General features: G+C 40.3%; 35 protein-coding genes, 10 long non-coding RNA genes, 5 other non-coding genes and 1 pseudogene across 102 annotated transcripts in view; 24 read left to right on the forward strand and 27 right to left on the reverse strand.

Annotated features, from left to right (window-relative positions):
- Window positions 1-3,747: 3,747 nt before the first annotated feature.
- On the reverse strand, window positions 3,748-6,858 carry LOC127139122 (uncharacterized). Its single transcript, XR_007809051.1, has 3 exons — window positions 6,750-6,858; window positions 4,272-4,347; window positions 3,748-3,774 (listed from the first exon to the last, which is right to left on the reverse strand). It is a non-coding gene; the product is annotated as an uncharacterized LOC127139122 (long non-coding RNA).
- Window positions 6,859-9,784: 2,926 nt separating this feature from the next.
- abcb11b (ATP-binding cassette, sub-family B (MDR/TAP), member 11b) lies at window positions 9,785-36,418 on the reverse strand. 3 transcript variants are annotated; one of them, XR_007809048.1, is made up of 32 exons: window positions 35,417-35,550; window positions 34,850-34,879; window positions 34,714-34,765; window positions 34,318-34,610; window positions 34,088-34,175; window positions 32,521-32,654; window positions 32,261-32,432; window positions 32,046-32,170; window positions 31,785-31,959; window positions 31,262-31,375; window positions 30,239-30,349; window positions 30,029-30,154; window positions 29,374-29,577; window positions 29,081-29,251; window positions 27,852-28,053; window positions 27,680-27,749; window positions 27,140-27,260; window positions 26,795-26,965; window positions 26,564-26,668; window positions 26,132-26,293; window positions 24,928-25,131; window positions 23,960-24,201; window positions 23,416-23,572; window positions 22,872-23,069; window positions 20,977-21,183; window positions 19,341-19,487; window positions 18,192-18,895; window positions 16,811-17,010; window positions 13,035-13,146; window positions 11,828-11,906; window positions 10,514-10,581; window positions 9,785-10,276 (listed from the first exon to the last, which is right to left on the reverse strand). XR_007809048.1 is itself a non-coding variant. In XM_018671677.2 (29 exons), the coding sequence occupies exons 2-29, from the start codon at window positions 36,050-36,052 to the stop codon at window positions 18,695-18,697; spliced, it is 4,080 nt and encodes a 1,359-aa protein (XP_018527193.1). In that variant the 5' UTR covers window positions 36,053-36,062; window positions 36,228-36,418; the 3' UTR covers window positions 17,072-18,694. The 3 variants fall into 3 exon arrangements, 2 of the variants coding, with proteins under 2 accessions (XP_018527193.1, XP_050921984.1); XM_018671677.2 differs by lacking the exons at window positions 9,785-10,276; window positions 10,514-10,581; window positions 11,828-11,906; ... (1 more) ...; window positions 16,811-17,010; window positions 35,417-35,550 and adding exons at window positions 35,849-35,867; window positions 35,974-36,062; window positions 36,228-36,418 and having other exon boundaries at window positions 17,072-18,895; XM_051066027.1 differs by lacking the exons at window positions 9,785-10,276; window positions 10,514-10,581; window positions 11,828-11,906; window positions 13,035-13,146; window positions 16,811-17,010 and having other exon boundaries at window positions 17,072-18,895.
- Window positions 36,419-40,092: 3,674 nt separating this feature from the next.
- On the forward strand, window positions 40,093-42,705 carry LOC108880224 (retinol dehydrogenase 7). The gene is made up of 5 exons (XM_018671674.2): window positions 40,093-40,250; window positions 41,197-41,511; window positions 41,869-42,127; window positions 42,217-42,380; window positions 42,465-42,705. The coding sequence occupies exons 2-5, from the start codon at window positions 41,199-41,201 to the stop codon at window positions 42,686-42,688; spliced, it is 960 nt and encodes a 319-aa protein (XP_018527190.1). The 5' UTR covers window positions 40,093-40,250; window positions 41,197-41,198; the 3' UTR covers window positions 42,689-42,705.
- Window positions 42,706-44,121: 1,416 nt separating this feature from the next.
- On the reverse strand, window positions 44,122-48,082 carry atp5f1b (ATP synthase F1 subunit beta). Its single transcript, XM_018671673.2, has 10 exons — window positions 47,914-48,082; window positions 46,842-47,015; window positions 46,566-46,740; window positions 46,273-46,394; window positions 45,973-46,157; window positions 45,699-45,857; window positions 45,369-45,491; window positions 45,023-45,235; window positions 44,733-44,934; window positions 44,122-44,593 (listed from the first exon to the last, which is right to left on the reverse strand). The coding sequence occupies exons 1-10, from the start codon at window positions 48,014-48,016 to the stop codon at window positions 44,496-44,498; spliced, it is 1,554 nt and encodes a 517-aa protein (XP_018527189.1). The 5' UTR covers window positions 48,017-48,082; the 3' UTR covers window positions 44,122-44,495.
- A 6,668-nt stretch (window positions 48,083-54,750) lies between these two features.
- Window positions 54,751-83,182, forward strand: LOC108880232 (collagen alpha-1(XXVIII) chain-like). The gene is given in 37 exon segments (XM_018671688.2): window positions 54,751-55,026; window positions 55,171-55,328; window positions 56,909-57,483; window positions 59,621-59,641; window positions 59,727-59,789; window positions 62,300-62,353; window positions 62,459-62,503; window positions 62,702-62,728; window positions 63,205-63,249; window positions 63,365-63,409; window positions 63,615-63,668; window positions 65,326-65,394; window positions 65,503-65,571; window positions 66,540-66,608; window positions 69,229-69,297; window positions 70,190-70,258; window positions 71,370-71,438; window positions 71,576-71,644; window positions 71,737-71,808; window positions 71,888-71,956; window positions 72,090-72,161; window positions 72,316-72,384; window positions 73,156-73,224; window positions 73,732-73,749; window positions 73,751-73,801; window positions 74,365-74,433; window positions 75,197-75,265; window positions 77,466-77,534; window positions 77,706-77,774; window positions 77,862-77,942; window positions 78,179-78,214; window positions 78,305-78,341; window positions 78,538-79,095; window positions 80,087-80,373; window positions 80,472-80,721; window positions 82,754-82,949; window positions 83,122-83,182. Coding segments are annotated over 36 exon segments (3,765 nt in total). The 5' UTR covers window positions 54,751-55,026; window positions 55,171-55,177.
- Window positions 83,183-87,046: 3,864 nt separating this feature from the next.
- Window positions 87,047-92,974, forward strand: LOC108880228 (kelch-like protein 41b). Its single transcript, XM_018671680.2, is given in 9 exon segments — window positions 87,047-87,772; window positions 87,774-88,016; window positions 88,018-88,425; window positions 89,544-89,701; window positions 90,125-90,200; window positions 90,202-90,233; window positions 91,742-91,927; window positions 92,317-92,463; window positions 92,556-92,974. Coding segments are annotated over 9 exon segments (1,824 nt in total). The 5' UTR covers window positions 87,047-87,310; the 3' UTR covers window positions 92,668-92,974.
- Window positions 92,975-93,006: 32 nt separating this feature from the next.
- Window positions 93,007-97,758, forward strand: LOC108880230 (2-oxoglutarate receptor 1-like). Of its 2 annotated transcripts, none has more exons than XM_018671683.2 (4): window positions 93,007-93,126; window positions 94,027-94,215; window positions 95,113-95,189; window positions 95,404-97,758. In XM_018671683.2, exon 4 carries the CDS (start codon window positions 95,413-95,415, stop codon window positions 96,418-96,420), a length of 1,008 nt encoding a protein of 335 aa, XP_018527199.1. In that variant the 5' UTR covers window positions 93,007-93,126; window positions 94,027-94,215; window positions 95,113-95,189; window positions 95,404-95,412; the 3' UTR covers window positions 96,421-97,758. The 2 variants fall into 2 exon arrangements, with proteins under 2 accessions (XP_018527199.1, XP_018527198.1); XM_018671682.2 differs by having other exon boundaries at window positions 95,113-95,184.
- Window positions 97,759-99,331: 1,573 nt separating this feature from the next.
- On the reverse strand, window positions 99,332-119,422 carry LOC108880229 (heparan-sulfate 6-O-sulfotransferase 3-B-like; annotated as a pseudogene).
- Window positions 119,423-126,789: 7,367 nt separating this feature from the next.
- Window positions 126,790-145,370, forward strand: dzip1 (DAZ interacting zinc finger protein 1). Of its 7 annotated transcripts, none has more exons than XM_018671609.2 (20): window positions 126,790-126,858; window positions 135,318-135,412; window positions 136,039-136,186; window positions 136,442-137,041; window positions 138,940-139,024; window positions 139,274-139,389; window positions 139,832-139,990; window positions 140,106-140,243; window positions 140,330-140,392; window positions 140,500-140,628; window positions 141,136-141,184; window positions 141,284-141,334; window positions 141,553-141,612; window positions 142,064-142,239; window positions 142,396-142,600; window positions 142,945-143,113; window positions 143,594-143,961; window positions 144,219-144,340; window positions 144,453-144,612; window positions 144,773-145,370. In XM_018671609.2, exons 3-20 carry the CDS (start codon window positions 136,184-136,186, stop codon window positions 144,883-144,885), a joined length of 2,766 nt encoding a protein of 921 aa, XP_018527125.1. In that variant the 5' UTR covers window positions 126,790-126,858; window positions 135,318-135,412; window positions 136,039-136,183; the 3' UTR covers window positions 144,886-145,370. The 7 variants fall into 7 exon arrangements, with proteins under 7 accessions (XP_018527125.1, XP_018527126.1, XP_018527129.1 ...); XM_018671610.2 differs by lacking the exon at window positions 126,790-126,858 and adding an exon at window positions 128,734-128,833; XM_018671613.2 differs by lacking the exon at window positions 126,790-126,858 and having other exon boundaries at window positions 135,222-135,412; window positions 138,985-139,024.
- Window positions 145,371-147,068: 1,698 nt separating this feature from the next.
- On the reverse strand, window positions 147,069-149,481 carry cldn10d (claudin 10d). Its single transcript, XM_018671617.2, has 5 exons — window positions 149,003-149,481; window positions 148,330-148,491; window positions 148,151-148,232; window positions 147,933-148,040; window positions 147,069-147,792 (listed from the first exon to the last, which is right to left on the reverse strand). Exons 1-5 carry the CDS (start codon window positions 149,232-149,234, stop codon window positions 147,606-147,608), a joined length of 771 nt encoding a protein of 256 aa, XP_018527133.1. The 5' UTR covers window positions 149,235-149,481; the 3' UTR covers window positions 147,069-147,605.
- On the forward strand, window positions 149,155-154,776 carry LOC108880199 (uncharacterized). Its single transcript, XR_001960436.2, has 6 exons — window positions 149,155-149,235; window positions 150,988-151,048; window positions 151,165-151,265; window positions 151,449-151,577; window positions 152,402-152,499; window positions 154,692-154,776. It is a non-coding gene; the product is annotated as an uncharacterized LOC108880199 (long non-coding RNA).
- On the reverse strand, window positions 150,384-152,690 carry LOC108880198 (claudin-10). The gene is made up of 6 exons (XM_018671618.2): window positions 152,396-152,690; window positions 151,433-151,572; window positions 151,109-151,270; window positions 150,915-151,002; window positions 150,719-150,826; window positions 150,384-150,585 (listed from the first exon to the last, which is right to left on the reverse strand). The coding sequence occupies exons 1-6, from the start codon at window positions 152,485-152,487 to the stop codon at window positions 150,438-150,440; spliced, it is 738 nt and encodes a 245-aa protein (XP_018527134.1). The 5' UTR covers window positions 152,488-152,690; the 3' UTR covers window positions 150,384-150,437.
- Window positions 152,748-155,380, reverse strand: cldn10e (claudin 10e). The gene is made up of 5 exons (XM_018671616.2): window positions 154,887-155,380; window positions 154,621-154,782; window positions 154,250-154,331; window positions 154,021-154,134; window positions 152,748-153,439 (listed from the first exon to the last, which is right to left on the reverse strand). Exons 1-5 carry the CDS (start codon window positions 155,116-155,118, stop codon window positions 153,031-153,033), a joined length of 999 nt encoding a protein of 332 aa, XP_018527132.1. The 5' UTR covers window positions 155,119-155,380; the 3' UTR covers window positions 152,748-153,030.
- LOC127139124 (uncharacterized) lies at window positions 155,269-162,156 on the forward strand. Of its 3 annotated transcripts, XR_007809052.1 has the most exons (6): window positions 155,269-155,385; window positions 157,214-157,315; window positions 160,497-160,660; window positions 161,050-161,146; window positions 161,343-161,422; window positions 162,037-162,136. It is a non-coding gene; the product is annotated as an uncharacterized LOC127139124 (long non-coding RNA). The 3 variants fall into 3 exon arrangements; XR_007809054.1 differs by lacking the exon at window positions 160,497-160,660 and having other exon boundaries at window positions 160,964-161,146; XR_007809053.1 differs by lacking the exons at window positions 160,497-160,660; window positions 161,343-161,422 and having other exon boundaries at window positions 162,037-162,156.
- cldn10a (claudin 10a) lies at window positions 157,334-162,463 on the reverse strand. The gene is made up of 5 exons (XM_018671598.2): window positions 161,961-162,463; window positions 160,959-161,120; window positions 160,755-160,836; window positions 160,544-160,653; window positions 157,334-159,170 (listed from the first exon to the last, which is right to left on the reverse strand). The coding sequence occupies exons 1-5, from the start codon at window positions 162,178-162,180 to the stop codon at window positions 159,043-159,045; spliced, it is 702 nt and encodes a 233-aa protein (XP_018527114.2). The 5' UTR covers window positions 162,181-162,463; the 3' UTR covers window positions 157,334-159,042.
- Window positions 162,464-166,798: 4,335 nt separating this feature from the next.
- On the forward strand, window positions 166,799-193,581 carry LOC108880193 (ATP-binding cassette sub-family C member 4). 2 transcript variants are annotated; one of them, XR_001960435.2, is made up of 37 exons: window positions 166,799-167,032; window positions 167,649-167,759; window positions 170,969-171,089; window positions 171,512-171,736; window positions 172,132-172,221; window positions 173,201-173,364; window positions 174,347-174,472; window positions 176,591-176,840; window positions 177,722-177,829; window positions 178,022-178,111; window positions 178,221-178,412; window positions 181,460-181,554; window positions 182,757-182,843; window positions 183,553-183,649; window positions 184,603-184,803; window positions 184,925-185,062; window positions 185,201-185,238; window positions 185,364-185,470; window positions 185,574-185,720; window positions 185,851-185,930; window positions 186,050-186,200; window positions 186,329-186,448; window positions 186,552-186,662; window positions 186,782-186,882; window positions 186,972-187,163; window positions 187,253-187,408; window positions 187,626-187,715; window positions 187,907-188,079; window positions 188,173-188,278; window positions 188,416-188,550; window positions 188,634-188,976; window positions 190,119-190,174; window positions 190,425-190,487; window positions 190,575-190,633; window positions 191,279-191,512; window positions 191,801-193,316; window positions 193,499-193,581. XR_001960435.2 is itself a non-coding variant. In XM_018671606.2 (31 exons), exons 1-31 carry the CDS (start codon window positions 166,959-166,961, stop codon window positions 188,721-188,723), a joined length of 3,966 nt encoding a protein of 1,321 aa, XP_018527122.1. In that variant the 5' UTR covers window positions 166,799-166,958; the 3' UTR covers window positions 188,724-189,572. The 2 variants fall into 2 exon arrangements, 1 of the variants encoding a protein (XP_018527122.1); XM_018671606.2 differs by lacking the exons at window positions 190,119-190,174; window positions 190,425-190,487; window positions 190,575-190,633; ... (1 more) ...; window positions 191,801-193,316; window positions 193,499-193,581 and having other exon boundaries at window positions 188,634-189,572.
- On the reverse strand, window positions 192,278-198,380 carry LOC127139123 (uncharacterized). 3 transcript variants are annotated; one of them, XM_051066032.1, is made up of 14 exons: window positions 198,223-198,379; window positions 197,207-197,296; window positions 196,903-197,057; window positions 196,769-196,855; window positions 196,479-196,657; window positions 195,631-196,375; window positions 195,389-195,475; window positions 195,221-195,276; window positions 195,056-195,117; window positions 194,434-194,477; window positions 193,769-194,002; window positions 193,630-193,683; window positions 193,458-193,525; window positions 192,278-193,328 (listed from the first exon to the last, which is right to left on the reverse strand). In XM_051066032.1, exons 6-12 carry the CDS (start codon window positions 195,865-195,867, stop codon window positions 193,642-193,644), a joined length of 762 nt encoding a protein of 253 aa, XP_050921989.1. In that variant the 5' UTR covers window positions 195,868-196,375; window positions 196,479-196,657; window positions 196,769-196,855; window positions 196,903-197,057; window positions 197,207-197,296; window positions 198,223-198,379; the 3' UTR covers window positions 192,278-193,328; window positions 193,458-193,525; window positions 193,630-193,641. The 3 variants fall into 3 exon arrangements, with proteins under 3 accessions (XP_050921989.1, XP_050921987.1, XP_050921988.1); XM_051066030.1 differs by lacking the exon at window positions 194,434-194,477 and having other exon boundaries at window positions 195,000-195,117; window positions 198,223-198,380; XM_051066031.1 differs by lacking the exons at window positions 194,434-194,477; window positions 198,223-198,379 and adding an exon at window positions 197,433-198,029 and having other exon boundaries at window positions 195,000-195,117.
- Window positions 198,381-198,808: 428 nt separating this feature from the next.
- On the reverse strand, window positions 198,809-241,188 carry LOC108880200 (sodium-driven chloride bicarbonate exchanger). 3 transcript variants are annotated; one of them, XM_018671621.2, is made up of 27 exons: window positions 240,880-241,188; window positions 239,095-239,124; window positions 225,726-225,807; window positions 218,552-218,695; window positions 218,205-218,343; window positions 217,849-218,009; window positions 216,585-216,773; window positions 214,457-214,545; window positions 213,943-214,100; window positions 213,713-213,800; window positions 212,328-212,474; window positions 211,493-211,593; window positions 208,435-208,609; window positions 207,808-207,941; window positions 207,392-207,637; window positions 205,834-205,939; window positions 204,854-205,015; window positions 204,233-204,346; window positions 203,433-203,594; window positions 203,042-203,293; window positions 202,859-202,927; window positions 202,586-202,759; window positions 202,382-202,504; window positions 202,205-202,269; window positions 201,453-201,566; window positions 201,092-201,129; window positions 198,809-200,642 (listed from the first exon to the last, which is right to left on the reverse strand). In XM_018671621.2, exons 1-26 carry the CDS (start codon window positions 240,925-240,927, stop codon window positions 201,117-201,119), a joined length of 3,285 nt encoding a protein of 1,094 aa, XP_018527137.1. In that variant the 5' UTR covers window positions 240,928-241,188; the 3' UTR covers window positions 198,809-200,642; window positions 201,092-201,116. The 3 variants fall into 3 exon arrangements, with proteins under 3 accessions (XP_018527137.1, XP_018527135.1, XP_050921985.1); XM_018671619.2 differs by having other exon boundaries at window positions 218,205-218,346; XM_051066028.1 differs by lacking the exon at window positions 201,092-201,129 and having other exon boundaries at window positions 218,205-218,346.
- A 1,280-nt stretch (window positions 241,189-242,468) lies between these two features.
- LOC108880201 (serine/threonine-protein kinase 24) lies at window positions 242,469-253,705 on the forward strand. Of its 2 annotated transcripts, none has more exons than XM_018671625.2 (11): window positions 242,469-242,670; window positions 245,593-245,823; window positions 246,219-246,275; window positions 247,002-247,110; window positions 247,453-247,610; window positions 249,356-249,541; window positions 249,663-249,811; window positions 250,118-250,241; window positions 250,529-250,597; window positions 251,223-251,359; window positions 251,501-253,705. In XM_018671625.2, exons 3-11 carry the CDS (start codon window positions 246,240-246,242, stop codon window positions 251,535-251,537), a joined length of 1,005 nt encoding a protein of 334 aa, XP_018527141.1. In that variant the 5' UTR covers window positions 242,469-242,670; window positions 245,593-245,823; window positions 246,219-246,239; the 3' UTR covers window positions 251,538-253,705. The 2 variants fall into 2 exon arrangements, with proteins under 2 accessions (XP_018527141.1, XP_018527140.1); XM_018671624.2 differs by having other exon boundaries at window positions 242,527-243,292.
- Window positions 253,706-255,897: 2,192 nt separating this feature from the next.
- Window positions 255,898-265,060, reverse strand: LOC108880222 (solute carrier family 15 member 1-like). The gene is given in 23 exon segments (XM_018671672.2): window positions 255,898-256,915; window positions 257,661-257,768; window positions 257,880-258,017; window positions 258,110-258,224; window positions 258,318-258,425; window positions 258,904-258,950; window positions 259,657-259,797; window positions 259,914-260,030; window positions 260,138-260,219; window positions 260,318-260,406; window positions 260,511-260,543; window positions 260,655-260,716; window positions 260,885-260,975; window positions 261,059-261,145; window positions 261,297-261,379; window positions 262,207-262,290; window positions 262,377-262,467; window positions 263,060-263,159; window positions 263,260-263,379; window positions 263,693-263,834; window positions 264,289-264,373; window positions 264,670-264,704; window positions 264,897-265,060. Coding segments are annotated over 23 exon segments (2,232 nt in total). The 5' UTR covers window positions 264,904-265,060; the 3' UTR covers window positions 255,898-256,648.
- Window positions 265,061-268,053: 2,993 nt separating this feature from the next.
- LOC108880220 (dedicator of cytokinesis protein 9) lies at window positions 268,054-308,286 on the reverse strand. Its single transcript, XM_051065981.1, has 52 exons — window positions 308,037-308,286; window positions 304,624-304,740; window positions 299,560-299,649; window positions 297,424-297,506; window positions 295,702-295,771; window positions 295,110-295,205; window positions 293,887-294,021; window positions 293,549-293,723; window positions 293,128-293,183; window positions 291,971-292,045; window positions 291,705-291,845; window positions 290,702-291,049; window positions 290,541-290,623; window positions 289,690-289,812; window positions 289,507-289,589; window positions 289,217-289,404; window positions 288,522-288,587; window positions 287,049-287,141; window positions 286,636-286,747; window positions 286,281-286,399; window positions 285,640-285,726; window positions 285,458-285,547; window positions 285,168-285,283; window positions 284,694-284,763; window positions 284,452-284,577; window positions 283,849-283,920; window positions 283,610-283,756; window positions 283,379-283,462; window positions 283,140-283,251; window positions 282,814-282,992; window positions 282,584-282,691; window positions 282,238-282,349; window positions 281,979-282,109; window positions 280,793-280,907; window positions 280,623-280,689; window positions 279,949-279,996; window positions 279,305-279,441; window positions 278,283-278,398; window positions 278,038-278,175; window positions 277,761-277,943; window positions 277,555-277,668; window positions 276,999-277,214; window positions 276,784-276,841; window positions 275,419-275,525; window positions 274,533-274,655; window positions 273,591-273,704; window positions 272,377-272,523; window positions 271,798-272,008; window positions 270,886-271,076; window positions 270,699-270,799; window positions 270,449-270,587; window positions 268,054-269,117 (listed from the first exon to the last, which is right to left on the reverse strand). The coding sequence occupies exons 1-52, from the start codon at window positions 308,151-308,153 to the stop codon at window positions 269,001-269,003; spliced, it is 6,246 nt and encodes a 2,081-aa protein (XP_050921938.1). The 5' UTR covers window positions 308,154-308,286; the 3' UTR covers window positions 268,054-269,000.
- An 18,079-nt stretch (window positions 308,287-326,365) lies between these two features.
- LOC108880213 (bone morphogenetic protein receptor type-2-like) lies at window positions 326,366-358,533 on the forward strand. The gene is given in 14 exon segments (XM_018671642.2): window positions 326,366-327,330; window positions 337,932-338,117; window positions 339,026-339,205; window positions 343,325-343,432; window positions 343,632-343,723; window positions 347,437-347,667; window positions 350,806-350,920; window positions 352,115-352,275; window positions 353,191-353,338; window positions 353,662-353,798; window positions 354,801-354,973; window positions 355,069-355,357; window positions 355,359-356,400; window positions 356,696-358,533. Coding segments are annotated over 14 exon segments (3,207 nt in total). The 5' UTR covers window positions 326,366-327,239; the 3' UTR covers window positions 356,950-358,533.
- Window positions 358,534-362,067: 3,534 nt separating this feature from the next.
- On the forward strand, window positions 362,068-368,239 carry fam117ba (family with sequence similarity 117 member Ba; the record flags this gene model as incomplete). The annotated part of the gene is made up of 7 exons (XM_018671599.2): window positions 362,068-362,286; window positions 363,188-363,271; window positions 363,429-363,539; window positions 364,678-364,821; window positions 364,988-365,195; window positions 365,310-365,430; window positions 365,818-368,239. Coding segments are annotated over 7 exons (1,113 nt in total), but the record flags the coding sequence as incomplete, so codon positions are not given.
- LOC108880214 (islet cell autoantigen 1-like) lies at window positions 368,140-380,856 on the reverse strand. The gene is given in 16 exon segments (XM_018671643.2): window positions 368,140-370,752; window positions 370,932-371,027; window positions 371,138-371,440; window positions 372,584-372,835; window positions 372,998-373,042; window positions 373,206-373,255; window positions 373,961-374,046; window positions 374,203-374,301; window positions 375,210-375,335; window positions 375,451-375,649; window positions 375,792-375,915; window positions 376,305-376,377; window positions 379,459-379,497; window positions 379,499-379,634; window positions 379,770-379,797; window positions 380,508-380,856. Coding segments are annotated over 16 exon segments (2,073 nt in total). The 5' UTR covers window positions 380,809-380,856; the 3' UTR covers window positions 368,140-370,636.
- Window positions 380,857-383,186: 2,330 nt separating this feature from the next.
- Window positions 383,187-386,709, reverse strand: wdr12 (WD repeat domain 12). Its single transcript, XM_051065984.1, is given in 15 exon segments — window positions 383,187-383,477; window positions 383,578-383,650; window positions 384,025-384,157; window positions 384,280-384,385; window positions 384,597-384,737; window positions 384,849-384,934; window positions 385,025-385,070; window positions 385,151-385,305; window positions 385,393-385,441; window positions 385,443-385,509; window positions 385,659-385,669; window positions 385,671-385,766; window positions 385,889-385,983; window positions 386,119-386,213; window positions 386,542-386,709. Coding segments are annotated over 15 exon segments (1,272 nt in total). The 5' UTR covers window positions 386,583-386,709; the 3' UTR covers window positions 383,187-383,399.
- An 842-nt stretch (window positions 386,710-387,551) lies between these two features.
- nop58 (NOP58 ribonucleoprotein homolog (yeast)) lies at window positions 387,552-392,846 on the reverse strand. Its single transcript, XM_051065983.1, is given in 16 exon segments — window positions 387,552-388,060; window positions 388,161-388,279; window positions 388,369-388,517; window positions 388,926-388,987; window positions 389,231-389,365; window positions 389,461-389,624; window positions 389,814-389,940; window positions 390,224-390,369; window positions 390,541-390,553; window positions 390,555-390,676; window positions 390,931-390,995; window positions 391,189-391,325; window positions 391,408-391,532; window positions 391,848-391,900; window positions 392,042-392,118; window positions 392,677-392,846. Coding segments are annotated over 16 exon segments (1,602 nt in total). The 5' UTR covers window positions 392,722-392,846; the 3' UTR covers window positions 387,552-387,997.
- On the reverse strand, window positions 389,698-389,780 carry LOC127139161 (small nucleolar RNA SNORD11B). Its single transcript, XR_007809156.1, has one exon. It is a non-coding gene; the product is annotated as a small nucleolar RNA SNORD11B (small nucleolar RNA).
- LOC127139160 (small nucleolar RNA SNORD11B) lies at window positions 390,059-390,142 on the reverse strand. The gene has a single exon (XR_007809154.1). It is a non-coding gene; the product is annotated as a small nucleolar RNA SNORD11B (small nucleolar RNA).
- On the reverse strand, window positions 391,725-391,812 carry LOC127139164 (small nucleolar RNA SNORD70). Its single transcript, XR_007809159.1, has one exon. It is a non-coding gene; the product is annotated as a small nucleolar RNA SNORD70 (small nucleolar RNA).
- A 429-nt stretch (window positions 392,847-393,275) lies between the features above and the next one.
- On the forward strand, window positions 393,276-396,660 carry nufip1 (nuclear FMR1 interacting protein 1). 2 transcript variants are annotated; one of them, XM_018671645.2, is made up of 11 exons: window positions 393,276-393,335; window positions 393,474-393,797; window positions 393,919-393,993; window positions 394,096-394,200; window positions 394,293-394,355; window positions 394,445-394,521; window positions 394,700-394,792; window positions 394,940-395,130; window positions 395,233-395,373; window positions 395,553-395,812; window positions 395,916-396,660. In XM_018671645.2, the coding sequence occupies exons 2-11, from the start codon at window positions 393,570-393,572 to the stop codon at window positions 396,411-396,413; spliced, it is 1,731 nt and encodes a 576-aa protein (XP_018527161.1). In that variant the 5' UTR covers window positions 393,276-393,335; window positions 393,474-393,569; the 3' UTR covers window positions 396,414-396,660. The 2 variants fall into 2 exon arrangements, with proteins under 2 accessions (XP_018527161.1, XP_018527160.1); XM_018671644.2 differs by having other exon boundaries at window positions 393,280-393,797.
- A 463-nt stretch (window positions 396,661-397,123) lies between these two features.
- LOC108880234 (cilia- and flagella-associated protein 47-like) lies at window positions 397,124-446,479 on the forward strand. The gene is given in 69 exon segments (XM_051066091.1): window positions 397,124-397,442; window positions 397,988-398,145; window positions 398,500-398,615; window positions 398,995-399,133; window positions 399,424-399,508; window positions 399,755-399,895; window positions 400,242-400,411; window positions 400,643-400,749; window positions 400,958-401,184; window positions 401,274-401,478; window positions 401,783-402,011; window positions 402,330-402,482; window positions 402,579-402,777; window positions 402,899-402,995; window positions 403,256-403,472; window positions 403,564-403,808; window positions 404,096-404,226; window positions 405,655-405,777; window positions 405,875-406,006; window positions 406,168-406,245; window positions 407,579-407,726; window positions 408,016-408,062; window positions 408,064-408,096; window positions 408,556-408,745; window positions 408,970-409,055; window positions 409,334-409,519; window positions 409,521-409,551; window positions 410,767-410,992; window positions 412,263-412,380; window positions 412,955-413,082; window positions 413,369-413,469; window positions 413,718-413,837; window positions 413,934-414,159; window positions 414,296-414,367; window positions 414,777-414,914; window positions 415,526-415,607; window positions 415,799-415,894; window positions 416,417-416,603; window positions 416,808-416,905; window positions 417,475-417,591; window positions 418,394-418,528; window positions 418,920-419,032; window positions 419,992-420,142; window positions 420,399-420,487; window positions 420,809-420,877; window positions 422,159-422,223; window positions 422,371-422,507; window positions 424,054-424,159; window positions 424,293-424,519; window positions 424,651-424,792; window positions 425,470-425,597; window positions 425,699-425,764; window positions 426,160-426,303; window positions 429,433-429,606; window positions 430,141-430,252; window positions 430,439-430,489; window positions 430,615-430,712; window positions 432,064-432,239; window positions 432,407-432,514; window positions 432,710-432,821; window positions 433,260-433,364; window positions 435,126-435,282; window positions 435,408-435,491; window positions 436,229-436,376; window positions 437,339-437,523; window positions 439,373-439,547; window positions 444,216-444,380; window positions 445,331-445,499; window positions 445,784-446,479. Coding segments are annotated over 69 exon segments (9,309 nt in total). The 5' UTR covers window positions 397,124-397,298; the 3' UTR covers window positions 445,976-446,479.
- trnad-guc (transfer RNA aspartic acid (anticodon GUC)) lies at window positions 400,502-400,573 on the reverse strand. The gene has a single exon. It is a non-coding gene; the product is annotated as a tRNA-Asp (tRNA).
- On the reverse strand, window positions 427,645-427,715 carry trnag-gcc (transfer RNA glycine (anticodon GCC)). The gene has a single exon. It is a non-coding gene; the product is annotated as a tRNA-Gly (tRNA).
- Window positions 446,480-461,226: 14,747 nt separating the features above from the next.
- On the forward strand, window positions 461,227-482,530 carry LOC108880231 (transmembrane protein 47). The gene is made up of 4 exons (XM_018671686.2): window positions 461,227-461,307; window positions 463,304-463,821; window positions 473,870-474,010; window positions 478,119-482,530. The coding sequence occupies exons 2-4, from the start codon at window positions 463,593-463,595 to the stop codon at window positions 478,295-478,297; spliced, it is 549 nt and encodes a 182-aa protein (XP_018527202.1). The 5' UTR covers window positions 461,227-461,307; window positions 463,304-463,592; the 3' UTR covers window positions 478,298-482,530.
- A 10,237-nt stretch (window positions 482,531-492,767) lies between these two features.
- On the forward strand, window positions 492,768-779,486 carry dmd (dystrophin). Of its 8 annotated transcripts, XM_051065871.1 has the most exons (84): window positions 492,769-493,025; window positions 576,741-576,802; window positions 590,433-590,525; window positions 592,770-592,850; window positions 594,947-595,039; window positions 600,498-600,599; window positions 602,645-602,715; window positions 604,234-604,352; window positions 609,227-609,423; window positions 617,134-617,262; window positions 619,357-619,452; window positions 620,009-620,107; window positions 621,681-621,862; window positions 623,749-623,899; window positions 629,179-629,298; window positions 633,020-633,121; window positions 636,171-636,278; window positions 636,444-636,623; window positions 639,947-640,119; window positions 642,416-642,539; window positions 645,358-645,436; window positions 650,089-650,201; window positions 651,314-651,442; window positions 656,374-656,566; window positions 664,279-664,424; window positions 671,555-671,655; window positions 671,805-671,916; window positions 672,505-672,618; window positions 672,824-672,979; window positions 673,058-673,228; window positions 677,027-677,209; window positions 681,006-681,140; window positions 683,750-683,899; window positions 687,564-687,725; window positions 689,671-689,781; window positions 690,481-690,654; window positions 690,740-690,895; window positions 690,995-691,165; window positions 691,825-692,004; window positions 692,187-692,309; window positions 693,142-693,312; window positions 693,746-693,868; window positions 693,976-694,110; window positions 694,747-694,899; window positions 696,879-697,049; window positions 703,023-703,145; window positions 704,423-704,595; window positions 704,707-704,842; window positions 705,843-706,018; window positions 706,511-706,658; window positions 706,943-707,068; window positions 708,478-708,627; window positions 708,804-708,902; window positions 709,312-709,411; window positions 709,689-709,858; window positions 710,254-710,371; window positions 711,306-711,517; window positions 711,740-711,894; window positions 712,689-712,878; window positions 717,333-717,505; window positions 717,608-717,764; window positions 721,612-721,723; window positions 723,783-724,051; window positions 726,289-726,435; window positions 730,593-730,656; window positions 732,837-732,897; window positions 735,798-735,833; window positions 751,303-751,364; window positions 751,637-751,711; window positions 754,120-754,321; window positions 754,424-754,509; window positions 755,148-755,305; window positions 756,778-756,944; window positions 759,428-759,539; window positions 760,270-760,406; window positions 762,016-762,054; window positions 763,701-763,766; window positions 767,748-767,813; window positions 770,551-770,709; window positions 772,960-773,203; window positions 773,992-774,106; window positions 774,398-774,487; window positions 775,708-775,733; window positions 776,926-779,486. In XM_051065871.1, exons 1-83 carry the CDS (start codon window positions 492,944-492,946, stop codon window positions 775,728-775,730), a joined length of 10,872 nt encoding a protein of 3,623 aa, XP_050921828.1. In that variant the 5' UTR covers window positions 492,769-492,943; the 3' UTR covers window positions 775,731-775,733; window positions 776,926-779,486. The 8 variants fall into 8 exon arrangements, with proteins under 8 accessions (XP_018527171.1, XP_050921829.1, XP_050921828.1 ...); XM_051065869.1 differs by lacking the exon at window positions 775,708-775,733; XM_018671649.2 differs by lacking the exons at window positions 492,769-493,025; window positions 775,708-775,733 and adding an exon at window positions 549,210-549,239.
- Window positions 526,726-549,228, forward strand: LOC127139109 (uncharacterized). Its single transcript, XR_007809027.1, has 3 exons — window positions 526,726-527,179; window positions 548,301-548,391; window positions 549,174-549,228. It is a non-coding gene; the product is annotated as an uncharacterized LOC127139109 (long non-coding RNA).
- Window positions 779,487-780,364: 878 nt separating the features above from the next.
- On the forward strand, window positions 780,365-795,726 carry LOC108880192 (uncharacterized). 2 transcript variants are annotated; one of them, XR_001960434.2, is made up of 6 exons: window positions 780,365-780,580; window positions 782,328-782,469; window positions 783,652-783,730; window positions 784,738-784,799; window positions 785,618-785,696; window positions 795,643-795,726. It is a non-coding gene; the product is annotated as an uncharacterized LOC108880192 (long non-coding RNA). The 2 variants fall into 2 exon arrangements; XR_007809031.1 differs by lacking the exon at window positions 780,365-780,580 and adding an exon at window positions 780,842-780,993.
- LOC108880208 (adenosine receptor A1) lies at window positions 783,672-812,410 on the reverse strand. 17 transcript variants are annotated; one of them, XM_051065921.1, is made up of 10 exons: window positions 811,321-811,571; window positions 810,870-810,965; window positions 807,149-807,345; window positions 802,158-802,366; window positions 801,898-802,032; window positions 801,568-801,752; window positions 799,365-801,317; window positions 795,774-795,827; window positions 795,602-795,669; window positions 783,672-783,742 (listed from the first exon to the last, which is right to left on the reverse strand). In XM_051065921.1, exons 4-7 carry the CDS (start codon window positions 802,335-802,337, stop codon window positions 800,603-800,605), a joined length of 1,215 nt encoding a protein of 404 aa, XP_050921878.1. In that variant the 5' UTR covers window positions 802,338-802,366; window positions 807,149-807,345; window positions 810,870-810,965; window positions 811,321-811,571; the 3' UTR covers window positions 783,672-783,742; window positions 795,602-795,669; window positions 795,774-795,827; window positions 799,365-800,602. The 17 variants fall into 17 exon arrangements, with proteins under 17 accessions (XP_050921878.1, XP_050921885.1, XP_050921888.1 ...); XM_051065928.1 differs by lacking the exons at window positions 783,672-783,742; window positions 810,870-810,965; window positions 811,321-811,571 and adding exons at window positions 785,208-785,708; window positions 808,758-808,853; window positions 812,271-812,410; XM_051065931.1 differs by lacking the exons at window positions 783,672-783,742; window positions 810,870-810,965; window positions 811,321-811,571 and adding exons at window positions 785,208-785,708; window positions 808,758-808,853; window positions 812,271-812,410 and having other exon boundaries at window positions 807,149-807,349.
- gtf3c3 (general transcription factor IIIC, polypeptide 3) lies at window positions 808,182-820,498 on the forward strand. Of its 4 annotated transcripts, none has more exons than XM_051065920.1 (19): window positions 808,182-808,262; window positions 812,340-812,415; window positions 812,499-812,839; window positions 813,319-813,442; window positions 813,550-813,741; window positions 814,346-814,511; window positions 814,735-814,882; window positions 815,006-815,171; window positions 815,597-815,697; window positions 815,857-816,028; window positions 816,462-816,664; window positions 817,501-817,602; window positions 817,918-818,050; window positions 818,305-818,530; window positions 818,899-818,953; window positions 819,088-819,223; window positions 819,429-819,553; window positions 819,643-819,795; window positions 819,953-820,498. In XM_051065920.1, exons 1-19 carry the CDS (start codon window positions 808,245-808,247, stop codon window positions 820,073-820,075), a joined length of 2,760 nt encoding a protein of 919 aa, XP_050921877.1. In that variant the 5' UTR covers window positions 808,182-808,244; the 3' UTR covers window positions 820,076-820,498. The 4 variants fall into 4 exon arrangements, with proteins under 4 accessions (XP_050921877.1, XP_050921876.1, XP_018527147.1 ...); XM_051065919.1 differs by lacking the exon at window positions 808,182-808,262 and adding an exon at window positions 809,469-809,827; XM_018671631.2 differs by lacking the exon at window positions 808,182-808,262 and adding an exon at window positions 810,233-810,372.
- LOC108880210 (uncharacterized) lies at window positions 816,617-835,402 on the reverse strand. Of its 2 annotated transcripts, none has more exons than XR_007809032.1 (10): window positions 835,267-835,402; window positions 835,032-835,091; window positions 834,784-834,902; window positions 832,665-832,723; window positions 830,882-831,033; window positions 828,248-828,321; window positions 827,846-827,954; window positions 825,590-825,756; window positions 817,240-817,307; window positions 816,617-816,741 (listed from the first exon to the last, which is right to left on the reverse strand). It is a non-coding gene; the product is annotated as an uncharacterized LOC108880210 (long non-coding RNA). The 2 variants fall into 2 exon arrangements; XR_007809033.1 differs by having other exon boundaries at window positions 835,032-835,118; window positions 835,267-835,359.
- On the forward strand, window positions 828,659-846,965 carry hecw2b (HECT, C2 and WW domain containing E3 ubiquitin protein ligase 2b). Its single transcript, XM_018671626.2, is given in 32 exon segments — window positions 828,659-829,213; window positions 833,252-833,359; window positions 833,487-833,581; window positions 834,570-834,645; window positions 834,731-834,900; window positions 835,259-835,401; window positions 835,827-835,927; window positions 836,538-837,454; window positions 837,551-837,695; window positions 839,010-839,168; window positions 839,368-839,469; window positions 840,038-840,188; window positions 840,301-840,404; window positions 840,507-840,538; window positions 840,540-840,566; window positions 840,568-840,633; window positions 840,853-841,038; window positions 841,333-841,485; window positions 841,629-841,731; window positions 841,826-841,922; window positions 842,014-842,097; window positions 842,264-842,373; window positions 842,959-843,079; window positions 843,185-843,298; window positions 843,705-843,857; window positions 843,949-844,047; window positions 844,176-844,305; window positions 844,547-844,693; window positions 844,971-845,085; window positions 845,959-846,044; window positions 846,164-846,276; window positions 846,799-846,965. Coding segments are annotated over 32 exon segments (4,728 nt in total). The 5' UTR covers window positions 828,659-828,804; the 3' UTR covers window positions 846,911-846,965.
- On the reverse strand, window positions 839,370-845,951 carry LOC108880212 (uncharacterized). The gene is made up of 6 exons (XR_001960442.2): window positions 845,197-845,951; window positions 844,967-845,056; window positions 844,519-844,586; window positions 844,160-844,227; window positions 843,140-843,304; window positions 839,370-839,506 (listed from the first exon to the last, which is right to left on the reverse strand). It is a non-coding gene; the product is annotated as an uncharacterized LOC108880212 (long non-coding RNA).
- A 9,319-nt stretch (window positions 846,966-856,284) lies between the features above and the next one.
- LOC108880211 (uncharacterized) lies at window positions 856,285-858,806 on the reverse strand. The gene is made up of 4 exons (XR_007809034.1): window positions 858,658-858,806; window positions 857,688-857,829; window positions 857,315-857,357; window positions 856,285-856,381 (listed from the first exon to the last, which is right to left on the reverse strand). It is a non-coding gene; the product is annotated as an uncharacterized LOC108880211 (long non-coding RNA).
- Window positions 858,807-859,270: 464 nt separating this feature from the next.
- Window positions 859,271-865,424, forward strand: LOC108880206 (NLR family CARD domain-containing protein 3-like). Its single transcript, XM_051065918.1, is given in 10 exon segments — window positions 859,271-859,411; window positions 859,524-859,652; window positions 859,886-859,964; window positions 860,039-860,089; window positions 860,091-860,268; window positions 861,124-862,924; window positions 863,037-863,210; window positions 863,475-863,648; window positions 863,861-863,907; window positions 864,062-865,424. Coding segments are annotated over 10 exon segments (3,267 nt in total). The 5' UTR covers window positions 859,271-859,322; the 3' UTR covers window positions 864,607-865,424.
- An 8,551-nt stretch (window positions 865,425-873,975) lies between these two features.
- Window positions 873,976-881,691, reverse strand: LOC108880203 (NLR family CARD domain-containing protein 3-like). The gene is given in 15 exon segments (XM_018671627.2): window positions 873,976-874,990; window positions 875,145-875,191; window positions 875,405-875,578; window positions 875,843-876,016; window positions 876,129-876,721; window positions 876,723-877,568; window positions 877,570-877,931; window positions 878,601-878,829; window positions 878,904-878,982; window positions 879,177-879,290; window positions 879,421-879,540; window positions 879,653-879,790; window positions 880,419-880,470; window positions 881,429-881,512; window positions 881,635-881,691. Coding segments are annotated over 12 exon segments (3,360 nt in total). The 5' UTR covers window positions 879,742-879,790; window positions 880,419-880,470; window positions 881,429-881,512; window positions 881,635-881,691; the 3' UTR covers window positions 873,976-874,457.
- A 754-nt stretch (window positions 881,692-882,445) lies between these two features.
- On the forward strand, window positions 882,446-899,342 carry LOC108880190 (protein SON). Its single transcript, XM_051065934.1, is given in 21 exon segments — window positions 882,446-882,578; window positions 883,358-883,573; window positions 885,362-885,396; window positions 885,652-885,842; window positions 886,109-886,308; window positions 887,123-887,343; window positions 887,563-887,824; window positions 887,940-888,133; window positions 888,854-889,006; window positions 889,297-889,454; window positions 889,456-889,473; window positions 890,469-890,603; window positions 891,768-891,854; window positions 892,043-892,258; window positions 892,891-893,001; window positions 893,933-894,049; window positions 894,203-894,350; window positions 894,556-894,624; window positions 896,624-896,739; window positions 897,119-897,220; window positions 898,545-899,342. Coding segments are annotated over 21 exon segments (2,910 nt in total). The 5' UTR covers window positions 882,446-882,495; the 3' UTR covers window positions 898,623-899,342.
- Window positions 899,343-902,235: 2,893 nt separating this feature from the next.
- LOC108880191 (guanylate cyclase soluble subunit beta-2-like) lies at window positions 902,236-920,105 on the forward strand. The gene is given in 19 exon segments (XM_051066124.1): window positions 902,236-902,250; window positions 903,640-903,713; window positions 903,807-903,901; window positions 905,287-905,447; window positions 907,368-907,467; window positions 908,882-909,054; window positions 909,161-909,208; window positions 909,210-909,273; window positions 909,941-910,044; window positions 910,196-910,297; window positions 910,433-910,526; window positions 911,336-911,514; window positions 911,516-911,533; window positions 914,609-914,732; window positions 914,814-914,962; window positions 915,898-916,044; window positions 917,020-917,174; window positions 917,733-917,914; window positions 918,959-920,105. Coding segments are annotated over 19 exon segments (2,184 nt in total). The 3' UTR covers window positions 919,159-920,105.
- A 6,088-nt stretch (window positions 920,106-926,193) lies between these two features.
- On the forward strand, window positions 926,194-968,198 carry LOC108880227 (muscarinic acetylcholine receptor M4-like). The gene is given in 9 exon segments (XM_018671679.2): window positions 926,194-926,730; window positions 946,366-946,622; window positions 946,624-946,752; window positions 946,754-946,963; window positions 948,883-949,037; window positions 949,539-949,740; window positions 949,930-950,019; window positions 951,009-951,278; window positions 954,888-968,198. Coding segments are annotated over 9 exon segments (1,614 nt in total). The 5' UTR covers window positions 926,194-926,675; the 3' UTR covers window positions 955,134-968,198.
- A 4,274-nt stretch (window positions 968,199-972,472) lies between these two features.
- LOC108880235 (midkine-B) lies at window positions 972,473-985,414 on the reverse strand. Of its 3 annotated transcripts, XM_018671691.2 has the most exons (6): window positions 985,259-985,383; window positions 978,532-978,644; window positions 976,848-976,924; window positions 976,379-976,546; window positions 974,060-974,220; window positions 972,473-973,560 (listed from the first exon to the last, which is right to left on the reverse strand). In XM_018671691.2, the coding sequence occupies exons 3-6, from the start codon at window positions 976,921-976,923 to the stop codon at window positions 973,519-973,521; spliced, it is 447 nt and encodes a 148-aa protein (XP_018527207.1). In that variant the 5' UTR covers window position 976,924; window positions 978,532-978,644; window positions 985,259-985,383; the 3' UTR covers window positions 972,473-973,518. The 3 variants fall into 3 exon arrangements, with proteins under 3 accessions (XP_018527207.1, XP_018527206.1, XP_050922038.1); XM_018671690.2 differs by lacking the exon at window positions 978,532-978,644 and having other exon boundaries at window positions 985,259-985,414; XM_051066081.1 differs by lacking the exons at window positions 974,060-974,220; window positions 978,532-978,644 and having other exon boundaries at window positions 985,259-985,414.
- Window positions 985,415-989,897: 4,483 nt separating this feature from the next.
- Window positions 989,898-996,428, forward strand: part of LOC127139147 (uncharacterized) — a 14,989-nt gene continuing 8,458 nt past the window's right edge. For all 3 annotated transcript variants that reach the window (XR_007809135.1, XR_007809134.1, XR_007809133.1), the window contains exons 1-6: window positions 989,898-990,075; window positions 991,004-991,067; window positions 992,891-992,952; window positions 993,582-993,635; window positions 994,201-994,268; window positions 995,368-995,435. This is a non-coding gene — a long non-coding RNA (uncharacterized LOC127139147). The remainder of the gene's footprint in view (window positions 990,076-991,003; window positions 991,068-992,890; window positions 992,953-993,581; window positions 993,636-994,200; window positions 994,269-995,367; window positions 995,436-996,428) is intronic.
- Window positions 994,819-996,428, reverse strand: part of LOC127139146 (uncharacterized) — a 13,398-nt gene continuing 11,788 nt past the window's right edge. For all 3 annotated transcript variants that reach the window (XR_007809132.1, XR_007809131.1, XR_007809130.1), the window contains 2 exons: window positions 995,061-995,394; window positions 994,819-994,896 (listed from right to left, as the gene is read on the reverse strand). This is a non-coding gene — a long non-coding RNA (uncharacterized LOC127139146). The remainder of the gene's footprint in view (window positions 994,897-995,060; window positions 995,395-996,428) is intronic.

A 996,428-nucleotide genomic window follows, 5' to 3' on the forward strand; every position in this document is an offset into this window, starting at 1 on the left:
CATAGTAGAGTAAGGCATGAAAATCACTCAAATACTGTAATAGTACAGTAAGGTGAAAAACAGTAATAAACAGTCATAAAAAATGTCATAGTACAGTAAGGCATGAAAAACAGTGTGAAAAATACTTCATAGAATAATGTCATAGTAGAGTAAGGCCATTGAAAATCACTCAAATACTGTAATAGTACAGTAAGGCATGAAAAACAGTAATAAACAGTCAAAAAAGGTCATAGAACAGTAAAGGCATGAAAAACAATGGAAAACAGTCCTAAACACTTAAATACTGTAATAGTACAGTAAGGCATGAAAAAACAGTGGAAAACAGTCAAATACTGTCATAGTACAGTAAAGCATGAAAACATCACTCAAAAAAATCGCCATAGTAGAGTAAGGCATGAAAAACAGTGAAAAACACTCAAATACTGTAATAGTACAGTAATGCATGAAAATCACTCAAAAAGGTCATAGAACAGTAAAGCATGAAAAACAATGGAAAAACATTAACACAAATACTGTAATAGTACAAGTAAGGCATGAGAAAACAGTAATAAACAGTCAAAAAACATCATAGTACAGTAAAGGCATGAAAATCCACTCAAAAAATGCCATAGTACAGTAAGGCATGAAAAACAGTAATAAACAGTCAAAAAATGTCATAGTACAGTAAAGCATGAAAAACAGGTGGAAAAATACTCAAATAATGTCATAGTACAGTAAGGCATGAAAATCACTCAAAAAAGGTCATAGTACAGTAAAGCATGAAAAAAAAGTATTAAACACTCAAATACTGTAATAGTACAGTAAGGCATGAAAAAGTAATAAACAGTCAAAAAATGTCATAGTAAAGTAAGGCATGAAAATCACTCAAATACTGTAATAGTACAATAAGGCATGAAAAACAGTAAAAAATACTCAAATACTGTCATAGTAGAATAAGGCATGGTAAACACTCAAATACTGTAATAGTACAGTAAGGCATAAAAAACAGTCAAAAAAGGTCATAGTACAGTAAAGCGTGAAAAACAGTCATAAACACTCAAATACTGTAATAGTACAGTAAGGCATAAAAAACAGTCAAAAAAGGTCATAGTACAGTAAAGCATGAAAAACAATGGAAAACAGTCCTAAACACTTAAATACTGTAATAGTACAGTAAGGCATGAAAAACAGTCAAACAGTCAAAAAATGTCATAGTACAGTAAGGCATAAAAAACAGTCAAAAAATGTCATAGTAGAGTAAGGCATGAAAAACAGTGAAAAACACTCAAATACTGTAATAGTACAGTAATGCATGAAAATCACTCAAAAAGGTCATAGAACAGTAAAGCATGAAAAACAATGGAAAAACATTAATAAACACAAATACTGTAATAGTACAGTAAGGCATGAAAATCACTCAAAAAATGTCATAGTACAGTAAAGCATGAAAAACATTCAAAAAATGTCATAGTACAGTAAAGCATGAAAAACAATGGAAAAACAGTCAAACACTCAAATACTGTAATAGTACAGTAAGGCATGAAAAACAGCAATAAACAGTCAAAAAACATCATAGTACAGTAAGGCATGAAAATCACTCAAAAAATGCCATAGTAGAGTAAGGCATGAAAATCACTCAAATACTGTAATAGTACAGTAAGGCATGAAAAACAGTAATAAACAGTCAAAAAATGTCATAGTACAGTAAGGCATGAAAAACAGTGGAAAAATACTCAAATAATGTCATAGTAGAGTAAGGCATGAAAATCACTCAAATACTGTAATAGTACAGTAAGGCATGAAAAACAGTAATAAACAGTCAAAAAATGTCATAGTACAGTAAGGCATGAAAAACAGTGGAAAAATACTCAAATAATGTCATAGTAGAGTAAGGCATGAAAATCACTCAAATACTGTAATAGTACAGTAAGGCATGAAAAACAGTGGAAAAATACTCAAATAATGTCATAGTAGAATAAGGCATGAAAATCACTCAAAAAAGGTCATAGTACAGTAAAGCATGAAAAAAAGTATTAAACACTCAAATACTGTAATAGTACAGTAAGGCATGAAAAAGTAATAAACAGTCAAAAAATGTCATAGTACAGTAAGGCATGAAAAACAGTCATAAACACTCAAATACTGTAATAGTACAGTAAGGCATGAAAAACAGTGGAAAAACACTCAAATACTGTCATAGTAGAGTAAACCATGGAAAACAGTCCTAAACACTCAAATACTGTAATAGTACAGTAAAGCATGAAAAACAATGGAAAACAGTCCTAAACACTTAAATACTGTAATAGTACAGTAAGGCATGAAAAACAGTGGAAAAATACTCAAATAATGTCATGGTAGAGTAAGGCATGAAAAACACTCAAATACTGTAATAGTACAGTAATGCATGAAAAACAGTAATGAACAGACAAAAAACACCTGTCTTCACATAAGAATGGTTGATTAATTGGAAAGTTAGACAAAATGATTGTCTTTAGTCTGTTGTCAGTGTCTTTTTCTGTGAATTTCAGTGTCTCCACTGCAAAACAAGATGAGGTTCATCTGCGCTTGTGTGCTGGAGACAAGATTGTGCCGTATCAACAACGAGCCATGTCTAAACTTTCCACTTCCAGGCAAAGCTTCACATTGTGTTGAAAGAATTTTACACTGGTGTGATTGCTGAAGTTAGGCAGCAGCACAAATAAAACACAAGTAAATAAATGCAAAAGAAATGATTCTGTGTGATTTTGTTGCATATAAAGATGTACGTGCAACAGATATTATGACACAACTACAACAACAGAACTATATTAAACGATACTACTACTATATCAGATGATGACGTGATACTACTATATAAGACAACTACTGATGAGCTTGGATACTTAAAGATCACCTTTGGCAGTAAATTTTGACGCTGTACAAACAAATGCAAACACTAAAAGAAAAGGGACTGCGAGTTGTAAACTTACGTGAAGCAGACAAAGTGCGAGAGCCCCAGCTTTGGTTTACAGGTTCTGTGAACACCTCTCCAAGCGCTCTTGACTCCCTGGCGTAACGGGATAACCGTCGACATGCGACGTCAGACGCAGTTCTTGCGAAACTGACAGCACTGGTGGCGTTATGAAACAGAGAAAAATGAACAGCTGAAATTGTACAAAAAATAATTAATAAGAGACAAGAAGAAGACTAAATTACACTACATGAGACCAGATAGAGACAACTATACTCCCTTAGACTAATGAATTTTGAATTTAAACACCAAATGTGACTGCTCATAAAGCTTGGTTAGCATTCTAGCTGCAGCTTTCAGAATCATTTGTAGACTTTTAGTGCTAGCATGTGGTAGGCCCCAAAACATTACAATAATCAAGTAATTCTTACACATATGCACTTTTAAAGTCTGTGTAAAGCACTAATACCATTCTGAGTTAGTCACACCAAAATCTGGAAAAAATAAGGAGCTCTATTAGCGTGTCCACTGAAGGTGGTGAAGCCACAATTTCAATAATTTCATACTTAATTTATATTACTATTTATTTAAGGTTTTAGATGTATTTCTAACCCTAACCCTAACCATATTTGTAATGGTTTTATATTTATTTTTAGAGCATTTTTTTCTGTGTTGGTTTTATACTTGATATTTAAAGGCCTTCAATTTATCAATTCAGGGTTTCTATTCTGTGTCAAACTGCAACTGAGATAATGACAGAGTCAGACTAAAAAGAATAAACACTGACCTTCTGGAAACATCTTCATGTCAGTCTCTTCTGTGATTTAATGGTTGAAGTTTGAATTCTGTGGAGAAAACACAACAAACATTAATATATAGATGTAACTTTTAACACAATAAAAAATAAAAGTGTTTCTGGGTATTGAACTTCAAACTGTACAGATAGAGATAGAAGTAAAGGACACTAAATTTACAAAGAAACCAGTATGTGGACCAACTGGTTCTGGACTCATCAGAGTTAAATTTGTTTTCTACACAAAGACAGAAGAAGCTGCTCTGACTAGAGAAGTGACTCCACCAGCTGCTCATATTCACACAACAGCAGTGGATGGAAATGTTTGTTTCTCCAATGTAAGTTAAAATTTGAACTAAATTTGGTCAAGAGAGGAAGGACGAGATGGGACGAAACGAGACACAAAAACAGGCAGAAAGAGAGAGAGGGGGAAGGAGACAGACAAAATGAGAGCGATGTAACCAAGACGATCATCGGCAGTTGCTGAAGATATATAATTTAATGGCAGTGCTCTGTGTTGGACAGGTGACGAAGCTGTTTGTGAATTACCTGGAGGCCTCTGTCCTGGTCTAAACAATTCCTTCATTGTACAAAGATTCTCTGATCGTGGACGAAGTGGAGACACCTGGAGGAAATAAAGAGAGAAACATACAAAGCACAATGATCAATACACTGTGACCTGTTCATCAACACTTTAACCATGAAAACACAGTGTCTCAGAAAATGGGCTGTCACATATGACAAGAAAAAGCATCACATCTTTAAGAACCAATCACAATAAATATTTGGGTTAGGGTTACTGTGAACTTTAAAAACTTTCATTTAAGTACATTTTTGAAAGCAGGGTTTTAACTTGTGGTATTTTTAATTATACTTCAGTTCACAGACAGAAAATTACCTCACAACTATTTAGAGTTTTTATGTATTATTATAACTGCTACTATTTTCTGACATGATTAATCAGTCATTATTATATTCAATACTAATCTCATTAAATACAGGGCACAGAGCAGAGGCCTGTACTACGAAGCGAGGTTACTGGCCTATCAGAGTAACTTCAGGAGTAACTTGGTGACGTCAGGTGTAACATCCCAGTTAACCTGTACTACGAAAGGTGGATAGGTTTTACCCGGGGTAATTAATGCTGCATCTCTAAACTGCTACTTCTTCCTTAAATACCGCCCCACAGGTGGATACTGGCACGACGACAGAGAGAGGCTGACTCCGAAGGACAGGGGTTGTCTAAAGACCGTCAGTCCCCCGTGCACCCCCCACCCCCCGACCCCCACCAATAAATGTGTTTTTTATGCTCTGCATTTTCCACTTTCAATTTTTCAAATTTGTAATTTTTCTTTCTCACAGTCAAGCAGCAGAATTTAGCATCATTACTGTTGAATATTATCAATTTCAATAATCCTTTAAATGTGGGTGGGGGCATTATTGTCCTGAAAGACAATATAATGCGACAGGCTGTTGTAAATGTAGAACAGTGCGCAAAGGTGAGTCAGAGGTTTACAGTTGATAATGAACCTCAGGGACACACAGTAAACTTTGTGGAAGACACTGGCAGAGAGATTCAAAACAGTAGAGGACATGAGACTATTAGACGACACTACTATTATATTAGACAACAACAGACTAGATGATAGTACTATTATATTAGACGACTACAACAGCAGCAGCAGCAGCCGAACTGACTAGACAAGACTACTGGATGACTACTATATTAAATGACACTACAACAACAGATTAGATGACGCTACTATATTAGACTACTACTACAACATTAGATGAGACTACTGGATGACTGTACTATATTAGACTACTACAGCAACAACAGCAGAACAGACTAGACAAGACTACTGGATGACAGTACTATATTAAATGACACTACTACTATATCAAACCAAAACATGCAGTATTAATGATGGGAAATATGAATGTGTACCACTTCACTGGAGACACCTGGAGGAAACATACAAAGGAAAATGATCAATACGCTACTGCCTGTTCCTCATCAACAGTTTAACATTACAGCTCAAACTGAATATTTAACAAAATATTTTTATGCCTCACCATCATTTAATATAGTACTGTCATCCAGTAGTCTTGTTTAGTCTGTTCTGCTGTTGTTGTAGTAGTAGTCCAACAAATAATATTATTATCATTAATAAAGAACAATTCACCTCCAACACCTGAACAGCGTAGAAGAATACAACACTGAAAACTAAACACTACAACCAAAAATCACACTTAGACTTTTGAGGTGAATAAATTCATCATGTTACTACAATATGACTTCATTGATCTCAGAGAGAAAAGCCATTTTTAAAATCGTTGTAATAATAATTCCAGTCACAGTGACCACAAACAAATGGTGAGGGGATCGATCAATGGCTATGGATAGATTACTACCACAAAGCTATAAAGACATACAAACGCCAAAGAGGCAAAAAACTAAACAAAATGAGCACAATGCCACACTGAAAACCGCTAGACCCGCAACCACAAGAAACGTGACGACGACGATGACCAGGCTGGAGCTACAAACCACAAAGAAGCAGTAAAATGCTACGGTATGCTAATGGCGTGCTAGCGATGGTACAGAGATGCAAACAGTTGTAAACAGACAGACTAATAAACAGTTGACAACAATGTGGCAGGGACGCCACAATTACACTTCAACCCAAACAAACAAAAAAGACGCCAAAAAGGGAATACTGCCAAAAACATCCTTAAACGATAAGGCTAATGCTAACGCCCTACGTTTATGCTAACGTCAATGTTAACGCTTGCTATTAGTGAGATTGGACGCTGAGCACACCTGCGGCGGCGAGGTGAGGCTAATGCTAATGCTAACACGAGGTGAGGTTAATGCTAATGCTAACACCCTCGCCTCGCCGCCGCCGCAGGTGTGCTAAGCGTCCAGTCTCACCCGTGTTCGACAAAAAACAGCTCCAGAGTTTGTTTTAGCATCTGACCTGTGTTCGACAAAAACCAGCTCCAGAGTTTGTTTTAGCATCTCACCTGTGTTCCACAAAAAGTTTAAGCATTCGGACCTCGGTAACGACGTTCCCTCGCACTACTGGCAAACAGAGGCAATTCTTCGGACATGGCTCATATCTGATTCGCCTCTCTGAACAGCTCCTCCCAGAAGCTCGTAACCAATGACGAGCCACGTCGTGACCAATGACGACATACGTCAGCTAACAGGAAGATGCTCTACTACTATTGCGAATCTGAGACTTCAATAAACCCATTTTAAGCATCAAAACAGTTTAGGACACGAGTAAAGGTGCGTTTTCACAAAATGTTAAATATCGAACTCCATTTCTTTAAATTATAAAACACTTGGGTCTTATATGCAAGTACTTTGGAAGGTTAATTTTAAAAAGGTGTAAAAATAGCATCAGACCCCCAAGGGTTAATGATAAACTGTGCAATATATCTCGTAACCCATATATATATTATAAAGAGATTAAAAATCTATCACATGTACCCCAAGGGACTCATATATTGAGAAGAGGTAGAGGAACTTGGAATGCCAAGCTCAGCATTTCCTTAAGTCATTATGCATAAATAGTGTGTGATATAGCCAATCTATATTTTCCCTATATTTTGAACACCTTCACTGACAATAAAAACTGAAAAACACACACACATTGATTATTACACTTTGATATTAGTATGAGCTTTCTTGAATATTTGTCTTATTTTTTGCCACAGAACATACATGTGTTCTGCATTTTGGAATGAATTCTCTCATTTACTCCAACAAAAAACAGAGCAATCCCAGGTAATCAGAAATAAAATTCATATTTAGTACAAACAAAACAAATCTGTGACAGCAAATGTTCAAAAGAAAAGTATCAAACAATGGTTCTCTTGCCAAACTGTGGGCCAAATATTTTTTTTCTGTTCTGGACACAGTATGAAATTGGATAAAATATCCAAAACAATTTTGAGACAAAGGATGCTGTTGTCGAAAGCTGCATTTTCCAAATAACATAAAAGATCAACAATAACTTAATAAGTGTATGATGACCCCTAATACATAACCCAAATGTATGTTACGATAACTGTGAGTAAATGCATTGTACAATTAAACCAATATGATCATATGTGCCCAGTGTACAGTTTATAACTGTAAAGCAAAAGATGAATGAAGAGTGAATACGATTCTGCGACATAAAGCCTCATTGTTCCAGGAATTATTCCAGTAAAGCCATGATCACTGATATATTATGTATGTATGGATATAACAGTAAATGCACAATGTAAACATACAAGAACTATGACAACTGAGATATTTGGTAGTGTTTTTGACCTCTGCTCTCCACGGCAACATCACACCCAGAAACCAGATGGGTTATCACAATATTTCTATGCAAACTGCGCTCATTGTTTTATAACTGCTTTCTGATACTCCACCCGTGTGTGTAAAAACAGATGTGATGCATATAATGCAAAAACTAATTCTATGAAGTATGTTGATGCTACCAAAACATTTTTTTAAAGATATTAAAGAAAGATATTAAGATATATATTCTCTGATCAATATGGTAAAATTTACCATCATATGTCACTGCTATCACCTTTATATGTTCTTACATCAGGTACAGTAAGTATCCAGAAAACATTGAGTGGACATATTGCCCAGCATAAAGTCCTGCAGCCTGGTCTGACGGCAGCTGTATGTGTACAGTGTCTCTGTGTCGTAATGGGAGTACAGCGCTCCTTGAAACCTGATCCAGCAAGCCCTTTTTTGTCACACTGCGGTGAGGTTTGTCTTGTCTTGGGATTTTGGTCTTGTCATTTCCTGTTTTATTTTGAAGGATTTACTCTCCTCTCGTTTCAGAGCACTTGCCCTTCCTCATGTGTCACCTGTGTGTCCTGATTACTCATTGTTTCCACCTGTTTCCCATTACCTCTGCATGTTTAAATAGTCTGTGTCTCCTTTGTCTTGTGCCAGAGTGTCTTCGATCCGTTCACCCGACTCACCTCCAGCTTTGAAGCCACAGCCAGAGTGTTGCCTCTAGTAAGCCATTGTTCCTCTGTGAGAGTGATTTTTATTTTTATTTTTTTGTTGTTGTTGTTGTTGTTGTTTGTAAATTTTGATATCTCAGTTTCTTGCCTTAGCCTTAGAGTACTTTCATAGTTGTTTGTTTTCCTCCTTTTGGAGCGATTTTGTTTTACTCGTTTATGTTCATAGCTTATCTTAGGCCCTCTGTTTTTTAGGAGAGAGTTTTATTTAGAGCTTTTCTGGTTTTCCTCCTGTTGGAGTGTTTTTTGTTAAATCTTTTCATAGCCTTTTGTTTGCCTCCTCTGAGTGATTTTTATTTTTATTTTTTTTTTGATTTGTTCTAACTTTATTAGCCACCGTTCATTTGTGTTTTCTTTTTTGAGAGTGACTTTGTTTTTGTTTTCTTATCTGCCCTAGGAAAATTTTATAGCCTCTGTTTCTTTGTCACTCAAGTGAGAGAACTTTGGTTGTTAATAAAGTCTGTTTTATTAACGTCATCTCTGCGTCTGAGTCCTGCCTTTAGTCTCGGCCTGACATTTTTGAACTCATCCTAAGTGTACATCACTGGATCATTGTTCATCAGTGCCACCCACACATTACCTCTTTTGCAGTGGACATGGTAGTAAGTAGTAGATCACCTGGTATGGTACAGGTGAAAATACCAGTTTGGGGATTGTAGTCTTGATTGCCGTTGTGCAGGAGTTTGTCGAAGATGACCGGAGAGCTGACAGGAGGGAACGGATTTGTGAGCTTAGCGGTGAATTGAGGCTAAAAGCCTAAAAACCCAAACCTCTGGCTAAAAATGTCACAGTAGAGTAAGGCGTCAAAAACCGTCAGTGAATGTCATAGTATAATAAGCTGTGAAAACTGTCAGTATAACTTTTTAATATCACAAAAGTGATCTTGTAATGCAGAAATGCCAAGTTTCTCTACTTGCAAATAAAATGTAAAATTGAGGTTGAAAACCCTAACCTAACCTCTGGCTAATAATATTCACTTTGATACAATATTAAATACAGCAGCAGAATATTCTTTAGAAGTATTTGAGTAACAATCCTTTTATCAGTCACAACTACAAAAATGCATTATATATACACACAAGACAAGCTGTAACAATATGAACAGTATAAACAGGACTGTGTACACAGTGATAGTGGATTTGAGTACTGATATTGCACAGTTTGAAATAAGAAGTGAGATACAAGGCAAAGTAATCTGTTACTAGATGTAGTTTGAAACAAAAGTTCAATGTAAAATTAGAAGTAATATGTAAAAAGAAAAATAGTATGTAATGGTAGAAGTAATAGTAAACCAAAATAGAAATAAGTCACTTCATAGTCAGGCATAAAAATATTTAGTTAAATGTTCAGTTTCAGCTGTAATGTTGAACTGTTGATGAGGAGTAGGCAGTAGTGTATTGATCATTTTCCTTTGTATGTTTCCTCCAGGTGTCTCCACTTTGTCCATGATCACAGAGTCTTTGTACAATGAAGAAGTTCTTTGAGACACAGGCCTCCAGGTAATTCACACACTGTCCAACACAGAGCACTGTGTATCAGGGAAGTGTAATAGAAGTAATGTAAAAGCAATTAGCAAGTCAAAGTAATCTGTTACTAGATGTAGTTTGCAACAGTAAAAGTTAAATGTAAATTTAGAACTACTTTGTAATATAAAGGCAATGCAGAAGTAATAGTAATCCAAAATAGAAATGAAAGTTAAAAAAAAGTCTAGTCAGGAGTCTAATATGTAAAAAACTATTTGGACTTACAGATGAGTTTGTGTGATCAATGCGTGTTGTTGTCTGTGCAGAAGGAGAAGACGACAGCAGCTGAAGACCTGAAGTGGATGAAAGAATGAAGCTGTTAATGAAATAAAAGAGCTCCACCATCTAACTGCTGTAAACTGTGTTGCTTTCCTGTTGTTCAACTGAAAACACTTAGTTTTTCTCTGCACATGGGCACAACAGCAGTGGATGGAAAAGTCTGTTTGGTTGAGAGAGCAAGAAGAGAAGCGGGGGGGGGGGGGGCAGACAAAATTAGAGAGTGTAGAGAAAGTGTAAAGTGGGGCACACACAAATGTACGTCCTCTGTACATTTACAGATGTAGGCTGACACTGACATGGCGTACTCATCAATGTTTGTGTGATCATTGTAGGTGGCAGCTGTCTTGAACATGTCCCAGTCAGTACACTCAAAACAGTCCTGGAGTGCCTCCATAGCCCCCTCTGACCATACTCTCACCTGCCTCACTGTAGGTTTCCCACTGATGAGCAGGGGCTTGTATGTGGGAATTAGCATAACAGATAGGTGGTCTGATGAGCCAAGATGGGGGCGGGGGGCTGCTCTGAATGCACCTTTGATGTTTGTATAGGTCATGTCCAATGTGTTCTGTACCCTGGTTGCGAAATCCACGTGCTGGTGGAAGTGTGGGAGAACTGTTATTGTTATTACATATTACTTTTTAGGGACAGACCGATTATTGGCGCTGATAAGAGATCAATTTAAAACTGGGTTATTTTGGTTCTGATGCAGCTGCGCCTCAGTCTGCAGTCACTACTCTGTCTCCAGCACTGTCCCACCCACAGCACCATCTGACTGGTTACACACAGAGCCATGGCAACAGCCAGTCAGCAGTGAAAGTTTCTAAGAAAACTTTATAAGAGATGCTGCTGACCCTGGGAACTCCCTGCACTTTTAGTTTTTGTTTGAACTTAAAACAAAGATAAGTGAAATATAAAATAACATTTCAGTTATACTGAAATTTTGGGAAACTTTATTTACTGTAGAAAACTTTAGGGCGCTCTTTATTTGTTTAAGTTTTCATTTAACTTTATAAGACATGCTGTATTGGAGTTTGTATTATTCAAAATTTTGACGCCAATATTTTCACTTTTACTGCAAATGAAAATTGGCTCCAAATGTCAGTTATCAGCCTCCTTGACTACTAATAATCAGTATTGGCCCTGGAAAAACCGTATCGGTCTATCTCTATTACTTTTCTTATCGATTACTCACTGAACATAAACAAACTAATGTCAGTGCTCTGTGTTGGACAGATGATGTAAAGCTGGTTTGTGAATTACCTGGAGGCCTGTGTCCTGGTCTCAAAGAACTTCTTCATTGTACAAAGACTCTCTGTGATCGTGGACAAAGTGGAGACACCTGGAGGAGAAAGAAAACAGAAAAATGAGAAAACAGAGAAAAATATTCAACATTAACGCTGAAACTGAAAAACATTTTTATGCCTTACTAAACTATGACAAAGGAATTATCTTAAAGCAGCAATGTTACCTTTGTTTTCCACAGACATACACATATTCTCACATTCACACTTCTACATAGTGTTTTTGGGTTAAGTTAGATTTTGTGTTTGTCATGTCATTCTAGTATTTTGCTATTTCAAAAGTGCAATATCAATACTCAAATCTATTACTGTGTACACAGTCCTGTTTATTGTTTATGTTTATATATTGTTATATATTATGTTGTTTTGTAACTTGCCTTGTTTATATCATGCTTTTTATATTTTTGCTGCTGCAACACTGAATTTCCCCGCTGTGGAGCTAATAAAGGATTATCTTACTCAAATAAATACTTCTGAACACTGAATATTTTGCCCGTCTGTTTAGTATTGTATGAAAGTGAATATTTTTAGCCAGAGGTAAGGGTTAGGGTTACAGCTCTTTGCCACTTTAAGCTGGAGATAAGAGTTTTTAAGCCTCAAATATACATTTTAATTGCAAGCTGCAAGTAGAGAATATTTGGTATTTCTGCATTACAAAATCACTTTTGTGATATTAATTCAAAAAATATATATACTGTGACATTTTTGTCATTTTTTTACGCCTTACTATGACATTTTTTTGACATTTTTGACCTCATACTATACAATGACATTCATGATATCTTACTATAATGTACTATCTACTTCTATTTTGGATCACTATAACTTCTGCATTGCTTTTATATTACAAGTTACTTTTACTGTTACTTCTAATATCAGACTTTTACCATTACATACTACTTTTCTTCTTACATATTATGTCTAAATTTACAGATAACTTTTAGTGCTGCAAACTACATCTAATAACAGATTACTTTGCCTATTGCATCTTACTTCTGATATTGCTAATTACTTTTACATTACTTCTATTAGATTACTTATACATAATTTTTTATTGCAGATTACTTCTATTATTACACTTTTCTGATATACTGAATAGTGAGCATAAACTATTTAATGTCAGTGCTCTGTGTTGGACAGTTTATATAAAGTTGTTTGTGAATTACCTGGAGGCCTCAGTCCTGGTCTCAAAGAACTTCTTCATTGTAAGAAAACTCTCTGTGATCGTGGACGACATCTCTGCGATTGTGGATGATGTCGTGCACAAAGTGGAGACACCTGGAGGAAATCAAAGACAAACATACACAGGAAAATGATCAATACACTACTGCCTATTCCTCATCAACAGTTTAACCATGAAAACACAGAATAATATTCAACATTACAGCTGAACCACAACATTTTACAAACATTAGAAGGCTGTCAGAAAACGAACAGCTGACTGTCATCACCTACTGAAGAACCAAAAAAGTAAGTAAGGAAAAAGTAAAATGATTATTGTGTGTCTATCAACTAATCACTGAAACAATCATGTATGTTACGGTGAACTGCACAACAATAATAAACACTATCAGTTAAATACATTTTTGAATGTAGGATCTTAACTTGTATTGTTTATTATACTTCAGTAAAGAGTCACTGTGACTGTAAACCATTACTATTGGGATTTAAACAGACTATCAAGAGCTCCTTGGGTCTCCACCCGTCCAGGTTGGGGGTCCACAACTCATGTCAGGGACGGAAATACAAACACACACTGACCCACGTTAAACGACGAGGCTAATGCTAACGCTCGCCGCTAACGCAAATGCTAACGCAAATGCTAACGCTAGCCGTCAGCTAGTTAGCTCCTTGGCCTTATCTTCGCGCCGCAGGTGTGTTCAGCATCCAGCCTCACTCGTGTTCGACAAAAATTAGCTTCAAATCTTATTTTAGCATTCATGCTTCTTCGGTAATTAAGTGTCACAAAACTGACAAACAGTTTAAATATGTTGTCCGACTTCGTTTCTCCGCTTCACGGGCCATGGTCAACGAGAATACACGCACGCCAACAAATGCAGAAAAAACGCCAACTGTGGGGCTGGGTCTCTCGCGAGTGCAGCTTGTGAGGCTGGTAGAGCGCACGGAGGCATATCGATACCAGAAGTAGAACTGAGCTACTGCGATCGATTGCGTTAACTTTTAATAAATTCTTCTTTTAAAATGTGTTTTCTTAACTTCAAAATTTTCGATTTGAGGGGGCAAGACATTTGTTTGGGGGGGCACTGTCCCCTCTTGCCCCTGAAGACTCCAAATAGGCCAACCCACAAAATGCTGAAGAAAGGAAACATCACTGAGACTGATAATTGTGACGGAATTACTAAATTTTGCACTATAATGTCTTATACTATGTGTCACATCTAGTTTAACTTAGCTTTCACATATATCTCACATGTGCCATTCTTTTTAATGCTTCTGTTATTTGTGTAAGGGGGGCTTTTAATCTGTGCTGCTCACTGTTGGCACACATTGGGACGTATGTAAGCATGTGTGGCCACATCTCAAAGAAATTCTGTGTATCATCATAAGTAACTAAAGCCAAAAACAGTTTTGGAAATGGAAGGATGGAAGGTTAAGTGTTGCTTTTAGGTACACCCTTAAAATGTGATTGTATTGGCTTCCATTTCCATTGGGAATTACTTCATGTCTTAATACGAAATATGTGTTTTGCCCCCCATTTCTAAGCTGCAGCTTAATCTCTAATATAAAAAACAATGTACAAATATCCAATGTTCAGTCGCTCCTCTCTCATATTAATGAAAAACTAACTTATTACAGGTTCCTCCTCTAATTCAGCCCCTTGCTCTCCCTGTGGTCACAGTTACTGTTATTGGTGCTGTAATAATGATTATGATAATGAAAAGCTTTAATGGTAATGACTGTCATCAGTAATGATGAAATTATGTTATATTGTAGCTCCTTTTCACTTCCCCTTGGGTTAATGATACGTCTTCAAGTATGGATTTATTTTACAATGACCGCTGTAATTTCAGTTTTATGGGACTGTCCATGTTTGAGCCAGAAAGAAGAAAAGACATGAAACCTCAGCAGTTTTTGATATTGGCCCCGTCTTCCTGTGTTAAAGCTAGAAGAATCAAATCAAGTCCAGACATATATTACATAATCTAATATCAGATTCATGATAGAATTATGCAGAAAACAAATCTGGGGATTCAATTTGCTTATACAGCTATGTTAGATTCTGTTAGTATTTGCTGTCACCACTCTGGCTGCTCTGTGTCTATTAAAGGTCGTGCATGTATTTTCAGAACTGAATTAATATTCTGAGTTAAGAGGACACTTCAGCAGAGCCACTGAACAGATAAAAACCTTTTAGTATGATTGAGCTTTTGAATGAAGACTCAAACGTCAACACAAACTTACAGTCACTCATGAGCTCAGAGCTGGAATATAACCTCCAGCTACTGCCTTGGATCAAACATGGAGCTCTCTCTTTATGCTCTCTGTAACCTGAAGCCAAGTCTCATTTTGATTTCTTCTTTTCTCCCCACTCTCCACCACATTTAAATTCTGATTCAAGACACCACCACCCTAAGGCCAGCTATCGACAAGGCGAAAAACAAGGGTCTCCTCCACCTTATTTACTGCTGCTGCGAGCCAACCAATTTGCTGGCCATCCGCTCAGTGAGCTGTAATGGCTTCTTGACTGTCAGCACTTTAAATCCTTTAGAGACCCTGCTGTCTGGTACACAGTAGGTGAGGCCAGGGCAGAAAGAGAGTAAAACAAATTATCCTTATGGGAAATTAAGGGGAAATGTAATTATGAGAGGTGCACACAATAATCCATGAGAATGCACCTGCACCAAATAATGTGGGTTTTCTGTGTTAATTTTCAGGCCTGACAATCAATATTCTTGTTAAGCTTAACAAATCATTAGCATTATTTATGAGAGAAACTACAGTAGAGGTCAACTCTGAAGAAAATCTACAATTGACATCCACCCACAGTTGAGATCAGAAAAGAGGTGATATCACTTTTATTATTATTCACTGTGATTCCCTGTGTTGTGCTTGTTTATGTGAATAATACTAAGGCGCAGAGGAGCTTACTTATCGCTCTCACACCCAACACAGACACATCACTCAGCCTCTGACGCCTGTTTTCATCCATCAGAATTGCATTGACATTACATGGCACAAAGTCAAACAGTGTCCTCTCGCCGAATGAATTGGCAGGAGAAGCTGCGAGATTAGATTGCATCTGAGGAATGCTAATTTACCAGGAGTCTGGGTCTGGAGATGTCGTGATTAAAGACTCAATTTCCCTGAGGTCAGTGTGGTGTGATCGCATATTACCACTAACTGATGGAGTGTCTCTGACATCTGCACTCTGACAGCATGGCTGTCACAAGCGGCAGCATCAGCACCCGTTAACATGGAATAGAGAATCAGGTTTGTGCGTCAGATTAAATATTCCCGCCAGAGTGGAGAATTCATTCAGTCATGGAGATCTTAAGTAGCTGTGTTGTGTTATCAAACTGCTTATTCATGGTTTAGTTTATGTAAGTGAAAAAGTCGAGGGAGAGGCCTACAGCAGCTCTCTGCCAGAGACGGCTAAGCCCTGAAATGCTGCCATCCAGCATTATCTTCACATAGCAGAAAGCCCTGCCATGCATTATCCTAACATGTGTCTCAGTGGAAGGCATTTCAGAGCAGCAGGTTTTAATGCGGTTGTGCTCTGCTATGCTGGTACTGAATAACACTGACACTAACACCTCTCTGTGTTTATTACAAGCATATCATCTTGTCATTTCAACAGCTGATTGACAGCTAGAATCTAGAAATTCCCAGTTTTACTTTTAAACAGCCGTACCAGTGATTTTTTCACGTTTTAGCTTATTAAATACAAATACAAATTTATACAGTGGCTTTCTCACCGCACCTTCCAGGCAGGATGTGATTTGTATTCATTTCTGCTGGGTGCTGAGACTGAAACTCGCTGGAGATATGTAATCCATCACACTGACCATTTCCTTGCCCTTGTTTTCCTGTCAGAAGTTATTTTATCATCATGTGGTAATGCAGCTGAAAGCAGGAGCCATTTTCTTTCATTTGGTGGTGCATTCTGTGGAAATCCAAGCCCTAAATGACAAAATGTAATAAAGGTTTTACAGTATAGAACAATAAAATGTAAAAAGAAATATAAAACCTATTCCAATAATTTATTACAACTCAAAAAACTTTAGACTAGCTAACCTGTAAACACTGAAACATTGGTTTAATACACTGTGTGCCAGCATTTTCAGCAAGCTAAAGCTAACATGCACTTTAAGACTACAGAAATCAGTGGAGGAAATCTCAGACGACTAAATTCCTATGGAATCAGATTTGTGTCAATATAATCAAACAAAATTAATTAAATATCAAACAAAAATAAAATAAACTGGGTTCATATCATGTCTGATCATGTCGTACATACTCAAAAGAAACTTTGAAATCCAGTTTGAGTGGTCAGAGTCTCCAGACCCAGACACATCTGTAGAAATACGATTTTTCATCACTGGCTGTCCAGACTTTCTAAGACCAATCTGGATGCAAAACTTTGGCTGGCAGTGTGAACCAACCATTTGTTGGTGCAGAAAATATTTACATTTATCATTCTCATTAGTACATGTACCAGGTCTGCCCACCCTCAGCCTGAGGGGAGACCCAATTAGCGTGACAGAACACCTGTTGGGCTGTGCAGGCCCTTTAAATGCACTAAACACAACAAAAAGGACTAAAATAAAACAATTACTGATGATATCTGATCTAACTTTCATGATAGGTTTTTATATTAATTTATTTATAGAATACTTGGAAAAAATGTGATTTAATTACCCTCCAACATAGTTACATTTATTAAAGATTGATAAAGTAAAACAAAAACAAATGTTTAAAAGTATGAAATACATCAAGTTTTCATAATCAACTACTTCACTGCAAGGAATAAAAAGATTTTGTTGGATTAGCAACCTGGATTTCAAATAGCTGTTCTGTCTACTTGAGTATAAACTGTACTCTGAGTATCAAATGTAAAAGTACTTATTGCAAATGGCCTCCTTAAGTGTTAAATTTTATTGGATTATTATTATGGATTTATTTATGTGTAGGTGGCATTTTAGTGTTCTAGCTGGTCAATGTGCAAGGTAATTTATTACAAATAATAAATATGATACAATTGTAATCTGTAAAGTAACAGCTGTCAGGCAAATGTAGTGGATTAAAAAGTACAACATTTCCAGTGTAAAGTAACATGACTCTACTGTAAAGTAAGTACTTACACCACTTGAGTAAACGTTTATGGCCATCTTATAGGCACATTGACTAACAACTGGACTCGAGACGTCGTGGATTGTGGTGACCTGTGTGAGTTGGGTGCACTGCATATTGGCATTTCTCAGATATGGGGCTGGGACACATTGCCTACTACCAGGTAGCACATGAATATGCACATAAGTGCGTAAAACTGCAAGAGTAGGTAATGAAACAGACCCAGTACTCAAGAGATAAACAAAGTAACAGAAAGACATTGAGCAACTACCTTAAAATACCTCAAAATAGAATGTGTAACTCACAAAACCCCTCTCCTCATGATTGGATCCCTTCCCAAAATATAAATACTTTAAGAGTGAACAGGTGTAACTTCCTTTTTTAAACACTGCAGATACTGTGATTTAATTTAAAGCATTCTGCCAGCTCTGGCCTCTCTTGACATAGAGCAGCAAGGATACTCCTCGCATTCGTCTCGGCTGCCTCGCTAATTGGATACTGCTTCCCTGAGCAGTTAGCTGATTGGTGCTCCCGTGGTAACCAGCTTGTAGTAAGCTCCCTTCACAGCCATGAGCTGGTCATGCGTTCCTTTCTCGATCACAAAGCCTCTGGACATGACAGCGATAATGTCAGAATTCTGAATGGTGGACAGGCGATGGGCGATAACAATGCAGGTCCGGCCCTCTCTGGCTTTGTCCAGGGCTTCCTGCACTGTCTGCAACACACAGAAAAGCGCACACACATATGAAGTGACGTTCACACATCATCAGTTCTCCCACACAGAAGACACACAAGCCTCACAATTATAGCAATTTCACAATCATGCGTTGATTACTATCATTAGAATGTTCCAGTGGATCAGTGCGCTGCAGAGGCCTCTTTGCTCCTCAGCATGGTTCAGCCATTTGAGCTGGAAAAACTACCGCCAAGGCCCAGAGACCATTTTAATCCTAAAGAGGCTCTACTGGAGGGTTGGTATGAACTGTGAGCTGCTGGTGATAATAATAGAGATGATGAATGATAATGATGTTAATGATAATAATAATTAACTGGCTGCTCTCCTTGCTCTCTGTGCCCGGAGAATATCAAGCAGCTGCAGTGCACTGTGATATGAAGTGTGTGGATTCAGCAAATGGTGCTCAGAGTTTATTGAAGCGTACCTTCTCGCTCTCGGTGTCCAGCGCAGAGGTGGCCTCGTCCAGGAGCAGGATCTTGGGGTCACGTATGATCGCCCTGGCGATGGCGATGCGCTGCTTCTGACCACGAGACAGCTGAGAACCCTGAGCGCCCACATTGGTGTCGTATTTCTAAGGCAAGGTCATAGAACAAGCTCTATATGAAATGAGCTAAGGATTATGATGAGTCATGTTATTTGTCTTGAAGCCAAAATAACCTTCTCTAATGGCTATCGTTTTGGTTTATAGATTGTCCAGAGAGCACTGTGTGATGTGAACAAATACACACCACATATCTGATACACAATCCTTTAAAGATTGAAGCAGAGTTAGTAAAAACGCAGTCATTTTTAACAAGAAATTACTTTACATAACTCATTCATTTATCACAGGAAAATCCATTTTTATAGTGCTGATGAACTAGAAATGTCTCAGCTGTCAGTCAGCTGAATTATCATCAAACCACAGCTGCACCTTCCAAATCTAAAATATTTCAACAGCCCATTAGTCTTTCATTAGACAATATAAGTGTCAATTATTAAAAATATAATACATAAACAATGCAGATTTTAAATAATTTCTAAATGAATGTGGGTGAGGCAGAATCTCTTTTTTAAACCCATCCAACAACACTGTAATGTGTGTGAAAGATTTTAGTTTTAACGACTCTTGCTAAGAACTGTGTCCAGGAAGTCATGTGGAACTTATTACAAGTTGAAAATACAAATATGCTTTGTAATGCCACTGATATATGCACTGTCATGCAACAGTTTTTAACTAACTGTAGTTTGAAGAGACAGCTAGGAACCTTTTAAAAGCTACAAATCACCAAAACTACACTGAGTAGTCCAGCCTCAGCAACATGAAATTAAATTCACTTTAAATCATCTCCATTAAGTCTTCACATTGGCATTCTGAGTGGTAATGCCAATGCTTTTCCTGACTTATTACAGTTACTGCTAATAACTAACTTTGCTCTATATGTTGACAGCAAATGACAATTATGACCTAATACCATATTACAAATTAAATGTCAGCAAAAATAATTATGTGCAGTATGTGAATTTGCACAAAAAGTTCAAGACAAAATAACCATTTACTTTCATCCACTATTCTTCTGCATTTCTGATGTAAATATCATGGCTAGTCGTGTAAGAACATTTTTGCAGACTTTGCAACTTGCTCCAATTTGAGGTGTGAATATTTCACTGTGAATATTTTCAGTCAGGAACTCATTTTTCAGATTATTCCGACATGACATAAAAGCACCATGAGCTAATTTATGAAACATGTTGTCATCCATAGCAAAGAGGTGGTTAGTGGTGTTTAAGAGGACTCCTAATGGACAGATAAACTCTAGAGATCACTGTAGCTCTACACCTACCTGCACACCTGCTCCTCATTAGCCTGACTGAACATATACTAGCCTGTGTTCTATTGCCTGATCAGCCTGTGTTTGCTTGCCCACTTTTCTCATTTGTTTGCCTTTGTTGACCGGCCTCCTGTTGTCTTTTCTAAACACGAATGAAGTAGACCTCATTTTAACCTCACCTGCCCTTCGCCTCTGCTTTTGTGTCCACACCACTGCTCAACTCATTCAAACACAAAACATCCACGGTACCTCAGGAAGCGACATGACGAAGCTGTGAAGCTGGGCTTTCTTGGCGGCAGAGATGACCTCATTCATGCTGATTTCCCGGGAGTTGTCGCCGTATTTGATGTTCTCCGCAATGCTGCAGTCAAACAAGATGGGCTCCTGGGACACGATGCCAATCTTAGAACGCAGGAAGGGCACGTTGACACGAGTCGAGTCATGGCCATCAATCAGCTGCAGGAAGCAATTGATTTTACTATTAGTAGAAAGCAATATAATAATCAAAGACTGGAAATACAATCCACTTAATGAGCTATCATACTACCATCTCTACAGTAATTTCTCTCTTAACTATGCAGAGGTGATACTGTCCTTTTTAAATCTCAGACAGAGAATCAGGACTACGCGTTTCCAAACCACTTCCAACTCAATTAAGGCCATTTGAATCTTGGCAGTGATCCCTTACTGGCACAAAGGCAAAGCTCCGTCCTGGGCGGAGAGCTCCTTTTTAAAAATACAGCCTAAAGTCAGCATAAATGTCTGGCTGATAAATGATTTGAAATGATATAAGAGTTAGAAATACTTCAGTCACAGAGTACGCTGAATGTCCAGTAATTATTCTTTGACTTTGACAAATTACAGATTTCACTTTATACAGTGACACTCAAGGTACAACTGAACCTCCTAAGAGTGTAAGTTGAAAGCAGATGTGACATTCATTTCAGAATGAAATATCTGACATTTTACAAAAGGTCAGCCTCCGCTGTGACAATATAATGTTGGCTGGTTTAAAGGCAGAACTCTCACTTGCTTATTTCCTTGTTTAAATATGCAAAGAATGCAACAGATTCTTCCTGTTCAAAGCCACATCTTTATAAATTATATGTACATCTAACATTTTGGAAGAAGCGTCCAATTTTCTTACATAAACCTGCAATTATTTAGACACTTTGGGGCAGAGGAAATAAGCTGTGAACACAATCCTGACATTTTATCACTTTGAAGTTTATATTACAAACATGTTAAACAGTTGTCTATTAACAGATCCAGCAGATATGCCAACTCCTGAGGGAAATATCCAGCTCTGAAGCCTCTAAATGCTCTACTGAAAGGTAGTGTACAGTAGCTTCTTAGAGTGTTTTTGCTGGAAATAGCTGCAGGCTGCTGCTGGAAACAACACTATGAGATCAGTGATGGTGAATCAAAACATTAAAGTTGATTCTGTGATGATTTTGTGTGAGGAAGGTCACATTCAAGTAGTGACTTCCACATTCAAGTAGTCGTGATAAATGCCAACTGTAGCAGCTTTAAGTAAAAGTAGCAATACTATATCATAAAATTACTCCATGTACTTCATACTGCAAGTAACAGTTTGACATTCAAAATCTTAAAGGGATAGTCCATTCATTTTGTATTACATTTTCATTACATTGGGGGACTTGAAAGAGACCAGATTGCTATAAAACACTGGCTCCTCCATTTCCTCCTAAATGCCCTCATCATTCAAACCCCACACCTCCTGTTTGTAACACAGGCTCTCTGTGTGTCATTGGTGGGGTTAGACAGCTCTCTCGAGAGCCACAGAAGACACATTTTCACAGGCTCATCTTGATGGTGTCAACTAAACTTAATGTTTAAAATCAGTGGAGTGTCCCTTTAAATAAAAGTATAGAAATAGTGGTAGAAACATGTACTTGAAGTTAAAGTGCTCCAAATGCAGTGTTTTACATAACATTTTATAAGTTAGTCACATGTTTTGAAATTTGAAAAATAAATCAAATAAATGTAGTAAAGATGAAATACTGAAGTTGCATGAAATGGAAATACTCAGTTAAAGTATAGGTGCCTGACAAGTGTACCAGGTAGAGTGTTTATACTATGAAACCATTCATAATTCACATTCAGCATGTTGGCGTCCTCACCACTCTGCCATGGTCAGGATCATAAAACCTCTCCAGCAGCTGCACACTGGTGCTCTTCCCACAACCGCTGCTTCCCACAAAGGCCAACGTCTGGCCAGGTTTCACCGACACATTCAGCCCATTCAGGACCTGGATGTCTGGCCTGGTGGGGTAGGTGAACTTACAGTCGATGAATTCAATGTTCCCTTGGAAGTTATCCTGGAAACGAGGCGGACGGAGGAGGGGGGGGGGGGGGGGATGGAAAGAGCACAAAGGTTACAGTAGGTTTCTCTGTGTGTTAGGGTGCCACCTTCTGTCCGTAACAGGCAGGTTATGGTATGGTGTCAAATAAAAGGACTAACAATCCTTCCTTGTCTCCTCATTGCCATTCACACATCTCTCCTTCATGACTGATGTAAAATTAACAAGCAATAAAGGAATAAGAAATCAGATTTTTTCACTCCCTTCTGAATTTATCATGGGAGGAACAGGCTGGCTCTCATTTTTCATGCACTCAGCTTATAATGTGATGGCATAACACGCAGCAGAACATATGTCCTCGTACCCATTTATCTCCCTTGTCGCTGTAAACGCTGATCTGGGGCACACGGTCCAGCAGCTGGAAGAAACGTGCGGCTGAGATCTTGGCCTTGGCGTAGTCCGGGGTGTAGGAGGAGGCTCTGCCCAGGGCTGTGCCGCTGGTGACGATGGCGGAGATGACCCTGGCAAAGAAACAGATGTACTGTGATTGCTCTTCCACCATGACAGGAGGGTTTATTATTCAGATCTCTGTTTTTATGGGGCATCTTTTGTGTCTTAAGATTCAGTATGAGCTGTCTTGGCTTAGTGTCAGCTGCTAAATAACTGCATATATTTAGCAGCAATTTTGATACAATGATTTCTACCATGTATTTTTGCCTATTTCTTTTGCCCTTTTGAGAGATGACACGAAAAAGGGGACGAGAGGAATGCGAACCGACCTTCAACAAAGGCCGTCAATGTAAATGTCACCTTGTCTTTATGTGGTGAAATGTACAGTAAAAATGGCATTAAATAAATCTTGCTGCAGCACCCATATCCATATCACCCACACCTGTCTCTCCTCTCACCTGAACACCAGGCTGAAGTGAAGCCCCTCCTGCCGCACCAGGTAACCTCCGAACCTGTACGAGGCCGAGTTGGTCAAGAAGACGACGCACTGGGCGAAGCCGTAGCAGGCGCCGTACACGTTGGCCTTCTTCAAGGCCGCTTGGTACGGGGCGTCCAGCTGGGCCTCGTACATGTCCACAAAATTCCTCTCCTTCCCCAGACCTGCGATGGTGCGGATGTTGTTCAGAGCCTCGCCAGAAATCTGCAAATGAAGAGCCAGCGGAGCCAGATGGTTGAAGCTGCTGCTGATTCTTATGTGTTTTTAATGTGCGAGGAAGGATAGAATATAGATAAAGCATTTGCTCTGTTCTTATCTATATCCTATTTTATGCTGCTGCAGTAAGCCACTTTCTCCCCCATAGGGATCATTAAACTTTCATCTAATCCACTTCATTTGGATGGGTGGGGTTTACTGCATCGGGATAATTAAGATAGCGTTAAGGAAGTTCACAGTAAATTGACTTTTGAGTACTTTTTCTTTGATTTGAACTCTCTGGCTCTCGCTATATTGTCCTGAGGTTTTTATCAACGGTGCCTTTCAGTACCGTGACAGCATTTTAAGCATGGGTGGCCCCGGCAGGAATAGAGCCAGACAGTGTTAGTCCTGTGTCTAACTCACCAAATTACAGGAGTGCCTAAAAAAACTGATTTTGTACCTCGATCTGAGTTCAGCTGGAGGGCTGTTGAGCATTTCCTCAGTGATGTGAAAGAGATGAAACCTGGAGCCTAAAATAGACGCTGTTGTTAAGCTTTCTCTTATCTGCTGTCAGTAGATAAGTCAGCTGATGTCACCTTCCAGCTGAAAGTTTACCAGGATTATTGTGATGATGCTTTTGACCTGTCACTCACTGTCTTTTCAAACTAGAGGCTGATAAACAGTCGAGACAGGAGAGATAGTTTTTTTACAGTGTGAACAGTGATATCTGACCCGTCCGGCAGCTTCCATGGCCTGCTTGTCCTGCTTCGCGAAGCCTGTGAGCATCTTGGCCTGGAAGCCTCCCGACAGAGCGATGAATGGCAGGAAGCACAGGATGAGCAGCGTCAGCTTCCAGCTGAAGTAGAAGGACATGCAGATGGCCACGCCGATGTTGGTCAGGGAGTTGACGATCATGCCGATCTGTGAGCCTGTGGCCTTAAAGGGAGACAAATGGAAAAGAATGACGGTGTCACTCGACTCATGGACGGAACTACGTCATCCAAACAGAGTTTAACAAGTCAGGTTGTAGGAAAAAAAGACACTAAGTGAAATAAATGAGTTAAGCCTGGGGTAGGTAGTATTTTTTTTGTTGGTGTCATGGACAAAATTCAAGTGGTCTGAGACCAAACTAAACCTCGTCATAATGCCTGAACACGAAAACTGATCTAATCACCAGTCCACCTTTACAGCCTTGTTGTGTTTATACTCACACTTTTGCTAACTATTAACTGTCTAAAATTAAATTAAATTACAAGTTGGAAGCTTAGCGGTGGTGACACTGACGCCATGGGACTGTGGTGTAGTTTGTTCATAGCGTAACATTAGCTTTTTACTTTTTTCATTGTATTTAGACTTCAAAAATCATCAAAGTGGTTTTTGAAGATTATCTTGCTGAATAAAACGTGTAAGTATCATAAACTTTTGTTTGTCTCTGAGCTTATTTTCTGCAGTAATCCAAAAGCCAATGGAAAAATCCCATTGGCTTTTTGTAAGGACACAGGGTGATGTACATCATGACAGCAAGCCTGAAAATCTTGAATCATTTTCAGTCACTTTCACTGCCTCTGTGGTTTCTTACATTTTGTACAACGCGCCGCCACGACAAACTTACCTGAAAATATAGAAAAACTGATCAACTCATTTCTTTTTTGTTGGTGTATAAAGTGGCCCTGCAGGCTTATGAGGACTACATATGATAAAATAATAAAAAATTTTTAGACTTGTGTTTAAAAAAAAAGTAATTAAACCTTTCATTTCAGATAATTTTACATCTTTTCTCAAATCAAATGATGTTTTAACACCCGCAGAGAGGCCTGCAGCACTGGAGACAAATTTCACCTTATCAGGCTTTTTAAATAAAACTAGTCTTTTCTCTGAATATGGGACTGAATCAGATTATTTTTCACCATATTTCTACACTGAGGCCGCAGCTCACCCCTTGAACTTGTGAGGCATCAGTCGCCAGACGTGTGGTCAGAGCTCCGGGGCTGTTCCTGTGATCATCAAACCAGCCGATCTCTTGGCCCAGCATTGCGTGGAAGCCGAGCCGCCGCAACCTACGGGTCAGCAGCTCTCCGGACTTGGAGAAAGCGTAACCCTGGAGACACCAACGCAGTGATCTTCAATATAGCGTAATGCATCGGTAATCTGGGATCAGGAGGGTCAGAACTCATGAACTGATTCTAGAACAGCAGCAATGCAGGATGTAGGGAAATGTTATTCATCCAAAGAAGGTATTAGTTTGCCAAAATAAAGGAGGTGTTTTATGACTTTACCGCAACCTTGAACACAAGCTGGGGGGGGGGGGGGTTGGGCTGCAGAGAAGCACTGAAGCAATCAGTCTTGCTAAAGCAGACTGGTACTCTACCTGCAGCATCTGGGTGAAGAAAGACACCACGCCAACCATGACAAAGAACAGGCAGATACTATCAATCTCCTTCCTCTGAGCCACAGGATCTGTTACTGAGAATGTCTACACACACACACACACACACACACACAGAGGCACATGCATGTACAAAAACATGTTATTTTTCACAACCAAGCATCAATCGTGACTTTAAGGTTTAATTTTGATGAGAATCTGATTGTGCTTTACCGCCAAGATTTGACTGAACAGTAAAGAGTAGACGGGGTTGACTCCTCCGTTTATTGCAGCTCCAAAGGATCCAAAAAGCATATATGGCCACTCAGGGATGTTGTACCTCAGGATCCTGGCAACAGGAGCAGGCTCCACGAGTTCCTCCTCCTCCTCCTCTGGGATGGCGTTCTGTCGTACAAACACACATCAGCAGGTATGTACAGTAAAAGCTATTACCTGTGTCTAAGAACTCATGTGGAAAAACCATATATACCTCCAGGAAAATTTCAAACAAGTGGTTTTTGCTCCAGCAGTACACAACCACCCACACATAAAATTGGTTGCAATCACACTCTCGTGCACCTTGGATTTGTCTGCCTGTGTAACAGCGTAGGCTCTGGGGCCGAGTTCTCCGGTGACGGGAACCGAAGACTCTGGGATCAGGTTGGACAGCTGGGATCGGGAGCGCTGGCGGATCGAGGCTCTGAAAAAATACAGAAGCTGCTGTATCTGTACCTAGAATTTCTTGCTCATTTTGTACCTAATAGAGGACACAGGAATATAAGTGTTGACACTGTTGCTGTTCTTCTTGTTACTGAGTGCATGTAATGGTGGTGATAGAAGACCTCAAGCCTCCTCTGCTGTTGTACCATCTGTAATTGGCTCTGGGTGATAGTGTCAGCTAAATGCTTCCAAGTGTTGGAGTAAATATAAGAGGGCAGTTAAGTAAATGGAGGTACTGGTTTCTGCCATGACACAAGTCAATTTCAGCCACAAAATGACTTCTGTAATAATCCAATTTAGATGCTCAGTCAGGATCACGTAAATGGATATTATACACAAGTAAGCAAATGGGGAAGTAATGAAGAGCAGGAGGTGATTGGGAATGTGTTTGTGTAATACCTCAAACTGGCACGATAGCTGCCTGCTCTGGATAGACTCAGCCTCTCTGGCTCTTCTTCACTGTCAGCCACTAATGCAGGAGATCCAACACAGGGTGATGATCATACTCAGATTCTTATGGTTTCAGTATGTGATTTAAGTACAGGGGGGACAGACGTTTAGTTGGACCTACTCTGTCGAGCCTTCTCGTTCAGAGCCTTGTCTCCTTGACTCTGCAGGGTCACGAGGGTGAAGTAGACTCCCTTCCTCTCCAGCAGTTCGTTGTGTTTGCCCCTCTCCACGGCCCGGCCGTGCTCGAAGCCGACGATCACATCAGCGTTCTTGATGGTGGAGAGCCGGTGAGCAATGGAGATGGTGGTGCGACCCATGCGGACCTGTGACAAAATCACATTTATAGCACTGTGTTATTAAGTCTTTTGGATTTGATTTTGAATAAAAAGGACAGGTCTTATTGTTTCAAATGCACTAAAGGTTTCCTGTCTAATTATATGAAATTAAAATGTTAAAATATCAGATATAAAAAGAGAAGCCATGTCCTGTATTGATCATCAATGCAACAGATGTCCTTCAGGAAATTATTTTAGAGAATACTCAGTTAAGTATCTTGCCAGTGAGGACACCACTGAGACACCACCTTTTTCAAACAATGTTAGCCTCACAAACAGCGAGCTGATGAGTGTGTGTATAATATGCAACAGCAAATGTCACCAGGATGCCTTTTTTATCATGGTAAAAAAAAGGAACTTGACTAAGGTTTTTATGTATCTACAAATGTTGACACTGAACATATTAGACCAGGGGAGTCAAACTCAATTTCATCAGCATTGTGGTTGACCTCAAAGGGCCAGCTGTAACTGTAAGACTATATAAATGTACCTATTCTCTCATATCACTGACATAACTGCCTCTGCCATCAGTTATCATCAGTTTTAATAATAACTTAATTATCAAAGCTAGCTAAAGGTAAGTTATCAGGTGTGTGTGGTAGTTGCTCAAATGCATTTCTCTTCCACCAGTCCAACCGAGCCAGTTCTCTTTCCTCTGAATTTCCATTCATTTTTCCCACAAATATTTTCCTGAACAGCATGCCATGGCTTACTTGCTTGTTTGAGAATATTATATATAGAGATTTATAGACTTTTCTTCTTGCCTATTAATGAAATATTCTTTAAAGTGTGTTTTACCTCATGTCTTTTTTTACTGTATTATTCAGTTGTTCAGCCAGTTCCTCCACATATATCATGTTTGTTGTAATGGCTGAATAAATCTAGACTCATTCATTAATTTCTTTTTACTTACTTACTTACTTAAAAATTATGTATTCAACTTTTTTTGCCCCAGTGCTGGCTGATAACTCAAACAAGCAAATTTAACACAGCACACCGGACTGGTCAGACTTACTTTATCCAAGGCCTCTTGAACTACAGCCTCACTCTCGTTGTCGAGGGCAGAGGTCGCCATGTCCAGCAGCAGGATACGAGGATTCCTGACCAGCGCTCGAGCAATGGCAATACGCTGCTTCTGGCCTCCGCTCATCTGACCTCCACCCTCCCCCACCAAGGTGTCGAATTTCTGGCAGATTTAAAGTGAGGGGAAAGTTGTTAAAACCACTCTGAATTTGTTCTTATACATTTTGTACACTCATAAATCCTGAATCTGAGACTCTATCTGCTGGCTCCTCAGCGCTGCTCCACCTGTGGCAGTTCCATGATGAAGTTGTAGGCGTTGGCCTCCTTGGTGGCGGTGATGATGTCGTCCATGGACACGTCGGGTCGACCGTAGCGAATGTTCTCGGCGATGGTGGTGGCAAACAGCACGGGCTCCTGCTCCACGATGCCGATCAGCGAGCGCAGCCATTGGATGTTCAGGCCTCTGATGTCGTGGCCGTCCAGGGTCACCTGAGATGGCGGGCACAGAGAGCAGCTGGTTTTGCTGAAATTGATGGATGATGCTATTAAAGTACTTTGCTGCTTTGATGTTTTTTTTTCTTTTTGCTTCAAATGATAAGGTTGTTAGTCTTGTGAGTAACCTTCATTGTGCTTCAGGAGCCTATTTCCTTCTCCAGAAGCAGAAAGGAATATGAATGTAGGTGTGTGAAGACGCTAATTCTAGTAAAGTGAAAAATGAGGCTGTTAGGAGCCATTGGCTGAATAATGAAACAGATTATCATGTACTTCTATAACCCTCAGGGGATGGTTATTTTTGAAACGACTGGAATAAAGCTTAAGAGTGAGGAGGTGGCAGCTACAGTGTGTCGAGGGAATCTTCGGTCTCAGCTGCTGGCAACACAGACCTGAATCACTGTATATTACATGAGTGCCACATGCTCATTTTGTGTCTCAGACCTACCATGCCCTCTTTAGGGTCATAGAAGCGCTGAATGAGCTGAACAGCAGTACTCTTCCCAGCTCCGCTAGGACCAACAAAGGCTGTGGTCTCCCCTGACTTCACTGCAACACTGAGCTGGTCCAGGATCTGAGTAAAGGGGACAGGAGCGACACTGAAAATTCCTGGAACTGTTCTCAGGAATTGAGTTTAAATGCAGAGGCTCTCAGGTACCTTGACGTCAGGTCTGGACGGGTAGTAGAAGGTCACATTGTGAAACTCAATATCTCCTTTGACCCTGTTAAGCTTATATCCAGCCTCAGATAAACAGTCAATCTCCGGCTCCTGGCAGTGACATATATTAAAAGACATGTCAATAATAGAGTACTCTGTAAAACATTGTACAAGAATTTAATGGGATCTACATATCTTTTATCGCTAAAACAACTTCATTTCCCTACCTCCTTTGAACATGTAAACATGAGTTGAAATAATAAAGTTGAATGAGTGAACCTCTGATAGTTCATCCAACTCATTTAATTAAGTTTTCAAAGGTGCAAAACTAGCGTATTAACAGGCTTCCCAACATGCACTTATGTAGTGCTTTCCTGGTCACATCGACCACTCAAAGAGCTTTACACTACAGGTCACATTCACCTAGTCACACACATTCATACAGCGTTTGTTCTATACATTAAGCACTCTAACATTCACACTAGTCACACACCCATGATACATCTGCGCTCTACCTCCTTAATAATAATGAATAATAACAATTCCAACCATGATGAGGGTTAATATAGAATTCAGTCTCTACCTCTGTACACTTACATAAACACAGACTTTAACAAACTCAGCAGGTGCAGTCTTGCATGGTGTCTTTGTACTGACTCTGCTACAAAATAGGTTCAGCAGCTACAGCTGCAAGGTCTTCCTGCCAAATAAAGAACTGACTCTTTAAACAGAGAAACCGTCAAAGGAAAAGCAAACCTGTCTGTGTGACTAAACAGCTATTTCAGCTTAATGTCTTAAGTTTACTGACCTTGTTTTCTAAAGTTCTGTTAACTTAACTCAGCTGATTTTACATCTTCAAAACTCAAGACAACTTTGAACTAACTAATGTAATGTAACTATTTAAGTTCAGTTAACTCACATCTCTATGGCAACAGGGGACCTTGTGTTTCTAAGTCGAACTAACTTAGAATGATTTACAGTGTACTTTGTCAGGAGCAAAATCATAATATCAAGCATTCTCACTCTGTCAATAGTCTCAAAGATGATGGTGGCAGCGCCGCGGCCTGCAGCAAACGCCTCCAGACACGGAGAGGCCTGCCCCAAATTCATGGCTGCGATCAAAACGCCAAAGAACACCTGGAACAAAGAGGTCAATGTATCATGGCTGCAAAAACTTTCTTGACTGGCACAAGACAGAAATGAGTTTTATTTTTCAGTGTAGCAAACTGGGAATTCCATATGTGATCATTTTTCTCTGAGGTTTTTATCAAGGCAGCACTTTTTTTGTTTTGTCTGCACTTTTTTGTCCATGTAAGTGAGAAAGACTGAAAGAATGAGAGGGGGAATTCAAAGGGTGTGAGAAAGAAACACCAAGAGGCTTGTAAAAAGTTCTTATCACAACATGAAACGAAAGAGAAAAATGAAAATGATGTGTTTTTGACGGGCAGGAAAAGTCTTATTCTCCCTTTTGCTCCAGTGCATCAGTCAGTAGGAACCAAAAAAAAGCACATTGTAGCATTTCATCCCATTATGGTAAATGTAATACCTGCAGTAGTGTTCCTGGTGTGTACTCCTCAGTGTCCACCACCAGGCTAGAGCCATACCAGAAGGCCAGACCGTAGCACAAGAAGATAATCAGCCACATATATCCAGTGAAAAAGCCCATAATCAGACCCTTCCTGATGCCCCAGCTCTGTGCTGAGACCAGGTTCCTGTCGTACCTGTAAAGCATGAGAGGAGCTCAACTCAACCGTGCTAATATGGCAAGTCAAAAGTAAAAATTGTGTCATACTTTCATGTTCTTTACCTCTCCACTTCTTTTAGTTCTCCACCGAAAGCAGCCACAGTCCTGATGGAGGAGAGCACCTCATCAGCTACAGCTCCAGCTTTAGCATAGGCCTGCAGCTCCATCCCTGTTAGCTTAGCCACAAACTGGACTCAGAGGAAAAAAACAGTGATGAGAAGTTAATGGAGAGGAAGAAGTCAGGAGAGTCAAGAGAAAAAAATCAAGTCAAGTCTCACCAGAGCCATAAGACCAGCTCCAATACCGATGAGTGGACTCGCTGCAACAATGACAAGTGTCAGCTTCCATCCTTTCACAAAGCCAATGCAGAAGCCGCACACAAAGGTGGTGAAGCGTTGGAGAAAAATGGCAACCTGATCCGCGATGGCATCGTTGATCTTGTTGATGTCACTGTAATATAGATACGACTGCTGTGAGACAGACACACCGGTACTCCAAACTACTCCAAGAGACAGAGGTCAATCGCTTCCCCACTCACTCTGACATGCGAGTGTTGAGCTCCCCCACAGAGGTGCAGTCAAACCAGCCGATCTCCATCCTCATCACTTTGCTGAAGTACATTTTTCTGATGAGCTGAATCTGTCTGGCAGCAGCCGTCACCCACAGGGAGATCTGTCAGTTGGAACAGAGAGGTTAGCCTCAGATTTTTTCATAGTTAGAAATAAAAGGTATCTGGACCCTGACCCAAGCTAAGACCCTGATGAGGTCATCAGGGTCTTAGCTTGGGTCTGGAGGCTACAAATTGAAGGCTACAGCCTACATTACAATCTGATGACATGCAGTTTAAAATAAACATGCATTCATTCATTTCCCAGGCATGAAGAGACACTATTAAGTTGCACTGTGGGAAATGTAGGATCTAACATTTTTGGACCTTGAATTAATGTCCCTCCCTTATTATAGCTCTGATTGAACTAAGGAGAATAAAAATCAGAATATCAGTAATGTTTTCATTTTTATTTTTATAAATCAAGTAGTAACCATAGTAACAGTGAATCGCTTTATAAACCAACAGTAGTAGTTTCAAAATCAGTTCTTTAAAGGCAGGAAGCTGTGTCAATCTTGCTTTCAGTGGAGTTATTCATTAACTGTATGCAACCATACAAGCAATGAGTAACTGAATTAACTTTTCATTTTTGTGTAGATCTGTGTGTTATCAACATCATTTTGTTTGCTCAGTTGCATGAATACCAGCTGACACAAAGTAGTCCCTATCCTCCAAAAAAAGGTTCACACAAGTTTATGAATGTGCCAGAAAGTCCCTCAGAGTTTTCCAATCTGCAGAGTAATAGGTTGTGGGTGACTGTGCTGAGTGTAGCACTGAGATCCAATATACTGAGGCTGTCTGTGTTAATTGACCCATTTACACCTGGTATTAAAAAGCGTTTTGGGTGACTGGGTGTAAATAGACCCAAAAGGCGCTGAGGACAGATTGTGAACTAATTGGCCAAACCACCTCCAGAGGTGATCAGGGACAGGACATGAGCTGGACAGGGTAATCAGAATGTAATGTGGACAGTGGAAACACATATCAATACCTGGTGTAAATGTAATCAGATTAAAATCAGATCTAGATACAGTCTGTATATGAGATGTATTTTAATACCAGGTGTACATGGAGTCACAGTTCAGTCGCAGTGAAAGTCTTGACAGAAGAACAACTAAACAGTTGTTTTAAGCCACTAATGTGTTCAGCTGCTGCAAAGATATAAATGCTATGTTTGCTATGGGCCTGTAATTGTTCATTAATGAGGTGTCTAGATTGTAAGGCATAATAAGTGCAGTTTTCAGGGCCTGTGGCAAACAGCCTGAGAGAACTGTTGACTATTTGCAGAGGATATTATGCCATGCAATTAACAACATTTTCAACAAAGCTTGTGGGCAAAATATCAAGGCAGCAGGAGGAGGATTTAAGATGTTGCACAATTTCCTTTGAGGTTTCATATAATGAATCAAATCAAATTATGCCATGCTGATTGAATTGGTTTTAAATGGATGCAAAGATGATTCATGACAGATGAGTTTCTTTGTATGCTGAGACTAACCTGGAAGTATCCTAGCAAGAACACAGCTGCTCCGATTCCAACATAATAGAAGGCAAATTGGGTCATCTCATATTCAATGTCAAGAATCCTGAAAGAAATCATTACATGACATCAGGACTATAAAACCACATACACACTTAAAAACATATCTACAACTTTTAATATTACATCTTACACTATATTTGACAGTGGAAAAAGCCCACCTCATGCATTTCTCACAACCCACTTACCCACACGGCCTGGCCTTCTGTGTTGAATTGTTCATGAGGCCCCAGACTGACTGGTTCAGTGATGTGTTGAAGGAAGGCCACGCTGTAGTGTAGTTCTGCTTCCACTGAATAGTGTTGTTCACACACTCCTTCCTCTCGTCGCTCAGCTCGTTGAGCTCGATGTCGTACTCGATGAAGGTGTCGGTGAGCAGGCCGAACACCAGCAGCATGAGGGGCTGGGCCGAGCCGTGCAGCACCGCGCACACACTCCCCACCACCATCATTAGTACCTCGTTGCATGTGGCGAAACGGAACTGGACAGGCACGTAACACACACTCACATTAGGTGGGAGGATGTCTCAGAGGGTGCAAGTGTTACATTCTGAAGTGTGAAAACTGGAAAAAGGGTTTTTTTACCAGCTGAAAGAAGCCGACCCTTATCGCTGGTTGTTCTGCTTTTCCCTGAGCTCTGTTTGAAATAGAGGGCCAATCAGTTTTATATGAGGTGAATGTAATTAAGTATCCAGAGACTCTATTGCTATATTTTACTCACTTCTCCTCCTCCTTGGAAGTCGTCATGGTCCTGCAGGAAGAAACAGAACAGACTATAAGCCACTGCACATATCCTCTGGGTAACACTTTCTAATAAGGATACAAAATACATGCTTAAGAAATGCAGGATGAGGATTTAGAGCAGGATGTACTGTGAGTTCCTGCTGCTCATGATTAATAAATGATCAAGTCAGTATGACTGTATGTCATTTTTTAATGTTAATGCATGTTCTTCATGCAGCAACCTTTAATTTAATACATGATCCGTTAAGTACAGAGACGCTGAGAGCTCAACGCTTTGCAACATAAAAACTACATGTAAAAACATCCCTTTGAATAAAAATACTGCAGAGAGAAAACACAAAAATAGAGATAAACTGTAAAAAGTGAGAAAAAAAAAATCTAAATTCAGCAGTGTAAATCATTCTGTTGTGTTCTGTGCAATTTGCAGCATTTTTTTCTAAAGCTGATGTTAAGTTGGTGTTTTTTTTTCATTTAGCTTTTTTATTCTTTTTGCATGTGTTTTCTGAAGTTCTAAAATAAAAAAAATGTTAATAAAAAATGTTACCTATTTTCTGATACAACAGCGCTGCTGAAACAGAATACAACTGGAAATGTATCTTTGGTCTCACCTGAGACTCTATAAACAAACAGCACATAAACACGTGTTAATACACACGTGTACATCGTGTACACACCTATAGACATGTACACAAACGCATAGGGTCATTGCCCGCCACTGAGATAATGCATTTCTCTTTCAAGTAAGCCAACCTGGTCACTCCATTAAAGCCGCGGCCTTCTTAAATAACCTGCCTCTTATTTTCCAGCTGTTTTCATCAGTCTGCCCTGATATTAAAATAGATGTTACCCTCCACTAGACTCTGAGTAGAAATATCTAATATAACCAGTGTTATTTGTCATTTTCAGATCTCAAAACAATCTCCGAGATGATCACTAAAAATGTCATAAACATCGATATATAAAATACTGTACTTACATATAAGAGCCAGCTGGTTCTGTAACACAAGAATTGAAAATGGCACCATTATATTCAAGATTATATTTCAGTATCTTTCTATTATTTTATCATCATTAGAGAACTTTTCTTTAACAGTGTGTTACCGTCATCTGAAACCTCGTAGCTGTGGTTTTCCTGTCCCAGTTTCTTAATGCTTTGCAATTTCACTGATCCAGTCGGCATGTTGACTCATCTAGGAGAAGCAAAGAGAAAGCGTATTTCAGGTGTCCAAAAGCAGAATAATTAGTGCGTGACGGTTGTGTCAAAATTTAAATCCCACTCTAGAGTACATTGATTTTTTTGCTGTCTTTGAGGCAAAATTAAAAAAAATTCTGATACAGCATGAGACAAAACTTACCTACAGGTTTCCTTGTAAAAGAAAACTAGTCATGGGTTCTAACAAAAGGAGCCCAGTCAGATTAAACCAGCAGTATCAGCAGCACGCCTACACTCAAGTCCAGTATCCTGACAGTCAAATGTTATGTCCCCCAGTTGGTTGTAGTTGTAGCAGCTTGTCATATGGGTGTAGGACAACACTGTGTACTTTAGCAGTGATACACATGCTCTTATTAAACAGAACTGGGCTTGGCTGGAACTCGGGGTCAGAGTGTTTTGTTTGAGGGTAAGTGTCCTGTCGGTGTATGCTGCTCAACAGGCCAATGACCTTTCAGAGCAAACATTTTACCTGCAGGGACTCTGCACAGCTCCTGCATCATTACTGGCTGAACGTGGGTGATGTGCTCACACAGGTAATGGCTTTAAATGAACATTATATAATCCACATTCTTTAGATGTGAAATCCTTTAGCTTATGTATCACATACTGAATATGTATATATGTTGACAAGTGGATAACACTAATGAACTGGAAGCAGCATAAACCGTTTCAACAATGACAGTTAGTTGAACTTTTTGGACTGGGGGCTCAGTTCTTCAAACCTATGACAAAGCATTTGATAGAGCCTGAGACTTTGAAAGGTCCTAATTTATTCAGGGATAATGGGATTTAAGTGAAGACTAAAGGCTTCAGTGAACAACTCAATTACCTCAATTACTTGATGGCTATAATGGAATCTGAGAGTTAGGGGTGCATAGATTGATCTCTAAATAATCAATACAACCAATATAGTCTTGTTTTGAGTATCAATACTCATGCCAATATGATCAACATAAAAAATAAAACTGATCCATCACCTTTTAGATCACATCACAAACGTTATTGTATAAAAGTAAAAAGTATCTATCAGTGCTGATATCGGTGGTCCTGGTCCTGGTATTACCCACCCTTACTGAGAGCTGCTCTTTAAATTCAAGGTTGCATCATCAGCAAGTTGACTAATGGTCCAGCAGTGGAGCTGCAGTATAGATAGAAAAAACAAGAAATGGGAAACACTGTGATAATTAGGTGTGAATTACCAAAAAAAAAAATAACTAACACAAAATCTATAACCTATACCGAACTCTAGCCTATATGCAAACACTGTGAGGCCTAATACTGAAAATGACATCCTCCATATTAACTAATCTGTTAGCTAATAATGTTGTCATTAGCAGTCTCTCAAAATGACACTCTGTAACTTTTAAAAGAAGTAATAACACATTATTTTCTATCCAAATTAAAAGTTTACTTCTTAAGCAATAATACTCACTCCTTCTTAATTCAGTACAATAAGGGGTTTTGTCACTTCAGCCTTACTTGGTCGTTCAGCAGCTCAACAGTAGCTAACGATGGCTAATGTTAGCTAACGTTAGCAAACGTAGGTAGATATTTCTAAAAAAACAAGCATTACGGACTCAATTTTCAGACTTTTTTTGACTCTTTCCCACTTTGCCACTGTTACACTATGCACACATTTAACATAATCATCACATTGTTGAACAAATGTTAGTAATGTAACTCTTAAGTTGTTTTATGCTGCTCTAAAGATGTGGGCATGAGTTGAGACTGGGTGTAGATGTTGTGACATTTATAAAAACTGCTCTAGAGGTTATTGCCCTCTCCGTGCTTCCTGGTCAGCTTCATATTATACATACCTCTGTCATCTTTCTTCACTCTGTGTGTAACTAGTAGGCAAGGCATTTGAATCACTCCAGGTTTCAAATACACCCACACTAAATAGAATAACTGAAGCTTTTGTATTGACTCCTTTAAACTTGACGACAAATTAAAATTTTTGTTGACTTTTTGTTCTACCTTATCTAACCTGACAGACATCTTTGTTTGAAAACCAAAAAACTTTGCTGTAAACTGAGAGGAAATTAAACATGAAATTATCATACAGATTGCCAATAGGTATCTAGTCTGTTTGTACATTGGTACACCATGAATATTCCTCTTTGCTGAAAGTACAAATTGTGGAGACTGGAAGATAAACCAAAAGACAGCCCCACTCTAAATCAGCAGCTAATATTATGCTTTCTGATGCTGCTGAAGGATTGGTTATGATATTACAAAAAGGAGTAAAAAATATATCTCATGAGACACACACAAAATGCTTTATTTTTATTTGTATGTCAATTTCTTTAAGTACAAATGAAAATTGTATGTATGGAATTACACTGCCTCTGATTTATATTGTCATAAAAATAACTGATTGGTTGTGTTTTCATGTGCAGGCTGATTTGCTCACTGAGGGTAATATACTGTCGGTCACTGACTGCTGCCTTCAGGTGCTGTCAGGAGACAGCAAAGAGGAGGATTATGAACATGTGTTCAAGATGAAGTTTCAGAAAATAAAGTTGAATAAATCCAACCTCTAAATTACTGGGACAGCCAGAGGCTGGAAACCTGCATTAACAGCTGAGTGTAAATTGTGAGTAGGTCTATTTTGTTTAGCAGCAATGTGTGAATAACAGGTGTGTTGTGTATTGACATGATCTTTTTTTTTTTTTTTAAACTAAAATATCAAATACAAGCCTGAATCATTTATATGTTCAAGAATTTGTAATTTATTATTGGACATAGAACTCTTAAAGGATTGCTTTAAGTCCACATCTGCGCAATTGGAAATAACTCCACAAACAACTCTGCTGCCACCTTGTGGTAAAAATGTGAAGAGCTACTGATGACCTTTGGCACAAATTCTAAAATATGAGGCTGTCTGTACAGAAATAAGATGCATTACTTGTGTGTAATGAGTGCCATTATTTCAGCCATACCAAGAAACAAGGTGCATTAATTGTACTCTTTATTAATAGACAGAGGGTGTACACAGTATATACAGTATCTGTCTTCTGTGTGTATCATCCAGGGATTTTCACATCCTGTTTTGTTGAACAGAGGCAGGATGTTTAATGATGTGCAGAGGCACGGAAACAAAATAGACATAGCAGGCAAGAGACCATTAGGTTTTTGACAAGTCTGATATCACATATCTAAATGATCATGAAGACCTTGAGGCTTTCAGTGTATGTTGTTTACCATAGCCGAGCAAGGGCCTGAAGATTTCCACTCTCTTTTCAGTCTCCTCTCTCAGAACAAGCAACAACAGCAAGAAATGAACAAGACAGAAAATGGCAACCAATCAAACTAACTTGTGCTAAATTTGAGATTAGTGCTAACGTTTGGCTCAGTGTTGAAACATTTTTAATTTAACCAAACATATCTTTGCCTCAATTCATGGGGCTTCCTGCAAGTTACTTAACTTTAATATATGATTTAACATTGTGCTAGGTGAAACGTTCTTTTTTGCACTTCAGAACCAGCATATTATTATACTATTAACTATGAGTTAGATACTCAGCTATATTCAGCTAGATAGAATTTCCTAATACAATGTAGATATATTAATCACTTTTGTATGTTGTTCATTTTTAATTCATTCAGTTATTTGCATCTTGAAGTATTCATGCAACCACTGTCACGTCTGATGTGTGTTCTTATTCGATTTTCTTTGCTTTGAGTTCACATTTCCTAATATTTCTTGATGTCAGACTTTGAGTGCCTGTCTCCATCTTGATACAGTTTTTGCTGGATTGTGTAAAACAACGCAACAATGGAAATCCAGGGCTTTATTATTCTATCCCTGACAAAGTCTGATAAAACGTTGTGAATAAACCATAACACCAGAATAAATGTAACCACCAATACTATGGATGATTACTGTAAGTCGTATATTTCTTCTTCTGGTATAAATGTTAACTGTCCTCTTAATGTTAATAAGTCCACTATAATGCAGTGTTAATTAAAATATTTTGTCATTCACATTCTGGCCGATAGGTGGCGCCCGTGTCCGTCCTCTGAACCCTCGGATCATATGGCTGGACGTGCAGCTCTGCTATCGGTGAACTGGGCTGTTTTCTTTCAGGGGAACTTGAACCTGTCATTAGCAAGAGTGTCTGAGAAGCAGCAGCATCAGTCGAGGAAGACTTCTCCACAACAGGTAAGAGAGAGGGGTCAGGGCTTTCTGCATTAACAGGCTATTCATGATTATCTGATGTATTTGACTTGAGATCATCCAGAATAAATAGAAGTGCGTGACAAAGAAGAACAGTGAATGGCGAATTTAAAAAAAAAAAAAAAAAATCTTGTAGACATTTTGTATCAGAAGACTGCCGTTATCTTAATATGAAATAACGTACAGTGCATACAGGTCATACAGATTATAGTCCAGAAAAACAAAGTCCTTACAATCGTTTAATCGATTAAACGTGTCACCTCGAATAACGCCCGTGTGTTCTCAGCGCCAGGTTGTGAAACAAAGTCCGAGGCCACAAGATGAATCGAATTTGCTTTAATTAAAGACAAAAAAAGTAACTTATTTAACTTTACACAGAGGTTAGTTTCAGTTTTTATCAAAGGCGCGAGCCAACCACCAGCTTTAATGTGTAGAAGAGTTCAGGAAGTGAGATAGAAACTTATCTGAGCTCTTATTATAAAAGGCTACATGGCAGCGGAGAAGTAAAATATTTTTTTTCAGTTGTATCATTGTATTATTATGCATGATATTACTGGATTATTAATAGTGGTGCATTCATGTGTAAGTGAGATTTGACTATTATTGGTTGAAGTGCAGCTAATTTTAAGCATTTTATGTAATGTTGATTGTTCAGTCTATAACACTGACAATAATATAGACAATAATAAATGCTTATTATAGGTAGGTAGGTAGGTAGGTAGTAAAATGATCAAAAAGGAATGATATGTAGTGGAGCAGAAATGTTAAGTTGCATAAAATGGAAATAATCAAAGTACAAATTCCTCAAAACTGAACTGAAGTGCACTGCAGTGTCCTTGTATCACTATCTTGCACAATAATGTATTGCCACATACTGGCTTACCAGGTCAAAACTCAGCCATGGATAGATTTTCCCTCTTTGTTCATGCAGTCATGTTCCTGTACCTCCTGGGGCTGGTGGTTTTCTTCTACCTGTACCGCTGGGTCAGGGAGTTGCCCAGGGTTCCAGACAAAGGCAGCAAGCATGTGTACATCACTGGCTGCGACTCAGGCTTCGGTAACCTCCTGGCCCGCCATCTGGACAAGCAGGGGTTCAGGGTGATCGCAGCGTGCTTCACGGAGAAGGGAGAAGAGGATCTGAGGAAGGCCTGCTCCAACAACCTGATCACTACACACTTAGATGTTAGGTCTAAGGACAGCGTTGCCAAAGTGGCAGCGATGATCAAGGACAAAGTGGGGGAGAGCGGTGAGTGAAACCACTGGATGGGTTATCAAACCACTTGTTTTCCTTTTTGATTAAATACTAAGGAACACTGTGCTTGAGTGCGGCCTCACAGGGTTCATCATTAATTATTCTATATTTGCTGTAGCTCAAATTCAAGAATAAAGTTTAATGTTTGGTACTAAGTGTGGTGTTTTAGAAAATGCTGCCTATTAAATATCCAAAATTCACACACTGTCAAACATTAACTGACTCCACCCTCCACATTCCTATCTACTGAAATGTTAACATGCTCGGAATTTTCTCGGAAAGTTGTGAAAGAACTTTGATTTTTTTAAAAAATATTTTATCAACTGGACGTCCATTGTGCGATCCTCCTAGGCTTATGGGCTGTGGTGAACAACGCAGGCGTGGCCATTCCCTCCGCCCCATGTGATTGGCTGACCATTGATGACTACAAGTCTATGCTGGACGTGAACCTGAACGGGGTGATTGCTGTGACACTGAGCGTCCTCCCGCTAATCAAGAAGGCCAGGGGGAGGGTGGTCAATGTAGCCAGTGTGTTTGGGAGGATCAGTGTTACTGGAGGCCCCTACCCTGTCTCCAAGTACGGTGTGGAGGGTTTCAATGACAGCCTCAGGTGACACACTAAATCACATAATGAATTATTTGTCACAAAGATTTCATAGTTAGAACACAAGAACTGATTCAATGAAATGTCTTGCTCAGGTTAAACATGGCACCCTTCGGTGTCAAAGTCCTCTGCATTGAGCCAGGCTTCTTCAAAACAAACGTGACGGACGTTGGTATCCTGAGTAACAATGTGAAGATGCTGTGGGACAGACTGCCTCAGGAGGTCAGAGATGACTATGGAGCTGATTATTTACAAAAGGGTAAGTGTGGATCATCTCCCTCCTTCATTTATGTGTTTGTTTTTAACTAATTCATTTATTTGTTGCACTTATTTTCCCTCCTAGTATTCGTAATGCTAAAAGACAAAGTTATCAAGATGAGTGATGGGGATCTGATGAAGGTGGTCAGCTGCATGGAGCATGCTGTATCTGCTGTCAGGCCCCGCATGCGCTACTCTCCAGGCTGGGACGCCAAGCTTTTCTGGCTGCCGCTGTCGTACATGCCAAGCTGCATCTCTGACTACATCATGGCAAAAGATGCCATTCCTATTGCCAAGCAGATACAATAAATTATGCTTCTTCGTAACCCTTTGTCCACATTTTATACTCTCCAAACAATACAGATTCACACGTTTATAACTAAAGGTTTTTTCATATGCACGTTTGGTGGCCAACATTTGGCTAGAAAGCAAGTAACCATTAAACAATAGAACCTAAAGAAGTGCTTGGCCTGTCTGTTTGTGACCCTTCTCTCAATATTTTCGGTGAACTTGTTTTTCTCACAGGTTCATAAATAATTGGCATTTTCAAGGCCACCTTATCTACAGGCAGATAGAGGTTCAGACTAATGCTGGCCTTGATGATAGGTGTGTGTGAAAGGTTAAAGAAGAGTAATGAGGAAACAGCCAGAATCAGACTTGATTACAAAGTACATACGTAGCACAAGTCAAGTTATGTCTTTGTAACACTGTGCAGGTTGTGATCTTCTACAAGACTTAGAACCAACCCACACCTGCAAAGCTCTGAACTGGAACTGACCCAATATTTTTCTAATAAGTCAAACTGAGACATTAAACACAAAGGCCAACAGTCGCTCTCTTTTAAACTCATCCAGTTCATATTTCAGGATGCAAGGCTTGCATGGTGGTTAGTCTGAAATTATCAGAAGTGTTGCATGATCTATCCTACCTATTCAGACATGCAGAACTCCCTGACTCCCTGCTGGTACCAGTCAGCTGCATTGTCAGTGCTTGACTGAGGATGACTTCAAGGCTGTAAGGCTTGTGTCAGAGGAATTTACAGGAAATCATAGAGGCAGAGTGATATTCCATAGTAGTTTTTAGAGTCCTAATTAAATGCATTAACTTTTCTTCAAAAGGTATTAAAAAGTCATTAATATTCCATCTTGTCTGCTGTATGTAGTTATATTAGTGATGAGATGTTTTTGTATTAGTTCAGGCTGTCAGGAGACATTACACACTTATAAAACTAGAGGTGGGACCGTTATGACTGAACTTGTTCAGAGCTGCTTTTCTGTGGAGTTTCAGTCAGCACTATCAGACCTGTAGAACTGTAATTACTGCCAGCTACAGCAGCAAGGAAGCTCATAAACTCACGAACAAGAGTTGATTTTGGCAAACTTGCAAGAACTTAAACAAATTAATCATTTTTAATTGGCCTGTTTGTCAATTTCTGCCACTTATCCAGGTCCAAGTCACAATAATAATACTATTCTAGGCCACGTTGCCCCTTCTAGTCTTTGGTATGATTGTTAATCTGCTAAATTACATTCTCTGTAGATGAAAAGTTTAACAGTTTAAGTGTCTTGGCACTGTGTGACCCTCTACTTGAGTTTTAAAAATGTGTTGGATTAGAAGTGTAGTAAGTCAACTGTAAAAGTCTGCTTTTCTCAATCACTATAAACACTGCTGTGATGGTCCAAATCACAGCAATGGTTGGTTTAGTATAAATATGACTGGCTGGAAACAAACACACATTCCAATTGTTTGTCCACTGTTTTATTTCAGTACGTGACAAGCTGCAACACAGTTCAGATAGCTTTTAACATGGCTCAATAATGCCATCTTGTGGTCAGAATAGATGAGGACAGCCATTTCATGAAATTCCCCATTAGGAACAGGATTCTCAACTACAACATATTAAAGCCTATAGGAAATATACAGTTGACAAGTTGTTTTTGTGTAAAGACAGTGTTTTATTCCATCTTTCATTGGAAACATTAAATAGAACTTTCTTTCAGGATGACAAGACAGGTACATTTGCATTTTGACATGTTTTACAAACCAAGTGCTCCTAACCGCAGGACCCCTCTATCCTTTGTTTTTCTCTTCTCCCCACACCAGATTGTTTAGATGTTTATGAGTGCTCCTCAGCCAGCTTCTCGGCCTTCTGAACAACTTCCTCGATGGGGCCGACCATGTAGAAGGCCTGCTCGGGGAGAGCGTCATACTCACCTAGAAGGGAGACAGGCACAAAGGCAACATTAATATTACATATGGATTCAAAGCAGGTGAGACTCACCAGCATAATCTTAAAAATGTGAACAATTCAAGTGCTGTAACAAGTCACATCAATGACTTATAACACACTTACCGCCAAGGATGCTCTTGAAGCCCTTGATGGTTTCCTTCAGGGGCACCAGCTTGCCCAAGTGGCCAGTGAAGACCTCAGCCACCTGGAAGGGCTGGGACAGGAAACGCTGGATCTTGCGGGCACGGGCCACAGTCAGCTTGTCCTCCTCAGACAACTCATCCATACCCAGGATGGCAATGATATCCTGCAGGGATTTGTAGTCCTACAGGAGGGAAGTTCTAAATGTTTAACTGGTACTGTCAAAACCAAAAATACAGGTTTCAAAAAGTCAAACTGATGAAGTCCCAAACCTGAAGGATTTTCTGCACACCACGGGCAACATCGTAGTGTTCGGCTCCAACGATGTTGGGGTCCATGATACGGGAGGTTGAGTCCAAGGGGTCGACAGCAGGGTAGATACCCAGCTCAGCGATGGCACGGGACAACACAGTGGTGGCGTCCAAGTGAGCGAAGGTGGTGGCGGGAGCAGGGTCAGTCAAATCATCAGCAGGCACATAGATGGCCTGGTGGAGAGAAATGAGACTTGTCACTCTTCATCAAAGTAAAAATACTCCCATTGGGTAAAGTTTCCCATTACTAGTTTAAGGGTTCTTTTAACAAAGTACAGTTATGAGTGACAATGAAGTAACCGTTTACCTGCACAGATGTGATTGAACCCTTCTTGGTGGTGGTGATTCTCTCCTGCATGGTACCCATGTCAGTGGCCAGAGTGGGCTGATAACCCACAGCAGAGGGGATACGACCCAGCAGGGCAGACACCTGACAGGTAAGGAGATCAATTCAGTCAGTATCAAGCATACTACGTGACACTTATAGCCAAGCCTGACGTTTAGATTTAGCTGCACACAGTATGAAATACATGGCTGTATTGTTATTCAAAATTATAAGATACAACCTTAATATAATCCTATTAACCCTTATAAATTAATGTTGTGATATTTAGTTTGTTAGTGAAGTTACACAGACCTCAGAGCCAGCCTGTGTGAAGCGGAAGATGTTGTCGATGAAGAGCAGCACATCCTGACCCTCCTGGTCACGGAAGTACTCAGCCACAGTCAGTCCGGTCAGGGCAACTCTGGCACGAGCGCCGGGGGGCTCGTTCATCTGTCCGTACACCAGCGCCACCTAACGGGGACAAGAACTCCGGTCAGTGGTTGATGTTCATTTCTATGCCATGGTAAATATTTCATTTTGCCCAGTGTCAAGATCAGTCTTTTTAGTGGCTTTCCACAATCCTCACCTTTGAGGTGGTGTCCTTCAGGTTGATGACACCAGACTCAATCATTTCATGGTACAAGTCATTTCCCTCACGGGTACGCTCTCCCACACCGGCAAACACAGAGTAACCACCATGGGCCTTAGCCACATTGTTGATCAGCTCCATGATCAATACAGTCTTGCCTACACCAGCACCACCGAACAGACCTGTAACAATGAAGAAACCTAAGATTAGATTTATATTAACAAGAGGCTTGTCTTGTTTTCAGATTCCAGTATGACAACAATCTATCCAGTCAGTACAACATTTAAATGCACATACCAATCTTTCCTCCCTTGGCGTAGGGGGCCAGCAGGTCCACAACCTTAATGCCAGTAACCAGGATCTCCTGCTCCACACTCATGTCAGTGAATTCAGGGGCCTCAGCGTGGATAGGTGCAGTCCTGAGGAGAGATGGTAACAGTTGCCAGTTATTCATTTCAAACCAGCAAAACCTTTAAAGCTAAGTCACTGTCACTTGTATTTTTTAAATTGAGCCAAATATTTTCATTCTGTCTGATATATCATCACATTAGACATAATCAGTTCTGTTGTTGTTTTCAAAGTGAACTCACTGCTTGGTGGAGATGGGACCTCTCTCGTCGATGGGCTCACCGATGACATTCATAATCCTGCCCAGGGTCTCAGGACCCACAGGGATTCTGATGGGGGCACCAGTGTCCAGCACTTTCTGTCCACGGACCAGACCCTCAGTACCATCCATAGCAATGGTACGCACTGTGTTCTCCCCTAAACATATAGCAAGTTTTAAGTTAGTTGTCTATTCTAACATGTCACTGAGTGGGCTGTGTCGACTTGCAGGGCTCAAGGTTATGATCCAAGCAGCTCACCAAGATGCTGTGCCACCTCCAGGACTAGCCTGGACTCACGGCCGGTGACTTCCAGAGCGTTGAGGATGGGAGGAAGGCCCTCATCGAACTGCACGTCGACGACGGCACCGATGACAGCCACAATGCGCCCGGTGGCGACGCTGGCAGCAGCGGCAGGTGCGACATAATCTCTGCCTGTAAAACAATGAGGACAGTGTGTGCATTTAACTGTGTTATATTCATGCCACAGTCGAGACATTAATATACATGTGCCACTAGTGTTTACTTGTCCCCAGTATTCATTCCTGACCGGTAAAAGCCCCGGAGGACAGCTCGACAACTGCGTGTCTGGCCGCTCCGTCTCAATGTCAAGTGATTGTTGACGGACAAACTTTGAATCAGCTTTTCGACAATTGACTGAGTATAGCACACCAACAAAACCAAACAACCTGCGTACTTACGTTAAGATTCCGTAATAACATTAACAAGCAATTATTCAGGCTATATGACGTTAATGCTATGGAAAGGACAGATGAATGAACTGTACTTCGAGCTAACGGTGCTAATGTTGCTACTGCTAACACCAGACGCAGGACATTCAATGGCAAGTATGTTTATAGTTGGTTATATTCTCAATAGCTCAATTCTGTGTTATTAAACTACCTCAGTGGTCATGTAGGCAAATAATTTTCTAAGCTAGCTAATCTACTAGCCTTATCTTGCTAAGATGCGATCTGTAACGTCAGTGCTAAGTTAGCAGGCTCTGCACAGTCTCACACCGCCTCATGTCATTACACAAAGGTCATTGCTGCCAGCCCGAGAAAAACACAGCCTAGTCATTGTCCATTGCATGACATCTGTCAGTTGGTGCATAAGTGGACATGTGTACCCATTTTATATTTTGGAATAATTCCAATACATTTCAAAATCGACATTTCAAAATCCAGGCCTGCTACACCGCCAGCGCTGTGCAGCCAGCGTGTTGCTAGCATCAGCTAACGTTAGCATTGCCCCTGCCCTCTTTTGACAGGCGCCGAAATGCGCCTTTTTCCTAATACAATTTCGTTTAAAACACCAAGCATGCAGAACTTACGTGAAAGGACGGCCGGGGATCCAACAAGGGCCTTCAGGGGCTGGACTCCAGGCTTGAGAGCCTGCAGAGCCCCGGTGCAACAGCGTCCCACAGCTCCTAACATGGTCAAAATGGCTGAAGGTGGAAAGAGACAGAGGAACTTGCGGCTTTATAATGAATGACCGCTCAGGCGAACTGCGCCTGCGTGCAACGTCAAAAGGGCACACTGAGCATGCGCAGATATTAAGCGCATCCAGCTGACATTCTGTCCTCCACAGAAGTGGCCTATTTGTCTATGAGACTTTTGAATGACAGTCCAAACCAAAGGTTAGTCATGACTGAAGCTGCCATTACAATCAGTCGTTCAGTTAATACAGACCCACATAGGTACACATGGTCTGGGCATCGTAGTGGTGTCACAGTCCAGTTTGTACACAGTGTTCCATGTTAAGGGGAGTAAAGTTTTCTGCTGCAACCCTGACTTGATTTGTTGTTCAAGTCTGGAGTCCTGACTTTGTTTTGGTCACTAATATCAACCTCGTTCCCTATTAAAACTGCAAAAAATTCTATGGTTGTTAGTTGCACACTGCCTGTGTTTACAAAACTTGAATTTAATTGTCAGACATCATTATATTATTTTACCTCAACATAAGATGACAGTTGATTTCACCCTGTCAGTGGTAAAGACTTAAAGCAATGTATCTGCTTTGTACATCATGTACATCATACATCCTTATATACATCATGTATGATGTACATGGAGAGTTAGTGTGCTTGGTCTCTACAGAGTGGCTGAGTAGACATACAATCATGCATACTGATGACAGGATAATATACTGATACAGTATCTTCTAGGCTAGTCATTTTTAACCTTTTTGGTTTGTGAACCTTTAAAGCACAGCAATGTCAACTCATTACTTCTTGTCACATATGTCTGAGTTGTGAGCAGTTCACCAAAAAACCTGATCCAGATGTAAAAGGAGCCTGAAGAAGCTCAGCTATTCAGATATTCTCAATATGTGTCAGAAAATAGACATTCCTGTTGCCAAAAGTTTTTCCCCCTCATTTCCTATCTTATTAATCACTTTGTGACACTTTGGGGGTCTTGGGAACAACTGGTCTAGACAATCCTAAACAGTGCCCCAGTTCCAAACTACTCATTAATTCTAAGTAGGTTCTGAGTATGTAGTGTGTTCATCACAGGAGACAAAATAAACAATACTCAAAACAGTCTGTCAATTTACAGTATTGTTCCAAAATAAAATGCGCAAGGGAAATGGTGGAGCTGCTCACAGCTGCAAAACAAACTGTGAATGGTGGTGAGACAGCTTCACAGACAGCTCAAGAAAACATAATAGAAGCTTTCATGGCAGACATTTTGACATGTCAAAGCATGAAAAGTACAACTGTAATTAATAGCATCAATGATGTACAGAGACAGGGTTAATGTCAGTAGTGGCTCCTGTGCTTTTTTTTTTTTTTACTAATACATATAAAACAAAATGTCTTGTGTGAAAAATATCTTTCTTTTCCTGCTACTACAAACAGTAAATTAAATTGACTCAATGTGTTGTTCACAAAACAGTATACTATAAAAATGACTGTTTACAGTATTAGTATATATACAGCAGGAACATGGCACAGGTTTGCATTGCAAGCCTAGAGAAGTGACTCCACCACATGTACAGCAGAGGGCGCTGCTGTACCAAAAGAGACAGGAGTGTAGGAAGGCTTTGTGCAAGTGTTAGCCTGTTCATTTTGAAAGGGTTAAATCACCCATATGCCAAAGCCTCAGTTTAAAGCATAATATAAAATATATTTAACATATTCTTTGCAGTTTTACTTTCCCAAATTCCCATGCTAAATTTCATGTCTATTTTATGACTGTTCAACCATCCACAGTGTCAACAATTACATTGGAGTGTCAGAATGAGCATGTCCATTCATTAATCCACTTAAATGTCAAAGGCAGGAGGAATATCTAAGTACTGTAGCTATGTTTAGTTAGGATTAAGATATTCACTGCTCCTTATCTACTGTAGACACTCCACATACAGCAGAAGTGTGTACCATACAGATCAAAAGTGTGTTCAGTCAGAATGAGTTCATTAAGTTCAGTATTTGCAGCATGTCACGCACAGCATCGGTATTCCTTTTTATTTCATTTGAATGAGTTTTTAAGATACTCATAGCATGTTGGATATCACTGTAACTGATTGAACAAGGCTTGGAATCGCTCCTCCTGCCCACAGATGGCTACCTGACTCTGCAGGCACAGATACATCTCGACTAGTCTGTATTTGTCTGTGAAAACACAGCACATACTTGAATAAAGCATCCTGTGCGTGCCCCTAAGTAACGCCTGATGAGTGATGGCTGAGATTAGTTTGTGTTGCTAGGCTACTGTGGTTTGTGTTAGTGGATTATTACAGGTACATATGTACTGCATCCAAGAGTCAGCACAGATCATCAACACTCTGAATGTCACACTGAATGGCAAAAATCTATTTTAACATTTCTTGTGAAAAACTGATGTAATGTTGGCAATGTTTCCTCAGAAGTTTCCATGTAATACTCCTTAGTGTTTAGACAGATTGTGATTGTGTTGGGTTGCTGTTACTGTAGCTACAATGATTAGGCTGAATGAGTTCAGAACAGTATGAGAGGCCAAGTGATACAAGAATCAACATGTTCTTTGAAATGATCCAGTGAAACAGAGGCCAGTGTGTTTACCATTTTAAACTGTCCCATCAAGTTTGAGGACTCACATTATGGATAATCTGGAGAACCTGTTCCATATCTGGACCCATAAAAATGCCTCTTTTCCCCCAAATGTTTCCTATGTCGGAAACAAATCCCTCACCTGTGTAATGTCTATGTCAGGTTTTGCAAAGCCCTCCTTCATCATATTTGGGACATTCTGACAGTAGGCGACCTTTGACCTCCCACAGACATGTTCCAAGATTTTTGATCAAAGACTTCATCTGTGAAGAGAGTGTGTTCAGAGTGGTAGCAGTGGTATTTGTCTTTTTAGCCCTGCTAGCGACATGACTTAAAGCAATGTAGAAATGTCAGTCTGTCACTCCAGTACTTTGGTCCAGACTGAAATATCTCAAGAATTACCTCATGGCATGGAGGAAACCATGTCCTGAAGACATTTATGGTCCCCAGGGGATGATGATTGTGTCTGTCTCCTTGTTATGCTGCTTTGCATTATACAACAGAAAACTAAGGCCTAACCTGTCTCAGTACGCCACCTAACTGCTGGTGCAGGCCATGGTTATCTCTCGTCAGATGCAATGCCCAGAATGTGGCATTGCACCTGATCCTTGATCAGCCGTAAACCTCCCTGCTCTGTGACCTCCACTGGTTACCCATGATCACCCGAACCAAATTCAGGTCACTAATGTTCCCAGATGGTAGAACAAGCTCCTAAATGCTATCAGAGCAGGTGTGTTCCTTAAAGAATCTCTTGAAGGCTCATCTCCTGTGAGAGCACCCCCTGAAATGCCAAACGAGCATTTACTATGTCTTAATTATTAGTTCTTAATACTTCCTTAAAGGTCTCCTACTGCAGTGAAGCTTTACAGTGATGTTCCCCCCAAGACAGACTTTTAGATAACAATGGCGATCCTTGAATGTTTCATCTAGTGCCTTCAGCAGTAGTTTAATTTATTACCAAATACCTGCAAAACTAATGTCATTAACCCATTAACCTCAGGTGTACTGAGGTATGCTAATATGCTAAGCTAAGATGATGGCTGTGTCCAAAATCACTTCTTTGTTCACTCATTCATTACTCCCCATATATCAAACAATCCGTAGTCAGCAGTAAACTGAGATCTCACACATTTGTGAATCAAAACCACAAGGTGCAGAATAGCCCAACTGCTAATTTCTATATCTATAAAATACAGAAAATGGAATTGTTGTAAAGTTGTTAGCAGAAAGTACTATACACTACTTTTTCTGTTCCAGTGTGGAAATTAACTCACATCTGCTGCTACTTAGCAAGTCTTTAACACACTAAAGGCATACTAAACCCCAGCTGTTAATAATATTGTTTGCATGCTGATGCTACAATTTGCATGGAAGACAATGTAAAAAAAGTGCATGAAATTTCAGTCACATGTTTGAAAGTCATTTATGTATTTTATCTTTGACAACTTGTGCAATTCTATGTGAACATTTCACTGTTAACCTGCTCTGTGGTGTAACTGTCAGGTCAGGTGTTTGTCGTGTTGCATTCAGTGCTGTATCTCTATGTTTAAAGAACATGTATTATCTTGTAAAAACTGTGGTTACGCTAAATGTCACAGGAAAGATACCTGAAGGGATTGGGGAGTATCAAAGAGCTAAGTGGTGGCTTCTGCAGTGTCATTAAAGAAAGACTCACTCTTGTTTTGTTTTCCCTCCTCTCTTCATGCAACACACCTTTTATAAGGAACTATTTTCTCATAAAAATTCAAATGTTGTGGCATTAAATAAAAAATGCCATGCCCTGCTCTTTATTGATGCCCTTTATTGGTGTCTGCATCTGCTCAGAACATCACTGTACTGTTTTAGGCTGTGCTGTTTTACGTGTTTATTCCCACATATTCAGTGAACGAATGTCACCTAATTGCTGGGTAGTTTAGAGACACTGTGGGGTCTGCTTTTAGAAAACCTTTCAGCAAAGTTAATGCATCCTTTAAATGCAGTATTATGAACATGTAGACTCATTATTTCAGAGCTCCTGCTGTGAGATAAATCAGAGAGTGAGAACCAAAGGCTTTTTTTAAAAATGGTCATTGCAGGCGTGTGGATTTGCAGCTGCCTTTTTTAGGTTTTCAGAAGCTAAGAACTCTTTCTTTTACCATTCCTGGAAATTCTGTGGTTTTCCATTTGTATGATGGAGATCATACTGATATGCAGTGCTATGCTGTGTCCTAGTTTTGCCATATTTTGTGTATTATGCAACAAAACAAGTGTCTAAGCTACACGTGTAAAATAGAAGCTATTTCTCACTGCAAAGTAGCTCCAGACAGACACAACATTAAAATAAATAATTCCTATAAGTCCCTGCTTTGCTTAATCAGTACTCCACACTAAGGAAAGAGAGCTGAACCAGATCTGAGGGGGTCCATCTTTCAGTGAGAGCATTCTTGAGTGACAGCTCACCCTTCCTTGCTTTCAATATACAGTAGGCAATAAAAACACACGCCGTCATCCCTGTTGTGGACTTATGTGATTCCAACTCCAGCTTTTATGGTTGCAGACAGTCTCATGGGATTTTAGGACTCCTCTGATCCAGGACTACAGGAATTATAATAAGATTAAGGAGTTATGAGACTTTTCTTTGGTGCTGAAAAGGACACGCACCAGGTTTCAATAAAAACTGGACTGATTCTGAAGAAGTGAACTGTTATATCCTTTCACATCCAGCTTTGAAGGAACTCTTGGGTGTGTAGGATATAAAAGAAATGCAGATCTCACCTATTTTAATGATATATGAGCAATATAAATGGATAAATAGTCTGGCAGAATTCCATTCACCAAGGTGAAATCTTTCCTGTCAGATATTAATGAAATATGTATTTAACTTTACATGCTACAGTGGCACTACCTTCATACTAATTTACCTCTTTTTGGCTTCAGGAATCTGTGTTTACAGTAAATCATGCAGAGAAAGAGTAACACATAACCGCTGGTTGTTTTCACAGGTGAATCATGGTATGCTGCTCTTGCCTTAAGGTACAAATCTCCTTGCCAGACCTTTCCATCTTTCTGATTACTCTGTGGGCAACGAGGCTTCAAACTTAACTAACTTAAAGAGCAAGTAAATAATAATTACTTTATAGCAGCTATAATAGAAATTTTTATAGCAACAATGGATTAAATGATTATGTGTAATGTAAACTTTGCTTATAGTGATGCACCCCCAGAGAATTATGCAGCACTGTGCTTCCTCCTGGTTTGGTGGAGCTTTATGGCTTCTTTTAACTCAATGTGTTTGTTTCATAGACTGCAACTTTATTTGTTCAAACAGACCAAACAGAGCTAAAAGGAATTCAAATGAATGCTAATGTTGCTGTGTAAATGTGATGTGATGTGCAGATATATAGAATTCATATTACAATAATACAGGGTGTCAGCATTGTGTTCACAGCTTATTACTGCTGCCCCAAAAACATTGGTTATTGCAGGTGTAAGTAAAAGTGGAGTTTACTTAGCCTTTGATTGAAGGTTCTTAACTGAGAGAAGTGACTCAAAAGTGTCTCATGATAAGAGCTGGTCCAATTCTCTAAATGCTGAGGAAAGATGCCTCAGTGTGTTCTCTTGTCATCTTTAGCATAGGATACACTGGACCATTCATAATGAAAGGAGAGGAAATAATGCCATCCCAGCATTCTGTGCAAAGCAAAAAATAAAGCGTCCCACGTTAATAACATCCACCATCGCATTATTACTATATGTAGCTTAGTGTAAGTGCAGTTGAATTCTTTTGGCACTGTTGCTGTCTTTTCCTAAATTCCTTCCATTTAAGGAAAAACTACCTCAACCACACAACAATATCTATCTAAAGTTTGTTGGCAGAAATTGATAAAGCCCTGCTTTGATCTCAATCAGCTGTCTTAGTGAAAAAAGCTAAGTGCTATTATTCCCCACAGACACTGCTTCTTGTTCCTGTTGTAAACAGCATGGCTAACAAAGTAAAAATGACACTATCAAAAAACAAGGAGGGGTGTGGGGGTGGGGTGGGGGGAGTGCACTCATTGCCCTGTCATGTTGAGGGATTTCTCACACACTCTGCCCAAAATGGGAGTGAGTTTAAAAAAGGGCTGGCCCTCCTTTCATTTACTGCAAGCTTAGAATGGCTCCAATTTGAGTATCCTGAGAGTCGGGATACAGTCCAAACTTCTGCCTACACACCACTGCTGCTGCTGCCACTACATGCTATCTGCTTGACCTGCAGACTCTCAGCTAATATCCAACCACTGGAAGACGACACGTGATTGATGCTCAGGACATGGAAACAAACTAACTGAACTGACTGAATGAAGACTCTCTCCTTCCTCTTTGCACTTTCTGTCTGACTTCTTCCAGGAGAGCTTTACAGAGCTGATCACATTGGAGACCTAAGTCAGCAACATTGTGAGTTATGCATGCCTGACGCCTGACTCTCAAACATGCACGCTTGTTAAAGCTTGTTCACTGAGTGTATGCAGCTTTTACAGAGGGTATTTAAATGTGAGGACATGTCTGGGTCTTTTGTTCATCCATCTCTTTATCTCTTAGAGGAGTCATGGTCCCCTCACTGTACTGGCTCCTGCTGCTGTGGGGACTTCAGGGTCTTTGCGCACAGGACTATGAAGAAGACTATGAAGAAGAGGTGGTGACACCCAAGAAGAAGAACAAACTATATCCATCCAATTCCATACCACAAAATGGCAAATGTAAGTTTAAAATAGTCTCTTTTTTACATTTTTCTGGGGAACCAGAGAGGCAGTTTGTTTTCCACTGATGCTCTTACATGGAAAAGTGCTGTGGAATGTGCAGGTGGCACATGTTCCATTTTTTCATCACTGAAAAAAAAAAAAAAAAAAAAAACCTACTGCCACAGGTGAAGAAATAGAACATGATAACTCAACAAGGACATGCTGCAGGATGCAATCCACTTCGACTGATCATATCTCTTATGGCCTCTCAGAGCCATCCATCTCCTGTGTGACTATTCAGTGCTCCGTTACCCAAATGTTTGATTCGCTCAGAATCCTGTTTCCCCAGGCACATTCTCTCTCTGACATATTTCCGTGAAGATTAATGTGATTTATCCTCAGCCTATATTAGATCTGTGACCTCCTTCCATTGCTGAAGGTTGGTGCAGTAAGTTGAGTTACTTTTATTTCCACTTCAAAATTATATGTCACATTCATGAACTTATCACACTTTTCTTGAAAAGACATCAGCCTATAGCCTAAACAGTCAGTAAATCACCTTTAGCTCTTCTAAAGGCTCCACAGATAAAAATGTCATAAAATCCATTTGGCTCTGATCAGTTGGGTCTTTATATTTGGCTGGATAGGAAAGTAATAAATGATCAGTTTAGCAACAAAAAATACAGGAAAAATAAATTATGTGCATTTAACTGAGTAATTTAATGTGTTAGGTTTGTCACAAAACAAGAAGTCTAATGATGAAATGCCAAAATGTAATCTTTTCATTCTGCTGCTGCTTTTCCGAAAAAGTTTCGTCTTTGCTCTTACTGATTATGAATCTAGTTAAGAGAATAGTTTGGCACTTTCGGAAATATGTTCGTTAGCTTGCTTGCTGGGAGCTAAATGAGAGGATTGATACCACACTACCACACACAGTACACTAAATATGAAGCTAGAATCTGAGCTAGCTAGCAGCCACTTAGCTTGACTTAGCATAACGACTGGAAAGAAGGAAACAGTGAGCCTGGTTCAGTCCAAAGGCCACAAAACCTACAAAGAAATGTAAATATAAAGCTCAGTGATTAAGATGTTATATCTTGTTGGTTTAATCAGAACAAAAAACGTGTAGGAAACTATAAAAAATGTCATATTGAAGTTTTTTGATTTATGTGCTTCTTATGCCAACCACCTGCTAGCTCCACCTTCTCATTTACCATAAAAATAATAAAATCCACACATAACTGGAATATAACCCACAATAACCCACAATTAGTATTTTTTTTAAAAAAAATGTATTTATTGTTTTCTTTTTTTTTTTAAGTTTTACTACCTTTGAATAGAGCCAGGCTAGCTGTTGCCCCATTTTACCAGTGCTAAGATAGACAAGCTAGCTATTGGCTGTTGCTTCATACTTAGCATATAGACATAAAAGTGGAATCAATATCTCAACAAGAAAGCTAGCAGCAGGTTAGTTTAATGAATTACAGAGACTGGAAACAGCTAGCTTAGCTCTAGCTATATATTCATGTCAATGTAAAAATCCTTTAGTTCTTGCTATCACACAGTTAATTAATGGCTAACTTCTCTTTCTTCTCAAGCTCTCATTGATGAGGACTGTGGTTTGGAGATAGCCTTTCTGATAGATAGCTCAGAGAGCGCAAAGGACAACCATGCCCAGGAAAAGCGCTTTGCCTCTGACATAATGGACCGGCTGCAGGGCCTCCGGCTGCAGACTGGCCGGAGCCTCAGCTCCCGTGCAGCCCTTCTTCAGTACAGCAGCCATGTCATCATAGAGCAGACCTTCAAACAGTGGAGAGGCATCGACGACTTCAAGGCCCGAATCGCTCCAATCGTGTACATTGGTCATGGCACCTACACCACCTACGCTATCACCAACCTCACCCGCATCTACTTGGAAGAGTCTGACCCCAGTAGCATCAAGGTGGCCATTCTGCTCTTCGATGGCATCTCACACCCCAGGAACCCTGATATATTTTCAGCTGTGGCTGATGCCAAGAACCAGGGCGTCCGTTTCTTCACCATAGGCATCACACCTGAAGCTAATGAGCCAACCAATATAGCTCAGCTGCGACTAATTGCTAACTCCCCAGCTTCCCGCTACCTTCATAACCTGCAGGACAGAGGCAATGTGGAAAAAGTCATTAAGGAGATTGTGAGTAAAAATATACTTACTAAAATTTATGTCAGATTTCATCCAAAATTGTAGATGGAGACACTGGTACTGAAAGTCAATTTAAAACCATTTTTTTTAGGTTTTTATGTTACGTTTGATGAACACACATATGGACACAATTCTGCTGTAGGATATTTAAAACAAGACAAATTTTTTGAAAAAAAGAAATATGTTTTTATCCTCACACAAATCAAAAGTTAAATTTAGAGGCAATAAATTGCACCTTTGCTAAAGTTAAATACACTCAGGGGTTTTGCTGCTGTGGCTAATGTTAGCAAACCCTAGTTTGATATTGCTTATTTCAGGACATTACTGAGTCAGTTTGCTCAGCTAATGTTATACTGTGTTTCAGTATTTACTTGTCTGCCTGTACAATCACTTGTGGTCACAGTAGTGACAAGAGTTACATAGACTTTCTGTAAGTGTGATTGAATTCCTCATTATTCACAAAAGTTTTATTAAATTGGCAAATTAGCTCTGTTCAGAAATGCATTGTAACAGAGAAAAATCTTTTCACGATTTCATAAATTACTTGCAAGATTGTGTAAATCCCTTAAAGTCAGCTCTCTAAATGCATTTTCATTAAAAGTGAGAGTCCAGAGGTTTGACAGGAATGAATATATGGTTTTTTTGGCGTAATAACATGCTCAGACTTGCACATAATCACTTTGCTAGCTCTAATGTTTCTACATTTCTTTGGCGCATGCATTTTATGAAATTACACGTATGTTTGATAATTGCTTATTACCAGAGGGCAGACATTTCTGACAGGCAGAAGCTTCAGAAATCCATTATGCAGACAGTCTTTTGCCAAAAGAATGAAATGTTACTGTCTTTGACTCTTCCATGCCACCCAATAAGCACCTCCACTGTGCTGTCTCTGACACTATACCCTGCTGTCATTTCTTGGCTTATTGCACCCCTGATGTACACCTGCTACCTGCTGCCATAGTAACAGGTTGGCTGTCTTCACCAAAGTCATCACAATGAAATTCACTTTACACACAGACTATAAAGCTATCAAGTTCTTCTGTAGCCATACATGTGCTGGGCATTAGCTAAGACAAAGTTTGGCTTTATTTCCAATTGTTTATCTTGACTCGAGTGATTGGGGTTACTTTCAAAAACCAGTACACTTCCACAAAGATAATTATAACATGTGCTGCACAGCAACATCGTGCAGACGCAACCAAGCTGTTGGCTGTAACATGTGCTCCACATTAAAACTCTTTGTGGGAAAATTGGGTGCAGTAAGTGTAGGAACCTAGCAAGAACATGCATGCAACCAGCTCCTCAAATACCACTTCAAAATCAGGCTTACTGTTGACACAGGTGGTACACATTCAAAAATGATAAGGAAAAACTTTATAGAAAACTTGCACTGAGCCTCCAAGAGCATTGAACCTGACAGCCTGCATTCTGCTGGCATGCAAGAGCCCAGCGGCAGCGGCTACGTTCAGACTTTCATCTCATTGCCCTGTGCAGGGCAGCATCTGTATGTCATAAGCATGATCCTCTGTCCCAGCTGAGAAACTGTCTTTTATCTTTAGTCATAGTATTCAAGTGAATTGCTCCATCCTCTAAAAATGGACAGACTGTGTGCGTTGTCTTCAGACACCGCTCCCTATTGCGGAAACATCCGCTGGATGCTTAGCAAAGCAATTTTACTGATCAATGCATGTGGTTTGTATTTAGTCTGAGAGGAATTTGGACCATTCCCCTTTGTGTACAGAATGTGGTCAGCTTTGAAGAGAAAAGCAGCCGGTTGGGTGAAAATCAGGACTCTCAGACACTCAGGCAAGATCTATCTGTTACAAGAGGATATGAGTTCACTCGCAGAATCAGGTGGAGGAGGTTGAAGGCCATTCGACAAACTGAACCCAGGCTGGCAGTGAATGAGTTTAATTGGGATGTCTGAGTAGCAGGTGTTTGCAGTTGCTGTTGAATCCCACAGTGTAACTTTGACACCAGAGTTAAAAATTCGCTCACATTTTGAATTGGGCTCACATCAAAACACTGTTTTCTGTAAATGTCTTCTGGTGGGATATAAATTGACATCAAACATATGGAGTACATCTGACAACATCTTGACATTCTTGCATTTCTCGCTCCACAGACGGCGCTGGCGGATGAAGGGGTAAGTCTTGAGACCATCAGTCTTTCTGCACACACCTTGATTTGTGTCCTCGTGTGGCCCGTCTGACTCTTCCCTGTGTTTGAAGTGTCCCCTGGCCCAGAGCAAGTGTGCGTGCGACAAGGGTGAGAGGGGACCCAGTGGCCCTCCTGTAAGTATTATTCTTACCCAGCATTTGGCCACATGAATAAGTTATGTACATAAATGAAGTTAAGTTGCATTATATTAGCCAGTTAGTTCTTGCTAGCTAGTGCAACAATGTCAGAGTCATTCTGAATCAACCAGCTACAGGCTACTGCTGGAAGTAAACATGGTACAGAGAAAATAACATCCCCTTTCATTTATGTCACAAGGCTAAACATGCTACTTGTCTAGGTGGCTAACTAGCTATGCATCATTGTGTTTAATACTCATCATTAAAGTGTCGAGACATTGCTAACAACAGCAGATAATAGGGGCTTGTTAATTCAGAGTTATTTGTGCAACAAGAAAGATGTTCCTCAGAGACAGACACGCAACTCTGTGAAAGACAAAAGCTATTTTCTCTCAGTTGCGTTGGCCAACAGGTGTTAGCTAACGCTGCTAACAGTATCTTCACTTTGCTGAGTACACATCCAAGTTCACTGCCTTATTAGCTAGCTAAGTATGTAGCTTTAGCAGCCTTGGTAAGCTAAATATCTGAATTTTGAAATAACAATGTCTGTACTGAAATAAAAATCCAATTATATTTATTATTACAGAAATGAAAATGATTAAATTGCATTTCTTAGTACCAGTGAGTTGAATTTTAATTATTTCTTAAATCATTCACAAAATGTTGGTATCAATATGCATTATGCAGTTTGTTCGTGTGATTATTTTTTCATAATGTCTTTTTCATTTAGTTAATATTAAATACTTTGGGTTCCATATTGCCCCCCCCCGCCAGTTCTCTCTTTTTTAAAACAGAAAAGACAATTACTCCCCAACTGACTGCTTTGGAAGCACTGTAGAGAGCAGCACAGCTGACAAAGGCTCCTTTGATGCTAACAGGCCACATAATTGCAGGTTTTTGGGGGGGTTTAGTAAATCATGCAGTTTTAGAAGCTCTGTGTCTCTGCAGCAGTGAAAGTAAAGCAAATGCCTTACATTCCTATTACAGTTTATTGAGAGCAGGCCTAAACAGATATTTACATGGGAAATCACTACAATCATGTCTGGCAAAACGCAGCCCCTTGGGATTGTCTGAGGACACATGCTGTATAAGATGTAACATGCATGACTTTCTTCGCCTGCCAAAGCCATGTCGTGATATGAACACATCTTTTATTACACAGAAAAGGCCAGCCACAATTAGACATAGTGGTTTTGCTTTGATGTATTTTCACAGGATGAGAACAGAGTAATTACCCCATTAAACCTAATGCTCCAAACAAAAGCTGTTTCACATCAGGGGCAGCGGATCAGAGACATATAGAGAGGGACATACTTGAAAGATAAGAACAAACACAATCCACAACACGCATGCATGGAAACAGAGAGAAGAGTCAGACAGTTGTTCGGGTAAGTCCTTTCACACACATGCAGATGACTTAAAGCCCTCTCTGTCTCATCCACTCCCAGACTCTGTGTCCTTCTGATGGACTTCAAACATGTTGCTTTCATGAGGCATGGCCCGTTTAGGCCGAACAGAAAGAGCTCTTATATTCCTGAACATACGACAGCTTATGGGGGGGTTGCTTAAAAGACTGTTTAAAGTCCATTTTTGATTCTTTTTCTGCCCACCTGATCGACACATTTGGCTTGTTCTCAATGGCAACACCTGAGGCTTATGGTTATTGTAGTCTTCAACCATCTGCTAAGCTGACAATCAGAGACATTGTTAAAATAATTCAGACTGGTGGTCATAACATAAATCTAGTCTTTCTAGTCCTCCCGCTAAGTTAAGATAATCATCCTCTGTCTCCAGCTTAGTACTTAACAGATACACATAAGATAAGATAATCCTTTATCACGTGAGTGATATCAATCTGTCATTTCTCAGGAAGACAGCAAAATGTTGAACTATTCACTTAATATATGGTATCATTATAGTTTCTTATAATTTCATGTTAACAGTTTCAAATAAAGATGTGTAAGTTATCTACTTGGACTAACTGGAGTGACATTAATAACTGAATTACTTTGCTGCTTTATTGACCTTGCATTTCCTTTTCTGTCTGAGAGGGTTTACTTTATGATATTACTCATATTTAGCATTTTCTTTTTTTTCCTATGATATAATTACATTAGTTTTGCTATTATGTAATTGCATATCGAGAGAGAATATATCTACTCATATATTTTTTTTAACTTGAATGTATTCTCATATAACTTAACCTAGGTGAAGTCTGCATGTTGAATTTGAATGTATCCCATAGTATGTCTTTTGTATTATTGTATAGCCGATGTTTACCAGTGAGGGAACCTTACCTCAGAACATGCAACTTTGTATACACTGTTTCACAATTGAATTATTTAAGAATATGGCTTTCATACATTCAGTTGGCCTGTAAACTGTGAAGATGATGCTTTTCCTGTAGGTGTGAGGAAGATGTTGCTGAATGTGATGAAACATCATTCTGCAGTGCTCCTGTTGTCTTTCTTTCCTGCCTAATGTCTAATTCATAATTTTCTCTACAGGGCAAGAAGGGCCGTCCTGGAGAGGATGGAAGTCCTGGTCCAAAAGGACAGAAGGTGATGCTGACTCATTAACCATCAAACCATCAAATCTGCTACCAGTTAAAGATATTACCAGTAGGTTGCCTTTCCTGATGAAACTAGAATCTTTCTTTTCCTTAGGGTGAAAGTGGGCTCAGTGGACTTCCAGGTCGAGAAGGAGCAGAGGTGAGATCAGAGTTTTACATCAAGTTAAGATTTAAGTTGACAGGTCTAGATACAAGTACAGAATAAAAACTTGTCCAATTTGTTTCATCTTTCACTCGAGTTGTTGCTGTAAAGAACAAGAGACGATCTCGTTCTGTGGCTGTGTTGTGGTTATTATCTGTCTCCTTCTGACTTAACAAGACTGTTTTGTACACACAGGGAAAACCAGGATACAAAGGAGAGAAGGTATTGTATGGATTCTAGTCTCATAATGTTCCCTTATAGTTAGTTAAAGTATAGGGTTCCCACGCTTGTGGAAAATCTGCAACAATGAGAGAAACTGGAGAATTATGTTTTCCAGACGTACAGTGCTATGAAGGACACATACACAGAAAAGACTTCGGAAGTATCATGGCAGTGTGTTTGCTTTTTTCATCTGTGTTTAATGTCAAGCTTGTCTGCAAGTATCTCTTGTTACTTTTCTTTTGAAGAAATCTTCTGAAGTTTGTAATTACATAAATCCCATGTCATTAGTCTTGGCTCAGCAGCTCCTGGCTGGGATATTAAAACCCATTACTCCAAGATAACTGGTTGGAAATTGTGCTCTGTTTCATAAAGTTGTTTTAGGGAATCCATGGAATTTGATGATAAGTCTGAAACTGTGCAAAATGACATTATGCCCCACTGAAGGATCTCACTAAACTGTTTCTGTTCTCTTATAGGGAGAGAGAGGGGAGTGTGGCACACCCGGAATTAAAGGAGACAGAGTATGTTGCCCTTTAATGTTATAAAACCTTAAACCTAACAGAACCACTTAAGATTAAAATATTGTTTGTGATCATCATGGAGTATGGACTTTAAATAACTCTTACTTTTTTCTAGGGTCCTGAAGGTACTGTTGGTCCAAGAGGAAATCGTGGACTTCAGGTGAAATCTACCTTCCAGTTATCATCCAATTGATCGTTTGCTAAATCCTGCCCCCCCCTTAGTTACTGTTGCTCAAGCTTTCCATTCTAGCAAGACACATATGTAATTAACAATAACAGTGGCAGATTTACCAGTTGAAATGCCTGATGATTTTGATGGCTGAAATTTTCATTTCAAAGTTTCCCTCTGTTACCTCACACTTCAGGGTTTGCCTGGTCCACCTGGTGACATCGGACCTGAAGGGGCAATGGGTAAAAAAGTAAGTATTCCTCTGTTTAATTCTTCTGAAATTACTGCTTAATATGTTTGAATCAAACTCTGAAATGAGGAGTGTTAAGTACAAACAGAAACGAAGGCTGTTTTCATATTAGGTACAGTTGCTTTGTACCATGTCTGAGTACAGTTGCCTCCCCTCTCCACTGCCCAGACAGCTCTCACATTAGCATTGCTGTTCCGTACCTGAGTGCACTTGCGTATCTACACATGTCGGAAAAAGTAGGTGACAGTACGCAGCAGGTTGGTTTTCAACTCCCCAAAAAAACACAAAGAAGAAGAGAAGAGTACACTTAACACTCAATAATACTCAAGACCACCTTTTCAAGTGGAGCCTTGCATTCAGTGTTCAAACTAATCAAATGAACTGGACTTTGGGGTCAAGTGTACCCAGATCCAGGCCCGCGTCTCTGATGTGAAAGCCTCCTAAGATAGGAGTAAATCAAAGTTTTTCCTGTGACTGGTCTTTCCTATATACATAACAGTGTGTTCACTTTGTGTCTGAGACTGGCCTTTCCCCTTCTCCTGTCCAAATGCATTGATCAAAGGTGACCCACAGTCTCAAAACCAGATGCATACCTGAAGGATACTGTTTTTTTTGTTTTTTTTTGGGTTGAATGCATAAACTACTTTCCAGTCTGGTTTGAATTAAGCCTCTTCCATAGCTGTATGAAAGGGCTGTCCATGTCATTGGATTCATCAGCACAAAGATAATGAATAACCCTGGTACCTGTGGAGCAGCAGAGGTGAAAAATCACATATGTTGCTGCGTGTGGAAGAATATAAATTAAGAAGACATGTGACATAATGAAGTGTTCTCACTGTTCTTTTTTCTCAGAATAAGATTACACTCACGAAATTGACATTTAAAATGCGTTTAGATTAAATCAATTCATCATGGGCATAAATAACATCACAAATGTCAAGTAGCCCTACGAACTGATCGGGTGACCATACATTCAAACACTTATTTGTGAGTTATGATCCATCACCACTGGAACATTTGAAACCCCTCTGAAGTACCTCATCTGTTATTACCTTGTCAGCCTATTTGTCTGCTCCTACTTTTTAAGCCCCCTCGCCCGTGTTATAGCTGCCAATTCTGCCATGAGCCAACACTCCCCACCAAGTGTTCCCTCCTTAATTATTTTGGAAGAATGTTCATGTTGATTGTCTGGCTGTCATCCTATATCACCTGAATGGCAGACTAATGTCTGGCTTTAAACAATGTCCCAACTTGCCTGAAAGGGCAAGGAAAAGGAAAAAAAAGTGCCGGTATGCACCTACTAACATTTCCACGCCCTCTTCACGTCTCTTGTGTGCCCTCCTGCTGCACACTATGGCCTTGATTTACAGCTCCTGAGTGAATAATTGCATTCTTTACCAATAAAGTCTTGACTGAAGGAATGAAGGAACCCCCATAGTACATGTTAAAACCCCCCAGAATAGCCGATTATTAGAGGAAGGAAAAGCAGTTTATGTATGTTTATATGAGTGAGCAGCGGAAGAAACTAGAAGCCTTTGCTGTCCAATCATGTCAGTGAGGCCAAGAGTCAGATTAACAAAGCTACTGTATTTGTGCAGCTGTTAATGCATCTCTGTGCATGTACTGACACATTCTGTCCCTGCCTGTCTTTTTATAGGGGGAAAGGGGACTTTCTGGGCCACCTGGAATCCAAGGGGAAACAGGGATTGGCCTTCCGGGACCCAAGGTGAAGTGTGCCACCCTATTGTTTGGGAAAATGAAGTCATGAAAACATAATAATCCACCTGTGTCTCACCCTGTTTGTGCTCTCCTCTCACGCTCTGGCACTCCACAGGGTGATGTTGGTTTCCAGGGGCAACCAGGGCCCCCCGGTCCTCCAGGACTTGGCGAGCCTGGACCACCGGTGAGTAAGAAGTCCGTGCACAAGACTGAGGCTAAAGCTGCATGACCCAGGCAAGAATTCAGCACGCTGGGCAGCACTATTGTCGTACTGCAGGGTGAAGCTTTGGTGAACTATGCTTAACTGTTGTAATGTTAATATGTATTTTAGTAGGTTTCACATTTACATGACGTAAGGCTAAGAGGATGAGGACACTATAGCAGATTACTACACTGGTGCTTTTAATGTTTTTAATTCTGATATTGCAGCATCTTAGCTCTCACACACTGGATGCTCCAGTCTTTAACAGAAATGTTTCCTAATATATCTTCTAATCCCACAACTGAGAACTGAGAAATGCTCCTTGGCTTTGGACGTAATGCTTGGTCAGGCTTCTTCTGTATAACATAAGTCAGTTAGTTGGGCTAACATTTGTAGCAACATCAGCAGACAAATACACCATTTCTTATGCTTTTGCTCTTGTGTTTTTGGTTTAGAAAGCCTAATGAAAAAAGACATGACCCTCGTTTTCAGTGTCATGTATTACTCTTAAAGGACCTGAAAACTTGAATTAGTTTTGCTAGTAGTTTAGCACTTAAAGGAACTGTGGGGGTGTGGTTTGATAAGATTTTGACTGACAGCGCCAGCAGCATAAGCAAATAACTCAACAACTGTCATAACATTTTGTTTTGAATGTTGCTGAATCTTCATTCACTTATTTCCAACCATTAAGTTAAGCAAGGACCAAGCCACAAATACAGAAAACACAATCACAAGAACTGTTTGGATTCTGATGGAGAAAATACTTTTTAGGGGCCTTTAATAAATCTCTGATTTGAAAAATCCAAAGCTTGACAGGCCTGCTATGTCTAGATACAGCTGCAAAGCTATGACTACACAATCATTGTTCACTGGTGAGGGTTTAGTGATTTAAAATGTTCATTTTTTAAATGTTCCTCCAGTGGTCATTTATATCATTTTGTTTTACTCAGGGGCCTCAAGGGCCACAGGGAGTCCAAGGAGAGAGAGGACCAATAGGAGAGGGTTTCCCTGGACCAAAGGTGAGCTCGTGTTAATGTCTTTTATGTTGCAGCCTCATGGGGCTCACAGTTTTTTCCTGGGAGGCTTATGCACCGAAGCCAGTTAAAAGCTTTGAACCCTCTTAACCCCATTTTCATGCATTCATCTTCACTTCACCCACCTACCCACTGACCTGCACAAAGGCCCCGTCTGGGCTCCAGATTCCAGGACGCAATGACAGGAAATTGACAACGTGTATGGTTACAAAAGATGATAACACAACACAGAGGTTCCATAAATTCACATACGTATGGCTCTCATTACCTCATGGTACTGATCCAGTCCATTGATTGTCCTCAATAGAGGACATGAGAACAGGCCGGTACTGAGTAGGAGATGCAGAGATAATACAGGAAAATAGCCAGGACACCTCAAGACATGACAGACTGAGTGACTCAGAGAGAGGGGAAAGAATGAGTCTGTTCCTGCATCTGTGTCTTGTCAGGATGTACAGACACACACACACACACACACACATATATTGTCTGTCTCCCACATATGGACACACACCCACACAGGTGCACACGAGCAGAAGTTCCAGAGAAGAGACTGGAAACTGCTCCTCAGTTCATTTCAAAAATTACACATGGTGACAGATTATTTTCAGCTCTGTAAGTGAACAAAGTCAACACTTAGTTCTATGTCATTGTCGCTGCAGAAGCTGTTATTAACAGTGGAGATGTTGCTTTGTAAAAACATGAGTGCTTCCTTCAAGATTGTAGGTGTAAAATCTGAACAAACCCCTTTGATAAATGCAGACAGTTAAATTAAGTGTGATCAAGTTGATGGAATGTGTTTAGGTACTGATAAAGATAATCACTTTGGCTTTGTTACAACATTAACACTGGCTTTACATCAGAAGGTGCACTATCTGTAATTCAGGTTAAATCCTTATATTTTCCACTTGTCCCAGACCTTCATCTAATTTATCATCTGTCAACTTTCCTCTGAGATGGTAACTGCTGGTTTCCACCCTCAAACAGGCGGAGGTGTACCCCCCCCTGTTAAAGATTGGCCTCAGGGTGTGGGGGTGTTGCTCGTTTTTTTTTTTTTTTTTTCCTCCCCTCAACAGGAGATTTGACCGTGACTCGCAGATGGCGTTCTAGCTCCAAAGCAGCGTTCTTCACATGACGTGTCTCAACAAGCTCCAGATTCACAAGAGCTCAGCAGCAATATTACCTTTTTTCCACATCATTAGCACCTCGGCTTGTGCACTAAAATGAGGGATCACAGAGTTATGACAATAAAGCTATACTTTTTGAAGCTGACATGCAAATGCAGCATTACTATGCTAATAAATGTAGTCCTGTGTCTGACACTGTATTTCTGTTGTCCTTGGATGACCTTGGAAGACAGGGAAATTATCTCGAGGGAAATAAGACTTCTCTGCAGAGTCATACCCAGACAGACTTTATGCTGCACTCTTTTTATTGTACTTACTGTCAACTTGGATTACTGGTCTAATCCCTCACTGTAGTTCTATTCCTGCTTTTTTCCCTGTTTTTTATATTTATAGATCCCCTCCAGACACATTTAAAGTCACATAGAGTACTTTGCTTTGAATCATATTTTTGTCCAACGTGTTTTAAAACTGGTCAGTAAAGCGCTGAGAAGGGGTTAAAATCACACCTACTCCCTCTCCCTCTTTACAGAAACCATCATGCAGTTATGAATATGCCTCAGGCTTTTGGCCCAGTTACACACAGAAAACCTAATATAGTACAAACCCCACACTTAGAGTGAGAGCGTGCAACTTTTTAAATAAAGAAATGTCAATGACCAGCAGTTTATGGTGGCTAATGTTAGCTAACAGTAGCAAACTTAAGATATAAATTGCTGTGTAACTGACTAACTAATTGTGCTTCACTTACACTGTGCTTTAGTATGTGCCATTATCCTGTATTTGTATCTTAATTATCTCATATAGTTACATAGTCTCTCTTTACAAGAAGCCAAGCTGATTCTAACCATGTGTGTTTCACGAGTCTGATTTTGGAAGCATACTGCGTGTGTCGTATAAAACTTTTACTGAACTGGCTGGAAAACACTTAGACTGAAATATCATGTTATCTGGAACAGTAATCTGAGCTCATTCTAACAACATGCGTTTGGTGTCTGCGCAGTCTGAACTATTAATTTCATTTACATCATAAAGAGACTGACCAATATTATTAGCTTACCACAGACTGAGCTACCTCAGCAGCTACTGGATGGACAGCCATGACATTTGTTACAGATATCCATTGAGATCAGTTGCACTATCAGCACACATAACATCACGTTTTTCACTTTATCCCATGAAATAGCTCAGCATCTACTGGATGGATTGGCATGAAATTTTGTGCTGACATTCATGTTCCCAGTGACTGTGGTTAACTGGTGGATCTTTTCTCTCTTGTTGTTTTGAGTGAAATGCTTCAGCAGATTATGGGATTGCCATGAAGTTTGGTACAGACATTAATGTTCCCCTTTAGATAAATTTTTTGAACTTTGCTGATCTTCTGACTTTTCTGCCACCACGCTCCTATGTGTCATTTTCTCATACATTTAACTGCTATTTCAAGAGGCAAAATGGTATAACTTATCTATCTGTCCTCACAGGGAGAGCGAGGCTTGGAGGGGCCACGGGGGCCCAGAGGACAGCCGGGCGCTGGAATCAAAGGAGACAAGGTAGAGTACACAGAGGCTGTAAATAAGATGCCTGGCTGAAAAGCCTTCACACAGGCATGAAGATATAGCTAGAGTCTCGTTACTAAGAAGGCCAAGAGTTGGCAGAGTCACCAGTGAATGCATTCAGTGTGGTGTTATGTAGGAGGTCACAGTCTATAGGTGATGAATTAAGGTTAAAACTTGGGGAGTGTAGGAGGAGGGAGGACTGATGAATGTGGGAAAGTTAGCTGTACACTGCCACAGTCAGACAAAGGTATTCTCTCTACCCTTCAGGATGTGTTTGCAGCCATCTGGCTATCTTTGAGCTTGCAGACGTTGACAGAGACATGACCAGGAGACTTTAAAATGTGTTTTAAGTTATGTCACTGGAAAATGACGTTAACATTTAGGAATGAAGAAACTGTCACCCCTCAAAAACACAGGTCTTTTAAAACATAAAGCTTTATATACATGGGAGTTCATGCCAAAGATTGTGATGACAGTTTTACTGTGGCCATGTGCTGAAGTTCATCAAAATAATTGCAACGTTTTCATGTGGTAATGACAAACCGCTGCCTACAGGTTTTTCTATGCGTTAACATATTTATACTGTTGATGCTGCATGTGACGGATGAAAAGACACTGAAAAAAAAACAAAGAAAAGCAAATGTCACTGAGTTGCTGCATGTGTATATAAAGCTTTTAATGCATGTGCATGAATGTACTCAACACTATTCATTACTGAGCCAAAAGGAAATGAACAGGATCTTGGCAAAGACTCCTGTTGGGTGCTTTCCACACGCAGTAAATCATGAAATGTCCTAGTTGGCATTTGAGTGTGATATTGTCATACTATCAACATGCTTTACATGCTGTTATCATCATTAACCTCCTCTCTTACCTGAATCTGTAGGGGGACTTTGGACCACCAGGTCTTCCAGGGCCGCTCGGCCTTCCAGGAGTAGGCATACAGGGCGAGAAGGCAAGTATTTTATTTATAAAGTGACTCCTACTGTGAAGTAAACTGCTATAGAATGACAGTTTTGCATGTTATTTCTTAATTCCTTTAATGCCCCCCCCATGTAAAAATAATTCTACCATCAGGGTGACATTTGCAGTTTTGACAGTTCCATCTAGAACTTCCAACAATCTCTGGATTCTTCAGCTGTACTTTACTACTTACTTGTGTTTAGTGCTAATTAGCGAGTGCTAGCAAGCTAATATGCTAAACTAAAATGGTCACTATGGTAAATATTATTCCTGCTACGTGTCATTATGTTAGCGTTATAATTGTGAGTCTGGCTGACTGCTGATCACATTACGTTTGATTCACTAATACTCCACTGCAGAGCACTGTACATCATTTGTATGCTGCTTTGGACAAACCAAATGAATAAATGTAAAAGTAAACATTAGCATGCTGATTATAGTATTTAGCTGAAAGCACCACTACAGCTAAGTAGAGAGCCACCAGCATGATTTTAGACTGAATAATGAGCCACTAATACATTAATGCTTGTTGCTGCCATTGAAAAAAGGGGGCTTGGAAGAGGCACCAGCTATGGGGAATTCAAAATCCTGAAAATAAAGATGAATTAGATGATGTAGCCTGTGTATAAGGTCAGGCTGACTGATTGGCCATCATAATTAAACCAACATGATGCATAAGTTTGCATAAGTGTTTGTGTTTTGGAGCAACAGCTGGAAACTCAATGGAGACCGTTTCCTGCTGACAGCTGAGCCAAAGATCACTTCTCTGATATCAAAACACAAGTTAATTACTGTCAGAAAATGGTTCTGGTTCGCTGCTCGCTGACGTGTGGAAAGGAGGGAGACAGGTTTGTGCACCATGTGCTCTCACACTGCACTACTAATAAACTTTGGTTTTATACAAACCTGATTTTGTTTAAAGCACAAGGCGATGTGTATAAACAAAGCTCAAAATGTTCCGTTAACAGTGTGTTCAGATCTTGTCTGGACTGAAGAAAAGATGTGCAATAATGAATTGTTATTTGATATTGTAACTGCTGGACTGTAAATAGCCAATGATAGATGGTTTCTCTCTTTATTACTGCATCCATTTATCCTTGCAGGGCATGGAAGGACCAAGGGGGCCACCAGGAAGCAGGGGCCTACCTGGAGAGGGTGCGCCTGGACCCAAGGTGTGTAGATACACCCACAGAGTTGTCTGAGAGGCTCTGTAAAATATTATTCTTTCAGGAGGCCAGAAATCATAGTCAGGACCCGGCACCAATGGTTTAAAATGGGATACAATAAAAAATATTTTTGTCTCACACAGGGAGACCAAGGGCTGCCAGGTGAGGTTGGTGCCCCAGGAGAGAGAGGGGCTGGAGACCCTGGAGCTAAGGTAGGTCTAAGCCCTGCAGTGAAATCCACATCAGCAGAAACCATCTACAGTTTTCCAGAGTTTAAGGTTTCCATTTGTGAATCTGTCCTCAGGGCGAGCCAGGATCACAGGGAATGTCAGGTTTGCCAGGGCTGCCAGGAGAGGACGGAGCCCCTGGACAGAAGGTAGTTTGGAGGTTGTTTTCTCCTGTATAAGTAGTCAAAAGTGATTTCAGTGTGTGCATATAAGTGTTTGTGTCATTAGGGTGAGCCAGGAGCTCCAGGTCTCAGAGGACTAGAGGGGGCACCTGGCATTGGCACTCAGGGTGAAAAGGTAAAGAAAACAAAAAGTGACCTTCCCTGATCACTTTTTTTGCTTGTCTTGCAGTAAGATTTTATTGCACTATACATGACAATTTAAGCAACTATAAGATTAGTTATTGTATTCCCAATGATGAACTTTTAAGGGTGACCAAGGACAAAGAGGAATAAGAGGCTTGACTGGTCCACCTGGCATTGCTGGACCTTCAGGACCAAAGGTGAGAAGCTATTAAGACATCATTAGCTACTTTATAATTCTCTATATTTGGCACTGTGGCCCTCTGGGAGGGTATAAATGTCATGGAGTGATAAGAAAAGATAAACAGCTGAGTTAATGATTTTAACCACTTGGCTTGCATTAATCTTCATCAGGGAGAACCAGGGGCACAAGGCAGGGCGGGGGCTCCTGGTCCACCAGGCCGTTTCATTGCAGGACCCAAGGTAAGTGCTATCAGTTCCTCTGCAGTGACTATGCAGTTAGAAAACTGTAGAAGCCTGCACATTGCCTGATTGATGTTGAAAATCAGGACTCAAGTCGGACTCGAGTCCAAGTCCCGTACTTGAGCACTAGAACATATAATGTATGGATGGATTGATATAATCTCCATTTTAATATTGTGACTCAGTGAAAGTCAAAGACACATTTTGACAATAGCAAATGCCAGTCTACAATCTAAAATCATTACAGGAGAGGAGGTCATACTGTCAGTGAACTGACTCAGTAATAACAGATACACAGCAAGATCTAATATAACATTTCTGAACGTTAGCTAACATTAGCCACCACTTACTGAACTGAGTGGGAGCAAATGTGTGTTTTATCGCTTCATTTGCAAGACGAAGACTGTGTTATTTCTAATTTCAAAAGTTACATAATCTCACTGTAAAATAACTACTGCATTATTACCTCAGTCTGAGGACTAGTGTTACCTAGCGTTTAACATTTCATTTGGTATTATACTCTCAGAATACATGTTCTTAGATATTTTTCACTTAATTAAATTGTAACCAAACTAACTCGGGGGACTCAGGGTGGAAAAGGAGGGTGGGCTGTGTAGCTTTTGGGCCCAAAGCATATTTTAGCCCCAGTATAGGGAAACGCTGACTGTTGGGTGGTTTGATCTCTAGCAATACACCATATTTTGTATCACAATCAATTAGCATGTAACTAAGTAAATTTCTAGTGTTACAGGAATATTAAATGTTTTCTAGGGTGACAATGGCCCAAGTGGTCCTCCTGGTCCGATCGGGGAAACTGGCTACGGACTTCCTGGTCCAAAGGTGAGAAAACAACAATGTGCAAATCTAATTCATGCCTTGGATGTTTGCCTGTTAACACACACTCAAAGTCAGATTTTGTAAGCATGTTGTCACAGCTGAACAGTATGTTTGGAAAAACAGTTATAGGAATGAGATGTAATGAGAGGCAGGTCCAGCAGCATGTGTGCACTTTGATCTTGACAACCATATTCTAGGATCCAGCAAGAACAGAGAAGATGTCAAAAAGAATGAGAAACACAAAGCTACATCCTGTCGTGCTATTCTCACTCCTGCATTTGTTGTAACTTTCAGCAAATAAAATGCTACAGCATATTTAAGTTTTTTCTTTCCTCTGTTTTGATGTATTGCGCAATACTTAGAATACAGAAGCACGCAAAGGAGCTGAAAGCACATGTGTCCATTTACATTCACATTCCACTTCAGCTTCCTTTGAAAATTGATCTATAAATCACTTTGCATCCTGTGCATGAATGAATTATTGACTTATTTTGTATCCGTGTGCCGTAGGGTGACCGTGGAGATCCAGGGTCCTGCAGGTCCATTTGGTCCCAAAGGAGATGGCTATCCTGGCCCCATGGTGAGAAAGTTATTCAGCTGCTGACATGCCCATCTGGCCACTCATAAATCTGTACATTCACACCATCCATCTACACATTATATCAACACCTCCATCCATCTGTCTTTTGTCTTCTGTATTCTACCCATCAGTTCCAGCCATCTATCCGTCAGTGTGACATTTATTACCAAAAGTTACAGTAGCTGGCCTTGTATACCTCCCGAGTATGTTCTCCTTAATTAAGACCATAGCACAGGAGACACTGTGGTGGAATCAGGAGTATATGTGACCACTGACGAAGAGATTTAAAGGAATAGTTCACAATTTTGAGAAAATATGCTTATAGGCTTTTTTGGGTTAGATGAGAGGATCAGTACCACTGTCATGTCTGTACTGCAATATGAAGCTCCAGCCAGCACATGGTTAGCTTAGCTTAGCATAAAGACTGGAAACAGCTAGCCTGGCTCTTTCGAAAGGTAACAAAATCCATCTACCAGCCCCAGTGAAGTTCACCAGCTGATAAGTTACGTCTTGTTCTTTCCAAAAGCTGACGTGTAAAAATGATAATGTGCTGTATTGTTTAGGGCCCTCCTGGTCTGCCTGGACTTCCTGGAGAACCTGGCCCAGAAGGGTTGGGCATCCCTGGACCAAAGGTGAGAACTTGGTTCTGTGAGACCAAAAATAATGTTTGTCAAGTAGGTGTGGCAGATGAGAACAACACAACAAAGAAAGCAATGTGTCTGTCATAGAGTTGCAGTGATGTGTGTCACACTAGTGTAGTTTGTGTGAGATCATTTTACTTGTTTAAACTTTTAAATACTTTTATTACATTAAATAGCATTAGCAATATGAGATCAGTCTGGGTGTTGCAGTCATCTGCCTTACTTTACTGTATTTTACTGTTTTGGCCGGTCAGTGTCTCAACACACAGAATACACACACCTCATATCAGCACTAGTTTCAATGCTCATTATTACATATACATGTCACAGAATCAATTCAACACGTGTACAAACATTTTTCTTATTTTACCCTGGTGAGCAGCATTGCAACATAATTGCAGCCATACATTTGAAATGTTTGGCTATGTTTTTTATTACTGTATCTTTCCAGCACTTTACAGTGTGATGTAATACCTAATATGATACCAGTGACTTCATTGTGCGTGCCACGTGAGGCCAAAATTAGTAGTGCAGGAGTTTTGCAAAATGAACCTCTGTTGTGTTGATGTAGGATCAGTTTCAGAGCTGCAGTATGGATGGAGATAAGTGAAAATATCTCCCCAGTGAAAGACTGGCTCATTTGTTTGAGGAAGCTAATTAAAGGAAACAAGATTTTACAGGGGTTCATTTGCCTGATGGATTGTAAAGTGCTGCATCAAGTATTCATATATCTTCACTGTTTTCCTCTTTGCAGGGGGATATTGGTTTCCGAGGGTTGCCTGGTTTACCAGGACCTCCAGGCGAAGGACTCCAAGGACCTCCGGTACTTGATGACTTTCACTTTTTCCAGATTTTACTCCTAAGCCTAAAATGACTTCAATTTTGAGTTGATTTGTAATGCATAAAAAACAGACTTTATGCTGTTTCTGCAAACACGAGTCAAGGACAACATTCTACTGTGTTAACTTATGCAGGAAGCTGTCTGTAATTTTATTTGACATACAAGCAGATGGTTATGATTGAGTCATATTCTCTGAAGAATTGTGTCTTTGCTGCAGTCAGAGACTTCCAGATTGAAAAAAGAGTGCTTCATCTTGTGTGTGAACATGCCCACCACAGGGGCTTTATATTCAAAGGCTGCCAGTTCATTTGTTCAGGGTATTTATCATAATTTCCCGTACAGCACTTGACACATTGGTGCGAAGTGTGAATCTCCACAGACATATGTGTCTGATGAGAAGCACTTGGCCTAACAGGCCTATATGAAGCAACACTCGGCACCCATATGTCCTCAAATATCACGCCCAGATTCCCTGCAGACTTCAGACCAGTGTCTCTGCAGGTCTGAGCACTGCCACAGTCCTGCAGCAGTAGGCAAGATTTAATTGAGGACTCAACTAAAGCCCTCAAATGGGAAAAAGTGAGAAAGCAGATCATGCTGGCAGACTCCTGTCCTTATCATGCTGAGAAAATGGTGGAGTCAGAAATTCATGACTCAGTATTATGAAACAGGGATAATCCTCACCTCGAAAATGCTATTTCCTAGAAAACTGACAGGTTTTTAAAAGTGTGTCTCACATTCATCTTACATCAGGTGTGGAAGTTAAATCATTGATCGAACATGTGTGACACTTGGCTGACCTGTCCTGATGGAATATGATCTCATTCTCACATTTGAAAGTCAGTTGACACTAGAAATGTGTTACATCAGAACCTTAATATACAGATTTTTATTCCATTGGATCATCCCATGGGGTGATATCATGGATTAGTTTCTCTAATACAGTTACACTCAGTTCAATCAAAAACAAGCAAAGATCATTAAATCAGAGCAAGGATATGAAGCCCCAAAGTGAACAGTGTTAGATAAATAAATCTTATTTCATGTTACTGCAGAAATGTCACTAATACCCACCCTGTCATCTTTGAGCCAATCACATATCCCCCTGTTATTACTGTTACCAAATGTAGCCAGTTAGCGCCTAGCTGGAGCAACATCAGCCCCGACATAATTCAGAATCAGTCAGAAACAATGCACAGATGACTAACTTCTCCTTTTGTTCATCTTAACAAGGCTACACATGATACTGCTGCTCTGTTTGTGGTTTCTTAAGAGTGTGTGTGTGTAGGATGTAATACTGTAATTTTTTTATTGTGTTGGATAAGAAGTCAGTGTTAATAGCAGCAGCTAAATGGTTAATTTAGTTCACTCCAGAATTGTGTCTAACTTAAACTAAAGTTCAGATTTTTGAATGATAGGGGATAGGTCTGTACTTACAGCTGCAGTTAAACACAGGAAACCTGACCTGAACCAGAAGAAAGGGAGTTCAGTGACTGGACTTGCCACACAGCTTCAGTTGCCACAGACCAAGCCAGAAAACCACTACATGTTCAATCTCCAAATCTACTAAAATCTACATGAAAACCATCTATCAGCATATCAGCATTAGAAAATATAAATAATTAAAGGACTTCTGTCTCAGCAGGATTTAAAAACCATGTCCATGCTTTTATCTTAAGTAGGCTCAACTGCTATAATGGTGTCTTTACAAGTGGAAAGACAAGTCGATCAGACAGCTGCAGCTGATTCATAACGCTGCTGCTGAAGAGGAACACATCACTTCAGTTCTTCAGTTCAAAGAGCTGATTTTATAATTCTACTGTTGGTTTGTAAAGCACTGAATGGTTTAGGGCCAAATACCTTTCTGATCTGCTGTTACCTCATGAGACATCCAGACCCCTCAGGTCGTCTGCTCAACTCTCAGCTCTTTTAAATCAAGGCTGAAAACTTATTCATATTCACATTTTAACTGCAGTGTCATTTTATTCTCCTGCTTCATTTAACCTTTAACTTAATTCTATCTTCTCTTTTATTTTATTCTTATCAAATCCTATTCATATTAATCTTTTTATATGACCCTGTCTTTCTTTTCTATCTCATCTTACTGCCTTGTTATGTCTTGTGAGTGGCCTTGTTGTTGAATGGTGCTGCAGCATACTAATAATCTTACCTTGCCCTGCAGGGTAACCCTGGGCGATCTGGCCCACCGGGGCCAACAGGGCCACAAGGACAAGGAGTTCAAGGGCCAAAGGTAGGCTGTGATTTGGTGTCTTGCTATAATAATTCGGTAAACTATATCTGAGAGCTTTCTGCTGCCTTGCACATTAATATTGTCTCCAGTAGTTTAACCAACAGCATATCCGTATATTACCTGTATCTGTGTGTTTCTGTCACTTACTGTGTTGAATTGTGTTTGACTCAGGGTGAACAGGGGGCTCAAGGTGTGACAGGGCCAAGGGGGCTTCCTGGAGAGGGCTTTCCGGGCGCTAAGGTGAGTTATGGACTTTTGAATGTGAGGTTGTGTGTGCGCGTCATGCTCCGATCACTGACATTCATTTTGCCGTGCTGCGTGTGACAGGGTGACCGCGGCTCGGCAGGGGAGAGGGGGCTGAAGGGAATCAAAGGAGATATGGGAGATCCTGGAACCCCGGGGCAACCTGTGAGTGACACCTATGATGCTTTTATATCCCTATTTACTGTATATTGCTGTGTGACTGGCTTAAGCTTTCTCAGCTGTGTGAAAATGTAATATAATTATATTCTAATCCTTGTTCTCATTCATTTCAGCCAATATTTGTTTGGTAAACTGAGTTCAGAATGTGTAGACACCCAGCTGCTTTTAGAGTACTGCAGCAATTCTTGTTTCTTTAAAAAATTTTTGCGTTCCTGTCTCAGGGCCGAACTGGTATCAAAGGTGAAGCAGGACTCACTGTGAGTGTTCTCGCTTTTTCATATAGTTTTTCATTAGTTTCTTCTCGTGTTTATTTATATGCTCATACTGTGTCGGTGTGTTTATTTCAGAGAGAGGACATCATTCGAATGATCAAAGAGATCTGTGGTAAAGTATCTTGTGATCTTTGCAATATTTATTTCACTTCGCAGTATTGACTTATGTTATAAGAGAAGATTTAATTTCTGCATCTAAGCCACTGTCTCGTCTTATCTGTTGATCATTAGATCAGATTTCACAGACTGAACCTCGTCAAAGTGACATTTCAGTCATGATCTCATATCGTGATGTGATGTGGTTACAGGATGTGGGATCAAGTGTAAGGAGAGGCCCATGGAGCTGGTGTTTGTCATTGACAGCTCAGAGAGCGTGGGCCCAGAGAACTTTGAGATCATTAAGGACTTTGTAAACGCGCTGGTGGACCGGGTCACTGTGGGCCGCAACGCCACCAGGATCGGCCTGGTGCTGTACAGCCTGGAGGTGAAGCTGGTGTTCAACTTGGCCCGCTACGTCACCAAACAGGACATCAAGCAGGCCATCAGGAACATCCCATACATGGGAGAGGGCACGTACACAGGTACAGCCATTCGTAAAGCCACACAGGAGGCCTTCTACAGCTCACGTACGGGAGTCAGCAAAGTGGCCATCGTGATTACTGACGGCCAGACGGACAAACGAGAGTCAGTGAAGCTGGATATTGCCGTGCGAGAAGCACATGCTGCTAATATTGAGATGTTTGCCCTGGGGATTGTGAACACGTCAGACCCGACGCAGGCTGAGTTCCTGAGAGAGCTGAACCTGATCGCCTCTGACCCAGACACAGAGCACATGTTCCTCATCGATGACTTCAACACCCTGCCAGGTAAGAGGCACTGTGTGTTGGTGTCAGTAAGAAATGTCACTGCAAACATGCTATATTGGAGGTAAGTGGGGAATGGTGTTTGTCTTCCAGACCTCTGACAAGTTTATTTTTCAGCTGTAAAATGTCTCTCTTTTTTCAGTGTTTTTAGGTAAAAAGAAAATATAAATCAGATGATAAACTGCCACTGATTTATTTTTTTTAATGACAGATACTGATATCAGTATCAGCAGCTGTCAGGTTACACTCACTGCATCATTATCTGAATTTTCAGTTAGTGTAATAATTTTTAACTTTGTAACTAGTAGCTAGTATCATGAAAATGTAACCGCAGACAGTCACACCTTTTGCACATATTGGACCCATGTTTTTAGATTTCAGATGGTGGGTTATAATTTGAACTGTTTCTCTCTGTTTTCACTCTTTTTGCTAAGATAAACTAATCACCTGCAGGCTCTGGCTTCATATTTAGCATACAGATGTGAGACTGGTATAAATTTTCTCATCTAACTGTCAGCAAGAAGGTGAATAAGCAGATTTCCAGACGATGAGATTTTCACCAGAGGCTGTTTTGAAACCTCTTGAAACCAGTGTAATCTTTTCCTGTTAGCTGGAAATATTTTTTTTACCAAGACTGATAGTCTACAGCCATGCTAGCAGCTCTGTAGGGGAGTACTTACTGTATTCACTGTTTTGGTTTAGTGTGTCAGCGTGTTAACATTTGCTAATTAGCACTACTTGTAAAGTATATTTGAGGCTAATGGGAATGTCATCAGTTTTGTAGGTGTTGTTGTGTCGCAGTCTTGACCTGATTGTGGCAATAGATAAAAAGTTAAGCACAGTTGTTAGTATTCACCCTCTGAGGACCATGAACCTACAGCCAGGTCGCGTGGTAAAAAGTAAAACTTCCGGTGTTTGTTTGGACAGTCTTTAGAGACGGTCAAAGTGCCCTCATCCTCTGTCTTTGACTCCTCTCTGTGTTTTTCTGTCTCAGCTCTGGAATCCAAGCTGGTCAGCCAGTTCTGTGAGGACGAGAACGGAGCCCTGATTTACAACAGGATAACTAATGGCTACAACGGCCATGGAAACAATGGCTACAACGGCAACAGGAATGGCATCAATGGGAACTACGCCATCGGTGGCTATGGATACCGGCCTGTGACTGAGAAGGAAATCGTGAACGGTCGACAGACTGGCACCAACACTGGCACCAGCACCCACAGCCATGGAGGCAAAGTAGAAACCACCCAACATGGCAGTAAAGGATCAAGCACAGCACATGTATGGAACATAAGAACTTCAAGTTTGATTTATATTATACAAAGATCATTATCAAAAGGCACAAAGTGTTCAACACTGTTTTCTGTGTTCGTCATCAGGGTGGAGGAGGGCAGGTGTACACTGATACAACAAACTGGGAGACTGAGCGCGGGGACACATTTAACCGCGAAACCGTAGATATCAGACCTGTTCCTCCTTCCAGAGGGGACTCCTCCAGCAGCCGAGGCTCTTCCTCATCTTCATCCTCATCATCATCATCTTCTTCTTCTTCTTCTACAAATATAACCATATCATCCTCAGGTGTATCTGTACCATACGTGCCTCCCCCACGGCCAGCTCTCCCCAAAGGTACAGAAAGTTTAACTCACTTCCATACTTGTATATTTACCCATTTGATTTAATTGCCAGTGCGGGTATAGACATGACACAGTTACAAACCCATTCCTGAAACAGAGCAGTCACCCACAACAAACAGTCTGATAATAATTACAGAGAAACACTATCAAGAAAAAGAACAAGAAAAGCTGTTTCCTGTAAATGACGCAGTCGCTTCCCAGGCAACAGAAACAAGATGAATCATTCCTCAAGGTTTTAGTAAAATTAGACAAGTAACAGTTATGTGATATTATAGCACAGGAAGGTGTTTGCAAGTGTTTTTAAATGCATCATTCCTCTAAGTGTTGTCCAAATAGTATTTCTTCAGATACACATTTGTGTTAAAAAATTGTGACAATGAGCTATTGTTGCCCTTTTCAAATGAGTGGTATTTTAATTTCCATGTACAGTCTGTTTTGAGTTTTTAATTAGAACATATCCAAAATGTCAGTTGTTTTTCAGTCAGAGTTTGACCAGCACTGGTAAAATCATGTTTGAGTTCAACATCTTTATGCACAATTAAGACCTATTAGTATGATTGAACTATGGTGCTGTTGTTCTGTAATTAGCTTAGGAAAACATGGCCTCACTGCTGTGTGTCAGAAGCTGCGGTTTAAACTGCACCTGTGGTTTGTAAACCAGCTGCAGTGGTCTGTGGAAGTCTCCTAAATGCCACCAGAAATGATTGTATCTCATAACATACTTAACTTTTCCCAGATCAGTTATGATGTGTGAACAAGCATATGATTGCAGGAAAGGAACCCTGCTGCTGGCAGAGGAGCTACATCCGAGAAAATGTATAATAAAGAGAAATTAGTATCACAATGACAAGTGCTGACAGTGGAGCCAAAACTGTCCTATTCTGGATTTTGCATAATGTTTTGGTAAACTATTACTGATTCATCCTGACTGATGATATTGCACAATTACTCCAAAACATGTCTCAGAAGGTGTGTTATCACCTCTTCACATCTGTGTCTGTAATCACTGGAGCTCTAAGCATTTTGAAGTCTTAAAAAAGACATTAGACATTTGCCTGTGTCTGCAATACAAAGATTTTTACACAGTGTTCAGTGTAAGGGCAGATGTATACAGCTCAGATAGTTCAAATCCTATTTACCAAACTAAACCTGTGTAAGTTCTGTTGTAAAAAATGATCCCCATTGTGATTTTATTCTAAGCTAATATATTTGAGTATAAACACTGCAGTAGATTGCTGTAGAGGCAAATTATTCTACAGTTTGATTTGTGTTAGCATTAGACTGATGAGAATTTATCCAGCTAGACTGTAAGTAACTGAACAAAACTCGTATATTGTTCCACTTCTATTTCTAATCCTTTCCCTGGCAGTTAGTGCTCAGGTCATTCAACTGGAAAATCAGAAAGATGAAACCAATTTCCTTAATTATCATTTTCTCAGTGAAGAGAGCTGTGGTGGCTGAGCCCTGAATCACCTGAGCAGGACTGAGCTGTCACCGTTTTGAATCTGTGCCCCGGCAAGTGCCAGTTTAGCTGAACCTGCAGCAACAGCCCCATAACCATCCATCCATGTTTTGTCAAAATGTGAACAGTGATGGTGATCAGATGTGCTGTAATGTCTCCTGATGAGTCCCCAGTGAAGCTCTGGTCCTTCATGTGGCAGAGGGGAATCAGCGCTCTTTAAAGTGGCCTCTCCAGAAGAAGCAGTCCCTGTACCTGCAGTAACCACAGTGAAGGAACATGACGTGTTAATGGCCTGGCTCTGGGGTTATGATACGTGCTATGTGACTGACAGGCTCCGTAATGAGGTCATGTAGGTGAGGAGCAGGGAGGCCAATTATTTCTGATGTGGTGTGGATGATTTTATAGAATCTGCTCCGTCCTGAGAGTACAGTGAAGAAACAGATGTTGCCTCAGAGGAGAGCAGAAGTGGCTAAGTTGCGGTGGGATTAGACGGACAGGTCATGAATCCCTTGTCATGATCTGACCTTCTATTTTTCCCATTACACAACATCTTTCTCCGCAGAGACCGTTCCCTTAGACCCTCGCTGCGGCTTGGTCCTGGACCAGGGCACGTGTCGGGACTACAACATCCGCTGGTATTACGACAAGCAGGCCAACGCCTGTGCCCAGTTCTGGTACGGAGGCTGTAACGGCAACAAGAACCGATTTGACACAGAGGAGGAGTGCAAGAGGACGTGTGTGATCACCAGATCCTACTGGTACACTCTCATGATTCATCCCTGCCATATTAATATCATTTATGTCATTCACACCTACCCTGTCGACCAGCAAATCTGTCATTTTCTTTGATTTTTTTCTTCTTATAATTTCCCCATCTGAAATGACGCCATAACAATCTTGAGTGTTGACTTTCATGTTTTCTTTTTCCAGGAGGCTGAGTGAAGGCATCTGCCATACATCTGCTGTAGATACGTCAAGGAGGGGCAGCTAATACCAGCCTTTTTCACAGGGTTATGCACAATATTTTGCATAATTCTCAGGCATATACATTTACACTGTTGCTCCATATCACCACCACTTTATAGTTCCTGTCTTTGTGCCCCCTCCTGTAGCACTTATGGTAAAATTGTCCTCTAAGTACACAGAAAGAGAGCCTAGCTCTGACAGATACCTCCATTCTTTTCTTATATTAGCATCTAGTGCAGGAAATACTCCATCAGTCCTTCTCAGGAATACATATGAGCACTCTCAGTATGTTTCCACTTCCCTAGGGATTCCCACACCTATGGGACATGATCTTTTTGTTTATCATCCACAGTCTGTGAGTGCTGCAAAGACTGTGAAAAAATGGACTGTTTGCTCTACATGATCAGTAATAACTGGTGCCTTATCAACGTCAGAATCATACATCACATCCATCCATCAATATGTCATTAGAATAAAGTGTAGCTATTAATTTCTTTACTCAAGCAATCACTGTAGGGTATATTGGTGTTTTTAAGCATAATCACAAGATCCAGTCACACACAGCAGAGATTAAGCCTCTCGTCACTTATATCAATCAAATATAGTTTGTTTTGTTTTTCTATAAAATGATTGATGCTCTGTAACTTCATTTTGTGCATTTGAAAGTGTTATTTTAGGTTCTCTGAATGAAAATGTGATGTTTTGTGTTTACATTGTTTCACTTCTTTCTTCCATTTTCAGTCTATATTTGTTCAAGCAGTACATTTCCAACACTGATGGACAGACACACACACACACACACACACACACACACACATACACACACTGCCCCCTACTGGGTAACACATGCTGTGTACTGTACAGGCAGCATTTTACTTCTGTTGTTGAGCAACTGATCTGTCTTTGTGTTACCCAGCTGTACTGACTGCATAAATCCATACTGTACTGTTTATTACATGGTCAACATTTGATGTCAAACATTTAAATAAATAGATAAACTAATGTGTGAAAAGGCATCACATTTATATTAAGGGACTGTATGAAAATGATTAGAGACAGAGGGATGGTTACAAAAAGGAGGAGGGTGTTATTTTTATTCTTAGTTTTAGGGAGGGAATATTTCTATTTTAGTTAAGTTATCCATCATTAAATCTACTGAATAACAAAGCCTAGTTACATCAATCACAATCAGATCGCCTCATCATAATCAAACAAGTATCAAATAGAACCCATATGTCTGAAATAGAAAAAACATGGATCTTATTAAACATTATCACTAACAAAGGGTGTTCTTTTCTTTTTCTTCATTAGTTTGTAGTCGCTCCTTATTAAATACAGTCTTATATAAAGTTAATGTATAATATGAGTTCAGCATCACATGTTTGACTAATCAGTGTAGTGAGATGAAACTTGGTGATCTGACAGTTCCAAACTGTAACAAACACTTCATTTATACACAGTATCACTTTTCTGCATGCATATAACAAGAGCTTACCATTAGCATAGCATTCAGTAGTTGTAGTCTTAGTGCCTGGAACAGCTCCTATAAGAGAGGAGTTATTTGTTTGCCATAAAGCCAGTCATTTCCTATCTCACTTCTAATGTGTGTATTTCTTCTCTGTATTTAGACCTCTGTGTGGGTGTGGTTTGATCAGATTTAACTGTCAGTGGTCTGGCAACATCAGCAAACAACCATGGAAGTGTCATCAGATTTTAAATGTTGATGAATCTTCATTGGTCCACTGAGGTATGTGAAATCACCTTTTCCCAATTGAGCCAAGCCTTGCTCGACTAAGCAGCCATGAGAAGCTACTGACAGATTCTCTTCTCCACTGGAAAAGAAAAGGAGTCCGGTGGAGCTTTGACAGTCACTAGAAGCACATTTATGGCCCTTAGAGAGAGTCTGTGTGGGAGGCTGTGTTGTAGCTGAGCCACCAGTTCTACTACTAGAGGGTATCCAGTGTGTGTGTGTGTGTGTGTGTGTGTGCGTGCGGTGGTGTCAGTATATAGCCAGAGCCATGCTTTTTTATCGTGATTAAAATGACTGTGTTTCAGCCTTAAATATCTGAACATAGAACAGTTATCTGTTGGCCAGTGTGCTGTGTTTACTGCCACTGTAGATCTTGTACATGTACAATGTTCTTTTTGTTTTTGTTCTTGTTTTTTTCCCAGTGCTAATCATGCTTGTGCTACTAGTGGATGTGTGTGGGGCTCTGGTTAGCCAGTGTCAACATATGAAAATAAAATCAGAATGCCTATTACATGATGGTTAGAAAGAAGAGAGAGTTTCAGCTCCCCAATGTGTACCAACTCATTAATGTTGTTCATGTAATATTATTTATTTAAAATATTAGAGAGAGAAGGGAGGTGTTGCTCCACCACCCAACCCCCTCTCCACCCCCAGTGCAGGGGTCCAGAGAAAAATCTAGATAACCCTGGGATCTTGCTTTTTTAAAAAGTGAAACATAAGTTTCAGCACGCCCCTCCCTGTCCCAGTCATTTTCCTACAGTCCCTAAATATTCATAATTCCAAACCATGTTTCAGAACTTTACTTAATTCATCTGCTGTGGCTGTAGTTAAGTGGCAGAGCTTCCTTGTACAGAACCTGCTCTCCCCTTCTGCTTAAATTACGTGTTAGACACTCCTCGACAAGTGGCGTAGTCTGATCTATCTTTAGTGCTGCCCACGGGAGACACATTACCTAACTCTACACACTGCTCACACTTCATCAGGCCACAGAAATAAGACTTAACAATATAAGATCCTGTTGATCCAGACACATCAGTAATGGCCTTCTTTAATTGCTGGTTCTAACCCTTTGTACTAAAACATGGCTGTGTGCAAAGTGACACCATTTACGGTCATGAACAACGAAGACAACGAGTAAATATTTTCAGCACTCAAATTATCTCAGTGACTGACCAAAGGTTTAACTGTAGAGCACACAGTCACACACAGCCACAAAGACACACACGCAGTCAAGCAGCTGGACAATAATCCATCCAACAGGGAAAGGGTAGAACCATTCTGATTGGTGGACAGGGCTGCTTGTCCAGTGTGTGTGTGTGTGTGTGTGTGTGTGTGTGTGGTGTGTCACCTGTTTCTGCTCACAGCTGCTGCACCCAAACTTCTCTGCTCCATTTTTAGCACAACGTCTTTTTGTGCTCTTCAGTCTCACTTCAATAATACCACACTGTGGTAAGATAAAACACGGCAAGATTTTGTATTGACTCAGGTGATTGCTTTGACAAACTGTAGCATGTACAAAATAGTTTCAAGAAAAAACATACCTGAGTGCTAAAAGTATATTAGCACGAGTATAAAATGATCAGTAGATGATCAAAAACGAGAAGATATAACAGAAATAAATGCAAAAAATCATTAATTAAAATGATTGAAAATTAAAACATTTGTCGATTTTTCTCAGGGGTCAGTTACTAGAATCTAGAGTTGAAACTAATTTATCTGCAACTATTTTCAGTCATTTCAGTCATCACTGTTTGCTAACTCTAGCTTCTCAAATCTGAGTATTTTTTTACTCTTCTTGTCATATATCACACTGAAGTAAACATCAATATTATGTCTTGGATTATTGTTTGAACAAAACAAGAACAATCAAGATTAAATTATCCTTTACTTTTTACATTTTATAGTCGAGAAAATAATTAGCTGAGGACATGAAAACAGTCATAGATCCTAAAGTGAGAGAGAATAAACATACTTTTGAATCTGCTCTAAATATGCTCCCAGTCATACGTTGAGTTAGAGGTGAGCTATTTGAGGGCTTTGACAGCATTGTCTCTGCTGTGAGCCTGCCACATGACACTCTGGGAGCTGAATCATGGTGGCATATCCCCAGCCTGAGCAGCCAGTTGCTTCTTTCAGTCTGTGACAGCAGCTGCTCGAGCCGAGGCCTGCGCTGCACTGTGATTTGGCCCAGTCAGATTCCACTGGAGCTGAGGCAGGCAGGGGGCAGAGGGAGCTATATTTAGAGTGGGACAGGATTAAATTGCAGGGTCTTCACACTGGGAACCTTTTCTCTTCACTGCCTTTTCCAGCCAGGACCGACTGCCAAAAGGACCTGTGGCCGCCATCTCCTTCCTCTCTCCATAGACCCCCTCGTTCGCCCGCTGTTTCCCCTCCTGACTCACCATGGATCCAAACGCCATCAAGGAGGAGCTGCGCCTGTTTCAGAGCACCCTGCTCCAGGATGGGCTGAAGGAGTTGCTGAATGAGAACAAATTCGTGGATTGCACTCTGAAGGTAGGCGACCGCAGTTTCCCCTGCCATCGGCTAATCATGGCTGCCTGTAGCCCATACTTCAGGGAGATCTTCTTCACAGAGGATGGGAAGGAGGTGGAGAACACCAAGGAGGTAGTCCTGGATGATGTTAACCCGTCCATCCTAGACATGATCATCCAGTACCTCTACTCGGCCGAGATTGACCTCACCGATGACAACGTGCAGGATATAATTGCTGTGGCGAACAGATTCCAGATCCCTTCTGTCTTCACAGTGTGTGTTAACTATCTTCAGAAGAAACTCTCCCTGGGCAACTGCATGGCCATTTTCAGGATGGGCCTGGTGCTCAGCTGTCCCAGACTTGCTGTGGCTGGCACGCAACTACATCGCCGACCGCTTCGAGATCCTCTACAAAGACGACGAGTTCCTCAGGCTCGCACCCCACGAACTGTTCGCCGTCATCGGTGGAGATTCCCTGAATGTGGAGAGGGAGGAGCTGGTGTTTGAGTCGGTCATGGCCTGGGTCCGCCACGACAGGGAGAAGCGCATCAAGGTCCTGAAGGATGCTTTCAACTGCATTCGCTTCCGCCTGCTGCCGGAGAAGTACTTCAAAGACAGAGGTGGAGACGGATGAGATCATCAAAGCTGACCCAGAGCTCCAGAAGACAATCCAGGTCATCAGGGATGCCTTCAAGGGGAAACTTCCAGAGCAACCCAAGAAGAAAGAAGGAGGGGAGGGGGCTGACAAGGAAGGAGGCGACGAGGAGGACAGCCTATTCCCCGGGTTCCTGAATGACAACCGCAGACATGGCATGTACGCACGTGACTTCATCGTGATGATCAATGACACGGCGGCGGTGGCGTATGATGTCAATGAGAACGAGTGCTTCCTGGCGGCCATGGCGGAGCAGGTGCCACGTAACCACGTCAGCCTGGCGTCACAGAGGAACCAGCTCTACATCATTGGTGGACTGTTTGTGGATGAGGAAAACAAGGACGTGCCTCTGCAGTGTTATGTATATTTGGTAAGTAGGTAGATACTCCTCTGATTCACTTCCTTTACTAAACATTATATAAACATGAATTACTTAAAGAAACTGTTTGACATTTTGGGAAATATTCTTGTTGGTTTTCTTAGCCACAGTAAGATTGATACCATTCTCATATGTTAAATGAAATGTTATACTCACCTTAGATATGGTACTACATCTTCATTTAGGGGGATGGTCAGCTCAGTTTAGCTTAGCTTAGCTTAGCGTGTCCATGCAAAGTCGACTGCATGGGAGGGGAATACACCACTTATTACAATACGGGAGTGTTATTATTGACACTCACACATTATTTGAAGGCAACCTTGTAGTCAGATTTTAAAAAGTCAAGTATTTGTAGCAGTTTGTTACCAAGTCAAACCACGTAAAGTGTATAGCTCCTATGAAGGTAGACTTTTTTGTACTTTTACTTTTGTCTTTTTTTATGGAATTTAACAGAGATATTAATGAGATTAAACAGATATAATATGTTAATTAGTAAGTTTTAGAGGTGCTAGGCTAAACTAAACTAATCCCCTAATGGCTTTAGCCTTTATACTAAAAAGACAGGGGAATAGAATCAATATCAATATATAACTCTTAGTAAGAAGACAAATACACATATTTAGCGACATGTTGAACTATTCTTCATAAAACGTAATGTGTTAAAAGTATGAGAATTCATGAAACTATGCACCTACTTTAGCTAACAAGCGGTTTGGTTCATCCAAACCTCTTTCTGTCCTTTATTTTTCATTGCCTTAGTAGAGCTCTAACCACAAATAAACCAGAGGAAAAACTGGACAGGAACTCAAATACATTTTTCAGCATGTAACCACGAGAATGATTGGGATATACAGTTTTTCCTAAATCCCTCTACGAGCAGTTGATGGGTTATGTTTCCCATGTTGCCCATGAGGCCTAAGCAATACAAACACTGAAGGATGTGATAAAGGCCTTGAATACCTATATTTTACAGCATAATCAATATGTGGGTACCATTCAGGACAATGATTCATGAGGAGATAAAGACAAAGAGCTAATGGGTACTAAGAGGGCGCTTGCTTTCCCCACTCTTGTGTTTTTAATGTACCAGTATTATTTTTTCACCACAGCTGGATCCACTCACTTCTGACTGGGTTGCCCTGCCACCCATGCCTTCCCCAAGATGCCTTTTCAACATCGGAGAGAGTGAGAACCTGCTGTTCGCCGTGGCTGGAAAAGACCTCCAGACCAACGAGTCGCTGGATTCTGTGATGTGCTACGATGTAGAGTTAGTGGTATTATTTGCTTCTTTGCTTCTTCTCCCCCTTCTCATTTCCTTATTTCTCACTGTCTCACCTTTTGTAAAGTTTTCAGGTGATAATTAACTTCAGGAAGTTGACAATTTGCTTCCTTTGAGAAAAAAAAGTTTAATATAATTAATCATCATGTTTTGATGTAATCTCACCTTTTATTTTGCTCTGGTTGTTTCTGCAGTAATTATAGAGCTGTTTTTCTCCTATTTATGATGTAATATTTAACTTATTTACATTTAACACAAATACAGATTGATTTGACTCAACCACATGGGAAATCATGCATGTCATAATTACTCATTTGAATTTCTGAGCAAGGCAGCAGCAACAAATTCAAGGGAACAAAATAACACTGATAAATAAACTTGTTTAAAATGACCACCATGTTCTTTCTTTAGGAAGATGAAGTGGAGTGAGACCAAAAAGCTTCCTCTGAAGATCCACGGCCATGCTGTTATCTCCCACAAAGGACTGGATCTACTGCATTGGAGGAAAGACAGATGACAAGTGAGTAAATGAGGCTGTGAGTGTGTGTGTGTGAGAGAGAGAGAGAGAGACCTTACACAGCGAGCTGCAGCTGTTTGTGGTCTATCATCCTGCTAGACTGCAGGGCTGCACGGCATGTTATAGACAACAATTACTGAGCTGCAGTCCAGGATGGTCTAATATGTTACAGTAATGAAGAATACTGACCCTCTGCAACTCTTGTTGCATGCTACAGTGAGAATACAGGGCGTGCTTATTTTCTCTGCCTTAGAGTGTAGCACTGAATATATGTTTGCAGTGCACTCAGCAGTGATGGACTGTGCTTTACATGACCATGAAGAGAGTATAAAGGTCAACAAACCTTCAGATGTAACACCATGACATATAATAGGCTAATCAGTCTATTCAGTGTTTTCAGCTGCCAGTGGACCACTCTGCTAATCATCAAGAGGCACAGGTGTGCTTCTCCTGCAATGAATTTCATTTGGGGTTCTGCCTCAAAAAAGAAGGTGTGAAAGCCTTCATCATCGTCTTTTTAAAGGACACAATATGCAATTAATTATCAGCAAGCAAGCAATTAAATCTGTGAGAAAAAGAGAAGATCCACAAAGGCAAATAAGCCAATAAGTATGTTCATAAAAAGTGATGGAAAACAAATATAAGATTAATGAAAAGAAAAAAGTTGTTTTTTCTAATTAGGTTTAGGAAGAAATAAGTCCAAGGTATAAACAAAGGCATATTATTTAGTTTAAAAAAAGGAACGTACATACTCTTGCATACAGTTAAATGCACAAACACAAACAACATATCGAGCAATGTATAGATACCCATAGTATAGGCAGTTAAATGTGCGCACATATAAAAATATGTACATTCACAATTGATTATCTAAATTAGAGTGTTGCTTAATTGTGAAAAAAATGACCTTGAAAACCTTGTTGTCCCTTATATGAAAGTAAAACTGTAGCTTTAGTTATTTCTTCTTTTATTGTATTTTTTATTTTTGTCTCTCTTATTTCTATTGGTTATTTTCTCTCTTATTTTTCCACTTACTTATTCAGCTGCTTTTTCTGGCCTGTGTAACTGTTTTCCTGCTGAGTGTTGATGAGATGCTGTGTCCTTTAAAAAGAGAACTCATTGATGCTCTGATGAAAACTTCATGGTGAAACATGCTGGCAGTCTATTAAGTGTAAATAGAATTAGCATACATAATTAGGACATGAGGTGAAATTTTCATCTTCAATAATGTCACCTTTTTGCTTAAATGTCTTTGGGGGAAAATAATCACTTTGCTAATCATATTTACAGATCGGTTTATTCCAAATGATCCTTATTTACTTTGCTGCTACTTGTATTTTTTAATGTTTCATGTTGAAAGAAGGAGCTTTTTGTGACAATTAGTCTAAACAAAAATGGGAAAAAAATATGAACAATCCATTCATTAGTGCATGAACACTATAAATGAACATCATCTGATTGTCCTGTAAACTAAAAATCCCACGACTGCATTCCTCCCTTTGTCTCCACAGCAAAGCTCTCAATAAGATGTTTGTGTACAACCACAAGCAGTCAGAGTGGAGGGAGCTGGCAGCCATGAAGACACCCAGAGCCATGTTTGGAGCTGTGGTCCACAATGGCAAGATCGTGGTGGCTGGTGGAGTGAATGAAGAAGGCCTCACGGCCACATGTGAAGCCTACGACTTCACAACAAACAAGTATGATTCTGTTTGAACATAACATTAAAACCCAATTGTGAAATAATTTTATTCACAATTATTTAAAAAATGATGGCACATTATATCATAATATCTTACTTTCATAAATTTTGAATTTTTATTTCAAAATGCAATTTAAAAAAATTAATTTCATGTCACAATGAAATGAAAAACACTTTGAAAAACTTTTTCATTTCATCATAAAATAGTAATTATTAAATCTGTTCTGAAAATAAGAATGAAACAAAATGTAATAATGATTAGTTAGCAGCTAAAGCTAAAGAAAAAAGAAAGAGGCTGAGTTTCAACAAATATACCAAGAACAAAAGACATCTACAGTGAGAGCTCCATCTTATACCTGACCTTCTCCTAATGTTGTATCTCCTCAGGTGGGAGCCCTTCACAGAGTTTCCCCAGGAGAGGAGCTCCGTCAACCTGGTGAGCAACAGTGGCTCCCTGTACGCTGTGGGCGGCTTCGCCATGGTTCAGACGGAGAACAAGGAGGTGGCTCCCACAGAGGTCACTGATGTCTGGCAGTAAGTCTTCTCAAGTTATGGGACCAAGATTTACATTGTATTTACATTACATTGTCATTGTTCTAAGAGCTGACTCTCCTCTCTCTTGTTAGGTATGAAGATGATAAGAAGCAGTGGAGTGGCATGCTGAGGGAGATGCGTTATGCTGCCGGCTCATCCTGTGTGTCCATGCGCCTCAATGCTGCCAGGATGCCCAAGCTGTAAACAGAACCGCTCTCTTTCTTTCTTAACCCCTTCTAACAACATCTCCTGACCCCTCCAAGCTGCCTCCGAGGCGTCTCATCCTCTGCACTCGCATTTCTGTGTGTCAAGTTGATCTTTGACATTAATTTTTCTCTGAACTCAGATGATTTTTATCTGTACTATAAACACTTGGTTCTGCTGCCTCTTCAAAGACTGCACCATCCCCACAGTATTAAAAAAAAAGAAGTCACAATTTAGATTGATCTATAAAGCTCTGTTTACATCATTTCTAGCTCTTCTTTTGTAAAATAAACATTTGTAAACTCTTCTCTTACTGTTTTGATTTTGTCTGATCTACAGAAAAGTGACATTGCAGAGACCATATCAACATGTCGAGGGCAACTGACGGAGAAAAGATGTATATTTGTAGGTTCTTTGTACTTTCAGGTAAACAAGGAAGTGGAACTGGGTTAATAGCAGGTAATCTTGACATTTAAACACAGCATAATGATCTTCAAACATATGTCTCACATTCAAGTTTGTCAACATAACCTTGACTTTACTATGAGTAATAAACATGACTGGAAAAGTGTCTATGCAGTTCCCATTTACACTGGAAAAAATACATTGAATTATAGTGTTCAAATGTGCACACTTACATTAATGAGATAATGGCACACGAGAGGAAATTACACTCTGTCGTAATCAATATTTTTTCAATATGGTTTTAAGTGTGCCCCTGTGCTCAGCAGCTGTAAAGATGGGAGGATGTGTAAGTTGAGAGACCAATAACCTGTTATTTAAAGTAATCAAATATACTTAGAATGGAAAAGATTATATGTTGTGAATAAATTTATACATGCTTTCTGCTGAAAATTTGCATTTGAAAGCTTAAATACAATCAATGAAAGTGCTAACAAAAGTGCTGTGATGCTAGCAAGGCTAACAAAATCTGAGTTAGCAAGATTTCTTCAAAATGCAAAATTAAACAAAAATGTAAGCAATATGACAATATTTCTTATAGTTCATATTAGTTTGGGGTATGAGGTGTAAAAAAAATATCAAGACTGACTAACGATACTGTCATTTAAGCGTTAAACTTCCTCATTACTTTAATCAGAAACTAAGGTCTGCTGTGTCAGTGCCAAATTTAGCTCTGCACTGTCACACAGTGGCAATCACATGCCTGTTTGAAGAAATAACAAAGACCCCAATAGAAACTCCTGAGTTCATTTTTTCTGAACAAAAGGTGCATTAGAGAGTTTAATTTCTCAAGAAGTAATGAGTGTTTTGCTTGACTTGCCTTTCCCATAAGTCTGCAAGTTCACCTGAAACCTTATCTGAGTAAATAACGCAACTCTTGAACTTTATCACTTCAAGCATGACACCAGGAAGTTAGTCCACATGGCTGACCACGAAGCACACAACAATGAGCTCTCAAACAAAAATATGTTGGAGTTCCCCTGGGAGGGGAAAACTGGAATGGGAGTGACGATGGAATGGACGTAAAAACAGTGATGAGACGCTGAAGGCTCAGAGTGAGCGCTGATGAGGACACTGTAACTAAAAGTGAGTAGAAATCTTTTTCAAACTCTTCTTTTATCAGTCAGCTTCTCTGTATGCATTTCAACACTCATGTGAAATTAGCTTTTGGATAAAGTTTGTGTTTTTCTAAGGATATAATGATTTTAATGAGTACAAGTGTACGAGTACGAGTGTATATAGGATGTGTAAATGACAAATCACACATCTCCTCACATCCATAATGAGAGCAGATTCTACTGACAGCATTACAGGAAGCTGCCATCAAGCCAGGATGCCATAGGTGCTGTCATATCCTGAGAGGCTTTCAGAAACCAGACTGTTGACAAGGAAAGAAGAGGATTTTGTTTGTTTCTTTCCCACTGAGTTTGCTTGATTGTTTGTTTCTTTCCTAGTCTGCTCTCCTCTGGGTTTTTTTTTCCCCCCTTCTCTCTACTTCCTTCCTCAAGCAGTAATTGCCACTGACAGTGATATGACAGGTGAAGGAGAAGGGAATGATGATTTGCTCGTAGCCTATTTTTTCCTCACCCACAAACATACACTGTATACATATGTATTCATTTGAATTAGGAATTATTATTTATATTCATTACAAAAATGCACAAATTCAGCATTTGTTCATGTTTGAAAAAGTTAAAGCTGCTCTTATCAATATTTTTATATTTAAAATACTATTTGTAAAGTGAAAGTTGTCACTCATAGTGAAAAATCCACAGAGATTTATCACCTAACTCTGAAGTTTGCCTTTTTTTGTTTTTGTTTTTTTTTTTTGCATTTTTAGCTCATTGTTTTGGTTTTTTAGTTTTAATGTTTTGGTTCCCTGTGAATGCTCTAAAATTATCCTGACTATAGAACTGAGAGGAGAGTGAAAAAGACACACTCCTCCTAATGAATGCTAATTTTGCTCTGCATCATCTTTGGCAGCTGCTTGCTAACATGCTTAGCATTGGCTGATGGTGATTTACCAAAGCTGTTCGAATGAAGGACAATCAATCAGTTAAGTGTGTGAAATTATGGAATTGTATAATTTTTTTCAAAAACAGTGCAATTTTCTAAGTTCAGTTGAGAAAAATGTTCAGAAAATTGTAATTGCAAATTGTAATTGTAAAATGTACACTGAAAAACCACATTACCAGAAACCTATAGGACACAATGTTCTGACTTGAATGTTTTAAATCTGGTTTGTAATTATTATTTTTTTTTAACACTCAAAAGGACTCAGCTATGAATAGCATCCTCTACTACGGAGAATATCACAACTGCACCAATGTGGACCAGCTGATGCAGCGCTATTTCCTGTCTGTCTCCTACGCCATCATCTTCATTGTGGGCTTTTTGGGAAATGTAACCTCCCTCTGTGTTTACCTTACAAAGCTGCAACCCTGGAAGAGCAGCAGCATCATCATGGTCAACCTGGCACTGACTGACCTCCTCTATGTCCTCAGCATGCCCTTCCTGGTTTACTACTACAGCAGCGGGAACTCGTGGATGCTCGGTGACTTCATGTGCCGCTTTGTGCGCTTTGGGTTTCATTTCAACCTGTACGGGAGCATCCTCTTCCTGACGTGTCTCGCAGTTTTCCGCTATGTGGTGGTGATGAATCCTTTGAGGTCAGCACAGGTACAGCAGAAGATTTGGGGTATAGCAGCATGCTCAGCTGTCTGGATCATCGCTGCTGCTGAAATCACTCCTATGTTGACGATGATAACCTTGGAAGAACATAACAACAAGACCTACTGCTTGGACTTTGCAAGCACCATACCTGTTGACGTTGTGCGGTGGTATAGCTTGCTCCTCACTGTGATCGGATTTCTACTCCCCCTACTGGTGGTGTCCATGTGTTACATTGGTATAGTAAAACAGTTAGCAAAAGGGCCCTATACGACCACTCCCTGTCGGATGCGAGCACGGCGCGTGACCATACTAATCCTGGTGGTGTTTATTGTGTGTTTCCTGCCATATCACATCTTGCGCGTGTTGCGAATAGAAACTCGGAACATACAAGAGTCACCATGCATGGTGGTGCGTACTGTTCATGCTGCATATATTATCTCCAGGCCTCTGGCCGCATTCAACACGTTTTTTAATCTGGCTCTGTACACTCTTTCGGGTGATAAGTTTAGGAGTGCGTTCCTCAGCATTTTTTACTGGGATAATTGGCTGACCAAGGCCAGGTCGCTGCTCCACGTGTCCACCATCAGCAAGGCAGGCAGTGACATGCCTGCTGTATGAGTGAAAACTGTCCAACACCTGCCTTTTCTTTCTTTTATCTCTCTTGGACTCATACCAGTGGACATACGGTAAGCTTACTCCCTCAGACATGTTGAGAAAGCTTCATAAAAGCTGCTTAACAGCTGTGGTTTATTCACTGTGTGTTCCCCAGAGATAATAAACCTCCCCTTTAGTTTTGGTTTGTCTTGGGCAAAAACTGTTTACCAACCCCTTATTAAATAAGGGGTTATAAATGGTAAAAGCTATAAAAATTTGCATGTCAAGTCAGACCTTTGTCCTCACCTTTTCTTTCTTAGACTGGGAGTCTCGTGAGTGTAATTTACCTGACTAAGAATACAATGGAACCTTTTGTTTGGAGCTAAACAAACAGCTCTACTTTGTGAGTGAGTTTGCATTTCTGAGCTGTGTGTCTGCTGTTAAAAATAACTGATGCAAAAAAAAAAAAAAAAAAAAGGTTTGCGGTTTTCATTTTCATTTGCAGATTTACAACATGCTGCCCGCCCCACCTGTAAATATCTCTACAGGGAATCTGAAGCTGTTTTGTGCCTTAAAAAGAATTTTTTTTTTGTTTGTTTGTTTTAAATAATTAAACTGCACTGGTTTTAGTGCCTGAGCTTCTGCTATTCCAAACCATTTTTATGATCTCCTTATTTTTCCTCAAGCCCTACCATTAACTGCTCTGTAATCCATGTCCCCCCCAGGATGAATTTTTAATTACCCATCTCCTGTTATCAGTAGGACAAAAATCATCCAGATCTTTCATTTATGACCAAATACCGACAAAATTAATGACATTCCCTTCAGCCCCAGCTTTATTTTGATTTTAGTGCTAATCAGCATATGTTAGCATGCTAACATGCTAAATCAAGATCGTAAATGTTGTAAACATCTAACAAAATGCAACAATATATCTGTCTGATATCAGCATGTTAGCATTGTCATTGTGACCTTGTTAGCATACTGACATTAAAACCAAACATTATGAACACAGAACAACGTCAGAGCCACTTGCATGGCTCTAGACCTTTCCCTTGCTGTACATTACACCTCTTAATATCTTCACTGTGAATTTGAAGCTGTTTTGTGCTTTAAAAAGAATTAAACCATACACGTAATAGTTACTGTGCACTTGCAACTTCAAGCTAAAAGAACTTTGTGGAAAACTGTAGCTAGCTAGCTAGCTCATGCTAATGCTAGCATTGGCTTCATGTTATTTTGTCTGGTTCAAAAATCATAAATAACAATAATCTTGATTAACAACATATGACATCTTTACGTTTTAAGTCTGTTGTTGAGTTTACTGTCATGCTGTAAATTAAAACTTGTGTTTTTAAACAACTTTGACAAACTCTTGTTCTTTTTTCTGTTGAGAGAGGTTACTTTCTTGAATTTCTAATGAATAGTTTCACACCGTTGTACATAGTTTTGTATTACCTTAGTGCACAATACTTGAGAAAGGATTGAAATTTAGAAATGATAGCAAAAGGACATATGTCTCCCCACCAGTGCGTACAAAAGATTTTACAGCCCTGCATCTCCTGCAGCTACTGAACTGTGAAAGGTTGCATCTAAGCACTTAGCTGAGTTCTCTGTGCAGATGCATTCACCTTCCCAATGAGCTAACAAGGCAGGCAGCACATTTCTCATTTTGAAAGCCCACATATTGCCGTCTGTATTACAGAGAGTGTTGACAGCTAAAGAACCAAAGAGTTGGAATCAGAGTTCTTCGAAGATTGCATTAACACAAGAATTTACAGAATGTTTCGCTACTAAGAAGAAATCCTTGAGAGCACGAAAACACCAAACACCCGTTTATCTTCATCGAACACAAATCTCGTGGAACAAATTCTCCCTGTCAACAGAGAGACATCCTCCCCAGATAAAGGAGGCTTTTACATTATTTGTATTTCTGCAAACTGCTTCATCCTGGATAACAGATGTCATTCTGCTGCATTGCCCTTCCCTGGTTTATGGCTGAGATCACATTTCATAACAACTATCAAGCTGCGTCAAATAACAAAGAATCACTGTTACGATACAAGATGGAATTAGTGTAATATTCAAGGTGTCTGTTGCTTTTCTGTGTCCATGTACACAAAGAAGTAAAATCCAGCATCATTATCATAGGCTTATATAATTCTAATCTTGCTCTGTTACATGCTGTGCAAGTAGAATAGAGACTGCAGCTGGGGATGGAAAGGCTATTTTAGTCTGTGGACATAGCCATTTCCTTTTCTGCCTCCTGACTGATCTCCTCATCCTCGTTCTCCTTCTCATGAACAAAACGCCTGCGTGGAGTGGCCCGGGAAGTGCTTATTACAGCGACTATTTCCCAGAAAAAGGATATTAATATTAGCCAATCACTCCACCACCTAACATCTCAAAGGCCTGTTGCTTGTGGAAATGTGTCGAAACAGATAGTTTCTCTACTGAAGTGCAAATGGAAGCGTCAGTCAAGCTGAGTACTGTACGTTAGTCAGATTATAGAGGGGGAAAAAAGCATTCAGCAAGCCACTGGGTTTCGGCTATTTTCTGCTGCGCCAGAGTCATGGTCAATTGAACTTTTAATGATCAATTTGGGAGCGAAGAGCCTGTGATCAATGCTCTAATGGTGGAAATACCAATGTTCTGTCTCTGTGATGTAAGAGTGCTGAAACGGGCTCTGACAGCCTGTCTTTCAGGCTTGCAGCTCTCCTCTGCTTCTCAAGGAAAAAAAAAAAAAAAAAAAAAAAAAAGCCTCATGCATGCGTCAGTGTGTCTGTGCGTGCGTGGTTATGGAAGAAGTTGGCACACGGCGTGAAGATTTCAGGTTTTTATGGTGAGAACATGCTGTGAAAAAGGAGCAAAGCAAGAACACGTGCATGTACACATGCATACCAGACAGAGTCCATCAGGGACAAATTTACATCGCTGGATGCTGCATATTTTTTTATTGAACACATTTCCTGTGAGAAATTGCCTTGATTGTTTCTGTATACTGCAGCTTAATCAGTCAGAAAGAAAAACACACTGCCAAGTTTGTGCTTTGATATTCTTATGAAGCCAAACACCACAGAGTAACTACAAGATTTCACTTATCAACACGGCGCTAGATCACAAACATGACACAGAGGATCCTTCGAGTCATTCACCATTTTGAAAATATACTAAAATTGGCCTTCTTCATGAGGCGTGTTATTTTTTTCAGTTCTACTAATTCTTAGCGAAATTTAAGAAAGTTTTTCGCTGCTTTGAGAACATTCAAAGCACTTGCTAATGAATAAATAAATATGTTTCACAACTGCAGTGCCAAAATAGCCATAAGAAAAAAAAAAACATAAATACAAAATGTTTATGTTGCCATGACAAATACATCCATCATAAATATTAAGACACCATTCGGCAGTCCAACAAAGCGTTATGAGGCTATGAGGGCAGGAGGTTTTGGCAGATTCACAGCAGAGGAGAGACGGAGGGAGATGGAGGGAGATGGAGGGAGGAGAGTGAAGCACGATGAGTCAAACAGCGATCAGTCAGTGCATTAGGGTTTTAAGTTCCTGTGTTCTCCTCACCACCGCACCACCTGGCTGCTGTAGTCCTCTGTGGTGGCTACCTCCTCAAGCACCTTCACCCCCTCCTCCTCCTCTTCCTCCTCCTCTCCTCCTCCTCCTCCTCCTCCTCCTCCTAGTCTCCACAGCTCAGCCAGATAGGTCCTGTGCAGCCGTTGCCTGTGCTGCCTCTCCTGCCTCCTCCTCAGCCGCTCCTCCTGGTGCTGCTTCTGCCGGTTGTACTGGTAGCGCCGCAGGAACAGCTCCTTGGCGTACTCGTACAGCTCCATGTCGAGGGCGTTCAGCCCCTCGAATGCGCCACCGCACCTTCTCGCTGATCCCCACGCTGGCTGCACGCGTGCTGTTGATCTGCGTGAAGGCCCGGATGAAGCGCAGGCCGAACGTCCGCTCGAACAGGTACTGCGTCTTGCGTTGGAACTCCGTCAGGCCGTAGAAAGCCATGTTGCGCAGGTTGGCCTTGGCGCTGGCGAGCAGCACGTGGCCTCGCTCCAGCTCGCTCATTGAGGACATGTTGTAGCAGCCCACCAGGCTGAGGTCAGCCAGCATTCGGACCTGGCGGTTGTTGGCAAGGTTAGAAGGGCAGTTCATGAAGTCTGCCAGGGGCACACCTGTCCAGTCTTCACCGCTGTAGCAGGCGGGGAGCTCGTCCTGAGTGGGCGGGCGGCCGTCACACATGTGGCAGGGCTGTTTTCCAAGTGGCTCCACGCTGCACGTGCTTCCACTCACTGAGGTAGCGTGACACAGGGTCGCGTAACATAGTGATGTAATAGAAATTCCTGCAGAGACAAGAGATGAGATACATTAGATGAAGTGTTTAGTTCAGAAACATTTCCCCAGAATGCCATTCTGGGAAACTTATTCTATACCTTCCCATACAAACCCCCATTTCTTTAATGCTAAGCTAACTGCCTGCTGACTGTAGCTTTATAATAGCATACAGACACGAGAGTGGCATCTAGTGAATTTCCAAAATGTCAGACTATTCATTTAAACTGCATTTTCCCTTTAACATCTGAGATTGCACACAGCTCTCAGATCCTTCTCCTGAAGCGACACACTTGCAGGCCAGCCTTATTTTAGACATCCTTTGCCTTGTTCCTTGTTCTGAGATGATGTCAAGATACAGAGTCACTAATACGATCTATTTGATTGTACTCACAATCTAGTATATAATCGAATAAACAGGCACAGTAGGCCATCCCTACCATGCCAATATTCTACCAATTCTACCAATATTCTCATTGAAAACACCCTTTTTCAACTGAATAACCTGCACATAGTATTAGGTTTAGATAGTACCTGTGTGCACCTGCACAGTGACTGATAGGAAGTGTCTGGAAAACACCATGAACCACATTTTCAGCACAGTGAGGGAAGATGAAACTATACATCAAATATCTCAAATCCTGCTGCAGTTTAAAAAGAAATACGAGCCAGAGGAAATACCACAGCGCTGGAAGTATATAGAGTGCACTGGAATTGTGATTAGGGTTTAAATGAAAAGCATCATCGAGTGTGTCTGAGGGTGTTAGAGTATAATGACATAGAAAGCAATGCAAACCAAGTATGTATAGCCTTTAATAACCTGCAGATGTGAAATATTTTTGGTTTTTGTCACACCAATTTGCTCCTGCCTACCTCTGGTAATAAGTTTTTTTTTTGTTTTTTTTTTTGGTCTCCAGCACCTTTCTTGTTTCTAGATCGCTCTGATCTGCCATGAACAGCACTTCAAAAATTGCTGTAACCCAGCCACACGGAAACCTTTCAGCTAACAAACACAGCTTTCTGCTCTTATCTATTGAGTTCAGAGATGACCGGCAAAACAGTGAGGTGACTGAGGGAGTCAGCGCCGGGAGAATTTCAGCCATTTTCAAAAAGTTTTTCAAAAGGAAAACAACACAGATAAAAGGGAAATTGAAAACGTTCATCTTGTGTGCAGAGATCACCATGACCTCACAGAGTCAGACAGAAACCAAATATAAAGCCCAAATAAAAAGCTGAACATTTTCTTTCTTTCACTCCACAGGGCTGGTGTTTATTTTCTGTGAGCTTTCAGTCAACAGCTAAATAAAGAATTCAGATTCAAGGACGTGTTACAGCAGTGCTGCTCTGAAAGCCTCTCTTTTAAACCCTATTACACGAATGCTCAGTTTTCAATACATGCACATTCCCGTTTTCCTATATGCAATCTTATAACTTGTTGATGTTCCTTTCTTGAACTACCTGTTACTTTTCCCTTTGATTTTCTCTCCTTGTGAGGAACTCTCAGTGGACTGAATTTGGCTGAAAAGAGCACAGACTGCTGGTTTGTGGGTTTCTTTGTGCACAATACACACACACACACACACACACAGGTGCTGTGTGTGTATTTAGGTGAAATACCTAAACTGAACCCTCCACAGTTACATTAAGGACAGATAATAATAATACGAAACCTTTTTCCATCATTTCTAATTGAAAAGAAAGATTATTGAGGTGTGGAGGAGGCTGAAGCTTATGTTTCCTTTTCCCAGTGTTAATCATTTCTTTACACTCCCCAGATTCAGTAAATTAAGCTAACAAATAAAATGGAGGATTACAACATTGAAGCATTTGAGAAGCAGAGAGTTAGGTATTCTGGCAAAATTACCAGTAATGGTAACGCTGTGTCCTGACTCCCTGACTCTACAACCACAACAAATCTACCTGCAAGCAAGTGAGGCAGGCAGAGAAATGAATGGTTCAACACTGACTGTACCACTCTGTCTGGCTGCTTAGTCCACACAGCATTAGTGCAGTTGCATGACTATACTGAAGGTAAAACACACTGACACATGGACATAGCTGGCCACACATGCATATGTAACAGTCACAATTAACTGTATATTATATTACATGGCTGCATTCGGATTCATTCAAACAAACTATGTGTTCGTTCGAATTTGCTCGGACTAACACTTTGAAAAGTGACGGCCAGCAACTCTCAGTGTTTGAAACAACTACTAAATGCTGTTCCCCTTTTCTAACCAATTTCTCTCCCTTAATAAATTTCATACAGTCCCTAACATCCCTTGTTATCTCACAAACTGCCATTCTATCCCTGCCCAGTTGTCTCGAGTGGATTCCATCCAATTGCACACCTGCTCCAAATTTCCTCATCAGCTCCCCAGTTTAAATTCTTGCCCTTTAGCCATGGTGTTTCAGCCTTTTTATCTGTTCCTGTCTGCTTTGTTAATGACCTCTTACTTGCCTTTCTTGCCTCCCTGCTGCCAAACTCCCATTTTACTGAGCCTTTGCAAGTTATACTTTGTGACTCTTTATAGCCCAAGAAAAAATGTACTTTCACTTTTTTTTTTTTTTTTTAACAAAGAGTAGAATAAAAAGGGAAAGGCTGGTATGAAATTCTTCACTCACGACAAAAGGCATGACTGCAGTCATGTCTTGAAATGAACTGACACAGAGAACGTATAGAAGAATGAGTGATTTGTCTCATTGTGCCTGCAGAATTTTCACTTTCTTATAAAAAAAGAAGAAAGAATTTAAAAGAATTATTTTAGAATTTTATAAGAAACAGATTTGATGGGCAATATATATCTAATTATGCTTAAATGCTTGCCAATTTGTAACACTAACATGGTATACATTTTTTAAAATGCATTGATCTCCATTAGTTAAGTCCTCTATTTGTAAATGTGCTGTGTATCACGTGTAAAAAGCACCAACCATGTAAACTGGAACTTTTATAGTGAGAGCGTCTGTACAGCTGTAATTGTTTCAGTTCGACTGCTAAACTGAGAAATTTGATTAATTAAGGGACAAGTTGTGTTACTGAGGAAAGAGTGCACGGCCAAACAGCCTTAAAAGGTCCACAATTTAGCAATTATTGCCAGACGGCAGATATCAATCAGCTGTGATATATACTTAAGTGAGTGGCGTGATGATATCATGGCAGAACACACCCGCAGACAGGCCACACCACCCAGAGATAATGGCCATCCACAGTGGAAGCTAAGTGAATTACCCTGCCATCTTCGCCGGGTTGAACAGACAGCACTAGATGGATGGACACACACGAGCGCCTCACAAAGCGGCCTTTGTTGTACTTCCTGGAAAACAGCTCACTCTTTTCCTCCTCCTGTGCCTATCATCTATCTGTACAGCTAGCCGCTAGACAGCCAGATCAATAAATGTCCATGCAACCCCACCTTTCTGCGTCTGTGCTTTCATTGACAAAGAGCAGCAAATGTCAAAGCTCTCGCCTTACCCATGTCAGGGACAGAGGCAGGGTCAGATTATGAAGGTCAAGCATAATTACTCGTTGGATAAATTGTTAAAGGTTTTCTCATGCAGTCAAGTGTCACAGTTTACAGGTTTTTAGTGAAGCAGAGTAGACACTGCATCACCAGTAGGAGGCGCTCATTCTGGAAGATGCTTTTCACTCAAAAGCAGAATGTCTTTGCTAATTGTTTTTTTTTGTTGTTGTTTTTTTTGCCCACTAGGGGGCAGACAAGCTGGAAACACATGTATATTACACTGACATATTATCACCCTTTAAGTTTGAAGTAGCTAATGTGTTAGTGAGCAGTTGCTAATTTAGAAATCCAGCAGATATGACGTAACAATAGCATTTATTTGTTTAAGTCACGTTTCTCGCAACCTGATCAATGTAATGCAAATACAAACTTGTTTTTTAAGTGTTACATTTACACAAACTACTGATCATAGCAGTTTTAAATGTTCCAAGTTTTTGTTTCCTTTTTCCTTAGCTTATAATGGTTTGTGAGTCAATAAGGTTTTCCTGAGCTAAAACAACTCCCCCTCACCATCCATCTCTCTAAAACATCATCCGCTGTGGTTTATTCCATGCCGGTGCCTAAGCTCTTTGCTAATGCGCTAAATGGCTTTCAAGTCTTTCAGGCCTGAACGGGACAAAGTGGGAACATTTTCAGTGTTCTCATATACCTGATTGATCGAGCCCAAATCTAATGTTCTCAGACAGATTTGAGTGAATATATGAGACGGCGAAGCTACTCTATCGTATAATAGCACGATCATTGCCAACACACAATCACGCATGTGTGTGTGATCATGCAAGGTTGTTCCTGAAGGGAAAGTTAAATCAGCTTGTCGCATTTTGCTACCGATCAATCCTACGCCTCGTTCATGCCCTTCTCCCTGCCTGTCACCTTTCTACACACAGCAAACCTGCAAACACATTGATCGGCCTCTCTCCGTCTCTCTCTCCCCTTCTTCCTGATTGTCTCTCTCTCACTCTCTAAATCACCATCAAAAAGCTACAGAGGAAACTCACAGCAAAAGATCAATATCTGCCTTGTTAATTCACTCACTACCATCAAGGACACTGTCAGTCTCATGATAAAAGCCTTGATGGAAACTATTTATGCCACTGAATGCAGCGAGTACAAAAAGTATCTGGATCGACAACAATCTTATTTATTTCATCTTTCTGAAAAATGAAAATACATCATGTTGCTTTTAGTTGAGGCGTTTCTGAAGAATGGTTTCACTACTCCGACTCAACCTCACACTGTTCCAATAAGCACTGTCAATGAAGTATCACTTTCCAAGTCATTGCTATCAGCCAAGCTGCAGAAAGAAGCAACTTTGAAAACAAGCACAGGACTGCACATCGATTTCACACTGAAGTCAGGGTGTTGATAACTCGCACAGTTGGAGCAAATCCATTTTAAAGGTGTTTCTGTGCCCACAAGGGATCCCTTAACCATTGTCTCCAAGAGGGAATTACTGTCTGATAAGAAAAAAAAGAAACATCACCCTCAGTCATCTCAGTCTCCAGTCACATGTTGTCTTTAACAGTTCACTTTTATCTCCCTAAAATCACTTCTAAATGCCCCTTTGGTTGTGATAATGAAGGTTCTGCTGAAGGCTTTGGGGTGTGAAGCACACTTTATTTCTCACATTCAACAGCTGAGAATTAACCCCAGGCTCTTTGAAGAACAAGCGCACTGTAAAAACATAACTCATTGAATCTATTTTGTTTTTTTAGGAAAACATAGAAATGTCTATGAGAGACCGTTGTATGTGTTTCTAATGCAAATATTAAATTTAAAGCTGCTCTATACAATAATCATATGTTAATGGATCGAACTAGTATGTGTAATGTGGAAGGTGTTACTGGCAGTGATCCACCCACAGTGAATTGACTTATTATCCAACTCATTTGCAGATTCCTATCGGCTTTGTGAAGCTTATTAATATCTTTGCACTCACCGTTTTGGTTATACAGCCTGCAGCTTTAATGTTTTGGTTCATTTAGCAGCTGAAGAGACCAAAACAGAGATGTCAGTGAATATTAACATAAATTCATTACATCGTCAAAAACACTCCATCAATCCAATCAATGCTAATGTTGCTTTGTGGCAACTGTTTGCTAACATGTTAGCCAGATCAACTTTATGGACACAAAAGCTCAATGTTGTGGTTACAGTTTGGCCCAAAACATCTTTCACTACTAACTCTTACAAATCCAAATCTAAAGCCTTCTTTCTTAGATAGTGATCATTTCACATGTAGATTCTGGCAGTGTGAGAACAGTTTTGGTTATTTTAAATGAAGGATTTCTGTGTTTGTGTTTTTGTCAGTGGTTTTCTCACTGGTTTGAAGAGGCTAGAGCTCAGTTTGAAAAAGTTGAGGTGACATACAGTACCTCAGTCAGAGGTTAGTAACACTTCTCATAACAGTTGTGGGGTTGTCTCACAGTCTGGATCAATTCACACCCACACAGTTTCTGATGATGCAGATCAGCTAAGATTTTTCCTGCAAACTTCAGAGTAAATAATAACAAAGGACTGAACTTTCATTTCTGCATATTCAGTGATGAATATTCAAAGTTATAGAGGATACTTGCATTTTGAGACCACATTTTAACAAAAAGAAAACAATTATCTGATTTTTTTTTTTTTTTACCATAATACACCTGAAAGTGAAACTAAATCTCTTGTTAAAGTGGTTCTTTTTGCAGCGAAAGGGGAAGTGTTGAATGAAATTCTCAGCAGGAAGAACATTCAGCCCTTAGTCCAAGAAGGATACGTGTAAATCCTTAGCTAACTTTGGAGAGGCAGGTGAAATATTAGCCTGGTTGGATTTTCAGTTAAACCATCTTGTCTGTGGGTGAGGGGATAAATAGTGGGGAGCGGGAGTGACAAATGGGAAGAGCTATAAAACACAGAGGGGGGGGGGGCACAAATTCCAAAAAAAGTAAATGAGCCTGGCAATTAGACGAGCGAAAGAAGAATGTCAGAGGGAAGAGATCCAGCAGCGGCAGGTCTGTGTGTCAAAGGCGATGTTATCAAGATGACCGAGCGAAGCTGCTCGGTTGCGCAGAGACCGGGGAAGTCTCATCACATCAGTCATCGGACCAGGAGGTCAAGTGGGATCCATTTTCACTCATCTGTTTCTCTCTCTTGTACTAATTCAATCTTTGTATGCCAATTACAGGCAAAATGATCCCAGTCCCCATCTGCGCACAGCTGGTTCACTACCCAACAAGCAAGACACACACACAAACTACAACACAATCTGCTCTCTTTCAACCCAAAATGATTTGTCAATATTTCACTGTTCCCTCGAAAACACAGCTCAGCTGTGGGGAATATCGGCAGGTAACGCTACTTGACACACAGATTAAGACGGGCAGAGTGAGGAGAGAAATGATGAGCGAGGAGACTGGCACTGCACTGTGATCTTCATTGGACGCAGATATGAGATGCTATTTTGGGCAATAAAGGAAAAGCCCCAGGGATGCTGGTGTGGAGACGAGGCAACCGAGAACACTTCTAGAAAGACGAAGTGTCCAGGCAAGCAAGGGTGTGAAGATGTGGCTTTACTGAAAACTAGGTGATAGACTATGTGAGGAGCAGCAGCCAACACACACTTAAACAAATTAAATTATGCAGAGTATTTCAGGGTTCAAAACAAAATGAGGTATCATCTTTGCATAAAAAAATCTTCCTCTGGAGACAGAATCATCCATCTGCATTTATTACATTTTGGCTGCATTTCAGGTAGCTACATTCTTCCAGAGTTCCTAGAGTTCATTTGGTTCTAAACACACCCACGACAAGTGTAGTGTCGAGGACATCCACGCACACAACAGCCTGGTGTGTGAAGCTTTAGTAGCTTTAGCGTCTTAGCCTTAACCTTTGCCTGACATCTTAATCTTTGCAGCTTTGTGAGGTGTCAGCCAGTGCTCTAGGTACATGTAGATATGGAAAGGATAAATGGGAGACTGTACTCTGCAAAGGTCATATCTACCCACACAAACGACAGAGCAATTTTTGAAAGGCAATCCACTTTTTAGCAATATATGAAGGCTGCTTTGAACAGTGTGCTGTATGCTTTCTTGTAGCATTTCGACTCTGAGTCTTTCAAAGTCGTTGAGTGATTCATAGCTTTCATCCTTCCTGTAATTATTACTCTGTAAAATCACAATTCATTTTAACTATACAGTGTGCTATATCACACCAGTATAAGTACAACTTGGTCAATAACAGCCTAGTAATCGAATGATATGAAGGACTTTGTTGAATCTACTCTATTTCTCATACGACTGAAAAGTTTTATTCCATAATAACTTATCTGTCATCCTACAAAAAGTCTGATGGCACAAAATAGAAACCATGAGGCATTTTGATGGATAGCACATAATGATCTGTCTAGCTGAGACTTCCTCCCTGTGATGTTTTTTTTTTCTCTTTTACCAAAATTGATGCACAGTGTTCTGTAAGAAAGGAATCTTCAATCCAGTCGACAGGTTTCTGTATAAATCTGGACTTGTGAATTAATCGCCCCCTTCCTCCTCCCTTGTATAATAAAACCTGTCTTCGACTGCCCCTAATCCCCCTAAGGACTGTGGAGATTACCAAGATCCTCTGAATATCTCACATTTCTCACAAGAATACAAGACATTGCTCACTGTCAAGAAGGGAGTGCACTGAGGGGTTTGATTTAACAGAAACAACACTGTTTATTTATAGTAACCTCTTTAACTTGATCCTACATTCCACTATAAAATTATTTCTTTAAACCAGTTTTTTAAATTGTGATTTAAATTATATTGCTGGTTATAATCATCCTAGGCCTTTTTTCACTGTTTTTTTTTTTTTCCAATTTGACGACTGACTGCTGTGAAAATATTCTCACATACTCCACTGTAGAACTTTAAGTAGTCCACTTTGCCAGAAGCGCATCTCTTAACAGTGATGAAAGATGTGTGTTCCTAGGTTTCAGTGATTTCCTACATTCCCACAACTACAATGAAAGCTGCTTTTACAGAAGCTGCCCATTTCTCTCATATATTAAAAAAATAATCAATTATTTAGTGTTTTTTTTCCTCATGATTATCTATAATTGTGATTTCATAACTCATAATTATAAGATGTAAAGTCATAACTTAGCATCTCACAAACACAAGTGAAGATATTTTGAAAACAACAATTATGTCATAATTATGATAAAGTTTCTTGTAATTAAAAGAAAATGTCAACATTATGAGGAAGAAAGATGATTTCAACACACTACAATGAAACATTACACCATGTTAAAAAAAAATCCAAATATGCCACCACTGCTAAATCTTTCAGTATATTCTTTTTCATAAATTATGGTGTAATAATTATCTAATAATTATGACTTTGTATCTCATAATAATTGGAAGGTTTTTCATTTTGATAATTTCTCAGTCAGATTTATGAGAAGGGTTTTCATATTTATGAAATGGTACATCATAGATTCATATAATAATAAAGGAAATTAGTGAGGATATATTGAAGTAATTTGTCAAAAAGACAGAAACTAAAGGGAAAAAAGTTAATGATAACCAGATGTATCCGAGTTTGAATCCCACAATTAGAACTAGATTCTTTGAAGACCTGGTTTAAATAAATCATTGTATAGTGGAATACAGGATTCGAGGTAAAGAAATGAATCACAAAGTCTGCTAAGTCATAATTATGGTAATTAATTAAGTAATAGTAATAATTAAGTTTCTTATAATTATGAGGAAAAATGGTATCTGTATGATAGAAGTTCATTTCTGCCACTAAGTAAAAATCATCAGATAGATATCATAATTGTGAGAAAAACATTTAAAAATGAACTTGGACTAAATTGGCTTCCATATGCCTTTACACAATGTATTAAATATATATACAATTTAAATATGTGTTTTCCAATGATTTATACACATAAAGAATATGTTTTACCTTCAGATTTGGCATGAACAAAGTAAAACCCCATCAAGATTCTAACAACAAGGTGTATCCAGTGCTAAAAATGTATTTATAAATGGGGTGTTGTCACTGATAATAGTTCAGTTGTCATCCCAGCTACTAAAGGATGTGTGTAAGTGTACTGCAGTGTGAAAATTATTGTCACAGGATGTGTTTAATTGCTTTTTGCAGTTAGAAAGCAGTTCTCAACTGAGGAGAATATAAATAGTCAGTGGTGTCAGTTTGAAAGAGAGTTTAACTGAGTTTAACTTTATAGGAAACATACATATTCGCTTTTGTGCCAAGAATTAGATGAGAAGATTGACATCAGTCTCATGCCTATACCCTAAATAGCTAGCAGACGATTAGCTTAGCATTACTCACAAAGTAACTGCATCCTGCAAATAAAAGTAGCATGCAACTCCCCATAAAACAGCAACTTTTTACATTTACGAATTAAACAGCTGACATAGATAGTATTGTTTTATTGATTAGTAAGCTTTACTTTTTTATCTCTGGACATAGCCAAGCAATTTCGCCCTGCTTCTAGTCTTTATTGCAGCCTAACCAGAGAGTGGTATCGATTCTCTTATCTAAGTTTTGACAAGAAAGCAAATTATAGTATATTTTAAAAAAATTCAAACAATGAATTTAAGGATTAAAAGACATTTAAGGGTTTTACAACTTTAGGCTCTAGAAAATATGTGAATTAAAGCTAATAAATTGCTAAAATAATACAAATTTTAGAAGGTCAGTATAACCCGTAGGTTGTAGTCACTTTGGTAACAACATCAATATTTCATAAACCACAAATTCCCTTCTTGCTGCTGTCCCTCCACGGGGAGTTCAGAGGTCATTCAGCTCTCTGTTGGGCCTAATTGCTAATATTATCATCAACCCGCTGTAAGGCATGTGACCAAGGTCACATTTGCCACAATACTGACGGAGCAGACTGTGGCATAAATTACCATATGCCAGCTCATGCAAAAGGTGATATTTTTAATTCTGCCAGACGTCATCAACAGCTTGGTGAAGATACGTTGTGTCATGAGTGTGAAGAGACGTACTGTAGCACGTGCCGCTGAATGCACACACCTGACGTCTACACCACGTTAGCAAACAGGCAATGTCCTTGCCTTTGCCTCCTCTACAGGAGATATCGACGAAAACTCAAACTAAATGCTACCTGAGGAGATTTTATGTTTTATCAGCCTACATCACAACATCAGGCTGCAACATAGGATCTCCCAAAAGACCTGCACATTCACCCTTTGCTAAAAATAAAACTCTGGTGTCAGGTACTGTACATATACTTTTCCACCCACAAGAAGTGACGAATCAGAATTGAGTCAAATGCAAACTGTCTCTAAAGCAAGACATGTACAGAACCAGTTCACCAATTTTAGATCTTTATTTCTTTTTGTTGTTTTAGTCTCTTTAAGTGAACTGTCACTTTTGCCTACAAGTGACAGTTATGGCTGTTATGTTTATTATCTATTACACCAATATCAGCCTAAACACTGGCACCATTAGCTAACATTTAACAACCATACTGGTTCTACTAGACCAAGTGAAGCTGTATCATCAAAACTCCTGAGTGTGCTGAACTGAGGAATGGTGCATTTTACTGCATATGAATTCAACTTTTCATTTCCAAGAATAAGAATAAGAATGTGGTATTTTTTCTTACAGTCTCAGTTGAAGGCATCAGACATCCACTGAGAGCAGTTTCTATGATTTCTGGCCACTGAAGGTCACATTTTTTTTGACAATCAGCGTTCTTGTCACATTTAGTTTTAACAACAATGTGTGGCTGTCAGCAGCTTGAAATAACTTGATGTGTAAGCTTAGAGACTGACATTACAGTCAAAAGCAGTGGTGACAGTAAAGGGGCAGTATTACGTCTTAAGCTTTAAGAAATGCTCTCTGCTTCAAACTGAACACATTTTCACAACAATATACATCCCTCTCTGAAATCTCTGCATATGGCTCTCTTTAGCTGAGGATTTAAACTGTCTCACTGTGACTGCAAAGATTAATGTCAAAACTTGCAACCAGATGTTTTTTTTCCCATATAGTCTACTATGTAGTTCTGTGAAACATGATTTAGCGAGAGGAAACAGATCATCATATATCTAGAAAACCGATAAAATCTAAAATCTTTTTCACCCTGTTTTGCTACAAAATGTATCAACTTCCTGCATATTTTCAAGCCCATTATACCATTGTGATAATCAGTAATAGGGTATCATTACCAAATTAATAGCTGAAACCACCTTAACTGTGTGCAGAATGAAGTGGGCTAATTAGACTCAGGCTGAACTGTATTTTGGCCAGCCTGCATTCTTTGCTCTAATCTGAAATAATGAGGTCACTAATAAGGTTACACTCTCTGACTGCTCAGTGTGAGGCCGGCTGCCAAGGACGACCAGGGCAGCCCGGCAATTGAAGCAGGTTTGACGTCTGGCCTTACAGCAATTTTGTAGCCTGCTGCGATGTGAATGCTGTAGCCCCATGCTGTGAGCAAAGCCCTGCAGGAGCCCCTGACCAGTGGTGTGCCTATCTAAAACTACTCGAATCGGCCACATATTACTCAGTGAAGTTTGCGTGTTAGGAGGAAATTGCCGGGCATAAGGAGGGCGGATGGATAAATGCAGGTTAATGCAGCATATGCTACTTAAGTCAGGAGTGAGTGGATAAAGGAGCAAACAAAGGAAAAACCTACAGGAGGTACATTACACTTCTCAATATGTCCCACTTTATAAATCACGTATCAGCACCAGTTTGCTGGAGAGTCCTCTAAACAAGAGCTAAATCCAACCAAATGCCCTGATTTGAAAAAGATGTGCCGCTAATTATCATAAAGAATCACTATAGCTGAGCTTTAACAAAACTAGGAATGGTTGCTATGCCAACTCATCTGGTAACCAAGGAACTAATTAGCGATCATTCACTCATTTTCTTGGTTTTATATTTTTGTGCATGTATCTACTTTGAAGAAAGTTTTCATATGTAAACAATCCACAGTCACAACAAATGAACTGTATGGAAAAAATATCCTTAAAAATATAAAACATATCCACCTCTTACATCGCAACAAAAGCAAAGATTTGTAGCATGGTGCTCTACTTGATGTATTTGCTGGTGTTATTATTTTACACTGGTAGGGTGTGTAGGAGAGAGGTGGTTTGAAGGTGACTATGAATTGCTCAAAAGCAAACAGATGGTGCTTCTGTATTCAGACCAGCAGGACTACAACTACCTAATGTGCACAATATTGATCTTTTTCACAAGGAACAGTGATAAGATGAGTCCAGGTAAAAGTCTTCATCTGTTACCACTGATCATGATCATGAAGGAGGACAACACTGTGACGTGGACTGTAAGACGCCCTGAAATACTCTGTACACGTTCAGTGTACAATGAAGAATTTTTTCACAGGCCCCCTGGGACCTAAATGTATTTCATCAGGGGGACAGAAAGTAGGGAAATGAGGCAGCAGCAGAGGCAGCCAGCTACAGTGAGGTGAGGAGGTTCAGTGGACATAAATACACTCTCACTGTAACCACTGCTTCTGCAGAAAAACAGCCACTGACAGATATTCCAATTACATATTACACTATTAAATTATTAATATTGTTAATATTGAGGTGAAGCTGATGGGGAAGGAAAGAAGAAAGAAAAAAGTGTTTTAAAAACTTTTCTCTAATCTTTGTTTTGTTAAATAAAATATTCAATAATCTATCTTCTTTATGTTATTGCTATTCAGTTGTTAGTTGTTTACTGTTAAGTAGAACTACCTGATGAAACTGCTCACAACTCACAATGTGATTCACCTCGCTGTTTTTAATGCTGTGGCTGAATGGTGCAGTGTATGTACTGTAGTCTGTATGTATTCTTAGTCTTAAAATGAAGGTCAGTTTCTGCTGAAGGGTCTGGCTGCAGCCATTTAATGTGAGACTGCTTTCTTGCTAGCAGCCAAGAGTATTTTAAGGAGGTATTCATCCTGAGTCATGAGTTTCTCAATCAAGAAATTTCCAAATAATTTCATTACTTCTTCAGCAATCTCTTGCCAGCATGAAAAAGGTAAAGGCCAAGCCCAAGAATACAAAGATAGGTGAGCCATGTTTTAAAACACTGTCTCCTCCACTCATCCTGTCCCTGATAACTCCTCTGAATGCACAAAATCATTTATGTTTTTCACCCATGCACTGCTTTTTATGTGCACTTTCAATTTCCAATTTACATTTGGTCTCCCATCGTTTGTGGATTCTAAATTATACAATCTTATTGAACCCTCTTCTTCTGCCATTTAAATGGCATCTGAGAATGTCATCAGCTGTTTTGTTTTCAATATATAATATTCACATTTCTTTAGTGAATGGAATCATTTGCAGATTTTTTGGATATGTGGGTAGAAGTTCCAAATAATAAATTTGGGTGTAAACCCCAATTTCACTTTTTTGTGAGGGGTAAGGAGGGCCCACTTGGAAACCATTGTAAACACAGTGCAGATACTGATCTGAACTGTCGTGAAGCATTAGTATTAAGTAGCAGAAAATGCAATTAGTCGAGTAAAGCACAAGTCCCTCAAAGTTGTAGTTGCAGTATTGGAGTAAATGTACTCTGGGAGGGATTTGCAGGAACACCATATGTTATATCTTGCACTTAAATAAACCAGTGCAGGGTCTGAGGGCTGAGATAAGACTTTCTGCAAACTACATCACACCCTGCTGGATGTAGCCTTAAGGTAAGTGTGGGCGTCATCCGTTCCCATGATGCTTCATCCCTGACTGTCTGCACTCTTATTGCTACATGGGACTTGTATAAGACGAGTCATCCTTCAATATCAATGTGCTGTTACTGAGTTGGATTGTCTTTGGCGATCAAACTAAGAACAAATGTTATGAGTACTTTGGAAAATACATGAAATGGGCTCAGACTTATGAAACACTGAACGATTATGTCTCAACTTCAGGTACCAAGTAGAGTATAAAGCAATAGGGATTATATATTATATTGGAAAAACAACTCTAATACTTTTTAACCTGTCTTAACCTCTCTTCAGAACAGTGGGATCAGAGTTGAAATACAATAAATCTACCAAAGCAGAGTGATCTTAAGGGATAGATCAGAGCAGCATTAAATACTGTATTAAGCTGAGCAGTAACATGACTTAGTAACACACACTGATACACACACATATACAAACTCAGCTCCAATCCCTCTGCTGCCATCATCATGTGCGTCACAGTCCATCATGGAGGGGCTACATTGCCCGAAGTGACAGGACAAGAGCCTTTCAGGCTTGATAAAACTGCAACATGAAACCTTGTGGCAACACATCATCAAGTGCAGAATAGGATCTGTGTAGTCTTTATTCCACAGCTTTAATCTGAAATGACAGGGAGGCTTCACTTAATTGTTCGTCTATTTCCAGGCCTATCAGTGCAGTGTGATGGTTCCCCTCGATATTTTTTTTTTTAAGTATGTGGACAGAAAATCAACCGGGCATTATCCACGGGAAATGAGAACTTCATGTGACAGATTTGTGGCTGTTGAATGAGTTATGACTCACAGCTCGTCCGACAAATTCACGGGTATTGGCTGAGTTATGATTCATGGTGCATTTGGCTCAAATTTGATCCCTTCCTCTAAAATATATACTGTATATACAGCCTGCATCTGGTCATATGTGCACACAAGACTTCACTATACACAGCAGATTTGTCCTTGAGCAAGACTGAGTCCTCAAAAGCTGCTCAGGAGCAGCGACGACCTCTGACCTCTCTATTGAAGGGCCAGGCAGAAAGAGTATTTCATTGCAGGGATCAATGAAGTATCACATTATCCAGATTGCTCAGTGCAGTATCAGATTCTATCTGATTTGTCTGGTGCTGTGGTAAGCCACAGAAAAATCTCCATCAGTCAAAACCTGCAAGAGTTTCTTCAGCACTCATTAACTCTGTGAGTGGAAACATGACTCTCCAATCAACAATCCCCTTGTCAAGATAATTAATACAAAAATCAACACTTAATAGCAAGAAAATTGCTGCCCAGATTTGACCCCATGTTTAAAAATGAAGCCATCTCATGTCTGTAATCAGCCTTGAACACAACAAAGTGCCAATGTTAATGAGCGCTGATTTTTCACTAACTATTATATTGAGTTGACAAGTGTTGACTGGAGTGTTGTTGATTCACTCATAGTGCTGATATGGCTCTGAGGCGCCTCTTCAAAACTATTTAAAAGCGTTAAATTAAGTCTGATGGCTGCCACAGAGGACAGTTAATGGATTGGAAGGATTCGTGAAGGCACTCCTGGTCCTTGTCGACCCCCTTTAACGCTCTCGGTAACATATGGAGATTTGCTCTCTGAACCAACTGCAAGGCAAATTGGCTTCAACACGCAGGCGGCACACCTCGGAGGACCCTGCCCTTCTTAAGTGATTTACTCCCTTAAGCTTAGCTCTGCTGGTTCTGTAATTACAGGAAATTGAAACAGACCTTCAGACGAGGAAACGGTCTGTCTGCTGGCTGTTTCTGCTGCTGGTGTTGTCATGCCATGTGGCGTGCATGTTAGCACTACAGCTTGATTAGCTCTGCACCCTGCATTTAAATGTCATCGAGAATGTACATGTTTGGCAAGTGCAGCCCTGGAGGAAAGTGAGAGCCAAAGAGAATTGGTTCCACAACCTACAACGTTAAAAAAAAAATCCTTTTACATTTTGACTTGGTGCCTCTAGGTAAGCAATAGAAGCTCTCAGAAGCTACTGACATAAATCCTCTTGCAGGCTCAAAAATCATCTATTGTAAGGCTGCTAATGACGATTATGTTCATAACGGTCTAACTGACTAAACGCTCATTCCACAACATGTAAGAAAACTGAAAAATGCCCAAGGCTGTGTCTTCAAATTGCTTGTTTTGTCCAACCAACATTCCAAAGAGGATATTCAGTTTATAATGATGTCTGAAATAAGCAGCAAATGTTTGATATTTTTGCTCTGTAAGTTTCTTACAACACATTCCTTAGACTGTCATCCATTCATTGTCTGTCAATCAGCTCAGTTAATTGAGTAATCAGTTCAGTTATACATGAGAGTGAACAACAGAGTCGTTTTTGATTGATTACCAGTCCTGTTTGTTTAGTACTTACTTGTTTGGTTGTTCTTAATCAGCATATTCATTATCCCTCTCATTAGCTTGCTTGGACGGGCACTTATTCATTCATTCACTTGCATACTCACTCAATATCAGACTGAGGGAGCCGGTGACAGAGTGAATATGAGTGAGTGAATAAGTAAGTGAATAAGTTAATGAGTGAGTGAGCAATTTAATGTTAAGTACACAAATCTATACACAACGTAGTGAACCATTTATTTTAAAAATGAGTGAGTGAGTGAATGAGTGAGTGGTGAGTGAGGCTGCTCCATGCTCCTCTTACTCATTTAGCAACAAGTGAATTGCAATTGTGAATGAGTGAATGAGTTAGTGAGTGAGTGAGTGTGTGACTTAATGAACTGAGTATCTGAATAAATACAGTGAGAAAACAGGATGGTAAGCAAATGAGCAATTAACCATTCACTCACTCACTCAGTGCTGACTCACTCTTTCACGTGTTCATTCACTCCTTTATTTGCTTATTCACTCATTTATCAACTTGCTTACTTGTTAAAATGAATGAGTGAATCAGAATATGGGTGAATGAGTGAGTGAGTCAGTCTCTTACTTCTTCATGCACTCGTTTATTCACTTCAAGTTCATTTTCTCTTTCATTTACCAACATACAAAAGAAATGGGTGCGTGCATTAATGAGTGAGTGAGTGAATGAATCAGTGACTGCATATTAAAATGAGCCCATGATTATACCAGTGAATCAATGAAGAAAAATTAAATTGTAAGAATTTGTAAATGAGTGAGCGAGTGAATAAATGAATAAGTGAGTAAAGGAATGACTCACTTAACCTGAGAGCACTGGCATCTGTGAGCAACCTAATGGGTCATTTTATGTGAGTGAATGAGTGAGTGAATAACTGAATGAGTGACTCATTAGTGATAATTAGTTGCAAATGAACAAGTGTGTTACAAAGTTAAAACTGAGTGAGACAATGAGGAAGCAATAACTCGATGAGTGCATGAAAATATGAATGAGTGAGTGAGTGAATGAATGAATAAGTTAATGATTTTAGAAAGTGAACAAGTGAATGACAGACATTTTATTCATTGCGTTGTAAATGAGTGCTATCCACCTGTCAACCACACCTGTCTTGCAGGTCACACCTCTCACCTCTTGCTCTTTTGGGCACTCTTCTTGTCCCTCTTGTTCATCACCACGGGGACACAGCTCGTGAGCTCGGTCCAGTCCGCGTGCAAACCGCAACTCCAGCCAGTGGAGAACCGGGAGAAGAGCCACGACTCGGCTTTCCCGGGCCGGTGGCAGGTGCATTTCCTCTGACCGGGCATACAGTCGCAGGGCTGCTCCAGCTGGATATTTTTGACCAGGTGCCGCCCAAACGTCGTCCCGCCAGTCTTCTGAATATGGAGGAACACCATCACATCGTCTCCTCGAATGTTGAAGTCGACGTGCCTGTCCAGGTCCCGCTCCGTGAAGTTAAATTTGGATGTAATTTTGGAGGGAAGGTCTTCGTCCGCCTCCGACTCCGTGTAAACTAACTCAAACCCTGACGAGTACCGCTGGAAAAGCCCTTTCTCGTCACTTCTGAAGTAGCAGTTGTTGCTATCCGCCGGGCACACATACTGGTAGCCGATCATCAGAAAGAGCACCGCCGCAATGGGAACGAAGATGAGTCTATTGAACTTCTCCTCCATGGTGGAAAACTGTAAATCACGCCGTCGGCACAAACGGTAACGTGATGTCCGAGTCGTTTTCCTCTTCCCCACGTCTCATCCTGCACTTTCACTTCAGATACGCGGTGGTTCTGTCAGTTAAAACGCTGGAGTTCAAGTCCCACGAGCAGGTAAGAACATGTCCTGCAGGGCAGCTTTGACTGGCCTCGTCCTGCAGGAGAACAGGTCCACTTTATAAACTTGAACATTCAGTTATTTCCTAGAGGATTAAGACATCTTTTTCCCCTGAAATACGTCAGACTAGTGGTTTAAGTCGCGTGCTAAAACACCTTTCGAAGCGTCAGCGCGAAAACGGAACATCCCCTCGTGAGGAGCGTTCGGGCTCGGCTGTCCTGCCAAAGCCAACTGCTGATCGGTATCTGAGCCAGGAGCACCAGCGACAAGCACGACAAAATTAACACAATAGCTTCCTGTCAAGACTTTCAAAATAAAATCGTTTTCGTGAACATGCATTGATATTAGAGCAAAATAAGGAAATTGGACTGGCTTTATAGTTGGAGTGGCTACCTTGTTCAGTTTTAATCAGGAAAAATAACCACTGATTTTGCCATGTGTATTCTCTCAAAATCATCAAGATTAATAATTATTAGACAAATTATTAGTATTATTATCAACTCTATATTGTCACAAGAATGTACTGTTTTGTTACAATTTGTAGGTTCAGTCATCATTAATGTCCCTGTGTCCCTGTTGGAACCTTCCTATATCCTCCCTTGGTTCCAACCATCCCTCATATGCACTTGAAGGAGTGGGCTATAAATTCCCCTTGAGTCTGGGATCTCCAGCTTTCAGGCTACCGTTAAGCTAAAAACCACTCATCATTAGTCATACTCTGGTATATGATGGCCCACCAGGCCTGCTTAAAATGGACATATCAAAATTTCAGAAGTGTGTTAAAGACTGAACCATTAAGCAAATTTACTGAATATGAAATATCAACTGTTAAATGTTGCTAGTTCTCCATCTAATTAATCATAGTAATGAATCCCTACTTGATAAAGACCATCACCATAAGGCCTTAAACCATTAGAGGATAACCAGTGTGTGTAATCAGCTGCAGTTGAAATCATCCTATCCACCTCAGGCTTGCTTTTATTTTGACGATGGAGCATCCCGCTGCCTGGTTTTACTTTGGGTGGTTTGACTCTACATCTGCGCCAGTCATCTGTCCCGGCTGCCTGGCCGGTGACGCAACCGCATCTCTAATCACACACACACAAACACACACGGGCAATTTGAGTGGCCTAGAACAACTGGTGGCGGAAAATCACCAGAATTACAATAATGTAGGAAATATATGGGAACTTAAAGCGGAAATGACGTAAAGAATAGGGAATTTTAATAGTATTTTTGAATTATTATTCATAGTATTTGTTTTGTATTTTCTTGCAATTAATAGTGGTCGTTTGTGCTTATCATATAGTGACTTTAGCATAACAAATTTAATGTCATATGTTAATTTAATAGGGTGTCATTTTAATATTGTTTTAATGATCCTATTACATTCATAAAGGGGCGCTGGTCTGTGGTATTTAATAGTGCGTCTGAGCACCAGTAGAGAGGACAGTGTGTTGATTTGTGATTGTAAGCATCTCTCCACAGTTTTGAAGTGTAACATATAGCCCGCTGTATGACTGAAGTTTCCATCCAGGCAACAGGAAAGGGTTAAATCCTCAGGCGAGCGCGAGCCGAGTCATTTCAGCACCATGGACAGATTCCAACATGTCAAGTCAATAATTGGTATCGTGCCTGAGAGAGTATGCCCGCGCGCACATGTGTGTGTGCGTGTGTGTGTGTGTATCTCTGTCATCATCCTACATAGGTTTTCCTTTTCCCCTGGACACCAACTGACTTGAACACGTGATGCAGTACAGTTGAATTTACAGCGCTGTATGGACACTGGAGGCATTTTAGCCCTCAGTAATGGACTTCCTCTAAGCCCTCACTGATCAAAAGCCTTTGTTATTTTGCTTAAGATCCCCTCCATCAAGGGATTTAACCAGGATGCGCTTTGGTATGTATTCTGTTCAATCCTCTTTCAGCGCTGACTGCACTCTGCCCTCTTGCTCTGACATTGACTTAATCTGTATGGGAGTTTAGTCTGTGGCTCACCTCTCTTTGTGTCTGAGGGCAGTCACCATCCCTCATCCTAGGAGAAGGTGGAGGGTAAAGCAGTGGGGGGGGGGGGCATGAAAGGAATCTGTTATGGAAAGTGTCAGGACAAGAAATATCTCATTTTCTAAAGGTCATGCAGAAGTGGACATTAAGTTTTTTGGCTGGGTGATGATAACATCCTGTGTCAGCATGCTCTTTACCTGTAAGGCCTCTCTTAGATACGATATGATACAGCCCTCATTTAGCAAAAGAAACCCTTTCTCCTTTTCTCCAAATGGCACGCTGATTAAAATCTGAGCAGAATCCCTGATGGGAAAGAATCTGCATTAATGTTGTGTGCACTGAAGCGAGACTTGTGTTGTTCTGGCTGTGCAGCTGGGATATTTATGAGGTCCCGGACGCTCACTACACAAGTCTTATGAGAAATAACCCTGGGAAGTGCTGATTCAGCAGGCTGCAGCAATGTACAGGCCTCCCAATAATGGAACTGAAGCTTCCTGGAAATTATGATTGGATTGGTTTGGGATTTCTGTTCATCTGGTTTTGTCTTTTTCATTTTCAGCGGGGCCAGTTTGATGCAGCCACAGATGTGTATGTATTCTGTATTTATTGGAATTAGTATTGATTTTTAAAATGATGTTGAGAGGCAGTCGGACAGTTCACTTTTGGACTCTTGTGATGGGACCGCCGGCGAGCTGAGTGTTTCTGGCCATTTCTAGCAAATGAGCAGCCTGAGATGCTATTAAGAAAAGCAAATGGAATGTAAAACTGCCGCACAAGAAAAATTGAGAACATTTTAAGGGAAAAAAAGCACTGTGGGGTATCAAATAGGGCGTCTTGTTCTCCTGTTGCTGATTCATTTTGTAGTAGAGCATGAAAAATGATCCAAAACTTAACAACCATAGCATCAAGAAATATCTCCCTCTTGCTGCTAGTACTCCAGGTTATAGAGGAGGATATAAATGAGAAGACAAGTACAAAGAGTGGAAGATAATCAAAATGAATAATTTTAACAAGCATATACACTTTAAAGTAATGCAATAAATTAGCCTGTCCTCCCATAAAAAACAGTCACAATCTCTTTGTTGATGTGCTCTCAGTTGATTGTTAGCTATGTCTGTGCCAGCAGCTTATTACGACCCATAGTTACATTTTCTGTAAGCTGTCACCATGGAAAATGTACAGATGGCGGTGCTGTCATGGCGACAGCTGCGCCTTCGCCCTCTCCTGCCTTCCAGCACCTCCATGTACTAACCATCTCCTGTCATGTCAGACTCCTAATATGTCTCACCTGCCCACTGGCTGCTGTCACTGATCACCTGATCATCACCTGACTGCTCAGCTGCTGCTCAACACCTCATTAGTCCCTGTGTATATAATGGGAAGCTTACCTGCTGTTGTTTATCAGGTGTTGCTGCAGTTTCCTGTCTAATTTCCTTCATGTGCCCTGACTACCTTCTGTCTCTGATGGTTTGTTGCCTACATCTGGATTTGTTTGTTGTGCTGACTGGCAACCTGTTGCTGATTACAAGCCTGGAGTCTGCTTATTGGCCCCAGTTCCGTCATTAGTTGTTACAGGTGCTGAAAATACTAGGGTGAAAACAATGAAGATACCATATCATGGTGCCATGTTAGCATCAAGAGAGAGAAGCAGCAAACTCTCTGGGTTTTTGCTGGTTTCTCGGTCGCTTGTGATACAGCACAGTTGAGTCCAAATTTGATCCAGTATTTTTTTTTACTGATTTGAGGTAGGTCAGATCTAAAAAACTTCTTTTTCTTAAAAAAAAAAAACAACAACTGTTAATCATGAATATTTTATTAAGAGTTTCATGGAGAAACCCTGTACCTTTGTTTACCTTTAATAATTTAGCACATGAAATAGCAACACCTTGGCAGTCAGTAGTCACTTGATGTGTTTTTATTCAGGTTAATTCATCCCAGTTGTTTCATCACCTCTTACAGATGCTGGAAATACTGAGAAACAAACAGACGACGCAGTCAAACTATGCCAAAATCATCCTTTGACTGTCATGCTAGCATTAATGGACAAAAGTCGTTAGCAAAGGCTTGAAAAAAACTGTTACATCAAAAAGGAAGAAAGTCATTTGGATTTCTTAAATCTGGACCACTAATCACACTTAGTACAGTGGTGCTTTGAGCTAAATGCTAACATCAGTATGCTAACACACTCACTATGACAATGCTAACATGCTGATGTTTAGCAGGTGTAATGTTTACCATTTTTGGTATCGTAGTTTAGCATTTTACCATACTAACATAACTAGCTACAGTCAATGCGACAATGCTACTTTCTTGCAAGGTCTGGAAAAAGGAAAGAAAGAGATGTAGCAATCGTCACTTTGCAGCCATTTTAGCAAAGGTTTGTTGACTTATTATGAAATTTGTGATGTCTCACACTCAGACTTAAAACTGTGAGCCATTTTATCCATCTCAGCTGCTCATAATTACAGCTCAAATAATATGCAGAGATCGTGTGAATGCAGCATAAACATAAAGTACAGCTGGGGGTGTTATTAATTTTGCAGTTTATTAGTATGTGGTATGTGGTAAGTAATGGACAAATTCAGACTGACACCGAGATCCCTTAACAAAGTAGTTACTTTGAGGTTCTCTCAGTTTAAAAATGTTTTTCAGCACTTTCCTCTCTCATGTTAGAAAGTGCCCCAGAGAGAAGCTGAGTACCTTTATTGACCTTCATCTGATAATTGTGCGCATTAAAAAGTAACATCTTGGCTGTCAGTACCCATTTACTCTGAACTGTTGGCAGAAATTGACTTTCTTTATTTCCAGGATTTAATGTTTTGATTGTAAATCATATTATTAGAAACCATACAGCATCTTTGGTTTTAGTGAATTGGCAGCTCTGGCCATTTGCCGTGGCTGCAAGCAGCATGAGTGACTGAAGATGGTGTGAACTCTCCACCACAGGGATCCTCCAGCAGTCCCACAGACCTGCAGCGTGGCGACGGCACCATGCCAACCTGTGCCAGGCTCCCACCATAGCCTCGTCCAAAACGCTTAATCAAAAGGGACACTCTCTCCTCTTGGCCCCACATGAAAAAGAAGCTGTTGGCCCACACTGTGCACCTTGGCAGCTCGACAGAGAATAACCCAGATTGGTCTACTCTCTACTACGCTGTGAGGACACTGGAGAGGAGGCCTGCGATACAATCTGCATTTTCTAGCAGGTAATTGAAGCTTTGGGGACACAGTTGATGGTGATGTGTCCTGCCGCGGACCAATCAGCCTTCCTGTCTGTACCATCAGCACTGATGGATGTTTATTGTCTCCTCGAAACAGGGCCTGCATGTCACTTCCCTCAGAAGTTGATTCGAGCCGTCAGAGGGTAAATTACTGTTATTTTACTCGTCAAGCTTTATTGTAGAATGTACCCCGATATTAAGGTCACCTTTCTCTGACATCGCTGTCACATTTAGACACTGCTGTGCAATTTCACTGCCAAACATACCACATGTATGACTCTGATTTTTACATTTAAGTTTGCCTCTTTCTTTACATTGTGTCCTCGTTTCCGCTCATAACACTCATGCCTATGTAATGGCTTGAGAAAATGCTGGAGTAATTGGTTATAAATTCGCACCCTGTGTCAAACTGCAGAGTTTTTTGTCACCCTGCAGCACAGAAACACTGTATCTTTGAGATTACAGTGCAGTGGCAGTCAAACCTCAGGTGAAAAGTTTGACTCCCATTACACCAGTCCTATCAAAACGTGCACTGGTTACACTATTAGCTTCTTTAGAGTCAGTGTGATAATGATGATGATGACTATAGTATTATTGTTACTGATGGCTGAATAAGTTTTACACACTATTACTTGTCTCTTAAACTAATGAGACAACCTTTTCTTTATGTATATAGTTGGATAGTGTCTTTAAGTTCATTATACTGCTTACACTGTATGTGTATGCAGTATGGTCTGAATGTAGTGTGGATGGGAAAAAATCATTCTTTATTCTGCATAAAGCTTTCAAAAATCTGAAACAGGGTTTTAAACAGACATTACAGCTACAAGAAAACACCTTTTCATTTAAGTTTCCCTTAACTCTCCCCTTAACCCCTCAATTAGAAGCCACCTGCAGCATCGTAAAAAAGTTCTGTAATGTCCTAAAACCTCATAGTGAAAGCTTCACTCAGTAATTGTAGTATGTTGAGAAAAGAGGGCTGAGATATACTGAGATTTCAGGTTTTGAAGACTTTTTGAAATACATTATGAACACTAAATTACTAACTGCTAACCACTACAGACACATGAGTTTACTTGATAATTCAGTTACATGTAAAGTAATGACAGTGGATGTATAATGTATGTTCAGGGCCCAGACTTTTGTGCTATACCACTGGTTACAGTAGCAGCACTAGGGGCCAGCTTTAGTCACATAAAGGCTAAAATGAAATTAAAATACCTACGACATACACTGGCTTTTCTTTAGTAGAATTAGCCTTCAAAGAAGTGTCTGAATTCCTGACACATTTTAAAGTAAGATACACAAAATTTAAAAACATCCACTACTTTTTATTGAGAGAGATTAATTGAAAAAGATTCATTGCTCACACTGACTAAATAGATGTTACACTGGCTGTTCCAAGGGGAGGCTTTAATGACAGTCCCAAGGACGAAATAAATGTTCTGCATTAGATTTAAAAGGGTGAGTAAAGGAGCAAACAGGAGTATAATCAGGTTTAGAATAAAAGAATACCAAGACGTTAAGGGCAAGAATCATCCAAACCTTACCGGTAAATATCTTTTAATTAACATTCCTTTTTCATTCTTGAGAAACCCGTTCAAATAAGCTTCTCATGCAGCAAGATATAAAGTGTTCAAAGTGAAACCCTGAAGTAAAATGTGATTATTGATGTGTGTGAGCACAAGTTGTGATCAAGGCAAAGAAAAAAAAAATCATGTGGAATTTTTTGACAGTCGCTAAGGCTTTTTTTTATTTTCATTTCTTATCTTCCTTCCTTTGTTAACACACACACTACCTCAACCAACAATTCACAAATCTACCTAAATAGTCATGTAATTCTGGATCAAAAAGTTTAATTAGGTCAGTGTGTTCTGAGGATGACTGTGAATGGAGTTTTCCTTTTTGAACTTAACTGTGTCAAAACACTTCTTCATCTTAAAAAGCTCCATCTGTGACTGCGTTGTGAGGCATACATTTGAGAAAAGTGTGTGTGCATGTTTGTTTACACAGCAACTTATTAGTGAAACAATTCACCACCTGAATTCAATACACTCACTGTGAGAAGAGGATGTGATGTCACTTATTTTGCTGTAAATCTATAATTTCATCAGTGTGGGAGATTGTAATAGGATACATATTAATTAAAGGTGTAAATGTAAATGTAAATATTTTATTTTCAAACATTCAAAAATCATTTAAAATCAACATCAGAATGTGAAGAAATAACAGTTTTGACATTACATTAAAGACGTCTATGTATTGTGTTGCAGGTATATCTACTTGAGTTAGCTAACCAGCTAGCCTCCTAATACCACTTTGTAACTCAAGAGGTCAGCCCAGTCACCCTGGTATACAGTCTGCCATCATCAGAGACTGAAGAAGAAGTGATAGAAATAAAGGCAAAGCAAGAGTTGGCTGGCGTTGCTTTCCACCACTGGAGACAGCTCTTGGTGAGTAAAGAATGAAGTTTGATGCTGAACTTGCTATGTTTCCTGTAGACTGGTCAGTAAATAGCTGTTAATGCTAAGGATGACAGTTGATGTTTGAGGAGCATTCAGCATCAGCAGTTACAGTTACAAAAAGTATCATTTCATTTATTAGAATCCTCATAAGCTTCATCATTACAGACTATTTTTCCTGGGGTTCCACACACACACACACACACACACACACACCACACCCACACATGATGAGACATGACTGATTCTTCTTTAAAAACTGTGTCAAACACATTCCATATATTGAACCCCCAAACACTCAACTAGAACCATTGGTTACTTTCAAGACTGATTAAGTTTCAGAACACAAAGATATTCCATTTAGAGTGGTATGAAACAGAGAAAGGCAGCAGCAAATCTTCACTGGCACCAACAAATGTCTTGTGCTTTTTTAAATGAATTTTATGCCACCATCAGTCAGAGCCTGGTTATGTGGGCATTCTTGGATAAGTTTATTACTAATATATATTTAGCACTCTGAGAACATGGCAGTAGTGAGATCTTATTGCTTACTGTCCAAAATATTAATTGCACAATTAATTTATTATTGTTTATTATTGTGGATGCTCCTTGTGTGGAACCAAGATGTTGCACAGTAACATATTGTGTTTATAGTTGTTTTAATGTGTTAATGGTTAGCTTAGCATAAACACTTCAAGTATATACTGTAGCTAGGCTTGTTCTATCTGAATGTAAAGGAGTTGTACAAAATGTCCATTACCTTGAAATTTAATTTATTAACTTCTGGTGAGGGCTTGCTCACAATGAAAAGCATTCAGGTTCAGTGTGATTATGGGAGTTAATGGTCCATCCAGTTGGTGTGTGTCTGTGCCAGGTTAACCATGCTTTTGAGCTGAGTCAGGGGCTGTCTGGCCCACGTGCCCAATAACTCTGGCAGCCGGTTCACTATTTTACAGCCAATTTACAGCAACATTGCTTAAGACTGCATGCCGCATGGATTTGGTCATCATACATTCCAGGCACACTTACATTGGAAACTGTCCCAGTCTTCAGCCTTGTTTACGCTTCCATTTTTCCAAATTGCGTCTATGCCAGATACCTGGCAGCTGGGCCTCTTTGTTGTATTAGCCATAGAGATGAAATAATTAATGCCTGGCCAAATCTGCCATGTGAACTCACGCCTATGGGTCATGATTAAATTCATGTCACAACATTTGCAGGTACTCAAGCCTTTAGCGTGTAAGAATGAAAAAAAAAAAGATTTGTGCAGCACTCTTCGGGTGAGGTGCGAATTGAAATAAGTCATTATCTACAGAAAACACCTTCCCGAGAGGCAGCAAGGAGAGGCTTCAAAAGGATACTTTATTGTCGCAATCCAGACACATTGCAGAAAATAGGAAAAGCGTGCAGGGAGAATCTCTGTGAGGCCGGTTATGGCAAGCTGCTTAGGTAACTGCATTAGACACCAAACATCAAAGCCTTAAATATTCAAGGAGCCCTGAGATGGCGAGAAATGTACAAATGGATTATTCCTCGAGTAAACACACATAGAATATAAGCACGTGGCAGAGTGAGAAAAGGGGTCTGCAAGGGAGCATTTGGCAAACTGAGGTGGTTCAAGATGATGGAGGCAGGTAAAATATGATGAGAGAAATAAGAAGAATGTGTTTTGGAGACAAGAGGTGGTATTACCACAGACCAAACACAATCAGACGCCTCTCTCGCCAGCTCTTACCAGTAAAATCAATTCAGCTACCCACAATATCCAGCTGTCACCAGTGACAGTATTAATATTGTGATGCTTCCGTCGTGCTCTCCTCCTACATTAGGTGCCATTTCTAAGGAAAGTGTTCAACAAGGTGTCTGAGGCTGTGATGAAGCATAGAAACCTGGAGCCTACAGGAACGAGTCACCATATCACAGACAAATGGAAAAATGAGTCTGTGGAACTTCTCCAGATATATGGGTAGGATGTCTTGTGATGAATAGCTAACCTTGTTTCCTAAACTCTGCTCCTGTGGAGCGGCTTCATCACTATGCAGCTCTATCTTCATACATCTAGCTCACTGCCTGATTTATTGGAGGGTATGGCAGAGTCGTTAGACCTTGCATCAGACGCAGAGGCATTTTGTATACAAATACAAATGCTTACATAGACTGCGTGAAGAGCGATACATTTGTGAGATAGATGAATGGTTCGTATTTGAATTGCAAAATATTCAGATGCTTGTTTCATTGACTTACATGGATTTATTTGTTATAATGTTATCTCAGTGAAAAGCTCGGTATAGGGTGGCAACACACACTTTAAATGGGACTAATTTCACATAGAAATGATGTCTGATTAGTTCACTCTCAGCATCCATACCAGAAGAGTGACCTTTCTTTACCTGATGAATATTCATGCTGTCTTGTTGTGGAGGTCCCTTCAGGATAAACCCACATCAATAAGAGATATTTAGTCTAGCATTAATGGAAAGGAGATTTTCCAACAGTATTCAGGGGGCCGAGCGCCTTAAAACATGGCTTTGAATCATAGTTATGATGTGTATTACGACCATCTGGTTAAGATTCAGAATCCCAGAAAGCTTGTGTCGCCCACTCATGAAGCTCAGTGTGTCCTAGCCTGTGGCCGACTATTTAAAATGCACGGTGCATGTGTGGATTCCTTCTACGGATAACAGCAGCCCTAATGTACAATCTAAGAAGATTGTTCGGTAAGCCTTAAAAGATCATATCAGATAGAAACAAGATGAAACCATTTCAGACAAAGCTTAACGTGAGCCCCAGCACCGGTGCAAGAGGTGCAAGACCAGAGGCTGGGTTATTCTCTTATCTTTGTGGCCAAAGCTCTCAGGCAAAGCACCCCTCCTGGCATTTAAAACACATGTCTGCGATAACATCATTGGTTCTTTTCTCCCTCCCTCTGGCCTCCAGAGAGAATCCCTGAGCGTCTCTAAATGTCACGTTAAGTGCTTCTCTTGTCCCGTGCTGACACAAAAACGAGGTGCTTTCTGAATACAAAGAAGGCCATACTGGATGGCTGCCATAGCTCAAAGAGAGCGACAGCTAGCTGCTCTCTTCTTTCCTACTCTCTTCCTCATTTGTTCCAACTGTCAAAAGTAACATTTAGTCTCTAATAGGGCTACCCAAAGGACGGCAGAGACTTCCACTTCTGGTTGCAACTAAATTTGATTGCTGGACTACATTCATAAAACACCAGTCAGAAGGCTGGTATTAACATTATAGTCAGTATAAAACACTCCTCCCTGTAGAACAGGTACACCTAAAAGCAGAGAGAGCATAAGCATTGCACTAATTGTCTTGTAACTTAATACTGAGAGGACAATATAATTACAACCTCCAGGTAAGAAATCATGAGAGCTGATGTAGAAATTATGACTCCTTCAAATGCTAATGTCATAACAAGATGCTATTTTAGCTGCCTGGAGCTGAGCTTGAGCAAGTGTGAGACAGGAATCAGATTCCTCCTTGTTGGGCTTCCTGTTAATAGCAGCTTCCACAGCGCCATTTTCATTGTTGTTCACATGCTGACGAATTTGAACATAAGGTGGGAAGGTGCACCTAGAAATCAGCAATTAAAACAAGAGGTTACTTCAACACAAAGTCAAAGCTTCTCCTCAGTGATCTCCTAATTCTAGCTCCATTCAACAGATATGGGAGTGATATAGATTGTCTCATTTTACCATTTATAAGATTATTTCTATACCTTATGTATATTTAAGACATTAATTGGCACAGACATTTACTTAATTGAGTCAATTCAGTCAATTCAATGTCATTAATTGGTACACATTTCAATACTATGTCACTTGGGAGAGAAAATCTATGCCCCCATGTGAAATCATGGCGTCATGTCCGGGCTAGCCTCTCTCCCATTAGCTTCAGTAGCTCAATGCAATCTCCTATTTAACATTTTTTCATCTATATCTTTATAATTTTCATTGCCAACCACTACAACACTGGCTATCAGGAGCTGAAATACTCTGCTAAGCTACAACATTTAGGCCACAAATGTCAAAGGGCTTATGGGAAATATTCTTTGTCATATGCTGCTAAAACACAAATGTTGGATAAACAACAGTATTACATTGTTTTACACAGAATTATTGTTTCAAGGCTGGATTTTTAGCTAACAGCGATGTTAGAAACATCATTGGGATGTTGAATGAGGTTTTCTCACCTCTGGAATCCGGAAGTTCCAGGGAATGTGCAGAGTTTTGGTAATGCTGCAGACACAAGTAGGAGTTTGTACTGTCTTACAATAAAGTCTGAGTTTAGTTTTATACCCATGAGCACATTCATCATACATTACGCTCTCCACATATTCGATCTCCATTACCTGTGTTCCCTCCAAAGGATCCACTGCTGCTGTGGCCAATTTGCCCTATAGAGCCCAGGCCTCCTCGCTCAGTGGGAGGATAAGAAAAAATCAGTGCAAACCTCATCATTTGTCTGCTATATATAATTCTTTAGTGCTGGTACCTTTTCTGACCTGAGCAACATTCATAGGGGACAATGAAAGGAAACGGTGGGATGCTTCTCTCTTTTTCCCCTCCCCACTGCAGCGCTCTTTCATCTCTCCTTCCCACAAGGCTGATTCACCACTTGTGACCCCTGCGGCTGCCTCGTTGAAAATAGACAACAAAGTGTCTGAGATGAAAACCAGTGGGCAGTTACGGGCTAGATCGCCACTCGGCTTCAAGTTGCTTGGGCAGTGGCGAGCGCTATTGCTGCTCTGACACTTCCATTTGTCTGGATTCTGGTCATGTAAAAGGGAACGAGCTTGCACTGCTATGCACACACAGCTGTGAGCATTAACGTGAGTCTGTCATACTTAAAAAAAAAAGAATCAATGTGCCTTAAAAACATACATAGAAATAAAGTGACCATACGTTCTTATATATTTTCTTTTTATGTATGCAATTACTGATATAATTCAATGGGAAACATTTATTAAAGGGGCAATAATTTAGCTTCTTTAGTAACTGAATACATTGTTTTTCATGGTGACAATTGTAACAGTGAAGAGTAGCACCATTATGCAAAAGCAAGCTAACTAACGCTGATTAGCTTTTAACACTCAGAAAGAATTTAGCCAGTGTTTATTATATAAATTCTTTGTCTGATTTAATTTAGACATTTTAGAGCCTCCATATTTTTTCCCCTGACAGAAACACTCAAGCACTTTTGAGAAAGTTGTTGTTACTGTGATGCGAATCTCTGTGGCAACCTTTCACTCTGCCCTCCTCCTTTGAAGACGCATCTTCTTAAACCGTTTTGAAAGATAAAAGTCTATATTTGAATGCACCTCTCCCTGATTTATAAACTGCATGTGCACACATACACATAGACAGAAAAGTCAGCTGTATTAAAGGTCTCTTTTCACCTCGCTATCATCCGATTCTTCAAAATATCCCAAGATGCTTATCGGAGAGCAGAGATACAGTAAGAATAACTGTACGCAGCATCTCAGTATGCAGAGTGGTCTGAATCCATCTGGTCCTCTGCAGGGGAAGATAAGAACCTCATTCATGAATAAAGATATTTAGGCATCCTCTCTTCTCTGTGTTCAATGTGTACTTGTTACAGCGGCCATTATTTATAGTCCCACTAAGGCCCGGAGTGGTGAGAGTAGGTCTCATGGGGGTTTGGGAAGTGGAGCCACTGCTACCTATAGTGGGAAGATATACCACCTCACCCCCGCTGAGAACTTCGTGCAGGAAATGAACTCATAAATCAAGCAGTAAATTGAGTATAGGGCTGTGCTTACTCATCTCAAGAGGTCCGCTCCTCTTCCTCCACACACCCCTGCTCCTTTTTACTGCATGACTAATGCAACACGGCAACTTCTCTGCCTGCATGTGTGTCTCTCGGTCTGCTAAACTCAAATCAAAAAGTGTGGATTTTATTTTCAAGTAAGCATCACAACTTCAGCCTGGAGGCTACAGTGAGTGTAGGAACATCTACGAATAGGGGAAAAACTCCACGAAAGATTGAGTCTAGTTGGAATTTTGGGTCCAGAAACAAGCACATCAGCATCTTGTCCTACAGCTGAACTTCAGCAGTTCATTGTGATGCCACTGGTGAGAGCTGCCTGTCTTTACCCGGACACAGCCTGTGAGGAGAGTCTCCCCTGCTTGCCTCAGGCTATACTGACAGTCACAGGCCCTGTCCGGAGGAATTAAAATCTCTATTTATCAGAACTCGACTGAAGCTGTCTGGGGACTGGCCAGGGAAATGGCACACAGTCAGCCTCCTCTAGCAGTGGGACTCTGACGGGGAGTTCAACATGCTGGGATGTGCCCATGCAGGGTGTTTCTTGACAGCATGTGTGATGTTAAAAAAAGAAGAAGAAAAAAAAAACCACTCTCATCCAGGCTTCTCACTTTGCTTCACTTTGTTTTAGCGCTGTGCCAGCACCGGCACTGTCCTAAATGTGACTCACTCTTTATTTCTCTCTTCTTAAAAGAAACATCCAAGGAGCAATTTAAGACTGATCCTTGAATACAAGCAGTGAGTGAGTGTGCATGTGCAAATGTGTGCATATGTGTGGATCCTTCCTGCTGAGCTCTGCTCCTTATTAAAGCAGGGACTGTGTCGCCTCCTGCAGCTGCTCTCCATCACAGCAGCAGTAGGCAGCATTTCCTCTGACAGAGAGAGGAGACAGGAGGGAGGAATTGCCATCGCTCCGCAATAAAGCCACAGGGCCTGCAGATCTGAGATCAGATCTATACTGACCTCTGCTGGTAAAGTAGTGTTCATCTTCCACAGCCATGGAAATCTACTAAATCAAATTATGTGGTCACAGCACAGATGTTAAAGGGTTAGTTAGACAAAACGCCAGCGAAGAAATATGTTTTTGTGTCATATTGTTGATGATGCAATGAAATGACACTTTTGTCTTCTTCATCTCTCAGTACAGACCACGTCAGACCTAGGTTCAGGTTCTTATAGCTCCAGGACAACGGATGTTCCTGACTTTTTGTGTGTTTGACCATTTAGACTTGAGACTTTCCAGATAACTGCAAGAACAACTATAACTTATAAACATGGATGCATCTAACCTGCTGTATTCTATATTACTTTTACAATTTTACATTTTTAAAAAGCATGTAATCAGCTTATTAAATACAACTCTGATCCATGCATTGTTGCAGCGCTTCCCAGCCTTTTTGGCTTGTGATCACTCACAAAAAGGCAGTCTTTAGTTGGAGCCTCTTGCCATGTTTCAGTTGTGTGTTGTCAGCAGTTCTATGCCCCAAAGTGGCAAATTCATCCAAAATTTCAAATGTTCACATTTTAACCAGTAAAGGATCTGAATACTGTTATTTTTAAAGCACTGCTATGACCATGTGTGTTTGGCAGTGATGATAATGACACTGTGAATGTTGCAGTTAAACTTTATAAGAAAATGACTAAACTAATATTACAAAAGAGAAAAAAGTAGCCAGTTTAACAGCAGCAGGTTACTGAGTTCAGCGTGGAGAGGAGCTGATAACAACTCTACCACAGGGTGGAGCCCTTCCCATGTCCAACACACCTAGTGTAGTATTTCGCAAAGTTTTCGAAATCTTCACTTGCATCCCTGGTGCTGTGTTGATGGTTATTTTCGTATTGAAAGTGCTTTCGGCTTTCCACGTTCATTCGAGCTCCTTCAACCAACGTGAGAACAACTACAACCCCAACTCCCTCATCCTTGTTTTCAGACTCCCCATTTTAAAGCTCAGCGGTCTGCCTCTCCCTTCCCCCCTTCTCACTCCGAGCTGCGTCAGTCAATGCCCCCAGAATAACACCGGAAACGAGGAGACTGACCTTTCAGGATGATAGATTCTTGGTGGTAGTGCGTTAGTCTTTGAAAATTTCTTTGTTTTAAATCTTACACCAAATGCGATGAAATTGTTTCACACTGATATTTAAGTGGTAGACACAGGATTTAAAACGATGATAAAAACGGGGAGAAATAGAACATATATTGCATAAATGCCAGAATATGGACTGAGTCAGGGTTTTTTGCTAAATAGAGGGAGAAAAAGCTACAAAATTTAAATAGTCAGATTTTTATAAATAAATATCATGACATGATCATAATGTCAGGTGACAATATTATATGACAGATTTGAAGAATGTAGGCTAACAACATGGGAAAGCGGTGTGACCTTATTGTAGCCTATATGTCAGAAAACAGTAGCATGGCTATGAACCAAGCAGTAGAAATTATATTTATTAATGAAGAATACCCGGAATTTGTTGTTTTTTTTTTTTTTTTAAAAAATGGTCCTTAAATGTGTCTCATACTAGTAGAGGTCGTTTACATCAAGAACAGGCTACAATAAGTCATCAAGGTTTTACTTTGTAGGTAATAGCCGGAAGTGTCGTGTTTTTTGTCGTTAGCTTAATGGCGGCTTTTCTTCTCTTTTTTTGAGCAGGGATTTAGGAATGTGGAGACCAGCAGCTACGTTACCCTCAAATTGCCTGGGGTCCCTTCGTCAGAAAACGGGAAACTAACAAGACAAACCCTGCGGTAAGTTGTTTTAACGGAGTAGTGCAATGTGAAACTTAACAATTAATAGTCACATTTGTTGGTGATGTATAACACTGTTTTACGTTGTTTAAAAGTTTTGCCCTACACGCTGACTAAAAAAATGTCCGTTAGCTAACGTAGCCAGGCAAGAGGCGGTTTGAACGACGCGAGCCATTAACAGTTAGCTAGTTGACTTTCAGACTTCTCGAAAAGCTGTATGTTTTATTAAATGTTTTGTACTTCAGAGTAGAGTTAAGTCCTTAGATAGACATCTTAACCGTTTCTCGGACAAGTTCAAGCATGTGTGCTATTGTTTAGGTCGAGGTCAAGCAAGGGGATAAAAAGCCTGCCTCAACATGAAATGATTGTTTGGGAAACGTGATGCCAGCAGATGAGTTGTTTTTACTGTTAGCTAGGAAACTGTCCTCGCGACACCTTTTCGTGCTGAATTTGCAAGAAATATTGTTTAAAATTCAGTTTTACACGCTGCTAAAGTCGATAGAGGGGGCATAAAAAGCTTTAAACTTCATTCCTGTCATTCCCACAACACACAGCTCGTCTTCCACTCGGTGTAGGGAAACATGGGCTGATTGCCTCCAGTGTTTTGATAACACTTCTCTCCCCAGGGACGCTCGTCTGTGTCTCCATGGTAACGTGGCGGACGCCCAGCCTCGGCGTTGTCGCGTTGAGTTGCCTGCAAAGGGGGCGGAACCGGAGAGCAACGACGGGTCTTCGATTTCTTTCTCCTCGTGAAGGCAAAATCAGTCGAAGATGGTAAGGAGAGCACGGCTACATCAGGACAGCAACAGCGCTATAGGTAGATGGACACTGAACCGGCAGTGGTGGAATCTGTGCTCTGCTGTTTTACCTCGCTACAGCAAATGATGCTGAATTTTTTTGCTTTCACTCTCTCCTCGTGTGATTGTGTGGTGTATGTAGGGCATTTGATGCTAATGTGAATTGCTCTGCCTTGCATTGTGTATCTGTTGTAAATGAGGATTTCTAATCCGGCTTTGGTCTTTGTTGCAGCCATTTCACGACAGAGTCTACTACCCCTACACAAGTGACACCCAAGGGACCCACTCATCAGCAGGGATCCCGTCCCTCTTGAATTCCCCGCTCAGCCAGCACTCTGTAAACGGCCACTCTGTACCTGCAGCAGGCATGACTCCATCCAGCGGAGCCTCCACCTTTCTCCCCTTCAAGTTCCGTCCGCGAAGGGAGAGTGTGGACTGGCGGCGGATTAATGCAGTGGACATAGATCTGGTGGTGAGCCAGCTGGATGTGGACATTCTTCAGGAACACATCAGCATGGTGACCTTCTGCAGCCTGGACGGGGAGCGATGCCAGCGATGCCAGAGCCCCGTGGACCCGGCTCTGGTCAAGCTCCTGCAGCTGGCCCAGCTCACGGTGGAGTGGCTCCTCCACTGCCAGGAATTTCTTACCCTTAACCTGCGCGCGGCGGAGGAGAGACTGGCGGCTGGCGGCAGGGAGCGTGAGCAGCTGCTAGCTCAGCAGAACAAGCAGGAGGAGAAGGTGAAGGCGCTGACCAATGAGCTCAAGCAGAGGAAGAAGGTCATTCGCACCCAGCAGTCCCTGCTCGCACCTCGAATCATCAGCAGCCAGAAGGTACTGCTGACATGCTAAACGTTCACTCTCTGGGGGGGTATTGGTCACCATTTGCATTTCACAAATGTATGGCAAGCAGACAGCTAGCTCCATCACCCCCACCCCTCTACCTCCTCCTCCTCAGGGCCCCCGCTCTGTCATTGTTCCCAAGATCTATTCACAGCTCCCGCTTTGTGTGTTTCAGACCAGGGTTTGGCGAGAAAAAAGGGAAATAGATGAAGGCTTTTATCAGAGGAGGACAAAATTCTGTTCGGAAGATGATTGTTACGTACGATGTAACCTGCCGTGGCCGAGTTGTGTTGGTACAGTTATAATAAGCTTTGTTTTCAGACTGGAAGAATAGGATTTAGAGCGGGAGAGCAGATGGTGTCATCTGGTGGCAATTAGTTTTCTTAATCCACTTACAAAAGGGTGACAAGAGCAGTGATCAACACGACTGGCTGATTCCCACCATCATATAAACATATCCTTGTACAGCATGTTGTCCCCTGGAGTGTGCTGTTGAAAACATTTATATATGTATTAGGTACTGTTGATGTATCTATTGAATACTTGCCTGTGAATATTGTCTTTGTTCAGTAGCATAGCTCAGTTGCTATCAGGTTATTTATAGCACAAATCAAAAATTGCCCTGTTCTTCAAGTGTACGGCTGCCGCTGACCTGGACAGGCGGTTGCCAGGGCAACAGATATAGTGTGTCATGAGAGCATGTGGTTGCTAGGTGTGCACTACCAGCTCAGCTAACAGAGGTGGCTCAATAATTGATAGAGAGGCCATGTGTGTGTCCTTCACTGACTTTTGGCATTTGTTGCTTGTCATAGGAAATGTTCACACTCACACACAGCTCTCTAATTTAATTTCACTTCCAATTTCCACAGTTATTTCAAACCAGTAACTGCATCAGTAAAGACCTACTCACACTAGCACCACATCTCTCATGTGGCTGCTTTTGAATCTTTGCTGCCATATGGTGCGAACAAGATATCAGTAGCAGCAGATTTAACAATGAATGAAGTCACAGGCACAATGATCCACAGCCTTAAATGTAGCGTGTGATGCGTGTGTGTATGTGTTTGTGTGTGGAGCAGAGGCAGCATCTCCTCTAGATGTTAAGTGTTAGTGAGCTGGAGTGTGGTGACGCCTGCCGCAGGGAGCAAATCAACATCACTCACGCTATCTGTCTGTTTGGAAACACTTGCTTTAACTCTGGATGCTCCTGTAATCAGCTTCTTTATGGTGACCTAGGCTGTGTTTTAAACCACTCACTCATTCATTTGTTCCTATACAATAGACACAATCTAAAATCTATAAAATATGACAGAGGTGATGACTTGTCAGCAGAAAGTAGTCCACATACTATGGACAATTCTGGGTACTTTGAGATCACTATATAGAGCACAGATTTACACTGAGATATATAGACACAAAAGTAAACAGACTCACAGTAAACACTGGTGTCCTATATAATAGAGCTGATACAAACAATGATAAATGTTATAAATAAGTTCTTTTCCTTGTTTTACATTACAGTTTAGTAAAAATAATCATCTGGTGAACTATGATTTTCACTATTTTCTGATGTTTTATAGACCAAATGATTACTCCAAGATACACACAACACAAATGTTTCTGTACTTGGTTTTGTTTTCTGTATTTGCAGCCAGTATCTTAATGCTAAATATGTGTTTTCAAATTGGTGAATGTGTTTCTCAGTTTGCCTGATTTTATTTCTTTGCTGTGTGTTTTCTAAATGCAGTTCATCTAAACTGTTCTTTAATTCTCCTGTTTACTCAGTAATAGGAGTCACCATATTTTCTCCTACAGATTTGCTTTCTTTGTCAGAAATGCAAAAGGTGAAATATTAATGTCTTTTTTTTTTGTTTCTTTCTTTATTTTAGTGTCCACATTGTGATAAATCCTTCCTCAATTCCTCCTTTCTCCAGAATCACATGCAGCGCCGACACCCTGATGAATATGAGATCCGTAAGTCAAGCTGTTATAAAGGTTTGCTGAGCAGTTTAGGAGAGGAACAGGGAGAGAGAGTGAGAATATTAAATCATAGAAAAGGTAGGAGTCAGTTAAATTACAAGCACCGGACAAAACAGCAACAAGGTAAAAACATTTAAGTTTAAGAACAGAATCTTTTGATGTATTTGTGGATGAAATGTGAACCATTCCCCCATGTTCTATTATTGCAGCATCAGGTTTTTACCCTGTTATACTTCATTGCAGAGTTGCGATCAGACAGTGAAAAGAAATCTCAGATTGAAAGCCTCAAATTGGAGATCAGCAACCTGAAGGAACAGATTGTTCAACAGCAACAAGATCTGCAGGCCAAAATTGCTCAGGTAAGAAAACCTGAACACTGTCACAGGAGCAAGCTTTACCTCAGAATGTCCTATTTTAAACTTTTTAGAGTTATTATTGTCTACTAGACTCTTTAAAGTTTGTTTCCCCAATATTTAAACATATAAGCATGTGTTCTACCATGCCTGAAAACTGTGGCCTGCCAATAAACAGTGATTTAAAAAATAGTTCCAATGTTGATGCTAATTGCTGACGCCTGGCATGGAGAAAAGTCTGTACAAATTAGATTAATGTCTGATATAGTCTGTCTCATCTCAAGTGAAGTTAATTAGATGGTCTATGTTTTGAAAACTGATTTTGAGTAATCATCCAAAAGCATAACAGCTTGAGTAAATTGTAAAATCTCTGAGCAAGTTTCTACTTTTAAGCCAGTCATGTGTGGTTTCATAGACACTGGTAATACTCATTTTTGTGTAATTCCAGGAAAAAGAGCAGCAGTCCGTGCACAAAGCTGTGCTGAGAGAACTGGACCGTTTTAAGGCTGAGGAGATGGCTCGTATGGACAGAAAGATAGAAGACAGCAGGGATGGCATGCGCAGAGAGATGGAATTCCTCTACACCCGAAATATTCAAGCTCTCAATGTAGGAAAAGGATAATCCCTCCAGTAGCTCCTTAATAGTGTTTGTTAATATTACATTCATTTGGTCTTATGGACATATATCCTTTCTTCAGTTTCACACATGTTTTCATCCCTAGGAGGCAAATCAGAATCAGACAGCCAAGCATGAAAAATCGGTCAGTCCTGTTCAGTCACAGCCTGAGAGAGACGTGGACATCTACAAGGAGATGCAGATACAAGCCATCCAAAAGCTGGAATACCAGATGAAGAAACAGGTCAGAGTAGAAGGAAGCTAATATTTTACATCCTTAGAGGAGAGTGAAGTGTTTGGATCTAAAATGCTCAAAATATTCTTTTCCAGGATAAAAAGTGGGAATCCAGGCTACAAGAAATTAAGGCTCAACATGAGTCTGAAAAGAATCAGGTATAGTTAAGTCATAATCATTAAAGCATCAACATCTGAAGTATTGAATAAGCTTTTGGTAGAAATTACCCAGTTGGAAAATGCATCCTCTTCCTGTTGTTCTCCAGTTGCTGAATGAGCTGAGCAGAATGCAGTCATCTCTGTCCGAGCACCAGGAGCAAAGCCAGAGGCTGCAGCAGGAGATGGGGAGGAGGCTGCAGGAGAAGGAGCAAACCATCAAGGCACAGAGAGAGCAGGTTAACACTCATTCACACTCACACAGTCAGCATCACTGCCCAGTGTGATTATGTCGGGAGAGGAAGTGAGGCAGAGGGTCAGCCCTTGTTCAGGATTTCCTGTATTTGCTACATGAGCTCAGATTGAGCTGTACTGAGATATGATACTGGACATTTGACAGGAGCCACAGTGCAGTGTTTTTCCTGGAATATCTCCACAATTTTAGATAAGTGGCTAAAAATGCATTTTATGTTGTATAAAGTATTTCAGGGGTGTATCTGGCCAAATAAACAAATAGCACTTGTTTTGTAGACATTAATTATAACATTAGTATATTTATTACTGTGCAAAAGCACAATCAAGAGCTACACACAGGTCTACAGCCCCCATCCTCACACATAATCACAGAAAAATTCTATTAAAAGTGGGGTTTCATTTCATGAAAATCTTATATTTGCGTTTATTAATTCATGGAAAAATATCCTTATCATGAAGTATAATAAGTGATTATTTTTTCTTACTTACAGATAAGGAATATTTCCTCAAATCCACCCACCAAAGTAGTGGAAATACCAGGTATTGATTCCTTTTCCTAATTTTTCATCAAGAAAGTTTATCATTGAAGGAAACTGCATATATGATCCTAATGAATTCATCTTTCTCTCTGTTTTTCAGTGATGGTCAGTGCACCAGCACCAGAGCCAAAACCAAAGAGAGTTGTACTTGGTAAGTTAGTAGAATCCAGCTGTCATCAGAAAATTACAACATTAAAACATTGCGACTCCCAGAGAGTTTGAGCATGTGCTTTCTTGCATGAAGGGTTTTCATAATCCTGTTTGAGGCAGCAGTATTGTTACCACATTCTTGTCCCCACTCTCTTAACGCCTGTTTTATCTGACTCCCTGACTTCCAATGACCTTTGACCTCATGTGCTGTCCAATTAGAGGAGCCAGTCTTTGCTCTTAACCTGGATCCTATACAGGAGCTGTCAGAAGAGGAGAAAGGTAAAACAGACAACGAAACCAACAGAGCCAATCGACTGCATGCTACCTGCATGGATGCATCAGTCTGTTCTGGGCAGCCCTTTCTTTAAGTCTTTCAAGACTGACATCATCTTATTCCACTCTGACATGAAAGGCATTAAGATGACCTTATCACAAGGAAGCTTTTTGGAAGGCTAGCTCTTGGTCAGCGTTCTGTCATGCCTGTCATGTCAGTTTTATGATCATTACATCCATCTGTCATATTGTTACCTTGTTTGTGGCAAATCAACACGTAGACATGTCCACCCCATGGCAGTCACATCCATCTAACCAGACTGAATCTGTGGCATGGAGCTTGCTGTGAAAATTGCCAAATGCATGCTCATTTTATTTTCTGCATAACATGATCCACCCATGGTTGGAGCTCGAATGTTAATACAAGACTGACTGAGCAAGGTTTCTTCTCTTACAGACTCGAGCAGCATCTCTGAGAGGAGGCCAGTGGAAAAGAAGCCTGAGCCTGTACCAGAGAAGAAACAGAGGGCGACCACCAGCGCTCTGAAAAGGAACCCCAACATCAAGAGAGAGATGCGACCAGAGCTTGAGCAGGCTGTTATTAAGAAGCTGGAGAACCTTGGGGTCAAGGCTGTACGTTCATACACACTTCTGTGTATGGTTCAGGAAGCTTAGAAAGAAGAAATACTCTCTTTATTTAAATAGAATAATTCAACAAATGTTCTAATCCTTTTCTATATATTTGTACAAACCTAGAAACTAGATTTTATTCCCTCTTCTTCTTCTCAGGATCAGAGTGGTCTGAAGAATAAGGAGCTGACTTCCATGCTGGCCAAGGTGCATTCAAAGCGGGAGAGTGTTGCAAAGGGGATGCCTGACTACTGGCAGCACTGGGAGGAGATAGCCAGCACTGTGGACCAGAAGCTGGGCGGTCAGATGAGAGGCAGCAACCCTGCTTCAGAGTCACAGGCCAGATCCAGGCAGTCAGTTCAAGGTGCTTTCCAAGACTGAGTCATCAACAAGCCTCTTGGCACATGACATCATCTTTTTAAATTCTTACTCCACACACAGGCCCAGAGTAACCCCTCTCACTAGACTGTGAACTTAGTGAATTTCAGCTAGATAGTTACTGCATTCATGGCTTATTATGATTGAGAAATTTTTGTTGCCTTTTGATAAAGCCTAACTTGTAGTAATTGGTTTTGACTATGTGTACATCTAACACTATCAGTCTAATCTGTGAAAGCTTGTTTGTCGCCACATAAGCTGATTTCAGCTTTGACACACCGGCAGTGTCTGATCCACTAATTGTGTTATCTGTTCTTGTGGGTGTGTAAGTGTTGCAGATCCGGCCCCGATCCAGTAGCCTTCCCTCCAGAGCCACCCAGTCTGGACCTGCAGTCAAACAGCCTAAGACCCCACAGCCAGCGCCAAGGACCAAGAGCACCACCCAACCCAAGACATCTACACCCAACACCAAGACTGCTCTGAGGACCTTCACAACCAAGTAAAGACAAAAATGAGTTGAAAATATTGTGAATGATTGTTGAATTATTCATGAGGCAATGGACAAATGTGCGTGGTACTGTTGGCTGACATTACTTTATAGGTGTTTTATAGTGTTTTATTTATCCAAATGCTACGCTGGATAAAACATCACTCTACAACAAAGCTTTGATTAGAACTGCCTGGTGTAGCAGTTAAAACTGCAACTAGTTACAACATAGCAGTACGTGTGAATGATTTTACCAGTTCTCACCTCAAATCAGTTTAAGGGAGAAAGGGCTGAATTGCTCCATTTTATTTGGGGATTGAAGACTTTCAGCCAACCAGACTGACTGAATGATATTTCCCTCAGTCATATCACACAAATCCAGATGCAACACATATACTGATGCTAACTGGAAAGGGTCTATTTGACATAGCTTTAAGAAAAACAAAAATGTTGAATGTTGAATGATGACGTCATGTTTCTGTGATTCTTGAGGACTCCTCCTTTCAGCTCAGATGAAGATTCTGAAGAAGAGGTCACAGACATGGAGGAGGAACAGCCCCAGAAACAGCAGAGGGGTAAATCACCACAGTCCAGACTGAACCAGGCGACCTCAGTCCAAATCAAAGCAAGCAAAGCCAGTCCGGTCCAGGCCAGGCAGGCTGCTCCCAGGCACTCATTCTCCTCCAACCCCCAGCAGTTCCACGGGTCAGTGGGTGTGACCAAGACGGCAGTCACAAATATGAGTGATGATGACGAGGACGAGTGGTCTGAAGTCAGTGAGCTGCAGGAGATTGACCCCAGACAGCTCCAGGGTTACAAAGACCAGAACGGCAACGTAGACAAGAGAAACTTTGGTAAAGGTAAGTTGTCCTTTTTCAAACCTGTCAACTAACACCATATGTTGAAATAATAAGGCTGTTTAGTCAGTCAGGAAAATGGGTATGTTTGATAATAGTGAAAAGCTATGTTTTCTTTGTTTATCCTTATTTACATGTAGGTATTAGATTAGATCTATTAATACGTAAAGTTACAAGCTGTGTTGTATGCATTCCGGGTTCCAGTGAATCAGTAAAAATAATCTATCTAATGTATTTTATAAATTACCTGTTTCTTAAAGAGAACAAAATCAATGTCCTGGCCAGAAAAATGGAGAAGCAGTTTGCAGAGAGAGCCGTAAAGAAACCAGCAGGGGGCGTCAGTGTTTTACCAGAGAGGAACGATGAGGTGCAGGACCTCACGGTGAGATGAAAGAAAGTACTATGAAGTTGGCATAACTTCTGTTGTGGATTTCTATATAAATAATTGTTTTATTTGACTGTTAATGTTGTTTGTTTGTGTGTGTGTGTGACAGTACACAGATCTGGAGGAGAGCAGTGAGTGGGTGGTCTCCTCTTTAGAGGACAAACAGGAAATGTCTAAACCAGCTCAGGGCTCTGGACCACTGAGGAAGAGTCTGGACTCACCCAGCACCAGTGTCTGGGGAACCTCCACAGGAAAGGGTCCCAAATCAGGTCAGTGTCACATCTGCTCACATAAATAGCTTACTGCCCTTTATGATCTTTATAAGAGGATATGTTGGAGTATAAAGGTGAGCTGAAGATGATCTTGACTGTACTGAACACATGTCCTGTCTGTAAGTCAGTGAAGTAAACTCAGCTGTCTTGTTCCCAGCAGGTCTGACTGAAGCTGGAACAGGAAGTACCCTGAAGAGCAGCCTGTGCTCCCTCAGTGACATCAGCGACTCCGAGGACATTAGCAATAAACACAGTAAACACTACAGCTGATCAGGTGATGTAGCGCCACGCCAAGCACAGACACAAAGACCTCAGTCGACTCCTGACATCAGTCCATGCCAAATAGCCATATTTTATACTTTCATTACAAGGAAGCTGTAATAAAAACACGAGCAATACTTTCTTAAAGCAGTTAGTCTGTTCAGGATTCAGATTTTAGCACAGAAAAGATAATCTGATAAATATGTTAGAGATAAATGAGATTATAAATTGATTGACTTTTACTTTTCAGTCCCACCTTATGCCTTGTGCCAATTCTTTGCTTGCCTTACATCTTTTCAGTGTTCCTCTTTTAATAAATTCTGTTTTGTATATTCAATTTAATATAACCCATACTCCAAATGAGGTACTGTATGTAGTCTGTGTCAAATTTTGTACATCAAATTTTATAATGCCTACATGTGCTAAATGGAGCGATGAGATGTGATTTTGTATAGAAAATATTTATACGAGCAATAAAAGATTTCTTTGTGGAATACATGAAACATGAAAGTATCTACATGAAACATTACAATTCAGGTACATGTCAAGGTTTTTTCTATTCAATCAGTTAATTACTTAATTATTTATAGATTTTTTTTTGTTGTTGTTTATTTCAAATCTGGTGAAAGGAAAGTCTAGTGGCTATGCATTGATTTAAAATGTCTTAAAAACATATTTTCAATACAAATAATAATAACAATTGAAACTTACTATAAACATTGTTGTGCAGTGGAAATAATCCATACATGTGATCGAAAAACAGGCAGTAATCTAGTAAAACTAAACTGACACAGCAGTAAAACTCCAAAACATCTTTCCATTACTGACATTATCATTTCTGAATGGGCAAGGCTGTGAAGTTCTGCTTTTTAATTAATAATCAAACTGTCTCTTCTTATTTCTTTTACTCCATGTTAGCCCAGCCACCTACAGAGCAAGTGTGACTCCTTGAATTAATAGTAACTGTCATCAGTAACTGTGGGGCAGCACATAAAATCCCTAGTGTCACTGCTTCATTCTCATTGGCTCACTCTGCTATGAGACTGACTCGTAATATGAACAATTGGGTTTTTATGGGGGGTAACAGCTGTGATGGCTTCCTGTCCTGACAGCTCCAGTCTCCTTGAATATGATTGGCTGTTGTATAGAAGGCTGATAGGCTGTGATAGGAGGACTGTCAGTATAGCAGGGTACAGCCACTGAATGAAATGGATTCTATCTGAAATGTCTTTATATCTACATATACTCCTGAGCAGGTCTCAGCTCCGGTGCCATAATTCCTTCCCAGACATTAGCCTGTCACAGAGCCTACTTAAATTTCATCTTCTGATACACAGCCTTGCAGTGTGGAATGTTCATTTGCATGTCACATAAAGCAAATAATGAATGCTTGTGTATCTTTTGTTATGAGCACACACAGTGAAATGCAGACCAGTGTGATTCAATTCAATGCAAATCTATCAAATTTAAACATGTAGCACAACTCCTCACCAGTGCACCAGGATTTATCCACAACCAACATTTTTGGGCACTTTGCCTGCATTATTGTGGTGTCTGAGGTCGTCTACTGATCAGTCATGTGACTTGGAGATCACCAGCGATAGTATGTGTATTAAACAACATCAAGATTTGTTAGTTGTCTAATTTTGTGTGCCACTTTCTGGCAACTCAGAAGAACGAGCAGAGGATTTACAGACAAATGTTTTGAAGCCACAAGGAAATTAGGGACAGACAAAGGGAGGACTTGTTTCAAAGGAAACCAAATTGGTTATCACTAAATATACAAAACTTCCTGAAAGTATGAGAAAGTATAAACTAACAAAAACAAAAAAGGTGTAAAGGTGTGTGTAAACTTAATATCCCTGGTGATATATAAGTCACATGACTGATCAATTTGCTGCGTCTATGGACAGAGAGAAACAATTTCAGACACCACCCTGATGAAAGTGAGATGTCTGAAAAGGTTTGGTCAGGTCGACGAAGCATGGAGCACTGGAGAGGAGCTGTTTTAATTTTGATCAACAGATTTGTAAACAAAGACTAAGTCGTATCACATGCGATGAAGCTGCCTAGGTAGAAGGGAGTGAATTATGTGCACTGTTCCCTTTTTTTTTTTTTTTTTTTACTTAACCACAGAACATGATGACAGAATGAAAGACGGATGCTTCTCAAGAAAAGACAAAAAACAACTGTAAATACAAAATGTTTTTAAAAACAACACTTATTGCTTTGCACACTGACAATATGACCACAGCTTGCATATGTTTGTGCTTGTGTTTTACTGCTGTTATAAAATATATTACCAGCCTTATTAAAGGGTTAGTTTGATATTTTGGGAAATCTACTTATTTACTTTCTTGTCTAGAGATGAGAGGATTGATAGCACTGCCATGGCTGTGCACTGAATATGAAGTTAGAGCCAGCAGCTACTTAGCTTAGCTTAACATGAGGAGTGGGAGCAGGGGGAAACAGCTAGCATGGTTCTGTCTGAAAGTAACAAAACCCATCAGACAGAGCGAAACCAGCTGCTTCCCCTCATTACTAGACTTTATGCTAAGCTAAGCCAGCTGGCTGAAGCGTCCGGCTTCTTACTGAGCTGAAAGACATGAGAGTGATGTCAGTCTCATCACATTCTGACTAAGAAAGCCAATGAGAGTATTTCCCAAAATGTCAAACTATTCCTTCAAAGTCTTTAAAGTCACCTTCTGAGCTCAGAGTTCTGCTCTGGCTCAGACGAAGCTGTCCCTGTTGAAGGTTCGGACGGTTTTTGGCGTGGCCGTTGCTCCTCGGCTCCTCCTGCCTTCATAAAACAGAGGTGGCACCAGAGTCACTCTGGACGACGAGGCCGGCAGCATGTAAGTCCGTCTGGTCCGGGCAGTGGCGTAAGTATGTGGCCTCCGAGGCCTGTTTGAGGAACTGATGATTGAGATAGGAGTTAATGTATTGAGGTAATTCTCAGTTTCTGTCTCGTGAAGTTATTGTAGGATAGGTGGGTAAGATGGTCAGAAATATAGATAACAAAGATAATACAGCTGATTAGGAGGTTTTATATTTACCCTGATGGTAGACCTTCTTTTCCAGAGAAGAAGCTTAGCACTGCCCCCCCACAGAGGATAAGGATGGTGCCTCCGAAGCCAACAAAAACAGCAGCTCCAATTTCAAATCTGAACAGCAGATATTGAGGTGTATCAAGAGTTGTGGTTTGTGCAATTTTGTTTAAATATCACTTATAGGACCTTGTCATAATATTTATACTGCTTCAAAATGTACTCACTTCTGTGCTCTGAAATTTGGATTCAAGAATTCTGATACAACTCTGTGGGTCCACCATGAATAGGTGACCATACCACAGAATCCTAAAAGGAAAATATGCCAGATTTTTAACATTCGAGTGCAGAGGTGAAATATTATAAACATACACAATATATATAAACATCCAACATTCATTTTTACCTGAAACCAGGTAGGTCATAGCGCCTGCAAAGGTCACCCTCGCATTGGCAAGCTCTGACCCGCCTATTTTTGTGCATTTCATCCCAATGAGTGTGAGGACACCACCAAAGAAGCCAAAGATAACGGAACAGACTGCCAGCGCTCTGCAGACGTGTAAGAACGCTGAAAAAAAAAAACAGGTAAAACTGAAATGTAGCAAAAGGCTTTTAATAAAGTCTTTAAATAAATGAACAAAACAAGTATGTTAGATGTACCTTTGGAACATTTAAAGAGCTGTGTTCTCCAAACATGTAATCAAACGGACTGTATTAAAATTAGGACAGGGGAACTTTAATTCCTTTAGGGGTGCTGCATCACAGATTTATCCTTCCAGTTTTAGTTGTATCGTTAAGAAATGTGAAACAAACAAACTACAGCCTGTCAATAACAAGTGGCTTGATTATTTAACATTTTGTTATGTTTCCTGTATATATATTATTTTGAATATTCGGATGGATGCTATTTTTTTCAGTTGTCAAGGGAACGGCACAAAGAAAGTATTGGTAACACCTCCTTAAAAAATTAAATATATGATTCATCCCCAGTCCCTAAATCTGCTCAGCTGTTAAGTACTAAAGCCTAAATACATTTTGATATTTTTACAGTTGATATTGAAGTTTGCAAATGTTCCTACCAGGCAGGGCCAGCATGGAGGGGTAATACTTGCAGTCAGAGACCCCCGTGGTGTCAGAGATGCAGTCCATCCACAGGTTGGAGTAGTAGTTGGAGGTAGTCAGCACGATGCTGCCAACCTCAGAGAAAGTCCAGTACTCGGTTGGAAGAGTTGAACACACCAGGATCCATCCACACAGACAGGTCACGAAGCAGCCGATCTCCATGTACATCACCACCGTCCTGTACTTCATGGTGAGTGTTGGTTCTCAACCAGAAACTACTAGAGATGAAAACTAATAAAGATTTCTTAAATGTAGAGATTAACATCCAAGCTTTAATAACTTCTCAGTGTGGGAAACTGGACTGAACTCTGTCTCTGTGTCATGTTGATTTGGAGGTGTCGCACCAGCAGTGTGGATGTTTGCCTGTATCTCATCTTATCTTGTAGATGGTTTTGCCCACTAAGCGTCCTTCATGTTCCCAGGACTGACTGAGGGACTACGTCTTACTGAATCATTCTACTGTTGTAGTTAACCCTTGAGTTTTGTTTTACTTCCTCATTGTTGCAAAATCAACAAATTTGTTTTCTGTCAAATATTTTTTACTTCTTTTCAGCCCTCTTTAAAACCCAAAGTGTAGTAGTTAGTTAGTAGTAGTTATGAAATGTTAACCCTTCTTTTTGCCACAAGCTTGAGTTTTATTTGATGAAGGTGAAAAATACAGCACTGGGCACTGGGATCAAATAACAAAGCTTTATTTATATGTTACATTATCTATATACAAACAAAAAAAGTAATTCACAGGGACTTATGTAGGGTCTATGTATACATGTAGAGTATATGATACAAAGATCAGTAGTCACATTGAGAAGCTGAGCAAGTGAATTTGCATTAGAAAAAAAAAAGTTGATGATGATTTTTTTTTTATTATAATCTTTATCTTACATGTACATTGCTTAAGTTGTGTTAGTTCATCACATTCAACTCTAATACTGACATTCAAATAGTCTAAAGATCTCTATGATGCAAGTGAATATGTTTATTTTCTGTGCAGACTCATCATGTTACAAATCTATAAAATTAGAAAGTATAGTATCAGCTGCTAACTAGATGTGTATATTATACATCAGGTAACATTTCATATCATATCATTCTGATATGCTACAATAATAACTAAATTGATTTCTTGCCACAGTTATTTTTTACTTATATTCTGTATCTAAATCTGAAAGATGTATAATCAGATCACTGAAAGTATACCTATGAGTTTTATACCACAAGTTATGTTCATTTATTTTTCAATCTCAAATATATTTTGTTATCTGTATTATGTTGAATCAACAAAAACTAATTTGACATATACATTATGAACATCATGTCATTTAATTCAAACATATCTGAAATCCATGTTACAGCCCTGATTATGTTGCATCTTAAACTCGCCAATCTGTTGTATTACACAATCACAATAGAAGCCACCTTGTATGCAGAAATGCTTTGGGAGCCACTTGGCCTTTTTGATCCTCCATAGATGCGTCTTTTTCCTCTTAACACTTCTTTTTCTTCTTTTATTTCTCTGATAATGGAACCCGTGGGACGGCCTCTGCAGAGAGAGTATGATAAGCACTCAGAAACAACTGTAACAAAACATTTGTCAGAAATTGCCCAAATTTCTCCAGCAAATGGCAACTATTATTTGTATGAGAGTGATTCAGTTAAATGGTATGTTAACAAACCTTTCTGGGTGGTTAACTCTGTGCACAGTTGCACATTGAATTGCACAGCCAATAAAAATGAGGAAACTCCCCACCAGGCCAAGATATAGGGGTGGTCCAATTTCGTAGCTGAGGAGATAACAGTTAAAACAGGCTAATGTATTGCATTTAGTCACGTTTGCTTCTTAATGAATGTTATTTAAAGACCAAACGTTACCTCAGTTTTGACGGATCTGCTTTGCTGTGTAAAAAAGCTGCAACCACTCTGTTTATGTACAAACAATAACCAGCCACGGCTGATGCACCTGCATGAGGGAGAGCCGATGACATGGAAAAAAAGAAGACAAACCAGTGGAGTGGATGTCCTGAGAAGCTGCTTTTTACATAAACTTGCAAATAGTTGATACTCACAGCCGACCACATGGAAAACAGATGCTGTTATTAATAGCCTGTCATTACTTCTCCAGTTTCCCCCAATGCGTGTGCACTCCATTCCAAAAAATGTGAGCACTGTGCCAATCAAGCCGAAGCAAAGGCTGCTCATCAGGAGCCCCCTGACTGCCTGGACGTAAGCTGCATAATAAACACACACACACACACACACACACACACACACATTCCAGACATAATTTATTCATTAATGGTTAAAATAACATGTCACAGCACTTTTACTGTTTAAAAGCACTGTGTGAACAGGATCAAGAGAAATCAGTGATCATCTGTCAGTGTACCCACATTTGACCATCCACAGCACTCTGAAGTCTACACAGTTCACCACAGCAGTGGAGTCTTCATAGCAGTCCTTCCACAGGTCTGACCAGTACCAGGCTGTCACTACCACAGAGGAGCCTGCTTGACCCCCCAGCTGGGCCACTCTTCAGTGAGTAAATACATAGTATGACTAAATGTTTAATAGGTTTTGGCACTCATTTACATATCTGTGAGCAACAGATAATGAGAAGGTAAGATAGCACTTTCTTAAAGTAGGAACTATTAGAGGACTCACAAGATTTTAATTTCAAGCTTTTGGCTCAAACTGTAAAAAATTATGGATCCTACATTTCCCATAATGCAACTCAATAATGTGTTTTATTTGACCCTCCCTGTCTGGTAAATGCCACACAAACTCTACACCTCTAGTTTAGCATTTGGTTGGAGGTTTGGAGGCAAGGGGAAACAGCTACTGATTCATTCTGAGGTTAACAGAACTTGCCAAAGAGCACATCTAAAGCTCACTATTTAATTCATATGTTTGTGTAGTTACAAAACAGTCACATGACCCTCACCTTAAAAGAGTAGCAGTTTACCTTTGGACGGAATGGGCTAACCGTTTCCCCCAGTTCCCAGTCTTTATACTAAGCTAACTCTCTCTTGGCTGTCATATTTAGTGTACAGGTTGTACTATTGAGCTTTTTTAACATTTGGTGTTCCCTGCATGATTTGTTATCAATTATTACTCCTGAAAATAATCAGTTTCAGTCAAATCAAATTAACTCTCAAACTTAGTTTCAGTTTTTCTTTCATCACATTAAAGGTTGTTTCAAATTCTTATCACGATAAAATAAAATTCTATCATCTACAAATAATTAACTTTTAATGTTCTATGTTCTGTCCTCTCTTGAGACATTTTCTCCTCGCAATTTTCCAAAATAAAGTGCATCATTCCTATTTGTATCCTCTGACTCTTACTCTACTTACCTCCAGTGGTCCATGGCAAGGGTGCAGCCCACCAAAGCCCAGCCCAGGATGCAGAGCAGCAGGCCCAGGATCTGAGCCAATCTCCTCCACATCCTTTCAGTCTGGTAAATAGAAAAGCTTGTCTACAATACTGCAGTAGTAAAGTTAGCAGTCGTCTTCAAGGTTAAATTCAACTGTAAATGCAGAGCCAATAATTCCAGATGCAACCTTTCCACCTTGTAAAAGAAGTAGTCCACCAGTAATTCAAGAAAATAAAAGCCTCAAGGGTTTTGCCTCAGACTAAAGCTGTGGAGTTTCAGTCTGCTGCCCATGTATTTGAGTGAAGGCTTTAATAACAGCAAAACAGACACTGTTTACTGTCAACCAGACCTGTTAGCCTGGTGGAGTTTTATTTGTTGTCTAAAAGGTTACACAAGCTGTTAGAAATTGATGTGTACTTTAGTAGAGTAACCTTAGGTTAAAAAAAAAGAAAGGAAAAAAATGAAGAAAATGTTTTTAATAAACAGGATTAGCATTAGTTTTTATTGATATAAAAACACAATCAATTGACTTTGCTTTACTCAAAGATTAATAATCTGATCACCTGTTAATCACATTCATTAACATTTGTCCCACACATAATAAGTCACATTAGTTCAGATATAAGAGTTTTTGATGAATGGTATAGTCTCACTCCTCGAACTGCCTGATAACGATGACACTGTGCGGCTGCTGGCGCTGCTCCTCGACTCAGACAAAGTTGATACGCTGGACCTTGACGACAGGCCGGACTCTGATCCTGACCCTGATGCTGATCCTGACCTTGACCCCGCAGACCTGGTAGTTCGGCCTGTCTTCGATAATCGTCCTGACTTAGCTGTGCGTCCAGATTTGGATGTGCGTCCTGATCTTGAGGAAATGCCAGACACGTCTGAGAGCTCAGACTTGGATGACAGCTCAGAAATAGAGGACATTTTGGTCTTGGATGTGATCTCTGACACTGTGGACAGAGCAGTGGTGGACTTGTTTTGCTCGGGGTCTGGTAGTTGCTGGACGTTAACCACCCTGGAGAGAGAGTGACACACATTATTGTCAAACATGACAAGGATACTGAGCCACCATGAGAGGCAGGGATATCTCTGTCCAAAAAATCTTTAACCCCTCTTTAGAAAAAAATGTTAAGTTATGATTTTTCTAACTGTTTTTACTAATGTGAGACTTTTAGCCATGCTAGTAGCATAGCGTTAGGGATGGCAGTCTATCTTGAGTACAAGACTATGCTGCAGGGTTGGTCAGCACTTGTGTACATTAATGCTCTCTGACTGCCTTCTAGTGTTGAAACTGAACTATAGCATGTGGTTTTTCTGTCCTAATTTAACCAGGGAAGCTTTTAAGACACCAGACCTCCCTTTGTTTACACCAGTGGTTTAAGAGTTATGCAGTGTGAGCATACCCACAATGCACATGTGCACACTGCCATCTTTAATTTGCTCAGTACTAACAGAGACTCAGAGACTACATTTTAGTTAATGAGTCATTCCACTGGAGCACATGAGACACTGGTATTTATTGAGGAAGTGGAGAGTGGAAGTTATTTATTCTCTTACCCTGACATGTTTTAACAACAACAGCATGTGTGTACTCACGTGTACTGTCCTCCACAGAGCAGCTTACACACAGACCACAGATAGAAAGAACCGCCAGTCATGTGAAAAGCTGATCCGACCCAGCCGAGGAACAGCGGGGTCCCAAGGTCATACCTGTTAGTGTAAAAACAGAAAGAGATACATATTTCAAGACTTGTGTTTTAGTATTAAAAGTCATTTTTGCTGATACAGGTTACAGAATATGTAGCATTTCAGCCTGTTAACTTACTGCAGTCCATCAGAGTCAGGGCTGAAGTTTTCTACTGAGACGTACTCTGCATAAACAGCATATGCAGATGTGGACAACAAACCTTAAGACAAAGAGAAAGAGAGAAGACTTGTAAACTGAAACTGACAAATTCTTTGTAATAAATGTTCACCGTCTAATGAAGACCAAATTCAAAATACAGCTAAGGCTGAGGGAATCATTTTGCAGGTATTTCATCAAAGTATTGCAAAAATTTAAGTTTTGTATTTCCAAAACCCACACAAATAATATGGACTCACTGACAAATGGCTGCATTTATAGCATGTAGGCAACTCCCAGACATTAGCTTAACTGACCATCAGAGTGCACATCTAATAAAACTAGACATTTACCACCAATTATGTGGCACCATCCCCCAGTGTAGACCTTCTTGTATTTTGACAGGTCTTTTCCCCCAATGTAGGTGCACTCCATCCCCATCAGACTGAGTACAAACCCCAGCATGCCCACAGAAAGAGATGCCATCAGCAGACCTCGCACAATCTGGATGTGACCTGGACTTACACAGCAAAGACACAAACAAACATTCATAAATGTACACTAGACTTGCTAAATAGAGTAAATACAGTGTGAACTACACATAAATTGGTGTACTTACCCTCCACAGACCAGAGCACAGGGAAGTCATAGCAGTTGGTGACAGCAGTTGAGTCTGTAAAACAGGATCTCCACAGGCTGGACCAGTACCAGGCCACTGTGATTATAGAAGAGCCTCCCTGGCCTCCAATGCTGCTGATCTTCCAGCCCTCCATGGCCATAGTGCAGGCCACGAAGATCCAGCCTAGCACTGTCATCAGGAAAGCCCAGATCTGGACCACACGGATCTTCATTGTGGAGCTTCTCGTCAAATGGATTCCTCAGTAGATTTCAAATCCAAGACAGCTCTTTTGTTTTTACCCTTAATGACTCATCTACAATCTAATTTTCATTGATTTTTCTCTCTTTTTTGCTTCGTGTTCAGATGGAAGACCCTTACTCATGCAGCCATGTTCATCCTGGGCCAAACATCTGATTTAAATTCAAATTCAAACAGATGTTGAGGTGGCCTCCTCCTCTGCTGCTCTTCTCGGGTAAAGGAGAGGACGACTGGATCACAGGTACAAAGCAGGAGTGCAGTGTTGTTTTCCAGGTATCACAGCACATGTGGGTGAGAGACAACAGTCACTTAGTTTCCCATGGCCCACAGTTAGGAGGTGTCAAGTTTGAGCAAAGAGAGAGTGCTCACCTAAGCATGTAGCTCAAATTACCAAAGACATCATGTCCCCATCAGACTGTTTGGGACTTTCCCTCATATGCAGACATAGCTTAAAAAAGAGATTTGATTATAGCAGGAATTAATGTTTAATTAAATGGAGAGAAGGTCAAAACTGAAGCAGCAAAGGCCAGGATATCCTAACCTAAAATCCCTAGTTTTTAAAAAAAAAAACCCTGGGTCTTACATTTCCCATAATGCAACTGAATAGCATCTTTAATTAGACCCTTAATGCTCATGTCTTTGAAACACCACACCTTGGTTCACAACACTGGCTTTCTGTTAAACACTGTTAAGAGACGAGACAGCAAGACATTACCCTGATGACATCATAACAGCAACATCAGGTTTATTTCTCAGACTTATACGTCACAGTGAAGTGGGAGGTAAAGCACCTCATGCTTTTGTAATGTGACATATTTCCAAGTGAAACTGAATGTTTGGTTACTAGAGAGCTTCAAATCAAATCAGCAAAATTTGATTGGACCACTCAAAAGTGGGCATGGCTTTGCAAACTGTGTGATACATAGCTGGAGTGACTTATGAAGTTGTATGATATTTCTTCTATTTCCTGCAACCTAAGAGCTAAAAGTCAAGCTTGTTGTTGTTGAGTTCAAGATGTGCCATTAAAAAAATTAGAGAAGTTCTACACAAAGGGAGAAGAGAGAGCTTTTCCTGTAAAAATAATTTAAAAGTATTTTTAAGACATATTTTTGCATACATCAAGAGATAACTGAACAATTAACCAAGGGAGACAGAGTTAGAACTCAGAAATTGCATTTTATTGTTTTTATTTCCTTGTGTCTTTCAAAGCTCCCTTCAGAGCCACACAAGACATTATACTATTGTTTTCACAGGGTGAACAGTTCTCCTTGTGACAAGTAAACTCATCTTTATGTGTAAATTGGTGATTGCCTTTAAATGCTAACAAATTGACATTTAAAATTGAATGTGAATCACAAATATCACTAAGTTCACATGTATTTATTACATCCTTCTTTTTTCTAAATAGTTTAGTTGTGTTTAGTTTAGATGATGTTGCTTGAGATTTGACCAAAAGCAGTGCACATCTCTGACCTTTCTATGTTCCATGAAATATGTAATAACACTGCTGCTCTGACCAAAGCTGCTTGAAGCATCAATCTTGACTTTGCCTGCGGCTTTAAGCTGCTAGTTATTAGTAATTTTACCAAGACCACACTGTGCTGTGGGTCTCATAATTGCAGCATAACGTCTTTGTGCTGTTATAATTAGAGTTAAATCTGAGGTAATGAGAGTTACGGGGAGTGATGAATGTTCTTTCGGGCATGAAAGAACTCCTCTTTGTTTCCAAGTCCTCTCGGCTTATGACAAAGTTATTGGTAGCGGTGGGGAGATATTGGGAATGGTGGACGGCTGGATAGCCTTAATTTGTTTTGTGAGGGTGGCTTTGATTAGCTTTAATTAGCATGATGCTAAAGAAGAAAGGACAAAGGAATGCTTATATGAGCTGAGCTGACCAGACTTTAAACAGACAAGAGACCATAACATCAAGTGACAATCTGAGTGAAAGTTATTACTATATTGTGTTTTGTGGTCTCTCAGCAGTTAAGCAAAGGACACAATCTTAACTATGACAGATCTGTCCACCATTAAATGTGCTTTAATGCTGCTCTCTGCTGGTGTGATTGCAGCTTTGGGTGGAGGGAGGGAGCGGTGGCTCTGTGCTCTCAGACTTCATCCTTCCTTGTTTTCCTGCTACAGTTACCACTTTCCCAACGGAGGTCAATAAAAAGGTCAGTGTGAGCCCCTAATACAAAGCAGTGTCTTTTATACATGCTGCATTCCCTCCTTCCTTTCTTTTGTAAAACTATACAGTATTTATCAAGAAAAAATTATTGCTGCAAAATATGCCCAACTGTGAGGCAGAATTTGGTATTTAGAAAGTACAGACATTCATGTTCCCTAGAGCATAAATGCAAATGACTTTGGTGATCCCCAGACTTTTCCCGCAGTCCCACGAGCGAGTCAAACTTGGTTACTGATAGGTGTTGGGTAACATCAGAATACACCAGAAACAAGTTTATATGAATATAGATTATGATTAGCTAGATATCTGAGGCACTTGGAAGATTTTTTTATTTTCAAATTATGCATTCAAGACATATAATTGTATAATTAATTCATTATTTTCTTTTGAGATATAAAATTGTAACCAAAAAGACCTCAGTTTTGTGAGTTGCCTTTTAAAAAATGATTTGAGAAGTTTAAGCTAGAAGTAGTTTGATGCATTACATCTGTGATTTTTATTATCTCTGATAATAAAGTAATGCTGACATTAGACCATACAATACTACCATTATATCAGGGAGCGTTCTGCAGAGCCTGGATACCTGACACTTGTTTACGGATGCAAGGCGGTGGAAAGCACAGGGCAACTGCTCCCTGCCAGCTGGTTCAGGTATCCAACCCATGGGCCAAGAGGTTTTGTGTAACATAGCCTGGGGTTCCTATTGATAATAATTCCTAGGTGGGGATGGATGGCTGATAGGAGGGGAAACCTCCGGTCAGGCCTCCAGATCTGCATAGCCCTCTCTGGGGTCAGATGTGATGTGGTGACCTTTGGAGGTCAGATCAGTCTAGACCAGGAAAATGAGAAAGGTCTTTAAAAGATGCATCTGTTCAAGAAAGATTAACTGATGCACCTTTAAACTGAAGATGAGTATATTTGTTTGAAGAGGAGATTAACTGGAATTACATCACAGCTACTCAGGTTATAAAAAAATATTGCTTTAGTTACTTATTAAAATGAAATTAGGTCATATTTTGGTTTACACAGTTTTGTATTTGCCAAAAAGCATGTGTATAATGTGTCTAATAATAAAAATACATTAGAAATAGTGACTCTTTGAAGACAGACTGCTTAAAATGATGTTACCATTTGTGGAAAAATATTGAAAAAAAAATGTTTACAACCACTGAATTTGCAAAGCTCTCTTACTCATATAACAAAAGCTCACACAAAAAGGATGCTTGCTATCTGTGTGATATCCTCTAGTCTTAATGAAAAAAAAATATGCTGGAAATGTTTTAAAATGTATTGCAGACTCCTTAAAATATTGATTCCTCTGTAGATTTCAGATCCAAGGAGGACTGTCCAATTGGGCTTTGACTCAAGAATTATGAAATACAGATTTATTGTGTGTCCAGTCAGTATGAGACAGACAGGAAAGGCCAGTTTGTTGAAGGTGACCTGAGAGTTTGAACTGTGTTTTGTGCCAAATCAAATTTCCTGCCCTAAAAGAAAAACAAGCCTCCTTTTGCATATATGGTCCACTGACAGAAATGGCGCAAAAAGTAGTCATATTTATAAGATGAATCTGGCCACTATGTAAACTGTCACATTATTTTCATAGAGTTCTGGCACAAGAGTTGATAAAGTGAATGCTGTCCTTTGCTTTTACTGGTGAGAAAATATTAATAAGATCCACAATCAACTCGTGTAACTGAATAAAGTCCAATTTTACACATAGGCATTCCTTCCAAACTGTCTTGATGGCTGCCCTGTTTCCTTGTGGAGGCTGCTGGTTGTCTTGTTGTGCTTGTTGCGTGTTGTCACAAATGTTGCAGCTCCACTGTAAGAGTATTCAGCTCTGCAAAAACCAAGATGAAAAAAATGAAGCCATAAAAAGCAAAAACATATGACTCTATCCTCATTTCAGTCAAGTACCCTCTGGCATTGGATGTAACTAGAACAAAGAATTGAGAAAACATGAAATTTTAGGGCTGCCGTGCTAAAATGTTCTCTTCAGATAATGAAAAAAACCTGTGCAACTGTAGGAGAGCCTTTAAGTGGTTCTAGTTACGTAATTTCTCTTAAAGTAACTTGAATGAGAGGATACAATTAAGAGGTTTGGTGGAAGTAAGACAATATGTGAAGATGACAAAGAAAATCTCATTTCTGGCACCAAGTCATGCTTAATATTTCTTTATGTCTTCCCTCCGTCCTGTTTCTCTCAGTTTTCTTCCTGTATCCTCAATATAATAACACTAAGGGTCTACAGCTATGCTAACAGCTCTGTCAGACTGAAACTACACACAGTTAAATGCTAATGTCAGCGTTGCATTGACAGTGTAGGTCACAAATGGCAATGCTTGCATGCTGATGTTGAGCAGGTGTAATGTTTATCATGTTACCATTTGCTAACAAGCTTTAAAATATAAGTCATATATATATATATATATATATTTGATGATGGCGCATATGAAAAATTAAGGGATCCTCAAAGTTCATTAGTGTTCATCCTGTAAGGACCATGAATGTCTCTCCCCAATTATCATGGCAATTCAGTTGATTTTTGTCAGAACTTTTCAATTTCAATTTGCTGCTGGGACTAAAGGAAGGGTCAGAGGATCATCAGAGTTATTAGGCTTCATCCTTTGAGGAACATGAATGTTTTTACAAAATTTCATGGCAGTCCATCCAGTAATTATTTAGTCTGGACCAAAGGGCTGGACTATCTGACCAACATTACCATCCCTGCAGCCACATTTATCAGTCCCTTTAGAATAAAGAATTGAGGAGGACCAAGGACCTAGGACCAATCCTACTAAATATTTCTTTGTGATGACCCAGGATGTCAACAAAGAGAAGGCTGGCTCTCTTAGCTTGCCTGATGCAACAGTTCCTTATAGCTGCCCTCAGTCAAGGTGACTTTCACTCATTACTTAATATAACAAAGGAAACATTCATCCATCATTGGCCCTGTAACTAATCAAAATGACGATCATACAATTTGCCCTGTAGGTTCAGCAATTATGAGACAAGATGTTGAGAGAGATTACTGGATGTTTTCGACTGTAACTCTCCATTGCAGTTAAAGTAATTATTTAAATTGCCTGATTGAGTTAACAACTCAGTGCAGTTTACAGTTTGTCCAAATCAGATTTCCTCTAAGCCCTTGATCCTGATGACAGATGTGGGATCACATTGTTAGCATCCAGCATGTCAGGGACTGAGCAACTTGCCTGATACTGAAGGCCTTCAGACAGGGAGAGACAGAAGACAAGTCCCCCCAGGATACACAGCACAGATCCAGCCCAGCCGATGAAGAGAGCTGCTCCCAGCTCAAACCTGCAAGGTGAAGATGGGAAACAAAAGAAATTTATGACCGTACTTTCATCTGAATGTGCGTTTGATCTGCTGTCAAACAAATCTTTCTTTTAACAACTTACTTCTGAGCAACAAAGAGAGGGTCAAAGAAGTCAGTTGTGATCCTGTGAGCATATATGGAGCATGCAGTCATGCAGCACAGGCCTGTGGAGAGAAGTAGGAGGATTTCTATTTGAAATTCTGACTGAAATCCATGCAGTAATAGCTGCTAATGTAATTTTGCTCAATAGTTTTTAGATTTTCGATTCCTAAAATGCATGTTTTACCACAGAGGATGAAGTGGAAGCCTGAGAGGACGGTCAAACGAGCTTTGGTGGTCTCTGAGCCTCCTATTTTCGTGCACTTCATTCCCACTAGGGCGAGGATGGCACCAAAAAACCCCAGACAAACAGAGGAGATCATCAAACCCCGACACACCTGAATGTAGGCTTCACGCCAGAGAGAGGGAAGAGGGGTGAGTGCTTTAAAGTGTTTGTTCTAAGTCTTATTGGCTTGTGTCTGCTGCCTTCAAGTGGCCAAAAAATCAGTTCTTGCAAGTTCACTAATTTTAGATGAGAGGAGGTGAGAGAATCCATTATTACACAAGAAGGGGCAAAAAAAATGAGCAAAGAAAAGCGACATGTTTCATCCCCCATCTGGTGACCCCTCAGATTCATCTTGGGACCCTTTGGAGTGTCCCAACCCCAGGTTTGGGAACCGCTGCTTCAAGCCAGAGGTTTGGAGGAAAAGGGTAGGAGTTTAAAGGGCTTTAATTTGTGTGTAGCCAATATAGTATCATGTGATACTGCACAAATGTCTCAAATTGCCTCAAGACATTGGAAATTCAGGAAAATTCTACACTTGCAGGCAAAGACTTTCCTAATTGTCACTAGCAAGTAATGGGAAGTGACAAGTGACCACTGTATGACTGTATGACTTTCTCAGATTGCTTCATTCGGACACATTAGGAGGTTCTACCAGTCCAGGTCAGCTCCTTCACTAAAATATGCCTCTGGTGGCCTTTAGCTTTAAATGTGGTTGTTGTTTATGGCCCGAGGCCAGTGTCAGAGAAGGAAATATCAAGTTCCGAATGCATTTCTTCACAATGGTAGTCATTCATCCAAAAACAACAGGTGTTGAAGTTTAGGGCGTCATTGTTTCGGTCAGATAGATATTCACAAATAAACAGTTATAAACAAGATAGAGATATTTCTGTCTCTTCTTGCTGACCTCGGAAAGACAACATCACATGCCAGTGTAGCAACAACCACTGTAATCCCAGAACTCACCATCCAGAGCCAGCATTGAAGGAAAGTCCTTGCAGTTAGACACACCAGTGGAGTCAGTCACACAGGTTTTCCACAGGTTGGACCAGAAGGTGGCCGTGGTGATGACCGTCCCATCCACGGAGGACACCTTCCAGTAGTCCGTCGGCAGGGTGGACGACACCAAGATCCACCCAGAGATGGTCAGGAGAAAGGCAACAATCTCTGTCGCCATGTTGCCCATTTTTCCTCTGGCTTGGAGGTCTGGACTGGGACAGGGGCAGAGATCTTTTCCTCAGAAGTGTCAGACAGGAGGTGGGAGGGTCGATCCTGGACAGGTGCGTCAGCGTTGGCAGTTCTTCAGACTTTTGCTTCTCTTTTACCTGCTCAGCCAAGCATCTATGTCAGAGAGCCAATACTCCTCAGAGCACATCATTCACTGACACACAATCAGTTGATATATATCATGTTTGTGTGTGGTGATGGGAGGGTGAATAGCTGCACACACAAGTCATCACTCTACACTGTGTCCACAGGGTCTGCAAGAGGATCTGCAGAGAGAGGAAGTCTTTAATTGAAAGGATCTGAAAAGTCTTTGACAGAAAAGGAACACAAGATAGGAGACGTTGCAAGGTGAATTGAATGAATGAATGAATGATGTGTATTTTGTATTTTTCTTTTTTTCTTTTTTTTCATTTCATAGTGCTGCACCAGAAGTTAGTTATCCAGTATTTCAAGTCCTCAGCACTAAATGAATGTGGTTTGAGAGTTAGAATATAGTTTTATTCTGGTTTAACCTGTGCTGGTTTTACAGCATTACAGCTCCATCAAGTGGCAGAAAGGAGCAGCTGTTTCAAGTTATCTGTCTTGGCTTGTCCCTTCATCAGTACCACTCGCAGTGTTCAAAATGTGATTGATTTTAAACATAATGGTATTTAAGGCTATTACTTATATAAAAGTTGACTTGATTTTCATGAAATGTTTTACACATATTCATGATTCTCAGAGCATGATTTGCTGGTTGCTTTGGTGATCCCCTGACTTTTCTTCTAGGACCACCAGTCACATTTATGGTTTTGGTCATGCAGATGATAGCATTCAGGTCAAAGAACTGATGTGCCTAAGTACAGCCTCAAAGAGCTGCTGTCATGGCTATAGACTCTTTAGTCTTGTGTCTTTCCCTTTTTTCCAGTTGCTTTGGTCAAGTTGAGGTTTGTGCTATTGCCTCTGGCAGAAGCCAACTGATGTTGTCCTGTTGTTGTGACTTGTGGCCACAGTGGTCATTGTTGTAGCTAAAGTTATATAGAATTGCTTAAAAGTGTTGCAGCTGTCTCAGGTTGATGTCTGTGCATTTAGCTTTAATTCAATACAATACAGTACAATTCAGTTTTCTCTATGTAGCACCAAATCATAACATATATTATCCCCAGGCACCTTACAGAGTAAGGTTATCCAGACCTTTGTATGTAAGGAGAAGTATTTTGAATTCACCATTCAGGGTTTATGTCTTTAAAACATGCCTGAAGGTTGACTACCTGAGTACTTTCATCTGTAGTGAAGTTTCAGATAGTTTAGAATAAATGTAGTGTAGTGAAGTGGAGATATTAAACAGGAAGACAATTATTACTTACATTCCACTGCTGGTAATTTGTGTCTACTTAATTTCAAGTACAAGTACTTGAAGAAATAATATCTGATCTACTACTTTCACATGTTTTTCTCCTGTTCACACACAGAAACACTAGCACCATTTCTTACAGTTTGTTCTTGTTCTCTATGAATTTTTATCTCTTTTTTTATCAGTGTTTTTATCATATTCTGTTCTGTGCTGAAGCTTTTTTAGACTTAACAGCACACTTTGTGATTAGGTTGTTACTGCAGGATCACATTATTTCATTTAATTATCAGTGACAGTGAGGTGAGCAGGCAGAGAAAGAGAAAACAAAGTAAAGAGAATGGAGCTACTGTATGATAGAACAACATTTAGTGGAGAAATAAATTAATTAGAGACTGAGTGGCTTCCTGTGTGTCCTGTCTCAGCTCAGCAAGGGCTGCCAAGCAACTATAACAACAGGACTGAACTTGGGGAGGAGGGAAAGAGAAGTAGCATGATGGAGAAAAAGGGCAGTCAAAAAGTCCCTACCATGTACCAATTAATTAAATTCTTCTTTTACTGAACAACTGTTTGCAGTTGTGGTTCACTCTGTTTTAATGTGGAGATTTGTCAAACAAGGATTATATCTAATCTCTGTAGAGAGAGGGGGATTGTTTCCAGGGAAAATAATTACCACAAACATTTCCTGAGCCCTCCTGGTTGTGCTGTAGCTGCCCCGTTGGCCTTGAACATGGGGTCATAAAATGGGCGCATGTTAAATGTTCACATGATCAGCGTTCCAGGAAATCTAAACCTAGGTGTTTACTGTCAGTAAACAGCAAGTGAGAAGGTGCTGAGGGCACCGTACCTTAAATCTCTAGATAGTTGCAACCTTGAGGGCATGTTTCCATGGCTGCTGTTGCTGAGCAATCTCAGAGGGGACCCTAATCCTGTAAACCTGCTAATGAAAGGGAAACAGCTGCAGCAGGTTGTTATCTATGTTAACCTGTTGATGGCATCCCATTAAAGCCATGAATGGGATCTTAACCTTCAGTTGGGAATACATTAATTGTTAATTATATAAGCACATATTTTTCTTGAAAACTACTTTACTGCAGTATTTTGGTGCAAATATATGGTAAGTAAGGGTCTGATACATACATATAGCTAATAATGTATACCTATAAGAAGATTTGCCAAGAGTGTCCAGGTCAGTATAGACTACTAGTTAGACTAACACTATAGACCAGATACTTTGGTTTATGACCAAATACCTTAAGAACTAACGACATTCACATCAGCCTCTGCTTTACTTTGCGTTTAGTGCTAATTAACAATTGTTAGCATGCTAACACCCTAGACTATGATGGTGAACATGGTAAACATTACACCTGATAAACATCTGCATAAACATTGTCACTGAGCATGTTAGCAAGGTGATGTTTCCAGCTGTATTTATTTATTTTGTTTGTTTGTTTTGTCTTGTCTTGTTTTGTGTGCTAAGCAGGTAGCACTCTGAGTGAAATAAGTTCATTCACTTTACAGGTCAATGGCTTCTTGTCTTTATGTTTTTATGTTTATATTTTTGTAATAGTAAAAACAGATTTCTCTCCCCTGTCATGGGTTGCTGTATCATATGATATTGATATTGCATGCATATGATATTGCACATGCATTTCCTGAAGACAGTTGAATTGAACTGACAACTGTTTCCACAAAGTGCTACCTAAACGAGTTTTATCCTTCCTGAACCAAAACAGTAAGACAAGCTGCATGAATCTCCTAGACTGTAATTAAAATCTAAACAAAGTGAGCATTTCTTCTCTTGTACTCACTGGCAGACGAAAAGAACCTGAAAAAAGAGGCCGATCATTCGGCTGGGATAGCATGGGAAAAGACTGTTGATCCCCCACAGATGAATGTTATTGGGCTGAGTTCAGCTCCCTGTAATAATCTCCTGCTGGCTTTTCTCCTTCAGCCCTTTTCCCAGTCAGTGCTGGCTAAACATCAACAGGAGGATAACATGCAAGGTGTCAGGGCCAAGGCAGCTGCAGTCTGTTATCATTAGATCGTGTGTGTCACGATAATAATTTACCTCAGTTGCATGCGGCTGGATTTCTTTGAAAGTTTCCTTGAACATTGAAATGGAAGAAGGAGTGTGAGGAGGGAGGTGTTTTTGTCTCCCTACTCCTTTCTCGCTCTTTTATGTCAGTGCAGGAAACACCTGTAGTGTGTCAGAGGATATCTGTCATCTACAGTACTGTTTATTTATAGGATATCCTCTTTGTGTGTGTGCACCATGTGTCTGTGTGTTTGTTTAAGGGACCAGAAAGGCAGAGAGCAACAGAGGGCAAGCAAACAAAACTTAGACTTAGGGTAAATTTTGCCATTGAAAAATAGGATTAGAAAACTGCATAATTCTCCCAAATTGCTTTGTGTAAAGTCCCACATATTAGCACTGGCACACTATAGTATATTTCCTCTTATCAAGAGTGACACATTTTTACACCACTGTCAATAGATAAATAACAGTCAGTGAGGCTGCATGACTGTACAAATTCAAAACCACGTGTGTGTGTGTGTGTGTGTGTGTGTGTGTGTGTGTGTGTGTGTGTGGAATAAACAGAGACAGAAAACGTGAAACTTTGCTGAGTAATTCTGAAAGGTTTGCTACAGGTCACATGTACAAAAGGGAGTTTACTTTTGACTCCTACTGTTTTAAGCACTGAACATTTGAGATAGTTATATTTTTGAATGCCAGCTGTTTCTTAATATAGATTTACTAGTTCACATCTTTTTCTTTTTTCATTTGGAAGACACCTTATATTAGGTATTATAAATGACCCTTTAATACTTAATGCCAGTCAGTAAAATTGAAACTGATTAATCTGATAGTGAAACTGTGTTCATTTATGGTATTTTTAAACTCCTGTAAACACATTTTCAATCTTACTTGTGAAGCAGTATTTTCAGATTTTCCAGTTCCACAAGAAGAGGACTTAAAGGACTTATATAATAATAACAACTGTAAACTGTGACTGTAAATGTAGCCTCATTCTGACAGTAAGTGCAGCCCATGCCTCACTTTTCCTGAGTAAATCAAGGTAAATTTGACTCATTAGTTTTTGTGAAACGCATAACCAGTCATGTGGGTGGTCCATATTCTAAGCCAGTCGTGTCAACGAAGAGCAGAAAGCGCAGCCAATAGCAGGGGTTCATTATTTTTCAGCCAATCAGGTGTCTGCAGGGGGAACCATTCAAGGTACTCCTGTAATCTCATCTCGTGCCACTGGCTCGTGTGCCTCAAGGAACACCTTCCGACCTCCGCGTTACAGATGTAACCACCGAAGTTACGCCACATTGCCCGGAGCCGCAGTTTTTAGAGGGGAGAAAGTCAAAAGGAAACTACTGTGTGAGTGCGGGCTACCATGGAAAAAGCTAGTAAAGATGGCAAGACAAACCCGGCAGCGACGGCGAGTCTTTTGTCAAAGATATTTTTCTGGTAAGTCCACAAAACGCACCGGGTTGTAAATACTGTTAGCCATTGTTAGCGGGGGATTTAAAATGAACAGAACACACCGAGACACCGTGTTTGTTCATATTTAAAATACTTTGTATTTTACTCAGTTGTAAAATGTACCTACTTATTAGATAAGTGTCAACTGACAACAACCTAAAACTACTGCTACCAGAAGTGTTTCCGTTGTACTTCGGTAAAAAGCGAATGTTAAAAAAGTTTCACTGTGACAAAAGATTTGAATGTAAATCAGTGAATATTCAACTGACATCATTCCCGGCACGTTTATGCAATGTCACTCTCTTGTTGAATCACTCGCTTTGGTTACTCAGTGGGAAAGTTGGACATGTGTGCAGTCTGTCTTTGAAACACACACAACACATTAGTTGCCTCCAGCCCATCAGAACATGAAGTACTGGTTCACCACGCTTATCACACTTGATGTTTTAAGGGCTTAATATGCATATGCACAGCTGCAAGTGCCCTGACAACACCATGTTAAATTGATGCTCATGTGAATAAACTCATGAACTGATGTGCTCTCTCTTTATGTCTTTCTCTCCATATCTTTCTCTTATTTCTGTGATTATTCCTCATTCAGGTGGCTCAATCCTCTGTTCAAAATTGGATACAAACGCAGGCTGGAGGAAGATGACATGTATGACGTGCTCACAGAGGACAGGTCGGACAGACTGGGTCAGGATCTGCAGAGGTAGACGAGCCTTTTAATCTTCTTTAAGCCTGTGAATAGTTACCACAGTAAACTATCACAGGTAGTGTTTTAACGCAGCAGTGGTACCAGTTTCACGTCACATGTATCTGTTCTCTAATAACATTATGACTTGCTATGAAGTTGCAATAATGGAGCCTCAACTTATGGTATCAACAGCTTCAGTTACCTGGAACATAATTTCCAGATATTCCAGGTTTCAAGTTATCACCACTTTACTCCAGAGTACTCCTCAGTGAAAGACATCCTTGATTCCGTGTGGTTAAAATCATATAAATGATTGTTTTTTCATATCAGTACACATAATACGTAATAACCGCTATAGTGGAGCTATAATCACTCCGCTCTAAATTGGAGATAACTGTTCAAAGCCATTGTCAGAGGCGAGCTTGTTTTCTTGTGTGTATCAGGAGATGAAAGATGTCTCAGTCGATATCTTGAACAGCTGTCAGTAGAATGAATCACACCCTCACCAACCACAAATTTCTTGATGATGAGCTCCTTTCAATTCACAGCACATCTATGGTGTTATTGTCAGAACAACCACTTCCATCTCTTTAACAACATACTGATCACCACATTTGCAAAACAACATGTCCCAGAACTATGATGCAAAGTAACAGAAAACTGTAATCTTTATTCAGTGTACATGACAAGCTGAATTAGTGTATGATATCTGTGACTTATTTGTGGATACTTTAAACCAACGCTTTTTATACAAGACATGCAATAAAGGAACTTGAACAAACTCATTAGGGTAGCAGCATCAAGGCCTGTTGCAGGCCAGACTGTGGAAACACGTGGTGTGTATCTCAAAGTTGAAACATCACGGCCTGTGGCTTCTTCTACTGAGCACAGCTCCTCATCAATACTTGGCTCACTGGTCATTGTCTGTGGGATCCCCTTCCCAATCACCACTGCCTCTGTCTCCTTCCAAAACACACAGATAAGATGATGCCAGTAGAAAGTACTTCTAAATGTGTTTTGACTAATGAAAAGTATTTGGAGATTACTTCTACTTCTCAGGTTATAACAAAGGATATTTTAAATTCATTACACTAACTGTTTGCACAAAAAAGACTTTGTTACTAGAAGAATGTAACCAGTGGTCCCCATATTTTTAGCTTGTTACCCTCCTTAACACTGGTTAGATATGTCAGACTGAAGATAACATTTCAGTAACTCACAACATAAGTAGTAGACTTTTTCTGCTTTGTCATCTTGTTAATTATCTCATAATTCCTACAGTTTATCTCATGACCCTCACTTCCTTCAACCTCCAGGTTGGGAAGCACTGATATAGACCATCAGCTTTGCAAAGATACCAACAATCACCCAATCTCAAAAACCCACCTACAGACCTAATAATGAAATGGTTAATGGTTAACTAGTTGCTGACAAAACCTTAAAGTTGAATGGTAGGTGGTCATGACCCATGTCACCTCTCGAGTGAAACATTATCAGGAAGCTGTGTACAAGTTTTCAAGTATATCCTCAACAGTGATGAACAAATGGAAAATGTTGTGTCAGATTAATGAGTAGATGTACACACAGAGCTCAAAGCATTGCGTTTTACAACATCTACAGGCTGCTAACAGGAAAAAACACTGGAATTTGTCTGGTTTTTAAACACAAACACCCACTCCGGTAACAGTGCACTCCACTTCCAGTCACAAAGTTCATTTAAACTCTGAGACAACAAAAAAGATGTATTAGTTGTGTCCTCTGCCTGTGTGGAAAAGTAGGCTTGTAGGCTCATTATTCACCGTAGAAATGTTGACTTCACGGCATCCAGCCCCTAAATTTTACACACAGATATTGATTAGTGGGTTATTTCATGGTCTGTATGCTAACAAGGTTTTTTGGTGGTAATGTAACCGCTTGTTGTCAGCTGTTTAATTGACAGTGAAATTTGAATTTATCGATGGTCAAATGAGCATGAAATCCTGTCCCTAAGGCATGCAACAATGAAATTAAATTGTTGCAGATGTTCAAAAGTTTTGTGACTGCACAAAGTCTGGTGAATAGTTGTTGCAGTTTCTATTGTAGTTTATTTCATGACTGGCTCACAGATAAATTCTGTGTTTCATCTCAGGAGGTGTAACAAATCAAAAGACCAAAACCAACAATGAACTGATGCCTCTAACAAGTACAAGCCTGATGTAACTTATTCCTGCACCATAGAGTTTTACTGTTGCCACACTGTTGCACTGGATGACCCTTATTTCCATTCATTCCCAAATACACTGTCCTGCTGCAGGAAATGCACACTAAAGCAGGAATTGTATATCAATCCACAGCTGAAAAAACGTGGTGCTTTGAGTAATGTTTTTTAAAACAGGAAATTACTGAGCTCCTTTTAAGAAATGAAACTATATATTGGTGAGCTGTTTTTAATGCGTCACACAGTGTGGGGAAGTTGGAAACTACCATGAGGTGGACTAATACCACCTCATGGTAGTTACCAGTTTTTGTATTTTTTATTGGATTTATGGTGCTAAGAAGCAACAACAGTCTTATCTTTTTAATTGATTTGCCTCTGAAGTGTGTGTTCTGAGATGCTTGACCTTAACCTGGATACAGATACATTTACTTGCAGGCAGAATAAACTGACACATGTTTAAGAAGGGTTCTCACTGGTCATAGGAGGAATTGTTTTGTGTCACTTTTCATGAACATGCTATAAGCGGTTTCTCAGCTACTGTTAGAACCCATTTCATGACCTGAATAAATGATGAGCAGTGCCTTTAAACAAGACCATTGGATGTCTTTCTCCTTCTGTCATGGAAATGAGGCTGCTTTACCCTTTTTGTAGCTTTTCAAAGTCATATAAAAGGGGATATGGTTTTATATCATGAAAGCACTTTATCTTTGTTATTCAAAGTTGTTAAATTTTACATCAGGACCGTGTGGGATGATCATTAGTACTGTTGCAACTACCACAGGAATCACCATTGGCAACCAAGACTGGCAGCTGTGGGTGTGTAAATTATCAGTGCAGGTTAGAACTTGTCTTTGACCAGATTGCCTGACTGATGCTTGTCTTATTAAGTGAAAGGGAAGTCTCAGTTTGACTCTGCAATTATTTGAACTCTGCTTGAGAGACGAGTCCTAACTCATCTGGATGGAGAGCTCGACTTCTTATAACATACAAAAAATGCATCAAGTAACGTGACATCTTTACATGACAGATACTGGGATCTTGAGGTCCAGAAGGCTACCAAAGACATGCGGACGCCTAGACTCACCAAAGTCATCATCAGGTGCTACTGGAAATCATATGCGGTGCTGGGATTCTTTACTCTGGTAGAGGTCAGTGTTTGGTCTGTGTTAAGCTTTGGAAATGAGGTGAATAGGGAGCATTAAGTCTCAAATGATTTTACATGCTGTTGAAACTCATTTTTTAATTATTTATTTATCAAGCAAAATCACTGGATCATTTTGATTCATGTATAAAAATAGTCAATATAAAAAAATACATATTTATATATAGTGGTTATTATATTGGTTGGTTTGTTAGCAACATTTACACAAAGAAAACTTGAGAAATGATGAATGTGTTGATTTCATCTCAGCCCAACAACCAAAGCAGTGTCACTGTTCATCAGACTTTGATCAGAACATGCTGTGATTTATCATGTTATCAGAGCTTTAAGAATATAATCATCCGCTGCCTCGCTGTAATTAATGTGTTGTGATGCTCACCCTTCTTCATCTCCTTCTCTGCATATCAGGAAGTCATTAAAGTGGTCCAGCCAGTCATCTTAGGGATGATGATTCAGTACTTTGAGAATTACAACCCAAACGATAAGAAGGCTTTATACGAGACCCTCGGCTACGCAGCTGCTTTGTCTATCTGCACCATCGGCCTGGCACTGCTCCATCACCTCTACTTCTACCACGTCCAGAGAGCAGGCATGAAGATCAGAGTGGCCATGTGTCACATGATCTATAAGAAGGTCAGTAGGAAGATGCATTGCTTTTGCGTGAGAAAGGAGAACAGAAAGTTCAGCTCAGTTGTCACTGAACACTGGTCAACTTTATATCAAGGGTACTAAAGGTCATTACTGCATTCTTGTGCCTGGAACAGTCTGCCAAGTTCTGTCATGTAATCCTTAAAGAGCTGTATTTGGATAAAAGGCACAAAAGCAGGATAAAGGTGAGAGCATGAATGACAACCTTTGAATGGGTTTGTTCAGCAAAATTAATTAAAAACTCCCTTTTGCATTTTATCCACACCCACTTATGTACAAGCACTTAACACTGTTTGAATGTACAGTGTAGGTGATATTTAAAATGTAGGGGTTTTGTGACTGATGTTGCTTTACTGATGGTGATTCTTCTCTTTTTCTAGGCTCTGTGTCTCAGCAGTTCAGCCATGGGAAAGACCACCACCGGCCAGATTGTCAACCTCCTTTCCAATGACGTCAACAAGTTCGATGATGTATGTGAAATTTAAGGCTTTTGGAAAAGAAAAGACACACATGTTGCTGTTTCTACTGCAAGGTCAAGGCAGTATTGACAGTTCTTAATGGTATCACTTTTAACAACTTAACTAAAAATGATCCAGAGAGCTGCACTGACACCATTATCTAAAGCTAACTAAACTTAAAAATATAGGCCTGTACAACTGAAAGATTATATATAATTAAAGCTAAATATTGTGATATTATTAATTGACAGAAGGCCTTGTAGAGCAGCTGACGTAAATGTTACGCAGTCAAGATCACACCAGAGATTACTACCTGGATGACTGAGAATCTGCGTAGATTCTTAACTGGATCAGATATAACGTGAAATGAGGTGTCACCTGGTGATGTAAACTAGAGGAATGCGTCTGACCTAATTTTGCAAGTGAGCACATATGAAGCGTTTAAGTTCCTGGCATGATTGTACCAGGTGTATTGGTTTGATGGGTGTGACACATGACATGAGTCAGCACTGTCCTGACTGTGTTTACTCAGAGAAACTCTAACTCTCTGGCAGCTCTCTCCTAGCGTGAGGTTCAGACTTGATTATGCTCTGAGCCTTTGTGGCACCAATCCAAGTGTCTCATTGGAGTGTTGAGTTTCAGTTCAATCAGGGGGTCGAGCCTGCAGCGAACCTGCTGTGAAAACTCCACAGTTTCTTCAGGGCATTTTGCTTCTTGGCAGTGGGCTGTTAGTCACACCATGTCATTCCCACATGGTGGTTTGCACTGAGGTCTTTTGAAAGTCCCTGTTGAGTGACTCTGCCCCTTGTGTAAAAACTGCCCAGTTCTGAATGACAGGAGTTTACACACGTCACCAGAACTAACTTTGATCATCACTCTGACTCAGATGTGTTTCCCGATATTTGTGATGAGAAATTGTTGTGTCTTGCATCTACCTGTTTTCTGGTGCTGATCATATTACAGCATTTTCACAGCAAATTCTCTTAAACAGGTGACTATCTTCCTGCACTTCCTGTGGGTCGGGCCCCTCCAGGCAGCTGTGGTCGTGGGGCTGCTGTGGTTGGAGATTGGTCCGTCATGCTTGGCAGGCATGGTGGTCCTAATGTTCCTGATGCCTGTGCAGACCCTATTTGGAAGGCTCTTTTCTAAGTTCAGGTAACACTCACACTAAGATGAGTAATATACATTTAAGTGACAAGAGTGAGAGTTACCACTTTTAAACAAATGATCTCTAGATCAAGTAGTAAATAAAAGAGGTGTTTCTAGTCTACAGATTTGTTGTGACTGAAATAACTACTACCTAACTAACTGACTCACTGAGTTAGCTGAAAACAACTATGTCCACACTAAACTCACCGCTCTCTGTTCACACTACTACTACTGCTACTACTCTGCAAAATTGAGTTTTAAAACACTGCCTAACTAAGCATTTGCAAAACAATGACATAAACCTGTGTCGTGAGGGCAGGGGGGCTGTGTGGCAGTGAAGTTAACACCTTCCTTATGTTTCTCTGTGATTGTTTAGATTTTAGTTTGTTTGTGATTTCGTCAGATGACGTTGTACCCATAAAATAATGATTTACTTCACTGGTTTGTTTGTGGCAGTTTTAACCAGATGTTGGCTGTGATGCAGTTTTGTTGCACGCAACTAACAGGAATGAGAGAGCGTAGTCATTTTTCATCATTCTGGTTCATTGATATGTAAGTACTGGAACACTAAAATTCTTACTTGAAATCAGCTGACTCTGAAATGTTTCCAGCTGGCCGAGACTGAAACTACATGTCTGTACATGTCCAGGTAGCACTGGACAAGGTTCAAGTAACATAGTTGTAAAGCAGCATGAATCCTAGTTTATGACCTCCTCCTTACAACACAAACAGCACTGCACTCTGGATCTCCCTGTTTACTGACTGAGGTGTAATTCCAACTGGCAAAACTGATTTTAGTCTATTTCAAATAGCCTCAAGTAGAAGTTCCTGTTTGTTAAGTAAGCACAGCCTAATGGATACAGAAATGTGTTTTACATTGTGTAGAAAAGAATTTGCAGTCACATAAAAACATATTATGAATGTTGACAATATTGTTTCTTTTGTATTAGACTATATTTAAACTGTGATCTTCAACTTGTCTTCACAGGAGTAAGACAGCAGTTCTGACTGACAGCAGAATCCGTACAATGAATGAAGTGGTGTCTGGAATTAGGATCATTAAGATGTACGCCTGGGAGAAACCATTTGCTGCTCTGGTCTCTGAGGTCAGAAGGTAAAAACATGTTTTTAGATCAAAGTAAGATTTTAATACATACTGGTTCTGAAATGAGATATCTACAAATCTGCATTACTTTATAAGGTAGTGCTCTCTTTTTTTTTACTTTAGTGTCCATAGATTATGTCATAATTAAGTTTCATTATTTACAGCATGTCTGATTATTACGTTACCATTGTATATTTGTTTCAGTAGATATCCACCAGTCACAGAAACCAAGTTACAAATTGAGAACGCTCTCCTCTGTTTTTCTTAGCTGTGTCATTGTACATAAAGCTTACTTATGTTTTTATACTTACATTATAATCTGATCCACACCAGGATAAATTATTATCAGAATACAGATAATACTTTATGTGCACTAGTGTGTCTATATCCTGAACTAACAGCTGTCTAAATCATCCCACAGTTTTCAGAGTGAGAGACGCACTGCACCACATGTGAACAAAGCCAGTGAGCCGTTTTTTCCCCATTTGTTTCAGTGATATTTAGCAGATGATCACACCTCTACAGTGCTGCTGTTAGATTGGCATTTTGTTAATGTTGAGGTCAGTGAGTGTCTGTCTAAATCCTCTGCAGACCCTCATGCTACATAACTCACACTGACATCCTCTCTCCTGGTGTAGGCCTAAAGCCTGCACCGAGTGTCTGCACTGTAGAGTCAACAAATCCACAGGTTAACACTAACCTGATAACGTTCGTTATATATAGCCTGAGAATGGTTAAAACCAGGATTAGTGCATGTGTAAAGATACTAATTGACAGATGATGTTGATGGTATAGCACAGAACAGAAAGATGAATAAAGTTACATTTGAAATGATAGAATTATTATAAAATGTAATAAAATATTCTAGTGAAAAATTCAGAGTTAGTGTCGGCTACAGAAACGGCCCGAGGCTGTAGATTCATGTTGTGTTCAAGTGGCGTGTACTGTTTGGTGCGCTCGATTGAAACCACACTCGCACTCAGCTGGGTGGTGTCTTAGATGTGTTTAAAAATTACTAGTCTAATTGGTTTTGAAAGTGAGACATGTCCTTTAGACTGATTTTTTTTTTCTACATAAAACTTCCAAGGGGCTTATTCTAACAGATGAAGAAAAAAGATATTTAGAACACACACATTTGTGATGGTCGTCTTTGGTTAGTTAAATTGATTCCATTTGTGTGCAGCACAAGCAAGTCTCATTCCTCAGTTGTACTGATCCTCCATCAGTGTTCAATAGAAACAAATTACAGTTTGGTTTCTTGATGAGTTGATGCTGCTCTGTAGTGCTGCCAGTTCTTGTGATCAGGAGTTCATCTTAGTCTAAGAGAGTTCATTGCTCATGGCTACAGCAACCTACACCACATGGCTTTGTTTTTTGCATGTTTTTTTTAAAATTTTATTTGCATCTAATTGTAAAGCCTTTATCTATACCTAGTGTCTGGATCTGTATGAAAACAGTCATGAAAACTGTTTTTCTTTTGTTTTTCTTTTCTTTATGCTGTTGATGTTTTAATGCTATTAATTAAACATCTGATGGTTTACACAGTACATCACATGCATAACTAAATTTAAATTGGGGAAGAAATTAAATTCTAAATCAAGTTTCTAGTACCTTTTTAAAATGTTCTATCTGTTGGATGATTTATTAAGTGTGATTTTTTTTAAACACAGTCATGTGTATGAGCAGACATAAACAAGGCTCTGTGTACAGATATGTGTAACAATGTCAGCTTTGTGAACTGGTTTGGTTTTGGGCAGAATTTGGGCAAATTATTTCCTGCTCTGCCTGTACCATCCACTGCTCCATTTCCCTCACCGCATTTAGCCAGGCACGCAGCTATTTAAATCCTCCTCTGCCAAACACTTCATACATCTCCTGTGTCACTCCTGACCACTGCTGATCTGGATCAGGAGTTTTATTCAAGGATTAAAGCAAATCCTCATGTGCTTCTAATAAAGGCATTTTTGGATTTCTTGACAAGATACAACCATTCACATCTTCATTATTATGAGGAAATTTCACTTCTCATATTGGTTACCATCAGTCCATGTATGATGCTGCAGTAAAATGAAGCTTTAAGTTAGGTCATGTGATTTTTTTAAATTTTTTTTTTTTTTGTCGTTTCAGGAAAGAGATCTCCAAGATAATGAGTAGCTCCTACCTTCGAGGTCTCAACATGGCCTCCTTCTTTTGCGCCAGCAAGATCATCGTCTTCATCACCTTCACCCTCTATGTCCTCCTGGGAAATACTATCTCAGCCAGTCGTGTGTTTGTGACGGTGTCACTCTACACCGCCGTGCGGCTCACCGTCACACTCTTCTTCCCTAGTGCCATCGAGAAGCTGTTTGAGAGCCGTGTCAGCATTCGCAGGATTCAGGTAGGGTACTCTAATATTTTGAGAATTTATAACAATATGTTTAAACTTAAATGCAACACAAAAATGCAGAATTTATTATAATTTCATACACATTTTAATAAAGTTGTATTCATAAAACAGCATATTTTTCAGTGGTATCAGCTGCTTCAAAAAAGCTTGCTGCTTTTAAGTCTGAGGAAGGAGAAAATACAAGTCAATACAAGAGATAGGCCTGGCACAACTTCAGTGCATGTTTAAGGACACTGTCTTCCTTGGAAATGACTGCTCCCTCATATAGTTGACAGAAAGGCACGCGCCTGCAGAGTACAGCCATACCTCTCTCTGGTCAGTGTGCAGAAGCCTATTTACACCTGGAAATTTACTTAATACCATCTATATCTGGAGGTTTTGTGTACTTCTGCATTATCTCTGCAGACCTCTTTTCATATTCGCTTCCCAAGTTATTTCTCTTTTCATAGAGTCTTCAATACACACAGTGTTTCATCAAGCTTATAGAAGCAGATCAGAGGTGGCAGTATTTGGCTTCATCCAGCTCTTGTGCTGATATTACAGTTGAGGCTGCTGATGACTTATTATTTAATCCCTGTACTGCCTCTGTCACATTGCATCAACTTGAATGTTGGGTTCTGTAAAGCCACCACTTCCCCCTTTCTCTTTCTTTCATAAAGATAAGACCATCTTGAAATGTAATTTTAAAACTGACAGTTATGTAACATTATCTAATGATTTACCCGACCACTGCAGGAAATGACTCCGCCAAAAACATCTCTTGATTCCTTACGTGTGCATGTTACATAATACTTGTGGAGACAATAGTGTATGCAAATTCACTGTTTATGATGGATGGGATTTTATACGACTCTATTTTTTTTATTGTCCAGGAGTTCTTGATGCTGGATGAAATCACAAAAGGCAGCACTGCACTGCCGCAGGAAGAGAAGAAGGATGCTTCTGTGGAGATCCAGGATCTGTTCTGCTACTGGGACAAGGTCAGATACCTTGGTCTCACTAGTATATGCTGCATACACAGGTTTCAGTTGTGTACTCTGCACTATGCCTTCAGGTTGCAGATAAAAAACAAACATGTTTAAATTACTAATTTAAATACAGGCTTCTTTATGCTAAGTGTGCACTGTGTGGCTGTGTTATTTACAGAAACTTCACTATCCTTTTTTCTACAGAGTCTGGATGCTCCATCCCTGCAGAACATCTCCCTCACTCTGAACTCAAATCAGTTGCTGGCTGTAATTGGACCAGTGGGAGCTGGAAAGGTCAGTTATCTACACACTTCATCTTTTCAGTCAAACAGCAACTAGAATCTTCCCTGCATCATCAGTCAGCTCATGCCTTACCTCTCTTTGTGCCTGCATGTCCATTCAGTCCTCCCTGCTGAGCTCCATCCTGGGAGAGTTGCCCACTGAAAAAGGTGTGCTGAAGGTCAAAGGTCAACTGACCTACGCTGCTCAGCAGCCCTGGGTGTTCCCTGGAACCATCCGCAGTAACATCCTGTTTGGGAAAGAGCTGAACACCCAGAAGTACGAGAAGGTCATCAGAGCCTGTGCTCTAAAGAGGGTGAGAGATTTGATTATGACATTAGATTACATACATTTATACCAGATACACATTATCATTTGAATATATAGAGAAAACTTAAAACAAACAAACAAACAACAAAACTTAGAAAAGAGAGTTGGAGCTTTCTTCTAAGCCCTTAATGCAACACCATCAGATGAGAAGCAGAGTATTTAATATAATAAAAAACATGCCTGCTGAAACATTATGAAATAGCAGTAACATCAGCAGATAGAAGCAGCATATGTAAGAAGATAAGATAAGTTTCTGATTTCCACGAAATGCATTCATTGTAGCCATAAAAAGTAATGATTCAGTCAGTCAAAAGTTATAGACACTGGATGCTATAGTTGGTATAAAGTTATGGTTTGTCACTCTAATGTTGTAATCGACACTCGGTGTAAATGCAGTATGGGGTCCTGTAGGAATGGTGAGTATTATTTTTTCCTCACTGTTCTTTCATATGAGTTGATCTATAAGCCTGAGTGAAACCGACTCCTTGTTTTTTGGCCTGAGGCATCAGTTACCAAGACAACTGACCTCAGTGTTAACTCGAGCTCTCTCTGTAAGACTGAAGAGCCAGGGTTAATCCCAAAGTTAGCTAGCTAACCCACTAATCCTTGTTTACGAGACAGGCTCCTGTCTTGATGTTGCACTAGTGCAACAGTTTACTGCAATATTGAGGAGAACAGTAATCTTGCCCAGTCTGTTAAAGCTGTATGGATCTATCATTACTGAGTGAATTATATTGAGTTTGTGGGCAGATGGAGCATGTGGTGAGAGCATGATGACTAACAACACTGGAATTGTTTTTGATGCTGAATCAATTGAGTGGCTTCCTGTGTAGAGGGAGTTAGCAGCTGGTAGCAGCAGGATACTGTCTGAGGCACACAGGTAGCACCCAGCAGTATGGCCTGGGAAACAGAGTATCATCACACTGATCATATAACCGGTAAGGTTGATTGTTAACTGGATAGTTGGGATTTTTACTTATTGAAAGTCTGAAAACAACATAAGTCTAATTCAGGCTGGGATGTGGCTTCTTATACTAACAACATTTTCTGCCAATTTTAAGGCAGTTTTGATTATCTTACGTGAGCGCTTTCTGTTTTTGGCTGCACTCTTCTCACTGATTTGAAGGAGTATGGCTTAGTTGGAAAAATGTGGTGTCACGCAGCTCCAAGCACCAGTCTACCGTAAATCAAATCTGATCAAACCACACCCACACAGTTCTGATGAAGCTGATTTGCTGAGTTTTTGACCCTCAAACAGCCTCTGATAACCAAAGATGTTTTTTCTAATGTTTACTTTAATCGTTGCTTATATAGCCACGATTTACAAAGACTGGTGATGATTATAAAATCAAGTTTTCATGAGTTTTAAGACACTGACACATACCTATTAGCTAATATAAGCCGAGGCTATGTGTCTTTAGATGTGAGAGTGCCAGATCAGAAAGAACGGCAGCAACCGATGCGTAACTAATGGCAACTAACAAAAGATGCTACATTAGCTGTTAAAACAAGCTGACTAGGTGCTGTTCATTTATCCCTCAGCCACTGACAGTAGGTACCTGACAAAAGGAGCCTCAGGCAGCAGCATTATCTGTTTGCTAACTGTATTTGAATGGCAGTGTGATGCACATAGAGGACTCTACAGACTGTTGTGGACTTAACAATGCTGCTTTGTAACTTCCTGCTCATGTTGGGCAGCAGGGAGGTCTCCAAATGCAAGACTCTAATCCTCTGTGTAATCTCAATTTTATTATTGTGCTAAATGCTTTGTTGCTTTCTTTGGGCAGTGCAGTACCATATACCAACTGCAAGACTTAAAACACAGGACGCCTGTTGGTTTCTCAGATGTCTGAGTTTGAACTATGATTGCACTTCACCTGGCTGGAGGAGAGGTTATTGAAACTGACTCACAAGTAATTCATTTACTTGTGAGTTGTGATTTGTTGCACTGTTCACTCATGACTGGGTAAAAGGACCAAATTACAAAACACCACCACAAAATATAATGTTCTGTTCTGACGCAGACCAGACACAGCAGGCAATACTACCAGACTTATCTTGGTAGTATTGCCTGGTGCGCACACACACTCTCCCTCTCATTTAATATGTGACTTATTTCTATACTATAAACCAGGTTCATGTTTTTATATGCAGTCATTTAATGTGCCTGTCAGATTTCATTGAACAACACCAATGTGCTGACTCAAGCAGTTGACATAACCGCATGTGTGTCAAGAGTCACTTAACATGCAGGTAAGTAACTCAGTGATGTCTCAGTGATCAGTTTCTATAATGATTCCCACATGATTGTGTAAGAGTTTAGAAACCTGTTCATAGCTCATTAGACAGGTTTCCTAACTGTTATACAAATGCACACATGTAAAAACACACACAGTCATGGTGCTTGGAAATAGGGCTGAACATAACGATTATTCTCAATATTGATTCATTGACGATTATTGTTTTGTGTCTTATATGTTGAATAATTAGTAAAAAGCACATCACAATTCTTATAGCCAAAGAGATATTTACTCATGCTTGATAAGATAATATTTATAGGAGTGAAGGTACTAATCGGCACAAATATTTGTATGGATGTCTGTAATGTGCTGGAAAGAAAGAAAATTTCTGAAGAAATCCAAATAAAACCTTGCCCAATCTCCCATATTGATATTAATCTTATCGTTGCTGCCGTTTCATCAGAGCTGAGCTCACTGAGTGTGATGGAAAGGATCTGCAGAGGTAGAAATATTCTCGATGCCCCTATTAAATAAAAACATGCTTTTAGCAGCAAAATGCATTCCATTGCTGCATGTGCTCAGATGTGAGAATCTCATCACTAGCTAGCTTTGACAGTTGACCTTTGTTTTCTCAAATCTGTGTCTGTGTTTTAACTGACACAGAATTATTGTATTAATATTTTGCATATTGAATATAATAGGTAGTAGTAGTAAATAGTTTTAGTGTTACCACTCCTCTGTTTTGGTGTTTGTTAACTCTACATGATCTATATTGTGCTTTCCTTTGGTGCAGGATCTGGAGCTGCTTCCAGATGGAGACCTGACACTGATTGGAGACCGAGGAGCCACACTCAGCGGGGGACAGAAAGCTCGGGTCAACCTGGCGAGGTGTGAGGACAGCCTAAATTTACATGGTTTTGATTGATGTCCTGAAGAAATTCTTACTTGATGAATAGACAAGACTGATAAGACTGTGTGACATAAGTTAGACGTAAGTTTATTCAACATCAGATTGTCATGGAGGCTGTCATGTTCAGAGCAGGTTACTTTGAGTTCACTAAAGCTGCTTCTGTTGGCCCCTACCTGACTGGGAGGTTTAACATTCCTTAAACATTAAGATTCACAATGGGCAGTTTAAAACCAGCATAAAAATCAAAGCAGCAGAACCAGAGCTAGTCTTTTTAATTCCACACATTCTTCTATCTCCTTAAAAGGTAGCACTTAACCCACAATGCAACTGGGCTGGCAACAGTGCAATCAGAGATTCAGGTGTGTTATTTTACAAGTCTCTGCTAAAAAAGCACACCTGACATGTTGTCATTTATAGTCTCAAATGACAACAGTCAACTTTTTCACATATGCTGTAGCACTGCCCAACACCTGGAAACACACTTTGATGTGTAAAATAAGTAGAGTTCCCAGTGAGAGAACGTTTAAACAACAGTGACCAAAGAAGTTGATAGATATAGATGCAAAAATGCAAACATATACATCACAGAAACACAAAATAACAGCATTAACAAGTCATCCTCAAGGACGCTGATCTGAGCTTTGAAACAGTGAGATGATGGGTTACAATTTCAAAAACGTCTCTGTATTAGGAGAGGAAAAGTAAAGCTTAAATGATTGAGAAATATTTCCAAGGAAGCAAACATGTCTTACAGATTAGAAGCAGCATGATTTCCAGAGTCAAAAGGTAGCAATATATTATCTGTTTATTGACTCAGTGCTGGCTGGAATTAAGAATTTAGCTTCTATAAAGGAAGTTAGTATAGCCCAACAACTATATGATGCTGGTGCTGTTGCTTGGAAGGTAAAGAAAACCCTATGGTCAGAGTACGTGGGGAACATGCTTTGAATCTTGTGATATTTTTCAATGTGATATTGATATCACCACTTGTACTGATAAACATAACAGAAAAGACATGAAATAATATGAAAGAAAAACCAATGACTGGAATGTTCCCCGTGGTGTAATAGCTAAATTCTATCAGCAGATGCTAACAAAACGATGTGTGTGTGTGTGCGTGTGTGTGTGTGTGTGTGTGTGTGTGTGTGTGTGTGTGTGTGTGTGTGTGTGTGTGTTTCAGGGCAGTGTATCAGGAGGCAGATATCTACCTCCTGGATGATCCGCTGAGTGCTGTGGATGCTGAGGTTGGGAGACACCTCTTTGAACAGTGAGTGACTTCAGAATCAAGTATTTGAGACTCTTTCTGCTCAGCAAATGTGACCCATCCAGTTCATCAAGTGTGAGTCTGAGTGGCTGAATTCCCTCTATACGTCTGCACATGCTTTCACACGCAAATACTCCAGCTGCAGGTTAAGGTCTCGTGCAATATTAAACCACAACATGTGCCAAACAGGAAAATACTGGAGTGTTCTGGTCAACACACACTGGAAGAAGGCTTCAGACCTGGAGCGGAAAGCCTTCAGTGCCAGATCACAGCAGGACAGAGTTCCAGTAAAAGAAGGCGGCGTGTATCTGCACTCTTACTGTACATGACGTCTTTAGCTTTTTGCTGCTCTACCCCATACAGCAGCAGCCTGTTGGTTTATAGTATTGTTGTAGGGTTGGTTTTTGGACTGTGTTGCTTTGTAATGAAAGGCATCTCAAGTGAGAAGAGACAAAGATCAAGGAAAGTTTTAGAACTAAGGCAGGAAGAGGTGCGGTGCTGCTGGTGTCAGACAGACAATTGAACTTGGCCCCACTCTTCCTGTTCCACTCTTCCTCTTAGATAATACAGTCCCACAGAACATTACATAACAACTGTTATAAGGGCACGCATTTTAAATGTGAAAATTTGTTTTTTATTCTTTTTCTCAAGAAGTTGCTGCAATTTGTTAATAAGACAGTGACATGATCTTTACTGTATGTCTCCATATCAGGTGTATCTGTGGTCTGCTGAAGAATAAGCCCCGAATCCTGGTCACCCACCAGCTGCAGTACCTGAAAGCAGCAGACCAGATTCTGGTCCTCAAGGAGGTTGGTGCCTGTTCACATCAAAAAATAATCCACACATACCTAAACTTCACTCTGTGTACTGTATTTACACTCTGACCAAAGAAATAATATTACACCAAAATCAATGGAAATAATAACGAAAACTTAACACTGTACACTGTATTAGTGTGATGTACATTATGGCTCCCAACTAATTGAGAGGTTCAGTACTTCCTTTTTCCCATTGACTTAGTTGTTTCTTGTTTTCTTAAGGGTCAGGTCTGCCTGGTGGACCTTCCTTTGTCACACCTGACAGTGTCACATAATTCTCTCATTCCTCCATGTGACTGTCTCGTCTCCTCGTCCTCCTCCCATTAAACCGGACCACTGTAGTTTATAAAGACAGTTATTTCTTCCATGAAGCCCAGTGTATTCTCATAGCAGTTGCATATTTTCAGTTAATACATGTTCAAACCTGTATTTTAAAGAAATAAGAAGATATTTCAAATCTGGAGTTCTGTAAAATTTTCTGTGGATGTTTGTTGGTCCCAGAATATCAAACCTGTCCTGTACTGCCACCATCAGGCCATCTTACATGTTATGAATATGAAAATTTAATGGGAAGATTGTCATGGCCCTTACTTAAATGAGTCTATGAGCTTTCCTCTAGCACCACCCTCTGGTCATATCACATACTGTACTGATTTTATTTAGTATTTTATCTTTTATTGAGATTATCTGCAACTGCAGTGTTGATGTTTGGCACCAGTATGTTTTTCCTTGAAACAGCATGATGAACATTACAGCCTGTTTATGTCAGCAGTGAGACTTTACACTGTTAGTGTTTCAGGAGGTCAGCACCAGCATATCAGTAGAATGACATGTATTAACCATAAACTTGTCAAAGGTTTGTGTAAACATGATGAGGTAGTGTTTAGGTGCTGGCAGTGGCATGTAAACATGAGTACAAATGTGCAGATTGTTCCTTGTGTCAGGGTCACATGGTGGCAAAGGGGACGTACATGGAGCTGCAGCGGTCTGGAGTGGACTTCACCTCCCTGCTGAAGAAAGAGGAGGAAGAGGAGCAACAGCTGCCTCCTTCAGACGTCCCCACCAGGAGCAGAACTCTGTCCCAGAATTCAGTGCTCTCTCAGTCCTCCTCTGTGCAGTCGGTCAAAGATGGAGACCAATTACCGGTTGGTACATTATCTTTATTATTTTCATTTTCATTTTCACTTCATTATTATCAGTATGCCGTGGAATCTCTAAAACTGTGCACAGTGATCATGATGAGTTGATCCAGAGTTGTCCTCACAGGCAGAGCCGGTGCAGACGGTGGTAGAGGAGAGTCGAGCTGAGGGAACCATCGGAGTGAGTCTGTACGTCAAATTTCTAAGAGCTGGAGCAAGCATCTTTACTCTGCTTGTTGTCTTACTGGTCAACCTCCTGGCTCAGGTACGCAAGAAGACACAGAGAAAACTAATTATTTTTAGAATTATTTCACTTTCTACATGTTTGCTCACTGAGAGAATGTGAAAGAAGTGATGACATGAGAAGTATAAATCCTTTACGATTACCTCTTTCCCCTTGTAGGTAGCATACATCATGCAGGACTGGTGGCTAGCTTACTGGTCAGTATGAAAACCATTAAGAAGACATAATTCTCCTCAGTGTATTTAGGTATTTTATTTATTTTTATTTGTATTTATTTGTATTTATTTTTTAAGTCATTTCATACTTGTTTCTGACTGATCAGGGCTGATGAGCAAGAGAAGCTCGGTGATTATAACAGCACTATCATCCACAACGGACAGAACATCACCAAAGAGCTGGACACAGCTTTCTACCTGGGCGTTTATGGGGGTAACCTGAAAACACACTATGTTATTTACTCTGCTCAGTGTGTCTCCTGCACTGTGCGTACTGTGTGATGTGTCAGTCAGGTAAAAGAGGATATTTTTTACAGGTTTGACAGCAGCCGTCATCGTTTTTGGCTTCATGAGGAATCTGCTCCTGTTCAATGTGCTGGTGAGGTGCGCACAGGCTCTGCACAACTGCATGTTCAACTCCATCCTCAGAACACCTGTGCGCTTCTTTGACATCAACCCCATCGGTGAGCAAAAGTTTACACATCAGCGCATTTGGCAAAAAGCATAAACTGACTGACTTAAGAAAAAGATGTCATCTCGAGTGCTTAGTTTACAGTTCAGTAGTTTGATGATCTGTGTTCTGTCTCACCTCAGGAAGAGTTCTCAACAGGTTCTCTAAGGACATCGGTCAGCTGGATTCTAACTTACCGTGGACCTTTGTGGACTTCATCCAGGTGAGGACAGATGTCAGAGCACTGACGCAGCAGCTCATTCAATTCACTCATGGTTTGACTCAGAGGATCAGTGACTGTTCAGTTTTCACATCAGAAATCTTTTTTGTTTCTGTGAGCAGGTGTTCCTGCAGATTCTCGGGGTGATCGCTGTCTCTGCGTCAGTGATCCCCTGGATCCTCATCCCCGTTCTGCCCCTCCTCCTCATCTTCCTCTACCTCCGACGTTATTTCCTGCAAACCTCCAGAGACATCAAACGCCTCGAGTCCACCAGTGAGTGTCCCACTTGTTAGGTTCTTTGATTTTCATGTTAAAGACCACATAGTTGAAGGGCTTTGTACATCTTAAAGGCTGTGTGAAAAAACCATAAACTCGCCCTCTGTGTGTTGTGTGCCCTGCAGCTCGGAGTCCAGTCTTCTCCCACCTGTCTTCGTCTCTTCAGGGTCTGTGGACGATCCGAGCCTTCGGAGCCGAGGAGAGGTTCCAGAAAGCCTTTGATGCTCATCAGGACCTGCACTCAGGTTCTCCTCAGCCTCATCACTTTAACATTCACTATTCATCAGTGTGAAGCCTGTGTGACCTGTTAGTCCAGTGTCAGTAACATGTTGTCCTCCTCCTGAACAGCGGCCTGGTTCCTGTTCCTGACCACCTCTCGCTGGTTCGCCGTCCGACTTGACGGCATCTGCTCCATCTTCGTTACCATTGTCACGTTTGGCTGCCTTCTGCTCAGAGACCGTGAGGAAATTTTTAGTATTAGAACTTTGGTTTTGTGCTGCTGCCCACCACTGAGGGCATGATGATTCTTTATAAACACTCCAAGTGAAAAACTTTTTTTTTTCCTCTCTTCCTCTCAGAGCTGGATGCTGGCTCTGTGGGTTTGGCTCTGACCTACTCCATCACACTGATGGGCATGTTCCAGTGGGGTGTGAGGCAGAGTGCAGAGGTGGAGAACATGGTAAGATATTCAGTGTGTCTTTGGTTTTATTTGGTTTGACCTCCTGGTCTCTTTCTTCAGTCTGTGCATGTGTGTGCTGCTGTCTTCAGATGACGTCAGTAGAGAGGGTAGTGGAGTACACTGAACTGGAGAATGAAGCACCCTGGGAAACCCAGAAGCGCCCACCTCCTGATTGGCCCAGCAAAGGCCTGGTGACTTTCGACCACATCAACTTCTCCTACAGCAGCAACGGACCGCTGGTGCTGCAGGACCTGAAAGCGATGTTCAGACCCAAAGAGAAGGTCAGACACATTCGTCATCAGACGGCCAGACACTGTCTGTCTGACGTGATGTTAAAGCTCAGCTGATGTTGTTTGTTCCTGTGTGTCAGGTTGGTATTGTGGGGAGAACAGGTGCTGGGAAAAGCTCCCTGGTCTCAGCTCTGTTCCGCCTGGCAGAGCCTCAGGGAAAGATCTACATCGATGGTGTTCTGACCTCAGAGATCGGCCTCCATGACCTGCGCCAGAAGATGTCCATCATCCCTCAGGTAAACATGATGAGACCTTTACTACCTGTGTAACATTAACACTGTAGAGTAATGAGCTCATTGTTGCATTTAAACTGTTACTGTAGCTCAGGAGAACAGTAAACCTTGAGGATCATACCAAGAACAATAAATGTCACTAATACAAACTGAATTGTTTATTTCTGAATTTTGTTGTAATCAGAGTGACCTTTGACCTTTCCACCCTCTTGTTTTCCAGGACCCAGTGCTGTTTACTGGCTCCATGAGGAAGAACCTGGACCCTTTTAACCAACACACAGATGAGGAGCTGTGGAACGCTCTGCAAGAGGTCAGTAACACACAGTCACACAGGCGCACACAGGGTCAGATGGACCCTGCGGCAGCATGTAGACCAACCTAACATCACCTGGATTGATGAGCCATTTCTCTCTGGTTCTGTTTGGAAACTCTTTTGTTTCAGCTGCACAATCAGAGCTTCTTTATTCTTAATATGATCTTCTGTCTCCCTGGTCTCTGCAGGTGCAGCTGAAGTCTGTGGTGGAGGAGCTGCCTGGTAAGTTGGAGACAGTTCTGGCTGAGTCAGGCTCTAACTTCAGCGTGGGTCAGAGACAGTTGGTGTGTCTGGCCAGAGCCATCCTGAGGAAGAACCGCATCCTCATCATCGACGAGGCCACGGCCAACGTGGACCCCAGGTACTGTGGCTCACATCTCATGGACAGGATCACACTGACAGAATTCTTGTACTAATGTGCAGGGAACTGTGTGTGCTGTGTCTGTCTCTGCAGGACAGATGAGCTGATCCAGAAAACCATACGAGACAAGTTCAGAGAATGTACCGTCCTCACCATCGCTCATCGTCTCAACACCATCATAGACAGTGACCGCATACTGGTGAGTCCTCCTACTCACACATTCTAACAAAGAGATATACTTTAGATCATGTGATTTAGTTATTTAGTTTAACTTGAAAGGTGACGTGAAATCATATACTCCTCATATACTAATCACAAATGTGATTTTGTGTCCAGGTTTTAGATGCAGGGAAAATCCACGCATATGATGAGCCTTACACCCTCCTTCAAGATCCAGAATGTGTCTTTTATAAAATGGTGCAGCAGACGGGCAAGCAAGAGGCAGCAGCTCTACTGGAGGCAGCTAAACAGGTGAGCATCTCCATCTAAAATATCCATCAGCCTCTTGCTGTGAAAAGCTTAAATGTAAACATTTGTTGAAACTCTGTTTTCAGGCTTTCGAGAACAGAAGCCGTCCTAACGTGTCAAATGGACACGCACAGACAGCAGACGGTAACTTGGTTATCTTTGAGACTGCTCTGTGAGCTCAGGGAGGAGCTGACTCACTGCTTTGCCACAAGACTTTCAGAAAGTGCCTCGGCTTGTGGGGGTCCCCACCCTGCCTCTGGTGAAGCACAGAGGGCCTCATCCACTCCAGCTGGCGAGGAGACTGAGGAGGACAGAAGATTTGCAGAGGCTCCACCCTCCACCCTCACTGTGGCCTTGAATGGCTGAGCCAAATCTATGCACATTATGCTGTCATTTCCCTCAAGCTGACAGAGCCTGGAGATCACTGCTGTAAGAACTGTTGACATAGACACTATTTATTTTCTATGCTTCATATTTATCATATGTAAACTAATTGCTGCTCAGTATACTGATGTCGCACAGAAATTGCTTTTAACTGGCTGCCTTTAAAAACTGTAAAAAAGTGCCTTATTTTACATTTGCAGCAGTTTGTACGTGTTCATTTAACCAGTGACAATGTGCAGCTGACCATAAATACAAACTGTTGCACAGGATTAACAATCACCAAATCTAACAAATGACAGCAGCAGAAGTTTGATGTTGTATGTTGTTTCCTTGAGATTTACTGTTGTACAAACATGTTCCAGCCTTTACAAACAGTATGAAAAGGAGATTTTACTACTAAAATGTTCTGGTCATGTGTATTCACTCCACTGACTTGAGAGTTCACAGAGAGGAAGGTTGTTTGACGGTTGAAACTCAGCTGCTGAGGTGGAGTGTGTTGAATTACTCATTTCTGTTCAAACACTGTTTTACATGTGTCATGACTATCAGACATTACTTTGTTTTTTTCAACTGCCAGTTTGTACATTCGTTATGTCAAATACTACATAAACCTTAATCTGTTGATGTCCTTTGGATCAGAATGCAGGGGTAAGAGGTTCAGTGTTTTATTTATATAGCGCAAGTCATCGGTCCAGTGTGTTCTCATTGGCCACGTCGTGTTTCGTCATCGCCTGCGACGCTATGGGAGGAGTCGGCAAACAAATTTAAACTAACCTTCGAACCAACCACAAACAACCGTTTGTCAGTACTGTGAGAACACTTGGTACCGCAATTTTTTGTCGAACAGTGAGTCGAGTGAGGCTGGATGCTGAACACACCTGGGCGTACGTAAAGGTAAGGAGCTAACTTGCTGGCGTTAGCGAAGAGCGTTAGCATACCTATGCGGGATCACTTTTTGAATGTTGCCTTCATTCTCAGGTCCAAATGAGAAAAGTAACATGTAATGGTAAAAGCTATCTAAGCTAAAGCAGAAACAATGTAAACAAAGTAAAAACAATGCAGAAGTAGTAGTAGTAGACTGCTAGCGGTCGTAAAAAACAAACAAAACACCACATCATCAAAGTGATGAGTTTAGACTGAAGCCTCCAGGTAATTCACACACACCCTTGTTGTGTTTTTCTCCACAGAATTCAACCATTAAATCACAGAGAGAAGAGGCAGACGATGAAGATGTTTCCAGAAGGTCAGTGTTTATTCTTTTTAGTCTGACCCTGTCATGAAGGCTGTTTGTACTATGTACTATGACGTTATTTTATTATTTGTTTTTGAGTGTTGTTCTTTTCTTACTGTAATATGTAACCACAATCCTGTTCATATTGTTACAGCTGTCTTGTATATATAATGCCCTTGTCTATTTTTGTTGTTGTTGATTATGTTACTCAAATAAATACTTCTAAAGACGCTGAGTATTCAATTTCACCATTATACTATAGACGCCTGGGCTCCCACTGTGAGTACACCAACATCAGGAAGGGAAGGCTTCTGATCTGAGTGAGGTAATTTTAAGCAGAGATGTCTTGATGCAATTTCTATGATTGTTAAGTATTTAAGAATATAAGTTAACAGGAATGACTGTTTCTCAGCTGCAGTGACCTCCTTCAGACTGTGGCGAGAAGAAATGAAGTTCTGCCCCCCCAGTCAGGTAGCGTGTGTCGACATGACAATGACATTAATTATTCTACGCTGTTAATTTCGCACAGTATATTTTGATGTGGTCTAGCGTTGTATTTATCACTCACTCGTCAGCCTGTGTTGTCATATATGAGCCTCATATCATGATATCACGTATAATTAATTTAAACGCTCTATTGGCCGCTGCTTTCGGTAATCGATCGATAATAGCTGTAATGGTGACGGAGTGATAGCTTGTCGGCAATGAGCATTGTGCAATGTGAACAGTCTCGGCAGTAAGGCCGAGTCTTACTGCGGCCACGTTAGCCGACGCTTGGAGTCGAACCCGTGCTCTTTGAGTTGTTAAGCTGCTGTGATGCTGCGATGCTTGTCGGTGTGAGCTAATCTGCCAGGCGACATGCCGTTAGGCGACATGCCGTTAGCATCTGCTCTATGTCATAGAACTCTTTAACTTTAAATCAAACTAACGAAACGAGAAAGAACGTAAGCAGTTGCACCTCAAACTTCATTCAGTAGTCTAGAAGTAGTAGTTTTGTAAGAGTTTTCTGTTTTGAAGTGGTTTGTAAGAGGTTTCTGTTGTTGTGTTCATTCTGTTCTGTAAAATTTCAGCTGGTTGTCTCTTATTGTTTCATAACCCCTTCTTTACACCTCTCAGAAACGCCGGGTGGGACGGACCCCACCCGACCCCCCCGTTGCTCCATCGCACCGTGAGGTCCCCTTCGCCACTGGACGGCTCTTCACCCCAGTCTGCTGGCAGCTGCGGGACGCGAACCAGCTCCCGGAGGAGCTGCTTCTGACGTTGCAGCGCAACGCTTATCCCACTACACTACCAGAGGCCGGGGCACTCGGGGAAGCTCACACACAGCCTTTCAACCAGCTAGTGGGCAAAGTGAGTATTGACTTCTACTCTGTCAGGTTATTTGTTGGACTTGTGTTGACCTGTGATATGGAAGTTTTTACACAGTGATAGATTGGATTTGAGTAATGCACTGTTTGTTTGATGCAAGTCTAGTAGATGTAGTTTGAAACAATAAAAGTTAAATTAAGAAGTGATATGTAATGGTAACAGTAGAAGTAATCCAAAATAGAAATAAAAGTCACTTTATATAATATTTTGCTGTTGATGAGTAGTGTATTGATCATTTTCCTTTCTCTGTTTCTCTTTGATTTCCTCCAGGTGTCTCCACTTGGTCTTCGTACAATGAAGAACTTCTTTGAGAAGAGAGACCAGGACTGACATATATTAACTGTCCAACACAGACATTTGTTTGTTTATGTTCAGTATTTAGTGTATCAGCAAAGTGTAATAATAGAAGTAATCTGTAAAATGTAATATGTATTAACAGTTATCCAAAATGTCACAGTATAGTGTCAAAAACTGTCAGTTCAGTATATTAAGGCATCACAAAACTGTTGTAAAATGTCAGTATAGTAAGGTGTCAAACTGTTAAAACCTGTCAGTATAGTGTCAGAAACTGTAACTAAATGTCACAGTAAAGTTTCAAGTGTAACTTTTGAGTCTATTTTCAGTAAGTAAGTAATATCACAAAAGTGATCTTGTAATGCAGAAATGCCAAGTTTCTCTACTTTCAAATAAAATGTAAAACTCTGGCTAATAATATTCACTTTCATACAATATTAAACAGTGTCAAAATATTCTTTAGAAGTATTTATTTGAGTAACAATCCTTGTATCAGTCACAACAACAAAAATGCATTATATATACACACAAGACAAGCTGTAACAATATGAACAGTATTGTGTACACAGTGATAGTTGGATTTGAGTACTGATATTGCACTGTTTGAAATAATAAGAAGTGAAATACAAGTCAAAGTAATCTGTTACTAGATGTAGTTTGAAACAGTTAAATGTAAATTAAGAAGTAGTATGTAAAAAGAAAAATAGTATGTAATGGTAGAAGTAATCTAATTTTAGAAGTAATAGTAATCCAAAATAGAAATAAGTCACTTAAAATATAAATAAAAATAAAAATATTTAGTTAAATGTTCAGTTTCAGCTGATTAGCATTAGTTAAAGTAATCAGTAGATTTAGAAGTAAAATGTAATAAGAAAAACAGTAGAATGGTAGAGCAATCTAATATTAGAGGTAATAGTAAAAGTAATTTGTAATATAAAAGCAATGCAGAAGTAACAGTGATCCAAAATATAATTCAAAATGTCTGTAAAGCATCACAAAACTGTTGTAAAATGTCAGCATAGTAAGGAGTCACTAAATGTCACAGTAACAAAATATTCTTTAGAAGTATTTATTTGAGTAACATAATCAGTCACAACAACAACAATAGAAAAGGGCATTATATATACAAGACTGTGTACAGAGTGATAGTTGGATTTGAGTACTGATATTGCACTGTTTGAAATAAGAAGTGAAATACAAGTCAAAGTAATCTGTTACTAGATGTAGTTTTTAAGAATTAAGAAGTAGTATGTAATGGTAAAAGTAATCTAATTTTAGAAGTAACAGTAGAAGTAATAGAAATAAAAGTCACTTTATAGTCAGGCATAAAAATATTTAGTTAAATGTTCAGTTTCAGCTGTAATGTTGAACTGTTGATGAGGAATAGGCAGTAGTGTATTGATCATTTTCCTTTGTATGTTTCCTCCAGGTGTCTCCACTTTGTCCAGAGTCTTTGTACAATGAAGAAGATCTTTGAGACACAGGCCTCCAGGTAATTCACACACTGTATCAGGAAAGAGCAATAAGCAGAATCAGATGCAAGTCAAAGTAATCTGATACAATAAAATGTAACAGTACAGTCAAATATTAAAACTGTCAGGAGTCTAATATGTAAAAAACTATTTGGACTTACAGATGAGTTTGTGTGATCAATGCGTGTTGTTGTCTGTGCAGGAGGAGAAGACGACAGCAGCTGAAGACCTGAAGTGGATGAAAGAATGAAGCTGTTAATGAAATAAAAGAGCTCCACCATCTAACTGCTGTAAACTGTGTTGGTTTCCTGTTGTTCAAGTGAAAACACTGACCTGACAACATCTTCATGTCTGTCTCTTCTCTCTGTGATGGTTCCAGTTTGAATCCTGTTGAGAAAAACACAACAAACATTAATGTAAAGATGTGACTCTTAACATGTCAAAATAATGACACGCAGTAGAAGATACTCACTTTGCCCACTAGCTGGTTGAAAGGCTGTGTGTGAGCTTCCCCGAGTGCCCCGGCCTCTGGTAGTGTAGTGGGATAAGCGTTGCGCTGCAACGTCAGAAGCAGCTCCTCCGGGAGCTGGTTCGCGTCCCGCAGCTGCCAGCAGACTGGGGTGAAGAGCCGTCCAGTGGCGAAGGGGACCTCACGGTGCGATGGAGCAACGGGGGGGTCGGGTGGGGTCCGTCCCACCCGGCGTTTCTGAGAGGTGTAAAGAAGGGGTTATGAAACAATAAGAGACAACCAGCTGAAATTTTACAGAACAGAATGAACACAACAACAGAAACCTCTTACAAACCACTTCAAAACAGAAAACTCTTACAAAACTACTACTTCTAGACTACTGAATGAAGTTTGAGGTGCAACTGCTTACGTTCTTTCTCGTTTCGTTAGTTTGGTTTAAAGTTAAAGAGTTCTATGACATAGAGCAGATGCTAACGGCATGGGGTCGCTATGCTATGACATAGAGCAGATGCTACCGGCATGTCGTCTGGCAGATTAGCTCACACCGACAAGCATCGGCTTAACAACTCAAAGAGCACGGGTTCGACTCCAAGCGTCGGCTAACGTGGCCGCAGTAAGACTCGGCAGTAATTGAGTTTTGTAAAGCTGCGGCAGACAAACGTACTCACAGTTTGCGGTGAAGAGTGAACAGGACCCTCCGGTGCGTGGACAGCTGAAATTTTCGGAGACACAATAATGATGCATTATATCAACGGCAAGAACAAGACTAAACTACAGTATACAAGAGTAGAATTGTCACAATGTTCATTGCCGACAAGCTATCACCATTACAGCTATTATATTCATAAGCATCGGGTTAGTTGAGGCCAATAGAGCGGAGATCGTCGTGTCGTAATAGTAATTTAAAATACGTGATATCAGTGGATCGTTATGAGGCTCGTATATGACAACACAGGCTGACGAGTGAGTGATAAATACAACGTACAACGCTAGACCACATCAAAAATCCAAATATACTGTGTGAAATGAAGGCTGGGCTTTGAGTGATTTATTGGGTTTTATCTTTAATTTGACACATCATACAGCCAGTGCAGTCCACTCCAATTCCAGGCAAAAATGCTCCACTAAGTGTAAAATACTCCCCCAGGGTATGAAGACTATGTGAAGCATATGAAGCAAGTTTTAAGACAAAAGTGAAAAGCTGATGATCTTCAGGTCGCTCAGCTGTACTCACATCTGGACCTGGATGTGGAGCAGTTTCTAGCCTCAGGTCCACAGAGAGGTCCTCACCTGTGTGGCTGACTGCAGCTGGGGCCTTCTCACCTGTGTGGCTGACTGCAGCAGGGGCCTTCCTTCAAATATGTTTTATCAAACAAACAGATACAATAAACATAGAGCTCTAAAAACTGAGCAAAATGGGTACTACTGTTTGCTACTTAAACAGTGCAGATGAACCTGATGAGCATCATGCGTGACAGATGGTGGGAGGTGGGAGAAGACTGGACTCCGAGCTGCAGAATAGACAAAGAGAGGCTGAGAGCAACTGTTTTAACAGGTCATTTAATCCATTTAACAGACATTTAATCCATAGAACAATAACATTGATGTTATGCAAGAACATACTTGTAGACTCGAGATGTGCAGAGGTAGAAACGCCTCAAGTACAAGAAGATGAATGACAGGAATCAGAGGGATGACAGAGGCAACATTCTGTAAAAACAAGCAGCACACTGTGATGGACACTGACTAAGTTAAGACAAATAAGATTTTGACAAAAGTCAATCAAATCCAAAAAGGTCTGAAAGCAAAGAACAGAGGCTCAGTGTAGGTACTGTAGTCTTCATAAAATGGTCATAGTGCCTCACTTGATAGAAGTCCACAAAGGTGATGGGTAACATGGAGTCTATCTGGCTGATGTCTTTGGAAAACCTGTTGAGAATTCTTCCTACAGAGTAAATAAAAGCAAAGTCAGTGACATAAACAATGGGGATCTGTGGCCCATACTTAAAAAAAAACAACCACAACAGAGTTATGATTGGAAACTTGAAACTGGATGTCAGTTCTGAGCAGGGATCACCTATGGGGTTGACGTCAAAGAACATGCTGTTGTGCAGTGTCTGAGCTGATCGCACCAGCCCATGAAAGGCTTACCGGAGTAAACGCTGATGTAAAATCTGATCTGATCTGAGTAAGTAGCATTGATTCAATTTTTAATGCTAACAGCAGGTCCTATGAAAGGAAACAACAACTAGATAATGTTCAAATGCAAATAAAAGAAAGAAGAAACATAGAAAAGTACAATTGTATAAGCTGATAACCTATGAGCCACAGCTTACCTCAGCTATGACACTCAACAGGACTATAACCTATAGGAGACTATATATGTCTCCTTCCACCCGAGTCTCCTCTGCCATGGTACAAACTGTTTCAGCCTGCAAAACAAGTCATTACTGACCCACAGCTCTTTGTCCTCTGGCTGACTAACGACAGTTTGTCTGGGTCAGCTGACTGAGACAATCGCTCCTGCTCCTCACTGCTGCTCAGCAGGGACACCACGTCCAGACCAGAGGAGCACAGCTGACTGTAGGTACCCTGAACCATGATATGACCCTGAGAGAGACAGAGAAAAAACATGCAATGTATAAAATGAATAAGTCCAAATTAAAAACAACTGACTCCTGATATTGACAGACAACTCCAAACTGTGACCTACCTCTTTTGTGCATGAACTAATGTTAAAATGAGCTGCTAAAATAACTTCCAACATGTTTGGCTATTTTGGAAAAGCCCACTAGAAACCTAGTTATTTCAACTAGGTCTGCTGCTTTGAGATGCTGCAGCTGGTGGGTGACCAGGATTCGACACTTGTTCCTCAGCAGGCCACAGATACACCTGATCATCAACACAGAAGCGCACATTTAACTTTGCATAAAAGTTTAACATTAAAGAGCAGCACAATTATCCATTATCACAACACAACGGACAGGACTGATAATCACTCACTGCTCAAACAGATGTTTCCCAACCTCTGCATCCACAGCACTTAAAGGATCATCCAGGAGGTAGATATCTGCCTCCTGATACACTGCTCTGAAACACACACACACACTCCAAGTTCTCTGATGACCCTCTCATACCTCTGAAGGTTCAGCTCTTTCCCAAACAAGATGTTGCTGCGGATGGTTCCAGGGAACACCCAGGGCTGCTGGGATGCATAGGTCAGCTGACCTTTGACCTTCATTGTTCCTGTGTCACAAGGCAGCTCTCCCAGGATCGCGCTCAGCAGGGATGACTGGTGGGAACATGGATGTTATGGTCATGTGAAATGGCTTGAAAGAGAAACACTGTGAATATATTGACAGTTTTTCCTTTGTAAGAGCTCAGATCAACTGTTTATCTGTGTGAAGCTGAAGCAAGGCAAGTTTATACAGGTGTACCTACCTTTCCAGCCCCCACTGGTCCAATGACAGTCAAAAGTTGCTGTGATTTCACAGTGACAGAGACTTTCTCCAGAGATGGAGCATCCAAACTCTGACAGAAAACAAAAAAACACATATTGAGAGAAAAAAAAACATGACCAATACTGGTCATTCTGGGCCTTTTGAAAACTATGTTCAAGACTTATAGTATGTAAATACACTCATCATTTAAGAGTTAGAATACTGACCTTATCCCAGTAGCAGGTCAAGTCCTGGATGATGATGGAGTTGTGGTGGTTTAACCAGTTTGTTTAGATATTGGTTATGTAATATTACTTTTGACATCACTTCAAAACTGTACATATTACGATATAAATCAAATCACTATTTCTGTCTGCCTGCCCTCTAAATGTCAACTATTTGATGCATCAGTCAGAAAGACTGATTCAACTCACAGAGAGTCAGTGGACAAGTGGTTAAACTTTTTTAGCTGCCTCACAGTTCACACACACACAGCACTGCAGGAGCAACAGAGCGACAGGCTGAAAAATTTCCAAGCAGATCTGCAACCAGACCAAAAGCACAAAGCTAACAAAGAGAGCAAATGGTAGAATGAACTAGCTAATGTTAAGCCATAATTTAAAGATGGGGCTGATGTTTACGCTTGAAGCTAATGCTAACGCTCGTCACTAATACTAATGCTAACACCCAGGTGGTAGTCAGCCAGGTAAAGGTCAATATAAACTCACCACAAATGACCACAAACCGATGACAACGACATGATAAAGCACCGTATGATGAGTTCAAAAGATCAGGATGGATCACAAAGTGACAAAGAGTCGCAAAACATCGGTAACGTGCAAACAAATACAAACCGGGATTTACACCGATCAACATTCGGCCATGTTAGGTGACCACAACTGGTGTCAGGGACGCCTCAGTCACAGAAACAAACAGAGTGTGAGCCACGCGATATAAACGACTGATAACAGAATTAAACGATTGATGCTAACGCTAGCCGCTAACTGCTAGATTTACCTTCGTGCCGCAGGTGTGTTCGGCGTCCAGTCTCACCGGTGTTCGAGAAAAAAGCAGCTCCTGACTTCCTTTCGATGACATACGTCAGCTAAAAGACGGAGAGACGCTTAGATGTATTATAAGATCTGCTCCTTTATATGTGACTGTTTTCTGACAAACTGGACATGAGCCACATGTAATTAATAAAATGAAAAAAAAAATATATATATATATAATTTGCGATGGAGGAGAAGATGATCAGCATCCCCGGGACCTTCAGGTGGAGGTACTGCAGGTCCCACTTCATCACCATGACCAGCTGTGTCCGTGATCTTCTACACGATGAGGATTTACCACACTGAGACAGTTAAAGCCTTGAATAAATACATACATGTGGACAGACAGGTTTAATGAATTGAAGTCACCATAGACTGTATATAAAAAGATAAGACTCTGCACAGATCACACAAACTGTATTTACTAATACTTTAAAACACCACACAGTAAATCTGGGGCAATAGCACAGTGAGGAAATGCTTGAGGTGTTGCTCACTAGCTGACCTCTGACCTCCACATAGACGAGAGAAAACATGAGGATGAAATATCATCATTTCAGAGGTTTGTTTAATATCTTTATTTATGCTCTCACTCACTCTCTCTCATTCTCATGAAACAAATCACAATTGAACAACAGATCTGTAGTTTTCTATACAGATGACTTAAATTATTAAACAGAAAGTGTACAGCTATCACTACCAAATTTAAGGCAGAATTCCACACAAAAGTGGTCAAAACTTTTGATATTGATATAATTTTGACCCATTATTAGTTTCTCTAATCAACTAAGAACCATCAATTAGACAATGGGAAAAGAACATCTACAAGAAAATCCTGCCTTCAACACTGACGTCATGTTAGTAATATATTAGTAACATTTTACATGAATAAAATATACTATGTATTATACATTGTTAAGACTCTTTACCATTTATTACATGTTGCCCTTCCCAGAAAAAAGGTATTATTGCATCTCTAGAAGTAACCATGGTCCTGCAGCGAGACAGTCAAGTCTGTTTCACCATCATGCAGGTGTTTTCTTTTTTAAAAAAAACAAAACAATTAGCTTCAGATGCTAACACACTGAGGGTCATTTGGAGAGGAGATCACATGTCCATGGATGACACTTACTGACAAGATGACAAAGAGTATGCAGGTGGAAAACACAGAGCTTTCTGTACAGTCACCCTAAAGTTTGCTAATTGGATGAGTTTTTAAAAAGCCAAGGCCAAGTAGCTAGAGATACTGAAAGTTCCCAAACTATGCTGCCATGCTAGCTCGCAAATGTCATGTCCAATAAGCTGCTCCCCCAAAAAATACTGTCCTTAAAGAAATAGTTTGACATTTTGAGAAATTGTGCTTAACTGCTTTCTTTCTAAGAGTTAGATGAAAAGTTTCTTGTGTCTGTGCTGGAAATATGGAGCTGTGCCAAGGAGCCAAGAAATCATAAAACCTCTATGTGTTGCTTTTACATTTATGCTTTTTGTGCAGATAAAACAAATAAAGTGTTTATTAGTTAGCCGTTAGCAGAGTGGCATCAATCCTCTCGTCTAACTCCTGGAAAGAAAGTGAATAAGCATGCTTCCCAAAATGTAAAACTTTACCTTTAACTGGCGGAGGAAATGCTTTACTGGAGGAGAGACATTCATGTAAAATAGCTATGGAGAAGACTCTGGAGTGATATGAGCTGTCACTGTCACAAAAACATTTAGATATACAGAATATATAAAATGTATATTTAATACTCTCAAAAAAATGTACTAGATTCGCTATATAGCCAACTCTTAGATACCACTGAAATAGATTAGTATTGGCAAATATCTACTCTTTAGTTATTCTATTGTGAGGTGCATCAAGTCAATAGTGACGTTAAATACTGCACACAAAATCCACACATTTGTGGTTTGCTGTGGCAGGTTTTTAAAAGGACAACTTGCAGTTGTTGTTGGAAAAATATAAAAACATACAAAATACAAATAAAGTAGATTTAAAAATTGTTTAAAATTTTTACGTAATTGGCCCATCGACACAACAGTTACTCTAAGTGTCATATAATTCTGGCTTCCTTCTGTTGCTGGTATCACCAAACATTGATATACATAGAAAAAGAACACGAATGTGTCTCGGCTCCTCGCGTTAATACTGTTTCTAACAAATTTTTCTTTGTTTTACACAACTTGCACACAGACTTACATGACAAAAAAACACAGTGTAGCACAGTACAAAGGTGGTTGAGTGTGGCACGGTATAGATTTTTTGTTTTTTGATCAACTGATTGACAGCACAGTGGCACCGCCAGTATGTGTCATCACAAACTTGTCTCCCTGTCCAAGCTCTTCTCATGCCTCCGCCGCTTGTGTCGCTTTTCTCCACCACTGGAACAACTGCACAGGGAAAAAAAAAAAAAAAGATTGAACCAAGCAAAATATTTAAACAATCCAGTGTATTGATGTTCAATCTCTGTACAGGGAGTTCAGTCCCAGCTGGCTGACCAGCAATCAATCCACATCAAACAGCATGCAAATTACCTTATAAAGCTCAATGTCACTGAAATAAACAACAGGGAGTGACATATAATAGTATCATTTTCTCAACTTTTACAACATGCTGCAATAGACATCATAAAATGTGTCCTTGAAGTAACATGCACACCCAGGCCATGCCGTGTTGTCAATCCACCAACACCCACATATCACTGATTTATCTCACCATTTATTGAGTAATCTCAGTCATAACTTGCAGCACAGACCAACAGCGTTTTCATCATGCAGCAATCAGCAGTAAACACACAGGACCAGACTCTCCATGCTGACAGGGACTGGGAACAACTTACCTTTGGGATTTCAGCTTCTGAGAGGTTAGGAGGGGGAGCTTAGGGGTGGAGCGGAATGAGAGAAGCAGGCAGGAGATACTATGTTAGTCTACTCTGTAGGAAATCTGCCAGGGCGGTGTTTCTCTTAGATAAAACCCTTCATCTAAACTAGCTCTTCAGTTTCCTGGACAAATAAAATCTAAATATTCCATAACTTCTCAATAATAAACACCTGCAACTGCTTGCTTTAACGCCCAAACACACCATTTTCCCTTTAAAGTATATATTTTTTAACTTTGTAAAAATACACTCAGCAGGTATCTCTGCTGTATTACTGACACTGATCTGGATATCTGAGAGAGATGTGGATGAGGAGGCTAACCTTTTAACACTTGGTTCCTTCTTAGTGCTCTCAGCAGGGCTGACGCTCTTCCATACATTCCCAAAAGATCCTTTGGACATCTCATCAGTGATGTTCACTGTGGCCGGGTCACTCCTTCAGAAAAACGCCACAGAGAAAGACAAAATGTTTGTCAGTCAGTTTGTTTCGTTTTGTGGTGCTGAGTGTTGGGCTGCAAACTATGTTTATGATGTACCTTTTTGTTTGCATTTTCTCTTCTGTTTGATAAATATAGCAGAGATACAGACATGAAATGCAGGGGATGACATGCAACAAATGTATCCAATCAGAGCCAAACAGAGGATGTTGTGGTTATATGGTATGCATCTTAACCTCTCAGCTGAAGATCTGTGATTCTGTTGACTACTTGAGAATTATAGTATCTTTCCCTAAGTGTGTATCCAACAAAGCAATGCTGCACATTTTACATCTGTTTTTCTCTGATGCCACATTTCTGAAAAAATCTGACTCTGATGACAAATCAGGTTCAGTTATTTTGCACCTTAAAATACATACTGCACCAAGACCAAGGTGCTTTTACAAATTTACTAAATAAGAACAAATGGAAACTGACTGTTAATCATCCAAAAAGGGCCATAACTCCTTTGTAACTATGCCCCTTCATGTGTTGAAGTAACACCAGGAAGTTCCCACTCACAGTCTGACAAACTGGCTTTAGCAGGAAGCATGGGCACCCAAAATACAAAGTGCGATCATAGATCAAAATGCCTCACTTGTAGTGACCCTCCAGTGGCACTTGTACAATGCCTTCCTCCTCTGCAATAATACTGTGTTCCTCCTGAGGAAAGAGATAAAAGAGAGAATCTAACACACTGCCAGGATAGCAGCTGCAGTGGCAGACATATATAGTGATCAAAGGTGGCTTTTGATCATTTAAATTATTACTTCACCTCTTGTGCTGCATCCTCCAGCTTCTTCTTCTTCCACTCTGGCATCAGGTCATCCAGCCAGCTCAGCTCTCTCTTGCTGAAGATGAAGTCGAGCAGCTTACGAATAAACACCAGGGCCAAGACCTGGAGCAACACAAACAGATATCAACAGGCATTGTGCGCATACATATAGAGTGTATGCGTACACAAACACACTCAGGTTACCATCATGGGGAAGACAATGGCAGCCTTGGAGGTCTTGATGACCCACAGCAGGACCAAGCAGCTGAGCTGGATGATGGTGAAGAGGTGCACCTTCCTCAGAGGGACGTGGCGAAGGTAGATGAAGTCTGGCTGATGTTTGGCCGGCATGCCGAACAGCTTCAGCCGGTCAAAGAACTGCATAGATACAAACAGGCAACCATTTAAGAATTCACCCTGAGCCTTTTCTGGATTAGTTCTCCTCATAAACTACCAGCAGGAAGTGTCTGGGCTCACCTGGATACCTCGGAGAGAGGAGGCTCCCATGTACAGAAAGACTCCGTACAGCACAGGCATGGGGATAAACTGGAGACAGACAGAGAAATGTTCAGGATCAGGACTAAATATGACTATCCATCCTCTCCAACATGATGATTCTTGTGTGCGTGTGTGTGTATATATTGATGTTTCTCCCCTGACCTTTAGCACGGAGGTCATGAAGACGGAGCAGCCCATCAGGGTGAAGATCATGAGGCCGGTGAAGCGCTGCTCTCGGATGCCCAGGAACTTGGGCTGCTCTCCGGGGGCTGAGCACTCTGACTCCAGCTTCAGGCTGTTGACGTGGGAGATGGAGAGCACGGTGGCTGCCACGAACCACGGCAGGCCCATCACCGAGCACACTCCCAGCATCACCCCCACCACAAACAGGTCCAGGTGGTAGCCACAGCCTTTCTGCAGGAGCCGCCGAGAGACATTGGGATTTAGATATAGCAGTGTTTTAGTTACAGTAAGTTTTGTAGTGTGTTTGGTAAAAAGGCATTAATTCAGTTTGTTTTAACAACTGGGTTTTTAAATTAAAGCTTTGAGACACCTTCAATTTGTGCTCCTTCCTGTTGATGATGACGGCTGTGATCTGCTGGTCCATGAAAATGAGGATGGTGCAGAGCAGGGCGGGGATGAAGGTGATGATGGTGGTCCACCAGGGGTTGGGCCCCACGGGGTTTATAACCCAGCCACGATCATCCCTGGTTGGCTAAGAGTCAAAAGAAGAGAGCAATGACCTAAAGACTGAGGAATGTGAAATACTGTGCATCAAATACATATCAGCATGATTAACCAAAATGTCTGTTGTTGTATATCTATTTCATTTATTAATATTTTATATTAAGACTTTTATTTCAAGATTTATGCAAATATTTATTTAATATTTTGGATTGAGGATAAATACTATGATCGAGCTCAGACATTTTCACAACCATTCAAAGAAAAGTTACCTCTTAGTTAAGATGTTATAATTGATTTTTTAAAATAATTTCTCTCCATTTTGACAAACTTGTTCTTTATAATCACGTCTTAGGAATTTGTTTTTAAAAGTAACTTCTCTTAATGTTCTTAACAGATACTTGTTTCTTTTGTCCAGTTTCACTTTAATCCTGGAAACATTAAAGAATTCGAAAGGGACGAGCATTATTATTGGATATAAAACCAGGATGTGGAAGCATTTTGTTTAGTTTCCGATTCTGTATCCTGTATTTTATATTTAAGTGTTCTCAGCACTGTGGAGTCAAATATCTGTATACTATATGTATGTACTATATACTGCATACTAATGTTGTGTATAACATGAATAAACAGTAGCTTTTTTTAAGGGAGGGTTTTTCCTGGACTTACTTTGAACTTGCTGGGGACCTGTAATTTAGGCGAAGGGATTCCCAGGGCATAATCTACTAAAACCATAGTGAGGATGGTGATGAAGACGGCAAAGTCACTGATGATGGCGCGCACCTGCAGGGAACAAAGGGAGAAAATCTTCAGACAAAGTCTGTATCACATCTACGTATTGTACTACAACCAGATGACAGTGTAGTGCTCATCACCACAAGGTGGCGCTGGTGTACTACAGATTAGCGTGTCAGCATCACGCCACATATTACGCTCATGAGTGTCATCTCAATGATAAGTCCTAGAAATTTCAGACATAGAAAGGCCACACAGACTGCAGGATTCTGCTGTATGATAAAACAACCAGTAGATGGCAGCATAATCTAAACTGATGCACACAGAGGCATGTAAACTAATTTCAGTGTAATTTCAGCCCAATGGCAAGATGAGGAGTAAATGGAGGGCTACATAATTAATGAAGCTGATTCAATTTTGCAGCTATCATGAACCTGAAAACAGACACTCTAAAACTGTGTGTGTTTCAAAGAGAACAACTGATATAAAGATTTTTTAAAAAGATGGTATGTGTGTTTGTGCATTATTTGGGGGTGACCACAGTGTGATGCGTACCTTGGTGGGGAAGTAGCGGCTCGTCTTGAACTCCTTGAGGAAGGCGGACATGAAGACGGTGGAGAAGAAGAGGACGACGCACCAGAAGAGGACGTCGGGGATGTAGGGGCCGTGGGGACCGCACGCAGTGCCTTCAAACTCCCCGTGCAACATCTCGCACTCCTACTGGCACCAGAGGACACAGTGGTGATGATGATGATGTTGATGATGGTGGTGGTAATAATCAGGATGATGAGCAGAAGGCAGACAGGGATAATGATGCCAATAAAAATGATTAGAGCGACAGGGAAGATGAGGGCGATGATGGATGTCAGGTGATGAATTAGTGAAGTCTGGAAACCAGCAATCTGGTACTTTGCAGCACTGCTTTAAAAAACTAAAAAACTTTATCGTTATATACTAAACAGATATTTAAAGCTCACCGCATTATAAATCTATTTGCATACAATCCCAGTGGCCTCATGTGACCCTGCCTCCAAAAACATTTTCTGCGACAGTCGGTCTAACAGGAGCGTAGGAGTGACGCAGCAGTCCGTCACAGGCATGACTGACAGTGAAGGAATCCACTCTTCACACTGCATCTCCATGCTCATTCTGCACAGCTAAATCCTGTGAAATCCTGCCCACATGTTCTTAATCCCTCGCCTAGACTTATGACGCTTCTTGATAAAGCAAAGTGTGGGGTAAGTGAGACACAAACGGTGCCAGACACAATTTTCTTGGGTATTTGTTTGTGTGTGGTTTAATTTCAGGGTAAGCGCCTTTGATTTAAAGTATTATCTGTCTCCTGTTAGCCTTTCCTCTTCTCTCCTCTACACAGCTTACAGATCCAGATCTTCTTTGGATTCTTTAACCATCATTAGAAGTTTAACTGAAACCAAGAAAGCCTGTTTTGTCAGAGAGTCTCTAACCCTTATTTCTATCTAACTTATGTACATGTATTCTGTTATATTTTCCTCTAAATAGCAAGTGTTCCTTACCTTGACCTCCAACATGGTCCAGTTGACTTGCGAGGCAGTGATGTTCCTCTCCTCCCAGAAGCGCAGAGTCTCATTGCTGGGGTACGTGGGCTCCACACAAGCACACCTGCAGAGAATATGTTTTACATTACACACGCATCATTTTTATTTTTTCTGTTTGTGAGTGTACTGAAAGCTGAAGGCTCCTCAGGTGAGAGTATGAATGTTTTCATCTGCTCAGATCGTCAGTGACAGGACACGGTTCAGACAGACTTCAATATGAAACCTGAAACTACAGGCGGTAAGTGAAAGGGACAAAAATAGGATTTTGAAAAGAGAGGGAGGTATGCCCTCCATTGAGATCACATTTCATGATTGAATCTAAAACAAAAATCCCAATAAGCTTTGGGAATTAGTGATAGGCAGTTTTTTATTTTACATTTTTTTTGCCATTTTATAAACCAAACAACTCATTCAATAACTGAGAAAATAGAAGGCAGATTAATCAATAAGAACATAATCAGTAATTGCAGCCCTATAATCCCTCATATTCCATCACACACCACTTCCAAAAAGGCTCGGCCATCAACATGAAATGACTTATTCTGCTGGCATTTGAAAAACTAAATGTCAGCATCCCCTGCTGTTCACCACAGTAGAATAGAAAACCACAGAAGGAGCTCTTGGCTTGACACTAGCCTGCTTATATATGTAGCAGGATAATGCATGACGCTCCTGACCCTCACACATACTCAACATGGGATTATTCACCATAAAGCAAGACCTAGTGCTTAAAATCTGGACAGTGTGTGTACTATACCACTGCACCATCTGTCGTTTCATGATGCAGCAAACCACTTGAGCACGTGTGTGAAAATGTGCTTAGGTTGGTACACTGTGCATGCAACACAGGCTGCACAGTGCAGCCAAGGAGGAGGCAAAACAATATTTCTACATTTTTTATACTGTACTTTTTTATTGTAAGCTTGAAAAAACAGTTAATATAAAAAGGAAAAATATATTTGTGCCACTTAATGCAACAAAGTTGAATGTTTCCTTTTATTTCTTTCCAGTGGTTTGAAGTTTGAAGCAGAAATCCTTAAAATTTTGTTTTTTTAATTTGCTAAATGTCTTTTTTCTAGGGCTGCAAGTAATGATGATTTTCATTATGATCAACCTGTCAATAATTTTCTCATTTAAATGTTAGAGAATAGTTTAAAATGGGCATTAAAATTTCACAAATTCCCTTGGTGACACAATCAAAAGTCTTATTTTGCCCCACCAATGGTCCAAAGTCCACAGAAGAAAACCAGTAAATATTCACATTAATGAAGCTGGCAGCTTGACAGTTTTGCATAAAAAATATTTAAACAATAAATCGATTATTAGAATTGTAATAATTCATTCTTTGTTGATCAACTAATTTGTGATATTTTCCAGAGATTGCACCATTAACATTATGTCAAATTAGCTATCTGCAGCTCCTGGTTGCAATTTACTCGTGAACATACAGATATTTGTCACTAATTACTGTGATACTGATGAAAACTTAAAATGAATTAAACAAAAAAGTACTTACGAGTACTGTGTGAGTTTCTGAAGGTTGTTGTTTTTATTGATGGGGTAATGCACGCCCAAGTGGAGCAGCTTCTCCAGGGCCTCATAGATGAAGATGATGCAGATCAGTGCAGCAAACGCTTCCTCAGTGAAGCGTGTGATGTAACAGACAAGTGAGCTGGCATCAGTGGCCACCAGCAGCAGACAGAAGAAGGCTGTCCACAGGCCAATACAGGCCCTCAGGGAGAGGTAGGAGAGGCCATATTCCCTGAGAGAGACAGGGCGCACACACACACACACAAAAGAGTGAAGGGATAAACAATTAGACATGGCATCCCTACTCAAGCAGAAAGGACACACATCCACTATCAAAATAGAAATATTCTTCGACAGCAAAAGCACAAATTTGTGCTCAAGAGCAAAAAGAAAATAACCCACTTGCAGAACTTGAAGAGGATCTTCTCAAAGACAAGAACAGGCCCTGTGCTGCCCAGGATGGTGAGAGGCTGACCAGCAAACAGAGAGTAGGCTATTCCAGTCATGGAAGCCCCAAACAGGGACTCAATAGCACTCTGGAAACACAGGAAATAACAGCTTGGATCAGTTGATCAGATAAATGCATTCAGCTGTAGCTTTAGTTAATATTATCATATCTTCTCAGCAATAACTGAACATACTCTCCATTGACATTTCTAGTCCTAAAGCCGCGCCACAAACTTACTGTACTATATCAGTTGTTACTCTTACTGTGCTTTGAGAAAATAAGTGGAGCAACATGAGACATTCAAAGCAGGTTGTGTTTTCCCTTCTTTCAGCAACTTGTTTCAAGGTGCCTTTGAGCAAGATGTGTCACTGTTTGAGTTTGATGCGGGGAAAAAAGAGTTTGGGTTCTGAGTCATGTTTTCCCTGGATATATGTAAATCTAAGAAAGCATCTGACCTTGGCTGTTTCAAAACTGTTTCAAAATTCCACTCTCATGAATATCATGTCCTTGACTGTACAATAACTTCTTAATGTTTAGGTGTGATCACAGAGTCTGTTCTGAGAGATAAAGATGTGTCTTACCACGCGTCCCTCTGTGGCCTCCCCCAGGAGTCCTCCAAAGGTGATGACAGGTGACATGCAGGCGCAGTAGAGGAAGAGGAAAGAGGCCAGACACTGCAGACTGATGGCATCTGTGTAGTCGGAAAGGTAGTGAGGAGCCTTTCGCTTGATGTCCATGACAAACCCGCCAAATAATCTGTGGAGGTATGGGTATTATGAAAAAAACGTGCACATACATCATATCATATCATCATATTCCCCTGCAGCGTGTCCCCTGCAGTGTGGTGGCATGTCTTTTCACTGCTGAACAAATGTTTGATCAGAGCAGAGGACTACTGAGAGTACAAGCTATTTCCAGTATATTTACAGTGTTACTCATGTGAACCACAAGACAAAATATTGAAAAGGGGTAAAGCATTTCCTCACTGAGCCTATCTGTGTGTTGATGTGCATTTGTCGACTCCAGCATCTATATTTGTATGAATCTCAGCCAGTGAGCAGGCTCTCCTGCTGCAGCAAGCCGGACCGGGGTAAACTAGCTGGAGGTGGTTGCTATGGCAACAGTGGGCGGGGCGTTATGCTTAGTCTGAGCAGTAGCGATGCCATGTCCCGGGAGGTAGTGGTGGTGGTGGTGGGAGGGTGGGGGTGGGGGCTGATGGCTGGTGCTGGGCCAGTCTTAGCTGGGATAAGAGCCTGTACCGCAGGATACTGCAGCTCAGCGGCAGCACATCACTCACTCCTCTGCTATTAAACCACCAAGAGGTACACTATACACCCCTGCATTTCATTTCACCGAATCAGGCTGGAGTCCAGGAATCCCCTGGATGTGATGAGGTGACTTCTGGATGATGACAACACGACATTTTTTCATCTTTGATCCTCTCATTATTTGCTTTGTGAAATCAAACTGTCTCACTGGTGCCTGATAATTACTGAGAAAATGAAATTCTTGATGTCTTTCTCATGTGTGCCTTCATCAGGGGGTTATAAAATGTAATAACTACAGGCTTATTGTCAGTTTTCATCCTAATGCATGGGTGTTTTGCCAAACATTTCTAAATCTGGACTGGGTTACAGCAGCTCATAAATTCCTCACTATGTTTGTGTTAAGTTCTTAGTAACAACTACCTGGATTCAAGCTTGTGATTTACTAAATGCAGTTGCAGCAAACTTTAGCAATGAGTAAATCAGTTGCTAACTAATATCTGTAGAACATCACTGTAGCTTCAAGTGCTGTGATGCTTGATGAGTGCCAGAAAATTAAGAGCCAGTCCTTAATAAATGTTCATATGATTATGTCATTCATATACTGTATGCATTCACAGAGAAATATGTATCATACTTAGTCATATACATACAGTTTAAAGTGGGATATGAAGAGATTTATTGGAAAAACTGCAAGTTTTAGTTATTTTGATAGCAGAAAAAAAACAAACAAAATAAATAGTATGAGTATAATAATATGAGGGCTCATTAAAAGACATGGTATAATATGTTCCAGAGCAGAGGTATGTATTTAAGGGTTGAGCAACAAATAAAAAAAGGCCAGCAGCCACTACTATTGTCTCATTAGGTCTCTCTTGTTGTGAATGAAAGTAATTAAATACACTGTTTATTTACCTGTGAGGAATTGCTCTGTTATTAGCACTAGTGACATGATTACTATAATAAGGAAACCAGGAGTAAAGTGACTACAAATAGACAACATACAGTGATAATAAGTGTAATGATTAAACAAATTTTAATTCATTATTGCATGTAAATTCAGAGGTGGAAGTACTCAGATGTTTTACTTGAGGAAAACTACCAATACAACCATGTAAGAAGGCTTCATTGCACTGTAAATGTGTTATGAGCTAAATCTTCTATTTACTGTTGCTCAAAGTGGAGCTAGTTTTAACTACTTCATATATAATCAGGTAGTTGACCCCAGTGGTTCCCAGCCAAAGTAGGTTCTCATAAGGTTACTACATAAGTCTGAAGGGTTGTAAGATGATTAATGGCAGAGGAAAGAGGAAAAACTCACTGGTCTAATTCAATCATAAACCACAATTTGTGTTTTATAAACTCATCATATGTTTTTGTATGAAAACACTTACATGTACTCATTTCGCAGATGCTGTTATCCAAAGCAACTTAAAAGGGAGGGACAACACTTCAGCCTAACTAGCACTTAATGCACACTTTCAGTGCGCAGTAAGTGCTAGTTAGGCATGCTAGGGTGTTTAGGAATGAGGTGCTCTCAGGAGAGATGAGTCTTCAAGAGCTTCTTGAGGATAGAGAAGGACGCTGCTGCTCTGATAACATTTGGGAGCTTGTTCAACCATCAGAGAACCACAAACGACAGCAGTCTGGACTGCGATTGCTCTGGGTGTAGAGATGGCAATGCCACCTTGGAGGAACATAGTGGCTGAGAAGGAGAAGGCATAAGCCTGTATGACTGAGCTCCAGGCTGAGAAGTCACTCTGTAGGCAGCATTACTGACTTGAATTTGGTTCGGGTGGCCATGGCCCATTTAGGCTGATCAAAGACCACATGCACTGCAACATTCTAGACCATTTATAAGAGATTCACTGTGTGTGAAAGGAGGCCCCCAGAGGAGCACTGCAGTGGTCAAGTCAAAATCTTAATCTGAAAAGAAACTAGATAAATGTAGTGAGTGAATATTAGAATATCTCCCTCTGATTTAGTAGAAGGAGAAAGTAACATAAGGCAGATAAAATCAAGTGTGTATATGTATGTAATAAGGAGTGCGAGGGGCTTGTTTGCATTATTTGTGAGTGCTGTTAAATAATATAACATTGTTGCAATATTGAAGAATGTGACTTTATGTGTGGCATAGAGTGCCTGATTCACTTTAAACTCATAATGAATTAACACTCAAACAAAAGGTCTTAGTGGAGTTGAAGTGTGAGGAATGATAATGGGCCAGTAGGGTAGTCTGATTCTTAAGAGAGCTAAATTTATAGTTTGGGGACGGGGAGGCAGCTCAGAGGCGACAGGAAGACGGGGACAAAGAAGAGCTTCGAGAGCTCAAGGCTGCGCATCACAAATCACGCTGTGTCTCTCTGACGCTTACCTCCCAGTGCGCTGGAGCTCAGGGCCGCCGTGCCCTCCGTGTTCCTCTGACTCTCCAAGATCTGTCACTCCATTGGGAACAGGAGGAATCTTCCGCTTCTCCTGTGTGATTAAGATCACTGTCAGTCAACTGTCTGTTACTGCTCGTCATCGTATGGAAAATAACAAGCATCAGTTGCACTTAAATCTCCACAGAGTAAAACTGGTGACACTGGGTGTTATAGTTTCAGTGTACATTTAACCATGGTTAATGGACACATGATTGACCTCTTATGATAAATCTAACATTCTGGTGCACAGTTCATCAGCATAACAATGTTATTGCACAGCAGTGTGTCATTAATTCACTACAGGAGCCTAATGATGAAGAGGAAAAGACAAACAAGACCTGAGACAACCTCACTATTTTTTTAATCATCAGTTTTCTGTTAGATAACAAAAATTCTCTCCCAGACAAGATGGCGGATTGCTTTTCAAAGCGCACCAAAATAACTAATGGAGGAAAAATAACTAATGTTTTGTAGAGGATTGAGAGCAGAACCCTGGGGAGCAGCATCAAAGCACAAAGTACAACACAGTTGAGATTAGAGGAGAACGCAGATGTTTAAATATTTCTCAGCAGGCAACACGAAGCAGAGGGGACTCACAGGCGCATTATGACAGAACAGTTATATATAAGGAGAATCTCAAATTTAACAGCCACAAAATGGGAGTAGTGTGGTTCAGCTGTCTGAGTGGCAGCAGTGGACCCTGTCATCCTGTTTACCAAGTGAGACAAGAATAACAATGAACATGCAGTGTTTTTTTTCTCATTTTTTATGTAAAAGGAAACACACCTGAGAGGGCACATTTTTGGGAGGCTCTATTCTGATGGAGGGGTCCCACTCTCCAGGGGGTAACACCGTCACCTGGTCCAGAAACTCATCAATGCCTGCCACCAGGTCATTCCTGTCTTTGGCTTTGTAAGCAACATCATGGAAAATCTGTGGAGGAGTTTAGAGGAGAGACAATGATTTAAATAATTATTGCTTTGATCATCCGTGTTCTTAAGTTAGGCTGAATCACTGAGTGCATTTTCATGGATTTACAGATAGAAACACAATGCATTATCAGATAAGAGGAATAAGGTGCTTTCATGACTCAGTGTTCTGAAATATCATTTGTCTCTCATAAATAAGAAAACAGTTTATTGATATGGAATACACAATATAGTTCTTAATCTTAATGCAGTGATGCGCACAACTAATTCCCATATATGATGAAGTAGGCTGACATCCATACAATTCTATTTTCATACATCCCAAAGGACTGCTGCCAATGAAAAAAGGCAACATCTGGCTCTGATGAAGGTCAGAAACATTAGCTCATAGCTGCACTGTGGGAAATCCTGTCAAGTCATATGTCAGTCTGCTGATCCCCAGAGTATAAGGCTGGGTTTGGTTATAAAAAATCAACCTTGGAGTTGGTAGGTGGACTTTTGTTTCTGTATGCCCAAAGTTATTCTTTCTAATGCCAAATATAACAATGAAACCAATATAAAAATATCCAACATTCATTATTCCATGTTTGGAACACAGCTATGAGTATCTGACCCTGCTATAAATACATGATTGTAAATTTAAGAAAATAAGATCCATCCTGGGATACTTCCATCTTTATTGTGTCTTAAAATGGAGTCATTTTAGTCTGGAATTGAGCCTGGGCTACAATGACTTATCATACTTATTAAAATAAGTAAGAAAATTCATGTCTTACTTTCCAAGTGCCATGACCTACATCACTCTGATGCAGGATATAGATATAGACTCTAATTTCTACAATTATTTAGACATAAATGTTGACGTTTGTTGAGTTTTTCACCACAGCAAAATCTTTTTTAGGACTCAACTGTAGATAAAAATATATATTTATAATATTGAGGTTTTTGCAGATCAGACAACAGATAAAGAAAATGCTGCTCACACATTAACGCATCAGTAATAATACTCCAACAATACAGCTATTTGATATAAAGAGCACCTTTACTTTTAAGACTCTGAGTTAATTTTGCTGATAAATCTTCTGTGCAATTACATAAGTAATATTTTCAGTGCAGTACTTTTACTTGTACTGGAGTATATTTCCATTGTTGCATCACTACTTTTACTTAAGTAAAAGATCTGAATACTTCTTCCACCCCTGCTAGAATGTTAACCTTGATGCTCCTGCACTTAGGCCTCACCTCATCAGTCATCAGGGTAGCAATAGACCGGCCAATTTCATGATACTGTGGACCTTTTCCCAGAGGGCCAAGCAAGATGAAAAGAAACCTGTTCAAGACAGAGGACAACAGGTTTTGGTAGAATTTAAATCCTTTTCTAATGAAAATAATTATTAACTCATCTTGCCAGACTTGACACAGAATAAAGAAAGAAGACAAGCGGGTGTCTTTTCCAGCAGTTTGTGTATTACCTGGTGGTGATGGGAACCTCAGCCAGGCCGTTGAGCAGCACAGCAGGAGCCAGGCGGACAAACGCCACCACAGGACGGTCTAAGAATTCCAGCTCCCCCACCAGGACGTTAGAAGCCTCAGCACCAGGAGGGATCTTCTTCATGAAGTGGAGGTCGATCTGAGAGATAGAAAGAAACCAAAACAACACTACATCTCTGGACACAAGATCTGTATAAATGCTCTATTCTGTTTGTATTGTGATAAATATTGAAATGTGGTTTGATATAGAGGTAGCAGTGTTTCTTTTAGTAAATCATCTAAATAAAAATTAAAATATTGGCTGGATCTGACACTGACGCTCCACACAGCAAAAGAAAATAAGCTTTACTCCAGTCAGTTTCCCAGGGCAAGAGGCTTACGGTGACCATTTCACACGTAACATAATCTTGGTTAAATATTCAGCACTAGTTATGTGTCCAGCTATCACTGCCCGTAGATAAACAGAAGGATCAGTGGTGGGCCTGGGTTACTCACCTTGCTGAAGTCGACAGCACTGTTTTCTCGGCTGACGTCCTGTTTGCCCTCGTTGTTAGCCGGCTGGGACTGAGGTGAGACCGTTTGGCCTGTCAGACAGAGCAGGAAACCAACAGCATGTCAGTTTCATGGAGGTTCAGCCTATCACAACACTACTTTCCCACACAAAGACAAAGGTCTCCAGTGAGTGACTACAGGGTACAGTTACATTCTCTGAAAAACACGATACAACAGTGGACTTTTGTTGTTGGTGCTGCACCTTTATTAGCGAAAAGGTTTAGCTCTACCAGACAAAAGATACAATATTATATCTTTTTTCAGAGTGTACCTGGTGAGTTAGTTTATTATTAAGATCATCTGAAGAAAAATCAGTGGTTCAGTGGTGATTTTAGCTAAACCTCAGACTAAATCTTTTCAAAACACGTTCAATTAACTACATGAGGCGCAATCTTTAACTTTTATATATAGGTGACATATATACAGGTGAATCTAAATAGGTGTTTCAGTTTGTACAAGTTTTCCTAAAACAAAATCAAAGATTGCTCCTGTAAAATTTTCAGTTTCAAATATTTTCTTGTGATATGAATACACCAGTTCAAAGCACCTAAAGGGAATACTAAATGAATGTTTTTTCAGTGAGGGTGTAATGCTATACCTTTAAAGAAATAGTCTGACATTTTGAGAAATATCCCAGTGCTAAATGAGAAGACTGATACCACTCTGTCCATTAAATATGAAGCTGGAGCCAGCAGGTGGTTAGTGTAGCTTAGCTAAGTGGGAACAGTTATCCTGGCTCTGTCCAATCAGTGGTAATGAAATCCACCTACCAGGTTATATCAAATGTATTTAATCTGTAATAACCCTCCATGATAAGGTGGCATATTGTCATTTTACACTTAAAATAAACACACAAGATATAACACGTTAAGTAGTGAACTTCAGACGCGCTGGTAGCTGTAGCTGTCATACATACAAGAGTTGTCAACAACTCTCTATAAAAAAGTGTGTAAGTGTATTTCCCAAAATGTTGAACTATTTCTTTAAATCCCAAAGGCAACAAAATGGAGATTATATTTATGTTATGAAGTTACAGCATGAACTTATTGTGAGTAGCTTTCACTATTAGTTAACTGTTACGAGTCTACACTATGATTCCTAGATCAAGTGGAGAGTATTATCATGAAGATTAGTATACCGCATAAATAATTCTGCTGAATGACTAGCACTTGGCCAAAATTTTTCTAGAATGTTGAAAGTATAAAAAACTTCTGCATACTTAATACCATCTACTTTTTATTTCCTCACTTTTAAGCCTCGAAAAATGGAGCATCTCGAAGAACATTTAGACTATGAGCTCTGCATAAAGAGAAAGCTGCATGAGTTTAAGAATTCTCTTTCCTTGACTGCACATAACCCATTTTTAACCTCTCATGATGATACTCTCCTCTTTTAATGTGTTCCTTTATGTACTATTACTACTACTATCTCTAGACTTGTAGTATCTAGCATCAGCTGAGGCGTCCTGGTTGCCTGTGCAAATTTCCTGCTCTGTCTCGTCCTGTGAGATGGGACAGTAGCCTTGTGCAACTGCCTGAAGCACACTAAGACGTTTGATGTTGGTTTCGCCATTGGGTGTGTCTGGGGTCATGTCACCATGGCTCCTGGAGGAGCTCAAACATGATGGAGCGGTGGACAGACATGACATGCAGCACACACACCGTTGCCATGCCACACAGGAAAATGCTTTTTTGGATGAGGCATTCCTGGTGAGTGATTTTTCAGGCAAACTCCTGGGAGATTTTATGGTTTGATAATAGAGGCCATTTACTGGTGAAGTGAATGACACACATGCACACACGCACATGCAAAATACAGCAGACAAGAACAAACACATACACAAACATGGAGAAACACAAACAAGAGGAGAAAATGAGATATCAAATAGCAGTAAAACAGCAAGTCACAGATGGATACACTGGAAAAACCATGCAAAGGATTACAACATTATACATAAAACATACTGTATATATTTACATACAAGAACATATACGGTCACCATGGAAAACGCAGAGAATTGGAAATTGACAGGTGGGTGTTGAGTGTATGTACGATCAGACCATTTGCTCACCATTCTTATCCATGGAATGAGGCTCAGACTGCTTTTTGCCAATATCAGCAAAGGAGCGTACAATGGGGATGCGGTTGGCCAGTTTCTTGTGGTTTTGGTGGTGGTGCTGTTTGAGCAGGGCCTCGCGGATCCTCCTCCTGGCATCCTGACCTACAGGGCCCGACACCTCGTGCTGATCCAGAACCATGTCTGGGAGGTAAAAACAGACAGAAGGACATATATGTAGGTTTCCACATTACTCTTTTAAACAGTTCATTTTAAATTCACAAAGGCTACTCGTGACAATGTGTGTTCCTGCGGGGCAGCCAGCGATGCTAAGCTGATTATTTCAACAAAAACCAACCCACTGCTGCTGATTTAATCGCACAAAACCAGGTTAAGTTCAGCAGATCTCTTCAACAGCACAGTTTTTCCCACTATCAGATAAACATCCTCTTTGCTGCCCTCAAAAACTAAAACACAGTTCCCTTATTCCTTCCTAAACCAGGTCAAATGAGACTCTAGATGAAGAAATTTCCAAGTGGAGTTCTGTTGACATGTCACCATACTAGACTGATAGATCTGGCCTGTGTTGTTACAAAGCTTTGAGATGGTCACTTTACAAATTCATGTTGAAAAAACAAGGTTAGTTTATCTGTATCTGTGCAAATTTTACTAACAAGAAAATTCAAAACACAATAGCCAGTGCAAAGATCTGAGAACCGCATAAAGATGTGTGAGCACACCATTACATTAATTAGGCTAGGAAAGAAAAATCTGGGGGTGTGGTGTTATAAAGAAGTGAGCTTATCAGACCCCATTAGTCTGCACCTAATCATTGCTTGTGGTTAGAGGCACAAGGCTATATTAGCCACAACTAGCAAACTACCACCACAGCAGCATCTTAGAGTCTATCTAGTTGCATTGTGGGCAATGTTAGACACCAGGGTTTGGTCAGGATGAAGAATGCATGGAATAAAAAAGACAATATCTCTGTTTCTGCTGCACTGATTTTGTGCCTTTTTTGAAAAACATTCAGCAGTGTTACAGAAGTGCAATGATAATTCAGCGGAGTACTTATCAAATTGAATATGTGTATTTTCTGCATAATTATGATATGACATTTTGTGTTTCCCATAGTCTGAGCTAGTTACGTTGAAAAGAAGAGGTCTGTGGATGGAGCCTTGAGATACTCTACATCATTTTTGTTAGCTTAAACGTGATTACCAGTCATATTTAGGTCTTTTACAAGACCACGGGGCACTTTTTAGCCCCGAGTGTTCACCTGCAATCTCCTCCAGTGAGTTGGCCCTCATGTCCAGCATCACGGTTCCGTTCATGATGCAGCTGCGAAGCTCGAAAAGACTGTGTAGAGACAGGGTGGCTACGTATGGTTTACTCCACCGCTCACCACCATCCTCAACATCCTCCTCAAACTTAAGCCACCTGTACACAAAACCAAAACAAAACAAAAGAAAAAAATATTTGTAAAGTAACCATTATGATAAACTTTACACATCCTGATGGGTATGGAGCCATGACTTAGCCTCGTGATAAACACAATCAAAGTCTCAGGTGCAACAGAGGAAAAACACCACAGCTGGCCAGACCCAGCCCATGTGACCGTCTGTAGCGGTGTACCTGGCTGTCTCTTTCCATTCGGCGTCCTCACCCTCCCTGAGACAGATTTCATCTAGCTCGGTGAAAAGGGCGTGGGGGATGTGTTCCTCATCGCCATCCTCTGTCCCCAAGAGAAACTGCACCCTCTGAGCTGGAGTGTCTGCTGCAGCAAATGGGACAGGCAGAGGATGGGTGGTGATCGCGAAAGGAGTAAGACAGAAAAGAAGAGTTCAACAGGAATTATACATGGAAAATAGGAAGTGATGTTCATTAGTGAATATAGTTTGGTGTGAATTCCTCCATAAAAATTACATCTACATATATTTTAAACTTGTTCAGGTTTGCTTTGGTCTATCTCAGACACCTACTGTGTGAGGGGGATTCTCGTCCATCGTCAGCCGTAGAGTCCCTCTCCTTGGACCTCTTCCTGTGTCTGTGTCCATGGTGACGGTGACGTCGGTGCGACCTCCTACCCAGGGGTACATGAACCCCGATGTAGAGAGTGCGGTGACCTGAAGCCAACATGGACGAGACGTAAAGCATATTTCTTATCTGATAATAAGCTTTTTTACGTTTATACAGAATAGCTTTTATCCAAAGCTACTTACAAGTGAGGGACAACACTAAAGTTGCAGTGCAGTAGGAGACCTTAAAATAAGTACAAGAACTAAATCTTGAACTAAATCACAAAGTGCAAGGAGATCAGTTAAAGAAGTGCATCTAAAGGGCATAGTAAGAGCTAGTCAGGCATGTTAGGGTGTTTAGGAGAGGAGATGTTCTTGGAAAAGTTGAGTCTTCAAGAGATTCTTGAAGATAGAGAGGGACGTCCCTGCTCTGACAGCATTTGGGAGCTTGTTCCACCATCGGGGAACCCCAAATGAGAACACTGTCCAGGGATGCTGGTGTCAGACGACAATCCTTAGAAAAACACAGCAGCTGAAAAGGAGCATAAGCCCATATGATTGATTTGAAGTTTAAAACTACTGAACACATGATGAGACCTAGGCCTGTGTTAAACCTCTAAAAATGAAGTGAATGCTCTAAAGCAGTGATTCCAAACAGCTGCCAGGTACAGAGTACATGGAAGGATTGTAGAGTAGCTCAGATAATTTGAAATAATAGAAACTCTGATTTGATTAAAATATATATATTCACATACTGAAGCAGCTGTAACACCTGAACACTACATGCTGGATTGAGAATGCACCCGCAAGGAACAGACAGGTCTAAACAGGTGCCTAAAAGTAAACTGTTAGCTAAGGTAATGGATAACCAGCTGATTTAATTAGTGTAAAATATTGACTAAATTACATTCAACATCTGCCACTAAGTGTTAGAAGTACAAATGCAAATTTGACCAAATCAACCAAAAACAGCTAAATTCTAACAATGCTCTCTGAACACACAAGATTTCTTGAGAGCTGTTCTCAAGGGTAACTTCAATGCAATCAGTCACTTGATAAATGTGTGTTTTCTACTCTTAAGTTGGCCCTTCATATATTCAGTAGTGTTAACTGACATCCAGTTTAAGTTTAATTTAAATGAACGTATGGATTGTGATGAGCAGTGTCAATGAAGGTGTGCTCCAGCTCATCTGAGAAGTCAGCGGGGGCACATCAGACAGACAAGGCTGGAAACAACTGCTCTAAGGGGTCATTACAGGAGTAAAACACACATTTATCAAGTGACTGCTTACACTTATAGTGAAGTGTGAGACTAACATTTAAGAATAGTTCTCAGATGCCCAGAGAGGACACAGGAAATCATCCTATTTGATTTAGCTTTCTGTGTTAACCTTATTTGTGTAAAGTCTTTTTTTTTAAATCTCAAATAGCAATTAACACATGAGATACAACAATTTGATTTACAATATATAAATAGGGTGAAGAAATGGTCTTAAACAGAAACAAGAAGAAAATCAAATCAGAGTTGGGGGGGGGTGGGGGATCTGCTGCTGGCAGATGAAGTACATCAGAGAAAATATGTAATAAAAGGAAATTGCAAACAATGAATATGTGTGGCTGGTAATTGCACACAAAATCAATCCCAGCTGCTTATTGTTGCTTGTCCTCATGATGAATAAAAGAAAAAAAGTAGTTTAATATCCTATCAAATCTATGTTTGGATATAATTGCTTGGGAGCTGAAAATAGTAGACTAAAACTGCCCTAATTTGAATCATACATTTAGCTTCAATCATGTATTACTCACCATGGCAAATGTAATATTGTGCAATCATTCCAAAACATGTCTCATAATGAGTGTACTGATTTAAGTGTGTTTGTACAATGCAGCTATCAAAGACCACAACAAGCCATTTTTATCCAACCTCAGAGGGTATTTTAAAAAAGATGTTTGACAATTAGCTTACATTTGTAAATTAGTAAGTGGGAGTAAAAGTAAAGAATTTAGATTTTTCACTGAAGTCCAACATTTCACTTTTACAGTCTTTCAGTCTGAGAAATTGTGTTGAAGGTGCTGTTCTAGAACCCATTTGGAGATATCAGCATAGCAATGATACATAAAACCATCCGAGTAGATAATGTGACAATGAGAAGAGGTGTATAATAGGCAGAAACAGGGACCATGAATCCGATCCTTGGATCCTACTCCTGTGCAAAGGACATGAGGCCTGGACACTTGTGCATGTCCTTTAGTTTCAAGTGCAGAGAGACATTTATCTGCATTTATTCCTACTCTGATGATAGTGGAGAATTATGGGTGCAACAGACAAGATATAACACATTATTTAGTGAGCTTGTGAGGTGGTAGTTAAGCTAGCTGTTTCCCCTGTTTCCAGTTTTTGTGTGTTAGCCAAGTAATGTGGCACTGATAAGCCTTAGAGGTTTTCAGATAATTCATCACTTCACTGTTCAGAGCAACAACAGTAAGTAGCTAAATATGCTACTGTGCATTATCCAAGGTCACTTTTTCAGGTCATCCTCCCATCCCTGAGTGGTAGAAGTCAAAGGTATGATCATATTATCCCAGTCAAGTTGCCCCTACATCATTTCCCTACGATCTCAAGGAAAAGGGAACACACCTGTACCATACTGCTAACTCTTACAGACGCCTGCTGAGAGAAATAACTATAATTCATGTAAGGTACCATGAGATTTGGAATAAGGTGGGTTTGCTGTCAGAGCATGCAGCTTGTCCCCGTATTAGCAATTAGAGCAATGACAGTGGGAGCGCCCGACTGACTTCCCCAAAATTCATAGTGACAAAACATGATGCAAAACAACAACTATCAATATACTCAGAAATATACAGCAGCGAGTTAGGCAGTTAGAGTGAAGCAAGAAAAGCACCTCTTAACAAATAAACTGCTTGTGCTGAAATAGGAGCTATTCTTCTCTTTGAGGATACTGAAATTGATTTTGAAATTGGATGACTTATAATTAGAGGTATTTTCGTTTGAATACAGCACAAATAATGAGACTGTGATTCTGAAAGGAGATTGCACAATGTGAGCACATGGCCCTCTCTCTGCTGTGTGTAAGTGCGTGTACACGCACTCCTGAGCGTGCACCCACAGGGTCAGCATGAAGATAATGCGGGGTGACTTTCTCCTGTTTTTATTACAGCCGAGGCTGCCTGACCACTGCTTCCTTCCCGCCGGCCCTTGGCTCAGTGGCCGGACGCAGACAAGACTATCGGACACCCTGTTCTCTTTATCTGCCTCTTACACCATATGAGGCACCACAGCATAATGTGACACTAAATGGATCTATACCCAGGGCAATTTGATGCTTGGGAGCTACAATGTAGGGCCTGTCAGAAGCGGCAAAAAGCTTGGTTCCCTATTTGATATTTCTTTTTTTTTTTTTTCCCCCCATGAAGAAGACGCAATGAGACAGTGCAAAGGGATCACTCTTGATAATGCATCTTCATGATGCTGGTATCACAGCTGAAGTACAGTCAGTTCAATCACACTGCACCATGTTATACTTGACATAAGAAGCTAAATATTCCAAGATCACGTCTAAATCGTAATCTAACAAAGGATGTCATTTCCTCTGAGGAAGGAGGGGGCATGCCCACCTCACTTTTCAAAATCCTATTTTTGTCTCCTCACTTTTGTTGTTTAAGGTTGCTTTGTAGACTAAAAGATGACTAAAAACTGAATGTCTTACTGTCCACCCACTAAAATATCAAAGACAATCTGTGAGAAAATGTGAAAACAATCATCTCAGTTATCACTGTGCACTCACAGCATTCAAGCTTCACAAGCAGTAGCAGTGATTTGCAGCCTTTTTTGCATCTGATTTTGGCTCTCAGGCATCATTAAACCTGCCCTCCCATCTTGGCAGAGCTTGCTGGTGCTGCATGCAGCTTCTGTAGAAGACTGCAGATACTCAGGGCTGGAAAAAAAAAAAAAAAACTCAACTCCTCTGCATTTTCAGGGAAATGCCCTTGAATCAAATCTATTACAGAAAAATGTTAGGGAATGCTGTCTGCTTTCAGTTAAATCCTAGCTCAAGTTAAGCCATTTGTGCAGGTTTGGAAATAAATTAGCTTATTCTGTTTATTATTGTCAGAGTTATATAGAGAAATCTGAGTATATTTTCTCAGCTGCATTTAGTCTGAGGGGAAAATATCCCAAGTGAATGCTTCAAATTGTTTTCACTTGCTTGGAGACATTACTAATCACATCATAGTGTGCTAATCAGATTTAAGCAATGTACAGACATAATATGAGTCACCTAAGAGCACAATGACACCAGAGCATTTGAAAAGGCAGAGTCACTTGCCACCCATCACCAATAGAAATCCAGGATAAAGGTTAAGTGAGGTCTCAGAGAGCATAATGAGAAAATGAACTATATGTCAAAACATATTTGTAGTTTGAGTGTATCTCACTCTGTCAGAGCTTATACTGTGCTGTACTTGCTGCAGATTCATTCATCCAGAGCAAACTGCCTTTAGCATAGAGTAAATTATGTATGTTGGATGGAGAGGAAAGAGAGACCGGCTATTTACATGAAGCAAATTTCACAATAAAAGGCACATTCCGGCAGACAGGAACAATAAGGTAACAGAGCAAAACATGAGCAGGGAGCAGTGGAGCTTTAAAGTTCATGAGTCAAGACTCATGAGTCGAGGATTCTACCAAAATAGCTCTCCTCCTCCAGGCCTGAACTACTGCTGATGTCATAGAATGTCTTTTCTCTTTTCTTCTCTCGCCACATCTCAGCGGCTTTCACTCAGTCCGGGCTTGAATTTACGCAGTGGTGTGTGACGTGCTGAGTTCCATGCTTCCATATCCTTAAGAATATGAGTGTGTATTCATGTAGGTACTGCTTTAAATAACCACTGAGAAAAATCACTGCTTCTACATTTACTGGGCCATGACTTGTCCTACTTGCTGGGGTTAAATTTATGTCATGGTACCAACACAAAACTTCTATTCAAAGACCATATAATACTTTTACTCTGATCTCTGGATAAACTACAAGATTCCATTTGTATAATAAGGATTGTTGGTCATCTTGTCACCACAACAGTACTTGTTAGTAAGACTTGTTTTGGTCTTATCAGGAGAAAATTATGAGTTTAATGATGAGAAATTATAACTTTAACGCCAAAGCTGCTGTTTATTTTCTAACCATCTAACATAGAATATATGCTGTGTTGTAACTATAATGCAAACCATGAACCAATCTACAACTGGAGCTTAAAACCCTCATGGAATCACAATGAAAACAGATCATATCATGCTAACCTTTTCCTTTTATCCCGTGTGAGTGTATGAGAATGAGGGAGCAGGTGCATGGCCCGGGTTGAAAGGGGCAGTACAGTTTGGAGGGAGATAACTTCAGAGGATCCCCTCCTCCTGCTCGGTGCTGACGCAGTGTCAGCGTTACCACAGCGCCAGACAGAGAGCTAGTCATTACAGCAGCCATCATCCACAGATGAGGGTCCTTGAGATGAAAGCACCACCTCACCGGCAGAGTGTCAGAATCAAAGAGTGACATCTTTGCTGGCTGCCGTAGCGAACGTTGCCTGGCAACAAAAATGCAGCGGATGCTGACGGAAGAACTCTTTATATTATCTGAGTATGACATAAGAAGTTTATTTTTGCGTTTTTGCACAATTAATTTTAAGGTTTTTGTTGTGAACGCTGAGACTGTGCCTGAACTCCCATTCATCTGCAGGTTGCACATGTAGGAGGGGAGATAGTAGCAGCAATAGTAAGAGCAAGAAAGTGAGAGTTTCTCTGGTTGAGATGAGCCACTTATAGAACTGTAGCATGACACAAACAACATGCTGTATGGCTGCACTGCATCCTGAGGCCTGATCCAAGAAGCAGGTTTACTGACTTATCTGATTTATTCAGTCCACCAACTAGTTCATTTGGAATATGACAGCATATTCAAAAACAAAATGAAAATGGTAGAAAAAATGTTTGGACCAGAATATTATTCCTCAATAACCAAGGCTGTACTTTCTCATTTTTTCTGATCCTTCTAGTATGGAAACTTTCTCTCTGTTATCACTTCTAATATTTCAAGAGAAACATTGGAAAAATCCATTTTTCAACTACATCATAGAGTAACAATGGAGAAATAATGTCTCTTTTTCAACAGGCTGTTGTTTCTTTGCTAAATGTAACTGTGCATTGGAGCTGTAATGTATAACATTTATACTGGCAGATTATATGGATGTGATCAGACCATGTAAATTAGTGTAAATCACATTTAAGATGAGGGAATTAGTCATTTCTAGAGCTCAGCCAGAAATACTGATACATTTATTTTGGGACTGATCTCACACTAGAGGCTTTCTGCAATTTCACGCTGGTTTTATTATTGGTGATATAAAGAGTGTAATACATTTGTTTGCATAGGAAAAACATGCTCTAATGGTCGTTTCCATGATTTTCACAGATCTAAAGACAAAGTGTTCCTTTCCTTATAAATGTAATGCTATTATTAGCCAAATTTTGTATACATTATGGTACCAAACTTTATTTTCTGTTTTCTTCTTTCTAGTTTTTCTAGCTCTTTATACTTTTAGATGGTTTATACTTTTTATCTGGAAAAAAACTGTATGAGTGAACTCTGGAGCAAATCTTTTTATCATGTTATGTTGTAGGTTTGAGGGGAATTCTGGTTTTACTCAGCTAAACTTAAAATCTCAACAAGCCTCTCCTTTGTTGTCCTATTCAGGATACTGTTGACGCATAAATTGTTGTCTCTGTCTATTTTACAATGGATGAAATGCTGATGCAAACAGATGTGCAGAGAATAAAGCCCTTGCTCTCTGATGCTGCAGGCATAACATCAAAACCTAATATCCATTTTTAAATGATTTAGATGGGTGGACAGACATGTTTCCTGCTACCAGAAAACTCCACTCCAGCATTTTTGGAGATTCACACCCTGGGGACTAGACACCAGAATATTTCATTGTCTACTGCATCAATTTTAACCGTTGTTTTTTTCCAAGTGTCACCTGCAAGACTTCTAACTTTGTGTATATGCAATACTAAATCACTGTGCATCTTTAATCCTTTGTGTCCATCACTTATGGGTTTTACCTTCTAGTTCTTCCTTCTCAAAGTTGGTGTTGAGCATGGAGCGCGTGCCCCCACGGTCCACCACTGCCTCCTCATCGGTTCTCTACAGGAGACACGCACAGACAAGAGGCTTTACTGAGCAGGTAAACAGAGGAAAACACAGGTGTGGCTACAGTTTATTTAGAGTATGAACAATTTGCATTAATCAACATTTTTAGCAATATTCACACAGATATCTATACAAAAAGACACTGTTTAACATATATATAGACTTGAAACATGAACCACATAAGTCACCACTTAATCAGTGTTAATAGTTAATGTGAGTACATTTCACATTACACCTACACAGATCTCTGACTGGGCAGGTTACATGGCACACGTCAGTCTAAGGAGGCTTTCTGTCCTCACAAGCAAAATCCATATTTCATCTAAATGCTACAAGTTACATAAGAGCACACTGCCCCCCACCCACAGCCACTCCCTCCCCCCACCCCCTCCCCGCCTAGTGGGAGGATGTGTCCTGAAATAAATACACACACACACACACAGAAACTCGGCATTATAAGGCTAACTTCCACTGACTGTTGCCATGGCAACACGAGACAGCCCATCATGATTTGGAAAGAAAAAAAAAAAAAAAAAAAAAAAACACACAAGCCACGCTCATCTGCTGAGTGGCAGATTACACTGTTTTTGAGTCATGGTTTTAACAAGAATGCTTCATTGTGCGTAAGCCTTAAATCATGTAAATGCTCTGCCACCCACACCTCTGGCAAGACGACTTTCTCGCGAACTAGAGCAGCTGCACGTTAGATGTGTAGCGTGCAGGGTACAAAGACGTGGTGCTAATGGATGCAGCATAGTGCTTTCCTGGTTATTTCAGACTGTGAATAGCTTTCACCTTGAAATACAGAGAGAAGAAAGAGGGACTGGTCTTTGAATGCTTACGCTGCTTTTTAATATTTAATGAAAACACCAGCTTGTTATTCATGGTGTTTTCAATTGTTTTTCACCAGGATGGAAATGTACACATCCTGTTATCCTGGGACAGACCCTGCAAAATTAAAATGTCAACATAGAAATACTGCGACACAGCAAAAATGTCAGTTCTCAGTCTGTAAAATCCACCACTACATGCCAGTCTGTCTGCACCAATCAGAGTTATTTGAGCACTTTTGATCATTTTTAACAGGCGCCCTCAAGCAGTAGCAACTTTATGAGTAGACTCATGACTCTCCAATCAACACTTATCAACTCAAAATGTGCATCACTGAAAAACCAACAGTTATGAACTCTGGAGGGTAGTGTAGTAGTAATATAAAGCAGCATGCATCCAGTCACAATCACTGAAGCCAGTGGACAGTGACATTGACAGCTTTAGCTTTGATAGGAGCGACAGCTTCCTGTGGTTGCTCTTATCAAATTCAAAACCTTGCTGCCCAGGGAGCTGCACGCCAATACCTCCAGGCCACGAACACCAGAACAAAAAGTTGTCATGGTGATGCCATGCATGTAACTCTCTCTCTCCGTAGTCTATGTGTGTGTGTGTGTTGTGAGTGTAATGTTTATCATTTAGCTTGTGTGTTCTCTGCCCTCTAGACGTCCTCTGTGAATTTCCTGTGGGTCTCCTGACTGTGTGTACCTGTCCTGCATTAGGTCATTAGTGTTCCATGCTGGTATTTAGCACTGGTCTAAAGTAACTAAATACATTTATTGAAGGAAGAAAATACTGTAGTCTTTACTACATTTATTCAATAGCTATATTTAGTTAGTTACTTTGTGAAATCATTTTATTAATACAAAATTATATTATTGTTATTGTTAATAGATTTAGCTGCCCTGCCAAATATTCAGTTGTTAAAATTAGCCCCACCTTTATAAGCTCAGTGATGCCTACACATTAATGCATTAATAACTTAATACTTAAATAAAACTATCATTCAGATTCCAACTATCTGTCTGCTTGTTTTTACTCCCATCTACAAATGTTGTTTAAGTAATAAAACACAATGATAAAAACAAAGCATGGAAACATGAACCAATGTTTTATATTATTTGTGTATCATTTAGGAAGATTTTTTTCCATATTAATGTGAGTTTACATTTTCATTTTGAAATGAAAGAGGGTCCTGGACACCAAACCCTGACAATAAACATAAAATGAGTGCGTGAAGTGCTGAACAGTGATTTGGAAAGGCACATATAAACCCCATCATTTTCCATATTGCATGATTTGCCTGTATAATCTGACTAGGATGTCCTTCACTGCTCGTAATGTAATTGAAAAACATAAATTGGTATGTAGCACATGGCTGAAATGGTGGCAACAACTGTCTGATAAAAACTGAGAAAAATCCAGCTCACTTAATCTAAACAGTATGAGTTGTCTGGTGTACTAGCATTAGGTGTTTGTCATGGTATTGACATACTTCTGAGAAAATGACCAACGTTCCTTCACTAATAACTAAAAGGACTGAACAATTCAAAGCAATACTAAGACATAAGAGAGATCTTTTCAATGTCTATGCATGGTAAAGATGAAAAGGATGACTCTTATCTAAGAAACTGGCAGGAATAGAGAAAAATCATTTCTATATTGTTCATTACTACAATAATCTGCTCTGTGTGTTTTACCACATTTGCCTACATATGATCTTTCACACTGGCAAGTTAGGAAATATACTCCACTAATATGAATGCTTACCAGCATGTGGATGTGTGTAATGAAGAACATAGGTTAATACTGCAGCTGCATTGACTACAGGTGTTATGTGACTAAGGGTAGTTTATGTCTGTAGGGAAGGTGAGGTGATTTCAACATCACCTGTGCTGGTCAGGGATTCAGTGCATGTATATGGGGTATTTTTCACTCCCATTAAGGATGAGATGACCTACAGTTTTTTGGTGAAATTGCTGGTTCCCCTGTAATTTAAACCACATCCAGAACAAAATTGCTGTATTTTTAAGTTGAGTTTGTTTTTTTTTTACTCAATTTTACGCAATATGACAACAGCAAAATTACAGCCATCACGTGTTACTGTAAAAAAGTTAAATATTAAAATATGTAAAATGTGATGTTTTTGGTCCTCTCTTTAGGACGTTTTATCCTTCGGAATATCCATGTCTACTACAAACCACATCCTGTAATTTCACTGTGCTTAATATACCATCCAAAACAATACAGCAGTCACTAATAATAATCTTGTAGAACCATGTATTTTGTGCAAAGAAACTGTGCCACATTCTGGAGGTATAGTTTTCAAAATGTCACTGAAAAACTAAAATCATTAATCACCATGCAGTTTTTCTCAGGCAGTCAGCAGGATCTGAATCAGCAGCTCATTTCTCAAACCTCTTTCCAACAAAAAATACCTCTTAGAACTGGAAAAGTCCTGCTCCACAAAAACCAAGGGTGACACTATACTGTAAATAAAATTATAGTGCATTAAATAATAAACGTCATATGAGGTGTGTTTTGTATTGTGTCAAGCTAAAGGTGGCTGACACTGGCCATCAATCTCTGATCCTGAGTGATTAAGCAACTGGTGGTAGGGGACACTCTCACACACACACACTCAGCTACACACGCCCACACACATGGACAGACATGTGAGAAACAAGCCAGCGTATCAAAGGAGTGTGTGGACAGATGCTGAGACATGTTGGGCTTACTGTATACAGGGACATTAACAGAGCAAGTATATTTAATCGCATAGACATGCAAGCACACAGGCCCAGTTAAGGATTCATTAGCAAGTCCCTGTAGACAGACTTCCCTAGATTTCCCCTGGCACATGGCTGCTGGTGATCTAAAAGACTTTGACATTTTCTCTATGTGTTAATTTTGTAATTGTCCGTGCCTCTGCATTCCACGTCACTTTGACCCAACCCTCCACAGACGGACTGACCACTGCACTCTATCTACTGCATGAGGAGTCACAGATTTAATCAGCACTCAAGACAGCGGGGTAATAGCCCAATTTCAGGGTGGCCACAAGAGCTGAAAAAGACCTGGCACAGCAGCCAAATTACTGATAAAGTCCTTATCTTTTTTGCCCCTGTAGTAGTGACAGCAGCAAAGATATGAATGTTTGTGACAAGCCTGGGAGAGGAGCAGGGGGTTGACTCGGGAGTGGCACTGCTGGTTGGCCCTGCAGGTCCCCAGGGAAACTCCCTCCTGTCTCAGTGACACACTGTGTCTCCCTGTCAACCCGTGAGAACTACACACATCTAGATTCAGCTAGTATTCAGCTCCTGCATGAGTACAACCAGATGGCGACGGGATGAGGATTTTAAAACCACTGTTGCAGTACCTTGAACTGAGACTGTGTGTAACCGCCAACACATGTCTAACAGGTACTGTGACAGTCATCGCTCAAGTCTCATGCACCTACCCTGCACCACTGTACTGTATGTGACAGACTGTAACACATTTTTCTGAATTTCCTTCACTGAGGAAAATAAACAGTGGAGCCATATTTAACAGTAAACAACAGACGTCAAGTTTGTGGTTAACTACTAATGAGCAGTGCAGTTGACTGATTTGCTGATGATTTAGGTATTCAGGTGTTTTGAGTGTCCCAGTTAAAGTACGATAGGGCTGGGCAATAAAACGATAACAATAAAATATAAACTAAAATATAATATATAACAAATGCTCAATAGATGTTCAATATAGTTCATTTTCATGCTCAGATATATTCACAAAAATGAATCACGAACTGCCAATCACATCGCAGGAATAGAGATATGCAATGCACATGCTAGTTTTACATCAGTCAGGTTAGATTTTTGTTTTTCTACCTCAGATTTGGTAGAATATTCCACATTTTCCCAGCTTTGAGAAACGTTAGGCCTCATTTATCAAAGCATGTATAGAGCAAGTTCTAAATGTATGTATAGAAGCTGTCTGTATTTATCACACATGTGCATGCACACCTTCACACAATGAACAAATAAAAATCTCCCTGTTGTACATCCATCTGTGCATCTCCCTCCCCTCCAAACGCCCCCACAGTGCCAAATACGGTCAACACATTTCCCTGAAGGTCTTAGTAGCCTTGAGTTACTTGTTGTGCACAAAAGCAGCAAAATAGAAAGAGGATGAAAAACATCACAGATGATAACGTTCAGATGCTGTAGCATCCTGGGAGCAGACATGTGGGGAAAGCATCCCAGACATCAGGACACACTAATTAATGTATCTTTGTATACACTGTCTGCAAGAATGCACACCAAAACAATTTTTTCATGTGTGTACTATATTCTGCTATTCACAGATAAGGTTACTATGAAGCATTACACCTTTACTCTTTTGCCCCTTTTGCTGGAATTATATGATCTTATTAATATAGTGAGAATAAGGAGTTTGTGTATCTACAGTCTTGATGTATGTCGAATAAAATCTACTTCCTTTTCCTAATGGCTTCATTTTTGTATCTTTTACTCTATCCGCAGTTACAACAGTTTATCTGAAATAATGACTATCTGTAATTTCTAAGCCTGATGCTATGTCCCAAACAAGGCTTTACCCTGCTCAGCATGACAGATGAGCCAGAATCTCCTGCCTGCAGGTCCCTGCTACTATTTATAGAAACTGGTTTCTCTAACTCATGTTGCTGACCCCAGACCAGCCCAGAGAGCCGCATCCCAGCTCACCAATCTGGATTGAGATTAATCTGCCAGCCTTTACGACAGGATAAAACCTTGTCTCTGACCATGGGATCAGTGATGGAGGGCCCTGTGTGGTGCAGAGAATTAAATCAGCTGTTTCTCGGTTGGTCCGCTGGTTGGTGATGAAGGCTTCAGGGGGAATGGGAGCAGAGAGCATGTGACCAAGACTCCAGGGGAGTCGGCATGGAAGAGATGGAGGAGGGGTAGACATGTGACCTAGCATGATGAATAGACACTCAAATGTAACATGAACGTATATTATGTCTACATTTGTTCACCTTAAAGTTTTTTTCATCATAAGCCTCTTTCCTTTCCAAGTTATTGATTTGTTTCTGTGTGTCCATACAATAGTCCTATACACACTATTATACATACATTATGTGCAGCAAATAGCATGTACAGATTCCTACCACGCAGCTGCACATGTACTATACGCACAGTGACACACATCGTGCATAGGCCTGCTAATGCACACAGTTCCTCTGCAGGCAGTGGTGTGATGGGGAGGAGCAGTGTGGATGAATGAGCAACACACAGGGGAAGAGGGCAAGGGGCTTCAGGCCTGACAATAACAGAGGACCAGAGGATGTTCTAATGTCACACAGCGTTAAGCGTGCATGTGTGTGTTCATGTATGTGAGCACAGCGCAAGCATTTGTGCAGTGATGGTAAGTAGAGCATCATGACCTTCATGAGACAGGCTTGACATTGGGTTTCATTGATTCAGTTTCGATGCACGTTTGCAGATGGGATATACAGTGGAGATTCAAAGTCAGTATCCTGCACTAGCATGACTATTCTTGCACCAGATTTTACAAATGGCAGTTGTCAGTCAAATCTGTGGCTCTGGATTTACCAGGAGTCACATTTCACCTCTGCTGAAAGAGGCTAGCCTCATGCCTGCAACTAAAAACTAGCATGTATTGGACCAGTCTGTCAACTGAAAGCAGAGAGCCAAGCTAATGTCAAACCAACATGTAGCATTAACTACCGCTATTATTGTGAACAAGCCAACAAAATTTCAAAATAATAAAGCATCAGTTAGAATTAGTAACTGTGATGTAATTACTACATTTCTGTAATCCTTTACACTACTCCTTAATGACAAAAGTAAATGCATTTCTGTATGTGTTACTAAGTAATATATTACAGCCCAATACTGTATAGGAAACACTGGGTGTCTTTCTGAACCAACTGATTTGCCACCTCTCAGCACCTGGTTCCACACCTCAGGCTGCTACACGTGTGGTCCATGTCCCGACCACTCTTCCTAATGAGTTTCATGTCTCACATTGTGAAACAGTGCCTGCAGAGGACTGAGTGATTGCCCCAAAAGGGCCAGCAAAGCCACTGTGTCCTCTGGATCACCAGACAGCCCAAGCTTTTGTAAACACATCTGGTGACCATAGGTAACCAGAAAAAAGAACCAACCATCATGGGAAAGCAACCCCAATCGAACGCTGCCAACTGAATATACATTGCATCATTTTTGACCTGACACTGGACAAAGGATGACAAAACCTGTACTTTCAGCATAATTCTGTACACAACAGTCCAAAAATAAACCCACCCAGCAGTGAAAGTGACCTGAAATGTGTCTGACCAAACTCAGACGATGCCATCTGAACATCCTGCTCCAAAAAAGTAACATTCTGACAAGAACGATTCCACCATATCTTAGAGTTACATCTCTTAAACTCCTCTACAACGTGTTCCAGTTTCCTCACAACTCCGTCCTCTGTGTGATACCAGAGTTATAGTGAATGCCACTCAACTCACAAAGAGATGGCCCAGTCAGCATTCCCTCACATGTAGACCATCCTGTCACAGCTCTAAACTATAGAATGAGTGTAAGACTGTAATTTGATTTGTCATAGCAGTGCACAGCATGGAGCTACTGTAGCAGCAATCAGAGGTGACTTTGTTGACTAATATTGTTTGTATGTGTGTAGGATTTGCTGGAGGATACTTTTAATGACTACAGACGACATTTTAATTAAGAGGAGCACTCCACTGATTTTACAGATGAAGTTCAGTTTACTTTCAGTTTCAATTTACCTGAGAGTACTACTTAACCTGTGAAAACAGTTGTATAATGCCTCCTCTGGCTCTGGAGGAGCTTTTCAATGTCTAAAAATGATGATGTCATGTGGTTATCTCAGCTTGGGTTTGAGGCTTATAAACTGGAGATATGGAGAGTGAAAGACATGGGCTTTTATGACCCTGTGAGGGTCTAATAGAGTTGTAGCTATTTGCACCCCTGGTTCCAGACATAAAAGTCCTATTATTTTTCCCACAGACAATGTTATGTGACTTACAAGGTTCTTCTGTGGCTTGGATCTGCATAAAACTCTCCCAGTTGAGTCATGAGTCCAATTAATTAATAACTGTGCTAAGGTACAAGCATGTATAAAAAAAACATGAGACACAACTCCCAAGATACATTTAAACAAAACAAAAAAAAGAAACAAAAAATATTAAAAATATTAAAGATCACCCTGACAGCCACAGCGGGAGGATGGAACATAGTGTGGTGACTGGTTTCTATGGGACAAAGTAGAACTGCTTGTAGAGTGCAAACTGATTGTATGATCTACAATTTGAAGAGTAACTTAAGTTTGTAAATTACATTGTCACTTTTTGATTCTAGTCCCATTTTATAGTGTTCATTACAACAAGTTAGTTAGTTGAGTTTGTAGCAAATTAGAAGAGGAAATTTTACAAACTGTTTGAGACTATGAAGCAGTGCTTAACTGCCTCGTGAGATAAGATATGTGAACACTGAAATTCAGTTGTGCTGTCCTTTGGAACCTGATCATTTGAATATTCCAATTATGAATTCAGCAAACAAAGATGAAAAAATCATTATTACACCTTCACATTTAGCACTCAGATGCCACAGATTTACTTTAAAGGAGCCTGGTCGATTGATTGCTTTCAGTGTTAGAGACACAGACACTGCATTTGGGATGAGGACCAGTCTGCAAAACAAAAATGAAAGTAAAACTTGGTACTAAAAAGTATTAGATTTCTACCAGTGCATGGGAATGAAAACAAAAGACGATGGAAAAAATAGCGTCAGCAAATGCACCACTATCAGGGAATATTAACTATCCAGTGATGTTATTTTTCATGTGTAACTAATTACAAAACACCAGAGAGGATGTCTTCACATGTCAGCATCAGATTTGTCTCAGAGCTTATATTCCATTCTCTAGGCCAGGATAAATCACAGACCTATTGATTCTCACCAGCTCCTTTTCCAAGAATCTATGTACATTATCACATCTCTCTCTCTCTCTCTGGGAAGCAGATAGGTGACCTCATTTCTATGTTCTTCAGGGATCTCTCCTGAGGCTTTCACAAGGGATGATGAATGTTTACATTACTATACCTTGAGATCTAGGCCAGGAGGTATACACTAAAAATCGTATTAGATGAAGTTGCATTCATTCTCCACAGTCCAAAATCCATAAGACTGTGCCACGTTCAGTCTGCTGTGGTGGACTTTCTATACGTGCTGAGAGTCGGAGTGCTTCTATAGCTTGTAGCTAGCTGAGAGGGCAGATGGATTATCAGCACCTGTACAGGCACTGTGATTGGCTGACTGCTTCTGTTGTCGTGGATTTCATCCCTACAGATGGCCATGGTTACCGTGGCAATGGCAACAGGATCAGCATCGGCAGCATCAGAGGGAAGAATATGCTAAATACACCGGGAACATCTCTACATCATCACTTCTCTCTAACCTTGTCAGACATGGGGAGATAAGAAGTGTGAGTGCTGCCCTCCAAAAACAGAGAGGGAGATCAAGATTTTTTTTAAAAACTGGATTTGAAGTAGCAGGTAAGAAAACGCTCTGCATGTCCTAACAGCACAAAAAGAAAAGACTAAAAAATCTATATATGTGGCAAACTGCTCAAACACAAACAAATCCAATGTTGCTGGCTGTTGTTCACCCATTTCTCCCTCAGAGATCACCAGGGTCAGTACAGCGGGTATAAGCTCCTCTCTCGCCCCAGAATGACAGTCCCATCTGTCAGCCAACCTCCCTGGGACCTTTCGCATGCATATCAGCACAACTGGCCGTCTTTGCAGCGCAGGGGGGAAGTCTCCCACAGCCTATTAACTATACATGCATTAACATCATGCAGTTAGTAAAACAGTAACATGCAAAGGATCACATCGCAAGCTTCTTCCGGCTAATATTGTTATCTTCTGTAGCCACTGTTTAACCTCAAAGTCCAAATAATAGTGCATCCAAATCAGTCTGAAACTTAACCAGAAACAAATGCACATTTTGCATGATGCCAAAATCAACTAAACTCAGTGGTAGCTGACTAATTACTATTTTAATTACAACAAAGTCAAAGAAATGTTCACCTGCTAACAGACTGAGAGCAAAGTTAGCGTAACCTACCTGATAAATAAATCCTTTATTATGGTCCACTGAAAGCATGGTGTGTCTCCTTAAGGTCGGGGCAGGATGCCCGCTAACTCCCCTTGTGCTTGCGGCAGTGGTAAGATGAGAGGCTAAGGCTCAGGGCCTGAGCCCCACTCTGAGCTCTGTTTATGATTGTGCACGAAGAGTCAGAGAGAATAGCACAGAAAGATAAAGTCAGCTTGTCTGTTGAGCTCTCAGTCAAACCCTCTCCACTCCTCAGTCGCTCTTCTCAACTGCTCTTCCCATGCTGGAATATGCCAGCAACCTCATTCCGAAAGCACCATGTACACAACATAAAAACAAAAGCAGGGAACTCAGCACAGCTCCAGCTCTGCCTCAGCCTCTGTCTCTCCCTCTGCCTCCAACGGCTTTCATCCAGGGTAGCATCAAATGTTTCTGACAAGCGTCCATCCGCCAATCCCCCCAGAGAGATTAGCGCTCTGACATCACCGATGCTGTGCTATGCACAGTTCTGCTCTGCTGAGCCTCCAAGCTCTGTGGCTCTGTTACCTAAGAGAAGCCTTAGGTCGCAGGGAGTCAAACACCATCCTGTATGAGGGGCTTCACGCAGCCCCAGTACACCTCACAGTTACCTGTGCCATGGCCACCACACACCTCAAGCAGCAGAAGCAGTGAGCAGGGTTAGCGTTTCAGTCTTACAGTATACAGTACTTGCATCTTTAAGTGCATGTGTCTCTGTATGTGTGTCCTGCACCTACCTGAGGCAAAGAAGCTGCTCTCTGGCTGTAGTGCATTGTCAGCAGAACTGTGATCGAGACATGGTGTGCCAGAAACAGATCCGGAGGAACAAGCAGCTATTTCTGATGCACGACTGATATTACAATACTGCTGTCTTTGTGGTTTGTGTCAGGTGATATTAATTTTCTTGTCATTAGTGAAAATGACACTTATTATTACAATATTCACAGGTGAAGATCCAACTTGATCACGCTTAAATACAGAATCTAATTTTCCTCTCTATCCTCATCTAGCCATCTGTCTCTAACATTCTCCATCCAGCTCTGCACCCTCTCCCTCTACCTACCTCCATGCCCTCTTCAATCCCCTCTCCACTGACACTGCTATAATTAACCATGGAAAGGAGCACAGCCGGTCTAGGCTCCTAGCTGCGGTGGGGAGGCTTCCTGCCTTGCCCGCCTGCCTGCACAGTTGGATCACCAAGTCGAACAGAGATTTCACACTGATCCAAGAACACCACGCTCAAAAGAACAAGCCCGGGCAACTCCAGCAGACTTCCTCCGTCTGTCCTCGCTGATCTTCTCCAACCCAGCCAATCAACCATCTCTAACTGGACAGCCTGGCAGAGAGCCTGCTGTTATGTCAGGGTGGTAATTAGGACCACAGCAGTCAAGTCCAAGTCAAATCCAGAACCAGGGCCACTTGAGCTCTAGTAAGGATGTGGTTGATACTGGTTCAAGACCAGCAACAAAGTGCTCTGTCTCTGTAACCTTGAACATACAATGAAAATCATACAGTAAGCACAGAAAAAGCTTTATACTCGTGCACAGGGTCAACAATCACTGAGCTTCAAAGTAAACTGAATTGAAAAAAATATGAGCAATGTTACTGAATAATGTTACTCTACACTGGGTTCACCCTCTATCTGTACCAGCCAAAAGAACTACTGGACTACAACCTCCCTGGCTGGAGCATGCCTATTCCACACAACTTCTTACTACTCAGTCATATCTACTTTTCACACTGGTGTAAAGTTAAACAAAAATCAAATAAAATGTTTTATAATAGCTTTACATCAAGACCAAATTCTAGATTTAAGGAATAGTTTGTTAATGTGGGGAAATATATTTATTTGCTTACTTACAAAGAGTCAGATGATAGATTTATAACACACTCATGTCTGTAAATGACCTTCTCCTGGCTATAGCTTCATAGTTTTGTTGCTATAGCCAGGTGATATTAGTTTATCACAGAGATGAGAAACGGGGAAACAGCCAGCCTAACTTTGTCCAGGTACCAGGATTAAGTGGATAATGAGAAAATAAGTCTTAGAAACATTTTGTTCCTTTGATTCATAAGACTAGTTCCAAGATTATGTTTTGATACATTCAAACACTAGCATTTGAGATAATCTGTCTAACATTTAGAAACTTTGTGCCATGCCACAAAACTTTAACTTTGCAATTACTCTTGTTATTAGACACCATATTTCACAAATTGCACACTGAGATACCTTGTAGTTATGTAGAAGTCCTAAAGGGCCAGGATAAAGTTCTAGTGTGTGTAGGATTCACAGTTTAGCCAGTGGCAGACACTTTGTGCTCAGTCTTGTCCTCAGTCTGGCTCACAGCCCACAGTTGCATAAGCGATATTTTGTCAGAACAGATAACATGCATGCATCAAAACTCTTCTCTACAGCTGGCTCAGTTGTCTGCTTACACTCATACCCTGAGCTTTTCAAAGCCATTTGAAATGTTGAAAGCCTTAACTCCACTTAATTCCCATTATCTATTATTATCTATATACCCAGCGTGTTCACAGCCTCACATGGCTGCTAGATGCATAGTGACATGTGCAACCACTGTGAACTAAAAATACAGGGCATCTGCTAAACAAGCTGGATAATTGAAGATAGAAACCAAATACAGCTGTGCAATATTAGTGTAGATTATAGATTATAGAAGACATGGATTAACAGCTACATGTAATCAGACTTTTGCCATCAGAGCTAATGGGAAAATGGACTAACCTCCCTGGTATCTGCCTCTGTATTCTACTCTCTCAGGTGATCAAGATAGAGTTTAACTACTTTAGAAAAAATTAGGTAGGTAAGTCTAGTTGGTCCCAACTTAGGGGTCAGGCACCTACAAAGAGTCTTAAGATAAATATAAGGAGTTGGGAGAGAGCATACAAGGCTCTGAAACACAAACTTAGAATATTCTGGACTTTTTTGCTTTTTTGTGAAATGTAAGATTGAGCCTTAAGATTTCTTTGGTGAAACTGCCAGCCACTCACAGTCAACTGAAACATGCTTCCGTTTCCATTATGAGAACTGCATTTCTTTACAGGCTTGTTTAGATGCAATGACAGTCAGCAGTACATTTCTTGTGACGTCCCTCTCATTATTCTTGCCTTGCCCTTTCTTGTGTATTTTATTGCTTTTACTATTGATTTTCTGATTTTATCACATGTTTTAAACCTAGTGCATTAAACTGAGTTATCATCGTTATTCCTGAACAAATCAATGTGACATTTTTGCAGGCTAAATGAAGTGAATGAGAAATGTACTCACCACATCTTTATTTTCTTGGGAACTTTGTTCCTGCAAGTCAAAGAACATCAAGAAATCAGTCAACACGACAAAAGCAAGGCATGTGGGTGCATTACTGTCATGCCAGATGCTCTGTTAAGAAATTCCTTAGCATGTAGTAAACTCAAGTGTCCCAAGTGAGAGGCATCTAAAAGATACTGCATTAGCAATGATGCATTCAGATGCAGTCCTTCCTGCTCTAAATTAAACATACTCTCATGCTTGACCTTGGGAACCTGGTAACCTGGTAGAACAGGGTACAATGGGATTGTTTTTTCTAGCCATGTGTTGCACCAAGTCTGTAAGATTCTCACCATATTAACACCTCACATACCCATACACATTCTGGTGAAACCATGACAACGCATTTGCTTGTTGTGTGCAGGCGGAGGGACAAGGGAAGCAGCAATGAGTTACAATGACAGGGAAGCAACCACACTGCATTGAGACTGCAGAGGAAACAGAACAGCCATCCCACAGCACATCAGCTCTGTCAGGCTTCACTGTACGCTGTAAGCTCCGGAAAACTAAGTCCTCATATAACACGTCCACAAATAGAACAAACAAGGAGAATATTGATTTGCCTCCAGAGCAATCGCTGCTTTTCGACAGGGTGAGAACAAAGCAATATATTTCATCTCTCTCCTCTGGCATTGACAGTGCATTCAAGGCAGTGGACATTTTTTTTTTCTTTCACAGCACAGTCACATCTGAATGCTAATGAGGTGAGGCTGACCACATGAGTAGGGCTCTGCCTTTAAGTGGTTCAATGTGTAAAGGTTGAGACATTATGCTTGTTTGAAATTCTGCCAGTGGACTCAGAAGGCTCAGACCTGAGTGGACAATTTTGGATCTGTCTGTTCCCTGATGTCCACTAACATGTGATACAACCTAATCCCACACTGGAGAGAGTACCATATGTTTCAGTGAAATAAATAACCCTTTGGGATGCTTGGGGAGCATCTCTCAAAGTCACAGGTGGATGGATGGTTATTTCAAGAGAAGGGAGGGATGCCAGGACTAGCATGTGAGAGAATCTGATTGCTTTATCACAAACATGCCCTCACAGTGGGCCAGATAGGTTATGAAAATGTAATAATTCAGGAAATCTCCTTGTGGAAAGGTGTACAGACCGTGATCTCATTACATCCAACTCTGTGTCCTCAAAAACCTCATGTTCTCATCTTAATGTAACATCTTGGACCTGCAGAATACTGTATACTTAGAGCAACAGCTTGACAGCAGGTTACATAAAGAGAATAAAAACTGGGTCGGCTGGTAAACCATATGATTTTGGCAAAATATTATGGATCTTTTCCATGCAGGCAGGGGGGTATACATGAATTTTAACTGACTGCTGTGAGACATTGTATCAATCTGTACAGTGCATCACAAATGCCTTTTGTGAGAAGGCGTAGGCGTTCGTAGTGAGAGAGGTATAATCTTTTGCTCAAATAGTGCACACGGTGAAAAGATGAATTTTTGTCAATTTATGGTGCGCAACATCCGTCATGATTTCCAGGCGACGCACAACCGATAAAACCGTCAAAATATGGGTCATCTAGAAATACACATTTAGCCTACTGGAAATGAAAATGAACCATACATTGAAGGCACATTTCATCCTAACTGTACCTGCTTTATTCTAAAGAGAAATTACATAAACTGGGGACCAACGGTCCATTCAGGTTTGTCCACGATTCAAAGCAACAGTATATGAAACTGAACACAAACACAGCCAAAGTATGTATTTTTTTTTTGTCTTACCGTTGGTAAGAGCGGCTCCATTTGAGCTCCTTGATCCGTGATGTCCATCTTTTCTTCTCCTTGGCTTCACAATAGGCAAGTCGTGATGCGCTACTCCGCCTCTGTCAAACGCTGCTTGAAGACGAGGCTTTTTTTTGTGATTATTTTTTCGCCTTCTCTCTCATTCACCGGCCGGGTTTTCTCAAATGGAGGTAGCAAAGCATTCCCGTCCTGCCCTACATAATTTACGCATGAAGGAGGGAGGTAGTGCTTCCCATTACACGCGTTCAACACTGGACGCGGTGATGATGAGGCGCACATGTGAGAGCAGCTCTGCGCAGCCTTTTATCCATCAATTCACTTCTAAACGTTATTCCTTTTTAAATATATATTTATAGAACCGCAAACTGACGCATGTGGATATATTTTAGTCTAAATGAGTGTAGGCTCTCAAATGAAAAATCTGAGGGCTCTAGGCTGTTCGCAAGGACGCGTGTAACCCAATTTAAATCATCTATATTACATGGTACATCCATTATATAGCTATTATATATAATTTATCATACACGTAAAGGCAACCATTTAAACAGCAGTACTCTATAGGATGTATTTGTGTCATTTCGCCCTCAGAGGTCAGATCCCTCTGGACAGTGGAATCTAATTTAAAGGCAGCAGCAATAACCAAACAATCACATTGCAATGCCTTGCTAATGTAGGCATGTCTTGTTTGAATTACCCATGTGGATTTTCTGAACCACTGGCCTGCACCATGCCTGCCATCATCGTGATCAGCTATTTTTTACCCGCTTCAGTCAAAAATATGTAGTCTATGTTATTTTATCAAATGTTCTTGGCGATTATCCCGCACAACAAATATAGGCTGCCAGCTGCAGTGATGCTCCCATCTCTATTTGTAGCCGCAGCATGGCACGCGATGGTGTGCCGGTGCCGTCCGGAATCAGCATCCAGATTACACAAGGATGCTGCTGCAGAGTTTATACGCTGGCGCCCTCTTATGGTCAAACTCAAGAAACGTCAGCAAGATTCAGTGCAATTAGCGTTGCAGCACTGCAAATTGGATTGGTTGGAAAATCATTAGAATTTAATTTAAGCTACTCCTAATGCAGTTGTGTTATCTCAATCCATGGACATGTAATATGCTGCTAAATGAATGCAAGTACAACATGAGAAAACATGATGTGATGTATGTAAGTATATTGTTATAAAGTTGTCTTTAATGTTGAAAGTGCATTTTAGTATGATTAGCAGTGAGTCTATGGCAGTGATTCCCAAGATGGGGCGCAAGGTCTCAATTGGATCACTGAGAGGCTTTCACAGCGTCCAATGCAGAGCACTGACATAACCAGTCACTTTGTTTAGTGTACCGTTATGTAAAATACCACTGGTTTCTTAAAAAGCATTTTCTTGGACAATCTGGAATATCTGAAATATTTTCAGATAGGATTTTATGTTAACAGCTGTAAGCACGTGGTTTAATAAGGGATCTATTTATGTGTCACTGACGTGGAAAAGTTTGGGGTATCCCGGTACATCCACCTGGCATCAGCACCTGGGTGGGAGAGAAGTCAGGATGTTGTTGTTGATCCGGATCCGGATCCGCCCAGCCTGGCGTCACAGCACCGACAAGATGGCCGAGAGTACGGGACGAAAGTGAGAGAGGAAACAAAAACACTGGCGTGCTATCCGTGCCGTGGATGCCAGACCTGTAGAGCTGTTGAAGACAAGTTGGTGCAAAGATCAAAACTGTGTGGACGGTTTATTCAAGACTCCGTTCTGTGTGTGACATTTTCGGTATGCAGACAAATTGTGCTCCAAGCCAGCTCGCTGACAGAACGTTTGTCAAGTCGACTGCGTTGGCTAGCTAGCTAGTGAGCTAACCATGTTAGCTAGCTGACAACACCGTTAGTGAGAGAATACGCGTTCAGAGAGTGACAGTTAGGTAATTGTGAAATAAACAGTTGTTGCTCGTTTCTGAGAAGTAAAATTTGTTGCAGCAGCATAACATCCCTGGGTGGGAAATTTGGTTTCACGCACTAGTTAACGCTTAGCCAAGTGGCTAGCAAGCTAACATTGCGGATTTCTTGTTTGCAGCTTCAGAGATAGCATTAGCAAACGTCTGTTAGCTTGCTCAGCTGTTTTGGGTGACTTGGGGTTGTTCTGACACAGGAAAGGTACACCAGCGTGTGTGGGAAGGACAAATTCCTCTCTACATAAAAGTACCCGAGACGGTTTTCAGTAGGCCTGTGTAAACAGGTGCCCTAGAGGATTGCTAACATTAACGGTGCAACAGCCGGGACTGTAAACATAAGTCAAGCCGAAGAGCTTTCAGCCCTGCGTTGTTGGACGAGGCGCACATCTAGGCAGCATCACCATGGCCCATTCTCCCGTCCAGGGTAACCTGCCAGGGATGCAGGTAAGCCATATGTATTGTGAATTTGTTCCGCAAGAAGTAGCTGAGGTCATTGCCAGAACAAAATGTACACTTCTTGACTCCCTGCTTTGGGTCTGTGGACCGGGCACTGCACACACACACACCTAATTCAATGATCTGGGACATGTTATGACTCAAGTAGTTACATCTCGTAAAATCCGATACTCCCGGGGTCGGAGGTCGGAATATTTAGACTGTGATGTACTTAAGTGTTGCTGCAGGGGGTAAAATGAATCATGGGAAATGCATGTCATGCATATAAATTATGTCACAATTTATCGGAGAACATATAATTACAGGAACTGTAATTCATACGACACGCCAGGCAATATAGCATAAAGTTAATTTATATCCTCCCTATGTTGTAATTGTTAGTTAATAACAGCTGGTCCTCCACTGAATGCACATCTTTTCAACAGAAATATACTTTTTTAATGCAGAAGTCTGATATTGAATCTATTACTTGCAGGCAGTGGAGCTCTCTAGATACCTTGTGCAAAGAAACTCGTGCACACATGAGCCTTGTTCTTGCCTCTGCTGCTATCTTTAGTATTGTGCCTATAGGGAATAATTGTGTTGGGTAGATAACTAGAAGAGATAACTGTTCCTAATGTAAACTGCTTCATGTACCAGATTGTATTCACGGTGCAGGTTTGTTAGCAGCTAGAGATAAATGAGTGCAGACCGAGAATCTGGGGGAGAATGCAGCAGAGACAGAAAACTGCTGGGACTGCTGCACTTATAAAGGCTTCACTCCATTTCGCACATTTTTTAAATGGAGGCTCTTGTTCCAGTTTGAACTCTTTTCCCAGACAAAGCATCTTATTGTTTTATTAAAATGTAACTCATTACTCTATTATTTCTTCATCTGTTTCGAACAACACTTTCCATCAACAGAATCCCTCTTAAAGTTATCAAACTAATCTCTTTTAAGGCACCAAAAGGATCTCCTTTGGTGACATAAGGATCCCTTCTCGCGTAAAGCAGCTGTTTCATTTTTAGCTATCTCAAAACGGACATATTGACCCTATCCCTTCTCAAAAAAGGTCATAAAAGGAAGTTGTTTTTGTCAGCGCCTGCTTGTGTTTCCCACACAACAGCCTCCGGAGATTTAGGTCATTTTAGTTTACTTCCTGAGGCGTTCAAGTAGGTTTTTTCACTCCACACTCAGATACACAGGCTACAATGTGCTACACCAGAAAAGTTGGAAATATGCCTCAGTTGTCATTGGATTCACTGAACACATTTTCAACTTTTCCCCCGACTTGTAAACACTTCAGAGGGCCAACTAAGCCTTTCTTTGTCTGACCACCCTGACACAGTTTCAAATCATGCAGAACTACTGGATTTGTCTTTCCTGTCCTTACGGCTTCGACATTCCTTTTCGGGTGTAAAAGTAATGTGATGTTGGCAATCTTTCACCACTGCACCAGCACAAATTTACAACTTTAGTACCTCATCTGTCGCAAAACCAGAAAATCAGGAAAGAGTGCACAACCATATGTGACAGGGGACTGGATCAAAAAACAGAAATTACTGAAAATGACTCCAGTAAACCTTACATGGAGGTGATTTATTTTAGGTTAGTCCCTGAGTTCTCTCTCAATCTCTGTGATTCAAATAGAAACATTTTATAGGACGTTCACAGATAATTCCCATTTTAAATACTTGGAAATATGTGGAAATCAAATATAAGCTTTCCTCATGCAACTGCAATACATTAAAGCATGTATTAAGTTGGATACATTGAATGATGGGTACTCTTAATCATGGCAAAGTGTTCATGAAGCTGCAGTGATTGATGTGCTGCAGCCATGACTCCTATCGCCTATGGAAACTTGCTATTAGCTAATTGAGTACTTACAGGAGCGCATTAGAGGTTGCCAATCTGAGTTCATCAATCTGAAATATATCTGCAATCTGAAATTATTTGAAATTGGTTTGGAAATGGGATGTAAAAGGACAATAAACCCAAACTTCCAGCTGAGTACTGAAATGACTAAATGTAATTTAGGCACATATTGTGTGTTATTTGAATTCCTTTTTAATTCTCTTGTTGTCTAGTTGTTACACTCTTTCCCTTTCATTCTCCTGTGTCTTTCTCTGTACAAAAGCACAAGGTGTTGCAGTGAGTGAATTAATGCATCCTGTAAGAATGGTCCCCTGCTGGTGTTTCCTATTTACTCCCCAACATTCAGTTCTTTTCAAGCATTCCTTTTTTCTTTCTTTGAATCCTCCTTCCCTTTCCTCCCTGCTTTGTTCCCCCTGCCCATCACTGCTAGAATGCCAAAGTGGACCCGGAGGAGCTGTTCACCAAGCTGGAGCGCATTGGCAAGGGTTCGTTTGGCGAAGTGTTCAAAGGAATAGACAATCGCACCCAGAAGGTAGTGGCCATCAAGATCATAGACCTGGAGGAAGCAGAAGATGAGATTGAAGACATCCAGCAGGAAATCACAGTGCTGAGCCAGTGTGACAGCCCCTTTGTCACCAAGTACTACGGCTCATACCTGAAGGTGATGTTTGTTACATACATGGACATGTATGTGGTCAAGATCATATGCAATGAAAGTTCCTCGTTCATCCTTTTTCCCCATAAGTCAAACCTTCAAGTGAACGAATGGGATGACACACAAAAGGATTTCTCACCTTCTACCCACTTTTTCCCTGAATAATCCTAAATTAAAAATGGATTAGCCTCAAATGACTTTAGACACCCACCAAGCCAGTACTAGTGTCTTCAGAAGTTACTCAGGAATGCACCTAGCTCTTGACACTTCACAATAAGCCAGTAACCACCCTCATAAACAAGCTGTGAATACTTATCTACAAATGCACCAAAGTACTTAATGATCTCCATCCCTCATCACTAGCAGCTCATTCACTTTATGCTCTGTCCTCACTGTTCCAGGACACAAAGCTATGGATCATTATGGAGTATTTAGGTGGAGGCTCAGCATTAGACTTGGTAAGTGATTCACCGTGCCATGCTTTTGTTGTAGTGAGCTCTATACTTTCTTTCTGATCACTTAAAAAGTCAGTTAAGTATCTGGGTTTCCCCCAGGAAATTGGTTAGCTGAGGCGCTAAGTACCACCCACAGTGGTCCAAAAATTATGCTGATTGTTTACTAATGAATCTGGTATTTTCAGCAACTCAAAGTAGCTGAATTCTTTGACTTTTGTATTCTTTTTTTGAAAACACAATTGATACATTGCTCTACTATGCATTTCTGCCAGCAGGATGGTGTAAACTACAGTTCATAGTAATAAAGAACATGTCAGCTAGTTCTCACCTACTGAAAATACTTGTTTAGCTTAGGGAAGGGGTAGTGCCTTGAAAGAGCATGCAGGGGACCAGGACAGAGGATAGAAACATCATCAATGCGCTCCCTCGCTTTGAATTTTCCAGACAGTGATTGGCTCTGTTTACACATCAGCTCAACTGAACATTACACAAACTTTATACTTGGGAGGGTAAAGTCTGTTTAATGTCCAGTTAAACTGATACAGACTTTTGTGTCTTGTGCCCTTCGTTTTTAAGAAAAATGTAGAATAGCAATAGATTCCATTACTGTGAATTAAAGTTGTATATTTGTCTTTGGATGAGTTAGTCTACTGTAAAAGTAACAGTCATCCACCCTTAGGCTCAGCTGACACCCACAGCTCACTAATTATGTTTGTTTTTCTCCTTAAGATGGAGCCTGGATCTCTGGACGAGACCCAGATTGCCACAATCCTGAGAGAGATCCTCAAGGGCCTGGAGTATCTGCACTCTGAGAAGAAAATCCACAGGGATATCAAAGGTAGCTGACTGAGTGAGAGTGCTGCTATTAGTGGACACAGGTTTCAGCTGACTAAATGGCATCAGTGAGCACACACAAATATCACATAGCACGTTAATGGTATTGATGTCCACTTACGGTTTCATTCATTATGTAGTTTGTATTTCATTGGGGAGTAGAGGGGGAACACTGCAGCAGTTCACTAAAAGGCTTTTGACAGTTGTTTCCCTGTTTATTAAATAAATTGTTGATGCAGATAAATGGCTTTGACAAAAGTGTCTGAAGATGTAGCATAGCTTCTCACTTGGTGTGTCTAGTCTGAGCTGGATCACTTTAACGTTCACTTTCTCCTCCCGTCCACAGCTGCCAATGTGCTGCTGTCCGAGCAAGGAGAGGTGAAGCTCGCAGACTTCGGGGTGGCCGGCCAGCTCACCGACACCCAGATCAAACGCAACACCTTTGTTGGCACGCCCTTCTGGATGGCCCCTGAGGTCATCAAACAGTCGGCTTATGACTCCAAGGTGAGGTCAAAGCCACAGTACACTTCATTACATTTTGTCTCACTCCTTCTAGCTACACTGATTTGCATTCCTCTGTCAGAATAACTCTTTGAAACAGTGCTAACAACTCATTCCGTCAGACTGCACCCTGCTCTAGTTGTGGACACTTGTTTGAGAGCAGAACAGTAATATGCTGCTTTATGCTGTGCCTACACCTACAGCTTGAACATCATACTCTGTACTGTACATCTGCAACAAACCTTCAGCTGCTCCTGCTCCTTTTTACTGCTAATGCTGTGCAGTGATAGTAAACAGATACAGATAGGGTTTAGTCATGTCCTTGGTTCCCAAACATTTTTAAACCATGGCACCTCCAGACTCCTGACAGGCCAGTACAACCCACAAGGTGATAGTTATGTGAGGACATAGTTAAATTGGCACTACTACTACTAGCAAGTTAATCTGTTAGTGTGTGATTGTAACTGTAACACAGAATTCAGAGGTGAGAGGCAGGGAGATAACTGCAAAACTAGTTTTCATGATCATCATCATTATAAAATTTAAAAGGCTAATTGATCAGTCGTACTACTGAAAAGTAGCCTGCTAACCTCTTCACCCTCCCCCAGTTATGTGACCTTGTCCTGAAGGTCACAATGTCCCTCGAGAGTCTCCTCATAGTGATTTTAGTCTCTCATAGTACCCTTCAACAACATCTCAGTTACTTCTCTTAGTCACTTGACATATTCAGCATCTTTGCTGACAAATGAAGGATGTTTTGTCTCAACATGTCTCTTGAGATCACCTAGTGCTGTTGCCACATTTGATAGTTTTTCCCTGCAGATGAGGCATTCATGTTTAGGACAGCCAGCTTCCCTGAAGCCACCAAATATCATAAATGAGGTGGTTGCCTTTGTACACATTTCAGTTGTTTTGGGTGGCTCACCACGTTGCCAAGCGCTGAGATGTATCAGCATTTCCTTGATCTATTTACAGTAACAGATCTTTCCATTGCTGCTCTGACAGTTGTTATTAGCTGTGCACCTGGAAAGTGTGTATATACTATAAACTACAGCTGCTACTGCCATGTCACCTGTCTTAGCTGCTGCCTAACTGCATGTTTAGTGGGTTTTAATATGGTATTTTGAGCTTTATTTGTATTCCCGTACCAATATGACATGTTTGAAAACATAAAATAAAAATGTAGATAATGTATATGTTATTAATCTTACATGTTCAGAAACACTGAAATAAAGATTAAAAAAATGGAAGTAAATTGTTCAGCACCTTGGCCTGTCTGCAAAGCACTGCAGGGTGCTGTTGGCACCACTGATTTACAGTAAGTGCTTGTTTTGCTGAGAGGCAGCCTATGACTGACCATATAAAGTCACTAAAGTAGCTTTTTCACAGCTTTACTGCTCTTACTCAGGCAGTTATTTTGAGCACAGTTTTCCGACTACTCTACCCATCTCTGGTCAAAGGTCAAGGATTTCTACAGAGGTTGCTGAGGTTAATTTACTGCAAGTGAATCTCAACAGAATAAGCTTCAAGATTTATAACTCTAAAATTATAAGCGCTATAGATAAAGTAGTACAAGGCTTATGGAGGTCTTGGAGTGCAAAATATGTGTAAACCCCAAAATTAAGAAAGAAGTGGTGGATTACTGTAGGGAGCTCAAGGAATAAATAGTAGCAGTTCTGATTGTTGGTTAGCTTTTGAATGAATATAGTCTATGCAGAATTGTCATCATGTCTCACTATGTATTCCAGGCTGATATCTGGTCTCTAGGCATCACAGCCATTGAGTTGGCAAAAGGTGAGCCACCTCACTCAGAGCTCCATCCTATGAAGGTTTTATTCCTCATCCCAAAGAACAACCCGCCTACGCTGGAGGGAAACTACAGCAAACCACTTAAGGAGTTTGTTGAGGCCTGTCTCAACAAAGAGCCCAGTTTTGTAAGTTTGTTTTTGTGGGTAGGGATTTGTTTTTCTGTCAGCACACATAACTTAGAGTTTCAGTATGCTTTTCCTGACTGCATCATGTACACATCTCACTCAGTTTCCTTTATTTCCACAGAGGCCAACTGCCAAAGAGCTGTTGAAGCATAAGCTGATCGTTCGCCATGCGAAAAAGACCTCCTATCTGACTGAGCTGGTGGACAAGTACAAGAGGTGGAAGGCAGAGCAGTCTAGAACCACAGAGTCCAGTTCTGATGAGTCTGACTCGTAAGTCTGATTCTTTCTTTTGTGTGTGTGCTGAATGGTGAGAATACACAAATTGATCCTTATCAGTTCCTCTGTCATTCTTACAACATGTGTCTGCATTTCATTGCTTACCCATGCTGTGGATATCATATTCTGAGAAGTACTAAAATAAATTTGACACAAACACATCCTACTGAGGGAGAGAAACCTCCTCTGTGCTGCTTGTCCTCCCACATTTGTTATGATAAGACTGAAGCACTTAATATGCAACACTTCATTACTTACCCTGATAAATGTTTAAATCCTCTTTAACGTTTGTCCAATCAGAGAGCAGGATGGCCAGGCGTCGGGAGGGAACGACTTTGGCAGTGATGACTGGATATTCACCATTCGAGAGAAGGATCCCAAGAAGCTGCAGAACGGAGAGGGACAGTCAGGGGCCACAGATCAGGTAAGACAGGAGTACATCACAGCTTAAAAACAAGGAACCACATTAAAAATTCAGGCAGGAATTTTTAAGTTACCAAAGGCCATCTTCATCACACATTGAGAGAACAAGTTTGCAGATGGTGTGCACTGTTCCAGAGGAACTAACTCATGATAAGATGGTGTGGTGTTATTTGGGGAGATATGCATGCTGTGCTGATTAGGAAAATTCCCCTAAGGTGAATCTGTGCTACTTTAACTTGTTTCCACTCCCCCCTTTCTCCCAATCTCACATCTCTGTTTTGTCCACAGACAAAAGACATTCCAAAGAGGCCTTATTCACAGAGCCTGGCCACAGTCATCTCTCCTGCATTAGCTGAGGTAAGGAGCTACATCTGGATAACCAACAGACTGGGTGGCCACAAACTAGTCTCCTTCACACTCATGACTTCTCACTTAATAAAAGGTCTTTGAATATAGTGAAATGTCTTGATCCAGACTGTTCACAAGAGTCTCAATAGTGTTTTTACTTATTCAGGAAAGTTTCACTGAGAGACCTCTTTTGCAGGAGTGGCCTGACCACACTCACAGTTACACACATTCACACCTGGAAGCAGCCCAGTACAACCACAGTCTCACCTGCCAGGGTCTTGCTTAAGTGCACCTCTGTTGTAGTAATGAGGGAAGTCCTTCTGGTCCTAAGCAACTTTTTCTAATAAAAAAGTCAATGTTTCAAATATCTGAACTTGTAAATGGGTTGAATTTGACCCATACACAATAGGAGGGCTGAAAGTGTTAAAAAGGGGTCAATATGTAAATCATCTCATTCCCTAGAGTGTTCAACACTGAACAAGTTCATGGGTGACTGTTCTGATTAGAGGCTTTATTTTCTTTTGAGATTCACACATCACAGAACTTAATCCCAGCTATTTTCTGGACGTTTCTCATCTAATACTTTGTGTTTGTCTTTAATCAATAACCAAATCTCTGTCTCTTCACCTCCCAGCTGAAGGCAAGACAGGAGCAGGTAAATGGGAACCCCATGGTCCTGGATGAGCTGAGAGAGGCCATCCTGCTGGCTGAGGAGGCTTACCCCGGCATCTCCGATTCCTTGGTGGCCCACATGGTCCACAGGCTCCAGAGGTAATAGTCATGATTCTGTGGACAAAGCAGAATCCTTGATCAAGCAATCCAGATTTGTGGCTTTATTGTAGCATTATTCAGTTTATCCTACAGATGGCATTTACTAATCTGTACCATTTTTGTCTGTTTTTTTTTTAACAGTTTCTCCACAAGCAGGACATCCTCCTCCTCCCCATAGTGATTGGCTCTCTGCCCCAACCCTGCTCTCCCAGGCCCCCACCCCCCCCAAATACCACAGCCAGGTCAGAGGGTTAAAAGTCAGGGGTCAACTCATTCAATACCAGCTGACCATGTTTGACCTTCCATGTGGGGGGGGGCGCTAATCTAGCCTGTAAAAATTACTGAACTCCAAAGCGGAGGACAACAGAGAAACTCTGGAGAGCTTCTTTTAGCCACTTATGAGAGGGGAAGTTTGGGGGCCAGCAGAACCCATGGATTCGGCTGTGATGGAACAAGACTCAAAGTCAGAGCAACCCGCCAGAACAAAACATCAACAGCCAAGTCGGACTCTGGGCTCTGTAGATGCAAGACTTCTCCAGCCTCACAGCTTGGAGTCTCTAAATGGAATTTGCTCGATGAGGAGCTGAAAATCTCCCCCCAAATCCAAGACAAGACTTCAGTCCCCCTCTTAATGCAGGCGTCATATCCCCAGAACCTCTGAAAGCATGCTTGATGAACCTGCAGGGATATTATCTTAGTGTGCGAGCTGCGTGTGTGTGTGTGTGTGTGTGTGTGTGTGTGTGTGTGTGTGCGCGCGCGCTTGAATGCACAACATGTGTGTGGGCACCTTTGAGCGTGTTTGTGTGTGTGCGTGCGTGTGCGTATGTGTGTGCGCATGTGTGCTCTTGCGTATGTAAGACTCCCTGTTTAGGCAAATTGCAGCATTCTTAATGAAACCTCAGGTAAAGTGCTTTAAGTGGACTTTGTCCTCCAAGGCAGTGGGGGGAGGAGGGGGAGGAGGAGGAGGAGGAGGAGGAGGAGGAGGGGGGAGGGGGGGTCGCCATGCTGTACATGATTACAAGTTGTCATTGCGGGAAATGAATCACTGTGTACAAAATGGTCATGCGCATTTTGTAGATATTGATAATGTTTAAAAGTAGATATTTAAAGATTTCAAAAGTTACTCCAACAGAAAGAACAGAAAATGCCTTGCCTTTTTGAGATACACACATCTATGTTCTGGCATTTCATCACAGATTTAGTTTGTTTTATTTACTCGTCAGTGAGTGAAATTCAGTTCAGTATTCATCAGTGTTTTCTTTAAGTGACTGAGTTCCAATCTTCCATCTCAATCACCTGCTGAATCATCGAACTAACTATGATACTCAGCTTACTTTGTTTAGAGGCAGAGCTTTTCCTTTGTTTTTGTAGTCAGGGGGAAAACTCCCACCTGTACCTATGTTTAGACAATTTAAGTCAGTTTTTAAATTGTTTAGGACAAGAATGAAGGTAGATGTGTCAGCAGTGGCTCTTTAATAACAATATTGAGCAGAGCCGAGGACAATTACAAGGAGGAACCACTATGGGCGGTTTGAATGCTGATATCATGTGAAGTATTATTTTTCCTTGGCTTGTAATTTATCCTCAGCATTACTTACAAAACTAAAGTGGGGGTGAGGAATAACTGGCAAGGACCATTGTAGGCAATCACATCATGACACTTGCTCATGGCCAAACTAAACCATATATCAGGACAAGCCAAGCTGCAGACATCAATGCCATCCTTATTTCCTCACTCCAGACATGTGTTCTAACTTCCACACCATGCTATAGAAGTGCCATGTCCTCTTTTACGCTTTCACCAGATGTTTGTAGTATGATTTGCACCTTTGTTTTCTAATTTTCAGATCAGTTTTTTGCACTTTGAAAGTGTGTCGAGTATTTAAAGAAACCTGTAAGAGGAAAGAAAACACAAAACGAAAAAAGTTGCTAATAGCCATGTTTTACTATATATGTTTACTTAAGAGTTCCAGAATTTACTACTGTGCTAATGCAGCAATAATGTTGAGGAGTTGCATCAAGACGCACTTGTCAACACAGGGATTGAAAGAAATTAAGAAATATCTGATATTTTTATAACTGCAAAGAGTTAAGTATGGAAATATGGAATGCTTTATGGATATGGGCACCTGCCTCCTGGCAAAAAATATCTATACCTTACAGAAAAACATATGCTACGGAAATAACTACAAAATGTGTACATTTGGTCTCCTTTATCATAGCTGACAGTTTATAGTACTGTATATAATCTTTGCTTGTGTCATTTGAGAATTCCCAAGTTAAATGTAAGCTCCTTGTAAGCTTTCAAAGTGACATGAGAAATAAAGATCTAATGGTAACTGAGAACTTTGTCCTGTATTGTCTGAAATGCCGTAATGATTTGTCTATTGTTCAGTTATCAGCACACAGTAAAAGGTGCCAGAGGTTGGGTGAGAATTCCTATTCATGTTAAATAATGTCGGGCAACGCCATCACAGATCTGTTTAGCCTACTGAGAGGTGACACCATTCTCCAACCCTGACCCAACATACCTTTAAACTGCCTTTGAATTCTACTCTCACCCAAGCAGTCACTGGAGCAGATACTCATCAGTCTGACCCGGAGGAATGGATCCTGATTATCCTGGCACCACCATTAGGTTGATATGTAAAATATATGAAGAATATCAGCCAATATTCTGAGGCCTGATTTTTTTTTTTACTCCCTAAAGCTGGTATTAGTACCATGATTGGCCCCAGAACTCCAGTAATGGTAGGGCTCTAAATATTATGCCTACTAAACCTCAGCAATTTAGGATTATCACTTTGGATGTGTTAGCATTTAGCTCAAAGCTCAAATACAGGCTACAGAAACATCTGATTTTGCTATCCCTTGGATTTCATGAGAATACAAATAATAATAATTTACAAATGTTAAGAACATCCATCAAATATTTAATTTCCTGACAAGGGGCCGACCCTACGCAGGGGCAAGAGGGGGCAGTGCCCCCCTAAACAAATGTCTTGCCCCCTCAAATCAACATTAATAGTTGAGCTCATCAACACATTTTTTCAGACTGGGTGAATGTTTAGGACACATACCTGTTTGGTTTGTCAGGTGAGAGCTGGTGTTTGTGTCCAGGCTGCAGCAGCTGAAGCAGTAAACCTGGAAAACACAAGTCCAACAAACAACTTCATTAATAAGGAAGGGTTCACCTCCAACACCTGAACAGTGCAGAAGAATACAACACTGAAAACTGAACACTAGAACCTTGACAATCACACACTGAGATCTGAGGTGAATAAATGAATTATGTTACTAGTACATGACTTTATTGATCTCAGAGAGAAAAACTATTTTTAAAATCATTTTGAATATTTCAGCTCATACACTGTGACCTACTCTTGTGGCTTAAAACTTGTGGAGGGGCACAGAGTTCAAATCTAAGTTTCAAGCTTGTATTTAACTCAAAACTGAGCTCAGTGAAGTCGCATGTCACTACAAACACATTTCCAATCAATAACATACACAACAGGGGATCAATGGGTGTCCATAAAGAAACGTTAAATGACCCAGAACAGACACAAAACTACAAAGACACAATATGATGTAACACGACGACCAAACGACAAAGAAACTGACCATAAGTAGATGTAGAACAGCTAGAATGGCACCACAGATAGACACAGAATAATCACATCGACGTGATAATCCGCCATAAACTGATTTAAAATGACAAAGACGTCTTTTAAGGTAAGGCTGATGCTAACGCTCGCCACTGATGCTAACGCTCCCTCGAAACCATTGATGCTAACACTAGCCGCTAACTGTTTGATTTACCTTCGCGCCGCAGGTGTGTTCAGCGTCCAGTCTCACTCGTGTTCGACAAAAAACAGCTATATATAAATATACTGTGTGAAAATGGAAGGCTTGGCTTTGAGTCATTTATTCAGTTTTATCTTTAATTTACACATCACACAGCGTCCGCTGCAAACTCGTTCCTAAGGATCCTCGTTCCTGAGACACAACATGACCGCGCATAGGGTTCCAGATTTCTGTGAGCAGGAGGTATGAAGGACAAAAAATAAATAAGTATAAATAAATAAATGTAGAAATAGCATTTTACGTTATCAAATGTATTTATTTTGCATTTATTTATATATTTATTTATTTATACTTATGTCATTTTTTTGTCCTTTTGTCCATACACTGACCCTAGGAGCTATTCCAGCAGAGGCTCAGTCTTCAGGTGGGACACCCGAGCTGAACAGGTCACAGGGTCGAGGCCTGACAAAGTGCAGTCCACTTCTCCAGGTTGGGGGATGGATATGTCGCTAATAACACAATTCCATGGAGAAAACACTGTCACAGGCAAAAATGCTCCACTAAGTGTAAAATACTCTCCCAGAAAACTGATGCGGCCCTGTTCAGACGGCCTTTATCCTTGTTTAAGTGTGTATATTTCACCATATTTCTGAACCAGTTTTAGCAGGTGAAATGTATACTGCATCATAGCTTACTTCTTTTGTCCACTTATTTATTGTATATGTCAAAAAGGCTTTGTATTCAGAAAAAGAAATTTATTTGAAATTATGCCTTTACAGGTTTAATGAAACCACTGCTAATACAGATAATTACTGACAATTGCTTCATGTGTATGGGTTGGGTGTGAGGCCAAATTGAAATCTGAGTTTGAATGTGGAATATGATTAAACGTGTCAGCCTTTGGTGTTAGACTTTACCCTGGAGCAGATGAGGACATCATGTACACAATAGTGACAATATATTACAATACATACAACTCTGTGCTTGGAAATAAATACAAATGTTGGAATGGTTTCTTTGTATGTGTACTCCAGTGCATTACAAAATACTATGAAACAAACATTACATTTAGGTGTTGCTACACAGTGCAAAATAAATCATAAAAACAAATTTACAACAGCAGGATTGTAAATTAATAACCAGTAAAGACCCAGGGATTTTATTTGTAGTAGTAACTTCTAAAAAAGCAATATTCTTTCAAGATTTAGAAATATAAATAATAGTGTTTGAATTATCCCTGCCAAGATCCGTCACTAATACTGACCACTGAGAGCTTAACAATCTAAGCCCTATTTCTGTGTTCTTACAACCTCTGCACCATGTCACTCCGGTCATCCATTCTAACCACTACATGTACAGCAGTGCACTGATCAGCTACTGACAAAATGACCAAAGAACTAACTGGCACAGGCACTCTCAGGCATGAAACACAGAACCAAGTAGGATTTGTATGAGAGGAGGGAGAAGCTGTGGAGAGGGGTCCCTTTACATCTTGGACTGCTGGATTACGTCGTCCTCGTCAGAGCTGGAGTCAGAACTGGAGTCAGAACTGCGTCTGTCCCCTTTGTAGTGCTCGACTGAGTCCTTCCTGGCCATCTCTAGACTCTTCCTCTTCTGCTTCTCGTCAGGCTCCTTCTGGGCAAACTGAGCTTCTATCTTGGTCGGGTCAATGTAGGTGTAGAAATAGGCCATGATGGCAAAGATGATGCACACCAACACCAGCAGAGAGGCAAAGAGGATGTACTCAGCCCACTAGTGAAAGGAGACACACACACACTGTTAATTTGGAGACTGTGTTGGGTATGTAGTATCAGTGTATGGATGGTCATTGCATTAGGAGTGCTTTTGTTAAATTTTGCAACCACATCTGCTCTGCAAAAACTGCTTTTTGGCCACAAGAGGGCAGCAGAAACCAGCTGTAAACACGAAACTGCAGATCTCCGTTTAAAACTGATACAGCTAACTTGTCAGCAGCTTATTTACACATCCAGCAGATACATCATATTAGCATATATTAGTCATAGAGTCTCCGTTTAGCTCTGTTTTGCTTTAGTGTTGTGTAGGTGGTGTACAGTTCATTTTTAGAGCTTTTGATGCTGATGAGAGCCGTGAGACTGAAGCTGAGGTGAACTGTGATAATTCTCTGTGGGTTTTTCATTCTGAGTAACTGCTCTTACATACAAGTAGACAAGCTTTCACTCTGCTTTTTAAAGGCCAGTTTTAATAGATTTTGCCTGAGCAGTCAATTCTTTTTTAACACTCAGTAATATGATTTATGCCATATGAGGGAAAACCTTGAGGTGAATATTTTTGCCAATGTCATGGGGGTTTACAATAAATTAAGCTAAAGCATGAATAGTTTTTAAAGTCCTTGAATTTGGGATCTGCACAGACCTTGTGTTCTATCAAAAGCAGTTACATCCAGTCTCATACATAAATTATAGGCATTTCTATCACATAAAATGAACTTGCCCTGGGTTCAATGTAATCCACCCACCTGATCTGGGAGTGTTGCAGCCTCTGCGACAATAAGCACAATGATGTTCCCTACAGCAACGGTTAACAGCCAACCAGCCTGCAGCACAGACTTCATGTTGCTAGGTGCCTGGAGAGCAAAAGGAGATTCAAATAGAACTAAATATTAAATACCACTTATTATTTGTGTTGTCAGTAGCTGCTTCAGCAGGGTCAGATATGAGAGGAGAGTACCCTCTACCTGTGAGTAGGAGAACTCCAAGCCAGTGACAGAGAAGACCACCTCTCCTGCAGTGATGAGGAAGTACTGAGGAATCTGCCAAGCCATGTGTATGGAGTTGGGCCTGATGTCCAGCACTGGTCGGATGCCCTCTTGGCACTACAGGAAACAGACAGGTGCTCAGATCTGCTACCTCAGTGGAAAAGTTCCATCTAATCTACACTGTGACTCAAAGTGTATTCATTAGTTACATTTGGTCCAAATGCGAATGTTGGCGTGATGATGTAGGTGTAAGAGCTGCCGAAGCCAAATTTTTGATTGTAGACACACACTTGTCCAGCATTATTCCTGATCAGGAACTCAGCACTGACATAACAAGAAAAACACCATTTAGGGAAAAGGATTTTCTCTTGTATGACTGAATGCGATGTATAGTGTGTAATGAAATATCAGTCTTACTTTCCCTGTGGTACTGCAATATATTTTGACATGTTGTTGGTGACAATGTCTCCAAAGTCCTCGTTACGCACTGTTACATTCACAGTTGAGGCGAAGCCATTCAAAAATCTGGGGGAAGAGAATTCAGTACGTCATAGGTGAGAAAATATCAGTCTTAGAGCAGAGCTATGTAATATTTGACACATCAGCCACCTACTGTTTGGAACATTTTATATTGACTGCAAGCCAAAGTTATATCCCCTTGTTACGCAAAGGATTTTTCTCCAAATTTGTCCTTTTGTGTGTGACATATGGAATATCTTAACTACTTATACATATATTAAATCAAACAACAATCTGAGAAGAAGGAAATGATCATGCTTTAGATTGAATATAGTTACTATATGCTGCTGTAAGCTCAGCAAAGACAAAACTTTGGATGTCAAAAAATAATAATTCATTCATGAGAAAACAAAATCTATTCAGCTTTGCTGTGAGTAATATAATTATTTTGGGGAAAACAATGATGATGAAACAGGAAAGTACACATGTTCTGTCAGGTCTTCAGTACAAATTCCTGCATGTTTCATAAAAATGTGAAACTTGCCTGATAGCATTAGCTCCCTGTTCCGGCTTTGAGGTGATGTCCTTGAACTGAGGACAGAAAGATACTTTAGAGCCTCCACGTCTTTGAACTTAAGTTAAATTTGATGGAATCCACTGACAAAGGAAACATACAGGATAAACATCCAACTGAAATCACATTTATCATTCCTTTTTACTGTCACAAATATATATATAAATTAAGAGAAATGTTTTATATCAAACTATGCAGCTTACAAGCTGACATTAGCACTTAGTGCTGGTTACTGCTTTATGCAAATATGGCTTAAACTGAAACTACTGAACTGGCTGTATGGAAAAGGAACAAGAAATCCTCAATCTGTGTATGCAGAGACTGAATGGTATTCCAAGAAATAAATGGGAAAACAGGGAGGGCCATCATGAAATTAAAAAGGAGGAGTTTCATTTTTGGTGTCTGAACATTATTTGGGGGGGAAAGAGACCTGATATGACTCTTGATGCCCTGATAGAATTAGTGCTATGGAAATGGACATTATACAGAATTAATCAACATGTGGAGGAGGTTTTAGAGTTTGCATTAACTGGAGAGCAGGGGAAATTAGGACCTGTTTCTAATATACACCTGTCCCAAGTAGAGTTCTAGTTCTCTCTGCTACTTATGATACATTTCTCCCTTGACACAAGACATGTAAGTTACAGAGCAAATATGTACGCTGGAGCAGACAAAAAATGTTATTTCAGTTGGACTTTAACCCTATCTGGTAGGTGTGCTTACAGCTATGGGCCTGGGTTGGACCCCATCCTGAACGATGACCATGGTATTCCGAGTGCCATCAGATAAACTGACCATCTCAGGAATACCATCCCCCAGAATCAGTTCAAATGGTTTATCAAAGGTCAGGTAATCCTCATTGGCCTGTGAGAGAAGAAAATTACTCAACATCAGCATGTCCTCCAACCTTTACTCTATGTGAACAAGGTGACTTAGAACAGACCTATTAAGAGTTAATATATTTGGATTGGGTAGAGTACCGTGAAAGACTCCAACATAAACTGGTTGGCACCAGCTTTGATGGGCAGTGATTTGTTCATCATGTTGATGAACTTGGCTTGGCCTTCATTGCTTGATGGGAACTTTGGCAGGGTTTGCTGGAAGAGGAATGGAGTCATGTGCGTGAATTGAGCTTCATAAGGTCACGTGTGTTTAAGTTGCCCAGTGTGTGTTTTTTGTTTGTGTGTGTGTGTGTTATTCTTACATCAATCTGTATCTGGACGAGAGCAGCAGCCACGAAGGCGAGAGCAGCGAAGAACATCCCCACAGTCATCCTCTTTAATGGACTGCAGGACAAACACACAGATCACAGATTGGTTTCAGGAGGCCAAAAACACACACACACACACACACACATATATATAAAAATATAAAATAAACTCACGTGAAGTTTAATTTGCACTTGGCGATCAGTGGGTAGATGATACTGTCCATGATTGGCACCAAAATCAGGATCAAGATAGGGTTGACAGTCTAGCAGGAAGAAGGTGAGTCAGTCTTTTAAAGTCTGTTCTATCAGCAGCATGTTGACACACCACAGCAAACTAAGTAATGTGTAATCAACACAAGTGTCTCACCTGCATCTGATCGGGCTGGATTATGAGTATTCCCTGTTGAGGAAGAAAAGGAGAGAGAAAGATAGAATTTCAAAACAGGCCTTTCTGTGTTTCTGTGGTTTGAGCTGACAAAGTATGACTGTGCAAAAACGCTGGGAAACTTACAAAGTCACCGTTCATGGTAGTCGCCTGGAGCGTCCATCTTGAGCCCTGTGGAGGAGACACAGCTTTTATTTAGTCTGTCTTTAGAGTCTGCCAGCACACCTCTGGTATTAATTAGGGACATATGAAATGGTGGAATTAATTAATTAATCAGGGTCTCTCTCTCTCTCTCTCTCTATCTCACACACTCACACAATCACATACAGTGTATGATAGAGCAAATTGCCAGTTACCTGCTGGTCAAAAGAGAGCCCAGAACATGGGCAGTGGGATGTAAAGGAACAGCACCTTCAGCACCATCTTCACCTGGGCAATCAGGAGTTTCTGGATCCGAATAGAGAAGATGATTATGCCACTGACTGTAGTGTTCGTATTTGCATGTTCTTATGTTTGTATATTGCACTTACATCGTATTTCTCCTCAGCCCAGTCCATCCAGTGGGCTCTTTTGGGATACTGAGAACTACGATGCCTGAAGCGGTTCTTGATAGCAAACTAAAACAGCAGGAGAGACATTTCCATATTCATTTTTCCTCCAGTTAGAGTACATTTTGTTACTGAAACTTTAGGTGAAAGTTGGAATGGATTGTGCCAGCGCTTAAAAAAACATTCAGTGAAACATGTCTGTCTTTGAGGAGCCACTTACCCCAATACATCTGCAGACTTTCACCATGATGTTACCTTGAGGGGCTGTCTTATTGTACATACCACTTCCAACAATGAACACAACTGCAGACAGACACACACACACACATAGATATTAATTATCTTTTTCTATTTTTTTATCTGATGTTGACTGTAAGTATTTATGCTACCATCTTCTTATAAAATATGCTTTAGTGAGTGCAATAAAGGTTTTACAAATTGTAACATTTAATGGTTAGTTAATCATTTGTTACTAGTTTCACTAATAAGTAACTATTAATGATTCTTTTACAACCTGGTTGTTCTTACAAGTGGCTTATTTCTTATCTTTGAATAGCAATAATAAATCACTTGTTAAGCAACAATAAATAAATAGCAAAAAATACAGTAAAAACTGAAGTAGCAGAGGCCAAGATATCCTGACTCTTAGTCCCTAATGTGACTCAAGATCAAAAAACCCTGAATCCTACATTTGTCAAAATGCAGCTGGATAGAGTCGTTAATCAAATCAAACTCCACACCCTCAGTTTATAACACAGGTTGCTGAGATAACCCTCGTGAAATCACCATGACATCATCAGGGTTATTTTCTTAGACTCAACACATTTTAACATTTGGTCCCTCTCCCCTGTATTTTGCTTATTTTTCCTTGACTGTGATGTTTGAGCTTCACTGTGCAGAATGATGTATGTGCAGAGTTTGATATTAGGCTGCTTTATGTTCACCATGCTTAAAGGGACAGTTTTTAATTAAGTAATAACTTTTTGTGGAAAAACAATATGAGACTAATTATTTTCATGATTATTCAATGTCTTAAAGGGGATGTTTAATAAAGTGTGTTTAATTACAAAGTAGCACTGATCTGCTCATTAGTCAATAGAGACGTTTAAAAGTAAAAAGCTAGTTCTTACTCAGAGCTACCACCATGAGAGCAGCAGGGACACCAAAGGCCAGTGGGTAGCACTTCTGCTGGGTGTGAATTCCACATTCCTGAGCTGAAAACCACACAAAGCCATGAACACATGTTTAGGGTCAATGACATATTTTCTGTTCTGTGATCAACTTCAGTGTCCACTCTTACCTCTGAGGATGGGGGTGATGACGGTGGACAGCAGACTGCCAGCGTTGATGGAGAGGTAGAAGATGGAGAAGAAGGTGCTTCTCTGCTTCTCCTGTTAGACACATGAAGTTTAACATGTCTTAGACAAAAAGCACTGATGCTGGTCTTTCTTTTGTGTGTGTGTGTGTGTGTGTGTGTGTGTGTGTGTGTGTGTTTGGGGGGTGGGGGGTAGATCGGGGTGTTCAACAGTGCAATTAATATCAAGAGATAATCTTTGTTGCTGGCCTTGGACAGTGTAATAAATTCCCTGTGACAGATGTACCCATTAGTTAATAAACAACCAGCTGGGATCAAACAGAGATACAAGAAGTGCTGACGAGATGCTAATGATAGCTGAGCGAGGTGTCTCTTTAACTGCTGTGTGTGCACAGATGCATGCAAGAAAGAGAGGGAGAGATAATACCTGTGTGCTGCATGTGGTGTGTGCATACGTGTATGTACATAAGAGAAAGGGCAGTGTGTGTGTTTGTGCAGGTTTACATCAAGAGTGTAAATATGTGTGTGCATGAACATGAACAAAAACAAAACATCCGTAAAAGACACTGTAATGCAAAGCTACAGGAAATACTACTCTGTGTGTGTGTGTGTGTGTGTGTGTGTGTGTGTGTGTGTGTGTGTGTGTGCGTGCTTGAGTAACATCTAACCTGATGGTCCCCAAACTGGTCTCCACCAAAGGCTGCCACGCAGGGTTTGATGCCTCCTGTTCCCAGGGCAATAAGGATCAAACCCACCATGGACAGAGCTCTGGAGGAGAAAACACAGCACAGTCAGTCAGTACGTGTCTGTAACTGTTTAACTGTCATATTTCTATTGTGTTCCACTGTTCTGAGTGTGTTCAACCCACACGTGGAAGCCCATGTTGTCAGGGGTACCGTCCTTGTTTGCATCTGTGATGTCATGGATGGCGCTTACAGCCAGGATGACTTGTCCCAACGCATAAACGATGGACAGGTAAATGATAGTCCTGTGCAGAGGAAGGAGGAGGAGGAGGAGGAGGATGGTGGAGCAAAGATGTAAACAGGTGTACATCAGGTTCAGATAGAGATAAGATAAACAAGGGTCAAAAGTCCAACGATGAGAGTAAGATATTCTTTAACCTTAACTCTAAACTGGTTTAAAATACTTAATATGTGCAGCTAGACAAGCACAGGAAGCCAAAATATATATCACTACAACACTATACAAAGCAAATTACAGTTTATGGATATTGGTAGCTTTTAATAAGCAAACTGCAAAGGAAAATTCACTTTTGTTTGGCTGCAGGATTTGAAACTCACTTGAACTTTCCGAGCCATGAATCAGCCACGATGGCTCCAAGGATGGGTGTCAGGTAGCAGAGGGCCACAAAGGTGTGGTAGATGGTGGTAGCAAAGTCATCATCCCACCTCAAGAAGTACTTAAAGTACAGCACCAGCACAGCTGCAGGCAGCGAGGGAGGAGGAAGGAAAGGTGTAAAAATTGATATATATTTCTATATATTGTTGGATATTTTAATCTGTAACAATAAATCATAGCATAAAAAGTAACTACTTTTCTTGCCACTACAAGTTCCTTTCTTAAACACGTCTGTGAGTGGCTTAGTAATTGGAACACTGTTGCCAGTTTGGATGCTAAGGAGAGCAGCTGCACAAAACGCCTGTGCAATGCATGCACATGCTAGAGAGAAATCTTAATCTGCAGAGTAACTGTAGCTGACAGAAATGTAGCAGAGAAGTAGAAAATAACATAAAATGGAAATACTCAAGTAAAGCACAATCCCTCCAAAATGTAATGAAGTACAGTGCTTGAATAAATCTACTCTCCATCACTGACATCATGAATAAACTCAAAGGAAACAACATAAACCTGCATCAGACCAGAGCAACCGACTCACCTCGCATGCCATAGTAGGAGAAGCGCTCGCAGAACTCATTGACCACAATGAAAAAGATGCTTATTGGGTAGCCACAGACAGTAGCCTGTAGGAAGGATAGGAAAAATATAAGAGAGCATCACTAACAGTGACTGAGACAGCATATATAAAACATACTGTATGTACAAGTCCCATATTAATTAAAGGCTTTTTATTCTTTATCCAACTATTTGTGTCTGGAACAACCATGATGTTGATCAGGATTCTTCATGATTTTGTTTTTATTCCTATGCATGAGAGCATATTTGCTCCTTTTTCACATGTAGTCCTGTTGGATACCCAAGCAGTAAACAATACATTTCTGTTTTGTAAATACTACAGTACAATAAAGGTTGGACTTACACTTTTTCCCTTGGCCTTCTTCTTCCCTTCTATGTCTGCAGAAATAAAATAAAAGTCATATATTATATATACTGACTATTGTTAGGGCATTGAGTAAATAACAGTTTGATGTGAAAAAGAAGAGTAATGCATGTTCTAAAAACAGAATATTCCTCTGAAACTTGCAGGAAAAGAAATTCCAGTTGTACATATGGGATCTAGAGCGTCCCCTCCAGACCGGGACTCACCTGCCATGGCTGCTGTATGTCCCCTCTCCAACTGTGTCCTTCAGCAAAAAGAGACAGAGAGACTAGTGACCCCTGTCCAGATCGGTGACACGAAGACTGAGCTGAGGCCCGACCACCTTCTTATGTAACCTCCCATCAAACCTCCTGCAACGCCCTCTGATGCTGATTCACGGACTATGGACACTTTGTCCAGCACCTCCCAACATGCAAGTCACCATTATTCCAACCTGCCAGCACATTCCCTTCATCATTATCATAGCTGTGTGTGTGTGTGTGTGTGTGTGTCAGTGAGTAATTTCTTTATGACTGCAGAAGCTCAATGAGAGGGTCTTACCTCACAGATAAGGAGGATTGTTCAGGTGAGCTGATGACAGTGGTAACAGTCAGTGTTTTTCTTATTGCTAAGTTTCCTTATTGTAAGTATGGGATGTCACTTCATAAAGTGTATTTGTATTGAGATTGTCAAAGTATAGCATTGGAATAAAAACTGCTTTAAAAACAGTATATGCTCCTGCACTACATACCTTGAAGACCTTTAAACCCTCTTTCATTTTCAAGTGTAAACACAGATAGACTGGTTTATGTCTTAGCAGATAATAAGTATGTAGATGGAAGCATTTGTGTACACATTTGCATATATATGTTGTTTGTTTTGTTTTTTTTTACTGAATATTCTGGTGTCAAGTGGCTTTAATTTTGGAAACTTCAAAATTCAGTGACTGTACTTCCAACTGCCTCTGCCTCAACATGATAACACCTGAAGTATCGGTTTAATTTTTCTTTTCTATCTTGCTACTAATTAGTTCCAAACAGGAGATCATGAAACCCCTGTTTGAAAAGAGGCTCATTTACGTCCATATTCTGAAGGGATTTCCAGAAACTGGACTCCTCTCACTGTGTGGATAAAAAAAATATTCAGTTTTTTGTATAATAAATGATTTTTAACCAGATCCTAAAGTTACACCTCTGCCTAAAGATGTTAACCACAAATGACACATCCCCTCGCTCAGTTTGCAGGTTATCATCAGTTATATTTGTATATATTGTTGTGTCTTCCCAATTATTTATTGTATTTTATTTTTAATTCCTACAAAATAATGTGTTAATGTGTTGCTTGACTTTTACAAAAAGAAGGACATGTGTCATTAGTGGCTAATTTTCTTTTTTTATCCAGGTTTTTAGTGAGATTCTGGAAATACTGTCAGAACAGCACTGAAAGAAAGAAGAGTATTCATTTTTCATAAAATCAAATGCTTAGCTCTGTGACTCACATCAAATGTTACTAAATGAGAGGCAGAAACTGTGGGTTATATTTCTATGAGAATAACAGCAGTGACTAAAACATGAAGATATAAAACATACAAAAAGATTACAGAAGGATAAATGTTGAATTCTTGTGTAAGTAAAAACATACAAACACACACCATGAAACACTAGCAGGACTCACGCCAGACACATGATGTTTAGCAGGCCAAATCTCTGAAACAATGACACAGTCGGGGTGTTTGTCCACTGACCCAACTGGACACAACATGGTGTGTGAGCGTGTGTGTGTGTGTGTGTGTGGGAGAGGGGGTGGGGGGTTCTGTCAGTGATATGAGGTGGGATTAGCTGGTCTTTTACATGACAGTGGGGGGGTTTTACAGGAGTCAGCATCCCGATTTCACTCGTGTCTCTCCTGTTTCTCTTCAGTCAGTGTGCAGGTCGCTGCCATCACTAACTACAGCACAGAGCCCCATTCACACTGACCCTCAGAGAGTCACATGTTTATAGTTATGTTTAACTGTTCTCAGACAAGCTAGTGAGCCACAAAGTCCAACTGATTTCACCACTAGTGTTGTACACACACACTCACACATAATGAATCAGTTCTTGGCCTGGAATATACAGTCTATGGCCTGGACAGGGAACATGAATGGGAATGCATGCACAGAGAAAAGTAAAATAAACTTCAAAAACTACAAAATATACCACATATTTTCACTATACTATTTAGAAACCTGTGAATTTACTATTTAGGGGTGAATCTATATGCAGCAGATATCCTAACATTGCATTCCATTCCAGTCAGCAGCTAGGAGAATTGTTAATGCTAAACAAGGTTATACACAAAGTTGGCTATACAGAGAAATGACCTGTGAGAGTCTAAAAATATCAACTGATAACACAGCTTTTCTGTTCCAGCTGTTCCACACACTGAATCATAGCCCTGATAAGATGGGTGTATGTTATTGTTCATTAATTAAAATTAGAATGTTATTTCCTTTTCCAAAAGTTACATAGTCTGGCTTTAAAAGAGTAAGATGGATTATGGAAGAGTTAAATAGATTTTGGTTTATTTTTGTGACTGATTGTGGTTAAAGGAAATACATGCAAATGATATTTTGTTTTACATTTTGTCAGTTTTGGTCCTGCATACATATGAGCACTACTGTTGCTACTGCAAACATCTGCACATGTTAAAGTTGACATACACAGTAATTGTCCACCAGTCATGTATCACTAAGTATAAATGCTGCATAGCAAAAGTATAGTAGCAGGTAGATAGCCAGTTTAAATAGTCAGTATTTTCAACTTACCCATATGGTCCAGTCATACATCATCTATCTCTGTATTTGTCATGCATTTCCCCATCTGACTGCAGAGTGGTAACACTGTTCACTGAGCTTTACTGGCAGCTGGAAGTCTGTCGCTTCTGCTTTACAGATGAGGGACAGCTTTGAGCTCTATCTGAAACAAGGCACAGGGCTGTGAGTGAGAATCTGTGGAAGGACTGAGAGACAGGAAATGAAAATGGCTTCACATTTCTTCACTCTACAAACTTTACAAGTGGACTTACAAAATTTTAGTAGGGTGATATTTTTGCACTTGCACACAGTGTAAAAGCAAGAGGTTAAGATTTTGATAGACTTTGGGAGACAAAGGACTTTACAAGTTTGACTTTGACTTCCAGCAACAGTGGTGCTAAGTCATCACTTGATCAGATACAGTCATGAGTTTTAGGAAATGAATTTCTCAACAGCTGTAAACTGTGATGAAATTTGATATGCTGCAAGAGTGTGCCGTTTAAACACTGCCTAACCTAAACTTTATAATAACTGAACTGAACAGAGGGAAGGAATACATTACAGTGAACATATAAAATCAAGGCATGGAATGAGGTCTTATATTTTTTTTATTTATAAGTCTTAAACATATTTACATGAGGAGTCATAAAGTAAAAATTATGTTTTTTATCTCACAGATGATAAAAGGCATCTACATGACAGACAGAGAAACAAAGGGGTAGATTATAAATTGTCACACCCTTATCTTGCATTACACAGTCTTTTTCCTAAGGTCTTTGGCAAGAGTGGTTTTCTGTGCAGTAGGTAGCCTCGGTAATAATAGAAAATATTGCACACACTTTTTTGTCTTTACAGAAAATAGGTGAAAACATTGTGGTTCACTTGGCTTTAGACAGTTTGTATATGCATCCATTGACCTAAAATAGAATGAATTCTTTTAAATGTGAGAGAAAAGATAAACTCTGCATCTGCTGTAACACGGACTGGATGGAAACAGGAAAAAAGAACTGTAAAAATACTTTGCATCAGTTGAAGAATGTATGCATGGTTACAGCAGTGACATATATCTCTAATAAAAACTTTGAAGCACTCTCTTACAAATACTGTCAATAAATGGGAGCCATACAGTTAAAAACAGATAGGATTTAGACTGGGGTCAAACGCAAATGAAGTTCCTCCTGTTTCTTTCAACCTCTGGACAACATCTCCTGGGTGGGGTTTGAGACAGCAGAACATTTAAGATAACATGATGTTGTCGGCTACAGTACTGGTTACACATTTGCTGAATCATCTTGTGTTTAAACCCATCTTATATTGGATAAAACAAAAAATGATGTGGCTTAAATCTGGCTCCATAGTCTCCATAGGAAACAAGAACACTGGGCCTACTGATGCAGGGAGTGAACATCACATTTCTAGCTCATGACGCGTGGAGGAACAGCAGGAGAAAATATACCAATGGATCTTGGCTTTAGTTTGTTTTTAGGGACTTAGAATGAGACTTAATTTATCATGAGACTGGTGTGAAACATCCCTATCAGAGTATGGTGGTGGAGCCATGAGGGTTGGCACTGGTCGGTGTGCCACTGATGGCGTTGAAGATGCCCATAGAGTCCGACAGAGCGTTCCTTGTACCATCATCCACAGGGTTTATCTAGAAGAAATGGTCCGAAAGATTAGGAAAGATGTTTACCTCATCCCTTCTAAAAATTAAATGGACACCTGTATGTTAAGTTTAGGGACTGTAGGAAAATTATTTGGAGGGGAGTTTTATGGGCGGTTTTGTTTTAAGTTGTTGGGTTTTTTGTTTTTGCTGAAGAGAGGTTAGTCTTAGGAGTTAGGAAAGGGGAAGGTCTTTTGACTTTTTCTCATCCCAAATTTACATTTCCTCTCTTACTCCTCCTCTCTTTTGAAATTCCACACTTGAAAAAAAAGAAGAGTGAATTGTCACGTCATATTTGTGCCAAATTTGAACAAAATTCCTGAGATATTGCGTTTGTGAGAATGGGACAAACGGATGTTTGACCAGAAAACATAATGCATCCGGCCATGACGGCTGCTGGAGTGGAGGCATAAAAAGATGGTGTATGTGTGCAACAGTTTTTTACAGAGGAAAAAATCTGTCTCTGTATCAGGACATTCTTTTCCTCATTAAAATGGACTATCTGCTAACAATAAATTCTTTCTGCCACACATCAGCACACACTGCACTTTAATGAACAGTCAGATATCTGATTGAAGACAAATCATATCAGGCAACAATATCAGCTGATTTAAATACGTTTTTATTTTTATTTTGTTTGGAGTGTGGTCAATCCATGAGCAAACACAAAGCCACCATTGGCCCAGTCACTTATTTGGTGACTGCAGGGTTTTAGTTTCGTATAAAATGAAATATACCATTCACCTCCATTCACCACTCCAATAACTTTCATACAGTCTCTTAGTACGAAAAAAGCAGCGTTACCATCCGATCTGCTCAGGCCAGCACAAAGACAACAGGAGATAAGAGACATGGTTAGTAAATGAGCAGCAGTGGATAGATATTTAAGGTTAGTTCAATATGTCATATAACATGATGCTACACAACTTCAAACAGTGAGGAATGTGCTTTAAATATTCCCATGTCATTTGGTGGACACTGTAACCAAACACAAGACAACATCTTACAGTGGATCACTGATGAACAGATCACAGGACAAACTGAACACATCTACTGACAGAAATTCATTCTGTTTAATTTTGATTTGTCACTTAGCTGCGCAGAGGTGCAAAGGTGCACAATGTGTTTGAGGACCTAGAAAAATCAGACCTGGTTGGAGTGTTTTCTATAGAGCGTATTACCTGGATTCCAGATGGATGGGATTTATCTCACTGAACCATAGAATATGTCAGAATTCAGGTGAGTTACTTTTCTGCAGCTGTAACTTGGCTGACAAAGTGGAAAAGACCTGTATAGTCTGTCTATAGTGACCTGAATGATACCTGTTCATGCATGATGTTCGACAGCTCCCTGGTCAGGTCCCTGTAGTTGGCTTTCATCTCATCATGATACTCCTGCTGGTCTTCTTTGATCAGCCGCTCGTTCACTCCCAGCGCCTGGCCGCAGGCGTCCACAAACTGCCTGAGGAGAGAGCCAGAAGCATTTCAGTGCCACTTAAAAAGCTCACAGGAAACAACATGCAGGGAGGAGAAGTTGTGTAAAAATGCAGATGATTCTGACATTAATCAGTACCTGAAAACCTCTTTGAGCTGTTTGACCTTGTTGTCAGGATATTTCTTGGCACTGCTGTCGTCTAGGAAGGCTCTGGCATAAGCAAGAGGACCAGCATTTACCTGGAAAACATCATCACCATCATCAATTATTCAGAAGAAGTAAAATGATTTATGACCTTTTAAGTACCATAATGACCTTGTTATACCTGAACACTGATGCTGCCTTGCAGTTTGAGCTGCAGCCGGATCATGTCCACCTCAGAGGCTGAGCACAGCAGTCGCAGCTCGGCCACTTTGGAACTCATCTCGTCTATGGCCACCTCGATGGGGCTCAGGTCGGTCTGGTGTTGGTACATGACCGCTATGCGCTTTTTCACATAAGGGAAACAGTGGGTGGCTGGGTAGAAACGGGATTGGGGAGGAAAAAGTATGGTTTCAGATATCAACATAATGACGCTAGCTTAACACCTGTTAAAAAGAATGCTTTGTTCATTGTTGGGGCTCAACTGACTAGTGTTTCACCAGTGACTAATGTGACACTTGCATTTAAATCTATGGGAGAGACATCAGTAAACAGGGTTGGAAAATGTGGTCAACAGCGCACATTTGATGACCCTGACTGGGCCTTACTAACACCTTATGTTGGTTTTTCCTTTGTCACCCATCTGTATATGCTAATGTGTGTCTAGTTGTGTCGTCATGTCAACATTCATAAGCAGGATATTAATTATGTTCCACTGTGCATGTAGACAATCACTGAGCGAGGGTGTCTGGCCTGCAGCCAAGTCACTATCAGTTAGCAATGATTATTAACGAGGGAAGATAACGCCTGAACTTTGGGAAAAAGCTGACAGTACAGTAATAAACTTCTCCTGGCTCTATCTGATTAACGTTTCAGGTGATTGACACTAAGGCGAGACACCTGAGGGGAGGCTGTAATCGACAATAACAGATGGCAACCAGGAAGATATCCTTGTTGTGTGCTTACTACTGTGATTAGGCTGATTAGAGAGACTTGTTTTGGTTCTTTACTGCACATGAAAGCCATATTATACTCCTCTCGCCTCTCTGATTGAACTTGGTGTCTGAACTGCTGTTGTCACTGATGTGTGACCTACTGGTGAGAACAGTCCGACGTTTACACTGCTCCTCCACTCCTCCCTGCTTCTTGCCCGACACCGTGAACGGCGTCTCAAACACAAAGCGGCGGATGTTGTGGCTCTTCTCGAAGTCTGTCTTTCTGTCCTCCAGCTCCTTCTCATCTAGGTAGGGTGTGACGTGGGTGACCTGGATGTAGGCGTACTTGGAGTCTAGGTCCTTTGGGTTCACCTGTGAGTGAAAAAGAGACAAAAATATTTTGGTTTAACTCAAAGATAGATAACTATAAAATCCCAATATGAGAAATGTGTTCTCTCTCATGTCTGTGTATTAGCTATGGAGCTAGAGTCAGCAGGCCATTAGCTTAGCATAAAGACTGGAGGCAGGCCTGGAGGCAGTTTAGAGAAATGTGCACATTTAAGACTCCTTTCACAAGGTTCACTTGCAGATTCATATGGTGAGTCGTTTTTTTAACTATGACTTTTCATAATGCTGTCCCTGAACTGTGCACTATAAACCTACTTTGCATTGCCACTGCATAACTGCCAAGGTACCATTTACTGCTACAGCCATATAAACATACACAAATGTGATCCCACCTTGCCAGAGTCCTGAATGATCTTGACATTCTCCTGGCCAAACTTGTCAGAGTAGAGCTTCAGGAGCCTCTGGGAAATCTCAGACAGCGGAGTGAACTTTGGCTCCTTGTAGATGTATTCCTTTCCATCCTCATCCTCAAAGAAGCCCTGCAGAAGAGAGGAAGACAGTCAGACACAGGAGGCTCCACATGAACTGCTTTATCACCTGGAGCTATCTTCAAGTTCACCAGGGTCAAACTTTGAGAAAGAGTGTTTGATTCTGCCAAGTTGTTCATTTTATGCCCAAATATTTCAAATCTGTTAACCATATCTCTTTCAGTGTTAATATAAAAACAACACTATTTTTAATTGTTCACTGAAACAAAGAAAACACACACAATGTAAGCAAACTGTGGTTGATTGAGTCAAAGAAATAGACCAAACAGAGAAGAGCTTAGGGATATGAATTCATAGTAGCATGCAAATATTCAAAGAGTGATCCTACAGTACATCAAAGACGCAGTAAACATGCAAATATCATCTGTTCACAGACTGGAGTCTATTTTAGTGTGATATTCACTCATAACATAACAACTACTCTGTCACGTATGGAAAGGTACACAGACGAGTGTGTGGGTGGAAACAGGCCAGTATAATCACTGAAAGGAGGAGTCCCAGAGGTAAAAGAGCTGATCAACAGTGAGGTTTACCCAGAGCAACATCACATACAGTAGGATTAGAGAAAAGAGGGTCTATGTGCTAGCTTTTTAACTTAGCAAAACACAAACGCTTTGCTGAAATACAGCTGATCATCATCATCATTTTCTTTTCCCTAAAACTACTACTTTTCTTCCATTTTGGCAATCTAGGACATTTACAGCTACATGCAACTAATCTAACTAAAAAACATCAACCCTTGAATAACATTACAATGCAACGACACAGAAAAGCACACCAGGCCAACACACACAGTTAAGACCCTATACACACTTACCGCAGCCTTGGAGGGGGAGGAGAAAAAAAGAGAAATCTCTGTTAAAAAGAGAGTTTTAGTAGGGGTAGATTCACATTCAAAGGTTCATGTGTGTATGAGTGGTCCTGTGCCATATGTGCACACGTGCAAAAGGCAATAGATAAGATCATGCTTTTATTGTAAGTTTGGATTAAGACTGCATTCATACTGATCAGAACTTGTTTGTTAATTCAGTACATTATAGCTGTGGTTCTTGCCTTACCTGTCCAAAGAAGGCCACTCTGAAGTATGTGCCCAGCAGTCTCTTGCCAGTATGCATCACCTCCATCACTTTAGTGTAGGCACGGTGGAGGGTATCATACAGGTGTGTCAGTTTCTGTTCCAAAAACACACAAAAAGAGCACAAATGGTCACATGAATCAATCAAGAACATGGAGAGAGAAGTAATCACTTTCTTAATAACTTTGAATTGAAGGCAATCATGCAGTGGAAGGTAAATCCAAGTGAATGTTTTAGTGTCTGTTGATCTTCAACCGCTTTCATCTCTTTGGAGAATCCAGTCGTTACCTTAGGTTACTTTTTTGGCTAGTAATGTTTAGAAATTAATCTCATTGCTGTTGGGTGAAAACAGAGTAAAAGTAGGAATACAGTATGTAACCTTTACTTAGTGGCCACTAAGTGGCAATACTGACTCAGTTATACAGCAATATTCATCTAAAATTAGCAAATATTAGCCACCATATGCTACTGTTCATTACAAACCTGTCAAAGTCTGACACTGTTCACACTGCCTCAGACAAAACTGAGACAACTGCAACCCCAACAACCTGTCTGATCTAATAACAGAGGAAAATACGGATAGTGCAACATAAATATAACTGAATTCTGCCATTCCAGATATTATTCTTAGTCTTTCTTCGATTGAGGGATAATCAGGGTCTATGTTTTGTAAATACAGTTCCCATAATGCTTTGGCAGATGTAAACAGGAGGTTTAATTTTGTCATGCAGTCAGTGAGTTAGCTGGGCTTTGACTTTAGCCCCATTTTTAGCTTGTATTTGTTACATTTTGGGAAATTAGCACCATGAAAAGAATGATCTATTAGCAATTTCTGTTTATAATGAAAACTGATTTTTTTTAAAAAGATTCTTGTAATGCCATTGCAACATTACTCCTGTGACTGGTCTATAGCTGCACAGATTACCTCAAAGTCTCTGCGCTGTTCATAGATGGGAATGATGAGCCTGTAGACATCAGCGATGAGCTCGTAACGCTCCGCCTTCCAGAGGCCATCAGCACACTCCTCCAACAGCTCCATCAGCACCTCCTGAACAAACAGAGACAGATAAATGAATGTAAACCTCAATAAACTTTCCCCTGCTCGTTGCAGTATCAGCATAGAATATTTAATTGTTGCAAAGAGGGACATTTCTGCATGTTCTTATTTGTCTTGGAGGTTACAGTCAAGTTAAACTGAGCAGAGTGTCCCTGCAAAGACAGCAGATGTGGGAGGAAATGGATGCATCATCTCCTTTCTTTTTATTGGCGGATGACACTGAGTCTATCTCATAAAGAGAAAAGCTCCTCAGAGCAGATGGATGGTAAAAGCACCTTTCACTGCCTGCAGATGTGTTGACCAACTCATAAAAGCTCATACATTCTCTACCACCACTTTTAATTTCACTGGGATATTAGTTTACCAGAGGACCTGGTCTCAGGTCTCTGTTTAACAAGCCTCTGCCCCTGTGTCCATGAGCAGGACTCTGAATCCTTAACCCCTGTCCTGACCCTGATCCCTTGACAGATTTCCCAAGACTGCTCATTCAGCCAGCTCAGTGATTTTCTCCACAGACAACCAAGCCCTGTGTCAAAGTCTACTGTGTTTTCATTTGGTGCACTAACTGCACAGAGCAATTGATACTCTTTATGAAGATAAGAGCTCTTCCAGACAGTCATTATGTGACACGTGATGCTAACAGGGAACTTAAAAAAACATCCTAAATGCTTGGTCAACACAGAACAACTGGCAGATACTCAATGCACAGCTTACAGTGTATGACAGTAGAAAATATTACAATACAAAGTTTAACCTCATTGAAGTGAACATCCTGCATCCCAACATCCTCCATCATGGCCGCCTCCTCATCGATGTTTGGAGTGATGACACGGAAAGCTGAGCATCCCTGCCTGAACATACCTAGCACCGAGGATGCAAGCAGAGAGATACAGAACCAACATGAGTGTGTTAAATACAAGGAAAAATACAATGACTTCTCACAGTGTAAACTGTGTGAACAAAAACTGACAAAGAAATGTGTTGACAACATTTTATTGTGACTAACTATCTCTGAAAATTAGAACTATAATTTTTTTCATGAACCAAAAACTAAATGATAACATTAAAGACAGATGAATTGACAATATCCTTATTACTGTTTTAATACAAAGTCTTATTCAATGACCTGTATGGAACTGCAGAATCACAAAATATAACTTTCCGTAACTCCAAGTCCAAGCAGTCAAGTGGTTTTCATGTACAAAAAAACAAAACTAAATGAAAATCAGACATCGAAATGAACTTGGTGAGCTTTCTTAAATCATCCCAGCTTTGCAGGTTATGGCACTATATTTTTTAATTTTGTTTGTTTGTTTTGTGATGGTGGCAGTGGTAATGCTGTCATTCCCAGCAGCAGCTCATGCACTTTGCAGGGTGTTTCTATGTTGAAAATCTCTTGCGAACACACGCTTTAAAAATGATGTAAAGGTTGACACTGTGTATAAGGTGCGTTTGGAATGGTACAGAGACTTACAACAAACTCACAGTGAGAGCAACCAAGATGCCTCACTCCTGTGTTCTACAACAGAAAAGTTAAACACTCTGACCTGACAATGAACTGTTAACTTTCAGAAAAACCTGTCACATTATACAAGAGATCTCCAGAGTCTGAGCACAGTATCCGGGGAAAAAACATGATGGCGGATCTTATCTAGAGAATGCAGCGTTGGAGTGTTTTTAACACGGGACTGAACAGATGACCCTTGGACATGTGCTCAGGTGGCAGATGACAGGGTTCCTGTGTATATGTGTAGGTGTGTGTGGAACATGGCAAATGTATGCCGACTTTATTTTTCCTAGTCAAAGCTGTAAAAGGAAAAAGGAAAAAAACAAAAAACAAAAAAGGAAATATTTTAGATCAGCCTCTCCTGAAAATCGAGCAAATCATCTCATTTGCTTTTCTAACTGTGAGTTGATTACTGATTTACTGTATTATAATCCCATTAAAGCACACAGAACCACACTTCCTTAATTTCATATGTGTAATTTATAAAGCATTCACTATACAGCCATATAGTGACTCACTATACAGCTTCAGTAAAGTGGGATCATAAAAATGTTGGAACGGAGTTCAAATGCTCAGTGATTATTGACTGTAAAAGGAAGCATACCCACTCACCTTTTCTCCACAGGTACTCAGCCACCAGAGCAGCAACATGCACGTAACACATGGCTGCCTGCAGATGAAGTACACAAGTCATAGGTTAGCACAAAATTTCCTTTAAAACAGCCTCAGAGTGTTCCACACAGTCTTCACTTGTGTCCAGCTGTAGATCTATGCCTACTACAACTGAACTTTAACACTGAATATGAACAAACATTGTAAAAAATTACCTCTGAAAGATCTCCATTCTTGTTATGGATGCGTGCCATGCTGTCCAGCCAGGTCTTGCGGAGCTCAGGCGTGCTGGTGTAGGACTTGGCCAAGCTGTACTGAAGGTCCACCAGCATCTCTGGGTCGTTCTCATGCTCCTTCATCTGCTCTGTGGCCATCAGCACTGTCCTGATGCGCTTTGTCAGGTCCTTCACATCTGATGGAAACGCTGTGTGCTGCAAAGTACAATGGCAACTAATCAAGGTTTTGTGCCTATTATTGCACGAAAATATCAATGATTAGGGGAAAAAAGTAAAAAAATAAAGGTACAATAGAGAATATGCAGGTCATTTTAATGGAAAGTCAAAATGTTCAAAAAAATGACAATAAATCTGAACCATAATCTGAAATCTAACTTAAGTGGTTTTCCTCTTTTTAACTGAATGCATTTAATATCTATTTCCGATGGATGCTCTGTTGTGTGTTCAGTTGATGCAATAAAAATAGTTAAAAAGGAAAAAAGGTCAAGGATTACTACTTATTACTACATCACGTGAGGCAGCATCCATCCCTCACCTTGATGTTCTTGTCACTGTTGGCACAGTTGTTGATGATAGAGAGAGACTGCTGGAAACGGGTACCCCCGATGCCGATGACATCTGCGATCAGCTGACTGACAGCTATTACCACCTGTGTGAAGAACAAACAAATCAACACTACACCAAGACATGACTCATTGCAGGCAAGAAAATAGTTGCACAGACATAATCAGGAGCATGTACCTGCAGGTGTGTCCGTACAAAAGACTTGCGGCCTGTGTAGTCAAAGTTATTTTTCATGAGGAAGTAGAGAAGATGGGCGGCATCACTGCGGATGGAGCTCAGCTTGGAGTTACAGCACTTAAGGATTTCATAGCACAGAGAGGCACACATGTCGGCCCGGCCGTCAAAGAAGGTACAGGGGAACTGGAAGGATACATGGAGAAAGACAGAATGTAATGCGTGGTGAATGGAAATTAAGATTTGGGATGGTTACATAGTTAAAGAGAAAGAGAAACACCTTGTAGATGAAGGTCCTGAGTGAGGCAAAGACCTGTTTGAGGGCGGTCTCAGACTGAGGGATCTGCAGGAAGCACAAATGCACCTGGAAAACTTTCTTCATCAGGGGATTGTGACCCAGGTCTGAGTTCAGCTGGGTCTGTGGACACAGGGAAATGTAAGGACCAACAAACCAGAATGTGATTAAGACACTGACTGTCACGTATCATGCTTTAGTACAGTTTGTATGTCTGTCTGAGCTTATACCTTGAATCCCATGATGAAGATGCTGAGTGTGTCCAGTACAGTCAGACAGACTTCTGTGGACACATTGGCCTCCAGCAGACACTGGCTGCTCACATCTGCTTCTGTATGAGAGTACACTGCACAGAAAACACAAGCACAAGGTCACTGTTAAAGATATCACTTTATTGGAGTAATAAATATGACTTTCGCAGAAACACAGCACATGATCTACTTGTGTCTGATTGCTTTTTTGATAAGTATAAGTGACTAAGGGATTATTTGCCAAGTGCTTACATTCTTGCCAGAGAATGTAGGAGGAGATAAGTTCTGGGATTTGTATTGCAGTTATTACTGGCTGCCAACAGAGGTCAGCAAAACACATAGAGATACCCAGAGCACTGAGCTACTACCATGACTTAATTAATCCAAGTTAACACAATGTTATCCAGCTAAAATATGCATGTTAATGTTAGATTAAATCAGCTTGAATAACAGAGAGCAATGATCAGTTCTCACATGAGCTGACTCGAATATAAATTGAAGCTCTGAAAGCTCTGAAAAGCCCTCTTGAGCATACTGGATGTACTTTCCATATTCTGTGTAGTTGCACACACTGTCAGACTTTAATAGTGGATTACAGGGTAACAAGTAAGACCAGTGTGACATTAGTCAGCTTCATCCTGCACTGGCCAATACATCTGGTGAAAACTGATCAATATAGAGAATAAACAGCCTAAATTATCTACACTTGCTGTTTTTGTTACTTTGTTTGCATTTCTGAAAATCTGCATGATGGTAAGTCCTGCTGCTTCAGCTACTCACAGTTCCTGATCACAGTGTGCAGACAATAACCAGAGTGAGTTCTGCTGATTTACCCATGTCTGTGTGATGTCTTGTGTGTATAATTATACATGTTGTGTGATACAGGATTTGCATCTGTTTGTAGCACAATATCTCTTGACATTTTAACTGTTGTATTCCTTTATATCTTTACTACTTGTCCTATGAAAGTCATCTGTAAAGTTAAGGCATGAAAGCCTTACTGTTGTTGAACGTGTGAGCATTCTCCAGAGTTCCCAGCTGCTGTAAACGGGCGTGCAGCATCCCCGCCCTGTTACGAGACACAGGCAGAGTCAGAGACTTCTTCTCTGGAGCTACAGACCCTGTCCCCTCCTGGCTCCTGGTGGGGAGAGGAGAAAAAAATACTGGTAAGTTTGAATGTCAGCTAAACCATTGTCACCAAACAGCAAAGTTAATACATAGATGAGGAGGCATAAGAGGACGAGCTAAAAACAGTAGAGCAGATTCATGATTTACTAGAATGTAATGTGATTTTAAAACTGACAACAGAGAAAGTCTGAACTTTGGCAATTGAGACAAATGGCAGCATCATGCTTTTAATTCAGCAAAGTGAGAAAAAAGACAGCAATCTCTTACCCATGCAAGAGGGGCCTGGGGCCTGGAATATTAGCCACAAAACAACTTGGCAGCAGTGTTAGAGGAGAAGAGCACCGGGTTAAAAGATTCAGTAAGAGGTTATATTAGTGAGTCTGTGCTCAGTTGCAAGTCATATTATTGCATATATGATAAAATATTATGTTTCAGCTCAAGAATAAATGATTTCAGGATCACATGAGATATGTGATACCTATATTCATCTCCTTGAACAGAGCAACATGTACTCTACCTGGCAATGTATCTCTTCCCCATGTATCTGAACTGATGAAGGCAGACTCTGCAGGATAAACACGACAGGTGGAGTTCAGTGACAGAATCAACACCTTGCATTCAAGTCCATTCTTCAGGTTTTAATTACTTTATTTTCCACATGATGATCCTACTTCCAGAAAAGATCTGCAGTAGCAAAGAGAAATAAAGTCCAATAGTTAAAGTAATCTAGTCTAATAGATTGGGACCATTTATCAGTAGAACAAATATTGTGAGTTCCTGTTTTCTAAAAGGACCTTTATCCTGGTTTGTGAGGCTAAAATGACTCCCCCATTGTACTGCTTTAAAGGGTACTGATACTTGATATGAAAGCCAGTTTACCCATCACAAGGAGTACTACTCAGCCTGTGAAACAGTTGTATAACGTCCTCTGTGGCTCTGAAGGGAGTTCTGAACATAACCAACACTAATGACATCTTAATGTCGTCATTCGAGTTAGCTATTTGTAGCTGATCCGTAATAGGAACTAAAAGTCAGGAGATCTCTGCTGTTTCAGTTTTGACCATTCTTCTTTAATTGGTCTCTTGTGAGTCTCCTTGTGAGGTTGTGTTTTGATTTCCCATTGTGATTTCACCTGTCTTACATCTCACACATATATGTGATCACAAAGAGGTTGTCTAGTTCTGTACTTACTCTATTAATGTAAAGAAGTCCATTAGTTCTGAGGAAGCTGCTTTGTTCCAGTACGCAAATAAGGCCTCTAAAAGTGATGAAACAGTAAGAATATAGTGAGAAAAGATTTACTCTAGGTCTGTTGTTAATATCAACTTGTTTAAAAATCAAGTACAGCAGACTTGTCCTACCTTCTGACATGCTCTTGAGAATATGCAGAAAGCACATGAGCAGGTTTTTGATCTCATCCCGGTCCAGTTTGTCACAGCGCAGCACGGTGCTGCCCAGAGCCGAAGCACACTGGTTCTGACAGGAGGAAAATACAGGGAGACAGACAGAGAGCAAATGAAAGAGAGAAAGTTTTAGTTATCAGACGGCAGAGTTGCAGAAAAACCAAAACTTCACAGAGATAAAGAACATCACTCAATCGAGACATTTCAGAGTTGAGAAATGTCAAGTATTTTCAGTGAAGGGGAAAATAACAAAGCCAAAAAAAATATGTTTACTGGAGTGTTTCTGTGCTCTGAGATAGCAACATCAGTTGGAGGTTTGAAGAAACATATTTACAGCCACATTAAAGCATCTGAGGAAAAAAGTGAAAAAGGCTACAAGGTCAGTTCAACCTCTGCACTGGTAAAAGCACACACACTCCCTCATGTGGGACACTCAAGAAGAGGAGAATGTTGAGAGGAATGCTGGGAGGATTTTGGACACATTGTACAGATTTGTGCAAACCACAGAGTACTCTATGTTTTGGTCTCTAAAGTGGAATTCACACAGAAAAAATCTACCCAAAGCAAATTTTACTGAAATAAATCACAGTTTGCTGGACTCTGTACAATTGTAGCCAAAAGTTGCCGGTGGAGATGTCACAAGGGTCAAACAGAATACTTGGATAGGTATGTTTTCTTCATGATTTCCATCCAGACTCTGGCCTGCAGCCTGCTTGTCATTATCACTGTCACTGTCCTGCGGCAGGTCAGGCAGAGGCACTGTGAGGAGGGAGAAGTCCATGGTGACCCGCTTAGCCGCACAGTTCAGACGTGGGCCTCGGTCCTCAGGATCCAAGGGGAGAGGGGGCACATTGACCGAGTGCCTCCTGGTAAATTTCTCTTTTTGGTGGAGTTGGGAAGTTACAGAGCGAGGAGAGGTTGTGTGGGAGCTCTGGAGAAGGGTGGTGGTGGCAGAGCATGGACGTCCCAGGGTGCAGATAATACAGTTAAGATAAAAGTAATGGGGATGCTTTAATCTTTTGATTTGAGATTTTAGTTTTGACACAGTACACAGTGTCCAAATGTTAGGATGACTAAAGACTAAAATGGCAAAAATATTGCAAATGAAGTAGTCGTTCAACAGATCTATCATGCATCCATGTACCTTCTCCAAGGAGTTGGTCTTGTCGCTGCTCTTGTCCAGGAGGCTGTTTCCAGAGTCAGTGGAGACAAGGGAGCCTCTGGAATCTGCGTGGTGAACTGAGCTGACATTGGGAGTGGAACTGTGAGGAGACGCTGCAGGGATAAAATACAAAAAACTATTAGTTTGTTGCATGTCAGAAGATAATTTTATGAGAACATTTTTTTCAATCACCACGATTATTAACTATGTGATTATCACTGATAATGGAGGAATTAGTCACCTGTTCCAGAGATGACCCCAAACACATCTTTGTGGAGAGCATTTTCTATGCAACTCCCAGGTTTCTGAGGAGTCACCACGGAGTTGGGCACCAGAGAGTCCTCCCTCACATTCTGGGACAGAGAGCAACAAAGCATTAGTGAGCTTTTATTGTAAAATTATGTTAAAAGCATGCTTTCAGCCTGGGATAAAACACTAATATTACTTAGTGAAAACATTTTAGCAAATTACATGTTGAGCTGTCATTAACCCAGTAATTAATGTTTTAGTGGGTATGTAATGGTGCTTGCTGGAAATTGGAGATACAAGCTGCTATTCAGTCTCTCGCCACTAGGTGTCAGGCTTACATTGTGGTTGCTGAGAGACGCTGACTCCTTGCTGTCGAGTCTGTGGACGTTCTCCTGGAGCAGGCCAAACAGAGGGAGGTAAAGAGTGGCAAGTCTGGCCTGTTGGCTCTGGAATGACATACAGGAGGTGGTCATGAATCAAAAAGTTGTACCAATTCTGACAGAAGTCCGACTGGTAAGAAAAAAAAAAAAAAGGTACAGTTAAGGTGGTTGAGAGCGGTGGAACTCACTTTTGCAGCGTAGCGGTCATCAAATGTGTGTTTGATCATTAGCGCCTTGAGCACCTGGATAGCGATCTGACGGATCTCTCTGAACTCCTGAAGAGCCCCACCCACCTCCCTGAGCAGCAGCCCCACCAGGAAATGGTTTCGACAGAAGTCATCATTCAGAGAATAGTCCAGCTGGAGATCTGCAGCAGGCATCAATCAACAGAAATGACTCTCAAACTGACTATATGAAACAGCTGAACAGAACAGGATGCAGAGAACAAGCATGATATCAACTGCACTCCAGGTAGATGAAACTGTTTGTCTTTTGTTTTTTTGTTTTTTTTTACCTTGGAACCTTTGTATTCTGCCTTTTCCAAAGGGCATAGGCAGATTAAGAGGAACATAATGCTCATGGTTGCAAACAACCCGCAGGAACTCAAACTTGAACTCATACAAAGTCTGGTGGGCATACGAGAGAAATACATTTTAGGCAGGTTTACATGGCTTTAAGTTAGCTTTAATTTGATGTTGAGTAACTTAGATAAAACCATTAAAGAGGTAACAGGTAGCAGCAGAAGCTTTTAACCTTGGGGTCTCCAGGCACAAAGCAGTTCATGTAGTTGTTGATCTGCTTGAATACGAAGCCTCTGTCCATGAAGGTGAAGCAGCGCTGAGAGAGAAGGGAACAAATCCAGTAAATGACCACACATCAAAAATCTGCAAGCTCAATTTCCTTGAATTGAACTGAATCATTGTAATGAATTATGTTAATTAATACACATAAACAATCTGGAGTAGGGGTGACAGGAGTGCCAACCTTGATGAAAACTGCCAGGCTGTGGTTGGCATTACGAGCTGCGTCCAGGTTGTCCTTGTATTTCTGGGTGATGTGTGGCATCAGCATGTTGACCAGAGTCTCCACTGCGTGGTAGAACGATGCAGAAAAACGCTGGTTCCTTGAGAGCTGGGCAAGGGAAACAAAAAGACAAAGAGGAGATGGAAGATTTAGGCTTGGAGGTAAGGGGTTTAAGAAAAGAAGACTGAAGTGAGACTTACCTTGACCTTCCCACTCTCTATGAGATAATGAGCCATTGATTTCACCAGAGCTTCAAAGAAGTACCATGAGTGCTGCAACACAAATACAAAGTCAGTGCAAGGAAAAGTACATGGACTGCACTTATATAGCACTTTTCTTCTTACGTCGACCACTCAAAGCGCTTACACTAATCAATCACTCATTCACAATACATTCATACAGCATCTAACACACGCACACACTCACACACCAGTTATACAAAATAGCAGAAACTAGTCAGCTGAAAGCTAAAGCAAGAGTTATTTTAATTATTATTTTTCAAGCTTTATCTGTAAAAAAAAATAAATAAAATGATGAACTGACATCATGTAAAGCAAGCAGCAGCATATAATCATGATAAGGAAAACAGAAAAATATTATTGCCTTTTGTAGCTAGCTTAACAAAGTGGCAGTTATAATATTCTGTGCCGTCCGTTATTGAATGATGGAATTTATGTACTGTGGAGCAATGAGGCTAACTTTAAATGTTTTTTTCTATTAATGTAAGCACCACAACACATGTCTTATTCTTTTATTACTGCTATCTGTCTTTGTGTGGCACAATAGCTGTGAATGTGGAATACCTTTAGCAGCTTGTTGCTGGTTAGGAAATCAGTAGATGGCTTGAGTATGGCTGTCATCGCTTTAGCCAGCTCCTCATGAACTGTTTTTACATCAGTGGAGGAATAAGGCTCTGGCTTAAACACAAACTGAGAGTAAAGAGAGAGGAAAAACTTAGATTATAGCATCTTAATTTACACAGAAACACAGTGGCATATAACAGATGTCTGGATATCGTCTAAGTATAATGAAAAAAGGACTGCACCTTGACATAAGATCTCAGGTAATGCTCAAGTCCCTCTTCATGGCACTGTGCTACAACATGAACCATCACCCTGAAGAGGAAGAAAGTGTAAGAGATAATAACTTTAAAATATAAAAGAATAAGAAAGGAGGATGTGAGGCTTTCAAACCAAATATAGACATAACCTATTAACTTTAAGCCACCAACACCTCATTTACACACTGCCTACAGAGCTTCAAAGACTAATCACACACACAGCTGAGATATATAACACATATGGAGTGTGAGCCATAGGTGACTGTCTAATGAGAAAAATGATTCAGGCTATTAAAGAAACACAGATGAGAACCAGATAAAAGTGCCGGTATTATAATTTTCTACAGATGAAGTTTGTTAAAATAAACCAAAAATACTGCTGTACCACATAGTTTTCTGCTGCTGGAAACTAGGCCTTTCATACGTGTGTGTGTGTGTGTGTGTGTGTGTGTGGCTTGCCTGGTCACGTTAACAGCCACGTCCTCATGTGTGGTTCTGGTTAGGACACAGAACAGCTGGTTGAGGATGGTGGGCAGAAAGTTGACCATCACATGACCCTCCATTGCATGGAGACTCTAGCAGGAGGAAAAGAGGAAGTAGAGAAGGAAAAAAATACTGAATGAAAGTACACTGTGGTTTGTCACATTCCCTTGAATGTCAGGTTGAAAAGATTGTATTTGACGGGGCATGATCAAAAGGGTGTGCTCCATTTTCCTTAGGCCGCTGGAAATAAATAGAGCTCTGCATACCTTCAGGTATTTAACAAGCTCCCCCTCTGATGCTTGTTCTGACATCTCCATGCTTTGACAGTGGTGAAAGAAGTTGTGCAAGTGTTGGTCCTAAAGAAAACAGACGATTCTAATTCATGTTTCACTTTTATTTGCATTTTGAGATTAATGGACAGAATTAAATGGAAAGAATGTAAACATACCTGAGTGTAAACTGTGGAAACAAGATGAGTTGAGAGTTTGAAGAGGGGTTTTCCTCCATCTACCCATTTGATCTCTGAGCCAGAGTGGCTGAATAAGAACAGCAATAAGATCAATAGAAAAGCAGCATGTATAAAATACCAGTGTATATACAACATGATATAATAAATCAGTGACAGCTGAACAATAATATGTTAAATATTTAAATTATTTTCAACATCCAATTTTGATGGTGATTTGTCACGTGGCTGGAGTATACTATAAGATACACACAATAAGGCTTTTAAAAACAGAATTCTCTTGGAAAAAAAAGCATAAATTTGCACTTTTTTCCCTCCTGGCTCTGCGTCAGAATTGACAAGTGCTGTGCTTGTTAAAAAAACACCTTAAAGCTCTCAATGTTCTTTGACATCTAAAATTCCAGTAAATTTGAAAGAACTTTGGTTCACAAGAGATCTGGTTCAAAGTGTGTTAGCGCTGTAGAGTGAAACAGAAAACAGTAAGAGCTGCAATCAGATATTCTCTGTAACTTTGTTCCCAGAGGATCCTGGGAGCTCAGTGGATTATGGGTTCACAGCACTCTCATGACCTCAGGTGCATATCAGTGCATGTCCAGTGTTAATATTAATCATCTCTTGTTCACCTTAGTGACACCATCCTGTGAGCTCAGGTACCCGGCGGGTAGATTGGCAGCCACAGTCAGCTGCTGTTCGTTCATTATGACTCTGCCGTCTCTCAGCAGAGGCAGCCAGGCTGAACCCACTGTGGGTGAGGAGGAGGCACAGTCAGTCACTTGTTTGTAAGGCAGTGGTAATAGGGTGGTTGATGCATGAGTATGAACATCAGAATTTGAATGCTCACTGTGTAAAGTATGTCTGTAACAAGCAGTTTTTGCCCATATTATGCACAGCAGCTATTTCCATTAACTAGTTATTTAGTATTTTGTGACATAAAACCCCTGCTCCTGTTTTCATTCCACAGCGACTGAAAGCTCCTACCTGGAGTCTCCACTTGGTCTTTCTTCTTGCTGTTGCTATCACAGCTAACGTGATAGAAGGTGAAGAGAAGGTGATGCTTCTCATGCAGCTGGGTTGGCAGCTCTATCTTTATCTGAAGGTGAGAAAAACACAGATTTCTGGGGTTGGTTCCCTAATACAGAGGGCGCTTTATTCAGGAAAATGAAAGTGAAAAACACCTGCAGAGCATTTCCAGTGAGGATACCACGAAGAGTTGAACTGAGCTCAAACAACCTGAGAAGAGGTGAGAGGCACCTCCCTACTTCAAAACACGCTGCTTTAAAAAACTATTCTGGCGCTGAGTCTCTCCAATACTAATCAGATGTAGATAAGAATATGACAATATTCACTGTACTAATAACACTGATTAGAAATAGTATGAACATAGACATCACCTCATCATAGAACTCAGGGTTCTGCTGGTGGTGCAGGATGGCTGCATACGCCTGCTTTGTGAATAGAGGACCTCCTGGACGACCATAGATGCACTGCGGTGGATGTAGAATGCAGAGCAATCAAACATGAGTCAAAGATGAATGGAATATTTCTTAAATATGGTCATCACAATGTGTGTGTGTTTGATGAATAAGATTCAGGTTGTCGGTGTGAGACTGGACAAGGTCACTGGGCTTCATGCAAGAACCACCCATACTGATAAATGCGGTCTTAAGTGGCTTCTCGTACTTGACATTTTCTCTTAGGCACAAATATAATACCCTGTGGTCCAGACCTGCCATATGAGTCATGAACCAACAGACTGCCCTTCTTCACAACAAGGTAAAACACTAATTTGACCTTAAAATGATGGTTACTTAATCTGAATTTAGAGTTAAATATGACACAAAAATTTATTTGATTTAAAAATATCTTAATCTTCTTTTTAGATTTTAGTTTTTTTATTAGCACATTTCTTCACAGCATCTCATAAATTGAAGTAGATGTTGAAAAAGTCTCTCACTCTGACAGCTGCCTCAGGGTCTTTATACAGGTCATTGTCTAGCATCATCCTATGTTGCACCTGACAATGTAACATCATCTACTGCATACTGTAATATTCTCCAGTCTAATACCTCAATGATTGCTGTGAATTAACCTTTGCAACAAGCTAAGTGGAACAGGCAGCGTTTTATGGCCATTTTTGGGGTGATGATTACACTATCAAATCTCAGCACATGTGCACCTCATCATGAACGGGTGATATTCATCAGTCTGAAAGGTTCTGAAAGTTTGTATGGTTAAGAGAGTTGGCGAATCCAACTTGGAAAGCTCTTAGAAACAAGCTTCACAGAAAAAAGCTGGAGAATTTTAGGACAAGAATATGAAAATGTTCTTGCATGAGGGCCATTGTTTTGAAAGTCAGAAGTAAGTAAGTCCTGATTTAATCCAAGACCAATAAATCCCATGTCAGGATCAACGTGTCCCAAATCAAGTTCCAAGTCAAAACCAGCAAGTCTGAACCTAGACCAGAGAGTCCCAAAACAAGACCAATGCGTGCCAAATCAAGTCAAGATTAACAAGTCCCCGGTCAAGACCAACAGGTCCCAAGTTAAGTCCCATGTAAAGACCGCCAAGTCAAATCCTAAGTCAAGACCAACAAATCCCAAGTCAAAAATCAGCAAGTCAGAGATAAGTCCAAAATCAAGGCAAGGGTAAAGGCCAAGTCCCAAGTCAAAACCAACTAGTTCCAAGAATTGTTCTGTTTCCAAGACTTCAGAGTCTGACTCAAGTCTGTCTCAAGTCCAAGTCATGTGACTCGAGTCAACACCTCTGTTGGTCTGAATTTTATCATTTTAACTTTTTCTTCAGCAGTGTGCAAACGACTGAAATGAAACTGTGTTCACCATTTTCTACATGATCTGTTAATGCACCTTCAGTGGCTGGGCTTCATCCTCATCAGAATCCTTGAATTCAATGCAAACAGCAATATTCCTCGCCTGAACAGGGGAGACAAAAGTGAAAAAGAGGCAGATTATAATGGAAAAGAAAGAACTAATTCCATGACATCGTTGCTGGCCTAAAACCAATTTCATGCCAGACAGTTTCAGTACTGTGCCTCTCTTTGCCCATTTCAGATGTCCATTAGTTTTAATAAAGGGAGGGAAAATATTTCAGGCAAAGGATTTCCAGCTCTCATTTAAAATAAAAGAAGGCAGAGAGACAGATGGGGGAGAGAAGGCAGGTTTGACTCCTATATGGAGCTGACCTAGTGAAAATAACATCCCACTATTAATGTATTAATCAGAAGCTGCTGCTATGCGCAAGGATAATTCTATCCAGCTCTGCTGTTTGGCTGAACAAGCTTGAGGCGGTTGCCAGTTGTACCATAGGCTAAACAGGAGCACAAAATGATGATGATCAGAGAATGCGTGCCAAACAAAAGCATTACTCTTAAAAAAGGTCATATGTTTTGAAATAATATTTTATGTAGCATGCGAAAGATAAAATATTGATCGTGCAGATCATGTAACTTCCACTAGAAAAGCTCAAAATGAATGATATAATCTCTGTTGGTGTTACATTACATTAATTGCTATGTATTGCTATGCATCCTTACTCTACATACCTTAGCAAAGGATTTTTGCCCATCATACTTGAGGTGTTTTGGGTAGACATAGAGGTGGTTTTTATAGATGGTGAATGGTTGGGAGCACTTAGCAATGCAGGGCACAAACTCCTCCACCTCCAGAAGAGCGCTGCCTGGCCCGTTGCCTTCAAAGTTCCTCACGGGGATGTAGGAGGAAGTGACACAGTCTGCACACAGGAAATGAGAGGGGTTACAGGGTTCAAGTTTAAGGTCTTATGATTATTTATAGATGGTTCAGAGTGATTTTGTAAATATTTAGAAGGATTTACTGGTTACATCCGGAGCTACACTGTCAATAGTTACATCTAAGTTCCCTAGGAGAACAGGTAGTTTGGCCATTTTCTCTGGTCTGCTGGGAAAACAGAGACAGAAACAGCAATTAAAAATGGATCAAAACAAGTTGCAGTGATATCTTAAAAAGAGAGAAAAGAGAAAATGGGAAAAAACTGGACTTTCTGAAGTCAGTTAGCAGTTTGAACATGTCCTCATCTGACAGCTTGCTGCTGTCCTGTCTGTAAAGAGCTGAGAAGCGAGCACTTTTGTCCAAAGTTCCTGATGCATCTTTGAACACAGGCCTGCAGAGACAAAAGAAAAGTGTTGAATTTACTGGAGAAAGAATATTTCAGTTCTACTCCAGCAGTTTCAAGATTTGTTCCCCCAAACAGGCTGTCTTTCTTTTGACAGTTTTCATTCAGTTAGCAGTATACACAGTGTATTAAATTTTCATCACTATGTGGTATCATGACACAAGTGATTAAGTCCTCTTGATTGCTATAAAAATCACCACAGATACCAACAGTCTCCATTTATTGGCACAACAGCAGCTGCTGGTGGAAGCCTCTACATTCCATCTCAAAACCAAACTGGGTTTTGGCATATGTGGATATTTAAATCTTGAATTAGCAACTACAAGAATGCATGGTTTTAACATAATCAATATTAAGTTAATACATCTCACAAACTACTGTATAATGAGGTACTGCAGTGTAGCCGGACTAGATGACTAATTGATGAGTTCATTCTCTGTTGTTCTGGAATGGGATTAAGTTTTTTTTTTTTTCCTTTATTTTATGTCCTGGACCTTTTCTAAATTCTGAGCAGTTGCCTGGCAACCAGCAGAAACTCGGGGAGGTTCCAGGTCCCAGTCAGGAAACTATTTAACATCCAGACATTACAGTGGGATTAATCTTCTCATCTAACTCCCAAAGTAAATGAGCATATTCCCCAAAATGTCAAATTATTCCTTCAGAGCTTGTCGACACAAAGAATGAAGACTACAGAAATACTCTGTGGGTTTTCATACCTTGCAGACCAAGCAAAAGGCATCCTGTACTGCCCCAGTCTGCTGCAGGCTGTCTTAGCATTCTTCAGTACCTTTTGAGCCATCTACACAAGAAAACAAGAGATCATGTGAGATGACTTGTTATTTACAGCCACATCTTCATCATCTCTGCAAGTACATACCTTTGCAGAGTCTGAGCTCTTCATATAGGGTTCAGTGCAGTGAGTAATCCCCCCCTGCAGGACCTTCTCAATCCTGGCCACTAAGAAGATCTCTGGATGGGGACACGTGACTGAGAACACCCCCTGCCTGGGGTACTGGAGTGCCCCCTCTGGGAGCCCACTGGCCATCCTGTGACCACCCAACAGTCCATCACCTCTGCTGCCATTAATTTGCAAGTCCTGCCCGCTACCAGAGCCTGCTGTCATTTGTCGCACCAAAGGGTGGTTGAGATCCACATGGAAGTCAGCGGAGATCTTTCTACTGTTCTGGACGTCAAAGAGGGACAGGACCACATAGAAAGGCTCCACCTTTGATGAGAGAAGGGAAGTAGGGAAAATATTTTTGCAATGGGAGATGAGAGACAAACAGAGAGAGCTGAGGGAAGAAAATGTAACTGTTTAAACTATACTGATCCTTCCTGATGCACTTCTCATTTTCCACTGAGTGGAAATGTACCGACACTGTAATTCATCCTCCCATTCACTCTTTCCACTATGCATGTCCATTACACCAACCCATTTGTGACTGAGTATGTGTGAGTGTAGCAGAGCTAATAGCTGTGGTTTCCCAGCTGAGTGTAGAGGAGGACTCCTTCTGAAGAGACAGAGACGCTGGAGAGTGACGGCAGGAAACCAGCCTCAGACTGGTGCTAATGCATGGTGGGAGGCCTAGGCTGGTTGCCATGGTAGCAACCATTCCCCCTTTGCCAACAACACCAGTTTTGGCGGGTGTCAGCCAAGTGGGCCATCTGAACTGTCTGTGATCTTCTTAACTGATTTAGACCTCGCCCCCGTTTGCTAAGAGACATTTCCCAGAATTATGCTGGAAACATGCTCCAATAATTGTAAATATATGTGCATCCAACTGACATGCCCTTATCTGTCAACCTTGATAGAAACTCATAAATAAGAATACATACATAAGCACAATCTATTTGAATGGTGGGTTTTCTGTGAAACATACATTGGTTGTTGGTCCCTCTTCATTCTCTGCAACACAGCCCTGCAGGTTGAAAGACAGGTCATTACAGCTGACCAGGACTCTCTTCCCAAACTTCTCTTCAAACTGACGCACGTCTGGTTCAATGCCAGAAAAGTCCAGTTTCTGTGGAAACAGGAGATGTTGAAATTGATGAATGACAGGAACAAAACTGACTGTGCTACTGGTGAGAATTCAAACAACACTCATACAAAATGCACAAGTTTGCAGTCAGGTATTATCTTCATCACCTGTGTGTAAGCATCCAGAGTGAACAGTTTCAGGCGAGCTTCACTTCTCATTTTGGACTCAATATCTCTGGCAGTCTGTTAAAAACAAAGCAGAGAATGTGGTTCAGCATCACTGTATCTCATATAATTCAAAAAAAGAAGCGGGATGAAATTGATTGTACAGTCAGCAAATGAACGTATGCTGACTGTATAAGATATGAACAGTGTACATATTCAGTGTGGTCAGTGTACAAAACAACATTAATGAAAATCAAAATATGCCAGGTGTCAGACTTACATCCATTAAAATACTATGAGCATGACAAATGCTTCATTGCTGAGGGATGCTACTGTATCATGTGTTATTAGGACTGTATTCATTTCCTGATTTTGACAAACTTTGTTATACTTAGTACCTTTCTATCTTTAAAGCTACATTAGGTTACTTTTGGCCACTTGGGGGCAGTATAACAAGCTGTAAACACTACACATTATCACCTTTAAAGTTGTAGTAGTTTACAGTGAGTTAATCAGAGCTTTTTCTCTGAAAACAGTTGCCTGCGTTCGCCAAAATTGGTGCTGATGAGAGCAGTGAGACTGAACCAAAACATAAAAACTGCTGTCTGTAAACCAAAACAATAAGCTCAAAGATATGAAAAAATATTCTGTAGAGCTGAGAGGAAATGCAGTGTTCGGTGATACTTCTCTTGGGTTTGTCACCTCAAGTGGCCCCTTTCATATTACACATAGTAACTTCCTCCACTGTTAATGTAAAATATTGATTAGAGCAGCATTAAGTCTCTATGTTCACTTTTTAAATACAGCAACTCCACCACTACATTAAGTGTTTGTTTTCAGACGGCCACGTTCCACTGCCGGACTCCTGTTTAGTACTGGTGGCCTCATCTGGCCTCTACATTTGGAGACCATACACAGTATACCAGATGTTTGCTTGGTTAGCACCAACAAGGAAATGTGGGGACCTGGTTTCAGAAAATACAACTGTTGAGCTATTCTGCTCCAGTTATAGTTCACACTGTTTCCAAATGAAGTCATCTGGACATCCAAAGCACCTCATCAGCATCCGGACAAACTAATCCATGTAGAATAGGTGTGGCTTTAAAACAGGTGCTGAGCATTGTTTTAACATGTTACTGTAGATGGAAAAAACAGGCTACCTGAAAGCTGTCTTGAAAACTTCCGGAGGAGAGGTCTGTTTTTCCGTGCTCCTCATCTGTTAGAGAGATCAACATGCGCTCTGTTAGCTGAGGCAATTATATAAAAACATAATGATGTGCTGGTTTCTCCTTCTCTATGAAAAGTGAAGGAGAATTAAGAGAGAGAACTACTGATACTGAAGTTGTTTATCAAGCATGAGCGATTTCTATCAGGAAACATCCTAGTGAAGAGATAAATTATTCCATGGGGAACAGACAAATTGAAGAGTGCAGCAGCCATCAAAAGACATGGAGACAAACAGATGAAAACAAAGACAAACACCATAAGGCAGGCAAATAAATACATGCAAAAATAATTGAGCTGCTAAGACAGACAACACAAATGTCAAAGACATGAAAAGAACAATGCACAAACACACACCATCGTGCAGCTCTCCATTCCTCTTCTCCTGCATGGCCTGTTCAAAGCTGCTGTGGAGAATCTTGTTGAGGGTGCTGATCCACTCTTCCATCTCTGCTTCACTGTCTGCAGCCAGAAGGAATGTGCTCTTATCCTGCATCTTGAGCTCAAAGGCAAACCGACGCACTTTGCTGTTCTAAAAGAACACAAATACAAAGATTGATTACACTTAGTCCATTTTGAAGTACCTTTAGAAGCCAACTTTCTTCAGGAACAGTTTACAGAATGCACACTTTTAGTTTTATATATTCACGTTGTATTGTATGGTTTCAAAGGCCTTGGTGTGTGAGGTTCCTTACCTGAACAACCCCCATGCACGAGTCAAGGAAGATGGTTCCTTTGGGTTCTTTGGAGGTGTTTTCATCTTTGTAGAAGTTGAGGTTGTAAGAGCCATCTCCAAGCTGAGCCAGATGAAAGTACCTTCTCTTGAAGGACTAGAGGATGAAAATAGAGAATGTTATCATCTCAAATTGTTTCTTTCTCTCACCATGAAAAGGAGATAGGGCATGGGAGAGCTCAAGGGTGAAATAAAAAATATGTCAAGTTATGAGCTCACATAAGCAAAGGTTAATTCAATTTCCTTATGTGCAAAGGGAGAAAGACTAATGATGAAATAAGCTGCCACTGCTTACTTACTGTCAACTTAATCTGTAAGAGGCCAGCTAGCTTGTTGCTTGCTTAATCAAGCATTTCATTAAGTGTGAAATTACTGGTCCTGTCCACTGATAGTGTTTTGTTCAGACAACTTAAACCTTTTAAGTAGTCAAACATAGAAAATTAAGTTGAGCCAACACAGCTGTTTAGTTATATTGTGAAGAGCTGTTAACTTCCAGTTGTATTCACTCTCAAATACTGTACTGAAGCACATGTATGAGGTTTATGCACTTTATTTGGGTGTTTCTGTTTAATGCTACTGCATACTTCTACTCCATCATATTGCTACAGTTTGCCACTCTAACTTTTACTCAAGCAGTAGTTTTGAGATCTTTTTCCACCAGTGGCTTTTATTATACTTTTCCACAGTGAATCAGTGGATCATGGTTTGAAATCTGTGGTTAAAACACACTGAAGAATGTGAGGAGTGGTTTAGGTGGACACCTATCTCCATTATGATACCTGTTTCAGTTTTGATCAGAGAGAAGATCGTGTGATTCAGCAACTTACCTCAAATTAGTAAAAAAAAGAAGTGTGCTAATAAGCTCTCAATGTTTCCTAACAACTTGATTTGATGAGTTAACACAATATCACAACTTAGGATTTTAAGTTATACTGTTTTTGAGCAAAAGACTGTCTTGGTTTGCTGTCACAACTGAAATGTTGACATTTTTAAGTCTGGACAATTTGCAATTCTTATTTATGTCAAAGAATTTATTACCACACTGGCTAAAAATGTCAGCAGTCAGCATTAGATGTGAAAGGGGATTGTGAAAGGCTATGTTGCTTTTAGTGGCTACAGCAGAGAAGAATGAGGGAGGGTTGGGGCATGTAATCACAAGTTTAAGTTTCACTCTTCTGCACTCACCCGCATAGTAACACTGATTGCGCTGTTCATGTTGCCTTTGTACAACCAGCCATGTTTTGACACTCCTCCCTTCTGAGAGCCCAGGGAGGCTGTGTCCTGCAGGAGGAAAAGCAGAGGGCACACATTATTGCAAAGGTTCAGTCTTTTAATGAACAAAATCACATAGAAAGATGAAGGAACATTCATATCTAGAGTATATACTGGACCAAACATATACACACTCCCACACATGCATTCATTTACACATCTTGCTTTAAGCTTAAAAATCTGCTGACTGCCTCCAGGATCAGTGGGAGGAGAGGCCTGCATTGACTCTCTGTTCAGTCCTGAGAAGAATCTGCTTCATTAAGATCAACTCTGCACTTTTATAATCTCAGGGGATTTTAGCCATGACAGTGTGCCCATTAAAGGTCACTGGCCTTAAGTTAAATCAATACCCAAAGTGAGGTAATTATTGAGAAGGGTGCCTTTAAAAAACTACAAACATCATGAAGATGTTGGCTATTCTGGGAAATGGTGAAGGCCTAGACCACTGAAGAAAACAGGCTGCCTTATAAAAAGAGAAGAGAAAGCTTTGGATTAGTGGACTCACCTCATCTTTTTCCACATCTTCATCCACCTCAAATAGGTGAGCTGCCAGTTTCTCAGGTCTTAATACCTTACTGAGAGGGAAGGAGGAAGATAGCTTTTTTTTTTTGTAGGTCACATCACCAAAATAAATACATGGAGGTTAAGAAGTCAAACCCTACTCTGCTTGCTTGCTGACAGGAATACACTGTGACTGCAACACATGGTATTCACAGCTGACTCTACTTTAGATTTTTAAAATCAAATCATAACCTCTATTTTTTGGGTACAAGAAAGCCTGGTTGGAAATTCCTGGTCTAGAACATGTCCTTTAATAATATAAGGACAAGTGCAATATGATTGAATTTTGTGATTAGGCCAATGAGAGGTGCACTCAAATAATCATTTCTGTATGTCATGAAAGTATGTAGAGGGATTTCTGCATCTAGATAGATTTGGACACACTGATCTGATTTCTGATCTGATTTGAAAGGCAGATTTGACAGCATTCTTGATATATGGCTAAAAGATAAGAGAGGGGTTAAAACCCATAAATCAAGGTCTTGACTGTGTGGATCTATGAAATAATCTTGTATGTTTCAGAATGTAAAACATGCAAAATGCAAATGGTTTTTCAAGGCTACGCGAGAATGCCCCTAGCTTTACAGCATTTTGCCAGGAAATATGGCAGCTGCTTCTCTCATGTACAGCTCAAATCCCAGACGGACAGCTTGCCCTTTGACTTTTACAAGACCTAGCTCTCTCTGGGGAGCTGCTAGCATAAACAGAGTCGAGGCCAAGGCCGGGGCTTGTCTAGTTTTTATTCTACAATGTTTTAAACATGACACACAACATCTGTAAAGCACATTCCTGTCCTTAAGGAAAGTGACTCGACCTAGGACACATGATGCATTGTGGGATTTCCTTCACGTTTTAATTATATCAGTCAACAGCAGTCTCAGAATAGCCCTGCTTATCCTCGGTAGAAAAACATAGGAAGTCTGCTATTGTTGTTGTGGATGAGCCTGGAGCTTCCAAGACACAGATATCCGTGTTTCTAGGGTTCTTGCTAAAACATCCACTGGGTTGTAAACAAAGGGGAGAATAACTGAACACAGTAAGATTTACAATGTGCCTTGAAGTGCAGCACAGTGTGCTATGCAGTGGACAAAACAGACTATGAGCTGGAGAGCACATGCATTCATAAATATAAAGCTTTAGAGAAAACACAAACTGTACAAATCAGTGTGATTTAAACAGCAAGATGGCATTTTGCTTTGTAAATTAGTGGAACAGACGGAGGTGTAAATCTGTTCTATTTACTGATTTCAACACTAAGAGGCAACAAGTGATAGATTTTAGATTTTTGTTACACTTCCTTACAAAAGCTAACAGGTTTTTTTTTTCAAGAGCTAACACAGTTAAATAATAATCTCATTCATTTCTTTAAAGGGAGTTTTCAGCCACGAACATGTATCTAGGGATTGCAGTTTAGGTTTGTCTACCTCTTTGTTCCAGATTGAAAAGTCTCAGCAACTAATGGATGGATAGCCATGACATTTTTTACAAACATTCAAGGTGCCCAGCGGATGACTTGGGGTCTTTGGTGATCCCTTTTCATTTTTTTTTCAGTGTGTAAATGTTGGGAGAAATGTATAAGTAGTCCACTTCCATTCACACCTCAAAACACCTGTCAATACAACTGAAGCACACACATGCACATTTCCCGTGTGCTACAGGCACTTACTTTGGGAGCTGGCGGAAGTCTCCAGAATACTCCTCATACTTGTAATTGACCACGTGCCAGTCAGACTTGTAGGTTTTGATACACTGCAGAGACAGAAATCAAGTAAGGGGTGAAGAGTCATTTCAACAAGAGCAAATTAAGTCATGTACTTAGTTACATTGTCCAGACATAGACAGGCTAAGGTTTCTAAAATGACCTCGGAAAAGTAGTTATGTATCTGATTTCCATCCAAAAACTATTTTCATAAGTAGGAATTTTCTTGGATGGACTTTGGACTTGGATGAGACTTTAAGCCTTGAAAGAGTTCTAGCAGAAGCAACTTTAGCAGCCTTACCAACACTTCTAATGATCTTGGCACAAATCCAGCACATGAGAAACATCAGACCAAAAAAATACCTGACTTCACTGATGTTTTAAATGAGAACACTGAGTCTAAGAAACTCTGACTTCAATCCCATTCAGGCAGGATTAATATTATTTAGTTGAACTATTTGCACACTTGTCAGAGCACTGGGTGCTGGTATGGTTCACATAGCTGTCAACTGGAAATAATGGCCTTACTCAGTAAAACTTGCCCTTTTGCTACGATAGCCCTCTTAGTATTGTTTTTAGTATTTGTATTATTTACTAAATACAGTTGCAAACTACTCACCTGTATGAAGCGAAGCAAAGAGAGCAAAGAGAAGTTATTTCACAAAATATAAGCTAGATAAACTTTTGAAAATCTGGCAAAGATAATTTACTTAATCTATACAGGGTATCTGAGTCTTTATCATAATAATTATTAGTTTAAATGGTCATCTTAAGAGTGACTTCATCATCAAGTCATAACTTGATATGTTTTTGTTCTTGGGCCTTGATAACTGTGCTCTCTCTGAAAATAGTGATAAAAATATGTCTCCAAAGACAAAAAGAGAGGAACTGCAAAGTGTGATCTGCAAAGTGTTAAATACTTATAGATCCCCTACACATAAAAATCAGTTCAGCAGTACAACAATAGACAAGCAAAGACAGAATCAACTGGAACATGAAATTATACCACCCTAGTCTTACTCTGGTAAAATTTGTATTTACTCCCTTTATTATATGTGTGGACTGATGTGAATATGCAGAGCATCTCTCTGACCCAGACTTAAATTACTAGAGGACCACCAAGTTTGCTGAAACACATGGGAAAACTGGGGCTGTAATTATTGGTAGAGTGGGAAGAAAAATCACATACATAATACTGGAGTCACCCAGACTCCCCTGGAGAAATAAATTGTCGAAATTGGGCTTTCCTGTATAATTTTGCAATTCATATTCTATAACATCTAGTTATTAGTTTTCAAGTCAACATGGTTATGAGGGATTTTCTGGGGTAAAACTACTTGATTTCTTCCTTCAGAGAGGAGAGCAACATGTGACATAACTATAACAAACACCTCTAGTATCACTATGTGTTCATCAGTTCTACGAATTCATAAAACACGTGTTGAGTGAGGCAAGGGGTTACTAAAAGGTGGAAAAATAAATTCTTAAACAGAACATCACATCTGTATATGGACATTTGGCTGCTCCAGATGTAGTTATGATGTAAGTCCTGGCTGCAGCCATGGGGGACTATCCCCTATCAGGCTCTATCAGGCCGCACCCCAACTAGCCCCTGCACACAGCTCCTCTGAAACAACATGACGTGAACTGCCAAAGAACGCTGGGCTCCATCTGTGACCAATACACCGCGCTGTCAGGAAACATGTGAGGGTGGAGAACGCTAATGGAAGTTCATTTAAAGGCTAAGAGCAACATTTTTGACATGCACTGTATCAGTTTTCCCTTGTCTCTAATTCATGTGAGAGGTCGAGAAACATTTTTCTTTATTCACTAGCTGAAATCTAATCAGCTCTGCTTTATCAATACACTACAAATAAATCATAATGAATCTTTGGCTGTATTCATTGCTGGACTTTTGAGCTCCAGTATCTGACTGGTCTTCAGGGTGTGAGAGTCAGTTGCATTCTGTGAATAGAGCCAAAGCACCTGTGCCTCCAAACAGAAGAATAGAGCAGGCCTTCAGTCATAACAGAGATACTTGGCCAAGGTTGGTGGATAAAGAATGGATAAAGCAGGCTTATGTCAGGTATGTATTAGTTTTACCTCTTGGACAAACAGCGAGTGAGCTTCTTTCTCAGCAGTCTCTGGCACGGTGGAGAACTGAGTCCTGCCCTGGCGCTGCAGGGTAGAGATCTGAGGAGAGAGATGGAAAGCAGGCATGAAAAACAGACTGATGGAAGACACTGGCTTAGTAGATTCGCCCTGCTAGTGTTTTTATACATCAGGGCATATTCACTCACACAGTGGACCCATCTCCTATAGACAGGAGAGTTTTATCAATCCTCTTATTCAACTTTTAGAAAACAAATGGCTTATTTCCTGGGAATGGTGCAATGTATGAGTGCTCCTACAACATTAAGGGCTCTCAAAATTGCTTATTGCCATCTATTGGTAAAAACCCTCACAGTGTGGTCCAAACAACTTACAGAGGATCACAGGTTTGATTTTCTCACTGTAATCAGTGTGCTAGTTGTAGTAAGTGTTTTGCTGACTAACATTTTCCTCTCAATTTCAAATTTGAGGATAATAATCTTTTTGTATAATATTTATTAGGAACGTCTGGAACAGGAAGCAAACAAAATCTAAGACTCAAAAAGACTGCAGTGATGAACCATGGGAGGAGCCTTGCCTCCAGATTGGAACAACCTAACAGCATATCTACAGAAAGCGTTTCAGACACATCTTTCTCATGCTTCTGACAGAGCAGACCCACTTCACCCACTTCTTTTTTAATTGACCCAGCTGTCTACACAGACTCATGTTTTACTTGAGCTACACGCCTGTAAACATGTCCTGAAGCGTATATTTACACTTCAAGTCTATTTCCCTAAGTTTTACAGGTGTAAGAACAATTCCAATACGTAAGTGTCCTGCTCAATACTGTGCTTGAACTCATGTTGTTCAGGCACAGACTGAGCACTGGAGCTGCTTCTGCTGCTGCTCTGCTAACGTGCTGCCCATGCTAAATTTTCTGTGTAGACACATGTTTTTAATTTTATCTTTAAATGTTTATGGGTGTGTTGTTTTACAGAACATGTGTAAGAACAGTACGTTTCAAGTTCAAGTGTAACTGGCAAGATATGCTTTGTTCATGTGTTAAATTGGCTATATCAGCAACCAAATCTAGTTTTTTTGTGTGCATACAGTTGCTAAAAACACCTGTCTCCAACTCTGTCAAGTATGTGTGTAACTCAGTGAACTTTAAGAAGTGCCCTTCAGTGGCCCAAAGCAATTTCAAACATCACTTACAGAGCAGACGTTCATAGCAATAAATTGCATGAAATGTCATCAGACACATGATTATTATAACTCTGAAGCAGTTCTAAAACAGTGATTCAAACATCACTGCCTTTTCATGTGAAATAACACCACAAGTCTCACAGCTCTGGTGCCAGACATAACATCACTGGTCTCCCAAAATGCTATTGCTTCAAACAAACTTGAAATTCTAATATATGTGTAAATAGAGATGAAAGAAGATTCTTTTGTTCATTTGAGTTGCTCATAGAATAAAGCAATCAATGCTGCAGTCAATCTTCCGCAGCCTATCCTTATTCCAGTCCTAATTCTTTCCCCTGCCAGCCTTATTAGACAGATAGAGCCAAAGAGGGGAGAGTGAGGATCTATAGTCAGGGAGTAAAAGGCACCTCGGGGCTTCAAGATTGTTGGGCTGGCACACACAGCTATTGGACGCTGCAGCCACCATTGCTCCCACTTAGCGCTCTGCTTTTCTACTCAACCCACAAAGATGAGTGGGACTCAGTGGCACAATGACCTAGTTTTGTCATATATCTCCCATTTCTTACACTGGCAAATATATACAGTTATTGAATCTCTGCCCTCATTTGTCCAGATCACTCTTACAATAAGACATGTCAGTAGCCCACACTGAGCTCAGTTTATTCAGTCCTATATAATCTGTGTGCAGGTCAAATAAAGTTCTTTCAAGTACTATAAATCACAAGCACTGATGATATGTTAAAACATCTGAAGCAGGGAGAAAATTTGGTCATTCAGGCCAGTAAAGCAGTGGTTTGGCTACAAAAGACTTGAGTCGCTTGGAAAAATGTAACTGACATTTCATGCTTTTGTTGTAGCTGTATTAAAGAAAAAAACACTTTGCTAAGAGTCAACATTTTGGGAAATATGCTTATTTGCTTTTTTATCTGTTCAATATGTATGACACTGAGCAGCAGGTGTTTAGCTTAGCTTTGAATAAAGACAGGAAGCATGAAGAAACAGCTCGTCTGTCTCAGTTCAAGGGTTAAAAAATAACTTGTTTAATTTGTGTCATCTTTATGTTTAAGAGAGAAATAGGAGATAAAAGTTAGATAAGACTCATAACTATGCACTAAATATGAAGCGGAGATGACTGGCCTAGGTTAGCATAAAGACTGGATGTAGATGTAGTATTTTTTTTAAGTTTGGACAGAGTCAAGCTAGCTGTTTCCCCCTGCTTCCAGCCTTTATGCAAGTCTAAATAAGTGGTTTCCTGGCTCTGGCTTCATGCAGTATTTAGCATTCAGACATGATAGCAATATTGATCTTCTCATCAAACTCTATGCAAGAAAGAGAATATTTAAAATGTCACGCTATTGCTTTAACTTTAACATTATGTTAACAGGGTAAGATAAAACTGCAGGGGCTAAGTTTCCCTGTGATCCATGACCATTAAAAACTCAAGGGTGATTAGATGATGGTAGAATTTTCATTCATGGGTGAATGACCAATTATACCCCACTATAACACAGTATGACACTTCAAAGGCACTTCAGTTGCAGTAGCATCTAAGTTTTAGAGCCTAATTCTCAGTCTGCATTTCTACCGATTCACTCAAAACAAACCATTCAAACACATGGCCTGTCCATTTGACCAGTCACTCATGGGAGACTTTGACCAAAGTGTATAGCTGTCAAAAAACTGTGAGCAGGAACTGCTGGCTGCCAATTAACAGCATTCCTTTCACAGTCATTAAACTGGAGCTTTGATGGCCTCCGCTGGGCCAGAGGAGCCTGTTCCCAGCGGCAGTGACGCTGCGGGGCAGTCAGGGTGATGCCAGGCAGGAATTGAATTTTCTAACATGGAGATATCTGGGCAGAGTAGTTAGGGACAGGAGGAGAGAGATATGTCTTCTGAAGTGATCTTTCCACTTTTGAAAGATGAAAGTGAACTGCAGAGTGACTGTTTTATGTGTCCATATGTATGGTAACGTGTGCAGCTTCAAGAATTTGAAGACTTTGGATGACCAAAAGAATCATTTGATTCTAACCTGACAACAATAGCCTGCTTTCAATTAAAATCATGAGCATGGCTGGTCATGAGCTAAATTAAAACTGCACTTTATCTTAACTGCATCATCCATCCAAGGATATTTCCCATACACTACTCTGCATGAATGTGCGTGTAGGGAAAGTTAATCCATAACTCAACACTTCACCTCGTTTTACCTCCCTCCACCGTGCTCTATTGTGCATGCCCCATTACAGTGTGCACGTATCCATATGTTTGTGAATCTGTGCAGCACGTGCACACGCAAGACCTACATTTCTGGCTGACTCCCCCCTTCTCTTCTCTAAGCCCAGTGATGTAAAACATATGGCAGGTTAGACAGATGGACAGAGTGGGTCAGACCAGACACACACGCACATACACACAGTCACACACACACACACACTGTAACACTGGGCAGTTACTAATGGGTGTGCACTGTAGACAGCCTTGTAATGAAAACCACTCATCATCTACTGATTGTGAAACAGTCTGAAAACAGTCTGTAGGTTGTAGATTTCCCACCACATACTCTGTGGTTGCTATGAACTTCAATTCACAAGCATGTCTATTTTATTCTCTTGTTTTGTTGAGTTCATTTTACTGTAATGTTATTGTCTGTATGAGACCAACCAAATCATACTGAGAAAGTTAAGGTTTTACACAACTTAAATACAGAGTTCCATTTTTATAAAAGGCTCAGGAAAAGAGCTAGGCACTGTAGTTTTAAGAAAATGTTACTCAGAAAGGAGAAAAAGGTTCATTTGCTGGAGACTATTTTCAACAGCAACATTTATGGATACTATGGATACATAGACAGAACATTTACTTTTAATGGAATTTTGTAAAAGAAAAATGTTGAATATTACTTATCCTTTAAAGTTTGACTCCTGGTGATTTATTTATTTTTTAGATGACTTTGAGAATTAAGGAATGACAAATATTTGAGCATGAGCCTCCTTGTGTTTTCTCTTTCTCTCTCAAACTGGGAGTAGACCATGCTGAGATCCATGCTCAGCACTACGGTGATGTAATGTTGGTACAGTCTTGGAGTTCCTTTGAACTCAAGCACCAGACCCATGGAGCATGTAAATGTTTATAAGACAGTGAGCCAATGATTACATGCAGTACATGTAGAAGTCAAATTTATGGGCAGTTTCACACATGGCTTTCCCAGATAATATCATAATTTACCTGTATGCTTGCTATCAGCTGTGCTAAACTGGACCTGATTTCCTTAAAAGACACTTGTCAAGTGTAAGACTCCTAAAAGATTATCACAGTGTGCCCATGAACTGCACTGGGTTGCAGCAGCTGTCACTAAGTTTGTGTGAAGTTGTTTGCAAGGTTCTTAGTTTTTTAGTTTTAATTCATCAAATTGGGTTGCAGCATTAAAACTTAAGAATTATCCTCGCTAGTAAAGGCTTTAGCAAAATGCTACAGTTATCGCTTTCTTAGCTTTCTTAGGAGCTGTTGTTGTTGGTCTGTGTCTTCTAGGTCTGCTAACACCTTAGCCATATCAACGTAAAAGCTTATAATGTCAGTGTTGCGTTTGCAGCTTGCTTCTACTGCCACAAAGTGGAAAAAAAATAAATAAATAATGCAGCATTTTGTTGTGGTGAAATTGACATTTCAATGTGGATGGAAAACTCTGAAAATATTATTGTGAGTCATATAATTTTCTACAGTTTGACTGTGGTTTTAAACTTGTGTGCTAGTGTGGATAAAGCCTTAATCAACACCAGATTCAAGAGCACTGTTCTGCCACTGACCTATGAGAGGGGGGAAAACTAAACAAAAATTTACCTACAGTGCTAAATAACTCTCTCTATCTCTTACCTGGAAGTCATCAGTGGGGAACTGCAGCATGTCCCGCAGAACATCACTGATGATCTGGGTCTTCCTCTGTAGAAGCACATTCTCGTAGTCCAAAGGCTCAATGATCTTCGGCTTGACCTAAATAAGGATATGACAGTATCAGTCCTAATGTTGGGCAATTTATAACAAAACTGGAGTTAACGTCTGTGTAAAGCAGTAATACTAATTGCATTCTGAGTTAGTCCCATCACAGAAACATGTGCTGACGCTGGGGGCGTGTCCGCGGAAACCACGCCCACTCTAACGCTGCAGTACAGTGACCGTTAGCAGCCTGTTAGCACCACAACCTGTAAAACAGATACAAGTAGCCTTGGAGTTCTACAGACAGGGGGGGCACGGTCGGTTTAGCCCATATACAGTCTATGGTTTAGCCTCATTCATAAGTGACAGCGGAATTTCAATTATCGTCGATGAAAGTGTGAAACTGACCGGAGTGAAACGGTCTCTGCAGAGACGGCTGTTGGTGCTCCCCAGCTCTCCCTCCATTGTGGCTCTTCACTAAATTAATCCACCTCCTCTTAATTACTTTGAAAGTTTAAATAAGGACTACATAACTAGCTTGGAAAACCTTCAGGAGTGGAGCGCTAATGCTAACGCAACGCTGCTATTCATAACGGTTAGAGTGTTAGGGGCGGGGTTAGGCTGTGTGGTGGCTCCAAGTGCGTCATGGAGCCAGCATTTTAGACCCGCCCATAAAATCCTGAAAATGAAACTGATGGAAAACAGCTCCACAGTGCAGTAATACAGAGTTTACACATGTTTCCACATGTTTTCAGAAACTATTTTGTGACATAAATAATGTTTTTGTAGACATATCTCTGAATTTTCTTAACACAGACTTTAACTCCCACTTTTTCAATTATTTTTTACACATAACTGTACACATAATAAGGGTGTCATTGCATGGGTTGATACAGAGGGAAAACTGGGTGTTCATTTTGTCTGGACAAGTTGCCATTGTTCTTTCACAGAGTGACTGGCTGACATCTACAGCAGCAGGAACTGTCAGAGACAGAGATGAATGTGGGTTAAGAGAGAAGGAGACTCTGGATGGCGAGGGATGGATGAGTGAGAAGTCACTGTACCAGTCACTGGAAGCTCACATGGAAAACTGCACTAGACTTACAGTAAATAGTGGTACTGGTTTACTGGTTTTGATGTTGTGGCTGATCGGTGATAATGTTCTAGCAGAGAGAAGACATCAGCTCTAACATTCCACAGAAAAGACACAAGGGATCCCACCAGCATGTCCTCCGTCAGAAAGCCTGGCTGTGGTATAAAATAGATCCTCACATATGACATACATGTGTGGCTGGAGTAAATAGAGCTTTGATCTATTTAAAGTTGAACCAAGACAGACTTTAAGTTTTTAAATACTTCACAATCTGAGTTTCTATCACAAAGTACAGTCTGTTTGTGGGGGAAGTGTGTTCATTTTTGCACATCTTAATTTCTGGTATAAATAAAGACCTCATGCATAAAGTCATAAGTCAAGACTTAAGAACGAAGCCAGTCAAACTCTGTAATGTTAATTCTTGCCTCCATTCCATTTCCCTTATATAAACCATCATAGAATACAAGATCTATGAATAAAAATGGATGATTTCTGAGGATCTAAAGCAGGGTTGCAACAAAAGTTCTTGGTCAGTCTATGAAATGCCATACATACAGAGCGAAAAATGTCTGTAATTATGTGTTGCGTGCAAAGGTGCCTGAACCAACCTTTATCAGAGAAACAAAAAGTATTTAACCACACTACAGATTCACTCACTCTGCGAGACTGCAGTTTATACACTAAAGCAAATCTAATGTCAGCATGCACTGTCACAAATGCTTGTTCATGTGAGAATTTGGTCTCTTTGTAATATAAAGTATGACTAATCTGCACTATTTGAGATAACTTTTATTGTGATTTGGTGATATATAAAAAAACTGACTTGACTAACATTGCTCACAGTAACAGTGCTAACATGCTGATGCTTAGCATGTTTACCATTTTAGCCATCTTATTTTTGCTTGTTAGTGTGCTTACATTAGCGAATAAGCACAAAAACAAAGTCCAGCTAAGACTGATGGGGATGTTATTAGTATTAGCATTGGACAAACGAAAATGTTGACATGATGATGACACTGGAGAAAAAATCAGAAGATCGCCTGATTCACCTAGATGGTGACCCATGAATGTTTGTAGTACATTTCAATAGCAGTAATAGTTAGTTAATAGTTAGAACTGGACCAACTGACACTGCCATCAGCTAGAGCCAAAAGATGGATAAAGACTGGTATGAATATGATTATGTTGGTCGTACTGCAGAATTTACAAACAAACAACACTACATGGAAAACAAGGAAATCGTAAAATATGATAAATATTACTAAGACTTATTGCCTATCTCTCTGTATATTTCTAAGTTATTGCAGTCTTCTCGCTCGTATGTGGCCCCTAGGCGTGAATGCGATCCAGATTATTTGGATTAGCTTCCTGGTCCGGGTCCAATGAACACATAACAAACTGAGGCCAATTAAACAGACGTCTGACCATAGATTTACATTTTGATTCGTCCAACCAATCCTCCTGATGATGTAATGAAAAATATCCCTGCATATCTCTCAGCCCTTTGTACGTAAAAGATCATCTGATAAGTAGAAAATCGTCTGCTCTGATTTCCAACTGGACGACTGCCATTCAGACAGAAGATAACAACAAGCACCTGTGAACTGTATAAGTTGCCAGTAATTATCTCACATGAATACATTAGACAGAACTGAGCGAGGACCAAGATTATTGTGAAGACTGATGAAGGTGTGATTATTCTTACTGTCAGTTTAATAATACTGTTACATAACTAGGAAACTATGATTTATAATCTTGATTTGCTGGTCAACTTCAATGCGCATTTTGCAAAATATAATACAAATTGTGCAAAATAGCAAAGTAGCAAATGGTTCCAAATGCCAGTCTAACCATGGAAATATCTCTTTAAAAACTTTGCTTATAAAAATGCTAAAAGATAATATAGAGCGTTTACAGTGAACAGCCAGTGAACCTATAATCTTTGTCATTGTACCAACTCTGCTAGCCAACTTGTCAAAGTCCCAGAGTCTGAGCACAGGAGCAATCAATGAACAAAGGGAGCCACAAGTGCTCCATTTCCTAAAAAAAGATCAACATTGAACCCCCTGGAGAGGAGTACCCTGAAGCTGCTATTTCCCATTTCCGTCCAACCCTTTAAAAATTCTTCAAAGCTACTCTTGAAAGGGAATCTAAGAGATAAAAAGAGCTTGTTTAAACAATCAGAAACTCCCAAAGGAAAGAATGGATTTCAGAATTTCAGATTTGCTTCTATGTAAAAGATGGCACAGCACAGACTTACCGCTGCCACCTGTGACCCAGCCTCCACCTCTGCCTCAATCTCAGCCAGGCTCTTGTACTGCTGTGGAGACTCTATCACCATCTCCCTTTTGGGGGCTTTGCCTGCCCGGCCCTGCATAGTGGTCAGTCCTGTCTCTGTTTAGTCTAAAATCAGGTGAGAGACTCACTGCACACACACTGCCATGGCACAAAGTTGCCTGCAGTCTGTGAGGATTGTGAGAGCTTTGTCGACGTCCAGTGAGATTCCCTCTTTACTCAATCACAATAGCCCAGCCTCCCTCTCCCTCTCCAACTCTCATCAGAAGGGTAGGGCCCCTCCCACCCTCACAGCTGCTAGCAGCTGTGAGGGTGGGAGGGGATATGTGTGTGTTTGTATGTACAGTATGTGATTTGTGAAAGCAAGAGTGGAGGAGAAAATCGACCACTCCCCCATTAAAAACTTAGAGGAGGCCCAGAGGTCGTGTCGTCATCTGTCTGCTCCACCTGCCTTTTGTGTGTGAGTTGAAAACACGAAGTGTTGGAAAACAGAAAAAAGAGCACAAGGAGAAAAAGTTTTTGGAACAACTTAGGTTATAGTTTGTATTTGTATATACAGGGTGCCAGTAGAATACTTACTGAGTGCCTACAAGGGAAGAAATACAGGGAATAATGGGGCAACAAATTTGAGAAGGCAGATCTTATAAATAATTATTCACAATTATGCTATTACTAACTTTTTTAGTAATTACAGGGTACAAACAAGCTTGACTTATCATTAAACTTTTTGACGGTTATGATTAGGTAGTGCTTGGTTTAGTTCAGGGAAAGATTGTGGGGTTAAAACAGAAAAAAGTGCATGAGAGACAAACAGTTAACTGAAACCATAATCTGTCACTAACTAACCAAAATTCTTTAGTTGCTCACAGTAAAGCTGACCGCACATAGGAATATGAGGATGTGGTGGCTCATTGACCAGCCACAACATTAAAATCAATTATCGAATTTAATGTTGCGGGTGATCGATGACTATTGTTTTCTGTTTAATTGTGGTGGTTACTGTGTAATTATAGTGGGACAGTCTACATGTTACAGCTGACATGCTCACTGCTCTGGGAAAAGAGCTGAACAAGAAACTGTTTTGCTTTATTTTATAATCCTAAACTCTACAACTGCACTGTTATTACAACGACTAAGGGGTGAACAGTGAGCAGCTTTATTTTACAACCTGAATACTATAGTGTATAGTATCTACACTATACACTATAGTTAAGAATCATAGTGTTCTGTCACTAATAAGGAACACCCATTATCCAACTGTTGTTTGGTGAATTGATTAAAAGCTTGCCACAGCATTTCTTATACTGTATGTTGTCGGATGAACTTAAATTAAGTTTGCAAGTGAAAGTGTTTGTATTCACCACCTTAATGCTTAATTCTAATTCCGTGGTTGCCAGATGGATCTTACATAGAATCCCAAAACTGCATTACGGTTGAAATATCTAAAAATAACTGTTAGCAGCCACAGTAACAGTATTTAGACACTCAACCTGTGTTGATAAAGTTCTACTCCCCACTGATATTTTGCTCTGCTTTGAACTGTTCCTGTGCCGTATCCGCTGCAGCAGGCGCCCACAGCAGGGTCTGTTCAAACACACTTCCCCCTTATCCAGCTCGCAGATGCAACACACACTTTCACACAGTCCTGCTGCTTCGGGAACAGTTTGAGTTGCCCCCTGTTTCTCCATCCAGTCAGCATTCTTCCAGAGGAGAATCACTCGCCTTTAATGTTTAAATAACAGAGGAGTGGCTTTGCTGCTTTTCTTTTTTGGAGAGTGTGTTTCAGAATGATGACATTTAAAGTTTTCAATGAGGAATAGCTGTGGGTAAATTTATGCTAATCCTGTATTCTGCAAGACTTTTTTTTTTCTTTTATGCTGTATTACATGATTCCCAAACCATCACTGATGTTTACAAGCCACTGAATCTTTCTGACTCAACAAGCATTATTAAAAACTCATCCAATTATCTCTGTGGGCTGGGAAGTTAGGGCCTCTCTCGTGCACACAGAAGGGGAAGTAGGAGGGGTGGGGGTGGGGCGGGGGCAGGGGAGTCTCAGAGAGAGGGGATGACATGCTACAGGTCAGGATGACTACAAAGGCCATCATCTCTCTGCTGCAGTTTCAGCATCACTGCTCCTAACAAAATATGGCACAAAGACAGGCAAGGGTGTGTGTGTGTGTGTGTGTGTGTGTGTGTGTGTGTATGAGTTTCACTTTTTCTACTGCAGGGCCCTCTGATGTGTGAGGCACAGTGCATAATTTGCATAACTTGTTTTAACTGTACTTGCTTCAAAGAGACTTGCAGAAATGTACAATTCAGAGAAACAACCTGTTTCAGGAGACTGCACAGAGGCTGTAAAATAAAGGTGTTCCACTTATCCAGCAGGGCATCTGTGAGATGAGGTGAAATGGAAAAAGCTTAATGAGTCACAAGAATGGCCATCATGACTGGAACAGAAACCCCTGGAAACCTCAGTTCCTGGGCTTCACTAGCTTCTATATGTGTTACATCAGGAGCCACGGTTCCATGGCCAATCCCCTCACTGCTTGGACCTCAGTCCACAGGGCATCCTCATGGTCCCTGCCTGCTCAAGTGGCCTTCAACCAGACCCATCAAAGCTGTTTGTGGTGGAAGGTGATGCATTGAATACAAGTGTGGCTGTGGCCCTGTGCCTTCTCCTCCTGCAGCCCATCCCAGCAGAACGCAACTACAGTACTGGGAACCAAGAGTTGCTGGCAGTCAAGTTGGCCTGGGAAGAATGGAGACAGTGGTTGGAGGGAGTGGAGCAGCCGTTTGTGGTCTGGACAGACAACTAGAGCTTAGAGTACATCAGCACAGTTAAAGGGCTGAACTCTCATCAGGCCTGCAGGGCATTGTTCTTTACTCTGTGCTATCACCCCGTGTCCAAGAATGCAAAGCTTGAAGCTCCGTCTCTAGAGTTCCAGTGAGAGGAGGTTACTACAGAACTAGAGGAGATCCAATCACAGACCCTCATCATTAGAGCTGTCACCTAGGAGATTGAGAACAAGATGAGGCAGGTTCCAGGTGACAGTCATTTGACACCTGGATTATGCCTTCTTAAAGACAACATGAACTTTTTCTGACCACTTTCATTTCAAAATCAGTGTGAACCCCCAAATATTTATAAGAGGAATTTTAGCATGCTGAGAATTACTTTTTTCCAATTGTCTAATCCATATTCACTTAAATCTTTCAGCATCACTGGTGCCTTGTATGTTCTAAACAGGGGGGGGGATTCACCCCAGAATGTAAGTTTGTATCATATAGTAACTATCTACTTCTTTTTTCTCTGCTCACACTATAGGCAATATTCAAGATTCTGGTGGTAAATATTAGAAACGTTTTGCCACGACGCATTCATTTTGCTATAAAACAACTGGGTTCTTATGCTCATGCTGGTTGGAAACATTTAACATTTCCCTTTAGCAGCCTTATTAACATGAATACTGTTGGAAAGGGCTAAGAGATTAAACTAAATGAGGAAACTCAATGTGTGTTCTAAAGGATATTTTGGGCTCAAGTATTTAAAGCAAATCCTGGAGCAGACATTCCCCTAGCTTCAGTCTTTAATGGACTGCTGACTATACTGTGTCCCCATCGTCCTGCGGAGGCCTCAGTGACAGCGTCACCAGCCCAGCATGATAATCAGCCTCTTGTCAAAGACCCTGGCTGCTCTGAGGTCATCCTGCTTCATTCACCCACATCTCTGGAGCACTCTCACGCCATCACGCTCGCCGGGGCTATCGCTGGTAACCTGCCAGCAATACCACGAGGATGTGTGAGTTTGTGTCTGAATGTGTGTATGATGGGAGATAAGACTGCAAATTAGTTTACGACACCATCTGCGTAAGAGCTTGACGTACAAGAAATTGTCGTCAGAGAGAGAGAGAGAGGGAGAGAGAGAAGGATGAGGAGGTGGAAAAGGATAGCGTCCATTTGTTTTTACACAGCTTGGACCCATTAGTACATGTGAGCCATCCACACCCTTCCCAAAAGGCACACACACACACACACACACATATACATATAAATGTAGAGCATCAGACAAGTCTGTGGAGAATTGCATAAGGGCTGGTTGACGTAATGTTTGGGAGTCGTTCATTGCAACAGGCGCCCTGGAGAGAGGAAGTGTCAGGGTGTTGCCTGAAGTAAAAAAAAAAAAAAAAAAAAAACTCCCTGAAACTCCCCCTTTAGCCTGATCCCACTGCACACATGTTACACACAGAGATACAGTAATCACATGCAAGTTAGCTCCCCTTCTTAAAAGTTGCTTATCTCTTACAAGCCTCTCTGTCACACAAACTAAAAATGCAGAATGACCTTTAATCAAAGAGGAGATCAGTGGTCTGGCTAATGGTTCACATTATATTACTTTTCCTTCAGGTAGTATGTGGAAAAACATATGGGATAAGTTAAATATGATACAAGAGAGGGGAGTTTCCTAAGTCTCTATGATGTCAGAGCTCAGAGCGCTGAGAGCTCGGCTCAACACTGTATAGCAGAGAGACCCTGAATGGGATTAGTCCGCAGGAACTACACAAATTCACTCACTGAGTCTCATTCAGTCTCCTGTCTGTTTGACAAAGAGATGATCCATTATTTACACTGGACCAGAATGCCAGAAGTTAGATCAGTCAAATTCAACACTTCAACAGTGCTCTATCTGTGGCTGACATTTATCTTACTGATACAGGTACATGACAAGTGCTGCAGGAGCAAAGTTACACCTGCATTTAAAAAGGTATTGACCAATAGCAAGCCATCTTGATAGTCATGTCACTTTAAGGCCTTCAATGCTGTTCAGGGACCTGAAAACATATTTTCTCAACCTAACTCCTTATTGTGAGTGATAAAAACACATGAGGACACCTGATGGAGCAGATTCACATTTTGAGAGACATTTTAGAGTATTAAACACACCAGAATGAAAAATTTCAAGTCACCACTGGTCCACAGCAGCTATGAGGTCACCATCACTGTCAAGATCTCCTTCTAAAAAGGCAGTAGTCTGAGGGTGCCAAATAATAGGGCGGATGTTCAAATCCACGTTTGGCAGATGACGGCACAAAGGCCGTGTCAATTTTCTGACAGTGCTGACTTGCAATTTCCAATTTCTAAAACAGAAATACCACAAAAGTTATTAAGTTTAAATTTTAACTGCAAGTGCATGTAACTAGAGCTTCTACCCCAGGCCAAAAACTCATGGATCTGTCATGGATGCTTCCTGTGTTTTCCAGCTTTAAATTCACTATAATTTGGATATTAATGGGAAGATATATTCCACTTCATCTGCAGATTGTTGTTTTTATGGGAAAGGTTATGGGAGGCCAATAGGATCTTAATGGTTGCAACGGAAATACTACATCCAAAAGTGATAATGGTTTACAGTGAATGTCCTTGACTCAGTGTGCACCAGCAATCCTACTTAACCCATGCGCTATTGATTGCCCATTAATTCTCTTTGACTTAACACAGGACAAGCTGCTGGCTAATGGAGCTAACTTAAGGGGAGTAGCTTAATGTAGCAGTGCATAAATCTGAGTGGCAGACAACATGGCTTTATAAAAAAAAAAACTCAAAAAGAATATCAAGACCTAGATTTTACTTTTTTGCACAAATCCTGAGACTTATATTTGCTTGAAGCCAAATGTTGAGCTTTTGATGTGCTTCACCCGTAACTGTGCGATCAGAGGCACTGAAATATAGACTCGACTTCTCCCTCCCTCAGGGGAGTCTATTAGGGGGATTATTAGCCAAAATTCTGCTGATGTGTGCAATAACTCATGTGTAAACTGATGAGCTTCCCCTCTATCTGTAAATTATTAATTTTTACAGCTCGTTTCCATTCTCAAAAAAAGACATAATACGTTGCTATAATTTTAGCCATTGAAGTCACTGATGAAATCATTGAAGAAAAGCAATGGAGTTCTCCTTTAAAACCAATTTAGGAGAAAATTCAGTTAAGTTAATTCTATTAAATGCTCATTTTCTGCAACGACCTGTTAAGAAATATAAGCACTTGATGGTGTTAAGTCCTGGATAAATCCTCCATGTTATATGGAGACTGAAGTATACTTATTTTCCAACTTAAACTCAGTTTGACCTGTAATGCTGTGTGGTAAACATGCTGCTTAACAACTGCATAAAAATAAACTGGAAAAAGAAAAATCTTCTCTGTAGATGCTGTAGAGAAGAGTAATAAAACAACTGATAAAACAATGTTTGGAGATTACCTACATACACAACAGCAAAGAGCTTATGTTTTGAAGTGGGTTTTACCAGAGCAGTGGTGGGAATCCAGAGTTGAGATCCTCTCAGACTCAGTGTTTCCTCTTCCTCCTCCAGAGCCCCCAGCTCCATCGCCCCCTTAATGTAGCCACAGTTCCTCTCAAGGATGGAGCGCAGCCCCTCCAACAGAACCACACTGGTGGTGCATCCCATGGTGTCACCAAAAACTCAGTCACCATGCAGGGAAAAAATTATCTCACTGTTAGAACCTTCCACATCTAGAAAACAGAGCTCTAACAGGTGTACTGACAGGTTTGAAATTTCACTGAGGCATCAGTTCATTTTCCCATAGCTGAGGAGAGTTCCCAGTCATTCCGCCTGAAACACAAGCACTATCTCCCAAAGCAAATCTCAGCTCAGCTGCTGGGCCACTGAGACGTATCCTCCTGTGTGCGGCTCAGTGGGGATGGAGGGATGAGTGTATTGAAGCAGAGAGGCTGAGCTGCTCATTCACTCGCAGCAGGGCGTTGACTCTTCGACTCCTCTTCCTCCTTCCTTCTGCTGGGGGGATGAGGATGCTCAGACGCTCTGACTTTGCTCTCTCCCTCCTGCCTCCTCTTCACTGGTTTGCTTTCTCTCCCTCTTTTCTCAGCCTTGCTATCACTCACTCATGCTTGTCACTTTCACTTCTCCTCTCCTCCCTCACCCTCTCTCCCTCTCTCTCCCAGCAGGCTCCCTCCCTCGCTCTCACAGCTCAGTCATTTCTCTGACTCGGCATGCTTTGTCAACAGTAAAAGCATGCTGTTACCAACAAAGAAACACACACACTCTCACCCACACACACACACAAACTAACAACTGCAGACAATGTCGTACTCTTTCCCTCCTTCCTCTTTCTCCTACTGACAATGAAATTACAGGCGATGCAGTCATCTTGCTGATGTCATTGACATGCAGTCAGAGATAAAAAGAAATGTTTTAAATTCTCTTGACCCCTGCTGCCAGGCCCACAGCCATTAACACTTCGCTGGTCGGCTCCATTAAACATGATGCGTCATAGGACAACCAGGGCAAACCTGACAACCCTCTGCAAATCATCTAATTAACATCACAGCAGCCACACGTCCTCTTTCCTGCAGCAAGGATGTTGTTTTTGCTGAAGGATACAGGCTTGTTTATGTAAGACTAATTTACAGTGAACGCATACAAACAATTCTGTGGATTTTCTTCTGCTTCTCTCTCAGCAGCTGGTGTAAATATTTCATCAGTCGTGACACACTCACCTACCTACCCAGTGGATGCAGAAGCACAATGAGTAACAAGGCACAAAGCAGCGTCAGTGTTTTGAATTTTGTGAACAGTATTAGGACTGCTGAAAGCAATACTATGTAACATTTGCTGAGCAGCAGCAACAGTGGCCTCTCCAGCTACAGGTGGTTATTACAGGATGTTGGCGCATTAAATTCTGTTGGTCTCTGAGTCTGAGCGGTAACAGGTACTGGAAGCAACATACCTCTAGAAGCAGGGTCTAAAATTAACTTCAGCTATGATTAGTAGACTGAAAAATGTAAAAGCCAAAATATTTTTAACTGGCCATAGACCAGCATAAGATACAATGTCATTAAAAAACAATGGAATTACTAATGACCCATCGATTGATCTTTTAAAGGGAACTATATTAATGAAGTTTTGCCTCAGACCAACATTTCTTGTTAAATTTTCTTTTAGCCATACTTCCATCGTGCTCTTCATTTTTCCTTTTTGGCAGACTTTCTTAGTGATTAGCACTTGCAGCTAGGTTTAGCTTGATGCAATGTCCCTAGTGCCAAAAATGACATCATAATTTCTCTTGCATCAGGCTATAGTGACGGTGGACAGCAAGGGTCAATCAAAGAATTGCAGAACGTAGTCAGTCAACTTATGTGTTAGTCTAAAGTGAAGCAGGACTATTTCAACAATCTACCAATGGTGGATGACCTCATTTATCTTATTCACCAATGTAGAGTTTTACTTGCTGGTGAGTGGCAGGTGCTAATTTAACCCAAGTTACATAATACAAGAGCAGGTGTTCAGGGAGGTTACAAACAAACGTAATCTGGGAGAAAATATGTTCATCAATAAGTGTGATTAAGAATGCAAATTACTTGCAAATTAGTTGTATGTCCATCTTCTCCCTGTGTTAGCCCTGTAATAGACTGGTGATCTGTCCCGGGTGTACCCTGCTTCTCACCTAATGTCAGCTAGGATAGGCTCCAGCCCCCCAGCGACCCTTATGGGATAAGCAGTATAGATAATGGATGGATGCATGGATATTTGCATAATGTAGCTTTAAGGCTGTTAACTAGTTTCTTTCATTGCAGTTTTTCAGGTCCATTCAAAAAGCCTCTGCAGCATTTTCCATTCTCCATTACATTAGGGCAGCTCCTCAGAGGATGCATTAATCTAATGAAATCCAAACTGCACCCCATAATGCACCCAGTAACCTTTTCACGCAGATATCTGCAAACCAGAGAGACATTGCACCAGACCCCAAAATTATTTTTATCATAATCCACAAGACATTTATCAGTTGTTTCCATGTACTGCTGTAAAAACATAATGCAGTGGAAATTGCCCTCACTTAGCAAGGCAAACATAATGCTCTTCTCAGATGCTCATCTTCAAATCCACAGAACAGTTTAGGACATCCTTCCTTGATCGTAAATTTACTGCATAAACCCAGGTTTTATGTTGTTTTTCTTGCTGTCGCTTGCTTGTTTTGGCATTGGGCAGCCTTGGATCAAAATGTGGATTTAAAAAAAACCTTTTCAATGTAGTGAACCCTTAACAACTCACAGTCAGCAATTATATATGAGAGTTCAAGGTTGGTTTCCTGGCAACAACTATTAGTATAGAGTAGGTGAAGACATGGATGAAGGATATTTTGTTTGACAGCCATCACTCATGTCAGTATACGTCACAGATTTTCTCATCTCATAAACCAAATACATCATACCTGACTTGTATAGACATTTATATGGTGAATGACTAAATGAAACCCATCTACATGAGTGATGAATGTGAAAGTACCAAGGAACAGCTCAATGCTGACGCAATAATAAAGACACAGCACTAACACACATATAAGAGCTTCTTCTCCACTGCTCTAAGAAAGCACAAGTCTCTGTCTTTACATGTTGAGATTCCTCTGGGATCATTATTTCTCTACAGTATCTCTCTGATGTAGGACAGAGTGCCAAGGCAGAAGACATGCATCACTGCTGCCTCCCACAGGCTGCTCCTAACCCTGCAACAACACTGAAGCCTGATGACTAACTGGTAAAAAAAAAAAAAAAAAAAAAAAAAAAAAGCCAGATGATGGTTCTTACCTCATCTTTTTTAATGGATTTTGGGACCCATCCCTTCACATCAACAAGAATCAGAGCAAACAGAAGTGACACCAAGCAAACTGCAAGCCTGTACAAACTGCTAGAAACACGTAATCACGAAAGCTTTAACAAAAACATACTGTAATGTAACCCAGAAGGCATGCAAAGCAGAGCAGTGACTCAAGGCACAGAATGGCAGCCAGGTTTCAATGCAGTGGTTTGATATAAGAGGCATGGAATAACTATCTATGGTTTGTTATGCAAAATGAAGCCTGAGAGATTTAATCTACTCAGTGTTTCATTGTTGTCTGTATAGTTAGAGGTGTGAATGCAAACAGAAGGAACTCATGTCCAGTTGGATTGTATTAACACACTGATTAAAATAAGTTTGCTAGAAAGAAACCACATTTCTCATTAGTGGATTAGAGTCGTGAAAAACCTCAGTTTCAAAATTTTACACTGTGGTTATGACAGAATTATTAAATTATAAAAAAATTTTATTTGACTATTTGAGACTCAGCAAGTTTTTCCCCCAATTATTCTTTTTATTGTTTTTTTCCTAGTTAAGGAGGTACTTTTAGTCACTCCAGTTTTATATCCTAGTGACCATGGAACAACACTACATATCTACAGCATGCTAGCAGCTCTGTAAGGCAGTGTGTGGTTGCTTTGAGCTAAATTCTAACATCAAGCTCACAGTGACAATGATACTGATGTTTGACAGATGTAATGTTTACCATATTCACCATCTTAGCTTGTTAACATAGTAAAATTAGCTGATTAGCAGTAAACAGCTGAGGCTAACATTCGTTTTTAGATGTTTGGTCATGAAACGCAGCGTTGACCATTATAATTTTGATGTGATGGTGGTGTTAGATGAAAGGTCTGGGGATCAAAGCTAATACCATGAATATCTATACCAAATTTCATGTCATTTCATCCAGTAGTTGTGGAAATATATCAAGTCTCAGTTCGAATACAGTATTACATTTCAATGAGTAAGTGAAAGCTTTGATTTTCTTGAAAGAAAAAGCAAGAAGATCACCTGATATAGAAAGACATTGCCATTCCTAGAGCCATGCTGTTAGTGTGGCTTTAAATTACAAATTTGATTTTCTCTGATATTAATAGCAACATGACATTTTTCAACCAACACGACAGGCTAACAGCCAGGTAAATGCAACAACACTGTTAATATACCTATATCAGACAGTATTCTCTGGTTTTACACTGAAAATATCAAAGTACTGGGTTGAATTACCCCAGCAGTTATGCAGAAGTTATGATGGAAACATATGAATATGAATCAGAGTAGCTGGAGACAATTCTGTCACAAGTTGGATCTAAATTTGGATATATTTTGAATAATTATTATTTTGTTAAATGAAAACAATGTACATCTATGCTGCAGTAGGAGGAGTCAAAATTAAAGAAGCCTCTTGAACAAGAGGTGAAATATCTTTAAGTATCTACAACCAAGTCCAACTGACCTTGATTCCTTTTGCATTTTTTGTAAGAAGAATCATATTCTTGTTCAAGGATTTTTCATTCAAAAGTGAACGGCCCAGATCGTGCAGTTCTAACTGTGATTCCTCTCCTCATCTCGAGCCAATGTGTCAATACTTTCATCAGGGACGTAAATTCAGGCTAACAATAATGAATGTTAGAGTAGAATCTGGGTTACACTCATGTGATTTGAGTATTGAGAAGCTCATGAAAGGCCTGCAGGTAGTCTGGCAGACTGGAACAGGGTCCTTGTGCACACTGATAAAAAAGAAGAACTCTGTCGAGACATGAGGTTTTGACTGTGTTCAGTACTCTTCAAGGCTAACTAACCAGTAATGTGAAAAACTGGCACACTGCTGCTGCCTTTGTTTATATTCTGTTGTAACTAGGCCGCTGGTTAATGTGCTCTAATTCTACCTATCTCTGCCTGACTTTCACATGGAAGGATTGTTAGGCAGCCAAAAGGACCATGAATGTTTTCCACACTAAGGTCTACTAGCTATTTTTACACATGCAACAGAGAACTGGATGTGCAATTGTGTCAATTGGGTCAATTGGGAGGAAATTTTTTATGGTCACTGCCCTTTTTTGCAGACAAAGCTGGCTGCACTGCTGATTGAAATAGCAACTGTTTTGTTGATGATGGTTATATTACAGACAAAAGAACCAGTACAAATAAATGATACAAAGTTAGAGGGGCACCCCTGCAGTTTTATAAATAAAATTCAGCCGTATCATCTTGGGTGAGGGGGGAACTGTTGCTCTGGGTGGCCTTGTCATGTTGTGATAATCAGGATTATTTCAGATTGGAGGGACTACAAATTTGTGATGGAAACCCTGGATGGTGGTCCTCATATGACATTCTGCTACAGAATCAAAAAGAAAAAAACGTATGCAGTACAATGCAAATGTTCTGCGTTACTAATGATCCTTTCTGTGGACAGTATAGTGTATGTTATGTGCTTAGAGTCTATTTTTACTTATGCAAAGTTCTGCTTTGCATACACAAGTAAACACATTCACATGCTGTAAGCATACAAACATAACAAGCAAGCAATGCACTAAATTGTACTCCAAAAAAAAAAAACATCACAGGTAATTGACACTGCACTTGTGTCTCATGTCCTTTTTCAGCCGCACTAATGGCTGTAGACTCATGAGCTGTGCCCTAAATCCATACTCCATCACCCATGCTAGTTCTATACAGTATATAATACAAACATTAAAATTAAAATCTGCATACTTTATCATGTTATGCTAACAGGAAATGATTAATTACATGAGATGTTGGTCGTCAGTCTGCGACTTTAGAACGTCACTGTAATTAAACTTAACAAATAAACATGACAATATTAGATTTCCAATCTGTCTCTGGAGCTGTCTCACCACAACTGACAGTTTATTCTAATGTTTTTCAGCTGTGAGCAGCTCTTCCATGTCCTTTGTGCACTGCATTGTGGGAGAATAGTATTAATCAACAGCACACTCAAAAATCAATAATATCTGGTTTATATATGTTTTTTCACTTTTCCTGTGTGAATACACTTCAAATCCTTTTTATGTCAAGTTTAATACCATTTAAATAAGATAAAGTAATATAGTAAATTACAACATTATAACAGAGAGATCATACACTATCACTATACGGATGTAGTTCTCAACTCTACTATCATATTTTGAATCTTTTACGTTTACTTTAAAGACATTATGATTATGATTTAATTTGTGTTGATCTTGTCTGAATTTCTTCACATTGTTGAGACTTTTCTTTGTAATAATGAGACAATAATTAGCACAAATCTTCTGGGATTGCAGTCTACAGTTTACAAAACAGTCCACTAAAGTTAAAATACAGTGCTCTTGTCTGCTAAAGCTGAGGCAGATTCTTCCAATAAACAACAAACAAAACCTAAAAACACTAAAGATGTTGCAATAAGTTGAAATCTCCGTTACACACTCACTTGAATCAACACTGCAGGCTATGCAGCAGATACAAAAACATGCAGAAACTACCCAATAAAAATGATGTACTCAAACAAGAGCAGACTTCTTCATTTGTGAGCCTGCGGGCTCTAAAGAATGATGACAGCTCTGTTTGGTGAATATGGTGGAAACTGGCAACTTGTCAAACTCGTGTCATAAAGTAAGAATGTTGTAATATAGTGATGCTGGACCCTGCTGTTTTCTCTCATTCTTAAAGGAGAAATGAAGTTTGAAACTCACAGGCAGACAAATGACACTCTACATATACAAACACTCACATGCCAGACTGGCCGCAGATGTAAACATCAGTGTAAGGGTGGTAACAGCACAGAGCATGAGGTAGCCTAAATAAAGAAGAAGTGGAAACCACATGGCCAGAAAAGCTCTGGCCTCAGCCATCAGAGGCTGTGACACGGGACTCAACCACAAACCCAGCAGACACCCAAACGCAACGCTTGATCGCAGCTTCTGTATCATGACACAGATATAGGTCAGCAGTGCTAAAGCATGTGCAAATCTGCAGATTATCTCTGCCAGGTTTTCTATGGTCTAATCAGACCAAATCCTCTGCAGTGGAATTCACTCTTAAGTGGAGTTCCACAGTTTGAACCACTGGTCTTAACCAACTATAAATGGGAGATGGTATTACGCTCTTAGGATGCACATTACGGGGTTAGTGTTTCTCATGCCCAAAGGTTTGAGTGTCTATTTTAGGGGGGAAATCATGTACAGGAGTGGAAAGTTGATTCTCATAGCTAAAGAGAAAGACAGAAGAAAATAGAGAAGAAAAAAGAGTTGGCAAAGAACCAAAAATATAAGACAAAATTTTACTGTTGGATGAATTTTCTATAGCATATTTGTATGTGTGTGCATAAAGAAATGAGTTACACTCATTCAGCAAGGCAAGAGAGGACAGAAAGAGGAAAAAACCCAAACTCCAAGGCAAGCATTTCCCACAGTTGGAAGTGATTATTGAAACTGCAGGGGCTGTCTTTACTGCTCTACTGCTTGGCTTCCACTTTACTAATGTATAGCTGAGAGCTGGCCACACCTGCAATAACTATGGTGTGTGCATCCAACTTGGTCCCTGAGCAGGCCTCAGTCTTGAATCTAGATGATTTATAACATATGCAGGTATTCATAATTGATGCCCCCCCCCAGGTACCTAGTGTGACACCAAGTTAGAGAGGAGAAAGAGGGCAAAGTTAAAAATAGCCAAGACACCTACCATCATCTCATCCATTATTAAATACGGCCCAGAGATCTGATCTGACATCTATTATGCCACTCCATACACTGTGGACTAAGACAGAATTAATAGGGTTCTATGACATAATTGCCAAATGAAGATTAAGACTAAATAATGCAGTGTGTTCTATGTACACCAGGAAGAGGAGCATGTACGATATTTAACACCTGTGCTTCATTTAAAAGATATTAAGTTGATAACTTTGCAGTATGATAGTTAAACATCACACTACAGTCCAATGCCAGCCAGCCTGCTTCTTGCCGGGTGCAATTTGAGCTGCTGAGGAAAACCTTTGATGTCCAGCCTATACAGTATATGTTTGCTTTTACCATACCAGCATGTCGGCTCCATGTCAAATGGGCATGGGAAACAGCTGCAGCAGAAGTACACAGTCAAAAATAGATGCACAAGAGCATGTTTTTTCTCTGAGGTACCATAACCATAACAGGTGTATAATTAGGGCCAATACATTCCCTTTGATTCATCCTAAAGATACAAAATGAGCAGATAAGGTAGTTAGTTTAAAGTAAACATTTCTGCTAATTCAGTCTGAACTAAATGTACCAAAGTCAGTTAAAGTGCTCCACCAAGTTTACCCATAAAAGTCCTCATCATGGGGATTACCACTCTGTCTGTGAAAACTATTATATAATATAATGCCTTTTAAGGCTCTCCAAGAGCTTTATCAAATCTGAGAAAATAGCCCTGATGTTGTCATAGTGATGTCGTCAGGTTTATATCAGCCTGCATTATGGGTTTCTAGAGACTGACCATTTCAGCTAAACTTATCATAAAGACTGTGAGTAGGGGGAAACAGCTAAGCTAGTCTGGCTCTGAGCAAAGGTAACAAAACCCATCCACTTTTACAGCTCACTAATTAACATAATATATCTCCTATGTTTAATCCATACAACAACCAAAGTGCTCAAACAACAAACTGTGCTTTTACAAGGGTTGTGTACAAGGTAGGAGGTAGGTGTGGTAGTAGGAGTATTTTGTCACAGTAGGACAGAGCTGTTTCCTCCTAACTCCAGTGTTTATACCAAGCTAAAAGGTTTCACTTTAAGGTGTCCTAGCAGCAATGCCTCCAGCTTAGCCCCATCAAACACAACTGGCAATGTTTGTGTGGGAAGTTGGTGAGAGATCATGACCTTATGTAGCAGTGGTTCTTACTCGTTTGGTCCTGTCTACACATTCCCTGGAGTGGAAAGACTGCAAGTAAACACAAACAAGAACTCCAACAATTTGTCATTTCAAAATTGGAGAAAAATATAAAAAGCGTAAAAATCATTTTGGTCACTTGATATAGAGTACATAATTACACTTCTCCATGGTACGCTTCTTTGAATCAAAATGTATCTTCTGCTTGCATTTTTTATGCTGAGTATAGCGCCTTGCTGCATGACTACCTGAGAAATGGTGTACAGTATCTGTATCAAGAATGACCCACTGGCTTCACATGAAAAAAGCCATGAAAAGAAGAAGAGTAAAATAATACTTAATCATATATCAATTAGGCTTAAACTGCCTATTTAGCTGTTTGAGGTCAGGGGAGCAGATAAAAGCTTCAGCAACTTGACATGTACTAGGTCAGGTGGAAAATGCATCTGTATTTTTACTGTGTAGAAATAAACAAGCCTCAGTTCTCAGGTTTCATTTTAACTGAGATTTAACTATCTATGCTTAACTTCATTACAAGATCAGTAGGCATGGAGAGAGACAATTGACAGCAAAAGCCATTAGATGCAGAAAAATGGCATATTGATCACCATTACGCAACAAGACACAACCACAGGGTTTGTCACATCAGTGCTGTGGACAAGTCTCTAAGAACAAGCACACTAAAGAGGATAAACTGAAGTACAAACAGTGCAGACTTCTGAGACAATAAAACACAATCTGCATTCAAGAAGTAACTTATGAGGAAGCAGCTTTGGCCATTTTGTCATTGATCAGCTGTTTCTGTCAAACCTATCTGGTTGCAATGTGCACCTGGGAGGGTCAGATGACAGGATAAACTAAAGAAGTGTGTGTACATTTGTGTGTGTATGTGTCTCTAGGAGCTGGTGGTGTATATTTCAGTTACCTGGCAACAACTTGAGAAAGTTGTAACAATAGACACCCCACAGTCAGACAACAGGGAATATGCATATATTCATATGTCATAAATGATAACTGTGGGTGTTTTAGCATGAAGTAAATGGACCAACTTTTAACTAGGAAGACTATGGTTTGAGCCTTTGAATTTTTGTACCAAATCTAGTTGTTATTCTGTAGCTGACCCTGACCTATGATCTCCTAATGGATGGAAGGAAAGCCTCTAGAGAATATTACATATCATATAAGATGATGTGCATTCAGCCTTCGTGTGTGAGTGTGTAACAGTCGAGCTCTTTCCCTTACCATCAGCACTGACGTCCTGACAGCCTCGGAGACGCTCTGCCTCAGCTCTGCGGCGGTGCCCGGTTTGTTGAGCCCCCGAGTAAACTTCCTCGCCTCAGGTGGAGCAGAAGCCATAGTACAGTCCACCTGTCATCAGACACCCAGGTATTTCGAGGACTAGAATATGAGGGCTGCCCCGAGCGTCGTTGCGAAGGCTGGAATCCTGCGCTCCAGGCTGTGCGACGTGTGTAAATGCACCTTAACGCTGTTTTATTCTGTCATTATGCTTCTCTTCAACTTTATATTAGCTCGGTCATTGTAGACACCGTAGCGCTTGATACCCGACAGTGACTTCCCTAATCAACAGAAACCAGAGAGCAACATCCAAAGCGTGCTGAGCCCTATCCCGTCAGCGGAGGTCCCTTGCGCAACTGTCACGCCCCCCCTTCCTCAGTGTAATGATGCCCCGAGGGTGAGCTATGTAAACTAATTCATCAATCTTATTTGCAAGCTATACATAAGGACGAAAAAAATCCTACTGTGTATTACATGGCTGCATTATCTCTGTGTGGCTTTGAGACACTGACCAGTGACTTTGTAGTGTCCAAATACCTCTTAATGGTATTTTTCCATCCTCTGGGTCAGTGCAGACACTAAATATCAGAGGCGATTTTAGGTAGCAATCAGTGCCTTAATTGCTGCATGACAATAAGACGCATAAAGTATTTGAACAGCACTAAATACTATTTTAAGGTTATATAACAACAAACCGCACAGTTTTGCCGTAGGCACACGCTAACATTGCCACCTACTGGAATAATTATTGTTTTTAACCACACAGTCTGTGCTTTAGTGTTTAAGCCTTTTATAACGTTATATGACCACACAGAGGCAGTAAAGTAACACTAATAGTTAAATAAGTTGTGATGCCTTTAGTAACAATCGGAAAATAATGTGAAATAATATGACTTTTGTGAATTTGAGTTGAGTTAGTTCTATTACTACGTACTATCACCACTACTACTATCAATAGTAACACATGAGTCTTATTGGGCTAACATTACTATTATTTTACTATTATCTTATTATTTTTAGAAAAATAATACGAATATTTTGCCTCTCTTGGTATTCCATGCGTTTTAAAAATAAATGTGCAAATTGCTGGGACATTTTCCCTTGGGTATTTGTATTAAAATGCAAGTATTACAAATGTTGACTAGGCTATTCTAACTAATTTGTTTTACATTGCATGTTCAAACTGAACCACTTCTTATTTAGCAACTTTGCAAACCATGAACTATCCATGATGGAAACGTTTCAGGTATAACTTAGTACTGCGATTAAATGCACAGGCTTATCGGCAGCCATCTCTGATCAAAGCCTTACAGTGTTAGCACCTAAATAAAACCCCAGTGAATAACTTCGAGAGCCTGAATGCAGCATATTTTTCCAGGGTGTTTTATCCATAGTCTACGGCACAGTGGCGCTGTAGCACTCCTCCCGACTGTGTAGGACTGTCCTCCACCCCCATCACCAACCCACAGCAACCTGATACCGGAGACGAGCGGTCCAGACAAGCCTGCAAACGAGGCGTTCCCAGCCGCCCTGCCTGTCTGTCTGTCTGCCCAGCGGAGCTCCAAACCGTCAATGCCAAACGCCGCCGAAGATCAGACGAAGAGATATCCATCTTCTCCCTCCGTCGTCTGCCATCACTGGAGTAATCGTCTCCGTTTTTTGTAAACCAGAAAAGCTAACTGTAGGTGCGGTTTACTTGTGAATTAATCTTCTCCACAACGAATATCGTGAGATATGATGGGACTCGAAAAACTAACTGGCTATTTGGCTAACCCCTGTTAGCTTCGATAGCAGTCAGCTTGCAACCTAACCGACCTAATTGGCTATGGTCTATATGCCAAATTCCTGCCTGATGTGTCGAAAGAGTGGATGGTTTTTGAAAATGTACAACTGAGAATGGTCTGTAATTAGACGAAGTAGCTGAGCGTCGGTTATTTTTGCGATATTTACCCTCTTTGCCTAAGTTTTCTAGTACCAGACAGTCGCCCTGGGCAGCTAGCATGTTTGCTAGCAGACATGGACGTTGTTCGCTGGCTAGTTGTAAATGGCAGATCCGAAAAACAAGTTAGCTGCTTGGTTTACCTTCCCGGTGTCTGCTGGAGTCGATAGCAGGACTAACTTAACTTTCGTTGACAGTTCATGCTAGTTATCAAACCACTTCAAACGACCCGACACAAACAGCGCTTTTTTCGCATCAATTTCCAATGTGTTGTTCCATGCCTGAGAGAGCAGTTCAAGTTATTGAGCTGACGTGAGGAAAAACGGGACGAAAACATAGTGGTAGCAGAAAAAGAAGAGGACCAGAACAACTGAAACAAGACTTGGAGGAGCTCCAACTACAAGACCAAAGTCGATGTTCACTATCATGGCTGTGGGCCGAATCACGATGAAATCACTCGTTAAATTTGGGTTTTGCCTGACTATTCTCCTGACTTCTGTGGCTGGTAAGTGGCTTATTAGTAAATAGATTTTTTGAAAAGAGGGCAATGTGCTTCTCATTAATATTTGATGCTTTCCTTTTGGCTTCTTTTGGCGTCTGTATTTCGTCCATATAATCGGTTCAGTGCAGATGTCCCTTGGTGAGGTTAATATAAGATGCTTCAGTTTCTACCCAAAATGATAGTTTTATGACTGGGGCAGCTTCAGAGTTATGTTTGTGGAAATATTTTGCAGCTTTAATACAGGTTGTCTTCCATGTAAGCAGACAATATCAGACGCAATTTTCCTAGCTCATCATGTACTCCTGTGTTTTTGTGTGTCCTCCTATCTGTCTGTACCATATCTGTCATTTCCATCTTGTTGTCAGCCTGGCTCATTTTTATGGAGCTCATCTCATTGTAGTTGAGTAAACCTTCATATCTCCTCTTGAACAGAGCAGCAAATGCACCCCTGGCTCCGTATAATCATTCTGTGTACAAAGGCCTGGAAAAACACTGCCAAACATACCGCAGTCCTTGTCTGCCAAGTTGTGCCCCCTGTTCAAGACTTTGGGCTGGAGCCAGGCTTCTGTGAGACCTTGAGCATGATAAGATAGTAGCAGGACTGCTGCTGCTGATGGAGGAACAGTGCATGCAGGGGAAAAAAAGGTGGAATGTGTGAGAAGACAGGAAAGGCATTTTACAAGATGGGTAATTTAGGTGATGGAGGTTCAACATGGTGCTCAGGCTTTGGCATTGTGTTGGAAAATAGTCGATCTTGTGGAGCCTGGTTTCCTCATCCAGTGTTACATGTGAATGTCTGGGTGTGAATGTATGTATAAACAGCTTCATAATAACGTATTATCATTTCTGTGAGTGTGGGTTATTGTTGTGGCTCCTCCATACATTCACAGACAGGCTATTATCAGAAGCCCAGAATAATAACTGCTGTTGCAGAGGGAAATATGTGAGTGTGGAGTGTAATTTGAATACTTAGTGTGACCGTGCTCATTACTTAATGCTGATAGTGCCGAGAGACTGTGTCCCCATTTGCAGCTATTTACATTTGCATTTAACAGACAAGTGGTAGTCTGAGTATTTTTTTAATTCCCACTTTAATGAAATGACAAGCAGGGACTTCAGTTGTTAACGTTGCGTTGTTTAAGGAGGAAGGACTCTCATCTCTTTTCACTTCAGGTATGGGAGAGGGGTGATTCAGCGGAGAGAATAGGACGTGAACCATCTCCTAACGAAATGAGCTGTCAGGTTGTGACGTAGGATCAATTGGGGGGGGGGGGGGCTCGGAGGGGACGAGAGAAAATCTTTATCGCAAACCATTATAATCAGCAAAACGTGAAGCTATGATTTATCCTTTCAGCACACACACTGAAAGATTTCTCATCACGAAATCTTATTGTTTTTGATAAGCTCACCTTTATGAGACATGACATGTAAATTAGTGGTCCCCTAGAGCAGTTTAACGACTATAGAGACGGGCAGAGGATTGACATATTCACTCAATAATCAGTGCAAGGACGATTAATGGATACTTACATGCATGTGTGTCATGTAAACAGCCAATAAATCCAGATCGTTGTACTGTGCAAAATTAATTAGGTCTGCTGTCGGACTGTAGAGACAAACCATTCACTCTATACTGCTGTTTCATGAATGCAAAGCAGAGGTATCACACTGCCCATTTCTTGGTATGATACTTGTAATGATGATGATGAGAGGAAGCAGAGGAACTAATAGTCTGCAGGAGCATGTGAGTCATCTCTTTGACCCAGCACCTTTCCCTTTGCTTCCTCTCTCAGCTCCAACAGTATTACTGCCTCCCATCATCCCTTTTCCCTCGACTCGCCCATTACCATGGTTAATTTCTTTTTCAAATTATTATTAATTTCCCTCCAACTGCCATGTGTTTAACCTGTTTGCAGCTGAGCTCGGGTCGTCCTTCCGCTCCCTGTCCCCCGTGACTAATCAGTGTGTGGGCATATGCCTTCTGCTCCAAAATCTGGAGTAGAAACGGTTCCAAACATGGCACAAGCCTGCAGACACTACCTGCGGCGTGACCACAGGTGTTCTCCAGTAGTGCCATTAGTTTGGGGCTTTTCTCTACCCCAAATTCTATTAAGTTAAGTCCTAGCTTATAGCATATTCATGCTCTAAATGTATGCCACAACCTACATTCAGGCCCTGCTTTTACTGTTGTTCCAGGTAAGCTGGAGGTTTTGGGGTCCAAAGAGGATTAGAGCAGAAGTATTATACCATAGCATAAAATGGAATGCTCATTTGCTCTGGTTGTCCAAACCCTGAAGCTGTGTCTTGTGGGCCCCATACTGTGGCGTTGACAGGCCCTCTGTTAGCCAACCGGGCCATCTCTCTCCAGCCGCCTTGGGCCACGGGGGACTGTTCAAGCTGTCAGCTCTGCGGTCACATCAGCGGCTCAGGAAAAAGTGAAGTTATTGGCTTGAGATTACAGACTCATGCTTAATGCCCATGAGTGTTTACTAGCTTAGGTTGGACCCTACAGAATTTGGTGAGCCAGGTACAGGCTGCTGTCAGCCCTGGCATCTAATCACGTTTTAATGGCAAGGTTGATTGGACAAGACCAAGATGAGGATGAATCAGAATTACTTAAATGCCAAGCACAATAGATGCTGAGGAATTTGCCTCTGTGACAGGCAGATTGCAGCAGAGACATTTTTAAAACAAGGAAAGCAAGGCTATAGCAGAGTGTGAGATATATCCTTAATGCATAGATAATCCTATGCATTATGGGCTGCAACTGTTGTTGTTAGTCCTCAAATAGCAGGGTGTTCAAATGTTTGTGTGACCAACAATCCAAAAACAGTTTGTTAAGATAGATAAAAAACAGAAAAGAGCAGCACAAGAAACTGGAACTATATTTGCTTAAAAAAAATATAACAAACAATTAACCTATTATAAAAATAATTGCAGCTTATTTTTTTGCAAATAGACAGGTTGATTAATAAGCTAATCATTATTACAATAGTCAGCAGATGTATACAGAGACGGTAAGAGAACTGTAAGATTGTGGCACAATAATAAGAACAAATAAAGGTATAGAAGCTAATTTTACAAATCATCCGTGTGGACGTGTGTGTGTGTGTGTGTTAATGGCACTGATTTTGCCTGAGCCCAGGGGTCCTGCTATATGTAACATGCATAATTACTGACCCTAAACCTAGACTGTTGAATGTGCATTATTGTTATTTGGGGATGTGATGCAGCATCCCTGTGGAGGTAAACACAAGGATATTTAACAGTTCATAAAATGCTTAAATTGATTCTAAAACTGTGAGGCAATCAGTGTGTAGGAGTAAAAATAGAGGCAATATGATGATGTGTGCTTACTCTGAGCCAGCAATTTGGCATCAGAATTCGCACAATTGGAGCAATGCAATTTAGACTGTAAAATAAGGAAGTAGTTGCAGAGGCTAGAGGATATAAAAGCACTACACCTACTTTGATTCAATAATGTTTTGCACTCAGTCCACATCTTGAGATATTTCGTGAGATCTCCATTATTTCGTGAGAAGAGATGACACTGACTGCAGCTAGAGACAGACCAATGAATGGAGGAATGGAAGGAGGGGGTGGGAGGCCATTTGGTCTGTAATACAGCTAGCCTTGTACTCTATTAGATGAAAAAATCAATGTCTGTTTCTCCTAGTACCTTGGTTTGAGTTCTGAGCAGAGGTAAAAGCAAAGCGAGATACAATAGAACAGTGTTCAGTCGACCTTCTGGTTTGGCAAAAAGGACAAATTAGTGGATGTTTTAGAAAACAAAAGGTGCAGCCTTGAGATGGTAACTCAGAGTGACAGCCTATGATTAACACAAAGTGTTCTCCTTGACCAGCAGAGACAATAAGTCTAGAAGGCGCAATAAATGTTGCTCAGAGTATGGACTGAACTGTTTTGGTTAGAGGTTTTTGTATTTTTATGGATAGAAGTATTAAAAATTCTATTTCTTAACACCTGCAAGGCTTTAAGGTGAGATTGGCCTTGCTTTCATATTCTCTGCCAGCTGGGTTGACACATCTATGGCTGTTGCTCTGTCTTTGCAGTTGTCCACTACATACCATGTATATCTAAAGCCTTATATGTTTCTATCCATATTCTTCTTAGAGACTCCCCAGAGAGAAAAAACAGCTGAGGAGAGCAGAAGATGGCTTTTTTCGGATGCATACATGTCCTGCCAGTTTATTTCTCTGTTTATCAGTTTGTCCATGTAAAGCACTTTGTAATCTCTGATTTTGATAAGTGCCATATAAATAATTCCCATTATTAATATTACTGTTATTGTTTTTATTGTTGTTGTATTTCTTGAGGTTGATCTTGATAGTAATTTTTCACAACATTAAAGTTAAACAGTCTTGACATGGTCCCCTTAAATATATACATTTATTTTTAATCATAAGATTAAAAAATGGCTGTTTTATCAGTGTAGCTCCTGTGATAAGGTCCATTTAATTAGAATTTTAAATTATCAATTAATCCCATGATTATTTTCTCAGTCAGTCAATTAATCATTAAGTATGTTTAAGATTAATAATGGAAAAACCTCTTACTGTTGAGCTGAGCGTGATCTCATCACTTTGTTTTGTTTTGTCTGGTTCACACTCCAGAACTTGAGGATTTTCAGTTTACTATGATTTAAGAAAAATAAAAGTGAGAAATCTCACAATTTAAAACTTGGACTTGATATTTTTGCTTGAAAAATGACTTGATGATTGTCACAATAGTTGACAATATGTTTTCTCTTGATCAGTGTATCAGTTAATTTCTTGAGCTTTAATCTTTTTAAAGAGAGTAAGTCTAAGTTTGCCATGACATCACAACACCATTCACAGAACAGGTGAAAACCCATCATACCAGACAACCGCAGGCCTCCGGTGGAGTGGGTGGATGTGTAGGGAAATTCAGTCTGTCAGGCTAGTATGCAGCCCATCAAGCCTGTACTGACTGTTCATCTGTTCAACAAGGAAGTGATGTAAACAAAGACTAAATTCAGACATGGCCTACAACAAAACTTTTGCTTGTTCATAAATAATCTGAGATTATACCCCCCTCGGTGTGATAGCAAACACCACTTTCAGTCACCATGTCATCTGTGTTTTCATCACATATTCAGGAAAGTTAAGGTATGGGGGGTGGGGGTGGTGGTCAATAATGGAGGCCTCTAAGCTTTGAGGGTCGTATAAGCCCCAGGATTAGCATAACTGTACCAGACCCAGACAGACACACCACAGACAGAGTGGTGGTGTTTTTGAGGGGGGGTGTGCAGTCCCAGGGCAACAGATGGGATAGATTAAAGCCCACCCCCCCCCCACATCTTTAAATTCGACCAGGGGACTTGAAAAATTGGGGGTGTCAGCAAATACCCTTGAATCTCATCCATCCTACCTCAGCAACAAGCATGCACCCAAACAGCAGCGGCAGGCACGATTAGGGCTGATACATACCTCTGATGGTTGTCGGCGTGCAGCAGCTTGAGCTTTTGTGATAATGAAAACACCACGCACATGGGCACAGATAGTGCCTCTTTGCATTTTGAGCATTTTTGTCTGTGGACGCACCAGCCATGCATGATGGCACATTATTGGCGGCAGGTTCACAGAGTGTGCTCATCGGCAAAAGTAAACAACACCCTGAGAGAAACAAGACTGTTTAAGAGCTTACATTTTTTTATACTGATGCAGAATCAGAACTGTACAAAGGCTCAACATGGCAGCATTATTGCAGTTCTCCCTGTGAAAGCCCCATGAAGAGAGCACAACTTGTATACTTCAGTGGCTGCGGACAGTGCACGCATGTCTGCAGAGGAGATGGGGCGTGCACGGGTGCACCAAGCACGTTTCAGCCTTTAGTCAAGAAAGCCTCCTCTGCTTTTTTTTTTTTTTTTTATCTTCCTCCCCCTCCCATCCTCTGTTTCTGTCTCTAATCTTGGATGTGAACTCGGAACCAGTTGTGGAGAGAAAACAGCCAACACATCAGTGCACTGGGTGACTTTTAATCAAGTCTCAGACTGCCGTGTCTTGCATCTCTCCTGTGGGCCTTGGCAGTAGGAAGGAGAGAGCCAGATTAGATCGCTGTTGTTTTTTAGCAGCGAGGCTGAGGGGAAGAGGGTAGTCTAAGGGGGGTGGGAGGGTGCACCGAAGGCCAATTGGGGGGGGGGGGATTAGCAAATAACTGGGCCATGGGTAAACACTCAGCAGTGCCCGCCATCATCCAATGAACAGGCTTGGAGCAGAGAACTACTCTGAAGCCTTTTGATATGACTACCCTGTCTCTCTCTCGCTCTCTCTCTCTCTCTCTCTCACCCCCCTCTCTCCCTCTGTCATTTGCCTCACTCCACTGGCCTTGCCTGCATACTCTGACCCACAATCCAGTACTGCAGTGGAAGCCAAGATCACACAGCAAGCTCTACAGAGCAGAACCAGGGACATAGACTGCCATGGCCAATCAGAGATAAACACAGAGATTGGCATCCAACCAGAAACTCAGAATTTAGTCACCAACCACAACTAAGCAGAGCTGCAGACAAACCAATGAAAACTAACTGCAGGAGTGCTCCCATGGTTCAGACTGCAAATGAAGAAAGTCTGGTTTGCTTCTCTGTTTTTGTGTATCATGCTACTAAATCCAATAAATATATTTCATAGGGTGAATAGCTTTTTGTTACAAATCAAGAGGAAATGGGAATTAAAGAAGCTGGTGTGTGATCAGTCTGTGCTCTTCATTTATCTCATGCACGCTTGTTATGTGCAGCCGTGCCGGCACAATGAAACTATTTAATGTGTTGCACGTCAGTCAGTGTGTCATAATGTTATTTCAGTCAGACAGCCGGTCACGGGTTGAAGTCGGGCGGGGGTGAAGGGTTAGGGGATTGTGGATATGTTTCTTGGCACTGTACTCAGCCTTAGGTGACATGAGACAAAGTGGAGGATGAAGGTTAAAGCCACCACAGGGCTCCTCACATACATTATTACCACAGTGATTAATAGCTACTACACACTTAGTTGTGTATATATGCAGGAATTGCTATTTTGCTTTGTGTATTGGAGCAAAAATGTACTGAAATAACCATTATCCTTACCACAGTGAAATGCAGAAATCAATTGTACTTGTGAATGAAAACCTAAAATCAATTTCTAGATAAAACTAAGCCTTTTATCTGCTGTTTCTTTTCTTTTTTACACTCTAGATCTCTTACAGAGTGAGTGTCATTATTGGGTTTTTCATCTCATAGTCTTGAATTGTAGTAAAAATATTAATTATTAATGTTGGTGTACAGGGAAAGACAGGAGATACTCTGCTGTATGGATTTCTGTTCTTCCAATCCAGTCTATGGGTGTTGTCACTGGCTCTGCACTTCCTTCTATTGTTCCTTTATGGTTCTCCTCCTTTTACTAGAATTCCTCCCTCCACAACTACCGCCCACACCCCTCAATTGCTGAGTTTGGGCAATTGGAAAGGGAAGCATATTTGAGGCAGAAAAGATTATTGTTCAGGCTGGCATTATGTTTAGTAGAAGAGATTGAGTTTTACAGTCAAGGAAAGTGCATAGTGTCTCTTAACCACATTACAATGGCCAAATTTTAAAATCCCAAATTCAGAGTCATCCTTTTGTGGATGATCACCTCATACGTACAGAGGGGTCTAAAAGTCTGAGACCCATTCACTTGAATGGGAAAGTGATCACTGTATACAGTTTACAGTTATAACAGGGTCAGAATTAACTCTGCGATAGACAAAAGCAGGCCTGTGGTGACTGCTGGCTGAAATGACAAGTCCCATTTCTCATCAGTTGACGATCTATGTAAAAGACATGGATATAAAGAAACAGCATTGAGCTAACTAATTAGTTAGTATCATCTGGAAAAACATAAGATTAGGTCATTATTTTTTTCTAGCTTAAACTTTTCTAGCAATTTGGCTTATATACTTTGACAAGCTCCACAGAGGTCATTTATGCTTTATTATTTGTATTGTCAAAAACAGTAGAGTTTTCACTTTTAATGAGTTTGGCTGGGGTTGCTGGAGACAGAGCTGCTAATGTTCATGTATTAACTATAGTAGCATTCATTACTGGCTCTCACACACAAACACTGTTTAATCTATTCACTGAACTTTTGCTCCAGGCAGTACCTGGATAAGGTTGTTAAGCTATGAGTGAACAGTTGTTGTTTGGAGCCATACCTATTGATATGAAGGCACTTGAAAAATATGTATTCAGTTTTATGAATTAAAGCAACTGGCACAAGAGTCAACCCCTTTACAAAATGAATTTTAACCTTTGTTATAATGCTGAGATAGCTTGATAAAACTAATTATATTTAGGATAATATTGCAACTGATTAGAATTTTATTTACCTGTGTATTATTTTCCCACCTATACACAACATTTTCAGGCTGCAAAAGCACACTTTTCTGCACCTGTCTGTTAACATGCCCTCTGGTAGCAAGGGCAGTTGAAAATATCTTCAGCTTTCAGTGACAGAAGATGGAGAGGAAAATAAAGAGAGGACATAAGAGCTCTGCTTGTTCTGCTGTAGATCAGCCTTCCCTTTCAAATTCTTAAAAGAGTAAAATGGAACTTGGAAATACAGTGTTGCCATGATAAAGTGATATTTTTATACTAAGAATTTCACATGGATTTTATCATTAAAGATTATTTCATGAAAACTTGTTTTTCATTATTTATAGTAGAGACAGTACATTTATGAAGTTTCTGTCTAGATCATCTTCATACATGTATTATCAGCTATCTAGCACCAATAGTTAAGAGCTGATCTTTTCCCCGCAGCAATACAAAAGTGGTAAAATATGAATGGAAAATATGAAAAGTGGTTAAATATGGATGAATATCTGGCCCATTATGTCTCCCTGGTAATTGTTCTGGTTTAATAGTAGACATGGTGTTCAGTTTTCACATCTTCCATGTTAAGAGCCAGAGTTGGCTTTGGGCTGAAATGTTAAGACAGCTCTGGGTGATAACTGCTTCTCTGTGTCTGTGTTCATCTGCTTACTGTCTGTCTGCTAGATTTCATAAATGGGGTATGTTTTATTGGTTTGATAGAAGGTGGGAAATATAATCAAATCTGTACACGTGAAGATATCATGTGCAGTATGACATAATATGTACGATAATTATGTAGTGTATTTACCATTTGGTGATCATTTTAACCCAGAGCTTGTTAATGTGCGGAGGATTGTCTGCCTCACTGGGAATCTAACCGCTAACCCTGGCAGCGGCGTCGCTAGCTCATTGAAATTCAGTTTCCTCATCAAAATGAACATTCCTCCACATATTTAACCCTTAGTTTGAACTCCTTTCCCACTCTGCATGTACACAGCGTGCCTCCCCTGTAGGCAAAGTCAGTCCCACAGAATAGTAGGCAGTAAAGGCCCACAGGTTGAGGGCAGCCGAGGCCCACAGTAGGCCAGGGTTGATTGCTTTATCTGCGAATGGGAGCAGAGGAGGAAAGTTGGCGCCATGCCTAGCAGAGCTACCACTCCATCGCGTCACCCTCTGCCCACACAGGCTAGCTTGACCTTCGGCAGAGCACTGCCACCCTCCTCTCCCCCTCTAAAGCAGACTGCCCACCCTCAACCACCCCACCCCTCCCAGATGGAGGAAAGGGAGGAGCTGGGAGTAAGGGAAACAAACTGGCACGTCATGTTCCTCTTATCTGAAATTACCCACAATGCAGGCCATGTACACAAACACACACTCTGACATTGGCCCAAACTATTTCTCTCTGGCATGGCTCTCACTCTCCCAGACCTCTCTACAAATCAACAAGTAAAATGTCCATTTCAAAGCTGGACATATTCTGGCTTTTCTTTTCACTTGAAACACAGTTTGACACCAGTTGAAGTTCATCCATATTTTCTGTAAATAAAACACAGAAATAGCCATGGGCCATGAGTGGGATGAATTCATTAAGTACAAGATGACAGCTTTAACGTGTGTGTGCTCCACAGTGTGTTCTCCTGGTCTTCTTGCAGTTTTGGTTTATGTTTTTAATTAGGGTTGTTTTGAGCCCTAATGTCCAGTTTTCCTCTGTGCCTCTGTACGTGTTTGTGTTATGTCCTTCAGACTCGAGTTTAAATTGGTATTTGTATTGATCGCAGTTTGTGAGAGGCAGCAGGCAGACAGCTATTTTTCATCTGTGGATTCTCCTGTATAGACAGGCTCAGCACAGTTATCAATCTGTCTCTGTAGCTGGTAGCAGACAAGTATGTATGTATTCAATGAAATTATAATGTGTAAATATATGTGTATGTGCATATGGTTTATTAGGAAATGGACTTATAAATGTAATCAATGTTATTGTATTGGTGGAATGAAACGATAATCGATAAAGAGATGCAATGAAACAGCATAAATTAATGAAGCTGTTGAGCTGTCTCTTTCTCTCCTCGCCATGCATGCTCATGAAAACACAGACTCACAAACTGCCACCATCTAAAAATTTGATGTGCTTGCCTCTTGTCACCAGACTTTCATTCACTTTGTTGATACTGCAGAGCTCAGCCCTATTTTGCTAAAAATTTGATTTGACTCAGCTCCAAGCTGCTCTGTCTTCTCACAGCAGCGCAGGGTGAGGAAAGGGAGTGTGCCTTCACGGACCAGCAGCAGCAGTGGGAGGTGGAGCGAGTAGCTGGGGGCGAAGGCCGGGTCTCCCCAGAGAACACCACCATCAGATGTGCCAAGGGCAGCCACTGTTTTGGCCTGTGGGAGAAAAGTCCTCCAGGCGAAGTGCGACTGGTGAAGCAAGGTACGACAGCAGAGATGTGTTTTTACCAGTACAAATGCAGGCAAATATCTGGACAGTTTAACTGCTGGAAACAGGCTTAGATACTGTAACAATAACTTGATTGATTGAATAGTTAATGGACAGAAAATGAATCACCATATGTTGCATCAGTTATAATCATGTTAGTCATTTTTCTTCAAAATGACAAACATTCTCTGGCTGCAGCTTTTCCTTTTCTTAAAATTATAGTAAATTGATTTTTTTTTTTTTTTTTGTTCTGGGCTGCTTTTCAGACAAAACAAGATATTTGGTTAGGCTCTAATAAATCATGATGAACATTTTACACGGTTTTGTGACATTTAATAGATTGAATCACTCAGTTAGAAACAACACCGTGGCTGAAAAACAGTTTCATGATTGGGTTTTGAGTGTTTTTAAAAGTCTAGATAGCTGGTAAGCTGACTTGTTTTCCTGTCAGGAGTATACTCATACTATGTGTATATGTAGTGTATGTGTCACAGGAAGGATACGCAGTCCCTACAGCTACTATAAATGTCCTTGAGTGCTCTGCTGTGTACACACAGTGTTGGAGCCAGGCTTGTTATAGAGGAGGTCAAATCATCCCATTAGTACTTTTCTAAGGGGCTGCAGCTCCATCCAAGAGGTGCATTAAACAAAACTGAAAACAACACATAACTTGTTTTTGATTATACCAATCCAATGAGAATTTTTAGGGAATTCTAAAATAATTTGCATGAAAAATAGGGCAGTCAAAAATAGTACAGTGCCCCACCAGGGCTTTAATGTGGCACTGACAAACATTTTATTAGTATGTCAATTCACAGATCAGTTAGACCAATCTAATGAGCTCACATTTAGTGATTTAAAAACAACATTACTGAGATATACCACTCACCCCTCTCTGTCAGGCTGCTGGACTCACCTGGGTGACCACCAGGGTTGCCGTGATGACCGCTGCGTGGTGACCAACCTCCCTCCGCAGATCCAGAATGGGACGTACCACTTCTGCTGCTGCGGGAGCGACATGTGCAATGTCAACTTCACAGAGGATTTCCCTCTGCCCAGCCCCACCACTGCACAGCCCATCTGTAAGGACACTCATGTTTTCACAGTCTAGCCACAAGACATTTATTACATTATTCTCTGTGCATGTAGTCATACTATAGATGCTATTAAATACATGCCCATCTTGTGGTGAGTTTCATTTAATTTCTAATCAAACGATTCCTCTCCAGTCATGATGCATCTTCCTTTTTTATGGCCAGTGGTCAGCTAACCTACAAAAGCAACCCAGACTGGTATATTTCATTGGCCAGAGCTCAGCATATGCTGATGCTTTTATGGTTTTAATAATGTATTTTATGCTTACCGCTTTTTGGAAATATAGGGAGGGAAATCACTTTAGCACTGATCACATGTGACATCAGGTTATTTCAACTGCAGGGATAAACTCCCAAGAGGAATTGCATTATATTGAGAAGATAGCTGTTTCTTTGATTGAAAATCTTTTTGGGCTAAGAAACCAGTTTATGCTGCTTGCATGAATTTGCATTGATGGTATTACATTATCCTTTTTTCATACATAGACTGGCTTAGAGAACCAATTTTGTGTACTGGAGAGAATCTTAACATTTGTGCCGCAGTTACAATCATCTGTTATACAATCGTGTGCATCAGGTGGAGGGAATAACTGAAAGAAAAACACCAAACAAAGAAAAGAATGGGAGAAAACAAATGCAGGCCCACACAGTTCTGAGACACAAAGCTATTAACAGAAAAGAATGAATGGATGTTTGAAATCATCAGAGCTGTTGTACCTTGTACTTGAGCTACTTTCTCCTCCTCTTCCTCCTCCTCCTCCTCCTCTGCTTCATCATTCAGCTACAAGGCTTAGAACTGAGCTTGCTGATTGCCATCCATTATGAACATTGACAACTGTGAATTGCATAGGTGAATCAGTTTGCATACACAGACAGATAAGCTGGCAGGATTTTCAGCGTCCTCACTCAGAGCTGGTATAGATAATATCCAGTGAAGGGCTGTGAGAGTGGTTGATTCTGAATTCTCTTTGTACCAGTGTCGAGCTGTTGTATGTTTTATAATGTTAGTAAATGCTTAGTAAGGCGTCAAACATGACAAACAGATGTATTGTTAGTTGTTCTCTCCTTCACATGTAGCTGTGAATGAAAGACGTGTGTTGTGGTGGGAGAGGGAGGGGGAGGGGGGAGGTGGAAGAGCGGCGGCGGCGGCGGCGGCGGCAGCAGCTCATCATCTCTCCTGCCTACACATAAACACAAACACACTCTCTACCATCCATGTCGTCTCTCCGCATTCCACGGATTACAAGGCGTCTGCTCTATCTGTCTGTCTGCGGGCGTGTCGGTGACTGTTCCACCGAGTAGACAGATGACGAGACAAAGGCAGGAGAAAGTCAGAGAAAAAGAACCATTAAGTGTGAGAAGGGTGTTTGATTAATCATTGAGATCCAGGTTTGGGATGTATTATCTCCAAATCCTGTTTTTGTTTTTGGTAAGTGGTTAATTCTTGGCATGCCTGGGCAGATATGTGCCAGTATTATTAGAAGTAGGAAATGGTTTGAGTCACTTGGCTCTCACAGTGATTTAAGCACAGAGCCATGCATGACGACATTTGGGGCATGGTGATGGGAGTACTACTCAGATCTTTTAAGTAAAAGTAGTAATACTGCAGTGAAGAAATACTGTTTAACATGTTAAAGTTATGTATTCAAATTTTACTAGTAAAAATACATAAGTATTAATACCCATAAAGGACCATTAGTAAATAATTGATGCATTAATGTGTAAACTTAACTTTTACTGATTCAAGTTAGGGTTAGGGTTGAGGGTATGATTGTATGACAATCATATGAGGTAGTAACCACTTACTAATCAGCGTTTGAGCCCAGAACCCTCTTGCTGTTAGGCAACACTGCCAACCACTGCACCACCGTGCCACTCTGAGTGCATTTTCTTCCTCATAAAATATCAGCAAATTCAATTTCAAAAGAAATGTATATTCAGTCAAGCAAATAAACAAAACAAAACAATGGCCAACTCATCACAAACGAGGCCCCATAGCACTGTGCCTTTATAAACAGCTGGGTAGTTTTGAGAAAGGGAATAAATTAATTTTCTGATCTGGTCTGAAGCAAAGTTAACAAGTACAATATGAAGAATAAAGTAGCCTCTGGGGCTTGGTGTTTCTTTGAATATCCAAGATATGACTTTGCTGGTGATATAGAAGTAGATCAAATCTTCAGTAGTGTGGCTTTCTTGTGTGTTTGGGCTTGTCAGCATGTGTGTCTGTGTTTGTCAGATGGCTTCCTGTACAACCCTCCTGTTGATTATGAACTTGTTGACCTTGGCATTTGAGGGGAGCCATGTCAGCCCCCCTGTGTGTTTGTGTTTGTGTATGTGTTTGCCAGAGTGTGTGTGCGTGCATGCTCATGCTAATATGTCAGTCAAAGCCACCCTTAGGCTCTCAAAGCCATCAATTATTGATAAAGCTGGTATCTCACAGCAGTACTAGTGTGTTGACTGATGTAACGGATGCAGGAGAGTGTGTTTCTGTGTGTATCCGGGCAGCTGCTCTGGACCTCTATACTGTATGTCTGCAGAGTATGGAGTAGCTGTATATGAGTGCAGGGCAATGCTGGTATATTTTAGGTGTGTGTGTGATTGTCTCTAGAGTAGCACTTATAGCTGATGCAGTTTCATTAATCACAAATACCAGACAGCTGAAACTGCAGCCACCATAGCTAGCTGCTCCTATCTGCTACTGTACCCAGATTCATCTGACCAGCTCTTTAGCATTTCTCTCTGTTTCTTTTTGCTTTTGCTCTCTCCATTTACTTCCCACACATCCTCTGTCTAAGTCTTCCTGCACTGCTTTCCAGTCTGTTGACCATGCTTCATGGTTGTTTGGCATAATTGATGTTTTTTTTCCTTCCCCTTCATACGGTTCACAGCATGCTTGGTCGTCTGCAAACACACATACTGGAATACCCAAGACATTAAAATGTTAGCTTGTGTTGTCTACAATTACTGACCTGCTTCTTCCATCGTGGAAGAAAAAAACGAGAATGGAAATGAGAATGTCAGAGACACCTTTCAGTATTGAACCAGACTGATAAAATGCAAATAAAAACAAGAAAAAAAGAATCATACAGTGACAACATGTGCAGACAGAGCCAAAAAGCCAAGAGGCTTATGGTGTGGCTCACCGTGAGGATTATAGGTGCCTTGTAAACAAACAAAAGTTCTTTCTACATTCACGGTTACTCACCAAAATAAATTCTGTGTATACTTGGGATTTAACAAATGTGCATGCATTTCCTTACTAATAATCAGCTTTGCATGCAATTTCCTATGCATTATATAAACTAAACTCATAAAAACATGGCTGCATAGTGCTACCCATGGTCAAAAACTCCACAGGGTGCCTTTAAACATCACATTTCTGGAGAGAAATAATCACACACAGCAATAATGAAATGATCATTGTAAACCCAGTTCAACTTTACAATGAAAATAAAACAACCTAACTTTAGGTTATAAGGCTTTTCTTAATATGCAGAATTCCAGATTCTGGGACATCCAGAGATGAAGTTTCTGAACATGCAGACTGCAGCTGATGACTGTTTTTAGTTTGGTAGTTATGTATGGTGTTAAATATGCTGAAATACTAAGGACATAAGACACAGTGGTGTTTGAAATAACAGCAAATAAACTAAACAATCTGATGTTTGTTAATCTGTAATTTACAAGAAATACAGTTTTAGCAAATCTCTTGATAAATGACAAATGGAGTTTTGTACAGCTTGTACTCAGCCTATGAAGTCATTAAACAATAATTAATTACTAGTATATGGTGTTTGGCTAATCTTGTTATCTTCCTCATCTTCCAGATGCTCTGTTTAAAAGCACACATTCTATATGAATACTAAACTCATACACAGACTTTAATCGACACAAAGGCTCATTACAGATCTGTTGCACTGGATTGCATCAGATTGCACAGGTGTACCTAATAAACTGGGAACTCACTGTATGGATGTAAGCTGTGGTGCACAGGGTTCCTCTGACTCCTGCAAATCAAAGGCCAGTGCATGATTTCAGCCATTTGCTCCTCCTTCATAAAGGTCACGGTTTGATTTGTACTTTGTTTTTGATGTGTCCCCCTGGTAGACCCTCGCACGCTGCGCTACGAAGAGACCGTAATTATCGCCCTGGCAACAGTCTCTGTGATGGCTGTGGTTGCTGTAGCAGCCTTCTTTGGTTACCGCATGATGCACGGTGAGTTACCATGGTGCCACGCTGTGAGGAAGAACAGAGGACATTCATTATTCAAGGATGTTTTTAAATGGTTTTTTTTTTTTTTTGTTCGAATTGCAATTAATTAATTAAATGTCAGCACTGATCTTTTGTTTAAATGCATCTGCATGTTTTGTATTTTTCTCCATCCTGAGCTGTCTGTTTGTTTTTATGTTAACAGGAGATGGTAAGCAGGGCCTTCACAACCTGAACATGATGGAGGCTGCTGGCTCTGAGAGCTCCCTGGACCTTGACAATCTCAAACTGCTGGAGGTCAGTGTCCACAGTGGTCTGCCTCTCTCTCTTTCAGTCTCTCTTTCTGTCTCTGTGTCTAGACTCGCTCCAACGTCAAGTATTTCTAGTTTTATGCTTCTGTTTGTCAGTTGATTCAGTTTGTTTTCTGGCTCAAGAAAGGGCCAAATAATTTAGTGTAGTGGTTTAGAGCATATTGTTTTAGTTCTTGATGGTAGTGGTGGTGGACCTACAAAAGGTAAATCCCTCTTAACAGCATGGCTCACTATTTATATACTTTACTTTTATTCCCCCCAAATCCTCTGGACTTATACTCACCTGTTTTTAGTCGATGAACACTTGTCTCATTGGTTGAGGCATGTGATGTTCTCACTGGCTACTGTCTCTCTACACACAGGGAGTGTAGTGTGTCAGGGAGTGCGGGAGGGAAACAGGAGTGGGAAACAGAAAGGAGAAACCAAAGGCACAGAGGCAAAAAGTACACCCAAAATACATCAAGGTTTATGGTTACATTTGTCGTTTCAATGTGACTTTTATCATCCGATCATGGCAGGACGCATTAAGTGACAGGTCTGGGCGTACAGAAATAGGAATTTGCTTACGCTGATACAGGATCCTGAAAACCTGATATGGAAGTGGCAGAGCTCATATTGTGATAGGAAGTCAATGCAGTCTGGATGATATTCAGCCACAATGACAATATAAGCAGGGTGAATGGATTAAAAGGCAAGCAGGAGAAGTGAACACAGCTACTGATTTAAATAAAACCCAGTCACTGGAGCCTGCATTATGACAACTGGAACACTTTTAAACAAAACTAAAAGGAAACTTTTCATTTACTGAGTTAGTTATTACTCTTCTAATTGTTTAATGGTGTACGAGGTAATTATTCTGCAGCTGAAACATTATTTTAAACGACAATATTTTACATAAGATTATTACAAATGTTTGTCTCTGAGTCTGATTCAAAGTGATCAGCTGCATAGGGATCTACTTATGTGGCACCTAAGGAGCTGTTTGGTTAGCCAACTAGCAAACTACCTGTTTATCTGCAGTAATAATCAACATTGCATTAACATGGCTAGTGTTCAGAAATTGATTTCTTTGTACACATGGTTATTTTTGTTGTTGGAGAGGTGAATGTTTTATCAGTCCAGCCTCTTGTCTTTTCGTCTAGTTGATTTTGGAGAGGTGAAACGCGGTCTCCAGTGTAGCAATATTAAGCTCAACCACAATTTTAAAAATAGAAAAAACATAACTGATAATTTAGGCTTGTACAAAAGTTCAAGCACCCTGCAAAGTCAGTGCTGAGAAACCCTCCTCTTGACAGATATCACAGCATGCAAACACCTTTTTGTGGCTGGCTCAGAATCTTTCACCCACTCGTCCTTTCAGATCAATTCAAGTTCTGGGATATTTTTAGGCCGCCTTGCATGCGCTGCATGTTTACCATCTACCCACAAACAGTGATGTTCAAGCCAGGTGTTTCTGGTTAATTTTGAGGTTTGGAACATCCTGTTATACAAGCCAGCTTCTTACACTTTAATGTTATTGACTGGCTGCAGGACATTTGCCTAAACTTTTATACACAGCACGGTTACTGTTGAATTTTTCCCTATGGTCAAAGTTTATGAAATAAAAATTATCAGTGCATTAACATTTTAACAATGTTATTTTTTCATGTCTGTTTGTTCCAGGAGTTGTATTTACTTCTTTCTCCTTCAAAAATCAACAAATTATGTAATTTGCCTAGGGGTGGCCAAGGCTTTGCATACAACTGCCTGCTGTGGCAGTCTTGCTGTCTTGTGGAACTCTTGATGTCCCCCTACCTCTTTCTCCATTCTTTATCTTTCCTCCTCTGATTTAATTTACCTCCTTGCCTGTCTACTCTTGTTCAGTAAATCTGGCCGGCCATCAAACGGAAACAACTCTTAATTTTCCTCAAATAGTCCCTCGGATGACCAGCCAGTCCACTTAATTTTCTTGAATTTTCCCAGAAGACAATAATGTGAACAAATCTTCTGTTGTTAGCTGCTACTTTTCTAACATACACAAACTAAAAGAGAGGAGTGTGAGATTTGAGACTGTCTGGCGTTACATATTGTACATGTTGTACCATTTTTTTTAAATACAGTTTTTTTAGGGAAAAAAACACACCAACCAAAATCAATGGTGGAAATTTGTCAAAAAAGACGACCTTGCAGAGCTGCTTTTTCAATATATAAGAGCAGGACAGATGGATGAAGTGCCTCTGCTCTGTATGACAGATTGCAACCAAGGTTTTATTTACCTTGCACAGCGTGATATGTAATACACTTACAGGCCTGTCGCACGTCTAAAGGTGCCTTCAGCTGACAGCAACACATGGCCGTGCACAGGAAAATGATTTAAATGATTTATCTAAAACTAAAAGCTTTAACAGGCTTGTACTGCTTGCCCTGGTATTTTTTTTTTTTTGTTGTAGGCATCTTTCCCCAACCTTAACAACAGAGATTACTGTGACCATGTAGTCAAAATGGGCACAACTGAAGGAGTTTACCTTTTAACTGTGTCATCTTTTCAAGCTCTACATGTTTATCTTTCAAGAATCATGCTTGTGTTTTTGCAATTTTTTTGCACCAGACCAGCATTTTTATCAAATGCATCCTTTTCATTTTCTTTTCAGCTGCTTTACCACACGACAATAACATTACTGACAAAATCAGAGCTAAACACTGAGTTGTCTTATCTGTCTCGAGCAATTTTCAAGTCTCTGCAAGTTGGATATCAGACAGAAACAACCAGTGCCAGTGGCTGACAGGAAGGCTGGGGAAAGCTGATAGAAATCAAAAACTCTATGGTGTGCTTTTAAAAATGATTGCCATTAACAGCAACTGTATATGATACCTTGCAAATTGGCTAAAAAATGCAAATGGAGTGGTGTGATGTCTTCTATGTGAAATGTTAGCTGTCTCAGATGATGTTTCCTCTGTGCATCTTGACAAGACAGAAAGACCGCCAGCCAATCAGTGCTGAAACTAATGATGGATGCAGCGATGCTTTTCCCCTCTTTTGACATCCATTTAGCACATTTCAGACCCGAGCACAGAGAGAGATATCTTTTCAGGCAGGAGTTGAATTCAGAATGCTGTCCTTGTGCCTTATCAAATGCAGGCGCACGTTCTTTCGCATCAAACTCACTGTTGAATGAGGCGGGGCGAGGAGGGGTGGGGGCGGCTCTACACGCAGACAAAACAGCCATCCAGTTCTTTCACAGTATATTTTCTAGTCAGAGTTAAATGTTTTTAGCAGACATGGAGGTGGAAGTCACACAGAAATCAATGCTATCCTGAATGAATGTCTTCTTCCAATGCAGATGACTTTTCAAGCAGAATGTTTTGACCTTAATGGCATGCTGTACTCTGCTTAACTCAGGACACTAATTGAATGATTTGATGCTGACTTAGTGCCATTTTAACTGTTTAACCCTGCTGTTTGCCTGTAATTTAGTTTATTTCCTATCTCCCCTGCTGCCCGCCTGGCTGTCTTTATTTGTGTTTGTACCTCTCTTCATGTGTTTCTGTTTTTGTCTCTTTGTATCTGTCAGGCAGTATTTCTGTGACATTTCAAAGTAGCATAAAAAAAAATTATCATTTCATTCCTTACTCTCTTATTAGACAAGCAAGCACTGAAGGTCTAGAATTACAAAGAAGTCTATTAATAGTCTTTTCCTATCCCGACACAACCTGTTTCAGCTGATTGGACGTGGCAGATACGGCACTGTGTACTGTGGCTCTCTGGATGAACGGCCCGTTGCTGTGAAGGTGTTCACCGCAGCCAACCGTCAGAACTTCCTAAATGAATGCTCCATCTACCGCCTACCGCTGCTGGAGCATGACAGCATCGCTCGGTTTGTGGCTGCCGACGAGCGGACAGGCCCGGAGGGTCGCACAGAGTACCTGCTGGTCATGGACTACTACCCACATGTGAGTACTGGGGCTGTATGGAGTTTTAAATATAAAGTGTGTGCGTGTTCAGCCGTTGTTTTTTGGGGTTGTTGTCATTTGAAATGTTACCTTCATTTAACAGCTCACAGTGGCTTCCTGCTTTATCTGAAACTGATCCTCTGACAGTACATGACCAAAACGACTTGTGAATGATTGCAGTCACTGCTAACCTCGGTGTCAGATACACTGTGTTTCCTGTGACCGCTTCACAATTAAAGCAGCAGCAGGAAAATGCTGAGCTAGCATTAGCCAGCACATACAGCTGGTAGGATAGCAAAGAGTAAGCAGTGACACTGACCTAAAGTATCTCAGGGTGCTATTCATATAGAGCAGGTCTAGACTGTGCTCTTTATAATGCTTGGCTCAGTGAGGAAAAATTATCTATGAGGCAGAAACCTCGAGCAGAACCAGACTCAGGGTGGGCGGCCAGCTGCCTCGACCGGCTTGGGTTGAAAAAGAGAGAGAGAGAGAGAGCGAGCTCCCTTTGATTAAAATGTTCATGATGCCAGTCTTCCACTGAATGTGGTGTCATGAGGCAAAGTCTTCTTTGTAAAACTTGCTTTCTTTGCTATTTGAATCACATTAGTCAATTTTATCACTTTGATCGATACGTCTTGGCTCATTTTACCTTTACCACTTCTTCTGTTGGCATGGTGTGATCTGTGTTTAGGGTGTTATTAAGTGGTGCTATCAATGTTATCATGCTGGCAGTGGAGTTTTGCTGCCAGCCATGGCAAAATGGCCCGAGGAAGCACTTGGCCAACAAACAGGAAAAAAAATTGCAAACAACAATTATTTTTGTTGATTTTTAAAATGAATTGTCATCTAGAAAATGTTAGACAGCAGTGATATAATGCTCTACATCATTTCCCAGTCTTGTTTTGTTTGATCAGCAGTCCAACAACAAAAGCAAAACCCAGAAAACATTTAGCTCATTTACTATATAACTGACAACATAACGTGATTATCAGAATTGACTTGGAGTAATTTTCTAACTGTTCAAATGCTCAGTCATCATGAAATAAAAATAATGCACTCAAGTGTAATGCAGTCAAACTGGGTTACTCCATCAAACCCACCACCTTTTTTTTATCCCACCTAAGTTTGCAGACCTGAACACAGCAAGGACGGACAGAGCAGAATCATCATACGTTAAAAGCATAATCACCTCACCCATCTCGGCCTTTCCCACAGATACATTAACATGCAGCTGGTGTAGTGAAAGAAAACGTCGACACTGACTGCTGATAGCTGCCTCTAGGAACTCCTCAATATTAATGTGGATGTACCTCAGAACTGAATATGTTTGCTTTCCAAGCCTTCAGCCTCATAATTACAAGTCAGCTGACCCACAGTCGGCCTATGAAAGAAGCCTATTATGAATCATAACCATTACGCTAATACGCATTGTCATGGGAACGCAGTGCAAGCCAGGCCAGGAGACTGGGACACATGATGCATTCAAGTAAATGATAATATAATTTATTTAAAACGAACAGATCTAATGTAATTTTCAGTAGTAGCGGATGCGCAAATTGCCTTGTGATTGATTTTGAGGGAAAAGATGAAGTATATGTGCATGTATGTGGATATTTGGTTTTTGGTGTGTTTGTGTGTCAGGGCCAGGCCAATAATGGATTATCAAGGCTGATGAGATAATTGGGGAAGGAAATGAATAATATCCAATATAATATCTGGTAAACATTTTTATGGAATTGTTAATACTCTTCATCAAGACATCATTATCATCTTTACAAAAAAAAAACCAAACCAGCAAATTTAATGCTTTTCTCTGGTATAACTCTAGTGATAAAATATTCTCATATAAAAGTCAGTTTTATTGTGAAACTCTGCTCTGTCCTCAGTGAGGTCAAAGCACCAGGTCAGCCTTAAGCTATAATGTGAAGATAATCTTTTTGCTTAATTGTTAGGCTCGACCTTCCTGGGACCTCATCGATGGTGAAGATGGCAGTGAAATTTTAATATTAAAAGTCCAAAAAATTAGCTTGCCTCCAGCGTAAGTGGATGTGTGTGAGATAGGGTTGAACACAGTCATGTGGGACTTGCACATAATTGGAGGGCACAGGGATAATTTAAAGTAGAGCTCAATGTTATGCATCGAAGTCTGTTTCCAGGTGTGGGGGAGTATGACTGCATTATGTGAAAAAACTTTGGTGTCTGTGCGAAAAATGGCCTCAGGTGATGTCACTGGAGTCAGTGTTGATTGGGTCTGAGAGCTACAATTATGAAAATGAAAAAAAAAATATCTGTGGGTTACTGCTCCTCATCTCTGAGGCTAGAGGCTACACAGACCAGCACCCCACCCAAGTTGCTGGTGGCTGAGTTTTAAAATTTAGGGTGCTGCTAAAATAGGAGATGTCAATGTCAGCTTAAGAGAATTTTCGTTTTCTAACAAATCAGAAAACGGACATGTATAATACCACACAGTGTAGCAAGTAACATCATTTCTGAGAAAAGTGCTTCATGAACAGAAACATTAAAACAGTGTTGGCCAAAGCTGCACATCCCAATCTTAGGCAGCCATGTGAGCTCATGTACAGTAGTTTATTAAACAAGCCAATGGCTAGTCACCTACTGTACAGTAAGGACTTTGATTGTAAAATATAGATACATGCATATCTTGCCTCATCAATCACAGATTGTGTCGGGAATGATTTTATTTTGGGCTGACAGGCTATCAATCATCTGAGCTGGAGCTGTCTCAGAGGTGAGGGCACTGTGGGCTGCGAGGAGACATCTACTGTGTGTCAGTTTGAAGATTAGGTGCACCTTTAAGAAAGCTCCTCATTTTGTTTGTGCTGTATTAAAGTAGAAGCTTTGTTTTGCCATGTGGCACATGCACAAATTTGGGCACCCCAGGTCCACCTGTCCCTATGTGAATGGTTGAACACACACATCGCTTTGTTGAGTTGTGCTTTAAATGACAAACACCAAGTCAGTGATTTCCTCTCCTCATATCTGTGTCTCTTCTTATCTGTCACATCTTGAACATGATAATTATGATTGATTTTCTCTGTATTCTCTCTCCACCATCTCTATCTCTGTCTGTATTTTACCCTCCTCTGCCCTCTCTTCCTTCCCTCGTGTCCTCATCAGGGCTCTCTGAATCGCTACCTGAGTGTCCAGACCAATGATTGGGTCAGCAGCTGCCGGCTCGCTCACTCAGTCACCCGCGGCCTGGCTTACCTGCACACAGAGCTCCTCAAAGGAGGTGAGCTGGAGGGCGCGCACACACACACACACACACACACACTTACACACAGTTAATTACATAACAACTCACAGTTTACTTAGGCTCAAGTTCCAAGGCTGCTGCTTCCATCTGTTACTGAAACACAAACACATACAAAGAATTGTGGTGGAAAATGGGAAAGCTTTTTGCATCTTTAGCTCAGTTAGCTTGGATTATTTAGAAAGGCTTTCAATAGTGTGTGTATGCGTGTTGCTCTCTCTATCCCGTCTCGCTGCCTCGCTGAGCCTTCTTACGACCCGCACACTGCAGCTCCACGTGGTTCTGTTTGGCTTGGAGCACCTTGCATCCCTGCATTTCCCTGCGTGCACGCCCAGCCAAGGGTATTTATAGACTGGCCTCAAGCTAGCCTCAGAGAGGGAGGAAAATGAAGAGAGGGACAAAGTAGGGGAGGGAAGGCGGAGGCAAGAGAGGGATTCGGATGACATGTGAATATTCCTGTGGCTCAGTGAAATCAGTCGCAGGACGCAGGCCTCGGCCCTGCCCCTCCACCCTCTTCATCAGCACACATACACCTCAGACAGGCTCAGAGGAGAGTGTGTAAAGTGTAGACTGCTAAGGTTATTCTGTTGGTGCAAGTGTGTGACAAATACAAGCTTAAGTGATAGGCAGAGTGTGGAAGTGGCAGAGGAGAAAGACAGAGCTGGTGTTTATCAGCTCTGTGTGTAGCTGCTGACAGCAGAATCTCTTGGGCTTTGATACAGTCGTCATCCTCCCCCACTCCTCCTGCACATTAGTAGCAGGCAGAAGATAACTGGTGACTGCCACAACTTCCAGGGGCCCTCGGCCTAACTGCACCCTCTGCTGGACAACAAGATACTGCAGGCAGACGCTGCTCTGTGATATGGTCTTAATCCCATTGTTGTAGATTAGATTAGAGGGTTTAGAGTGTCTGTTGACAGTGCAGCTTGCTTTGGTGAACAATGAGTAATGAGGGGGAATGGAAAGCTATATGAAGGGATTTTCTGGATGTTATCATTCATTAGCAAATACCACAAAAACAGCCTGAGTACGCTGTATCTGGGAAGCAGTGGATTTTAAGAGCGATGCATAGGCTGAATTTTTTAATCAAAGATAAATTAGCCCAATTCTTTTGTCCCGTTTCTCCGTCTGACCTTCTTCTTGTGCTCCCTCTCATATCTCTCATCCATCAAGACTTGTACAAGCCAGCGGTTTCCCACAGGGACCTGAACAGTCGAAATATTCTCGTCAAGGCTGACGGCACATGTGTCATCATCGATTTCGGCCTGTCCATGAAGCTGACAGGAAACAGGCCAGCGCGTCACGGGGAGGAGGAAAACGCTGCTATAAGTGAGGTGAGTGGTCAGGAAGGAGCAGAAGTGATATCCAAGCTTATAAAATCAGTGTATTTCAGTGTGATAGAGGACCATCAGAAGAATGCAGTATATCAGTTTAACTGATAATTGTTGTTTTGTTATTTCCTATCATTTTCATCAGTGATGTGGTGAGAACAAAAGCTTTTGTAACACCCTGCTGCATTAGAAATAACCTGCTGCAGCTTCCAGACTGTAGTCGGGAAGCCAGGGGAGACCTCTCTGTTACTCCAGAATGAAGTTGTGGCCAGCTCTCGTCAATACAATAAATCTCCCAGCTGATTTATGTGTAGTGCTCTTTAACAATGATGGATGGGGGGGGGAGCAAACACATTGTCACTGAGTGAAAGCAGAGATGTTTGGGTTAATCCTTGTACAAATCAGTCAGTTGCTCTAAGTGAATGTGGATGTTTGATGTGTCAGAACACTAGTGTGAGTTTGGTTCTGATACATGATTTGGGAAAAAATAGCATCAAAGTTTTTGTCTGAAAAATCTAAGATGTGAAAACACTGTATAACCCTACTTAACATTACTTGCTAGTTTTACTATAAGTCACCAGCCATTGCAATCCATTATTTCTTGCATTGTTGGCTTGCTGCAGAATGCAAACACAGGGATTAAAAAGAGATGAATTAAAGTTAATTTCGTGGAGCAGAGGATTACGGATTTTGCATTTTCTTTCTCCCAGGAACAGAGGGAACAGGTGGCAGTGCACAGAGGAAAAATTAAGAAAATTGTGCCACAGTCCAAACACATAAACCTAACTGTAGATCACATTTTCCTCACCTTGTATTTTTTCTTCTTCCTTTCTTTCTTCCTGTCTCACCTTGCCTATTATCACTTAATCCTTCATCCCCCTCTCCTAAATCACACACACTCCTCCTTCCATCTACCAGGTGGGGACAATCCGCTACATGGCTCCAGAGGTGCTGGAGGGGGCGGTGAACCTGAGGGACTGTGAGTCTGCACTGAAGCAGGTGGACATGTATGCCCTGGGCCTGGTCTACTGGGAGACCTTCATGAGATGTACTGACCTTTTCCCTGGTGAGACAAACAGACAGGAAATTGTGTGAGAACTGTTTGGAGTTGATAATGTTGCTTGTACCATAGGGATCAAATGAGCTATGCCTCCCCAAACACATTCTTACTACCGTCATTATCACAAATAAACAACACCAGAATGAGCCCCTCCTATGCAGCTTGCAGCAGAATGAGAGTAACAGCCCATTTATCATGGCGGAAAGCGGAGACAGAAACTTTCTTATTTATTGTGAAGAAAGCACATTTACACATGAAATCAATATTTTTGCTGCCTGAAATATATCTAAGACACATCCTTCCTCTCCCCCGCCCTGTCCTACCTCTAGGAGAGTCTGTGCCAGAGTACCAGATGGCCTTTCAGGCGGAGGCAGGGAACCACCCAACATTTGAGGACATGCAGGTCCTGGTATCCAGGGAGAAGCAACGGCCCAAATTCCCCGAGGCCTGGAAAGAGAACAGTTTGGTGAGTTTGTGTGTGTGTGAGAGAGAGAGAGAGAGAGAGAAAAGAGTCAGAATTTAAGTTAGAATACTGAAATACCTGAAGGTACCACAGTCAGCAGATGGTGAAACATACAGTGAATCTACAGCTGTAATTATTTTCAACAATCTGAGTTTCTACGTTGCTTGTAAAAATAAAAAAAGAACAAAAAGAAGAAGAATTTCAGTGTGTGTGCCTAAACTTGACTTTTACACAAATCATTTCAAACAGTTGTCTTTGAGTCTGACTGAAAGGAAACACTGAATGCAGCCGCTTGGAACAGTCATCATGCTAACTACAGGAATCTACATCCAGGACAACTTGCCAGCTTAGCAACCTCATCACCCTGCATAACACTACTTTGAGATGAGCCATTCTTTTTCTTTCCTGGGGTCAACTTCTTTTCTTGGCTACCATTGTAATTTCAGCTCACAGTGGATCCAGGAAGTATAACCAGCTGCATGTGTTTGCTGGTGGGATGTACTGTTATCCCTCATACAGCTTTTTACATGTATGGAGAGCAGAGCATTTGACCAGCTGGTCTCAGTCCTCATAATATTCCACCATACAATCCACCATTGTGTTCAGTATTCAGTTTCACCAGAACACAGTGAAAGTCGGCCTCAAGCATGTAAACAAAGCAGCATGTGCAGATGAATTTGCAGGGTGATTAGGTCAGCTGCCAAGTTGCCCCTGATGTAGATTCCTGTAGTTAGCATAATGGCCATTCCAGGTGGCTAATTTCTTTGTTTACATTCAGTCAGACTCTGACATAAACCATTTAAATGTAAAAGTCATGTTTATGTGGAAAGCTGCAGGAGGCTACCATTAATTGCCCCATATATGTGTGTTTTCCATTAGTGGAGCAGTGGAGCTTGCAAGTGCAAATTTAGCACAACCTATAGAGCGAGCCACATTTATGGAAAACACACCATAAACACAAGCTGAAGTTAACTGGAAGTGTCCTTTAACACTGTCTCTCTTCAGGCGGTTCGCTCTTTGAAAGAGACAATGGAGGACTGTTGGGACCAGGATGCAGAGGCTCGACTCACAGCACAGTGTGCTGAGGAGCGAATGGCAGAGCTGCTCCTCATATGGGACCGCTCCAAGTCTGTCAGTCCCACACTCAACCCCATGTCCACTACACTACACAATGAGAGGTAAACACACATCTGCTTCTGTCATTGTACTAATAGAACCCCCACAATCGTCTTTCCAGTGTTTTCTTTAACATTTTCCTCTTTTTTTCCATCAGAAATCGTATGACGCCAAAGTCTGGCCCGTACACAGACCATCCATCCACCTACATCGAAGAGCATGAGGGTGTGGCCAAGAACACACAGACTGACACCACTAGCTCTGTGAGCGGCAGAGCTGTGACTGGGACCGGGGAGCGAAACAGGAATTCCATCAACCAGGAGCGCCAGCAGCAAGCTAACGCCCGTCTGCCCAGCCCAGAGGGCAGCAGCACCAGCATGGGTCTGAGAGGAAGCCCTTCAGCCTCCACAACGACCACCACCATAATCTCGGAGTCTGAGGGACCCGCAGGGGCCTGCCACAGTCCCCGTCTGTCTCCACCTGACCCAAGAAGACCTGGAAACCACCAAGCTCGACCCGAAAGAGGTGGACAAGAACCTGAAGGAGAGCTCGGACGAGAACCTGATGGAGCACTCACAGAAGCAGTTCTGCTCACCAGACCCACTGAGCCCCGGCAGTTCCAGCCTACTTTACCCTCTCATCAAGATGGCCAGTGAGGCCTCGGGCACGTCAGACCCCACTGCCCCCATGCCCACCTCCATCTTCCCCCTGCCCAAGCAGCAGAACCTGCCCAAGAGGCCGTCCAGCCTACCCCTGCGCACCAAGCCCACCAAGAAGGAGTCGTCATCATCCTCACTCAGGTTCAAGTTCGGACGCTCAGGCAAGTCCAACCTGCGGCAGGTGGAGGGAACAAAGATGAACATTGGTGCAGTGACGGGCACAAACACAGCTGTAGAGGCTCACCGGGGCACAGGCACAAACAACATACCTGTTCTACGAGACACGCACGTCAACGGTAGCATTAATGGCACCGTTAACGGGCACGCCAGCTCCGGTATGTCGTCCATGGCTACAGGTGGAGCGACAGGTTTTGGAGGATCCAGCATAACTCAGAACGGGTCTGGAGCCCTGAGGTCAGACGACAGCCGCCTGAGCCTGGGCGTCATCACAGCCAGCCCCGACGAACACGAGCCGCTTCTGAGCCGAGAGCGAGAGCAGCCCGACCCGAGAGACGCGGCCTCGAGCGTCGCCGCCCTCCGCTCGGCCCGACCCAACACCAACAACAACAACAGCAACACCGGCCACGGCCAGGGGGACGGCGAGAGCGGAGGAGAGAGTGACGGAGGAGAGGAGGAGGGGAGCGGAGAGGGAGGGAGCAGGGAAACCACGGGGCCCCCAGGAGAAAGCTCGGGGTCCGGGTCTGGTGCCGTGGAGGAAGCTCCTGTCACTATGAGAGGCGAGGCCCTGCTCAGGCAGCCCAGAGCCCGCAGGCCTGAGAGACCCAACTCCCTGGACCTGTCCTTCACAACACAGGACCTCGCCTCGCTAGGTGACTTTACACACCAACACCTCGCACGAGTACAGTACGAGTAGCTTTGTTACTGTCAACAAATCCCATGAAAACACACAGACATAAATCTATAAAAACATCACAGATAGAAAGTTTAGTTTTAAATGTAGGATCATTGTTTTGAGTTTGATCAGATACTAAAACTCAGGATAACTTTGCCCCTGCTGCTGAGGGGATCTTTTCAGAGAGTCTTGCATGGCCCCTACACAAGACTGCCATTGCATATGTTGTATGTACCACAGGATACTGATGTTTGTTCCTTCCTGTGTTCCAGGGGAGGGCCTCGTACAGCCAGATGGAGCCTTGGGGACTGGAGATAAGATCAAGAAGCGTGTCAAAACGCCTTATTCCCTGAAGAAGTGGCGACCCACCACATGGGTCATCTCCACAGACACCAGGGGGCCTGAGGTCAACAACAACGGGTCCGCCCGCAGCCAAGGTCACAGTCAGAACCGGCCCAAGTCCAGTTCAGCTATCTACCTGCGAGGGGGGAGCTTGGCCAGCGAGCCCAGCGACACGCATGTGTGAACTCAGACCCTCTGACTGTACTGAAAAAATAACCAGAGAGCGTTTGGTTTCTGTCTGTCGAGCTCTCTGCTCTGAATCAGCAAGAGGAAGCTATGGAGTGTCTTGTGAACAAACAGTCGAGTCTGATCATGTACAGTAATTAGGTTTGTCTCGCTCCTGTGTGTCTTTCTGATGATGGCATTGCTTTAAATGGAATCCAGCTATGCAGCATTCTCATCTGCTTCTGTTTCTGCATTTTTATTAATCTCCCTGTCGGTTTGTTACATGTTTCATCCTCATGAGCATAGCAATGTTTTAAATGGATTTCCTTTTTTTTTTTTCTACGTGCACTTTGAACCGATTAAAATCAGTGTTTAGAAATCCTGTCTGTTGCGACCACAACAAGAAGTGGTCTATAAACTTAAAAAGGCGATGAAAAACAATCAACACTTTGAGCGTTCTCTGTCTCGTACTTTGCTGCATCAGGCAACTCGAGAGTAAGCTCTGTAAAAGAATCGACGGTCTTAAAAGACAGAACAAACTACTTTAACTTTTTTTATTTCCTTGATTTGTATGCAATACCAATTTTTGTCTTTTTCGACTGTATCCATTTTTTGTATCATAATTTTTAATTGTGCAATAGGATGTAGCTTTTAGATGCTTTCGATGTTTTTATCGCTTCCATTATTTTGGTCATTGTTTTATCCCGTTATTATTTTAATATGTTAATCTCTGTTGCACTTATGAATAGTCACAATCGTTTTGTAAACAATCTACCACACACTATCACCCCCTGACTCGAGGAGAAAATGGATGACAATCCTCCTCTCTTTTCTTCTGCTCTGGACTATCTTTAGGGGGGCACAAACACTAACAACCAATGGACTGGAAAAGGTTTTCATGGAACTTCTCTGCTTGCACAATTACACCAGGAATGGCTCAAACTCTGGGGTCTTTTAACACTTCAATCACTCAAATCAAATCTACGGAGGGATCTGTTACAGTGGCTGACTTAATCACTGTACCACTATCACCTGACCTCACTGTGGACTGTTTTGACTATGTTTAACTGTCTGTATGTGACTGAAAGACCAGAAACACTATAGAAAGCCCAGATTCTGCTCTTTGAACTCTGTCAGAAATCAGAAACTAGTCTATAAAAAAAAAAACAACCAAACCCCTCCGAAGCACGCTGGATATTATTTCTGCTTCCTGTTGTCTCATCCTTTGATGTTTGAATGACTGATTCAGTGAGAGTGCGTGTGAATGTGCACGTGTAGTGTTTTCTTTCCATCAGCAAGCATTAGAACTGTTGGGGCCTAGCGCTGTACAGGCGTGCTGAAATGTCATTGTACTCATTCTGTATTTTCAGCGCTGCTTCAGGGCATATGAAAAGATCTCATTTATGTTTTTGTAATCTGTAATTTGTATGAAAAAAACATGTATGTGTATTGCATTAATATTTGCATCATTTTTATGGAATTCTGTTTTGCATTCAATGGACATAGCTTTTGATTCCATTGCTATGCATATGCTCGGTACAGTTTCTGTAAACATTTTCAAGTCAATATGGAAGAAAAAAATCTCAATAAATGTATGAAATAATTTTTGGTTATGTCTGTTAAGGACATGTCTCATGTGGGTGGCCTTATGTTCTGAAAGTATTGTAATGGGAAGAATATTAGTATTTTAAAAAAAAACAACAACAATGTGCTAAAAGAATGGCTGTACTCATATTTGTATGCTATATATGAAGCTACAGCTTGCAAACCATACTTTTCCTTTAAAGGCTGTAACCAGTAGCTGTGTATTTCCTATTTCTGTGTCCGAGGTGTGCATTTTAACAGAACATTTTGCCATTGAAAGAAAGTGGACTATTTAAAGTCGGGGGCAAATTATATTAACAGGAAGGAGCAGGGCTACTTTTTTTGGGTGCGTTTTTGCATACAGTAGACAAGGACGCAGCTGTATGATGTGACAGTTATCTTACTCAAGTCTAACTGATTAAAACATGTCCTGAAACCGATTAAATCCGAAGTGTTGCAGTGTCGGGGCCCTTAAAATCACCGTCGACACGCGAGGGAGACATTTCCTGTCCTCCGCTTGTTTACCTCACTTCTCCTCTCCGCCGTCTGCTCCACGCGCCCTAGCAACTGCAGCATCAGCACGAGCAACGCAGCGTTTGGTACGCTACGTCAGAACGCTGCTTAGACTGCGTCAAGTCGGCCCAAGGTAGCCTAGCCAAGACCGGAAATGGACTGACTTGCATTCAGAATAAACAAAACGTATCTATTAAAGCAGGCTGTTGTTGCTTTATATGATTTTAGTCACGTAAGCCAGATTTCACTGTCAAGTAGTCAAATCAGATCTCTAGTCTTTATCAAATCAGATTATGTAGCAGTACCGACCCTGGTTATCAGTGGATATTGTATATCACAACAAATTTATAATTAAGTTACCAGTTATCACCCTCCAATCCAGAAGAACGGTCTTTGTAAACAGTCTATGGGTGGGACGCGACGGGTAAGTATTTTATTTTGAAAACGACAACCGGAAGTTTTATTGTTCAATCCAACTAACTTCACACTGGTCCCTCGCCCGTCGTGTCAACCTAGGCTAGCCCAGCATCACCACCGCCTTCTTTCTATCCCTTCTGTATTTTATGTCCCTATGTTATTTTTTTCCGTCGTTTTCCGACACCTCACGAACTCCACCAGGTATATACGCATCTTCCTTTTTTTACACTCATTTTCCTCCGACCAGAAAGCGTTTTGGTAGCTGCTTCAGCCGTCGTGCCGCATCAGCCGGGAGAGAAAAACATCCATCCACGACGACGAGGAGGCAGGCTGCGAACACAGCAACGCCCATTTTGACACCTACTGTATCCACGAAGACGTTTTAGTATCTTTTCTATGTCTGCCTGCTTATATCCGAGAAGGCTTTCCTTACTTGTAGCCGCCACTCTAGTCCCTCTGCCTTGCCTGTTATCATTGCCTCTTTAGCATCTTCGAGGAGCGGCAAATATCAACAGGGGCTGGGCTGCTGAAGACCTCCATGCTCCCGTGCATGCAGCGCACCTAGATCACATTTCTGCAGGTGAGCATGTTTTTCCTCACACACACACATTTAACCACAACACCATCTGCCTGGGTGATGCTCGCCTGCCACATGCAGTAGGATGTAGGTTAGTACAAGCGTGAAATATGTTGTGATAATGGTGATGAGGTGTGTGGGAAGGGGTTGCATGCGCTCCCAGTAAACAAATCTGGCCTACATTACATGTAGTACGAGCTGTAGCTTGGAGAATTGACATGCAGTGAGCATTTCTTCTTAGTTAAAGCATATTATTTATTATTAAGTTAGTAATTATTGAAGAATTTGTAGGTAGGTTTAACAAAGAAACAACTAGCATCTATATTGATAACCATTTTAGTCATTTTTAGCAGAAATGCTAAACATTTACTTACAAATGTGATTTTTTTCTGGTTTCTTCAGTCTACTATAATATATAGTAAATGGTATACTAGTAAATTGATTATCTTTGGGTGAGACTTTTGAGTGGACAAAGTAAGCAATTTGGAGGTATTCACTTAGGCCTTTGGACATTGTGATTGTGGGATTTCTCACTATCCTCTGATGGGCTACACTAAACAGTTATTGGAGAAAATAGTGTATTTACATCCTATGTATATTTCTTTGGGTGTTAGCTGGCTGTCCCACTTTTACCCTCAGCAGATCAATAATGTCTACCTCATAGTATGAACTTATCTGTTCCAAAATGACCTCATTGTGGTAAGAGTATAGCTCTTAAAGCCAAATACAAACCTAAGATACTGCCAGTAATGTCTTTGAATAGGTTAACAATCAATACTGTGAATCCAAGATGTGTGGATTGATGCTTGACTGATATATATAACAGCAGGCTGGCTGCTGTACTACTACCACTGCAGCTGCTACCACTGCTGCTACTACCAGCATTACTATTGCTATCAGCCTACAGTTCATTGTAGTGGGTGCTGATTTGTGGGCACAGACTGAGACAGGAAATGTGGCCGTCAAAATAAAGGGAGCTTGTATTTTGCTTGTAGACTGCTGAGGGCCCAAACCCATGTTTACTTACACACACTCACACACACACACATTCGCGCGCACATGCACAGATGCGGTTGTGTGTTAATGAAGATCAGTCAGCCCCGTTCCCTAGCAACAGCGCTGTGCGCTGGTCAAGGCCTTTGCCAAATTTAGCTCCAGGACCAGCACTGTCAGTCAGCGCTGTGTGTTTCTGTGTGTGCATACATGCTGCATGTGCAGGATATTGTTAATAGGATTGTGTAGCTTTTCAGTTCCCACTGGGAACACCCATGGTAAAATATATATATATATAATGAGTGACATTACTGAGACAGTCTGATGACTTTATGTCTTTGCTACTTAAGCCACTGTGTTCTAGCATTTACCACATTTACTCTTGTTGCTTTAGATGACAGTGGTTACTGTTACTGTACATTCTCTAGGTTCCCTTAAGCAAACAAATAAAGGAATGCATTTCTGCATAAAACAAAATCAAAACAGTGTGATCAGCTTCTTCTCCAGAATTTCCAGGATGTAGAGGAAAAACACAACCTAATAGCACAATTGTGCTTTATCTGATCAAAAACTGTTTCCTAAGTGGCATGTTTAACTGATAACTGATGGACCTGTGCACTGATGCAAAACATGCTGCTGCAGTCTGAATCAGGGTCAGCCGGTCAAAAGCAGGCACCCGCCCTCAGTAACCCCCCCCCCCCCCCCCCCTGCTCCACTACCACCACCACCCATGCCTTTAAGCTGTTCTAATGCCATTAACCAGGGGGCTGTATGGGACTTAGACGGGGGTATATCCGCTCTGGCCAGCATGGGATGGATTAACATCAATTTGGCAACACACTCTCTCATAGACACAAATGCGTGCACACATGCACACACATAAACCTAGACAGACAGAGCAAGACAGCCATGAGCTTATCCTGCAGGCCAACTGTATGTCTGTTGATTTGTTTATGTGTTTACCATGTGTTGACAAATAACTTGTTTACATCACTCATCTCATCTCGACTCCTCTCGCTCTCTTTCCTCCTCATACTGCATCAGTGGCCTTAACCCCACCACATCTCTCTGTGGTTCTCCTCCGTACCCTCTGGTGTTCCCCTCCCTCCCTGTCTGAGCTCTCCGCTCTTCATTCTCCTCTCGGTCTCCCGCCATCGCGTCCAGCTGTGGCCCTCACAGGGCGCGCTCGCTGGCTCTCACCTGACAGGTCCCTGGCCTCAGGACGACAGCCAGCACCAACACGTTCCCTACATGAGGGACAAAGCGACGCAGGTGAGTGCTGCATGAGTGTGTGTGCGTGGTGATGTTTGTTGAATAATGTTTGTCATGTTCACCGTCATACTTTACTACTAAGGAATAATAGTGGCCCGAGAATAGAACCCTGGACCACATTCTAATGGTGCTTTGTGGAAATATATTTCCATCAGAGCATTCTCTGTAGTAGGTTTCAGTACTCCTTGCTTCAGATGAGCCATACTGAATGTTTACAAGATGTATGTGTGTTTATGAAGCAGGCAACCAATGCAAAGAGGTTGAGAGTTGTGCTGTGTTGCCTCTGACTGTCAATCAGGGACTGACTTTAAAGCACACTAAGGTCAAACAGGAGCTGTAAGATGTCTAACAGCAGATCAGGAAATGAGACATTTTCGCTTCAAGTGATATCTGTTGTTTTTCACTGCTATACAGCAATTTTATTGTCATGCACACATTGTTGCTGTTGTATAAAAACAATCCTTCGTCCTTAACTGTACCAGCTCTGCTTTGCTGCTGCTGACAGTTGTTAACAGTGTCAGTGTGATTATTGGATGTTCTAACCTCCTTAGGGCATTTCCCAACCGTTTTAGTTTGCAACCCCTTTAGTTGGAGCAATGTGTACTTGTGACTGCACATCATGGGTTATGGCCTCAGTGTGGACATGAGTTATGAGCAGTTTTTGCATTTGAACTGACTGTTGAAAGTATCCAGTATTTGTCAAGACAAATATATAAAAAAAAATTGAGTTTTAGGATGTTAGGATTTCTCATCACACCTTTGCAAGAACCTCAACAGGTTAAAATAAGCACTAGTCCAGGTCTGGTTTTCCTGCTATGTCTCCTAATTTGGCTGTTTTGTGTTTGTGTATTTGATATTTTTGCTCTAACCACCTGTGTGTGTGTTTGTGTGTGTGTGTCAGACCCCCAGGGCCTGGGCAGATGAGAGGAGGAGGGGCTCTCACAAACGCTCAGCCTCCTGTGGGAGCACCGACCAGCTCAAGGAGGTCAGTGCTTTATCTTGATTTTGGGGCCTAAATAAACAAGCATGTGGAGAGAAACATGCTCTCTTGTATTATTACTTAATGCACCACTGTTAATATATGACTGTATACATCTATATGTCTGCATTACAGTGTCTGTCTCTCTGTCTGAACCCTCCAGATTGCCAAATTGCGTCAGCAGCTTCAGCGCAGCAAACGCAGCAGCCGCCATCGGAGGGATAAAGATCGAAAGTCCCCTTTCAATGGCAGCCATACCATCATCCAGTCGCAGGTGATCAATACAGACAGTGTGCTGGAGAGAGAGTGTGTGTCTGCCAAGTGGCTCTGTCTCTGAGAGGAACTAGGTTGGGTCCCCGATCTGGAGAGTTGAGAACGTCCCAGTTTTCCTTATGTCCCTGTTTGCCTCTGGTGTGTGTGTGCGTGTGTGTGTGTAATTTGGAATGTGATGTGGTGTTTTTAACAGCCCCAGGTCTAAGCAAAGTCGGTTAAACTGGGTTCCTCTGATACTGCAGAGACACACACACACACACACACACACACACACACACACACATGCTCCCAGTGTCCACCCCGTCATGTAGCTGTTGTCGGTGACAGTGGCAGGGCCAGTCTTATGCTCCCTGTGGAGTCTGCTGAAGCGCAGCTGTCCTGCTTTCTGGGCCTCCTCATGAGACAAAGACAAACAAGGACTGCCTGAGAAATCTTGCAACTACACTCACAAAGCATGTGACAAGCTTATTCACTGATACAAAACACCAGCAGCCAGCAGGAACACTCAGCCAAAGCAACGTAAAGTTGAAGAGTTTCTTTCCTCTTTCCAAAACCTGCTGATTGCAAAAAGGTTTTTTTTTAAATCTTGTCTCTGGGGGACAAAGCAAAAGTACCCCAGAGACATCAGTCATCAATCCATGTATCCATCTCAAATTGAATTTGTTGAAGCACAGAGCATGAAGAACAAAAACATGTAACTGTCCAAATCAGGTTGTCTGGATTTTGTCTGAGATATTCTTCATCATTAAAAACAGGTGCGAACCTGATCTGCTTCCATAGAAACCAGGTTTCTGGCATTTTGTGGGAGGAAGAAAATCTGCTAATGGAGCTGTCATTTGTCACAGTGCAGTTCCCTTTGCTAATTAATGCACTACTGTGCTAAATGATTCCAAGTCTCCTGTTTCTGAGACTTCAATATTTATGATTTATGAATACTAATGTCTGTATTACAAGTGCAGCTGTAATTTTCCCTGTGTGGGCTGAGCAATAAACTCAGAAATATGAAGCGTACATTAACATGTTTTTCTTTGGGTTCATGACTTTCATACTCACTGTGGCTAGATGAAAGGCAGCGTCCAACACCTGCAAACAGGTGCAGAATCTGTGTTAAATGTGTTTGTGTCTTGTGTGTTTTGCAGTCGCCTATGCCCAAGACCATCCTGATTCCCATCCCTATATCCAAGTCATCAGCCCCTCGTTTCCGGAACAGTGTGGAGGGCCTCAACCAGGAGATAGAACGCATCATTATCAGAGACACTCCTGAGAAGGATGAGACCATCATTGTGAGTTCCTCTTTCTGGAAATGTGCTGTTAAATGTGTTTTGTTCTTCACCGACTAATTAACATTCAAGGATACACACACCATCACCGGACAGGGATTAAGCCCTCGGTGCAGAGTTGTTATTGTGACCTCAATTGTGTGTGTGTGTGTGTGTGTGTTTACGACAGCCGCAGGATGTCCCAGATGGGCACCGCGCACCCCCACCTGTCCCCCCGCAGCGCAGCAGCAGCACCCGCAGCATCGACACACAGACACCCTCAGGGGGCGGCCTTAGCGGTAACCATAGCAACTGCAGTAGCCGCCCCGACTCCATCTCGCCCTCCTACCTCACCGTCCTCAACGACACGGGTGGAGGCAGCCCCTATGAGGACAAAGGTGACCAACACAGACACCCCTACATATACATAATGTACACATGCCCCACAAAAGCTTCTACTCATAATCTGTTCCTCTCTCTCTCTCTCTCTCTCTCTCTCTGCTGGTCCTCAGAGCTGGGCCCCTGCTCCCCGCTGCCTAAATACGCTGCCTCCCCCAGACCCAACAACAGCTACATGTTCAAGAGAGAACCTCCAGAGGGCTGCGAGAAGGTCAAAGTGTTCGAGGAGTCCATGTGAGTGCAGAGACAAAACATACAGTGTGTTAGAGTTTGCAGCAAATCAGCAGATCCAGATGAGCCTTAAAGGGATACTGATTCTACATAAAAACATCATTTAGACTGTGTTTAGTTGCAGTATCCATTAAATGAAATATTAATGGATCCAACTCCAACAGTAATATTGCAGATGGACCCCAAACGTTCAAAAGTCCATCACGTTTTATGTACATACTAAACTATGGCGTGACTTTAAAAAATGACATCGGCAAATCAAATGGCAAAATCCATCAGAAAAAGTACAAGTACTAGTATCCATCACTAGGTCTGCAGTACAGTCAAATGTGTGTTGTATGAGTACACATGCTACGATGGTTAACTGTCTCCCTGTATGTATTTTTCCAGGCCCAAACCTCTGCAGGAGATCCCTCCCTTCCTGTGTCCCGACCGCAACAAGGTCAACTTCATCCCCAACAGCGGCTCTGCCTTCTGCCTTGTCAGCATCCTCAAGCCCTTACTCCCCGCCCCGGACCTCAACTTCCGCCCCGGGGTGGGCCTTCGAAGCCTGTCCCCGTCCCTCGTGCCTCTGTCCACCCAGCCCTGCCTCCTGGAGGAGCCTGAGAGCTTCTGACGAGGCTTTGAAATCACCACAAAACCCCCACCCCCCACCCCCCCGAAACAACCACCCCACGAAAATCGGAAAACATTTGAAACTAGGAAACAACCCTTCTGCTCCAAAAAATGCCTTCAGCATGCCAGCTAAGCTCTCTCTGATGTCCTTATCTTGTTGAAAAAGCGCTTCCCACTGCCTCTCCTCCTCAGACGACTACAACATGAGAGTCCTGCAGCCCCTGTGCGGGCGTTTGCAGCTAACATTTCATCGCTTTCTTCTACCTTTAGTGCTGGTTATGTTCCTGTTTTTTGGGAGGAAAAGGGTAAAAGGACAGACTCTTTTTTTTTTCATCGTATTATACCATGGCGCCTTTCCACGGACATATCTCTTTTTCTATCTGTAGTTATTTCTCTTGATATAAAATATGCCTTCCATTACAAAAAAAAAGGCCACTGGTTTCCTTGGCGACCAAGAGATTGACCACAGAGGCTAATTTTTGGTGCTGCCAGATATATCGTAGCAAAACTTGAAGGGTCGTGACAAGGAGAAGTTAAAAAATAAACGTGCCTGATATTTTAGACCGCTCCGTTTCCCCTGAACCAGCTTAGTGCTCCGATCATATTTGATCGTCAGCGTTACACATGATCTTTGCACTATGATGGCCATAGATACATACAGATGGGCAGGACCAGCTTATGTTTAGACCACCTGTGAACCAAATCTGGACATCTGTTTTGTACTTTTATCACAGTGACAGCTGACTGTAACCTGGTACAAGCTGATGCCTTTGTTATCCTAACTGGTAGCAGTGACCTGAGCCTCTGCTGGCCGGTGTGTATCTATGGGAAACACAGGCCAGGGCTATGATGTGTGCAGCGTGTTCAACCTGTGTCTGCTTGCCCCTCCTTCCCAAGCGCCAGCCTTTTGCTCCAGTGTCCCTTTTTATTTTTTTTTAACTCCACCACCATCAACACCACCTCCTTCTGTTCCCCCTCTCTTTCTCTCCTTTTCTTTCCCTCACTGTCACTGTCACGCTGATCTCCCTCTGTCTTGCTCAAACTATGTTGTTGTGAAATGTGTCTAGAATGGCCTGGTCCCCACAGGACAGGCCTCCTCTGGCTTGCGGGGCCCTGAGCATGGAGTGGTCAGTGAACCCAAATACTACACTGCAGACCACGAGGATACAATGGGTCGCACGAATCAGATCCAACCTGCCAAAAAAACTGTAAATCCTGGAGTCAGAATGAAAGTCTTACTCAACAATGGATTGAATTTAGTTGCTGGTGATCATAGTGTAGCAGTGTAGTTATGTTGGTAGACAGCCTCTCCATGCCCCGGCCCACCCTCCTGTATATGTCATTACTACTTGACTGTGCCTGCTACGGTGGGATAGGAATGTACTGGATTTGTAAATATAGAGGCACACTGTGTTTGTATTATCAGCTGACAAAGATATGTATCTGAATGAGTCAATAATTGTACCATATAATAACCCCACCCCACCCCCACCCGTTCCTCTGCTGAGTACTGTGAATTACTACGTCTCATTATTGTGAATAATTATGTATTTATTTATCAGGAGTGTAATTGGGTCTACAGAGAATTTTAATCAAGAATAGATTACATCGTCCATCTCAGGTTGTAGTGAATATGATACAGAAAAAGATATACTTACTTCTCAGTGCACACTAACAAGTCTACACTACTATAAGAGAGCAAACCAACAGCTGCTATTTATGTAGCCTCACACAGTGGAAATCCTGAATGATGTAAACCTGTAGCAGAGTAGAAGTAGAGAGAAGTGTGGATGTCATTTGTTCAGTGACCTGATTCGAAGTAACAACCAGTTGCTAAAATGGTTTTGTAACAAAATTTGTTTGCAAGAGACAAAGAGTTCACTTCCAAAATGAGATATCCACTTGCTGAAAAACAATCACACCTACAGCGACGTGTTCTTATTTGTCGTTTTTAGACATGTTTACAAAAAAAAGTAGTTTGAAAGAGCAGATTCATATATGTCGAAATACAGATTTATTTCCAACTCTTTTTTTTTTCAAAGTGGATAAACAGCATTTTGGAATGAGGCTCGAACACAAGGAAACTCGACACAATGATTCTCTGTTTGCTTGTCCAGTTTATTGGAAACAGAACTGCCAAGTTTTCATCTGTTAAACTCCTCCAGTGAAATAAAAAGGCATAGTTGAATTAAAAGAAGCATTGGTGATTGATTTGAGAAATACATTCTTTTTTTAAAGCGTGTAAATCAACAGTAAATAATATAATACACAAAGTGACAGAAATACTAGTACAGTAGTTTCCCCTGTGACTGATAGGAGCATCAGTAGAGTTCCTGCTTGATTTTCAAAAAGAAAAAAAAAAGTTTTGCATCAGAAACAACAACAAAGGAAAATATAAATGAAGTAGTAGTTTCAGATATTAATGTGCAGCTTGTATAAAAAGTGTTTTTCTCAGTTGTCTGACTCAAAGAACATGATAAATGTATCCCATAATGCACTCTGATCACCTTAGCTCTATGGAGTGTGACTTACAGTCACAAATGTCTTAACTGAGGATTTGGTTTCAGTAGTTGCATGTACAAATCATTTCACATCTTGTTGAAAGTTGTCAGAAAGCCAGCTTTGCTTCTTCATTCTGCACTAAACCAATACACAAACATTCAGGAATGTCAGTCTTGGTAGTTTGTTCCCTTCAAAAATTAAAAAAAGAATAAGTGGGACTTAAATCCACATCAGGTAAATCAGAAATCCACTTCATGAGATGGTAACAGTTCTCCAGTGTTGATTCTTTTCCCATTAAACAACAATATATTTCCAAAATCCATCTGTGCATCCTCAAACACACAACACAGAGCTATACATATTACTGTAGTTATTCTGCAGTGTTATTTAGTAGTGTTACTTCAGTTATCTTTACAGTGCACTGAAAAACAAAAACATCTGATTCTGCAATTAGTGACAGCAATATCATCTGAAAATAAATACATTTCGCTGTAGTCCTGTTTGTAGATTTGTAGGACTGAAAAATAATAAAATCCCTTTTTCCTACTTTAAAACTTCCTTCAAGAGAAAGTTATTACAAAATAAATGTTTCATCCTTCACACATTTTTCTTGGCCTTGGACTTGTGATTGTGAAATTTAAACAGCAGATGGGATGGGAGATGATTTCAAACATATCCTGTTTTTACTTCACCACACTCAACCCGACAGAATCTGGGATGAAGGCAGACAGTCAGTAAAAGGCTGCTGGCATCACAAAAGCCACAGAAAGAGTTTGGACATCTTAGATTTCCACTGTGCCTGTAATCTGACACCGTCAGTCCTCTCCAGGGACGAGATGGTTCACAGTTCATCACTGGATTTAGACCATTAGACTGAATCCCTCACAGCTTTAAAGATCATTAGCAAAGACAGAGCAGATCATTTCCTTACAGGGATCAATAAAGCATCAGATAATTTATCAAACTGATGGAGGCTTTGTCTGTATCACAAAGTGAGATTAGTGTATGAGCCAGATATATTTGATATATTTCATATTGGTTTAACCTCGCAGTATCATGAAGCTTATTTAGTAGATTAGCTCCAGTTAACCTCCAGAGCAGGTTCAGTCCAGAGAAGCAGATCAAAACTTGAAACTTGAATAAACCAAATTTTGAATGATGATTATTTACTTAGTAGGTAGGCCTATATAATAATCCCTACACTCATCTATAGCCTTACTTTGGACTGGAAGACCCAGAGTTAACAGAGCTAACTGATAACCAGCTTCATGATACTTGATACTCACTGATGTGTGGCTCAGACAGAGAGAGAGAGCTCAGCTGAACTTGCCTTGTGATACAGGTGTTTAGTGCTGTGTGAGCTTCACTGCTGTGTCTGTGTGCAAATACAGGCTCAGTGACGGGCTTCTGACCTCGTACATACACTCTGTCATGTAAATATATTCTCTTCATTCATATATAACAATCATGTGCTACTATATATAAACAGCGTTACATTAAATAGATTTTTTTTATATATATATCCTGGGTTCCTTATGATGTGTACGCAGCAAAATGACACACACCCAAACAATGCAAACATTAATAAAAGACAGAAAAGCACACACAACGCTGTCCAAAATAAACCCCAGAATTCTCTCTGCTCGACAGAAGCCGCAATAACCAGTAGTGTAAAGTAGCACAAACCACATGAGGCTTGATGTGTGCACATGAGTCAGTTGCTTCTTGTGTAGTGTTAACAGTCTTTTTCAAAGCTGCAGAGAGCAGCTGTGAGCTGCTGAGGAGCAGAGTTTAACAATCAACTGACAGTGTTTTCTTTTTCCAGTGTAAAATATCATCCGCCTGTGTAACACAAATATGAGTGTATCCTTGAGTGCGGACATGTACACAACTCTCCTTGTAACAGAATGCAGATGTGTGTGTGTGTGTGTGTGTTTCCCCATTAATATGAGATCATTTACTTGGTTGTTGACATGGAAAGTTGCTGAAATCCAGATCCTTGGAGAGAAATCATACGCTGCAGCATGAGCACACATATAAACACACACACACACGCACACACACACCACACCACACACACACACACAGAGTTTCAGGCATTGAGCAGCTCATCCGCGGAGCGTCCAATGGCGTCTGGGTTGGAGAGAGGGTCCAGGTCTGCGAACAGGTTGAACCAGGCAGACATGTCTTTGGATCCACCTGGAGCAGCTGCACGCACACCACACAGAGCTTATTAGGGGAAAGTCAGGTTTAGGCTTATGCAAATATAGATCTACTAGCTTTGTACCCTCCACCATTTTATTTCAGTGTACAAATTCTGAGTGAAATTTATGCCACTCAAAAATTCCCACAGGTGTGATGTATTACACAGCACAGAGAGTCCTTACCGTTAGCTGCTGAACTTGGAGCCAACTGAGCTGACTGGTTCTGACCAGGAGGAGGCTGCAGGGGTGGAGCTTGGAACATAGGTGGGGTTGACCAGCCTAGAAGACAAAGCAGGATAGGAGGAATTATAAACTTCTGTATGACAAAGAGCTGACAGTCAGTGTGGTGCAGTGAGCTCATCCCTCCAACAGAGGGCAGTGTGGCTGACCTGTGGCACTCAGGCTGTGATCCAGCAGCTGGGAGGGCAGGAAGCCTGTGGGGCTGGGTGGGTTAGAGGGCATACATGCTGCTTGCCTGGCGCCCGCTGCCCCCGTGGCCGCAGGAGGGGCTTTGGGAGGGTCGAACATCCCGAAAGCGTCCTGCCACTCTTTGCTGAACTCATCACTGGCCCCTGGACCTGGGCTAAGGAGGTCTTTGAGGAAAGCCATGTCGCCCCTCTCGCTGTCCTCTTCCTCTGGTCTCAGCACTGTCCCTGCGGGGTGGGGTGGACCACCTGAGAGCAGACCATCACCTGGAGAGGGGAGAGGGGAGGGGGGGGGGGGTGATTAACAAAACCAGAAACAGCTGACTCTGAAAAGGCCAAACATGTGAGCACCAGTTAGTCACACAGCAGATCTAAGCAGCAGCAGAGACAGTTAACAAAGGTGAAGCTTTACATTAAAACAGAAAATTACAGGAGAAAAGAGGCTGCATTTACACTTTGTGTTAGTTGAAGAACAAAAGTGTGCACCTTCTCATTTTATCAAACAATATAACTTCAAGCAATCTAGAACATCTTTCAGTTTTATTTGAAAGATTGTAAACAGTGGTAGTAGAGAAAAGAAAGCTCTCTGAAGTGAAAATGTGAAGGGATACTAAAGCTGAACAAAGCGTTCACACAGGTGCAATTAATTACATGAATTGCTGGAGTGAAGCCGTCGTTAATGTCAAGGTGTGTAAAACCTGACAACGATGTGGCTTCCAAAGAGTGACGAGGCTGCTGTAGAATTTCATCTGGGACAGTGTTCTCACACCTTATAACAACATCAAATGGGGCACACCTGTGCTTCGTCCTGCAGGCCTTGTCTCATAACTTAATTCCCAAGATCCAAAACAAACAAATGTATAATTGCTCTTAAGTCATTTCCATATTGATGAATTAATAGTTTTTGTGTATGTTGTATTTGTAGAGTGTCCTGTATATTTAAACCACAGGAGCTGCATTTCCCATGTGTACAAGACACAGGTGTGATGTCATTATAAACCCTTTCTCAAACATTTGGTCTGATGAGGGTCTGAAGACTGAATGCTTGGTTTTAGGCTTCATACTCTGCTTGTTTGCAGAGTGTTATTCCCTCTGTATGAGTGTGTTGTCGTTCAAACTGACAGCTGTGCCTTCAAAGAAATAACATGACATGGTTTTCTCTAACTTCACTGTAAGTGAGATGAGAGGTGAAGCAGATGCTCAACTGTTGTTGACAAAGGTGAAGGAATCAGCCTCTTGCACCAGCCAGGCACACTGAATTCAGATTTAAAGTGCAAAAGGAAGCAGAGTTGAAATCCCAGGAAAGATGAGTTTCTGTATCACACCAAGCAAAGTCAAAGCAGGAAGCTGAGAACCACTTGAAGTTAGAATTCACAGGTGGAAGGACCAGTAGACAGTCGGCCAGTTTACCAGTGGCGGGCAGCTGTGAGAGGCTGGACTGGAGGCTTCCAAACCCCCAGGGCACATTCTCCTCAGGCCAGTCTTGAGCCTGAGGAGGAGGAGGAGGCAGGAGCTGGGGCTGGGGTGGGATGTTTGTCGGGGCAGGGAGCTGTGGCTGTGGTGGTAGGTCACAGGCCATGAGCATCAGGTCTTCATCAGAGCCCACTGACAGTCCTCTGAGATCGTGCAGGGCTGGAGTGGGTGTGGTAGCTTTTTGGTGCACTGAGATCAAAGGATCATAACAGGTATCCCCACCCACAGTCAGCAACAGCAATCCCAATGTACACATGTAAACTATTTACACAAGTGCTGGCTACAGGAAATGCCCAACACTCACTAACAAGACAGTTTCTATATAGGTTCTCAACAGACACACACACTTACCATGGTCACTGGTTTGGCTTGGTCCATCACTGCTGAGAGTGGGGTCTGGTAAAGAAGGCACATCAAAAACAACAGAATAAAACTCATCATTTTGTCAATAACAATGTGCCATTAAAGGAATGGTCACTTGCTAATTTTTCAAAACTACAAAGTCAGTACAGGAGTGGACTGTCCATCATGTGTTTGAGCAACAGGGGGCAGTACACACCTGCGTCAGAGGCACTTCCTGATGGCTTATCGTCATCCAAGGACACCAGACTGAGGAAGAAGGGAGAAGGGAGGAGGAGGGGGAAAATGAAAAATTGTTTCATCTAGCTGGCAAGACATGGTTTTGCTATTTTTAGCAGTACAGTAGCCTGTTAGATTCAGAGCTGCTGTTTAGCAGCATAGCCTAACACACACACACTGAGTAAACAAGGGCATGCCATTGGTCTCATGTTTGTTGAAGACTTAGCTGAGGTGATCGTACACAGAACACAGAGGTGAAAGGACAGAGTAGAGAGAGTAAGGTGAAAATACCGAGATGGAATGTGTGTGTGTTTTTATATCCCACTGGGGACTGGGACGTCTTAACCTGGATGTACACTAACCCATGGGGACTTGTGTCGCCATGGAAACAAAAACTCAGGTCCCCACAGATACAGAGTTGGTTTTAGGGTTCAGGTTACAAATGGGTTGAGGTTAGAGTTAGTGTTATTTGTGAAAGGGGTAGGGAATGCATTATGTCAATGAGTGTCACCATAGGGATGGAATGTGTGATAGATTGTGTGTGTGTGCATGTGATGATGACAGGGCAGAGAGAAGAGAGCGGTGGCATGAAAACAGAGACAGATGGTATGGCAGAATGTGTGTGTTAGTGCCTGGCTCTATAACACACATTAGACTATTAATGGTTTACTAATGATAAAAGATCTTTAGTTATATGAAACAAACTGTTAGCGTGTGTGTTCAGTGAGTTCTCACCTGTCTGCATTGCTCGGTAGAGCCTTCTCCTTCTTATCCACTTGTTTCTGTGAGTCTGTTATCTCCTCCAGTGGATCTCGCAGGTCCTGTCAGAGAGATAAATGCTGGTAAATGTCATGTAAAGATTATAAACGTTTTGTTAACACAGAATTTCAGCTTCAAAAAGTGGAATTGCTAGAGTCACAGTATGTCACTCCCCCTGTGACGTGTGTGGCACAGTAGCATCTCTTAGTTTGAGCTACCTTAAGTGTGGTGAACTGATAGGGTATGTGTCCTTGGAAGGCCTCATGGATTCCTGACATGGCGTGGGCTGTCTTCTCCCAGAACTGCAGCAGAGTGGTCTGCCATGACAGAAAAGCATCAATAACATAGACAAACCAGCAGCTACAGATAAAGATAACTGACTGAGCCCCTGGTAAAATGAATGCTCTAACTAGAACAGATTTCCTTTTAATGATCAGTTCACAAAAGCACTGCAGTTGTCTGTCTTGCAGCACCTCTAATGCTCACTAAATGAACATGAGATTTGGTTTTAGAGGGGCTTATATAAGACTGATGTCCTTGAGTCCCTGGTGGCTGCATGGCGCAGGAAGTTACTGCAGCAAGCCAAGAAACAGTACCACACACAACCTCCTGTTAAATCACAACCTGTTGTTTTTGCACTTTGTTTTTGTGTAATCAAACAAGATAAATTCTGTTAATTATTGAGCTTTGGAGATGTTAGTAGGCAGACTTTGTTGCCTATGGACAGAGCCAGGCTAACTAGTGCTGTCTGTTTCCAGTCTTTATGCTAAGATAAGCTAACCAGCTGCTGGCACTAACTTTATATGGACATGAGAGTGATACTGACTTTCTCATTCAACTCAGCAAGAGAGCAAGTAAACATTTTTTGGAAATTGTTAAACCAATGCCTTATGCAGTGCTGAGCACTGAAACACTGCTTTAAGATTCTGCTCCATGATTCTGACTGCATCACATAATTTCTGTAGAGTTGTCAGCTGCATATTGATGCTGGCAATTTCCTATTGGAACCTGGATCTGGTGACTGGGGAGGCCACTGAAGTACACTTAAGTCACTGTCCTGTTGTCATGAAACCAGGCTGGGCCCATGGATTCATGCTGTCTGACGCTGCACTGCTGCCTCATGATTGGCTGATTAGATAACTGGATGAATAGTACTGTACAGGTGATCCTCGTAAAGTGATCAGTGAGTGTAGGTTAACGCATCACAGTTTTGACAGACAAACACCTGGTAGGTACAGAGGGAGTGGGAGAGCATATTGCAGCGGCTCGCTCCCAGCATGTCCACCTTCTGACACACGTCATTCTTCAGCTTCTCAAACTGGCCCTTTGTCCCTCTGACCTGGGCTTGGACCTGACCACAGAAAGAAAAAAAAAAAAACAAGACAAACAGTCACAAACACAATAAATTACATCACTGAGAGAGAGTAACCACCCACACTCTGAAACTCAAGCGAATGTCCTCTTACCTTGCGGAACTTTTCCAGCTGTTTGTAGGTGTCTGGGTCCAGTTCTTGGGATATGTCTTTCATCCAGAGCAGAGCTCCTCTGTACTCTGTGCGGGCCTTCTCCATGCGGCTGACTGTCAGCAGTGTGTCAGCGATGGCGCGCCGCCTGAATGTCTCCACTTCCTGGTGCAAACGGTGCAGCGGTGGGCAAAGTGCCATCCTTCAGGAAAAAAGATGTCAAACAATATAATCATTCAAAAGCGATATACTTAAAAATAATGAATCATGTCTAATGCATTGTACTGTATACTCATGTCTTCAGCACATAATCATTGGTTTCGTCATTTTCTGCTGCTGCTGACCTCTGCTTGGCCGAGGTGCACAGGGCCTTGCTGGTGGCATCCATCATGTTGCCAGCCTTGGTGCGGTCATGTTCGGCCTGGAAGCGCAGAAACAGGCCGAGCTCATTCTCCTCCTGAGACAAGCCTGTTGTACAAGGAAATGTCAAGGCTTTATTAAATCCTCTGAGGCCACCAACAACAACAATGTGCTCACTATCTCACCTTCTGTTTCTCCTCTTTACTCTAGTTTGTGCTGTTTGCAAGCTGAAAGTTCTGACTGCTGATTGCACATTAAGCTTTGTTTTTATGCTGAATGAGTGTAAATACACTGTTATCAGCAGGACTCAGATTTCTCATGAATCTGGGACCAAAGCAGCTGCTGAACAAACAGGAACGTGATCATAAACACAAAAAACATTTGGGAAAAGATGGCTAGTTGTATGTCTCTTGACTAATCTGACATTATAATTTCTGAAACACTTCCTATTGTTAGTGAAGAGATATACAGTAGGTTTAGTTTCAGCTGTCACTCACGTGTAATCCTGTGCTGGTACTTCTCGATCACCTTCAGCAGCTCTGTGCATGTGGACTGAACCGAGCGGAAGAACTGCAGAGACAAAATCAGAATACCTGACACACTCGTCTGAGTACTATAATAAATTCATACTGAGACCACCATTTTGCCAACACCAGTGACTAAATAATGAGTGTGCGTCATAGCCCACTCCAGCGCTGCAGTCTGAGAGGGAAGAGTGTGGGATGAAGGGGTCACCTCAACCTTTAGAGACAGGAAGGTATAAAGCATGAAGCTCAGGAAGTGTGTGTTAAGACCTTTAAATTTGAACTGAGGCTGGAGCTCTTTGCTTTTATCTGTACTGATAACTTTCAGTCGCAATTCAGTATCTGTCAACAATAACTGTGACATTTCTGGCAAATTACAACGGGTGCAGAAGTTCACAATGTTTGTTTTGCAACCTATTGATGATTTTATATTTCAGAAGTAGAACTGAGTCATCAGAAAGACTGGGCCCAGACTGGGTTGAATGTGCATTACACCTGAAGTAGCTAGCTTACAGCTGGAGCTGTATCATAACCCTGGTACCTACAATAGATGGTCAGAGATTCTGGTGTTTTATGCAAGTAGCAGCTAATGCAGCCTGAAGCTGCTAACCTCAAGCAGATATGAGGAATGGGCTACAGATATTTGGTAAGATTACTTCATTCAAACCCTTCATTCAAAGTGACACAACAATGTCATTTTCAAACTTGTAGTCTTCAGTCAACTCAAGTGACATCACTTGAGACCATTAGACATCACACAGCTCCCTCTGGAGACACTAAAGGCACATATGCAGTGGTACTCCTCAATACCTGGGGAGTATAGTAGTATTCTACCTGCAGCCAGGCAGACTTAAGACTGTAAGAGAGCAGAGGGAGGAGATGATGTAGAGTTAGTGATTAACTCTAGAGTAAACAGTCACTACCTTCAGTTCGTCTGCCTCAGCAGAGACCAAACACCTGTCAGTGTCTGATCTCTGACTGTGTCCAGGTTTCTGCTCCTGCACATGATACATGAGCAATACTGACTGATTCATCAAGTGGATGTTTATCTAGTGACAAATGCTCTGTCTGTGTCACAGCATTATGGCAGGGGAAAAACAGAGACAGGAGAAAAACATCCATGCTTTTGCATTACATACACACAAAGAAATACACTGTTGAAACTGAAGGATATAAAAAAAAATCATGATTCAACACAGATAAACTTAATATCATACTGATGTTTGAAAAGTGACACAAAAATGTCAGCTTTCAAAACTCGTGTAAGAAATATTGGCTGAAACTAATCCGATGTTTCATGCAAGAAACCAAAAGGTCGCAACTGAGATGAAATTTGAAAATGTAACGAGGTGAAAACCAGATAAAAATCAGGTTAGCTGTAAGGCTGCCATCCAGAAACAGCTCCAAATCTAATCTATCCTGGTGATTTTAGAGCTCTGCTGGGTCACAGAAGGCCCAAAGTCTAGACAGAGTTTGCAAAGGAAACAGAGGCAACAAGGCAGTCTCTATAGGTGGTTCTCCTGCCTTGCTTTTTATCTTTCAACACTTTCCCCTATTTCCTCATTCTGTTTCTGCCTCACAGTGGCTGATTTAAGGAACAATGAAAGCAGGAAGACAGAGGAGGCCTGATCTAGTTCCAGAGCAAACAAAAGCCTCACAGTGCATCTCCAGCAGCTCCCTGAAACTCTACCACATCCCCTTCTCACAGGACCACACGGCCAGACAACCCGTCACAACTAAATGCCAGCCAGGTTTTTAGCCAATCCAAACTGTCCGCTCTAATTTGTTGCACTGGTGAGGAATGACCAAGAGGCACAGGGACATTCTGTAACCTGCTGACAGAATTTTCACAGCTGTAATGTGGTGTAAGACACCTCACATTTAATTAGAGCTATTAAATTTAGACAGTGAGAAATTAGCTCTGCAAACAATGGACACCTTATGCTAGCACAATGTAGATATTCTGAGCGTCTTTGTATTAATTGTACAGTTACATAATGTGTGCTCCTTTCCAAAACTTCCCACAAGCTTCATGTTATTTTTAGAAGCATATGCTGCAGAAAGGGTTGACTCAAAGACTGAGTGAAGAAAATGTTAAATCCCATTATAGCTCAGCAAAACCATCACTGGTTACAAGCCCAGCAGTCAGACAGTAGGCGGGAACAATGACAGAGTCAATAAACTGCTTCTTCAATAGATTTGACAAGCAGCCTCACACTGACCACTGTGATCAAAATCCACCTGACAACAACAACACCTCCAAGAATTCCCCCCAGCAAAGGCTGCTGGTCCTGACAGCACTAGCGCACCAGCATCTACCCCCCCAGCTGTGTGTCATACTCCAGCACCTCTTTAACCTCACTTTACAACTGAAGAAGGTCCCTGTGCTGTGGAAGACATCCTCACACCTCAGTCAACACAGAGACCTTCCACTGACAGAAGTTCTCAGATGACTCCTGCAGTTGTTGGATGCATGGGGGGGGGGGGGCAGAGGAGCACGTTCAGCCAGAGACTCAGAATGATTAAGTGCTCCACTGAATGCCACAGGAGGTCCTTCCTTCCTGTGGCCATCCAGTTAAACAATTCCTCTCCTTCCTGCAAATCTCAGAACTTATAATGCACTGTTTCCACACAGTTATATTAGACCAACCGTAATCCTGCTCCCAGGTTTTCTGTTACTGATTATTTACTTACTACTTTGAATCTTGTACCTGTTTTAACAAATCTATTTTGTTTACTACAGGCCAACATAGCGTGGGAGCATGACAGAGAGGGAATGGCAAAAGGCTTTCTTTTTACAAGCTCCACAATAAGTCATACATGAAAAGTCCTGGGGGAAAATGGAACTGTGCATTTAGCAGCATTTCTGATTTTGTGTTGTGCTATGATCTGAAGCAATGATTTTGGCTTGGACCAAACCATCTTTGACCTAAGCATAAAACAATAAAATGATTAGAAAGAGCATCTACATGACTCACTTTCATCAGTCCAATGAATCATGATGTGTCTAGCATTGACACTGGTGGAATAAAAGGTAACGTGGAAACACAGCTTTGTGTTTCCATGTTGCAGCAACTCCTGCTGAATGCCAACAATCATGAAGGTCTTAAAATGTACTCTGTCTTACCTCGAGCTTTGCATCCAGGTCAGCATCTGATGCCACCACAGTACTCATCCTCCTTCTTGCCCGTGGCTTTGATAAGGACCTGCTTGGTCTTCCAGAACTTCTTCTGCATGCGAGCCATCACCGAGCTGTCCTCACCTAGCAGAGCTCGGCTGCCGCTCAGCATGTCCCCTGCAAACCTGGACCCAGAGCAGTGGCACTATTAAGATAGAGCCTGGTTTCTACCTGACTGTGTCATTCTGCTTATAATAACAGTGTTTCACATCATAATTATAATGCTATGCTATGCTATGAATTATGGAATTCACACATACCCGTCCATGATTGGATATTTGCTTTTTTCTGTTAAAACAAAGAGGAGATATTTAAATACAGGAAGAGTGAAACCAGTTGGATCTAAAATGACATAAGGCATTCTGTACTGGACTGAACGCTGCATACTTTGTTAGCTTGACAAGATACATAACCTCAATGAATGGACTTACAGAAAAATGAACAGCTGCTGGTTTTCCCGTTGAATTTTCCTGAGCTAAAAGACAACATCCAGCCTGAAAACCGAGCTGACAGCTGTTCCCCTAGTGGGTTATAACCGAGTTATAAGCCGTTATCGCAGGTTATCTGTGGCTGGACAGAAGCACCGGAGCTAAAGGCTAAAAAGCTAATCTAATATGGTTCTTAGAGCAGGGATCAAACACCTGCGACTTCAAGGAGTCAAGAGAATTGAGAGCCAGCTGGCTATCGAGCAGGTGTTCAGTTTCAACAAGGGCTGGCTTGATGACACAGAAAGAAAAGAAGCAAAGCGTCACTCTGGCATTTAACAGTATTAGATTACAATAACAATGTATTAAAATAAAGATCGACATAACGGCAGTCGAAAAAAGCTGCCAGAAAATGTAAAGGAGCTTGTGTGCTAACAGCAGTTTAGCTAGTAGCAGGTGTCGTGGCCAAAAAGCGTAACGTCTCGTGAAAACGTAACTGTACATGCGATGCAACTAAGACGATTTGTTTCCTCTAATGATGCATTTTCATCGAGACTTGTATTTTACATCTACCTTGCTTTGATTTTTGTCCAGCAGTCCGAGCATCTACGCGGCGCAGGTCGGCTAACCTCCTTTCCCGACAGCCATCATCATCTGAGTCAGAGAAACAGGATATGCAAAGTGGCTGTAGCACTATCTGGACACACGGGGTCGCTGCTGTACTGGTACATCTCCTTCTTTTCTGATGTTTATTGGCGGTTGGCAAATAGCTAATTGCAAGTGCATTACCGCCACCAACTGGTATGGAGTGTCTATTAACTAGCACCCACCGCAAAACATGGAATTTTATGAAAATGGCAAGATATGATAACATACAAGTGTCTCCACAAGGTAAGTAAAACGAGACAATAAAGGCACACACTTCAGAGTTCAGCATTAAAGGAACAGTGACGTTGTAGGTTACCATAGGAGCCACTGACGTCATCACGTCCATGAGTTTTTATTCATATGTACCTTCACAACACAGGGACAATTGAATCTAAATAAGCCAAACTGTGACAGGCGAACCATATCAGTTTAAGATTCAAAATGGAGGCAAGACAAAAAGCTAGAAATCGGAATTCTAAAACCATCAACCTTGAAGCGCCACGCAAGGAAAACGGTGAAAAGTGGCTTGAGGCAGAAACTAACAACAGACTGAAACGACAGTCTCTTACGAGTGAAGTCCAGGCACTCCGGGAGGAGTTGCAAGCCACCAGAAGGAAACTTCATGTATCAGAAAGCCAGTTAGGTCAATGCCGAAGCCAGTTAAAACAACTTGCCCTAGACAACACTCAGTTGCTGGACGACAATGATCGTAAAGCTAGAAAACTGGCAAAAGGTCAGGCAGCTCACAGACAGGAGCTGAGTGACCTAGCTGAGTCTCATGCTAAGTCTCTGGAAGAGCTCAAAAAAGAACATGAAGATGTCATATCATTTAAACAATTTGATTTTGATGAACGGCTGGCACTGCAGAAAAAGGCAGAAAAAAAGGCTCTGAAAGAGCTGGCAGCAAAATCTAAAAGTGAGGTATCAAAACTGAAGGAACAGCTCCGTCAGATGGAGGAGGACAACAATAATGTGATGGAGAAGCTGCAAAAAGAGCTGATAGTAAAAGAAAAAAGCATTGAGGAGGAAAGAAAATACAGAGAGGCTGACAGGCAGAACAACAGAGTCACATGCAAAGGCCTGGAACAGAAAATACAAGAACAGGCTAAAGTAATAACAGCCCTGAAAGATAAGGATGATCTGACAAGAAGAGTGTCCAAATTAGAAGACACTATCAAACAAAAAGATGCAGTTATTAAAAACAAAGATAGGGAGATAGCTTCTCTGAGGGTGGAAAAGAAAGGGGTGATGGAGGAGCTTCAAGACCAAAGACAAAAAACAGCTTCTTTAACTGAGACGGTTAAAGATCTGAAGGAAAACAACCAGAAACTAAAGGATGAATTAAGAATTGAGCATGCCAAGGTAAAAAGCACAACAGATGAGCTAAATAAGAGCAGGCAAGCAAATGGCAACCTGACTGAACATGTTGGCCACCTAACATCCAAAGTAAAGGCCTCTGAGCTAGAGCTCACCAGGCTGAGTGGTGAAGTGGAAGACATGGAGACGTATGTGCTGCTTGTGAAGGAGGACATAGAGTCAGTCATATCTGTCATCGATGAGCCTGACAAATTAATCAACAGAGTCATCAATTTCAAAAGACGCTACGTCGACAATGAGGAGAATGTACAGATGGATGAAATAACAAGGCATGCCACTGGACATGAGCTCAAGAACCTGAAGTCAGAGAATGAGACTTTGAAAAAAGCCCTGAAGACCTGCAGCCATGAGAAGCAACGTCTGGTGGAGGAGGTTGACAAAATGTATAAGGCTAAGTGTGAGATGGAAAGTTATTACATACAAATGATTAATAAGAAAAAGATGGAGGAGCAGATGGGCTCAAAGCCAATGAGGCCAGCACGCTTGTTACCCATCTCTTCTAAGTCAAAGGCCACACCTAGCCGCAGTCAATTTAATTCTAGTGCACATAATATCCTGCCTACCATAGGCAGGAAAAATTAATTAACAATGTTTGTATGGGTTTCCCCCGGGTGCTCCGGTTTCTTCCCACAAGTCTTACTAAATGGGAAAAAAAATAAATAAAAAAAACATTTCCTGCAAGTATTTGATTGATTTAACAGTTTCATTAATGACTCAACTGGCTGTTAGCCAGTGTTTTTGCACCAATGTACTGTTTTATGTTGTGTCTAAATCTTTTTTATATCAAGGTGACTTTCTTAAAAATAATGTCTGATCACTGTATGAAAGTGGCTTATTACTGGTGTTGACGTGACACTTCTTCATATGATTTCCACACATTTGACAAATGATACTGTGAAGTACACGGAATTCATTGTTGTGTTAATGAGACCAGGTTTAGGCAACTTCTGCTTTGTTATATAGTACAGCCTGTCCAATGATGCATTGCACTGCTGCCATATGATTGGATAATATTTGCATGAATAAGCAGGTGTACAGGTTCCTTATTAAGTTCTTGGTGAGTATATATATGTCAACCCTTTCCTGCCAGTTCTCAATATGTCACTGAAATTCTGCTTTGCATCCTCAACTGACGTATACATGGTTATAAAACTAAGAACCATCATAAAATTATCACAAAGAATTATGAAATACCATCAAATGCATCATTAAGTTCACCAGACAATATTTTAGGAAGCAAAATTAATTTATAGTTTTCTTGGGAATACAGGGAAATAAAGACAACCCATGAGAAAATGTGTAAAAACTGAAAGGGGTAAAAACAACCACGACAGCAAAGAATAAAGATATCAAAGTTTGTACAGTACAAAATTCACACACTGGTAAAGTCCATTCTGTATGTCTGTGGTGATGGCTCTGCAGTCCGTTCTAACTCCTGGCCTACGCCCCCGCATCTGTCTGACAGGCTGAGTATCTGTAGGTGTACAGCTTATTATCTGCACCTCCACTCAACATCAGCTGAAAATAGATAACAGAGAGTAAATTAGACATTAATTTTATCTGCCAAGTGTGAGTGTGAGGTTGGAATCTCTGAAGACAACAGCTAGATGTGTCTTACCCCGCTTTCTGTCCAGTCCACACAAAACACTTTGTCCTCATGGGCTGCCAGGTCATACAGAGGAGCCTTACAGCTGCAAGACAATATAGTGATATTTAGGTGTTACATTTATTAATTGGATGCATTTAACAAACAATTATCACACAAAAGGGAAATGAATACAAGAGGTTCACAAAACATTTACCAAAATACAGATTCATAGATTCCACCTGAGTGCTGTGTAGTATGTAAAAGCTAAGTTGTGTAAACTGGAGGTATTTTATTCTGACAGAGGCGTCACTGAATGGACAGGATGTCCTGCTCCACATCTCTGACCAAGTGACCTTTCAAGCTGTAACAGTGTTGTTAATGATCCAGATTATGCTCTCATTAGCTACTGAAAAGTAAATAAATGTCCAAATTGTTTTAATGTAGCAGAAACACCAAGGGAACAACCCACACACAGACCTTCTGGTGTCCCACAGTTTGACAAGGTTGTCAAGGGAACCGGAGACCAGCTGGTGCTCATGTGAAGGCGCCCACTTCACAGCGGTGACCCAGCCAGTGTGGGAGGTCAGAGACAGCAGCACCAGCGACCCGTCTGGAGGAGAGAGGTTAAGATTAAGAGGAATAGAGACCAAAATGCTTACGGATCGCAGAAGCAATGCTGCTGAAATGATCTTTGAAATGAGGATGTCTGTAGTGTTTAGAGCAGAGTGGCACCTTTGGTACGAGGGTCATACAGTCTGATGTGTCTGTCAGTGCTGCCTGAGGCCAGTCGTCGACACAGAGGTGAGTAGGAAATGCAGTTAAACACTTTACTGCCCGTCTGTGGAAAGGACAAAACTGCTAGTTATTATAATGCCAAATAAACAGGGTCAAAATGTTTCTAGGTGGATTCTTAATAATAATATAATAAAACATCCAACTTTTTCAAATATATATACTGATTTAGCCACCATTTTTGTTTTGTATGTTTTTATTTTTGTGCTTCAGGTACATTCAGATTAAATTAGTGTGTCTTCCGGAGCCTGTCTCACCAGTGTAGTCTTCATTCCTCCAGTCTCGACGTCCCACACACGGATGGTGTGGTCCCAGGATGCACTGCAAACTTCCTCACTGTCACACCAGAGGACAGAGGACACTGCCTCGTTGTGTCCAGACAACGTCATCAGGGGAGTCTGTAACAGTATGAGACATTAATAACCTTAGATTTGATATTCATACACATTTAACATGTTCACTTAAACATCATTTCAATCTGTTCAGTCATAGTCTGACTCTGGACTCACCCTGGTCAGGCCCAGTTGCTGAGTCTTCTGTTTCTTCCTTGGTCTGTCAGCAGGTTCTTCAACCTCATCTGCCTCATCTGTGGGCACTGACAACAGAGAGGAAGTTTGTTACTTAACAAATATTTGCTTTTTGTTCAGTAAGGCTTTAAAGTCATTCAGTCATTCTGGGCACATACCTGCTGACCATATTTTCAACATTTTGTCCCAGGAGCCACTGCAGAACTGAAAGGACGCAACAGACACATCAGACACACAAACTTGAGCTTGTTATTGACTTTTTTTTCTTTTCTCTCTGATTTTACCTTTGAGCCGGTGGGATCTGTGGCAACAGTGTCAACGCTCCCCGTGTGTCCTCGACAGCAGTGTCTGGCTTTCACCTTGTTTCTCTCAGAGTTCCACTCCCACATCAGGATGGTTTGGTCCAGAGAGGCCGTCAGAAGCAGAGAGGTCAGACCATCTGCAAAGAGAACAGCCACAGAGAACATTCAAAAAAGGTTGTGACTATTAATACCAAGGTGAGTCTCTATCATTCTGTCCTGCTCACCTCTTTTAACCCAGGCTACATCTTTGACTACATCTGTGTGTCCGGCCACCTGTCATCACCGCCTTTCCCTCCACAGACCAGATCCTGGCTGTCTTGTCATACGACCCTGTTAGAATCCTGCATAAAAATACAGGACCACATCAAAACTAATGTGACACTTAGATAAGATAATGACAATTAGTCAAAAAACAAAATAAAAAAACAGCATCTGGGTGGCAAAATATTCCTCCTGATGTGCTGTTGTGAATTGATATTTATCATCTTACCACTCAGCATCCTGCATCTACAGAGCTAATCCAGTCATCGTGCATCATACATTCCTCTGGCTCTGGTGCTGTGACTCGCTCCACATACTCAATCTCCACCACTTCTTCCTGCAACACAGACAGACACACTGATTATTCTGCTGCCCTTTGTACATATGTGTTAAAACACAGTACACTGGAACAAGCAAACAGCATATGCACTCAGGTTTGGGCACTGAGGCCGGTTATACCGTTGATATGCCCTCTGTCTCCATGTGAAAGGACAGCGACGTCCGCAGGAACTGACCCCTGACCAGGAAGTCGAAGTCCACTTTGCTGTGGGATGCTGTGGAAACACATACCAGTTATGCATTCAACTCAGCAGAAACATCAGGAAACACTCTACTAATGTAATTAGAAAGTGGAGGCTCAGCTGGAGAAACTGTGTGTCAGGAAAATATTTAAAATAAGGAATATTTACCATTTTTAGCCAGCAGTAGCTTGTTGATAACATTGCTGAGGTCCTCCACTTCAGAGCCAGCTGGGATGGAGAATGGAACATCATCTACAACATACCTACAGATATATGGAGACCATAGGTTATATCTAAACCAATATGGAATGGAACAATCTGTTACCTTGTGACAGAATGCAAATATGAGGAGAGCAGTCAATCATATCTTCGGTTTGTTAGCTTTAGCGAGGCAAATCAACCAGCTGTAAACATTAGCTGCTAACTGTTGGATGTTGATAATAAGAGGCTAAGCTAGTACACATGCGTTGGTAAAAATCGAAGTGGTGCCTCATAACAACTGTTTACTGTAAGTTACAGCTAGTTAGCCAGCCCGCTAGCCGTCCCTGACCTGTTTAGTTTTATATTTAGTGAAAAGGATTGAGAGCTCACCTCTTGTCCTCTGTGAAGAACCTCGCCTGTAACTGCGACATTATTCTTAGCTGTGTGTTTCTTCCACTGTGTGTGTAGGAATCTAAGCTACAGCTCAACTCTGCTCCTTCGTCACACAACTAACTGTCGTGCAGTAACGCCATGTGGTATCGAGCAAGGCATCGCAGTCGAGCACAGATAAAGTCAATCGATGCCACAGAGACGGATCGGTGCTCTTCTACTAATGTCTGGTCACATTAACTTCTTTACCTTCGCTCCTCCACGTGTTTCTCAGGGCTCTTTTTCTGTTGTTTACCTCGGGAACTGAATGACCCGTAACCTGCAGTGTCTTATAACATGAACCTACAAACACCAAATGTTTTTGGCTTCTACTGTTGCCTCCATGGTCTGTAACTTGGTCTCATTATCTTTCAAGATGTGGTGTGTAATCTGATTCAAACCTGGTTGGTAAATTGACCAGTGTTGTGCTCAGATAAGATTTTAATTATGGGTCTTGTTTGAGTTCCTGAAACCAAAATTTGCATCAGACATAGCTGTCATGATATGAAACCAAACCTGAAGCTTTATGTTGTGGAAATTAGATAGACCTACAATAGTGATTAAAAAGTAGATATTGTTGAACAGTGGTTAGTGTGACCACCATAAGCTATAGGTCTTATAAGACAATTTAAATGTTAATGTGTGGCTTATGTTGTGACTATAAGCTACCAATCATACCAGACCAGGTAAGGCTGTAACTGTAGAAGCCCTGGGTGTATTGGCTTGATCCAAGTCCTTCTCATTTGTGAGAGGAAGATTGCCGTTTTCTGAAGTTACATTGTCTCCATTTGAGTGTAATGCAGCATCAGGAAATGATCAACTTAGTTCTTCCATACAATTCAACAAAAACAACACGTGGTGACAAAAATTAGGAAAACTATAAAGCTGTTGAGAGCATAATCTGAGTCTTTCGTGATAGAATGGTTGTTGTACATCTATTCCACTGCAGTGAATTACACCAAACCACAAACTTACAGCAAAAATGTTTATTTCACCAGGAGTAGATGTTCACAGTCTGACAATAAAAAAAAAAGATTTGTCACAAGAGAACTGGGAAATATTACCAACACTTTGCTCTGTGCTGAGTTAGACAGATATGTTCACAGGTAAAGATCAACATAAAAACTGTTAAACCAGGGAAAGCAGGTCACAAACTTATTAAACATCTTTCTTTTTAAAAAAGGATTTACATTCTTCACTCATTTTATGACTGGAAAAACACTTGGTGGGATTTCAAACCACACCTGACTCCGTTATAAAAAGGTGATCCAATTATTTTTGCTCTTAAACATGAAGTCTTTTTCTGATGTCAAGACACAGACAATAGAGTATTGCCCTGATTAGATATAAATGCATAATGCAAAACTAAAATGGCATAAAAACTAAAACAGAAATATATACAGATTCTCAACCCTTTTCAGTCATCATCTTCTTCCTCCTTTACTTTCTTTTTCTTCTTCTTTTTCTTCTTTTCTGTTGACTGGAGAGAGAAAAAAGCGAACAGTTAAAAAAAAACACTGGACAATAAAAACAGAAAACTTGTCAAATCTCCTCTGAACCATCTTTAAACGTGTGTTTACCTCTGTTACTGCTACCTCCTCCTCTTCCCCCTTTGGCTCCTCAGCTTCAGCTTCCTCTTTCTTATCCTTCTTTTTCTTCTTCTTCTTCTTGGGAGTCTCCTCTGCTTCTGCTTCCTCCTCTAAAACAATAAGAAAAAGCACCTTGAGCATCAAGAGCCACAGTGTGGATATTAAGACAAAGGATAAGGTTCAATCCAAATTCACCCACCTTCTGTTACCAGCTCCTTTTTGGGCTTTTTGGGTTTGACCACAGGTGTTACAGGCTCTTCAGCCTCCTCCTCCTCCTCCTCAAATTTCCTCTTCTTTGAGGTGGATGGAATAGTAGAATCGCCAGATGGATCGTAAATTTTTATTTCACTGTGGAGGAAAACGTGGGTATTTAAAGCCTTCCATATTTACATGTGGAAACTGGGGATGTAACGGTTTCGTCATTTTCACGATATCGCGAGAACAGAAGTGTCTCCTTGTGGACCTGGACGGTAACACACGATAGGTCTTCTGGGTAAAACTGTAGTTTTGGTGGAGTAGAGCAAAGGAAAATGAGAACTACAGAGACCATCATCCTTTGCGCTCCGCTCGCTCCCTCTTCAAATCTACAGTGAAGCTTGTGGATGGCGGTGTTGGAGGCGAGGGAGAACAGAGCAGGGGGGGGGGGGAGAGAGACGAAGCCTTTATTGAGGTATTATCACATCATGAGAATGTGATATCGTTACATCCCCAGTGGAAACATATACTATAGGAAAGGAGCCATTTGTTAATATTCACCTCTTGTGCTGGTATTTGTCTGCCTTTGCCATTGCTTTGCCTGTTCCACTGATTCTTCGGATCTGAAAATGAATTGAGGAGATGAAAAGATCAGATGACCAGCTGAAAGAGACAAATACACACACACACTGACCTGGCCTACATCTTCAATAGGAACCAGTGAGCTTGGGGCTCAGAGCTACAGACAAGCTAAAGAAAAAAGCACAGAGAGATGGACTAAAACACTGGTTTTGTAAACCATCTAGATAGAGCACAAACCCAGCTAACATCCTTTATCTAAATCTCTCTATTGTAACTGTACTTACTCCCTTCTCCTCCAGCTGCCGCAGCCTGGCCTCCAGCTTGGCACGGTTCTCTGCTCCCATTTCTGCATTGGTGTCCTCTCCCAGGGCGTCATAGCGAATAGCCAGGGCTGCTTTGGCTGCCAGCATTCTGGAGATCTGGTCAGAAAACACATCCCCACGTTTATTTTCTAACCATCACACTGTATTCATGAGTCATTACTTAGTCCAGTTAACAGCTCTTCTGAACTCACCTTGCCCTTGTTCTTGGCAGTGGTCTGGCCCACTAGAGAGGCGTGGTATATGAGACCGTACTTGGGTGTGTCTTTGCGGGTCTTCAGGGCTCTAAACAGAGCCTTCTCTGCTCCGAGGATCTGCACAGTGGAGGCTGGGTGCTTTGCCAGATTCAGGAGAGAACCTGAGCAACAGAACAACAGGAGAAACATGTAAATGTGATGTTCTCACCAGTGCCTGTCCATTTAGTCCTCTGATTCAAGCTCAGATGAGGTAGTGACTTAAAACCATCAGTCGTTTTCAGGAAAGTGACGTAACGTCAGCATCATCACTGCTTAGCTGCTTTTCACACAGTCGCCTCCTCGTGACTTACCAGCATGTGAGATGAGTCGGGCGCCAACCAGCTCGCCCACCATTACTGTCAGGTTGGGAGCGATTGCCATCATTCGGTTCTTTAGGTAGTCGTACAGCTGAGTGCGGTATTCTGAAATTTCAATCACCTGTGAAAAAAAGCAGGTAACCTTCGTATTATAACTGCCAGCAGATAAACAATCAAGTCAGTCATTAAATGGCTTTAATCATTATAGACGCTCCCTGTCGTTATGAGCAAGAGTCATGTGACTGTTCAGATGAGGTAGTGACTGAAAACCCACATGGATTGTTTCAGGATAAAGACAAATGTCGTCATCATCACCACTGTCACTTGAGCTCTCCAATGGTGAAATGAAATAGTGAGTGCATACTGGTCTTAACATCTAACGATGGGAAAAGAAAGACACATACCTGATCACACAGGTGCCTAATGTTGCCGATGTCCTGCTCCGACACTTCTGTTCCCATGGAGATCTCAGCGGCCAGTTTCACCTCTGCCTCGATTTCCTCAGGGAGGACGTCTGACAGATCAGAGCTGGCCACGTTTGTGCGATCACCTGGAGACACACAGCAACAGCAGACCTAGCAGAGCTTTCTAACATCTAAGTAAATGACAGATGTGGGTGTTTACCAGGCTGGAGACATCTAATAAATGATGGTAATGAGTTACATTCTCTTGCATCTGAATTTCAACCAAATCAACTGAGATGCTGGTTTTTTTTTCTTACCGATTTTGCGGACAGGTTTTGCAGTAAGCCAAGTTGTCTGTGACCACTTTTCCCAGCTCAGGGAAGTGCCAGCCGTACCACTCTCTGCAGCGCATGATGTAGTTGTTGAGCTCCTTATCCAGGTCATCCAGAAGAGCTGAAGAGACAAAGGGAAAAAAAACATATGGTTACCCAAATATCTTTGGGGTTTGGACTGTTTGTTGAAATATACAAGCAGTGTGAAAGCATGAGAATGATAGTGATGGGCATTTTCACTCTTTTCTGATATCTTACAGACTAAAAAAGTTGAGTAAATAATTGTTAAAAGAACTGATTTAGTTTAGCTGCAGACATACTCTGATCTATATATTGTTCTGTGCTCTTCCTGCATCATTAATAAAAGACACTTACAGATGGCCTGCACAATCATAGTGTCCACTTTGTCTGGACTGAACTTCAGCTTGTAGCGTGATAAACTGGAAACAGAAAAAAAAGACATTGGTGAGTTTCTTCACACACTAACAAAGTATGATTATCATACATTAGGAGGGAGACTGTTGCCTCAGTGGTAGTGACGAATGCTGAGAGAAATCTACAGGGTTGTTTCAGACAGCAAGTGTAATCACAGGCAGCAGTCATGTTCACTTTACACTGTATCAATGTACTAACCTGTGAGCCAACCCCAGAGACATGGCACTGATCTCCCTGGGTGGAAGTCCAGTGATGAGACTCTCCATCTGGCTCCTGATGCATCTCATCAGTTCAGCCACAGCAGGGCTGTGGACACAGCTCAGGTCCAGCTTGTCCTTTAAACCAGAGCCCATTAGAGACATTTCTTGCACATGTCTGGCTAATGAATGTTACTTACACAAATATTAGTTCACTTACTTTGATAACTCCACCGAGTTTTGCATCGCTGATTGCCAGCTGCTCGTGAGCCTCCTTGGCGACCACCTTCTTCAGCACTTTCTTCAAACTCTTGCCAATTTTTCCCTCAACAAGGGCAGTGGCAGCTGAGAGACAGAGATTAAGAACACTGCATCACTTAATCTAACACATAAACTGATGCAAAAAAACAGATAACAGTAAACCTAATACACGAGAGAGAATCTAGTTCTGTAACAATAATTTCAACTTTCTATCCCTGTTGAGTTAAAAATATGCCAACTACCTATCTTCACCATCCGAGCTACCTGCTGATATGAAACACTGTGGTCTCAGTGGTAGTGACGAGTACTGTAAAATGCCTCATGTTTTAATCAGACACAGAAATACATCACAGACCACAGATCTCAGGTGCAGATTTGAGCACAAGCACATGTCATTACCTGCTAAGGCCTCTGTTGTGTCTTGAAACTTCTCAAAGTGCTTCAGCTTCACACTGGAAGGACAAAAATAACAGAGGGAGGTCATACTTCATTCACCGTACATGAATTCCACTGAATCCATCAATGACAACTAGCTGGTTGCATCTATAAAGCACAAGCTGCTCTGAGTGTTTGAATACTACATCAACACTTACATTTTGTTCGCTTTTTCAGGAGTTTCAAACTCTTTATACAGGCTGTCGACCTGTTGCAACTTGGATTCATCGAGGACCTTTAATATAACAAGACATTAAAGTTAGCAGTCATGCATTTCAAGAAAAAGTCTGATCAACACTGACACAAACCAACACTGGTAGGTAAAGGTCTATAAACTTGAGGATCGGTTACAATCTCACTATTTTCTATATATTGCATTCAGGTGGAAGCAATGATCATGTAACAACATTGTGATCGTCAACTCATATATTTACAACATGCGTGTGCGTTGTGTAATGTAGTGTAGTTCTGTGTAGTCTTCTGTAAAGTACAGTCAGTCATTTAAGTTACCCTCAGTGTGCACACGTGGTTACAAGGCCTTTAGATCGTTGACTTAAAGTTACCCCGCGCATCAGCAAAGACATTCGCACTATCAAAACTACATTAACTTCCACATTCAGGTACGTGCATACAAATCAAAATTCTACTCTTAATTGCTCATTATCAGTAAGGTTACATGCAACCGAATCCACATGAGCGTGGGTACCTAGCAGTCAAGCTAAGTCTAGCTAGCTCAAGTAGCTACTGCGTAAAAAACGCTTTAATAAGTTATAAACGAAGGTCGAATACATACCTTAAATATCGCATAACCTGCGGCGGTCTCAAATAACACGAGCATTTTGGCAGCGGCTCGGTTATTTGGTAGAGTTTAAATATTCTATACGCGGGGAGCCTTCAGCCTTTTTCAGGGACCCACCACGCTACAGCTCCCACTCTGTCTGAAACACACGCGGGCAGAGAGAGCACCAGGAAACTCCTGGGTTGCCAGGTCGGTTCACCCGCCATCACCCGTTATCAGACATGATGTTTTGATAGTATTTATATTCCAGCACTCCATTATTTTTGGCTTCAGTAGTAGTAGATATCTTCTCATTGATGTTTGTGTTTTGTCATTTTTTATAACATCGCAAGTATATGTCTAATTTCTTCAAACAAGAAGAAGAAGTAGAAGACAAACAGCATTACAGAGTTAGTGTATGAGATAACCAAATGTATGCATTACATTTTATACCTACATGAATGTTTCACGTTGTAATTATGCCATTCAAAACTCATCGGACGTCCTGTTAAATATCCACATTTCTCTGCGGACGGACAATAAATTCCACACGGGTTTTGCCCTCAACCTGGCAACCCAAGATAGCTTCTCTCAAAGCTCGCGAGAAGCTGTCACAATCTTGCCGGCTTTTTAAAGAAACCTTCAGTAAAATCACAGACAGGACAAAGTTGTAGGTGAGCACATTATGTACAATTTCCACAAAGTGTCGCGACTATATTTATAACTACCATCAGTGTTTTAGTTTCTTTTTTATTCGTGTGTTTTATGTCCTTCCTGTTGTCGCGGAAATGACGAACGTGTGTATAAACTAGAGCAAAACAAGCACATGTGAGAACAGCATCGTGTGATAGCGAGCTCTGCTTTAGAAGAACTTCACTGTCGACGTGAAGCGAGGCTTCGAGAAATGAATGAACCGGGACATTATCCCCCACCGGACTTCGGCTGTCCTCCCCCGAATTCCATCCAGCCCTTCCAGCAGCAGCCCCGCTCTAGCGGCTTCCACCCCAACATGTGGAGCTGGAGCGAGACGCCCTCCGAGCCCAGCTGGGACTACAGCCACCAAGCGGGCTGGCATCACGGGGCAGCGGCTGGTTTCCCACCAGGTCGCGGAAACTACCGACCTAAACGTCCATACGGTAGTATCCTGTGCACCAGAAACAACAGCAAGCTTTCTGTTAAAAAAGTTGCCATTTCTAGATCCAATTGTACATATATGCTGTGTAAATGTCGTGTGCTACTTAACCTCTCTGTTTTCAGGTCAAAACTGGCATCAAAGGTGGAAACCAAGGTGGGAGACAGAATTACGGAGCCTCCACCAACCATGGCAAAAAGGTTAAATTGTGAAATCCTGATCATGCATTTGTAGGGTATTGTCATACAACTGCAGTGCACAGCAGAATAAGCTCAGCTAACTGATCTGTCATCAACCCACAGCAGAGAAATAAGAAAGAACCAGAGTATTCCCACTTTTGTGACACCTGTGACCGGGGGTTCAAAAACCAGGAGAAGTATGATGAACATGTGTCTCAGCATGTCAAGGTAATTTCACATATGTGATACTTTATTTCATGTTGTATATGGTAATGAATATTCACTTGTTCCTGACTGCCTCGATCACTTCTCTCACTCAGTGTTCTGTGCCTGACTGCAGCTTCGCCGCTCATGAAAAAATAGTCAGCATCCACTGGAAAAATGTAAGTGACATTGTGTAGAAAGTGTGTTTCAGTCTAAGACTCTCAGTGTCGTCATTTGCTCATATTCATGTTTTATATCCTGTCTACAGAATCATGCACCAGGAGCAAAAAGAATCAAGCTGGACACACCAGAGGAGATTGCAAAATGGAGGGAGGAGAGGCGCAAGTCAGTATTCATGAATGGACTGAAGAAACTGTCACAGCCATTCATGTTTATCTCTAAACTATTAATGACATTATGCCATAAGACGATGAGATGGTAAATTAGATTCTGACCATGATGTTTGCTTCAAGTGAGCAAACTGTAATGACTGCTGATGTTCAACTGGTGTCTATATTTACAGGAACTACCCAACACTTCAGAATATTGAAAAGAAGAAAAAAGTGATGGAGGTGCGGGAGGAGACGGGAGGTGTTCTAGAGACAGCTCAGTTTGGGTAAATGTACATAGCTGATGTGTAGATGATATCTTCCTCATTTTCTTTTTTACTACCACCAGAAACAAGAATTTATTTGCTTTCATTTACTTTGACACGAGGCCTGTACTAGTCTTATCTAAATTTAAACTAATATGTTATTCACAGACGAATGAGAGGCAGAGGACGAGGGCGGGGTCGGGGTCGAGGTCGCGGGGGTTGGGGTAACAGAGGGTTCCAGGAGCGATACCCACGAGGCCCTCACTCGTTGGTTAGCAATGCTACAGAGAGACCCCCGCCCCTTTCCCAGCCCTGCAGGGACGGGGATCCACTGGGAGCACTGGCCAGCAGTGACCATGGTGAGTGAATCATGTAGTGAGGACATGGGAAAGAATTTAAACAAGACTGTACCCTGTCTAAAAGGCTTAATATTCTTTATATTCTCTCTTATGTTCCTCCAGATTCTGACCGAGAGGATCCAGCTGCTGAGTCCAGGACTGGTGGCCTGGTTGTGCCCCCTAAACAGATGAGCTCAGCTTTGGGCTCCCTGGTGGCAAACTACGGCTCCTCGAGTGAGAGTGAAAGTGATGAAGAACCAGAGAGTGAGTGTTTATCTTGCACTACAGTGGAGTGTGTCAGTATGATTCATCATATGTTAGTTAGGAACACCAGAGCCAATGTGTAAGCAGCATGTTGACATTGCAGCTGGTCATGGTTGAGTTTGGTTTACAGAAAAACACTTACTTATAATGTTCCTGTTAACATTTTCCTTGTGTTTCAGCCGCCCCTATTCAGAAAGCCAAAGACCTTGTGGAAGAAAACCAGGTTCTCCTCAGCTCGATACCATCGAACTCCCGGGACAGAGGGCCTCACAGAGTCACAGAGACCTCTTCACAGGGAACGGAAACGAACAAAGTCCCCCAGCCTAACTCTGCTCCTCACACACCTAACAGCTGGAGAGGACGGGGGGGAAGAGGAGGCAGAGGAGGAAGGGGTGGTAGACACCAAGATACACAGCACAAAGCTACTCTGCTTGAGATGGTAAGGAGACATCTGAGATTATACAAGCATATCTCACAGGATTTTACCTTGAGGAAAAAATATTTATCATTAATCAGCATCTGTTTTCTTGTACTCTGTTTAGTTACTTGCCCCAGATATCCGCCATGAGAGGAATGTCCTCCTGCAGTGTGTGCGTTATGTTGTCCGCAACAACTTCTTTGGCCTGGAGAGCAGACCAGCTATCAGAGCAGCAGAACATGAAGGGAGGCAGAAAGAGCCATCAGAGGAAGTAAGGGCTGTGTCCCAGTCTGCCTCTCTGGTTAGTGGAGAGAGAGGTTCAGCACAAAGTGGAGCAGCAGTCTCAGATGATGCCGATCAAGAGGACTCAGAAACAAGTAAAGCTGCTGTAGTTGACCAGTATTTGCCACAAAACCTTCAGGACCGGGGTTTACTTACTGACCAGGTTTGCTCAGAACAATCTGTGAATCCTCCTGTGAACTCAGCAGTAAATGATGAGCAGGTTACAGAGGATTTCATCCAAAATACTGAAGAGAGAACTGCCAGCGACTGCCACAGCCTCGACTTGAAGCTCACAGATAGAATCACACCTGCCTCTGTGTATGATGATGAAATATGGTAAAGCCTTGGTGCTGTTTTGTGAAATCCTAGCAAAATAATAACGTATTGATCTTTTGTTCTAAAACATAAAATAGCACCAAATATGTAATGTACAATATGTGTCATTAACATTTTATGTTAATATGATTCTGTCCACGGAAATTTGTTTTCTTTTTTAGGAATCTCTCTTTATATGAAGTCATATTTTGTGACATACTGTGTTCTGAACAAAGGTTTTTTTTTTGTGAAATAAATCACATTAATATTGATATTGATTACACATTTGTACTGATTTTATTTCAGGCATCTATAGATATATTTCAGGCAGCTATAGATATATTGTATGTTTATCCTTTTGTGCAGTTGTTGAGTTAGAAACTGAAATTAAATTGTATATTTTCACTTGCAATAACAAAAATACTCTCACACGTGTTTAATTTTAGATTTATTTATCTATGTAGCAAATTGTGGTGTTCCACCATCTTCCTAAATTGTAATGTTAAAACACTGAGAAAGACGGAGGTAATATGAGATTATTGCTTGTTTGTAGAAAGCATGCCTCCCTTTTGAATATCAAAACAATAATCTGTTTTGTCATCCATGCCATCAACAACATAAAGTTCCTCTCAAGACACAAGAAGCCATTACTTTTCAACGGCGACAGCTGCCCCGTCCACCTGGGCTGTCCAAGGTTGTAAAACGAACGCAACTACGGTAGCTGTTGCCTAGAAACTACCTGCACAGTTAACTTCTGTTTAGTCTGCAACATTAGAGTAGCAACAGTACAGTTGACTATAGGTATGCGAGTCAGCAAGTCGATAAAAATGCGCGAAAAAGTAGTTATTGAGAGGAAACCTGTATGTGACATTTGGCGTCTGTAAGTAAATAGTAACAAGAAAGTCATATCATGGCTGGAAGTTGTGTTCGAGTTGATCCACCATTTGTCGACTTCAATGATGTGAGAGTCGGGCAGGTTTACAAGACAACCGTTACAGCAACAAATGTCGGGAAAACGTCGAAGAAAATAATTATTGAAAAGCCCACGTTAAAGGTAAAGTATACATATCAGGTATTTTTAATAACTGTACAAGGTTAAAGAAGAAAACATGACGCAGCGTTAGCTATATTAGAACTTAGGTTAGCTAACTTGGTTGTTAGCTAATTAGCTAATTGAGCAACAGGTGCTAAAAGAGGAGCTAAATTCAATTATTCAAATTATGGACATTTTTTGTTTAATGATACCACGTCCAGTAATATATATCTATCTATCTATCTATCTATCTATCTATCTATCTATCTATCTATTTTTGTCTCTGGTCATATTTATAGTTATTTAGTTTGGGGGAAAACAAGGATGTGCAAATATTTATTTAATATTTAATATTTAATTTTTATCAGGATAGTCTCTTGAAGTTTCAAGTAAGTATTACAGTGTCCTATCCTCTTCTATAAAGCTTTTCTCTTTTACTCACACTCACACACTACACACACTTTTTGATTATATCAACATTTGCCTGGTTAGATGCATACCTATGTTTGTCTTTATCTCTTAAAATGCGTCTCCCTCTACTTCTTTCCTATCCCTCTTTCCTGCAGTTGTTCAAGTTCACAGCAACCAGTCCAGCAGTGGTAGTTGCTCCTGGTCTGTCTGTAAGTGGCTTGTTGCAGTTCACTCCAGAGGAAGAGGAGGAGGTCAGAGATTGTCTCCTGGTCCATGTAGATGATGTGGACACTATTGAAATCCCATTGCTGGGGTAAGCAGACATAAATTAAAGATTTTTAGGACAGAACACACTGTCCACAAGGCAATGAATCATGTTTTACTGTTCATGAGTTCATTCCCTCAATTATTTTCATGAGGGCACCCCCATGGTTGAATAGTTGGGGCATGTACAACATGGGCCTTAGTGCCTTGAGCAGCTGGTCCTTGGATCGACTCCTGGTCTGGCTGGACCTTTACTCTATGTCATTCCCCTACTCTCACTCCCTGTTTCCTGTCTTTCTCCACTGTCCTGTCCAAATAAAAAGGCAAAAAAGTCCCAAGATAATAATAATAAAAAAATATATATTTTCATGTTAATTCAGTCCCGCTGTATCTTCTCCATCAGGTTTCCCAGAGCCTGTTCCCTCCTAATGGACTCAGTGCTAGATTTTGGTTGTATTGCTGCCAACAGTCAGGTAATCAGCAAACATCATCCTGTAACCAATCAAGGATCAGCACCAGGTAAAGCAAGCATCTCTCTCTTGACTTGATAATGTATTTAACCTGTTCATGTGGGTAGAACATATTCATTTTCATAATACTGGCTCCCATTACCCAGCAAATTAAGATATATGTCACAATATTACATTATACTAAAAAGGGAATTTATAGGAATTCAAATCTCAGAAGGTGTTACTTTTGTAGCTTTTCTTATATAGTTCAACAGGTACAGTAAAGAATGATATATTCAGGCAGCTCATCCTTCATTGGGGGAAATTTTGTTATTGTGTAAAACTGATGTATTCAATGTGTTGCTGGTAACAAGCAGCTGTTACTGCTAAGAAGGTGAAGGTGTCTGTCTGTACTGTCACTATGATCTGTGTGTGTTTTTGTCTTAAAGGTGCGTTTCAAGTGCAGTACAGTGGAGACTCCTCAGTCAGACTGTCACCCTGCAGCGGAGTCATTGCAGCTGGTGCCACCCAGTGGCTGAAAGTTGAACTACGCACAGACAAACCCAGGCAGATTGACGAGACTGCTTTGTAAGACAGACTTAAACAGACTATTTCAAGAAAGCACAATGAACTGATTGCAACTACTTAAGAAAGAACACAAAATTCTATGTCCCCTGTTTTTTTTTTTAATAAAACATGCTTTGCTTTTTGTTTTGATACTTGCTAAATATTGTAAGAAAATACAATCTGAGTGTTCAGGTGGATCAATGCTGAGAGCACACATGTTGGTGTGGACAATAGAAAATCTACAATTCAATGGACAATCACCAATTTCAGTGGTGGTTTTGAGTAACAGTTGTGCACTCTCTCTGTCCCAGGGTAAAACTCCAGAATCGCTCTGCTGTAGCTTTAAGTATCAGGGCTGAAGTGGTGGACCAGTGGCTTGAGATCTTTGATTTGCAGGTAATCCAGTGCTCCAAGTACAATTAGAAGTAGTATTTGATAGGGTAAAAAAAATCATGTTGTGATTATTCTGACATATATTGTGACTGCAATACGAGTTACAATTTTAGTGGGAATTTTTGAATTTCATTCTCACTAAACAAAATATAAAAATGATGATGATGTGATTTTTGTGAGGGGCCTGTGCCAAACAAGCATGTTCCCTTACACCTGAAGAATATGATTTATTGCTCTACTGTTGTACAGGGGGTTCCACTCTCCTGTCTGTGGTTTGGACCTGTATACTTTGGGACATCCCGTGTGGAGAATGTGGTTCTGAGAAACAATTCCCCCCACACCTGTGACTGGGTTTGCCTGCTCCAGGATACTGCTGCTGGAACTGAAGTGGTGAGTGTTGGAGAAATTGGCTTTCACGTGTCATTAATGTATTTCCCCTGTGGCAACAGAACATGTTACAGCAGGCCACACCTCTGTGTCTATAAAGTTGCTGCTCTAGGCTAGTTGAGATAATCAGTGGTGATATGGTTACATGACACACTGAAGTCTTTTAGTTTGACAGATAAATGTGTGACATGAACATTTTTAGCATTCATACGGAGGTTCCTTATTCAATGTGAAATAAGTCATTTATATATGTATTCATTCTGGAAAGGGTGTTACATTTTCTTGTTGAGGTCTCAAAGAGCATTTCCATTGATTTCTATTAAGACTTCTGACTGTGATGTCTGTGTAGGGAACAGATCTCCAGAAGAGCACAGATGCTGCATTGCTGGACAGAGTGGAGAGGCACAGCCCAGCATCTCAAGGTGTCTCTCAGGTCTTGGTGTGTATCCCTAAACAGGGTCGACTGGGACCATATGACAAAACCACTGTGGCAGTACGCTTCAGCCCTGTTTGTAAGAGGTAAGTTATCTTATGCATCGTGAAAACAATTTATTACTATGTTCTATTGTTTGAGAGAGAGAGAGAAAAAAAAAAAAAAAATATATACAACTCCCCGTCGGGGAATCGAACCCCGGTCTCCCGCGTGACAGGCGGGGATACTCACCACTATACTAACGAGGAAGCTGTGTTTGAGGCAGGAGCAAGGTCTGATCTTAATGTAACCACTCCCCAACACCCTGTCTCTTTCAGTGTGACGAAAACAAAGAGGCGTGATTACTCAGCCAGCCGGCAAGACTATTGTCTTTTCCTGCTGTTTGAGTCAGTGGGGAGCAGACACGGCTTCACTCACCGCAGTGGTACTCACACAAAATACACACACACACAACCCCCACCCCACTCTCTCACACACACACAAAATCATGTTCCACAGCATAGCCCAGAGCTTAGAGGACTCTTACCTTTATGAAATGATTATCCGTTGATTGATTTATGGTTTTGGTTTATGATTAAGCTGAACTCACACTCATTCACTCTCCCTTTTCTTTTTTCTTTGTCTGTGTTTAGGTAACAGCAGTGTGGAACTGGCAGTGACAGGCTCTGGACTGCCTGTGTCTCTGGTACCCAGTCCTCAAAGATTTGATTTCCTAACCTGTGTTACAGGCCAACGTGTGGATCTGCTGTGTGTGCTGCAGAACCTCTGCCCTCAACTGCCTGTCAACTTCCACTTCCGCAAATTAGCACATTTCACCACCGAGCCCTCTACAGGCACTATTGCCCCTGGGCAATGCCAGGTAGGAGGATGGTCAATTCAGTCATGTATTTCTAAATACAAGCAGAGCAGTGAATGTGGAGACCTGTCTCTCTCTCTTGCTTTCCCCAGGATGTAGTTTTGTCTTTCACTGCACGTCAGCAAGGGAGCTTCCAGGTGCGTCAGATGCTAGATGTCTTAGGTCATGTCATTCACCGGAGCAGAGACGACACAGATGTTACAGAACTCAAGCTTCACAGCTTCCACACAATCACTCTACCCCTGTCTGCTGTCAGCCGCAGTGAGACTGTACACGCCATGCCCAAACTTAACCCTGGTAAATATATTGAAAAAGAAGCACTTGTTTTAAATGACAAACAGATTGATTTTTATTTTGCCATTCCAGGATTCTTCCTATGATTATTATATTGTGCTTCGTAAGTTCTTGTCTTAATTGAATTCAGCTGTGTTTTGTCAAAATAGGTCAAGCTAAAAGAGTGTAGACGTACAATAAACAGGAAATATTTGTGTTTCTTTGACCATTAGGTTGCTGTAACTGTTTAGATGACTAACATGCTGTTTGGTTTAAATAGCTGATTTTGACACACGTACCTGTCCTGCCCTGACTGGCTGCTTCACAGGCATCACTCCAGCAGTGACCAATTCAACTGGGTCCCAGCCTCACGTTCGGTCCAGTGAGCTGGCTCGCTGTCATGCGATGGCACGGGCTGCTGTCCTCAGTACCAACAAAACACGACTTCACATACATCGCAGGGAGAAGAGTCAAAACACAAAGGGCGAGGAATTCCTGGCCTTTCCTAATGACCGTGCCACCAGCATCAGGCCGGCCTCTTCACACAGACAGTACAGGTAGACATTAAAGAAACACACACCAATTGTCAGTTGAATCATGCTTGTTGAATTAAAAAAACAAAATCCTGTCCAAATCCCATCCTAATATATGACATAAACATGTTTCTTTTTTAAGTATGTGTTGTTGAAAACACCTCTTATTTAGCTTTTGATAGGTAGTTGTGGTTTCTAGAGTTACGAAGCACCTTTCAAATATGCAGCCTTAGTTGCTACATCACTGTCGTTCTGTTCTGTTAAATTTTGTTTTAAATCTTAAGTTTTAAGATAGCAGTCGCTGATGTGTTTCCATGACACTCCTGTCTCTATCCACCTCAGGACCATCTTTACCGGTGTACCTCGTTATCGCTATGTGGACACCAGCTATGCTTTCACTGAGGAGGAGGCAGAGCAGAAACAGCTAAATCGACAGATGTATGCAGACTTCATCAAACAACTCAGGCAAACACGGCTGTCTAGGATCAAGGAGAAGTAGGATTTCTTATGAATATCCCCAATGCATGTACTTACCTTAATGTTCAAGATGGACCATTAAAATTGGGTATTTATGTCTTTTTTGGATGCCAGGCAGCAAGACAAAGTGGAGGATGAAGTGGACATTGGGATTGTTCCCTCTCAAGGGCTTGTTCCTCCTAAGCTCTGTATCAGTGACATGGAAAGCAGTATGATCTCAGAAACAAAGCCGAACTACAGCTGTGCTTCCTCAGGAACCAAATGCAGCTGCTCTGAAGACATGACATCAGTCACCCAGAGAGTCAGCAGTCAGGTGAGATGCTAATAGACCAGTCTACCACTGGTCATTCCACAGAGTAAGATTTCAGTGCAAAAATCAATGTAAATCTTACTTTTTCTAGTGCTCTGTATCTCCTTCCTTCACTTTCCTTCAGGTTTCAGAGGTAATGAATGCAGTTCCCTCTAGCAGCCAGGAGGTGGCAGACTGCAACAGGACTCTGACAGCTCAGGAGCTCTACCATGTTGTCATAGGTTGGAGATTTAATTCACTGTGTATTACAAGTAGTAGTGAGTTTTCATGTGATGTAATGAGAAACCTTATACCGTCTCTGAGAGGACTGTAATCTGTTAACATCAGAACATCAACGTTTAGTCATCACAGTGTTGCAGATAATCATGGTTTCAGAATTTCATACCAGATATATTTTAAGAGGTTGCTAAGCAAAAGTCACATGTAGAGGAATTCTTTTCATGTCAAAAAACCAAGTAAAAATTCACTCTTTCCTCATTAGGTCCCTTGTTGGTGGACTTTGGTGAGGTGTGTGTGCATTCAACGTGTGTTCAGAAGCTGGAGCTGATCAATCATCTATCAGCGTATGTTTGGGTGCAGCTGGACGTGGACTGCCCTGAGCTGCAGGGCTCCTCACCCCTCTCCCACGTCCTGCCACCCTGCTCCCACCACACCTTACCTCTGATGTTTCAGAGCAACAAGCAGGGTCCCTTCTACAGGTTGGAGGAGGAAGCAGCTCAAAATACATTTATTACTTTCAAAGCAGTGATTATAATTCAGATGTAATATAGGTATATTTCTTTATTCCAGACCTGTGTCCTACTCTGTAAACCAGCAACACCCTGGTCAGATACTGGTACAGGCCCAGGTGGTCCCATTGGCTCTGGAACTGTCCACCACCCTACTGGTGCTACACCCCACCCTCAACCTACTTGCCCAGTCAGGATATAGAAGCTCAATTACTATTCGAAACAAGCGTAACCATGCTGCAGAGTTCACATGGAGACCAGTTGTCACAGAGAGTGGAATCCTGTTCTCTGTACGACCAGCAACAGGTGCCACAAATGCATCTCAGTTTTACTGTATCATTATTCTTCACCAGTTTCAGTTCACAGTAGAAGGTGAAAAAGAACATTGGGAGGTAGAGTGATCAGCCACAATTATTGTGTGTAATTATCTGGATTAGAATTTTGAAAACAGATTATCAAAGGAGGTGTTCTGCTATCCTTGCATTCCTCTCCCTGTCAGTTTTTTATCCTTAAGGAATTTTATTGCATTTTAATGAATAGACTTGACTATTTGAATTAGAAATGATACAACAAATATACTCCGTCCTCTTCAGGTACAGTGGAGCCATACAGGGAATTGGACTGTGAGGTGGTGTGGCATCCATCCTTCTCTTCCCCTGCAGAGGGAGACTTTGACTTCTGTGTCCATGAGGGCAGCACGCAACGCCTACACTGTCTTGCCAAGGTCTGTCTCTAGAATTGGCAAAATCAGTTTGTATGATCCACTCCTATTTACTTATTTTTAGGAACTGAATAACTTAGTGACACTACAACCAAGAATGTATTATTTGAGTGAGTTTCAGCACTCATCCTCTGTACACTTCAACATCTGCAGTTCTTTCTTGGAGAAGACTAGCTGTGGCCAGCATGGATTCACAAAGCATTTTTAACCCACTCCTGCAGCATAGCCTACTTATACACTATCCACCTATATCAGGGGTCCACATTGTTTTTAGATGTGAGTACCTAGAGCCAGTTAAGACTGGTGTCATGGACCATTTGGGGGAGGATGGTAGGTGTTTGTATCTACCTTTATTCTGGAGTTAGACAGTCAAGTGAACTCAAGCCAAAATCCAAATTTGTCAGTGCTTACACATGACCACTCAGGTGTTCTATTCTACACATCACATTGACACACATTCATGTCTGATGGCACAGTCGAATCGATTCATATGACTAAGCACGAATCAAACAGCAGATGTAAATCCAAACTTAAACAAATGGTGCACATGTCTTTGTCTACGTGCTTTTGTCACTGACAGGCACAGATTATTATTTTAAGTGTCTGATAACATTATTGATAGGATTCCTATACAGTTAGACCTTTTTATCAACTAGAAACATCACTTTTTATCTTAACCAGACTGCACTGTGGACCAGCAGGTGGAGCGGGTCATTCACTAATTGGGAGGTCAGTGGTTCGATCCCCGGCTCCTCCAGTCCACGTGTTGAAGTATCCTTGGGTGATATGACCAGAAAATGATGGTTCAGTTGTGCACATTAGTGAACCACTTTAACATTTGAATATCACACCCTTAGCCCTACTTAAACATCTGCTGTAATTAGTTTGTAGTTTATTCCTTCACAGAGCAGAATAACTGTGGTTAGCATGGATTTATATCGTCTACATTTGATTTTAAAAGTGAGAATTTTTCACAGCTGCCTTAAGCATTGGAACATCTGTTGGGGATGTGTCTTGCATTGGGTCAGTTTTCTCATTTGTGCTACAGTATATGGTATTTTTTTAAATGTCGATCTAAGAGGCAGATATCAATTTCTTTGTGTGTGTTTTAAGCTTGTTGGCTAAAGCTTGTGACTTTCATGTCTTTTTTCTCCCAATGGAAAAACTCCCACTCATTTGCTGTTCTCTTATCATCATCATTATCTATTGTTATGGTTATTGTTATTATTATTAACCATTACTCTCTTCATTGGGTCATATATGTGCTCCACACACATGCTCTTGGTGCTGTCAAAAGATGGGGAATCAGTGACTGGAGTAGAATTAGAAAGGCAGGTTAAGGGAGAGCCATAAGCTGCAATGGTAGAATACAAACTGTACAGAGCAATGATATGTGACAGTGAGAGAAGTGTCCCTCTGTCTTTCTTTCAGGTTGGATCCACTAGTGTCCAGCTGGCAGAAAAACATGTGACATTTGGATCAGTGTCTCTCAACATGACTTCCATCAGAACTGTAGTCTTACACAACACTGGACAAAACCATGCCTACTACCAGGTGCACACACACACACACGCAGATACTTGTGTTTGACAGTTGTGAACATCAAACAGGCTAAATAGCCAGTCTCTCTCTGTTTGTTTGTATGAGGCAGGTGTTAGATGTGTGCCCTCTGCCAGGCATGGTGGTGAGTCCGTCTGAGAGCATGGTGCCAAGTGGGGGGCAGGCTGTGCTCAAGATCCACTTCAGCCCTGACTCCATCATCAAGTTTGACACCAGAGTTGAAGTGAGAGTGATAGAGAGAGGAGAGAGGGCTCTTTATTTTATATGTTTTGATATGACGTGTGTGTGTGTGTGTGTGTGTGTGTGTGTGTGTGTGTGTGTGTGTGTGTGCGTGTGTGTGTAAGTTGAATGAATTTGACACTAAGCCATGTCTATGTGTTACAGATAGCTTTGAGGGACATGAAGTCCATTGAGCTCAGAGTCAGCGGATCAGTGGAGCCACCAAATGTACACATCAATGTGGTCAGTTTCTGTGTGTGTGTGTGTGTGTGTGTTGACATCATGTTCACATAGTTCTTTTCCATATCAGAGAAAGAGATGACTGGAAAATAAGAAGATATTAAATTAAGGGAAGCATTTAGTAAGTAATAGTAGTAGGTCATTGAGTAGTTGTAGATTTCTCACGAGGGCCACAAAGGAAATAAGCTTTTTTTTTTTTTTCAAATCAGAAGCTTGTGTGAAGCATCATCTGTATTTATTTAAACATCAGACATAAATTCTTACATTTGTTCAGTTGCTCTGGTGGGATGAATTGACAGTATCACATCACAGCACATGAGAGTTTGGTGTTGTGAAACCTTAAAAAAGGGAAAGGGGATTTCAAACCTTATTTTGGGGCTGAATTTCACTGGTATGCATACAGTTTTCATGTCCCAATGACCACTATAAGTGAAATCATGGGTTTCCACATTCATTTAGATAAGAGTGTTCTCTTGTTATCCCAAAATAACTGCTTTGTTAGCCTGGAATAACGAGTGGTGAGACTATAAGGACTTAGGTATTAGCCACTAGCCATTAGCCAGGCCGTGAGCAGTGCCTGGTGTTTGCCAGACAGTGTTTTGGAGTTCTGCCAAAAGGTTTTAGTTTATGTCTCATCAGACCAGAAAATCTTCCTCCTCATGCTCTCAGAGTACTGTTAATGCTGTTTGGCAAACTTAAAGCAGCCTGTCATAAGTGGCTTTTGTCTAGCTGCTCAACCACAAAGATCTAATTGATGGAGTGCCGCCGAGGTGGTTGTCCCTCTGGGAGGTTCTCCCATCTCTGCAGTGAACATCTGAAGCTCTGTTAGAGCTCCTTTAGATATGGATACAGATGGAGCCTTCTACTCTGCATTCATTATGCCAGTATTTGTGCATGTTTCCTGAAAGCTTACAGACAAAATGTAAGTAATTTCCACTGGAAATCGTGCGGACAGTGTTCAAGTAAGACATGACCATGAAACACAATGAAGACATTAAAAAAATGGTAGAACCTTTTGAGTTATATTAGTCAGAAGAATTCTATGTCCACATGTCACAATGTGTTTAATGGTCACACAGATCATTAAATACATGGTCCTTAACTATGGTCATGGTTATGTGTCCACCATCATTCAGCCCTCATAAGTTTGATTCTGTCAGAGCATAATGAAAGATAATGATTTCACCTTCACCTTTTTTTGGTTGTTCCACTCTGCTGAAATGCCATCTATTCTAATTGGATAATTAAATGTCTAGACAAGACAACTGGATTTCTGCCTTTGGTATTTCTGTGATTTTCTCAGGGACTTATGTGATTTCTCCTTTCCTCTTTTCAGTCCCATTTCCAGTTCTACGGGGTCTACACTGGTTCTCGGCGGAAGATACCTTTCACTCTGACAAACCACTCGTCAGCCGCAGCTGAGGTCACCTTCAACCTGTCACAGTATGCAGACTTCTCTCTCCAGCTCCCTCAGCCCTCAGCAAGTATGCATTCACACACACAGAGTTGATATATGGTGGTGACGCTGATGCTCAGGTCAGGTGTCAGGTGTTTGTAACCGAGAACTGCATGCACTGTCAGCAGCTTGGTGATAGGATTTCATAAATTTGCATGCCCATACGTGGTCCAGCTTTATACTAAGCTTTTACCTAGTCTTGTTGTAAAATCAAGTGTTTATCCATTTTAAATGCACAGCATTTTGTCTTGTGTTACTGAGTTTTTGCATGTTTGCTTTTTGTTTTTGTGATTGTTTCTTTGCATTTTCTCAAACAGAGAAAGAGCCGGGTGTGAGTGTTATGGAGGTGCAGGGCCACCAGACCTGTGGACTGCTCCCTTGTCTTCTCACCCACGCAAGTGAGATTTCAGCCAAACATCTTACAGAATAGTTACAGTATCATCAAGATTGAGCAGACCAGTTGTAGTAGTTTTAATGGCAGGCTAAAAACTATCCTGAAAGGTGCACAGTGTAACACAGTTTGTAAAGTTATTAAACTTTGCGAAGAGTTTATATTCTGGGTATTGAATCTGTTTTTTCTTTAAATCTCCACTGGGAAAGACAGCTAAATGCAGGTGGCATATGTGGTGACAAGTATGACATTGGATTGCTAATAGCTGGTCAGTAGCAGTAACAGTAGCAGGTTGGAGAGATGCTGTAGTAAACTAAAATTTCATTGGTGTATTGCTGCAGCATGTACCATTGTTGTGGCATGTGCAGTTTTAAAATGGAGTGGAAACTATACCCAACCAGCATAAACCAGTTGGGTTTTGAAGCACGCTGAGTGTAAACAATATATACTGTGTGTCTTCCTGCAGGTGGTCAGTTATGACTTTGACCTGCCACTCATGGTCAACGGAGTGGGATGGCCCACTGGTTCTCTGTCTCCTTTTCCCACTCCATGCTCTTCATCCTCCTCCTCCTCACTGTCAGCTGTCAGCTGGAAGCGCAGGGTCAAATTACTTTCCCACTCTGTCACCATGGTGACACAGCGCATACAGGCCACAGGTGGGATTTTTAATGTGGACTTGCAGTTGTGCATTTCTTTGTGAGTTATACTGTATCTATATTTTAAATACTTTGCGCTGCAGGTTTTCTGTTGGAGTGAAAATTTAATCACACCTCAATTACAGCTACATTGTATGTGTACAGAATAAATTTCACATCACCCTCGGTTTGTGCAGCTAAATGTAAAGTTTTTGTTTCCCTTTCTGTTCTTAAAATATTCTTAGGGCTGTGTGCCCCACTGGAGATGTTCCCCTCTAGCCTACAGTTCCATGTGGAACCATTGGCAGCACAGTCTGATGCCTACACTAAGGTATCATCAACGGCACACATTGACAATTCCTCCATTGCCATTTTTCCTTTCCCATATATATTTTCCTTCCATCCTCACTTCATGTCATTTTCACTTCTACTCATCCTTATTAACCATGAGGGAGATGTCATCTTGTAGTTGGTACCTTCCCACTGAACCCCTGACACCACTTCATAGAAATAATCTTACCTCCTCATCTTACTTTTTGTTGCTGTTTGTCTTATTTTTGTCGTTCTTTCTAAATGCTCTCTTTTTCTCTGATTCTGTTTCTCTCACAGACAGTAGAATTGAAAGCAGCGTGTGCAGAGAGTGTATGTTGGTGTGGTGTCATCGGGGAGCGCTTACACTGGTGGTTTAACTGCAGTGCAATAGCAGTAACAACAGAGGACAGAGGAGAGGGGGAGCTATGTACTGTGACTCCATCATCTGGCACTCTGGGTCCCAGCCAGTCCATCTGCTTAACTGGTCAGCATTAGGCCTGAGGCTATCAGAACAGGTGAGAAATGATTGGACATACACACTCACACATGCATTATGATGGATTACTTTGTCCTTCACTGCTCTTTCCAGTCTCACACATACATGCTCAAATCATTGTAAATATAATTTTTCTCTCACACACATGCTCAGATCAAAGCATCACAATTAAGGTGTATCACTTGACCCCTTTCTCACATACACACATGACAGGGGGAAAACTGGATAATACACAACATGTCACATCTTAATAGAGTGTAGCTTCCCTTAGAATGTAATTTCACATGGGCTAAAGGTAAGATGCACTACCTAAACTAAATCTAAGCTGAAATTATACCCAGTATAATACTCAATAAAACGATCATTAGAAAGAGCTTTACACCATTTTTAAATATAATCCTACTGGAATGACCTATGATAACATCTCTATCCACAATACACACAGTAATGTAAATATTAGATATGCATATTTACACACTTAACTATTAAATAGTAATCTTAAATTTAAAAATTGATTTACGATGTATTCATCATCTTTTCAGAAGTTATGTTTTCCATAATGTATTAAAACTAGACATAGAATTTTTCTTGATTCTCTCTAAATATGTCAATGGTGTAAATGAACTGCATTTATAAAGCACTTTTCTAGTCATGTCGACCAGTCAAAGCATTTTTCACTGCAGGTCAGTGCATGTTCTGCAAATAAAGTGCTCTAACACGCACACACACACATATGCCCCCACGACTGGAGGAGCCAAAGATTGAACCACTGACTTACCAATTAGTGAAAATAGTTATGTGCTGGAATCAGTTGTTTAACTGTATCTTGAGTCAAAAATGTCCTATGTTAGTTACCATCTCATGCACCTATGATAATTTTTTGTGTAAGGTTTTAGTCTGAGGTGAATCATAATTTATGAAGAGATCAAGGATCAGTTTTTGTTTCAAATACAATGGTTATTTTAGTTTATTTTATTTATTAGAATTTATCCACTCAAACTCAGATTTTTAACTTTCAATTTAAATGTGGATATTACACATTGACTGCAGGTGCCTATGTGTACATTGTTGAATACTCATTGGTAACACCATGGCAATCGTAGATGTAAGTATCACATGTGATACAGTGTGTTTACACACCTTCATCAACTTTGTGATATTGAGTGATGGTGGGCTATGCGTGTACATGTAGAACTCGGGTATAACTTCTTTCTCTGTTTATTTTCTGTTCTAGTGTCTGGCAGATTAACCAGACTGTCCCTCTCTCTTTACCTGGGACATGAGGGTGGGGAGGGAATGGGGAAAGAGGAGGAACATCAGCCCTACCGAGAGCTCTCCATCACCATTACTCTCCAGGTTCCCAGTGTCACTTTCCACCCCCCTCAAATCCTTCTTACCCCAGTACCCCTGGAAAGTAGCGCAATGGCCACACTCACCCTGCTGGCTGCAGGATATCCAAGGTTAGTTAACACACACACACACACACATTGGTGAAGACACTGCCTGACATAATGTATTCCCATCACAAATAAATGCCTAACCTTAGCTCTAACTTAAACCTAATTTTATCCTGAACTTTAAAACCAAGTCTTAACCATCAAACAGCCTTTGACTTTGTGAGGACTGGATAAAATGTCCTCATAGTGACAGAGTGATCCATCCTGCTACATTTTATGAATTCCTTAGTTTTGATTTAGTGGATCATGACAAACAGACAACTGCTTTGCAATCACAAATGTAGTCATTAGCTTTTTGGGTAAGCAGAACAATAGCAATGATGGATTTTTATTGTATTTACATTTTCCTAGCTTGTGGCAGTTTACCAGCTGTGTTGAGCCATTGGAGCTAAATGACTGCAGAGGAAACAAAGCCACACTGATAAACTCACTACATTATTCATTTCAGTGGGATTTTTATCAAGCAGCCCAGGACTCATTAACTGGCAGGTCTGCAATCATGTTGGATTTTGCTTACATTGTAAGCCAACAAGTTAATCCCCATTCCTAGGTGGTTTACATTGTTGTTCCGATTTCAGAGTGGACAGAAATCTGGCCTGTCTATTACAGTTCTGCCATCATTTTCTGACCCACATCCTCAGGATTGAAATGAGCAGCACAGTGCATACATAACGATCTTTACTCTTCTCAAGAAAACATACCTAGGATACTGTTTATACACTATAATATCCATATAAAACAAAGAAAAGGACTACTTTGTCACCACAAGAAATATGCAGAAGGTGGTACATGTGAATACACTTAGCTGTATGCACTGCCTCCAGTTCTACCATGGAAATGATATATGGTTTTCACTGTTAATAATACTAGTAATAGTAATAGTAACTAATATTAATTACTGTACTGTCAAAATGATTTTTTATTACCACTGCACCACTATTTACATAAAGCACTGTAAACTCCAGCTGTCAAGTGTTGATCATACATTTTCGTCTGCACTTACATACTTCTTAATTTGGACAAACTGCTCTCCATGCAGTGAAATCATGAAATCAGTGAAATCATCATCATGCCTGTAAACCTTCAGATAATACTCTTGAGAATGGTCTGAACACTTGATGCATTTGATAGCTTGTGTCTTGCATCAGTTTTGAACAAAATTCATTTTATCGCACATGATATTGCCTTAAACTTTAGTTTAGGTGTTTTATCACAATTCATTTATATCAATTCAGATGTTCCTTCCTTCCACTATCTCTGTCTTTGTTTGCAGTGGAACCAGGGTATCGGCTGAAGTGGATGAGGTAGAGCTGGAGGATGGGACAAAGATACAGCCTGTTTCTGTCATCTTCCCTGAGGGTAACTCCATCCCTGCCCAAAACCAGGACCAGGTATCCTTGTATACAAGCCAGTTTACACTATAATGGAAGAGGACCAAAAACTGATCATGTTATTGTTACTTTACTCAGTGAAGATTCTGATTTTGTGATATGGTCTAAATGCAGTATAGAGGAATTTTCACCGTGTTTGGCAGTGTTAGTCCTCAAAATTCCTGGTGGGGGGAAAGTCAGGCTTCATCAGTAACTTGCATCTCGAAGGCAAGCTGCAGTCAAATAAAAACTGTATTGTTCGCATGTATCATAACACATAAGTAAGCAGCCAAGTTTATCTGGCTAGAATAGTGCATTTCTGATGTAATATTCTCTGAGGACTATATAAGACTGTGTTGATGTGTGTTCACGGTAAAGCAAAAAGTATCTGTTATACATCTGTGTCTCTTCAGTCAGTTTTCTAAGATCTTAAAGCAGAGTGAGCAAAACCCAGTTTTGTGTAACTGTCACTGAATCATCTGGTGATCAAATGACAAAAACTGGATTAAAATGACTGATTTTTCCTGCTGACACTTCAATAGAAATACCTCTGTGATCTGTGGAATTGTTGCACATTTATATTCTGTCTGTATAGAAACATCCAAGAGGCATCCACAGCCAGGAAGCCAATGTGACCTCTCTGACCTGCAGTGTGTCCTTCTGTTCTACCGTTCCTCTGTCCCTCTGCAGAACTATCACATTCACTGACCACTTGCACAACAGGTAATGTGCCATTGTATAATATCACTCTTCAATCTTCTTCTCCTCTCTTCTTATCTCTGTAGGAAAAAGCAACATAATTCAAAATGCTACACAAGCACAAAATGCTACACAAGCCACCATGGTAAAGTTAGTGATTTGTAGGAACGCATTGGTTCCCACAGAGCAATTATCTGGTTCTAAAAACATTCAGGGCCTAAGCCCCATATGCCTTGTACTTATCATGTACATACATACATTTCAGTTTGCTAAACTGTTTTTTTCCGTGACTCTGCCTCTCTCCCACTAGGTTTAAGGTTAAGTTTTGTGCTGTCGCTGACAACTGTGTGCTGACAGTCTGGCCGTACATGGCCCTGCACCGCTCTGAGCAACAGATAGTTCTTAAGACTGGTACTGTATAACATACACAAACACACATCCCTGCACCAAGTATGTACAGTGTATAGAGAAAGTGGAGAATGAGAAGTAGACCTCATGAAAGTTTTGTTGGTAGAGTAACAGTGTCTGGTCATCTACACTTTATAGTAATGAAATGCATTTTAGTGTCTCAGTTATTGCACATGCTGCTCAAACAGCTTCAAAATCAAAACCGTGTACACATTGTTTTCACTGTTCATCATTGTGTGACTGTTGTTTAGGAGCCACAGCTGTGGAGGCGATCCTTCAGCGCTATCACACACCAAGTCCTGCTTCTGGCCCAGAATCATCATCATCCTCATTTGATCACAACAGCTCAACAAACAAGAACTCAGCGTCAGGTCAGAAACTGAAACATTTGTGTGTGATGTGTTTATGTGTCTGCTTGTAATTGTTTTAGAGCATCTGAGAGCAGTGTGTGTATCTGTCCTCTTCAGACTCCTTTCCAGACAGTGACAGTGTGAGCGGACAGACCAGCGGGGATGAAGAGGTCTCTCCAAATGGACACACCCCAAATAATCTCGGCGTCCCAGAATTCCTTAGTGCCAACTCAGATGAAGGACTGTATCACCACAATGTATTATTGGCTGTGGAGAGGTGGTTTAGTCTCTTTGGCTGGCCGAGTGGACCACACCCAATCTCTGTACCAGACACACTTAGAAGGTATACTGAAAAGATTTCATGATAGTTTAGTTCAGGGGCTATGTTTGGATTACAGTGTAGTCATCTGTCCTTTTTGATCATTCTTCCCATCTGTTTGTCAATCAAATTAACCTCTCCAACCTCTCTCTCCCTACAGAGTTGTGTCAAAAATTCAAACAAATCATTCCAGTGGACGGACTTATTGTGTCAGTCAAAATAAAGACTCCAGGTGAGTATGTGTGTGGTGAATTTTCACTACGTACCTTTGAGTGATAAATAAATCACTATACTGCAACATAGTGCTGCTGATAAGATATTACTGAATGTTCATGATGAAACCAGGCAAAGGGTTTGAGAATGTACAGGTTGAAGGTAGGATCTGACTGCTGAAGATTAATTTTATATGGAGATCTCTAAAAAAAAATTCTGTGCAAATAATGTTTCTGTTTTTAAATGGCAGTGGCCAGTCTACTCAGGTTTGTATTCATTATTCATTATTTTGAGGGTTGAAATGGGTCAGAGAAAATAAAAAATATACATAAATACTTGAACTGAAGCTGGTGGGATTTAATTTTATAATTTCATGCATCTGGCTCCAGACATAAAGGATAATAACTGTATTGTGTTGTCGTGTCCAGGTCTGTAGTGGACATGCTTCATCACCTGACAGGCAAACAGATTCCTGGTATTCCTCGCTGTCTGACATTTTCCACTGATAAAGACCAGCGCACTAAACAGCTATTACAACAGCATGAAGCTATGCTTGCTTTTCTCAGGTAGGTTTTATTCACACAGATAAACTGCAACGGTAAGTTTTAATTAAGTGCCAATGTCTTATTTATGTAAATGTCATCATAGCAAAAAAGGTCAGACCAGTAACAGTAACATTTCTCTAACAATACCAACATGTCACAAGTCCAAACTGATTACTGTCAGCAGAACAAGGTAAGACTTTGACATAAATGCAAGCCACAAGAAAATCAGCATTTATTGAGTATTATTGGAATGAGTTAATTTTAAGTTACTGAGGATGTTCTTTTCCTGTCAGAAAAGTTGAAAAAGTGCAGTAATTATCTGATACTCTTGTTCACCAGGAGCCTGTTTTACTAAAGTGATTTGCAAGCTCTGTTTACACACACAGTGCAAATGGTGGCTATGACAAATTTCAGAATTTACTGTGAATTGCAGATGCATTTCCATGTCTGGCAAGGCTCTTGCATAGTCATGCATGGGTCACAAGTATGCCATTGCAAGCATTGTAGCTCTCTCCTTTAATGTCCTGTCATGTCAGTTTGAGCCAGCAATGTCTGAAAAAGACTGAAATGACATTTTGGAAACTTGTTGGGCTACTGTCAGTTTGTTTTGTACATTGTTACTTTGTGTTCAGGGTGCAGGGAGCCTGCCTGTGCCACATCAGACCAGAGTACTTGCTAGACGTACAGGAGTTCAAACACTGGTGTACCCTGCAGGTATAAAAACTCGTGCACTCAACATTTTGCTCCTAGTCCTAGACCAGATTAATTAAATTGCATGTTCTTTAAAGCTTTAGAGCTTTGGGAACTGCTACAAACTCTTCTTAGTCTCACTCATGATCTCTTACTTTCACTTATATACAGAGTATATATATATTTACAACTTCTTGTGCTTGTGTTTCTCTCAGTCAAAGGAGAAAGAGCACAGTCAGGACTATAGCAGTGTTGACTATGAGTCTCTGAGCAAACGATCCTGGACTGACCTGCTGCTACAAATATACAAGGTGAAAAACATTTTCTAGCTCCCTCTTCCTGTCTTTAACCACTGTCAGCTTTATTGTATTACCTGTATATTCTTGGAAATCACTTTATGTTTAAGGTACTCTTTGATCTCGTTGAAGTTGTTTCTTTAAAGTACATTTACTATGTGTCCTAATTTTCATCAACACTGCGATTAAATATTTAGAGCTGCAATTCCACTCTGTCAGTCTTTTGTTCCTTTTTATATTTTCACTTCCGCTTTATTTATATGTCTCTCTCTCTCCCTGCTGAGAGTGGTTGTCAGAAATAATTGATACTCACTGAAGGTGGAATAAAGGTTGAATCAAAGGTTGAATGAAAACACTTTGACTTAACAAAAGGTTTATAACTCTTGACAACTTAATGAAAGACTGAGAAAATTTTGTGCTGGGAAACACAACCTGTGGATGTGTCTGCCTGTGTAAATGCAAAGTAGAGTAGCTCAGGAAAATGTCAGTCTCATCTTGTTAAATACCAGTATTTAACAGTGATCTGCACATGCCCAGGTCTTGGTCTTGTGTCGTGTGTCAAAGAGTGGTCTGAATACGATTCTGAACCAGGAAGACGTTGCTGGAATCCTCTCTGTCAACTCAAAGCCGCTGGCCAGTAATGTCTACTCTACTTGGGAGCTCCAGTTGCTCTCATGGCTCAACATGCACTATCAGAACATGAGGAAAACTGTCTGGGGTACAGGTAAGGCACAACGTGTACACACACATTAGCAACTTTTAAAGTTTAGGGGGTTCATTTGTCTCCTGCTCTTACAATTTGTGGAGTGAGAAGTTTGTTTTCAGTTTAATATATTGTGTATTTCATTCTGCATTTTTCATTACCTACTGATGCCTTAATATGTATTACTGATTGAAAGGTTATTTCTGCATGGTAATGGTTTTGCAGTTGGCATCCCATCAGCACGCTGGATAGTGAATTTTGACCTGGACTTGACAGATGGACTGGTGCTAGCTGCTCTGCTTGCTGCCTACTGTCCTTACCTGGTCAGTGCTTGTGTACACGTGTCTGAATCTATGTGTGTGTGTGTGTGTTAATTTTGTGCAGACCCTCTTAAGTGTGTGTGAGTCAATGAGAGATGGTGGTTAATGCCTGTAAGTGGCACTGTGATTGATGTGATGAGGACACAATTAGTCCTGAACAAGATTAGGGAAGCTTATTATCATGCTAAGCACCATTTTGTGTGTGTGTGTGTGTGTGTGTGTGTGTGTGTGTGTGTGTGTGTGTGTGATTGAGTACAATTCAGACTGAATTTTCAGTGGTGTAACTAGCCATGAGATGTGTTTTGCTTACAAAAATCCCAAGATGATCATAACATAAGCACTGAACTATGACAAGTCAAGTTACAATCCAAAGTTTAAACACACATTGCCAAACACTGAGCAATGTGTAACAGGCTACAGGGTGACAGTGAGAGTAGAGAGATCTGAAAAGTCAAGCTACAAATTCAAGGGCAACCGACCTTGATGGCTGAGGATCTCAGTCACAGACATAAAGTTACAAATGAACCTTGTCATAATTTTACATCTGACTTTACCACTGTGTTTCTCATTAGATCTGCAGCCACTTCAGGAGGATGTACACCACAACTAACAGCCTGGAGCAGATCCTCCACAACAACATCATAGTCTACCAGTCCTTAACTGCACTTTCTCTCAACATAGATATACAGGTAAAAACCAGAGGGGTGTTTCATAAAGCAATCCCTCCAGAAATGGTTAATTTAGTTTTCAGTCTACAACAGGGAAATTCACTAGAATCTGCCACAAAGGTCACTGTGACCTCACAAAACATGTTTTTGGCCTTGTGAACACAATATCTCAAGAATGCCTTGAGTGAACATTCACTTGGACTCAAAAATGAATTGATTAGATTTTGGTGGTTAAACATCAAGGTCACAGAACACTTGTTTTTGGCCATAACTTAGGAATTCACACACTACTGCACTGCCTGTTGGCTGCATGCAAGGCAGTAATACTAGTTTTCATTTTCAGACTTGTAGTCTTGACCTGACCTCACAAAACACATTCTTGGCCTCTTGAATGTGATATCTCAATTCACACTTCACTTTATCCCAGGATGACTCATTTACAGGCTGAGTTTAGCAGTTCATCTCCACTTGTGTCAGAGTCTAGGTTCAGTGTGCTTAAAGTTCTCATCTGCTTTATTTATGATAATGGTTTTGTCAGTTTGTTATCAGGTTATCCATCTGTTCATTAGTCTCATTCTTGTGAATATGATATCTCAGTACGTGATTAATTTGCAGACACTAATTTCCATAACATATCTAAATGTAAGCAATTACTTTAACAGACGTATTTACTCATTTCTGCATTAATGAACGTTAGAACACTTTGATTATAATAACTGAATATATCATGAATATGTCAGTATGATTGTTACCGTGACGTCAGAGATTACGCAGCACTTCCTGTTCCCTGTATCTGCATGCATGCATCTGTGCATGTGTTCAGCCCACAGACTTGTCGGATCCTAATCCAGTGCAGATGTTGATGCTATGTGTTCACCTGTATGAGAGGCTGCCTCAGTACCTGCCAAAACACACCATCACTCTGTCAGGAAGCCTGCACAGCACTTTCAGCAAGCAGGTAGTACAAACACACACGTACAACAAGGACTTTGGTCTCAGAAGACACCTAAATAAAAATACAGCCCTGTAAATCAAATTAATGAGCACTGTCAGGATTGAAAATGGACTTGGATGGTGCACATGCAAACTCTGCTAGTGGGAACACACACAGGCACACATTAACAGGATTATAGTCACACACATACATTAATAGGATTATAGACTCACCCACACACACACTAACAGGATTACAAACACAGACAAATATACATCTGGGTAATGATCCACATTGTCAGCCACATTACAGGCCTAACAAAAATAGACGTCAGTTTGTCATTGCTAAGCAAGACAGATTTCATTGTTGTATTTCTGTGGGTGTGTGTGTGTGTGTGTGTGTGTGAGAACTGCAGGTGCGACTGAAAAGCCCATCCTCTAAGCCTGTCAAATACCAGGCCTTCCTTTTAGGAGAGGATGCTCCTCTCTTCTCCCTCCCTGATGGATCTACTGTCACCGTCCCTCCAAAGTATGTTATACCAAACTATACTTGAGTACAATTCTGACTACTTGCACTTTACTTGAGCATTTCTATTATATACTGCCTTATACTTCTTCTCCACCTTATTTTCAGAGGCAACCTACCTCTTTTTATGGTAATCATGGACCTAAACCTTTCAACAATCAGTGACAGAATGTTAAAAGAAACATCTTAGAAGGACAGTTTTATATTTGAGCAAACAGTCTAGTATTGCTTTATGCACTTAACTGGATTGGGGTTCAGGCTAAAGTTACCCTGCCCTGGGTGACTAATTGAAATTTGAATAATTTCCATTTTAATCTAAGAACTAAATTTTTATGCAGTTCACTAAAAATGATCTGCTTCAGACACTTATACTATATAATGAAGTGTTCAGAGGCATGTTTTTCCAGGTTAAAGCATAAATAATTGTGAAGACTACAGTCTTGCCCAATAAAATTGTAATTATGAAACACTGCTGCATGCCTTTGTAGTCTGTATCAACAGCAGATACCTTACTAAAGCTGGTATCGTTAGTGAGGAAGTGCTGTCGTTGCATCTGTACTTCCAAAATAGCTTGTTTCAGGCAGACCTATGCCCTGCAAAGAACAGGAAATATCCTCAACTTCTTCAGCTCAGGGTTCAAATTGAGTATATTTAGTTTTGCCTTGAGACTACTGTAGCTCATTAAAATGTACTGGTTATGCCCTCAAGTGAGGCCTCTACATAAAAATAGCCCATGTCCCATTTTGGATCCCTGGCTTTACTTTGAGAAATGCTATCTTTAAGACAATGCTATTATGGAGAAATATAGTGTTGAAATTCTGCTGATTTATTACTATTACTACTGTCATAAACTGAAAATGGGGCATTGTAAAATGAAATAATCATGTTTTGGTATTCATATTCCCCTTGATCAGAAGCTAAATAATCAGAGATCTTGTTGTTGCCTGTGGTGATTTTCACAGGGGCCACGTTGAACTGACTGTCCAGTATAGATGCTCCTTCCTGCAGCCCATGAAGGCAGTCCTTCTGCTCATCTCCAGCTCTGCTTTTGGTCTGCATGGCACCACTCTTGCCTTCAATCTAAAGACCCATGTCAGTCACATTACACCCACAGTGAGTATAATTAACTAAAGGGCTGGGCTGACTGTCATGCTGTAGTTATACTCACTGATTTCTTGATTACTTGCTAATAATATGTCTGACTAAATCACTCACTAGCATGCTGTGAGTGTCTATCACACATCACACACCATTTTGAATGCAGTGTCTTCCTGAAGCTTTACAGTTGTGTTACATAGTTTCTGGCTCTAGCTGTAGGCTTATATATACCTAAATGACAGACTCTCTGCTTCCTACTATTTCTCCTTAGAACACTGTCAAGTGCATGTCTCCGTGCTACCAGCTGAGAGTGATCCATCTGCCAGTAACTAATCCTTTCAGGAAAGAAGCTAAATTCAGGTAGGTTTCTGTTTGTTTAGATCAAAATCAAGATGAAAAATTTATGGAGTCTGTTTACCCAAATGATGAAAAAAATAACAAACTAAAAAAAACCAAACATATTTTTCCACCTAGTAGAATCAGTATATTCATGTCTTTGATTTTATTCATCCAGGGTTGAGACACTTTATCTGTCTGTGAGAGTTCTGTCACAACCCCAGTACAATGGAATTGAATGTCATTTTGTTTGTGATGCTTACTGGCTTTCCAGAGACAAAATCAACACTATGATTTTTATGGTCTGTGTTGTAAATTCAGCAATCTTTGCTGTGCGTGTTTTAGGGTGGTGCTAGTGGAGTCTACGTTCAACCCAGTGGAGCCTGTAAAGAGACAAGACGGCCTCGTTCGACAGTAACACATGCACTTTTTACACAGCATAAAGACTAGTAATACACACATGTACACAAAAGTACTTGACTTAAAGGATAAGGCTACTATTATTCTATATTCTTCTTTTGTCCACCAATCTCATGAAAACACTTAAACCAACAATGTATTCATCTGTGCCTCCATTCTATCTGATTTCCCTTCTCTGTCTGTGGCTCTCAAGACCATTAGCTCCCACTGAAGGCATACGTCTTTAAAAACCATCTCCTGAACATGTAGTTTCTTTTTTAAAAAACAGCTGGGCAGTGTGTTTTTTATCTTAAACACAGTGAAGTGAATTTGTTAGAAACTCTTAGTGCTGTTATGAGTATTTCTGGCATCAGTACATGTATATAAATAAATTACAGCCTGTGTGTCCACGGTAATGAGGGATATGTCACGCAGTGCAGTGGTGTGTCTCACTGATGTGTTTTTAATAGTTTTTTAACAATGGAGCTCTACAGCACAGAGGATATTATACACACACATGCCCTTGGCAGTATAATCAATTCGTTGTTGGTTTTGTTCTCTTCATCTGATTAGGTGACAGGAAGAAAAATATAGAATGTCCAAGTTTGTCTCCAAGAGCACAGAATAGAACTCACAAAATGGTAAATGAATAGATCATTTTAAATTGATTTTCAGACTTAGACTAGATTTATTATTCCTTACAGATCATAAAGTTTTTGCTTTTCCTGCTGCAAAGAAGACCACAGATAACAGTAAATAGACACCTTGGGTGGTATTTTTAAAATCCAGTTTGAAAATGTGAGCCTTTAGTATAGTCCAATTTAATTTCCTTTTTACATTTAATTGATTCAAGACTGTGAAACATGAAACAAGGAGCACAAACAACATACAGAATACAAGCTAGCTACAAACAAAAGCTTCATATTTAATTCTCTATATACAATAGTAGTGGCTCTAACACAAAAAACAAAACCTACAAGAGCCTACAAAAAGAAAGGGTTCCCCCTGCTAATCATAGCTTCATACAGTGAAGTAAAGTATGGGCTTCCTCAGGGGTGTCCTGGGTGGTCATTAAGAATAGCTGGTTAGTATGCGTCTCTCATCACCTGAGACGTCTTCAAAGCCAAACATTCCAGGTCCTCCTCCTCCATAGTCATCTCCTCACCAGGAGTTGACTATGAGGGTATGATTTAGAACTGAGGTCATTTGTAGTTCACCTGAATCAGGTTGTGTGATGTGATATCCATATGTAAATGATTATATATTATTTTTCTTTCCTCCTCCTTCGTCTTTCAGCATAGAGAAAATGACTTCAGATAAGAGCCATGGGGAGGACATGGAAGGGAAGCACTCAGCTCTCAGTAAATACTAACATACTAACACACAAACGCACACATACTCTGAACCCTGCACTACCTCAATTACTGTTTATGCATATGTGAGAACACTGCTCCTTTATTCATGTCTGATTTGTTGTGGCTTATATATGTTTGTGTGTGTGTGCCCAGATGGTGAAAGCAGTGATTTCCTGACTGCAGAGAGGAGTGTTTGTCTGAAGGCAGGCCAGGCAGATACTCTGAACATCCACTACTTGCCCTTCTGCCCTGGCACCAAGTATTGCTCTGTGCTGCTAGTTTGCCCACAGGTCAGTGTGTCTGTTCATGTGTGTGTGTGTGTGTGTGTGTGTGTCTGGGTTGTCTGTCAATTTCCTGAAATAGATTTAAAAGAACTGAATATTAATTTTCACTTTTGAAATTGCAGCTTACTGAAAATCCACAGTGCATATTAAATTGAGTTGAGTTAATTAAGTGAAATCTTCATCATGAAGTGTGTGTGTGTGTGTGTGTGTGTGTGTGTGTGTGTGTGTGTGTGTGTGTGTGTGTGCGCGCGCGTGCGTGCGTGTGTGCATTTCCTACTTGTGTTTATGTCAGTGCAATTTGATACCTACCAGACAGCACTCTGGTTCCATTACAGTAAAGTGTAAAATGGGAAAAGTTTTGAGCCAGTACAAAAATATTCATTGTTATTATATACATATCACATAGACTGTGATAACAAAGTTTCTTATTCCTAAAACAGTGTCACTGTGTTTCAAGAATTAGGCACCTGCATGAGAACACAGAATCGATTTTTCCAGCACTACACTAGTAATGGTAATACTGATTCTGATTTCCACCTCAGAATCAAAATACTGGAATAAATACCAATGTGATCAAATTTATCATATCACGATATTGGGAATATTGCAATGTGTGGTATTTACATCATAACTAATTGTGTGCAACACACAATTCCAATAATATGGAAATGGTTTGATAACTTTATTCTGCAGAGAAAAAGAGCAGCCTTGGCGTTGATTCTGCCAGTCTCTGGAACTCTACTGGAGGGATGGAACACCATTCTTCCAAGAGATCTTCCCTCACTTGGTGTTTTGATAATGGTGGTAGAGAGCACTGTATTGCACATCAGTCAAAGAAACTTTCGTAGGTGTTCATTTGGCTTGAGATCTGGTGACTGTGAGGGCCATAGTCATTTTCATACTGATCAAACCATTCAGTGACCCCCTCATGCCCTGTGGATAGAGGTATTCACATCCAGGCACTCTACTTATTTTTCAGGTTTTTCCCTTTAATTTGTTATCCGTCTGTTTATAGTACCACTGCCCTTATCTTGTATCCTCGGTGGGAATGGAGGGAATTGGTCCTTTGTCTTTGTCTGTATTTGTTGTGTTCTTGTGTTGTTAGTTAATAGTGGCAGTGATGTTAACTTAATGGTAATTAATCAAGGCAGCACATTGCAACATTGTGGAAAAAAAAGAGAAAATTTTCATTTACATTGAGCTAAAGTTTAGTATTGATCAGCTGGACTCAGCTGAGAAACAACAGCATAGCATGTCCCTTTATATCAATGGCTTTAATCAGAGTTATTTTTAAATGAGAGCAGAGAGCCACTAGCCTGGAAACCAGACCAGTTATCGAGCTCATGTTTATTTGCTCTCCCCCTCTATTCAGAAAGATTTCCATTTGTGCTGAGACAGGTCAGGCTAATCACAACCAGTTATCTAAAATGTGGCAGGTTTGATACGATGACTAACAGCTACTCATGTCTGTTTATACAGTAACATTACCAACCAGTGTGGCAAGTGACCCTCATTTATTCACAGCCATGTCTGTGTGTGTGTTTCCCTTTAGGTAGGGGACATGGTCTATATGGTGAAGGCCACAGCAGAATTGCCTCTTCCCTCGCCTTTCACTGCCAGGCCTAGTTCTAACATTGTCTCTATCCCCAACAACTCTGGTAGGAACCTGTCACACTTTTTGTTTATTATTATGTTTGATGGCAACATCATAAGCGTGTATTCAAAATTAAGAAGCACCAGTAATAGTATTTGCTCTTAGCTGTATGCACACTGATGTTTCTCCACCAATAGACCCAGCTATCTGCGTATCAGTACTAAGCCTATGCTGCAAGGTGGAACAGGTGTGTGAGGAGGTGGTGCATCTGCCGCTTATCAACACAGCCTGGGAACAAGCTCTGGCCATCTGGGGGCAGTACAGCATGAGTGCCGATGAACACAGGAGGCGGATGCTGACACACACTTTGTATAGCAGCACTGTGAGGGTAACCACAGCCATACGGAAGCTCTTTAAACAACAGGTACACACACAGATCTGTGGATGCTTGGTGACGGAAAGGCAGGCAGGCAGGCAAGACCATCAGTATTGTGAGATGTTTTCCCTGTTGTCTGTATCTTACTTGGTTTACCTCTTCTCTTGTTTTTCTGTCAGGCCCAGCTCATGAGTGGTGGTGACCACAGTAAAGTTATAACATATAGTGTGGAGGTTTCTTTGCCACAGTACTTCACTTTACCTACTGCTGTTGAGATACCTATAAAAGAGGACACCAACATACCATGGGAGAATCCTGCAGGTACACACACATAAATACTTGAATTCCAGTCAAGCACAGAGGATGAAGCTACTTCCTGTATCACTGATGAAGCACTTTGATCCAGCAGTATCAACTTCTCATTTAATGTTATATTGCCCTTTTTGACCAAATAGTATAGGAGCAATGAAACCAAAATAAACTAAACTAGGAAATAAAAATCCCCTTTGCACATTTCTGATTGTGTTTCCATGACAACACCTATGAACATCAAACTAAACTGATGACTGGTAGTGTTTGGGAGCTGTTTTTACACACATGCTCTCAGCTCTCTCTGTTTATGCTGTCATTTTTAAGTTAGTTATGAAGTTTGCTATGTTGTCTCACTTGTTATTAAGGTTATAAAAGACTAACCCTCATCCTAACAACAATGATAATAATACCATGAATGTGGGACAGGATACCAGACTCATACTGCACTCATCACAATGGTGCCCATTGACTTAAATGAAAATTGCACACTGAGCACATGAGCCAAAACGTTTTGTAGCTTCCAGGTTTATTTCTGCTTCATTTGGCTCAGTGCACGAGCGTTAGTATTTCACTAGCTGGCCCCGTCTGTACGTTCCCAAGTTCATTTACTTATGTATATGTCATCTCTTCTCTTATTGTCCTCCTTCTCTCCTCACTGAATATCTCCTCTTCCCTCTGTTCAATAGACTGTGGCTGTGTGGACATCCCATTACGCTTCCAAGCTGACCGTGTGGGGCACTTTACATGTCAGGTGGTCCTGAGGTCTTGGTGTGATACCAGGGTCTACATGCTGGAGGCACAGGTTACTTCACAGGTATGTACCAGCTGATGTCTGACTTTAGTAAACCTGTCACTGAACATTAAATGAACACTGAATTGCTTGTTGGTTCATGTGCATCTCATTTGTGACCACAGAGAGGATCAATTCACCTGGACTTCAGTTCACCTGCTCACCGTTCAGTCACACAAGACATACCAGTGGTGAGCAGCAAGAGAAAGTTCTTGAGTATAAATCAGTGTGTGTGTGTGGTGCCTGTAACCTAAACGCATTTGATTAATTATGAATGATTTCAGATATTACTTCCATAAAGACTAATTTCTCTGAGGAGAGTGCTGCACTGTGTACACAGTATACTCGCTGGCGCAGTGTGTGTGAGAGTAGTACTCTCTCAAATACGGCCATTGTGCACTTCACTGGAAAAAACAATCACAACATTTGAACATGGTTGTCACCTGCCAAAATATCCACCAGCTCCTTTGTTTACTTGACTTAAAAATGAACGTTATTATGATTGTAGTTTTGTGGATTGGTTTTTAACATATTGCCAAAATGGTGAATTTAAGTCAAATTATCCAGCCAGTGTGTCTACCCACAGCACAACGAGACCCACCAAGACTGGAACATGCATGCTGAGGTGTGTGGTGAAGGATTCTATGGCCCAAAAGTTTTGAATGTACCAGCTGGGACAAGAGCCTCCTACCCGCTCTCCTTTCACCCTTCTGCACAATGCATTGTCATGGTAATATTCTTTTTTTTTGTTGTGGTTTCATTTTGTCTTTGTGTTTTTGTGATTGCCTGTGAAGATTGATCATGATTACCATGAGAACAGTTGACTTGAGGGCATTTGGTTGTAGATAGTTAAAGACGTTTCAACTCTCATCCAAGAGGCTTCTTCAGTTGTCCATTCTTGTTTTCTGTCATTTCATACTCTTGTCATTTAACTTCTGACAATGGTATGAAATCTGTATGATTGCCTTAATTTAGTGTGTGTTAAGGACAATTCAACATCAGTAACAATTTAAGTAAAGCCTTCTTTGAAAATCCCCTGCCACTGAGGCTTATCTACCAAGCCCTCATATTTGGCCTCTCTTCTAATTAGCCTCCTCCGTTCCCTCCTCCCTGGGAAGTTTCTGCTCAAGTACGACCACTTATCTCAATGCCTTAAACAGCAGCACACTGTCTTGTCTGTGTGGCTGTTCAGGTGATATCTGGAAATTTAAGCTTCCTCTATGGCCTGCATCATTTTCTGTTGCTTTTCCAAGCAGACAGTTTCTAAGAAGCACAGCAGACATTTTTTCTTTGAGAAAATGTATTTTGATAACATTGTTGCAATTTAAAATAGTAGTTGATCCCTTACAGTGATGATGAATGACACTACTGCTTTCACATGTAGAGAATGTTAAATAGTTCAAAGAATGATTTTCAGAGTGATTCATTGGTTTTATCATCAGAGGATTAAAAGCTGAAAATCAACCTTTATGTCATGAAATGAGAACCACAAAAATATAGGAAAATATATGAAAGAAACATCCAATAAATCACCTCACCATCACATCCTTCACATTTATACCACAACAGCAGTTTAGATTTTAGTTAATGATACAGAGGATGAAAAATAACTTATCATCAATAAGTAAATGCTGAAATAAATGGACAAATAAATCAATAAATGAATTAATCAATACCGGAAATAATGGATGTAGGTAATTATATGCAACATAAATGAAAAGGGGTCTTCAATTTATTTCCATATTTCTCTATATTTGCATTTATTTATTTCTGTAGAGTTTGTATTACCAACCTCATTAGCATAGAGAATATAGAACTGTAGAAGTATAAAAATAGATCCATGTAAATGTATTTATTTTGTCATGAATTATTTTCTGTATTTCTTTTATTCATATTCCTTTATCAGCATATATATTTATTTCAGCAGTTACTTATTAGATAGATGTGATTTTTTGTTTTGTTTTGTTTTGTTTTTTTTGTTTCCATCATATAAAATGTATCTTTTACGGTATTTCTCCTTTTTTTGGTATTGGTTAGGGTTAACTTAAGTACTGAGTGCAAAAAGGGTTTGTGCATTGGCCGGGAATCGAACCCGGGCCTCCCGCGTGGCAGGCGAGAATTCTACCACTGAACCACCAATGCGCTACATTAATGTACGCTGGAGGCGGAGCTTAAAATTGAAACCTGCTGTAGAAGGTTGTATCTTGGCTGTCTATCCGTCTTTTACTCTAAATTGATTTTTTCTGTATTGATTAAATATAGATGCCTGCAAACACTAAATATTACTAGAATTAATTACAATGGAGAAATTATCTGTATTTTGTATCCACAATCAAGAGACTCATAGGAACATTTTTGGGAATAGCAGCCTGCTACTAAAAGCAGATGGCAACACAAGAAACAGCGTCTTCTCCCAGCGTTGTGTTTGTTAGCACGGCACTCACCCCAGGTTATTAACATGAATCGTATAGTTTCGAAACGTTTTTAATCCCTCTCATCGATCTAGGCTAGAATCAGCCCTACAGAACTGTCGTTTGTTGTTCAGAGGTATTTATATGGGCTAATCTGAACTTTGATCTACTGTGTGACGATGTCTGCTTTAATGAGACATCTACTGGTGGACTCCCTCTTAACATTAACATGCATCGTGACTCTTCTCATGTTAGGTTTGCTGTGAGTCAGGTTTGATTACCTGCAGCCTGAGCAGATGAAATGTAAAGCAGTGGCTACTGTGCCACTGCTTTACAGAACAACCGTTCAAAGCCACCTTACTGATATGTAGTATTAATATTATTAGTATTTACACATTTATGCACTAACAATTATAATCCAGTAATATAATACATATTCTGAAATGGGACATTCTGCATGATGAGTACTTTTACTTATATTATATTTTAAATATATTTTAGTGCTCATACTTAGAGACATTTTAAGTGCAGGACATTTACTACTTTACATAACAGAGTATTTGGACAGTGTAGTATTACTACTTATGACCTTACATGCAAAGCCCATGCATAGGTGAAGGAGACTTAAAACATAACAAGAAAGAAAGTGTGATGAGTGCGCTCCCCTTTCTCCTCTTCCCCTTCTCTCTCACCCCTCTGTGCCTCTCTCTCTGTCTCCCTCGGTCTCTACTTTTTCTATTTTTCTCTCACCCCTCCTCAGTCTCTTCCTCTTCTGCCTCTGCTTCTGGGCCTCAAAATTCTTAATTTGCATATTTAAATGACTGAAGGAAGAAGACCCCATGGACCCTCCTAGGGGATTTTAGTTTTGTATCTTGTGACCTTTTTCATGACTTGAAAGTTTGCAGATCTGGACCATTTGGTCAGATACTGAATTGGTGGAAATCTTGGGTTCCCACCCTGAAACTGATGATTGTTGGTATGCTCCTGGCTTCTTTGCAGCAGCATCCATATTTGAAGCCCTGTCAACTGTCATGTCATGCCCTGTCAATCTGTCAGAATTTTATAGTCCAAGCATATGAACACGTACAGTAGAAATACATTTCTGAAAAGTCATTATTATTTATATTACGAGTATAGACAGACATGGATTTAAGCAGCAACTTGACTGGTTGGTGGAAGCATACAACCCAGAGGAAATTCTAGTTGAAATATGTTATAATTACTTATGGAAAATAAGATTCTCTGAGTCCTTAATATAATATATAACATAGTGTACATAATGTATTATTATAGTGTTTTTGTATTTGGAGCCTCTTTCATGCATCGTTGTAAGAGCACCTGACTGCAGCTGAGAGGCTGCTTACCAGTGTTCCTCTGTGCAAACACTTCACACTGAACACCTGTTTGTGTGTGTTTGACTGTCTGGACTTTATCCCCTATTCCCACAGGGCAAGCTGTCCTTACATAATGACTGCGACGGCACTGAGCATGTGTTCACCCTCAGAGGAGTGGGAGAGTACCCCCTGCCTGTGGACCATGTGGTATTACACTGCCCTGTTGGGAAGACCACACACACTCAGCTGGATGTCCCCAACTACAGCCAGAACAAACTGACTCTTAAGGTACAAGCACATGTGCACATAACTGCCACACATACTGGTACTTGCTGACAAGGTTTACTCTGATGCACATTCACACCCAGAAAAGCACTGAGTGAGTTTAATGGTTGTGTGTGTATTATATACCTAGTATACCTTTTGTTTTCATAGAAATTGAACCAATATTTTTTAGGTATCAGCAAGTCAGTCAGACTGGAAACTGTATGAGAAGAAGAATTTGATAAATGGTTAATTGTTGATGTCATTTTTCAAGCAACCAGTTTGAGCTTCTTTAATATCAGGGTTTGTTGCTTTTCTTCATCTTCTGTGATAGTAATTATATATATATACACACACATATGTATTCATCAGATTAACGGGTAGAGTGCCATTAGTTGCAGCCTTAGCAGTGGCCAAGAAGGCACAGCAGGAAATCAGTATAAAGTAGGCCCCTCTACTCTAATTATGTATGTGTATATGCATCTATTTGCTGGTGTTTCCGCCTTGTGGAGTATTTTTTATTTCCTTTTTCTTATGTGTGTGTGTGTGTGTGTGTAGGTGGTGACGGATCTATCTGTTGTGAGTGGCACTCCCTCCCTGGAGATTAAACCTGGTCACAGCACTCCATACACCCTGGCTGTGTCACCATGGAAACGAGGGAAACAGACAGGTGATTTTTTTTCCCCCTACCACGTGTTTGATAGATTGTTGGGTTGTGTGGTTTGTATGTGACATGGACTGTAAGGAATTAAAGCTAAAATGACTACAAACCTTAAGTCTTATTATTAATAATAATAATTAAATAAATAAAACAATACAAAACAACTAAACTGTACACTTCATCCACAACTTGCAGGTTATGTGTCATTTGTAGAAACCGATGTTCAAGAAGCAGACAAAGACAAAGGTAAGCTCAGTGCTGTACCATATATTGTGCATGAACATGTAATCATGCCTAGACTTGATTATAAAATGTCTGAACGTGTGTTTGCATTTATACCATATTCATGCACATACATGCCTGTCATCCAGGTCACCAACTGGGACACTATGAGGTGTACTTCTCTCTAGAGGTTGTTTGTGAACCACCAGCACCTGTCAGAGTCATTGATGTACAATGTGCTGCTCAGGTAAGATCTGCAAACCTACTTGAACTGTTGGGGTGATATTTATTAAGTCTGTTGTAAATTACCCTCAGGGGTACAGCTGCCTCCTGACAGAGGCATGTTCTTTAGTTTCCATCCGTCTGTCCCATTCATTTGAGATCAATATCAATATCCACCTTCAGGGAATGTCTTCAACTTTGGCCTACTCATTCACTGAAACTCCTGGATGAACTGATAAGATTTTGGTAGTCAATTGTCAAAGATCAAGGTCACTGTGACTTCACATCTGTCCCATTCTTGTGAGCATGTAATCTCAGGAATTCCTTTAGGGAATTTCTTGAAATTTGGTACAAACATTTGCTTGGACTCAGGGATGAACTGATTTGAATTTGGTGGTCAAAGGTCAAGATTACTGTGACCTCACAAAACTGTTTTTTGGCCAAGTCAAATTATTTTACTTTTGTATCCGTCTATCACTGGATTCATACCTGTCAGTATAGGGCTAATTTGCATTTCAGAAAATAATACACTTAATACTTTTTATAAAATTCTTTGAAGTCTTCACTACATTTATTACCTGAGTCTGGACAGACGTGGATGTAAACTGGAAGTTGACTGACTGGTGGAGGCATACAGTCTTGAGGCTGTAATTCCAGTTTCAATTCAGCTGAGAATTTTTACTAAGACTGCAGATGTAAATGAGTCTAGTCACAGTTAATCTCATTTGCACAAAGTGCCTCAGAGTGCCAGACAGTTTCAACAACTGTTGCACGTGTCTGGAATGCAGGGGGGCACAAAGAGAGTGTTTTCTGCTGTTGGACTTTAAATATTAGTTGAAGAGAAGACACATTTTGGAACTGCAAGTGTGCATTCATCTTTAAAGAGGGAAGTTATATGTGAGGGAATATTATTTATCCCTATGTTGTCAATTCAACAAAAAGATTAGTTATTGAATGAATTATGAAAACTATTTGTGGGAGGTTTTTGGTGAAAGTTAAAAACTGTGTTGACTAGATTATTTCTGTATAAAGACCTATTAAAGTATTATTGGCTGCTACAGTCATATCACATTGGATTGCAGCTGCTCTTCAGCCTCACTGAAGCTACCTGTGCTGTTCATTGCAGCGCAGTGAGTCATTCGGAAGCTGGATTCACTCACTTGTTCACTAAAACACTGTTCATCGTCTGGGTTTATTTGAAGGGAGACAATACTTTGTCAGATAACGTCAACTGCAATATTTCTTAAGCGATTATTATATTTCTAACATGCGAGCCCTGAACTTAAATCTTCCTTCTACACTTAGAACAAAAAACTATTAGGACGTCACAAGGAAAAGCAAAAACCTGTGTCATCTTTGAAATGTTGTGTTCCCAGAGCTCAGTTGCCATAGAGATCCCTGTCAATAACCCACGAGGAGAGCTGCTGATGCTGGATGTGTGCTTGGAGGGAGACGACCTGAGTGGGGCCAGCTGGTTTTCAGTTCCTCCACAGGACACTCTCACTTACAGAGCTACGTTCTCGCCTGGCAGAGTAGGAAAGAGCACAGGCAGGTAAGACTCACTGCACTGTAGCTCACCTGCCCTCCTTTAAGGGAGGAGGTAAAATCATAAGTTTACAGTCTACAATATCTTGTAGATCAACATGAGCGTTTTTTGAACAGTGTCTTGAATCTGTGGTATACAGTATTTGCATAGGTTTGGTGTGTGTTTTCTGCCAGTGTGGTCTTCCAGTCAGAGTTGGTGGGGGAGGTCTGGTATCAACTGGATCTTTATGCTCTTCATCCTCCAGTCATGACACTACCACAGATTTGCTGTCAGCTGGGAAAGTATGTGCACACACACTAATACACCATCTCACCGCAGAGTTATTGGTTAACATCCCACATTTACCTTTATGTGTAAGACAAGAAGGTAGCCTGCTTAAATCGTATTTGCTGGAGAGAAAGTGATATTAAAAAAAGACTAAGAAATGTCATAAGTGTTGGTTCTAGTTTGTGTGTGTGTGTATGTGTGTGTATCAGACAGACCAGACAGACCATTCCCCTGGTTAACCCAACAGCTGAGACTCTGGAGCTGGTTGTAGCCAATAGCAACCCCAGAAACTACACACTGGAAATGGATTCAGGAAGTACTGTTAGTACTCACACTCACACTCACTTCTGTGCCTCATTCTTAGTTTATTAGCTCTGTATTTGATTCCACAGTTTCAGAATAAAACTTCTCTTGTTAGTTACCCTGCACTTGCCCCTGTGGAAATTAATTCACCATTATGTTTGATGTTTGTTGTAGTTAATTAACCTTTGATTGTATTTGCTTTTCATCTTTTAAAAGATCTGTGCAGTATACTAAGACAGTTGCTGCCTTTTTGCACACAGTAAACAATCAATAGAAGAGAGTCACTGTTGTCAGTTGGGAAGAAAAGACTTGTATATCTGGATCGAAGGCTACGCGTTGCTTAGCCCTGTGATTTAGAGGTTTTCATCTCCGTGAGCATGAGTGTGTTTATCCCTCCTTACTGTCCCCATGACAGCTGTTCTTTGTCCTTTGTTTGTGTGTGTGTGTGTGGTCCAGTTTATCGTGGAGCCTCACTCCTCCACTCATCTCGGTGTCTGTTTTCATCCGTCATCCATTGGAGAGAGAAACCACACTGCAAAGATCACTTTCACATGCCCTCAGGTGTAAAGACACACACAAACACATACATACACAGAAATTGGATGACATAAGTCACCATGCCTTCATACACACTCTCACACACACACACACAAGGGCACATACACATACAGTAGGCACAGGGATAATTCACTTCTTTTTCCTCTTAAATTGGTTGAAGCAGGTGCTCTCATTTTATCTACTGCCTTATCTCTCCCAATCATCCATGTTAGGCCTGAAGCAATCAGATCACTCCATAAAATGTCTTATTGGCTCAGATTGTACATTTTATTTTATACACAAGAGGATGTTCACAAGAGCGGAGTGATGTAAAAGTTTAACAATGACAGATATATTTCCTTGACAAGAAAACTATAAACTTTGATATACTATCAGTAAGTTACATTGCTAGCAACAATGTCATCCCAATCACATCCCAGATACAAAGCTATTACCAGTCATATGGCAGCCTTGTAGGAACAGGCAGTCCACATCCCAAAATAGTAAAGCAGGGTTGGTTGAGTTAGCAAAGTTGTTTTGGTATCAATGTCAGATAGAAAGACAGAGGAGACAAGTACTCGCTGAGAGGAAACTTCCCAGTGTCAGCACAGAGAGTTACAGCTCAACAGTCACAACACTCTGAAAGTATGTCCATTAAATATTAAGCTACAGTCAGTAGATACAGTTATTACAGCATAAAGAGTAGAAGCAGCATCGTTCTTTGGGGGACAAAAACCACATATTAGCACCTCTAACATTAACAAGTTGTCTCATTTGTTTTAGCAATACAAACAACAACATACAAACTGAAAAAATGACACACAGTAGTTTTATGTGGGTTGTAACAGACTTCTTTGACTTTTTGCTCGTTGCCTGGCAACCTCACTCTGGGGACGCTAGTAGGTACTGTATATTTTTTACCTTCAGATTTAGCAATTTCCTCCTGTCCCTAGTTTTTATGCTAAGATAATCTCCCATTGCTGGCTCTTAACTTCATATTTAACAGGCAGACATGAGAGACAGTCCACTCATTTAACTCTTAGCAAGACAGCATGTTTTCCAAAATGTCAATGACACTGGTGTGGTCATACTTGAGTCGCTGCACACAGCATGAGTCTGCAAACAGCAGCAAACAGCAAGGCCCAATGAAAGGAGTTGGTTACCTTGCTGAGAACTTGGAGTTTTGCAGCCTCTTGCCTGCAGCTCTGCATCTAGAGCTCTGTGTGGCTGCTGCCTCATGTTCCATTACTCCCTGCAATTTTTCAATCTGATCCTGTCCAATACTGTAATACTGCAAATATAGAAATATTGCTGTCTAACCATCTTCTGACTGTGGCTTGTATTAAACAGACATGAGACTGCCTTTATACAGTACTTCTCTTCAAACTCCTAATGTTCAAAAAAGCTAATTAGCATATAAAATGTTAAACTATTGCTTTGATAGCTAAAGACAGAAAATAAGGACTTATACCAGCAAGGTTGAACTTTTTTGTTCATTATTGTGTATTTTATTCATTAAAATTCATTATTCATTTGCAGGCCCTACAATTAAGATTAGGGGAGTCTCAAGCTCAGCAGAAACATACTAAGCACATTTGTAGAATATTTTCTATAATGGTATGAATATAAAAATGTGATTTATGGTTGTAATGAAAACAGAATGCATTCTACTGTCTCTCTTTGTCTTCTCTCCTCTGTATTCCCATCGTGCGTTCTCATTTTTTACTTCATTGCTCTCCCTCTGGCCACTTGTATTTGTGTTAATCTGTCTCTGTCATTCTTTAGTTGCAGGAATGGTGTGTGTTGTTGAGTGGGCGTGGCCTTAATCCAGAGAGCGAGGAGCCCCTTAGCATCTCATCCATGATTGGCTCCAACGCCTCCATCACCATTCCCTTCACAAACCCCATGGAGCTCCCAGCCACGCTCAGTATCACACTGACAGGTCACAGGCACTTCCTGTCTTTCTCCAACAGGCGTTTTGTCACTCATTTGTTCTTGTTACATGCATGTGACACACTCAAACATGTTCATAATACTGTGTGTACTTGGTATTTCTTTATGTATCAGATGAGGATCCAAGTGGTGTCCCTGAGAGCCATCCAGTCAATACAGACAAGGAGGTCTTCTCTATCTCTCTGAGCCAAACTGAAGGTGTGGTAACTGATTTTACAACTCTGTAACACAATAAAAATGTTCAGTGAACAATTTTCATGAGGAAACACATGTAATTCCAAAAACTGTTCTGAAAATTATTTCTTTGATGCAAAATCAAACCGTGCAGCCAAAAAAACTCATATTGTCCCTATAAAGTTGGTCAGTAACCTGCATTTTTCCATTATGCCATCATGTGAAGAAGCAGCAGTAGGATGTTTGCATTAGATCTAATTTAATACAGCTTTTGTGTAGAGAGGAAAAACAGTTGTAATGGCAGACTTCTTGGAAAAAATGCCAACCATATGTAGTATTAAAAATGAGGTTTCTTAAGGATCTTAAAAAAGAAACTTTAAGACAAAGAACCCTCAGCTAAGAGAACAGATAAAAAATATTCAGCAGATGTTCAGTATGGCTAAGATTCAAAAGCAGCCGTGATAAATGTCCTCCTTCACTAAGTGGCAGTAAGAATGTTTTTTGTCTCCATCAGCTCCTAAATAAGTCAACCCGAGACTACATTTTACAAAAACTTTTTATATGGGTCTAAGTTTGTTTTGAAGCTTTAGTTCGTGTGAAATCGGCATCAAAATTGTTCAATGACTCTCGTGTCTACATGAGAATTATTACAATCATTTCAATATGACTTGGTTTCTAGATTGAAATTTTTCATTTGGCTACTGTGGCATAAAGCTAAAAGATATATATGATTGTTTGTCTGTTCTCCATCTTTGCTGCAGGTATACACATCAGTAAAGGAACCAGTTTTGATGTGCCTGTGGTGTTTGCACCTGACACTATGGAGTTACAACAGGCCTGGCTCTGCATTACTCTGAAGCCCCTCAGCAGCTCAGTCAGTAACAGTAACTTCAATACAGACAACATGAGGTGTGTATTCATGCATCTTATTAACAGCATAAGAGGTGATACCTGATACCTGATAGGGTTCAGTTTCTAGACATTCAGTAAAGCTCATTGGCTTCTGTTATACCTACATCCAGGCAGGTTTCTGCATAAGCAAAAGGAGGAACAGTTAAATCAGCTCATAGCAGAGAAGTGTTGAAAGTGCCAGCATGGTGTCAAAGGCATTCTATTCATACATGGTGTTTGTACCTTATGAGAGGATGACAATGCAGTGGCAACAGTACAAAGCACACACATACCATCCTGGTCACACATATTGTGTATTGGCTGGAAGGATAGGTACACCCAGGACAGGTCATCTGTCACAGAGCTAACACACTGACAAACACATTCACACTCTCTTTCAAAGCTTGCAACACCTGGAGGAAACTCATGCTGGCATAGGCAGCATAATTCATTATTATTACAGGATTGTCCAGTGGCTTTGGCTCAGGTTTCACAACACGACTTTGAATTTGAAAGAAGCCAGACTGACTCACTACATTAATATCTTTAAACCTAAAATGCAATTGCATACAAAATGCAATAATATAGATACAACAGCAAATGAGTCAATGCTTCTTATTGAACATACACATCACTGAATCAATCCAGTATCACCTTATTTTACATAACATTACCCTGATGAGCAGCAACATAACTGCTAGTTACTTCAAAAAGAGAAATGAGGCCAAAGCACTGTGTAAAATACTGGAATAAAGTATACTTAATTATAATTGCTGTAACTATTCAATTAGATTGTGACTAATCTAATTGAATAGTTGTATTGATGAATTGTGTCATCAATACAATAATAAATAATCAATAATCTAGGAGCCAAAGCTGCAGGACTGGTTTTAGATTTTGATATATTTTCAAATCAAGTTCAGGTTCATTGCTAATCCCAAATATTGTAGTGTAAAAAATACTCTGCACCAATATTTCAGGTCGGAGCAGGAATTGTCATCCATCTGCTGGATTTACCCTCTCCATGGGATTCCCATGGAAGTGCCTGTTGAGAACTCACCACTTGGCGTGGTCCAGTGTGAAGCAGGCTGCCAGCTGGAAAAGAAGGTGGATGTACTGCTCAGTGAATGTGTGGAGCAGAATCAAGGCCAGAAAGGACTGGAGGGTGTGTGCCAGTTGGTGATTTTTACTCTTTTGTAGTCCAAGTTCACTTGTAAAAGAAAACAGATTCAGATTTTTTCATAGATAGATAGAAGTTGAAATAGTTGAGAAAACACTCTAGTCAGGCACATCAGTTACTGAAGTATGGGGGAAAAAACTGCACTACTTATCAGACAGACTTTAAGCTAAAGTTAGTTTGATGAACACCAGTTGTGATGTTTTTATCCAATAGAGGTTTTACCTAATAGAATCTACTTTGAGTTGAAGTGAGTTTAAAGTTTGTATTAACCAGCTGGATATGTATCACAATGTTGTAACACAGCCCCAGTAACATTTTTACCATATCCTGACCAGTGGGCTGACACACCATCTCATCCAACCTTTCTAATGCATATAAAACACACTGTTCCAGTAGAAGGATTACTGGTGTTGTGTGCAAATAAAAGCCTGACAAAGAGCTTTTCCTGGCTCAATATAAGCCAGAGGTGGTACCATCCTGATCATGTGCACACGCATGCATGTGTACTGGCTCAAGCAAACACTTTTTACAAGCAAAGTATTTTAGGAGTTCTAATAATTATATGATTCAAGAAGTGCATGAGGAAGTTTGATAAAATGAAAAATGGAACGCTGAAATGTACTGCTTGAGGTCGATGAAAACAATGGCTTCAGCCACCCTGTAACAGGAATACATTTTGCTAGTTGTGAAATGCAAGCAAAGGCTTTGAAGTTATACTTATTTTCAACTTCAATACAGGAGGACCCCTGAGAACTGTAAATGAAAACAATAGTTTATGCTGTTTTTAATTTGATTAACTTTGTTAAATGTGTAAATTAACACAATAGCTTTTATGTTGTGCTTAATTTGATGTTGAATAGGACATTAAATATATACACATACTTTTAAAAAGTAACATTAAAATGAAGTAAACATCCTCTTTATCAGTCTTGTGGGCTGACTCCATTTCACTCAGACTACAGTTAGCGTGGCTGTGCACTGTTTTCCAACCTGACACTTTACATCATATTGTCAGTAACATGATTTATTACTTTTTTACTGACTGTAATAATCGTGTGCACTCTTTCACCTGTCCTCACGATTCTTGTAAAGTAATCGCTAATTCTACAAACCATATCTGCAAAGATTAAAGCATGACACTGATGGGATGTAATGTTTATTTAGTAAACCTTTAGTTTATTTAAGGACAGTTTTCACCTGTTTGAAGAGCCAAGAAATAACAGATGCTCTGTGGAGGTAATTTCTTGTGGAAATCTTTTTCCTCCTCTTTGGCAGTTTTGGCAGTGCTTTTCCCAGTGCACTGTACTGATTACGATACAGCGCCATCACACTGGCATAAAGCCGCAATTTCAGTTACAAATGAAAGAAACCCACAGAGTGCAATTCTTGTTTCCATGAGGGCACCTGTCAGAGTTTTGTCAAGTGTTGTAGGTGGCATGAAATTTGATGGGGGCGGCTGCCTCAGAATTCTCTATGCAGTTGAAAGCCTGAATGTCAGTGCTGCACTTGCTGCCCGGTTGAGGTAAAAGGTTTTACATGCCTCTGCAGTTCTTTGTCTAACCCCTTCACCTATCACCTGTCTGTGTCGCCATCTTTTATCCTATTTCCATCCAAACCAAACCAACCTACATTTTTTTTGCTTAAAGTTTGTTTAAGCAACTGACAAGAAAGGTGATACCAATCTTACAAATTGGATCAGTGCATCAGTATCTGTAACAACAAACTGGAGTGTCCTGTTAATAAAAGTTAGATCAGTTAGATCTTTTTGTGGTGTTCATTTCAACCTTAAGCACCTTCTCATCCTGATTCCTCCCTCCTCTTTACTTCTGGACAGCTTCCCAGGTGACAGTGGAAGACTTCCTCTGCAAGGTGCATTCAAACAGCGAAGCAGAGCACTCTGAGCTGGGGGACTGGCTTTCTGCCTCCATCGGGGCAGCGAGGAGGGACCCTGAGACTGGCAACGTAACGCTCAGCCTTAATTTAGTCTTCAGTCCGCACAGACCATGCAGGTAACTGTACAACACACACACATTGTACACCTATTTTTGTGGGCTTCCGTCATTGACGTGATGCTTTTCCTAGCCCCCTATCCCTACCCCTTACTTAAACCTAATTCTAACCCTTAACTCAAGAGTCTACAAAGAAAACATTAGAAGACACCAGAGACAGGTATGCAGGGAAATGAAATACACACTCATACATATTTAAAATATAAATGACTTCCTCTCTTTACATTATTGTGAAGAATTGATCTTGAGATTCAGTAGCTTCTCTTATTCTCTTCAAGTTAGTGTTTTACCAGTTAAGCAAACAAATGCTGTGTACAAGAATATTCTAGAAAAAGAATTCTACACACAAAAACACATTTTTTAAAAAAAGGAAGCAAACAGGCATATTTTGACAGAAAAACCACTGTCACACACACACACACCACATAAAAGCCAAAAAACCAAACACACTCAGATGGTTTCATATTCTGAGACAAAGAGAGCTGTAGACATACACAGACATTCATTATGAGGAAGAACTGAATACACACACTGTGAGAATATTATACAGACTGTGAAAAGCACACAAACACCTCAGAAGTTAAAAGCACACACACGAAAGAAACAAAATTGTACACACTCAGAGAAACAAATATGCACACATTCTCTGTGAGGGGAAAAAACAAAAGGATGCTAATAATAAGACAGAAAAACAAACAAGCATATACAATACTAGCACTCTCTCTCTCTCTTTCTGCCTCCTCTCTCTCACATGCACACACACACACACACATACACCAGGATGAAAGAGATACACAACAGCAAGGAAGGCATACAAACACAATCTGTTTGTTGCTCTGTCTCTGCTGGTGTAAAGCACAGATAACACACTTGCATCAAGCTTTGGAGTAAACACTGCATTCATTTATCTCTTGTCTTTCTCCCCCTACAGTCTCTTCTCCCTCTCCCTCACTCCTTCTCCCATCTTCTCTCCTTCTCTCTCTCTCTCAGGTGGGTGTGGCCCCTGCATTCATTTATTCCAAACTGTCTACATGTGCTGAGTCTTAATGTTTGTAGCCATAGGTTGCTGCGCTCTCTCAGAGGTAAAGGGGAGGCCAACTCAATAACTGCCTCCGCTTTAACAATACTTGCCACGTTAGACAGTACATTAACTTTGATGTGACCTAAAAACACATTTGCTGCTTTTTTATTATTAAAACACCAAGGATTCTCCTCATTCCTTTATAATCAGGTCACACATGATTTTTGAAAGCATATTTTGACTCCTGCTTCTTAGGGTTGAAAAAAGGATTAAATACCATGTTCACCTTATTAGGAGTACTGTAATAACAACTTGAATTTATAGAGCACATTTAAAGTACCTCACAGAGAGATGAGTATTATAATCAAATAAAAAACACATTATTTTCATGCACAAAAAATTTCAATCAGTTAAAATCCCTGAAACAAAAGTCGTACAATCTCATACAGCTGCAGTAATACCTGGATCAGCACTCCTTCCCTGTATTTTCGATTTTCATTCACTCCAACTGTGGGGATGAAATTATGCTTATGCGATGCTTTATATACAGCAAGTGAGTAAATAGGAATAATATGATTCACAACCTAATGTCTTCTTGTCATTCTTTGCTTGTGAACTGTGTGAAATAAAGAACACTCCCTAGCCAAGGTACAAGAAACAAGAAAGGACAAAATAATAATTTTTAAACAGTTGTCAGGAGTTGCCAAATTCAGGCCCATTTCTGCAGTTACAAAAATAATAATTATATGCCATCCCCTGTTCATCTTCATTTAGTAGAAAAATATAATACAAATAATAATAAAAAGAAAATAGACACATCACTAACCATATAATGAGGAAAGACCATGTTAAAACAAGCATGTACATGTTATTATAACATATACTTCATCAGTCAAAGGAAACAAACATAAGCTGACAATGTACTAAAAGAAAAAAAAAACTTGCAATCATTGATGTGTTATTAACACACCACCCATGCCTCCCAAATCTTTAAACCCTTCCATCCCAGAGAACCAATTTCACCATTCAAAACCCCAGGGCTACATTTGTCTGAGGTGCATTGCTGATTAATAGAACAAGTGTTATTTTCTCTCTTCCCCTTTTCCCCCCTCAGCTTTCCCTATTCCAGCTATAGTGAAGATGAACATGGTTCCTATGATTCAGTAAAATCATCCATTTTATCATTTATCTTATACATAAGATGTTTGAAAGGAGCTGTTTCTGCTTTAGTATTAATCCATTCTTGAGGGTTGTGAGATGAATTTTCTGTCCAGTGCCTAAGGCTGTCTTGTTTTGCTGTTTTGCTGGCCACTTTTAATCAATTTAAGTGGTGATTGCTAATTTTATTGTGTCTTTAGAGTCTTTAGAGACACAAAAAAAGACCAAACTTTTCCCTAATCTTGTTCTAGAACACTATGGTTTGGGCAACTCTAAAACACATGTAAAACAAACATTTTTGGGAAGGATCCCTGCAATTTGGTTATTGTAACAAATACATGTATTGAGTTAAACACTTTACAGTTGAAAATAAATTTGTCAGCATTCTCTGTGTAAGGCAAGGCAAGTTTATTTATACTAACGTGATCATCTGAAATACTCACTTATTTAATTTGATCCAAATCTGTTAATATGGCTTTAAAATATTTGATAATGAGAAAGACCTGTTGCTCATGTCAAGACGATTTTTGTTTGTACTGTGTCAGTGATCTAAAATCTTTCTCGCTTAAATTGAATAGTTCTAATCAGCCTCCAGACACTGGCTACAGTTTGGTGCTCTGTTGCTAGAAGGAAACAAAAAAAGTTACGTTTACATTCGGTACTCACCAAAATGTACTTTACACTCTTTTTTTTATAAAACATTTGCAAAGCTGATTTGGTTTTTAAAGTTTTAAATTTTAAATCCTGGATTGTTTACATCCTGTGAGCTGTCTTCTTCTGCCCAGCCTTTCTTGGCACATTACCACTACCCCTAGATCACTGAAATAGTGTGAATGGTAGAACTGTGTAATGCATCACAAAAAAAATGAGGACTCAGTCAATGGGAAAAATGAGGTCCCACTCAAAAAACAGCCTCATAGCGTTCCTAGAGGTCAATTATTTCACTAGGTACTTTTAAATGACATTGTTACATCCATCTGTCTTGCTTGAGATGAATACTGTAGTTATCTCTTGCACAAAATATCCATTATAGCTTATATGTAATGGAAATATACCATGTGATCTCACTGTAGTAAGTTACAATTTACCTATTCTCTGTTGCCCTCTTTACTGTACATTGCATGTAGCATCCTTCTGAATGAAGAGCACATTCATTTATCAGCCTCCGTCTTCATCTGTGGAGTCCATTAATGAGGCGTGCCCTGGTAGAATCAATACCTCCAAGAGCTAATGACTTCTCCACGAGGAAATGACGGGGGGTGTGGTGCCTCTAATAGGCTCTTCCATTATCCACCTTCTTTCTCTACTGTGGGTAGTGAGATGAGGACACCAAGTATCATCAGCTGAAAGCGGGAATATTAAAGACCGGTTTAGTGAATCATATTTTTTTAGATAAATAGGAATGCTCAAATTACACTTTTCAAGATAGATTAAAGTGGAAGAATGATTTGAAGAAAACAGACGGGTGGAGAGCAGACTCTAAATCAGAGGTATTCATCTGTGTATCACGGAGGACCAGTCGTATACAGGGTTTTATTTCAGTCATAGCCTATGGTAGCTCATTTCACTGATTAGTTCCTCATCTCTGAATAAAGTTAATCAGCTGCTGTGCTGTACTGGCTGCATACATCTGGCCCTTCATCACACATAGGGCACACACATATCTGTAATTGATATATTTGTTAATCAGTCCACCACTTTGGTCCAGACAAAAATGTCTCAACTACGATTAAATAGATTACCATGAAATTTTTGTGGTCCCCAGAGGATGAATCCAACACCATCTTCACATATGAACTCCAGACAATGACTGGAGACTCAGGTCCAGACATTCTGCAGAGTTGCACTTTAACACACATGGCACACAGGCGCAGATTGTCTGTGTGAGAGACGTGGTTTAGGGGTGGTGCCTGCAGATAGAGTATTCAGAAGAGAACGTATTTAACACTGTGAATTCTCAGGCCAATGATCTGCTCTGATATTCCCATCAGCCTCATCTGTAGTTCGTGTTTTGTATTAATTAGCAAATGTCGCTAACACGCTTGACCAATATGGTGAACTTGGTAAACATTATCACTATTATGCATCAGAATGTTCATCATTATCATTATAAGTATGTTGGCATGCTGATGTGAGAATTTAGCTCAAGTACAGCCTCACACTGCCACTTATATGGCAGACTGCAGACTCATGTTTCCCTGCCAAAGTGGTTGGCAACTCTGTCTCACTGCCATCAACACAGAATTTGTGTTTAAATAGTTGTATTAATTACTCACTCAGTAATAAATTTTGTAAAAATGATATACATACAAACAGACATACAAATATAAGCAGTCCAGTCTGTACCAGTTGCTTGTTGGTGTCTTAGAGTAGAAGATGTCTCCAGACCAATAATTTATAACAGTGCTCAGCAGAAGCCAATAGACTCATATTAAACTAAGGATTTGCCCTGTGAAACAGTAAAATGTATGTGTTAATGTGTGTGTAAGCAGGCACTCAGTGGTCCTAGCAGTGCAGTGTGTGTCCGGCAGGATCTGGGAGTTTCCCATGACTCTCATTGCCACAGAGCCTCAAGTGGACGATGTCATCCTCATTGAAGCAACTGAGTTGGGCAAGACTTCAGCTGTAGGTTTCCGCCTGACCAGCACAACTAGGTGTGTTGTTTTTTTTGCACAAAGAAATAATAACATAGAGTCAACATGTTCTCCTTTGTATTTACTGTAGTGCAGTATTTGAATACATGTAATCAATGAATGCAAAGGAAGAAGTGCAGAAGTGGAAAATGAGACTGAAACCTCCACTTCTGTTTCCAAGTGTTTTATAGGTAATTTATTCCTCCTTCAGTACAAAACCACCATGAAATTATCAAATTTCTCTCTCTCTTGCACCTCCTGCACACACACGCTCTCTTCATCAAGTCAGGAGATCAACATAACTTTGTAACATCATTAAACATTCTAAAAAAAGTGTCCACCCATTATCCTAATATTGACACTAGAGGCACCCAGTGTTTGTTCACTGTGTGAATAGGCCTGTCACCATCAAGAAATTTTAGTTGATGATGAACTGTCAGACACATAATTGTGATTAACAGTTTAATTGTCCTTTTCTCTTCATGTTATGTCACTCTGTTGTCACAGTATTTATCAGTAGATGCTCAATGATGTGTGATCATTTGAATATTACAAGTTAAATGCCCCAGTCTTTCCTGGGGCATTAGAACATGATACTTCTATCAAAAGCACTAGGAGCTGTGGTAGGTCAACTAAATTTAGCTGTTAGTTCCTCAGGACAAAATGCATTTAACAGTAGCAGTTCAAGGAAGATGCATTAAAAATGGCGACAGTGTTGTTGTTGTCTGACCACTGGGTACCAGCCCCAGAGAAGGAACTTTTTTGATATTAGGAAGTTTTGTAACTAAGCAAAATCTCTGGTTCCAGTTGTAAAAACAGAGGTAAAGGAGTTCTTCAAAAGGTTCCTGGTTGCTATGGAGAACCAGCTAATAATGGCTCTGTGTTGCCGCATATGTATACATCATTTATTCATCCAGTCATACTTCTGTTTTAGCAAGTAAGCAGGTGGTAATTTGAGGTTTTGGTTCCAGGAGACCAGAGCCGTTCACAGCGGTGTTCCTGCCAGGCAGCAGCAGTGAGTTCACAGTGGCCCCAGCCTCAGGAGTCTTACCTCCTGCTGGTTCCAGTGGAGCCCTCATCACTGTGTCCTTCACACCCACCACATCCAACAAGAGAAAACAAGCAAGACTAACTGTCCAGGTACTTCAATTATTTACTCTCTGATAATATAATTGATTGTTGTTTCTATTTGTGGTTTTTAATAGACATTTTTAGAGACATTACCCCTGCATCACTGGCCATAAAATGATATTAATAAATTGGTCAAATCCAGCATTAGTATTTTGGTTGATAATCTGCTGAACAGGATTTCTAGTGACAGATACTTTCCAATGTATGCAAAATTACATAGAGACCCATTCACATGCATACAAACCTACAGTTATCAGAGTTGCATGACTAACAGCTGACCCCTTTAATTCCAGGCAGGAGACATGCAGTGGACCTACGAGGTGAGAGGGAAAACACCTCATGACTCCCCTCCCCTGTGCACCATGCTCACCAGTGGCAGCTCTTCTGTTCTTCATTCAGCCAGCGAACAGCAGCAGAGCTTTGGGTCCTGCAACCTTCAACTTCCCTCCCTCACTAACTCGTCCCCTCTCAAAGTCCACAGATAAGAACATCCTCACTCTCTCATACAGCTAAAGATCTTCAGTTTTTTTCTCATTTCTTTAATTATTTTAATATTTCACTTGATGTCTCTTTAAATTTAAAAGATACCTTTATATTTAGAAAATTAACTGTTATTTGGAAAGGCAGATTGATGGTGTTGGTGAAGGATTTCAGCATTTGTCCTATTTTCCCTGAAAATGGCTCATTAGTCACTTCTCATCACCAATTCTAATGAGCTGTTTTTCTGCCAATGAAATGATGGGTTTTCATACCTTGTGGCAAGTGGAGGGAATTTAACAGGGTGATACTGATATGATGCTTAATTTTAAAAACACTTTTGACTTGAAATCCCTCTTCACTGGTAAACACTCTCTGACTTCTTCATTTTAGCCAAGGATTTAATTAGTAAAATCTATAAGTTATAATGCAGTTTCCTGGGTTTTACTCATCAATACATCAGCAGGTATCAGAAGTATGATGAGCAATAAATACTAGTAATGGTTATGATATCTCTATTATGCCTCAGAGTCTACTTCAAGTAAAATGTCACCAGCCTTGTTTTGTTCCTCCCGTCTTTTATGATCCTCTGTTAGACAGTAGAAAGACTCTGGTCTAAATTAGATTTACCTCTAACTGCTGGTCCATGGATATTCTCACCACAGATTATATTACACTAACCAAGACGACCTTGAAATGTTCATTCACCTTTCTGAAAACCTTGGTATCTTCCATTTAATAAATCAAACCACATGAGCCTTACAGAGCTTACACAGCATCCATGGCTACATGGTAATGCTGTACATCCATGTGGCTGTAGCTGCATTTTTAGAAGAAGAATGGGCTTCAATATTTTAATACTATATACCATGCACATATAAAGTATTCTCTCTGAAGTTTCCATGTTTTATTATGCCGCTGCGCAGATGATAGCTTTGGCTAGAGCCACTATGTTTTGGATAGTCCATTTGTATGTCTCATTCTCGTGAACACAATATCTCAGGAATGCCTTTAGCAGATTTCTTCAAATTTGTCACAAAAGTTCTCCTCAACTCAAGGATGAACTGATAAGAAAAACTGACCAAATTATAGTTGTTTTCCAACACTAAATCCAAGTACAGTGAATGTGGCCTTTTTTTTTTTAACACTGATTAACAGAAAAAGACCCTTTGTCAAAGTAAAAATAGATCTCCAAATGTTCCATAAAATGTTGGAAACATTCATTTCAAATTCTGGTCCATGTTGACATGTCTGCATCACACACTTTGTGATGTCAGCTGCATGTTCATGCTGCAAACTATTAGATTCAACATTTATAGCTGCCAACTATCTTATTTTTGGAGGAACTGCTAACCACTCATAGACATCTGAAATGCAAAGATCCCTATATATTAGTTTAAAATGTTACAGTTTAGTATATTCAAAGTCAAATATTCAATTTTTAAGGGAAAAAAATTACATAAAAACTTACAGTGCCCTACTGTCTTTAAGATTTAGTGACAATAACGTGGATGTGTACCACACACTGTAGCTTGTATGCATGTACACGTGTGTGTGTGTGTGTGTGTGGTGTGTGTGCACCTACCTTTCTGTGTGTCTACAATATGGAGCTGTCCTATGGCTCACCTTGTGCCTGTGGAATTATTCACGAGGCAGTTATGCTCAGTTATGTGTCCATTAAGCACCATCTGCAGCCTGCTGGGGCGAGAATGGAGCGAGAGAGAGAATGTGAGGGGAGAGGAAAGATAGAGGAATGAAGCAAAAGATGGAAGATGGAGAGATAGGGAAGAAAGGAGGGCATGGCTGGGGAGGAAAATGATATGGTTGGAGTCATAGATGATGGAAAGAGCAAAAGGGGGAGGGAGAGTGAGAAAAGATGAGAGCAGCAGATAAAGTGAACAGTAAAATGCAGATGTTGGGTTGAAGATGATGGAAAGACACACAAAAGTCCTGCCTGGATTTTGCATATCCTGTATGAGAGAGGTCAGGAGAGGGTGTGTATGGTTATGTGTGTGTGTCCCTGCAGAAGTGAATCAGTGAGTGTGTTTGTGCAGTTGTTGATTTCTGGTCATAGATTACCTGTAGAAATGAGCTCCCTTTCTTGCCTTCCTCTGCGGGTGTGTTGCCCCGGCAACAGATGAGCCAAGCAAACAGTAATTGGTGGAGGGTCTGTTATGTTGCCTGCAGTAAGAAGAGATCACACTGAAGTCAGACGCATAATAATGAAATCATGATGACAGGCTGCCAAGTGCTGACACACCAGACTTAGTCAAACAAAGCAGATTCACTGACCTCTATACAAAATAAGACACTCAAGTTTAACCCCTGAAAGCTGCAATCTGAAGTGTGTAGCACTACTAAATACCTCTGCAGTGATACAAGGACATTTCACTGGCTTCTGTTGACCTGATCTGTGCAGGTAAACTTTTCAAATACACCCATTGGACTTGAATTGACTTGAGTTGGACAAAATATCACTGGTGTTTATCAAACACCTCAGAACCCCTACTAGGAATCACAAACTAGGACCCAGACATATTTATGACAGTTGTGGGTTGAAATACTTGATGGTGCTGAAATTCAAAATGAAGAAACAGCACTAATTGTTTGAGTACACTTTCAGTACACTTTACAGCTTTCAAATCTTGCATATGTTTTGCAATGTTGGACACACAGCAATGATGCTGTAAACCCTCTGAGAGCTGTGGAGCACCTCTCTGTTAACTTAATGTACCTTCACAGGTGGGGGGCAAATTGGTCATTTCTGTAGCCTAATGCCAGAAAGTCTTAGGTAATGCACCATAACAATATCTCACAGATATTATAGCCCTGTCATAGGTCATTTTAAGTAGACTAGTTAATAATAAAGCCATGATTGGCTTAAATGCAGCTTGTGGACTGTGCATTACATAGACATAGAAGTTTGTTCAGACAGAAAACAAAGTGAATTTCTGAGTATGATTAAAATTTTTGCTTAAGTTGAAACATCTCAGCTGGCATTGGAAAATGTTTCAACTTAAGTGTAAAATTAGCTTGTATTCCAGGGTTTATGACACAGACACAGAGATGAGAAGAGAAGAGAGAGACAAGTTGGATAATAGAGAGAACCAGAGTTTCTGATGAGATCTGAGTTCATTCAGAGGCTGAGCTGAACACAAACAGACTGCTCCCACAGACCTGGCAGGTGCTAAAGTACAGTTGGTGCATCTTGACTGTTTAAGGTAAATAAATAAAGACAATCTAAAAAGTTATTCATTCACTAAGAATTGCATTCACTTCTTTTTCCACTAGGACCATCTTCCACTTGAAAAAAGCTCAGGTAAACTGGACATCAGCTCATCCAAAAATACTCTGTTTAACTAAGCAGGACACAGTGGACTGACAACATGTTCTGATATGCCTGGGGCAGGTTTGTTTAGCTTGACAGAGACTAACAAATTTCAGTTTAAAAAAAGAGAGAGAGAGAGAGACTAAGAATGAAAACATTTTAGATTTCAAACAACTTTGATGTCTTCTGACAGCTGAGCCATATGGCGCTGCATTAACTAATCCTCCTCGTTTCCCAGACATTCCTAAATGGATTATCTACTTGGCTGCTTAATATTATTTCATTTTCATTCTGTCACAGAGAGTCCTATCCCCATACATCACTCACACTGGGATTCAATTAGCATGGCAGTAATTAAGCAGGGGCTGTTTCTCCCTGAAATGCACACAGAGTTATTTGACAGCCTGCCAGTGGAGGGGAGAAATGAGTGTGTGTGTGTCTTTTTGACAAGAGTGGGTGTTGAAAGAATGTAAGAGGAAGTTACTGCTCCATCAAATGTTGTCACTTTGTCTGATACCATCCTCACTTGTCACTACACAACATACTTTGGAGATCATCTTGTCCTGGGTACAAGCAAAACACATGTCAGTCTGTTTCTAGGATAATGTTAGAGCCTGTTCAGTGCATGCCATGAGCTGTATGCCATTTTTATGTGGCACATACCATCAGTGTACCAGTGGTTAGCGGTGGAGTATGTCAGTAAGTTCATACACCATTACTGGAACAGTCTCCCTACTGAGTGAAGAGAGCTGCACTAACTGTCTAATGTTTAAACATAAACTTAAAACATAGCTTAAAGCAAACCAAACATGCAGTCATGGGTAATATTACTCCATCCTTGGCACTGCCTTTCCTTTATTGTTTTTATTTCTGTGCTCTGTGATAATCTTAATGCAGTGTTTTGTATTGTACGGTATTATATTTTAATGTTTAGTATGACTTGTTGAAGCACTGTTCAGCCCACACTAGCCATTAACTTGTCATAACCTGCCCAGGGACCGTGGATAAAAAATAGCTTCTTAGATAACTCCAGCACGTTTACGTTGAAGTGTGCACTGCTGTGTTGATTAATGTGCACTGTCCCTGGTAAATAAATAAGTAAATAAATAGATAAATAGGACAACACCATCATTAGTCAAAGTAGGATATTGTACAACATGCATATTTCAGATTTAGTGTTTGCAGCCAGGTCCAATTGCCCTTGGTTCTACCCTTCTTGGAAAACTGTGACCTGGATGACTGAGAATCTTCACAGACATACCACTAAGAATTGGCATATGACGCTAAAACAGCAGCAACATACCATCAGTATATAATGTGTTATAAGTTGCACACAGCAGTATGAATGTATAATAACTTTAACATGTAATATTGGTGAAGTAAATATTTCTTTACCAAGGCCACTGTATTGAAATGTAGGTAGATTTCAGTAGTTACATGCACCATTTCATACATAACAGTCTTCCTTTCCCCCACCTGTCTTTACCTGCATGCTCAGTTAATGTCAGTGTGATGGATAATGTTTCTACCAGAGAAGTAAATTACTGTGAACTTACTTGTCAGTCAAATATCTACACACACACACACCACCACACACACACACACCACACAAGAGCACACATAGCAATGCACAGCAATATACAGGCTGTCCTGGTATATAACAACAGAGTAGAGTGGTCTGGTATCTCCCAGCACTCACAGTCCCTCACCTGCTAGTCTGAATAGCCAATCACACATCGGCCCCGTCTCCCACCGAAACAACTGCATGTTTTCTTTGAAGTGAAATCTAATTATTGCTGCGGCACTTCTCCACAAACCCTGCATGTGTGAGTCTACACTTAATGCCTCTGAGCGTGAGTGTCTGTGTGTGTGTGTGTGAGTCTGTGTGAGTGTGTGAGCATACACCTATCAAAACTCCCTCTGGTGAACAAGACAGAGGAGATGGGGAGAAAGAACAAGCTGCTCAACCCTGCTTTCATCCTGTCCCCCTTTTCACTCCTGCTAAACTCAGCTCTGACACATAAAAAATCATCATGTATATGTGTGTGTGAGACATTGTTACATATTTCATGTTTCAGATGACTGCAGGACTTATCATTCTGTGTACATTCAAGTGTTTGACAAAGCAGCACTTTTGTGTGATGGACAGCAGGCATGTGTTTGTCTGGTTTGGTTGAATGCTGTGCGACACATTTGGAAGCAGCTTTGATGACTTGACAGTGTATGACATGCTGGTAAATGTGTTTTTACACTCCTTGAAGCTCTGCTCTTATCCTGACTGATGGTTGAGAGCGTGCATATCTTGGTGAATGATGAGCCAGCATTGTTTGTATGTTTACCAGAGTGTGTGTTGTGTTCGCCTCCCTCATGAAGCCGTCCTCGGTGAGAATTCGGCACCTGTGACTTGTCTCTGCCTCCGATGGAGACAGATAGAGAGCTGGAAACGCTCAGCAGCAGGATATGAAATATGCTAATGAACCGACATAATAATAACCCATCATCACACACTTGGTGGAAAGAAGATGAAAAACTTTGCAGAGGATGTAGTCTTTATCCGACCTTGTTTCAAGACAAATTGAAATGATCTCCACCAAGGGGAGCATTTGCTGGTTTTGAGAAATTGTACTTACATCATGATAGTCCAAGCTGCATTAAGACATCAGTCATAAAAAGTAACTCCTTTTTGTTTAAGGGCACGCACCAAACCGTGGATTCCTTACAAAACCTGTTCAGTTACATTACCAGTATTTCTGAGCTGTTTATTTCCTGTAGTACACACATAAAGGGAGTATACATACACAAAGCCACCATACTTCACACAGCAGGGGAATATGCAAACAGTAAACATTTTCTGGTTATTACTTAGTGGCCTGTGGAGGCAGATAAAATCTGCTTCAAAGCAACAAGAAAATACCAACATTTACCTCCTGTAGTGTGCATGTACATTGCAACTAAAGGCCCATTCTACAACCCTCTTCATCATCAAGTACAAACAGAAAACAAAAGCCCAAGACTTGATATAAAAGAGTTATTTATCTATCCATCTGTTGCTCACTTATCTCTTGTTATACACCAAAATATACGCCAGTCAGCCACAATATGAAAACCACTGACAGGTGAAGTGAATAATATTGACCATCAGCACACACCCCGTGGCAACAGCACTCTCCAATGGCAGGGGCCTCCCCCAGCAGGACAGTGCTACCACCACACCACAAAACCTGTTCAGAAATGTCTTGTTTAACACGACAAAGAGCCCAAGGTAAAGACCTGGACACCTTGGGCTCTTTGTTGTGTTCCTCAAGACATTTCTGAGCAGTTGTGATGTGGTGGGAGGAGGATGTTGTGGCTGATTGGTGCTTGTCACCTTGTTTGAATATTTTAATGTAAAAATCCCTCACTTTTTTCTTTCTGTAAAACATAAAAATAGCTTTGGGTGGCACGGTGGTGCAGTGGTTAGCACTGTTGCCTCACAGCAAGAGGGTTCTGGGCTTGAGCTCCTATTTGCCCGGGGCTTTTCTGTGTGGAGTTTGCATGTTCTCCCGGTGCCTGCATGGGTTCTCTCCGTGTACTCTGGCTTCCTCCCACAGTCCAAAGATATGCATTAGGTTAATTGGTGACTCTAAATTGCCTGTAGGTGTGATGGTGAGTGTGAAGCCCTGCAATGGACTGGAGGTCTGTAGAGGGTGTACCCCGCCTCTCACCCACTGTCAGCTGGGATAGGCTCCAGCCCACTGTACATATGATAGATTCATATGATAGTCCATATCATATGAATCTGTGCCTCTGTTAGCTTGTGCATTACAGTAGCTTTCAGAGCAATATCCTAGTGAGAGGAATGTATGTTGATATCACTGAGCAAAAATTTACATTTCCTTAGAATGTGGTTGTGCTCTTATTTATTCATTTCATCCTCCTCCTCCTGATCTAAACATGACAGGCCTCTACACACACCTCTCTCATACTCCCACCCTCACACACATTTGCTAAGCCACTTCATTTTGTCTGACAGATCTGAAGGACTTTATTTTCAATTTCGAGTAATGGGGAACAACCACTATGACCTACAAAGAGAGGGTTATGTAACTGATGGAGTTAGCCACACTGTTATGTTCCCAAGGTAGTAGGTAGGTAGGTAGTGGATACAACAAGGAACAGTTTATTTACTCTATTTATACTGATACCAGTTCAACAAAACTGCTCAATCATTATCATCATCTATTTTCCATGTCACTATTTGTCAGAAACCTGATCAGGAAATACAGGACCACAACAGCTATCCTGGCTCTGCCAAAGACAATAAAATCCAAATGAACATGTTGTTTGATTAATCCATGTGTGGTTTTCACACTTTGCTTTTAAGTTGATTCTGTGTGAATTAAATGTACTGACTTAGAAAAGAGTTGTACTGATATTCTTGTCTTATCCTTTATGTTGAGTCACTTTCATATTCATATATTTAATCTAAGAAAATCTTTACCATACCACTAGGTCTTGCAGATGCCAGCTCAGTGAAAGAAATAGTAAAAGGTTGCACACCCACAGATGGGTGATAAATGAAAGGAAAAGTCTCTACTGGAGGCATGGGACACCATTCTACCAAAGACACTCCCTGGTAGTAGAGAGCACTGTCTAAGACATCAATTCAAAATCTCCTATAGGTGTCCAACTGAGACTGTATACCCATCAAACCGTCCAGTGACCCCATAAGCCCTATGGATGGAGGTATTGTCATCCTGTTTCTTCACTCCTTTTTATCTCCTGTCTGTAATTCCTGTAAAGTATTATGTGGCTAGGAATAAGGTGCATAATGACATTTCAGTCATAGGGGCTGTTCTCCTGCAGGACCACTACTTTTACTTCATGTTACATGTTATTGATAACACCTCTGTCAGTTTACCTAAGTAGGCTTTTCCTTGTAATGTAGTATTTCACATTTTTTTAAAATGTATTTGTACTTTAAATGAAGCAAAGGAGGCCTGTGCTTTATCCCCCACTGCAGATGAATACGCTGGAGTATGAATGTCTCAGTTTTGTGCGTGCTGTCAGTTTCTCTCAGGTGTCTCATCTGAACAGCAGGGCATCCTGCAGCTGCTCGAGTGTTCTTGAACAAGACGCTGTATCCCTCCACTCACAGGTACTTATTACTGATATTAGCAGTGTTTCTCCCCATCTGGGCAAGGAATTTACATTTTCCTTATGTTATAATCTTCAGACATTTGTGCGAATGGAAACTGCAGGCTGCTTTGTCTGAGGTGCTCGAGGGAGAAGCGAAACTTAAGACCCAGTCCCCTGGAGAGACAAGGATGCCTTCACAGTGAGGAAACTTTTGATTTGTAAATTCATGTTTGACATAGCACATGCAATAACCTACAATGATTTTCAGACCTCACATAATGGCAAGACCTGGGTTAGATGATCATCAGTCATGGTGGTTTCTGATGTTGGATGCATGTTGAGACCAATGACCTGAAAAGATATATACTATGAGTATGACACACACACACACACACACACACACACACAGGACCATGAACTGCTTTAGGAGGGGAAAGTGAGACAGTGTCATTACTTAGAGGGAAATCTAGGTCTGTATCTTGTTTCATAATTTGTTAATTAATTTGTCACTGAGTAGAATATCATTGTGAGAGTGTTTCCTATATTAGTTCTATTCTAAAAGCTTGTTTTTGTGGCAGACATAAAAGAGAAAAGTGCTTCATAAAGTTCAGTAATCTGACACCACATCCATGACAGCGCAGCCAGAATCACAGGACAGAATTGATCACTTTTAGGGTCTGACAGTTTTAGTGTGTCATACAAGCAATCCCCACAGCAGACCACATGCACACACACACACACACTATTTGGTCCTATGTTGAAGCGTGACAGATTTGTTTACATATCTCGTTTCCAAATGACACACAGGCCCCATCAGACACCAGCAATTAACATGTAGTCTATACAAACATGGGCACTGAATTTCACTCTAGGTTAACTCTGCTTAATAGCGTTTTAATATCAGCCATCCTTACATTACTTTGTTGCTTATTTAAATCAGGCTTGCTTGGTATAAAACAACACAAGACATTAATGTATATATGTAAGGAGCAATAACAAGCCACAGACTATGACTCAGTAAAAAGATAGAGGATATTGTAACTGACTGTGAAAGGTTGTGTCCACTGAAAGTGTTGATCTGTCTCCTTTTAATCCGAGATAAAGTTCTGCCTTTTCATTGCTTCTCACAGAAATTGAAGTGATGAGAAATGAAATTGAAGCATTGAAAGTCAAGGTAATTTGAGGTAACCTGTTTGACAGTTTGTATTCTAAGTCAGCCTTCATGATGCACTGTTTACTGTAGTGCTCTCTGTCCTTGAGGCTGCATTTCCTCTTTTTTTCCACTTTCTTTACTTCAGCAGCTGAGGACACACACGTAACAATTTGTCAGCAGCTTCAGAAAAAAATAACAGCCCTCTTTTTTTCACTGCAAATTTATGAAGTCAGGCCAGTTCTTATACTGCAGAGTTCACTGTGACCCCTGTACATATAAGTTAGGGACTGGTCCTGCAGCTCATGAAGTACAGTGGGCTGGATGAATATATACCAGCTTTTGGAACTCAGGGACTCTATGGAAAAAACTGGGATAGGGAAGGGGGCTGAATCTTAAAGTAACAATGATATCTTGACAATAATAAACAGTGAATCCTCTAGCCACGCATTGACTCCTAATAAATGGATTATTACAGCCACTGAACTATGCAACAGGCAGAGGCTCTGTGGGTGTTGAGGGACTGTAGCACATGTATTAATGAACTGATTATATAAGGCTTAAAATAATCTTATATTATAGTCTATATACTCTATATATGATCTATTTAATTAACTGAACTAACTCTTTGGATTGGATATTACAAGGACAGATCGCAATAAACATGCAGTTTATTAGGTACACCTACCTAAATCTAATACAGTCTAATTCAACAGCCCTGCAATAACAGTTGTAATATTCAGTTTGTGATGAAACTGGGACATGTGTTTCTATTATTTTGTCCTCCCCATTATATCAGTGAGGGTCGAGCTAAAAAAGCAAAACCTCTAATGTTATGATGCACCTCTAATGCATCATAACCTACATCCTCTAAAATGATCCTACAGTTGCATCAACACTTCTCTAAGACTGTTTCAATAAAAATGGAACACTATAACCACGAAGAAGGATTCATAGCAGAACTGTTGTATTAGACTGCTTGTATTAAACAGGGGAACCTAAAAAATGCCAACCCAACTGGACTGTTTATCCACTATTCAGTATACATCCCCTAAATGACTTTCATACAGTCTGTTAGTATTGGGTTATCCTAAAGCATATGCATACACTGCCCCTAACATTTATCCTGTGCTTTAGAACCTCACTGTGTTATTTTCAATTGTGGAATCAGTATCCTGTAATCCTGCATGCATCAGTGAATATATTGATCATTGTGTTCACTGGCCCCTGTTTGTTTGATTTCTTTGATAATCTCTGACCTGGAGATATCTGAAGAAATCTTTTCTTTGTCAAGGTTGTATGCCTTTGAAAGGCTGTTAGAAGACCCCAAGCCTTTCCTACACACTATAGTGCAGTAAGCTGTTACACCATTATGTGCCCACTGCCTAAATCTCATCTAGACCAGATGGTTTCAGTATTCTTGTATGCTCCTCAAGGTGGAACCTTTAACAGGTTGTAAAACATACTCTTAAGGACTAAGTTTGGGTTTGGTTTGGTTCATCCAAGTAAAAATCCTGCTACTGGTAATTACTTAGTATAGATTATCACTTTGCATTACCTTTTTTGGGGGTGGGGTGGTCTTTTCTATTTTCTTTAACTTACAACTAGATAGCGTGAACTCTCTCTGACATTTGAATGAGTGAGGATCACTTCAAAAAACATTCTTCTTTCTACACATTAGTCACTTTCACTCTGAGTATATTTTAAAGAGGACTATTTTAATTTAAATCAAATACGTTACAATACATAAATTAAATGAAACAGTTGTTTTGCTTAACTTGAACACTGTGCTACTCTTCCCTCTAACAGTATTCTAAGATTTATGGGATGGCACAGTGTTGGACAGGGCAGCATGGTTAATTGTGTGCTGTTGTTTTTCACCTTTATTGATCCAGGGAAGATTGACTGAGCAGCAAGTTCTGTTTAAGCAGATCCTTGCCTCTACAATCATTTACCTACATGCATTCACACTTGAACACTGCCTGGTATAACAACAGTCTGCCACTGTTTACCTCTGAGCAGCTCCACAGAAGGTGGGTGCAGGGTGCCAAGTGCAAGAGAAGTAGTTGTTAGAGAAGTGGCAAACTTTTTTAATTCAGTATTTCATACAGATTTTTATTCAGTATTATGTGTTACAGTGCAGTCCAAGGTAATGAACACCTCTGCAATGCTGTCTTTGTGGCATTCTCATAGTTTACAGTATTTTAAAGTTGATTTAATTATGAACAAGTGCGACAAAATAATTTTCTCTGGGTGAGATGAACAAAACCAGCACATTTGAACCTGTATGTTTGGTGGTTTTTCCATTCTGAAAGATAAGTCACTCTCATTAGTTTGATAGCAAAGCCATTTATTACACCACAGCACCACCAGACAACCATCTGGTATGTTAACAACAGGCCATCAAAGGGGCAATAACAATCAAACAAAAGTCACAGTCACTAAGCTCAGATTGTGACAAAGTGCCATATTAATAGGAAGGACCCACCTTTACAAGGGAATAGCTTCTATGTAATACTGTGTATTCTCTGTGGCCACTGCACCCAAAGGCCTGTTTGCTGGAGCTGCTGATATTCTGTGCACTAAACTTAGCTGGGTTTATTTTCTTAAAAGTTAAAACATCAAGACATCTCTGTTAGGTATGTGATGGGTGGGACATGGTTTTGGATGGCTGCAACCTTTCCCCCCTTTCTGGCAGTCTTATCACTGTCAGGAACACAACTTAACTGAGTGTTCCTCCAAACATTTTTCCCACTGTCATTTCATTAATCTGATTCTACACCCCATCTGCCCCTCTGTCTTCACAGACATCCAAATGTGAGTGGAGTTCTTCAATAGCACCCGACCATAAACACAGCAATCACCATAAAGAAAAACTCAAGTCTCACTCAGTTCACTTGGCTTCAGTGCCTTATCTGTATACTGTTCCTAGCAAATGTGCATTGGCATCTTTGGACCTTTAATAATACATCATTGCCATTTCACATACAATATTCCACTACTCGAGTGCCTTAAAAAAAAAAAGCATATTGCAGTGTAACCATGAGAATGCATATTTTAGGCCATAAATTTCTCTGAATGTCAGGAAAAGTTGCTGCTTAGTGCTGAAAGTGTGGACATTTATCTTCTAATGAGACAAAACACAGATTCATCACATGACGGTTTTGCTGTGGTGTTGAAGAAGCTGAGCTGGCCAAAATTACAAGGTGTACCTCAACTCTGAGACTGGTGAAAGAATACAGTCTTACAGCTGAGTTAGACAGTGAGATTAGCTGCTAAAAGGTGCAGAATTTTTTGCTGACTTAATACTTACACTTCTGATCCAACGCTGGCAAAATAGGTTACAGTGGTTTTAAAACTCTTGCAGTACATGTGAATATCTGCACATGTTCTTGCTCTAAATATAAACTGAAAATAGCATGCTTTTGTTCTAAAATCTTCTCTGTTTAGTAGACATCCATGTCATCTCCTCCTCGTTCCCTCTTCCTCTCAAGTCTATTCCAAACTCAGTCAGGGTATTAAATAAATAATTTGAAATCCATTTTTAATGATGAGGCATGCCAAATAACCTTTTAGTCCTTTCCATTTATGTGTAGCTGGGATGTTTGCATATTTAAATGTGCTGGTTACTGATAGATTTAAGGATCAGTTTTACAATCATTTTAAGATAGGTCTGGATAAAGCTAAAATATATGTGGAGCTTGGCTCCTCTTTTGTCATTGGCTGGCAGATTTAACTGTAGAAATAAAACCATAGTAATATTATTTACATTTCATCCATTATATTTGGAATAAGAGACAGAGTTTGATGTCCTTTACTGCCAACAGTTAAAACCGAGTGTTCCCTCTGAAGGCAAGGGGAACATTATCAGCTAACACAAACCTGTTACTTCTTTCCTTCTATGTCAAAAAAAAAAAAAAAAAAATCAGATGGAGCCTGATAAAAGAGAACATAAAGAGCACTACTAACATAGTTAGAGTTGTGACCTCCTTTTTACTCTTTGCTGACAATGTATTCTTCTTAAATGGGAAAAAACAAAACAAAACCATTGGTTCCCAACCTTTTCAGCCTGTGAACCCTTAAACCAATCAGTGTTTACTTGCCACATGTCATCAACAGTTTTTTCTTGCTACTACTATTACTGTTATAAACACTGGTCTGGATGATGAAGGACAGCTTTGCATTCTGACAGCCTTTTCTGCCCTTTTCAGGTTTGGACAAATCCCCATTTACATGCTCAATATATAATTTGTCTTCTCTTTTATTCCCCCTTTATGTTATGTATTTATGTGTGGAATGGAGATAGACTGGCAATAATGTTAGTGTTCCTGATAAATGAATTAGTGAGACTGCTATGTCTGCCAATTTATGTTCTGAAAATTCAATCAAAATAGCTCAATAATGATTTAAAAAAACATTTATATCAAAGTAGAAAGTAAAGAGTAAAGAATGTGAAACTATCAAGAACCTTTTGTAGCTTTTTATTTCTGGTTTGAGATTATTACCCTCTCTACTGCTCCATAAGATCCTTCCTTACTCCTTGCTAGTTAAAAAATCAAGGCATGTATTTTCTTTAGCTTGAGGATTGACATATTCAGGGTGAAAACATTAGGGTTAAACTCAACTGCACATCTTTAACTGTCCCTGGAGTTACAATCAGCAGAGGACCATATGGTGTGTATATCCCCGCTGTGCCCATACAAACTGGATCTGTCAGCTCATAAAGAACAAATACAATTTGTCGAGTGTGTTCATTATTTTTGCATTGAAAGTCAATATTGGACTGGAAGCAGAGTGAGGAATTAGAAGTGTCCTTGATAAAGTTGTATTATATTCCCAGTAAAGGCTAATATAGCTTTTACTTTATGGAGAAAGTCATTTAACAGGATTACCTCACTTGAGTAACAGCTCTTCCATGTCATTTGTAACAGTTACAGAGTCTTACATATTACATTTCCTTGATGTATTAAATTTATCTTAACAGAGAGATCTGAAGCTTGAGGCATAACACAGTATGGACCCTATAATATAATAAACAAAGTAAATACCACAGATAACACTACAGTAAATCAGCTCCAACAGTAGATATCATATACACAGACCACCGCAACATTCTTATCAGTGTTTCTCTAAGTATGGAACAGGTTCCATACTTAAAGGCATCCTCTCTCCCACACAGTCTATATGTCACTCATACATATGAATCTATTTCACCAATTAATTCCATCCACTCTTTAAGACTTGACATAGTAGAGCATTTCCAGAGGTTTAAAATTATTCTACAGCCAGTGCCCATGACCAGACGAAACCACAGCCCCCTGTGGTTTGACAGTGGGATATAATGTGGTAATAAGCCAAATGGACACAAAGTGGGTTCTGGTTTTTCACAAACATATAAGTGCAGAAGTGTCCTCACCTTTTTTGCACATCTCTGGTGTGTGTCTTTGTTTTGTTAGTTTACAGGGAGTCTACAGCTTCTACTGATTATTTCATAATGTACTAGCTGTGACTTCCAAGATGCTTTTAACATTTTTCCAACAGCTACCTGGGATGCCTTGGCTAGTATCCTTTTCCCAACTAATATTTAACTCTGTTGCCAACTGAGTGCTTCTAATGTATTCATAACATTTTGATGCCTCAGACTGTATATTTTTTCTTTTTAGAGAGAAATCCTGTATTCCAGTGATACACCAAAGTTTATTTTCTTTTTAATCAAAAAGGATGCAGGGCAACATAGTGGTGCGGTAAGTATGATTTTTTTTTTTTTCAATAAAAGCAAAGTAGGTGGATATGATGTTTTTGTCTGAAAGGCTGTTTGTCTCTTGGAGATAAAATAGTGCCAGGAGGTATTTTCTGCTGTGAATAAGTGATGTGGATCAACAGTATGTAAATCTATTCATTAAGACCTCTATCGCTGCCCCCATCTCTTTCACCTCTATCTGTTGCCCTCTCTTCCCCTGCTCTATGATTTGCTCTCCTGCCTCCTTCTGTCTCTCCATCATCATCACTCATTACTGTCCTGATGGAGGGTAAACAAGGCCATTGTTTCCTTCCATCAGTCTCTCCATCCCTCCTTTCTTTCTGGTTGAATAAACATACGGATGGCTCTCCCTCCCTAAACCTGCTCACCTCTGCTTTCCTGGCCTCCTTCCTCCTGTCTCTCTCTCTCTCTGTCTCTCTCTCTCTCTTTCTCTCTGTCTCATCTCTGGCCTTGGCATTAGTATGCAGAAGAAACAATAATATTCCTTCATGTGCCTCCCACTTTCTCCTGCTCAGTGTTTGCTCTCTCACTCTCTTCTCTCTCTCTCTCTTCTGCTCCTTGTTTCTCCCTCCACTGCAAAAGAAGTCCTTAATATTTAATTCAATAATGAATCCCAAAATCAGATTTTTCTGAAGTCTCGTGGGAATAAAGGACTAATGAGGCCGCATCATTTATCTTGTTTCCAATGATCAGTTTTCCTAAATTTCATTTTCCCTATTTGGCAGTTTCAAGGTGACACTTCTCATACCTGGAACAAGTGGGATTTAAAGTAGAACTATTTTACTTCTGAATGAAGCAACAACACATTCTCCATCTTACAAATAAAAAGGATTGTACAAGCATTAAACACACACTCATCCAGCAGACATTATTGAGTCAGTCTTCTCTCTTACGTGTGCAACTGTTACTTTAAATTTCAGCATAAAATATTGTCCCATAATTATGACCTGTTGCACAGTAACAGTCACAAAAATATGCTCCTGACATTTTCTCAGGGTCAAAGGCGTCGTCTTCAGACGTCTTAGTTTGTCAACTGTTGTTATTGAATATTGGAGCTATATCCAGTGGTCACAAACATGACTACAACTGAATCTGTGTCTGCTGGATGTGTGGCCTTAATAACCACCCCAACCCAACTCCATATCAACTTATAAGGAATACAGATGGCCAAAAATAACCTGTTACTGCAGGTTTAGATATTAACTTCAGAATCAGAATGATTTATTGTCATTGCACCATGAGAAAGCAAGCAGAACAATGTTAAGACACACATACACACACCACACACATATCAGTATTTACAATACATAGTACATAAATAGTACATATATAAAATAATATAAAGGCATCCTATAGGCACTGTATAGATACAATATTGCACTTGACCCAGGCTATTGCACATGAATAATCACAGTAGTCTATTTCCCCTCAAGGATTAATTAAGTCTTAGCCTATCTTATGATGGGTTTTAATTTAAAACAAAAAGGAATTTAATTTTAAAATCATAATTACACACCTGATCGTGTAGAAAATGACTTGAAATTACATGTAGATTATAGAGTGTGAGAGAAAATGTACAAAAACAAATAACAACAGGTAGAATTCAATGAAATATGGACTCAGGACCTGGTATTTTTCAAACAGACCACAGGCAGGTTAGTGCTGTCATCTCACAGCAGGAGGGTTCCTGGTTCGAACCCCTGTTCTCCGGCTTCTTCCCACAGTCCAAACACGTGCAGGTTAATTGGTGATTCTAAATTGCCAGTATCCGTGAATGTGAATATGAGTGTGAATGACATGTGTTGGCCCTGCGTTGGACTGGCGAGGTCCGGGGTGTACCCCGCCTCTCGCCCAATGTCAGCTGTCTGACGGATAAGCGGTACAGATAATGAATGAATGGATGAATGTCTACAGCTCTGGTTGAGCGGGATTTCTTTGTTTCCTTCTCTCTCTCTCTCTCTCTCTCTCTCTCTCTCTAGGACCCTGTAGCACCTGCTGATCCCTCGGAGCCTTGACGTCAGCGCTGTAAATGGTGGAGATCTTCGGAGCGCGGCGGCAGTGGTGCCTACAGGCGGAGCGTCTGTCCAGCGCGCAACGCAGGCGGCTGTGGTGGCACCAGCAGCACCAGCAGCAGCATCAGCGACACTCCCCCCCCCTCCCACCGACTTTTCGCACTCATCCACACACCGCGAGGAAGGGGATACACCGACACACACAGGTCGACATTCTCCCCGGGTTTTGAACCCTTTCTGACTCTCCAGCCTCGCCATGTCCTCTGCTGTCACCGAGACGGAGGAGTCGGCGCGCAGCTCCCCGCTGACGCCGCTGAAGCTGGTCGGGCTGGTATGCGTCTTTCTGGCACTCTGCCTGGATGTGGGAGCCGTGATGAGCCCGGCGTGGGTCACCGCCGACGACCAGTACTACCTGTCCCTGTGGGAGTCCTGCTGGAAACCAACGAGCACCGAGAACTGGCAGTGCAGCAGCACGCTGGGCGCAGGTAACGAGAAAAGGGGGGAAAAGTCACAATGCATGGGCTTAGAAAGACAACAACAACCGCTCCATCCATCCTGTCCCGTGCGCACCGGACAGAGCACACTTCCATCAGTGTTGTTTCAGGGTATATATACCTGTTCTATCGTTCATTACCATTAGTTTTTATGTAGTAGAGAACAAAGAGTTGTTCTGATTGACAGCAAGTGATGATGCTGAAGCTGACCGAGATGAGGGAAGCTTCATCACCTCCAGAAGGGCAACCCTAGAGGGAAAAAGGCAATAGAAAAGAATTGTGCTGAGCAGCGTTGTGGCCCCCCACTGTTTCTATCCAACCATATCAAAGCCTCATCCTGACAGTCCCCGTCAACCTGTGACTCCACTGGGATCACCACATTAATTATTATGGAGGTGAAATGAAGGGATTTTACCAGGCTGGAGTGCACTTCAAACAGAATTACACTCCAAATAATTTCAGGTGTTTGATCTCTACTTTTGACCATGAGGAGAAAATGGATCATAGATAAAGACGTAGTAGTGATGCAGCTGGGTTTATACCTGCACCACAGGCTCCTGTTGTCAGTGACAGCCGTTCACATTCCTTCTCCCCTCTCCTCTTTTCCTACTCAAAAGGCTGCAAACATGTGGCAAATACTAACCCTGATGTTAATGGGCGCACAGGTCGCCAAGTGCCACACGTCTTTCAGGGAGGGTTTTGTGGAGAAATGGAGGTGGATGAGTGAGCAGTGAGGAAGAGGTGACTGCTCAAGTCTGTGATTCATTAGGGAGAAATTAATTTGTAACAACTGTTGATAATCAATTCATTGTTTACATCATATTTATGCAAAGGTGCCAAAAAATTCAGTGGCTCCAGCTTCTCAGAATATTTTCTGGTTCCCTTTGTCTTCTGTGATTGTAAATTGAATATCTTTGGGCTTTGGACTGATGGCTGGACAAAACAACTCATTTTAATATGTCAATGACCATTTAAAACTGTTTTCTGGCATCTGAATATAATCTGCAGATCATATTTAATATAAAAAGATAATAGAAATAGTTAGTTGCAGGTCTGAAATGCAAGTTTCATTAAAATGAAACTTTGAAATTAATGATAAAAAAGCATCTCTGTGTACTTTTGAATGTCTGATAGTGGAAGATTACAATTTTCTCTCATTTGTGAGACTTTTATTTGTTTGTTTTTTTTAAATATTACATCGCCTGGACCAGAAAAAAATGCTGTAATGGTGTTTTTGGTATTTTATAATCAACTCTGCTGGGCGCTGCCGCTTACCTGCACCTTATTAATTCAGGAGGGTGGGGCAAAAAAGCGCTGGCACATTGCTTGATATAGACCTCGTCCTGTCACCTTCTTTTTTTCTATTTTTTTTTTATTATCCTCCCCCTTCTTTTGTTGTCTAGAAAACGGCCTTGTTGTTGTGCCCAGGAGAGGTCTTGCAGTTTTAGGGCAGAGGAGGAGGGGTTGATCTTGGATGTTGGATTGGTTTCCAGGGAAACAGAGTTCATGAGTGTTACTTTAATTGAGGCGAAAGTGACTTTATTTACGACCAGTGTGACACTGAGAGCTGACCGATGCTAATTACTCATGATGGCTTTAAAAAGGAACCATTTAAAAGGACTTTAAGCTGTCAGGCACTATCTATCTATCTATCTATCTATCTATCTATCTATCTATCTATCTATCTATCTATCTATCTATCAATTTGCTTGTGTCACTTTGATACATGCACATACTTTCTCTCTCTCTCTCTCTCTCTCTCTCTCTCACACACACACACACACACACACACACACAGTCTACTTGCAGAGCTCATGTCTGTCCAGTCTCATGAGAGAGCCTGTGCTGCTCTCTCTCTGTGGGAAGGATGGGATCATGGTTGTGTGTGTGTGTATTTGCATGTGTTGTGCATTTGTAGCAAATGCGCAGTGTGTGCATGTATCCGGATGCAAGTAAATGACTGTGTCTCCCTGTGTGTGTGTGTGTGTGTGTGTGTGTGTGTGTGTGTGTGTGCATTTGTGACAAGAGGGGAGCCTGGGTGTCTGTATGTCAGTGTGTAAATTGGTGAGTGTGAGTGTGTGTCTCTGTGTGTTTGTGCCAATAAGAGGCTACCATGTTGAGCTGACCTATTTCTGGACAGTCTCCTCTGAAGCCCGGCTGAATATTTCATGTCACACTCTGATTTCTCTGTTGTTGCACGTCTGCACCTTCTCTCCTAGGACCCAGGCACACACACACACACACACACACACACACAGTCACTGGCACACTTTGTAACCACAACTTTCAGCCATTCCTTTCTTTCTGTCCTTCTCACACACATACATACACACCCAGACTCCACACCAGGACTCCCTAATTAGATGTCTTATGTGTTGGCTTGTAAGTGTGAGCCTTACCAATGCACACACATTGATCTTAAAAAATAAATCACTCCCTGTTTGTGCCAGCTCCCCTGGCTTGTTCCTGAGACAGAGACGGACCAAAGCAGTAGTTTCTGTTAATTTAGCTCATCCTTTTCGTCCATTGTGACCATTCGCTTGTTGTTGTAATGTGAAATTGAATTGATCGCTGCAGGAAAATTGTCTTTTCCCCATCTTTGCTTTAGAGGCCAGGGCCACCACAGTGCAGCCCCCCGCTGGAGTTGCAGGTATTCATTAGCTCGCACACAGGAACTTCAGAGAGAGGATGTTGGAACACGTCATACTGCTCAATAAGACAAATAGAGACAGATCAATATCCAAATATTCACAGCAGCATTTAAAATATTTTTATAGATTTGTGTGGAGATTGTATTTTATTGCAGTGGAAGTGCCAAGATTAGCAGATCAGTGGATTTGCTCATGGGGGCCAAAGTAAATCTACTTGAATTTAAAAGTTGAACGTTGTTAAATTTTGTTGAATTTGTGTGCCAGTGGCCAACAGCCAGTCACCTTAGACCACTGAGGGGAGCCAGACAGAGAAACCATTTTTAGACAGTGGTGAGACAGAGGTTGATGACAGTAGTAAGCCATTTGATAAAACTCTGTGTGAATTTATTATCTGTTAGCAACAGGGCTAAGCTATCAAGTTTGCTAACTGACCAAGCTCGTTCACAGCTGGCCCTGTGGGTCAGTATATCATCAAGTTCCTGAAACCAAATAAATTATTTCACAGATGTGTGGATGAATTTCCACTTTTCTGGTGTGAGCAGGCCTTAAGAATTCTGCAATATGTCATGAGTGTATATTCATGTGTCAGTACTCAAGATGAATGCATAAAAAACAATCATCTCAGTGACAGGGTGCTGTTCTGGCAGGTCAGGTGACAGAAGAAGCCATAGAAGCTTATGCAGCACTCTTTCTCTTGTTTCTTTTCTGTCTGTGGACTGCTACAATGGGGAATGAGAAACTGGGATTAGAGCCAAAAGTTCTATTTACAACCACAAAAAGCAAGCAGGCTAACAAAGATAATTTAAAATTGCCCCAGTTTTGCATTTTATAAGTCAGAGTAGGTGGGGTGCTGTCAGTGTTTTCCTGTCAAAAACCAAAAGAAAAAAAAGAAAAGAGAGAAAAGTGGCCCATTTTTACAAATACTGAACATCAAATGGCACAAAGTGGATTTTTTTTTTTTTTTTTTTTGATGTGGTGTAAGTTCCATTTCCCTTGTGAATTATCTGTGTCTATGATGATGATGATTTCATGAACAGCGAGTCTCAGCACGACACTACAGGAGTTATAGTTTGCTTCATTAAAAGGTAACGTTAAAATTAATGAGCTACTATCAAATCACTGTTCATGCTCATTCAGTTATCTAACAACCAAAACAGATGAATAATTAAATGAGACGGTGTGCACATTAAAACACAGTGTAGGTGATGATAAAGAGCAGGAGAACAACCTCAATGCTCAAACCAGTTTGAGATGACTCTTGCTCTGTGACATGCTGCATTATCATGCTGTTGCCATTACAATAAGAGTAAATTGTGGCCATAAAGGCATGCACATGGTCAGCAACAATACTCAGACAGGCTGTGGCATTCAAAACAGTCCAGCCTGGACTGTTGACACAAACTTCCCACTTTCCCTGAGCCTGTACCCACTCCAGCCTCAGATTTTTCCTCTTGGCTGACAGGAGTGGAACCAGGCATGGTCCTCTACAATGTTGCAGCCCATCTACCTCAAGGTTTGATGTGTTGGGCATTCTGAGGCACTTTCCTTTTCACCACACTTGTAAAGAGTGGTTATCTGAGTTACTGCAGCCTTTCTGTCAGCTCAGCTCAGCTCAAGGTGTTTCCCTCTGCAGAACTGCCTCTCTGGATATTTTTTTTACACCATACTGAGTAACCTTCAGAGAAGTACAATCATTCCAGAATCAAAGTCACAGAGATCACATTTTTTCCTCTTTCTGATGTTTGATAATGACATTAACTGAAGCTCCAGACCTGCAGATCCATGATTCTATGCATTGCACTGCTGCAACATGATGGCTGATTGAATAATTGCATGAATAAGCAGATATACAGGTGTTTCTGATAAAGTGCTCACCAAGTGTATGTCTGAATGACAAAAAGCAATCAGACACATGAAGCAAGCAATGTCACTTATTTCAGGTCAGTAAAAAGGCTGGAGGACTATTGTCATTGTGTAGGTTTTAATATTGATGACAGCACTAAAACACGAACAGTTCCCCAAAGAAATCCTGGATTCGAATTCCCTCATGTTTGCTAAATGGGACATTGCTTCCGAAAATCTTACAGTGGGCGTTTGGACTGAGCCTCTCCCTGTCAAACACACATGCACACACACACACGCGCACACACACTGCTCTCTGCTGAAAGGTGTTTGAACCCTAAGAAGTTACACCTGGAAGCCAACCTACTTTATTTTTCTCTTTATTCTCTCTCTGCCCTGTAGTCACTCCTTCCATGCCTCCTTCCACCTCACTCTTTTCCCCATCTGCTTTTTCCCTCTCCCTCTCCTTCTTTCATTTCCCACAGTCTACAGGTAAAAATATTGTAAAGAGATGTATTTGTTTTTCTGTTCTTTATCAACAGCTTTAAATGCAGTAAGAATAAATTACTGAGGACAAAAGATGAGATGTGCTGCCACTACTAATAGGTTTGTCATTCACCTGACCTTGAGAGACGATTCCCCAGATTCACTGTTGGATTTGGTTACAGCTTAAGATACTAAGAAACCATCACTAAAAGCGAGGAAACCATGTTATGTAGACTTGTAGTAGTACTTGTAGTAAGGGAGCTTTTCAGCATATTTGCCAAATTTGCATTCAAAATATTTACATTTGAGAATAAGTGCCAAAGATATAACCTTTGTGGACAGATGTGAATGTGAAGTGGTCTTGGTTTTGGCCCATTTTACCCATAATTACCAGTCTATTGTCACAGATTTGACATCATTCACCATTGAAGATCTAAAAACCTCCAGAAATGTTGACTTTGCTCTCTGCCCTTCTCATCTTTCTTTATCAGTCTATCGATCCATCCGTTGCTTTTACCATCTGGGCCTTTCATCCACACTCTGAAATGAATTGTCTTTTTCTCAGTTCTCAGTCCTCCTCCCACTTTTTCATCTCCTTCTGTTTGTCATTCCATTTCCTCTCATTTCTTCCCCTCTTCCCTACTTCCTTTTCCCTCTCCTCCCTGAGGGCTTCATTGTTACATTTCTAATGTTAATCATTTTCCCTTTGTAATTTCACCATCATCCTTTTCCTCAGCCCTCTCCATCTCCATCTCTTCTTTCCATTTTCTCCAGGGTCAGACCTCTTCCCCCTTTCCCCCTCTCCCTCTTCTCCTCCTCCCTTACCCCCTCCTTCCCCTCCTCTCCTATGACTCCATCTCTTCACTCAGTGAACCCCCAGAGACACCCGTTCTATTTGTAGCGGCTGAACGAGGAATGGGAAATGATGTGGCATTCAGTTCTGTGGCAGACAGACAGGGGAATAGCAAGGAACCTACAGCTCCTCCCCGTCCGCCAAACCCAAAACACACACACACACACACACTCTGTGGGCATGATGGGAAAAGGGATGTGCATGTGCTCAAACACACATAATCCACTTGGTGGATGCAAATCATGCTTTATTCAAAGCTATTAGGACCACAGTGTCACAGCAGCAGCATGCAGTAGCACAGAAAAACTGGCGAAGTCTTAAAATAAACAAATTCTAAATTATCTATGGCCATAAATGTCCAAAATTTACTTCAATATAGTTATTCGTCTGGTATTATCTTAGAATTTTTCCCCAACCAAGCCTCCTGTTTTAAAACTTTCATCTGCCATGTTCTGTTGGAAACAGGCTGGTTTATCTTTTTCATATTTTGGTTGTTAAATTGGACTTTGATTAAATTCAAGTATTAAAATGCATCAAAGGTTTTCAATCCTCAGACCAATTAACACCAAAAATCCAACCAAAACATTTCTGGGTGTCTGAAAAATGAAGATAATTATTATTTATTATTATACTATGCTGTTTGTTTTAGAGTTTCTAGGCACCGTCAGCATGCTAACGAGCTCACAATGACAGCGTTAACATGCTAATATTTGGCAGGTACGATGTTCACCTGTTCACCATCTTAGCTTATCATGTTAGCATAACAGCCATCAATCCATCCATCTATCCATTTTCTATAACACCTATCCTTTGGTGGGAGGGGGGTGGAGCCAATCCCAGCTGACATTGGGCCAGAGGCAGGGAACAGGTTGCCAGTCTATCGCAGCATACTGATATATATATATATATATATATATATATGGCATATATATAATAAAACAAAGTTATTCATGGTGGAGGGGAGGTTGTGTTTGATTGGTTGAGGCTGCTTCCGAAGAGCAAACTGGCTCTCTGCTCTTTGCTCTTTGAGGGGAAGTTAAATACGTCTGACTGATAAACCACCTGAGCCTGCTGAGGGCTTTGTTTTCACCCTCCGCCTCGATCTGTCTTTCCACTCCTGCATATCTTGTCGCATTGCTTATACAGTGCAACTTTTCAGGCCAATCTCAGGAGGCAACTGCTTTGCCTGAGTGTAGTAACTATTGTAGAGCTGACTTCAAGTGAAAAAAAAAAAAATTTTTTTTGCCTGAAGGCTTCACCTAAACCGTGAAGCAAACAGATGCAAACATGTGCACACAAACCCCCATGGGCAGATCAGATCAGAGACAAAGGCTGAAAAATAGAAATTAGGTTTTCACGCAGCAATACCTTGTTGTCAGGAAACAACTTAATAAAGCTGAATAGGATGTTTGTCGAGAAAATGACCTGTGGTGTCACCTTGCTTGTCTGCAGCATCATTCAAACTGAAAATAAACTGTTTTTAGGTTGCTTTGCATTGGAAACATCATACCATGTATCTGTCTTTTTACTCCTCTCTTCTTTCTACTCTGTCACTCTCTATCTTCTCTCCTTCTCACTGTCTCCTCTCTCCCATCTTTAATTTCCTCTTTCTTTCCCTGCCTATCACTATCCACCTCTGCATCTCATCTTTCAACTCTATCTCTGTCTCTCCCTCACTCTGCCTCTAAATCTTTCCTTATCTCTCTCCTCCACCATCCATCTTTCATAAGCGTTTTTACCACACTAGAGCAGTAAATTTAGGCATCGCCTGTATTTACACAACATGCACAGTAAAATAAAAAATATATTCACTTAAATAGCTCTGCAGTGCACTGTTGGTGCTGTCTAGTAGTGGCTTTGTATCTGTACTGACAGCTACATTTCTCTGTCAGGTGTGGTTCATTGATGTTTTATCCAGAACTTACAGTTTGAAGTTAGTCTTTTAACTACTGTATGTCCGCAAGGAGTACAAATTATTTAATATATGTATTTTGTGATATAGAACGTTCTGGTTTAGTGGTGTTTCACAGGAGTGGGCTTTACAGCACATTACATGAACCAGGCCAATTTGGCAGCGTCACATCTGTGAAGGCAGACAGGTGGAATAAAAGGTTATAAAAATGGTCAGATCTCCCTCCAGTTTCTCCCTCTGTGCCCAGATGGATTAAATGACAAAGGGTGTGTGTGGGTGTGGGCATGAGTGTGTGTCCTGTTCCTAAAGGCGCAGTCATGACAGTATAAAAAACAGACATTTAGCATTAAAACCTATTAATTCAAAGGGGATCACCACTGGACTGAAGTTAATCCACATGAAATTTCAACATGCAAGGTTCCACCATTGACCAACAGCAAGCCTTAACCTTTGAGGAGCGAATCAGAGTGGAGGAAATTATCACAACTTATTGGCGGTGTTGCACCAACCACATTCTTTTAAAGAAAGACTATGCAGCCTAACGTTTACTGAACAACAACCATTATGGATACTAGAACACTGAATTTCTGTCTGTTCATACCTACTTCAAAAAATAACAGTTACACAGCGATATCCACAGTTCATTAGCCTTGATAAGTTAACTAGTACTAATGAGCTGATGGTTAGCTAGCAAGCTAGTTAGCCTGCCTCATGGACCTATTATTCCACCAGCTAGTCCTCTATGTAGTGAGGTCACCATGTAGTGAGTTCTCCAGTCATTTTGTGACTACATAAAGTATTCAGAAAGAATACACTTTATTTATTTGCACAGTCTGGGTTTATTAGCCCCAAAACAGACAATGTACCAACTGTAGCTGTAATGTAGCTGGTGAAGTCCAAATGCTTTAAAAATGCAGGACCCTGTTGCTGTTTGAGGATTAAGCCTTGGAGTTAGGTTTGGGTTAGGGTAAGGGGCTAAGGAATGCATAAGGGTACAGGCCTGTGTGTATGTCTGCTAGTTCAGTGTGCTCCCTACATATAAATGCAGACAGATTTTTGATAACATGCCAGCAAAGCTTTTTAGCTGAGGCTTTTTGTCAGCTCAGGTATACTAAGTGCTTTCTCTCTTCATTACTTTCACTCAGCACTGCTCTGTCCCCAGCCCCTTCACACCCTCCTCACCTGCTTTTCCTCCTCCTCCTCCTCCTTCTTATGGCATTTCTTCTCATGCTGCCCTCTCTCTGTCCTTGTAACATTATGCCAGTGCCTCTCCACTTGCATGTGTCTCCTCTTTTATCGCTCATCACCCTCTCTGAGACCCTCAACGCCTTATTGCCACCAAACCTCTCTTCATCTCACTTACACTTGTCTCTCCCTTTTTTCCTTTGTTCTTGAATTCCCTTTGTTTTTTGCTGTTTTATACACTCATTTGTTCCTCATTTGCTCTTTTATTGCTTTCCTGTTCCCTTTATTCCCTTTATTCATTCATGTCCGTCCCTTTCTTCCATCCATCTGCCTGTCCTGCCTGCCCCTCAGCTCATTTATTCTTTATTCCTTATTTTCATTCAGCTGTCTGTCCTAGCATTCCTCTTTTCTTTGCCTTTATTTCATTCATTCCCTCTTTTTTCTCAACTAAATCCATCCATCCTACCTTCCTCTGGGTATCTCTTCTCCTCTGTCCCCTTTCTTGGCTTCTTTCCCTCTACAGTATACCTATTGATTCATTCCTTCCTCCTTCACTCTTCCCTTTCCTTCCATCTGCCCACCTTCCTCTCTACAAGTCCTATCATTTTCCCATTTTCTTTTATTCCCCTCCTTTTTTCCTTTTCCTCCTTCTCTCTTCTCTCTCTGTCCATGCTTCCTGAACTTCATTCCCTTTTTCTTTTATTTTTCCGTGCTTACTTTTTTATTGGCTTTAATTCATTCCTTTTCTCAACAGTCTTCCTTTTCTTGGCACGGTCCATCCTGTACTCCTCTTCATCTTTCCAACCTTCCTTCATCTTTTTCTCTCTTTCCTTCTATATCCATGGATTCACATTATTCTCTTTCTCTCTTTCTATTCACCTTATATCATTTTGTCAAATAAAATAATTTCTCCAGTGGCACTGTATCTCCCTCCAGGCCTCCCTCAAGGGTTTATGCATTTGCTATATTGCATTTATTGATGAACGTTCTCTAAATGTTTATTTTAACACAAGTGTTTTGAATGTTGCTTTCAGGTCACTTTTCACTTTCTTCCCTCTCTTCCCTCTCTTTCCTCTCTGCCCCACCTTCCTTCCTCTTTCCCTTTCCCAGACTGGCAGGTTGCTACGCTGGCCCTGTTGCTAGGGGGTGGAGCCCTGGTGCTGATGTCATTCCTGGTCGCTCTGGTTGCTGTGTGCATCGGCACGAGGCGGCGATTTTACGGACCCGTCGCTTTCATGCTCTTTGCTGCAGGTCAGTGCACGCTTACACATGAACACATGAACTGTAGTCTATACACAGTCTTGGGTTGATGCCCACTTACTCATTATACTACTCATTAAGTACACATACTTAATGACACACACACACACACACAAAATAAGATTACTTAATTAGCCAATTTAGACAAGGTAGCTGGAAGGTTGCGGGGTAATCACATTGAAAACTGACATGCATTCAAATGATAATCCTTACTTACTGATTAAATAGGCACACAGACTGCACACAAACTCTCTCTCTCACACACACACACACACACAGTTCCTCTCTGCCTCAAACTCATTTGGAGAAAATCCTATTTTTATGATTTGAGCCCAGCAGGGTGGCAGCGGGGCGTCACGCCTGTCCGTTTAATTTCCCCAGTCTGTCCCAATCTCAAGTTGGACAACTGTGAAGTTTCCACATATTTCCTCTTCTCTCTTCCCGGAATAATCGGGGAAAAAAAAAAAAATTTTAAGATATATATTTCATTTTGCAGAGCTGGATGTTTTGTCTGTGAGAGGCTTTTCTCAATTATGCTGTGCAAACTACAGAAGTGAGTGAACACTAAAATGGAAATCATCCTAACTGAAAGGGATGGTGCAGAGGCTTACAGAAACTATGTGGTTTGTCATGAACTTAGTTTTCTTTTCCTGGAAAAGGCTTGCATGAATAACGAAAATACGTGAAAGGATTGGAATTAAACATCCTTATTATGTCAGGATTGACATTTGACTGCTCATTCAAACTGAATAATTTTGCATGCTATAGTGATGGAGAAGCTTTTCCTTCTTTAGCATCAGCAAACAAACAGACACTGTGACATTTACAGCTTGAATACATGTAGCGCTGCAAAGTAGGAGCGCCACTGGTTCTGAATATATTTTTCTCCCACTGCAAATTTCATGTCAGTGTTTTCTTTAATTACAGTAACTTTTGAAAAGAAACACAGGGGTCTCATAGATAATTTAACAATGCTGTTGATTTATGTTCAGTTTAATTAACAGGTTTGGCATGGCAGGTAGCTTTTAAAAAAATAAAAATAAACCTCTGTTGTATATACAAACAAATCCACTATTGGTATGAAAACTGTGGAAGATTTTAAATGCATAAATGAAAACAAACACAGAAATAAAGTAAAAACAGTACACTGTATTTCCTGTTTCATAATTAAATGAAAAACATTAGATGACAGTTAGAGTGACATGAATTTTCCATGCCTCATTGTATATCAAATCTAAACACAGGAAAACAAAATGAAGAGGTATATTATATTCTAGTGTAGTCCATAAGGGGGGAAGCATAGACCTGTTGATGTGATGTGCAAAGCGCTGTCATTAGTTGTCATGCGGAGATGCAAATGAGCTTTTTCTTTTATAAGATGGAGAAGCACTGTTCATGCCAGAATGAAACAAAATCAACAGCTCAGTCTCAGATGTGGGGGTGGGCCATGGGCAGAGCTAACATGAGGTAATAGAGTGGTGCAGGAATGAGTCCTAAAGCCTGGAAAGAAGTTAGCACTTCTCTTGTCCCAAAGTCAGTGGGTTTTTTGAATGGGTTTTTGGTTAGATGCCTGAAATAAGGTCTGTGGTTAATATAAGCGCAAGACATTTTCACTTTTTATTGTCAGATATGGCAGAAAATACCCTGCTTGTGATTTAAAAAAAAAAAAAAAAAAAACTTGTACGTGTCTTAATAAAGGCAGTTGCTAAGTGGCTAAATGGGTCTACACAGGTTGTCAATATCATAATGCCGCACGTGAAAACCAATCTACTTACCACTCCGCCTTTATAGCCTTTTTATACTTGCATTTTTTCAAACTAAATCTCTAAGAGGAGAGGCTTTTAGAGGTCAGTACTAGACTAAATTACAAGTTGGAAGCTTAGTGGTGGTGACACTGAGGTCATGTAACCTTGGTGTAGTTCGCTTATAGCCTATTATTAGTGTTTTACTTCTGTCAGTTGTATTTAAGAAGAATTTGAAAGACAGCCACAATTTAAGAATTCTAGACATTGTGGTATCAACAATGCAGGCATGCGTTAACAGGATGAAAAACCTTCTGAAAAAATATTTATAATCATGTTATCTTGTGAGGCTGGTCTCACCATAAAGAAAGTGGAACTACATGTACCCATACACTCATTAATCATCATTTACTCATTATTTATTTACTTAACAAAAAGTCCAACTGCACCGCTTTGATTCAATAATAATAAATACTTAAAGCAAAAGTAATTAGATATAATTTTAGAGCTTGGGTAGCAGAGATCAGTAATCTATGAATACTTAACATACAAACAAACTGAAATAATTAAAACACTAGCTGTCAAAATCAGCTTGTTTTACCATGGAGGGGCACAAACAAGCTTTCTAAACTAAATCTTAAAAGTCGAGCACAGAGGGAAGGGGTTTTTGGGTGGACTATAAAGGGACCCTCAGTGAATGATAGATCACATACACACTTCTTAACAACCAACTACCTCTTTAAGGCTTGTTTTTCACACCATCTGTGTTAATATGTGCATGTTTTTTGGGAAATTATGCATTCTGTGTAGTTTTTGTTTGTTGTGCAGGAAAGTGTCAGAGCCTGTTTACACTCCTACAAGATGAATCCGCTTTGAAGAAATAATGATTGATGTGTTCTACTTAGTTGTACTGCCCCCCTTTAAAAATCTACCTCTTGGCCCACCCCACCTTTCCCCTCCCCCTGTCCTTTTACCTCCCCTCATCCTTCCATCCTTCCATAAACTTAACCCTGTAGTCCAGCTCTTATCCTTCTTCTCCTATCTTTATATCCTCTCTTCTCTTTCCTCCTTTCTCAACCAACATTCCTTCTCCTTCCCTCTTGTCTGATTAAGTTTTGATTTATTTTGTTTTTCTAAAATGTGTTAAATGAAATTAACAGAGCTAAATGACTCCCCCTCAGGGCATGCAGCTCTCTTCTCGACCCAGTTGATGCTAATTTCTGCAAATTTTCTAGTATTTTTTTTTTATGCGACTGCTAAAAGATGTAAAAGAGAAAAAGTGTGACCAAATCCAATGAAGTCAAAGCCACTTGAGAGGAGACCCATTTTACATTAGGAAGTTTGTTCAGAATGTACTTTTTGATTCAATAAGTAATTATCTTTAAAAAAATGAAGAAAAAAAAGAAAGAAAGAAAGAAAGAAAGAAATTAAACTCTACCTAACAACATTTTGAAAACTGAAATACAACAATCTTTCTTCAGTGTTGATTCACATGTTTGTTCTATTGCAACTGTTGTTTTGCAATTGATAATAATGATAATGGTGATTGAAATCCTTCTGTCTCTTCCAGCTGGCACTCAGGCTGGTATCTTTTGTAATAGCTATACTAAATATAGATATTGACTGCAGAATATTTAACATTTTTTTCATCCTCCAATCTTTGTCCTCATCATCTAGTTCATCGCCTACATGATCTATAAAGAGTAATTTAAAAGATGAGTATGGACAGGTTTCCCACTGACAGTTGTGGAAGTAGATTACACACAGCAGAGTGCAGAATGCACATTGCCCCAGTGTCATGGCAGCTAATATATGGACATTTCCACTGTTTAGAAAAAAGACTAAGAGTCAGCCATGTTAGAGGCTATGTGCCACTGTGCTTAGGTGTAGTGGTTCTTAAAGCTAACATTAGCATGCTAACATGCTCACAAAAGGAAAAGTCATCACCAAAGTCAGCAGGATACATAGTCGATAACATTTTCTACAAAATATATTTGCTGTTGTAATTAAGTTGTATGTAAATTAAATTTTTAGGTCACTATGTTTCTATGTTATATGAGAAATGCCCTGTGAGTGCCCCAGGCATCATTATTACAAGCATAATGACATGATGCCTTTCCATTCAAAGTCTAAACCCAGGTCAAACTGATCGACAAAGCACTGGACACAGGACAAACATTTGTAATGGTCATTAACCTGCAGTAACAGCGTGAGCCTTCTTGTCTTAAAACCAGCTTCTTCCTCACCCATCTCTGGTGTTGATCTCCCATCACTTGGAAATCTAAATATTTTCCTGTCTCTGTTGAATTAAGAAATGATACTTTGCCCTGTCGTTACCATCTCTGTGTCTCTTTCAGTTGTCCTTCAGGCCTGCAGTTTGGTCCTCTACCCCATCAAGTTCATTGAGAGTATCAACCTGAGAATCTACCATGAGTTCAACTGGGGCTATGGCCTGGCCTGGGGGGGAACCATCTTCTCCTTTGGTGGGGGAATCCTGTATTGCCTCAACCCCAAGAACTACGAGGAGTACTACTAGGCCAGATTCAAGCTGGAAACCTTACGAGTTACATGCTGGGAGAGGTATTCAGGGGGGCAAGGACGGGCTTTTCAGGGGTGGGGAGGGGGGACCTTTTAAAGGCTCAATTACCAAAAACTGTAAGGAATACTGTACAGTGGATTTGAGCCAAAAAACTGTATTACAGTTGGGATGAAACAGGAGGTCAGGAGATTTCTTCTCAGTCAACAAAAGCGTGAGCTGAGACTGATGGGTATTTGAACTGGCAACACTAATGTCAGCAAGCCCGTCGAGGGGAGGGGTTTGGGGGTGGGCAGGGGTCTTACTGGTTTATTCCGAGGACTTGTGACACACCTGGGACACACAACCACCTTCGTTGTGAACAAAACTGCAAGAACTACTCTTATTATGTCAGTAGCAACAACCCAACCTATTGACTCTGTTACCTGGGAAACAGGATATCAGACTGGGAGGCTTTTACCGCACGTTTACACACGCATGCACATGCAAAAGAGGAGTGTATACCTTCACCTGTCAACATCAAATACTCAAACTGGACGTCTTCAAAAATCTAACCCCCAGTCTCTTGATCCATCATCATCGGTAGTACTTAGTCATGGCATTTTGTTTTCCAGAGTCCTCTGAAGTTCTTAAACTTTCACAAGGACGTGGAAGAGGATCAGACACTAAAGTTGCGCTTCATAACTTTTCATAAGACAGATAGATTCCTCTTGGGGAGGGGAGGTAAGAGAGGGGAATAAAATAAAGACACCCGATCAATATTCTGTTATCGAGCCACTTGTCTGTTACTGTGGCAACCCACAGGGTGTGCACACACAGCTGTCATGATTGATTAGCCGTGGTCGGAGGTGTGAGACGGGACTGCGCTCAGCTGCCTCCAAGGGTCTGCTAAATTTCGATTCTCTATCGAGCCAAGTTTCTGCGCACCGTGATGTTCTGAACATCCTTCCTCCTCTGGTCCAGCACCGCTGCTTCATTTCTTGGATGGGAGTGTCTGTTATTCATACTACAGGCAGATACAGTCTCTCAGTGGCCATGTTTACATGCACAACAGTAGTTAAAGACAGTTAGGATCTCTGTTCTGAATGTAATTATGTGATTATATACTCAGCTGAATTAAGTACAGTCACAGGTAGACTCCACTAGACTGTTAGCTATGGAGCTATGGAGTCCAGGGCTGTGTCCAAATCCCTCATATTTACTGTGTGCACCATACTCAAGGGTGTTGGTATGGCCTCAGAACGATTTGTGGACATTATCAAATTATCAAAACACATTCATATTAATATAACAAATTCTACATTATGAAATTAATAATCCTTCTTTCCACTACGGAGTCCAAAAAGTTGGAAATCCACCTCACAATGTATATCTAATGCTACCATTCAGTGCCAGTGCAGGAACTAGTTTGTCCTTTATGTAGTGAAGCAGAAAGTAAGGGTGTGGAGGTCGGCATGGTGGATGAACATGTTGCAAGTCTGATTTCCATGTGTGGGAGCAGAGGTTGCCTCCTGTCACAGAACTCCTTGTCTTTTTTATGGACTGTTATACAGCCGTCCCCTCACCTTTGCCTCAGTCCACAAATAACCCATTCTAACCCACTCTAAAGCTTCTGAGAGCAAAGTAACAATCCAAGGTAACCCAGATGTGACATGAATGTAACATTTTGACGAACACTCCTCTCTTCTCCCACCTGAATGTTGGCAGCCAGACAGTGATAGGATACTGACTTTTTTCCAGTTAAAATTGGCTGGTATTCAAGCAGAAAAAACTAAGTAAGTCAATATTCCAGAAAGCAGAGACTTAAAATAGTCTGGTCAACAAGTGATGAAGGCATGAATACAAATTTCCAGGTTTTTGGCAGAGAGAAGCAGTCTAATCTGTTACACTGGGGGACTGAACCCTAGATTTAATGTGTTTATCTAAACTGAGGCTGCAGCTAAAGATCAGATAATTCTAACTGTCATCTGCTTATAAGTGGAAACTGATATTATGTCTACATACAATGAAAGCCAAAGAATTGAGCCTTGAGGCACTTCACAGTGCTTACACATTGTGACTTATCTAGTCAGCAATACCTACACAGAGACATCATCTTCTAGGTAGGACCTAAACCAATGAAATGTGCCAGTAATATCCACAGAATCCACAATACAGAGAGTATAGTTGAGGGACTAAAATCTTAATTTACTGATGCTAATGTGGTATTCTACTGAGTTTATTTTAATGGAAATAGTAAATAAGGGTCTATTAGCAACATATTAGATTATTATTCTGAGATCATTTTAGTATCTGAAAAAAATCATCATAAGAGCATTACTGTCAAGCACACAGACAATTGCCTTAATCCCAGTATGAGCAATTGATGCATCACTGTGTGCATGTAAACACAGCCACTGAAGCTGAATATTTATAAACCAGATCAGTGTATCTGCTGAGAAGTTCACTTCGTGTTTCATTTACGCCAAACTGCTGTCTCCTTGTCTACAGTAAATGTCAGGGATCAGCACTGCACTCTGTCTGTGTAGATTTTGGAGGAAAACAAGCCTGGCATGCATCTGTGGGCACAGGGAAAGGAAATGTCACTATCAATGGATGCTGGCACAGATATTGTTAAATTGGGGATTGTATCTTATATCAAAGCATCACCACTTCACAGAAAAGATCATTTAGTAAAAGCTGCTCATTTGGATTTTAACAGTATTTATCTCATTCCCACTGTTTCCCCTACCCTTAGGGTTTGGCTCTAATCAGCAGGTTGTTGACTGGGCACCTTGGATCCTCTATAATTTCTGGGTGTAAAGATGGAGGGAAAAGCAAATATTGTAACTCCTATGCTTGACTTTAAACTTGAGATTGGGTGATAAAGCAGGTGATAAAGCTATTTTGCTTTCATTGTCCAAAAACATTGTGTCTCAGCTTCTCTGTGTGCTGAATTACTTTCCTGACCCTGTGACCTCCATTCTCCATTCAGAACACATCTGTAATTTCAGAAGTGCACAGGGAGTTGAATGTAAAATAAGAATTCACTGGCTGACATTTTGGAGATACAGCTGGCATCTGAACTGTATTGTCACATATTTACTGTGGAGCTGACAAGCAACCATCACCCAAAAATAGGATCTAGGGTGCCACCCTCGCCACCTTAACAAATGTAGAACTGTGCAGTCGCCACACGACTCACGCAGCTGACAGAAGTCCATTCGCTTTATATTAACTGACACAGTGTTTTCCACAGACAACATCAGTTCCTCTGCTGCTGATGAGGATATGTTGTGTTTGTCTTTGTCAATTCCGCCTGTCAGTACGATACTACTGCTTCTAAAATCAGCTCACTTTAACTACTTAGATGTGATGTGACTGGAAGAAGTATGGGTAACACTTCAGATTACAGCTGCAAATGACGGTCTAATTATACAGGGTGTCAATACTTACTGGGTACCTATATACACAGATACATTGGAGTGTGCAAGTGTACAAAGGGATAAACAACTTACTGTGCTTGCTGTTTTACTTTTCTTATGCAATATCTTTTTAAAATATTAAGTCCTTATCAGTTATTAACATCAGGAGCATCAATTATTAATTTCTTTTGAGGGGGCACAGTTTCACAATCCCATGGCATTGTCATGATTAGTTTGAATTAATAATACAAATGTACTTGCAACATAGATAACATCTACAGAGGGGGCAATTTGCTCTCTACTTTTCTCTCTACCATTATTGATTTGGATGTAAAAGACAAAGTCTAAAAGGTCCTGCATACTATACCAGTCTATTGTCTTGATGTTAAACTAATTTGTGTCACTGTAATAGAAAGATATACAGCAACACATTTTGAACATGATTTGTAATTAGATAGTGAGCTTAAATGTCATTGCTGAGATGATGGTACGTCCTAAGAGTCCAAAAAAGCAATATAATATAGAAATAATCATATTAACTCAAAAAGTCTTGACCTAAATAACCCAAACACGTGTAGTATCACCCACAGTAGTGTACTTTATGTGCCTGCCCACTCATCATCCCTTTGTCTCTCTGTATCTGGTCTTATCTGTTGCTGTCTTTATCTCGTTTCAGTCCTGTCATGCTGCTCTCTCAGGGTCTTGTCTGTATGTCTCTCTCCCTCCTCCTTCACTGTTATTTTTTGTGTTTGATCTGTCTCTCTTCCCTCGGTTTCATCTCCCATCTTGTGATAAAGGTGCTGTGTGGAAATTAAATACATTATCATTATCATGGCCTACTTCTGTGAATTTCAAGATATTCCCCATTTCAGTACCACAAATGCAATCATATTATCTCTGTATACCCAAGTAGTTGAGGTTCAGTTTTTTCACAGTCTGTTTTATCACCTCCTCCCTTAGCAGCGATCTTCAAGCTTCCAAAAGACATCCCTCGCTGTGTCTGCTCTGCCTCAACTGCTGTTATCATCAGGTCAGTCATCTTGTCTTGCTCCACTGTTGCAGGAGGTGACTGGGAACGATGAGCTCATGTAGTGTACCTGTTTCAGGTTAGGGTTGCAGAGGGTTGTTCTCCACAAGAAACCTGTAACCTGTGAACCTTTGAGCTTGTTCTCCATCTCTGCTTGAGCTGTGGATACATAACTGCTGAAGGTGAGGGATCATCTCTCTTGTGATGGTGTAAATCTGAGAAGCTGTGAAGTGTAAGGACAGAATCTGTCAGTGATGCTTTGAATACGCATATCAAGTGTTGCAAAGAAGAAGGTCACTTCTAACTCATCCTTTGGAGCAAGCAGTGTTTGTGTCTACTGAAATATTTCCTCCTTTGAGATCTTTCGTCTCCTCTTTTCCTCCCACTAAACACTGATCTTTGACGCAGCAGTTTCTGCTTATTTTCAGATCTTCCATCAGATCTTCTTTCATCCATAGTCTGCAGCTTGGAGAGCTCTGATTTGCAGTCACACAGCAGATATCCATGTCTTCCCTCTGGAGATATTTTGACAGCACACCTGTCACTGTTAGGATTCTAACTAGAGGCACCCTGCTGTAGACAAAACTCAAAACCAGCGGTCTTGCTTAGGGCCTGATGTGTCATGCCCAAAAGCATCCCTTTCTGGATATGTCTCTCCTCACAAGGACAATAGCACTCAGAAGGACATTGCAGTTCTCAATTCTGCTACACCATCTTGTTGCACTGAGAGCAAGTAGGGTTGTGTATTTCTGTCTAATTTTCTCTCTACTCTTGCTGACCTCCACAAAAGGGCCACGTATCTCAGCAGAGATCTCCATGAAGACTAAAGTCGCTCAGTGACCCAAAAGAAATTAGAAGAAGCTGTGTTCTTGAAACTCTTGTCAGCAACAGCAAGTCTAAGTTAATGGACGAAGCAATGTACAAAACAGGCCTTTAAGATGCTTTAAGAGCTTACACACAATTATTGACATAGCAGCATAGCCATCATAGCCTTTGCCTCTTACATCAGTGATGGGAAGGCCAAATTTATCTAATGTCTACATGAGCTAATTAGTCAGACCAGTTCCAGATGTGTCCTGATGTCATGATGTGATGCCATTTTGCCACATAGAAATACTGATTATACTGATAATACTTCCATCTGACTTCATTTGCAACACACCTTATCATTTGATACCGGCTGTCTCTGGAAAGCTAACTCCCTTTGGATTTTTCTTTGTGGCACCAAGGTGTTTTTGAAGTGTCTCATCATGTCTGTGGACTACATCTGTGGTTTCTCTTAAGACCCCTTTGTCAGTTGAACTTAGGGACTCATCATGGAAGGTAATTTCAACTAGGCCAAGATATATCTGCTGAGCAGCTTTGTGTCTGTTCTCTCTGTTTCAAGTTCTTTCTTTTTGGCCCTGTGTGTTGATAAGTGTTCATCAATAGCAGTGCTGCTTAAAAATTCCTGCCATTTTCTGCAATTGTTTTGATGTTTCTGGCTTGCACTGTGCCTCACAAAGCCATCTACTGCCCCCAGTGCTGTCTTCCAGTCCCTAAATCCACCAGCTGAAGACTTTGTATCATAGCCAGCAGCTGGGCCCCCGCCAAATACTCGACATGGAAAACAAAATGCAGAATTTGTGGAGCTCTTATTCTCCAGGAGACCAGAGATACAAAGAGAATGAATATTGGACTCACATTCACCAGGTGGATGCATAATACTACTACTTACTTTCTACTACTTAATTAAGAAGTACTTCCTCTGTAATTTTTTTCTAGGTATATTTGCTCTTAAATTTGTTAGCCCTCTTTTCCATGTACATCTTCCCTTGTACCTACCACCTACACATTTCAATGGTCCCCATGTATGTAAAAATATTTATACTGCAATTTAAGAGCTGCAGTCTGAAGCGTTACTGGAGAGGCTAAACTTGTGGGCAAGATGTGGTGGAAAGTGAAGCCGCTTAATCTCACTTTACAAGCCCTTTCAGTCTGCCATAAACTTCATGATGTAAATTCACAGTGTATATTCTAGTAAGTAGCCTCAAACTGTTGGATGTCATATGAAAATAGGGTCTTCTGAAGAGTGACAAAATCCTTCAATGTTTTTATGTGGACTTTTTTTTTTTACTTTCAGTGACTGAAAGTCAGTGTTTACCCACCTTTTATTTAGCACTGAGTGAAAACAGAAAGAACGCGTTACAGCCGTCATTCCATTAGTCATACCAGCTATATGGGTCAGCGAGTGCATTTCAGCATGTGACCCTCCTTTTCAGTATTAGTTTGAAAGATGTCACAACTTCACTGCGTTCAGTGATGGCGCTCCAGTTAATCATTGTTTGGCTTTGTTGGGTCACTAGATTCCCTGTCAGGTCATTGATGAAGCACTCTGTGTCACCTGACTCTGTGTGTTGTTACTCCATGCTGCCAGAGTGGAACAGACGTCCTGACACAATGGAGGAGTGCTGTAATACAAACCATCACCATAAGTATGGTATTTGATATGGCCGCTACTGTAATTAGTACTGTATTATCACAGCTTAGTGAGGGTGTTTTTGCTACCTAGAAAAGTCTCTGTGCTTAGGTGGTATAGAGGAGCCTTAGGCAATAACACTGTAACAGACCTGGGTTAAAATATATAGGAATTGTTTCACATATTAATTAATTTAACACTTTTAATTTCAAAAATAATCATTGTTTTTAATGTGTTTTTGGAATATCTGTAGGTAAAAACTCTGAAACTGAAACTGAATATTTGATGTGCTGAAAATGCTGTTGAATTACTGTCTGGTATTACAGTATTTTTATTCTTAATTTACCTGCCAGACACATAAACACTCTCTAAAGGAGATAAATCCCCTGCCAGATTGTTTCAGATCAATGACTTACTGCTTTATTTTGTCAGGTAGTTTAGCATTGTGCAGCTGTTGTCAGTAGTGCTCATAGTGATAGTAACTTTGAGCAGATGCTGCATGTTTTGATTTCTTAACTGGGAGCTGGAATCAGTATCACATCTGTTGTAATTATGAGCCTCCGATTCTAAATGACAATGCAAATATGTTTGCACTAGTTTCAAAAATGACCTACATGCTTTGATTTTTAATTAGCACTTCAGTGTGTTTCTGGGTAAATCAGATTATTTGTGTTAGACCTCTGAGTGTAATGTCTAATGTCTAATACGTTATTGCTGTTATTTGCGGCGCCAAGGTGTCTGACCCGTGCTGGTTCATTATATGTTTTAGCCCAGGTCTGACTCATAGTTACTAGCATTTGTTCGGTTATTTGGTTATTAATTTACTGGTGAAAAGTAGAGGCTTGCAAACAGAGACAGCTCTGTTTTATGCATCACCTCCCAGTAGACTGGAGAGAAACGCTGTCTAATGATGTGCATAGGGATTTAGAGTGTGTGTATGTGTGTGAATGACAGCGGAAGAGCGTAATTGTGTTTGATTGCGGGAGAAACAGCGTGTGTGTGTGTGTGTGTGTGCATGTGTGTTGGCATGTTTTAGATGCCATTGTAGAGATGTCAGTAATCAGCATTTATCTCTTTGTATGTTGGCACATTAAAGCACTGAACAGAAAATCTCACTCTTTACCTCATTCTGTTGTCATGTCTTCCTTCTTATGCTATCTTTATCCTGTTCTGAATAATTACTGTCATGTTTGTTTCACTTACAGTATTATCTTACAGAACCAGACATGTTCCTTACTTTCCCTGTATGCTGAGTTAAACTAAGGATATGTGTGGAGATGTGTTTTTAAACCTGGAGTTTTGCCTTTTTCCTCATTAATTTGATCATTAAGGATTTAGTTTTGAAGTGTAAATTCTGCATGCCTTTAATTGCAAGGGCCATTTATATGCTGATGGCACCATCTTTTACACTATTGCTCGTATTACAGTAGAGGCCTTCTCCAGGTTGCAGTCTGCATATCACAACCTCTGTTTGGATGTAAAATGAAAATCTACAGATTTTTAAATAATGTGGTGAGATAGCAGATTGTCCCACTAAACTCATGTTGAATACTCAGCACATTGTATTCTTGTACCGGAACAGAGCTTGACGTATTTATTCACATTTACATTTATTCATTTGGCAGACACTTTTTTTAACAAGTGAAGGACAACACTAAAGCTCAGCATGAGACATTGAAGTAAGCAGTAAATACTACATTTAAACCACTGGACAATATTTACCACAGTAACTCAACACTAGGCATCACACATGCAGTAATTCAATGTTCCATCTGAATTTCTGTTGTATGCAGAGGTTTTAACTCAATTTCCAGAAAATCAACATAAGAAAATTTTGGTTAATGTGCTACTGTTATGTGTAAACAGCTGTTATGAGAACATTAGGACTATGTGAATATTAGGGTGCAAGGAGAAGGTGTAATCGAACCAGAAAGCCATGAGGAAAATGTGACTGAAATGAGACATTTCTGCTCATTTCTTCAGTGGAGTGGAAGCTTGAATGACAGATAAGCTAAGTGTGTATCCAATGCTCTTAGTCTTTACTGATAAATCATCTTTTTTCACAGCATTTCCACAATGTGTTGTGCAAATGGAAAGGCACTTAATGATGTCATGGCGTACTGACATCTAAAGTCATCAAAAACGATATTTTAAAGGGTCGTTAAGGTACTCTAACACTTTTAGTCAAGGTTAAAGTGAACAAAACATGACAGCAGTACAGATTCTGTATGGAGGAATCCAAAAACCTTTGCCATTACTGACATCTGTGGCTGCCACTTATTGCTCTCGCGCTCAAGTCGGCGTGCGCGAGCTTCCATAAAGTTCTAACCGACTCAGTCTCTCTGCCAGCCCTCACCGTGTACCTGCGAGTTTTTTTAAATTTTCCTTTTATTTTAAGCTATTGAAGTAATTATCAAACGGCAAGGTTGTCGGTTTACCAGCCGCATTAATTTAGATGAATTAGAAGACATTATCCACTCACCACAGTAGTTTTTTTTCTTTTCTTTTCGATTTGTCCACGTTAGCAGGTAAGCTAATGCTAGAGAGCTTTAGCCAGCTAAAACTACATATCATGGTAAATTTCACAGGATATGCGGTAATGTTAGCTCGCCTGTCAAATAGGAGAGCAGCTCACGGTCGGTTTTAATCCCCAAAGCTGAACGAAGGTCCCTCCATGAATACAACGACCTGCTGAAGTTGACCCCAGTTTTCCCCTGACGTCGCTCCAGTTCCTGTTTGGCTACACAGGCTTCATGAGGTAAAGTTTTCTGGTTTTTTGTTCTTCTTGTTTGTGTTGGAGTATTTCTTGTTATGGGCGCTAGTCATACCGGTGACAGACTCCACTCCGAAGCTAACGGTAGTACACTGGCGGTTCTGTGCAGAAGAGACTTCTATTGCAATGCATTTGGGAGCAAGCATCCTGAAAATTCGACCGGCGTGTTTTACCTAGAATTCAGTCTTCAGGGTGTTCTAGACACCGGAGAAGGTCGGGGAATGATTCATTTTTTAAAAATTCATATTACAAGCTTACAAACAAGTCATTACATGTCAACTGCTTAAAATTCATCCATACAGTACCTTAGAAGGTTTCTCATTCTAACCAAGAGCTCTATTTTAACAGTCCACATGCAGGAGCAAGTGCATTCAGGGCATTCCCAAGCTTACTGTTGCAGGTGTAACGGTGCGAGGCGCGAGGTTCAAAAGTGTTGTACTTAGTCTTAATCAGAGCTAATCATTGGTGTATTTTGGGCGTCAGCAAAGTAATCAGAGTTCCGTGCCTTTAAAGCCAAGTGCTCTTGCACCTTGGCAGATTGTAATTATACTGGCAGAGTCGCCAGCTTCTTCTGCCAGCTGATGTCTCCTTGCCCGTGCTGCTGCTGGTGTATTTGGGTTCATTAGCCTTTGCACCTGCAGTGCAGCATCACACCTTCTTAAGTCCTGTGATGTGTCCTCATTTTGGTCCAAGAGACATCCCTTATGCAAGGCAGTGTTGTGTAACACACAACATGCATTTTTATTTTTGATCTTTTGCATGTGCTGCTGTGCGTCCTTGTGTTTATAACAAGCATAGTGTACACATTGTGTCGCTCATGTTGGTGCATATCACCATCTTGATAATGCACCCTTGAAATAACAATGAAATCCTGCACCATTGACTTCAGACCAGGTTTTTCTTGGTCAATGACACAGTCGTTTTCCAATGTGCTTACATAGTGACCGACCACACTTCATTTTAAGACCAACACAACCATGGGCACGCAGATGGGTGCATGTGCATTAGCTATTTAAAAACCTGGGTGCTAGATTGGAAAATGACAACTGTGTTGGTCTGAAACTTGCAAAATTATGCTTGGCACCGTTTTGTGACAGGTGTGCGATAGGGCCCTCAGTGTTGTGTATGCATAAGTATATCAAATGTTAATTCAGGGAACCCCAATTTCTCCAGGAAAAGGACTACTTTTTCCTCATTATCTGAATGAACACATTCAAGGTTATATCTATTGCCAGTATCTGGCTAGTTTGCTCTCAAGGCGGCCTCTAAACAAGTATTCCTCCTGCCAATTAGGAGTTGTAGTGCCAATTACTAACATAAGGCAAGACTCTGTGGAGACAGAGCAAACACTTGACCAAAACAACAGTTTCTGTCTCCCAGCAAAAACACACATTAACATAATTTCAACATTTAGCCCCACAGAGGCCTGGGTATTTTATTTCTGGCAGTGAAAGCAACTGTAAACAGCCATTGAGTGACAAAAAGAATCCCAGACATGTTGTTTGAAATAGAGTGGTTTATGATTGCCACTGAGACAGGCACACTTCACTGCAGGGAGCATCAAGATCTCTGCAGGAGAGAAGATCTCATAAAGTTACATAACAGTCTGTGTTAATGCAGCAGCTCCCTGAAGCAGAAGCCTTTTTTGGGTTTCTGTAATGTCATATTGCGACGTAATGTATTGCTCCTGTCACCTGAAAGTGAGTTTACTGCTGAGATTTTGAAACAAAGCTGTGTTTTGACTGCTGACTGGTGTAAAAAAATCACAATTAAAATGCTTTCAGAAAATAAAAAGTGACTTCCTCACCTGCTGACATAGCTGGATCATGAGAAAAAGCAAATGCAGCACAATTATCAGTAGAGTAAGAGCTAATTTTATTGCACAGCTGATGCGGTAAAGTGGAAACTCCTGGCTCTGGCTGTGGAATGATCTCTCTGCCACCCCACCGCTGCCGAAACCTCCAGGAGAGTTGGAGGTTAGAGAAGGAGCAGCGTGCCTTGTCAACCTGGATTAGCGCTCATCATCGCAGTAAGTACACCTAACATCTGCTACACTCAACATCTGTCGTATGAAGCTTTGAAGACATACACATAATTGGGGGTGCCTGAATGATTTTATAATAACATACAATACTACACTGAATCATCTCTACATCTCAGTTAGTTAGAGCTTTGTGTTGTTTATTCACCTCTTGCTGAGAGTACTTCAGAAAACATTTTTCCAAGATTCAATGGCCTAGTTTACAGCAGTCTTACTGTACTGCACAAACTGTGGTTATACTGCCCCCTGCTGTATAAGTTGTGCCATGATGACCCAGTGTGCCCCAAACCCATACAACATACTGATTCTCTGCAGGTTTTCAGCATGAAGTCTGTTCACACTAGCAGAATTAAAGTCACCCTGTGCTCTAAAATGTATTTTGCTAATTGCTCCTTCTCTTGGATGTTTGAGCTTCACTGAACACTGAATGCATGGGTGTACCAGCAAAACTTATAACATCACAACTAGAGCTGGAAGCTTATCAAGGTCCAGCATGTAGTTTACATAAAGTGTGGAAACTTGAAGCTTGTAGTTCACATACACTGAGAACAGCAGGAGTAGGAGACATCTTTTATCTAGCAGTTAAACTTGAAATGAAAGGTATTTGCATAGTCATAGATTGTGGATTTTTAAAGAGAAATTAGGACACAGTTACTGAGACTAATCTGAGAGTTTTATGAGTCAAATAGTTGCCTATGTTCTGTTTGATATTCTTAAACTTTATATAAAAGTATGATATTGGCCTTTTGTAGCAGCATGACAAATACACTGCTGATTTTCTGAGTGGCAAGAGATACATCCTGGCCCTGAATATTGAATTGAATATTTGAATAATTGAATATTTCCACCTCCATGATTCACTGTTGGTTTCAGACACTGGTATCATTCTCACTCCTGTTCGTCTCCTTACATTATTCTGTTACTGCCATAAATCTCAAACTCATTACTCATTAGTGAACAGGACATCATCCATGGTTGGGTATCAAGACAATCTTTTTTTGACAGCACTATCACTGACTGGAGTCTTGCGTTCTTTATTTAGCAAATTCTCTATCCATGATGCTTTTCTATCTCTCTGGGAACTTAGCTTGATGTATTGATCTTCTGATGGTGTTGTCACTTTTGGTCTGTGTGATTGTGCTTTGGATATAATGGATCCAGTTTCTGCAAAGTGCTTTAGAGTTCCTGACACTCTTACTTAGTTCTGATGCCATTTTCCCACCATCATAATGCTACTTAGTAAACAAGGGGTTAGGGTTAGGCTGCTGGAAATGAGGAAACTGGTGCAAGGAACAAGCGAGTTCTGAAAGCATGCTTCAGTGAAAGGGATACAATTCAAAGAAACCTGGAGTTAAGATTGTCATTGCCCAACTTTGCCTAAATTTTATTACTGACCTAGAAATATAGCAGAATCTTAAATATTTCCTCTTTGTTTTACATAGTGTAACTGCCTTCAATCATTCTGATTATTTCCAGTTTTACCTGAAAATAGATTTTCAATGTGGTCTCAGACAGATTTTGGCATATGGAAAGGCCACTTCAATACTTTTTCACCTGCTGGGTTTTAATAAGGTCAGAAAATTAACATCTTGTTTTTACTGACCTCCATTGATTTAATTTCTCACCTGGCTGCAATGATGCACAAATAGTCTCCAGGATAATGTGACTTCGGTTAGAGGTGATGCTGGGCGTGGTTAGAAATGAAACAGACTTGAAACCTTGAATCAGAGAGTGCAGCAAAACATTGTGTTTCAGCCTGGTGTTAAATTAGTCTTTAGAGGAAAAGATGTTGATCTTGCAATTATTGTTATTTTAACACATGCAATAAATCAACACAAGTGTCAACAACACATAAGGGTTTAGTTCAGCTCAAAGTTACTGTCCATGTGAAGACAGCAGCACCTGGTGCATGGGATGCCAGTCCCAGAAGTTACTGTTTTTGGACCACCTCATCCACTTACAGCACTCCCCGCAGGCATTCAGTACTTATGAGTAGCCGGGAGTCTGGGACCAGAACAGCGCTTGGATCCATCATATCATGTATCTAAAAATAGCAACTGTCTCATGAATGCGCACCGCGTCTTGCGTAATGGAGCCGTTACAGTAAACTGAGTCCTAAACTAAGTGGGTGTATCAGTTTATAAACAGATCTAATATTAAGACGCCTGGTCTGTACAGTAAGGGAGCACTTACCCACCAGAGCAGAACAGCTAATGTGATTTTACATTTGCGATTTTTGCACTGGTCTTTCATCTTTATTTTCTCAGTCAGAGATAACAAACCATACCTGATGTTTTGAAGTGATTCAAGACTTCTCTCAGCTGGAAACAAAAATGTGTGCTACACAGCCTGAGTTCTATCAGTCATTTTGCCCACCTTTTTCTACCTCAGAACAGTTCTCTCATCCAAAATATGTGACCCAAATCCATGAACACCAAAGTGAGCAGTAACCTACTAAACTCATTGAGATCGTCAGAGTGAGGTTATGGCAGAAAATGTGATATAGCCTATAAATAGCTTTTTGTTTACATTGGTTGTGGTCTGTTACGTGGCCACCACCCACTTGGAGGTCAAAGTTGACTCCAGAACGGAAGCGTCCATCGATGCGTCCGTCGGGTGTCAGGTTTTACGCATGGCGTCCGCCGAACGGAATGGGGGCCAGCAGAGAGCCACCTCTTAGCACCCTACTATTTAGAGGTGGGAATGCTCCGACACCCAGCCCCCGCCTGCACACCTGCTCCTCTCCGTCTGGTCTGTGTGACAGACCGGTCCCCCCCCCCCTCCTGCCTGCGTCCCCGTCTTCACCGGACTTGTGTCCTCACCGTGCGCTCTCCCTCTGGCCGTTTGTTCTTTGGGTGTCTTTCTCTCCTCCTGGTGGATTTAACCTGTTCGTTTAGTCACCCGCTTGTAAAGTAACTTTTCACACCCGGCGCCCTGTAATCGATGGCGGAGAGTGTGCGTCCCGAGGACTACTGCGACGAGCCTGTGGAGGACGAGTTTGGGGAGATCATCAAGTGTCGATCTGGTAGGAGATCAAAGCTTCACTAGTGTGTGTGAGTGTGTGTGTGTGTTGCTGTATATCGAACCACACACGTGAGGCAGACCATATGCTTGTTTATGTAATATTAAAGACCCCTCTGTCCACTCATGCAAAAATATCCTACAGAGGATGCTCAGTGCCACTGACAACACCTCAGAAACATCCCAAACTTTTTCAAACAGATTGCTGTGTGTGAGCAGCAAGATACTGATGCAAGAGGCAGTCCATATAAACAAAATCAGAGTTATGAAATATATGTTGTCATCTGAAATTCTCTTTTTGAGCATAACACATCCTAAAGGCTCCATCCAGACTGCTGATTTGTGTAGATGTGATGGAGGGACTGGTTAAAGTGAGAGTTGTGCACTTGCCTGCATGTGACATGTAATTATGATGAAATGTGATTACAGTGACTGAGCGAAGGTGACTGTGTCACTACATGGTTCCATTTTCTATGGTTATGATTAAGCTAATTAGTATATATATATATATATATATATATATATATATATATATATGATCTGGCACAGAACAGCACTGTGTTTGTATCTAGGCTCTGTGTGATTCCATATTGTTTTATCCTTGTTAGATATACTTTTTAATGTGTTGTGGGGATTTTTCCGGTGCTAGGTGCAGGCTAACATCATTGTCAGATTACTTGTGATGACTTTGGACAGTCAAATGTGACAGAGTGTCATTAGCCACCTTGCATCCTTTATGTCATGATGCTGTCAGTGCTTGTGTTTCTGAAAATTAATCAATTAGTTAATTTCCTGTCAACTCACTTTCTTCCAGTTGTAAAGATGATAATGAAAAGTTTATTTTCCAATTTAAAAACAGATGATATTGTGCTGATAGTTGCTGAGTGATGGAAAGAGCATGGCGAATTAAGCTATGATGAATTAAGACTAAAAGCTGATTTTTTCTCCAGACTGTCAGATTAAACTTCAAATATCAAGCAAAGTTTGGGCATCTAGTTTCATTTTACATTTCTGCTGAGAACTGAAGTCGCCTTGCAAAGGCAGACGAATCATGACACTAGTGCAGGTTGAGTTTCACATGCACTAGATCCTACATTTCCCATGATGCAATCTCTGTGTCTCTTTGTTAGACCCTACCTGCCTGGTCTTTCAAACTCTATGCCTTCAGGGTGTAGTGCTGGCTTTCTGTTATATATTTGTAGGCTAAAATAACCCAGATGACATCAGTATGACATCATCAGGGTCTCCTTCTCACACTTGACAAAGCTCCCCCAGTCACAGAGGACTTTATACAGCTGTTCTCACAGGTGGAGTACGCTGACCTTGCTGCATAAAATTGATGGAGTGGCCCTTTAAGGATTCAAACACTCCCAAAAAACATCTCAGGCAACATCACAATTCATTATACAGTACATTTCATTGAGAGGGTATGATTGCATATATACAGTACTAAGTCCAATCTGATACTTATATTTATGTAACTTAGATGTTGATTAAATTGTCTATGTATCTGACTCAGTTCATTTGTGGTTGTATAGTTGGTGCTACAGAGTGGTGGTTCATCCCTCACAAACTATATCTGACAAGTACTAACAATGGTGTGCAGAGAGCTCACAAACCAACAACAGCCTGTCATCAAGTTACTCATAGAATTAAATTAATAACAGCTGATATGACATACCATCATCATTTCTTATAGTGACAGTGACTCTCAGCACAACAAGCAACTAGCTTAATGTTTTTTGCAATGATTTGCTGATGATTATTAGCATCGGCGTTGAGTGAATCTTTGTATTTGTTCAGCATCAGTGTCTGAACTCACTGATGCACCCATATGATACTTCTACATTCATATAAGCTGATTTTATTAGCTCATGCAGTGGGATGCCCATCTGTCCATAAAGAGAGGAGCTGTAACATGAGCAGCCTGAGGTGGAGAAAACACAGATCCATTAAAATACAGGCACATAGATTAATGTGTTTACACCACAGAACAGGAGGGTGGATGGAGGTATGCAGGGTAAAACATGGTCAAAGCCCATTAAGGCTGCCACTCCCAGTGATGTGATGATCTTGTTTTCTAAGGCTATTTATATCCTATGAGATGCCACAGAGAGCATAATTACTCCAGTTAACTGTGCCCCTTTACTATTCCTTTTATCCCTGAACTGTCCTGTACCTTTGGTCCAACACTCTGAAGTGAGCTCAGTTTAGCCTGAACTTTGCCTCGCTGCTTTGCAAAATCAACACCACAATCATTTGTAGAACTAAATCGGGACTATATTGTTTCCGGGCTAACTTGCCACCCAGCCCCACCCAGGGATAAAAATGTCCTGGGCGAACATGTTGTTTGTGTGATGTGCGATCGTGACGCTGAATCCCTCAAAGTATGTTGGGATGAGTTAGAGGCCATGGAGGTTTTATTTCCTCTTATAGTGCTTGTAAATGCTGGATGACCTAGAGTGGTCCTCTAGAATGGTGAGACACTGAAGCAAACAGACTCAGACAGACAGACAGCAGGGTTGATTTTTTTTTTTTTTTCTTAAAAAAAAAAAAAAATACAGGGTCTGAGTAGGTTAATGTCCCCCCTCTGCTTCCTCTGGAGGTGAATTTCTACTTGCCTGCCTGTCTGTCTGTGTAAATAACTTTTTTCCTTGAGTGACCTGCCTGCTTAAATAAAGCTTCAATGAATAAATAAAGCCCTTATTCCCTATCTCTCACTCTCTCTCTCACACACACACACTTTCCCGTCTCTGTGTGTGTTTCTTGCCCACTCCCCCACGGTACAGCTGGTGGGTCATCTCATGCTGGAAATAGCGGTCAGCTGGCCTGATGGACGGCTGCTGTGCGGTGTCAGATAGCCTAGTTTGGGATGTTGCCATGCCTTAACCTTCTCTCTGTTTTCTCTTTCTAGCTCTCATTCCCCTTTTCCAAATTCCCTCTCTCTTCCTCCATTGCTTTCAGTTTTTCCACACCCTCTCTTTGTCTTCCAGTCTATTTACATCTCTCTCTTTCCAAACCTCCTACTTTCCTGTGCTCCCTAACAACAGGTTCTTTTTCCTCTATTCATTCTTATCCAGTGAAACTTTGATTTTCTTGTCATTTTCTGTCTTTCTCTTGAAGCCCCCCACCCCACCCCCATCATATTTTACCACCCAAGTTGTTTTTCACTGTATGACTGGACTGTCTGTCAGGAGCTAAATCTAGCTGTCTGTCTCTGTGCTGTAGGCCCAACTGCAGATATATAACATACCATACACTCTATGATATGTAGCCACAGGTCCAGACTTAAACCATATTAATGACAAACTGGGAACATTTGTTGTATGATAAAAATCCATAAATTGTGCTGATCGTTAACATAAAATGTGCAAGTAGACCAGGGCTCAAAATAATGATTATTTTCGTTAACCATGAATCTGTCAATTATACTTTTGATTTAGAAAAATAGTGTAAAATAGCAAGAAATGTCCATCACAGTTTCCCAAAGCCAAACACTTAGGCACTAAAAGTAAAAGGTTGCTTTCAAAAATAATACCATAAGTAGTTTTTATTTATCATTGACCTTCATAAAAAGTGCAGTTAACACTATGCACTTTTAAGTCAGTCAGCATTTGGTGTGACCACTCTTTGCCTTTAAAATGGCACCAATTCTCCTTGTTACATTTGTGCACAGTTTTTAAAGGTACTTGTCAGGTAGATTGTTTCAAGCATCTTAGAGACCTTACCACAGTTCTGTGGATTTATGCTGTCTTTTCATGTCTCCATATGTGTTTTCAGTATATATGTGTGTATACAGTACAGTACGTAACAAAACTGAGCACACCTGTGCACATCACTGAAATGTTAAATGAAGTTGTATGATCTTAATAATGACATCATTTTTAAGTTGAAGTGTAGGCTATTTGCTCCTATGTATATTTAAAAGCTGATTACATCTGTGATTTCCAGTTAAGGCTAATTGAATGAACATAGTTACATAAGAGTCTGTGAACGCCACAGCTTCCTCAATCTCGGCGTGGGTTGTTTATAATGCAAAAGCCTTGAAAATGGCAGTGTACACTATTAGGTATTTGTTCAACCTTGTATTGAAAAACAGACAGGCAGGTGCTTCTGACACCAGTGCACCTGGATTATCTGTGGATATTGGTGCAAAGGACATTGCATGAAGTAAGCGCCTACTGACGGTGTCACAAAACAATACAAAACTGCAAGATTGAACTTTGAAGAACATGATATATAGATATATATAGATTTGCAAATGCCACAATTTTTTATCTCTATTTTTTAAGTTCATGAAATAGAAAATAACAGTGCATTAACATTTGAATACTGTCTGTTTACTGCAGGTGTTATTTATTTTCACTTCAAAAATCAGCAAAATCTAGACTTTTCTTGTGCATACATTGGCATGTGCAATTTACTGCCAATATACTGCCTCCAGCAACACACAGAAGAGTGCAGTCTATGACATGTTGCCCATTTGATTTATCCCTGCTCTGGCCATGTGTGTGTGTGTGTGTGTGTGTCTGAAACCAAGTGAGGGTCTGTGTTCTTTTGTAGATTGGTTTTAAAATTGTAGAATTCATCAACATTGACAACCTTTAATCAGGTCTGTACGGGCATCAGGTTTGTGGGGTTTTGTGTGTCTTTCTGGATGTGTAGCCAGGTCTACCTTGTTATCACACCTTGCAGCTCCATAACTACCTTGCTATTACCCATCATCCTTTGCCTATAGCCACAGACCCGTGGATCCTAATCCTGTTTGGAACAGACAGGCATTGGGTGGAAAACTGCTCTTCTCCTCTTTTCAGTTGTTTTCAATCATGCACTCCAGAGCAAGTCCTCTTAATGGACCTCTTTGCTGCATTTATCCTTCCCTCAATTCTGACCAGTCTACCTGTCCTTGCCACTGAGAAACACCCCCCACACCATGATGTTGCTGCCACCATGCTATGTTAGAGTTACTGCTGGGTTCTTGGTCACTTCCTAGACTGAGGCCCTTATTGCCTGGTTACCCAGCTTGGCTGAACAGCCAACTCTAGGAACAATCAAAGCTTTAGAAATGGTTTTATACCCTTGCCATGATCTGTAACATGCCACAATTTTATTGTGAAGGTCTACAGACAGTTCCTTTGCCGCAGATGGACTCTGATCAAGTTCTACACACATCTCAAGGATAATTAAAGCATTAGTAACTAAATAGGGTGCACCTTACCACAGTTTGGAGTGCCACAGCAAAGTGTCAGAATACTGAAGTAAAGAGGAAATTTCAGTTTTTAATTTTTAATTAAATTAAATTTTATTTTATTTCTAATCTGAAAACATTTGAAAACATTTCTAGAAACATTTTTATCCATTTAAGATTAAATCTAAAATACAAAGTACGCAATCAGTGAAGAGGTCTTAACACATTCTGAAGCCATTGTATACAGTATATGGACACACCCAAAACCCTCAATTAACACAAGTTGTCCCGGCATGCCGTTCTGGGATCAGCCTCCCTGTCTAAATTGATGTTTAAATCTTAACCTAATGTGTCGGCAGCATAGGAAAGTTACAGATCTGAGCGCAGCCCCAATGTCTGAGGACATCTTCATATAACACCACCTAGAACTTCCAATTTTCAGTTAATATCAGTCTTCACTTTACATTTGTAAAATGGCCACTCTGCCCAAAGTTCAGGGGGAGAAAGATGGAGGGATAATAACAATAATCCAAAATTGTTTTACCCTTACAGAGTACAGTTTGCACATTTTCAAGAACCACAGGAAAATGTATTAATAAAGACCTAAACAAGTGAAAAATTAATGTCTTAATAAGAAATATTGAACTAATAAACAAAAGAGGTAAATAAATAAATAATTCTTCAAAGACCAAACTAACCAAAAAGAATTACCCAACTGAATAAACTACCCTAACAAAGACTGTGCTCTGAGCTGACAGAATAACAGCTGTACAGTGCACGAGTCTGATTCCAGTTCAGTGAAATGATGAAAATGAAACAATGCTGACTAATTTTTCAAGCCTGACTGAGGGACGCCATTCGGGAAATTAAAATTTGAAGTTGGTAGAATGCTTTATATAATAGGAACAGGCCTTACAGGAATAAAGTTGCACATGCTGGAGAATAGAGCACAGGATGGAGATTCAGTTACAGCTCAGAGGTAAATGTATTGCTATTTTTATACAGAGTGAATATTGAATTATAAATGATTATATTCAGCAAGCATAAAAACCTGTTATGTCAAAGGTCAGTTGGGGAAAGGGAAGCAATATAAAACCAGTTTGAATTGGTGATGCAGTTTTTTACAGTAGGAGCAGATCGTTTCCAGACAAATGGAATAATAAATAATAATAAATGATATAATAAACAAAAGAGGTGAGTTAATGAAAAATTTGTCTAGCTGCTGGTTCTGGCAACACCTGTGGCCAAACAGGTTGATGTTAGTATGGTCTGAGTGGATGGGTGCTTCAGTAGCATTCAGTTGCTGCTTATGTCTCACTCATAATGTGGGTTCCCAGTAAGAATCTGCAGCTATGAAGCTGTCTGTGAAGCTGTGGTGACATATTTTAATCTGGACCTAAGTGGTGGACCATCCAACTGACACAAAATGAACAGCATGCTGAGATCCAATAACTTTATTGTATGACCAACATTTCAAGCACACCTGGTCCTTCTCAAGGCCATAGAGCCAAAAAAGCAAGTGACACAGTGATAAGCTGCTTATCGTAGTTTCCCCAAATGACATATCATGTGGTGTATTCATTCCTTTGGCAGAGTAAGTTGCATTCCAGGACTGGAGAGCCAGTTTCTGGGTGTTGGGTGCTCTTCCAGTCAGATGTCTCATGGTGGCAGCATGGAAGTAGGATGGGCAGTGTTTCAGCAAAGGCCGATTGTGTATAATGGAAACTCAGACTGACAGCAAAATATAAAGGAACACTCACCACCTTAAGGTGTAAAACTATGAAACAATCAAACCCAACTTTTCTGAAGCTCAATGACTATTTGATTCAGCACTGGACTGTACAGATGCATTAGTCTAGCCAAGATGCAGTCCTGGTGCCCTTGAGCAGTGCGCCAAACTTCGAAGAGAATGTACTGTATGAACACAGGCAGCAGGTGTAAATATAAAGCAGAATATATAAATATAAAGCAGGCCAAAACAAGAATAGACTCATCACTCATCTCTCCCCTAGATGACATACTCTTCTTTTCCTCAGTCAGACAGGCCTAGAAAATCACAATTTACTGTGAGCTCTGAAAACTAAAAAAGTTTAAAACCCAAACTTTAGCTCCCAACTCTGAGTCAGTGGCTCTGTATGATAAGGTAATGGCATTTATGGACAGAAGATGGCAGCAAAGGCAACGACTGGCTTTGTAACTGTTCTCAGGGAGACTGTGAGAGATGCTGGCAATGAAGATGAATGTGTGGGAACAGATCACCTGTTCTTGGGAGATTTGAGTCTGGCTGTGTATGAGAGAGAGACAGGTTTGGCTGATACAAAACAGACAAAGAGAGAGAACATCGGGGAAAACTAACACAAGACAAGAAAGATGGTGCAGTAGGAAGGCAGCTGCTGTTTTCTTGTGAGAAGAAAAGGATGGGTGGTGGAAAAAATGACTCATAAGTGATGGATATGAACATGCACTCTGTCAGGGTGGAATGGAGGGTTCAGTGTATGATCTGACCCACATGGAGTTTCTGGGTCACTATAGACCAGAAGAGGAGGAGGAAGCTATGTGTGTGGATGTTGTAATGAGTCTGGCAGATCCCAGTGGAACCTCCTTCCTGCTCAATCACACACACACACACACACACACACATCCGAAGAAACCCTTTTTGGGTTAGGAGGAGTCATGTCAGGGAAAGTGGGTTTTTTAGAATCAGGTTGTACCCGATTGTCATGGAAGTGGGCCAACAGCTCGCAGCAGGGCTCTCGCCGATCAATCAGTTTGGAGGAGGAGTCACACTGGGCCGAAGTCAACCAAGCTACGTCTCTGTGCACAGATGATGTCTTACTGACGCATCAAGCCTCCATTAGCATCACCACTCTCACACACTTGGCGCTGTTTCCTTTGTGTACTCCACATTTGATTTGTCAGAAACAGGGTCAGGTGGGGGGCAGGAAATTTCGGTTTGAATCCTGAAAACTTCCCTCAAACATTTCTCCTCATATTGGGCTCAGAATCCTCACTGGGTCTGGTTTAGTTGGGGTTTTCAACTCATCAAGGAGTGGATCAATAGTTTTACTTAAGTTTTGAGAGAGAGATGAGTCTATAATACAATAAAGAAAGATGAGTGGTGTTGCCTCTAAATAAATAATCAAACACCATAAAAAACACAGTGATTATATGTGAGTTAGAATTGAGTCAGATCAGTCAGTAGATCTGTTAAAGTCTTCAAGTCATCCTCACTTTCCCTCACCAAAGACTTAAAAGGCAGCACCATCAACCACAGGTGATGGAGAAATACCATCAGCCCCACTTTGATCCTGTATGCTGCATTAGTGTCTCACACTGTATCTGTGTGGGCTCTTGTATGTCTATCGTTGTGAGGACCAATCTGCAACAGACTCTGAGCCGTAACGTTTGTGGTTCAAGTCAGGCCAGGGACCATTACTTTATGTCGATCCCAGTCTCTCTCTTGTTTTCCTGTCCTCTGTCTAAAGCTTGGTTTTAAGGTTTTAAGGTTAGCAGTAGACCTAAACAACTGTTCAGTTCTTGCAAGCATACTCTAGCCATAAGCTGGAAACAGTCGGACAAATACTGGGTTACGAATTACCCAAGGTGTATAGTGTCATATTTAGGTAACCTGACATGGGAAAATGTACAAGGGGTGATTGATAAGTTAGCAGCAGCCTATGCAGAGAGTTTTACATTAGAACTATCTGAGGAAATGGTCCAAGCAGCGATGATGTTGTTGTCACTGTGCTGTGACAGCCTGTGTGTCTGATGCGATGAAATAAAACACTGTAGATGACATAATCTCACCCAGCTCATGTTTTATGAGCTTCTTGATCCAAACACTGGAGTTTAAAAGTTTATAAGCTTAAGTTTTTGATATGATGTGAATTAAAGCTCAGTGGGGAGAATGCCACCCCGACAGTGATGTGATGCGACAGCTACGTTTAATTTAGGCTTATCATCAAGTTACTCACAGATTTAATATTAATTGGTAACAGCTGATACGATGTACCACAGACAATGTTTGCTATTTTAACAGGCAACAGCAATGTTAAGCACAGGCTAAAAATGAAGCTGAATGTTTTCTACACTACACATTGCTCATGATTAGTAATGTCAGAGCAATTTTTCCATCTTCAGTATCTGAACTCAGTGTCACTCTCTGCTGCGCCCAAATAATATTTCACATTCGACCAGATAATTTTCTCTTTTCATTTCATCTCGTATAGTGAGATGCTGCACTTTAGCTCAGATGAGGGGCAACATGAGCAGGCTAAAGCAGTCAAAACACACAGACTGTGGTAAAGAAAGGACTGGACTTTGATAAGTGTTATTTTAGCTGATACTGATCCATTAAAATTTGCCTGGATCTGCCCTTAGGATTGGCTCAGAACATCACTACAGCAGACAGAGAGTGACATTGCCAACAGGAATAAAGTTTACGAAGTGAAAAAAATAAAAGCCAAAGAATACATACTGAATTAAAACAGGGATTTTTGGTGATATATATATATGTTACTTTACAGTTACACAAGCAAAGTCTAAGGTGGTATGTGCTGATATGGATGAGAGAGTCTTCATGTATTTGCTTATTCACCACAGAAAGCCTTAGAGGAGGAAAAAACTGGATAATTCTTTAAAGCCTTAAAGAGGGATACCCTGTTTCTCAGAGCCGTCACTTCAGACTGTGCACCCTGACTGGAAATAACAAGCTAAGTTATATAAATGATATAAAATGGGAGGAGATAGGAAAGATGCAGAAAAGAGGGAAGTTTAATTTAAAAGACTGATATCACGTCCTATCTGCTGCTTCCTTTTCCATCCTTCAAGATCTGACTCAAAACCTGCAGCAACCTCTTCCCAAGAATTTAAAATACCTTGGCATCTCTGAATATTTTAAGAATATTGTATGTGTGTGTGTGTGTGCTCTTGTGCGTGAGAAAAAGAATGTGTGAAGTCTTTAAGAATGCCTGCTGCCTCTTACTTGGCAAATTTGTCATGAAAAAGCAGAAAATCCTCACATTAGAGATGCTGGATTCAGACACAGGGCATCATGCAAGAAATACTTATACTGACAGTTTTGTTGTTCAGAGGTGTGTGTAAGTCTTTAAGAAAAGTATTAGAATGCTTAGAAGTTACTCCTCCATACAAATGAAAGTCTATCTTTCTTCACAAGGTTAAAAACATGTCTTGATGTGAATGAATTTGGATTTGGATGTCTTACTGAAGTCAACTGAATAAAAGTATTGCCGCTTTTCTTACATAAGGCATTTATTAGTATTTAACGTGACATTCCTCTCTTTCTTTGGGTCTCCCACTATGACTGCTGACTTCACTAAATATGTTTTCATCTTGTGATTTGTAATAGCATGAATTGAAGCTCTGTGGTGTGAAATTCTTTTTACTTGGGTGATATTTTTGTTAATGAAATGTACTCACAAATGTAAAAGAACATATAACAGTAGTGATTTGGTAGCATCGATCAAATGCTGCAAACATGCACCTCCTCATGGACAGGTGGCATTCATCAAGCTGCAGTGAACGACTTCTGACAAGTTTGTGGAGATAACAGAGTTTGGGGAGTCCAAGTAACACCTCACATGAAATCTAGAGAGAGAGATTTAGAATACAAAAATGAGATCCACTGTTTAGATGACAGATGATGGTTGTTTAATTTTAATCAGTTAATCCAGTAGGGGTGTATCAAGTCTGAAACATCCTCCAATCTCATATCATGGAACAGGAAGACACAGCTGTTGATACCCACCCCCTCAAGATGAAAAATTAGCTGAGTGCCCTCGGACACATTGAAGCCAACTCTGTGGGAGCATTTTGGTTCCCACAGAACTTGTAGCCTGTAAAACTAAAACAACATGCTAAAAGTTGCTAAAACACTCTGTAGAGCTCAGGAGAACTGCAGCATTGGGTGATAATTCTCTGTAGGATTTTCACTTTACATCTAGTAATGTGATTGATTGTTAACAAAAATTATTGATTAGAGCTGTTTTGATTTTAATTTCAGTGGCTCAAGGTAACCTGCTCTGAAGCAGCTGCACCTGTATTCCAGCATGATTGTTGACAATAAATGTGCAGGCAGGCACAGGTACTGCAATCCAATCCAATCCAACTTTATTTATAAAGCGCTTTAAAAACCCACAGAGGGACAAAGTGCTGCACAGAAAAGATAAATAAAAAACAACACAATAAAATGCATAAATATTCTTAAAAATATAAATGTATAAAATACATGAAATAAATATAGCAAATTAAATGGCAAATTATGCATATGCAAAATTAGCACCTTACAGTGTCGAAATCCAAAGAAGGAGTAGCTTTTACACCTCTCTGTGTGTGTGTTTTCTCAGCCAAACACGTTATCTCAGTACAGAGCAGCGTACATGTGCATGCATATGTCTAAGTGGATGTGTATGTGTGTATGAGCCTTGCGACTACAGCTCTTTCTGTATGTTCTTGCAGCTCAGCAGGTTATAAATTCACAGTTGCCCTGATTCAGTTTCAGCTGAGCACTTTTTAATCTGGCCTTTGTTCTCTCCCTCTTTCCACCTCTCCTTCAGTATCTCTCCTTTCTGCTCTGCATTCTCTCCTCTTGTAGTGCTGTCTGTCTGGCCATTGTTCTTGATTTTCATTTCTATTTTGTTGTTTCATTCTCTGTTATTTGCTCATACTGTTGTCTAGTCTCAGACATGACACACACACACACACACACACACACACACTCTCCTCCTGACACTCTTCCATTCTTTCTTTCTTTCCTGTCTTATAAAACCGTTGTCAGCAATGTTCTTTTCATTTTTGCTACCAGAAATGGTGTCGTAAGGTTGATGAAAAGCAAAGATGGAATGGGAGAAAAGATTTAGAAAATACAGATGAGTGAGAAAGAGGGAGTAGAGGAAAAAGTCTGAGAAATTGAGACAGATGGCCAGAGGGCAGATGGGTGCGACTTAGGTTGAAAGGTTGAATGGATGATAGGAGAGAAGGAGAAATGGAGGGGAAAAAAAATACAAGGAGGCCAGAGGTTTGAGAGGGAAAGTTGGAGGAGGATTTTAGATCAAGGATAGACTGAGGGATGGAGAGGGTTGAAAGAGCAGAAAGTGAGAGTTGCACAAGCTCAAGTTTTTTCCTGAAGCTTTTTGGATAGAGGGATGGGGTGGTTCAGAGGAGTAGAGCCTGAGAAGCAGGAGGCCTTGAGGAAGATGGTATCAGATGTAGGAATGGAGGCAAAATAAAATGAAGACAGTTTTAAAAGGTTTAGAGGACGATGCACCCAAGGAGCTGGCAGGAGGGAAGGCGTGATGGAGAGACTGTGAATTTTGAAGGTTGCGTTTCTTACACATGAGAACCAGTGAGGACCTGTGCATTGTTTTGTGGGTCTCTGAGCTAGTTAGTTATTAGTTATTAAAAGCAGCAACTGCTAGTGCTTGAGCTAACATTCTACATACTAATGATGGAAAACTTGGACAAGATATTGAAGATTGTACAGAAAAATATAGAGTTGCCTGGCTCATTAAAATAAAGAGAGGCAGTTCTAGAAGTGAAGAGAGGACATTGAATAGTTTTTTAGCTTGACAAAAATGTTCTTTTCTTAAGAATACAAATAGTTTTCATTAGTATGTAATAAAGGAGTGTGACTCAGGGTTTGGCAGAGGTGGTAAGTCAGATCCTGTTGCTTCTCCTTTCCTGATCCTCCTTTCCTGTGCCCAGTGAGTGGTAGATTATACCACAGTAGCTTATACAGTATAACTAGATTTTCATTATTTAAAATGCATGGATGTGCTGGAAACCAGTAAAATTACCCTTGAGAGATAAATTTGTATGTCACTCATCCTTGAATTTCCAAATTTTCTCTATCACAAGCCACCTATTCTTGCTTGTAGAAAACCCTGAATGAGACAACCCAAAGGTATGAGCTGTGGCCCAGACCAACACAGGTGAAAAGCAGAGAAGCCTCCCTCATGCAAGTGACATTAGCAGTTTTGAAAACAAACTTCTCAAACAAATCCCTGCTGTTTGACTGCACAAAACAAACTCACAAAAATAATATTAACATAAAATAGCTGTTTACCAAAAAATATACTGGATGAGGTACACCACTGCAAAACCTCTTATTAAATGAATGTAGTGTATAAAGGCAAATCATGATTTAATCTGTATTCATTTATCAGCCACACGCATGTGTGTGCTTGTTTTTTCTTTGAATTATTACAAGTGCAACATCATAATTTATTTTCTACTCAAAGCCATTAGTCTGATCCTCAGTCACATGTCACAAGTCGCACATTAAAACTCTAAACACAAACTGATCCTGACAGTATTGTTCATAGAGCTGGGGAAATATTGCAATATTCATTAAACAGCCAGAAACACACACAAATAGTGTGAGCTGTCTTATCTTAAAATTGGCATTTCTTCCTCATTAGTTTAAACTATCCAGCACCTTATTAAATTCCTGAGGTCTGACTCGATTACTTCATGCAAATATCTAATTCTGCACTTTGAGCTGTATGGGAGATTTTCTTCTTGAGTTATTGAACATTTCACAACTATTGCTTCAGTTATTTCTGTTTGTTCAGTCTGTTGTTCACAGATTAATCTAACGATGTAGTAACAGATTGATGAAGTCCACATTCTGAGGATGCTGGGGTGAAAGGATGTGTTGACAAAACACAGGAGAATGCATTCATGACTGTTAACCAACCTTAACGTTGGTTAACAATAAGTTTATTATTGTAACCATTATGGCAAAGGTTCTTTAATCTTATGGAAGTCTTATTGGAATTTTTACCCAAACCACCATCCTTTCCTGAACCTAACCAAGTAGCTTGTGAGCCTAAACAGAACCAAACTATGACTTAATTGCATATTGTTACCATGACAACAAAGGATAGTTGTTGTATTTTAGGCACTGTGGCCCACCTCCACTGTGAAGTACTGTGGGAAACCCTGTGATCTGTCCAAACATTTTTGTTATGATGGTAGAATGATTGTTTAATGATCACGTGAAAATAAAGTTATAGAGATCACAAATGGCTTATTAAATCATAGTAAACAAATAGAGCAACAGAAATTATGACATTCATCTTTTCCTGGTCTGTACAGCTGACTTGATTTGGAATGAGCTTAATTAGCCTTGTGAAAAATACTCAAGTTAATTAGAAGACCTAGGACCTTTTAAGCTAGCACTTGATTATTCTGATTGATTAAAGAAAATCCAATCAAACCTGTTTTTTTCCACCTACACTACTGATTGTAAGTTCTGCCAGGCCTAATGGAGACTCATGATCTGAGCAGGCTGAGCAGCAGATGGCCTGAAGTGTAGAACAGGAATGCTACCAGTACCATAACTGAGAGCAGGAAATAGACTTTAATATGTGAGATCAATCCTTTCTAAGTCAGATAAGTCACCAAGCCTTTATTATTTAATGCTTTTGATATTTTAATCTTTGGCGTTTTATAAGAAAAGGAGATAGTGAGGAGTATCAGAAACAGTTTGCTTATCTTTAAAGCATGCTGGTCTGTGTGGTCTCTAAATAGTGTCACTATCACTGTAGGACTTTTTTGCAAGCACAGTCATATATTGTGCTGAAATCCAAATCTCTTTACAATGTTAACTCCATTTTAATGCTGTTTGTTGCTGGTTTTGCACTTGCCATAACCAACACTTCCCCCAAGCATGGGCTTAACATTGCTGAGTTTCACTGAAGGGCTGCAGGGTGTCTTTGGTGGATCAGTGCTGCAACTGTGCCTCCAGTTTCAACACCCACTGAATGCTCCATCCCTCTCCTTCCCTGTATCGTTTTCCTGTCATTCTCTAATTTTTATTTACAGTCTCTGCATTTAGCTGACGCAGAGCAAGTGACTAAATGTTAGAGTAGGATAAGTTTCAGTTCCTGTCATCAGTATTACACACTTCCTCCACAAGGAGACTGAGGATCAGAGCCATGATAACATCTCTGTGATCATGGTAGGATCATGGAAGAAGGAAATGCTTGTAAAAGAAAAGAAGAATTTTTTTCTCTAAATGAGAGAAGCCTGTTTTTAGGGCGATTTTTCAGCCTAATGGTATGTTCACACAAGCATTACAAATGGCAAAGTTTTGCAGTGATTTCAATTAATTCCGGTTGAATTGCTGTGATTATTGGATTTTCTGGTAGGAGTCTAAGTAAATCTGTGCAAATTCTTTGTGTGGAGTGTGCATTATTGTATATAAAGCCAGTAGAACAGGGGTCCAGTATGGTGACATTGGTGTAACCTGCTATATGTTTAATAGAAAGGCTACAGCCCTTTCGATGAATGAAAAACTAGTCAGACAGAGGTTTAATTGTTAACATGTTTAGTCTGATCTAATGTATGTTCTTCAACAAAGCCTGGAAGTTGCAGGGTATTGTTTGCTATGTTTCATACTTTGGATTTTATCAGTCTAGGCATTGAATATCTACAGAGAGGAATGGAAATGGAATTATCATGATTTAATCTTAATTTGTAATTCTAGTAATTTGGTGTTTTATCAATCTGTTCTTTCAATTTCTAATTTACTTTGATTTTTGCAGGAAACATGGGCCACATGATTGAAAAAACGTGAAAGGCCTTATATAGAGCCACTGTTTGGTATGGTTTGTCTGTTCTGGGCTACCATAGAAACATGGCAGTGCAACATAGTGGACTCTGTGGACCTACTCCCATGTAGATATAAATAGGTATTTGTAAGTGAATGAAAAAACACAGAGATTATTAGTTTTAGGTGATTACACACTAATAATATAACACAATATAATAATATAACACTTATATTCCATTTCTGACAATAGATGCCTATAAATGTTACACAGTGGTCCTTTAAGTAAAACACTTGATTTCATATGTTATCAGCTATGTAGCCTGCAGCTTAATGTTTGGGCGGATAATGAAGCTTAATGTTTCCTCCCACTTGACACAGGCATATTATGTTAGCATGCCCTGCATTCTTGTGGCGCAACACTCAATACTGGAAAACTCAAAATTCTCAATACATTTAGAGGCACACACTGTATGTACCAAGGGAAAAAAAACCCTTGAACCTCTTGGCTCTAGTGTGTTACTCAAGAAAAGAATCCAAGTACAATCCAGAACATCAAGGGAACCCTTAAAGAATAATGAAGACAAAAACAAGTGAAAGGGCTGACATGCAGATGAAAGAGTGAGGGATAAGAGACACAGGGAGAGAAGGTGGGAGGGCTGGGAGGAGAGGGACAGGGCTGTGATTGCAGTTAATTGCTGTTCACATCCAGGGCGGGTCTAATCACTCTGAGGCTCTGTGTGTGCGTGTGTGTGTGTGCAGACTATGCTAATTTTTCCCCAGCCTCTGGGTATAGCCCTGAGCTCAGTGAAGCGGCAGCTTGGTCGTGCTTTAGCCTTGGTTTATAATTAGCAAATAGATTATATTCCAGAACCTCCACTGCACCCACCACGCCCCCAAATCAGACAGGGACCCTTTTTCAACTTACGTAAGACTGAGAGGAGAGACAAGAAGCCACGATGACAGATAACACCATATACAGATGCTTGACAAATAAAATGAAAACCACCAAAATATGATAAATATGATCACAGCTGTCTTATACTGTGTCATCAAGTGTTCCTTAACTCTTTACACACCAGATCAGATGCTTCATACATGGACATGGAGTCCCCACCTTGCACCCCACAGGACCCACAGGGCACCCAACAGGTTAGACTATTTGGCAGCACAAGGTAGACCTACACAATATTAAGCAGGGGTTATGATTTTTATGACTCTTTAAGTACCAGTGAAGCTTTGGTCTGGCTGTAGCTTTTAGAAAGTGAAACAACAGGTGATGACACTTTCCTTTACCTCTAGCAAAACCTTGAAATTGCTTTTTAATGGACCTCGAAGCCTCCTGTGCACATAGACCATAAACTAAACCAATGAAAAACACAGGATGGAAGAGATTTACTGTATCATATTGTCACTGAAATGTAGCGAGAGTTGTTGCCATGAGACTCATTTCCAAAACTAACCCGAGCCCCTGGTCTCTTTTAGATCCTGACTTACAGTTTAGGGAATGCAGCATGAGTGTGATTGAACTTTAACGCTTTATGAAAACTGAGCAGTGTCTCCCTCACTCTGAGACATTCACCATCTGTTGCACTCTATCAATTGATTTAAATAGTGTTTATGAGCTGGATGAAACTTAAGAGGAGGCTTTGTATATGAAGCTGAATAGCAGCCCTCCTCATTTTTATTAAGCTTTTTATAGAGGCAGCACCCACATCTATCACTAATTTAAACACCATTGTCAAACAAATGCAATGATTTGGTACAAATATATTTTGTATAATTGATCACTGAAATATCTCTGCGGGGTAGTTTGAGCTAATTAGAGACTGCCCACTTCAAGTGAGGTGGTTGTCTTGCTCAGTGTAATTTGATTTAATTTGATGAACTACAGATCAATCAGAATGTTGTCTTAATAAGCCAGTCTCACTTGATTGATTGTCAGCTTTCTAGCCACAGGGCCTGACAGTTTGTTAGTTGACTTGTTTACATGCCTTTATGCTGGAATTAAATCCATTAATTGAGGGGTTTTGCATTTGATGTAGCAGTGAGTGGTTATGCATGTTGTCTTTGGACACAGGGGTGCACAGAAGGGAGAGGAAAAACTGGAACATATTGCTGTCCAACCAACACCTTTTCAACAAAATTCTTAGACCTGACGGAAACTAGGTGTTTTGAATTTGTTTTTAATAGAAACTGAAACACAGTGTGTAGCCAACAAATGCCACGTCAGCCTAGAATTGTGGGATTAATTCCAGGGATCAAGTTGGGATCAGTTTTACTTAATTTGCCAGAAGCACAGAAATTTGTCTTAGTGACTCTGCTGCCAAAAAAGAACCACAACAAGTTAGAGTGACAGAAAACAAACATACAGAGGGAACAGATTTTGGAGGACTGTAGTCATTACAAGAACACTTTGATATTTTAGGGAAACAGAGGATACTAGCTCAGCTTAGCATGAAGACTGGAAGCATTAGGAGACAGCAATTTTGTTTATTTAATTAATACAGTACAGATTAAACTTGTTAGTTGCCTACTTTGTCAATCACTGTTTGAGTATTGGACAGTGGGTTTTTAGAGCTTTGTCACTGAAAACAAGCTCCTGCTACAACTTTAAATGATGTCGATGAGAGCCGTGAGAATGACTCAAAAGAGCGAATTTGCTGGAGGTAAAATGTAAAGCAAACGAAAAACCCAGAAATAAGGCAGTTGTCTTCTGCATATTTACACACAGTCTTGTGACCCATTGTTGTATAAAAACATTGCTTTGTGCAGCTTTAACTTACAGATACATAATACTTTGGGCAAGAAAGTGAATAAGCTATTTCCCAAATGTTGCACTATTCCTTTAAACCAGCTGCTATATATCACTATTATTTTATTATTAGCTCTGTTATGTTTACATGTTTTCCAGCAGTGATAGACGTTCTCTTGCTGTTGTGCCCTGATTAAAGCCAGCTTTAAGTCCCCCTGCTTAATCAACCAGGGTGGCAGGCATTTCAGAAGATAACGTTTTCCTAAATATGAGACAAGCTAAACAATTTAATTAGCCCCCAGGTTGTTTGAATCCATTGTATGCTTTTGTGGGATAACACATAACCACTTTGGGTGTTCTGTCTTTGATTAACATGAAAAGAGAAGAAAGAAGTACTCTTACTGTTTTGTATTTGGTAGAGAATGCTATAATAAGATCATGCCTATTTGACAAAAGATACACTCACTTTCAGAAATGTACATTTCAGTGTATTTTATTCAAATCACAACTTGGTTGGGAAACTATTCAGAAGGGCTTTTATGGTTTAATAGAAGAGCTGCTTAAACTAAAAGGTATCACATTAGCTGACAACAGCAGAAGCAGATAAACCAGGATACCAGGAGCCCTGTGATTTCACAGTACACCTGTGCTTTTCCTGCTATGACAAGCCAAAACATCTGCTGTGAAAAAGGCCTGGTCCCACTGTGCTGCTGCAGAAACACTGCCTCTAGAGGACAAACAAACAATTTGTCCCTGATATGACCCTCCTGATTAGATGATGTGAATCCAGATGTGTTAAGGCATGCTCTAGCTTAAACCAGTCTTCATCAGGCAATGTGAGTTTTCCTTCTGTTGATTATTTAAATGGTGCTTTGTAAGTTTGATTGCATTTGCTTTATTGTGTTGATTATACATTTATGCACTTATTTGTTTGATTATACAGCAGAAATGCAGACAGTAAATAGACTATTGAATTGCATTTGCAACTCTTAAATCTGAGGCTTTTAATTGCTCAACTAGTCAAGATTCAAGACATTCAAGATTGTATTTCATTATCGCAAGACTGTAGTCCCTTTATTCTACTCACAAGTTATATAAATGAATGAATAAAGTCATAAAAATTAAACTATTTTCACAGCCTGAGGAAAGAAACTGCTCCGTCTGGTGGTGTGGCAACAGATACTTCTGTCCACTGCCAGACAGCACCAGGGAGAACAGTACACCAGAATTCATTCAATTATTCAGAATCTGCTGCAGTCAAGGAATAATAACATTTTACAACATTCACAAAGGCAGTCAGTTTATGTGATCACTAGGATCGCCTGGTTGTGTACCAGAAATGTGGCTCTCACATGTCTGACTGGCCAACACACTGGCTACAGATGAAATGATGATGATTGTGTTGAAGCAAAGGTTTAACTTTTTTTCTGGATGCATCCAGGATGCATCGGAGCATCCAATGTTAAAGCAGCAGTCTGACTGTTATGAATGAGGAGCATTTGATGCCAGATTCTGATACTTGATACTTTTCTGTATTGATGCTGTGCACACATCATAGTCAGTGCCCAGCTGATATGTTATCATACACTTATGACTGAAATGTATCCTACAAGCAAAAAATAAATCAGTCTTCATTTTCATGCTCGTAATTCACTGTATAGTCTGTACCCAGGTAATTAAACTAATTAAATCACAGAGGAAGTGTGCTGGTGGACTGTGTCATCTAATAATTTTTCCAATTATCACATCACTACCGAAGAGTAAGTTAATATTTTCTAAATGATCCCTTAGACATACAATACTGTAGAAATGATTACAGTGCAGTTTGCTTGACTTGAGGCTGTCATATGAATCTCTAACAAGTTAATTTCTTGCCCACCTGGGGAAGCTTGACCTGAGTTTTTTGAGTGAATATGCTCTTAATAGGTAAACAAAATCCACAATTGAATTACCCATAGGATTATTTCACTCGGGGCAGGGTTATAAAAGTCTTTAATAAGTAAACACCTGGAACGATTGGATTAGCTCCCAGGTTGTCTGACTGGGGGCAGTCGTGTGAATGGATTCAAACAGGCGTGTAGTTTATTTAGTTGATCAAAGTGGGAACATTTCAGAGCTGACAGTGATCTGAACTCCCCAGGCTTGTTAGTTTAATCAAACATCAGCTCAGTAGATTACTGAAGCCTTACACTGCATCTACAGTAATCTCTCTCTTTATTCCTCTCCTCCTCCCATCTCACAGACACACATGAACTCACACATACAAACACACACAAAAGTATAAAAGACAAAATGCTCAAGTTGACTGTTTATCATGGTGCCAGGAGTAAAGAGGTGGTAATTACAACATACAACAAGTGTATTTTAGTGTTTCTGCACACAAGCAAATGTGCGTCTTTCTCTGTGATTTTATTCGCCTTTGTGTGTGCGGTGTCATTTGAGCATTGCTCGTTAAGCTAATGACTCCGCCCGCAGGATCACTCTCTGCGGGAAACATGCATACATTTATCGCTGCTGGCAGTGCAACAAAACAGATGCCATAGCAACTGTAACCGGGATACAGTACAGTAGGCGCCGAGGTCCTTGGCAACCCAGGCGCTTCCCCAAAAACTCCCAGTGAGCCTGAAGGCAGCTGGAGCTGACACATGGCTACAGTGGTATACACAGGACCTGCTAGCTCTGTGTGTGTGTTCAGAAGGGAAGTGTGTGTGTGCGAGAGAGAGAGAGATAGAGAGAGAAAGTGAGCATCAGATTCCAGCTCCCTGTATCTGCTTCCAGTGTTGAGTCCTTGTATCTAACAAACCCCATTTAGGGCTTTTATGATTGAAATTGCAGCTGAAAGTTTGCCTGCGGCGTCTTTTTGTTCACTGCAGCCTCTGTTTATACAGTACAGAGAATTTAAGGCCAAGCAGAAAAGCTTGTGACAGTGGAAACGATGCTGATGAATAGTCGACAGAGACCAGTCAAAATGTCTCAGTGGGAGACTTTAAGAAATAATAGAAGGGTTGAGTTTTTAAATATGACTCAAAGTATCTTTAAAAAAATGTTTTCATGCAATTAGGACTTATCAAGAAGCGTATCTTATTATCAGTCATGATTCAGTGCAGTATCTGCCTGTTGCACAGTCTGAGGCTGTGTCCCTGTTCATTCAGGGCCTGATCCTTTGATGGTCACTGGCCACAAAGCAGAAAATGCTGCTTTATTCCACCTGAGGTGATCTAAGGCAGTGGTTCTCAGCCTACACAGAATTAAGTTTTTTTTTGGTGGTGTTTAAGTTTATATCTTGCTCTGCTAAGAATGAAAACTGAAACTCTCAAGGTTCAAGGTTGTTTTTGCATCTCTAGATCTTTTCTATCTTTTCATGTGAACCAAGGAAAACTGAAGTCTAAACATTCTATTAAACAAAGAGGAAAAAGAAGAAGCTAAAGTGGGACACATTTGAAATGGCACATGTTTGTTGGCCAATTATACTCAGTCAGTAATGTGGACTTCAGAGGATCCAGCCACTGAACTTGTGGAATGTGGAGACAGGAAGAGATTTTTGAAGTCACACTCAGTCAGATAAGCCAGCAGGGATTTGTTGATTCAAGATGTGTAAACAGGAAGAAGCATGGGACATGAGTGCTAAGTCTTGTCCCCTTTCCACTTGTACAGCAGCCAAGTCTGTGAGCTGTCCTTATATTAAGAAAAGTCATTTCAGGGTTTTGGTGGCAGCAGCGTATATTCGTGTTTTCCACATTGTCTTTTCCCAGAAGTTGACCACTTTTATATCCTCAGTGGCTATAATGTATGGTATTGATTGTGACTGACTGATTAGAAAGTGAGTATCTTCATTGACTAATCAAGTTCGATTTTGTTTTGATGTGAATGAAATAGATGAAATATTTTAATCAGCAAATTAATTACATCATTAATTAATGATAAGAGCAGTGCCAAGTATACAAAGGGTGTTGTCTTTTTTTATCAGCATTTACAAAATCAACAGCAAAATTATTTGTTTGAGCTAAATTGAGCTGCAAATGTTAGCATGCCTAGCTAACTAAGTCACCTACTTACTACTACTACTACTTAGTCACCTAGCATTGCACCCTAATAACCTCTGATGGACTTGATGGGCAGTTTTAGAAAAGATAAATAAATGGAAAATTAGGGCTTAGCAGCCATTCTGCCCAGCCCATTAACACTTTGCATTTTCTTAAATTCCTGCTTCAAATGATATTTTTGATTTTAGTCAATTCTGTAACACACACAGTGTGACTGTGTTAGTGGTGGATGTGAAGGAATCAGCTGTTATAACTGTCCTGACAGTGACTCCAGAAATTTAAACCTGACTGGCATCCAAACTTACACAGCAAGCTTCAGGATGAGTACTGAAGTACTAAACAATCTGTCAGTAGAACATGTTTATGACACATGAAACAATGAACACAACAAACATTCCAAAAAAATTACCACTTGAGTAAAGTACTTTTTCTTTAACTTTTTATTTACCTGCCCTATATGCTAATACACCTTTAGTCAGTCAGCTGGAAACATTAAAAATCAGCCAGAGACAGTGTTGTCAACCAACCCACACATTTAACTAGCGTTTGATTAGCGTATAACTAGCTAACATAGCTCGTTACATAGAAAATAATGTTTTCTTTTATTCTCCATGTTTGATGACTAAAGGGTTAAGAGGCTTCCTGATGGTGAACATGAATATTCTCTAAAGTGAATCCTGTCACATTATGGCTTAATCAAGAAAGCTAGTGATTAAGAGCCCAAGTGTGGTATACAAGCACACTTGGGTGCCTGTACAGTCCACATACACACACAGGTGCTAGTGTTTAGACACACATGCTGTATGCACACACTTAGACACATTCCTATACATACACTCGAGAGAGCTGTCTCCTTAATGGCCCTGCTCTCAAGTCCCCAACTGCGATAAGTGAATTTTAATTAAGAGAATATTGAGAATTGTAATAAATTATTTTAATGACCTGCAAATGGTTTTGCCTCTCCATGGAGAGAGAAAGAGAGAGGACACACACCAGTGGTTTCACCAGGGGACGGAAGGGAAGTGTGTATTGCTACTGTCAGGGCCAAATTACACAAATCAGTCTGTTTCTTTTTAGTGACTGTTATAAAAAGTAAATGTTATATTTTTATATCATATTTATGATCATTACATAATGACTCTATATTGCTTTAAGTGTTATGATATAATGTTTATTCTTTATGCCTGGCAACATGTTGTTTTCCTGCTATCCTCTTCTGATTTTGTTTGTTTCAAGCACTTAATGGGCACTCCTTACGTATAATATGTAGTTAATAATTGAATGTACTTATCTATGTAGCTAGTGTACGTGCGTGTGTGTGTGTGTGTGTGTGTGTGTGTGTGTGTGTGTGTGTGTGTGTTGGCAGCAGTGACAGATAGGAACACAGCCGGACCAGCTGGCCGAAAATCACTGCAATCTGCTGCCTAGTTTAGCTGGCACGAATACACACACACACACACACACACACACACACACACACACACTTTCATACACTGTGAGGTCATCGTCAGACCAATCAAAACCCCTTAGTGAGGTCCCTCAGCCAATGAGCAGGTGGGATCCCTGCCATTTCCTGTGCTGGCTGACTAATGGCTACGCTTAATGACGCTCGTGATCGCTGTAAATAAAGGCATATGTTTGCTAGCTGAGGACGTGCCAATTTGAGGGTTGTGTGTCGTGTAGGCAGACTTGCTCAGCTGCTGGGAATGATACACTGTATTGCAGGATTTTGTTTTGCTCTTACAGGTTTGGCAGGCACAAAGTTGGCAAAAGCAAGCAAGCCCAGAATAGAATTATGATATTCCCAAGTCCGTTGAGGGATAATTAGAGTACAGAGTCAGGGAAAAACACTTCAGGCCAGAAGCAACAAAACTACACAAAATTGCAGAGGATCCTGGACATCAGTGGACTTCACATTCACACATGGTAATCAGAATTCATTATGTGAAGCATCCCACCAGGCTAGATATAAACACACATGGCCCTGAACGCACAAGAATCTCATCAAAGACAGCAGAGAGCAGGGTCTGCAGCATCCTCCGAGCAATTTGGGGCTCACTGCTTCACTCCAGGGCTGTTAAGCAGTCATGGTGGGCACAGCAGATGAAAAACCAGATGCTCCCCAGATCACAGCTGGAATACAACCTCCAGGCAGTGCCGGAGATCAGTCCAGTTGCCCTCCGGTTATTGGTGATCGCCTCCACTTCAGGAGCTGACCTGTCTCCTGTAGGACATTAAGACCAGTCTTGGCACGTTTTTAGCCTGCTTCCTGCTTTCCATCACTTTCCATCATGCAGTCAGCTGCTTCACTGTGGAGCTACAGTGACACATACATTGAGAATATGAATAAGGGTCACACACACTTGATGCAATCAGTGATACTGCAGTTGGAAATGTCTGTACGGTGGAAAATGATGGAAAGATCCCAAGGTCAGCAATAAACCAGGTTATATACAGGGGCATAGGTTTGGTTTTACATTTTATTTTACAAGACTAAAATGAATATTTCAAAATATTTGTTACAAAAAATAAATTACAAAAATTTACCAGCAGGTTATATTCTTCTTTATGAATTAACCTGTCATCTGAGATTCAGTGTGGTTTCAGCTCCTAACTCAAAAACTTTGAAGGAATAAAATGTTTAATGACAGGACCACAAGAATGCTGGACCATGGACCTATTATAAAGCACCTAAAAATATTTCATTGTGTGTGTTTTTTATGTGTCCCTGTGCAAGTCAAGATAACACCACTATGATTTCCCTGTTGAAATTATGAATGCCTTTCAAACACAAACGCATCAGCTGAACAAGCTGTGGCTAATTTACCTCATAAATAATGTCTGTGTTATAATGACAAATATAATAACTCAGCTCCTTATCCACTAACTTATTAAAAAGGGGAGAGGCAGGGAGCTTAATATTAATGCTACACATATAATATATCACATATCACATTACAGAACAAGCTGTTACACTATGGCTCTTATGTAAAAAAAAAAAAAAAAGACCAGATGTCCTCCATCTTTAATGTTATTTGTACAACAAGCAGCTCTTTGATTGACATGCTAACATCAGCTCACAACATGAAAACAATGACAATGCTAACATGCTCATGTTTAGCATGTATGCAATTTACTTTACAATGCTTAATGTAGTATTTTAGCATGTTGTACCAAAATTCATAGCAACCCATCCAATAATTATCACTACATTTCATTCAAACCCACAAATGTTGACCTCTTGGTTGTTCTAGAGGAAATCCCAGGGGATCACCAAGTGAGAGGAATTCATTGCACCAATATCTTTCCGAAATATCATGGCAATCCATCCCATAGATGTTGAGATATTTCAGTCTGGACCAAAGTGGTGGACTGACTGATTAATTTACTGATGTTAAAATAATGTGTTTGAGCAATGATCAAGAATTAGCCTTAAAACCGTGTACCCGATATTCAAATACAGATTAAATGACTGGTGTTGATTATGTTCAACAAAGATGTACAGACCCCCAGCCATTCCAATGGATATAACGTCTCTAGCATGTCTAGATCTATGATCACTGTCATCTGAGCAAACTTATTTGATTGAATGCCTAAAAGCCAATCACAGGGTTCCCCATTAGATAAAGTAGACTGCAGTAGAGCCACATTTTTCAGCAAGCATGGCCAACCATGAGATAAGGCACATTTTAATCCCCACAAGACTGTTGAGATTGTGAAGAATTTTGGTGGGGACAGCTCAATGCCTTCATATTGGTAATAGCACGTCCCTGCCATCCATACCAAAATCTATGCCTGAGGATATATACTGAATCCTTAATTTTGGTGGTATAACAGAATATGGGACCTGTTCAGAATTCAGCTTACTTAAACAACAGTACGCATCCTTTATTAAAGCTGTGAGTACATAAAAAAAAAAAAAGATTAGCATTCCTCTGAATTTCTGATGCTACACTCATAATTGTTATTTCAGCAGACCGGCCAGCTTTTTGAGTAGCACTTCAGTGGGGAAGAACTCTTAACGCTGTTGCTGCACAGAACAGAATATTCAGCCACAAATCAACCAACCAAGATATAGACACTAACTATACGAACTGAGGTGGTCTGGTAGAACCACTCAAAGCCAGTGTAACTGCATATATTTTTTTTCATTCTTGATATACTGACTGAAAAAGGCTTGAATCATATTAGGAGGACATTTTGCATAGCATTCCACTTCAGCTATTGTCTGTCTTTTCTGTCTTTTGTTTTGTTTGCTTTGTATCTCACTCAAGGACTGTTTCTGAAAAGATAAAATTGGCACTCTGTCAGTGAAACTGATTGATGCCGGCTCCTCATTTTAAAGTGAAACCCAGCTCTGGATTGTTTCAGATTTTAAGTGACACCTTTCCTTTGCACTGATGATTTATTATGTCACAAATACCCCCAAACGTAAAGAATTCTTGCTTGAATGTGTGTGTTTTTTGTCATTAATAAAAGGATTTAATTCATCATCCAAGGAATGTTACGTAGAGGACACTTTGATGCTTGATGGAAAGATGAACAAATAACACTGACCAAATAAATCAACCTTAATCATCACAGTAGGAATTTGCTGGTTAAATTCTTTCCACATTTCTTACCTTTGGTGCACAGAACAAGTTTTAGGAATGTAAGGCCACAGAAAAACTCTGGAGGTCAGATGTAAAATCTTAAATATATTATTAAATAACTGCAGACGTTTGGTTTGAGTGTCCAAACGTTTCCATAGCCTTCACTATTTATATACATGCATACAAGGAAGCATTTCCATGTTAAAAAACCTTCCTATACAGTAGTTCCTCATGTTTAAACATCAATAGTAGTCACTCTGGGGAGCTGTAAGTGCTTTCAGTTTGCTAATCTGGCACTGAAATCAAGCTTACAGTTTTTAATAACTGATTCCACCAGTTTTGAACTCCTGTGTCCCTGAGGGGATTATTGAAGTTCAACCCCTCTGCCTGTCTTTCTCCCTTGTCTCTTTCCACTTCATTAAGTGATGGTTTAAAGGCTGAATCCTCAGTGTTTCTGTTGACAGTAGATCCAGCAGAGATGTGGATGCTAAAATGGTCTGGATTTTTTAACACAGCCCCTCTAATTGCAATAATAAATCTGACGAAGTGGCAGTTGGTTGCACAAGAGCTGAAGTGGAAGCTCAACTTCTGTACTTAAGGAGCTGAGCATTTCTATTGCCAGTACAAGTCCTGCAACAAAATAGAAATAATAGAAATATTAAGTATCAGAAATTTGAAATTTACAAGACAGCTTGAATTAAAGTAAAGTAGTTGTAGTTTGGTATTTCCCACCATTCAGATAGACAAGTTATTTTTAAGCTTTTTACTGGATTACTGTCAGTGCAAGTAGGAAACATCTGGTTAGTAACAGTCCTCAGTAACCTTGACCACAGCACAGAGCCCAGCAGAACAAAGCTGTGGATATACTGGGCAGCTGTCCTCTTGTAAACAACAACATGTTCTTATTATAGGTGTGGAGTCCGTCTAACTTTGGCCCCAGCGTCTCTGATGACTCCTGACTCACTGGGAGTGTTCGCTGTCACGCACAGTCCATCACGCTCACACCAGTCAGTGCATTATCCTGTCAGTAGAATTTAATGTTGAAAAGATAAGAATGCACTTGACAGAACTAGTTTTATATGACGGATCACTTTGTTCTCATTGCAGACAAACGACTTCAGGCTCTTGGCCTTCATCTCTGTCTGTGAATAATGGCCGCACCTTCTCTAATACAGGGAGGATACGCATTAACACTCATTCTGCTGTTATCACCTCAGGAGGAATCCTCTAATAGGCAAAATGCAAATATGTTCATTCCATATTCATTCCCAGGGTTAAATATGTAGTGTTTTATGCCACAGGACCACAGTGCAGACAGGACGCACATTAAAGAATGAACCTCATAAAGCTTGACTTTTACCCAAAAACCTTTTTGGTATAAAGCCACCCATAGTTTAGGTAATGCCTCAGTCAGATACAATACATTTTCACAGTAATGTTTTATACTGTAATGTTCCATTTATTTATAATGTAACTATAAAGTGGAATGCAGTGTTCGATCTCTCTTTCACTCCATTACTTATGACTTTTTTGGGGGAACGGGATTATTTAGATTTATGATAGATGCATGTAGATATAAGGAGGTGGTTGGGTGGATGGCAGGTGGACTTTGCATGCTGGGGACTGGGATTTTTTGGATGAACATAGTATATATGTGTGTGTTCTCAGTCAACTTTTCCATTTATGCTATGATATCTAAATCCTATCTAAAATACTCCATTTTATCTCCACTTGGAGGCAGCAATCTGTAAAGCTGATATGGCAAAACAGTTATTTACACACCCAGTAGACACAGAACAACATTCAGAATGTTTGTATCTACCTGTTGAATATAAGTCCAGTATTCACTGTCTTTTAGCTCTGTTTGGTTGCCACAAACTCCTGCTTGTTTGGCTTCTTTTTGTTCCGCAGCTAGTGGCTAACTGTATCTATCACAGTGAACTGAAAGATGCAAAGAGTAACTGTAGAGTGGGTGATAACTCTCTGTAGGTTTTGTTACTAGGAGAAACTCTTTTGACATTGCACATAGTCCTCTGACCATTCCATTGGTGATGTAAAAATATTGACTGGAGCAACTAATACTCACTTTGAGTGAGTATTGTATTGCAAGGGCTGATGTTGTAGGGAACCCAAATGAAATATGTTATCAGTGAACATTCTGAAGATGTTCAAGATGAACAGTTTGCGACTTACAAAACAAAATTATGGTGAAATTGCTTGTCTCTCAAAACATATGTACTGTTGCAAACTTCTAGGAAATGAACTTAATTTCTGACACTGTGTATGTCTGACCAGTCTTACTTCGATTGTACGGGTATTTTCTTGTGACTTGGTTTCGTACACATGATCTGTCATTGGTGCAGTATACACAGTCTCATGATTCCCTCCAAACAAAGTAATAGTGGTGAAATTAAAAACAAACAAAACAGAAAACTATTAAAGAAATACAGGTAGTTGTAATTTTTTCCTAATGGTCCATTTTTTATTTCCTCTCGTTAATACTGCCAAATGAAAAAATGAAATGAGACTGCCTTGCTGTTTTAATTATATGGAGTCTTGCAGTGCAATCAATTTAAAACAATGATTAACTGCACACTTGGCAGCACAAGACTCACACTGTAGAACAGCTTTTTAACTGCTTAACCTAAAAAGCCCAGAGAACTAGTAGCTTTTTTGTGGCATTTAAGTAATAAAGAGGGGTAACTTATAAACAGCTCTGTTATGAGTGCACTGAACCTCTACCTAGTGACCTTGTGTGAAGGTATATTTGTCAAATACAGCTGGAGACGTGGACTTAGGGAAGCTGCAGAGGGTTAAATGATGAATGAGACTAGAGTCAAACTATATTTGTTTGAGAACAATAACACATTTATTTGCTATGGTCACCCATAGGTGTTGAGGAGTTGACTTGGTATTGAAAAAACGCTGAACCATTTAACTGATTGATGACATAAGATACAAGACTATTTTCTAATGTTGTAGGTTATGATATTACATTTTCTGTGTTTATGATTATTTATATCTTTCCCCTTACATACAGCACAGCCCAATGTAATTTATACTGTAGATCATCATAGATTTTACACAAAAGAACATTAGCATCATCTTTTTGAAAATACTTCAAGTGGATAATGACCATAAAAACAAGATATATAATATTACAATCCACTTTTCAAAAACAACACCAAGCAACAAATTCAGAACTCTTTCAACATATTTTTTTTTACTTATTTTTCAAAGCACAGACTCATCTCTTCATGCCATAGGACAATAATGTATCCATCCTTTGACTTATCTATTTCCTGTACTGGATTTCATCTGAAGAAGGGGAATGTTCCATCTTATTTAAAAAGTATCATAGTCTTGCTTGAAAGTGTCCAACTTAGAAACCCAGATCACCTCTTTTAATTACAATATTCTTCACATTTCATTTCATTGCTTGGGATTTCTCTTTTGCTGTCTCTACAGTTTCACTGCTCCAACAACTGTGACAGTAAAAGAGAAATCCCAATCAGTAAAATAAAAGTGAATATTATAATCAGATGTGGGGGACTCTTGATTGGTTTTATTGTAAGTTGTTTATTATTATTATTATTTTCATATTTTTTAATATTCAGCCTCAATTTAATGTTTTTGTCTTTGATTCTTTAATTCAGTTTTTATTGATGCAGATATAATCCCATAGATGAAACCAGTGTTTGAGCCCAAATTCAGCATATCATCATTCTGTAACACCAATAACAAAATGTGTTTAATATGCCTTGTAATTGACACTCAAAGTGTCCCAATATGTGCTTTCCTTTGCTCTGTGTGTGGATGTGGAGGTTGGATATGTTCAGTGTGCTTTCAGCCATTCAGCTAATTACCCGAGCAGCAGATGACCCAGGAAATGAGCTGATATTCTATTCATGAGAAGAAATATACACTTTGCAGAACTGAGCAGAGATCAAGTCACCCCAGTGCAGATCCTCACGCTGGATAATTGTCCCTCATTTAAGTTTCATCTCATTTGGATATACCAAAATCAAACTCCGTTTTGTAGAATTTTACTCAGCTACAACTGTTGGGTTTGATGAATGTGGATGAATGTGAGTGTGGAAAGCTGCAGGGCAACTCACCTGAGTCAGTCCGACGTGGTTAAAAGTCACCAGACACATTCACCAGTGAATGCTTAAATCAGGAATTTAGAGAGGGAGGGCTGGCCTGTGAAAATAACAGCTTGCATTTGGCCAGCTGCAATTTGTTTCCCATATCCAAATAGATTAAAGACTTGATTTTAAAATGAGACATTCATCATTTGAAAACATGCACACCCACTCTCACAGAATGATTGTGAACAAGAAACTAAAACTAACTGCGGCTGATTATTAAAGCCATTAGCTGTGTGTGAAGACAATTATTAACAAAATACAACACTTTAGATAATGTAGTCATCTATATTTTGGAAATGCAGAGAAATTAACACCATTCATCATGACACCAAGCCACCTAACAACCAGCTAAGCATTCAACTAACCAGAAGTAGATAGAGAAAAACTGGAGATAATTTAATTTTTCATTAAAGGTAATGCGTCATCAGTCAAACTGATGGGCTGTGTTTGGACTGTTTTCAGTTCTGAAATGGTTTTGATATCAGATCCCATCCAAAAGAAGCCCATAAGGCTGATTGATGAAGCATTAACTTTGGTGGAAAATAAAACAGTTTCTGGTTTCTCACTGCAGGGGAAGAAACACAGGCCCATATTCTCTCCTTTTAACTCTTGATGAAGTTGTATGAGGAAAAGTGTAGTAAGGGGTGGTTGATATTTGTTCCCAGTTTGTGGTAGTTCTCCTTAAAGCTGACCATTCACTTTTATCAGTGATGGAGAGGAACTGAGTACATTTACTCAAGAATGAGACACTTTTGAGGTACTTTCTCTTTGGTAGTTGTATTTTGTATGAATTTCTATTTTTCCTCCACTGCATCTCAGAGAGAAATATTGTGTTGTGTTGTTGTGTGAGTTTCGTTTACTGAACTTGAGAAAACAAGGAAACTTTCAACATTAAGTTGATTTGACAGTTGTCAATCACTCTGACAGACTTTACAGGGAGACTTGTTTTCCTTTTACATTTTCTCAGCCTACAGAGTCCATTCTTCTCTTGACATGTAGAACTTAGACCTGTAGCTATCCAAGCCATGTTGAAGCAGAATCAGTAAATAGACAATGTGAGAGACTGCTCCCAGTGGCTCTAATAAAAAGAGCCTGAAGGGTGGTTAGCATTGTCTTTATTATTAAAAAAAGAAACAACCATGACTCACCTTTGCATGTATTAAAGACACATGGCAAGTTTACACCATCATCTGCTTTCTTCAGACTACAAAAAGACAAAGTGTTTGAGGGTTTAAATACTGGCTAGTCTGTCAGTGTTCTAGTTCTGTTTCTTTAAAAGCTTTATTTCATCTGTTGATTGAACTAGTTCAGTTTAGCAGTTCATTCATTCAGCTCATCATATGAGGTCAAAAGACCACAAGTTAGAGAACAACTGAAGTTTAGAAGTTCTGAAGTGATCTGACCATTTAAGTTTAGAATCAACAGAATTACATATTTACTTTGAATTAATGAGAAAGATTAGTTGACTCACTTCAGTGTCTGTATGATGTTTTACAGTGAATATTGTCCTTTAAAACAGTTGTGTAATGTCTTCTGTGCTCTGAGACCATTGTCGAGTCTGACATAACACCCTGATAATGTCTGAATGATATTTGTTCCTTTACAGGTTTTCTCTGAAACTAAGTCAAACTAAAAGTAAGTCTTTAAACAAGATTTTAATAGACAAAAGGTTCAGCAGTAATATAGGACACACCTTGGTTGTACCTTAGACTTTTGTATCAGTGGTGCCAATTCCTACACAAAGCATCTGCAGTTAATCAAAGTACATACAACCTCATATCTATAAAGTATAACTCTCTGAAATGAACCACTCTGCATAACGAGTTCTTCACTTTTCTTCTGCTTTTTGCTGATAAATAGCCCATTGATGTAGCTTCCACTGTGGCCATGTCCTCTGTATTGTTTCATATTCTGCAGCTGCGCACAAATGACACATTGTGGGTTTCTAGATGATGACTGATTTTTTATTATAGCATTTTAGGCAAAAATGTGAAGTGAAACTGCATTTAAACAATCATTAGGGGGATGTAAATTTGAAGAGAATTCATTTTTATTCCCTACTAATGTATAAAATGTGGGGAAATAAAATGCTATTTTTTAGGTAGCAAGTCAAAACATGTCATGGTCCTGCTGCCACAGGTGCCTTTACTGAAGGAATATTTTGAGTGGACTTCTACAGTGTCATTGCAGTTCACTCACTTTTAAGTACATCACTGTGTGGTGCTACAGTGTAGTGTACAGTATTGACCATGGAGTTTGAGACTCTCACCCCCTGCTGAACTCATAGTTTGACAGCCTGTTTCCCTCCAGAGGCAAACCATCTCAAAGAGAGACAGGGGAAAGAGAAACAGACAGTGGAGAGAGAGAGAGAGGGAGAGAGAAAGAGAGAGAGAGAGAGAAAGAGAGAGAGAGAGAGAGAGAGAGAGAGTTTGTCTGTTATACTCTGGACCACGCCAGACGGTGAGAGCGCCGCTGCCGGAGGAGGAGGAGGAGGAGGAGTCTCGGCGGCTCTTTAAGCGGCACCAGGATCTCATACACCGGGACATCACCAGGACTATTTCTGTTCGACTGCGAGCGTAGGAACGGCCGGAGCGGTCTGACACACACTTCTTCACCATAGCCCCCCGCCCCTCCACCCCCTGTGTCGCCCTGATACACGCACCTACATCCGCCGTGATTGCGCTTTCACCTGGATAATCAGACGCTTGGTTACGCACGGTTTGGGGGGAATTTGGAGAACACCTCCGGCGTTCACCTGTTCAGCTGTGCCGAGCTGCTGAGCGGCTCAGCCCGGCTCGGCTCAGCGGGATTAGAGGCATCTTGAGATGGCAAGCAGCTAGAATGGCACGTTTTCAGGTAAGACCCCGGAAAGCAGGCAGCGCTGATTTGGGCTGGAAATGCGCACCACACACTTTTAGTGATTTCATTCACTTGTGTTTCCTGCGGTTTTGGCACAATTTATTTCAGTCAAACAAGTCCAGCTGGCGTGCCTGTCAGGAGCGCGGCGGCACGCGACTGCCAGCTCAATTTTGACAGGAGGCAGGAACGTGGCTGATTAGTCTGCGCAGAGTTTGGTGGATCCCTGCTGCTTCTCACCCTCGTGTTGTTTAGGAATAAACTCTGTGTGACAACAGGCAGGCAGGGTGATGTTATGCAAGACATGCAAGAGATAGGACTATGACATTCCTCAGCATTTAACGCGCGCGCACGTGCGTGTTTGCGAGGGATTATTGCAAGTCATCTGTTAATGCTCTAATGGGACATAAATTGATTTCTGTATTGGTTTACTGGCAAGACAGGTTTTCTTTCCTGTCATGTCAATAAACTGTAATTAAATGTAGAGGAAGGGGCTCTGTGGGTAGCCCTATCACCTGAGGACATCCAGACTCAGCTGTGTGTGTGTGTGTGTGCGCGCGCGCGCGCGCATTGTGCATGCCCCGTCTCGCCCACAGTAATAGCGCCGACTCCCCCCCTTTTTAATCTCTTGTTTTGTTTACCCTTTACACGAGGTAATGACAGCTCACTCCGGGCCTGCTCCCCTTTATAAATTAACGTTGAACTGGATTTAATAAACTCTTCAACAAAAGTGCGCATTTTCATTCCACATCCTCAAACCACAAGGAGCAGCCTGATTCCTGTATGAATTTCGAAATCTGAGGTCTGGCGTTAAAATAAGATGCTATAGTTGCCCAAGACAAATATGAAAGGATGCTTTGAAAATACACAGCACAGCGTGGCCCAGTGGGAATATTAAAGTGATCCCTTGGGAGATAAAAATAGTACAATGCTTGATCACATAAACTCACCATAGGCAAGTACAGGTTTACTATAAATCCCACAGGGATAAAATGGCCATAATAGACCTATATATCAAAGCAGATGAAAATATAAGAAAGCACCACAAAGCCACTGTAAACCCATGTTTGAGCATTATACCCACACTGTAAGTCCTGTGGGGTCTATTGATGCCACTCTGTATTAAGGCAAAAATAATAATAATAATAATAATGATATTGCGTACAGAAACGTTACCAGAAAATAATGTGCAAAAATATGTTTACAGTGACATTGTTGAGACATAGGAATGTTGCAGAGAACCTGGTTTTACATAAACATATAATTAACTATTAGAAAACCCTCATAGAGTTACTATAGAGTATCATCAAGTTTCTATAGGCTTAAGATCAGTGGCATAAGATTGCCATAACCCCACTGCTGAGTATCACAGATAGAAACAGGATAATTATATTGGCTTACCATAGGAGCATAGAATAAATAAATACTAATATACTGTGCAGTATAAAAGTAATTTTTGGGAGGGGGTAATAGATACAAATCCTGCTGTATAAAATTGAGGACGTCTGCATTCAAACAGTACACCCTTATGTTGTTCACTTTCTTCAATACATTACTTACTGTGTAGAAGTCTGGGGAAATACATTTTGAGAATGAAGGGCTGAGGTGGTTCACTGTCACCCAGATGGATCTGGAGTTCTTTGTGGCTCCTGTCAATAAGCAGACCTTCCTCCAGAGACAGAGCATCCTTTAGGATTGGTGCAGCAGGGTTTCCTGCCTACTTCAGCTCCTTTACATACGAGATAAGCAAGTTTTGTCTCCTGCTGTGCCCCTCCAGATTGGTGTATTTGTCAGAGACTTGATCCACTACTTTGTTTAAAAGCTTCTTGTTCCAGCTTTGTGATTGTATCAGAAGCTGTCAGACACCCCTGATGGTGGTCAAGAGTCGGTCAGTCCTTGTGTCAACTATGCCCACAATCTTGGTCTTGAGTGAGTGTAATTCAGTATGGAGGGAGGCAATAGCCTCCAGCACTGTCGTGTTTACCAGGTCATCTCCAACTTTGGCCTCTCCCTCAGGGAAGTCTGAGGCCACCGCTGGTGGGCAGTGTTTTCACGAGGTTGGTTCAGCATGGTCGTAGTTCACTGTGATTAAATACAGTGGCAACAAAAGGTTGTATAAAGACTTATTTCAGGTCTTATGTTAGTTATTAACTGGAATACTTTGTTTCAGACAAGTCTCATCAACTTATCAACAGCTGTGGCAGCAGTGCCACCTACATCTTGCTTTTTTGTTCTGCTCAGTAAAATTACAGTTTTTGTTAATGAAGTCTGGTAATAATTGCTTGGTTCACTGTTCTTGATCAACAGTTCAGCAATTCCCAGATTTTTGTTCCAAACAGAGTTATCCTTTCAGTTGTCACCAATTTTACACTTCACACAACAGACTATTAGTTTGGTATATTTTCCACTGGACCTTTCAATTGGTGATGTTTTCATCTGCTGCACAATAACACATGACACTGGGCAAAAGCTGGCTAATATAAACTCTGATCCCAATGTTCTTTGAAAACCACTTCCAGACATGGTGCTTTAAATAATATTTTTTTATCTTCTTTGTTTTATAATGAAAAAAGTTAGCAAGTTGTTGACCTGTTAAAAAATCTTAAAATAACACCTTCTCCTTCTCTGTCATTAAAATTCAGAATCAAGAAGATGTGTCCTACTTCACTGAGAACTCCCTTCTCAGTGTATGTGACCTGGAGTGCAGACTGGACTGTGGTTGCTCTGTGTACATTTTGTGTAACAGGATTAATTAGAGTGGAGGGGGGCTTTAAAATATACTCTGTAAAATTTAGAGACTTGGTAGAAACTACACAGTTCATGTGTAAAAAACAAACAAATGTCTATCTGACAGTATCCAGAGTTGTTTAAATGGATGTTTGTATGTCATGTCGGGGCAGAAATGTAAGATATTTTCAGTATAAACTCACTTAAAGCCCATATAGTTGTATGATAGCAATCTCACAGTAATTTTTCCATTAGCGTCTGAACAGCCAGCCAGCAGCCAGTCGGTTCACCCTGATATGTGTTCCTGGCTGTTTGGGCAGCTGAGACCTTTCGTTGGTAGCCCATGGTCATGAGCCGACCATGACTAGTAAACATACCACACACACTTCCTGTGTGTTTGCCCTCCCCCTAGAGCTGTCAGTGTAAATGTAACACAGATCGGTGGAGGGTTTGGCGACACAGCTGAGCCCAGTCGTTTTAGGGTGAGGCTTATTAGTGTGCAGGTCGCTGTGCAGGGCTGAGAGATGTGAGCTCCCTTTCCCACTCCTTCCATAACATCCAGGAGTGATGTTGGATGATGGATCAAGCGTCTTGTGATAAAAGGGAAGGAAAGAAGTGGCTGGGGCCACTAATTGTGTGTGTGTCTGAGACCAGTACTTATACTGTGATGTGTCTGGAGCAGAGAGAAAAGTTTTAAAAAAAGAAGTATTTCACACCGTAATTCCAAAAATTGTTCAGCTGAGGTGTGTGTGTGTGTATAAGAGAGAGAGAGGATGAGTAAAGTCTTTAATGCCTAGTAAATTAACCTTAGCAATCTGAAAGATGCTGCATTGATGTGTGTGTTTATCTGTGTGTTTCCCACCACAGAGATCTGTGCGAATGAGAAATTCTCAAAGCCAGTACATGCTTTCTGTGTCCCACAATACATGTATTTGTACATGACAGTGCATGAGTTTGTGTTTTTTGTTTGTGTGTAAGGAACATGTACTGCCAGCAGTTATCCCAAACTTATCCCAGCAAAAAAATGTGACATTTCTGCTCAGTTTTTATACTGGTGGAGAGAAGCATCTATTATTAAGGCTGCATTTTGATTTTACCTTCTCTTACCTCTGTGTGTGTGTGTGTGTGTGTTACTGCATTTATTCTGAGTGTGTGTATTCTAGCTTTGATTTAAATTATTCCTCTGTAGAAAAATATTTGTCAAATTTTTGTTTGTTCAGTTTTTCTTACTATATGTGAATTGCATGTATAGGCTATGACTAAATTACCAAACACAGGCATGTGGAATAAGAATATTATTACATAATAATTAGGTACCAAAGAGTGATTCTATTCCACAAGTCAGTGTTGATTCAGTAACTGAGGTCAGCAGATTGACATACTGACCTTATTCCCACAGTGATCATTTGAAATTCCCATCACACAGTGTACATTTGTGCTGGGAACCCTCACCAGGAAGAGCAAATAGGCCAGCTATGTCACACTGCTGTGCATCAAGTTTCACATCATACACCTATAGAATAGTTTGATTATTGATTTGACAAGTTGGAACTAAGCAAATGTTCAGCATTTGTGCTTGATAATATAACTAATAAATCAATTAATTATTTCAGCAAGAGTCAGGAATAAGTGGCTCCTAACTAAAAATAACCACTAGAAGACTTTTAGGACTGTGCTTGCAACTTTGAGATCCTAGGTTCTTAGACTGTAAACTACTTGCCAGTGGCAGAATGGTGCTTTGAACTAAATGTTAACTTTGAATTGGTCAAGTGACACCAGGCTACTAAATACAAAGTACAGCTGAGGCTGATGGGAATATCAGTAGTTTTGTAAGTCAGACTAAGAATTAGACAAATTAAAATTTAGACCCCAAATATCTTTTTTGCAAATTGATGGCAATCCACTCAGTACTTCCTGAGATATTTCAGTCTGGACCAAAGTGGTAGACCAACTGTCTGACAGACCAACTGTTAATAATTACTTAGCTGGATGGAGATCTATTTGCAGTGCCTTACATTATCATCCTACAGAGCAGTGATATGATAGTAATTATATAATTAGCTCCTCCATGACCAGCTAACATTAAATAACTGTAGGAAATAATAATCCAATAATATGTCATATATACTACAACACACTATCATGGGCCTGTCTGCATCATGGATACTTAACCTTTAAAATTAAGGACATTGTGATTGATTACTTTTACTTGTAATGGAATATTTGTACAGTCTGTCATTCTGAATACTTCTAACACTGACCCTAAGAATGACACAAAATGGCTGCCCCTGAACAGGGGTTATAAGGTTAGCGGGTTCTTGAGTAAGTCAGTGAACCACTTCCTTATCCAGGAATGTGCTGTAGCTGAGCCCTAACCTCTAAATATTAGCATCATATTGTGTTAAGTGGGCTGATCGTTAATGTTCTTCCAAAGTGAAGCATTAGTGTAACAGTAAGGGCTAGATAGTCTTCACAGGAACAGTCATAAATTTGTGTCAGGCCTTGTGTGTTTGTCCTGTACGATGCTTCCCAGGCACCAGGTGCACACTGGGATTTGCCACACCGGGTCGGCTCAGCTCCACTCACCTCATTATCCTCTTTGGACAAGGACGGACGTAATCTCTCTCTCTCTGCCCCTACTCCAACACCCCAGCCCCCTCCTCTTTTTTCCCTCCCTCTGTCTCACTCTTGCATCATCTCTCTTTCCTCTGTTTTTCCACCTTTCTGTCTACCTGCATCTTGTTCTATTTTTGTTCCATCGTGTTTTTTTCTTTTTTTTCTTTTGGCGTATTCATCCCACTCTCACCTGTCACCCTCTCTCTCTTTTTCGTTTGTCCCACTGCCTTGCATAGTCTCTCTATCCTTTCTGCCTCTCAGCTTGTGGTCTGCTGCTGGGTGACAGAGCCCACTTGTCACGCTTGGTTTGGCAGGTTAGGGTAGCTCGTAGTAACATGGAGTGTGGGGCGGGGCTGCTGGGGAAGGTGGAGGCTCTCGAAGGAAAGTGTTGCCATCCATTAAACTGTAACACATGATTCTTGTTCTGTCAACCTTGGTGGTTTACCTCTCGCCATCTAATATGCCCCTGTCACATCCCATAGGACCTGCCGTGGCTGAGTGAGCAATGTCTAGAACCAGCATATGTGTTAAGAGAGAGAGAGAGAGAGAGTCGGGTGATAAAACACAAGGATGAACATTTTTCATTTAACTGGAGAGCAAATGTGAATCAAACTTTTGGAGAGTCATGAAATGAGAAACAAGGCAGCAATAAACCTGTCATCCCAGAAGAAGGATGCAAACCTCTCAATCAGCGACAAGTATGTCACCTTGTAACCTAGAATTGTCAGTATAATCAGTATAATTTTAAAATGATGGAAAGCTTTTTTTTCTAAAAAGTGTCACCAAAATGGATTCAGTTGTTTGAGGTGTTGCACATGATATATGAGCAGATAAATATGAATGGTTAATGAGCAATGCCCTCAGTCTGAAATGCACATGAGGTGTTTTCATCAGGGAATAAATGAGCTTCATCAGTGTCACTATTTTAAGAAACTCATCACATCGCAAAATCTAAAACGGTCTTTCAAAATTTGATTAAACTTTGGGAGGTTTTGTCTTTTCATTTCAGCTGGTGTCGATGTTTCAGGCCAAGGGAGTGGAAGATGTGGTGGTTAAGAGGAATAATTAATGAAAAGTGGGGAAGGAGTCTAGGATCTGTCAACAGTATGAGGTTGTAAAAGGTCTCTGTAATTGTAGAAGGAGCAGCATTTGGCATTCAAGGAATCACAGGGACTTGGTTGGAGAAAAATACTCAGGACAACAGGTGTAACAGTATGAAACAATAAAAATTGTGATTAAATATATTTAGAAGTGATTCTAAGGTAGTTAAAACCCTAAGGTAGTCAAAGTAAAAACACTTTATAGGGAGAACAGAAAGTGACGATCCTTGACTGTCAAACAGCTGCACTGTAAATCAGATGTTATGCTTTTTAGCAGCTGTCTTTTTGCTGGGAAACATGATTTGTTTGTGTGTTCGGGTTATGCTGTATCAACATAGTGATTGCCAGACAACATAAAATTGGATGTGAAGAGCTATCCTTTATCATGATAGTATTGTAGTCTGTTATTTTTGTTAGCAGCCGGCAGTGTGTACACAGTGCGCAATATGTGCTTCTGTGCAAGGTGGTTCTTGTTTCTTTGCTAACACAAGATGTTATCAGTGGCTTTAACTTGTATGTGCATGTGTGTGTGAGAAAGAGAAAAAAAGAGGAAGTTGTTGTATGAGGAGAGGAGATTTGTAGGTGAAAAGGGTGAAAAGGGCAAACAGTGGACAGAAGGAGAATAGGAGGAGAAGAGGTTGAAAGTGAGAGCTTGGATTTCTCCTCTTATTTATCACTGCCGGACTGTCTGACCAGCTGGCTGAATGGAGCAATGAAAAGCAGATGGATGGAAGTCTGGGTGTGTGTGTCTGTCTAGCCAGCCAAATAGAGCAAGAGATAGAGCCACGAATGGCTTAGCCGTTGTCTGTGTGTGTGTATGTGAGCGTGTGCATGCTGGCACAAGCGGTGATTCTATTGACAGCTAGCTTATTGTGGCAGTGCTGAGGCCCTTGATAAATCACCTGGCCCCTCATCCTGGGAGACTGTTTATGTGACATCACACACTCATGTAATCCTCCCTGCTTTTTGTGTGTGTGTGTGTGTGTGTGTGGTGTGTGTGTGTGTGTGTGTGGTTGTGTGTGTGTGTGTGTGTGTAATGGACAGACGGAGGTGGTGAGAGGGTGAGGGAGATAGATAATTAGAGGAGTAGGGCGTGAGGTGGAAAAATAAAGCCTGGTGGGTAGAGTGATTGAGAGAAATATCCCATAATGCAAATGTTTGATTATCTTTTTATGTAATGACCTGCAACAAAATGCCATTTGGCTTCTCCCCTATCAATGTATATGGTTTACATTTACTGTTTTTAAATGTAAAAATGTTTGCCAGATCTGTCATGACCCCTGTGGGTTCATAGAGAGTGACTTGACCACATATGATACTGGCCCCCTGCTAGTTCCCCACCCAGGCTTGGCCCAAACCCTCATGTTATCAGTTACCTATGAGACCATGGTCATATATCTTTTGTTTTTTTATATATTACATTTGATTAGATACATTTTATGAATGTCTTGATTCTCGATAAATCATTTCTTGTAAATTGAAAAATGACATTACAGTGAGTTGATAAGTCCCACCAAAAGACAAAAATATATACAGATTGTGTCTATATACAGATGTTCACAAAAGCACTTTTTTGCAGTGTCTTTGTGTGACCTCACCACTGACCACAGATTTTACAAAAGTTGATTTACAACCAAAAAGTTTGGATTTTTATGAATCTACAAGGTTACTTTGTTATGGTTACGATAACTTTGTTACTTTGGAAATGGTTACAGTATTGTTACCATTAGTTACAATACAATACTTCAGTAATTTGTCTCAGTTTAACTGTGTGGAGGCAAAAGTTGTTTTGTGAGTTTTTTGCGTGATTTCTGCAACAGATACCTGAGAATGGTTTTGGTGATTCATCAGCCAATCTCTTCACATCATCGTCCTTTGCCTTTATGAGCACTGGAAACACTTAAAATGTTCATTTGGTTGCTTTTGACAGTTTCACCCATATAAACTGTCACCATTAAGACCAAAATGATAGGCCACAGGCTTTTGGACTTGGGTGGGTGTATTTTTCCCTCTTCTTCAGCTGCTATTCAACAATTAGATGACTGAGCTGATTCATGTATTATTGAGACAATGCTAAGATGATGAAAACTGAGGGGGAAATGTGCCTAGATGGAAACCTGCCTTTGCACCGCAATGTATTTATATGGCCTATTTTATTTTGCACTCTTTGGGGGATCTTAATCGATTTTACAACAGGAGTTAATAATGTTTAGTCTATAAGGTGCATGATCAGAGAATAGGGTTCACAATCATTCACAGTGTAAACTCAGTTGGCAAGGAGCATAAATTCAACCACATAAAAAAAACTTGCCTCTGCTGCATGTGTACATTTGTGTGTGTGTGTGTGTGTCCCTTGCTGAGGCTTAACAATAGCGCCTTCCTCCGACTGCATTCCTTTTCTTCTATTTTCTCTCATCAAGGTCAGTGTGAACAGAGACCGGGCCACCAAACAGAGGAGACATGTCTTTGTCACTTGCTCTGTAATATAAGTGAAATTCTCACTGCAGACAGATCACTCAGTACAAAGGAAAGGTACTACAGTCAAATCAGCAAAATATACTATAAATAGTATATTACTATAAGTCAAACTAACCACCGTCTATCATCTATCTGAGTGCTACAGGTTATAGCATAATTGCATGCTATAATTGCATGCATATTATCTTTTAAGATCATTGTTGCTGTTTTGGCTTTGAAACCTGTTAAACTTTACAATATTAGTTGAATTTTAATGGTCACATCAGAAAGTTCAATTCAGTTCATCTGCACATCCTGACAAAGTGGAGGCTTGCAGATGTAGGGACCAGGGTCAAGTTTGTGAGCTACTGTAGCTGGCAAGCTAACAGATCACATTAGCAAGCTGGGAACATGCTAATGCAAATCAGTCATAATGGCTGTCTTTCTGTTTTTCTGCACTGTGTGTTACCCCCAAATTCACATTTTGTTCTAGGGATTCCATCTCTATCAGAATGAAAAAATAAAATGTGTTTTTTTTTTTAGATATTTGTATCAAATGAAGAATAAATACCTTAAAACTGAAACCAACCTTTATTGGAAAATATATATGTGTACAGTGCAATTCAAATCATCCATAGTGAGCATTTTAAATTGATCTGTCTATCTTGTTGCAGTCTCACATGAGTCTCAGTGTCTCACAAGAGACACAGTGTATCAAATCTATGTCTGTCATTGTTCCTCACCAGGAATTCATTGCTCATGCTGGCAGGGGGATAGAATAAAATAGTCTCCATAGCACCCATTTCTGTTACTCGAGGATTGGCAGGATTGATAACGATCCCAGAGGAAGTGCTAGCCGCAAGCTAACCAGTTACAAAGTGTTGCCTCATTTTTTTGAGCAAAATTAGAATTTTGCCTCCCCTCGCCTCATTTTCTCCACACTGTTGCAGCGTGAACGGATTGACTTAGCATCTGTCGCTGTGAACCTTGAAGTTGTCTTTACTGAAACATCACATGGAAATAGAGTTGCTGTCAGTGGAAATGTTCATTCTGCCAAGAGACTTAAGTCAAATCTCTATGTTTGAAATATCTGATTCTGAAGTCGTAGTGTAGTCACTCCAACATTGATTTGGTTTCCACAGCAATTTGGATTGAATTAGAGACATGGTAATCTGCACACTTGACTATACAAATATGAACAAATCAATGCATGTAGGTGTAAATAGATAGACAGATGATTGGATGGAGGGATGAAAAATGGGATGAGATACAGATTTATGCATAGCCAATCAATGAAGCAAACTCAGCAGATGGAGCCATCTCTGGCCTGTTATGAATTGCTGTTAAATTGGCAGACTTGTGTGTCACCAGGAAAAGCTCTCATCTCAACTTCCTGCTCAGGTTAGTGCAGAACAGAGATGTAGACCCAGATGGGAGAAAAGACAGGAGGGAGAAGGAGAGTTGAAAGGCAGTGTGCCTGTTTGTGGTTATTTTTTAAAGAGGCTTTCCTTGTAGATCAAAGCAAAGGCTCCACAGAACACCTCTGAAATGGTATTTTACATTTTTCTTGCAGTTTTTTTGGGGGGAGCGTTTTGCTCTGAGAAGTTCCAGCGGAGTTGAATTCGGTCTTATGATGTTGAATGCAGGAGCTCTTCTTTGGTCACACAATTCTTATTTATTTCCCGCGGTGTTGTGGAATATGGCGCTAAAAGCCTGAACCTTTAATTTGACATTGACATTGAACACATTCTTTGAAGCATGAAAATATTGCACTGGCTCTATGAACTGGAACGCATTAAAGGTAGTCAAAAAAGATGTGTTTTTTTTCCCAGAGGAAAGTGGAATTCTCCAGTGATCCCACTTTTAGATTTTTAAGCCAGTACACAATATTGCCATAGAAAAGACTAGATTTTGTGAATAGTGAAAAGCAGATGAAGTGTCTGTTGAAAGTTGAAAACATTGAAAGTCCAACTTAAATCACATTTAGTAAAAAGTTTTTAGTAAAAAGTAATGTCACTATGTTTTTTAAGCGTATTGGTAAGAAAAAAGTAGGTATATTTATGAGCTGTTTAATGTGCTGCAGCCCAGCCATCTACACTGCAAACTGATGTTAGCAGTGTAGTTCTTCTCTGTGAATGTTTGTTCAATGGCTCTTTAAAAAGGTTCAGGACAATACATGTGTTCATGTGTGTTACATAAGAAGGAGACTTTAGCATAAAAGCTAGTGTGGTGTTGTTGTTCAGAGTCGGTGGCTCTTGTGTTGTGTAGCAGGCTGCTGTCTGTCTCAGTGAGTCTGCACAGCCTATTATACAATGCTGATGTCTTAGCAATGAAAGTAGTTGAAATGTCATTCGATGAATAAGGAATTAAAGCAATTAACTGTCAATTGAGGCATAAGAGCAGGAGCAGTTTAATGGCCAAGAATGAGAGATGAAAGCAAATGATATTTGAATTGTAAATGATAAAACAATTCAACACTTATGCTACGTATAATTTAAGTGTGTGGACTGCAAATAGGTTTGCCAGTGTCAGTTGCTAAGCAGTAACAGTGGTAGTTTAACTGTCATTTGAAGAATCAAAATCAGTTCAAGTGTCAGTTGATATCTAATAGGTGAAAGTGGTTTAAGTGTCACTTACAGTAAAAGGATGCAAGTGAGTCATCAAGCGCAGTTGCTGAAATGAAAGCAGTCAAACTGTTATTTTCTGCTTTTGAGCTCTTAAAGCAATTAAATGTCAATTAAAATTTTGGGTGTTGAGGTTTGTGTGTGGGATGTAAATAGTAGTGTCAGTTACTAAGTAAGCAGTAACAGTTAAAATGCTAAATGTTAAAAATGGTACTAGTTAGGCTTGAAACAGTAAAAATCAGTTTAAATGTCACTTGAAATGGGTGAAAGCAGTTGAAGTGTCAGGTGAAACAGAAGTGAGGAAAGCACTTTAAATTTCAGTTCAGTTGCAAGTTAACTGCTAGCCAGTGCCTGAGCCAAAAAAGCAGCTGAAATGTCAGTTGACATATAAGTAATGAAAGTTTGGGTATGTGAGCTCTGACTCTGGGCTCCCAAAGGAAAATTGGTCATTTTGTGGTCTGCTGTGATTTTCTATGAAGAACTGTCCAGACTTGCTCATGTGGATCGCTGGGAGAGGAAAACATACATTGGCTTTCAGGCTTTGGTTACTTCAGAAATTTGTTGTCAATAGCTTGCTGTTTGCTACTGTGATAGTTTCAAACTGACTTTTTCAGGTTAAATTAGATGATGCTAGCATGATCCCTGTGAGGAATTCTAACACACTAATGGAAGGTTTGATCAACAGAAAATGCTAATATCTAACAGGTATTTTGTGGCCAGATAAGACTTGCTTGGTATCTCACTGTGTAACACAGTTTATTTATTGCATATTCTGTCTGCTCTAGTGATGCCCATTAATGGTGTGAGAGCACTTTTGGTTAATATTTGCAGATATCTCTATATGTGTGTGTGTGTGTGTGAATGTTTGTTGTGTCTGTGCACCTGTGTCCATCTGTGTTTGTGCATTTATGTGTGCAGTACAAAAGTAGCCCCGTCTGCGTCACTTAGTGCCATCCATATTGCTTTTCCTATCAAAGCGGATGCTTTTAGCCCCTGGCCAGCACTTGCAATGCTCCTTTGTGTCTGTAAGTAGTGGACTGTGGACAGAATTTTAAAGCTTCTGGTTGTGTATGTGCATGTGTGTATGGGAGAGTGAGTGATTTAGATGGACTGTCAGGGGGACAGACAGAGATAAAAATAGTGGAAAAAACGACAGAAAGGAGAGATGGGTGAGAGAGGAAGTGTTGGGGTGAATGGGGGGAGGATGAAGAGAAAGTCTGTGTCGTGAACTCTGTGTCGAACAAAGTGCTTTAAAAGCAAAGTTTATCAAAGTGCTTACAGATGCATGGTGAAGAGTGGAAGACAGAGCGAGAAGAGAAGTGAAGAGAACAGGCCAAAGGAAGGATGTAGGAATGATGGATATGAAACTGAAGATCTGTGCTGTCACAGCCTTCCTGAATGGCCTTGCATCCCCCACACACACACACACACACACACACACACACACACACACACACATACACACACACACACACACACACACACACACACACACACACACACACACACACACACCACTTAATTATAACCTAAACCGTGAAACCAAGTCTTAACCCTCAACAAGCACTCTTTAAGTTTTGTCCCCTCCGGGTTATAGGAATAAGAACACACACACACACACACACACACACACACACACACACACACACACACACACCTGTAGTCTAGCCTCAGAGCTGACAGGTATCTTTCCTTGCCACTTGAAACAGTCATCTGACAAAAATGTCTTTCAAGACGAAAAGAGGAGATTGATGAATACTCTCCTCTGATAAGACTGTTCTCAGTCTGAATAAGTAATCAGTCTATTATCATCATAATAGGTGTGGTTAGCATGAAGAGAACATGACTACAAAGGAAAATATGTTATACAATAGAACCCTTTGAAATGCCCTCTATTTGATTTAGAGAGCATCATCTGTTTTAAATGGACAATTCACCTAATAACCTTATAACCAATATGTTGGTTCTGCTGTTCCTGTGAGATTATTGCTGTTTAATAACTGTGCCCAGTGCAAAGCTCCCTCCCCACCTGTGAGTTCAATTTATTTTCAATTCAGTGTTTTACACAGGCATGAAACTAAAGGGCAATATTGCAAAGGCATAAGTATGGGATATTAAAATTCACAGATTAAATCATCTCCTCGTTTATGCAGATAAAAATGTGAATGAACAAATTTAATGGAAACAAAAGTAAAACAGAGCACATCCAGGCAGCATCATTAAACTACAGTGCTAACTGTATGCTGGCTGTAATGTTCACTGGTGTGTTCTCTCCTAAACATATTATTGTAAACAATATAATAATTATTGATATACTAACATGAAACTGAAAGTCCAACATGTCTAGTGTCACCTTGAAATGGGTTTGGTATAATCAAAACTATTTGAAATCGATGCCTTGCCTTCCTCTATCATATTCCAGCCCATAGATTATTACACAAATACAAAAGTTACCATACACTGGGTTGTTAACACAGTTACCACACTCTCCCTGTAGGAGCCTGGGGATATGGCCTTAAGCCCTATCAGATGGCTCCTGTGGCAAATCCAACAGCTCCACAGGAGCATAACTACAGCTGAGCACACAAGTGCACAAGAAGCACTGTGGAGTATGCTGTGGGATGGCTGAAACACCGCCGGCTGTGTCTGTCTGTTAAGGAAGGCACTCTACAATACCAGCTTGACGAGGGTTTTTTGCATTCTCCGTTACACAGCAGAGGGATTAAATGCATATGTTTGCAAAATAAACGATAATGCAGCTGAAGTATTTGATCCAGTACCCAATGTAGTACATGTGTGGCATGGAATAACTCAACACTTTGCAACAACAACTTCTTCTACTTCTTGGCGTTATTTTTGAAAAAGGGAAACCATTTCCTCCAGTGTGAAATGAAGTCTTTTTTCAATTTGTACTGATTTCTCTCAGTTCTTTTCTGATGCTGGCAGTGCCTTTCTGATTTCCTCCTGCTCCTCCATCACAGTTTTGGCCAGTAACCTCGGCTGGTATCCTGCAGATCTCTGGGCTGGTGGAGAAGGCTCTGGCAAATCCAACAGATCTGAAAATAAGAAAAAAAAAAGAGTGTGTGTGTGTGTGTGTGTGAATAAATTGTTTTGCGAGTGTGATTAATAGACTATAAAACTGTGAAAATATCACCAGACAGTAAAATAAAATAGTTATCACTTTGTGACTCCTCTGTGCTGTGTGGTACTTGTTATCACCATCACAGATAATTGCTGTCATGGATGCATAACTAATTATCAAAGAGATTTTGCTTGTCCACAGGATTCTGTATTTCCCCACCAGAATTACTCATGGCAACAGACCTTAATTTTGGACAATGTAACAGTAACATGTTATTTCACGTGTCTGTAATTTCCTAGAAATTCTTTCCTAGAAAGAAGTGTTAGTGTAAATGGAGACAAAATTCTCTGACCATTAGAGTTTAGTTAGCTGTGTTGAAATGTTGATTTTCAGAGGAATTTCCTTAAAAGAACTGATCCCTTTGAATAAACCTCTCACAAAAAATTAATTCAACAGCAATTTCCATGCAACATTAAGTTTTCAAATGTGCAACTAATACAGGCGCTGAACTTGCATGTTTTTGTGAGTGACTTGTGCCTTTTCTGCAGTATCTCTAACATGGTGTGAATGCCAATAAGTCTACAGTAAATACACTGTAAATATAGTGCCCTTCACCCAGTGTTCAACACAAACATATGCAATCTAAAGATTACACCCACCCACGGGATTGCATCTTCCCTCTATCATTCCTGTCCATGCTGTAGATTGTGCCGGACTGGGGCTTGTGGTAATTCAGCAGCGCGGAACGAAAACCTCATTGCAAACAGATGCTATCCAGAGATTAGCCTGGGCTGGTGTCATATGTACTGCAGGAGAATTTTTAGACAGGATCGGGCTTTCCCACAGTTTGTGTGAATGAAAAAGGAATATTGTGAACTGGTGAATTTTGAAGATTAACCTGGGGGTGACTGTCACTCACTCTGATTGGGGTCCGATATTACACTGAGCCCTATAATTCAATCTGATGGTGTAGTGATTTTGTGTCGACTTTTCGATTGATAAAGGCGAAAGAGGGTCATTGTCATTTCAGTCAGTTTGTGCTAGAGCCTAGAGGAGGGAAAGAGAGTGTGAGAGGAGTGCACCCACTGTATTGACAGGAGAACTACTTTGTGTGTGTGTGTGTGTGTGTGTGTGTGTGTGTGTGGTGCATATGTGTGATCATGTTTTTTGCAGATAGATGGACCTTATGCTGTGTCCTGCTGGTCTCAACTCAATACGGTCTGAGGAAATCAATGCTTACATCTTGTTTATGTCTATGCCATTACTTTATCATATTTATATCTTTCATTTTACCCCATTTGTTGTCATACATCTTCATCTTGTGTCGTCCCATCTCCTCTTGCATGTCAGCTGCTTGCCTATTTCTCTTCCTCAGTCTCTTCTCTCATCCTTCCACTTATTCTCCCTCTTGACTTCACCATACCCCCCTGCTACTCACGCACCTCCCACTCAGTTATTTGCAGTGACGGCGGGCGACAGGCAGCTGCACGCAGGGCACGTACACTTTTTGTGGACACAAAATGGAGGGTCAGTGTCCTCTCCTCCTCTGATAATATCACCCAGAATTTCAGGTTGATTTACATTTATATGCAGAAAGGCCAATAATATGCAGGTCCAAGTGCACACTCCGCTTCCACATATTTTCTCTCCAGTTATTGATTCAGTTTGACCGCTGCCTGTTTGAGGCGATTTAGGTGGCTTATATTGCCTTCAGTGGTGACAAAAACTCAGCGTTGTTATAAATTTAATAGAATGGCATGGTGGCCCTTTGACAAATTAATTAATCATCAAAAAAGACAATTGGTTACAGCTGCTGGCTAGAGTCTCCTGGATGGTTATTGCAAAATATAACCTTGTGACAGTTTTCTGGGGTTCAGGGTAAAATACACTTAGAACATCAGCTTTTACAAGGGCACTTGAGGTAACAGCTGCTGTCAGATGGAACATACAAGTTGCCAATCTATGTTTCTGCGTTTGCGAGTTGTTTGTATTGTAAATTAAAACATCTCTTTGTCATTGTGTTACTATCAAATTGAAAGTCAATTTTTTTGTTTGAATATGGGAAAAAACTAAATATATGAACTGTAATGACCTGTTCAGAGCATCAGCTCACTTGCTAGATGATGGGAGCACTTATTCCTCTTTGAGATGACCCTTATGGAGCAGACAATGATAATGATGATATGAGGAAAGATGTAAGGAGGTCAAAGGTCAGGAGAGACTTTGTGAAGCTGTTTGTTAATCCCAGACATCTTTAAGCTCTGCCTGGTTATGACTTCAATAAAACACCATTTTGTGCCTCCTCCTGTCACATGACTTTCCCCAGAGACACTGACAGGGCTATACACACCCCCCCTTTATCCTGATGTCTCCCAAGGAGCTTGATAGGCTGAACCACATCTTCATTTCCTGTCCTTTGAGTTTTGAGTCCCCTCCTGTGACAGACAAATCTGCTGCGAGCTAATGATCTGTCTGAGAGAGGGGGGAGATGACAAGAAGACAATGCTGTTTCTGTTTGTTTGTGTGCATCTGTGTTTGTCTTATGTGTGTGTGTGTGTGTATATGGCTGATGAAAGTAAGCATCAATCAGTCAGTAAATATCTCTGATAAGAAACATTTGCACAGAGGAAGGGATGGAGAGCAAAAATAGACAGAGGGACAAAATGAATAATGGAGATGAAGAAGCGATTAGAAAATCAGATTGACAGAATGTGATATCTTTTTGTCGTCCCACCATATTTCTCTTGCCAGTCACACACACTTCTCTTTCCTGCCAGTACATACACAGACATGTAATGTACAATATTTATGCTCCTGTGTTGTAACTTGACCACAACAATGAGTGTTTTCCTCATGAGCAGATTGTTTATGTGTGGATACACTCACTTTGTCTGTGTGTATGTGTGTGAGCATCTCTGCCTTATTACAGTGTGTCTAAATCGGTAATAGGGGTCTCGCTGCCAGGCTGCGACTCTCAAAGAACCACTTAGAGGCGTCCAGGGAATGACTGCGACTTAGTGGGGCTGCCTCAGCATGACTCTAATGCATCTTGCTCTGTACACACACTCACGCACACACACAGCAGACATGATCACTACAGGTAGAGAGGCAGCTGTGCAGCATGAAACACAGCAACCCTACTGTCACATGACATGTATATGGACACTGAATTCTGTATAAAATACAAGACGCAAAAGTAAATCTTGAAGTTAGTAGCTAAGTAGCTAAATTTGAATGGTGAAAAAAATCGGCAATTATATAAAATTAGGATTTCAAAATCATGACAAAATACGGAGTGCCCTCTGCTCTGAGATGCTGGGGGCGTGTCCGCTGAAGGCAGCACAGTGACAGTTAGCACCCTGCTAGCACCCTGTTAGCACCACAACCTGAAAAATGGATACTAGCAGCATTGGAGTTGTACAGATATTCAGGTTTGAACCACCAGAGCCTGAGGACAATTTGTTATTGATTTGGAATGTGTAGAAACTGGATGGTCTGTTTAGCCTCATTCAAAATTAACAGCAGACTATTGGTGAATTCCTGTTGTCTCTGATGAAAGTCTGGTAGACTAACTGGAGTGAAATGGTCTCTGTAGAGATGGGTGTTGGTGGCGTTCACCAGCTCTCCATCAGTGGAGATTAATCCACCTCCTCTTAATAAATTAGTATGTTTAAATTGGGCGACGACCAAGCTGCTAATGCAGCTCTGCTATGGAAAACTGTGATACGGTCTAACTCCACAATACAGTAACACATAGTTTACAGAGTTTACAAATGTTTTCGGGAACTATTTTCTAACATAAATAATGTGTTTAGAGACAAAGCTCTGAATTTTCTTTACACAGACTTTAAGTGCTTTTAAAATGATACTTTCAACATATGAGAGGATCAATAAGTAGTATTTATGTAGCCAATTAGAAATATCGAACAAATTTATAAAAACATCTCTGATTAAATGTGAATGAATTAAAATTAACATCAGAGTACATCACACTTCAGTGAGATCTTTAATCACCATCAGGCTCTTCAGAGACACAAAGATATTTGTTGAATGCTAACTTTAGAAGACCTTGAAATTAATACTGAATGCACAGTGGTGAAACTTTACCACTCCCTTGACGTACTGCAGTGATTAAAAGCTTATCTGTCACAATGTGAGTGTGTTAAGGAGAAAACTGCATAACAAACACACACAACAAAACACACTTACTGTACATTAAAAAGCAAAGCAGGTATGCACCATATGCATGTTTACCATAAGGTATTTTACTTGAAAAGAAAGACAAAGATGCATACATAAAGTCATTACACACACACACACACACACACACACACACACACACACACACACACACGCAGCGTTCCATTGAGACTAAGTGGAGGAGTGGACTGTTAAAAGATTCAGAGCATGGAGTGCCTGGCAGATCATTACAGAGCCAGTATGGGAATTTAGACTGTGTGTGTGTTTGTGTGTGTGTCAGTGCGTGCACACGGGTGTGTTTGTGTGGCATGAGTGGAAGATCATTATAAGGTCATGGCAGGGGTGTGAGAGAGAGGGGAGGGCTGGAGGAGAGTTCAATCATAGGTAACCCAAAGGAGATCACCCCTGCAAAGTGTGTGTGTGTGTGTACTTGGATGTTCTGTATTTGTGTGTGTCTGAGTTAGAGGAAGAGATAGAAAAAGAGAGCATTCAATACTTGCTCCCAACTCCGTTGGGAAACACCCATGCAGTGTGTGTTTGTCTTTGTTTGTATGGAAGAACAAGTGGGAGGAGACACGGGGGAGAGAGAATGAGGAGGAGTGACAGGGACTGTGTGTGTGTGTGTGTGTAGCTCTAGATTTCATCAACACCTGCATATATAATCTCTCTTAGTTCTCCATTCATGAAAGCTGCGATCACTTTCAGACACTTTGGTCTTTATCCAGGCTTACCAACTGGCACGTTCATTCCTGTCATCTCTCTCTTTATCCCAGGATAGAACTTCCAGTTTAGGCTATTTCTGATTTACTTAGTACAGTTTGTTCTCTTACAATCATATCAAAGCAAATAAAAAACTTTCCATCTCTGAAATACTTCTAGAGTTGTAATAGTCAGAACAAAAATTCCCAAATTGCATCAGAGGGATTTTTCCATTTGATACAAACATAGTCAGTGCATGTGATGGATTTCATGGGTAAATGCACTAATTAGTACACCAGAAAGCAAACGACTATTGTGGGATCTGCAGCCTCCCGTGAATTGCGACACAGAAGTTCAATATTGTGATTATGTTTCATTCAGATGAATTGTGCAGCCTGAAAATGAGCAAGTCCCAGAGCTGCTGCTGCAGAAGCCTTCCTGCTGTGAGTGCATATATCAGCTCAGCATTGTACTTTAGTACAGCAGTACTTTCTCAGATTGACTTGTATTAGACTGCCGTTAGAGATCATCAGGTGTTCTGGGGGAAATTAACCAATTTCACTTAATTGGTAAAAATAATAATAATAATAATAATTGCTGCAAATTATTTGCCATTGTTGAGCGTCTGTGCCTGCAGTGTACTGACAGGCAGAATGATTAAATACTCTTCCCGGTCAGTAAGTGGTGCAATAATGACGTTGTTAATTTAAAACAATTAGTGTCGCGTGCGAGAGGTGACCGTTAGAAGACGGACAACAGCACCGATAAATATTTGAAAAGTGAAAAGTGCAGACTCCGAACTGGGCCCTGGACAAAATTCTAACCCAGGTAAAGAACTTAGTATGAGTGGTGGTCAAAAGAAAGCAAAAAACGGTGAGCTCGAGGCAGTACAGTGAAAGTTTTCTTTCGTTTCGTTACTTTCACCGGGGGTTCCGACGGCACCGACGCCGTTAAGCTAGGTGTGGGAAAAAGCTATCCAACAGTGCCGTGGTCCCAAGCAAGCTTAAACGCCTTCTCCAAACGAAACACCAGTCATTTCTAAACAAGAACACGGTTTATTTTGTTCGCATGCGGGAGCACATTTAGAAACCGCTAACTTTAACGGGAAAAGCAGCAAATGTGAACTTTCAACACTAGCTTCTCTAGCTACGAGTTAGCCTGCCCGCAAAGCCACTGTGAGCGCTGACAGTGCTGCTATAAAAACTGAAAACGGAGAGATTGAGAGCTGTTGAGGAAGAGCTTCATGTGTGCCGTTCTTCAGTTCCTGCCAGGCCTAGTGAAACGGTCCCAGGTTTCACACTGAGTGAGTATGAACTAATTAAGGGACTAAACTGTCATTATACTGTATTAGGCTACAGTGTGTCATCTTGTAACATTTTTTGTTGGTGGTGTGCCACAGGATTTTTGTAATTGTAAAAAAGGTTGAAAAACACTGTATTCGAGTGTCAGACTTGGATGCTTGGCTTTGAAAGGAAAAGTTAAGAAAGAAATTAATCAGTCAGTCTGTTACAACTGGAAACACAGTATCAGAACAACAATATTACCTGTCCATTCAACCTTCCTCCTTTCAACAAAGGCTGAGTGGACTCCTTTCCTCAAACAGTTTTTCATTTTAGGCTTGAACGGTGGGAACGTGGCTGGGATTGTCAAAATTAGCAGAGGGTACCTGCATACCTCACTGAAAGCAGAAGACACTCCAGTGCAAAGGTAAAAATCATCATGAGAATTTTAGCACCAGTCTTACAGCATTCTGAATGTGAATGTGAGACATTTCTCTCAGAATTTCTCTCCTCTTTTCCTATAAATATATACTCAGCTATAAACAATGCACTGTCTGGATGTACCTTATTAAACAGCTAACATATTAATCAATACTTTTCAATACAAAAAATGAAGATGTACTTACCTTATTGCTGCCTTATCCACTCAATCTTCTTTATCCAGTGCAACATGCCTTACTGCATTACTTTTTGTTCTTGAGGCCAGTGTCAGTGGAGAAATTGGTATCTCTGCCTCTTAAATGATGGATTTCTCCTTGTATATCTGTGGAATATCAGTTCAAAATGATTAATCTAGAAAGAGGCCCCTTGCTCTTTGATTCTGAAATGCTGACAGCAAAACCTGACATTTACCAGTGATGTTTTAGATTGCTGAAAAACTGCTAAAAGTGCTATCAAACTCCATCGCTGTTTTGCTGTAAATATCTTGATGGGATGTGACATTTTCCATGTTTGGCCAGAGAAATAAAAAAGTAGCCAAGAAAACAATGAAATGGGCCCTAGAAGTACAAGATGCATCAGCATGACTTTTTTCCTCTTAGTGTAACCCATTTCCAAAAGTACAGCAGTGGTGTAGCAAGTGCACAATAAACAACTTCAGATAGTTCATCAAAGGGGATCGCAGTCGAACTGGATTCATTAGTGGGAAATTGACTTGACAAGCGTGACCAGGACTAGCAGGCTATTGATCAGTTGCTGTCATCAGTATAGGTGATTTGTGCTGGCAGCGACGGCAACGAGAGGGAAGAGAGTGGAGAGGCAAACCAGGAGGAGGAGGTGAGGAAAACTACACAAAACATTAGGATGTTACTAGAATAAGGTCGTTAGAAAGGAACATGTTCTATAGAAAGCAGGCTGAAATAATTAATCAGTAACTAGCAGAGTTATTTTTTCTTATTATTTTATTATAGCTCTGTGAGGCTGCACTGAACACAACATACAGCTGATTTGAATGTTGTTAGTTTTGCAGGTGTTTAGTCATAAGTATAGGACAAATTAATGTTCATTTTACTTGTTGATGAAGTGTCAGAGGACACCAATGTGAGTAGATCCTCTGGGAACCATGAATACTTGTACAAAGCTTCATGGCAATCCCTCCAATAGTTTACTTACTTAAGTAAGAGACTGAATTCAGAGTATGGTGTTGTTACTTCTTCTTGAGTAAAGGATCTTCAAGGAATACTTCCTCCATCACTGTGAATTTTTATAGAATGTCAGCCTGGAGTCCTGTGTGAGTTTATTTTGGAGTGCTAGACATTAAAATGGTTCAGGGGTTACCCAAGCATCCTTGTCCCTGTGGCTGGATCTTAGACAGACACCGAAAATCTGCATGAGGAGAGTATCTGTGGTATGATCCCACTCCCTTCACAGGCTCTGTCAAGTGTTTGTGACAGGCAAGTCCCAAGTTAGAATTAGTGTTACTGTGTGAAGCAGAGTGTCACTGGAAAAGAGCAAGACAGCTCAGTGTGATCAGCAATCACAGTGTGATAAGTTATTTCAAGATACTGTTGGTTTGTTTTCAGTAAAGCCTGGATCTTCTGTCTTGAATTTATATTTAAATTGGATGTTTCTAAAGAAGACTGTTTAAAGCAGGGTTCATTCACCTGGAGCTTGTTTATTGTGAAGCAACTATAAGAAATGTGTAGTACTTGCAAATGAGGCCAGTGGCAACTGCTTCACTACAACTATAACACAACAAACATGTTTTTCAGCTTTAATATTTGGGGAGGAATAGAACAATCACGGTGAGCTCTTAGTTAAAGAGGCTTTCACTGAGGTTTGTATGAACTAGCACACCTCCAAACAGTTTCTCATGACATTTAATGGCGATACTGTCCCAATCATATCATTGACCTGTTACTTGGATCTGCTTCCTTTTCTTTTTTTGCCTCTCTCATTTAAAGGTGTGTCTGTAAGCTTTGGGGGAGGCGAGAGTCTCTCATTTCATGCTGTACCTTGCTAGGCAAAGGGCAGACACTGTATGGATTAGGCATAGTTGTTACCAAGATTTGGTCATTACGGACTAATTCTAGGACCAGCACAAATTTCAGCCAGATTGGTTGTTGTTTCCTGTGCCGTTTTAGGGAGTGACTGTGCCTGATCAACTACCTGAATGATCAATGACCTGGCAGGTCAGAACTTTGGGTTGCTTGTCTTGGATTCTGAGCAGTTCCATGTCTGATTTCCCACATGGCTGCTGTCAAAAGATCCATATAAACTGTAGAGAGCTTGCTTTAATGTTGTTGGAGTAGTATTTTACATGATGTGGCTAAAATTGTAGTCCGATACTCCTGTGATATAAGTGCATAACAAACTGACATATTGTCTATATACTGTCAATACCTGTTTCATGTTTTGCATGGCTTTCCATTCATAGTAGAGTTGCATGTGGCTGTGGTTGTCAATTTTGAATTAACTTTATTGTCCCCTGACAAAACTAAGAGCAGCTTCTGTGCTTTTGCTCAGTGTGAGTGCCCTTGTCACCCAGGTTTTAACCAAGCAGAAAGGCCAATTAAAAGTAGAGTGTATGCAAGCACAATGTATGAGATTGCTGAAAATGCAGTTTGTGTTTGTAGTGTTTGCAAAAGTGAACAGTTTGGAGGTCGGTGAGGTGGATGGGCATGTAAGTTATCAATATCATGTTTAATCAGTGGTATTTTGAAATATTTATGACAGCATTTGTTCCCTAACATTAGGTACCCCAGAGATTTAGAATCACCTTTGAATAAAATTGAGGAACTTGCAAGAGGCCTAGATATCCTGATAGTCCTAGTGCATATCAAGCTCTCAAAACACTGGATCCTACATTTCCATGATGCTCTTGATAGTATGAATTATTACACCCTCCTGATGACATCACTAAGACATCATCAGGGTATTTTTTCAGATTTGACAAAGCTCCTCCAGAGCCACAGAGGACATTATATTGCAATTTTACCAGGCTGAGTAGAACACTCAATGACAAGTAAACTAATCTCAATGTGTACAATCAGTGGATTGCCTCTTTTAATTTATTTCAACCATATTTATGCACCAGTTTTCCAAAATAGAGATAGTTCATCATTCTTTGTACATGATTTCTTCAAGATATTTCAAGACTAGACCAACAAATTATTTCACAAGAAGAATTCACTTAATCTGGCATGTGATTGAGGTCCCAACAACCCAAGGTCAGGTCATATTGTGGTGACATACAGTATATATTATTGGTGTGAAGGAAGGGTGCCTCATTTATAAGAAACAACATGTTTATTGTTACCCTTTTTCCTCTGTTGCTCTAGATAGAGAGACCAGGAGGGAAGAGAAAGATTGTGAGATTAACTGTGAAAGAGATAAAGATGGAGGAAAAGAAATAAAAGAGAATAACAAGATATATTAAGAGGGTTGGGAGACTGGAGAGAGCAGCAGAGAGAGATGGGTTTCATAAAGGGCTTGACAGAGCGGACTGTAGACAGTTGAAGTGGTGGAGATATTTCACACTGAAGTAACTTGCAGCACTGTTTGTCTTCTCCTCTCTTGGCAGGAGTACTGGTATTTTTAGGCCCTGGTACAGTATTTCTCAGCTGAGCAGGAGAGAAAGACAATGAAATGGAGACAGATGGGGAGAAAATCATAGGGAAAGAAAGTTATGTGAGGAGAGACTGAAAGGTAGCGGGGCTGAGAGGAGAGGGTGGGTATGGAAATGGAAAAAAGGGGTTGATAAAGGATGTGAGAGAAAGGGAGAACATGTGAGTGGAGTAGATGCAGGGCAGCAGGAAAGGATAAAAAGTGGAGCTTCTTTTTTCTCTCGCTTTTCGAAAAGTACTGAAATGAGTATGCTTTTAACACCAGCCAGGGGAATAAAATAACTTAATACATAGTAATAGCTGAAGCGCTCATTTGTTCCTAGAAAGGAACAACAAATAGCTGCTTTCTGTCTATGCCCAAACCAAGGTATAAAACAGGCTCAAGTGGTGTAGCAACGGACTTCAAATTAAAAGTTATTTTGAAAGCACATTAATTCAGGTATTGAAGGAAAAGAACCAGGTGTGTCGTCAAATGGCCACATGTTTTGTTTCCAGTTGGAGAATCACATCCCCCAAAAACAAACTTAAGACTTAACTTTTTCTGTCAGACTTAAATTGAGACTTTCTTTAACAGACTCGAGACTTGTCTTTGACTTGCTCTAACAGATATTAGACTTGAGACATGACTCAGACTTTGATTGACTTGATAGACTATAGCAGCTCAGTGTCTTTCTTCCCACGTAGCATTCCTGCTATCTGTCTCTGAAATAAAGCTGAAATAGTAAGCAGCGGCAGACAGTCTTCTACGCTTTCAAAAGGAATCAGTGTTTCATAGTCTGTAGGTGGCTTTCTCAGTAGTGTTACTCCACACAAAAGACAAATCACAGTGACCTGGTTCTCCCCACCTCGCAGTCAGTCAGCGAGTCTCTTTGCACAGCAGTCTGCCCTGCAGGCCAGTCAGTCTCTTAGCCATTAGGCAAAGGGGAGAAAGTATACATTGGCATTTCAGAGAGAGGGAGGTAGAACGCAAGATTGATTCACGGCTCTACCTAAGCACAATGCTACTCACAGAGTTAAATGGCATTGCACCAATGTAATTTCCTGGTGCTGCAAGAGTTTTGACTATCAGTCACCCACTGCCTTCTCAAACAGGCTCCTTCAGAGCAACATTATGTGATTAGGAGAGCAACAAAATGTCAGCCTGGCCTCTTGACTCGACCACTGACATAGATATTGCGTAGAAAAATTGGAATGAAATCATATAGAGGTGAATACAGGAGGAGAAATTGAAATAAGACTTTAAAGATGGAGGATAGAGAGAGGAGTTCTTATCTTAGTTTAACTCAACACTGTAGGTATGGCATGACATACTGCCCAGGGCTAGTTCTGCTCCCACTGGGGCCACTTATACTAAACCAATGTATTCACTCCTGGTATGTTATGGCAGCGAGAGGAGCATATTCCAAAATGCTCATCTAAATGAACAGGCTTCATGTGGTAGGCAGGAAAAAGAGGTAAGGTGAAAGCACACTGGTGGGATAGCATAATGAACCGTCCAAAGTTTGATGTTAGTGCTAGTTGTTCACTTGCTTCAAAAGTTTATTTCAAGTGGTTTGAAGAAGTAAGCAAACACTTGTTTCCTGAGACACTTTTCTGCTTGAGTGTAAACAGTGCAGCTGTGAATCAGATTAAGCCAAAACAATTTAACAGCCCAGCACAAATTAGAATATATGGAGAGGGATCCTATATCAGAGCTTTCTCATCCATCTCAGGGAAATTTTAAACACATGAAGAACTGAAATTTTTAGAGATTCTGCCTAAAAGGCACAATTAAGCATCCTAAGAAAAATATACAGATTTATCAAATGGATGCACACTACATGTACAATCTGATTTTAAAAGTATTTAACAAATTCAGCAAGACTAGCTGTAATGAAGACCACATAAGCTCAAGTCAAGTCCATAATAGAGCACAGCTGAGTCTCAGTCAAGATCAAGACTCCCAAAATGCAGCTTTATTATTTTATTTTTTAAATCCCATTCCTCCCCTCCTCAGTGCACTAACCTCACATGGGCTATTGCAAATCAGCACTGGGACTGATTTGTTTACTCCCTGAAGTCCTGTTACCTCTGTGGAAAAACTGCGAGAGCAGGGAGCAAGTTGTGCATATCAAGGCCAAAAAGAGACCAAACAGACTAATGTGGTTGTAGGTGGAAGTAAACAGTCTGTCTGCTGCGGAGGCATCTCATTTGGAACTGCAATTACAAGGTATCTAAAGGCTTTTACTTTTAGCCACTTTAGATTTGTTTATATACATGTATGTCAGTGACTGCTGCTGCAATGTTTTGTTTTAAAGTCATTATTATGCTTTGTTCAGTAGCCAGGCTGATAACAGCAGCCGATGTTACTGATGTTAGCAGCCATGATTCACTGTCCAACAATCTGGAGAAAGTTGTCCATCGTCACTTAAAACTTTAAACTATTTTTTAAGATAGAAAAAAAGAACAGTAATTGCAGTCTTACAAAAGTTACAAGAGTCTTTCTATTTACAATTTTGGAATTTCCACCCATCCTTCGTTCCTCCTTGCAGAACATTTCAAGTTCTGAGATATTTTTAGAAAGTTTAAGTTGGAGTTTAAGTTCTAGTTGGAGGACTGTGAGGACCATTTCAAAAACTTCAGCTTGTGTTTCTTGAAGTAGTTCATGGTGGATTTTGAGCTTTGGATCATTGTCCTATTGTGGAAGCCAGCCTCTTTCTCAGTTTTTTTCTTCTTCTGATTACATGGTGGGCATTTGTTATTTACCTCTTTTCATCCTTAAAGTCAACAAAATGTGTAATTTGACCATGGGGGGTAGGAAAACAACAACTATATATGTATTTGTACGGAGGAAATAAGTGACAGCTGCTCCATGTTCAGTGATGAAAAAAGACAGCTGTGTTTAATATCAGTAACTTGTTATGCATAGGCTGTCAAACTGGATGATTAATAACAGTTGGAACTGTTGGAACATTGAGACAAATGACACATGTACTTATTGGAATGTCCTGTGTTCACTTCAGCACCACTGACCGATGAGGCACTTTGACTTCCATGTTTTGCTTTTGTTCCCTTTATCCCTCCTGATGGCCTGTTTTTACTCTGTATGACAGCCTGTGGATTGGTTTCTGTTTCACAGCCCAGTGACTTCTAATTAAGCATATATTTGGTATTGTTTAATATGGAAAGATAATAGTTTTTCAGTAGAAATTAACAAACTGCTCTGATTTATCAGTCTCATGTACTGTGCGTCCATTTTGGTAACTTGAAAAAGGGCGATCGGTCATACACACTGCAAGCACGGTAAGCCAGTGACCATTTGTAGTCACAGCTTTTATATTATAGATTTCATAAAACTGATTTACTGTATGGAAAGATACTTCTGGTATGGTATATTCTGACAAATAGGATTAAGGAAACAGGAGAGGTCTGTCTCACTCTGTGGTTTCAAGAGTTGGGCCAGTAATCAAAGACAGGCTTTTCCATGCTTTAAGGGAATTGTAAGCACAGTCTGAACAGATTGCTTGTCTGAAATTTTCTTGTTCTATATGATTTTATAATACATGTTGATTTGTAAAAGCTCTAGAGAAATACAATCATGCAATATTCAGTTTCATTTATCAACAGTGTATTCTGATGATGCATGTGGAATGTAGTGTATGGATAAAAAGAGATTCTGAACAATGTGGAGAGGCATGGATTAGTTTCTAACCATGATTCTAATTTTGATGAAACATGCAGGCATGATGCCTTTCCCTGCCATTTTCCATCATGTTAACCTTATTACGTTTTTATATTTAAGATGTTGCAGTCATTTTAAAACCTCACAATATATTAAAGTAATGCTCAGCTGTTGTAAACTGAAAAAAACAAGATACCATGACTGTAGGAGTACAACAAACCCAGGGGAGCTGTGATGGATGGAAGATGGAAGTATTTATCTCTATATCAGAAACAATTTTAAATCAAACACAGATTAAAGATCAAAGTTTGGAATAAAACAAAAAAACTGTAATGGAGCTAAGAGCCAATCACATACATATAGTGACTTACAGATTGACAAGAGAAAGAGTCAGCCTCAGCAGCTGACAATGCATGGTGCTAATTACAGAAATAGTATAATAACTTCATGATGTAATATCATGGACATGTAAGCTGCATTAAAGCAGCAAAGACAAAACACAAATGAAGAAATTCAAAACTAGCTGCTTTGTGGTCTTTTATTACAGGCAGTCACCATTTGATTAATGGGTTAATTTCACTGCAGTGCTTTTACCCTTCCACTACAGTCTTGGAAAACAAACAAAGACATAAATGATCAGTTCACCAAATTCGCTCTTACAAAGACAGTGGTTGGTACTGCCTTGCATTCCTTTCACTTAAAGTTTAAGTTAAATTGATTTTGTCACCTTCCAAACATATGTATGTTCACGTCCACCACCTACATCTAATCATTTGTTCCTTGGCCAAAGGCCTGGGCATCAAATTTAGTGGAAGTGGGTTAAAAACATAACAACTTTGTTTTTTTCACTTCCCCTGAAGTCAAAAGTCTTAAATCCAATAAAGCAAAGTGCAAACAAAGCCAGTAATGGGGTGACAGGGTGTCATGCTGCAGTTACAGACTTGAGGCTTTATTAAGTCAGTTCTTTGGTGTAATTTGTGTCCACATTTAGCTGGGAAGAGATGGAAGTCTGCTTTTTATTTAGCTCCACCCCTCTGCAAATCCCCTTAGATCCCCTCAAGCCAATTAGGGACTGAGGAAGTGAAAATCAGGAAGCAAACTGGTCTTTTGGCTAATCTCTCAGGGGAATGGCTAGCAAGAGAGGGAGAAAAAGAGAAGGATGGCGAGAAGGAGGCGGAAAAAGTTTGGAGATAGATTGAGGAAAAGAGATGAAGGAAAATATTTTAAAGAGAGGGGTGGTCAACAAGACCAGGACATAGAGGCAAAAGAAGAGCAAGATGAGGAGGAGAGAGGAGAAACAAATTGGAAGGATGAGAGAAAAAAAAGGATGAGGGAAAGTATAGTGTAGATAGGTGCATACAAGCGTGTCTGTGCATATTTGTTTTTGTACTGTATAAATGATTGCACCGTGTACACCACCCCCCATGTATTTCCCATATGTTGGGTGATGTATCACCCGCAGCTGTACCTTCACGTCATCTGTTTTTGGCTCAAATCTCCCTCCAGCAAACACAGATGCTTCAAGTGGAATGGAAAACTGAACAAAAAGATTTAAGAGCTGCACTTCAGTCACCACAGGGGATCATCAGATTATAACAGGAAATATACACACTTTCTGCACATGCACTCACTCACACACACACACACACACACACACACACACACACACACTAGCAGGACATACTGTATATCCACGAGCCTCTCCCATACCCCAAGGGCACTTCAGGCCTGATAAGTGCTCAGAGTGTGTGTGTATACCAGATAGTGTTTGAATGAGAGTTGTTTGTGTTTGCTTATGTTGTTATATAGGGTGCTCATTATCAGTCACTTTCTCCATCATCAAATTAAAGACACACCTCCTGTACTTCAGCACACCCATATTGCCTCTTATATGTTTATCTACAGCTTTCATAAATAGACAGTGGTAACCATTCAAGTCAGTATAATGACAGTTGTAGCGTTTCTTTTGTCATGTCCAGCACACATGCTGTCAGGGACTGTGGAGGAGTTAGAGAAACACTCTCTATGTATTGATTTCTTACTAAATCTTTAAATTAAAAAAATGAAACCTTCCCCTACTTTCTTTGTTGCCTGTAACAGCCTGTGGAAAGATTTTGATGTACTGGACTTGGGCCCAATTTTCTTGAAGAATCCAAAGGACGTGATGGCTCCAGCCACCGTTAGAAATGGAGTCTGCTAACATCAACAAACAACTGGCTCCCTGCACCACACAGAATCCAGCACAAACTCCATGTAAGCACAAAGTCTTCCATAGTCACTCTCTACGTTAACCTTAGTCTGGATCTATTTCATAATCAAGAGTACATACTGATAGCTTGGCCCACAAATGATAACTTCACAGCAGCAGTAATCAACAGTTGAACCATATTAATGTTACGACATGTGGGCGCTATCAACCTAAAGGTAGACTTCCACCCTGTCTGTAGCTGGGTAGACTAGGACTGTCTAACAGGATAATGTGATTCACCCTTTGTGGTTTTGTTCTGCTACACCTGAAAACCTCCTCTTTGTGTTCATACACTGTGAACTAGAAAACACTGGTGTACTCCCCCAGTAACATAGGGGGAAAACAGTATATATATGATATAATATGTATAAAATATGATAATTTATGACTATTTCACTGTAAACTGATTATTTTCATAATGCCTGATTGCATGCCATGTATGCTTAACTGAAATTCAAGAGGTCAGAACTTTTACACTGCTTGAGGCCATGTTTACCATACTGATGCAAATTCAGCAGTGATGGCAATCCACAATGCACACATAAATTTGACAAAGTTAGCTGATATTTATGCTTATCTTAGTACACAGCCGCAGAGCAGTCAGTAGAGAATTTATCAGTCAGTCGCAGCAATTATAAGGGCTCCTATCCGTATGTTTGAGAACTGACAGAAAAAGTTCCATGCTTTTTTCCCTTGACTGTTTTGGTTCAGTACAGTCCTCATTGCTGAATGTTTCCCCCCTCAAATCAAAGACATAGTCCGCCTTCAGTGCTCACACCTCTGAAATGAAATCCCTCCAAAATAACATCAAACATTTTCTCAAATTTCTCTTCATGTTTGTATGCACTCCAATGCTGCAAAGCCTGAGCGGCTGATGGTGTAAAATGTGGTAGCTTATGCTGGTTTACAACAGAAGAGGAGTAATCAGGAGCTAAGCCTGATATAAGACCAGCCTGTGCTCACATGTACCACCGCAGATCTACCTCTCAACTGCTCTGTTACCAGTGTTGATTTTTTAACAAATGCCAAATATCAAATCAAAATGCTGTTTTTGTTTAATTATACAAATGATCCAGTGAAATGTGGCTATGTAATGTGTTGTATGATGTGATAGGGGTTTATCAGTAGTATCAGATGTTTCAGACGTTTTCCTCCTCTCACTAAACTTGCCTGCCTCTTAACGTACAGTACATTTTACAGCCCAGATCCTAAGTGTTTAGACAGTTACATATTTTTAATTCTTCAGGCTCTGTGCTTGAGCATATTCAGTTTGAAGTAAAAAGAATGGATACTACATTAAATGAAATTTGAGTAGGTTCACATTAATGTAGAAAAAACTGTAAGGGAGATATAGCCCTTTTAACATGTAGTGCCCAAAATCATAATATTTAAAGTTATATGTTGAATTATCCTAAAAAACTATATACAGATTTATATGTCTTCACGTATGACCCACTAGAAGTGTGTGGAGTTGTATTTTATCTGCAGAGACCCTACCCTCTGTATGTATTTTTTTCTTTTCTTATTTTCTTCCTATGTTTCTCAACTGTAACCTTGTAACCAGGTTTCATCGCTGTATCCATATCTCCATCTGTTAAGTAAACAGTTTGACATTTTGTCAACTGAACTCGTGATTAAACAATTTAAATTTGAATCAGACAAACAGAAGTTAGCAGAACATTAACAATTTGTAATGAATTACAGATTAAGATTCTTTGTTATCAGGACTCTGACACCATTCACAGTCAGATTCACATACGGCCAATTTCGAGTCACCAGTTAACCTGCATGTGTTTGAACTGTAGGAGGAAGCTAGAGTACCTCCACATAGAGAAGCCTCAGGTGAACCAGGGTTCGAACTCAGAACCTTCTTGCTCTGGCGCCCTTAGAATAAGAGGCTAGCTTCATTATTTGCACAATTTCAATTTTAACTTTAGATGCTGATAATTTCTAAGGCCTAACAACATCTAATAGTTATTTCTGTCAATTTTTACAGCATTGAGCCTGGGGACTGGAATAGCTATCCAGACTGTTTACCAGCACCCAGAAAACTCAGTATCTGTACATAAACGCAGTTGTTTTAGAGGGAGTTACATGCTCAGACTGTCTGGACTTTGAAGAGAGCCAGGCTAGATTTCTTTTCCTCCTTCCTTTCTAGGCCTTGTGTGAAGCTAAGCCGATCAGCTCCTGGGTCGAGCTTCATATTTTAAACAGACAGACCTGAGAGTGATTTCAATCTTCTCAGCCAACTCTCAGCTACAAGTGCTTTTCCCAAAACGTTGAATTATTCTTCTGAAATTAGAGCTTCCTATCCTGCCCATTTTTGCCTCTGCACTTCCTCTTGGTTTCTGGATGTTGTGACATTTGAATCAGAAATATAAATGTGTCTTTGAGCACCTGACTTGGGTGATGGAAGATCTGTGTGTTTTTGGGTGTGTTTGCATGCATATTTTATGTGTTTGATGCAAATATGTATGAGTTTGATATAAGAGACAGCATTTACAGAGGAAAACTACATCGTCAGCTCAAAGTGTCTGCTACTTTTGGAAGGCATTTTTGAAAGTCCATTAAACATTTCTGCTCTGGCAGTAGATAAAACCACCGTAGTTGAAGAAGAAATGAAGGTCAATACAAAGTTATTGCTAGCCACCGGAGATGGACTCAATTAGGCCAGCACTCTCCATTAAGCTTGAGGTTATGCCTGTGCATTTTGCATGTCTAAACAGGTCTGTGCAGAGCTGTGCACGGGGGATTATGGGTTTTCATACCACACACAGGCTCTTATGTGTAACTTAATGAAAGTCGTGAATCCTAGAAGATGCCTCTACAGTATGTGCACACATGCATTTAGACAAGTCATTTTGCTTTGCGGTATCACAGATTGCTGTTATCAGTTTTTGGATTTGGGCAATTTTCTGATATCTTTTTTGCTCTGATACAGGCCTGAAATCTGATGCTAGTACCAGTAATCCTCATTCAACACAGATCCGAACAATTTTCCAATTACAGGGATGAGAAAATACAGTGAGCCACTCTTGGATAATGAAAATGAGTAGAGAGGAGGAAAATTTGAACAAGACTGACACAGTGAATAGTCAGTAGACTGGCAGACAGATTGAGGCCGTTTCAGTGAAACAAACCTTGAGGTAGGAAGGACCAGAACTTCCAACTCAAGGTTTCCTATCTTGAATTGCAAGCTGACATGGTCTTGATGTGCCAAGGAAGCTGTTTGACCTGAAGGCCCTCAAAATACATTCACAGCCTGGTGGCACAGGCTTCAGCCTGACTAAGGAATGAGGTGATTTTTTTTACATGCGTGCAAAAGGTGACTTATATTCATCGACAGCTACAGAGATTTTCTTTTCAAACTGTGCAAATGCAGTGCTTGTGTTGAGTGTTTGAAATTACATGACGGAAAAAGAGACAGAGCGGAGAGAAGCCCTCTAAGGCTTCCTGTCTAATAAAACACAGCAAGAGGAAAGATTACTTTCTTTATAGAAGCGGTAATTACAAGAAAGTCTGCTTTTATGAAGACATAAATTGGTATGAGAAAGAGATGGGAGATGGGGGAGGGATGCAGTGGGGAAAATATATTATGGCAGAGAGATGGCCTCTGTAATCTGCCAATAGGAATTATCATGACACTGTGTGACAGAATAGACTGTGTGTGTGTGTGTGTGTGTGTGTGTGTGTGTGTGTGTGTGTGTGTGTGTGTGTCCTTATTTGTCTCACCTTATCCTATTTTTCTGTGTATCTTTCTACTGCACCTTTTCTATCCTGTGTCTCTCTTTATAGTAGGTAAAGTGTATGTGTGTGTGTGTGTGTGTGTGTGTGAAAGAGAGAGAGAGAGAGAGAGACTTTCTCTGCCTGACTGCTTTCTGTGTCTGTGTGCTTGTATGTGTGCTTAATCTGCGTTTGTAGTGAGGTTAATCCTTACCTGGCAAATGCGCACACTGGGTTAATCTAGAACAGGTGGGAGCTGCGTCATGTGGCACACACACACACACACACACACACACACACACACACACACACACAAATGATGGGACGGCAGAAAAAAGCTTAAATACACATACTGGGTTTCTCTCTGACTTTGACAACGTAAAATAAAAAAAAGTAGTCATTTAAATAATCCTAATTCAAGTGACCCTAAATCATGAAGAGTGAATCACATAGGGGTGCACAACATTGTGTTCACATATTCTGACAGTGCTTAGTGGCATAACTGCCATTGTGAATTTTGCTTTATTGTTGTGAGTCATGTGTTTTATATTTTTAACAGAAATATATGTGTATAATACATGGAAATGTAAAAACATAATTCTTGTTAATCTACTTAAATGTGCATCAGTTTAACAAGTCAAGTAAAAAACTTTCCAGTCACACCAATGTTACACATTCACATCTGGAAACTAGCCCATGGGGCTGCAGTCAGGGTCTGTATTTACCACACTCATAACATTACACTTATCATAGCCAGTCAGCTACAGAAAGAGGTTAATACTGAGCTGAACTGAGTTAAAGTTGTGACTGCAACTGTAACTTTTGTTCTGACAGCACAACAAAGGTTTAAGTTTCAGAAAATGACTAGGGAGAGACCTACTGTGAGTGTCCTTTTGTTCCTGTAAATTAATAATTTAACTGGCTGAAAGTTAGCCCTCTAGACTTTGTGCTCTCACCAGTAGTAGTAACATTATGAACTGCTCTATTTATCCATCCTGGAGTCTCACATTCAGCCCCTAAGACAGTTCTAGCTGTTTACCTTGTAGACATCACTTTACATGAACTTGTCTTCCTCTTTACATCAGCTGTTTACTGTAAGCGAAAGTAGCTAACCAACACTAATTAGCTTAGCTGTCAAGCCCTTTAGTTGGTGCATCAGCTGTCAAAAGAAATCATCTCAGCTATAGAATAACGTCAGGTGTGGCAGCGATCCCCATGAAGATCCCTTTAAGTGTGTTTTATACAGCCTGGTATAGCACAATTCATCCCTTAAATCTACAGACAGTCAATAGTGGTGTCTTCATATGAAAAGACTCATCACTTGTGTCACTGCTGATAAGCTCTGCCCCCAATGCTGTGGGGACATTGGACAGTTGATTATTCTTCATTTTGGCATCGATGATGTGTCTCTCTCTCAAAAAGAAAAAGCTTGCTCTCTCTACCTCTTCTCATGAAAACTAATGACAGTGCTTTGTATTTAGTATTGGCAGGTCTATGCTGCCTGTAGTTGGACAGGCCATCAGGCATACCAGGACAGTCAGAAAATCCATAAATATTTTACTGGACCTGTCATTCTCTTTACTGGCCCACTCTGTGTGCCTGTCATTCAGGGTGCGCATGAGAGTGGGCAAAAATGATAGACAGTTAACATATTATTTTAATTTAATAATGAGTCTGTAATGCATACATAAGAAGTAAATACAAATACCAGTGTATACTGAATTACTCTTTATTTGTTTGATTTCCTGTCCTTTAGGTCTTGATGTGAAGACAGAGTTTTGTTAGTTTTAAAGCATTTTAATTGCCCACAAGAATTTTTGCTATGGTATGTAATATAACATACTATGGTAAATGACAGTACATACCATAGTTAATCATATTATAAGACATTTTAATATGAAATGTGCTATGACTAAACCTGTCCTATAGTAAAGTGATTTGATCTTGCGTCAAGGCTTGGGCAACAAAAACACTTGAGGTGAGATGAGGGAAAGATTATGGTTTTGGTTAATTGCATATAAAAATGTTGTGTTAGAAGTTATTGTGAACTTTTTCTGAATTTTTAGACTAAGATCTATCCCTGATCCTAACCAATCACTGTCTGTGAGTGCCTAAACATAATCATTAGAAAAGTGTAATAGTTTGGTGGAAAACAAATACATTGTTTGTGAGCATTTACTGATTCATGAATTAACAACTTATCCTCATTACGTTAATAGAAAATGCAATGCGGTTGAAATTATGTTTCCTACAGAACATATTAGCTGTTGCAGTTTAGTTGTTTTGTCATATAAATGTAATTTCTTGGAGATTATGGGTTGATTTTACTGGTTAATCGCCAATTGATTTGAATTGAGAGAGTGATTTAGAGGAATGCAGGAAGAGGGGCCTTTGGTTTAACATTGTGCTGCATTAGCAGGTGTAATGGCTTCAGGTACTTTTGTCTATCAGCATCTTTAGATTCCCTCTGCTGCGTGCGTTTGTCATTTTGTTGACATCGACATTTCTACAGAAATAACAGCAAAATCAAATATTTTGCTCTTGAGTCACATTTTCTGCCCTGACTCTGTTTGGCTGCAAGTGACACACACACATCTCTTTGTGTTTCACAGTGAGACGTTGCATCTTTTTCTACACACCTTTGCTGTTTTACACACACACACACACACACACACACCACACACACACACACACACACACACACACACTCACACAGCACCATATATTTCCATCAGTGGAGGCGTGGATGTACAGTATAACAGGATTTTACCAGCTGAGGGAAATTTGTCTTTACTCTTCCCTCTCACTCTCACACACATTCCCTCTATTTTTTTATTTTCTCTGTGTCACACTCATTTATTACCATCTTTCTATTACTGCACCTCATTTCTTAGTCTCTTTTTTCTCTGTTTTCTCTTTCCTGTACTTGTTTTTTTCTTCTCTGAAGCGTAGTACATTTCCTAGCTCTCTTTGTCATTCCCATCTCTCTGCCGTCTGTTCAACCCTCCCCCAGTTTTGTTTTGCCGTTTTTTTTTCTTCATCCTGCTGTCTTCTTGTGTTTATTCTCTCTGGTCTTTTTCTTCTCTTGCCTAAACTGTATCCAAAAGTTTGGGAGTGCTGTGTATTTTGTAGCACACATGAATCTCTACATCGACTGTGATGGTGTTACTGTCTCCTGTCTGTGGAAAGATGGTGGTGGGCTCTTTGCATTTCCTTATGCCCTAAGGTTAAATTAGTCCTGATCCAGAACTGCATATATACTATTTATAGACATCTCACACATCCAAGACATTTTTTATTTTTAATTACTGGGTGGTAAGCAATCTACATAGTGACTTTTGAGCAGTAAAAAACCAAAAACTCAGACATTGGATTGGGTTCTGAGAACTGGTTGCATTGTGAATTCTGTCTCAGTTTGATACAATACTCAGATTCACTAAACTCCAGTGCCAACAAATCTTTTTTCAAACGTTTCATCTCTACTTGCTCTGTCATATCTGCAAAGACCAATATAGAGGACAGGTAGCAGCTTCTCCGTGACAGCAGTGACCATTGCTTTTGCCAGTTCAAATGACAAACATCACGATTCCCATGATTAAACATTTATACGTCGTATCAGAAATTTAAGCTGATCACCTGATGGATCTATAGTATTTGGAGCTAATAGTTTGTGAAAAGTAAGGTGCAAGTGTTCAGTTACAGATGAAATTCTAATGTTCTAGATACATATTTGACCAACTTTTCATAACTTTTTCAGGCTGTGAACATTAAGTTGCCACTCAAAACTCCTTCTGCCTCCTTCAAAAGGTAATTGCAGAGCTTTGAGTCATTAGTTATTAGTTATTTTTAAATGTAGTCATATTTGGATTCAAATAACAGATTTGGCATTGGAAACGAAAGCTGAACTGAAAAAGAAAACATCGGCATTGAAATATTAGTATTACAGAAAGTTGTATTGGCACTGAAAAAAGTATTGGCATTGAAAAAAGTTTCACAAATAAAAGACATAATTAAAAAACAATGCCAATACTTGTTTCAGTGCCAAATCAAATATTTCAATACCAATTTTAATGTCACTGCTCGAGTTGGGCTAATTGGGCTCAGATTCAATAAAATTGCATCAAAATCTAACCCAGGCTCTACAGTTTTTTTGCTGTAATATACTTTCTGGCCATGAGTGGCAACACTGAGCACATTACTCTTTAGAAGCACTGTAGTTGGTAAGTGAGAAAGAAATCCTGTTGTTTTGATTTTACATGGTTTGTGTTGACTTAGATGGGAGAGACCTTTCTTGGTTGGGGTAAGTAGTATTTTTGTAATTTTAAACGCTCCTGTTATATTTTTTCAACCTAAGATTGACTGCCATATAATAAGTTTGTATTTTCAACATTTTTCACAGAACAAATCCTGTGAGTCCCTGAGTGACGAAAATGTCTGGCCTGAGGCTTTATTTTTTTGCACTTTTTTAAAGAACAGTGTAGTGTATCATGTTATGATTGGCAGTTGGTGGACATGTTTTAATAAAGGAGGGTAAAAGTCAGAAGTGTTTCTCTCTGTGAAGTGTAGTACATTTCCTTGCTTTGTTTTTTGTTGCCATATCTCTGCTGTCAGTCCATTCCTTCCCCAGTTTTGTCTTCTTCTCTTCTCTTCTTCCCGTTGTCTTTCCCCTGCTCTCCGGCTGCAGTGATGGGTATCAGCTCTACATTTTGGAGCTTGTAAATGTATTTTTTCCTGGACAGCTGTAGACACACACACACATATGCACACTTACACACTGACACACACAAACTGTATAGCAGTGGTTCGGCCCATCTGTGCCTCTCCAGCTGAAGAGAAAAGGCTGAAGTACATCTGTGGCAGCCTTAGTTTGAAACACACCCGCACATGCACACACACACACACACACACACACACACACAAACGCACAGCTCTTTTTTCAGTCTGGGGATCTGTCTGTGGCTCCGACATTCTGGCAAAATTACAGTGTATGGAAGTGTGTGTCTGTGGGTGCACATTACCAGAGCATATGCTATATATGTGTGTGTGTGTGTGCATGTGTGAGAGAGAGAGGAGGAGAGAGAGGAGAGAGAGGTCACTAGATTAGGTGAGCATAACTGTGTGTGGCACTAACAGGAACTGACTGACATTAGTTTGACTGTGAGTGTGTGTGTGCTTGCCAAAGTGTGTATGGTGCTAATTGACATTGAGGCTGACATAAGCTTGTCATCCATGCCTCTCACTTTCCAATCATCTTTTTCTCCCTCTCTCTCTCCTGCTGTCACTTCTCTTTCTGGCTTCCTCTCTTTCTTTTTCTTCTCCCTGTCATTCTGTCTCTCCCTCTTTCTCCTTCCATCTCTCTTCCTTCTCCCTGCCTTTTTTCTGTTTCTTCTGTTTCCACCTCTTCCCTCTCTCCACCAGCTATCTCCCTCTCCGTCTTCACTCTCTCCGTCACTTCTTCTCTGTCTCATCTCTCAGTAATGACCTGATCTGATTGGATTTGGTCACAGATTCTTTCCGTGGCTAATGGCCGTGACCGTTGCTAGGCAGTTGGTGCCAAAACAGTGACAAACATGGCTGTTGCGCCTGGCCGTTCGGACGATGGAGACAGATCGCTTGTTTGCCCTTGTGGGTCTTCTTTGCTTACACGTTCATTGAGCCCCATTAGGACAGTGACAGGCCTGTTGAGACTGGCCTCCATGATGGATCAGACAGTTACTATGAATTTATTCATCTATCACACACAGTGCCAGTACATTAGAAATACATTTTAGGATGATAAGTACAGGTTCTGCATAATCTCCAGGGAGATATGTGACATATAAATGACATTTAGCGTCAGACTCGGTTAATTATCATGTCATTTGAATGTGATCTTGGCTCCTCTGCTGAGAATACATATTATTATAATTCTAATGTATATGTGGGAGAAAGTACAGCCAATATACAGGGATTTATAGTTAAATTTTCTGTGTAACACATCTTTTATTTCCCCTCTGTGTAATGATAATCAGATGAAGCAGTAGAAAATGAATGTTGCTGCACACTTGTGAAACTAGGTTGCTTGATTGGTGATTTAATTTGTGTGTTTCCTACTAAAAAATCTTCTTTTTGGTTGTAAAAACTTGTTTGTAAATGGGTAAAATATATGTAGATTTAGCAAAGTTCAAGTCGGGATATTGCCAATTTGTCAAAAAATTCCGCTATATTTCCACCTGTGTCTTATTTTCATAGTTGTAGCCACTCTTACCAGGAAATATGTGCTATAGTAACTTAGCATTTGTCACCTCTGTTGTACCAATTCAGGAATCTGAACAGTACAAGCCTCCTAGTGTCCAGCACAGCAGCGATGATCAAAGTTGTAAGTTAATTTGATGTAGTGTAATTTGACCAGGTGAGATTTCTTTTTGTTCATATCGAGTCTCTTTGCAGCAGTTTTTTTTTTTTTTTTTTCTTGCAGTCATACAGCATGTACTCTCACTAAATGTATGCACAAGTAAACAAACTTGAGAGTGCAGATGAATGAGCAGCTAGTTCAGTAAGCCTCATGCTTTTAGCTATAGCGGCTAATGCAGAGGGCTACCTTTGGGTTACTTTAATCATTCAAAGACAAATGTCTGAAACTGTTCGTGTAAAATGAAAGTTTTGTTTGGAAAGGTTTAAGAGGCACTTGGAGCTGTTTGGCTTAATGCTGTTTGGCCAGAACCATGTTTCCCAAATCACTACAATGGTATGAATGGTAAAGTTAGCATGAACCACAGTCAGAATTTTAGGTTGAAAAATACCAGAATTTTATTGTAAGTTTCTGGTGATTTTTGCCATTAAAAACAGATGTTTGTTTTTTTTTTTACATAAAGCTTGGCTATAAATCAGTGATTACATGGTTCCATAGTTAACATTTTGAAAAGTTCAGGACAAGACACTGACAGTTTGTCAAGTAGCAACCCAAACTATTTTGTCCTGCAGGAAAGGTGTGCTGCACTCTGCTCCAGCCTCAGACTTGTTTTAGCCAACAGGTGAACAGACACAAGGACAGATGAGACAATAACTAGGCCATACTTTGATAGTTTCAGTGCTTCATTACAAACCAGACTGTCTGAGACTGTATGGACTGTGTGTGTCCTCTCTGGGGACCTAATTTCTTCAATCCCTGCTGGAGTTCAATATGGAAGGTTTAACCATGTTGCTGCAGTGGCTCAAATAGTAGTTACACTGTCTCCAGCAGTTACACTCAGGTCTATAACTGTCAGCGGTTTGAGACACACATTACCTCTCCTCAGATTTTGTTATATACCTCTCTAGGACTCTTGTTACTGTCAAAGATTCAATGAAAAATATTAAGAGACAGTTAATTTTGTTGTGCTTTTGCTTTGTCTCCAGCACTAATTCCTATCTGGCTACTTGCTTTGCTAATAATCCATGATTATTTCAGGGACGTGTGATCTTTTTGGCCTTCTGTCTTGTCTGTATCCCATCTGAGCTCATTTGGCTATTTGAAAGTTTGATGAGCCAAGGTCTTAAGCCTGTTTTACTGTTGCAGTTTTGTTAAAGCTATCCTCCGCATGAGCATCTGCAAAATGCCTAAAATGGAACATAATGACTCAAGTTGAAAACGTATTTATGGATTTGTATTCACTTCCTGGGGAGAGTGCTCTTTTGTCCTTTTCCACTTTGAAAGCAAAAGCCATTAAGGAGGACAAAAATGAGGTCTGTGCTGCTGTAGTGTTGAAACTTTAATCATTTAATTTATTTGGAATCATTATGCAGAATGAGTACTTTTACTTTTTTTTACTTTAAGTATATTTTGTACAGTATTTTTGTACTGAATTAGGACTTTTACTTGCAATGGAGTATTTTTACATTGTTGTATTGGTGCTTTTACTTAATTACAGGAGATGAATACATTTTCCATCCCTAAGTACATGCTATAAACCAAGCAGTACTTTTATATTATTACTTATTATTATTTATGTTTACAAAATCTGCAGCTGTATTTCATGACTGTCATGTCTGTACTTAGTCGAGGCTGATTTTTTCTCTTCTTGGTCTTTGTTTCTAAAATGGTTTCCCAGGCCTCTGTAGTTTCTCTGAGCTCCGTTCTGTTGACAGGCTCCAGCTGGCTTCCATGACTGATCAAAACATCCTCCCAGTTTCTGTCACCATCATTAAACGAGAAACCGATTGGTTGAAAATACACCCCGTGTTGGATCAAACTCCTTCCTCCCACCTACTTTCACTAGACTCTATTAGCTGGACAGCTGTTTTTATGTTCTTGTTTGTGTTGTTGCTGCACACAGCTCCACACTTTCTCATTTTCCTTCCTTTTGTCATTTTATTTTTTTTATTTTTTATTTTTTGTCAAGTGCTGAGGTTTGGCAGACGTTTGGTGTGCCGCAGGTCTGGATGATTGTGTCCTGCTGTCTGGCTGTCTAGTTAACTCTATGTTCTGTTGCCAGTGCAGCTCCTCTCTCAACAGGAGATGTTGAAACGTTTTTCTCTAGGGAACAGAGTACAGTATATTTGGAAATCAACTGAGTTTTTAAAAGTATGAAACTAAGGAGGCATCTGGAGAAATTGTTTGATAAAGCCTTCCCTTAAATGAGGAATTTTAGCCTTTAAATACAGAATCTTTGCCTCAAAAAGCTCATGCAATAAACTCACATTACTAAAGCTAGACCGATGAAGAATAATTGAAAAAACAAACTCAACACTTATGCTGCGTTTCTTCCATTATCATAAATGCAGCTACAGAGAATGCCATGTAGGCAGGCTGGTTGACTGTGGTAAAATCTAAAGAACCAAACATAATTGCAGGGGGTTAAAAGTTTCGTAGCTGAAAATGAAAATGAGCAGGAAGGCGGAGCAAAGATGCTCTGGATGACAAAATTAGGGCTTTAGTAGGAGATTGTTGTTATTATTGCTGTATCTACAAATTTTCGAAATTAATTATTAATTATTTAAATCATCACGGTTTCTCAGATGTCAATTTGGCATGGCATTTGTTTTTATTGTGCTCACTTTTAAAAAAATGAAAGAAGTAAGAAACACAACAACACTCAAAAAAGATGGCAGGAACAAGGTAATTTCATGGCGAAATAAAATCCATATATATTGTAAAGAAGTTGATAGAAATTAAATTGGCGCATCCAAACATACAACATACTGTATGACAACTATATGAATGCTGAGCTTTCCTGTTTATCTGAAATCTAAACCACATTTGCTGCACTGTTTTGTAGTTGTACCCACTGTGTGTCAGGGGCGCTGTCCAGAGTGCTGATCCTGGAGCTGTCCTAGGTACTCAGCATCTGTCAGTCAGCAGGTTATTCTGGTAGAAATGACTGTCTTTTTACCTCACTATCACCACACGTCCTGTTGCATTTTTCACTAAGAAACCACCTGGGGTCATAGTCACAAAATATCTTACCTCACTACTTCCAGTCCTCCTAAATGGTACTGCTAAGAGTTTCTTTGAAGAACTTTTCACATAGCAGCTAGGAGATAATGACTTAAATGACTTATGTCTGTGGGTGAATTTGGAAATAAAATCAAAACAAAGGAACGCAAGAAACAAATTCATATCAGATAGGATAGAGTTTAGATATTGCGCAAGCTGTGTGACAGTGTCAGATGAGTTGCCTTGATGTTTAGCAATCTGACTGTCAGACAATCAGTTGCATTTCTGGCCTGTCAGAAATTTTGGTTGTCTGCACTTTGAGCAGTTCCTGTTTCATTTCCCACACAGTTGCTGTCAAAAGATCCACTTTAAACTGTAGTGATCTTGTTTTAATATTACTGGAGTTATACTTTACATGTGGCTGCTATAATTCTGAACAAACATGTGCTGCGATATAAAACTGAACAGACACAGCATATTGTCTCCATCTGCAGCTCCATATTTTACTTTTTCCCTCTACTTTCCACAGAATTGCAGTACTGCTGCCTTTCTTTCTTTTTGTCAGAGTTGTTGAGGTCATCTTGTTTGAATGGACATTATTGGAATTGTTACTGGGCACAAGCCCTGGGGGCTCCATGCTTAAGTTCAGTGTAAACTCCATGTTGTGGCTGGTCAATTTATCTGTTCAACGTCAGCATAAAAGTTGCAGTTTTTTGGCTGAGCAGAACCACTGATAAAACATATCGTGTAAGTTAACACAATGTACTGTGACTGATAAAACTGATAAAACTGTTTCCCAGATTTACTGTAGTTGTTTTTATGTGGCCAATTTTAGTTGGCACCTGCCTTCTAGGTTAATTTGCTAATGCTTGTTTTTCTTTCTGTCTTTTTCTCTTTATTGTAACACATATTACATAATCTTCCCAGCTTGTTAATAAGAGGGAGTCATACTGTTATTGAAGCCACTTCCACAGTGTTGAAGTCGCCCCAAAGCTTTTGAAGTGACTGCTCTGTGATTAAAAACATGAAAGGCAGGCAGGGCTGAGACATGTCGCTCCACATGAACTCAGCTGATATTCTGTGAGATGTATAAAGCCCATTTTGAAAAACTACTTTTTGATCAAGACAAGGGTTGATTCTAAATGAATTAGTAAGTGTGTTGCGGTTTGTGGTGTAACCTGTTGTCCCCCAAATGCTGCCACACAGACAGTGACTGCTATTTAATAGCCAGACAGTAGTGGTGGTATTGCATACTATATTCCCAGGAGGTATGCAGAATGTGTTCTTGCAGTTTTTCTCTGTCATCTGTTCTTTGTTCAGTCAGCACAGACAACATGTTGTTGTGTGTCATGTGACCACATCCTCTTATTATATGATTATGTCAGATGGAGTCCTGACACCTCTGCTCCCACTGAGTTGAAACATAGTATATCTAAAAGCTGTTTCCCAGTTTGGCAAACTGACTGTCTGCTGTCACACAGATATTCGTCTAGCCCTGCCTCTAGTCAAGGAAACCTGTTTGAGACAGATCCTCCATCTTCTTTTCTGTCTTTCACTCTGTGTCCTCCAGGTTTTTGTCCTTCTCTTTCTCTTAACCATCCTTAGCTCTCTGTCTTTAAATCCCTCTCTGTGTCCTTTCTGTTTTTATTTGTCCCTCCAGCTGTGTTCTTTTCCAATCATTTCCTGTCCTCTCTCTTCCTTTTTGTTCCACTACAATATGCTTTCTCTATTCTCGATCTGGAATTTCATTTCATCCTTTCCTCCATTCTTCCTCACCTCTCTCAAACCAAGACTAAGTTATTAATGTAGGAGTCTGGAGTTAATGATATGCATGTGGCTGTGTGCATGTGTGCATGATACAAGCATATCTGTGTGTGTCCATGCATAACTTTCTGTGTGTGTGTGCGTGTGTGTGTGTGTGTGTGAGAGTGACGCTGCCGCAGGTTTCAGTAGCAGAACAACGGTTAAAATGGACTATTGATTGTGCCTGTCTCTCCTTCAGTCTCTGACTGCTTCCTTCCCTCACCACTGAGTCTCACACACTCACTCACTTTGCCTGACAGCGCATACACATGTGATGTGTACATATGCAAATTTGCACACATCCTCACAAACACACACAAAGCACGTGGTCATGTACAGTGGATATTCATTGTCATGGTTACAATAATAAACACATGGTTAAAGTTGGGGAATGGTCATGGATTAAAGAAACACAATAAATGAACAGCAGCCTCCTTAACTGGCTACTTTGCTTTCCATAAGCAAAATGGAAAGCAAAGTAGCTAACAGAAACACACATAAAGGCACTAATCCTACTTAAAATCATATATAGTTATGGAGAGGTAGAGCGGGTCGCTGTATGAATATGTGTGTGAATGAGTGAATGTCAGCTGTAGTGTAAATTGCTTTAAGTGGTCGACATCAGTAGAAAAGTGATATGTAAGTGCAGTCCATTTACTATAGTGTATTTGCGTCTTTACTACATAAATCCATCTGTAGGTCGTCCCTTTAATCTCTGTACCATTAATGTATGAACAATACAGTCACAGCCACTTCCACCAATAATGTAGAGCACCCTGTATGTAGCCTGTTAGGTGACACCCATGGCAAATAAAAGTCCACAGAGAACTCTCTGCACCAGTTGCAGCTGCTCATTAACTTTATTGCTTTGAGTGCATTTTAATAACTGAAGGCGACTCAGATAAGTGTGTCAACATTTTTATCTCTCATCTGGATTATGGTGGCTGTATGGTAACAAGACAATGTTTAGAGAGACCTATAAGAAGAAAATCAACCTTAAAATACAAAAATGGGATATTTAAAAAAGTGATGGGTGAAAAGAAGATGAATGATGAATAGAAGAGTCAGAGTGGAGGTAGATTTCTGGATCAGGGCCCTAAAGAGATATCAGACACACAACATACACACACACACACACACACACACACACACACACACACACATACACATACACACTCAGAAAGTGCATGTCGTGTGTCCAATGAATATATGTAAAATACATTCATTGGACATACGCGTGCACCCAGACAAGCACTGCACTCCCAGAGGCAGCAATGCAGAAAGAAACAAATCAAGATAGGGCATCATGGGAAAACACACACACGTATACACTGATGTGGATGGATTACTTGCTTTAGATGAGATTGTTTGCTACATGCTTCTATTTCATTCATGCTTCACTGCTTGGTCTGCCATTATCTCACACTGATATATGTGTGTGAATGTGTGTGTGTGTGTGAGAGAGGGACTGCATGGTTTTGTGTTTGTGTGTACACCTGCGTGTGTGTCCAGCGACTCGCTTGGTGCACCGCTCAACATGGGACCTTTTAATTAAAGGAGAAGTTTCATTATCAGCTCCATTAGTCAATGCCTGGCCGGTGTCAACAGTCTCAGACACGCACACGTATACACACACACTGACGGAGTACTGTTAGCTCGGCTGGTATAATATTTAACCTGATGTTCAGTTTCAGGATGAGAGTGTAATTTATTATCCGTAGTAATGGGAAGTGACCCCATTTCCAGTCAAATGAAAGAGGCGGGGGAGAGGTGTTATTATAAGTCATCATGTCGTCATTTCCATTATAATGCATGTCACAGGCCACATTATATTGTTCTGTTATAGATAAAAAAAAACAAAAAACATGTACAGATGTACAGTGGAGAATAATGCCCCTGCCATATGGTTATTCCTGGAACACTTTGTATTGATTTTTTGGAGACAGTCCCTCCTTCAATATCTATATCTCAGTGAATCTGCTCCCTCTATTACATACCATTTTAAGAAGAATCAAATGTTTCAGCTTTCTTTTTCAAATAAAGGTCTTATTATTAACGCAACAAAAGTTTGTCACTGAAACTTTTTGATTTTGTTTGAAAGATTACTTGATCAGCAACCTTGGGCTTTTGAAAGTAGTGCTGTTTTTTTGTTCCTGAGAAGGTTGACATTTCAGCTCAAGGATCATGATGGTGGACTCTGAGAAAGCTTGTATTTCCAGAGGAAGTAAATAATTTTCCCACTGATGGCTGAAAAATGTCCAGAAATATCAGAATGTATTTATATGTATATAGAGTTTGCCTGTGTGGGTTCTCTCCAGTTTCACCCCACAGTCTAAAGACATGCAGGTTAATTCCTCTAAATTGCCTGTAGCTGTGAATGTGAGTGTGAATGGTTATTTGTCTATATGTCAGCCCTCTGATAGACTGGTGATCTGTCTAGGGTGTGCCCCACCTCTTGCCCAGTGCCAGCTGGGATAAGCTCCTGCGACCACTTAACAATAAGCGGTATAGATAATGGATGGATGGTTGGGCAACAAGATCTTTCACTCCACCCACCCACATACAAGCAGTGATGCTGGTAATCAGAGCCAGTCAGTTATCCTGGCATTGTACAATGTCTTTTCAGCAGCAAAGTAAATGATGTTTAGGGAATTTTTTCATAAGTTTTACAATATAAATCTTGGGGAAAAAAAATACAGAGGTCCAGACTTCACTTGGGGGTGGGCATAATCTGGGTGCATGATATTAGACTCTTTCTGTTGTTAACCTCAAAATACAGTCCTTGGTTTTAATATTGAATCCCCATATACTTCTATTATTAAAGGAATAGTTTTAAATTGTTTATGCATTATTATAATTTAGCATTTTACTTTAGTATGTGTGCGTGTGAATGTATGCCAATGTGCAAGTGCAACGTGCAAGTACAAGTTGAAGCTGAAGGAAATGTCATAACTGATGGGTTTCCTTTATAACATGATGCTTTGACCTTTATTTGAGTTTTGACTGGACATACCTAGCCTTACAAATTTAACAAATGGAAATTTCCCAATACAACCAGTTAACTGCTGTTGGCCACTGCTCAGCTCTGCTGGAGCAGCTGGAGGTATTTTGTATTGCTTGTGATTAGCTTTTCTGTGACAGAAAGTTTCTTGTACAAATACTGAACACTTGAAAGCCTCAAACTTTCATGAATGATTGATAGAACAAGATGAAAACACAGTCAGGAATTCAGAAGCTATCCCAAATTTCTGGGTCACTGAGTCACTTTCTCAGACAGCATCCACTAAATCTCCTCCATACAAAATAGATTTTATTTTCAGTTTACAACAGCATTTGGCTTGGTTGATGGCTAGCAAATGGCAAAAAAGCTCAACAATGACTGGGATCAGACTAATGATTTTTAAATCATTGTTCCGTGAGAGCAGCAAGTGGAAATTGTGCAGACTCGCTCCAGTTTGTCATGTGATGGCCACGGCAGGGAAGGCCTGTAAGTGGCACGTTGATTGATACGATGAGGATGCAATTAACCGTGAGCAAGATTAGTGGAGCCTCTTATCATGCTAAGCACCACTTGCAGTCCTCTGTATGTGTATGTGTGTGAGAGAGAGCGAGAGATTGAAGCCTGTGTTCAGATATCCAAGAGGACACAGTTCAACATGTTTAGATTGTCAACCAGTCAGTCAGAGAGATGGAGCCTGGTATGTAGTGCTGTTTATCAAAGTGTGTGTGCGCTTTTCATGTTCTTTTTGAACTGCTGCCTCACATCTGACATGACCTGGACTGTACTCTCAAATTGCCTCATCTAAGCACAAACACACACACATACACACTGTATGTTCAGTTCCCTTTTCCTGACTGTTTGTGTGTTTTTTTCCTCTGTTAGATGAAAGAGAAGACGTTCAGAAGAAGACTTTCACAAAATGGGTAAACTCACAGTTGGCTAAGGTAAGACAGCTTCCTGCTTCCTCTCCATTATCGACCAAATTTGCTATATCCTCTATTTCCTTGTCTACACTGCCAGAGTCTCTAAATGGACTCTGCCTCTTACTCATGATCACTCTCTGTGATCACTTTCTCACATCCCTGTCTAGTATTATATATAATGTATGTACTGTAGAGAGATAGAAGTAAGAAAGCCTCATTCAGAATCACAGTGACATTTGTAAAGGGAGACAACACAAACACTCTCTGTATCACCAGCAATCTTTCACTCTGCATTTCTCCCATTCATCTTTCTGATAAATAAAGCCTTTCCCTAAGATTCACTCTCCATGCTGTAAGACAAATTGGCACCCTCAACAGCACTTGGTGTTAGATATTGAAACCTGTGTGAGTTTAGCTAAAGTAAACAACTACTCAATTATAAATAGAACTACAGCTCCCATGAAAAAGTACCAATGCTACAGGTATTTAAGTCATCATAACTTGGTTTTCATCTATATCCATAAAACTCACCAACTCTCACTTCTAAACTAATTTGTCTTATTTTTTGTCTGTAACCTCTGCTATCTAAATGATGCAGGGATGACATATTTTTGTGGTCAACACAAAGTTAGCATCACTCCATTTCCCTTGACAAAAAACCAATGGGATTTTTCCATTGAGTTTTGGATTATTACAGAAAATGAGCTCAGTGGTTAACAAAAGTTTATGATACTTAAATGTTTTGTTCATCAGATAATCTTCACAAATCAACACCACTGTAATGATTGTTGAAGCCAAAATACAATCTCCAGAAGTAAAAAAGATAATGTTAGGGTATACACCAACTACATCACAGTTGCATGACGTCACCGTCTCCACCACTAGGCTTCCAACTTGTAATTTAATTTAGCGCAAAATCCTTTCCTCCTAGTTAGTTAGTGATAGTTTGAAAGAGTGTGAGTATAAACACAGGGCTGTAAAGGTGGACTGGTGAGTTTTTTTTTACAACCTCTGTAGCCTCATTTAGCCACTTGTTGGCAACTGCTTTTTTAAAGATGTGAAAGTTTTAAAAATCGCAAGTGGGATATTTCCTGATATATTTTATGTCGTAATAAAACATGAAAATGTCTTGAGCTTGTGTTCAAACCACAGACCTTTTTTCAGATATTTAATCAAAAACCCATTGATTTTGGGACGAGGAAACTGGGAGTGCTATACTTACTTCTGGGTTTTAGGACTCATTCCTGCACCTCTCTATTTCAGACATGTCTAACGACGACCTCTTGACTCAGTCGTGGTCTTGTTGCCTTTGCCAAGCTGGTGACATTCAATCTGCAGTTGTTGGGATAATGATATTAGATTCTTTTACCCTTATCAGGACATACTATGTATTTTGAATGAGGTTTTGTCACTTCTGTAACAGAACCCTGACTTTAATGTGGATAACTTTCTTGAATACTCTCAAGTTTATTTAAAATGTTCTCCAATTCTAACAAGCAAATGACATAACAGAGGAGTTTACTCAGTGTGCTGAAACCCCTCTTATTAATGGCTGAGGCCTGTAACCATATTTGCTTTAAAAATGACCTCTTAATGGAAAAGTTATCATCCAAAAAAGAGATTTTATCTACCTCCTTCTCACACATGTGGGGTACTTTCCATGCACGAAGAGAGGTGAAGAAGTTACAGACCTGTTCTGTGGGAGCAGGGAAATGCACTGCACCTATCTTTCTCCTTACGCTATGTTCCTCCCTCTGTCTAAACCCTCTTACCTCCTCTGTTTTGTTTTCATATTTTTCTTGCCTCTTATTTTTAGAGGAAAATGAACAGGAGGAAAAGAGTTGTTGTCTCTTTCTTCGCTGGCAGCGTCTTCAACCTTCTTTCATCTAGGGCTGTTTTCTGTTCGTCTCTCAGAGTCACGGACCATTTTAGAGGCATTTCCTTTCACGACTGAGATTCGTACGCACACAAAGACACAAAAAGGCACAAAGGTTATTCCCACCACGTCCATTCTCTCTGGAGAGTTGGTTCAGTAAAACTAGGATAAAGAGAAACCCGAGGGCAGGACAGTGTTGCACATTTTTCAGGTTTCTGTTTTGTGGTGTTTCTACATGCTGTATTTGGGATTGTTACAGAAGATATGGATCATATTTTTCTAAAATGCACATTGTCACATCTCTTTTTATCTTTGCTGTTTGATTGGCAGGTGCACTTTGTTGTCCTGTAACTTAGTTAGTCACTCTCCCATGGGGACTGAATCACTTGTTTTAAATTTATTTGTAATTACATTCCAGTGTTTATGTGTGTGTGTGTGTGTGTGTGTTTATTTGTGGTGTGTATATCTCTCACGCGCCAACACATTGCTTCTATTCCTATTTTCAAAGTTGATTACAAGGGTGCTAGAGGTGTGCCGTTGCTATGGCGATGGAGACTTAGGTGAGTGTGTGCGCATTCAGCGTGTGTGCATGTTTCTTCTCATCTGTGTGTGTGTGTGTGTGTGAGTATAGCTATTGAAACAGAGTCTGATCTAAGCCAGATGATTAAAGACAGGGGAAGGACAGACAGGCTGGAGATCATCTTCTTTTCTCTTTTTTCTCCCCTCCTCTCTTTTCTCTCCATCCTTTCCCCTCTCATCCTCTCCTCTCTTCCTTTTCCTTTTTTTCCTCTCCTCCTCTTCTCCTTTCTTTTTCTTCCCCCACTCCTCTCCTCCCACCACCTCTCCTCCTCTTTCCTTTCCTTGTCCTCTCCTCTTCTCTCCTCTCTTTCCATCCCCTTTCTTATCTTTCCCTCTCCTCTCCTCTCCTCTCCTCTCCTCTCCTCTCCTGTCCATCCAGCCTCCCTGATCCCCTCTAACCATTACTAAGAGAGGGGAGAAGGAGGGAGACAATTTAGAGGTGGGGAATGAGGGGATGAGTGGAAAAAGAGGGAGAGAGATAGGTAGGCACAGAAGAAAGAGAGAGAGAGATTCCCTCATCCATCCAAACTCACCAAAGCATAATCAGTACCCCATCCTAGATAGATGAGTCTGTCACACACACTCACACACACACACACAGGCCTCAGGAGAGTAAAATGTAGTGAGACAGCAGATGGGAGAGAGTAAGATGGGAGAAAATGAAAGGAGAGAGGCAAGGAGACTCCGATATGAAGAATGAAGGAGGAGGCGAGGAAGCAGAAAAGGAAAATGAGTGAATAGAAAACAAAAGTTCAGATGGGGACAGGAGGCCAGAGCGAACGAGTTATGGTAGAAGATGGAAGGTTTGGTAACGACAAGCGTGAGAAATATGGGAAAAGAAAGTTGGAGCGATGGCTGGCAGTGAAGCAGCGTCGTGTCTGACTTAAGTGTGATTTGCTACTCAGCAAACCATAAAAAGAGGCTCTTCAGGAATATACGAGAATCTGTCACCAGGGCAGGAAACTGGGCTTTTTTTCTTGTTTACAAACCACAGCTGGTACTTTATTCAAGAGTATCAGCAGCTGATTCCATTCCAGTGCAGCATATTCTGCAGCCTGCCATCTGTAATTTCCTTTTTTGACACCTCCATTTTTATTAAACCTGCCTTAGATGTGTCCTACAAATGCGTTCTAACATCCCCTAGATAACAGGTTTGTGCTTATACCCCAAAGTGATATCAGTGTGTTAGTCCACTATCTTTGGGCTTAACTCTGGAGCAGAGTCAGTTTAGACGATCAAAATATGTCAACAGGCCAGCCAATCAGACTGCCATGACTCAGTATATACCAGCTCTGGACCTCGTGGAAGGTTAAAGGAGTAGTTTTACATTTGGACAGGCTGTACGCTTATTTCCTTTCCTGCTGAGAGTTAGATGAGGAAATTAGCTTAGCTTAGCTTGAAGACTGGAAACAGAGGGGTCTCAAGATATGAAAATAAGAGCTGTAGCTGAGTTTTAACTTTTCCAAGCCAAAACTGATCAGAAACCACTTTTGGAGCACCATGGGAGAAGTGAGACTGTTTAGGCCAAAGAGGATTTTTTCAGATCATCAAAACTCATTGTAATGCTGTGTTTTGATGATTTTGGCAAAGTGCTGTGGAAAATAGCAACACTACCACAAAATACAATACATGCTTTGGTTCAAAATCATGCACCTGTGGGCAGCTTTGTTTCTTTTGTTAGTCATGCAAGTATAGCTTTAATTTATGAAAACATTCCAAACAATGGTTAGATTTATTAAGCTGTTGACTTGGTATTGTCATCTTTAGTATCTGTTTGTGTTGGTTCATGCTTTTAAAATAGAACCTAGCTTACCTGAACACACAACTCAATAGGTTTGAGGTTGTGTGTTTGTTTTACTTGTGCAACAAAAGCATGAAATCAGCATGAAATCTTGTCCACTTATCGACTGATTGTCCCAAATTAAAAGAATACTAAATTTATCTATCTGAAACCAAAGTTTTGGTTCAGTGTTTTGACATTACTCCCAAATTCACTCATTCGCTCATCTCATTCATTCATCTAGATCAGATCTTTTACTTGTCAAAATTAATTCTCTGACTGGAAGAGAGCTGCTGCCTCAACTATTAAAATGTAGCTGGACCAATTAATTACAACCCTGCATTTAGAGAAAATTCAATATGCTTACAAAGCAAACTCTGTCAATTTGAATTTGGCAACCCTAAATTTACTACCTTGTAGCTTTAGATCAGAAGACAATCAACATTTTATATGGTTGTAATATGAGTGAAAGCTAAACAGGGAAATTTGGTGAAAAAGAAATTATTATCTGTGTGTGCCGGAGGCTGCTCAGTAAAAGATGTTTGTAGAATAGATTGTTGAAGATGTTGTCACACACACACACACACACACACACATGAATATTGCACTGAATGGTTTGGTCACCATCAAGAGAAAGTACAGTTCAAAGTAGGGATGAGGCACCAGAGTGGAATCAAAGTAAACTATGATAAGATTATATTTTGGGTAAACACAGTCAGATTGTCTGACCAGTGTTGAATTGTGATTTAAGTCTTGTGTAAGAAAATAAATCAGGATAAGTTCCTGTAAAACACACCTAAATCATATCCCTCTCGTCCCTCAGAGTTAGCTTTAACTTTAAATGAAAGTATTTTTCTGGGAAGCTGTCCTGATGGCCAGGCTACCTGTGCAGAAGAATGCAGACCCTCAGATGTATCCTCATGTATCCTGGGTTGATCATTTGCTCTGGTGATTCATGTCAACACTATAGCATCCACTCTGTAGAGTGATACAGGCTGCTAGCATTGCCTTGTAGCAACTTTAAATCTAAATGCTAATTTATCTTGTTAAGCAATCATGATAAGCTGATACAAATAGGTCTATAGTACAGGTGTAATGTTTTGAGTTCTCAGTGAAAGTGAATATGGTAGTAGGAACTTCATCAGATACTGGTTTATCTCAGTAAGAGGCTGCAGGCTCTGATACAGCCACCATAAAATAGTGCGCAAATTAGATAGCCTCTATCTTAATTCACATTTTTTGCCATATAATCAAGGAAAAGGGGCTATAAAGGACTTTTTTTAGCTTACCAGTGCAAGTCATATCAACTATGTTGAAAAGTCAATGGGAGCTTTTGACTTTAAGTCACTATACACTTAATTGGTAATTGGAATTGTTCCCAAAAATAAACGTCAAGTAAACTGAACTGATTATATAGTCCATACGTCACTATAAAGTTGTCCTTCTGTCATATGTCATATGATGCCACTTAAAATCACTCAGGACTGCGATAAACCATCAGTGACAGTAACTTTCAGTGTTGTTGTTATTGAGCCCAAGAACGAGTTCAGGGAATAACTGATAGAAAGATGATGCCTTATTTTTGACTTTAATCCTACATGGAATATCACATCACTCAGAGGTTAGAGTATGTGGAGGAGATTGTCTGTTCAGCATCCAGTTGTTGTGCGTATAGTGAAGCACAAATAAACAGTGACTCATTGTGATTTTACTGGTAGGTTTTGCTTCGTATGGATTTCCTCTCCTTGTTTTGCTAGCATGTTCTTATGAATAAACATAGTCCAAACATAGGGAATCCTTCAGCAATACTGTCTCATGGCAATGGGAAAAAAACAGGATCACTGTCCTACATCACAGCTTTTCTGGCATTTGTGCAAGGACAATATATATGATAATGTTATGTTTGTGTTGGACAGTGAAGCACAGGATTGTTTCTTTTTCTGATGACACAAATTTGTAGCTTCTCTTCTTTATTTTATTTATTTTTTTTTTACCAGCAACAACCTTCTAAGAAAAGATGAAAGATTAGATGAACTGTATTAATCCCATGGAGGGAAATCTGCTATTTGTTTTGATTGGCTAAAGAATAAAGAGAATACAACCACCTCAAGGTATGATACACTTTTCAGACTGGATGACAGGCTCTTTAAGCTGTGCAACAAAAGCATAAATTCTATGTGAAATCTTGTTTAGCCATAAGTAACCTAATCTGGAAACACACATATTTGGAAGCAATGAGAGCGTCTGAATCTAATTCTGATGTAAAGGACACACCGTGTTAAATGCAGCTGCTTAAAGTAATGTAAAATCTGTTTGGAAACGATAATTGGCAATATCCTTTAGTGGAAAATCACTGTGTATGTGTGTGTGTTTTTCTGCATTACTAATTCATGCACACTTGTAGCTCATAGATGGAGACTGAAATGCTCAGAGGTATGAATTAAATAGATACATTTCACAGTTTCCTGCCTGTGAAATTGCTGGTGGCATTCTGCATTGCAGATCACCTCTGGAGCTCATCCCAAATGACATCCTGTCAGAAGAAACTTTAAAGTAGTCTTTTGTTTTCTTTGTTTGTTTCTTCTTTTTAAGGTTAGAAAGCTGGTTTGTAAAGATGCATTCTGGAAAATTAGATTTACAACTGCCCTCCTTCCCCTTTGCTAGGTGATTGCTTGTTTGCAAATAGATGAATGTTGGGGCACAGTTGAAGTGTGTTGCAGTACATTTTGAATACATCTAGTTTGCCTCCAGTCCAAGCTTATGTGGACATGGCTGGATTAACCTGCCACAGTGTTCTTCATTGGATACTTAATTTGAGAAAGATAGGTCCTGCAATAGGGCCAAACACAAAAAGGTCGTTTTAAAGCATGAAAAATGCAGTGAATCTTTTGCAGGAGATTCAAACTTTCAGGTGATCGTGTCTTTCAAAAAACACAGAGGAGAAACAAGACAGGCATAGAAAGAAAGTATCTCTTAATCTCTGCTTTGATATCTGATTTTCTTTCACCAAAAGTCCAATTAACTAATTACAATATGTTTTAAAATGAATTTATGTATGTATTATTATATTAAAGTTTCAAGAATTGTTAAATGGTTGTTATAATTCCAGTAATAATAGCAATACCTACTGTATATGTGTAATGCTGTTATCAGTAACAGTAGCAATAATCTTATTCTGTCATACTAGAGATATGCTCTCATTCCCAACTTTAATGCTTTGAAATTGTTCATGGAAAACAGATTACAAGCTTGTTGTGTAATACTGTGCATGCACTTCTGCCATTCTAGGCGAAAAACAAATCTTGCCCCTCTATTTGCAACAAACCATACCAGAAACAGCACACTAGGCTAATATGCCACACATATAACACAAAAAAGCTAGTGCAGTGCTAGTGTGCTTAAAGTGTTAACAATATGCATAACACAATATGCAGGCATTTTGTGGATCCATAAACAAATAACACAGTAAACAGATCTGCATAATAACTCCAATAACCTGGTTCTAGATTCTTTACAGCAGAGCTGTGTTCCCAATAATCCAATTCCAGCTCCTCAAACGAGATAATATGACACAAATGGCTCGCCTTATACCACTTTCTTATCTGTTTAAAACACACACATGAATGTGTGCAACCACATTATGTCATCAGCAGATTTAGCAACTAATGATGAAAGAGCAAATAAAGCTTAACTGACCTTTCAGTGTGTGTACAGTGTACATGGTAGGGAGGGAGGCAGACATTGTTGAATAGTTGGCTCCTGGTTGGCCTACATTTTGCCGTCCTTGGCAAAGTATAGAGGCGCATTGTCTGAACATCAGATATTTGACCTTTCTTTAGCATCACAGACCAAACCATTTTTTTCATTAGGGAGGGAAAATAAAACTGTTTTCAATCACTAAGGAAAATTTGGAAGATAAAAAATAACAAGCTTTTATGTGACTCATAAATTCTATATAAAGTGTTCACAAACATGTATTTTTGACAAATTATTCCAGCAGATTCTTTAAAAGTTAGAAGGCCCATGTGGTCCCTTCCTCGATCCAGGGCCCAGGACAGCTGACCTAGTGTTCCCCGGTACTTCAGTAGCAGCATATCCAACAGTCCTGACCAATCAGCTGGCATATGGCATTCGTTGAACCCAGTCACCTTGATGAAATGCAAGTGTACTTCTGTATGAGATTCAGTAATATAAAACTATATATGCAGAAGTTTAATGTTGCTTTTCTTCCACCACAGCAACAACAGAAAACACTTCTCTCCCTGAAACTATAGTTGGTGGCGTTGCAGTCCAGCACAGTCTACTTTGTGTGTGTAGTCCAGTGCTAAATCTGGACTTCAGTTTTACAGGAGCAGATTCTACCAATGAATACATATGGCATCTTATTTGCTTCAGAGACCAACCAGCTCTCCTATTTTGGAATAATGAAGTTAGTTATGATGTTGTGTCAGTTAGAAATAGTTAGAAATAAAGTTTTCAGTTTACATAACATTGTAATTCTTCCCTATAATGCTAATACGATTAATCAGTTAATTGTCTTCTCCCAGGAAAAACAAGATATTGCCATTAAATATGTCACTTGTTATCTCAGTGAAATCCAGACACCTTTAGAATGTGGATAACTTATTAGCAGGCAGATTTAAATAATGCAGTTTGTATGGGCGCAACTGTTTACCCAATCACTAAAATGCAGTGTCGACTTTCTTTAACTGTCTCCTGTCCTCATGTCCCATCTTTTCATCTTTCATCTGTGTAATTTAGAGTTGAGGCGTTCAAGAGGACCTGTTAGAAAATTCAATTACAGAAGCTGACATGTTAAAACAGCCCAGCCCATTTGTTTTCATAGCTGATGGTGGGTTTGTGTCTGACATGGGAGACAGAGAGTGAACTGTTAATACAGGTTCTACCTTGTGACAAACACAGTGTTTGCTCTCAGTGTCTTCTCATTTATTTTTTGTCCAAACAGAAGGGATGAAAAGGAATATGAAAAATTAATGACAAATCAACCGATAATGTGCTCTGAAAAGATGCTAGTCCATGTCCTTTCTTTTTTAGAAACCACACCACTTGGAAGTGAGACCATTTGGTCTCAGCCCAGTTATTCAGTCTGCATCAGGGTCTGATTTACAGCTTTCTCACCAGCCCAGGTGGACCGTACTAACTGGGCAAATGCACCAGTTTGTTTCAACCAAATCAAACAATATTGCATGTAAGTCTCCTTCCAAGAAGCAAGAATTTGGATGTGATACAAGCAGTAGTTTGTGGCTGCTGCTGAGTGTGGCTGCTGCTGAGTGTGGGTGATGATTGTCAGGCCACCACAAAAAGCAGCTATACTTACTTGACCTAAGCTGTAATCTGCTGTAGCACTGATAGTCAAGTGCAGCATATCATCGCCTACAGAAGTATTGGAATAAATGGACAGTGACAGACACACACTTAGACACACTGCCACATGCAAGTGATAAAGATGTGGGGAAGAAATGGTTTTCAGTATTTGCAAAGACAAAGTGTCCTTATTATAGCTGATGATATTCTCTAATTTATAGCTAGCCTCGTCTAATTCAAACTGTAACCCAGTAACTTAAGTTTCCCCTTTCAAGGTGAGAGAAGACAGACTGTCCTTAGTTTGGAGGGTGCAGAGTGAATCATCTTTGTTTGTCTGAGGAGAGAGTCTGGTTTAGAAAAGATTGAAATACTAGCACACATAAAAAAAGGAAGAAAAAAAAAAACCAGACATGTGAGAAATGAGTCAGCAGTGTTTTGTATTCTGGTCACATGCTGGTAGAGGTCATTGTGCTCATTGCCATCACTGTTTGCTGAGGATGAAAATGTGCTTGCTGTATGTGGTTTGTTATGATCATTTCTACCCTATACACACTGTAGCACGTGGGGTATAAAATGTATATGTATGACATGGATAATATGTGTATGTGAACATGTTGTTTCACACTTACGCACAGAACAGGCTGCCTTTCATATTACCCCAAAAACTATCCACCCAACCATTATCTGTACCACTTACCCTTAAGGGTCACATGGGGCTGGAGCTAATCCCAGCTGACACTGGGTGAGCAGCAGGTAGAGACAACCAACCATCCACACTCATATTCACACCTGTAGGAAATTTAGAGTCACCAATTGACCTAAGCATGTCTTTACACTGTGGGAGGAAGCCAGAGTAAAGAACCAGAAAGAACCCACACAGGCACAGGGAGAACATGCAAGACAGACAAGCCTGGAGTTCGATCCCGGAACCCTCTTGCTGTGAGGCGACAGTGCTAACCTTCCCTCTGTCCCCAACCCCTGCAACCCCCCCCCCCCCAATCTTTGCAGAAGCAAATTGCTGTTTTTACACTTTAATTCTTGTAAATGAGATAAAACTGTGTTAATTAAAAGGGAACACACATTAGGCATGTTGAGACGATTACTAATATAATTTGGTGTGACCTGTGATGGGACCAAGCTGGACCGGGTCTTCTCCGGTCTGAGTCGAGCCATTCAGTGCAGCTCCTCCTCCAGCTCATCTTGTCAACGATACTCGAGAATCTTTAGATTTAAGGGCACAGAAAGTGCTGCAGTCTGCTGTTCATGCTCCAAAAACAGTCACAAAACAGCAAGAACAGACAACAACATTTTGATTTGATTTGCTGTTAAAACTGATAAAACATCTTCCCTGGATGGAGTCTATGAGTAGAATATGTATTTGTCACCTTGCTTCAGTGTGTGTACACTTTGGATGATTCTTCACTTATAAGTACAGACCAGTTTCTAAGGTACAAGAGGGAGCTGTAATTATGGGAACATCAATTCAGCCCAGAGAACACCTGAAGAACTGTTTTCATTGCTAGAGTGTACTGGAGATATGAAGGAGGCCGTTAAGTGGACAAGAGAGAGATTTCTAATGGGTGTGAGTGGGCAGGAGGAAAAAGTGTGAGTGTGTTTGTGTGTTGTGTCTCTTCTGGTATAGTAATATACAAATGTGCGTATGCCCCCTTTTTGCCTTTTGTTTCCTGTTCTTTCATCTGTGTTTGAGCGCGATTTCTTTACTTATCATCTACACCCACACACTGTCCATAACCTATTGCTAATAATACAACTACTCCCAACACACACACACACACACACACACACACACAAACTGCCCTGGTGGGGAGAATGACTCTATAAATGCGAGTTTGAGTACAACGCCAAGAGGCATAGGTCAAGGGCAGAGAGGGATGGAAAAAGAGAGCGATAGACAGAGGGAGGAAAATAAGAGGAAGAGAATGAAATGTGAGAGAATGAGTGTGGGGGTGGGGGCAGTGAATATAAACCAGACAGAACATAAAAAGAAAGGAAAATGTGAGGATATGAAAAAAAACAAGAAGAGGTTGTTTCTAAGAAGACTGATGACTGAATTTCTTTATTATAGAAGAGTGAATTTTTCTTTTTTTCACCTTTCCTCCTATAATGTGTTTGTATTGTTGATGTGTATCAATTTTTTCTAGGTCTACTTTTTTCTTTCTTTCTTTCTGTCTCACTGCCGGTACTAATGCATTTTAGAGGCAGGGTGGGGGACTTCTACATGGCAGCCATCATTGTAATAATGCTTGATCGATGCAGGAAGAGAGTTTCCTGCCACAGCAACCAGGACAGTAACAGTGCGGGAAAGATTCATGATGTCATTTGTACACGATGCTGCAAAACATAAAGAAGAAAAGAAGGCTGTCTCTACTTTGCTTACTTATTGTCTCTGTCCTTTCCCCTCTCCTGTCTTTACCAATTCCTCTAACACTTTCTCATAATTACTTACTTCAGTGGACTTTTTCTCAATTTTCAAATAATACCATTGTGCTGCACACTATGCTAAATCAAGTGTTGCTGAAAAATTAGTCCAGATTAGCTGATCTTAAATCTGTTATGACACCTCTAATAAGCTGTGTGCATGTGAAGGTCATTTGCAATATCCAAGTTAAATTGAAGAAATTGATCAGCTTCAAGTTAAGAGCAGTGAGCCCTGTGGAAAATATTGAGGTAAAAATACACCAGAGGAATAATGGGAAAATGAAAGTTCAGCACAAACATAAAATTAAAGTGAACAGACTGCATCCTCAGTAGCATTTGTTTAAATCAGACATCTGGGGCAATGATGTATTTGTGTACCTGGGGATTTTCTGCAGTTACATAACAAAAGACTGCCATACTGACAGTGATACAATACAGTCAGTTAATAACATACCTGAAAACAAGCACAAACATGTATTTATACTCTTTATGTTGATGTAAAAAAGACTGAGTCTAGTAAAATAAAGATTAAATAACTAACCTTATTCTACATACAGTCATCTGCCACAGGGCCTGTAAACACTGTATACATTTACATTACATTTATTTAATCTATTTTAGATAACCTAGATAGATATGATCACTGCTAATCAACATTTACTATCATATTATGTTACACAGACAGAACACAAGTTCTGGTGTTATTCTGTACTTCACAGTGGCCTAATTACTGAAAAGTTTGTCCTACACCTGGCTAACTGTGATTCCTATGCTGCCAATTTACGTCTATTTAAATACCCTGTTATATGGCTGTTAATAATATTCCCTAAATCATTTCAAAGATATTGAGGTAGAGGTAGTTTATCTCTAGTCTGTTTTCATATCCATATTGAGGAGCTCTAATATGTATCACAAGTTGAGTGTGGCTGCATTTTGTTCCCAGGACTTTTTTTAAATTAACACTTCCTAAACTAGGTAAAACAGTTTTTTTAATGTATGCTGCTTCCTCTGCCTGAAACCAACGGCAGTTTGATCTGCATCTGCAAAATGTTGTCTTTCTGAATTTGAATCATTTCTCAAGAAACTGTGTGCTCTCATATCTGACTGCTGATGTTTTGGGGTATTTCAGAATTCCCCTTCACTCTTGGCTGCTGTGGAGGCCCACAAAAGAGACTCACGCTGTATTTAGCCTGCAGCATTTTCCAATGTGAAGTAACTGCTAGCTTGTAATCCTAGACTTGTCAGCAGTGATAAAGAACAACCTCTTGGGTATTAACTGTTATCTTCACATTTAACGCAGGGCTGGTTTGTGATTACTCAAGAGATGTCTCTCTATACTCCGAGCTACTCCAAGGTTATTTTGGCTAGTGAAGAACAGCTTCTCTAGTATGGGGATTGGCCCCTTTGACCTTTTCATTGAACAAGTAAATTGACCTCATATCACCTCCTGTGGTTGTTGCTCTCAGCATAGGTTTAGCTGTCTGAAAGCTGATGTGTCTGCTTTTGCTTTTTTGAGACTTATAGACTGCAGAGAGCTAACTCAGCTTAGCAGTAATGTAACATGTTCAATCTCAATTTAGAATCAATGGACATTATGATTTCATCTTAGTAGATTGAGTTAAACTATTGATAATTGTATGTGTGTGTTTCAGACAGGGAAACCACCCGTGGAGGATCTGTTCTCAGACCTGTGTGATGGACGACGCCTGCTGGAGCTGCTGGAGGGGCTGTCAGGACATGAGCTGGTATAAATACACACATACACACACACACACACATGCATACACACATACACATACCCGATGCCATAGTTATGCCAGCATTTTAAATCAGTGTTGCTCTCAGTCAAAGGATAGTGTGTAGAAAAAGAAGATCCAGTAACTATGGTTGGCATTTTAACATTTGCCCTTAAGAGTAACAGACCTTCCTTATGAATGTGCTGTAGCAGTCATAGAGGCAAGATTAGGCCTGATAGGTACATAGTATCATTTTTAAACTATATTTTGGAGATGATGGAAGCCGACATTGTCAAACTAATATAACACCATGCAGCAGCTTTGTCTTTTGACTGTGCCATGTCACTTACATACTGTAAAAACAGCTGGTGGTTGGGTCAAATGCGGCGGTTGGGTCAAAGGCTACCAAAATGTGTACAGGGAGTACAAACAAATGAACACAGGCATAGGCAGACAACAGAACAATACAGGCTACGATCCACGATTAACATGAAAAATTACAGAGTGCATTTCACAAGTGTATATTGAGAGGCAAAATGAATGTGAAAACTATATAGGTAGTTAAAATCTTTTCTGGTAAATTCTCCCCTTTTTTGTAACACAAGCTCAGTTTGTTTGTCCAGTTGACAATCAGGTCCCAAGTCACATCAGTACAAATGCAGCAAAGAACAGGAAACAAAAGGCAAATGCAATTGCCTATATGGTTGTTAAGGTTAGAGGACTTTAAAAATAAGCCAGAGCTACTTGAAATGAGCTCTCCTTTATTTTTTTTCCCTCAACTTTGTCTGTTACACAGTCCTTTGTTTTACATTGTTGTCAAATCTGCAAGCACTGCAGTGCATGCAGGTCTGAATGACAAGTAAAGCCATATCCAGTCTGCCCCTCAGATTGACTTCAGTAGTTGATGCTGCTCTTCACTTCCTCCACATCCACTTCCTCTGCATCCTCTGCTGCAACTTCTGAGGTCATTAATTGATTAACTGTTGGAATAGGTAACTGACAGTACTGAATAAATATGGGAATGGCTAAATGTAGAAGATAAACAGATTAAATAGTTAACTAAAAGTAATCAATTTAATAGTAATCAGTTAATAGTTTGCCAAAAGCCTCTGCTACTCCAAGTGGTAGTAATATGGGAGTAGTGCAGACTTGAGCAAACCAACCAAAACACTGACAGTTTAATCGTATGAAACAAGTAGTATAACAACATATAGGTGGTTTGTGTTTTAATGTCATTCATCCCCAGACATCATCTGATCAACAGCTCTTATGTGAACGTGCAGTGGTTAACAGCTGCCGCCCACCATGATATGGTGTGTTACTTTCACTTGAGTGAATGAATTAGCTAGCTAACATTAATCTATCCATTCAATACCATCTCTGAAGTTGAGATGCTTTTATTTCAGTTCATTTTGTGTAAATATATTTTTATTTTCATTGTTAGATTATCGTAGTGGAGGCAGGTTGCTCCACAGCACTATCTGTGCTGATCGTACAGTCATAACTCCACATAACAGTAGATAACAGTTCATTCAGTGTGTTAATTATATTCCTTATTAGTGACATAGCAATCATCATATGGTGTTTTCCCCCATGATTGATTCTGGCAAGTTGTAACCATGCAAAATTTCACATCCCTGTCTTCTATCCCACATGGTGCACACAGCATTAACCTCAGGTTAAACTAAAAATAATCACATTCCTAACCTTAATGCTAAAATTAGCATTTGAGGAAATGAAAACGGGGGGGCTAACTGCAAAGATTTAAAACTTAAATGAGAACAAACACACACCAGCGCATCCCACAGTGTTAATAAAACTTTTACACCCACCTTGTTTTTTATTTTCCCCTCTAGCTCTCTTCACTTCCTCCACCTTGTCCTTTTGTTGGAATCTGCTCCTCTCTCTTCCTCTATCTTTTCTCATTCTCTTTATCTCATTTTTTATTCCCTTTGTCTCTCTCAGTCTTTCTCTTCATCTTTCTACCTCCTTTCCTCCTCCCCTTTTCTCCCATTTCTCTGTCTCTCCCTGTTTTTATCTCATGGAGAGACATTATCATCTTTGTCCTTTGTTTGGGACTATCACCCTTATTGTACTGGCACACACACACACACCCCCACAATCACAAACACACACTTTTATTGTAATGTGGCTGTTTGTAGCGCTCATGGATGCCCCTGTGCAAGGTCTGTTTATGCCTCAATAATCTCCTCTGTCTGGTGTGTGTGTGCGTGTGTGCACGTGTGTATTTAGGTGAGGTTGGAGAGAGGATTCACGCGCGTTCACTCACTCAACAATGTCAACCGTGCTCTGCAGATCTTGCAGAAGAACAATGTGAGTATACACACACACACACACACACGATTGTTCCTTTATCCTGATGTGAGTATGCATGAAAGTTTAGTATAATATGGATTTGACTGTATTAATATACATTGAATAAATCACCGGTTAAACTCAGCAAACTGTGAATTGCTTAAATTAAAATGCCTTTCAGGTTTCTCTCTATCTCCTCTCTGACTTGGTTTTCATATACATTGAACCTTGTTTCCTTCAAGATACCTTTACTTTCCAATCTGAGAAAAACATGTTTTTTTTATCCCCTCTTGTATGTTATTGTTGCTTTTCTGTATACATATTTTTGGCTGGCTCTTTTCTCCTTCTGCAATCTTTCTTTTCTCTTTCCTCCCCTTTGTGCTTGTTCTTCTTCTCTCATACTCTTGCCCAGCCTTGCTTTCTCCTCTAATGTATCCTTTCTTATAGATAGAAAGAAAGAAGATAGATTTATATATATGGTTTACTTGACACAGTGCGTTTTGAAATATGCTTTTGCAGTGACAATAATATTAAGACTGACAGATAAGTTGTTTCTTTGTCCTCCAAGAATTGGCATTTTGGGAATATACTTAGCTTAATTTAGCAGGGGAAAGCTAGTTAAACAGCTACTAACAAAATAAGTGTATTAGCACGTCTGAAGCTAACTAATTGACAGGCTATATCTGGTGGCAAGTGTAAAAAACAACTTGCAGTTTTTCAGTGGCTTTTCTGTTGGAGTATTTCACAGATTTTTTTTCAACCTTTGGACTGAGGCTAGCTAGGCTAGGCTAGCTGTGTCCTCTGGTTGCAGTATTTGTGTTAAGCTAAGCTAGGTTTACTTTGTATTTAATGGACAGGTATGACAGTGGTATTGAGTGGTATCAATCTTATCATCTAACTTTTGGAAAGGATGTAAATATGTGTATTTCTCAAAATGTTGAGTTACTTGTTTTATAGTATCTGTCCCCAACCTGAGAGCAGAGACCAGACAAGAATGGTCATCATGATTTATTTATGGATTGCAGACCTAAAAACATCCAAGGGTTAACGTGTTGAAGTGGAAACGCCTTTTTCAACGTGGGCTCTAGATGTTAAAAAAAAACACAAGACATAAGATTAAATCCAGAATTACATCAGTACATCAGTTCACAGTCCTGACCTCTGTAAGAGCCTCTCATTTGAAACAACTGCATGTGTAACAGAAGGCTGCTCTACAACATAACACCAGTGTGAGAAAAGGAGCTTCTGACAAACATCATTTACTTGAAACGCTTTACTAACCTGTTCCAGGTTACAGTGGTAATGTGACAGATGTATCACTTGAAATTTGTTGTAAAAAAGTGACTTTAAGTTTCACACAGAGGTTAACAAAACAGCTTCACAATTCTTCTGTCAGCTGAAATGATGATGCTTTCAGATGACTATTTTTATTTTCTCAGCCATGTAAGAGTCTCAGATATGCACATTACTGTTACATACATGATAACGACCAAAGGCTACATGTCTTGTGCAGAAGAAGACATGGACATAAGGAGCAGTATTGTTCTTGAATTGCTGCACAGAGCCAGTAAGCTCGAGGGCTAAAGCATTATTACAGCATGTACAGCATTATAAATAAGAGTGTAATTAGAGTACTTTGACTGAGTGGATGTTTAGTTCTTAACATTTTAAGCCTTTAATTTAAGTTTTTAACTGTGTAGATAACGAGTATTACTCTCACTAGAGCCCCATGCAAACCGCCTCAAAGTCTAAAGATTGATAGGCCTGCTGTGCCTGTTATGCTGTGTTATGTCTGCTGGCGAATGGTCATTTATTCATGACTTATGTCCACATTAAAGCCAGAATTCTACCTCTCCAGGCTGAGCTACGTTTACATGGTGGTTTCCTCTATGCTTGTATGAAGTACATTTACATTTGTTTTCATCTCCTTTCGGAAACCAAGTCTTGACAGGAGCTGAATGAACCAATCAAACAAGTAGACACTGCTTCATTTTCAGGGGTCACAAACCAAAAAGTTTGGGAACCTCTGAGTTAGACTATGTAAAAAGACCTGCTTGGAATTTATAAAATAAACCCTATAATGAGATCTGTCTGTCTGCATGTCCCTCCCACAGGTTGAATTGGTGAATATCGGAGCGGCAGACATCGTTGATGGGAATCACAAACTGATTCTCGGGCTCATCTGGAGCATCATTCTCCACTGGCAGGTGTGTGTGCACATTTGTCACTGTGAGTGTGTTTGAATATGTCAGCATGCTGCGCTGTGCTGCCATTTATGAGGCATTGAGAGGTTTCATATTCTGTTAATGCCTCCAGTATTAAGTTTTACATTTTTTGCAGCTGTAGCAATTTTTTGTCACATTTCATGGATCTGTTTCTTTCATTTACCTCGACCTTGATGAGTATTTACTCATCCAACTGCACTGAGTCAAACAAAACCCTGTTAAAACAGAAAGTAGACCTGTGTACTCTCCTCAAGCTCTAAATTGTATGTATATCTATTTCAGTGTATAATTACATTATATTCAATTAAACCCATTTAGAAGGCCACACAAAGTTTTACAGTGAGAATAAACATGCATGCAGTGAGTCAACACTGTGCAGTCATGCTGGTGAGATGATCAAACATTCAGTTTTTATCCCAGGAAGCATTTCAACACCAGTGAAAATAGCCTTTTCTCCATGATGCACAAATTGGATCAGCTACATATACACTGTTCCTGTCTATCACTTAAGAACGTGTTCACATACAGTTACACAAACACAAATTATTCCTCTGTGCCCACCTGAATTTTTTCCCAGTGATATTTTGCAGTGTATAATGTTTGCTGGATTGTAGCTGTCAAGGTAACAGTCACATTCCTCAGAACTCAAAGCAGCAATGATGGAGGGCAGTGAGAAAAAAAAAGAAAAGTGAAAAGTTTCTCTGTGATGCAGAAATACACACTGACGTTTTAGCTTTAAAACCTGCTTATACGCAGCTATGTTCTTATATCATACCACAAAATAATGTATACAATAATAAAACAGTAGTTGATTCACAGAAAGAGGAAAAGGGGAGTTTCAGACTCAACCTTGGAACAGTTAAGTTTTTTTGATTTGAGAGATCTACTCATCCATTGCACAGAGGCAGTTGTGAACTATGTCATACATATTAAGAGAGATACAGTTGTGTGCCATCAGCATAACAATGATGAGAAATACTGCTCTTAGGGTCTGAGTGTCTCTATATAAGGTTATGATAGTTAATGTGTTGAATTTACTTTCCTTTTACTTTGTTCTTCTGGAAACTTGTAAGAAAAGTAAATGGCTGAATCAAAATAATTTGATAAAGATGGGAATGCACTCATAGGTTAAATAATTGTATTGTAAGGTAAAGTATTGCTGCACACATTTCATTGGTAATTGGAAAGTTATTTGTAATTGCATGCTTGTATTTTTTGTGCTTGCGGTTTAAAACTTAAAGCTTTTTTGTGGCCAAGTTGTTGCATGTCCACAGAGAACACATCAGGACAGGACCGGACCAGGATCTGAGCCTAGTGGCATTAATTTAAAGTGCAAATGAAGGAATATAATCCTTATGGAGACTCAGAATGTTTGGTTGGATCAGATATAAATAACTCATATGTGATTCCAGACATGCCCACCCACCTCCTGAGCCTATTCACTGATCCTGTGATCAATATTGTCAAATGCAGCATATCAAGCAGAGGCAGCACAGAACATTTTTCGGAGTCTACTCGCATTAGTCGCATAGTTTGTGATGGCAGTTGCTTTCTTACAGGGGAGTGAACAGAACTGCCCCTTTTTACCTTAAAGTAAGCAGTCGTAATGCAGCGATGAACATGATTTTAGTCATTCTTTAAAACACTCCAGTTTTGGATGATATCTACCTCTTGCTCCAACGTGGTTTGAATGTACTCATTGTCCCTTTGGAAAAAATCCTCTGCCAAGTGAATGTAAAAATGTGATGTGTGCTTTCCTTGGAAACTAGATGGAGATTTATGAAATAAAATAGCTCTCCTTTATTTTTTTGCATTACCTTGTGAGACACTAATGTGTCCAGCAACAGCACCTAAAAATCAAGCATTTTAGGTATGCATATTTTCTGTTTTGAGTGTACATAATTTTGCCAGTCCCTAGTATAAATTTGGGAAATAAAAAATCAACAATCTCAGCGATTTACCATTCATATTACAAACTTAGGCCATCATTTTAAATCTAAATTGATTACCCTACAGCTGTTACTTCTCAAGGCTGAATCTCTGTTTCATCCCTTTTTCATCTGCCTCCTCTAAAAGTTTTTATTTTGTATTATGTAGTTGTGGGCCTCATATTTAATCCATTTACTCCACCATCTTGAATATTCTAGTTCTTGATTTGTGATTCTATAAGTTATTTTTTCTGTCTCTAAAGTTTTGTTCTCTTTTGATGTCAAGTTTTAAAATAATGGTGTAGTTTTTAACCAGTTCATTGTTGTTTGTTTTATAGCTGCAATGTGCACTGTATCTGAACTAGGTATCTGTCTACTTCTAAAGTAATCTCAAATGGTGATATATCCATAATAATATATGTAAGGTTCAAATATCTGTTTTATTTAAAAGATTCTCAGAAAAGTGATTAATTACTAGAATATGTGTAGAACTGGGCAGAATAAGAAGATATGTGAGTGGTTTGATTTGCCACATTTACCATAACAGTCTAATATACTGTGTGTAAAGTAGTATAGTTTATTGGGTTTATATTTATTGCTAATTTTGACCAGAAAACACAAGCACACACAGGTCAGGAATCCAACATTGTAACTTAACAGAAAAGTACATCCACCAGCCACATTACTGCGAGTGCAAACACAGGTTACTCCAAGTTTCCTTTAATGTTTAGGTTTTTTTGTCTTTCATATTGTCTCGTTCTCTCTTGGCCTTTTTTCCCCGCTGCATTTCATCTTTCTGCCAACTGATATTAAGTCTTCACTACTGGCTACTTCTCCCCTTAAGCTGTATTTAAGGTTCAAAATCCATTCCATGACGGACTCAGTGTTTAAAGCCAAGATCACATCAAGTCAGGGCTTTTAATAGCTTACATTACAATACATTTTAATTGTATTTCAGTCCAATGTCTCAATCACACTAGTTTTGGCATAAACTTAATGACATGATTAATAGCAAAACACAGTTCTATAATGAGGTACTTTTGTTAGTTGAGTGTGTATGATTGTGGGTAGCATTTGAGTGTGTGTTTGTGTATATAGTGTGTGAATATGGCTGTCAAAGGCTGCTACGCCCTGGAGGTTATCATTTGCTTGTGTGTGGGCATGTATGCCAGTCTGTGAGTGCTTCCCTGTGCATGTGTGTGTGTGTGTGTGCGTGCTTATCTCTGTCTGTGTGTAGGTGTGTCATTGTGAGTGTGTGTATACAACAAGTCTTTGTCAAAGCACCTCTCCAATTAAATTGGAAATGCATGTGGTGACCTACTCTCAAATGAGTCCTTTTTTTACCCAGCAGGCCATATTCTATGAGGAATGCCTGCCTGTTTGTGTGTGTGTGTGTGTGTGTGTGTGTGTGTACACATGTGTACATGCATGCATGTGTGTGTTTGTGCACGTGCATGCACGTGAGAGAGATGTTTATGAATCCCCTTGCTGGGAATTCACCTCAATATCAAATTAGTCTGAACTCCTATAGGTTTAGCTGCACCATGTGTTTAAGTGTGTATCTGTGAGCATGTAACAGTGCAGTGTCATAGTGTGTGTGTCCTTGTATGACCAGCCAAGTTTGAGTTATACACAATGGTTAGAATGAGGTTTAGGTGAGGGGTAGGGTCTAGGATTAGGCATTTAGTAGTGATGGTTGGGGTCAATGAGTGTCCTCACAAAGAGTAGTTGTTTTGGTGCTTTTGTGACTGGATTTAAGGCTAACAACTAGATTTCTTTTCTCATTCCTTCTTCCACTCATCTGTCCAGCCCCTGCTTAGAGCTCTGCTAATGCTCATTGCATTGCCTCACTGCATCAGTGTGTGTCTGTGCATGTGTGTGTTTGTGTCAAAGTGCAGAAAGCAAGTGTGAGGAGGGGGAGAGTTGAGTGTTATAAGAAGAGGGGAGCATGAACCACGTTCTGTGTGCATGTGTGTGTCTACATGCATATGTCTGTGTGTGTGTGTGTGTGTGTGTGTGTGTGTGTGTGTGTGTGCACATGTGGCTGATAGAAAGGTGAGGGAAAGATATGCATAAGTAATGCACAACTGGGCAGTGTAAAATAAAACGTCTCGCTCTCTCTTTCCTCCCAAGCCCTGAACAAGTGCTCTAAAACTGTCACTCACAACTGCCAAAAAGCCAGTCTGTGAGGGTGCAACCAAAACCACACACTGGCTTTGTGTATGGATACGTGTGTACACAAGTGTTCTTTGAGTGTGTTCTGTGCACTTTCACTGAGTGTGTGCTACAGTGTGGAGATATGTGTGGGTATGCAAAGAATCCAATGACAGACCATGTCAAAACTTTTTGCTAGAAAGCAGCAGATATTTTTAAATGTCTCTTTATGGTAATGTTATGTTGCCAGGCATTGTATTTGCATTGATTTCAATATTTCTTGGTCTGCTTATCATGGTGGTGTTGTTTGTGTTTGTGTACGGGAAAGCAGTGACTGGTAACTGTTAACAGTAACTGACTGCTACCTATACACATGCCCTCTCTCTCTTCTCGTGGATATTGGGTCTAAATAGGCATTTTCAGTCAGTCAGTGCAGTTTGCTGCCCAACTCTCCCATTTAAGTTGACTAAAAATCCATTGCTTGTGCATGCTGTATAACTAAAAAATGCTGAATTACAAACATAAAAACTCTTGTTGCTTCAAATATGTGCACATGCTGTTTTACACATTAACAGGACGCACCAGTAATAATAGTATCAGTGACTCTACCACTGCTCCTCCATCTGCTCTTCCTATCCACACGTTGCAAGGCACTGAACCCCAAATCGACTCCCGATGGTCAGGCCAACACCTTGCATGGTAGCTTGCTGCCAGTAGTGTGTGCGTGTGTGTGTTTGTGTGTGTGAGTGAATGGGTTAATTAGAGGCAAAATTGTGACGCGCTCTAAAAGTGCTGTATAAATGCCGCCATTTGATACAAGGGTTTAATACTACAAGTGTTTATTGTCATAATGTGCAAAGTCTGTGTTGGCTTGGTGTAAGTCTTTTTAAGTATTTTGTTCTCTTGCAGTGTCACTGTCGTTTTTTTTTACAGTTGAACATTTTTGCATCAATTTTATTTAAATCTCTGTAATTAGGCGCTGTATTGTCAAATCAGAAAAGAGGTGAAAGAGTAAAGAAACACCGCAGGCTTTTACCCTTTCCATTTCTGACACATAATGAGCTGTTCTGTAGCATCAGTCTCAAGTGCGTTTTTTATACACAACATCAAAGCCTCAAGAGCTGGATTTCCTGTAGAACCCTCAAACTTCATGTGTCTAATAAATCATTATTGTGTCCTGTTGTTTATCTCCAGAACCTTTGATTTTGAGGTGTGATGAACACTGCATTGTCTATGGGCCACAAGTTTGGCTTTAGATTATCACACTTTAGTGCATAAATTCATATCTGTATCCAATTAGTTTGCTACAGCTCTATATATGTGTGCATCGGCTATAATTTGTATTTGTGTGTGTGCAGGTAAAGGATGTGATGAAGGATGTGATGGCGGGCCTACAGCAGACTAACAGTGAGAAGATTCTGCTGAGTTGGGTTCGTCAGAACACACGCCAATATCCTCAGGTATGTTCCTTTACTTCTCTCAGTCTGTCCTCAGTCCACTGACACACTGGATCTACTGTTACAGCAGCTTTCCCCTAAAGCAGTCTCTGCAATGTATTTTCAGGAAACTAATCCTGTGAAGACACAAAACGAGTAGCCTTATTAGCTGACCATGTAAATGTAGAGTAAGTAGTAAGTCTGGTTCCATTTTAAAGCAATAGCTTCAACAGAACTTTTGATATACCTTTATATATGAAAGTCATTTTGCTTTTTATCTTTAGTGGTATTGAAGGGCTTACTCTTGCCAAAAACCCCTGTAATTATTTTTCTCTAGTTGTCTGCCCGTCTGTCTGACTGGATATCTCAAACCCCTCTTGAACAGATTTTTGTGAAATTCACTGGACAGATAGGCTGTCCAGGCAAGTGAATAATGGATTAGGGTTTGGTGGTGATCCAGATCTGGGATTAGTGGCATCTGATGATTATCATTTTATAGCCCTAAGTATGAAACTGAGAGATCGAGTGCCTTTGTTCCTAAAAAAAATATGTTTTTCCAGGTGAACAAAAGCCAATTAACTTGAAATTTCAGTGGAAGGGATGATTTGAATCTCTTCAGAGTTCTGAGTAGTCATTGCACATGTATGTGTATATGTATGTGTACATCTAGTGCCATCTAGTCTTTTCTTAATTTTATTTTGTTTCTTCTGGCTTGGATTGTTCTCTACTGTATTGAAGCCTTGAAGCAAAACTGCTAAGAGCACTCACAACACAGCATATGCTGCTTTTTGGATAACATATGGCATTTAATAGCTGCTTTTACCCAAATCACCATAAATTTTCTCAGGTGTACACCTTCAAAGTGTGGTCTTTATTTTCTTATCTGGGAGAACTAGTAACCAAAGGGGTGAGGTTTAGCAAACAGCCAGTTGACTTTTCAGTACTTTCCTGAGTTTATTTGAAGTCTGAAACCATCTGATCCTTACCAGGTTCTAAAATTATTTAAGTCTAACCCCAGGTGTAAACATACAACAGATTCCACTGTGTCATTATTTATTAAACAAAAATGAAGCCAAAATGGAGATGCCATGTCTGAAAAACATGATTCAGTAGCTTGTAGAACCACCTTTTACAGCAATAATTTGAAGTAATGGTTTTTTGTATGACTCAATCAGTCTCTCACATCATTGTGGGGGAATTTTGGCTCACTCTTCTTTACACCATTGTTTCAACTTGACTGGGCCATTGCAACACCTTGATTTTTTTTCTTTTTCTGCCATTCTATTGTGGATTTGCCGGTATACATGACCCAGCCAAGCTTTAGCTGTCAGACTCTTTTTTTGCTATTTCTCTAAACCTTGAGGTGAATTTGCTGGAAGATTGGCAACTGTCTTGAGTGTTTTCTACCTGTGAATCTTTCTCACTGTAGAATGATGGAGTTCAAATTGTTTGGAAATGGCCTTGTAACCAGTGCCTAGATTGATGGGCAGCAACAGTTGCTTCTCTTCTTCTGCATTAACACACACCTGAATGCTCCAGAGCAGCAAACTGCCAAAACCGCTGCTTTTATACAGGTGGTCACACTTGATCATCTGATGATCATCTAATCAAGGGCATTTGATCAGCAGCATCTGGCCGCTACTTACCCTCTTAATTCCTATGGAAGCAGTAAGGGTGTACTTACTTCTTCACACACTGCTTCTGCATTGTGGCCTCATTTTAGTTAAATAAATAATGACATGGAATAATATGTCATGTGTTGTTGTTCATCTGAGGTTGTTTATTATTTACCTAATTTTAAGACCTGCTAAGGACCAGATGATTATTTATTATGTTCTGATGCGTAAAACCATAGAATTCAAACGGGCTGTACTTTATTTTTCACGACTATATTTTAGCCATAGTATTCTGTCATTCTATGTGGTAAAAGCCCCGAGTCACAATTTGAGTGAAAAAATGTCTTCAATCCAAGTACCTATAACAATGGTACCCAGTACTGGGGCGACAGCAGTGGGTGTCATACTGCATTCATAGGTTGGCCCTTTAATATCCATTATCCCTGTCCTCAGGTCAACGTGGTTAACTTCTCCAGCAGCTGGAATGATGGATTGGCCTTCAACGCCCTCATCCACAGCCACAGGTACAGTAGAACAACTTGTGTGTCTCTGTGTGAGTGCGTATGTGTTAGGAGAGAGAGAAATGGAAAGAAAATAAAGCAATAGACACAGAAGAGGAGTGGATAGATGGGGTAGTGTCAAAGGGGCACACAGGGATAAAGTATTGAATTTATTGAGCTGCCTAAATTATGTTCTTGTTCACACATTTTAATAGATATACTTGGAGGTGTAAAATTAGCCCATTAAACTAAGTGCTCAGAAAAAGAAACAAAAGAGAATGGAGAAAGAGATGGATTATGTCAGATAGTGCCAGCTAAGGCAAGCCCACTAGCTTTTAGAGATGCTCTGTTACGGGAAGCCAACAAAGAGAACGGCATTTAAACCTAATCAGCTGGTGAATGGACATGAAAAAAGATGCATATTCTAGTCAGTGAGTTGGGCTGCTTGTGTTGTTGGTAGTAATGCGTGAAAGAATCTACATTTTTTTCAGCATTTTCAGCATTACTATAAGTAAAATGGCCAAAGAGCCTCTTTGTTCACAGTAAGTCTTAGTAATCAATATACTTTAAAACTGAAAAACCTCAAATTCAAATTATATGACAGCATAAGTCATTAGTCAGAGCATAGTCAGCACACTGCTTTCTGATTCACCTTTATTCTCTACACTATCACACAGGTTCATTAATGACAGCTCAGCTGCTCTATATTTATAGTATAGCTAGCATAAACCCATCACCAGTGCTATGAAGCTGTAGTATATAGAAAAGCTGTATTAGGAATAGATAAATGAATGAATGAATCACTAAATGGATAATGGATGAAAGGCCAGAGGAGTAAATGGATGAATGGTTTTTTTGCACAGGTGATACAATGTTAATATGCCTTGGTGGGTATCCATAAGAGACCTGGACTCATGTAAATATGAATTAGCACTACTGTTAGCTGTATCTTTACTGGACTAGCGAGTGAGAGGCCACACACGCCAAAGCCATCACCCTGCAGATCATTTGCTCTGATGCTCCATGCCAACAACATTATGTTTACTGACAGTGGAAAAGCATTTGGCAAATTTTAAATCAAGTAGAATACAAGATTAACATGCCATTTTGCATCACAAGGGTCTACTTTCACTGAGGAAATGAAAGTGACGGACTAGAGAGTATGAACAGCTTAATATCACTGCATGGCAAATGAATACATGCTTGCTGACTTACAGTAGTTCTAAGTAGTTCTAAAAATAAATCTGGGTGCATCAGCTGAAGTGAGTTAATTACACTATATTTCATTTTTAATAAAATGAATCTATACGCCATATAAACAAAACAAAACAAAAAACATTGAACAGCCTTTTTATTACTGTAATATCAGCCCCCTTTAGAGAATACACATTGTGTCCTTACAGCCATCATATTTTCCATAGAGCACTGGAGATAGTGATCAACCAGGGGCATGATCTTGTGGTATTTCTGTATATCTGTATAAATTAAAATGTAGATATAGGAGCAGAATGATCCCTCTTGATTTTTCGTTTACCTCTGAAGACCTGAGCTTTTTGATTGGAGCTCAGTGGAGAAGAAGACGTCGGCGATCGACAGACTGGAACACGCCTTTAATAAGGCAGAACAACACCTGGGGATAGAGAGACTGCTGGACCCTGAGGGTAACTAACACACACACACACACACACACACGCACACACACACACACACACACTCCCATCGTATTTCACGCCTTCCAATCATGCACCTTAATGGGCCCAACAGAACATGATGTGTCATGCTGTGATTGGGTGCCATGGTGATAACTATCGTCACCTTGGTGGAAGGACGTGATCAGTGATGCACAAACTGACCAACAGGTTGGCAAACATGCTTTAATTTTTTGCAAAATAACAACAGACACCTCCTAACAAGTATATTCACCTAGAATGTGTTGACATTTATGGCATCCATCACTGCCAGGGTTGGTCCTGACCTAAGACCAGTTTACAGACTCTTAATCAAAACTGTCAGGCAAGGATAAAGTGAGTAAAGCTGACCTGGGTCAGAGTTTTTTGGTAATAAATGATGGTGGTGTTTTTGTGCAAACATAGCTCTAGATTTACAACACTTAACTGCCACCCATATGGCCTCTTAGAAGTGGTTTGAAAGATCGATAAAGAGCTGGGTGGAAGTAAAGTGGTCAGCCAGGATAAGGGAAAGGTCCATAGTCCTGCTTAAGAACATACAGTATTAGGGAAAATTTGGATATAAAGTGTAATCAAAATCCTTTTTGGCCCATTGGATTTTTTTTCTTTATTACAATTATATTTTTTAAAATGGTCTGTTCTCTCACTGCTTTAATCCTAAACCTAAATAATGAAAAAAAAACAAGAATGTAAAAGAAAATGGGAAGATGTTCATGCTAACCACCATTAGGTTTACGCATTTGTCTTAACCTATAAGCACTGTGTGCATGTCCAACTCTGTCTTTATATTACATTATTTTTGCCATATTTGATCCTGAACAGTGTCCCTAGGGGATTTGTACCAGAATATGTGAGTAACTGCTTTTTTGGTCATCATTACAAATTATTCAGCTTTTTAATTTCTTTAAATCCAGTTTTTCAAAATATATCCATCTACATGTATGACTGGGCTTTTTAGAGACACAGGACATTTTTTGGAATGGACTTGATTGTATATGAAATCAGAAATTGAGCAGTATTCCTCTTTAATCCCCCCGTTTGTGAGTGCTGTGTTCAGGCTTTGAGCCAGCGCGATAGGGAGCATTGTAATCCGTCGCAGCTTGCTAAAGCCTTGAAGTGACACATCACAGCAGAGGAATTTCCATTGATCTTACAATAAACAGTCACTAGTTTGGAGCAAGTGGGGTGAACATGTATTATGCTTATCAGTGCTCAAAACACTATTAACCACCCACCTGGGCTTTTTGAACATTTTCTTATGCTTTGAAAAGATTTCAGATTGTGTTTTTTTTTCTCTTTTTGTGGCTCATATCTCAGGGAAAAACAACTTGTCAGGATTTGGGAAGTTGGACACTTGTTTCACATTGTCTCTGATGTGAGCAGCAATTTTAATAGCAGGAATCAAGTGATGATGGATTCTTTAGACTTCAGCTATATTTCCTTGCAGTTTCTTAATTTCTTTATGTCTGTATCCTCCCTCTCTCAAATTGTCAGAAATGTATTTATAGCACTTTCCCAAACCCAAGTTACAAAGTGTTTTAAACAAGGCAGTAAATTAAAATAAAATAAAATCAATAAAATTATTAGATTTTTCATTCAAACAAATTAAAATGAACAAAATCAGTATAATATTTAAAAGGTGATACTGACTCAACTTTCTCACTTACTTGGGCAGGACATTGGCTCTGGGGCCCTGACTGCAAATGCTTTGTTCCCTCCAGATTTAAACCAGGCCATTGGAACAGATAAAAGACCTTACAATTAATTCTCAAACATACTGGGAACTAGTAATAGTGAATGTTCACACCACAAACAGTCCTGTGTTAAATCCACACAAGGTGCTGCATGTGTTGTTAAAGGTTCCAGTTAGACCTGAAATACAATCCAGGAGGTCCAGCTGGAGAAACAGGTAGCAGTTTATCAGACACTAAAACACTGCTCAGAGACAGGATTTTTCTACCCTGCAAAGTTATCATGGCAGTAACCATTTTACATTATGCCATATCAATCATAAGATAAACAGAAATACCAGATGACCTTTATTAAACCAGAGCTCTGTATGTGGGTACCCCCACTTAACAGATTCCACCATTCATCTGATCCAATGAGGCTGTTGTGTTTTGTCACACAGGGCTAAAGTTGATGTGAATCTGGCTTAAGGTGACTAAAACAGGTGTGATGTGGTCACACCTTTTGATTCTGGTTAAAAGTCTAGCAGCTGAGGTCTGCACAGTCTGTGGTGAAGATATATAAGAAAGCTGTTGCAACAAACGAGGCGAGAGGAGCTTTTAAAATGACAGTGATTGATTTAATGTTACATTACAAAACATCTGTTCAGATGTCTTCATCACCAACAGCTCCAATGCTCTGGTTTATTTATAACACCTGCATCAGTTTTGATATCACTCAGACAGACTGTGTTTGTGAATTTAAGGTGTGCAGAGGACACAGAACTGACCCTGCATGCTACAGTCAGCTGTTGCGTTCACTGCTGCTGGTTGACACGCATGCCAAAATGAAGCAGAACGTATTCCACAATTTATGCATTCAGTGCATTTTATTCATTTTAAAATGGAATATTGAAGAAAACTAATTTTCTTTCTTTAAGCATTTGAAGGTGATTTGATGATTCCATCAGTGCTCCTTTTCTCTTTTTCTTTCTGTATCTCTTCCCTTTGTTTATCCTGTCTTTGTCTGTTCCTCTCACCAGTATCTCTCTCTAATTCCTTTTTTACTCCTCTTTTTGTTCTCAATCCTTTGTGCACTTCTTTAGCCTGGCGTCAAAGCTGACATCCAGCTGCTGAGGTGCAGCTCAATCTCAAATTGTATCTCTTGGAAGCTGTATTTTTCGTGTAGCCCTTGAACACATCAGCAAACTGTGGAATATTGGTTAGACATGTTTTTGTTTAGCAAGCTGTTGTTTCTAAAGTTTTATCTGATGTAACATGGTTTGTAGAATCTCAGACAAGTCATGAATGGAATAATCTAGTTTGTTTTGTACAAGAACAGGATTTAATGAGTGAAATATTCCTGTCAAAACCAAATATTTTCTAGAGAATAATTTGAGAAGCTGTAATTCAAAATAATGACATGTTCACAGTGTATGTTTACAGATACAGATGTAATCACTGCAAGGCACACACATAACCACACACAAGCGGAAGCATATAGATGTCCTTGAAGCAGCACACAAGAAAAAAGTGCAAACACACACGTACATTATATGCTCATAAATACAGAGACTGTACACACAGTGACATTCCTGCACACACACAACAACGCATTAACATGCAGTACACTCGAGCATACACACAAAAGAAACCATCAGCAAACTTGGGTTTGAGTTTGGCAGAGCCTTTAAGTATGCAGACGTAGCAGAGCTGTGGCGAAAGGATTAAAATGGAGATCATGGGACAGAAAAACAGAGTGGACTGAACTAACTTGGACACACTCAAACGGCAGCATTATTTATGGAGCTGTTTTTCCTCCTCAGACAAATAATAAACCCCATATATAACAGTGATGCTTATAAATCAGTATTTCACAGCCAAAAATATGACTCCTACTCTGTCTTTATCTACATATCTCTCTTTGCACACACCGACTAATATAGATATAGATATCTCTCTCAGTGAGCATGCACAGCAAACACACTCACTCACTCTTTTTTTCTCTTCCTCTCTGCCGTTCATTATTCTTATATTCATGAGGTAGTCACACTCTGCACTTAACATACCCACAACCATCAGTTCATTAATACATTTTTTCTGTCTTTTTTCCCTCTCCTTTGCTCTCTAGCTCCTCTCCCTCGGCTCAATCCTTTCTCCTATCTTCTTTCTATCTGTGTCTCAGTCTCTTATGGTGCTCATTTATCTGACTGTGTCTCAGCCCAGCTGTGATCTGTCTCTGTTAGTTTTTGCCCTGGGCTGACTGGCTGGGCCACAGGCTCTTGGCCACCCATCTTGAAATCACTGCTCTGCTATATCTTTCATCCACCTGTTGGTAAAGTTTGCTTCGGACTTAGTTTAGCTGCAAGGTTCAAGGCACACACTGATGCTATGGGAAATAAAAAGCAGAGAGAGAGAAGAATGACTTAGATTTGACAGACAGTCTACTACATCATCCTGCAACCTATGAGGTGCCTTAAAAGCAGAGGTGGTCATTACATACTGTTTTCCCCATATGGATACACACATTTATGATTTTTAAGCTTCACCTGATTGGAATAACCTCCCCAAGCCTCTGAGATATATAACAGCTTCACAATCGATTAATCTGCAGGTTTTCTTCTTGATTAATCATTTATTCCTTCAGTGTATCCAGTGTCAGTCCTACCAGCATGTACACCACAGGTTGTTGATAACCACTGTCCATTTAAAATATTCAGGATTGTATCTTAAAATAGAGGAAATGGTTAGTGACATGACTAATGTAGCAGGTTTTCTAGTTATCAAAAACGTAGTTTACTGTCCCAGACCAGATAGTCAGACTTTGAAGACTTTAGTTTAGCATGTTAGCATGCAAACATTTGCTAATTACAAAGACAAAATGCAGCTGAGGCTGAAATAAACCAAATTGTGATGATGATTGTGATGACCAAAGTGATGGACCAACAGACATTACCATCCCTAAAGCCAAAATGACTTACCCAGTGGATGAAGTACCAGAAGTATTGCCAGTAATTTCCTGTCTGTTGATGCTGTTGAACTGACCAATCATTTCAATTCTATTGTTTTCATGAGTTCTTTGCCCTCATTTTATCAATCATGATGAGTCCTACTCAGCCTGTGAAAACAGTTGTATAATATCTCTTAAATTTTTTTCCTTCTCTCACTTCTACTCCTCAGATGTGGCAGTGCCTCACCCTGACAAGAAGAGTGTCATCATGTACGTGACGTCGCTCTTCCAGGTGCTTCCCCAAAGCATTTCCATGGAAGCCATCCAGGAGGTAGAGACGCTGCCGCGGGCGACTACGGCCAGCATCACCCGGATGACAACAGATGAGCACTACCAGATCCAGACCCAGCAGCGTTTCTCCCAACAGGTTAGACACACACATACAAACACAGCTGTCTGTTGTCAACAGTGTTGTTATTAATATGGCTGTCATGTGACACTTACGCTTCACTGCTGCTACTGCTACTACTATTACTACTACTACTACTTCTAGTAAGCTACCAGTTAAAGTCAATATGGCTCTGAACTGCTGTCATTCCAGTGAAGGAGACACACAGGTGGTTGGAGTCACTGTCTGTGCTTTCAGCAGCCGGTTAAAAAATGCTTCAGGTTGTGTGAGTGAAACTCAAGCTGTTAGCAGCTGGTAAATACAAGTTATGAAAGTTAGAATGTAACTATGGTTCTGTTGGTTCTTGGTGCTTACACATCTTGTTCCACATTATGACAATCACTCTAACAAACTGTTCTGACTTGGTTACATAATTTATTAATATAAAGATATACAGAAAGGTGGAGAGGGGGGCGATGAAGGGTGAGATGGAGCAGACAAATAAGGATTATATACACAAAGAAAAAAAAGCAGGGTAGGGTAAAAAGCATAATTATGCTGTCATGTCTGAAGAAAGCTGTAACAAACATTTAGCTATGTAGCTAACAGACGCTAATGACTGAATTATGAAAAGCCAACACTTTTTGCATTGAAGATTTTGTAAATTCACATTATTTCTTGGATTTTTGGGAGGATACTGAAAATAATTGGCTCAAGAAGTCATAGAGTCATAGATGCATGATGTCCTGTTACCATAGTTACCTGTCATTGCTGTTATTGTGGTAACATGTTGGACTGAGCTGCCTGTCAGTCATGGGAACTACAGTAGTTAACTAATCATAGTGGTATCTTTAGAGCAGTATTTGTAATAGTGTCCATGCTATGGGATGGAACTGTTACCATGACGGCTTAGTGCTGTAATGATAGAAAGATGCCATGATTTATTTCCCATGAGCCTTTGCTCTGCATGTATGTAGTCTTTAGAGCTGCTTTTTCACATTTACATTTCATCACTTTGTTGTTGAGGCAGCACCCACACTACATAATGATTTTCAATAGACTCTATGATATTGCATACTGTATTATACTATTATACAACTAAATGACTGCAGATGTTTGTACACAGCATATTAACAGCTCCAAAACAGGATTATCTAACTCATTTACAACATGTGTTTACATTCCTCCTAAGCATCATCGCCCCTGCCACCCTGCCATACATACATATATATATATATATATATATATATATATATATATATATATATATATATATATATAGGTGTGTGTGTGTGTGTGTGTATATATATATACACACACACATATATATCTATATATATCTCAGGGGAAGATTTGTAACTCCCTCTTTCCCTGTAGTTCTGCAAAATGAAAGTTAAGTGTTAACCAGCAGCCACACAGGCTCACAGGCATGATTAAAAAGATTAAGACTAACACTTGTTTGGATTCTACTTTTTAATGGTACATTTTGGACTATTGTCATTACAATATTCAGTAAATATTTCTGAACAAAGAACACAGGTTGTTGTTTTCCACAGTGCACAAAGCTATTAGCAAGAAGAAAAGCAAAACAAATATCATCCCCAAACAGCATTTTCCAGACTCTTTCTGAGCTCATCATCTGTGACAGCCAAAATTCTTGGCTGTTTTTTGATTTTCTCCCTGGTTTGCAGTAAATACATCAGAAGACACTGAACTTTTCACTCATCAAGAATTTAGCAAAGCATATTACACCAGCCTTCAGAAACTCCATGAGGTTACTGCAGACTCATGATAAATGGACTTGAAAAACACAGATAGCCCAGCAGCATCAAGGCTACAAACAACCAATAACACAGCAATCTGTAAAAGACTGTGGTTAGGACTTGTTCAGCTTAGGCTTTGTGCAAAACAGCTATGCTGCACCTAAATCTTATTATAATATGTACATCAGATTCTGGTGTTAACTTAATCTTAAGTCTGTGTTACTTGTCGTTACTAGATAACAGCACAACAACAGAACAAGTCTAGAAGGGTCATAAAGTGAGGAAAAATAAATACATGTCTAAAAATAGCTTATGTTAGCTAATGTAATGTAATGCCCCTGCCACTGTAGCAACATATCCACAGGTGGAAGTCGGACCAGTCCTGTGTGTACTACTGATTTAATGAAACACAATAAGTAAACAGTAACAGTATCATTTGAGCTTGACTCACGGAGCAGCCATCTTTGATTTAAAAGTTGGGGTTAGTGAGATTCTTCTGACTTCAGCGGCCATTCCAGCCTAAATTAGTGACTGGGAACACAGAAATTCTAACTTCCTACTTCAAATGGAACGCACCATATGTCTGCTCTTGCTGTATTAGCAAACCTAAGATTGGCAAGCAGCAGTGTGTCTTCTGGCATGACAAGTGAAAGCCCCAAAAGAACAAAACTGAAGTAATTACCCTCTTAAGATCTCATGTACACTAAGCAGAACAGTTTATGTTCCCAAACCTTATTTTTAAATGAAACTTCAATTCAGCATCTATCTAATCAGCACCCATCTGTCCATTCATCCACTCATCCATCCATTTTGTAGTCACATACTCAGGTTAGAGTCTCAGAGGCAGCATGGCAAACAGATGTTCTTTTCCCTCGCTAACTTCCTTCCAAGGGATCCCCAAAAGACCTGTCAGGCATGCTGGGAGATGTAGGGAGCAGCAGGCGTGTCTCATTCTTTCAGTCACCACTTGAAATTTGTGAGTGTCGGAATGAAAATTGACCACTAAATTGAGACAGAATCTCTGAATAAAAGTGCTGTAAAAAAAAAAAGAAAAAAGAAAAAAAAGACCGAATCTAAAGTCACAAATTAGATCTACCTGCTCTGACCTTTTGAGCTGAGTTAAACTGAGGTCGGTGTCATGCTGTCTCGCCAAAGCAGGATGGAGTGAGCTTCCTGGAGTAATGGCTGGTAATATTATTATCTCACTCAGTTTAATGGCCACTTCAACCCCCCCCCCACCCCCCCACCCCATCAGCTCTCTGTCTGAGAGCAGAGAGAAACTGCAGGATTTTTCTTTCTGGGAATCAGACAGAGACTGAGAGAGAAGAAAAGCAGAAAGAAAAGGCATTGATAGATTTAGAAGAAGGAAAAGAAAGGAAGTGGGGTAATATCATTATATATAAAGATGTACAGAAAGGTGGAAAAGAGTGCAATGACGGGTGAGATGGAGCAGACAAATAAGAAGTGCAAGGAACAAGTCATGGCAATAAAACGAGAGACAGAGAGGAAAGACAGGAGGGAAAAAAGAGTTACTGACAGCGGCCATTATCTGCCTCCTGCCCCATCTGTCATTAACAGCGGCACTGTCTTCACCTCCTCACATCAACACCATACTGCCACCACCTAGCACTCAGGGAGGAAGAGTGAATTTAGCTTTTCATGAAAATTAAATAGTAGGAAAAGTTACTAAATCCTAATTGACGAATGCTCAGAGGTAGTCACAGCTAACTTTTATGTGACATTATCTGACATGTCCAGGTGCACTAAAACACCACTCCTCTGGTGCTCGGAGCAGGTGAAAACAAAATGAGTTTTTTGCCAGGAACCCTTTGATCCAGGGCTGGGCCACCTCTTTACAGCAAGAGGGACACCTAATAAACACTGGAAAAGAGAAAAGGAAAACAGTGAGTAGTAAAACAGGATCGAAAGACAGGCTGAGAAACAGTAACAGGTGAAGAAGAGCAGAGGAGAGAGAGGAGATGTCTGTGGTGGAATGGGGAACTTGGTTTTAGTGATGCTGCATGGCAGTATTAAACGGAAAGACACAGGCATCAACTAAAAATTATTTGTCCTCAGACACTTTACACACAAGGTGAAATCCTTAACTGTATGGCCAAAAGTATGTGGACATCGTTCTCTGTCTGGTTTTTACGTCTACCAGTGCACAATGATATTTTAGAAAATAGTGTTCTTCCAGCTTTGTGGCAAGAGTTTGTGTCAACATGATAATACCCCTGTGCACAAAGCCAGTTGCATAAAGAAATGGTTTTACCCAGTGGTGCTTATTTACCTGGGCGCAGCTATAGGTCCTGAGGTCTTCTGCTTACACACTAGTACTGTTGTCTAGCTTGGTGCATAAAGAAGAAACACAAACTGAATCACAACAACAAATACACTTCATGCACCAGCTCAGTTTAGCTAATTACTTAATAAATACAGTGTATGTCTTAGACTGGTGGCCATATTCTGCTTCTCTGCTCAGTGCTTAAAGGCTTATCACTTCAATGATAGTTAGCAATAATAATGTGCAATTGTGCACATAAAAAGTGGCAACAGCCTGCAATTAAACTATCTTTTTATTGACCCCTTCTTTGTGTTGCCATCCTCTGCTGGACTGGACCAGTGGAGCTAACACTGGCTAATTTTGTGCTGTGTCCTATTGAGGTTGTGGCACTACAGCTCAATATAAATAGGAAGAAGCAGAACAGAGTTGGAGTTCAAGTTACAGCAGAGTTCCAATTGCATTGGTAACTAGGTAATTGGTAATAGTAGACTTAATTTAATACTACACTAGAAGGGTGGAATAGAGTGGCTAAAAGTCGACAAGACAAACTACAATTATTGATAGAAATGCAAACAGCAACAGCCTCCTTGCATGGCTTCTGGATTGTTTAATTACTTTTTTGTTTTCTGTGCCTTCTTACACCCATTTACTTGTACCATTGTACAATTAAAAACTTTATTTATTTTGTAATGTATAACTTCACTTGAGGTTATAGCGAACTATGCTGAAGTTATGCTTAAATCATTTATTCGCTCATTTCAAATATTTAAGAATAATCAAGCATGCAGGCTCTGAATATAATTTTGTGGCTGCTGGGGTGCACACAGGTGCCTTTTATTGACTGTCCACCACTGATTTTACCAGTATTTATCTATATTTATCTGGTAAAAGTGAGATTTTGAGAAAAGACAGAGCGAGAGCTCCAGAAGTCCCTTAAATTGGTCAACCCTGTATCAACCACTATAAATTGGGCGGTTTTAGCTCACTATTTGTATATACTTTATAGCTGCCAGTATCTCCAAGGTCATATCCAACAGGATGCCACACCTTTTTCATTTCTCAGAACAGAGAGGTAACTCTGGAATTGATTTTGTTTGCCATTACTTTCCATGCATCTTCACTGTATGCATTTAATATCATAGTACTAAATTACCGGCAGGTCTCTGCATGCCTCCTTTACCAGCAGCAGAACTACTTTCCTGCTCCAGTGTGGTTTTCTTTCTGAATCCATTTGAGCCATCTCTTCTTATTCTACCCTGATTTATATAATTACATTTACAATACAATTATATTTTAAAAGACTGAGAAAATGTTCATGTAGGATAGATGTGTCATAAATGTCTGATGTCTGATTGGCTGTTCCTGTTTGAACTTTCACTAATCACATACTACCTTCTCCCAGTGTTTACTCCTACACTTTTAGCAAACTATAGAGTATTCTTTAATGTAATTATTTGTGGACAGGTAGATGCTCATACCATTGGATTGAGATGTTCAGCAATCACATATTGAGTTATGTGTGTGTGTCCATGTACTTTTGGCCATACTGTATAGTGCATTTTCCTGAAGCTGTGCTCTAACTTGCAGTTTCTATTCTATATTTCTGTGTTGGCAAGACATCCAGCGACTAATAAAGTATCCATGTAATTACCTTGGTCTTTGTCAGACCACAAAGGAAAACTACACTCATCTACCACTTGTAGATTCCCATCCAAGCCACATACAATAGCATACAATAGCACACACGTAATGACTTCTTAGTGGGCTGATTTCAGTTAGGGAATCGATTTAAATTTTTATCATGCATGTAAAGCATTTGGAGATTGTCATTCATATATACCTATTTTTTAAAAACAATAAACTTATCAGAGGTTTTTTTTTAGGTCTACTACTTAATGAGATCCTGATGAAACTAAAAATCAGTCAGTTGTTTGCCAGCCAATAAACGACAAATGCTGATAAAGTGCAGAGGACTGCAGTTTTCCAGAGCAGCTGCGAGTTTGGGATAAATGTGGCTGAGTGAGTGTGACGCTGGATACTGAGCCTGGTGATTCTTCTTCCCTTGAGAGAAAACTAAGTTTAAAACTGGGGACTTTGAAATATCATCAGATAGAGTATGATCTGTCAGGTAAGCTGCTAGTGTCTGGACAGGTGTGGTGGATATGTAGGAGCTGGACAGTGTTGTTGAATAGGAGCTCCTCACAACAGCATCCGCTTTGACTCTGTGCTGTGTCTGTTTTTCATTCTTTCCACATAAACATCTGTTCTCTCTGTTTGTCTCTCTCTCATGTCTGCATTATCTATAGCTGGGTTTCCATCCAAACATTTTTTTGCAAATTCTGAAACACTGAATTTGAAAACCACAGTTCCCTGTCAGGTTGCATTTACCTGACAGTTGTAGATATTGATTATCTTGCAGATTATAAATGAATGAATGAATACATAAATAAACTAACTTTTGATCTGCCTCCATATAATTCTGAAAAATGTCCTCTTATCAAGTAATTTTTATCTGTAATTGAGTGCCTTTTACATCCTTTTTTGCAAGTGAACACAGTCACAATATTATTTTTGCCTGATTTCAGTGCCTGTCATCTCATATTTTTCTAAAATACAGTTTCTCATAATTTCAGATGATCTCTAGAATGTTTTTTTAAACACATCTCAGTCATAGACAAAAATGTCTCTTTAAGTTTGGGGGAGTTGTATATAAACTAAGTAATTAAAACTGACTCCACTTTGACCAGCTACAGCCGTATGATGCTACTTACACATTAATTCATCAGCAACAATAGCACAAGTAAAGAAGAGTCATAAAATCAGCCAAATGACTCAATAATGTTCATTATACAACAAGATTCTGTCTAACACTAGCTAACATTGGTGACTGCAAGCTATTAGTTATACCATACTGAATTTAACAGAGTGTGTTTTATAGCTTATAAATCAAACTTTTCATTTGTAAAAGGAGGAGAATATTTTCCTCTGTCAAATGTTAGACACTGAAAAGACATTTTGCTGGTAATAGTTCCTTTTAATTAAGTAGGAATCTGAATACGTCATCTACCAGTGCATGTTCACACTCACTCGATAAAGATTTTTCTTTTTTTAATAAAAGCTCCAGTCTAATGATGAAATAATTCATACAGTGACTTGGGTTTGGGAAATGTCTTATGACAGCATGAAATATTGCAGCATTTACAACATTTGCTGAAATGAGAGTAAATAACTACCACAGTATTAATTTTTGCAACATTCTATTTTTCTCATAAATGTGTTTTTTGACACCCTGGTGATAGAAATGCACCTAATCTGTGTTTTATTTTTTTGTTTATGCTGTTTTGAAAGTTCACCTAAAATTAACTTGACATTTGGATGGAAACGGAGCTTGTGTGATTATTCATGTTTCTTTTTTCTCCTCTTCTGCTTCTCTTTCACATCTCCCCTCATCTTTATTTTTCATCATCACTCGCTCCTTGTATACTCCTGTCTCATTTTCTTGCCCTCTGCATTTTTCACCACTGTATCCCCTCATTTTCTGCTCCTTCTCCCTCTGTATAATTTGGCTTTTGGATCTTTTGCTTTCTGTGTTTTGCATTCCTTCGCCTCTCTTTTTCTTTTTCTGCTCTTTTTCCCATCCCTCCTTCCAATTCTTTCTCCCTCTTTCCTCTGTCCTGTTCTATCTCTCTGTCTCTCTCTCAGATCACAGTGAGTGTGGCTCAGGGGCGAGTGCGGAGTCCCTCCCCTCAGCCTCGCTATAAAAGCTATGCCTACACCCAGGCTGCCTATGTCAAGTCGCCCGAGCAAAAGAGGAGGCGTTTTACTGATCAGGTCCGTGTCTCGCTAACACTCCCATGGCAAACGTCCATCTGTCTGTGCATGTTTTGGCTGCACACTTGCTGTTTTGTCTGCTCTTGTCTGTCTGTGTCACTGACAAAAAATGTCCATCATAAGTCTCCAATTGATCTTCAGAATTTACCTGAAGTCTTCTAACAGGGTGGGTTAATTACTTTTCTTTGTTGAGCAAAAGTACTTGTTTCAGAATTTTCTCATTCAAATATGTTTTACTATTTGATTGTATCCTTGTACCTGCAACAAGTGGAGAAGTGGACTTACTGTCAGAACTGTGGTGAAGAAGAATCATATTCCAAGACTAAATATGAATCTAAGGGACTTGCTGAGCTGGACATTTTTCAGTCACATGGTGTTTTAATCTAATGTTGTATTTTGCTGTTGATTTTCATTTTAACAACTCATGAGACTCTTAGTTGTGCTTTTACATACACAGTATGATTAAAATTATACAGCTTTCATTCTCATAAAACCACAATACACTAAAACTAAACCTTGTGAAGGATTTTACATCTGTAATTAAGTCGATAATGTGTTCCAGAGTTGATTTAGAAAGCTGATTGTCCAAATTTAGATCTACAGTGTAGCATTTTACAGTTGCCATTCACCATGCTTCTAGTTCCTGTGCTAATGTCACTGTCTTTGAATATATCTGGAAAGAGGCTCTGGGAATAGACCTCTGATACATTTGAAGACTAATTTGTGAAAACAAAACTGAGTGAAGCTCTTGAAGCTGAGTAGATGGTATATTTTTAGGGTGCGACTGTTATACCATGGACATTATTTTCAGAGCCTGATTGTATAAGGATGCGAGGTGTAAGATTGAGATGCTTGAGCACATGTTGTCAGTCAACATTACAATACAACAGCACCTACAGCACCCTGATTCACCAACCCATTGCTGTTGTACACTTTTTGATATTTCCTCTCTATTCCAAAACATGACATTTCAAAAACTTCAGATGCATTTTCAAAGCTGTCACCCTGCGCTGCGTGACTAAACGTGGCCCATAATTTGCTCCGACTTGGGTGGAATGTATTCAGACGCTGTGTCAAATATTTAATGTACCAGCAGGGTGCTCAACTTAACTTGGCTGGCACCTTAAAGGCATCGCAATAAAAAAAGATAATTTTTTAGATAAGCTTTATTCAAACGCCCCCACTGTTCTTTGAAATGCAGGGTGTAGAGCAGAATGTAGCATAAAAACCTCTGTCTCATCATAACCACTTTTTCTTTTGAAAATATCAGGAATTGAGTTGACATATTACAATGCATTGTCCTCAGTTTGTGTCAGTAAAACATTTGGATATGGGCAACAAAATGCATAAAGGTATTTTCATCATAGATTTTCCTCTATAGGAAATAGAAAATGTTTTTTAATCTGTTGGGGTTCCTAATATGTGAATTACAATATGTGAATTACAAGCTGTAAAATCTGTCGGGACACATTGCCGAGTCTCTACCATCAGACAAAACTGAAAACGTTTATACTACATAACAGGTATAAAAAGAGAGTGGCTCTGACTGAAGCTGGACAGTTATCAGCAGCGCGGATGGGCCCTGTGTATCTTTTCAGGACCTTATTACCGGAGAGAAGAATAGAGTGAGAGGAGGAGCGCAGAGACGAGATAAAAAGAGAGAAGTTGTTAGTGTCCAGATCAGTAGCGGGCACACAAAGGGAGATATGGAGAGAGAGGGGGGGGGGGGGGGGGTGAGTGAGAGAGACCCAAAGAGAATGACGACAAGTTGTTAAGGTTGGACAAAGGCCAGAACTGCTTGTCAGCACCAGTAATGGCTAACACTAACAGGCCTCTCCTCTTTTTATCTTCTCTTTCTTCCATCTTTCCTTCATGCCACCTTTTTTCCACTCATCTCTCTGCCTCCCTGTCCCATTTTTTTCACTTTTAACCTCCGGTCTATCCCCTTGTTTTACCTCCTTCTTTCCTTCCCTCAAACTTCTCAACACTTTCTCTAACCTTGACAACATCAATTCCTTGGTTTCTCCTCATATCACTCCCCACTATCGCTCTCCATTTCTGCCCATCATCTCTCATCCATCCTTTCCTCTCTAGTTCCTGAGGCCTAGCCAGGAGGACCTGCAGCGAGGCCTCAGTCCTCTCCCTCCAGGCTCCACCAGCCTGGAGAGCTACCAGGCTGCACTGGAGGAGGTAAGGTGGTGATTCAGAAATATTATATATCTTAAATGTAATATAGTTTTTGAGTCTTCCTCTGTTGAACGATCAGTCTGGAGGAATCTGTTTTTTTACTGTCAGCAAATCCCATGTGTGTATCCAAAGCCTAATATATCTCATTCCTTTGTGCCACAGAGCTTTATTGTTGTCAAAAAACTATTAAAAACACATCAGTGGGTGATATGCTCCTTCATTACCATGAATACACACATTGTTTATTTTGACTCAGTCTCCCACGTACACCATCCTTCTGCCAGAAATACCCACTAGTGCACCAAATATGTATTTATCCCCTGCTGAAAATAGTCCACAACAAATGCACCATGTCCTCCTGTCTGAGTAATGTTTGTTAAAAACTACAGTGACCAGTTGTTTTAGGAAATCATTTAGCCTTTAAAGAAACTATACATCTGTGCTGTTTTAGAATCACAGTGAAGAATAGGGATGACAGAAAGTGTTGTGAGATGGACCAGCAATATGAGAAAAACACAGAACATTGTCAACCACGTTGATTCATCTGTGACTTTTTAAGGTGTTGACGTGGCTGCTGTCGGCTGAAGATGGGCTCCAGGCCCAGCCTCCCATCTCCAACCATGTGGAGGAGGTGAAAGAGCAGTTCCACACACATGAGGTAAGAGCTAGAGCAGTGAAGGTGGTTACAAGGTGACTTCAATTAGTTAGACTTCTGGTTAGTGCTGACTCTACATAAATGTTCAGGATTGTCAATGTGCCATAATAAATATTACATAAAATATTCATTTGACACAAACACTTTGACACAATCCCTTGTGAATTGAACATGGTTTTATCTTTTTTAATTGTGGTGGTTGTTTGACTTCACAAATGGTTGTAAGAATATAAACTCAGTTTCATCATGTTTCTGTGATTATTTTTTGCATTTTTCAGCAAAATGAATACTATGTGTCAACCTTGCAACAACAAGAACTGATGATGTTATCCTGAACACAAAAATGCTTTTTAAATTAAACTTCCAGGTTTTCATAGATTTGACCCACTTGATATTTTATCACTGTCAGTGAATGTAGCATCAGACTTAATGGTTTGCTGTAACATCCATTTCTTTGTGTTTTTGTCAAAATATGGTCAAACTCACTGGACTAATCATACATTGCGTAGTACACATTAAGTACAGTATTTTTCTAACTCATACTTTAACTGTTTACTTTCAAATCAATGTTTGCAAACTTCTTGTTCATTGACATACATTATAGAAATATAGGCTCAAGTGGTCTTGCAGATTGATTCATACTAGGGACTAAGATATCTTGACCTCTGCTTCTTTTTAATCTGCATTGGAACAGCTTAATGGAAGTGTACTACTAAACTGCCAGAGTACCTCTTTAAAACCTCATTGAAACAAAGCAAATATATTTTTGGTGTCTAGTGTCAGTGGAGCTGCTCCACACAAATGAGATGAGAGCCAGAGCAGTGAGGTTATGGTAATATCAGAGATGTTAATTATACAATATAATTATATAATGTGATGTTAGATATATAAAAAAAATCATTATTTCTTGCAGTGCCAACAGAACAGCAATAATGTGTTTCCATTGTTAGCTGTTCACAAACATAGCACACAAACAAAAGACTTTTTCTTGAAGTCAGATAAAACCCAGCCATCAATCTCTAACAACTCACCATTTCCAACAACTAGGAAAAGAATTAGCCTCCACTGCACTGAAGGCTCGAAAAGTCCGCAGCACTGTGTGAAGTAGCCTCTCTGTAAAAAAAAGTCTCTGCAGTTTATTGTTTGAAGGCTAACAAACATGGCAAAAAGATCCCTGATTGTAAAAGTTTGAATGGTTGTTAGTTGATGTATAGAAGTTTTCCATCCACTCACAGAGCTGATACAGCAATGAGCAGCTGTTTTAAAGCTAACTGTATAAACACTGATGGTTGTGGGTTTACAAGAACACTGCATTACTATCGACTTTTATTCTCTAAAAATTAAATTAACCCTGACTGTTTTGGATCATATTGGAGTTAAGTGCTCAGAGGAAAGAGATTGGGCACCAAGATTAGAGGTGGAAATGCATTTTGAGAGCAGTTAATGAATGGACAAGGGTCATTCAGTGGGAGTAGTGATGTCAGACACGCCACTTCCTCTTTCGGAGGGTTAATTAGGCAAACTTAGTGGAATCACTGTGAAAACATGTAAAATGTTTACATCTGTCTCTTACCAGGGGTACATGGTGGAGCTGACCACCCACCAGGGCAGCGTGGGGCGGGTACTCCGGGCTGGTGCCGCCCTACTCGCGGAGGGGAACCTGAGCGAGGAGGAGGACTCAGAGGTCAGGGAGCAGATGAACCTCCTGAACTCCCGGTGGGAGCACCTGAGAGTGGCAAGCATGGAGAGACAGAGCAGGTACATTCACACTCTTTTCATTCACAGACACAAGGAACAAAAAAATATTAGAAGAAAGTAATAAAATAATCAATAAATCTGTGAATTAATAACAAACAATACTCCCCCCCCAAAACCCCCAGTCTTTGGAAGACTGGGGGTTCCTCAACAAAATTGTTGAGGAAGCATGTGAACAGATCATATTCAATAGTGAGGGAAGCACACATGCATTTTTGGATCTGCTTCAGGAAAATTCTAGACAATTTTGTGTTGGAAGTATGGGTACAGTGTACCACTTTAAACTGTGTGAAGGTGTGTTCAGACAGAGAGCAAAACACATATGCACCTTGTGTAATTCTGCAGATTTTATGTTTCATGCAGTCTCTGCTCATTTTCTGCAAACATCCGGTTTACCAATTACAGAGACATTAGCTTTTAGCTATCTGGCAACAGACTGCATATGTTGGTGCCTGCATGTATGTTTATGTGGTAGTAGAAGTCACCAGGAACTCCACCTCTTTATATCATTTTCCTCCTCACTCCTCATTCTGAACGATGTAGATTGACAAAGCTCTGGGTAAGTGTGAATTTAAAACATTTTCATCACTGCCTGAGCTGAGTTTCTCTGTCTGAGACCATGTATGCCTTTCTATTGACATTATATAAAGTGCACATATAGGAGTTTATCTTGCCAAGGGTATGAGGGGGCGTCCTTAGGAAGTAGATATAAGGTGTTGTGCAAAATGCCAAATTTTTCTGAATAAAATAGGCCATGTTTATATTTTATTCTCTCAATTTGGAGGAACATGTAAACCAATTATTGATTCATCTCAATATGTTATCATGCTAAATTTGGATTGAGCCATTAAGAGTGAATGAATCAAAGCAACGGTTAGCTGCCACAGGGCTTCAAGTAGAGGGAGCCTGAAAAGTTTTTTCTGAAACTGTGTCCAAGTCTGAAGTGTAATGACAGGGTAGCCTTTTGGTATGTCAAGGTAATTATAAGAGCTACAATTAAAATGGCAGGTAATGAGACTTTACTACACACATTAGCCTCCACAGAGACTCAGGTCAGGCTTGATCGTTCAACTATAAAATACATCCAGAAGGACAAGCAGTGAATGTTTACAACCCAGTGAAAATGCTGAAAGTTAGATAAAGCCATACCCTGAATTAGCTTTGGTCTCTGAAGGACAGTTTTCTACCAATGAGGATGTTTACCACTCCAAATATATAATGACAGAATAGGGCCAATAGTCTTAAGATTGGCAATACACCAAGCAGGAGACATGGAGAAAGATACAGGAACATGAGTAGTGTCATTTTGACAGAATGTGTTTGTCTTTTGAAGGATGTACATACAGTGCACACACACTCAAACACACAGTTATTTAAATAATAGCCAATGCTCAGGCCAAGATGATTTCATATGCTTTTTTCCAATCTTAATTTACACTTATGAATAAAGTTTAATCTCTTTTTACACAGTGAATGAAGATCCCCACAGTAGCCAACATTCATGGGCACAAAGAACAGCAGCCTTTCTAATTATAGTGAATCAAGTGATAACTGACACTGAGCCAAATTTAATTAACTGTTCAGCTATCTTCTCTGATAATCTTGTTGATTCAAGCACAAGGCTGTGCAGACATGGCCTGGACTACCAAAAACCACTTAGACAAGACAGCAAGGGTCTGCTGTAATGGAGTGGTGAATATAAGAACAGTATAGGTGACTGTGACCATTTCTACCAATTAAATCAGCAGTAATCACTGCTCGTGGCATGACAGTGTTTAATCAGACCTTCATCTGCCCTTCTTAACTGTTCTTGAGCAAGACTGTGTTTATAATGAATACTAAGCCCATGGTATCAACATGTGATTCACTGAAATTCCTCTCACTTCCAGACTCCATGAGGTCCTGATGGACCTACAGCACCAGCAATTGCAGCAATTGACAGACTGGTTGGACGTGACAGAGGCGCGGATTAAGAGAATGGGGGCTCAACCACTGGGTCCCGACCTGGAGGATGTCAAGCACCAAGTGGAAGAGCACAAGGTAGGCAGCTGCAGGCCTGGTCCCTGTTGTTCAAACATGGCAGAACTAACATGGTATGGTAACATGTTGTTATCAGGTTAGAATGATCCTGTCGTATTAATATAATGGTTGGGGTAGAGGTCTAATGATCGATCAATTCTCATCCAGCTAACGTGGTTCTTCAAATATACTGTAGTTTGAGGATTTATTTGATAAAGTCAGATGAAGTTAACTTGAATAACTGTAATTTTGAAATAGGCAACATTGTTGAAGAGTCAAAACCATGGTCAGCACACATACGATACTGAGTGCTGATCTCTGGTGTATACTTAAACTGTATGAGCCTCCCAGCATGCCTCCCAGCATGCACCAGGGTGATAGACTTATGAACATAAGTCTCAGTTTCTTGTGTTCTTGCATTGTTTCTGTGTGTTCTGCATTATGCTCCACACTGTTTTCACCCATGCTTCCATCTACTATGAATCATTTAAATAATTTGCCTTCTAATGTATAGACTCTGACACCAATTTAGAATTAATTGATTGCTGTAATCCAAGTATAGTCTGTTCTGATGATGCACGTTAATCATCACTGTTAAATGCCACTTTCCCACTAATCTGACAACAGTCAAAAACTGACAAAAGGTTTAGCTTGGTTTAGTTGGGTTTCTCAGTGACCTACATGTTCTCATCCAGTCTGAAGCAGTTTTAAGTTATCTCCAGAGTGTTTGCTTCTCATTTTGGTTCATTTATCCAGGTGACAGCAATGGTATTTCAACACCGTTGAAAAAAGAGAAGGAAAAAAGTTACACCAAGACTGCTAGTCTCAGCTGCCTTATGTGAAAACGGTGAAACAATCAGTTAAAAGTGAGAATGTATACTTACAGCAGTGACAGTAGTATAGTATTCCATATGTTTTCATGCAGTTAATAGGAGAAGTATGTTAACATATCATGTATTGTGAGAAGGTGGGTACAGATGCAGATGAATGACAGACACAGCTGAACCACCTTCTGTATAGACATGTCACTATTCAGGTCATCATTCAACCACAACTCTAAGTCCTTCTGTTGGTTGGCTGTACTTCAGTATTTTGTTCATGGTGGGGATGGGGTGAGGCTGTCTAAATCATTTCCAAAACCCTCCTCCCACAAAAGATAAACATGGACATCTCTCTACAGATTTAACAGAAATAAAAGTTTTAAAGAAATAAAGTCTAATATACAAAATATTATGGGCCCCTGACCCTTTGGATGTGTGCCTAGTAGCTGTGTCACTAATTCATCCATGCAAGGTCCTCATTGTTAGAAAGGGTATCACAATAAAGTATGGACAACAGGTGATTTGGACTCATGCACATTTGGCTGTTTCCTTATATGTTCTTACTGTAGAAGGATAAAAAGGAAGCTACAACAGATACAGAAGATCCTCTTCTAACATCATCTCCTTTTAAAGCTCCAGTCAGGTTTCACATTTTAACAGGAAAAAAAAAACTTCTTCAGTTCAAGTCCTACAACCATTGTTCATAGAAAATGATTGCTCTAAGTTCTTACATTTAAGCTGACACTTTAACTTACATCTTGTTTCAGTTGGTACACATGAAATGGCATTCACTTTTCTCAGGGCTTCCATTTCAACTGACCCTTCCAGCTCAAATTAACACCTATACTTCAGATGACATTTTAGCTCCTCTCAGTGCCTGAAGTTCAAATGAATCTTCAGTACTTTTCAGCACTTTGACTTAAACTGATCTGTCAGCTTCAGTGAGAGCTCACTTAAACTGATACTTCAACATCATTCAGTGCTTATCTCTGACAATCTACCTTTATCTCTTATTCCATTTCAGTTTGACTAAATATATCACCATCTTGATCATACATGATGTATTAATGTATGTTTTTGTGTAAATTTTAATGTACTCTATGCCCTTATTATGTATACTGTAACATCTCACTTGTTCTAACAAGTCCTATACATATAAAGCAATTAACTTAGAATAAATAATAAAGAATTAACTTTCAGGTGCAACATTTAGGGAAGGAAAAAACTTGAAATATGATATATATTTACTCAAATGGAAATTTGACAATTTGGAAACTCTGCTGTAAAAGATCATGTGATCTGATTAACCTTTTGGTGAGATTCCTTTGCCAGCTGCTGCTTCCAAAGTCGAGAATAAGCTTTATGTTTTAACATAGATATAACTGACTGCAGTGTGTTTACCAGTGTGAGGCTCTGGTCTGCACCCACATTAACTCCATCTGTTTATTTGGCAGTTTTACATATCTCTGATAACTAAAAAGCACAAAGCAGCCAACTGTTTACAAGTTCTTGTCAAATCCATGCCTTATTTCGAGGTTTCACTTTCTTCTCACAGTGGGAGGCTCTGTCACACTGGATTCAACACAACAAGCCTGCAGTAGCTCTGACTGAAGCAAAACAACAATTAGTCATCCTCAAAACACAGCAGCTGCCGTGATTTAATTCACTGGTTAACATTACAGCAATATACTGTGTTCAGTTTGGGAAGGTTGATGATTGGAGATGTGTTGACTGAAAGTTCAGTTATTTTTGTGTTTTGGCTTTTCTGTCTCTTGAAAGGGGGAAAAGGGAAAATAGGCTCAGATTGGCAGAATTACCACCAATCATACTGCTGTACAATTGTACGTCAAGACTGGGAACACACACCAAACACAACTTGATGGCATTCACTTAGAAATCACAGGTTTACCACAGAAACAAACACTGTCGACTCAGGTACTATTTGTGTGTGTGTGTGGTGTGTGTGGTGTGTGTGGTGTGTGTGTGTGTCCTACTTTCCCTGCTACATGCCAGGGAACAGGGGTTGCAACCAGTGAACAAATTACTTTTAGAAAGTGGAAGCTTTCAGAAAATCTTTGAAAACTGAATTCTGTAAGGAACAATGGGGGGATTTAAACAATATTAAAAAGTCTTGGCAGTCAGTGATTTGGTAGTTTTAGTTGGGAAGTTCTGGTTTGGTACTTACAGAATGTGTATAGATTGAAAAATGGAAACTAGTAGGAACAGTGTTTCACTGAAAAAACCACCGATTGTGCTGAGGACCGTTTAAGTGTGTAACTTTTTTCCTTTGTTAATTTCTGTGTTTACAATGAAATGTATCAAAAAGAGCACAAGATCTTTAATTCATTTTTGCCCACCTACACAATCCAGTGTATCCACACAATCTTCCATTCTCTCAGTCATCTTGAGTTTTGGTATAAATCTTGTAGCTATTTGGTATTGATCATGAGTTATTTGAATTTGCCGTGCTGCCCACATTTTGAACAATACATTATAATGTAAAAATCAGAAAGAAAAATTAAAAGAGCATAAAAAACAGTCATTAAAAAAACTATGAAATGCATGCTGAAAAAGCTGAAATAATATGGTGAAAAGGGTGTAGATTGGTTGCAATTTGACATAACTTTAACTCTGTAGTTCACAAACTGCTACTACATAGTGGAATGGTTCTAAATGAAAGAATTATCTGTCCCACAGAAATCAGTGTTATATGTATATATTATACGTTATATATTACAGTGTTGTATTTGTCTTAGTAGACACCTATACCTCAGCCTCACTTACAGTAGACAAAGGTGTCCCACAGTTTTTATGAATGACATAGATCAAGGAGATCAAGGAGATCAAGGAGCAATCATCTATATCACCCTCTTTGAATTAAGCCATAAAGTTTTTGCAGGATTCTTTTAAATCACTGCAGATTTCACTGTTAAAATTGAAAGTGGTCCTAAATTTAAGAAATACCAAATATATCACCTTCACTCACTCTAGCGCAGCTGTTCCCACTATCCAATAGAAGGCGCATGGCTCGATGAAAAGTTTATCTTTAATGTGCATAGTGAAAAAGCTTAGAACAAATCTTGAACTCTGCATATCATGCTGCATTACATTTTGTAACAGGTGCAGACTCATGGACTTTTTTTTTAATACAAATCTTTAGGATGATTCTCTCTATGCCAGAGGAGAAAAATACATGTTGCTATTTATTGCTAAGACATTGTTGGGTAAATTACAGACTTCTATCTAGCCTCTAGCCCTAGATCTCTAGCCTTTTATCTTATCAAAGCAGAAACTAAAGCACTAGATCATCAACTTGATTCCTTTTGAATATTCCCAGGATGCTCTCAGAGCTTGGTAAAAATGCTTTCTCTTTTAATGCATCCTGGGCATAGAATGAGCTGCAAAGTAGCATTACTTTCAAAGCACTTCATTCTTGGAATAGGATTTTTACGAACTGCCCTAAAGGAAACATGATGCGATTTTACATAATCCATAATTTATATCACTGGTATAGCCTGTACGCCCCTCTTCTTTTATAATTTTCCTTATGGTGCTTTTATGTGTGTTCTAACATGAATTTGTTTTGTTGTTTGTTTGTTTTTTTATGTGAAACTGCTTGTTCTGCCATCTTAACCAGGACTCTCTGAAGAGATCTTGTATCACAAAGGAATCTTCCTGGCTAAATAAAGATAAATAAAATGAATTTTTGTTGAAATGTTTAGGTGAAAATATGTGGGACTGTGAAAGGGTTGAAAAGTTGAAAAGGTTAAGAGATGGGCAGAAAAATGGGCCAAAGCCTGGGTGAACATCCCTATGGAAGCCAAGTATTAAAGTTAAATGATGTGACATATAGACAGGTTACAGGCTCTGAGCCTCTGAGACGCATCCAATAAGATAACGCACCACAAGCAAAGAGCTGATATTTGCTGGTGTGACCAGCCTTATATGTATATTTTATCTGCTAAGGCTAAACTAAAGTGCCCAGCACCCTGACAACAGCCCCCTGCAAATTATTTTCACTTTTGTCCACAGCATCCCCAGCTTACATCAGCTAACAACAAGTTAGCTTGTTAAGCTAATTAGTACATTAAGTTAACAGGCATGTTAACTTAATGTACTAATGTTAACTAGCATGCTAACAAGCACAGCCACCTAGCATTCTGGGGATATATAGGGAAAAGTGTCTAGCAGAAGTGTCAAGGGCGTGCTTCACTGAAGTGAGCACACTAGTAATTACTGTCTGACTTAAGTCTTCCACAAAGATTTACTTTTAATCGATATGCATAGCTGTGTATGTTTGTCACCCAGTGTTAAGGGAATATAGTTGAAACATTGCTCTGCTCTGAACTCCAACAATCTTTAGCTTCTGTTGCTTCTGGCCACATTCTGTCAACTCATTTAAACTAATTGGTGTCATGCTATATTTCCATGCGTGTATATGTGTGTGTGTGTGTGTGTGTGTGTGTGTGTGTGTTGCAGCTTCTGCAGGAGGACCTGGAGCTGGAGCAGGTGAGGGTGAACTCTCTAACCCACATGGTGGTGGTGGTGGATGAGAACAGTGGAGACAGTGCGACTGCTGCCTTGGAGACCAAACTTCAGGTAAAAGCACAGAAATAGGACACACACACATACACACACACAGGTCTGTATTAACATGCTCGTATTGCAGGCACTTTCCTGAAAAAACAGAGCAATGGGAAAATTTCAGAAGACAAATACACTGTGGGCTAATTTTCCTTTTTCTTTTTAAATATTTGTGGAGTTTCTCTCTTCTCTCTCTTTCTCTCCTCTTCCTCGCTCTCTCATTCGCTCACTCGCTCCCTCAATGGGAAAGGGCTCAGCAGACTCCAGCACGGTTTCTCAGGGAAAATAGAACAGGAGATAGTTTTGTCTTTGGTGTTGTGCAGTAATTAGACCTTGGCAGCGAGATGTGCTCGTACTGTACATGTGTGTGTGCTGTAGCCTTCTGCTGATTTTGTTTACTCTATAAGTTATCATCACAGACTCCAGCCAGGAGTCAGACTTTGTTGCCTGTTTGTGTGGTTAATTTTCCACGCTTGTCTTAGCCTCTGATGTATGGACTTTAGTTCCCCTTGTTAACTCCCATACATTGCCAAGAATCAAACTGAAATCTATTAAAACAGCTGCTCCTGATTTTCACAACTTTCTAATGCACTTTAATTGGCAACATGCAGCCTCGTGTTGATGCACCATCCCACTATTATTGTCTTCTTCCGTGATTCAGTTTGTTGGAATGTATCTCACTCTGAAATCGATAGGGTGAACCTTTGATACAAGGACACTGGATAAACAAGTAGACCAGCATCTGTATCACTTCCCAACATGCTGCAGGGCTGCCGTTCTGCAGCTGAGCCTGACCTCTGACCTTGCTGTGGAGAGTGAAAAGATCCTTTATGTTCATGGATCAATAAAGAATTGTTGCATTAAGGATTTGATTTTGTGTAGTAGAGTTGGTTTTTAAAGTTGCAGTAAAGTTTTACAGATTTTTGAAAAAATCTTCAAAAGAGATCTTGGTGCTTTTTTCTACTAACCTGTTACACACAGCAGATCAATCACAACAGTGTTCTCAAGCTAAACTACTATTAAAGGTGGTATATGTAAGCGTTTGCTATCACTACAAAGCCAATTTTAGCATTAATAGCTGTTAACATACCAAAAGCTTCAACCATACTCTCTGGGCAGTGCTACATGTTCATCCTCTCACTGAGAGCAGCATGGCCTGGATGCTACAGGGACTCAGTATCACAAAGTGGTATTACAAGGTGCGTTGGGGCAGGATGGTCTTTTGCTAGCTGGTTAGCATACTAACTAACTTCTAACTTCTACTGAAGTAATAGAAACAGAAGCAAAATGAGAGTTATCATTTGTGTTGCTTCCCACACAAAAAACCTTATTCCATCAGTGGAATGCTATTCTGTTTGGCTGTGTCATTTGGTGTTTGCACTATGTTTAATGGGAACTTGGAGGCAGGAAGGGGTCAGTAGAGGCACAGATGTAATTTTTTCCCCAGAGCCCCCTAACAGATTAATCTTGCCAGAGATAAGGAGAAACAGATCATATTTTAACAGATCTCAAACTACAGCCTCGATTACAGATGAAGGCTTTTCTGAAGACATGCATACCACGCTGTGTATGCTGCAGTTCGATGTGATGGAGAGCTGACTCAGTGGAAAATAGCAAGTTGATGTGTGGAGAAAAGGGGAAGTCATCGTGATTTCATCTTTGGGAAGTTCAATCTGTTATCTTCAGGGAAGGTGCCGAGTGAGCGATCCAAGATAGATTTGTGCAAAGCTGGCAATATACACAAACAGGAAATGAAGAAATTTGGATAATTGGATGCAAGTGAAACTCTTCCTTGGGGAGAAAAGGTTTGAGGAGCTGTGGATAAAAGTAAGCTCCTCTATGCTGGAAGCAGATTAGCTGAAAATGAGTCTCTTCTCTAAACTTTAGCCAGACACTCCTTCCTAAAAAACTAATCTGCGAAAATATATTAATGAGACAATACTGCTGCGAGTATCTTGAATCATTCACCATGTCATATTAAGCAATTACAATGCAAAGCACACATCACTTGTGCTGCATGGAAAGTATAATCACATCTAATATCATCAGAAACCTAGTGCAACTTCTTGTTTGACTTTCTTTTTAATGACTGGAGGTTTAACTGGCCTTGTTTCCTGCAGCGCAGTTTATTACTAAATACAAGATAAGAGAGATAAATAGATGAGGGTGAACATTGTGTGCCAGAATGTAAAAATGCAGACAGAAGGTGCCTTCCCTGGTTTCTCCACACTGCTAAACTGTCACTTGATTAATTACAGGCTATTCATCTTAAGATTAACCTGCTGAGCCTCTCTCCACATCTGTCTTTACCGGCTCACTTTTTTGCATCTCATTGTCTTTTTATTTCCTAACCTCACTCGCCGCCCTCCCCCTCCTCTGTCTCTCTGTCACCGTGATGACTTTGTTCAGTGGACATACTCAGGGTTTTGTCTTTGCCAGTTAAATGGAACGGAAGAGTGTCTCTCCCATTTTACTCAGCTAACTGCTAGCTGCCAATACAATAGAGTCTGGAAAAACAAACTTTTACAGCTCGTAGTCTCTGTGTCTGTGTGTGTCTGACACTGCTCCCACATGCTGTATTGTATATAATGGAAACATTTTCATCATTAGTATTGATAGTGTGGAAGCAAATGAGGACCATAAGGAATTGAATCTCTTGAATTTGAATACTTGATTTCGATGTTAATATGCCACTGAATGTGCAGCATAGAAACATTCACTGTAGGTAGGTGAGGTAAAGTGGGTCACCCATTTATCACAGGGTTTTCAGCTCAATTCCCAGCTCCCTGTCTTCACATCAAAGTGTCTTTGTGACATTGGCCCCAAGTTGCCTCTGATGGCCAGCCCAGCACCTTGCATGGCAGCTCCTCCGTTTACTAGTGTGTGTGTGTGTGTTAGTGTGAGTGGATGAATAAGAGGCACATTGTAAAATGCTTTTTCTAGTAGTGCTATATGTGTCAATTCACCATATTTTATTTGAAAAAACACCCCCTGAATGCATAAGGTTTGATTTCAACCTCTTAAGAATTTACTGAGGGTATTCTAAAGTTTAAAAACTTGATGTTAAGTTGTTGGATTGTTTTCCCCCCAAAATCAACAAATGTAATGTTCAGTTGTTATGTTGCTGTGTTATGTCATGTTTGTGGCCTACTCCCCTGAGGTGATCAGTGTTTGCCTCCAGTTTTTCCTCTATTTACCTTCTGCTAACAGTGATGGAATTGTGACGTCTTTATTCTTTACCCATTACATTATACAGTCATTGTTTGCTTCATTATGATAAGTTGAGAAAAAAGTTGTCCATTACCACTTTAAATTTACAAAAGCTCAGAAAGAATGAAGAAAACTAAAATTCAAAATGTTCTCCTGAATAGTAATGAATTAAACATGATATAAAATACAGTTATTTATTCGTTTACTACAAATCTAAAGATCATCAATGCTTTTGGTCACTTGGATAGGATATAGAGATATTTTGCTCCTGTCATCTCTGGACTTCATGCCCTTCCACACTCATGATCAGCTCCGTCTCTCCGGACGAGAGAGGAGGGAAAATCAAACTGCATTTTTGGCCACTAAAAAACTGAAAATGGCAAGTGAAAATGTGAATGCATTAGCCTTTGAGGCAATGTGATGAAAATCTTTCAATCCCTCAGGGGAAATAATTCAAAAGGAATTTTTGTGCTAATGTAGAAATTAATAGATCATTTTGTGTGTGTGTGTGTCTGTGTGTGTGCAGGTGCTCGGTGATCGCTGGGCAGCCATTTGTAGATGGACAGAAGAACGCTGGATTCTGCTTCAGGAGATTTTACTGAAATGGCAGCACTTCACTAATGAACAGGTATGTGTGTGTGTGTGTGTGTGTGTGTGTGTGTGGAGCAGAGGCAGAATTTTCAGCATGTATAATGAGATTAGATCATCCAGATCATGTCTTTTTTCATATTCTTCAGGCTTTACATATACATTTTAAGCTTAAATAGACTTTACATGATGTCATTTATCTTAAAGCAGCTAAATTATATGCATGTATATCAGCTGTATATCATCACCACATCGCTAATCTGACACATAGAGACAAACAACCCTTCACACTCACATTCACAGGCAATTTAGAGTCACCAGTGTGCCTTGTCCAGTTAAAGATGTCCCTTCATCTAACTTATGTCAGAGTCTACAGTCAGTTGTAATGCTCCCTGTGAGAACAACAACAAAAATCCTGGATGAAAGTTAAACCCTGAAATTACTTTTTGCAGTTGTGATGAAGTTAAAATAATTATTGACCAAAGGGTGGTGTCAGAGTGAAAAGAGCATGGCAGTGTTAAAATGTGTGTGTAGTAGAGTTACACATTTGTTAGTGTGGACGGTATAAGCAGAAATGTCAACATGTAAAGCTACAAGTGATATTTCAGTGCATCAGGTGTAGTGTTAGGTGTGACGGTATCGGTCAGTCATTTCAGGTCACTACTTTGTTCCAAAGCTGAAATGTCTTTCAGTATCTTTCAATACTAAGCATGTCTCTGTCTTGTTAGAGTTAACTCTTAAACTAGCAGCTACATGTTGGATGTTCAGTAGAACACAGTGATGTTGACTGTGCCACATACAGTGTGTGCTCCATTGCCCACAATTACCAATGTCAGTTCACTGCAACACAGTTTAGTGCCACATCAGTTACAGTGAAAAGTCAGATCATTCTCCACATGCTATAGTCCTCTAGCTTATTACATTGACAAACACCCAACCAGATGTGTTAACCAACAGCAGCAGTAACCAACTGGTTTACAGTTAAAATGTCTATCAGTGATGCTGTGATTTACCTATGTAGCAGACCTGGGAGTGATCACAGGAGAATAGGCTACAGACCTGCATACAGCTATTGTCTTCACTGTTGTTGGTTGATATGTACGTTGACATAAGGCAGGAGGAGTTCAGTGAACATATGTTGGAGTTTGGAGTCAGTTTATCACAGAATATGTGGGGGAGGAAATTTGCTTTTTTCCTCGTGGAGGCAAATTTCCATTTCTCATATACTGGGCAGGACATGAGCCTCTGTCCCCCATGGAGAGTGCATGCTTGCTAATTAGCAAATATTAGCGTGCTAACACACTAAACCAATGTCTATATATAGAGATGGATGGCACGTCTCTGCTTCTTTTCATGCAATCAATCAAACAGTTGTAGTAGAGTTATTTTAGTCTGGATCAAAGTGGTGCACCGATTTACTAACTCTTCTCTCCCAAGAGCCTTGCAGCTATAATGTTGCTGGTAAAAATGTTTAGGTGTGATCACAACAACAAAAATATGCAGAAATGCAACATTAAAATATTTATCTTTCACAAAAGCATGGTATACCTTGTATTCTAAGGTCAGTTAGATAACACTGCACAGATCTAGCCATTACACACACACACACACACACACACACACACACATATATATATATATATATATATATATACACACATATTCATTAATTAGATGATTTTTTGATTGAATGAGATGAGAGACATTGAAACAACTCTTTATTTTCTCTGTCCTTTATCAGCATCTTCGCAGTTGATATTTTTAGTCACAGCAGACTTTGTAAAGGAAATTAAATGTGTCATGATATCCGATTTGCTCATGTTCTGTGATTAATAATTGAGGAAGCTAAAATCACAACATCGGCTTATACACGATTAACTGATCAGCTTTAATTATAAGCCCCAAAACTAGATTGCTACCCTTTGGGCCATAGTCACCCTTTTGTTCATTGTTGATTTATTAAATAGAAGACATTTAATGCTCTAACACTGGTGTTACATTGGTGGAATTATCATTCAGAGCCAAATATACATTTATTAATAATATATTAATAGTTTTTGACATATTAAGATACTGTTATGGGTTTTTTTTTAATTCAGTAGCAGTATAATACAATATACTGCAGATATTTCAGCTGTTTGTTTGCTGGAATCTTACTGTTGAAAACTCTTTGTGTGCACTGTATGTATTTACTTTTTGTCTGTGCCCAATGTGGCCAAAATGTGGGACTAGGGGCATTAGGGGGCCATTTGCTGAAGTGTGATTACTCAGCTGCACAGATAAGTACAGACTGATCATAAAAAAATCTCTCCACAGTGTATTATAATGAGGTATCATTGGCTACAATGGTTCCTAGACATCCATAAGAACCAAATTTAATTTGATTAATTATTCAGAACATCAGGAAATACACCAAATTCAATTTTCCCCTTTCTCTGGCTAAATGCTTGTTCAAGTACCACCCGAGGCTTTGGTTGCAAATGAACTGTCCATGTGCTGATAACAGAAATATTCACAGTGTAATCCTGGGCAGAGCAGGAGATGCTGTCACAGACAATAGGTTGCTTTTCAGAGCCCAGAGGAGGATGCTGCAGTCAAGAGCTGTCTGCACCAACAGGAGACAATGGCCACAAGTGCACCACCTTCCACATGATAACATTTCTCCTCCTTTTTCTTGTGCTCCCTCTCTTCCCGTCCCCTCGTTTCCCTTCTCTCCCCTCTCTGACTTTCATCCATTCATCCATCTCAATCCTCTTGTCTCTTCGGCCTACAAATCTCCCTTCTTTGGATTCCCATGGTTCCCTTCCTTGTTTCCTCTCCTCACCCTCATCTCCTTCTTTCCTCTTTTGTCTCCTATCCTTTCTTCCCAACTCCTCTCCTCTATGCTCTGCTCCTCCTCTTCTTCCCTCTCTTTACTCGTGTCTTCTCCTATTTCCTTTCTTGTCCTTTTCTTTCCTCTCTTGTTCTCTTTCTTTCTTTTCCTCCCTCCTCTTTCCCCCTCTTTTCATCTTCTCTCCTCTTCTTTCCTCTGCTCTACTCTCCTTGTTTGAGCTTGTCATTACCTCTCCTCTCCTCTCCTCTCCTCACAGTGTTTATTTGACTCCTGGCTAACTCAGAAAGAGGAGCTGGTTAGCTCCATCAAGACCTCCAACCTTAAGGACCAGGCAGAGATGGTAGCTTGCCTTCGCCGTCTTGCGGTGAGAGCTCCAAATCACTTCCATTTAGCAAAAACAAGAAAGCTATACACTGAGGAGATTTTACACAATTTTTGGTCACACATGGAATGAGATGAGAGACATACCAGGAGAGCTTAGCTCCTCAACATGTGTTTTTGTTGTTGTTTTGTTTCTTTTTTCCTGCAGCCAGTGAAGGCAGAGCTGGAGGTGAAGCGTCCAACCATGGACAAGCTGTGCTCCATGAGTCAGGATCTGCTATCCAGTGTAAAGAATAAGGAGGTGGCCAGCAAACTGGAGGCTAGACTGGACAGCTTTGCACAGCGCTGGGACCGACTGGTGCAGAGTCTGGAGATGAGCACCTCCCAGGTACATGACACATATGTAAAAGAGTTATATTTTAGTAGTTATTTCTTTTTTAGTTAGAGTAGTATATACACCCATTAGCCACAACCTTTAAACAACTGACAGATGAAGTGAATAACATTGATCATGTCATTAGAATACATTGTTCTGCTGGGAAACCTTGGGTGTTACTTTGGATGTTACTCATCCAGCATCTGTGGGATGCACTGAACAAGCCAGATCCATGGAGGCCTCACCCCACAAACCACAGGACCCAAAGGATCTGCTGCCAAGGTGCCAGTGTCAGAAACCATAGGACACCTTCAGAGGTCCCATGTTTATGCTTTGACGAGTCAGAGCTGTTTTGGTGGCATGAGGGGGACCTATGCAATATTAGGCAGGTCCCACAGATGCTGGATCACACTGGGATCTGGGGACACCTTGGGCTCCTTGTCGTGTTCCTCAAGACATTTCTAAATATACACGTATATTTTTTAAAAAGTCTAGCTGTCAGGTTCTGAACAGTTTAGAGTTTGTGCATTACTTTCTGCTGCACACCAAATAAAATATCATTGCAGTCCAAGCGTGATGAAATGAAAGCATGTATGATGGATTCAGCATTTCTTAAACTCACAATTGAATTGATTCTAGCATAATTCCTTAGATGGTACAAACAACGATGGGCGGCCTTGCTAGTGTGAAATTTCAAATTGAGGCTGGAATCAAACATCACATTATATTTCTGACAGAGCTCTTACAGTCTATTTCATATTTGGACTGTTGTGCAAGTAAACACTGGATTTGTGGGTTCAGGTGGTTCAGTTTTGTGAGAGTACAGTCAAAGAAACTATTCATTTTTTATAACAGCATTTTGAAGGTGGAGGGGATACTGGGCTTGTTTACGGCAAAATTTTGTCACAGATCTTACACGCACCCACATGGCTGTTGGTAGAAACATAAACACCAGCATTGAGAGTGATGGTGAGGATACAACCAGGTCTCTTTAAACAGGAGAGGGACTAGCCGTGACAAATCCAGGAGGTGGTTGTTGTTATATCGCGATATGAGACTTTTGTCACATCGCACAGCCCTAGTTTATAGTATCAGAGGTCAACAGTAGTCCTGTTTTAAGCATGCTGCTGTGATAAACCTGGGTCCTGGTAGTACCAAGTCTTTGGCCTCAGGGACAGAGAGAACTGAATGGACTGGCTGGCTGACAGAGGTCATAAGAGCTTTATGTTACACACCACTGGAGAACAATTAGAAGGGAGAGGTGGAATCTTCCTTTCCTCCCTACACTGTCCTGAGCAAACATCCGGCGATGAAGTGAGTAGCAGTGCTTTTAATAAGCACTGTCAATCAACATTGATCACTCTTCATTGTCACTTGACTCCAAATGTTCATTTGTTCAATTCTCACTTTTCCCTTGCTGTTCTCTCATCTCCCTCTGTAACTACAAAAGTCCTCTCTCTATATATCTCTGTCACATTTGAGCTTTTAAAACTGACATGTGCTGACAAGTGATAAGATAAAGACACAGTACTTCTGTGGGTTTTCATTCGCTGATAAAATACTGCACTTAAATGTTACTTTATCCTTAAAGTCCTCCGTGGAGCTTCATGCTGAGAGCTTGAGTATGTTTCAGGTTTGCAAAGGGACCCCAATGCCCTGAAAGTGGTCCTTTTTAGGCAGCACTTTCATTACTCAACTGGGACCAAAACAATCAGTTAAACAATTAGACTGATGAGATATAACATGCTACTTAGTGAGCTTTATTTTACCTTTGAACAGAGTCCAGGCTAGTAGTTTCTCCCTTGTTTTCAGTCTTTGTCCCATAGATAGCCAACTGCTGGTTGTAGCTTCATGTTAACAATGCAGAGAATATCTTGTTACGGTGTCCAAAAATTATTGAAACTACATCAATCACATTGTTGCACTTGGGTGATCCTCCTGCTGAACTAAATACTCTCTAGAGAGCAGTTGTTCCCACGCCTTTATTATTCACTAGAGCATCAAATGTGTATCAATTAATTAATCCGCTGCTGAAAATAGTACCAATCCTCTCTTTCCTCTTGCTTGAGTAATGTCTGTCAAAAACTACAGGGATCAGGACTTACTGAGCTCTTTAAAGATTGATGTCATCAGTAGTGTAACGGAGACCAAGGGATCCATTACCTTACAGAGAGCAGGATTACTAGTTGTTGGGTGATTGGTATGGGGTGTGGGGGTAAAAGAAGGAGAGGCCCAATCACCTGCTTAAGAGCTCCCTGAGCAAACCATTATAATGAGAAGGGGGAAGTAGAGATAAAGCTGAGACTAATATGTATAACTAGGAAGAGCAGATTTGTAATTGGATTATTTATAGAGATCTGTGTTTATGTAAATATTTATTCTTGATGTTGTATTTCCTTTGGTGTTGGTTTTATGGAAATGTTTTTGGCTTTATATGATCCTGGTCCCACCTCTTCTGACCAATCACTGGTATTAGTAAGGGTATAAAAGGCAGCTAGTTGCTTTCAGTTGTGGCTGGCGTTGGTGTGTCTCAGTAAATGCTACTGCTGCTTGAACTATTACCCAAGTCTCATGCCTCTTCAAAAACTTAAAGCCACTGCCGTTCAAACCGGCAAGTAGGAAGTAGCTTGGCTTTGAGCTAAGAGCCAGAGACAGGGAAGGGAAGTCACAAAGTATTGAGAGACAGACCAACATGTTTGTTTTGGTATTTCCATGAGATTTGTTGGCGGTAAGAAAAAAATCACTGGTCTTATCCTTTAAGCCAGGGCATAAATTTATTATCTCTGACAAGTTGGTGTGTGTATACTTATACTATACACGCATACACACACACACACACACACACACACTTCATCATTCTGCACCTGAAGTACATCATGAAGTTATTGGTCACACTGGTTGCACACATTGTCTCTCACTTTCTCAACTACTCATCCATTGTAATCAGTCAGATAATTAGCAGACTGACCTCTGAGGTCTCTTCCACTTCAGCTGTGCACAATCTTGCACACACTCTTTTCCATGACAGGAAAAACTATCCCAGTAGTTGTAGTAGTGCTTAACTGTCAACTGTCAACTTCCCTGCTGAAACAGACCTGAACACACACATGCTTACACACACATATGTACACACAGAAACTACATTTTTCTCTCAATTTTGCCTCCATCTCTCAAGGATGCTGTTGTACTGAATGTATGTGTGTGTACATGCAGACAGATGCAACAGAGCGATTTGGGATCTGTAGATTTTGATTTTGATCCATGAAAACTGATAAAGAGCCTGCTTTTGTGTGCAGTTTGTCTAAATTCTTATTATTTTTTCTGTGTACGTTCAGCTGTCATCAGTCACCAGTGTGGTCCAGCAGTCCGAGGTGACCCACTCTGTCACAGCAACCACAGTGACCAAGGTGACAACACGGGAGAAGGTGTCCTCTGTGCGCCAAACCCGAGAGTCGCCTTCACCACAGAAGAAGAGACAAGTGGTGGTAGACTCTGAACTCAGGAAAAGGTTGGTGTCTATAACTAACTATGTCTATTTGAATTATTATTATCGTTATAACATCAAAAGGTGCTTTCCTAACTTGTGTTGAAATGTTCAGTTTCATGCACCCCTTTCTGCTGTCTTATCTCAGCAGGTAGGTGATGAAACACTGCAGATGTTGATAATGAGTATGTGTGATGGTGATAGCACAAGACAGATTGAAACTGAACCTTTGATAGCAATGAAGTAGGAGATTGTCAAAATTCTCTAGGCAAGTAGTGAAGCACACTACCTTAGAAGAGGATGTATTATGCAGTGGTGAAAATTACCTTTAAAGTATAGTTACTCAAGCATGGTACTCAAGTGTTGCCTTTTATAGGTTGTACTTGGGCACCGGTCCAAATTGTGTGCGCTGTAGTAACTGCGTGGGGACTAGAGGCTTCTCTGTCTGTAGCTGCCTAGCTAGCATCTACCGATGTGAAGTGTTTGAGGAACATTGGTAAATTGTAGCGTCTACTGATAGCGTCTGCATGTTAGATGTATAGGGAACATCTATAAATTGTAGCTACAGAAAATAACCTAGGGTACACTCTCCCTCTCTAAACTGCATCAGTCTCTGCATACAAACAATATTTCTATTTTATGGTATTTTATACTTTTCAGATATGTCTCCAGATACACTTTATTTGACAGCTGTAGTTACTGTGCACTTTGCAGGTTGTATTATCATCTTATAAAATATGATGCATTGTTACAGATGAAACTACCCCATGGTGTTCAAAGCAGTAGAAAAAATGCCCTAGTATAATTCTTCACAATGATCACTTTTAACGTCATGCTGTTCGTTCCCAGGTAGTAGCATTTTATTTACCCCAGTAGCAGAGAAAGGACCTTTATTCAAGCTCATATTAGAGACAGACCTTTATTTCTTATTTCACTTTTGGCACAGTTAAAGTGAAAAGACTCAAAAAGTACAGCACTAATTCCATCAGGACAGCAAGAGTCACACGAGGAATTTCACTTTGCCCTTTTCCCTGTACAGTGTAAAACTACCATCCATGAAACTCAACACTTTCTCCAGAATTTTCGTATTAAATATCTCAGAGCCTTCCCTTTTATATGTAGAGTTTGAGGTTGTTTTTTTTTTTTTACATGGCATTTATTTGCCACTTTGTTTATTTGTCACTTTATTTGTCTGTCTTTGTTCATGCTGACCCAGCTGTTATATGAGACTTGAATATTATTTGAATTCCAGCTGTTATATGAGATTTTCTGGTATTTAAATAAGTCTGAACAACATCTAAATAAGTTAAAATATAAATTGATTTTTCCTAGTAACACAGTGGAGTAATGTTTAGGTCTTTGTTTTATTTGTACCCATGTTTTATTTGTTGGCTGGTGCTTGAGCTCCAGTTTCAGGCTATTCCATGGGTCAACAAATGGTAGCAGTAATGTGCCGAGAAATGTTGCACTGTACTTACAAACAGCAGGGAAGAGAAGAAACTAAAAGCTAGCAAACACTGAATGAAACATAACCTTTGTAGGTTTGGAAGGAAACTCCACAAGGGCACCTTTGACATATTTTAACATCATGTTACACTGCTTTTAGCAAAATATCTGAATTCTTCCTCTACCACTGCTCTAAGTGTATTTGTAGGTATATTTAAAGTTCCCAATTTAGAATATAATTTCCTTTTCCCCAGTTGTTAATAATTTACATTAATTATACTGTATTTCAGTAGAATTTGTGTAAATCATGTAAATAAGTATTGCTGGGATATTTACTAAGTGGGTATGAAACCAGCCCCTCACAGTTAAAGATTCTAATTGGCTGATGCCCTGGCTCCTCTAACTGAATGAGGTAATGAGGCAACTTTCCAAATCTACATGATTGGATGGAGTCAATGAATTGTTTAATGAGGGGGTCCAATCATGTCCAAGTAGTGTGTTGACTGGAATTAGTCACAGACCACTGAGAAAAATCCAAATGTAATGACTTTAACCACCAAACAAAGTTACATATTGACACATAGTTTTAAGAAGTATTGATGTGGATGTTGAGTAAATACAAGTCTCTGTTTCAAATACATGTGAGGAAAATGCTAAATGTGGCTTTGAATGTTATCAAAGGAAGTGAAATGCCAGGCAATCTGCAAATTAAATCATTTAGAGTTAACAAGGACAGTAAAGGAAGCAATCTTGAAAATGTAGTTTTTATTAGAAAACTGCAGCCACAAATATTTTTGTGCTTAACAATATTAGCCTAGTGGATGACACTACTTAGTACGTGTGTGTGTGTGTGTGTGTGTGTGTGTGTCATCAGGTTTGACGTGGACTTCACAGAGGTCCACAGCTACATGACCCGTGGCGAGGCCATTCTACAGAGCCCTGAATTCTCTGTGTCACGCAAGGATGGCAGCATTCAGGAGCTGTATGACAAAGTGCAGGTAAAACACACCCTCTGTGTATGTGTGTGTGTGTGTGTGAGAGAGAGGGAGATAGACGGAGAGAGAGAGAGAGCGAGAGAGAGAGAGGGAGGGAGAGGGAGAGATGCCTGCAGAGCTTAATCTGCTGAGACTTGTGATGCTGAAATAACAAGGTTCCATGGCACAGTTGGGTCAGGAATGAATTTTACCTTCCATATAGCAATCACAGGACATTCTGAACTGTTATTTTGAATACAGGACAACACTGATATTGGCTCCCTGGAAGTATGAGATGCAGCAAAGTGTCCATAATGACTGGGGAGTTTTCTAAGTTTTATACAGTAGCTGCCTGTGTACGTGAATTGACTGAATTTGTCCTCTAAAGGAGAAATCATACAAAATAACCACAGAAAACAGGAACAACAAGAAAGATCAGGAACTATATTTATTACCAAAGGAAAATAAGAAGACATGGAAAGAATCTGTTGTAGCTTAACAAATTTGTCTTTTCATAGAGCTTAAAGGAATAGTTTCACATTTGGGAAATGCTCCTGTTCACTTTACTGCTGAGACTTAGATAAGAAGATCAATACCACTCTTATCTCTGTACGCTAAATGTTAAGGTATAGCCAGGAGAGCATTAGCTTAATTTAGCATGGAGACAGGAAGCAGAGGGAAACAGCCGGCCTCTCCAAGAGTAAAAATAACTTCACCTGCCAGCAAATCTATCTCGTTTGTTTAATTCGGAAAGAGTTAGTCTGGTTCTGTCCGAAGGTAAAATGAAGCTCACTAATTAGGATTTTTTACCTTAGCTGGCTAGCTATGTGTTAGATTTTTTGGCCACTTGTGGCAGCACAACATGCTGTAACACAACATAGACATTATCACCTAGTGTAACATAGCATTTGGAAATGTTTTTATGTCCACCTGATGAATATGTCCTGAGAGAAATATCTCTTTAGCTGCTGAAGGCTCCACCAAAATCTCTGACCGAAAAGTCACTCAGTAACACAAACAAACTAACCAATGGAGGCAGCAGTGTTCTAGCAACTACCGTGTTCTGCTTGGAAAAAATATTGTTTTTGGCAATGGAGTCTGGAAGAGATCTCAAAGGATCTTAGTCTTCAATTAAAAAAGTCTCTCTGTTCATAATGCTCTCATACATTTATAATAACACTCTGAGCCTGTCAGTGGCAAAAACAAGCACTTTAGTTGATGTACTTTGACATCAGATTACATTGCAGTAGCTATTTGCCATGGCCGTGTACACCATTCTTGCTCATACTGCACTGATTTCAGAGGTATTTGTTCCTATCAATTATTTACACTGAAAAACATGGGGTGTAAGGCAGAGGTTAAAAAATACTGGAGTTGAACATTAAATTAAAACACTAATAAGTCACTCACCATATTTTGTTTCAGAATAAGTTATTTCTTTGAAAAGTCAATGCTTCCAAGTAGCTCACAAGCACTGATACACAGATACTCATGATCAACAGTTTTACATCAACCCCCACACTAACCACTGTAACTGTTAGCATTTACAAATGTGCTAACAAATAATTCATAATAAATGAATTAAACACAAATCCACTGCAAGCCCCATAAACAATGTATGAAGCTTTTAAGCAGTGTTTATGTCATAGTCTGCTATTGGAAATGATGTATGCATTTTGGTGTTAGATGCAAACAGATGAAATTCAGGTCTCTTCAGCTTTGCTGTCCGCTCTGCTCTCTGTAGCAAGTTATATAAGACACAACATTAAAATCTTCCAGAGCACCATATTAGGAAGGAAAACAAGTATCGATTTTATCCTGGTCACAGGCTTAAGGTGTTGGATCACTCTCTGGAGAGAACATTTGAGTCTTAATTGTTTCATTAAGACCAGCTGAGAATTATCACTTGTAATTGAGCTGTAATGTTGTTTGTCAGTTTGCTACATTTTTAATCTAACCTACCTTAAAAATCACACATATTGATAATACAGACGAGAAGAAAGTATTTTAATTCACATACTTTAATATGTACACCAATACGAAGCTTATGTTTTCAAACCTATGGAGAGGCATTTACTGCCCAAGACTTCTAGATAAACATTAAGCAGCAACAGGTCTTTGAAGAAGAAGCAGGAGCACTTTGGAGTGGTTTCCCAAGAAGAATAGAGAAATACATGTTTCTGTTCTGTTCTGTTTCTGTTGTTGGAGGCATTATGTTTTTATGTCAGCCCTACTCTAATGGATGTGATATCTCAGGAGCTACCTTGAGTGAATTTCTTTAAATTTGGCACAAACATTCACTTGGATTCACTCATGGATGAACTGATTAGATTTTGGTGGCTAAAGGTAAAGGTCACTGTCCTCTTACGTCCATTCCATTCCTGAGAACGTGATATATCAGAAACACTCAGATGGAATTTCATTACATCTGGCCAGAATTTGGTGGCTGAAGCTTCAAAGGCCAAGGTCAAAGTGACCCCACGACACATGTTCAGGATCAGCTTCACTGTTACATCATAATGTCCTGCAAAAACACTTTCTGGCCATTATTCACCCTATAGTTTTAAGTGTGCGTAGTATAAACTTAAAAACTAAAACTTCCTACAGTTTGGGTTCAAACTGGCTGATGACAGCAACAGGACCTGTTATTGTTTGGAATCGTTTTTTAATACTTTTCCTACTTGGCTTTCATCTGCCTTTGTAATAAATAATAGTTCTCTGGCCCTCGGCCTGTTGTCTGTCGTCTGTCTGCCTCTCTTTGTCAGTCTCTTGTTTTTGAACTCTCTATTTCTCCCCCTGCCCCATCACTCTCTCTTTCTTCCTCCCTTTCTCTTTGCCATAGGCGATAGAAAGAGAGCGGCCAGAGAAGTACCGAAAGCTTCAGGAGGCAACACGCACAGCGCAGACCCTGGTCGAGCAGGGTAATGTGCACACTCAGACACACACAGACACACACACACACACGCACTCTCATTCATTCACATGCATACACACACATGCACGCACGCACACCCTGTCTGTCCCCATGGCAACGCCTCCACCTGGTCCACCCTCTCTCCTTGTCTCCATAGAAACACTGATAGAGGGAGGAACAGACAGAAAGACAGAGGGAGAGAGACGTTTCTTTTCTTCTGTCCTCTCCTCTGTCCTTGTGCAATTGTTTGGGCTTCTGAAAGCACAGAAACACTCAAATTATACTTTTCACTTTTATTCATGCCGCCACTAACCTTCAACCAAACAAAACATGAACCTGAACATTCTTCAACTTACTGTGCAGGGCTGTGTGTGTGTGTGTGTGTGTGTGTGTGTGTGAGGAGAAAGAATGTACTTTTGAGTGCAAATACACAACATGTTCCACAGGTATACTATATTTTAAGGACTTTAACAGCAATGTTAATATGTAAAATCATATGTTTAAACTCTGGGAAAATCTTCCTAAGCACAGCTTATGAATAAAACCCTGAAAACACAACGTCATTACAGGTAATAAACAGTTTCAGGAACCAACGAACAAATAAATCTTCAATGAGAAAAAACATCTTAATGGATGAGTGGTAATGATCTGTATTTTTCTTATTTTGAACAAATCCCATGAAAAGACACAAACCAACAATGTGTTAGTCCATCTCTCAGCACTACCCTACTCTGCCTATGGCTCTTCATTAATCAATCAATGAATAATTAGATATTACAGATTGAAAAATTAATTACTAATTACTCAACAGCAGCATTTAGTTACATTACTTGTTAGATTGCTTTCATTACTCAAACCAGCTCTATGAAAAATGCTTTTAAAGGAGTAGTTTGAAATGGGGAAATAGAAGTATGATGAGAAGCTTGATACCACTCCCATGTGTGAAATATGAAGCTACAGCCAGTAGCTGGTTAGCTCATGGAATCTGATTACCAAAACTGTGTCCAAAACTGAAACTCGCGTTGCTGAAACTCGCTGCACTGAACAACTTTGGGGGATGCAAAAACTCAGGCCATGTAAACCAGTGAGCCACCAGTGTAACTTCACAGCCAACAGTGAGGGCAAAAGTCTGATCTGAGAACTGTAAACAAAAGGACTTCTTATCAAAAAAGTAAAAGACCAGCAGTTTACACATTTACACAAATAATTTGATAACAAGTTATGAGTTTTACATTTTCTTTCTATTTTCTCTCAAATTCTTATTTAAAAAGTCCTATCCTCATAGTGAAGCCACAGTCACACACAGCACCCAGTCTGAACAAAAACTATATGATTCCTGAGTGTACTGAGACACAGGTGAAACTTTTCTGACATTCGTCAAACTCCAGGTAAGACAATAAACCCCTCCAAATGTCAAAGTAATGCGTGATGGGGATTAATAACGTAAAGTAATCACTGGATTTTAAATTGTGATCCCTTACAGAATGACAAGGTGGCAATCACAGGAGCTGCAATTTTTTGACAAAAGCAAAATGTGTCAAAACATACCACTGAATGAAAGGAATGGACTACAATGGGGCTCTGTGACTCTATTAAGACTAAGATATATCAGACTTTGAATACAGTAATTGTAAGAAGGATGCATCTATTGTTGGTTTGTGTCTGCACGTGGTACTTGTTGCCAGTAGGAAAAAATTCTAATTGTTGCAAGAGCACTGAGTCTTCAACCTCAACCTTCTTTCAGCTTCAGGGTGACATATGATGGCACTTATCTAGTCAAAAGTAGCATTACCTTGATGCTTGATATGTAAATGGAAATGGAACATAATAGAGGTACAATTACAGGAAGAAGAGGCAATCTCAGGCCTGTTTGTGTGCCAGATGAGAAATACAAGCCAGGATGCTACCTTTAGCAGGTCCAATTATCATCTAGCTGATGGGGTTCAGTTTGCCCTTTTAGTGGTAGGAGTGTGAATCCATCTTTTTACAACTTTAGTATTGACTTTTCCCTCCTGGAACCTCTTGGAGGTTTTCATTTTCCAGGCACTGGAGTTTTACGTGCACTTTAAATTGGTCATTTACATCAAGTTAGCGGTGAGCATGAATGAACAGTGAGGTGTGTCTGCGTGTGTGTGTGTGTGTGTCCCTGTGTTCAGTGGGCAATCAGATAAACAGTTTGGAGCTCACATTTTGAGCAGAATATCAATGACTTGTCTCACCTCCCCTACAGATGACATTCACAATATTCTGTGTGCATGGAATGTGTGTGTGCCTTTATGTCTGTCCCCTACGAAGAGACCAGTCATGCACATGTGAACTGTGAAACATGCATCACTTTGTGTGTGTGTGTGTGTGTGTGTGTGTGTGTGTGTGTGTGTGTGTGTGTGTGAGTGATGAACCAACCAGATATTTATCTTGTACTTTTATCATTGTTTTGCACTGAAGATTGAACTAGGAGAGTTTCATTTCTGTCTATACTTTGGCATGTTCCAACTATAGGCGACCCATCATTACCTTTTCTCTGTGTGAACACTGGAAATACTGTATTAGTGCTGTAATGAACACTGAAGCCTCAGACAGAGAGACAGAGAAAGTCCTAACCCACTTCACTCTGATCATGCAGATGTCCAACCAACCAGCAATATCATCAGTTTTAAAGTATTCATGCAGCAGATGAGCAGAAGCAGTATTTTTGAATACTGATCTGGTGGGATTGAGCTGTTAGAGGGCAGAGAGGAAGCTCAGGTCCATTTTGGAAGAAGCTTTGTCAACATGTCGCCTTGACGTGTTGATTTTTACCATTCTTGCTTCGCGTCCTGTCAAAGCTGCCTGTCCATGCCAACTTTAGCTTTTTGAAGAATGTCTTTCTTGGCTTTCTTGGCTGTCTCTTGGCTGCTATAGTGATGGACAAAGTAGAGGAAGCCTGCTTCTTTGCTTTCTGCTGGCCTGAGGGTCTGGAAGTTGACATAGCTGGAGAGGTGATAGGGTAGGGTAATGTACTCAGCACATAATCATTATGTATAACATGTTACTGTGCAACAATAGTATGACAGTCATTTATGGATTTTACTTTCATTTTGAAAACTCTGGAGCTGTCAACTTTAAACTATTCCATTTGTTATGATGCATATTTAATGTTTCCTCTTTCTTTTCTTTTATTTGGTAAAAAAAGCAATTAAATACAATTCACATCACTGCAAGATATCTGCAGTGAAGTTTGTTCAGATATGGTATCATCTTGTCTTTGTCTAAAGCACATTCATGTCTGCAGTCTGATACTCTGCTGATGCTTCTGCAAAGCACATTTAAATGTACTTACCCATCTGTCTGCAGACACTGTCAGATGGGCTGGGTTTTGTTGATTTGCCTTTTCTCCTCTTTCTTTACTTTTTCTTACTGAGCTCGTAGCCTTCAAACTTGGTGTGTTTTCTTTTTAAGGGAAAATGTTAATAATGAAGTAGAGTCTATGTACTCTGGAAACCTGTGTCTGCAGAACACTTACACTGTTGTGTCATAGAACTCTCTGTGTTCTAATAACTATTTGTGTTCCTGTAGAACTCTCTGTGATTCATCAGTGAATTTAGCTATCTATAGCTGCTGTATTGATTATTTTTAATCTGTTTTTTCTGTCTCTTGAACATTTAAACATTTAAGCAGAGGTTGATGAAGTATTTCGCTTCCTTGTTACTTTGTTTACCTCCACCACAAGTAAAAGATCTGCACTTATTATTTATTAAACCAAAACATTAGTAAAGTGTACTTAAAGTACAAAAATTACACTGCAAAACATTTGCGTAAAAATAATTTTTATTCAAACATCAATACCAACACCACTCTGTCAAAGTGCTTTGTTACAAGTAAATGCCCTGGATTCAAATTTTACTTACTAGCAAAAGTACTAAACGTATTATCAGTAAAGTGGACCTAAAGTATCACAAGTAAATGTACCCAGTGGGCAGAATGGCCCCTGTTATTATACAGTATACTGTATTTCATAATATTATGTTATTATTATGTGTAAGCAGTATTTAAGTAACAACAGTTGGTCAAGATGGAGCTGATTTTAAATTACTTTATTCACTGCTGGGTAGTTTAATCTGTAACATTGCATCATATCTTATATATTGTTGATCATATGGTAAAATCAGAATAACTTCATGTTAGCTGCTGCCGTCATGGCGTACTCTTACAGTTGTTGAGAGGCATTGTTAATGTTATTAGTAACATCTATGGTTTGTGAGTGCCTTAGGGCCAAAGAGTGCTCCAACCTAAATGGCTACATAGGTTGATGATGACTTGTGTGCACTTTCTGGTGGATTATATACACAGGCGGAGTGCATTCACCCAAGAAAAATTAGTCATTTCAAGGCTGATGCCACTGGTGATAGTTGCCAACATATGTTCATTATTTTGTGATTGAGGTGATGGGATTCTTTAAGCAAAGACTGCATTATAAATGTTTGATAGGTGATGATTATGTCAGCTAACATTACTGCTAAAAAGTTTAATTTGAATTGTTGGTCTACTTAGCAATGAGAAGTACACAGCCATTAACAGCAACTAATGGGCTAAACACAGAGAGTTGTGTGTGTGTGTGTGTGTGTGTGTGTGTGTGTGTGTGTGTTGTAAATCATGCCCTCTCTCTGTCTGCTCCCCCAGAGGGGAGTCGTGCTGATGACATTGCCCAGGCAGCGGAGCAGCTGAACCAGCGCTGGGTGGGATTCTGCTCCCTGTTGACAGACAGGCTGGCATGGCTAGCTTACCAGACAAAGGTACACATACACACACACACACACACACACAAACAATGATTAATGTCCACTCTATCATTCAGGTGTTTTATACCTCAGTAGAATATTTTCTCTGCACAACCTGCATCAAGAGCTGCTGACCAAACTTCAGTGTGAACAGTGTGATGTTAGTCCTTTGGGCTGGTTTGATCATCTCAGATTGTGTTGAGCATTGAGGTATAGGCTATCAGAATGTCTGAAGGATGTATTTACAGTGACAAATATTCTAATCACTTTCTCTGACAGGCGCTTTTTTAAATGTTGGAAAACGCCTAACTCAATACCTTATCTGAACTCTGTTTGATGACATTAAAAAAATAATGTACAATGTTTATAGGTAAAGTTTGGAGAAAAAGTAAAAGTAAGGGAAAAGATGTTACTCACAAAGAAAACTCTTCTAATTTGCCACATCAGGACTGCATAGGTTTGGTTTGATCACATTAAACTCACAGTAGCCAGATAAGTCAACAAGTGTCATCAGGTTTTGATTCAAATATTTTTAAGTCCCACCCACTTCAAACTAGTTAGAAGTGCACGGAGGGGGAAAAAGAAGATCTCTCAGGTTAAATAACCAACCGTGGCAGAAAATTCTGTATTCATTTAGCACCTTATTATTCATGGCAAGAACAAAAGAAAAAAAACTTGAGGAGAATTCCCCATGACTAGTAAACTGTCCTTGATGCAAAAACTGGTAGAGTGATTTTACATGTATTCTTTATGTTTTCATTGTTCATTGAAGGTGAACCTCTAAATTTACCACCTAATAAACTTCTGTAAAATAAGCAGAGTCAACACATAGAATTTCTCCTTGCTCTTAAACTTAACTTAGTTAGCACTGCTGAAACCCTTTTGGTGAAAAACTATTGCTTCTGTATGAATGTGTTAAAAAATTCTGGTGAATAACAGAGTGATGTATCACAGGTGTAGACAGAGTTTGGTCATTCTGACCTGTCATCGCAGCTCCACTGCAAACTAGAATAGAGTTTGTGAAACAAGACAGATGTTGTGTGGGTGTTTGCTTCTGTCTTTTTAATTTTTTTTTAATTCTTTATTCAAAATGTGCTTCTGTCTGTGTGTATCTGTGTGTCCTGCAGGTTCTGGCCTTCTACAACTTATACGAGCAGTGTGAGCAGGCAGTGGACAGCAGTGAGAACTGGCTCAAAGTCCAGGCACCTCCAGCATCTGAACCAGAGCCGCTCAAAGTACAACTGGACAGATGTCGGGTGAGTGAAATAATCAGACTTTCTCCAGATGATCCATCATTCTCTGCTCAGGCCCACACTGGCTAGCAATACATAAGTGCACTTTTACATGCACATTTATACTTTTTATGTGTGTGTGTGTGTGTGCACGTTTGTTTGTTTTTCCTTAACACGCTCAGTGACCATTATTATGTTATCCATATTTTTTTTTTAATTTTGTTACACTTTGTTGTAAATTTCATTTTTTTCTAGTTCCTTCATTTCTTCATGATACAGTGTCTTTATTTATTTGGCTTGTTTGGGTTTCTGTCTCTTTTCATGCATCTCTTTGTCACAGCACTTTTCTGTAAGTATTTTGTGTTCATTTATTCATTCCTACAGAGCCCCGGAGTGCTCATAGAAAGACAAAAATATATGCATATATATATCAAGGCCATGTTGTTCTACATTCGTTTGCCTGCTCTATCTTTCTACATTTTCCTTCGATATCGAACGTCAGTAACAGAATGTTTGACTTTCATTTTATCATAAATTCAGTACACCCATGTTTTTCTTGCTCTCTCTCTCAAAAGCTCGTTCTTTAGCATATCCAGTTATCTCTTTCCTGGATGATTTACATTTCCATGATTAACAACTAATTAATCCATCCAACCATCCATTATCTATACTGCTTATCCTTTAAGGGTCGCAGGGGGCCAGAGCAGATCCCAGCTGACACTGGGCGAGAGGCGGGGTATACCCTTGACAGATCGCCAATCTAACGCAGGGCTACGACTAATTAATGTGTTATGTATTTAATTAATATAACTACATGAGCTAATTATGACAAATGTTGCCTTTCTACTTAATAATTAACAGTGATAATTGAAGCAGGTGAAGTACACTTCATGCTTCTGGGAGAAAGGCTCGTGCACTCGTGCGCAAATTTTTTTTTCTTTTTCTTTTTCTCTATGTCCAGAGCTCCGTATGTTCCAGCTCCCACTGAATGATTTTATTTCCTCCCCATTTTTGTATTTTTTACAATTTATCGTTGACAACACTTAAACCTATTCTTACAATAATATAACAATAGCTAGGTGGTATCAATCCTCTCAGATAACTCTCAGAAAGAAAAGGAATAGCGATGTTTCCCAAAATCTCCAGCTATTCCTTGAAACCAGCAAAGATAATGTGATGTCTCAGTAAAGTGAGGAAACACCTTCAAATTTGGTGCCAACATAACGCAAATGTGAATGCCTCAAGGTAATTTCTTCAGGTTTGGCACAAACATCACTTGATTCAAGATGAACTGACTACATTTGTTGCAAAGATCAAAGGTCACTATGACACACAAAACCTTTTGCCATAATTCAAGAATTTTCATGCTAATTAACAGCAACTGGACTGGTTGGCGGAGGCACATAGTCACAAGGTAGTAATTCTAGTTTCAGTATCAAAGGAAATTTTGGCATTTTGTGGGGAGGAACACACCTGTGCCCATGGTGTCACACTTTGAACACCCCTGCTTTAAACCAAAGGTGTCTATAAATGATTGGGAGGCTTAAACAGCAGTCAAGAGAGACTGGCAGACACACACACACACACACACAGGTTCTAAACAACAGAAGTGACAAGAAAATGAAGAACAAACTTCAAAAGGGAATGATGAGAGGAGGGGGGTATAATTAAAGGGAAAGAGAGGACATAAGACAGGGATGTATATAGGCTAGTAAATCTCTCAGATTTAAGAGAAGATGGAGAGATTTCAAATTAACAGAGAAATAAGAATGGAGCAGGACAAGGGACAAAGGAAATGAGACAGGGACGTTAACAGATGAGTTTGGAAAAAAGAGATGGAGGATTTTTCTTTGAAGATATGTCTAGCTTTCCACTGCAGACAAATTCACACAAACATGGTTTCCCTCAGAAGCACGCCCACACATTTTGACTTGCCCACACATAGACACAAATGGAGAACACAAATTTGCTCCCACACAAAAATACTTTCTGAGTCCCTATCTTTATATTAAACAGGAAAGACTTCAGAGAAAATAAAATATTTACTGAAACTTTCAAAACAACCTTCCCGCCAGCAAATCATGCCTCTAACTGTCAGCTTATGAAAATATATTCTGTTGAGGTTATAAATGCTTGTGTTTTCGAACATTATTCATAAATACTGCGTCTCTTGGCTCTAGGCTAGAGTATTAACTTAGTGTTCCAGGGGAATAAGACTGAGCTGCATTCAGAGCTTTCATCCACAGTTTTGTGAATGTTAACCTGCGTGTACACTACACCCACAACTTACCTGGACTAATCCTCCTCAGTTTTTATGTGATTCAAATAAAGTTTCAAACTAGATAATTAACAGGTTTTAAGGATACATTTCATGGTACCCTAGATTGGGTGTTATTATCACCAAATCCCATGAAAAGACCAAAAACATAAAGTAACCTACCTCCACTAAGTACTATGTATATTCAAAAACCTGATATATGTTATTCCTCATTCCTGGGCGCCTGTGTAAACAGGTGAGAGCAGCCACACAGCCTGGCTCAAGCCTTTCAGTTCCAACACATTATCCAGGGTTTTGGTATTTTTCACACAAGACGCTCGCAGTTCTGAATAATAGTAATATTCCCATAAATAGACAGGGAAAAGCAATATTACCCCACTGCCCCTCACCTTCTGTGACATTGAAGGTGAGCGGCAGTGGTTTTCATTTCAGTAGAGTACCAAACATAGATCAATCTGCTGCTGAAAAATAGTCTTGAACAAAGGCACTGTTTCCTCCTGTTTGAGTTATTTTTTTGTGGCCAGGTATTTTCAGAAATGAGAGCGCCTTTAAAACAAAGATTAAACTATATATTTGTGAGCTGTTTTTACAGATTTATATCTTCAGGCTGAGAGCCACAGAAAGTATTGAGAGATGTTGTTGGTTTGATTTTGTCATTGGATTCGCAGGCTACAACAAAACCATAGAATATCACATTAGAGTTATGCGAATAGTTAGTTTTTTGGGGGGTATTTTTGCCTTTAATCACAGTGGGAGAGAGGCAGGGAAAGATAAGGAATGACATGCAGAGCATGTGAGATATCACAGAAATAGTTTAATATTTTGGGAAATATGCTTACTCAGGTTCTTGATGTGTTAGATGAGAAGATTGGTACCATTCTAATATCTTTATGGTAAATATGAAGCTAGAGCAAGCAGCTTAGCTTGGTTGAACTGCCTACCAGCACCTCTAAATTTGACAAAGTAACAAAGTAACATAAATGTAAAAACAACATTTTTTTTTTTCAGAGTTTCCTATTTTGAACATTTTAGCTGCAGCTTCACACTTCACATACAGACATACGAGTGGTATTAGAAAAAGGCAGCTTTGAAAAACTGTGTGAGCACATCCTTATTTTTAAGATTATACTTAACCCAGTGTGAGTCAGGAAAATGTGTGTCATTTTGTATGGAAGCTGAGAGACCTCAAAGACAAACTAAACTTTATGATCTAAAATGACTTGATTAAGGGTCATATCAGCACTTCTTATGGCTGATACACAGAGAACCAGTGCAACTCAGTTAATCAGACCCACCTTCTCAGTCTACTAGAGACAGTTTTACTGTTACCACCACTGTGCCAATGTTATCTGAAACTGATAACATTTAACTCTGCAGTTGTCAGATAAGCAGCTTCTGTCTTTATCCCATCACACTTACTGGTCACCTCTGGATTTTGGAGATGTGTCTGAGGTAATGTGGGGTGGGATTGAAATTTGCAGGTGGAATAATCCAGTTTAAATAACACATATCATCTTTTTGAAAACAAAGATAAGACTTCTGGAGCCAATTCAGACATCTTTATTCTCATCACTGCTTTGTGTTGGTTGACTAGCTCAGGGCATCTACAAGAAGCAAACCTAATATTACAACACTTAAGGTTTATGGTTGAGGGATAGTTAGAGCAAAATGACAGCATGATCTTACATTTTACCCTGTCATACTTACAGTGTAATGCTAGGACCAAATACAATGCTTTTCGTAATTTCCATGTCTTCTTCTTGTGAGAATGTTGACTTTTTGCGTCTGGCCTGTTAGCATTAGCCTCAGTCTTTTAGCGTGACATCCTGCAAATAACCAGTAAGCCATTTTAAGTCCTTAAATTTCTGGTTTTAAAATTAGTCAGCAGACTGACTTTTCCAGCTCATGGAGTTCATTAGTTTAATTAGCCTAATTAGCTTGCAAGCTACTGCTTATACAGTCGGCTCACGACAGCTGGCATTTGAGCTGGCAGTCACTAACTAGAAATGAGAAGTCTGCTTTTGTCTACCTCTGAGTGTTATCAATAACCCGTTGTTTAAAATATTACTAAGAATTCAGTTAATTATGCCACTGTTATCACTGTCAGCGGTATATGTCTCATGCTAGAAGAAGAATCTTGTACTTAAAGGAGTAAGGAATTAGAAATGGGTCAGTTGGCTTGAACTCATATCAAAACATGATCATAAGATTATAACATCATTTTCTGCCTTTTATTGTGGTGGTGACCACAAGTCAGGTGTAGAAAAGTACAGAAAAACTGATGATAAAGCAGCGAGTTTCCCTGTTCTGTCTGTACAGTTTGAAGCTCAGGAGACATCGTTTCACAACTACATTTTTGTTTTTGCTGAGCAGGGCTGATTTCCTGCTTGGCTTCCTATTCATTAACAGTTGGAACTATATTTAAACACTTCTGTAAAATAGAACTGATTAAGCATTAGACAAATGGAGTGTAACTTTAAATATAAAAAGGCAATACTTTTCCATAGATCAGTTTTTATTGGGCTATTACATATGGAATAGTAAAACAGCCTTTTTTATATCATCAAAATCTCTATGGCAACAAGGGAGCTGTTGGTCGGTGTGGTTCACTAACACTTTCTCCTCCTCATCTGTTTATCCATGATGTGACCCACCGACCCACCCTTTATCTCGTCAGGAGGAGGTGGCTCGTCTGGCCTCCCTGCAGCCCCAGGTGGAGCTGCTGGGGAAGCAGCTGAAGGAGCTGAAGGAGGAAAAGGAGGGGGAGGAGGAGGCCTCAGCTTTCTTGGATGCCGACATCACCGCCTTCACAGAGCGCTACCAAAAGGTCCTGGAGAATCTTAGAGCCAGAGAAAGGCAGCTACAACTGGGTAAGAGACGACAGATATTTATTCACTGTAAAAACTTAACCCTAGCAACTCATTTAGTGAAAACCATCAGAGTTGATCATGTTTACTATACATTACCTACACCTATGACCCCTGTTTTTGTCTAGGTGCCCTCAGTTTCAATAGTTGGTGGGCACAGAGTAACTGCTCCATTCTTAATATTTAATGACAGTTTCATTTTTCCATATATTTCTATAATTTAGATATTGTTCATAATAATACCACACCAACTTAATATATAGGGACTGTCTGATGACCACAAAGTGTCTAAACCACTCATCTGGAAGAGACAAAACATGAGCTTTAAAGCTATATCAAAGCATTTTGGCCACCAGGGGGCAGAAAGACTCCACAACAAACTCACAGCAGAATCAGTTCAGTTAATTAATCAGTTAGTCACCACAATCAGTGGATTTGTTGTGTGAATCCAAAAGTGTAGTTTGCATTTTAAGGTTGGGAATTTACATAAAAGAATCTGGAACAAATGTTAAATGTACAAGAGAGGCTTCATTTATATAAAAATGAATGATAAGGACACTGGCAGGTGCATTTTCATATCCCAGCTAATACACCCAGTGACTGATGGAATATCTCAAGAACCACCAATAGACACAACTCGCAAAACCTGACAGTAAACCAGATTCAGATCCTCAGCTGTTAGCCTTTCTCCAGAGATGACCTTTGTACGCTCCTTGAGAGATCTACCCGCAGCATTTAATATGAACATTAGCATATATGTTAAAACACAGAGGTCTGTAGGGTACTGGCATCTCCAGAACAGCTGGAAACATGTTCATTAATCCTAGAGTAACAGTACTTCATCTTAACAGTCTAAACAGTGTTTCTCCAGACAAAGTGTGAGTGGTGATGTGATGAGGAAAAATGTAGTCTATATCTGAAGGTGTAGTTTGTAGCTATGATTCAGGAACACTGTACTACTTTGGTTATTATTACTAAGTTCTAAAAATATTTAGTTTGAGACTCTAAATAGGAGGAAGATTTACACAATATCTTGCTTTAATGTATACAAAAAGGAATTTAATGTTCTTTCAGTTTTCTTTTATAGAATGTGAAAAGCTCAATATATCAGAGTGTGGCACTTTATATTGAACAGGATTTATTTTTTATTCAAACAGAAGATTGTTTTTCATTTAAATGTCTGGTTGAGCTCAGGAATAAGAATTTCAAATGATATTTTAGTTGCTCTTTTGACTTGATATGAATGAAAGTGATTGTGTTAAATCAGCAGATGATATTGTCTCTTCGCTGGCTCCTAAATCAAATTGAATCAAATTGAAATCATATAGTAGCAGACTCCGTGAGATTGACAAACATTGAATCACTGTCCATTGAATCAATATGATATTGTATCATGATGAACCTTGTGATTTACACCTCTATAAAGTAGCCACTGGGGTATACGCAAATAATGGCTTACCTAGTACAACAGATAATGCCTTTTTCTCCAGCTGACATAGATATCCTCTACCTTCTCAAGTGACAGCTTTGAAGTCAGAATTTCTGATCCTCCTCATAGCAGAGAAACTTCTGTCAGATGTTGCTGGTCCAGTTGGCAGGGTCAGTGCCAGCTGGAATAGTGGGAAAAAGTTTGGGTAGTCTTTGCTCACTTCTTCGTGAAGCTTCTGAAGGCTGATGGGAGATGAGACAGTACATCTGATAAAGTCAGTTTCTGCTGTCACCATCTGTGGGTGGATTTTAAGGCTAGAGCAAGTATTCAGAAGTTGGTCAAGGCGTTTCTTCTCCCACTTTATCATAGCATCACATGCCACTGCAAGGCGCATGGCTTCATCTGAAAATCATCTGTCCATTTCAGACATCATGTTGTTCAGCACAGGGAGATAAAGGCAACAGTTGAATCTGTAAGCCTCAGATCCTCCATCTGTCTTCCCATTACCTCCATGTTGCTGCCCAGGTGTGGCTATGTACTAATCTAAGTGACTAAGGGACTGAGTGACAGGGTTCGAGGGTTCACTACAGTGCTGACACACTGACATTATCACAAAACTGTTTGATCTGGCTCCCACGCTTCCTTCTCTCCTCTGCACTCTGCACACAGTAGAGTGTTTAGATACTTAAATCACTTACTTAAATTAAATTTATGGTTAAAAAAGGGGGTTAATCTTGATTATTCTTTCCTACAGTAAACAAGTTCCAGTGCACAGTTAGTGATTGTCTTAAAAATACTGAGTAACTGATAAGGAGAAACTAATGTGTTTGAGTGAAACTGACTTGAATGCTAATAGATAAGAAGTAACAATTAAAGTTCAATACACATTTTGTCCAACTATTAAACACAGCATTTAAAGTGACAGTGACTATTTTCCAGTTTCATTTATCATTCATTTAAGTCAAATATTGAAGTTGAGAAACTGGAAATGTGTCCTGTTGACTAATAAACACATGATGCAATACATGTATTGAAATTTTATTTAAATTGACATAAGAGCATTAAGCATTAAACAGCACTGACATACACATACAAAATATTTGATGTTCTACTTTCATTGTAAAAAAGAAAAAAAGATTGTCAGGGCAGAAAGTCACACATTGAAGCTGATTTCTTTTTTCTTTTTTTTTATAGATAAAATGTTTTTGGTGCAGTTTAGGTACTGCAGGTGCAGTTCATACGTTACACCAAAGGAGTAAGGTCATCTATGACAACACTGCCCTCCAAGATGTTCCTTGCTTTTGATGAGTTGCATCGAGAAAAAAAAACAGGTTTTGGCCTCATCTTCCTGAAGGAAGCAGAGGACAGGAACATGTTCAAGGGCATTCCCATCACAAATATCATGAGAGTGTGAAAGACATGGATATAATATTCCAAGATGCAGTGATATTTGTAAGTAAATATGTGATTTTAACTGCAGTCAACTCTGTCTAGGATAACTTCTACACTGCTGAGGAGAAGGCACTGCTAGTGAGATACAGACTGAAGAAAACATTAGTGGTGTGCAGGTAGATACTGCCATATCAGTACATCCAATTCCAAACGTTTCTGATATTAAAAGATCAATATCTAAACTCAGTGATTGGGGAAAATGAATGTATATCTTATCATCAACGGAGGCTCAGTAGGAAGTAACTATACTATCACCAAGACGTAGTCTAAATAATACCCAGTTACCCAATACCCTATTTGTCCTCCCACTTGCCACAGTATGTAACTATAGCTAAATGTGTAGAGTCACTTAACACTGACAACGGCTAACAGCAAATGCAGTCACGTGTGGAACTTTTGTATGTGATGTGTATGTGGGAGGACTGTGAGGTACTGTGGCAGCATCACAAATCTTGTTAAGCATCTGAGATTTAATCACAATACAGAATATGATGAGGTTATCCAGCGGCGGACTGAGGAAGAGGAGAAGAAAGGCGCTCCGAGGGCGAGACACACTTCACTTTCCTTTGGCTGTGGCAGGCATTATTCAGATACAGAGAGAGAGTGTTTAGCTATTGATGACATTTATCTCTGTCACTGACTGACTCAAAGTGATTCATGTCTGTCTAGGCCTCAGTTTGTGTGATGATGTTCAATCAACAGCAGTTGTAGTGATAATTTTTATCCCCCTTTTCTGAACATATCAAGCTTTTGTACAAAGTAACAGTATTGTATTGGTCTCAATGATAACAGTCTGGGTATTGGGTGAGAATGGAAATCACTAGAGAACATGGTGGCTGTTTTCTTTGTCTTTAACAAAGCTCAGACAGTGTGTTGGCTAATCAGAGGCTGGTAAAGTGTGCTTAAGGAGACCAATCAATGCTAGTGAACACATTGATCCCTTCATAATAGTGCAGTATACTAAGATCGATTAAGTAATGGACTCAAACTAATGTTGAAGCACAACAATTCAGTTACCTTTACATAGAGAAAAGCTTTCCTTTAATGGTTTTTATAATATTTACACTGTCTGTGTGGATCTGTTATGGCAGAAAGGTCTGGGCAGGATTTAGACAGACTCTTAATAAAATATATTTTGAATTTAATTCTAAAAAATCTTACTAATAGTATGATAGTAAATTATAGTCAACAGCAGCGTTTTAGAGGTGCAGTTCACCTGCAAAATGTCACAGATAAAGAAAGAGCAGCTCTGCTTGCACTTAGAGGTCACAGTGTTAATTTAAGGCTACTGGCAGCTGTTTTTATTTTGTGGCTTAGTGGGTTACTCACTTGCTCCTCTGTGCAGTCTTATTGAGCACAATGGGTATTTTTGGACAGTTGCCATTCCTGCATCACACATCTGACTTTATAACATATAACTCATAATTTAAAAAATGTTTGGACTGGATTCAGTCTCAGTCCTATGGATTGGTTGTTGTTCTAGTTCTAGTTTTGATCTAGTTTCATATCATATTTGATGATAATGATATGATCTGAAGCCCTCTCATAGCACTGGAACTGGTTATTTCTATGTATTTCCTGAGACTGATACAGAGCTCCAGTTTCTCATCTTTTCAAAACCAAGAAATCATCATTTTCTTTCCCTCTGTATTTTCAGGTCTGTGTGGGACTCACATTATTTCAGTATTTTAGAGAATAGAGGTGTCTGTTCACTTTCCTGTTGCTGAAAGTCAGCCATGGCAGCCTGCTGTAGCCCACACAGCTGTATCAGACAGATTTGGTGTGGCAAATGTCTCTACCCACAACAGCAAACAACAACCCAACATTCAACATAGACATATTTGTTGTGGTTGTTGGAAAATGGAATGAATGCACTGAGATCATTCAGACTCACACAGCATACAGCAGCGTCTCAGAGTGTGGGCAGATGCAGGAATGAAAACAGTACTGGTTCCATATGATCTGCTCTTTAGTTACAACCACAAAGAATTTATGTATTTGATATTGCACAGTGTGATCTGTGCTGTAGGAGGTTGTTTATTAAAACATTATCATGTCATTATTTTATTTTCAAGGCTTTCCAGCTTTTTTCACAATAGCACTAACAGCATGGCAGGTTGTGAGGTGACACTGCCTTTTACCTGAATGACGTGGTTACAACAAACATCCACATTGCTGACGTGTCTTTGGAAAAGACACTGACCTTCTGCCCGCTCCAGTGCTGAATTAATGGTCACACTGACCTCTGACGTGTAGAGGGGGCAAGAGAAAAGAAAATGTCCAGATTTGTTATTTATCATATTCAATTTCACACTGACATCAAGCATATATTTGAATCTGGGGCCAAAGTCCAAAGATGTACCTGACATATTATGAGAGAGTAACAACTGAATACATTTTCCTAAGACATGAATGCACAGAATGACATTGTAAGAAGAGGAATGGATGCAACAAGTAGTGGTGGAGAGTTATTTGTTCTAATACCGACGCAGTAAAGTAAAAGCTTCAACCTAGACCCTTTGTTTCTCCATCATGTTGATGACACAAATAACTATCCATCGAATAGTGTAGCCAGTGACATGCACACAACAGCATAATGGAGCACTGATTTCAAGGAGAAAAGTTCTGCCACTGATAGATAGATAGATAAAAAGATTGATGTGACTGTTTGGTTGGCATGGCAGCGTGTGCACATGTTGCACTCTCTCGCCGACCAAGTATTTCAGTGCTTTTGTCATTTTACATGGTTCGAAAAAAAAAAAAAAAAGACCACCAAAAGTACAGAATCTTTACACCTCTGTGGCATTAGAATGCATCGCCACATGCGTCTCAAGCAACCACCTGTGGTCAGATCTCACCTCCTTGCTCTATATGCAAATAAACGAACGGGGCAAGGAGAGGTTGAATGAATGAAAGCACTGCGCACTGCTCTGCAACAAAATAAGACTTTACTCTTTTGAAATAACGCTAAAAAAAATTCAGAATGTTCCAGTCAATGTTGTTATTGTGAAAGGGAGAGGACAAATTTGTGTCCACACTCAACAAATGTGGCCATATGCAACCCAGGCCACCTCAGAATATGATCTGAGCAATCTGAGTAATTTAAATCCTCCAATTGTAAGAGCTCTGAGTGTCATTTTTTTTAGAGCAGCTTTTCTGCTTTAAGTTAAAAAGAGTCAGAGTGCTGATGGTACATCACTCAGACTCGTGTGATCCATCATCAGTGCTCACATGTGGTTACACCTTTTCACCCGTCTTCTGTGACTAACTAGTGAGAATATCAGTGAGTCATAATCCAATTTGTAGTACTATAATTGCTGTGTGCATGTAAAAAATGTGTGTATTCTTTGTGTCTTTCTCAGTAAAAACAATGACAGTGAGACTTAATGAGATAGACAAAGAAGCTGAAAGCTGAGGCCATCAAGTCAAGAAAAACTAAATAAGACAGATGTGACATAAAAGAGCAGACAGCTATTTGTATCAGTTAGGGAGAGAAAAAAGGGGAAAACAAAAATACAGCCACTGAGAAAATGACATTGAGGGGAAAGGCACTGACAGAGAAAAATGCAGGGAGTGGGAAGACAGGAAGAGAGGGAGAGTCAGCAGGAGAGCGATAAGACAGAGAGAGAGAGAGAGAGAGAGAGAGAAAGACAAAGATGACACCCAAGCAGACAAACTATACTTGTTTACTCACTCAGACAGTTTCTTCCCTCGTGCCACGCACTGCGCTTTTCTCAACCACACCAGGGGTGAGATATCTAACACACACAGTCAGTCTTTCACACATGGCTGGGTATAGGCCTGTGTGCAGACACACATAGATTACTGTGCCAAATTCCTGAGGATGGCAGTGGTTGAGAAGCATATAGAAAAGATCTTCTCTGAAAGGAATGCAGCACATTGTAAATCAGGGAAGCTTTATTATCATAAATTAAAAAGAGTCAATTTACTAAAGATATATTATAGAAATATAAAAGTCCTAAACTGCTATGCGTGTTGGAGTCAAAAGTATTCACCTCACAGCAATAAGGTTCTGGGTTAGAGCCCCAGTTCACCCTGGGCTTTTCTGTGTGTGTCTGTCTGTGAGTTTGCATGTTCTCTCTGTGCCTGCGGGGTTCTCTCCACGTACTCCGGCTTCCTCCCACAGTCCAGAGACATGTATGTTAGGTTAATTAACTCTAAATTGCCCGCAGGTGTGAATGTGAGTGTGAATGGTTGGCCCTGCAATGGACTGGTGGTCTGTCCAGGGTGTACCCTGCCTCTCGCTCAGTGTCAGCTGGGATAGGCTCCAGCCCCCCTGACCCTTAACCGATAAGCAGTATAGATAATGAATGGATGGATGGATGATTTTATGGCAAGCTGTCCAGTAGCTGATGATAAATTTCAGTCTGCACCAAAGTGTTGGACCAACTGTCATTCCCATCAGCAGAGCCATGCCAAGCTTAGCTAAGACCAGGAATACAAAAAAGGCTTAAAACACTGGTAAGAACGAAAATCAGGGTAAGCTACACAATAAAAGTGAGATTTGAGAATTTTAAAAACCATGTAGACTTAGTTAAGTGACTTAGTATTTGTTCATTGATGTGTTGTCTCTTATATAATGGCAGAAAAATAATACAGACAGGAAATAAAAAAAAACATTTGTAAACTAATCAACAGAGAGAAGAAAGTGTTCTTATATTAGAGAGTAGAAGAAGAAGATAAATATATATTTTCAGGAGGAAATGTGTGAGTATGTTTGAACATTTAAGCAAAATGTGTAATTGAGTGTGTAGCACAGATCATTCAACAGCCTTCCTGACATTTCTCTCTCTTTCTCCCTGTCTGTCTCAAGTTTTGGAGAGCTTGCCCCCGGCACGCTATAAGGAAACCATAGCAACGCTCTTGGCATGGTTACAACACTGCGAGGCCAAGCTGGTCATCCCATCTACAGCCGTTACAGAGTATCCTATTATGGAACAGAGACTGCAGGATGTTCAGGTACAAACACACACATACACATACGCAGCATCAAACTCACCATCAAATGTCCAGTGAGCGGCAGTTCTATGCGCAGAAACACCAGGCTGGTTTGAACTGAAAGAAAGGCGAGGGTAATTCAGATAACCACTCTATAAGCAGAAAAGTATCTCAGAATGCACAACACGGTAAACCTTGAGGCAGATGGGCTATAAGAGCAGAAGACCATGTCTGATTCCACTCCTGTCAGCCAAGAACAGAAATGTGAAACTGCATAGCTCACCAAAACTGGACAGCTGAAGACTGGAAAAATGTAGCCTGGTCTGAAGGATCTCAGTTTCTGCTGAGGCATGCAGATGGTGGGGTCAGAACTTGGCATTAATAGCATGAATCCATGGAGCCAATCAGCTTTGTGTCAACAGTCCTGGCTGGTTTTAGTGTTGTGATGTTGTGGGAGTGTTCTCTTGGCACACTTTGGGTCAGTACCAATCAGTCATGGTTTGAATGCCACAGCCTGAGTACTGAGTACTGAGTACTGACCATGTGCATTCCTTTATGGCCACAGTTTACCATCTTCTAATGGCTGCTTCCAACATTATAATGCATCATGCCACAAAACAAAAGTCATCTCAAAAAGTACTTCAGTGGCCTCCCCTGTCACCAGACCTTAATCCAATAGAGTGTCTTTGGGATGTGGTAGAGCAGGAGGTTGACAGCATGAACTTAACTGATGTCCACCAGAGTCTAATTTATCCTGCCTCAGTTTCAAAACAAACCAAAAATAGTTTAACACTTCTCAGTGTTTGTCACAGATTTATTTGTGGCAGCCCACCACATTATTAACACTGATCGTCTTACATATTGATTTGTCACTGATGAAGCCAACCATCGGTTGGGGTGAGTGTAACAGGGCAGAAGTCATTAGGGCTCACTACAGTGGGTTGGTCAGGCACTGGCATAATGTCCCGGGGTGCCATCAGGGCCAACAGCCTAATGTGAATTAGTTCTCTCAGCACACGTCAATGGGGGAGAGTGTGAGTGCTGGTGGTGGAGCACAGCCTGGATGGCCTCCTGATGGTTGTCCCTGCAAAGTGTCTATAAAATCTGTTAAGCTCATCTAGGAGGGAGACAACAGTGGTTGCTGTGGTTGTTTCCTCTTGTGGGGTAGGAGACATAAAGGCTGTCTCTGGATGTGTAGTTTGTTGCAGTTGCAGTTCTTTTATAGCAAGTTTAGCATTAGCATCCAGAAGGGATATATGTTGCATTCACAACAGTGAATGTAAACTCTCTGGGCAGATAGAAAGGTCTACATTTGAGTTACTCTAGGTTAGCAGAGCAGTGTCTCTCCATTGTAGCAGTGTTACAGTCCATAATCCATTTGTGGGAGATGATCTGCAGCTGCAGTTTATCCATTTTGTTTGTCAGAGACCAAATACTGGCAAGGAAAAATGCTGGATAGAGCCAGATAATGAGGAGTTAGCTTAGCTTAGCCCTTAGCCCCCTTAGAGATCCAATGTCCAAAAGCCAAAAGTTCCTGTCAGCTGTAGGAGACATATGAATGTCTGTTCTGAGTGAACAGACTTGAAACAAAAGAGCAGATAACTCCTTATTTGCAGAATCTGGAGAGACACTGAACTTTGTGTTGTGTAATTTATATTATGTGGGGTTGCAAGTAAAGAAGGAAGCATTTTGAGATCTGAGAACTGAGGATCAATCCATGATCATTTCTCATCATTTAAATAGCTTAAAGTGCACACACTTGAAATGTCTTCAGTGTTTACACTTCATCTGAAATTTCAACTGCTTTTACCAATTAACAAGTAAGCAACATTTCAACAGCAATCATCTTTTACTGCTTTCATTTTGTACTATTTATTTGACAGTTCAACTGCTTCCAGTAATTACACTTATATTTCTACTTCAGCTGCTCTCATATCTGACTTTTGAATTGAGTTATTAATACTTGTACTAGCTTATTAGTTTATTTATCAGGGCTCAAATATTATAGTGTAATGTTTATATAATGGCATCTTATAATTTGCAATTATGCTTTTAGGTGGGTATACTATAATCCCACCATCCACGAGGAGTCAACAGTGATTCAGCTGATTGGTGGATTTGCTCTGTATTACTGTGTATGCTCTTGACAACACTGCTGCTCAGCTCTATTTACAAATTCCCATAAAATGCCAAAATGGGGCTGGCTCTATAATCCTGTTAGGCTGTATAACACTGTAATCAGTTTTTACTACAAGTAGTAAAGTTATATTGCTAGTGGCGATGCCAAACTGCCAAAGCAGCACGCTTTTAAAGAATGCTTTCTGCTGCTCTTTGAGGTAGCAGGCAGATAGAGAAGGGAGAGAAAACAGATGACATGCCCCATTAACCAAAAGTCTGATTCATACCCACAACCTAGTGAGTAAATTGTGTGCATCTGATACACCAGGACATCCCCAAATGACTGCTGTAAACATAAAACCTCCTCTAGAACGAATCATTAAGTAAGCTGGAGTGTGCTTTTAAAAAGAAGAGGTCATTTTCACCCACGTTTGCTTGAGACATAACAGGTGTTGATAGCAGAGGATGTTTTTTTAGGTGGCACATGACAGTATACATGTTTTTATCCTGTATTCTGTCTGTAAACAGCTTTAAATAAACTAAAGATTGAATGAACTAAGTCACCTGAACCAAATTTTTCCAAGTTCAGAAATTCCTCAATGAAAAAAATAAGCTCCATTCTACTAAACATTTGTTCATACACATTGAACATTGTTCAGCCAGTACAGTAAAGTGAACAAATGCTCTTCTTACACAATAAGACTCAAGACTCAAACTGCACATTAAAGAGCCATCGTAGAGGACATTTTCACAAGGAGTGTGTAGAACCATCCACCTCAAATTTCTCCCTCTGTGGACTTTGTGACTCTATAATAACATCACACAAATCCCTTTTTTTTCCCAACAAGCAAGAATCATAATTCCTATGGTTGATAAAGAGCTCTGTCCCTTGAAATGATGAAATGATGTTCCAGTCATTCCTTAATTCTTAGGAACAACTTAGAACATTCTTGCTATGTGTGACATGACAGTGTTGTTGCAGCTCTTCTTTTCTGCCTCATGTTGTGTTGTATCTGGTATCTGGGTAGCCACATGCTTTTAGGACTTCCCTGAGGTGTTTGTGCTCTTGTTCTTTCCACTTACTATTAGTTCCAAAGTATCTTAAGTTGTTCCCACTGTAACCTCACCTGAGCCTAACCTCTGTATTATAAAGGGAGGGCAACATTATTCAGGGAACAAAATTTGTCACAAGATCAGCCCAAAATCCTGTTATAAGAGAAATACATTTAAATAAGGCAAGATTCTGTTAAAATGCCCTTTCATTAAAATGTGTAGCTTGCACCATATAAACGGTGTAAAATCACAGCTTATCTTCACAGTTGCTGTCCAGTATCCTGTAGACTGCAGTCTTTATTTGTAGCAGCAGCACTGACAGCAAGCTAAATTTGACTCTCAGAAACCTAAAAACAAGCAGATAGAATTTCAATTTCACTGAAAGTCAGTGATTTTTTTTGAAGCTCGACTTGCATCTGCTTAACATGCAGAGAGCAGGCCAGAGATGGTCTGCTGCTTGGTGTGTGTGTTTGTCTACAACTCTGCAATTATGAGAGGTGGGTGAATAAAGTCCCAGCGGAGCAAATCAGTGTCTCTGTTTATCACAATACAGATACCTACAGATACACACATACACTCAAAAATGCCAACACAGTGTATGCACACAACACAGAGGTGAATGCACACACACACACACAAACAAAGATACACTAATTTTTTCCATCATGTCAATGTTAATCCATATTTGCAGACAAAATAATACAAGGTCTTTTGTTTTATTTTTTTATTACTTTGTTGTTGTTTTTGAAGTGTTGATTTTTATATCCAGCTTAAGTCAAGGTCACATCATAAAGGAAAGTGTGTTGTGTGTGTGTGTGTGTGTGTGTGTGTGTGTGCACACTCCCTCTTTAGACTTGATAATGGTCTTGTAGCATAGCAGGGAGATCAAGCCTTGTAGCCTAAGATTAATTAAAGTTGATTGTAGATAATAATTAGGAATTCATCCTGCATACTGATAAGCTGTCATTAATTTTTTTTTCAGCACAACTATTTCCCCTCTCATCACTCAGGGAAACAGGACGTCTGCATGTGTGTACACTTATGTGTGATCAGAAACAATTCCTTTACCCAGATTATAGTATCACCTCTCATTCTAGTCACTTCCTTGATTAAAATAAATCATAGGGAAGTAGAGATGGACTACTTAGATAAAACATTGAAGGCTGCAGTTAATGATTATTGTCTATTATTCATTTATCTGCCAAGTAATTTCTCATTTCTCATTTGGTTTATAAAATAACTGAAGAAAAAGAAAGAAATGCCTGGCATGATTTCTTCAAACGTGTGTGAGTTAGTGTATGTATGTATCTATACATATACACTCACCAGCCACTTTATTAGGTACACCTTACTAGTGCTGGGTTGGAGCCCCTTTAACCTTGAACTGCCTTAATTCTTTGTGGCATAGATTCAGAAAGGTGCTGGAAACATTCCTCAGGTCCATATTAACATGACAGCATCATACTGTTGCTGTAGATGTGTCTGCTGCACATCCATCATGCAACTCTCCTGTTCCACACCCCAAAGATGCTCTACTGGATTGAGATCTGGTGACTGTGGAGGCCATTTGAGTACAGTGAACTCACTGTCATGTGTAAGAAACCTTTGGGATGATTAGAGCTTTGTGACATGGTGTAATATCCTGCTGAAAGCAGCCATCAGGAGATGGGCACACTGTGGTCTTAAAGGGATGGGCATGATCAGTAACAATACTCTGGTAGACTGTGGTGTTTAATTGGTACTAAGGAGCCCAAAATGTGCCAAGAAGATATCCCACAGCATTACACCACCAGCAGCAGCGTGAACTGTTGATACAATGATCCATGGATCCATGCTTTCTTGTTGTTTATGCCAAATTCTGACCCACGCATCAAAATATGGCAGCAGGAATCAAGACTCAACAGACTAGGCAACATTTTTCCAGTCTTCTGTTATCACCAATTTTGGTAAGGCTGCGCAAATTGTAGCCTCAGTGTCCTGTTCTTAGCTAGTCTTCTGCTCCTGTAGCCCATCTGCTTCCAGGTTCAGTATGTTGTGCATTCAGAGACGCTCTTCTGCAGACCTTGGTTGTAACGAGTGGTTATTTGAGTTACTGTTGCCCTCCTATCAGCTTGAAGCAGTCCGGCCATTCTCCTCTGACGTCTGGCATAAACAAGGCATTTTTGCCCAGAGAACTGCCGCTCACTGGATATTTTCTCTTTTTCTGAACCACTCTCTGTAAACCCTAGAGATGGTTGTGCAGGAAAATCCCAGTAGATCAGCAGTTTCTGAAATACACAGAGCTGCCTCTCTGGCACTGACAACCATGACACAACCATGATTCAAAGTCACTTAAATCACCTTTCTTCCCTTTTCTGATGCTCAGTTTGAACCTCAGCAGGTTGTCTTGACCATGTCTATATGCCTAAATGCACTGAGTTGTGGTTGGCTGTTATTGGCTGATAGGATATTTGTGTTAACAAGCAGTTGAACAGGTGTACCTAATAAAGTGGCCAATGAGTGTGTCTCTGTGCTCATAATTATCAGTATTCCCACTAGCTCCATGAAGGTCACAATGTTCAGTTTTTGTTGGAACAAACAAAAACTGTGGCAGTGGCAAACTCTGTATGTTATTTGGAATGGCAATGGCAAACAGAATGTTGTCATTTACTTCGAAGAGCTTAAATAACACAGCGATAAACCATCTGTCAGATAATGATATGTATTACATATCATCAAATTACCTAACCCAATAGAAGGTGGACTGTATGGTTCAAACAGGTCACAGAGGTTAATCAGCTGTTTTGCATTATTTTGCATTGTGATGTGTCACCTCTTCACCTTTCCGCTGCCTCTTTGCTCTGACAAAGTTTCTCACTCATCTTGAAGTTAAACAGGTAATGAATGAATGAATTTGAGTCAGTTATGGAAGGTGTCAAAGGTCTGAATCCTTGCTCTCCAGTGAAAGTGGATAAAAATCATCCAGAGAAAAGAAAAAAGAAAAGAAAAGCCCAAAACTTTGAGAGAAAATAGTTCCTAATACCTCCCTGCTTGGGATTCAGTGTGGCAACAGAAGGATTGGGGGTAAGCCATAGTAACTGACGAATGTCCTGTCCAGGGGCTGTGTTTGAACTAAGCTAACTAAGCTAAGCTAAGCCATGGCTTCTGAGCCATCGTGGTGTGAACAAGGCTTTCTTCCCCAAAATCTTCCACTGCTGCCCTCCTAAAGATCACCAAGAATTCCCTCACCTATCCACTTGTAAGTCATCCTGCACGACAGGGTAAGCAAAATCAAACAGTGAGAAAAAGATTTCATTACAAAATGTGGCAACCAAGGTGTGACAGCTCATAACCTCTCAAGCTCGTCATCCCTCACTCTCACGTCAGCCCACTCAGTGCTGTGTGTAACAGACATGCTGCGAAAACTCTTTTACCCACAGAATTTTGGCTCAATGGTTTTTACAGCTGCATGAGGGGTGATAGGTGGTTGTCCAATAAATCATACGTAGACAAGAGGCGTGTTTTTTTATTCTACTGTATTTCTACAGAGACTTGTTTGCAAATGTGTCATGGAAATGATTTGTTGAGCATTAGGTGGCTCTTTCCTTGATATGAATATTCCTTGATATGGTTAACATGCTATAAAGTACATGATTTGACTTTATAATTAGTTTTGATATTTTGATTAATTATGTAAGTTACTTATGATTTTATCATTATTTTTCAGGAAAACTAAAAAAAAAAAAAAAAGGGTTCTGACTCAGGCAAATCAAAACACACATCCATCAAGAACACACACTGCTACAATTGATAGAACTCACCTTTTCTCAGGGTATCAGATTCTCCAGTGTCCATGTCCAAGCAACTAAATGGATTTCAGCCCTCATTTATTTTATTATTTATACCTACGCTGTTCCTGCTGTCAGTAGTCAAAATGTTTTGTGTGAAATAGGCCTATTTAAACCTCACTCTGTCCCTCTCTCTCTGTCGCACCATCTCAGGCCCTCCAGGTGGCTCTGACAGAACACCAGGGGGAAGTGGACTACCTGACTTCAGCTGTGGAGCAGGTCTTCCAGAAAGCTCCGCCAGACATCAGCCAGAAGTAAGACACGGAAAATAATTAAGTAATTAAGATGAGTAACCCATTGAGGGAGAGGAGTTAAAGATACAATTAAACAAGGTGTGATTTTGATGCAGAAACAATTCATGTCACAAGCCAGTAAGTCTCCATAATCTCCTGTGATGCCGTAGGTATCGTGCAGAGATGGACGCTATCATGGCACGTTGGAGACGACTTGGCACCACCCTGACAGACAACGCCCAGAGAATCCAGGAGCTCATGGCCAAACTGATGCAGTTTGAGGTGAGATGGATGAGAGGTAATATAGGCGAGGCAAGGAAAAAGTAAATGGGACTCAGTAACATGAACGAATCCTACTGCTGTGACCAGCTGCAGAGCAGTCACTCATCACCATCACCACACTCATGTACATGACTCTCATGTTTTACTTAAAAATGTTTTATTGTCTCTACATCATCTGTGATGAAAGTAGAAATTGGTGTCTTGGTCATCGTTTGAGTTTGAAATCCTACTGCACCAGGGAGTCTCTCTGCGGGTCTGTTGACATCTCTATCAGCCGGACACTGGAGCTGAGAGTATCAGAACAGCCAACAGAATGGAGTTGCATGTTGTGCTGCCTTCACCTTACCACCACCTGCCTCTACCTCCATCACAGTTAGTTTGTGGTTCGGTCATTTTAATACAAGACTGGGTAAACAGCCTGCCACACTGCACCTGCACTGCTCCATGTACTCTGAGACTGAAAGCTGAGTCAACTCACTAACTGAGTCGACTCAGAGTCTTCTGGACTGATGCGTCAACTGATTGACTATTAGGGGACAGCCCTAATTTTCACCATTTGTCTACCTCTCTTTTGTCCTCCAACTCCAGAATGATGTAAAGACTTTGAAGAAGTGGATGGCAGATGTGGATGTCTTCCTGAATGAAGAATGGCCAGCACTGGGAGACTCTGAAGCTCTGGAGAAACAGTTAGAACAGTGCACAGTAAGGAAACCTTGCATCCTGACATCAATTTAGACTAACCAATCACTTTCAGTGGTCTAGTTTGAACTTTTGAGGGGGGCAGGACTGATAAAAGGGTAATATTGGTTTATATAGGATAGTTGAAATAAGGCCAAAATGATCTAATGAAATGTGTACAGTAATAATCCTACCTGTGTAACATCCATCCTGCACTCTGATTGACTAGGCTCTAGTCAATGACATCCACACCATCCAACCCAGCGTAAATGGCATCAATGAAGTGGGTCTGTACCTGAAGAAAGACGCTGAGCCGCCCTTTGCCGTCCACATCCAGAAAGAACTTGATGAACTCAACGCTCAATGGGAGAATGTCTGCAAACAGGTATGTTACCTTAACCCAGAGCGTGTGTTTTCCTGCTTTCATGTCTGTGTAACATTGAGCATCTTTCCCCATGTTTAGGCCTATGCTAAGAAGTCTGCTCTGAAAGGTGGTCTTGATAAGACCATGGCTCTCAGGAAGGAGATGCAGGAGATGCAGGAGTGGATCAACCAGGCTGAAGAAGACTACCTGGAGAGAGACTTCACGTATAAGACACCCGAAGAGCTACGCAAGGCTGTGGAGGAGCTCAAGGTGTGTGTGCGTGCACCAGAGACACAAGATGGTGTAGGATCTAAGAGTGTGTGCGTGTTCCTCCTTTTCATCTCACGAAATATAGCAACACCCTCTCCAGATGTTTCACAATTTTCTAAAAGTACAAAGTTTGGCTTGAATCTGAATCTTTCATTGCACTGGTATAACCAAATTTTAGTGAGCAGCTTCCCACCACGGTGAAATATGAAAAAGATAAATTGAAGGTAAAAAATATAAAAAGTATGAAAAATACACAAAAATTACAACTTTTGACTATAACTTATAACAAATTTACAACATAAAAAAATAAAGTATTGCACAGAAGCAAATTTATTGCAGAGAGTTATTGCACATTTACTGAGGTTGAGTACAGGTTATCAGGTTTTGGCAGCATTTAGTGTAGCCCCGGGGTAGAAACTGTTTTTCAACCTGTTGGTTTTTAACCTGATGGTCCTGAAATGCATCCCAGAGGGTAACAGTTCAAACAGATGGTGTCCCAGGTGGGATGAGTCCCTGAGGATGCTGTGGGTTCTCCTGAAGCAGTGACTCTCATAAATGTCCTCAAGAAAGAGAAGAGGGCATCCAATAATTTTTTGGGCAGTAGTGATGACTCTCTGGAGCGCTTTCTTTGATGCTGCAGAGCAACCAGCGAACAGCAGCTAGATGCCGTGACTCAGAACAGTCTCTATGGAAGCTTTTGTCTGAGGTGTTGAGGATGAGTTTGTTCTCTGAACACCAAACCCCTTCAGATGTGTTGATGCACAATCTCCTTTCCAAGGGCAGTCCTAACATCTTTATCCATTAGTAACTTAGTCAAGGCTTAAGCTATTTAAGATGATGTATCCCAATTTAATTTATGTCTTAATATAATATTAACCCCAATGTTGTGCTTGTGGGCTGTTGTATTGATGCATTACCTCTGTTTTGAGTATCAGAGACTCTAGCTGCAAAACCTGGTTAAATACAACACATTTCATTTGCTCTATATGTGTGATTGGTGCTGACAGTAATCCTTAATATGTTTATTTGGATTTATCTTTCAGGAGATTTATAACATTTAGTTCATAACAGGTCCAAAAGAGATAGAGAGAGTTTGATCCTTCTGGTGTCTGACTGACCTCAAACAGAAGTAATGTGCAAGTCAAGTTTGCAGGAAAGTGAAGGGTTATCACTTTAATACTCAAAGCTAACAAAGCTGAAAGAAAATGAGAGACTGTCTCCTACAGCAGTCTGGCACTGGCCACTGTTTACACAGCAGTAATTAGGTCAGTTCTTCTTCACAGCTCTGAAATCAGGTAGCCATGTTACTGTTACTGTGACTGGTCAGAATGTCTTAGTATTTGTGTTAATACCTATAGTGGGGTTAATGTGCAATTACATGACACTGATTTTCTTCAAACAGTTGAATATCTTGATAAGATTTTTGTCCTACATATTGTTGGTGCAGTACAGTAAGTGTTCATTCTCAGTGCATCTCAGTAAAAAACCTGTTTAGATTAGATAAGTCAACTGTAGGGGTTTTCTTAGAAATCATGATCTCTGTCTCGAGAGTCATTTGCAGTCAAGGCCCAGGTCTCACCGACTTTGTGCAGCTGCTGCAGCTGTTCTTTCTCTTTTCTGTGTCGCTCTATTTTGATCCTGGTTAATTCCAGGTCGATAACGCCCCTGTCTGCCTGACTCTCTTTTCATTGTTGATGTTGAAAACCAGCTCTCTTCCTTTCTTCCCCTCTCTCTTTATCCTCTCACAGCTCTGTGTCTCCTCTTCAAAACTCCTCTCCACTCTCATTCCCTCCATTCCTCAATTTTATATCAAATTGCATTGATTCTCCTATTCACCGCAGTACTTTTTTTTAGCTTTCATAACTTTAATGTGATGTATTTGTGATGTAAATTTATGGCACTATTTGCTTTGTGATATATCTAAAAGCCTTGGCAGTAGCAGTCCCCTTCTATTCACCCCTCCTCCCAAAAAAGTTTAGTTGAGAGTCAAGTTGAAAATTAAAAATTGATTCCTCTCTGCTTGCTCTTGCTAATCTCTCTCTCCTCCTTCCTTCTTTCACCTCTTCTTCCTCTCCAAGCTTAAAGGAAACTCTCCACATTCGTGAATTTGTTCACTCGTTTATTCTCTTAATCCCTCTCTCCCCCTCTCCCTCCCTTTCTCCCTCACTGAGAAAGTATTAGCTATACTCTTTCATTCATTGATTCGCTGGCTTACTTGCTCACTCTGTCTCTTCACACTCTGTGGCTTTGTCAACTAGAGATACATTGATTCATGCATCCATCCCTATATCCATTAATCCCTCTCTTTCTCTCTCTCCCTTGCTTCCTTCCCTCTCTTGCTTTTTATATCTTGCTATCTGTCTCTTTTCTTTCGCTGTTGACTTGATTTTTAAGACTTTTGTTAATATAACAAGACTTGTTAACACAGACAAACTAAATCAACAAAACCTAAAGTCCAGTTTTATTGTTAAGAAAGCACAGCCTCAGCTGCAGACTGTGCTGACAATACAAAGTCTTAGATCAGTGCAGTCATGTTATCACTTTCACAGACAACATTAAAAGCCGAGGCAATTGACCAGTGAACCTCGACAATGGCTCAGTGAGATTTGTGATTAAAAGCAGCACCTGTGAAAGAGAAAGTTCTTGCCACAGTGTTTCTATTAGAAGTACAAATGTACTGTAACAAAGTAAATTTATAAAAGCACACTATTAAAGTGTGCAAAAGGGTTTTTGACTTCTTCCATTTTGTTAGACTTTACACTTTTCTTATTATTATTTTAGAAAGAATACATTTACCTGATATAGTTCATAGTCACTTACATATCAAATGTGTAGATCCTAAAATATGCAGAATACTTGCAGTTTACAGTAGTATATGGAGTCATTAGGTAACACCATGTAATAATATAATTTCTATGGTAATATTTTCTTGATAATTAAGTACATTTTACTGCTAATACACCTGTAAAACTCAAAATATAAAATATCTCGTTTGTTTAATCTACACACAAACAGAAAGGTAGAAAAGGTTAAACAGTCATTATTTTGGCACAGTGGTGCAGTGGTCAGCACTGTTGCCTCACAGCAACAATGTTCCACGTTCGATCCCCACTTTTCTGTGTGGAGTTTGCATGTTCTCCCTGTGCCTATGTAGGTTCTCACCGGGTACTCCAGCTTCCTCCCACAAGACATGCAGGCTAATTGGTGACTCTAAATTGCCTGTAGGTGTGAGTGTGAATGGTTGTTTGCCCAATGTCAGCTGGGATAGGCTCCAGGCCCCTGCGACATTTACAGATAAGCGGCATAGATAATAGATGGATGGTTTTATATATTGGTCGAGTGCTGTGACTTCCTTCAGTTTCCACCAGGTGTCTTGAATGATTTGTATATTTCTATTGCATTAAATGTCTGAACTGGTTAAAGAAATGAGAAGTAAAGTGTTGAACATTTTGTCTTCTCCTTGCCTGCCCTCCTTACACACATATGAGAGGTATCAGACTGACTTTTGGCCAGAAAGCAAATGTGCATATTTCCCAAAATGTCAACAATATACAATTATTTTTACTTTAAACGTTTATATTATATAGGTTTTTTTGCCTGTACATGAAGGACTGAGGAGGCATTTTCAACACCATCATGCTGTATAAATATACACATCTGAGTTGAGAGATCCTTGTTGGAAGCAGTCCTCATGGAGGACAGTTGACACTGGTCACACTGTCTCTTGCTACTCATTCAACTCTGCTGTTCCTGGAAAACATCCCCTTTAATGTCTCTCTTTCTTTGTCTCTCCATCAGAGGGCCCAGGAAGAAGTCCACTCCAAGGAGTTAAAGGTGAAACTCCTCACTGACAGTGTGAATAGTTTCATCGCCAAGGCGCCACCGACAGCCCATGATGCCTTGCGCTCAGAGCTGAACGTGCTGACTGCCAACTACCAGCGCCTGTGTAGCCGCCTGGATGGGAAATGTAAAACTCTGGAGGTATGATGTTTAACTTTCTATTGTCTCTGCCTTTTCTGTGAATAATTGGAAATGGTAATTAGGTCACCCTGGCATGGTTAGGTAAACACCAGATGCACTTAAAATGTTGAAGAGGGCATGTGCTCATGTTTGAAAGCCCAAGGTAATCGTGGACATGTTGTGTCAAGGATGAGTGACGGCTTTGGAGGGCATGTCTCTGTGTATGTGGGTAGAGGAGTGTGTGTGTACATCTGTGAGTATGAGTGTTTTCAGAGGGTGTATATTGTAGATAAGCAAAGATGGAGCAAGGTTAGCTTAACACTACTGTTTCAAGTTCTATTCTCATATTTAAAATGATACCTTAGAACTATAAGCATACTCAAAAACAAGAAAATTTGAATAAGCACAAGGTGTTTTAATGGTTTATTGAGAAATTAGTTGATTAAATACATGTAGGGTTTCACCCTTCATCTGAAAATATTCCCTTTGAAAACAGTGTGGATTGGAGGCAGAAATTTCATACAAACACTATTACTGCAGGCCACAGTGGCCAGGACATTCATCAGCACAGTGTCCATGTTAGCAAAAAACTCAAATTGATTAATTATTTTTTGGTTTAATTGGTTTTAAGTGAGACTGTGAAACTGCAGCCTCTCCAACCACAAGTGCTGATTACAAGATGCCGGGGCATTAAATTCTATTGGGCTCCAAGTCCAGTGAAGCAGTGAAGGGTACTGGAACAGAGAGGAGAAGAAATATGTGTTCAAGTGAGATAAAAAAAAAAAAACAGAAAACATCTGAACCCACAGCAGTTCTGTACTAAAATGTAGTTGCTTAGAGCTGAGTGACCATAACTACTGTATATTCTAAGCCACATCATTTTCTCACACAGCGGAAATACAGTCTGATGGCTGTAGCTTAGCTCTGTTGATCACCTGCTAAGTTATGAATGCAATGGTTCAGGGCTGGTAGTCTGGAACTAAGCTCTGTTGATTCTGACCTAGGTTACATGTTTATGTGACAATGAGCAACTGAACAGATGAATAATTTATCTAAGGAGCTATTGAATGAAAGAAAGCAGTTGTGATGTGTCTGGCAACAAATGCAGTTATTATTAGTGATAAGTAACATTATGACAAAAATATATCCAGTCATGCTTGGCTATGTGGTATTTTGTTTAACATTACACACGTGTGCTTCTGCTGAATAAAATTATATTGTTTGTTTACTTTGTTGCATTCATTGTCCTAGAATATTCAATCACTGCCACAAAGAGCAATTCCATCTAGCCAATCTGTGGTAGAAGCCAGTGTTTGAAGTTTCATTACAGGACGAGTAAAATGTGTGCAATCTCCATGTTTGTGTAGCAACCCAGCTGTTACTTCGCTTCTTTCCATCGTGTTCTTTTTGAACCAAGGGTTATTCTTGTCTTGCCTCTTGTCACTTTCTTTTTGGCCTGTTGAGCCTCTGCCAATTTTATTTGTCTTACTTGTAACATTCATCATCATCATCATTCAAGTTGGTGGTAGCTCTTTCATTTCCTCCAACATGTTTGTTGCGGTCACCTTCCTCTTTGCTCCGTCTGTGTTTTATGATGGCTGGCAAACTATGAAGTGACTCATTACAGTCACTCACCATTACGGAGTGTATCACTGGCGCCTTTTGTCAGAAATTTGTTCACACCTTGTTGCTTGGGGACACAGACATAACGGTATCTTTCACCAGCACATTTGGGCTGTAGTCAGAAACTCTACCATGATAAGAGCTGGTGATATTCTCTAAATGCTAAGTAAAGGTGCTACAGTGCTTCCTTTCTAATCTCTTTTAGCATAGGTCACACTGGACCATCCTTTTGGAAAGGAATTCCTTGCAGCAGCAACATTTATAGCGACATACCATAGTTTGAACTCTTGTTATATACAGTTTTATATACAGGGACACCAGATAAATGAGGTGATTAATGGGGAAGGAAAGAAGGAAAAAGAAAAAGTTCTGATACACTGATATCTGTTTTTAATTTTTAGACTTTTACTCTTATCTTTGAGTTTTGATGAGATATTGCATCATTTGAACATTTATTTAATGAGAAGTTTGGAGGAAAAAAATCACCATTTGGTGGAGCTATTAACAAATCATAGGCATCTGAAATGTGCTCTGACTGCTTTTTGTAAGACATAAGAAGCCAAAATGGTTGGAAAGTACTGGTTTAATCTTTAACGTATTTTTAAAGCTTGCCATATTATCTATTCTGTAAAATCTTCATCTTGAAAGTAACTAGTAACTAAAACTATCAAAGAGAATTCTATACCACGTATCGTCTGATGGTCGTGGGGGGCTGAAGCCAAACCCAGCTGGCATTGGGCGAGAGGCAGGGTAAACTCTGGACAGATCACCAGTCTATCACAGGCTGACAACCATTCACACTCATGGTCAGTTTAGAGTCAGCAGTTAACCTAACCTCCATGCCTTTACACTGTGGGAGGAAGCCAGAGTACCTTGAGCGAACTCCTTGCTGCTAACCACTGCACCGCTGTAGTGGAGTAGAAAGTACAGAATAAAAGTTGTGGAGAAGAAGCATACAGCAGCATAAAGTGCGAATACTCAAGTAAAGAAGCAGTACCTTAAAACTGGACCTAAGTACATTACTAAGTACTAAGTACTACCAAATGCACTCACTTTGCACCACTGCTAATAATTAGATAATCAGCATATTAACCATAACAAAGAAGTCTATCTTTAAAGAAGAAGGGATGAGGACAGGTTTTCAGCCACATGATATTTTTATTTTGACATATCTGAAACTTTAGAATGATGATATGCTCAGTAGTAGATTTGTAACATTTTATATCTTTGTTGCATAAATATAACAATTATTTTTCATATAGTCAGACTACATTCATACATCCTAATTAGGATTCTTAAATATGAGTGGACATGAGGGTAAGCATTAGCAACCATTCTCAATGTGACAACTATTTTATTTCATCTCTGTGAATGGTAGAATTTATTCCTTTTTCATTTTAGTTTCATATGCATATGAAATTTCCCTGGGTTGACATCAGTAACATCCACTGTCAGATTCTCTCAGCACTGCCATTGTCTTTTCCTAAGTCATTATGAATTCTCCTTCATATTTACCTTGACCTCATGACTTTTTGTATTGAGGTTATATACAGTGAGGAAGCACTGAAAAGATAAAGGTAAATTATGTAACTAATTTTTTGTCTTTGGAAAGCTTTGACTCTACTCAGAGAACTTACCCTGGTTAATATATTTATTGTCTAACTTCAGTTTGAATTAAGGAACCTGGAACAATCACTCCAGCCAGACAGAGGCAACTGTTGCTAATTTGCAGAAGGAAACAAACTCATCAAACATGTTGATGCTGAACAGATGTTGATATGATGGTCTGCACCGATGCTGAATATATGAATATAAAACAATGCTTCAAAAAAGTTTAGATGGCATCTATAGCCATTTGCTACCACCTGTCCTGAAATTAAAGTGTCTTTTTTCACTTCACCTCACCCTTTTCCTCCCTCCTCCTCCTCCCAGTTCTCCCTCACAGTGAGTCTCCCACCTTCCTCTCTACCTCTGTGTATTATTGGCAATTCATCTCTATGGTTTAAGTAGTCTCTCTTCCACTATTTGTCCTTTTTTTGCTGCTCTCTGACCATCTTTCTTCCATCTAACAAATAAAACGTCAAAGCCATTGCATCATCTGTATCTTCATCATTTGATTTACTGATCCTTTCAGTCTCTATCTTGTCCTTTTCTGCAGCTCCTGGTAATTTTGTGTATATGTATGTGTTTTTAGGAGGTGTGGGCATGCTGGTGTGAGTTGCTTTCTTACCTGGAGCAGGAGAATGCCTTCCTGGACCAGCTGGAGCAGAAACTGGACGAGACAGAAAATCTGCAATTAGGAACAGAGGAGCTGCAGGAGGCGTTGGATGTGAGTATGAAGAGGAAGAGAGGGCACACACAATGACTTCACTTGATTTAAGTTAGATAGACATGAACATACAGGCAGTAAGACAAGCTTTGCTTTACAAAGATTCAGACAGAGGATAGGGAATACAAATATGAGAGAAAGAAAGTAGATAAACAAGTGTTTCAGCTGTTACAATACAAAATGAATTCAAAGAATGAGCTGGCAGATGTTGGCCAGATGTGTGTTTTAAGAAGGTGAGGTGGTAAGGACATGGGATCGTGTGGGAGTTCCTGGGACGAAAGACTGTTTCAGTGTCATCTCCCACTGGAGGAAGGCTGCGGAGGAGAAGGCAGCTTGTGTTTCCTTTTTTCTCCCACTCATCTTAAATTCCCTCTGTGAAGCACAAGCCAACGGGAGCCCTGCTTTGCTCTCACCTAGACCCTTTTGCCATTTTCCACAGTCACTTTAATTCGCTATAATTGCATCCATAGTGGTGTTCCATATAGTGTTTTTGTAGCTTCTACCTGAATGGCTGTGGTTTGGAGCCTAGTTTCACCCATTTGACCCTGTTTGTAGTTGTAGATATCAGCCTTGTTGTATTGTTTACAGGTTGCTTTCAGTTGTATTGGAGCTGTCTTGAGTTACTACAGATTGAAATCCTTTCCTGCTGTGCAGATGTAATGGAGCATTGTTAGGGGTTCTATTCTTGAATAAAAATGAGCTGATTCTATAATATGAGGACATGTTTGCCACTAACTGGTTGATGGATCAAATTTAACCACTACAGGGAAGAATAGTACATGGAGAAATACCCACAGTGAGCTTTTAGATGAAGAGCTACAGATGACAGCCTCCTAAGCTTCTGTCACATCAAAATGTGCCTCATAGAATTTATAACACATGCACTAAGGGAGAGGAAGTTGTGTGGGTAGGGTAGTTAACATAGCCTGCAGGAGTTAGCATGACTAGCAGGCTACCAAAAAGCAGTACAGAAAGTTACTAATTACACAGCCCTTTATTAAACACTCACACCCAGCAGCCAAACAGCATCTCTTCTTCTTTCCTATTTACCTTGAGGTTATAAGACAAGAATATGAACAAACTATTCTCTCTGAATAAGCAAAGTGGCTGCACATAGGAGTCTCACAGCTTCATGTGTCAAAGTTCAATCAGTTTAACTCTGGAAGGAGGAAGGAGGTCAATTCATGACAGGATGCAAATATGTCTTGGCTTGTTCCACATAGGCATGAATGGTGAGTGAATTTCAGTCTCACTGTGCCGTCACTATGGTTTGTGATGAGCAAAAAAAAGGAGAAGGCTTTGGAGATATCCTTCAGAGGAATGGCATGATATAAGGCACCTCTGGAAAAGGGGATTTTCAACTGATGAAGAAAAACATGAAAGAGACTATGTTAATAAGCATTTGGAGAAAGCAAAGATGGACTCAGTAGACAGGCTTCTCAGATGATACTGATGTAAGACAGACCTCACATATAGCAGGTACATTTATTTATGTATTTTTTATTTAAACAAATGTAAAAAATGAATCCAATTGAAATTACATTGCGTCTTGCAATTAGAGAAATTGAGGTTTACCAGCCTTACTGAGAAAATAATGTGAAAGGTTTATGTGTTAAAGGAGCGTTTGCAAGTTTTGGTATTGCTACATGGCCAACATTAGCATTAACTACATTAGCTGTTTACTTTCCAGTCTTGCTAAGAGCTTCAGCCATACCTGCATTTACAATACATGAGGTTAGAATATGCCCTCTGAGCAGCGCTACTTCTTAAGTGCAGACTAGACGCTACACTGACTCAGTATTGGAAAATGATGACAGTCTGCTTGGACCAGGGTTAACGGCTTAGCATGCTAACTTCAGTAGAAGAAAAGAGGCAAAACAAGCTGCTGGAGACAGCTCTTGGCAAGTACATAAAATAAGTTTAATGCTGATTTTGCAGTGTTTCTTCTAGACTGGTAAGTAAACAGCTGTTAATGCTAACATCAGCTATGTAAAATCAAAACTTACAGATGGCTCCTTTATCCCTAACTCATGAATTCTCTTAAACTATGCTTCTGCATATTGCTTGATGTTACGTCCAGGGATTTGGTGAGATTTGACAAAAAGCTTAAAGCCCCCAGACCAGGATGTACCTTTGACTTAAGTTAGAACAAAACAACAAAAATGCAAACAACTGCCCACTCAGCTGTATTTTGCTAAAAGGCCTGTTAACACCAGCCAAACAGACCTTTTGGGGGATTTCAGGAAAGTGTGAAAAGCTGTTAAGCACCAAGGTCAGACGAACAATGGCTAATTGACCTGTTTTAGCCTCTACATATCATCACCTGATAGTCCTATCCAGCATCATTTTCAATAAACTTTTCTCACCTTGTCATGAGTCATCTACAAACAAAACATCAGTCTGTGTGGAAAAGACAGTATCACAACATCACCAACACTAAAGGCAGCTTTTTCTGTGGTTAGCTGCAATCAGTTCAGTCAATAGAGGCGACCATGCAGGAATTTTGAGCTTCAGAAAATGGGCTTCTTGCTGTAAGGACCGCAACACAAACATAAGTCTGTGAAAGTGTGATCTGATCATTTTCTGTGGTTGTTTGTGTGTGTATTCAGAGCCTAGAGGTCCTTTTGCGTCACCCAGAGGACAACAGGAACCAGATTCGAGAGTTGGCCCAGACGCTGATGGACGGAGGTGTTCTTGATGAGCTTATACAGCAAAAACTAGACGCTTTCAACACAAGATGGGATGAACTCATGGCGAGGGTAAGACATGCTACATACTAATTTGAATGCATGCATTATTGGTAGCAGTCTGCAGGGAGCTCTAACTTTTTTAAGAAACATTCCTGGTGGAGCAAATAATGTCACTCATGCTTTGCTGCAGTGCAATATGATTTTAGTCCAGGGTGCAGTTTGTATGCATTTACACAATTCTAGCTTGCTTGGAAGTTTTCAAGCTGTGAGGCACATCTCCTACAGGGGGAGTAGGAGAGGAAGTGAGTTGAAAGTTTTGTGTCCTGGGCTGTAGTTCACTCCCTTCCTTTCCCTCATGCACACCATCTTCCTTCCACCTTATTTTTCTGTCTCATTCTTTTCAACCTCCATACTCCTCATCTTTCTTTTTTCTCCTTCTCATTTCTCCTCTTGCCCTCCTCACTCTTCCTTTTCTTCCATAATTTCTTCCATCTTCTCCTCCTCCTCACTCCTGTCCTCCCTATCCTTCTTTTAGCCTCTCTTTTTCCACTTCCTCTTCCTCTCCCCATGTCTCCCCTCCCTTTCCTTCAAGCCATTATCAGCCATCATCAATGGCAGCAATATATTCTCAGCCTCTTGTGGTGGTTCTCGCTGACAGATTACACATACACACACACACACACATACATACACATGGAGAGACATACTCATTGCCCACTGGGTTGATCCTCCCTCAGAGCCAGATTAATGTTCTCCTTGCAGCCTGATAAGCCTCCCTTTGTTTGTCGACCCATCACAGACAGTGAGTGTATGTGCATGTGTGACACAGTCTTTTGTCTCAGATTTTTTATATGTTTTGGGAAGAAGGGCCATTGTGTGTATTGTCCGTGCGTGTGCGTTTTAAACCATCACAGAGGCCGGTGTCCTTTGTTTTGGTGTGCATGTCAGCATGTATGCTTGTGAGGTGAGATCGGGTGGCTCTGAGCCCCGTTTGTTTGTCATCTATAAAGAGGACGAGGAGCTCAGAGACAGGACGAGAGTTTCTGTGAGTATCTCTGGAAAGACAGATGGAGGAGCAACAGCACATAGGGCCCAAAATATTGCCTTAATGTTTTTCCCCTTTTTTTGTCCAGAGGGGACTGTGTTGAGGGAATCCTTTGTTTTTCTGCTGTTAAATTTTCTTTTACTGACTTGATCATTGCTGTTTGAAAACTGAGTAGTTCCAGTAGGAATTATAATGAATTATTGAGGGTCAAAGTTTTCACATCCTAGATAGAGAAAAACAATATGCAGTAAAGCTCTCTTTTAACAATCAAAATAACAACTCCAAAGGGTACCCTTAATACATAACAACAACTTTATAATTGTAAGTTAATGATTTGGCTAAGTGTGGACCATTTAAACTGACATCAGAGCATTGTTAGGTGTTAGATGTCAATTAATGTGCGTTGTCACTGACTAATAAAGTATAAATTAGTTTTTGCAAACAGTTTGTCTAAACAGTTGTTGAGAAAGGAATGAAAAACATCTTGTTGACTGTTTTTACAGCCAAGACTTTGACTTGTTACAGCGAGAAAAACACAGCATTAATCATGGCTCTGCTCCATTCACATGTAACATTAAACATGTGGCCATGGCCCTTTTACAGGCACATTCAACTGGAATATAGTAATATGGAATATTATATAATATAATGGAATATATAATAAAGTTGTTAATGATATGTGTGCTTTTTCTGCTATGAACTGTAAAAAAATCCCTGTTAAAAAGCATATTTAACCATATTCTGGCTAAATTTATATCCATTTGCACCTCATTCATCCCAGTGAGGAATTTTGTTTTCTGCATTTTACTCTTCCTAGGAGCAGTGGTTAACCACAGTACAACTCATTCTTTTGCAAAGGAGACCTGACCGAGACAGCAGCATAAAAAATTGCAGAGTCAATTCAGGGACTTCCTGACCGATGCATCGAATAGTCAAGTTTTAGGGGGCAGCCCGAGGATACACACAGTGAGGTTTGGTGAGAAACACTGACTGTAAATGCAGCTCCACAGACACCTTTAATCTAAGGCAGGTGTCATCAAATCAATGCATCAGTTCAGCTTGTATTACTTTTCAAATACAGTTGGTAATTAGAATTGAAAAAGCCAGTCAGACCAAAGAAAATATTATAATAATAAGTCAGATAGCTTATTGACAACACTTCCTTAGCATCAGAGCCAAGTTCTAAGGAGTGCGGGGGTCCATGCAGATGCTGAAACAGTAGAATAAGTAGATAATTTTCTTACATCAATGGCCCACTTTAAATCTCACGTTGAAATAAATCCAGCCTGTATACGCAAAAACATGTTGTCTCACATCTCCGTCTGCACTTCTTGCAGATCAGAGAGGCATGTTTGCCATTTTAATTTCAGTTTCTTGTAACGGCTGAAAACCAATAAGAGGAAGTGTGGTGTGGAAAACGCTGCTCTTGCTTTGCCGATGGCATTTTCAGCGCAAAGCAGTTAAGCAAACAGTGATCCTCTATCTCCGTGGTTCACAATCACTGCATTCACCACTGTGTGTGTGCGTGAGAAATAAGTAATAAGGGAAAACTGAGTGTTTAATGAGAATATGTATTCATGAGCCGACAATTGCCAGGGAAATGGAGTACATCGCCACAGGGAAGGTTGTTATCAGTGTTGTCTAAATATTTAATCTCACTTAAGTTCTCATTTCATACATTATAAACTAAGACATGGGAGCAGGAAAGCATAAAAAAATCCTATGCTACATCCACTGGTAGTGTTATTGAATACTGTAAATATGTGTGTGTGTGACAGAGAGTGTGTGACACAAGGGTTAGACAGGCTCAGGGCTATACTTAGTCATTATCCTTCTGTATGGGATTAGCATGTTTACCTGTAACCACATATATACTCCCTCTGTCTCTCCACACATATGAGCTCACACAGGTTTATGATGTAATTGGTGCGTGTACTAGTTAATCTTGTAGGCAGTCACCAGGGGGAAGGAGGAGAGGAAACACCTCAGTAGTTGCCGAGGCGCCTGATGCTTTGCTAACGACAAACGACAAGCGACAAGCGTTGGTTACTGGTGTTGGTTACAACAGCGGCCTTGATGTGGTTGGTCACACAGAGACGACATGAGAGAGAAACCCCGGAGTCCATCCTCCAAGAGGGTACAGGCAGAGGGAGTGTGTGTGCAGGGGGGCTGTACATATAGTTTTGTGTATGTGCTTAGGTTTGTCTATGTATGTGTTTCTGTGGGTACATGTACAGAGATTGTGTGTGTTATTGCAGTGAAGTCATTGTGACCAATACAGCCTAGGAAATCAACAGTTATCAGGTATTACTGCTCAGTCACACTAGCATTTTAAAAAAACTACATTTTGGAGTGTTAGTGAACTGTAGCTGAGATTCCACTAAAATTAATTAATTCAATGAATCTTGAATCTGTGGATTGTTTGTGGTGCCAAGATAAATCCAACAGAATTTTTCACAGAGTCCAACTTTAAAGTTTGACTTGCAGATTTGTGCCACTGACCAACTTGTTCACAGTAAACAAGATAGAGGTAAATATGTGAGTCATTTCAAATTGCTGTTATATACATGAGTTTGAAAACTGAATAGAGGTATGTACATCTGCAAGCTGTTTCCTGTGTTTATAGGCTACTACATTTGTCCCTCTACATGTTTTTAACGAGGTGTAATGTGCTTCCTGTTTGGCTAGGCGCTGCTCAGGCAGAAGGAACTGGAGAAAAGCGTCCAGTTGGCCCAGGAGAATGACAAGGCACTGAGGCAGATCCAGGATGCCCTGGCTAACACAGACCGCCACCTCACTGCATACCTGACCGACCACATCGACGCCCAGCAGATACCGCAGGAGGCTCAGGTAGGTTGTGTCTGTCTGTATGTTAGGGATTAAAAGAATCAAAGCTGGGCCATTATACCTTTTAAACTTATCAGTTTAAAAATTCTGCTCCTGAGACCTGTCAAACCTTTCAATCCTTTAATGGTCCCACTCACTAAAAAGAACAGGGTACTTCCAGTACAGTTCAATCCAGACACAGACTTTGGGCAGAAGAATCAGAATCAGTAATCAAACTTAAGTACAGCAAAATTTCCTTCAAGATATCATAACTCAAATTGTTATCTACAAAGTCTGTTGTGTTTACTCATACTTTTGGAATAAAGTGAATCTGTAAAATATGTATGGGCATACAGTTTAGGCCTGGGGAAACCCAGCTAGACTCTGCTAGACCCAACCAACTGTTTTGATTTCATTTTATTTTCAGATTTCCCTGAAATTTGTCTTGTATCACAAGGTGCACACAGTGTCGTCTACATAACAAAACACAGCATTTGGCCAGACAGCAAACACGTGTTCAAACCCTGACAGACTGAGGAAAAGTCTGAGTTCTGTAATCTGTTCAGTTCAATCTGTTCAATCTGTTCAGTTTAGCCTGTGGGACTTCTGTTTGATGGAAAAAGCTGAAACAGAAATGCTGTGACCAGAGCTGTGGGATCAGCTACACCTAACCAAACCTGCACAGATGCAAATATACAGATGCAGGACTTAATCAAGCAAAACTTCACCTGACTAATCTGAAACCAGTGAAACCAGAACTGATTAGATCAACAAGCGATGTCTTGATATATCAGAACCCAAAAAGACCAACTTGTGCCTGCAGTAATTAGACTTGGCTGGTCAGTATTCATATTTAATTGCTCAGTTTGTGTCAGATTTGTGGTCAGATTTTTGAGAGTGAAACATATTTGAAAGTCACTAACAGTAACATTGGTAATTGAGGGTTTTAGTTGAAACACTGCCAAACCATTTATCATTAAGAGAGACATTTGTGTGGACAAGCAGAGCGAGAAAAGAAGGACAGGAGAGTGAAAAAACTCTCACACATTAAAATAAAAATACAGATTTTTCATGTGTGTGTGTGTGTGTGCACGTGCACCTGCAGAGGGACTCGAGATAATGGCAAATGCTCTTTTTCTCTTAGTGGGTCTAATTAAGTCTGGAGGTGTTTTAGACAGGACAGCAGGAGCACACACACACACACACACACACACACACACACACAGTCTCTGTCTTTTATCTCTTCCTCTAATGTTTATTTCTTCCACATTCCTCCTTGTCCCCCTTTCTTTTTCTCTTTACCACACTTTCCAGACAAATCAAACAATAGTTTGTGAAACATTGGCCTGCAATGATAGAATGAGTGACAGAAACGTGACAGAGAGAGAAAGAGAGAGTGTGTGTGTGTGTGTAGAGAAGGGATGGAGAGATTACCTCCATGTGCACTGTAGACCACCAGCACATAGGATGACATTTCTCTCTCTCTCTCTCTCCCACACACATGCACACACACACAGGAGGATGAGAGAATGATTGGATTAGAGTGGTGTGGATGAGCATTTGTGATTACTGGTGACTTGGTATTTAAAAAGAGAGAGGGGTGACTGAGTCCATATGTGTGTGTGTGTGTGTGTGTGTGTGTGTGTGTGTGTGTGTGTGTGTGTGTGTGTGTGTGTGTGTGTGTTGGAGGGGAGAGGGAGGTTACAAGTTATTAAAGCTCTTGAGTGCCCTATCCGCTCTCCTTGATGCCTATTGCCACCTTCTGGTCACCAGAGGGAGCTACACTATCAGTCCATATAACTGTATAACCCTTAGTTTCACTCTTTTTAGTAAACATATTCAGTTTAGTAAACCCTATACTTAGTAAATATTGACTTTGGCTCTTAATTTTTATTCACTTTAGTCAAATAAAATGATTTGATGTGTACTTTAAGATATGTGTTTTTATATGTGCATGTGTGTGTAATAGAAAATCCAGTCAGAGCTGAGTGGTCATGATGCAACCCTGGAGGACATGAGGAAGAAGAACCAGGACAAAGAGTCTTCCCAGAGGATCATGGGACAGATAGACCTTACCCAGGTATTTTTTTATTTCATTCCATCAGAATCAATGTGTCTTTGTTACGTAGCAAAAAGAACAGAGGACACTGTGAGTTTTCGAGATCTACAGATGTTCACATCAGGGGAAGCTCTTCAGGGTTGAGCCTCCACCTGCTGATTCCAGAGCTGATCCACCGCACTGTTCAACACACCTAGGATATGATTCACATGTAATGACAGCAGAGGTGTATTGCTCCATATTACTAGTGTGTGGACCAGTCTGTGTGATGTTATGGAGTGTTCCTCAGCAGTGAACAGGTTCGGCGTCTCTCCAATGACGAAGAGCTAGCAGACATTCTGTTGGAAACCCTCCCCATCTGACTGAGATGAGGATGTACATCCAGGCATATGGAGGACGTGCTGGAAATTCTGCATTCTCAGCATCCCCTGAGGAACACCAGAAATCACTGAGGCCATCAGCCCTGTCAGACGCAGTCTGGCTGTCACAAGAACTCTTTGACCAAGTGGAGTCTCATACAAAGTGTACAGAAACTGCCCATTGCTGCTCAATCAACTTTGGAAGATCCTGAGAGTCATCTGCAGGAGAGGAAAGGTTGTGCAGGGAGGGATGAAGTACCACATACAGCACAGGACCCTGCGATTGTCAGAAGATACGTGTATAAGATGCATGTGTACAGAACCTATGATGCATCTCATGTGTCTCTTTGCCTTTTCATAGAAAATGCTGGCAGACGTGTGGACAAAGTTCCGGCTCTTCCAGAAACCAGCCAACTTTGACAATCGGCTGGCCGAGTGTGAGCGTGTGTTGGCTGGGGTCAAAAATCAGGTGGGGGTGCTGGACATCCGTAGTGTGGAGCAAGACGTGGTGCAGTCGCAGTTGGACCAGTGCATGGTGGGTAATCGCATCACACTGGCAGATAGGTGGATAAATTGATGAATAGATCTTACATTAAGCTTCTGCTGTCTGTGTCTTACAGAAGTTGTACAAGGTTCTGAGTGAAGTGAAAGGAGAGGTAGAGACGGTGATAAAAACAGGGAGACAGATCGTCCAGAAGCAGCAGACTGAGCAGCCCAAAGAGCTGGATGACAGAGTGACCGCACTGAAACTGCTTTACAACCAGTTGGGAGCACAAGTGAGCACACACACACACATACACATAGATAAACACACATAATCATACAAGCCAGATTTAGAGATGGATTTACTGTGTCCATTGTATGTGTATTTTAAGGTTACTGAGAGTAAATTGGAGCTGGAGAAGAGTCTGAAGTTGTCGAGGAAGCTGCGCAAGGAGCTGAACGGGCTGACCGAGTGGCTGGCCGCAACTGATGCTGAGCTGACCAAACGCTCTGCTGTGGATGGTATGCCCAGTGACCTGGAGGCTGAGGTGGCATGGGCACAGGTATGACACAGACACACAAAGACACAAAACTTAAAACTGACATCCTGGGGGCCTGGAGGTTTATAATGTTGACTTGTAATAGCAATCTTCTCAGTCCAAGTCTGGCAGAGGACCTTTGTCACATTTACTCCCCCCTCTCTCTCTTTCCTGTCACCTCTCAATTGTCCAAATTATCCAGAAAAGACTGAAAGAAAGCATCTAACCTCCACATCTTCAAAAAAAAATGTCAGTGTATACATTCATTCTGGACATAGTTCAGTGATAAAATCCAAGTTCACCACAAGGGCGCGTCTCAGCTTTGTTAGCCGAAGAGTTAATCCACTGAACAGAGGAGGAGGTTGTAAAGTGCAGTGATGTGGATTGAAACAGGGGCTTCTCGACTGATGACATGAATCTTCAGAGTTTGGTAGGCAGTCCTACTCCATGACATATAGTGAACATAAAGTGGAAAATGTCAGCTTTGTGTTTTTTCTTGTTGAGAATAGAACTGGTGGTAAAAAGACTGAGGATTTGGCACTGACACAAAGATTACTGAAACATAATCATATGTACAATAATCAGCACATCAAGAGTCCACTTCAATCATGGCAGAAAAACTCCCACATTGACATTTTCTAACCTTTTTATAATATCTCCTCTACTCTGTCTTGTTCTCTCAGTCCATCCATGGGGAGACAGAGCGGCGTCAGCCTCAGCTGCAGTCTGTTGTGGATCTTGCAGAGGCCCTGAAGGCCGTGCTGCGGGGCAACGGGGGCCTGGTGGATGACAAAGTCAGTCTGCTGCACTGCAACTGGATCGCAGTCACATCCAGAGCAGAGGAATGGCTCAACCTGCTGCTGGTCAGAAGAAGAGATTCAGATACTTTTTATGTGTATTCATTTGTCTCTAGCTACCGCTTTCTGTTATCAGTGCTAAAATTATACCAAAGGGTCTAAATATAACTCAGCACAATAGTTGCTGATTGCACCCTCAAGAAAGTCATACTTTCTGTGTCTGTCTGTTTCTCTCCTCTCCCTCTCAGGACTACCAGCGACAGATGCAAAAGTTAGATGGACAGATAGAGGAAGTGAATGGATGGATCGACGGAGCGGAGAAAAAGATGGATGACATGGACAGCCAGGGACCCAACGACGCTGTGCTGAAGGTTGTTATCTCTATCTTTTTTTTCTCAAAGTCTGTTTCTGGTTTAGCTGTGAGGGCTTTTGGTCTGTATTAATATCCAGATATTATCCTTAACTGTGCTCTCTTATTATTAGCTGTGGGACAGACTGATAAATCATTAACAGACACTTATCTTGTGCCTGTAGGAGGCAGTGAGTGTTCACTCTGCAGTCTTGTTAAATATGGGCCTGATTGCCTTTAAATTCAGTGGTATACAGTGAATGCAAAATATTCACTTTTACTGAACACAAGTGCACATGTCTTTGCAAACTTTCTTTTAAAAGGAACTGTGTAAATGCAGAAAGCTATTGTTTTATTAAACTCATTTACCTACTTTGTGAGGTCCCGTCTACCCTCTGGAAAAAAAGTGTAACTAAAAATCCCAGAAATTCAGGAAGATGGTTATCAAAATAAAATATTTCAATGGAATAAATGATTAAAATCTTGAAAATAAGCTTTCAGTAGTGGTTACATTGTGGTTACAAATGTGTAGCTACTTGGAAAAAGTGGATTTTGATGTTGGTTATATAGTGGTTATATTTTCTCTTTAGGTCTTCTAATGTAGTTTTCCATCATTTTCATAAAACATTCAAGATTTTACTGATGCCTCAGTCTGCCCATAATTTAAAACTAGCATCACTATTACTAGGAATGTTATTCTATAAAGGGATAAAACATGATAAACATGGATGTTGGCAGTGGGTACGAACTTTAAGCTCAGTTGTATTTTTGACAGTCGACAGTCAATCAGATGCATTTTTCATGCCTTCAGGAAAGCCGGCTGCTCTGACTAACTGTGTGTCTGTGTCCTGCAGGTGCTGCGTGCAGAGCTGGAGCTGACCAGGGGTAAGATGGAGGAGGTGAGGGCTTTGGCCCAGGAACTCATGTCCACCAGGGGAGAGAACTGCCAGGCCCAGGTGGGACCCAAAGTGGAGCAGCTCAACCAGAGATTTGATACCATCGCTCAACGCATCTCCTCTGGGCTGGTAGGGAAGAGGGATAGTTATACCCTCTGAATACTGTTTAAACAGCAATAACACACTCAGTGAGTGAGAAAGGTCAGATGTTATTTTGGTTTGTAAACAGATTCAGCTTTAAATGTTTCTCATTCATCTTTCTTGCTAAATACTATAATCCAAGCTATGGCCATAAATTTACTTAAACTCTCTCAGAACTCACTGAATTTACCTCAGTCTGACCAAATGGAAGCAAAACACTCCCTAAATTTACTTCAGACTCTCTAAATAGACTTCAAATCTCTTGTGAAATGCACTTTAAACCCTCACTTAACTGACTTCAAACTCTCACACTAAATTTACTTCAAACTCACACTAAAGCTGTTCCAACTTCTTGGACTAAATTTACTTTGCCTTGGCCACTAATGATCTTCCTGTCATTGTGTGTGTGTGTGTGTGGTAGACGGCAGCATCAGCCATAGAGCTGGAGCAGTACCACAGTGAAGCACAGATCTGGCTGGAGCTCCTGGAGGAAGAAGTCAATCAGGGGGAAAACCTTAAGGAGGAGGACTTCCAGGAAGACAAGGTTTCATAACACAGACAAGAGAAAAATCACAGCTGTTTGATTTCCTTTTATATTATGCATGCACTTACCAACAATATGTGTGTGTGTGTGTGTGTGTGTGTGTGTAGGACTGTGAGGAAGGTGCAGTGAAGGAGTTATTGTTGAAAGGAGAGAATCTACAGAAAAGAGTCCCAGATCAGGACAAGAGAGAGCAAATCAGACTTAAACACAACCAGCTCAACAGCAAGTACAACACTGTCAAGGTAATGTACAAACACCACCTGAATGAAACAGACAAGTGAAGCAAGAGAACAAAATAAGTGTTTTGATAGTTAAAGCTGGAAGCATATCGTCCTAACATTCAGAGAAGAAATCATGGCCTGAAATCACTGCTGGTTAGGACTGAAGGTCTGCACAGTTTACTCAGTAATAAAAGAAGCTACAGTCTAGCCTCCTATCATAGCTGCTGTAATGATATCAGACAGGTCTGATATTCACAACTTGACGATAGCGGCATCACTAACAGTTGAACATTTCCACCAGTAGCCAAAGGATACATTAGGCCCAGTTACATCATGTCATCATCAAAAGAGAAACAGGTACATAGATCTGGTTAGCAAATCAAATTATTTTCTACTTTAAAGATGTAACCTTGGCAACTCCCTTTATGTTTTGATTCTTTTTCTTTCTTTTTTACAATGTGAAATATCACTGTCCTCTTGCTTCTTCCGAAACCCATAAGGGTTTATTATTCTGACCTCAGGCAACACAGCCTCTATGGTCATTCTCTCAGGAAAGAGGTTAACAACATGAAAATAAAAAGACAAGGGGAAAGTCCAGTACATTCCACTGTGCACACGTCAGTATGTGTAATTTTGTGTGTTTGTGTGTGTGTATAGGACCTGCGTTTACTGAGGAACAGGAAAGCATTGGCTATCGCACCCCAGTGGTACCAATACAGGAGGAAGTCACATGACCTGCTGGCCTGGCTGGACGACATCCAGCGCAGCGTGGACCAGCTGCCTGACCCCCCAGAGGGAGAGAGGGTCAAGGTGACGAGACACATACATTTGCATGTGCACATACATGAAATGAAGAATAATCTCTTATATTTCTTCTTTTTCTCTCAAACACAAAAAAACCCATGAAGCTTGATGTCCAAGCTGGGCTACCGTTTATCTCTGTCTTCCTCATCATCCAGCTCTCTGTGTCCTTCATCTTTTCTCATCCTACATTTTCCTGGCACATATTAATCTTTTTCTGTCCTTTGTTTCTTACCTCTCCTCATCTCCTTCAGGACAAAGGGTTGGTGTCAAGGCTTTCTCAGTGTTATTCCCTTGGCAAAAGGACTTCCTGACTAATTATTGCAGGAAATTTTCATCATATCTATTTAAAGAAATAACTGCTGATCAATTCCTCTCCCTAGTAGTGGATTGCAGCTGTTGGGTGGGAAAAAGCTAATTAAACTGTGTTGTGTACAGCATTTTAACATCATTAAATCATTACCAAATTATTTTTAAAACAGCAGGATAATTATTACTTATTATAGCTTGTAGCAGCTGGTGCCAGCTGACCAACACAGTATGTTTTACTGTATTTACCACTGAGTTTCAGTGCTTCACAGTGCAAAAACATACTGCTGTGCTGCAGCTTGAGCTAGCAGAGTTTTACAACTGGATGGCAGAATGACTAAAAACTGGGAGGTAAAGACAGAACATCCTGTGAACCTTGTACTAATGCTATAGTAAAATCTTGTTCTTTTTGTGGAAGCAAAAGCCGTAATAACTGGAATTTTAAAAGCAATTAAATACTTTATAATTTAAATAATTTAACCACCAACATATACTTAATCTACCTCTGAAAGTATAGGTTTGAAATATTTTATTTTGAAAAGTTTAAATTGGTGTTCAAAAGCCAGATAGAACTTTTAAAGCAAGACTGTGTAACCTCTGAAAGAAGAAATAACATGTTTTTACTCTTACATTCAATTCAAATCACAGAAATCCATATAGAAGGTTTTCAAGGTAAAGTATTTCAATGCTTTTTTCAGTGTGGTATTTAAAAATGTAACACTAAGTATTCAGTAGTGATTTCATTTCAAGCTAATGTATTCATTTTGTTATAGTATTCAAATCCCTAAAGCCTTTCTTTACATCCATACTCACTAACTAACAATATCATGAGAGAGGTGCTCCCAGACTTCTCTAGTAATCAGTTGTTCTACCAAGGTATCCAAATTATTTGACAATGATGAATCAAAGTTGACGCTACATACCAATACAACACCTATAACACCTCTAACCCTCTGTTTTGAATGTGCTTAAATTAGAGTATTTATATGTGCCCTGGAAAAGGTTTGACAGAGAAACCCTGGACTCCACCTTTACTTCTGCTCCCACCCTGACTGTATATGTTTGTCTTTCACTTTCAGATGATCACTATGACATTTCGCTAAGCGGACATCTCTCGCGCTCGCCTCAGACTCACCTGTCATTGCCGCAACCGAGATTTCACACTGCCTGTCTGTCTGTTCATCTGTCTTTTTGTCTTACTCTCCATTCATGTAGCTCTCTGCTTTTTTTCACCTCCACACTCCGCCCACACACAGCACTTACTCCTCTGTGCTAGCCAGTGATTGTACTCCTTAATATGAATAAAGGCTTAAGGCAGCGTGTGCCTCCTAATTACAGCACGCTCTCATTTTATATGGATTGTTTACATGGAGCTACATTCACTGTTAAAATATAATATGGATTCCTTGAGTATGTTTATGCTTGACGCTGACACTGATATCTTGTCCCTTTTATTAAAATGTTGTGTCTTTGTTGAAGTGCATGCTTGTGAGTAAATGAATGAGTTTTATTATTTTTATTATGTATTAATTGTCCCTGTGTGTGCGAGTATGTGTGCGTGCGTGTGTGTGAGAGAGCCTGCGTTCGAGCACATCCACATGCCTCTCTGTGCTTAACGCCCCCCCCCTCCTCGGGTTCAGCCAATAGCAAGTGACCACCTGGTTGATTTCATCCAATAGGAAATTGGTTCAGAGTTCGACAAGAAGAAGGAGGAGCTTAAGGAGGTGCAGGGCTTAGCCAATCAGCTCTCAGAAGCTGGAGCCGCCAATCTAGTGGAGCCCCGCCAACTACAGCTCAACACGCGTTGGGTTGAGGTGGAGGGCAAGTTCATACCCTTCAAAAGACAATGTGTGAGTTTCACTAGGCACGACTTCTATATCTGCAGTACTAACTGACAATACTACCAACCAGACAAGTACATGATACTAACTACCCAAGCTATTAACCTTAAAGAGAGTGAGTCCCTTTAAGTAGTTAGAAAAATTATTTTTACTAACTGTTAGCATGAAACTTGCTTGAAAAGCTTCTATTAACAACTACCTGCACTCATGCATACTCTCTTCAGATGTGGTATGCAAGGTCCAGTTCGACATTCCTGATTACAATTTATTATAGGATCCTTAATCCACTTACATTAGTGAAAGTTTGGGTTGTAATTACAGGTAGGTCAGATTTTGATTTATAGTATACTTTAAGGTCTTACAATAAAACAAATTTTATTCAGTTCAATTTATTAATATAAAGAAATTGTTTGACATTTTGAAAAAGAAAAAAAAAACACTTTTCTTGCCAAGAGTTAGATGAGCAGATTGATACCACCTTCATGTCTGTGTGTAAAACATGAGTCCAGCAGGTGGTTAGTTTAGCATAAGTCTGGAAGCAATGGGAAACAGCTAGCCTGGCTCTGTCCATATTTATAAAAATGGCTTACCAGGCTCCTGACTTCAGAGTGCTCTGGAGCCTGATACATCAATTTCTTTTTCAAGTTTGAATAGCACTAGCTGGCACCATAGTTAGCATAGAGACAAGAGTGGCGTCAACCTTCATATCTAACTATTAACAAGAAAAGAAATAAGCTTATTTCACAAAATGCAGGGGAATACACTGGAATCAAGTCAGTTAATGTAATCATGTCCCTATATTTATCTACAACTTTGTATTCATTTTTAAGGCTGATGATATTCAGTATTTTTCATCAAATCCCATCAAAAGATCAAAACCAACCATGTGTTTGTCACTCAGTACTTTCCAGCTTTCTACCAACTATGGTTTTTAACAAATATTACTCTTAACAGGAGGAAATATGCTTTTGATTTTGTTGGGGACTATTTTCAGCAGCGGATTAATGTTCTCTAGTGAGGTTACTGCTCTAGTAAGTATTTGGTCAGGCAGGATGGTGTGGGGGACTGATGTAAAATAGAGTACAGTGGTAACGAAGGAACATGTCAGCCAGTGCAACACTGTGGCTCACTGATGTATTTTTAATAGTTTTGGAACAACAATGGAGCTCTTTGGCACAGAGGAATAAGATATATCAGGCTTTGGATGCACACACAATCCCTGTTAGGAGGAAACATTCACTGTTGGTTTGAATCTGCACATGGGATTTGTTAACAATAAGAAAAACATAGAATATCACCAGACTTATCCTTTAAGAAAATACGAAGTCCTAGCTACAATTCCAAAATAACACTTTGTTTTAAGTTACCTGATTTGTTTTATTCTAGTAACAATAAATATTATGGAGAATAGACCATTCAAATTTTATACTCTTTATATCACAATCATATCAAGTGCAAATGCTGAAATATTTTCAATAATGTAACCCCCGTGACAGAATCTTATTTTAGTTTTAAAAAGTTACCTGAATCAGAATTACCCTCTGATTAAAATCTGAGTTGCTTTTTTTGTTTTTCTTTGCTGCATTCTCATTTACATGTTTTATGTGTAACATGTGAAGCACGCTCACATGTTTGAATCTCATTGATTGCTCTGTCTGGCTCTGTGTCACTGCATGCTCCCCCTGCCGACCAATCACATTACACTCTTGCAGTTCCCTGATCTGCCAGTCCTTAAAGACGTATGTATCCTGGTAGCCAGTCATGAGTCAACCACATGCACTTACACCACATGATATCAACTGTTCAACTTGGACAAAATACATATCTGAACTGTTCTCTCAGACTTCCACTGCTGCATTTCTTCAGATGTGCTGAGAGGAATCGTAAATATATAATTAGAGTCATTTTCATCTTTATTTACCAAGAGACCAGTTACTGAACACACTCACTCTTCTCAGCAATGCTCTGCATCACTGTGGTACAGTAAAGCTGGGTGCTGCCTGGGCCACTGAGCTGCTCCACTTGAGTTGTTTAGGCACTTCAGTGCATTGCTCAAGTACTTTTGAGCAGCAATTGTAAGGACGATTCTAAGCCAGTGTGGGTATTCTGTAATCACAAGCCTCATTCGGTTTAGACTACAGCATCAAAACATAAGGAATATTTGCACTTTGTGTGTTATCTGGTACAAAATGTGATAGTTAGCTATGAGACATTAGAGATTATGTTAGGAGCACATGTGTCCACAGTAAGGTTTTTCATACCACATTTGTGCTTGAGCAATTCATTTTTGAATCTAAGTGGATTCTTTATAGATCTAATATTATATCTGTGTTATTGTACAGAAGGAAGTACAGAGAGGCTGATTCATCTTAAAACAGTGATGTTGACTTTTGATATCAAAGTTCCATGTAACCTAGGGCTCTATTTTCGTGAATCAAGGGGTGTGGTGCAAATTGCAGTCAGTGCCTCATACGTTATAGGTGCGAGTGTCAGAGGCTGCATGAATAACGTCCAATCTCATTTGCTACTGTCAACACAGTGATTATATTTATGTTCAATTATGTTTATTCAGAATAATAATGTTAAAGTTAAAGTTACACTCTGATTGAAATAGAAACTTGTCTCTGATTTGGTTCTTCAACAAAAAAAAGTTCAGTTATTAAAAAATCTTGATGACATCTACTCCCTCATCATCATAGAGAATACAGAATCTATGAATATACAAATATTTAACTGCTGGACACAAGAGGTCTCCTATTACACTGAAAAGTATATTTTCAGTGTTTTCACTCTGGAGGTTTCACGTTTCTACATTACACTGGTGCAAGTTGTAAACTGGACCAGGATTGGTTTCCAAACTAGTTGTAATGTCACATATTAAATTAAGCTTTAAGGTGAGCAGATAAACGTGAAAACAGCACTCTGTCACATACATCTGAATCAGGTAACAATAAGCATTGATTGGAGTGGGACTTCAAAATGTGGTCTAGTGGCTTGCACATATTAACAAAACATTTATGCACATGAGGAAATGGCCCACTGTGCCATACTCCTCGCCACACCTCTGGCTGCCTTCCAGCACAAAAATAGAGCCCTTAGTCATTGTCATCTCCTCTCAGTGGCTGAGCAGCAGAGAATTATTTCAGCGTGCTGGACGTGCAACACAAGTCAGACACTGAATTGGCTCTGACTGTTGCTGTCCATCCTTATACAATGGTTTTGATACATGCAAATACAGTAAAGATGTGTGTTTAGTCCAAGTCATCTGGAATAAAGAGAGCAGTAGAACAAATCATGAGAGTGGGAGACACAAGTTCTTTTTCTGCTCTTTTCCTTTTCCCTTAAACTTTTTGGTCCACAATCACTGAGGACACATATTCAAGCCCTAAACCAAAAAAAAAAAAAAAAAAGTAAAAGGCCTGCACTGATTCAGTTTTAAGTTACTGAAAAGGGATCTGTGTGTTTTCAGTCTAGACAAAGACATCTGAATAATACAAGAATCACTGCTCAGGCCAAACTTCCTGTTGACAACAACTGACCTGCTGACCTGGGGAGTAAAGAGGACGCCTTGCATGAGATAAACCACATGTCACTATAAGTCTCTCCCTCTCATCGTGGATATCTGCTGTGCTCTCACATCTGTCTATACACACTGAAATCACAAGCACATGCACACAATGTCAAAAAGGAAAGAAAAAGTGAAAAATTATGTTTGAGTAGATGGATCTGTGTGTGTGTGTGTGCACCAAGAGCAGGTATTATTTTGAGCCTTTACTATGAAAGTTAGTCAATAAATTAGAGATAATAATGTCATACTGGTTTATGATTGAAGCATTCATCCCTCTTAGACAATATGTTCAACATCAACATTTTTATTCTTTAACCAGGACCACAATCTATACAACATTTCCCCCTAAATGTATTTGGATTGTTTAAATAAGCTGAATATATTTCTCTCAGAGACATGGTGTCCCTGTGAGAGTTCCTAATCACTGATAATAACAAAAAGCTCTTTACCCTGTTGAAACCCAGTATGGCAGCAGACACAATGCAGTGTTACCAGAGAAATTGGGGCATTTAAAACTCTGTCCTTCCATTTCACCTCATAACACACATACACTTGTGAGATGTTGGAGGGAATGTTTTTATGACTATGCTGCTGTGCAAATTGAAGTTAAAGGGGCATTCCACTGATTACATGTCAGAGTCCCAGTGACCCTGTGAAAATAGCTGTAAAATGACTTTCAGGGCTCTGGTGGAGCTTTAGCTTAAATCTAAGGACATTAATCTACAATCAATGCACATAATGACAAAGTGAAAACAGAATTTTAAGTTTTGAATTTTTTGACATGATTTAGTAAGGCACACACCTGTTCTAAACCAGGCCAGCAGAGCTCCCAGACAGGATTGTGTCAAGGCACAGATCAGGCAAAGGCTACAAAATAATGTCTGCTACACTGAAGGTTCCCAAGAGCACAGTGGCCTCCATAATTCTTAAATGGAAGAAGTTTGGTTCCCTAACAGAAAGTTTTTTGTAGCCCTCCCAAGATCTATGTCTCAACACAGTCCTGTCTCTGAGCTCTGCAGACAGTTCTGTCAACCTCATGTCTTGGTTTTTGCTCTGATATACATTGTCTACTGTGAGACCTTACATAGACAGGTGTCTTTCTAAATCATGTTCAATCCATTGAAAGGTGTAGAAACATCTCAAAGATGATCCAGACAAATAGGAGGAACCTGAGCTAAATTTCAAGTGTCATAGCAAAGGTTCTGAATACTTTTTAATAACTTTGCACAAATTTCTAAAATCCTGTTTTTGCAAACAAATCGGCTCGTCTTAAAGATGTTTTCTAGAAAGGGGGGGTCTTACAACAGATGCTAACAGGTGGTGTTATTGGAAATGTAGGTTTTTGGTGCCTGACCCATACAAGGAACAAAAAAATATAATAGGCCTCTGCTGCTTTAATTTGGACCATTTTTTAAACGTGTTTGTTGTGGGTCTCTCAACTTACAATTGTAAATCTCTGGACTGCCCCTTTAATGATTCAAAGGTATTAAAGTCACATTTCTTCACCAGACAGAGCAATTCCTGTAGATGATATTCAGTCCATAGTTAGTGAGTCAATCAGCTTAAGTAGCCTTTCCAGCACACATCCCAACCTGTTACAGACACTGTTACAGTAACAACAGGCAAACCCTGAGCTGACTGAATAACTTAAAGCCAACAGCAATCATTCACTTTCTGTCAGGCTGCTGATAATGCTAATGTGTGTGTTTTATGTTGGGATAATTAAAAAGTATCATTTAGGCAACATGAGCATTGAGGTGAAATGATGACAGAGCTAAGTGTTAATATCCCAAGACCTCTGCACTGTGGAAAGGCGCTCATTTGCCATCCTGACTGTTGTGTATCATGGTCAGGGGAAATTTGTTTCAATTCACCATTTCAAGACTCATTAGCAAAGGCTGAGTTAAAAATAAGTTGACACAAGCTTGAATATGATCCTGATACAAAAGAGATCATGTTTGAAGAGGAATTTGTTAAAGATCATATGGTGCCTGACAGACATGAGACGATCTGGAATTCATCATTCAAAATTCATCTACATGAGTAATTTATAGGGTTTTTTATACTGTGCACTACACAAAATGATTCTTTTGTTTATAGGAATAATACTGATTTGGGATTCCTTCAGTATGGAATTTATGTACTATGGAATTTCAATAATCAATGAGCCAAATGAAGTCCCAGACTGGTGACAAAATCAGAAAAAATCAGATTTTTTTTCCTTAAAACAAGCCCTATATATTACCTGGTTAGAGAAATTAAACATGTATCATATACCTCTTTATTTCTATATGGAGTCATTGTTTTTGTCTTTTTCTAATCTACCTTTCTACTTGGTGTGTTTGTGAACATGTATGTGTTGGTGCCTATGCCTTTCTCTGTTTGTATACGTGTGTGTGTATGTGCGTGTCCAGGAGTACCTAACAGGGCTGCAGGCGCTGCTGCGTTCTGTGTCAGAGACGGACTTCAAGCTGAACTCTCCTGAATACTGGCCTGCAGCATATTATAACCTGCCCCAGCAAGAGCACTGCCTGAAGGTCAGCAATGCTTTGGTGTTTCTTTTGGTGAAATACCACACTTGTGGCAAAACTATTGGGCTTTTTTCATCTTTTATTTGTAGAATATCCTCACCAAAACATTTCAAAAACATTTATTATATATACTTCAGTTTTTTCGCTGTAACAAGAAAATGTTCTGTGTCTTACAAATCACTTTTCACATTACAACATGTTTTTCATGTTATAATGACATATCTTTCCTTTTTTTCACTGATTATATAATATGTATTAACAAGGAATGTTTCTTGTTAACAGAACATATTGTTTCATCTTGTTATATCACAGTCAATTAATATGTCTCATTAAAACAGGTTATGTTTCTACGGAGCCCAGGAGGGGACATGGAGGGGAAAAAATCTGATGGTTAGGTCTCAAGATCTTGTAAGATGCACAATCTCCTCCATACCCCCTCGCAGGCTCCGTATGTTTCTCTATATAAAGACTCACTGACTTATCTCCATTAAACAAGCCTACTATGGTTTGTATGTTGTTAAAAGAGGAAGCGTCTATATGTTGTTAAAATGAAAAAAGGGTCCAATCAGAAAGAGACACTGTAGTCTACATTTTCTAGAAAAACTGCTAACGTTTTACGGGGTCATGTCACAGACTATTTCTTGGTTGGGTGCAGCACCTTCCTGCAGGTTTTATTACAAGCTCACAATTACAGCAGCCTGGTAAGTCACTGTAACTGACCAAGAAAAAGTCAAACATATAACCCCCTGTAAAACCTCAACTTGTTATTTTTACATTTCAGTAAAAACTTCTCAGCTTCAGAGGTGCTTGTTTGCAGCTTTTGTTATCTTCAGACAGAGCCAAGCCCCCTGTTTCCAGCCTGTTTGCCAAGTTGAGCATCATCATTCTCAGTATTAGGATCCTTGTGCTTTCTACTCACAGAAACAAACAACAGCCTCATTTAATAATGTTATATCTAGTCTACAGTGTCTCTTCAGGTATTTACTGCATCTGTTTCTTATCAAAACAACATACTATGTATCATATTAGAATGAGAAAACTTTTAAAAACTGTTTTAATGAAGAAAATGTAAGATAAACAGTATGTTGTGACATGAAAGTTTCTTGTTAAAACATAATTTGGTATCCAGAAATGAACAAAAAAAAATATTATAACAAAAATATCTTCTTGTTATGATAGTGAAACTGAACAAATATTTTTGTCACAGTTGGAGCAATACGCTGCTGTATAAAAGTTAGCAATGGAACTTTATGATGACCTAACCATCACCTGCACACACACAGGAGGTGAGGGGGAGCATTGACAAGCTGCGAGGCCCAGTGGAGGGAGCGTTGTCCCGCCGAGAGGAGATGGTAAAGGTTGCACGGCCTCTGGAGGGCCAGAGGATCCAGGAGACTGCCACCCTCCTCAGCACCAACTGGGACAAACTGAACAAGCTCTACCAGGACAGACTGAAGTAAGGACAGGATTTCATCACTGTAGAACATTTAAAACAGATTTGTATGCAGATATTTTGTACACTGATAGTAATGCACATCTGTGTGTGTTTGTGTGTGTGCATATCAAGGCGTTGGCAGGACTGCAACTCCAAGTGGCACAAGTTTGTCTCAGATCAGAAAGCTCTGGAGGAGTGGCTGACTGATGCTGAGAGCACTTTGAAACTGGCTGAGAGTGATCCAGCAGCACACAGACAGCATCTCAGGGTAACACACACACGCACACACACCATAGACTCAAGCATTTCTCTACATACACACGGATGATTGTATCCCAGAAAGCTGTGTATTCCAGTTGTGGATGACTCATACTTCATCCCCAGTGTCCACTAATACTGCTGAAGTGCCCTTGAGCAAGTAACACAACTCCAAACTGCTTTTGTCAGCACTTTGAGTATTTTCTTTCTCCTTAGCTTTCCTGCCCCAGACTGGATTCATCATATTCATGTCTATATCATTAATCCTAAGATGCCTGATATAACATGCTGGTGTGGTCACAAATTGTCATTCATTGACATTCTATTACTATTCTGTTACTGAAACATATACTGCCAGTCCCTATCACCCGTTGATCAGGTATAAAGCCAGCACCTGCAGGAGTCTAATCAAATAAAGACAAGAAGAGAGTATGTCTCTATGGGCAAACAGAATCAGTCTATAATCTCACAAGCAAACAAGATCAGAGGTGATATTATATACCATCTTTTTGTAAGAAGTTCTTTAATTGTCAAACTTTTTCTATTCAATGTTAATGACCAGCAAATAAAAACCCTTCCCTCTTCTCTCTTTTACACCCAGTTTATAACTATTTAAAAAACTGTCAACAACATTGACCCACTGCTTACAATAACTAAATGAAAGAAAAGTAAAAGTGAAAACTAAGTACATAACAGAGCCTATATTCCACTCCATACCTATAAGCTATGCCATTGCATTCACATTGAAATGTGACCCAATACTTACAGTCATATACCATGTGACAGTAATAGAAGGGGTAAACAGTAGTTCATATAATCATAACACAATCTTTGAAAATACATATGTAAATATGTACATAAATAAATATGTGTTATGCAACTAAGTAAGAGTAAACCATGTTTTTTCCTGTCTCCAGAAGCCAGGTGATTCTCCACTATAACACTGTGTTAAAACAACCAAACAATGAATTTCCCACTGTGTGTGTGTGTGTATGTGTGTGTGTTTACAGGACCTGACGGAGGCCATACCTGTCCAGGAAGTGGTGTTGGGCAGAGTGAACTCCGCAGGAGAGGACATCAGCCAGTTGAGCACACCAGACGATGCCTCGAGGCTCCGAACGCAGCTCAAACTACTCAACACTCGCTGGGTTAATGCCTGCCAGCAGCTCAACGAGCGCAAGAGGAGGTGTGTGTGTGTGTGTGTGTCTGCAGGTTTTTCCCAGCCGTACTTAGCATCTAATCATCCAATTTCTTTACTTATACAATACAATACTTTAGTCCACAAGGCATCAGTAAGGCAATGGCAAAATATACTTACTGACCAGTCTTCTTCATTTAAATTCAGGATGGTAAGTCAACTCTGTGGTTGCCCTGTTGGTGTGTGGCATCACTGTTTACACAGTGATTTGTTCTGTCCTCTATAGTGGCTCTTTATTCTGTTTTTGTGAGACAGTATCTTATATTCCATGGACACAGGCTTGGTCCAGCTCAATGTCCATGTCTATAAAAGTTAACAGAAATCCAATCTAGCTGCCACGGTGGCAACTTGCTAGAATTAGGTCTCTGAGCCTCATCAATATAAGTACATTACTCACAGAGGACGTTCCTCTACAAGAGCATTCCTGTGTTTAAAGCATGTCTCACCCTCCTTTGCTCTTTTTGTGCTGCCTTCCTGCAGGTCTGCAGAGGCACGCACAGCAGCTACAGAGCTGCAGGAGGACATGGGCTCAATGCTAGGCTGGTTGGACAAAGCAGAAGGCGTCCTGGCCATCCCTCTGCAGCCTGCAGAGCCACAGCACATCAGAGACACTCTGGGCAAAGTCCAGGTACCATCAAGACAAAACATAGAAGTTATTATGACCAGCTGAACTCTGTGTGTTTGTTTGTGATGCATATAATTTCATTTAGCTGCTACCATAATGTAAATAAGATACAGTTCTTTATTATTGCACTCAGCTTTGAAAAGCATGTACTTCCATTTGTGTGTTGGTTAATAAAAAAATGAGAGGGTGTTATGGTTTCCAATGACATGCTGTAATGTTTTGTTCTGCAATATACCCTTGAAAGATTTTATTATTTGTGTGTGTCTGTGTGTTTTTGTGTGTGTCAGGCACGCGTGGAGGAGCTTCCTGCTAAGAAGGCAGCAGTGGAGGATCTGAACCACAGACACAAACAGATAACACTTCCTGCTGACAAACAGAAAGACATCAGGATCATCAATGGTCGCTGGGCTCAGGTCAGCAGTTAACCACTGTGAATACTACAGCTAACAGCATGCCATCATCTACACTCATCAGAGCAAAGCTGTGGCAGCCTGTAAATGCATTCCACATAGCCTGCATCATGATGTTTTGTATTGATAAAAGTGGTGAGTATTTGTGGCTGTTGATGGAGCTCTAGATATGAGTGCCTCTGTTGATACACACAGAAGTAGTGTTGTTTCTTATAGCTGGGTGTGCTTTATGGAGCCAGCCTCCATGAGATCTAGATTTATCCAGTGGTTAAGGAAGTATATAAGCAGACATATATTTATAACGTATGATCTAACATATATATAATATCCCACTGTAAAAAGGAAAGAAAAAGGAAGAACATGAAAATGTTACTTAAAGCTGCTATAATCAATGACTATATTAACAAATTAGTCAAATGACTACTCATAATGTGAAGTGTGTTGCTCATAGTAATGAGCCCATAGAGAATTATCACCTGTTTGTGCAGTTCCCCTCAGCTTTATGGAGATTTTTGGCATCTTTCACCTCACTGGTTTGGTTTTCATTGTTTTGGTACACTCTCTCCGTTCTTATCAGTGTGGTTTCCAGTTTTCAGCCAAAAAATTCTAAAACCCTATTGTACGCTATTCACTCAGCACCCAAACAGCAGACAGTGAAAGGTAGCATTTAGCAGCTAAAGAGCCAGGTGTTTAGAGTTGGTGAAGAACAAAAACACAGTAAAAGAGGAGGACTTACATTCACCAGGTGGACACAAACTTGACTCCAAATGAGTCTAAAGTTATTATTGCTAATGTTATTCTGTGTTTGCTGGAATTAGTAATGACTGTCAGTAATGACGTCCTGTTTACAGCTCGTTCCTGCTGCCTCCAAGTGGCTAAAATGTCCTGCATTTAAAGCACATCTATCATTTTGGGAAATATGCTTATTTGCTTTCTTGTAATGTCACAGTGTTTTATTATTATTATTATTATTTTCCAAACATATAAAAGCAAAACAGCAACAGAGCAAAATTAATGTAGAGGTCTCACCCTCCCATCAGACATACAAGGGTGTCAGAAAGTATTCAGACCCATTCACTTTTTGCACAGTGTATTGTGATGTAGATTTAATTTTAAAGCAACAATGTGAAACAGTTGTACCTTAGAATAGTAGCTTCATAATAATTTTGATGGTACACTGACTTGTAATAGGGAGAGGGGTGCCTCTGTCGTTCCTACTCTGCAACATGAATGAATCCAGCCCAGGCCCTTTACTATGTGTCACTCTCTCTTTCCCCTGCTTTTCCTGTCTCCCTCTCTAGAGTCTGTAACAAATAAAGGCAAAAACGTCTCTCCCATCTAAAAAAGAAAAGTAAATAGTTTTGAGACAGAGTGTTCTGTGCCTGAGTAAGTCACGGACTGTGTTTGTTTAGGTGTCCAGGGCTCTGCCTGAGCGTCAGCTGGAGATTGAGGGTCTGCTGAAGGAGCTGGAAAAGCTTCAGGGTCAGCTAGATGACCTGTCAGCCTGGGCGTCCAACACCAGAGCCAGGCTAGAGAACAGCCCTGAGGAGCCACCGCCCAGGGTAGGACACACACAATAACCAGTTCCAGTTTTTTCAGCTGATATTTTTCCATTTGAGCTCAAACTGGCTGAAATGATTGTCTGATTTTTAATTCTGGAATTTCAAAATCCTTCCAAAAAGAAAACGCCTGCTCTTGAATAAAGGCCCCAAATAAGCATCTCTGTTTGTTTCTACAGCTCATCGAGGAAGTGCAAGTCAAGCAGCCAGAGGTGGAAGCAGTTTTGGAGCGAGCTGATCAACTGTACAGAGACATTCCTCCCAGCCAGCCAGACAAGGTGAATAAATCAAACTACCAACACCAGAACCAACATAATCCTTCTCAAATATATTCCTCTTCATATGCTGTTGACTGTATGTTGTAGAGGTATCTTACTTATACATTATTTTTTTTGCACAGGCACAGAATCAAATCATTTTCCCAATTGTTGAAACGTTTTCTTTATGATGAAGAAGAGTGAAGAAAAAAAGCTTCAAACATTTCATCATTTCTATGTTACGTACTTCATTAACACACGTCAGAGAATGTTACGTCTTTTGAAGATTAAAGACACTGAACCATGTTAGACCTGAAAAAGTTGTACTCACCTGAAGCCACTGTGTCAAAATAAAAGCCTTTGATTGCATTTGCAGAACTCCGTTATCTATGAACTCAAAATTGACTGTGTGTGTGTTTGTGTGTGACAGATGAAGTATGCCAAGCTGAGAGAAGACTGGACAGTGATCCTGGAGCTGGTGCGGCAGCATAAGGAGAGAATGGCTGCTCTGTTGGTGGCCAAAAAAGCCAGTAAGACTTGTTGTTTTTCCATGTATGCTTCTTTCCTCTGTGTGTTAGACACCTCTGAATTTTAAAACTCAGCATCCTGTGTAAGCTTAACATTTGTATTCATAAAGTGGCCAGCTTGAAGATATGAATATCTCTGTGTGACTTTTACAATATTATCATCATTGAACTTGTATCCTCTCACTCTGAGTCGTCCTACATCCCAAGAACAAAATAGAGCAGAAGAAGCTTTTTACAGATCTATAACTGGACACAAGTAAATGATCTATGTGTGTCCCAGATGAGGGTCTGACAGGAAGTTCCCAGCCTGACTCTGCAGCGCTGGCTCAGTTCAACAAGTCCTGGGCCGAGCTGACCGATTGGCTGACCATGCTGGACAACATGGTGCAGAACAAGCGAGTGGTGGTGGCCGACCTGGACGACATCAGCGACAACATCAGCAAGCTCAAGGTCAGGACCTCAGTAGTCACAGATACCTAGATTAACAGCAGAGCAAACATCGAGGTAACTGGTGAGGTGTAGCTACATGACAGTATGGCTGGGAAGATGTTGGTGCACTGAAAGTTGGCCAGCAGATTTATCACATCTGTCAGTCTGAAAAATTAACGCAGCAGCCACAAACCTGTCTACTAGAAATTACGTTTCTATACGACCAATACAAATGCCAGTACATTTTGCAGGAAATGTAATCGCTGGCTGGATTACGCTCAGCAGCAACAGCCAATATTTCCAGTGCCAAGTGAGTTATATTCTAATTAATGTGTAAAATCTGTGCATAAAAACTAGATCCTGCATACATTTATTTTACTGCAGATGAAGAAGAAATATTGATTTTGTGTTTTCAGGAATCTCTGCAGGAGCTGGACCAGCGGCGCCCCCTCCTGGAGAGGCAGGTCACAGCAGCCCAGAACCTGAAGAACAAAACCAGCAATCAAGACACCCGCAATGCTATCACTGAACGCAGTATGTCTCTGTCTCACACACACACACACATTTAATAGCTTGCCATGTTAGAAATGATGTTATCGCCATAAAAGCTACAGATGGAAATAAACCACTAAATAAGGCTGTTTTCACACATATTGAACATGTTCCAAGCACATAAGACAGTCTGCTTTATATTAATTAAGTGAACTCAGGTGATGGATAAGGTGTTACTGTTTTTCCTTCGGCTTGTGTTGTGCTTCTGAGCAGTGAGCCACTGTAAAATAATGTTTTAGCATTGAGCATCTTTTTGATTGTTAATCCAAACTATCAGGACGTTGTTGCTCTCTATCTCTCTCTCCCTCGTTTCATGCTTGTCTCTCTTTGTGTGCATTCGATAAAACAGAGCTGCAGATTTTACCCTCACCTTTCACAGCCAATACATTTCAGACACTATTATGACTGCCACTGTTTGTATTTATTTACATTCTCTGCTCCTATATTTTGCACCTATAAACACAAATAACTTAAAGGATAAGTCTGGTGATAGTCTATATTTTCTAAGTATATAATATTACCATAAGTATTGTGTATGCATCCAAAGCCTATGTCTTATTCCTCTGTGCCATAGAGCTCCATTGTTGTCCAAAAACTATTAATCATTCAGCCACACTGTTGCACTGGGTGACTGGATGTTCCTTCATTACTATAAACACACACACTGTAGTTTATTCTGAGTCAATCCCACGTACACTGTCCTCCTTCCCCAAATGTGGATTAATCTGCTACTGAAAATAGTCTCCACTAATACACATTTCTCCTAGCCCCTGTATTGTCTAATTATAAGCCATGTGTTTGTCTTTGAGATTTTAATTGGGCTATTGAAGATTTTTATATATGTAAGTCAGTACTAAAAGCCATTCTGGACCCCAATGGTAGTAAAGTTGTGGTTTCATTCTTTCTGTCATCGTAGTTGATAGGCTTCAGACTCACTGGGAGGATTCTCAGACCAAACTCTCAGACAGGATGAAGCAGCTTCACAACATGATGGAGGACTCCACCGACTGGCTGAACGCCAAGAAGGGGGTGGATCATCTCCTCAAGCGGGCCAATGAGAGGCTGGAGTCCTGGCAGGAGATCACATACACAGTGGACGCACTGAAGAAACAAAACGCTGAGCTGAAGGTGGCCTGGTCATTCATATACAGCTTTCTAATTACTCAGAATTTAGATGTACCTTCCATTTCTCTATGTGTATGTGAGATCAATAAACAGAAACTATATTACTCTCACTGAGGATAACTCAAAATATATTGATATGGTCAGATTGAATCATGCTGTTTATTCAGTTGTTTCAGTTTAACATTTTCTCTCTTTTCTCCCTTCTTTTCCTCCCTCTCTCTCCAGCTCTTTGTTAAGGAGCTGCAGCAGTGGCAGGGTCAGGTGGATAAAACCAACGCGCTCGCTGACAAGCTGCTGACACTGTACGCCAATGACGATACGCACAAGGTCACCCAGGTCAACGACAACATGATGGCCACCTGGTCACACATCAGCAAGCGGTAATGACACACAAAAACACTTACCTGTATATAAACACCATTCTGAAACACATTTGAACACAGGGCAGTTGCTTCCTGAACAGCTCACAGTCAGCAGATGGATTTTGAATTCATACAAAAAAACACTTATATACTCTTACAGAATCATGTAGTTGGTCTGTTTGCTTTCAGACCACAAGCTGGGGGTGAGGGAGTTTAAATCCTGCTGAAATTTACTGAAATGGTCAGACACATGCTGTTTTATTTCCTCTGAATCAAATGAGGGCAATCTGAATCCAGAGAGGGAGCGGCAGGCTGAAAACAATTGTAAGCAAATGTAATCACTGAATGTAAATACACTGAATGGCAAATTGCAAACAAATTACCTGACAATAAATAGCATCAAAATGGGGCTTGATTATACCTCTAGACAACTATTGAAAACCCTGAGAAGAAACTTGAGTTTTAGATGTCCTGTCAGGCTGGTCACCACTGCGTCTTAAGAGTTTTTGTTCTTGTTCTGTTCTATCCACATACTGATCGCATTATTGGTGTATTTTCATTTACAAAGCCATTCTGAGCAAACTTCCATCACATCTTTGCAAACTTACTGTATTTCTCAGAATTCATTGTGCTATGGGAACAACAATTTTCTGTTACAGCTATTTTGAATACTCTGTAAAAGGAAATTAAATTGATGAATGTAATATCTCAAGTAGAATTCTTTTTGTAAATTTTATGGTAAATGACTGTTGTTACTTAGTGTCTACACAGTGGCTAGTTTGCCTTGGTGACATGTGTCTGTGTCTCATCAGTGTTTCAGACAGGGAGGCAGCTCTAGAGGCAGCTCTGAAGCTGCTGCAGCAGTTCTACCTCGACTTGGAGAAGTTCCTCAACTGGCTGACGGAGGCTGAGACGACCTGCAACGTGTTAATAGACGCCACCAACAAAGAGAGACTGCAGGAGCAGCCTGAGGCGGCCAGGAACCTGCTGGCACAGTGGAAGGTAGAGGGCACACACACACACACATAGCTCCTCATTATTCTGTAATATATTTCTGTTCCCCAGTCTGTGCACAGCTCCACTGAGGAATTTCCAAGTCACACATATTAAGATGTAACTGTTACTTAACATTGATTTTCATTGTTGTTCATTGTTTCTAAGTCTCTGTCAGAATGTGTTCAGTGTACGACCTTTGCAGACAGCTTGCAAAAACACAAGCCCTAACAGCTTCTGCATACACACTGAATATAGACTGAATTAAATGCATGCAGCAGCAACACAATCATAACATCCTCTGAAGATGTGAGTCCAAACTAAATTATTTGGAAGTCTGGTCCAAATAAATTGATCTCACAATGGATTATTTCAGTAATAATTTGGGTTATTTTACCATATTTTTCCGTAGGAAACAGGAAGGGAGCAGTTAATTGCAGAAACATCAAAACGCAAAAAGACTGAACTGACTAGTCCAAGTCTTTTTACCTGTACGAGTCTTTCTTGTTGTTATTTTTTTCAATATGACTGAGTCATGTCAAGATCAACTGTAAACAACCACAAGCTCTCAAGCTGTGCAGTGTGAATGGTTTTCCATAGGACAGCAGGGCACAGTGGTGCAGTGGTGGCCTAAGGGTTTATGCTACTGACAATAAAGTCCAGCCAGAGACCTTTGCTGCATGTCACACAAGACTTATTGGTCACTATGATCATTCCTCCACTCCAAACTGGCAATGTGATTTTTATGCAATTTTTTTACTAAAGGAATCAGTTTGTCTAACTCAGGCTGTTAAAATCTCATATGGACAGGTGGAACAATTACTGGGACCAGTAACTACTACAACATGCATTTTGAGTGAGTACGTGTGTGAGTACAATTTATCCTATCCTTTGATGTGAAGGAGCAGCAGGAAGGAAATATTGGGTTTCTATGAGCACAGACACTATACACCTGAGTGGATCAGTAAACACTACAATATGGCAGTTATCTTTTGATGTTCAGTGTTTATGTGGGCTAGATTCATTTTCTGTTTGTGGCAACAGGAATGATGATTTATGTGCAGCAGAAGGAGGATTTGGTAGATTAGCAGTGTGGCTGAACACAAAAGATATTTTAGTCCCTCCCATACTGACCAGACACACACTGTGATACAGAAAATCAAGAAAATGAAAAAGCTAATGATTGCAACATTTTGTCACGTGAGATCTACCAGACATCCAGTACATTTCCAGTTCTCAACCACGATTTTAAGATACTCTTCCTTGACTCTCTGCCCCGGATGGTATGACAGGAATGTTGACATGGCAGAATAGAGAGATTTCATTGGTCTATAGCTGCTTGGTAGACAAATGCGAAATCCCCCCACTGCATTGTGGGTGTTGAAGGGAAGGCTCTGTTCTGCGAGAGAACATATTTTGACCTCCGGCCCTCACCCGGCACCCACACACTCTTTCTGGTGCAACAGCACGGATGCACATGCATGCACACACACACACACACACCACACACACACACACACACACTGTAAAGGAAAAACACAGTCAGGCACACATGCAGCATTTTGGAACTGATTTTCAAACACACACACTGTTGCAGATTCAGTCTGTGCACACTGCCTTTCCACACACACACACACCTCTCAGTACAACAACAGCACTGTGTGCAGTGCTGAGATAGTCCTCTGTGTTCAATTATAATGGTGGACGGCAAGGCGGCACTGCATCCAGAGAGCGCGCACACACAATCTCAAGCTACAACACTGCACACAGATAACGTTTAATTGGAAAATGAGCGGACTCATCATTTTAATCACCGAAGTCTCTTTGCCTCTTTCCTCCTTCTCCTCCTCTCTCTTTCTCACCCCCTCTGTCTTTCTAACTCGCTCTGACTCACACTCCACTACTCCATCTCCCTTTTTATGTGTAACTAACTCTCTCTCCATCTCTCTGTGACGCTCCCTCCCTTACTCCTCATCTCCAAATCCCTCTCTCTTTGTCACACACACACACACATTTAAACAGAGGGCATTCTTATGCAGTTACACTGGGAACACATCTTGAGGGATTAGAAGAAGCAGATGACGATGCTTCCTCTTCTTTTTGACATCTAGCTTTTGGATACCAGAGTAAAGTTTGGAAGATGCTGCGCAGGAAAGTCTACCATGTTCAGGTTGGGAAAGAAATCAGGCAATGTTCTTTCATAAATAAGCATTTGAATCCTAAATTATGGAATTTTATTTTTGGAAAAATGTGTCATCTGTAACGCAGGTGTTTTGTTATACAAGTCAAGCTAATTATTAAGTTTTACTGTAGTAGAGTTCTGATCCTTTTTTGTTAGAGGGAGGTTTTGCATCTTCATCATTTGTTGCATTGTGGACTGAAGTGCTTTTCACATTTACTAAAGGCATAAAAGTAAGCTGAGTCCAATACCCACTCCTCAAATGAGACATTTGTAGGCAAGTATAGAGGTACTTTTCTCAAAACTCTTGATAAATAGAAGGCATTAATAAAACATGAAACCACCAATTTAAAATTTAGATATTTAAGTTTAATGAGGGTGCAGGTGTCAGGTTGATTCCAAGTCTTCAAAGTCCAGGTTATAGGGATCAGAGAACATGTAGGTAACAAGAAAAACTAGAATACACTTTCTAAAATCACATTAACACTGCACTCCACCTTCACTGTGTTCAGTGTTTTTTATTTGCTCTCTTCTCATCTGTGTCCTTTTTGTTTGGGGCAATGACCCAGTTTTCCTTCAGGTATCATGAAACTTTAATGTAATCTAATTCAACATAAAACTTCCAGTGAGTGTAAGATTCTTTAACAGGATGTTTTTCTCTTTAACAACACTTTTCAAGGCTTTACTCAAATTTGATTACATTGAGGGAAAAATGAAATGCCACTATGACGTCACTGATTGAAGAACAACAATTAGTGCTTTGGTACTTATGCTGCCCTTTTTTCCCCAATGTTTGAACAACATGGTGATGAGTTGAATGTGATCATGTCTATGCAAATCACCAAGTGCTTTAACTTTAAGTGCAGATACTGATTTGATCATTTATTATTATAACATTACTCTCCATAAACCCTTCCTAAAAGGTCAGCAGTGTGACAAAGTGGGTCCTAACTTCTTTCAGAATGACACGATTTTAAACACAAATGACATCATGATAAAACAGTCCAGTAATATGTAATACATATTAATGCATCATTTCCTGTGAATCCCTCATGCTCAGGTAGGTAACTTGATGGTGGATTCTGCTTCTAGTAATGAAAACTACTGTAGAGGTAAATAGTGAATGTAAATACATGAACTTGGTATTGCTGAAAAAGTGCAGACCGTATATAGAATCAAAATGGTTTGATTTCATGAAAATATTATGGATGCTATGGCCCAGCAAATACCAAATAAAGTACACATATGAGATACAAACATAAGCATTTTATTTAACAATGATTCATTTGTTAACCTAAGGTAGATGGCAGATGGATTTCTTGCCAGACTAACAAAGGAAATCCTAAATGAACTAAACAGAAAATCAAAACTAACATAACACAAAGTGGCGCCAGGATGGGGGCAGGTCTGTAACCCAGTGGGAGACAATGGCCGACTGTCTTCACTTCCCTGATGTCCTCTAGCTCCACCCAACCAAGAACCTGTAACACTAAAACACAAATGCACAACATAAGAACAACACAACACACATGAGACCTGGCAGAAGCCCTGGGGCCATCATATGGATTATAACTTTAAGCTCATATCAGTTATATTACTTGTATACAGAGGTGGAAGGACTTCTGTTAAGGCTAATAAATACCTGGTGAAAGTGTGTATACATTTAAATTATTCATCAAGCCTTAGTGATTGATTCAGTTAAGTGACACTTGATATTTTACCTATAATAAGTAACTTGGTGGAGACGTAGTAGGGCTCTGAAATTAACAACAGTGGCATTTAATTTGCTTTCACATGCAGCATTTTTACTGTCTACTTCCTGAACTTTGCTCACAGGAAATCAAGCTTTATTCCCTTTTTCTCTTTACAAAGATTGGTTTGTTAAATACTTTGTTTGCCTCTATCTTGGTAACCACAACAACAGTTTCAGTAATGGATTGTCTGTAGGAAAAATGTACACAGGTGGGACCACCGTTGCAGCCAGCAGCTGATTCTAGGCTGAATAACACATTTTGACATTTCAGTGCTACAGAAGTGCCTATCCACAATGCATTAAGCCCTGCATTATGGCTCAATCCCAGAGAGTAAATCACTCTGTCAGCTCCTGATCCCATTATGGAGCACTCTTAACCGAGCACTGAAAAAAGTGAATTCCTGAAAGATGGCTGCTATTACCAACAAAATGACGTGTGTGCTTCAACTGAATTTACTGCTCCTGCTTTTTTTTTTCCCTTGTGTGTTTGTGTTTGTGCGTGTGTGTGTGTGTGTGTGTGTGTGATACCAGGACCTCCAGGCAGAGATTGACAGCCACACAGAGCTGTACCACTCTCTGGATGAGAATGGCCAGAGGATTGTTACCTCGCTGGAGGACTCAGAGGATGGTGCTCTGCTCCGGAAACGTCTGGACAACATGAACCAGCGCTGGAATGACCTGCGCAACAAAACCCTCAGCATGAGGTGAGGGGAGAGTTGGAGTGGAAATGCTTTGACTTTACTTTGAAAAACCATGTAGTTAACACAAAGTAAAAAAAACAAAAATGTCTGTGTTTGTGTTATAAGGGCCCATCTGGACTCAGAGATGGCTCCGTGGAAGAGGCTCCACATGTCCCTGCAGGAGCTACTGAACTGGCTGAGGCTTAAGAATCAACAGCTGGAGCAGGAGCCGCCTGTAGGAGGCGATGTCCCCACCGTGCAGTCACAGCTGGACACACACCGGGTAGGAGGACACACACAGACACAGTGTTTGTCTCTGCAGCATGGTGTGCAAAAATTTGGACACTAACAGGCAAACTCTATACTCTGTTGATTTTTGAAGTGAGAAGAAATAAATGCAAAACTTGAAGCAAACAGATATTTTAAAAATGAACCCTTGTTCAAATGTTAATACACTTCCATGGAACAGTTATCAGAAGGAAACCTAACCTGTGTCCTCATCGCAAAGATCAGTGTCTGAAGTATAGTTAGCATCGTATAGTTATTTTGGAGACAAGTTCAGCTCCTTGGCCACGGTTGTGTGTTTTAAAGTCAAAGCGCCGCATTTGACGAAAAGAACATTTTGCCAGCTTTCTCCATGGAAGTGGAGATATTCTGCTTCGGGGTTGGGTTGTGGCAGCCAGTAGAGCAGCAAATATTGCACAGATAGAAGGAAAAATGGATTCCGCTAAATATCAGCAAATTTGGGATCCAAGTCAAGAAGCTGAGGCTGAAAAAAGCTGGCTTCTACAACAGGACAGTAATCCAAAGCAGACCTCTGAGTCCACTAGGAACTACTTCAAGAAACACAAGCTGAAGCTTTTAAAATTGTGCTCACAGTTCCCTGACTAGAACATGGAAGACAACTCTAAAAATATCTCAGAAGTTGAAGTAGTTTGCAGGAAGTGGTTGAAAATTCCAAAATCAAGAATAGAAAAACTCTTAACTGCTTGCAAGCAGTGATATCTACCATAGTATGTACTGATATAGTCAAGTGCCAAATCTTTTGCATCTTTTGCACAATTAATGTCTATTATTTTTAAGTTCATGAAATAAAAAGTAACAGTGCTGCAGATGTTGTATTTACTTCTTTTCACTTAAAGAATCAACAGAATGGTTTTCAAAAGGTGGCAATGCAGGGGACAACAGCTCTGTCTCTGTGTTAAGGCTTTACTTTCCCATCATAATCAACTAGTGGTAGTAGGTAGAAGGATCAAATGTGATTGTTTGAAACATAGAATATTAGTGGATCTTTTTAGTTACCATCAGCTCAATGTTATTTCTGCCAAACTGCATCAACAGTAGATGCTGGTTGTTTATTAGTGCAAGTCCTCCTCAGACCAGTGTTGATTTAAACACACACACTTGATTTCCTAGTCCTCTATGGTAAACCAAACCATTATCAGGATATTTATAGTTGCAGTTATACACCTCACCCTGTGTTAATCAAATCAGCTGTGCATTAAGGAGCTCACTGGAGTGTATGCTATATACAGCTGCTTTACAGCCACCTCCCCCTTTCCTGCCATCACTAAGCACTAGACCCTGGTGTTGTGTGGACATTGATCAACAAATGACCAGGCAGCCTCCACACGCTGCAGCACTTAACAAAGCTCCCAGTCAACTCTGATTGTGCAGTGGTTACAGCATAGAGAGAGACATAATATTGATAACAGTGCAGTGGAGCTATTTTTTTCTTATCCCAGACCATGTCTGTTTGACAATATGCATTCAGCCAGAGGTGGTTAACTACACTTTTGTACCATTACTCTCATACAGGTGGAAGACTTTTTTCAAAATAGAAAAACTTGCATTGTGGGGTCCTTAGACAATGTGAATAACACTGTGGAGGGCCTTGCTTTTACAAAAATGGAACATAATGTAGGAAACTAGCTCATTAAAGAATTTTGGAAATATTTATCAGAATTATGACACATACTCAATTGACCAATTTGTTTTATTGAATTGGCATAATAACGTTACCCTCTTGGTAGCCTGCCAAGAACAGTTTCTCAACCAGGAACTAACCTAACCTAACCTAACTAGCTGAGTCAGTATTTTCTGTGTGTGTGTGTGTCTGAATCACAGCTCACAACTAAACAGCACAACTCAGGATTGCAGGTCCATTAATGAGTCTGTTCTGCCATTGTTATCAAATTTGTTGTGTCTTGTAGGGTGTACTGAGGGAGGGCCTGTGACGTCATCCATGGCTTGTACAACCCCATTTTTTCCCAGTTAGAAGTCCCAGGATTTTTTAGGTTAAATTCTGTCTCCCTCTTTGTAACAACTTTATCCCTCTGAATGGTCTCTCAGTCATGTATTGTAAACATAGTCCTGGTTCTAGACAACCTGTAATGCACTAGTGTGCATTGGGTTCTCTGTTTATTTAGAATAATAAGCATACTGATAAGCATTTCACAGAAAACTACTCAACCAGTGCAGAAAGCAATCAATCAAATAAGTCTGTTTGATACTTCCATAACAAAAAGCTTTGTGTGTTCTTTGCAAAAGCAGCCGTTTATGTTTGAGGCGTACCTCGTGTCTCTGTGACTGACATTACACAAATCAAAGGCTCAGAATAAATGGAAAGTATGGTCAGAGAGGTTAAACTGAAAACCCATTTTACACACAATTTTATGCAAAGAGATGGCAAAATGATTGACAATGCTGATTTGGTCATTTCATGTATAAAAACTACAATTATTCTGCAAAATGAGTTCCTGCATGTGTGGAGTAGGAAAAGGCTTTTAGCCAAAGCATTTCACAATGAATATAGGTGTGTATGTAGGGGCCATTTAGATACAGATACTTTCCCACAACAACGTTTCCAACAGGTCTTTTCCGTTATTACTGTAATGAGGAGTTTCTGAGGCTGTTTTATGCATCTCTGCAGCATGGGCTATGGAACTTTTTAATCTTGGGAGTCAAAATAGTTTTTAAATTCAGTGTATCAGGGACCAAAGCTTCTGATTGACCATAGAAATCTTTACATGAGTTCACTATAAAATGCTTAAAATATAAAAGAACTTCAGTAAATCATCTCACATCACAAACCTTTTTTTTACAATTCAAAACTAACATTGTCACGTTCGGGGGCATGGGACACAGGAGGAGAGACCCAAGTGCAGACTCAGGGACCAGTCTCAAACAGTTCAGTGATTTATTAGAAACAGAAACTAACTGCCAACTAAAAGTCATACTGGGGACAGGGCATCACATAATATAACCTGCTATTGACTGAGTCTGCTAATGAACCACATACAAGAGAGAAAATTCACACCAATCTGTGGGTATTACAGTACCTCTGGAGAGGGGGAAATGGCTGTCTGTCTGTAACCAGTGCCTTGGACCAGGAAACTAAAGGTGTGACTGCCAGCAGCTGCAGCATGAGCACACGCGTTAAGTGATAAACTGCAAGGAAAGTGGGTTTTTATTGGGTTTTTACGACAGATTTTTCTCATTAAAACATGAGAAGTTGGTATATTATTATAACAAGAAACTTCCATATGTTGGTAAAACGAGGAAAAAGTTCATGCTTAAAGAAACTTGAGCCCAGAGCAATGATATAACATGATCACTTCAGGTATGGGGTTGGATATTTTTATAATGGCTGTGAGCTGCTCTTGTATTGTTTTTTGCACCTATACACCAGTATTGTGTGTGGATGTGGTTGTGAGCAGAGGGCATAATGATGGTAGGAATGGTGGTGCACTGAGAATTTTAGTTCAGTGGCCTCTCACATCCAAAGTATGAAATAAAACTGAAATAAAATTAGAAAAGTTTTTCATGTGACCTGTGTTGATTTTGTCTAATAAGGAAAAATGTGTGATATAACAAGATTTTGATTAATGAAAAAGTTTCATGATATAATTAAATAATGTTTCTAGAAAAAAGAAACAAGAGAATATATCATAATAAAACAAACTGAAAAACACATGCCTGATAAACTTCATCTTGCGTGAGGTTTACCTGGTATGAGAGACAATAGAGAAAGAAATGTCCCTGTAACACAAAATCAAAACAATAAAAACACTGCTGATAAGCGCAATTAAATTTGTTGTGTGTATGTGTTTGTGTGTGTGTTTTCACAGGGCTTCAGGAGGGACCTGAGAGCTAAGGAGCCGGTTGTGACCAAGGCTCTGGACGATGTAGGAGTCTTTCTGTCTGAACTGCCCAGAGAGACACCATCACCTGAGCAGAGAGGTACCCTACTGTCACACACACTTACACACAAACATCTGGTCCCCTGCAGTTTGATGCTTTTCATGCTTGCTGGATGGATTAAGAACATCAGCATTCTCTTGGTGTAAATACAAAGATTTTACACATTTGACATTTGAAGTTACTGTGTACCTGTGATCTACATGCAGAAACTGGAATGTAAATAGAGGAAATAGTTCATTAATCAATGACATTTTCAGCCACAGCAGCACCATGATCGGCCTTAACTTTTGAAGTGCTACACAAAAGGAAAATATGTGAATTGAATAAACCTGTCTCCTGCACATAGTGAACTCTGGACCCTAGTAACAGCCTGGTAACAAGCACACATACACAGACTTCCCCGTAGCACCTTCTGCCCCATGGCAGCAGCCTAGTTACCAGGCTCATAGAAAAAAGCTGAACTTTAGCCGTGGCCCATTAAACCTATTCAACTGCCAGCTCAAACACACTCAGAGAGCACAAAAAGAAAGAGTGAACTCCAACTGCTAATCACTGCTGCACCGGGGGGAAACAAGCACTATTTCCTCTTAGAAAGTCATTCTGTCTCTGCAATTTGACCTTCGAATCCGACAACTAAAAAGCAAGAACTGACACAGTGCTTTTGAGTGTGTGACATTTTGCTTGGTTTAAATTCAGCTTGCTTTCCTAAAAGAGAGCCTATGGTATGTCTCCACAAACAGCCTAAGTGGTTTGACATATAAGTGAGACGGTCTCTCAGGAGCTGGTCTTCACTGTCATTGCTACTGCTTGTGCTTTTGGTTGCTTTAAAAGAGGTAACAGGTTTTTAAACTCAGATGGACAAATCTTAAATTGCCACTGAGGAGAGGCAGAACTGGCACAGGTGAGGACAGGACATTGAAAGATGCTGTAGTGGTTTGTTTATTATTTCCAATAGAAATATGCAACTGCAGGAACTCTTCTTCTTTTATATAATGATATTCATGATGTGACTGTTAGTTCTTATTCCAACTTGAATTTTAGCCTAGAATAGAATTAAGTTTATTCATTCCTTCCTCACTGTTTTATTATAAACAAATATAGTTTAGAGTTTTATTAGAACACAGATTAATCAGAAGTGGCTTAGTTGTGTGGAAATGTACATTTCCTAAAAGCCTATTTTCTAACACAACTATTTGCAACTAGATGGACGTAGACAAAAATACACTATTTTCTGCCAATGGGAAACAAATGGTGTCATGATTTATTATCCAACTAGGGGAAATTAGACAGGTGTTAAAAAACACATTCATTCTGTCATAAATACAACATAAAAAGACAGTATACTACTCAGAACAATGGAACAAATACAATGCAAGATCACTACATATGAAGACAAAAGTCCAAGTTGCAGAGTGTGGGGAGAAAAAACTGCTTAGCACTATCATCTGTACAAATTCAGCCCACTGAGTGCAGTGCAAACAAAAGAGTCTTTGAGTCTTTTAGTCCTATGAGATAGAACTCTGTATTTTCTACCTGAAGGTAGAAGCTCAAACTCCCTCTCGTAAAGATCAAAAAGCTGAGCTTGATTTACTCCTGTAACTTTACTGGCCACTCTAACAAACTGATTGAAGCTTATTCTTATTGGCCAGATTCAGGTTTCCAAACCACCACAAAAGGACATTGCAGCAATCAATGTCAAGCACTTTCACATATTGATATCAGTCTGAAAACTGACTGATCATTCATTTGGTCGAGGCAGATGGCCACTCACCCAGAGTCCGGTTCTGCTCGAGGTTTCTGCCTCTTAAAGGAAGTTTCTCCTTGCCACTGTCACCTAGTGTTGCTCATGGTGGGAACTGTTGGTTCTCTGTAAATACCTATTTTAAAGAGTATGGTCTAGACCTGCTCTATATGAACAATGCCTTGAGATGACTTTTGTTGTGATATGGTGCTCTATATATAAAATTGAATTGAATTGAAGAGTGGAGTAAAAGGTGATGTGTACCATGATTTGAGGATACATTTATATGTGCTGTCCCTGTTGTCACCAGATATTTTTCTCAGATCTTAGGACAATTTTTTTCCCATATCCCTCCAGATATCAGCCCAGAAGAGCGTGCTCAGAACGTGGGGCGAGTCCTGCGCAAGGAAGCAGACAACGTGGTTACCAAGTGGGACCGGCTCAATGCCGACTCAGCCGACTGGCAGCGGAGGCTGGAGCTGGCTCTGGATCGGCTGATGGAACTCCAGGAAGCGGAAGACCTGCTGGACGGACAGCTGAGGCAGGCGGAGATGGTAAAGGAGGCGTGGGAACCTGTGGGAGACCTGCTGATCGACTCACTGCCAGAGCACATCGACAGAGTCAAGGTCAGATTAAATGATGCTTGCTTTCAATTTTGCGCCAGTATACATCTGAACAATTGTTACACTGTGGTGTATTTGCTCCAAATAAGTAATCCCGTGGCTGAGAATGCTGATGATCATTCTATTGGTTTCTAGTGGTAGTGGTGACACAAGAGGTGACAAGTGCCCCTTTATCACTATTAATCCCCTGCAGAAGGCCAGATCTGGGAAATATTTCTTTCCTCCGACATTTATCTCTGTTGTGGCATCTTTTCTTCTGGGGAACACTTCAACCCACTTTAACAACAAGAAACAGAATCAGTATCACTGGGATGAGCAGCACATTTTACAATAGCCATTTGAGAAGGCAAGGGAATGGCTTTCAAAGAGTTGGATGAAAGAGCTGGATGTCGAATTGGTTTTCACATTGCAGTACTATTACAGGCTGTATCTTGAATCAGTATAGATGGTGGCAGACTGGCCCTCAGCCAAAATACAGGCACTTGTCTGAGCACATAACCTAGCTTGTTGAGCAGATGTTCCAGGCGGGAAGGCATGCACCTCAACAACACCTCTTTCACTGGTGACAGCTTAACCTGAAAGATATATTTCACCACTGACCCATCACAAGCAGAAGTCAGCAACAAATCAGGCCCAGGTTTTGCAACTGTATGAACCATTGTTTTGCAATCATGTATAACTAGCTTATCAATTCACTCAGTGGGAGATGGATTTAAAGTATACAGATGATACCTCTGAGCCTGACTGGCCCTATCCTTGGAAAGGTTGTGCAATAATATATTGATTTCCTGACATCCAATGGAGTGACCACTTGGTGTTGTGTTGGAAATAAAGTTAAAACAACAAAAAAGAAGGTTGGATGGTGGGTTCAGGTGGGCATTGCTGGGGAATTAGCTGAGGGCAGTGACATCACAAAGTTACAGAAGTCCTGACAGCCCAATTAGAGGCACAGTTTCTGAATACAGGCTATGTGTGTTTTTCTGTGGATTGAGCGTTTTGATGCTCTCACATGTTCATATGGCACCTAGACCTGCTTTATGATAAATAAAAGACAAGGAGATCTCACTCTCTACAAGATGGGACCTTTAAAGTGGAACAATATGAACTTAAGTATTAGAGCTGGACAGAATGCTGGGTGGTAAAAGTGTTCAGAATATGCTAAACAACATAAAGAAACATTATGGAGCCTATGAACTCTGACTTTTCAATTAAGATAGCTGTGGCAGCATCAGCTCGCAAACAGCTGGCATCTCCTGCACAACAGGAGGCAGCTTAGGGGAATACAAAGCCACAGGGCGGTAATGAGGTCCATGTTACTGAACCAAAATGCCTAGGGTGAAGCCACATTCCTGTGTTTGCTTAAAGAGGGGAGGCAGCAGACAGCAGTTACTCATTATGTAAAACAACTATCTTACTACTAACTTACTATCATTTTTATTTTCATGTTTTATTACATTTTAGTTGCTATAGATGTACTCCTGGTTCTAGAAAACACACTGGAGAGGCAGCATATAAAACAAACACTGTATTCAGTACAACTGGAGATTTTCAGTAGTTACTTAAATTTGTGACTGGGATAAAAATGGGGTGAGACACAATATTTGTTTCAAAAAGGATAACTTTTTGTCAGATGCAGCCTTCCCAATTCTCTGATACTTGACTGAGAGGTAATGCATTCTCAAGTCATGCTGTTAAATAATCAAAAAGACAAGAAGAAGAAGAAAAAAACAACCACAAAAGACTTTTAGGTACACTGTAGTCTACAATTATTATTGTGCAGGGAAATTCTAGTAAACACACTATTATCCTAAACCTAATAAGGCCCTTATGACATTTTTTCTCTGTATTTGTTTTCTCTTTAACTTCCTGAGGAATGAATGTTGGAAATAATTTATTAACCATGAAGCCTTTCACCCTCTCTAGCATGCCAGAACTTCAGTTTAAGTGAAAGAACAGAGCCCTTGTTGTGTTTTGCTCCATAAAGCAAACCTGCTTTGTGCCAAAGACTCTCAAACTTTGTCTTGTTTAGATATTTGTTCATAGTAAATGTTCCAAGCACTAAAAATGATTTCAAAATGATTCATTTGTGTTAAAAGCACCTTTTAAGGCACAGATGTGCACATAACAAGACAGAAAATACCTGATACCTGAGATTTTATTTTTCTGTGTGTGTGTGTGTGTGTGTGTGTGTGTGTGTGTGTGTGTGTGTTTTGGTTTTTTTTTGTTTTTTTTTCTCGCAGGAGTTCCAGGAAGAGATCGCTCCGATTAAAGACGATGTAACTCACATGAACCAGTTGGCATCCACTTTTGGTCCACCTGACATCCAGCTGTCGCCTAGCAACCTGGAACGCATTGAGGATCTCAAAACGCGATGGAGACTGCTCCAGGTACACACTCGTGCGCACACACATTGACTTGAACTATTATAGATGTACTTGTTGTGTCATTGTATTTTTTTTCCAGCATCATCAGGGGTTGCTGGAGTTTAAACATTCCCAAATCCAATAAAAATATTTAGAAATATTTTTTTAGAGCATAAAAATTAGTGTTCTTGTGTTTTTGTTTTTTGAAAAACTAAAAAACAAAACACCACCCTCCAAACTTGTTAAATGCAGAGCATCACAGTCTAGAGGCAGCACAGGTTGTGCCTCTATCAGTCTCAATAAACCCAGCAGCAGCCATGCTGGAAGTCAGCTGGTGATTGTTAACGGGGGTGACAGATAGAGCCAATCAGCTGCCAAAGAAACCAACTAATGCTGAGGAGTCCCGGTTGGAGATGGGCACCGCGGTGACACCACGGTGACGGGACCAGACGGCCAGTCTCTCTGAAGTTAGCACCTGACCAGATGCTGTGGACGCACACAAACACACACACAGACACATACACTTACACACACCTTTTCCAGCTGAACTGATGTATGGACAGTGAGATCTGATCTGTGGTTATATGAATAAAAATTTTAGATTTTGAGGTGAATCTAGGGCCTATATTTATGTTGAAATGAATCCACACAAACACCCTCTGGAGTTCTCTTAAACTTAAGAGCATTTTAAGTCAAAATAAATGTGAAGAATAGGTTTTATTCTTTAGTTTGCAAGTAGAAGCAAATGTGAAGCATTTTTACTTTGATCCTCCGCTTTTAGCAGTTTGATAAACACAAGTTTTGGTAAGAGACATTGTGACTTCTCTCATTTTTACCCAGAAAAGGATTATTCTCCCTGCTTACTCTGCTATGCATGAGCGGATATAAAATGGTCATTTCTTAGAAGCAAAATTAGTGTTTTGTTTGGACAAAGAAAAGGATTTAACTGCCAGTTTTTGAGAAGTCAGTTTCCATTGCAGGTGGTTTATTGGGAGCGACATGTTTGCCCAGGAATTTTGGCATCACTTTTAATAGCTGGGTGGTGGAAGTCTGTGCGTATGTGTGCTCGAGCGAATGCCTGCTAATGTGACTGCATCCAGTGCTTGTGCTTCCATGTTGTCTGCTTTAGTTAATGTGGCTTAAATTTTAGGTGAGTGCTTGTGCTATTCTGTGTGTGTGCGTGCGCGCGGTACCTGCACATTCAGGTCACTTTAGTCAGTTCACAGTGTTCTTTCGTGCCTAAAAGGTCAAAACTGATTGGCCGGCACGGGGACACATTGCACTCTGAGTAATTGCAACAAATTCCTCCTCAACAACCCCACTCCTCTCGTTTGTACAATTCTAATTAGGTTACCATGGATACGGGGAAAAACAACTCAGGCAGAAATGGATTGGGTGAGGTGGACTTGAAGGTAATGTTATCGTTTGGTTTCATGTCACATCGAAGGCAAAAAAAAAAGGACTGGTCATCACTTCATCTTCATCTGTTCTTCATCTCATACAATGAATCACACACACACAAACACGCATACGCACACACTCCCCTGACAATGTGTCATCAGTGGCTTTCTCATTTGGTCTGTGGATGAAAGGCTGGATGGTTAATCAACCAATCTGTCCACTCAGACTGGATAATAACCCATCTCAGTCCCTCAGCTTCAAGACTTCTATCAAAGAAAGTTGATTTATTCGCTTCTTTTTTTTTTCTTTTTCTTTTTTTTACTTCCTGGAAGAAAAATCTGTCACTAATCAGCGTCTGCCAAAGCTCCCCATGCCGAAGTAAGCTGCGTGTGTTGCCTGGGAACATTAGATCATTGAACATTGTGTCAGGAGGCATCAGTGATTACAGACACACAGTGACGTTCAGAACACAGCTAGCTGGCAAGTCTCTGCCCCACACTGAACTCCTGCCTGCAAGCATCAGCTGGTTTTTTATATGAATTATACATCAGATTAGAAAGGCAAATGATTTTCAGAAAGTTTGATAAAATGAAATTGTTTGATAAACAGTAATAGAGATATTTTTGTCTGATAAATGATTAACATAGAGTTGGTTCAGTCTTAGTGATTTGGGGCATTCTGGCATTCATCATCCTCTAAGGTTGTGTGAGCATTTGTCGATCCGTTTGAATATTGAATGAATTGCATTTTTTGGTTTTGAATTATGGCTGACGTTAGCTCACACCAGCATGAATGACAACATGCCCAACAATTCCTCTGGGTGAGATTTCTTGAAGTTGATAGGAGGCAAATTAATTTGCCACTGCTGATGGAAAGAGAATGGAATGGACTTCAGTTATGTCGCACTTTTATCCAAAGTGCTTTACAATTTGTCTCTGTCTTAGGCCATGTTCAGACTGAGTTGAGCCCTGCTTGAAAAAACAAAGTCCTCTCATTCATTTGAATGGAGCCGCTCACTCAGCGCAGCAGGGATGCTAACACAGGCACTGAACCAAAAACCACAGCCAAAAAAAGTTGAAGCAGCTTCAACTTTTGCTACTACACAATGTGGCATCATCCAGCAGCGTGCTGCATCGACAAATCAGATTTGCAAGTGGATTACTTTGTAACATGAACGCCCTTTTTCTGCCATGCAACAGCAGTAACTTAACAGAGTGTAAAGTCTTGAACACATTTATCTCTTACTGTTATTCAGCCATTCACAGCACTGGTGCTTAAGCAGTGGTTTAATATCTCTCAAGATCATTTAAAAACACTTACCACTGATCTAAAGCTATTTCCAGAATCCTCATGACTCTTTAACCATCTGGATGAAACAGATTGGATATGGTAAATTTATTGAATATCTATGTTTTGGTCAAGCTGTCTTCATCAGGTGTTTGCAAGCCTGCATGTGTGTATAAATATGAAAAAACTGAGTACACCTGTAACTAAAATGTTTAGTAATTACAAATTAAATACAAAATCCTATCAGTTTAATGCAGTTTTATTTGTTTTTAGCCAAAGCTCAAGAAGAATGAAGCCCATTAGTTTGAAAAACTGAAATGTTTGACTAATTGAATTTTAATGAGAAGTTCACATTCAGAACTAAATGCAGCAAAGGTCAGTACACTGTTCATTAGTGACGTTCCATGCTTCAATTTCTTCTAATATTTTGAATGTCCACCTTTATTTTTTATGACTAATTTGATCCTCCTAGGCGTGGATGATGATCTAACAGTCTAACAGATTTGCATATGTTCACTGGATTATGGACCTGTTTATTGTCATTATGAGATTTAATGTGTTGTAGATGATGTGTGTTTCCCAGTGTAATTTTTAGTGTTATTCTTGCGTATATGAGCTGTTACATTGCCCAGAGTTTATCATTGCTAAATTGTTTGGTTATGTGGTTAATAGTTCGTCAGAATGGGCCTAAGTTGCTAGGACTGGTTTATTGTTGCCATGAAATACTTAACTAAAACATAGCTATTTCATAACTACACACCTGTGTGAATACAGGTATACAAAGATCACTTTCCCTGTATTGTGAAAGTGACTATGTTGTTCTCTGTGTGTTTTCACATCAGACAAGTCTTTGTTAGTACGTTCAGTGCTTCACATAATGTAAAAAGATGAAAATAAAGGAAGAATGATATTTTTATGCCAGTGATGCAGTAATTTAACATAAAGTATATGATATTGTAAAATCAGTGCCAACAAAAACAGTGACCTGCTAAGACTTTTAGCAGTTTAGAAGGGAATGTGTGAGCCAAGAGACAAGTGTGTGTGTGTGTGTGTGGTGTGTGTGTGTGTGTGTGTGTGTGCGTGGCCTCACCTGGCTGAGCTCAGCCTCTCTGTGCACCTACAGAGTCGTGCTGATGTGGCACAATTATCTCAACTCCATCTAGATAGCTCATTCAAAGCTGAAGGAGCCTCACTGGAGACTGCATCCTCTCTAATTCCTCCACTACAAATTCAATTATGTCTTCCATGCTTGTCTTTGTGTCTCCACCCCTCCCTCTCCCTCCATCTGCCCACCTTTGTATCTACTGCTCTTTCTTTGCAGTGAGTACATCATTTGTCACTGTTCACAGAGAGATAAATAAAAATCACTCCTCTGTGCATTCCCATCATTACTTTCCAAAGCACTTTATATCTTTAAGAAGAATTGGGGTCTTGATTTCTCTGTCTGTTTATTTATTTATCTAAATGCGTTTCTTTCTGTTTTCTTCTGTCAGATCTCCATCACCGAACATCTAAAGCAGCTGACAGACGCTCACAGGGACTTTGGCCTTCTGCATGGTGAGTAAAAAAAAAAAAAAAGCTCACACTTACAAATGTGCATGCACACCTACCTGCACACGTCAGCCTGTTGACAGCTGACAAGATACTCAAGAGGTGAGCAGTGGCTGTGTGTTTGTGTAAGGGAGAGATTAGACAAACTGTGTTAGACAAAATGAGGCAGCCAACTCGTGGCAGCAGCTCACTCAGCAGCGCTCAATAAGTGACGTGTTAGTGGGAGAGAGTGACAGAGTGGTTGACTGTCAACAGGTCACTGACTAAGTGGATAAGTGATGAGAGGGAGAGTTTATAAAGACTGTGACTCATTTGGCTGCTCATGGAGCCATGATGGTGTATCGATCTGTTTGTGAAACTTGTTTTTTTAGTTTTATCAGTGGATTCCCATATGACCCCATTATGTTCTAAGGCTCTCATCCCTATCACAATTACATGTGGATGAAAGCATATGGATTTAAGTCCCTCATTGATTGAAACAGATGTACACGTGGTCTGGATGATTCTCTCCAGCCTCTTCAGTCTCAAAATTTACCATTAGAAAACACAGTTGAATCTATCTTTTATTTCCAAAGGAGAATTCACTATTTGCTATTTGGTGTCTTTCTTTTTTAGCCTTTACAAAACCATCACAGGTTACACTAGAAGAAGCTTCATTCAGGACTGGAGCACCTAATGCGTGGTTTAGACGAGGCTTAGTGTACAGCAACAACAGTCCAGCAACACCAGCCAAAATAACTTGAGATACACATTAAACACATTTGACTGATTTGTTAAATAAAATTTTCTTGTCATACTGTACCATTATACTAGGGTTAATTAGCTGCCCCCACAGTACAAGAATCATGCCTCTTCTGCATGGATCATCTAGTGGTGAGGTTGAATGTTTGCCAGAAACATGCTGCTTTAGCCTCAGCAGGATATCACAGCTGTTACACAGCCTTAAAGTGCACATTAAAGACCCTTTTACAGAGTTCTCATTGTAAAACTGATGGAGACAGAATTTTCAACCAGCTCACTGACCTAATAGTTTGCTGACTAGCTAAAGCTGCTTCCCATTGTCATTTTAGCTGACAAAATCCATGGTCGCCAGCCTGAAATGAGAAACATACTTTTGTCAACACTGGTCCAAAATCAAAAAAGAAAAATGACAGGAATGCAAAGCGTAGGGGAAAAAGTAGGACAAAGGTAATGCAGAAATCAGTGGTATTAAAAGGAAAAGGACAAAGGACAAAAAGTAACTCATAGAATACTTTTATTATCACAGATTAATGATGTAAAAAATGATATCTAAAGATTTCCACCTGGAGCCACTCGTCAAATTGCTCTTTAGTTTAATTACAGCTCATCTGCAGAGTAATTAGAAGACTACAGATAACAAAAGATCACAACACCACTCTTGTGCCACAGGGGTGCTTGTTAAAAAAAAAAAAAAAAAAAAACAAGAAAGAAAGACGCAAAAATGAGACGGACACAGACACAAATGTCTGTAATTGTTAAAAACATGGTAGTTACTTACAAACATAAAATATCATGAAATCAAGGGGGAAACACAGATTGAAATAGGTCTTGTATAATAAAATGTCTCTGGGGATGAGACACTGTTCAGTCACATTTGTCCGTATATAAATGTTCCATCTGGCTTGATAATGGAAATATAATAGATATAGCAGGACAGACAGAGATGGTGATGGGGTTCTAATAAAGATGACCTGATAATGATCATGTAGACTGATATTGTGAGAACAGTGAGAATGTTCTTCATATCTTACTGTTACGTTAATATGCACCGCATGTGTTCTGGCATTTGTCCCACAATGCACTGTTTTTAACTGTAGCGTATTTTACCCACAGGCACAATAAAGCTTATACAGCGGGTAGTTGGAGCCAAACAATCTGATTTGTTAGAGATGATTTCCAACTGACAGTTCCCAGAAAGCACAGTCAGCTTAGTAGTTGGTGTGCCAACCCTTGTGGGCATAATAAACAAGATAATTTACAGTATCTCTTGTTTTTCTGCTGCTTTTTATTACATGTAATGTTTTGATAATTGCACATTTCCTGGATGGGCATGCTTTTGTTAGACCTATAGGGTGTTGATCCTGCAGTAAAATGTGTGTGTGAAAAGTCTAATAGCCTACAGAGTGTGAACTCTTGTTGTCTTTCCTGTTTCTCTGTCTCAACAGGATCTGTAGAGAGCCCCTTCGAGCAGGGCATCTCCCCAAACAATGTGCCCTACTACATCAAGTAAGTACTGACCTCTGACCTGTGGTCCAGCAGGTCCACATCACTACAAATTCTGACCTGACACATTAATTTAGTTAATACTAGTTCTAGTGAGGCTGACAGGTAATTGACACTGGGTGTGCACTAACCTTTAACAAACTGGAGTGTGCTTTGCATTGCCACTAAAGAAAATATCCAACCTAAGCTAAAAGTGTCTGGTGTTTGATCATACAGCTCAGCAGGGCACTAAATGACCATACATTATTTCCATATACATCTTCATGTGCCTCCTAGCTACCCCACATACCTTTCTGGTCCCATGTCCATCAATGATAGACATCAAATATTGGCACAGAATTTCTAAAGATTGAGCTAAAAATACTGATTGCTATGATATGGGTACAAAAAACAGCTTCAATATCACTATTGTTTAAGAATTTTGATTTTCCAAACATAGGCCCTTATAGAAAATCAATAGGCAATAGGAAAATGTTAATCTTTCAAACTACAAAGTTTGGTGGTTTCTAAGATAAGGTGTTTGGAGGCTACAAAAATGAAATAATATCAAGGGCTGAAACATGATAAAATAAACTATTTGAACATAATCTAAGATGGTGCTGCAACAACATTATGTGATTTGACACACTTTTTAAGCTTCTTTTAATGAAATAAGTTTCCTTTTCACCTTTAAAATGTTTTTCTGTGTATCTTGTATATTTGAATGAAAATCCCAGTAACTGTTCTAGCTGAAAACCATGTCTCTTCATCGCATACCTCATTATCTTCCCAACAACTAAAAACTGTCTTTCCTTTCTTTATATTCTATATGAAGGAAGCAAGATGCAGTCAAAATGTTGTTTCCTGACTTTTAATAACTAGAGATGGATTGTGTGAAGTCGCGTGGTATCATCTATTCAGTCTTTGTGTCTGTGAAGTATTCATCCATCTGTCAGTTCATATTTTGTACATGTATTTCTTCTTATGTTGACACTGTCCATTCATCCATGAAGTCATGCATCTGCCCATCCATACATTCATCCTTGGATGATGTTAGAGAGCCAAAGATAGAAACTAATTTTTAACACAGTGGCTGAAATAAAAGAGGGTGCTTCTTAACATGGGAGCATAGCAGCTTTGCATTTAACTGACCCTGAGTCAGACAGGAGTTTTTCCTCTGGCTGGTATCTGAGTCTCAATGTTGATCCCTCAGAAAGGGTAGACACTTTGACAGTTTGAGCACTGGTCCTTCTGCTGCCTTGTTTTCTTGACATGAATGATAGGTCTCTAGTCACAATTTGAAATATCTCTGTATCTTTGAACATGATCAGTAAAGTATAGGGTGGTGTTGTTACATTTTGCATAATTCTGCAACTCAGTCATAACTATGATGCTTAAGTGTTCTTAGGGGCAAATGTACTATTCTGAAAGTTCTACTGAAGTTAATATGAAAACAAAATGAAAGGCATGTAACATTAGTCTCCATAGTTCAGTCAGCCTTTTAGCTAATGCTGAAGATAACATGATTATCTTTGCAAGGCTCAAATAATGTATTATAACTGCCATGTAACCCAGAGGCTTTGTAATATTGATTTACTTACTTCATTATGTCTCCAAATATGCTTATTGAGCAGTTGAGTCACAGGTAGCACTGCAGTGCTCTGGTGAGTGACTCTTTACCACTCATTAGCAGATAGCAGAAGTTTTGGAGGTGGGATGTGTTAGCACAGTAGTAAGCACAGTCTTATAACCTCTGCCTCAGCACTGCAGGATGCATAAACAGGCATCTGACAGTTGCTGAGTTGGTACAGCAAAGGAATTTCACAGAGTTCATTTAATTCTTACATAATTATTGGATTTTTTGACCCACATGGAATCATTTGCCTGCAAATTATCCTGCGTGGTTGGATACATGTATATGAATATTTGTATATTTTCTGTTTTTTAAGCTGTAAGAAGATGTCCTCATTAATTTAAGTAGGTTATAAGAAGGCAAAGACTAATCCAGATGTCTTTAACCTCCTTAGCCTTCAACATTGTTCAGACCCACTGAATTTGATTTCAAATTCTAGCAGATAAACCGTAGTGCAAGCATCACATAGCCTATGATATATACTAAAAGGAGTAAACAGATACAGTGCCATACAATGTAGAAAAAATAAATAAAGCTAGACCCTGTAGTGTTAGGTTTGAAAGAATTAATAACACTCTTCTCCAGTAACAAATTAAAAGTTTAATTCATTAATATTAAAAGCAGCAAGCCCAGAGACCTACTGTGACTGACTAGCACTAGCATGTTCCCAGCTTGCCAACATGTTAGGAGCTGGCTCACTAGCTACGATAATTCACTAACTAGCCCTGTGAATAGTTTGTGTATTACCATGCACTAAACATTATGTGCTGATGGATTTCATTGTTTACATAGCCCTAACCCCTCCCACACACACACATTAATGTTACTTTAAAAGTGATTTTCTAACTACTGTTACTAAAGCTTAGCTTGGAGAGGATATATTACAGTGTGTTTCACATGGTTTTATAGAGCTAACATAAATTCAAATCTGTTAAGGCCACAGTTTGACCCCCCTCAATGAGTTAGCCCTCCACTACACATTCTTAACTCACCAGTCAGAATAATCCCACACTGTGATTGGTCGTCCTTGCTTCCTGCTTCTTCTACAGTTAAAGAGCTCACAGAAGGCTTGGTAATCAGCAACTAGCAGCTTGGCATGTTTACCTCTGAATGACTGAGTAAGACAGATTCAATGTAACCGGCACTACACACATGGCTGATCTCAAGAGTTCTAGCTCGACATGGAATTAACTGCAAACACACTTGAGTGAGAGAAATACATTTACGAGAGGAGAGGGAGGAAGATGGAGGGAGGGAAAGAGGAGTGACAGATTCTTCTCTCCACATGCAGTGAGAAAGCTGGACCTGACCAGATCACCGAGACGCTGTGAGTGCCAGCTGACCACACCCACACACCCCTCACCCCTGTCTGCACACGCACACACACACTTCTCACTGTATGCATCATGAACACACGCACAGTGTCATATCCAAAACATATGCACACATTAACACACTGTGTATGGCCATGTGGTTGTAGGACATGTCATTCTAAAACCATGGGCTTTATTATGGTGCTGTAACAGATTCCACTGTTTCTCCATCTACTCAAGTACTGCTATTTCATACCTCTACTCCACTGGTCTACAGAGGCAGATATTACTCCTACACAAATTTATATACAAAATATAAGATTGTTTTGAATTATTGTTTTGTTGATTAATCTGACAATACTATTCCTAATTAACCAGTTATGCTACTTATTTTCTTCCACTAGATGTGTGAAAAAAATGGTGAAATAGTGAAAAATATCCACTGCAGTTTTCTAGAATCCATGGTGACTTCTTCAAATGTCTACTATTTCTAACATTTTTACTTTTGATACTTTTAGTGCATTTATTAGATAAAACTTGGTCAGTTTTACATGCAGGACTTTTACTTGTGGTGGAGTATTTTTACACTCTTGTATTACTGCTTAAAGGGGCAGTTTGTTGATTGTGTACATGAAAGCTACAGCATGTCAAATTCTGGAAATCCATTAGCACTGAAGTCGCAAGAGGAGTAGTAGCCCAGAAGCGTGTTCTCATATGGGTTGGCAGTCATGAGCTTCTTCCCTTGACTTTGGCTTTCTCTGATTGGTTAGAAGGATGAAGCTTGTTCAGAAGCTGTAAAAGGAGTCATCTCTGAACTGCTGTCAGGCTGTTCAATGACTCTGAGAAGCTTTTGACAGCACCTCCCCAATTAAGATACGAATTAGAGCATATTTCAACCAAAAAATAAGACAAAAAAGTCTCATAGCTTGAGGAGCAGTTTTCATGGGAAGTACTTTCTAGCCTGTGAACAGTTGTATACTGTCAGGAGGAGCTTTCTAAAGTCTGAGAAAATAATCACGATACTGTCATCTTGGCTTTCCAGGTTTGCTTGGAAACTACAAGTTTGTAACTGAAAACCTGCAATACAAACTGGAGATGTTGAGTTTGAAAAATGTGGGTGTTGAGACCACAAGGATCTAATGAAAGACATAGTTGAGTTCTTAGAGATGTAGGAGTCTGACTCATACTAGGGACTGTAAGACAGGATGTGTGTGACCCTGCTGCTTTGAGTTTGACCATGGCTTTCCCAATTCATCTATCACAAGTCTCTGAATGTTATGGAAGAGCAAAAATGAACTGCTGAAGTAGAAGATCTGAGTACTCTGTTCACCACTGCTTTTCAGACACAAGAACATTAGTGAGGTCAGCCACTGATGTTTTGTGATAAGGCCTGGCTTGTAGGCGGCATTCCAATTCATCCCAAAGGTGTCAGACTGGGTTGAGGTCAGGACTCTGTGCAGATCAGTTAAATTCTTCCACAACAAACTGGGAAAACCAAAATTTGGATGTTGGACATTTGGAAACACACTGTTGTGACCAGTTATCATTGTATGCTTCACTGGAACTTTGGGGCCCGAACCATAAAAAAAGCCTTGGACCAAAAGTATGCAGTGTTTGCAGGGGTATCCACAAACATAGAATACCCCCACACACACTTAACACACCCACACTGTGGCTCATGCATACAAACACATTCTCATACACATTCAGGGCACAGTGCGGCAGCATATGGCCGACCAACTGCTTCTCGTGCATGATCACTTGTCTGCTTCTGTAGATGATTTCCTCAAACCTGTAACATCCATCTCCCCCCACCCCCACCCCTCTGTGCCAGGGTGTGTTTGATTTGCCTCACTGCAAGCAAGCTCCCCCACAGGTGGAGTGCTCAATCTAAATCCCCAACCTCCCAAACAATCAGTTATCAGAACTGTTTGTTGAATCCATCCCACTCTGTCCTCTTCTTCATCTGAGTCTCTTTGATACACACACACCTACACACACTCAGGTATTAAGACACACTGTAGTTAGGGGATAAAATAACAGTTGAGACTTGCTTATAAATTACAGGTGTTTTCTCTTTGCTGGTGCAACAGTCTACATTTCTCTAGCCTTGAACACTGATTCCCAAAGCAAAGAGACCCCCCCCCCTCTCTCTCCTGTGAGCCTTGTTAAAAGCAAGAGGCGCTTTTTTTGGCTCCCTCAACCCCTCCTTTCCCTTTTTGCGTTTGCCTTTTTCCCTATCTTTCTTCCTCACTGTCCCAGTGTCTTTAGCTCTCTCCATGCCACTGAATGTGGAAATCTGTGAGTCCTGAAAAGCAAAGAGCCTCCCTCTCTCGTCAAGGAGGTGAAAAACCTCCTCAGATGGTGTCGAGGCTCCTTTGCTTTCAGATACAGCGGGATGGGGGAAGGGAGGCAGAGGCAGGGAGCCTCAGCTCCGCCTAGTCTAGCTGAGCTGCGTCAAGTTTCTCTGGGAAAATCAGGCCTAGCCCGGAAATATGGCGAGGCAAATTTCAAAATAAAAGCATCAGTCAGAGTCAGGTTTGCTTAAATGTTTATATTATTTGTTGTGTCACCATGACACAACAAATAATATAAACATTTAAGAAGTTTTATGAAGGATGTGGTAGAATAGTGATGGCAGTTCACATAGCATCATGGTTATAGCTATTTTTGCTCCAGTTAGTGTACCTCATTTATTAGCACAAATTCAGGTCACTGAATTAACCATCAGCCCCTTGATTAAAGCCTGGTCAGGGTGAAAATGTTGTGCCTTAATTACACCTCATTGTTCTGTATAAAAAGCACAAATACAGAATGAGGGGGCATTGTTGTTTAATTGGGTGGCAGAAGTAGGCGCAGAGCTGAATAGAGAGGAGATCTACCATGGTGAGAAAGACACTGACGCTGTTGTGTCACACTTCACCTCAGGCCTTGACTCACCTCAGATTCCGCCATACTGGTATGCTGTCTAAATTCTCACCAGGGAGGTATTATGCCTTTGTTTGGTTCAGTGCAAACCAGAAAAGGTGGGGGTGGGGGCTCTTCTTACTGGCAATACAGCATGATCTCAGTTTGAAAGAGGTTAGTGATTAACTTGCAATGAGAGTTATTTAAAACTGATTCACTGCTGTTCTGACAATATTTCCAGAATCCTCAGTGTTTCCCAACTTGTAAGTGTTTTCTATGCAAGTACCCAGTAGGCTGCCATCTTTGATTTGATTTGCAGTCAGGAGGAGCAACTTGACAGCAGCACCTTTGGTAGGCCACTAGGCCTGTAAGACCGTAAAATCACTGGCAAGGGTCTCACAGTCTCTTTATAATCTCCAAGGGTAGGATGAATACGTAACAAAATAATTTAACTTAAGTTGCATTTGAACTGTTGAATTTAGACAGATCTTGCATATTCAGTCTAATTTTTTAGGGCTGTTATCTTTCTCACTAAAGCTTTTACTTTGAAGAAACAAGCGGAAGTTGTGTTATGTTGTATTCCGGTGGCATGACCCTCATGTCTTGCTGGCCAGTCAGCCTCTGCAACCCACCGCTGCTGCTTGCAGAGAGGAACACACAGTGTCACACATACACACACACACACTCACGCACACATAGACTACACACGGTAATCTTGGACGCCTCTGTCTGTGGCTGAGGACGCTCGTTCAGACCGCGGAGGGGGTCGGGGTATTACCTCGGTTTTGCCCGGGAGTCGGTTCATTTCCACGGGACGCGGAGGGCTTTGATCGGCCGGCGATGCGAGAGCAGCTTCGGAAGTGAGTTCTGGGATGGGGGGCGGTGAAGGGAGGGGGGGGGGACTGTTTATGGTGGTGATAAATAATGGTGATGGTAATTGTGTTCGGTCGTAATGCAGTAGACCTGTTCTAACAGAAAACTCATCGGCCGTGGGTTTTCATGGCTAAGCAGAGAGGAGGTGAGTTGAGGCAGAGATATCCCCCCACATTCCTCAGATAACAGACCTTATTCCATCTCTAGTGCAGAATATGTGAAACAATAGGCGTGAGAATGTTTAAAAACTCGACAAAGATGCATTAAGATTTAATGTTGGACACGGGGAAACACTTCTTGTGTGCCGTTAACCCATACCTGCAAGTCTATTCAAAATGCATCTCAGCTGAACGTCACCCAGCCTGTGCAAATACATTTCGTGGCCAATTTTGAAGCACACACTAAAATATGCAGGTATGAGTTAAATATTTTCTTGCATCGAGGTGGTAGAGCCTGCACAGCGCATGAAAACGGAAACAGAGCATTATTTTTTCCATGAAAAGGCAGGAAAACGTTTCTGTTGGGTAGCCATTAAACCCAAACAGCTCCTCTATTCACAGCTGCTGCTGGTCGTGGTTGTTGCCGGGGAACCGGGCGAGGTGTGTGGCCACAGAGCCTCTCTCGTCTCCTCTGGGTCCCCGAACCGTGCATTTCCTCGTTTTAAATGCTTTCTATCTGCTGTTTCACTGCTCAGTCAGAAAAAAGGAGAGGCATTGAACTCTTAAGCGCAGACACACTGCAGACTGAGATTTGTGGTTCTTGCTTTTGCCTGCGCGTATGTTTGAATTTGGCCCGACAGGGATTTGTGTTTATTTAAGCGTGTGTGTGTGTGTGTGTGTGTGTGTGTGTGTGTGTGTGTGTGTGTGTGTGTGTGGTGCGTTTGCGGAGCTTTTGAAAGAAAACGGAGCTCTACCCAGCAAAGCAGCAACGTATCACTGTGTTGCATTCCTCCACATACGCGCACACGGAGGTGCAATCACACTCACCTCCGTGCTAGCGAGGCAGCCCGTGTCTGAATCAGTGTGTTTTCGCACGTTGTGTGTGTGCGTGTGTATGGAGGTGTGCGCCGTGCACGGTGATTTTGATGTGATGCGTTGGTCTATTTTCGGCAGGGAAATAAATGTCAGGCCAAATAGTTGTTAAGCGCAGACAAACGGGGTTTTAGGTCTAACCGGTGTTCATCCAGATCAGTTTGTGGGATGTGGTTGTCCTGCGCTACTACATGGATCTCTATGTTTGTGTTTGTGCATGTGTGTGTGTGGTGAAATGAGAGAAAAGGATGGTGGCTGGTACAGATTTTTGGCACTAATGTGATTGCAGGTGTGTGTGTGTGTGTGTGTTAGAGAGAGCGAGCCGTGCACTGACTAAATACAACTGATGGATAAAAAGCTTTAACACACACTCATAGGTGCAGCTCCAGTTGCTCGATAGTGGCGACATGCTCAGACATGATTGATATGGCTCATATGTTTGCCATCTTTGTATTTGGTATAGGTGATTATCAACCACAAGCTCTACTTAGGTTTAATCTGTGTTTTTTCAGGGTGAATTTTTGCATTCAGAGGCAGTGTTGGTGGAAACCCTCCCACATACAAGCTGCAGGCCTTTTCTGGTCAGGTGTCCTGTTGGAATTAGTTATAATAAATTAAACAGACTCTAGATAATTGCAGCAACAAGAAAAATATATGTGTTGGCATGTTAGAACAAACCTGGTGCAGTTAATGAAAGAAATGTTGACCAGCGGCTGTCAGATCATTTAAGATTATACTTAATAACATCCTTAGTCCTCAGGGATAATTAGCTCACCAGAATCCCACAGCTCTAAGCCCAGAATGTAAAAATGAATGCAGGCTACTCCAGAGCAGGAGAAAACCAAGGATTTCTTTAATATTTTTGTTAGGTTTACATATACAAAACAGTTGTGCAGGAATAATTTTTACAAATCCACCTAGAAGATCATCATAATTATTCTTTTTTTCATGAACGGTATCCCATACGGCTGTCAGTAGTAGATGCTTCAGCTAAGTACAGACATTTACTTACATGATTACTTGGAGCACAGACAGGGCAGGAACTGAAAGTCTGCTCACTAATTCATCTGCTCTGTTTGTGTTGACAAGACATCAGCCTGATATCTACAGGCAGCTGCTAGCTAGTGTTAGCTACCCAGCAGGGACAGACTGAATGAAGTAGAATCCAGAAACTCTCAAATAGACCTCCACAGCTTTACATCTCATAGCCAGATATAATGTCTCTTGAATAAACGCTAACTGAGAGCTCGTGTCAGTGTGCAGAGGCTGTCAGTCCCTTCTTCTCATCAATGTGATTTCTAGCTTCGCTACGAAATAGCCAGAGTCAGCTCACCATCTTGAGTCATAATAGCATTTTTTCCCCCTCAGCAGATGAATGTGAAAATATAAAGAGACTTTGTAGAGTTGGCTGTCTAGCCAAAACTGAGTAACCAGGCAAGAAGGTCCTTGATCAGGGGGGTAACCAAGAACCCAACGGTCACCGTAACAGAGCTTCAAAAGCACTCTGCAGAGAGGGGGGGAACCTGCCGAAAGGAAAGCCATCACAGCAGCACTCCATCAGTCAGCTCTTTTAGTAAAGGCATATGACAGCCTGCTTGAAGTTTGCCAAATGGCATTTAAAGGACTCATGAGGACAAATATTCTTTGGTTTCATGAGACAAACAGTGAATTCCAAACACTGGTGAACACCAGGCACTGCTCATCACCTGGCTAATATCATAGCTACAGTCATGTCATGCTATTGGGCTGCTTCTCAGTATCAGGGATGGTCAGATCTGAGGGAAGGATGAATGCAGCCAAACACAGAGACGTAACCCTGCACTACGGTGCACATGACCTGAGACTGGGGTGACAGTTCATCTTTCAGCACTACAGTGACCCAAGGCATACAACCAAGGCAGTGCTGGAGTGGTTTGGGACAGGTCTCTGAAGGGCTTTTCACACTGCATAATCTTAGCCCAGTGCTATCCTCAGCCCTGGGCTAATTTACCTCCCTTTTCACACACATATTGTTAACCTAAATCCAGGGCTACAGGATTGACACTGCTCTTCTACCTGGCCTGGGCTGAATGTGTGTTTGAGCTACAGTTTATGAATGTTTCCCGTTTTGGTTAATATCTACAACATGCACAAGCACCCTTGTAGGCTACGCAGTGAAGAAGTTGTTTGATTGGACAAAGAAAGTGTGTGAAGTCCACTGTTTACTGTAGCATACTAGCCCCTATTAGCCCCATGTTTAGTTCAATTTTCAGGGGATAACCCTACAAACTCCAGGCTAACCCAGAGTGGGGCCAGCAAGCTCCAGGCTAAAATTTTAGCCCACTTTAGAATGTGACAGGATTGTGCCAGCGTGAAAACTTTCTTAGCTCGAGGCTAAATGCTCCCTTAACCCCAAACTAAGAGACCTGTTAGCCCCAAGCTAAGTGCAATGTGAGAAGCCCTTGACTGTCCAGCCAAAGCCCAGACCTAAACCCCAAAGAAGATCTGTGGAGAGAACTAAAGATGGCAGCTCACAGACCATTCAGTCTGACAGAGCCTGAGAGGATCTGCTAGGAAGAATCAGATTTTAATTGCTCAAATCCAGGTGTGCAAAGCCTGTAGAGACCTGCCCAAAGAGAAGGCTGTAATTGCATTACAGGGGACTGAATTAAGGGTTTGAACACCTTTGAATCTCTATATCAATTTTTGATTTTTTATACATTTCTAAAAATTCTAATAATGTGTTTTCACTTTGTCATCACAGGTTACAGAGCGCTGATCAATTAAACAAAATTTGTTTTGGTTTTTTAATCCATAGAATGAAATCTTCGACACAATAAAGTGTGTGTGGATTTCCATTTTTGTCCAAAAATGATTAAAAATGATATCAATGAGCCACACTGCCGCACTAAGTGACATGTTCCGTCATTAACATGAACATACTCTGTAGTTCATTTTAACACCATCCTATTGCTCTAAATAATCAGTAGAGCACTAAATGTGGATTAATCTGATTAGTCTCCAACAAATGCCCTGTTTTCTATGATTTCCTCCTGTTTGAGTAATGTTTGATAACAATTACAGTGGCTAGCTGTTTTAGGAAATTACAGAGTCTCTCTTAAAAATGAAACTACATATTTGTGAGCTGTTTTTAAAGATGTATATGTTCAGTCAGAGCCAGTGGGTTTGGGGCAGAGAGCCAGACATCAAAGAGCCACACTGTTGCACGTGTTTCATCCTAACCATGAACACACACTGTAGTGTGCAGCCAATGCTTATGGGGGAGTTCACAGTTTAAGAGGTAACTGTTGCAATTTGCACTGGATAGGAAAAATATTGAGAGATATCAGATTGTTGGTCTTTGTTAACAATAAGAATAGCTAGACATATCCTTTTATAAATCTCATGATGTTGAAATAAGATACAAAAGGGTTGTAATCCATCATTATGTAAATGATCACAAGGAAAATACAGTAATTACAGTCATCCTTTAGCTCTGTGTGATGCCTTAGGTTTTGTCAGTATTTTTAGGTTCTCTTTTACAAACAGCTTCCTCTAGTAACCCGCTGATGAACATGGCTTTCAAACTTTTTTTACCCACATTTTCTCCCTTTCACATCACATCCCTGTAGGCCATTGTCTGGGCTTATTCAGATGCCTAGTGTGCAGAAAACATTCTGTTGGAGCTCACTCTCAATGATGCAGAGGAAGACATCACCATAGCCCATAAACCACCTTTAATCATTCATCCAAGAACCATAATTGACTGCTGCAAGAAGTGACACTCACGTCTCTGTGCGAATCCATTACTTAAAACGCCTATCTGTCACTGCTGCAATAAGCTATTCAGCTGCCTGTTAACTGCAATATGTAACATTGTATGTTTTCACGTGTGGTTGTGTGTGTTTGATGGCGCGTGGTGTGTTATTGTTCGTGAAAGAATGACTGTAGTTCAGTCCAACTTTTAAGTAATGCTCTACAATGTAATGTCTTCTGTTTCTTGGGGAAAAACAAGCCTTGAGAAATAATCGAATCAGATTCTCTCTTTTTCTTCAGTGTTAGAGTAATCCAGGTGCTTGCTGTCTACACAGTGAGCAGTAAGTCAAAACAGCAGGACTGAACATGATGCAGATTTGTCAAGATGTGAACAAGCAGGCTACATGCTAAGAACATGGAGATGTACTGTAGATTATTTGATTTGATTTTTAGCATGGCTCTAGGGATGGAAATGTCAGTTGGCCTGCCACTATGCTCCTGACTGAAATGACTCAACAACTCTCAGATGGATTGCCATTAAATGTTCCCCGGATGATGAAGCTACTGTGTTGTGTGATCTCCTAACTTGCAAATTGAGTAAGATTCACATCGGCCTCAGCTGTACTTTGTCTTTTGTGCTAATTAGCAATGTTAGCATGCCAACAGGCCAAATTAAGGATGGTGGACATGGCACATTATACCAGCTTTACATCAGCATGTTAGCATTGTCATTGTGAGCATGTTAGCATACCAACATTAGCATTTTGCTGAAAGCACTGGTGTACCAAAATACAGTCTCACAAAGCTAGCATGACTGTAGACTGTTATGCAGTGTGGCCCAATGAGATATTATGGTTCACATTTTTTCATCCAGGTCTCCTCACATTATTTACAAATTCTCTATCCCAAATCATATGATGAGAGAATTGAGAATAGGTTCAGACATTTTCCTTTTTTGACGGTAGGGTTCAAATATGAATCGTGCTATTATTATTTGATAAATGTAGGTACATGTTAATATTATTTGATATATTTATCAAAAAGCTAAATATATGTATAGTATGCAGAGTATAAATGTCTAACAATAACTCAGTTGATGACTAATTGGCAGAATACTTTTCTGTTGATCAATGAATTAATTATTAGACCACTCATTGTAGCTCAAATTGTGTTTTAAGCTTTTGGTTAGCATTCTTCAGCTGTTTGATCTAAATAAGAGGGTTAGTTTAAACCATCACTGTCTGCTGGTTTCTGTGCTTGTTCACACGGGTAAATTGTGGGTGGGCAAAGTGGATGTTGAATGCTTTTCCTCTCCCTTGCCAGCTCAGCATGTAGTAGTTCATCTTTTGACAGTTTATGATGCATTATCAACATTTTGGCTTGTCCTGGGGCTATGACACATTTTTATGGAGACAGTGTCAGCTTTCAAAGAGCAGAAAAAAGAAAAACCTAGAACTGCTTGGTTCCTGCAGGCCACCACCGATACATGATTGTTCTGATGTTTTTTCTTTTTTATTTTCTTTAAAAAAAAATTGTGTGTGCCATTACACACATTGGGACATCTGCTTGAAGTAGAAGGGCTGAGGTTTGGATTTTGTGGACATACTGGAGGAATGTGTTTGTCTGTGTGAATATCTGTGTGCGAATGTTTTTAAAAATATGCATTATCTCCTGTTTAGGACAGGTGGGTGGTGTGGCAGAGATAGGAGCAGGGAATTTAATGGTTTGAAGTTAGTGTGTTAGTGTGTATGCACTATTGCAATGTAACGCAACACTTTATTAATCCCTGTGGGGAAATTGTCTTTTGGCTGGACTCCTGGGGGCCTCTGACCAAGGCAGTGGCAGAAACAGCTTAGCTTTGGGGTTTTTTAGGTTACCAAAACATCTGATAATAAACTTCTTAAACTACCCAGTAGCTTCTTCAGGATCTCCTGTACTAAAATACATCTTAGCAAATGCTGCTTTGAAGCTTTTAGGAGTGAAATCCTTCACATAAAACACAGTGATATTGCACAGATTTACAAGTTTCCTTAAAGGTTTCCTTTTTGTAGAAGTCAGTAAAACCTGCCTTTGATCAGGTTTAACTAAAGTCTCCGATGTCTGAGCTTGCACAGTAAAATGGATTCTGCATTATCTTACTAAGAGTTAAAGCTTTGGAGGACATCATTTAAACTCTAATGTAGTTTAAATAATGTTAAAATAAACAGCATAACATCCTTAACACGGGGAAGCAGTCAGAGAAATATAATGTAAATACTGTTACATTTTGGCTTTTGTGCCATTTCAGAGGACTCTTGGAATTTATAGGAATTTAGATAATTACAAAGCACTCTAACCAAATACAGTATCTATTGTTTTTGTGTCCAGGAGGGCACTGGGCTCAATAAAACAGCCTCTCACTAGATGATGTATTGTTATGTAAGTCATTGATTAATTCTTGGCCTTTGGGTTTAGAATCAGGCACTCGGTTTTATTTGAAAATAGAAGGGCTCCTAATTGTTGCCTTGCTCAAGGACATTTCTGTCACATTTTCCCAGCTAATCTTTAGAATTGAAGCCACCTCACTGTCAGGCAGATGGCTACTGTACATCTCTGAGCCACAGCAGTGTTCTGGATGGAAGCAGCTGCGTGTTTGATGCTGCATGGTTATTAGAAACATTTGTCCGAGTGGCTCAGAGCAGCACGTCAACGACGAGCTGAGTGACTGAGCCACTGTTTGCACAGACTCTGAGCTTAGAGGATTTTAAGTAGCTCTTCACCATGGGACCCCTCTCCTCATTATCTGGAGTGGGAGTGTGGGAGAGAGGCAGAGAGGCAGGAGACAAAAACAAGGGCAATGTGGAAAGAAAGTCAGCATATGGATTATTATTTGTAGGTGCTTTTCAGGACAAAGGTTAACTGCAGGTGTGTGTGTGTGTGTGTAACCAGCTTGACATGTGCTTTTAACAAGCTGGGCAGGCTTGCATTTGTGCACTGACACCTAAGGCCAGAATTATAAAGCAGAAAACAGCGCTTTGTCTGTGGAGGAACTGTGTTTTAAAACAGTTTTGCTATTTTTTGCACAGGATTGCTATTTTTTATCTGTTTGTTTTGTTGGCCACGGAATTTGCTTTTTTCCAATGATCCACAACACCCACTGTGGTTGCCCACTTTATACTCCTACTATTCACGTGTATGTGAGCCTGATCACTGTCTGTGTCTGGTTGTAGCTCTTAAAGATCTAAGAATATCTTCATTTTTGGAGAATTACTCAACTCAAGTCTGTTCTCCAGCTCCAGTTCTTGTCTCATTTTCACCTTCATGTCAGCAACAAAATGGCTCCAATATTTAATTCTAACTGCCACTACAATTAGAGATATTGCATGGAGTTAAATGGGCATTTAACTGTCCTATATTTAACTTAACGACAAAATCGTCACAGACACACAGATTGACACGTACTCTGAAATAGGAAGAGACTCTTATTTCCAGGAGCCAAATGTCTGTTTATTAACCATCTGACTAATAAAGTAGAAGGCACTAGAAATCATTTCTTGAAATTCCACTGTTCTCCATCTCCTGTGAGAGACTTCAAATCTTTGATGAGCTCTGAAGAGAAATATTTAACTTCAGTTAGCTTTATATAAACAGGCAACTGGGACATTCCTATCACATTACAGAAGTGTCTATCTGACGTCATTTTTACTGTGGTAGAGAACATCATTTTTGAATAAAATGGATGCACTTGGTTATTAATGCAGCCAGAATTAACCGTCAAGATTTTCTTATCATGTACAATATTTATTTCCACAGCAGCTAAGTGGAACTAATGACCAGGAAAATCAGCTCTTTGCTTTACAGTAACATCATTAGTTTTTGCTGCCATTTATTATAAGTATAGTTTTAATGATTCTTAGATGACATTTCGATTCTAAGTGGGTGTTGAGGATGCAGTGAAATGCAAATTAGAGCTCAGATCATGACACTCTGGGAGCTGGGATTGAAGAGGAAATGTTGGTAGGACATATGGTGAATGTAGGCTGTTGTGCACCTGCAGCAAACACGGACACCATATTTAAAGTAATACAAAGACAAATCAGCGGTCGTGAATAATCGCCTTATTCACAGCTTCTATAACTACTCACACCAGTTAAGGATGAACACACAATGACAGAATACCAGTGCTGGTAATACCACTCATGTTTGCAGTGTATGAAAGCAAAGACAGGACATGAGGACACAACTTTGAATACCTATATGTGAACTTTACCACTAAATACTTAATGTTGACATTCAAATCCCACTGCATTTACAGTATTAGCATATTGAACCTGTCTCTCTGAATCTGGAGGGTTTGAACATTGGTGAAATTCAGACAACAAAATTCCTGAATGGAATCAGTCCTATTAGCTTATACTGTATTGTGTCATTCATGTGATCTTGCCCCCTAATTACTGATTTTTAAAATTAGCAATTAATCTTTTTTTTCCGAGCGATTTTTTAAAATGAAGTTAGTAATATGTAGTTTGATTTAGTGCATTTATTGGACATGTTTGGGTTTATTTTTGCTGTAATGTTTTAGTGCAGATTTGTTAAGTGCACCAGTAAAGTAACACGTGCCTCCATGCAACCATGAACATGTATTATATAGTGTCTACATGCTCAAGTCTTAGGCCCTTTGTTGAAGAGGTATATGTTGCATATTTCTGTATTAATGTGTTTAATCCAGTCATCACAGCAAATCTGGAGCAAGGTTCAAATCCAACATAGAAAAACTGGGGAGAATTATCTGACCTGGGAGTATAGACAGTTTATGTTTAGGTGTCATCTTCTCAATTCTTTAGGCCTGTCTCTTTTCCACTGGCAGTGTTGTTGTTTTTGTGTCCTTTTAAAAGTTAAATTGTTGTCAGAAGTGCTTTATTCACCCAGTGCAGGTCATAGAGAAGTTAATTTGGTTAATTAGTGCTTACCCATAAGCAGGTGAATACACAGTAAAGGTTAAATGAAGAACATGCAGGAGATCAAATATATGGGAGGGTTTTTAGACCTCGACTAAGGAGCCAGAATTCTTCACATGTCATCGTTACCATGATTTATTCTGGTTACATGATAAAATACAAATCCCTCATTGCTGTTCTGAAGGCGTAAATCACACACAGACTCCCTTTTCACTCGTGCACTCCATCTGCTTGTCTCCAACACACAACACACACACACACACACACACACAGCTGAGTCTCCTGTGAGTGGCGAGCAGCAGTCACGTGGAGAGAATGTGTGAGGGCAGAATGATACAGCAACCATCTCTCTCTCTCCTTCTCCCTCTGCCTCCCTTCACCTCTCTGTGGCTGTGATGCTGGGAGGATGGAGCCTGTGTGGATTCAGGCCACAGTGGGTTGTTATTTTCTAAGATTATGAGATGGAAAGGAGAAACGTACAAACAAGATTAATGTCGTGGTATGGGATTTTGGGCAGGCTCATGTAATTCATCACTGACTGAGATTCATTTTGCTGTTACCTAATAGGATTTTATATCTCCTCTTGTGTTTTTTTTAAGACACAACTGGTGTTAGTGTGCAACCTAAAAGGCATATGTCCAAATCTTCCTATTAAACATAAAATTTACTGTCTACTGTGTACAACATCTCAATGTTTAGGCTCTTCTTAACTTCATACATCTCAGTTTGATTGTAGGTTTTGCTGTAGTATGTTAGTACAGTTTTATTAACTGCACCAGTAAAGTAACTCTAGCCTCCATGCAACCATGAACATGTAATATATTTTGCCTACATGCAGGTGCCTGTCTGTCTTTTGTAGTGCTCTTATGAAGAATGAGATTATCATCTATAATAGCAAAAACAGTGACAACTAATGGAGGCACTCCTCAGAAAATTCCCCTTCGTTTCTCATGTTTTAACTTGACAAGCACGACACACATTAAAGTTCATCTTACAGAGCTAATCAGAGATTAAACAAATGTTTTACACGGAAATTGACACAATTGCATTTATTTCACTGGTGACGTGTTTCTGTGATTTCAGGCTGTTCAGTTTGACTCCTGTTCTGCCTGACATGCATTTAAACAAAGCTTAAAGTAAAATTAGTTACTAAACCCAACCAGATTCATCAGATAGGAATATTATACAGAACTTAAAATGATAAACTAGAGCTATGATATCTATGATGGACTTTTCATCTACTGTCTTAGATTTTTGGTCCTTTGATGAAATATAAATGTCAACTATGGAATGGATTGTCATGAAATTCACTACATTTGGACATTAATGTCTCCTTCAAGATTAATTGTTTTAACTTCTGTTATAACTTCTCATCTAGTGCCATTGTCAGGTCCTGTAAGTCTCACCTACGTACTTAGTGTTGAGTCTTGATTTGTAATTGTTAGTATGTTAACATGCTTAGCTATTTACCATATTTACCTTGTTACCTGGTAAATACTATACCTGCTACACATTAAGTATGTTAGCATTGTTATAGTAAGCATGTTGCCATGCTAGTACTAGCCTTAGCTCAAAGTACAGCCTCGTAGTGCTGTTAGCATGGCTGACTCAAACTGAGTTAAATGACCCAGAAGTAAAAAAGTACCCATGCCAGTAAACTCTATATTTACATCTAAATATAATTTACTCTGCACCCCTGCTCAGTTGAGACTGATGGGTCTAACATTTTACAGATAAGTTTCTATTAAAATGTGATGAGGTTCTTGATATCAGGAGCTACTTTGGCTGCCACAGGTAAAACCCACACAACTCATTATTTGTCACTCACCAGCTTTGTACATGCAGTTGCAAAATCATCTATATTTCATATTAGCCACTGCATTTAAGTAACAAATTCTGGAAAAGTTTCAGCATAATAATTTCACCATCATTTAGTAGGGCGTCATGATTTGACAGTTGATCTGTTTGGTCTGACCAGTCTGTCTCTTGTCACCTTCCAGCCACCAGACCCAGACAACATGCTGGGACCATCCCAAGATGGCCGAGCTCTACCAGTCTCTAGGTAAAATGCATATTCTCACACACACTTTCTATCTGTTTGCAATTTAACCCTAATCCTGTGTCTTCTCATAAATTCATGAATTGAACTGTGAAAACAGTATGCACTATCACTTTGTGTTTAACCACAAGACTGAATGACCGCCAGGATGAAATTAAGACAGCTCTTAAGTTTTGTTTGAGTCAGAGTAATGCAGTACAACTAGTAGAAGTAAGAGACTCCACTGTCTCTTTGCTTTGCATCTCTAACTGTGGTCTTCTTGTTTCCTTCTTCAGCTGACCTGAACAATGTTCGATTCTCGGCCTACCGGACAGCCATGAAGCTCAGACGCCTGCAGAAGGCTCTCTGCTGTAAGTACTTCCTGTCTACAGCACTGTTTGGAGCACCATATTAATACTTGGTCGGGCCTCAATTTGATCTAAAAACGGCCTCAATTCTGCGTGGCATTGACTCCACAAGCTGTTGGAAACCAGTTTTAGACAAGTTTTGCTTTGTGACATGGTGGACCACAATGCATTAGCATTACAAGATGTTAATTGTGGCCACAAAGGCATATACATGGTCAGCAACAATACTCAGATAGATTGTGACATGAAAACAATGATTGATATTAAGGGGCCAAGGAAAGATTCCCCATGCTGCTGACACAGGGCAGATTTGGTCCAAGTTCTGACCCTACCATCTGCTGCCTCAGCAGACACTGAGATCCATCAGACCCAGCTACATTTTCCAGTCTTCAGCCTGTGCCCACTGCAGCCTCAGATTTCTTGGCTGACAGGAGTGGAACCTGACATGGTTTCTTGCTGTTGTATCCCGTCCACCTCTGCTCATCACAGTTATAAAGAGTGCTTATCTGAGTTACCATAGCCTTTCATTCTCCTCTGACCTCTCTCATCAACATTCCTAACAGGATATTCAAATCAAGTCAGTTTTATTTATATAGCACCAATTCACAACAGAAGTTATGTCAATGCACTATTCACATAGAGCAGGTCTAAACTGCACTCTTTGTAGTGTTATTTACAGCCAGCAGTTCCCACCATGAGCAAGCAGTAGGCGACAGTGGCAAGGAAAAACTTCCTTCCTTTGAAGTAAAACTTCCTTTAAGTAAAGGAAGTGAACTTTAGAGACTGTTGTGTATGAAAATCCCAGGAGATCAGCAGTTTCAGAAAACAATCATACCTTAGTCGAAGTCACTGAAATCACATTTTTCCCCATTCTGATATTTGATGTGACCATTAACTGAGGCTTCGTTGGCTTTGAGGCTTGTATCTTCATGGATAATTGCACGAATAAGCAGGGTACAGGAGTTCCTAATAAAGTGCTCTGGGAATGTGTGATGTACTTGTATATAACTCTCCTGTATGTGTGTCACATAGGGTTTTTGCTTCAAGCACACCCCTTTATCATCACAAGTGCTCCTCTCATTGTGTTCCAGCCCTCCTACACTCCTCCTTTGTTCTTCCATCTCCCTGTCTCCTTCTTCAAATCACTTCATTTGTTGTGCCGTTGTTCTTCATCATCTCCTCTTCTCTGCCTCTTTTTCCTTTTCTCCTCTCTGCTCTTACAGTCTGTATGCGTGTGTGTGTCCATATGTGTGTTTACTCATCCCTCTTGTCTTTCGCCGGTGGATCTGTAGAGAGTGTGACCGCCTACAAGCTGTTATGCATGTGTGATATGTTTTAAGGCGTATAGCTGGTTGCAGCCATACAGCACACAGCCACTATTTGTGTCAAGGTGTTCTAAAAATAAAAATGAGCAGAAGCTGAAACCAACACATTTTGTAGTTTTGCTTAAAATGAGATTTAGTTTCTGTTGATTGACTAATTATTGCAGCTCGACAGTCATTTAAGATGTAGAAACCTGGACTGCAGTATATTTATGACAAGAAGAAACTAAAATGTAAAAAGGATTTTTTAAAAAGAAGAATACAACAATGATAGTGACAATTTAACAAGAAAATGGACATGGCTCATTGAAAGTGTTTAATAATATATTCTATGCAAAAATAGAAGTTGCTGACTGCCTATATGTGTGAGAGACCACGTCATTGTTCTCCCTCTTGATTTAAGATCAACAATAGCTTAATTTACTAAGGGCAACAGAGCATGCAGTGATGGACAGTGCATTTTTGGAACATTGTGGAATGTGTTGTTAAGTGCAATTAAACCCTTTTTTTTATGTTTGAACAGTTTGAATTAAAAGTGACAGTATATAGTCTGTGCGCCTCTGTCATTGCTGTCCATTGTGACCATTGTGTGTGTTCTTGGAAGAGGATAAAGAAAACTGCTGGTGTGCCAAAAATAAAAGTTGGCAGTTTTGTGAGTCATAAAATTCACAGGACAGCAAACTTGCAAGACAGCATCTGAGAAGTTGCATCGGCAGATTGTAGATGGTATAATCAGACCTTGTTTCTGCAAATTACATTCAAAACATTTACTAGTAAAATAAATGTCCAGTTTGCAGCTTTCTGTCGATTAATTCTCTAAATTCAGATTCAGACATTAATTTGCCTTCAGTCCTGTAGTGGACTTGATGATTGATAAAGATGAATAATGTTACATTCTGTGGATCCCTGGAGTAAAGTCCTCTTCGTGCTATTGTCCTTGAGCGGCACTGCACTCAAGGACACTTAGAACATGAAGGGTTTGAACCCAGCCAGTCCTGTTGAAGGACAGTCTGAGCTCAGCAGTAGGGTGCACTGATGCCACAGATGCGTGTAAGAGCTAACCATCCTCCTCTGTCTTTGTGTCTGTAGTGGACCTGCTGAGCATGCCAGTGGTGTGCGAGGTGTTCGACCAGCACGGTCTGAAGCAGAACGAGCAGCTGTTGGACATCTCGCAGCTCGTCACTTGTCTCACCAGCCTGTACCAGCGGCTGGAGCAGAGCCACTCCCACCTCGTCAATGTCCCGCTGTGCGTCGACATGTGCCTCAACTGGCTGCTCAATGTCTACGACACGTACGTACAACATGCTCTGCACACACACACACACACACACAGAAGAGTTTCTATTATTTCAGTGATATTTAACATATTCTAACATGTTGTTTTGGGTGGTAGTGGTCGCACCGGAAAGATCCGGACTCTGTCATTCAAAACTGGAATCATATCACTCTGCAAGGCTCACCTGGAGGATAAATACAGATGTAAGTTTGTCATTCAGTCATTCAGGTTAATTGTCTTATGTTCAAGGCCATCATTTCTTTTTTGTTTGAAAACTATTAGTTATTTGTTCTTGGGCAGAAAATGAGTTACTATACACAGTAATGCATCATTATTAATGATGTATCTGTCACAGGAGACATTTTACTGTCTTCTTCCAGTGCAGATCTGTAGTGCAAATGAGATGAAATAGCTGCTCTCCTGGAGAGTTAACATATGTCAAGATATCAGTGTGGGGTATTTACATAGAAAACAATATGCACTATGTCTGTGGACAGGGCAGCAACTGAATCCAAGAGACAAATCACACTGGTGCCATTTTTTTCATTCAACCCAGTAAATTTAACCAAAAATGCAACAATGTGGCAGGTCTCCTTCCACTCCCTTGCTATAGCCCTGTCCACCTTTAGAACATCTGTACTTCTCCTTAATTCACCATCTGCCTTTTCTCTCCTCTTTATCTATTTTCTCTCCATGTGTTCCTCCTCGCTCTCCCTTTCCCTTCCTTTGTCTATTTTGTCCTGTCCTATCTCCTCTTGTTTGCCATTTTTCCCTTTGCCTCCCACCTCCACTTCTATCTTTCTCCCTCTCTCCTTCTCCTCCTCATCTTTCCCTCCTGCAGTTTTGTTCAGACAGGTTGCCAGTGCCACTGGTTTCTGCGACCAGCGTCGCCTGGGCCTCCTCCTCCACGACTCCATCCAGATCCCCCGGCAGCTCGGTGAGGTCGCCTCCTTTGGCGGCTCCAACATCGAGCCCTCCGTCCGCAGCTGCTTTCAGTTTGTACGTCACACACTCTCAAACACACATTCAGTCAGATCTAACTGTTTCAGTTTGCGTGAGCAATTTAGTTTGACTTTCTACAGAGTCATGGACAGTAATAATGAATGTACACACTAATAATAGTAGCAACAGGACTGCATTTGCACGGATGTCTATTTGTACTAATGCCTAAGGCCCCCTAGATGAAGGCCACATATTCCCACAGCCCCACCAAGCATCCAAGTGTTTGTTTACTTCAGGCTAAATTAGGTGTATTTATAGAAAGAAACTGGATTGTCACAAAGAGCTACACTGAAAATAAAGGGCAGGACATTGATAAAACCAAGTGTAAGAAAAACAAGAGGGAGAGCAAGTGAATCACAGTAAATATGGTCAGTGGGGGAGAGTGTGTGATTATGGTGGGTGAGAGTGAATGACTGTAGGGATCTTCAGTGATGAGTGTGTGAATGTACATTTTATGAGAATATTTCAAAAATAGGAAAGGATGAACACAATATGTATACCTGCACATGGGTTTTAAAATGATAATAATAGCATGTGACAGTTTGACGTTTTTCTCTTAAATGTATCCTCAAAGTGAAACTATTGTCGTATGTTGTGAAAAGGCAAAAGTACAGAAACTGAGCATTCTCTAAATCCCTCCCCCAAACATCGATCATCCAATCATGCTTAGATCTATCAAGCATTATGCATGGGGCTTCAGTAAGAGAGAAAACTAGCATATAGAGAACAAATTAACAACTTATTTTTGCTTGAGCACACCCCCTGCAATAATATAAAACATGTAATCAGTGTAATCCAGTCTGACAGAGAAGTAGTGTTTCTTCTGCTACTGACATTGTTACCTAGTTGCTCTGCTTTAATTAACACTTAAGACTGGGACCAATCAATTCATAATATAATGAAGCGATATTTAGTGATAATTTAGTTTTGTTTTTCAGATATAGTCATTTTTGAAGTCGAATAGCCAACCATTTTGCGTATGAGGTGAGTTGAAGACGTAATTCCTCAAAGCAGCTGACAAATACATTAAGATGAATTACTCTTTTTTTAAGAAAAGAGTCAGCGATTTCCTAAAACAGCTGTGTCACTGTAGTTTTGAACAAACAGGGGAAAATAGTGCATTTGTTGAGGATGATTTTGGTGGAGGATTAATGCTCTAGTGAGTATTTGGGGCAGCAGGATGGTGTAAGTGGGACTGAGTCAAACTAAAACTACAATGTCTATGTTTGTGGTTCATGGTAATGAAAGAACAGGTCACCCAGTGCAATAAAGTGGCTCAGAGTTGTATATGTTTTAGTAGTTTTTAGATACCAATGGAACACTATGACACAGAGGAATAAGATGTATCAGACTTTGATTCTCACTCAATATTTGCTAATCGGATGCGGCAGTAGTATTATGACAAATGTTAAAATCAAATGTAACTTTTTTATTGTCGTACTGTGCTCCCTGTCCCTTTGTTTCCCCAGGCCAACAACAAACCAGAGCTAGAGGCAGCCATGTTCCTGGACTGGATGCGCCTAGAGCCCCAGTCCATGGTATGGTTACCCGTCTTGCACCGCGTGGCCGCTGCTGAGACCGCCAAGCACCAGGCCAAGTGTAACATCTGCAAGGAGTGTCCCATCATAGGATTCAGGTCAGTAAAGTCACACCATCACAGCACAACCACTTTTCATTTTACAATAACAAATATATCTCAGAGAGTTCACTATTTTTAGTTGGGCTTTATGGGTGAATGTTCCAGACTGAATCCACCTTCTGAGCAGCACATCATAATGTCCAACATGAGCAGATATTGGACTCATTTCACTGTAGACCATTATGTTCTTCATAAAGAAAACATACAACTCATTTTCAACTAAGACCAAATTGGCAGGCTCCCTTGCTGGCTCCACAAAGCTATTCTCTTTATCAAGACTTCCAGCAACCAGATGGTTTAGTTTTTAGTTTTTTATTTATTGTTTGGAAGTATTTTGGATTTAGGGTGAGTGATTTTAAGAAGAAATCAGATGCAAAGAGTGACAAAGACCGAAAAGCAACACAACTAACCTGTTCAACCACCTGAAAAAAAAACATAAACTGCAGTGGGGTGAATGTATGAAGGCCAAGAGGAATACATTTTAATGTAATTCTGGGTAAAAAGTTTTGGTACAATTTTATGCACTGTGAAAAAGGACCAGTCTTAAGTGTAGATGTGAAAGTCGTGCTCTGTTTATTTAACACGAAAGAGCAGTAAAAATATTTTGTCCATAAAATCAATGAATAATTGTGTAAAATAATCTTGATTATCATTTTCATTGATAATCGTGTAGCCCTATTTTCTGCTCATATTGGGCCTTATGCAAGAACCACTCATATGAACATGTTTGTTGTGTCATGTATGAGTGATTTAGGAAGTCATATACAGATATTACACACATCAAAAGTATTTAAATCTTTGGTCTTTAATCAATAGCAGTGGTTCTAGATTACACTTCTTCTGTGGGTTTAATGACACAGGTGGAGAGAAAGCTAATGTCAGTGTCATTTCAGAAAAATATTAGCTGCCATTATTAAAGTGACACACCTTGTCAAGCCACAGACTGCTAATTGATGTAATTACTGTTAGGAGGAGTAAAGCTTATCATCTTGTGGAGACAGATGCATTTACACCTTTTCAGCATCTGGCCAGAAGGCATCTCAGATTTCCCCCACTGGTGGTTTGACCAATCAGATTTCAGTCTTTCTTGAATGCCTTGGATGTATTTACACTCAGCCTTTTTGAAGTTGAACAGCTGTCCGATCAATGTAACTGATGCTGCAGCCCATGTTTACAACAAACCAAACCGAATACAGCATGAAATACAACAGATACAGTTTGTCAGTCTCTTGGTCCACCATTTCAGTTCAGACTAAAATATCTCCAGCACCTAGTCAATGAATATTATTGAAATTTTGTACAGACTTAGAGTTAATCCATAGTTGTCCAGTACTTTGGTTTATGACCAAATACAAAACTAATGACATTCCTGTCATCTGCTGTATTTGTGTCTAATGCAAATTAACATTAAACAGATAAACAAAAATGTTGAACATTGTAAACAATGTACCTGCTTAACGTTAGCATTGTCATTGTGAGCTTGTGAATATTTAGCTCAAAACACTGCTGCTCCACACAAAGTGGAGGCAGTTGTTTTTGGACCCTTAATACTACTACTACAGAAAAAAGTAGGAAAGGTTTAGGAGAAGAATAGAAAGTTATTCCTGCATGAGGCCCATTGCAAGCTTGTACAAACATGTTGTTTGTTACTATTCCAGTTTCATTCCATCTGCCATCACATCTTTAAATAATCTCAGTAGAAGGTAGTGGTGTTTGTTTGTTGTGGTGTTTTTTTGTTTTTCTTTTGCATAAATGTGTGTTTCTGTGTTGAATGTTATTTGTTAAATGTGCGTACAGACTGTGAAAACTAATTTTCCCCTGGGGACAATAAAGTATGAATCTGAATCTGTATCTGAATCCAAAAACACATTAACTTCACACATTCCATCAGTGAGATTGCTCTCTGTCACCAGACTTGAGCTCAAGCTGTGAAGAGGCTTGTGAACCTATTTGTTGCCTTAATCTAATTCAGCAGCAGTAGCAGGGCAGTAAAACAGCCCACTTGTTCATATGAATGATTGATGATATGATCATGATGACAGAACTGCAGTCATTTTTGTAACTGCAGCCCTTAAAATACAGATGGAACCAAAGAGGCTTTTTTTGTCAACTAAAGGTTGGGACCTATAAAAGGTGGTGTCTCTCCTCTATTGTTGAGGGGCCCCTTCATGACAAGACCAGTGATACATTTTAATCAGAGTCCCATTGCCAGAGAATACATTTCTTATTTAGGTACTAGGCTGAAAGAACTTTAACTGCTTCAACCCTGGAGAAAACAAAACTGTAAATTTCCCTCTTTTGTTGACACTCAACCGTTCTTTTCTGCCTCTCCCCTTTCCTCCCTTTTTTCTCTTTACTCTCTTTCTTCTACTGTCTTTTATTTACATTTACTCCTCCCATTTTTGCTCTCTCCTTCTCCTTATGTCTTTCTCTCTTTACTTTCTTGACCCACCTCCCTCTTTTTGTCTTTCTTTCTCCAGATATCGGAGTCTGAAACACTTCAACTACGACATTTGCCAAAGCTGCTTCTTCTCTGGTCGCGTTGCCAAGGGACACAAGATGCAGTACCCCATGGTTGAGTACTGCACTCCGGTATGAACCAACATGTTAATGAAATGTACATGAAAACAGTGAACACTCACAATTCCACAGTAGCCTCAGTGCTGTGGAGTATTTTCGCAGCCCATTGTTTTTTATAGCTCAAAGCTACTGTTTTGGTTCACTCATACTGTTCTTACATACTACCTCCTGAGCACCAAACAGCAGACACAGTTAGAGACTAGCTGGTGAACATATTGAGGCATTTAGCAGCTATAGAGGAGTTGGTTGAGAGGAAAACAGAGGTTAAAAAAAAACATGTTGGCTACAACAACTTGATATGACAATAATATGTTAGTGCTTATAGTGGGTTCTGCTGCCCCCAGGTGGCCAAAAAATAATTACTGCAGATTTAAATTCCTGGACTATCACAGAATTTATAACTAAATATGGCTGCCAGGGAAAGTCAGGAGAATACATAGATATTTTACAAATGACTGTTGAAATGAAAACACCAAAAACACCTCCTTTTTAAAGTGTGTATTCTTAAGCCCCAGAACCAGGGCTAAAGTGGACACTGAAGCCCTCATAAACCTGTTTCCTCTTTGTTGTAACTGTAATGACACACTTGGACCTGACAATGAGGGCATTGACTTCACTTCTTTGGATGTGTGAATAAAGTCAAAAGGGCCTGAAATAAATGAGTGGCATGCTCTTAACGGTGTGTTTGTGCCCCACTCCTGTATAGTGAACAAAGCCACCTTTGTGCCCTGTCTCTCTCCAGACTACATCAGGGGAGGATGTCAGGGACTTTGCCAAGGTGCTGAAGAACAAGTTCAGGACCAAGCGCTACTTTGCGAAACATCCACGCATGGGATACCTGCCTGTCCAGACAATCCTGGAGGGAGACAACATGGAGACGTGAGTCTCTCTCTCTAACATACACACACACACAAACAGGACAAGAAACTAGGTTTTATTACAAACTGACAGACACTTTCTTTGATGTGACCTAGAACAACACACTCTCAAAATCAAACACACTCACAGGTCTCTGACTCACTTAAACCAATGCATACACACAAAGCAAAACATGCATGCAATGTGGTTTAACCATAGTTTGATAACAGCAATTTGGCTGTGATAGTGTTTGTGCAGTGTTCTGTGTGTTTTCATGTGTCTTGAAATATGTGTTCCATATCAGTTGATTGTGTGTTTGTGTGTGTGTGATGCTTATTTTTGAAAGATGTGAGAAAACATAGTTTGACACTTGAAATCAAAGGTTCAGGAGGAAAAGTTTGAAAAGAGTTAGTAAAATAAATTCATTCATGATTCAGAATCACAATAGTCGAATTGACCAATACTGACATATGAGAGCAAAGGAAACTTTTCTTTATTACATTACAACACTTTTCAATAAGGATTCCCCTGTATTTTAAATATTTATGACCAAAGTATATACAACAGATGTTCCAGGTGAAAAATTAACTTGTCAATGCTAAAGGCATAGTCATGGGGATGGATTTCAGCACCCCAAAAACTCACAAATAACATTTTATTTTTAGTTTTTTTGTTGTTGTTTTTTTAATGCCATAAAAAAACTACAATGTGTGATAACTACAATTTGTGCAAGACTATTTCTTGGCCGGAGTCCCCTTCAGTTGCTTGGCAACTGCTCAGAGCCTAAAAATAGTCCCAACAATAGTCTTGGTAAGAAAGTGAGTAAGCACATTTCTCAAAATGTCAGACTATTCCTTTAAAATGTAACACCAGCAGGGATGATGAATATGCTCTTCTTTGTCATACATGATAGTTGGAGTGTTGGTCAGGCAAAAAAAAAAAGAAAACTGAAGATGTCACCTTTGGATGTGGGAAATTATAAGGCATTTTCCACTATTCTCTGACATTTTAGGGAAAATCAGATGCTTCCAATTTCAGTATCTCAAAATCCCTCTGTGAAACAACTCAACCTTCCCTGGAACAAACATCATAACATAAATTGTAGCTGGCTATGTCATGTCTGTGTTCTCTGTTGGGCTAAGTATGAGACATTTTAGACACAAAATTATCCCTATATATACATTATTATCCTCATTTCTTAAAGGAGCTATTTGTAAGTTTTTTTCTCAGCAGAGTCATGTTGTGCTGCTTTAAAGAAAAATATACTCACTTGTTAGTGCATGCACACATTAAAGTGGTATATCTCACGTCATGTGAGTGTTTTGTCATATTTGAAATGGTCTGTTGTCCTGCTTGTTTTACTAATGACATTTAAATTGTTTTATAGAACCAGGCAGGACAATCAGTGATAAATTCATGATGACAGTTGTTTGTTGTGTGTGTGTGTGAGACTGCCCATGCATGTGCCTGTGCAGTAGAGTCATATTTTATCACACTGTCTTCAGTATACGCTCACCTCCCTGCCCCACGTCTGCCTCTGCTGCCTTCCATACTACAACTCCGACCATGCCTTGCTGTGCAGTGTCCTCCCACTTCCTGTGTCATCATCTCACGTTTTTTTGTCTTGCAGTCCTGTCACTCTGATCAACTTCTGGCCCGTAGACCATGCGTGAGTACCTGGCTCGCACATGCACGCGCACAGACATACATACTCACTCACTCACACACACACACACACACACACAACACACAACACACACATTTAGTCACATTTGTGGAGACATTCTTGTACATCTATCTTTGTGGGGATGTTCCTGTACACCTATCTTTGTGGGGGCCGGCCATAATGCTTTTTCTAGCCCCTTACCCTAACCTTAACTCTAACCTAAACCTAATTCTAACTGTAACATTAAAATCAAGTCTTAACCCTTGGGCAGCCATCTTGAGGGACCCGACATATTGATCCCCACTTAGGTGTCAGACCCCACAAGTATAGTGGGCTTCCAGTTTTTGGACCCCATGAATGTTGTAAAACACCTCCACCCTCACACACACTGAATCTGTTCACTTACTTTCTGTCAGTCTCGTGTTCAAATATTCTTTCCCTCAAACACACACGCACACGTACACAATTGTATTCTTTTAATCACAAATTATTTTTCTCTGTCTCTCTCTCTCTCACACACACACACACACTCACACCTCTACCCATTTCACACTCATTGTGTAGTGTCATTCTGTTTATAGTCGTGGTGGGTTTGCCTCTCACAGTTTCTTGCTTGCCAGACCTATGATTTAGGATGAGTCACTCCTGTCAGTCATTTTCTGAAGTGATTTTGAGCTGAAATTAACCTGTTCAAGTGAAGAATGCAGCAGTACAAGACTCACAAATGGGCACTTACTCTGATTTTGTGGTAAACGCAGGTCACGTTAGTAGTTAAAACACAATTTTATTGTGGAAACTGCTGTATTTCATTAACTGTGAACTGTTATTCCCACATATTGATTATTAATGTGGCCAACAAGTCCTGCATCTAAAATTTTACTCAAGTAAAACTACAAATAATAGTAGTCAAATGTATTTGAAGTATCAAAAGTGATAGTATTCTATTATTACCAATGCACTAACTTGTAAGAAGCATTTTAATTTTGTAAAGGTGGAGCTATATTTTAACAATTTTATGTACTGTTGGGTAATTTAATCCAACAATACATACATTTTTATAGACTAAACATATTTTACTTGAAAAATCATAATTTTAAAAGTAACTTTAGCTGTGAAAGAAATGTTGTGAAGCGTTTTCTGCGTTTCCTGAATTTTCCCTTATCCATCCACCTTTACATTGACACAGAAACTCCACTCCATTTAGCCTCTTAACAGCTAAAACCACCAAATGTCAAGGTGCCCCAGTAAAGGGAAGTTTTCAGGATTTTAAAGAGTCACATTCTAATTTCTTAAGGACTAAAACACGGTAGGAAAAGTTGTTGGAACCCTCAAGAGTCTCCTGGTTAATGATGTCAAAGTACTCATCTTTCCCTCAGCAGACGAGGTGTAAGATCTTAGATGTTACATTTCTTTTGAAGTGAAGGCAAATGTATTCCAAGCCGAGAGTGGGGGGTACAAGCAAGGATCTTATTTACAAAGCATTTCACACTGTCACACATCTGTGCCCTGTACTGTCGCTCCGTTCATGGCTGTCCTGTGGATTTATGTGGCTTGTGTGTGTGGGCGCTGGGATTAATGAGTCCCTCCTAGTCGCATTCATGAGCCCCATCTCTCTTTTTTCTATCTGTCTGTCTCTCTCTGTCTCACAGGCCTGGATCATCCCCTCAGCTCTCACACGACGACACACACACTCGGATTGAGCACTACGCCAACCGGTAACACATTATCTGTATTTAGCAGGGACTCCTCACAGTGTTGCGAACAGGACGCAGGGATGCAACCTTCTTTGTGCTTTACTTTTATTTTTCCTGCCGCTGTCCTCGGCCCTACGAGCGTCACAGATAATGGCTCCTCCAGAGATCCCTCCCAGACACCAGAAACATTGTGATTGATGTGATTTGGAATAATGACTTTGGAGAAAATGATAAAACACATTTCCTGCACTTAGATGTCTGTCTTCTCCCCCACTGTGCTCATGCTACCCTTAACTCACAGGGGATCAGTTGCCCTAATTCTTTGTTGACGCAGTTCTGGGGAACTTTCAGTCAACATTCTCATGATCATTACATTCAGGATATTTCAAAGTTAATCATTAAAGAACTTTCCTTTGTTTTAAATCTGTTAGTCACTAATCAGAGGTGTTTTTACCTCTGAACAAGTCTGATTATTCTCACTTATTGAAAATTCCCACCCACCAGGATTTGAAACAGATGTTAAAATCAGCCGAATAGGTTTGTCAGTGACAGATGGACATGAAGCAATATGTTTTCCTTATCCTGTTCGCAACTGAGTGAGTCTGTTTCAATTTTTAGGCAAGCAGTCTTATTAAATGCTAATACTGATGATGTGAACTTACTTTTCAGGCATGCGTCATATACAGTCAGTCCAAAGTATATTTGTTTTTACTCATGTAGTTGGCATATGGTTTTAATATAGAGGCAGATTTATGTCAGTATCTTTGACATTACACTGAAGATGAGTTATAGATGCAGCCGTAAACTGTGTGTTTGAGGTAAATGAGTTGTCAACAACCACAACTGAAAATACACAGTAGCTGTAGCCTTCAGTTAGTTAAAACTAATGCAGTGTAATACAACAGCCCTGCAGTAAATCCTGCCTTCCTTCATTCACATACTGTGAATAAAACGTAAATTAAGACACATTATGAGAGAGATTAACGCTAACTGAAGTTGATGGCTAGACAATAAACATCACTGAAGTACATTTGGTCAAAATTTAACTATTTGACTTTCCTGTTCCTTTTAGATCCTGCAGGTCAATATTCCAGATATTTCTGACTGTATATGTCAGTGCTTTGAATGACATTTATGCACGATTGTTGATTATTATTACATGGGATGGGATACCTTGACAAACTACCATCTTTTTATGACCAGGCATTTGCCATTGTATGTAAAAGTTTCTGTCTTTCCTATATACATAAAATCACTACAGCACTTTTCACATAGAGAAAAATAGCACAGCTAACTTACACCAGCAGCACTATTGGTTTCAAACGCTGAGTGGGCTAAAATGATTTTTCAGGTAATAATGAAGATGAAGAATGGTGTAAAGGCTGAACTAAAATGTCAAGATATCCCTTTGCATAGTAAAGTAGAAACTGAATCTGTACACATGATAAAGTGATGTATTGACTTTTTGGTGAATAAGCATTCTGCAGAAAGAGTCCAGTATATGCATATGCTAATGTTAATGTTGCTTGTACCATCCAGTGCGCTAGCATGTGCGCTCGAAAGCCTCATCAGTACTGGACTCAGAGGAGAGAAAAGCCATCAATACTGTTGTGCTACCACAATGAGAAAATCAGAGCTTATTCACCAAAATATTTCAGTGTTCCTTCAGTTGGCAGTGTTCCTAACTGCTCCCACATACCCACCGCTGAGGGACAAGAAGCAGTCAAATCAATTACTTAATGAGTCAATCAAATAGTCGATCGATCGGTCATTGAATCAGTCAGTCGGGCACTGTTGGCATGCCTCAGTGGAGTCAGTGTGAGGTTTGAGCCACAGGCCGAGTGTTTGATCCCTGCCAGAGAGTGTTTGACACCACTCATTGTTGCCCCAGGCAAACACACACATATATATATACATATATATATATATATATATATATATATATATACACATGCCAACACATGCCGATAGATACACATGCTGAGTCACACTCCCCCCCTCTAGCCCTGTGCTCTTAGCCTCTGTCACGTCCAGATCCAGCAGATTCCAGATACCATCCAGCAGATTAAAGGAAGGTGGTAGGACGAAGAAGTAAGATAATTAAGCTTTGAGTAGGCTGATGGCTCCCAGACCACAAGGTTATCTCTTGTTTCTGCAACATGCAGTAGCTTAGAAGTACAAATGCACCAGCTTGGGCAGATGCCAGTCTGTCACAGTCCATCTGCTTAAATGCTTCCTGCCAAGCACAGAGCATTTTCTTTTGTATTTGAGCGCTGATAAAGCCCCAAAATCTCTTGACTTTTCATGCGGACACTCAAACCACCAGGAAACTGATCTAGTGGAGATAGCAGAAGGGCAATTTAAACCTTTGGCTCTTTGCTCACAAGTGTTTTATCACAATAGATCTGTTGAAGAAGCACAGTCAGGTGGTTTGTTTACAAGGTTCGTCTTAATAGCCAGAGGCTGGTTTCTGTAAAAAATAATAGCATGTTGTTTTTTTCCTTTAAAGTATTGTTTCAACCACATTTCAAAAACATATTTTCTTACTTACTTCTTAGGGTATCTAGGAATGTAGAGAGTTGTTCACTTATCCAGGTTTTAAGATATTGGTGTTGGATTTATGACTATTTCATTACAATTGGAGATTAATGGAATTTTGTCTGTGGTGCTAAAATATTGTATTAAATGAATAATAATATTGGAATATGTTTAGAAATGTGTCTTTGTAGAATCAATGTCCTGGTTACTCTGGATATTTCACAGACCTCAGTTTGAACAGTTATCATTGGAGCCACTTTCTACCAGAGAAATCCATATGAACGCTATTGGCAGTGGGGCACTTGATGTATCCTAATTAACAGAGACATTATTGAGGCATGAAATTACATTCACAACAGATATCTCAGAGATGGACATCTCAAAACCTGGACCTGCCGCAAAACCAAAATATCTGCACGACCACATACCACAGGAGATACATTTGAATTTTTTATTATTTAGACTGGTAGCACAGGAAAACAACCAGCATGGTTCACTACCAGTGATGAAAAAAGACACAAATTAAAATGTAAAAACAACCTCTTCATGGCTGATGGATTTTTAACTCAGGAGCATTCATGCATTATTGAAAGATGGTTACCACCACTTCTAGCCTTGTAGTCACACCAGATAAATAACTTAAATGAACTCTTTTTATTGTGTTACATGTGTAATAATGCCTTACCAAGTTAAATTAGACATAGACAAATGGCTTTTTAATTAGCTGAATCAACTAAATTAATATTGGATGTAATTGCCAACAATGGTTGCTTTAGTTGCCATTTTGCAACAGTTTGTTTACCCTACTGTTGCATCTCCTGGCTCTAGCTCAAAAGTTAATGCACACATAATGAGTTGGTATCAATCTTCTTCTGTAGAATAAAAAAAACCCTGTTATTATTTTTAAGAAACCAGTGTCTGTCCATTTAGCCAGTGACTACTGTAATTTATTTACAAAGGCAGTTACAGTAAGTCAAATTAATTTGAAAATCACTTAGCACAGTTGTGGTGCATCAGTTGTAAAGAGGCAAGGCAGCAGCATATAGAGAAACATATGTCAAATACAGAGGAGCTCCAACAGAACCAAAAAACACCATTTTGCACTTCACCAAACCCTCCATTGTTGTTGTTGCTGTTGGCTTACAATAAGTGTAATTGGAGACACCAGGCTTCAATTTCCTCCCTTCATAAAACTAGAAACATCTTCTACCATTCATTCTGTGAAAACCAGTCTTCTATAGAGGTGGAATTCACCAAGTTAGATAACCTATCACAGGAAACATGAAACCCAGAGCTGGTTTTGATAGATTGTCCTCTAAGCTGAGTGTTTTCATATCACACTGCACATCATTTAACACCCTGAAAGCCCCCCATCATGGCCGTAAGATATTTCCCTCTAGAATCTACTAATTGCTCAGCCTTTTGATTTTGGGACTGACTGCTCTGTTTCTTCCCCCTCCGCAGGTTAGCAGAAATGGAGAATCGTAATGGCTCTTATCTGAATGACAGTATCTCACCCAATGAGAGCATGTGAGAACCGCTTTTTGTTTGTTTGGTTTTGCCAACCTCCTCACTCACTGATTGGCTCGCTGTGTATGAACTGGCTCTGTCTTCTTTGTTTCCATTGGCTGGTTGTGATATATGTCAGTGACTATGTTTACATGTGCAGTGTCTAGGATACAAATTCTGATTTAATACTTGTTTACGTTATTGTGTCCTACACAAATACAGTGACTTCAGAGAGTATTCACTATTTACACAATCTTTCCCTTCACTTTTTGCACACTTTGTGTTGTAGACTTAATTTTAAATGGATAAAAATAGCATTTTTGCCCATCAACTACAATCAATAATGACAAAACAGCTTCAGGTCCTCTTGAGTAAGTCTCTCCAAGCTCTGCACACCTAGATTTGAGCAGTTTATCCCATTCCTCCTGGTAGATCCTCTCAAGTTCTGTCAGCTTGTAGGTTCTGTGAGCTGCCATCTTCAGGTCTCTCCACAGATGTTCTACAGGGTTTAAGTCTGGGCTTTGGCTGGACCACTCGTGCCACTCTAGCATTGTCTTGGCTGTATGATTTGGGTCATGGTCATCAGTATAGTCACGCCAGTCTCAGGTCATGTGCATTGGGAAGCAGGTTTTCTTCATCGACCTCTTTGGATTTGGCTGCATTTATCCTTCCCTTAATTCTGACCATTCTACTGGCCCATGCTGCTGAGAAGCACTCCCTTACCATGATGCTGCTACCACCATGCTTCGCTGTAGCTGTGGTATTAGCCAGGTGATGAGCAGCCTGCTGTTCACCACAGACAGTGCTTGTAGTTCTGCACAAAGAGTTACATTTTTGCCTTTAGTCCTTTAGATGCTATTTGGCAAATTTTAATATGCCTTTTACTCAAAGTGGCTTCCATCTAGCCACTCTACCATTAAGGCCTGATTGATGGAGTGCTGCAAAGATGGTTGCTCTCTGATCTCTACTGAGCACTTCTGAAGCTCTGGTAGAGTGACCATTGGGGTATAGGTTACCTCCCTGACCAAGGCGGTACTTACCCAGGCCAAATCTCCAATTCTTGGAAGAGTCCTTGTGGTTTCAAACTCCTTCCATTTCACAATTATTGAGGCCACTGTGCTCCTGGGAAAACTCAAAGCTTTAGAAATGGTTTTTTAAGAGTTTTCCTTAGACATTATGTCTCTGTGTTTTTTGCTGACATGCAGTGTGAATTGCACAATCTCACATATGCAGGTGTTTGCCTTTCTACAGTATGTCCAGACAGTTCAGTTTGCCACAGAGTGACCCCAGTCAAGTTGTAGACACCTCTAAGGGATAATTAAAGAGAATGCACCTGAACACAATTCGTAGTGCCACAGCAAAGGGTCTAAATAATTTTGAAAATAAGAGATTTTCTAAAAACATTTTCACTTTGTCAGAAAAGGTTATTAAGTGTTGGTTGATGGGCAAGATGGCAGCTTTATCCACTTAAAATTGAATCTACATCACGATAAAGTGTGCAGAAAGTGAAGGGATCTGAATGCTCTCTGAAGTCACTGTATATCCCTGTATACCTGAGCAGAATATACCTGACAATAACAGGGAACATCAGTACATCACATATGTTGTATTTAACAGTCCTTGGGGACAAGTGGTTATTATTGGGATATAAAATTAAAGTGCAACTGATTTACAGTGACAATAAGCATAGTGTTTATGTACGTATGTACAGTAGGTACATTATTTTGTATGCACATACTGTATGTTTGTTATCCGTTTAAAGTCATAACTATGACCAGTAGTTTCTCAAGAAATGATGTTGTTTCAAAAAGGACCTTTTGCATGGTACAGAGAGAGGAACAGAAAAAGTCACAAATTGACAGCTTTTTTATCTATTAAAGCTGATCAAGATTTAAATCATACATTCTGATCCACATATGTAATTATTAATATATTACATACTTTCAACCAGCCATAAAGAATCATTGTTTTAGTCTTCATCCCAGACATCATCCCACAGATTCACACAGAAAATAGTCTCACAAAATTTTATGCGTGTGTGAGATTACGATCAAGTTTAACGTTTTCTCAAGTGTAACAGATAAACATGTAGTTAAAATTATGAAGTTAAGAAAGACTTCATTGTACTAAACAACATTACAACATAACTTGCAAAATGCAGCTTGGTTGATTAAGCAGGAAGCGTCTAGCAACCAGAGTTAAGAGAGCCACACACTTTTTTCATAATGAGTTTTACTTTCATGTCGGCAGTCATCTTGAAGGGAATTTGTTGTTTTCAAACAGCGCATATCTGCCTCTCCTTAAGTATTCAGAATGGCAGATTGGCTGAGCTGAGAGCAATGCAGTGCACGCAGCAGCATCTAAATAGCTGTCCTAATTAAAATCCTCCCAAACACCACGGGCCGCGTGTGTGATTGCTCAGAGTTGGCAGAGCATGGCCAATTGAATTGCTCCAAAATTCACCAGCGTTAAGGACGAACGTGTTATAAAGACGACAGCCCTGGCCCTCTCTCTGTCCCCGCTGTGTTTTAGATTTTCCCTCTATGGTGCAGTTCTGTTCCACTGCTGCTGTGTCATTCACTTGCTGATTTTCTTTTTCTCCATTTTTCTCTGTGTGTGCGTGTGCATGCATACATGCACCGTGTGTCTTTGATGGTGTGAATGTGTGAATATATCTGCCCATCATTGGGGGGTATGCTTTGTGTGTGTGTGTGTGTGTGTGGTGGGTGTGCGTGTGTGCATGTGTGTGTGTCTGCAGCGATGACGAGCACATGTTGATCCAGCACTACTGCCAGTCTCTGAACCAAGGCTCTCCTCTCAGCCAGCCCCGCAGCCCCGCCCAGATCCTCATCTCCATGGAAACAGAGGAGAAGGGAGAGCTGGAAAGGGTCCTCAATGACCTGGAGCAGGAGAACAGGTGAGCGAATGGACCCATCTTTCTATTTTTAACTTCTGTTGGCTGCCTCATTTTTTATTCCAAACAGTAACTTCAGTCAGGATCAGTTGTAAAAGTGTTTTACACCTAACTTCAGAGAAGGTTGTGCATTTCTTAATCTTTGTCATATACAATAGATAGGGGTCATCAGAGGACTTGGGTTCACACTTTCATATTGCACTTAGTAACTTGTGGTGTCATGATACCAAAATGATCACTTTAGTGTGCAGGCTAGTAATCCTGAGTTTGAGCTTCATCACCATGAAGTGCAGACTTATATCCATTAGAAAGGAGCCATTGTTTCATTGAGGCTTTTGTAACATGGAAGTGGGTGTGGTTTCAACGAAATCCAGTAAATGTAACCACACCTATCTTTCAGTTTCATATGACGAAAGCCTCAACAGCTACAGTAGCACAGAAAACAGTGCTTTTCAAAGATGACTGATGATCACAGTCACACAGACCTGAGGTAACTTATCTGTTGAGGCTTGGCGAAGCTTCTGTCGTCTCATTGAGACTTTGATCATACAGATGTGGGTGTGGTTTCATGTAAACTGGGTTGCTGCCTGCTGCATGCTGGCTCAGTGGGGGCCATTACAGTGCATAGCAATCATATTTCAATAATGTACAGAAAATGAAACAACTGGTGAGTAAAATCACAATGTTGCAAACAGACTAGGCATTTTTATCTTGTGGCCATCCACAATAATATTCTACCGTTATGGAGAGAGGGTAGATGGAACTTCCCAGCATGCTTTGAGACAAAGTGGTTAAGTTAGATTGTGTTTTAATAACTGAAGCTGTCACTTGGCACATGTCAATAGTATCACGGTTCTTTACATTGTTTCAGTGTTTGTGGTCGTTTTACAGCTACTTTTGTGAAGAATGCATGTCTTGCACATTAAATGAGTTTATGTGGGTGATTAATAACTCCCCAGTAATTAGTTTGGTATGTTTGTGTCAGCATAAAAAACAAAGTAGTGGATGCATTGATACATCAACCTCAGAGTTGACTTGTGCTGAAATTTAATGAGAAAATTCAGTATCAGTTTGTATATCTTGCCATTGTAATATTTGTGCTATATAGAATAATGTACTTGAATTTGGGTTCATACCTTTTACAGTGACAATTACAGGAAAATGATAAAAGGATAATGGAGGCATATGTAGAGAACACTTATGTTATTACTATAACTTCTGTTCCATGAAGGAGAGGAACAAGATACAACACATACCATATGGCATGCCTACATGCAAGCTGATGGCCAACACTTCATCATTCTGCCTGTCAAATGGTGGCAACTGAAAATCAGCTGTCTGTGGGTAGCCAGTTCACCAGCTGGAGCGTTTCAGCTTATTTTGAATTAAGTCATGTCAGTGCTAATGAAATAGTTTGCTGGGGAGTTAACTAGCTCTGAAAAAACTATAAATGGGGCATCCTGGCAGCTTAATGGTTATGGCACATACCACATACCAGCAACATCCATAGTTCAACTCCTGGCTGAGGGACCACGGTTACATGTCATAGGAGAAAATAGAGCTGGAGAAAAAACAATTTTAAGAGTTCAGATGTCTAAGGTGGAAGGTTAGTATAAGCTTTTCTATACGTTACTCAAATAAGGCCAATTGATGTTCTAAACCTATGGGTGTGAAGACACTATTGGCCACTCAAATCTTACCATTGTCACATGTTCTTACCTAATAACTGTCATGTGTATCTTGTCCTTTCATCTGCTTAATTCATCCTTGACTGAAACTGGATTTAGATAGTGTTGTCTGAGTTTATGTCTTAGTTTACATCCTCATCCATAAGACCTTGGTTACCCCAGCAACAGAGAGGAGAAGTATCTCCAGATGTCCACGATCAGTCTTAGTTTAGGCTAAACAGTAGACCATTGTAAAACTACTGTGGAGGTCTTTAGGACCTGAACTATTGGAGTGAGTAGGAGGCCTCAAAATAGTACAGCTCACTAGTAGTAAAAGGAATCCTTCACAGTTATGAGTAAAAACATTTCATATGGTGTTTTGTTTGTTTTCATTTTTGTTTTTCAAGTGGCTGAAATAGACAGTACAATACAGCAGTATCCATCCAACATTAGCCACCTTAAGCCACTGGTCATACCAGACCCATTTTGTTGAAACTTGGAAAATTGATCAAAACTAACTTCCCTCGTGCATGATGGATGACGTGTTTATTGTTGCTGCTGTTTCCTCTGCCGCCCTTCTCTACAGGAAGCTACAAGCCGAGTACGATCGTCTGAAGAAGGCCCATGACAGAAAGGGCCTGTCTCCACTGCCGTCACCCCCAGAGATGCTCCCGGTGTCGCCGCAGAGCGCGCGCGACGCTGAGCTCATCGCAGAGGCCAAGCTGCTGCGGCAACACAAAGGACGCCTGGAGGCCCGGATGCAGATTCTGGAGGACCACAACAAACAGCTGGAGTCCCAGTTGCACAGGCTGAGACAGCTGCTAGAGCAGGTACACAGCAACAGGAACACACACAGGATTCCCATGGGCCACTGCACAACTATAGCATTTTAAAATTGACTAATATAAGGCTACACATTTAGTTATTGAAAATGAACAGAGCCCTGGAAATCAGTGAAGACTTTTTTTCTGTAGCCTCAGCACTTGAACAAAATGTGTGTGTGTTTTGGTTCACACTGGTTCCCTTTGTTATAGCACATCATGCATCACTGTTTCTTAGTCCAACTGACAATGAGGCGCAAAGTCAAATGAGCAGAGCAAAGACTTTATAAATTGATGTCTGAAAAGGAAAATCATGTCAGACTCGAATCCCCTCCAAGTAGCGACAGCAATCCTGCATCCTCCATGGGGGGTCCCAGGATCACATCATGACCCACCTTGTGACTGATCTATTGATAGTCTTTAACCTTTATTATGAAGTCACATTAACTTGAGTCCAGGGTGGAAAAAAACCCAATGAAGATAAGTGGGCCAAAATTATCTTGAAAATGAGCACTGATTTACCACTGTTTGAAGTAACTTTATTGTTTCCAGAAGTCTGTTACATGAACGTCATTTCAGAGTAAATGTGAATGTGAGCAAGGCAGTGGTGACCCACAGCAGAGGACCCTGGATTAATTTAACATGTTGTGAAGTTCCCACCAGTGAACTTAAAGCTCAGGCTGATTCAGTTTCCTCCACATTGCCTGACTGACTGCCAGTAACAGAGGATTAGGCCGAGTCCTCAGTCCCGCAGACACACTTCACTGTTCGTGTGTGTGTGTGTGTGTGTGTGTCAGACGGACTCCAAGGTGAACGGCACAGCTCTGTCCTCTCCCTCCACCTCCTCTCAGCGCTCTGACTCCTCCCTCCCACTGCTCCGCGTGGCTGCCAGCCAGACTACTGATACAATGGGTAAGAACACACACACACACACACACACTCCCCCTCAAATTCTCTAATTTATATCCACCCTTTTGAAAGCAGAAATGTTATGTGTGTCATATAGAGACCAAGCCTTAAGACATTGTTCTACATCAGACTATGATACACTGTTTAAACGTACCGTATTTGTGTGTGTGCGCGCGTGCGTGTGCATGCATGCATGTTGTTCACATTTCCCAAACACATAAACAACGTGACTGTGCATTTTTTTAGGAAGCAGAATTCTGAAAATGGAAAAACTTAATTTCCTTCCCATTTCAGGTGATGATGAGCTCTCCAGCCCCTCCCAAGATGCATCTGGGCTGGAGGAAGTGATGGAACAGCTCAACAATTCCTTCCCTCATAGTCAGGGTACAGACAACCAATACTAACACCGTCTTGTCTTGTATGCAGGGTCCACTCTTTTCTGAAAAGCTGTTTAAAAACCAGATAAATCTTTGAAACAATAGATTTTCTTAAGATTGAAAAAAGAAGAAAAAGGAGCCAATAACTGGTTATTCAGCAAAGCATTCAACTTTGAAGAAATATGAACATAGGCAGCATCTACACCAATCAAATCTTCATCGGACATGGAGCAGTACTAACAAACAAAACATGAACAACAGGAGGCCAAACTTAAAAGCCATTGGCTACAGCCCAGGCCAAGCATTAAGAAAACAATAAACTAATCATCTGTCCTGTATGGATGGAATGTCGGAGGAACAAGCTCTGTGAGTTCCTCCACCATTGTTGTTGTGAACTGCTGACCTTATTTTCTGATACTGCCCCCACTGGTCATGTGCTGAATTGCATCTTGAACTACATACATTTTAGAAATCTGTTGGTTCGATATTCCAGAGGTATCAGATGAAATTAGGGACGTTTCCATCAAGTTTTTTGAACCCAGCCCCAATCCAATCCAACCTGATTCTGATTCTGATCCAGTACATACATTATATACTGACCTAAATATTGATTAAATATACTTTTGGAACATGCTGTAGACTAAGAAATGTTTCCACTAGAAAAAGGTGTAAAACTCTGGTTGTATAGTGTGTGAGTAGACACGGGCTTGCAGAGAGCGAACAAACAGCCAAGTTTAACTTTGTTCTGTCATCAAGTTACTCATTGAATTATCATTAACTAGTGACAGCTGTTGAATTTGCTGTTTGTCACTTTAACTGGAGAAAGCAGTGGTCAGCGCTGGCTGAAATCAGAAGCTCCTACCTGAATGTTTTCTACACTGCTACTCTTTACTAATAAGAGAAGAGATAGTGGATTTGTCACAGTGAACATTAGCTTAGAGAATCCATATATTCTGTCCATCAGAACAGAGTCGATCACTGGCGCAACCAAATCATTTTTCTCATCCTCACACTCTTCTTTCCGCTCAAATGCAGTAAATACTGTGCTGTGGTAAAGAGCCACATTGCAATATCAGACAAGTAAAGTAAAGTAAAGTACAAGACTCAGTAAAGTGTCATCAGAGCATTTCAGGCATCTTTCTTTCTCACTGATACAAGGCTGATTTCAACTCTCTTTCTTCCTGTCTTCTGTCTTTTCTTCCTTTCCTCCTTTTCTCCATGAGCCAGGAGGGAGAAGGGGACACCCATGAGAGGTTAGTGGCTCAACTATCACAACCCCCACCTTTTCCTTCCATTCCCCCACCTCTAAGATCTGTTTCCATTGCACGCACACCATGACTGCTGTCCTACCACCACAGATTTAGATTTCAGCTAGAACATGAAGTCTTGGTCTAATGGGTGGATTAATACACACAAAACGTTCAACACATGGACATGATGGCTGAGAGGAAGCATCATGGTACAGTGATGCAGTGGGGGAAAAGCAGATATCTGTCCTTCCTCCTGTTCCCTGTTTTTAATTTCCTTTCCCTCCTCTGTCCTCTGTCACACTATGCTCACTTTTTCACCCAGTAGGGAATAGAGTTCTCATGTGGAGCTGTGTAGCCTCTGGTGTGTGTGTGTGTGTATACATGTAGACACAGGATGAGACGATATGTTTATGGCACAGTTAAAGCTCACAGTGTGGGTTCACAGTCAGACTCACACTCAGTTTACTGTGATAAAAACATGCGTTCCATTATGCTTATGTGTTAACATTAAAGAACAATGTTTGTGTGTTGTAATATGGACGATGAGTGGAATGAATTTAATGTGTGGCTGTTTGTTTTTGTCAGTTTAATTTTGTCACCTCTGTGCTGCCTTGTGGATGTTTCTTTTTGAGGATTGATGAGTTCAGAGCTTACATCAAAATAATAACAGGATCTGCTTTCCAATACTATCATAGCTCAGCCTAGCATTACCTCAGGCTGTGGTTTCATTTTCATAGGTCTCATTTTCAGTGTTTATTTGTAATTTAATGTTATTACTACATTTGATGTCAACAAATATTCATTGTTGATAAAATTATCACTGGCTACTGTACTACTCTGAGGGGAAGTTGTCGTCACTCCCTGCTGTGCTGAGCTTAGTACGTTCTTGTGGGGAGAGACAAGGTCAGAGCCTAGACACTGAATATCAGCACTGTACCTGTTGTACACTGAGTGTGTGTGTGTGTGTGTGTGGGCTTGCTTTTATATCCCACTGGGGTCTCAAACTGGAATACACTTTAAACCAAAACTGATGTTTCTACAGGTAGAGACAGTTTTTTCTTAAGGATAACCTTAAAGGTTTAAGGGTTCAGGTTACATTTCTATTGCCATGTGTCAGTTTGTGCAAACCTACAGTTTGTAGCTGTAATTCAGTCTCTCTCTCTCTCTCTCTCTCTCTCTCTCTCTCTCTCTCTAGGTCCCAGTATTGGCAGTTTGTTCCACATGGCCGATGATCTGGGCCGTGCCATGGAGTCATTGGTCAGCGTGATGACAGACGAGCAGAGTGCCGAACAGCACGAGGCCCTGCCCTTCTGATCCTTCTCTCCCAACCTTCACACCCCTGCCTCCCCCCTCCTCCCTCCCTCTCCTCCCTCTCTACCTATAGCATGCTTTTCTAGTCAAAACAACTGGATTGGAAACACAGTTTACAAACAGAATATATAACGTCTATTTTTGTGAAGGATTGCCGTTCCAACAATGCGTAAAAAAAGAAAAACATAATAACTTGTAGATTTCAGTAGTTTCTTAAAACGTCCTGAAGTTGTTTTATTATTAACAGAGGCTGGTTTTTAAACTTCTATGCAACTGTATAAAACGGGGAGGGGGGCTGAAATGAGATACAAATCAGTGTGTTCAGTGTGGTCATATATTTGCCATCTCTTTGTAATTGGGGAAACAGCAAAAGCATTTCAGGCATTTGTATCAAAAAAGAATGATTGTAATCATAAGGGTGCTTTCTAAGAGGAAACTGTCTTTCAATAACAGCGTACACTACTGTCAAGGTAATGCAGGCATCCTGGTTCTTTACAGTACGTTGTCTATGAGACTGTGTGTGTGTGTGACTTTATGTATGAGTGCGTGTGTGTGTGTGTGTGTGGTGCCTAATTTCCACACTACATTACAGCTTTTTTTTCCCCTTTGGCTGATAAACCTCATGTTATATTTAAACTTAATTTTTGCATTCTTCTACTCATCCATCCATCCATCCATCCGTTATGAGCATCTCTATGGCAACAGGATTTATCCCTGTATTTGTTTGAACACAGTGTACTGTGTGCATAAGCAGATGTTGTAAAGGCCTGAGTCAGAACAGAGATAAGTCAACAAGGTCACTTCGGGGCACATACGGGGCTTTCACCGCCCCGCTAACTTTAAAGCAGGAGTCTTTGACCACTTGTAGCTCTCTGTAGCCATGTCTTCTCGAGTGGATCCCCGTTTTGTTTGGATCTTGTACACAAGGACACATCACTGTCCTGCAGATGGGTTCATGCTATTTCACTGATTGACAGTTGGTGGAAGTAACACGCCAAGTAATGTAGCAATGTGCCAACAAAGAAAGGGAGGAAGACGACTGCCAGCAAACAGATCTGAAAATAGGAGGTTTACTATTCTTTAAAAACCCAGCTCTGCAAATGTTCTATGAGGAAGGAAATGCTGAGAACTGAGCACTGGGGGTCAACAAAAATAAGCTTTTCAGAATAGGGTATGTAACTCAAGTAGTGATGAGGCAGCTTCTTCAGTCATGTGGTTGTCTATAAATAAAGTAAACCCTCTGGTCCATCAGTATTCTCTGTGGATGTCTAATAATCACCTTTGTAGTTGAATCCTCACCTTTTATGATCAAACTGATCATCAGTTGTGAAAGTGTGGATTTTTCAAAACTCAGTTCAGAAAGAACTTCTTTTTACAGACAAAAACATCCTTATTATTGCACTGGTACATAGAGAGTAAAGATTTCATTGAATTTGAAATCACTAATATAATGTCTAAATATATTTTTAGGGCCTGCTGAGTGCACACAGTACACTGTGTATTTACCTTTCTAAGTTGACAGCTTCGCCCTGTCAGAATCACTTTAAGAGGAACTTAGATGAATGTTATTTTAACTGAATCTGAGCATCACAGTGGTTGGCTAGTTGAGGCTGCTAGCTGAGCTTATTTTTGAGGAATAATGCATTTTGAACAAGATTACAATTTCAATAAAGAAATATTTGATTTCTAGGAAGCCCAGTAACATAAGCTCTACCTCGTATAAATTGTTAAAGTCTAGTTCTGAGGCAATTTCTCTACTGTACTCAATCCTGCACTCTTCTCAGATTGTTTATTATCAATTGATTATTGCTGGCTGATTGATTCATGTCAGATATCCTGATCACTCCTTACATATTCTACTGCACTGTAGGAGCCTCCAATCTGAATGTTGGGATGCATTCGCTGCATTTCTCATCTCTGTCAGAGATTTTCTATGACTCAAGTATAAAAACTAGCATTTTACACAAATCCAATCGATCCGTGTGCACTACTGTCGTACCTGGGATATACTAGATATTTGTTTTCTGTGTGTGGAGGATGCATTTATTCTAGCAGAGTGTTACATTTTGTCCTTGGTTAAAAAAAAAAATTGTTTTGTGCTGTGTGAGGTGTTACAATATTAGCATGTACGACTAAATAAAATCCATCCTTATTTAATGTATAACCACTCAGAGAAGTCTGTGATGAGAGTTGCAGCGTTGCACTCGTCTGTTTTTGACATCATATTCTTGCAGCATGATCCAAGAGGTTTTTGTTTTTGATCCAGACACTGAATTTGATTGATTTCTTTGTTGTTTTTCATTTCTAATGTTTGTTCCATTATCACATCATTTTTCAAATAACGCATCAATACTTCACAACATATCAGATTCCACCAAATATATGCCTTACTACTGTATTATAAAATGCTTTACTGTATATCAATAAAGCACGCAGTTATGTTGATTTTACTGGCCTCATTGATTTAATGTTTGTTGTGTTCATTTTTTAAGCAGGAGTAGAACAGTTGCACAGAAAGGTGAAAAAAAAATATTTCAGTCCTGACTAAAGAAGAGTCCCCAGGTAAGATAGCAAACACATACACCCATAGCTTTTAGTATGCTGCAGAATGACAATACTATTCCATCTGTGTGCATTTAAACCAGGGCCGGTTCTACGCAGACATATATGAGGGGGCAGTCAGAAATGTGAAGGGAGCATCGTTGGAACACATCACGCTACAGCAGCAATTGTCTGGGGGAGTATTTTACAGTTAGTGGAGCATTTTTGCCTTTAACAGTGTTTTCTCCATGGAATTGTGTTATTAGCGACATATCCATCCCCCAACCTGGAGAAGTGGACTGCACTTTGTTAGGCCTCGACCCTGTGACCTGTCCAGCTCGGGTGTCCCACCCACCTCCACCTGAAGTTCCCGGGGATGCTGATCATCTTCTCCTCCATCACACACAGGCCAGTGAAGGACTGTTAAATAAATGGAGTAAAAAAGTATATTTATGTACCTTAAACCCACTATCAGGAGCAATAACGCTGCTGTAACTAACTACAGTGTACATACATGTTACAGGAGCAAGCTCATCAGCTCAGCTATTATAAATTACATGTGGCTCGTGTCCAGTTTGTCAGAAAACAGTCACAAATAAAGGAGCATGGCTGTACACCAGATCTTATAATACATCTTAAGCTCCTCTCCGTCTTTACCATAAACTGTGCAGTCTTCACGGTGGATGTATTTTAAGACCAATCAGAGGCGCATGCTAGGCGGACCAGATTCGGACGGCCAATCAGCGTTTTTCTGCCAATGTCGTCATTGGGAGCGACGTTTCTCGTCATTGGCTACGATCTTTTGGGAGGAGCGCCGAGAGACGAAGTCAGAAGAAGCCTCTGTTTGCTAGTACTGTGAGAAAATGTGGTCGCCGAAACAAACTCTGGATCCTTTTTGTCGTTAACGAAGAAGTCTGAATGCTAAAATAAACTCTTGAGCTGCTTTTTTTTGTCGAAAACGAGTGAGACTGGACGCTGAACACAACTTCGGTGCGAAGGTAAATCAAGCGGTTAGCGGCTAGCGTTAGCACTACTTTGTAATGATATCGTTTAATTATTTTATCAGTCATTTATATCGCTTTGGTATAAAAATGTCTTTTGGTCTTTATTATTATATATTTATTATCTGTTTTTTGTTGGAGTAAATGAGAGAATTAATTCAAAAATGCAGAACATATGTATGTTCTGTGGCAAAAGAGATTCGCAATAGTAGTAGAGCATCTTCCTGTTATCTGACGTATGTCGTCATTGGTCACGACGTGGCTCGTCATTGGTCACGAGCTTCTGGGAGGAGCTGTTCAGAGAGGCGAATCAGATATGAACCATGTTCGAATAATTGCCTCCGTTTGCCAGTAGTGCGGGGGAACGTCGTCAACGAGGTCCGGATGCTTAAACTTTTTGTGGGACGCAGGTGAGATGCTAAAACAAACTCTGGAGCTGTTTTTTGTCGAACACGGGTCAGATGCTAAAACAAACTCTGGAGCTGTTATTTGTGGAGCTGTTCTGCGGCGGCGGCGAGGTGAGGCTAATGCTAACACCCAGGTGTTGGCATTAGCCTAATGCTAACACCCGGGTGTTAGCATTAGGTGTTAGCGTTAGCATTGGCAGCAAGCGTTAACATTAACGTTAACATAAACATAGAGCGTTAGCATTAGCCTTATCGTTTGAGGATGTTTTTGGCGATGTTCCCTTTTTGGTATGTCTTTGTTTGTTTGGGTTGAAGTCTAATTGTGTTTCTGTGGCTAATGCGTCCCTGCCACGTTGTTGCCAACCGTTTATTAGTCTGTTTGTCTACAACTGTTTGCATCTCTGTACCATCACTAGCACGCCATTAGCATACCGTAGCATTTTACTGCTTCTTTGTAGTTTGTAGCTCCAGCTTGGTCATTTTAAGTCAGTTTATGGTGGATTATCGTCGTCACGTTCCTTCTAGTTGCGGGTCTAGCGGTTTTCAGTGTGGCATCAGATGGTAAAACAAACTCTGGAGCTGTTATTTGTGGAGCTGTTCTGCGGCGGCGGCGAGGTGAGGCTAATGCTAACACCCAGGTGCAAGCGTTAACATAAACATAGAGCGTTAGCATTAGCCTTATCGTTTGAGGATGTTTTTGGCGATGTTCCCTTTTTGGTATGTCTTTGTTTGTTTGGGTTGAAGTGTAATTGTGTTTCTGTGGCTAATGCGTCCCTGCCACGTTGTTGCCAACTGTTTATTAGTCTGTCTGTTTACAACTGTTTGCATCTCTGTACCATCGCTAGCACGCCATTAGCATACCGTAGCATTTTACTGCTTCTTTGTAGTTTGTAGCTCCAGTTTGGTCATTTTAAGTCAGTTTATGGTGGATTCTCGTCGTCACGTTTCTTCTAGTTGCGGGTCTAGCGGTTTTCAGTGTGGCATTGTGCTCATTTTGCAGTTTTGTTTTTTGCCTCTTTGGCGTTTGTATGTCTTTATATCTTTGTGGTAGTAATCTATCCATAGCCATTCATCGATCCCCTCACCATTTGTTTGTCGTGACTGTGACTGAAATTAGTATAAAAATGATATTAAAAATGGCTTTCCTCTCTGAGATCAGTGAAGTCATATTGTAGTAACATGATGATTTTATTCACCTCAAAAGTCAAAGTGTGATTGTTGGTTGCAGTGTTTAGTTTTTAGTGTTGTATTCTTCTACGCTGTTCAGGTTTTGGAGATGAACTATTCTTTATTAATGAGGTTCTTTGTTTTTCATGCCTTGTACTTGTGTTTTCCAGGTTTACTGGTTCAGCTGCTGCAGCCTGGACTACGAAGGGAGTTTAAGCCACTCTGATTTAACTCGGGTTATCAAGGAACGTCGGGGTTGACAGACGTCGGCTGCCTCGATCTGCGTTAACTACGGCGATGGTGAAGATGTCGGTAAGTTGAGTCAGTGTTGACTTAATTCTCAGATGAAGAGCGCACGTTAATTCTGTCGGTTTACAAGGAATTTAAAGAGACTGTAACGACACAATGTAAAACCGCGGTTGTCAACAAAGCCAGGGAGTCTGGTCACACGTTCTCTGGATTCTTAATCTGTAATATGAGTTGCAAGGACACGGAAAATATGTGATGATTTTTCAGATACTTGGATTACAGTCAACACGTGGGTCACATGTCTGAAAATGAGCTGTTACTCTCTGAATGATGATCTGCCTGGAACACTCTGGCTGTATATGTATGAATGTAATGCTGTTATGTTTAGTATGAACTTCATGTTAACAGTATTTCAGCCTCAGTGGAAATCTGAACCTGGATGAAATATAAAGATTCTATAAAGTGGTACACATTCATATTTCCCATCATTAATACTGCATGTTTTGGTTTGATATAGTAGTAGTGTCATTTAATATAGCACTGTCATCCAGTAGTCTTGTCTAGTCTGTTCTGCTGTTGTTGCTGTAGTAGTCTAATATAGTAGTGTCATTTAATATAGTACAGTCATCCAGTAGTCTTGTCTAGTCAGTTCGGCTGCTGCTGCTGCTGTTGTAGTCGTCTAATATAATAGTACTGTCATCTAGTCTGTTGTTGTCTAATATAATAGTCTCATGTCCTCTACTGTCTTGCATCTCTCCGCCAGTGTCTTCCACAAAGCTTACTGTGCGTCCCTGAGGTTCATTATCAACTACATTTACAACAGCCTGTCACATTATATTGTCTCTCAGGACACATTTAAAGGATTATTGAAATCAATAATATGCAACATTAATGATGCTAAATTCTGCTGCTTGACTGTGAGAAAGAAAAATTACAAATTTGAAAAATTAAAAGTGGAAAATGCAGAGCATGAAAAACAAAGTTTAAGTTTAAAGTTCACAGTAATGTACATGATTCCACGTGATTTCCCAAATATTTATTGTGATTGGTTCTTAAAGATGTAGTACTTTTTCTTGTCATATGTGACAGCCCATTTTCTGAGACACTCCTAATGTTTTGAAAATGTTGTGGTTCAGCTGTAATGTTGAATACTTTTCTGTGTTTTCATGGTTAAACTGTTGATGAGGAATAGGCAGTAGTGTATTGATCATTTTCCTCTGTATGTTTCTCTTTGATTTCCTCCAGGTGTCTCCACTTTGTCCACGATCACAGAGAGTCTTTGTACAATGAAGAAGTTCTTTGAGACCAGGACACAGGCCTCCAGGTAATTCACACACTGTCAAACACAGAGCACTGACATAAATTTTTTAATGTTCAGTATTCAGTTATGCAGAAGTAATAGTTATCCAAAATAGAAGTAAAATTGTCACCTTACAGTAAGGCATAAAATTGTCAAATGTGATTGTTATTGTTAAGGATCAGATTGAAAAACAATAACCACCACAAAGCAACACCCTCCCACCCCCGGCATAATGCTGCAATTTGCTTCATTGTCGATGTCTGTTCCAGTCTTTGAACCATCCAGACTGAGTGCAGAAATGCAGTGCTCAGCAGAAACAGAACCATGAACATTAGCTCTACGTCTTTTCTCCCACATCCACCTGATTAAAAACTAGTCAAATAAAAATTAGTTGATTCTGAAAAACAGATGTCGATTGTGTTTACCGTGTCGATTAATCAACTAATTGATTATTCGTGCCCATCCCTACTAGACATACACAACTAAACCAAACAAAATAATATCAATTCTACAAATAAAATATTGGAGTGAGTTGTTCATAAGTATGTTAATTTTAACTTGTTCAGTGTGTGATTTTAATAATAAATTTACAGTGTGTAAGAACCAGTTCTACACTTACTTACTTGAAGTACTTTAAATGTTCACCTTTGTAAATTTGAAATAAAAATGATGTATATGACCATCTGTGGTGGAGGAAATACTTTAACAAACGAGTTAAAGTCCTACATTCAAAAATGTATTTAACTGTTTATTATTGTTGTGCAGTTTGCAGTAACATACGTAATTAGTTGATAGACACAAAATTAATAATCATTTTACTTATTCCCAAATATTTGTTGTTATTGGTTCTTCAGGAGGTGATGACAATCAGCTGTTCATTTTCTGAGACAGCCTCTAATGTTTGTTACATGCTCTGGTTCAGCTGTTCAGTTGAATATTTATCTGTGTTTTCATGGTTAAACTGTTGATGAGGAATAGGCAGTAGTGAATTGATCATTTTCCTCTGTATGTTTCTCTTTGATTTCCTCCAGGTGTCTCCACTTGGTCTTCGTACAGTGAAGAAGTTCTTTGAGACCAGGACTGAGGCCTCCAGGTAATTCACAACCCACTTTACATCAACTGTCCAACACAGAGCACTGAAATTAGTTTGTTTATGTTCAGTATTTAGTGTATCAGAAAAGTGTAATAATGGAAGTAATCTGCATTAAAACAAAGTATATATGTACTGTACGAGTAATATGTATTAATAGAGGTAACATAAAAGTAATTAGCATTAGTTAGTTAAAGTAATCAGTAGATTTAGAAGTAAAATGTAATAAGAAAAACAGTAGAATGGTAGAGCAATCTAATATTAGAGGTAAAAGTAAAAGTAATTTGTAATATAAAAGCAATGCAGAAGTAACAGTGATCCAAAATATAATTCAAAATGTCTGTAAAGCATCACAAAACTGTTGTAAAATGTCAGCATAGTAAGGAGTCACTAAATGTCACAGTAACAAAATATTCTTTAGAAGTATTTATTTGAGTAACATAATCATAATCAGTCACAACAACAACAATAGAAAAGGGCATCATATATACAAGACTGTGTACAGAGTGATAGTTGGATTTGAGTACTGATATTGCACTGTTTGAAATAAGAAGTGAAATACAAGTCAAAGTAATCTGTTACTAGATGTAGTTTGAAACAGCAAAAGTTAAATGTAAATTAAGAAGTAGTATGTAATGGTAAAAGTAATCTAATTTTAGAAGTAACAGTAGAAGTAATAGTAATCCAAAATAGAAATAAGTCACTTTATAGTCAGGCATAAAAATATTTAGTTAAATGTTCAGTTTCAGCTGTAATGTTGAACTGTTGATGAGGAATAGGCAGTAGTGTATTGATCATTTTCCTTTGTGCGTTTACTCCAGGTGTCTCCACTTTGTCCACGATCACAGAGAGTCTTCACACAATGAAGAAGTTCTTTGAGACCAGGACACAGGCCTCCAGGTAATTCACACACTGTCAAACACAAAACACTATCAGGAAAGTGTAATAAGAGAAGTAATGTAGAAGCAATTAGCAAGTCAAAGTAATCTGTTACTAGATGTAGTTTGCAACAGTAAAAGTTCAATGTAAATTTAGAACTAATTTGTAATATAAAAGCAATGCAAAAGTAATAGTAAATCAAAATAGAAATAAAAGTCACAGTGTAGTCAGGAGTCACTAAATGTAACAGTAAAGTATTAAAAACTGTTAAAAACTGTCAGTGTAGTCAGGAGTCACTAAATGTAACAGTAAAGTATTAAAAACTGTCAGTGTAGTCAGGAGTCACTAAATGTCACAGTAACAAAATATTCTTTAGAAGTATTTATTTGAGTAACATAATCCTTTATCAGTCACAACAATACAAATAGAAAAGGGCATTATATATACAAGACTGTGTACACAGTGATAGATTGGATTTGAGTACAGCAAGTCAAAGTAATCTGTTACTAGATGTAGTTTGCAACAGTAAAAGTTCAATGTAAATTTAGAACTAATTTGTAATATAAAAGCAATGCAAAAGTAATAGTAAATCAAAATAGAAATAAAAGTCACAGTGTAGTCAGGAGTCACTAAATGTAACAGTAAAGTATTAAAAACTGTCAGTGTAGTCAGGAGTCAATAAATGTCACAGTAAGGTGTCAAACTGTCAGTCTAGTCACTAAATGTAACAGTACAGTAAAGTGTTAAAACTGTCACAAACAGGAGTCACTAAATGTCACAGTAAGATGTCAAATTGTCAGTCTAGTCACTAAATGTAACAGTACAGTAAAGTATTAAAAACTGTTAAAAACTGTCAGTGTAGTCAGGAGTCACTAAATGTCACAGTAAGGTGTCAAACTGTCAGTCTAGTCACTAAATGTAACAGTTAAGTGTCAAAAACTGTCAGTGTAGTCAGGTGTCACTAAATGTCACAGTAAGATGTCAAAATGTCAGTCTAGTCACTAAATGTAACAGTAAAGTATTAAAAACTGTCTCAAACTGTCAGTCTAGTCACTAAATGTAACAGTACAGTAAAGTATTAAAAACTGTCTCAAACTGTCAGTCTAGTCACTAAATGTAACAGTACAGTAAAGTGTTAAAACTGTCAGCGTAGTCAGGAGTCACTAAATGTCACAGTAAGATGTCAAACTGTCAGTCTAGGCATTAAATGTAACAGTAAAGTATTAAAAACTGTCAGTGTAGTCACTAAATGTAACAGTAAAGTATTAAAAACTGTCAGTCTAGGCATTAAATGTAACAGTAAAGTATTAAAAACTGTCAGTCTAGTCACTAAATGTAACAGTACAGTAAAGTGTTAAAACTGTCTCAAACTGTCAGCGTAGTCAGGAGTCACTAAATGTCACAGTAAAGTATCAAAAACTGTCAGTGTAGTCAGTAGTCACTAAATGTCACAGTAAGGTGTCAAAATGTCAGTCTAGGCATTAAATGTAACAGTAAAGTGTTAAAACTGTCTCAAACTGTCAGCGTAGTCAGGAGTCACTAAATGTCACAGTAAGGTGTCAAAATGTCAGTCTAGTCACTAAATGTAACAGTAAAGTATTAAAAACTGTCTCAAACTGTCAGTGTAGTCACTAAATGTAACAGTAAAGTATTAAAAACTGTCTCAAACTGTCAGTCTAGTCACTAAATGTAACAGTACAGTAAAGTGTTAAAACTGTCTCAAACTGTCAGCGTAGTCAGGAGTCACTAAATGTCACAGTAAGGTGTCAAACTGTCAGTCTAGGCATTAAATGTAACAGTAAAGTATTAAAAACTGTCTCAAACTGTCAGCGTAGTCAGGAGTCACTAAATGTCACAGTAAGATGTCAAAATGTCAGTGTAGTCACTAAATGTAACAGTAAAGTATTAAAAACTGTCTCAAACTGTCAGCGTAGTCAGGAGTCACTAAATGTCACAGTAAGGTGTCAAAATGTCAGTGTAGTCACTAAATGTAACAGTAAAGTATTAAAAACTGTCAGTCTAGTCACTAAATGTAACAGTACAGTAAAGTGTTTAAAACTGTCTCAAACTGTCAGCGTAGTCAGTAGTCACTAAATGTCACAGTAAGGTGTCAAAATGTCAGTCTAGGCATTAAATGTAACAGTAAAGTGTTAAAACTGTCTCAAACTGTCAGCGTAGTCAGGAGTCACTAAATGTCACAGTAAGGTGTCAAAATGTCAGTCTAGTCACTAAATGTAACAGTAAAGTATTAAAAACTGTCTCAAACTGTCAGTCTAGTCACTAAATGTAACAGTACAGTAAAGTGTTAAAACTGTCTCAAACTGTCAGCGTAGTCAGGAGTCACTAAATGTCACAGTAAGGTGTCAAACTGTCAGTCTAGGCATTAAATGTAACAGTAAAGTATTAAAAACTGTCTCAAACTGTCAGCGTAGTCACTAAATGTAACAGTAAAGTATTAAAAACTGTCTCAAACTGTCAGCGTAGTCAGGAGTCACTAAATGTCACAGTAAGGTGTCAAAATGTCAGTCTAGTCACTAAATGTAACAGTAAAGTATTAAAAACTGTCAGTGTAGTCACTAAATGTAACAGTAAAGTATTAAAAACTGTCAGTCTAGTCACTAAATGTAACAGTACAGTAAAGTGTTAAAACTGTCTCAAACTGTCAGCGTAGTCAGGAGTCACTAAATGTCACAGTAAGGTGTCAAAATGTCAGTCTAGTCACTAAATCTAACAGTACAGTAAAGTGTTAAAACTGTCACAAACTGTCAGTGTAGTCAGGAGTCACTAAATGTCACAGTAAGGTGTCAAACTGTCAGTCTAGTCACTAAATGTAACAGTACAGTAAAGTGTTAAAACTGTCTCAAACTGTCAGCGTAGTCAGGAGTCACTAAATGTCACAGTAAGATGTCAAACTGTCAGTCTAGGCATTAAATGTGACAGTACAGTATTAAAAACTGTCTCAAACTGTCAGCGTAGTCAGGAGTCACTAAATGTCACAGTAAGGTGTCAAAATGTCAGTCTAGTCACTAAATGTAACAGTAAAGTATTAAAAACTGTCTCAAACTGTCAGTCTAGTCACTAAATGTAACAGTACAGTAAAGTGTTAAAACTGTCTCAAACTGTCAGCGTAGTCAGGAGTCACTAAATGTCACAGTAAAGTATCAAAAACTGTCAGTGTAGTCAGTAGTCACTAAATGTCACAGTAAGGTGTCAAACTGTCAGTCTAGGCATTAAATGTAACAGTACAGTAAAGTGTTAAAACTGTCTCAAACTGTCAGCGTAGTCAGGAGTCACTAAATGTCACAGTAAGGTGTCAAACTGTCAGTCTAGTCACTAAATGTAACAGTACAGTAAAGTGTTAAAACTGTCTCAAACTGTCAGCGTAGTCAGGAGTCACTAAATGTCACAGTAAGGTGTCAAAATGTCAGTCTAGGCATTAAATGTAACAGTAAAGTATTAAAAACTGTCAGTGTAGTCAGGAGTCACTAAATGTCACAGTAAGATGTCAAACTGTCAGTCTAGGCATTAAATGTGACAGTACAGTATTAAAAACTGTCTCAAATTGTCAGCGTAGTCAGGAGTCACTAATTGTCACAGTAAGGTGTCAAACTGTCAGTCTAGGCATTAAATGTAACAGTAAAGTATTAAAAACTGTCTCAAACTGTCAGTCTAGGCATTAAATGTAACAGTAAACTGTCTCAAAATGTCAGTGTAGTCAGGAGTCACTAAATGTAACAGTACAGTAAAGTGTTAAAACTGTCACAAACTGTCAGCGTAGTCAGGAGTCACTAAATGTCACAGTAAGGTGTCAAAATGTCAGTCTAGTCACTAAATCTAACAGTACAGTAAAGTGTTAAAACTGTCACAAACTGTCAGTGTAGTCAGGAGTCACTAAATGTCACAGTAAGGTGTCAAACTGTCAGTGTAGTCAGGAGTCACTAAATGTCACAGTAAGGTGTCAAACTGTCAGTCTAGTCACTAAATGTAACAGTACAGTAAAGTGTTAAAACTGTCTCAAACTGTCAGTGTAGTCAGGAGTCACTAAATGTCACAGTAAGATGTCAAACTGTCAGTCTAGGCATTAAATGTAACAGTAAAGTATTAAAAACTGTCTCAAACTGTCAGTGTAGTCACTAAATGTCACAGTAAGATGTCAAACTGTCAGTCTAGGCATTAAATGTAACAGTAAAGTATTAAAAACTGTCTCAAACTGTCAGTGTAGTCAGGAGTCACTAAATGTCACAGTAAGATGTCAAACTGTCAGTCTAGGCATTAAATGTAACAGTAAAGTATTAAAAACTGTCAGTCTAGTCACTAAATGTAACAGTACAGTAAAGTGTTAAACTGTCTCAAACTGTCAGCGTAGTCAGGAGTCACTAAATGTCACAGTAAAGGTGTCAAAATGTCAGTCTAGTCACTAAATGTAACATAAAGTATTAAAAACTGTCAGTGTAGTCACTAAATGTAACAGTAAAGTGTTAAAACTGTCTCAAACTGTCAGCGTAGTCAGGAGTCACTAAATGTCACAGTAAAGTATCAAAAACTGTCAGTGTAGTCAGTAGTCACTAAATGTCACAGTAAGGTGTCCAAAATGTCAGTCTAGGCATTAAATGTAACAGTAAAGTATTAAAAACTGTCTCAAACTGTCAGCGTAGTCAGGAGTCACTAAATGTCACAGTAAGGTGTCAAAATGTCAGTCTAGGCATTAAATGTAACAGTAAAGTATTAAAAACTGTCAGTGTAGTCAGGAGTCACTAAATGTCACAGTAAGATGTCAAACTGTCAGTCTAGGCATTAAATGTGACAGTACAGTATTAAAAACTGTCTCAAATTGTCAGCGTAGTCAGGAGTCACTAATTGTCACAGTAAGGTGTCAAACTGTCAGTCTAGGCATTAAATGTAACAGTAAAGTATTAAAAACTGTGTCAAACTGTCAGTCTAGGATTAAATGTAACAGTAAATGTCTCAAAATGTCAGTGTAGTCACTAAATGTAACAGTAAAGTATCAAAAACTGTCAGTGTAGTCAGGAGTCACTAAATGTAACAGTACAGTAAAGTGTTAAAACTGTCACAAACTGTCAGCGTAGTCAGGAGTCACTAAATGTCACAGTAAGGTGTCAAACTGTCAGTCTAGTCACTAAATGTAACACTACAGTAAAGTATTAAACTGTCTCAAACTGTCAGTGTAGTCAGGAGTCACTAAATGTCACAGTAAGGTGTCAAAATGTCAGTCTAGTCACTAAATGTAACAGTAAAGTATTAAAACTGTCTCAAACTGTCAGCGTAGTCAGTCACTAAATGTCACAGTAAGGTGTCAAACTGTCAGTCTAGTCAAAATGTAACAGTTAAAGTGTTAAAACTGTCTCAAACTGTCAGTCTAGGCATTAAATGTAACAGTAAGTATTAAAAACTGTCTCAAACTGTCAGCGTAGTCAGGAGTCACTAAATGTCACAGTAAGGTGTCAAACTGTCAGTCTAGTCACTAAATGTAACAGTACAGTAAAGTGTTAAAACTGTCTCAAACTGTCAGCGTAGTCAGGAGTCACTAAATGTCACAGTAAGGTGTCAAACTGTCAGTCTAGGCATAAATGTAACAGTAAAGTATTAAAAACTGTCTCAAACTATCAAAGTCACTAAACAGTAAAGTGTTAAAACTGTCAGTGTAGTCTCACTAAATGTCAGCCTGTAAAAACTGTCAGTGTAGTCAGGAGTCACTAATGTCATGTCAACTGTCAGTCTAGTCACTAAAAGTACAGTAAAAAACTGTCAAACTGTCAGTAGTCAGGAGTCACTAAATGTCACAGTAAGGTGTCAAACTGTCAGTCTAGTCACTAAATGTAACAGTACAGTAAAGTGTTAAAACTGTCTCAAACTGTCAGCGTAGTCAGGAGTCACTAAATGTCACAGTAAGGTGTCAAACTGTCAGTCTAGTCATAAATGTGTAAGTAAAGTAAAGTCGTCAGTGTCACTAAATGTCAGTAAGGTGTGTCAAGTCACTAAATGTAACAGTACAGTAAAGTGTAAAACTGTCAAAACTGTCAGCGTAGTCAGGAGTCACTAAATGTCACAGTAAGTGTCAAACTGTCAGTCTAGTCACTAAATGTAACAGTAAAGTATTAAAAACTGTCAAAAACTGTCAGCGTAGTCAGGAGTCACTAAATGTCACAGTAAGTGTCAAACTGTCAGTCTAGTCACTAATGTCAAAGTACAGTAAAGGTGTAGTCAGTGTCACACAATGTCAGTCTAGGCATTAAATGTAACAGTAAAGTATTAAAACTGTCTGTCAGTGTAGTCAGAGTCACTAAATGTAACAGTCTGTCACAAACTGTCAGTTAGTCAGGAGTCACTAAATGTCACAGTAAGGTGTCAAACTGTCAGTCTAGTCACTAAATGTGTAAGTAAAAAATGTCAAAACTGTCAGTGTAGTCATAAATGTCACAGTAATGTCAAACTGTCAGTAAAATGTGTAGTAAAGTGTTAAAACTGTCTCAAACTGTCAGCGTAGTCAGGAGTCACTAAATGTCACAGTAAGGTGTCAAACTGTCAGTCTAGTCACTAAATGTAACAGTACAGTAAAGTGTTAAAACTGTCAAAACTGTCAGCGTAGTCCACTAAATGTCACAGTAAGATGTCAAGTCAGTCAAAATGTCACAGTAAAGTATTAAAAACTGTCAGCGTAGTCAGGAGTCACAAAATGTCACAGTAACAAACTGTCAGTCTAGTCACTAAATGTAACAGTACAGTAAAGTGTTAAAACTGTCACAAACTGTCAGCGTAGTCAGGAGTCACTAAATGTCACAGTAAGATGTCAAAATGTCAGTCTAGTCACTAAATGTAACAGTACAGTAAAGTGTTAAAACTGTCACAAACTGTCAGCGTAGTCAGGAGTCACTAAATGTCACAGTAAGATGTCAAACTGTCAGTCTAGTTAAATGTAACAGTAAAGTATTAAAAACTGTCTCAGTCAGTACAGTAAAGTGTTAAAACTGTCAGTGTAGTCAGGAGTCACTAAATGTCACAGTCAAAAACTGTCAGTGTAGTCAGGAGTCACTAAATGTCAAAGTCTAGTCAAAATGTAACAGTACAGTAAAGTGTTAAAACTGTCAAACTGTCAGCGTAGTCAGGAGTCACTAAATCACAGTAAGGTGTCAAACTGTCAGTCTAGTCACTAAATGTCACAGTACAGTAAAGTGTTAAAACTGTCTCAAACTGTCAGCGTAGTCAGGAGTCACTAAATGTCACAGTAAGGTGTCAAACTGTCAGTCTAGTCACTAAATGTAACAGTAAGTAAAGTGTTAAAACTGTCACAAACTGTCAGCGTAGTCAGGAGTCACTAAAATCACAGTAAGGTGTCAAACTGTCAGTCTAGTCATTAAATGTAACAGTAAAGTATTAAAACTGTCTCAAACTGTCAGCGTAGTCAGGAGTCACTAAATGTCACAGTAAGGTGTCAAACTGTCAGTCTAGTCACTAAATGTAAAGTACAGTAAAGTGTTAAAACTGTCACAAACTGTCAGCGTAGTCAGGAGTCACTAAATGTCACAGTAAGGTGTCAAACTGTCAGTCTAGTCACTAAATGTAACAGTAAAAGTATTAAAAACTGTGTCAGTCAGTAGTGTCAGTCAGTCAGTAGTCACACTAAATGTCACAGTAAGGTCAAACTGTCAGTCTAGTCACTAAATGTAACAGTAAAGTGTTAAAACTGTCACAAACTGTCAGCGTAGTCAGGAGTCACTAAATGTCACAGTAAGGTGTCAAACTGTCAGTCTAGTCATAAATGTAACAGTAAAGTATTAAAAACTGTCACAAACTGTCAGTAGTCAGGAGTCAAAATGTCACAGTGTCAAGGTGTACAGTAAAATGTCAGTGTAGTCAGGAGTCACTAAATGTAAGGTGTCAAACTGTCAGTCTAGTCACTAAATGTACAGTACAGTAAGTGTTAAAACTGTCTCAACTGTCAGCGTAGTCAGGAGTCACTAAATGTCACAGTAAGGTGTCAAACTGTCAGTCTAGTCACTAAATGTAACAGTACAGTAAAGTGTTAAAACTGTCAAACTGTCAGCGTAGTCAGGAGTCACTAAATGTCACAGTAAGATGTCAAACTGTCAGTTAAATGTAACAGTAAAGTATTAAAAACTGTCTCAAACTGTCACTAAAGTTACAGTCAGGTAGTCTCACTAAATCTGTTAAAAACTGTCAGTGTAGTCAGGAGTCACTAAATGTCAGCAAACTGTCAGTCTAGTCACTAAATGTAACAGTACAGTAAAGTTAAAACTGTCTCAAACTGTCAGTAGTCAGGAGTCACTAAATGTCACATAAGGTGTCAAACTGTCAGTCTAGTCACTAAATGTAACAGTACAGTAAGTGTTAAACTGTCACAAACTGTCAGCGTAGTCAGTCACTAAATGTCACAGTAAGGTGTCAAACTGTCAGTCTAGTCATTAAATGTAACAGTAAGTATTAAAAACTGTCAAACTGTCAGCGTAGTCAGGAGTCACTAAATGTCACAGTAAGGTGTCAAACTGTCAGTCTAGTCACTTAAATGTAACAGTAAAGTATTAAAACTGTCTCAAACTGTCAGGTTCAGGAGTCACTAAATGTCACAGATGTCAAACTGTCAGTCTAGGCATTAATGTAACAGTAAAGTATTAAAAACTGTCTCAAACTATCAGCGTTAGTTCAGGAGTCACTAAATGTCACAGTAAGATGTCAAACTGTCCAGTCTAGTCATAAATGTAACAGTACAGGTAAAGTATTAAAAAACTGTCTCAAACTGTCAGTGTAGTCAGGAAGTCACTAAATGTCACAGTAAGGTGTCCAAACTGTCAGTCCTAGGTCACTAAATGTAACAGTACAGTAAAGTGTTAAAACTGTTCTCAAACTGTCAGTGGTAGTCAGGAGTCACTAAATGTCACAGTACAGAGGTAGTTAAACTGTCTCAAACGTCAGTAGTCAGTACAGTAAGTTAAAATGTCTAAACTGTCAGCGTAGTCAGAGTCACTAAATGTCACAGTAAGGTGCTCAAACTGTCAGTCTAGTCACTAAATGTAACAGTACAGTAAAGTGTTAAAACTGTCACAAAACTGTCAGCGTAGTCAGGAGTCACTAAATGTCACAGTAAGGTGTCAAACTGTCAGTCTAGTCACTAAATGTAACAGTACAGTAAAGTGTTAAAACTGTCACAAACTGTCAGTGTAGTCAGGAGTCACTAAATGTCACAGTAAGGTGTCAAACTGTCAGTCTAGGCATTAAATGTAACCAGTACAGTAAAGTAGTTAAAAACTGTCACAAACTGTCAGTGTAGTCAGGAGTCACTAAATGTCACAGTAAGGTGTCAAACTGTCAGTCTAGTCATAAATGTAAGTACAGTAAAGTATTAAAACTGTCAAACTGTCAGTCAGAGTCACTAAATGTCACAGTAAGGTGTCAAACTGTCAGTCTAGTCACTAAATGTAACAGTACAGTAAAGTGTTAAAACTGTCACAAACTGTCAGTGTAGTCAGGAGTCACTAAATGTCACAGTAAGGTGTCAAACTGTCAGTCTAGTCACTAAATGTAACAGTAAAGTATTAAAAAACTGTCAGTGTAGTCAGGAGTCACTAAATGTCACAGTAAGATGTCAAACTGTCAGTCTAGTCACTAAATGTAACAGTACAGTAAAGTGTTAAAACTGTCTCAAACTGTCAGTGTAGTCAGGAGTCACTAAATGTCACAGTAAGGTGTCAAACTGTCAGTCTAGGCATTAAATGTAACAGTAAAGTATTAAAAACTGTCTCAAACTGTCAGTGTAGTCAGGAGTCACTAAATGTCACAGTAAGATGCCCAAACTGTCAGTCTAGTCACTAAATGTCAAAGTACAGTAAAGTGTTAAAACTGTCACAAACTGTCAGTCTAGTCACTAAATGTAAAAAACTGGTTGGACTTACAGATGAGTTTGTGTGATCAATGCGTGTTGTTGTCTGTGCAGGAGGAGAAGACGACAGCAGCTGAAGACCTGAAGTGGATGAAAGAATGAAGCTGTTAATGAAATAAAAGAGCTCCACCATCTAACTGCTGTAAACTGTGTTGGTTTCCTGTTGTTCAAGTGAAAACACTGACCTGACAGCATCTTCATGTCTGTCTCTTCCCTCTGTGATGGTTCCAGTTTGAATCCTGTGGAGAAAAACACAGCAAACATGAATGTAAAGATGTGACTCTTAACACGTCAAAATAAAAGCACAGAGTTTCTGGGTACTGAACTTCAAACTGTCAAAAGATAGAGCAGTAAAAGACAGGAAATCTACAAAGAAACCAGAATGTGAACTAGGTGGATCTGGACTCATCAGAACTTGTCCAAAAGTTACATTTGTTTTCTACACAAAGACAGAAGACGCTGCTCATATTCACACAACAGCAATGGATGGAAAAGTCTGTTCAAATTTGAACTAAATTTGGTTGAGAGAGGGGGAAGGAGACAGACAAAATTAGAGAAAGAGACCTGATATTTAAATTCTTCCTTTTCTTTGAACTGTACATTCATGAACTATGTAAATAAAGAGTTAAGTTTTTTGTGACAAATCAAACTATTCAGACTTCAGATCAGTTACTGAAAATCTATAATGTTGGACAGTTTGTGAATTACCTGGAGGACTCAGTCCTGGCTCAAAGAACCTATTGACTAATATTTTCTGATCTAGAAAATTCAATATAAACTGTCTCTTTAAGTATAAATTTATGTTATGCAAAGGTTGGTTTTGCCTCCGCTGTTACAACGATGAAAGACTTACTAAGCGTTCGGTAATGTGACTAAGCGTGGTTTGATCGCGTGAGTAGGCTCGATGCTGCCTAATAGCAATTAGTGCAACTCTAGAATATGCCGTACAACGGCAGAGTACCGTGAAACAGCACTGTGATAACAGACCAATACCAGAACAGATGCGTTTATCTCAAAGTTGTTTACCATGTGGCAAAAAATGACATCCTGAGCAATCAGTTTGCAGTTAACAGATTTACTGAAATCTCTAAAAGCCCCTGATTTTGAGAGAAACACAAGTTTATACAGACACAACAAATCCGTAAACAACATGGTAATTGCCACAGAAAAAAACTCTTGACCAAAGAGCTAGATGACAAACTCAAAAGAAGTGTATGTCTTGGTCTAATAATTGTTGAAATTGAACATTACAGTAGACAAAAAGCTCATCGTGGAAAATGAGGGGGAAGGCTGAAACGTGATGCCTGAGTAACTACAACGTTCACTTGGGAACAGCACACTGCATTTAGTGGTTGATGGCAACAATGCGCGGTTTCATTGTTGTTTAAATGTGGGGTATTATCTGGCTATTTAAACATATGTCCGTTAGTTATTCTATAAGGTCGGAATTCTGGAATATTCCCGGTCATAATGGCCGTCAAAAAAGTCTAGTGTAAAATCAGTCATTATACCGCTGACGCCTTTATGATTAAGACTTTAGACTAGAGAGTTTTCGTCAAAGAGCGTGGCCTTGGCGGCGCCTCAAATTTACTGTTGTTAACGCTGACATCCAGGTATAAAGCGGCCAGGTACAGACGCAATATAACACAAAATGACCACAAATAGACACAAAACGATGACAACGACATGACAGACCGCTATGAAGTGAGTTGAAATGACCAGGATAGAACACAACAATACAAGGAGATGCAAGATGTCGGTAAAGTGACACAAGGGATTTAAACGGACTATCAAGAGCTCCTTGGGTTTTCGCCCGTCCACAACTCGTTTCCGTGACTGAAGTCTTAAGAAACACGAACACACTCTTACCCATATGATAAAAACGCTAAACAAGAATGCTAATGCTAACGCTGTCAGGCACGCCTAAGTCACGGAAACACAAACACACTCTTAGCCACATGATAAAAACGCTAAACGAGAATGCTAATGCTGTCAGGCACGCCTAAGTCACGGAAACACAAACACACTCTTAGCCACATGATAAAAACGCTAAACGAGAATGCTAATGCTAACACTGTCAGGCATGCCTTAGTCTCGGAAACACAAATACACTCTTACCTACGTGAAAAAAACGCTAAAAGAGAAGGCTAATGCGAACGCTGCCAGGCACGCCCAAGTCACCACTCTCACCCACGTGACAAAAACGCTACAGGAGAAGGCTAATGTTAATGCTAATGCTATCAGGCACGCCCAAGTCACGGAAGCACAAACACACTCTTACCTACGTGATAAAAACGCTAAAAGAGAAGGCTAATGCTGTCAGGCATGCCTTAGTCTCGGAAACACAAACACACTCTTAGCCACATGATAAAAACGCTAAACGATAATGCTAATGCTAACGCTGTCAGGCACGCCTAAGTCACGGAAGCACAAACACACTCTTACCCGCGCTATAAAAACGCTAAAAGAGAATGCTAATGCTGTCAGGCACGCCTTAGTCTCGGAAACACAAATACACTCTTACCTACGTGAAAAAAACGCTAAAAGAGAAGGCTAATGCGAACGCTGCCAGGCACGCCCAAGTCACCACTCTCACCCACGTGACAAAAAACGCTACAGGAGAAGGCTAATGTTAATGCTAATGCTATCAGGCACGCCCAAGTCACGGAAGCACAAACACACTCTTACCTACGTGATAAAAACGCTAAAAGAGAAGGCTAATGCTGTCAGGCATGCCTTAGTCTCGGAAACACAAACACACTCTTACCTACGTGATAAAAACGCTAAAAGAGAAGGCTAATGCTAACGCTCGCCCGCTAGCTAGTTAGCTCATTAGCCTTACCTTAGCGCCGCAGGTGTGTTCACATCCAGTCTCACTCGTGTTCGACAAAAAATAGCTTTAAAGCTTGTTTCACATCCATGCGTCTTGGGTAATTGAGTATTTTCACAGGACTGACAAACCGAGGGAAGGGTTCCAACATTGCTTTAAATCTGTTTTCCAACTTCGTTTCTCCGCGTTTCTGCTCTCCTTCCAACAGGTAATTTTCCGTTGAGGACACACGGTGTGGCCAATGAGAACACACGCAAGCCAACAACGGCAGACAAATACGCCAATGGGGGGGGGGGCATGATAGCATCACAGACACGCATACAGAGGGAGACAGCGCGGAGGGATACAAAGCTGAGATGTAGAACTTGTATCTCTTTGGTCAGAGTTTTAAACTACTGCCATTAACTGCGTTAACTTTTAACACCTTCTTTGTTTGGATAATTTATTGAAATGTGTTTTCTTGACTTCTAAATTTGATTTGACGGGGCAATACATTTGTTTAGGGGGGTACTGCCCCCTCTTGCCCCTGTATAGAGCCGGTCCCGATTTAAACTGTCAGTGCCATGCAGAAGAATTCATTTAACTTTTACATTGACAAGCATACAGAACACTCGTGTTCTTGATGTAAAATGTGAATTATTACGTAAATGTATAAAAAGAAAAATGAAAACATTAAGATATAATTGTGATTTTTCTTTTTTGTAAGTGGAAAATATTTGCACAAAATCTCCTAAAGCATTCTTTTAATACCACTGAATTTAGGCGTACTTTAAAAAAAAATTTAAAGCAGCTCTAATAAAGTTCATATGAACAATGGATGAAATTGCTATATAATGTGAATGTGTCCCCTCAGCTGCACAGTTTGTGTCTAATCAGTCATCAACAGCAGCAGACAGCAGTGTTAGTCAAACGTTTTTTACACAATATTTTATTTTAGTATATTCACCTTTAGAAAATGTCTTCCTGTATGATTGGTCCATCCAGGTGAAATACTGGTCTTAATAAAATGTGACAAATTCCATTTGTTAGAGCTCCTCTGTTAACAGTCAAATCTTGTTTAGCAGATGTAATGATTAACAATAAATATTTTGTGTAGTTTGAAGCTTATTTATCATTAGCATTGAAACCTTTTTAAATGGTCTACACATGGTTTGCAAATGATGTAAATCGAAATCTGCAAAGCAATATAAGCAACTAACAATAACCCCTAGTGGCACAAACTATCTGATCCAATGTCTTCTACAGTTTGGTTCAAGCAAACAACAATCACCCATCAGCCGCAACATTAAAACCACTGACGAATGAATTGAGTAACATTGATCATTTCCTTACAGTACAATATTCTGGGAAACCTTGGGTCCTGACATTCATTTGGATTTTACTCTGTTAGTACCACCCACCTAAACATTGTTGTAGACCAAACTGGATGTTGGGAGTTTGGAGGCCAGGTCAACACCTCTGTCTTTGTTCCTCGAGCAGTTTCTGTGGTGTGGTGGGAGCAATGTCCCACTGGGGAGGCCCCTGCCATTGGGGAGTATTGTTGCCATCGCGTGCTTGGTCGACAACAATGTTTAGTAATGTGTCAAAGTAACATCCAGATGAATGTCAGGACCCAAAGTTTCACAGTAGAACATGATAAAATGTAATTTTAGTCACATTAGCGGTGTGGCTACACCAGTGTTATGCAGAATGAAATATGTCAACAATCATTAGATGGATAAACCAGTCCAGATATTCATGTTCCACCCCATTGAATTGTTATAACCTTGGTGATCCCTTGACATTTCTTCTGGTGCTTCATCAACTTTTACTTTGCCTCATACTTCCAAATACCTGCATAGCTAATGACATCCCTGTCGGCTTTAAAAAGAGACTGAATATTTGATTCGCATTTGTGTGGTTGCCTGAAACATAACTCCAAATAAAAGCTAATATAACTTTGTGGGCAAGCAGGGCAACTATTTACTCACACATCAACTTTATAATATGATAATATGTCAATGTTAATTTTACAGCTTGTTGCACTGCTCCCAAGTGGCTAAAAAACATTAATGCACAAATTTTTTTTTTTATTTTGGTCATGATTGCATGACAGAAATTGCATTTGGTGCTTGTTTGTTCTAATCGAGAGCAACGTGATTTGTAGAACTATTTGCTGTTGTGACCCCCAGTGCTTCTCTACTGTCATTTTGGCCTGATATTCCACATTCCTCTCCACATTCCTATCAGAGTGTGTCGGAATGACCTCATCCTGTATGCGTACAGGATAGGGTTTAGGGCTGAGTTGGCATGGGAAAGTAAAATGGCTCCAAGTGTAAGAGACATGGGGATATCACATTGTGGGCAGAGCAGCAGGACACAGTTAATGAGGTGAATAGGCAGCCAGCAGACCATGAAGAGAAACAGGACCAGGAAGAGGGAGGTGGCCTTCCGCACCTCCTGACAGGTGTGGGTGCTGGATTTGGCCACATTGGTCTCTCCCAGATGGTGCTCAGTGGAGGCAGAGCTAATGCTTGTAGATATAGCTGAGGCGATCTTGAACTTGTGCTTTGTAAAAACAGCGGTGGTCTCAGTTTCAATAAGGGACCCACTGCCAAACTTTTCCTTGGGTTGTCTGCTCGTTCCTTTTCCTGTCCCCAGGTCTGTTTCCTCTTCTATGCTTCCTCCTACACCCGAACTCCCAGTGTCCTCTGTCCCAGTCCCACTGCTCCCACAGCCAGGAGCTCTCATGCTCTTTGCGGTTCCCCTGGCCACAGCAATGCGCCTGACTTGGCGGCGAACGGTGAGGAAGATGCGGCCGTAGATGATGAACATGGCCACCAGAGGTACCAAGAGGCAGCAGAAGAAGTTGAAGTAAACCATGTAGCTCATGTCCACCACACAGGTAAAGATACAGTAGCTGGAATGAGAGGCCAGGATGAGGACTGGGGCACAATTGGGGGAAAATCTTTGGTCTATATCTTCCCATACATTCATTAATCATTGATGAATCAGTTCACTCTTTCATTCATTCTTCTACCCAGTCATTCAGTGATCTATCCAGTTATGCTATTTCTCTGTATTCTTACAATTCATTCCTCTATCAGCACCACTCCCTCATTCATCCATTCATCTGCCCATCATCCCTCCACCCATCCTCAACCTCTTACTCAGAGTCTGCTGGTTGTCTTTGCCAATCCATGAGTGGCACAGAACCAGAGATGGCCCCAAGGCCCCAGGTGACCAGCAGGGCCAACTGGGCGTTCCTGGGGCTCATCATGCGCTGGTACTGGAAGGGCAGAAGGATGGCCATGTAGCGTTCTGCAGCCACTGCTAGCAGGCTTAAGATGGAGCTCTAGAAGAGAAAAAACATTTTTTTAAAATCGTCCCATAGGGCTGTATGCAGAAAAAGTTTAATCTTGGTATTTGAATTACCAGAATAAAAGGGAACTTGTATATATGGGCAGGTTATGGATGAGCCACTGGTTAATTCTTTGTACCTGAGTGAGTACCATCAGGATGCTGAGCAGCACTAGGCAGAGGGGAAGGTTATGGCGAGGTTGACCCAGGTCTGTCAGCACTGCACAGGGAATGGCCACCAGGCCCACCAGGATGTCTGCCACTGCCAATGATAGCTTGAGACACACAATAAAACACACTTTATTCTCATTTAGATATCTGCTTGCTATTTTCAAAGATACATTTTTGAAGATTGTTAAGAATTCCACTTTTCATAGAGAGATGGAACAAATTTCCTTACCAGAAAGTAGTTGGTGACAGTGCGAAGCTTCTTGTTGCGAATAACAGCCAGGCAAACCAAGAAGTTTCCAATGAGGGCCAGCATGGCAATAATGAGCTCCATGGCAATGTACAGCCCTTTAAGACGGGGTTGGTATCCATACGGCATCTCTGCCGTACAGCTATTAGGAGTTACATTCATGACGAGAGGGAGACAGATTCCACGGTCACCTAAACAAAAGGTATAGGTTGTAAAAAATTCCAGTCTTTGAGCTACATAGTAAATAACCTGTTAAATAATAAGCCAACCCAAGTAGAGGGTGCTAAAGAACTAAATGACACCCCACCACACCACCTGTCATGATAGCTGCATCCACTAGGGTGTCATGACTGGCAGTGACCAGACCAAACACGCTCAACCCCCTGGACTCACTGATACGTCCCATTGGAAGAAATACTTGCAGTTGCTAACACAGCTTTACTTATCCCCACTACCACCATCACAGGCACCAATGAACTTGTATCTTTTAACAGTAATTGTGGAGATACTTAGTTATAAAATCAAGACTGTGACATGAGAGAGTGTTGTAATTCCCAGCTGCAAAGGAATAATAGCATAAGGACAGAATCACCCAGACCTGAGACTGAACAATACTGGAAGGACATATACACACACCAGAGGCTGGTGGACCTAGAAGCAGACCAGAGCAACCTCCCAGAACAAGAACCAGTCAATATCAAAGGATAGACATCCAATGATGAGTTTAAGGCATGAAAAGCTCCAGGACCTAACATGATCCACTCCTACTGGCTGAAGAAGCTAACAGCACTCCATGATTGTCCAGGCAGCACAAATGAGCAAGGCACTCACCCTGACAGACTAACACAGGGCAGGACAATCCTGATCCCCGCAAGGGTACAGCACCCTCAAACTACTGGCAGATAACCTGCCTCTTCACAACATGAAAGCTCCTCTCAGGCATCATTGCAGTTAAGATAAGCAGATACATGAGTCAATACATGAGCAAAGCTCACAAGGACATTGGAAACAACACCAGACAGTGAAAGCACCAGCTACTGGTTGACAGAGCAATCACCCAAGACTCTAGGACTTGAAAGACCTCAGCCCTGCCTGGATTGACTACAAGAAAGCCTACGACTCAATGCCCCACACGTAGATATTGGAGTGCTTGGTACTATACAAGGCTAATAGTGCACTGATAACGTTTATCAAGATCAAACTCAGGTCACTGCAACCTGACATGCACCTAACCTGGTGAGTTACTGGTGCACCCCTACCATGCTACTATAGTTTCATCATTTCATTCATCATATTATATATATTATATGCTTGCTATGAACATCACATACCCTATGTTTTCTCTTGGCAAGGAAAGACATGTTAATAGAGTTCAAGATTTTACCTATGTATAGGTAGGTAGATAACACATACCATACATATGTATTAGATAGATACAGTATGCTGGACCATAAACAAAGAGTGGGCAATAGGTCAGGGCAAATATAAACTTTAGTTTCATTTTATTTTGGAACACAAAGACAGTCGTATGCGTGGGGTGTGCCTCTGCAAAAGAGCTCCCACACTGATTACACAGACTGAATTTAGCACAGTGGGGAGGGCTGAGATATGAAAAGAGCAAGGAGCAGTGGTTATTGTGAAGCTCAGCCTGTGGTCTTTATGCTGACCAACTGAGCAGTGAAAATTGGTCCTGATAAGAGACAAAAACAATGACACACACACACACAGACATATACAAGAAGCGTGCAGACCTGACTATTCCCTATTTACACACACTGATAGGGATCCTGCCTGTTGCTGTGCACATGGGTAAACAGATAGATACTGTGAACTAAACAGACTCCACAAATAAACTCACTGTAAATCAACACTATTCCTTTTAAATATGGAGGTCTGAATTTCCCTGTCATTCCAAGCAAAAGAGACAGAATGAAATGAGAAGCTGGATGAGTGAATAGGGAGTGTACAGAAATTTGGGAGGGAGGGTTCAACCCTATGTTTGGCTTTTTAAAAAAGCAAGTTACAGGTTGTGTTATGCATGCATCACATGTAGAGCTGAATTATTCAATAAATGGATTATCATACAATTAATTGGCAAGTAATCAGTTAATAATTTTATTCATTTTATCAAGCAAAAATGCCAGATATTGTTATGAACAATAGGTGAACCCAGCCGCAGGGTACAGACTCAGTTCAGATGATCAAGTGAAGGTTTATTGGTCAGTCCAGTAAACGTGCAGAGGGCAGAGGAGGGATGGCAGTTGGCAGAGCAGTGAGCGGGGTGATGAAGCACAGGTTTGAGGGAGGCTGGAGACCAGTGAAGCTGAGCTGGTTTGGGTGGTGGGTTGTGTTGTGAGCGTGGCAGGCAGAGAGACAAGCAAGGCAAACAGGCAAGGAGGCAAACATGCAGTGATCCTCGGGCACACTGAGACAAGAGTTAGTGTGGAGAAAACACAAGGAACAAACTCGGAATACACAGTTCTAAGCAACATCAAACATCAAATACCAAACTGGCTGAAACTACAAACAGGCTGGGGGAGATCTACTGCCGGACGGATGAGGAGTAGACAGACTGAAGATCAGTGGTGGAGGATGCACAGGAGACACAGAAAAAAAGGGGAAAACACAAGAAACTGAAGGGATAAACTAGTGGCTGTAATTCTAGGCTAGGCTAAAGGTATAAGTAATTATTTAACTGTACAGTATACCTACTATACATAGTGGGTATATATAACCACTATACATTGTGGGTACATGCTAACTCTGTCACATTTCATTTTATCATAACTCTGTTCTAATGCAGATTAAAGAGAAGATGGCTGCTACTAGATATACTGAAAAAAACAAACCAAACAAAAGCCTCCCTCTTACAAGAAATAATCTATAAAGATTATTATCTGTCATTTTGTAAAACTGATATTTTCTTCCTACTAGCTGGTACAAATTAATGGTAATTATCTTGATGAAACTTGTGATTAGATCTCACAAGAAAAGAGTGAAATAAAATGTGGGCATAAAAATATCAGAACACCTTCTCGCTAAAGGAAAAATTACATAACCCTGCTCCTTTTCTTTCTCTTCCTCCCTCTAAATAATAAGTTTGACCAGTCCCTCAGAGACTGTGACAAAAGAACTAAAAATGGGCAAAATAAGACAAATTACTGGAAGTATGAAGTATTTTGCTGGATGAAGTAGTTTTTTTTTTTTTCCAAAATATTTTTATTGAAAAATACAGTAAAATGTTTCCAATTACAGGGATACAGTTATCCTTTTTTTTAAATATACATATATGCATATGTAAACAGTCACATACACACATACACAAACGAAAATGAACAAAAACACACTATGTGAATACCCCCCCACCCATACCCCAACTCAGCACTTCTCGACCAATACGCACACTACTGGTTATTTATGCGATATAAAATGTACCACGGTAATAGGCAGAAATTCAATCAGGTAGTACCTCTAAATTAGTGAAATAGGAAATAAAGGGTTGCCATTTGTGAAAAAATTTGACAGTACATTCTCTTAATGTATATTTAATTTTCCCAAGCTTTAAAAAAAACATGATGTCTTTAAGCCACCGGGAGATAGAAGGACATTTAGCAGACTTCCAATGTAACAATAATAAACGTCTTGCAAGTAAGGATGGTTGGAGATTTACACCAAGAACAGTTGACATAATGATAAAATAACCCGCCCAAAAATCTTTCAGACCGGGACAAAGAAAAAACATGTGGCTGAGGTGACAAGGAGAGCCATGACATTTATCACATTTGTCTTCCACTTCCGAATATAGTACAGACAGTCTAGACTTGGAGAAATGCACCCTGTGTAAGACCTTAAATTGAATAAGTCCAAGACGTGCACAAGAAGTGGTAGATTTTACCCTCTCTATGGCTTGTTCCCAGGAGTCCTCATGTATTTGTATTCCCAGTTCACCTTCCCATGTACACTTAAGTTTAACATCTGAGTGGTTGCTAAAAGCCAAAATAATATTATACAACTTTGAAGTGAGTCCTCTGTGATGAGGAGTAAATGATAACATTGTTTCCCATTGCTGTTCTGGCGGTACAGAAGGGAAATTAGGGAAACACTTAGCAACAAAAACGCGAGTTTGAAAATAGCGAAACAGATGACTAACAGGGAGGCCGTAGCGAGATGACAAATTGGCAAAGCTATCAAATACACCACTTACATATAAATGTTTGAATTGTGTAATACCCTTGTCATGCCACGTTGAAAATGTTGAGTCTGAAAGTGATGGAGGAAATAGATGGTTGTTATTTATAGGACTTGAGGAAGATGCAGCTACAAATTTAAAGTGCCACCTAAATTGAAACCAGATTTTAAGTGTGTTAAGAACCACTTGATTCTCAGTATATAAAGAGGGTTTTGTAGGTAAAGAGGAATAAAGTAGAGCAGGTATGGAAGATCCCTTACAGGATGATAGTTCCAATTTACACCAAGAGGGTCCAGAAGATTTTAACCAGTAGCAAAGTTTATGGATGTGAGCAGCCCAATAATAGGCTTGGAAATTAGGTAGTGCAAGTCCTCCACTAAGTCTGCATCTCTGAAGTAAAGACTTACGAACTCTAGGTGACTTCCCACCCCAAATAAAAGAACATATTATCTTGTCCAATGAGTCAAAAAAAAATGTTTAGGTAGAAAAAGAGGAATTGACTGGAATAAAAATAAGAAGTTTTGGTAAGATATTCATCTTTACAACGTTAATCTTGCCGATTAATGAAAGGGGGAGGTTACCCCATCTTTGAATAGCAGATGTAATCTTTGAGATTAGTGGAGTGAAATTAGCTGATGCAAGGCTGGATAAAGAACGAGTCACATTAATACCTAGGTATTTAAACCCTGATGGACTAAAGTGAAAAGGGAAATCAGACTGCTGAAGAAGACATGCTGCAGTACTGGATGAAGTAGTTTAAGTTCGAATCATGATGGTTACTCACCTGCACTTGGCTTCTGGTGCTGTCATCACACTGCTGGACCCAGACCATCCAAGACAAAACTGACTCTGATGGATGAGACACATCAGAGTTCACTGAAGGGAAACCAGGACAGAGGGAGGAGGAGCATGATGTGCCAGGATGAAACCACACCCTTCACCACTTTTCCCTCTATCCCTCTCTCTTCCACCGTTCCCTCTCTTTCTTGTATAGGAGATAAAAAGATAATGCAAAATACGTCAAGCTTGAGCCTGTTGAATGAACAGCAGCAGTTACCACACTGATCTGAATGTTTGTGAAATGGAAAAGGAGATATGCTTTGACGTAAATCCCTAACCTGTTCCCGACAAAACAAATATATCATATTAAATTTTAAATTATGTTCACTTGACCTACACTTTCGTGTGGTAAAATACTGTTATATTACAGTAAAGAACAATGATGTCAAAGCCAAATATAGCAAAACATAGTTGATGTGCAACTAAATGAAAAACGTGTGTACTTATGTGACAAAAATGTAATTGTGAATTTCAAAATGGGTCTCTCTGCAAGTGTTAATGCACTGTTACTTGTTATTTCATGAACTTGAAAAACAGAAATTGAAATTGTGGCATGAGCAAAAGTTTGGACACCCTTCTACTTTTAAAACCCTCAGAACTGACCTGTTAAGACTTGAAGAAATGTCAGCTGATGAAACTTCCAGAACTGATCTAATATGTGACTCTTCAAACCATGGGCTCTCCTAAGCCAGTGACTAACTGAGGCTATATAAAATATACCAAAGTGCTTCAGAAGCTTCCCACTGTCTGAGTCATTTTGGAAACAAGTGCTGTGGACTGATGAAGTTAAAAGTGAGCTCTCTGGCCACAATCAGCAAAGGTGTGTTTGGAGAGAAGAAAAAGGGGACAGCATCTGATAAAAAAAGAACACCTTGCCAGCTGTAAGGCATGGAAGTGGAGATATTCTGCTTTTAGGACAGCCCTCCTCTCACTTAAACATAATTTCAAATCTGTGGACAGATTTTAAACACATGTGTGCATGTTCAAGACAGCCTAAAATATCTCAGAACTTGATGTGATCTGCAAGGAGGGGGAATTGGATGTGGAGAAATGACAAGGTTTGTGTAAGCTGCATTATGGACCATGCAAAAAAAATGCCCACTATCCCTCCTCAGTAGATAAATGTGAAAAGACTCTGCACTTACATAATTCAGCACATGGAAGCTCAAACATTCAAATTAGGCTAGAGTTTAGGGGGACTTTAAATTTGATAGGTAATACATAAGCACTACTCTTTTTGTATACAGTCTATGGCAGAGGATGTCAAACTCAATTTCATCCCAGGCCACATCAGCACTGTGGTTGACCTCAAAGGGCCAGTTGTAACTATGAGACTATGTAAATGTACCTGCTCTGCCATTACATATTTGCCCCTGCAATCAATTACTATTAGTTAAAAAAAATAATTAATAACTAGCTTTGAAAGGTACGTTATCAGGGGTGTGTGGCAGTTGCTTTTTTTTCTCTTCCACCAGTCCAACCAAGCCAGTTCTCCAACCACCACTGATAATAAGCCCCACCAACTTCTCCCAGGTTAATTTCATTTCACTTACGAACTCCACCTCACTGAAGATGTCCTTCTCCCTTGTCGTCCCGTGCATGGCGGCCACATTAAGAACTCCTCACTGACAGACAAGTCTGTCTTAATGCTATATAAAAAAATAAATAAATACGCTGTGTCAGTATTGTCAATACCAGATAACTGCGCACCTCCTCAGCCAGCAGTGTCGTCACATGTTCTGCTAGTTCCCTGACTCTGTACTGCCATGGTATTTCGTGACAAGCTAACATTGTTAAAAGCCTTTCTCTGGTCACATTCCTTCAGCATACACTGCTTTAACATGCAAAGAAGCAAAGCAAAGAAGACATACCGGCTTGTCTCCATTAAGCACAAACATGTATTTGCTTTCCCAGCTCTAATTAAATTACCTTCCCTCTGCATTAACTTTTCTTGGACATTTTGAGACTAAATACGTTTTCCCCCAATTCCATTGTGACTAAAAGTGACTAAAACAACCACTGTCGGAAATGGTCAATATTGAAACACTGCCATCCAGTGGCTAGATGCTTTCATTGCACAGGTAACAAAATCGAGATGCGTTTACTGTCCTCGAGTAAAGTGCGAAAGCATTGTATTTTACAATAATCACGGTCTTTGAAAGCTCTTGATGGGCACATAAAATGAAGTGGCGGGCCTGATTTAGCGTGGTGAGTTTGACATGTCTGTTCAATGGTACTATTCCACTGTAGTGCAGTCTCGTTTTCCACCACTGGATATCGTCAAAACAGTTATGTTGTTCATATTATTTTGAAAACGCCAACCCGGAAGTACTAGTAGATCAAGTGACGATAGGTTCAACGTCCCGGAGAATGATGCCTTATTTGAAGTACAGTTGAGTAGTCAGTGGGGAGGATGTTTTCTTCTGTCGCTGTTAATAATGTGAGAATGCTGTAGCGAGATACGACGCAGTATATTTGAAGAGTTATATCTTGTCCAGACCGTTAGCTTCAGACAGACACACAGACAGAGATGTCAGGCTTCAGTGCTGAGCTTATAGACTACCTGGAGGGTAGGATAACTTTTGAGGAGTTCGACAGAAGGAGGGACGAGCGGAGGGCAAAGGTGAGTCCCAAACTATGAGTAAAAACAGGTGCCTGAAGTCCTGTATACTTGTTATCTGTTCAGGAGCCCTCACTGTTCAAGAGCGGAGCTAAGTTATCTAGTTGTGGAAGTAGCAATGTTTACATCCTCATTATAACTCGCATTAGTTTTATAGACTGAACTACCACTGTTGGTTTTCCTGCTTTTACTTAACTGTGAAGTCTTCCCTGTAATAAACAGTGTTGCAGGTGACATAAAGTCGATGTGTTGTTTCCTCTCTCAGGAGTCAGGGGTATCAGCTGAAGAGGTGGAGGATGATGCTCAGCCCTCGACGTCAGCACAAATCCCGGCGAAATCGGTAAAAATGAATGTCTGGCTGACAATAGGAAGATGACATGACTTTTACTTAAGTAACTCTGATATAACTCTCCTGTCCCGGCAGAAGAGGGAGTCAGCCCAGGGGTCCAGCTGGCCTTTGCCTCCATGCTGGGGGAAGACAGCCTAAAATATCTCAGAACTTGATGTGATCTGCAAGGAGGGGGAATTGGATGTGGAGAAATGACAAGGTTTGTGTAAGCTGCATTATGGACCATGCAAAAAAAAAAATGCCCACTATCCCTCCTCAGTAGATAAATGTGAAAAGACTCTGCACTTACATAATTCAGCACATTGAAGCTCAAACATTCAAATTAGGCTAGAGTTTAGGGGGACTTTAAATTTGATAGGTAATACATAAGCATTACTCTTTTTGTATACAGTCTATGGCAGAGGTGTCAAACTCAATTTCATCCCAGGCCACATCAGCACTGTGGTTGACCTCAAAGGGCCAGTTGTAACTATGAGACTATGTAAATGTACCTGCTCTGCCATTACATATTTGCCCCTGCAATCAATTACTATTAGTTAAAAAAAAATAATTAATAGCTAGCTTTGAAAGGTACGTTATCAGGGGTGTGTGGCAGTTGCTTTTTTTCTCTTCCACCAGTCCAACCAAGCCAGTTCTCCAACCACCACTGATAATAAGCCCCACCAACTTCTCCCAGGTTAATTTCATTTCACTTACGAACTCCACCTCACTGAAGATGTCCTTCTCCCTTGTCGTCCCGTGCATGGCGGCCACATTAAGAACTCCTCACTGACAGACAAGTCTGTCTTAATGCTATATAAAAGTTGGCTAAATACGCTGTATCATAGTATTTCGTGACAAGCTAACATTGTTAAAAGCCTTTCTCTGGTCACATGCCTTCAGCATACACTGCTTTTAACATGCACCTTCTGAAAAACGCTTTGAAGCTCGGGTGATTTTCTTCGGCCACAATAAAGTTAGTTTTCACCGGTGCATCATTTTTTGCTAACACATTCTTCTGAAAATTCAGGCTGCTTAATTCTTGGAGCTTCAGTTGCTTTTCTTGGTGGCTAAGGTTAGCATCCTTAGCTCCGTGCTAGATGTCTAACCGTCGACGAAAACTGTATTTCTTGGACACTGCCGCTGCCTCGTAGCAAAGAAGACATACCGGCTTGTCTCCATTAAGCACAAACATGTATTTGCTTTCCCAGCTCTAATTAAATTACCTTCCCTCTGCATTAACTTTTCTTGGACATTTTGAGACTAAATACGTTTTCCCCCAATTCCATTGGGGTGACTAAAACAGTGACTAAAACAACCACTGCTCGGAAATGGTCAATATTGAAACACTGCCATCCAGTGGCTAGATGCTTTCATTGCACAGGTAACAAAATCGAGATGCGTTTACTGTCCTCGAGTAAAGTGCGAAAGCATTGTATTTTACAATAATCACGGTCTTTGAAAGCTCTTGATGGGCACATAAAATGAAGTGGCGGGCCTGATTTAGCGTGGTGAGTTTGACATGTCTGTTCAATGGTACTATTCCACTGTAGTGCAGTCTCGTTTTCCACCACTGGATATCGTCAAAACAGTTATGTTGTTCATATTATTTTGAAAACGCCAACCCGGAAGTACTAGTAGATCAAGTGACGATAGGTTCAACGTCCCGGAGAATGATGCCTTATTTGAAGTACAGTTGAGTAGTCAGTGGGGAGGATGTTTTCTTCTGTCGCTGTTAATAATGTGAGAATGCTGTAGCGAGATACGACGCAGTATATTTGAAGAGTTATATCTTGTCCAGACCGTTAGCTTCGGACAGAGACACAGACAGAGATGTCAGGCTTCAGTGCTGAGCTTATAGACTACCTGGAGGGTAGGATAACTTTTGAGGAGTTCGACAGAAGGAGGGACGAGCGGAGGGCAAAGGTGAGTCCCAAACTATGAGTAAAAACAGGTGCCTGAAGTCCTGTATACTTGTTATCTGTTCAGGAGCCTCACTGTTCAAGAGCGGAGCTAAGTTATCTAGTTGTGGAAGTAGCAATGTTTACATCCTCATTATAACTCGCATTAGTTTTATAGACTGAACTACCACTGTTGGTTTTCCTGCTTTTACTTAACTGTGAAGTCTTCCCTGTAATAAACAGTGTTGCAGGTGACATAAAGTCGATGTGTTGTTTCCTCTCTCAGGAGTCAGGGGTATCAGCTGAAGAGGTGGAGGATGATGCTCAGCCCTCGACGTCAGCACAAATCCCGGCGAAAATCGGTAAAATGGAATGTCTGGCTGACACTGGAAGATGACATGACTTTTACTTAAGTAACTCTGATATAACTCTCCTGTCCCGGCAGAAGAGGGAGTCAGCCCAGGGGTCCAGCTGGCCTTTGCCTCCATGCTGGGGGAAACACCAGAGCCACCATCTTCCGAAGAGGAGGGAGATGAGGAAGAGGAAGACACCTTGAGCTACGTTGATGACGAAGATGATGAGGATTACAAGGTGGACGAGGAGGAGGGAGAAAAGGCAGAGGTGGGGCTGGAGGAGAAGAAGCAGCAGAGGCAAGCAGGAAGAGGAGGGAGAGGAGCGGGGAGGAGGAGGAGGAGGAAGAAAGAGGAGGAGGTGGAGGATCTGACGGTGGGAGATGTGTTCGCACTGGAGATGGAGCTGAACCGAGAAAACAAGAAGATGATGAAGGTGAGAGGAGAGACTTTGGTGTAGTGGATGCAGTGTCGAATCTTGCACTGAATTAAATCTTATAGAGGATTTGTGCATCCTATGCAGAGTCTCACCATGCACATCACCTCTTTTATTCTAAATAAATTTAAGAGTGAGACCTACTCTGACATCTGTTTTATAGAAAAAAGAAAGAGAAGGAATACTTGTACATTGACGTAAATCATTTCAAATTTTCAATTTGTGCTTCATCAGACCCGTGGACTTTATGTAAAAAGTACCTGTTTATTCATTTGGAAGCTGCAAGCAGAACTGCCCTTCATCTGACAACATTAGACTCTTTCCAATAACGTCCAGCAGTTGTTCAGCCTCTTTTTCCACGTGGCTTAAAAATGAGTTTGAATGACTTAAACCTGAGTAAATGTGAACGTCCAACTTCAGTTGTAGAGGCGTTAATTCCAGCTCTTAATGTGTTAGTTTGTGATTCTGCTTGTGCTCAGGAAAGGCGTCATCGCAGCAAGCTGCCCCGAGCTCTGAGAGGCCTGATGGGAGAAGCCAACATCCGCTATGCCAGAGGAGAGAAAGAGGACGCCATTTTGATGTGTATGGAGATCATAAGACAAGGTATGCAACAACCTCTGTGTGTTTTGGAGCTATTAAGTCAGTAATAAGTAATACAAGTTCAAACTAGACATCTACAGTAAATGTATCTCCTCTCCCTTCTCCTGCAGCTCCTCTGGCTTATGAGCCTTTCTCTACGTTGGCTATGATTTACGAGGATGATGAAGACATGGACAAAGCGCTGCAGTTCAGTCTGATCGCCGCCCACCTGAACCCCTCAGACTGTGAGGAGTGGATCAGACTGGCTGAAATGTCTCTGGAGCAGGACAACATCCGACAGGCCATCGTCTGCTACACCAAAGGTTCATCTGCCACACTCACTCACTGTTAATTTTTGCTTTGACATTTTTTTATGTTTTTGTCTGGTTAGAACACGCAGTGTTACGTAACAAAGGCACTGCATACCAACAAAGGCAGCATCAGTATTTGGGGCTGCTTTGGTGCCTCTGCCCGGGGCCTGGACAGTTCTCTGTTATGGAGGGGAAAATTAATTTTATCAAGGTATCACAGGATAATGTCAGCGTGGCTGTCCACCAGCTGAAGCGCAGTAGAAGTTGGGTGATGCAGCAGGACTTACAAGGTGTTTCCCCAAAGCATTGTAACTTAAGACACACACAGTAGTGCTGGTAGATTAATGAGCGCCTGCTACCCACTCACAAGAGGCCAAGAGTGACTTAAGAAGATCAGGAACCCAAAACTACATTTCACTGAATTAGCATTGTTTTAATATACAGCATTACTTTTCAGACCATTAAATACACCATGCTACTTACAAGTGCGTTCAATAGTCTTGTCAACACCACAGCTGATGTTAATGTTTGCTCACTCTTCACACCCATCATGGGAAACATGTAGGAATGACACTCTTGACTTCCAGGAGTGACAGTCTGACTGTTTGATTGACAGCCATCAAGTACGACCCCACCAACGTGCGGTACCTGTGGGAGCGCTCCAGCCTCCACATGCGTCTGGGTGAGCACAAGCAGTGCATGGACGGCTACCGCAGAATCCTCTTACTGCTGCCGATGGAGGACGGAGAGCATTTCATGCAGCTCTCCAAGGACATGGCCAAGTACGGGATACACCCTGACATATAGAGAGAATGTAACAGCCAGCTCAGTCTCATACACACGTGTGCATGCATACACACAAACATGTGTACATGTGTATATAAAATTGTGTTTTAGTAATGAATGGAAGCAGTATTTCCTTACTAAAACTTTTATTGAAAATATCTGATTCTAAGATGTTTATGTTGTACAGCTCATGTTTGTGTGTGTGTGTCTGTTGTATAGGAGTTACTATGAGAGTAATGACTTACCTTCAGCTCTGAGTGTGATAGAGGAAGCTCTGGCGCGACACCCCACCCTGGTCAGCGATGACTTCATCAACATGGCAGCTGAGCTCTATATTTCCAGTCGCCAGTACAACAAGGCCCTGCAGGTACGCCACTGTGTGCCTGCCTGTGTTAAAGAGTGTGTGTGTGTGTGTTAAACTGTGGGTTAGGGGTTAACTAACTACCCCTCACTTTGCCACAGCTTGCCCATGTTATTTCTTTTCCCCCAGGTCTTGGTCCAGTTTGCAGGCATTGTTTTGGTAAGGGCTGAATCCGAATCAGACCTCACGGTGAAAACACAAGAGGAGAAAGTGGTAGAGAAGACGGAAGAGGAGCAGGAGAAGAAGAATGAAGAAGGTGCAACGACTGAAGAGGAAATAACAGCTGAGGAGAACAGTGAGTAGATCACCAGTCCATCACATTCACACCTACGAGAGCAGATGTCGCCATAAGACACTGCACATCAGTTGTTGAAGATGAGATCTGAACCACTGGAGTACAGTATCTGACAGACCAGCTCTCAGACCTGATATGTTTGATGTGTTGGTGATAGAAAGCAAAACTGCTATTTGTCATTATTGTTAGCTACAAGGTACTGATGCAGTTACTCATTACAACAACAACCATCTCACTTATCTTACAGAGGATGGTAAGGTTTGAAATTGATCAGTAGGTAGTTGTGTACAGCTGTGATTTTCCCACACTCCCACACTCCTCTTCTCTTCCTGTACACACTGTAATCATAGCTGGTGTTTTTGGAACATGAAGCTATCAAAACTGATTGAGAATGTGTTTGTGTGTGTATGTTTGTGTGTATCCAGGTGCAATTAAACATGTCCAGGTACCAGACACTGTCCCCGTGGACCTGAGGGCCAAGCTAATTGTCTGCCTCATTCACCTGCATGTCTACAGTCCTGTGGAGGTAAACCAAACTTACATGGCTTTCACAAAAGGAGAGATGAATTAATTATTGAGAAATTTAACCCAAGAATCTTCATTTCTAGCAATGGTATTTAACTTTTTGGAAACTGACAGTGTAATAATGACAAGATCTGTTTCTGTTTGTACTACCCGCTCATAGAGCCTGGTGCAGTTGCTGATGGAGCAGAGTCCAGAGGAGATTGGTGACTTGTACCTGGATGTAGGTGAAGCCTACCTGGAGGAGGGCGAGTACATGTCTGCTCTGCCTCTGCTGTCTTCCCTCGTCATATCCGACAAGTACAACCTAGCTGTCGTCTGGCTCCGACACGCAGGTGAGACCAACAGTGAAGTGATTCGCATATCTTAAATGAAGAAGAACACACAGGGTGCTCGAAAGTCAAACTCAGAGTTGAATTCTTCTCACATTCTTTGTAAGGGATTAGAAATAATAATGTCTCTTCTAATACTGTGCATATTTGTCTAGTTTTCAAAGGAGGATAAAAATGTTTTTGCACAAACTTACAGAGACAGCAACCAAGCTTTAAACTTCAAATTTCAGTTTTGACATTAATGGCTTGGTTAGATTAAATATCCACAGTAGATAAGAGGCATATCTCCAGTACAACCAAAACAGTTCTTCACTGTGTTAGACTTTGCATCAAAGGATTTCAAATGACCTCTTAATTTGACTCTGATCATGGATAAAATAAAGAACACAGTTCCGTAAATGCTCCTCTCTTCTCTTTTATCACTTTTCACTTACAGAATGTCTGAAGGCGCTGGGCCTCATGGAGGCAGCAGCAGACAGCTACACGAAGGTGGTAGAGATGGCCCCGCAGCACCTGGAGGCCCGGCTCTCCCTGGCCACCCTGCAGCAGCAGCTGGGCAAGCCAGAGTGTGCCCTCAAGGCCCTGGAGTCCATGTACGACAGTGACACACTGTCACAAGACTCGTCAGCTGCACAAAAGGCAAGGGGCCCCTGTGTGTTTGTGTGGGTTAACAGGAACAGCAGGAACAACAGCGATAATTACCTGTAATCCACAACCTATAAACAACATTTTCAGACAATACAATGTGACGTGCACAGTGACAACAAGGAAAAAAAGTAGATAGAACATTTATTAGATGGCATCACATTACCATCACTAACAAAAGACCACACAGACATCTTAGGTGCTTCACTAACATCCACACATTACAAAAAGGCAACAAAAACACATGAGTAACACAGCGTATTTCCCTTACAGGATGCATTGCCGCAATAAAGAAAGAACGGTATTACCAAGAATCCATCACTTCATAGTGATCCCAACCCAATCTACAGCAAATTGGTTTAACAAACTAAAACTAACCACATGACAACAATCATAACATCAACAAGGCATAGAAGCACCAAATTACCAACTCTCCTGCTTAGCAAATCAACTGGAACCACATCACCCATCGCCACAAACCATGACTTTATATAGAACACACAGAGCGCCAAAACATAGCAATCAGACACAATCAAACACCACAACTGCTTCAGAAACACTGCACTCACCACAACCATGACAGCTTGGTGTGAAGTCATTCCAGGCTTATGATGAAGTTGGGAACCTCTGTAAGGCCCTAAATGGAAAGACAAAGGGATCATACACCAACACTACATTTTGACCACATTATTTCCTTCCGTGCACATACTTGATGATCTGAATATACTTAACGCATGCTCAGAACAGATTGTATTATAACTATTGGCAAGAAAACAATAGTATTTAGTGGGAAAAAGATCAACATCTGACTGAATGTGCTGTGGTTGTAGGAATTAAAGCTGCTGCTGCATCGTTCGACACTACTGAAGACTCAGGGACAAATACAGGATTACCTGGATGCTATGATCACCATGATCTCCATGCTGCTTAAGGTAACACACACAGATACACTCACATGCACTTGTCCTTTTACTGTTACAACAGTAGTTTCTATCCGGGAAGATTTCTTTTAACGCAGAGCTGGTTAAAGCTAATGTGTGATGATGTGTAGATCTTTCACATGACAGTGGTTCAAACAGATTGCAGAGAAAAGTTTGATTCCTTAAACAGCAAAGATGAAACTGACACAGTATAATTACTGAATTACTGGTACTATGTAAGACGTTAAATTAAAATAGAAAAACAATACAACAACATCTAAACCAAATAAGTATGTCTGGTTCAAACATGTGTGCTGTGTGTTCTAGGTGGCCATGCAGCGAGCAGAGGTGAGTGTACGCTCTGTAATGGTGTCTGGTAAGAATCACCTGAGGCTGATGAAGGTTAAAGACATGCAGCCAGAGATTGCTGACCATGAAGCTGCCTACCTGGACAATACTGGTATGTATAGTATATGTATATAAATATATATATGTGTGTATTTGTTGGCTGCCTGCTGTAAGTGTTCATACCTGGTGATCTGGCTGGTGTACAGAGTGTACTTGGCAGCACAGAGCAGTTGGCGAGATATTGTTCACTGTCAGCACTTAACTGTTGCCACATGTGGAGAAAAGGCTGTTTATTTCTCTCATATTTGAAGCTTTGCATGTTTTTATCCCATTAACTACAAATAGTGCATGCTATACTGTGGCTAGGTAAAACCAATGTTCTGTCCAGAGAGGACTGGTGGCAGCTGCTGGTGAGCTGCGTGCTGACGCTCTGTGAGGTGCAGCGCTATGAAGAAGCCGAGCTGCTGGTGGAGTCGGCCATGGAGTTCTACTCCTTTTATGACAACAAGCCCAGGAGAAAGGAGTTGGAGTTCTTTGGCCTGTCTGCCACCATCCTGGACCACAACTACTACAAAGCCTACAACTACATCAGGTAGACTCACATGTACTCGATTGAATATTTCTCAAACTGCTGAACAGTAGACTAGAGTTCACTCAGAATGCTACAAAAACCAGAAAACATCCAGCGAGCTGCAGTGGGTACAGGCTGTAAACAGCATTAGCTATAGACCCAACATCAATGTGTCAACAGTGCACGCTGGTGTAATGATGTGGGGGAATGTTTCTTGGCATACATAGGCCTTTAATACCAGTCAATTATCATGTGAATGCCACTGTCAATCTGAGTACACTCTACTTCCAGTATGACAATGCACCATGTTACAAAGCAAAAGTCATCTCAAACTTAACAGTCTTATTGGCCTGGTCTGTGAGTGTACTTTTTTTTTCTCCACTCAATAGATTGATGCTGATGGAAAATGTGGATCTGCCTCAGCTGTGGAATATTTTCAACCAGGTGGGTCTTAGGTGTCTGTCTGCAAAAATATACCTTCTCATGAGCTAACAAGTCACATATGGACAACATGTATTGCCCACATATGTCTGCTTTGTGAACAAATCTTGCTAACACTTGTCTTTTATCTCCCTCAGCTGACGATAACCTCTCAGCACCAGCGCCACCATCGCTTCTGCCTGCGTCTGCTGTTAAAACACCCAGATAATCACGCCTTGTGTGTCCTCTGTGGACACAATGCCATGGTGTCAGGGAGCTTCAAACACGCTCTGGGTACAAAATACATAGACTACTGCTCACTGCACTGGTTGTTCTTCATGCTATAGCCATTTAACTGCACTTTTTGTGTGTTTGTATACTGCCTCACTGCCTCCTTTAGTAGCAGTAACCTCAAGCAAAAGCTTCTGGGAAAAAGATGCAGATCAGATCACCACTGATACTCATCTAACACATTTCCATATGTCTCATCTGTCTTTAGGCCAGTATGTTCAGGCCTTCCAGACTCACCCCAACAACCCACTCCACAGCCTGTGTGTGGGTCTCACCTTCTTCCACATGGCATCTCAGAAATACGTAGCCAAACGACATACACTGGTGCTGCAGGTACAGTGTTTGTACAAACCATCTTGTGGCTTTTTCATTACATACTGAAAGTCTGAAAGTCTTAAACAGGCGTGTGTGTGTGTGTTTAGGGTTTCTCCTTCCTGTGGAGATATGTGGAACTGCGTGGAGAGTGTCAGGAGAGCATGTACAACCTGGGCAGAGCGCTGCACCAGATGGGTCTCACACATTTGGCCATACATTACTACCAGAAGGCACTTACACTGCCTGCACAGAAACTGGAGGTAAATACACACACACTCAGATAACCTAATGCAGTTCTAGGTTATTGCTTGTGCATCAACAAATTGCCAGAAAATCTCTATAACGCAGCTTAACAGAATCTTTTCCTCTTTTTCTCTGTCCCTCTCTCCATCCTTTCACCACCCATCTTGCCTGCAGGGCATTTCTGATGATCAGGTGGATCTGAGGAGGGAGATCGCCTTCAACCTGTCACTCATCTACCAGGCCAGTGGGAATATAGAGATCGCCCGGCAGCTTATCAACACACACTGCATCGTTTGAAAATGTAAAACAAATGCTGCATTTGCTCTACCAGTGTTTCTGATTTTGATTTTGGGGAGTCTGATTCAGTTCCTGAAGGACTAAGTATGACGCAATTAATAATTAAATGCTCAAACAAATACTGAAACTCACAGCTTTCTATCTTGTCATAACTTATGACATTCTCTCTGTAGGTTCATTTATGTGTATTTATTTTAGATGGGTTGAGCAGTGAGGCCTGAGTGATTTGATGTTTTTATAATATTCATATTTTTCCAGCTTTGGAGGAACTGCTCCTAAATAAAAACATTAGTTATCATCTCAATAAATAAACACAAATCATCAACCCATTTTGTGCATACAGTTCTATTTTTGTTAACGAAACATGTTCAGTCTAATTCACTGATGCTATTTTTGATAATAAAATATCCTTGTTGTTTTGAATATGTTTTTGTGTTATTTTTCTATTTGTACACTACTGTGACATAAAGACGGAGGGACAGATTTTGTCTTTTGTTGTGGGGATTAAGGCGGAGGAATTATTTGTCATATACACCCCCTCTCCTGTCCTAACGGTCTGCCCCCACCCCCCCACGGGTCACTGCACTCCACCTGGGTCAGTACATCTCCAGCTTTTACATGTCACAGACCCTAACTAGACATGACCCCCACTGTCAACGCATGAAACGCGTGATGAGAATAGGGACCTCCGGGAGTCCCTGTAACGAGCGTTTGAAGACCCCCCGAACCTCAGCTTGGACACGGGTGATTGACGGGGGATGGGTGGGGGTTTAATCGGGCATTTCAACAACAAGGCCTGAGTTATAAGAAACTTCCTCACCCACACTGATGGGAAATCTCATTATAATCTGGAATGTGGCTGGTTCCATTTCTCTCCAGGACGAGCATTAACGAAACGGGAAAAAGTGTGTGGAGCAGCGGAAACGGGGAGGCGGATGTGAAGTGGTCCAGCCAAATAAATAAGATATGAAGCCGTCTTTCTATCCAGTCTTGCTACATCACGGGGAAATACGCGACGCTCGGGATAGAAGAATAAGGCGAACATTATTTTAAAACGGTGCAACTAAAGCAGACATTTTAAAGGGAAGCGGCGCGGTTAGCAGAGTTTGGAATACCGGGAGGCAGCGGCGCAGCACACGGGCTCAGGAGGGCCGGATCACGCTTGTGAGCCGATGAAGGGTCGGTGACGGCTGGGCCGTGTGGAGGTCCGTCGTCCATGATTGAACGACTTGTTCGGGGATTTTTTAAGGATGCAGCTGGGGTTGTAAACCGCCGTAGCAGAGGTAAGTGATATGCCTCAGCTGTACGTGTGTTAATAGACAGGTATGATATTTTTGTTCATCGTGGGTTGCTTTGATGTGGAGCTCTCAGCCCTCATCAAACCCTTCATTGACGTTTTCTATACACATATTTCTTTAAGCTCATCAGTCTCCTCTTCCCTGTAAAGAGCTTCCTCCGATACAGCTGCTACTGAGAGCTGACCGTCATGTTTTTATGTTGCCCCCCCTCAACAACAGTGACAAATAAAGGCCTAATACAAACAGCAGCGAAGCCAAAATACAATCCTGCTGTCAGAATTAAAGAAGCTTTAGGCAAAAAGAAAGTCAGCAGTGATTACAACCTGCTCACACTGTAAAGAAAGTCAGTAAATCAGATCAAAGCTGTGGTGTGCTCACACAGCCAGATCAGTCCCAGAATAGCAGGACAGCTCATCCTCTGTTTCCTCCCTAATAGCGTCATGGAGGATCTGACCCTGATTGTAATCTATAGATAATAACTTAATAATAATAACACAGTATAGACTGAGGTTAGATTTAACATTAGACTGATTGATTGGCGTCCGTGGTCCCTCTTTGTGTTGTGGCTAACAGTGAGGGTACATGTGCATTTCATTAGAATACAGTTATTTCTCAGGCAGATGTGTGTTTATGTGTTGTGTGTGTGTGTGTGTTTATCAGGTCTGATACAAGTTTGGAGGTGACTGAGTGTGACATGTTTTCATTCATTCCTCAGCGTATGAAAAACAGAATATCACGTATCCTTTTCCCCAATAGCATTATAGCAGGCAGGGTTCCCAGTGTCTTGCTCAAGGGCACTTCAGCAGGGAAGGATCATGTCCAGTTGAAGCTGTGTCTGTGAACTTGCTGCACTATTTTGCTGATTATTTGGCCTGCTGACCTGATCTGAACTCCCTGATTTACACCCTTTTATTTTGCTCTTGGGTTAAACTGGCAGCCATATGTACCAGTCCTCTCATATGCTCAGGTCAAAACATCTATTAGCCACTGACATCCTAATATGTAGTTCAAGATAAAGCTGTCACAGTCAGTTTGTATGAAAAACTCTAACCCACAGCTTTCAAAGTGGCTACAACAGAGAAGAATTCCCCTTCCCTGTTATAAGACCCTGTAGATTCATTCCTGTTGTCCTCATGAGATCTCACCACAAGAGGTGAGAAATCCAAATTTAAAGGGGAACTCAGTGCTGTACTTCCATAAAGCTGAGAATTCACAAGTGAGTCACAGCGGAAAAAAGAACAGGTCAAATTCAATACAGCAGAGGATTTTAGTCCCTGTTTTGGGTGCCTTACCAAAATCGCTCAATCCTACATATCCCATAATGCAACCCAGTAGTCTTCTGCAGTAAATCCCATCTGGCTGGCAAATGCCTATAACTTCCAAATGGTGCATTTGAATTTTCTCAGACTTAGGAAAATCACTCATATGCAGTGGCAGGTTTGACTCTTGAAAATCTTCCTCTTAATTCTCGACACAATAGAGTGGTGCAGTCGGTGACGTATTTTTGTAGGCCAGGAGGGAAGTTAGCATCACCCTGGTTTCCACAGCAAAAAGCAAGTGGGATTCTTCCATTGACTTTTGGATTATTACAGAAAATAAAGCTTCCAACTAGTAATTTCATTTATGCACTGACCTCTTCTACAACAATCCTTTTAATTTAGTTTAGTTAGTAATAATAGTTAGTAATAGCAGTTAACTAATAGTAGTTGTTTAGCTTCATAACTAGCATGCAGACATGAGAGTGGTACCAATTTGCTGCTCTGATTCCCAGCAGGAAAGAGAATAAGCACTTTCCCCAAAATAGAATAAAATAATTTAATCCAGACTATTCCACCTTAATCCTTGCTGTAACCAGTTGTGTAAAATATCTTCAGCTAGCGGAGCACTGTCACATTGGATGGGGCACTTTGGTCCGCACATGGTTAGAAGTACAAGAATGCACAATCACACACTTACACACACAAACTGGCACATAGGAATGCGATGGGTGTGTTGGGGACAGGAAGCTGTCGCCTCTGACGGGACTGTCTCATTGTTCTCCTAACACGCTATAGCTATTTTAGGACTGTGTGTGTGTAGGGGGGCTTATTTTACCATATTCATGGGGTCCGAAAAAAAAAAACAGCCCGCTATACTTGTCAGGGACGACAACTTAGTAGGGACCAAGATACTGGACCCCACGAGTTAAATAGCTGTTGAGGGTTAAGACTTGGTTTTACGATTAGGGCTAGAATCAGGTTTAGGGTTAGGGGCTAGGGAATGGTTTTTGTAAATGACAGGACCCCACAAAGATAGGTGTACAAGGATGTGAGTGAGTGTGTGTGATAGAGGTCCTATCACAGAAGTCTGACTTTGCCCAAACTTATCCCACATAACATAACAGACCTTAAATTTGTTCTCCAAATCACCAAATCACCAGAAATCCTGTAAGCTAACAGAGAGGTAAAGCACTTTATGGGCAGTGTGCCACCCCAAAACCACAGTTTCTGGCATGTTTTCAGGGACTGGGTCACCTCTCTCTAGTCTTGCAGAGTGCTGCTTTTAAGCTTTGACACTTGCATAATTCAGTAATGTATCCTGCTGTGCAGGCACTCCAGTTCCAAGAAGAAGATCAGCCTTATTTTGATTTCAACTGTGAGTTTTGGAGTCAGAGGGATAAACTAGCGTCTCCTGCCCAGCCCACAAACATTTAGTTTTTATAGGAAACACTTGTGAATGTGCACGCGCTTCTGCCCGTACCTCCTTTGTCTTAATGTTGGATGAAAGCTGTACCAAATCAAATACAGGTTTTGGGTGTATGCTTCCAGCGCATACAGTCCGGTGTGTGTAGTGCTAACACCACAGTTTACTGGTAGTGTATTGATGTCAGTGCCTGGGTCGGTTTTCACCAGGTTGTGTGTATATTTAGTCTCAAAGTCTCACCATTTATAAATAGCCTGCAGTCTTGTAGCTGCTGCTGGAGGAAAGATTGCACTCAGAGTATCTCACACAGCACAGAGGCGTTTCAAGTCTGGGGTCCCAAATGGACAATTGAATTATTTTCATCCATCCATCTTACTTGAGATCCAGTCACCAGATGAGATCTACAGTATAATATCGGAAAAAATACCTGATGATGTCATCAAGGTTATTTATCGTGCTAAACCTATCCTCTCATACTGAAAGTGGTAAGGCAGTGGATAACTGTATTGTCTACCTCAGTGGGAATTTGTATTTGGCTTCTTACAACACAATAAAACATTTACAGTACTCCATACACACACACACACACACACACACACACACACACACACACACACACACACACACACCCTTAAGTAACATCCAGCATACAACGTATGAGCAGTAGTGCAACTAGCAGACAGCAGCAGTGTCAGAAAGCAGGTCATATAAATATATAATAAACACCCAGTGGTTCTGTGTTCAGCGCATGTGTAGCATAAGGAATAAAAGACTTCTTGTATATGCTCCGGCTGGCCCTTGGGGCCCTGAAGCTGCCCCCAATGGGAACGGCTCAAACGTAATGTGTAATGGGTGTGAGGTATCTGCAGTTATGCAACAGCACTGTCAAGTTGTTTTTGTGACTTGTCAATCACCTTCTGTGCAGCTTTTATAATTTTGAGGAGCTTGTTTTTGCTCTTTGTACTCAAGTTTCCATACCAAGCTGTTATGTTAATGTTATGTCTTCAACTTCCTAATTAAAAACAATCATTGGTTATTAATTGGTTACAGGCAAAGCTAAGTTAAGCCACCATACTGTCTTGTTGAATGTTCAATTAATAGATAATAAAAGGCATATTTGCTTTTACTGTAAAATAATCTCTGCACACCTGTATGCAGGTGACAGGTGTGTAGGAGGACAGCTCACAGAAGCTCCCACACCCTGTCAACACTTTAAGTCAATTTATCAAGCTACATTTTGTTCCAAGGATACTCAGCTGCAGTTGCCAAGTGACATAAATGTACATATTCACAAATGGAAAAGAACCAGTACTATGGATTGTGCAAGAAGTTATCAAAAAGAGACAGAAGTCAGGTCACCCAGTGCCACATAACAAGTTAGGATATAACTACTCAGGCAATGACACGCTGAAATAAATCACTGAATTCTCCTCTATAAAGTAGTGAAACAGTTTAGAGTAAACACATTGTAATGATGCAAAGACTAAGACCCAGTGGACAGTATTAACAAATGGACATGTGTGTGTTTATGTACCTGTAGTGAAGCCCATCTTTAACCCAGCTGATGGAAACACCTAATCTGTGTTTTATTCACGCAGAAATCTCTTGAGTTGAATTCTGTTGGACAGCTGGATGGAAACATGGCTGCAGAGTGAGCTGGCAGCCAGGGCTCCAGCTGCAGATTGAATCCTTGTGGTAATGCTGTGGATTAGAGAAGACATTCTGTCAACAGTAAATCCCCCCCCCTCATTCTCTGTTTTAATCCTGCTGCTGGATCAAGGACACTTACCTCTCAAGAGCTTCATGTTATGTGTGTGTGTGTGTGTGTGTGTGTGTGTGTGTGTGTGTGTGCATTTATGATTGGTTTTATAAAGACAAGAGATGGCAACTGTGTGTGTGCGCTTGTGCAAAATTTTGTGACTCTCAGGGTGAAGTGTGCTGGAGTGTTTTCTGAAGAGAGAGTGAAGCATGCGTGAGTGTGCTTTAAGATGTTAGTGCAAAGCATCTAGATATTCATTACGATTTAAAGTGTGTGTATGTGTGTGTGTGTTTGTGGCAGCTATTTGGGCACAAGTGACTTCAAACTCTGCCAGAAACGCCATGCTTAGCACTGACCTCTCTCCTGAGCTATTTATAAAACTGTCTGTCCAGATGTGTGGGCATGAATATGTGCGTGTATGTGTGTGTGTGTGTGTGAGTGGTTTATAAAGTATTTGATTGTAGATTCTCTCACATCATTGTGGTGTATAAACAGAATGAATTTAGAGGCTGTTGCACAGGTTTTGGGATTCAGGAATCTCTTTTTATCCTCAGTCTTGAGGGAAATATAGATGCTTAAATGCATTCACATTTTAGAAGCTTGGTTCTTTGTTGCTGAAAATAGTAGAAGCCAACTTTAGGATAGATTCCCAAATACACTTTTGAAAAGATAAAACATATTTCTACAAATAAACTACATACTGTATGGAAGACACTGGTGTAAGCCATTTGTACATTTTTTTCAGAAAAGTATTAAAATCACACTTTTATTCATTACTGTACTCTCATGTTTTATGCACTTCTGATGGTTCGATCCCCGGCTTCTCCAGTCCGTGCTGAAGTATCCTCGGGCAAGATACTGAACCCCACGTTGCCCCCAATGTCTGTATCATCGGTGTGTGAGTGGGTGTGCACGTGTCAGAGCGCTTTGAGTATAAAGCAAACGCAGTATGAATGTGTGTGTGAATGGGTGAATGTGACATGTAGTGTAAAGTGCTTTGAGTGGTCGATACGACTAGAAAATTGCTACATAGTTAGAAGTCCATTTACCATTTGATTTTATGTGGTAGCCATAACTTGAATGAGATAATCATTTATTAATCCCACAGCAGGGACATTTACATTGTTGCAGCAGAAAAATAAGGAAGCAATGAATATTAGTAAATACAAAATAAGGCATAAACAAGACAATATATAAAAAAATACAACAAGCCTCTATGAAGGGTGCTCAGAAACCACTAGGATGAGACTCGAAAGCAACCTACTCTCCTCTTCCCAAAGCAAGAGTCGTCTCAAACTGATTTCACCAACATGACAGTGAGATCAGAGAACTTCAGTGGCCTCTCTAGGGACCAGATCTGAATCCAGTTGAACACCTCTGGGATGTGCTGACAAATGGAATCCATGCCACAAAGAACTTTTGCCAGCAAAGGGAATCCCTACCCAGTATTGTGACAGTGTTCCTAATAAAGTGCTCAGTGAGTGGATACTGCTGCTCTTCCTGTATCACTCTCTTCCTCTCACTCTCTATCAGCAGCTAATTTAGAGACTTCTGGGGATGGTGTGTTCATTCAGTCTCACGGTGGCAAGAAAGATGGAGAGAGGAAGGAGGAGAGAAACAGCAGCTCATGTCTGTGACTGGTTTGGCTTGTTTTGTCACCTCTCACCAACGGCAACCAAAGTGCATGAGTGTGTGAGAGAGCAGTTGACAGTTTGAAAGAGAGGAGAAAGAAATGAAAAGGGGAGGTTTGCTTCTGTCTGTATGTGTGTGTGCATCTGTGTGTGCACATGTGTGTATTTTGCAATTTGAAAGGAAGTGCTTTTTATTTTTTGCCATCTGTGGAGTGGAATTGAACCTGTTAACCTCTAAAGTAGGAAGTGATTCTGTGGGTAACTGTTGCCACCAGTGAGTGTATATAAGGAGGATGGAGCTCTATTACAGCAGAACATTTAAAAATAAAAAAAATAACTTTTTTAAATCTTACCATAAAATACTACATCCAGCCTGTGTGTCCCCCCCCAGTCACCTTACCTTTATTTTCTCCTCCTCCGTCTTTCTCTCTCTGTTATAGGTCTCCAACTTCCTCCACCCCTGTCCTCCCTGTGGATTGTCGGATCGCTCTGTCATCACCCCCTCCACCCTGGACAGAGAAGTGGAAGGATTGCTGGATTGTCTTTCACCCCCAACCCCTTCCTCAACTCTCTCTGCCCACCTCCCACCTCCATTTCTTTCCCTTTTTCATGATGGATACCTACATGGTTTACAAAGCACTCTAATGCCCACAAGCAAGGCATTGCCCTGACTTTGATGCTTATTAGTAAAAATGGACAGGTGTTGCAGAGCATTAAAAGGAATAATAAAAGACACAAACATTCACAATGGAAACAAGATATAAATGACTGATCCAAGAACCAGAAAGAAGGTTCAACTCACGTCTGCCTGAATGATGACGAGTGAAGCCTGGGAACACTGAAGTGCCTTCTCCAGCGACGCCAAAGAAGTGTGCCCTGAGGAAACCAAACCCAGACAGTTCTGTCAGCTGTGACAGTGCACTGCTCTCACCATCACTCCATATTATCATCTGTATCTCCATCCCTCCATCATTTACTCTTGCACTTTGCCTTTCCAGCCTTTTAGTGCTTCTTTGCTTTGGTCTAGTGATGACACGTCTAAGCTAAAGGCCCAGACTTCCCTCCCCCCTCCTTCTCGGTTTTCTTCTTCGACGCACCCACCTGGCATCCACCATTCGCCCCTCTCTTGCAACAGCAGTCCTCCCCCCTCGCCCCCGCCCCCAGTCATCCTCCCCCTCTCCCTCCACCTTCTCTGCCCCTTCCTCTCCCCACCACCACCACCATCACCACCACCACCACCACCCTCACCCTCAGCCGCTCTCCCAGCACCACCATCACCACCACCAGCTCCCCTCCTCCTCCTCCTCCTCCTCTCCCCCTCGCTTCTCTCCCCCTCCCTTCTCCTCCTCTGGGGTAGCCATGGCGACGGCTGCCACCACCTCTTCCTCCCCCTCCTCCTCCCCGTCGTCCTCGTCGTCGGCTAATGGCAGCGCCCGGGAGCACCTGCTGGCGGTGCGTCGGCGCACCCCGCACACCCGGCCGTACACGATCGGGCCAGACAGCCTCTGCAGCTTGTCGGTGCAGGGCGCGGTCGGGGGCTCCACCTCTGGGTCCTCCTCCTCCTCTATGTCCTCAGGGGTCCAGCCAGAAGCCACAGGTCTGGGACTCCAGCGGGCCAATAGCGACACGGACCTGGTTACCTCAGACAGCCGCTCATCTCTCACAGCGTCTACGTACCAGCTGACTCTAGGTCATGGACATCTGGTCATTTCCTGGGACATTAAGGAGGAAGTGGATGCCACCGACTGGATCGGCCTGTATCACATTGGTAAGCAAACTCAAAACCACCTCCCCCTGCTGAAGTGCACATCTATGTATTATATAATATTTCTATTACATCCTACATTGTATATTAATACTGAAGAGATCAAAACTATGAAGGAACATATATGGAATAATAAGTATGAAACAAACCAGAATATGTTTTATATTTTAGCCACCTTTTGCTTTGATGCACACTCACATTCTCTCAGTCAGATTCATGAGGTAGTCACCTGGAATGGTTTTCCAACAGGTGCTGTGCACGTTAACATCAAGTCAGTTTTGAACAGGAATCCATTATGGCCTCCTCTGACTTGCTCATTATGTCTGTCTTGTCTCTCACTTCCATCTTGTCTCTGTCTGTCTGTCCACACACCTATCCTCCTGTCTGTCTAGTGGTGTAATAAAAATTGCTGTATGATAGTAATATGATAGCGCTATTGAAGGGGTTGCCACTCATCTCCTCAAGGTTAGAGCATTACATCAGCCCCTCTGCTGCTACATCAACGCACTAATGGATTGTGTGTGTGTGTGTGTGTTTGCGAGGAAGAGATGGTGAGAGAGAGAGAGTAGGTTATCCCAATAAGAAGGTGATGCTGACTCAGCATCAGTAGCATTTAAGACCCTTTAGTTATTACATATCTCATATTACAGTCTCTCTCTCTCTCTCTCTCTCTCTCTCACACACACACTCCATTTTAAATGCCCCCTCCTCGTCAAATAATGATGCACTTACATACTTATACATTTTAAGATATTCAATTTGCAATCCACACAACACATTTTTAGCATACAGTGAGGGATAGTGAAAATGCTGTGTGGTGATTCAGCATATAGAAATAAAACTGACCTGATTATTCTGAGCTGTCTTCAACCTAAAAGGACACCCTCCACTGCAAGGCCCTGTAAGCAACTTATTGGATTAGGAGGGCATCTGTTTCCTTTTTAGAAATGGTCAAAGCGCCCATAACAGAAAGCTATATGTTTCTGTCTGAATATAATTTACTCTGGACCCGCTGCACAATTTTCTTTAAATCCTTATTATCTTTATCAGTTCTCCTTTGTGTCTTTCCTTCACCTCATGACGCTTTCCATCGAGGAACTAGAATTAGTTCAGACCAGGGGAGAACTAGGGGAGCTGAGTTTGAATTACATGGCCATTTACCAGACTGGAAAAGTCTAAAAGATAGACGATGCTATGGATTTGCACTATGGGGATGTGATGCAGTTTTTGAAGCAGACTTTTAGTTATTAATGGTAGTGCAGTACTGCATAGCAAGAGTGGCTCTTTGTGAGAATATTAAATTCAATAATGTGCATGAACAAGCTGTGCAGTGGTGAAATGAGCAAATATTACAGCCTTCTGTTTTCTAAATGAAAAGATATTACCACTGTCACTGATTGAGTGAACTCAACAGAGGCTTCTAAATTACTGTTATATAATAAAATATATTCTCACCCTATCTCTGGATTCTTTGCACATCTGTAAGGGCTCTATGATGCAGGGCTTGTACTATAGGCATATCTCTATATGACACATTTAATATAACTGCACTTTTAGTTTCTGATATGACGACTTAATTACGTGAAGTTGCCGTGTCCTGCTACACTAGGCCTAGTTAATGTTACCAAGTCCATGGAGGGAGAGGTGGTTTTTGTTGTGCTGCAGGCTTACACAGCTTCATGGATGGATACAGGCAGCGAGGCTGGTTGCTCCTTTGTTCTCCTTCTTTGTGGCTCCTTTAGCTTAGAAGATCAGCTGGTTGAAATTGAGCTCAGTTTATCTGACACGATGAATGACTTCTTGTGCAGTCCCAGGAGGCCCTGCTGTGATGAATGCACAAAAGTAAGCATATTAACACAGTGCAGCGCATCAACACAAATATGGCATTTCTCTCAATGGCTAATGTTATTAGCATTTGATATGATTTAATATGATATGGCAGCATGTGTTTAATGTGAGATTAAAGCCTGTCTGTGATACCAGCCTGTGTCTGCTGGGCTTGGTGATGCCCAGTTCTTATCAGACATGGGTGTGAAAGAGCAGCTTTCAGCAGCTTTCACTGTTTCACAAAATCTAAAGTCATCTTAAACCACAGATGAGCAGTTTTGTATGTAATGTATCAGAGAGGAGAGAGAGAGAAAGCAGGTGAAAGGTGATCTCCCCATCTCTCCCACCCCTCTGCAGCTCCTTAGCGGTATTGATCCAGGCAGGGGGATTTCTGGGGTTTCTCTCCCCAGAGGTGAGCACTGGTTCAGCCTGGCTGTAGGACATGCTCCCCATGGAGCCACCTGAGCTCTGAAACCTCACACTGCTGTCTGGCCTGTGTGTGTACAGCTTCATCTGTTAGACTGTAGTGTGTTTATAAGGTTTGGATGATTACAGGGTTATAAGGTCAGATTAGTGTGTGTGTGTGTGTGTGTGTGTGTGTGTATGTGTGTGAGGAATACTTATTTGCTGTCATCGACAAAGGCTCAGGGTTTATTGATGATGACCTAGTGTGACAGAGGGCAAAGGGCTGTATATGCTGCCTGTGTGTATGTGGCTGACGTGGACATCAGAATTGATCCACGAGGACACAGACCATTTGTCATCCTTAACACAGGACGTACACATAAATGGCACAGACAGGATTGTTTTTTATGAGCTATGGGCAGCGTTTCCCCCAGGTACCAGTGACCTCCATGGTGGTTGGTCAATGCAACATGCTCCCTTACCTCTGATGTAAGATCCACTAAAAGATCCAAATAATGCAACCTGAGAACAAAATGAAGTTAAAACATCTGGAGGTAGTGTGGAAGGGAATACTGCAATACTGCAGTTTTTACACTGTTATTATTAAGAAACATTAAGAAAATGTGAATGCATTGTTAAAGACTAGGTTCCAAACTTGCTTTTCTTTGACCCCCTTATATAAAAGCATTACCTTGTTGAGGCCCCCTGTCATGTTTCAGACCTTTCACCTCATTACATTACATTTCTCACATGCTTTTGTTTAATAACTGTTGGTGGTCTCAAGTGGTCACATTATTCAACACATTACAGAACAGCTAGATTAAAGAGCAAAACATGGTTACAAACACCTGATCTGCTTCTGAAATATGATGCATTGTTCAGTGCACATTTAATTCTCATGAAGTCATTTTAGTTTATAACTTAAGGTCTCATGTTAAAAAAGGTTAAAAGAACATGCAGACCTACAGATTCTGTGTTTGGAGATAGATTGTGTTTTAGTGAAAATACAGACATGATTGTGTCAAAAAAAACATAGCATCATCTGCACTGACTACACACAGATGATGTCAGTATACTTTAATATCACTTTTATTGAAAGTATTTATTGAAATTGATTTTTTTTTTTCTGGTTTACTTTACTAAAATTCTTGTCAAAATACAGAGATGCCATGTGTTCTTCCTACTGAACAAACTGAAGTCCTTAAAAAAAGCGTATTATTACCTGTGACCCAGGACATGTCTCCTGTGAGCTGCTGCCATCAGGAATATGTGTTGGGTTGCCTGTGTGTAAAACAAATAAAAGGAGTTTAGTTTCATGCCAGAAGTCATTAGATTTGTGAATGAAATGGCCTGTTTACTTAGTGTGTAGATTGCTAACCCCCACTTTTTGGACATCATGCTAAAGCTGCTTTAAGTTGAAATATTTTCAAGTTTTTAAATCAATATCAAACATTTGTATTAATTGAAAATGGGATGCAAAAGAATAAACAGAGTTGATGTTCCATGAAAAGCCTAAAATCTGTTTACAGGTAAACACAGGAATTATGGTACCAAATGTGGTTTATCATTTCCTTTTTTATCTGTTGTCAGATTCTTGACTTCAGTGAATCAGCACTATGTTTGTCACACAGTAAATCCCAGCTGTCTGTATTCTGCTTACATAAATCATCTCTTGCTGAGGTGTGCCTACATGTTATTTCCCGAGTCGAACCATAGCTGGTTTTCACATCTGCCCTGTGTTAGCATTTGTGTAAAACCACTGAAACAGAAGGCAAATCAACAGCTTATAAATGTAACTGTGTTTCTCAGATGAGACGTGTGTGGCCAATGTCTGGGACTCCAAGAATCGCGGCGTGAACGGCACCCAGAGAGGACAGATTGTGTGGAGACTGGAGCCAGGACCCTACTTCATGGAGCGTGAGTGGACTTCATGGGTCCTGTGATTGTATTCATTATTTGTATTAAAGGAGCAATGCACTGATTTAACACAAAAGTTCAGGTGATGTTGTAGTGATGATAATCAGTGTGTGTGCTCTCTCCACAGCGGAGACAAAGATCTGCTTTAAATACTATCATGGAGTAAGTGGAGCATTAAGAGCAACAACACCTTGTATCACTGTCAAGAACCCTGGAGTGACGGTATGTATATCTGTGTGTGCACATGTTGATGTCTGTATATGATTTTTGTTTTTATTTGAAAGCATGTGAGGACAAAGTGGCCCGTCCTGGTTTTATGGTTAAGGTTAGGGTGAGGGTTAGGCATTACAGGCCATATATATAGTGCTTCACACAGACACAGACATATCTTTTACACTATGGATGGTGCATCATCTCATTTGTAATTAAATTCCTCATCCTGAGCCACAGCCAGCCCTAAAATTAAACCTGGTGATTTGTGATGGGTGAGGTTGGGGAAAGGGAGAGGGCAATACATAATGTCATTGTGTGTGTCCCCCATCTAGATCTCCCACAGGTCCTCATAGTAATTTCTCCACCGACATTCTGAGCATCAGTTTTTCTCTCTGTCATCTGATTAGCCTCCAGAGGACGGTGATCAGTGACCATCTTTTTCAAGCTTTTCAGTGACAGAATTAACTTCTAACTGCTGAAAAATGCGTGATGCACTTGCTTTTAGAACAAACAGAATTTTATCTACTTTTTTTGACTGAGGAAATTCTACTCACTCCTGCCCTTTCTCATATTATGAGATACTCAGAGGTGTCCTAACCTCTTAGGTTAGACAGACACTTTGTGGGAGGAGAGATGTTTTGATAAAGCTTCATGATCAAGTAATGACAGAAACTTACTGGGAGAAGCTTGTGAAAAACAATCTAAAGACAACACTACCAAATACTAACAATGTGTATGTAAACCTCTGACACACAGGGAAAGGAAGTGTAAGGCAGAGTCATTTTGCCCAGTCATCTTCTCTGTGACATCATAAGGTTGCAGAACATGTTTCAACACCATAACTCAGGAACAAAAGAGAAGACTGTGCCCATATTTCCTGCAACTTGACTGGTTGATAGAGGATAACAACTGTTTCTCTAAAAGTGAAGTCAGTTCATTTAGAAAATGGCTAAGTGATCTACTCGTTCTGTTCTCTTATTGGTTATTTTTCCATTAGGTGGGCAGTGAAGGCCAAGTGGATGACCAATCAGGGACTGAGCACTGTCGGAAGCTTGTCAGTTTCACCCTATCAGGTGACAAGACTGATTCAGTGAATCTGTCACATAGTGTTCAGTCCAGTAAACACATATTCATCTAAATGTGTGTTTTTCTATCCAGACATCCGGGCAGTGGGCCTGAAGAAGGGCATGTTCTTCAACCCAGACCCTTACCTGAAGATGTCCATCCAGCCTGGGAAGAGGAGCGGCCTCCCCAAGTTCAGCCACCACGGCCAGGAGAGACGATCCTCCATCATAGCTAACACCATCAACCCTGTGTGGCACGGAGAGGTCTGCACGCACACGCACACACACACACACACACACACACACTGTGTCACTTTGCCATTCATGTTTCCTAGAAAACATTCTACTACCCTAGAAGTGGAATGTGTCAGTGCTTGTCACCACCTTTCCCCTACCTATTGGTAAATATCCAAGCAGTTTTACAATGGAACCCCCAGAGTGAAGGACTGTCATTGCTGGAATAAATCATCCAGTTTTAGTGACTAGAAAGAACAAAAAGATGGATGCCAGTGGAATTTATATCTAAATACGTGACGTAAATGAAGGAACAGTAAATACAGCAAATTCCCAGGTTATGTAATACTCCAGGTGAAAATAAAACAATCATTTTTTCCTCTGGTAGAAGTACACCTTTGTGGCTCTGATGACTGACGTGTTGGAGATTGAAGTAAAGGACAAGTTCGCCAAAAGCCGACCAATCATCAAGCGGTTTCTGGGTCAGCTGATCATCCCCGTGCAGAGACTTCTGGAGGGGCCGGCAGCTAAGTGAGTCCACACACACACACACACACACACTTGCAAAGGTGTAGGTCATTCACAGTTAGACATTTTAGAGAAATACTGATAGTGTATTGAGACTGAGCTGATGTGTACTGTGTGCGTTTCACTGTTTTTAACAAGCCCTCAGACAGACAGAGAGAATGTCTAAGGAGCATAGACATTTGACCTTTCACACACACCCAATCAACTCATTGTTCAGGCATTGATTTGTTATTGATCTACAACAGAGGACATCGTGTACCATAGTGAATCATAGTGTGAATGCACAGTGTTTTCTATTCACAAACTACTTGCATGTTCACATCTGGTGTGTGTTCTCTGATAATGTATCATAGTACTGAAATCCTGAGCTGCTGTTTGTTAGTAGTGACATAATATGTGTGTGTGTGTGTGTGTGTGTGTGTGCGCAGTGATCAGCCCATCAGCTACAGCCTGTGTCGCCGTCTCCCCACGGACCACGTAAGCGGGCAGCTTCTGTTCGGAGTAGACATCACCTCCAACGGACAGGAAGGTGTGTGTATGTTTGTGTGTCCAAATTGTACTTTTTTGTCAATTAAAAGTCAATAAACAGTCACAGCTGATGGTTGGAGCACAGGCAGTGAGACACATGGGCAGTGATGAGGACCAAGCTTACTGGTCAGAGTACAGTCAAAGTACTGGTAGCTGGAAGGGAAGCAAGTCCACAGTATAAATGAGACAAAGGAAGTCACACTGAGGCGTGAAACAATCTGGCTGTTAAATAGGGATAAAGGGTTGGTGTGAAAGAGGTGCGCAGGTGGATCTGGAGACAGGAGGAGAGTACGAGGACATCTGCTGGTGGAGTAGAGCAGGAGACAGACACAGGATCGCCAAAAGGATTGAAACAGGATCCTGACAAAGCAGGTCTTGGTGACCAGTGGCTGGGCCTGCAGGAGTAGAGTGTGTAACACCCCATAAAACCACATGTAAAACCGCAGTACATTCTGTCGGTCCATGACAATCAGCAAGAAGTGAATAAGCCTGCTTCTTTGTTCCTTTAAAAGAGTCATTTGGTTTCTCTTCCTGTTATCATGTTTCTAAATATTCTTTTATCCCTGTGCCCTCTCCTCTTATCCTCGCTCTCTGTCCTCTTCTGTCAGAAGCATCCCCAGACACAGTGGGGACCATCTTGGGCGCCGCAGTGAATGGTGACCCCGGGAGTCCCTCTGACGATGAAGACCTCCCTCACCCCTCTTCATCTTCACGCGTCACGTGCGGACCTTCGCCCACAGGCTCTGATGAGGGCTCCCTGTTAGTTAATGGTACTTGTTACTACGTCGATGATGGTGTGTGGCGAGAGCCTGAGCGGACGGGAGAGGAGGATCTGCTTCCTGTGGGTCTGGGTGCCCACACCCACCGTCAGGTGTCACTGAACGACTACCTGGATGCCATTGAGGCTCCCAGGAACCCCGGGGACCAATCCCTGGCAGGGCCGTCTCCGAAACTCCGCTCCAGCTTTCCAACAGACACGCGGCTCAATGCCATGCTGCACATAGACTCAGATGAGGATGAGGAGACAACGGGGCAGCACAGGGACCAGTCCCATGAGATAAAGACACAGCAGAGCACAGACTCAGCCTCACCGAGGAGATCAGCCAGATCTGAGTCTCAACAGGGAAACGAGGGTTCAAAAGGAGAGCCTCAGAGGCAGACTGGACCGGGGGCTACAGCGGAGGCAGATTCATCCTCTGGTGCTCAACCTGTAACTGAGTCTGAAGGGGCTGAAGCTGGAGCTGGGGCTGCAGAGGGTTCAGCTGGAGTTAAAACACCAGCAGGAACATCAACAGCTTCTGAGACTGCAGCTGGGAACGGAGAAGCTGCTGGCGCGTCAGCCGAGATGACGCATGTCACCGGAGAAACCTCCGCAGCATCCTGCTCATCTCAGGCATCAGGAGCTGAGGCGGCTGCAGTCGCTGACCCGGCCGAGTCTGTGAAGGAGTGTAGCTGTCAGGAGCAGAGCAGCAGGACAAATCAAGACGTACCCTGCATTCCTACACTCGGCGTACTTTCACCCATTCAGGTGAGCAGCTGTCAGCAAGAGGATTAATAGTCAAAGCTTTTACAAAGTCTGTCATTAAATGACCTGACTTCTCCTTTCCTTTCCTTCTTTCCGGAGGAGGTGGAGTCAAGAACAGAGGTGGCTCCGAAGGCGGAGGAGGAAGGAGGAGAGTCATCGAGCAGCGAGGCGAATGGGCCAGTAGCAGCAGCTGCTCCTGCTAGCAGCAGCACAGCTGACCAAAGAGGAGGGACCTCTGAAGCTGGTGGGTTGTAAATGTTTATGCTCGTGACACAGGCAGTAATATTTCTAAGCACTTCTTCTAACAGTTAGAATGTACTGACCAATTGACCAAATCAAAGTTTTGGAACTTCTGGAACTGATTTATCACATCAGACTGGCCACAGGCGCAGGGGTCTGAGAGAGAGAGACTAGCCAGGTACAATGAGTAAGAGAGTCACCTGTCAACATACAGTACATCTGTTTTAGTGACACACATATATGATAGTACACTGATCAGCCACAACATTAAACCACTGACAGGTGAAGTGAATAACACTGATCATCTCATTACAATACAGTGTTCTGCTGGGAAACTTTGGTTCTTGACATTCATCTGGATGTTACTTTGACACGTACAACACTCCCCAAAGACAGGGGCCTCCCCCAGCAGGACAGTGCTCCCACCACGCCACAAAACCTGCTCAGAAATATCACGAGGAACACGACAAAGAGCCCAAGGTGTTGACCTGGCCTCCAAACTCCCCAAGATCCCAGTCTGATCCAGCATCTGTGGGATGTGCCAGTGCAACCCACAGGACCTAACAGGTCCACCACCAGTATCATCTCAGGACACCTCCAGACAGGAAGAGCTGTTCTGGTGGCATGAGGGAAACCTACAATATTAGGCAGGTGGTTTCAATGTTGATGCTGATCAGTGTGTGTGTAATATATGAAATGAACATATGTGAGGTTTCTGATTTTACTGTATCAGAGGACTCATCCATTTAACAAAGTAGACAAGATATATGATGCTTTCCTTTCATGTTGACTGTTGATAATTGTTTTGCCTTTGCCCACTATTTTATTTGATATACTTTGGCAACACAAATGGCTTTTCTTTAAATGTCGTACCAAAAAGGAAAAAGAAAATAAAACTGAACATTGTGACTGACAATTTTCAACCCCAGAACTGAAGACAAAAGAGCAGCAGTTACTGTGTCCTCCTGCAAGAACACATATTCCTCCTGACTCGGAAAAACGCACATCAGCTCCAAGTGCTTTACTTGTTACTAGTGGTTATTTAGTGCACAATATTTAAGAACACTGTAAATAAAAAACTTGTAACTTTTAAATATAAATCAGAATAAAATAATCATTTAGAGTACTTATTAATAGATTCAATAAGAATAATATTCTGCAGTAAGTGTTAATAATTTTGACTTTGTGTCTGGAAACCAAACAGTATTATATACATATAACATGCCTGTCAGGGCCATGGATGGCTGGCCTCCAGGACTCTGCTTTTATCTGCCTCCATTCCACATAAAAGCACCTGAAGTCTTCTTGTTAATTACAGGAGCTCAAACCAGTGGCGGGGACAGGCAGGAGGAGCAGGAGGGAGGGGAGGTTTGGAGGAGGAGGCGGTCCATACCGTCCTCCGGGAGTGTGGCCCAGAACCAGGAAGTGTGCAGGGCCAGAGAGAGTCAGAGTGGGACGATGGGGGAGAGAGAGACAGGTGAGATGCAGAATGGAAAGGTAGGATGTAGGATGTAGGATCTGATCTTGTCACCAGGTTTTGCTGCTTTGCTGGTGGTGAAGAGGCTCTGTGGAACTGTTCTTGACTTTTCTCTTTCTTTAAGTGCGACACAAATCTTTTATTGTCCGGATGACTTAGCTTTTGTGGAATGTGTCCGTGTATTTCCCTGTGTGTGCAGGTGCCACTGCTCACGTGAATGGCCACCAGTCTGTTCGCTCCCTGCCATCCATCCGCCATGACATCAGCCGTTACCAGAGAGTGGATGAGCCGCTGCCACCCAGTACGTGTGGGTGTATCAGGGTGCATTAGGATTTAACCTGGGGAAAAAGATAAATCAGAGTTAGCCCCAACTTCAGTAACCCTTTTTAGCATTTGTGACTTTTTGAAATTTTCATGCAATATGAGTAGACTGACTTTGCAATACAAAAATATTTGGAGTTGTGCAGTGTAGAGCAAGAACTGTGTCCCTGGCAACTGCAAACAGCATGGACAGTAATGTTGTCAGCTGACAATCTGAGCCTGTCAGTGGCAAAAACAAGCACGGTAGTGGACACATGTTGACATGGACAGTTACCCATTGAATCACATTACTGTTCATGGTTGCTTGGTACACCTGTTTTGCTCAGTACTGCACCAGTTCCAAAGATTTTTGTCCCTTTCATTTATAAACAGAATGGTTATCCCTTAAGATTCTCATCCATCATGCAGTGCAAACATGGAGGTGTCTGATTAGTCCCAAACATATATATTATGTATATTTATAGTCATTTATATAGGCAGTTTTTCCAGTATTTGACACCAAACCACTGCACTTCCCTCCTGTGTCACTGTGTGTGTGTGTGAACCAGACTGGGAAGCTCGTATCGACAGCCACGGTCGGATCTTTTACGTGGACCACGTCAACAGAACCACAACCTGGCAGCGTCCCACAGCTCCCCCGGCCCCGCAGACCCTCCAGAGGTCCAACTCCATACAGCAGATGGAGCAGCTGAACCGCAGGTCAGGACACACACGGACACACACACACACAGATACTGTATGGTCAGACTACAACTGTAAATGTGAGCAGCAAAGTTAAAAATCACTGTGGTAATTAATACACACTTTCCAGGTATCAGAGTATACGTAGGACGATAACCAATGATAGCAGACCAGAGGAGCAGCCAGCCAATGAGCTGCTGGCAGATGAGACTGACATGCAGCCCTCCATGTCAGGTAATCCTCTCACTGCAATGAATTCTGGTCTAGTCCTTCAACCATGATTTGCACACTTTTTCTGACATTGCATGTGTGTGTGTGTGTGTGTGTGTGTTGCAGAGCTGCGAAGGGACAACAACGTGGCTCAGTCCTAGTTCCAGGTCTCGCCTCACCCTGCTAGCTTCAGTCTCCCAGCGCCAGGTTCCTCACCAGCCCCGACTTCTTCACTGTGCTGCATTCCAACCCTGTACGGACACTCGATTTTTCCTCTTGCTCTTCTTTTTCTTCCTTCTTCATCTTTCTTTTTCATTTTTCTCATTCTCATATATCTATATAAATATATGTGTCAGTTACCAAACAAGCTTCAGGTTTTTTTTTTTCTTCTCCTGTTTTCTCTCTTTCCTCTCTTGTAAACTTTCCCCTGCTTCTCTTTCTCTCTCTGTCCCACGCTGTCTCTCTCTCTCAGAGTGCTTACCGTATGTTCGCCACCAACACGTGTCTGAAGCACATGATCAGTAAGGTTCGTCGGGATGCCCACCATTTTGAGCGCTACCAGCACAACAGGGACCTGGTGGCCTTCCTCAACATGTTCGCCAACAAACAGCTGGAGCTGCCCAGAGGCTGGGAGATGAAGCACGACCACACCGGCAAGGTGGGCCACAGTAGTCAGTTTTAAGCCATATTTTTATAAAAGACTTTGTAGATCTTGGTTGTTTTTACACTATATTTTAACTGGGTGAAGGATTGTCATCTTCAGATATCTGGATCTGGATCTGGAGTTATCAGAGAATGCTTCCACTAAGCAGTTCATTTCCAGTCATGCTCTGTAGCATGTATAAAATGTTGATCAGGCCCAAATGAGTCTGATTTTGTATCGAGATGGCAAGAAGAAAAAAATCTGGCTGACTTTGTGTGTGTGTGTGTGTGTGTGTGTGTATACATGCAGCCTTTCTTCGTGGATCATAACTGCCGTGCCACCACATTCATTGACCCCCGCCTGCCTCTCCAGAGCTCTCGGCCCCCGAGCCTCCTGGCTCACCGGCAACACTTGACTCGCCAACGCAGCCACAGCGCAGGGGAGGTCAGCCCACGACGACTGGTAAGAAAAACATGCACACCGGTGCTTCAGGGCAACTTCCTGCAGATTGAGGCTGTTATAACTAGTTAGTGCATGTATAAGATGCCCTTCAGATAGTAATGAAAGTGAATGAGACCAAAACAAAACCTCCTCTGTCTCTGTAGGTAGGTGAAGACCCTCGTCATGCCGGCCCACCCGTCGTGCCACGGCCTTCCAGTACCTTCACCTCGGCCAACAGGGGGCAGTGCCAAGACGTTGTGCCAGTGGGTCAGTATACACACAAATACACAAACACACACCCAATAATAAATAATAAAAACTGCCCAAAACTGACATAAGTTTGTCTCCACTCATCTCCTAGCTTACAATGACAAGATCGTGGCATTTCTTCGGCAACCAAACATCTTTGAGATTTTGCAGGAGAGACAGCCTGACATCAGCCGGAACCATTCACTCAGGTACACACACACTATAGACGTTATTTCTAGTTTTTTATATGGAGCGCTGATAACTGTAGGATGCAGTCACCAGCATCATTCTCAACCACAGGGAGAAGGTGCAGCTGATCCGAACAGATGGAGTCTCAGGATTGGCCAGGCTGTCAGGAGATGCCGACCTTGTCATGCTGCTAAGGTGAGACGTCCTTCTTCCTTACATCTTTCCCTTTTTCCAAAGAACAGTTCTTTCTATTTTTCATATACTTGTCTTATTGAACTAGATATATATCACTTTTCCTCTTTGCTGCCTTTTTTCTTCCTTAATTGAATTTATTCAATGTATTTCTCTCTCCTCTCTGCAGTCTGTTTGAAGATGAAGTAATGTCTTATGTGCCTCCTCATGCCTTACTTCACCCCAGCTACTGCCAGTCACCTCGGGGATCCCCTGTCTCCTCCCCACAGAACTCACCTGGTAGGATATTTATAGTGAGGCCAGTGCATTTCATGTCATAGAGACAGTTGTCTATTGAAGTGGGGAAAACAGACAGACTCACACTTCTTGCACTTAGGTTCAATAAGAGACACACACTTGTAGTGTTTTAGTAGTGGTGGAGGTAAAGCTGCATTCATTGGATGCAAAAGCAAAATTACTACAATAAACCTAAAGTATTGGTCGCCCATATGGGCACATACAACCCATGTGGACAAAATGCATCTGTCCAGTTACAGTGTGTCATTGTGAACAAGTTTTTGCAATTTACTTGAAAGCTATAATCAATTATTCATACACATTAATTGAGAACGTAATTACATTACTTTGCTAATTACCTGAGCAGAAAAAGTAATGGGTTACATTACTTGTTACTTTCATTACCCTGTGTTAGCTCTATCAAAGCTGTTGGGTAGAGGGGTTTAGTTCTGCCAGATGTCTTAACCTTAATTGATTTTTGTTTACTTCCTGTTCCAACACTTCCTATCAATAAATTATAAAGACAAGATTTACTGCCTTCAGTCTGAAACTGTATCCTGTTGTGTCCCTCTTTTCCCCTGCCTGCAGGTACTCAGAGAGCTAATGCCAGAGCTCCAGCTCCCTACAAGAGAGACTTTGAGGCCAAGCTGCGCAACTTCTACAGGAAACTTGAAACTAAAGGTTACGGCCAAGGACCAGGCAAATTAAAGTAAATGCAGTGCATTTATATGAAGAGAGCAACCTTTCTCTTCTGTTTCTGTGTATTTACCTGTGTGTATGCTTCTCTGTCCACCTGCGTGTGTGTTTGTATCAGGTTGATCATCCGTCGTGACCACCTGCTGGAAGACGCCTTCAACCAGATCATGTGCTATTCCCGGAAAGACCTGCAGCGAAGCAAGCTCTACGTCAGCTTTGTTGGGGAGGAGGGGTGAGTCTGTGGGAGGGTGGAGGAGAGGAACATACATGAAACGCAAGACACACGTGCATATTATATCTATGGCTATGGACGATCTGATTAATATGTCACATCATAATAATTTCATTAATTAACGTGTGAGGAAAAAGGGATTGCTTCTTATCTACAATGTTGTATTTATTTGTGTTCTTCAGGGAAATTGGTCATTTGACCATCCATGATAATATAAATTAATTTAACAGAACAATTAAAAGTTTTTGTATTTGCGACTTCATGTAATGCTATACTGCTTCAATATACAGCGAACAAACATTCAGACTTTAAAAAACGTATTATTCTTGCTGCACATGAAAATATACATTCAATCATCATATGAAGTAAGGATAAATGTATGTGTGTGTGTGTGTGTGTGTTGCAGATTGGACTACAGCGGGCCTTCCAGAGAGTTCTTCTTCTTGGTATCCAGGGAGCTGTTCAACCCTTATTATGGTCTGTTTGAATATTCTGCCAACGACACCTACACCGTTCAAATCAGCCCCATGTCCGCCTTTGTCGACAATCACCACGAATGGTGAGATTTACTGCACACCTGCACGCACACACACAGAGGTCACAGTATATCATCCTGATAACCTTCATGTGTGTTAATGTGTGTGCTTCAGGTTTCGGTTCAGTGGTCGTATTCTGGGTCTGGCTCTGATCCATCAGTACCTGCTGGATGCCTTCTTCACCAGACCTTTCTATAAAGGCCTACTGCGCATGTACGTACAGTGTGTGGAAAGAATTCACTCTCATTTGTACAAAATGTGACAAGCTATCAGCTGCACACACACGCACACAAAAATAACAATACATGCAGGTATTGACACTCACATTTTCCACCATGTAGTCCATGTGACCTGAGCGACCTGGAGTATCTGGATGAGGAGTTTCACCAGTCCCTTCAGTGGACAAAGGACAACGACATAGAAGACATGCTGGACCTCACCTTCACTGTCAATGAAGAGGTCTTTGGACAGGTTGGTGTATTACCAAAATTAATAGCATTCGACAAGATACAAAAATAAAGAGAGAGGACTGAGATTGTGCCAAAAAATAAAAAATGGCTTCCTTTTCAGGGGAAAAATGGTCGACTTTTTAAAAACACCATGGTTAAAAACATATAATAATAAAGCTTAAGGGATATGGGAAGAAGTAACCCAGTTTAGATGAAACCATTTAAAGTTACACACCAGTTCTTGTGTGTATGTTTTCCCTCAGATAACAGAACGAGAGCTGAAGCCTGGTGGAGCCAACATCCCTGTATCAGAGAAGAACAAGAAGGAATATATTGAGCGGATGGTGAAGTGGAGAATAGAGAGAGGAGTGGTGCAGCAGACTGAGAGTCTTGTCAGAGGCTTCTATGAGGTATGGCTTTGTGAAAGTAAAACTAGTATCAACTGTTAGTTTATCATTTATTCATTCAGTGCTTTGATGCTTTGGTGAGAGCAGCTGTTTGTGTTTGCAGGCAATGTAATGTAACTTTCAGATGTGAAATGTAACAGTTATTTGTCTTCAGTTATTAAGTCCTCATGATTTCTTTCTTTGTGCTTTTCCAAATTATTGAATTTTTCTATCAAAATGCAGAAAATCTAACACTCAGTTGTAATATACAGTGTAATATGTGTGTGCGTGTGTTACCCAGGTGGTGGATGCCAGGTTGGTGTCGGTGTTTGATGCCAGGGAGCTGGAGCTAGTGATTGCCGGCACTGCTGAGATTGACCTAACAGACTGGAGGAACAACACAGAGTACAGAGGAGGTACAGAAGAAAAGAAGGATTTATTTACTTATCATGAAGAAGAAGGGAGAAGCATTCCTCATGCACACAATACTTTTTTATTCATCTTGTTTACTATTCCATCAATCTTACTTTACTTGGACCTATGGTGCATCTTGGCCCTTATGGCATCAGATGCCACCACCAAGCCAGACTGGTGCAGTTCACCTTGGACAGGAAGGGTTGGACCCTGTACAGGGGTTTCCCTCTGAGGTCTCCTGTGTCTGTTGCCAGAATACACACCCACTGTAAGAGAGTAAGACAACCTGCTGATCTGAGTGATGCAGCTGACTCTGGAGAGAAACCCTCAGATCAAATATGCTTGATATTTGTGATGTAGTCTCAGATCATGTGACTGAGGGCAATGCCATTTCAGCATTTGATAATACTGTATTAGTAACTGAATGATCACATGTTCCACACATTCTTGTTTCTTGTTAAAACCTGGTGCCTGTATTACAAACCAAGCACCTCCTTGGTCGGACATTAAGGTGTCATGTTACTGACTCAAGGACTTAAGGTGACTCAAGTGATATCACTTGAGGACATGTATCAGAGTTCACATAGCTCCCACAGACTTTGATCTATAGAATTGTGGGTTTGAAATCTCCTTGTGCCTCCTTGTTCGGCTGCTGGAGTTTAGGATTACTTATCATGTATGTCAGGGTTTTGTTTCTGTTTTGTTTTAGCTGCTGCAGTGACCTCCTTTTCCTTCTGGATCTCTAACTGATGCCAGATAAAACAGCTCCTATTTCAGTTTGGGCAGAAATGTTTCTAGTTGGATATTTGACTGAGCTTGATTCTCTGAAATTGATCTTATTGCTATAGTCAAATGACATGTTTTTTTATGTTTAGGTTACCATGACAACCATATAGTGATCCGATGGTTCTGGGCGGCAGTGGAGAGGTTCAACAATGAACAAAGACTACGGCTTCTGCAGGTAGACATGGGTTTGTGTGGGAGCGACAGAGGGTAATAAGTATTAAACCTTTGTCAACACCGCAGTCTTCTCACTCCTTTCTCTCTATTCCTCTTCTTCTCTCCCTCTGTCATCATCAGTTTGTAACCGGGACATCTAGCATTCCATACGAGGGCTTTGCTTCCCTGCGAGGCAGCAACGGACCACGCAGGTTCTGTGTGGAGAAGTGGGGGAAGGTCACCTCCCTGCCCAGGTAAACCTGCAGCATTAATCTCCTCACAGTTTGATCTTGGCTGACATAATCTTTTCTGTGATTCTGGAGTTTGATTAATCCAAATTCAAATTCCATACGATTATCAACAATCTTAAACAAGTTTGGAAATTATTTTTCCAGATGTGGCCATGACTATACTAAAGTAAAAATACTATTATTATAGTAAGAACAACAAGTAAAAGGAACTGCAAGCCATGATGTAGTTCAGACACTTCCTGCTTCCTGGTTTTGTGGTAGATTTGAGTCATGTTAGTGATTTTGTAACTTAATGTTCCTGAGCTCACTGCACGTACTGATGAGACAAAAAAAGCTTATGAGGGATAAAGAGAAAAAAAACCATCTTTGCTTGCATGCAGCAAAAAAATTGAGTTACTTCAACACAACCATTTAAAATGATATGTCACTTGTAATTACAAATTCATTAAACATTTTTCTAGTGTAAACATCAGACTAACTGATGCTACTGCCTGTCTAACATCACCTCCTGTGGTCTCTCCCCAGAGCTCATACCTGTTTCAATCGGCTGGACCTGCCACCTTACCCATCCTTCTCTATGCTCTATGAGAAGATGCTGACCGCTGTGGAGGAGACTAGCACCTTCGGGCTGGAATGAGACCTGCAACTGGCCACCTGACCACCAGCTCCCCGCAGTAGTGTACCCCTCAAGACTGCTGGTGGAAGTGAAGAGAGGAAGCTATGACAGCAGTTGGAAAAAAGGTTCAACATCTGGATTTCAAGTCCAATTTATGGCTTGTATTTAATTTATAGCGGGCTACATTTTCTAAGAGAAGCTGGTAAGACATTTGAACCATAAAGCTGCACTCTGACCTCTTTTAAATGTGTTCTGTTAATATTATTATTTTGATTTTATTTTTTCTAGTTTATTTTTTGCACTTGCATGTATTTCGCACCTACTTAGTAACACGCTGTCACCTGTGTGATGTGATGTATAAAGACCCACACTGCCTTTGGGACTGGGATCCTAACTGCCAGGATTTGACCAAATCAGAGACAAGGATGTCTTTGACACCACGAGGTTTAAAATGTACAAATCACAAGAAGCAACCACTGCCTTCACTGAAAAAGCTGAGTGGATTCAGCCTCCTTCATTCTAGTTTTGATGGACCTTGAAGGATCATAAGGCCTGTCCAGAACCGCGAGCTTCAGTGATGCACTTGTTCTAGTACGGTGCCCTCTGTGGCTTTTCCGTCTCAAAGCCTTTTTGAGAAAGAGGCACTTACCTGCCTGAGGTAACATTTGAAGTTTGTGGGATTTTTCAGTGAACTTTACCCACAGCTGATTTTGGAGTCCAAACAGAAGCTTTGGTATTGTTGTTACAGTATTTTCATCTACAGGAAAGTGATTTTCTAATGATGTGGCAGTGACATGTTGTGATTTGAATATAACTAACTTATGATGTAGATTGTGTGGGGAGTGATTTTTCTACCAGATCTGGATCAACTGGCAAAACATATTTAGCCACCACTTAACTTGAGCTAATAATTTGATGATTAAATTCAGTAGCATTCGACATGACATGTAACCATCTCCATTTGCTTTGATTGATCTGAAACAAGCTTTGATCCAGGTCTATTTTTGAAAGTTTGTTAAAACTAACCCCAGACTTTAGTTGTATAAATTTCAAATTGTCTGCAATGGACCGGTGATCTGTCCAGGGTGTACCCTGCCTCTCGCCCAGTGTCAGCTGGGACTGGCTCCATCCCCTTCAAGACCCTTGAGGATAAGTGGTATTGATAATGGATGGAGTCAAATATACAAAGAAAATTAAATGTCCACCCAGCAGTGAGAAATGTAGAAGATTTTACATGGGGTGGCAAGAGGTTTTGGGCAGGGAGGCATGGCAGGGCAGAAGGTATGGGTCACCACATGAAATGAATATGGACTTTTCTCTTTTCCTTTTCTAGCAGCAGTTACTCTGACACTGTTAAAATCCAGTGGTTAATAAGCTACTGCCAATCAATGAGAGTTTAACAGTGAGCGATTTTTAGACTGCCCAATCCTAAGGCTGAAATATTTCCAGTGTGACAGGGCTATGTCCAGAATCCCTCCCTTTTTACTATCTAAAATGCACTATGTTTACTGTCCACCATTTTATTTGAATGTCTGATGGTATATTAATCCACTATGTAGTGCCCTCAAAATTCAGACAATGGAATGAAACACTAGTAGCCATAGCATGTACACTACTCTCTGTTAACAGTCCCACAATGCAATGCGAGTCTCTGTGATGACACAAAATGCTCATATTAACTTTGCCCATATCCTTTCAACAATAACAGATTGCTTTCAGTTCCGATTTTGTCCGTATGCGTTGCCTGTTTCAGTGCTGTGGGCAGCGTTGGCTGATTCATTTTACAATTACTGCTTTAAAAAGCTGGGACGCCAGCCCCACGGCAGCAAGCTGGCAGCTGCTAGCCCCCATGCCCACCTCTACAACCACCCAGATCAAAACAGAACATTTTCATCAAGCTTGCCTTCAACTGCTGGTGTCAAAAAACACAGTCAGATCATGTGATTTTAAGCAGCCATTTTTAAGTCCAGTTATGTATGATGTACTCCTAGAGAAGGACTTCAGTAATGTATAAGCTGGCATTAAAATGTCTCCTCAGCATATTCTCTGTTGCTCCATTAGAAGAATATATTTTCTTTCCATTGTTACTGGCTTGTTATTCACATTGCAGACTATGAATAGAATCTCAGTGAAAACTCCAAATTCTAGCGCTTTCTCTTTTCTCTTTCTACACTTGTGATGTTGACCACTTGAGTATTTGTACAACTGAATCTGATCACACACACTGTATGTGAACTTTTTTCCTGATACCGTTTGATAGTTCCTCTACATCATTTCAATATTGAATGAACTTAATAGAAACTTTCTTTTAGTTTAATCAGGTCGTTTAGTGGAGTTCACATGGAGAGCTCAAAGCAGGCACACAGTAAACAGTAAAAACCATATTGTCCTTATAATAGAAAAGCATGAACATTTTGTATAAAATCCTTTTAAAGGGGCTTGCAGTAATTTCTTCTCTTTTGTACATTGAGATACTTGTTACTGCTCTCTTCAGTCACATTCCCCCTGCACTATGAATGTAAGCACGCCTTGAACTGCCACATTGAACTTCAACTGCACAACCACATGCAGGCCTACAACATCTAAATTCCAATCTCATAATTACTGTCTCTTAATTTTGACTCTTTGTTTCTGACTCATACATAGTAGCATCTTAGTGTAAGACTTTGTCTTATTATGAGCATTCTTAGTTTTATCTTGCATATTTCTTTCCTAACTTTTTTCTTTTCCTGTCAGAAATTCTTTATGACAAAAGTTATGACAGACTGGTACTCTACCGACTGCTTTTTTATGAAAGGGGTCAGAAAACAACTAAACCAGGCATTTTATGCAACGTCAGGGAGGGTACAGTTGTGTAAATTATCAATTCAGTTCAAATGGGATCAACTCCAAGTCCATTACCACAATAAAAAGTTACATTGTTTCCCTCACTGAATGCACTGCCCTCTGTTTGTCTGACCAAAGTTTTGAGCCTTAACTGGCTGACTCACATTTAACACTCTGTGCAGTCCACCTCAAATATGAATGTTTGTCAGCAGTCCTCTCCTAAAATAAAAATTCAATCTCTCTATGCAAGCTTTGTCTTCTTTCCATGTCACTTTGACTGCAATTGATCAAGCAGGATAATAAATGGAAATCAATATTTGTTGTCCTGTCTTTTTTATGAGAATATAAGTCATATTTTGTCTTTCTTTGTTCCTGTTCTAGCATGACAATATAAACAACTTTTTCTGTCCGCACAACTCTTAACTGTTTTAATAGTCATGTTCTTGCAGTCCAGGTTTGACAAGAATATATGCGGTGAAATTCACATTTAGCATATTTTACAACTAAACTTTTTACAACTGTGTGTGAGTGAAAGAGATGTGTACATGTAGAGATCTGTTCAACAAAGGAGACTGTCTCTGCTACACTGAACACAGAGACACTGAGGAACCAGACAACCAGGGTCCAAACCCAGACCTCAACCCAAACCCAGGATAAAGAGGTTCAGTGAAGGTGGTGTTGAAGGTGTAGAGGTGGATCAGTGAGTCAGAGGAGACTCTGTAGAAGGACACAGAGCCAGCAGGATAGTCTACATACACTGCTACTCTGTCAGAGACAGAGACAGAAGAGGAAGAGAAAGAGATGGATGTTCTAATGTTATTGTGGCAGACATAAGAGAAACCACCACCATCAGAGCAGCTCAGACTCCAGGACTGATTGTTCCTCCCAAACTTGCATTTGTCACTATTGCCTTTCCTTTCAATTCCTCTGCAACTCACTGACACATTAACCTTCCCTGTCCACTCAACCTCCCAGTAACAGCGACCAGTCAGATCAGTTCTACACAGCAGCTGAGGACACTGATCAAATCTGTCTGGATGATCAGGATATGACTGATCCTCCTCCACACGTGTCATCTTCCTGTTGTTGTCAGACAGTTTGATTTTTGTGTTTACTGTGTTTGTGTCGATTGTGAGTTGACAGGAATCTGATGGAGAGAACAAGACACAATACAGCTGCTGTTATAGATCTGATCACTGATTGACAGTTTGATGATGACTCATGACATCAGTGATGTGAATGAGTGATGTGACAGTTTGAAGCTGCTTTGTTTTCAGGAATCAAATTAAAAACACACTTACACTTCCTCAGACCTGGACTCAACCATCGGACTCCAGCAGGCTCCACCCTGAAAGGAGGAGGGGGGTCAGACCAGCACATTCTCTTTCAGCATGCTAACATGGACATTACATGGCTCCAATACACAGATTGTTCTATTACTCTGTTGTTGAATACAAAGAACTTGTGTACAGATCTGTCTTCAGCTGTGACAGAGAAAATGTTTCCAGCTCTCCCTCCTCTATCAGACATCGTCTGTGGCTGCAGCAGGCCTCTCCATACCTGAGAGTGTCCAGTCTCCAGTCTGGATCCTCCAGTCCAGCACGCAGTCGCTTCACTCCTGAGTCTCCTGGATGATTGTAGCTCAGGTCCAGCACTCTCAGATGGGAGGGGTTGGAGCTCAGAGCTGAGGCCAGAGAAGCACAGCCTTCCTCTGTGATCAGACAGCCTGACAGACTGCAAACACACAACACACAGGAACCCTCTGTCAATACTACAATGTGTTTGAAACAAATTCATGAAAATATCTTAAACATCATCAGTGGAATTAAATAATTCAACAATAAAAGAAAAAACTAGAGAAAAAGACAAAAACTCCTCATGGAAAGTAATTCTCTGAGTCTAGAAAGTCCTGTTGAACTTAAATGTACTTTACACAATCTTACACAGGTTAACTGTTTATCCACTGATCATCAATGAACCCGGTTAATGAATCCTGACCTGAGAGTTTTCAAGTGCACAGTGTGGACTCTTTAGTCCAACAGACAGAAGCTTCACTCCTGAATCCTGCAGGTTGTTGTTACCCAGGTCCAGATCTCTCAGACTAGAGGACTGGCAGCTGAGAACTGAGGACAGAGCTTCACAGCTTCTCTCTGAGAGGTTACAGCCACTCAGTCTGAAGAGATGATGATAGAGAATGAAAGAAGAGAGCAATTTATTTTCTCTCCTGTTGAATACAGCAGTGTCTTTATATAATGATGAATAAATCAAACTACCTATACACTTACAGAGCTTTGTTAGAGGCTTTGATCACTGGCAGCAGCCTCAGAAGAGCCTCCTCTGAAGCAGAGTATTTCTTCAGGTCAAACACGTCCAGATCTTTCTCTGATGACAGTAAGATGAAGACCAGAGCTGACCACTGAGCAGGAGACAGTTTGTCTGTGGACAGACGTCCTGATCTCAGGGACTGTTGGATCTCCTCCACTAGAGAATGATCATTCAGTTCATTCAGACAGTGGAACAGGTTGATGCTTTTCTCTGCAGAGGAAGCCTCTTCAATCCTCTTCTTGATGTACTGGATTGTTTCCTGATTGGTCTCTGAGCCACTTCCTGTCTGTGTCAGCAGGCCTCGTAGGAGAGTCTGATTGGTCTGCAGTGAAAGACCCAGGAGGAAGCGGAGGAACAAGTCCAGGTGTCCATTTGGACTCTGTAAGGCCTTGTCCACAGCACTCTGGTAGAAGTGAGCCATTGCGTATTGACTGATTCTTGTTTCAGACTCCTGGGGGGTTGACTCTCCTTTTAACATCAGATTGACTCCAGAGTTGATGAAGGTCAGATGGACATGAAGAGCAGCCAGAAACTCCTGAACACTCAGATGGACGAAGCAGAACACCTTGTCCTGGTACAGTCCTCTCTCCTCTTTAGAGATCTGTGTGAACACTCCAGAGTAAACTGAGGCTGCTCTGATATCGATGCCACACTCTGTCAGGTCTGATTCATAGAAGATCAGGTTTCCTGTCTGCAGCTGCTCAAATGCCAGTTTTCCAAGAGACCCAATCATCTTCCTGGTCTCTGGACTCCAGTGTGGATCTGTCTCAGATCCTCCATCATACTTGACCTTCTTCTGTTTGGACTGAACCACCAGGAAGTGGATGTACAACTCAGTCAGGGTCTTGGGCAGCTCTCCTCCCTCTCTGGCTTTCAACACATCCTCCAGAACTGTAGCAGTGATCCAGCAGAAGACTGGGATGTGGCACATGATGTGGAGGCTTCGTGAGGTCTTGATGTGGGAGATGATCCTGCTGGCCTGATCCTCATCTCTGAACCTCTTCCTGAAGTACACCTCCTTCTGTGGCTCAGTGAACCCTCTGACCTCTGTTACCATATCAACACACTCAGGAGGGATCTGATTGGCTGCTGCAGGTCGTGTGGTTATCCAGAGGCGAGCAGAGGGAAGCAGTTTCCCCCTGATGAGGTTTGTCAGCAGCACATTCACTGAGGTGGACTCTGTAACATCAATCAGGATCTCAGTGTTGTGGAAGTCCAGAGGAAGTCGATACTCATCCAGACCGTCAAAGATGAACACAACCTGGAACTCTTCAAACCTGCAGATTCCTGCTTCTTTGGTTTCAGTAAAGAAGTGATGAACAAGTTCCACCAAGCTCAACTTCTTCTCTTTCAGCACATTCAGCTCTCTGAAAGTGAATGGAAATGTGAAGTGTATGTCCTGGTTGGCTTTGTCTTCAGCCCAGTCCAGAGTGAACTTCTGTGTTAAGACTGTTTTCCCAATGCCAGCCACTCCCTTTGTCATCACTGTTCTGATTGGTTCATCTCTTCCAGGTAAGGGTTTAAAGATGTCTTCTTGTCTGATTGTTCTCTCTGGTCTGTCTGGTTTCCTGGATGCTGTTTCAATCTGTCTGATTTCATGTTCATCATTGACCTCTCCAGTCCCTCCCTCTGTGATGTAGAGCTCTGTGTAGATCTGATTCAGAGGGGTTGGGTTTCCTGCTTTAGCGATCCCCTCAAACACACACTGGAACTTCTTCTTCAGGTTTGATTTGAGATTCTGCTGACACATAGCAGGAGATCCTGAAAGAACAAATAACATTGTTGAGTATACCCTCGAGAAAATATGACCACTTAATTTACTGAAAGAATGAACAACTAAGGTGGGTACATTCCATTGCTTCCATTATTTAGAGACTAAAGTGTCACCTATCTTGTTTGTAGGCTGGGGCCAGTTAGATAAATGAAATTTTGAGGCTTTTGGTTTAAGGCACTGAAATGTGAAGCCTAAAACACACCAAAAAGACAAAAGAATCCTTTAAAATGACACTGCAGTGGTTCAAGATATATTCACCAAACAGTATAAGTTGAGGTCACCGTGGATTTAATAATGAGTATGCAGACTGAAAATCACTAAAAAATAAAATTCATAGCCTCTTTGATCCATTGACTCAGTGGTGCAGAACACTCAAAAGAAGTTGTGTAGTTGTGAGACTACATCAAATGTGAAGTCCTGCAGTCAGTTGCCTTAAATTATAGCTTTAATAGCTAAATAACAATACCACCTCGTAGTTTCAGCTTTAGCTTTGGAACAGTTATCAGGATAAAACCTGTGTTGTGTGGAATCCACATCTTGAGCAGAAGTTAGCGAGGCATTTAACAAAAACATGTTAGATTTAGGTGGCTGCAGACAACCTGAGACAGGTGAAGAAAGCATCACACCAGAAGAGGTTAAGATGAGAAGCTGCTCTAAGAAATCCTCTTACTGATCTGCAGACAGTCAGCCAGCTCTTCCTCCTTCATTCTCCTCAGGAAGTTCAGTGTGATCTTCAGAAACGCCTCTCTGCTGCTCCTCCTCTGCTCTTCATCCTCACCATCCAACACCTCCTCATCCTCCCTCTGACTCTCTAAGCATTCTGGGTAATCTGGACTCAGAACCCTCTGCATCTTCTTCAACTCATTCTTCACAAAAGTGATGATGTTCTCCTCCAGCAGCTGAAACAGAAAACTATATGAATGACTCAATCAAAATAAAATCATGGAGCCAAATGTCAGATCTGTGTTGGACAGACTGACAATTCACTGGTCTAAAAAGTGCAGCATGGAGATAGCATAGGAGTAGTTGTTGTGTATGTACAGACCATAAATATGGAGTCCAGCTGTGTTTGATGCTGCTGGCCAGACTGACCACTGGGAACCTCTGTGCTCTCCTGGTCCACTCTGTGGAGGAATCATCAAGAATTAGATCACATTATGTCTGTCCACACAGAGACAGACTCAAGGTAAAGGTCCATGAAGTGATATTTGGATGTGAACAGTGAATCAGACGACACCCTGTAGTGGTAAAGGTTTACTAGTCCTGCTGATCCCACGGAGAATCAACAGCACAGTCTGCAGCTGTTTGTAGCTTTCAGCTCAGTGTTTGGCTTCACCAGTCAGTTTAGTCCCAGCAGCTCTCACCAAACCTCCATACAGCTCTCCCTCCCTCACTGACCACTGCTGAAGTGCCCTGAAGCAGGGTACCTGGAACCTCCAGCTGCTCCAGTGCTGCTCACTGTCTACTTGTATCAGACTAGTTGTACTGGGCAGCTCCCAGTATGAACAATGACAATAAACCAGTAAAGTTTCTCTGAGTAAATGACAGTTCAAACATGAATCAGGAGCATTGTATTTTTATTTTAATGTTATCTATTCTGTACATGACTAGACCTGGGTAACTAATTTAATTCCTTTGTGTTTTTAATATGTTTGGATGACAATAAACTTAAACTGAACTGAAATTGTAAGGGATCAGTATTCTCCATCAGAAGTGTTTCTCAGAAGGTCCAACAGTGTCTGAACACCCGCCTCCCTCAGTGATTGGTCAGCTGTGTGGAGGTAAGAAAGTAGGTAGGGTTTGAACTTCTCTATCAGCTCTTTTTTCTTCACATAAACTATTTCTGTCACTTTTCATGTCGACACCATGAATATCTTCCAGTGAACATGAGTGAAGTTATCTCCATATTTAAACCACATCAGGTCTCCTCCCTCCTCCCCCTCTATGACAGCTGGAATTTTACCTCCACCTCCACCTTCCAGTGTGAACATTCAGATGTGGTCAAACAACACGTTGTACAAAATAGTTCTTTTCTAGAATAACCCGAGTCTTACTGTCAGTCACAGCTTACATCTGATCAGCTGATGGACGTCGTCCTTTAAAATCATTAAACCACTCTTTGCTCTTTAAAGACAGACAGCTGAGTTCAGAGTCTGGTCTCTGCTGCTGGATCCTGAAACAAAAACAGAACTGATAAATCTGCATGTCGGATAAAAACTTATGAAAAATCTGTTCAGTCTTTTAATAAGCACAACAACTAACTTTTAGTGTAAAAGGTCTTTCTGTCAGTTTTAAAATCTCACCTTTCATCAACAGATTGTTTGAAACTATTTGGGTGATCCATGGACCACTTGCTCTGCGTGGACATGCAGCTGGGTTCAGGTTCAGGTTCAGGTTCAGGTCCAGGTCCAGGTCCAGCAGAGTCTGGTGAGTGCTGCTGCTCTAGGCTTCAACACAACACACACACAGCTGTGAGTGTGAATAATGATGGTGGAGCGATGTGAGCTCAGAATTTTGTGGAAAGCTCTTCAGAGGAAGTTTGAAAGTTTTTGTGCCAGTTTTGAGCCCTGCAGATGGAAAGATAAGATCCCTTTTGTGCACACAGCAGTCTGGACATTTCAGTCGTTAACTTTGGAGTGTACTTACACACAATGATCACTGGAGGGTAGTGAAAAATCATCAGTCTCACATTTTTATCTCATCTCTTACTCATCTCATTTTCATACTCCTCTGATCATTTATCTTTTCAAATCTAGCTCCTCCTTCATTCCTCTGCTTCCTCCACCTGTGTGTTTTTTCTCTACCTATTTTAGTTCTATCCTCCACTAATCTCTGCTCCACCTACCTGCAAATCCTGCTGAGCAGAAAACTGGTGAATTGTCCAGTCTGAGCTGAATAAGTTAGTGGAAACACTAACAGATACTGCTCAGAACTAAAAACCTGAAGGACGAAGGTTTTTTTCTCTTATTGTAACCACAGTTCAATAAAGATGCAAACTTTTCACAATGAAGGACAAATTGACAACATGCAAACAAACAATGAGAGATGCAAAATAGCTAAAACCATATGTGGCCACTAGGTGAAGCGCACTGGCTATTTTCTTCACTTATTCCATCCATCTATTCATTATCTATACAGCTTATCCGTTAAGGGTTGCTGGGGGGCTGGAGCCTATCCCAGCTGTCATTGGGCGAGAGGCAGGGTACACCCTGTACAGATCGCCGGTCCATTGCAGGGCCAACATATACAGACAAACGACCATTCACACTCACATTCACACCTACGCAATTAGAGTCACCAACCTAATGCACATGTCTTGGACTGTGGGAGGAAGCCGGAGTACCTGGAGAGAACCCACGCAGGCACAGGAGAGAACATGCAAACTCCACACAGAAAAACCCCAGGCTCCTCACAAACACCACACCCTAATCCTGCTTCATTGTATCACAGATAATGAGTCTAAAGATAAGACTCTGTCAGCTGAGACGTGTTTGACAAACCTTTCCATGTTGGAAGAAACCAGCAGCACTCTGATTCCAGGAACTGAAGAGAGAGACATTTCACAGCAGAGTTACAACATATAGTACCTTTGACGTATGTGATATACACTTGCTGACTCAATAAATGTTCACATGTTGTTTTTGCTGTTACAGAACTTTTGAACTCTTGAACCTTTCTCTCTTTGTTCACACCAACAGAGTTTTACATTTCTGTTTAGAGAAAATGGTAAAAAAATAAATAAAAAAGTAACAGCTTCTTGTATTTAATTAATCATAAATAAGCCTTTTCCAATTGAAATAATCAAAATGTGTGGAAAATATAAAACAGAACTATAAAAGATAAGTGAAGATAAGTCAAAGTAAAGCTTCTTACCGAGCTCTTCCTCTTGAGTATGTGTCACTCTGCAGCTCTGTTACTGAAGCGTCTGAGCAGAGAAGCAGCTTCATGCTTTGATTCCAGCTGCCGCTAAACCTTCATCATTTCTCTGTCCAAGAATCCAGTCTGACTGGTTTGACTGAAAAGAATCAGAGCTCAGATGGTGAAGAGTGACACAGTCAACCACAAACACAGTTTAAACCATGAGTATCAGGAGTTGTATTTCCATTATTTGGATTCTTATTGATCAATTCACTACTGCATTAAACAAGCTTTTGCTTTGCTATTGATTTGTTTTTGTTATGTGGAGCAAACTAATCTTATATTTGTTTAATTAGTGAACATTGGTCAACATTGTAACTTGAAAATAATTTATTCCTTAACTGTGGCACGCGACGCTAGCTACATGGCGTAGCTGCCGTTAAGACATTTGGTAACATTTGTGTGATTTACATTTCAATGGCGAATCTAAGCATTTTGACTTTTTTTCTTTCACAGCAGCTGCTTTAAAAGACTGCAGGAGTTTGTAAACGTGTGTCTTAAAAAAAAAAATTGAGTCAAACTACAACTGACCGTGTTGGAAAACTTGAAGTTCTGGGCGGTAGAGTTTGTCTGATGTTATCCCCTCCCATATTCATTAGTTTCACTTTCACTAATCGAACACCGTGGAGCAAAGGATTTTCTTCATCTGAAGGTGATGTCGCTGTTTTTACTGTCTTATTAGTCAACACCTGTCGTTACCTGTCGTTTAAAGTGTTATTCTAATGATATTTTAATATTTTTCTATTTTCTAACGTTACTGTAGCTGAGTCAAGAGCTGTCAGTGTAAAGGGGGGAGGACCGATATGAAATCTCTCCGACATGTTGTGTGTATATTGTATGTATATCAGTAGTTGGAGGAGGAATCAGAGCAGAATCAGTTGATGGTCAGTAGCTGAACAGCGTCGTACTGTGGAGCTTCACTTACTGAATCAGCCTGTTGAGGAGCCGGAGATTAGCCGCTGCTCTCCCGCTGTCTGAGCCGCTAAAGTCGGTCTGAGCTCGGCCGTACAGTCGCTGCAGAACAGCTCAGACTTTTTCTGTCATTAGACTGACTCTGCCGGAGCTGTTGTGGACTGATGTGGACTCAGTGGCAGTCAAAGGGGCTGGTTGGTTCACACTCTAGCTCATATTAAGCTAGTCGAATATCGCAGGATTCAGAAATATAACTACGCCACAGACTTGGCTCTGCTCCAAGACGAACTAGTCGAGTATTTCATTTTTCATTAATTCTTTACACTAAACTACATTTCACAGGGAAATATTTGATGTTGTTAGATTTCTCAGTTTAAAAAAAAAGAAAGAAAGAAAAAGGAAAAAAAAAAACTAACAAACAGAAAAAAAAACTGAAGCTAGCTCCTCCAGACATCTGCAGTGGAGCAGAGTGGATAGTAGAAGTAGAATATCTAGTGGCAGTTTGTGACGCAGAAGATGAGCCAATCAGCCAATCAGTCGGAGGAGCAGCTAATATTTTTTAGAGTAGAATGATGTAAAGGGTGATTTCAGTTAATGTGCAGATGAATGATTTGTGTTTCCTCCACAGATGAAAGGTAGAAAGTGTGTCTGAGTTGATGTGGACGTGAATTGAGCAGCATGTATCAGTGTGAGGACAGAGAGGAGGGAGTCCCTCCCTCTAAAACCGCTCTGTGTGGGGAACATGAGAGCCAGACCAAAGCTCAGAGGTGAGATGAGGATCTCTAACTGTCCATGACTCCTCTCCATGTCAGAGCTCAGCACTCACATCACTCCACCATCATTATTCACACTCACTGCTCTGTGTGTGTTGTGTTGAAGCCCAGAGCAGCAGCACTCACCAGACTCTGCTGGACCTGGACCTGAACCCAGCTGTGTGTCTATGAAGAGTGACCACTCACATGATCGCTTTGTTGATTTTAAAGGACGACAACCCTCTGCTGCAAAGAGGTCGGTTGTTACTAACATTATAATGTGACTGATTGATGTTTAAACGGCTGTTTATCCAGAGAAGTTTATTAAATGTGTTTATTTACACCACTGTTCTTCATTTATATTCCATAAAACTACAGGCAGTCTGATTCACTGTTCACATCCAAATATCACTTCATGGACCTTTATCTTGTGTCTGTCTCTGTGTGGACAGACATAATGTGATCTAATTCTTGGTGATTCCTCCACAGAGTGGACCAGGAGAGCTCAGAGGTTCCCAGTGGTCAGTCTGGCCAGCAGCATCAAACACAGCTGGACTCCATATTTATGGTCTGTACATAGATCTGACATTTGGCTCCATGATTTTATTTTGATTGAGTCATTCATATAGTTTTCTGTTTCAGCTGCTGGAGGAGAACATCATCACTTTTGTGAAGAATGAGTTGAAGAAGATGCCAGAGGGTTCTGAGTCCAGATTACCCAGAATGCTTAGAGAGTCAGAGGGAGGATGAGGAGGTGTTTGATGGTGAGGATGAAGAGCAGAGGAGGAGCAGCAGAGAGGCGTTTCTGAAGATCACACTGAACTTCCTGAGGAGAATGAAGGAGGAAGAGCTGGCTGACTGTCTGCAGATCAGTAAGAGGATTTCTTCTTCACATATCAAGTGTTGAGTTGATAGCTGAGTTTTTGGTCTGTATTAGGCCCACTCCTCATTTTTCATCTTGGTGGTAGTCTGTCTTCTGAATGTTGAATGTTTGACAGTTAGTAGTTCCAGTCCAGTCAAACTCCACAGAACATGGATTAAATTACCAAGTCAAGTGAGAAGCTACATTCGGAACAGTTCAGTCCATTTCTTTACCAACAAAAAAGGAATTAAACTCAAAGTTTCAGTATGCAGATTCAAATTATAACAGGAAATCAAAATAATAATGTCATCATGACTATGATCGCACCTAAACAGTTCAGAAAGGCTGTTTAAATTTTTACATGGATACTCATGGGACTGTAGACCAGTCAGTCAGGTGCAGTGTTGGCATTTTTGCTAAAGCTGGTGCCTCATGGAAGAAGTCTGGCATTCTTTCAAGAACTGATCCAATCAGACAGGCCAAACTTTTTTCCACCACCACTGGATGCCAGATAATAAATCTGGCATTCTCTTCTCCACTGACCAACAAACTGTGACCACTCTGAGACACAGTAGTACATTTGCCAGAGGCTGAATTCTCACAGCACAAGTAATTTACATTGTCATTTTAAAGAATATTTTGTCTTGGTGGGTATTAGGCTTAACATTTCAGTTGCTTTCTCAAGCCAAAAGTCTCAAAATTTAAGTCATAGCACATTGATCCAGTTGGTCCCAGTCTACAAACAAGAGAGTCTGTCAGTAATGGAAGCAATGGAATGTACCCACCTTAGTTGTTCATTCTTTCAGTAAATTAAGTGGTCATATTTTCTCGAGGGTATACTCAACAATGTTATTTGTTCTTTCAGGATCTCCTGCTATGTGTCAGCAGAACCTCAAATCAAACCTGAAGAAGAAGTTCCAGTGTGTGTTTGAGGGGATCGCTAAAGCAGGAAACCCAACCCCTCTGAATCAGATCTACACAGAGCTCTACATCACAGAGGGAGGGACTGGAGAGGTCAATGATGAACATGAAATCAGACAGATTGAAACAGCATCCAGGAAACCAGACAGACCAGAGAGAACAATCAGACAAGAAGACATCTTTAAACCCTTACCTGGAAGAGATGAACCAATCAGAACAGTGATGACAAAGGGAGTGGCTGGCATTGGGAAAACAGTCTTAACACAGAAGTTCACTCTGGACTGGGCTGAAGACAAAGCCAACCAGCACATACACTTCACATTTCCATTCACTTTCAGAGAGCTGAATGTGCTGAAAGAGAAGAAGTTGAGCTTGGTGGAACTTGTTCATCACTTCTTTACTGAAACCAAAGAAGCAGGAATCTGCAGGTTTGAAGAGTTCCAGGTTGTGTTCATCTTTGACGGTCTGGATGAGTATCGACTTCCTCTGGACTTCCACAACACTGAGATCCTGACTGATGTTACAGAGTCCACCTCAGTGAATGTGCTGCTGACAAACCTCATCAGGGGGAAACTGCTTCCCTCTGCTCGCCTCTGGATAACCACACGACCTGCAGCAGCCAATCAGATCCCTCCTGAGTGTGTTGATATGGTAACAGAGGTCAGAGGGTTCACTGAGCCACAGAGGGAGCAGTACTTTAAGAAGAGATCCAGAGATGAGGTGAAGGCCAGCAAGATCATCTCCCACATCAAGACCTCACGAAGCCTCCACATCATGTGCCACATCCCAGTCTTCTGCTGGATCACTGCTACAGTTCTGGAGGATGTGTTGAAAACCAGAGAGGGAGGAGAGCTGCCCAAGACCCTGACTGAGTTGTACATCCACTTCCTGGTGGTTCAGTCCAAACTGAAGAACATCAAGTATGATGGAGGATCTGAGACAGATCCACACTGGAGTCCAGAGACCAGGAAGATGATTGAGTCTCTTGGAAAACTGGCATTTGAGCAGCTGCAGAAAGGAAACCTGATCTTCTATGAATCAGACCTGACAGAGTGTGGCATCGATATCAGAGCAGCCTCAGTTTACTCTGGAGTGTTCACACAGATCTTCATAGAGGAGAGAGGACTGTACCAGGACAAGGTGTTCTGCTTCGTCCATCTGAGTGTTCAGGAGTTTCTGGCTGCTCTTCATGTCCATCTGACCTTCATCAACTCTGGAGTCAATCTGCTGTCAGAAAAGAAATCAACCTCCCAGAAGGCAAACAGAAGAAAAAATGTATCTACAGAGACAGATTTCTACCAGAGTGCTGTGGACAAGGCCTTACAGAGTCCAAATGGACACCTGGACTTGTTCCTCCGCTTCCTCCTGGGTCTTTCACAGCAGACCAATCAGACTCTCCTACGAGGCCTGCTGACACAGACAGGAAGTGGCTCAGAGACCAATCAGGAAACAATCCAGTACATCAAGAAGAGGATCGAAGAGGCTTCCTCTGCTGAGAAAAGCATCAACCTGTTCCACTGTCTGAATGAACTGAATGATCATTCTCTAGTGGAGGAGATCCAACAGTCCCTGAGATCAGGACGTCTGTCCACAGACAGACTGTCTCCTGCTCAGTGGTCAGCTCTGGTCTTCATCTTACTGTCATCAGAGAAAGATCTGGACGTGTTTGACCTGAAGAAATACTCTGCTTCAGAGGAGGCTCTTCTGAGGCTGCTGCCAGTGATCAAAGCCTCTAACAAAGCTCTGTAAGTGTATAGGTAGTTTGATTTATTCATCATTATATAAAGACACTGCTGTATTCAACAGGAGAGAAAATAAATTGCTCTCTTCTTTCATTCTCTATCATCATCTCTTCAGACTGAGTGGCTGTAACCTCTCAGAGAGAAGCTGTGAAGCTCTGTCCTCAGTTCTCAGCTGCCAGTCCTCTAGTCTGAGAGATCTGGACCTGGGTAACAACAACCTGCAGGATTCAGGAGTGAAGCTTCTGTCTGTTGGACTAAAGAGTCCACACTGTGTACTGAAAACTCTCAGGTCAGGATTCATTAACCGGGTTCATTGATGATCAGTGGATAAACAGTTAACCTGTGTAAGATTGTGTAAAGTACATTTAAGTTCAACAGGACTTTCTAGACTCAGAGAATTACTTTCCATGAGGAGTTTTTGTCTTTTTCTCTAGTTTTTTCTTTTATTGTTGAATTATTTAATTCCACTGATGATGTTTAAGATATTTTCATAAATTTGTTTCAAACACATTGTAGTGTTGACAGAGGGTTCCTGTGTGTTGTGTGTTTGCAGTCTGTCAGGCTGTCTGATCACAGAGGAAGGCTGTGCTTCTCTGGCCTCAGCTCTGAGCTCCAACCCCTCCCATCTGAGAGAGCTGGACCTGAGCTACAATCATCCAGGAGACTCAGGAGTGAAGCGACTGCGTGCTGGACTGGAGGATCCAGACTGGAGACTGGACACTCTCAGGTAAGGAGAGGCCTGCTGCAGCCACAGACGATGTCTGATAGAGGAGGGAGAGCTGGAAACATTTTCTCTGTCACAGCTGAAGACAGATCTGTACACAAGTTCTTTGTATTCAACAACAGAATAATAGAACAATCTGTGTATTGGAGCCATGTAATGTCCATGTTAGCATGCTGAAAGAGAATGTGCTGGTCTGACCCCCCTCCTCCTTTCAGGGTGGAGCCTGCTGGAGTCCGATGGTTGAGTCCAGGTCTGAGGAAGTGTAAGTGTGTTTTTAATTTGATTCCTGAAAACAAAGCAGCTTCAAACTGTCACATCACTCATTCACATCACTGATGTCATGAGTCATCATCAAACTGTCAATCAGTGATCAGATCTATAACAGCAGCTGTATTGTGTCTTGTTCTCTCCATCAGATTCCTGTCAACTCACAATCGACACAAACACAGTAAACACAAAAATCAAACTGTCTGACAACAACAGGAAGATGACACGTGTGGAGGAGGATCAGTCATATCCTGATCATCCAGACAGATTTGATCACTGGCCTCTGCTGCTGTGTAGAACTGATCTGACTGGTTGCTGTTACTGGGAGGTTGAGTGGAAAGGAGAGGTTTATGTCTCAGTGAGTTACAGAGGAATCAGAAGGAAAGGAGCCAGTGAAGACTGCAGGTTTGGAAGGAACGATCAGTCCTGGAGTCTGTTCTGCTCTGATACTTATGGTTTCTCTGTCTGTCACAATGACAGAGAAACTTATATCTCCTCCTCCTCTGTCTCTGTCTCTGACAGAGTAGCAGTGTATGTAGACTATCCTGCTGGCTCTGTGTCCTTCTACAGAGTCTCCTCTGACTCACTGATCCACCTCTACACCTTCAACACCACATTCACTGAACCTCTTTATCCTGGGTTTGGGTTTAGGTTGTCGCGGTGGGATTCCTCCCTGTCTCTGTGTTCAGTGTAGCAGAGTCTCCTCCTGTCAGAGAAACTTTCTCTCTTGAACAGATGGTTCAGTTTGTTCATGTCTGTCTCTTTTACACACACATGAAATGGGGAAAGGAGAGAAGCTGACATTAAGACATTACATATATTTCAATCTATCATATTGCTCTGGAACATTATTTGTGTTTAAACAGTGTTTAAAGTAAATGTGAGTTGTTATATTATTTATACATGTCTAAATATCATTTGAAACATATATAACTTTTGCTCAGGATTTTTTCAAACAAATCCGTCTGTTGGAATGCTCGACAGATCTGAATGTCACAGGTTGTTTAATGATTGAGTCAACTTAGTAAGCATCATACTGATTATGTATGCAAGAGTAAAAGGATTGTATTGTTATGTTAAATTATACACACAATTATACATCACTTTATTTGTTTAACCATATAGTCTAATAACATTATTTATTGTCACTTTTAGTTTTTACTGGGTTCTTGTGTTCAGAGTGTCTTTTTTTTTTTTTTTTTTTTTTTTTTTGGTTGCAGTTAATTTATGAGTGCTTGAATAAAATCCACCATAACAGTAGTTGTTTTGTTTTCTTTCTGTGTGTGTGTGTGTGTGTGTGTGTGTGTGTGTGTGTGTGTGTGCATTGGTTAGCACTGTTGGTTAAGTGATAACTCTAAATTGCCTGTAGTTATGAGAGATTGTTAAACTGCTATAAATACTGATTTCAATACTGCTACTGATCGTTGTTATGTCATCAATAATAAGAAAATAGACATATCTTAATTTACAGAAACCTTCTTTCTTTCCAAATAAATTATTTTTGGTGCATTATTCTTCTGAACTGACTCTGCTTCACTTTTAGAACTCCACTTGAAAATAAGAGTTGACAGTAAAACTACTCAAATATTGTAAGTAATATATCTGTTCATTGATAATGTGACGCCATCTGGTGGTGAAAATAAATTGTGTTATGCCAGTTTAATGAACACAATTGACATCAGGTATTTTAAATGATTAAATCTTAATCTTGCCGTCATATTGTACAGTTTACAAATTCTCCCACTACAAAACACTCTTTCACTACTCTGAGGTTGTGAAACATTTTGAATCTTCACTTTGGATGTTGAACTTCAAACTTCAGGGAGTATTTGAGGGTTAAAACCCATGACCTTGACCTTTGGACAAGTCATCCAACAGATGGGACAGAAGAGTCTGGGACAGAAGCAAAAATAAATTCTTCTCTTGGAGAATTTTAGTCTTTCAAAATAAAATCTCTGTCTCAGGATTGAACCAACAACCTCCAAACTTCTGAAGAGCCATTGACCACCTGGAGCCTCATGGAAAAACACTATAAGCTTAATTTCTTAGACCTTTTCAGTCTTTCCTCTAGACAAAAACCTTCAACACTAAGAACCCAATGACCTGTTTTATCTTGGAAATGATCTAACTGAAAACTCAGCGCCTCTTCAATCTGACAATCTCTGATCCAAAGTTTTCCTCTCAGTGTTGTAACTGCTACTTTTTAGGAAGACATGCTGGACTATCTCAAGACTTCCACACTCATAATCTAGTGGGATGTTTTCCTATGACATGTAAAGACTTGAATTTATTACACTTACAAACACAGACAATATTAACAATACCAACAATACACAACTCAGCTAAAGTGACATAGATCCATGAAAAATGATTTACATAGAGATGAATTCACACTAACATGTTGTGTATTGTGAATATATTAAGACATAAAAACAGCTAAATGAATTAACAGCAATGCAAGAATACTAAATCCTTTTAGTACATTTCTAAGACTTTTACCAGTATAATGATTTATGTATTGAACGCACTGAGGTGCAGCTGTTTCTCTGTGTTTGGCAGAGGAGGAAGATAAAACGCAGTTTCCATTGGATTCAAATCATAATTTCACCACAATGGAACAAATAATTATAGATCTACAGGTAAACTGTTAGACAATGGGCTCTTTATTTGAAAAAACATGACTTATTCTATATTCTATATATACTCAAAAGTATAAAGCAAGTATTATACTTTCAATTAATGCAAATTTTGTTTTGAGTGGGTGTACTCGATGTTCTGCACAGACGTCCATGTACCCATTACTAGTCCACCTGGAGGAGCATGTTATACTCCAGTGATGCTTTTATTGAAAAAGGCAAAAAAAAAAAAAAAACATATTAAAGAAATGGCAAAATAAATGACAGTCATGATCTTAAACAAAGTAAAGGTTAATGACATTTTTATCCTGTGATATTTGTAGCTTCCATCTTTAAAGGACTGGAAGAGGAAGAGAGGAAGTTTCTCTGACAGGAGGAGATTTAACACAGAGACACTGAAGAATCAAGCCATGAGAACCCAAACCCAGGATAAAGAGGTTCAGTGAATGTGGTGTTGAAGGTGTAGAGGTGGATCAGTGAGTCAGAGGAGACTCTGTAGAAGGACACAGAGCCAGCAGGATAGTCTACATACACTGCTACTCTGTGAGTACGATAGGAGGAGCGGGAGGAGCAGTAGAAGAGGAAGGGGAGTAAGCATTGTCTGGCGTCAGAGCAGCTATAGGAGGAGAAGGTGACAGATGTCCTTATGTTATTGTGGCAGACAGAGTAACCGTAAATGGCAGAGCAGATCAGACTCCAGGACTGATCGTTCCTTCCAAACCAACCATTTTCTCCGGCTTCTTTCCTTCTGATTCCTCTGTAACTCACTGAGATATAAACCCTTCCTCTCCACTCAACCTCAAAGTAACAGCGGCCAGTCAGACCAGTTCTACACAGCAGCAGAGGCTGGTCAAATCTGTCTGGATGATCAGGATATGACTGATAGCTCATCACACTGTCATCTTCCTGTTGTTGTCAGACAGTTTGATTTTTGTGTTTACTGTGTTTGTGTCGATTGTGAGTTGACAGGAATCTGATGGAGAGAACAAGACACAATACAGCTGCTGTTATAGATCTGATCACTGATTGACAGTTTGATGATGACTCATGACATCAGTGATGTGAATGAGTGATGTGACAGTTTGAAGCTGCTTTGTTTTCAGGAATCAAATTAAAAACACACTTACACTTCCTCAGACCTGGACTCAACCATTCGGACTCCAGCAGGCTCCACCCTGAAAGGAGGAGGGGGGTCAGACCAGCACATTCTCTTTCAGCATGCTAACATGGACATTACATGGCTCCAATACACAGATTGTTCTATTACTCTGTTGTTGAATACAAAGAACCTGTGTACAGATCTGTCTTCAGCTGTGACAGAGAAAATGTTTCCAGCTCTCCCTCCTCTATCAGACATCGTCTGTGGCTGCAGCAGGCCTCTCCATTACCTGAGAGTGTCCAGTCTCCAGTCTGGATCCTCCAGTCCAGCACGCAGTCGCTTCACTCCTGAGTCTCCTGGATGATTGTAGCTCAGGTCCAGCACTCTCAGATGGGAGGGGTTGGAGCTCAGAGCTGAGGCCAGAGAAGCACAGCCTTCCTCTGTGATCAGACAGCCTGACAGACTGCAAACACACAACACACAGGAACCCTCTGTCAATACTACAATGTGTGTTTGAAACAAATTCATGAAAATATCTTAAACATCATCAGTGGAATTAAATAATTCAACAATAAAAGAAAAAACTAGAGAAAAAGACAAAAACTCCTCATGGAAAGTAATTCTCTGAGTCTAGAAAGTCCTGTTGAACTTAAATGTACTTTACACAATCTTACACAGGTTAACTGTTTATCCACTGATCAATACAATGAATCCCGGTTAATGAATCCTGACCTGAGAGTTTTCAGTGCACAGTGTGGACTCTTTAGTCCAACAGACAGAAGCTTCACTCCTGAATCCTGCAGGTTGTTGTTACCCAGGTCCAGATCTCTCAGACTAGAGGACTGGCAGCTGAGAACTGAGGACAGAGCTTCACAGCTTCTCTCTGAGAGGTTACAGCCACTCAGTCTGAAGAGGCAATGCAGAAAAAGACGATAATTTGTGTTTAAAGGAACAAAAATCTCAGGTTGCTCTACTGCGCTACAGCATTTAAAAATAAATCACAGATTTGTTGTGTGAAGCAGAAACATCAGCTTTTTATCTACATGATGACCAATGAGGAGATGATACATGTGGGTGATCTCTTGTTGGCACTGATTAAAATCCTGTCTGTTTTATTCTAAACAAGTTGGAGACACGACAAGTTAAAATGTTGGATAACACGAGTTTCTATATCTTAACCAAAGTTCATGTATATGTGCTCTACATAATATGAAGCAGATTTTTTAAAAATAAGACTGAGAAATACAAAGATTTTTTAAACTGTGAAACTGTATGAGCCTTTCTAACATCAGCATTGTTGGACTTGGATATCCAATCATTTAAAACAAACAGTAACTTGATCTGACCTGAGAGTTTTCAGTGCACAGTGTGGACTCTTTAGTCCAACAGACAGAAGCTTCACTCCTGAATCCTGCAGGTTGTTGTTACCCAGGTCCAGATCTCTCAGACTAGAGGACTGGCAGCTGAGAACTGAGGACAGAGCTTCACAGCTTCTCTCTGAGAGGTTACAGCCACTCAGTCTGAAGAGATGATGATAGAGAATGAAAGAAGAGAGCAATTTATTTTCTCTCCTGTTGAATACAGCAGTGTCTTTATATAATGATGAATAAATCAAACTACCTATACACTTACAGAGCGTTGTTAGAGGCTTTGATCACTGGCAGCAGCCTCAGATGATGATCATGTGAAGTAAAGTATTTTTTCAGGTCAAACACGTCCAGATCTTTCTCTGATGACAGTAAGATGAAGACCAGAGCTGACCACTGAGCAGGAGACAGTTTGTCTGTGGACAGACGTCCTGATCTCAGGGACTGTTGGATCTCCTCCACTAGAGAATGATCATTCAGTTCATTCAGACAGTGGAACAGGTTGATGCTTTTCTCTGCAGAGGAAGCCTCTTCAATCCTCTTCTTGATGTACTGGATTGTTTCCTGATTGGTCTCTGAGCCACTTCCTGTCTGTGTCAGCAGGCCTCGTAGGAGAGTCTGATTGGTCTGCAGTGAAAGACCCAGGAGGAAGCGGAGGAACAAGTCCAGGTGTCCATTTGGACTCTGTAAGGCCTTGTCCACAGCACTCTGGTAGAAGTGAGCCATTGCTAATTGACTGATTCTTGTTTCAGACTCCTGGGGGGTTGACTCTCCTTTTAACATCAGATTGACTCCAGAGTTGATGAAGGTCAGATGGACATGAAGAGCAGCCAGAAACTCCTGAACACTCAGATGGATGAAGCAGAACACCTTGTCCTGGTACAGTCCTCTCTCCTCTTTAGAGATCTGTGTGAACACTCCAGAGTAAACTGAGGCTGCTCTGATATCGATGCCACACTCTGTCAGGTCTGATTCATAGAAGATCAGGTTTCCTGTTCTGCAGCTGCTCAAATGCCAGTTTTCCAAGAGACTCAATCATCTTTCTGCTCTCTGGACTCCAGTGTGGATCTGTCTCAGATCCTCCATCATACTTGACATTCTTCTGTTTGGACTGAACAACCAGGAAAGTGGATGTACAACTCAGTCAGGGTCTTGGGCAGCTCTCCTCCCTCTCTGGATTTCAACACATCCTCCAGAACTGTAGCAGTGATCCAGCAGAAGACTGGGATGTGGCACATGATGTGGAGGCTTCGTGAGGTCTCGATGTGGGTAGATGATCTTGCTGGCCTGATCCTCATCTATGAACCTCTTCCTGAAGTACACCTCCTTCTGTGGGTCAGTGAACCCTCTGACCTCTGTTACCCTATCGAACACACTCAGGAGGGATCTGATTGGCTGCTGCAGGTCGTGTGGTTATCCAGAGGCGAGCAGAGGGAAGCAGTTTCCCCCTGATGAGGTTTGTCAGCAGCACATTCACTGAGGTGGACTCTGTAACGTCAGTCAGGATCTCAGTGTTGTGGAAGTCCAGAGGAAGTCGATACTCATCCAGACCGTCAAAGATGAACACAACCTGGAACTCTTCAAACCTGCAGATTCCTGCTTCTTTGGTTTCAGTAAAGAAGTGATGAACAAGTTCCACCAAGCTCAACTTCTTCTCTTTCAGCACATTCAGCTCTCTGAAAGTGAATGGAAATGTGAAGTGTATGTGCTGGTTGGCTTTGTCTTCAGCCCAGTCCAGAGTGAACTTCTGTGTTAAGACTGTTTTCCCAATGCCAGCCACTCCCTTTGTCATCACTGTTCTGATTGGTTCATCTCTTCCAGGTAAGGGTTTAAAGATGTCTTCTTGTCTGATTGTTCTCTCTGGTCTGTCTGGTTTCCTGGATGCTGTTTCAATCTGTCTGACTTCATGTTCATCACTGACCTCTCCAGTCCCTCCCTCTGTGATGTAGAGCTCTGTGTAGATCTGATTCAGAAGGGTTGGGTTTCCTGCTTTCGCGATCCCCTCAAACACACACTGGAACTTCTTCTTCAGGTTAAATTTGAGTTTAGGCTGGTATTTCTTAACAACTTCTGGAGGAATATACAACAAATAATACAATGAAAGTTCATAGTGAAAACAATCTACACATCCTCATGAATCAGCTGGTTCTAAATTCTTAATGATATAGTGACAATATTTATCTCTGTCTCTCCTTACTGCTCTGTTTATATTCCTGGTATGTACAGGTAAAACAAAGCTCTTAGAGCTAATGCCTGATGGCCAGTTTGCAAACCTGTTAGCTCATTAGCTTAATGTATTAAAAGCCTCTCTCTTGTGGAGAGGTTTATTCTCAGAGAGCAGAGCTTCAATAAAAATGGGTGACACACAGATAATAAGTTACAACAGCTTCCTCAACTGTGGATTCTCAGCTCCTGTTGTCTTTTACTCTACCTGCTGCAGCAGCTGCATGAGCTGATGGATCCTCAGGAACAGCTGGTGACAGTGTTCCTGATGGTGGAAAGTGAATGTTGAATCATTTTCTGTTTTTATGACTTCAAAATAAATGTACAGAATATCAAACAGAAAGCATTTGACCTCTGACGTCAATTATTTGGAAACACATGGTGACAAAGCCAACAATAAAAGCTTAACAAAGGTAAAATGAAACTGATAAATACATTTCAGATGTTTTAAAATATATTTGACATATTTTTGTTCAGTATTTCATTTTTTCTTAGGACTGACCTCCATACTCATTGATCTTCTTTAAGACCAATTCTGCCACCTGCATCACATTTTTTGCAGTATACCGTTGTGACCATCAAATCAACTGTGTCCAGTCTGTCTTTGTTCTCCAGTCTGGATTTGCTAATGGCTGGGAAACCATCCAGTAACTCCTGAACCTGCAGGAACCACTGGAACCGCTTCAGTTCTTCAGCTCCCAAATCCTCCAAAATTCTCAGCAGCTGCAGCTGTACAGGCATCGCCATCTTTGCTCTATGAAAAGCATCAGAAGACATTTTCTCACTAAAGACAGGAGTATGTTTCAGGTGTCTCCTCATATAATTTATTCATTTAGGTTTTTCACACTTTATTCCAGCATCTGGAACGTCAGAAATTATAAAGGGTACTCATTGGCTCTTTGCTCTTCATGGACACACAGATGGATCTAGGTCTAAATTCAGCAAAGTTTGATCTTTACTGTGCTGTACTACTATTATCAGTCCACTAGATGGTGCCATGAAGCTGCAGTGAGGTGAGCCGAGCGCACACACGATGCATGGATGATCATTTCCATTCAGTGACACACAAGGAGTGAGATCCACTTTTGTTTTATCTGCCACAATCTCTCCATCTACAGCCTCCCTGTAGAGAATCACCTCATGAATGATGATCTGCAGATTATTTTTCTGTTGATCCAACAGTTGTTGCAGTTTCTAAAGATTCTATAGAAATAATGCTGAGCTTTTATGTGTCTGTAAATTCCTAATAGCTGCCTACAGAGTTTCCTGTGAAGGACTCACATGAAGTCATCATGTGTTTAAGTCTAGAATCTGAAGCTGATCAGTGACAGTAACTACATCTGTCAGGTTACTGTGCTGCAGTACAAGCAGAAAAGAGCAAAGAGAGGACCTTTGTACCTCACAACTGTTCTTGAGTAAATGTTCTCAGTTACTTTCAACTACTTCTTCTTGTTTGAGGAGCAGGAGGATCCAACTCATCATCATCATCAATCAGGTATGCAGTTTTGCTTCGATCCCGTCCTCTCACTGGCTTCACATCAGCTACTCTGTCAGTGCCTGAGAGTTCTTGCAGAATGTGTTGCTGGTTGACCTTAGATCAACATCTTAAAGACAGAGAGCAATTTTTAAAGGTTTTATTTTTATTATTTTTCATATGAAAAGAATTAAAGAGTTGGAAAACAGTTTGGGCTATTTGGTGATATTTTTGGTAAATGATTTTTATATATTTTATTGTTTAAAACAGACTTACCATGTGCTGCTCATTAATGTGATGCAACATGGCCTCTGATCCTTCTCCTCCTTCACTTCCTCATAACGACTAATGTGGCATGTTAAATAAACCTTTAATCTTATTGGTCAGAGGGGATGTCATTTACACATAGGGAACTCCCACAGAGGTTTGAACAGAAAGCAGTCTGTGCTTCAGTTACTGTGGAGCTGCAGCTCAGCATTATTTTCATCATCCATTCATCTGAGAGATATTTTCTTCATTAATGACTGTTTTATGTATCAAATGTTGTTACTCTCTGTTCATTGCTCTCGCTAAAGATAATTTAGTCAAATTATTTTGCCTTCTTTATTTTATCTTTGTGTTTGACTTTACATCATTTTGGATTTGAATGATAGAGATGACTCAAACAGAAGAGAACATAAGCAAAATGTGTTTATACAATAATATATTTCAACAATAAAACTGTGTTATGTCTGTAGGCTCCACTGTAATAACCAGAGAACATGTATGTGTGGTCAGCAGGCCGTTGCTGTTTGTGTTAAACAGCTCAGGGATGCTGATCAGTACCTGCTCTTCCTCTCTCCTCTTCATCACCTTCTCTCTTTCTCTTTCTCTCAGTCTCTCCATCTAGTCCCATATCTCCTCTCCTCTTTTCAGTTCAGTCTGTAAACACAGGCTCAGATGATGTTTATACGTAAATGTATCCTACCTCCTCTAATCTGACAGTGAAAATAAAAATATACAGGTGAACCTCATCGACCACCTGGAGCCTCGTGGAAAAACACACTGTAAGCTTTGTTTCGTAGAACATTTCAGCCTTTTCTCTAGATATAAACCTTCAACACTAAGAACCCCAGGACCTGTTTCACATTTATTCTTTGAGAGACAAACAATCATTCACACTTGCATTCACACCTACGGACAATTTAGAGTCACCAATTAACCTACAGTGCTATCCACTGCACCATTGTGCCATCCCATGAATTGTTACAAACACAAAAAAAACTACAGTGATGGTGTATTTTATTTTAAATGCACTCATAAATCATTAGCAAATCAAAAACATTTTAATACTTAATCGGCATTCAGGAAACCACTTGAAAGTAAAAATGACAATAAAAAATATTCCGGGACTATATGATTAACTGATATCAATGAATCAATTGATGCTTTATAAGACATTGTATGTTTGTATGTATGTTTTAACGGAATAATAATAAAAAGTTTACTCAGAATATCCTCAATTAAAGCAGCACACTGAATATTGTGTATACATAATAAGTTTTATCATTAGAAAATCTGTGACATTGAAATTTGCTGACCATTCCAACGGACAGATTTGTTTTACAAACACTATATAATTTCTTTACTACAGCTTATTGTGAGTCCCTTCTGCATTTTTTCCTCATTTATGGTCATGTTTCTCTTCTTTCCCTGTTTCATGTGTGTGAATGGAAGAGACATGAACTTTCACAGAGAAAACTTCTGCTACACTGAACACAGAGACAGTGAGGAACCAGACGGCCAGACTGCAAACCCAGGATAAAGAGGTTCAGTGAATGTGGTGTTGAAGGTGTAGAGGTGGATCAGTGAGTCAGAGGAGACTCTGTAGAAGGACACAGAGCCAGCAGGATAGTCTACATACACTGCTACTCTGTCAGAGACAGAGGAGGAGGAGATATAAGTTTCTCTGTTATTGTGACAGACGGCATAACCATAAACATCAGAGCAGAACAGATTCCAGGACTGATTGTTCAGTCCAAACCAACAGTCTTTACTGTTTCCTTTCCTTCTGATTCCTCTGTAACTCACTGAGACATAAACCTCTCCTTTCCACTCAACCTCCCAGTAACAGCAACCAGTCAGATCAGTTCTACACAGCAGCAGAGGACACTGATCAAATCTGTCTGGATGATCAGGATATGACTGATCCTCCTCCACACGTGTCATCTTCCTGTTGTTGTCAGACAGTTTGATTTTTGTGTTTACTGTGTTTGTGTCGATTGTGAGTTGACAGGAATCTGATGGAGAGAACAAGACACAATACAGCTGCTGTTATAGATCTGATCACTGATTGACAGTTTGATGATGACTCATGACATCAGTGATGTAAATGAGTGATGTGACAGTTTGAAGCTGCTTTGTTTTCAGGAATCAAATTAAAAACACACTTACACTTCCTCAGACCTGGACTCAACCATCGGACTCCAGCAGGCTCCACCCTGAAAGGAGGAGGGGGGTCAGACCAGCACATTCTCTTTCAGCATGCTAACATGGACATTACATGGCTCCAATACACAGATTGTTCTATTATTCTGTTGTTGAATACAAAGAACTTGTGTACAGATCTGTCTTCAGCTGTGACAGAGAAAATGTTTCCAGCTCTCCCTCCTCTATCAGACATCGTCTGTGGCTGCAGCAGGCCTCTACATTACCTGAGAGTGTCCAGTCTCCAGTCTGGATCCTCCAGTCCAGCACGCAGTCGCTTCACTCCTGAGTCTCCTGGATGATTGTAGCTCAGGTCCAGCACTCTCAGATGGGAGGGGTTGGAGCTCAGAGCTGAGGCCAGAGAAGCACAGCCTTCCTCTGTGATCAGACAGCCTGACAGACTGCAAACACACAACACACAGGAACCCTCTGTCAATACTACAATGTGTTTGAAACAAATTCATGAAAATATCTTAAACATCATCAGTGGAATTAAATAATTCAACAATAAAAGAAAAAACTAGAGAAAAAGACAAAAACTCCTCATGGAAAGTAATTCTCTGAGTCTAGAAAGTCCTGTTGAACTTAAATGTACTTTACACAATCTTACACAGGTTAACTGTTTATCCACTGATCATCAATGAACCCGGTTAATGAATCCTGACCTGAGAGTTTTCAGTGCACAGTGTGGACTCTTTAGTCCAACAGACAGAAGCTTCACTCCTGAATCCTGCAGGTTGTTGTTACCCAGGTCCAGATCTCTCAGACTAGAGGACTGGCAGCTGAGAACTGAGGACAGAGCTTCACAGCTTCTCTCTGAGAGGTTACAGCCACTCAGTCTGAAGAGATGATGATAGAGAATGAAAGAAGAGAGCAATTTATTTTCTCTCCTGTTGAATACAGCAGTGTCTTTATATAATGATGAATAAATCAAACTACCTATACACTTACAGAGCTTTGTTAGAGGCTTTGATCACTGGCAGCAGCCTCAGAAGAGCCTCCTCTGAAGCAGAGTATTTCTTCAGGTCAAACACGTCCAGATCTTTCTCTGATGACAGTAAGATGAAGACCAGAGCTGACCACTGAGCAGGAGACAGTTTGTCTGTGGACAGACGTCCTGATCTCAGGGACTGTTGGATCTCCTCCACTAGAGAATGATCATTCAGTTCATTCAGACAGTGGAACAGGTTGATGCTTTTCTCTGCAGAGGAAGCCTCTTCAATCCTCTTCTTGATGTACTGGATTGTTTCCTGATTGGTCTCTGAGCCACTTCCTGTCTGTGTCAGCAGGCCTCGTAGGAGAGTCTGATTGGTCTGCTGTGAAAGACCCAGGAGGAAGCGGAGGAACAAGTCCAGGTGTCCATTTGGACTCTGTAAGGCCTTGTCCACAGCACTCTGGTAGAAATCTGTCTCTGTAGATACATTTTTTCTTCTGTTTGCCTTCTGGGAGGTTGATTTCTTTTCTGACAGCAGATTGACTCCAGAGTTGATGAAGGTCAGATGGACATGAAGAGCAGCCAGAAACTCCTGAACACTCAGATGGATCGAAGCAGAACACCTTGTCCTGGTACAGTCCTCTCTCCTCTATGAAGATCTGTGTTAACACTCCAGAGTAAACTGAGGCTGCTCTGATATCGATGCCACACTCTGTCAGGTCTGATTCATAGAAGATCAGGTTTCCTGTCTGCAGCTGCTCAAAAGCCAGTTTTCCAAGAGACTCAATCATCTTCCTGGTCTCTGGACTCCAGTGTGGATCTGTCTCAGATCCTCCATCATACTTGATGTTCTTCAGTTTGGACTGAACCACCAGAAAGTGGATGTACAACTCAGTCAGGGTCTTGGGCAGCTCTCCTCCCTCTCTGGTTTTCAACACATCCTCCAGAACTGTAGCAGTGATCCAGCAGAAGACTGGGATGTGGCACATGATGTGGAGGCTTCGTGAGGTCTCGATGTGGTCTATGATCTTGCTGGCCTGATCCTCATCTACAAACCTCTTCCTGAAGTACACCTCCTTCTGTGGGTCAGTGAACCCTCTGACCTCTGTCACCATATCAACACACTTAGGAGGGATCTGATTGGCTGCTGCAGGTCGTGTGGTTATCCAGAGGCGAGCAGAGGGAAGCAGTTTCCCCCTGATGAGGTTTGTCAGCAGCACATTCACTGAGGTGGACTCTGTAACATCAGTCAGGATCTCAGTGTTGTGGAAGTCCAGAGGAAGTCGATACTCATCCAGACCGTCAAAGATGAACACAACCTGGAACTCTTCAAACCTGCAGATTCCTGCTTCTTTGGTTTCAGTAAAGAAGTGATGAACAAGTTCCACCAAGCTCAACTTCTTCTCTTTCAGCACATTCAGCTCTCTGAAAGTGAATGGAAATGTGAAGTGTATGTGCCTGGTTGGCTTTGTCTTCAGCCCAGTCCAGAGTGAACTTCTGTGTTAAGACTGTTTTCCCAATGCCAGCCACTCCCTTTGTCATCACTGTTCTGATTGGTTCATCTCTTCCAGGTAAGGGTTTAAAGATGTCTTCTTGTCTGATTGTTCTCTCTGGTCTGTCTGGTTTCCTGGATGCTGTTTCAATCTGTCTGATTTCATGTTCATCATTGACCTCTCCAGTCCCTCCCTCTGTGATGTAGAGCTCTGTGTAGATCTGATTCAGAGGGGTTGGGTTTCCTGATTTAGCGATCCCCTCAAACACACACTGGAACTTCTTCTTCAGGTTTGATTTGAGGTTCTGCTGACACATAGCAGGAGATCCTGAAAGAACAAATAACATTGTTGAGTATACCCTCGAGAAAATATGACCACTTAATTTACTGAAAGAATGAACAACTAAGGTGGGTACATTCCATTGCTTCCATTACTGACAGACTAAAAATGTTGCCTATATCGTTTGTAGACTGGGAACCAACTGGATCAAGGTGTTAGATGACAGAAATTTTGAGATTTCAAATGACTGCAGTGGCTCAAGGTGTAAGGTACCTTCAACAAACTTTGTAGGTTGAGGACACTATGGATTCAATCATGACTACTAAGACCAAAAAGCTTTGAAAAATAAATCTCTATGACCCATTAACTCTGTGGGGCAGAACACTCATGGGATGTTGTGTGGTTGTGGGTTCAACCCTTAGGGCAACTAAATCAAATGTAAAGTCCAACACCTGCCGTGAAGATTGAGTTTCTGGGGAAATGAAATCAAACTGGCTCAGTGGTTGCATGCCATTTGCATTTTTTCCTTGTTGCTTAGTGCCTCCCATTGAAGACACAAGGAGAGATGATAATTATTTGTTGTGAGAGCTGACTCTGACTGTCAAACTGTCAAACATTCAACAATCAGAGGACAGATATATGAAGACAGGGTTTTACACAGACCAAAAACTCAGCTATCAACTCAACACTTGATATGTGAAGAAGAAATCCTCTTACTGATCTGCAGACAGTCAGCCAGCTCTTCCTCCTTCATTCTCCTCAGGAAGTTCAGTGTGATCTTCAGAAACGCCTCTCTGCTGCTCCTCCTCTGCTCTTCATCCTCACCATCCAACACCTCCTCATCCTCCCTCTGACTCTCTAAGCATTCTGGGTAATCTGGACTCAGAACCCTCTGCATCTTCTTCAACTCATTCTTCACAAAAGTGATGATGTTCTCCTCCAGCAGCTGAAACAGAAAACTATATGAATGACTCAATCAAAATAAAATCATGGAGCCAAATGTCAGATCTATGTACAGACCATAAATATGGAGTCCAGCTGTGTTTGATGCTGCTGGCCAGACTGACCACTGGGAACCTCTGAGCTCTCCTGGTCCACTCTGTGGAGGAATCATTAAGAATTAGATCACATTATGTCTGTCCACACAGAGACAGACACAAGGTAAAGGTCCATGAAGTGATATTTGGATGTGAACAGTGAATCAGACGACACCCTGTAGTGGTAAAGGTTTACTAGTCCTGCTGATCTCACTAGACATGAATCAGTCACATTATAATGTTAGTAACAGCTGACCTCTTTGGAGTAAAGGCTTGTTGTCCATTAAAATTAGTGAACCACTCCTTTGACTTGTTGCTCTGGAGAGACAAACAGCTAGGCTCAGTAGAGTCTGGTCTCTGCTGCTGGATCCTAAAACAAAAACAGAACTGATAAATCTGCATGTTAAATAAAAACTGATGAAAAATATGTTCAGTCTTTTAATAAGCACAACAACTAACTTTTAATGTGAAATGTCTTTCTGTCAGTTTTTAATTCTCACCTTCCATCATCAGACTTTTTGAAATGAAGAGGAGGTTCAATGGAGTGGTCACTCTTCATAGACACACAGCTGGGTTCAGGTCCAGGTCCAGCAGAGTCTGGTGAGTGCTGCTGCTCTGGGCTTCAACACAACACACACAGAGCAGTGAGTGTGAATAATGATGGTGGAGTGATGTGAGTGCTGAGCTCTGACATGGAGAGGAGTCATGGACAGTTAGAGATCCTCATCTCACCTCTGAGCTTTGGTCTGGCTCTCATGTTCCCCACACAGAGCGGTTTTAGAGGGAGGGACTCCCTCCTCTCTGTCCTCACACTGATACATGCTGCTCAATTCACGTCCACATCAACTCAGACACACTTTCTACCTTCATCTGTGGAGGAAACACAAATCATTCATCTGCACATTAACTGAAATCACCCTTTACATCATTCTACTCTAAAAAATATTAGCTGCTCCTCCACTGATTGGATCTTCTTTTCTTTTTCATATCAGTGTCAGTCGAATGCAGTCAGACTACTGAATGCAGTACTTCTACTAGGGGTCCTCTAGATGGTGTCATGAGACTGCAGTTGAGCTGTCAGTCAACAGCAGCCAAGCATTCACATGATGCATGGTTCAGTTTGACCTCCATAAAAAAGCTGTAAGTATGTGGGAATGATTCTGCTGTGAGGCCCGAACTATTAAAATTTATTCTTAATATGATTTATTTGACAATAAACACAAACATAAACAGGCTGCTTAACACTGACAGATGTTGGATCTCACCTGGTGTGAGGCATTTAAATGTAATTCTTATGGCCTCAAAATGCTTAAAAGAGAAAATAAAAAATGTGTGAAAATAAATAATCCAGCAACACAGAGATTTATCTTCAAGCACGAGAGTTCTCCAAATGTTGTAATGAAATAAGAACCAAAGCACTACTACAAACATTATACAGACAGAAACAAAGACTGAAGTCGCTAAAGACAAACTGACAGTATCAAACAAAGAAACTTACTCTTGATGCAAACAGTCCAAAGAGCTGAAGAAGAAAACTCTCCACTCCACACCTGCAGAGAAACGGTTGTGACACAGGTAAGCTTTCTGTTAGACTGAGTCAGGCTCCACCTGTAATGGAGGCAGGCCAGGTAGGACGGGCTGGAACAGGAGATTTTCACATTAAGATGTCATTTTACATGTTGATTCTGACTTATTTAAGTTATTATAGTTTCTTAAATCAGACTGTTGATGAGTCTCTTGCCCTGGACACCATCTAAACTGATAGACACACATGGAATTATTTTCCATATTTACAATTTAAAAACTTTTCATGTGCTGCGTTCATGCAGCCAATATGTTGCAGTCCACTTTTACTTCCACGAGATGGCGCCAAATCTTTCTAATGACGGGTGGGGACATGTACTTCAGCCTCATCTGTCTTTTATAAAAGTAAAAACCCAGCTTTCTAATTTTACCTGAGTAAAAGTACACACGTATTCTCAGTAACTTACACGTTAATGTTTTCGGGTGGAGCTGGTTTCAGCTGTTTTTCAACTGTAAAAATTTCCTGTATTTATTTCCTAGTATAAAGAAACAGGAAATGACTGGACTGAGTAGGCTGCCGCAGTTCCTATTGGGGGAGAGGCAGGTTTGTGCCATATTATTTCTTTCACATCAACCAAAGCCCCTCAGCCCCTCCGACTTCTCCACCGAGTCCACATCAGTCCGGCAGAGTCTGTCTAATGACAGAGAAAGTCGGAGCTGTTCTCCAGCGGCTGTCCGGCCGAGCTCAGGCCGCATATAGTGACTAGGACAGCGGGAGAATAGCGGCACATTCACAGGCTGATTGAGAAAGTAGGTCACCACAATAATAACGACTCCACATATACATACAACAAATTTTATCTCGGTCCGACTTTACACTTACACCTTTAATGTCACCTGAAGTGACATTAAAGCAACACTGGGATGACACTGCAGTATAACGACAGGCCTTAACAGGTGGAATATTAAAAACAGCTACATCACCTTCATGAAGAAAATAATCTGCGCCACAAGGATCGGGGAAAAGTGAAACTAAACCTCAGACAGGAAATGGGAAGAGGATAATTCCTGGAAAACAAAGAAATAAAAGTGGGTAGAAATATTATCAGACATAAAAGTTCAGTTGTAGTTTAACTTTGCTTAGAAACACAAACGATTAGCAACAAACTCTTTAAGTATCTTTGACCAACCTTAGCAAAAAGTCCTAATGGATCTAATGACTGTGACTGTTCATTGGTGATGAGGTGTCGCCCTCTGGTGGTGGGCAGATAAACGACACGATTTCAGTATAATGAACACATATGACAGCGTTTTAAAATGATAAAGACTTAAATCTTTATATTACAATTGTACTAATGACTGCTGTTAACCACACTGATACAGACAGTGAAGTCTTCAATACAAGCATTCATGCTTCATATTAATGTGGACTCACAGATGCTGCTCCTACAGTCCTGCTCAACACCTGCTCTTACATTTAGAACTTAGTCCTACTTCTTGTTTTATTACTACTATTACTACTATTATAATTTTAATGATTATTGCTATTATTACTATTATTAGTACCACCTTATATCTCTACATGGAATTGAATTTGGGTGCAATTATCACCAAGAATGGTAAGTCACAATTTAGTTTGAATTTCAACTGAATAATTGATAAAGCTATGAAAAAGCTTAACTCATGGTTACAGGGGGACTTATCTTTAAAACGCCCATCATGTGACTAAATCTGTATTTATGTATGCCAGTGAAAAGCGGGTAATTCATTTTCTAACTTTTACAACTTTGAACCACACTTTCAAAATAAATTAGCTCAAACGTTTCCGGAGAAATTTGAATTCTCTGAGTGCTAACTGCATGTTACTATGCCAAAGAAAGTTGGTGGAAACGAAAGACAAACAAAAGGTTTGGCCACTCAGTCAACCCAGAGTCCAGCTCGGTCACTGAGGTCTCGCAAAAACACTCGAAATGAAAACAGTCCGAGACCCGGAACCTAGCGGCAGGTGAAACAGATCCCACCCGGACCCTGCTGTGAGATGCACATTAAACATGGCGGCCAACATAGAGCAAATTTTCCAAGATTTTATATTGAGTAAAATCAGAGAAATCGAAGACCAGAATGAAGACAAATCGTACGTCAATGTTGTGTTTTGTGTTCGTCTTAGTGGTAGGTAAATGCAGTTAGTTAGCTAGTGAATAAACTGAACAAACTCGTTAGTTTTCCAACTATAAAGGCCGGCTGTCGTTCTGGTTGCCAAATATACCACACAAGCTAACGTTAGCTATACAACTACACATTTAATAATTGATTTACAGCCAGTAGCGACATTAAGTATGAGTGGCGGGGTGTAAATAAAGCGTCTTTCAAAGCTATCCGTCAGGAGTAGAGCAGCCCTGTCTCTATTTCATTTCACTACAGTGTTATAATATTCAGTCGAGCACAGTTTCACTGGTGAGGTAGCTAAGGAACACTGTGTGTTTATCACATTCACCATGCATAAAATATTTCCTCCTTGTTCCCACCTGCTGGTGTTCAGAGGAGGGAATGCACACTTAAAGATCAGTGTTTACTTCTGAGATTTGACAAATTTCCAGTCACCTATGCAAATAAAGTATTTTCTCCTTAAGATTAATTGTATTGGTATAGAGTAAATTCCCCATACCTTTGAGTAGGAGCTCTATTTTTTAAGTCCTTACATTTGTTTAAAGCATTTTGACATGTCTGGATAACTTAAGAAAAACCCAGAGTCCTTTGAAATCTGCAAAAACACACTGATTAACTTACTGTACCTTTTCATCGGGACAGTTCTCTGAATAAATCTCCAGCCACATTTAAAAAGTTGTGTTGCGCAGTTAGAATAAATGCAACTAAGCAGCAATATCTCTTCTTCCACCTCTATGTGTCTACCAGTGCTGGTGAAGGAGTGGGTGCTGGCAGTGAGTTGGATGGAGCACAGAAAGCCACTTCAGAGAGAGAGAAACAGGAAGACTTCAGGGGCAGTGGATCACAAAAGAAACACAAGAAGCACAAAAAACACAGAAGTAAGAAGAAGAAGAGGAATCGAGAGAAGGAGAGCAGTTCAGAGTCTGCTGCAGAGCTGGAGGGAGGAATCAAACATCAGCCAAGGTGAATGGTCTTATCCAACTATTTAATAACACTGTGATCCCTCAATAATACCATGCATAAACAGTTAAGAGAAAGTGACTGAGTACTTTGAACTTCTTCTGACCCGCTGATACAACCTTCTCTGAACTGAACTGACACGGACATTACTTTTCTCTGACTGAAAAGGTGATGTTTTCACATTACACATGATGAATGAAGGCATAGAATGTGAGTCAAAACATGAGAGTCATGTAGGCTGTATAAGGATGTGGGATGGCTGCTCTGCAGGTGTGTGAACTGACGTTAACTGGGCATGGGAGAGGATGATACATTGAAGAAAAGCATCAGCAATAATACTGAGTGAAAAACATCTAAAAAGCATGAACCACCAATTGTATTTCACTTTTAGAATGATATGATAATATAACTGCTTTGGTGTAATATAAAATAGATTCATTTCTGCTCCCTGTGTGTAACAGTATTTTTTTAAAATCAAGACTTTTTCCATTTTTTTTGGAAGAGTGTAAGCTGAGCTGTGGCAGATGATCACCCGAACCACTTAACTGATGTGTTTGGTGAGCCTTCACTCAGCCAAGTCCTCCACAGTCTGCCCTAGGTTGAACTTTATTGCTCATATATTTTTAGTACATAATATAATGAGTCCACTGTGATCTTCAGATAATGTGTGGAGTTTTCTTGTCTCTGTTTACAGTAAGTTTACTAACAAATGCATAGCATGTGCTTTTGAAGTCTAGAGCTGGTTATGATAGAAGTGGCATTGCCATTGTGGTGCTCTTGTGTTGGTGTGGTTGTTCTACAACAAGTGTCTAAGTAACATCCAGATGAATGAAGGACCCAAGGTTTCCCAACAGAACATTGTATTGTAACGAGATAATCAGTGTTCAGTGTGATTTCATTTCAGTGCCCGTGTTAACAGGTTAGAGAAAAAATCAAACATTCTATTACTGATGGCCATTATATGAGGCAAAGTCAATGTAGAAAGATAGAGCTGGCAGTAGCAGCACTGCAGCAGACACACTGATGCCGTGGACACACACGCGAGCTGTAGCAGTTCAGAGATGTAGCTGTCTTTGTGGATGGTGGAGTCCCTTACTACTGTGCACTGTTTAGCCCTGATGCTGGAGGTTGGTGAGGGTCAAAAGCTGGTTTGCAGGCAGGAATGGTGACTGCAGACCACACAACCAGGTGCTTGCTCTTGTGAACCTTTCCACGCTGGAAAGCTCCCCTGCTGACAAGGCTTTGGCGGAGTCGGTGCTAGCAGACTATAATGCCTTTAGCTAGTGCTATCTGGAGTGCCCATCACATTTGAGATGAAAAGTAGCGAGTCCTAAATGGTATGAGTTAGCACACGGTTGCAGAAGAGCAGTAACATTTTAAGAGTTGAGATTCAGAGGAATAAAGAGATTAAAAAGAAATGAGTGAGGCGACCTGATGGCCAAATGGTTAGGGCCTCAGTGCCCTGAGCAGCTGGTCCCCAGTTCGCCTCCCAATCCAGCCAGACCCTTACTGTGTGTCATTCCCTTCCTGTTTCCTGTCAATAAAAAACATAAAGCCCCCAAAAAGTTGAAGGTTTAACCAAGGGGCTTCAGGGAAAGGGAAAGTCCCAAGACACTGTTTTTGCTGTGCATTATGGGTCTTATACCAGTCATCTGTGTGTATGCAAGGTTTGGCTTTGGTTATATAAGTTTTCTGTTGTAGTGGACAAAAAACCATTGGTTTTCCTGTCATTTTATGATTAATACCTGCTTTTCAAATGTGCCTAACTCAGGTTTTGTCTTTGCTTCATAGAAGAGGAACACCAACAGAGGTGAATAAAGAGCAAAGTAAGTCTTTTTCTTATTTCATACAGTGATGTGTTGATGTCAAAATGATTACATATTTAGTTAAGTGTTATGTGATATAGTGTTAACATCATTGTTTCCCTCGGGGTGTTCTCTTAAGGACTATTTTGAACCAGCATGACATTTGCCTGCTTGTATCACCATACTCCCTATGAGCCCAAAATCAGCTCATTATTTGTACTTCATCTCTTCATCTTCTTACATACACTGTACTGTACTGTTGAACTGTTTGTCCAGGTGAGGCTAAGAAGAGTAAATCCAAATGTCACAAGCGGCATTCAACGGGAAAGAGGAAGAAAAAGAGGAGGAGGAGGAAAGGTGAAGAGAACTCGTCAGATTCGGACTCAGAGTACGTGTCAAAGCAGAGGGATAGTAAAAACCTGTCACCAAGGAGAAGAGAGGAGCTGCCTGATATCATCCCCAAACAGGTTAAAACATCAAAAACCTGCTAATCAGAACTGTCTCTGTAATGTTGGCAATGATGCCTGATCTTAGTTTCCTTGTAATGAAATAAAATACACAGTATTTCCCTTGAACTGAAGTAGCAAAAAAAAAAAAAAAAAAATAGATATTAGATTTCAGTTATTAACATACATCTGTCCTTGTAATGGGATGGAGACAAACAACATCATGCACATTACTGAAATAATGCCACATGTACATCAGTGCCATTAAAGACATTGCTTCCCAACAGGATAGTTCCAATAAAGGAAGAAGAGATGAGGAAAGACATGGCAGGAGGAGTTGTCGTCGTTCCCGTTCGCAGTCACATTCCGATCATCGTTCACATTCCTGCTCAGCGAGGAGGAGCTCACGCACACGGTGTCGACACCACCACCGAAGGTCTAGGACTCGCTCCTTATCCAGTTCACGGCGCCACAGGACCTGGTCCAGGTATGAACTAGTCTCGATTGATTGATTCTTGAACGGAAGGTGAAACATCAAGAGCTTGAGCTCGCACGACTTAAAGCAAAACTATGTAACATGGTAGGAAATGACTGTAGTGCATCACCTCACTGTTTGTGAATCATCAATCATAAAAAGAACAAGACAGAAGGTAAGGAAACGAAACACTTATTTAGCAGAAGCTACAAAATGACATCTCAGTTTAGCATAACCTGGTTTATTTTTGGGATAATGTTACTACTAATAAATGCACTGCACTTATATAGTGCTTTTCTAGTCATGTCGACTACAAGGTCGAGGTCGCTGTTGCTGCTGCTGCTGCTGCTCAGCAAACGTTACACAGTTTTGCTTTAACCTCAAATGTTTCTTCATGTCTTCACTCTTTGTGCATTTACTTATTTTTCTGTAAGATGTGAAAACATTCAAATACAAGTCTGCACAGTGGTGATCTCAATTTGCCAACAGTGAAACTAGATGTTAAAATTCATTTGTTAGGCTGTACCTCCCACACCACTGCTGTCCAGTTTATACAACACCAACACATTTCAAGTTTGGATGACATTGCATGTGTTTTTTTCACACAGTGCAAAGTTGCTTTTAACAGACAGTATGCTTAGGCGTATGTATACTCAATATTGGTTCTGATTGCTTATAGTCTATAGCAGCACACTCAGCTTTAAATTCGTCAGGAAAAGCAACAGTGTGACTGCTCACATGGTTCATAAACAAAGAGGTCTTCCTCATTATGATGCTCTCTTCATTGTGATCTTGCTTTATCCTGCCATGATGTGGCTGCTGGTAGCTCCTCTGAAAAGAGGGGAGCTTTGGATGAATCCCTACAGTTCCCCCAAGGTCCGTCAGAAAGCCTCCAGCCGCCTCAGCTGGCCTCCAGCCCCAGCCAGAGAGACATCAAAGTAGAGGAGCTGACGGAGTCGAGCACAGCCGGGCTGCAGAGCCCTGAGCAGTGTGAGAAGCCAGCAGAGAAAAAAGAAGAGAAAGCAGAGGACACAACACAAAAACTAGGTAAGCCTGTTTGATGCCTTTGTGCTCATCCCATATTAAAGATAGATATTAGTAATTTGTTGGTTCATCCATTGACTCTGTACTGTATTTAGTAAATGTTCAATTTCTTCTTTCTTTCTCCTTCTTCTTCGTCTTTGTTATCTGCATTAATTTTAACATAGGTTTATTCAGTTCTTTAAGGTGTGTCCAAGTAACACCCCCTGTGGTCTAATATCAAAGCTGCAGGTTGTGGCACATCCCAGTCCAGAACTGCTGAACCTCACCAGACCACAGAGCCCGGCTTCCCTCAGCTTAAAGCGTCCGAAGACCCCGCCACCAGTGTTAAATCACCAGCAAAGAAGAAGAGGAAAGCACCCAAATCCCCAGAGAGGGTCAAAGAAGGAAAGTCGTCAAAAAGGCAGAGGAGATCCAAGTCACCGGGTAGGAGCCACAGGAGGGGATCCAGATCGAGGAGCCCTTCAAGGACAAGATCACGATCGAGGTAGAGTCAGTGAAGTGAAAATGCTCATGATTCATACTCCACCCCACTGCGCCTTGGAAATCATGTTCTGACAGTGCCAACAGAACTACAACTGAACTTCATGTTGTCTGTGCAGGTCAGGAGGCCGGAGGTCGTGGAGGTCACGTTCACGCTCAGCGTCGCGGGGCCGGAGGAGGGCTACGTACAGCCAGAGAGACCGATGGAAACGAGAGCCGAGTCACTCCCCTGTCCTCATCCTCCGTAAAAATAGATCCCCCACCAGGAAGAACTGCAGTTCGAGTAACAGCCCTCAGCGCATCAGTGAACTGGGTCAGACAACATGAAATCACACTGTAGTTTGTTCTTTTTTCATTTGCATGTCGGCATTACTTTTATGTACTAAAGTTGAAGGCAGCTGCACTTCTTTTAGGTTTCTTGAAGACATCTCACCTCTCATCAGAAAGGCTTCCTCAGTTCTGAAAACTGGTTGGGGAGTCCAGCTATTGATAAACTCAATACCTGCTTTTCTGCATCCACATGCAAAAAATATTTCTGCAGTGGTGAAAAAACGTCATGTATCCAACTGCACAAATATATTCAGAAGAGTTCTGTCTGCCAATAGCTAAAGAGAAAAGAGGAAACATGTCTCCAAGGGGCAATGTAACATGAACTTGCCACACACACAATAAAACAAATAACTACGTTCATAAATTACTGTTCATGTCCTTGTATTTCTGCAGCTACATTAGTTGCCCAGTGCTGCTCTGCATATTTCAGGCTACGTCCACAACTGATGGTGTGATTCATTGTGCTGATTTAGTCATTTTCAATGGAGCAACTGTTTCAACAATTTGGTACATTTCAATTAAGAAACTTTTTTTTTAGCATAGTTTGTGTTACTAGTTATATATGCCTGTAGCAACTGCTCAACTTTCAACAGTTACATAGTCTAAAATTGGTTGTTTGTTTTGGAATAGATGTTTAACGATGTCCAGTCACTCATTTAATGCACTGATTGTGTGACGGTGTATATTCTTTGTGTCTCCTCAGATAAGGAGCAGTTGTTGGAAATTGCCAAGGCCAATGCTGCTGCTATGTGTGCCAAAGCAGGTATGCCCATCCCTGCTGGCCTGAGGTCCACAGTACTTCCCCTGGCTCTGCCAAGTATGGCCATGAATGCTGCGATGGCCGGTATGACAGCTGGTATGATTTTGACTCATCTCCTTTCTGCATGATGTATTTTTTTTTACTGATCCATCCAGTGATCTGGTCCATGAAGGTTGTAATGTTTTGTTTTTGTTGACTGTTTCAGAGAGGTGTTTTTTAGAGGCTGTAGTTTGTGCTGCTGATCTAATGGTTTGGAAAATGAGTCACAGTTAGTGTGATCTATAAAGTCTGTTATTACAAGCTTGGATCTAACTTGAATTAGCTACTGCACAACTGTTTTTCAGTGGCTCCTCCTCTGTGTCATCCTCTGTGTCTCTCTCTCGCAGCCACCATGACAGCAGCCTTGTCTAACATGGGCACTCTGTCTTCACTGCTCTCACTGCCCTCCATCACCAACAAACCATCTCCTGCCGCTGCACAACCCAACATTGCTGCCTTGGAGGAAGTGAAGAGGAAAGTAGCGAAGCAGGCCTAACAGCATTAGCATTAAGGAATTTACTGATGTAAGCTTGCATTACACATGTTAACCATGTTTTATTCTCTGCACTCAGAAATAATTGAAAGTACTATTTAGTTAACTTTGTAATGGTAATAAATGTAAAAGATTCTCCAGCATCTCATCTGCTACCAGAGGCAGATGTGCTGTGTGGACACAGATGTTTTTTAAAGAAGAGAAAGTGGACCACAGCAGTGCCAGATCCAGTTGCAGCTTATGACTCGGAGATGACTATTTTCTGATATTTGATTGACTAAAAAATCAATTTGTTAATCAAGAAAATAATCAGCAGATCAATCGATAATTCAAATCATTGTTAGTTACAGCCTGTTGAACCCATGTGTTTATTTGCATATAGGGCGAGGAAGTGAGATCAGATCACAAGTGGTCACTTGAGACGCATGTTGAGACACATTCTAATGCAAGGTGTGAACTAAAGTCCACTTCTGATCCAATCACCCGAGACACATATTAATGCCAGGTATGAACAGAGCCATACAGGTTGAATTTGCTAGAGTATCTGATTATTGATTGAAAAATAAACGATTGTTTAGAAAACAGAAAAACTGAAATATCACATTAACACAAGTATTCAGGCACTTTTTTTACACTTACAATGACTTTTATTGTCTGCAATGTGCAAACTGAGACAGGCAAACACAACTCCCTTCACTTTAGGGAGAAATATGAGCTTCCATGTATTTTCTCGGCTGAGGCAGTGTAATGCTGAACATTGCTCTATGTTGCAAATTTTTAATCACGTTTGATGCTTTTATATACATATTTTATATCTATAGGTTGAAAGGGTTAAGTGTGTTGCAACAAAGTGACCACACCCAACTGTGATGTGGGGTTTCACTATCATGCGCTGTGATATGCTATGGACACAGCATTATGCATTATGGAGCTTACAAACTGTGCTGTGGTATCAGTGTTGTTTGAGGACAGCACTTAACAGTAATTTATTTGTGTGTGTGTGTGTGTGTGTGTGTGTGTTTGTAGAAATGCAAGATGATCGTGGACAGTAAAGGAGAGCTGCCAGTGGCAGTGCCTCATATTTCAGACGAAGAGGAAGATGGGAAACCCTTTGGAGGATCAGCTCTTCGCGAGCAAAAGGCCATCAGCTTCAGCATCAATGTAACATCCATGCACAGGCTACACTGTTTTGTTTTTGCACAGCCATGTTTAGGCATTGAAATAGGTTTGAAACAGTTTAATTCTTTGTTTCACACTGATGATTTGATTCTATTATACAGTAAAATAAACCCATTGTCTCCATATGCAGACTTCATCTTTTTCAAGAACTACTCCCTGTTTAAAGACATGGTTTAGTTGTCCTACTGATCAGAAACAGCTAGGAGAAATTCTTAATCTTAAAATCTTGAATGCAAATATATTACACTAACATTACCACCTTATTGTTGAACAACTGTAATCCTTAGAATATCAGTGTTGTCACTGTGAGCACAGAGTCTATAGCTGTCCCTTTATCTCTGAGATGTTTCTGCACCTTGACTGGAGTCCACCAGCGGTAAAATCAGGTTATTGGACATGATTTCACCACAGTAGGAAAACTGCTCAGAAATGATTTGAGGATCACGACAAAGAGTCCAAACCACTGACTCCCAAACTCTCTAGCTTGATTGAGCCTCTGTGGGACTTGTCTAATACTGTGGGTTCTCCTCATGCTGCCAAAACTGTGGCAACAGGGCATTAGCAGGGGGTCCTTTGGGTCCTGTGGATTGCGGGGGTGGGGCCTCCATGAATCTGGCTTGTTTCAGCTCATCCCACAGATATTGGATCTGATTGGCATTTGGAGGAGGAAAAAAAAAAACACATTCTCTGTTTCTGGCTGTGGATCTGCGGTGCTTTGTGTTCAGGTCATGAATCTCTGCACCAGTCAGACAGCAAAAATGATTTCCAGGAGGAGGTGAAGTTTCTTGTGAGCTGTGGTTGTCACTGTGATTGGCATAAGTGTGTCAGAGCAGAAAGACGAGTGATGTGAGCGGCTGTGAGCATATTTATTAGTCATCACATTCTCTCCTTTATATTCCATTGCGCATAATGTACACAAACCAAGACTGCTAGGTGTACTTGAAGATGACAACACAGTCCCTCCAAATCAGACATAAGAATTTTTGCTCTGATTTCTTGCAGTGTAATATACCATGCACCCTGATTTATTGGCTCTGCTTATAAAGTGTGTTCTTCTTCAGTGTTATGTGGAGCAATACCTTATTAAATGTAAATATTAAGTACCTAACTGACTGTTTAACACTCTCTCCTTTTTATCCCTTCCAGAACACTACAGTTCGTCCAGCAGTGCGCAGTGATGCAGGCATGGCCAAAGAGTTTCCTGTGTCCTCAGGATCGCAACACCGCAAGAAGGTCAGAATAGATGTAGACGAATCTTGTAACGTGTTTAAATGTTTGTTTTAAACTATGCCAGGAAGCGCACAGTGAAAAAAGTTGAACTACAAAAAACCTACCACCATGCTGTCCACAGTTAACTCACCTATTTCCTGCTGTAAACCTGAGACAGGTTGTTATACAACAATTTGCATACTTTTTTCCAGGAGGGCGAGGCGTTGGGAGCCTATGGAGAATGGGTTCCAGTTGACAAAACAGACAAAGTGGCAGCTGTGTCCAGAAAGGCCCTGACCACTGCTCCCGTAGCGCCAGCAGCCCCCTCATCATCGTGTGAAACAGAGGCAGAAGGATCACCAGAGGCCGTCGAACAGCCGGCGTTTGGGTCCCTTAAGGACAGCGTTTTTCCTGACCCACTAACACAGGTGAGAAGTGGAAGTATACTGTTTACACTGGGTGTATGCTTGTATGTTATTGAAAATCCTCCCTAAGCTCAGATTTAATATTCACTGGTGCATTTGAATAATGAATAATGCTGATGTTTATTGATTTTAAACCAGTTTTGTTATTGCTATAATTCGTACCTCTATTGTTTCATATCTGAATGAGTCACTTCATAAATATAGATCCAGAAATCAGAAATCAAAAAAAGACCAGTTAACACATTATGCAAAAATCAGTATAATGTTTAATGTGATTATAAAAGGAAGACCTGTGTCAGTATCTTTTGTTCACAGCTTTATTGAGTCCCTGCAGCAGGCTGAAAGCAGCAGGATACACATGCAGTGAACCTGCAGCCTCTAGATCAGATCTGTCATGAAAGCTTTTCTAATTAAATCAAAGTTTGTTCTTGTTAACTGTAAGTTTAAACGCTTGCTTACTCACCCGTACACCCGTCAGACGTTTCTGTGTGCAGACACATACCTCTGTGATTCCCTGCTTCACAATGTGTAAAGTTAAGTTTGACACTCTCCACCTCTTAATCTCCCCTCCAAACTCTTTCTCTGTTCTTCCTCTCTCTCTCTCTCTCTCTCTCTCCTCCTGTCTTTCTGTGCAGCCTGTAGATATCTCTCAGGCTGTAACTGAGAGAATCAAAGCTCAGAGGCGTTTGGCTGAGAACCCCTATGACGTCAGTGCCATCTGCATGCTCAGCCGGGCACAGGAGCAGGTATAATACACATCAATTAATATTATTATTGTTATTATTAACTGCATGTTTACAATGTTAACATGGCCATTTTTAGTGGGCTTAACATGTTCACCATATTAGTTTAGCATCTTGGCATGCTAGCATTTAATAATTAGCACTTAACACCAGGTTCTGCTGAAGCTGATGGGACTATCATAGTTTTATTGGTATTTACTCTTAAACAAACAATGGTGGAGGAAGTGTTCAGATCGCACAATTCATCCTTTTTTTAAATACAGTGTCAGATTTTATTGTGGTGTGTATTGTGCGTAATGTTCAGGGGTACAATGTGTGACATTGTCCACACTGCCATCATTGAAAATGTCCTCAAAAACCTCTTTTTATTCCCACAATTCATATCTCAAAGTTTTGGAATAAATTGCTTCCAAGTGCAGAGAGCTGACTAATACTCACATAGACTGCCATGTTAAACTGAGCTCTTACATTCTTGTCAAAAAGAACGATGATAGGAGTTTTTAAACTGCAACCAGCTCCTCTGCCATTAACAGCGGGGACACGTATAATACACCAGTCCCCTCACTGAGGCCTTGTGGTGCTCATAGTGAAGACATTTTGTAGATATGACTTAATCTTTTTCAGCTATGGTGGCCTTTTGATGACAAAACATGGCCTATAAGCTGTTGTCTACTTGGTGATTGTGTATTTCCCCACTTGTTCACCATAGCAACCAGTTACTCAGCAGTGTCTGGGCAGAAGTGAACTAAGCTGACTCTAACTAATAAGACTGATTAAAAACTAGCATTGAATATATATGTGAATATATATATAGGTCAATAATTATTTCATATGTGCACAGTGCTGATGAAATGTCCCCTCTTTGCATACTTGACTACTGGAGCGGATGAATACTTTGACCCTCTGATCTAATGCAGATGTACTGTTTTGTTAGGTGGATGCATGGGCCCAATCAAACACTGTTCCTGGCCTCTTCACTGGTTCAACTGGAGCCCAGGTCCTTAGCTCAGAGGAGCTGTCCACCAGCGGACCACAAGCATGGCTGAAGAAGGTAAGACACACACACACACACACACACACACACACACTATGTGCACAAGCTGATTAGTGCAAAAAGATATAAAAAACTGTATGATGCAATATCACTCCCTTTTTCCCCCTCGGCCTTTCCCTCTCTCTCACTGTCTCTCTGTGTCTCTGTTAGGACCAGTTCCTCAGGGCAGCTCCAGTATCAGGGGGTGTTGGGGAGTTCCTCATGAGGAAGATGGGCTGGAAGACGGGAGAGGGCCTGGGGAGGAACCGGGAGGGTACCGTGGAGCCCATCATTATTGACTTCAAGGTCGACCGCAAAGGTCTGAGGCTGGAACAGAGTTTAAGCGTTCAGTTGCTCTCTTTTGCCACTTTAGCTCTTTAGACGACTCTTCAGCAGGAATACAACATTGCAGCATTGCCCTTATTGAAATCAGAACCACCTTAATATCTCTACCCCATCAGCCAATAAGAGGACACTGATGAGAATGATGGCAGTAATTCTGGTAGTGGTGTCTTGTCTTCTAGGACTGGTTGCTGAAGGAGAGAAGCCACAGAAGCAGACGGGAGGACTGGTGGTGACCAAGGATCTAATGGGTAACAGATACACAGCAGACACAGTCACGGCATGTAGAGTGTGTTGTTTTGGTAGCACATTTCCCATGAGCAGTTGAGTCAGTCAGCACCTGTGTTAGTTTATCCATCGAAAACAAGAGTAAAACTGAATATCTGGTTTTCAGAAGTTAGATGCTTTACCTGTTGTGCTGCCTTTAAGAAGAAAGAGCTGGTATTCTACAGCTCTCTGTCTCTGTCAGTAACATTATCTGATGTGAGCAGTTCTTGGAAGAAGCAGATTTATGGGCTGAATTACTCCACAGTTCACCAAGAATTAGACAAGCAGCAACAGTAAAACCACATGGATGGACTACAAAAACATGCAGGCAGCATGACGACTTTTTAAAGAAGAGTGCTGTGGCTGTGGCTGTAACATTAATGATACTTTCAGTCAGGTAGGCTTTCTTGTTGCTATCAGAAGAAATGAGGAAGCTCTGGGATTAATATCAACAGTCAGTTAAGTCTTCCTTTAGATGTTTGCTAAAGAAACATCACAACATTTTAGCTTCTCCTCCGTCATGATGATGCTAGTGCTCATACAGAGAGAGTACAGTGAGAGTATATAATAATTCTCGCAAGCGCCAAGTCTCAGCTATAATTTGAGTAAGTTTTTATCAATATTGGAAGAAGAATGTGTGAGATGTAGTGGAGTCAAGTTATTGCACACTTACACTTACTACATGTTTCTTGGCAGCTGTGTGCATGCACAAAAGAGCTAACATGATAGTCGAACTGTCTATCAAAATGATGCAAAGGAAGAAAGGAATGTGACACAAAGCATGCCACCTCATCCATCAAACAGTGGTTGCTCTGTTATGGCTTGAGCAGATATGGCTGCAGATGGAACTGGCAAACTGGCATTTATTGACAACTGATCAAATTAACACAATGAACGTAGAGGAACACAGGAGTATTCTGTGCGTTCGCATTCAGTCAAATGCAACAGTCCTCATCATTCAGAGCAACCAACCAGGATGAGGAAGTAGAATATTATATCATAGGCATCGTACCTGAGATCAACCTGATCATTCAGATTCAGGTTCAGGTTTATTTTCATTTCATATACTTGACATACATACAAGGAAATAATGTTGTGCAACAATGAACATACAAAACACAAAACACCACACAGTCTTAAGAGTAAGAGTGAGCAGTCTTACATTAGCTGCAACAACTTGGGTGTAAACAAGGTCTTGTGTGTATTCCCTCTTCCTTGTAGCTAACTTGATACACTGGTGGAGTTTCAGCAAAACTTTAAATTTGCATGATTGGAGTCACCAATGATGACAACTTGTTGATTGATGATCAGCCCTCACAGATAGACTGCTACATAACAACAGTAGGAGAGGCCACTGTGTCTGTATGTACTGTCACGGTTGACAAAAGATTGAGCACTAGCTGAAGACGAGGCTAAGGGCAGAGAGACACAACAAGCAGGAGGGAGAGCATCATTAGGGAAGAGACAAAGATAGTGATGTCTGTGGATTCTCCATGAAATATTAAATATAATGGTTTGACTTCATGTGTATCTGTCCAGTTACAGTGGCAGGAAAAAGTGTGTGAGGGCTTTGGAGGTGTGTTCCAGTGCCTGGCTCTGTGGCTGGTTGTTGAGAATTGCTGCTCTGACAGCAGATCCATGCACAATGATTAAGCATAGATGTACATAACACAATGAAACATTAAACCAGATGGAATGAGTTCAGTCACACTGACTTTGACTGATAACAGGACATTTGATTTTAATTAGATGTAGTGTTTCTTATTGTAGGATTAGAAATGCTAGTGGAATTTAAAAAAAAACCCTCAAACATCAAAACCGGACAGAATACAGACAAATATTCACTTTCACCTGGTTGTGACAGTCATTTTGATGAGCTTTGATCAAACTTAATGTGAATGATGCATATAAATATTTGATCGATTCACCTCCTTTGATTGTTCCTTGCTCTGTTGGATGATCTGCCCTTTTATCTGTGCACAGGGAAGCACCCGGTGTCGGCTCTTATCGAGCTGTGCAACAAGAGGCGGATAATGCAGCCAGACTTTGTCATGGTCCATCACAGTGGTCCTGACCACCGCAAGAATTTTCTTTTCAAGGTGGGTACATTAGCTGGGTACAAGTTAAACCTTCAAGGTTTGTCCTCGCTGTTAAAACGCTTCTGCATCTCTTCATCTGAATTCTGTAGTGTCATATTTAAAGAAATTCTCAAAACTTGATTTGGTTTTCTTCATCTGACAACAAGATAAGCAAGAAGCCAGCAAGTCTACAGCCATGGTGGCAGCTCAGGGAGCCTGTAGGAGGCCCAGCGATGCTTTGAGCTAAATGCAAATGCTCACATTTGAGTTTCAAAACAGCAACAACAAACTAGTAACTGCAAAGTAACTGCATGAAATTTGCTTCCATCCCCTGTTATATATCTTCTAATGGTTTAATTCTGACATTTAAGCATGCATACATTTGCTGTGTTGTTTCCAGGTGACAGTGAATGGTGTGGACTATCAGCCCCAGACAGCCAGCCCTAATAAGAAACATGCCAAGGCCATGGCAGCTACAGTTGCCTTGCAGGCTCTGGGAGAGGTAATATTAAAAATAATAACATAACAAGAAGAGCACAACATAGAGGGTTTCTGTTTGACTTTATTTTACATGTATTGACTCTGGATCTTCTTCATGCAGTCAGGCCCTTCTATGACTCCAGAGGGAGCTACTTTAAATCAGAGCCTGTGTTCACAAAGCTTCTTGTGGCTAAAAGTAGCTCCTGACTTCAGGAGAAACTCCTAAAAATTGGGAGTGCAAGTCCTCATGTTGGAACTCCTAATTTTTAACTCACAAAGCCACCTAGTGGTAAAAGTTGCACATAAATCTGGGAGAAGTTAAAAGCAGTCGATAAGATTCCTAAATCACAAAGAATCATAAAGTGGCTGCTGTCACTCCATCTGTTTTGAAACCTTGAACAATGCTGAATTACTTAAAAGATAATAATAATAATGACGGTTGTGAGGGATGCAGTAATATCTCCAACCAACTGAAACAACCCAGTCAGTTATATTTCAGTGGAGACACTGATCATATTTCATGTGGGGCTGCTTGTTATGACAGTCTACTATTTGATGGCTTTGATTAACAGTCACAGCAATGCTTTTGCAGTATTGCAGTCATTACATAAACATCCTCATGCATCTCCGTGGCTAATTGCATTTCAGGATTAATGCACCCCTGCGGGCCCATTATGCTGGTGTCTGACCAAGCACACTGTGTAACATGGAGGCAGCGTTTTCTCTGGTACAGATCAGCCTCTCATCAAACACTCGCTGTGGTTGTTGCTGCGAGCAAGCTCATCCATGAGAGCTGCTGTCAGCCATAGCAACAGAGTCTTACTCCTAGCTTAGGAGTTCTTGGTTTTCCTTAGTAAAAGTTGGTCTTAGCAGCAGGAGAGAAGTGGACTCACCAGACACCTGTCCCCGCTCCTCGTCTCTGCTATAGGCCAGCGGCTAAGCAGCTTTCATTATACAGTCTGACTTTGGTTCTTTTGGTCAGCTCAGAACCAAAATGCAAAAACAAAATGGAACATAAATTGTTGCTCATGTAAATGTTGCCTGACTTTTTATAACATAATGACACATGAGAGGGAGAAATGCACAATAACTAAACAATGAAATGAGCAAATCTTGTCGCACCTTTCACTTGACCTGCATCTCCCACTTTGGGAACTGCCACTGTAGACTCCTAGTGTTATATACATATATATATATATTTACAATAACTGTGTCACTATGTCAACTAAAATTAAGTATCAAATGATGTCTACACACTGTTATTATTATATTTGAGTAGAATGTTGCATTACATTAATTCTACATTAATATAAAATATATTCAAATGTGTTTTATTTTGTTCCCAGGTTCCTGTTGATGGTCCAGGACTCTACACTGGCCCTGTCTTCACTGCTGCTTCTACTGGCCCCCTGTTCTCTACATAGACACACACACACGCACAGGAGTGGGACTCACAGATTATACATAGCTCAACAGTTTGACTGTACTCTCACTTCAGTTTGAGGGACACAGAAATTTCCAGCTGATTATTTCCACTCTGTTGACTTATTTATATTCTAAGAAATGAACAAATATGATAGGAACACGACAGTGAGAACCTCGAGGAACACTGTGGCTTCAGATGGCACAGAGCATGTTTGAGTCAAAGCTACAAGTGACCAATTTTATACCTGAAAAACCACTCTTGTCATTTTAAGGTCATTTTAAGTCACTATGTTTATGACAGGGTGGCAAATATATTTTTGCAAGATTGTCAGGACTGGGAAAGAGTCTCCATCTCATATTAAAAGTGGATGGCATGTATGTATGTATCTATGTATGATGACATTTATAATATAGTAGCATTTCAGCCAGATAAACAAATACTTTAGTCTAACTGTAGACCAAACACAAGTTTCTCTGCAACAGATTTGCTGTTTGTCGCAGCAAAGCAGAGCTTAGTCGGGCCGTTAAATGAAAAGTTCTGTCTGTAAATGACTGTGTAGTGTTGGTTCACAACTTTTCTGTTGGTCCTGATATTATATTTGTGGCCTGGCATCCTTCTAATGAAATGTTTCTCATACAAGACGCTGTTAAACTTTGTGGAACTGACCTTCTAAAAATGCGTAAACACAGAATAAAGATTCTATTTATGTTATGTTGTAGAGGAATCCACATTGTGTTTCTTGGTAACAATGCCAGTAGAATGTGGTTGGAACTAGGAGCGTCAGCCCTCACATGTTCTGCCCCCCCCCAGCACACAAGCACCCTAACCAACCAGCAGGAGTCACTGCTGTAGTGATTGCTCACCATCTTCTTAACTGCAGACACTGCCAGATGTGTTAAATACTCCACCCAAGCAAAACAGGAGCACTGCTGCTGAACACTGAAGCTGGGTATCTGTGCTTTTTCCTTGCACCACCCACTCCACTGTTTGTCTAAAGGCTTCATTCACCCTTCGATGTTGATGATAAAATGGAGAAATTCCAACACAGATATTATCATAATTTTTTGGTGCCTCCGGGCAGTAAAAAAAACCCTGCAATTTTGACCTTCATTTTTCAATAATTTTGAGAAAAAATGTGATATCCCAAATGGATAAGACATGATTACTGACTGAAAATCTTGTTTGTTTTGCTGTATTCTATTCTGAGCATGTATAAAGCAAGAGCTTATTCCTCATCTGACCACCCATAAACTTGTAAATCTAACCAAGGTAAGATTTTTGTTGCAGATCCTCTTAAAGGATAAGCGATAACATTCTTTCTCTCTCAGCAAGGACACACAAAAGCAGCCTTCACCAAAGTCTTATCAAACCTCTGAGCTCCTTTATTGGATGTGTTTGGACATCACTGCCGGCCCAGCTGCTTTTTAAACCACCAAAACACAAGTGTTTTATACCAAGACAAATAACAGACTCAACTCGGGTGCAATATTACTAATTATTAGTAGTTCTGATTTATCATCTAGACAAGAATAGTGGATTGTGTTATCTGTAGATGTATTTAATAAAAGAGCCTCTCATCAAAAAGTTTTGTCTTTTCATGATCTGTCATTTCTCCTTTTAACACATTTTAATTATTTATGAAGAAAAACAAAAACAAAAAAAAAACTCTGTTATAAATATAAAGTTGTATGCACCCATGGATGATTGTCAAATAGTCTCTACAGACTCCTCCTTTAAATAAACTAAGTTCACATTAGACAGAACATATATGTGCATATACAAACTCCAAGGCATGGTCAGAAGCTGATGTCGCATTCAGGTGACATTTGCAAAGATGTAACAGGTTTACAAAAAGTTGAAAAGAGTGCTTTTGCTTTTCCACACACACAGAAATACTGAAAACTACAATTACACAGTATTACCAATAGATGGCAGTCAAAGACCACAAATGGCATAACAGCCTAGTATCTGGTCAATGTATTAAATCAAAGATAACGCTACAAAAACGTACTTGACATGCCATATGGCACAACTAACATGAAAATTTGGTACAACACATGTTATGTTGACACAAAGATATTCACATTTATGCTAGCTATCATTAACCAAAAGAAATACGTAAAAAAGGCTAACTGAATGGCTGAAATAGTGAAGCTGCTAACTTAACCAATTAAGGTTGTACTGCGCTAAGCTAGCTATCTCACTCAGCTGCAGTAGCATAACGTTAACGTGCACTTGATACCTTCAGAACGTGCTAACGTCATTTAGCTGGCGCTCACTGTGATTGGTGGTGGTGATGGGGGCGCGCTTTCTGATTGGACATATTTATTATTTATGTATTGTTTTTTATTCTGCGACATTTGCAGTTTACTTTCTCTCAATTCATTGTTCATGTGAAAATTACTTAAAGCAGGTATACCAATCCAGGAGTTCTTTAATCCCAGCATACAACAGTTGAAATTAAAACACTGCTATATTGACAGGAAAGTGCAGTGTTCCAATTACTGCTAGGCATGGCAGCTAACTTGTCTCTTTGCCTACTGTATGTTTGAAAAACAAACATGGCGGATAGCTTTTGTGCCCCGGGATGCCAGAAGAGTAGGGAACAAGTAAATAGGAGAGCATTTTAGACAACAGAAATGGATTACTGCCATAAAACAAGCTAGGAGCGAGCAGAGGGAAAGGAGCGATGGGAACCCACAGGTAGGTAATGTTTAATATATCAAGTCTTACAATATATCGTTAAATTTCCAGAGATTTAAATTGTGAAGTTAAAATGGCTGGCCCCGTCCATTTTTGCTCAGTCTTTTCCCGCCAATATGGCGGCGTAAACAAACCGAGTCATGTGACGCCCGGAGCCCTCATGCAAAAGCTTCACAGACTCTTTAAATATCCTGAAGGTCCTCTAACTCTGCATGTATGATACTTTAAACAACTTAAAAAAAAAAAAAAAACCAAGTTAAGAACGATTCACTTGTTCTCACCTGTTGTACAATGCATTCAGAAAGTATTTAGACCCCTCCTCGTTTTACATGTTATTATGTTGCAGCAGCCTTATGCTATTTTTTGGTTTTTATTGTTTAATTTATTTTTTTCCATCTTTAATATACAATCAATATGAAACCCTGTGCTCCCAAGACTTCATTGAAGTTAAACATGAGAAGTTAACAGCCTTGAGATCCTCCATGTGACCTACACCCATGCCAGTTAGAACCTGTTAGTCTGTTAGACTGTTGTCTGTTGTTTCAGTGGGAACCTCGACTTCTTTTTCTGGCAAAGTTCCTTCACTACCATGTCCAGAATGTCTGAGGCAGCAGACTCCAAGCTGGGCAGGGATGACCCATGTGGACCGGTAATCATGCTCAAACTCTGCGGTGAGGACACGGCCAATAACTTGGCCAGAAGGCCCTTTACCACCTGATTGTCATTACCAATATATATATTTTTTTCAGTTTAGGCTCTGTTTTCAATCCAAACTTTATTTTCAGTGTCAAAATTTTACAGTCACTGTTATGGCTCCATATTCGGATTTAGTTAAATCTCAGATACAGTGACCTCCAGTGACTTTTAAGTGATTTATACAGGACACAGAAACATACAGAGACATAGCAATGGGGTCAGCACAGGTTTAAACCCAGTCTAAACTTAAAACTAAAGACAAATAGTTGGGTCAGGTATTTCTACCTCCACAACCAGCTGTTAAAAGTACTGAAGTGGGTGAGCAGAGGCAAGCTACGAGATGGGGTGGGAATTTGGCTCTGGAGAGAGAGAGAGAGAGAGAGAGAGAGAGAGAGAGAGAGAGAGAGAAGAGTGTTAAGTCTGTACTACATTGTGGTTGAAGAATTCAGTAGGCAACACCAAATACAGACATGGTGAGTATTTCTTCCTATTTTGACAGATTACTAGATTACTGCCATCACTGGGATGGGATGTATATATCATTGGAATATATATATATATGCTAAAGTTACAAACTGCTCTTATCTTTAGAATGGCAAGGCTGGACTTTCAATCCACATTTCAAGCCATCCACACACAAAGATGTGCAGCTATAGATCTTCCCTATATTTGGTTGTTGGCACAATACAAACTCTCAAATATTAATATTATTGATTTATTTGTTGAAAAATAAATAAATAACTTTAAAATGTAACAAACAATTTTAAAACAATTATGAATAAGGAAATTCAAATTTTCAATATATTTAGTTTGTTAATAGTAATAATAATAGCATTGACTATTATGGTAATGATATGATTATGAGTTTGATTATGATGAGTTCTAATGTGATTATTATAGTGATAGACTCCATTACCACTCATTATTGCTGTTTATATTATTTAACCTGAGCAGATACAATGTGGATCTAAGGCTGCGTTAAATCAATCTGTTCTTTGTTTTGGTGAGAATAGATAAAGCTTCTTATTCATACTTGCCATCATCATTATTTTTGATTTTTCTTTTGAAGTGTCAAGAGTAGAGCTCTTATTCCAGCTAAAATGTATGTATAATGTATGAGTATTTGTTTTGTCTTTTTAGCTGATGTGGATGGATTAAACAAAATGTTAACATTTGATGGATTATAACAGAGCTAATTTTCACAAATGTCACAACTAAAGCACATACACAGTGACACAGCAGCACTTTAAAATACTCCACTTGCGTTCTATTAGATTCAAGTCAGGGAGCAGACATGGCCAGGCCTTAGCTCTCACTGTTTTCTACTTTACTTTGCAGGGGATTTGGGGTGATTGTCATGTTGGAAAATATCTCTCCTCTCTTGAGACTAAAAGTCATCCTTTCATTGTATAGTACTATTTTGGTATAAAAATTATATTCATAGTGCCATATATATATATATATATATATATGCAGGAAGAAGGGTGTGTCATTGTGTCCATGTATTTTGTGATGACAGTGCTGTGACCTGCTGTTGAATGGTTTGTGCTATCTATTTGTGACACTGACTTGAATTTAAAAGTGGTGACCAGATAAAATGTTTGTGTTCTTTTCAGTACGGCTTCATCAACAGCTGCCTCCAGTCTCTGGTGATAGAGAAGTTTGGACAAGAGATGTGGGACAAACTCAGGTTTGGGCACATACAGTGTATATATATATGATGACTGTGATGCTGCTGACAGCTTTATACAGACATTTCATGAAGGTCATACTTTTTGCATAGCTCTCTACCAGGGGCCCAGGATCACTTCATGACATATACGGTTTATGATGATATCCTAACCGTAGGCCTGGTGGAGGAGGCCTGTTCACTGCTGGGTAAGACTTCAAATTCCTCTACGTCCTGGCAGGAGCTCCAGTATTTTCATTCATTTTGATGCCTTTCATTGCTGTGTGCTCTTTATGTATCAGACATCACATTTTGTCATTAAATGTCAGACCAGTCTGACTAACTGCTTATGAGATCTCTTGTTGAGTTTGGACAGTAAAATATTGTTCCATTGACCTGAGATCAGGTCTTGTAGACAGCAATGACCACTCTTCATTTTAAGACAAACTCGCCCATGGATGCTCAAGATGGGCTCAAGTGCAGTTGCTGTTTAAACAACAGGACCCCCAGACAGAAAAGAAACGCATCAGTCTGAAACTATAGCAAAGACATGCATGTCACGTTTACACAGCTTTATGGTATATATGGAGAAATGTCTTTTCACTTTTTCTCATCTCAATGTTCAATAAGAGGTTTATCTTGATTTAAAGGCCAGTATTTTATTCAGGCATATTTCTTCTAACCATAGCTATGACATTTTTCTGAAATTTCTCTCAGTTAAACAGAGTTGGAGTTTGCCAGGGACTGTATTAATGAGCCCAAATGGACACATACTTCCTCACTCAACATTCTCATGTAAAGCAGTTTTTTTATATTATAAGGCTATAAGTTGTTATAACTGAGTAAAAACAAGTCACTAAATTAGTAAAGTAAACATCACAGTATTTTCTGTATGTGATGTTTTTGCACTTCAACAAAAATGCAAACATGTAGGTGTCAGAGGTGTGAACCTACATCTATGTGGACATGTGATAACTCAGGTGTTAACAATGTCCCAGATGAAATCAAACAGGTTACACCCAGTGGATGTTCATATAATTGCTTAAAAATCATCTAGGGTGCATAGGATTGTTGTTGACTGCAGTTTTGGATTCTGCTTTGATTGAATCACACACCATGTAAGTGATTATTGAATAAATATTATTTGTATTTTAATGTTTTCCTTTTTTTATAATGTCAGCACTGAAGAAACATTGTGATGAGATGGTACTTTACACATTTGTAATGGGTGAACAGGCTCCACAACAGCGGCTGCACAAACCTTTGTAGAAGATGAGCTGATTTATTATGTATACATGTATAGATCACATATGGCAGGTACATGGATAGATTGTGAAACAGTGGCCCTGTGGGCACAGATGTATAAAACATAACAAGAACTGTTTATTCAGGGCATGTCAACAGGTTAATAAGCTCTTCCTAGGGGTCTGATTATCTGGACTGTACATACTTATGGGAATAGGCACTGCCAGTGCTGTAATAAGGCAAACACGTGTGCACTGGGAGGCCAGACTGCAAAATGATAAGTCATATATTTTATGAATATAATATCTCTTCTGTGACAGTGTTCCCTGCATGTGTTTTGATGTTTCAGATGTCTCTGCTGATGTGTTTCTCAAGCTTTTTGGAGAACATTTCTTTAGTTTCTGTAAGCAAGCGGGCTACGACACCATGCTGAGGACACTGGGAGGAGATCTAATAGAATTCATTGGAAATCTGGACGCCCTCCATAGTTATCTGGCTCTGTCCTATCAGGTATGCTCGAGGGTGTCACACAAACTCTGACTTGCATTGTGATTACTTACAGTGGTTGTGGATTGACAGTTTAATGTTGTGGGAGAACAGGTTATGAGCTGTGGAGGAACTTTCATACTGACTGAAACTCTACAGCTGAAACAAGATCATGTGAAAAGGGCCTAAGATATGTCAGTGCTGTCTTTGCAACTTGATTCCACTGCACCCAAGTGACTAATGTTGTGCAACATCTGGACTTGTGTCACAGGTTGCTGGTGTGCATTTGCAGTTCCACCAAGGAGCAGAAGCTGCACCATGTCAAAGTCTGCCTGAAATTCCCCTTTAAGGAGATAATTTCAATTAATTTGCAGTCTCAACTTGATTTATAAAAACAAAAGCATGGATGTTGTTTTATAGGAGCTGTGTCAGTTCTACCAGTGCAGCCAGAAACACTGAGAAACAATAGTTGTATGTGCTTCGTCTCCTGAGGACAAAGGTCATACAGACAGAAGACAGACAGAAAGCATAAGCATCAAGGGAATTGTGTCCCAAATCCATCAACAAATCTTGTTACTGTATCTGACCTTTGGCTTTCCTGCAAATGAGTGAGGGTTGCTTGGTTATTGCAAATTAACTCCAGCCTGAGTGTTATACAGCCTGACATTCAAACTATCAGGGGGAGAATGATCAGAGTCCAACTCTTATTCCACCATTTCAGGCACTGCACACCACACCATAACACCACAATCTCACATTTAATGCATTTACACAGTTTGGTCTTAACTTAGTTTTCTGGGTATAATAAGGACATATATCACCTCCTCAACATGCTTCAGCATTTTTTTTTACCAGCAAAGAGGAGACATAGTCAAACACATCCCCAGGAGACTTTGGTTCCATAATCTTTCCTGTAACCTACAACTTTCTCAACTTCAGTTTGAGTCATTTCCTAATTGAGGGTGCTGCCCAGGGCTCTCTCCATTTCTCTGGTGTCTTCTCTCATTCCATCTCAAACCAAATATTTTCTAAATCAAGAGCTTCCACCAAGCATTCTGCTGCCATGTTTTCCTCCAACTTAACTTGCTCTAAAGTCATGATTAACTTCTCCTCTGAGCCTTCCAAAATGCGTACTAACTCAGAAACCAGTGTTCAGACATTATGCACACTGCACCGTCTCATTGTTAACTCAATAGAAACAAACAGACTAATTACTACCTGCCGACTTCATCAAACTAAACACAAAACACCATGTCCCTTCTGACTGCTTTCTAGTATCCTGAGGTTGTGCTAATGCTAACACTTCCGTGCTCTACACTCTGTATGTGAGGCTATTTGGACTGGACAGCTTATAATATGCTAATCTAAAGCTAAAGCAAATTAGGAATGGGATGAGGGTTTTCGTTCATCATCCATTAGAGTCTGGATGAAAGTTGCTAAGAGCATTGATTTGCAGTACAGTGGTATTAGGTGTCCACATCTTGAGATTGGCATCAACCAGATAAGGCAAGTCTGAGGCTAGATACAAGGAAATCCTGGAGGAAAACCTTGTATAGTTTGTCAGAAACCTGCCATTTGGGACAAGATTCCTTTTCTAGCATAACAATGAGCATAAGCATAAAGTTCTCTCAGTGTACTAATTGTAAGTGTACAGTGGCCCCTAAGGACAAAACACATACAAGACAGAAAACATCACCAAGGGAAATGCAACAAAAAACAAAACTCATACAAACAGGGACAAACATGCAAAAAGAATACAGCCACGCTGGAAATGCTCTGGGCCGCTAGAGGGAGTGATGGGTTTGATTTGTATAAGCAGCAATGTTATATGTACTTTTACATCAGGCTTATCTACCTGACTTGACTCAAAATAGAATTTAAAAATAAAAGATGCATCCATCACCCGCCAGAACCGAATCAGACTCCTACTTCCTTTTTTTTTAGGAAATGAATGCGCCGTCTTTCCGAGTGGAGATGACAGATGATGGGAAGATGCTGCTTCACTACTATTCTGACAGGAAGGGCCTGTACCATATTGTACCTGGTAAGGACAACCACTCTTACTGACTACTTCAATCCACTGCATATATTCTAATCTCATATGCATTTTTTTTTACATTTTGTAATGGTTTTAACTAATAGTTGTTTCATCAGATCATCATATGGTCAAAGATAATACCAAAGATACATTAAACTGACTAAAGATGCATGTCAAACAACTAAAAACAATGGATGGAATAGACCTGGCTTTACCATCACTGCTTATTTGTTTACTCAGTTATTATTAAACCTTTTTAAACCAAAAAGTGGTGCACAACTGAGCGTCTGAGTCAGGGACATGCAGAGGATGTTTGAGGGGCAAGGGCCCAAATTCATAAAAGGCAATTTTGCACATGGTTAACTAAGTTTATGTCTGGTGTGATGACTTTTGAGTGGTCTGAGAGAGGGGTGGCAGAGACGGACTGGCAGCGTGCAAGTGAGTGACAATGAAGAGGGGGTAATGGAGACTGGTAGGTAGTGTCAGGGGAATGGAGAAGGCAGGAAGGAGACTGAAGGAGGAGGAGCAGGTGTGGTGTGGCAGGGTAAAGGTGGGAGCAGACCAGGTGAATACTGCAGCACACAGAAAACACAACTGAACAAAAACCATGAGGAAACACCAGGAATAACTCTGTTTCAACATGCTAGCAAATCTAGTGTGTGGTACCGCAAAGCATGAGGAACAATCTGGTGAGGAGTGGGTGGAGAGCCAGAGTTCTTATACTGAGTTTGATGACATATGGGAAGTAGGTGAGCCAGGAGACCGGAGCTGCACCACGCCTCTGCAGGGGAGCACACACACACAGACATGAGGGGAGACACCAGGGAAAAACAGACAGGGAAAGACATCAGACCAGGAGCTTGAACAAACATGTTTTTATGGAAAAAAGCAGTGAATTGAAGGGATTTCAGATGATATATGTGACAAGCAGAGTATACTGAGGCCCTTCAGGACCAGACTGTATTAACATTTCATTTCACTTCATTCATTCTGTTTGACGTTCCCATTTCCTATTTAGGAGGGGGAGTAAATTTATCCTAATCAGCCTGCAGGTGAGTGATGTATCCATCCCACAAATCTCATTTTCAGTCAACTAAGAAGTTGTGGTCGTTGAAGTAGGAGCAGTTAACTTAATACTTTTCATGACTATCAAAGCACCATACCGAATCATGAGGTACTTCTTTCTCTGGCCCATCCTCAGTTGTGAGGAGTTAGACTCTGAGGTCTATGAGGTTGACCCCCCACAACTGCTGTTCAGACCACTGGCAAGCTGTAGCCTCAGTTTCTGCCTCTCTCATGCATTAGCATTAGAAAGCCTGATGAGCATCGGTGGAGAAACATGACCAAGATTTATCCTTCTTCAGGGGACGTGAACACAACACCTGGGCTTGCTATTAACTGTTTTTCCATCTTGCTGCAGGTATCATGGAGGCGGTTGCCAGGGAGTTTTTTGATAGCGAAGTGACCATGGTGGTTCTAAATCAATCAGAGGAAGATGAGAGGACAGGGAAGAAGGAGCATGTTGTGTTTCTGGTCAAACAGACCAAACAGGCCTGCAAGACTATAGACCAGGACCACTCCAGTTATAGAGGGGTGGGTGTCTGTAAGTGTATGTGCATGGTTTGTTTATATATGTATTGTAGATGTTATGCATGTTTCTGTTTCTTGGCTTGCTTGTGCTTTGTGTGATTTTCCTCAGGAGGCATTTTTCAGAAGAATGAGAGAGAGGCGTGTGTCGCTGGCTGGAGAAAAATAGTGGCTGGGACCTGATCAGAGCTGTGGTTCTCTCAGAAAAAGGTGAACTCTCTATAAGTTTATACTTAGAGTTTAAGACCTGTGCTCACTGACCTGGCTGTAGAGATGCTGTAGAGGCACTTCACAGACAGATAAACAGATGAGGAAACAGGTCCAGCATGTAAGTTATTCTGAAACCTCATAGAAGTGTTGGCTCTCCCTAGGTTGGGGAGAGCTGGGCTCGCTGCTAGGCTAAATACATCCTGACTCCACCTTTGTACTCACCATAACACAGATATTTAACTCTCAATATTAATTCCTTGTATTTCCCAAAATGTTGAAGAATTAATTTAACTGACTCATAATCTAAAAAAAAAAAAAATCTAATCACATTTTCACTATATTACATACTGCCCCTGCTACCAGTGACAACTACCACAGAGAGATGGTTTCTGAATGTAAACACACAGAGTAATTGTTGCAGATAGTGATCAACAGTGGTGTAGTGTATAGTAGTACATCTATACAATTAAACAGAATGAAGTACAGTCATGAAATCACCTGTTAGAACATCTTAATGAGCTGCAAATGTGTATTTGTGTTTGTACAATAAGAAAAAATATTGCAATGCAAAACAATTCTAAACTGTATTAGAAATTAATTTGCTCATAGAGAGCGGAGTCGCATATGTAAGAGTAGCTTATCCAACATTTGATGCCATGGGTGTGTTTGATTTATTTCCCAGTCAGCCACCAGCACACCTTTGCTCCCTGTTACCCGGACACGCTGTGGATTGAAGAGAAAGCCTTCTGCAATGCTTTTCCTTTCCATATTGTCTTTGATGAAGACGTAAGGCTCCACGTGTCTGCAGCTGCATGCCCATTTTTTATTATTAAATTCATTGGTACGCTTGAAATATTTTTGATTTGGCTTTACCATACCTTTCTGCCACATATTTGTCTTTCCCTGTCTCTGGTCTGTGTCTTGGACTGTCTGTCAGCTGAAGGTCAGGCAGACAGGGGTAAACATACAGAAGTTTGTTCCGGGTCTTCAGGCCAGAGATGCCTCGTTGGACCAGTACTTCACCATTGTACACCCACAGGTAAAACACAGTCACAGAGCCATGAGTCATCGTAACTAAATCAAGATTTATTTTGTAGATACTTTCAAACTAAAACCAATACATCAGTAGTAAACATTAAAGCAGTGTTGTGCAGCTTCTTCTTCTGTCCTCCAGGTGACTTTTACCATTAAGAGCATCAGGAAATTCATCAACAGTCAGTTTGTCTTGAAGAGCTTCAAAGGCAAACACTCCACGCTCAAACTAAGAGGTAAGATAGCACTACAGTACATTTACTGAACATACCACCAGTCAAATCAACTTCATATCCCTGTAGCTGTATTTTTTGAGGAAGTGCTTTAAAGAAATACAAGATCAGGAAGCGCTTGTATGGAGCATTGAGGTGTAGTCTCAAAGGGGGGAAAAATCAGTGGTGACTATACTTCCTATCAGTGAGGAAGTCATTTCACAGCCGTTTGGTCAGAACAGAGAAGAGAGTTGAGAGCGGTCAACTCTCAGCCAATCATCAGCCAGGGTCACACCCATGTTCCTCTCTCTCTGAGTCTGCAGTCACCACAGTCATGGTAAAGGACAGCCTCAGTGTGGACGTCCCTTTCCCTAAAGAATCATAATTTCAGCCTTCTTAAGGTGGACTTTTTAGTGGTACTTTAACATGCACTTTGAGATGTCTGTGGGCAAGCAGTGATATGTGTCTCCACCTTAATATTTGAGTTCTGAACCTAATTAGTTGTGGTCAGAGCAGGACTTTACTTAAGTAGGCAGCCTCAGTAGCAAGGACAGTGGCGCACAGAAGGACATCAAGGCAAGACTGGGGAAAGCTCACACCAATACTGTACATTTTACAGTAACACTGTACAGACAGATGGCCGCCCACCCTGAGTCCAGTTCTGCTCGGGGTTTCTGCCTCTTAAAAGGAAGTTTTTCCTTGCCACTGTCACCTAGTGCTGCTCATGGTGGGAACTGCTGGGTTTCTCTCTGTATCCTATTTTAAAGAGTATGGTCTAGACCTGCTCTATAACAAAAGTGCCTTGAGATGACTTTTGTTGTGATTCGGCGCAGGTCAGATGCTGTGGATGGATTCTCTTGGCTGTATGTTGTACCTGTGTTCTCCGAAGCTACGAAGCCTCCAGGAACTTCAAGATGTCGGCCTTCACCTGGCTGACCTGGCCCAACACGACGTCACCAGGGACCTGGTTCTCCTCAACCAGCAACGTCTAGCTGAGATGGAGCTGACCAATCCAGCTGGAGAGGAAAAAAGTAGGGAAGCAGCATCTCCTTCATGTCTTTGTGAGAGTCTTGGAAAATATGGCAGCCCAGTTTATTTATTTAGTTCTGCAGTGAGTGAGAATGTTAATTTGTTCTTCTACTATCTATACCACTTATCGGAGGGGGGGCATTGTATTGTCACTGGGCCAACATATAGAAACAACCTTCTTACTGTGAGGTGACAGTACCACCCACATTTAAATTATATACATAAATTGACTTGATATAATGAAAACAGAGCATGCTGTTGGGTGCTGTGGGTACATGAAGCGTCTCACATGAGGCCGGAAAACAAGTGAGCAAGTGAAATGTCTCAACAACAACTGGATGGATAGCTATGAATTCAGACATTCATGTTTCCCACAAGATAAATTGCAACATCTTCTTAGTCATATACTTGTGGTTCATTGGTTAATTGCTTTTTCTTATCTTTACTCCTTTTTCGCTTTGCCTTGCCCACAAATATGAGAAACACATTAGTCACTTGCCTGTCCAATTAGAGTCAGTTCAGCACACCTGCAGAGCAGCAGCCCCACACTAAACTCCTGTATCAGTCTACATTAGCCTCACTTTTGATCTTGTGAGACTCTTATTTGAATGTCGCTGCTTGTCATCTCTGAGGTGAAAACGTTAGACCTCCTCACAGTCGGAGAAAGTAAAAGGATGCCTCCTGGTCATAGTTCAGTTATGAAATCCTTGTGCTTCACAGACCATCTGTCCTGTTGGGCAGTCACACTGATGGCAGTGCAAGTATGGAGGATTTTAAATGTCTAAATGAAAACAAATACATATTTACCATGCCATGTTAAATAGCAGTTATTTTGCCACTTGTTCCTGTTTACCATATTGAATCGGGATATAATCCTATAGATCTTTACAAGCACCTAAATGTTCAAACAGTGAACAAAGAAAAGTAATATACCAAGTATTTGAAATGAAAAATGAGGAAAAACATTGTCCCATCTTATCCATAACATTAATTAGCAGCTGCAACTGAGCATCAGCATTATTTTGGAACATCAGTGGATGTGATTGTGAGTTCTGACCATGGAGTTGGCTGAATATCTGATTTTAGTTGAATTTTTTGGCAAAATCATCTGTATAATCTTAATTGTTTCATTCTCCCTCTCTGATATCAGTCATGATTGGCATACACATTCAAGCAGAAACTATCTCATTCTCAGCTGTTGGTAACTAATATTAATTCCATGCGAAATCTGTCAACATACCAAAGAGAAATGAGTCAAGTTAAAGTGCTCTCTCTCAGCCATTGATCATTTGTGAGGAAAGATGCTCCACTAACACAGTGTTCTCTGTTGTGACTTCTCACTCCCATCAGAGTGAGGAGTCCTCAAGCTAAACAATGTAACGTTAACTGATCAAGTTACATCAGCTCAGTAGTTGGGAGTGTGGATTGGACAAAATGCTATGATGCTATGATGCAAGTCATTTAGTGGGCTCAGTGGAGTTTGTGATTGATAATCAGTGTTTGAAATTCATGGATTCATGAAGCACAGTGCTCCCCTGTTCTTGGCAGTGTCCCAAGTGCATCTCTGCCCTTATAAGTATGCATGTGCCTTGGAGGTTGCTGCTTTCCTACATATCTTCCTGCTCTTATTTTGCTCTCAGTGACCTTCCAAGCTTAATTGCTGTCAAACATCAACTGAACTGATGTTTAATTAACATCAGTTCAGTTCTTGTGGTACATTTTGAATTGCTATTTTTTTCTGTATTATTCCCACCTGATGACACTTAGTTTTGGAGGTTATTCTCTACATTAGTCAAGTCCAAACTGCTGAGGTCATGTTCTATGGCTCATGCTGCTGCTATACTCAGCCATGCGTGTATCCACATACCACTGGTCACCTGCTACAGTCATGATTAATAAGAGGAGATTGTCTTCTCCAAGCTATTAATTTGGGATTGTAATTATTTGCTCCATGGCTGAGCGTCTAAACCTGCCATTACATAGAAGATGGATTGCTGGGTTTATTGCCGAAAGGGGAGCAGCCTCAATTTGGCTGGCGCCCTGGCCCACGTGTTGCCAGTGCTCACAACATCCCACTCCATGTGGCACTTAGATCCCAAATATCAGTGCATATTCTACATTTACATTATACTATAATACACTAAGTCTCTTATTCCTTATGCCATACAGGCATTGAACTCTCTGATATTTGCTGCTGTCTGCTCATTGCACTAATGTATATTGTGTGTTTCTTAAAGTGTGTTGTGTTATGAGTAGTGTGCGTATTTTTGTACTTTTATTATACTTGGGAAGAAGCCAAAGAGAAATTTCCACTTAGGTTGACAATAAAGTCCATTTATCTATCAGTCAGTCAGAGATTGACTTTGCTAACTGAAAAATCCACTTACATAAAATGGCACTTGTATAATCCTTTAATAAAAAGAATAAGAGAGAGCTTTCAGTTAAAGCAGCTGTTTAAACATTAGGCTATAGCAAGATTAGTCAGCAAGATTACTTGACTCACCACAAATCACAACAACAACAACACAAAGAAGAGGACTCTTCAAAAGTTAAATAAAAGTTATGCAGCATCAAATCCCCTATAGTGATCAATGCAATGCAGTGTAATGCAAACTGAAAAAGAGTTAGACTCTGAGAAGTCAGAAATTAATCAAGCATAACATTCCATCACTAAAACTAATTTTTTAGTTTTTTTTATAATGCAAGTGAATAACTATAACTTGACTTCTTAATCAAGATCTAATAATGTGCTTTACTATTTTTTCTGGGGGTTTTTTTTTTGGTAGAACAGTAAATTTGAAAATGTATGCATAACAATAATAATTATATTTTAGCATTAAAAATATCATTTTGGTTAAAGAGCTTCTATATACTGATTTATTAGCCATTACAGAAACATAAAAATGATTTTGGTAATTACCAGTGCTATTAATTTAGGGCAACTGTGGCCTAAACTATACATTGGGTGGTGGTCTAATAAATTTGTTAAGCACTGTGTGTGTGTGTGTGTGTGTATGTGTATATATATCAGTTATCCTCCAGTCTGTGTGTGTGTGTTAATGTTTGTGTGTCTATAGGAGGAACTGAGGATTCTGTCGCGGCACCTAGAGGCTGAAAAAGAGAAGACAGAGACTCTGCTGTACGCCATGCTTCCACGTCACATCGCCAATCAGCTTAAAGATGGGAAGAGCGTAAAGGCAGGTCAGTCGTCTATCAATCACCCCAGCTGTCTATGTCTCCATATCTGTCTGCTGCTCTGTCAAAGTGTTTGGTCTTTTTCAGGTGAATTTGATGTGTGCACTATATTGTTCAGTGATGTGGTAACCTTCACAAACATCTGCGCTGCCTGTGAGCCCATCGATATTGTTCACATGCTAAACTCCATGTACTCCAAGTTTGACAGACTCACCAATGTACATGACGTCTACAAGGTACTGTCCCTCCTGTAACATGCTGTCATCATCTCTACAACAGGTGTAGGGTATAAGCTATTGTGCAAGATGCATTGTACTGAATTAGGTTGCCGGCCATAATTACATTAAAGAACTCTTTCCACGTGCTTACTCAAACTCTTTGCGTAGCTGTTGTTTTCTCCATGTTTGTATGGGATTCTCCTCACATTGTAAAGCACACCTACTGTATTCAGCTCCAAATTCATAGTCTCTAGATCTATTATTTACAATCATAGTTTTAATTCCCTGTAGCTTCAGCACAAAATTCCCACTTTTAAGCTGAGAAAGTACTTAGCCTGAGGGTTGAGTGTAATTTACTTAAGTCTGAATCCTGCGTCAGACTTACTTTTTGAATCTGAATCCGCTCTAATTCAGTTCAGTTTTATCATCATGATTTTTTTTTCTTTTTTTTAAGTTGGTGAACATAGAAGGTAATTGATAGAGACAGACAAACATATAGAAAACATACAGACAAGCAAAACAGTTGAAGTGTTGAGAATCTGAAAGTAGAGGTTAGGTCTGCTTATTTAAGGTATTGTTGAAGGGATGGCTGTGTGTGCACAAAAAGGACAAAGTAGTCATTGCTAATTGTTAATTAAAAAAAAAAGTGTTAAGAGATAAAATGTTCCTTGAGGAATTCATGTGAGTCATATCCTTGCAAATACAATTATATATCAACCTGTAATGGGATCCACAAAACCCTGGTTTAATTATAATGATGTAAATGTTGAGCAGTTGTTTTGAGCGTTTTGCTTCTGTTTAAGTCAGTGGAGATTGTGGGTGAAGGGTGCTGAATATGGTAGATGGTGAATAATTTGTCTTTATCTGTTCAGTAGCTGAAACTACATTTGGTCACTTCACATTGGTCAGTCAAATATTGTTTCAGTTGCCTTGGGTTTTATTGGTTTCCTAAGGTTGAGACTATTGGTGATGCATACATGGTGGTGGGTGGCGTTCCAGTCCCTACAGAAACCCACGCTCACAGGGTGGCAAACTTCGCTTTGGGTATGAGGATAGCTGCCAAAGAGGTCACCAACCCTGTAACAGGCAAACCCATACAGGTGAGAATATTTTGTGCTACAATGCAGAGTTCTGAATGTCTCATCTGACCATGCATCAAGGCCTGAACTGGCACTCTCAATAAGTGCACACATGAATGGAATTCTAAACCCTGGCAGAGCTGAGTAGTTGTTTCGGTAAGATAATAAATTGCACATGTTGAACATATACATATATCTATAAAATGAAATTGATATGTAAGTGGTTAATTAAAACACTGCTACCACTGCTGTGGTTTCTGATGGTAATAAAGATAATGATACTGGTAGGGGTAGTGCTAATAGTGAATGGACAGTAAAGAAGACTGCAAATGCAAGAGCTTGGCAGAAGTGGTCCGAATCCTCTGGGTCCATTCTGTTAGGGTTCAGTTTGTATTCGGACCCAGAGGCAGACTCAGAGACAGTGATAAGGTTGTTGTAGGTTTAATGCATATTTGGAATGATGATAAGGGGGGAATGGAGAGGGACAATGAAGTCAGGGGAGCTGGCTGGCAGATGATGGTGGTGGAGACTGGCTGGAGGGTTCAGACGGAGTCCTGGTAGCACAGATGAAGCAGGGGGCAACGCTGGCACTGGAGACTGGAGAGATACATAGCGGCCGAGTCTAAATACCACTGGTATAGTGGAACAAGCTGGTGAGGAATGACTGGAGAGCCAGGATTCTTATTATACATGGTTGATGAGCGATGGGGGACAGGTGCTCTGATGAGTCAGATGAGAGTGGAGCTGCACATGCACACACAAGGACAACAGGAAGGAGACATTAGGGAGGACAAAGAGGGAACACAAGGACGAGACATGGAAAGGGTTAAGATGGTGCACCCTAAGAATACTGTGCAAAAACAAAAGCAAGAAGCAGGGACAGAGGAGACATCACACGTAGTATGTGGATTAATGTCACAATATAGACCACTGTTGTTTTTTGTTACAGCCAGTATGTACTGTATGCGCTGACATGGTGTGAAATGTATGTTTCAGATCCGTGTGGGTCTCCATACTGGCCCAGTATTAGCTGGGGTGGTGGGGGAGAAGATGCCTCGCTACTGCCTGTTTGGAGACACTGTTAACACAGCCTCCAGGATGGAGAGCCATGGAGTACCTGACCACATTCACCTCAGCAATTTCACATATAGGTGTGTGTGTGTGTGTGGTGTGAGTTGAAAGGAACTGTCAGCAGAGCTCAGAGACAGGATGTATCAAAGCACAGATCTTGGGAAAGCTACAAAAAAAGCTGCTGCATTAAAGGTTCCCAAGAGCACAGTAGCCTCCAGAATTCTTAAATGGAAGAACTCTGGAACAGCCAGGACTCTTCCTAAAGCTGAGCCAAGCTGAGCAATTGGGTGAGACAGCCTTGGTAACAGAGGTGACCAAGAACCTGATGGTCACTCTGGCTGATCTCCTGTGTGGAGATGGGAGAAACTTACAGAGGGACAAGCATCACTTCAACAGTTCACACCAAAAAGGATGTTTCTCCCATTCGCACACAGGATTTGTGCATAAAAACCACATGGAGGTATCCAAGGCACCCACCCTACTGAAAATACATGTATGTCTCGTATGCATGGAGCTGAAGGACAATGGGGAAGGGAAGTGGCAGTTGTAAACTCTCCAGAATTTGACTTACTATGCTTCTCTGTCTCTTTGTGTGCCTGGCACACAATCCCCACACCCCATCCCAATCCCCTCTTCAGTGAGCTGAAGGATGCGGGCTTCAACATTCAACAGCGTGGGCAGATTGAAGTCAAGGGTAAAGGCCAGATGACCACTTACTTCCTGTTGGGGAACCTGTTGGTGTCAGAAGATAGCATCATGGGAAGAGAAGGTGGAAAGACCTGCATTTACAGCGAGGAACTTCAAGGCCAGAGCAAAAAAGGTGACGAAGAAAAAATATTGATTTGAGATGCTTCGATAGTACCTACAGTGCTGTAGAAAAACAAGTATGTCATGTTTGACCTCTGGTGACATACCTAGTAAATAAAGCTGGATAGAGACTACTTGATGACTTGGTGACCAGTGGCAAAACCCAGTGAGGTGAGTTTAGCTGAGATGGTGATGAGCAGTTGGCTAGGTGTATATCTTCTGCTTTGGAGGCAGGAAACTAACTGTGGAGGCTTCTGTACAGCTAATCAACTGAGAGACTCAAAGGGAAAACACACTGCATTGCAGAGGGCAGGATTTCAGTTTTGTCTCATATAAGAAATTTGGTTTATGTGGGATAGAGAGGAGGGACAAATCCACAGTCATGCATTCTAAAGTTTAGCCAGAGCTTATAGGAGGGAAAGCAAGTGCAATTTTTCAAGTCTGTCTTGACCCTACAATAGCCAGACACCCATATGTGCTTTTAATGTAAGGGGACAAAATCTAGACAACTTCTTTTTGAGGCTTCACCAGTCTGAAAGTCAGGAAAAGTTTTAATTTCTCTCTCATTCCCCTTATTCATAGCATCCATTATAAGCTGCCCTCCTAAGAAGTTGTACCCTATAGAGGTTGTACCTACTCCTGAAACCAACCCCCCCCCCCCTCCCAAATGTTCAGGTGGATAAAACTGATGTGTTGCTGTTGCTGTACTAGAAACCACTGAAGATACACCAGAGGAAAGTATAGAGTGATATTATCCAGAAGTACAGTCTGTACAGGAGATAGTGCTCATGATGGAGGGTGATATGGAAAGAATGCATTCACTGTGTTTGCAGTGTATTCATCAGAACTGAGAGTGGGACCTTTTCAGCTACTTGACCCCTTGTTGCATATAAGTGTACTCTGATAATGATTACTATGTACAGTTATCATTCATGTAACATGCAATCCATACATCAGTATGTGTGTATGGGTTTGTGAGATAGAGGAGTATCAGATGACAGAGTATCAAGTGTGGGCACACATTCAATAATTACACGTAATGTATGTTTTGATGTAGAATCTGACAAAGAGCCTGATGTGAGAACTGAGAGTGAGCAGAGAGATGCACCATCAGATGGGATCACTGCCCTGGACCCCACCCGCCTCGACACAATCAGCCCCTTTGCCTGGGACATCACCCCACCATATGAGACCAATGAGAACAGCTACAGTCCACCTGAAAACAATTTCAACAGCAGACTCTGTGTTTTACTCTGACTGAGGACCCCTTCTGCCTTTTACAGCTCACTGGCATTCAGCCATTCCAGATTCTGCAGGCATACAGGTGTGTGAGGTCAACACAAAAAAGTAATGGGAGTAACACAAATCCAAATCAAACTGACAATATGTTATTCAAAGTTTATTGTGCATACTTCTTCACACCAGGAAGTGGCTTTCTTTAAATGTATGAACTACTGATGTTCAACCCCACCCTCATTTGTTACAAGTACAGGCAAATTCTATGGCTGCCAAAGTAGTGTAGTGGGGACACACAGTGGCTCAGGAAAACATATAAAAGAATACCATGTAGTGATGCATGCAGATGTGCCCTCCATATTGTCTTTTTGTATGGATTATGATCATAATAACAATATAACCATCCCCGCATATTCAAAGCATAAAGACATACCCCATCAATGATAAAACAATATGGACATAGTTCACATTTACAGTGAATTATAGATTGAGTATGTACAGGATAGTTGGTGGATTATTGCACATAGATGGAGAAACTGATCATTCTCTTGATGGATAGATTCTTAGAGGGAGGAGTTGAACAGGTTGATGAACCTGAACCTGCTTCTGTCTGACCCAGCACTTCATGGAGAGGGTGAGAGGAGTTGTCCAGTTGTTGTTGTTCTTATCTTTATCTTGGACAACATGTTGCTGTCAGAGACGCTAACTCTCCTCCCACAATGTAGCCAGCCTTGCAGATGAGCTTATTGAGTCTGTTGATGTCCTTTACCCTTAGGCAGTATAGAGGATGGATGGATGGATTATTAATGTTAAAATCACCATTCTCATCTTGGGTTTTAATGAGGAATATACATATTGCAGCATCCCTCAGTCAGAAGGCAACAAGAAAATATCTGGTTTTGCTGGCAATTCATTAGCAACAGAATATAGGCTACTGTGGGTTGTGTACATATACACATGCAAATTAAATGTATTATCTGTCATTTAAGTGTCATCTACCTGTCCCCTAAAGACATTAGAATAAAAAAGGTGACACAAATTAAAATTCCTGCTGACAATAACAAAATCACTAAAATCCCATCTAAATAAATCAAGTACAACCAGTCTATCTTGACTGTGTTATTTCAACACCATGTTAATATGTCAGTTTAGTATCTTTTTTACTATGGTCAGTCTTACTGAATGGTGTTGTTCACATAGATAGTAGCCTTAAGCATTCATTAAAATCAAATTACAAAGATCCATTAAACTATAGAAAAAAGAGCATCCAAAACTATGTCAACATTTTGTTTAGCATACAGCTCCTTGTCCTTCTCAGCTTTCTCATTGTGCACAGAAATCTGAGAGCATGGAGACACTGCTGTAGTTTGTGATTTATTTCTGATAAGAAGAAAAAGGAAAAAAAAATGTTTAAAATATTACAATGGAATTGATATGTATCTTGTTAATACATATTATAATATCTATAATTACATTCACTAAGTATATGACTGTAGGTCAGCTGTAATGTAGAGGATCCAAGAGCAGAAACACAACGTGCAATATTCTACCTAATTAAAAAGACTGTGATTTCAAAGAAGGATCCAAATATGATTCCATGACTGATCAGTTAAGGCCAAATACTTAAACGATCCTAAAAATGTGATGGTGCAGATGCTGACATATTTCCAGCTTGCCAATGAAAGTTTTTTTTTAGTATAGCAGTTGTTACTCTTGTAACTAAATGTACAGAAGTTATTCTTCTTGTGTATTCTATTCCATATTTTGAACATGAAAGTCTGTACATACATTTCCTTAGGTTATTACACCACCATGTGCTGGTTGACTGAAATACATAACACCCCCAGAGAGGCATGATGACCTGCCCTGCAACATAACACATGAGTAATGTGGATGCTGGTGTCTATGTTTGTATAGAGACAATAAGAACCACGAGCGAGATCTGCCACTGTGTTCGGTTGCTGTGACTCTTTAGCTTTTAAAGCAATAGTAATTGCTGCAGTTCTGTGTTTCAGACTCACACACTTGATAAGCTCACCAACCCTGCTTAGAAAGAAGGGGCAGAGGCTGATAGACAGAGCACTGCTTTATTACTGTGCAATTTTAGAAATGACTTAAAATGGCACACAAGCACATGAGTAATGTGAGTGCAAACACACATTCACTCTCACACACATACACATACACATACACACTTCACTGTAGTGGGTTGCGTAAGAAGATAATGGCTGAGCCAGAATCAGCCTACTTCAATCCATAATGACACATGCGGTACGTGTTTGTGTGTGAAGCAGAGGGCAGGTGAGTAGAGCATAGAATTTCTTATGTAAGCTTGTCAGCTCCCTCCTGCAAGTAAACAGTTTGGCAGAGTTTTTGTGTGTGTTAACGTATGTACAGTGAATTCGGGAAGTATTCAGACCCCTTCCCTTTGTTTGCATTTTGTAAAGAGATTGAACATCATCTGGAAAGGTGCACATCTGTCTATATAAAGTCTCACAGCTGACAGTGTATATCAGAGCAATTTGACTTGAAGAGCTGATCTACTCTCAGCAGCTCAGACGTACCAACTGAAAACTACACAGGTGTGTTTCCTGTACAACGACAGATGTTAGCACTGAAATAACTTGGTACGATGCATTGTTAAAGTAACTAATTAACATCTGTGTGATAGTTTCCCAAAACCTTTGTTGTTTGAACCATGTTTGTGTAAGGCTGCCTGAGTGGTGAAGGCAAAAAGGAGGGGCCTTTACACACACACACACATACACCTCAACAGCTGATCAAAAGTTATTGAAAGAATTTTGATAATCAAAGCACATGTTACAAAGGAAAAACTTCCAGTCAAAACAGGAAGTATTGTGTGCAAGATTTGGAACTTTTAATGCAAAATACTTTGTAAAGTAGCCTGTGATCATGTTTTAGGTCTATTACATGCACATTTAGACCTGAATGTTAACATTCTGTTCTTAATTTTTCCATTTTCTTGAGTAATTTTTTCTACAGCTGTAACTCCACTTAAGGCAACATATGCTTGGCCAGCTGTGAATTTTTTTTTTTTTTATGACACCACTGCTTTGTGTAAAGGTAAGCTTTGCACTTTATGTGTTGTACATGTCCAGGCTAGACATAATCGAAATTGACGTCTAACTCCACCACTGTTCCTCTTCATGTTTGGATCAATGGAGAGACTGCATCTAGCCAGATGATTGGTTCTGACTGTGCTAAGGCTGTGGATCTTCCTCTTCTCCAACAGCTTGTGGGAGACATCTGGAATAATGCGTGAAAGTGTTAGCGCTATGTTGCCACTTGCTCCTGTGTCAGGCTGCCCATTGCAAGGTGAGATACACCACACCACAAAAACTGCTCAGAAATATCTCAAGGAACATGACAAAGAGGCCAAGGTGTTGACCTGGCCTTCACGCTCCCCCAATCCTAAACTGATCCAGCATCTGTGGGATGCACCGGAACAAGCTCCATCCATGGAGGCCCCAACCCACAACCCACAGGGCCCAAAGGATCCGCTACCCAGTTACATTCCTGGATTGACTGTCAGAACATTATTGTTTATTCACATCTGAAAAGTACTCAGCCTTTGGTGATTTCAAACATACTACCCACACAACACAATTCCTTATATGATTCACACACCTATCAAATAACCTCCCACTACAAAACATTTCTAGTATTTTTTTAATATACACCACAAACCAACAGACTCCTCTTCTGCTATGAATATTTGACATCCTCTGTACACTAACAGACAGCCGTGCTACATAGATGAACTATTCAAATAAATTACAATTACTACTAAAATGTACTGAAATACAGCATGTACTGGTGCTTAGTAAAAATCCTCAATTGAATGTCACAACATTTTTGTTCCTTTACATCTGCAAAAATATCCAGAGATTGGTGATTTCAAACACACTGCCCACACAGAACAATTCCTATGCTTAACCAACTTATCAAATAACCTCTCACTTCGTACACCACAAGCCACCACGATCTTCTTCTTCTATGGATATTTGATCTCACCTGAACAATAATAGACAGTCATGTAGTACAGTTTCTTAATACATGACTTCTACACATATCAGAACAAAACATTACAGTTACTTAAACATCTCCACAATGTTTAACATTAATATGTAGCATGCATATGATAACTACATGTATCCAACTTTAAATACTCGCTTCAAGAGGCCTCCAGGTACCACCTGCACTGCATTCAAACTCTGGTGGAATGTTTTCCTCATCTCTGTGCCGTCCTGGATGGCAGGCCTCTTCAGTGTCACTGTGAAGGTCGGCAGCAGCACCTGTGGAGCGGCAGACCAGGGTGGTGGTCCCCGTTTTCAAGCAGGGGACCAGAGGGTGTGCTCCAAGCAGATGTTTAATTTTGTAGGAGAGGGCAGGACGTCATATGTGGCTCTGATGATAAAGGTCAGCCCACCGGACTCTGCTCCACAGCTCCATCCATGTGAAATTCCCCCTGTCAGCAGCATCCCACCTTTTCCAGAGGCCTTGCTGGACAAATGTAATTTTGTGGATACATTTTCTGAGTAACTATTAATAAATATATTTTACAGACTAAAAGTTATAGTTGCAATTACCATGGTTTGACTTGTAAATTCTGTTTAACAAAGGATTTTGTAACAGGCATTTTATGCTAATTTTGTTAGAATTTCTGTTCTAGAATGATTTTGTTACCTTAAGTTATCATAGTTTTACATTTTTTTCAAATACAAATCATAAAATATTTATATATTCTTTAGGTAATAATCTGTAACTTATCAGTACATGTCTGTTATGTAATGGATGACAATCATTTCAACTGTAAAACAACAATGTTGTTTGTTTTTCTGTGGTGCGTTCCAGCATCAGTTCATTAAGCATTCTATTCTCTTCATCTCATCTCATCTTCCTCTTATGCTGCCTCCAATACAGTCTGTCTATGTTAGAGCTTTTATCCAATCAGATTTCAGCCCCGTGTTGCAAAATTAACAGAAATCTGCTTTGGGGCCTTCAGAATCAACAGTCCAGGCCACAGTAATTTAAAATGAATGGTAATGAAACTGTTGCCTCGCGGATCCTTTGACCAATCAGATTTCGAATTGGCGAGGCCAGGGCGGGGCCTTCTAGTAAGCCTTAGCAAACATTTTCATGTCATTTGATTGGATAGTCATAGAGCGTATTGGTCACAGCTAGCAAACCGCATGTATAGCTACTAGCGCAAGCTAAAACATGCTAGTATAGATTTATTAGCTGTTTTTTTGTTTTGTTTTTTTTTACTAACAATGGCTGGACGACGAGGAAGAGTTCAATGGCGCTGTTGTAGAGGTTATCTGTGCGTCTCAGTTCCTAAAAATAAGTCATTTTCTATCGCTATGGAAGCTAATGCTGAAAGTTGAGTCTGCCCAGTTGTATTTCTCGGATAAGTTTTAATTCGCTTTAGAGCTGAGAATGTCCGCTCGACGGAAGCAGCTTTTTAAATTTGTCTACAGATAATCAGCAGTTTCGGTGAGTAAAATACATTTTACCAACAGTATATTTTATTGTTTATGTTTTTGTCATTGTATTAGTTAATATTGCTGCTTCTGCTGGAGATGATATGTGTGACTCAGCTGTGGCTGCAGTGTTTGGAGACCTATTGAATCGTTTTAATTGGGTTTTTATAGCATTGCTTCAGTAATGGCATTTATTCTGGCTACTATGACATCTCTGTCTGTGATTCAAACTTCTGTTATACTGTGTTTCTGTATATTGTTGATGGTTTCTATATCCGTGACATCATAATGGCGGTATTAAGAGGCGGGTTAATTCAGTTAGGACAGCAGTGAAGGCCTATGTGTGAAATGCGCAGCCCACCATTGGCAGCAGTTAGCTCCTGGAGGTTGCTGCAGGTCTTATTGGTGATCTCTGGGACAAAACTGGTACTAGGTGTCAACGAAGCAGGCAATGAAGTGCTATTTGGCGTCGGGATGCTTTCCTGGATCACTTTGTCTTCCATCGTGCTCTTTTTAGAAGCTGCTGGTTTACCAAGGAAACCTGAAATTCATTTCTCTGCCATTGTGATAGCTCTCTTCCTTGAATGATGCCACTAGCTGGATGGATGATGAGGCCACATTATGTCAGTTGACAGTTATGCTTAGCATTACTTTAATAATTAATAATTATTCAGTATTGCAAACTACAAGCATTAAAATGATCAGATAAATAACAGTAGAATTATTTTAAGTATTAAGTGTTTATTTTTTGCATCTGACAGAGTGCTGTGTCTGTGATGTCAGCCTTTACCGACAGGGGGTGCTGCAGTACCTGAAGCAGCCTTATTTCCCACGGCCTTGAAGGTGCATTTAGTTGATTAGTGTCTCCAGTCCCACATGGTCAGACGGTTGTTTTTGGCCGGTTGCCATGGCAATTGCAGCATGTGAGGGTTCAGCTGACTGGGTTCTGGTCAGTGTCAGGCCCCCAGCCCCCTACTCTGGTATCTGCTGTTGAGTAAATATGGTTTTATGATGCTCATAAGATGCATTTATCTAGATACCATCAAAGAAATAAAATATGACAAACTCTTATTTTAACTTTCAGCCTTATCAGAGGTCCCCCCCACACCTGACAATTAAATCTTCAACTTATATTTAGACTTCCTGCCTGTCATCATACTGAGTGACTCAGGGCTTATTATTATTTTGTGTTTTCTTAGGAAAAAAAAAGTTAGAAAACAAAATGGACGCACAGTAAATGGGAAAAAAGAGGAATTAAAGGTGATTTATTTTGCTGTGTTCTGTTGGTAAAGTGAAAAACGAAAGAAACAGGTCGTCCCTTTTTCTTTTCTTTTTTTTTTTTTTTTCAATCATTTCCCCCTGCGGTCATACTAATGGTGAGACCAAACAGTTAAAACGTCCACGGACCTAATAGGCCTAAACTCTAAATTTAGAATACTGCATAAATAAATGTTACATACCAAAAACAGAGATTTAGCCACCAAGGATTGGCTGAGAAAAATGACATCACAAGTCATCTCTATGTGTGTATGTGTGTGTGTATGTGAGTGTGTGTTGCTCGTTTCGCTCGGAATGAACTAAACGCTCTCTGTTGCGCGAGAAACCACGCGGTAGAAGCTGAGCTGCCAGGTGTGTGTTTTCGGGGAGAATCGATGGTTGATTGAGAAGTATAACGGATCAGATGCTGTTGAATTGTTGTGTTTTTATTATTTATTTCTGTGACAAACCGGTTGACTGACACAGCATCTTCCCTCAGAGTGGGCAAACTGCAGTAAACTGATAATTCTCAAACCAGAAAGAGAACCCATAACAGAAGCAAAGGATCACCAACAGAGTGAATTGTGATTCGCCAGTAAACAGCGGAAGAGTAGGAGGGGAGGGAAAATAAAGAAATAAAAAGGGATACAGAATTGAAGGACCACGGAAGGAATTTTGGTGCGACAGCTGGTGGAAAAGTTGGAGAAGGAGAAGAAAGTGAACGCGGAGAAATAAGGGAGAGAGAGGTGTCAGGTTGGCTGCTGCTGGTGCTCCACGATGCAACATGACAGTAACGGAGTTGGGAGGCTTCAGCCTCTCTGGAACTTCAATGGTGAGTGAGGTGTTCTTGTTTTTAATGAACGAACACGCGCGCAGTTGTTAATTAAGGCTTTGGCCAATAAGCTGTTAATGCAGGAAGTGTTAAATGATGGATGGTAGGTTAATTATACCCCCAGATTATAGATAAATATAAATAAGCGCAATAATTCAGGCTTTTTCTTCATTTAATTTCAACAGATGCGTTCCAGGCTTTATGCTGAAATGAATATTTCTCATTGTGGTTTAGGTGGGTAAAGTTAGTTTGACAGGGGTATCTTGGTTTCCCCTCACAACATTCACACACTTTAGTAAAGTGAAGCATGTGAAATGTAAAACCCAACAGCACATTTGACATTCATTTGATTCATGTAAAAAAGTGCAAGAATGAATGAACGCACAAAAAAATGAATATGAGGTAAATACTGATATCTGGATATAAACGTGAGGCAGAACATCATTGTATTCGAGCAAAGGCGGACCAAACACTGTGTTCACAGCCAGCCTTGAAAAATGTGCTTGTGGTATCCCTTTGAATTACAGTGAATAATTAAAGAAGCGCTGCATTTAATCCATTCATATTCTCTATTCTTAATGATGTCAATACTATTATCTGATCAAATGCTGTTGGGGAGTCAGCAGCTAAGTTATAATTAGATATTTGCTTGATCACAACATTAACATCATCTTAAAAGATAGTCCCCCCAATGTTTTGTTTTATTCCCATGACCGTATTTAAATTGTGGAACGGTCAGCAGCTTTCCAGCTTTTTCGCAAGGCAGAGAGGGAGGAAAAAAAATGGAAGGAGGTGATAACAAAGCAGCGGGAGAGAGGACAAACAGAATTAGGTTTTCAGAGATTAAAAAGCCTGAATAAACTCCTCCTCAACCCCGTCCCCTCTCCTCGCCACCCGTCTTTTACTTTTTTATCATTTCTTCTTCTCCTCGTCTCACCTTTTTCCTCCTCTTTGTCAAGAATACAGAAGCAACAAGACTTGAAAAGAGAGGCGAATATGAGAGACATCAGTCCAAAGTGTATAAACTGACTGTAACTGACTATACAACACAAACATAGGCTATACACGGAATTATGTAAATGCGTGGATACTGTGCAGATCTCAAATCTGCCTCAGTGCAGTTGACTGACATGTTGTTGTGAGGATTCCACAGTGTGTGTGTGTGTGTGTGTGTGACTGTGTGTGCGTCATGTAAGACTCACAGATCTAAAAGGAAAGATAGAGAGAGAAATAGGAGGGAGGATGAGAGAATTGTGGGAAACAGTCACTAAATCATTAGCAGGCAGTTAATGACCAGAAAAAAGGAAAGATCTTTATGATACAACAATATAACACACAGTGTCAAAAGATGTTACATTTTTGTGGAGATGTTACTTAAGATACATGTTATGTATGATTGAGTATGTATTATGAGGCTGCATTTAATGGTGTTTTTGTCTTGTCTGTTTTTACCGACTAATTTACATATACTATATGGAGACGCAAAATATCAGACACACCCCACAGTGTAGAAATACTAAATCAACAGCCACAAAACTAAAGAAAAGGTCTAAGATATGTCAGTGTCAACAGCAATTTAAAGTTTGTCAGAGGTTGTATTGATTGGTTGTTGAATTGATTGTGCGCAGGGGCTGCAATTTTCTGGTCACGCAGTGTTTATGTTTAGTAGTATTAGAATAGTGTTTAATTGAAGGCGTTTATCATGTGCATTGACTTGTCGTTCCTGGCTGCTCATGGTGCCACAGACTGTTTCAGAAATTGCATGTACAAAACACCCAGGTACCCAAAAGAAGCCATTTTCTTCCGGAAGGAAAAGGCTCCGTATGATAGAATGACTGACAGCTCTGAGTTCTAGATAAAACATCAGGGGGTTGATGTAACATTCCCCCTCTTCTCCATTTTCTCTGATTCCTCCCCTGTCTCCTCCCCTCCATCAGCAGCTTGTCTGTTCTCCTCGCCTCCCTCTTTCACCTCTTCTGTCTCCCTCTCTTCCTTCTGCTCTCTTAATTCCATCCTATTTACATCCCCGCTCCTGCAGAGAATCATCCCTGGTGTGTTTGTGTATGTGCACATGTATATGGCTCTTTGTGGATAAAGAATAGTGGATGTGGGTGTGTATACATGATTACATTCATATTGCATGTAGGAGGGAGAATGCGTGTTTGTGTATTTCACTGTATCTGCTGTAGTGGGAATGTGCGTATATATAAAAGTGTTTTGATGAAACTAAAAGAGGTGCTGTATGGGCAGAGTAATATTTCCTCATCATAATCTTATAAATGAATGTTTCTTGGTAATTTTATATTTAATATGTTGTTTCAAATCTTGGTTTTGAATATCTTGAGATTACTGGTTTTATGGTGGTTACTTGGGAACTTGTGTGGTCTGTTTGAAATAATTTTAAAATCCTGGTTGTAATAATTCGATCTTATTATGATTGATGGTGCAGAATGCTTTAAATCACAGAAACCATGGTCCATATACGACTGTTGTTTTTCTCAGTGATAGCTGTTCAGTCGCTCCTGCTCAGGATTCATGTTGTATTCCCATGCTCAAAGGATGAAGTCTGAATTCATAGATTAGATAGACACATAGGAGTCAATTTATTTGGAGTCTAAGTTAAGCTACACAGGAACGCAATTTATAATTAGATAGTGGACTAACATATAAGTGCTTACCCTAGTCCAAAAAAACAAAAAACAAAAACCTGATTATTTAACCACTGATGTCTTTATTTTTACAGATGAATTTGCTCTTTTCTGTTACTGAGTCAAAGTACATTTATTCTTTTATTCAGCATTAACCCAAATAGTCCAAACACATGCAGTATGACTCCCAACAGTAAATATTATTCATTTTACCTTGACAAGATAACCCAAAAACATCAGAAACACATCTGATCTTTTCTTCTAACACGCCCACCTCCAGTGGCAGAACCTGGTGTGTGTTTACTGCAGATGATAAAATGATACATAATCAGGATGCACATAAGCCTTTAACAGAATCCTGCAATGCAATCCTTACACTGTTGGCTGTTGTTTCTGTGTCACAATGAGATTTTATCTGAGGTCGTGAGGCTCCACCTGCCTGTCCTGCCTGTGGGTTTATGCTAGACTTAATTTCTGATGGTCATATAGGCTGTTGATATTCCAGAATTCTGACCATGTAGAACAACTTCTGGACATATAGCTATATACTAATGTACATTTAAACAACATAACACAAAAGTTATCATCCAAAAAAATGTATACTATTAAAAAGTAGTCGGCATGACTGAACTCCTTGAGGGATGTGTGCTTTGAAATGCTAAGTTATATGGTCGATCCTAGTCACGTGACCAAACACTCAGTGAATCTCTAACAATCTAACACCTCCCAACCCCTGGGGGAGCAATCCAACCATGGCCTCAGACTCTGAGGTGCTGACCCTCATCCTGACCACTTCACATTCAGCTGCAAACCACCCCAGTGTGCACTGAAGGTCATGGTCTGATGAAGCCAGCTGAACCACAGAGAGACACAGAGAGTCTGAGGTCCCCCAAAAAAGACACTCCCCTGACTTTGGCTGCAACATGGTGGCCCCATATTACTGCAGTATTATTATTTTTGTTAATATTACCCAGGGGATGAGGTCGTGAGCCTTCTCCAAGTCCAAGAATGGGCAAGAGCAAATAATGAATTTTTGTAGTCCACAGTTTGTTTGGCTGCTGTAAACAGAATTTGTTGTAGCTGCTCAACATGTTTGCTGCCCCCAGTGGTTGACACAAGTTTCATTTTGTGGTAATCAAACCACCACACCTTTCGCTATTAATATTAACCACGCACGTCACCAAATCAACCACGACTGAAATCGTGAAGCTTTAGTTTGACATTTTGATAAATAAGTTTATTAACCGTTTTGCGAGAGCCTTTTATTGTCATCATGGCGACCAGCGGAGACTTCTGGAAGGCACTTCTGTCTGGCACATAACCCCTTGTAAAACCACAGATTGGTGTTTTTACACACAGTGTTGTGTGTGAGCCTGCTGATGATAGGGATAGGGTTTTTGTTGTTCTTGTCAGGCTGTAGGTATTGGGAGTCTGAGTGACAGGTTTGGGTTATTTGTGTTTCCACCCTAACCCCTGCTCCTTTTTCTGTTGTAATTGCTTTGGTAGAAATTAGCCTACCTGACCTTTCTTCACATGCCCAGCACTTATGTATGCTGATGCTTAACGTTCAACATGCCTTAGTCTGAAAATAGAAATGACACCGTTTCTCTTAGATTAACATAATAAAATGTGGTGACTGGATATATGTATCACACACTGCAAAATAGCATCATAACTCGGACGCTCTAATAAATACTGTCTTCTGATTGTTAGGCAGCTGCGTTTGATGATGCCTCTCTGGCTTTCTGCCCCTCATCAAACTTTCTGCCTAAATCCTCTCTCATTCTGTCACTGCTCTGAGAGTTTGGCATGTTTGCTCCACTTTGACTGATTCTGTAGACAGCTGTCACATTCCAGAGGTCAGCACTGAGTTGAATATATCCGTGGTCATCTCGGGCAGGTGCGCTCGTGTTGTCCTGGACTTTCCATCCTCATCATGCAGTACTGCTAGCTTTTTTATTTGAGTTTGTCTTTTTTTTTTTCACTCCACAAAGGTTCAGCTTCTTGCTGTAGTGTGAGGGAGGTCAGCAGCAAAATATTCCCAATGTTCAGCAGGCTGAAAATAAAGCACTTGAAACTCTTCTATGCAGATGCGAGGTAGATCACTGTCATCAATCTGCAGCCTTCTGAATGTTAATTACCAGCAGAAGCCTCCATATTTAAGCAGTGTCTTACCTTCAAGCAGACTGTTTAATACAGACATGCTTCGTCTGTTCTACAAAACCAAACCAAAAAATCCTTTGTATTTTATAGTATTAGTTTTCTGCTGTGTTGTATAATTGAGATACACACAAGCAGAGAGCCTTCCTGATTTCCAGCCTTTTCTTGATTAAGGGCTCAAACAGTAACGATGTTTGAAAGCATATTGCTGTTCTCCTGTGTTGTAAGACAAATCTGATGTAAAACAAAAACCTCTATCTATCTTTTGGTTGATGTACTGTAGTACTCTAAAGTGTCAGTTCCTGTATCTGCATCGTGGGAGTGAGAACAGGCTCCAGTCCTGAGTTTAAGTTTCAGTGGAGAGGCTTACGTTTTGCACACATTTGGTTTATATGAGTGTGCCTGTTCATTTGCTCTCCAAATAATAAACCATTATTAGGCTTATTAGGCTTGGATCTTTTGACTCTTGTATGTTTTAATATATTCACCTGATGGATTCTGACCTAACAAATGATATGTGTTTCATTGTTCCTTGTGGACTTTTACATACAAAATCTAAAGCTGTAATGTTGTTCCAGATTCTGTACATCAGTTGCCTGCTTTACTTCTCTTGATGCTTAGGTGGCCTACATGCATTATTTTCCAATCAGTCAATTCCCCCTGTAAAACAGTTTGTAACCTTTTCTTTTATCTCTTTGTGTGAAATGGTTTACATTTTGAAGGTGGAGGGTTCAGTGGACAGACTGACTGGGAAAGTAATGCAGCACATTACTTGAGTATCTGTATATATCTGTAGTCTGCTTGTTGAATAGAGGAATGGAGGTGAAGTGGGTTTGACAGTATTTAACTTGTTGGAAGGTATCTTAGCTCAGCCAGGCGAGGTAATGTAAAGAATAATGTAACTAATTAACTGACTAATGTTACTAATCTAACTGGATTATGTAAATGCAGTTTACTAATTTGCAGGAAGAAGCCAGATTACCCAGAGGAAACGGGGAGAACTTGCTAACTTTGCACCAGCAGGTGACAGTGCCAACCACTGCACCACCTATGCCACCCCTTGAATTAGATCTGATGCTTAAAATTAATATACTGCCATTTTTATAATCAATCTCAGTCATTTTTCAAGCAAAAAATGCCAAACATTTTCTGATTTGCTACTTTGCTTTTCTTTTTCTAATGTTTTTCATTGTACAGTGAATGTCTTTTAGTTCTGAAATTATAGTCAGACAAAACAAGGGATCTGAAGATGACAGAGGTTATGATTATTTTTCATAATATTGCAGTGTTTCTTTATAGACATTTGCATAATCAAAGAAGTAATCTGCACATTAATTGATGAATAGTAATGAAATTAAGTGTCAGTTGCAGCCCTAGTTGTACCTCGTAGAAGGAGAAGAGTAAAGCAGAGCTGGTGACTCAGCTGTTGATTAACCAGTTCAACCAGTAACCTTTTCTTAAATTGATTCAAGTTAAATGCAGAATTATTATGCTTTTAAATTTTTTGGTGGCAGGGGCAGAGATGATTATCATAATGGAGCCTTTACAGTGCCACTAACATCCCTTGCAACATGGAGTTCTGCCATTGTCTTCATCTTTGTTTCCACTCTGTAATGTTTAAGTAATGTAGTTTTTGAGGACACTTCAGCTGCCATGTTGCATTTACAGTACGTCTATGTATGTGTGTCTGAACGTGAATGTGTCAGCCCCAGATGTTGTTACTGGTGCATTCCCTGTGAGCTGGCATCAAAATGGGCGCAGAGGGATATAAAGTGGGAGGGAGAGGGTAGGATGCAGAGGGACGATAGAGGAATTAGCAGGTAGGGATTTGACAAGAGGCAGATGAGGATTTATTCCAACTGTTCAAAGCTAGAAATGACAGCAAGTCTGGCAGGAATAGAGCTGATTGTGCTAACATTGCTAATATCTTTTTAATTCCTTTACCCATCATTCATTTTCAAACACTGTGTCATAACTCAATCTAATAAAAAAAATCTGAATGAGCCTTAGAAACATTAACATTAACTACTGTAAAATACTGAGAGATACCAAACAGAATATTTGAATTTGGGATTTATATGACACAGGCTTATATTAGAGACAAGCCTTTATTTTGACATTTCCATGTCTTATAAGAATAATTTATCATATTTCAGTGAGAAACATGACTGAGTCAGGAGTTGAATACTAGCTTAATTGAATTAATTGTACATTTCTAAACAGTAAACTACACTTTTGTCCTATGAGATAGATGTTGTGTACTTTCATGTCTGTGATAATTGTTGAATAATGTCTGAAAGCTGACAATCTATATTATTGAATGTTACTGTGCTGCTGCCTGAATTTCTAATCTTGAAATGGTAGAACATTAGATGGTGCCTAACAACTTGCACAGACGCAGAATTGAGCACTGATGGAGTCAGAGATCTGAGGTTTTTTGAGGATGCAGACATGGAATACCAAGCATTGTTCTGATGAAATGTAGATAAGGTCAGCTTCACTGGAAATACATCTGTGCAAATCTCTGATGTGACAGAGGGAATTCAGTGGAAATAATGCAGCAAAAGTCATCTCAGTCTGTTCCATTAGAACTTGTCCTGCTAGAATTGTTACAACTGATGTTAATCACAGAGCAACACATTAATAGCATTAAGTGTATCCATTTAAAGTGGCTCCAGAGGGTGCAGGAATAGAACAGTACATGGTTGAATAATGGCTTTTTAAATATCATTGTGATTAATTACCCTAACCTAATGTGATATTTCTGCTGGACAAAAGCAAAGTTGAAAGACCAAAAGGCAGCTACTGTCACTGGAGCAGCTATGAGGAGAAGTTTGTGCAAAGACATTACTTTTAAAATTATGTTCTCACATCAAAATGATTTTTGCCCTCATTAGCGTTTCATTGTCGTTTTAGTCGAGACATTTGTCTATAAACATATGGACAACATGAAAACAGTCACATCTCCTCTTGCCCTCTTTTCAGCTGGCAAGCAGCAAAAATGTGTTTCGCAGCCAACATCTAGTGAGGGGAGGGACAAACAGTTGGCTGCAAAAAGATTCTTATTTTACGTTCAAGACGTCGTTTTACAAATGAGCATAAATACAGTTGAACGACACCAGCTGTGCAACATTGAAAATGCCTGTTCACAGTTGGATGCTTACTCTGGTCCAGTGTTTCTAATACAACTGAATTCTTATTTATATATTTTTCTGGTTTCTTATGTCACACAATGAAGCACAATCAGCTGTCTCTTTAGCTGCAGTTAACTTCAGCCCCAGTGTAGAATTGGTAGACTTGGAGAAGCCAATAGTACAGTGTTAGATGGGCACAAGCCAGTATCATGTGTCACCACTGTCAATTGAATTGGACTGGAAGAGGTTGTGAGACACAGGCTGGAGAATGGTGAGAGTGTCTGTCTCCTCTCTGTGTTGGAGGTCCTTTAATAGGCAGGTTGCTTTGTGCCCATTCCTGAACTGTTGAATTGATGATGCTGTTTGGAGCACACAGTAGGACTTTATCTCTGATATTCAATATGATTTGAGCATGACCACTGATGTGATCAAGTTGAACCAGGTCTGTGCTGGTCTGGGTCAGTAGTGTTGACAGTCAGATTCAGTCGCTGCCAGTCATTGTCATAAAGATATTCATGACTACTGGTTTCACTGTGTGTGAAACAGGAGACATAAGCAGCTTTACCTCAGTTTGCTTTATTTTATAAAGTTCACTCACCTCCAGGTCCATCTCTAGGCTACAGGTCTACACCTCTCCATCCAGGAACTCACTCAAGATCTCTGTATTTTTCCTCCTTCTCAGAACAAATGTCACTGCACTCAGTAGTTGGCACTTTAGCAGGATTTGTGGACTTGTCTACATCCAGAACTCCAGTGTTGTCTAGTGTATTTACTCTGTTATAAGGGTTATGCTAAGAGCTGTGCAAAGATCTGTGCAAGTTGGTGGAAACAATCTTTATGTGTGGTTTATATGGGATTACTGTTGGATTACGTTCTTAGAGGAGGCACCCGGATGATCAGATGTTTAGGCGCACAGTGCTTGCAAACTACTTCCAGTTCTGAGGGCAACACCTAGACTGAGGGGCTATGAAGTCTTCCTCAACACTCAACATTTCTTGTGATGGGAAAACCAGAACAAACCCATTTAAACAGGAGCAAAGGCTTGCTGAAGCTGGTCCAAATGCTTTAACTGTAGCATCAGTAGCAAATTTTTAACAGTCACACTTCAGCCTACTCGCGACCTAAATTCCTCAATACCGTGGCGGAGAATATAGAGTATAATACATGCACACAATGTGCATATATACTGCTTTTTTTATTTCTTAAGCACAAAATAATAAATATGTTTGAACCAAAATACAGTGAGAGAGCCAAATGTGAGATGAAAAAGAGATAATCTTTTTATATATTCCCCTGTCAGGTGAGAGTATTTCAGAATGTCATTCTATAGAGCCTTTAGTTTGCTTTTTGAGGAAGAAAAAAGTTGTTTGAAAATCCCATACTTAACTCAAAGATATAACTGTCAGTCACCAGACCTTTAGCCAATTATCTCTACACACCATACAAAATAAAAAAAGCTTACTTTTCATATTAAGTTGGTTGAGCCAGTAAACACCAGAGAAATTGTATGTATGAGTGATATATGCATCATCTTCAATATTGTGAAGCCCTGGTACAGAGAGAATAAATACAGGATAAATGTTTACTTCAAATAAAAATGATGCTAATGAAGTTTCTTGTCCAGCTCTGATCAGACAGGATGTAGAGGCCCCCGTCAACAGACAGCTGTAATAATTAGATTAAACATCAAAATGCATGCTGCTGCACAGGTGGAACCAGGTCTCTGCAGCCACAGAATATTTTCTGTACTTCTTCGTGCCACTTCATCCTCTGTGTGTGATAAAACGTTTGATAATGTAATTACTGGCGGGGGCAAAGGGGTCAGCTTTGCCTCCTCAGTTGGTATCAAACTCATTTCCGGATTATTTTTCCTTCCTCTGTAGTAACCAAACACTGCTGAGCTAAAACCCAGATTCTGTGTGTAATACTTCATTGACAGCAGAAATTCTCCAGAGATTCCCTCATGTTGCCAAATCTGCATCGCTTTCCAGTTGGTACGGCGGCACTTTTAGGGATTATGGGTGTCAGAACAGTCAAGTGCACCCTACAAGGCACACAAAGCAAATCTAATACTCAAGACATGTAATTGAACGCACAAATTCAAAAGAGACAATGATTTTGCAAGTCAGATCCTCAGGCAGGGAGTTCTGTTGGAGTCTGGCACAGGTTCTACATAGTGTTAGTTTTGTCAGTTATTATTACATTTAGCCTTAGTACTGAGCTAAACACACCTGTTCTGTCATGACTGTGCCATAAAGGTGATGATTTTATTCTGTAATTATAGCCTTAATGAGAGTGTTGTACAAGACTGTGTTACATAGTGTTTATAAAAGGTTGTACACTATGATTTAAATATATTTGTAAAGAAAATATGTGTGACCTCTTGGCACACAAAGCGAGCTAACTACTGCCCAACAGACTTTATTCAAGATTTCTTCATTCATTACAAGTATTGTTTCCTAGTCTAAGCACAGTATAACTACAGAATGCAGGTTTTTAATAACTATACAAATGTTTAAACACATTTAAACATACAGAAAGACTTACTGTTATTATTTGGACAGTGCTTATACAGGCAAATACAAACTCCAAACCAGCAAAAGTTGCCACAGAGCTCCAAAACCTGTCTGACTCGCTGTTCTCAGAAAAGTTTTCATTTCTCTACAGACAGATTTCCTCATTTCCTCTATCCTCTCATCTTTTCCTTGTGTCTTCAGTGGTAGGGAAGAACGAAGGAGAGGACCCAAAAGATGTCAGCAAGAATGTGTTTGCCCCTGTAGCACATTTACTGAACTGTTTCCTCCTTCTGTTAGCCAAGTTTGAACTCGCAAGAATTACTCTATAAAGAGAAGAAGTCTTTTACAATTTACACACCAACTAGTTGTGCACACAGTTTTCTCGCGCAATTATTATTGCTGTGTTGTTTCAGTTGTGTTCACCTCTGATTTTACCTCAGAATAAGAGGTTGAGATCATCAGAGTTAACTGTTATAGCATTCCTAGATCTCAGTAATCATACCAATCCTGATACCAATCAACCTATCATATTGGTGCGCTTTGAATATTCTCTTGGTATGAAGTAATACATGAAATTGTTGTTTTCTTGAACTGGCAGAAAAAATATATGTTCGTAACTCACACTCGTGGTCTTTAAGGCTTTCTGTACCTTAGTGAGGCCTGCATACAAAAAACCCAATGGGCCAATAATTAGGATGATGGTGTGGGCCGTGTAATGGGACCTTATGGGTTTAGTGTGGATTTGCTCTAGTCCACACTTCTGACAAAAAAAACCAATAGTGGCCCCATGGGGACTTGTTTACCAGGAAACCGCTAGAGCAGCGTTCTTCCCTGAGGACCATTTTGTATTTTCTCCTCTTTTTGAGCCTTCTTTTCAAAATTTAACATGTATATTTTGTCTTCAGCATTGAGGTATAAGAGAGAGGCTGCTCATTGCTCACCTCTGCCTTCTCTGGGGAGAGCCTGGGGAGGAGATCATGAAAAAGACGGGGAGAAATAGCAGAGCATGGAGCATAAATATCCACTGAAAACACATCCAAACCAAGACAGACCAAGGCAAACTACAGCGTCAAATAGTAACAAACAGTTAAATTAGCCTTGCTGGTACAAAAATTGAAATGATTGCGTTTGAATGCATCATAGTATTCAGGGGTTTGAAGTTAGCAGGACATGTTATTTGTTTGTTATTTAGCATAGATTTCGATGTTTTTCCGGTCTAAAGCTGCAGAAGGTAAAGGGCATGAAATGGGGACATCTACAGTTGTATAATTTAATATAATGTGTATTTTAGATGAATATTTCAACAGAATGCTGGCTGTTGGTTGTCTGTTGTCTGTTGACTGTGTGTGTGTGTGTGTATGCTGATGTTAGATATAAATGTTGCAACAGTGTGCTGGCTTGAGCCTTGTTGCTGGAATGCTGTTCATGTATATATGAGTGTGTGAGATGATGGTGATGAAATCAATGGTAATGTGTCCTCTCATCTGCCTGTGTTGTATATTTCATAGATCTGAGCCGGTTCTTCTGTGTGCATGGGTGTGTCCTTGAGATAGAATTAAAATGTCTTGTCTTCAGTTTTGGATAGAGCCATTTTACCCAGAAAATATTAAACTTAAACAGTGTATTATAGATTAGGAGAATATTATTTTTAAAAAGTACAAACATGCAGTGCATAAGCTGTACACTCCATAGTATTTTATGGGACATTGACACAAATAATCATGCCTAGGAAAGTAAACTCTGAAGTGTGTGCCAATTTGACTGTAACGCTGACATGCATTATTTTGGCAGCTAGCAAGTTAATATGCTCTGCTCTTTTGAGATAATGCAATATATACACGGACAGCTTACATACCTCTTGTGAAATGCATTAAAATTGTGCTTTTGTGCATATCAGAGGAGCATTTGCTTATGTGGCAGGATAGAAGAATTTTAAGGATTGTGAACAAGTCCTAAAAAAGCAGTACATTATGAGTATGAAAGCTCATTCTTGACCTTGGAAACAGAGACATTATTTTAACTCATTGTCCACTTGCTGGCTTTTTCTGCTTTTTGTATTGCATCTCATTGTCTTGTCATTAGCAGGTGCAGTTTGCTCAACTAACATGGAGATTGCTCAGTTGTTTTGCTCATGTGGAAACAGGTGGTTGTAAAGAGATGGGAGAAAAGGGAAGAAGGGCCAAGGGCAAAGTGTTGTCAGTTTTACTGCTGCTACATGTCTTTCTCTTTGTCCAGTTATTAGCCTGCAAACAACAGAACTGCAGCTCAGGGCAGCTCAGTGACTCTGTCACATCTCAATCCATTAAACCTCTGTTCTCGCAAACATTTTCTAATAGTCATTATTTTATTATGATAGTAACATCTAACAGAATAAACATAAATACAGCAGCTGCACTAAATTGTAATAGTTAAATAGACTGCACTTATTTAGAACTTTTTCACACATTCTCACACATGCTCATACAGCGCTTGTTCTGCCTGTACACAGAGCTCTGACACACTGATGCTACATCAGGGGCAGTTTGTTGTTACAGTAACCTGCCCAGGGATACTTCAGCACGCAGTCTCGGGGATCAAACCACTGACCCTTCTGATTAGTGGGCGACCCGCTCTACCTACTGAATGAATAATCACAGGAGGTGACACTGCTCTATCCATAGTGGGCAAGTCTGTAATCATTTTGGGGTGAGAAAAAACAGGGGGCTGAATCAAAAAGAAAATTATGTTAACAGTGTATTTTACTATGTATTTCACCACCTTACTACAAAACGCTGTTCAGGATATAAAGATAAGAGACAGTGTGGTGTAGTACAGTAATTAAACTGGGTAATGTACAGCCAAAAGCATCTGTTAGTACATCTAAATGAGCTGTAAATATGTTTCTACTTGTACAACAGAAAAAAAATGTTGACACAACTGAAACTAAATCAGGAATGTTGCTGCTGAAGAACAGATGCTCTGCCTCTGTCACATTCTGTGCGGATGTTGAAGCAGTGATGTGGCTGTGACTAAGCCAGGATCCAGTGGACATAAAGGCGTATGACCAGGTTGGAGACTGCTAAATCAGGAAGGACCCAGCAGCTTCCCACTGAGACTCTTACATGGCTGCACTGTTAGGACACGTGTCCACAGTCTTCAAATCACAACTTGAGATGAGGACTGGTGCGGTGTCTGACATCACCACGACATCACATATAACAGCAGTCAAACAGCAAGTACCCCAGACAATAGACTGGGTCAATGCCAAAAACAAAAATGACATCAGCTGTGTGTGAACACTACACCAAAACTCACTCACAGCATCCACTAGGAAGAGGGCAAAGGTCACGTAGTTTTATTTACAGTATAAAGAGATACACATGAAATAGTTATACTGGAAGGAGGTCAAACAACCCATTTACATCCAACATCACAGGACGAACATCCTTACTTCTGTGTCACATGTCACCTGAGCAAACTCAAACTGTGAGTATAGTGACTTGTGTTTTGCATAAACAATATGTACTGTATCCTGAATTTGTTATTCTGGTCCCACATGATACATGTGGTACGTCAGTTACATCCAGATGAATGAAGGACCCAAGTTGATGTTATTCCCTTCACCTGTCAGTGGTTGGAATGTTGTGGCTGATCAGTGTATATATGCTATATGGTGCTGTGGGTTCACATGAGTATATGTGCACATGTAGTTGTTGTTAATTACTATTCTACACATGATAATTGCGTCTAATTACAGCTTGCAGGACATCTGCTGTGACGTTGTTTGACCTTTACCCTACAGGTCAGCAGCATTTTTAGTATGTGTTTATAAATAGAACCGAGCCTGAAACCCAGTAGAGGTGGTGTTGCGCCATTATTTGTGCCTAAGTAACTTTTTTTTTTTTGAGTAAATTGTTCTTGTTTGATTAGTTTTAATGTGGATTTTACTCTTACTTGAAATGATTACTTTTACTGTGTTACACTGATATAATCTTTGAAATTTTATTTTGCTGATTCCAGGCCATGCCCCCTCAGCCATTATCCTGCTCATAGCAGAAAGATGTCTAAAGTTACAGCTAGAGATGAGAGAAAGCTGACCGCATTTCTTTCTGTTTCCACTGTCGCAGTATGGCTTTCAATTGGTGGTAACAGCTAATATTAACAAACCACAGCACAGAGCTGAAATGAGCTTCAGTTGCGAACTCTGGTCTGCAGCAAGAGTCATAGCAGAGAGGAAGAAACAGTCCAAAGTGTGGCAGCCATTCCCATATATTGGCTCCACTTGGGCAGTGTGCCCAAGTAGATTAAGACAAGACAAGTTTATTTATATGAATGAATACCATCTGCTCTTCAGGAGGTGCAGGTTCATGAGATTCGATCATTAGCATAATCTGTAAGCTGTATAATAACAGAGAGGTTAGATGCTAAAAACCGCTGAGATGTTAAAGCAACCCAATATAACTTTGCTGAGCAACAGTTACCTCTGTAGCTACAAGTGGTAGAGGTTAAGTTTTCATGTATAGAGAACAACGCTTATCAATTGGAGATCCGACTGCATAGTCCTGCTCACTGAACTGAAACAGCTGAATGGTGAATATTCCTCATCAGAACTGCTGTACGAACACACCAAACTGTCTTTAGCATTCTTGATATTTTCAAAGTCTGACTTTGTGCGACGGACTGGTGATGTGTCCAGGATGTACCCTGCCTCTCGCCCAATGTTGGCTGGGATTGGTCTCAGTATGTTACTATCATCAGGTACACGTTTGACACAGTTAATTGACAGCTATGTAAGACAGTGCAAGAACATCACCATGCACAGTTGTTTGGGCCTGAATGAGAATTAATCTTTGACTGTTAATTGTCCTATAGGGGACAGTGATGAAGGGGTAGGTTTTAGCTGCGGTTGAAATGGCTGACAGGATTTTGAAGATACCATATAAAGTCAGCAGGTCAAGTCAGCTCTGTAGGCTGGAGAGGAGATTGGGAGGAATAACAGGCAATCTAGTGCCCATAATAGAAACAAGCAACAAGAGATTACCCAAATGAGTGACTTGAAATCCAGAGTCTATAACAGGAACAACTCAAAGTCTGATGTGAGGTGGCCATATGAGTAAGTGGTGACCTGGTTTCAGTAATAGACCAGGCAAGTTTATTCATGTAGCACCAGTCAGACACAAGACAATTCAAAGTGCTTTATATTCAAAGTGCATTGCACGAACAATGGTAGTTTCCCATATGATGCTCGTGTGGATGCATGTACTGCATGTGTTAGTGAGTGTGGCGGTGCTTATGGGTTGTCTGGGACAGGTGCTCTGGGACAGGTGTGTAGGAGGCTGGGAGGGAATCATTACAGTATATCCGGTATTGTGCTGGCCGTTATAACAGGACAAATCCCAGTGGGCTGCTGCGTCGGTGGACAGGTGAACTGTCAAAAACCCCCCAGAAAATAGTTTTTACCAGCCTTCTCTATGTGCCTGTCAAAAAGACAACTCAGTGAATGGAGCTGGCTCCACTGTAAGTGTTGAATGTAGGTGATGTGATTACAGGTGGTTGTATAAAGGGAGAGGTTGTAACCCTATATCTGTTCAAAGATGGTCTTTGATGATGTCCTTGATATTTCTCCAGGCTATCAATTTACAACTTATCCACGACCTTTGACCTCTGTACAGTGAGTGATTTTGGTCTGGTGTGCACAGACAGCTGGTGTTATCTGTGTGTGGTGTTCACTCAGTCTTTTGTCCGGGGTCCTTGCTGGTTCACCCAATTAGTGTTCCTGAACTTCCATAGTCATGGAACATCAGCATGAATATGTGCTCAAAAGTCTTAGTATATGGGAATATGATGCTAGGGAGACAGCACAGGTCTCACTCCCTTTCTCTCTTATATCTTAGCATATAATATTGCCAACTAGTTTGTATGATTTTCTGGATGCTAAAGGTTCATTTTTCTCTCAGAATATAAACAACAAAGGACAGTACTGTTAGCTTCTTTCATGGTTTCTTTGGGTTTCATGGACATTTACTTTGAAAGCTTAATATAAGATTTTATATGTGTTTAAGGCCCTGATAGCAGAGATTCAGAGGAGCTGGCATTCTTGGCAATGCCCATGTTACAGGCTATGAGGGGTGATGGATGCGTTCATTGCCTGATGTAGAAGGAGATGAGTTAGAAGGAGTTCATTACATGCATGTGCAGTTCAACTCTTTGAGCGATTATGCGCAAAGTTTGAAGTTAATATGTTTTGTGGTATTTATCTTGTTGGTAATGGGAAATTGCAAGTCAGCACTGTCTGAGAAAATGGTCTACAGCAGTCATTACATCATCATCACTGTCAAAATGGCGCCCACCGAGCTTCACCTCTTCATCTTGGGGAGGAGGGAGTAGTCTGAGGGTGTTAAATAAGATGAATAGGGTGGGTGTTGGATGAGTTCAAATCCACATTTGGTGGATGACTGCACGAAGGCAGCTGATATTAATTTTCTCTTACAGTGCTGACTTGCAATTTCCAATTAATCAAAACATAAAAATCACAAAAATTATTATCTTCAAACCTTATGCATAATCACTCAAAGAGTGGAACTGCTGTTTAACTCATCTCCTCCTACAGCCACAAACTGAACAATCACCCCTTCAAGTTCAGAGAACCCAAGTTCAGAGCACAGAGATAGAGGCTAAGAATTTGTAGAAGTGATAATTTATTAACAAGCTGATAATTTGTTGAGACTGGGCAGCTGAGTCCTTGTGGCCAGAGAAGAGCAGAGGCTAGGTGCAGAGGAACCAGGGGAAAGGTTGAGACTGCAGCCTAAATCCAAAGCTATCGATGGGAGGAGAGGAGCTGAGCAGGAAAAGGCCGATGTTACGACTTCATCCTTGCACATTAGTTTCTATTGTAAGGATCATGACTTTTTCTAGTATTAGACACTTGATATTTTTGTGTCTTATATTAAAAAACTTTACAGCATTGTGACCTGAGACAACACAGCATTAGGTACTGTTAGCTAAAACTAGCCTTATACCAGTGTTATTCAAATTTCAAAATCATAGGGCAGAGACTAGTGATGTGTTCAATGTGGCCCTTGTCACTGTAGTTTTTTGGAAATCTACGCATTAATTTAATGGGAATGCCAGTCTAAACAATGCTCTTTACTGTTACTGTAGTAGGGTAAATGTTAATGTCTAGTGACACACCCTGAATGCTCATCAGTATATTGTGAAAAGACATGCAAAAATAATGTTGAAGAAAAAAGAAAGCTCTCCTGTTCCCCCTGCTCTCCATCACCTGGTTCTCTGGTGCTACAGCATTTGTTTCTTCCTGCACTGAATACATCCACTGAATGTTATCAGAGCCAGCCAGTCTCTCTCTGTTAAATGAGTTTGAATATCAACAGAATAACTGACCCAGCAAGCTTGTTGAAAGAACAATGCACTGTATATTTAAACCATGGCCTAAATTTAATTCACAGATTGGTTAGAGGGTATGCATTAATTTTCAATGTGCACAGTGCTTTGAAGAAGTGCCAGCAATAAATGCATACACGAATGTATTTTATTACCACTCTGTATTAATGTACTGGAAGGATTTAAACATTTAATTTCATCCACAGACTTGATTGTTATATTCTGGTCTGATTTGCTGTCATAACACAACAAAACTGCTCTTGAATGACTCTCTTCAACCAGTTTTAGTCATAGGTGTAAGTAAGTTCCTCAACCCAGGTGATCACTAGGAGTGGTTCTGAGTCATACCAGGTCCAGAAACACTTACACCAAAACTGAAACTTGCTTTTATTGTATTGTATTTATTGTATTTATGTAGGAAGGAGCCAAGAGTTCTGACTTAAGAGCATGATTAATAGGCAACAATTTCTACAGAGTGATTTGCTCAACACTAGGACACTGATTTTTCTTTTGTGCTATTCTCTGATAAGGACATAACTGCAAACATATTAATTCACAGGACTGATTCTTATTTATATAAATGTATACACTATTTTTAATGTCTCCGCGGCAACAACAGCTGTGGTCCGGAGGCAAATTATGTTCTGTCTGTTGGACTCAAAAATGATCTGATTAGATTTATGGTGGTCAAGGTCACCGTGACCATGGAAGACACATTTCCAACCATTACTCAAGAGCTCAAGTTCAGTAGGACTGGTTGGCGGAGGCGTAATTCTAGTTTTAACCAAGCAAAACAACATGACTGTGAATTCTAACAAATGAAAGAAAAAGCACTAGAAACCTTGTGTAGTCAGAGAACAGAAGTGAAGCCCCAAGACATAATAATAATACAATATTGACCCATTCTGCCTTCTCAGATTATAAGATCAGTCAGATATGGCATTAAAATACAGGTGGTGAGCAACTTGATCAGATAAAATCCAGAGGCAGAGCTTAGCAGTAAATCAGACAGAAGGTGGAAAAAATATAGCTCATTTGAACAACAGACACTATAGAGATACAGAAGTATAGAAACAATGAGGTTTCCAAGCTGGATTCAAACCAGTGACCTTGCTGTCACCAGGAATGGGAGTTCTACATACAATCAGGTTGTTGACCCTGAATGACTTCAATGCAGTACTCATCTGTAACAAGTATGAATTATTGTGCTGGTGATCAGTATGTCATAGTAAGTTTGTTAAAGGGTGGATTATTTTAGCAGCCTCTTATGCCTCGAAGGCCCAGTCAGCAACAGAGGGAGTCAGGAGAGTTAGTGGAGGAATGACTATCAGCACAGGCCTTGTGATGGGAAATTGGAAATGCTTCATGAGGAGCAGGAGCAGAGCTTTCAGGTGAACAATGTGGAGGCAGGCGTAGCAGTAAAAGAGTGAGCAGAGTGGTGAGGGCTCAAGTACACTGCTATTAATGGTGCGCTGGATATATACAGATGAGCCAAAACATTACAGGCACCACAGATGAAGCAATAATGTGATTATCTTGTAACAACAGTGCATGCCAAGGTCTGGGATATATTAGACAGTAAATGAGAAGTCAGACATAAAGACCTGAACAACTTTGACAGGGGCCTGATAGTTACAGCCAGACGACTTGGACAGAGTACCTTCAAAATGCACAGAGGCAATGAAGACTGGTCTAAACTGACAGAGATGATAATTTCTCTTGAGCTAGCTTTAAAATTTTGTAAACCATTGTTTTTGTATGCTCCATATCTCTGAGTCTTTCTTCTTCTTCCCTCAGGCTCATCGGTCAACCAGTCCGACCTGTTCTCCAACACCACATGCAACATTTCCACCAATGATTCAACATCCTGCTCTCCTGTGGACGATGGAATGGGGGCAGGAAGTCCATATAAAGCTCTGGAGATGTTTTTTATCGCCTTGGTCACAGGATCTCTGAGCTTTGTGACTGTCACAGGAAATATTTTAGTCATGCTATCCATCAAAGTAAACCGCCACCTACAAACTGTCAATAACTATTTCTTATTTTCATTAGCATGCTGCTGACTTGATCATTGGTGTTTTCAGCATGAATTTGTACACCGTCTACATCATTGTTGGCTACTGGCCGCTCGGGCCCGTGGTCTGTGACTTGTGGTTAGCTTTAGATTATGTTGTCTCAAACGCCTTCAGTGATGAATTTATTGATCATCAGCTTTGATCGCTATTTCTGTGTGACCAAGCCACTCACGTATCCAACAAGAAGGACAACTAAGATGGCAGGGTTAATGATCGCAGCAGCGTGGATCCTGTCATTCATCTTGTGGGCTCCTGCCATCTTGTTCTGGCAGTTTATCGTTGGACAGCGAACAGTGCCGCCTGGGGAGTGTTATATTCAGGTACAGTACATAAAACTTTACTGATCATTTTGGCAGATATAGCAGGGAAAAATGAAATGCAATATAAATACATTCACTGTCTACCAAATTATTAAGAAATATATTACAATTTCTCACTCCTCAAACAAAATAACAAAGAAATCTCACCTCAGTGTTACATACGTAGCTTTTTTGTGTTGCTTTCAAGCATGTCATGGTCATCAGTCCGTAAATGGTAAACCTCTCCCTGTTCAAAAATAGCCTCTGGTGTCAGATGTGAATGTCACCATTGAGTCCTCGTCCACGATCTTGGACCTCTTCCCAGTGGATGCTTTAGGGAAACTCTTGATGGACTGCTTCAACCTGTCTTTAGTGTTGTGACTGATGGAGACAGCCAAAGCATCAGGAGCTAGTTTATATTAGTGTTGGTAGCTTACTGGATTGCCACTATAGAGGAATGAAACAGCGAAGAAGCAAACTAGAAATTTAAACTTTGTTCAACAACAGAAAAACAAAGTGAAGCTGTCATCCTGCTGATTTATTTTTCTCTTTTATTTGAATGTGATAAATGGGGATTAGAGAGATGTAAACCTTATATAACTTATAATTATTAATCAGAAATCGACAACCTCGTAACAATCTCTTATAATAAGTTACTTTTAAAATTCTATATTACAATACTACTGGAAAATCGGTGTGCAGAGCCAAAAGCACTTAGCAGGGAGTAGAAATGCTAGCAGATTAGCGTGCTAGGGGCCATGCTAGCTAGTCGTGGTGGTCCGTCAAGAGTCTTATGGATGCTGCACGTGGTTTTGATCTGGTGTTGACAGATAGCTGACGAGCTGATGTTGTCCGTTTCTGGTGTTCATTCAGTCTCATGACTGATAGTTCACATGTGACGTCACACCAGACACCAACATTGTTTTGCCGCACATACTGATCCTAATTTCAAGAACTTCATAAAGATAGCATTTAGTTCAGGTGTGCATGTAAGTGTACCAGATAGACTAGTACGTGTGTAAAATGTATACACTCACAAAGCACTTTGTTAGGAGCACCTTTCTAATACTAGGTAGGCCCCCATTTGCTCTCAGAAGAGCCTCATGGCATGGATTCCACAAACAGTTGAGATTCTGCTCTGTCTGACATGATTGCATCACATCCTTTCTGTAGATTTGTCAATTACACATTCATGCTGCCAATCTCCTGTTTGAATACATCCCAAACATGTTCTGTTGGATTCCAATCTGGTGACTGAGGAGGCGACTGAATTACATGGAACTCGTTGTCATTGCCATTAGATGATGGGTGAATTGTGGCGTCGAAGGGATGCACATAATCAGCAACAATACTCATGCTGTGGCATTCAAACCATGATTGATTGGTATTAAGGGGCACCAAGAAAACATTCCCCACAGCATTACACCACCACCACCAACTGGGACTGTTGACATACGGCAGGCTGGGTCCATCCACCTAAAGCTCTGACTGTTGTGGATCCTGTTATGCATTTCTGCTCACTGCAGTTGTAAAGAGTGGTTATATTAGTTACCATAGCCTCTCTGCTGGATCAAACCGGTCTGGCCATTCTCCTCTGCCATCTCTCATCAACAAGGCATTTATGCTGATGCATGACAATCCCAGGAGATCAGCAGCTTCAGAAACACTCAAACCAGCCTGTCTGACAGCAACAATCCTGCCATGGTCAAAGTCACTGGGGTCACATTTCCCCCCATTCTGATTTTTGATGTGAACATTAACTGAAGTTCCTGACCTGTATCTGCATGGTTTTATGCACTGCACTGCTGCCACACTGATTAGATAATTGCATGACTAAGCAGGTGGAGAGGTGCTTCTAATAAAGTGCTTGGCGAGTCTATGTGTAAACATTCTCTGTAGATAATAGAAGGGTTTCTTTCTTTCTTTCTTTCTTTCTACAGTTCCTTTCTAATCCTGCAGTGACGTTTGGGACGGCTATAGCAGCATTCTATCTTCCTGTCATTATTATGACAGTCTTGTACATCCACATCTCCCTGGCCTCTAGGAGCAGGGTCTCCAAACACAAACCCGAGAAGAAAGAGAAGAAGGGAATAAAGTAAGAGCATCAAAGGAGACAAATAAATGACTTTATAGCTCATTACAAATGACTTAATGAGAAAAGACAAAAATACACGGACAAGAAAATTGAAATGGCATGGAAAAAAGAGAAATTTCATGTCTAACCTTTTTCTAATTTAGCTGAGTGTGTTTGGAACGCATATTGTTGGCAGCATCTTTAAATGATATCTTACTGCTCTTAACCAGAAGTCTCTAAAATCCTTGTAAAACAATATTCTGTCCCAGAGTCTGTGTACTGTAAGATGGGTGTAAAAGGTTTTATTTTCTCCATAGATGGGGAGCAAGAACTGAATGTAGTTATTTATGGGAATAAATAACACTAGTGTATTTTAAAGATGAATATTCATTTGTACTGTATGCTTCTTCTGTATGTATTATTATACAGTATTATTATATTATACAGTATTTGGCTGTGTGTAATTTAATTTGAGCAAACAACATTTTATTCTTATGACTGTTTTAATGTCTTTTTTTCCAGAACTCCCAGCTTGATGAAGAGTCACCTGTTAAAGCAGAACAACAACAATGAGACCAGCCCTCACGCAAGTCCCCGCTCTACTCCCAAACTCAGTCTGGACTCGACTACCACTGCGCTGGAGGCTGTGAAGAATGGCAGAGTGGAGGAACCAAAACCTGCTCAGCCTCAGCCTCCAACACAGGCCAGCCCAGGACCCACACAGGTACTGACTCAGAAACCATAACACACCACCGCTTCCGTTCGCCCATCAGACACTGTTCATCAGTAGTGTTGGAAGCATTTACTTTGTGCTAGCTGTAGCTAATCCAAAGCTCCTTAGTTTGTCAGTGTATTACTGTTATTCCATGCACTCCAGGTTTAAATCCATCTATCTGCCCATCTGTCTTTCTAGGAGGAAAAAGAGAGCTCCAACGATTCATCCACAGCTTTTATTCCTCCAACAGAACCAAAGGACAACACTAACAACAAAGTGGTATCTGAGGTTGGTCTTACTTACCTTACCCACTTACCTTTTGCAAAGGTAAAACATTAATACAAAGCATTAAGTTGAAGCCCTCCTATGAACTGTTTATTATTTAATGGGGTTAGTTAATTCTGTGAGGAAATCTATGTTTAATGAACATACTGAGGCCAGAAAATAGAAGGAGTTTAGATGATATTTGCTTGTAATGAAAACATAGTGTATGTGTTGAACAGTTATTACTTTTACATACAAGTCAAATGTATAAATATTGCCAATAGTCCAGTGATGCTTTGTGCAGGAATTGATGGTCAAAATGAAGATGTGGTAATTGAGTGCATGCATTTGGCTCTGACTCTGAACCGCAGTTTGGCCGGAGCTTTTCAGTGTGGAGTTAACATGTTCTTTCTGTGCCTGCTTGGGTGGCTTCCTCCCACAGTCCAGAGACATGCAGGTTAAATATCTCTGTGTGAATGTGAGTGTGAATAGGTGTTGTGATAAACTGGCAACCAGTCGGCGGTGTATGCCCAGTGTCAGCTGGGGCTGGCTCCAACTTTATTATTGGGTTATTGTATGTAAATCACAGTGAGGAACAAAATGAAGAAACACCTTTAAAGTTTAACTCTTAAGTAATGATTGAGAAACCTGTCATTTCTCATACAGTGATGAACTTATTGATGACATTATTTATTTTGACAGATATTCTGAGTGACAGCATTCTGCAGGATAAATGAAGTGTGCAGCTCAGAATAAAATGAGGCGATGATTACTATTGGAGTTTTAGGAACTGCAGCAGTGTTTCAGAAAATATGTTTAAGCAGCTGATAAAAAATTATAACACTACGCGTTTAAATACTCTTTATGGAGGAACATTACAGGCTTTTGTTGTGTCTACATAACGACAGTTTTCATTGAATTTAAATCCATGTCTTCATGCACCATCAAGCACCCTACAACAGATCACATTAGGTATTAAAATTCCTAACAAAACTTTCTTGGTTTTGTTACAGGCTGCAACAAATCCCAGCCCAGTTGCCACAACAACAACTAATCCTACCATCTCCAAGAACAACCCTGGCTCAAGGTGGTCCAAGATAAAGATTGTGACGAAGCAGACTGGGGATGAATGCATCACAGCTATAGAGATTGTCCCACCTGTAGAGGGAGCCGAGAGGCATTCAATCCCAATCAGCCGTCCGAGGACTGTGGCAAGAAAGTTTGCAAGCATCGCTAGAAGCCAAGTGAAGAGGAAACGACAGATGGCGGCCAGAGAAAAGAAAGTATGTTAATGTGACACTGCACAGACATGAGGCATGAACTGATGTATGCTGTATGCTGACAGACTGATGTATAGTGCACTCAGAAAGTATTCAGATTCATTCATTGTTTTCACATATTGTTAAGTTGCTGCCTTATGCTCAAATTGTTTCAATTCATTTTTTCAATCACCAGTACATTCAGTTCCCAATAAAGACAAAGTGACAGATTTTTTTGAAAATGTGTTGAAAAGGAAAAAGTGAAATATCACATTGACCTAAGTATTCAGATCCTTTTGGCAGCACACGTTTGGCAGCGATTACAACCTCAAGTCTTCTTGTGTATGAGGTGGCAAGCTCTGCACTTGATGTGGGGATTTTTCTCTCAAGCTCTGTCATGTTGGACGGGGACCATCAGGTCTCTCCACAGGTGTTGGATTGGGTACAAGTCAAGGCTCTGGCTGGGCAACTGGGCAATGTCTTGCCTGTGTGCTTAGGGTCATTGTCCTGTTGGAAAGTGAACCTCTGGCCTAGTCTGAGGTCCTCAGAGCTCTGGACCAGGTTTTCATTCTTTGCTCCGTTCAGCTTTCTCTCAACTCGAATCAGTCTCTCTCTGTCCACCCCCACAGCAGGATGCTGCCACCACCACACTACACCATTTGAATGGTATTGGGCAAACGATGAGTGGTGCCTGGTTTCCTCCAGACGTGATGCATAGAATTGAGGCTGAATAGTTCAGTCTTGGTTTTCTACAGATCAGAGAATCTTGTGTCTTTCCAAATCATGTCCAATCAACTGAATTTAATACATCTGAACTCTGATCAATGTGTAGAAACATCTCAAAGATGATCAGGAGAAATAGGAGGAACCTGAGATATATTTCAGTGTCATAGCAAAGAGTCTGAATATTTAAGTCAATCTGATATTTCATTTTTTCCTTTTCAATAAATTTGCAAAAAAAAAAATCTAAAATTCAGTTTTTGCTTTTATCATTATGGGCTGTTGTGTGGTGTAGATTGATGAGGGAAAATAATTGAAATTATTTTCAACATAACAGCAGCAACATAACAATGTGGAAAAAGTGAAGGGGTCTAAATACTCTCTGAATACACTGCACATTAGACAACTGTGTTTAATTGGTAATGGAAGAACACAAAGGCAGACACATTCTTTACTTTCATACATTCTTAATTTGGCTCTCAGGGATTTACTGGCCACCCTTTAGCCAGTGGTGACTGCAGAACACACAGGTGCCCCTGGTTAACAGAGGCCCCAACCCCCAAATGTCAAAGTAATCACTTACTGTAATGCCCAGCACTGGTGCCTATAATGAGACTAAAAGTTATTCTTATTATATATTATGGTTCACATTGCATTTTTGTTGTGAATTTTATTCTCCTGTTTTCTCAGTTAAAATAACATTAATTAAAAATCATACAGCTAATGTCCTTTTTCAGTCTATTTCAGCGTCTGCTTCAGTGTGTAGAAACAAACTGTACCAATATTCAGAGTACAGCTTTACTGATCCGACAGACAAAGAAAAGAGCTACATAATCATTACAACAAAGGAAAGCTGAAACTATTGTTTCTGCATGGCAGCATATGTTGCTGGTATACAGATGGGACTGTGCCTACCCAGTCCACCAGCGTGTGAATGGTATGGAGCAGCTGTTTTCAAAGATGAGTTGCTGTTGTGCTGCAGTCATTTCACTTCATTATTGTTCAGAAAGACAAACAGCATTTTGGAAATGTTCCTCTGAGCTTTTTAAATAAACTTCCTTCTGGCTTACTGAGGATGGTTTCAAAGTCCTCACAGGTCACACAAATTCAGATCATTAGCAGTGGGGGGGGGGGTTAGAAAAATGAAGGAGGCATCCTAACAATATCCCAGACCAATCTTTGCTAATGGCAGCACAGAAGCAACCAGCACTAATTTTAAACTTCATGAATTAATCAAGAATCAGCTAATCATCTATGAATGCTAAGTACCCAGCGTTTCTCAGAATGCAGACTGCTGTGTGTGGTAGAAACTATTACATTTCATCATTCAATTTAAAATACACAGTCTGACCAGGCCCTGATTTCCCACTAACAATTAATGAGCATTTGCTTAGTGTTTGTGTGAAAGTAAAGCACTTAAGATCAAGTACTGGCACACACTGTTAAGAGCTTTTTAGAGTTGCTTAGCATATTGGCATCTGTAAGGCTTACCATAAATACAGATATGCTTTCAGCCTTAGAGTACCTGGAAGTCAATTTAACCACTGCAAGAGGCAGACCCTCAAATCTGTCAGTTAAAAAAATCATCATCAACTGTGTATGTTATTTCTTTCTGTATGAAATCACAGAAAACAGCCCTAGCCTGTAGACTGCATATGCAACTCAGATGTTAAAAAAGAAGAATATGAGAGAATATGAGAAAAAAATGAGACAAAAAAAATGAATCCATTGTACATAGAGCTAAATATCCTCCTCCTTTTAGGTGCTTTTAAAAGTAAAACAAATGAGCCATTTAATATACAATTCACAGCCATTCTACAATATGTAATATAATAGATAGTTAGATAGTGTTCAGGCAGAAATCTGAGAAAATCATTAGTGCGAACAGTTTAACCACTGTCCAGACATCAGCTGTAAGTTAGGTAACCATGGACGCACCAACTGTGTGTGTGGGTGTGTGCCAGTGTGTGAGTGTGTTCTGACTGATCTCAGACCTCATCAGGAACTCCAGGTCTTTGTTATTTCTCCCGAGTTTCTCTACTTTTCTTCTTGTCTTATGAAGCAGGTTCATAAGGAACCAGAACGAGGATAAATGCTTTGCCAAAGATTTTTAAACTCTTCTGGTGAATTTGTGCCCTCTTGCATGTCTCCACTGATTTTATATGCAATCCTAAAATCCTATCTCGGAGTATTATAAACCTCTGTGCAGTGTTTTTGTGTCTGATAGGCCTTCAGAGTCATGGTTCTACAACTTAAACTCTCTTTCCTGGATCCTTCTTTATTGTCTCACCTGTCATTGAAATGATATTCCCTCTTTAACAAAGACCCTCACATCATTTTAACTTTAACCTTCTAGAGTGCGTTGGATGTACAATGATTTCTAAGAGCGTCTTCACATACAAAACATTAGAGAAACATTCCTCAAAGTGCTTTTGAGTTCTGTCTGCTCTCATGAATGCTCGTGGTTTATGACGGTTCAGCTTTTTAAACTTGCCATCACTGCTTGCCTTGAGACTCAGAGTCTGATTATCTGGTCTTAGACAGAAAAAGAATGTTTATGATTTTTCAAAACTTCCAATACAATTCTGTTTTTGCTATGACCTGCTCAAGCTGTGTGATGACATACTACAAGGCTGATAGCAGCAGCCTGTGGTAGTTCAAATCAGTCTGTGCTTACAGCTACAGTGTAACAATAAAAAATTGTTTTTGACTGCAAACAGCAGACACAGTGTTCACTCTCATTGATTAACTGTCTCACTCAAGTTTATTCTCAAATTCTCAGCTAATTGATTTTCATACCCCAGTGAAATGAATGAAAAAGCAACAGCTGTCTGGAGATTTTCCTTTGTTCTCTTCCTTCTTATTCATTCTTATTTAATTGTTCCTCTCTTTTTGCTTCCCATTCTCTTACAGGTGACCAAGACCATCTTCGCCATCCTGCTGGCGTTCATCATCACGTGGACGCCGTATAACGTCATGGTGTTGATCTCAACCTTCTGCCAATCCTGTGTCCCTGACACTGTGTGGGCTATTGGCTACTGGCTATGTTATGTCAACTCTACTATCAACCCAGCTTGTTACGCACTGTGCAACGCCACATTCAAGAAGACATTCAAGAACCTGCTGCTGTGCCAGTATAAAAACATAGGTACAAGATGAGATGGAAGGAGAAGACTGAGGGTGGGATGGATGGGGAATGGGTAAACCATGGCAGGAACGGGGGCGGGGAGGGCAGAGGAAGGGAGAGGAAATAATGTTGAAAGGTGAGTGAAAGAGAGCTGAAGAGAAATGGATGGCAGAATTTAGTAGAAGGGTTCTTTCTAAAGAGAACCGACATCTGCAGGGGATCAGCAACCATTGTTTATCCTGCAAATGAACGCCAGTCATCCCTGTCGGTACATATAGACCCAGAGCAAAACGTGAGTGTAAACCAGGGATTCCATAATCTGCCCCACTTCCCCCTAAGAAGGAACAAATCACATACTGAGTGGAAACATGGTCACATAGATGCAGGGAAAAGAACTGCAGAGGAGGAACAGGGATTTATGTGAACAGAGACGTTGGTAGGAAATGTAGCGGGGGGAGAAAATTGAGGAAAATAAACGATAAAGTAACATATTTGAATAACAATGAGGGACAATACTGCAGAGGGAGGTGGTCTTGCTGGATAGCCGTGTGTGTGTGTGTACATATATGTAAGTATGTATGGATATTGATGGGTCATTTATAAGCTACTTTTATCTAAAAGAGAATATATGGGGAAGGGTGGACTGTGTTTTTATAGTGGTCGCCAACATATTTCAGGAGAAGGATAAAAATGTCTGACTACATAGAAAAATCAATTTTGGCCAAAATGTGCATGTGTATTTTGCTCTCACTACTCTAAAATACTCAAGTACAAGTACATCGCCTATTGTAATTGATGAGGTAGAATCAACACAAAATATGCATAAACAACACAATAATTCAATCACAGAAAATTAGTCTGGGGATAAACCAGTGCAGCCTCTGTGGTTTAAAAAAAAAAAAGAAGCCAAAAACCACACAGCAGCTTGTTTCCACGGATACAACATTTCTGTGGAGAAAATAATACTGTATCTCCTAATGTATTAACATTAGCTGAGAAAACATTACTAATTCAGACACTCCCGCTGGATTTCATCACCACATGGACTCAGACCCTGTGAGGGTTACTGGCTACTGGCTGCGTTATGTGAACTCCACCATCAGCGCAGCTTGTTACACCACATTCAAAAAGACATTCCAGAACCTGCTGCTGTGCCAGTATAAACATTTAGGTGCTGGATGAGATGGAAGGCTCAACGTGGGATGGATGTGGATGGAGTGAGCCACTGTAGGAATGGAAAACAGAGGAAGGGAAAGAGGAAATATTGTTAGGAGGAGAGTGAAAGAGGGCTGAGAGGAGAAATGGATGGCAGAATTTTATAGAAGGGCTCCTTCTAAAGAGGAGAGACATCTGCAGGGGATGAGCAACTGTGGTTTACTCTGCAAATGAATGCCAGTCATCTCAGTTGACTCAGTGAAATGTGAGTGTGAACAGGGATTCCTTAAACTGCACAGAACTTAACCAAGATAGAACAAATTATCTCGCTTCTACAGCTGTGTTTCCAATATACACCACAGGAGCCGAGGAATAGCTCCCACCACCAATTAAAAACTATGAGGCTCTGCCATAATCATAACAGCCTGTCACTATCACAGCAACAGCAGCAGCCAGTCAGAGGACAGTATAGACAACTATGTTAACAAGTGTCCTCTAGTTATCTTCAAATTAGCTGTCATTTTACACAGTTGGTATGTCACAGCAAAGAGTACGCACACACACACACACTCCCACTGCAAGCACTTTAAACTAAAACAGTATTATATCAACATCATATCATATCTGTGCTGTATGCTACTGTGAAACTCAGCCTTCCTCTATGGATCAGAGGGAATACAAACTAAAGTATTAAACTTAAAACTAACTGCAAAGGAATATAAAAGTAAAATCCCAGTCTTTAGGGGCTTTATAGAAATAACCTACAGGCTGGTCATTTTTATTGAAGTGTAGGACAGCTGTGATCTTTGAAAATATCTGTAACTGGTGGCAATGTTTCGTTTAAAATGTTATTTTCATTTATTTTTGATTCTGATCAATAACCCCATTTATATAATTGGCTCTATTGGCATCATACACACCATATAACTAATAGAAATGTCAAGAAATTATAACTTCACGGTTTGTTTATCATATTAAAACATGAATGATGGTCTAGCAGTCCTAAAGCTACAGTATGCAATGCTTAGTTACTTTATAGTTTAAATATGTTCCAAAATGTATCTTAATGTGGAGAGGTGCTTTCAAAGGCCTCTGTGACCCAGACCTATTACCAGCAGTGCAGAGATATATATGTTTCTAAGCTCTGTGAAGGCCAAATATATTATTATTATTATTATTATATTATTTCATTTAGGCTTTGAGATTTGACCTACCAAGTCCCATGGTAATGTCGCGGGACTGATACATCAATTGACCGCTGCCTTCCTCAGTCTGTGCCACGTATCTGCTCATTGGCAATACTTGTGTATTCTATTCTCCCTTTCAAAAAGCTTTTCTTTGTTTTGATGTTTCCACACCTTCCAAATGAAATACAGAAGATAAAAGGGAACAGGACTGCAGGCTTCTCTGTCTTTAGTTTATTTGGGGGCTAAACTGGGAATACAAAGTAGTATCTAGACTTTCCAGGGGTTTTTGTTGTTGTTTTTCTTTCTTCTTTTGGTTGAGACGTGAGATTATTTGGAAGATAATCTATGCGTGACAGATTTTGAGAAAAATGTGTGTTGTGAGGCAGGTGGAGCGGGTGTGAACTGTGATGTGTGGGAAAAATGACTTGTATTGCTCCTCTTTTCCATGTGGTATCTGCTCATTAACTGGAGAAGCATCGTGCTGCTGCTGGTGTTGTGTTCAGGTCCTCCATATTTTAGACAGGGTCTAGTTATCCTTGGGTCTGTTTTCTCTCTCAGTTAATTCACATTGGATTCAATTATCTTGTCCAGATTCTGATTGGTTCCAAAATACTGGATCTGAGTTAAAGTGGGTAGTGTTAAATGTTTTTGTGAACTGCAAGTTTATCTTATAAAGTAACTGTTTGTTTCACATTGAAACTAAAGCAATGAGTTTCCATGTCCTACTGGATAAGGTAATCCTTAACAGACATTGCACCTGTTTAACTGCTTTATGATTTAACACTGGAGGAAGCATGCAGTGCAGTGTGTAGATGGAGGGAATGAAACAAAGAGGAGGTAAAAAGACTGGAGAGAGAAAATGGAGTATAAGTAGAGAGAGTGAAGAGAAGAGATGCTAAGAGAAAACACCTGGATGGGAGGAAATGACTGAGGGAGGATGTAGAAGGAGTGGTTGAAGAGAGAAGTGGTGAAAATTATGAGGTTGTGGGAAAAATGTAGGGCACGATGGAGGGAGAACAGAGGAAGTGCATGAATTCTTCATTTAGTCCTGGTCCCCCATCCCTAATGCTCATGCTTAACACAGAGTCAGAAAGATACTTAGACATTAACTGATATTTCAGTTTGTTGTCATGTCGCAGAAACAGTTTTAGGTGTGAGACAGCTGTTAGTTATTCAGTGTTCAGGCTTTAGGTTTTTTAAGGACACAGAAATTATTTGAGCCCAATGTGGATTTGTCCCAGGCCCATCTCAAATGCAGCTATCCTGTATGAGAAGTGAAACGTCTACCAGTCAGCCAAAGTGCTCGGAAAATCTTCCATGACTCAGCAGGACTTGGGCTGGGTTTCTGCTTATAATGTGACTGTGTCGGCTTAGTGTGGCTCAAGAGCTCGTCAAGACCTAGTCAAGCACCTACTGCTCACTCTGGAGAGAAAAAGGGTGCAAAAAGAAAATCACGACATCCTGTTCATCCAGTGACTAAAACATGGGATATACACTTTGGTGGTGTTAAGAGATGTTTTTCTACCAGAGATGAAGTTGTTAAAGACTCATAGTGATGTATGTACAGTATGAACTGGCATGACTCTTGAATAGTGTTTCCAGGTAGGAGGAGCTATTTTGGGCACCCCAGGTTCTGTGAGTTAAAGAGGTTAGGTGACTCAGAGTGGAAACACTTGTGGCTTGGAAGGACATGAAACTCTTCTGGTTGAATCAGTGAGCACTTATGGTTTTTTTTAAAGTCTGTGCATTAAAAACTATTCCCAAGTTGCAGTTCAGCCAGAAACAGCAAATCAGCTTAAAATTCTGTGATGTGGGAGCTATAGATCATGGTGAAAACTGACAATCTGCTGCTTAGATCAGTTTACTTTAGAATTCTGGGGTGATTTTGGATGAATTCAGCAACTAAGGCACAAATTCAACAACAAAGCATTCTGAATTTGCTACTGTGAAACTATTAAAAAACTTGAAAGGTCAGAATTAAGTCAGTATGTCTCTTAATAGCAGCTATATACAGTGCATTCTGAAAGTATTCAGACCCCTTCACTTTCTTCACATTTTGTTACACTGCAGCCTTATGCAAAATTTTTGCACATTTGTTAAAAAGGGGAAAACTGAAACATCACATTGATATAAATATTCAGACCCTTTGCTATGACACTTGAAATTCATCTTCCTCCCATTTCTCTGGATCATCTCTGACCTGTGTTAACCTATTGTGTCACTTGATTGAACATGATTTGAAAAGGCACACACCTGTCTGTATAAGGTCACAGCTGACAGTGTATATCAGACCAAAAACCAAAGGAGTCAAAGGAACTGTCTGCAGAGCTCAGAGACAGGATTGTTTCAAGCATTGGTGGGCCGTCAGGTCCAGCAAGGCCTTCTCTGTTGGCCCAAACACTGTCACAATCACCAAATTATACTTTTATTTATGTTTCTTTTCCCCATTAATACTATATGTATTAAATTGTTTCCATTCTATTCTCTTCATCTCATCTCATTTCCTCTTGGTTATGCTGCTTCCAGTACAGTCTGTCTATGTTAGAGCTTTTATCCAATCAGATTTGTTGCCAAATTAACAGAAATCTGCCTTGGGGCCTACAGAATCAACAGTCCAGGCCCCGGTGATTTAAAATTAATGTTAATGAAACTGTTGTCTCGTGGATCCTTTGACCAATCAGATTTCGAGTTGGCGAGGCCAGGGCGGGGCCTTCTAGCAGGCCTTCGCGAACGTCAACATTTTCAGGTCATTTGATTGGATGGTCAGAGAGCGTATTGTCAGAACTAGCAAACCGCATCTGTAGCTACTAGCATAAGCTAAAACTTGCTAGTATAGATTTAATAACTGTTTTTTCAAACTCCCAATGGCTGGTCGACGAAGAAGAGTTCAATGGCGCTGTTGTAGAGGTTATTTTTGCGTCTCAGTTCCAACAATAACTTATTGTCAATAAGTCATTTTGAGTCTGCTGAAAGTTGAGTCTGCCCAGTTGTATTTCTCGGATAAGTTTTAATTCGCTTTAGAGCTGAGAATGTCCGCTCGACGGAAGCAGCTTTTTAAATTTGTCTACAGATAATCAGCAGTTTCGGTGAGTAAAATACATTTTACCAACAGTATATTTTATTGTTTATGTTTTTGTCATTGTATTAGTTAATATTGCTGCTTCTGCTGGAGATGATATGTGTGACTCAGCTGTGGCTGCAGTGTTTGGAGACCTATTGAATCGTTTTAATTGGGTTTTTATAGCATTGCTTCAGTAATGGCATTTATTCTGGATACATGACATCTCTGTCTGTGATTCAAACTTCTGTTATACTGCGTTTCTGTATATTGTTGATGGTTTCTATATCCGTGACATCATGGGCGGGGCGGTTTAATTCAATTAGGACACCTGTGAAGAGTGTGAAATGCACGGCCCGTCACTGGTTTCAAGGCACAGATCTGGGGAGGGCTACAAAGAGAAACAGAGCACAGAGGCCTCTGACTTGTATTTTAAAATGAGAAACCTGCACTTGATGGCTGTTTACGAAAAGCACAGAGACTACATCTACTGCAAAAACCATGCCTGATTTAAATTTGTCCGTTTTCTAGTATAATAAACGGAGCGCGCCACTGTAGCAGCAGCAAGCAGTAACTCTCCTGAGTCAATAATCTGCAATCAATCTGCAGCTGTGTCGCGCGCCTTGGTGACCACTTACCGTTGCGCCTTTCTGATTTCACCATGTAGCAGAAGCACTGTGTGACCCATCGCTCGTATTCAAGCTCATTACTGGTGACTTCAACATTCGCGGGGTTGTGCACCGTCAATTTGTCCCCCGGGATCAGACTGTCAACGCCGAGTACTCTCAGGCTTCACACCCCACCTGCCCTACCCACTCCCGGCTCCCCGCGACTTCTGTTTCTCCCCCAAGATAAAATTAAAAGTCAAGTCTCAGTCATACACAGCCTGCACTGTGTAGTTAAAGTTGCTGTTTGGTTAGGTTTAGTGAATGTTAAATTAAATCAGACACGTTAACTTCACCTGAGTTATAGATTAAGTTGCTGAAAGAAAATATTTTAATTAATATTAGAACTTGAATTTCTCAAATCTTTAAAATTCGATTGGATTGCTCAAAAGTGGCATGGCTGTGTGAGAACATAGATTTATATACAGGCTCCTGTGTTCAAGAGGAGTCATCAAAAGTACTCTGCAGTGTTTAGGCATTTAAAAAGAGAAAACAATTACCTTAAATTTTGATTTAATGGTATTGTCTTTATATTTTGGTTTGTTCCAGTATGTTACCATCTATGTTTGTTCCTTCACTTTCTAATTTCCGTCCAAAATGTGCTTTGAAGGTGTGGTCTAGTGATGAAGAGGCAGACTACATACTGTGATTACAACCTCTCTGATTAGAATTTAGGCCGTGATCCTTGCTGCATACCATTACTGGCTCTGTCTCCCCTCATTTCCTGTCACCTCTCTATTGTCTGCTCTATTTGTTGCTATTGTAGTCCCTACAGTGTCCAACACGCAGCATGATTTGATGCTGATCTCAAGGACAGTTCTTGTAGAGTCATTTCAAATCAGTTTCCTTCATTCTGACTAAAATTCAAAGCAGCAACTTCTTCATGGCATCATCAGGTTATGTTCAGACATGAGTTTAACTATAGAGAACATTTCTTTTTATTGTCAGTTGTCCTTTGTGAGAGACACTTGAGATTCTGTGAGAACATTTCCAAAGCTTTTGGTAAAATTCATTCTGTTCTCTCGCCTGCAGTATCTCTTCATGTAGTCATTATTGTGTCTGTGTTTCACTCTCCCTGGCTGTGTTTACATTTATCTTGCAAAGTTTTAAAAGAGTTAATTTTGGGAAATTCTCATGGAACATTTTAGAGCAAAATACAGCCAGTAATTGCACTAAAATGTTTGTATATATCTATTCTGTTTTAAAGACCAATGTTAACATCCCCATATAAAGAGAGTAGCCCCAAGATTTAAGTTAATACATTTTCCTTAATCTTAGCTCTGCTGTTTCAATTTTTTATATTGGGAATATTATAAGGCCCTGACCTTTGAACTATTGGAAACTACTAGAAAGAAAAATAAAGGTGAGATGGTTCCTAGTTTTTAGTGTCCTAATTGGAATAAAGTCAGGGTTTTATTACAGTTTTAACACCTTTTCTTCAAGCAGTACTTCTACTTCAAACTTCAGATTTATTCATTAAAACCGGTGTGTGTGAGTAGTTTCTGAAAACGACAATAACTTGAGAATGGCTGTTCTGTGTTGACAAAGAGAGAGCGAGAGAGAATGGAAAGATGGAGAAGGCTAGTTAGAGACACATCTGATTGTGCTTCATTACTCAAGAACTGTACAAGGACAAATATCACGTACAGACAGCAGGAAGTGATTGCAGAGAGGGTCACTGGTTAGTTAGCTGACATACTTAATGACAAGATTTGCAGAATAAATGGATGACAGCAGAGTTTAAGAAAATTGCACTGACTGCCTGACTGCTTTGCTGACTGAAAGAATGAAAGCTTCAGTAGGCACAATATTCATGAGAGTGTACATCCTTCTTATTAACCTAAATTACAAAACTGGGGTGTAACAGAGAAGAGAGCCTAGCTGTCCAAATGATTTTTTTATACCTTGGTCAAACTGCAAACTGATATTCTCAATCCTAAATTCGGAGCATTTCACAAGTTATTTGAGGCAAAGTCCCTTCAAACAAAACAACTACCTTCACTGCCTTTACAAAGAATAGCCATAATAGCTGATTTTATTATGGCTTTTTTATGATTTGCCACCACAATAACTAGGTGTGGATAGGGTTAGGGAAAGATGATAGGAACGTTCATCATCAGGAGACCTACCTGGTTATGATGGAGGAATTATCATGGTCAAACACAACAACAAAAAAGGGTATCCTATACTGCAGACCAATCTAATCACAACATCCCCTGTTGAGGTTAAGGAAGGGACTGTGCTGCATCTCCTCTCTGCCCTTATTTCCTGTCAGCTCTCTTTTGTCTGTAGAGCTCAGTTCAGAGAAAGCTCTTTCTGGTTGGTTGGTGTAACTTCTTCTCAGTGGAGGTGTCTTTACTTCCATGACCACGACTCTTCCATGGCTTCTGAGCCCCTGGAGAGAGCAGAGTGGAGTGGTGGAGTAGTAAAGAGAGATCGGGCCCGAGCCTGACCCAAAGGGAGCATCAAACACCTTTAATCTGAGGCGGTCCAATATAGGTCCAATAAATACGGTTGAGGTTTCCTCAACTCCTGTCACGATGGAACAAATTGTCTCCCGCTTCCAACTAGCTCTCTGCAGTTCTCCATGGATTGATTTTTCTTGTTCATGGCTACAGCTTGGTATGGAATGTCAATACTTTGAGTATTTGTCGACCAAATTGCTTCCACTGCACCAAACCATGAATATATTCTTTACTCAGCTCTATCCATGGCTGTTGGATTTAGTACGGACTTACAAAGTACAATTTATGTTCACTGAGCACTTTATTAGAAACACTAAACTGATACTGTGTGTTTCCTCCTTTTCATCCACAGAATGTTAGAATCTTTTGAGATTCTGCTCCATGTTGACATGACTGCATCACAACATTTCTGCAGATTTGTCAGCTGCACTTTCATGCTGCCACTCTCCCCTTCTACCACATCCCAGGTGTTTGTGACTAGAGAGGCTGCTGAAGTACACAGAACTCATAGTCACGTTTACTAAATCCATTTGAGACTCTTTTGTTTGACATGTAACGTGCATTATCATGCTGGGAACAGCCATTAGAAGATGGTACATTGTGGCCATAAAGGGATGCACATAATCAGTAACAATACTCAAGCTGTGGCACTCCAGCAATGATTCCCCACCTCTCCACATAATTAGTAACCGCAGCGTTTCCAGTAGCTCCAACCAGTCTGGCCATTTTCCTCTGATGTGCTCCCATTGACAAGGCATTTCAGTCTGCAGAGCTGCTGCTGGGCGTTTTTTGTTTTCACACTATTTTGAATAAAAACTCTAGAGACTGTTGATGCGTGAAAATCCCAGGAGCTCAGCAGTTTCAGAAATGCTCAAACCAGCCCATCTGACACCAACAGTCCTACCAAGGTCAAAGTCACTGAGAGCACATTTTTTCCCCATTCTGATATCTGAGACACATCTGTGAAGATTAACTGAGGCTTCTGACCTGATTAGATAATTGCATGAATAAGCAGTTGCACAAGTGTTCCTAATAAAGTGCTCAGAGAGTGTATATCAGATATTTAGACGCACTGGGAGGAGAAGTAGCCATTTACTAATTACAACTAACAGCTAAAGCACCAAGATAAAATCCAAGTTTAAAGTCCAGCTCTGATGGATCATGGTTTTTTGCAGTGTTTAAAAATACAGGTACATTTTTAAACAACTTAATTAGGAGGAAACCGAGTCGAAAAGGTTGAGGAAGTTTCCACTCATATGTGTATTGACCAATAAATAGCCAATGTATGACATCATGATGATCAGGTGGTGCTGGAGAACCACTATATTAACACTCATTTAAGTAGACTGTCTGGCTAGACAGATGAGTTTTATCTGTTGAAAGCAGATAGCAGGTTTTATCTTCAAATAAGAAGATAATACACAGAATGTATTTTCCCTGATAAGTCAAAATATGCTGAACAATGCTGTGTCATGATAGTTCAAGATTACCTGTTCTTCAGGATTGCAGGATGCACACTGTACAAATACCAAACTAAAGCAAACACCTGGAGAAACCATCATTAGGCTAAATAACTTGGCATTTAGTTTAATTTGCTAGTTAACTGTAAAGACTGCCCAAGCATTTTTAAAGCTCTATGAGTAAAACTCAATGTAATGTATAATACAAATGTAGTAACCAGTCACTAGTTTAAAATACACCACTGTATGTTCACATGTCAATTTAAAGTGCATTGCTGTAAATACACAACACAGTAATTCTGAATATTTGAGCTCAATATATCACATACTGAATCATTCCAAAGAAGGGATACATGGTCTTTGTGTTCTTTCAAAGTATATGAACTATATTTACCTCCCAATGTACAGAGCATGTACTTTATATTGATCTAAAGACATTGTGAATTGTAGTCTTATTTTTTGTCAGAATATTGCTATCAAAAATCAGTGAAAAGAAAACATTTTCACCATATTGAAGAACAACTGATTCATTTGTTTTTTATGTCAAGAGTACATCCCTGGATTAAGATGACATATGTTTTATATTGGAAGCTGGAAACTTGTAATATAAATGGCAGACTAAAGGAAACACCAACATATAACGTCTTTCGTAGTGTTTCCTGTGTTGGTAACCATCTGTATATGTACTGTATATGCTTTAAATTAAACTGCTACTGTACCGGAACTGTGTTCCCAATGGCACACAAGACTGCTAACCGAGGGACTCTTTAAAGGGTAAATCAACACTAAATGTAGCAGATGTTTTAGGCTTTGGAACTGGATTCTAGAAGTACAAGGCTTAACATTTCCATCTTTAAGCTCGCAACAAGGACTCTTTGTAAGTACACAAACAAGCTTTTTCCACTGCAGGAACTTAACTTGAGGTGTAGTTACTGTCACAGGTTCTGCTTTTGTTTCCTCTGTACTTCCTTCTCTCTGGGGGAGTTCCTGAACCTAAATTTGGGCACTGCTCAGGAGGTAGTATTGTGTTACTAGTTTAATTGTATTAGTTAATTGCAAAAATTAAAGACATAGTGTTGGTAGGAACACTAGCGTTTGGTTAGCGTTAGTGTTTTCAAGAAAATCTAAACATTTTACGCCCAAATACACCATACCATGCAAGCAGCGATGACAGCTATTCCTGGAGCACTGGAGACCTCACCGCTGAAACAGCAGTGTCTCCATATGGTGTCACCTTTTCAGTGACTTACAGTAACTCTCTAAGTTTGGACCACCTAATAATTTAAGGGTTTGTCTGTTACACTGTAGAACAATACTGAAGACACCAGACTATTAAATAACACATGGAGTTGTGTAGTAGACAAATTGATGACAAGCTTTCCATGCTACTGGCAGTATATGGTAGTCACCTGGGATGGTTTTCAGTTTCAGTGGGATTCTTGTTCTCTCTGAATGCACCATCAGTTGTGTTGGTATACAGCAAACTTACAATTACTGGACTACTACTACTACTGTACTGCCTCAGATTTAACAGTGCCTCAGATTACCCACATCCGTGTATCCCAGAGTTCATGTAGCGGACACATTTCAACATCACCTGTTCACAGAAGACTGTGTGAATCAGGCCTTCATGTTTGATTTGCTTCAAAGAACCCACTACTGTGGGAGACCAAATAACAAGAGATTTGCTTGGACATTAGACCAGTGGAAATCTGTACTTCAGTCTGATGAGTCAACATTTGCGATTTCTGGTTCCAACTGCCGTGAGACGCAGAGGTGGACAGATGGTATCTGCATGTGTGGTTGCCACTGTGAAGCATGGATGAGGAGGTGTTATGATGTGAGGGTGCTTTGCTTGGCGAACAGTATAGTATTCAAGGCCACATCCCTCCCAACATGTGGTGTGGGACCGTCGTGTGTTTTTCAGTGATCCAAAACACACCTCTTATTGGACCAAGAGGAAAGTGGTGGAGAGCTACATCTGTGACCTGGCCTCCACAAACCTTCAAGACTGTTAGAAATGCATTCCAGGTCACTACTTGACGATGCTGGTTGAGAGAATGCCAGGAGTGTGCAAAGCTGTTATCAAGTCAGAGGGAGGCTACTATGAAGAATTTAAAATTGAAAACATTTTGCTTTGTTGACAGTATCGGTCACTACATAATTCCATGTGTTCCTCGTGGTTTTATAGTTGTCATGTCCTCTATTAATCTACACTGTAAGAAATGATTTAAACAATGAAAAACCATTCAATGAGAAGGTGCGCCCAAACTTCTAAACTTGTTTATTCTAAACTTTGAGTTTGGTAAAACATAGTGGAGAACAAGGCAGGTTTTCCCCAGTTCAGCTTAAAAGCAACTGAGAAAATCCAGCTTATGCATCACAAAAGCACAGCACAGTCCTACATATTCAGTGTGCATGCTCACATCCTCGTGGAGTCAAAACATCTGAGTCCTGCAGGACTCTCGTCATCCTGGCCTCCTTGACAATTCTCTTTCAGTCAACCGAACAGAAGCATAGCTCAAAGAAGACAGCTGTGTGTTGTTGCTTCAAATAGTGCCCTTTTTAAAAATAAAATAAATACACACGTACTCTAGTAAGAAGTACACGGTTCAATTACCTTTAAAATGATTTGTTTAGTAGTGTAAGCAGCAGTAGAATGTCCTCAAAAATGAATGCACTCAAGTAATGTAGCAGTAGCTCAAACATGAACAATACTTGATCAAAAGCATTTAGTTATTTCCCTCCTGAGCCATATAGCAGTGAAATGGCAGCTTACTGCCCGTTATGAATCACAGTTGATTTACTCTTTAAAAAACAGCGAGTGCTGTCACGAGTCCTTTCTTCACTTTGGTCTCTTGTGGTGGCTTTTGGGGAAACCCCTCTGGTGATTTTTTTTGTCTGTATAATGCTTTGGCTGTTTGTACTTTCTCTTATACTGGTTAATGTGAAACATAGATGCATAATTTTCAACGCAACATAGAACATCGCCTGGCACAGTACACAGCTAGTATTACTTTTTAAATGAAATGTACTAAAGATATATCAGAAGCAACTTGTGTTGATACAAAACTGTAATGCTAATAAACACCTGCTGTTGAAAGGTTGGGGTGTGTTTTGTCTCAAACTACGCTCAGTGGTAATGTGAAAGTGGCACAGCCTATACGTGGTATACAAACATTATTTAGGGGAATTATTCAAAATTGAAAGCTCCCCATCTGGATGAGTTTTAAGCCATATAAAGCCAATAATCTGTTCCTTTCAAACATAGATTTCACTGTTTCCTGTTTTCGTAGAAGTTTCTTGATTGGCTCAAAACTGGGTGTGATGTCACAAGACCCTTCAGCTATGTCCAGTAGTTGAATTACCATTTAGTATAAGCAGAGAGAAACTTTCCCCTTCAGCAGACTAAGGTGAAAAGACACTGCACGTACATCATTCAACACAGCGAGTCACTACTTTTTTTATTTAAGCATGAGTGTTGGACATCAGAAGTGGCCCCTCCCACTGGCACTGTAAAGCAGACGTCATGCTGTAACCATGGCAACACAGATAGAAGCTACACATATCATTTATTCCAGTGTCGATTCCAATGAAATGGAACACAGAGATCAGAACATGAGAGCTGACCTAGATTGGGAGAGGCAAGTTATTAAGAGTCAGAATCAGAGAGAATGAATCAAATGGACAAAAAGCTCACAGTTAATTACACAAGTTTATGCAGCAAAATATTCAGGCATTATTAATTCAGAAAGTATTTAAGCACTCAGTGAAGCAGTTAAATTGCATGGATTGTCTTGGACTGACCAAAATTCTATGTTGTCTTTACTACAGTTGGTATGTTACACCACTGTTTTACAGTATATGACCTGGCTTACACTGTGAGGAACAGATTGTGTGAAAACAAACCCATGCATCTCACACAATTGTAATATAAGAATAAACAATAGAAATCACTGGCATTTAACAGTCACACAGAGGGGAGTAGAGAGGCGGTGTGTTGCCATGGTGAAGGTGTGATCATCATCATCATCATCACCACAGTCAGCCGAATAACTGTGTCTTATTATAGGGATGAATAATCATTACCAGGAATGCTAAATAGTAACTCTGAGGTAGTATATATGAGGCATCTCTCTCACACACTACACACACACACACAACCAAAAGTCTGTGTCTGTTATTTAGAAGATAGTGTTTCAGTGATGCACATTTGTGCCTCATGTGTTTAATGTGATATAGCCTTTCTCCAGCTTTTCATGTCTTTTATAATCTAGCAGTTGGTATTATATTTGGTGTCATATACTTTTTCATTTTCAGCATGGAGATAGCTCCCAGTTGATCATACATGTTGCACATACCTGTGAATTGATATTTTAGACAACAGAGTTTCTATTTAATGCAGTTGAATTTGAACCCCTCAGCTTGAGATTCTAATTGCATGGAAATGTGTTTGAAGGGATGTACTTTTGTCTTGACATGCCTCAACTCTCCAGAAAAAAACATCAATTAGCTTCTCAGTCTACATTTGCTGTCTCAGTCGTGTATCTGGTGTGTGTCAATGGAACTGATGACCATGACACAATGCAAGAACCAGTCATTCCAACAGTGGCATGTGCAAGTGATTTAAGAAATATTTTGGCATTCACCAAGAGAGAGAGCGAAATGCAGGAGCAGTCAAGTGAACAAAAAGACTGCCTTTCCTCACTTCAGAGTGAATTTCTTAATTAAAAAATACCTGTAACAAAAATAAATATTCTGCATATTGTAATATTATTCTGTTTCACCATACCATCATAATGACCTGCCAATTTACTGATTTTTTTCTTAGATTCTAGTATTTTTATTGGCATCATGGCAGCCTATACATTTTGGTAGTTGTTGGAAATGCTGTCACTCCTCTCACTATCTCAGAATCTCTATGCAGGTCATGTTCAGTGTCATCCTCTGTTGCACCTTACAGTGTCACATCACATACTGTCATATTCTCCAGTAATATTCTCTAGTCTAATGTCTCAGTGATTGCCATCCCCTCCGTTGCCTTGTCATGGATAGCTTTAACTTCATATCACTTAAACCATTCCCTCTTTACTTCTGTCACAGCACAGAACTGCTCTGATGACACATCACTGACAGATGTACTGTTTACATTTTCTGATGGTTTTAGGTCCTCTAATATGGACTGCTAAATGTGTTATGTTTCTGTTTACAGATGTCTGGCAGCAGACTGGAAGCTCTGCACTGTGAAATCCTTTAATCTCTTGTATGACATTTTTGTGAATGAACCTTTCCCACAAACAAAGCGGAACAGACAGTTATATATTGCAATTTTAGGGTTGCTGAGTTTGCTATTGATCAAATCTCGAGAACATGTGTCTCTCTGTGAGACACATACAGTTTCTGAATCTGACTTGGACCACTTGTTCTAAGCCTCATCTAAACCATCAACTTGTCTCTTTGGATGTAAAATTCTGAAATTGATCTTGGTGAAAGGCGAACATTCTTAAAGTCGTACAAGTGTTTCAAAACATTCACCTTTTCCATCTTACCTGAGTTTGCAGGCCCCCTGTGTAACCCTGGTTCAGCATGGTATCTGGCACACAGGCAGATTAGAAATGCATTGTTAACAAGTGAATAAGTATAAATTTCTTTATTCATACAGCATCTTCCCAGAGCAAGCCTCATTAAGTCCCAGACAGTCTATAGAACAAAGCATAAGAACAACATGCAACTATGACAACACAAAAAGTATAAATGAAAGACCTTTCTCTACAAGAAGATTTTCAGATGCTCAAAAATAGAGATGTATTACATGTATGATGTATTAGTACTTAAAGCAGTTTCACTCAGTCAACAAAGGTGTTCTTCTGAGTCAAGTGCCACAACAGATCTCAGGTACTCTAAGTCTTGAGAGTCATCAAAAGCCTTTAACTCTGAATGGCTAACACCTACGCACCTTGGCAAAAGCTTTCATCAGGATGTTGGCTTTTGGATGCCTCATAAAGGAGATCCACTTTTCTGACTGACCTTATGGAACTAAGGAACAGGGAGAGCACTCCACAATAAGCTACAAGTCAAAGGTCTGAAAGGGTGACCCAAAGATCAGGTATTTTTGTATACATAGAAATTTTGACTATTGTTGGGTATAGTGACTAAAACTACTATTCAAGTAAAAAGTCACAGTGCTCAGCTGTTCACACAGCCTACAATTATTATCTCAAAGTTTGGAACACATGTCCATATGAGGATGATTATAAGGCCTGACACCACCACCATCACAGAGTTGTTACAATTGTGAGATAGAACATAATCACTAGCCTGATTTCAGACCTCAAAATCATCTCCCTCATCACCAGTAGTCCCACTGATTACTCCTGTAAACAACTTTCCATTTCATATGGACTGGAGCACTGTCTTTCAGTGAGCACAAACAGTTTTCTACAGAGAAACAGCTCCTTCTTTTTACTTTAGTTACTTCCATTTGCTCTAATCTAAAATCCTTGGTGTGAAATGTACAACAAAAGCTTATTAAATCATTGACAAGGTCCTGCTCATTAGTAAATGAGATAAAATGTCCTTTGGGTTTTTGTCGTGTATTAGTCGGTAAGCCCCGCCAGACTTTTTCTGTGTCTTTCTTGTGCTTTCTTGAAGAGTGACTCTGTCTCATCCCTGTAGGCTCACACTCCATTTTAGTTTTGATATTCCTTTGTACTGTTCTCATTTCCTTTTCACTTCCAACGGCCTTGAACAGATACTTCTTCTCATTTAGCAGTGCTTAAAGTTATGTTGTTCCCCATGGTTTATATTTTTAGTATACTCACGCTGTTTTTTCAGGCAATAACATACAGTCACAACGTTATGGTGATAACAGCTAGATTAAGGGAATTCCAACTTTTAAAATGAGATTTTTCTTGAATACTTAAATATGTAATTTTGCTGAATCGTTGGCCAGTCACCAGAATATTTAGGTCTCATACGTTATGACCACTCAGTGGTTTAATACAAAGGCCATCACCTTGCATTCACCAATCAGTGTAGGTAGAATTACTTCTCTGTGATTTAGTAATAGATGCATGAAAGAGATTTGCTAAAATGGGAGTCTTAGGACCAAATAATAATGATTAAAAAAAACAATAGCTGAACTAAGAAACTGAACATGGACTATTATGAGAAAACAAAACATGCAGAAAGCAGATCAAACACAGTGAAACATCTCTTGTCAGTGAATTGGACAGTTACTCGTCATGCAAAAAGAAAAAGAACGGTAGTTTCAAAAAACTATCCAAAGTTCAGCAGACTTCACAAACATCAGGATAAACTACATGTGTGAAACCTCAACCAAATGTGAATCAGTGGCTGAAATGAAGACAGCAGAAATAAATCATTGCTGCAGGGAGCTGTTTATTTATTGATGAAAGCTTTCTTCTCTAACCTACATCAAAGGCAGAGTGACATACGAGGTGTGTGTAGGTGTGTGTAAGTATGTGTATGAGAGAGACAGAGAGAAAGAGATTGAATGTGCATATGATGTATGTGTTTTATAGAGACAGCCAAATCAGGTCATTGAGATTAGATCAAAGTCACATGACACCATATCATCAAGATCACAAACAGCAGAACTTGAAACACATCTCTTGTGTCAAACACAGCCATTGTTATAGAACTAGTGAAAAATGTGTCAGCTTTTAATAATGAACAAGCAATAATAATAACTACTACAGATAGCAGCAACTAAACACTAAACAGCATTTGGAAACTGGTTGTAATATACAGAAAGACAGAGAAAATCCTTAGTTCAAAGTCTGCTGTTGTGGTGGTGGTTTATTGATACGCTAGAATACAGCAGTGAGTTTACTGATGCACAGAGCAGGTCTGAGGTAGTAGACTGACCCAGAGTGAGGGGGGGGGGCAACAAATCTAAATGGAATTATCAGCAAAAAACAACCATCACATCCATTTGTACTTAAAAGACTGACTTACCTACTTAATTTGTCTGAGACTACTGATGCCGTCTGTATTGTATTAGAGCCAGTAATCCGTAAGCCAACCAATTATGTGCCAAATGTGTACAAATATTATTTGTTTATCACTATGTATAAAACTGGATATGGTCCAACAAAAGACAAATTGTACTGTGGTTGGAGAAAAAAGTGTCATGTGCTCTGCTCACTTGCTAACTAGTTTTGTGTGTGCTCAGTTACAATGTGGTTTTCAGGTCATTTTAATTTGCTATTGTTGACATACTGTATATAGCCTAAAGATCAGCCTCACATGTCTGTAACTGTCTGTAACTTTGAAGACTCAAAAATATGTGTATGGAAATCAGCCTATAAAGCTATAAGTGTTGGGGCCACTGTCAACTAACAATTATTGTTTCTGCTTGCTCTCTAACTCTGAAGACTTTTGTCTGATCCTGGAGACTCTTCTCTACACCCCATGTCTGGTTCCCCTTGTCTTTTCTCTTCTTTTCTGGAAAAAAGACAAAGATAAAGACAATTACTCACAATAATCATTCACAAATATCAGTTTGTATTTGAACAAGACATTCAAATGAGTGAAAGAGTGTCAGCATCCGTATGAATTTCTTGTGCATCCTGATGGAGGTTGGGGGCACAGAGTCAGAGTGGACCATGTTCAAAGCCTCCATTGCAGAGGCAGAAGTTTACATTATATTTACAGACAGACAGGATCTGTCTGTAAATATGCAGCTGTTGTGAGGAGAGTATCTGGTTTGGGAGACAGAATTGTGACTGCTATTTGCAGATGATGTGGTTCTGTTGGCTTCATTGGACTAAGACATTCAATGCACACTGGGGTGGTGTGCAGCTGAGTGCAAAGCAGGCATAAGAGTCAGCACCTCCATGGTGGATTGTACATTGTATGTGCTGTTAACTCTTTGCTAAGATATGAAAAGATTAAAAATTACTGCTAAAAAGTTTGCTCCTCTCCCTGAACTTGTCAGTCTAACCTTTAGTTTTTGTCTTGGTTTTCCACCGCAGGGTTTGGAGACAGAAATAGTCTGTTGACACTCTGCATTGTACAGAACCTTCTTCAATGTTCCTGTTCTTGTCCTTGAGCCAGAGCTTGGGTCACACTCTCCCCAACTACCAAACCGATACTTACAGTCCGCTAAAAGAGAGAGAAAGACACAGACGGACACAAGGTACTTGAACACATGCAGTACAGATTCCATGCATTCATTCAGGTGTCATTTCGGCATGGTCCAGTTCAAATAGGTAACTAATGGATGCCTAAGTATGCTGGCCATGCCAAAGTACAGTAGAATACTGTGACGTTCCAAAACCGTAAAATAGCTTGCAAAACAGCTTGCTGGTGCTATGATATGATTATTACCATAACTGTGTCATATTTAAGCAATGCTTTAATGTAATTATACAGTTCATAATATGTTTGAATTAACTATTTATAATGATTATTGAATGTTTTGGGGGTTTATTATATATTTTTTCTTTTCAAATAACATAATATCGGTAAAATAATTATTAAATATGTGAACAATTTTAACACATTTCTATATAGTACAATGATGTAATTCTATGGTTAAACATTGAAAAAAAAAACAACTGTAAAAATACAGCTATTGTGCTATGGATATCATTTACAGTTTTGCCCTGTGTTTTTAATGAATGGCATGTAAATTCACACTTATGTGATTTTACTAAATATTAAATGTTATTTGTTATTGAATATTTTAAAACATCCTGTTTTTACAGGGATGGTTTCATTGTTATTTATCAAGCCGTACTCATTGTGTGCTTAAAAACAACTGAACTCTCTGCAGTCACATCTAATGTATCTCAGGTCCATCTCTCCTTTGTATGGTACCTCTAGATAATATTGTTAGGGGGTTATCATCAACAAGATGTAGTTAGACTACATAAGCTAATCCAACCTAATGAATCTATCTCTTTTCTCTGTTTGATACTCTTACAAATCCTAATGCTTACCATTCTAACTTTTCAGAAGTAAGCACAGGTAAAACTAAAACCTATGTTTAACAGCTAAACACAGACTCAGAGAGATGTTTCTCTGAATCTTGATGATTTTCTCAGAATGCATTTGGTGAAAGTACTGGTGTCATATTTGACCCATTGTCGTCATTTGAATCTCACACTAAGTCTGCCATCAGGACAGCTTTTCAGCACCTTAATAGCATAGACAGCATACAATTGCTTTCTTCTTTAAAACTTCTGACACCCTGGGGTCTCTAGCACTTGATTGTCCCTAGTTTTGGAGCACTTTTCCCACTTACTCCAGAACACCTCCATCTGTAGAGACCATAAAGGCCAGACTCAAAATCCACCTGTACTCTCTCTGTCCTACAACGTAAAACCTGCAACTTATTTTCATTTCAATAAATAATCAGTTTTACTCAATACTTAGTTTTGTTGGAACATTTTAAAATTTTCTTTTTTAGAGTGTGTTAGGACACTTTCATGTGATATGATTTCATATGATCGAGCTAAATTTAAGGCTGTGTAGTATTCTGTGTTAATGATAACTAAGTCAAAGAGAGGGCTAACCTACAGGGCTAACCTACATTATAAACCACTGAGCACAGTGATTTAAAAAAATAGTTAATTTCTTCAGTAGTATCAGAAGTATCAGAAAACACACCATAAACTAGATCATTAGCATTTAGGGCAGAATCAATTAGAGAATCTTTGTTGACAGGCATAAATTGTATCATGATAGCTTCACAGTGGTATCTATGCAGGGCTGCTGCATTGAGTTGCATCATGTTATAGTTGCTTGTGATGTTGTTTTCACCACCTTTGTATTCAGTGGAATCAGTCAGTGTCAGCAAGTTTATATCCAATGTATTAATTCTAGCTGCAGATTAATTTACAGTGAATTACATACAATTCAATTTGTAAATATTATAATAGACCGTCTCCATATGAAATGTGCCTTGAGATAACTTCTGTTGTGATTCGGCGCTCTGTAAATCAAATTGAATTGAAGTGAATTGAGTTAGCTTTCCCTCATTTTACCTGCACTGTATCCTTCCATCAAATCTCTGGCTTCATAGTCCAGTCTCCCTCCCTACCTCTCCCTCTGTGTACGTGTGTGTGTGTGTATGTGTGTGTGTGTGTGTGGTGGAACTTCCATCGCTGTAAGACTGATTCCATAATCGTGTTAAAGTCTTCATTACCATTTAGTGTCAAAGAATATATGAGACCTTTGCAGATGTTTGAGTCCTGTGAATTGTTTGTGTTAAGTGCAGACTCCGATAAAGTATTTAAATTGTGTGGGTGTGTGGTACCTCCAAAGTCTTTTTTCCAGTTGCAAGGTACTTTACATTTCATCTTCTTGGTCTGCTGGTCACATGACCCCTCTCTAAGTCCTGCTCCACAGTCTCCGTTGCTAGGCACACAGTTGCCATAGCGCCAGTCAGTGCATTCTGACCCATACTGGGAGGGTTTGTTTCTCTCTGAAGACAGAATAAAGACTATTAACTAGTTATTTTAGACATGCATAGTTTCAGTATCATTCCAGCACATTGTCCAGTTTAACCAGTCTGCTGCTGACTGCTGATCACTGGGAACTGCATGTATGAACAAAGCATATTAAAGCAATTCATTCACTTTATTGTATTTAATCTCATTTCACTTGTGACTCCTATTAGCTGGTGGTGTAGCAGTGTAAGGAAATGAATGCATCAACCTCCACTGTGCCACCAGAGTTTGTCATATAATTTGTTAGAACAAGAAAGAGGCAGGATAGTACCTTACCTTTTTTATTTTTCCCTCCAACGACAGTTTTGATGGTGAGGAGACTGACTACCAGCAGCAGCAGGACAGCCCTCATCCTGTAGAAACATACAGCAGTGGGAGGATCACCATTAAAAAGGTTCACACACATCACAACTAGTATACCATTAGATTTGACCCTCAACCCAAGGTTAGTTCATCATTATCCGTTCCGCTCACCACCGCCATCAGAGCTCATAACAACCCCACAGGGGAATTCTGAACACTGGTCATTTCTATATCTTTATAAATTGGCTTCAGAAAAGTCTGAAATGAAAATGTCACATTTACAGTACACACACTGCACACATCAGCCACTGGTTATTTTCATATATTGCAGACTTATATTGCTGAGGTGCCTAATGTGAGTAAAGTTGATAACATTTTTCACTTTTCCAGTCAGTGGACAAAAACTGAGGTCCAGTTAGTAGTCGCTTCCATGCTCCATGTTCCATGATTTCTATATGATAGACTCATGAACAGAGGCGTTAACCAGCTCCTGTGATTCCTGTAAGCCTTTAGCTGTTACTCTGGGAGTCTTTTTACCTCCCTGAGCATTCTGTGTTGTGCTTTTGGAGTCAGCTTAACTGGGGAGAGCAGCCACAGAACTGAATTCCATTTACGGTTTGTCTAATTGTGAACTGATGAGCTTCATGCAAATCAACAGCTCTTTATCATAAGTCTTTTGAGATCTCTTTTGTTGAAGGCATCGCATCAGCAGATGCTTCTTGTGTATTCAACATGGTCTAGTACAACAACCCTTGATCTTTGGCTGTGCTAGCTCCTTTAAACCAACCTGTGTCAGGGCCCTACACATCATCAGCACCCGACTCTGTTCATAGGCAGACATTTATGCTCCACATATTAAACAAGTCCATGATCAGCCGTAAGCACAGCATGAAAAAGTGCTCAAGTAGGCAGATCAGAGATTTAAATGTGTTTTTAGAAGTGACGCTGCATTGTTAACATCCATCTACAAAACAAACAGATACTGCAGGTACAGCCACCAGCAGTGAGCGGCTAACAAACTAATGCAGCTATAAAAATGTAGCTCACTCCTGTAGGTTTCTGGAATCGTTCTTGTAATTCTTGCTGCATACATTTCTCGAAATGATTCCGCACTTAGACGTGAGATAAAAAGACGAGCAGATGGATGCCTTTAAGCAAGCAGACATTTTTCAATCCATAAAACTCTTTTATCTCCAAGCTTTCCAAAACACATCATTAACTAACAACGGCTTCCCCTCGCTAGCCAGCACATCAGACATGTACTGTATCACCCTGACGCCTCAGGGCTGAGGTGATCTGATCTACAACGTGAACCAGTTGTTTGTTCTTTTTTTAATGAGTGAGTAAACCCATAACCCAGTAATAAACCCATATTGAAACTATTTTATTAGATGGAGAGCTTTATCAATTAGCAAACAATTAACAAAAAAGTCGAGTATGAACCGTTAAGCTTGATGCACAGTGAAATGTGGCAATCTGTTTTAACAGTATACACAACCTCTTCAAAATTCAAATATATTTCCGTATAACGTCAGTGTTCTTATGAACAGCTAAGACAAAACATTTGACTTTTTTTCCCACAATTTCTCTTCTTAACTCAGTAATATACATTGCAAGCAAAACTGGTAGAGCATGGTGAAATGGATGTTTCACACACCAACCGGGCTGCAATTATGCACTGCTGCTCTAATAGCCTGTCCAGGGAATGGAGTTGAAAAGCACCGCAGCAGCATCCCATGAGTAAACCACTCCAAGCTTTTCCAGGATCAACTGAAGTAGCAGCAAGGGGAAAAAAAATTATTTATGGCAATAAAGCTTAAATCATCATCAAAACCTTGATCAACCAGAGCATTATTTATGTTTTAATGTTTAATCGGATGCTGAAAAGAAAAGAAGGATTATTAAAAATGATGTCGCTGATTAAAATACAGTGAAACAACTGGCATATGATGAGACAAAATGAGGTAGAGGATTATCTTTAAGGTTGTGTTTTTTGCGACCATTTTCAAATTTTGTATTTATTTTATTAATCATCTTGGTAAAAACATGACATATAGCATAAAAATGACCACTCAGCTTTTTTGTTTTCACAGCCAGAGACAACAAACTCCTATTAATACTAACAAGAGTGAAGGTCAGAGGTCACCATTGTTGATTCCAGTCAATGTTGAGGAACCATAGGCATTGACATTAAATGCTAACGACTGCCGCACGATAGTGTAGGTTAGCACTGTTGCTTCACAGCAAGACATACTGTCAAATAGATTCTGTTACAGTAAATATATTTGACAGTGCAGTCATGAAGCAAGTGTTAAGTGATGGGTAATGCACATGTGTCAGAATAGGAGGTGCAGAGTAGCAAGGTATGAATATACAGAGCCAGTAAATCTGATGATGCTGCTTTAGATGTATTTGCGTTGAGCTTTATTTTATCTGGATAAAATCATTCTCATTGCTGCTTGCTATGCTACTGACCAATTAAGTTTATTTTAACCAGCCAAAACACACAGGAAGTGATGTGTGCATGTGTATCATTTTAATATTATATAGTCGATTAATGAAGTACAATAACATGTTGGAAAAGCCAACACCAGCACAAACAGGATTATGTACAGTCACAGCGAAAACAACAAGATGCAGATATATGCCGTTCAACCACCGTGAAAGAGTGAGTGAGTCATGGCCAGTGACAGTTTGATGGAGAGGGAAAGACTGCTAGGAAGACAGACAGCTCGACTCTTCATGTCATCAGTATTTCAGGGACACATGCACTTTCTAAGTGTTTGTGTCCACCTGATGAATGCAGGTTTCACTCTTGTTTAGCTCTAGTTTTTGGTCTCCACCAGCTCCTGAGGAAAATGTCTTTTGCTGCTAAAGCATTTTCACCAGCCAGTCTCTAAGTGTCTGTCTGCTGTCTGCTGCTGAGCAGGGATTTTCTCTGAAAACAGCTGTCTGCTGCAGATCTGTTTTACTAGGTCACATCATCCTCTGGCACCCAGAAATTATTCTATACTAAACCACAGTAGAGAATATGTTTTGTAGGAAATGTAATTGGTGGCTGGATTATGTTCCAAGGCAATGTATGCTTTGAATGAATGAAGCGCCACAGTTATTAATGGCAACAGAGTTTGTATTCAGTCCTATCTCTGGTTAGGTTTAGGTGAAAAAAGAACTTTAATTAAGGTTAGGGAAAGATGATGTTTTTGGTAAATGTAAATAAGTTGTGTCTGAAGTCATTGTATTAAACCAGACTACATCTTTCTCTGAGCACTGAACCATGAGCTGTGAGTGTTTAAACATAACCAGAAAAAGGGTCACTAATGCTATAGCCACTAGAAATGGATATTGTACTGCAAGATTGGGTATTTGGCAGAAACAAGTATGATGTCTCATACGTTCAATATCAATGTAATTATGACTTGCAATTAAGAACATCTCCTCAGTATGTTAGTAGAAATGTAATCGTTGCAGTGTTTTGTACAAAATGTATTTGCTGTTGCAGTTTAATCATATAGAAATGTAATTTTTAGAAGACAATGTTTCTTCTGGATAGCTGAAATACAAAAAAAATCTGATAACTGTAGACCCCAGTATTCCCTAGAACAGCAATGACTCTGTGGGTTCACAGATTCACGCATTAGAAGGGATTGCATAACAGGTTTAACTCTGAAAATATGGTGTGATTTCTATTCTATGTCTGTCTGCTGGCAAGTAGCCTACACTAGACAAGACATTCTACGGATAAACTCTCTGTGGAGTTGAACAGAATTCTCTCTGGTTTCATCAGTAAAAGTGACTCTGTTCACATTGGACAGAGTCAACGCACTGAATGTTTAAAGCCTGATAAACCCATTTTCTCAATCAGCTTCTTACTGCGAGTGATAGGACCACATATAGAGGTGACATTTTCTGCCAAAGTTATTTTTGGGTATTTCGCATGAGATATTGTATATTTGTCTTTTTCTCTGAGCTCTTGTACTGGTTTGAAGTAGGAGGTCAATTGTAAAAAGTGCATACATGATTTTGCTACATTTGCTTTGGAATCTGATGATACTTTCTGACTTCTTTGCTAATGTTACCTACATTGTCAATCAAATGAAAAAAAAAAACATATTACTGATGTATTGCTAACCTAGCAGCAGAGTTTCTTGGTAATAAATACTGAACACATCAAATAAATACTTGCGATTACGTGCTTTTTTAGGTCTTTAATGCCAGCCACTTTGGATATAGTCCCAGGGTAAAATAAATAATAAATAAATAATAATAATGATAGCTGATTTTAAAGATGTGACATTTCTGTCTGTGTATTAAACCACTGTAGTCACTGTGGGAATGTGAAATACTGGAGCTACCCGAAAGAATATTCCTGGTCATCAGACAGAAAAACCCAACTCCCTTGAGTGACTTCTTCTCTCTGCTCTAAATATCTCTGTCAGTGCCTAGAGGTCCATCTGCCATAAGACGCAACTGAAAAAAAAAAAAAACCAGTACAATCAGTCCTGAAACCACATTCTGACTTTCTTACAAACATGAAAGCAGACAAAGAAAATATTTCTTTGGGGTCATGATGGTATGAGAAGTTATTTCCGGTGGAATAAGTGTGTCAGAGATAGAAAAGGAACAAATGCTTTCCTTCTTCCTGAGTGACTGTAGAGTTTTACTGTGACAGACATGGAGTCATCCCCAGAGAGATTACATTTTGATATAGCCAGTGGCAATTTAGTAGCCATTTACTCTGTCATTTGAAAATCAGTTCAGTTATATCCTTAAGATTTACTATAACTCAGGACAATCCATTTGGATTGAAAACAACGATAGTGGAAAATTAGCTGTGTTGTAGATTCTGAAGTAAACGGAAAGGATGCCAAGTAATATAAAAAAATATTATTGTTAATATCTCTGGATTTTTATTACGATTAGAACAGTTTATAACCATAAAAGTGGTCTCATCTTTATTTGATGACAAAATAAAAGATAATACATTATATTCTTTTATTGTATTGTATAAGTATGCCAGCAACCCTCAACCCAGATGGAGCAATCCACCATTTTTCAGTTGAGAACCATCGCCTCAGGCTCAAAGGTTCTGACTTCCATCCCAATTGCTTCACACTTGGCTGCAAACTACCCCAGTGTGTGTTAAAGGTCATGGTCTGATGAAGCCAATAATATCATCTGCAAAGAGGAGAGGTGCAATTCCTCACCTAAACAGCACCTTGAGATCCTGTTGATGGATGTCACAAACAGGATTAGGGAGAAGGGACAACCTTGGTGGAGTCCAACACCTACTGAAAACATGTGTGACTTTGTGCCAAGGATGTGAACACAGCTCTGATTTTGGTTGTACAACAACTGGATGGCTTACATCAGCCGCCCTGGTATCCCATACTCCTGCAGTAATTTGTCAGACCCATCTTTCCAGCACCCTGAAGTAAGCTTTCCCAGGGAGGCTGAGCAGCATGATATCCTGAAAGTTGGAGCACAACCTCCAGTCCCTCCTTTGAAAATAGGGATCAACCCTGGTCTGCCATTCCACAGGCACTGTCCCATGGCCTCCACATGACATTGAAGAGGCATGTCAACCAAGACAGCTCCACAATGTCCAGAGCCCCATCTCTGGGCAAATCTTACTCTCATCCAGTGCCTTGCCACCGGGAAGCTTCCTGACTACCTCAGGATATTAGTGAGACTTCCCCTGAGTCATTAGACTCTGTCTCCTTTACTGAGGAGTCCTTTATTGGACCTCAAAGCAGTCTTTCCACTGCACAGTAATATCCCTAGTCCGGGTCAGCAGTTCCACTCCCTGGCTGAACACAGCGGACGTTGTCGTCATGTAGAACTAGGATTACAACAAGTAAATGTGATTCTAACTAAACACAGACACGCATGCGCGTGTGCACATACACATACACATACACACACCTCATAATAAAAGGGTGACAGAATGAATTTCTTTGAAATGTTCTTTTTTTTTTATCTGAAAACCTGTGCTTTAATCTGTGCTTTAAAAAAGACCATTTTGCTCCCCAGCCACCCAAGTTTGGAGTTTGGATTCTGTCCAATTTATTAGAAGTGAGGGAGGTTGGGGATGAAGGCTTGGTCTTGAGAGCTGGCAAAAGTGTGTTTGTGTGTGTGTATTGCTGTTGACTCTGTAATTAGGGATTTTGAAAAGCAGCAGAGCGGAAATGACTTTTTATTGGTCCTTGTATGACCTACTAACTATACAGACAGACAGACTGGAGAGACAGAGGAAGGAGTGGAGACAGATATTTAGAAAGAGAGTGCACACACACACACATCTCAGGGTCATCTGTAAGTAATACCCTGTTTACACAGGACATGTTTCAGGCATGTCATTACAGTCGTTAATCTAACATCGCTTCACACACAAAATCAAAGTATCCTTTGACTCACAGTATGCACTGCAGTGTGTTATATATATGTTAGCAGTACAGATCTGGTTAAGACTGTATCTGCAGCTGCCACTGCCTGTAATGAAAAGGTGTAAGAGATAATTCACCATGAGCTTATTCCACTTCTTTACATTCACCAGCAATCACTGTATAAATACTGTTCATATCCATATTCATATTGTCACACCCAGGGCTGTCCACCTGTTTTTTTCCTTCAGTATATACCTGTGCCTTATCAGTGTTGCACTAATGTTGGGGACAGTGCCTATAGCCTTGTAGACTGGGGTGGTGGTGCCCATGTTTAAAAAGGGGGACTGGGGGGTGTGCTCCAGTTAGCCTCACTGGAAAAGCTTTATGCCAGGGTGCTGGGAAGAAGACGCTGTCTGATCCAACCACACTGATTTGACCTCAGATCCTGGAGGAGCAATGCAAATTCAGACCTGGGAATTTGGAACAGTAAACTCTATCCTTGCAAGATTACTGGAAGATCCCATGCTCCTCCACACAGGCGCCATGAGTCAACCATGAGTCAACTCTTTCTGCAGGTGTTTCACATTAAAAGCATGTCAGGAAAGGCAGGGATCATGACAGGCTTTTAATGTGACATATCCATGTAAGGAATGTTGAGTTTCATTGGCTGTAATTTAACACAGTGAAAAAACAGCAACATTTAACTAAGTGGAGCGAATGAATTCATTGCTTTAAAAAAAGACACTCTGCAAAGAGCAGAGAGTGTGCACGGACTCTGTTGTCGATGATGATGATGGAATTAGTGCTGTGGAAACAGAGCTGGATTACTAACCGGGCAAAGAACCTGCCCCAGGGTCCTCCTAAGCCCCCTGGTTTACTGTGAGGCAAATTATATGGAGGAAATTTCACATTTTAAAATGTGATAAATCATACTTACAACAACAGAGAATGTACTATATATAGTTATGGAAAATGTGAATAAAACCTAGAAATATTATGTATTAAATAACAACCTGGTTGTCTCTGAGGTGAGCATTTACTTGAATGTAATGCATTCAATCCTACATATTCACTTTGGAGGCAGTAATTGTACAGTTACATTTTACTGAGCTTCACTGTCTTCTTCTCTGCTCATCTTTTAGTTGCTGGTCACCAGTCTGTTGTGTTGCCCAATATTTGAGCACAAAAGCTCGACTAATAATATGTAATTCTCTCAACCCTGCTCCCAGCTGCTGCCCTCTTTATCTCTCTTTCTCTCCTTCACACACACACACACACACACACACACATGTGCATACACTGGAAATTTTCCAAACACAACACAACAAAGCTACTTGTGTCATCAGGAAGCAAAAACACACATTTCTAACATTTTTAATCAAACCAGTGCTACAGTAGCTTAACTGCTGTGTCTGCACACACACATTTCCCCAAATTTCCATGCCTCTCTGCTACAGTATGACACACACACACAGCACATAAAGTGGTATAGAGTGTGTATAGAAGAGCTTTACTTGCAGTATTTCAAAATTGAGATGTGGGGAACAGGCTGGGATCTGGCACAGGAAATGGGACAATTACATAAAGACTAATAAAACCCAGTGGGCAGATGATAAGCACCAAACAAAAAGGGTTAGAGAAACAGCCAAAGTATGTAATCTGAAATGTGTGCTTGTAAAAGAAAATATTAACTTCATATTTAACACCTAATTCGGAATACACAGATAGAGAAAACACAAGGAATTATGAGTCAAATTTTCTCAGTGGAGACTGTAACAAAACCACAATTTATGGAATGTAACAACTTTGGGGAGTTATTAGGAAAAGTTTTTTTCTTTTTTAATATAATGGTTTTCCAAGGGTTAGTTCCATAAAATCACAATAAACCATACAGAGAAACCACACTTGTTTGTTGATAAATGTTCTTTTTCATTTCTAAGCAATTACAGTGCAGAGAATTGCATGTAAAGAATGAGCTGAAATGTAGAGAGCACTTACTTGTTTACCGCACACTTAGGTCAGGGGGAGAATCAGGGGAAAGGCTCTGTCTCTCTGGTTGTCTGTCTCTTGCTCATGCAGCTCCCTTAGCCCCCTGCTCCTGCCTCCCAAACCAGTCAATTCTGGTTGCATTAGCCCCATTCACACCCTGCCCACAAACACACAGTCACTATCAAACCACACATGCACACACAGGGACACACACACACTTCTTTCAGACAGAACTGACTAATGCAACCGCAAACTTTGGCTTCATGAGACAAAGCAGATGCAGGCCATCAAAGCTGAAGCTACAGCTCTTCACTCCATCTTTCTTTACACTGGTAAAATGCTCATTCAAATCACATTTGCATGTGTTGCTTCTATAGATCCTCATCAGCAAGGAGAATCCCTTTTTAGCTTTGGTTGTTCATTTTGATCCTTGTGTATCTTGTCTTATGAAGCAAGGCTGAATCAATTCATGTATCTGCTTTCATCTTACACACATAATTTGGAATTGATCTACATCAACGGAGACTGAAAACAAAAAAAAAAAACAAGATAGAAAAGAGAGAAAACAAGTGTTTGAAGCGATAATATTTCAGGCTTTGGTGATATTTAAACAGGCCAAGAGGCATGTGGTAGAGTTTCTTTAACTCAGATAAAAAATACAAAATATCACTCTAAAGCTGTTGCATGGCTCACTAAAACCTAACGCAAAGGAAAAAGGCGACATGAGTTTAAAAAAAAACTTTCAACTATTAGATTTCAGTGTTCCAGAATATGTGTAAAAGTGGGTCTACAACAAGTTGTTGTTAGTGTAGATATTCTATGCAGCACAGGAGATAATATAGTTTGATTAAGCGTTGTAAATGAGCGTAAGAGCAGTTGGCAGTGTGTCATACTCCTGATCAAAGACACCAAAACAACCTCGGAACTAACGTTTTAATTATTCATGAGAACTTAGCTTGTGCTTGTCAATGGGAAAATTAATAGAGATTTCACAGGAATGAATGCAGCAGCGTACTTCTTCTCTCACTTTTCTCACTGAAGCAGTATCTCAAACCAAGGCATGTCATTTTTGTGCATGATTCCACTAATGTCTGCATACTGTATCAAATCTGCATTCAGAAATCTGTGTCACAGTCAAAGTTAGATTATGCTCTATTGCTGTACATACTTATATGTATATTTGTCAGGCAAAGATCTGTTTGTAAAATGAAGACATATGGTAAAGGGATTCAGCAATGACCAGAATAAATTAGGGTGCATATACGGCTAGCAATGAATCAAATGGGCATGCAGCAACAGGTAATAGTGCCAAAAAAAGCCAAAACACCATCACCAATTACTGTGCATTCAGAAAGTATCCAGACCCCTTCACCTTTTTCACATTTTGTAATGTAGCAGTCTCACGCTAAAATCAAAAAATCATTTTTTCCCTCATCAGGCTACACTCAATACCACATAATGACGAAGTGAAAACAGAATGAGAGATTTTTTTGTGTTTTATTAAAAAGGGACAAACTGAAATGTCACATTGATTCAGACACTTTACTATGACACTTTATTTAGCTCAGGTTCCTCCCATCTCTATTGATCATCTCCGAGATGTTTCTAGACACACACCTGTCTATGTAAGGTCTCACAGCCAAGCCATGAGGTCAAGTGAATTGTCTGCAGATCTCAGAGACATGACTGTGACGAGGCACTGAAGGTTCCCAAGAGAACAGTTGCCTACATAATTCTTACATGGAAGAAGTGTGTAACAACCAGGACTCTTCCTAGAGCTGGCTGCAAGGCTAAACTGAGCCATTAGGGTAGAAGGGCTTTGGTAACAGAGGTGACCAAGAACCTGATGGTCACTCTGGCTGAGCTCCAGAGATCCTGTGTGGATTTTGTCAGTGCTTAATCGGGCTTTCTAATACCAGTCCAACCAGCAGCTACCCAGGGAATTCAGTGAAGAAAATTCAACCAGTCTGATAAAGTTCATGTTAACTAGAAAAAGTAGTTTTGTCTATGTGGTCATGAGTACATGAGTTTTTTGAGAGGACCTAGGATTGTTCCAACTAAACTAACCTTCATCATCAGGGTAACGGGTTTATCCATCCATTATCTGTACTGCTTATCCTGTCTCATACTCATATTTTAGACTATAAAGACATAAAGTATATGAACCCCGTGGATTACCCTTGAATACAACAAGATCCAAGATGCTGTGCTTCTTCACAGTGCACACTGGCAAATTATTATTTATGTGCTTTGTTCAGTGGGATAATTAATTAGAGAGGAAATGTCAGAGGTATGTACTTGACCCATTCAAACAGCCATTGATTGTTGAGATCAATCAAGCCCACAGTGTGGATTGAAAGCTCTTGTATTTAAAGTGACATTTCATAGTGTCCTCTTTTTTTCTACCTCCACCTTGAATGGAAATTAGGTGAAAAAACAAACCAAAAAAGCGTAGAGGACATTTTTCCTGCAATTCCTGCAAAGAGTGAGACTTATACTAAGAGTCCTGTATCATGTGATACTACTCACAGGACTGGCAGCTCCACATTGATCAATGAAGAGAAGGAAAAAATAAGAAATACAGGCCAATTGCTCCCAGAGTACAGTGCAGCTGCTCATTAAGTCCTGACAACAATACAAAGTGGTCAATATATCTGATCTGGATGGAGCGGTTGAAATATCAGCCCGATTGGGTGTGTAGTGTGGATGACAGAACACAACATCATCCTGGATGGAATCAATGGGAAATCTATTGCTATTCTTGGCAAGCGGTATTTAAAAGTCTTCTAAATGTGAGTTGTCCACAGGGTGTGACAAGCAGGATGAGAATTCTCTCTGCTCCTCCTGTTTCTAGTGTAATGTAGGCATATTACAAAGTGGAGATGCTGCCAGAATATTTTTACTGTACATGTGCTTGTTTAATACAGAGTAATATGGACCCAAAGACTAATGTACATACATAGTTGCTTGCAGGGGCATGGTGATGAGGGGAACTATGTTATCAAGGCCCAACATGGGGAGGTCCTTCAGAGAGCCTGTCATTAAAACATTGTTTTTATCTATAATTTATACAAATAATCTATTACTCTTGGCTAGATAAGTAGTTTGACAGACTTTTTCTTGTACCTAAAACAATATTAGAGCTTCATGGCTCAGGGGAACAAGGGACTAATGTTAAAAGAACAATATTTGTTTTCCTCACTGAATGGACCTTAAGTTTTGGAGTGTGCTCTTTGGGGAGAATATTAATAATTCATAGAATAATTCAAGTTAATTTAGAGGAAATTATTCGTGTTTACAAAGATGGATTTTTTCTGGTTACTGAGGAAGTATGTACTATTTATTAAGGGAAACATTTAACAATAAACACAGCGCCATCTATTCCAAGCCCCCTAATCTGAGTCTTGGACAGGGCCGGTTCTACACAGGCATATAGTATATAAGGGGGCAGTCAGAAATGTGAAGGGAGCATCGTTGGTACACATCATGGAGTATTTTACAGTTAGTGGAGCATTTTTGCTTATGACAGTGTTTTCTCCATGGAATTGTGTTATTAGCCACATATCCAATCCCCAACCTGGAGAGGTGGACTGCACTTTGTCAGGCCTCGACCCTGTGACCTGTTCAGCTCGGGTGTCCCACCTGAGGACTAAGCTTCTGCTGGAATAGCTCCTAGGGTCAGTGAGGCATGCAGACCCCCCCGACCATGATAAGAAGGCAATACTTCAGAGGAAGACTGAAAAATTAAGATGAAAAATTAAATAACATAAAAGATTCCTCATCTAGGTTTTAACAGTTAACACCATAACGTACAGTTTAATTCTCAAATCTGAACTTAATTACCATTTACGTGGCCTCTGTAAAGATTTTAGACCCATTATATCTCTAAATATGCCTGTTGCTATACCTCTGCCAGTCCTGAAAAATAACAGGAATGCATAGCTAACACTTAAACTAATACCAATTTCACAAGATGAGCAGAAGCAATCCATACACCTTGTATGATTACGTAATGTAATCACACACTAACACAGTCCTTAGATGATACCTTTACTGACAGGCTAATTATACCATATTCCATCATTATAGGAGCCAGAGAATGCAATCCAGACTTTATTTTGGGAATCTGTGCATTATTAAGAACTGTGTACCTGGCAATCGCTACCAGACTCCATTGACAAAAACAGTAATTTTACCGGGCAAAAAACAGGAGTTGCTGGAGTACCACTGCCTCCATCTGTTAGTTTGTCAGTGTTATTGAGTGACTTTCAGTGGTGGAAGACGTATTCAGATCATTTACACGAGTAGAAGTGCCGCAGAGTAACTTAACAAACAAACAGATCTAAGGGATCTAACAGATCGAGGGAGCAGCGTTGTGTGTTAGTGTGTTCTCATCAGTTAAATTACTCTTTTTCTCAATTGACTCTGGTTGAGACAAAAAGCGATATTTCTGTTTACCGAGTACATTGTACGCTGTTTCATTCACAGACTGTTTGGTCAGGTGAATTGGTTTGTGCTTTATTATTGTTTAAATGTAAGCCATTATGTAACATGTCTGCACATGCGTGGAGCGGATCGGGCTGTTTCGTGAAACAGGTTCAATCTAGATTCAATTCTGCACATGCGCAGAAGTCATTCAAACCACGTTTAAACGGTTGCTTCTGTTTGCTAGTACTGTGAGAAAACGCCATTACTGAAGCTGCTAAAACAAACCATGGAGCTGTTTTTGTCGTTAACGAAAAGGTCTGAATGCTAAAATAAACTTTGGAGCTGTTTTTTGTCGAACACGAGTGAGAATGGACGCTGAACACACCTGCGGTGCGACGGTAAGGCAAACAGTTAGCGGCTAGCGTTAGCATTAATGTTATCGGAGAGCGTTAGCATCAGCGTTACCTTGTAATGATATCCTTTACTTAAATACAGTGGGCTCTTGGTAATTTGTTTAAATCCCTGTTTGTTTTCACTTAGCGACATTTTAGCGTCATGACCATCCTGGTCATTTTAACTCCGTTTATGGTGGTTATCATGTCGTTGTGGTGATCTTGTATGTACCGCTACCTAAGTGTTAGCATCAGCGTTAGCGTTAGCATTAGTCTTATCTTTAAGTGATGGCTTTGGGTCTTTTATTTCTAATGTTGTCATTTTTGTTTTCGTGAGTTAAAGTGTTTTGTGCTGCAGCTTGGTCATTTTAAATCGCTCTGTGTTTCAGTGGTGGTATTGCATCGTTTTGCGCCTCTAGCTGGCTGGTTTACATCTACTTAAGGTCATCTATTGTCATTTAACGTTTCTTTGTGGCCATTTTGTGTTGCAGTGTGGCAGTTAAACATCTCATTACGATCGTTTTGCGTTTTCCTCTTTGTCGTTTGTGTCTTTGTAGCTTTGTGGTAGTAATCTGTCTATAGTCATCAATTGATCCCCTGTTGTGTATATTATTGATTGGTAATTTGTTTTGAGACTTCACCGAGCTCAGTTTTGAGTTTGAACTCTGTACTCCTCCACAATTTTTAAGCCACAAGAGTAGGTCACAATGTATGAGCTGAAATATTCAAAATGATTTTAAAAATAGTTTTTCTCTCTGAGATCAATAAAGTCATGTACTAGTAACATAATTAATTTATTCACCTCAGATCTCAGTGTGTGATTGTCAAGGTTCTAGTGTTCAGTTTTCAGTGTTGTATTCTTCTGCACTGTTCAGGTGTTGGAGGTGAACCCTTCTTTATTAATGAAGTTGTTTGTTGGACTTGTGTTTTCCAGGTTTACTGCTTCAGCTGCTGCAGCCTGGACACAAACACCAGCTCTCACCTGACAAACCAAACAGGTATGTGTCCTAAACATTCACCCTGTCTGAAAAAATGTGTTGACGAGCTCAATTAGAAATGTTAGTCACAGTGTTATTGTTTAAATCCTTGGTATTTAATGAGTTTAGTATTGAATTAGGGCTATAATAACAAAATATTTTGCGATAGTCAATAGACATAGTCCATAGACATATAAGACATGGTCGATCACAACGTCGATAAAACTCATTCCACCTGTGTTTTGACAGACAGTACAAAAAGCCAATGATAATGAGAATAGTGCCACGCTGAACCAGTTATGTGGCTGGGACAGAGTTTGAAGCACATCAGAGGCCTGCACTATGAAGCCAGTTCGTTATCTGGCTTCACTAAACCTAACAATCACAGTCGGTCTTAGGACACTGGTTATCAACTCGTTAAGTCAACCCAGGATTTCCCGAGCGCATTTATGTGAGAGTAGGGGTACCTAATATTATATGACAAGCAATGCTGATAGCTGCATGTCATTTCATTTCTAGCAATGTCCAAAAATAACATTTAACAAGGTGAAATGTGAACAATATGATCACATGACTAGAATAGAAACACCTGAAATAATTTTCAACTCTCAATATCAGGAAGAGGATTTATTGTAAATAAGTACATAAATGCTTTTTACTTACTGTGTGAGCGTTTTGCTTTTTTTGTCAGATGGTGATTTATTTGATTCATTGTGAATATGGGATGCAGATAAAAAAGTGACAGTAATGTCAGACTGTTTCTGCTGCCAAAGCAGAGAGGAGAGAGTTAATATTGTTGTGGACATATGGAAAGACTTAACAAAAGGATTCCACACAGCTATAAAAATGTCTGTTGATCTTTATTATTTGTCACATTATTGTAAAGAATCCCTGTCGGAATCCTGCAGGAAATGATGGCGCTAGCTTTTCAGTGATCTGATCCTCTGAAGTTAACCTGCCCTGGAGCAGGTTAGCTGTTCAGCATAAGTTACCATGGTGATTTACTGCGATAAGAAGTGAACCACTATCATAGACTGAAAACCCAGTTAATCTGGGTCTAACTGCAGTTTCTGCTTCATAGTACAGGTGTCAGGTTATGTCGGTGCACACAGCACAGAGCGCAGGAGTAAACACACATGCTAATATTTTGGGTACTGCAGCTGCGCACACCTTTACGTCAGCAGTAGTAGCAAGATAAAAGAGAAAATGATGACTGAAAATGTTAACGGGCGACAGCGTTACTGAAGAAGACGCCTCAATGACAGAGGACTGACAGGTACAGAGAGCTAGTAGAGACAGACACAGCTGATAAAAACTCTGTGGGATTTGGGACCTGTGTCAATAGAAAATACAAATCTGGCTCAACGTTAGCGAGTTCATTCTACCATTTGCTCTCTTTGTCTCTTTGTTCTCTCTCTCCCTTTTGGCTCAACCGAGTATTTTGATCATTTATAACTGCTGCATATATATATATATATATAGATAGATAGATAGATATGTGTATATGTATGTGTGTATATATATGTAGTTTAGCTTCAGCTTCTACATATATCATGTCTATAAATTATCAGAATATAGTAATAGTTCTAATCATTTTTAAAAACTCAGAATAGTTTTGTGGAAGTTTTTATTGTGCACTTCACAGTAACATACATGATTCCTCCAGTGATTACTTGACAATTAACATAGAAATGTAAAATTGAAGATCATTATTCTAATTAAATTTTCCCAAATATTTATTTTTATTGATTCTTAAAGATGTTTTGGGGTTAAACTGTTGATGAGGAATAGGCAGTAGTGTATTGATCATTTTCCTCTGTATGTTTCTCTTTGATTTCCTCCAGGTGTCTCCACTTCGTCTTCGTACAGTGAAGAAGTTCTTTGAGACCAGGACTGAGGCCTCCAGGTAATTCACAACCCGCTTTACATAAACTGTCCAACACAGAGCACTGACATGATAGATCTTCAGTAACTAATCTGAAGTCTGAATAGTTTGATTTATCACAAAACACTTAACTCTTTATGAAAGTTTATTTAGTTCATGAATGTACAGTTCAAAGAAACATCAGGTCTCTCTCTCTGTCTCTCTCCCTCAAGCCTGACACACACTAAAAGACTTTTAAAATCTTACCTGATCTATCAGATTTCACAGTTTTGTTCTAATTGTGTGTGATGTGACCAACACAGCACACCAACAACCAGTGTGGACTCTCAAACATGGCAGATGACAATGTCTCTTGATTGTTGTGCTTCTGTCTCAGTCAGCTTGCTCCCTGTGCAGTCCATCCACTGCTGTTGTGTGAATATGAGCAGCTTCTTCTGTCTTTGTGTAGAAAACAAATGTAACTCTTGGACAAGTTCTGATGAGTCCAGATCCACCTAGTTCACATTCTGGTTTCTTTGTAGATTTCCTGTCTTCTTTACTGCTCTATCTTTTGACAGTTTGAAGTTCAGTACCCAGAAACTCTGTGCTTTTATTTTGACGTGTTAAGAGTCACATCTTTACATTCATGTTTGCTGTGTTTTTCTCCACAGGATTCAAACTGGAACCATCACAGAGGGAAGAGACAGACATGAAGATGTTGTCAGGTCAGTGTTAGTTTATTCTTTTCTTTAAACCTCTTGTCTGGAACAAAGAGCAACAAATTAAAGCTACTGTAACTTATCATTTTGAATTAGGATTTTTCAACAATGTGGCTGCAAAAATATGGAAACTATATGTATAGTTAGAATAGAATCCCTTTTGATAATTCGGTTTAAAGAGAAGTATAAAACAAAATAGAAATATACAGCTCAAAAGTTTTGATAGACATTTGATCATTTTATTCCAGACAAAATTGAACATATCACAGCAAAGATAATGATTTGACCACAAGGAAACACTAGTTGGGCTCAGGGTTCATGTAGTTATGAACGTGTCTACTGAACATTGTTGTGATACAACTATTAGATCATAAGAAGATGAATGTTCTCACAAGTGTTTAATAAAGACATATTCATCAGTGGAAAATGTGCCCATGACTACATTAGAGAAAAACTAAGTGTTTTCACTTGAACAACAGGAATCCAACACAGTTCACAGTAGTTAGATGGTGGAGCTCTTTTATATCATTAACAGCTTCCTAAAACTTTGCTTTTCTTTCATCCACTTCAGGTCTTCAGCTGCTGTCGTCTTCTCCTCCTCCACAGACAACAACACGGATTGATCACACAAACTCATCTGTAAGTCACAATAGTTTTTTTACATATTAGACTCGACTAGACAGTTTGTGACTCTTTACTTTACTGTTACATTTAGTGACTAGACTGACATTTTGACATCTTACTGTGACATTTAGTGACTCCTGACTACACTGACAGTTTTTGACACTTTACTGTTACATTTAGTGACTATACTGACAGTTTGACACCTTACTGTGACATTTAGTGACTCCTGACTACACTGACAGTTTGTGACAGTTTTAACACTTTACTGTACTGTTACTTTTAGTGACTACACTGACAGTTTTTGACACTTTACTGTACTGTTACATTTAGTGCCTAGACTGACAGTTTGACATCTTACTGTGACATTTAGTGACTCCTGACTACACTGACAGTTTTAACACTTTACTGTACTGTTACATTTAGTGCCTAGACTGACAGTTTGACATCTTACTGTGACATTTAGTGACTCCTGACTACACTGACAGTTTGTGACAGTTTTTGACACTTTACTGTACTGTTACATTTAGTGCCTAGACTGACAGTTTGACATCTTACTGTGACATTTAGTGACTCCTGACTACACTGACAGTTTTAACACTTTACTGTACTGTTACATTTAGTGACTAGACTGACATTTTGACATCTTACTGTGACATTTAGTGACTAGACTGACATTTTGACATCTTACTGTGACATTTAGTGACTCCTGACTACACTGACAGTTTGTGACAGTTTTAACACTTTACTGTACTGTTACATTTAGTGACTAGACTGACTACACTGACAGTTTTTAACAGTTTTTAATACTTTACTGTGACATTTAGTGACTAGACTGACATTTTGACATCTTACTGTTACTTTTAGTGACTCCTGACTACACTGACAGTTTTTGACACTTTACTGTTACATTTAGTGACTAGACTGACATTTTGACACCTTACTGTGACATTTAGTGACTCCTGACTACACTGACAGTTTTTAATACTTTACTGTACTGTTTAGTGTTTTCACTTGAACAACAGGAATTCAACACAGTTCACAGTAGTTAGATGGTGGAGCTCTTTTATTTCATTAACAGCTTCCTAACACTTTGGTTTTCTTTCATCCACTTCAGGTCTTCAGCTGCTGTCGTCTTCTCCTCCTGCACAGACAACAACACGGATTGATCACACAAACTCATCTGTAAGTCCAAACAGTTTTGTTACATTTAGTGACTAGACTGACAGTTTGTGACAGTTTTAACACTTTACTGTACTGTGACATTTAGTGACTCCTGACTACACTGACAGTTTGAGACAGTTTTTAATACTTTACTGTTACATTTAGTGACTAGACTGACATTTTGACATCTTACTGTGACATTTAGTGACTCCTGACTAGACTGACAGTTTTTGACAGTTTTAACACTTTACTGTACTGTTACATTTAGTGACTAGACTGACATTTTGACACCTTACTGTGACATTTAGTGACTCCTGACTACACTGACAGTTTGTGACAGTTTTAACACTTTACTGTACTGTTACATTTAGTGACTAGACTGACATTTTGACATCTTACTGTTACATTTAGTGACTAGACTGACATTTGACATCTTACTGTGACATTTAGTGACTCCTGACTACACTGACAGTTTGTGACAGTTTTAACACTTTACTGGTGACATTTAGTGACTAGACTGACATTTTGAGACAGTTTTTAATACTTTACTGTTACATTTAATTAGACTGACAGTTTGACATCTTACTGTTACATTTAGTGACTAGACTGACATTTTGACACCTTACTGTGACATTTAGTGACTGACTACACTGACAGTTTTAACAGACTTTACTGTTACATTTAGTGACTAGACTGACATTTTGAGACAGTTTTTAATACTTTACTGTTACATTTAATGCCTAGACTGACAGTTTGACACCTTACTGTGACATTTAGTGACTCCTGACTACACTGACAGTTTTTAACAGTTTTTAACTGTTACATTTAGTGACTAGACTGACATTTTGACCTTACTGTGACATTTAGTGACTCCTACACTGACAGTTTTGACACTTAACTGTTACATTTAGTGACTAGACTGACATTTTGACATCTTACTGTGACATTTAGTGACTCCTGACTACACTGGACAGTTTTTGACACTTAACTGTTACATTTAGTGACTAGACTGAC

This window comes from Lates calcarifer, linkage group LG7_2 (assembly GCF_001640805.2).
Source record: "Lates calcarifer isolate ASB-BC8 linkage group LG7_2, TLL_Latcal_v3, whole genome shotgun sequence".
Taxonomy (NCBI): Eukaryota; Metazoa; Chordata; class Actinopteri; family Centropomidae; genus Lates; species Lates calcarifer.

What these genes read in the sequence shown, in the direction of transcription:
- LOC108880198 (XM_018671618.2), bottom strand. Translation starts at nt 152,487, where the DNA reads ATGTGGAGGAGATTGGCTCAGATCCTGGGCCTGCTGCTCTGCATCCTG. An exon ending in AGTGCTGTGGATGGTCAAAT is followed by an intron (nt 151,271 to 151,432) that starts GTGGGTACACTG and finishes TTTATTATGCAG; the next exon opens with CTTACGTCCAGGCAGTCAGG. An exon ending in TGTTTTCCATGTGGTCGGCT is followed by an intron (nt 151,003 to 151,108) that starts GTGAGTATCAAC and finishes TCCCTCATGCAG; the next exon opens with GTGCATCAGCCGTGGCTGGT.
- LOC108880193 (XM_018671606.2), top strand. Translation starts at nt 166,959, where the DNA reads ATGGAAAAAGCTAGTAAAGATGGCAAGACAAACCCGGCAGCGACGGCG. An exon ending in AAGATGGAGACCAATTACCG is followed by an intron (nt 184,804 to 184,924) that starts GTTGGTACATTA and finishes TTGTCCTCACAG; the next exon opens with GCAGAGCCGGTGCAGACGGT. An exon ending in AGATGTCCATCATCCCTCAG is followed by an intron (nt 187,409 to 187,625) that starts GTAAACATGATG and finishes CTTGTTTTCCAG; the next exon opens with GACCCAGTGCTGTTTACTGG.
- nufip1 (XM_018671645.2), top strand. Translation starts at nt 393,570, where the DNA reads ATGAACCGGGACATTATCCCCCACCGGACTTCGGCTGTCCTCCCCCGA. An exon ending in CCACCAACCATGGCAAAAAG is followed by an intron (nt 393,994 to 394,095) that starts GTTAAATTGTGA and finishes ATCAACCCACAG; the next exon opens with CAGAGAAATAAGAAAGAACC. An exon ending in TGGAGGGAGGAGAGGCGCAA is followed by an intron (nt 394,522 to 394,699) that starts GTCAGTATTCAT and finishes CTATATTTACAG; the next exon opens with GAACTACCCAACACTTCAGA.
- cldn10d (XM_018671617.2), bottom strand. Translation starts at nt 149,234, where the DNA reads ATGAAGTACAGGACGGTGGTGATGTACATGGAGATCGGCTGCTTCGTG. An exon ending in TATGACCTACCTGGTTTCAG is followed by an intron (nt 148,233 to 148,329) that starts GTAAAAATGAAT and finishes TTTTCCTTTTAG; the next exon opens with GATTCTGTGGTATGGTCACC. An exon ending in CCAAATTTCAGAGCACAGAA is followed by an intron (nt 148,041 to 148,150) that starts GTGAGTACATTT and finishes TCTGCTGTTCAG; the next exon opens with ATTTGAAATTGGAGCTGCTG.
- dzip1 (XM_018671609.2), top strand. An exon ending in TGCAGGCCAAAATTGCTCAG is followed by an intron (nt 139,390 to 139,831) that starts GTAAGAAAACCT and finishes GTGTAATTCCAG; the next exon opens with GAAAAAGAGCAGCAGTCCGT. An exon ending in AGGAAAGGGTCCCAAATCAG is followed by an intron (nt 144,613 to 144,772) that starts GTCAGTGTCACA and finishes TCTTGTTCCCAG; the next exon opens with CAGGTCTGACTGAAGCTGGA.
- LOC108880208 (XM_051065921.1), bottom strand. Translation starts at nt 802,337, where the DNA reads ATGAATGTAACTCCTAATAGCTGTACGGCAGAGATGCCGTATGGATAC. An exon ending in TCCTGATGGTACTCACTCAG is followed by an intron (nt 801,753 to 801,897) that starts GTACAAAGAATT and finishes TTTCTCTTCTAG; the next exon opens with AGCTCCATCTTAAGCCTGCT. An exon ending in AGACAACCAGCAGACTCTGA is followed by an intron (nt 801,318 to 801,567) that starts GTAAGAGGTTGA and finishes CTCTCATTCCAG; the next exon opens with CTACTGTATCTTTACCTGTG.
- atp5f1b (XM_018671673.2), bottom strand. Translation starts at nt 48,016, where the DNA reads ATGTTAGGAGCTGTGGGACGCTGTTGCACCGGGGCTCTGCAGGCTCTC. An exon ending in ATCCCCGGCCGTCCTTTCAC is followed by an intron (nt 47,016 to 47,913) that starts GTAAGTTCTGCA and finishes ATTGTTTTACAG; the next exon opens with GCAGAGATTATGTCGCACCT. An exon ending in GGAGGTGGCACAGCATCTTG is followed by an intron (nt 46,741 to 46,841) that starts GTGAGCTGCTTG and finishes CTATATGTTTAG; the next exon opens with GGGAGAACACAGTGCGTACC.
- LOC108880231 (XM_018671686.2), top strand. Translation starts at nt 463,593, where the DNA reads ATGTCCTCTGCTGTCACCGAGACGGAGGAGTCGGCGCGCAGCTCCCCG. An exon ending in CAGCAGCACGCTGGGCGCAG is followed by an intron (nt 463,822 to 473,869) that starts GTAACGAGAAAA and finishes TCCCTTTCCCAG; the next exon opens with ACTGGCAGGTTGCTACGCTG. An exon ending in TTTCATGCTCTTTGCTGCAG is followed by an intron (nt 474,011 to 478,118) that starts GTCAGTGCACGC and finishes TGTCTCTTTCAG; the next exon opens with TTGTCCTTCAGGCCTGCAGT.
- LOC108880201 (XM_018671624.2), top strand. Translation starts at nt 243,251, where the DNA reads ATGGCCCATTCTCCCGTCCAGGGTAACCTGCCAGGGATGCAG. An exon ending in GAGGCTCAGCATTAGACTTG is followed by an intron (nt 246,276 to 247,001) that starts GTAAGTGATTCA and finishes TTTCTCCTTAAG; the next exon opens with ATGGAGCCTGGATCTCTGGA. An exon ending in AGTCGGCTTATGACTCCAAG is followed by an intron (nt 247,611 to 249,355) that starts GTGAGGTCAAAG and finishes TATGTATTCCAG; the next exon opens with GCTGATATCTGGTCTCTAGG.
- LOC108880200 (XM_051066028.1), bottom strand. Translation starts at nt 240,927, where the DNA reads ATGGACATCACGGATCAAGGAGCTCAAATGGAGCCGCTCTTACCAACG. An exon ending in ATCCTCTTCAAGTTCTGCAA is followed by an intron (nt 207,638 to 207,807) that starts GTGGGTTATTTT and finishes TGTCTCTCTCAG; the next exon opens with GGAATATGGCCTCTCCTACC. An exon ending in GGAAGGAGCACAAATTGAAG is followed by an intron (nt 203,294 to 203,432) that starts GTGTCTCAAAGC and finishes CGGCTCCTGCAG; the next exon opens with AAAGGCTGTGGCTACCACCT.
- LOC108880235 (XM_018671690.2), bottom strand. Translation starts at nt 976,923, where the DNA reads ATGAGGGCTGTCCTGCTGCTGCTGGTAGTCAGTCTCCTCACCATCAAA. An exon ending in TGGAGGGAAAAATAAAAAAG is followed by an intron (nt 976,547 to 976,847) that starts GTAAGGTACTAT and finishes TTCTGTCTTCAG; the next exon opens with AGAGAAACAAACCCTCCCAG. An exon ending in AACCAAGACAAAAACTAAAG is followed by an intron (nt 973,561 to 974,059) that starts GTTAGACTGACA and finishes TCTTTTTTCCAG; the next exon opens with AAAAGAAGAGAAAAGACAAG.
- abcb11b (XM_051066027.1), bottom strand. Translation starts at nt 35,535, where the DNA reads ATGTACACGTGTGTATTAACACGTGTTTATGTGCTGTTTGTTTATAGA. An exon ending in GGGTCGGCTTCTTTCAGCTG is followed by an intron (nt 34,611 to 34,713) that starts GTAAAAAAACCC and finishes GTGCCTGTCCAG; the next exon opens with TTCCGTTTCGCCACATGCAA. An exon ending in GCGACAAGGGAGATAAATGG is followed by an intron (nt 23,070 to 23,415) that starts GTACGAGGACAT and finishes CCTCGTTTCCAG; the next exon opens with GATAACTTCCAAGGGAACAT.
- cldn10a (XM_018671598.2), bottom strand. Translation starts at nt 162,180, where the DNA reads ATGGGCAACATGGCGACAGAGATTGTTGCCTTTCTCCTGACCATCTCT. An exon ending in CTTCCACTTCATCCTCTGTG is followed by an intron (nt 160,837 to 160,958) that starts GTAAAACATGCA and finishes TTCTCTCCACAG; the next exon opens with GCCTGTGCTGCATGACTGCA. An exon ending in CCTCTCTTTGTTGCTCAGAA is followed by an intron (nt 160,654 to 160,754) that starts GTAAGTTGTTAA and finishes TTCACCTTGCAG; the next exon opens with GTTTGAGCTGGGAGCAGCTC.
- gtf3c3 (XM_051065919.1), top strand. Translation starts at nt 809,735, where the DNA reads ATGTCAGGCTTCAGTGCTGAGCTTATAGACTACCTGGAGGGTAGGATA. An exon ending in CTCTCCAAGGACATGGCCAA is followed by an intron (nt 814,512 to 814,734) that starts GTACGGGATACA and finishes TCTGTTGTATAG; the next exon opens with GAGTTACTATGAGAGTAATG. An exon ending in TGATCTCCATGCTGCTTAAG is followed by an intron (nt 817,603 to 817,917) that starts GTAACACACACA and finishes TGTGTGTTCTAG; the next exon opens with GTGGCCATGCAGCGAGCAGA.
- dmd (XM_051065869.1), top strand. Translation starts at nt 492,944, where the DNA reads ATGGCGGAGAGTGTGCGTCCCGAGGACTACTGCGACGAGCCTGTGGAG. An exon ending in CCGCCAGACATCAGCCAGAA is followed by an intron (nt 671,656 to 671,804) that starts GTAAGACACGGA and finishes GTGATGCCGTAG; the next exon opens with GTATCGTGCAGAGATGGACG. An exon ending in GGAAATGTAAAACTCTGGAG is followed by an intron (nt 677,210 to 681,005) that starts GTATGATGTTTA and finishes ATGTGTTTTTAG; the next exon opens with GAGGTGTGGGCATGCTGGTG.
- LOC108880224 (XM_018671674.2), top strand. Translation starts at nt 41,199, where the DNA reads ATGTTCCTGTACCTCCTGGGGCTGGTGGTTTTCTTCTACCTGTACCGC. An exon ending in GGACAAAGTGGGGGAGAGCG is followed by an intron (nt 41,512 to 41,868) that starts GTGAGTGAAACC and finishes CGATCCTCCTAG; the next exon opens with GCTTATGGGCTGTGGTGAAC. An exon ending in GGTTTCAATGACAGCCTCAG is followed by an intron (nt 42,128 to 42,216) that starts GTGACACACTAA and finishes TGTCTTGCTCAG; the next exon opens with GTTAAACATGGCACCCTTCG.
- LOC108880220 (XM_051065981.1), bottom strand. Translation starts at nt 308,153, where the DNA reads ATGCAGGGCCGGGCAGGCAAAGCCCCCAAAAGGGAGATGGTGATAGAG. An exon ending in AAGAGGGACCAACAACCAAT is followed by an intron (nt 291,050 to 291,704) that starts GTATGTTTCACA and finishes CTCTCATCAAAG; the next exon opens with GTGGAGCCTTTCTATGTGGT. An exon ending in GTGGCTGTTAACGTGACCAG is followed by an intron (nt 284,764 to 285,167) that starts GCAAGCCACACA and finishes CTTCCTCTTCAG; the next exon opens with GGTGATGGTTCATGTTGTAG.
- LOC127139123 (XM_051066030.1), bottom strand. Translation starts at nt 195,867, where the DNA reads ATGTTCTTTGACGTCAACCCCATAGGTGATCCCTGCTCAGAACTGACA. An exon ending in CTCCACATCCAGGTCCAGAT is followed by an intron (nt 194,003 to 194,999) that starts GTGAGTACAGCT and finishes TACACCTCTCAG; the next exon opens with AAACGCCGGGTGGGACGGAC. An exon ending in TCAACCAGCTAGTGGGCAAA is followed by an intron (nt 193,684 to 193,768) that starts GTGAGTATCTTC and finishes TTTTCTCAACAG; the next exon opens with GATTCAAACTGGAACCATCA.
- cldn10e (XM_018671616.2), bottom strand. Translation starts at nt 155,118, where the DNA reads ATGAAGATCCGTGTGGTCCAGATCTGGGCTTTCCTGATGACAGTGCTA. An exon ending in TGTGCTCTGGTCTGTGGAGG is followed by an intron (nt 154,783 to 154,886) that starts GTAAGTACACCA and finishes GTGTAAGTCCAG; the next exon opens with GTCACATCCAGATTGTGCGA. An exon ending in CTCTGTGGAGGACAGTACAC is followed by an intron (nt 153,440 to 154,020) that starts GTGAGTACACAC and finishes CTCTCTCTCCAG; the next exon opens with GGTGGTTAACGTCCAGCAAC.